Source organism: Podarcis vaucheri, assembly GCF_965113315.1.
Source record: "Podarcis vaucheri genome assembly, chromosome: 3".
NCBI lineage: Eukaryota > Metazoa > Chordata > Lepidosauria > Squamata > Lacertidae > Podarcis > Podarcis vaucheri.
Genome location: NC_138761.1, coordinates 103803565 through 104956997, shown reverse-complemented (window position 1 = coordinate 104956997; position 1153433 = coordinate 103803565). Strand labels below are relative to the sequence as shown.

The following is a 1153433-nucleotide window of genomic DNA, read 5'->3' as shown; positions in this document are numbered from 1 at the left end:
CTGGATTAGTTGTAGTTTCCGAGTCACCTTCAAAGGTAGCCCCACGTAGAGTGCATTGCAGTAGTCCAAGCGGGAGATAACCAGAGCATGTACCACTCTTGCGAGACAGTCCACAGGCAGATAGGGTCTCAGCCTACGTACCAGATGGAGCTGGTAAACAGCTGCCCTAGACACAGATTTAACCTGTGCCTCCATGGACAGCTGTGAGTCCAAAATGACTCCCAGGCTGCGCACCTGGTCCTCCAGGGGCACAGTTACCCCATTCAGGACCAGGGAATCCTCCACACCTGCCCGCCTCCTGTCCCCCAAAAACAGTACTTCTGTCTTGTCAGGATTCAACCTCAATCTGTTAGCCACCATCCATCTTCCAACCGCCTCCAGACACTCACGCAGGACCTTCACCGCCTTCACTGGTTCTGATTTAAAAGAGAGGTAGAGCTGAATATCCTAATATATGAGCATCTAGAGGAAAGACCAGGAAGCATGTTGGACATTAGAGGCAGGAGGAGGACTGCATGAAGGGAGATTACAATTCCTTTCCTTCTTAGAGCCTTCTGGATTTTGACAGAAACCTAGTACTTTCAGGCCCAAAGTATATGATACACCAGGGCTGCAATTCTATATCTGCTTATCTTGGAAATAAAAAAATTCCTTCCAGTAGCACCTTAAAGACCAACTAAGTTAGTTCTTGGTATAAGCTTTTGTGTGCATGCACACTTCTTCAGAACGTGCATGCACACGAAAGCTCATACCAAGAACTAACTTAGTTGGTCTTTAAGGTGCTACTGGAAGGATTTTTTTTATTTTGACTATGGCAGACCAACACGGCTACCTATCTGCTTATCTGGGAGTAAGCCAAAATCATCATCACTGCACTTTGTACCATATGTTATCTACTTGTAATCCTTACAACAACCCTATAAGGTAATAGCTATTGAGAGCCAGTGTGGTGTAGTGGTTAAGAGCGGTAGTCTCGTAATCTGGGGAACCGGGTTCGTGTCTCCGCTCCTCCACATGCAGCTGCTGGGTGACCTTGGGCTAGTCACACTTCTTTGAAGTCTCTCAGCCCCACTCACCTCACAGAGTGTTTGTTGTGGGGGAAGAAGAGAAAAGAGATTGTTAGCCGCTTTGAGACTCCTTAAAGGGAGTGAAAGGCGGGATATCAAATCCAAACTCCTCCTCCTCCTCCTCCTCCTCTTCTTCTTCTTCTTCTTCTTCTTCTTCTTCTTCTTCTATTCTCCCCACAGTGCAAATGGGGTGGAATGGGGCTGAGAGAGAGTGGTTTGCCTTAGACCACCTACAGTAGAGGCGAGATTTAAGCCAGGGACTTCCAGTTCTTCGACTCAGTCTCTTCACCCAATATGCTACCCCAACTCTACTTCTGAGCAGATACTGTGATAAGATGGGGCAGGATCTGAATAATATCTCAAGGGTTCCCTCTCCCCAGTCATGTGACTCTAGTCAAATCAAACTTAGCTTGGCAGATTCTCTATTGTTGGGAATATTTGCAGAATTAAAGAGATAGCCACATACAGGTGATTTGTTACCATAGCAGCTAATGCCTAGAGATCCTTCTGGAAGGGAGCATGTAATTCTTTCCCCTTCACCCACAGTCTGTGTGAAAGAGAACCACTGACTGGCAGAGTCTGAAAGAGACACAGAGCCTGTGACACACTCTGTGTGAATATGGTTCTGTAGCATTGGGAGTGTTCCCCTAGACATCTGGTGGGGAGAAATATCTCTTAAAGTTAGTGCTGTAAACTAGGGTTGTGTGCAGTGTTTGGCCAAGGTGCAAGCCAAATTGGGCCAATCAGAGGGATTTGGGCACTGGTTGAGTTGGGTTGAGACAGCCATAGATTACCACAGGTCAGTTTCAATGGCCTAGAGTGATCTGTTAGGGGACACAGGATCAGTCAGGAAGGAGAGGTAGGCACTGAGCAGGAGAACCCAGTGAAAAGGCCAGACAAAGGTAGGAGAATGGTATCACTTGACTCTCCTCCCTGCCTGGTGCCCTCTCCATGGAATTAACACTCCACAGTATTGATGGCTCCATGAAGCTATTTGGGGAAGGAATCAATCCTGCAGGGTGCCGGTGAGCTCCTCACCAAAGCTCCTTTCCCTGCAGGAAAGCCACTTGTGAAGCAGCACCCCGCAGGATCAATTCCTCCATTCAACTTCAGTTTTGTGGAAGCATCAATCCTGTCTGGTCCTTCCCTGGACATAAGCTGCTTGTGAAGGAGCACCCTGCAAAAACTGACACCCACGCAAACACCCCCTGCTCTCCGTTGGGAGGGAAACACAATGTCTCTTTACCCAGCCCTCTTCCCAGCCCAATGTTTAATTAGGATTTTAAAACAAACTACTTAAGCATCAAGGGACATGGGTGGCTCTGTGGGTTAAACCACAGAGCCTAGGACTTGCCGATCAGAAGGTTGGTGGTTCGAATCCCCGTGACAAGATGAGCTCCCGTTGCTCGGTCCCTGCTCCTGCCAACCTAGCAGTTTGAAAGCACATCAAAGTGCATGTAGATAAATAGGTACCGCTCCGGCGGGAAGGTAAACGGTGTTTCAGTGCACTGCTCTGGTTTGCCAGAAGCAGCTTAGTCATTCTGGCCACATGACCCGGAAGCTGTACGTCGGCTCCCTCGGCCAATAAAGCGAGATAAGCTCTGCAACCCCAGAGTCGGACACGACTGGACCTAATGGTCAGGGGTCCCTTTACCTTTACTTAAGCATCAGTCCTGCCCCCAAACTAATTCAGGGACACATCCAGGACCAGTTGGCTGGTTCCTTGGTTGGCCCAAGTTGACCGGGTTGAGGGTCCCCAGACTGGGGACCTGGGGAGGATGGCGGTGCACATAACAATACTGTAAACCTAATTTTATCTTCTTCTTGCACGTGTTTGTAAATAAAACTTTATAAAAAAAACTTTATAAAACTTTATAAAATCATCAGTTGCACTCGAAGGAAACTGATCCAGGCTATGTAATGGAACTTTTGAGGTCTCCCACCGCTTGGGGAATGTGCCCACAATATGTATAGGTATGTGACTGCCACCACAAACCCAAGTCATGTTGCTGTCTCACTGCATGGTTGTTCTCTGCCTGTATGAACAGACAACCATGTGGTTCAGGCCAAGAAACAAGGGCCGGCATAATTATCATAATCTCAACCTGCACAGTCACTGATTTATATAAGCTAAGCAAGCAAAGGGATTCCAAGATGGTTCTGTATCATGGATACTAGCAATATTGTTAGCATAGCATGTTAATTGACTCTTTGGATGAATGGCTGTAGATTACCTGCAAGAGTTGTCTCAGTAGCCGGGGTCACGTTTAACTGGATCAACAGCAGAAGAGGTGGAATAGAGGATAAAAACAACACACAAGTCATCTTTTATGACAACAATTGCAATTTAACGCCATTCTTGTTGTTTGATTCAAAAGAAAATGGCTTCAATCAAAGTTCAAGGCTGGTAACCTGAAATTTTTCATAGAAAAAAATATGTAACAGTCTTGCTGAGATAAACTGCTTCACCCCACCCCGCTTTTTTAACACAACTCTGCTTTATATGGTTGAATTTTGAAGAAGTTAAGGAAAGCAGTGTTCTTTGGCAGATTGTGCCCAACACTAGCAGCGTATCAGAAGAGAATCGATTCGAGATCTATTTCCAAATTTAAATCAGAACTGTAGAGCTGGAAGGGATCCTGAGGGTCATTAGTCAAACCCCTTTAAGGGGAAGGAGATCAAAGCCAATTTTCTACACACACACATGCCCCGCCCTGCCCCCACTACCTACCTGCATAAAGGCCATGTCATACACTCCAACATTTCTCCAATGAAAATAGGGACTTCCCCTTCCATAATGATAATTTTACTACAGTGGTACCTCGGGTTAAGAACTTAATTCGTTCTGGAGGCCTGTTCTTAACCTGAGGTACCACTTTAGCTAATGGGCCCTCCTGCTGCTGCCGCGCCGCCAGAGCACGATTTCTGTTCTCATCCTGAAGCAAAGTTCTTAACCCGAGGTACTATTTCTGGGTTAGCGGAGTCTGTAACCTGAAGCGTCTGTAACCTGAAGTGTTTGTAACCTGAGGTACCACTGTATTTTACTTTTAAAAGACAACTGTTTAGGGAAGTTTTTAATGTCTGACGCTGTATTGTTTTTAATATTCGGTTGGAAGCCACCTAGAGTGGCTGGGAAAACCCAGCCAGATGTGCGGGGTATAATTAATAAATTATTATTATTATTATTATTATTATTATTATTATTATTTGGTTGGCTTTGCCTTTTGTTTACTAAGCTAGGGAGTGGGCATAGGCAAGAATGCAAGGCTGGAGAAGCAGGTGAAAGCATAGGCTGAATTCTGTGTCATGGCCCACAAACCTGCCCAGTTATGACACAAACCTCTGGTTCCGATGCCATTTGTAGTACCTGCACTGGACTGGTCACCCATGCACTAGTGAGGATAGCAACTAACCCCACCCCAACTAGGATGTGGTATCTATGTGTCATTTCAGTATTTTGATTCTGATGTTGGATGAGACTTGATGACTTTTTCTAGCACCGTAACCAGTTGCTCTCTCTGACTGTGGCATCCGTCTTCAAACCCTGATCCAGAAAGGAGATCATTCTCAAATGATTTCGGTAGAAATGTACAACATGAAATCAAAGGATTTCATTGAAAATGCACCAACTTGGGGGGAGGGGGCAAAGGTGTCGTCAGCCCCCTCAATATTTGGGAATATTGAAGGGGTAGAGAAGGCCAAACTACAGAGTCAAGCCACTGAGTCATGTGTGCAGGTTGCGCATTGCACGCATGATGTCACAGGCGCATGATGCAATGCTGCCGACCCCCAATCTTCGGCCCAAGGCAGTGCCTCTGCCTTTCACCCAGGGCTTGCCATTTGAAAGCATCACTCCCTCCTTTAAAGAATAACCACCATCGATTCTCAGTCATTTGTCATCCGAGTTTGTTCACTCTCGTGTATCCACAAATATTTCATCAGAGCTAAATTATTCAAGAAACAAGGCCAGTTCGCTTTTCAGCAACACAAAATCCGTAACATTCCAAAGAAACGGAACCTTCAGCAATGGGTTGGAGGGTGGAACACTCCTTTTGACCATCTCATTTAGCCAGCCATGTCTTCCTCTTTCTCCATGAACCTCCATTTACCCCATGTGTGTTTTTTATTCATCTCCCCAACAGTCAGCCGGCATTCTATGGGCACTAAACACATTCTATTTTTGCTGGCCTTTGTGGATGTGTGTTATTTTTGTGTTCCACAAGACATGCTTAGCAAAGAACAAATTTTGCACGGAGGACATAAGTGGGGGACCTGTGTCCCTCTCAATGGAGTAGAATAAGTGGGGAGGGGGTCACATCTGGCAACCAATGTACCCCTTTGGTTTCAGATAAGTACATGGATAGACAAATCTAAAAAGCCCGGGACACAAATTTTCATGGCCCTCTAACGATAAGGTGGCTCATTTACTAGAAGCCATATATTTATTAATAATAATAATAATAATAATAATAATAATAATAATAATAATAATTTATTATTTGTACCCCGCCCATCTGGCTGGGTTTCCCCAGCCACTCTGGGCGGCTTCCACAGAAACCAAAAAACACTAAAATATCATACATTAAAAGCTTCCCTGAATAGGGCCGCCTTAAGATGTCTTCTGAATGTCAGGTAGTTGTTTATCGCTTTGACATCTAATGGGAGGGCATTCCACAGGGCGGGTGCCACCACCGAAAAGGCCCTCTGCCTGGTTCCCTGTAGCTTTGCTTCTCGCAGTGAGGGAACCGCCAGAAGGCCCTCGGCGCTGGACCTCAGTGTCCGGGCAGAACGATGGGGGTGGAGACGCTCCTTCAGGTATACTGGGCCGAAGCCGTTTAGGGCTTTAAAGGTCAACACCAGCACTTTGAATTGTGCTCGGAAACGTACTGGGAGCCAATGTAGGTCTTTCAAGACCGGTGTTATATGGTCTCGGCGGCCGCCCCCAGTCACCAGTCTGGCTGCTGCATTCTGGTTTGGAAGTAGTTTCCGAGTCACCTTCAAAGGTAGCCCCACGTAGAGCGCATTGCAGTAGTCCAAGCGGGAGATAATCAGAGCATGCACCACTCTTGCGAGACAGTCCGCGGGCAGATAGGGTCTCAGCCTGCGTACCAGGTGGAGTTGGTAGACAGCTGCCCTGGATACAGAATTGACCTGCGCCTCCATGGACAGCTGTGAATCCAAAATGACTCCCAGGCTACGCACCTGGTCCTTCAGGGGCACAGTTACCCTATTCAGGACCAGGGAGTCCTCCACACCCACCTGCCTCCTGTCCCCCAAAAACAGTACTTCTGTCTTGTCAGGATTCAACTTCAATCCATTAGCCGCCATCCATTAGCCCTGGAAGTGTATACTTGTTTCTAACCAAACTAAGCCTCCTAGGTTGAATATTATCGTGTTTGAAATTTGTTTGTTTCTCGTTCTTGTACTGATGTATTAAAATTACAGGCAGGAATTAAGGAAGCCTCACATCATTAATTAAAGGGGGAAATGAAGGTTTTAGGGTCATATTGGGGGGGGGGTGCCATACAGATGTATATTTTGCTCTAGGAGGCTTAGTTTGGTCAGAAACAAGTACAGTGGACCCTCCGGATATGAATTTAATTTCTTCCAGGGTCTGTACTTAACCCAAAAAGTCTGTAACTGGAGGCGCCACTTCTGCGCTCACGCAAGGTACGATAGAGTGCTTCTAAGCATGAGTGCGTGGTGAAACCCGGAAGTATATACTTCCAGGTTTGCCGTGTTCGTAACCTGAATGTTACGTATCCAGAGCAGTGTGTAACTTGAGGGTCCACTGTATACACTTCCAGAGTTAACGCTAAATACATGTGTTCTGGTAAATGAGCTCCTAGATGGACGTGAAAATTTGTGTCCCGGGCTTTTTAGACCCATCTACCCATGTACTGGGACACGGGTGGAGCTGTGGGTTAAACCACAGAGCTTAGGACTTGCCGATCAGAAGGTCGGCGGTTCGAATCCCCGCGACGGGGTGAGCTCCCGTTGCTCGGTCCCTGCTCCTGCCAACCTAGCAGTTCGAAAGCTCATCAAAGTGCAAGTAGATAAATAGGTACCGCTCCAGCGGGAAGGTAAACGGCGTTTCTGTGCGCTGCTCTGGTTCGCCAGAAGCAGATTAGTCATGCTGGCGACATGACCCGGAAGCTGTACGCCGGCTCCCTCGGCCAAGAAAGCGAGATGAGCGCCGCAACCCCAGAGTCGGTCACGATTGGACCTAATGGTCAGGGGTGCCTTTACCTTTACCCATGTACTATCTGAAACCAAAGGGGCACACTGGTTGCCAGATGTGAAATATGTTGACATTATTTTCAACTCTCCGCCCCTACTAGCTAGATGTTGTTAGACTCCAGACCCACAACAGCTCCAGGCAGCATCAGAATTAGAATTCAACATAATCTGAAGTTCTGCATGTTTCTGCAGCAATTGATGCCATTGTTGCTGTTGTTGTTGTTTTAAAAAATCATTAATACATCAAACCATAGAACAGTTTAATAAAACCATTCAAAAGCAAAAGAAGAGTAAAAGCAGGCTTCCAGTTAAATCCCAAACGGAGCAGGACTGCAAGAGGCCTTTGCACTGCAAGTTTTTATGCTGGCAGTTCTTTTGACCCGATTTCCAAAGGGGTTTGGCAGCTAGTCAGAATGAAAGTTACCTCATTCATATTCTCATGCTGTGTTAAAACGTGTAATGCTCCAGCAGGTTAGCTTTTCTACATGGGCTCCCAACTGCCCTCAGCAGTGGGCAAAGAGAGAGAGAGAGAGGGAGGGAGACAGCAGGATAAAAATATATATAAAAATACTGAGTTTCTTCCAGCACCCCATTTCTGAGTAAAGAGGGTAAAGTAAAGACTGGTGCCAAGTTATGACAAATTATGTGTGGGGAATATTCTGATAAAGTCATCTATCTCCCTGAGAATACTTAGACAGGAAGGAAGCAGTGCATGATGGAACTGAAGCCTAGTGAAAGATTCAGAAACATACTGAGAAAGATGACAGGACCCAAAGCCCTTCTCTCTTGCTTGTCTTCGGATAAAATGAGCCCCACTTTAATAGAATGATGAATGCATTTACTGTTTAAAATCCTCACCTTATTTGTAAAAAGGGTATTTTCAAATTACATCGACATTTACTGTATTTTTCGCCCCATAGGACGCACTTTTTCCCCTCCAAAAATGAAGGGGAAATGTGTGTGCGTCCTATGGGGCGAATGCAGGCTTTCGCTGAAGCCTGGAGAGCGAGAGGCGTCGGTGCGCACCGACCCCTCTCGTTCTCCAGACTTCAGGAAGTTCCCCCCGGGTGCGCAAGGCTTGCGGGCAACAGCCTGTTCTGGGGCTGGGGTCGGCGGAAGCTCGGGCTCCCCCCCCCCAGCCCTGCAAGCTCCGGGAGCGATGGCGAGGTTGCACAACCTCGCCTTCGCTCCCGGACCCCCAGCCCCGAGCTAAAAACGAAGCCAGGACAGCGAGTGGGATCCATCCCGCTCACTGTCGTGGCTTCTTTGCTCTTTGGGGCTGGGGGGGGATATTTTGTTGTTGTTGTTGTTTATTCCCCCCCCCAAAAGAAATAAGTGCATCCTATGGGCCGGTGCGTCCTATAGGGCGAAACATACGGTGCACCTTCCCTGCTCCCCCCCCCCTTTTTAAACAGATTGGAGTAAAGAATAAAAGTTACATGTTGCTTCTGGGTTACTGCCATAGGTTACCTCCATAATTTACATTTAAAGCACTCAGCCTGTAGTTTGTTAAGGGTGCTGAGACTTAGTAGACTCATCCCCCCTCCCTGACAGAGCTACATTCCCAGCGCCCTTAACATCCTACCATTCCCAGGACTTTTGGAGGGACTTTAAATGAATGGTGTGGAGCTTGCAAGGGTACAGGAGCCTGCCTAAGCAAATAAATTAACAATCCCATCGAGCAGCAGCCAGGAGCATTCTGCCACTGTGTGTCCCTTATGGCCAGAGCAGGATGTGGGATGGATCTTATACCTGTCAAAGAACATCCCCAGAGCCTTCAGGTGTCCCTATTTTCAAGGGACAGTCTGAGATTTACAGAAGCCCTCCTGGTTTCTGATTTGATCCTGGAATGTCCTGCTTTTCCTCAGGACGTTGCTATTTTCATCAGAGAAATGTTGGAGGGTACAGAGCTATGCGACACCCAAGCCAAGGAGATAAGTAACTGTACAACCTTTAGAAGACATCTGAAGGCAGCCCTGGATAAAAAACTTTTTTACCGTTTAATGCAGGGGTCCCCAAACTAAGACCCGTGGGCCAGATAAGGCCCGAGGGACTCGTTTATCCGGCCCGTGGCAACCCTGCCGCCCGCTGCCGCCACCTGCTCTTACTGTCACTGTGCTGCACGGTTGCCCACTTCCGGGTCAGAGGAGCACCGGAAATATATTGTGCACATGTGCAAGCGTTGTGCGCATCCGCAAGCGTTATTTCCGGTGCACAAGCTATTTCTGGTGCTCCTCCGACCAATCGGCACTAGAGAAACCGGCTCGAGGCGCGTTAAGTTTGCTGACCCCTGGTTTAATGTTTTCTTATGTTTTTTTATATGTTGAAAGCTGCCCAGTGTGGCTGGGGCAACCCAGTCAAATGGGTGGGGTGGTAATATAACAACAACAACAACAACAACATATCTATTTTAATCGGAAAAATGTTGGAGGGTATGAATCCTTGAAGAATGGGCTTACATGGCTAACAGAACTGTCAAAACTAGCTGATCACTGGAGACAGCTGTAACAGAAAACACTCTTCAATTTCTCTTCTTCTTTCCCAAGAGCTGCTGCAGCCCCGCTGGCAATCATACCAAATATGCCTGCCTCTTGAGTTCTGCTAGAGTTGAACACTGGATCGAATTGAGAGCTGTGGCAACCCTCTGGATGCAGCAATCCTTGTGGTACCGCTCTTGCTGCTTTGATAATGGGGTAATTTCATTGAAAATGTCAGCCTTCAGCCTCATTTACGCCCCGCCCCCTTCATTTTCATAGATAGATAACATCTTCTGCTTCATTTTAAAGTTAATCTTCCATCGTTTCATTATTTGGCAAAGTAAAAAGGTAAAGGGACCCCTGACCATTAGGTCCAGTCATGACCAACTCTGGGGTTGCGGCGCTCATCTCACTTTATTGGCCGAGGGAGCCGACATACAGCTTCTGGGTCATGTGGCCAGCATGACTAAGCCGCTTCTGGTGAACCAGAGCAGCACACGGAAACGCCGTTTACCTTCCCACCTGAGCGGTACCTATTTATCTACTTGCACTTTGACGTGCTTTCGAACTGCTAGGTTGGCAGGAGCAGGGACTGAGCAATGGGAGCTCATGCCGTCGTGGGGATTCGAACCACCAACCTTCTGATCGGCAAGTCCTAGGCTCACGCCACCTGTGTCCCTATTTGGCAAAGTACGGGTGAGTAAAACAACCAGAAGAAGCATGGCACGTTAAGCTGGAAGGGGGTTCCCCAAAATGGCCTCGTGGACCAAGTTTGGAGGCCTAGCAGACAAAGTTTGGACTACAGGAAGGGGCTTCCTCACCCCTGGTGTAAAGTGATTTTTGTCTTATATAATTTAAGACAAACACCACAAACAGAAGGAACAATGCCTCCGGCCTTTAGAAATGTGATTATCCTAAAAGAAAGCACAGAAGCGGAAACATCAAATCAAGTACTGGTGTCAGTTGGCAACTTTGTTATTGTCGAGTTTGTGACAGAAGTGATAGATCGTGTTTTTCTAATTATATACCTTTACAGTGACACATGAGAGATCTGTTTGCTTGTTTATCCTTGGGTGGGTGGGTGTGCTTGTTGTACTGCTTTTAATGCAAACAGCACCACCTCGAACAAATTATTAACACTATAAGAGCTAGAGGAAGTCAGAATGTTGCACAACTAATATGAACTATTCTTTAAAACAAAACAAAACTTTGGCACTTTCTGCTTCCTAGAGTGTAGGATGTTCCTGTGGCCTTTTACTATATCAGCTTAAACAGCCCTGAAAATTTATGGGTGCTTTGTTATATTTATTTAATAAAAGTACATCGGTTTAATTACTAATGCGCAATTTAAGCAGGGGAAACAGTGCTAGTCTTTAGCAGTAGTACTAATACTAGTAGTACTTGTTAATTTATATACTGCTAAGTGCCCAAAGAGGCTTCTGAGCAGTTTACAAAGTATAAAAACCTGTTACACAGATATTAAATTATAAACATCCATAATTAAAACACACAATAAAACAATTCCATTAAAACATAACCATCTATAATAAATAGAAACACACAGAAAAACAGTCACCTTAAAACAACACAGCAGTTAACGCATGGGTAGGCAAACTAAGGCCCGGGGGCCGGATCCGGCCCAATCGCCTTCTCAATCTGGCCCGCAGACGGTCCGGGAATCAGCATGTTTTTACATGATTAGAATGTGTCCTTTTATTTAAAATGCATCTCTGGGTTATTTGTGGGGCATAGGAATTCGTTCATTTATTTTTTTCAAGGTCTGAGGGACAGTGGACCGGCCCCCTGCTGAAAAGGTTTGCTGGCCCCTGAGTTAAAGCAACTCTCCCACACAAAGGCTACTTTTTCCAGTCAGTTGCAATATTCAGATTTGTGCCTTCTTCACTGGCTACATTCCTATTACCAAAACTATTTCTTTTAAACTCCACATGTGAGCAAATGGGGAAAAAACACTAGTTGGCTGGCAGGTGCCCAATAGCTGGTAACAAACACCTGTTAAGGAGCATTAGGAAATCACCTTTCAGTTTAATTCTAGAAGCATCACAGCACACCAGTAAGCATATATATTCCACAAAATAAGGGGAACTTTTTAGAGCATAAGCTTGGGGAAGAATCTATTTTCTTCTCCTTCGGGAGAATGGCCGAGGTCATTTGGGGCTTTAAAGGTCAGCACCAACACTTTGAACTATGCTCAGAAACGTACTGGGAGCCAGTGCAGATCCTTTACAGAAAGTATTCCAACAATAAGCAAAAGGTATCCTCTTGTAGGTTAATTAAAAAAAAAATAGATGCACATGCTTTTCCTACATATAAAGGTAAAGGTAAAGGGACCCCTGACCATTAGGTCCAATCGTGGCCGACTCTGGGGTTGCAGCACTCATCTCGCTTTATTGGCCGAGGGAGCCGGCGTACAACATCCGGGTCATGTGGCCAGCATGACTAAGCCGCTTCTGGTGAACCAGAGCAGCACATGGAAACACCGTTTACCTTCCTGCTGGAGTGGTATGTATTTATCTACTTGCACTTTGATGTGCTTTCGAACTGCTAGGTTGGCAGGAGCTGGGACCGAGCAACGGGAGCTCACCCCGTCGCAGGGATTCGAACCGCCAACCTTCTGATCAGCAAGTCCTAGGCTCTGTGGTTTAACCCACAGCGCCACCTGCTAATTTATTCAAGTCTTTCCATTCTCTAATTTGTGAAATAATTGAGGTTTTCTAGTACCTACCTAGAACTTTCTTATCTGTGACTAATAAATCCAAGATCAATAATCTAGCAATCTAGCAGAAAGGTATCCAACTTAAGTAAGGGCTTATCCACACTTTTTTTTTTTTTTTGCTCTGGTGCTTTCAAGGAGAGCAAGCCGCAGAAAACCGAAATTGCCTTTTGCTCCGAGTCAGATTTAAAGAGCAGGTTTTCATGATAAAGCTCCAGAGCAAAAAAAAAGGGGGGGGAGGTGTTCAGACACAGAGCTTTAAAGAATGGAAAGAACAGGGCAAAAGCTATGTGTGGATAAGCCCAGCCTTGACCATCCTACAATGCAAAGTAAAATCAGGGCTTCTTATCAGCCAGAACGCAATGGAACTCAGTTCCAGCATCTCTCAGGTGGCAGCCATTTCCATTACAGTGGTACCTCTGGTTACGTACTTAATTCGTTCCGAAGGTCCGTTCTTAACCTGAAACTGTTCTTAACCTGAAGCGCCACTTTAGCTAATGGGGCCTCCCGCTGCTGCCGCACCGTTGCCGCGCGATTTCTGTTCTCATCCTGAAGCAAAGTTCTTAACCTGAGGTACTATTTCTGGGTTAGCGGAGTCTGTAACCTGAAGCGCCTGTAACCTGAAGCATATGTAACCCGAGGTACCACTGTATAAAAGAACAAGGGAGGCATTCATGGTGAGTTCTGGCACCTCTTTTTCTAGAAAAATAGCACTGGGTGAAATTAAAATAAAACACAAAAATAAATACTTCCAAATAGCTTTGGATCTTATTTACATATTCACCAAAGATACAGACACACACACACAGAGAGAGAGAGAGAGAGAGAGAGAGAGAGAGAGAGAGAGACATGCTATGTGTTCTGAAAAACACATAGTATTTTAGGCACTCAACAAGTTGTTCATATGTCTCCACTCAGCACAAACATTTTCTCATTGCATCATGCTGCTGAACAGAAATGGCTGCTTTCAACCATTTCCCTTTTAGCAAAACAAGGGCTAAAAAAATTCCTCGAATGTTTACGGGAGGAGGTTCTGTTTTATTCCAAAGAGCCTTATATCTGAACTGAATTATAAAAGCATTTGTTGTCAGAAAGCTTTTGCTAGATGCTTTACACACAAAAAGGGCTGCAGGAACCTTTGTTGGTTTAAAGCATTAGTCAACTTAAGCATTGTTCTGGCTCCCAGCTCCTCCTAGAATGGCAATAATAATACATTTCGATTATAAAACAATTAAGTCAAATGTTCACACCTCAGTGTTTAAAGCTAATTTCCACAATTCACGTATAAGTGAGAGTGCGGCGGGTTCCCTTCCCAAAGGGACTGAGTGTGTGTAGCAACGCCCTGAAACCTACTGAGAGAGTGAGAGAATAAAAATGGAAAGGGAATGGGGGATAGGATAATGGAATGGTAATAAGGAAAAGTTAGATTTACGCCACATAATTGTCACCGAACAGCGTCAAAGTCCCTGCCGTGTGATATTGTATATGCACAATCTATTTGACCTTTCTTAAAATGTGCTAAATATAGAGTAAATGCAGCAACAAAGGGGAGAATGAATTGATAGGAAAATAAGCACAGCGGTGCCTTGAAGAGAGTGTAAAAAAAATAAAAATAAAACTCTCTAAGAGCGCTTGAAAACACATTCCCTGATTCTTCATTCTGAAGCCCAGCTGGCAGCCACTAGCTGGGCCCACCAAGAGGAATAGTGAAGAGGCATACACAGTATGAGTTTTTGTTGCACAACAGCACAGAGGAGGGGGAGGAGAAAAAGCCAGAACAGTGGTGGAATTGCTTTGGGGATGCAGATAAGAGAGGTCTGGGTGCTACTCTGAAAGAAGGGAAGGTCAAAATTTAACCCCACCTTAAAAGTAAAGGTAAAGGGACCCCTGACCATTAGGTCCAGTTGTGGCCGACTCTGGGGTTGCGGCGCTCATCTTGCTTTATTGGCCGAGGGAGCCGGCATACAGCTTCCAGGTCATGTGGCCAGCATGACTAAGCCGCTTCTGGCGAACCAGAGCAGCGCACAGAAACGCTGTTTACCTTCCTGCCAGAGTGGTACCTATTGCTTTCGAACTGCTAGGTTGGCAGGAGCAGGGACCGAGCAACGGGAGCTCACCCCGTCGCGGGGATTCGAACCACTGACCTTCTAATTGGCAAGTCCTAGGATCTGTGGTTTAACCCACAGTGCCACCCGCGTCCCTGCATAAAGAGTGGGTGAGACCAAAATCATATTCACAGCCAATCACATGAAGCTGGTATCGAGGGGTGCATGGCGGCCACGTACCCACACCACCCTCCTTGCAAGGCTCGGATCCGGGGAGGGTGGCGCGAGGAGTATGCAACAGCTATGCCGTTCGGGGCTGGTGTTGCTCCAGCAGCAGCTGGGGCCGGGCTGGCACGGTGGACTCCATTTGTCCTCCACCCCTCGCCCCATCCACAGTGTTGGCACGTGGGCACACCTCCACACACAGGAAGGGCAGCATGGAGACACGCTCCACCGCTGATGCCAAATATATTTTGATGACCATGGTGGTCAGGAATAACCCATAATGATGTTACTTAATGTGATGTGTAAAGAGTCACAATGTATAGAGAGGCTTATTAGCACCGCCAATTACAGCCCATAGCTCTGTTCCTGCCAGCGACAGTGCTGATGACAGACAAATTAAAACGCTCAAATTACTTTGCTTGGCTTAAGCAACTTGACGTACGTACGTATTTATGACAGCTGATGGTGTTTGGCTCTGTATGCGCTCTCGGCTGCAAAAGTCACAGGAAAGAGAAGTATTGGATGTGTTTCCTTTGTGACCCTGCAGGACCTAGCCTGACAAATTGCTATTCTAATCCAACTGAACTTGAAGGAGAAGGAGAAGAAGAGAGAGAAGTTGGAGGAGGGGGGGAGGAGGAGGAGGAGGAGGAGGAGGAGAAGAAGAAGAGGAGGAGGAGGAGGAGGAGGAGGAGGAAGAGGAGGAGGAAGAGGAGGAGGAAGAGGAGGAAGAGGTGGTGGTGGTGAATGGGCAAGCTAGTAATCAAAAAGGTCAAGTAAGGTGACCAGATGCAACTCATAGCTCTAACAATTTCTTGGTCTCACATGTGGTATAGTAAGTAACCACAGTGGCACAGGAGCAGTGCTGGACGTGCAACTTCCAAGCTGAGGGGGAAAGCAAGATAAATACTTTCCTGAAATTTTCTTGCTCCACCAAAACACAAACCAGAACTTGAGTAAGGAACTCTTCTCAATCAGGGGTGCCAACTTGAATAAAATATTGTGGGGGCCCCAGGCAATCCTCGCCCCTGAATTCCAGGCATATATGAGGCCCAGAGGGAATGATTCTTGGGATCCCTTCCAATTCCACAATTCTATGATTCTAAGTGTTTTACAAATGACACACTGCATATAAGTAGGATAAATAATTCAAAAGCAAAGGGTGAGGATGCTAAATAATCAGGAAGCTTCCTTCAACAGTGAAAGCTACTAGAGTGTGGCATATTTTTCCAACAGGAATCAGAAATGCTCCATTATCTTTAACATTAGAACGCTACCCCGGACAAGGCAATATGCTTTAGGAGACAGTTTAGGGGATGGAGGGAGAACAGGGTCAAAAAAGGAAGATCTGGAACACCATGGGAACTGTGAGGAACTATAAAGAGTGAGAGAGAAGCAAATATAAGGCTATATATTTGCAAGTTTAAGCACATGATGGAGCAGGCAATATGGTTAGGAGAGTAGACAAGGATTAGGTATGTGGTGTTTTGACATATGCTTATGAACTCCAGTGGGAGGTTAAAATTGGAAGTCACAGAAATTATGTACTCTTATCAGCAGGCAGAGGAAGGCTACATCTGCACTATGGATTTAAAGTAATATCATACCATTCTAAATAGTCACGGCTTCTCCCAGGAATCCCTGGGTATGTAGTTTGTTAAGAATATTGAATGTTATTAGGAGACCACTACAGTCATACCTTGTGTTGCGTTCCGCTCTTGTTACGGACTTTCAGCTTATGAACGCAGCAAACCCAGAAGTGTTTACTTCCGGGTTCACCTCCCACACATGCGCAGAAGCGATCTGCATGCTTTGCGCACGCACAGAAGCATTCGCTCGCGCTGCACACATGCGCAGAAGTGGTGCTCTAGTTGCAGACCATTTGGGGTGCGAACGGCACCCCGAAACGGATTAAGTCCGCAACTAGAGGTACCACTGTATTCCCCTACATTTCCCAGAGTTTCCTGGGGGTAATTGTTGCTCTGTGAGGGGACTAGTGTTCTCCCAGCAACTCTCTCCACCCTTGTCACTGAGAGCCAGTGTGGTGTAGTGGTTAAGAGCGGTACATTCGTAATCTGGGGAACCGGGTTCGCGTCTCCGCTCCTCCACATGCAGCTGCTGGGTGACCTTGGGCTAGTCACACTTCTCTGAAGTCTCTCAGCCCCACTCACCTCACAGAGTGTTTGTTGTGGGGGAGGAAGGGAAAGGAGAATGTTAGCCGCTTTGAGACACCTTTGGGTAGTGATAAAGCGGGATATCAAATCCAAACTTTTCTCTTCTTCCTCTTAACAAACCACAGTCCTTGGGAAAAGCCATGATTATTTAAAGTGGTCTGATCCTGCTTTAAATCTATAGGGCGGGTGGGGCCGAAGTGAAGGCAACAACACTGGGAGGCGAGGCAACTGCATATTTCTTTTGCTAAGTGTTAGATCTTCTTCTTTTTTGAGCAAAATATACAGTACATGTGAGGTCTGCAAGAAAACACCTGTCCTTACCTCCTGTCCTTCCAAGCCAGCCAGCCAACCAGCCATGGCTTGCCTCCTAGAATGCCCCCAGATTGTTGCACGCCAACCCAATCTCTGAGCGGTGCGAGATGCCAGGGGTTCTAGGTGCTTGCCCTTGGATTCAGTTTCCTCAGAATGAGGGACAGTGGAGACTGTGGTGTCTTTATAATATATGGTCTATTTACACAGATATACAACCTGAGCCTACGATGGAGGGGCTCACAGCATAAACACGCCAAGAGGGTCTTACTTCTCTTATAGCCACAGCCTTGGATTCAAACAGGAATCAGGCATGGCTCTGTCTCCCAGCTACCTAGCCTGCAGCTTCTCGCTCCCAGCTTGCTCACACAACTCAACTCTTTTTCTTTCTTACAGGCAGATGAGTGAGGGGGCGCCCATTTGTTCTCTGGCACCAAGCCACTTCCTTTGTTACCTTAACAACTCATACTTGGGCCATTACCTCACTAGGAATCTAGTCTGGATGTTCCAAGAATTGCATACCCTCCAACATTTCTTTGATAAAAATAGAGACGTCCTATTCCATAACAATAAAAGTACTTTTAGTATTTATATACCACCCATTTGGCTTGGGTTGCCCCAGTCACTCTGGGATGCTTCCAATATATATAAAAACATAATAAAACATTAAACATTTTTTAAAAAGAACTTCCCCATACAGGGCTGCCTTCAGAAGTCTTTTAAGGGTTGTATAGTCACATAACTCCATAGACTCCAACGTTTCTCCAATGAAAATAGGGATGTCCTAAGGAAAAGTGGGACATTCTGGGATCAAATCAGAAACCAGGAGGGCTTCTGTAGATCCAGGACTGTCCCTGGAATTTATTTTTTATTATTATTATTATTATTTTTTGGGGGGGTCTCTGGAATTGAATCCATGCTGGATCCAGGAATCCTCCCAAGGACATTGGAATGTGAAGCCGCAGGGTTCCTTGCACTTCTGTGGATGGTTTTAGGGCCTTTTCTTCTTCTTGGGGTTAAAATAAGGAATTAAAAATCCCCCATCACATCAGTAAGATGGGTGTCAAGGTTTGTTACAACAGCAACAACAACAACAACAACACACACACACACACACACACACACAGACAGACAGACACAAACAAACAAACAAACAAACAACCCTCCCCAAAATGTCTCTGAAATCATTCTATCCCGACCCAATTTTCAGCTGCAATATCTGTTTGCTTCCATCTACAGATGGTGGAAGAAACTACTTCTCAGATGAAAATATCAGTTCAGCACTACAACCAGCCTTAGAAATGGAAGTACAAGACTCTCATCCAACATATGTTCTCTCATGTTGTCGTTTTGTGAACTACAGCTCTACAAACGAGAGCCCTATTTGACTGAGCCATGTCCGCTTGCACCTGTCTTAATATCTCCACAAACTCTCATTCTCTAGGAGGTTTACTTGAGGGCATTAGTTCCAGATGCTGGACTTGCATACGCAGATCTGACATTTCAATTAGCAGCCAACTGCAAATATCATTTATTTTCAGGGCATTTATCTATTCTCTTAGAATAATTCCCTTTAGGAAATATTTAGAATGTACGTTGAAGGTCTTCTCACCATCACCCTAAATAATAAAAATAAATAAAAATAAAGGTAAATTTATCTTCAGTGGCACAGGCATTTCACTAGCTATCTGCTTCTAATTCATATGCTCTGCTTGATAACATGCATTTCAAGTGATTGGCAAACTGCATGTCTGCCTTTTAAGAGGAAACGTTGAAGTCAAAAGACAGAGGGGTTCCACTTCATTATGATATTGTAAATCAGCCACAACCAAGTAGTTAAACTAATAAATACATTTGAAAACCCAAGCAGCTGGGGGTTATTCTTTCTGAATGTAGCCGAAATGTCGCACTCTAAACAGCTCCCCCCCCCCCCGGAATTTCTGTTGTTTTCTAACAATGGACACTTGAAAAAAGAAAGGGTTTCTTGGCCTGTCATGGCTCTTTGCCCCCTAGTGCCCAAATCTGAAGGGGCTGGCAGATAATTCTTCACTGTAACTAACAAGGAGTGGTATTCAAGAAAGTTTTAAAGTAGACCGCTGAATTAATTTCAGTGGGTCTACTCTGATTAAAACCTAGTTGAATACCACCTAAAACTTGACCAAAACCCTTCTTTCTTTTCTACAGAAAAGAAGAAGAGGAGGAGGAGGAGGAATATGGATTTGATATCCCGCTTTATCACTACCCGAAGGAGTCTCAAAGCGGCTAACATTCTCCTTTCCCTTCCTCCCCCACAACAAACACTCTGTGAGGTGAGTGGGGCTGAGAGACTTCAAAGAAGTGTGACTGGCCCAAGGTCACCCAGCAGCTGCAGGTGGAGGAGCGGGGACGCGAACCCGGTTCCCCAGATTACGAGTCCACCGCTCTTAACCACTACACCACACTGGCTTCTAAATATAGGTAATTAGAAACAGTAATGCAGAGGTAGTCAACATGGAGCCCTCTCATGTTGTGAACTACAATGCTGGATAGGGTTGATGGGAATTGTAATCCAAACATCTGAAGGGCACCATATTGACTACCCCTGTAGTAATGGATGACAGGAGTTGAGCAAGGGCCCTAAATCTTCTGGGCCCAGCTCAGTCACTACGATAACATACAACAACCTTCACCAGCACCTCCAGATCTTGTGCAGCTGCAACTCTCTTCATCCCTGACCATTGGCCATGCTGGTCAGGGCTGAGGATAGTTGGGAGTCCAACAACATTTTGAAGGCCGCTTGCAGCTTTTGCGTATTTTCCTAAACGGAAGAGCTTTGTACGTAGGCAATGTTTAATGTCTGATGAGACCCTCATTCGTAATTTAACTCTGGGCAGCTACATATTTGTTCTTGCTAAAGAACAGCAAATGTAGGAACTACTAAATTAAACTGAAGTAAGCCATCCTGTCAGCTTTCGCCTCAGTCTTTTCACCTCCTCAGTCTGGAAACTGAACAAGCATAATTGAGCAAGTCCTTTGCCTCAGTCCTACTTTCTAGTTTTAATATTATCTTCCACCTCTTCTCTCCCCCTGCCCCCATTCAATTGACCATCAGAGAAGCTGACAGAGGGTGCCTTAATGAGCCACAATTTTTGCTCAGATCATTAGCTGCCCCAGAAAGAAAGTTAATGAACCCTGTGTATATATAAAGACAAAATCAGATTTTTCTTTAATAGCCTCCATACCGAGAGCATCATTTTAGATTAGTTTAATCCCTGGATGATTCACTCTTGAGTCCCATCATTTTTTATTTTTTATTTTTGTAGTCAGTGGTGGAGAACATCTGTTCATTAAGTGTACACGGTCAATGTTCGGAGACGGTGTGGAGGGATTGATGGCGAAAGCCTGGAGAAAGAACATAAGCCATCTATTTCAAAAAAGACTTTTGGAGAAAGGGAGTTGTCTTTTGATTTCTTTTTTTACAGGAATGAGAAAGGGATTCCTCCTGCTGAACACTTTGTGCCCCTGAAACAAGTTGAAGAACGAGAACTGAATTATAGCAGTAGCTTGCTGCAAGAACGGTACCTTTGCCTATGTTTCTTCATTCATCAGGAGCTGTGTTTAAATAGAACGGTGGAGGAATGACACAAGCTCTTTCCATCCATCACACAACTCACCAGCAGTATGAGCCACAGCCTCCACATAAGGCATCACCAACACAACACATGTAGTTGCATGTCATTGAATTAAGGGTAGCAAAACCGCAGGTAAGAAGCTCAAACCATATATATGACTGACACCCTTCTTTGGAAATTAAACCAATGCCCAGATTTAAACTTTCAAAAACTTTACTTGCAGAAACTTATAGTTACAGTGGTGCCTTGGTTCTTGAATTTAATCCGTTCGACTCCCGAAATGGTTCAAAAACCAAGGTGCAGATTCTGATGGGCTGCAGGAGCTTCTGAAAAATGTTAGCAAACCGGAACACTCACTTCTGGGTTTGTGGTGTTCGGGAGTCAATTTGTTCGGGAGCCAAGCTGTTCAACTAGCAAGGTATCACTGTACAATCAAATATTCATCCAAGCATGGGCTGGAGGCACGTCTTCCCTCTGTAGAAGCTCAGTCCTGGCAAAGAACTCTTAATTATTGTCTTCCATCTAAATTTAAATCCACCCGGTCTACTGCCCTTAGTGACACAAGACCCCCATAAAAGTGTGTGGTTTAAAATTGTGCATCAAAAACTGCTATCCTGTGGACTCCACCCACATCAGCTTCTCACGACGGGCTTTATTAAAGCAAAAAGGCTAATTGGACAGCGTCTGAAGGACTCTTCTTATAACTTCCAAACAACTGTATTTTCCTCTCTTTCCAGAGCTCAGCACTCAGCTTTCTGTATCTCAGTTAGGCCATGCCTTGCAGCTTTTAGGTGAGGTTTCCACTTTTACCTTCTTCTGCAGCTTTGCTCTCTTTCTTTTAAGCAGAGAAGAAGCACTCCAACACTCTATTCAACTTAGCACTATTCACAGTGGATTCTAAAGCACAGTCCTCTTGCTTCACATAAAATGGAATCTATCCTTCACTAGATACCTCCCATCTGACCAACGTTAGCCAACCACTGGAGAACTACTAGAGATCTCTCTAGAATTCAGTTGCCAACCAACCAAATTTAAACACATAGTAATGCATACAAGCATTTACCATTTCAGTGAATTAAATTACTATACTTAACACATGTGCACCCACAAAGGCCTTCTCTGGTGTCTATGGGGTCTCCTCCCCCTGTGAAAATTATGATGAAAAGAAGCATTCTGTTTAGGCAACATATAAGAAGGCAGACCTGATTAATCTAACCTCCCCGGAAGCAAATCAGGAGGAATGCTCAAAAATAAGTTAAAAACAGAAATGTAGGCAAGAAGGAATCTGTTGTGTAAACTATAGATACTCAACTTAAGAGAAGTCTTTGACCTTAACATTGAATCCAGAGCCATGGAAATATCTATTATATTAGCCAAATTTGCCTTACCTAAACTGTATTAAATCTGATCGGCAGAAGCAATGATGACAGACACCATGTTTGTTACTTTCCTGCTTCACAAGCAGCACAATAAAGACAGGGGAAGTAATTGAATATTTTTCACCTTGTTAGACTACTTAACAAGCTAGTTGATTGCATATTGTACCTTTAAAAGACAGAAAGCAGGGAGCAAGTTCCAAGACAGAAATTTCTCCAAGATGTGAAGATGGCATGATGCAGGCTGTAGAAAGATGAGCTAGGCTGGCAGCTCTTTAAGCTTTCAGCAGCAATTAACTTTTCAGTACCCTTCATAAAACTACATGGAACTTGGATACCATTTGATTCAGAAATAGAAACTGATCCGTGCTGTTTTATGCAACAATTTCAGCCTACAGGTGTATATTATGCAAGACGCTTTCAGTTTCCAGTCACTGGACTGGGAGACGGGGGGGGGGACGACCAGTGAGGTACGCTAGGAAAGATCTCCCCCACTTTGCACATAGTCATGGATTTTTAGTGCTAGGCAACCTTACTCACCACTAGGACTGGGTGATATATTGATAGATCATCCAAAACCAGTTTGAAGTCCATATTGTGATATTGGTTTCTTGATTTTTGACCTGGCAATATATCACGAACCGTGATGTGTGCGTGCTGTGCAAAAATCACAATGTAGGGAAAACCATGAAGCCAGCCAAGGCCTCTGCATAGCTCCATCCTTATTTCAGACACTGCGATATATCAGTATATAGTGATGTTCAGCTGGTGATATATCACAAAGTTGGAAACCAGATATTGCCCAGGCCTACTGTCCATTTTGGTATGTAACAAAAGGTAAATTTAATCTCTTTTATATTATATGCCAAATGGTTGTGCTCCCACCTTTTACTTCTGTTTCATTAGAATAACACTTTCCTTGCAAATAAATTCCTGTCCCCCACTCAGTTGAAATAAACATCATTTGAATTGACTTCTTGCTGTGTGTATGAATTTCTGGGTTTTGAAACCCTTAGGTGCCTTCTCAAAGCATTGAAGGGCCATATGTGAAGCACTAACTTGTACACACATTCCTAGAGACTTGTGCAACAATGGTCAGATGCTACTGAAACATCATTTTTAGGTGGTGGCCAAAAAATAGCCTTAAAATTGCCTTGTTTTCTTTAAGCATTTTTCTACAGGTTTAGAAAGTGTCATACTTGTTGGACCAGCCTTTGTTGGGTTATCCAAGGGTACTCTTAATCTCTTTCATGAAGAATTGGCTACTTCCCCCTGAAATGGAGGCAGTGATATCACCTTGCCAACAAAGGTCCATATAGTTAAAGCTACGGTTTTCCCAGTAGTGATGTATGGAAGTGAGAGCTGGACCATAAAGAAGGCTGATTGCCGAAGAACTGATGCTTTTGATTTATGGTGCTGGAAGAGACTCTTGAGAGTCCCATGGAGTGCAAGAAGAGCAAACCTATCCATTCTGAAGGAAATCAGCCCTGAGTGCTCACTGGAAGGACAGATCCTGAAGCTGAGGCTCCAATACTTTGGCCACCTCATGAGAAGAGAAGACTCCCTGGAAAAGACCCTGATGTTGGGAAAGATTGAGGGCACAATGAGAAAAGGATGACAGAGGATGAGATGGTTGGACAGTGTTCTCGAAGAGTCAGACACGACTAAACAACTAAACAACAACAACCCTCTTTTAAATATAGGAGGCATTGGTAAATGCAATGAAGCACTGGAATTGCAGAGGTTCCAGCTCTGCATTTAATAGTCCAGGAAAGGAAGAGTGGGAAATATATTGACCTGAGACCTTGAAGACCCAGAACCAGTGCTGTTTTTAGAGAAAAAGAAGTGCTGGAACTCATCATGAATGCCTCCCTTGTTCTCTTACAATGGCAATTGCACTCACCTGAGAGATGCCGGAACTGAGATCTGACTGAAAAAAAGCTCTGATCTTATTCAGGTTTAAACCCATCATACCTGCCTGATCAGTATACCTGTATATTTTCTAACATGAGTTTGGAAACCGAAGTTTGTTGCATCCACAGCGTGTAATTTATTTAAGAAATAAAATATTTTTAATTACATTTTAACATTGATTCATATTTTTTTATTTAAAAAAAAACCCAGAGGGTATTACTATAATGGACTTATTTATTACACTGAAATAAATAAATGGAAATAATCACAGTAAGCAAAATAGTACACTGGTGTTGTTACCAGACTTAATTTTACTGATATATTAAACACAACTCCTTTCTTTCAGTTTAGCTTTCCTAGTATTTTTGCATTGAGTTTTGCTATCCGAATGTTGAATAAATTGAATAAATTTATAACAACAGTATTCTTTTTATTATTTACTGCTCCAGCCCAGAGCTTCTTATAATGTGATATGTAATTAGCTACAATTTACATTTTCAAATGTATGCTACAATCGATCAGGACTGTTCAACTCCTCCTGCAACATGAAACATCTTCTTGACAAAATGACTCTACAGAATTTAATGACTCTACAGAATTTGTTTGGACCCAAACTCACACCCAGAAACCAATGTTCTCCAGTTGGAGAACAGCCTTTACCAAAGGTGTCATGGGCTTTGAAGATACTCAAACTCATGACGCAAGGGAGAAAAGTGCTAGGAGGAAGGTATGCTTGGCAAATCCACACCGTGATCAACTCCTGCCCAGAAACCAATGTCCCCACTGTGGAAGGGCGTGTGGAACCAGAATTGGACTCCACAGTCACTTACGGACTCATTGTTAAAACCGTGTTTATGGGAGACAATCTTACTCGGCTATGAGTGATCGTCAAAGAAGAAGGAGAAGGTCGCAAGCATAGCATGGCAGACCACAGCATGTGTTCCCAATAACACCACTGGCCACATCCTGGAAACTGGGAGTTTTCAAAGGCAGTAGCCAAACCAGACATGAATATGGGAGGCATGGTTTGATTTACAGGGGTCCAATGAACACGTGCTATTTCTCCATTCTCTCTAAATTAATTACAAATCAGATGGGAGGCAGTTCATGCTTCCCTAAGTAAAAGTCACCAGAAGCAGCAGAAAAACAGGGTCCGTAAAGATGAGAGAGGAATTGGGAGCTATTCTCCTTCTTTTCAGATGCTGTTATTTATTCTGGAGCACTAAGCAAGACTCTGGGCTACAAATACAACATGAGAAATACCCGATAATGCAGTCTAGAGTGAGCATTTGTATTACATCAATGTCTTTGTCATTCTAATAGCAGAATATCTTATGTGCAGGAGCACAATGCATTGCATTTTGCTAACGTATTACGCTGGTCACTAATCTGTTGAGAAGGTCATGTACACATTTTCTATGAGCTTTCATTATTGCCTTCTGTATAGTATTGATAACCCAGTTTCTGACCCAGTCTCTTACTTCTCCATTCTTTCAGAACAGTAATTGAGGATTGGGTGTTTTTTATTATTATTACAAAATCTCTCATATTAATGCCAATGAATAGGGCTTTATTTTTCCTTATACCTAACCAGGGCAATTTATTATAAAGGATTTCTACCTCCCTATCTCCTGTTGTTGGTTTAGGTATCGGAGCGCTGTTGTATCCTTTCTGAGGGTGTTTAACAGTTGTTTGCAAAGTTGTGTGGGTTTTTTTTTTAAAGGATTAATCACAGCCAATTATAATTATGCAGCTGGCAGCATGAGGTGCTTGATGCTTAAGCCACATGATGAACGTTAATTCAAAAGGGTGTCTGAAATCAAAGGTAACGTTCTCATCCACATTTCAGCAGCTCAGAAGGATGCATCCTTTTCCTTATCTAATCTAATATCTAAGTTTTGCTGGTTATTTCTCAGGAACAATTTTTAAACACTAAAAAATACAGTGCTTCTTTCATCATGACTTTCCTCCAAATAACTCAAGGTGGCACACTTCGGTTTATCTGTGATGCGGTAATAATAATAAATTAATAAATAAATTAATAATTAATTAATACTTATTATTATTATTTCTTTTAAAAAAACCAGCTTCTTTGTTTTCTCCTGCTTTGGAGGGTAGGACAAGAAGATTCCGACTAAACATCAGAAAAAACTTTCTGATGGTAAGATCCGTTCGACAGTGGAACAGTCTCCCTCGGGAGGTTGTGGACTTTCCTTCCCTGGAGGTTTTTAAGCAGAGGTTGGATGGCCATCTGTCATGGATGCTTTAGCTGAGATTTCCTCATTGCAGGAGGCTGGACTAGATGTTCTTTGGGGGTCTCTTCCAACTCTACAATTCTACGATTCTTTGATTCTGCGATTCCTGCGTTCCTATGAATTGACTGAAAAAGGATGGTGCTGACTTTAAAATCACAAACCATTTTATTTTAATGTTCGTCGACCACCCATTTTTTTTCTTACTGTCCTGAAAAAAGGCTTCTTTGTGAATCAGCCCGTATTGAATTAGCCTGTTTAAAGATTAGGAAGATCAAGGGAAAGGCATTCGTGGAATAGGAATTATGTCCTGTTCTTAAAAAGATGGGAATGAGCTGTCACACATGCAACAATTCAATGAAAGGGGAGGAGAGGCTTGCTCCATGTGAGACCCAGCATTCTCTTAATTATATTTTTAACACATGCAAGTCACTCTGGATATTCTGACCTCTCGTCCTCAAAGGACAGCTTCCCTATTCTGCCTGCATTCATTAAAGGCCTTTGCACACATTCAAATAAAATCAAGTCTTCATTTCCACGAGACATCTTCATGCTTAATCATTCTGTACAACAGGAATTGCAATTGGCATGCTAATAATTCATCGAAATAACCTGGGAGTTCAGGATAATCTTTCTACTATATCTTTATCAAGGAGTAGCTTATTATTTGTCCTTATAGCACTGGGCGAGCATTACCCCAGAATCCTTGGGCATCTGCCAAGCTCAGAGTGCCCTGGCAGATGCCACTCCTAATGCCTGCTTGGGGCATCCATAGATATAGATATATTATGCTGGTGTTCTGAGCATCACTGGGTGACTGGGTCTAGTTCACAGTGTCCCTAGTGTAGCATTACTCAAGGGCAAAAGGGTAGCTAATATGGCCCTCCAGGTTTTTCTGCACTACAATTCCCATCATCTCTACTGGTCATGCTGGATGGAGGTGGCCAGAGCTGGTGTTCAACAGTATATGGAAGGCCACAGCTTAGCCCCCCTTGCTCTAAGGAATTGTGGGAAATTCAAAGGGCAAGTAGATCCAGCCCCCTAGTACTGCCTGCTGTTTTGCTCAGTTACTAGTTGATCCATCAACAAATGAGACGATGTCTTCTTCTTCTTTGGCGATCACTCGTAGCCGAGTAAGATTGTCTTCCATAAACACGGTTTTAACAATGAGTCCGTAAGCGACTGTGGAGGCCAATTCTGGATCCACATGTCCTTCCACAGTGGGGGCATTGGTTTCCGGGCGGGAGTTGATCATGGTGTGGATTTGCCAAGTGTGCCTTCCTCCTAGCACTTTTCTCCCTTGCGTCCTGAGTTCAACTGCCTTCAAAGCCAATGACACCTTTGGTAAAGGCTGTTCTCCAACTGGAGTGATCGCAGGCCAGTGTTTCCCAGCTGTCAGTGTTTATACAGTGGTACCTCAGGTTACTTACGCTTCAGGTTACATACGCTTCAGGTTACATACACTTCAGGTTACAGACTCCGCTAACCCAGAAATAGTACCTCGGGTTAAGAACTTTGCTTCAGGATGAGAACAGAAATTGTGCTCCGGTGGCATGGCAGCAGCAGGAGGCCCTATTAGCTAAACAGTTTCAGGTTACGAACGGACCTCTGGAACGAATTAAGTACTTAACCCGAGGTACCACTGTACTACATTTTTTATTAGATTTGCCTTGAGACAGTCTTTAAACCTCTTTTGTTGACCACCAGCATTACACTTTCCATTTTTAAGTTTGGAATAGAGCAGTTGCTTTAGAAGACGATCATCAGACATCCACACAACATGACCAGTCCAACAAAGCTGATGTTGAAGAATCATTGCTTCAACACTGGTGATCTTTGCTTCTTCCAGTACATTGATATTAGTTCGCCTGTCTTCCCAAGTGATGTGTAAAATTTTTCAGAGACACCGTTGATGGAATCTTTTGAAGAGTTGGAGATGGCGTTTATAAGTAGTCCATGTTTCACAAGCATATAGAGAGGGCCCCCTCAGCCCTAGAGCCAACCATGCTTTAGCATATCATGCTAGACACGTTTATTTCAGCAAATGGAATGCAAGCTATAGATAAGGTATGCCCCAGAAATGCAACAGAAAGCCTGGATAATGCATTCTGGGGGAGAAAGCAGATTGCGGGAAGCATTTCATATACATGTTGCGCTCAAAATTCTTGGCGCATTCATTGTTCCACTTGGAGTATGCCTGCCTTGTGGGTTTATCACAGGTGAGTGCTAAGCATAATAAAAATAACACTTAACATTTGTATGGATGCTTTCAAGTGTTCAAAAAGCTTCGTGTGCATTGTTTAGTTGTAAGCCTTGCCACAAAAGTAAATCAGTGTTATTGCCCATTACGTGGCAGATAGGTGGATTGGGGCTGAGAGAGAGAGAGTAGCTTGCCCAAGGGCTACCTATTGCCTTCATGGCAGAGGTGAGCTTTGATCCAGGGACTTCCTGATTCATAGCCCCCTGTGCTACAGCAGCTGCCATGTAGGAATCAGCACAGACAGTTGATGTAGCCATGTTGTTTATACCCTCAATAAGCTCCAGTTCTTATTTCTGCCAGAACACCAGTGACTGACCTCAGAATACATTACAGTAGCTAGTGTCAGGTTTTAGGACCTGAATTTCCTATATAAGGCAGTTTCTCCCATCCTGTCCTCCCACCCAAGACAAGAAGACAGCTGTGGCCAAACACAGAGTGGTTTTGCTCAACCATGCAGATGGTGACAGCAGTCACAAAATTAAAAGACGCCTGCTTCTTGGGAGAAAAGCAATGACAAACCTAGACAGCATCTTAAAAAGCAGAGACATCACCTTGCCAACAAAGATCCATATAGTTAAAGCTATGGTTTTCCCAGTAGTGATGTATGGAAGTGAGAGCTGGACCATAAAGAAGGCTGATCACCGAAGAATTGATGCTTTTGAATTATGGTGTTGGAAGAGACTCTTGAGAGTCCCATGGACTGCAAGAAGGTCAAACCTATCCATTCTTAAGGAAATCAGCCCTGGGTGCTCACTGGAAGGACAGATCATGAAGCTCAGGCTCCAATACTTTGGCCACCTCATGAGAAGACTCGACTCCCTAGAAAAGACACTGATGCTGGGAAAGATGGAGGGCACAAGGAGAAGGGGACGACAGAGGACGAGATGGTTGGACAGTGTTCTCAAAGCTACCAACATGAATCTGACCAAACTGCGGGAGGAAGTTGTCAGGGAACTGACATCAGAGGAAAGGGAGGTGGTAGGGCTCCCAGAGACTGGGAGAGAGTCAGCAGCTAAAGCAGGGACAAGGAGGGGGAGTGAGGGGTCTCTGGAGGAGGATCTCAGTAATGCTGAGAGAGACGCAGCAGCCCAGGCAGGAAACAGCAGGGGGGAGAAAGGGGTGAGAGACACTTCCAGCGAAAATAGCGGGGAGGTGTCAGAAGCAACTGCAGGGAGACCCATGCTTCGCCGGAAGCTGCCACGTCGTGAGTCCAGGAGACGCGTTTCCGTTAAGGAACTTCTTTGCTGGAAACGCTTCCGCAGGCAGCCACTGTCAGACTCTACTAGTGACTAGAGCAGACATGTCTGAGGAGCTCTGTCACACACAGAGGTTTGTGGGGCCGCACAAACTCTGAAGGGGCACAATTTTAAGCACAAGCAGCTAATCATCCCCTGACAGCAGTCTGACAGTCTTTGTACGCTGCCTGTGCAGGAGAAAGCATCATGAGCAACCCAGCCGGAACCGGAGAGGCAGGGGTTGGAGCTGGTCCAAGCTTGGAAGAAAGGTATCAAGCTCTGGAGGTCCAACTTGCGCTGCAGACGGCGAGGCTCGAGGAGAGAAGGGCTCAGGATGCTGACAAAAAGGGGAGAACCACTCAGTTCCCCAGAAAGGTACCAGGATTGGTGCAGAAGTTTGGGGGGGACCCCAAGGATTACCATGCCTTTAGGACTGAGATGCAATATGCCCTGAATGTGCAGTTTGATGAGTTCCCTGATGAGGAATCGCGAGTTGCTTTCGTAATTGGGCATCTTGAGAAGGGGGCGCGGGACTGGGTTCGACCCCTGATGGCAACGCACAACGATATCCTAAAGGACACTATGAAATTCTTTCGTGCAATGGATATCATGTTTTCCAGCGATATTGAGGAAGGGGTGGTGCGCAGACAGCTAATGGCTTGCAAGCAGGGAAGCAGATCTGTCCGTGAGTACTGGACTGAATTTACCATGCTGATTCACAGATTGGGGTGGGATTTATCGGCAGCACCCATTCAGATGCTATTTGAAGAAGGTCTTTCTTCAGCTGTGAAAGACGAGCTGGCCAGGAGCCCCAGGGCGGTGTCTATGGATCAGCTGACCAAATCTGCGCTGACCATTGGAGCGCGCCAGGAGGCAAGAGCCTTGGAGAGGCGGGAAGGGAGAGGGGAACGTTGGAAGGAGTTACGCATTCCAGACATTCCTGAGCCAGCTTTCCCGCCGGCAGAGCCGATGGAAATCGGAACAGCCCGCGCGCGCGCAGTTTCAAAGCCCAGTGAGGGGGCGAAGAAGGAGGGAAAGGGAGCCCGGAAATGCTATCTCTGCCAACAGCCAGGCCACTTTGCCAGAGTCTGCCCCCAGAGGAAGGAATGGCAAGGAATGGTGGGAGCAGTTGAGGGGGAAGAGCAGGGAGAAACGGAGCAGGTAAAAGCCAACGCCTGGTTGCCAACGTCAGGGCACTGCAGCCAGGCCAAAGAGCAGTGAAAGTGCCCGTGCCAGAAGCTCCTCGACCTGCTCTAGTGATTGAAGTGTCGCTAGAGCTGCAAAATGGACACCCCCAAAAAATAAAGGCGCTGTTGGACTCAGGCAGCTCCTGCAATTTTATGAGCAAGGAGTTTGCTGCTGAACATCAGATACAGACTATCCCTTTAAGCAACCCCCTGCAGGTGACCACGATCGATGGAAGGGAACTGTTGGGAGGAGGAGTTAGCTTGCAGACCGTCCCAATGATAATGAGGGTGGCAAGGCACACAGAACTGATAGCGTTTAATGTGGCCACCTTGGGAGGCGCTCCCATTATTTTGGGAATGAGCTGGCTAGCCTTACATGATCCGCTGGTGGGCTGGCATCAAAGAGTGGTTTCCTTCGGTTCAGCACATTGCTTAGAACACTGCAGGGGGGGAAAGGGGTCAGCAGGGGCCCAAGCCACCCTAGCAGGGACTGAAGTAATGGGGAAGGGGAAGGTGCCACCACAGTATGCTGATCTCAGCGACGTGTTCAGCGAGAAGGAAGCTGACCAACTACCCCCGCATAGGCCCTTTGATTGCCAGATCAATTTACTCCCTGGAGCACAGCTTCCTGTAGGCAAGTTGTATGCCATGTCAGACAGGGAAATGCAGGAGTTGCGAGCGTTCATTGACAAGAACCTGAAGAGAGGCTTCATCAGAGAGTCCAAGGCAGCGGGGGGTAGCCCAGTGTTTTTTGTGGATAAAAAAAACACGGACAAGCCGAGGCTGGTATGTGACTTTCGGCGCCTAAATGCAGTGACAGAGCCGGCGGCTTTTCCTATGCCCAGGATTGATGATATTTTGACCAGGGTGCGAAAAGGAAAGATTTTTACAAAGCTGGACCTAAGGGGGGCGTACAACCTGATACGTATAAGGAAAGGGGATGAATGGAAGACCACCATGTTCACCCCTTTGGGGGCATTTGAATACCTCGTTATGCCTTTTGGATTACAAACAGGCTCCGCGTGTTTTCAAGCCTTCATGAACCACGTACTGGGGCCTTTGCTCTACAAGAATTGCGTGGCCTTCTTAGATGACGTGTTGGTGTATTCGGAGAATGAGGAGCAACATGTGAGAGACGTCAGAGAAGTGTTGAGCAGGCTGCAAGCCAACAGACTGTGGGTGAAACTGGAGAAGTGTCAGTTTCATACCAAGGAGGTGGAATTCCTGGGGTACCGCTTGTCAGACAAGGGGTTGGCCATGGACCCCGGCAAGGTTCAAGCGGTGCTGGAATGGAAAACACCCAAGACCAAGAAGGATGTGCAGAGGTTCCTAGGGTTTGGAAACTTTTATCGTAAGTTCATCCGAAACTTCGCCCACCTGACGGCGCCCATCACGGACTGTCTCAGCAGTAAAAAGAAGTTTGTTTGGACGGGGGAGGCGGAGCGAGCGTTTGAGGAACTGAAAAGGGCCTTCGCCTCTGATGAACAACTTCTACATGTGGATTTACAAAAAAAGCTGAGGGTCGAAACAGACGCTTCTGACAGAGCCATAGGGGCGGTGCTTCTTCTGCAGCCGGGGAAGGAGGGGTCAGAGTGGCGACCGTGTGCCTTCTTTTCGCGAAAGCTGAACAAATCTGAGAGGAACTACACGGTGTACGACCGGGAACTTCTTGCGATTCATGAGGCCTTCCGGAGATGGAGGCACCTGCTAATTGGTGCACAACAGAAGGTGCAAGTGTGCACGGACCATAAGAATCTAGAGTATTGGAGAACTGCGCGAGTGCTCAACCAACGGCAGTTGAGATGGGCCCAGGAGTTCTCCAAATTTAACTTTGAGATTTGTTACGTACCAGGCCCGGAGAACGTTAGGGCGGACGCTCTCTCACGCAAACCTGAATATTTGGAGGGAGAGGGTGCACCCGAAGAGACCCATGTCATTCCCGAGGACCGCTGGGTGTGTGGGGCAGCATTGGTGGGGCAAAGGGAACTGGTAGAGGGAACGGTGCGGGATGAATACGCCCAGGACAAACTCAGGGGTCTCAGGAGGGAGGGAGACAAACCCGGGGGTTTTGAGGAGAGAGATGGGGCGTTGTACTACAAGGGAGCGTTATACATACCTGAAGGGGAATTGAGGGAAAAGGTACTCAAGCAACTGCACGATAGCCCCACAGCAGGGCATTTTGGGCAACACAAAACCATGTGGCTGGTTACCAGGGAATTCTGGTGGCCCAAGGTCAGGGAGGATGTGCGGGAATATGTGAGAGGGTGTGACCGATGCCAACGAGCCAAGGGGGAGAGGCGGGCACCGGCAGGTTTATTAGAACCACTACCCACGCCGGAAAGGCCATGGGAGGCAGTGGCAATAGATTTCATGACTGATCTGCCCAGGTCCAAAGGGAAAACAGCCATCATGGTTGTGGTAGACCTGTTAACCAAGATGGCCCACTTTATAGCCTGCTCACATGCGGTCACAGCGGAAGAAACCGCTAAATTGTTTGTGGAAAATGTGTTTAGGCTGCATGGCGCCCCCTTGAGGGTGGTTTCTGACCGAGGGAAACAATTTACTTCCAGGTTCTGGAGGAAGCTCATGAGCTTATTGCATGTAGAGGTGAATTTCTCTACTGCCCGTCATCCAGAAACCAACGGGCAGGCGGAAAGAGCTAATGGTGTCCTCCAGCAATATTTGAGGTGTTATGTGAATGACAGAGAGAATGATTGGGTGGAGAAGCTGGCGTTGGCAGAATTTGCCTACAACAATGCAGAGAACGTGTCCACGGGGATGAGCCCTTTTTTGGCTAATCACGGGTGTCATCCCCGAGCCTTCCCAGGGGGGGAAGGGGAGAACTGGAGCGTTCCAGCCGCAGAACAGTTCGTTGAAGAAATGGAAGCGATCCATCGCCAGCTCCAACTTAATTTAAACAGGGCGAAGGAGGAATATAAGAGGCAGGCAGACAAAACCAGAAGGGAAGGGGAAAGCATTAGGGTGGGGGACCAGGTGTGGCTGTCCACCCAAGGGTTACCATTTAAAGGAGGTTGTAAGAAGTTAAGACCCAAAAGACTGGGCCCATTTGAAGTCACACAACAGGTCAACCCAGTGGCTTTCAGACTCCGGTTACCGAACCACATGAAGTTGCACCCAGTGTTCCACAGGTCGTTGCTGTCACCGTATATAGGGGACAGAGAGGGGAGGGTCAATAGGGGACCAGCTATGGAGGAAAAAGAACACAGCTACCATGTAGCGGAGATTCTCGATTCCAGGTGGAAGGGAGAGCAAGTAGAGTATTTGGTAATGTGGGAAGGGGAGCCGGAGTCGGAAAACACCTGGGTCAGGGCAGAGGATGTAGATGACGAGGTTTTGATTGAAACTTTTCATCAGAGATTCCCTCGTAAACCCCAGCCAGTGGCGAGGTTCCGGAGGGAATACTTCGCCACCACCGACGAAGAAGAAGAGTTGGAGGGGTTCTCTGATTCCGAGGTGGAGGAGGATTCAGCGAGTCGGAACGAAGACCAATGGAGGGAAATGTTCGAGACGTCTGAAGATGAAGAGGATTCTTTTCGGGGTTTCAGCTCCTCACCGCCCAGAGGAGAGAGTAGGGGCGGGGGAGAAGGGGGCCCTGGAGGGGAGGTGGATGTCAGGGAACTGACATCAGAGGAAAGGGAGGTGGTAGGGCTCCCAGAGACTGGGAGAGAGTCAGCAGCTAAAGCAGGGACAAGGAGGGGGAGCGAGGGGTCTCTGGAGGAGGATCTCAGTAATGCTGAGAGAGACGCAGCAGCCCAGGCAGGAAACAGCAGGGGGGAGAAAGGGGTGAGAGACACTTCCAGCGAAAATAGCGGGGAGGTGTCAGAAGCAACTGCAGGGAGACCCATGCTTCGCCGGAAGCTGCCACGTCGTGAGTCCACGAGATGCGTTTCCGTTAAGGAACTTCTTTGCTGGAAACGCTTCCGCAGGCAGCCACTGTCAGACTCTACTAGTGACTAGAGCAGACATGTCTGAGGAGCTCTGTCACACACAGAGGTTTGTGGGGCCGCACAAACTCTGAAGGGGCACAATTTTAAGCACAAGCAGCTAATCATCCCCTGACAGAAGTGGAAGACAGGAGTGCCTGGCATGCTCTGGGCCATGGGGTCATGAAGAGTCGGACATGACTAAATGACTAAACAACAACAACAGGATAGTTTTGGCATTGTGTGTGCTTCTGGTAGAGTTCCTATACTTTCAAGAGTTCTACGAAATACTATGAAGGAGGGTGGATACAGAAGAAGAAGAAGAAGAAGAAGAAGAAGAAGAAGAAGAAGAAGAAGAAGAAGAAGAATTATTTATATCCTGCCCTCCCCAGCCGAAGCCGGGCTCAGAGCGGCAAACAATAGTAAAAATACCGTAACACCCTTCCTTCCTGCCACACAGCCATTAAATAGTGTCAACTCCATCTTAGGGAGATTGTGATTCTCCTCTTATAAAGTTAAGTGCTGATTTATACAGTGGCATTTAGGGAAGTTTTAGCGGCTGTTTAGGGAAGTTTATTTAATGCTGTATTGTTTTTAACACTCAATTGGGAGCCTCCCAGAGTGGCTGGGGAAACCCAGTGATCCCCAACTCTCCTCGGTGTAATGGAACATATAAATCTATTCCAATATGAAGGACAGAGATTTATTCCTTTTGTTATTAGACCTGCCCAAATAAAAGATAACCGTCTCATCCCAGCTCATTGTAAGGAAAAACAATATTCCTGCTAACGTTTTTCCCGGGTCAAAGCAGACTCCTGCCCAGCTACAATGACTTGCTGTTGCTTCCGCCACAAATCATCCAGAAACAATTCAGAGGGACGGGAGCCTTTAGGAACTAGCTTATCGCTGTTGGCAGCAGAAAGATTATCATAATCCCCCATGAAACCATCAGGGGAGAGAGGTTAAGTGGCTAGACAGCTTTCACAACACACTCTCGGCAAACCTTAACACACACACTCCAGGGGGGAAACCCCTAAAAGAGAGGTGTGGGATCCTCCCCCCCCCCATTCACTTTGAAATGAGTGACTTGGAAACACAGGGGTCTTTGTAGAAAAAGCACCTTGAGCTAGCACAGAGCAACAGCTAGTGATTCTAAATGGCTGGGATTTTCCCAGGATAATTTTTTGGGTGGGTTTATACTGTTTTAGAGTTTGTCATTTGTACACTGCCGTGGGATGCTATGGGATGGAAGGCATTCTAAAAGCACAATAAATAGCAACATAAAAACGAAAATAGGGTTACAGCTCTGCTACAGAAGCTAAGCAGGACTGGTGTTAGCACTGCCAGGGAACCGAAGCTGAGCTGCTGTTTTGAGATCTTTAAGTTCGGGGCAGGGTATGGATGTAGCATGTTAAATAGGCTTCCCTTTGCACACTTTTAGCCTGTGTAGAGAGGCTGTAGCCCACTGGTAGAGCTCTGCCTTGCATGTAGGACCAGCACCTGTGAGATCTCCAATAGCAGGTGATTAGAAAAAACACTGTCTGATGCTTTGGACAGCCATTGCCAGTCAAATAAGACAATGTCGTTGTTGTTTAGTCGTTTAGTCGTGTCCGACTCTTCGTGACCCCATGGACAAGAGGCCGCCAGGCACTCCTGTCTTCCACTGCCTCCCGCAGTTTAGTCAAACTCATGCTGGTTGCTTCGAGAACACTGTCCAACCATCTCATCCTCTGTCGTCCCCTCCCTCCTCCTTCTGCCCTCAATCTTTCCAAACATCAGGGTCTTTTCCAGGGAGTCTTCTCTTCTCGTGAGGTGGCCAAAGTATTGGAGTCTCAGCTTCAGGATCTCTCCTTCTTCCTTGCCAAAGGTGCCTCCTTCCCTTACACCAATCCACTTCTTTTACACCTCAAAACAAGCCACTCTCCCCAGAGCTCACCAAAACTCCTCTTCTTCTCCTTAGATTTTCATTGAACGTCTGCTCACTGGCATGTGACATTCAGCTGTCTGTCTTCTGGACAGCTAATCACTCACTTGCTTGGATCCTCTGGCCTGTCATCCACTGGTTGGCCTCAACTGCCCACCTGATTCCATCTAGGAAATTGAATGCCCTCCTTCATAGTATTTCATAGAACTCTTGAAAGCATAGGAACTCTACCAGAAACACACACAATGCCAAAACTATCCTGTTGTTGTTGTTGTTTAGTCGTTTAGTCGTGTCCGACTCTTCGTGACCCCATGGACCAGAGCACGCCAGGTACTCCTGTCTTCCACTGCCTCCCGCAGTTTGGTCAAACTCATGCTGGTAGCTTCGAGAACACTGTCCAACCATCTCGTCCTCTGTTGTCCCCTTCTCCTTGTGCCCTCAATCTTTCCCAACATCAGGATCTTTTCTAGGGAGTCTTCTCTTCTCATGAGATGGCCAAAGTATTGGAGCCTCAGCTTCACGATCTGTCCTTCCAGTGAGCACTCAGGGCTGATTTCCTTCAGAATGGAGAGGTTTGATCTTCTTGCAGTCCATGGGACTCTCAAGAGTCTCCTCCAGCACCATAATTCAAAAACATTAATTCTTCGGTGATCCAGCTCTCACTTCCATACAACACTAAAAATAAGACAATACTAATGGTCTAAATCAGTAGGTGAGTAGCCACAAATCCCTCCATGATCCGAAACCATACAGGAAGGGTTCACAGAGCTGCAACCAATTGTTTGAAAAGGTTCATGGAAATATGTCCCTTTGATGTTAGCAGAACTTGTGGCCACCAAATCTGTTCATGACCAGGGTGCCTGTTGCTAAAGGAGCAATTCATACAGGTGCCGTGCTGGTTGCATCCTCCCATTATATTCAATTGCAGGACCATTGACAAGAGAGAGGTGCTGGTAAAAAGATTTGTGGATTGCCTTTTTATAAATAGCAGCCGAATACAGGGGCAAGGCCAAAGGTCAGAACGCCAGCTTAGTAATGTGATTTATATGGACAGCAAACTATGCAGCCCTTGGGTCACAAAGCTCCCCTGGCTTTGTGGCAGTGACAAGGGAGGTACGCAAGCCTGGCTTTCCATGAAACTGCCCTCCCACTGAAGGAGAATCATTAGATGAAGTGTGGGGGTGGGAAGGTGACCAAGCATGCCCTATCTATAAGCCCCAAATCCAGGATTACCTGGAACTATTGGAAATCGACAGGCATTTATTGACATCCTGGAGAGTGCAGTACTAAAAGTAAAAAAGAAAGTTTTTGGATAGTGTGTGTGGTTTTGATGCAGTGTGTTGCTTCCTGCAGCAAACTGAATGTTTGAAACGCCTGTATTTTCCTCATGGGCTTGGGCAGAATGGCTTCTTACTGCAAGGATGTAAAGATGATTCTTACACAAAGAACGTTTGCTTCCACATACCCTCCAATGTTTCCCCAATGAAAATACGGACGTCTCATTCCATAACGATAATTTTACTATTTATACCCTACACATCTTACTGGGTTGCCCCAGCCACTCTGGGCAGTTTCCAACATATATAAAAACATAATAAAACATTAAACTTTTTTTTAAAAAGCTTCCCTAGACAGGATTGTCTTCAGATGGCTCAGGAGTTGAATAATTCCATGTGACATTAACATATGAGAGTGCTGGAGGTGAAATAGTTAAATAGGTTACCCAATCAGGACCAAGGGGGTGGAGTCAGAGGGACTATAAAACCAACTCTGGGAGGGGCAAAGGGGGGAGTTCGTTGAGGAGTTCGTTGGGAGTTGGGTGGCTGGTTGGAGTGGGAGTGAATTGGGATAGAGTCTGTGGGCAGGTTGAGTTAGTGTAGCGAAATAAGCTGAGTCAGGAATAGTTAGGGGCTAGGAAGACAAGTAAATATCTGAGAGGTGGTTTAGTGAGTGAGAGCAGGTAGCAGAAGTTATAGGTCTGGATAGGTACCCCATGATTGTAATGGACCGATACCGTTTATGAAACCACACGCTTGTTAAACTGCAATAAATAAACGAAAGTTTATGTTCCAATTTAACACTGACTAGACTCAGTATTGTACCAGGTAGGGCCTGGGTGGTGGCAGCAAGAAATAAAGTAGTGGCACAAGGATCAATAGACGGTGAAATGTCCGGGAATCCTGTGTGATCGCCACATTCCATACCCTCCAACATTTCTTCAGTGAAAACAGGGACATCCTGCCATACCCTAAGCCAGGTGAAGGTAGCCCCAAACCCTCAGTGAGTTTAGGGACCTCCCCTGCAGGCAATGACAGGCTCTGGATGATTGAGTGGATGGGACTAATAGTGGCTCCAACAGTCAAGAAGGCAGTTTCTGCACAACCTTTAGGGGGGAGTTAAGGGCAGATGGGATTCATGAACCTGGAAAGGTAGTTCAGCTAGGAGAAGGAAAACTCTGATCCTAAACTTCTGCTGCCTTGTGGGATATCTTCCGGAGAAGTAAAGGAGTAAACCCTACTCAGGTCTGGAGTGAAATCCCTAAAGCGGTTGGATGGTGCCTTGTACGCCTCCCTCTGGCAACTGCTGCGGCCAAGCTGGTGCCAAACGTATTGCTCTGCTTTCCTTTGGACCACATAAAGAGGCCAGGGTGGGGTTGTCATCTGGGCAGCTGAGGACATCCATACACACTGCCCAGGCTTGTGTCCCGGGGAGCTCACTTTGGTTCTGCTAATGCAGCTACACCCCTGGAGGCACACTCCATTGTCTTTTGACTCTACCCAATGGTGGGGTCGGCCCTGGATGGAACTCAAACCTGGACAGAGAAGTTAAGTGGAAAATATTGGAGATCTATAAAAGGCAGGTTTCCAAACACAGGGAAAGTAGGACACCAGCTTCCTCTCTTTTCCTCATCTTTACCTCTTTTAAAGGACAATAAGTGCTATTCTTTTTCTGTGACTCACTGGAGTGTTCAGCACCTAAAAACAAAGTATGCATTTCTGTCTGGTACTCAAATAATATATTTCTGCAGCCTATACATAAGCAGCTGATTAGACACAAGTCAGAACAAGAATGAGTACAAGAAAAAGCCTTGTCAGAGCCATGTTACGTCCTTCCCCCCCTCTCCCCCCTCTCAATTGACAAGCTTTAAAAAGCAAGGGAGGTTGTTATGAGCTGCCTTGCCAAGTTGGCTTTAGCAAGCTATAGGGCAGCACTGAGCCGTACGTTCCTAAAAGGCAGTGATAAGCCCTTCTGTATTGAATGTGAACACTCTGCAGACAGGAGGATAGATGCTCCAGAAGTCAAATCCCCGCAGTGGGGGATTTGAGGGATTTGGCAGAAAATCTGCATTGCAATTCCAGGCTCTCTCTCTTTTTCCCCCCTTGGGGAGCCCACAGAACCCCACCAAAGGAAGAGACTCTCCCCTGCCACTGTCACTTTGCCAGCAATACGAGAGACAAAAACCTGGTGCATGTCACAAATAAGTATCTCCTTTCTGCATGTCTGCCTCATCACTGACAATGTGTGAGTGCAAAGACTTACCTGCCAAGATCCTGCAGCTTGCAGTCTTAATGCTGTATATAAATTCCAAAAGGCACTAGGCCTTTACAGTTTCTATGCAGTCCTTAAGGGGACAAGTTCCTGCAGGAAACCCACAGGGCAAAGCCTGGTAGTTTTTGAATTGCCTCCATTGTTTGCAGAGCTCTGCGGCTCACTTACTGGGAGAAGGCAGACCTTGCATAACTAAGACGTCAGGACTCATTAGTGAAGTACCAGGCTAATAAGCAAGTCAACAGAACCGTACTGTTCCTTACAATGTTAACAGTGCAGAGACCTTCCAAGTGTCTCTGTTTTCCAGGGACAGTCCCAGATTTACAGAAGCCATCCTGGTTTCTGATTCGATCCCGGAATGTCCTTCTTTTTCTTCGGACGTTCCTATTTTCATTGGAGAAACGTTGGAGGGTTACATACCCTTCAACATTTCTCCAATGAAAATAGGGTCGTCTCATTCCATAATGATAATTTTACTGGGGTAAAATTGTGTAGCTGTACTACTTCTCCCACTGCAAAGCAAATAGTGTATCCACACTGAAATAACTGCATCGGATACATTTGATTGGCCTATGAAATACCATCCAACATTTCTCCGATGAAAATAGGGACACCCCATTCCATAATGATAATTTTACTATTTATACCCCACCCATCTGACTGGGTTGTCCCAGCCACTCTGGGCAGCTTCCAACATATATAAAAGCATAATAAAACACTAAACATTAAAAACAAAACTTCCCTAGATAGAATAGCCTTCAGATAGCTCAAGGGTCGGATAACACCATACCCTCCAACATTTCTCCAATGAAAATAATAATATTCTAAGGAAAAGTGAGACATTCAGGGATCAAATCAGAAACCAGGAGAACTTCTCTAAATCAGCAACGTCCTGGAAAATAGGAACACTACTGACGAAAGAAGAATGGAGGATGAAAATGATGGACTATGCAAAATTAGATAAACTAACAGGAAGAATTCAAAACCTGCGGGACCAGAGATTCTCAGAAGACTGGAGTAAATTTACGGACTATTTGAAAAGTAATTGTGATGAACAGATTACGCTAGTAGGTTTGCAAAACGTTTTGTAAGGTGAAATATTTGAAATATTGCAAAAAAGACAATGGGGAGAATTCTTAGTTAAAGATAATTAAAGGTAATATGAAATTAAGAAATGCATAATAAGTGATAAGAACGAAAAATAATCAGAGGTGTTGACGGAAGTCCAAAATTATTGTACAGTGGTACCTCGGGTTAAGTACTTAATTCGTTCCGGAGGTCTGTTCTTAGCCTGAAACTGTTCTTAACCTGAAGCACCACTTCAGCTAATGGGGCCTCCTGCTGCCGCTGCACATTTTCTGTTCTCATCCTGAAGCAAAGTTCTTAACCCGAGGTAATATTTCTGGGTTAACGGATATTGGCAACAGAGAGGTCATAGTTGCCATGTGTGCCAAGAAAAACAAACATGAAGTCCAGCACGCTTCCCTTTGCGCAGCTCTGCTGTCTGTCCGTGCTGATCCAAAGATCCTTCCTGCCTCTCCCTCTTGCCGGTAGCAGAGATAAACACAGCGGTGAAGCAATTGCAGCATGTGGGCAATAAATTCAGACACACAGTCGTTCCTTATCTTGTTAGCCTTTAATCTTGAAGTTTAACAGCATAACTTCAAACCTGGTGAAAGCTCACCCATCTTGCATCCTCTCTTCGCAAAAGCGAAACCAGACTGAAACACTCGGCGTCAAACCACTCCCCGTATGTGTTTCTAACCACGCCTCAGGGAAGAGACGTCACCAGAACTCCTTAACCCTGTGAGTTCTGAAACCAATAACACCCCCTCTCGTCTCGAACCCTGAGGGAAACTGTGAACCCCTATTTACAGACCTCTTTGAGTTCAACTCACCTCCCATTGCCTTTTGCCTCCCACTGGCATTTATCCCAGGCAATTGTTGAATCCCTTCCACACTCCCAGAATCACACTGTGCGAAACCAACCCACGCACTGGTGACCTGAAACCTCTCAGGTGGAACCCCCTTTGTGGTCCGAGTTGACCGCCGGAGCACAACCTCGGGCGCTCCTCCTGACCCACTGGGGTCAGCAAGTGTGTCTCCCAGCACAGAGGACTCCCCCTCTGATTTGCTGCGTCTTCGGGCCTCCTGCACTTGGCTAACAGGAGATGAAGGCCCGCTCTTGGGTTCTCTCTTAACCTGTGGAGAAACCCACCCCTGTGCTTGACCATCATCAGCAACAGGCTCCGCCTCTGCCTCTCCTTCCTCCCTTTCCTCCCCCCCAGAATCGGACAAGCATTCTGAGAGAAAATCAGAACCATACCTAGGCTGTGACCAACCACCCTGCTCAAAGAACTCAGCATGCTTGCTGACCAGCAGCTTGGTCTGATCACCCTCTGGGTATGCAAACTTCCACCCATTTGTTGCAGGATCATACCCGCAGAAGATCATGTCCTGACACCTAGGACCACCCTCCTTCTGTTGCGCTGTTGGTATCGGCACTGAGGCTCTAGACCCAAACGAACGAAAGAAATGCACCTGTGGCTTCTGCTTGTGCAACAGAAAATACAGTGTGTCACCTACATCGTGATTGTAGGACCTGTTAAAAACAAAGCTGGCAAACTTCCAAGCCTCACTCCAAAAGCTCTGAGGCAGCCCAGAGTCACACAGTAAAACCCTGACAGCTTCAGCCAGTGCTTCACTCCTGTGCTCTGCCACACCTCTCTCTTGAGGAGACTTTGCACCCGTCACCTGGTGACGAATTCCCTTTTCCTTGAAGAATTCCTTCAGAGCAGACCCAGTGATATGTGACCCACGGTCGCTCCTGAACTCTTGCACCTTGGTGGAGAACCTTAGTTCCACCTCCGCAACCCAATCCTGGATCAGTTGCGCCGCCTCCCTCTGTGACCTGAGAGAGAAACACCATAAATTCTGAGAAACATCATCTGCCATCGTTAGCAAAAACCTGGCCCCACCCAGACTCTCACACTTCATGGGTCCCGTAAGGTCTGTGTGAACCAACTCAAAAGGTTTTGTGGTTACCCTCTTTACCCCGGGAAACCTGCACCTTTGAACCTTGCTGCATGCCCTGCACATTAGGGATCCCTCACATGGCATGATTTTACAACCTTTGGTGCAGCCGGGCAATCTCTTAACATCTTCCAAACAAGCATGAGACATTCTCTTGTGCCATACATGAACACATGAATCATGACTGGGAACACTAGCACACTGCGCCTGTGCTTCTCCTGCATTCCCCCCACCCTCCAGAGGTGTTTCCAGAACAAAGAGATTGTCCTTGCCCTCCACGTTGACAAGCAGCTTCCCCCCTCTGGAAATAGAACAGGTGTTATTTTCAAAACAAATTTTGTATCCCTGCTTCGCCAAAGCAGGTATCGATAACAGGCAACACTTCATCCCTGGTACAATGAAACACTCCAGCTCCACCTGCAAAACAGAAACATATACATTTGCAGCATTAGAAACTTTCCGTTTTGTCCCGTCAGCTAATGTGACAGCAGTTCCAGTTAAAACAGCCCTGCAATTCCGCAGCTCCCCAGCAGATGGCGTCCCAATGAGGTGATGACTGGCACCACTGTCGATTATAAACTTCACAGCTGTGTCCCTGCTGGAATTGTTTTTCAAAGTTGCCATGGCAGCAACAAACGTCCCGCTGCACCCCCTGTCCTTGGCAGCGTCCGAAACCGCAACATCCTGCGTTGCTCTGAAGACTGGACTTATCTCAGAGTTCCCAGACAACTCTGCAGGCGTTATCTCCCTCTGCAGCAGATGGCTGACCTTGACGCATCTAGCAGTGTCCTGTTTCCCAGGCTTCGACTTTCGACGCAAACAACTCCTGGCAGCCTTTGGAAAAAGAGGCTTCTCTGTGCCTTTCCTGCTCACCGCCCCCCCCCACTGCTCACAGGGCTCCCAGGACGCTTTCCTGCACCCCCAGTGGTAGGTAAAGGGCCCCCAGCAGCTTGCCTCTCTCCAAGCTCCTCACGCAGACACGTTGCATCACCCACGCAGCTTTTAGACTCTGCAAAACTGGCAGCAACAGCAGCAGTGGCAATAGTCCCTTCGCCCCCCTCAGGGGTCCCACAGCCTTTCCCAGCTGTGCACCGGCTTCCACGAAGGTGGTAAGCGCCATCTTGCTCCGCCTGTTCTGATGCAGCCATCTCCCGGCCCTTGCTTCCGCCCCCAGCGTTGCACACTTCCTGTAGAGCTAGCCAAGCGACCGCAGGCTTCCTTGCATCCAGAACTATAGGCCTTAAAACAGCACTTACATTCTCAGCCAGAAAAGTAAGCACACGCTCCTCAGCTTCACGTTGGCTTGCAACAGCCCCAGCTGACGCAGACATCGGTTTCACCAATTCCCAGAGATTGGCTCCAACTAGGGACAACTCTGCTAAATAACTCCACTCCAGCCACATTTGGATTGTTAACTTCGGACATGGCAGCTTAAGCTCAAAGCCATGTTCCTGGGACTGAGCCATCTCCTCCTCCCCCGGGGTAAGCTTACTCACGACAGCATCAGCTTCCTCCGGCCTCTGGCAGATCGGCTTCTCCTCCCAGCGAGCTCCTTCCAGCCTCAAAGACAGCTCCGGCTGGCCCCAGCAACTTTCCTGCTGGCTTCCCCCACATGTGGGATGTTCCTGCAAAGCTTCAAAGCGTTGGCAAGCACCCATAACCTATTGGCAACGGAGAGGTCATAGTTGCCATGTGTGCCAAGAAAAACAAACATGAAGTCCAGCACGCTTCCCTTTGCGCAGCTCTGCTGTCTGTCCGTGCTGATCCAAAGATCCTTCCTGCCTCTCCCTCTTGCTGGTAGCAGAGATAAACACAGCGGTGAAGCAATTGCAGCATGTGGGCAATAAATTCAGACACACAGTCGTTCCTTATCTTGTTAGCCTTTAATCTTGAAGTTTAACAGCATAACTTCAAACCTGGTGAAAGCTCACCCATCTTGCATCCTCTCTTCGCAAAAGCGAAACCAGACTGAAACACTCGGCGTCAAACCACTCCCCGTATGTGTTTCTAACCACGCCTCAGGGAAGAGACGTCACCAGAACTCCTTAACCCTGTGAGTTCTGAAACCAATAACAACGGAGACTGTAACCTGAAGCGTATGTAATCTGAAGCGTAAGTAACCCGAGGTACCACTGTATAAGATGAGAAGTTTTGTTGTATGAATGATAATTAATATCTTAAAAACTAATAAAAATGTATCTCCAGAGCCAAGGAGATAAGTAACGATACAACCTTTAAAAGACATCCAAAGGCAACCCTGTATAGGGAAGTTTCTTGGTGTTTAATGTTTTATTATGTTTTATATATGTTGGAAGCCGCCTAGAGTGGCTGGGGCAACCCAGTCAGATGTGTAGGGTATAAATAATAAAGTTGTTGTTGTTGAATGAGATGTCCCTGTTTTCATCAGAGAAATGTTGGAGGGTGTGAGTGCATACAGCCATTGAGTTTGGTGGGGCTTACTCTCTTTTTTGGGATGGGGATAGAAACTCCATTCAGGTTGTATTCACATGTATGTTTGCACTTTCTGAGCTGATACATAAACCAAAACACAACCATCCTTTGAAAGTTCCACTTCTCCAAATTTTGCAAAGCAGTTTTCCAGCTAAGTATTGTTTACCAAAAATGCATATGCTGGGCTAGAGGTTCTGAAACTGTGGCCCAAGGACCACCAGTGGTCTACAAGCTTCATAACATAATATGTTCCTGCCAAAGCCTTTGTTTGCACTATATTAATAGCTAAACCGGAAGATGGGACTGGGCTGCAAAATTATTTTTGGAAAAGAAATCATTGTCTATGTTAATTGGTGAGAGTTCATACTGTGTTTTATTTTCATTAATTGGTCTTAGTCATCTTTGTAGTACTGTTTATTTAGTTAATAAGTCTGAAATCCTGCACTTTCTTCTTCTTCCGTTCCCTAATAAGTTACAAAGTTTTAACAGAATTGTCTTGTGCGCCTATATTGCTGATCTGAGTCTTTTTTGTTGTATGCCATGCTGACCACTGTAATAAATTTTAATTTTAAAAAAATCCTGTACTTTCTTAGCCGGGAACAAATCCCACTGAACTCCATTGCAGCTGACTTCTAAGTAGAAACGTCTAGGATTCTACAGTGTGAATAGTTCAATCTCTCAAAAGCTGGAGACTCAATGCGCTGACACTTGATTCGGTTTTTAAAAACCGGCACATCCCAAATTCCAGCTAAATTTAGAGACCTATTGGAATGACTGTACTCTGGTCTTGACTCCAGTCACATTTTTATTGCATCTGCCCAATATTAAAAAAAAAGTCTTAATGCTTCAGGAATGAATTGCATCAACTTTTCTGACACCGAGCCTATTGATGTTTCAGCTGAGCTCTTTAAAAGAAAATAGCTTCTGAAGTGCCGGCACTCTATATTGTTTGTGCAAAGTTTGATCTGATATTGGTAGTGCGGGGAGAATGATCTTTCAAACGTCCCTTTTGATGTATATTGTGACTGTGATCCCGTCCGAATGGTATTTCCAATGGACGGATGCCCGATCGTAGTTAATCAAGCTTATTTCCAAAAGGAAAAGCGCTTAGCCCTGGGGTAGCCCTGCTCAGCCATCCTTGGCCTCATATCATGCAGGGGAGAACGGGGATATGTTAGCTGGCTCTGCCCCCGCTGTTGAATCGCCAACAATTAATCCGGCACATTGGAGGGTGAAGTTTTGCAATAGGGGTGGGAGCCTGCTGTGCTCCTGGAGACTCCCTGTGCAATTTAAAAAGGAAAAGGGACCCCTGACCATTAGGTCCAGTCGCGGACGACTGGGGTTGCAGTGCGCATTTTGCTTTATTGGCCGAGGGAGCAATTGAGAACCCTGCAAAATCTCAGGGTTCAAAGTCACCTGGGGTAGTCTCCAGAGGTGCAAATGATGCTCTCCATCTCAGCCCTTCACTTTCCCTAGGGCTATTGAGATCCTTTTTTGCATCCCCATAGTTGATGTGATCATACCTTCCAACATTTATCCAATGAAAACAGGGTATGATGATAGTGATGATGATGACTTTATTATTTAAACTCCACCCATCTGACTGGGTTGCCCCAGCCACTCTGGGTGGCTTCCAACATATATAAAAACATAATAAAACATTAAACATAAAAAAATTGCATATACAGGACTGCCTTCAGATATCTTCTAAAAGTTGTATGGTTACTTATCTCCTTGGATCTCATAGTTCTCTGATGGATCTCATAGTTCTTTGATGAAAACAAGGACGTCCTAAGGAAAAGCGAGACATTCCAGGATCAAATCGGAAACCTGGACAGCTTCTGTAAATCAGGGTCTGTCCCTGGAAAACAGGGACACTTTTAGGGTCTCAATGTGCGTCTTTTCTGCTCTTCTTTCTGTCACAATACTCCTACAGCTGTTTGGGTGTTGTTCATTTAAATTGGCATCACATTTGTGTGTGTGTGTGTTTAAAAAGTCTTACTCTCATTGTTATGCAGAGTCCAGACCCCCCCCCCATTTGATTCAAACTCCAACCACTTGGAGTGAGGCCCACTTGGAGTGAGGCCCAGCCAACCACTAGGTGCCTTTCAAAGTCAGGGTGAAGTTAGATGTGAGGTTAAATGACATATGTCTTTGCATTTAATGTGCAAGCTTTAAAAATAGCATTAGTGGGAAGACAAATAATAACTACTGGGATCACAGCTGGCACAATACCCTCCAAAATTTCTCTAATAAAAATAAGGACATCCTATTTAATAATTATTATTATTATTATTATTATTATTATTATTATTATTATTATTATATTATTATTATTATTATTATAATATTATAATTATAATAATAATTATAATAATTATTATTATTTTATTATTTGTACACCACCCATCTAACTGGGTTGCCCCCAGCCATTCTGGGCGGCTTCCAAAATATATAAAAATGTAATAAAACATTAAACATTTTTTTAAAAAAAATCCCTATACAGAACTGCCTTCAGATGTCTTTGAAAGGTTTTATCTTCTTGGCTCGGGGATTGCATAACTGCATACCCTCCAACATATCCCTGATGAATACAGGGACATCCTAAGGAAAGTGGAACATTTCAGGATCAAATCAGAAACTGGGACAGCTTCTGTAAATCTGGGACTGTCCCTGGAAAATAGGGGCACTTGAGGGGGGTCTGTTACCAGGCCTTTGACACTAGAAAGTTGTATTTTCAAGACTCGCCCTGTTCCTGTAATTTGTTTTAACTGGTTTACTAGTGAATTTTAATGCACTAGCTACCAATTAGTTTCCGGGCCCAATTCAAAGTGCTGCTTTTGACCTAGAAAGCCTTAAATGGCTCAGGACAGCAATACCTCAAGGACAGCTTCTTCCCATATGAACCTACCTGGACCCTGAGATCATCTTCTGAGGTCCTTCTTCGTGTGCCTCCTCCTTGAGAGGTCCATAGGGTAGCATCATGTGAACAGGACTTTCTTTGCCATGGCTGCCCTTCTGTGGAATGCCTGGCGCCTTTATTATGTACCTTTAGGAGACAGGCAAAAACGCTCCTCTTTAACCAGGCCTTTGGTTGACTGACATCCAATGCCCTTTTAAAATGTGTTTTTTTTTGGGGGGGGTGGCATTATTGGGTTGTTTTTATTAAGTATTTTGTGTTTCTATACGTGATCTTATCCTGTGAACTGCCCTGAAACCTGTGGGTATAAGGCAGTATACAAATTTAATTAATAACAACAACAGTAATAATTTTATATGGTTGTAACCTGCCCTGGGACCTGCTGGTGAAGGAGGGTAATAAAATGAATAAACACACAAGGGATTATTTCTGGTTTTCCAATGTTCAGCAATATAGGACGACACTGAAAAGAAGGACAGGGCTTCTTGAATATGAAGGAATAAATTTCATTTTACATACTTGTAAAAAGCTGAACATGGATTAAAAGCCATATAAGCAAACCTAGTAGTGTCAGTTGAGAGTAGTGTCAGTTGAGTGCTGGTGGTTGCTAGGTTGCGGAGGTCCTTGTGACACGCCCTTCATTGTGACACCTCCCTCTGCTGGCTCCTTGGTCCTCTAGAGGCATAGAGATCTCCTTTGGTTTGATCATTCAGCAAGTGAGAGAGAAAGTGGATTGAGATGTAAGTAGACTTTTTCATCAGTGTTGTGTATTGAGTCAAAGGATTTTATATCTGTATTATTATTGTCTGTATTTGCATTAGGGTAAAGTAACTGCCTTTTGGTTTCAAAGGGTACAGCTACTATTGGTTCATTTAAGCTGCTGTATTTGGATCCTCTGTCTTATTGGTTTCCTCCAAAAGGCAGGACTGTGATTGCCTGATATTGTTCCCTCCAAAATGTATCCTTTCTAGCTAGTTCCCTGTCCCTATAAATGTAGCTTTCCCCTCCTCAGTCTTCAGTCTTGTTTGCCTTAATAAAGAAGTGTTACTAGAGAACTGTCTCCAGCATATTATGTCAAGAGAGCTGAAATCACAAACCCCACGTCACAACAACTGGCGACGAAGGTGGGATCCGGAATGCTGAGGAGCGGTTAACCGCAGCCCTGCCTCAGAGTCCGGATTGCAGCTAAGAACAAGACTCACTGGCCAGCTGAGAAGTTGACCCTGCCACAGGACAATGGAGAGTCCAAGGGTATTGGAGCCCTTCCAGCCATCAGAGCCCCACACGTGGGAAGACTACGTCGAACGCTTCGAGTTCTTCGCAGTGGCTCAAGGGATCACCAATGTCAGCAAAAGAAGGGCCACATTCCTGAGCTACTGTGGGCCTGAGACCTTCAAGCTGGCCAAGGCATTGCTTGCTCCAGCGAAGCTAAGTGAGACATCTCTCAAAGATATTCTCGCCTGTCTAACAAGCCACTTGGCGCCTACTGAGACCAAGATGGTCCGGTCGGATGGAGTTTCATAAGAGGCAGCAGCGTACTGGGGAGTCTGTATCTGCATTTCTAGCTGAACTGCGGAAGCTCGCTCAGCACTGCGACTTCCAAAATCTGGAAGAGACTCTCCTGGATCGGTTTATCGGTGGTCTGAGCAGCAAGAAAGCCAGAAGACGCATCGTGGCTAAAGAAGAGGTTACCCTTGCTTCAGCCTTGAAGGAGACCACCGCCACGGAGAATTATGAAAGAGAGGAGCTTGATGCCAGTCGCAAGGCCCCTAAGCCACAGATAGAAGTTGGGTGGGGAGGGGGTAGCCAGGTGGTCCGCATGAAGACAAATTCAGGCCTTATGCGACAAGGCAGCATGAGTTGTCCATGCATAAGGGGTGTCTCCTGTGGGGAGATAGGGTGATCATCCCAGCACCACTGAAAAACAGGGTTCTTGAGACGCTTCACATGGGACACCCGGGAATGGTCAGGATGAAGTCGCTAGCCCGATGTTATGTGTGGTGGCCTGGAATGGACCAGAACATAGAACAATGGGTACGAACATGCAAGGCATGCCAAGAGGTGCGGCCAGAAGTGGCCAGAGCACCAGTCCACTGGTGGGAGCAGTCCAGATCTCCCTGGAGCCGGCTGCACTTGGATTTTGCTGGGCCATTCCAGGGGAAGGTCTTTTTGGTTATCGTCGATGCATATTCCAAATGGTTAGAAGTGGCGATGGTCCCTAGCATGGCATCAGCTGCCGTAATCAAGGTGTTGAGACAGCTGTTTGCAACCCACAGGTTACCTGAGACCATTGTATCAGATAATGGGGCAGCTTTTGTATCCCAAGAATTCAGGGCATTCTTGGCTAATAACTTCATAAGAGGGGTCACATCCGCGCCCTTTCACCCATCCTCCAATGGGCAGGCTGAGCACATGGTAAGAACAGCCAAAGAATCCATTGCGCGCTTAATGGAGGGTAACTGGTCAGCTCGCATCGCGCGAATGTTATTTTTGCAGCATGCGACGCCGTGTACTGCGACGGGCAAGTCGCCAGCTGAGCTGCTCTTGGGTAGAAGACTGGTAACGGTGCTGGATTATGTCCACCCGGATAAAATGCCAAACCGTAATTCAAGAGCAACCCCCCAGGCTGAGACTGACACAACAAGGTATCTCGGCCCTGAAGATCTGGTCTGGGTGAGGAACTATTCACGAGGTTCGCGGTGGGTGGCTGGCGTGGTCACCCGAGCTAGTGGACCTGTGTCCTATTATGTGACCTTGGAAAATGGGCAAGTTTGGAAGAGACATATAGATCAGCTGATGCGCCGGGCGCTCAGCAGGGAGGAATCAGATAATTCATCCCTGGCTAACGACGCAGAGCTGCAAGACCAGAGTGAAAATGGCCCAGAGGTGCAGTCACCAGGGGCTTCAGCAAATGAACCAGGGTCTGCTAGTCCTCATGATGACGAGGTACAGGTAGGGGACCCTGAGATGTTTGGGACTCCATCTGTTCCTGACGAAACCCCTATAGCAGCCCCTCTACCACAGGTAACACCCAATCCAGAACCGGCAACACCTGTTGTCAGGAGATCAAGTAGAAGTTGTAGGACCCCACAGTACCTGAGAGATTATGTCTGCTGTGCTCACTGGGGGGAGGGGTGTTGTGTATTGAGTCAAAGGATTTTATATCTGTATTATTATTGTCTGTATTTGCATTAGGGTAAAGTAACTGCCTTTTGGTTTCAAAGGGTACAGCTACTATTGGTTCATTTAAGCGGCTGTATTTGGATCCTCTGTCTTATTGGTTTCCTCCAAAAGGCAGGACTGTGATTGCCTGATATTGTTCCCTCCAAAATGTATCCTTTCTAGCTAGTTCCCTGTCTCTATAAATGTAGCTTTCCCCTCCTCAGTCTTCAGTCTTGTTTGCCTTAATAAAGAAGTGTTACTAGAGAACTGTCTCCAGCATATTATGTCAAGAGAGCTGAAATCACAAACCCCACGTCACAACAATCAGCATCTGCATTCTGTGCTGATAATGCTCCCTGACAGTCTTAGGGAATGTTTAAAATAGGGAGCTCCTAAGGAAAAGCAGGACATTCCAGGATCACATTAGAAACTGGGGCAGCTTCTGTAAATCTGGGAGTGTCCCTGGGAAATGGGGGCACTTGGGGGGTCTGTTACCTGGCCTTTGACACCAGAGAGTTGTATTTTCAAGACTTGCCCTGTTGACACCCAGTGCCCTTTCGTGTTGGGGGGAGGTTATTGGGTTGTTTTTGTTTTTATTATGTATATTGTATTTTGAAAATGTGATCTTATCTTGTGAACTGCCCTGAAACCTGTGGGTATAGGGTGGTATACAAATTTAATTAATGACAACAACAACAATAATTTTAGATGGTTGCAACTTGCCCTGGGACCTGCTGGTGAAGGAGGGTAATAAACTGAATAAATACGCAAAGGGTGACTTTAGGTTCAGCAATATAGGACCAAAGATAGTAGATTAGATAGCTAATGCTCAGTAGGTGTAGGAACAACGGAAGCTTGAATATAAAGGAATAAATTTCTTTTTACATATTCGTAAAAAGCTGAATGTGGATTAAAACTTAGCAGCTTAGTAGTGTCAGTTGAGAGTAGTGCCAGTTGAGTGCTGGTGGTTGCTAGGTTGCGGAGGTCCTTGTGACACGCCCTTCATTGTGACACCTCCCTCTGCTGGCTCATTGGGCACTAGGGCTCTAGAGGCATAGAGATCTCCTTTGGTATGATCATTCAGCAAGTGAGAGAGAAAGTGGATGGAGATGTAAGTAGACTTTCTCATCAGCATCTGCATTCTGTGCTGATAATGCTCCCTGACAGTCTTAGGAAACATTTAAGAGATTAAGATCAGGAATAATTTAAATGCTTCAGCCAGCCCTTCTGGGCATCTTTATGACTCCACCCACTGTTTTGTAACATCAAATGAAGGGAAGTGACTGTGGGTTCTGCTTACACTTTAGGAAAAGGAAAACTAATAACATGTCACGCCTTGCAAAAGGGCGTTCTTTCTGGGCTAGTGACAAAAGAGTCACTTGATAACTCACCATGGGAGCACTTCCGGGTTGGCGCGACCGGCTAATGGCGGATTCCCTTCGAGCTCCAGAGGGAATCGGCTTAGCAGGGGACTGGGTCTTGCCGTGCCAGCGACACGGGGACCCTTAAAAACCACGGGCACGGAGCCCATGGACATGGTGACTCCCGACTCATGAAGGAGCCTTTTTAAAGGCTACGGAACGGGTGGCGGGGAGCGGCGTGGTGCTGTGAGTCCTCCGCTTCCCCTGCCGAGCGAAGCCGCATGCCATTTGTCGGACAGCGCTGACTTCTTCCTATTAAATTTGGACTTAAAAGCAAGAACAACAACCCGTGAGTAATTTGAAAATTGGATTACAAATATTTCGGTTTTGGATTTGGCACGAGCGGGGGAGGTGGAAAAAAAAAAGGAAGTCCGTCTCCCTCCTATTGTAAACAGTTCAAAGCAAGGACCTGTCAACTAAGGTTGCGGGAAGAATTGTCGTGATTGGATAAGGATATAAATTCCACGGATTTAAAGGACTAAGTTAATGTGCTGGAGGACTAGAGTTTACTTTGTTTGGATTAAGTACCATTTTTCTCAAGCCCGGGAGTAACCCGTGTAAAGAGCCTGCTGAGGATCTACAGGAACTTTTGACAGCTGTCAAACTAGCTGTCAAAGTTGGAAAAACTGAAAGCTGAAACTCTAACCGGTTATATTGCTACAAAATATTGAAAGCAAAGAAAGATTGATACAAATAAATCTGACTTTTGGATCGGAAGGGAAAAGAACACTAAGTAACCAGAATCCCTCTAGAGGGGATTCTTGGACATTACAAGAATGGAACTAAAACAGGGAATACAGGAAATACGTGCTGGCTTGAAAAAGTTGGCCTTTCTTGTGGGAAAGTTGCGAGAGATGAATGAGAAAGGCCATGTTTTGTCTACGAGCCCTTCAAACCCGAAGTTAACTGAAAATATACCTATTGAATTGGAAAGGGACTCGATGTTCAAAACACAGGCAGCTGGACAAGAAAAAGAACCAAAGATCGAGGAGGAAAAGACATCTGCCAAACAGGATGAGCTGAAAGAAGGGATGGCTGAAACATCACAGAAGAGAAAAGAGAGCTGGAGACCTGCCAAGAAGAACCTAAAATTGACCAAGGTGAAAGTTGGACTATTTGGGACATATAGACTTAAGAAACAGAGTTGGAGCACCACCTTTAAACAAGCAGGTCTCGCTGGAAGAACCATGGTCAGCATTGGGAAAATACTTTTTCGATCCTGGGTGTTTAGTATGAGAGACTTTCGAAGAAACCGGCTGAAAGGGACTGAGAGAGATTTGCGAGCCTCGGACGTAAGATCACCAGGCTAAAAAGATGGACTAATTGGATTTTGGTTAGGGATTGAAACCGGGGAGAGAAGGGTGGGATTTAGAAGTCCAAAGGGGGTTTGTTTTTTGTTTTTGCAGTATAAAGACTATAGGTTTTTATCATTACAAGAATGGGGAATCCGTGGAGGGGAAATAGTGGCAACCTTAGGAAAGGTATCTTTTTTAACTTTATTTTTACATCTCTGTTTCTTCTCTTTATATAGGGTATAACAATGAATTAAAGTTTAATTCTACTACAAAAAACTATTTTAATTAAATCAGGGTTAAGTGATTTTAATAAACTATGTTTTAGGACATTAAGGGAAAAACTTGCTTGAACAAACAACTGGAATCGGAATACAATAAGGGGAGACGTGGGGAAGTCTTGAAAAGAAGTTATTGAAAATGAGTGTTAAAAGGTGGAAATTTCCTGTGTTGTTTTTTGTTTTTTTCTTTTGACTTTCTTACTCTTTTCTTCTTTCTTTTCTTTTCTTTTCTGTTCTGTTATTTGTAACCTTTTGAAAATTTAATAAAGATTATTATAAATTAAAAAAAAGATAACTCACCATGGGAGCATTAAGTATGCCCTCTGGAGAGGGTAGCATCTTGCATTGCCTTCCTCCCCTTCCTGCCTCCCAGGGCCCCTCTTTCAAAGGACAGCCAAGGTACAAAACCCTTCAGCAGGCTGATGTTTCTTCTATAGTATTATTAGTATGTGGTATTTGATGTTTCCCTTTTAAACATCCCTTCTCCACATAAGCAAATCCACCTCTTTCAATGAGATGATGAGAATTGTCTTATAATATCCAGAGGGTGCTATTCTGGCTAGAGTATTCAAGCACTCTCTTCACAGGATACCCATTATAATATGCCTAGGAAAGTGAATTCATCTTGAGCTTTGAGTCCTGAAGGCCCAAACCAGTTTAGGGATTTAGATCAGGAGAGTACGGTGAGTCCTCTTTCTCACATTTTAACCCTTTCTTCTTGTTTTGGTCCTGAGGAAAATCTACTCTTCAAATCTGGTATCTGCATTGAGAGGGAACCCCCCCCCCATGGGTGCCAATCCTGCACACTAAGTGTGAATGAATATTGAGGCTCTTGTCTGTTTTCGGCCTGCCAAATATTTGAGAGATAGCTTTATGGCTCCCTCTTGGTCGTATTCAGTTTTCTGAACCATTGCTTGGTTTTCTAAGGCTACGTTACAAACTTGCCCCATAAAAACACTTGACAGCTATGAATTCCTTCCGTGCGCCCTCACATTTCCATCTGACTCATTTATGATATTATTATCTTCCTGAAATAATTTGTAAACTGTGCGTGATTCATGCCTGGGAATTATTTCAACCTACTGATGTGGGTGGAGTAACCTCCCCCACCCCCTGTTAAGAAATTCACCAAACATTCCACTTCGATGAATATGAAGTACAGAGCCTAAACTTTGCAATTGACCTTTTCTTCTTTTTTTGGGGGGGGGCTTTGCATTCCTTTTATTTTTTTTATAATAATTTTTTATTGCATTTTTTTTCCAAATTGCAGATAAAACAGAAAGGAAAAAGAACATAGAAAATAGAAAGGAAGAAAAGACAAAAAATCACAACCATTTCAACAACTTATTTCGAATTTCTATCGGACTTCCCCACGTCTCCCACGTAATGCATTCTTGACAATAAAATTATCAGCAAGTTATAACCTTGTTTCATGTGTTTCTTTGTACTTTCAATTGCAGTTTAAGTTTAAATCTCTTATTTTCCACTTATTCTAAAAATATAACACATTATCATTTTCACCCATTTAAACTTTGATTTTTTCATAAATATTATCCAATTTCATATATACTCCACCTTCATTGCTGGGGCTAACATTCCAAGTCACGCGGCATCTTAAGATTCATATAACTTATAATACTTTTGCAGATAGTCCTTAAATTTTTTCCAATCCTCCTCCATTACTTCTTCTCCCAGATCTCGGATCCTTGCAGTCATTTCGGCTAGTTCCATGTAGTTCATCAATTGCGTCTGCCAGTCCTCCAGTGTGGGTAAATCTTGAGTCTTCCAGTGCTTAGCAATAAGGATTCTTGCTGCTGTAGTAGCGTACATGAAAAAAGTTCTATCCTTCTTTAACACCTTCTGGCCGACAATGCCCAGAAGGAAGGCCTCCGGTTTCTTGGGGAAGGTGTACTTAAACACCTTTTTTAACTCGTTATAGATCATTTCCCAGAAGACCTTCAATCTTGGACAAGTCCACCAAAGGTGAAAGAATGTCCCCTCAGCTTCCTTACATTTCCAACATTTATTATCGGACAAATGGTATATCTTAGCCAGCTTGACCGGGGTCATGTACCACCTGTATACCATTTTCATAATATTTTCTTTCAGAGCATTACATGCAGTAAACTTCATACCGGTGGTCCATAACCTCTCCCAGTCTTCAGACATGATATTATAACCAATGTCCTGAGCCCATTTTATCATAGCTGATTTAACTGTCTCATCCTGAGTGTTCCATTTAAGCAGCAAGTTATACATTCTCGATAGTAACTTGGTCTTTGGTTCTAACAACTCTGTCTCAAGTTTCGATTTTTCCACCTGGAATCCTGTTTTTTTGTCTAACTTAAAGACCTCATTAATTTGGGCATAGTGTAACCAATTTTGCACCTTATCCTTTAGTTTTTCAAAGCTCTGCAACCTCCAATTACCTCCAATGTTTTCTATTATTTCCCAATATTTCGGCCAGCAGGCCTCCATATTGGGTTTTTTCCGAGCCTTGGCCTCTATTGGTGATATCCACCTCGGAGTTTTACTTTCCAATAAGTCTTTGTATTTTTTCCAGACCATATATATTGCTTTTCTGACAATATGGTTTTTAAACATTCCGTGTGTTTTTCCCTTGTCATACCACAAATACGCATGCCAACCTAGCGAATTATTAAAGCCTTCCAGATCTAGGACATCAGTGTTTTCTAACAGAATCCAATCTTTCATCCAGCAGAAGGCCGCAGCTTCATAGTATAACCTTAAGTCTGGCAGGGCAAACCCCCCTCTCTCCTTTGCATCAGTTAGTATTTTAAACTTTATTCGGGGCTTTTTGCCCTGCCAGACAAACTTAGAGATGTCCTTCTGCCACTTTCCAAAGCATTCCACTCTGTCCACAATCTGCAAGGCTTGAAACAAAAACAACATTTTTGGCAAAACATTCATTTTTATAGCTGCAATTCGGCCTAACAAGGATAGTTTCAATCTTGACCAGATTTCTAAGTCTTTTTTAACTTCTGACCAACATTTCTCATAGTTATCTTTAAATAAATTCAAGTTCTTAGAAGACAGATTGACCCCCAGGTACTTCACTTTTTTTGACAATGTTTAGTTCTGTTTCCTTCTGAAACCCCTCTGTTTCAATAGCTGTCAAATTTTTCCCTAACACCTTGGTTTTTTGTTTGTTCAACTTAAAACCCGCCACCCGGCCAAATTTCTGAATCAATTCCAAAACTCTTTTTGTACTCGATTCTGGCTCCTGTAATGTTAAGACCAAGTCATCTGCAAATGCTTTCAGTTTATATTGTTTCGCTCCGACCCATATTCCTTGTACCTGCTGATCCTTCCTTATCATGTTCAGCAAAACCTCCAGGACTGAAATAAACAATAAAGGGGACAGGGGGCACCCCTGACGTGTTCCTTTTTCAATATGAAGTTCTTCTGTCACCACATTGTTCACTATCAACTTAGCTTTTTGTTCTGAATAGATTGCTTCTATTCCATTCTCAAACCCCCTTCCCACTCCCATCCCTTCCAAGTTTTTCTTCATAAATTTCCAAGAAATGTTGTCAAAGGCCTTCTCCGCATCAATGAAAATTAGCACTGCTTTAGTGTTAATATTTGTTTGTAAGAGTTCCAGAATATCGATAATATTCCTAGTGTTATCAAACAAATGTCTACCTGGGAGAAAGCCAGCTTGGTCCTTATGGATTACTTCATTTAATACTTTTTTAAATCTATTAGCCAAAATATCTGCAAATATTTTGTAATCCACGTTTAGGAGTGAGATGGGACGGTAGTTCTTAAGTTGAGTCTTTTCAGTTTCCACTTTAGGTATCAGTGTGATGAATGCTTCTTTCCACGTATCTGGTGCCCTCCCTCCCCCCATTATCTGGTTGCAAACCTCCATTAATGGTTGTATCAAGTAGTCTTTTAACATCCTGTAGTACTTGGAGGTAAGACCATCAGGGCCTGGAGATTTGCCTAGTTGCATATTCTGAATGGCATCCTCAATTTCCTGTTGTGTTATTTTACAGTCCAAGATTGATCTCTTCTCTTGAGATAGTTCTGGTAGGCCATTGTCTTTCAAGAAGTGTTCTATCTCAGTTGCTTCCTCGGACCCTTGTGTATACAGTTTTTTGAAATATTTCTGGAAACACTTTCTAATTTCTCCCGGTTTCTGAATATTTTTCCCTTCAACTTCTAGGTTGGTAACATAGTTTAATTTTTGTCTCTTTTTCAACTGCCAGGCTAGCAGTTTCCCACATTTATTCGCGGATTCAAAAGATCTTTGTTTCATTTGTTTGATTTTCCATTCCACTTCTTGGTTGATCAATTTCATATATTGTGACTGGTGGAATTTGATTTCTCTTAAAGTCTCTTTTGATTTTGGGTTCAATCTCAATTTTTTCTCTCCATCTCTTATCTTCTCTAATATCTTATCCTTTTTCCCATTCCAGAATTTTTTCTTAATCGTATTCTGTTGTATCAGAAACCCTCTCATAACAGCTTTGCTTGCGTCCCAGATTATTCTTTTTTCCACCGAGGTATTCAAGTTGATTTCAAAATAGTCCTTTAAAGCTTTTTGGGCCTTCTTTACAATCTCTTGATCTCTTAACAGGTTGTCATTCATTTTCCATCTGAAGGAATCGGCAGTAGTAAATCTCATTTCCATTTTCAGAGCGTTGTGGTCGGAGCAAGTCTTTGGGCAGATTTCTACTCTTGTAGTCTTAGGTGCCAGCCCTCTAGTTGTCCAAATTTGGTCGATTCTTGTCCATGACAGGTGGGCCTCAGAAAAGAAAGTTCCTTCTTTACCTAGGGGGTTTCTTGTCCTCCATAGATCAATCAAATCCATATTGTCAGTTAGTTCGAAGAAAGTTTTTGGTAGTCTTCCATCCTTGGTCAGGTTCTGGTTCTGTGACTTATCCATATAGGTAGAGACAACCCCATTCATGTCTCCCATCATGATGATATTAGAGTAGTCCAAGTAGTCCAGTAGTGTCTCATGTAGCTTCTTGTAAAATTCTGATTTCCCCTCGTTTGGTGCGTAGATTCCTAATATCAAAACTTTTTCTCCTTGGATTTGTATTTCAATTGCCAGGATTCTTCCTTGTTCATCTTTAAACAAAAATTTTGGTGATAAATTCTCCTTTGCATAGATCACCACGCCTCTCTTTTTAACTCTGTCTGATGAAATAAATTCTTGGCCTAATCTTTTGTTTATTAACACTTTCCTATGGGACCTGGTCACGTGGGTTTCTCTGCAATTCCCTGCAATTGACCTTTTCTTGATGGATATTCCGTTCTGGATTTTCTGTACCCAGCAGGAGGTTGAATTGGGTTCAGTTGGGCTCCCTCGAACAAAGGTGTGGGTGGCCTAACACTTTTTGTACGACAAGCTGAGATTGGCTTTCAAATGAATTACTGCCCTTTGATTTTGAAAGTTATTTAGGGTGAATGGGCATCGCTGGGCAACCTCGGTCTCCCCTTGGCCTGCCTACTTACAACCAGTCTAGCAGATGACACTGCCCGTCAGCTTCATGTTGGTGCTTGCCCCTTGTAGAACTCATCAGGGAGACAAACGGGGACAATACTAGAATTAGATGGCTGTACCTGCCATTAGGCTCTCTACCTTCTGCCTGTCAGGAACTGGCTGGATGAGGAAGTGTGGTGGGAGCCGCCCACCCAAGAGCCTCCCCCCCAGGGAGACACAGAAGACGACAACTTAGATTCCCAGGTGGTGGTGGGAAACTGAAGAACAGTCTGTAGAAGGAATGAGCTGGGAGGTGCAATCTAGGGGGGTTGAGGTATCAAGAGGGGAGCTGAACTAGAGGACTGTGCTGTGTGGTTAATTTCTGTAAATAGATTGTATTTTGTTCCTTCCATGTGTGTGTCCTGGTCTGTGGTTGACCTGGCTCGTTGACAGCACATTGACACTGCCCTGCCAGTCCAAGTGAGCACCAGACACTATTGTATTGGTGGTGAGATTTCTTCCTCCCAACATGCACAACTTACAGAGGACAACCACTGGCAATGAGAGACTGGTGTGCAGCAAAAGAAACAGGGAGATCTGTTTATCTGAACGTACTGGTCTGGAGGTCTACCATGTTCTTCAAGTGCATGGTAAGTTGAGCACATGAGCTGCACTCTGTTACTTTTGGATGCTGCCTTCACTGTATAGAGTGGGCATAGTTCTGATACCTATCATGTTGTATACCATCCACCTTTTAATTGATTCATACTCGGTACTTTCCAGTAGCCTGGAGCGTTCGATGGGAAGATGGGAGACCTTTTGTGTTATACTGTGATAATCAAATGGGAGCAGCAGTTATGGAAACAGCAAAGGGTGGTTCTAAATGTCATTCATATGATGCAAAGGCTGCAATTCAGGATCCAAAAAAACATTGCTTTTAAAATTGTCTAGATGATTGTTGCTGCTTTGGTTGTGTTCTGTGTGAGCAGGAGCCTTCAAGGTTTACAGTTGACCCTTGAACAGCACATTCCCTTTTTGCTGCAAACCTTGGGGGCTAGTAGCATGGGCAACTCCTGTGTTTGTCAGGAAGATAGTGGAGTAGAAGACAATGCAGAATGCAGAAGTCGCCAGACAGAGAACAGCAGAGTGCCCTAATTTGGATGTTGGTAGACAAGTACTTCCCGAAAAGACGTATTGCCATGGATGAACCTTCCTTCTCTTGTAAATTTCTGTGCTGCAATCTGTGGAGACTGCTCTAATGTCCCCCTTCCAATGGCATTAAAGTGGACAACTTTGTGTTGGAATTGGAAATGTCTACAGATGTTTCAGAAACAATCCATGAATAAGATAGTAGATTTCTCTTGGGATGCAGATCAGGAGAGTGCTCTGGGTCCCATTTCTCTTTCTTTTCTAGTCTTTCAAGACTGCAAAAAGTCTTATCCCGCTTTGGGAAAAGAAGTAAGGTCTCACCCCTCCCAGAGACGTACCCCTCCCTTTCTCCCTCCCCTTCCTGCCTCCCAGGGCCCATCTTTCAAAGGACAGCCAAGGTACAAAACCTTTCAACATGCTGATATTCCTTACTTAGTAATATTAGTCACTAAGGTTGCTTAGAAAAGGTCTTTCTGCAACTCTCTGAGGCATATTTTGAAGTTCAGATAAATCAAAATAACTTTTGGGACAATGGATGTTTGGGAAAACTAAGAAGAGTACTAGGGGAGTAGATTCCTCTTGGCTTCTCCTCGCAAATCTTATGCTTTTTGAATACCCCTCCAGCAGTTCTGATTCCATTGAGTAGCAGCCACTGCAATGCCTACACTAGTCGTGGGAGGAGAGCCAAATGGCAAACTGTCCTTATGTCATGTTGAGATTTCTACTGTTTCAACAGACACAAAAGCAATATAAGGTGCCTAAGGTCTTTGGAGGCCAGAGGTGGCTCTGCCACCTTTGATGGCAGAAGAAAAGTTTCCTTAGGGACAGAAGGTGACAATCCCCTTTGTGTGTTGGCAGTGCATTGTAAGATTGGGCAGTGCTTGCTAAGCAGGCAGTTATTTAGGAAGGCTTTTCTCTAACCACTTTCCTAACTCGGCAGTTGAAGATGTCTTCTTGTGCTCCTCCCCTGACTTTGAGTTGACTTGCTTCTGTTGGTCTGCCTCTTTCTAAACTCCAGATTGAAAGGAGTTTAAAGGAGGAATAGACATGAAGGGCAATATAGAAATTTAATAAATACTAAAAATATTAATATTAGCAGACAATAAAGCTCCCAGTGGCTACCAGTCATAATGATACTTTCAGAATCAAATAAAGCCCAATTTTGCCCATTGCTTGGCATAATGGCCAGAAATGGCTGATGCCCTTATCCTGCCTGTGAATTGCTGGTCTGGTCCAGCAAGGCTGCTCTGGTGGTATTATATGTGCTGTACAAATGTTTACATAATGGATAATGATAAGTGGAAAGTTTCTGAGTGGGGTGAAGCCATAAAGCCACTTTCAAAGAAAGTGATGCCTGGGTGCATTCTCTGGTGACACAGCTGTCTGATAGGACTATACCTTGCGATGTTTAAAGTGGATCTGAATATCCCTGTTGAACTGTTTTCAATCAATCAATCAATCAATCAATCTTTATTACGGTCCAGAGACCCAACAAATCGTTACGAAGCAATGCACAATTCAGACAGCCCACCTCCAGGTTAAACAAGCATTTTGTTCAGACTTAAAGATAGGAACCATTGGTTCTTGCAGCCACTGATAAAAACTTTGCCACTGCTAATGTTCTAGCATTTGTCCGGTCTTCCAATAGGAACCTGACATAGTGAGCCTCTGATTTTCCCAGGAAAGGCACCAGCAAGGGTAATATCAGTTCAGCTTGCTCATATTTCGCACAGTGCAGCAAAATATGTTTTATAGAGGCGATGTCTTGAGCACACGAGCCAAGTCTGTCCTGGTAGGGAACTCCTCTCAACCTGCCATCCAACACTGCAGAAGGAAAGACGTTTAGTCTGGCTTTGGAGAATAACCTTCGATAATTTGGTACTGTCAGGTTTTTAATGTAAGGTGTTAACTTAAAGACATGCCCATATTGTACTCCAACTGCCAGTGGACTACTGACTGCGTGTGATCGAGATCGCAAGTCACTGTGTGTATTATCTCATAATCTTTGCTTTAACGTCTTTTGGGCGCCTTCATAATAAAGTTGGGGGGGGTGACAGACCAATAGAGGTGGCTTTTCTAGCCATGGTTTTCTGCCATTTGCTGACAAACTCCTCATTTGTCAGGTGTTGGTACAAACCCTTCCCTAGATCAAACACTGAAATCCTGAGCCAATGTTTTAGGGCAGCCCACCGTTGAACTGTTTTCTCTCTCAGCGTAGAGTGAACCCAGTGGCGTAGCGTGGGGGGTGCAGGGGGGCCGGGCGCACCGGGCGCAACATATGGGGGTTAGGGTTAGGGGGCGCAAATCCACGGGTTAGGGGGCGCAAATTACTTGCCTTGCCCCGGGTGCTGACAACCCACGCTACGCCACTGAGTGAACCACCCTGAGACCTGCGGGAATTGGGCGGTATATAAATTCAATGAATAAATAAATTCCTTGCTCCATATAATAGGACATTTCTGTGTACTGAGCACATGCGTGGGGCACACAGAAATCAGTACAGGTGTCCAGGCATGAGCAGAAAGCATTCCAAAAAGGTTCCCACACCTGCTACAGCTAAAAGCAGCACAGCTTGGCAGGCACAACAATATGCTATGCCCGATGTCCTGTGAATTAGGAAGACATTCTTATCTCCCCCAGAGGATTTACTAGCACCATGGATTCTATCCTAACATCTAATAATGTGCCAATTAACCAAGATACCTTCAGGATAATTCCCAGAGCTGAAAGTGACCACTTTCCACTTGAGTTATCTCTGACATCATTCGTTTCTCCTGCCTTTCCTAAATTACTGGATGAAACGGAATATCTGATACTTGGAAATACAAGCTTAAAATGGAATGCACAGGTCCAAGAAAAAATTATTCAGATCCTGGATTCCCATGAATTTGCTTTATTAAAGGCGGAAATGTTGTTAGAAACAGGAAAGATAATCGGACTTTATGAGAACATAATCAACCGAATGAGCCCACTGATGACCACAACTAGTGTGATAAAAAACAAAGTTAAAGACAGAAGGACATTCTGTGCACCTCTTTCACAAATCAAGGCCCAGATCCCCATTGCTTACTGGCCTGTATCTGCAATCATTTTGCCACCCAAGGTGAAAATGGAATTTGCTGCATGAAGGGGGCTTTGCAGCTTAAAGGCTTCAGCATCATAGCATTTACCAAACCTCTACCATGAAAGATGCAAGCTCTGCTTGGCCTTCAAGGAGTATCGTTTTACCTGGCTAGCAATCATTTTTAGGTCGTTTTGAAATGAACCAACCATCTGCTCTGCATTTTTGACAGATGAATGGTTATTGCTCAAATAATTTTCTCTGACACATAAGATACTTATTTTTAACAGCTCATTCTTGGGGGCTCATTCTGATGTATCATTTCGTGCTTACACAATTAATTCTGAAAGTCATCCTGTGAATAATACACACATGTTGGAAAGTTATGGCGGAACGGGTTAAGAGCTGGCTTAACTTTTTCTTTTCCCCAGCACTGATGCTGTGAGCAGATCCTACAAATAGTCTGTTAACAGGATTCTGTCCAGAAGCAATTGTTTGAGCTCAAAAGGGTAAGGTGGGGCTTATTAGCTCTTCCCACATGTACCTTCCTGCATCTGCCAGCACCTGCTATTCACCCATCGTTCCTGTCCAAAGAGACGCCTGATCTGAAAACATGTGATATAAGTTTAAGGGACGGCCCAAAGGATTTTGCTGCCTGAGATGGACAAGAGATGCTCCCAACATCCCCATTTCATATGCAGTAACAGATCAGACAATCTTACTTCAGCCCTGCTTGGCGGGGCAGCATCCTCCACCGTACCTGAGGGCAATAAAGTTTCTTAAGAGGTACATGGCAGGTCAAGAAGGGACTCACAGCTCTGTCCTCCACCAGCTAGGAAGAGCCAGGGTTCGGGGGGTGGGGCTCATGCCGCCACTGCAATTTCCCCCCTTCCACACGTCCAGCTTCCGCTAGTTGAGGTGGTTTCACCCCACCTTGCCTAACTGAAGGGCCAGCCCTGGAATTTACATAGCCTTGTTTGCACATGCATACCCATCGCTGATTCACTGTTAGATCCAACTCCACCAAGAGACTTTTCATGACCCGGCAGTCCATCCACACACAATTCACCTCAATGGTATGTTTGTTTGCTTTTTCCATCCTGTGCTAATTAGCTGACCAATGCCACCAAATGTTTCTGTTAGCACCAACGCCACCATCTTAATTAGTTGTAACCAGGGCTTTGTAACCAGGAACTCTGTTCAGGTGCCATTGTCATTCTAAGAGAACAAGGGAGGGGTTCATGGTGAGTTCTGACACCTCTTTTTCCAGAAAAACAGCACTGGTTGTAACTATTTGTTCTCACTGTTCTTGTTGCATTTAATACAGGCATAGGCAAACTCGGCCCTCCGGATGTTTTGGGACTACAACTCCCATCACCCCTAGCTAACAGGACCAGTGCTCAGGGATGATGGGAGTTGTAGTCCCAAAACATCTGGAGGGCCGAGTTTGCCTATGCCCGATTTAGTATCTCACAGAACTGTTCGCCCCATGAGGTGGGGTGAGGCAGCCACCTCAAGCAGCACCCTCCAAGGCGTGTGGCCCCCATTCCGCCCTCCCCCTTTTGCTGCTTGGTATCTAGGCACAGAGAGGGATGCTTTGCATAATGCCTCCCCTCCTGCTAAGTCAGGGAGAGGGGAGGTGGTCTATCGCCCAGCTTTGCCTAGGGGCAGCAGGGGAGCTTTCCCTCCCCACCATCCAGCAGTGTGGGCGGCCTCTCCTGAAGGGAGGAGCCAATGCAAAGCTCTGCTTTCAGGGGTGGGAGAGCATCCTGAAAGGATTGTTCCCCCCGCCCAGTACGGGAGTGTCCACAAGGGCTTCCCATGAAGGAGGAAAAGCTCGTACAATGTTTGCCCCCACAGCAGGACATTTTACCTCAGGGGCCAAAACGCCTCAGGCTGTCCCTGCTCACTCAGCTACAGGCGTACCACTGTGCACTTGTATGCTTGACATTCCAGCATCTGATGGGGGCTGCAGTACGTGATAGTCCATATAACCCCCCCCCCTCCATGCTAAATGGGGGAGTTGGGATTGGCCCCTTAGTCTATAACCGTCTTCCAAGAAAATAAGAGTTCTCATGGTCATTGCTTATTGCAGAAGTTACACAGAAGCAGACTGGTAGCATAATTATACTATCTGATGGTCACCTGCATGGTAGAAAAGGGTGGCCCCAGATTTCAGCAATTTACTATTTATTTTTTTGTAAATAAAAAGAAATCATGGAATAAAAGAAATCCCATTAAATCTATTATTTGGTGGGCTGTGATCTACAAAAGCTCTTTCCGTAATAAATTTGTTAGTCTTTAACGTGTGGCGAGTCTCTTTGTCATTCAAGTGCCAAGGAAACCAATTGATAAGAAATCAAATTATGTGCAGGCCCCTCTGTGAGCTTGTCCTTACTTATTTTTCAGCACCTGTTTTTGCCCGGCTGTGAAACTTCATTTACCTTTTCATCAGGATACAGGATTGGTGTGCAAATCACAGAGATGGTTGTTTGAAATACGGAAAATGAAAAAGATGGCATCGAATATTTATTTTATTTGTTTGGTTTAAGGATTTATATGCCCCCCCAACTTCAGTATAACTATTTCCTGTGTGGTTTACAGACAAAAGAATGAAATACAAAGTAAATAAAATACAGGCTGCAACAGCGCTGAGAAGCAGAAGACAACAGATAAATGGTGCCTTAAAAAAACAGCCCTGGTTGTTTAGATCTTTGTTTATTAAACATCTTTGGTGCAAATAGCTCCCCGGGGCAGGTAAACAAAGCATGAACTTAATACAAATCTTCAATAAAAATCAATAAAATGACAAACAGCAGCAAATAATACGGTGCCAATAAATAAATAAAGGAGAGTTTTAAATATAAAAATCACAATAACTTGATGTTTTCTTATATTATACTGTGTTTTGCTACAGATTTTTCTCTACACTGCCAATGGTAGGGAGGACAATGGGCCCTGAAAGGCTATTTTAATACATTTAAAAGAGATGATGAAATAGATTATAATGTCTCAGCGGACCCAAAAGCTAAAATAGCTAAAAGAGAGAAGAAAAGGCTTAGCCAGGTGCTGAAAAGAGAGCAATATGGTGCCAAGTGAACCTCGCTGGATGCCACAAGCACAACAGACTCACTCTTTTTACAACATGCCATATCTCAGCAAATGGGGAAACCCAGATATTAGCATCAGTTGTGATCTCCTGGACTGGTGAGGGAGGAAAGGAGATTTAACAGATTGCAGGGACTGATAGCATGAAGGGTTTTCAAGGTCAGCACCAACACTTTTCTAAGCTGAGCTTAGAAATGGACCGGGAGCCAGGCAGAGTTGAGAGACCCAGGGAAATTAAAAGGTCTTTCTGGCAACTAGGGGCAAGAGAAGCACCCCTATGCTCCACTGGTAGGCTCTTTGTTGGGCGAGAGGAAATCAGAAACCACCATCCGGGAGTAACAAGGACGGCAAGTTAATAATGGATGGGAGGCCCTCCTTCTAGTCAGAGGTTGGTGGAAACCATGGCGAGTTCACTGCATCCAATCTGAGTTGGCAGTTCAGGGGTTGGAAAAGCCCTATTTCTAAAAACCCTAAAACTAAAATACTTTGCTTCCAAGGGGGGGGGGGCTGATTAAGTAGGGCAGGGGTCAGCAACCATTTTCAGCCGTGGGCCAGTCCACCGTCCCTCAGACCATGTGGTGGGCCGGACTATATTTGGGGGGGGGTGAACAAATTCCTATGCCCCACAAATAACCCAGAGATGCATTTTAAATAAAAGGACACATTCTACTCATGTAAAAACACACTGATTCCGTACCATCCGCGGGCCGGATTGAGAAGGCAATTGGGCCAAATCCGGCCCCCAGGCCTTAGGTTGCCTACCCCTGAAGTAGGATGTCCTTACTCAACTCTCCTTTATTTAGACTTATCTTCTCCTGATTATCAAAATATAACCAATTCAGGACACAGAAGTTAGCATGAAGATATAGTGGACCTGATTGTCCCCGCTACAGACACATTTGGCTGCATTATTTTGCCTGTTTGAGTTGCATGAGGAAGTTGGTCTTAGAAAGTACATGATCAGCAAAATGGAAGGAACCATGTGGACAGCCAGTGGTCTTCTTTTATTGTATATAAGTTATGTATTGGTTGAGATCAGAGAGAAGCTGGCTGAGCATGTGGGCCATGTGGATACCTGCTTATTATTTTTATTATTAGCTGTAGTAGTAGTTTACTGCCTGGTTGTGTTTGTGTGTGAGATGGAGAACGTGTATGAGTGTTAATGCATAGCCCTTGGGGATAAAAGAAAAAATCTACAATAATCCCTTTTACCCCAGGGTATGTGTCTCAGGTGGAGAATGAGAGTGCTTGTTGTTTTGTTTTGGTTGGTTGTTTGCAACAGATGAGAGAATGAAGGGGTTGATGGCACCAAATGTTGAATAAAATGAAATTCTTCAGCTTTCTTTGGCTGCTAAGTAATTGTTCCACCAACTGTGCAAATGCAGTGAAGAATCCCTCCCAGGCTCTTCCTCCCCTAAGCAAATAAAATAATTAAAATTAAGCATTTTCTATTTTGTCTCTGTGGAAAAGGGAGAGGTAGAGGTGTTTTCCTTTTACTTTTTCCAACCTTGCCCACGTTTTGAAAGAGCTCTCTGCAAGTCGCCAGCAGCCTCAGCCGATATCTATCTGCTCAGAAGTAAGGCTTGCTTGTTTGTTAAATTTGTATACCACCCTTCATCCGAAGATCTCAGGGTGGCAGTTCACAAGATAAAAATACAGGATGAAATGTTAAATGGGGTTTACTCTTAGGGGCAATTACACTGGAATGCAGTTTCACTCACACTGTTGCCCAGCAAAGTCTTTGCTTAAAAAACACTAAATTATATCTTTTTATTACGATTACTCTGTTCTTTAAGAAGGGCACGGGTGGCGCTGTGGATTAAACCACAGAGCCTAGGACTTGCCGATCAGAAGGTCGTGGTTCGAATCCCTGTGACGGGGTGAGCTCCCGTTGCTCGGTCCCTGCTCCTGCCAACCTAGCAGGAAGGAGCCAACCTGAAGGAGCGTCTCCACCCCCATCGTTCTGCCCGGACGCTGACGTCCAGCGCCGAGGGCCTTCTGGCGGTTCCCTCATTGCGAGAAGCCAAGTTACAGGGAACCAGGCAGAGGGCCTTCTCGGTAGTGGCGCCCGCCCTGTGGAACGCCTTCCCATCAGATGTCAAAGCGATGAATAACTACCTGACATTTAGAAGACATCTTAAGGCAGCCCTGTTCAGGGAAGCTTTTAATCTGTGATATTTTACTGTTTTTTTTGTTTCTATGGAAGCCGCCCAGAGTGGCTGGGGAAACCCAGCCAGATGGGCGGGGTACAAATAATAAATTATTATTATTATTATTAGCAGTTCGAAAGCTCGTCAAAGTACAAGTAGATAAATAGGTACCACTCCGGCGGGAAGGTAAATGGCGTTCCCGTGCACTGCTCTGGTTCGCCAGAAGCAGCTTAGTCATGCTGGCCACATGACCCGGAAGCTGTATGCCGGCTCCCTCAGCCAATAAAGCAAGATGAGCACCGCAACCCCAGAGTCAGTCACAACTGGACCTAATGGTCAGGGGTCCCTTTATCTTTTACCTTTACTGTTCTTTAAACAGTATATATATATATATATATGCAGTTTTTGGTGTCTTCGGGTGTCTTCCCGTGTAAGAGTCGGGGTGTCTGTGCGACGTTTCGACGAGGTCTCACTCGTCATCTTCAGGCTGGTGCTTTCGGCTTCTTGTTACTGGAACAGAGCAGAGTCTGGTGTTTGAGTTCCTATAAATACTGTTGAGGGGTGTGGTGTATAGCCTCCAACGTTCTGGGCAGAGAGGAAGTTCCTAGATTAGTGTGCCTTTTCTTCTTTTGTTCCTTAATTACTTGAGGGATATCTTGGGTGATTTCATGAGTGATATTCTGAATATCACTGGGTGGGTCATTAAGTGTAGATTAGTTGCTAAAGCTCTCGTGTCTTGACCTCTTGAGCTTGTGAAGAGTTTTTCTGAGAAGATGGCTGTGCTGCATTTAGTTGTGCTCTGGCTTGGCTTCGTGTATAGGGGCGAGCTATGGTTTTGTGCCTTGTGCCAGCCAGATCTGTGTAGGGATTGCAGGGGGGTGCAGCATCCGGAGGTGCCACTATAGTTTGGTTGCTGGATGGAGTCTGTAATATGTCTGTGGAGAGGGTCTGGGTTTGGGTCTGGTGTGGTTGATTGGTGACGGCGTTCTGTGTGCCTCTGGTTCTGGTGTCGGTTTTTGTGGGGAGGGCTAATTTCCAGATGTCTGGCAGGCGGGACGTGTCGTCACGCTTGTTCATGTTGTGAGGGTGTTTCTCTATCTCGATGGCTTCCATGATTATTCTCTTGTGGTGATGTTCCATGTTAAAGAGCAATTTGGAATCTGCAAAATTAATTTCGTGTCCTGTTTCTTTCATGTGTTGGAAAAGAGAGGAAGTTTTTTCTTCTTTTTTGACGGCATTCTTGTGTTCTGCGATACGTGCATTTATTCGTCTGTTTGTTTGTCCAATGTACGTGGCACCCCTCAACAGTATTTATAGGAACTCAAACACCAGACTCTGCTCTGTTCCAGTAACAAGAAGCCGAAAGCACCAGCCTGAAGATGACGAGTGAGACCTCGTCGAAACGTCGCACAGACACCCCGACTCTTACACGGGAAGACACCCGAAGACACCAAAAATGCAGGTTTTGGTGTCTTCGGGTGTCTTCCCGTGTAAGAGTCGGGGTGTCTGTGCGACGTTTCGACGAGGTCTCACTCGTCATCTTCAGGCTGGTGCTTTCGGCTTCTTGTTACTGGAACAGAGCAGAGTCTGGTGTTTGAGTTCCTATAAATACTGTTGAGGGGTGTGGTGTATAGCCTCCAACGTTCTGGGTAGAGAGGAAGTTCCTAGATTAGTGTGCCTTTTCTTCTTTTGTTCCTTAATTACTTGAGGGATATCTTGGGTGATTTCATGAGTGATATTCTGAATATCACTGGGTGGGTCATTAATTACTTGAGGGATATCTTGGGTGATTTCAACTAATCTACACTTAATGACCCACCCAGTGATATTCAGAATATCACTCATGAAATCACCCAAGATATCCCTCAAGTAATTAATGACCCACCCAGTGATATTCAGAATATCACTCATGAAATCACCCAAGATATCCCTCAAGTAATTAAGGAACAAAAGAAGAAAAGGCACACTAATCTAGGAACTTCCTCTCTACCCAGAACGTTGGAGGCTATACACCACACCCCTCAACAGTATTTATAGGAACTCAAACACCAGACTCTGCTCTGTTCCAGTAACAAGAAGCCGAAAGCACCAGCCTGAAGATGACGAGTGAGACCTCGTCGAAACGTCGCACAGACACCCCGACTCTTACACGGGAAGACACCCGAAGACACCAAAACCTGCATTCCTATACCCGTGAAAATCTACGAAAGCAAATATATATATATATATATACAAACACCACCAGTTACCTGGGTGGGTATATATCTAGGAAGCAGGGCTTATTTCAGCCAGAACTTGCTGGAACTGAGTTTCAGGACCTCTCAGGTGGCAGCCATTGTCATTATAAGATAACAAGTGATTCATGATGAGTTCTGGCACCTCTTTTTCTAGAAAAATAGCACTGCTAGGAAGCATACTCTTTTATTTTTCAATACAGCTGGGAGTGACAGCTCTCTCCCCGAGTTGCTTGGGAGAGTTAACTTAATGGAGAAGGAGTCTTTTTTAGCAATAGTAGGAGTAATATCTAGTGATGCTCCGCAAATCCTGGCTGTAATGAAAAAGGTTCTGGGGTAAGTCTGCCACCATTTGAGCTGTGCTTCATTTCCCACCAGCAGTTAAGCCCTTATCTCTAATTCTAATTGTTTGAGAACTGCATGTGGGTACTTAGTGATCAAAGAAGAGTACTCTGCAGATGCCCCCTACTCTTTTAATAATGTTTTATTGGTCAGAGAAAGCATAAGCAAAAAGATAGGTATTTATAAGACAGGAAACTACCGACTGGTGAGCTTGACATTGATTCCAGGAAAGGTCCTAGAACAGATAATTCGGTCTGCAAGAACTTAGAAAAGGATGCTGTGATTACCAAGACCCAGCACGGGTTTCTCAAAAACAAAGTCATGCCAGACGAATCTCATTTCTTTTTTTGATGGCGTTACAAGCTTGGTGGATCAGGGGAATACTGTGGATATAGTATATCTTTATTTCAGTAAGGCTTATGACAAAGTGCCCCATGATATTTTTGTGAGGAAGCTGGTAATATGGTTGTACTACATGACTCTTGGGGTCCCTTCCAACTTTACAATTCTTTGATTCTAAGACACACACAAAAAACCTAAATCCACTATAATTCTGTACATTGTTGTCTAATACTTCTATTTTTAAGCTCCTTTTGTTTCGTGTTTCATTTTTTTCACTTTATTTTGTTTAAATGAAATACTGCCATTAAAAAAATTAAAATAGAAAAAAGAAAAAAGACAACACCAAAAGGTGTTCTGGATAATGAAAAGTTAAATTTGAGCTGGGGTGGGGTGAGAAATCCAACATGCAACAGGAAGCAAGCCTCCTTCACATAGCTTAGGGGGTTTTTGCAATTGATGTGTAAGTATGTGTGAAGGGATTGCTGAAACTGACTGTTTATGTGGACTCTGCTTTTATATGGCCTGTTGTGCCTTATATAGGAATGTGCATTTTTCTTGTCTGTTCATTCGTGGAATATGGTCTTAATTTATGATATCTGCCTTGCCCTTCCTGTGGGAAGAAGGAACTCCATTGTGTTTGTGAAAGCTGGCATGTCTTTTGTCTGAGGGGCTCCATGGTTTCCTGTCAATTGCAAGGAACCCGTTGATAAGGTAACCAGCCTGGAGGCATCAGTCTAAGGCAGAACTCCTGAGGCATCAAAGGCTTTTGTACACCTGGGGGAGAAAGGTGCAAGAAATGCATACTGGGAGGATAACAAAGAAATCTAGGATTCTAACATTAAGGATAGAGGATTGTCTGCAACTCCTTGTTTGTCCTTTGCTTCACTGGGGATCTGCTGGTTTTCTGTAACTTTTCCTTGAGAAACTGGTCCTTTTAATTCTTTTGTTTTGGGATCTTGTCATCTTATTTTTAACACCCCCATGCCTAAAAGCCATAGACTAAACAATCTTGAAAGGCTTCAGATAGACCTCAGGAAAGTGTTAAGGCTGATTGGATGAAGGGCAAACTTGTAGAAATAAATTCCCCTTTATCTGGTGGCAATGATAGCTGTCTAAAGGAAAAGGGTGGACTGAGTAGAAGGGAATGCCACTCAGACTATATGTGACTCAGGGTGGTTGGGAAGTGGCCATCATAGGGTGCAATCAATACATGATTTTGGAAACTTATGTCATGTGGTATGGCTTAATTTATAAATAAGAAATATGGACTCATAGAATTGTTGAGTTGGAAGGGATCCAGAGGGTTATTCAGTCCAACCTTCTGCAATGCAGGGATCTCTGATAGATTGTACTGTACATGACAGATGGCCATCAAACCTCTGCTTAAAAACCTCCAAGAAAGGAGAGCTTTGATCCCAGGTAAAGTCAGGAGGACTTGGAGGAACTAACTGGTTGCTGGGAGAAGCCAGCTACTCTGTTAAATGGACAACATCAGGGCAGATTATTGAGCATCAATTAAATTTTGCTTCTCATAGTTGTATGGATATTCCTCATTATTACTCTAAGAAATCACGTACATGCATTTAAAATCAGCCTCATTGCATTATTGTTTTAAGAACATTGTGGTTTAAGGCAAGTAAATCTGCAAGTAAATTAGTAAGTCAAGCGCAGTTAAAACGTTCAGGCAGTGAAATAAAATCTTTGGGCATATTCTCTAGTAAGTGAAGCCTCGGTTAAACCATTCAGGCAGTGAAATAAAGTATTTGGGCACTAACAACTCTGCTTCTGGATTGACAAGTTTAACTCCTTGGCCAAATGCACGCGTGGAGTTGATGGGTGGCCTTGTGGCTTCTCGATTCACTATTCTTGACAGATCTGTGCGTTTTGACTCAATTCTCTTGTCAATGATTCACTCACGGCCCTTAAAACTAATCTTAGCTTTACTATATATCAGTCTAGATTATGGGAGATGGAAAGTGGAGTGTAAGATCATCTATTGGCGGCGGGTTTCAGGGCCTGCCTGCATTTTTAGTTAGAATACCACCCTGATTCCATTTCACTCCAAATTTATGCCAAAGGCCTGCAAAATCTATTTCTGCAAGTGCACATTACCCCAAGGATGAATCCCCAGCTGATTCCCACATATCAGCTGCATCAGGTGAGTGTACCTTTTATAAACTGCTCGCCTAAGGCTAAATCACCTTATTATGCACGCAGCGGAAAGAAGATTGCTGGCCAAATCTCTTTTGACAATTTAATTGATAAGTTCACCTAAATGAAAGCAAGGAAGAAGACGTTCAAGGAGGCTACCAGTTAAAATATCAAATGATTCATTAATTATTATACTAAGGGACTTTCTGTTTTAATTGTGCAAATGTTCTCATAACTTTTGCTCCTTTGTCTGTAAACTGTAAACTTTCATAGAAGCTATTATTGTAATATCTTGATGCTGTGATGCGTTTGCATTCCATTAAAATAGGTTTCCCTGGTGGCTTTGCATTCATGATCAAGAATGAATTGACCATGATGAAATACTACACACTTAAACATATAGTACACTTATTCTGTTGCTGTTCCATGTACAGTGGTACCTCGGGTTAAGTACTTAATTCATTCCGGAGGTCCGTTCTAAACCTGAAACTGTTCTTAACCTGAAGCAGCACTTTAGCTAATGGGGCCTCCTGCTGCCACCGCGCCACCGGAGCACGATTTCTGTTCTCATCCTGAAGCAAAGCTCTTAACTGCTCTGGAACTGGGGGGGGGGGAGAGCAGATGGGATGGGGCTGGTGTGTGTCCTGGGGGTGGGCCACGCTGCCTGAGGGGGTGGGGCACCCAGTGTGGCCAGGCAGGGGGACAGACGCGATTGTGCCACCAGGGGCGGTGCGCTCCCCCCCCACTCCTCTTCCTCTGCCAGTGCCTCCGATGCTCTCAGTGTTCTGTTACTACAGCCAAGCTCTTGAACTGAGCTCTGTTCTTCAGGGGCCATCTCTAGTCCATACAGGGAGAGGAGAGCCTTAAAGTATTGAGGTCCTGAGCCATGTAAGGCTTTATAACTTTGACCCACAAAGACTGTAATTGCTAAGTTTTGTCTAGTAATCCTGTTGAATTGTTGTGTGTCTGCCTGTATTTTTAATGTTTCTCCTAAAGAATACCCCATGTTAAAACAACAGCAGCAGCAGCAACAACAACTGTGCATTTGCTGTTCTGGAAAACACCTCCTATGTCAATGACAGCCAACCTTGTGTCCTTCAAATGCTGTCTACACACTTACCAGGGAACAATCCCCATGGAATTCAGTGTGGTTTACTTCGGAGTAATGTACACTCATTGTGACATGAACCCAGGCTCAAAACTGTGATAGCAGGGCCCTTCTTGAAGCAAGGTAAAACCACTGGGTGCCAAGTATCAATAAAACTGCAATGTATAAGTGCCTACTGTTTCTTTGCTAAGAAGGATAGGGAGAGAACCAGAGAAGTTGAGGGGGCACACAACTTTTATCCCAAAAGAGAAGCAACTGTGATAACAGGGCCCCTTTCTGAAGAAAAGTAAGACACTTTCAAATTTTTCAGCTGCTGTTTGTAAAACTGCAGTGCTGAAGTGTCCGCAGTAACCTTGAGATGGAGGAGGACGGGAAGAAAATCAGAACTTGGCTATATCTCCATTACCTCTGTGACCCCCCAGCACCCCACTAGGTCCAGCGGTCACCAGTCACCACTGCATGTTTCTCCAGATTTGTTCTGGGGCTAATTGCTTCGAGCCCAGGTAAATAAGATAACAGCCAACCCTGATGGCAATATTTTAAATGACAAGTCCAGAAGGGCAAAATTTTCTTAGAACTGGAAATGTTCAAAGTGTGTTTTTTAAAAAAAGTTATATGGCATGTTTTCATATCAGTTAATTGAACTTATATTATTTTAACAGCGACCGCCCTAGAGTATTAAATATTTACAAGCAGGTAACGTATTAACTGTGCCAGCAAGCAACATTAAATAATCATGCATAGGTGACAAATTAACTCAGCCACTGAGCAGCATTAAATAACCATATAGGGATGACAAATGAATTGTTCAAGGTAATAAATTTGAGAACTAGCTGCAGAGCCAAGAATATCCCCAGGAATAACCCCCTTGTCCTATTTTTTTTTTTTTTAAAAAAAACATTTCTAAAAGCACATTGAATACTGGTCTAGTTAGTTTATATCCAAATATTTCTGAAAGTAGCCTTTAAGAAGTAAGAAAGCAAAGAGTCGGATCCACAGAACTGCACAGGGCATTCCAGGCCAATTCAGTCTCCAGCCAAAATATGGCACTATGTTGGTAGCACAAATCAATTGTGCAACATGTCGCAGCTACTACTAATTTGCTCAAAGGAAGGCAGGCCTGAGAGTAACACAGCACATATCTCCCAACTTTTCAAGGTATGTGCTGCTGTATTGCCCTGTTTCGTTTTGTTTATTTAACCTGTTTTACCTTGCCCTGGTATTTATAGAAATGAAGGGCAGGTTAAAAGGGCAGGCTAATTTCTAACGTCACTTTTGGGACATTTGCCGTTTTACTGGGGTATAGGAAGGTGGTAGTTTTATCCCAGTGGCCTCTCCTTCCACATAATGGATGGAAGCAAGCGCTGGGTGTTATGTATATCCACAGAACATAGCTTTGTGGTCCTGGGATATTTGATCAGAAATGGAATCCGTGAGCCAAAGTTTTGCACATACCCCAGTGTCGATGGGAGGTTCTTCTCAGCTTTCCCACTTACTTCAATGAAGGTGGGCAGCTTCTCTCTCTCTCATGCCCTTTCTGTCAAAGTGAATGGAGCAGCCCTCACAAAGGGAATGCTGTTGGTGCCCATCAGAGCTCCTGCACTCATATTAGGAATCACTGAATCACAGCAACAATGTTTTTGCACAATTTTTACAGATGAATACATTTCACAGCATCATAGAATTGTAGAGTTGGAGGTTATCATCTAGTCCAACCGCCTGCAATGCAGGAATCTTTGGGAAGCGGCCACTTCCCCTCCAATCATGTCAGACACCGGGTGATGTCATCGGGTGCAAATACCATACTACAACCGTCAGCTCAGGGGCACAATCCATTCCTCTACTCCTTCCTTCCTTTGGAGCAAATCCCGCAAACGCAACTAAGGATAACACTGACATCAAACAGAATTTGCAGATAATGCTTAACCAAGGATCTGAAACCATGGTTAAAATTAGGGTTCAGATCCTGGATTAAGAAGAACCTGGGTTACTGTAAAGCACAGTTAACATTGGTGCCAATATTTTACTTAATTGTGGTTAAGGCACAGAATCACAGAATTGTAGAGTTGGAAGGGACCATGAGGGTCATCTAATCCCTGCCAAAGTGGGGTTCAAACCCACAACCCTGAGATTAAGTTGGAATTTTGGGTGCATCTCAAACTGAAAAGAGGGACTTGCATTGAGTTAAGACAGAGTGAGGAACGTCCACATTCCTTGGCTATACCCGTATACCTGTATTAGTGTCTATATGCTGACTTCTTTCTTTGTTGTATAGAGTGACACCTCTTAGGTTGCTTAGTGTTTACAGCTTCCTCCTCACACTTATCTCTCAGACCTCAAGATAAGAGGTCATCTCCGTATCCTCAGAAAGAACAGGCCTGGTTGCCTTGTTCTTCTCCAGGCTAGTTAGACTACAACTAGAGCCCTTTTCCATCCAAGTTATGTATTTCCTACCACAAACAACTTGATTATTTTCTTACCTGCAAGCATTTCTGTGTGTGTGATTGCAACAAGTGAAGCCTACCCTCTAACCAAATTTGCAGGCCAGACACTGCACACTTTGCATACTAAAGGGTTTCAATAGGTAATTGACTCAGTTATCCCAATAAGGCAGAAGGAGGAATTCACTCTAGGGAGGCCAGTACAGAGTTCAAGTTCTCAAAAATAGTTCCTGATTTCAGAACAGGTTTAGTCATGTGCCGGCTAGCAATGATGAAGAAATTTGATTCTGTTTGCATTTAAAGGTGAATTTGCCTAATTCACACTTACTGAAAACAATATGCAAATTGAAATGCAGGTCATCCTTCAAAATTTGCACTACTATGAATTTTCCGATGCAGGTTTCCAACCAAGTAATGTGTAAAAAAAAATCTATATTAGTCGAAAGTGTGTATAAAATGTATATATAGGAAAAGAACATGGAAAAATCCATTATATATGGAGAAATAGATTGCAAAAGATGCGTATTTTAGAAGAGATTAACACTAAAATGGTGGCAGATTTTCATGAGGACTATATATATATATATATATATATATGCTTTCGTAGATTTTCACGGGTACAGGAATGCAGGTTTTGGTGTCTTCGGGTGTCTTCCCGTGTAAGAGTCAGGGTGTCTGTGCGACGTTTCGACGAGGTCTCACTCGTCATCTTCAGGCTGGTGCTTTCGGCTTCTTGTTACTGGAGCAGAGCAGAATCTGGTGTTTGAGTTCCTATAAATACTGTTGAGGGGTGTGGTGTATAGCCTCCAACGTTCTGGGCAGAGAGGAAGTTCCTAGATTAGTGTGCCTCTTCTTCTTTTGTTCCTTAATTACTTGAGGGATATTTTGAGTGATTTCATGAGTGATATTCTGAATACCACTGGGTGGGTCATTAAGTGTAGATTAGTTGCTAAAGCTTTTGTGTCTTGACCTCTTGAGCTTGTGAAGAGTTTTTCTGAGAAGATGGCTGTGCTGCATTTAGTTGTGCTCTGGCTTGGCTTCGTGTATAGGGGCGAGCTGTGGTTTTGTGCCTTGTGCCAGCCAGATCTGTGTAGGGATTGCAGGGGGGTGCAGCATCCGGAGGTGCCACTATAGTTTGGCTACTGGATGGAGTCTGTAATATGTCTGTGGAGAGGGTCTGGGTTTGGGTCTGGTGTGGTTGATTGGTGACGGCGTTCTGTGTGCCTCTGGTTCTGGTGTCGGTTTTTGTGGGGAGGGCTAATTTCCAGATGTCTGGCAGGCGGGACGTGTCGTCACGCTTGTTCATGTTGTGAGGGTGTTTCTCTATCTCGATGGCTTCCATGATTATTCTCTTGTGGTGATGTTCCATGTTAAAGAGCAATTTGGAATCTGCAAAATTAATTTCGTGTCCTGTTTCTTTCATGTGTTGGAAAAGAGAGGAAGTTTTTTCTTCTTTTTTGACGGCATTCTTGTGTTCTGCGATACGTGCATTTATTCGTCTGTTTGTTTGTCCAATGTACGTGGCTGGGCAGACTTTGCAGGGTATTTCATAGACCCCTTGGTATTTCATAGGGTATTTCATAGACCCCTTGGACTTTGCAGGGTATTTCATAGACCAATCAACCACACCAGACCCAAACCCAGACCCTCTCCACAGACATATTACAGACTCCATCCAGTAGCCAAACTATAGTGGCACCTCCGGATGCTGCACCCCCCTGCAATCCCTACACAGATCTGGCTGGCACAAGGCACAAAACCACAGCTCGCCCCTATACACGAAGCCAAGCCAGAGCACAACTAAATGCAGCACAGCCATCTTCTCAGAAAAACTCTTCACAAGCTCAAGAGGTCAAGACACAAAAGCTTTAGCAACTAATCTACACTTAATGACCCACCCAGTGGTATTCAGAATATCACTCATGAAATCACTCAAAATATCCCTCAAGTAATTAAGGAACAAAAGAAGAAGAGGCACACTAATCTAGGAACTTCCTCTCTGCCCAGAACGTTGGAGGCTATACACCACACCCCTCAACAGTATTTATAGGAACTCAAACACCAGATTCTGCTCTGCTCCAGTAACAAGAAGCCGAAAGCACCAGCCTGAAGATGACGAGTGAGACCTCGTCGAAACGTCGCACAGACACCCTGACTCTTACACGGGAAGACACCCGAAGACACCAAAACCTGCATATATATATATATATATATATGCAGGTTTTGGTGTCTTCGGGTGTCTTCCCGTGTAAGAGTCGGGGTGTCTGTGCGACGTTTCGACGAGGTCTCACTCGTCATCTTCAGGCTGGTGCTTTCGGCTTCTTGTTACTGGAACAGAGCAGAATCTGGTGTTTGAGTTCCTATAAATACTGTTGAGGGGTGTGGTGTATAGCCTCCAACGTTCTGGGCAGAGAGGAAGTTCCTAGATTAGTGTGCCTTTTCTTCTTTTGTTCCTTAATTACTTGAGGGATATCTTGAGTGATTTCATGAGTGATATTCTGAATACCACTGGGTGGGTCATTAAGTGTAGATTAGTTGCTAAAGCTTTCGTGTCTTGACCTCTTGAGCTTGTGAAGAGTTTTTCTGAGAAGATGGCTGTGCTGCATTTAGTTGTGCTCTGGCTTGGCTTCGTGTATAGGGGCGAGCTGTGATTTTGTGCCTAGTGCCAGCCAGATCTGTGTACCTGCAATCCCTACACAGATCTGGCTGGCACTAGGCACAAAATCACAGCTCGCCCCTATACACGAAGCCAAGCCAGAGCACAACTAAATGCAGCACAGCCATCTTCTCAGAAAAACTCTTCACAAGCTCAAGAGGTCAAGACACGAAAGCTTTAGCAACTAATCTACACTTAATGACCCACCCAGTGGTATTCAGAATATCACTCATGAAATCACTCAAGATATCCCTCAAGTAATTAAGGAACAAAAGAAGAAGAGGCACACTAATCTAGGAACTTCCTCTCTGCCCAGAACGTTGGAGGCTATACACCACACCCCTCAACAGTATTTATAGGAACTCAAACACCAGATTCTGCTCTGTTCCAGTAACAAGAAGCCGAAAGCACCAGCCTGAAGATGACGAGTGAGACCTCGTCGAAACGTCGCACAGACACCCCGACTCTTACACGGGAAGACACCCGAAGACACCAAAACCTGCATTCCTGTACCCGTGAAAATCTACGAAAGCAAATATATATATATATATATATATATATATATATATATATATATATATATCTCTGGAAACAGATGTGCAGATCTGAAGAACTGAAGACTAGAAAAAAGAGAAACCAAAATTGATTGTTTTGCTCATCCCATTCTCATTAGCCTCTAGTGAAATGTCTTTAGCCACTGCATAATTAACAGTAAATGCACTTGCAGAAACCTTGTAAAAACACAGCAGTTACTAATTGATACAGCAACTGAGAGATAAAATGCAGCGTTCCCCCCAAACTCCTTGGATGACCATTTTTTGGCAACAACAGATGAGGTATCTGCATGATTTTTGGCACGGTAATAATTAAGGCCACTGTGTCCTGTAGCAATGCCAATAAATAATCACGGTGGCTGCAGTCCTAAAACCACTTACACTAGAGTACTCCCACCTGTGTGCTCCAGAGTGAGTGGTTTCAGCAACCCAGTTTATGACGGTCATTTATATTGATTTCAAGGAAACAGAGAGAAGTTGGGAGCCAGCAGCCACTTCTGCCAAGGCTGCAGAGGGGAAAACAGCAGAGACTCAAGTCAAAATGGTCACAGCTAATGGGGATTTGGGCAGTTAGTCCTCATCCAGGCACAGGTTCCTTTACAGCTATGCATGTAATGGAAGAAACTTTTACAAACCTATATACATTCACTTCTTCCTTTATGGTTTGCTGTTAAGCTTCATTCTCTGCTAATATGTTTCCCCCCTCTCTCTAAGTTTGTATTTCATAAATATAACATTAAGGCTGCAGTCCTAAACTTATTTACCTGAGAGTCAAACTCTTCAACATTTCACTTGTTTAGGAACATCCTAAATTAATAATAATAATAATAATAATAATAATAATAATAATAATAATACAACCTGGTCTATCTGACTGGGTTGCCCCAGCCACTCTAGATGAGTTCCAACATATATTAAAAACATACAGTGGTGCCCCGCAAGACGAATGCCTCGCAAGACGGAAAACCCGCTAGACGAAAGAGTTTTCCGTTTTGGAGGTGCTTCGCAAAACGAATCTCCTATGGGCTTGCTTCGCAAGACGACAATGTCTTGCGAGTTCCTGCTGGTTTCTTTCCCCTCCCCCCTTTTTTCTAAGCCGCTTATCAGCTGATCCGATAAGCCGCTAAAAGCCGCTAATAGCGCTAATCCGCTAATCCGTCAAAGGGCTTGCTTCGCAAGACGAAAAAACCGCTAGACGAAGAGAATCACAGAACGGATTCTTTTCGTCTTGCGAGGCACCACTGTAACTGAACATTTAAAAAACTTCCCTATACAGCGGTACCTCGGAAATTGAATGCAATCTTTTCTGGAATTCCATTCGACTTCCCAAACATTTGAAAACCAAATTGCAGCTTCTGATTGGCTGCAGGAGGCTCCTGCAGCCAATCGGAAGCCACATCGGACGTACGGGTTCCAAAGAACATTCGCAAACTGGAACACTCACTTCCTGGTTTGCGGCATTCGGGAGCCAAAATGTTCGACTCGCAAGGCGTTCTGGATCCAAGGTACAACTGTACAGGACTGCCTTCAGATGTCTTCTAAAGGTTTTATAGCTACTTATCTCCTTGGCTCGGAGGTCACATACTGTACCCTCCAACATTTCTCCAATGACGTCCTAAGGAAAAGTGGGACATTCCAGGATCAAATCAGAAACTGAGAAGGCTTCTGTAAATCTGGGACTGTCCTGGAAAATAGGAACTCTTGAAAGTTCTGCAATCAAGGATCACTTCCAGTTGATCTGCTTATTGAGCATCTGTTCCGATTTGTTTGCCCAAGGCTTGTGTGGAGGTTATCAAACAATAACGGTGTCAAACAATTGTTAGAGGGAGCAAGAGTAAATCCCGAAGCAGCAGCTCTTCCTTCTCAGGGTCCCAGCCAGGGTGGTGGGGAACAAGGCATCTGGGAAAGTTTGTGCCTTGATGGTTCCAGCACAATCTGTCCCCTGCAGTGTGCAATGCACTTCCCATAGGGATTTGGTTGGTCTCTTAAACGGCAGCCCCCAAAAGGTATGTGGGTTAATTAGCATTAGTAGTGCTTGAGGACTTTTGTATGAACACCCACCTGCCGTCAGACGGCCAGCTTCATTATGCAAATGACAGACATTCCACTTATTAATTTGCGTTTTTTTTAATAAAAAAATAACTCAGTCAGAACCCCATGCCGTTGTGTCGACTTGCAACCGGTTAACTCCTGACTCAAACAGAGCAATTTGCCCCTGAAAGAAATTGCCAGGCAGCCCACATCATAATAGGGAGAGCAGAACTTATAATTGGCCTAAAAAGAGAGAGCGCTGTTTGCTTGTTATATTTTATTTCTCGCATAGTTAAAGATGTTACTTGCTTCAGCAGCTTTCCTGCCTAATTTGTGGAAAGTGGGAGAGATTGCTGCTTCAGCACTATCTAGGGCCAGAGTAAAAGTGGTCTTAAACTGTTCTGGCCTATAGAAAACAATCTGGGCAATGAAACTGAAAATTAGGCCCAGCTTCCGCAAATGCCTGTAAAGTACACGGATCTGTGAGCATCCAGACTGTGCTCTAAAAAAGGGCATTCAGATAAATAGCTAATGCAAGTAATCACATTCCTGACTTCCACTTAAATCCTTGAAAAGAAAGAGACCAGCTCATGGGCTGCTTTTGTGCTGCTTTTGTGCTGTGCTTGACGATAACTGATGTCTGGTATGTAGTAGCTGTTGGGATTTGATGCTCTCCAATGCAAACACTGTAAGTGGGCCTGAGAACATTAAAACTAGCCTATAAAGCATGGGTTAAACCACAGAGCCTAGGATTTGCCAATCAGAAGGTCGGCGGTTCAAATCCCCACGACGGGGTGAGCTCCCGTGGCTCAGTCCCTGCTCCTGCAAACCTAGCCATTCGAAAGCACGTCAAAGTGTAAGTAGATAAATAGGTACCGCTCCGGCGGGAAGGTAAACGGCGTTTCCGTACACTGCTCTGGTTCTCTAGAAGCAGCTTAGTCATGCTGGCCACATGACCCGGAAGCTGTACGCCGGCTCCCTGGGCCAATAAAGTGAGATGAGCAACCCCAGAGTCGGCCACGACTGCACCTAATGGTCAGGGGTCCCTTTACCTTTACCTATAAAGCATGGGTGTAGCCAATGGGGGGCAGCTGTCGCCCTACATCAATAAAAATAATAATAAAATACATAGCTGAGATTCTGCCTCCCCTAACAAAAATCTTGGCTTGCCCATGCTATAAAGTATGGGTGAGGGAATCTGTGCCCTCTAGATTTTGCTGGAATACAGCTCCCACAATCTCTTGCTGGTTGGGGCTAAGGGGATTGATGTCCCATAATATCTGGAGGACCACAGGTTCCCCTCCTTTGCTATATACAACATGATTTCAAAGCCAAATATTTTCCAACTGGGTTTCCCCCCACCCACCCACTCAGCTGGAAGTTTTAATCACCCTTAAGCTTAAAGGTAAAGGTAAAGGTACCCCTGCCCAAACGGGCCAGTCTTGACAGACTCTGGGGTTTGTGCGCCCATCTCACATCTATTGGCCGGGGGCCAGCGCTGTCCGGAGACACTTCCGGGTCACGTGGCCAGCGTGACAACGCTGCTCTGGCGAGCCAGAGCCGCACACGGAACGCCGTTTACCTTCCCGCTGGTAAGCGGTACCTATTTATCTACTTGCCCCCGGGGGTGCTTTCGAACTGCTAGGTGGGCAGGCGCTGGGACCGAGCAGCGGGAGCGCACCCCGCCGCGGGGATTCGAACCGCCGACCTTTCGATCGGCAAGCCCTAGGCGCTGAGGCTTTAGCCCACAGCGCCACCCGCGTCCCTTAAGCTTAGCCAGATTTAAATGTGCAGGGGAGGTGGGTTGTGTTAACATATGCAAATGAGCCATAGGATGGGTCCATCACCCGCCTTTGATAGTCCTCTTTCATCTTCTCAGTAGGACACAAGACAAGTCCCTGCTTCAAAACTACAGCTATACCAACCTTGACATTTTAAACAAGACCAAGCTAGTCAAGCGCAAAATAGCTGAACCAATTTTCTTAACAGCTGAAAAACACTTGGCTAAGTAGAAAATAGCTGAATCAATTTTCTTCAAACTTTCCAGAGCAACACACCTCGGGGCGAACAGCAGACCAGCTAAACTTGAACACCAGATAGAGGTGTATCCTTTAAATGTTAAGTTTGCTTATTTATTTATATAGTTACGAGCCAGTTTCTCCTTCAGAATGCATACACCGCTGTTCTATAATAGCAAGTATAAAGTAGGGTTTCAAAAAATAAAAACCAGAACACCCTTAACTGCCTTGTGTTAAGTGCGAAGATTTGGGAGAAGTTCATAAACTGAGTACAGTGGTAGCTCTGGTTACGAACTTAATACGTTCTGGAGGTCCGTTCTTAACCTGAAACCGTTCTTAACCTGAGGTACCACTTTTGCTAATGGGGTCTTTTGCTGCCGCCGTGCCGCTGGCACACGATTTCTGTTCTCATCCTGAGGTAAAGTTCTTAACTTGAGGTACTACTTCCATGTTAGTGGAGTCTGTAACCCGAAGTGTTTGTAACCTGAGCTGTTTGTAACCTGAGGTGTTTGTAACCTGAGGTACCACTGTACACTTCCAAGCCACCTCACAATCAGGAATGTTTGGCCTTCCTATTCAACATGAGACGGTTGGGGGTGGAGTGACTGTACCATCTCCCTCTCCCCAATCTAAACTCTTTTGCAGGTTTTTTGAACGTATGAATAGATCTGTTGCCAGTGTAATGTCAGTGATGAAGGCAGAGCACTTATCCAGCCCAGGGCAAGTGCTCTCAAATCAGGCAACATCTTGTCTGGTGGCAAAAAAGGCACACCTTCCAACATTTCTCCAATGAAAATAGGGACATACTACCATACCCTCCAACATTTCTCTGATGAAAATTGGGACTTCCTACCATACCCTCCAGGAGGGATGCGGGTGGTGCTGTGGGTTAAACCACAAAGCCTAGGCCTTGCTGATCAGAAGGTCGGTGGTTCGAATCCCCGCGACGGGGTGAGCTCCCATTGCTCGGTCCCAGCTCCTGCCCACCTAGCAGTTTGAAAGCACGTCAAAGTGCAAGTAGATAAATAGGTACCGCTCCAGCGGGAAGGTAAACAGTGTTTCCGTGCACTGCTCTGGTTCACCAGAAGCAGCTTAGTCATGCTGGCCACATGACCCGGAAGATGTATGCCGGCTCCCTCGGCCAATAAAGCAAGATGAGCGCCGCAGCCCCAGAGTCGGTCACGACTGGACCTAATGGTCAGGGGTCCCTTTACCTTTACCATACCCTCCAACATTTCTCCAATGAAAACAGGGACATCCTAGGTATACAGGTGGGAGGTGGACTCTCCTAACAGGAAATTTTGAAGAATCCATGCTGCTCCAAGTCCCTGGCAATCCCACCTTTCGGCACGATTTCTCATTTCCATGCATTTTCTCTTTCAGCCCCCCCAACATGTGAGATCTCCTGCTTTCAATATTCAGCTTGCTTTCTCTGTTCTTCCTGAAGAAATTGTGTTTCCTTCCTAATGTTCTGTTTCCTTTCTTTTATTATTTTTCCATTGTTAATTGTTGTATAGGTTTTATTTTCGTTCTCTTTAGTTCCTTTTTGGTTTCTTTTTGGTTCCCTTTTGGTTTCTTTCCCCCTCCTTTTGTCTCATGTGTTAAAACTGTGAGTTGGTGGACAGAGATCTGATTTTTTAAAATACACACACACACACACACACACACACACACACACACACACATATATATATATATATATATATATATATATATATATATATGCTTTCGTAGATTTTCACGGGTACAGGAATGCAGGTTTTGGTGTCTTCGGGTGTCTTCCCGTGTAAGAGTCGGGGTGTCTGTGCGACGTTTCGACGAGGTCTTGCCTGAAGATGACGAGTGAGACCTCGTCGAAACGTCGCACAGACACCCCGACTCTTACACGGGAAGACACCCGAAGACACCAAAACCTGCATATATATATATATATATATATATATATATATATATATATGCAGGTTTTGGTGTCTTCGGGTGTTTTCCCGTGTAAGAGTCGGGGTGTCTGGGCGACGTTTCGACGAGGTCTCACTCGTCATCTTCAGGCTGGTGCTTTCGGCTTCTTGTTACTGGAACAGAGCAGAATCTGGTGTTTGAGTTCCTATAAATACTGTTGAGGGGTGTGGTGTATAGCCTCCAACGTTCTGGGCAGAGAGGAAGTTCCTAGATTAGTGTGCCTTTTCTTCTTTTGTTCCTTAATTACTTGAGGGATATCTTGAGTGATTTCATGAGTGATATTCTGAATACCACTGGGTGGGTCATTAAGTGTAGATTAGTTGCTAAAGCTTTCGTGTCTTGACCTCTTGAGCTTGTGAAGAGTTTTTCTGAGAAGATGGCTGTGCTGCATTTAGTTGTGCTCTGGCTTGGCTTCGTGTATAGGGGCGAGCTGTGATTTTGTGCCTAGTGCCAGCCAGATCTGTGTAGGGATTGCAGGGGGGTGCAGCATCCGGAGGTGCCACTATAGTTTGGATACTGGATGGAGTCTGTAATATGTCTGTGGAGAGGGTCTGGGTTTGGGTCTGGTGTGGTTGATTGGTGACGGCGTTCTGTGTGCCTCTGGTTCTGGTGTCGGTTTTTGTGGGGAGGGCTAATTTCCAGATGTCTGGCAGGCGGGACGTGTCGTCACGCTTGTTCATGTTGTGAGGGTGTTTCTCTATCTCGATGGCTTCCATGATTATTCTCTTGTGGTGATGTTCCATGTTAAAGAGCAATTTGGAATCTGCAAAATTAATTTCGTGTCCTGTTTCTTTCATGTGTTGGAAAAGAGAGGAAGTTTTTTCTTCTTTTTTGACGGCATTCTTGTGTTCTGCGATACGTGCATTTATTCGTCTGTTTGTTTGTCCAATGTACGTGGCTGGGCAGACTTTGCAGGGTATTTCATAGACCCCTTGGTTTTCCAGCTGGATTTTGTCTTTTGGGTTTCTGAGGATATTGGCTATTTTTTGGTTGGTACAGAAGGCTGTTTTGATATTGTGTTTATGGAGGATTTTGCTAATTTTGTCTGTAGTGCCCTTGATATAAGGAAGGAGGGCCATGCCATTGTTTTCTTCTGTGTCTTGGTTTTTGGGGGGTGTTTCTTTTTGGATTAGCTTCGTAACCCTGTTTTTCTGGTATCCATTGGCGATTAACACATTTGAGAGATTCTGTAACTCAGTTGTCAAGTGGTCTTTGTCAGCCAGGCGTTTGGTTCTGGAGATGAGAGTCTTGGCTACGGAGTTTATTTGTGCAGGGTGGTGGTGTGATTGTGCGTGTAAGTAGCGGTTGGTGTGTGTTTTTTTCCGGTAGATAGTGTGTCCTAGGGAGCCATCAGGTTTTTTGTAGATTAGGACGTCAAGAAAGGGGAGTTGGTTGTTGTCTTCTATTTCCATAGTGAATTGTATTTTGGGGTGTAGGCTGTTGAGATGTGTGAGGAAGCTATCTAGTTTTTCTTTCCCGTGTGGCCAAATTACAAAGGTGTCGTCAACATATCTGAGCCAAAGTTTGGGTTTGTGTTCTGACTTGTCTAAAGCATTGGTTTCAAAGTGTTCCATGTACAAATTTGCGATGACCGGTGAGAGGGGTGATCCCATAGGTGCTCCTTCTATCTGTTTGTATCTTTGTCCATTGTGGATGAAGTATGTGTTGGTTAGGCAGTGGTTGGTCAGGTCCAGGATGTATTTGGGGGGATTGTATTTGTTTTGGATGGCTGTCAAGGCTTCATTAATGGGTACTTGAGTGAAGAGAGATACAACATCGAAGCTCACAAGAAGGTCATCGGGATGTAGGTATTGCTTCTTTATTGTTTCTATGAACTGGAAGGAGTTAGTAACGTGTGAAGCGATGGATTCTGCATAGGGCTGAAGTTGCTTAGCGAGAAATTTAGCGAGATTTTGTAGAGGTGAGCCTATGGAGCTGACTATTGGTCTGAGTGGTGTTCCTTCTTTGTGTATCTTGGGGAGACCGTAGAGTTTGGGGCATCTGGATGATTTTTTTCTGGGGATGATTCTTAGCTGGATTTCTTCACTGATAGGAGAGGCTTTTATTTTGGATTTGGTGGTTTTTTCCAGATAGGTGGTGGGATCTGTTTTTATAGGTTGGTAGGTAGGGTCTTGGAGTAGATTTGATAGTTTTGCTTGGTAGTCCGATGTGTTCATCACAACAGTGGCGTTGCCTTTGTCTGCTGGGAGAATGATTATGTTGTTGTCTTTCCTCAGTTTGGTGAGTGCTTTCTGTTCTTCTTTGTGTAAATTGCTTCTGGGTGGTTTGCTGGAGCAGAGGATGTTGGTGACTTCAAGTCTGATTTTATTGGCTTCATCTGGGTCGATTTTGGTCAGGCTAGCTTCGACTCCGCATATGATGTTTTCCGTGGGGATGCGTCTCCTCCATAAACACAATATCAAAACAGCCTTCTGCACCAACCAAAAAATAGCCAATATCCTCAGAAACCCAAAAGACAAAATCCAGCTGGAAAACCAAGGGGTCTATGAAATACCCTGCAAAGTCTGCCCAGCCACGTACATTGGACAAACAAACAGACGAATAAATGCACGTATCGCAGAACACAAGAATGCCGTCAAAAAAGAAGAAAAAACTTCCTCTCTTTTCCAACACATGAAAGAAACAGGACACGAAATTAATTTTGCAGATTCCAAATTGCTCTTTAACATGGAACATCACCACAAGAGAATAATCATGGAAGCCATCGAGATAGAGAAACACCCTCACAACATGAACAAGCGTGACGACACGTCCCGCCTGCCAGACATCTGGAAATTAGCCCTCCCCACAAAAACCGACACCAGAACCAGAGGCACACAGAACGCCGTCACCAATCAACCACACCAGACCCAAACCCAGACCCTCTCCACAGACATATTACAGACTCCATCCAGTATCCAAACTATAGTGGCACCTCCGGATGCTGCACCGCCCTGCAATCCCTACACAGATCTGGCTGGCACAAGGCACAAAATCACAGCTCGCCCCTATACACGAAGCCAAGCCAGAGCACAACTAAATGCAGCACAGCCATCTTCTCAGAAAAACTCTTCACAAGCTCAAGAGGTCAAGACACGAAAGCTTTAGCAACTAATCTACACTTAATGACCCACCCAGTGGTATTCAGAATATCACTCATGAAATCACTCAAGATATCCCTCAAGTAATTAAGGAACAAAAGAAGAAAAGGCACACTAATCTAGGAACTTCCTCTCTGCCCAGAACGTTGGAGGCTATACACCACACCCCTCAACAGTATTTATAGGAACTCAAACACCAGATTCTGCTCTGTTCCAGTAACAAGAAGCCGAAAGCACCAGCCTGAAGATGACGAGTGAGACCTCGTCGAAACGTCGCCCAGACACCCCGACTCTTACACGGGAAGACACCCGAAGACACCAAAACCTGCATTCCTGTACCCGTGAAAATCTACGAAAGCATATATATATATATATATATATATATATATATATATATATATATATGAATGGCACCTAGGATTTGGGATGGGCAGGGTGATACAATTCCGTTTGCGTTTAAAAGTGAACCTACCTAATGCACATTTTTCCGAACTATAAGCAAACCCAAACACAGTCATCTTTTAAAGCTTGCACTTCTCTGAATTTCGCAATGCACTTCTCCAACCAATAATTGTACCAAAAAATGCATATATTGGGGTGAAGTGGGCATAATGATGCATATATTTGTGAAAATAGCATACCAAAATGCATTACATTAGGAGAAATTGCTTGCAAAGAATATATATGTTAGTTAAGACTGTTCAAAAATGTGTTGTTAAGAGAAGTGAGCATTAAAATACTTAAGAATTTTCATGAGGTTGTTTTTTTAAAAAAATATAATTGCTGTGTTTACTTCTTCAGTAGAGAACTGATTTTAAGACTAGCAAAATAAGAAGTTGAGAAAACCCAATAGTGACATATTTTACCATCCTTACCCAGTATAATTTAAGGGGCTTTTATGTAAATGACATCTCTCACACACAAAAAAGATTAGTCCCTTTCACAGCAAGTACAGGGGCAACTCATGTATCTCTGTTACAAAGGCAGCTTCTAACCAATAGCCTTATCTGAACTCTGATTGATATGAACTTTCTCTTTGCCCCATGAGACTTGGTTGGGTCCCTCTCTTATGGTACTTCACTGTACAATGAGCCTTTTTCGGTAAGCAGGCTTTTGGTTAGATAATTCATTTGATCCAGTATCTCTGTTTTATATAATACACTTGTTTATTTTCATTGTATTGCGTTCCTTTAATGTGTTCATTATATAGTATTTTATAGTTGGTTTTAATTATTGATAGAAGCCCTGAATGTGAGATCTTGAAGGAGCTGCAAAGTTTTGATGGGAAATTTGGGGCACTATAGTTTTTTTATTCTCTACAAATCGCACCCCTAAAAATAATGTTCTTTTCCCCCCAACCACCTTATTTCTGGAACGTACATTCTTAAAGAAGTAAGTAACAAAGTTGTTAGGGACGCAGGTGGTGCTATGGGTTAAACCACAGAGCCTAGGACTTGCCGATCAGAAAGTCGGCGGTTCGAATCCCCGCAACGGGGTGAGCTCCCGTTGCTCAGTCCCAGCTCCTGCCAACCTAGCAGTTCGAAAGCACGTCAAAGTGCAAGTAGATAAATAGGTACCGCTCCGGCGGGAAGATAAACGGTGTTTCCGTGCACTGCTCTGGTTTGCCAGAAGCGGCTTAGTCATGCTGGCCACATGACCCACCAGCTCCCTCGGCCAATAAAGCGAGATGAGCGCCACAACCCCAGAGTCGGCCATGACTGGACCTAATGGTCAGGGGTCCCTTTACCTTTTTAACAAAGTTGTGTCCTACATCTCATTAATATTCACTGCATTTCTTCTTCCCATTCATCTCCTGAATTTGTTTTTTGCATTAATCTGTTCTATCCCAGGATAAAGTTTCAGACTTTTAAAATGAATTTAGTTTTCTCCATACTCAGGAATACGTCTCCTGAAGAAAATGAGATGTCAACGGAAAATACAAAATTCCAAAATTGTAAAAGAATCAGTGTTAAATGAAGGAACAATTGGGTGTTTCTAGTTGCTATTTTTGCTGTGGAATGCAATTACATGCTGAGAAATTCAGGTAGTGCCAATTAAATATGATTCAATATTCCTGTGCAACAAACTTACATCATCCCCAATCTCAACTTTTTGTGATATGTAAATTAATGGAGAAACACACAGGAAAGTACAGGATAATGATTGTTTGACACAATGCCGCATAACCTCCCCACAAAATTTGGGCAAACAAATCAGGATAAGTGTTCAATAAGCAGATCAACTGGAAGTGATCCTTGATTGTACATATACCACAAACCTTTAGCATGGTAGAAGACTGCTAAATTTATGACTCAGTGTTTTATAAAAATAAATACATGGAACAGTCCTCCATGGTACTTCTGGAAGTGTACATAAAAGGTTGCATTTTTGAAAGGACTCAACAAAATCAAAATTAACCCACCTGAGCCAGTGTGGTGTAGTGGTTAAGAGCGGTAGTCACGTAATCTGGAAAACCTGGTTCGTGTCTCCGCTCCTCCACACGCAGCTGCTGGGTGACCTTGGGCCAGTCACACTTCTGTGACATCTCTCAGCCCCACTCACCTCACAGAGTGTTTGTTGTGGGGGAGGAAGGGAAAGGAGAATGTTAGCCGCTTTGAGACTCCTGAAGGGGAGTGAAAGGCGGGATATCAAATCCAAACTCTTCTTCTTCTTCTTCTGAGCATCTCCAAACCTAACACTAAAATTTTCATTTTAGAAGTCTTAAGGTTAGAAGCCTTCTCCTGTCATATCCATACTGGGGATGGTATAAGTGTTCTGAAGATTGTACCATGGACCAGAATTCTTTGTTGAATTGGTTCTTCTCACTACCATATAAAGCATTTGGATCAGGGTGTAAGAAAGAAAGAACATGGGGAAATTAATTGCTTCTGGAAATTCTTTTAACATGAGGACCTGAAACCTTCCACTAGCTCCTATCAATCCAGCCAACATGGCCAATCATCAGGAATGATGGTAGCTGCAGTTGAACAGCTTCTAGAGAGAAATTGGTTCTCGGTCCAGAAGATGTCTAGAACATGATTAAGGTAGATTGTATGGAAAGACCTGCCAAAAAACATCTTCATGTATGCGACAACGCCCACGAGAGTTCTGGTAGCACAAGGATGGAAGACTGAAGGGACTTCCGGGGTGGCGCCATCGGCAATGGCGGACTCCCTCTGAACTGGAGGGACTAGCTCCGCGTGAAACGGGTCTTCTCCGCTACGGCGAAGCGGGGACCCTTTTAAAAATCACAGGCGGATGAAGCCTGTGACCATGGGACTCAGCGGGCACCCTTAGCGCCCCCCCAACTCACAAAGGAACCCACTAACGGGCTCCGAAGTGAAGAGGGGGAAGTGGCGCGATGCTGTGAGTCAACTGCTATTTCCATGGAGCGAAGCCGCATAGCCGTTGCCGGAGAGCGCTGCCTTTTTCCTGGGACAATTTGGACTCTAAAATAAGCACCCGTGAGTACTTAAACTTTGAACAACTGGATCTTAAATAAGGACTTGCGAGCAGAAAGGAATTGGATTTTAAAACTTATCTCAATTTGGTACTGAACGGGAAGGTCTAAACAGGAAGTCAGCCTTCCGTTCTTTTGTAGACAGAATAAAGCAAAGACAATGTAAACTAGAGCTCAGAATATTGCTTTTAAAGGATTGGATTTCATCATTTAAAATTGTGGAACCCCCCTTCGACAGCAGGAGAAGAAGGGGGACCTTTTTCGGACTGTTTAAAGTGAGTTTAAAGTAAAGTAACTTTCCACCGTCCTGATCCTGGAGCGGGGTGTCAGGACTGACGTTTGAAGCTCATTGACCAGAGACAAACGTTTTTGACAGATAGCTAAAAGAAGAGAAACATAGTGATTCCACTGTTTCCCTTCGCATTTTAAAGGAACAAATATTGACAAAATATCTTTAAAAGGAAAACTTTGTTGCAAGAACAAATAGAAGTTTTCCCCCTAGAGGGAGACTGTGAAACTGTAACCAATTCCAGGGAGCCGGCAGCTGTTACAGATTACAATCATGGGAATAGACATTTGACCTTGCAGGACAATGTATTCAGAAGCTCTGTTGTGTGCTTTCTATAAAACAAATGCCCTACTGGAACAGTTACATGAGAAGATGAATTTGATGGCGACTTCGACTAGAAATTTTGAACAGGCAGTGGGAAAATATGTGGAGCCCACCCAGGAATTAAATCAGGAGTGTGACCTGACAGAACAGGCCCAACAGGAATATGAGCTTTCGGATTTGACAAATGAACTTGGAAAAAGCCAGATTTGGAAAGAAAAAGTTTGGTTTGGCCTGGAAATGGGGGGCTGGATTGACCCCCCCCCCCATGCTGGGATGTTTGGACTTTCCAAATCTGGCAATGGGTCGCGAGATGTTTGGGATGGTGGGGGCTCTTAATTTTGGAGGGTTTTTGAAACATGTTTTTAAATACCACATGGAATGTAGTGTTGAATATGGAAAAGGGGCTGATTTGTCGAGAAGGGTCAAAAATATTGCCAAGCTGGAGTTACAACGAGCAGGAGACAAGGGAAAATACAGTTACAAATATGAAGAAGAGCTGCGGAAGGGACATGGAAGAGACTTGAGAGCCTCAGATATAAGGTTGCCAGGTTAATGCGCTAGATCGATGGGATAATAAGGACTGACAAAACCCGGGACCAGGAGGAAGGGACGCTGGATGAAGATTGGATCTGTTTATATTTCTTTTTTTACTATTAGGACTGTTTTATAAAATTGATGAATGTTAAAAAAATGTTGGAATGAAATTACTCGGCTTTAGTAAAGATGTTTAAAGAATTATGAAAGAATACTATGGTTATGAGAAGTTGGTAAGGATAAGATTTAAGCTTTAAGTTTTAAGGTTTTTTTATATAGAAAGATAAGATTAAAACAGTTTAAGGTAATGTAATGACAGAATATTATGAAATATGGAAAGGATTTGCTGGGATAATTAATAACTAGGATACAAAGAAAGGGAGGAGGAGGAGGTCAAAGAAAGAAGGTAATGACAGTTGAGGATTTAAGAATAATGAATTTGTTTTTAAATATTCTTAAATGTGTGTGGTGTATTTCTGTTTTTTTCTGTTTTTTTCTCTTACTTTGGATTTGTATTCGAATTATTGGAAGTGGTTTGTTTTTCTCTTTTTCTACTTTGTTAACCATTTTTATTTTGTATTTTCTTCCTTTTTATTTTGTAATATTTTGAAAATCTCAATAAATATCTTATAAAAAAAAGGATGGAAGACTGAAGAAACCCCAACTAAAGAATCATGGCAAGAAAAATTGATGGACTATGCAGAACTGGCAAAACTGACATATAAGCTACGGGACAAGGATAACTGTGACATTAAGGATGAATGGGAACCTTTCACAAAGTATCTGAAGACGCAACAAAGCGAACTGGACTCCTTGGCAGGTTTTGAATAAACATTCACAAACTTTTTATTGATAATAATCAGCTAAATAGCTTGAGGATCTATACATCTTTGTAACATGCAGAAAACAGCATTCTTAGAGAAACCAAAGACTGGAACTGAGGGAAGTCGAGGGGTGGGGTGGGTGGGTTTTGTGTGGGAGGGAGGAAAAATGGGGAAACAAGGATGATATGTTTTTGGATAATATGTTTTGTTATAATTTTGAATTTTAAAAAATTAATAAAATTGAAGATGATTAAGGAAAAGGGGACCCCTGGCCATTAGGTCCAGTCGTGGCCGACTCTGGGGTTGCGGCCCTCATCTCGCTTTATTGGCTGAGGGAGCTGGCGTACAGCTTCCGGGTCATGTGGCCAGCAGGACTAAGCCGCTTCTGGCGAACCAGAGCAGCACACGGAAACACCGTTTACCTTCCCGCCGGACCGGTACCTATTAATCTACTTGCACTTTGATGTACTTTGACGTGACATGATTAGCCATGACTTTAAGTTTCTTTAGAAAGGGGACCGAATCAGAATCAGGATAACTGATAAAGCGTCATCAACGTAAGTTTGACATGCCAAAAACCACTGAACACTGATTCCAAAATGGAGAAAAGGAGCACATGTCCTGAGTTTATGCAAATGTGATCTGAAAATAGATCTTGCATGACAATAAGCCAGTCAGTGCTAAATTCATTATAGGGCTGAAATGACTTGAAATAGAAATAGTCACTGCTTCTGGGGAAAGCAAAAAAAGAATGGGAAAAGGAAATGAATGATTCAGTGTATTATCTCTTTGGGATCTAATAAAGGGAGCTGCCAGCTTCATCTTTACAAGCACTTTAATTTCAAGAGATAAAGGTCTCATTTCTAATATTAGTATTCTATTCATTGAAAATTACATTTTAACCTAGAGAGCCCCGCATGACAACTGGTGTCAGCAGCAACCAATTTACACCTGGAAAAGAAATATTAGGAGGGTACAATTTGCTTTACCGGGTCAGACCAGAAGGTCCATCTGAAATCAGCATGGTGTCCTGGTGTTGCTTCATAATTAATGACTGATAGGTAGGCTGAACCAATTAGGCATACAATGCAATAACTCCTCATTTCAGTAAAGTCTATTCATTCCTATGCTCCCCTATCCACACATTAATTTGAAACGGAGACCACGACTCAAAATTTGAAGGTTTGTCCCTTCTTGGTTACCAAAAAACATCTGCTATTGTTTTACAGCAGAAGCTTCTTTTCTGATTCCAGTGCCTCATGAGCATCTGAAATCCCAAGTGGGTTATTTTCTTCCTGTCTGCCTTTGACAGAATTCAGTCACCTTTCTTTTCTTTTCCAAAAAATAAATAAATCTCATTTTCTGCCCTCTCATTACTTCACAATAACCCAAGAAGCCGGGCTCGGTGATATGAGTGAACTCCATAAAAGTCTTGCATTAAAACAAGTAATGCAGCATAAAACCCTTGCTGGGTTTCTTATCCTAACTGAATTATAAAACACCATGTTTACATTTGATGCATTTGTGATAACGTGACTGAGCATAGCACAAGCAAAATGAGCTGACTGAGGGCAACAGATTCATATTCAAGATGTCTGAATTATTTATAACAAATAGTTTGGTGATATAAACTAGCGATATGCCTTCAAATCTCTTTGCGCTATGGTTCCTTCGGGCTGGAGCTTGATTTGAAATCTCTCCCTGCTGCAAAATTATATCAGTGTACAGTCATACCTCGGGTTACAGACGCTTCAGGTTGCGTTTTTTGGGGTTATGGACCGCCGAAACCCAGAAGTACCGGAAGGGGTTACTTCCGGGTTACAGCAGCCGCGCATGCGCAGAAGTGCTAAATCACGCTTTGTGCATGCGCAGAAGTGCCAAATTGCAACCCGCGCGTGCACAGACACGCCGCTGCAGGTTGCGAATTCTGTGGGTTGCGAATGTGCATCCCACACGGATCACATTCGCAACCCGAGCATCCACTGTAAATTATGTGGTAGGATTCAAAAGAACCCCGTGTGAACGATGGACACTGAGAGTCTCTTATTCACACAGCTGCCCAGCAAAATGCCACGTCTGAAGTTGTGGAAGATTCCAGAGCAGACATATCAAGGTGCCTTATCCCAAGTCAGGCTTTTTGGTGTATTAACAGAGCAGTGCTCAGTCAAGTGAGGTACATGGCAGTTGTACTTTGTTGTTCTTTAGTCATCTTAGTCATGTTCGATTCTCCGTGATCCCATGAACCAGAGCATGCCTTGGAAACTCACTTTCTTCTCAAAGCTTCTCCTTTTTTATGTCCATGGAGTTTTCTTGGCAAAATACTGGAGTGGTTTGCCCGTTCCTTCTCCAGGTGGATCACATTTAGTCTAAACTCTCGGCTATGACCCGTCCGTCTTGGGTGGCCCTGCACAGCATACCTCAAAGCTTCTTTGAGTTATTCAAGTCCCTTGAAGGAGGGCAGTTGTACTTGCCACATTCCAAACCCTTCCAGAAGTTGGTTTTGTCAAGCTTCAAAACCTAAACAAAATAACACAACACGATGGCCAATAACAATGGCACTGAACACTATATTAGACTAATACAAATGATCAGAAATTGCAACCAACGTCTCTAAATCTTCTTCACCAGTCGCGGTAGAATAATTCAAAAGTTTGATATATACATAATCTGTCACCAAATGTCGCCGGAACAGAGTTTCTGGATAACCAATCTGTTTCGTTCAATGCTTCATCAGCCAATTCTTCATCAGCCAGACTTGTAAGAATTAATATGAGAAGGATGCAGTTCAATTTCTTAACAAGCCAGTCTTACATGTAAGTAAATATAAACGCTGTAGAAAATATGCTCTGGATCAGGGCTCAAAACCTGGCAGATCTCTACATTTCAATTCCTGTAGCTAATCAAGCTCCAGGCTGGGTCAACCCAGGGAGCCTAAGATTGGACCCCTCTCTGGGGAACACCAAGATCCATAAAACACCCTGTCTGGAGGCCCTACACATGGTACAGAAGGTGGGAACATCTTCAGCGGTCGCTTATTACCAGCCACGAATGCCTAAAATCATGTTGTTGTAATAGTATTTATTATTTATTGAAAGTATTTTTAAAAAATAATAATAATACAATCTTCATATTGTGTACATGAGTCAGACATGCACAGTTATAATAAAACAAAGACAATATACAGTTGTGTGTTATCATGGTACTTGTTGTTCCAAGCCCTGACAAATAGACAACAGCTTTCCATGAATCTGTTTTATGTTTTTAGATCTGCTGTAAGCTAATCATCATCATCATCATCATCATCATCATCATCTTTGTTATTTGATCATTGTTACAATGGACCAGGTTTTAACAAACCAATCTGTCACGGAACAGCCATCAGCTCAGAGACGAGAGATGGAAGGGCAGTTGTGTTATAGGGAGCCTCCGAAAATCTTGCGAAGCAGTTCCTCTTCCGGCAAGGAAGAAAGCCCCACCTCCAGTGGAGAAGAAGTGCAGGGGCAAGAGGATGCTAGGGAGAGCCTTAACACTGAGCCTGAGCAAGCCGTAGAGGCAGGAAGCGCGCCCTTGCCAGCACCCGTTCTGCACAGTAGTCTTTGGCGCAGGGAGGGGCGGAAAAGACTGGGAGTGACACGAATTTTGTGCTGGGGGAGATACAAAAACCGACCACTCCCAGATTCTGCTAGTGATTTAGACAGACATGAACTTACAACGCTCTTCACTGTAAATAGTTTGCACCAAGAATAAAGCCTGTAAAAGACAGGTCGGAGTCCTGCCTGGTTACTCTCGAGCAACCACCACAGCCATTGACACAATCTAATCAGGGCTTTTTTCCCCCAGCCAGAACTCACTGGAACTCAGTTCCAGCACCTCTCAGGTGGGTGCCATTGCTATTATAAGAGAACAAGGGAAGAGTTCAAGGTGAGTTCCAACACCTATTTTTCTAGAAAAATAGCACCGAATCCAATAATGATGGCATATTTTTGCCCAGTTTTGGGCACAATTCAACCACTCACAAGATCCAGTTCCATATAAAAGTGTGTATTAAACTCTCATTTGTGCAAACAAAATATGCATGCAAGTGATTTATTGTTTATTTTCTTACATTTATATACCACACTTTCCTCTGAGGAGCTCAAGGCAGTGTACATGGTTCTCCCCTCTCCATTTTATCCTCACAACAGCTTTGTGAGGTAGGCTAGACTGAGAAACAACTGTCCCAAGATCACCCACTGAGCTTCATAGCTGAGTGGGAATTCGAACCCTGATGTCCCAGGTCATAATCCAACACCTTAACCATTACACCCCTCGGGCTCTATAAAATATACACACATCAATGTCCTGAAACCACAACAAGCCAATTACCGTGTTTCTCACTAAGTTACAAGCAAAACCAATTCTAGCATATAACTCTTACCATCCAAATCCTTTTAAAATTACCCCTCTTCCAGGAAATGGTCCATGGGTACATAGGACTGCTTTAGCTGCATGCGCAGGGAAACAGGTTGTTGTACACAAGGCCACTTTCTCCCCCGCCATGCTGCCTGCCAAAAACCTAAAGTAGAGATTCTTGGGCACACAGAATTTACCACAGGGGATACAGGTGATCTGTGGCCTCAAGGCTTGCCCATACAATAGATTTCCCCACTTAATTGCTGTAGCATGAAGAGGCTGCTATGTTTTCCACTCAGTAGCCGCATAACGTAGTGTATAGAATTCACCAGAACCAAATGTAACTTCAAGCTTATACAACAATGCGAGGGCAACAGGGGATTGCATTAGTGAAAAGTATAATGTGTACAGCAGTCTTCATATTATAAGCTCTACAGGGCATATATTATCTGTCTGCTTCTATAGTGCCTAACTGTTAAAAAGGAAGTTTCAAAGGGAAATTGTAGCGCTTCTAAAATAGGCTGAGGTTTTCATTGACCTCAGGGGGAGATTTGATATTTAGCTCTTCAGCTGGAAAGGCACTTCATCTCGATATCTTAGTCTCCATGCCTTTTCTTTTTGCTAAGTGGCTAAATGGCTGTTTCATTCTTTATTTAAAGCAAAAGTAGCTAACCTTTGACAGTCCGGTTTTTGCTGGACTGCAACTCCCATCATTCCTGAGTATGGCCATGCAGGCTGGTGCTGATGGAAATTGAAGTCCAAGAATACACATAGCTTAATACCAAGGAGCATAACAATTTATAACCTATCAAAATAATATTTCAAGGCAAGTTAAAAAAAATAAAAGAGTTTAGAATCTCTGGTTTGCAATCTCCAGTTTTAGAAGTAACCATTTGATCACAAAAGCCATTAATTTATTTCCAGTTGAGCTATTTATATGGTGGGCCCCAATAGCTTAACTTGATCCAGAAATGATATTCCCACAAATGAGGTATGAACAGATATTGTTTTATTATTATGAAGAATGACAAGTTTAAATGAGAAATCCCATCTGCAAATTTTTCCTACCACATTTGTTTAGTTCTTATATTTAAATGCACTTCTTATTTAAAAACTTGTAAGCTATTGAGGGTGCAATAATAAGCAATTACATAGTATATTCAGATTATTTTGGATTGTTTGTAACAACAGTGTATAACACTCTAGCACACCTCAAAGATGGTCAGCACTTAGAAATGATCGTAATTAAGTGGTATATAAATTGTCCCCCCAAAAAACCACCAGTAACATAAGTCAGTATTATTATTCCCAGATTGCAGATGGGGTGTTGAGGCTAAGAAAGGAGAGCCTTGCTTAAGGTCCATAGGTCATAGATTATATGAGTTTAATCAGGCAGAGGGCCTTCTTGGTAACAGCACCCTCCCTGTGGAACACCCACCCTTCAGATGTTAAGGAGATAAAGAACTAAACAACTTTTAGAAGACATCTGAAGACAGCCCTGTATTGGGAAGTTTTTAATGTCTAATGTATTATGCTTTAAATATTCCAGATGAGCGAACAAAGCAAAAGGATTCTGCTTCTGTATATAGTCTATCTCTTCATCAACAGCTGCTTCTGTTACTGTGTGCGACTCACTCTAAAGAATCAACTTTGAATACTGTCACCTTATTTTTGCTGCCCACGGCAGCCATTTTGTGCTGGCACCCACACTACTTTTATCATAGTACGAATACCGGCACCACATTTTTTTACCCAACGAATCGTATTATCTACTTCCCCAGCTTCTTCTTTTTTTAAAAAAAAAGGGGGGGTCAATTTATCAATCTTACTTCAAAACTTCAGACTCTCCAAGTGTCCCACTATTCCTTAGAATATCCCTGTTTTCACTGGATAAATGTTAGAGGCAGTGCTTTTTTTTCCTTAAAAAATGTTTAGGGGTACTCATATTGAAATACTGCCCCTCAATGAGGCCAAACTTAGATTCACAAAAAGTATAGGGGTATGCGTACCCCTGTGTTCCCCCAGAAAAAAAACAAACCACTGGTTGGAGGGTATGGTAGTGTAGCCTTTTTAGCCTCGGGTGAGAAGAGCTTTGCACCCAGGACGGGGAAGTGGGAGTCAACAGACACTCAAGGAATACTTTCAGAGAAAAAGCTTTATTTCTGGTAGAAGGAGCAAGTGTGATAGATTCACAAAACAAGCACGGGTTCACAGCCATTTGCACAGAGCATATACAGTTCCCTCCCCTTTCTCCTCCCCTCAAGAACCCTGCCCCATGTTGAGTGAGTTTTCTGAGAAAGCTCCTGACTTGGGACTCTTTTGGGCTCTTGGCGCCCTTCCCAGGAAAGGGGGTGAGAAGCCAAGGGGGTCCGTGTTCAAGATGTGTTACAACCGAATGAGATAGGAGTCAGTTCCCAGGCCTGAGTATTCTTGGCATTGACAGAGTCTATTCATTAGCCTTTTTGAAGCTCTCTCGTACTAATAAAAGTAACGGTTTGCCTACGCAACAGCATCTTGTGGGAAAAGCAGAGGAAAACTTTAGCTATGGATTTTTAGAAGAGAGAAAAGGAATTTTGGACAGTTTTGAGGCCTAGGTGGGGCACCTGTCCTCACCTCCTTCAGTAGGATGTCCCGAGCCATCTGAAGGCAGCCCTGTATCGGGAAGTTTTTAAAAATATTTAATGTTTTATTATGTTGTTATATATGTTTGAAGTCGCCCAGAGTGTCAACCCAGTCAGATGGGTGGGGTATAAATAGCAATATTATTATGATCATTATTACTATTATTATTGAATAGGACGTCCCTATCTTCATCAGATAAATGTTGGAGAGTATGCTTCAGTGGGAGCTGCCTTGTTCCAACTCCCTTAGGAACGAACATCTTGAGAGGTTTATCTCTCACAGGAACCATGTCAGCACGGAGCCATCTTCCAGCCTCTTTTGCAGCTAGTTCGGCACCAAAGACGACATCTGCACTATTTCTGCTAGGTCTTATTGAGCCTGTTTCATGGCTGTGGTCTTTTAGAGGCCTATGAGACCTTTATTGCTGCTGCTTTTGCTCACAGTTTGCTCTCTCACCTTTGGGTGGTCGTTTGTGGTCCATTGCCCAATGAGGCCCGAGCAAATTGTGTTTCTTTTCTTGCCACTTCAGAAGCGTGGCTTTCTGCCTTTTGCAGGCACCATGCGTTGCACGCCTGTGGCTTTTCTTACACCAGAACTCCCATGCCACTAAATGCCACTTCCATTTGACCCTATTGAAAGGACTTTGGGCTGTATAAACAGCCTTCCCCTTAAATTCTGCTGTGCTACGGGGTAGGATCCCTATATTATCTTGACACTGCTCACTGCTTTATTGCCTATATCGCCAGCGAGCTTGTTTCATCTAGGTGGAAAGTTAGTGTGCAGTTGGACACAAAATGTGCAGTTTGCAAGGGGGGGTGCTGTTGGAAAAATGGAGGGAGAGAAATCAAACATGCTAGATGTTTGTTTTAAAAGAACTTAAATTGCCCAAACCATTTTTTTAATGGCCAGAACCTCCTCTACTTCTCTCTTCTCCTCTACTTCAATCTCGTAAATACCTTTAAAGTTAGCACCTTAAGGCTATATTTCACGCTATGTTCCTTCTTTTGCAGCCAATGGTGGCATATTATAATGGAAGTAAAGGTAGAAGTTTTCTGTTTCCACGGAGAGTCGGGCCTTGCTTTCACTTTGGAGCACAGCACTTGAATTATGAGCCTCTAAATGCCACCACTTCTGGGTTTGGCAGTGAGTATGCAGCCAAGGATCATCGTAGTGTCCTTGTAAATTTGCAGCCCTGCAAAGAATTTGTCCTTGTCTTGCAAAACCATGGAGCGCACTGCTCTTTCAGCACACTCAGTGACCAATATTTCACCAATGGAAACATATTTATTTATGTTTTGCTTTCTTGGAGGAGTGCTACACTACAATTTTTATTTCTTTTCCACACAAACAAACACAAACACAGAGGGCTTCTGCTGGGTATGAGAGGCAGAAGAGATTCAGTTAATAAGCCAGATCAGAGAACTACTATCAGTTTATAATTGCTTCTTTGGCTTTTGCTCACTCAACTCCTCCTTTCCGGCCTGTCAGATGGTCCTGACCAATCATAGGCCTGCACTGAGTCTGTAACAGACTGTATAGGAACCTTCTGAAAAGGCTTTGCTGGTTGGCAACTCGATTCTGCAGACAGTACAAAATACTCTGGCAGAGGGAACTGAGCAGGCCATCCTGCCAGTTGCAGAACACACAGTAAACAGCTACCAATCTGACTCTGGGTGAAGAAGCAAACTAGGCAGTTTATTGCTGCTTTGTTTTGGAACATATCTCTAATGCAAGGCCAAAAATCAGTAGACAATATCTCATCTAAAGGTTTTTTGGGGTTTTTTTTTTTTGGGGGGGGGTCAGACAATCAGTTGATCAACGTAAAAGGAGAAGGGAAGGCAATAAGGAACCTGTAGGCCCTGCAGAAAGATCTGGGGCCTGTCCTGTAATATTTTTCAATCTGTGAGAACTTAACAGTGAATCATCACTTAAGTAACTTAACAAAAAACAGGGCTGGAAGGCAGGGGAGAACTGCCACTGATGGAGACGGGTTTTGTTTTTATTTGGGGGTTTGTTTGGGTTTTTTTTGGCATTTCTTGCTAGCTAGGAACAAGCATAAGCCAAGGTTTCTGTCTGGTGCTATACTGTATTTTTAGTCAGGAACTAGGGAATGGGAGAACAGCTTTATTTATTTAACCCTAAGCCCACAAATACCCAAACAGGAATACAGTGGTACCTTTAGTTGTGAACACGATCCGTTCCGGGGTGCCATTCGCACCCCAAAAAGTCTGCAACTAGAGCGGTGCTTCTGCGCAAGCGCGGAGCGCAGTAGAGCGCTTCTGCACATGCGACGAAACCCAGAAGTATACACTTCTGGGTTTGCCGTGTTTGCAAGCCAAAAAGACGCAACACGAACCTAATGCAACACGAGGTATGACTGTACGTTATGGTGTTAGGGGCTATCCTGTTTGCTCTGTGTACTGAAAATCCACAGCCTTTTCAAGTCTGCTTCCAGTGATGTTTTCCATACCAAGGCCAGGACAAAATTATTTTGCTAGTTTCACCTCAACTTCTGTGGCTGTATGCACAACTTCTGGTGCTGCTGCTTAGCATAATCACTTTTCTATTTACTAGTAACAATCGGTTGAGTTGTTGTTTCTTCAATTTATATACCACCGTTTATCAAAAGATCTCAGGGCAGTGTACAACATTAAAAATGCATTCCAGAACATCAATAATAAAAGCATAGTAAAAAGCATACTGACAGAAAGACAAATAATAAAACAGTCCCTCACACTTTCACGGGCTGTAGATTATTTAATAGCCATAGGCCTAGGTAAAGAGGACTGTTTTTACCTGGCGCTTAAAGACATTTAATGATGGTGCAAGGCAAACCTTTCTGAGGAGAGCATTCCATAGTCAGGGAATATTGTGAGAGGGATCCAAGGACATACCAGAAATTTCTGGTATGCAATAAATGATTAATGGGAAAAACACTGCACAAACAAATCAGAATGAATGCTCATTTCCATATAACCTCCCTGCAAGCAAATCAGAATCAACGTTCAAAAAGCAAGTCATCTGGAGAGATTTTGAGACCCACCAGAGGTTCCCACTAGAGAAATTCATTAATTCCCTCTTCTTTCTACAATCCCCACTGTCATTCCCACTTGAAGATTTTGCAGGCTAGCAACTTTTGTGGGCTTATTTACATAGCTGATTTTTATGAAAAACCATTTAGATTGAGTCAGTTATCCAAAGACTAGAGAAAAAGACTAATCAAGAAATTGTGTTATTTCCTTCTGGAATACAGAGATTATCCAAAAGGAACTTAAGCATCATGTTAATTTGTGTTGCAGGGTGATGCTAATGAGTGAACAAAAACATTTTTATTCTCTTTCTCCTCTTTTCTGCTTTACAAAATTCCATTTTCTGAAAAGCATTTGTGAGCTACTTCCAAAGGATAAAGGATGGAAACCCAGGAATTTTGCCAAACAGTGTCAGATGTGATATGGGTGTGTTTGGGTGTTAGATATTTGAGAGACAACCTGCTGGTTTCTTTCTTTCTGTCCAGTGCTACTTGGCATGGAATTCAAGGGAAGATTGTCTTCATTGTGAATTTGCCCAGAGTCAATGCCTAAGCTCCACCTCTGATATTTTGGTGAGCCACATGTACACAGATTTGCCTTTAAGACAGCTTTCCGCTACACTTTGTTCTTCTAGAGATGCTTTCATTTAAGTTGAGTCTATCCAGTGCTATTTTTCTAGAAAAAGAGGTGCCAGAATTCACAATTAACACCTCCCTTGTTCTATTAAGAATGGCCATGGCTCCCACCTGAGAGGTGCCAGAACTGAGTTCCTGTGAGTTCACCCTGGGGGGGAAAGGCCTGATTCTATCCTTCCTTTTCCCACTGCAGAAATTCGGACAGGCAGTATACCTGAAGGAGCGTCTCCACCCCCATTGTTCTGCCCGGACGCTGAGGTCCAGCGCAGAGGGCCTTCTTGGTAGTGGCGCCCGCCCTGTGGAATGCACTCCCATCAGATAAACAACTACCTGACATTCAGAAGACATCTTAAGGCAGCCCCGTTCAGGGAAGTTTTTAATGTGTGACATTTTAGTTTATTTTTTGTCTGGAAGCCGCCCAGAGTGGGTGGGGAAACCCAGCCAGATGGGCGGGGTACAAATAATAAATTATTATTATTATTATTATTATTATTATTATTATTATTATTATTATTATTATTATCTCTGAATACTTCACGCTCTGCTTGTGGGATTCCCACATTTATTACACAGAAAAAAGAAAAATAGTCTAAGTGGACCCTGTGTCTGATTCAAAAGGTGTGTGTACATTTGTTTCCTTCTGTACCACATTTTTTTTATGATGCTCATTCTGCTATGAATTCCTCCTGCCCTCGATTTCCAAGGTTCTTAGATGAGAAGGGGTGAGCAAGATCACTTCCCCAAATGTCATCTTCTCATCAAGCTCTTTTTACACAGAGCTTCTTGTTAGATGCCAGAATTACCGCACACTGATTATACAGCCTACAGAGCCTTCCCCTCGTTCACTTATGATGAATGTAAGAAATGTTCTTATCCAGCTCCGCCACATTGAAGGATAGATGGTGCAGCAGTCTTCTGTGATGTCACATGTTTTCTTACTGTCAGGGATGATGTGTTGAGAAGGTAGGGGATTTGTCTCCCACTGAATTAGTAATGTGGCAGATTATAAAGGCGTTATGTTTGAGTGTATGCCTGGGCAGTGAGCCTGGCAATCCATTAGGCATTCAGACCTTTGGCAGGAGCTCATCTCACAGGAAAAATGGCCTTCACCCAGACTGTACTTTGGCAGACAGAATGCCAGTGACAAAGCCTGATTGGTTTTATTTACATTTTTAAAATAAAATTCTAATAACTAGTCTGGCTGGTTTTTTAAAATCATAAAGGGTTGTTTTTGCACTCCCATCTTTGGGCAAACCCCCATCCCATGCAGTTCCTAACATATGTAATTGCAGAGAACAATCCAAATTCTGTGCATAAGTAGACTTCTTTTCCTCTAGTAATCTTGTTTAAGAGTTTTCTGTAAATATTTTATCATTACAACCAAAGTCTCATCGTCATTCAGCAAAGAAGCTAAAGAGGGGAAGACAGAAACTGTATTGGAACAAACACGGACTTGCACAGCTGTGCACCCACCAGAACAGACTGTTCACAAAACCCGACAAAAATCCAGCTGTTAAAAGCAAACTGTCAGAAGGACTGTTCCTAAGTGTCACTTGTGCAGCAATGAACACCCAGTGTTCAGTGCCGGCCCTACAATTAGACAGAATGAGGCAGCAGCTGATGATAAGCATCAGGAAGAGCAGAAAATTAATTATTATTTCTATGATTATTGCATTTTTACTGCGGGTGGGGTGGGGGGAGTGCTTGTGGGGTTTCTAGCTAGGGTGCCAAAATAATTGGATTGGCCTTCAGTACTATACACCTTGGTTTTGCAGGAGAGGTACTATTTGTTGCTCTGCCTCAGGAAGCAAAATACCTTTGGCTGGTCCTGCCACTGTTCCGCCACCCGGCAACCCCAGTCCTTCCACATTCATCCAGACTCAACTTGTATGGATACTGGCAGGCAAACAAAACAGGGCCTTATCAAATGTGCCCCATCCCATCAATTATGGTACTTGACTGCAAGTATGATCAGACAAGCCCCATCACTTGTTAATTTTATATATGCCATAAAGACACATCCTTACATAGCAGCCTTTTTAAACAGAACTAATATAGGATCTACAATTTGCTTGCTGTTTTAGAGCTAGTTGGATAATTTTTCCTTTTATTATACGGAAGGCTGATCTGTATATTTTTGAACAAAACTGGCTGTTTAAAACATTTCTTTAGTGTTGGATTTTATGGCCATGTACCGTTGGAAAGGGACGCGGGTGGCGCTGTGGGTTAAACCACAGAGTCTAGGACTTGGCAATCAGAAGGTTGGCGGTTCGAATCCCCGCAACGGGGTGAGCTCCCGTAGCTTGGTCCCTGCTCCTGCCAACCTAGAAGTTCGAAAGCGAGTCGAAGTGCAAGTAGATAAATAGGTACTGCTCCGGCGAGAAGGTAAATGGCGTTTCCGTGCGCTGCTCTGGTTCGCCAGAAGCGGCTTAGTCATGCTGGCCACATGACCCGGAAGCTGTACGCTGGCTCCCTCGGCCAATAAAGCGAGATGAGCGCCGCAACCCCAGAGTCGGCCACCACTGGACCTAATGGTCAGGGGTCCCTTTACCTTTTACTGTTGGAAAACTGCTTTGGGATGCAATTTGGTCTAAAAAGTGCTTGAAAAGTCTATTAAATAAGTAAATTGTAACAAATAAGGTCAACTCTGTGCAGTTGGGGACCATACTTGTTGTACATGAGTAGACCCTTTTCAAAGGTTTGGGTGAAGCTGTGGAGGGCAGAAAAGAGGAGCCAGGTTATGATCTCGTCATTCCACATGCGTTCATTTTTACACAGATGAAAGAGCAGATGGTTCTAGCATATATTCAGCAGATGCAGTTAAAGTGAAATTGCATGCACTAAAATGAGATCCAAACAACATGGGGTTGGATCCTGCTGTTTACTTCCACATTCAGAAGGCATCTTCCACTAATGGAAGGTATGATTTAAAAGGTTTTCCCCTAGTGCTGCGCAAAAAGGGGGAACTAAATGCAAAGATTTTCTTCAGCTTGAGTAAGAAGTTGCATTGCATTGATTTTACAATTTTGATTTTCATCCCCGCCCCCCGCAAAAAAAATTGTTCACCTGTTAATGTTTACACATGGTATTGTGATATAGTGCTTTCTAATGCTGATATCACTTTACCTTCTACACCTAATACACAGTGATTATCTATTTAAGGTTTATTTTTTGTCCGTGTGTTTACAAAGTCTTGTGTCAACAACAACCTTGAGAGCATTCATTTTAAGTGCATTTCATTGCAGCCTACAAAATCAAGATAAAAGGGAAGTTATAAGACTAAAGAATGCACCAGACCCAAACGCACAGAGCCAAGTAATTCTCCATCCCCCCCCCATTAATTTTATTTTATCAGGTTTGAGGGCTGGTTTATTGCAGCATCAAGCAGGGAATCTCCATGTGTGAATGAGCCCCCACATATCTAACACCACTGATAGAACTTGTGCGTTCCAATGCAATGCTTTTCAGTGGAGTCAGTTCACACATTCATCTGCAAGTCATCAAAGTCCCTTTCACACAAACTGCTCACGCATTCAGTGACTGTATGAGCAAGGAACATGAAAGCGATGGCTAGCCACCCAACTGACTTCAATGCACTCTAACCGTATGCTAACATAAGAAGAGTTTGGATTTGATATCCCGCTTTATCACTACCCTAAGGAGTCTCAAAGCGGCTCACAATCTCCTTTCCCTTCCTCCCCCACAACAAACACTCTGTGAGGTGAGTGGGGCTGAGAGACTTCAGAGAAGTGTGACTGGCCCAAGGTCACCCAGCAGCTGCATGTGGAGGAGCAGAGACGCAAACCCAGTTCACCAGATTACGAGTCTACGCTCTTAACCACTACACCACACTGGCTCTCAGAATTAAAAACAAAATAAGCAAGTGAACTTGCTTTCAGAAATTCTGTTAAATGCGACATACAACAAGTGATGGCTGCATTCTTAATGTTTTTAGCCATGTGTTCCTCAAATTCCATTTTTTTTTTTTTTTTAGCATCCCTTACTGTCTGCTTGCACCTTTTTTTGCCAAGGTTTCTGCTTCTTTTTGTTCTCTTCATTTGAACAAGTCTTCCATTTTTTGGAAGGAAGCCTTCTTTCTAATATGACCAAGAAGATTAGGCCACTTGGTGTTTTTCCAATGCATTCTTCATATTAAAGACTTAACAATTTTATTATGGCATAAACTTTCATGGGCTCAAACCCGCTTTGTCAGTTGCTTGAACTGAAAACTCCGGAGCCTATTTTCAGCTGCCCATCTACAACATGCAGAATATATTCAGCCACCTTAATAGCGTTGTTTTAATAATTGTAATTAACAAAAATATAATGACTGTAATAACTGATTCTCCCTTTCTTCCCAATTATTGATCTTTTTGTATTGTTATGTGGTGCTGTTCCTTTTTGTTGATTGTATTTTCACCTTCATCTCTAAATATAATTTCGTTTTGCTTTTGAAAGCTGCCACTCAGATAGAAGCCATCTAGCAAGTTTAGCAGTAAGGATGGGTGAACCTGTCTCTCAGTTTCTCATTATTTCCCCTTAAGTTCAATTCTTCCCATTTCCACATCAGTTTGCAGTTTTTTAAAAAAATCCTCCTGAAAATTCCTCAGTATTTCAGTTTGCATTACTCATAATTCACAAATCAATTTACCCGAATAAACATACTTTCGCAAAACCATTTCCCCTAGTATAATGAATTTTTGTCTTTCACCAATATATGCATCTTATGCACACTTTGCCATAGCAGTTATATTTTAGTAATGCATTACTTGGCTGAAAAACTACTGTAAAATTTCCAATGGATTTTGAAGGTTGGCTGTGTTTTGGTTCTGAAATTGTGGATTAGGTAGGTTTGCCTTTAAATGCAAACTGAATAGAATGTCTCCCCTATCCCTATTTGTCAGTGAGCGTGCATTTGAACACTAGGTCTAGTGCACTAGCAGCTAACTATAGCGGCTCCACTAATGATCTATTGATTTCCTAGTCTAGACAATGACCTCGACACCAGTGTCCTAATAGCCGAATACCACACTCATGAATGTGTTACTTGCATTTGTGTTCTGTACATATAAATAATATATAATTTCATCTGGGCTCCCTCCCCCTTGTGAGTTTTTTTCACTTGGCTGAGATCATACTGTATATATTAGGATGTGCACAGAATTCTTGTCTAAAAAAAAAGTAAAGGACCCTTGGACAGTTAAGTCCAATCAAAGGCGACTATGGGGTTGCGGCGCTCATCTCGCTTTCAGGCCGAGGGAGCCAGTGTTTGTCCACAGACAGCTTTCCAGGTCATGTGGCCAGCATGACTAAGCCGATTCTGGCCCAACGGAACACTGTGACAGAAACCAGAGCGCACGGAAATGCCGTTTACCTTCCTGCCACAGCGGTACCTATTTATCTACTTGCACTGGCATGCTTTCGAATTGCTAGGTTGGCAGGAGCTGGAACAGAGCAACGAACTCACTCCACGGGGATTCAAACCGCCGACCTTCTGATCGGCAAGCCCAAGAGGCTTGGTAGTTTAGACCACAGCGCCACCCACGTCTATAAGAACATAAAATGAGTCAGGCCAATAATCTACCTAGACCAGCACCCTGTTCTCATAGCAGCCAACTATGGAAGGCTTGGTATCGTCTCTTTGAGAGCCATTTAAAAAAAAATGTATATTAGTTATGATAGGAATATAAGTAAGCATGGATAGAACCATCTAGTTTTGTAATATCTAAGGAATAATACAGTCCTCCACCTAATAACCACAAAATATGCACTTAACAAAAAACAAACATGGCTGCTCAAAACTGTAAAGGGAAAGCTAAGATACTTCAGCTGGTAGAGCATGAGACTCTTAATCTCAGGGTTGTGAAGGAGCCCCACGTTGGGCAAAATATTCCTGTGTTGCAGGGGTTTGAACAAGATGACCCTTGTGATCCCTTCCAGCTCTACAAGTCTCTGATTCCATGAGGTGTAATATCCTACATAGAATATCCCCTGATAAGAGGATAGAGTCAAAGGACACTTTGTTTAAGGCCTCTTCCAAACTGCCTCTAAATCATGAATGGGGAACCAATGAAGGAATACGGGGAACCATATTCAGAAAGGCCTTGTCCTTGTGGTATAAAGCAGATTGAAACCACTACATAGGTTTTATTTCACTGCCCATTTTATGCCAAAAAAAATCCACCACAAATATTTTAACTCCATGCTGAAATGTAGTACAGTAACACAGAGAGAGCCACACATTACTGATCTTTCCTAAGTTTTTGTTCTGCAGAATATTTCATAGAGGCATCGCAGAAACTCCTGAGTAGATGGCTAAAGTGTTTCAAGGAGATGCCACAATTCTTTACATCAAGAGGTTCATGATATAGTCAAGGGAGTTTTATTTTAATATGGGCAGATAATTAATTTTTCTTTCTATTTCCTCAGCCGTTCCACCATATCTGTTTACAGCCCTGTGCCACCACTAGTATAGGCCAGTCTTCTAATTAAATTCTCGTTACATTTCTTTTGAGCACTCTAGTTAAATATAATGAAAGCAATCAATCTGGAAGTGTCAAGCTATATTTTATTTCCATTTCTGAATGCAGGTATAACGTTGCTGACCCTCACGGGTGGTAAAACGGTCAGACATTCTACTAATATGCAAATCAAACAAGTCATGAGCTATAGTTAGAGCCATGAAGTGGTGGATCAACTAAATAAAGGCCACCTGCCTGCTTTCTGATTCTGGCAGTTTCCTGTCATCTCACACTCTTTTTCATGCATTGTGTCAAACAGGTTTCGGGTTTTTTTCAAAGCAGATTTCTCAGTTGTACATATTCCTCATAAGACACCCCACACTAAAAGAATAAAAACCAAACAAACCCAATGTATGCTTCTTCTTTGCCTACACCCTGTATCGGGGTGGCGCTGTGGTCTAAACCACCAAGCCTCTTGGGCCTGCCGATGGGAAGATTGGTGGTTCGAATCTCCATGGTGGAGTAAGCTCCTGTTGCTCTGTCCCAGCTCCTGCCAACCTAGCTGTTCAAAAGCACACCAGTGCAAGTAGATAAATAGGTACCACTATAGTGGGAAGGTAAACAGTGTTTCCGTGTGCTCTGGTTTCTGTCTTGGTATTCCATTGTGCCAGAAGTGGTTTAGTCATGCTGGCTACATGGCCCAGAAAACTGTCTATGGACAAACGCCAGCTCCCTTGGCCTGAAAGCGAGATGAGTGCCACAACCCCATAGTCGCCTTTGACTATACTTAACTGTCCAGGGGTCCTTTACCTTTTTACCTTTTCTCCAGAGTGGTCACTCATTCTTATCTACTATAAAGTCATTCCCATCTACTATACTATAAAGATTCATTTATGAATCTGTCTTAGTTCAGTAACAAACAAGTGCAAAAAAGGAGGGGAGTATTTAGAAGTATTTTCAAGACTACAGTATTTACAAGGGTGTGACAGAGTGAAGATAAGAAGAGCTTGCTGGATTAATCGGCCGATGCCTCATCTAGTTCGGCATCCCCTCACCAGTTGCCTACCGCATGCCTGAGGGAAACCTTCAAGTGAGACCCAGGCACAATAGCATTCTCCACTCTTGAGGTTTCCACCAGCTGGTAGTTTTACATGCCCAGAGATGACGGTGAAGAAGTGACAGTCCCAGCCCCAAAGAAGATGATAATTTAATATGGTTTGGGCAGTTTGCTTTAAGAATGGAAACTGGGTGTGTTCTACCTTTATATAAGGTGTGAAAAAGGTAAAGAGACCCCTGACTTGTTAGGTCCAGTCGCAAACGACTCTGGGGTTGCGGTGCGCATTTCACTTTACTGCCCAAGGGAGCCGGTGTACAGCTTCCGGGTCATGTGACTAGCATGACTAAGCCACTTCTGGCGAACCAGAGCAGCACACGGAAACGCTGTTTACCTTCCCACCGGAGCGGTACTTATTTATCTACTTGTACTTTGACGTGCTTTTGAACTGCTGGGTGGGCAGGAGCTGGGACCGAGCAACGGGAGCTCACCCCGTCGCGGGGATTTGAACCGCCAACCTTTTGATCGGCAAGCCATAGGCTCTGTGGTTTAGACCACAGCGCCATCCACGTCCCATAATTTGTGTACATGCTACCAAAAAAAATGAGAATCGTGAGCACTGACTTTGAAAACACATTCCAATTTCTCTTGCACAGAATTGGGTCTTCTAGGATGATTCTTGCTACGTCACATGCATAGAACTGTAGAGTTGGAAGGGACCTCAAGAGTCGTCTAGTCCACATGCAATGCAAGAATCTCAACTAAAGCATGCATCAACTATGAACAAAGGGTGGATAATAATAATAATAATAATAATAATAATAATAATAATAATAATAATAAATTTTATTTATATCCCGCCCTCCCCAGCCGAAGCCGGGCTCAGGGCGGCTAACAACACTAAAATAGTGCAACATTATAAAAACATCATAAGAATTAATTAAAATCAAAATTGATGGCAACCATAAACTAAAGTATTGTAAAGATTGCCAAAGGAGGGAGTCAGGCTGTGCCCTAACCAAAGGCCTGGTGGAACAGCTCTGTCTTGCAGGCCCTGCGGAAAGATGTCAAGTCCTGCAGGGCCCTTGTCTCTTGTGACAGAGCGTTCCACCAGGTTGGAGCCGCAGCCGAAAAAGCCCTGGCTCTAGTTGAGGCCAGCCTAACCTGTCTGTGGCCTGGGACCAATAATAATAAATTTTATTTATGCTTTTTGAGTCGGATATGCTTTTTGAGTCGAAACTGTTGTTTCAATTCCTTTGAACATCTATGCAAGTTTAATGAATTAATCAGCTAAAATTCATATAAGCAATACCCTAAGCTTTTTTTAAGCAGGTCTAGATTTTTTTTTATTAAAAATGTTAGCGTTTTTAACTTTGCAGATTAAAAAAAAGGAGAGACAACAAAAGTCACAGTGCCATTTTTCAGTGAAAAGCATTTTAGCAGTATCCTCACAAGCAAACTAAGCTCTGTTTCGGTGCTGCACATTTATTCAATATATGAAAGTGCCTACTATTGATCTTCAATATGTGAAAGTGCCGAACATTGATCTCAGGAGGTGGGGGTTAATCACTAATTATAATTAACCAGAGTAGAGTGAAAATACTACAGGCCAGAATTAGGTCCTCTGAAAGCAAATGCTATGTAACGCAGCTATCTCAGTTGAACTGAGAAAATGGCCAGATGATGGCTACCCAGTTGCTATGAAAAAGTGCTTGTAAGTTAATTGGGACATGCTAGGCTAGGCTGGGACGTGGGTGGCGCTGTGGTCTAAACCACTGAGCCTAGGGCATGCTGATCGGAAGGTCGGCGGTTCGAATTCCCGCGACAGGGTGAGCTTCCGTTGCTCAGTCCCAGCTCCTGCCAACCTGGCAGTTCAAATGCATATTAAAGTGCAAGTAGATAAATAGGTACCGCTCCGGCAGGAAGGTAAATGGTGTTTCTGTGTGCTGCTCTGGTTCACCAGAAGTGGCTTAGTCATGCTGGCCCGGAAAAAACTGTCTGTGGACAAATGTCGGCTCCCTCGGCCTGTAAAGCGAGATGAGCGCCACAACCCCAGAGTCATTCGCGACTGGACTTAACTGTCAGGGGTACTTTACCTTTAGGTTAGGGCTTAGTGTTCTTTACAAATACGTATTAACATTAAATATGGTCTTTGCATTACAAATATCAGCCAGACCAGTGGGGACTGAAGGACTTGCCTAGACATAACTTGCATTCAAGTTACGTTACTTGGACACAAGTTCTGTTGAACCTAGTGGAACTTACTTCTGAGTAGACATGCATAGGATTGCCCTGTAAATCTTGATACATACGATTGGGTTTTAACTCTGTTCCCTTGAAGCAGTTGCTGTTTTGCTTTCCCTGGAGTTCCCACTTTTTCTTGAAGCAATACTTCCTATGATCTGGAGTTTCCCCAAGCTTTTGACACCTTCCTCCCTTTCTAAATTGCATCTCTTTCATATTCCTGAGAGGATGAAGTGACTCTTGTGTGTAGAATTGCAGGAATGTGGGTTTCAAATCACACTTGAGGTTGCGACTTGGTTTCGAGTAAACATATGGACACTAAGGCTGCATTCCTAAACTCACTTACCTGGGAGTAAGCCCCATTAATTCAATAGGACCTACATCAAAGTAGACATGGTTAGGTTTGTACTGCAAGGCTATACTGCCATAAACTTTAATTAGGCAATAGTTATTCACTGTGCTGAACAGACTATTTTACATGCAAAGGCTCCCCTGGAAGGATGACCCATTGAATTCAATAGGACATATCTGAGTAGATATTGTTAGGATTTGGGAAGATAGAAGCTTCAGCCCAGGCACACAGAGACCCTGGGGGTGAGAAACATATCTGTCTCTAAAGTCCAATATGAAAGGAAAACCTGATGACATTTTTTACTACTGGAAAGACCTGCCATTTGAAAAAGCCATGGATTGAATTTCATTACATGAAATGCAAGAGCACCCAAAATGGGGAGAATATATATATTTTTAAACAAATACACCATCGGGACTAAATTGACACCTTTTTACATCCCTGTTAGTCATACATAGTCAACAGCTCTGAATTCGGTGTCAACAATTGCCACTTGCATTTATATAAAATCAATGCAGTCCTGGCAATGAGCGAATCGGCAAATGGTAGCCATTTCCATATCCGTTTCTATCAGAATTCTCCGTCATTCCTACCACCAGCAAATCTAGTTCTTATCTACCTGCCATCCATCCTTAAGATTTCCCGATCAAATCAAAGTTGGCAAGTAATTTCAGATGTGGAATACCTATTTCTGCTTCTGTGAATCCCTGCCAGTTACCATTAGCTCAAATTCTGAACCAAAGTTATTTATCTTCCTACTATTGCCAAGTGGATGAAGTTTGTAAATCCTATTATGTTATGATCACTAGCACTCATAGGCTCATGTGGATTTATGTGGGGCCATTAGTGATATCGATGTGTTATAGAAGTGATGACAAACCACCCAGACATTCTGCTATTTTTAGCAAAAAGACCCCCATCACTTCATTATGTTTCCCAATGCCTTTAAGAAAGTAGAACATACAATATTTTGGTAAACCACGTGTAGGTATATTGTAAAGTTGCCACAGAAGGCTTCAGGGGAGATAAGAATTCAGTATTGTAAGATGTTGTTTCCATCACGTAAGTTATCAAAATTGTGTTCATTGTACAAAGTAATTCAACGGTTAGATACTCAAGAGAGGAGCACATCTTGTGGGAAATGGCCTTTCCACTCTAATGCCCAGTAAAACAATCAAGAGTTGAGAAAAAGTAGCTCTCATAGACAGCTGAAGTCAAATAATTATTCTGAGTACAGAAGGCTATTTAAAGGTCAGTGAAACAAAGGACTGAAAATTGCACAAACAGATACATTTAGATTTCAGGTTCAGTGAGAAAGAAAAGGCCAGTCACTTAGAAAAATATTTCTGTAATGTTTTGAATGTATGCAGCTAAATTTCAGATATTTTGAAAGGATAAATTGATTTGCAATGATAAAGAATGTTTACATTGGGTAGTCTGATGACAGGATCTTAGTAGAATCAGTTGCTATTTGATTCCTTGCCAGGAATTGCACTTACACTTTACAAATGAATAAGCATAAGATCTCTGAAGACTTAGAGAGAATTTTCTTCTTGACCCTTTCCTTGTACTGGTTGACTTCCCACATAAATGTTCATCACTTGACAGCTGCAGTATCAAGTGGATGTGTGAACATCAAGTGTTTGTGTGAATAGGCCATCAAAGATCTACCACTACAGATACAGCCTTAAACAAGATGGAGTCAAATCACATTTTCAACTGCCATTTGTTAGGTGTACAATATAATCGCGTTTTAGAGAAATGAAGTAATGCACGTGTGTGTGTGACCCAGTGCTAGAAAATGAAAATCAACAGAAAAACAGATTGCACCCTAGATTTTATTTTATATGCCAAGGAGTGGGAGAGATCATTTTTGGATTTTTGGCTTAAGGTACCAGAAAACACCTGGCTGACCTTGAGTCCTATATGTACTTTGATTACTAGGGGTGAGATGCAGTTTGCTTTTCTCCCTCAGGCAGCAAAATATATTGGGCTAGCACTGTTTTGAAGTCTTGCTCTGCATCCTGTTGCCCTCAGAGGTTTGGCTGCTGCTCTCAGTTGTGGTGCTGAGTTTGTGGAGCTCTGTACCTTAAGAGGCTCCCTCACTTCACTAATGCCTTCCTGGAGCTCTGTTAATACTTCTTAAATTCTTGCTTAGGTTTTTTCTCCCCTCCTGTGTATGTTTAACATCCAGCCCTGGCATGTGACTTTTTGTTTCATTTTATTGTTTAAACTGAATGTTGTTTTCATTGAATGCTGTGCTTTCTGAGAGCCGTCTATGCTGGGGAAGTTGTTTGTGAGGGCCCCAAAGGCAGGATATAAATATATCAACATGTCTTTTTAATCTAACGTACCACAAACCTTTTAAAGTGTGCATTACTTTATGAGAAAACTCAGCTTTTGCTTGTAGCTCCTAGAAGCTGTCAACTTGTGCCAGCAGTCACACCCTGGGAAACAGCCTTGCCTGACCGGCTAAACCAGGTGAGGATAGCTGATGGGTCTCAAACCCTCAGGGAGTTAGACACCACTACCCCTGCAAGTGAAGACAGACTCCTGTGGATTGAGTGGATGAGACTAATAGTGGGTCCAATGATCAAGAAGGCAGTTTCTGCACGTGCTGTAGAGAGAAGTGAGGGGCAGGTGGGGCTCATCTACCTGGGAAGGTAGCCCACCTAGGAAAAGGAAAAATTCTGGTCCTAAACCTCTGCTGCCTTGTGGGATATCTTTGGGAGAAGGAAAAGCTAAGGAATAAACCCAACACAAATCTGGAGTGGAGTCAGTGGCGTAGCGTGGGGGGTGCAGGGGGGGCCGGCCGCACCGGGCGCAACATCTGGGGGTTAGGGTTAGGGGCACAAATCCACGGGTTAGGGGGCGCAAATTACTTGCCTTGCCCCGGGTGCTGACAACCCACGCTACGCCACTGAGTGGAGTTTCTAAGATGGTTGGATGGCGCCTTGTACGCCTCCTTCCGGCAACTCCTGCAGCCAAGCTGATGCCAAACATTTTGCTTTGCTTTGGACCACATCCGTGAGGTCAAAAGTGGGGGGGGGGGTTCCTTTGGGCAGCCCAGGGTGTGCATACACATTGCCCAGGCTTATACCCTGGGAAGGTCACTTAGGTGCTGCTAACACGGCGGTTTGACTTCACCCCCAGAGGCGCACTCCATTGTCTTTCGAAACAGATGAGTGCCAACAACCAGTGACATCACAATGGGGAGGGCATGGGGGGCGGTATGCCCCAGGTTCCATGCCTGCGGGAGTGACAAGTCACCCCATGGGGCTCGCAGCTGCGCGAGCAACCATTGTGCCGCCGCAGCTGCCTTCGGAGGATCCTCCGTTCGCAGCTGCAGCCACGAGCAGAGGATCCTGTCGCCGGCAGCAAACCGCAAAGTACAACGCATGTACAGCGTCGCATGTATGCGCTGTACGTAGTGACGCCACACATGCGCTGTATGACGGTTTGCCTCCAGCGCCGTACAGATAGTGCCGGGATCCTCTGCTTGTGGCTATCACCGGAGGGATCCTGGCACTGTCCGTACAGGGCTGGAGTGGCGCCAGTGGCAAATTGCTATACAGTGCATATGTGGCATCACTACGTACAGTGCATGCGTCGTACGTAGCGATGTCGCACATGCGCCCGAAGTCATGATGCCTGCTCCAGGTGTCACGATGCCTTCCTTCGCCCCTGCCAACAACAACAACTCAATAAGGGAACAGACTTAATGGGAACAAAACAGGATCCCCTTACCAGACGCTGAATAGCATCAAATTCAAAAAGGGCCCTAGCTCAGTGGTAGAGCATCTGCTTTGTGGAAAGAAACGTTCCTGGTTCGATTCCCAACAGCTCCATGCATGGTTGGGGAAGATTCCTGCCCACAACCCTGGAGAGCTCTGCTACTAGTTGGGGTAGATAGTGCTGTGCTAGATGGAACTATGGGCCGCTTACTATGTTCCTATGTGCTGTCCAACCAGTTGTATGGAATTCAAATTTTGCCCATGGCAGTACCCTGCCAATATTTTCTTGTTTCATGATGCCAAACTGCCTTGCTTCAAGCGGCATGAATGTAGAAAGCTGGTGTGTTAGAATCAAGCCCCTTTAAGCATGCAGTCATGCCATATGAAATTCCATCTCTGCAAACAAAGGATGTTGCTTGCATGTGGCAAATTCTTAGCTACAAGTTTAAGTCTCACTTCTTTGCTTTTCTTCAACAGAGCCATTATGATGCATAAACATAAAATTGCTCCTTCTGGTTCATCCCCTCCCTTCTCCTTCTCAAGGGTACTTCTTAATGTTCAAGCCACACGTGTGCCTATAGAAATTCCTGGAATTAGCTTTTTACACTTTTTATGGCTGGTGCTTGCTTATGCATTCTAAAAACGTCGGTGTGCTATTCCAAGGAGACTGAATTTAACTTTCCTTCCCCAACAATATAGCCTATCCATATATGTGTGTGTATATCCAATACACTGTTGATGATAGTAAATTGTGCCCTCTCTTTTTGCGACCAAATCTGCTCTGCTATTCATGTCATTAACATTCATTATTCTGACTTGCAAGTATTTTCCCTCACTTTGATTTTCAACAGATCCCCAAGTACTGAAACATTTTTTAAAAAAAAATAAATTAAATTAAATCATCACTGCCAGATGCTTAAAGTGTTATTATTTTGTCTCTTTGTTTCAGATTAATATGAAAGGGGGAAATCAAGAAATTGGAGCACATTGTGCTAAAACAAACATTTATTATTTTGTCAAATCATGCAAGAAACCCTACTTATAATAACAAGTGACATTTAAATAGAGCCTTTCATCCAGTGATCCCAGGGCATTTGACAAACTTTACATACCGATTCTGTTTCTCCCTGAGCTTTTGTGAAGAATTTCTCGTGACGGCAGTGGGAGTTCCGCATCTGGCAAACTGGAATCCAAATTAAAATCTGCATTGCTGACGCCACTAACAGATGTGAAGATATCACATATGCTCAAAACTCCCCCTATTTAGCAGGGACAGGTCTCAATTTTCTGGTGTGATTGGTAAATCACCATGAGCACTTAACACTAACAACGTTCCAGCAAGCCACTCCCCCAAAGGCAAAAATAGGTATAATGGTGATTCTCCAAGTGTCTCTTAGATACAAACTCCAGAAGGGAGAATGGATATCTCTTGATTCCAGTGCACATCCTACTAAAAGCATATGCATGAACAGTAAGACACTACAAAGTCTGCAGCTTACCATTGTAGCGGCTGAATGAACTGTGCATTGTTTCAAGATCATCAGCAAAATCACTGATGGTGGGGAGGGGGGTTTGAAGATGTCAGAGGCTGGACTGAGGAGGAATGGTGGGGACTGCTCCCCCCCTTCCTGCACCTTCTCGGGAAGAGGAGGACAGTATAGATTTAGAACAGTGGTTTGCAGAAGGTCATAGTTCATAGGCTGCAGAGGGGAGAAGCTGGGAAATATTGGAAAGAAGCACCAGGGGAGAGACAGCTAACAGACTCTGTCTCTGGCGAGCATTTCTGACACCCCTCCTCTCCTAGGACCAGGCGTGCCTTAAGAGTAGTAGAACAGAAAGCTCAGAGGCAGAAAGCATAGATCAGCTGGCGCAGGGGTAACATAGAATAGGAGGGATTGAGGGGGCGGGAGACCACATTCCTTTGTGTCTCTATGTGAATATTGAATACTGGTAAGAACTCTTCTTGTTTATCTGCCTCTTGGCATCCCACCATGGGAGAGATAGGATTCCCTGAAGCCTGACAGGGGTGGGGATGACTTAAACATAGAATCACTGAACTGTAGAGTAGGAAAGGACCACAAATGTCATCTAGTCCAACCCCCTGCAATGCAGGAATCTTTTGCGCAACGTGGGGTTTGAACCGACAACGCTGAGATCAAAAGTCTCATGCTCTACCAACTGAGCTATCCCGGGGGTTCTTGTTGTTTTAGAATTCTTAAGCATGTTTACTCAAAAGGAACCCCCAGGGTACCCAAATAATAAATCTCATCTCAAGACTTTCTCCCTGGCACCTAGTTTCCAATGCACTGGGAAATGATTACGGTCGATACTATTATTGCCATTGCCATATTTCACTTTCGCATCTCCAGTCCATGGTATACTCTAGTAAAAGTGGTATGCTATCTTCCTGTAAGTCTCACGGAGCCTGCACAGCATTGCAGCCTAACGAGGCTAGAAAGTAATAAGCCCCTTTGCCTTTGTTAAACTGCTCCTCATTTAAAGGTCATTGTAGCCCTGTGATTGTGAATAGGTTATATGGTGTAGGTTTTTCTGCCCATAAACTATATTCAGTCTCATGGAGGCCACATGTTACAGGCAGGCAGAAGCTGCTGCTGCTCCAGCTAACCATTCCTGCTAACAGCTCACCTGAAATATCTCAATGCTCAGCAAATGCAATCACTTTGCTCTTTCATATGCTCAGCATAGAATTCCTATGACTTTTCAGATAAACACTGCTTCCCTAGGTCTGATTACATACCTCCTTTTCCACACGAAAGGCAAATAATTTACAACTTTGCCCTTAACGAAGAACAGTTTAGCAAAGACAACACCATTTCTCTCTTTTTGCCATTTCCTACTTTTTTATAGTTACACAGATGGCATCATAAATCCTGCTAATTAATTCTTAAGAGGCTCCCCCCACCCCCGCAATCATTTGCTCCTTATTTACCTTGCAAAATATCTGGTGGGCCTGACTTCAGTCTTTCACTAGCCATTTGGAGGTTTGAATGTCCAAGTCTCAGGACTTAGGAGAGGGGCATGGGCAGACACAACAACCTAATAACACTCCCAAAAAAGAACCACATTTTGAAAGGGCATAGGCTGTCAATCAAATCAACCAAAGGCCTGGTTAAATAGAAACATTTTTGACTGGCACCTAAAGGTGTATAATGAAGGTGCTGACAAACTTCCCTGGGGAGAGCATTCCACAGACGGGGAGCCACTGCAAAGAAGGCCCGTTAAAATGTGAGAAATGGGACTCGCAGTACACTCCTGATCTACATCCCTAAACTGGTTTGGGCATTCAGGACTCAAAGCTCAAGATGAATTTACTTTCCTAGGCATATCACAATGGGTATCCTGTGAAGAGAGTGCTTGAATATTGTAGCCAGAATACCACCCTCTGGGTATTATAAGACAATTCTTATCATCTGATTGAAAGAGGTGGGTTTGCTTAGTGTGGAGAAGAGATGTTTAAAAGGGAAATATCAAATACCACATACTAATATTACTATAGAAGAAACATCAGCATGCTGAAGGGTTTTGTACCTTGGCTGTCCTTTGAAAGATGAGCCCTGGGAGGCAGGAAGGGGAGGAAGACAATGCAAGATATCACCCTCTCCAGAGGGCATGCTTAATGCTCCCATGGCAAGTAATCAAGTGACTCTTTTGTCGCTAGCCAAAAAAGAATGCCCTTTTACAAGGTGTGAAATCTTATTAGTTTATTAGTTTGTTAGTTTTTATTTAATTTATTTTTAAAAAAACCTGCAAAGTGGTTTACCAAAACAAAAAAAACCCACAGCAGTAAAATCAATAAAAAATAACAACCCTACCTTAAAATATACAAGAGCTAAAAAATTAAAATTACTTCAACCTCCTAAGCATCTAGGTGTGCTTGCCTAAAGAAGAATGCTTTTAGCAGGTGCCCGAAAAGAGTCTAGCAAAGGCACGTGCTTCGTTGCAATAGGCGGGGAGTTCCAAAGTGCAGGTTCTGTCACAGTAAACAATGCAGTACAGATATTATGTGGAACCTGTAGTAGTGCTTGAAACTACTGAAGGGGAGGTTTTATTTATTGTGATTCCACCATGCTCTGTATTATCTGAAAAGGAAAACATTTATTTAAAAAACAGGAGTGCACTGCAGCAATCTAGTCCCATCATGATCAGTGGGACTTATTCCTGAGCCGACGGTGCATAAGATGGGCTGCAAGCCCATGCATCCAACTTGTACCTAAAACTCTGCACAAGCCTGCGCCAGAGAATTGGAGTTGGACTTGCTCCACTGAATTGAAATTTCAGCCTTAACTACATAGGAAAATGGCCAAGTAAACAGCTATTTTTGTGGAGGAAGGTCAAGATATTAACCGATATTCATAAAATTTCATATATAGCTATATAATCCCTAGTGTAGTAAGATAGGTTTTTTATGAACCGCCATCGTAGGGCAGTACAGTGGTACCTCAGGTTACATATGCTTCAGGTTACATATGCTTCAGGTTACACACTCCGCTAACCTAGAAATGGTGCTTCAGGTTAAGAACTTTGCTTCAGGATAAGAACAGAAATCGTGTTCCAGTGGCGCGGCGGCAGCAGGAGGCCCCATTAGCTAAAGTGGTGCTTCAGGTTAAGAACAGTTTCAGGTTAAGTACGGACCTCCGGAACGAATTAAGTACTTAACCCAAGGTACCACTTGAATTGTTCCTTGATAATTTGTCACCCCCCTCCATGATGGAACCTGAGGCGACCCCCACCCCACCCCACCTTCCTACGCCCCTGGTTATCAAGTGACTCTTGTGTCACTAGCCCAAAAAGAATGCCCTTTTATTAGTTTTCCTTTTCCTAAAGTGTAAGCAGAATCCACAGTCACTTCCCTTCACTGTTACAAAACAGTGGGTGGAGTCATTAAAATGCCCAGAAGGGCTGGCTGAAGCATTTAAATTATTCCTGATCTTAATCTCTTAGATGTTTCCTAAGACTGTCAGGGAGCATTATCTGCACAGAATGCAGATGCTGATGAGAAAGTCTACTTACATCTCCATCCACTTTCTCTCTCACTCGCTGAATGATCAAACCAAAGGAGATTGCTATGCCTCTAGAGCCCTAGTGACCAAGGAGCCAGCAGAGGGAGGTGTCACAATGAAGGGCGTGTCACAAGGACCTCCGCAACCTAGCAACCACCAGCACTCAACTGACACTACTCTCAACTGACACTACCAAGTTTCTTTATATGGCTTTTATTTTTATTTTTTTATAAAATATTTTATTCAGATTTCAAACATAAAATAGAAAATCACATATCAGCATAGAGATAAAAGAAGGAAAGGAAAAGAAAAGAAAAAGAGAAAGAGAAAGAAAAACACAACTATTCATAATATTGTATTGTACACTTAACTGGACTTCCTCACATCTCCTTACCCTGCATTCTCTATAATAAAAGTGCCAGCAAATTATTACCTTATTTCGGCTCTTATTTTATACCTCTCAGATGTTATACTTCTAATCTTAAAATGATTTTTTAACAATTAGTTATAGCTTGAATTGAACATAACATTATTTTAAGTTTCGACCTTTTCTTACATATCACCTAACTTTCTAATTCTTTCAAACGAATTGCTGGAACCATGTTTTCCTGAATCGTGCAATTTTTTAACACTCATACAATTTGTATTGTTTTTGTAAATAGTCTTTAAACTTTTTCCAATCCTCTTCCATTGTTTCTTCTCCCAGATCTCGGATTCTGCCAGTCATTTCGGCCAGTTCCATATAGTCCATCAATTGCGCCTGCCACTCTTCCAGTGTGGGCAAATCTTGTGTCTTCCAGTATTTTGCGAGAAGTATTCTTGCTGCTGTTGTTGCGTACATAAAAAAGGTTCTATCCTTCTTTAACACTTTCTGGCCTACAATGCCCAAGAGGAAGGCCTCTGGTTTCTTGGTGAAGGTATACTTAAATACCTTTTTTAACTCATTGTAAATCATTTCCCAGAAGGCCTTCACTCTTGGACAGGTCCACCAGAGGTGAAAGAATGTCCCTTCAGCCACCTTACATTTCCAACATTTGTTATCAGCTAGGTGATATATTTTTGCAAGTTTGACTGGGGTCATGTACCACCTATATATCATTTTCATAATATTTTCCTTCAAGGCATTGCATGCCGTGAATTTCATACCGGTGGTCCATAACCTTTCCCAGTCTTCGAACATAATGTTGTACCCAATATCCTGTGCCCATTTTATCATGGCTGGTTTAACAGTCTCATCCTGAGTGTTCCATTTAAGCAGCAAATTATACATTCTAGAAAGTACCTTTGTCTTAGGTTCTAACAATTCTGTTTCTAATTTCGATTTTTCCACCTGGAATCCTATTTTTTTGTCCGAATTAAAGACCTCTTTGATTTGAGCGTAATGTAACCAATCTCGCACCTTATTCTTCAATTTCTCCAAACTCTGCAACCTCCAATTGTCTCCAATTTTTTCTATTATTTCCCAATATTTCGGCCAACTGGCCTCCATATTGAGTCCTTTCCGGGCCTTAGCCTCCATTGGTGATAACCATCTTGGGGTCTTATTTTCTAATAAGTCTTTATAGTTTGTCCAGACAGTAAATATTGCTTTCCTGACAATATGGTTTTTGAACACTTTATGAACTTTTACCTTGTCGTACCACAAATATGCATGCCATCCAAAAGCATTATTGAACCCTTCCAGATCTAGGACATCAGTGTTTTCTAAGAGAAACCAATCCTTCATCCAGCAGAAAGTTGCAGCTTCATAATATAACCTTAAATCTGGCAGGGCAAATCCCCCTCTTTCCTTTGCATCAGTTAAAATTTTAAATTTTATTCTGGGCTTTTTGCCCTGCCAGACAAACTTCGAGATATCTTTCTGCCACTTTCCAAAACATTCCACTCTGTCCACAATCTGTAGGGTTTGAAACAAAAATAACATCTTTGGCAATACATTCATTTTTATAGCTGCAATTCGTCCCAACAAGGAAAGTTTCAATCTTGACCAAATTTCCAAGTCCCTCTTAATTTCTAACCAACATTTTTCATAATTATCTTTAAATAAGTTCAGATTTTTCGCAGTCAAGTTGACCCCTAGGTATTTCACTTTTTTAACCACATTTAAGTCTGTCTCTCTCTGAAACCTTTCTGATTCCAAAGGTGTCAATTTTTTCTCCAAAACCTTAGTTTTTTCCTTATTCAATTTGAATCCCGCCACCCGACCAAACTCCTGAATCAATTCCAAAACTCTTTTCGTGCTAGATTCCGGCTCCTGTAATGTTAAAACCAGGTCATCTGCAAAAGCTTTAAGTTTGTATTGTTTCACTCCGACCTGTATTCCTTCCACCAACCGGTCCTCCCTGATCATGTTCAAGAGCACCTCCAGGACTGAAATAAATAACAAAGGGGATATAGGGCAACCTTGTCGTGTTCCTTTTTCAATTTTAAACTCTTCTGACACCACATTGTTAACTATCAATTTGGCTTTTTGTTCTGAATAAATTGCCTCTATCCCATTTTCGAACCCCTGTCCCACTCCCATCCCTTCAAAATTTTTCTTCATGAAGTTCCAAGATATATTGTCAAAGGCCTTCTCCGCATCTATAAAAATTAACACTGCTTTAGTGTTCATGTTTGTTTGCAAAAGCTCCAAAATGTCAATAATGTTCCTAGTATTGTCAGATAAATGTCTACCTGGGAGAAAGCCTGCCTGGTCCTTATGAATTACTTCATTCAAGACTTTTTTAAGTCTACCTGCCAAAATGTCTGCAAAAATTTTGTAATCCACATTTAGGAGTGAGATGGGACGGTAGTTCTTGAGTTGAGTCTTTTCAGTTTCCGATTTGAGGATCAATGTGATGAATGCTTCTTTCCACGATTCCGGTGCCTTCTTCCCCTCCATAATCTGATTGCAAACCTCCATTAATGGTTGTATCAAAAGATCTTTCAATGTCTTATAGTACTTGGAGGTAAGTCCATCCGGCCCTGGAGATTTGCCTAATTGCATGTTTTGAATGGCACCTTCAATTTCTTGTTGTGTTATTTTATAATTCAGGGTTGTTCTCTTTTCCTGGGATAGTTTTGGTAGTCCATTAATTTTTAAGAATCGATCTATCTCAGTCTCTTTTTGCGGCCCTTGCATGTAAAGTTGTTTGAAATGTCTCTGGAAACATTTTCTAATTTCCTCGGGGTTCTGGATGTTTCTTCCATCAATCTCTAAGTTTGTAACTGTATTTAGTTTTTGTCTCTTTTTCAACTGCCATGCTAGCAGTTTCCCACATTTGTTTGCTGATTCGAATGACCTTTGTTTCATTAATTTAATTTTCCACTCGACTTCTTGGTTTATCAGTTTAGCATATTGTGCTTGGTGAAATTTAATTTCTCTCAGGATCTCCTGTGATTTTGGTTTTGCTCTTAGTTTTTTCTCACCATCTCTTATCTTCTCCAAGATCTTATCCTTTTTCTCATTCCAAAGTCTTTTCTTTATCGTATTCTGTTGTATCAGAAACCCCCTCATAACAGCTTTGCTTGCATCCCAGATTACTCTTTTTTCCACTGTGGTATTCAAATTTATTTCAAAATAATCTTTTAAAGTCTTTTGGGCCTTCTTCACAATCTCCTGATCTCTTAACAAGGTGTCATTCATTTTCCATCTGAAGGAACCGATTCGAGTTAGTCTCATTTCCATTTTCATAGCGTTATGGTCGGAGCAGGTTTTGGGGCAGATTTCCACTTTTCTAGTCTTAGGTGCCAGTCCTCTAGTTGTCCATATTTGGTCGATTCTTGTCAGAATGCAGATGCTGATGAGAAAGTCTACTTACATCTCCATCCACTTTCTCTCTCACTCGCTGAATGATCAAACCAAAGGAGATTGCTATGCCTCTAGAGCCCTGGTGACCAAGGAGCCAGCAGAGGGAGGTGTCACAATGAAGGGCGTGTCACAAGGACCTCCGCAACCTAGCAACCACCAGCACTCAACTGACACTACTCTCAACTGACACTACCAAGTTTCTTTATATGGCTTTTAATCCATGTTCAGCTTTTTACAAATATGTAAAGTGAAATCTATCCCTTTATATTCAAGCTTCCGTTGTTCCTGCACCTACTGAGCATTAGCTATCTAATCTACCATCTGCCTCTTTGGTCCTATATTGCTGAACCAGAAATCACCCCTTGGGTATTTATTCATTTTATTTCCCTCCTTCACCAGCAGGTCCCAGGGCACATTACAACCATCTAAAATAGTTGTGGTGGTGGTTATAAATTAAATTTGTATACCGCCGTATACCCACCGATTTCAAGGCAATTCACAGGATAAAATCACAATATAAAAATACATAATTTCCTTAGGACATCCCTATTTTCATCGGAGAAATGGTGGAGGGTATGGAGTTATCGGACTCCTGAGCCATCCAAAGACAGCCCCATATAGGGAAGGTTTTTCTTTTAAAAATAAATAAATTATGGTTTTATATATGTTGGAAGCTGCCCAGAGTTGCTGGGGCAGCCCAGTCAGATGCGTGGGGTATACGTAGTAAAATTATTATTATTAAATAGAATGTCCCTATTTTCATCAGAGAAATGTCGGGTATGCATGAGATTAGCGAAGAAACCAAAAGCCCAGGCAAATCAGCAGATGTGTTCTGAGTTCTGCGTTTGTTTCCTTTGGAATAGAAGACCTATACAGGCGTTCTTCTCACACAATAAGGGTGCGAGAATGGGAACAAGCTGAGGCCTTTCTGCTGTGTCACTTCTGCCAGCCCCACTGACCTCCACCCATTGGAAGGCAAGTGTGTCCCGTGGGGAGCCTGAGATACTCACGGATGCTCACTGCACCATTTTAGAATCCTACCTGAAGGTTCTACGGCATATGAGTTGATGTTTGCCCCCTAACCTTGGGTGGGAGAGTTGAGACAGGCAGCGGAGCTGTGTCAGAGTGGGCAAAGCTGGATGGGTTCCACATCCCTGCCACATACAGTTTTAACCACATGGGGAAACTGACTACATGCAACTTTAGAAGCACTGGAAAGATTATGGTGCCACAATGTAATTCAAAGAAAGTAATAAAAAGAGAACATTAAAATAGGGGGAGGGTAAGGGAGGGATGTGGGTGGCGCTGTGGTCTAAACCAGTGTTTCCCAACCACTGTTCCGCGGCACACTAGTGTGCCGCGAGATGTTGCCTGGTGTGCCGCGGGGAAAATTAAAAAATTCAAAAGATTTTTTTTTTAAAGTCAAATTTTCGATTGGGGCGCCGTCACTAGATGACCCCTGGGGTTCCCTCCCTCCCTCCCTCTCTGCGCCTCCCTCCTCCTCCGGGGAGGCCCTTCCTGGCTCTCGGCCAAGGCTTGGCAGCTGCCACTCACTCACTCGCTCGCCCACCCGTCCCTCCATCCCTGCACCCGGCCTCTCCCCCTCCGTCCCAGGCGCGGGGGCTGCCGGGATCCGTAGTCCCCTCGCCCTTGGGCTCCGCGCCCGCACGGGGTGCGCGAACTACGTTTCCCAGCGTGGCCTGGCGGGCCGGGCATTTTGTTTGAAGCGCTCTTCTCCCGGCCATGGAATGAGCGCGGCGGCCGGGCGGGCAGGGGCTCTTCCGCGCAGACCCCGCGCAGCCTGCCTGCGCCCCCGCGGAGATCGGGCGGCAGGATGGAGCCCGGGGATCCCCGCGGAGGCGGAGCGGCGGAGGCTGCCCCCCAGGTAGGGCTGCGTCGGGGGGGTTATTTTTGCAATGCTGCATCCGCGCCGGAGGGGACGCATCGGACCGCGGGGAGACCCTTTGGCGGGCGTGCAAGGCAATGCATGCGTGCAAGGCAATGCATGCGTGCAGGCGTTGCATGGAGTGCAGTGCAATGCAATGGCAACGCGGCACCCTGCATGCATGCATGCAACTTCCACCGGCGCTCTGGACTTGGCAGGTGAGGGGGGTCCCCAGTGGGCGGCAGAGAGAGCCGGGAGGGCGAAGGGGAGCCGGGGGGAGCAGCGCTGCTCCCCGAGCCGAGCCCGGGGGAAAACTTCGGCGTCGTTGCGCCGGGTGTTGGAAGCAGAGGCTGGCGGGGGGGCCCTCACCTGCAAAACCTGGTCGCCTCTCATATATTTTGTGCATTGCATTCATCGCCCGCTTTCTCCTCCAAGGAGCTCCCGGGGGCGCGCGTGGTTCTCCCCGTGTTATCCTCGCAACAACAGCCCTGCGAGGTGGGTCAGGCAAGTGGCCCAAGGGAGCACCCAGGGATTGTCCTGGCCAGGTGGGGTGATTTGAACCCTGCTCTCTGCCCGGTCTTCGTCCTCATTTAGCCCCCACATGTGCATGACTGTGCATGACTGAGGTTTCCCCCCCTCGTCTTGGCTATGGTGTGAGTCTGTGCTGTTAATTAATGGGGTTCTGCCTTTGGAGAAGATGAGCCAGCCCTCAAGGAGGTGATTATGTAATTTGCTAGCAATTCATGTCCCTCCCGGCGTGACGCTGCGCGCTGACGTCACGGGGCTGTAATGGTGGTGTGCCTCGAGATTTTTTTCATGAAACAAGTGTGCCTTTGCCCAAAAAAGGTTGGGAAACACTGGTCTAAACCACTGAGCCTCTTGGGCTTGCCGATCAGAAGGTCGGCGGTTTGAATCCCCGCGACAGGGTGAGCTCCCGTTGCTCGGTCCCTGCTCCTGCCAACCTAGCAGTTCAAAAACACGTAAAACTGCAAGTAGATAAATAAGTACTGCCGCAGCAGGAAGGTAAACAGCGTCTCTGTGCGCTGCTCTGGTTTCGCCAGAAGCGGCTTAGTTATGCTGGCCACATGACCCGGAAAAACTGTCTGCAGACAAACACTGGCTCCCTCGGCCTGTAAAGTAAGATGAATGCCACAACCCCAGAGTCATCTGCGACTGGACTTAACTGTCAGGGGTCCTTTTCCTTTACCATTTTAAGGAAGTCTAGCAAAGTTCTGATTCTTCCCATGATGACTACAGTGGTACCTCAGGTTACATACGCTTCAGGTTACAGACTCCGTTAACCCAGAAATAGTACCTCGGATTAAGAACTTTGCTTCAGGATGAGAACAGAAATCGTGCTCCAGCAGCAGTGGGAGGCCCCACTAGCTAAAGTGGTGCTTCAGGTTAAGAACAGTTTCAAGTTAAGAGCGGACCTCCGGAACGAATTAAGTACTTAACCCGAGGTACCACTGTACTTTGATGCTATATATATATATATATATATATATATATATATATATATATATATTTGCTTTCGTAGATTTTCACGGGTACAGGAATGCAGGTTTTGGTGTCTTCGGGTGTCTTCCCGTGTAAGAGTCGGGGTGTCTGTGCGATGTTTCGACGAGGTCTCACTCGTCATCTTCAGGCTGGTGCTTTCGGCTTCTTGTTAATCGCCAATGGATACCAGAAAAACAGGATTACGAAGCTAATCCAAAAAGAAACACCCCCCAAAAACCAAGACACAGAAGAAAACAATGGCATGGCCCTCCTTCCTTTTTTTTTTTTCAATATAGATATTTATTAGTTTTCCAAAAAGAAGAAAAGAAAAATAAAAAGAAAAAAAAAGACCACAACAGCAGACATAAGAAAAAAAGAAAAATAGCAACAAAGCACAAAACAAGTGTACAATATACACAATAAAAAAGAATTTTTTACCTATCAAATTAACATTGTCATCTCTGTCATCTCTTTCTGGACTTCCTTCAGCTCGTCCGTAAATCTTCCATAGTCAAAATCAAGATTACACATTGCCTGGTTTGTATTGTCATTACGCATTCCTCTTCCTCTATTTTCCTTAAACAATACCTCTTAGTCTTTCACAGTGCTTCTCTAAATCCCCTTAACGTTATTTGACCTTTACTAATATATTCCAGATAATCTACATATTTCCCCCAATCCTTAATGAACTTTTGGTCTCTTAGGTGTCTGATCTTCCCTGTTAATCTATCTAAATCCGCGTAGTCTAATAACTTCAATCTCCACTCCTCTATTGTTGGCATTTCCTTTTTTTTCCACTTCTGGGCAAGAACTATCCTTGCTGCTGTGAGTGCGTAATAAACAAACTTATGGTCTTTCTTTTTTATTTCATTCCCTAACATCCCTAACAGAAAGATTTCAGGTTTTTTAATAAACGTATACTTTAGCACCTTCTTTAATTCGACATAGACTTCTTCCCAGAATTCTCTCACCCTCCCACACTCCCACCACATGTGGTAAAAGGAGCCCTCCTTCTTTTCACATTTCCAACATTTGCTGTCTACTTTGTACATTTTCGATAGTTTCGCAGGTGTTATGTACCACCTATAGAACATCTTCATGACGTTCTCTTTAACCGTCATACACGCAGTAAAATCCAGACCTTCTTTCCATAAATTCTCCCAGTCCTCAAATTGTATAGCATGGCCTACATCACTAGCCCATCGAATCATTACTGTCTTAACTTCTTCATCTGCCAAATTCCAATCCAGCAACATCTTATACATTTTAGATATTGTTTTCACCTCATTATTTATAATTTCCGTCTGAAATTTTGAGTCTTTATCTGCATACCCTCTGTCTTTGGCCTCTTTTCTGAACATCTCACTAACTTGAAGGTGATGTAGCCAGTCATACACATACTCCTTAACTTGCTCATATGGTTTTACTTTCCATTTCCCATCTTCTTTCATTAATAATTGGCCATATGTTGCCCAGTCTCTTCTCATATTAATTTTCTTAACACTCATCACTTCAAGAGGTGAGAGCCAATGCGGGATTTTAGGTTCTAAGATGTTTTTATACCTTTCCCATATTTCGATAAGTGGGCCTCTAAAGATATGATTTCCAAACTCCTTGTGTGTTTTGCTCTTGCCACACCATAGATAGGCGTGCCAACCGAATCTGTTGTCGAAGCCCTCTAAATCGAGTAGCTCCTTATTCTCTAATTTAGCCCAGTCTTTTATCCAACAGAGGCATGATGCCTCATAGTATAGTCTCAGGTCCGGCAGAGCAAAACCTCCCCTTTCCCTTCTGTCTGTCAACAGTTTAAATTTTATTCGAGGTTTTTTGCCCTGCCAGATAAATCTTGATAGCACTCTTTGCCATTCTTTAAACGTTCGGCTCCCATTAATTATGGGGATAGTCTGGAATAGAAATAGTACCCTCGGTAGCACGTTCATCTTAATAGTATTAATCCTTCCCCAAAGGGACAATCTCAGTCCTCCCCATACTTCCAAATCTTTTCTTATTTCTTTCCACACTGGCTCGTAGTTGTTTTTGAATAGATCTATATTTTTAGGCGTGAGCCAAATCCCCAGATATTTCACTTTCTTGACCGCCTGTATCTGTGACTGGTTTTGGATTATTTCTATTGCACTTTGGTCCATATTCTTTACCATCATCTTTGTTTTCCTTTTATTTAATTTGAAGCCTGCTATTTCCCCAAATTGGTCTATTTCCTTTAGGATTTCTTCTATTGTAATTATTGGATCCTCCGTCATTATTACTAGGTCGTCTGCAAATGCTTTGGTCTTATAAGCATGTTGTCCAATTGTTATTCCTTTAATTTTCCCATTTTGCCTGATTGAATTCAAGAGAACTTCTAATACCATTATGAATAGCAGCGGGGAGAGTGGGCATCCCTGTCTTGTGCCTTTCTGTATCTTTATTTCTTCCGTCACGATGTTGTTTATAATCAATTTAGCTTTTTATTCTCTATATATTGCATTCACACCATTAAAGAAATTTCTACCCACTTCCATGTGTTCCAAGTTCTTCAACATAAAGTCCCACGCCACATTATCAAATGCTTTTTCCGCATCTACGAACATCATTATTGCTTGCTTGTCAATCCTGGTCGATAGGAATTCTAGCATATTAATTATATATCTTATGTTGTCCCTCATATATCTGCCCGGGAGGAACCCGGCCTGGTCTTTGTGGATAATTTCTGCCAATAGGGATTTCAGTCTTCTCGCCAGAATTCCTGCAAAGATTTTGTAGTCCGTATTCAATAGCGAGATTGGCCTATAATTTTTAACCTGGGTTAAATCTGCATCCTGTTTCGGAATAAAGGTAATATACGCCTCTTTCCAGGTCTCCGGGATTTCCCCTTTTCTTAAGATGTTATTCATAATTTCCTTTAAAGGATTCACAAGTACAGATTTCATCTCTTTATAGTAACCCGCTGTGAATCCATCAGGTCCCGGAGCCTTCCCTCTTTTTAAGTCTTTAATTGCCTCCTCTATCTCTTCTATTTCAATTGGCTCATTTAATCGTTGTTTCTTATCCATTGGAATTTTCTGCACCATTTTGTCTTTCAAAAATCTTTCTATCCTCCTTGAGTTGTTTCTTTCTTTGTTTTTATAGAGGCCTCTATAATACTCTAGAAACTCTTTCCTAATTCCTTTTGGGTCAGTAACCTCTTCTCCTTCTATTATAATTCTATTTATTGTACCTTGTTCCTTCCTCTTCTTAATCTGCCACGCAAGCCACTTGCCAGATTTATTTGAGAATTCGAAATTCTTTTGTCTTAGTTTTTTAATATTCCACTCCACTTCTCTATTTAATATTGCAGCGAATTGAGCCTGCAGAATTTTGATGTTTTCTTTCGTTTTCTGACAGTTAGGTTTCCGAATTAATTTTTGTTCATTGTCCATAATCTGCCTTAGAATTTCTTCTTTTCCTTTCTCTCTATTCTTATTTTTAATCGCATTCTGTTGGATAAAATATCCTCTTATTACGGCTTTGCTTGCGTCCCAGACTATGTTGATGTTTGTACCTTTATCACAGTTATCCGTAAAGTATTCTGTTAATTTTTTGTGTGCGTTTTCTACGATTCCCTGGTCATTTAAGAGATATTCTTTCAGTCTCCATCTAAAAGTTCTTCTCTCGTAACTCTCCAGTTCCCATTCTATCGGACTGTGATCAGAGATTACTCTTGGTTTTATTTCGATTTGTTTAACCCTCGGACATAGTTCGCTTGATATCCAGACCTGATCTATCCGTGACATCGAGTGGTGTGGTTCAGAGTGAAATGTATATTGTTTATCCAATGGGTGCCTAAGACGCCAAATGTCTATCAAATTGTAGTTTTTTACCATTGAGAAAAATGATTTTGGCAATTTCCCTTCTTTACTTACTCCTTCTCTTAGTCTATCCGCTTCTAGGGAGACCACACCATTCATGTCCCCCATTAAAATGATTTTCTGATCCATATAATCCGAGATTTTCCCCTCAAGGTATTTAAAGAAATCAGTCTTATTGCTATTTGGTGCATAGATCCCAATCACAACCATACTCTCCCCTTGCCAATTAATCCGAACAGCTACCATCCTCCCCTCTTCATCTTTAAATATTTGTTTAGCTTCAATCTTTTTTTTAATATACAACACAACCCCTTTTTTCTTTTCTCTGTCGGAGGATTCGAATTCAATTCCCAATCTTTTGTTAATTAGCAATTTTTTATGTTTTTTAGCTACATGCGTCTCTTGGAGGCAAATAATATCCAGGTTTTTCTTTTTCAAGAATTGCTCAATTTTATTCCTCTTTTTTTTCTCGTTCATTCCATTAATATTCCAACTCAAAATTTTTAATCCCATAATGCCTGACATTCACCTAACTTTTCTCTTTCTTTTTCTCTCCCCCCCCCTTTTTCCCCTCTCTTTTTCCTCTCTTTTCCCCTTGTTAGTTTTCTGTGTTTTCTTCCTCCTCCTCTTCTTCTTCCTCCTCTTCCGATCCGCCTCCGTTCGCTTCTTGTTCGTCCTCTGTTCTTATGTCTCTAGGTGATCCTCCCTCTCTTGTTCCACCTTCCTCTGCTTTCAGCTCCTTATATTTCCTCAAGAATTTCCCAGTTTCTTCTGGATTTGATAATCTGTGCCTTTTACCTCTGTATTCAAATGATATTCCTTCAGGGAACTCCCATCTGAATTCAATTCTGTTCCTCTTCAGAGTCTGCGCTAGTGGTTTATAAAAGTCTCTTCGTTTAAGTAGTCTAATTGGAACATCTTTGAAGATGATTATATAATTTCCCCCTATATTCAGTCTTTTTTCTCTATTCATTTGTAGTATCCTATTTCTTACTTCCTTATCCCTAAAGGTAATCAGACAGTCTCCTGGAAATTTTTTCATTTTTGTTGTTTTTACACGCATTCTGAATGCACTCTGAACATTTCTGGCCATTTCTTCTATTGGTACATCCATCCAGGCCGCAAGCTCTTTTATCAGTCTTTCCTTAATATTTTCATTTTGTAATTCCGGGATGGCTCTCAGCCTAAGGTTCGTCTCTCTCTGCCGGAGTTCATTCATGGCTATGACATCTTTTATCTCCTCTTGTGCTTTGTTTAAGTCCGACACTTCAGCTTTAATCCTTTCCTTATCCCGTTTAATATCCTTTAATTCTAATCTTGTCTTCTTCATCCCTTCCTCTACATTTTGCGTTCTTCTAAATACCTCTTTTATCTGGCCTTTAAGTTCGTTTACTGTTTCCTCAATCTTTTTATCCATATTTCCGATTTTGTTATCTACTTGTTCTAACTTATGCTCTAAATTATTCTGACTTTGTTTTATTTCCACTAGCATCTTCATAATATCTGCCTTAGAATCTGTTTCTTGTTTCGATCCCCTCCTATCTCCAGGGGTCCCCCCGTTCGTGCCTTTCTTTACCGTATGCGACATCTTATATTCTTATATTCTTATATTTTCCCCGTTCACCCCGTTTCTATATAGCACCTTCACTTATACCTCCCTCCTCCTTACCTCCCTTTTTTGTTATTTAATCTGTATAGGGTCGCTATTCCCCGCTCAAGTATTTAACAATCATATAATACTCCCCAGCGGGACCTTTTTCCATTCAGAACACCCCCAGTCGGATACACAGACAATCCACAATTAATTGGGAGAAAGGTAGGGTGTCATAAGAAAAAAAAAAAGGAGAAACAGAGGAACAGGAGGGGGGAGAGGGTGAGTTGTAGGGTCAATTAATTTTAGTCTCGCCACTAGAGGTCACCAAGTCTCTTCCAATTAGCTCCCCGAGGTGTAGCAGTAGCGAGGTATAGCAATATCCTGTCCCAAAAGCATACAGTCTCTCCGCATGTCAAACCGTCTCAAGGAGCAAAAAAAAAAGAGGGGGGGGAGTATTTGCAGTAAGTCCAATGTATATATATATTTCCCCGCCACAGGAGTGAATGTAGTTGTGTTCCTTTCTTTCTTCCTTCCACCTTAGACTTTTTCTCAGTCTGCCACGCTCCGAAAATTTTAATGGCGATGGAGCCTTCTCTTCCGGTTTCCCTTCCTTCTACATTTCTGAGTTCAAAAAAAAGGGAGAAGTGCTCCTCTCGTCTACTTCAACCGCCGTTTCGTCAAGGACTCTCTGCAGCAACAATTTGTCCCTGGTCTCCACTTTCCTCCCACATGTCTTTTGATATTAAGTCTCTAAGCGAAAGTCACTTTATAGAAGGGAGATAAGTAAGGAGAAACAAAGTATCCGCCAAGGCAACTTACTTTCGCTTTCCCAGTACTGGAGTCGCGCTGTGTCTGGCAGATCCCGTTTTCGGGCTGAACTCCGTTTATATCTTGGTTTGCTTCCCGACTTCCTTGTTGATATTGTCACAGAGATTAAAGTTGTTAAAGCCGGAGTTCTTTGATGTGAGAGCGCAACGCTTTCCAGACAAGCTCGGGGCTTCGCTAAGTGGAGGTCGGCAATGGCTTCCCTCGACCGCTGAACAACACCGCCGTACTCTTCGCTCCGTTTTTGGAGCTACCTGACAGCTGAGCCGCTCGCTTTTGATCGCTACGGGAACCAGCTCCTCTGGACACCCTCCAGAGGTGTTTTCGGGGGGCTTCCGCGCCCTGAAGCACCCCCTAATCCTCCAAAATAGCCCGGGGTTTCCCTCTCGGTAAAACCCCCGCTTGTAGCAAGATCGCGCAGCACCGGAAACCGTCCGGCATGGCCCTCCTTCCTTATATCAAGGGCACTACAGACAAAATCAGCAAAATCCTCCATAAACACAATATCAAAACAGCCTTCTGCACCAACCAAAAAATAGCCAATATCCTCAGAAACCCAAAAGACAAAATCCAGCTGGAAAACCAAGGGGTCTATGAAATACCCTGCAAAATCTGCCCAGCCACGTACATTGGACAAACAAACAGACGAATAAATGCACGTATCGCAGAACACAAGAATGCCGTCAAAAAAGAAGAAAAAACTTCCTCTCTTTTCCAACACATGAAAGAAACAGGACACGAAATTAATTTTGCAGATTCCAAATTGCTCTTTAACATGGAACATCACCACAAGAGAATAATCATGGAAGCCATCGAGATAGAGAAACACCCTCACAACATGAACAAGCGTGACGACACGTCCCGCCTGCCAGACATCTGGAAATTAGCCCTCCCCACAAAAACCGACACCAGAACCAGAGGCACACAGAACGCCGTCACCAATCAACCACACCAGACCCAAACCCAGACCCTCTCCACAGACATATTACAGACTCCATCCAGTAGCCAAACTATAGTGGCACCTCCGGATGCTGCACCCCCCTGCAATCCCTACACAGATCTGGCTGACACAAGGCACAAAACCACAGCTCGCCCCTATACACGAAGCCAAGCCAGAGCACAACTAAATGCAGCACAGCCATCTTCTCAGAAAAACTCTTCACAAGCTCAAGAGGTCAAGAACCGAAAGCTTTAGCAACTAATCTACACTTAATGACCCACCCAGTGATATTCTGAATATCACTCATGAAATCACCCAAGATATCCCTCAAGTAATTAAGGAACAAAAGAAGAAAAGGCACACTAATCTAGGAACTTCCTCTCTGCCCAGAACGTTGGAGGCTATACACCACACCCCTCAACAGTATTTATAGGAACTCAAACACCAGATTCTGCTCTGTTCCAGTAACAAGAAGCCGAAAGCACCAGCCTGAAGATGACGAGTGAGACCTCGTCGAAACGTCGCACAGACACCCCGACTCTTACACGGGAAGACACCCGAAGACACCAAAACCTGCATTCCTGTACCCGTGAAAATCTACGAAAGCATATATATATATATATATATATATATATATATATATATATATAGTGAGATAATTATTTCCCCCAAAGAAGTCTTTTTTGGGGTGTGCTCCTGCTTTGCTGTACTCAGCAGATACTCAGCAAGTACTCAGGCCTCCTAGTAAGGTGCAATTCACACCCCAAAGAAATCAATAGCAAAACTGCTGTTGACTTTAATGGTTCTCAGTAAGATCATTCTTGCTAGAAGCAATCACATCTGGAGGCAACTTGTGGTGGTGATGGAGGAGGAGACATATTCTTGAGTGCCATCTCCACCTCTGCACTCACAGAATGAGTAGTGGGGAAGGTGTCATTCTGACTTTTTGTTTCAAGCATAGATATACCTAAGATCAATTCTGATTGCACCACTTATTGGACCGTGTTCATGGAACAAAATGATGTGTAGAGGAGGTGACCCCCTCCGCTGCTTCAGAAGCCTTGTTGACAAGATACTCAAGCTATATAAATTAGTTCAATTTGGTAAATTCAGAGAATGAGCATTCACACTTTACATTGTGGGTGCCCTTTGCAGGATCGCATGTGGTGCTACAGTTCCCAGGGATCTTACTGGCAAACAGGGCCTGGCTTGCTTCTCAGTGAATTTTTGGAGGTTCACGCCCAACCTCAGTAATCAAGTTTCTTGCTGGGAGGAGGGGCCAGACCCATTTATAAATAGGGGGTGGAGCTGACAACTGCAAGGCAGTCGGCTCTGGAGATTCACCCTCCGTACTCTCCCTTTGTTTCATGTTTCTTGTTTGCAGGCTAACTCCCCCCCCCCCTGTTTAGCGGGCGCTGCTACGGTCTTTGACTGGTTGCTATTGAAGGACATGGAAGAAATTTTCCTGCATTGGCAGGTTCTGTCTTCCCCGTAGCAATTCGTCACAACTTTGGCAGTTATGGCGTTGGGTGGAATCCTTTAGTCAGTGTGGTGTAGTGGTTAAGAGCGGTAGTCTTGCAATCTGGTGAACCGGGTTCGCGTCCCCGCTCCTCCACATGCAGCTGCTGGGTGACCTTGGGCCAGTCACACTTCTTTGAAGTCTCTCAGCCCCACTCACCTCACAGAGTGTTTGTTGTGGGGGAGGAAGGGAAAGGAGAATGTTAGCCGCTTTGAGACTCCTTAGGGTAGTGATAAAGCGGGATATCAAATCCAAACTCTTCTTCTTCTTCTTCTTCTTCCCTATGGGGGGAGGGAGGCATGAAGTGGCGACGCAACCCCCTGCGGCAGCGATTCCAAGGTCCCCCTCTTAAAGGTGTTATATATGTGGGTGTCACTGGCCATACACTGAAAGGTCGTCAGTGAACTACCCTGCGTGCGGGGATATGGGCTGGGCTGCCTGCTACACTTACGTCTCGCAGTGCACCCCCATATCCCATTCACCCTGATGAGCCCCAGTCCCCCCCAGCTGGGGGGCTGGGAGGGATACACGTCCAAGGCCTAAGCCAAGGTCTTCCTACATTCAGAAGTTTAATAAAGTTGTGGCCTAATTTTAATTCCATATAACGTCTTTATTCCTTCCTTATGAACCCTGGGGGCTGGGGCTGTCACCGCCTGGTCACGCAAATGTTCATTTGTACCAGATAGTGTACCCTTAAAAGTGTATCAAAATTCGCATCCACCAAGGGACTCCTGGAACCCACCCAGCAAATAAAAAGAGAGCAGGGACTTCAAATCCCCAAATATTAAATAATAAGGAAACATGGCCCCGTCTAAAAGAAAAAACCACCACAAGCCAGAATACTTGGAGCCATGATGAACATAAAGAGCAATCTTAGCAACAGCAAAATGAGGAGGGAAATGCACTTAGAGTGAATGCACAGCGTGACAAACACAGCAAAGGGACACCTGGCCAAATGGGATGACAAGGCTCAGCTTGTGAGCCAAGAATGGATAAAATAATAGTGCTAAGTAGCTCTATAGTAAATCCCTTCTCAAGCGCCATTAGTCCATCTTTTCTCCCATTTATATATAAGTACCGGGACCCTGAGGGCTCACTAACTTATAATACAAAATGGACTCATTTTGATCAGAAAAGAAAGGATATTGCGGTCTTCCATCCTTCCCTCTCTTCTTAATCCAGGGTCAGTAGGTTGGGTTCAGTGACATATTTCAGTCAAGTATTTCCAGGCCATAAAATTGTACCAGATTGCAGGCTAATGTTGCCTAATAAAGAGAACTAGGATTAAAAGATTTGTTAAGGCCAGATTTACAAGGGACTTGGTAATTTTCTACAAACACACGACACAAATTCTCTTCGTGTTTCTAACAACAAAAATGTGTTGTTTTGAAAACAATATTGGCACCTACGGCATTCCCATCAATTCGTAAAGTAGGAATTAATCTCTGGCTACTTCCAGTCACAACAGCAGCAGGTCAGCACCCTTTCTCATCACTGAGTAAGCTTTTCTTTTCTGAAATAAGTTGTCTTCTGCCTGGTCAGGTGAATGAACTAATAACTATATAATTTGAAGGACCGAAAGTAGCAGATACATAGGAAGCAACTGAAGTTGAGTGGTGCTGTATCCAAGAAGCTAATTAACAGACGTGCAAAATTACAAGAAACAGGACAGATGTAAATGCAACTAATTTTAATTAAACCTTAAGTTCAATATATGGCCATGATTGCTAAACACGTTTCTTTTTAACTAAGGCACCTTGCAGTCTGGATCCACATTTGCCAAGCGCAAAGAAAGGGATTTACCCCTCACTCCCAGAAAAGTTAACCAATTCCCCAATTTCCTGGGAGAAATGCTGACTTGAAAGTATATTTGATTTATGCCCACAGTTCCCCTTTCAACAAATCCAGCAGGTTTCTTTTAGGAGAGGGGCAGTTATGTCTGCATGAGCCGTTTTATGCCCATGGATCTGCAAGACACTCAGTGGCAAATGGTGCTCACTATATCAGAGAGGAGGGCACAAATATGTCATGGGGACGTGGCTAATGATAAGCATTGCTGGAGTGGGGGTGTTTAAAATTATTAAAAAATTATTGAATTACAAAAGAACGTGCAAGTATCTCTCTCTTTAGATCATAGAGTCTCTTAGTTACGTTCAAAATAGTTAGTGCCTAACTAAACTGACAAATTTCTTTGGTTCAGGAGGGGTTCCTGCAGTCACAATTTGTTCCCTGCTGGGAGAAACATTGTGTGGCTTCTGCCTGTTCTGGTTTTCTCTCTATCCTTCCCTTTTTGTGCAGAAACAGTGGAGACTTAAACATTTCAGTTTTATCAATACTCGTGTAAGAATGGGCGCTTGTCTGAGTTTCTTACATGGTTTGTTTTTACAGATAATGGCATCGGTGCAGACGGTGCCTGGCCCCTCCTACCTGTCAGAATTGACTCATGACGCATAAGGATTTGGCCTGCTATTCAGATCAAGTCCCCCCACCCTTGGTATATGTAGTAATAAATATGCACAAACATGTTGGGAGAGGCATCACCAGTGGGCAATGAAAGCCTTGTATTTGCTTGCTGTAGTGAATGGCTGCTGTCACCAGCAGTCATGAAATTAAAAGACGCCTGCTTCTTGGGAGAAAAGCAATGGCAAACCTAGACAGCATCTTAAAAAGCAGAGACATCACCTTGCGAACAAAGGTCTGTATAGTTAAAGCTATGGTTTGTCCAGTAGTGATGTATGGAAGTGAGAGCTGGACCATAAAGAAGGCTGATCGCCAAAGAATTGGTGCTTTTGAATTATGGTGCTGGAGGAGACTCTTGAGAGTCCCATGGACTGCAAGAAGATCAAACGTATCCATTCTTAAGGAAATCAGCCCTGAGTGATCACTGGAAGGACAGATCGTAAAGTTGAGGCTCCTCATGAGAGGAGATGGAAAAGACCCTGATGTTGGAAAAGATTGAGGGCACAAGGAGAAGGGGACGACAGAGGATGAGATGGTTGGACAGTGTTCTCGAAGCTATCAACATGAGTTTGACCAAACTGCGGGAGTCAGTGGAAGACAGGAGTACCTGGTGTGCTCTGGTCCATGAGGTCACAAAGAGTCGGACACGACTAAATGACTAAACAACAAGTGCGTGGCTAGAGGCAGTTGCAGAAGCAAGATGGAGCTTGTTGCTGGGGGAAGCAAGTCCCAGTGAAAGTTGTGTGTGTTTTCCAACCTCCAGCATCCTATCTCCAAGCACCCGGAAGTGACTCTGTAAGCACGAGGCCAAAGTATCACCCGGACAGGCCTTGCATCTTTAAGATCAAGTCACATTTATTTATTAACTTATATTTTTGTACCACTTTCAATACTGAATCCCTAAGGAATTTATATTCAAAATTATAAACTCAAAAGTTTTACAAAATAGGTCACCAAACACATTCATAAAAATGTCCTTTGTTGCAGTGCCTTCCAGCTGTGAGGAAGCGCTTGATATGTTGTCAGGCAAAGCCCTTTCCTTCACAAGATCCAGGCAGCTGCTGGCCTTTTCATCACTATGCCGCATTTTTTCTTGCTATCTTTTTGGAATATTGTGCTTATGTCTTTGGAGATTCTTGGAGTTTTGGATCTTCATGCGAGGAGTATTCTTGGCGTGCATTTTGGTTGTAAGACTAAGATCTGTTTCGTCTGCTCTGTCGATGCACTTTTAAAAAACAGACAACCAGGTGGCTCTAGTGAAAGTAGAAGTAGTTTTGGGGAAAACACAGCAACCCTATTGTCTGGGTTTTCCTGGCTCAAAGTTTGCAGCACATTCAGTAGTGGGCATCACCTCCACTGATGGTTGATGAAGGACATCAACAAGGTCAAAGTTCCAAGGAGACTTGAGAGGAGATGCATTAGAACTGTTTAGCAGGAGGTGAAATACCCAATTTAGAGATATATAACAACCAGATAAATTTCCAACTGGGGTTAGATATATGAGCAACAGCTAAAAATCAGAAGAGGGAAAATGCAGTTCAACAAGGATTAAATAAGACTCCAAAAAGGGGTGGGTGTGGAAGTCAAAGAATGTAAGATAAACAATGACAATTGTATAACTGATGTACTATGATGTGTTCAATCAATAAAAAGAACTGTTTTCCCTTGAACTTGATTTTGTAATACTGAGGTACCTCTGGTTGTGAACGGGTTCCGCTCCGGAGGCCTGTTCGCAACATGAGCAGAACGCAACCCGCATCTGTGCGGGTCGCAATTTGCCCCTTCTGCGCATGCACGTGATGTTATTTTGCGCGCGAGCGGCAAAACCCGGAAGTAACCCTTTCCGGTACTTCCAGGTCGCCACGGGACGCAACCTGAAAACGCTCAACCTGAAGCAAACGTAACATGAGGTATGACTGTACTTCTCAGCAAGACTGGAGTGAGCTGAGAAATAGTAACAGTGCCAGTGAGGCAAGGATTTCCTGATGGAGAGGCAAGATTGTGCAGCTGAATACCAGCTGCAGTTTCTTTTCCATTCACCAATTCATGTTTTAGGATTTCCTATCCCACTTTAGACTGACCTACTACTAGTCCAATATCAGTTTTCGTAAAGAAGCTGGGTGTATGGATCATTCTTTCCTCAGCGACTTGGTGGCTTTGGAGGAAGGCTGGAACTAGGCAACTGTTTTGTCCCTTTGCAAAGTCTCCCAGCGTTTAAAAACAATAGCCTGTGAGAAAATATCTCACTATCTTCTCTTTTGGTGGGCAGTGCATCAGAGAAGAGAATTGATTTCTGGAGAACCCAGCAGCCGAATTGCACAGTCCCATCTTAAGTAATTTAAAAAAAAAATCTTTACATTGTTTCACAAAGTGGGTGGTGTCATTCCCAAATCAGCTGCTGAATGCGCACAGAACTGTCTATTAGATGGTGTAGCTTGATTGATGCAGGGAGTCAAGTAACTCCCTGGGAGGAGAAGCCTGCCCTTAGATAGAAAGCTGGTCTGCAGACCAATAACCCAAGATTTTAAGGGAAGCAGATGACCCTTTTGACAGCATACACTGTCCAAGCTGCTCAAGTCTGGAGCTTTTCTGAGCAGGAAGCTATAAAGAGCATCAGCAGCCCTGAAAGAAAGCACCACTGTGTTAAAAGTGAGCTGAGCAGCCATAAACTGTGCGGCTTGCACCTTGTTAAGGGCAGCGCTTGAAGGGGTTCCCCGGCTCAGCCAGACAGAGGCCGGAATCATGGAAGCTAGTATCTGATCTTTTCTGTTCCGAACAAAAAATGGTAATAAAAGATTCGGAAGTTACCGTATTTTTCGCTCTATAACATGCACCCGACCATAACACGCACGTAGTTTTTAGAGTAAAATCCGTAGGCATGCCACCCGTAGGCATTCCCTCCATAACACGCACAGACATTTCCCCTTATTTTCTAGGAAGAAAAAAGTGAGTGTTATGGTACAAAAAATACGGTAGTCTATTTCTGAATCTTTCCTCATAACATCAATGAGAACTGGATTTGAAGTTTCTGCATCACTCGCTGGAGTAAAAAGGGGTTTTCCATTCCATCTGAACAAATAGGAATTAAGACAATGAGGAGAAACAAGAAATTCCTGGAAGTGTTGAGGAATTACATATCAATAGTGACACAGCGGAGGCAGAAAACTTAAACGCAAAGGTTTGCATCATAAAAGATCAACGCTAACATTTAAATGTAAGGTCAAGAACTGTAGAAACGTAGAAAGCCAAATTTAAAGGACAGTAAGAAATTAGGAACCTGATAAGAAAGGGCTATTTTAATATTTTCTTTGTAATGCAGTTGATTATAATAAAAACAAAGCAATTTTGAAAACAGAAAAACTCAACAAAGCTTCCCCTTTCATCATCCCTTACACATAGCCAAAACTAGCCCTTTCTGGTTGTTGTTGTTGTTGTTGTTGTTTAGTCATTTAGTCGTGTCTGACTCTTCGTGACCCCATGGACCAGAGCACGCCAGGCACTCCTGTCTTCCACTGCCTCCCGCAGTTTGGTGAAACTCATGCTGGTAGCTTCAAGAACACTGTCCAACCATCTCATCCTCTGACGTCCCCTTCTCCTTGTGTCCTCCATCTTTCCCAACATCAGGGTCTTTTCCAGGGAGTCTTCTCTTCTCATGAGCCAAAGTATTGGAGTCTCAGCTTCAGGATCTCTCCTTCTTCCTTGCCAAAGGTGCCTCCTTCCCTTACACCAATCCACTTCTTTTACACCTCAAAACAAGCCACTCTTCCCAGAGCTCACCAAAACTCCTCTTCTTCTCCTTAGATTTTCATTGAACCTCTGCTCACTGGCATGTGACATTCAGCTGTCTGTCTCCTGGACAGCTGATCACTCACTTGCTTGGATCCTCTGGCCTGTCATCCACTGGTTGGCCTCAACTGCCCACCTGATTCCATCTAGGAAATTGAATGCACCAGCGGATGTGGAGGAAATTAAAGCTGCAAATGGAGGACTTTCAAGTGACAGAGCACCAGGAACGGGTGGAATTCTACCAGAACTCTATAAAATAAAATAAAAATCTAATGGAGCAGCTTGCAAATCTTTAAACTTATATGATTAATTTAATTAAAATGTATTTTAAAATGCCAAAAAGCTGGGAGCAAGCCAAAATAGTAGTCCTGCCAAAAGAAAGTAAGGATCTATCTAAAACTCCTCCACATAGATTAGCGGTGTCCAACCTGTTGACCGCGATTGACAGGTAGATCGCCGGGTGATCCTTATCGATCGCGGGAATAGAAGCAAAGTATTTAGAATGTTTCCGCCCACCTCGCTCTGGCCCTACATAGCATCAAAAGGGTGATATTTTGTAGTCTGCTGCCGACGTCTGTTGCCTTTATTGATTTGTGCGCTTGTTGTCATCGTAGCTAATGGTTGGCCGCTCCCCCCTTTAAAAAAGCTGGGAAACTCTCGCGTCGCACCCCCGCTCTCCCCTCCCAAAAAAAGCTCAACAACTCTGGCCTTTCCCCAGAGTTCCCCAGCACGCTCCTCCTCCCTCCAATGGCAATGGGTAGATCACTGCCAGTTTTTTTATATACAGTGGTACCTCGGGTTACATACGCTTCAGGTTACAGATGCTTCAGGTTACAGACTCTGCTAACCCAGAAATAGTACCTCGGGTTAAGAACTTTGCTTCAGGATGAGAACAGAAATCGTTCTCCAGTGCCGTAGCAGCAGCAGGAGGCCCCATTAGCTAAAATGGTGCTTCAGGTTAAGAACAGTTTCAGGTTAAGAACGGACCTCCGGAACGAATTAAGTTCTTAACCCGAGGTACCACTGTACTGGGAGTAGATTGCAATCTCGTGGGACTTGGATGTGCCTGATATAGACCATATAGTTGCTTCACTGTTATCTAAACATATGAGCTAAAGACAAAGCTTACCATCTAAATAGGGTATCAATATATGGAAAAAGAACAATCAAGCTTTCTAAAGTGTGCAAGGAAATTAATGTTATTTATAAGGTTAAAAATTAAAAAGAACCAGAAGCATTCTTTTTATGGATGCTGAGAAACTTACCACACTGAATGGCCATTTTTAAAAGCAGTATTGGAATTTTAGGGATTTGGTCCCATACATAGACAAATGATAAATATAATCTCTAACACTCTTCAGCTATTATCTTAGTCAGTGGATGTTTCTCAGATGAATTTATTCTCTCTAGAGGTATGCTATTATTTATATTATGATGGAGCCTTTAAGCTATACCTTTAAGATCTAAAATTGGAGTTAAGTTGCATACAGAACCATCTAAATTATTATTATACGTGGACAACATCGTTTTGACATTACAAATTTCTCAAGACAGGAAAAAAAATATTCCTGGCCCTAAAATCGGATTGAGATAGACATATAAGAGGCTCAAAAGGTGGAGGGATGAAAAAATAGCTGACTATTTTTAAAGTTTATTGACAAGATATCCCTGAAACTTAAGAAGTGGACTGACTTAAGATTGTCTTGGGTAGGTTGAATATGAACTACAAAGTTGAAGCTGTTTCCCAAAATGTTATTTCTGTTTATGAATCTTCCATTAGCTGTAATGGCAAGATTTATGTTTAAAATTTGTATGGAACAGTAAAAAAAATGAAGAATTGCTCTAAATAATATATGCACTCCTGGAAAAAGAGGAAGCCTGTCAGTGCCTAATATTTACTTATATTATGCATGCCGAATTAACAATCTATCAGAGTACATGACATCAGATGAAATGGAAGAATTTGAAAGAAGATCATATCCAGGGTTGAAGGATTTGATTTCGTATACAGGGGGGAAATCAATTATCCAAGAAGAACAAAAACCAGGTTTACAATCCATTTTGATGTATGGCTGAGGCATAAAAGGAATGCTCCAGGATTGTCCCCTTGTACATCATGAAATTATAACAATCAAATAAGACAAATGGAGAAACTGGGAGATATGAGAGAATGGGGAAGACAAGATATCTATACTCTGTCAGACTTTTTGAATCTTAATAATGAGGTTATATCACTGGAGCAATTAAGAAATAGAATGTTACCTTTTGTCCCTCAAAAAGGTTTAAATATTTCCAGAGGAAGCCTGCCATACATTTTTTCAAAAGCAAGTATGGAGCCTAGAGGAAGCTATTGAAAAAGGAAAATTATAATTATAATAAATGACTCAGAGAAGAGGGAAGGTCAGTAAAATTGACAGACTACTTTTTGAACTTTAAGGGAGAGAAAAAAGGGCATCATGGAAAGCATGAGAGAAAGCTCTTGGAAGCAAAAAGGCCGGAGTTTGAAAATGGAGTACAATGGTACCTCAGGTTAAGAACTTAATTTGTTCTGGAGGTCCATTCTTAACCTGAAACTGTTCTTAACCTGAGATACCACTTTAGCTAATGGGGCTTCCCGCTGCTGCTGCACCGCCGCACGATTTCTATTCTCATCCTGAAGCAAAGTACGCAAAGTACATTACAGTACTCAAATCCACAAAACAGTATTAACAACATTAACAAACTAACAGCCAAAAACAAGCACTGCTTAAATCACACACAAACACTTCCCTTCCCCATGACTCATACAGTTGCAATCAAAATTATTCAACACACCCACCCCTGTTGCAAATAAGGTTATTATCAAAATTTACAGACTTTTCAGCTGTTTGCAATGAACAAATCAAACAAAAACAATTTGAATAGCTCAACACAACGGATGCTTCAAGTGGTTTCCTCAAATTCAGCTGAAAATGCAACTTATATTAGCTTCTCCGGTCTCACTATTATTCAACCTTGTGAATAGAATCCCTCACAACAGCACAAATACAACACGCCTTCTTCAGCGCCACTCATGGCAGATGCGTTGTCTTCGTCGTCACTCAGTCTGTCATCTTCAGATCCATCTCGTGCGTTCGAAATTCCCATCTTCTTGAAGCTTTTGATGACTGCTTCTTGTGGTATGAGGTCCCAACTCAGAATTACCCACATGCATATCAGTGGGTAATATTAAGCACCTATATTTTGATAGCACGCCCGGTCTTATGTTCCACATGGTTTTCATCCAGTCAGCCATGAGTTCTAAGTCCATCCAACCCTTTGCTTGCACTTGCACAATAATTCCGCAGGGGAATTGTACTTACCCAGAGGGATTGCTTTCCTCTTGAAAAAAATGTAAGCCGGTAACTTCCTTCCATCAACTGTAATGGCAAGCATTACTGTACACCAGGCATGTCCAATTTCAAGTAGGCTGTGATCTACTATCCAGAAACAAAGACTGGTAGTGATCTAAAACACTCTCCCATTGTCATTATTCAACTTAAACATACTATATTTGGCCAAGCTTATGATAAAAAAAAAAAACGAGGGACACGGGTGGCGCCTTGGGTAAAACCTCAGTGCCTAGGACTTGCCGATCGCATGGTCGGCGGTTTGAATCCCCACGACGGGGTGCGCTCCCGTCGTTCGGTCCCAGCGCCTGCCAACCTAGCAGTTCGAAAGCACCCCCGGGTGCAAGTAGATAAATAGGGACCGCTTACCAGCGGGAAGGTAAACGGCGTTCCGTGTGCTGCGCTGGCTCACCAGATGCAGCTTGTCACGCTGGCCACGTGACCCGGAAGTGTCTGCGGACAGCACTGGCTCCCGGCCTATAGAGTGAGATGAGCACACAACCCTAGAGTCTGTCAAGACTGGCCCGTACGGGCAGGGGTACCTTTACCTTTATGATAAAAATAATAAATGATCGTCGCTTCCATAAAACCTGAAAGGTTTGTTATAAATCAATATATTTTGAAAAATACATGCTTACCTCTGTCAGTGGTGTGTCACTTGGGTCTGGATTTTGTTCACCATCTGTTGAATATCAAGTGATTACTGGGTGAGGGCCAGATTAAGAGCCCTTAAGGTGTTCATCTTTCATGTTGGAACATTCCTTACTCTTTGTCATTTTTAGATGTGAAAATGCAGATTCACACCAATAATTTGAATCGAAACATGAGTAGAATTTCAATGCATCTTCTCAAATTTAGAAATTTTTGTCTAGGCACAAACTTTCAAAACGATTCTTCTGCATGGGCCTTCAGAAAAATGTCATTTTTCAGAGTTAATATCTCATTTTCAAGAGATGGTTTGCTCAATGAGTAATATTAACGGAAAATGACTGTAATTTCATATGTCCAAATCAGATTTGAACGGAAATGACATGTACTCTACAATTGATTCAGTTTTGGGAAAGTCACCAAATCTCTTTTCAAACTCCCGAATAACAGAACAAATTTCGGCCACATACTTCTCTATTTGAAAAACAAAGTCAGGATTTTTTTCCAGATGGTCCCGCATATTGGGAAAGTTAATTGTAAGGTCAGTCATCACTAGCTTAAATTTTGTTTTGTAGGATGAAACTATGCTCACCGTCTCTCCATTGCATTTACCTTTACCTTGTAGCGTTAGGTTCATATCACTAAGTTTACCTGTGAAATCGGCAAGGAAAGCCTGATCAAACAACCATTCCTCATCTTCTGAGCGTAATCATCTCCCCTCTCCTTCAAAAAGGATATTATTTCTGTCAACAAACTGCAAAATTTTGTGCCTACTGAGCCACCTTACATCTGTGTGCAAAATTACTTCCTCAAGTTGCCCTTTCTCAAGAGTGAGATTGAAAAGCAGCCTTTGAAGTGATTTTCCACAAATTGAGTTTACAATTTTAAAAGCTATGTCCATGACATTCTTTGTGTTCGGTCTCTTGCTTGCCAAAACTTGCTGGTGAATGATACAGTGGTATGCAAGGAAGTCAGGGAAATCGCCATGCTGTCGGCAAAGGGCAATAAATCCATTAGCGTGACCTGTCATGGCTTTTGCTTCATCAGTAGTGATGGCAACAAGGTTGTGTAATGGTACATTAAGCTTAACATTAAGGAATAGAAAGAATTAAATATTTCCGGACCTGTAGTTCTTTCTTTTAAAGAAACCATTCCAAATAGTTCTTCTTTGGTGCTGAAATCTTCAATAACCATATGAATAAAAACTAGTATATGAGCCATGTCACTGATGTCTGTAGATTTGTCCAGTTGAACTGAGAAAGCAGCACAATTGGACACATCTTTCAACAGCTGTTCATTTATATATTTACACATTTTTCCCATTCGCCGCACGACCATGTTTCTTGATAGTTGAAGATCTTGGATAGCAGCTGTGATCTTTTTTATTTTTAAAGCTTTCAAAAAAGATTATCGGCTATTGCAAGAAAACACTCTTTTACAAACTTTCCTTCAGTGAAAGGTTTGCAATTTTTAGCGATCAGGTTGTTCACCTTGAAGGATAAGATGGCTGCATTGTTGGAATGTGAGCTGGATTTTGCCCGTAATTGTTGCTGAGCAGCTAATTTTGATTTAAGTTCTTTGAGCTTAAGTTTACGGATTTCACTTTTGAGTGGAAAATCAACATCAAATTTATTACAATGGAATACAGTACAGAAGGGACCTTCCCAGGAAACTTCCAGCTTCCTCTTCCATCTGGGACACAGCACCAGCACTTGATCTCCTGGCTTGAACTCACGGTTTCTGGGTCTGGCATCATACCATGTTTTCTGCTGTTGTTGGGCTTTCTGTATGTCGCTTACTGCCAACTCCTTCAGTTCTTTAAGGTTATCCTGGAGCTCGTGTAGGTATGCCATCACATCCTGGCTCTGAATTTGTTCTTGGTCTGTCCATGCAGCTTTTAAGGTGTCCAAAGGACCACGTAGTTGTCTTCCAAACAGCAACTCAAATGGGCTGAATTATGAGCTTTCTTGGGTAGCTCCCTGTACCCAAACAGGAAATGTTGCAACCAGGCATCCCAATCATTTGGGTGGTTGTAGGCATAAGTCTAGAGCCTATGATTCTAGGTCCCATTTATCCATCACAGTCCAGTAACTCAACTGCCAGGTTTTCCGCTGTTGCATTTTAATAAAAACACCAGCTCTGGCATAATTCTGAAGTCACAGCTCTATTTCACACCTGGAAAACTTATGCAGTTGCTCTGCTATCCAGAGGAAAGCCTCTACCTTCTCAGTGCTGTGTCCCTGTTCATTTCACCCACCTGTGCTTTTTTCTGGGCTGGCTCACCTTTACTGACACAGACATAGAGCCAGCATGAAGGAAGAGGTTCCCCTACTACCCTTCTTAGTTTTCCCAAGCATCCATTGTCTCCAAATAGATTGTTATTTTTCTGAACTTTGAAATAGGCCTCAGACAGTTGGCTGAAATACCTTTCCTAAGCAACCTTAGTGGCTAATACTACTATAGAAGGAACATCAGCATGCTGAAAGGTTTTGTACCTTGGCTGTCCTTTGAAAGATGGGTGTGGCGTTCGTACAGAGCCGCCGGTCATTTCACAGACTATTGACCTGTATACCACGCCACATCCCTCCCCCCTTAAAGAACTTTGGTTCAGGATGGATAACTGAAAAGAGTCACACTCCTAATCAAACTGCATCTGACATGCACAGCAAAACAACACATTAATACTTACATTATACATGCTTAATGTATCCTTGTCAAACCATTGACCCTTCTGAACTTTTCCCTTAGCTGCTCTGAGGTGATTTCAAATCGTGTATAGATTAAATGTTTAAACATGTCAAAGTTTCTGGACTGGTCTTCTGGCATTTGTGCATATCTTTCTGCTAAGGTTCTAGCCCTTAATATTACAATTAATATTCTAGACCTTAATATTACCATTTTTTCCTCATCCTTTGCTTGGAAATCATTGCGTGCTCTTTCAAACAAGATGAGGAAAGCCTCTGGATTATCTTCCTCTTTGAATTCAGGGAACTACTTGAGATCTACCCTAAACTGGCTTTGGTCACTTGCACTATTATTATTATTTTGGTTTTCCCCAGCTGCTAGTTCCAGTCTCCACATTTCTAACTGGAATTCCATCTCTTTTTCCCTCAGGCGGTACTGCTCCCTTTCTTGTTCAGCTTTGTCTCTCTTTCTAATTTAAATTTGTATTCCTGTTCCAATTTCCATTTTTAAAATTCTAAAGAGTTTAAAGCTCTACTGCCTCAGAGGGAATTTCTAATATTTCTTCTAAAATCTGCCCCTCTTCCTGAGGATTCCCATCCCACCCCCCCACCCCCCTTCAGAGCTTTCATATGGAGTTTCCCTAACAGGATTTCTAGGCTTTTGGGATGGCATTTTGAGTGAGATTTGACAACAAAACAGGGTCAGATAGATTTTTTTTTTAACCCACTGCTATTCCCTCCAGCGCAGGTGGCGCTGTGGGTAAAACCTCAGAGCCTAGGACTTGCCGATCGCATGGTCGGCGGTTCGAATCCCCGCGGCAGGGTGAGCTCCCGTCGTTCGGTCCCAGCTCCTGCCCACCTAGCAGTTCGAAAGCACATCAAGTGCAAGTAGATAAATAGGTACCGCTTTATAGCGGGAAGGTAAACGGCGTTTCTGTGTGCTGCGCTGGTGCTGGCTCGCCAGAGCAGCTTCGTCACGCTGGCCACGTGACCCAGAAGTGTCTCCGGACAGCGCTGGGCCCTGGCCTCTAGAGTGAGATGAGCACACAACCCTAGAGTCTGCCAAGACTGGCCCGTACGGGGAGGGGTACCTTTACCTTATTCCCTCCAGCTAGGTTTCCTTTTAGACTCTGGCCCAGAAGTCCTGCACTGGGTCTTCACACTGACCCTGCAAGCTCACTTCACCCAACCACAAGTCTAAACCTCTGCCAGAATAGCTTCAAGGTCTCTTTTCGATTTATTACTTTGGCCTCACTTCACACACACTGGGTTTTCCACAAATACACCAGTATGTCTTCTCACCCAGGATAAGGTGGTCATTCCTCAATCTACCTTTCCCCTCACAGGTGTAGTTATCCCACCGCTGCTGCCAATTTTGTGGTGTTTGTACAGAGCCCCTGGTCATTCCACAGACTATTGACCTGTATACCACTGCTTTATTCTTCCGCTGCCACCAGCCAGGTTTCTCCTGGTGCAATACTGAGTCTCAGTCAGGTTGTAAAGTCAACAATGAAGATTAAAGTTTATTTAAGAACAAACAAGTTTTAAATATGTTCAGAATGGTTTCTCAAATGTGTGCCCTTAACTAGATGTGGCACTATCTCACACTGTCACACTCTTCTCCTTCAGTTCTATCCCTGTTTCCCACTAACTCTCACAACTGCTAAGTTCGACTTTTACTGGTTTTGTCTCCCCTATCTCCCAATGGTAAAACCCCTGGGCTGAGCCTCAAAACCAGGTAGGCTGCGCCTCTGAGCCTTCTCATTGGTCAATCTACATTAACCATTTCCATCCCCCTGTACAAACATAATCACAAGGAATGGGCAAACGCCACATCGGGCCCTGGGAAGCAGGAAGGGGAGGGAGAATGGGAGGGGAAGGTCTCTGGGTGGAGTGAGACCTTACTTCTTTTACCAAAGCGGGATAAGACTTTTTGCAATCTTGAAAGCCTAGAAAAGAAAGAGACAAATGGGACCCAGAGCACTCTCCTGATCTGTATCCCAAGAGGAATCCACTATCTTATTCATGGATCGTTCCTGAAACATTTGTAGACATTTTCAATTCTAACACAAAGTTGTCCACTTTTATGCCACTGGAGGGGGGACATTAGAGCAGTCTCCAGATTGCAGCACAGAAATTTACAAGAGAAGGACGGTACATCCATGGCAATATTTCTCTTCAGAAGCACTTACTTGTCTACTAATGTTGGAATTACTGCTAGTGTGTCAAGTACTATTCCATCCATATTACTTTTTTTCCTTCTTTATGTGGCCCCCGCCAGAGGTGCCTCACTGGGTCCCTCGGGTGGCTTCTGGAGTCTGATACAGGCACTCTGCTGTAGAGGGGTGCAGGTGTTGTGTGGAGAGCCACACCCGATCACCAACATGGAGTTCCGGCCTGGGTCTTATAGGTGGTGGTTGGCCTGGGTCTTATAGGTGTCCTTGGCCTGGCGTAGTTGCTCCATCAGAAGTTGGGATTGGAGCTCCAGCAGCCAGTCCGTCACTGTGGGAACTGCAGACACCGCCAGCATGCTTGGGAACAAATGCGGGTGGTACCCATAGTTGTCCTGGAACAGGGGCTGTTGGGTGGAAGTGTTCACTGCATTGTTGTAGGCAAACTTGGCCAATGCCAGATAGTCGACCCAATCGTCCTGGTGGAAACTGCAGTAGCACCGGAGGTACTGCTCCAACTCCGCATTTGCCCATTCGGTCTGTTCGTTGGTCTGCGGATGGTAGGCCGATGATAGACAGACCTCTGTCCCAAGAGCCTGATGTAGGCCATGCCAGAAACGGGAGGTGAACTGAGCGCCACAATCAGAAATCGTTCTGAATGCTACCAGCATTCTGGTAGGCCAGGCAGGCAAAAAACGTCAGTGGGTTATTAGACCCAGGGGCTGCCTCAGCCTCCCCTGACCAAACTGGTAGTGGAGCAGCTGTAAGTGATTGCCCAGCTGAAGGCAATGAGGTAATCCCTACATCTGGAGCCAGGGCAAGTTCAGGCCCCTGACTTGGCCCAGCTGGTGTTTGTTGCAGGGGAACCTGTGCAGACTGGGACTCTTCAGGATCAGGCCCCAGACTTGGTTCAGAGGCAAAGGATCTGGTGCAGACTGAGACTCCTCTGGTTCCGATATCTACAAATTTCAATAAAGTATATATATTAAAAGGGACATGTCTAGTAACCAATGAGCTGGCAGAGGGAGGTGTCACAATGAAAGGCATGTCACAATGACCTTCACAACCTAGCAGCTCCTCTGACACTAGTAAGTTTGCTTATATGGCTTTTAATGCATGTTCAGCTTTTTAAAAATATGTAAAATGTGCCTGTTCCTTTATATTCAAGCTGCAGTTATCCCTGCACCTACTGAGCATTAATGTCATTCTGTATTGCTGTATGTGTCATTGGAAACAAAGAAATCGCCCCTTGCATATTATTCATTTTATTACCGTCCTTCACTAGCTGGTCCCAGGGCAGGTTACAACCATCTAAAGTTATGCATTGAAATAGTTAAGACCAATTACAGTCACCAGAACAGTTTGAATCCTAAAAACACATATCTCAGATGCCAAAGGCCAGGTCTTCAGCATATGCTAGAAACTATATAATGAAGGTGTCAGATGCACCTCTGGAAAGGGAATTCCTCAACCAAGGCGCTGCCACGGGGAATGCTCTCTCCTGGGCCACACATACCAAAGCTTCTAAGGTTGAGCAAGGGTGGCTGTGGGGAAGGAGGCTTTCATTCAATGGTGTGCAGTGACATTTTTTGTAAGGGGACAGTTATGGCTAGTTGCCTTGGGAAAACCACACCACTGGATAGTATCCAGCAATTACAAGCTCCACCCAACTGTTGGCATACAGTGGAGCTGCTTTTACACTATTCAGTGTGTCCAATATTTGGCAGGTAAAAGTATTAGAACAGAGTGATCACACCTTCCCAGCACTCAATCACTTAAATATGATAACATGCTAATAAAACAAATGCAGTTGATCTTACCTTCATCCATAAGTTAATGCAATTCTCCTGTCTCCTTTCTGTGCATCATAGAAGCTTCCTTGACTTTGCAGTTCAGTTATAAGAGACTTTTCGATGGATATGAGAGAAAGTTGGGAAAGCCGGTCGAATGTTTCGAATGTAACTTTTTACCCGTTTTAGGCAGCCCTCTACAGTTCCATAGACCCTGATAAAAAAAAGTTAAAGAAGCACAAATATCTGAACATCTATGTATGTATGTATGTATGTATGTATGTATGTATGTATGCATGACTGAAGTAACCGTCTTCCCTTTTACGGAGGTGGGATAAATTGACAATTGATGGCCTTGGGCAGATCGTGGTGAGGAAGAAAAAGCGAAGGCTCCAGAGTCTAGGAGAATTGGCCAGAGAACAGGAAATTGACAGAAAAGCATCCAGGATTCTCTCTACATTGACAGGGATTGTGGAAGTACATGTGTGACAGGAGTGTGGCTCTAAGATTGTTTTTATTTTTATTTTTTATTTTTTTTAAAGCTGGCTATTTCATTTGAGCTTTGGTTGCCCTAATGAACCAGTCTCTATTGGAGACACCTGTCTATTTTTCTAGAAAACTATTGTCTATTCCCTAATCCATATAAGACTGGTTAACATGGGCAGCAATCCTTACCCCACTTACCTGGGAATAAGCACCACTGAATTCAATAGGACTTCCTTCTGAGCAGACATGGCTAGAATTACGCTGTTAATCATAGTAGCTATATCCTGGACTCTGATAGATTTCTACAATCTATCAGTTGCCAGTTTGTACCTGTCAATAAATTGGTTATGTTCTTTTATCATCCTCCTTACTAGCAAAATAAGCCAAATTAACAGCAGGACACACATTAATTAATGCAGGAGGGTGTATGTGCATTTGTCAAAATACCCAACCTGTTTCATAAATATTATTGTCTGTCTTTCTGTGCTGTGTTTCCTATGTACAGCTAGTTCTTTTTCACCCTCCCACTCTTAAAACCAAATCTTTGGTTTGTAATTATAGTTTCAGCATGTTGTTGGGTTATCTTTCTTTTCCTACTTATCCTTCTTATACGTATATTTTACTTTGTATTATACTTAAATCATTTTAGCAGCAGGAAAAGGTCAAGTCAGGAGTTCAGATGCCATGTGTCCCCGCCATTTCAAAAATCCCACAGGCTGGGCCAAACCTGGCACTACTTTCAGTATACAGCTAGTCCATTTGCAGAGAATACCTTTCTGTAGCTTTCTCTGTCTATAAAGCATGCTATTATTAGGTGCTGTTAGAGCTAGAAGTAGAAATCCCTGGCTCTTGTGAGCCCCTGAGCTTCAGATTGGTGATTCTCTCTAGGCATCAAAGAATTCACAGGTACCAGATCGATTCCACTTGCCCAGTTTCATCATTGGCTCTCTTCAATAGGAAAAGCTATAAAGTCTTCAGGCTGCGACAGATTAACCTGGGCAGTCAACAGAAGGAAACGACTGGCTTTGGGGTTGCTCACTGATCTGATCTCTCCATGTTCACCCGTGGATCCCACCCCACAGTACAACTCAACTTTAAGGGTAGAACAGAAATTCGATTTGGTTCAAATTTAAGCACAAATCTACCTAATTCACACTAGAGCACAATACAACCATCCTTTGACATTCTTGCTTCTCTGAATTTTTGCAGTCAGTACAGTTCTCCAGCCAAGTAATGTGTGTGAAAATGCATGTATTAGTCAAAGTACTGTACAAACAAGTGTTCCTTTAGCTGTTGCTTTAGTGGAAACTGCTTTGCAAAAACGTATATATGTTAGGCAGAATTGCAGACATGCATTTATATATTCGGAGAAATCAGCCCTAAAATGCCAATGTATCTTCATAAGGATTTTTTAAAAACAAAAAAACCTGATGTGGAAATGTGGAGAACTGAATTTAAGGTTATAAAAACAAAACACTAAGATAAATTGAAATTGACAGGAGCTAGCTAGGGCTGGGCGGGGGGGGGGTTACACTCTTGCCCCTGCAGCCAGGGGGGGGCCTGGCTTAATAGACTACATTATAGTATGAAAATAACTTTTATATGCACTGGGAAACAAACAAAAAAATGTGTGACTCTGTTGTGATAATCACTTTATTGTGGTGGTCTGGAACCCAACCTCCAATATATCTGAGGTATGTTTGTATATGTAAATGAAATTTGTAAATGTTACAAGTAATTTTGGTAAACCTGTATGTGATAGTATGTATTGTGTTAAATATGTAGGTAAATATGTTAGATTAGAGTTAGGTTGGGAGTGGAAATGTGCAGAAACAATATTGTTAGGGGAGCACTTTGTTTTACAGTAGCATCGCTGATATTCTTGGCTACACACAACCATTGCAGCTGTGCTATTTCCTTCAGAATTCCCTACATCTTTCATCTGCTAATATCTTTTCAGGAAATATTGAAAACCAGTTGTGAGTGGAAAGCTAATTCACTTTGGTGCCTAGTTGAAAATACTGTCCTTCTTCAGCTGACACAATCTCAGCCAGCCTATTTCTTGAATCATTTTAGCCCTGAACAACTCTGGTACATGGAACGCTTTTGTAGCACCAACATTATTACCAGGTTGAAAGTAATACTCTCAAACAATCATATTTTTGCCTGCTTCGCCCAAAACTTGTATGGTATTTTATTTAAGAATTGAGGGGGCTTTTAGTTTCCAACCCTGTAAAAAGCACCCTCTAGACAGATTTTTCTTTTCTCGGGAGAGTGGCAAACAAACACAAAACTGTTCACATATTCAAAGTGAGGGGAATGATTTATGCTGTCACTCTGAACTGGCTTTGCGACATTGTCACATGTCCAAATCTAATTGGCTACATGGTACCAGGGCATACTACTTAATTCCTCATTGGCTGGGCTCACAAAGACAGCATGAAGAAAATGACAGTGTTTTTAAAATTGCACTAAAGCTGATGTCAAGGTGGGGGTGAGCACTGAGACAGAGGATTGGGGAACATTCAAACTCCTTCCAAACTCCTTGACTGCTACAAAAATATTTCCTGGTGAACATTTAAGTCAGCAGTAATAATTTCCCCCTTTTATCCACTTGTGACTATCCCAGGGCCAGTCCAAGATATTTTGATACCTGAGGTGAACCACAAAATGGTACCTCCTTCCCCAGGGAAGAAAGGGTAAGTGAAGATCTACATCAGGAACATGGGGGGAGGGGGATAAAAACCTACATCAGAATCTGTTGCCCCTGTGAATCTTGCCGCCTGAGGCAGTCCGCTCACCTTGCCTCATGGGTGGGCCTATCCTATGCATCAATACTCTTATTACGTATGATGTTCGCTATAAACAAATACTGTCATACTGTGAGCACTGATGGGTATTTCCACACATATATACATATATCCACATGTTGTGTTCATTCACCCGATTCCCCCGTCCAATGACCATTTGTAGATTCTCTTCCATTTCATTCTATCATCCTTATCAATATAGACATTATAAAACTGTCTTCTGTTCACTGGCATCAAAACAGTAGTCAGGTGAATTTTTGACTTAAGAATTATTTAATAAGTAACATATGTAAATCAGTTGGCTCCATCACATACAATATGCAGCCAATACTAATTGAAAAGACAGCTTTCATCTGATTCTTTCCTTCTTTTTGGGCAAGAAATGTGGGTTTCCCCCCTCCCCCTCATTTCCATTTTTTTGGCAGCTCTTCGGCAGCAGTTAATATCAGTGAACATCTGTCCAGCAGGCAAGTGATTATTGACTCCAGCCAAGCATTAGCTTAAAGATTTGTAGGAGATAACTCCCTTGTCTTTTTAACTCTCTAAAGAATGTCCCTAATGCATACAATATTGGCTGAAAGGGGAAATCTGCAAATCTGTTTCTTTTTTCAATTTTTGGAATAGACATTATCATGGCAGCTGTTAAGACAGCATGGATGCTTCCAGTAAGCGGGGCACCCCTCAGCTTAAAGGCGCTTAAGATGTTTGTTTGTTTAGGATTTATATCCCACCTCTACAGGAGAAATATTCAAGGTGGCAGACTTTACAACAGAATTAAAACAATATGTTAAACATGTATTGCTAGTTTTGCAGCAGGTATTCCAGAGCAGTCCCATCACATCAGAGCTGGGTGCCATTTTGGTACCCAGCGCCCTGACATAGTACCAAGAGGAGAGAAGCGCTTCCAACCATTCTGAGCAAAGTGTCTCTGTAAATAGTATACATTACAGGAAAAGCCCTGTTCACACAACAATGGTGTGTAAAGCAAACACATGATGGAGAGGGGAGGGGAAATAGCATCGCATCTGCCAGCTTTGCTCCTAAACTCCATGTGTTCATCCAGAGGTCTAAAACAGAGTCTCCATGCCTGTACATCTATTCACTGCATGCCTGGAAGTTTAAGTGGCGAACTAGTGGTACCCCCATGGGTTCTGTATTTAGGCTGTGCTGTGGTTTGCAAGAAGCTGAATCTTAGCCTTCTTAGCAAGAATATTATTGGCACAAAAATGGAAGCAAGAATAATTACTGACGAAAGAAGAATGGAGGATGAAATTGATGGACTATGCAGAATTAGATAAATTAACAGGAAGGATTCGAAACCTGCGGGACCACAGATTCTTAGAAGACTGGAGTAAATATACGAACTATTTGAAAAGTAATTGTAATGAACAGATTAACGCTAGTAGGACTGCAAGAAGTTTTGTAAGGAGGATTATCTGAAATATTGCAAGAAAGACTATGAAGAGAATTATTAGTTAATGATAATTAAGAGTAATAGAGAAATTAAGAAATGCAGAATAAGTCATAAAGAACGAAAAATCATCAGAGGTGTTGATGGAAGTCTAAAACATTGTATAAGATAAGAAGTTATTATATATGATTGTTGGAAATGATATGTTAAAAAAACCAATTAAAATGTATATCTATCTATATATATAAGAATCTTAGCCTTCTTGTTCAATGTGTTTGCTTCCAGATGTACAGATTTCTGAGTGGTACCAGGACCCACGCCCAACCTTGGCTCTCTGAAAACATTCCAGTGATTAGAAACACAAACAGAAGGTAAGAGAGACCAGGGTGGTTTTCTCTCTACCACCCCTTGAAAATATCTGTGCTATGCTTTGTAAGAGCTCAGTTTTTATTTTTCAATATGGCTGTTTCCAGCTTAGCAGCACACTCCAGTTTATTCCTTTATTTTATTAAGAGATTTTGATATCACACTTCACCAGAAATGGTCACAGGGTGGTTTACAAAAATAAGATAATATAAAAACATAACACATAATAAAGAGAAATATTAAAACAATTTTCATAACTTACATAATTAACATCCTAGAAATGGCTTAACCCAACAGCCTCTATAAACTTGACCAAAAATGAGATTTATTTTTTAAATCTGGCATCTAAAAGAATACAAGGTTGGGGTGAGACTCTTTTCAGTGGCTATCACTGAAATGGTTGTTCCGTGGGCCCAACGCTACACACCATTTAACAGAGGAAGTATCAGGAGAACTTCCTCCGCATATGTTAATACATGGTCAGATTGATACAGGAGGCGGTTTCCTCAAAGATATTTGCTTCAAGGCCATTCAGGGCTTAAAATGTCAACATAAGCATTTTGAATCGAGCCTGAAAGGAAATAAGCAACCAATGTAGCTGTTTGAGAATAGGGATTATATGCTACTGACCCACTGTTCCCATCAACATCCTGGCCACTGTATTCTGCACCAGTTGCAACTTCTGGATCATCTTCAAAGGCAGCCCCACATAAAGCACATTATGGTAGTCCATCCTGAAGGTTAGTAGAGTGTGAACAATTGTAGCCAAGCTATTACTGTCTGTCATGGGCTCAGGCACTGAGCCAGAGGGGAAGGAGGAGATGGAGAGCGAAGGGGAACAATCTGAGGGGAGTTCAGGAGGGTATGCCAGTGATCAGAGAGATTCCATGAGTCTCTCCAGCGAATCAGAGGGTTCCCAGAAAGGGGCCCCCAAAGGCAGGGCAAGGGGGGCCAGTGGGGAGTCTCCAAGCGGCAGCTGGAAATCAGGGGTAGCTTCCCCACCAGAGCGTAGCGGGGGGGAAGAATCCCAAGGGTTAAAACAAGAGCCTCCTGCAGAAGGAGAGAGTGAGGCTGGACTGACTGCGCCTCCGTCAGAGAGTGGAGGGGCGGAGGGAAGAGCAGGTCCGGCCAGTCTCCCTGAAGGAGAAAGCAGTGGGGGGAGCAGTGTAGCCGTTAGGAGGAAAGTAGGCGGCTGGGCGCGCGCGCCAAGTTCAAATGTGGAGGCGCGCGGGCCAGCAGAAAACCCGGATTGGGAGCCAGGTCCTAAAGCCCGCCGGAAGGGTGGGGCGGAGTCAGAAGAATCCGCCTCTGAAGAGAGTAGGAAGGAGGTAACCCCAGAGGGCAGGAGGACCCGGAGGAGAAAGGAGCAAAAGGAGGAGAGGGAAAGGTGGAGCAAAGCTCGGCTCTTGAACTGGTGTATGAGCGGGGAGGAGTTAGACGGAGCTTCGCCGGTCTAAGGACTCAGACGTAGCGCTGAGCGCCATGGATGTCAAACCCACAATGAACCACAATAAAGACTTTTGTTTATAAAGAGCAACTGGCGTTGGTCCTCTGTGAGCTGGGACCTGAGGCAGCGCTGACACTGTCCATAAAAAATAAAGCTATCTCGCTATCCAAAACCAAGCATAGGAATGGCTAGATACTGAGGAGTGGCGATTATGCTTCTAGGACAATGAATTTAAGACTATGAACCAGCTCCTTCAAGAGCGGTGTAATCCAAACCAGAACAGGCTGTTCCACCAAATTCCACATTTAGTAAAAATCCAACCACAGAACTTCAATCTTATTTGTATTTAGTTTCAATTTATCAGTCCACATGCAGCCAACTACCATCTATGGGCAATGATTCAGGACTTTCATTGCCCCTCCTGATACTGATGGAACAGAGAGATGGAGCTGGGTGTCATCGGCATATTAATGACACTTAGCTTCAGATCCCCTGATTGTTGCTCCCAGAAACTTCATATAGATAATGTACAGCACGGGTAAAATGCCTGATGACCGTAGGACCACATAGGATAGTTCCTACAAGGTTGAACAGAAGTCTCCAATGCTGCTTTCTGAAAGCACCCTTGGGGACAAGAATGGAACCACTGCAAAGCAATGTCCCCAACTCCCCGAAGCTCATCCCAAAGATGCTGTGGTCAATGTTAATAAAAGTCCAAAAGAATCAACATGGTTGCACTCCCCCTATCTCTATCCCAACAATGGTGATATGGTGGCAGGCAGCCATTGACCAGGACTTCAGTCCCTAAACCAGGCGTGAAGCCAAATTGAAATGGGTCTAGATAATTGTTTTTTTCTGAGCGTTCCTAAAGCTATTCTGTCAAGCCTTTCTGAGCACCTGACTCGTTTAGCATCACTCATTAATAAATGTGCCATAGATACAAGTTCAGATGGTACTGTACAGTGACTCTGTGTTCTCTTAAGGGTCTATTTCTATAGACAGCCATGAAGTAGTGTTATGATATTGTCAGGAGTTGGAGTCCAACAACTTCTGGAAGACACTACATTTGCTACCTCGATCTAGCCCTAAGCAAGTCTTATCAGCTTCAACCAGCGTGGCTTGTTGGGCAAGGATGATGAGAGTTGCAGTGCTTAACATCTGGAGGGTGGTCTGCTGGCTATCCCTGGGATAGAGTTCTGGAGTTTGTCTAGGATGATCTAAGCCCAAAGCCATTAAGCTTTACATTTGTTGCCGGAATAAAATAAGAAAAAGCCCCCTGTGTGCAGCTGACAGCTCTTTAGAAGGTTAGAAAACAACTGTAATAAGCAAATAAATACTAGTATTTATGGTTGTCTAGTAGGACAGTTGTAAATGCTGTTAATTCAATATGAGCCAAATGCCCACTGGAGCATTTGTTCCAACTGGAGTTCACTTAATGCTATCCTAGAATAAGTTGATTTCTCATTGGCTCTCCAATATGCTTTTCACCAGCAAAATTATTTTGACTCTTACTCTTTACAGGGAATGTGGTAACATGATAATTACTGTAGTTATGTCTGTCAGCTGACTTCTTATGAGGCAAAAGCAACCTGGTACCCAGTGGGTACAATTTCTTACCTATGAAATCTCCTACTTCTGCCCTTTCTTTCAGGTGACAAGAAGCAACTTGTGAACTATAGTTTTTTTTCAGCCTCCCGAAATTGTCAGCAACAGCAGCCATTATTCCATCAGTGCCTGCGAGACTATTTCTGGAAACAGAGCAGCCTCTCTGAAAGCCCGGGCATTTCTAGGAATCTTAGTTTGAATGAATAGGCATTTATGCAGACCCTTCAAGTGTCACTATTTTCCAGGGACGTCCCTGATTTAGAGAAGCCATCCCGGTTTCTGATTTGATCCAGGTATGCCCCGCTTTTCCTTAAGATGTCCCTATTTTCACTGGAGATATGTTGGAGGGTCTGGAGTTATCTGACCCCCGAGCCATCCAAAGGCAGCCCTGTACAGGGAACCTTTAATGTTTAAGGTTTTATTATGTTTTTATATATGTTGGAAGCCACCCAGAGTGGTTGGGACAACCCAGTAAGATGTGTGGCGTATAAATAGTAAAATTATAATTATGGAATGGGAAGTCCCTAGTTTCACTGGGAAAATGTTGGAGGGTATTATGTACGCTATAAGAATGCTATTGAACGTGGGTGGCGCTGTGGTCTAAACCACTGAGCCTCTTGGGCTTGCCAATTGGAAGGTTGGCAGTTTGAATCCCCGCAATGGGGTGCACTCCCTTTGCTCTATCCCAGTTCCTGCTAACCTAGCAGTTCAAAAGCATGCCAGTGCAAGTAGATAAATAGACACCGCTGTGGTGGGAAGGTAAAATGGCGTTCTGGCACTTGTCATGGTTTTCTGTTGCACCAGAAGTGGTTTAGTCATGCTGGCCACATCACCCGGAAAGCTGTCTGTGGACAAATGCCAGCTCCCTTGGCCTGAGAAGCGAGATGAGCGCCACAACCCCATATTTGCCTTTGACTGAACTTAACCATCCAGGGGTCCTTTACCTTTACCTTTGAACATGTGGCAAACAGAACGTTGCCTGAACATTGTCTCCTTTGACTAAGGGGACTGACCTGCAAGTAGAAAAATGCTGTCTTCCTCAGGTTACTGAGCTCAGCTGCACTGTTTTTAGCCAGCATCTGTTCATCAGATTTTAGAGAGTGCTCAAGCTTTTGCCAACTTGCTTCCACCTTTCAAAACTCTTATTTCAGTCAGCTCTACCATTAGGCAAAGTGAGGCAGCCACCTCAGGCAGCAGAGTTTGACTTTCATGAAAGGGCAGCAAATTATATTCCCATTTCATACAGTCTCTATCAGGTTTGAGATTAATAATATATACTGCCCTAGTCAAAATCTGTGCATATCATATATGTGAGAGGGTTATGTGTGGCTTTTTCTTGCTGTTTAAGAAAACCTATTTCACTTTGAACTTTAAATAAGAGTCATTGATTTTGTTCCATTTCATCTCGACAAAGAAAAATCTCTATCCGAAGAGAAAGGTTGTTCACCATTAAGTGCAAGCAAAGGGGCTCCTTGACCTCAGCCAAGTTGTTAATGAGGAGGAAGCTAATGGGGGGAAATTGATCTCTTCATAATTTATCCAGGGAGACAGGGATGTTGCAAATGTGAAATCTCATTATTATCACAGTTTGGGGGAGTAATATTAAAAAAAAAAAACCTGGAGAAGTCAACATTATTACGTTTCTTCCCAGCCAGAAACTTTACACTGCAGTGGTGGCAGTTCTGGCCTGTTTTAAATCATTTCTGCACGCTGAGTTCTCCTTTGCTTCCCTGGTTAAAACTACTGCTATAATAAAGCAATAGTCATTCACTAGCAAAACTTCCAGCTCTCCCAAGAAGCTATAGGGCCAGCCTATGAGAATAAATTGGTGAGCTATACATGGGCATTATTATCCCGTTTGGGCTAAGCTGATCTTCCTTTGCTGGTGCTCTTGCTTAAACAGCAGTTGATGCTCTTACCCCTTTGGCCAATGGATGGGCCAGAGTATCCTTTCCCATTGTTTCTGCTGTCTTAGTTGAGATGGGCGTGTAGGGTGAGGGCAAGCCAATGGTTGGCCAAAGCACATCTCATCATTCAGCATCAGCTGACAATGTGCAGGCACCATCTAATTAGGAGCTAAACTTGATTCCCCTTCATGGCAGCCAGCTACCCACCTCCACCTTTGGCCTTCTTGCTGCCTTATCTGGGCTGATGCGAAAGGACAAAGGAGGTCCTTCTTCCCAGAGCCAGGTATTCAGGAAAATGCCTTCAGTTTTTAGAATCTAAGCTTAAAAAGTGTTTGTAACTGCAGAGCCATGGCAGGCATTCTTCCCAAGCCACGTTGCCCCAAATTCCTCACCCATTTGGCCCTTTCTCGGCCCCCAGGTGGCAGTGGCTCCCCATTCTTTTCGGCCGAACATAAAAGAATGGGGGCAAGGGTCCAGCAAGCAAGGTCATCAAGAGGGGGGAAGCAAGCTCCTTGTTGCTGCTGCTTCTCTGGCCAAGGGACAAGGCCAAGCTGGTCTCCACCTTGCTTTGACATTGCTCCTGGGAGGTAGCAGGCACAGCCTCTCAGTGACTCGGTCCCTTGGCTGTTGGCAAAGGCCCGAGTAATTTGCTGCTTGGTTTGTAATCAGTATTTATACGATGTGTGGATTAATTTTATTCACCGTTTTGTACAACACTCTGGGATCATTTGACGAATGGCAATTAAGAAATGCTTTACATGAATAAATAAATAAGTATAAGGCAACCACACCTCCTCCCCATCGATTGATAATGAAGCCAAGCTAAGAGGGAATGGATTTCCTGCATTCATGAAACCAAAGTTTCCGATACCGCCTCTCTTCTTCAATACAGTAAAATTGCAACTAGCGCGTATTTAACATGTGTGATATCAATTTGATGTGGTCGAAGGCTGGCTGGTTGAAATTACATAAATTAAATGCAGCAAAGGGGGGAGAGCTTAAAAGCTCTTCTTGTGCAGGGTTTTCCAGGCACGGAAAAATATTTTAAGCTCTGCGCCTTCCTTGCTTTCCAGGCTCTGGGGTGCTCTAGTGCAGGCTGTGGGTGGTCTCCTGAGATCTCGCAGGAACTTGGACAGCCCCATGAAATCTCGTGCAAGAGCATCCTTGGAGCCCATCAAGCTTAGGGTGGGTGTGTTTGCAAGGCCTGCTTGGCGCATGGCTCCAGAATGGTAAGGATAGTTGTTTAATCATGTCCAACTCTTCATGACCCCATGGACCAGAGCACGCCAGGCACTCCTGTCTTCCACTGCCTCTTGCAGTTTGGTCAAACTCATGCTGGTAGCTTTGAGAACACTGTCCAACCATCTCGTCCTCTGTCGTCCCCTTCTCCTTGTGCCCTCCATCTTTCCCAACATCAGGGTCTTTTCCAGGGAGTCTTCTCTTCTCATTCAAAAGTATCAATTCTTTGGTGATCAGCCTTCTTTATGGTCCAGCTCTCACTTCCATGCATCACTACTGGCAAGACCATAGCTTTAACTATACGGACCTTTGTCAGCAAAGTGATGTCTCTGCTTTTTAAGATGCCGTCTAAGGTGCAGCAATTACAGCCTGACCTCAAATATGAGCTGGACATACACACAGGACTTTTTTTTTCATCCGGACCTCTCAGGTGGGCACCATTCCCATTATAATAAGAGAACAAGGGAGGCATTCGTGGTGAGCTCTGGCACCTCTTTTTCTAAGAAAAAAATAGTGCGCTCTCTCTCTCTCTCTCTCTCTCTATATATATATATATATATATATATATATAAAATATCTTGGTATTACTGTGCTTGAAAACTACCTCAAGATTGGTTTAAAGAGCTTTTTATTCCTCAAAAGTCATAGGGAGAAGTCATGCTTCCTGCTTCTAATTAAGTTGATGTATCGGACGAAGGATTTCTGCATCCTACCTTTTTCTCAGGTTAGCTGTAAAAACCACTCAGCCAAGTAGTGAGACAATGAGAGCTAATTAAAAGCACCAGTGTGGCAGTAGTAAAGTAGCACAGTATGCAGACAAGATCCAGCTCTTCTGCGCAGATATTTCAGCATGTGTGCCCTGAATTAAAGAGCTTTCCTGTTTTTAATAACTCGAGGAGATTAGATAAACAAATAGAGATACATTCTGATAGATAGATGATAGATAAAGATGGATAAACACAGTGTAGATAGATAGATTCTATTTATAGCCTTCTCTTCATACAGATACCAGGTTTATATGAAGACACACAGAGAGGCAGGGTTGACTGCGTAAGTACATAGGTGAATGGATGTAAGGATTATACACATAATGATTACAGGGCTCCATATAAGGATTCTACGCATGCATATATATATATATATATATATAACACATAAGCATTATAATTCTAAAATATAATGATCAATATAGCATCTTTTCCTTTAATAGGTCCAAGCAAAATTAAACGCCCAGGGATTCATTTAACCTCATGTGACTTGTACATGGAAAAAAGCAAATTTTGTCGAGATAATTAATCAGCCTTGAGCAAAGCATGCATAAGGGTACCTTTATTCATTAGCTCACTGGAAGGAGCCAATAAAACATAAATTGATTACTTCGACTGCATTATCTTTTCTAGTTGCTGCCAACTGTGGCTCCATCTTGCTTTCATTTAGTGCATTAAGTAGAATCATGATTTCTATTATTTAGGATGGAACAAGATAGAGAAATGAGACAAGTTTCAAACTGATGGAGAAAATGCAAAGTAGCCAAAAGGACTGGCTAGCCCTTCTTTTTAAAATTGTGATCATGAAATTCAGTCAACGTACACACACAAGAAGGGGAAGCGTCTGGCACCTTGAAGACTAACAGATTTATTGTGGCATTAGCTTTCATGGAAAAGAGCCCAGTTCATCAGATGTTTAACAATATTGTTGTTATTGTTTTGCTGTTTTTGTTTTCATTATTTGTTTTTATCCTGCATTTTATTTTGCGAACTGCCCTGAGATCTTATGATGAAGGGTGGTGTTTAAATCTAATAAATAAATAAAAATAGTAACTAAATATCATCTTAAGGTACCACAAGACTTTTTACTTTTTTGCCATAACAGACTAGGGCGGCTGCATCCTCAAGACAAAATTCAGCAAAAAATGTTTCAAATGAAGAACATTGAGGACATGCACACATGCAGTGCTATAGCCTGGAATATTGAGTGCAGTTACATTGACTAACAGTGGTTTTCATCTACAAAGCTTGCCCCTTATTATGTATCAGCTGTCCTGTGCATACCCAGCCAAGGAAAGAATTCTTTATTGACAAAAGCAGGCACTTACAGCATAGATGCGCATTTCTAGCATCTACAGTATGTGGCTATTTTCCAACTGCCCAGCAGAGCAGTTGAAGCAACAGTGGGGCCATGCCCCACACCTCCACGGCTTATGTGCCCTCGTCTGATGGGGTGCATGAATGCAACCTGAGACTTCTTGCATGGAAGTCTTCATTGTACTTCCCTCTTCAAGCACCTCCTGGTTCTAGGGGACAGCAGAGCAGGGGACGGCAGGGATTTGACCAGCTCACCCACCTGAGCAGCCTCCTCTGCTTCTGACCCATCTTTAACTTCTGCCTCTGTCTCTGATGGCTCATAGCCTTCCATTTCCCTGGCTCCTACCAATCAGATGGCACCAAACTTCTCCTTGGGCCACCTCCAGCCCTCCTGCCTCCATCACACACCCTGTCCCTGACATGAGCCTACATAATGGATGGATGGATCATAGAATTGTACAGTTGGGAGGGACTCTGATGGATGAGATATTTGACAATAAAACTTGAACCATGGCCCCATCTCCATCAGGCCTTCCTCTGCTCCAATGGCCCTCAGGGCATGGCCACTAATGACCAATTTCTAAGAAAGGATTACTGGTATCCCAAATACGGAGATGTTTCTAAATTATTGACTATCTTGGCACCTTAAGCTTTATCTGGGCTAAGGGTCTAGGATTAAGACAAAAGTGTCTGAAATGGACTTAGGCAAAACTGACAGCACATTTTCATAAATAGCAATAACTGCATCTCTTTCATCAGAAAGAATGAGTATATGGAATGAAACTGTTGTAGGGGGTGTATGCTATAGCCCCAAATTAGATATTTTAGGGAAAGAATCATATGGACATGTGATTACAACCTTTGTTTCCCTCTTCTACCTTTTTTTGGGGGGGAGGGGATTGTATTCAATCTGCATCTTAGTCCAGAAGCGATAATTTAACATGGCTGTGCCATTCTCATAAGCCACAGCTTGTCAGTTTGCTGAATTATCAGTACCAAGTCAAGCAGTGCAGTAGAAACAGATCGCATGTGCCAATTTTCCTTCATTTGCTTACCATTTTCCAGTCACTGGAGGAAACTGCAAATGCCAGTCTTTCTCTTGCATGATAGAAGTGCGTCGAACTCAATAATTTAGCAGATGTTCATGGACAGCAGGTGGTCCAATGAATTACAGCAAAGACACAAGTCATTAATGTTAAGGTTGCTAGTCATCAAACTTGTTAAACTTATACTTTACAAGTGTCTTTTAAACTTAAAAAAACCAAGAAATTATAATCCCCTATGTAAGGGGCTGCAGGAAAGGTTACAACATGGGGCTTTTTAGTTCAGAGGGTGAACTCAAGGGAGATGTCTAACATTATGTGGTGTGGAGAAAGTGATCAGGGAGAAGTTTGTTCTCCTCTCATGATACTAGAACTTAAGGACATTCAATGAAGATGAATATTGGAAGATGGACAGACAAAATACTTCATATAGCACAAAGTTAACTTTTGTCAGGAGATGGAGTGAAGCGTAGGTCAGCAATCAGAGCAAAACAAAGGAGACTTCTCCTCTCCCAAGCAATCTCAGACTGCATCTCCGCACAAGTAATTTCTGCTCTGCTCTTTTCATTTCTCTGTGTGTCCTAGACTGAGGAAGGGGAGCTGGTCGCAGCAGGATGGAGAGACACCCTGGATTCTTCAGTAGCCTGCTCCTCTGTCTCCTGGCCCCCTCCTCTCCAGCCTCTGCTTCTGCCTCGGAGTCTGAACTGCTGTCTGCCACAACCTCTTCCTGCTCACTAAACCCTGTTGCCTCTTCAGCTTCTGACACCTCCTCCTCCCAATGTGCTCCTTCTTCTCCCTCTGACCACTCATCATCATCCCACCACCAATCCCCTGGCTCTGGGCCTTCTTCCCCTGCGGTGTCCATTGAGGGTTCCCCAGCTGGCGCTTCCTTCAAGTTGAAAGAATAGCCAATGTGAGAACAGATGCCAGCCTAGATGGGCCTTTGGCCTGATCCAGTAGAGCTATTACATGAAGAGACACATCACCATGATCTTAAGTGGGAACACAACCTCCTTTATTAGATTCTCCCTCCAACAGACTAGGAAGAATGAAGGACCAGAACATTATAATTCTCCACACCACACATAAGAGCACACTGCTTTGAGAATGGGCTTTTCCCCCTACAATGTAGATTTACTTCAAAATGATGCCTCAAATCAATAGGCAATCTGGCGTGCCGCTGTAACATGACGTCACATTACGTCATGGGTGCCATTGAGCACCCATAATCTGGGGCCCAATTCAGCACCCCTGATCTCTGGGGTGTTCAGCATTTTTCAGAAATGGAAGTTCTGTCGCTTAGGCCATTTTGTGCAGCACGTGTGCCAATTGGAACTAAAAACAGTGCCAAATTGGAAATCTTTACCAATGTACACAGGTGACAGCCTTTTAAAATCCATTTCCCATGCTCTTTTAAGAGGAATAATTGACAGAACAGTGAGGTGCAACACACTGAAGAACGAGGCCCAGTAGCAGTACTTAATTTGGCTGCGAGAATTTGTCTTCTCAAGAGCGTCATCGTTTAGCTGCAACCGTCTTCCCATTTCTAGATGCTAGTTTCTGAAAAATGATGATGGCTTGAATCTGCTGCAGTATTAAAAATGCTCAGGGAGCTTAAGTCACCGGGTTGAAACGGATATTCTTAAGAACAGAGGTTCTCTGCCTTATACCAAATCAGACCATTTGTCTATCAATCTCAGCTTTGTCTACAGTGACTTGCAGTAGCTTTCCTGTGTTTCAGCCAGAAGTTTTTCCTAGCGCTATTTGCAGAGGTGCTAGACACTGGACCTGGGAGTTTCTGCATGCAAAGCAATAGTGCATTGTTTATTCTAGAAACACTGGTGCAAATCTACCTTGTTCAGCATAAATATTGCCGGCACATGCAGCCACCCTGACCATTCTCATCTGATCAAAGGCAATGATCAGGGCAGGAAAATTCTGCAATGCATTTACGGTATTAGTAAACATAATAGGAGGAAGTGTGATGCTGCCAGTTTAACTCTAAAAGGGAAATCAAGTCTGCAGTATGGTGTCCTGTGTGTCGTTAGATTTGGGTCGAATAGACCTGGCTTCATGGCCGTGCAGGAACTGTGTGACTTTGGACCAGCCACATACTTGGAGGGTTGCGTTAGAGGCATAAATGGCATCATCCTGTACCCTGCCAATATTGCTAAAAATGAAAGACTGCACGCTTCAGCTAGTTTCTCAGGGGAAGTATGCCATAAATTTGAAGAGAGCCCTGCACGTCTCCAAAAGGGAAAAGCAACCCAGGACTGATGAAAAATGAACTCGAGCTGAACTCTCCCAGTGGCAACTCAATGAGGAATAACAATGAGATATATGTGAGGATAATGGTGTGAAATATTCTATGAGACACAGAAGGGTGACCTAGTGTTCCCGTGCAAAGGAAAACAAGGATCAGGTCTGACGTGCTAAGCAACCTGTCTCCCTGGCAGCTCATATATAAGGAGGAAATTATGTTCTCCATATGAGCCTCGTCTAATTTAATAACAAATGCTCACACTTTCAAAATGCTGCAGAGGCTTTCACAACTCACTTAATGCTTACAAATTACTTCTAATACTGTACACTAAAAATAAAACATGCCATTTGCTGATTCATTAATAAGTCATATAAGGCAGGTGAAGGTACACATAGCAATTCTCTGAACCTTTGGCATTAGTATTCAAATCTCTTCCCTCCCCCTCCCCCCAAACCCACCCATATTGTATTTTCAGAGATACTTGGTAATAGCACCTCATCAGGAGTACTGGAAATCTTATAGGGATATGTATTGCACAGTCTTGGCTTCCAGTGCAAACTGTGAAACATGGAACACAGCAGCTTCTTTGGGGAATTTCTATATTTATTGAACATTTCTAGCCCAAAGGCTGCATAGCGCCTGGAAATTTCCAATTTCCTGAGACATACTCTGCACACCAACACCCTTGCGATGTCCAGCGAGCTCCACATCTCATGCCCTCAGTTATGGCAAACCTTCAAAATGTAGCAAAGCTCTCCCCCAGAAATAGTATGACCAAAACTGCAAACATATTAAGGTTATGGAACCCCTGCCTGTGATATACAGTAGATGACAATCACAGCGTTTAGGTACAGAATTCTAAGCCACCCTGACAATTCCATTCCTCACGTTCTTAACTCTTTGCCTAACCTTCCATCCTTTCTGCTCAAGCCATCAAAATTTATGTTGCATTTCTTGCTTCAAGTACATGTCACATGAATATTTGTCTTGTGATCTTGGATTTTTAAATTTATTTATTTCGCCTTCCCATGTTGAATGTTGCTTGGCTTGCTCCGCTGAAAGACTTGCAAGCAACCAGCAACTCCCCCTGACTGTCTGTGGCTGTAAACCAGGAATCTTCAAGACCCAGGATCCCCTTTTAACCCAAACATGCATTTGGGGATCCATTTCTTAATCTTTTACCATGATTTACACGGTAATAGTGCTCCTTTTGCGGCCTACCTTGGATCAGGCCACAACCCACCAGCTGAAGACCGGTGTTGTAAACTACTCTACCACAATGGGATACAAATCAAGGAAGACTTTAACAAGTTCCCTTGAGTTCCCTTAGGAAAAATGAAATGAAATGAAATACTACAACAATGGTAGCTCAGAAGTCAGAACGGAATCCGTTCCGGAAGTCCGTTCGACTTCCAAAATGTTCGGAAACCAAAGTGCGGTTTCTGATCGGCTGCAGGAAGCTCCTGCAGCTGATCAGAAGCCATGGAAGCCCTGTTGGACATTGGGTTCCAAAGAACATCCACAAACCGAAACACTCACTTTGCGGCGTTCGGGAGCCAAAACGTCTGAGTACCAAGGTGTTCAGGATCCAAGGTACGACAGTACTTGAAATTCAATAGATCCTGTAGCTGGAATTACATACAATCTAACCTCTGTTTTTAAGGGGTTATTTTTAAGATGGTTTGGGATAATTAGGCCTTTTTCTAGAAAAGATTAAAACAACAGCATGATTTTTATCACTAGGCACTGAGGGTACAGTCTTTGGAATTTTGAGGCTAAATAAAAGTATTTAAATAAAATAAAATAAAAATATTTCAAGGTAAAAGGAGTAACACAGAAAACTTTTGCTTGCCAACCAAGAGAAAGAAACCCAAGTTTGATGAGCCAAGGATTCAAGTATTCAAGTTTGGCATCACAAATGGCAAAAAGGTTTGCATTAAAAAAAATGTTTAAACAAAATATTCATGGAACAATTTCAGGCAACAACCAAATGTGTAAATATGACCATCTGCTTGTGGGCCGATGAATACAAACAACAGCAACACATGCCACCGACATCATATGCCAACCATCACCTTGATCATCTTATGTTCGTTCTTGTCTCCTTCCTCTCCCTGAACTGTTGCATATGCATGCGCATATAAAAATCACTCAGCACAGTTGGAGCCCAATCCTTACGGGAGCATGAGGTGCTTCCCTGGCATACATGATAGCTAATCACAACACTCAAACATCTCCAAAGAAGAAGAGGGGCTACTACAAACCCAGCTCTGATTAGAACACAAGACTTTCCGGCCTTCCAGTGCCCAACATCTCTGCCCACGTGACCGAGCACAACGGCCTGATGTGAGTGACGTTCCTTTTTTTGAGAAATGCACAGCATTGGCTACCACTGCCCATTGCAAAAAAAAACAAAAAGAAACCTACACAGGAAGCTGCAAACCTTCACAGGTTTAATAATAATAATAATAATAATAATAATAATAATAATAATAATAATTTATTATTTATACCCCGCCCATCTGGCTGAGTCTCCCCAGCCACTCTGGGCGGCTCCCAATCACATGTTAAAAACAATACAGCATTAAATATTAAAAACTTCCCTAAGCGGGGCTGCCTTCAGATGTCTTTTAAAGATAGGATAACTGCTTATTTCCTTGATATCTGAAGGGAGGGTGTTCCACAGGGTGGGCGCCACTACTGAGAAGGCCCTCTGTCTGGTTCCCTGTAACCTCACTTCTCGCAATGAGGGAACCGCCAGGAGGCCCTCGGCGCCGGATCTCAGTGTCCGGGCTGAACAGTGGGGGTGGAGACACTCCTTCAGGTATACAGGACCAAGGCCGTTTAGGGCTTTAAAGGTCAGCACCAACACTTTGAATCGTGCTCAGAAACGTACTGGGAGCCAATGCAGATCTCTCAGAACCGGTGTTATGTGGTCCTGGCAGCCACTCCCAGTCACCAGTCTAGCTGCCGCATTCTGGATTAATTGCAGTTTCCGGGTCACCTTCAAAGGTAGCCCCATTAGAGTGCATTGCAGTAGTCCAAGCGGGAGATAACTAGAGCATGCACCACTCTGGCGAGACAGTCTGCAGGCAGGTAGGGTCTTAGCCTGCATACCAGGTGGAGCTGTTAGACAGCTGCCCTGGACACAGAATTAACCTGTGCCTCCATGGACAGCTGTGAGTCCAGAATGACTCCCGGGCTGCGCACCTGGTTCTTCAGGGGCACAGTTACCCCATTCAGGACCAGGGAGTCCCCCACACCTGCCCACCCCCTGTCCCCCAAGAACAGTACTTCTGTCTTGGTTGACTGTGAATGCCCAAAAGAAGATTCTATGAAGTCCTCTTGTCCCCAGGCCTAGGATGGATGGCATAGCAAAGGGCATAACAAGTTTCTGTTTCTGTCATTGAAACATTCAACGCGTGGATTACAAGTGGAAGATGAACAGTAGTCTAATCATTATTTTCTTTATATTGAAAAGCCCTTTAGATGCGCCATTCTGTTTTTATACAGTTGCTAATAATGCGTAAAAGAAGGCCATGTTATCCTTTGTGGTAATGTGTCTCGGTCTGTGGGAAACCTCATTCTGATGACCCCAGAAGCAGAAAGTCGGCTGTGGGTGGTTGCTAGGGAACTAATGGCATGGTTTCTCTGGTGAAATTTTCAATTTCATTGAAATTGAAAATAGAAATGAGAGAAATCCCCTGCTGGAAAAGACCACAATCTGTCAAGTACATCATCCCATTTCCAGAAGCAGCCAGCTAGTTGCCTTCAGAATTCACAGGAAGGGTATGATCACTATCCCCTTTTTTCTTTCTGACCCTCAGAGGTCCACTGGTGCTGGGTGTGCAGTCTCCATTCACCTATGAAAGTCTAACAAAGGTTTTTCAGTGTCATCTAAGATGATGGCTATTGCTACTTATGTTTTCACGCCATCGTGTCCAAGATGTGCAATGAGAAGATGTAAAAAAAAAAAAAACAGCTGGAAAACAAGACAGGCCGCAGTCTCTGCAAACTCCCACTGTCCACCATTCAAGGACGCTGACTTATGATCCCAACATGATACCTGCAAATAGAGGGAACCAATGAACTCATAATGATAGAGGCACACCCACAATACCCCTCTGCATCACAACTAGGGAACGGAGAAATCATGATTCGGTTTGCATTTAAAGGCAAGCTTACCTAATTCTTTGTGGCAACAATGGAAGGTTGCCAGGGGGGAGGCATTTCAGTCCCAATCCCTGAGAGCAGCAATATAGGATCCAGTGGATCCCAGGCTGTCTCAGCCCTGGCCCATCCTCAGAACACTCCATTTCGCAGCTGTCAACTGGGCTGTTCTGGCTGGCCCATCACTGGTGGATCTTCCACTTATCCACCAATTCAACAGACAGTGGGAGGCTTGCTAAACCAGCAGATGTGAGCAGAGCGATGCCTCCACTCATTCCAACCCCCCCATAGCCCCTACATAAGGGGGGGAGTTTGGATCACAGCCTAAGAGTTTTATAATGTCAGTGTGCAAGCAGTGTCTCTGAACTGGTTCAAAACCAGTTTGAAATGTCTAAACAGAAACCAAATCAGGGAGTTTGTTAAAAAAATAAATAATATAAATAACAATTTGGAACCATCCCCATGTTTTTAATGGTTCAACTCCCTGATTTCCAGTTCTGTGTGTGGCTGGCCTTGCAGGCGGGGAGAGGGGAAGCAATTGATCTATCAATTAAAGCAGTATTGGAAAAGAAAGGAAGAAAGCCATTCACTATTGGCATATAAGTGCCTAACAGTGTAACTATGGGAGAATCTACAGTTCAAGTTTACATCATAAAGTGTTGTTGTTGTTGTTATTGTTATTTGTACCCCAGCCATCTGACTGGGTTGCCCCAGCCACTCTGAGCGGCTTCTAGCATATATAAAAGCATAATAAAACATTAAACATAAAAAACTTCCTTAAATGTTTTAAAATATGTTAAGCTATTTCCTCCAACGATTCCTGCATACCAGAGCCTTATATCACTGTTACTTCAAAGCCAAATGTTTTGAAGCATGCTCCTGACTCACTAGGAGAAATCACTCATGGAACTAGCAGGCAAGGTGCCATTTGTACCAAGTACAGAACACCCATACTGTGCATACTGAAGAAGAAAGGCAGAAATCCTCTGAAAGTATAGCATCATATGACAATACAGAGAGACTTGTCCCTTTGCTGTCTATGGGCTGTGTTTCCCTTCTCTTTCTCCTCGGGGCTAAATGAGATGCGGTGTCGGCAGGCTCGTATGTTTGCATACAGGTCGTGCCCTGATCGCACATACTGCCGTTTTTTTATTATTATTATTATTATTATTATTATTATTATTATTATTATTATTCAGGATTTTCTTGTTTTACAGGAGTGTAGTGCCTCGTATTTTTTTTTTTACCCATGTAACATTTTTACAAATCCATTTCATTTGTTGAGGCATTAGGGGGAGAAGAAAAGAAAAAAGAAAAAAGAGAGGGGGTGGAGGGAGGGAGGATGGATAGGGGTGGGGTCGGGTGGCGGTGTTTCTATTATGTTTAATGTATGTAGAGTTTGGTGTCAGCGTTGCTTGTGTTGTTCACTTGTGTTCCTTTGGTGGTGAGAGAGGTTGGGGTTGGCCTAGGGTGTGATTGTTTGCTTGCGATTGGCTGTGGTGATCTTTGTTTTTGTGTGTGGGTGAGGTGGGTGGGTGTTTTGGATCAGTTTAGCCATATTGATTTGTATGCTGTTGGTGGATTATTGTCGCTGTCCTGTTGGGCTGTGTATGTGATAAAGGGGAGCCATACCGGGGTGAAGGCGTCTTCTTCTGTTTGTCCCCGTGTCAGTTGAGAAAACCAGCAAAAGGGATGTTTACATGAAGTGAGCCTGCCTATGGCTCATCCTCCCACTGCTAGCACTTTCTCCCAGCCAAGCACACTCTTCGTATATGAGTTCAGCTCAAGAGAAAGGGCAAACGAAAGCAGTGAGAGACAAGCTGGCATAGGGAGGGTTCTGAACTCCTCACCCATAAGCCACCACCATCCAGCATTTTCCTCCTTCCTGAGAAGTCTCTGCTCTTTCTTCCTCGCTGCTCTGTATGCTTGGAACTGTCTCCCAGATCACCTGCACAATGCCATCTCTCTCAAACGCTCCTTTTTTTGGGGGGGGGGGGAATAATCAGTCTCATATAACCAACATACCTGTCTAATTGATGCTTGAAACAGTTAAGACCATAGAGAAAGCTGTCCTGCCAGGCTTAGCTCACCTTGGGAGGGACTAGGTCATCAAGTCTTTGTCCTTCCCATCCACCACAACCCCCCAGTCTACCAGAGAAACTCATCGTGTAAGGAGGTCTAAGCTGGTTGCTGTAGCTTATACGGCATGGCACTTACAAGCCACTCTTGAGTTCCTATACCAATAATTTAGGAACTTTCGTCACACGCTCAGGGCTGATTAGGCTGTTGTCTCTGCAGGGAGGACCCACTGACAGAGGGGCCCCATTAAGAATGAGGGAGAAAGATGCGCCTCACCGGGGGGGGGCATTCCACAAAGAGGGAACCATCACCAAGAAGACCCTTTCACAGGGCAATGCTAACCAGCCGGCAGCCAGCTGCACAGGATTGGCTCTCTGGTATCACCTGATTCCCAGGACCAAGAGAATTCTGTGCCGTGATGCTAGTAGCTTAACTGGAACTACCTGCAGTCCCCCTTCTCTGATCCATGCCTCTCTCACATCTCCCACTACAAGCCCTGCAACACCTGTCGAGAAGCCCAGCTGTAGCCATAGCTGTGTGTATGGGACTCCTTACCCTTAAATTCTGTAGGCTGTATCTCAAGTCTAGTTAAATCAACACTGTTCTATTGACTTCATCTTTGAAATTACACCAGCTGAGGATTCAGAGACATATGTTTTACACACACACCTGCTAAAGAAAGGATTATTTCTGGAGGAAAGGAGCTTAGCTTTTCTTTGAATTGAAGAGTTTGGGGGCTTCTGAAAGCTGCTGTGGTTGCTGAATCCCAAGAGCATCGTCTCCTTTGTGGCATTGTTTTTCTTTTAAACGGAAGATCTTTCCCTAACCAGAATAAAAATGGCTTGTCATGTTGAAGCGTAACATCTGTGGGTTTCGCTTTTATGAAAGCAGAACTGCACATCTGCACTGTAAATACTCAATAATGCTTACATACATTAATCTGTATTCCCAGCTATGTCTTTTCGCCCCACATTCAAACCTGGAGACAAGAGATCTCAGAAAATGAGAACCTGGCTTTAAACAATGAAACGGGGGGAGGAGGGGTGTTGAGAAAGAATCCAGCCCAAAGAAGGAGCATTAAATTCTTTTGCTAGGAAGGAAAACTGTGCTGAGAGTAAGTGCATTTGGTTTAAAAACTATTCTGAGATATTTTCAGTCAATGCAGGTCAGAAAGATGGTCTGTGGATTCTGGGAAAGGAGATTTGAATACACTATTCAATACAAATCAGATAACTTAAAAATCAATTTTGTTCCAGGGAAAAAGTTCTCTCAAACCAAAAGAGACTCAACTAATTACATCAAGCAAGGAGATGTAATATAGTCTATATGCACTTCAATAGATTTTTGTCTACGTGCAGAACAGGCAGCTAGAAAACCATGGCAGCAGGAGCCGGACATGCTCAGAATGTTTAATCTGGTGTCTTTTGCCTAGAAATGGAGTGCACATTATTAATGCCACAGGGACTGCACTGAAAGTGGTCTCCACATGGTGGCCTATAACAACATAGGGGCTGTGGACATCAGTAAGAACCTGGCACAGGGGCAAGGGGATCAAAGTACTTCCACAAAGGCCAGCTTATGGTGGCATCCCATCACAACCCAATAAAATCTGCTCTGGATCGTAGAAACAGCCATGCAGTTCTTACAGTGCAAAACAGAGCAAGTGGTCATTGAACACATGGTTTGGCACACTGGGCAACATCCTTGGTAGTGGCTCTTCTGAGCATGATTGCCATCACATTAGCCACCCAGAAATCCTGGGAAGTGACAGCGAGGTGGAATGTTTCCATTTTCAGCTCACGCCCAGTAAGGGATATTTTGAAATAGTCCCTTACTTCAATTCCTGGATGCGCCAGTACAGTGGTACCTCGGGTTAAGAACTTAATTCGTTCTGGAGGTCCATTCTTAACCTGAAACTGTTCTTAACCTGAAGCAGCACTTTAGCTAATGGGGCCTTCTGCTGCTGCCGCGCCGCCGGAGCCCAATTTCTGGTCTTATCCTGAAGCAAAGTTCTTAACCTGAAGCATTATTTCTGGGTTAGCAGAGTGTGTAACCTGAAGCGTCTGTAACCCGAGGTACCACTGTATACAGAGTGTGTAGAGAAATTCAAAAGAGGAGGGAAAATAACATCTGTATTTCAGACAAGCGGGCAGGGTTTCAAATGAAGGCTTCAGGAAAACCTTATCCAGCCTTCCTGCAGGTTATTCGCGCTCCCAGTGCTGGAATTCTAATGTTTGATCTTTGAGAGCAATACTAGATGCGACAATGGCAAAATATGGCGAGGGCAGCTGATCGAAAGATCGCAAAGGTCACACAGGGGAGCACTCCCTGCCTGCCCACCACAAAATCCAACGGGTCCTCCTTGCAGCCAAGTTTGCTTCTGTTATCAGAACCCTGCTGAGGGGAAGGTGACATTGGAGAGCAGGGTATGGGGAGGGGTTCTTTCTACACTTCCTTGTAGGGGGGGAAATGAGTAAAAATACATGCGGAGCTCTGTGTTTTTAGCCCTATATAAGCTGAAAAGTCCATTAAGATATGCCAGAGAGGATCAGGTTTCCACCCATTCTGGGAGCAATTCTTCAGAAACTACAGTGCAGAGCCTTTACATTGGTGGCCCTGTCAATGTTCCGCACTACAGCATAAACTGCTGCGCCTGATGGGCATTTAGCGCTGTGTCTTGTCAAGATTTGCTTTTGCATCTTAATATAGCAGGAGGTTTATTGATTTGTCATGTGTTACGATTTGTAATGAGATTTATTAGCTGCACTGCGTTTCTGAAATGAATCAATCAGGATGTATTAGTAAGCAGGCCATAATACAAATGAGTCAGGGTATTCAGATAAATTGAGTGTGACTCCAGCTGTTTAGCATTTCTCTATTCTTTTAAGAGGCTGCTTCTGTGCTGGGAATCCATGCCTGATTTTGTTTTTTCCAACATCTGTACGTGTAACAAAAGAGATGGACACACAGTTGTGAAAAAATAAAAAAAAATCCCTTCGAGTAGCACCTTATGAGACCAAATAAGTTTGTTATTGGTATGAGCTTTCGTGTGCATGCACACTTCTTCAGATACCAGTTGTGACAAGTAATGATCTATGTGTGGTTTTTCATCATAAAAGTACTTTTAAAATGACTTTTGAGCTAATGGCTGAGATAAGAAAACAAGATTCCTTATCTCCAAATAGGATACTGAAGCCAGAACAGGCATTTCAAACCACACCAGAAGTAGTCTAAACAGTGCTACATGGGATCCTGCCTCCTACCAAATCAGACCACTAATTCATCTAACTCAGTATTGTCTCACACCAAGGATGGCGAACTTCCAGATGCTACTGAACTACAACTCCCATCATTCTGACCATTAGCAGTGCAGCCTGGAGTTGATGTGAATTGGAATCCAGCAACCCAGGTCTGCACTCTCTAGGGTACAGGGATCTTTCTCAGCGCTACCTGAAAATGCCAGGGATTGAACCTGCATGCACAATATGAGTTCCACCACTGAGCTATGTGGCCCTTCCCATGTGCCTGTCAAGATCCCACCCAACCGAGACCCCAGGAAGACCTTTTTGAAAGAAAAGGGTTAGGAAGATTGCAGAAAACCCCCTACAGCTGTGGACCTGGAGGAACTCACAATTGCTCCCAAGACCGCCTGAAATGCCCTGTGTGGCGTTTGCCTCCTAGGTGGATCATAAGGAAAGGGTTAAATGAGTGTGAAGTGATTGGCCAGTGGGAACCCAAGGGGAGGAGTTGGAGTTGTTGGGAAGTCAGCTGGGAGTCGGAGAAGGAAGAGGGAGGATAAGTCTGTGGGTTGGTCAAGTTGTGTTGTGAGAGAGTGAGAGAAACTGTTAGGAGTCAGATAGACAGTTGGGATAATCAGTTTGAAGTTATTAGGAAGGTATAGGCCGGTATAGAAACTAAGGATAAGAAACTGACAACAAAAATTAACTGAAACCATAAACTTGTTCGTGCTTATAAAATAAACTTGATTATTTGTTTTAATGTCAGCAACTGTCTGGACCCAGTGTGTACCCGAGAGAAACGGGTTGGTGGCAGCGGGGAAGTGATGATAGTGGTGGCACAGGGATCAATAGACCGTCAAACGTCCGGGGACCCTGTGTGATCGCCACCTTGCATGGTCTAATGCACACCTTGCATGGACCCTACCCATAACCCTCCAACTCAAGCCCTCCTCAATCCCTGATTCTCTCCCTTCACCACCACTACTCCTGGACCACAAAGACAGCAGCATTGGGAAGCCCAGAGTCACCATAGAAGAAACTGTTTGGCTGAAAACAGATATTTCCTTGTAAGAAAGGGCCTATTCAGGAAGAGGGAGAAGATTCAGCCACAAACAATGACTTGGGGAAGGAGGAGTTGGCAGGTATGTGTCCTGGTGTCCTCTAGACCTTTCCTGGGCTAATAGCTCCAGCTTTCACACTAGGTCCTCATCATGGACAGTGTCTGCATCCTTCTCAGCCCTTGTGTTGCCACTGAGATGTGCATCCTTGGATCACTCTTCCCCCTCCTTCCAGCGGATGAGTGCAAGGTTGTTTATTAAGTTGCCTTATTCATTCTCCTTTGGTGGAAAGGATTTGACTAAGAGGCAGCCTGGAGAGAAAGAAAATACTCTGGACCGGTTCCAGACCGACTTAGGGTGGAAAGGTAATTTCAAACACCTCTCCATGCCTGAGCTTGCTAAAATCCAAACAAATGACAGCACATGAAACATCCTCTGTAAGGGCAAAAGTAACCCCTGTGCCCTTCCACCAAGATAAACTTCCTTGGTGTTTACTGAATATAAGTATGTCCTGGCTAAGCAAATGATAGTTTAGCATTTTCCCCAAGCATGTAGGACAGGGATGGGGGAGGATCTGTGGTCAGGGATAGCGGTAGCTGGAGTCTGGCAACATTTGAAGGGCCACAGATTCCCCATCACTGGTGCATGAAGATAAAACTGAAGAGTCACAAAGCTGTATCTGCACCAACCACAAGAAAGAAATCATTTTGCTTGCCACCATTCCTCAACATTTGCATTCTCCACCATGGCCACCCACAGCACATTTTAAGGGCAAGTTTATTTTGACGGAGTTGTTGTTCCATTAGGTGTTGCTGTTCATCATTCATACAGCACTTGTAAAGTGCAGAGCACTCTATTATCAACACCAGGTAAGTGCCTTTTTCTGTACTTCTCTAATACAGAGGCTGGAGGGAGGGTCACGGTGCATTTTGCTCCCATTTGACTGACCTTAAGGGAATGCTAAGCACTCTTTTGAGGAACAGCTAGTGAGCTTGTGATGACTTAGCAGAAGTCAAGAAGGAGTTAGCTGTGCCTTTTAAATGGCCAGGTAGATCGCACGCCATCTCACGTCCCCAAAGCATTTGGTCTCGATACGCTTCTGTTTGCAAGTGTCCCTCTTTCCCTCTGATCCATTTGTACATCTGCAGATCGTCTATCGGTCTCACCTTCCAGTTCTAGAGCTGCTTAAATAGATCATGTTGAGCTGCTAAATAGATGGGCCACAGGACACTTGCAAACACATTGCATCACAATGCCCTGAACTCCCCCCCCCCCATAATGCACAGGTGTACCAGAGCTAATAACAGAAACAGAAACAAATAAATGCACGGATCTGGGCAGTCCAGCGCCCATTCACACCCAGTTTTAGAAGTAGTTGTTGTTTCAATGCAAATTACACTTGAGTGGTGACTCACAATTGGGGTAAACTGCACAGGGGAACAAGTAAAGGGTGACTTTGTGCTTACAACACTTATGCAGAGGCACTGATTGTCAAAACCAGTTGCCTCAATTTGTGGACACACAGCTACTGTGATATGTGCCTGGGAAAGGATTTTTTAAAAAATCATCAATGGATAGTCCAGCAGCATATGTGTCAAAAGACTGCTCTTCATTCAAGAACCTCATTCCATTCTTCTTAAGGAAATGCTATTGAGTTGTGGCTAGACTTAGTTGGCATTTAAAGTAGACCCATTGAAGTCATGGGGGCTTAAGTTATAACTAAAAAATCCCTTCATTTCCACGGATCTAATCTAAGCATGACTTGATCTAGATCTAGCTCCTTCGAAAGACACCTAAAAACACAAAATTCCACAGCTGAATTCCAAATTCCTTACATCAGCCAACCAATAATGTTCCCCATCCTGGGAATTTTTGCCTGACTGGAATTTTTGCCTTGACCTCTGGTAATTCTTCTTTCTTGTCTGGATGGGGCACAGAGAGGGGTGTGCGAGTGTGTGTAGAACAGCGGTCGGCAACCTAAGGCCCATGGGCCACAAGCAGCCCATGGGGGTCATTTAACCGGCCCATGGGCCCCTGCCACCCACTCGGTCGGCCCCGTGTGCCGCGCTAAACAAAGCTGGCCAGCTTCCCATTGGCTGCAGGAAACTCCTGCAGCCAATGGGAAGCTGCGCACACCTCCACGCCGGAAGGAGCGCTGGAAATAGCGTTTGTGTGTGTGTGCGTGCGCGGTATCTGCCAACCCCTGGTGTAGAAAGTAACCTATGTACAAAGGTAAAATTCACATCCATTGCTCAGTCTGCTGTTGCCTTTAACCCTGCCCCTCCATGGGGATGTGGCCCACAGAACGTTGCTTCAAAGGGGCAAAATCCCTTAGGCTGAAAAAAAGAGGCGAAACCTCTTCCTCTCTCAGATACATGTCCTTGCTAAAATAGTCCAGGTAGGAAACATTAGTGCCTTGCTGACCAACCTGGCTGAAATGTAGTGGTGGGGGGCCCAGAGGTGGTTGCCCCAGGCCCAAATTTGCTAGGGGGGCAAAATTTCAACACTCAGTGCTGCCTCTGTACAGCTGTTCACTTCCATTGCTGGGCTCCGTTGCTGGGCTCCGTTGAAAACAGCCCAGGAACCAGGAAGTGACCTCTGCAGACAATGGAACGACGCTTCTTTTCTTATCAGCAGCCATCTCCTGGGTGTCTGTCTCAGATGCTGTTAGGCAGTTGAATGTGCATGTGTACTCAGTCCGTTTCCCTCCCTCCCACCCACCCCCTCCATTCAGCCCTGGGTGCTGGCAACAAACGCTATGCCACTGCTGAAATGCATGGCCTTCTGTCATTTCCTTATTTAACATCTCTTTTACTTAAGAGAACAATCTACCTCCAGGGCCTTAAAAAAATGTCTAGTGTCTATTGTGTATAAAGGACTGAACTATGGGAAGGCAATGAAAGAAGTGTTATCTTAAAAGTTACGGACCAAGTAGCTGTTTAAATCTATTCAGGTATCTGTTTAAAGTTTGTTTTAAATGTGCTTTCTATACAGCAAAAAAAGTTCTTTCCACACAGTTTATTTCCCTGACAAAAGAACTGTGTTTTTTTAAGCCAGAAATGCCACGCTGATCTCTGGAGCAACGTAGCTTTTTCTCTTTCAGTTGTGGTTGCTTCTTAGCACTGTAATTAAGTTTGAATAATGCTGCCAAAGTAAAATCATGCATTTTGCACAATTACTGTATGGCATGTAAGGGGGGAAATATGATGTGAGCTTTGTTAAACTTATAATACACTTGGCAATCACTTAACTTAATCAGCTCTTTTCTCCTTCAGGGAGGAAAGAAAACCCTGCAAGGTTGTTAAAGATTACTCCTTCAATTGCTCCAGAGTCAAATGCTGTTCCTCAAGGCCTAAATGAACATCAGCTGGCCCAATACTGGCCATTCCATTGTTTTTAACCAGTTGTATTTATAGGGATATAGAAAGAAGGACACTAGATTGCTAACCAGGAGCCATAGGATTAGTTACTGGTCATGCTTCTAACATCCTTCCTGTCATGTGGGACACTTCACATGATACAGCCTCAAAAACATTACTTACCCTTTCCCAACAAAGGTGGACCATGATGAGATTTGGGACCTCCTTTCTGAGTATCCACATCTGCAGTGCACATTTTAAAACATATATTTGTTACTGTTTTTGTGTGGCTAATACAGGGGCGCACAATAATTGTAAGTTATGAAGTAGCCTTGGCATGAACGATGTGTCTTGCCTGGTATTTTGATTCTGTAGTCTTTGGACTCCGCAGATCGTGCTGATGAAAAGATGTGTCATTAATATTACTGTGGGCACAAATACCTAGGACTGCCCCAGTATAAACTGAATTCTAGGTCCTTTGGGTTTATGCACTAGACCAGAGGTCGGGTGGCCCTGTAGATGTTGCTGGGTTGCAGCACCCATGTTTTCTGGGCATAGACCATGCCAAATGGGACTGATGGGTTCTGGAGTTCACTGGGAGGGCCAAGGCTGACCATCCCTGCACTAGACTAAAGCCTCCTATTTTTCACTGTCATTAGTGATGCTTAATTTTGATTGATTGATTGATTGTTTGATTGATTGAATTTATATACCACCCTATACCCAGAGGTCTCAGGGTGGTACAGAGCAAAAGCAAAATATAAAACCACCATATATTCAAAATAAAAACAACAACCCAATAACACCCCACCCCCCAAAAGAGAACCACATTTTAAAAGGGTATAGGGTGTCAATGTTTCCTAAGACTGTCGGGAGCATTATCTGCAGACAATGCAGAGGCTGATGAGAAAGTATACTTACATCTCCATCCACTTTCTCTCTCACTTGCTGAATGATCAAACAAACCAAAGGAGATGGCTATGCCTCTAGAGCCCTAGTGACCAAGGAGCCAGCAGAGGGAGGTGTCACAATGAAGGGCGTGTCACAAGGACCTCCACAACCTAGCAACCACCAGCACTCAACTGACACTACTCTCAACTGACACTACCAAGTTTGCTTATATGGCTTTTAATCCATTTTCAGCTTTTTGCAAGTATGTAAAATGAAATTTATTCTTTTATATTCAAGTAGTCCCATCCTTCTTTTCGGTGTCGTCCTATATTGCTAAACACTGGAAAACCAGAAGTCACCCCTTGTGTGTTTATTCATTTAATTACCCTCCTTCACCAGCAGGTCCCAGGGCAGATTACAACCATATAAAATTATTACTGTTGTTGTTATTAATTAAATTTGTATACCGCCCTATACCCACAGACTTCATGGCAGTTCACAGGATAAGATCACAATAGAAAAACACAAAATACATAATAAAAATAAAAACAACCCAATAATGTCCCCCCCCAAAAAAAAACAACCCCACATTTTAAAAGGGCATTGGATATCAATCAACCAAAGGCCTGGTTAAAGAGGAACGTTTTTGTCTGGCTCCTAAAGGTACATAATAAAGGCAGCAGGCATTCCACAGAAGGGCAGCCATGGCAAAGAAAGGCCTGTTCACATGTTGCAACCTTCTGGACCTCTCGAGGAGGAGGCGCACGAAGAAGGACCTCAGAAGATGATCTCAGGGTCCAGGTAGGTTCATATGGGAAGAAGCTGTCCTTGAGGTATTGCTGTCCTGAGCCATTTAAAAGTTTATTGGTCAAAATAGGGCCTGGAAATTAATTGGCAGCCAGTGCAGTCAGACCAGTGCAGTCGGACGCTTCTTATTTCCTCTTAGCCTTACATCCTCACATCAACCAGTAATTGCTGATTATCCTTCCACTTAGTTTATGAACATGATTGTCAACAAGGGGAGGGGAGGGAGGGAACGAATGAAAAATTCATTCAGGGCGATTTATCAGAATACGAACTGTCACTCATACAGTTTTCAGCTCCTTTAGTAAGTGGCACTAGTCTTAGCTCATCTAAACATGCAATTACTATAGCTGTATAGTAACCCATTTATACATCATCCTTACTAGGGATGAATGGATCTGTCAATTTCACTTTCTCTTAGTACCTCATTTTTACTATCTTACATTCAGTTCTCCATATTTGAGCATCAGTTTACAGATTTATTTATTTACAAAGACCCAATGAAAATTCACCAGCATTTCCACACATATTCAGTATACCATTTTTTGTACGCAACTTTGCCTTATATACATTTTTAACAAGCAGTTTCCTATACTATAATGCATGTTTATGTTTGTTTTCACTAATATTTATACACACATCCATAATATGCAAATATGTGTATGCATTATTTGGGTGAAGAAGTGCAGATCTGGAAGAAGAGCTGCATTTCAATATACATGCATTTGTTTTGGTCAGTGCTAAGTAAGTATAGTAGTACCTCGGGTTAAGTACTTAATTCGTTCTGGAGGTCCGTACTTAACCTGAAACTGTTCTTAACCTAAAGCACCACTTTAGCTAATGGGGCCTCCTGCTGCTGCCGTGCCACCAGAGCACGATTTCTGTTCTCATCCTGAAACAAAGTTCTTAACCCGAGGTACTATTTCTGGGTTAGCAGAGTCTGTAACCTGAAGCGTATGTACAGTGGTGCCTCGCAAGACGAAATTAATTCATTCCGCAAGTTTTTTCGTCTAGCGAATTTTTCGTCTTGCGAAGTACGGTGTCGGAAAAGTTTTGGAAAAGCTTCAAAAATCACCAAAAACCTCAAAAAAGGCTACCACACCGCGTTCTATGAGTTGCTCCTCGAAGTCAAGTCGCAATTGTATTAACGGTGTTAAGAAAAAGGAAACAAACTTGCAAAAAACGCAAGACGTTTTTGTCTTGCGAAGCAAGCCCATAGGGAAATTCGTCTTGCGAAGCAGCTCAAAAACCGCAAAACCCTTTCATCTAGCGAGTTTTTCATCTTGCGAGGCATTCGTCTTGTGGGCCACCACTGTAACCTGAAGCGTATGAAACCCGAGGTACCACTGTAGTAGAAAGTGAGCACCTCACAACAAACTGTTTGACAGCTGATGTCATGTGACATCACAGGAAGTCCCTTCCCTGAGAACCATGATGCCATGTAGTTTTACATTACAATGCAAACTGAACCAAATCCCACACACACACTTTCATTCTCCTGACTTCCTCTGTCTGGGTACCACATACCAAAGTCATAGGAGAAGAACTGGAACCCCAGACTGGAACATGTTATTTCCTTAAGGGAATGGCCATATCAGAAGGGAATTCAACAAGAGATGGGAAGAGGAGGAGAACCCGAGTGCATTCATGTTAATGTACATTTTTTCTTGCTAGAAAGTAAATCAATAAATACCTGCCTAAATCAATTTTCTGTCATATATTTGCACCACGCTGAGGAAACGCAACAAAGGAATCATTTGCAACTGCAGCAAGTAAGTATAAAACTGGCATTTAGATTATCACCTGAGCCGCTGTTACTGAGTTTTGAACGGCTGGGATTTTTTATTTATTTTTTAGGGATGGAGGAGTTCATCGATAAATCCAAACATGCAAGTAGCCAAGTTCTATAATATCCCGTACATCACCAGCTCTTTATGTTCTCTATCAATGAAAAAAATGTTGTGTCATTGAGATCTGAAGGTATCCCATAAACTGGGAGCAATCTATTTATGGGAGATGCAATACCTGCAGAAGTTGTTTACTAAGGTCATTGATACAAAATGTATGATGGATGCAAAGGCGGTTTATCATGACGGCAGCACTCAGTGATGCAGGTTGCCAAAAGCGGTCAGTTTTTGTGTGTTAAAGGCTGTTTTTGAAGGGAAGGCAGCAAGACTTTCTGGATCAAGATTCCTACCTTAAACCTGGTCAGATTACTTGTCTCTTTAGCTCATTATTTTATATTCTAATGGACAGCAGCCTTTAGGTCAGATTCCAGCAGAGGAAGGGAGGCCTTGGGGCCTGCCGCAGATGAACTCCCATTTCTTCTCCCATCAACTGTCCTGAGGGGAAAATCCCTGGGACTTTTCAAATGTTCTTATTGTTTATGGTGGTTTGTTCAAAGTTTCATGTAACTTGTAAAACCTCCTTGAAAGGATATGTATCCTGAAAGGTGGGGTATAAATAACGGTGATAAATGAATAAGGGGAAACTGGTATCCATCTTCTAGAGATTCCTAAAATACTGTTTGGCACCTGAGCTTCAGCTATAAATTGTTTCTTTTAACTTTCTTTTAAAAGTATCACTTCTCACTCAGCGTCTGGGACTGGGCAGAGGCGGAATGGTGGAGACTACCTTCCCATCCTGACCCTTCCAGGGAGGAGGAAGAGGAAGACAATTACAACAGAGGTTTGAGGGAGGTTGCAGTTCACAGGCAGATGAGGGGGGAAGTTGGGAAATCATGGGAGAGCCAGAGCAACACCTGGCTGACACATCATTAGAAAGCATTCCAGACCCTCCATCTCCCAGAACCCGGGGAGCCTTAAAAGCAGGAGAGCAAAGAGCTCAAAGACAGAGGGCACATAGCTGCACCCGTAGAGGAGATGATGGCGACGAATGAGGGACAGGGGAGGGTGGAGATTCACTCAGGACAACGCTGTTATCCAAGAGGCTGGGTTCTATAGCCTCTCTCTGTAAAGATTTAAATTTTAAAAAGGCTGTAAGAAACTTTTCCTTGTCTTTATAATTCCTGGGCAACCAGCCGGGAGCCGCGGGCAGCATTCTGACACTCAGTCACTCAGCAGTAAGGATGGGGGAGAAATTTGGTTCGGTTCTTGGGTTTAATATGAATCTACTCGGCAGTCAGGAGTCGGATACAGCAGGGTATAGACACTCTCCAGGTGTCCCTCAGAACTCACACACAGATATTCTCATGTGTGTCAACGTAGAACTGTGTTAGGTTTGGACACTGGCAAGTCTTGCTGGGAAGTACCACAGTCAGGAGCCGCATCTCGGTTCTCTTCCCCCCACATCAGTCATTTTAATAATCAACTAATTAAACCAAGGAGGAGAATATTTGGACAGGTGACCTGTCTTCTGCTATCAACAGCTGGTGCTGTGCTCTTCCCACCTGAGATGGAATATCTCCAAGCAGTCAATAAGCCTACGCTGCTTTGTTAGAACCCAGTTTGCAGGAGTAGATAGTTTGACTCAGTAAGGCAATTCTTACATTCCGAGGGAACAGATTTACCAGCACCTTAAACGTGTCAGGGCTTATGGAGGCGGGCATCTATATGTTCTTCTACCCCCTGCCCCTTTTTAAAACAACTGCCTTTCTATACATGATGTACAATAGGGACTTTTTGCAAAGGGGTGGTATCATGTGGCAGGGACAGACTTTGGCCTTTCTCATTTCAGCGGCGACCCAAATTTCATCACCTTCTCACCTTCCGTTCTGCTCAATTCACTATGTCATAGTTGCAACGCCCTGCAGCAGCCCCTAGACTCAGCACCCGGTGTGGTGGAACCAGTCACACTGCTCTAAATTCACCTCTGGGTGTGGGGTGTGTGTGTGTATTTTGGTATCATCTTTGCCTTTCACCATTCAGACTTGTACAGAAACCATTGAACCCCACCCGTAGTAAGTTTGTCTCTTGGCTTCTTAATACATGGATGCACAAACAAATATTTAGGCTGCTGCGTAAGACAGGTTGCATGATCCCTTGGTGTTGAGCAAATGTTTTGAACCCTGCAGTGTAGCACGTCTAGGTTTTGATTCATTAGTGAGCATTGATAAATAAAATAAAAATAACTTATTTGACTGGTTAGTCTTTTTCTTGCCCAAAGATGTGTATCACTAGGTAATTCCAGGCACATCACAGGAAACAGGATCCACTGAAAGAAATGTTCCCGGTTTGCTCACCTGTGTTATGTTTTATAAGTATCTTGTTTACTGAAAATAGAATTCAAATGGAAACAGCCCAGGAGACATGCCCAAAGCAAAGAATAAATCAATGGTAACATGGCTCTGTAAAACTAAGGCTTCCAATTCACCTCGCCACTAGTGTCTCAATGTTCGCTGTTGATATATGGAATTTATTAGAATTCTGCTTCATCTCCATAGAAGGTAAAGTTATCTATGCCACGTATTTCAAGCAAATAGTCCATTCCAATAAAAATTAGTTCCAGAGAAATAAACGTGCTTAAAATTGGGAAGGTGGGAATCTATATGTCTTAGAAAGTGGAGCAGGGAGACCGAGGAGATAGACCCTGATTGAACTGTTTGACTGCTTCCATCAAATACATTTATTGCGACCATAAAGTTTGGCTTGGCAGAAAAGGCATTAATAATGGAACGGCCCTGCATACTAAGGTCAGTGGCTGTAGGAAAAGGCTCCTGGTCCTGACATGTGTGTTAATTATTTGCGTAGCAGAAAACGGGCTGCTTAGCAATGTCATTGCTGCAGCTCCCATTCATATATAGTCAGGCAGTGCATTGAAGCATGCTAATTTGGAAGTTGTACTAAAATCAATGGGGCTTATTTATGTCTCTTGGTGGCTAATATCAGGGTGTTAAGCCTCATCAAAGCCAATGAATGCCTGTGGCTGAAATAAATAAATAACTAATCTTTATGTTGACTCCCCAACCATTCATTGGCCTATTGTCAACGTAGCCTTTGATGGAAGGGCACTGAGGAGCTTGCTGTGCTGCAGATTCAGGCATACTCCAACGGATAGCTCAGCTGGTAGAACACAAGACTCTTAATCTCAGGGTTGTGGTTTCGAGCCCCAAACTGGGCAAAATATTCTATCATTGCAGAGAGTTGGACTAGATGTGGTCCCTTCCCACGCTGCAATTCTATGTTATCTGGCGCCTAGAACCCTTCCTCAGGGACTCTGCCCCTTCCCTTTCTGTTGAGTCCTGGTAGTGCAACTCCTTGGAGATCATCTTCCTGTCTTCTCTTCTGAGAACTTCCCATTTTCTCCTACTCTTGGCTTCTTCTCATTGCCTAACCAGTTATCAGCTGATCCTCTTAATCCCAGGACTGCTGTTTGTTTTACTTATTAACATTTGTTTATGACCCAATCACTAATGTTCTTGCCTTTTATAGCCTTCTTGACTATGCTCATTAACCACACTAGCATCCTCCTGGATTTGCTGGGTGAGTTTCCTAATCTGTGGAATACGTTCTAGCTGAGTTTTTATTATCATGATTGTAAAAAGCCTCCAAGTGACTTGGAAAGATTTCATCCTCTTGGCTCAGTTTCCTTTTAATTAATCTTGTGTTTGATGTCCTCCCCTTCCCCTTTTTGGAGTTAAATGCTACCATACTGGTCATTCTGGGCAACTTTCCAGGGCCCTGGCATACTGGACACTGCAATCTGTTATTACGTTGCTTGACTTTTATATACCATTATGTTTTTATAAATTACCTCAAAATCACCACTTAATGAATGAACCAACAAATGAAGGCATTTGGAATTCTAAGCCCTGGGGAGATGTCTCCTGCAAGGCTTCCCTGTCATGTTCATTTAAACAATTGATCTCTTTCCTGATCCCACTGGAAGGGATAGGAAAAATAAATAAATTAGTAAGACAACCTGGAAGGTTTTTTGTTTTGCTTTGTTAAATTGTACTTATGGAGCAATGGCCCATACGTGTTGGATGGGAAGTCCGTCACTCAAGGTCAAAGGCGTGTTTACAGCTTTGCTCATTAATTGAAGCTCCTCAGTTAATGGTCAGTGAATTTTGGGTTAAGGAATATGAAAACAGGATAAGGTGATTAAATGTGTGTTGTGATAAATATGTCCCAAAAGTTGATGTATTGGTTTTATGAGACTTATCAAAAGTGTATTTAGAGCTTACGTTGTCTGGAAGAAACATATATATGCTTCCTGCTTATGTTAACATTTTGTGAATGTTTAAGGGTCCTAATTTACAGAGTAGGTGTAAGCCTTTTGTATATTTCAATCACTTGGGAATGTCAAGAAAAAATGAGATGGTTCATTTGTGAGCTTAACAAAGAGATGGTTAAGACTGTGAGCCAGATATGTGGGACAATGAGATTATCTTTACATGATAAGATTCACAGACACTGTATAAATATGCTCTGAAGTCTGAACGTATTAGCTTTCTGTCATCTAAAGGTATCTTGTCTGTACCTAAGTGGCTGGTAGCATCTTAGACAAGAGCGTGGAGTGTACTGTCCTTTTTGAACTATAGCTAATTAGTCTATATGTTTCATATTTTGATATATGAGTTATTAGAAGTGTATGTTTCTTCATAGAAATAGAAAATTATCTCAAAGATTCTCTTGAATCTTTGGTACCAAACTAAAACTGAACCCACTATCAAAAACCATTATAGCTGTATGCTTTTTTGAACTGAACATAGATGGCATAGTGGCAGCCCACGTCTTCTTAAAGACAAAATAAAAAAATTCCTTCCAGTAGCACCTTAAAGACCAACTACGTTAGTTCTTGGTATGAGCTTTCGTGTGCATGCACACTTCTTCAGATACACCAGTGTATCTGAAGAAGTGTGCATGCACCCGAAAGCTCATACCAAGAACTAACTTAGTTGGTCTTTAAGGTGCTACTGGAAGGAATTTTTTTATTTTGACTATGGCAGACCAACACGGCTACCTATCTGTTTCTTAAAGACAGGAACTGTTAAGTTGATAACACTAACAAAGTCTAAATCCATGACACCACCACCTTCCTGGTGCCTCGGCTCAGTAAGGGTGCAGTTTTAAATGAAGGGTTATACCCTGAGTGGTCTCGTCCATTCATTTCTGTTCGAGCAAGATCCCCCCAGAGTGATCTTGGGCCCAGAGTATCCAATGGAAGCCTAGAGCCAGCCTAGAGCCAGTGGTGCAGTTGATTCTTCCTGAGCCCTACTCAAGAGAAAGATGCCTGACATGCACTCTTACTCAAGACCCTAATGACAGTTCAGGAAAGGATGGGACATTGACGCATCTATAAAGCTGCACAGTTGAAGCCCAGTTAGTACTGAAGCAATATTTAATCTTGTTGTGGCCACTGTTGGACAGCTCCTTGCTTGTCCTGAATCTCCTGATTAGGTGGGAATTGAGCTATATGGGACAAAAAGCATATAGAGAAGAGATCTTGATTGACCATTTACAAAAGATCTACAAGAGATCATTCTTTCTACATTCTACAAGAGATCATTCTTTCATGCAGAAGCTATGCTTATGGTGGAATTGCTACCACACTGTTAGAATCTAAATGATAGCAACTTAAAACACTGCTAACAACCACAAAAGCTTTTATTTATTCATTAAGCTGCCACTGTTCCCTAAATAATAGCTCATACTGTTGTATATAAGTAAATCAGATTTTGAAAGAGCTAACACTCTAAACAACAAAATAAGTAAAATAATAGCAGCTGATTGCACCGAGCTGAAATGAAGGCAGAGCAAGCAAAGTGATCAAGGCTGATGCTGGAACACATGAAGTGAAAAGGGGGAGGCATTTAGTTGTAACTGATTTCAATAATGTATTTTTGCATATGCCTGACCTGGAAGCTTGTGATGAAGGGCAGGTGTTGTTGTTTAGTTGTTTAGTCGTGTCCGATTCTTTGTGACCCCATGGACCAGAGCACGCCAGGCACTCCTGTCTTCCACTGCCTCTCGCAGTTTGGTCAGATTCATGTTGGTAGCTTCGAGAACACTGTCCAATCATCTCGTCGTCTGTCGTCCCCTTCTCCTTGTGCCCTCCATCTTTCCCAACATCAGGGTCTTTTCCAGGGAGTCTTCTCTTCTCATGAGGTGGCCAAAGTATTGGAGTCTCAGCTTCAGGATCTGTCCTTCCAGTGAGCACTCAGGGCTGATTTCCTTAAGAATGGATAGGTTTGATCTTCTTGCAGTCCATGGGACTCTCAAGAGTCTCCTCCAGCACCATAATTCAAAAGCATCAATTCTTCGGCGATCAGCCTTCTTTATGGTCCAGCTCTCACTGGACCATAAAGAAGGGCAGGTAAGAAAACCTAATTCACTATCATAATCATCTGGAAAGACTTGCAAGTCAACAGCACTGAAACACAGGAAACTCACTTATCCTGAGTCAGGCAACTGGTCCATCTTGCTCACTATTGTCACAGTGACTGGCATCAGCTCTCCTGAGTTTCAGACAGGGAGTCTCTCTCTGCCTTTCATGGACATGCTGGGGACTGATCCTGGAACCTCCTACAGGCAAAACAGATGCTCTAGCCTTGCTTTTAGAAGTGCATATTAAAAGAGAAGACCGTTCACAGTCTAATAATCACAATGCAAAGGAAGGAAGAAATGGGAAGAGAAAAGGAAAGCAAGCAATGAAGCAGCTTCTGCTCCATCACTGGCCAAGAGATGGGCAAGCTTCCCCTTGCTATGATGTTCTTCCTAGGAAAAAACCAGGAAAGCCAGCTTTTCAGTAGCCCTTGGTGTCCTGGCTGGTGGCAGAAGCTGAAATATTTTTCCAGAAGTAGTTCTGGGGAAAATAAGAGAAATATTAAATAATGTGGGATACCTTGTTCAAAAGCTTTTTCTTTTCATTAAATACTGTATTTTTTTAATGTACAGTAGTACCTCGGGTTACATAGGCTTCAGGTTACAGACTCCGCTAACCCAGAAATAGTACCTCGGGTTAAGAACTTTGCTTCAGGATGAGAACAGAAATTGTGTGGTGGCGGGAGGCCCCATTAGCTGAAGTGGTATCTCAGGTTAAGAACAGTTTCAGGTTAAGAATGGACCTCTGGAACGAATTAAGTTCTTAACCCGAGGTACCACTGTATAAGATGTTCGTTGCTAAAAAAATGGGGATGGTCTTATACACGGATAGTGAATGGGCGATTGGCGGCAAGTAGATGGGCAGATGAGCAAGAGCAACTGGCACAGCCTCCCCCCAAAAAGCTCAACAACTTGGGGTGATCTCCCCCCCCCAAAAAAAAAAGCTCAACAACTTAAGAAATATTTTGAGTTCAAAAATAGGGGTTGTCTTATATATGGGGCATCTTATCGGTACTATCTAAAGCAAAAGCAGACAAGATCTTGGCATTTTTGCCTATGCTAAGTATGAGCTTGGCACACACAAGTTACAAATAACCCTCCCCACACACACCACTCTTCAGCTTTTGTTACCATCTCCATGAAGATGAAAAGGATCTGACTAGAGTTGTTTCCCGATGCTGAAAGGCTGCACTCGCAACATCTGAAAGCTGCAATTAAGCGATGTTATGGCAGTGACACAAACAAAATGAAATCAATGTGAAGACCGATGGCCTTTCTCTGTCGTCCTCTGTTGGGGCTTTCTTCCCCACTGTGGCGTGATGAGATAAAGACAGACCCACATTCCTCCCTTGCGTTATATGACATGAAGCCCATTGAAACAGCTTGCTTTTGGATGCAATTAGCTAAGGACTGAGCATCAGCCTGGTGTCTGAACGTCTTGGCGCCTGGCTGGCTTGAGTCACTAACTAATGAGCGTGGAAGCAGTATTTTAAATATTTAATTCTAATAAAGATGTCTCAGGACCTCAGCAGCTATTGATAATGTGTCATCTCAGAGGCAGATGTGTCCTGATTTGTGCAAACTAGGGATAATAAGTGATGGATGCGTGTGAAGGATTGAGTCCCCTAACCTCTTCCCATATAAGGTCTTCTGGGTACCAAAATGCAAGAGGAGGGGTGGATGGGGGCCCACATTTAAGTCACTTTACAAAATGTTTGCCGCACGAAGCCTCCAGATGGACCTCATCTACTTTCCCGGTTATTGACTTTTAAACACACTATGCTGTAGAAATTATTTTAAAATGGGGAATAGAAACTGAGGGCAATTAATGGCTCATCCCAAATGCTATTAAGCGTTTGGTGATATAGTTTGAACCAATATGTATAGTTCCAGATTCCCAGGACCATTGCTGATGGTGGATATTGCCCTGCTTTCTGAAATATTTTTTTTATGTAATATAGAAGAACAATAAGGATTCCAACAACATGTACTGTATAGCAAAATTGTAAATAATTAAAAAAAAAAATCTTCCAGCTATGAGTTTACGAGTCATGCTGGAATAGAATGTTTCTTCTACCCAACTTGACGGGGAGGAGGGATGAATCTGGCCTGCAAAAGTAAGAAAGAAAGAACAATCTTCCAATAAAAACATCACTCACAGCATTATCTTATACGTGTCTCTTCAGAGGTAAGTCTCGAGTTTAGTGAGGCTTACTTCTCAGCTAAGCATGTATAAGTTGGCAGCCTCAAGTTGTAATTTTAAAGTTAGCTGGCATTTTTCCCTCAGAGTGCAACCTCTTGTCGAAGCTGCTTTATTTTACATGAGAATATATACAGAATTAAAGTTTTCGATTCCTTCTACACGTCCCTCTGCTCTGTGTCTATTCCTCCAAGCATTAATAACTAAGTAGGAAAACTGCAAATATGCATAAAAAAGAAGGAAAAAGTACACACAGCTGTTTATAACAGCATGCTGTAAAACAGCCCTGTATTTCAATAAAACTGAAGGCCATAATTAATTTCCTAAGATTTTGAAAAGGTTGTTTCCTTTGTTAGTCTAACAGAGTGACTAGCTTCCCTCCCACCATAAACACAGGCTTTAAAGGAGACGTATTGTGATTATTAATAGTATTTCAGCAACAAAGAGGCCAAAGATCGGAACCTCATTGTGTCAAGAACTGCATAAACAGAACAGCAAGAGGTGAGGCATCTCCCTGAAGGAAAGGAACACAATGGGCGGGAGGAACAAATACTAAACACCTGCTTGTTATTCTGGAAGGCTACCAATTGTGCCTTTGAAATATTCCATGTAAGGAGTCAGCTCTTGGGTGGGTGGGTGCTGCTTCGTACAAATGGCCTCAGTGGCCATTTGGGGAGGCTGAAGGGTTGTGTGGCAAGTTCCCGCCCCCCCCCCCGGTGAAAATAATGACTCATGACACAATTATTAAAGTTAATGGGCTAAAAAAGGCCACAACTTTATTGGTTACAGGTGATGAGCGGTATTGGCTTAGGCATTGGTCCTAACCAACTATATTCAACTTCAGCCCATCCGCTTGAAGTCCGGGAAAGGTTAACCACCAGTAGAGGGAGTCCTGCTGATGCACATCAACTAGGAGCTCCCCCAGGGGTCACCGATAGAGGGCGTGCCTTAGGCCCTCACTTCCCTAGGCTTCGGACAGGGCCACGCCCCCCCCCCCCGGAATCCTTTCCCGGACTACCCTTCAATATTCGGGGCAGGTGATGGCGCTACTTCCCCTCTTCCATCTACAGAAATATAGCAATGCCTAACCGCCAATACCCAGAAAGTTGTGACGATTTGCTACGAGGTAGGCGAAAACCAAGTGGCTGGTGCCAATTTGCCAAGTGGAAAAATTCCTACCAGGCCCCTCAATGGCGACCAACCAAAGTCCATAGCAAGGTCAAAGAATGAAAACGTTATAGGGTGGGTGGGTGGGAAAACAGAACAGCTGATGAGCAGCAAAGAGCCTTTACAGGGCAGGCCACGCCCCCTGAGCCAGCCAATTGGCCAGCCAGGGGGTGATGCAGCCGGGGATCTCCCTCTTTGCCGCTCATCAGCTTTTGTGTTTTCCTACCTCCTCTGAAGGGCAGAAGTGGCTCTATGGTTGCAAGTCCATTCCGCCCCAATATCACGCTGCAGCAGAATTAGGACTATTTCACATGTGACATATTAAATGAATATTATCTTGCAGAAGGCAGCGGGGAGCCTGCAACCACATCCTCAGCTTGTTTCCAGCAACCTCTCAACCATGTGCTGTGTACTATCAAGAGCTTGGCAAATCCTGTTTCTTCTAAATTGACTCACAATGTTGGTTTCACCACCTTCTCAAACTGGTAATCTCCCCCCCCCCCAACAAAAAAAAACCTGAGGCCTTTTTATTTTAGGAATAACAGGTTCAGAAAACTAAAAAAAAAAAAACCTCAAAAAAGATGATTAACTTATTTATGTATGTAACAACAGCAGCTAAAATGTTGCATGCCCAGAACCGGAAAGCAAAGAAAACACCGACGAATGGACTTTAAAGCTAATGGACTCTGCAGAGCTGGCGAAACTAACAGCAAAAAATAAGAAACCAAGGTGATGGACGATTTATGGGCGAATGGAAGCCCTTTTTGGAACATCTGAAAAAATATCATAACCAGGCAAAATTGCGAGCAGGATGTGAAATATGAGAGAGGTAGGAAATTCACAATATATGAAACAGAAGAATATGTTTTAGGGCAGTGCTTTTTTCTGGGGGACACAGGGGGACGCATACCCCTAAACATTTTGTGAATCTAAGTTTGGCCTCATTGAGGGGCAATATTTCAATATGAGTAGGAAAATGAGAGTACCCCTAAACATCTTTTTTTAGAAAAAGGGCACTGTGTTTTAGGTGAATAATGCAGTATGTAAGTCAGATGGGATTAAGAACAGCATGGAAGGAAAGATGAAAAGTCAAAGTTTAAAGAGAAATGTGTAACAAATTTGGAATCTGGAATTTATATGTAAATATTTTTAAATTTATTTTTCTTTAAAAAAAACAATGTTGGTTTCACCTTGCCACATGGTCTTAAAATGTCCTCCGTTTTTTTATTCCCCCTCTGTAGGTTAATGGTGGGAGTGTCGGGACAGATAAAGGAAAGTACATCTTTTCACAGAAGCCTGGTACACACATAACATTAAATTGAGGTTTGTTAAACAGTGGCTTATTAAACTATGGATTCGTGTTATGTCTGAACCCAGAACCCTGCCACGCAGCTTACCAATAGTTTGTTTACTGCCAACAAGCCATGATCTGAACCTCACAGGAAACGGCAGCAGCTCAGTGATAAAACATCTCCCTTGTATGCAGGTCCCAAATTTAATCCTTAGCATCTGCAGGTAGGGCTGGGAGAGTCTCCCTGTCTGAACCCCTCAAGAGCTGCTGGCAGTCAGTGTAGACAATACTGAACTAGACAGTACTGGTCTGACTCAGTACAAAGACACTTCATAGGTTTCAGAGTTGTTGGCTTAAAAAAATAATAATCCTTGATTTGTTTTAACCATGGATTGGCAGCATGTGGAGGGCATCAGTTTAGGGGAGACTGTAGCAGGCATGGCACCAGTGACTGCTTGGCATTTAGAAGGGTTCCAGAAATCTCAGCATATTATTTGCATTTTTAAAACCTTCAGAATCTTATCTTTCAGGCAGTCAGTGTTTCACACCCAGTGTAATCTGAAGGGGCAGAGGGGGAGAAGCCAGAGTAATTTAACTGAGCGAGTAGATAAAGAGTATCTCTGCCTGTCCAGCATGTAAATTTGAAGAACTGCCTTTATTATGCTTGCCAAATTTAGTGGAGGAAAGTATGAAACTAACTGATAAAACCTGGAGAGCTTCTATGTTTACCCAATGATTGGGGGGGGGGAGAGAGAGAGAGAGAATTAAAAATAATGCAGAGTAGATACAGATCTGCATCGTACCAAAGGAATATGCTGATGGGACAATCAGGTCTAATAAATTCAGGCATGATGTTATCTTACAAAAACTTATGGAATGTGCAGAAATGGCGAAACTTACCTGAAAAAATAAGAAATCAAAATCACAATTTATATATATATATAAAAGAATGGAAGTGGTTTATTGAATATTTACAGATAAATTATAAACAGATGAAAAACATTGGCTGGGTTATTGTAATAACCTGCAGTTTCATAAGAGTATACAGTATTTAGTGAAAGAAGATGAGTAAATGAAGTTAATTTGGATGTGCAGAAGATATTAAAAACAAATTTAAGGAACTGCAGGAAGAGGGGGAAAGAAGCCAAGTTTTGAAATGTCAAAATGATTGTAAAATTACTGAAATGTATAAAATTGGTGAAATGTATGAACTTGAAAAGTATAAATAAATGAATGAATGAATAGGGGAGGGGGGGACATAACATAAGAAGTCGCTGACCAGTGTGTTCTTACAAAGTGTGCGGGGCATATGGGTCCAGAGGGTGGCAACATGAGAATGGGGCCTCTCTTTTTTTAAATATTTATATTTTGTTGGAAATATTTCCATTCAGCAACATGAAGCGAAAAAAATTAAAAAAGGAAACAAAAGGTGTTTTAAAAATACAAATTAAATAAATGGTGGGATGCTATTATTCCGTACCAGACCTCCCCTCTCGCTCTGCTTTTGGTACTGCTGGCTCTGAAAGGAGAGGAGAGGTGTCAGGCCATTTCTGGAAAACCTGCCCCTCACTGGTTTACAGCCGCTGGCCTCGACACTGCACTTCTGGGTGGTGTGGGGAGATTTTTTTAACAAAAAATGCTGGATTGATGTGAATTGTTTTTGAGCTAGGCAGGGGGTACTGATGTTGAGTTGTTATTTTTAAGCACTGGTTAGTGGGTGGGAGTGTTGTTACGTTTACTGTTTGCATGCTGCTAATGTTTTCTAACACCCTTATGTGGGGGCAGGTGTTTGGTTTTTACTTCTTCCCCCAGTAGGTTATATGGAATATCCATGTGTTATGCGATTTAGCTTCCCCCTTTTCTATGGTATAATGTATTTATGCATATATATTTTTCAATGTGGGTCGCTTGGAAACCCGAATAAATTTAATAATGAGTAAGTGAAGGTGTGGAGGAGTTAGTAAAGGTAAAGGTACCCCTGACCGTTAGGTCCAGTAGCGGATGACTCTGGGATTGCGAGCTCATCTGGCTTTATTGGCTGAGGGAGCCGGCGTACAGCTTCCGGGTCATGTGGCCAGCATGACTAAACCACTTCTGGCGAAACAGAGCAGCGCATGGAAATGCCATTTACCTTCCCGCCGGAGTGGTACCTATTTATCCACTTGTGCTTTGATGTGCTAGGTTGGCAGGAGCAGGGACCGAGCAACAGGAGCTCACCCCGTCGCGGGGATTCAAAGTTAATTGGCACTGGAAGTGGAGGGGGTGGGCCCGAACTCCATCAAGCAATCTGAGTTGTACTATAGTAATCTCAGCATTTGTGTTAGGTTTGCAATCCACAGCTTAGAAGGTTGGCTGCACAATATACTTCATAACTTTCTTTCTAGAAAGGCTAGAGACTTAACTTTTTTAAAAAAAAGAAAGAAAGCTCAGAGTTGCACCCCTATTCAGGGGCACCACACTGGTGGCCCCCACTCTAAAGGACCAGCCTGCACCAACTTTAATTGGGGAGTATTATTATTATTATTATTATTATTATTATTATTATTAATTACATTTGTATACTACCCTTCATCCATAGATATCAGGGTATTTTTGCAACATAAAATTACAATTTTAACACAACATACATAATGAAGATAAGAACAAACCAAAAAGAAACTGCACCCCAGCCACAACACATTTAAAAGGGCATTAGATGTCAATCAGCCAAAGGCCTGATTAAAGAGAAACCTTTTCGCCTGGCACCTAAAGGTGTATATTTAAGATGCCCGGGGGTAGGAGAAATGAAACAAACTAAACAAGTAGAATTCAAATGTATCCTTTCAGTTAACAATGCATACTAATAACTTGGGGGGCCCAATTCTGCGCAAATTGCGCATACTATAAATCCACCACATGGACTTCTCTTTTCTGAGAAACCAGGGAATAGTGCCATCGCCACCAATGTTTCATACTGTGCAATTATCCCTGAGAAGTGCAAATATTATAATAAGGTATTAAAATAACTAAAATGTGTTTTCTTAACATGCACAGTTTTTTTTTGCACTTTAAATGTTGACTCTGTTCAAGAGCAGGTCTTTGAGCCTGGATGGAAACCCCGCTCCTTCTCCCAGTCTGACACCCACAGACAGTGCCGGATTACCAAAATAGGCACTGGCCTATGAGCTCCATCCCTGCGACAATGGATCAAAATAATATTGATTTGATCTTGTAAGAAAATGCATTAGGAGATGATTTGCAAGGGGGTGCTATAAGATTTCGGCTGCCTAGCTGCCTCCACAGGGTTTAATCTGGCACTGCCCACAGAAAGAATAAAGGCGCAAACGTATTTGTCTCTACCCCTTCGGAAACCAGAAGGTGCCCCAGATTTCTAGGGGTCCTAGGAAAATACACCATGGCAAACCCCTTCCTCTGACAGTGAGGCCTGGTGGGCTTACTTTGCATGCCCTCCAACATTTCTCTGATGAAAACAGGGGCACCCTATTCCATAATAATAATTCTATTATTTATACCCGGCTTATCAGACTGGGTTGCCCCAGCCACTCTGGGCAGCTTCCAACATATATAAAAACATTTTAAATCTAGACATTTTAAAAACTTCCCTATACAGGGCTGCCTTCAAATGGCTCGGGGGTCAGATAACTCCATACCCTCCAACATTTCTCACAGACCTTCCAAGTGTCACTATTTTCCAGGGATTTAGAGAAGCCGTGCCAGTTTCTGACTGGATCCCGGAATGTCCCACTTTTCCTTAGGTAAAGGTAAACGGACCCCTGACCATTAGGTCCAGTAGCGGATGACTCTGGGTTTGCTGCGCTCATCTCGCTTTATTGGCCGAGGAAGCTGGCGTACAACTTCCGGGTCATGTGGCCAGCATGACTAAGCCGCTTCTGGCGAACCAGAGCAGCGCACGGAAACGCCGTTACCTTCTCACCGGTAGCAGGGACAGAGCAATGGGAGCTCACCCCGTCGCGGGGATTCGAACCGCCGACCTTCTGATCAGCAAGTCCTAGGCTCTGTGGTTTAACCCACAGCACCACCCGCGTCCCTCACTTTTCCTTAGGATGTCCCTATTTCCACTAGAGAAATTTTGGAGGGTATGGAGTTTATGGAGTTAGCTGGCCCCCAAGCCATCTGAAGGCAATCCTGTATAGGGAAGTTTTTTAAAATGTTTAATGTTTTATTATGTTTTTATATATGTTGGAAGCTGCCCAGAGTGGCAACCTAGTAAGATTTGCGGGGTATAAATAGTAAAATTATCATTATGGAATCAGGTGTCCCTTATTTCAAGCGGCGCACGTCTCAGGACATGCGCGGCAAGCTGCAAGTGTCCTGGGGATGTGCGGTGAGCACCGAGCATCCCAGGGGGCAGGGGCGGCCACAATGTCACCCCCTCAGATAGCACCTGGGGCAGCCCGCCCCCACCTTTGTCCACCAGTGATCCTAAGGAAAAGAAGGCCATGCCGGGATCAAATAAAAAACCAGAAAGGCTTTTCTAAATCCAGGACTGTCCCTGGAAAAAAGGGACACTTGGAGGGTATGATCTTGTTGCAGGGCATAGCAGTAGTGTATGTAGCAGTAATGTGTAGCAGCAGTCAGTTTGTTTAGTTTGTTGTTGCTTAGTCGTTTAGTCGTGTCCGACTCTTCGTGACCCCATGGACCAGAGCACGCCAGGCACTCCTGTCTTCCACTGCCTCCCGCAGTTTGGTCAAACTCATGCTGGTAGCTTCGAGAACACTGCCCAACCATCTCGTCCTCTGTCGTCCCCTTCTCCTTGTGCCCTCAATCTTTCCCAACATCAGGGTCTTTTCCAGGGAGTCTTCTCTTCTCACGAGGTGGCCAAAGTATTGGACCCTCAGCTTTACGATCTGTCCTTCCAGTGAGCAGTCAGGGCTGATTTCCTTAAGGATGGATAGGTTTGATCTTCTTGCAGTCCATGGGACTCTCAAGAGTCTCCTCCAGCACCATAATTCAAAAGCATCAATTCTTCGGAGATCAGCCTTCTTTATGGTCCAGCTCTCACTTCCATACATCACTACTGGGAAAACCATTGTTTAGTTTATTAGATCTATAAATCACTTCTAACGACAAAAAGCCCTGAATTGATCTACAAAACAAGATTGTATTAGAAATACATGAACATAATGAAAAACATAATCAGAATAAATACGTTGACTCCTTGGTGCTGTCCAAAGGCCCAGGAAAACAAAAACTGCTTTGCCTGGCTCCAAAACAATGACAACGTTGATGCCAGGTAGGCCTCACTGGGAAGAGCATTCCATAGATAGAAAAGGCCCAGTTTTTATCACCACCACCATCCAAATCTCCCTTGAACATGGCATGCAATGGTTTGAGCATTGCCAGGCAGCTGGGTCTCGCTATTATTGTAATTTTCCATAATGCCCTTGAACAATGTTATGTTGGCTACTTTTGCGGTCAACTGAAATGGCCGCTAGATCCTGTCTGGAAGATTATTAGAGATTAAGGGAAGTCTACATCTGAAACAGCTATGGGCCTTGGCTGGATACTGGGAGGCCTAGCTGCTACTCAAGCACACCAGATGTTCAAGCCAGCCTTGAGAAATGGCATTCATGTTTGAATGACTTTGGTTATCGTCACTCAAAGGACTGGATCTAGAAGTTTAAGCATTTCCGAAGCATCCTTTGGGAACATTTCCTTTCCTTTTTTTCACTTGCCAAACATTGTGTACTGGTATCCGTTTAAATATCCAGCTGACTTAAGGCGGCTTAGTTTCCTATGATTTGCTTAAGGATAAAATGGGTAACTCTGGAAACATTTAATTCCTTTCCAGTGAAGTCCTTTTTCACTTTTACCTGCAGAAGAAACGGGGGGGGGGGGAGAGACTTGCTTCCTGGCCAGTCATGCTGCCCTTTTCAAAACTTGTGCACAAAGTAGGATGAAGAAACAGAAAGCAGAGGGTGCTATGCCAACAAAAACTTCAGTTACAAGGAGAGGAGGGAGTGAAGCCATGTAGCAGACTGGCGTTGTGTACAGACCCTCCTGGCTTGTCAGACCAATAAGTCTTTGAGAGCTCCTGGTATGGCAAGCCAGCAGGGCCAATGGATTGCACTGCATTTCCAACCATTGATGGTCGGAATGAGATGTTAATATTATGAATGTGAGTGTTCATATTAGTGGTGCATTCCATTCTCAAGCACAAACAGTCTCTAAAGACATATTATAAACAGTGTGTGTGGGAAATCATTCCATTTGCAAAGAAATTAAACATTTCCTGTACAAAGAAGGTCATGGTTACAATGTGGATTCCCACACCAAACTAGCCCCAACTCTTGGAGATCAGAAGACAAATGTGAATGTGGAAAAATGGGGTACAGTTAAAAGTTCAATATGTGTTATGGCTTTCCTCTTGAAAGCTGGAGAGCTGACATTTTCTTCAAATGAAATTACTGTCAACGCAGTCTACTCAGGTTCACAAAGGGGCTTGTTTAAAGCTTAGTCAATTAAAGATTCAAGTGAAAAGCACTTCAGACATCACTGACCCAGATTTTCTGAGGCATTTATATTCGAATGAGAACAGAAATGTGGACACGATGGCTTGTGAGGGAAATTCCCAGTACAGATGGTTAACTTGCCACTTTGCCCTTCGATAGTTAAAATGCCAGAAAGGTGACAGAGTTTGATGTAGAGGACTATTCCCTGAAACAATTGTATGCTATTTTAATAACCATGAGGTTGCTGAGGGGGATTATTTAAGAAGTGGCCCAACTGGGTTATTCTGCTTTCACCGAGATTAGTTGCATAAACTTGTTAGGATTGAAAATGGGCGCTTCAGCACCTTTTCCCCTCAAGTATCTTCCTCAATGTGCGTGCTCACTGGAAGGACAGATCCTGAAGCTGAGACTCCAATACTTTGGCCACCTCATGAGAAGAGAAGACTCCCTGGAAAAGACCCTGATGTTGGGAAAGATGGAAGGCACAAGGAGAAGGGGACGACAGAGGACGAGATGGTTGGACAGTGTTCTCGAAGCTATTAACATGAGTTTGACTAAACTGCGGGAGGCAGTGGAAGACAGAAGTGCCTGGCGTGTTCTGGTCCATGGGGTCATGAAAAAGCAAGAGCATTCTTCCCCCCTGTGGATTCCAACAACTGGTATTCAGAAGCGTTGCTAGCTTACATATCAGCAATTGCAAAATGGCTCCCTTGTGGTTACAGCCTGGCGACTGCTTGCCTTTTTCCATACAGCCATGAACCCACCCACACACTTGCATGGAGGAATTTGACATTATGAACTAGCCCCGGGTCATCCCATTATTAAGCCCCTTGGCACTGGAACGCCTTGCTTCAAAGAGATTGTATGTTAAGCATCTGAGATGTCCCTTTCTGCTTCCTAGCATTAGGGATTAGAAATGAGCAGACTCTCGTGCCCACAGTAAAAGCCTCGAGGAGCCCAAGGCGAGGCCAGGGAAAGCTGACAGGGAACTCTCCAGGCACGCTCATTGTTAACTGAGCAATATATTTATATCATAGTGCCCCGGGTGGGTTAGGTAAAGCCAGGAGCCTAAATCTAAAAGAGCATGCTTTGCTGGGACAGCACGTCCAGTCAAAATGACTGCTGTTTGGGGAGCTGGGTCCTTCAAGACTGTGAAATTTTGGGTACCTTAAAAAAAAAAGTAGGGGGCAAGTATGGCATAAGACTACTGAGTGACAAGAGCAAAATAAAACAAATAGATCAGCTCACGGGAGGATCCCACACTTCCATCGCTAGACACACAAACATGCTTCTCAAAAATTCCTTCCTGGTCAGAGCAGCTGCCCACATGCAGATTCCTGAAGGCTAATCCCATCATGGCTGATCCCAAATCGGAGCCACTGCACCAACTCCGTGGGGCAACTTGGTTCGGTTCAGACGTATTGCTCTATGTGTGAAAATGCTGGTGCAAAAATCCACCTTTCCCCCCATCTCGAGACAGTGATAAAGGCATGCAAATGAGTCACAATTATAAGCCATTGTCTCCCTTGGAAAATCGAAAGGTGGCATCAAAAAATCAGGTGTTAGAAGTCGAACAGGTTATAGGTAGACCGCCAACAGGCCCTATTACAGTTCTTTTAATAGCAGCCTGACTCAGAATATAAAACGGATGGAACCGTTCACATCGCTTTATTTCCATGATAGGAAACACTTTCCCTACTTAATTTCTGTATGCCGGGTCAAAAGGGCAGTTGAAACATTAGCAGCCCTGGGTTATGGTTACATCATAATGTGTTAGAACAAATGGAGCTGGAAAAGGACAGAGTTGAAAGGGGGTGCATTTAAGTTCAAAATCCTGGTGTGTTTTCTAAAAGTAATGTCCAGCTTTGCTCATTTAAGAAACGCCATATTTTTCTTTTAATTCTGTTCTTTGCCTAACTACAGCCTTCTCCAATCAGATAAATCCCTACAGATGTTGTTGGACTCCCATCAGCCCCAATCAATGGACAATGGCCAGGGAAGGTGGGACTTTAGCCCATAATATGCAGAGGGCACCATGTTGGGAAAAGATGACTTACAAGATACATATGAGTTCCGATTAGTGCTAAAGACGTTCAGGTCAAACACATTCTTGTCAGAAAAATCCTGACTTTCATTGTTTGGTGGGTCCATATTTGTGCGCTTTCTAATTCTGCCTTGCAATCCTCTTCAGAAAGCCCAGATTTCTTTGTCCACTCTTGGGTTGTGCTTACTCAGATTTTACCGAGTTTTTCTGGGCTCTGGGCTCAGAGCAAGAGTTGCTAAGGAAGACAATGTAGGCTTCCAGGACTTGTTGCTCATCGCTCCCTGTTATTAAGAGGGATTGCTAAGGGCACTCTAAGCTTCGGGAATTCGTGGCAAACTTTGGGCTTTAAAAATTGCATTTGGGTCACTCTGTGTGACCCAAAATTTGGAGTGTGCCCCACTCCACCTCTTGCCTTCCGTTGGTCATCATAGTTGCGTCCCCGCTCTCGGTTTGGCACCCAGTGCGGGCAAACCAGTCATACTCTCCTAAACCCACCTCTGCTGTCATTCTTAGTCCAAACTTCTCTCCCGCTCCATTCTCTAGAGAAGCCAGGTCTTTTTTCTTTTCTCAGAGGACATGCTTTGCAGTGATGCAGATGCCCTCCATCTAAATGAAAAGGGGCACTTAACATTTCATCATTCCAGTGAGGTTTCTTCTAATATGCCAACACAACTTTCCCCAGGCCTTTGGTTGAGTGGCTGTCTTCCCTCCTCCTGTACTGCTGTCCTGCGCTGCCATTTCGTCACTTCATCGCTGGCTCTTGTGAGTTCATTTTACAATCTTAAAGGAAATGGGACCTGATTTCATTGCGACATTTGTGTAACCCGTTATAGAACCATTTGGTGAAGAAGGGTGGGCTTTAAGTCCAAATAGTGAGTGAGTGAGTGAGTGAGTGAGTGAGTGAGTGAACTATCCGCGCTCGTATATCTTGATCCTGGCATCAGGTCCGAATGATGATCTGAGAGAATACTCCGAATAGGCCCTTAGGCAGAGCTAAATGGGTCTGCTCAGTTTGCCAGGGACAAAATGTTTCCCCAGCTTGTTGTTGCACACACTTCTGCTTGTTCTGCACTACCTAATGTGGCAGGATCAAATTGCCATCCACAAGGCTGCAAATGTCGTAATTCATATTAATAGTCCAATCCAGTTTCTTAAGTGTGCTCAGTACAGTAAAGGCAAAGAGCAAAGACACCTGCAGGCCACCAGATCCAAACCTGGGTCTCCAGCTGTTTTTGGACAACAATCCCCATCATCTCTGACCACAGGTCCTGCTATCTAGGAATGATATGAGTTGTAGTCCAACAACAGCTGAAGACTCAAGTTTGGGAAACTCTGAACCAGATGTTGAGCTGCCTTTTGTTGAGTCAGGCCAGGTCAGTGTTGTCTACACTGACTGACCATGGTTCTCCAGGATTTCAAACCAGGATCTGAGCCCTGTGTGGAGAAGCCAGGGACTGAACTTAGAACTTTCTGCATGCAAGTCTGGTGTGTTGCCACAGAGATGTTCACATCAGCCCCAGTAAGCATGCCCATTGTTTAGGAATGATGGGAGTTGTAGTTCAAACAACATATGGAGGGATACAGGTTGCCCACCCCTGAGACGGAGGGAAACTAAAACTCCATATTCAGCCACCTCACAATAAACAGTAGGGATGAAGGAGGAGGCATGAGGTTTGCTACTTATCAGGTCTTTAGAAAACCCAGAATAAAAGCAGCTCTATAAATTAGACGTGTCATCCTCAAAGAAAATCAGCTCTTTTGTTGTTCCAAAGAGGTAGGGCAGGAAGGGGGCCAGAAATAAATACAGATCAGCACAAAAAAAAATTAAGGAGTTGTCAGGGAGCTTTGTGAAAAAGACATCATCAGAGCAACTCTCCTGGACTCTGACCCACCAGAATTTGAGAGGTAGGCATCAGTTCAATAGTACAATTATACAATTTCAGATTCAAGGGAGCTCCAGCACAGCAATTGCCGGTGATAGCGAAATCTTGAAAGAATGAAATTGAGTTAAATGGTATATATCAGCAGTAATTTGCTGAAGGGAGCGTTTGGGAGATATTAACTCCAGAAGTGCCAGTGGTTGTTTTTTTTACTGAACCCCTCATTGCATAAAACCAAGAACTATTGGCCTATCACACATACTGTAGACAGAGAAGGGGTTGGGAGACAATGAGAAAACAATTTGGTTGTATAAAAGCTAATGTTGCTTAGTGATCACTTGTTGCTACAGAGTGGATTCTTTTGTCTTATTCCAAAGAAGACAGGCACAAATAAAAGGTTTAAACCCGTGTCTTTACTTAAGATGATCAACCATTATGTGTTAGAACAGAACAGGCAAGAAAGGGGAAACTGAACGAAGCTCACAACTCATGAAAGCCAGCAGGCCCCCATTTCCAGATACATTAAACCCTTATATGGATTCTTATCCCCCTCCCCAATTAATTAAAGACTGTTATCTCTGAGGAAAGTATGCATTAAAATGCATTTAGTGATGATAAGAACATATAAAATGCATGATATTGGGGACAGTGGGTTGCAAAAATAGGAGGAACGCACACTAAAATGCTGGCAAGTTTTTGAGGTGATTCCTTTAAAAGATAAAATAAAACAGCAAAACTACATGGAAATGTGGCAAACTGAACTGATATCTCAGTTTCTTAGGTGCTGATAATGCCAAGGTTGCAGGTTCAATCCCTGTATGGGACAGTTGCATGTTCCTGCATTGCAGGGGATTGGACTAGATCAGGCATAGGCAAACTCCAGCCCTCCAGATGTTTGGGATTACAATTCCCATCATCCCTCACCACTGGTCCTGTTAGCTAGGGATGATGGGAATTGTAGTCCCAAACATCTGGAGGGCCGGGGTTTGCCTATGCCTGGACTAGATGATCCTCAGGGTCCCTTCCAAGTCTCCAATTCTATGATCTATAAACTGGAATAATATGGAATGAGAGAAACCAAACAGCATGTGCTAACGTGCTCAGAGCTGAGCTCTAAAATACCACACCATTGAGTATTAGAATACATTCCTGCCAAACTGCAAATGGCAATCCATGTGTCCATGCCTCGTCAAGAGAGCAGCACGGGTGACCTTTCGAATCTGCCCCCACCCAAAATCGACAAAAGTGCTCCTTCACTCATTTCCACCGAGATTTTGTGCTCAGCACATCATGCCTTTAAGCTGCAGCCCTCAAAGTAATTGCTTCAGTACTGGTCCCACTGGCTTTTGGTGGGGCAATTCCGCAGTAAGTGGCTCAGTTGCCATCACTACTTCATGGCGACCGAAGAAGGATGCTCTGTGAAGAGTCTCCCTGGGTCTGTCAGGGGAACATGGCAGAAGTAAAGCTCTTAATCTCGCTAGACAGCTGGGCTAAACATTTATATAGGAGACATTTTCAAAAGACTAGGCAGATTATAAAGGCAACAGGAGTCGCTGAAATCTTGTTAAACATTGTTCACTGCATCACTTTAGATTTTAGTTGGAACTTACACTGTCAGATAAATTCTATTTATCTCTTGAATGCTTTTCTTGCTGTGAGTGTCTGTTGATCTGAATTCTCACCTTCAGTAAAGATTTACATGTCTGTCCTTGATCAAGATAATACTCGATTTCAAAATGCTCAAGCTTTTTTTAAAAAAAAACAACTGAAAAGACACCATTTTCTGGTATCTTAAAGCCAGATCTGAAGTTACACAGGTTCCTCGTTTTAATATGATCATTTATATGTCTGGAAAAATGCATTTACTTATTTATTTCTATCCCTACCTTCAAGTATATCTCTAGAAGTTGTTTTTTTAAAAAAAATCTATACATTTAACTATGGATTAGTCCAGATTAGGCTCTGACTAATTTAAATCCCATTGATTTCAGTGAATCTCTCTAAACAAGATTAAATCTGGATCTAGACTCATATTTCTCAGAGATACCAAATGGCTCTGCGGGAAAAGATGAATTTGTGAGCATCCATGCTCTCAGAGACAAAATGCAGGATCAAAGGAGGCATTGAAGCTTGGAGATTGTTTCAGGAAACCTAGAACAACTGGAAATACAAACTGGTCACTTGCCTCAGCTGCTGATATGCAAAAAAAGAAGAAGAAAATAAATCACTGAATGGCACTAGGACTGTAAAGATCCCTTATCACTGTCAGTAATGGAATGCACATGATAAGGCAGTCAAACTGGGCTTGTTTATGAAGCATATTATTGCAGTAATTAAAATTAGTAGTGATTCCCTGTCATGTTGTTAACATTTTTTTCAGATTGACTAATTATACCGGGATTAAGTGACAAACTAAACATATATTTCTGTCAAAGGTTGCTGATAAATAATCCATGATTTGTTCAAACACGTCCCTTGCTGTCCTTTTATTCTCTTTTCTCACTTTTTCTCCTCCATGGTCAAATTTGAGCTTGTAAGCGTGTATGTTTGTTTATGTTACTCTGACGTGTGCAGTAATAGTATTATGTTGAATAAAATGATTGTCATCATTACCATAACAAAAAACTCAACCACATACTTAGAGCTCTTTACCCACAATCTTACTTAATCGGTATGTATGTCTGTATTTACATACGATTAATCTCCCCATAACATTACTCTCTGGTCAGTGCACAATAAAAGTTTTAAACTAAGTTTAAAACACAAAAATGCAAATAATACAATAACAAACACCAACATTAAAGCCAAAGCAGAACAGTTAAAAAAACCAAACTAACAACCAAAGGAGGGCAACCAAAATGGTCAAAGGTCTGGAAACGATGCCTTATGAGGAACGGCTAAGGGAGCTGGGCATGTTTACCCTGGAGAAGAGGAGGTTAAGGGGTGATATGATAGCCATGTTCAAATATATAAAAGGATGTCACATAGAGGAGGGAGAAAGGTTGTTTTCTGCTGCTCCAGAGAAGCGGACACGGAGCAATGGATCCAAACTACAAGAAAGAAGATTCCACCTAAACATTAGGAAGAACTTCCTGACAGTAAGAGCTGTTCGACAGTGGAATTTGCTGCCAAGGAGTGTGGTGGAGTCTCCTACTTTGGAGGTCTTTAAGCAGAGGCTTGACAACCATATGTCAGGAGTGCTCTGATGGTGTTTCCTGCTTGGCAGGGGGTTGGACTCGATGGCCCTTGTGGTCTCTTCCAACTCTATGATTCTATGATTCTATGAACACTCATATTTCCTCACATGGAAAGCTAAAACCACCTTATAAGAGAACCAGAGCCACAATAACAGCAGAGTCAAAATATCAGTGTCAGTTTTACATAATGCTGATTAAGAAAGGAGAGTAGAAGCTTTAAGAAGCTACTACTTTCATGCGTATCATGAAAAAAAGTCATTGTCAAGCAGATTGTGACCCCCTCCACACAGTTTTACAGCACAGTTTTAATCCATTATATACAGTGGTACCTCGGGTTACATACACTTCAGGTTACATACGCTTCAGGTTACAGACACCGCTAACCCAGAAATAGTGCTTCAGGTTAAGAACTTTGCTACAGGTTGAGAACAGAAATCGTGCTCCAGCGGCGCGGCGGCAGCAGGAGGCCCCATTATCTAAAGTGGTGCTTCAGGTTAAGAACAGTTTCAAGTTAAGAACGGACCTCCGGAACAAATTAAGTACTTAACCCAAGGTACCACTGTACTGGGATGAGAGTGTTTGGATTTGGTGGATGTTGGGCTTTAGCAGCTGAGGCAGGGGCTCGGCTGGGGCTGTACCAGTATAAATCCCTCACTCAGGCTGAGCTGGAGATACTCAACCAGGGCTCAGCCAGCAAAATTTATGCTGGCATAATTTATACCAGGGTAAATTTTTTAAAAAGAAGCATTCTGGAGGCATAATTTATACCAGGGTAAATTTTTTAAAAAGAGGCATTCTGGAGGCATGGGGGCAGCGGCAAGGAGAGATTTACATCTATTCCAAACCCTTTTCAGCTTGGTCATGTGACCTAGGGCCCAATCCTCGAAATTCACACCCACACTCTCCTGCCAGTTCTGCCAGTGGTAGCCCTCCTTAAGGCTCCAGAGCTTACACCGATGTAATTAGGACTGTGCTGACTTCCATTATTATTATTATTATTATTATTATTATTATTATTATTATTAATACATCACCCATCTGGCTGGATTTCCTCAGCCACTCTGGGCTGCTTCCAACAGAATATTAAAACACGATGGGACATCAAACATTAAAAACCTCCCTAAACAGGCCTGCCTTCAGATGTCTTCTAAAAGTCAGATGATTGTTTATTTCCTTGACATCTGATGGGAGGGCACGCCACAGGGTGGGTGCCACTCCCAAGAAGGCCCTCTGCCTGGTTCCCTGTAACCTCACTTCTCGCAGTGAGGGAACCGCCAGAAGGCCCTCAGAGCTGGACCTCAGTGTCCGGGCTGAACGATGGAGGTGGAGACGCTCCTTCTGGTTTACTGGGCCGAGGCCGTTTAGGGTTTTAAAGGATAGCTTTGAAAGAGGACTAAACACATTCATGAAGAATAAGATTATCCATGTCTACTAGTCATGATCCCTGTGTGCCACCTCCAGTACTGGGGAAGTACCGCTTCTGAATACAAATTGCTACAGAACATGAGGGGGCAGGAAGAGTACTGTTGAGCTCCTGTCTTGCTTGTGGGCATCTGGTTGTCAGAACAAGGTGTTGGACTGGATGAGCTTTTTTGGTCCATCCGGACTCTTCTTATTTTCTTAGAGCGAACACAGAGCTATTCATGCCTGGTTGAGAGTGTATGGGTAGTGACTGAATGAGACACATGCTACAATGCATTGAAATGGTATGTGTTTTTAATACTCCTCTCTCTGGTTCACTCTATGGTGCACTGCAGTGGTTGAATAAACCATTGCTTGCCTTTCACCGAAGAAGATATTGTCATTCAAGGAGGCCAGGAAATGTGGGTTCCATTATAACTAAAGTGAAGTACTTTGATTTCTTTTTGAAGAGCCAAGTGTTATTAAGGGAGAGACACAAGGGAAGGCAACTACATTGCGATGATTGTGACTAAAGTGACTGACCAAACATGTCTACTCAGAAGTAAGTTCTACTGCATTCATTGCCTATGCCCTAGGGTTCAGGAAATGAAATTTAATTATATTTCTAGAGAATTTGTTTGTACTTTGCTGCTGCTGAGTATTTTTATGTCTGGAGCAATTTCCTCCAAAAAGCAGTTTCTGCCAATTTAGCTGCTTCAGAGATGGTGTTTAGTGTAGTGCTATCTTTTCACTTAACTAATAATGTGTCATTTTCTACAAGCATTTAAAAAAGAAAAAAGACTGTTACTTGTGTGATTTCTCCCCAGAATTGCTTACTTGCAAACACCCATCTGGATTTTTGACCTAGAAGTATGGCTTTCCTGCAGGATGTATACTAAGCAACTTCCAGTGGGGAAGTGAGTGCCACAGATTCCACAGGATCTGATCTTTCATAAGAAGGAGCAAAGAAAACAGCTTGTATCTTATTACAGTGCAATCCTGACCATGTTTGTTGTTGCTTAGTCGTTTAGTCGTGTCCGACTCTTCGTGACCCCATGGACCAGAGCACACCAGGCACTCCTGTCTTCCACTGCCTCCCGCAGTTTGGTCAAACTCATGCTGGTACTTCGAGAACACTGTCCAACCATCTCGTCCTCTGTCATGCCCTTCTCCTTGTGCCCTCCATCTTTCCCAACATCAGGGTCTTTTCCAGGGAGTCTTCTCTTCTCATGAGGTGGCCAAGGTATTGGACCCTCAGCTTCACGATCTGTCCTTCCAGTGAGCACTCAGGGCTGATTTCCTTCAGAATGGATAGGTTTGATCTTCTTTCAGTCCATGGGTCTCCTCTAGCACCATAATGCAAAAGCATCAATTCTTCGGCAATCAGCCTTCTTTATGGTCTAGCTCTCACTTCCATACATCACTACTGGGAAAACTATAGCTTTAACTATACGGACCTTTGTTGGCAAGGTGATGTCTCTGCTTCTGGCCATGTTTACTCAGAAGTAAACCCTTCCGAATTCAGTGGAGCTTACGCCCAGGAAAATGAGGTTAGAATTGCAGTCTAACTTGACTGACCATTAAAACTGAAGGAGCAACAGACAGGCTGGAAGCCTGCCTATATTTCAATTACAATAAAGTGCATTTTCTGTCTCCTCTCAGAGTCACAGTCGGTCTTGAAGTAGCCAGCGTTAGATGGGGGGGGGATTGATAGATAGATGAAATATATCCAAACAGCCAGGAAGATGCCACTATCTTACCTTTCCTAAGACAGTATAATTTATGGTGTCGAGTTGTCCTGCACTTAAGAAAGAACACTCCAGTTATATTAAGCTTTGAGAGCGTAGGGACATAGTATCATATCACATAAAACACCAAATATGAGAACCATTATGAAACTTTGGGAGTTCACCACAGTTTACCTCGCAAAGCTCAAGGCGAGAATTGTCTAATGAGATAAACTGAGCCCAGGCAGGGAGAAAAGGTTTAAAGTACTTAATGGCAGTAGCTGAAAGGCCTATAAGCACCTCAAGTTGCTCCATGATCTTGAGAGGCCAGAACAATTTAAACGACTGGAATAACAGGAGAGAGGCAGCGCTCCGCGACACGTAGAGAATGGCAAAACACTTTGGCTTTCTTTATCCTTGTGATCTATAGGGGATTAGTGAGGGCCTCATATAGCTGAGGGGAAGAAGATGTTAGCCTTTGATTGGGACACCAGAGAAAGCCAGCACGGTTGGAGCAGGAACAGCATTCGCAGGCAGAATACATCCAGTGCACGGCATTTTTGGATAAAAATAGAGCTCTGTAGAAAAACAACGACCGCACAGGGAAGGGTAACTTATACAAGCAGGTCCCTCAAAGCTGGACCTGTCACTGTATTGTAGCTTTGCTGCTGCCAAAAAAAGCCTGCCCAGGACATTTTGTCGCCTGAGGCAGAATGGCAAATTCCACCCGCTACTGGAGGAGACTCTTGAGAGTCCCATGGACTGCAAGAAGGTCAAACCTCTCCATTCTGAAGGAAATCAGCCCTGAGTACTCACTGGAAATACAGATCCTGAAGGTGAGGCTCCAATACTTTGGCCATCTCATGAGAAGAGAAGACTCCCTAGAAAAGACCCTGATGTTCGGAAAGATGGAGGGTACAAGGAGAAGGGGATGACAGAGAACAATATGGTTGGACAGTGTTCTCGAAGCTACCAGCATGAGTTTGACAAAAGTGCGGGAGGCAGTGGAAGACAGGAGTGCCTGGTATGCTCTGGTCCATGGGGTCACGAAGAGTCGGACACAACTAAACGACTAAACAACAACACCCAAGGTCAGTCAGGTGCCCAAGGCTGGCCAAGTCATTTTGGCAGCTGGGGCAGAAAATCCCACCGAGGCCTCTGCTCAGGGATAAAAAGTACAATAATAATTAATTAAATGACCCCACCATTTGCTGCTTGTTCGCTGACACCTCAAATCGGCTCATTGAAGCAGACGCCTCACTCTGGCCAACAGTAGGGCCAGTCCTGGAGCACGTGTGAGACCAGATCAGTGCCCATACATGTTGTGACTTAGGAACTCCCTCCTGTAGGTCACTTTAGGCTTCATAGAAAAGAACTGTCTAATGAATAGAAATGTAATGAATAAACAGCGTTGGAAGTTTTGTAGCACTATGGACTAGGGCTAGGCAGATTATAAAAACAGGAGATTTGGCTGAAGGAGGCTTTCCTAAGGAAACATAACAGTAGCTACAGAAGGTGGCATCACCTCCCTGACTCTCCACCCCTCTGCCCATTTTTTATGAATTTACTATTCTCAGACTGCATATACACCATACATATAAAGCACCCCCCAAAAAAAAAAAAAATTCTGAGAACAGTTGTTTGCTAAGGGTGCTGAGAATCATAGCTCTGTGATAAGTACAGCTCCTGGGATTTGGAGGGTGCATCATGGGTGCAACACGGGGACAGCTGCCCCACCCATCAAGTAAATAAATAAAAATACTTAATTAAAAGTAAAAATTGTAGAAAGATTTTAACAGATTTTTCTGAGCACTTGGGGTCAAAAGAAAGTAAATTAAAACAACTGTTGTTGAGGTAGAGGCATCATTCTTTCATATGTGGTGGACGTGTAAAAGGGTAAAAGAGTATTTGGAAATGATCCATAATGAATTGAAAAAAATGTTTAAAGGCACTTCCTCCCCAACAAAACAAAACCAGAGTTCTTTTTGATGGGGATAATTCAGATGGAAATTCCCAGGTGTCCAAAAAAAAAAGTTATTAATCTATGCCACTACTGTGGCCCGTGTTTTGTTAGCCCAAAAATGGAAAGCTAGCGAGGTCCCAAAATAAGAAGAACGGCAACTTAAACTTGATGGAATATGCGCAGCTAGCGGACCTAACTTATAGAAGATTGAATATATGGGGGGGAATTATGTACACTTGAAAACGTTGGCAGCATTAAGATAAATTCAGCAGTGTAAATAAGTTTTGATGGATGTAATAATGAAATACTGAACGGTTTAGTTTATGTAAAATATGCAGAGGTTTATGATAGGCAAAATGAACCATGGAAAGAGAAGAAGGGAAGTCATTGATATTTTAAGGTTATTTAAATGAAAACTCTTAAGTTGTGAAACAGAATATATATATATATATATATATATATATATATATATATATATATGCAGGTTTTGGTGTCTTCGGGTGTCTTCCCGTGTAAGAGTCGAAGACACCAAAACCTGCATTCCTGTACCCGTGAAAATCTACGAAAGCAAATATATATATATATATATATATATATATATATATCACTCTATAACACGCACCTGACCATAACACGCACATAGTTTTTAGAGGAGAAAAATCCGTAGGCATGCCACCCGTAGGCATTCCCTCCATAACACGCACAGACATTTCCCCTTACTTTCTAGGAGGAAAAAACTGAGTGTTATGGTGCAAAAAATACGGTGTGTATATGTGTGTGTGTGTGTGTGTGTATGAATATATATATATGATATTTCATTCTGAATCTGCTAGACAGAGCCAGACAGAGGATGAGGACAGGTGGGTGTCCTGCTGCCCCAACGTAAATTCTGGCCACACCCATGGGGTGCATCAAATGTGCTTTAAATGTATTGTGTGTGCAGCCTAGGAGGCAGTAGGCTAACACACCTAATCAGTGCAACTTGAAAAACAAACAAGCACGTTTTCCATGGGCCAGTTTCTTCATGAACGTCACTCTCATCTGAGACCAACTGAAGTTCTGCATCACTTCATGACCCGCCCCTCACAGAGATCAACCCTCTTCCTATTCCCCCTCAAGCTTAACCTAAGCCTTGTACTTGCACAAATATAGCATACAAATCGGCTCCGGCGTACCCATTCGTCCTTCACTGTGTTTCCCTTGTGTGCTCTTATCCATCCTAATGTGTTTCAATATCCTAGTGTTGTAATCTATTAGCCGTTGCTCTGAGCCCCTACAACCTCTGGGTGCCACAGCTGGGTCTTTTCTTGACAGGTGATTAACCTGCAATCGCACGCCCAAGTGGAAGAATCTTTGTGGGGTTTTTTAAAACACATCTCATGCAACCAAGATACCCAAGAATCTTAGGTTGGTAAAGAAAAGCGCACTAGAAAGAAACTGATCAGGAAAGTTCAGCAGAGATAACAGGGGCTTTGAATGGCTATGGGGAGAAATTTATATCTTTGCCTTCCACTATTGCAGGAATGGGGCACGGGTGGTGCTGTGGGTTAAACCACAGAGTCTAGGACTTGCCGATCAGAAGGTCAGCGGTTCGAATCCCTGCGACAGGGTGAGCTCCCGTTGCTCGGTCCCTGCTCCTGCCAACCTAGCAGTTTGAAAGCACGTCAAAGTGCAAGTAGATAAATAGGTACCACTCTGTTGGGAAGGTAAACGGCGTTTCTGTGTGCTGCTCTGGTTCGCCAGAAGCAGCTTAGTCCTGCTGGCCACATGACCCGGAAGCTGTACGCCGGCTTCCTTGGCCGATAAAGCGAGATGAGCGCTGCAACCCCAGAGTCGGCCATGACTGGACCTAATGGTCAGGGGTCCCTTTACCTTTACCTTATTGCAGGAATAATAATAATTGTATTCATTCATTCATTCATTCATTCATTTATATGCCGTCCATCAGACTGGGTGGCCCCAGCCATTCTGGGCGGCTGCCAACAAGAAATAGTAAAAACACAACACAGCATCACACACTAAAAACCTTCCTGAACTTCTTCTCCATTGCATTACTCAGCTGTTTTGCAGTTCAGACACAGCGCCTAACTTTAGCCAAGATGGGGCTGCCTTGGGTAGCTGTATTACTTCTCCCACAGCAAAGCAAATAGTGTGTCCACACTGAAAAAACTGCATCTGATACATTTGATTGGCCTGCTAAATATCCTCCAACATTTCTCCAATGAAAATAGGGACGTCCCATTCCATAATGATAAATTTACTATTTATACACCACCCCCACCCCACATCTTACTAGGTTGCTGCAGCCACTCTGGGCAGCTTCTAACATATCTGGAAACATAATAAAACATTTTTTAAAAAACCTTCCCTATACAGGATTGCCTTCAGATGGCTCAGGGGTCGGATAATTCCATACCCTCCAACATTTCCCCAATGAAAATAGGGACATCCTAAGTAAAAGTGGGACATTCTCGGGTCCAATCAGAAACCAGGATGGCTTCTCTAAATCTGGGAGGTCCCTGGAAAACAGGGACACTTGGATGGTCTGTTACTATGTGAAATAAACAACAATGTCAGTTTGTAGAATTTATAGTATTCTTTGTTCTAGATGAAGTCCACCAGCCTGACTCCCCAGTGCTTTTCAGAAAGCTTCAGAAGACATGGCCGTTTATACTGTCTAAGGCTGCAGTCCTATACATACGTTCGTGGGAGTGAGCCCCACTGTAATTCAGTGGGACTTACCTTTGAGTAGATGTGCATAGGATTGCACAATAAGAGACACTGTTAGGGCCTTGTTCTAGTTAATCTGCATTTTGGTTTGTTTTTCTGCATATGCTTCCAGCAGGATGCATTTCCTATCGCCTGTTGCTGTTCAACTGGAGACACGAGGGGTGGCCAGACATGCAAAGTACGAGCTGTTCAACCAGACTATGGTTCACCGCTGTCCTTACTGCAATACAATTGGTTTGAATTTATTTGCATGGTGCTAAGATCTCCAATGCAGTGGTGGAGGAAGCCACTCAGGTGCGTGCCCAGGGGCGAGGCAAGCCACCCGTAGGGGCAGGAAGAGGGCGGGATGCACCGCAGGGCCTCTGGAGTCTGCCTGCCTTCTCCCACTCAGCCGACCTACAGCTGGGGGGGAGGCAGCGGGCAAACTGTTTGGGCAGCGCTGAGCCTGCGTGCGCCCAAGCCAACGCGCCTCTCCCAGGAGAGACATGTGGCTCGGGCGTGCTGCAGGCCCTGCGATGAGTGCCGCCCGGCATTTTGTCATCCCCCTCAGTGACACCGCACCCCCTTCCTGCGCCCCTGCTCTAATGTGGTCACATGGGCGCCACTTTGCCCTCAGACACCCCCTGAAGCCTATCACCCTTGCCCTCTCAATTTTTATTTTTTAAATCCAGTTGTGGTGGCGGCAGGCTTGTGTGGTGTTTGTGGGAAGGGTACTGATCCTTTGTCTGTCTCTCTGTGTGCTTTAGGGTTCATGCAGATGTTTTGCCTGTTTTGGGGAGGGCAAAGGGAATCTAAGCATCCACTTTTCTTCTGTGAAATTAGCATGTTGTGGTGCCCATGATAGTTTTTTAGATTTCCAAATGTGACCCCCCTCCTCGAGCTATAAAATAGGATGGAAGCCATGAGCTACAGTGAACTTGCAAAGAGGGCTATCCTATCCTCAGCCAAATAAACAAGGTTATGAATTAAGTCCTGTTGCAGGAAGCCCTGTAGCAAACTCTAAAGATACTCTGGCATTACCGGACTACCTCTTCGCCCTGCCCACTTGACTTCCCTGCTTGAAAAAGTTTGTGGTCTTTCATGCAGGTTTTTCCAGAGTCAGCAGCAAGGTGTGCAATGGCTCTCAGCCTGGCGGTGCAAGCCTATTTGGGTCTACTCATTTCAATGGAAGTGTAAAGACTAGAGGATTGTACTGTGAGTCACCTTGGCAGAAGTCCACACGTTTGTTTGATATTCAGCAATATAATAGAAAGAGGTGTCTGATCCCAGCTGTGTCCATGTGGTCAATTACCCTTGTTTCCTTCCTGTGAAATGCATATGCTCACCACTTCCATGTTGCTAGCAATTAAGACCAGCTTTAGCCATAGGCAAAACAGGTTTTTGGCCTAGGGCAGCAGATTGCAATAGAGAAATCAAACTCTGCAGTCAAGGACAGAGTTCTTTTTGGATGACACAGTGGTATTTATGAGATGAACATATTTTCATAGCTCTGTATTAGCACACTTTTTTGTTACATTAATTTTTTCTTTGCTACTCAGAATAGCAAATTTCTCCTTTGTCTTCATCCTTATTAAGGAGTGTCTGGGGGTTAAAATTAAAATTTGCCGGCATTACAAAAGATGCTTTCTGAACTTTTCCACATTAGAGGATAATTCTGCCACTTAACAGCATGACTTCCTGCTAGGATGTGCGAACTCCTTTGGGGCTTGCCTTAATTTCCACTCAGTTCTTGCAGCCTTTCCTTGTGAGCACTTAAAACATACCAACCCCAAGATTTTTCCAAGTGATCATAGAAAGAACACAGAAAGTGAGTTAAATCATCATTCTTCCCCTGTTTGTGAACCCTTTGCCCCAACATTCCTTCATTTCTCTCTACCTTTCTCTCATTTCTTCATAGTCCAAATCTGGACTAAGATAGTCCAAGTCCAATAGTCCAAATCTGGTCCTCAGGCACACCAAAGGTTCTCACATGGGGCCAACAGAAGAGCATAAAGGAGTATCTTCTCCGGAAGTAGGACCTGACAGAAGGTCACTAAGGAGCAGGAAGGTGGCATACGCCTTCCAGTGTAACTTCTTCCTCAAAAGTGGCCCTCATCATAAGCTCTTTTGTTTTATTTATTTCACAGAATTATCTATAGTGCTTACTCAAAACTAAAAAGACCTCTAATCCATTTCTGAAAGCCTTTCATGGTGGCTGTCTCTCAAGGGCTATGCAGAAAGAAGGGAGAATCACATCAAGTGCGACCTTTACAACCTGAAAAATACTACAAGGTTCTTTTACAGTTAAGAGGTGTAGTTACTGGCGTATAGAGGGGGGCAGGGGGAGCGCACCGCACCAGGTACCATTTGGGGAAAGGGTGCCATCTGTCGGAGGTTCCGTACAACCGAGCTGAAATAGCTCTCTTCCACAACGTACTTCGGAATCCATCAGGCTCTCCTCCTCCGACGATGATTAACAACCTAAGCCTTTGATGCGACTTCAGGCACGTTCCACCATTCCGCAGAGTATCCAAACAGCAGAAGGAGATGGAAATATGTGCTACATCACTATGTTTATTTCTAACTACGCAGGACAGAAAAGAATATGCATCTGCTCTCTGTGAGAGTCAGTGAACAAAGAAACAGGAAACCAGTAACATCAACGTCCGTCTCCCATGAGTCTTCCAACAGTCTTGAATGTAAACAGAGTCTTGTGACTCCAAAAACTGCACAGTGGCATAAACAGAAACCTAACACCACATGGGCACCACCCCTGCCCCCAGGACGCACACCATGCTCACGCAGGCACCGCGCCACGCCCCAGGACACGTGCCACGCCCCCAGGATGTGCGCCGGCCACACCCCCACCTGTTCTCCGCTCCAGGGGCTGCAGCATGTTGCTCCGCCACTGGGTGTAGTCAGGGGGTTTTTTTCAGCCCAGTTCCAGGTGAGCGCCATTGCCGTTATAAGAGGACAAGTCAGGCGTTCATGGTGAGTTCTGGCACCTCTTTTTCCAGAAAAATAGCACTGGGCGTAGTGGTATTCCTCCACAGCATGGGGAAATTAACCACTTGATTTATTAATTAAACATGATGTGACTGATTTATTTTTACACTGTTTGCACCCCACATTTTCAGCTTCCCAAAGCTCCTAAGGCAGCTAACAACACAAAGGGAAAAAAACCATGAAAGACAAAATGGATAGAATTAAAAGTGCAAGAAGTAAAATGCACAAGTAAAAGAAACATTTGGTGGGAAGGTGGGGGGGGGACAACGGCCATATTTCCCCAACTGCTTTGAAATAAAGAAAATTTTAAAAGGCCCTAAAATGCCCAGGATTATTATTTTTTAAATGCATTTATCTGGCATCTAAAATGCATTAGTGTAAATACCAGGCTGCATTGATATAGATCATCTCTATTTTTTAAAACATATTTGGCAGCCCTGACCCCTATTTGTGGGAGCGAGCCTGAACACAAGTGCAGCGAGACTCCTTGTACCCACCTCCTCCTCACCTTGTTTTTATTTTCTAAGAATATTGGGAAAGCTCCTATAAATGTACTAAAGACAGTATAGGCACCCGCATCCTCTCTCTCTCCCTGATATATTGTGTGCGCTAGATCATAAATATGCATTTACATGACGGCGATGCTGATAACAGATATGAAGCAAATAGAAAATCTCACTATCAACAAGAGAAGACTTCGATTTTTTCTTCCCATCAGCCTATATGTCTTGCTCTCAAATTCATTTATTTCCACTGGATACAATCTAATACAGCACGAGAGCAGTCCAGCCGCCTCTGTGGTACACTACCTGTTGAAATATACATAGCCACCACCTGGGGTGAGGATAAAACCTCAAAATGGAGAATAAATAACTTATTGTAAAGAACCAGATATCCAATTGTTATTCACAGTAATAGAAAAAGAACTCCTGCTTTATAATTTAGGGACTCCGTCAGGTTCATATCTTTGCAATGCACTGAAGTCATACATCAGGTAAAAGGGAGAATAAGCATTTACTTTTCCATTAGGAAAGGAGGGAGGGGGAGAAGGTGGCTTGATATATAAATGCAAGATCTACTAGGGTGGTAGCAGGCAAGTCCTATAGGGCTGAAAAAAGCTACACTTGGTCTTGCACAAACGAATACAGATTTAATTTTAATAGGATCATGGGAAGAATATATGAAAGCCAGGAGAATGAAGAAAATGATAATGTCCTTAAATAAGAAAAAATAAGGAAGCTGGGAAAATAATCTACTAAGCCCAAGGGTCAAAAAGACACAAGACGTCAACATTGAGAACAGATTTGTGTTTCTGGCCGCAAGCCAGCCAGAGAATGAATTCCTAATGGAGGTGATGTCTTCTTCTTATTCCATGCAAGGTATTACACCAGGCTACATTAATCATCAACAATGTCTTAACAGCAAATCCATGGACTTGTAAGGTAGCTAAGGCTGAGCTGAGCACCTTGGCCTCTTGGCAAGAACAAAAATCAAATGCCACAATATCACAGCAAGTAGAAACCAGCGGGGGGCAGGGGGGGAGTGGATAGAATGTCAGCAACAACCACACACACACATACAAAAAAACAGATTTGAAGATACCTGCAGTAAGCTGACATTTGGACATTGTGTTTCATTTTTCAGAACAGATGGCTATTATGTGAAAGGCATGAAATATGACATTTTTCACTAGCTAGCAGTGGGATTCCTGTTATATCTGTTACTTGCTCTCCATGTGAGAGTCAGAGAGAAAGAGTGTATTTATTCACTGAACTTTTGCATTGCCAAAAGCAATCTCACTGCCTGAGACCTAACCTAGTTTTGAGATAGTTTTCTACTGCTGGGGCTTAACTGGAATTTCTAAGGCTGCTGAAGGCTGTCCCTGTAGTACCCAACCGGGCAAGAGGTAGAAAGATGGTTCTCCAGAATAACAGGTCCCTTTAAAAACAGGGACAGCATGGTGTGGGGGAACCCCAACTTTGAACCCCACGCAGATGCCAGCACAGCACCTGCAAGTGGAGCTCATGGATCAGTTCTTAATTAGCATGTAGCCAGCATTCAACAACTCAATGAATTTGCATGATCTGTGCAAGACGTTCATGTTCTCATTCATTTGAATGGTAATTAAATATTAAAATCCAGAGGCAATATACTTCTGAGTATGGAATGCTTGTAACAAGCAGTGTTGTAGGTCGTAACCTTCATGGCCTGTTTTGTGAGTTCCCAGAGAGTTTTGGTGGGCCAACCTTGGAAACAACCCTACTAAATTAAAATTATCAGTGTGTTTTGTTCAATACAACTTAGAACACAACCTAGATGAAGCATCTTCATCTCTCTCTCTCTCTCTCTCTCTCTCTTTCTCTCTCTCTCTCTCTCACACACACACACACTTTTTTCAGACCAGAAGACATGGCTTAGGTTGACCCATCAGAATCAGAAAATTGTCTCCTGGTGCAGTTCATCATCCACTCATCAAAAGGGGTAGCCGAGGTCCTTTTGGTTCCCAGGTAATGTCCCAATGCACAGCAGGCCTGCACCACCTGAGTGCCTTTATAAGATTTCAAAAGGTGTCTGCATCCTGCTGAAACAACAGTTCCCCTTGTCACAGGTGAGAAGCCATCAGCCAGTGCTCTATCCAAGGTCCTGAACTTCTCTGCCTAGTTCCTGACAGATTCTGCTCTAGCTGCTGAGTCCAGATCGTGCCAACCAATAATTGTTTTTGTCCAAGTCTCCCTTTGCTAAAGCCTAACTTTGACAAGACAGGGATGAGGGTGGTGCTGTGGTTTAAACCACAGAGTCTAGGACTTGCCAATCAGAAGGTCAGCGGTTCGAATCCCCATGACGGGGTGAGCTCCTGTTGCTCAGTCCCTGCTCTTGCCAACCTAGCAGTTCAAAAGCACGTCAAAGTGCAAGTAGATAAATAGGTACCACTCCAGCAGGAAGGTAAACGGCATTTCTGTGCACTGCTCTGCTTCGCCAGAAGCGGCTTAGTCATGCTGGCCACATGACCCGGAAGCTGTATGCTGGCTCCCTTGGCCAATAAAGCGAGATGAGCACCGCAACCCCAGAGTTGGCCACGACTGGACCTAATGGTCAGGGGTCCCCTTTACCTTTAACTTTGACAAATGTGACTCTTCCACCAGGGTCAATTTGGCCCACCTGGCTATTTCCCCCAATCACATTCACTTTCAATCAGCTGATATCACTAGGTAATGCCAGCCTAGTCTATCTCACAGCACTGCTGTGAAGACCTATATTTATTACCCTGAATTGGGATGAAGGATATATCTTTAAAGGTCAAAACATGGAATTTGATGGTTCCAAGCTTTGCCCACATTGAACTGCCTCTTGCATCGAGTGCCCACTTATGTGTGAGCCACTTGTGCATTCGTTTTAAAACCCAGCTAATTAAATGGAAAATTATACACAAAAATACATAACAATACCATGCATATACAACAGTCAAGCCTCATGTGTTACTATATTTCTAAAGCAGAATTTTATCACTATTGAAATGTAAGCGTATTGTATAGTTATACGCACTGTTGTATGTATCTGCTAATGTGCTGGTTACTTCAGGAAACCTGGAGCGCATATGTGTATAATAGTTTAGGTATAATAATGCAGGTAATGTGCAAGAATTACTCTATTTTTAGCAGAGCCTATAAAAAAATAACTAGCTGCTCACAAAGAGCAAGGAGCAAGGCAGGGATGTGGGGGGAGGGAGATAAGCTTGACATCAAGATTTTCATTGACTACCATCTCTCCCTGAGTTCTTTGGAGGATGGACCAAATAATAAAAAATACAGTAGATAAATAGTTTCATGCTCTCCTTCCCCTGTGCAGAATTGTGTGGCAGAACTTCAACTTGAAGCATACTATGTGCATATACCATGCGCAGAACCCTGTACATATTTCTGTCATCATAATGGCAGTTAGTCCTAACTTCCATGATCATGGATATGAATACCAGCTGTGTCTGTGTACTGATACCTTCACACTAAGACTATAATAGGGAGGCACAAACCAAGTTGGCGAAGAACCGCATCCGTGCAGCTTTCCACAACATATAGTGTTCGTTTTAGCAGCAGGACTAATTCAGGGAGGAGATAAATATTACAGGCATCAAATGGCATTTGGAAACCACAGCTGCCCAGTCCTTCTAGAGGAGACGTCAGCTAATTCCTGGGTAAGAGATGTTAATTGCCTTAATTAACCATCTCAATTTGGCCATCGGACAACTGGAGCATGACCTGATGTGTGGTCTTGCAGAAGAAAAGGCAGAGTCCTAAAATGCATTTTGAGTTGGGTGAGAACACAAGAAGGATAATATGGCAGGCAAGGACAAGGATGGGTAATGCAATTCTATGCAAATATGTCGAACAAGCTTCAACCTGCAAACATTTGTATACAGACTATTTCAAAATGTTATTCCTGTAGTTGAATGGGGGGAGGGAGGCAGGGAAGCACAGTTTCCAGTTCCTGTCAACCTTTGAAATCAGAATTAACAAAAGCATGTGCTGATTTATATGTACAGGTGCCACTTTAGAAAGGATGAAAACATTTAAAATACGAATGCAGTGCATTTGATCATTATCAGAAAGACATGCTTAGTCTGCTGCCCAGCTGCTAACGGATGATGGACACCTAGAAGGTCTCAGAGTTGTCTTCTTAAGATTATATATCTGTTAACCCAGATTTGGTCTGACTTAACTAGAAGGGCACCTTCAAACAGAGGATTGCCCTCTGTAAAGTAGGACACATGGCCACCATAGAACATACCGTATTTTCCGCTCCATAAGACGCACCAGACCACAAGACGCACCTAGTTTTTGGAGGAGGAAAACAAGAAAAAAAAATATTCTGAATCTCAGAAGCCAGAACAGCAAGAGGGATCGCTACACAGTGAAAGCAGCAATCCCTCTTGCTGTTCTGGCTTCTGTGATAGCTGCGCAGCCTGCATTTGGTCCATAAGACGCACACACATTTCCCCTTACTTTTTAGGAGGGGAAAAGTGAGTCTTATAGAGCAAAAAATACGGTAAGCCTGCTGGATCAGGCCAATGTCTCATCCAGCATTCTATTCTCATAGCAGCCCACCAGATGCTAGGTAGATAGAGCAGAGGAGGAAAAAGATACAGCCCACAGATTGAAGCCAAGCACTATTAAGACCTGCCTTCTCCTGCCTTGTAGTTTATAGTGTGGGAGGCTACGCCTTCAACCTGCCCTGATCAGAGTTTTCTGCAGAATCTTATAGCCCCAGCTCCACACCAAGTTCCAGAGGATTGCACTCATTTCTAGACAGTTTTTGGTTGTAACTGTTTCTACTACTTGAGCCAATGCAGCAGTAAAGGTAAAGGGACCCCTGACCATTAGGACCAGTCGTAGCCGACTCTGGGGTTGCGGCGCTCATCTCGCTTTATTGGCCGAGGGAGCCAGCGTACAGCTTCCGGGTCATGTGGCCAGCATGACTAAGCCGCTTCTGGTGAAACCAGAGCAGCGCACAGAAACACCGTTTACCTTCCCGCTGGAGCAGTATCTATTTATATACTTGCACTTTGATGTGCTTTCGAACTGCTAGGTTGGCAGGAGCAGGGACCGAGGAACAGGAGCTCACCCCATCGCAGGGATTTGAACCGCCGGCCTTCTGATCGGCAAGTCCTAGGCTCTGTGGTTTAACCCACAGCACCACCTGCATCCCAATGCAGCAGTAGAGAGACCAAATTGGGTAAGAATGTGTCTCTGTGTGTAGCTAGTAAGAGGGAAGAAGGAAGGGTGCACCGAAACACAGTTCAATTCCCCCATTCCTTCCTTCTCTCTTCCTAATCAGCAAAATTAGAGGTTTTACATGTGCATGCACCTTATTTGCATATGCCCAATTTTCCTGCAATTAGAGTTCCAGATTCTGCTCCTGTTGCTGCTCTTTAACCACACATTTACTACAATTCTTGTGCAAATGGTCCTGATTTGTCACTCACAGTGACCTCGGTGACGCCGGTCTCTGACTCTGCTATCTTGCTAACTGCATCTAAAGTAATGGGCTATGAAACCTATGGCTATAATGAAGGTTTAAAAGTGATAAATAAAAGGATCACCTTACAAAAATACAAGCATTCAGTTGCTTTAGCGCTGTAGCTTGAATGTTTTTAGGCTAGTCAATGCCAGTAGGTAAAAGCTTTAAAATCTATATTAATGGCAACTGAAGGACATTCCTTGACCCCAGGTGCCCGACTGCATTGTGCTAAGTGGGTTTTTCAAAAGCTGGGTTAACGGATAAAGAACTGGGGAAATCTCTTCCTAAAGGTCACCAATGGGGGGCTGAAAACACCAAGAAACATAACCATGTTGACTTCTCTTTGTCGCTAACGTTTTCACAGTAGTGGATCTGTCATGGATCTGTCTGTAAATTCTAGATCAAATGTTCATACGGTCCCTCTAGATGTCTTAGGCTTACCTGGAGCTTTGAAGAGATGAGTGGAAGAAACTCAGTCCCATCAGCCCATTTGTGTATAGTCAAACTTCAGTTCCCAAACACCTCCATTTTGGAATGGTTCAGCTCCCAAACGCTGAAAACCTGGAAGTGTTCCGGTTTTCAAACATTTTTTGGAAGCTGAACATCCGACGCGACTTCTGTTTGAGTGCAGGAAGCTCCTGCAGCCAATCAGAAGCCGCACCTCGGTTGTCGAACATTTCGGAAGCCAAACAACCGCGGTTTGACTGTATGTATGTATGTATGTGTGTATGTACCCTGCCTTTTTCCATAATATGACTCTAGCCCAATGGTAAGTTCTTCCCAGAAACATCTTTTCCCACACAATACAGTTTCTAATGAAAGCAGAAGCATACATATTATTAAATAGTTCATAAAGTGGGTGTTTTTCTATCCATTCTTTTTTCCCCTCTTTTGACAGATAGCATAGCTCTACTTTCTCTCATTTGTGAACATTTTTTCTCAAATGAACTATGAATAATTAAAATCTAACTCCGTTTGGCCTTTTATTTTCCTTAATTGAAGAAATTAAAGATGTATGTGCTAAGGATGTACGCACTCAGACTTCAAGGACGGCATATGAAAATATATATATTATTTTATTCAAATAGCAGGCTGTAACAGTAAGGTACATTTTTAGAACTGATTCTTAATGAAATTTTCTATCCAGTGGGGCAAATTAACAAAACAAAAAAAGCCATTATATCAGGCTCGCTAAGCCAAAATGCAAGTGTTCCAAAAAGGTCACATCAACCACTGCATCAATCCAATCCTACAAAATACAGTCACCTGGACTGACATATGGACGTCCAATGTACACACAGAGCTGGCCTGTCTACTGCAGCTTCCTCTTTCATCTCAATAGAGGGGGTAGCTATCCACACACAAATAAATTACAGACAACCGAAGCTGTCCATCCATTGAAATAAATAAGCAAGCCTACTCTCATCAAAATGAGGGATGCGGGTGGTGCTGTGGGTTAAACCACAGAGCCTAGGGCTTGCCGATTGGAAGGTTGGCAGTTCGAATCCCGGCGATGGGGTGAGCTCCCATTGCTTGGTCCCTGCTCCTGCCAACCTAGCAGTTTGAAAGCACAAAGTGCAAGTAGATAAATAGGTACCACTCCGGCGGGAAGGTAAACGGTGTTTCCGTGTGCTGCTCTGGTTTGCCAGAAGCGGCTTAGTCTTGCTAGCCACATGACCCGGAAGTTGTACGCTGGCTCCCTCAGCCTGTAAAGCGAGATGAGTGCCGCAACCCCAGAGTCATCCGCGACTGGACCTAATGGTCAGGGGTCCCTTTACCTTTACTCTCATCAAAGTTCAATGTCTGCTTTAGGGGTGGGGCATTGTAATTTAAGTATCATAGTAACAATATACTATTATACACATTTAGAACCATAGTATGAATATGCGAGGTTTGCATCTCCCACCTCTTATTGTCATAACCAGCCCAACTGATTATTGATTGATTGTTTAATTTCTATACCACATAATATATTAAAAATATCTCTAAGCAGTGTACAGAAAACCAAAACAATAGTCAACTTAAACTAAATATTATAAAAATACAGTGGTGCCTCGGTTTTCAAACATCTCCGTTGACGAACATTTCAGTTCCAACACCGTAAACCCAGAAGTAAATGCTTCGGTTTTCGAACGTGCCTCGGAAGTTGAATATGCCATGCAACTTCCATATTGAGTTTTCTGCACTGAGTTTTCTGTATTGAGGCTTCTGTATTGAGTTTTCAGTTTTTGAACATTTCGGAACTCGAATGGTCTTCCAGAACGGATTACGTTCGAAAACCAAGGTACCACTGTACACAGTTGCATATAGAAATGTTACATTAATACAATTGGGGTTCTCACCCAGGGTCTGAACAAAATCTCAGCTCACCCACAAAAGTTTCACAATGAGAAGAGTTCCTGGAAAAAGCGGACATCACTCTCTCTAGGCTTGCTGACCCAAGGTAGATGGTGCTTCCTCATTCACCTGCAGTCTCCACCCCCACTTCCAGGTGCAACAGCTTTGGTGAAGATTAAGAGATATGAAAACTCTCACATTTGCTGGTGTTTAGATTCTGCAAGAAACTAAGATCTAGCTGTATTTCCAGTAAGACGTGTTGCTTCATGCATTACCAAATTTCAATACGGAAAGCACTTCCAAGTGCAAATGAGTGTGAAGCTCAGATCACGCTGACTGTAATATGTCATAAACTACCACGCGATTTTTTTCACTATGTGTTCATGTGCTGGAAACCTATGATTAGCTGTGGCTTTCCAGAATGTTCGCCTCAGGGATGGAGAATGTGTGGCCCCCGCAGATAATTCCAGACTCCAACTCCCATCAGCCCCAAACAGCATAACCAATAGTTAGGGATGATGAAAGCTATACCCTAGCTGTCAGGAGTTCAGCCTACACTCGAGTAGGACCCTGGCAGAGGCACATGCCTGACTGGCATGTTCCCTCCCTCCACATGACCCAGAAGCTGTACACTGGCTCCGCACCCCCAGAGTCGGTCACAACTGGACCTAATGGTCAGGGGTCCCTTTACCTTTACCTATGGCTGACAGACTTGGTGTTGATTCCTATTTCGAAATGAATGTTCTTGTAGGAATTGCTTAAGATATGCTGCATCCCAGGGTGAAGATGTTGGGTGATCTATTTTACCTGTTCCAGTTATGTTCTCATTGATCATACTCATTTCCAAATACACCGAGGTGGACCTATCGCTTGTAGCCACTGCCTTTACTTTGACAGCTTTTCCAATATCCGTTGCAAACCTCTCAGGGAATTTGATTTCCATTGTTAGCCATTGCTGCTGTATATAACTGCACAAATACACTGAAACATCTCCACAACAAGACTACCCAGGACTTGGGGGGGGGGATGTGCACTGAAGTTGCTAAGCGATGGCAGTGTACTTACCTGTTATGCGCCATTTCACAAAGTCAAGTGCTTAAAAGCAAGAAAACCAATGGTGAAAACACAAATCTTTCCGTGCTCACATGATATACTAAGCCACATTATCTTTGCCAAATCCAATGGCTTGTCCGTGCTTCGTACCACAAATCTTACCATCTCCCTTGAATTCTGAAGCCCACCTTGAAATAAACATTATTTGCATCTTTTTTTCTTATGCCATCTGCACATCGAAAAGAATGTTCTCCACCACCCACCCACCCACCCAAGAATATGCATAGGAAGTTAAGACCAAGTATTATTTCCCAGTGTGTTTGCACAAGGACAATCGGCATAGCTCCCTATCTGCATTATCACAGTTTTATTTGTAAACTGCAATGAACAGAATGTTCATTCGGACATGCACCTTGCCGCAAACAGGTCACATATGTGGGTCACTATTCAGCAGAGACAAATGGGACAAATTCTTCTGCCCCCTCACAATCCTCCCTCCCCCCATCAAAGAGCAGAGAAGAATGTTTGCACAATGCTCTTATAAGCTGCACACATATGTTTTACATTTTCTTTCCCTAAAGAGATCTAGTTAAGAAGCCAAAAAAAAAAAAACCCACATATGCAAATTGGAACAGAGAGGATGGCTTTTAATGTATTGTTCAGATAGCAGGGACTGTGACAAGATAAGTCATGTGATGCATAATTGGCTCTGTAATATAATGTATACACTTTTATTAAAGTACATGAATAAAATTATTTTGTCAATCACTGCTAGAGAAAAAAGGCCCTGGAGGAGCATTAATTCATCTACTGTCACTTGATGCCAATGTAGGACTCTTTCCGCAGAGATGCACTTTTAAAAATGTTGCTCTTCACACACACACACACACACACACAGAGAGAGAGAGAGAGAGAGAGAGAGAGAGAGAGAGAGAGAGAAGTTACCATATATGTTTGTTGTGGCACAATCAGTGGCATATAACAGGGAAACTAAGGGAGGGCTGGTAGGTGAGGGGCCCCAAAAAAATTCCAGGGAAAGGGTTAAAAGGTAAAGGGACCCCTGACCATTAGGTCCAGTCGTAACCGACTCTGGGGTTGCGGCGCTCATCTCGCTTTACTGGCCGAGGGAGCCGGCATTTGTCCGCAGACAGCTTCTGGGTCATGTGGCCAGCATGAGTAAGCCAATTCTGGCGAACCAGAGCAGCACACGGAAATGCTGTTTACCTTCCTGCCGGAGCGGTACCTATTTATCTACTTGCACTTGATGTGCTTTCGAACTGCTAGGTTGGCAGGAGCAGGGACCGAGCAACGGGAGCTCACCCTGTCACAGGGATTCGAACCGCTGACCTTCTGATTGGCAAGTCCTAGGCTCTGTAGTTTAACCCATAGCACCACCCGCATCCCAGTGAAAGGGTTGCCCCCCCCAAAAAAAAAGTTGGTTATATTAATCTAAAAAGTAAAAGTGTTTTCCATGGCTGGATCATGCCCTATTTTTATTTTCATTTAGAGAGGTGTGTATAGAGGTGAGGAATCCTTATCTTTCTCTTTCTTTTTCTTTCTCTCTTTCTCTCTTTCTTCCCACATTGCTAATGAAGCAACTCTGACCATGTTCCCAGCCCACATTTCTTTGCATATGTTTTTTTTCCCTGATGTTCTTCCACCTGTTCAGAATTAAGCAGGCATGAAAAGACTGATCAAATTAAATAAAAACGCTTTTCCTTATCTTTGTTCTTGCTTTAGCCTTATCTGGGTTAATTGGGTTCACATACCTATAACAAATAGACAATCTGTAAAAAAGCAGAACAAAAGGGGGAAAAGAAAAGGGGGGGAAAAGCTTTCTTTCCTTAAGGATTTGTTCGAGAAAGAAGAGGAGCCAGGCAAAATGAAGCCTTCAAGGAAGGTGTAGCCCAAGCATTTTTGTTCCAGCTGGTCAACACTTAGAAAAGCAATCCTCTCTCCTCTTCTCTCCATTCCTCCATCTTCTTATAACAGCTACATGCAGGAAATGTATAAAAACAAAAAAAATGGTATGACTTAATCTTTGGGGCCATAGACGCTGTTTTAGATCGCTTGTACACTGAACAGTGGTTGGGAACATTTTTCAGCCTGAGAGACATATTCCTTTTTTTATGTCTTAGGTGAAATGCTTATTTTTTATATTAAATTTTATTGCATTTTCAGCAGTGTAACATATACGTTTCAATACATAATAAATTCATTTTATTTTATTTTATTTCCTTCTCACCCCATTTTCCATGTTTTTTTTAATTTCTCCCCCTCTGCTGCATGCTACCTTTTATCCCTTCTACCATAACAACAAAAATATATCCTCTAATTTCTCCAAGTGAGTTGCCTTAATTCCGAATGACAATCCCAGAATGGATTAAGTTCTAGAAGCAAGGTACAACTGTACTGGTCTTGCTGTCCTCCAAGGAGCCTGGCTAAATACAGTTCAGTGGGGAGGGATAGATGGCGCACAGCTGGCTCCCACAAGTCTCTGCCAGAGGAATCTGACAGCAGCAAAAGGGAAGGGAGAGCAATGATTGTCAAGCTCTTCACCAGCTGCCTGGAAGTACCAGCTGCTGGTACAGGTCTTGTTGCAAAGGCTTGGGTTACCTTCTGGAACACTAGAGGGGGAAATTGGTGAAAACCACCTCTTCCCCCCAGAGGCGTAGCAAAGTCAGTTGGTACCCGGTGCGGAAAATTATTTGTCACCCCTCCACATCAACAGCTTGAGGTAGGCTTAGGAGTTTTGGTATGCCGAATGTCACCCCTGGGCAAGCTGCCTGCCCGTGACTCCCAAGCCCCGCCAGAGCTGTCAAAATGAAGGGGGAAGGGGGGGAATGCCGCCGACAAAGCGGCACAGCTTCCCCCTCCCCCGATGGCTCCGGGTAGGCTTGGGAGTCGCAGGCAGGCGGCACATCAAATGTCACACACACACCCCCAGCGATGACACCCAGGGCAATGCACCCCGCACCCCCGTCAGGAGCTCGGCCTACTCTCCAGTAGGACCCTGGCAGAGACACATGCCCGACTGGCATGTTCCCTCCCTCCTGGTCTATCGTTCGGGAGCTTCAAAAGCTTTCTTCTGCCCGAACATCACAGCGACTGATGCCAACAGACACTGGCACACTTAGGGATCCGCAGAGTTTGCGCAGTTGCGTAACAGACCTCAGCAACTCAGCATTTATTTATTTACATATAAACACACACGGAGCACTGCAACATGGCTCCCTCTCTCTCTAGCAACAGACAGCAAAGAGAATGAAAACAAAGGACAATAGTCCCACTTCACGGAACACAGTAACACAAACATCCTGTCTCCGTCACTTCCCACTCTGTGGAGTCAAAACATATACTGTCATGTGATAGACAAAAACCCCATTACTGCAATCATGGAGCAGGAATTCTAACATCCCCACCCCTTCCTATGTCTCTGCTTCCCCCAATGTGAGGGAGCCTCTTCCAAGAAGAGGAGCATGTTATTTTGCAAAAGGCCAACTCAGGACCCAAGCCAATACGTCTAAGCACTGGGTCAGCATAAGAGGCCAAAACAGAATGGCTATTGCTTGATTACTGTACATTTGGGGAAATTGCAGCTGTGATCAGTTACTACTGTCTTCTCCTGCCTGCACTGAATATGCCACTGGGAGAATATCAAGAGGCACTAGTGCTGATGGAGAGACAGCAGGATACAGAGGCAATTGCCACTGGTCTGTGCCAGCTTCCCATCAGCTCAGATTCTTCTGCCATCAAATATTGCATAGTAGGAAAGCAGGAACCTCCTCTTCCTCCTGTGACAATCCACCCCAAAGTGGTTGTCAACCTGATTGTCACTTTACCAGTGCATAACAGTAATCCAATGCTTGATGCTGTCCTTTGACCATAAATCATCATTCCCCATTTCTGTGCTATATATATTTCTGTGCTATATATATTTGACTTGCCCTACACAGATTTTTACTTAATCCTTTATTCAGATGAATATGCCCCACCTTTAATTCCCAGATTTCAGTCTCAAATGTTGCACAGGATCAACGCAGTGTGAAACTAACCAGATCACATGACCCATAAAGTAGCTGTGCAGCCATGAAAGTTGATTGTACTGATTTCTGGCCTATTCTACAATATACGCCTTGAAGTTTAGTAAAATTACCTGCGTCTGCTATGAAGGTTATAAAACGTCCTGTCACTATGTGAATGCAGTCATCCGCAGAGACGACAATATTATGGCTTGCATGCTTAAGGATTCCGTATACAGTGTTAAATTTTGATCCACAATCCAACAAGCAATGGATAAGTGTGTTTAAATGGCGCTGAAATAAATGGGGACTTGAATTAACACAACAGTGTCACTTTTACTTGAAACTATGTTGTCTTTTCTTTTTTATATATAACTTCAAATTAACCGGGAGTAAGAGGTTCGGAGTTGGTGGAGTTGGTGGATTTTTGATTGTTAAAGTAGCTGAAATTCTTCCAGTTTATTTAAGCTTCATTTAAGTCAAAATCCCATCTGCCTTTTTTCCCTTTTCTTTCTTTTTTTGCATTTCGAAAGCCTAAATAAGAGCAGTTAGTCTTTTTGCCAATGGTTCTTTGATGAGGGGGGGGTACCCTTAAAAGTGCAGCTTTTAACAAAAGAAAAATGCCAGTTCCCACCCATCTGCCCACCCCACTCCTGGCTTTTCAAAATAGCTCCATATATTTGTAACAAACCATTTACCAAGTGCATGTATCTTCTTTATTGTTCTTCATAAACAGGCTGTTGGATCTTGCTAGCTTCCACTGTGAAAAATGAAAGAATTTCCTCCCATTCGTGCCTCTCTTATCTCATAATTGTTTTGTTCAGAGCAGTAGGGACCAATATAAATGTCTCTGCTGCTTTATTTGTCCTTTCCAAGCTCATTCATGCATTTTCTCTGGGGCATTCCCCCCCCCCTTTCAATTCTGCTTTTGTATCTGTTTACTGTTAAACGTGCATGCAGCAAGTAAAATTGTTTGGGTTTTTACTGCTAAGTCTTGTGTAATGAAGATGGGGGGGTGAAGAAGACAGTTCTGATATGCTTAATTCGTTGCAGCTTATAGCGTTGATAACACATCCAAGACCAGCCTTCACCAACCCAGTTCCCTTCAGCTGTTTTGGACTACAACCCTTTCCAGCCCCGTCCTAGAATAAAAAGGTAAAGGTACCCCTGACCGTTAGGTCCAGTCGCGGATGACTCTGGGGTTGCGCGCTCATCTCGCTCTATAGGCCGAGGGAGCTGGCGTTTGTCCACAGACAGCTTCCGGGTCATGTGGCCAGCATGACTAAGCCGCTTCTGGCGAACCAGAACAGCGCACGGAAATGCCGTTTACCTTCCTGCCAGAGTGGTACCTATTTATCTACTTGCATTTGACATGCTTTCGAACTGCTAGGTGGGCAGGAGCTGGGACTGAGCAACGGGAGTTCACCCCGACACGGGGATTTGAACCGCCGACCTTCTGATTGACAATACCCGTGTCCTGATTTATAAAGAAGGGCTGTCTGAAAGGCTTTCAGATGATAGTCCTCTATTTGAAGCTATTTGAAAGCTCTCCAGTCCAAGTCTGCCTTACAGACAAAGCATCATAACTGTCAGCCTCCCTGTGGAGATCTGATGTGGGGCTGAGTATTTGACAGTCCTGTTCATCAAAGATCAAGTAAAAACATAATTATATTCTGAGCGAGAAAGAAGAACACAAGATATCTCATATACTTTAGGGGCTGACACTGCATGACATATTGCTCTTCAGTAGGGATGTGAGAATCAGTGAGTTTCAGTTCTCTCAGTTTCTAATTTTTCCATTCCTAAATTCACATTTTGCAATAATTTTGCAGAGTTGAAAATACTCATGAAAATTAATCAGCATTTTACTGCTAATTTCTTCTAATAAACACATTTTTGTATGCAGTCTTGACCAATGTGTACATTTTTTGCAACAATTTTTTCCTAATATAAAGTGGACTTGCAAGTTATTTTTATGAATATTTTGGCTTTTATACAAACTTTTACCAAATGTATGCATTTTTGTAGCATTGGTTGGTTCGAAAAAATGTATCACAAGATTTGGAGGGGTGCAATTTTTGAAGGATGGCTGTGTTTTGCTTCTCATATTATTTCTGAATGTATGAATTTGATAAATTCAGCTTTAAATGCAAAAGAAATCAAATTTCTCCTCCTGAGGAAGGCAGTGTGGGTGAGGCATGAAAGCTACAAATGCAAATATTCACAGCATGGATAACAGGATTGTGATCTTCCTAACTAGACTGCTTATTTGTTTTAATTTTAAATAAATAAAATGGGGTGAAGCCCAAGGATTTTATGCAGATGGCTGTATCCAGGATAGAAACCCTCTTCCCCTCCAGACCATTGTGCATCTAGCAACACACACACACACACACACACACACACACACACACACACACACACCATCCTTTGGATAATATTACTGTTAAAGATTTACAGAGTGTGGGAGGGGGTTGCTTTTTTTTTAAGCCAGCAAGTAAAGAACAGATTGCTTTGGGGTGACTTTCTCCGCAACCATGCAGGACTGTCATCATCAGAGAGAAACGCTGGAGTGGAAGGTGAAACAGATACCACATAAATCTAACGCAATACTGTCTAGCCTGTTTGGCAGCGAGGCCTTAGGCAAAAGTGTTGTCTGGCACTGCAGTCCAAGATTGCTTATCGAGAGAGAATACCGGAGACAGAATGTTGGACCCTTTAGTTGCAGCTTTAACGGACTCTGGCTACAATATTCAGGGATGCTAAATAATTTGCAAGTGAAAGAGTCCTGAACTGCAATCATTGGAATTATGTCCTGCATTCATTGCAAGGAAATGTTTGCATACATTTGCTCAGAAGTTAAGTTCTGCTGAGATTAATGAGACTTACACCCAGGAAAGTGGATACTGCAGTCTTGCAGTACAATCCTATGCATGATTACTCAAAAGTAAGTACCAATGAGTTCACTGCAGCTTACTCCCAGACAGGGCTTTTTTCAGCCGGAACTCAGTTCTGGCACCTCTCAGGTGGGCACCATTGCCATTATGGTGGTACCTTGCTTCTCAAACGCCTTTGTACTCAAACAAGTTGTAACCCAAACTTCAAACCCACAAGTGTTCCATTTTGTGAACTTTTTTCGGAAGCCGAACATGCTCTGTTTTGAGTATTATGCTTCCAGTTTGAGTGCCACACTTCTGTTTTGAGTGTTATGCTTCCGTTTTGAGTGTTACGCTTCCGATTTGAGTGTTACACTGGGGTCTGTCTGTTTTTGCTATTTATTTTGCGTTTTTCTGGCTTTTGTTTTGCTTTTGTGACTGTGAAGGACCAGGTGCGCAGCCTGGGAGTCATTTTGGACTCACAGCTGTCCATGGAGGCACAGGTCAATTCTGTATCCAGGGCAGCTGTCTACCAACTCCACCTGGTACGCAGGCTGAGACCCTACCTGCCCGCGGACTGTCTCGCCAGAGTGGTGCATGCTCTGGTTATCTCCCGCTTGGACTACTACAATGCGCTCTATGTGGGGCTACCTTTGAAGGTGACTCGGAAACTACAACTAATCCAGAATGCGGCAGCTAGACTGGTGACTGGGGGCGGCCGCCGAGACCACATAACACTGGTCTTGAAAGATCTACATTGGCTCCCAGTACGTTTCCGAGCACAATTCAAAGTGCTCGTGTTGACCTTTAAAGCCCTAAACGGCCTCGGCCCAGTATACCTGAAGGAGCGTCTCCACCCCCATCGTTCTGCCCGGACGCTGAGGTCCAGCGCCGAGGGCCTTCTGGCGGTTCCCTCATTGCAAGAAGCAAAGCTACAGGGAACCAGGCAGAGGGCCTTCTCGATAGTGGCGCCCGCCCTGTGGAACGCCCTCCCATCAGATGTCAAAGCGATAAATAACAACCTGACATTTAGAAAACATCTTAAGGCAGCCCTGTTCAGGGAAGTTTTTAATCTGTGATATTTTACTGTATTTTTGGTTTCTATGGAAGCCGCCCAGAGTGGCTGGGGAAACCCAGCCAGATGGGCGGGGTACAAATAATAAATTATGATGATGATAATGATGATGATGATGATGTGTGGAACCAAGTTCAGCTACTGATTGATTGATTGTGTGACTGCAGTACATTGTTTATTGTTTATTTTATGGATCAATGGTCTCATTAGATAGTAAAATTCATGCTAAATTGCTGTTTTGGGGTTTGTTTTTAAAAGTCTGGAATGGATGAATCCATTTTGCATTACTATCTATGGGAAAGCGTGCCTTGGTTTTGGAACGCTTTGGTTTTGGAAAGGACTTCTGGGACAGATTAAGTTTGAGAACCAGGGAGGCATTCATGGGGAGTTCTGGCACCTCTTTTTCTAGAAAAATAGCACTGCTTCCAGGTAAGCTGGTACAGGGTGGCAGTCTGCAAGACACCCTTTTCTCTGTGAAGAAGGTGCCACACAATATTTCTGCTACAGGTCAGCAAATGAAATATTTTCAAGAAATCTGACAGTTTGCAAATAGTACATTTCCCCCCTGTGCACACACATAATAGCCATAATAATGCTAAACGGCACTTTACATCTCTAAAGTTCTGGAGAAAAAATTAGCTAAATTAACCCCAGCAGTCTCCTACGAGGCCAGTAGGTAAGTACAGTGTACAATTCTCAAATGTGCTTTCTGACTTTCTCCTGTTCCCTTCCTAAGTGTACAGCTGAAATTACAAACAAGGTGAATAATGCATCTGTGTGGTAACCATGGTAATCAGCTGTATTAACAACCTTAAATGACAGCCTATCTACTAGGACTTCACAGAAGCAGACCAACCCTTGAATGCGACTGGAGGGTTTTTGCCTTTCAGCCTGATCACAGACACATTCCTGGGAAGCAAGTTCCATTGAGTTAATGGAAGCTGATGTCGCCTAAGTGTTCTTTGGGTTGCGGTCCTAAGGTACACTTGGGGAGGCTTGAGCACTTGTCATTTGGAATTAAGGCAACTCACTGGGAGAAAAGATCTTTAAAAAAATCCCAGCCTGTAATAGCTTCATTTCTCCCTTCCCATCCCCATTTATCTTGGCCCAGGTTTCCTTGCTTGCCAGCCTTTATGCTTCTGCTCTTTTCATTCTGGGGGTTTGTTTATTTATTTATACTCCAAGGATTTGGGGCAATGGGAAGGTGTCTTCATTACTCGCCTTTAGGCGCCAGGCAAAAACCGTTCCTTTTTAACCAGGCCTTTGGTTGATTTGAATTACCCTTTTAAAATGTGGGTGGGTGGGTGGGGTTATTCAGTTGTTGCTTTTATTTTGATTATATATTTTGTGGTTTTATATTTTGATTTTGTTCTGTGAACCACCCTGAGCCCTCCAGGTATAGGGTGGGATATAAATTCTAATAATAATAATAATAATATGCTACATGGTGGTAAAGCTGTCAGATGAAGCTCTTATTAGACCTGAGCGATGCATCTCACATGATGCAGCTCATATTTGCCTTTTACTCCCTCAGATTAGAGATGGACAAGGCCGGACCAATACATTTTTTGCTCTCTGAGGAAAAAAGTGAGACAACGCTTCACCAGTTCAAAGTCCAGAAACCAATTGTGCCAGTAGGATTTGTTAGGAGATGCCTATTCCCCTCAAGCGTAGGTTACACTCAATCCCGCATCCCGTGGAAGTCTGGGAATTGTAGCTCTAAAGGGAATGGGGGTCCCCTCAGCACCCTTAACAAACAAGAGCTCCCACAATGCATTCTTTCTTTCTTTCTTTCGTTCTTTCGTTCTTTCGTTCTTTCGTTCTTTCGTTCTTTCTTTCTTCATTCAACTTATAAACCACCCTATACCCAGAAGTCTCAGGGCAGTTCACAACAAGACCACAACGTACAAAATCAAACCAAAAGCAGTAAACCAATCCCCCCCCCATGCGCGCTGTGGTCTAAACCACTGAGCCTAGGACTTGCCGATCAGAAGGTCGGCAGCTCAAAACCCCATGACAGGGTGAGCTCCCATTGCTTGGTCCCTGCTCCTGCCAACCTAGCAGTTTGAAAGCATGTCAAAGTACAGTGGTGCCTCGCAAGACGAAATTAATCCATTCCGCGGGTCTCTTCGTCTAGCGGTTTTTTCGTCTTGCGAAGCAACCCTATTAGCGGATTAGCGCTATTAGCGGTTTAGCGGCTATTAAAGGCTTAGCGGCTATTAAAGGCTTAGCGGATTAGCGGCTAAAAGGCTATTAGCGGCTTAGCGGCTTAGAAAAAGGGGGGGAAGCGGGGGAAAATCAGAACACTCGCAAGACATTTTCGTCTTGCAAAGCAAGCCCATAGGGAAAATCGTCTTGCGAAGCAGCTCAAAAACGAAAAACCCTTTCGTCTAGCGGGTTTTCCGTCTTGCGAGGCATTCGTCTTGCGGGGCACCACTGTACAAGTAGATAAATAGGTACCGCTCCAGCAGGAAGGTAAACGGTGTTTCTGTGTGCTGCTCTGGTTTCACCAGAAGCGGCTTAGTCATGCTGGCCACATGACCCGGAAAAACTGTTTGCAGACAAACGCTAGCTCCCTCAGCCAGTAAAGCGAGATGAGTTTCGCAACCCCCGAGTCGTTTGCGACTGGACTTAACTGTCAGGGGTCCTTTACCTTTACCTTTAAAAGGGTATAGGATGTCAATCAGGTCAACCAAAGGCCTGGTTAAATAGGAACGTTTTTGCCTGGCGCCTAAAGGTGTATAATGAAGGCACCAGGCGAACTTCCCTGGGGAAAGCATTCCACAGACAGGGAGCCACAGTACTCACAGTACTCTCCTGATCTACATCCCTAAACTGGTTTGGTCATTCACGACTCAAAGCTCAAGATGAATTCACTTTCCTAGGCATATTATAATGGGTATCCTGTGAAGAGAGTGCTTTAATACTCTAGCCAGAATACCACCCTCTGGATATTATAAGACAATTCTCATCATCTCATTGAAAGAGATGGGTTTGCTTAGTGTGGAGGAGGGATGTTTTAAAGGAAACATCAAATACCAAATACTAATATTACTATAGAAGAAACATTAGCATGCTGAAGGGTTTTGTACCTTGGCTGTCCTTTGAAAGATGGGCCCTGGGAGGCAGGAAGGGGAGGAAGACAGAGGGCATTCTTAATGCTCCCATGGCGAGTTATCAAGTGACTCTTGATGTCTCCTTCTTTGGAGGTCTTTAAGCAGAGGCTTGACAACCATATGTCAGGAGTGCTCTGATGGTGTTTCCTGCTTGGCAGGGGGTTGGACTCGATGGCCCTTGTGGTCTCTTCCAATTCTATGATTCTATGATTCTTTTGTTGCTAGCCTAAAAAGAACGCCCTTTTGCAAGGCGTGATATGTTGTTACTTTTCCTTTTCCTAAAGCGTAAGCAGAATCCACAGTCACTTCCCTTCACTGTAACAAAATAATGGGTGGAGTCATAAAGATGCCCAGAAGGGCTGGCTGAAGCATTTAAATTATTCCTGATCTTAATCTTTTAACTGTTCCCTAAGACTCTCATGGAGCATTACCAGCATAGAATGCAGATGCTGATGAGAAAGTCTACTTACATCTCCATCCACTTTCTCTCTCACTCGCTGAATGATCAAACCAAAGGAGCTCGCTATGCCTCTAGAGCCCTAGTGACCAAGGAGCCAGCAGAGGGAGGTGTCACAATGAAGGGCGTGTCACAAGGACCTCCGCAACCTAGCAACCACCAGCACTCAACTGACACTACTCTCAACTGACACTACTAAGTTTGCTTATACGGCTTTTAAGCCACATTCAGGCGGACTTTCCTGGGGAGAGCATTCCATAGACGGGGAGCCACTGCAGAGCAGGCCAGTTCTTGTGTTGCCACCCTCCAGATCTCTTGAGGAGAAGGCACACAAAAGAGAGCCACAGAAGATGATCTCAGGGACCAGGTAGGTTCATATGAGAAGAGGCGGTTCTTGAGGTATTGCGATCCTGAGCCGTTATTTCGGGGAAGCCATCATTTATAGTGATATCATAGTGCTATAAATGTATGGTGTGAAGGTGGCCTGTCTCATTTGGCAAAAGTCTTTTTCAACCTTCATTGAAAGCTTTCTGTTCTGTCACATTTACAATTCCTATTGAGCATAGCAGTGGGACTGCTGATGAATACAGTGGTACCTCGGGTTACAAACGCTTCAGGTTACAGACTCTGCTAACCCGGAAGTAGTACCTTGGGTTAAGAACTTTACCTCAGGATGAGAACAGAAATTGTGCGGTGGTGGTGCGGCAGCAGTGGGAGGCCCCATTAGTTAAAGTGGTACCTCAGGTTAAGAACAATTTCAGGATAAGAACAGACCTCTGGGACGAATTAAGTTCTTAACCAGAAGTACCACTGTAGTCTAAAATTTCCTCCCTTAAATAGCCACTTTTAAATGTCCCTTAGTTTCACTTTCTGTGCAGGAGTGTCGAATGTTAATGATTTCACACACAGAGAGAGGGGGGTTAATGTATAAAAAATGAAATTTGATTAACTTGGAACACATTTCCCAAGTACCATCCCACTGCCAGGAATAGAAAATTCACAATAATGAAGAATTGAGGAAAGCTAGTCAAGGGGCAATTAACGGGGCAATGCATCATAATCTGGCTGCTGTGAGCAAGTGAAAACAATAAAAGGGCAGCATTTAGAAGCAGAAAATGTTTATTTAAGAACTAGTAGTGGCCAGTATGGTAGGTCACAGCCACCCTCCCAAGACTGGCATTGGAGCTTACCTGGGCTTCAGCTGTTCCATTTTTCTCTCTCCTCCTCTGTTTCCTTGGACCACATGGAAAGTGACACAGATTAGAATTAGAGTGTTTTCTTCATCTCCAGTGTGTAAACAGCCTTTGCTGTTCTTGTACATATTAACTTAAGCAAGAAGGATGTCTACACCTTTGGACTATTGCAATGGCAATTAGCCACTCATATTTGGAAGAAAAGGTTCATTGTCAGCAATGTGGTTTTTTCTTTTCTTTTTGGAAGTCCCTAGTACCAGCATTCTTCTGTCATCATGACCTTAGTCTTTATCACTTAATTGGAGACGTTCTACTACAGCCAACTGTTCCTAGACAACATCTCATTAATTCAGGCAACTAGTTACAACATCTGGTAAAGGCTGTCTCATCTTTGAGTGGAATTATTTTTCTTCCTCCAAATGGCTTTTTTTTCACGCAGAAATGACTAAAACCAAACCTCAGTCCACTGGCAATAGGTACCCAACCTTTTTGATTTCCTAACAGTAACAATATCACCTGCTGATCATGAGAAACAGGATTTTACACGAACAGTGGTGAACTCTAACCTTCAGTTATTGGCATCTATTTGGCATCCCAAAGAGTGGTTGAGTTAACCAGTGATGAGTTAGGAGTACCAACTCAGACAATCATTTCAGTAACATTTAAAAGAGAGCACACAATCACTAATATCTATATGAAACAAAAAACGGATCCATTACCACAGCTTCTGTTAAAAATATGTGCACATAGGTGTTCATTTTTCAGGCAATGGAGAGTCTTTCCGGGGCCACTCGTTTGAATATGGCCAATAGCAGCCATTCCCTCAAAGCATTTGCCACCTAGTATGATGGGACAAAAGACAACAGAATGACAATGAAAAGTATTGATCATATACCACTTTAAATGAGCCACCATGTAGATATTTCTCTTATTTGATCATTTAAGTATGTCCAGAACAGATGTTATTTTTATCTGTGCTTTAAAAATTGTACACTAAATATGTTTGTTTATATACTGTTTCAACTCCAGTTGAATCTATCTATCTGGTTGTCTGTCTCTCCATCTAAATGTATAAAAAGTGCTTAAATTTACAGTGGTACCTCGGGTTACATACGCTTCGGGTTACACACTCTGCTAACCCAGAAATAGTGCTTCAGGTTAAGAACTTTGCTTCAGGATAAGAACAGAAATCGGGCTCCGGCGGCGCGGCGGCAGCAGGAGGCCCCATTAGCTAAAGTGGTGCTTCAGGTTAAGAACAGTTTCAGGTTAAGAACAGACCTCTGGAACGAATTAAGTACTTAACTCAAGGTACCACTGTATACTGTTATTTATATAAAATACGTAAGTATTTAAAACCAGGATAATTAGAAATAGTGCAAATATATATATATATATATATATATATATATATATATATATATAGTATTTTATTACTGTAATTTGCAGTAAAATAATATAAATTCCAACAAAACCTGCAGAATGTTACAATGTTTTAGACAACGTAGTCTGCATTGTTCCACATGGAAAACCTGAAATCTTAGGAAAGATCAAACAAAACCCAAGTGCTTCTTAAAATACAGAAGTACTGTTCATTCAGTGCCATGTAGCTCTATTTTGTGACAGACAACAGGAAAATGTTTCTCCCTCTGGTGGCCAAAATCATAAAGAGAAGACATGACCTTTTCCCCTAACGGTATGGTTAAAAAAAAGGTAAAGGACCCCTGGACAGTTAAGTCCGATCAAAGATGACTATGGGGTTGTGGTGCTCATCTCGCTTTCAGGCCAAGGGAGCCAGCGTTTGTCCACAGACAGCTTTCCATGTCATGTGGCCAGCATGACTAAACCGTTTCTGGCACAATGGGACACCGTGATGGAAACCAGAGCACACAGAATTGCCATTTACCTTCCCTCCACAGTGGTACCTATTTATCTACGTGCACTGGCATGCATTCAAATTGCTAGGTTGGCAGGAGCTGGGACAGAGCAATGGGAGCTCACCTTGTTGCGAGGATTCAAACCGCCAACCTTCCAATCGGAAAGCCCAAGAAGCTCAGTGGTTTAGACCACAGTGCTACCTGCATCCCTACACTTTTTCCCTCATGGTATGTTCCATTTGACAAGATGGCTGGCAAATTCCAAATCACCCTCCTCCATCCCAGCTCACCTCTTGTAATTAAGTGATGCTCATTTCCTCAGCTGATGGGTCTTGGATATGGAGAACCACCTTCTTCTATGCTGTTTTGGTTAGTGATAGGTGTTGATTACTTTGTTTCATTTAATGTTTTTATGAACTGCTTTGAATACCATATTTTTGCTTACTTTTACACTTGCTGCGGGTGCTGCTGCCTGCAAATAAGGCCAGCCACGTATTTTAGAAATTATAAATCAATCAAGTTCCTAATCTACTCCCCCAAACATCCCCAAAAATTCCCCCGTCTCCATGCTTCTATAGAATAACATCAATGGTCTGTTCAAGCTGCTAGATTAAACAATACAATATTCTTTTTTGTATGCATGCAGGTGACTTTGATCAGGTTATTTTATTTTACCTTTTTAGCGCAGTCCATGATTTAGATAGGGCTGTGTATATAGGAGAGCCTAAGTTACCAAAGCCGAGGAAAAGGATTAGCAATTGTGGCATGAAAGGAAATGAAAGTATCAAGGGAAGCTAATAGACGTAGCATTCAAACAAAAACAAGCACCAAAGAGAGGATCTGAGGAGCACTAAGTGAACATGCCTTGATTCCTCTGACTTTTACATTCCAAAATGCAAATACACGTAATTGTTTGCAAAAAGGAAAAAAGAAAACAACAATGGTTGTGCCCAGAATGAAATAAAAAAAAGAGAGACACAAAATGGAGATCACATGAAAGAAACATCAAATGGGAATGTAAACAGTTTCAAACAGAATCTATTCTTTCTCTGTCACAGTGTGTAAATTTGGTTTGATTTCATCTCTTAAGGCATATGAGCTATAGCATCTTCCAGATGTTGTAGGACTACAATTCCCATCATCCTGGGCTATTGGCCATGCTCAGAAGCAGCTCACCAGGTAGGGCAGAGCTGCTACACTAGGCTGCCAGCAGGAGGGTTGCTGTTGCTTGCCGAAAGGGAGAGGTGGCACGGAAGTCAACATGGAGCAAATACACTGGTGAAGCCAATCCAACACTCTTTCTATTGTATTTGCACCATGCTGACCTCCCTGCTGCCTCACACCTTCCCCCAGTGGCATAGCATGGGGGAGGTCACAGGGGCGGTCGCCCCGGGCACAAAAAAATTAGGGGGTGCAAAAGTTTAACAGCCGGTGTTGCCTCAATACAGCTGCACGCTTCTGTCACTGGGGTCTGTTGAAAGCGACTTCTCCATGTGAACCAGGAAGTGACATCTCCAGACGACAGAACAACTCTTTTTTTCTTATCTCTGTGGCGCTGCGATCTCCTGGGTGATGTGGACGCCGTTAGGCAGTTGAATGCGCATGCATACTCCATCCGTTTCCCTCTCTCCCACATGGCCCCGGGCACTGGCAACCCGTGCTACACCACTGCCTTCCCTTCTTCTTCCCAGTAAGTAACAGCAACCCACCTGCTGGGGAACTAGCATTAACAGCTGTGCCCCCCCCCGGCAAGCCACCTCTGGCTCTGATATATGGGGCCGGTGGGAGTCGGCGTCCAAAAACGTCTGGAGGGCACGCTGTTGGCTCCCCCCGCCTTACAGTATAAACTTTTTCCCATGCAGCATTAACACCTGAAGCTGCAGTGCAGATAAGGACATTAGCTTTCACTTTCAAAACTCTGCCCAAACTCCTGCCTGCCTGTGTTTAGAAACCTTGCCTTCTATTAAATTTAATCATTTCCCCCTGTGGCTTTAAATTGAGGGCATCTCCTGTTTAAATTCAATTACTTTCCCATTTAGATTCAATGCCGATAATAGTAATAATAATATTTTAACTTTGCATAAAAGTACCCTGATAAAAGTGAATGGGAAAAGTATGGCAGTGGAACAGAGTGGCTACTAAACAATGATATATGAATTTATTAATAAAAAGAGAAGCATTTATTGCAGCTTTTGTGAAGATTTAAGTCCTTCCTATTAATAAAGGGAGTGAACCGTTGCTCACCGGGGCAAGACGCACTGCAATGCAACATAGGTAAGGGGTCATTCTTTCCCCCCTGGAAATCAATTATATTCGCTTAATGCATGCTGTTCTATAAAATCAGTATATTATTGCTGTGGCTTATTTTATGGATTGCTGTTATAAGATTAATTCAGATTTCAATAGAGGGAGCAAAATACATCAAACATGTTTCCATTTTGAAGAAAAGTCTTAGCAGAGGGTGGGGTTTTCTGGGGGGAATGGGGAGGGATAACAAAAGTGCATGTTCAAAATATTCACTGTCTCTTTGTCTCTTTAAAAATTTCAAGGGGAATCCTTGGCCCCACCAGACTTTTTGGGGGGGTGGGGAGGCTTGTGGATATTTACTGCAACCTGTAATAAACTCAGTTAATTTATGTGCATTAGGGATGGTTTTGTACTGAACCATCCACACATTATATTGCGTTACTAATGGTTCTGCAATGCTTCCTCAACTTCACCACATTATTACTGTCTGATGGGGCGGTCTTTTGCACAGCAAAATTATAGCACACTGCTTGGATATATACATACACACACACACACACACACACACACATATATATATATATATATACACACACACACACACACACAGTGGCACCTCGGGTTACAGACGCTTCAGGTTACAGATGCTTCAGGTTACAGACTCCGCTAACCCAGAGATAGTACCTCAGGTTAAGAACTTTGCTTCTGGATGAGAACAGAAATTGTGTGGCAGCAGCACGGCAGCAGCGGGAGGCCCCATTAGCTAAAGTGGTGCTTCAGGTTAAGAACAGTTTCAGGTTAAGAACAGACTTCCGGAACGAATTAAGTTCTTAACCCGAGGTACCACTGTGTGTATATATATATATATGCAAGTAGTATATAAATGTTCTAAATAAAATACAATTTTTAATAAGTGGGGCAAAAAAAGAAGACTGGAACATTTCCATATGAAAAGTTTCAGGATTTCAGCAAGAAGCTACAGGGAACGTACTGGGCAGAACCTAAACAATATGTCTGTCCCAAAATTGTTGCAGGCACTATCCGCATTGAAAGCCGGATTGCATATAACCACCATCCCAACATCACCATGAGCGAAAGTTGTCACGAAAGCACAATTTTTAAAAAGGCACCTGTAAGGGCCCCTTATTTACAGAGGAACATAGCCTGGAAACAATTCATAACTTGGAAACAACAGTCTGTGGAAAGGTAAGAAATTTGTGGCCCTCCAGATGTTTCTGGACTACAGCTCCCATCAGCCCCAGTTAGCATAGCCAATGGTCAGGGGTGGTAGGTATAGCAAATATATTAAGAATGCAAGGTGAATCCGATTAAATGTTTACAGAATTACAAATCATTTATAGTAGGGTTGCCATATTTCAAAAAATGAAAATCCGGACACAAAAGTTGTTGAGCTCGCCCCCCCCCCACTATTTTTCTTTGGGGGGGGGCACTGGCTACAAGCCGTGACAGGATTAGAGGATTAGAGAGCAGTGCAAATCTGATTACTCAATACCATATTCATTTCCCCTGACATGTTGAAGACATGGATTGGATTAGATGGATCCAAGAGAGTAGTTCATGGGTTCTCTTCCATTCCCATTCTCGTGTTTTATTATAGACAACTATCATATATAAATAGTTGAAATTATTTGAAATTATGCTGGTGACTAGGAAAAAGAGGTTTCCCTTTTTCATTTAAGACATAACAGAATTTCCGTAAGACAAAGGTGCTCACACTTTTTTTTTTAGATCCCTTTTTTTATTAAAAACAACAACACCAGATTTTCTTTTGTTTCACAAATCAAGGCACTTACATGATTCATGTTTTCATAACAATATTCTTAGCTTTCTAATCCAACAGATTTTGTATTTTTTAAAGCAAAGTTCTGTGTTGTGGTGGATGGTGTTGTGAGGCCACACCACTCATCTGACCTTCGCACAGCTGAGTTTACAGGGCATGGGAGGGGGAGGAGCACAGTGAAGGTGAGGTCAGCATGGTGCAAACACAATGGGAAGAGTGCCTCATGGTCTCTGCCAGAACATTTGCACCATATCAGGCTTGCTGCCACCTCACCACTCCTCACTTTTTTATTGAGATTTACTTTACATATAACATACAACACAAAACACACAATACAATACACCATTATACACTACAATATACTAAAATACAGACCTATATAATATTGACACCATAATACAAAACTATACTATACATACTATACAATAAATTCTATTTACCTACCCCACAAGAACACACCCACAGTGATTTGACTTCCAACCCTTTTTATTGTACTGATTTATGTTTAATTGGCCTAATCCTAAAGGCATTTCTTTTTGAAAAATCTCTTCACTCAGTTATTCTCCACTCTAATTTCATTATCTTTTCTCCATTTCCTAGATTCATTCAATATCTGTCAGGAGATCTACTTTCTCCATGCAGTTTTTAAGATCCAGGATATAGGAAAAAACATCTTTATGAGTCAATGGGAACGGCTGTGGAAACGGGATATGAAATTTATGGCATGCTACAATCTAAGAGAAAATGTAATGAAGATGCAGTACAGACTGTATCTGATCCCGGTCAGGATGGCCAAAACGTATAAAAACTGCAGGGATGGATATCGAAGATGTAACAACGGGGCAGGCACCTTCTTACACATGTGGTGGGAGTGCAAAGAGATAGGAAGATTCTGGGATAGCATCTATAATGAACTTTTAAAAATGTTTAAATTTACATTTGGAAAAAAAACCCGGAATCTTTCTGAAGATTCCAAAATAGACCATTATTTATGTATGCAACTATGGTGGCAAGGATCTTAATTGCCCAAAATTGGAAAAGTAACAGCGTCCCCACAAAAACAGACTGGCTATCTAAAATAATTGAATACTTACATATCGCCAAAATAACAGGGAGAGTTAGAGGAAAAATTGTACAAAAGGTTAATAAGGACTGGATTATCTTTAAAGAATATCTTAAAACACCACTCCTCTCTGTTCCAGTATGCTGCAGTGACTCAGCCAGATGGACATCAGGTGAGTAGTTCAGCCCCATCCTGCTGTCCACTGCTATAAGTCACATATAATATTTCTCAGCTTTAGCCTCAGATCAAATGCAGAATTCATCCAGCTTCTAAATTTGGAAGAACAGAGAGCTGTGTGGAAAAGCAGAATGGAGCTTGCAAACCACCTGCGGTCCATTGAACACATTTTGAGAACCTCTTTGGCATAAAAGTAACCATCTGAACATTAGGATATCAGCTTAATTCATTGTTCCTCTAGTGAATCCACAGCAATGCTTACAGGGCCTTTTAAGAACTTGTACTAATTTTTACTTGCATATTGCATTTCATAATAACAACCAGAACCTGACTTTCCAAGATGTGTTTTTAGGGCAATTACTACAATTCTCCGGTGGTCACTTTACATTAGATTTCAAGCCTTATAAAACAACATGAGGTGTGCTATAATCACTCTGAAATATACAGCCTTTCATTTCCTATTGCCTAATTACGGAGGGTATTTCACAGAAGAGATACAATTACTAGACTGGTGTTTTTTATTATCTTTTACTAAACAGCAAAGAGGAAAAACTTCACATTCACAACAATATGAGCCAAGCCATTGCAAATGAATGCCTTTTATGAATCAGGAGGGGAACAAATGCCATATTGTTATAGATTTGAAGGGACACCCCCCCCACCCTAGAAATTAATAAATGGTAGGATTTTGATTATTTGGAGTATTGAAGGGAAGATTGGAGGCCAGTCGGAAAAATACAGGCTAAGTTTCCTTCCAAGCCAGTGTCTCACCTGGGATAGAGGCATAAACATGAAGAATGGTGTTGATGGTCCATCTGAGAGGAATCTTGGGCCTGGGAAGACAGAGGTTGCCATGGTGATGGGGTGTGTGTTTGAGATGGCAGGAAAAGAGAGCCTTTAGGGCAAGGTGTGCTGGGAAGAAGGAGGGGAGAACAAAGGGGCAGATCCATCTTGGGCAGGCTGGCTGAAGGCTATCTAGTAGACATGCCTTTCACTCCAGTGCTGCACTGCTGTGGGGAACAAGTCTCTCTTGATATGACCATGCTGTAAATTCTGGACTCCTTCCACGCAGACTGAAGGTGGAAATATGTGAATAAATCATATTTCTTAAAGCTACAGCGGTCTCCGCCGCATCTTCAGCTCTCCAAAGGAACACAACTCCTGGGTGGTGCAACACAGTGCACTGCTCTCCCTTTCTCCCATTCTGAATTACAATAGTCCTTCAGACTAAGGACAGTGAATATTTGTCCATCACTTGGCTCTTAATCTCGCAATGGGTCTTTTGTTCTGTATTTCAGATTGCACACCAGACGACGTTGCAGATTCAAAGCATCATGTGTTGAAGTAAATAAAAATGTGCAGTGAAATGCCATATTTTTCTGTGTTTAAGACTAGGTTTTTTCCCTTAAAAATAATGCCCAGAATTAAGGGGGTGTCTTATACACATTGTGGCAAGGGTGTATTTTCTTAAATCTGAGTCCCCCCAAATACCAGACGACGTTGCAGATTCAAAGCATCATGTGTTGAAGTAAATAAAAATGTGCAGTGAAATGCCATATTTTTCTGTGTTTAAGACTAGGTTTTTTCCCTTAAAAATAATGCCCAGAATTAAGGGGGTGTCTTATACACATTGTGGCAAGGGTGTATTTTCTTAAATCTGAGTCCCCCCAAATAGGGGGCATTTTATACATGGAGGCATCTTATAGATGGAAAAATACGGTGTGTGTGTGGATGGATGGGTGTGGGTGTACACATACAGAGAGAGAGAGAGATGTCCAAATGTCCAATATTTATTTCAGACCATATAGGTGTTTAAAAATACTGAATCATTCTCAGATATTTCAGTTGTTAAGCTACACATAGGTAAAGGTAAAGGGACCCCTGACCATTAGGTCCAGTCGTGACCGACTCTGGGGTTGCGGCGCTCATCTCGCTTTATTGGCCGAGGGAGCCGGCATACAGCTTCCGGGTCATGTGGCCAGCATGACTAAGCCGCTTCCAAGGCAAGGCTTTGCAGTTCATTTTAGGTGATGGAGCCCTTTCTCTTTTTGTCTATGTGCTTTTTCTAGGAAGAGCACTCATGTACCATTGTCAATGATGCAAGTCTCAAGTCAGCTAGGTAATTTAGATGCAAAAACCACTTTAAAATATGCAGTAAAAAAGAGTGAGAAAATGACTGTGCATTACAGTTTTATTACAGGAGCACAGGACCCCCTGCAGGGGTGTAAGTACCTTGAGAAGTACCCAATGATGCCAAGTTTTGATGTTGGCCCCATATAGAATAACTGTTTGTCTTTCTTATAAATTATCATACTTAAAAGTATTTACGAAACTAAAGCTGCAGTCCTAGCCCCACTGACCTTGGAGTAATCCCACTGAATTCATTAGAACTTACTTCTGAGTAGACATGGTCAGGATTGCAAATCAGAACCAGTGAAGGCGGTGAAGGTCCTGTGTGAGTGTCTGGAGACTGTTGGAGGATGGATGGCGGATAACAGATTGAGGTTGAATCCTGACAAGACAGAAGTACTGCTTTTGGGGGACAGAAGGCGGGCAGGTGTGGAAGACTCCCTAGTCCTGAATGGGGTAACTGTGCCCCTGAAGGACCAGGTGCGCAGCATGGGAGTCATTTTGGACTCACAGCTGTCCATGGAGGCGCAGTTCAATTCTCTGTCCAGGGCAGCTGTTTACCAGCTCCACCTGGTACGCAGGCTGAGACCCTATCTGCCCATGAACTGTCTTGCCAGAGTGGTGCATGCTCTGGTTATCTCCCGCTTGGACAACTGCAATGCGCTCTATGTGTGGCTACCTTTGAAGGTGACCCGAGAATGACAACTAATCCAGAATGCGGCAGCTAGACTGGTGACTGGGAGCAGCCTCCAAGACCACATAACACCGGCCTTGAAAGACCTACATTGGCTCCTAGTACATTTCCAAGCACAAGTCAAAGTGATGGTGTTGACCTTTAAAGTCCTAAATGGCCTCGGTCCAGTATATCTGAAGGAGCGTCTCCATCCCCATTGTTCTACCCGGACACTGAGGTCCAGCGCCGAGGGCCTTCTGGCGGTTCCCTCACTGCGAGAAGCCAAGTTACAGGGAACTAGGCAGAGGGCCTTCTCAGTAGTGGCACCCGCCCTGTGGAACACCCTCCCACCATATGTCAAAGAGAACAACAACTACCAAACTTTTAGACAACATCTGAAGGCAGCCCTGTTTAGGGAAGCTTTTAATGTTTGATGCATTGCTGTATTTTAATTTTGTGTTGGAAGCTGCCCAGAGTGGCTGGAGAAACCCAGCCAGATGGGCAGGGTATAAATAATAAATTATTATAATATTATTATTATATTCCATCTGTTTTCTTTGTTCCTTCTCATGACAGAGTAGTGCCTATGAAATCCTGTTACTCAGCTCCCCACCAGAAGTTGCTTGGTACTCTCCTGCAGGAAAACCATACCTGAGGTCCGAAAATCAAGATGGGTGTTTACAAGTAAGCAATTTGGGGAAGGAATCACATAAGTAACGTGGGGGGGGGGTTTAAATCCTTATAGAAAATGGTGTATTATTAGTTAAGTGAAAAGATAGTGCTATACCAGACACCATCTCTGAAGCAACTAAATTGGCAGAAAACCACTTTTTAGAGGAAATTGCTCAAGACATAAAAATACCACTGTGCCTCCAAAAATACACAACAGCAGCAAAGTACAGAAATATTCTCCAGAAATATAATTGAATCTCATTTTCTGAACACTATGGCACATACTGGGATTCTGCCTCCGTGTAATGTTCTGTATACATTACATATAAACATCTACCACTCAATAGCTCAATTCTACTTGTATTTAAGGCTTTACTCGCTGTGAAGGACCAGCTTCTGCTACACAAAAGCTACTTTGGAGAGGGGGAGGAAAACTTTCCAAAGGAAGTTTCACATAAATGTATTTCCCTCTACTGTGAATTTGCTCTTGATACAGCATCAATCACAGCCACCTCCTGAGTAAAATGCACAGGTACCAGAGAGTCCAGATCATCATGTTGCTGGAGGCATCTAAGCTGACAGTTTAAATGTAAGTAAAGAAGCTGAGCTATACTGTATAGCCAACAAGCTGCAGGGAAAGTCAGTACCAACGCTTCTTACTCTGCTTTCCTTCTTTATTTTACTACTGCTACAATCTGCTGAAAAGAGCACTAACAGATTACAGACTTGTTCCATCAGGGAGAATGAAAGTCTGCCTGGAACAGTGATGGGGAACCTGTGGTCTTCCAGTTGTTGCTGAATTACCCGTCTGCTGGCCTTGGTGGCTGGAGCTTATGGAAGATTGAGTCAAGCCAGCATCTGGGAGAGCCACAGGTTACCCATCTCTGAGAAAAGGAAGGCTCTTTTTATCACATGTGGTGGAAATGTAAGAAAGTGAAAAGCTTCTGGGAAATGATATATAATGAGATGAAAAAGATGTCAAAATATACATTATAAAAAACAAAACCAAAAGCATTTTTACTTGGCATTGTAGGGGAGGATATTAACAGACAGGACAGTAAACTGTTTGTATGCAACAACGGCAGCAAGAATATTATTGGCACAAAAATGGAAACAAGAAGAATTACCTACGAAAGAAGAGTGGCAAATGAAATTAATGCAGAATTAGATAAGATGACAGGAAGGATTCGAAACCTGCGGGACCAGAGATTCTTAGAGGACTGGAGTAAATATCTGAATTATTTGAAAAGCAATTGCAATAAACAGATTACGCTAGTAGGATTGCAAGAAGTTTTGTTAGGAGGACTATGCGGAATATTGCAGAGAAGACTATGGAGAGAGTTATTAGTTAAGGACAATTAAAAGTAATAAATTGAGAAATGTAGACTAAGTGATAAAGACTGAAAAATCTTCAGATGCGGTTGATGGAAGTCTAAAACACTGTATAAGATAAAAAATATATGTTAAATGATTGTCGAAAATGATATGTATATAGATATATAGATATATATATCTATATATATCTAATGATATAGATATATAGATATATATTTCCCCAACTCTGATCTATAATATGCAACAACTCCCAGAAAATGAGCACCATTAAACATCCTCATCTCTGACATATCTAGAACCATCTTCCGTTTACTGACTGCAGTCTATTTCAGATTTTTAAACATTGACCACTGTGCGACTAGTCTCATTTTTACAGCATAGAGATCCAGGAGAAATGTAGGAGTTTCCTTTATACCTATTATATTTTTTTCAGGCCAGTGTCCTAAACACGTACTGGGGCACAAGCCTCTGAGAAGCATGCATAGGATTGTGCTGCCAGTGTCCTTTACTTCATCACACAGACCACATACAAACTGTTGCACCTATCCATGCTTCCTCTCTCTGAGTATCAGATTTAACCAAGTCCAGAGCTTAGCCTGATCTGGAACCTCTTTATAGATGTGAGGTGAGTCGTGGAGCTTATTGTTTGCTATTGAGTCTTCATGCCTTGGGAATCCTAGGACAGCTCTCCCCACCAGCTATCAGCTCTACTGTCCCATTCTACTTCAGCAGAGGAGACTACGGCAGCACCATGGAGAGCTCCTAGAGAGCTACTTGCTCTAATATGTGTTAGAAATGAACCAAGGTCTTTTAAGACTCTGCCTTCAATTCACTTCTTCTAGGCTCCACCCCTTTTGAATCTCTCAAGGGGGCCAACCCTCTGGCCTGAAGATAGGCCTCTCTCCTGTATTCTACGGCCTCTCATGTGTTGCAATTTCTGCACCATTGGGCTGGGGAGAAAGCCTACAGTAAGGCACCCCAGAGGGTCCTAGCTCTGTTAGAATCATAGAATCATAGAGTTGGAAGAGACCACAAGGGCCATCGAGTCCAACCCCCTGCCAAGCAGGAAACTGTTCTAACAGCTCTGGTGGCAGTAGGCTCCTGCCTGCCAACCATGGGCTCAGTGGTCCTTTGTCACCAAGATAAGGACCAATAATTTGGTCTGGTTCTTTAGTCAACAAAACTGTAGCCTCTGACATGGCTTCCTGGTCAATGCTGGATTCATCTGAACTCTGGTGTCACGGGGACACCTAGAACATTGTCTGTTTTTTTGAAAGTCAAGTGCGGGATTAATTTCCTATACAATTTTCTGACATCTTCACGAGTGAGAGGTGTTTGGCTAAAGATGGGGGAGAAATGTGTTCAGAATTGCATTTTCATGTGGATCTGCCTAATCTGCAGTTCCCAAACTAAAGGTGTATTTTAAATATGAATTGATTTTATAGCTGTAAACCACTTAGAAGCCATTTTTGCATATAAGTGGTTAATAGCAGCAGCAGTAGTAGTAGTAGTAGTAGTAGTAGTAATAATACAGCTGTAATAGCACTTCTCTTAATTTCTCCAGCAAAAATAAATGGATACAGAAAGGGGCAGTGCAAACAAAATTGCATATATTACTGAAAATGATGCACCAAATTAGGGGAAATTGATTGTAAAAATGCATATATCAGAAAAGCACAAAAATACATGTAAATTTTCATGCAACCTTTTAATAATAAAATTCATGAACTGGTGCAGAAAAGGAGCAAACTGAGCTTAAGTTTGGAAAAGAAATATAAACTGAAAGAAACTACAGTAAAACAGACAGATTCATCCATTCTGAAGTTTCCCAGGACAGATTTATAGAGCTATATATTGTCTGTGTGTGTGTTTTTCTGGGGGCAGTTAGGTGACTTACGATTCAAATGAATAAAAATGTTTCTTAAAATCTAACTAAAGCATTTGTTTTATGTTCTCAAAAAGTGCATAGTTTCATATCCAGATTAGGATATCAGTATAGAGGCAAGTTTTTTCCTTAATACAACGCATACACAGCCCTTGAAAGTTGCTGACAAACTTCAAGAAAAGGTGCCCTTTCCTGTTTGCTGTCAGACTGAGGTGATTCTGTCACTCTCTCCGTGCCTCAAGTGGTTTTGTCATGTCTGAGGCCGGTTTCCAGCTTCTTGAGCATGACTTGGCTGTTCACGAAATGTAAAACCAACATCAACAATCAGTATCAACTTTAGCAAAGGAGCCTAGGGCTAACACATACGAAAACTGTAATCCCCCCCCTCCCACAATGAGAAAGGGAGGGGGAGGAACCGATACTCAGCCATTACCTAAGGGCTTTCATAGCCCTGGGCACTAACGGAATCCATATTTAGAGACTGCAGCCTAAACATTTTCCCCTTCAACGTTTCATCACTTACTTCACTGTCAGTCTTCCCTGGTGTAACATGACCAGGTAAATAAAGGATCCATCTTTAGACTGAACACAAACAAGTCTTCAGTGCATGGGGGATTTATGTAGCCAAAATCAGACTCAAAGCTATCTTTGGCAACACACACACACACACAATTCTCTGCAGCTGTACAAAAGAATATCGGTCAAGCTTCACAGTGACCTGGATCTATCCAAGTTCCAGTGTCTGGGTTAATAGGCCATCTTTGAATTAGCCATGTGTGTGATGCATTTTGATTAAAGCCAGCACCATAGCTTATTAGGCAAATATAATTGCTCGCTGTACACTTTTTCGATGTACAGTGGTACTTCGGGTTACATACGCTTCAGGTTACAGACTCCGCTAACCCAGAAATATTACCTCGGGTTAAGAACTTTGCTTCAGGATGAGAACAGAAATCGTGCTCTGGCGGTGCGGCGGCAGCAGGAGGCCCCATTATCTAAAGTGGTGCTTCAGGTTAAGAACAGTTTCAGGTTAAGAACGGACCTCCGGAACGAATTAAGTACTTAATCCGAGGTACCACTGTACAGTGTGGGCACCAGATACTCATGTAAGTGCTTTACAATAGGGGTGACTAACCTATGGGCTGGATTCATCAAGCCATTGGAAGCAGTGCTGTAGCATGGGGGAGCTGGGGGGCCGGGGCTGTACATTTTGTTGAGGGGCGCAACCAGGCACCTCCACGACAGGTTCCCTCATCAGAGCCTGGCTGTGGTATGCAAGGGAGCTGGGGAAACAGCTTCCTCGCGCAGTGGCCCAACACCGCCAGTTGCAGATCTTCTCCCAGGTCAAGCCTGACCTGGGATTGGGGCGGAGAGAGGAGAGTCGGCAGCAACATTGCCACCCACTTCTCTGGGCTGTGGCAAGCAAGGAAGCTGCTGAGGAAGCTTTCTCTTGCCTGGCCACAGCTCCACTCCTGGGTCAGATCCGACCTGGGAGCGTAGCAGTCTCCCTCCATGCTCCCATATCCTCAGGGGTTGCCCGTTATGGCGGTTGCCCTCCTAGGTGTGTGACATCATGCTGGTTTCATAAGGAAAGGGTTAACTAATTGTAAAATTACTAACCAATGGGAACCCAAGGGGCGGAGTTAACTGTGTATAAGGTTTTAAGCACAGAGCGGGTTTTTTGGAGGAGTTAGGGTGGTTGAGAAGACAGTCTGGAGTTAGAAGAGAAGAGCGCCACACCCGTGCACCTACACTGGGCAGCAGTAGCATATGTTCCCATCGCTGCTTCCATCGCTGATTGGAAGTGGCCCACCAGCCCCTACAGCTTTATCTCTGCCAGGACTCTGGAGTCAGATTCCTGTTCTTCAGGACATGTTGAAGTCCTACCGGGGTGGACCTTGGTAATATGGCTACCTGTGCGAGGCCAAAATTGGACACACATACCCCAGGCCTCGCTCCACTTTCCTAAAGCCAGGTAAGGGAGGTGCTGGACTTTGGGTAGGAGGCCCAAGGCTCTGGCAGAGTCCTAGAGTCCTCCCACCTCCTTCCTCAAACTAGGCAAATGCTAACTAGGCTTTGGAAAGGAGGCAGGAGGATTCTAGAAAGCTGTCAGAGCCCTCATACCGCCTTCCCAAAGTCCAGGCTTTGGGGAGGAGGGGAGAAGATGCCCCCTTGACCCCTCAGCCCTGTGAAGGGGAATGGGCCACGCTGCCCTATATCTGCCTCCGGGGGCTGGGAGTTCGAGGGGGAACTGCAAGAAGGGTTGCCTCAGAATCAATTCCACAAGGCGAGCTCATGGTGCCAGTGCCTCTCCTGCCTGAGGTGTGGCTTTCTGATTAGGAAGTTGTAATGGTTCTAGGGGTTGCTCGTGCGTAAGCTCATCCCAACCTCTGGCTGGGTTGCCTGAGTGAATCTTTCCTGTCCGGACAGCCACTCGCCCGTGACTGTCTCAATCGCTGGCAGGATCCGTCAGTGGGCGTTTCTTAATCTTCTTCCAGCAAAGAAGCTCTTTGACGCCAAGTCTCCGCCTACTCTCCCTGCGCGGAAGCCTTCTGCGCAAGGAGGGCGTAGGCAGCAGAGGACCCTTCCTCTCCCCGCTGGTCCCCGGCAAGGAGTCATGTGACCGCCTCTCCGATTCCCCCATCTGCCCCCCTTCTCCACTGGAGCTATGCTGATTCTCTTCCCCAGAAGACGGGCTGCCTCTCCCACTCCCGGGACGCTCTCTGGGATCCCTTTGGAGCTTGCTCTCTCCCTCGGACCCTGATGGCAGTTCCCTGACAGAAGTGAAATATACTCGGAGTCGAGAGTGGATTTCATGCTCTTTATTCAGCTCATAGTGGTGAGGAGGAATGGAAGTTCCCCCCAGAATGTCTGCTTTCTATACCTTATTTACACAATGGGCCCCACGTGATTGGCTAATTCTGGTATTCTCCTGTAGGCCAATCAGGTTGCGGATTCACTTCCACCTGGAGCTGGATTGGGTGGCTCCTGTGGACCAATCAGACTACTGCATTTTGGATCCTATTCAACTCAGTACATAACAGGAAGATTCCATTGCAGAGCCCCCAATACAACCAGAGTCTACTGCACTCTTTCAGTGAAGATGGAGCTTGGAGCTGGGGCAGAACTTCTAATTCTATACAGAGCTCAGTCCAAGGCTGACTGTTTCTGAAGGAATGTCAGAGTCCTGCTCTATATCATTGAGCCCTGGCAGTCAGTGCTCATAGCTGGACACTATCCCAGTCTCAGTGCTGTGGTGCTGGGTGCTGAAACTGGTTGAAAAAGAGCTCGGCCTGCTCTTTACAGAGTGCACAGGCATCTTTTTCTCCCGATCTCAGCACTGTGTTGCTCAGTGATGGGATCAGGAGATGAAATCTCTCTGTACTTTAGATGGAGAACCTGTGGGCCTCCAGGTATTGTTGGACTACAGTGCCCGGAGGAGGAGTAACTGCTGGGAGGAGCACAGAGAGAAGAAACACCACGATGCACCTACAGCAGCACAACAGGACGCCTTAATCTGCCCCAGCTGCCACAAAGCAGTTTGACATCACCTCCAAAGGTGCAACTCCTCCATTGTCTCCTGAGACAGAGGGATGCCAACCAACCATCAGTTCCTAATATCCCTGGCCACTGACCATACTGGTTGGGCTTATGGGAGCCCAGCACCATCATCTAGGGGGCCACAGGGTCATCCCCACATGTTCTTAAGACCTGCAGAAACATTCACAGTGCTCTTCCATTTAAGCATCACTACAACTTTGAGGGAGCAAATGAATCTGGGAAATAGAGGCATTTTATCCCAGTGAGTTTTGTGGCTCAGACCAGAACGAGAAATGACAGGAGACAAATTGTTGCTGCTGAAAACAGCAGCCCCAGGTCTTCTCCTCTCTTTGCTCTCTCTCTCTTGGTAACATCTAATAACACAAAATGTGTGATGTGACATGGGGAGGCAAACCAAAGACACAAAGACACACACACACACACACACACACACAAAACCTGGACTTAGCCCTGAGTGAAACTCACAGCACAAAGATGTCATGTCACACATTCATAATACTAGATACTATTGGTGAGGAGAGAGAAAGAGATGCACACTTAATGTTTTCAGCGGGAGCAGTGCTGAAAACATCCCTGCCCTAATGCAGTTCATTGGCTTCTTGGTTCAGCTTAAACAGGTATTTTAATAGATTTTACCAGCTGAGATAAAATACTCTATCTGCTGCACCACACTGGTCTTAAATTGTAGTGACCATGTCAACTCAGACTAAGGCAGGGACAGAGAACCCTAGGGTGGAGGAGGCGGCGGCAGCGGTGGAGGTGGTCTGCCCCGGGTGTCACCACTGAGGAGGGTGACAAAATGCCAGGCAGCACTCACCGTGGGGCCTGCAGCACGCCTGAGCCACACATCTCTCCTGGGAGTGATGCGGTGGCTTGGGTGCCTGCAGGCTCTGTGCTGCCCCAAATGGTCCGCCTGCTGCTTCCTCCTCAGCTGTAGGGCTGCTGAGTGGGAGGAGGCAGGCAGACGCCTTGGAGGCCCTGCGAAGCATCCTGCCCTGGCTCACCCCCCCCTGCAGACGGCTGGCCCTGCCCCCACAGGCAGCTGGCCCCACCCCTAGGCACAGGGCATGCGCCCAATCGGCTTGCTCCGCCGCTGGGAGAACCCCAGGTCCTGGTGCCAGGTGCAGCCCTTAAAGCCTCTGTATGTGGCCCTTGAGACTGTCCCTAGAGCACATCCCTCACAGACTTGCTCAAGGGCTGTTGCCTTGTTGGAATGTGCCTTGGAACTGTGATAATATCTTTTTTTGTAATTTTTATTGAAAGAATTTCAGTTACAAAGAAATAAAATGATACAGAGAAGAAAGTGGGAAAGTGAGGGGAGGAGAACAAATATGTGTATAAGAAAACTATATATACAAAAATGCAACGTATATATACTCCCATACGTTCTTATATAAACTGATCTAGTGTTATTATCCAAATAAATAAGTAGATGTTAATAGCCTGCTACATTCTGTATAAACTCATTCCAAATGTTGTCATATTCATCCAAACAAGGTCTACATCTGTAAGCAGTCAATTCATAAGTTGGGAGTATTGTTGTCATATTGTCGGTCCATTGATTAAAGCAGGGGTCAGCAAACATTTTCAGCAGGGGGCCGATTCACTGTCCCTCAGACCTTGTGGGGGGCCGGACTATATTTTGAAAAAATAAAAGCACCCATTCTACTCATATAAAAACACACAGATTCCCGGGCCGTCCGCGGGCCGGATTTAGAAGGCAATTGGGCCGGATCCAACCCCCGGGCCTTAGTTTGCCTACCCATGGATTAAAGGGTATCATATCTTTATTATTCCAATTCATCAGTATAAAGTCTCTTGGCCACCATGAGGGCACATAGAATCCATTTCCGTTGTCCTGTTTTTTCATTTCCACACAACCAGGTATATGGTTCAAAAGAATACTGTCCGCTGAAAGATTTAACTTTTTCTGCACAGTCGTAGTTGTGCAGTCCAGTACTTTCTCCACAAACTTGGGAAGTATGGAACAATGAACAAACATATGTTTCGGGGTGGGGGGCATTGTGATAACATCTCTTGATTGCCTACTTCTCAATCCCTGGGCTAAGATGTTAGGCTCCTTCATGTGGCGCCAACAATCTGCCGCCTTCACTCATGACAGAGTAATATTGAACTACTGTTTTTATTCAGTTTTATGCAGCTAATTTTAAACTGCTAGCCTCCCACAAAAAATGACTTTTAAATATCACTTCCTGTTTCTTTTTTAATATAAAAAATGGGAAGGATATAAATATAGCACGCAAGGAGGGAGGATGAAAAGAGGACTTTAAATGATACATACCAAACAATGCACTTACTATTCTTCTAGTTGATGCTGCAGTCCTCAGAAGAAAGGTATTTGAAGTTAGCTACATTAGAGTTTGGAAAACAACCAGTGTAAATGACTATAGGCTAACACAGGGCTGGCAGAGTATAAAGTCATATGGACAGTTTGTGGCTTTGTAAATAGAGACTCTCGTGTGTGTGTGTGTGTGTGTGTGTGTGTGTGTTAAAAAAATATTCCTTGCATCGGATCCTTGTATATTATAAAAATGGATCCAGTTTTGTACTTTACTTGAATATTACATCCACCAGCTGTTTCCTGGTGTTTTTCACCTTTTGGGATAGGTGAAAATGGATCAGCTCCTAAATACGGTTTCAAATTAAGCTGGCTGCAAATGCAATCTGCACTTTTGCTGAGTTGCCCCTATGGTGTAAAGGAGGCCTAATGTAAATAAGAAAAAGGCATTTAATTCTGTGCTGTAGGATATATGATATGTGAACTTTAGAAAAGGTCTTTTGGCTATCCCAGGAGCGCACTACTAGAATCCCAAGTGGGGGGGGGGAATGGCCGTTTGTGGGTTGGAACCTTTAAATGTGTACTTATATGATAAGGAATGTATCAATGCATTGAGAACAACAATGGGTTTAGGCCAGAAAACTTTAATCAAGTCAGTGAGTTTCTCCTTCCTCTATGGAACTCAGGTTTCTTGCAGAAAATCAGCATATAAGAATTGTCATGATACCAGTGGTTCTATCATCCTGTCTCTGATAGGGGCCCACCAGAGTGGAAGTGAATGACAACAGCAATTATGAGGGCTGTGCAAACCTGAATCCTGAACCAAATCAAGCCGATTTGGGACAAATCTAAATTGGGTCCAGGCAGCTACAAATCGATTCAAATGGAGGCAGGCTTTCTAGAGCCAATGGGAGGACCAAAGATTCCTATTGGGTCTGATCAAATCTAAATTTATTAGAACAGAATCATGATCTGGTCTAAATTGCTGAACTGGGCCCAAAACTGAATTGGAGGAGAGGGGCTTGCACAGCCCTTATGTTTATCTTCTGCTGTTTGTCTCATCAAGATACAAGACACGTATAATACCAACCATGGTTTGGGTCTACAGAAACAAAGCCTTGTGCTCAAACACGCTCCCTCCTTCCCTTACAGAGTTAATTAGACACTTCCTCTTTTTGTGGAAAGCATGGAAGTGAGAGCTGGACCATAAAGAAGGCTGACCGCCGAAAAATTGATGCTTTTGAATTATGGTGCTGGAGGAGACTCTTGAGAGTCCCATGGACTGCAAGAAGATCAAACATATCCATTCTTAAGGAAATCAGCCCTGAGTGCTCACTGGAAGGACACACCCTGAAGCTGAGGCTCCAATACTTTGGCCACCTCGTGAGAAGAGAAGACTCCCTGGAAAAGACCCTGATGCTGGGAAAGATTGAGGGCACAAGGAGAAGGGGACGACAGAGGACGAGATGGTTGGACAGTGTTCTCGAAGCTACCAGCATGAGTTTGACCAAACTGCAAGAGGCAGTGGAAGACAGGAGTGCCTGGCGTGCCCTGGTCCATGGGGTCACAAAGAGTCGGACTAAACAACTGAACAACAACAACAACATAGTGTGAATTAGCAAACTATGGTTTTCAACCAGTTATGCAAATCAATGGTAAGCTAAGCTTGCATGCCCACCACAAATACCGTCAAAGTAAATATAGGAGACAAAATACCATACAGTTCCCTCACGCCCGGGAAATCTGAAACAGTTGACAGGCTTCAGTGTTTTTTATCCAAAGCAAGACCCTAAATAAATAGTATTTCTTGAGACCTGCTTGTCAAAACCAGTCTTATTCACATGTATGCAATAATGGAATTATAGCCTAATCTTAACGCAAAATTGGGACAATTCCATGGTCATGTCTGCTGCAGAAATCGTGGGGAGACGGCTGCTTTCCCCCTTTCTGCTAGCACATTGTAACCTAAGCCAAGGGGTTTATTACTGCATGGCATATGGGGAACTGTTTTGTGGAAGTCTTGTTAAAATACCACAGCTTATCATTCCACTGAAACCTGTTTCGTGCTGCCAATAGTTCGTTTGGCTGCAATGACATCGGGTGTTTCAAAGGCTGCAACAAAATTTACAGCAGAAGAAGATACATCATTGATTTACCATAAAAATAAAATATCTGCCTGTTGTAATAATCCTTAATATTAACAGTGGCTGAATCAAAAACCCTCATTTTGCATTTGTTTTAATGGGTGAGAATTTCTGCACTCAACATACCTAAGTTTAGATTATTACTGCAGAGGGTATGCTTTGTCATACTATGAGATGTTTACCCTGTTATGCATTTTTTAAAAAAAAAAATATTTAAAGAAGTAGTGGTTAAACATTTGCCTTCCTTATGTTGCTGAACAACCACTCCCATAATTGCTGACCTGCAGGCTGGGGCCAGGAGTTGAAGCCTGGAAGTTTTGAAAGGCTCCACCCCACAAAATGCATAAAACTGTGGAATACTCACTGACATGACACGTCTTCTTGTTGACTTCAACATGTATCTCTTTTACTGTGCGATAAAAGCATCTTCCAGCAGCCGAACACAAGACCGGTTCACCCATGCTTTAACATCTCTTAATTTTATCTCGCATCCTTGTATACCACTTTTCATTTTTAAAAAAGGACCTCAGATATCAATAGGATGATATCAACAGTAATTACCAATAAGAAGCCCATATTATAAAAAGCAATTTAAAAAACCAAGAAAAAAAATCACAACCACTATTATATAATAAAGAAGGTTACAAAATAAAATAAACACAGGCTCCAAAACCTTGGAGAACATGTATGGAAGTCTTCATTATGCAGCAGAAGCCAATCATTGTCATAGTCATTCATGGTCCTTTATGGAGGGAGTTTCACAGATGGGGCACCATCATGGAGAAGGCCCTGTTCTGTTTCCACATGCCCTTTAAAAAAATGTTTTTATTTATTATAAAAGACAACATAACAAAGAGATATAAAGTACCAAAAAAATCAGAAACCACAGGGTGTCCCATCCCCCCTAGTAACACTTTTGGTGCTACTGACATAACTCAGTTACAGCACAGTGCCCAGTTTGAGGACTGGGACATTCTCCGCATGTAATATGTGTGACTGTCTCTGTTAGATGGCCGAAAACTTGAACTACATTACTTCCAACACGGCTTGATGTCATGAGTTTCAAATTTACATGTACCATATTAGTGGACCAAATTGCATTGCAACAAATGGCAAATACGCTTTGTCTTTATTTTGGCTACAGCAGCAAATCATGCTTTAATGTACCAATGTGATATTGGTTACTTTCAAGTATCTCAGTATTTTTTGCAATGGTCGGGACTTCCAGTTTTCAGGGCAGGAGGCCATGAGAAGGTGCCTCAGACCAGGAAGAGAACATGCCTTCTAAACTAGCCTTTGAAGTTCTTGGATCCTTAGGAGGTTGAGCACCAGAGATCCCTCTGACCTGAAGAGGCTTTGACCTGAAGAGCTACTCAGAGGATCCTACAGTCTTATTTAAGACACATTCTGCGTTGGTTGAAGCAGCAGTCAAGCTGGACTTTTCTGACTTCCACTCCAGATGCCACTTGGAGCTGTCCAAGGTTCTACCCAATTTGCAAGTTTGTCTTCTGTTTTACCCAGCTCGACTTATCTGGATTTTAACCTCTGTTTCATCTGACCTTGCCTTGCTGGACCCTGGTCTGTGCTTGGTCAGACTTTGGTGCCTGGATTTGGAACTGAAACTAGTGACATATTGCCTGGTGTCCTATTGATTCTGTGTCTAGCACATGCTCTCACTTGTGCTAGAAACCTGGGACTACTGCCTGGGACAGAACATAATCTCCCTGCTTTAGCAACACTTAATGATTTCCAGCTGAAAATAGCCCACAACTGAAAAAACCCAGTCTTTGAAATGATATGAAAGTTTTGTTTGGCCTGTATTGGTTCACCCACACGTAGCGGTCACTTTTTGATGCTGTAGCCATCAGACGATGAAGATCCAGATGTTGAACCATCGTCCCTGATTGTGCCATTATAAGAAAGGACATAAGTGGTACGCTCATTTTGAAGAGATGGCGAAAAACCTTTACCAGCAGCTGCTACTCTGCTTCTCTCTGTCGGATGATATTCTCCGTGGAACAATGGATGTCCCCCAGTCAATCTGGTGCCCCAGCCATTCCAAACCACAATATATATTAATCTCAACATATTTGCCTTGTCTTACGAAGGCATTTTTTTCACAAACAAAATGCTTTGCTGTTGTTTTTTCAGTGCAGGGTGACCACACCATTTCAAATTTTATTTGAATAATATTTGAATAACAGGCAGTCCTATATTGGGAAGTTTTTAATGTTTGATGTTTTATTATGTTTTTATATATGTTGTAAGCTGCTCAGAGTGGCTGGGGAAATCCAGCCAGATGATGGGGTATCATCATCATCACATAGGGTAACTACCAAGACTTAGCCTTGTTTCCAGCTATTTTACATGCACTAAGATTATGACCTCAAAAATGTCTCTCTGCTTCTTGAGATATTCATTGGTGGATCTCCTCTGGAGGTTTCGCCAAATAAGGTGAGTCAAATGCTTACTAGAGAGAGAAGCTTGCCTAGCGCCTCCACTGTGGTCGCTGGGGCACAGGCTTTTCAGATATGCTTTTCATTCATTTTAGATATTTGGCACTTACAATTTCTCCGTATACTGGCTTTGTACAGGTTTAATGATGGTGTATGATGGGTTTACATTGGCTGTACTGCTGTTGTTTTTAATATATGTCATGACCTTGTGCTATTTGATTGTATTTTTGTACTTTACTGGTTCATAGGTTTTGCAAATTGCCAGATATTTCCCCCATTCTTCCTTCATGTGTGGTGCCATGCATGTGGTCCTCAGTCCTTCTAGGTCCTGACAGGCCCCAGATCTGCAAGGTGGAATTCTCAATGTTCCTTCAGGCCATGTCTAGGGATTGTTAACCTGTTGATGAGTGGTTTTAATATGTTGTAAATAACTCTGCCCAGGGTTGCAGTATCTTTGGAGAAAGGATCACAAGAACTCTGCAGAATGTCCTTTCATGCATTTTCAAGCCCATTATAGCTTCTGTATAACACATGGACAAGACGTCTGTGTCACTTCTTGCAACAGAAAGGTAATGCACACTCTTGCATTAATGGACTAGCCTACTTATCTGCTTATCTGTTGGAAGTGCCCTGATCCCTGCTTCTTATATTGGGATTTTTGAAATAACTGTCATTTGCTCTAATTTATATTATTTTGATTCATTGGTTTCATTGACTAATGTGTTACTGCTACTGCAATGTTCCTGAAGGAGATGCTGTTGTGACAGTAAACCTGTCCATTTAAAACTGGTTTTGGGTTGTTATATATATATATATATATATATATATATATATATATATATATATATATATTTGCTTTCGTAGATTTTCACGGGTACAGGAATGCAGGTTTTGGTGTCTTCGGGTGTCTTCCCGTGTAAGAGTCGGGGTGTCTGTGCGACGTTAATTTCGTGTCCTGTTTCTTTCATGTGTTGGAAAAGAGAGGAAGTTTTTTCTTCTTTTTTGACGGCATTCTTGTGTTCTGCGATACGTGCATTTATTCGTCTGTTTGTTTGTCCAATGTACGTGGCTGGGCAGACTTTGCAGGGTATTTCATAGACCCCTTGGTTTTCCAGCTGGATTTTGTCTTTTGGGTTTCTGAGGATATTGGCTATTTTTTGGTTGGTGCAGAAGGCTGTTTTGATATTGTGTTTATGGAGGATTTTGCTGATTTTGTCTGTAGTGCCCTTGATATAAGGAAGGAGGGCCATGCCATTGTTTTCTTCTGTGTCTTGGTTTTTGGGGGGTGTTTCTTTTTGGATTAGCTTCGTAACCCTGTTTTTCTGGTATCCATTGGCGATTAACACATTTGAGAGATTCTGTAACTCAGTTGTCAAGTGGTCTTTGTCAGCCAGGCGTTTGGTTCTGGAGATGAGAGTCTTGGCTACGGAGTTTATTTGTGCAGGGTGGTGGTGTGATTGTGCATGTAAGTAGCGGTTGGTGTGTGTTTTTTTCCGGTAGATAGTGTGTCCTAGGGAGCCATCAGGTTTTTTGTAGATTAGGACGTCAAGAAAGGGGAGTTGGTTGTTGTCTTCTATTTCCATAGTGAATTGTATTTTGGGGTGTAGGCTGTTGAGATGTGTGAGGAAGCTATCTAGTTTTTCTTTCCCGTGTGGCCAAATTACAAAGGTGTCGTCAACATATCTGAGCCAAAGTTTGGGTTTGTGTTCTGACTTGTCTAAAGCATTGGTTTCAAAGTGTTCCATGTACAAATTTGCGATGACCAGTGAGAGGGGTGATCCCATAGGTGCTCCTTCTATCTGTTTGTATCTTTGTCCATTGTGGATGAAGTACGTGTTGGTTAGGCAATGGTTGGTCAGGTCCAGGATGTATTTGGGGGGGTTGTATTTGTTTTGAATGGCTGTCAAGGCTTCATTAATGGGCACTTGAGTGAAGAGAGATACAACATCGAAGCTCACAAGTAGGTCATCGGGATGTAGGTATTGTTTCTTTATTGTTTCTATGAACTGGAAGGAGTTAGTAACGTGTGAAGCGATGGATTCTGCATAGGGCTGAAGTTGCTTAGCGAGAAATTTAGCGAGATTTTGTAGAGGTGAGCCTATGGAGCTGACTATTGGTCTGAGTGGTGTTCCTTCTTTGTGTATCTTGGGGAGACCGTAGAGTTTGGGGGATCTGGATGATTTTTCTCTGGGGATGATTCTTAGCTGGATTTCTTCACTGATAGGAGAGGCTTTTATTTTGGATTTGGTGGTTTTTTCCAGATAGGTGGTGGGATCTGTTTTTATAGGTTGGTAGGTAGGGTCTTGGAGTAGATTTGATAGTTTTGCTTGGTAGTCCGATGTGTTCATCACAACAGTGGCGTTGCCTTTGTCTGCTGGGAGAATGATTATGTTGTTGTCTTTCCTCAGGTTGGTGAGTGCTTTCTGTTCTTCTTTGTGTAAATTGCTTCTGGGTGGTTTGCTGGAGCAGAGGATGTTGGTGACTTCAAGTCTGATTTTATTGGCTTCATCTGGGTCGATTTTGGTCAGGCTAGCTTCGACTCCGCATATGATGTTTTCCGTGGGGATGCGTCTCGGGGCGACTGCAAAGTTGAAACCTTTGGAGAGTACTTTGGTTTCCTTATATCAAGGGCACTACAGACAAAATCAGCAAAATCCTCCATAAACACAATATCAAAACAGCCTTCTGCACCAACCAAAAAATAGCCAATATCCTCAGAAACCCAAAAGACAAAATCCAGCTGGAAAACCAAGGGGTCTATGAAATACCCTGCAAAGTCTGCCCAGCCACGTACATTGGACAAACAAACAGACGAATAAATGCACGTATCGCAGAACACAAGAATGCCGTCAAAAAAGAAGAAAAAACTTCCTCTCTTTTCCAACACATGAAAGAAACAGGACATGAAATTAATTTTGCAGATTCCAAATTGCTCTTTAACATGGAACATCACCACAAGAGAATAATCATGGAAGCCATCGAGATAGAGAAACACCCTCACAACATGAACAAGCGTGACGACACGTCCCGCCTGCCAGACATCTGGAAATTAGCCCTCCCCACAAAAACCGACACCAGAACCAGAGGCACACAGAACGCCGTCACCAATCAACCACACCAGACCCAAACCCAGACCCTCTCCACAGACATATTACAGACTCCATCCAGTAGCCAAACTATAGTGGCACCTCCGGATGCTGCACCCCCCTGCAATCCCTACACAGATCTGGCTGGCACAAGGCACAAAACCATAGCTCGCCCCTATACACGAAGCCAAGCCAGAGCACAACTAAATGCAGCACAGCCATCTTCTCAGAAAAACTCTTCACAAGCTCAAGAGGTCAAGACACGAAAGCTTTAGCAACTAATCTACACTTAATGACCCACCCAGTGATATTCTGAATATCACTCATGAAATCACCCAAGATATCCCTCAAGTAATTAAGGAACAAAAGAAGAAAAGGCACACTAATCTAGGAACTTCCTCTTTGCCCAGAACGTTGGAGGCTATACACCACACCCCTCAACAGTATTTATAGGAACTCAAACACCAGACTCTGCTCTGTTCCAGTAACAAGAAGCCGAAAGCACCAGCCTGAAGATGACGAGTGAGACCTCGTCGAAACGTCGCACAGACACCCCGACTCTTACACGGGAAGACACCCGAAGACACCAAAACCTGCATTCCTGTACCCGTGAAAATCTACGAAAGCATATATATATATATATATATATATATATATATATGCAAACAGAGTTGTTTGTAATCCTTAGGCTGTGTCATAAAGGTCAGACAACAATAAGCTGGCAAAAAAGCAAGCAGGTTCTCTGAGATCACAAGGTCTTTGCATGACCCTACGTGGTTTCTAAAGAATTTCCACTCCATGTCCTCTAAAGCCTTGAAGTCATTCTGTGAACATTTGAACGCCTCTGAGGGACTGCCATGCTACTTATCAGGTCAACAGTCCCTGGGAGGTTTCTCACTGGATTCTAGGTCAAATAGATGCAATGGGCAAAAAAAAGAGAGAGTCTGCTTCTCTTGCTCTCTCTTTAAAAGGGCCTGTGATAAAAATGGCCTAGGACTTGGGAGAGTGCTATGGGTGGGTGGGTGTGAAATAACTCACATTCAAACACATCTGAACTTATGAACCCACACATCACACTTTGGTACAGAAATCAGGCAAGTTCAGAGTAGAGGCATTCTGTGTACCCACTCCAGGAATTGATCATGTTTTCCTGTTTCAGGCTGTGTGGATATTCAGCTAAAATAATTCCGATAGTACTAGCAGCAATCATGCCAATATGTGTGTGTGCAAGGCAAGTGTGGATGAAAGGGAAATTTCCTTTCCAGTGCCATCTCGTTTCCTTTGTAGCAGGAACCCCCCCACCCCAATCATTCTGTTTCCACAAACTTCACACACACTCACACTCACACACTACATACGCCACATTTCTGTTATAAATTCATAGAAAATCAACCATACATCGGATTTGCACTGTTCCATTTTTTACTCCATGTGACAAGGACTATCAAAGGGGGGTGCTTGGTTTCTGGTCAGCCATAATCCCTTCACCATCCCAGCACATCCACAGGAGCCCTGCCCAGTTGCTATGCCAACCCTGATAATCCCAGACAGAAGACAATCAAAATCACAAAGAACAGTGGATTCACCACAGGCTGAAACAAAGGACAATGATCAGATCTTCCCTCTGGGGGCAGGAAACTGCAAACTCCCCATTGTCACCTGGAAAGTACTCATGGGGAGGGGGAAAGGAGGAACCAGCCGGGTGACAGGACACTCAGGTTACCACCACAACTCCTCCCTCAACCCCTCCTTTCTGTAATGTATGCATGATGTTTCTGGGGGTGGGCTTGACCTAGAGGAGGGGAATTTCAAAAGTTTTTATAAGGTCTTGCAGCCCATTGTTCTGGGTCTTTCCTCTCTCTTGCAAGGGAAGGGAACCCTGTTGCAACAGTTCAATAAAGGCCAAGCCTACAGGCTGCTGTTTTGCTCCAAGTTATCCTGGTTGGTGTCTTTGTTTTGTCCAAGAGAGCCCTCAGATTTTTCCGTTAACACCTTCCACACATTAGAATGCGTTTGTCCTTTATTTAAACCTCACTCTTCACTTTCATTACCCATTTGAACAAGGCGCTGATTTTCGTGCTTTCGTTTTCCTGCTCATCATTGCTGTGATTGCTATTATGACTGTTATTTAGGATGGCTGGCTTACTTTCAGCATGTTAGAGCACATCTGTCCGTGGCAAACATTCAAGCATGTGGATTGCTTTCACCCCTTCTTCTTCAAAGCATGATTTGGATAATGTTTAAATCAAGGGCTGTAATCATTTACTCTGGAGGTGGTCTACCGAAGTCAACAAACTGGCTGTGTTTTGGAAGAGGCAGGTTTGCCCAGGCTGAAAGTAAGCAGAAAGCATCTGTAGAGAGATAAACAGGGGCCACAATCCAAGGGAGACTTAGGCGGTCTTAAACATAAAGGGGTTCCAATGCACTTAACTGCACTGGATCTTGGCTATGCATGTTTCATATCCAGTCCTCCACAGACAATACACAATTTGGTTCTTTAAAATGTTATTATGGATTGCCCCTTCACATCAATAGAGAAACGCCCATCCGGTGACTTCAGTGGGATTCAGACTCAGGCCTACGGGGAACACCTATTTATGAGTCGAAAGTTATCCAGGCTACTATCCTTGAGCTACTTGGGAGCAAGCCCTATTGAACTGAGTGGAGCTTGCTGGGGAGCAAATGGACCCGAGATCGTGCTGTTGCATTCTCGTTGTGCTGAAGCACTTGAGTTAAATTGATTTATAAATAGGCAAGCGCACGATGTGCACTGCTGCACCGGGGGGGGGGGTGTAGGTGTGGGGGGGCCAGTGTGTTAGCCTCCCCTCCCCCTCCTCAGTGCCTCGCATATATGTTTCGAGCGTATAAGACCGTAGTAGCAACAGCAGTCAATGCAGTTTCCTCGACACTCGCGGCGGGGCTTCATTACCCGAGCACGTTTCCTAGCCTGCAAGTCGCCAGGAGGAATGGAAACGCCAGAAGAAACCGCCAGCTCTCTCCCTCCCCGGAAAAGATGCGCGTGAGCGCGGCCGGATTATAAAGTCCAGGGAAATACAGTACAAGCGCATCTATATAAAGCACGTATGAGTCAGAGAGCTAGTGGAAGAGGGAAGCAGCATAAACAGTGGATCAGGTGGCCGCTTCTGTCTCTTTGCAACCTCCACGGTAGCTGCTGTTTCTCTCCCTGTGTGCGTGTGCGTGTGTAACTTTACCAGAAGTGGTGCCATTGATCTCTTTTCTCCTCGCGCTCTGCATCCTCCGTAGGGAAGAGAACAAACCTCCCTGCCTGCGGGCTCCGTTTCCTGCAGGATGGCACCGTCAGCTCGCGGTTGCCGGCTGCTGCTGCCGCTTGGCTGCTGCTGCCTGCGAGGAGGAGGAGGAGGAGAAGCGCCAAGAACAGCGCCGGCTGCTTGGAGAGAGGGAAGGAGAAGCGGCGGCGAATGAAATAAATAAAAGGGCGACCCGGGCAGAGGCAGCCGCGGCGGTGCTGCTTGCTCTTGTGTGCAAATTGCCCGCTCCGAAGCCCTCCCCGTGGGGGAGGCTGGGCTGGGTTGACACACGGGAGGAGCAGAGAGGGGGGGGGAGAAAGAGAGAGAGGGAAAGGAGGAGGGAGGCAAAAGAGCCAGAAAAGGGAGCCCGTCCCCGCCCTCGTCCCTCCCCCCCGCGGCCGCGATTGGCTCCCCCCGCCCCTCGCCCGGGCTGCGAGGCCGCCTCCCTCTCCAGCTAAAGCGGCCAGTGTGCGAGCAGGAGCGAGCCAGAAGGGAGCATGGTCTCGACGCCGCAACCAGCTGCCTCCGTCTGCCCGAGTCGCGCCCGCTCCGCCAGCCTCTCGCGCGCTCCCTCCCCGCGCCGCCTCGCGCCTGCCCTCCGGAGGGGCTGAGGGGGCAGCCCCGGAGGCGGCGGCGGCGGTAGCAGCGGCGGCGGTGCGGGGCTTTGCGGTAGGGGGGGAGGGCGGAGAGGCTGCGATGCCGAAGCCGCCTCCCCCTCCTCCTCCTCCTCCTTCTCCCCCTCCTCCTCCTCCCGCTGTTTCTGTGCATCCTCCTTCTCCGCCTGCCTGAAGAAGGTGGGGGGGAGGACGAAGAAGAAGAAGAGGAGCAAGAACAAGAAGAACCCAGAAGAAGCAGCAGCCGCTTTCGCGCGCCAAGGACGCGCGTAATTACGCACCGGCGCCGGGGCCCCCTCGCCTCTCCCGCGCGCGCACCGCCCAGAGGGGAAAGGTAAGAGCCAATGTGGGGCGGGGGGGGGGAAGGAGGGGGAGCTCGCGACGCAAGGTAGAGGGAGGACCGCGGAGCGAGGCTCCTAGGTGGCGTCTGGTGGCCCCCGCCGTTGTTTGTGGTGGTGGCACCGCCTGGAGTAAGTCGCCTCGGGTGGGTTGAGCGGCGGGCGAAGGCGAATCCCCCCTCGCGCCTGCGCTCGCCGCCTGCCTGGGAAAACTTCCTGCTTGGGTGTTTTGTGTGTGAGGTGCAAGACCAGCCTACTCGGTAGCGCGGGGGTGCTCTGAGGTAACCGGAGGGGGTGAGGTGCGGGGAGAGAGGCAGCCACCCACCCTGCTTCCTCCGCCCGCGCCGGTCACTCTCTCCCAGCACCACCAGCCCCTTTCTCTCTTCGCCATCTCTTCAACTTCCCTCTCGGTGTGGGTTAAAAGGCACCTTTCCTCACCCCACAGAGCACGAGTTCCAAAGGTGGTTGACTTCTCTCTCTTCTGAATGGAGGAGCAGGGAACCACGCAGTGTGTCATATATATTTTTTTCCCTCTGGCACTGCGTGTGTATTTTTATTTTTTAATTTGGTCAATAATAAAACAAGGCTCTGTTTCGTAGATGGCTTTCCCTGTTTAAAAGCACACACCACTGCAAAATCATCCATCATCACCAGAAGGCAGAGGCTATCTTTAATTAAAACTGTCCGGAAAGGAATAAAAAATGACAGTCGCCTACCTCGGAATGAAATCTGCAGGGATCTTGGTGCAGGTCTGGCATCCCTGGCTGACTTTTCTTAGTTTGTTTCAAAATGCGTCGACCCTCACGGGGAAACACAGCTTGAATAGATTGGGTAACTTCTAGGTGTGTTAGTCTCTGCTGCTGCATCCCCTTAACCAGTCTCTGCTACTCATTGTCAAACCTCCAACCGCTACCCCCCAAATATATCCTGTCTGCCTAATGTAGGTTGTCAGGTTTCTGGGCAGCAGCTGAATTGTAGAGTGCCTTGTAGCCTTTTGGCAGAATATAAATAGTTCTATACCGAAGGTGTGTCCAGGAACCATTTATAGTGTACAGTCCTAGGCATGGCTTTCAGGAAGTTCTATTGAACCGGATGAGACTTACCTAAGCCTATGCATGTTTACTTTCAAATAACACATCTCTGTTGACTGGAAGACTTGATTCTGTTGTATCGGCTGTGGTTTTCATGAGCTATAGTTTCTCTTCTTCCTTCTCTCCATCACCCTGTTCCACATTTAATTCTCCTGCCTTGTTTTTATGATGGGTAAAGGATTTGGTGTTTGTGTAATAGTGCAAACAGTTACGTTTTGGGATAATGATTGATTGCATACATTTTTAAGATTTGCTCCATGTGCATTTTGAAAAGTGTGACTGACCTCTAAAATCTACTGTTGTGATCAAGGCTGTTGTTATGTCCACATTTACCTGGGACCAAGTCCCGTTGAATTCAAGACCTGTTATAGGATTATGCTGTTAAAAGGTTAATAAAGCCTAAGTGAATATAGATATAATTGATACTTATTGAAGCCCTTAAGTTATAGACGAATCAATATAAAGTTTAAAAGTTTGTCGGGGGAGGGGAGAGGAAAAAAGCAAATTGTTATTGAGAAATTGTGTTAATATTGTTAGTGTACATTTCACCAGAAATAATTTTGGGTGTCTCCTCCGCCAAATCAATCAGATTGCCGATAGCAGAACTACACTACCATCTTTTAAGTTTCAACAAATTGTTAAATTATGGCCTCCCCCCTTCATATATATGATTGTATGAGAGAAGCATTACTATGTTCCTACTATTCCTTTTAAAAAAGGCATCTGTGGCACTCTGTTACAACTGGATTAAGCTGGTAATGGCATTTACTTCACAAAGTGAAGTACAACCATGTTTTAGCCTTATTCAACAGTTTGAAACTTTAGTTATTCACAGTGGGTTACCTACTCTTATTTGAATGAGTAACGAGGTTTTATTCTTCTCTGTATAACCTGCCCCTCACTGTGGCTGTCTGCGGAAGGGTTTTTCCCAGCTTGCAATGAAGCATGGCTTATATAAGTGAAATAACTATCAGTGCATGTAGTTACAACCATGTTTCATGGGATTATTATTTTAATGTAAACTTGGTGCTTTGGACTGCACCTTCAGAGGATGTGGAGTTAGGTTATTGCAGTCAACATAATGAATCTGGACAAATGGTTCTTTTCTACAACTTTTGTCTAAGCTATTAGATTCATAGTGGTGTTTGATCCTTATTTGAAGAGGATTAAGTTAAAACGAGCACTTTGTATAGACAGCTTCACTGAGAACTCAATTCTCTTCTATGTAGATTTGAGTGAACTGATGTGGCTTGAAAGTTTCCTATGCTCCCAAGTTTTCAGTGTTAACTGGTCTTGTGAAGCGTAAGAAGTATGTTCACAGTGCTTGGAGCAACAGAACCCAAGAACAAACGTTCAGTGTGAATTATTGCTGGAATAGAATATTTTATGGTTGTCATGGCTACAAATAGAGCAATGGTTGCTGGTTTTCACCTAAACGCAGTAGTGGAAAAGGGGTAGAATTCAAGTTCTTTTGTTACTTTTAATTATATCTCTGATGAATGATAGCCAAACTTCAGGTGCCCAATAAATGCAAAACATTGAATCTGGTTTCAAGTCCCCCCCCCCCTTTCAAACCCTTAACGTACCAAAACTGCAGAAGGTAAAGCGTTCTTTTTGTTTGCTAGATTCATCCCGCAAATCCTACAGTAACGGGACTTGAGGGAAACAGAAGAGCATCCAGTCTAGCCCTCCGTACACAATAGCCAAGATAAACTGGATCACTCTCTGCTACAGGTGGTTAAGAAGGGAAAAATAATACACAGCACTCTAAAATTGCATCCCGGATGAGAGTGTTGGGTGAGAGATGGATGTCTACAACAGTGTGACTGATGTAAGGGGATTTGTTTCAATACTTTATAGGTTTCATTCGCTGAGTGGCTTCATAGTGCCCTGATGTACATGTGCAGTGCATTTTTAGTGCGTGGATGGAGTGGTTGGGGATAGTCGCTTGTTCAAGAGGGAGATGTTGGACCGATGGGGTGGATGGTGAATTTGTGTGCGTTGGTGGATGTGCTTGAGGTATGGGGAATAGAGTGGGATGACTTAAATTGGATGAATAGTGGGTACCACATGCTTTATGTTCATGTTTTAGGGAAATTGGTTGGGTGTAGATGGAAGAGAAAATCTAGATGGGATGTGGATTTCTTACTGAGGCAAGTGCTTTGTATTGTGAGCTAGGATGGCAAGAGGGGGGAATCCCTGACTCTTAAGATGTTTTCAACTTCTGTGTTTTACTTTTGGGGATGGGGACTCTGCTGTTATAGTCTGCACTGTGGTTTTTCAGTTGTATTGATTGTTCTCACTCCATGTATTGTGGCTGTTATTTTTTTATGAATGACTTAGAGGCTGTTGTAGTAGTAAGAAGTAAGTATAATACATTAAATACAGTAGGGTGAAAAGCTGCAACTGACCTTAGCAACAAGCAGCTGAAAACGTGTGTGGAACCATGTATTACACTGTTAAGGGCAGTTTTGTTGCTCTGGAAATATGTGGACATACTGATGGTGGTGGTTTCCTCCCCTTTCTTTCAGCATTTAACATGTGTTGAAGAACAGCACACCCAAGCAGTGTCTTTATTGCCTACAGTTTAGTAGCACTGCTGCCATCTGTTCTTGGACATCTGCTTGCACTGAAAAACTTGCCTAATTCTAGATTGTGTTTCTTGACCGTAGTTGCTCTCTAGGATGCTGATTCTCTTGGGTCCATGGCACCAACTCTAGGCAGGTGTTTGGTCACTTGTGGTTCAGCCTTGTCCTATTATTGCTTCCCTCCCCTTCCTTTTAATGACTTTATTCCTAATATCTAAAAATTAAGGAGATGGTTCTTTCTAATCAAAGTAGCCAGGTTCACATGTCTGGCAGAGTGCTGGTTCCGATTGCTCAAAACTTCCATATCAATCCTTCCTGAACTGAATCCTGTGAATTGAAATAAAGTTGTTGGGTATTTTAATTTTACTATTAAGTCTGCTACTTTATTTTACTTTCTATGCACAATATTTCATTAAATCAATTGTCTTAAGAACAGGATGTAGAAAAAACAGAAAACTTAATAAAGTTGAGAATCTGAACTCCTCAGAATGAGGAGGCAAGTCAGCAAATCTTATTCTTCTGTCTCCCACTCTTTCTATTTAGGCACTTATTTGCATATATTGCAAAGGCTATGGAATACATTAAGAAAAGATGTTCTGAATCCCATTAAAATGTTAAGGCTGTAAGGTGTAAAATGATAATATAAATATGCCTGGTGCTAGTCCAAAGAGAAAGATCCGAAAGTTGCTTGCAATTTTTGGGTAGTCACTGAAAGAACCCCTCAGTAACGCTGCCCTTCTGGTCAGAATATGGAACTTGCATGCTACTGTCAAGAAGGTGCTTTCTTGTTTTAGTGGGCATGGGAAACGAAGCGGTATCTTAGAATCATTAGGAGAGGCCAGCCCATTTGGGACTCAAAACAGTGAATTGTGCAGTTAAAGAAATGAGTGTGGAAATGTGTCTGAATGTTCTCTCCATATCCAAAGTTGGCTACTATTTCCTATCTTCCTAAAGGCATCAGCAAGGATGCCTCTGGGAAAAGTTTAGTTGAGCACTGAGTTTGTGTGTGAAAATACAGCAGAAACCACTCTGAGCTTCAAACTAGGGATGACCTGTGTATGGCTTTTGCTCTTTAGTGCTTTTTCTAGTCAATAATTTTAGGGTGTTTGCATATTTCTTGAGCTGCCCTAAATTTTTATTGATTGGAGTTACAACCTTGCATTGTTCTGCTTTATTGTGTGCTTGTAGTGTTTTGGTGTGTTCTTTTGCTTTCTTGTAAACTTCCCTGGGATTATCAGTTGTATATTAAAGGGTGGGAATACAAGCTTCATTTTTTATTTTCAAAAATCAAGATACAAATTTGCCAAGTTTTTTAATACAAAAAAGTTGTGTGTTGACTGCTTTTTACATCAGTTTACCTCTAGCTTCTAAACACTAAGATCAAGTTACCAGGACTTGTTTTCATTGCCTTTTGTTTATAAAACAAAAGGCAAACATAAGGAGGCCTGCAGGCTACAGATGACAACATACTGTTTGGATGAAGCAAATCCAGATAAGAGAAACTTAAATGCCTTTTGCCATAGTTAGGATGGCCTGAAATGGCTGGTAGTGGAGAGTCATTAATGTTGCATGATTGGAAAACAGTAACTTGTGATGAGGAGAGAAATTGCCAGTGTGTGTCTTAGCTCTTTTTGTATACTAGAAGGCACTTGATCTCTCGGCAAGCACAGTCTGAATAAAAAGAATGACTAGCAAACTTGGGTACACTATTCCACGACAAATCACCTCCCTTCTGCGGTGCCGACCCTCCCTTCTGGAAATAATTCAGACTTGTTCGCACTGAGTAATAATAAATATATCAAGCTAACTTCCAGTGAGATGTAGGCGGTTTTGCTGTTGGAAATATTTACTTCAAGTCAGGAAAACATCTGAAGTATTACATTAAGAGCTGTCAGGTAATTGGACACCCTTAGGCTACATTGGCAGAAATCTCACTAGTAGTGACTCACTCTGTTGGTGATGCAAGAAGGAGGAAGGTACACCTGGTACATATAATAATATGTGGCTTCCCTTGTATTGTTTTAGTCTGTTTTTTGTTTGCCTTAATCTTGGTTTCTGAAACATCTTCTTAGTCTTAAACACGTACATATGGTGTTGAACTATATTCCCATATCGTGTGGTTTGTCAGATGGCCACCAGAAGTCACTCCTTTTGGTGGTGAAAATACCTGTTTTACAGGATTGGAAAGACCACCCCCTCTGTATCAATGTACATAATACCTGGGTGCACTTTTTGGTTTGTGAGTGTGCCTCTTACTGCCGGCTTCTTCCTGTTTCATCTATTCAGCATGCATTGCCAATATAGGGACACAATTTTGAATATTTGGTCACAATATACTGCTGAAGAATCAGCAGTTTAAATATAGGCTCTGCTGTATGTGTGCTTCACCAAATGTTGTGATGGCCTCTTAATATGTGATAAGCTTGTTTATTTTTATTTTTAATAATAACCCTGACCAACACCCTTTCCCCTTCCCTTTTAATTTGATTATATGTGTCTTTGTTAGTATAATGAAAGTTGTTGTAAAACTTAAATTATTCAATACAAAAGTATAAATTTTTAATAATTGTCAAGCACAGACAAACATACGGCTTCAAGAGTGCAGACACTGCAGATTTCAAGAGATGTACCTAATCTTGTTGAGTTGGGCTTCAATCATATCTCTATTGATATTTTTGAATCCTACAAGAGACTCATTATCAGTGTTCACTCTAACAAACATGATTAGCATCGCAATGCAGCCTGTAAAAACCACCCTTGACTTAGGTAATTTAAGAGCTTGGCTCTCGGGGTCTTTAGTGATGAGTAATTAACAGAGGAGCATAGTCTGATTTTCAAGGAGATATGCCTTTTCACACCTTGCTACAAGATTTTGTGATGGTTTTTTTTTGGGGGGGGGTGGACGGACGGACTGATGTTCTATACTGGTGGATTTGAAAATAGCAGCATGCCATAAACTGAAATAAAAGCTTCCTTTCACTCCAGTATTTCATCTTGCTGGCTCCTTAATGACAGCATTGAATGCATAAAACTCAAATGTCATCATACTGTATCTCAGCAGGCGTAACTATATGGCACATCCAAAAGAAATAAATTCTACAAAAGAGTAATGAACGTTTTTTAAAGCTATGTTATGCTAACTTGCTGTAATGCTAAAATGAACACAGCTGTTCTGATTCACTGAACATGCATGTTTAATGACTGGTATGTTAAAAAAAAAATGCACCAAAATCTTCACAATTCATTTCTGCAAGTACTTCTGTCTCTCTTGATTGAATAATTCATGTCAAATTGAGATATTTCAGAATCACCTGGGGTTTTTTTTTGGGGGGGGGTAATCTGAACATCAAGTACATTGCATTACTTTAAAAAAGTATTGGAAGCAGAGCATACCTTCTTCATGCCTCTGAGATACCAGTAGAAAAACAAGCATCCAGAATAATAAATAAGGGCTATTCTTGTTTCTCTTCTTCCACATACACCGCCCATTTCTAGGAACTAAATCTGCCTTAAACTTGTTGTTTCCCCATAATTTGAAAGGCATGTGCTTCTGCACAAGAGAGCTTCCTCTATAGGACAATATTGTTAAATTATTTTAAAAAATCCTTTCTGAAATAAGTATAGGATGTGCTGCAGCCTTGTCACCAAAGTTACCACTTAGCTACTTGGATTTCAAGCTCTGTGCGTGTATACTCAGAAGTAAACCCAATTATGTTCAGTAGTGTTTACTCCCAGGTAAGATAACCCTTGTGGTCCTTTCCAACTCTACGATTCTATAATTTTTGTTTCATTTGTGAACATTTATGTTCAACCAGATCGCAATAATTTGTTGTTAAGGATAGTTTTTATTCTGTGTCTGCTAGAGAAGCCTTATGCCTTTTCATTTTGTTTTGATGTATTTTAAATACTGCATGGCTGCTTTTTGCTTTGCGTTTGTAAGCCATCTAAATTTATTGATGGGTGGTCATAGACATCTTCATAAATAATTGTGCATAGAAGGACTGGAAGCTGCAGACTTTGTATTCCTGTTTGATAAAGGAAGGGGAGAGTTGGTCTTGGATTCCTAAGTTTACACAATACCGTTGCAAGTATCATAGGCTATCAAGCTCAGTAATCTATCGCTATTTGACAGTCGTATATATTTGGCTGCTGTATAACTCAAGATTGATAAATAATGTTCAGCTTAAAGGAAGGTAGGAGATTAATTTAGATAAGCTCTAAGGTCTCTGACACATTGGGTAGCTTACCCTAATAAGAAGTGCACTGTTGTACCCAGAAACACAACCCACCTCCCTGTAGAAACAGACATACCACCTTAACAGAGCAAACCTGCGGAACATTGAAGTAAGTAATGTGTGTAAAGGACACCTGACAACTAAGTCCTGACGCGAACGACTCTGGGGTTGCGGCGCTCATCTCGCTTTACTGGCCGAGGGAGCCGACGTTTGTCTGCAGACAGTTTTTCCTGGTCATGTGGCCAGCATGGCTAAGCCACTTCTAGTGAAACCAGAGCAGTGCACGAAAATGCCATTTACCTTCCCACCGGAGTGGTACCTATTTATCTACTTGCACTTTGACGTGCTTTTGAACTGCTAGGTTGGCAGGAGCAGGGACCGAGCAATGTGAGCTCACCCCGTTGCGGGGATTCGAACTGCTGACCTTCTGATTGGTAAGCCCAAGGCTCAGTGGTTTAGACCATAGCGCCACCTGCGTCCCAGTAATGTATATACAACACAGCAAAAAGTTATTTTTGACTTGTCAAATTTTCAGCTCCCCCTGCTCCCCCATTATCTTGTTTAAGTCAGACACAGGTTGCTTGGCTTTTACAGATTGTAATACATTACAAAGAAATTTATCTTGTGATGGAAGTTGGTGTAAGACTTGTTTTCTGCTTTGTTTTCAGGGCGCTGAATAAGTATTCAAACTGTTTCTACTTTATAAGTTGTCTGTCTTCACCAGGGGTCGGTCCACTGTCCCTCAGGCCTTGGGGGGGACGACTATATTTTGGGGAAAAAATATGAACGAATTCCTGTGCCCCACAAATAACCCAGATATGCATTTTAAATAAAAGGGCACATTCTACTCATGTAAAAACATGCTGATTCCCGGACTGTCCACAGACCAGATTTAGAAGGCGATTGGGCTGGATCTGGCCCCCCGGGCCTTAGTTTGCCTACCCATGGTCTTCACCCTTAAGTGAATGTATAAGTTCCTCCTCAGAGAGAGAAGGCAGACATCACTAATTCAGAAGGCTAAATATTTACTTGCTGACTTCTAATACAGCTAGAACGGAATGCCAAAAGTCTCAAAACCCTGTTGCTGCAGCTGTACTTGAAGAAACTCAGCAGGCAATAAAATATGCAGGAAGGTATCATCTGTCAGACATTGCGTTAGTAGGTTAGGATCTGTGCTAAACCTGTTCCAGTCCCCAGACACTGACAGCAGACAAAACTGCCTATGTGTGAAAACGTCCCTTTTGATAGTTTTTTATTTTCTCAACAGAGGTTTCAGCCTGGAGTTTCACTTGGTCTGAACATTTTGATTAGAGCTGAGCATGGTATTTGACATGTGGACCCCACAAATGGCCCTCGTATATAACAGCCAGTGGTTAGGAATAATGGAAGATGTAGTTCAGGAAACCTGGAAGGACCCCCCCACCCCAAATTGTTTTGAAGGAGCTTTACAATGCCCCCAAAGGTTTAGCATCATCTTTACAATGTTTCATGGTGATTTTGTGGTCGTTGTGGGGAAGAAAAACAGCCCCGTGGGAATATGCTTTTGTGGTTTGGCCTACTAGTGAAGCCTCTCAGGAGTAGTAGTAGTAGTAATAATAATAATAATAATAATAATAATAATAATAATAATAATAATAATAATAATAATATATTTATACCCCGCCCATCTGGCTGGGTTTCCCCAGCTACTCTGGGCAGCTTCCAACAGAACACTAAAACACAGTCACCTATTAAACATTAAAAGCTTCCCCTAAACAGGACTGCCTTCAGATGTCTTCTAAAGGTTTGGTAGTTATTTTTCTGTTTGACATCTGGTGGGAGGGCGTTCCACAGGGCAGGTGCCACCATCGAGAAGGCCCTCTGCCTGGTTCCCTGTAACTTGGCTTCTCATAGTGAGGGAACCGCCAGAAGGTCCTCGGCACTGGACCTCAGTGTCTGGGCAGAATGATGGGGGTGGAGACGCTCCTTCAGGTATACTGGGCTGAGGCCGTTTAGGGCTTCAAAGGTCAGCACCAACACTTTGAATTGTGCTCGGAAACGTACTGGGAGCCAGTGTCGGTCTTTCAAGACTGGTGTTATGTGGTCTCAGCGGCCGCTCCCAGTCATCAGTCTAGCTGCCGCATTCTGGATTAGTTGTCGTTTCCGGGTCACCTTCAAAGGCAGCCCCACATACAGTGCATTGCAGTAGTCCAAGCGAGAAATAACCAGAGCATGCTAAAAGTTAAATCCTGGTGTTGATTGCCCTAACAGTTCTTGGAGCTCCTATTGCTATTCATAAAAGGGCAGAATGGTTGCAATTTTGTTTCTACCTCACCAACCTCCCGGTACAATATTCAAGGTTCCTAAGACATGTGAGAATGATTAAAAATACTTACGCATCTTTGCCTTTCAATAATGGCTCAGAACTTTGTGTAAAGGCTGTCATTGTAATTACTGGCCTTGGAATAGATTTTTTTTAAAAAAGAAAAATGTTCCAGTACACATGAGTCTCACATACACATTGCCCAAACACATTATGCAGTTTAAATCTGTTGAAATAAATAGATTCATATCCAACTCTGTCAAGTGTCCTGGATAATCTCAGAAAGCAACAGTTAGTATTTTTTCAAAGTTAAATAGCTTTGTCTACTTCCTTAACTTTTAAAATGCAGTTTTTTATGATTATGTGGACAAATCTGATCTTTTCATGAAAAGTAGTCTTTTCATGAGCAGAACAAGTTTTCACCTGAAGAATGCGCAAGCCATTATTTTTCAGAGGCAAACTGATGGTATGTGGTGCAGAGAAATAGAAGCGGTTTTCCTCAAATGTGTAAAATGAAGGGCTGCATTTTGGAGCTGTAGAAGCTTCTGGAGAAGGATTAAAGCTCAATTGTAGAACATCTCATTTGCGTGCAGATTCAATCCTTAGCATTTTACAGGTAGGGCTAGGAAAGGTTCTCTTCCTGAAGCCCTCAAGAGCCACTGCCAGTCAGTGGTAGATAATTCTGAGCTTGATGAACAAATGGGCTTATTCAGAATAATTCCACTTCCTGTTTTATCTCTGTAGGTCCAAATATTAGCTGTAGAAGGAGGCAGAGCACACTTTCCTGTCTTCTGATCTTACCTGAGATTCATATTTCTTAGATTAAAAAAGAAACGTTCTCTGATGTGTCTATTTGTGTGTGTGTGTGTGTGTGTGTGTGTGTGTTAAAAAAATACAACAGCTGCAAGCCAGTCTGAAAAATCACATTCAGTCTAATATTGAACTAGACACCCATAAACTGCAACATATTAGTATCAGAAAATGTCAGTGCTTGGGGGACAGTCAAAGTTTGGTAATTAGTAACTTACAGGAACGACAGTGTTGTTCCCTTTCTATTTGGAAGGGCATACAGTGAATTTGGAAGCAGGAATATTGATTCAAGTGGGTTCTACAGTATTTCTTATTGAACTCCTATGATTCAATTCCATAAAGGGTTTAAAAATGATTTGCCATTAGCTGATATGGCCTAGGACCCTCGTACCTACGGGACCGCCTCTCCTGGTATGCCCCGCGAAGGACCTTAAGGTCCATAAATAACAACACTTTGGAGGTCCCAAGCCTCAGGGAGGTTAGACTGGTTTCAACTAGAGCAAGGGCCTTTTCAGAACTGGCCCCGACGTGGTGTAATGCTCTATCACAAGAGACTAGGGCCCTGCGGGATTTGACATCTTTCCGCAGGGCCTGCAAGACCTGCCTGGCCTTTGGCTTAGACTCGCTCCTGACCCCTTATATGGGATTTGGTATATAGATTTCCCCTTGGCTTTTTTGCTGGCCCATGTAGGACTAGTCTGGGTAGCTGGTTCAGGTGAGTATCTGATGTTTCCTCCCTTTATGGTCTTGATTTATGGGCTACTACTAAAATGAGGCTGCATTTTAAGCTGTATTTTAATTAACTGTTTGTTGTTGTTGTTTTTTCTATTACGTTTTATTGTAATTCATATTTGGTGTTAGCCGCTCTGAGCACAGCCCTGGCCGGGGAGGGCAGGGTATAAATAAATTATTATTATTATTATTATTATTATTATTATTATTATTATTATTATTATTATTCTTTTATTATTAAAAAACAACTACACCTGATTTCTGGAGGTAGGCCAATTAATGGTTATTAACCACGAAACAGCAAAGAGGAGGCTGTACCAAACAGAGCAAAGGCAAGAGTTGATCCTCAAACAACCGCTGAGGAGTTATACTTCAAATTGCCAAGTCTGAATTTACAAGTGTCTTCATTAAGGATGACTGTAAACACCAGCAAACAAAACATGAATAAAATAAAGCCAGTATAAACAAGATAGGCATTATCCTAAAGCGGCCTTTCTCAACCTTGAATAACTTTATTCAGAAGGCAAACTCACTCTAAAATAGATAATACAAAACAAAACTATAATGCGGACGACAACTGGTCTTAATAGTAACAAAGTCACGTACAATTGAAGAAATTATTAACATATGTTTAACTGAATGGTTATTGTTTTATACATAAATGTAAACTAGATACCTAGTTTAGAAGTGAACAACAACAAAAAGCGTTTTCTTTTGTAGTCATGTTCTCTTCCCTCTCCCCCAGCATAAAAGGGGAGGCAATTTAAAGCTTCTGTTCATGGCTTGTTCTAAGTTTTAGTTTCCAGTTTGTCTGAAGTCTGAAATTTTGGTTTGCATGTTACATCTGAATCAGGCAATGGTGTGCTTACTTGCATGTTCCTCAGTACTATTTAATCTACTACTGGCATTTTATTGATGGACAAGAAAAACACTGGGTTAAATCCCTGCATGCAATTTAAACCTTTTTGATATTTGTTAGTATTAAGGGACCCAACTATCTGAAACACAGAAATGAAATGTAGGCAAAAGGGTAAGCATATAAAAAGAGTAAAGGAATGGCATCCATAATCTTTGTCATATTCAGTAATCATAAATGGAATCCTGTTGTGTTTAACCAAAATACACAAATTGTTTACAGCCTGTATAATACTCCTTAAACCTTTAGGGAGCAAACTGGTCGACCCGGGACTATACTGTTTCTGCTTCTTGAGCAGCAAAGTGTTACTGGATTAACTTTTTTCTGCTGCACAAAAGTTGGGTTTATTCATAACAGCAGTTATGTTCTGCAATGTTGCCCTGCCAAAGGAGTGTCTCTCCCTGTTCTGTATAGTGCACCTTTCTTCATAATGCATCAGGGATCCAATTGTGTTGCCCTCCTGTAGTTTAAATAAGAACTGGACATTGTGGAACGCTTAATTGCAGATTTCATACGGTCCAATGGATGGATAATGCAATTTAATATACACATAATAATGTAATATACACATTTATCAATATGAACAATTGTCATGTGGACTGATTTCTAAGAATGATCATTATGTTAGGCATAAGTGAAGTGTGTGCACTGTACAATTCATAATGATTTATTTTTCTGGTCTTCTTCTACGCAGTCTTTGTTTTACCCTAGCAGGGAGGAACCACATTAGCAAAGATAGCAGGCTGCAGAAGTGGTATACCTTTGAGGACCAGATGCTGAGGACAAACGGAGATAGCCATCAAATGCTTTCATTGGGTCTGTGATTTGGGCTTGTTCAGCGCAGAGGGTTGTAAGCCTACGGGATGCTCACCAGACATCTGTTGGCGATGTGGTTGTCCCATCGTCTGGTTTCGTGTGGTGGTGCCTCACTTCCAGAAAGGAATTTTCACTCAGACTGATGTGATCTTATACACTTCCCATCACATCAAAAGCGTCAGCTCTATGTAGCTGGAACATGTCAAAGGCAGGATGAAGACTGAATACAAGCCAATCAAAGAAAACGTTGCTTTGATTGGGTTGTATTCAGTGTAGTGCTAAGGTTCCTTCAGCACCCCTGAGGGCCCTCTAACTCTGTTCTGGGTTTCCTCTTGACCCTCTAGAGCAGATGTGGAGGTGACACAGGATGTTGCGGGGTGGGGAAGAGGAGAGAATTCCTGTTGTGCGGGTGTGAGTCTTTGTGGCTTCCATCCACTAGTGCAATGATTTAGTTGATTATGTTTCATCATTATTATTTGTTTGCCTGTCTGTCTGTTTCCCCTCTCTTTCCTCCCGCTCAGGGCGGCAAACACCAAAGTGCTAAGACAGCACACCCATGTTTTTTTTAAAGAAAACAAATTAAGTAAAATCTTGTTGCTGGTTCTGTCCCTGTTTGTTGGAAAAGTCCTCTTCTAGTGGATACAAGTGTCTAAGGACACCATGCTCTCTGCTCCTAAGCTCCCACAAATCCTCAGTGAAATATTGATACCATAAAATAATTGGAGTTTCCAGTGAGCCATCATGAGCTATCCTATGGCGAAAGCATTTGTTTTTCCAGTCCTCAACTTTGACTAAAGACTATTGGCTGGTTAGGAGCAGTGCAGTGCCATCAGATCACAGAAAGTTACAGTAAAGAATAGCAGGTAATTTTGGCCAAAATGGAAAAGGAGTCTCCTGAATTTCTGTGGAATTACTAGAACCATATATGGGTTCTTCTGAAATCAAACTGTGCCAGAATCTAAAGGGCTTTCTGCAGTATGAAGAATGTCTTCTACACTCTGGCAGGGTAGACAACGTTTGTGGTTCAAATTTCTGCTAAATGTGGTGCAATTTATATCCAGTGATTTTTTTTAAAAAAGTACTTAAATCTTGCACTCCTGGTCTTAGTGCTGGCATCCTATAAATGACAGGTTAGTTGAAGCTAATATAGCCCTTGCCGCAGTATTCTCCTGATCCTAAAATATAAAGGTGACTTACATGAAAAATGTTTGTGCTTCTTTTCTGGTGCAAAGCACTCTCCAAGCTAGCTATAAACAGATTTAAACAGTATAGAATAAAGATGTGTCAACAGCCCAATCACAAAATTAAAAGCAGCAGCTTAAAAGCTCAGCAGTTTGTTTTAAAAGCTAACGGAGATGGGATTGTGTGTGTACAGTGGGAGAAGTGGGAGACAGCACTATATGGGTAACCAGTGGAAATATCCTTTTTCTAGTGTCTACTAGTCTAGACCTGAACAGTGTACCTACAAGCTCTGAGGCTGATGTTGAGATGTAATGTCTTTTTAAACAATATTGTACTGGCCATAGTACCATTTTGTGTGTGTGTTGAGGGGAGATTTCCCCTTTAAAATTTTCAGTTTCCCTCCTCTACAAGGCTGTGAGGAATCTTCTAGGCAGCTGATTACCTTGATGTCTTGCAGCTGTGAGTACTACAAACTAGTTTCTGTTACCGACAGTATTTCTTTTCTTATTGTGCTGTTATATTTCATTTAAAAGGGTTCTGTTTTTGAGGGATGGTCTTACCTACAAATATATTTTTCATAAACTCTTAAGGAACATGTGGAACTGAAAAGAGCAAACATATATATATGTGTGATAGTGTCAAGTAACAGTGTCTAGCTTCTTAACCATTCTTATAGAATTTCTAGCACATACTTTACATGCCTACTCAGAAATTAGTCTAAGTTCAATGAGAATTATTCCTGGGTTTGTGGGTATAGGCTTGAAAAACTTGATTTCTTCTCCCATATTGGTTGTGCTAAAGATCAGATTTCTCAAAAAAAAAAAAAAAAAATCCCCTTGATTTACGCACTACTGGGTGGCTGGTGCTAAATGTGGAGAGGCGAAGCTTTATTCTTTTGCCTCTAAAATTGTGCAGCTGTATATGCTGGAGTTATTATTCCAACATATTAGAATATGCTATATGCTCCTCTTTAGCGCTCTTGAATAGAGGCACCAATTCAGGAATCTTGCTGTGTAGGAGACTGGAATTTGCAAATGAAAATTCACCCAACTAGGAAAGCCGCTGAATATCAAGTAAATACTCTGCAGTGAGGGGGGCATTGTATATAAAGAAACTTTTCTTTTTTTAACCCTTAAGACACACACACACACACACACACACACACACACACACACACCATGGGTCTCTTCCTTATTTTATCCCACTTGTTGGCTGTGATCCAAATAACTTGTTCTGCATGCCTAAGGAGGTGTCGGGCTCATGTTTCTGTTACTTGAACTCTTCTTCGAGAAACACATGGCCTTTTGCTTTTGGAACTGAGAGCACTTCTGAAAGCAAGTTGAGATAATTGCCTGGTGTGTCTGTCTCTCTCTGTGTGTATGCTCTATTCCGAGACTTCAAGGATGGGAGAAGTCAGATAATCCACTGTCTTTTGGCATTCCTAAAGTAGCTCTTCACATTCTGGCAGTGAAGTTCAATTTTCATAACACTATTATAGAAGGCATTTTGTTCATTTTCTAGTATAGTGGTCAACAGCATAGTACCCATGAGTGCCTGTGTGTCTGCTGTGGTAAGTCCTATGTTACCGGCAAAAGGTCTCTGTTAACATTCCTTCAGAAACACATAGTGGTATTTCTACTCAGTTTCTGCTTGGACTGGCTCTGCGTCTCCTACAGTGAATGTGCTCTCTTAAAAATATCTGCTTTCATTGTATGCCAGGACAGGACATCCAGTGTCTCTTCATTCTGGACACAGAACAGGTGCGAACAGCTTCTCTCTGTGGGCAAACATGGCAGTGGCTGATTTAGGTGGCCCCCCCCCCAATTGATGGGTATGTTCCTGTATGATTTTGTGGCCATTTAGATGGGATGGGGGTGGTGGGAACTGGGTACCCCTTGGTGTTTTTGTTGACTCTCTTCAGATGGTAGTTATTTTATCATTATGTATATGTGTTTTGCAGGGACGCGGGTGGCGCTGTGGGTTAAACCCCAGAGCCTAGGACTTGCCGATCAGAAGGTCGGCGGTTCGAATCCCCGCGACGGGGTGAGCTCCCGTTGCTCGGTCCCTGCTCCTGCCAACCTAGCAGTTCGAAAGCACGTCAAAGTGCAAGTAGATAAATAGGTACCACTCCGACGGGAAGGTAAACGGCGTTTCCATGCTCTTCCATGCCAGAAGCTGCTTAGTCATGCTGGCCACATGACCCGGAAGGTGTACGCCTACTCCCTCTGCCAGTAAAATGAGATGAGCGCCACAACCCCAGAGTCAGCCAGGACTGGACCTAATGGTCAGGGGTCCCTTTACCTTTATATGTGTTTTGCACATTTCTCTTAGAGATGGAGTGCATTTGGTAGAATCTTCTCTAGGGTACCCTGAACTGACCCTTTGTGGTTAAAGAATCTAATGATGCCAGAAGACGTCTGTACAGCTTGAAAATGGGCAGCAAGAGGCGATGCTGTTTCTTCTCCTTTGGACCATTGATAAGGCTATCTCCCATCAACCACCATGATTGCCTCTCTGCCAAATGAATGGTTCCTTGCTTCTCTACCTGTTGGGAGACTCAGCTTTTTACTCCTTCAGCCACTGAACACAACTGCACTGTACAGAACACTTATCCATACACTAATACAGTCACACACAGTAAACCCCAAAGAACAGTATAACTTGTAAACCCAGAAAGCTGTTCATAAACATGTGAAGCTCGTTTGATAAAATTGGTATATGCAGTTTAATATTTCTTCTAAAAAATTAATGTATATGTTTTGGCTGCATTTTTTTTAATCTTTTGAATTGTTTTAGGTTTAGCTTCTTTCTTCTATTGGCATTTTTTATTCTGTCTTTTATATTTTATGCAAAACCTGCTTAGATGTTTCCTCAATTAAACAGTTTTCAAATTATCTTAAATAAATAAAAGAATCAATGAAGGTGTATTGTGGAGAAAACACAGTGCTACCGCAACAGCTAGGTTTGATATAAGGCAGAGGAATGAATTACTGTTGTTGGCGAAAGAAAAGAAAAAAGAAAAAAAGGAACGCCAAATGGCAAACTCAACAGTAATGTTTCTAAGGACAGGAATGGGAACAGCTTGTCAAGTCAAGAGCAGTAGAGCATTTTCGCCCATACTGTCTTGGGATAAGACACAGCTCATGTTTTACAAGTCACTTATGAATTTCTTTAAAACAGACAGCCATATATCCTTTTCGTAGCATCACAAGCCACCTCCTAGATTCCTTTCTTACCCCTGCAGTATAAATGCTGATTAGTGATGCTGGTTTCTATGGCTTTTTGCCCGTTCTTCTCTGTCTAGGTAGCTATAAGACTTTCATAATAGGCCTGCTAACTAGCAATAATGCTACATCCTAGCTTCCTTTATATCTCCTACTTCACTGTGGACAAGTGTTCTGAGAGCATCACTATGGCAGTCTAATACTGAAAATATTTTGTTTAACTAGAGCCCTAGTCATTGTTTTCAGAATACAGGTGCTGCTATGATAGCTTCTGTTAGTACTGAGACCAGATAAAATACCAGTAGTTGTGTGTACACACACCTTGTTTGTTTTCAGGCAGTGCCCTGAAAGTAATTTTTAATTGCTGTGGAGATGCTAGCTCTCTTAAGTACAAGCGACTAAGATCTGTTTCAGACTAGTGTGTTGTTCATGATGTAGGTTGCTCTAACAGAAGCATTTAAAGATGTCATGTGCTGCTCATTTTAATATGGCTTTAAATAATGAATTGAAATTTTTCTTAAAAAACAAAACAAATTTGTCAGAGCCGGGCTGATTTGCTTCTCAAAAATATTTCTAACTAAAATCTTTGTTGTCCTGTTTTTAAGTAGCTTTCTTGCTTTGTTTTTTAAAAGCACCAATTTAAATGAGATGTTGATTGCTTCTGACATTCTGAAATGCAGCTTCAAAGTGAGTGACAATTGTAAATTTTAATCTGCAGAAGGAAGGCATTTCCTCTTGAAGTGTCCACATTAGGCTTTCGCTATGCTCTCCTATTTCTGTGAAGTCTTTATTCCTCCCCCCCCCCCCATGGGGACAGTCGTCATGTTGATGGTGTATAGTTGATTGGCTCCTTAATATATAGGAATCTTGGTAATCTCTGTACTCCTGATGTTGTCTTAACAATTCAAACTATCTCCAAAAGTAATTTGTGGGGTAACTAATAAAGCCAATCTACAGTAAATTTGGTTTAAGCCAATTTATTCCAACTCTTAAGAGTTGTTTGACAGCTCCACAGCACCACAAGAGGTGGTGGACTCTCTAGGAAGTTTTTAAGCAGAGGTTGGATGGCCACCTGTCATGTTTGATCTAGCTGAGATTCCTGCACTGTAGGGATTGGACTAGATGGCCCTCAGAATTCCTTCCAACTCTACAGTTCTGTGATTCCATGTCTTGTGAAGACATAGGTTGCTTAAGGCCAGGCACCCCCAAACTTGGCCCTCCAGCTGTTTTGGGACTACAACTCCCATCATCCCTAGCTAACAGGACCCAGTGGTCAGGGATTATGGGAATTGTAGTCCAAAAACAGCTGGAGGGCCGAGTTTGGGGATGCCTGCTTTAGGTGCTTAACACCTGCGTAGAAATAGTAGCTACTGATTTGAAGGTGGAGGGGAGCTGAGAAGAGTATTTTGTGTTTTTTTTCCTGTCTTTTGGTTTAAAGCAAAATAAAATTCATTTTGCTAGATGGTAGCAAGGGCATATGTCCCCCCCACCCCAGCTTAAAAGGCCGAGCTGCCGCTTAGGGAAGAGGCTCCATTCTCTTGGCGATTTCCTTGTCCTGGTATACATATTGCAACTTGCAATCAATATTCTAAAATAGGAAACAGCCATAATTCAGTGGTAGTGTATTCGCTTTGCATGCATGCAGAAGATCCCAGATTCAATCTTAATTTTCAAGGGTAGTGGAGTTAGACTTTTTTCTGCAGGAGCCATGCTGAATTAACTATCTTTTTTCCCCTAGAGGTTGCATCCAGACTTGAGCCCTTCTATGGAGGAGGGGAGCTTTTCTTCATTTCCCCCTTCCTCCCCAGACCCCAGTTCTACCTTCCACTGCTCTTGATGTATGGAAATAAGCATGGGAGGTGCTGCAGTGGCAATCGTTTCCCCCACTGGATCAAAATACCTCATGAACAGAACAAGAATTTCAGTCTATGGAGGGCAAAGTCTGGATTCGAAGTCATATGTTAAATAATGCCAGTAATTCCCTCTGCAAGTTTGCCTGGGACATAAGTTAAGCTGACAAGGCTGTCAGTTCCTGGCCTATTATAAGAGTTCGCCCCAACCTTGGATTTCACCTTAAATGTTGTTATATTTGGCTTCTTTCCAGTCCCCTGGTAAAGAAGCCTATCACTAAAATTTATTCATTTTAATTAAAGGATCAGCTTTAAAAACTACTCTTGGCGGATGCCATATGGTCACATTGGTTTCTTGTAAATCTCAGCCTGTCCCTTTTCATCTCTGCTAAAAATTAAGCTATTAACTTAAGTAGGTATGTATCCCACGGTTTGTTTGTTTTGGCACCTTGAGGAATGTAGTTTGTGACTTTTTCTTTTTTAAACATATCCCCCTCTCAGCTGAAAATGTTACTATGGCTTCTTGTTTACCGGCATGTATTAGAAATAAGACTCCAGGTGAAGATTGAATTGATACGGTAGAACAACTGAATACATAACAGCCCCTTATTAACTTTGGGAAGCGTTGGCAAATTAAAAACATAAAAGTACTAAGCATCATGTAGAAAGGAGTTAAATGAAGCGTGTTTGTTTATAACGAACCTTGCTGGTATGAAAGCAACACTGAAACTGCAGTGTGAGCATCAGGCAGCACAATGGTGTGCTATGCCTATATATTTTGATGTGAATGTCTGTGTGCACATACCTGACTGTCTGGAGGAAAGCTTTACACACATACAAAGCACTCATTTGCACTTATAAAGCACTCAATAAATGCATAACCATAGCAGTATTTTCATGCTGTGTTTAATTACCATTTGGCAAATGGCTGGCTGTGTTATATTCAGTTATTTCATAGCAGTGTAAACAGAGAATCAGTAGTATGGACTAAATTGATCGATTTGTGCATTTGTCTACAACTTGGGTATGCAACATGGTTTTCTTTCCAATAAATATATGACCATCTGTAAAAATTGGTATATGGCATTGGCTGATATGCCTCTGTATTTATGTGCTGGCTTCAACTTTTTGTAGCAATGAGAGCTGCCACATTTGGGGGGGGGGCTATTGGGAGCATATTTCACTTTGCTGGAATCTGACAGGGAGAAACTGGACGCTGATCTCTCCTGTTTGTAAGGCGAGTATTGCTCATTATTGTTGTTGCAACAAAGTGGGGCCCAGTCCTGCTGTTTACTAACTCCCAAGTTTAGTAGAAAGCGTCTGTAGAGATAATAGCAGTAGGCACCCTAAAAGCATGACGACTTCAATCATTTAAGCCTAGACTGGGAGAGATTTTAATAAATAGGCCTCGTATATGTAACCAGGCCCCCTCTAGTGGCTGGCTTCTGTGACTGGTCTCTTCTAGCCCATTGTTTCCTTGGTAGGTGATGGACATAAAATCATTGTGGGGTGTCCCTTTGAATCCACAAGACACCTCATAATTTTAAAGTGGTGGTCAAAATATATTACAATTAGCTTTATGATAAAACGAGATATGCAGTGAAATAGGCATCGGCTGAATCTTCTGTTCAGCTCATGAAGGCTTGACTTTGTTCCTCTGAAAACTTAGTAGGCTTGGATTTTCAAAGGTGTCCTGCAAGTTGCATTAGAAAGTGTTTGGAGCCCTATTTAGTCTGGTTTCAATGTGAGGAGGGGAAGAAGCCCCCCAAAACCTGCAATATCTTGAATTTTTGGGCCCTATGAAGTATACCATGAAGACTTTGGGGCCTGGGCTAGTGATATACATTGCCATATTCTAAACATAATCTGATGGGAATTTCTAATACACATACAAAGACTTCTTTCCCCCTTTAGTTGGGCTTTGATTTCTGCTTGTCACTTCAGGTCCTGGTTGTTTGTTCTGAGTCAGGGTCATGCTGACAGGCCTGACTGTTCAGAACACATGCTAAGCAACTAGCTGGATTTCAGTAAATGAAACAATTGTATAGCTCTGGAGAAATAAATCACATTAGAAAAATTACCCCCTATTTTGGAAAATTACCTTGTGAAAACATCTGAACATTATCTTAAATTACCTATGATCTGCCCCCCCCCCAAGCAATGATTGTTGTATTATCATTTTGAGAACCAGCTGGATGTTCATACAAAACCTTTCAGGCTGCGGAGATTCGGCTGGCTAAAAGCACAACCACCTATTCACAATCACCTTTCCTTTGTCCTGCATCCGGGAGTGCACAAACTGTGAACCTGATTCTTAAAAGGGGCAGTGCAACCCCATTCAAATGGGACCACATCTTTCTTGCCTGTTTGGAAAGTCTGTTAACTAAGAAATCTTCTGTCTTGTCTGGCTTCAGGTTACCTGACCATCAGCCGCTTGTGACCAAGTGAAGATGCCCGGGTGCCAGGATGACACCTGATGTCTCCACCATCTGGAGGATCCTTGGATCTTGACTGTTTTCACACACTAGCAACACATCCTATAGAATTCCATCCACTGTCTTTCATATGAGCAATGAGAACGAATTCCAAGAACTAAAAAGTCGTATTGAAAAATACGACTTTTGAGCCATCTCGCCTAAAAAATGGCACCTGGGCATTCCATTTTGGTGACTGTGATGCAGGTGGAACTGTGGGTTAAACCACAGAGCCTAGGAATTGCCGATCAGAAGGTCGGCGGTTCGAATCCCCGCGACGGGGTGAGCTCCCGTTGCTCGGTCCCTGCTCCTGCCAACCTAGCAGTTCCAAAGCATGCCAAAGTGCAAGTAGATAAATAGGTACCACTCCAGCGGGAAGGTAAACGGCGTTTCTGTGCGCTGCTCTGGTTCGCCAGAAGTGGCTTGGTCATGCTGGCCACATGACCCAGAAGCTGTACGCCGGCCCCCTCAGCCAATAAAGCGAGATGAGCGGCGCAACCCCAGAGTCGGCCGCGACTGGACCTAATGGTCAGGGGTCCCTTTACCTTTACCTAACCCTGATTTAAGGAGCCATTTGGCACCTAGCTTATATGAGTTTCTAACACTGGATAATGGTTATGGCAAACTTCGCCTTTTTCAAATGGTCCTTCCCATTTAGTTCAACCCAGAGACCATCCAGAAATTCAGAGTCTTTGGGTGGGAGAGGAGGAAAAGGTAAATGCAACTATTCTGTAAGTACCCAAATCCTAAACCGTAACATATAGGCAGAGCAATCCTAACCCCAACTAAGAAGCAGTGGGGCACGATGGAACCACTGCCACATGTGAAAGCCCACCACACATTCTGGAGCTAAAGTTGGGGCAGGCAAAATCCTGTTGGGTGCTTTCCATAGGCTACTACTGCTGGTGAGAATTCCACAGGAAAAATGGGGAGCTCCATACCAGAGGAGCAATGGCAGCATCATTCTGTGTGTGGAAGCCAACAGAGGTATGGTGTGGGAAACTTTCAGCACATTCAAGCCCTTCAGTGTGGAAGATTGGGGGTTTTGGATAGCAGTCTTGGAAATGAAATATTTCTATGTTGTTTGCAAAGCGCTGAATATCTGCTAAATGTTATGCAGAAATGGAACAAACCACAAATCTGTGTCTTATATTTTGTGGGACTGTTTGTGTCATTCTATAATAGTACTTGGGGATAGTGTACACTGTCAAACATAATCAGAGATAATTTAGGATATAGTGTTGTTGTTGTTGCTGTTGTTGTTAAATCCTACTTCTAGCAAGTCCATTCAAATGATCGTACTTTTTTTTAAAAAAAAGTACTATTTGTTCCTATATGTGTGCTGTATTCATTTCTAGTAAATGTCTGATCAAAAGAACTGCACATCCTTCACCAGCACAACAAAAAGGATTTTCCACAGTCCAACGCAGCACATCTGACTACTTCTGTGTTGCTTTGTAACCAGTTATAGGTTCTGTTTCCGTATGTCCTCCAAATTTAGAAGGTCTCCTAAATATATAGAACTCTGGGCGCACTTCAGTATTGATGCAAAATCAGTAGAGGCATTCGTTTCTAACTTAAAATTGCATCACAGTCTTGTTTAAACACACTCTTGTTGATTCACAGCTTGATAACTTGCAGTGGGTCATTATTGACTTCGATTCTGCTTTTTTTTTGTGGGGACCGGGGGGGGGGGTGAGCTCTTTCACCACCACCAGCCCCTTAACAAAAATCCACACAGTTATAAATACTTCTGTGGGCAGCCTCTAAATTTAAAAACATGATTTGTCCTTCACCTGTGTATTGTCGTGATCGCCTTCCTGCAAGCTACCCTGAGAGGATATAATATTTAGCTGTGATTTTTTGTTCAGAAAATGCAACACGCTTTTCTTGTTTTTAAGCTTAGGTTTTTGTTTGCCATAATGTTGGCATAGGGAGATGGTGAGAATAGCCATCCTGCCCCCCTCCCCTTCTGCTCAGTCGGTTTCGAGCACTTGGGGAAGGAGTTCTTAACTTCTCTTCCGGCAGATCGGATCGGTGTATGCTTCTGACTGGATTCTTAGTAAAAGCTGCTTTTCAAAAAATGCTAGATTTCCCCCTGCAGTCTATGGAATTGCAGCAGTGAAAGCTGATTGGAATGAAGTCAGTCTTGTTCTGCTGCTCGAAAAAGCTAATAATGACCTTTGGAAACGGGGAAGGAACTCTTGTGTATGCAAGAGGGAAGCATTGCTTCGGATCACATTCTTGGCTGCCTCTACTGCTATAAACAACTTTCTCCTTTTTAATTGGAATGTTTCGTGGTGTGTTTTGTTGCTCTGCTTTCCTGGCACTCAGGTTTTCTGCTAGTGGGCAGAACCATTCCCCACTACTGCCCACTTCTCCAAAGGAGGCATTAACTTAGGGATGTCCATAATACCATCTGGGATGTTGAGATGCGGCTTCAAATAGGAGGAAAGAGGTGGGAATTCATAGAGCCTCTCTACCTGCTCCACAGATATGAGGAACAAGATTGCTCTCCTAACCCCAGCCAGCATAGCCAATAGTCAGGAATGGTGGGAGCTGTAGTCCAACAATATGAGAAGAATCTCAACGTAGCCCCTACCTCCTGGCTCCTGCTCCTGTTTCAGATGAAATTTAAGTGTAGGGGCTGTCTTATGTTGCTTCTCAAAAGCACTGTTTGAAGTAGCTTTTGAGTGCTTCTCCCGAAAGTGGGCAGAGCCAAGGGGAAGGGTGGGGAAATCTCTTCATCACCAAGGCACATACACAGCCCAACAGGACAGTGACAATAATCCACCCAACAGCATACAAATCAATATGGCTAACCTGATCCAAAACACCCACCCACCCACCTCACCCACACACGAAAACAAAGATCACCACAGCCAATCACAAGCAAACAATCACACCCTAGGCCAACCCCAACCTCTCTCACCACCAAAGGAACACAAGTGAACAACACAAGCAACACTGACACCAAACTCTACATACATTAAACATAATAGAAACACCGCCACCCGACCCCACCCCTATCCATCTTCCCTCTCTCCACCCCCTTTCTTTTTTCTTTTTTCTTTTCTTCTCCCCCTAATGCCTCAACAAATGAAACGGATTTGTAAAAATGTTACATGGAAAAAAAATATATGAGGCACTACACTTCTGTAAAACAAGAAAATCCTGAATAAAATATACCAAGAACCAAGGCACATAATCACCGATGGAATGTGGATGAGTCAAGACCCATAGAGTTGCTTTTTTCATCCCTGATCAAAAGGTACCAATTACCTTTTAAGTCGCCTGCTGCAATCAACAGCCTTTTAAATGCAACATGCTGGGCTGGGCTTTTGTGTTGATTGAAATGTTTTCTACCCTTCTTAGATTTGGCTGTGGTACCCAAGGAAGTATGGTGCTCTAAAACCATCAGTGTTTTGGCTGTGTGGAAAGTGTCTCATCTTCTTAGGACTTCTTTCCTTAAAAAAGGTGTTAACAGCTTTATTTCCCCCCCTTCCACTTTAATAAAAGCCATTTAAACTAACTTCTTGCTGTGCAGCTTTCATTTTCCATTGTCACCTCTGCATTATTCCTTTTATAGATAAAACCTGGCCAGAGTGGTCCCTTTCATTTATTTTTATTGCAGCAAAGCAGAAACAATATGAAGCTACAAAGCCCATGCAGTAGAGCAGCAGTTCTCAACCTGTCGGTCCCCAGATGTTGTTGGACTACAACTCCCATCATCCCTAGCTAGCGAGGCCAGAGCTCAGGGATGATGGGAGTTGTAGTCTAACAACATCTGGGGACCCACAGCTTGAGAACTGCTGCATTAGAGGGTATGGGGGTTATGGGGGAGAGTTGGAAGATGGAAAAAGTGCTAATGAGAGATGATCAGACTTGGGAATGGTTTAGTTTTTCAACCACGCTTTGCTCATGGCTCTGTAGCTTTTGAGCAGAAATGGTATACAAACCATGGTTAAGGATGAGGGCTGGTTTCGCATGTAACACTAAGCTATGATTAACATAAGCCAAGCTTTATAAACCAATAACAACCCCTGGTTTATTAGCTTGGTTCGCTGATGGTTAGCAAACCATGGTTAAGCTTCTGCGTCAGGTTTGGACGATCAAATAAACAATGGCCTGTTAACTCATGGCTCAGCAGTACCTGTGAACCAGGATACTGATGATGGGCATTTAATTAAAAGCTTTGTGAGGTGGGAGTGGCACTGGCGACTACATCATCTTGGGTCATTTCTGTATATAATTCAGATGCTTGGTGCTATAATCCCTAAAGCAGGGGTACACAACCTAAGGCCCATGGGCCACAAGCAGCCCACGGGGGTCATTTAACTGGCCCACTAGCCACCCCCGAACCGAGCCGCCCGCTTGGCGAGTCGTTTCCCCCCCCCTGTACTACACTAACCCGGTGCAGTGCGGTGTGGGGACTCACTTCTGTGGCTCTGGAAATTGCGTCTGTGCATGCGCGGACGCCGGAAATTGCATCCCACGGAGGAATCTCTGCTGGAGTGAAGGGGCTCTGGCAAGATAAACCTTGCTGACCCCTGCCCTAAAGAGCTGAGTGATAATACAGTGGTACCTCGGGTTAAGTACTTAATTCGTTCCAGAGGTCCGTTCTTAACCTGAAACTGTTCTTAACCTGAAGCACCCCTTTAGCTAATGGGGCCTCCCACTGCTGCTGCGCTGCTGGAGCATAATTTCTGTTCTCATTCTGAAGCAGAGTTCTTAACCTGAGGTACTATTTCTGGGTTAGTGGAGTCCGTAACCTGAAGCGTATGTAACTTGAAGCGTATGTAACCCGAGGTACCACTGTAAATTACATGACTTGTCTAATGTCCCAGAAGAAGTAGGCACAATTCTATTTGTCTTGTGGAAGTTTTCACAAGACAAATAGAATTTGTCAGTGGTTTAGTATTTCTGATAGAACAGTGGCTAAATTTTCTAAAAGAATGACTAAATATTATATGTGAGTAAATACTGGTGTATATGTAGTGTTGTGATGTACACTAGTGATGTTCTAAACATATCCCCCCCCTTTTTTTTTGTAAATTTATTTTACATTTTTAAACCCTATGCAGGTTGAACTCCAAGAAATTTTCTGTTTCCCTTATGGCTATGGTACATGAGGACTATAACTAACCTATAGATATGATTTAATTCTTTAAAAGTCAAAAAGCTTTTGGCTGGGGAAAAAAGGCCCGGAAAATGACTCTTATGATTTAGTCGTACTGCTCCAAAGAATCTAGTAGGAAATATAAAGATTTCTGAAGTGTATATGTTTGTTTCTTTACAAAGACCAAGGAGTCAGTGTTACCATTTTCAGGGGAAATTTTTTTGTTTTTGCTTTTTCAGTTGTAAACAACAGTTCGGTAAAGCGTAATTATCTATTTTAGAAAGGTTCAGTAATGAACATTATAACCATACTAAATTGGGTGTAAGTAGTTGTATCTGTCATTAATTGACATAAAAATATCTTTTTTATTATTAAAAAAGGAATTCCAAAAGGAAAGATGACAGGCATGTCTGCTGGCATTATCACAAAGGAGTGCTAGATCCCTGGAGCTGAGGGTCACAGCTTCATGGCAAGGGCCCTGGTGGATTAAGGTGTCTTAGAATATTTTCGCCTCTGGCTTTTTCTGTGTCTGAGGGAATGCTTAAGGCCAAGGAAGGAAACAAACTTTTTTTTTTGAAGCTCTAGAAGGATAGAAAGAATTGAGTGTTGAGCCCTCTTTTGGGGGAGAAAACTGTTTGAAAGAATAAATAACATTCTGCTGAACCGAAGGTAGTTCTTCAGATCAGAATGAAATCCTAAATGATTGGACTACAGTAAAACACTGTGGGTGGCATTCTGCTAATGGATCCCATCAGTGCAAGGATTTGCACTTGTGCAAGAGGAGATTCGCACTACCATGTGCACACTGCACTTTCCCTAAATCTGCTCCAGAGGGTTGGGAGAATCTTTAGGGCGGCACGTATGGGAAGGAGAGTGGGAGAATGTTCTACTATGTAAGCCGAAATCCTTGCACTGATGGAACAATTGTCTTAACACCTTATTAGATCCCTCCCTGTATTTTGAACACCACAGTTCAATAGGCAGGGACACAACTGTTGCATTTATACATGAAGTGGAAGGAAGTCATACTGTAAGCCCACACAATTTACCTTTATTTCATGATTGGGCACTTATTTATTTTTCTGTAGGTTTTGCTATCTGATACAGCTTACACACTCTTAAACAGAGTACTTTGGATATGATAGCAATGGCCTGGTTAGCAAATAATGCAGAACAATTGATTTTTTTAAGCCAACAAAACAGGCGTTGTCCCACAGATGATCAAACAAACCAAAGCTTGTCTCTCTATCATTTGTTTGCTCTTTTTCTCATGCTTAGGTACTTGGGTGACTTTGTACTCAGATGAACCATGGTTAAGGAATGGTGTTAGGTTCGCACACAACATGAAGCCATAATTACAACAAACCACGGTTTCAGGTCCTAGTTTATTGACAAAAAATAAACCATAGTTTGGACCAAGTTTGAACATAATGCTAAGCCATGATTTAATAAATCATTATGTGTGTTATGTGAGAACCAGAGCCACAATGTGAAAAATGGTAAAAAGATTTTTAATAGCAATGGTTTGGTAATAACTTTAAGAAATTGTTTGCTGTGAACTATGACCTGGGAGTCCAGGATTTGAATCCCCACTCTGCCATGAAGCTCACTGAGTAACTTTGGGCCATTCACTGTCTGTTGGCCTAACCTACCACACAGGGTTGTTTGTTTTTCCCTCCCCTTTTTACCCTTACAATGTATACCTGCTTGAACTCTTTCAAGGAAAAGGTGGTACAGTGGTGCCTTGCAAGACGAAATTAATTCGTTCCGCAAGTTTTGTCGTCTAGCGAATTTTTCGTCTTGCGAATCACGAAATCCCATAGGAATGCATTGAAAATCAATTAATGCGTTCCTATGGTCAAAAAAAGTCCAAACAAAGCCAAATTTGGTACAACAAGAGTTTATTAAGTGCTCTTTAAAGTCACACATACTGTAAAGAGCATTTCAAAAATTGAAGGAACAATAAATTAACTTTATAAACATGACAGAAAAACATTTAAAAATCAACAAAGTGTACAGTACATTTTCTAAGACTCTGGGGGACCACTCGAAGAAGGCTCCTCTTCCACTCTTTGCTTCTTGCTGAAGAACCCCCTCCTCAACTGTTCCCCCAGCCACCCACCACACAGAAATTTAAATCCAGATTTTTTTTAAAAAAACAGCAGAGTGGCCCAGTGGTCACAGAAAATCATAAAAATTCCCAAAACAGCCCCACAAGCTCCCAGATTTCTGCAGAAACCTCTCCAACTGTTCCTCCAGCCAGCCAGCACTCAGAAATTCAAACTCAGAATTTTTTTTTTGAAAAAAAACAACCTTGCCCAATGGTCACAGAAAATCATAAAAATTCCAAAAAAAAAAAACCCCACAAGCTCCCAGATTCCTGCAGAAACCTCCCCAACTGTTCCCCCAGCCAGCCAGCACTCAGAAATTCAAACTCAGAAAAATTTTCAAAAAAAACCACAACCTGGCCCAATGGTCACAGAAAATCATAAAAATTCCCAAAAAAGGCCCACAAGCTCCCAGATTATCGCAAACCCCCCCACAACACCAAGTCCTTGAATCCCAAACACCCCAACCCAAAATCCAAAACCCCCCAAAAAAGTTTTAAAAGTTTAACTTACCAAATGGATGCAAGAGAAGTTCTGGAAAAGTTTTGGAAAAGCTTCAAAAGTGAGCAAAGTCTGAGAAAAGGCTACCAAACCACGTGCTAACAGTTGCTCCTCGTAGTCAAGTCGCAACTGCAGCTGTTCAAGCTAAGCACCCTTGGTTTTAACGGTTTTTAGACAAAGGAAACAAAGTCGCGAGACGTTTTCGTCTTGCGAAGCAAGCCCATAGGGAAATTCGTCTAGCAAATCGAAAACGGAAAAACCTTTCGTCTAGCGAGTTTTTTGTCTTGCGAGGCATTCGTCTTGCGAGGTACCACTGTATATAAATGAAATAAGTTCTTGGTGCAGACTGTAAATATGTAAGAACCGTGAAACAACATGGCTGGCAAGGGGCGGAATGTATGATGCAATGTGATACTAGAAGTATTAAGAACAGAATTGTAGAACAATATATAAACCAGGAAAATGTTATAGGTGTTTGTGATTTTAGACTGAAAGCAATGAAATGTGCCCTGGGATATAATAGAGAATTGTTTGTGGACTTCTGAAGCAATACAAGAGGCTTGTATAAAGAAGACAAGAGGCATGTGGAATGAGCAAGATGAACCAAAAGGCAAACAAAACTATGGTATGTTCATCATAGCTAAGTCTTAGTGAGATTATAGTCTCACAGTTGTTCAGTTTTCTCTATCTTATGCTCGAAATAGTGGCAGGCTGCACCATGGAGCGTCCATTAAGGGTAGCAAATTGTCATTTAATTCATTTGTCCAGTCTTGAACTGCACAGGGAACCACCCAGGGCCTTTATTCAGGAAGGGTAACTGTACCCCATCCAAGTGTTTCAGACCATATGTAGTTATTCCTCAGGATCAATATCATCACAGCCAGCTCACTATGAATGTTTGTCAGTAGCAATGGCAGCAAAACATTGCCATCTTCTGGATTCCAAAATACTTAGTTCTAATCCTCCTCCTCCTCCTCCTCTGTTATTCCCTTCCTTCACCCCCTAGCAATCATTTGGCATTTTGTGGCCACTGAGCATCCTCGTCCTCATTGGTCAAGTTTAGGGGAGTTCCCCATTCAATATTTTTTTTCTGAGTATTCGTTTGTACTTACACAAACCAGGCATGCTGATATCTCCCTCTTGTGAATAGGTGGTGCTGTTTTGTCTTCGTAAGCAATAGCGCTTGTAGCATGAGCATCAGAAATGGAAGGAATTATGATGATTAAATGTGCTACCCAGTGCTATTTTGACTTACATCAACAAAACCATTGTTTTCCTTGATGCAGGAAGAAAAGTAACATCTGGTACTAATAATACTATGCCCGGAGTCCTGCATTCACAATCCAAGGAGGACACTCAGGAACTGGAAAGCTTTTCAAACAATGCTAGGAGTAGAATAAAGGCTCTAGGGGAACATCTGGGCTTGGAGATGTTGCAGGGGTACAACTCCCATCATTCCTGGTTATTCCCCATGGTTGCCAAGGCAATTAGAAGCCATACTTCAGCAACATCTGGAAGGCCAAAAGTTTTTAATGCCTGGTCAAGGTGGTGTGTCATTTGAGTAAAGTGTAAAGGAAGTGAGGATTTAAAGAAAACAGCTTTTTATGGGGGAACATACAGAACAATTTTCAAATGTAACAAAAGGTTTTTGAAGAAGCTGTCTTCTGAGGATAAGGCAAGAAATTTCCCCTGTGCATACACTTTCTAATTTTAAAGTTATTTCAGTAAGGGAGATGTGGTTGTGGGGGTGCAGAATAATTTCCGTGGTGGTATTTGTCAGCTATTTATTTTCAAGTTTTCGAGTTGTTGTTTTTCTAGTTTCTAAGCCATTTACCAAGAGTGGCGGTTGTAATCCTAATCTTGCTAATACAATTGCACTCCATGGGACTTAATTTCAGAGTGGACATAAGATTGCACTGTAAAGGTACCCATCATTTCCCCCTACTTGTCTCTCTTCTCTGTTTTGAGGGACTGAAATGTTTATAGTCAATCAGCTAGGTTAATCAGTTAAAAATTTAACTAATGCCCTGATTGGGCAACAAACTAATTAGTGTAAAGTTGCCATATGTCCGGGATTTCCCGGACACACCTGGGACTCGTCCGTTGGAAATAGCGACTGGGTGGAATTTTCAAAAATCACAAAAATGTCTGGGGAAACCCGGACGTAACACAACCCATGTTGGCAGTGCCAGATTTACGTATAAGATAACAAACTATAGATTAGGGCCCCACTCTCTTGGGGGCCCCCAAAAAAATTAAAGGAAAAAAAACACTGGATGTACATTTCCAAAAATAAGATAAAAAACAAATAAAATAAAACCTACATACAGCAACAGTGTTTTGTGTTGAGTAGGCTCCTATGATGTAAGCAATGGGCCCTGCCTGCTAGCCTACTTCCTAAAATATCACTGATTTGCTCATTTCTATATATAGGGTGCCTACATTCTGTATGGAATGTATTTCAGTTCAACAATTACTTTGATAAAATACATATTTTGTTATGTGCAAATGGCTTTGGATACCTATTAGGTCTATAAATTACCATATAGCATATATTCAACACAAAAGCAATGACAATTTGTTGTTGACAAAGGACAGCTGGACATATAAAGGGCCCCATTACTTTCAGTAGCTTAGGGCCTCATCAAACCTAAATCCGGCCCTGCATGTCGGAAGTGTTGAATTTTTGGAGAATTTCCTTAAAAATAGCTCAAAAACTTCATTTGCGAAACTCAACAACTTTGCTCAATAACTTCTGCGTCTGGATTTTCACTTTTGAAATATGGCAGCCCTAAATTTATGCTTTTAAGCAACATCCAACATTGTTCCAACTTTTCTTCACAAAAGGAGGAAGTGTCTCGTCTAAGATGATGCTCACTATCATACACGCAACAGCCATCATCTTAAGTAGCAGTAGCCAATTTGGTTCCCTTCAGATGTTATTGGGCAACTCCCATCATAGCTGACCAGTGACCATGCTTGGCAGGGACTGAAGGGAGATGCGTGGCTATCTGTGCTTTACAATTTTGGTTTAGAACTACTGTTTTAATTTGCATCCTGTAATAGGTATGAGTTACTCGTGCGTAAACTGGTGCCTTTCTCGGTTAATTTGCCTTGTTAAAACTTTCTGACTGCGCAGTCCCTTCTCATGGTGGCTGCCTCAGTCACTGGCAGAATCCGTCAGTGGGCGTTTCTTGAACCTCTTCCAACATAAAAGTTGTTTGACACCCAGTCTCCTCCTCCTCTCACTGCGCGGGAGTCTTCTGCGCAGGGAAGGCGTGGGTAGCGGAGGACCTGGGCTCGCTTCACTGATGTCCAGTGAAGAGTCCTGGAGCCCTCTCTCCAATTCCCCCGTCTGCCCCCCTTTATCCCTGGTGTTGCGCTGATTGGCTTCCCCATCTACTGAGCTGTTTCTCCCCCTGCTGCTGGGTCCTTCGCCAGCATCATCTGGGAGCCTCCCCTTCGCCTCTCGCTCCGATGTCAGTTCCCTGACACATCCATATAAAATCTACAAGAATCCATGTTATTAGTTGATAGGACTATTAAAAAGGTGTGTGTTAGCACTACCCTTTTCCCATATAATTATTGTTCCCCTTCAGAATTGTCTAAGGCAACTTTATGTAAACTTTTGTATAAAAACTGGAGAGAAGGAAAAGAAGACAAACACTATTATTGGTATACTGGCTCTTAGAAAGCCATTGCTGGCAATTTCTCAGATTTGGATATGGATGTGTGATTTAGGCAAACACTGAATCTTGGCAATTGCTTTCAGGGTTCTGTGAAACCTGTTTCTCATCCGTAGAAACCTGTTTCTCATCCGCATATCGTCTGCATAGTTAAATTATAATACTTGCAGCGCTTCTTCATAAACTTTCAAAAATGAGAGCGGAGTTGAGAGAGATCAGTGAGGCAGGGTAGCCAAATGTATATCTGAAATAGCCTTGTAGATCTACAGAAAAAATACAAGCCCACCTAGTTGTACATAGGAAAGTTAATAATTTATTGGAAGAGGTACCCTTAAAGAGAAATGCTTTCAGTTTAGAAAAAGTTTAAACCTGCTTGGGAAAGCCTGTCTTTGCCAGGCCAGGACACACACTGTTTTGGACTGGATTAGAGCTTTTAGTAGTATTTCCATGTAATCTAAACATTTTGTGACTGCAGTTCTTCTGCCAGATGTGGAAAAAGTGCCCAATAGAGTACTGTTGTACTGTTTTATTGTTGTTAGCCGCCCTGAGCCCGGCTTCGGCTGGGGAGGGCGGGATATAAATAAAATGTATTATTATTATTATTATTAAGTGCTCATAAAAATGCATATATTAGCCAAATAATAATAATAACAACAACATGCACAATTGCATTATATTCAGGAAAATTGCTTGCGAAAAGGTATATATTAACAGAAATGTTTGGTAAATGTTTGCTAAAATACTAGAGAGTTCATGAGAGTTTTTTGTTTTCTTAATGACGAGCTGATGTGGAAATACTGACAATGAAATTTAAAATTAGAAACGGAGAGAAACCAGAAATGACAGATTTATCTATCCCTACTTTAAATATTTTATAGCCTAGAAAGAGATATGCTTGAAAAGTTGTCAGCTCAGCTAAGTTAGAGTTGGGTATGGATTTGGGTTGAATATTTCTCACTCCTTACTTCTATACTAACTCTCTCCTGTAGCAAATGATCATGAACTAATGGTCAGAAGCAGTTTTTCCTGCTGAAATTAAGATCCAGGAGTACAGTGGTACCTCGGGTTACAAACACCTCGGGTTACAAACACTTGGGGTTACAGACTCCGTTAACCCAGTAGTAGTACCTTGGGTTAAGACCTTTACCTCAGAATGAGAACAGGAATCGCGTGCCGGCGGCACAGCAACAGCGGGAGGCCCCATTAGCTAAAGTAGTACCTCAGGTTAATAACGGTTTCAGGTTAAGAACGGACCTCTGGAATTACCGTAATTAAGTTCGTAACCAGAGGTACCACTGTATATTGTAGCGTGGCCCTTAAATTATGTCCATTGCTTTAGTATTTGTTGCAAAGCTTAGGTAACTACTCTTCCAAAGCTTGTTACTTCATGGCTCATAATAGCTTCTAAATGTTGTGTAGTAAGAGAGGGGGACTGAATTCAGCCAGTGAGCGGGCTGCTTATTATCCCCACATAAACACATGCAGGTCTGTTTGGACAAGTGGTCAGGGTTTGCCTACATGTCAGTCACCAAACATCAGAATGCAACCTGTTTGTGTGTGTTTTTTGCCCCCCCCCCAGCTTGAAATCAAACTGTGCAGGCAAAAGAGTGTGTTCAGTGCTTCACAAGCACAATAATCAACGTCTGTCCAAGGCCAACCCCCACCTTTGCCTGTCCTACACCTGACATAATTTATGGACTGGGCATGGGTTAGCCAAACCAATTGAGGAAGTGTGGTAGGGGCTGATTGGAGCTGCAGGACAAACGTTCCCCAACCCCATTGTACAACAACAGCTCATAACATTGTATTGCTTTGTTGTTGTTTTAAAAAACATTTATTCAAAAGTTACAATACAGTTACAACACAATATATTTTCAATCAATATATCCTCTCCACAGACACTTCTGTGATGATAGTGGCATTAAAATATCCTGCTGTTCTTCAATAAAAGAGAAAAAGGGAGATCAGATCGTGTCAGGGTTATCCTTTTTGGAGGTGCCTTTGATTAGTCGCTGATGGTATGTGAGGAGTTCTGATAGAGCATCTAGATAACATCTCTAGATGTTATTAACTCAATCATCTACTGGTATTTTAGAAGTTTCTTTCCATTGTTGGGCAATAACTAGTCTAGCTGCTGTGGACAGGAAGAAATTAATTCTTTAGCTATAAGTGTAGAATTTGGGGTCAAAACGAATGAAAATAAGGCAAGTGCCGAATTAGGAGGGATAGATTGTTCAGTGATTTTGGAGGTTGGGTTAAAAACCTCCCCCCCCCAAGGTGTGGCCCATGGTACACTCCCACCAAACATGAATATCGGACCCTCATTCTCCACAGCATTTCCAGCATAATGGTGAGCTTAAAGGTTTTATCTTTGCAAGGTGTGTTGTGTGGGTCCGATGCCACCAAAATATAATTTTAAGGGAAATTTCTTGGAGGCGAGCCAAATTTTTTTTAAAAGATGGATTTTGCCATATTTATTCTCCTGCTTTTTCACTGCATTGCTTTGTGTCTTCCTCCAGTCCCCAAATGTTAACAGCGTCCCCCCCTCCAGCAAACTGTCACAACTAATGGAATGCAGCCGGTTTCATTGTCAATCAAACCGGGATTTTCTGCACGCAGCTGTGGTCCCTTCCTCTTACAAGTTTTCCATAGTCACAAGGAGAGGAGAGAATAAGCAGTTCTCAAGATTAAGGATTAACCCGAAGCAAACACTTTACTGTTTAAGTGTTGATAGGACAGATTTGATGAAGGAGGCCCATGTCACTATAACACACTTTTTTTCTCCCAAAAGAGTACCATGCATATAAAGTCCCACTTCTGTGCGGCTAATCATGTTTGCATTGTAAAACATATCTATAGCACAGCAGGGCAGCATTAGATTAGATTAGCAACACACTGGTTGAAGAGAAACGTTGGAGTGCCGAAGTGTCAAATAACACAGCCTGAAGAGGAAATGAATTCGACTCTCTCCTAAAAGGAGTTTTGTTCACTTGTTTTAGCCAAGGGTGCTGAGGTCTTAACCTGGTGGAGAAGAGGGTCTCTCCTTTTCTTGAACAAACAATTTAAAATAAAATGTCATGCAACTGTTTCGTTTTCATCTTTATACTCCTGCGGCAATTCAGCAGCGAATGGCAGTAGTCAGATGACTTGTGTGTCCTTGCACCACAAAATATGTGTGTGAAAGAGGACAGATGTTCTCAGCTATGTTATGAGATAGCGGGTTCACCTTCATGGAGAGCACGTGTTGCGGTGGGAGCCACCATGACATTCCCTGTTGCTGGGTGGGTTCGTTTGGATGGCCACGGATTTGATTGGGCACCTCCAATGTTGCTGGGAGAAATTGATTGTTGCAATTTTATTTGATTGATGGGGGTGCTATATAGGTCCCTGTGCGCAGCGTTGAGCTTCTTCTTTTCGCTGCGCACATCGGATTACCCGGCCACCCTCCCTTTATTTAGGGTTTGTTTGCGCTGACCTTGCTATGCCTGTCATGGGGTTGTCTGCTTTGGAGCAGGGCCCTGGTAGGAATTTTACCATTTAGCTGATTGGCTGGTGCCATTTGGGTTTTGCCTACTGCGTAGCAAATCGTCACAACTTGTAAGGTTGGCGGTTAGGCACTGGTTAATTTTTTGGTTGGTGGAGGGGATGAGCTTGGCTGTGCCTGCCCCTTCAATCCTGCTGCTGCAAGGGTATTCCGTTAAAGGAATCCAGGGGCTCGCCATGCTTTTGTCTGTATCCCTGACAAAGGGCTAGGGCCATGCAAGAGCCCCAGGGAGCATTTGGGGAGAGGTGTGAGCCTGGCACCCAGCTTTTCCTCTCCCCAAAATTGCTTACCCTTACTGACTTCCGCACGGGTGTGGTTGTCAGTTCTGTTCCTATCTGCAAGTGGGAACAGATAGTCGCTAGCCAATGCCTAAGCAACCACTCACTTACTGTAATTCAATAAAGTTGTGGCCAAAATTATGCCAAAAACCAAAACAAAAATGATGTGTGAACGTGTTTTTATTCAGGGGTTTCTTGGGGGTCCTTGACACGCAACAAAAGCACTTCAAGACCTTCTGAAATGGTAGATACAGTTATTCAGATTAAAATGTCTTTATATTGGTGTGTGAGATTATAGTTTTGCAATCTTTGGCTATGTAGGCATAGCTTCTGCATTGTGTGCTTGCCCCTTCCTTTCAAAAATATACCCAGTCAAAATGTTTTTTTTCAGAATTTGGCTGGTGCCAAACCAGGTATGATATCAGTACTGATTTAGTTTGACTCTGGGGTAGGATAGCTTGTTTTGGAAGAAGAGATCCAGACATTAAATCCTGGATGACTTTGGACCTTGTGAAGGGTCCCTTTTGCACTGGAAACATTCATCTTTCTGTGTCCTTATTTGTTATCAGTTTTAACCATGCTTCTGGGTTGCAAACTAGCTAAAGCCTCAGTAAACTGCAAGAAATCATCCGCACAGCACCAATACGGTGGGAGATTATTAATGAATGGGGAATTATTTATGATTGAGAAATATTGATTTTGTTAGAGGTGGTAACTCTTTATGTTAGGAGGGATAAATAATGCTGTTTACTTAAAAAAACAAAAACCTGGGAACAAAGCATTGTTCTGCAAACCAAGGTGAAGCAGCTCAGACTGGGAACACAAGTTAATTTTCTTTTAAGAAATTTAAAGTAGGGATTCCTCAGCCGCAGAGGATTGTTCTAATTTAATGTCTGGACTGTATTCCTCTTATACTAGGGGAAAAAAATCTCCCTCAAGCTGTTCTCAATGAACCAGTTACTAGAATTTTTGTATTGAAAAGGAGAATATTTAGGTCACTCACATGAAGAATGCTGTTGGAGCCTCAGTTTTTTAAAAAAGTACTGTGAATATCATAGCAACAGCTTTAAAATGTAGAAAACAAAATGGCCTAGCTGAGCTGCTAACAGAGTATATGAAGTATTTATGTGGTAAAGTAACTACAATATAAGGGTGGCGTACTTATTGTTTCAATTTAAACATTTTATTAATCTGAAAAGTGTTTTGGAAGAGGGTAAGAAATGTGGAGCTCTCAAATGATTGAGACTATGCTAATGTGGCAAAAATGAATAGATAGGTTCAGTTTGTGGCAATGTTCTTTATTTCTAAGTTAAATATTATCTATTTCTGTAATTGTAATGTCAGCTTAGCTCATATTATCTAATGCAAGACATTCCAAGACCGGAAATTCTTTTCAGACTTGGAAGCTTCCATAGGCACCTGCCTGTTAACAGATGCCACGTTTTGCAGCTAACAGGTGGTTCCACTTGGTTTCCTGAGTAGTCAGACATCCAGGAGCTCACTTTTCAGGTAAGACAGCTGAATACTTTTTTTAAAAAAAATGATGTCCTGTAATATCTTCTTTATAAACACATAGGTTTTGCAGTAGGTATCCAACAAGCAGCAGCTAAACAGTTAGAGTCAAACCAGATGCAGCAGCCCTGGAATCGCTAAATACTTAGTCCAGCAAGAAAAAAGCAGCTCTAATTAAAAACTCTCTCCTTGGCTCATACTCAAGCTAGTAAAACCGATTTCACAGGCTCTTTCTACCCTGCAGGTAGATGTAAGTAGACCATTTTTAAAAATGGCCTAGGTGACCTGATCTGTTTGCCCATTAATTAGCATTCATCCTTAGTGTTGGAGTCATGCAGTTGGAAACAGGATTCGAATTAAAAGGAGACATGGCTGAAGACATTGCACTGTGCTGTAGTATGATTTATACAGTTCAGCTTCCTTTTGCAAAGTGTTTTACCATTAACACTGAGTTCAGCATCATAGAAGATGGGTAGATGTTAAACAGTATGGGGAACAAAATTGAACCCTGAGGAACCCCACCTTGAAGGCTCCAGAGGCCTAGAAAGCACTCCCCAAGCATTACCCTCTGGGAGCAACCATCCAAGTAGGACTGGAACCACTGCAAAATGGTGCCACCCGCCCCTAACTCTGACAGCTGCTACAGAAGAATACCACGGTAGATGGTATCAAAAGCCACTGAGAGGTCAAGGAGAATGAATAGGACACCTGTGTCTCTGCCGAAAGAGGTGACCAAAGCAGTCTCTCTACCAAAGCTTAGCCTAAACCCAAACTGAAATGGATCTAGAAAAGCAGTTTCCTCCAAGAGGACCTGGATCTGGTGCTTAACCACCTGCTCAAGAACCTTGCCCAAGGAGGAGTAATTGGTCACTGGCCAGCGGTTACTTAGATTCTCCAAATCCAAGGAGAGTCTCTTGTTTTACCACTGCCTCCTTCAAGTAGGCAGGGACCACTCTCTCTTGCAAGTCCGCATTAATCACCTCCCTGGCCCAGTCAATTGTCCCCTTCCCTCCATGCTGCTAGTGGTCACCCAGATGGATCTAAGCACCTTGTCCACAAGACCATATAATATCCATAGCCACTACCTTCCTTGCCCCAACTTTGTACTGGCATATTGGAGAACCAAAATGATGTAGTAATGAGACTGCTGTAACCAAAGACAGCCTAAAGCAACCCAATTCTCAGTCATTGCTTTTGAAGTTCAAGGAAAGGGCTCCCACCTTGTCTATGTTCCACCACCATCCATCTCCTGGAGACTGCTATAAAAGGAGCTTAGGAAAGGGAAGATAACTGAATTTAAACATACTTTTTTTTGTCAACAAGGGGAAGATGAATCCAGAAAATATATGTAGCTATTCTCCTCCCCCAGCCTTGCCTCATATAGAAAACTATCTAATCAAGAAAATGATTGCAGTAGAGGCAAGATCATTTTGAAAAAATAGAGCATTTTTGTCACAGTAAAACAATACATGGCTGAAGCTTACCTTTTCTATTCCATCGTTCTGCATGATGGAATTGTAAATGTCTTGCTCGGAACTAAAATCTATGCAAACCAAATTGTATAAAGCAATGATTTTTAAAATAGTATTTCATCTCTGGCAAGACCAGGAAATACCATAAAAATCTAAATTATCTGAAAGAAGTAGTTTATCTTCAGATCTTCAAAGGGTTCTGTGTCTGAAATGCATAAAAATGCTCATTTTTTTCCTTTGGCGCATAGGAGTGTTATTGAAAGAAGGCTGCATTTCAAATAGTTTGTATAACTTAAAATTGATCTCTGCACTGCCAGACTTACAGTTTTGATCCATTTGGAGCCTATTTATTTAACGCTATGTGCAGTCATTATTGTTCTCCTTCACCATGTTGTTTGAAGGAATACTTATGAACCCCTTTATACCAATCATAGCACATGCTGTGTGTTAGATATTGGAAGACCTGTGTGTATATTGTTAAATTAAGAAATCAACCACATCCACCCAAGTCTCGATAAAACCCCATAATCTCTTTGCAGAGCTTGTTACAGAATTGGTGCTAATCACTAGTAATGTTTGAGCAAGTGGGATCTTGCATGTTTATAATATAGGTATTACGAAAATACCAGTAGCTTTTCTAATTCGTTCTTGTTCATTTCACTTCCTTCTCTCAGCAATGTTCTCATAAGGCACAAAATAAAACATAAAAACAGGCACCGAGGTAAAGTGGCTTGTGTGAAATAATGCTTAACACAGTTGTGATACCTTTCTCTGCACTGCCTAACAATTCTGTTGTTTGTCCCTCATTAATTCCTTATTCATTTTTAGATTTCTTTGCAGTTCCTCCAGTCAGAATCTTACATGCTTACACCTTGAGAACCCATTTTTGTAATTGGGATACCAAATGTCATTGTCTTTTTCTCTTTTGGTATCTTGAAGCTTGTGTGCTGGTTGCCTGTTAAAATGCCTCTGAATTCCATTGTTTTTGTCTATCTTATACAGTGGTACCTCGGGTTAAGAACTTAATTCGTTCCGGAGGTCTGTTCTTAACCTGAAACTGTTCTTAAACTGAAGCACCACTTTAGCTAATGGGGCCTCCTGCTGCTGCCACACCACCGGAGCACGATTTCTGTTCTCATCCTGAAGCAAAGTTATTAACCTGAGGTATGGGTTAGTGGAGTCTGTAACCTGAAGCATATGTAACCTGAAGCGTATGTAACCCGAGGTACCACTGTACATCCTCCCCACCATCATTTAAACTGGAAACTGGGTATAGTCACCCCCTTTTGTGTCTATCCACTTATGCCGTCTCAGAGAGGAAGTTGTTGCATTGCTGCCCCCACCGCAACCTGATGTGTCCTTTTGCCATGCACAGCAGAGGTGGGTTGCATTTTGGCGCATGCAAACGAATGGTGAAGAAATTATAGATAGCATACTGCTGGATCTCTTTAGTCTTGAGAGGGTGGCGGAGTCATACTGTTAATTTATGTTTTCAGTGGAAAAAAGAACCTGTGCAGTGTGGCTTCTGCTACTGGTTTTTGTTGTTGTTGTTGTTCCTTCAGAGCCTCGCTTGAGCTATCATTCTTTTCATGCAAACTACAGCTAGGCATTAATTTTATCTGCTCCCAAGAGCTGATCGGTGCTTACACGATGCTCCGTTGTCTTTCGTAGGCCTGCACCTGGTGAAGGAAATGTTTCCAGGCACATCAGCAAGCGTCCCTTGGGCCTCATCAGATACCAGCCTTTAGTAGCCACTTTGTGTTATGACCTTGTATAACTAGCATTCCTGGTCTCTGTAAACGGCTGTTAGCATTAGGCCTGTGCTTTCTGAAGGTGCTGTTAAAGCATCTGGATTGATCTAAGGCACAGTACTGTGAAAGATCCTAATGGAAGATAAACAGAACAAGAAGCATGTGTGGGGATTTATGATAAGGAAAACAGTTGTATACAAAGGGCTGCTCTCTTCAGCACGAAGGCTCGCATGAGGAAGCGGAACAGAATTTATTACCCATTAATGGTTTAAATAGCATTAAATACAATTAAACCATTGATATACTGACTTAAATTAATGGCTTAGGGTGCGTGTATGTATGCATAGTATAGCTATTAAAAAAATATTCTGTGGGTTGTGTTTTAGAGAGGAATAAAGGTATGTACCAGATTGTGGCATGAAGGCCAACTGACGTGGCTTCAGATAATAGCATATATATATATGGGGTGTGTGTTAGAGAGAAAATTGAGGCATGAAGGCTAACTGAAGTTGCTTCGGATAAGTTTCATTCAAGAGCCACTAGACTTGCAGGACCACTACCAGCTCAAGCATGATACCCATGAAGGATATATTAGGAACTAATGGATTTTTAGTTATTAAGCTCTTCAGTGTCCAAGGAATGTTTCTTAAGTACTGTAGTGGCTGATCAGCTCCTCCTTAGATGCCACTCCCTCTTGAAGAGGATGTATGTGTCTGGCCATTGGACACACGTATGCCGACCATTGTTAGATATTGCCTTTCTTTTGTGTTGTCTCTTCCATGCCCCTGGAAACACAGCTCAGGCATATTGTGATGAAGTGTGATCCTAAATAGGTATGGCAACGCCTAGCATAATATGGGATGGAAACTGAATGTTGGACTGAAGGACAACTAAAACCTACAGTAGCGAGTTTCTGAAGGCTGTTGTAGATGCTTTTAGACAATAAAGGTTGTTGTTGTTGTTTAGTCATTTAGTTGTGTCCAACTCTTTGTGACCCCATGGACCAGAGCATGTCAGGCACTCCTGTCTTCCACTGCTTCCTGCAGTTTGGTCAAACTCATGCTGGTAGCTTCGAGAACACTGTCCAGCCATCTCGTCCACTGTCGTCCCCTTCTCCTTGTGCCCTCCATCTTTCCCAACATCAGGGTCTTTTCCAGGGAGTCTTCTCTTCTCATGAGGTGGCCAAAGTATTGGAGCCTCAGCTTCATGATTTGTCCTTCCAGTCAGCACTCAGGGCTGATTTCCTTAAGAATGGATAGGTTTGATCTTCTTGCAGTCCATGGGACTCTCAAGAGTCTCCTCCAGCACCATAATTCAAAAGCATCAATTCTTCAGCTATCGGCCTTCTTTATGGTCCAGCTCTCACTTTCATACATCACTACTGGGAAAATCATAGCTTTACTATACGGACCCATAAAGGTTACTGTTAATCTACTGAAGTCTCTGGTGCTTGTTAGACATGGTGTTAGAAGTCAGAACCACACCACGGAGCGTCCAGTGAGGGGGAAAAACATTTTTGCAGCTCAGCAAGGGAACAAGGCCTAAAATGACTCAATTCTCCTCACCAGAGGCTGCTGATCTTAGCAGGCCTGATGGGATGGCCAGAATGGAAGCAGCAGTTCCCTCATGACAAAATTACCACAAAACTAAATTCAAAAGTAACAAGATGTATCTATCGTAGTACTTGGGCCCCCACAATACATATTTTTCGATTGACATACAACATTTAGGCTCTTTGGTGTAGGCCTTCATTTCTTAGTTTGTGGACACGGGTGGTGCTGTGGTCTGAACCACAGAGCCTCTTGGGCATGGCGGTTTGAATCCCCGCGACGGGGTGAGCTCCCATTGCTTGGTCCCAGCTCCTGCCAACCTAGCAGTTTGAAAGCATGCAAGTGCAAGTAGATAAATAGGTACCGCTGTGGTCAGAAGATAAAGGGCATTTCCATGCACTCTGGCATTGATCATGGTCCTCCATGCACCAGGAGCTGTTTTGTCATGCTGGCCACATGACCCAGAAAGCTGTCTGCAAACAAACACCGGCTCCCTCGGTCTGAAAGCGAGATGAGCACCGCAACCCTATAGTCATCTTTGACTGGACTTAACCGTCCAGGTGTCCTTTACCTTACCTTTTTTTTAAATAAAAAAACTCCTATTAGTTTGCCAAGTCGAATGTTCTAAAGCTAGAAAGCATTAGAACCCCTTATTGCACACTCCCATGAACCTTGGCAGAAGTATTAACCAGGTGTGCAGTTAAGTATTTGCCTCAGGCTATTTGTGTGGAAAAGGTGCCTTGATAAGCTTTTTTTCTGAAGCACCTACTATATTCTGTCAAGCAGAATGAACTCTGTGAGCTCCCCAAACTCTGTCTCAGCAACGTTCGGCTCAATACATTTTTATTTATTATTTAGAAGACTAACAGAAGTAGTGTAAAATACATTCGGTCTCAGCAGACCTAAGGAAAGGGGCCTCACTGTTTCACTTTATCCAGACCAACTCCACTTGTCTTCTAGCAGATATGTGTGTGGCCTCAGTGGCCATTAGAGAGGTGCTCACTCTAATATAGAAGCTTAGCCAAGGGAGCCATTTTTAATTAATAACAAGGCCTACTATTGGTACACTTTTGGGATGTAATGATCTTCAGGAGGAATTGGTAGTAGAGACTTTCAGACTTTACTGTCTTCCTTACTGCCCTAGGTGGGTGTTGAAATTCCTTTAGCCTGGATTCGTGCAAGGAAAGAAGTAACTGATTCTTGTATATTTTCATAGTTAGGGATTGTTTTAAAAATATGTTTTGGGATCAAAAGCAGCAAGCGCTTCTGTGTTTGAAGCACAAAAGTTTAATTTTTTATTAAAAACACAGTTCACTGCAAACAATTGTCTTTATAACCCCAGACTAAACATAGACTGTGTGTGTGTGTGTGTGTGTGTGTGTGTGTTTGCTTGCAATAAATATTAGCTTTAGACCTTTGTTAATCCACCTTTTCACTCTAGGTCATGTTATAATCTGAATTTATAAATTCTTCAAAGCATACCATTAAAAATACATTATTAATAACACAAAGACTGTTATTGTACTACCTTATTGAATACCATCATTTGCTTTCTTTGCCTGCACATTTTCGTTTTTGGTTTTTGTTTTTTTTTTGCCTCTGGTGTAGTATTGATGTAACTACTTCTACAGCAGGCATTTTTTGATGCTCCATAAAACCTCAGCTTGCTAATTGAATGTCTGGATGCTGCTGCATGTTTTGTTTATTTTTAAAACCTGTAAAGCTATGATGTCTGAGACAAATATGGGCTGAAATTCTGCCCTCTGAACTCCAGCATAGGAAATGTGTGTAGGGGATTAAATATAACTTTTCTGGAAATTTGGAAGTTCTTGAAGTCATGGCCCTGATATGTGTGGGTGAGGGAATTCTCCAACCTGAAACCACAGAGAGCCAGGTGAGAACACTGGTGAGTCAGTGTAGACAGTACTAAGCTACATAGACCAATGGCTTTACTTTGGTATAAGGCAGAGCAGAGTGAAGAACTGTCATGGTGGACCTGCATCAGCCCATCTGCCCCACCTGCAACCAAACATGTCTCTCCCATATCCATCTCTATAGCCACAGCAGATGCTGTAACTCACCAACATTTTTGCTTCTCCCCCGAAGGCGCACTCTTGCGTTGTCTCCCGAGACAGATGGATTCCAACCAAACTTTAGTATGTAGAATTATCCTATATTTTGAAGGAGTGAAACACACCAATATACAGTGCTGGACATGGGAGTTACAAGCAAATGTGGTGTAAGCTAACCAAACATATCTTTTTGCAGATTGATACTTGGGGAGTGGAAAATGGAAAGCACCATTATGGTAGTAAGCAAAGGAAAGCTATGGCTTAAAACAGAAGTGCATGTGTTTCTAGAGAGAACATGGAAATTAATGTGCCTTTTATGCAATTTAGATAATGTTGCTCATTCAGGAACAGGAAAAATTTTATAGGATTTTTCAATGTTAGTCTGGGACACGGAAAGTGCACTTTTCCTTGATTTTCTTACTTTCCATCTATTTGTCTTCCTAGTGTAGGGTTTTCTTAATGTATGGGAACATTTGACCATACAACACCCAGTGTGAATTCTGAAGTGATTCTGTCTTTGAACCTCCTCTGTGCTTCTCTTGAGTGTGCGGATTGGCTCTGAACAACAACTTTAAACCCCTCTGTCTTCAGGCCCCAAGTGAACGTACAACAATAGTCTTCCTATTCTCCAAACCAAGTCTTATGTGAGACTTTAACATTGCAGAGTTCAGTTGACTTTTGGTGATCCAAGAGATTAAATGATGCTGAATGTTTGCCAGCAGAACCAGCTGCTGCAGTTTCTCCATCAAATAAAAGCTTGTGAACAAACAGGGTTTAGGGAAGGAATTCAGTGGGTGGGGCACAAGATTAACTCATACTTAAGCGACTCAACCCATCATCAAGAGAAATTATGGAAGAAGGTGATAAATGTGAACTATCTTTATTGGGCAGAACATTGTGGATTTGTAGTTTGGTAAATATGGAGGTATTTGGTGGTTGACTGGTTGTTAAAATTTAAAGTAGGTCACGCTACCTCCACTCAATACCTCTAATAGCATAACTCTCTCCTCCAGAGTTTTAATTACAGTGGTGGCTTCCATAAGGGGATCTAGTTTATGGCATAGCATTCAGACAGCTCATCCATGCTCCTAGGAGTCATTTATATGGGCTCCAGGTATATCTGTCAAACCACAAATGGCAATGAAAGAATGAAGAATGTTAATTTAACTGAAGCTCCTTTTGCTGTTAATGGTAAGTACCACCAGCTGCACATCATAAACATTGCTGTTTATCTGCCTCGGCTCTGTATATTCACTGAGGCCTACCGTGATTGATAGAGGTGGAATTGGAATGATGGGCTGAGCGTAACAACTTTCTCAGTAGTGCTACTTCAGATTGTGTTTTTTATTGTAGGAGACAGCTCAGAAATTTTAATTACTTTTCAAACTAGCAAGTGCTGATTGTGTCAAATGCTGATAATTGGTTTATGACATAGAGGTGTGCTATCAATTAAGCAGAGGCCAGCACAGATAATTTGCGTGTTACCTAGCTGGGAGGGATGCAGAGTGGGTGGAGTTCTATTGAAATGACAACTGACTGTTAGGGGACCTTCACTTTTCTGTGTCAAAAGTGTCTATTACCTACAAGGTACACAGCTGCCTAAGCAAGATATTCTGTAGGAAGTGGACAGTCTTGGAACAATAATGATGTGCAAAGCCGCTTTATGATTGCACAAGTTACTGAATAATGTAGAACTCTGTGAAGCAGTTCTCTCCAGTATATTAAACATTAATGTTAACTTGGAAAAATAAAACGATAGACTTCTGTTCATCCATCAGAGATTAGATGCATTAAATTTATATCTATTTTTATTGCATAATATCCTCTTCCATTGTCAAGTGATGAGTCATGCAGTTTATTATAGGACACTTGTGATCCGGAGACTCACCAGAGCATTTTTAGGTACACAGAATTAAATAAATAGATAATATATATATGTCTAAGTAAAAGTCTGGTTCAAAATTTGATCTCAGGGATGGACTTTCTCTTGGCACTACTTTCTCCATAGAAAATATGAGGAACAGGCTTGGATTCGCACAGACTTTGTGCTGCAACTCACTGGACCCAATAAAAAGCCACCTAGAATGGTCAGGTGACACATTGATGGTGTAGGATTTTGCCCAGAGAGCTACAGCTGGAGGCAGGTATTGGTGGGGACTATATCACACATACTGGATCAAAGGCATTGCTTCCACATATAATGAATAAACGAGACTCATAAAAACATGTTGCAAATGAAGTGCTTTGAGTCTTTTCTTTCATTGGACCAGATGTTGGGTGGCTAGCTTTGACTTTTGGATCCAGTCCAGTGCAGGCAGCTTAATATTGTCATGCAGCCTGATTTTTGTGCATGTTTCCAGAGAAGTAATTCCCCACTGTGATCAGTCTGTTAGGAAACTGGAAACCATTTCTCCAGCACAAGGACTCCAATATTGCCTCCATTTTCTAACTGTGAGTGTCTGAGGGAGGAATGCTAGCTTAGATTATTTGTTGATTCTCATTTCCCACTCCACCTCTGCAATGCCCCTCATTTAGCAATTCCTGATTTACAAATATCGAAATGGAAGCCTCTTCATTTTTTTTATATCCTCAGAGAACCTGCGTGCTTTTCTGGGCACCAACAAATCTGAGCTGAGAAATCATAGTGCCTTATCAAGCATTTTTTTTTTTGTCAGGGCCTCTTCCATGCTTTTATATGGTAACTTCCGTTTATTGCTCATATTTCTTTTCCTTTCTTCCTGCGTTTTTATAAACTAACCTTTACTGCCAACAAAGCTACTATGGTGCAGTCGTTTGAGCATATCTATCAGATTTCTGCCTCTAAAATAAAAGAGCTATGTTGCAAAAAAGAGACCTAGCTCTTTAAACCCCCTGCTCCTATGTGAGATGCAATTATGAACTTGAGATGGGCTGCATGGATTGAGCAAACAAACAAAACTCTTAACAACTCCATTAACACTGTGTTCATTTTCATCAGGCATGGATTCCACCTAATGTACCACTAACCATTATTTTCTCACCTAGTTTGCTCAGCACTGACAGATAATAGATGAACCCATTACAAATATATTTGACACTGCATCCATGAAGATGTGAAAATTGGAGTCTCTCATCGTGATTTAAAATGTGTGCTCACTCGCTCAAATGAGGTGGAAGAGGCTTCGGTGGAAATAAAGCAAGCCAAATTGCTAGAAAGACTGCCTCAGTGTCATTCAGGTTAATGTACCTGCATTGTGTCTTTATAGAGTCCATCCAAGAGTAGCATGGGATGAATCTCTGCTTCATCAAGAGTTCTCAGGATCATGCTTTTTCCCTTGGTGAGAAACACTTAATCAATGAAGATGATGATTTTAATTCTGTCATTAATTCAAGGTCTGATAGGAATGACCACGAGACACCTTGCCTGTGACCTTGGGAATGGAATCCCAATCCGATCATGACCAAATCTATTAATTTCTCTTTGTGTCACCTGTGTGTATTAGAGCATGTGTGAACCTTACCCTGGGACTTTATATTAATCGAGTTTGTTGTAATTCAGTAGATGTGACCATAAAGAGTTATAATACAGATTGGACTGCAATATTGATAATGAGTGGTTGCACACTCAGCCATAAACCTGTGGGGAGAGTTAGATAGCCTTCATATTCATTCTGTTCTAAATTAAGACTGCTGAAATGTGGGAGGGGACTATGCAGAAGTGGACTTTTGTATGGAAGGATTGTGAACAATACAGTGGTACCTCTGGTTGCGAACGGGATCCGTTCCGGAGGCCCGTTCGCAACATTAGCAGAACGCAACCTGCAGCGTCACTGCACATGCGCGTGACGTCATTTTGCACATCTGCGCATGCACAAGCGGTGAAGAGTGGCGAAACCCAGAAGTAACCCTTTCCGGTACTTCCGGGTCACCACGGGACACAACCTGAAAAAACGTATCATGAAGCAAACGTAACATGAGGTATGACTGTACCTCATGTATCTCAATTCTGGTACCGAAAACAATTTTTGGGCTCACAAATTGTATTGTGTTCTTTAATTCCAACTGTATTTCTTTTGCACCTTACTCTGGCTGGTGGGCGAGTAAAAAACAAAGTAGATCCAACAAGCCTTGCCCTCAGTGAAACAGATTATTTGCTCCACTTTGGGTGGATCACATACATTGTTGCCGTCTTATGAACTGGCTCCTAGAGCTGCCCCCTCGTGGGCTTGGGCTGGGTTATCATTCGAACGTAAATCTTGCTATACGTCAGGCTACAGGTGGAGGTTGATACGACCAAATGCTTCTCCATACAAAAAAATAAAGCTTCCTGTGTGAAAAGAACTTATTTGTATGTAAAAAAAATATAATCAGGTATGTTTCCCTGAATCTGTGACCTGAAGTAGTACAGCCCAGACACAGATTTGCCACCTCAAAGCGATGCAGAAATAACAGGGAAGAATTTGGAAATTATTTTATAATTTCCGTATGCCAAACCTCAGGAATTTATTACTGTTTCTTTGTTTTTCCTAGCCAGTTGGCAACTGTATTCGTTCATTCACACTGTGCAAAGATTTTTTTTTTTGGGGGGGGGAATCCTACTTCGCATATAAAACAAAAAAGTGTAAGACCTGCAAGCTCCTGTTTAATAAACATACATCGTGCTTTTTAAAGGGGGCGTTTCTGGGTTTGCACCTGTGATTCCCCCATTGCTAATGTTTAAACATCTTGCTATTGAAGCTGTTCAGTCTCTCTGTCTCTCTCTCTTAAATCTGACACCCCCCAACCCCCCCCCCCCACATAATAAGATTTTAGGACTCTTGGAAATATATAGCTTGCAGTAATGTCAGAAAGTGTTGGCAGCAATCTTGAAAGCTCTGTGTGCCTGAAAACAACCAAACTTCTGAGTGTCTAATTTTCCATCCAAATATGTCACACAGACTGGTGTTTTTAAGCTTTACATCTATCACAACATCAATTTTCACCCAGTGTTTGTTGGAAAGTTTTGAAGGAAAAATAAAAGCTGCTAATTTACCCCCTGTAATTTCACGGCAGTCATCAAAGGAATGCATCTGACCACGTGCCCTTTGGACACCTGCCTTTTCTGGCTGGTTTAAAGCTAGTTGGAACAGGCCGGCCAAGTTGGTACAGGTGTATGTAAACGAATTATTGCACGATGGGGGGGGGGGGTGCCCATTGCTCTTAAGAAGCAGGGGTGGTGTTTGCTCTTCAAAAAGCCCCACCTAGACCAAGTGCTGTGTAATAGCTACCAGGCAGTTGCCAGCATCACTTCCGACAGTGGGGAAGGCAGCGGATAAGGTGGTTGCTGAACAACTGCAGAGTATTCCCGGTTGACCCTGATTAGCTGGGTCCACTTCATCTGGGTTGAGGGCTGGTTTGGGGACTGAATCAGCCTTGATCACCCTGAGATTTATCAGGAGAGAGATGGGGGAGTGTGACCCTGTTACTCATGCTAGGTGTCTCAGTAGCTTTTGCTACTATTGACCATGATACTTTCCTGGGCTGACTATTCCGCATGGGTATTGAGGACTCTTGACTGTATTACCAAGGTTCCAGTCCTACCTGCGTCATCATGTCCAGGGAGTAGCATGTGGGGGATGCTCATTGGCCACCTGGCTATGGGATTCTACGGGGCACTATTCTGTCTCCAGTGTTATCTAACATCTATATGAAGGTGTTGGGCGTGGTCATTATGAATCTTGGAGCACAGTGTCATCCGTATGCTGGTGACGCATATTTCTATATCGCCGTAACATCTGAATCAGGAATGGCTGTGTATGCCCTGGACTAGCGCCTTAGTGCAATGGTGGACTGGATGAGACCCAGTAGTTTAAATCCTAAGAAGATGGAAGCTCTGTGGGTAGGTGGTTCCCATGTCTGAATGATAGGCCAACTGTCTTTTCTGGACAGGGTTGCACTCTTTCTAAAGGAGCATGTATGTAGCTTGGGGGTGCTCTTGGATGCATCTTGGTTGTTAGAAACACAAGAGTGACCTCTGTGGCTAGGAATGCCTTTTTTGCAGCTTCGCCTGGTGCACCAGATATAGCCATGTTTGGAATGGGACAGGCTGGCCACTGTAGTCCCGTGTATTCGTAACCTCAAGACTGAATTACTGCAATGCACTCAGTTTGAGCTTCCCTTGGGCCTGATTTGGAAGGCCCAGCAAGTGCAGAACTACTCATGGCGGCAGACAGTCGACAGCTGACAGCATTTGACACCTCTGCGAAAATATCTGCTTCCCCTATGTTACTGGTTGAGGTTCAAGGTTCTTGTGTTAATATACAAAGCCCAGAAGACTTGGGTCCAGGATACCTGAGCCCTTACATCCAAGCTTGATCACTGAGGTCCTCTGTAGCAGCACTGTTAGTTGTATTCAGTGTTACAGAAGCCCAGCTGATTTCAAGTCGAGTATTTAATATTGCCAGTCCCACGATGTGGAATATTCTTCCAGCAGAGATTTAGCAGGTATCCTCACTGCTAACTTTCAGGAGTCTTTCGAAGACCTCATTATGCCAACAGACCTACTTAACAAAGTAAAGCCATTTGCTTAAAATTTTCTTAAGGTGAGCCACTCACTCATTTTGTGTAATTATTCTGCTTTTTTATGATACCTTATGTTTTATTGTGGGACGCGGGTGGCGCTGTGGGTAAAACCTCAGCGCCTAGGGCTTGCCGATCGCATGGTCGGCGGTTCGAATCCCCGCGGCGGGGTGAGCTCCCGCCGTTCGGTCCCAGCTCCTGCCCACCTAGCAGTTCGGAAGCACCCCTAAGTGCAAGTAGCGGGAAGGTAAACGGCGTTTCCGTGTGCTGTGCTGTGCTGGCTCGCCAGAAGTGTCTCCGGACAGCGCTGGGCCCCGGCCTCTTAAGTGAGATGGGCGCACAACCCTAGAGTCGGACACGACTGGCCCGTACAGGCAGGGGTACCTTTACCTTTACCTTATGTTTTATTGTACCTATGCATATTGTTGTATGCTGCCTTGATTTTTTTTTGCCACTAATTTTTTTTCTCTTCAGAAAATAGCATAGATAGTGTGTTATACACACACCTCTAAGATAGGCTAAAAGTAAATCATTGCCATCTACAAATGTGCAGTGGTATTTTATGTAGTATAAGTAATACATCAATTGCTAAAATACACCAAAGTAGGAAGAGAAGATTTTCACACTTCTTTGTGCAGCACTGAAATACCCAGAGAAGAGTTCGCTTTATCCTTCAGCAATAATACTCATCTAGCTTGAGCCTGTCTCTACTTGGGCAGAGAAGAGAAAATGAAGGGCAAATGATATTGCAGTGTGATCTTACTTTATTTTAAATTTCAAACGTGTTAATAAATGCCAAGTTGGCATATACAGAGTTTTTATACATAGATTCTATTAGCAAATTTAGCTCTGCAATTTGCAAACTTTTTGCCTAAAATTTAATAAAAAAGACAAGGAACAGAAAACGCCAAGAAGGAAAAAGAAAAAAAAACTATTTAAGCTTCCCCTTCTGCTTATATTATCTTGCTTAATGGAGAGTTATCTCACATAAATATTAGGATTTATAGTAAAACAAAATAGAGGTTAAATAATTAGATAGGCTTGGTTTTCTTAAGTTTATATTATATGAGTATTGGTAAGATGCACATTTAGCAAATAGCACATTTTTTTCATACTTAATAAACCTCCTGTTGTTGTTTTTTTAAATGACCCCGACAACAGTTGCTGTTTTATTACACAATATTATATTTATATAGGATATTTTTCTTTTATTTTTTCCTTACATTTTAGGTGTGGTATATGTGCCACTCCTTCTCATTTCTCTTAAAAGGTAGAATAATCCAACTATAAATGAGTGTTTGATAGCCAACTTTAGTCTCCTAGCCTTTGTGAAATTTGCTATGTGAACTACACAGAAACACCTTATGTGCCCTTGGGGAATATATAATCCATTTTATATAAAAGAATTGGGGTTGGGTCCAAAGAGAACTGTGCATGGAAAGAAAAGAGCTGCTAGCAAAAGAATTTGTGTGCCGCTGTAATTATGAACTGTTGCAGTTACCATGCTTCTCTACTTGTACAAAATTTTGATTTTCTTACCCACATAATCTCTGCCTTGAATATCCCTGTGTTGAGCTTAATACATGGGAAACTAGCTCTTTTGCTTATCCAATTTAGGAGTCCTTTCGGCCTGTTGCGAACCCTAGAAAAGGATTTCTAGAACAAGAACAAGAACAAGAACAAGAACAATTTATTATTTATACCCCGCCCATCTGGATGGGTTTCCCCAGCCACTCTAATTACACAGCAGTGTGAATGAGTTAAACTGATTTCATAGATGCTGGAAGTGGGGGTGGTATATATGATATATATGGTGGTATATATGATCTTGCTGTTGTCCTTCCTTTTCAGTCCCGGTGTTCAGTGTAATGTAGGGAAAGTGCAACCCTGTAGAAGAACAGAAAATCATGCACCTGCCACATTGTTAATAACTTTTGTCTCTCAATGTTAAGCTTCTAAGGCTATAAAAATATATAATATACAGTCATACCTTATTTTGACCGGGATCCGTTCTGGAGTCCCAGCTGCTAGCAGAAATGGACACAGGGCAAAGTGCTGCGTCTGCGCATGCATGCAGAGTGGTTTGCGCTTTGTGTGCGCGCAAGTGGAAAACCCGGAAGTAACCCGTCCTAGTACTTCTGGGTTTGCCGTGGACGTTTGCTGGAATGGACGCTAGACAAGGCAGATGTTCACGGAGGTGTGTGTGTGTGTGTGTGTGTGTGTGTGTGTGTGTACACACACACACACACACACACGCTAATTAAAACATAAATCCTGGTACATCAACAACAACTTAATTCTTACCCAAACAAAGTGTTCCTGTCTGGCCATAAGTGGAATAATAATATATTGTAAGCCAACTTGAGCATGGTTTTGACTTTGGAAAGGCCGTGTATAAATAAAACGATCAATTGATGATCGATTAAGGTTTTCTTTTGTCTGCATATTTTTTGCATAGGAACATTTTCTTTTAGACGGCTTGTTTTCATAAGTGCTGATATTGATTCTACCACCCCTAGTGTTCTCTAGGTATTTATCGGGGGGGGGGGTTATTTGTTTGTTTGCTGTTTGTTTTTATAAAATTTCTACACTGCTTGATTGTAAACAACGATGACAAAAACACCTGCAGTGATTTACAAAAAGATTTTAAAAATCAAGAGAAACTCACAACCGTACTTTAGAAGTTAAAACACTGAAACTGATTAAAATTACCTCAACTTTCTTAGCATTTGGGTAGGTTTGTTTAAATGAGAGTGTTTTTACAAGGTGCCAAAAATAGTATAGTTGGAGGCACCTTCTCGATTTCAATAAGCAGGGAGTTCCAAAGTGAAGATGCTGTCACACTAAACAATCTAGTACTTACAAATGCTGAATGGTTACAATTTTGTTATTGGAGCTAGGCTTTTGGGAATAATTTGATGGAGAAAAAATGTTTACTATTGGATGAATGACAGTTAAACAGCAAAAAAGTCCATTAAGCGCCCAATGTTAGAGGGGGTGCAATATACCGCAGGGACTTTCCTACATCTTTGGTGACACTGTGACAAGCTGTACTGCTTTTAGTCAGCAGTCTTCGAAGAAATAGGAGTAATTTGTAATATTATTATAAATCCAACTGCTTTGTTAGCCTTGCTAGGAATAATAGCTAAATCAATACAATAATAGCTAAATCTCATTGGGAGATGTTGATATTTTTGCTGGTAACTGCCTGCTTAGGTAAAGGTAAAGGTACCCCTGCCCGAACGGGCCAGTCTTGACAGACTGTGGGGTTTGTGCGCCCATCTCACATCTATTGGCCGGGGGCCAGCGCTGTCCGGGGACACTTCCGGGTCACGTGGCCAGCGTGACATCGCTGCTCTGGCGAGCCAGAGCCGCACACGGAACGCCGTTTACCTTCCCGCTGGTAAGCGGTACCTATTTATCTACTTGCCCCCGGGGGTGCTTTCGAACTGCTAGGTGGGCAGGCGCTGGGACCGAGCAGCGGGAGCGCACCCCGCCGCGGGGATTCGAACCGCCGACCTTTCGATCGGCAAGCCCTAGGCGTTGAGGCTTTAGCCCACAGCGCCACCCGCGTCCCAACTGCCTGCTTAGAAAGAACTAAATGTTTGCCCTCAGCACCAGGGCTGTCAATAGATTCCTGGTATGCTCAGGTGTGGTCTACAGCTTTGGCTGATTGACCTGCCAGGTCAGGACAGCCAGAGGCAAGGTGAGTCCTTTATCCTTTACAACAGCCAACATCCACTCCTCTACCATATGAAAAGCAACAGTTGATCAAGACAACCTCCTCACATTCATGGAAACATCTAGAGAGACCTATTGGATTAGTTTTTAATAGGCATTATAAATCAGAGACATCACCTTGCCAACAAAGGTCCGTATAGTTAAAGCCATGGTTTTCCCAGTAGTGATGTATGGAAGTGAGAGCTGGACCATAAAGAAGGCTGATCGCCGAAGAATTGATGCTTTTGAATTATGGTGCTGGAGGAGACTCTTGAGAGTCCCATGGACTGCAAGAAGATCAAACGTATCCATTCTGAAGGAAATCAGCCCTGAGTGCTCACTGGAAGGACAGATCCTGAAGCTGAGGCTCCAATACTTTGGCCACCTCATGAGAAGAGAAGACTCCCTGGAAAAGACCCTGATGTTGGGAAAGATGGAGGGCACAAGGAGAAGGGGATGACAGAGGACAAGATGGTTGGACAGTGTTCTTGAAGCTACAAACATGAGTCTGACCAAACTGCGGGAGGCAGTGGAAGACAGGAGTGCCTGGCATGCTCTGGTCCATAGGGTCACGAAGAGTCGGACACGACTAAACAACAAAGTAGTGATTCTGACTTTAAGCTATTGTACCTTTCCCCCCGAGAAATGACAAACTAGCTGATTGTGTTGGTGTTTATTGTATTTTGAATTGCCTTTGTTACGTGTGACTAATGGAAAACAACACAAACTAGAGAGAACGAGCCATGGTTTGTTCATCTGTGAGACAAGCAATGGTTTGATCAACAATCATGGCTTAGCATTACATGGGAATCAGTCCACTGCTTCATTCCTCCCAGTGCTGGCTTTCTTCACATCATGCATGATTTTAGAAACCGCTCTCATTTCTCCTACTTTCTTACCTTTTCTCTAAACTTAAGAAGCCACAAATGCAGTGCCAAGCCAAACAGATGCTGATTTGCTGCTTAGCTTAACCACCGTTAATGGCCTGGTATTGCACCTGAGCGCTGCACTGTAGGTGTCAAAACATAGTCTCCTAGCATGCGTCACGGTGAAAAGCATGGCTTGTTCACTTGTACATATGGATTTTGCTTTTCTTTTCCTACACAGGTCGGAGAAGCGTAACTGTGAGATGACCCTCAGTTTCAGCTACTAAACTATCTAGTATCTCATTTACCTTTGCAGGACTCCTTTCTCCCGTCTCTTTAAAATCTTTGTTACACGAGGCTGAAATGTGATGTACTGAAAATACAAAATCAATATGTGGTGTTAGATTCACTTTAAAAGAAAAAAAATTATATTGATTCTGAGGTAATGGCAGCAGTTCATTTTGTAGGAATGCATGCCACCTCCTGTCTTTAGGATTATTTCCACATTTATTACATCTGAGCTAGAGCACATGGATATAAAACGGTCTTGATGTTCTTTTATAACTGGGTACCAAAATTGTCCGTACTCAAAAATAAAAATAAAAATGGTCAGTATGCAACTCAGGTTTACTGACAGTATACCCAGTGAAATTAATCAATTTCAGTAGGTTTACTCTGTATAAAAAATTAGGTGAATATCACCCATTGAACTGTGACTTTAGCATGTTTCCTTAAGGGCAAAAGTTTATTATTATAGTTTCCTCCTTTATTATGCATAGATTCCTTCTCATGCTGTTCTTGAACACTATGTCATATGTTCAATACCACCTTGGGTTTCAGGTAGTATTTTAAGGGTGTTTTTACACCTTTTGAAGGAAACAGCTTGCTATCCTGCTCAAAATCTGCCAGTGGAATCAAAACAGTAAAGACTAAACCTCGCTTTTTGTGGACTGTATCATTTCAGGCTGCAGGTGGTAGGGTTGTTTGAATTCTCCCTGCCGCTGTACTAAAATGGCAAGATCCAGCAAAAGATTTACTGCTCCATTCTGGCTAAATGCGTGAATGATTTCACACATCCAGCCCAAAGTTTTGGTAAAAATACTAGCCCAAAGTTTTGGTAAAAATACTATTGTTAGCGATATTATAGCATGGCACATTGTTGTCAGATTTAGTTCTGTGTAAGTAATGGAGGCAGCGAAACAAACTATTTGGCTCTCTCTGTGTACATATTTTTGTTTCTCTTGTGGGGGGAATCATTGTCCTTCAAATTAAGCGTTGTATATGAAACTTCTGCTAACATGAATTTATTTGTTTATATATTTCAGTTGAATTTCATTTTCAGAGATTTACATTTTCTTCTTTTCCCCTTCCTAGGTGGTTTGGTTTCTTAGACCCCTTGCTTTAAGGAGTTGGAATCTTGTGGTTACTTCTGATTGCAAGAGATTGATTTAAATAGAGATTCTGGGAACTGTAAGGTAAGCTCCCCCCCCCCCATTTTTTTTAAAAGCAGAGTGTATTCTGTTTTGTCACAAATGTGCCTTTTAAATGGTGCCAACTTCTGAATTTATGGCTGCTTGTCACATTACTTAGTTCACCATGCCTGCTAAAGACTGATGCACACGAAGCTGTATCTGGGGTGACTTGCGACGATATACAAAGATGCACTCTCTCTTGCTGTAGCTAATCTGCTCGCTAAACTGATGCACCAATTGGTTTGTTGGGAGGCAACAATGCCCACCTTACTACTTTTATATCAGAGCAGTTTTTTCCATTAGTGTAACCATTTTTGGAGTGGCTCTAAAAGCGTTACTCGTTCTGCTGTTAGTGGTGTGGGATTACAATATTGGTATTTAATCTGCTTCTGTAATTGTTTGGGGGGAAATATCACACCTTTTCTGAGATGTTGTTTTGGTAACCTCTCTTCTGCTCATTGCTTTGCAAACCTAAACATACCAAGTTTGGGGGCTCGCAGTATTGATGTCAACCCTTCTTCAACCATGCTTTCAAAGCAGGCTAGTATTCTTGCAAGAGTTCTGCAGCCTGGGGAGACATATCAGCTTGTTTCAGTTGTAAATCCGCAATCCCCCAATCTTGCGAAATTCACTGAAGTGTATTCCAGTACTTGGTACAAGTACTGCTTTACTGACATACGAGGGGAAGCAAATCCCCTCCCGTCCATGCCTTCGTTAATGGTCATAGTTTGTGCCATGTATGAGCCCAGGTTATTTCTTCCTGCCCATTACCTTGCTTTGAAATGGTAGGAAATGCTTGCTTTTGTCCACTTTTGTTCCTCGGGGAAAAAACCCTTATATTCCTTGTAATAATAATAATAAAAGAAACTTATTTGGCAGGATGCAAATAGTGCTTTTAAAAAATCTAAGCAGCTTGCATAAAAAGATGCAATATTCTTTTTTAAAAAACAAAATTCTGAAAACAAAGAGACTTAAAATTAACCAGATACAGATAAAAACCAACTGCCAGTGCTTGTACATTTTCTTCTTTTTCCACAATCTTGGTGTGGGCTTCTGAAACATATTCACGCTGCAAAGCATTTATAAATTGCAGTCCAGAAACAGTATAGTTATCCCAATAATATAAAGTAAAGGATAGTTATCTTCTTTTCTTTCCCCTTCCTGAAGTAGACATTAGTTTCCGATGCACTGCTAGAAATCTGAGTTCTATAGTCAGGGTAGGAACAAACAAGTACTGGAACTTAAAGCTGTGATGCAATTGTGTATTACCTTGGGGAAGTTATGTGAGATAGCTAGTAAGCTATCAGTGAAACAGCAATTGCCCATGTAGTATTAAGAGGCTTGCATACTGAACAATTGAATCGGTGAGGTTATTAAAAGCGTATTTCAGGAAAGTCTCTTTCCTTGTAGCTTAGTAAGCAAAAAACCACTTGGAAGAAAAAGGTGTTACAGGAAGGCTTCTAACTTCTGCAAAGTGTCTGTTTTAACGTTCTCTCTCTTAAGTGGTGCAAAAAGAACATTTATTTGGTTGGGATTCCCATTATCTCTGTCCAGCTTTTCTTTTCTTAAAAAAAATGGTGTATAATATTGTGCAACAAAATGAGATGCTTTTATCAAAATTACCTTTTGGGAATCTAAATTGCTGCTTGAAAATCAAAGGTGAGATACAGTAAGGTTAGGATGTCTTGATTCTGCGCACTCGAGCGTTAGGACTAGAACCAGATATTGGGAACAGATATTAGAAACATGCCATTATTTGCAAATGTAGCATGCTTTTACAAAAGCCAGAAAGAATAATGAGTGGAAAATAAGCTCTCAAGGGTTTTTCCCCCCCACGTTTGGTATGATTTTAGGGTGTGTGTGTGCTTTTTAAAAAAATCCTTAATTTCCCCCCTTCCTTACTTTAAAAGCTTTTATGCTAATAAAAGATCCTTTGTTTTTGAGGAAAATAACTTTAAAAAGCTACCTTTCCCATATGTCTTCCAGTCCATCTGTGCTGCTAACATAACAACCTCATTTCTCACCTTCTTTCACAGGCATTTTGCCAAATTCTTTCCAAGTTTTATCTAGCACATGCACTAACCCTTTAAAAACAAAAAAGAGCAGTCTCCCTAAAAGAGTGAACTCTATTTAACCATCAGTGCAATCCAGAAAATGACTGGTGTACTAAATCCCCGTTGAACACCATGAGATTTAAAGAGCTTAACTGTACATTGAAGCCCCACTGATCTCAAAGAGGCTTGAGCACATCTCTCCTTTTTCCTGAATTGTATTAAAGGGGCTAGAAGGAGCCGTGTGGGGTGTCCAACACTTCGACCTTTAGAAAATCGCCATTCCTAGTACTTCTATATCATCGAAGCAACTTTCAGTCTACTTAGCTTCACTGTGTTCCTGCAACTGTTCCTCTGAGACTATGAACCTGAAACAATTATTGGGGAGTAAGCCAAAAAGCTTTCCTTTTTCAGCAGGAACTCAGTTCTGGCACCTCTTTTTCTTTAAAAAGAAGAAGAAAAAAAGCACTGGTAAGCCCCATAGACTTTTTGTGAATCTGTCTAGAATCACGCTGCACAATAGCTATCAAACTGGTGTACCAACATCCCCACCAGCCAATCAGAGCTGTTGTAGTGTTTCCCTGGAGCAGGCACCCCCAAACTCAGCCCTCCAGATGTTTTGGGACTACAGTTCCTGTCACCCCTGACCACTGTTCCTGTTAGCTAGGGATGATGGGAGTTGTAGTCCCAAAACATCTGGAGGGCCGAGTTTGGGGATGCCTGCCCTGGAGGAAGAGGAGATACAGCTTAGTGCAGAGGTCCCTCAGCAAGAGTTCCTGTCTCCTTCCTCTTTTCAGGAAAGAATGGAGGAAAATGCACACTTAGTACCATTCAGACCATCTCAGTAGAACTATGAATGACCCACATGCAGCCCCATTCCTGCTCCCTTTTGAGATCTGATTCAACCAGTAAGTCTATAACAGTTTTTTGTCCAAAATAAGAAACGATGGCTACTAACCTCTGAACAAGTCAGGATTCTAAACAGCTTGAGAGTTGGTTTTGGATAGTTTCTTGTGCTTCCTGGTTCAGATGAAATAGAAAGGATGGGTAATTAAATAATAATAATAATAATAATAATAATAATAATAATAATAATAATAATAATAGTATAATGTATTATTTATACCCCGCCCATCTGGCTGGGCTTCCCCAGCCACTCTGGGTGGCTTCCAAAAAAATATTAAAATGCTGTAATACATCAAACATTAAAAGCTTCCCTAAACAGGGCTGCCTTCAGATGTATTCTAAAAGTCTGGTAGTTGTTGTTCTCTTTGACATTAGAGATTCCCATATTGCATTCAGGTTCATGTCAAAGGAAGCAGCCAACAGGCTGTGTGCTCAGGCAAACGCTCATTCATCTCTCTGGTTATTAAGCTGACACAGTGCTTGTCTAAACTGCTTAGAATGGTGGATGCAAGCCACACTTCTGCATTCTTTTCACTAGGAAAGGCTAAATACCCTCTGAACGGTTCCCATCCTCCTATAGATGTTTGCAATCTCTGCTGCTTATTGTTTAAACTTGCCTGACTGAGAGGATGATCATGTGCATAGATACGGAAGCCAGGCAATGTGTGAGCCATATAGTAAAGGTAAAGGGACCCCTGACCATTAGGTCCAGTCATGGACAATTCTGGCTGAGGGAGCCGTCTTACAGCTTCTGGGTCATGTGGTCAGCATGACTAAGCTGCTTCTGGCGAACCAGAGCAGCGCACGGAAACGCCGTTTACCTTCCGGCGGGAGCGGTACCTATTTATCTACTTGCACTGGTGTGCTTTTGAACTGCTAGGTTGGCAGGAGCTGGGACTGAGCAACAGGAGCTCACCCCTTTGCGGGGATTCGAACCGCAACCTTCTGATCAGCAAGCCCTAGGCTCTGTGGTTTAACCCACAGCGCCACCCGCGTCCCACTGTAAGCCATATATTCAGTGCGTATACCTGCTTGTTTGACTGATGCAGTATGCCTTCCACCTCTTATGATTCCCCCAAAAAGGAGGTGTCATGTGAACCAAGTCTTAAATGGAGTGCCTGAGTCATCTGTTACGTTTTTATGAGGGAAGCTTCGGCTCAGTCTGCTGTGACTCGGAGACTATCCTTGGCTGGATCAATGTTGTGTGAACTAGCCCATAGATTATTTCATTTCCTTTATTTGAGCTGTCAAGCAACTGTTGTACACATTTGACAGGCTTTTTGAAGCTACTTCAAAAAAAACAGATAATACTTTCATAGAAATACTCTGCAATATCTCATTTAGTGTGCAGCCTGAAACTCCTGGTGGAAAATGATTTCAATTAAAGCTAATATATTTTAAGAAAACATTATTGATCAGTGTGCGCTTTTTACTGGAACACTGCCCCCTCCTTCTCCCCCCAACTGAAACTAAAGAGATTATCTCATGTCACTAGAAAATAAATTGTAATGTCAAAAAGAGCATTGCTTTAAAGGTCACCGTGCCCATGTGCTCTCTTTCCCAACAATGTTGAGATTTTCCCCAAACTATCAAAATAACTGTTATTACAAACAAAACAAATTGAGATTCTAAAAGTTAATAATAAAACATGAATTACTTTGAGGTAGCAGTGAGAACTATGCCTTCAGCTAGAAGGGATCAGAAATGAGATTTACTCTGTTCGTATTACTAAACAGTCTATTATTCCCATGAGCTATTTCAGAAACTTTTGGTCTTGTTTTGGGATTAGAAATAACTTATACATATTCAGCACCACACACCAGACACTTTCCTTACTGAGCTATTAATGGAATTTTTGTGGGAACAGTACTCTGTGACTTTCTGTACTCTTATATGTAAACACTGCATTGTGTGTTATGAAAACCTTCAAAGGAAAGCAAACATTTTTTTCCAAGGAAAGCAATTTTTATGAAAATATGAAACTGCCTTATAGTCAGACTTGGTGAGGCAGTCCTATCTCCCTTCAAGGCTTTGAGTTGAGATTCATTTCAGCCCTTTTACCTGAGCTTAAAAACCTAAAGCAAGGATGTGTGAATTTGAGTGTGGAATTATTTGCATACCAAGCATATATGCTGTACCACTGATTTTATTACCACATTTTCCCGTGTATAAGACTAGGTTTTCCCCCTAAAAAATAATGTCCAAAATTTGGGGGCGTCTTATGGACAGATAGATTTCCCCCCTCCCATTTTCTTAAATTGGAGTCCCCCAAAATAGGGGGCGTCTTATACATGGGGGCATATTATAGACAGAAAAATATGGTATATCCATATCCTGCTCTTGCATGAGGCTTCCCAGGGGTTGCCTATTGAGGAAACTGATCAGGTCTGCACCACCCAACTCTTAATTTCAGTAGTGTGGTAACACCAGATCCTACAAGGCCATTACTTGGCCGTAATGACTGCATGTTCCTTAGAACACGCAGTGAAGATGTGCTTGCTTTTAGATGTAGCTCTTGACAGTGTTTTATATTAGTTCACACTCCCAGACAAGGACAGACCCACATAAAGCACATTGCAGTAGTCAAGCCTTGAGGTTACTAATGCGTAAACCAATGTGGTCAGGCTGTTGCCAGTGGTTGACTGTGGTTGTAGCCAGTGTGCCCTCTGGAAGTGGTAAAAAGCATTCCTGGCTTGGCCCTCTTGTGACATAGATATATCAAATAAACTCTGAGTGAATACATGCACCTTCAGAGGGAGGACCACTGTGACTTTGGAATACCATCTCTTTAAATATACAGGCCATATCCAAGCAAGTCATACTTTGAGCGGACCCATTGAATTAATAGACTTGATTGATGTTCAGTGGGCCTAGTCTGAATACGACTTAGGATTGTATCCAGCTAAGTCTTTCGTTGATTACGCTACTCCCTATCAACTCTCATAATTTGGCCCTTAATTTCTGCCATTTTGTCGTTCAGGCGGACCCTTTGGTCTAGCCTTTTTGAAATGTTGGTTTACCTGGTTGCCTTTTGACAGCTCGTGCCATCCATCCCTTTGAATGCAAAATTCACACACATCCACCCACTTGGTTGTATAAGCATGAATGTATTAAAAATCAGAATATTTTCTTCTGCAAAAACCGTTGAAATTTGCCAGCGGGAGATTTCTGTTGATGGGTCTCTTTGGCCCTAGCTTTTTGATGTTGGGAACAGTTCTGACACATGATGATGCACCTCGAAAGCTTCCCTACAAACACAGCTGTTCCAGTCTTTCCTGTCAACCTCCTTTGACCAGCAGTTCTTTGTAGGAGGGTTTAAAATGCTGCTTGAATCAGCTAAATCAGACTTGCACTGTGAATGAACTTTGTTGCAAAGTTAGACGTGACTGCGGAGACATGAATTATTGAAAGGTAAATTGTTTTTAGTCACTCTTTCTGTGTTCATGTAGCGTTTGAAGAGAGGAAGAGTTGAAGGCTACTGAGAGGACAGATTGTGTTCATAATGAATCCTGAATGGTTTTGCCTACCTTTGCTTTGAATTCAGAAATCTACCTTACCTTTCTTTGAGTGAAATTTCAACTTTTAGATGCAAAAATATATAGTGTGTTCTTAAGCTTTAGCAGCTACTTAAGAGAGCTTGTTTTAAAAAAGGGAGGCATTGGCTGTTAAAGTCTGTGATGAACGCCATTAAGTGCTGTGTGCAGCTTCTTAAATCCTTTATACACAAATATTTTAATCTTTCTTAAGCCCGTTAGCACCTTCCTACACACACACTCTCTTTATAATGGAAGAGGCAGATTTCCCTCCCCCTTTTTGGCAGCATTATTTATGTAGGAGGATCTTAGCGAGATTATAATCTTCCACTTCCCTAGTCATAAGCCTACTCAGAACTTCTTTTTACATTCCTACCAAGAGAAAATCTCCAAGAGCTAAATTTGAATATTGGAATTGCCTCTTAAATATCAAAAAATAAATGGTTGATTGGCTGTATATTTAATTTATCAGTGTAGAAACTGGCAAAGTGCATGTAGTTCGTGATGTTTATGTTTATAGCATTCTAAGATAAGACCTGTCAAGTTCTAATACAGAATCAACATTTGAAGGAGCTAAAATGAAGGGTTTATGCTACTGTAAAACAGTTGCCATCTTCATGGTTTGGGCTCTTGTTTTGAGAATAGTTGTGCAAGATTCTAGGTTTTCAGTAGACTTAGAAGTCCACTATATATTCTTCTTGCTGTCCGTGGCAGAATAATTTAACACTGAATGGAAGAGTTGTCATCAGTTAAATGAGGCAAGAGTTAGTTGCTTTTTATGTAGAACCAAATGTACACCGAATCTGTTGCTGTGAGCAAAGATTCTGTTATATATCTGCCTCTGTTTCCATCAAATTACTTCCTTTTGCTTGCACCATGTGGCAGATCAGCTAGGTGCCTCCTTGATTTATCTGCTTCAGAAATAAATAGGAGTAACTCTGATGTATGTGTTTTCATATGGCTGCCATCCAAATAAGGAGCTTGTAAAAGAATAAATTCATCTGAGAATTTTTGAGCTCTTTAAAAATTGGACTCCGTAGTTCTTTAAAGGAGAAAAACATCTTCTTGCTATATAGTGTTGCATGTGAGTTGCCTTCTTTTTAATTCTTCATCTTCCTCATTTAGCAAGTCATGCTAGTCTGCCCACCATCTTCTTTCTTCTTCCTTTACCCTCAAATCAAGTGCTGAAAATATAGAAGAAAATAATATACTTTACCACACATTGTGCTTCGTTGGCACCTTTTACCCACATTGCTATTACTTGGGCTTGTAAAGGGTGCATTGTGGACTATGATTTTAGTGCAAAGCTGCTTACAAAGTGGGGATTCTGGTCTGCAATTAGGGTAGTACTGCAAGTCCCAGCAACTTGAATAACATATGGGGGGGGGGCAGGTAAGCCCCGTACCACATAATTAATCACAAGATGTGGCACACACACACCATTTGAATGACAATGCCCATCAACTTTGAGGGGAGCGGCCCCCTCAAATATTTTATTCAGCGGAGTAGAAGGGATCTTAGCCCCTAGGAGTTGACTCCTCTAAATCCCAGTCTTACTTGGATGGCTGTCTCCAGAGGGTGGATTCTTGGATCCTCCAATGTGGGGTCAGTTTTATCCTCCATGCTGCTGAATGTCAACATAAAGCTGCTGAGTGGTGTCATCCAGGGATTTGGAGTGTGTTGTTATCAATATGCCTAGGACATGGAACTCAGTTCCTCCTGTACTTCAGGAGGTGTGGCATAGGATCTATCAGACCAGTGTTAGGCTTCCATAATAAGAGCCAATAAACTGAAGCTCAATCCAGATTAGACCAGGGCACTGTTTCTGTTTAGTTCAGTTCAACCTCTTCTGAATGAATGGGGTTGCAATCCCTCTAAAGGAGCAGGTGCACGGTTTCGGGGTATGTCTGGCTGTATGTCTACCTGAGGAGGCACAAGTGAACTTAGTAGTTGCAGAACACCTCCTATCAGCTACAACCCTGCCTGGACAGGGAATGCCTAGTTTCTGTTGTCTACACTCTGGTAAACTCTAGGTTATATGGATATACAATTAGAAAAAAGACTATGGAACTTGGTTCCAATATACGATTATGGTGGTGAGACTTTTATATGCACAAAGATGGAAAGACTCATCATTACCAACTATGGAGGATTGGTTGTTAAAATTAATGGACTTAGCTGAGAGGGTGAAATTGACATGTTTAATCAGAGGAAAGTCATTGCTAACATTTACTGAAGATTGGAAACCTCTCATAGACTTTTTGTGTGAAAAAGAAAATGAACTAATGACATTTGGTTTTGAGGACTGAAGATAATGTTGGTTTATAGAAAGTGGTTTTATTGGGTGTTATATTAAGAGTGGCTGAGTTGGATAATGTTTATATATCGAGGACAGGCAAAGAATCAGAAGTTCTTTATTTTCTTAACTTCTATGTTTTTTCTCTTTTTCTTCCCTTCTCCCCTTTATCTCTTCTCTCTCTGTCCTTCTCCATTTCTCCATTTTTTATTTTTTCTCTGTTTTTATTTAGATTAACATTTTAATTTTGATACAAAGATAATAATATTTGAATCTGTTTTTCCTATAATAAAATTTATTTTTTAACAAAATTAATCCGCATCTGTACATATATTAGTTTGTGTTTGTTTATCTCATTTCCAAACTTCCCTTCATCAAATTGCAATCCTGGAGCAGTTTCCAGTAAAATGATTGAAACAGAATATAGTAGTACATTGAAACCCTAATAAGGTCAAGTTAAACAATGTAAAACAATACCAAACACTTGATAAGAGCAGTTAATTATATGCAAAACTGTGTTCTCATCTGTGTGTTTTTCTCCTTTTTTTGGCCATGTGCAAGCAGCTGCCTTGTTTGCAAGTGCCCTTAAAAACAGCATTTGCTAGTATTTCTTTAGTGATAAAAACCAGGCATGCTCCTTGGGGTCAGGGAACCATCAGGTTCTGTCAGATGATTCCAGAAGCTGATTTCCTACAGAGTGTTATACAGAACAGCATCTGGACATCATAAATTTCAGCCCTAGTTTTAGGTGGAATTCTCAATCTGTTCCTCATCAATGCTCCAAGGCCTCATGTTTGCATTGTGTCTTGAAGCTCTGGTTCAGATCCCAAATCTGTACTTAACAGCTCCTGGGGCAAATCTCTGTCTTGGTTCCAGTTCCCCATCTCTAGCACAGAAATAACTTGTGCCCAGTCTCATAGGAAATATTGCCTGCTTTTGAGCCTTGGGAAGCAGGCTATAAATGTAAATTGATTTACCTACATTTAACACTGTGCTTGGCAACAAGTTGGGTATCCTCTAGAGTAGTCAGAAGGAGAACAGTGGTACATCATGTTTTTCAGTAGCACTGAATAGTGACTCATGTTGTTGAGAGCCATCTAACATAAGGCAAATCTTCCAGTCAGTAGTTGGTATAAATAACTTGTGACAAAAAAAGTCTCAAAAGCTCGCTTCCAAAATTCTCCTTTTTCAACCCAAACATTGTGTGGAAAGCTCTATGCTCCATCTGCTTTAAAAAGTCTTTCCCCCACTGCTTAATCATTCATATAAAAAGTTTGGGATAGCCAATCTCGTAAACTTGTTTTTAATTAAGGAAATAATTTCCTGGATGATTTTTGAAGGCTTAATAGCAGTTGCCAATAACGTTGCTTTTAAGCTTTATTTAGTTGGAAATGAGATGTGTAACATCTTTATATAACATCTCAGGACTCCTATAGCTTGGTAACAAGGGAACTAAGAACGATATACTAAAATGCAGAGGTTGCTGATTAGATCAGTAATCTGGTCTGTTCTCTTTTGAGTGTTGAATTCTCTTATTTTGGCTAAATACTTGTATCTGCCAGATATCATGTAACAATTAGCCATGATAACCAAAGCGTTCTGTACCCTATTGTGCTAGGACCAATCAGACTGCTGCATTCTGAATCCTATTCTGAATCAGACTGCTGCCTTTTGGATCCTATTCAACTCAGTACATAACAGTTTAAAAGCATTAAGATCTGTTGGTCTATTTGTTCGCAATTTGAGTATGGTTACTTTTAAAAAATTGCAACAGCACAAAGTCTTTGGCTTTATAATAAGACATGTAGGCAGTAAATTCAAGGTTTGGGAGCAGTGTTACCACAATTTACCAGATGCTGAAATCCAACCATCAGCCTTCCCCCCCCCCCCCGCCGCCTTCAATTCAAAACTGGTTTCCACAGTTGTCAGAAATTGAGGAAAAGAGATCTCCTCCTTCCATCTTGGTGAACTGTGATACCCAAGTGGGAGGTGTGGGTTTGTTGTCTCCTGGTGAAAGACAAACATTTCCAAGGAAGCTCTGCTTTTTGCACAGCAGGCGGCTGCCTCTTTTAGCTGAAAGGGTATACTGAACGCTAACGTAAGGAAGGGATGGGGTGTTCTCCCCACAGGGGATGAGCACACAAAAGAATTCTGTGGTACTCAGTTGAAAGTTAAATGGTTATTGTACTATAATAGTTTTTTAATGCTGGAGGTGGGAAATGTGCTGTTAGCTTCTGCGTGTACATACACACACAGCAACCATCAGTTAAAACTTTAATTGCCCAGTGACATTTTTCTAATACCTGGGCTAACCAGGCTCCTAGACATTAATCCAGGTAACCAGGATTTGCGTTTAACTACACTCATTTTTTTTGGCATTTTGACATCTGTTTGGGCTTCAGCTTGATGATTTTAGAGTAATGAATTCTTGGTACAGTATGCTTATACAAATCTTAAGTGGGGTGTGTGTGTGTGTGTGTGTCTGTCTGTCTGTCTGTCTGTCTGTCTGTCTGTCTGCCAGACTCTCTTAATCTTTTCTCCTGTGCTCACTACGAGTCAATAACCCTAACAGATCAAACACCATTAACTGTAAAGCTGGAAGTTCATTCCAATCCTTCTAGCAGTGTGAAACCTGCATTAATCACTGTGATTGTGTCAACTGTATGATAATGTCACGCTTTCGTATCAAAACACGACAGCGGCTCTTACTTGAGAGTATCAGAGAGATGCAGAACTGAACTGAAGTAGGCAAAGATGTCCCAACAGTTGCCACACCCTTCTTGCAAAGCTTTTAAAGACATGGCGGGGCAAGCTCACTCACAGAACTTTCTCATGTGCAATCTTGTGTTCTGTCTGGTCTAGAGATGGGAAGGCCTGGAAAGAACCCGGAAAAATTGGGGGGGGGGACAGGTTTCCCCCCTGTTTTTCTCCAAAGCCATTTTTTCCAGAAAAAACCGAGAGAGAGAGAAAACAGTTTGATATAGTTTGAATATTCCACACACACTCCCCCCCCCATTTTCCCAGGGGGGAAAAAAGGCTTTGGGGGGAAATGGAAAAAAACCTGGGTCCCCCCAAATTTTCCAGGCCCCCCCCCAGGCCTTCCCATCTCTAGTCTGGTCTCATGTATGGAGGAAGCACCTGGTTCTCGGTGACAGCGCTGTGTCCTGCCCCTTTAACTCCAGCTCTGCTGCTGCCACCTCCTCCTACTTAGCTGGTCAAAGTACTTCCCCCTCCGCAATGAGGCTCTGCTCCCTGCAGGAGAAGTAGAAGGGAGAGTTGCAGATCTGCTTTCTCCCCTCCAACTTGTAGAGTTGCAAGGGGGAGAACCGGCATCCTTAGGTGGCAGCATTCACTTCTCCCCTCTGCCTTTTCTCCTTACTCCTCCTCTGGCTGGGGCTGCCAAACCGTGCCAGATCCCAATGACAGTTTTAATATTTTATTATACTTTATTTGTCACGTGTATATAGCTGGATAGACTGTTAATCTCAGGGGTGTGGTTTCCAGCCCCACATTGGGCAAAATATTCCTGCATTGCAGGGCGTTGGACTAGATCACCCTTGGGGTCCCTTCTGACTCTACAGAACTATGATTCTATGATCTTCAAGCCACAGTATTTTGTCATGAACTGGCAGGACAACAGGGAGGAGGAAGAGGGGTGTAGCCAGGACCGGGACGGAGAAGTTGGTGTAGGAAGTACTTGTGGGGAGACGGAGGATGATGAGGGGAAGGGGTTCAACGCACAGGAACCAGAGCAGCGGGACCCATTACCAGAGCTATGTTCTGACTCCACGAACATGGTGGGCTCTGAGGCGTAGGGAGCAACAGGCAGGGCAATCTAGGAGGCTGAAGCAGACTACTAATGCTGAACTCACTAGTAGTTGACCAGGTGGGGCTCACTAGCTCTGGGAGAAGGTGTGTGATTCTTCAGCTGGAGTAGGCTTGGAGCAGGTGAGGGTCACATGCCTCATCAAGCCCAGGTGCTGCAATCAGCATGAAAAGTATAAAAGGACAACAGAGCTGTATTGCCCATTTTGATGGGCCTCAGCGTGGCAGTTCCAGTATCTCTGTAGGACTGTACTTCACTTTGGACATGTGGATTGACCCTGGACTGAGGACTTGACATACTGACTTTGCTGCCAGGTAGGCCAGGGGTTCAGGACAGCTTTCCTCCAGGGAGCTCTTCCTCCCCTTTTATCCTCACAGCACCCTTGTGAGGCAGCTTGGACTTAAAGACTATGATTTGCCCAGGGTCACTTCCTAACCTCTGCCACAGACTGGCATGGTCTGCAGCAGGTCTGCTTGTCTCCCTCCTAAAACCATACCTGAAACCAAGGAGACTGGTTTTTAGGGTGTGGGGATGGGGAATCTTTGTTCCTGTAGTTTTAGGTAGGGAACCTTTTTAGTATAGCTATGTGAAAGGATGCTTGGGTTATGGATGATCATAGGCATTCACATATATTGCTTTTTACGTGCAAGTCACCTAAAGGCTTTGGCATGCACAAATTCAGGAAACGACGACATGAACAATTATATCTTTCATTTTATGGTGAAAAACAAAACTCCCTTGTCCTTATCCCCATCCCACCCTCAATTTATTGAGTTTCTAGCCATGCACAGTTGGGTGGTTTGTTTAGGCTCAGTTTAGTATATTAAAAATGCAGTCTTCATGCAGCACTGATAGAGGAAGATTTGTTGACTTTACTGAGACTTGCTCTGGTAAAGCACTTTGACAAATCGGGCTGTGAGAAAGCCAATACAGTTGTCTGCATGCCAGGAGTTGTTTGGGTTTGACAGGCTTAGAGGAGGCAAATCTCATTTGATTCTGCAAAAGCCATGCAAGTGTGCCTGTTCTGGTGTGTATACTGCTGCAGCGACAAAGGAAGTTGCGCAGTCTGGATCAAGGATGGCCAGGAGTTATTCTGTATTCCTAGGGGTTACTCTGGGCTCCAGGCAGCCTTCCGGGGATCAGACTGTATTTTACTGCACAAACCAACCTCATAAGTTCAAGTTCCATAACGAAGGTAACAAACATCTTGCCATTCTACAGCACATGCATTCAGACATTCCCTATAAAGATATACTTGTACATACTAAATGTATGGACATTTTCTTTCTTTCCAAGTTAAACTGAGAATGATTTTCAAGCCTGTAGAATTTGGTATATCCACTGAATATCACATTAAGATTGGTTTGGGGTTGAATCAGGCTGGCTAAGTCACAGATAGTGGCAGCCTTGATGATGTAATCAATGATTCAGTTATTTGACAGCATCCCAGCTCAATTCTACTTTTTATATGCTGTTGATATGAGCATGTAACAATCTGCAGGTTTTGTTGGAATTGATCAGTTTTACTACAAATTAATAAAATATCCTCTTTTTAAAAATCTAGCTAGCATCCCTGAACTTGATTAGTGGAAGGTGTGACTTTACCAAAACAGTGATTTTGTTTACATGGGCACTTTGTGTAGTTATTACACATGATTAGCTGTGCAAATAACTTTGTCATTACGTTGCAGGAGCAATATAATGCTTCTTTGAACTTCCAGATTGGGCCAAATAAGTGTTCTACATTTGGTAGCATTTTGAAAATAAACATTTCTAATTTTGACTTCCTGGGTACCAGGGGGACTTTAAAGGGGGTTTTTTTTGGCAGGGTGAGGCTCCCCCACCATCGAGTAGAACATTTGAAACCATCAAAGCAGCAAGAGGTCATAAGAACTTTTTTCTTAAAATTCTGTAAGACAAACTGAGATGTTCCCCCGCATTATTAGAATTACCTGTACTTAAAAATGAAAACTAAAACTATAATGCTTAAGGGATTTGTGACAAAATCCATATATATATGGTTCATGAGCATTCACCCAAACTACTCCCAGTCATTGTAGATATTATATATCTTGCAGAGGCAGTATAAATACCTCTGCTAGTGCTGGGAGACACTTGATCCTGATCACTGAAGTCTTTACTGGTATGCTGTCAACAGCAATTCAAATCAAGGCAAAGGAGAGTGACAGCTGGGACCCCTACAGAAGAAATGTAGAGAAATGTGCTTGGTAACTACCTAAGGCAGGTTTGTTCAATGTCTTGATTATCTATCTGGAGCTTGACCGTGTTTTGGTAGTTTTCAGAGAGGCTAGGTGTACACTATGCAAGCTTTGACTTATTTTAACTGAGGGGTAAATGTGTTACGGTTTGTCATTATTCAGTGCTGTCAATATACATAGGCAGTTACAAATTATAAAAGGAAAAGGGAAATGGGAAGGGAATAATGACACTATAGGGTTGCATGCATGCTAGTGGTCTTTGTTGTGGTTTCATTTTTGTATTCTTTTACGGTAAGCAGCTTTGAGCATTTTTAACGAAAAGCAGTTCACGAACATATATATTATTAATCTTTCTCTCTATAGAGTGTTCTAATATTAAAACATTTCCCCTCAATTAGTCTAAAAGGTTTATTTATGCATAACTGTTCAAGACTGTCCCTGTTTTTGCGGGAGCATCTTTTTATAGATTAATACTTCTCCGTTAAAAACCCCCGACTTAAATACAAACATAGGATTGGATTCAAATGTTGCACAAGGAGAAGACTACGTGCACGAATATATTTTCTGCCTCCTGAAAAGCAACTCTAGGGTTAAGAGGGCTTTACATTGATGGTGGGGGCTGCATTGGGTGGTACTCTAAATTGACCAGAAGTATCTTGAGAGGGTTTGCAAAGGGGTGAGATCAAGTGGGGAAGATCCTTGCATGAGTGGCCTTTTATTTTCCCAACCTTTGGGGTCCAATTCATTAAGTATGCGAAGTCTTGAGGAGAGGAAAGGAAAGGTACGGAAAGATGCTTCCCTCTGGGGTGAGAACACATGATGTCTTCAGAACAATGTAAAGCCAGTCAGGTATTTTACACATTCAGATAAAGAAAATGGAAGTCTTGCCTGTGATTCTGTGAAGGGAAAATAGGATACGGCCTTCGTAGCTATGTCCCTGCTATTATGAAACGAGAAGGTATCTTGGACTGGGCTTCTTTTGTTCCCTGTGAATTGCATAGCAAGGGAAATGGGGCTCAATCGGGGGAGAATTTTGTCAAGTCGTTTTAATTTTTGAAAACATTTCATGCTTTAAAGAGGCAAAGCGTGTGCTCTTACAAATATGGTGCTGACAAACAAGAACATAAAACAAGCTAGTTGTGTTTTGAAAAGAAGAATAAGTTTGCTAGGAAATTTGCTGTCTTGAGTTCAGCCTTTGGGCTTTTGTGTCTAAAAGCAACAGCAAGCCTGTGTGTTATGTATTCTCTTGCATTTTGTGCTCTCTCCTACGCTGCTTGGACTCCAGCAGCCACAAGATCAGGCTTCATAGCTAGATGCCTGCAGCGGAAAGCTTGCACACCTGTTAGGCTGCCTGTGCAACTCCAGCAGGGAGCCTAGCTATTCTGAATTTAAGCACCTTCAGCTTTGGGAAGGGAGGATGAAATGAGATCTGATCTAGAGGAACTGTAGAGAGGATGATCCTGGTTCTAATTTTACATCTTCGGAAGGGTTGTTTATTTGCTGCTGTCACTAGAATGGAGGTGGAGGAGGGGGTGGGAATTAGATGGCAGTCATACATTTCATATTGGAGTTGTGTTTAAGATCTCGATGATGTTCAAGAGATTCACTAGCAGATACTTCATGTGTTAAGAATAGATTAAACTCATGGGAGCAGTGTGTGTGTGTGTGTGTGTGTGTGTGTGTGTGTGTCTATGTGTGGTGTTACAACCTTGTGAGACTTATTAGCAATTGCATCTACCTGAGACTTGAGGTCTACCAGGCTGCTTCCAGCTGATTAAAATTACTGGTATCTGTGAAGAAAATAGTCTGGACATCTTCCCCACTAAGTTTTCATGAAGCCATTGTTTGATGAGCCTGGTTTGTTTCATATAATCAAAATGGGAACAAACCCAGTACTAAGCCAAAACGAAAAAGTGCAGATGGTATGCATTTGGGGAGGGGGTGTGGTTCATGGAAAAGGGCTCCAAGTTAGCAGATGTCGAATATCGGCAATGATTCTCGCCTTTAGAATGGCACCGATGGAGAACATAAACGCAGCATGCACTTTTTATAAAGACTGAAGAAAAGAACTTACTTGTCAAGCATCCTCCCAACTCCACCCCCGCTGTAACTAAATGGGAAAATCTCTTCCTTTTGAAGTCCTACAACTGAGTATCATGTTGATAATTGATTGATGTAAAAGAAATTGGCTCTTTCATATCCTTCATCTTTTAGCCCAAGCTTTGAGCTCTGTCTTTGTAACATGCATGTTGTACTGATGAAGCTGTTTCTGTCTCCAGCTTTGTTCCATCTGGCAAAAAAAATCAGTTTTTACAATATGTGCTTTGGGGGGGGGGGGGAAAGAAAACCAGAAATCAATACCCCATTTGATAGAGACTGGAGATATAACGTGGGCTAATGCCAAAGGATATGTGGCAGGTGAGGCCTAAATTTGCTTTAATTTAGTCCCCCTTCTTTTGTCTTGGTAACTCAACCAACTGATTAATTTTGTCCAGTTGCTTAGAAGCACATCCTGCTTTTCATAGGAAGGGATGGGTTTTTGGAAGGGATTTTTGAAGACTGATGGGCATCAAAGCCTCAGGCTAGCAAAATGCTGCGAGAAATCACTTTTAATCATTTTAAATTTTTAGAGGGGAAACATAAAAATCTTTCTGCAAACATGGTGACATGGCTGACTCAATTGATCTAGAATCAGAGGTAGTGATTACACTTGTGTGGTAGTTGATTCTGTAGCATGTAAAAGTCTCATACTTGTCCCAGTGTATTTCATGCTTTTAATAACATCATTGTCATAACCTTTGCCTGCAAGAAAATATCCATAAGACTGTGTATTAGAGGTTATGTTTGTAGGGAAAGGGCGTAATGTGCCAGTTTTTATAAAGGGCGCATACATGTGGCTATAAAGTATTTTTCTCACTCAGGCCATGAGATGCGGGTCCTGCCTCTTAAGACAGTTCAGAAATAGCATAATATACTGATCCTGGCCCAACCTCACTGGTTGCCGGTTTCCAGGCCCAATGCAAGGCACTGGTTTTGACCTATACAGTGGTACCTTCGGTTAAGAACTTAATTCGTTCTGGAAGTCCGTTCTTAACCTGAAACTGTTCTTAACCTGAGGTACCACTTTAGCTAATTGGGCTTCCCGCTGCCGCCGCACGATTTCTGTTCTCATCCTGAGGTAGAGTTGTTAACCTGTGGTACTATTTCTGGGTTAGCGGAGTCTGTAACCTGGAGCGTCTGTAAGCCGAGAGCCTTAAACAGATCAGGACTACAGTACTTCATAGAAACCCTCTTCCCATATGAACAGACCCAGACCCTGTGACCGTCACCTGAGGCCCTTCATTGTGTACCCCCTCCTCAAGAGGTCTGTAGGGGAGCAACATGTGGAATGGTCTCTTTGGGGAGTCTTCATTACATATCTTTCGGAGCTACCAGGCGAAAACGTTCCACTATAACCAAGCCTTTGGCTCATTAAACATTTTGTGGCCTTGTGTGGGAAGGGGGTTATTGGATTGCTTTGTTTTGCATTTTGTTATCTTTTTTGTGTGTGTTTTTTTGGGTGAACCATCTTACGATCTTTGGTTGAATGGTGACATACAAATCAAATCAAATAAATAAATAAATAAATAGTTTGCTCTTCATTTGTTACTATGTGTGATGGGATGATTAGCTGCTTGTACGTAAAATCGTGCTCCCTCAGAGTTTGTGCGGCTCCACAAACCTCTGTGTGTGACAGAGCTCCTCAGACATGTCTGCTCTAGTCACTAGTAGAGTCTGACAGTGGCTGCCTGCGGAAGCGCTTCCAGCAAAGAAGCTCCTTAACGGAAACGCGTCTCCTGGACTCACGACGTGGCAGCTTCCGGCGAAGCATGGGTCTCCCTATGGTTGCTTCTGACACCTCCCCACTGTTCTCGCTGGACGTGTCTCTCACCCCTTTCTCTCCCCTGCTGTTTCCTGCCTGGGCTGCTGCGTCTCTCTCAGCATTCCTGAGATCCTCCTCCAGAGTACCCTCTCTCCCCCTGCTGGTCCCTGCTTCAGCTGCTGACTCCCTCCCAGCCTCTGGGAGCCTTACCACCTCCCTTTCCTCTGATGTCAGTTCCCTGACACTATGAGATAAAAATAGGAATTTCTCCAGGTGCGTTCCCTCCATAGCTGTTGCCACATGAATGCATTTATTACAATACTGTATCTGAAGCAGAGTACAAAACATCTGAATGGGGTGACCTTCTGAATGAGGCCATTTCCATAGTGCTCTTGTTCTGTTCCTGTGGCCAACAGAATATACTTGATCGTCAGAAGAAATAGCTTAGGTTATGTACACACCAGCAGCTTAAAATACAGCAAGGTTATTCCCACCTCCTGTGTTTCAAGTCACATTTGGAAGATGCCTTGAGTGAAAACACGTCAAACAGCAGTATTTCTCAAGGCACCACAAGATAGATATGGATTGTAACTAGCATCGTGTGTGCACAGCTTTAAGCACCAGCAATGGGAGTGCACTGGAGCCAGAATAAACGGTAATGTGTACACAGCTTTAAAGAACCGTTTTAAAAAAAAAAGCTCCCCCTGTGATAACTTATTCTTGATGAGCCATCTAAGATATCTGACCTTGGAACTATGAGAAGCATGAGTGCTGGTCCATCTTAGTAGGACTCTTTGTTTAGGTCACTTTCTTGCTGCTGTTCAGCCAATGACTATCATCTATATACAGTGGTACCTCAGGTTAAGTACTTAATTCGTTCCGGAGGTCCGTTCTTAACCTGAAACTGTTCTTAACCTGAAGCACCACTTTAGCTAATGGGGCCTCCCGCTGCTGCCGCCCCACCGGAGCACGATTTCTGTTCTCATCCTGAAGCAAAGTACTTAACCTGAGGTGCGATTTCTGGGTTAGCAGAGTCTGTAACCAGAAGCGTATGTAACCTGAAACGTATGTAACCCGAGGTACCACTGTATATCCAAAACCTTGCTCAGGAAAGGGAAATTACTAAGTGGCCAGTAGTTAGTTAGGTTTTCTGAATCCAGGAAATAATAATAATAATAATAATAATAATAATAATAATAATAATAATAAAAAATAATATTCATTCATTCATTCATTCATTCTCCAGCCACTCTGAGCGGCTTCCAACACAATAGTAAAATAAAGTAATGCATCAAACATTAAAAGTTTCCCTAAACAGTGGGTGGTTTTGCCACTGCCTCCTTCAAACAGGCAGGGACTACCCTCTCTCGTAAAGGCATTGATCACCTCCTTGGTCCAGCCAGCTGTTCCCTCCCTGCTGGTTTTTATCAGCCAAGAGGGGCAAGGGTCTAGAGCGCAAGTGGTTGCCCTGACCAATCTGAGAACCTTGTGCACATCCTCTTAAAGCGGCTTGCACAGGATTAAAAGCAAGACAGGATGACAGTAAAATTGCACAACAATAAAACAATCCTACGGCAAGGCAGATAAAATTCCAGCCTTTAAATTTCAATGAATACTTACAAAACCAAGACCCAGGCAAATGAAGTCTTCATGTGGAACCAGGAAAAAAAAGGATAGCACCAGTCAGGCTTTGCACAGCTGGGCAGGCAAGTGTTCAAAACCACAGACCCAGAGGAGGGCACATAGTAGTGGTTGGGTGCAAGTATACCGAAGAAGGATGTCGGAAATGCCAGAGTGATTAGTTCTAGTCATAGCTGTCAACCGTCCCTTATTTGGTGGGAAAGTCCCTTATCCCAGCGCTGTGTCCCGCTGCTGTCCCTTATTGATGATGTCCCTTAAATTTCCTGGGTTTCAAAGGAAGCAGCTCCTCTCCCTCCCTCCTTGCCGGTCAGGGAGGAGGGAGGCTCCAACTGTGTTGCTTGGATGCGTTGCTCACCCAATAAGGAGTCTAAAAATGACGGGGGTGGAGCTTGCATGCCGTGTGCCGATCAAATCAGCCGTGTTGCCTGGGGACTCGCCTTTGCTCAGCGCTTCCCAGCGGAGAGGTGACGGTGGTTTCCCTTTCTGTGGGAAAGTTTGCCGGGTTGCTGTGCTGTGGGAACCACCGCTTGAGGCTTCGTTTGGCTGCTGGCTGGGCTTTTTGCCTTTGGCTTGGAGGGGCTCAGAAGTTGAACATACCTGTGCTCAGAAAATCCCTTATTTTGGTTGCTGATCCCTTATTTTCGAGGCTGCTGGTCCCTTATTTTCAAATCTGTAAGTTGACAGCTATGGTTCTAGTGCTTTATTAAGAAAGGTATAGACCTCCAGCAAAGCAGCCTGCCAGTTCTCCGTGGGACATGGGATGGACACCAGGGCAAGGAGGTAGCTTGTCCGCACCCAAGCAAATGTGAATTCATTCTTTATACACAAAGCAGCGTACACCACTTTGTCTAGGACTTCCCATTACTTCACCTGCCCAGATGAGGGTACAGGTGGCAAATACCCAAGGTTTACAGGTAGTTCCTCTTTCTGGGCTCGGAGCCCAGCACTCCAAGACCACAGATAAGGATAACATCAAAGCATGCTAATTAGCATATATCAAAGCAAGTGAATATAAACATATATGAGCTCATTGCTACAACGGCTACCAGTTAATTGTGGGGTTATCTTGACTACCAAGATAGCATTAGCAAAGCTTCCAGAACAGTTTAACTTCAGTTCAACACAGTCTTTCCCGTTGCCATCTGCCAGGCTTTTAGTGATGGCGGTGGGATATTTACCTCCTCCCACGTGACCATACCTTCTGTGTAACCAGGCTGCCAGCCATTTAGGGTCCTGAGGTTGGGTGTAGGCTCTGCTGGACACATGCACTCTACTTCCCTCCACTGTGAGAACCTGACAAGTATTACAGTTCTTTTTACTGCACTTTGATGTAAAGAATTCACCTTGGAATACGTGGAAATTTTACCAAGGAGAGGATGAAGAACAAATGTGGTAACGGTCATCCTTGTTTAGTACCCCTATCAATGGTGGTTGAGGTGAAATTAGTGTGAACCAAGGAAGAATTGGCAGTTTCAATATGGCGTAGATGAATTTGTTGCCCATTTGATTGTGTTGTAGCACTTTTAATAACATTACCATTCCAGGCAATCAAATACCTTGAATATGTCTATAGTGACCACAACACCAAGGGGTGGTTTTTCTGTGTAGCATAATGGATGACATTTAATGTGGAACTTTCCCCTTTTAACTGTTGTGAGGGGAGTAAATGAGAGAGCTCACAACTTTGTCTTTGAGGCCAAGTAATCTCCCAGTAGGCTTTTACTTTACTTTACTCTACTATTTTATATTTTTCAACTATTTTTCTTTTCTTTTCTTTTTCTTGAAGTTAAATTCCTGTCCTCAAATTGGCCGTGTGGTTCTTTGATTGGAATGTTGTTAGGCTGCTGTTTAAAAGGCCTGCATCTTCCAGCAGTTTCTAGAACATGAAAGGAAAACAGACTACTGGGTACTGCTGTGCATAAAAGGATGAAGAACGTTGACTTTGTAATGATTGCTGTTGTACAAAGTTTATTTTTAACCCACTTCCTTCTCCATTGAGAGTTTCATATTCAAGGAGAGATGAGACACGGTGACCACAAGATTACTGGCAAACTGCCATAGTAATTATCTGTAGACAATATCTGTCTGACAGTATAATAATCCTAATAATTCAATTAATCAAAACAATAAACAAGGGATAAATATAGGAACGCTGAAGGCAAAATAAGTGACACATTTGCTCTGATGGAAGCTGAATAGTTGCAGTGTAAGCCAATTCTCATTTGCGTTTTCCCATCTGTCTAAGTCTGAATATCAGTGATATGAGCAGAATCCCCCATTGGGCTTTTTGGGGGCTTTAATCTTTCTAAAGAAACAATTGCTTTTCTATTTCTGCATTTGTAGGTACTCCTTCATCTGTCATTCTTACTAACATACAGGTAACAAAGGACAGAACTGGTCAGTAAGAAACTTTTGGATTTTAAAAATATTTCCTTTTTATAATCTGTGTATTTGATTTGACAGTTCAAATATAAGCCCCAGTGTTATACATAAAGGCTCTTTCAGTTTGCTTTATTGCTGTTCTAAAGTCAGTTTTCCATAATCGCTGCTGTGTTTGCTTTAGTAAAGGACATAAAGGTCAGATTGTAAAATGATGGACAAGGCCCATAAAATATATAAAAAGGAAATAATAAAGTTTTGAGCAAGGGTTGATTGTATGACTTTTGTCACAGCAGGCAAATTCACTCTATTTCCCTTACTGCATGGTTTATTCAGGCAGTTCTCACAGCATTCAGTACAGAACAACCTGTCTCCTTTTTAGCACATACTTTGATTTTAGAATAAATCATGTTTACAATAAGCAAATTGGAGCATCTCCTCAAGGAGCAAAATTAAGTTAACTGTGAGTTTTTAGACATGGATGTGAATTATTTTGCTGCTTGTGTCATTCCCCAAACTAATGAGAGAAATACGTGGAATTTGAGCTCAGATGTGTACTTCTTAAGTAAAAAAAGGAACATGGGGTCACGGCTGAACTTTCAGAGTTGAGCAGTTCAGGAGAGGCAGTGATGAATATCCCATCTGAAATACTTTAAAATACTTTACTATTGATTTCTGAAGCACCAATTTCACCTCCCTAATTAACACTTACCTTAATTTCTAGTATCAAGAATTCTGCTGCTGACAAGAATCAGGAGGCAAATAGCAGAATGAAAACCAACATGGAAAATCATTTTCTGCTCCTAACATTTTGACTTGAGTTGTGGAAATACTTGCACCCAGATATAGGGCTTATCCGCACTTCCACAATTGCCATTTATTCCGATCTATTGCTGAAACGTGCGTTTTCCCTTGGAAAGGAGCAGGGCAAGGGGGAAATTACTCAGACCCATGCTTCCTAGGCACGGTACAATCAGAAGTGGGGATGAGCCCATAGAAAGACTGACTTTGCCCATCAGCTGAAAAGGGAACAGCTTCTTCAGTGGGAAATGAATGTTGAAAGTGTCTTTCCCCTTGCCCTAGAGTCCTTCTATTCAAACAAGCAGAAGGTTGGTTCTAATGAGATGTAGAAAGACAAGTGTGCAGAAGCAAGACTTCTATGAATCGTGTGAGCTGCATGACTTGCACAGGAAAACAATGCAGCCTTCCTTTCAGTGAACTGAAATCCTCATTCTGCACTTTGCTAAACATAGATGGTGATCTCATTTGTGTTCAGTACTCCCTCTTTACTCTTCTAGTGCAGGTTTATGTGAGCAAACTGGCTCCAGGTAGTGTCATTGGAACAGCCACTGAAGGCCACATATTGCTTGACAGCTTGGCAAAATTTAGTGTGCATAAACTTGTTTGAGAAATAATTTGAGTAAAGAATTCATTGTAATGGGGGCCTCTAGTATAGATTGCCATTAAAATGTGTAAAACTTCTCATAGATTCATAGAATTGTAGAGTTGGAAGGGGCCCTGAGGATCATCTATTCCAAGGAACCTGTTGAAGCATACATCCAAGCTCTGCTTAAAAACCTCCAATGAAGGAGAGTCTGTGTAAGTAAAACATCGGGGCCTAATTAGATGAATAGAATGTCTGGCGTTTGGTGGGCGGGGTTTTTGTGTTGTTTTCTGGAATTGGCTGCTCCCTTTGGGTGTTCAGTTAGAGAGGCCAACTGTCATTCTTGCCTCCTCATGTTGTTCTTGTTTCTCTCAGATAGTATGTTACTGTATTACAATTTTCTTTATTATTGTTTGACATATACATGAGTTGCTTACTTTGTTGAAAGAAAGTAAACTCTGCTGAAGAATGGTGGAATATTCTAAACTGGGTGAGTGATTTTTTAATCACCCCACTCTCCGCAACAGTCAGTTCCACTGCTTTAAGTTAGATTAGTTCCTTTAACCTATATATTTTATTATATTATATATATATATATATATATATATATATATATATATATATATATATATATATATATGCAGGTTTTGGTGTCTTCGGGTGTCTTCCCGTGTAAGAGTCGGGGTGTCTGTGCGACGTTTCGACGAGGTCTCACTCGTCATCTTCAGGCTGGTGCTTTCGGCTTCGTCGAAACGTCGCACAGACACCCCGACTCTTACACGGGAAGACACCCGAAGACACCAAAACCTGCATTCCTGTACCCGTGAAAATCTACGAAAGCAAATATCTCACCTCTACGGGGAGGAAACCTTCCAGCTGACAAGAACCTACGAGAAACTAGAAATCCGAAGAGCCACCATCTTATGTGATCTCCTGTTCCTACGCAACTGCCGAGACAACAACTTAACTCCCACATGCTTCCAACTTAAATTCCACTCTAAAACCCCAGCTACCGAAAGGATCCTGAAACGAACTGAACTATCCCTAATCAGAAACGAAATACATAAGAAAAGATACCTACTAAACCAAACCAACAAAGATCTGCTCACTCTTCACCTCAAACTATGTAACAAAATCCACCCTGCACTCTGGGACAAATGCAAACAACTAGCCGTCTGGAGAGCTGAAACTGAGACCTCACATAAGACAGACAGACACACCAACAAACTCTACAAACTAGAGAAACGCCAGAAGCCCAGCCACCCTCCACAACAACCCATGAAACAAACAGTACATAACATATCAAACAGGATCCTCACCCCAACTGAAACCAAAGTACTCTCCAAAGGTTTCAACTTTGCAGTCGCCCCGAGATGCATCCCCACGGAAAACATCATATGCGGAGTCGAAGCTAGCCTGACCAAAATCGACCCAGATGAAGCCAATAAAATCAGACTTGAAGTCACCAACATCCTCTGCTCCAGCAAACCACCCAGAAGCAATTTACACAAAGAAGAACAGAAAGCACTCACCAACCTGAGGAAAGACAACAACATAATCATTCTCCCAGCAGACAAAGGCAACGCCACTGTTGTGATGAACACATCGGACTACCAAGCAAAACTATCAAATCTACTCCAAGACCCTACCTACCAACCTATAAAAACAGATCCCACCACCTATCTGGAAAAAACCACCAAATCCAAAATAAAAGCCTCTCCTATCAGTGAAGAAATCCAGCTAAGAATCATCCCCAGAGAAAAATCATCCAGATGCCCCAAACTCTACGGTCTCCCCAAGATACACAAAGAAGGAACACCACTCAGACCAATAGTCAGCTCCATAGGCTCACCTCTACAAAATCTCGCTAAATTTCTCGCTAAGCAACTTCAGCCCTATGCAGAATCCATCGCTTCACACGTTACTAACTCCTTCCAGTTCATAGAAACAATAAAGAAACAATACCTACATCCCGATGACCTACTTGTGAGCTTCGATGTTGTATCTCTCTTCACTCAAGTGCCCATTAATGAAGCCTTGACAGCCATTCAAAACAAATACAACCCCCCCAAATACATCCTGGACCTGACCAACCACTGCCTAACCAACACGTACTTCATCCACAATGGACAAAGATACAAACAGATAGAAGGAGCACCTATGGGATCACCCCTCTCACCGGTCATCGCAAATTTGTACATGGAACACTTTGAAACCAATGCTTTAGACAAGTCAGAACACAAACCCAAACTTTGGCTCAGATATGTTGACGACACCTTTGTAATTTGGCCACACGGGAAAGAAAAACTAGATAGCTTCCTCACACATCTCAACAGCCTACACCCCAAAATACAATTCACTATGGAAATAGAAGACAACAACCAACTCCCCTTTCTTGACGTCCTAATCTACAAAAAACCTGATGGCTCCCTAGGACACACTATCTACCGGAAAAAAACACACACCAACCGCTACTTACATGCACAATCACACCACCACCCTGCACAAATAAACTCCGTAGCCAAGACTCTCATCTCCAGAACCAAACGCCTGGCTGACAAAGACCACTTGACAACTGAGTTACAGAATCTCTCAAATGTGTTAATCGCCAATGGATACCAGAAAAACAGGGTTACGAAGCTAATCCAAAAAGAAACACCCCCCAAAAACCAAGACACAGAAGAAAACAATGGCATGGCCCTCCTTCCTTATATCAAGGGCACTACAGACAAAATCAGCAAAATCCTCCATAAACACAATATCAAAACAGCCTTCTGCACCAACCAAAAAATAGCCAATATCCTCAGAAACCCAAAAGACAAAATCCAGCTGGAAAACCAAGGGGTCTATGAAATACCCTGCAAAGTCTGCCCAGCCACGTACATTGGACAAACAAACAGACGAATAAATGCACGTATCGCAGAACACAAGAATGCCGTCAAAAAAGAAGAAAAAACTTCCTCTCTTTTCCAACACATGAAAGAAACAGGACACGAAATTAATTTTGCAGATTCCAAATTGCTCTTTAACATGGAACATCACCACAAGAGAATAATCATGGAAGCCATCGAGATAGAGAAACACCCTCACAACATGAACAAGCGTGACGACACGTCCCGCCTGCCAGACATCTGGAAATTAGCCCTCCCCACAAAAACCGACACCAGAACCAGAGGCACACAGAACGCCGTCACCAATCAACCACACCAGACCCAAACCCAGACCCTCTCCACAGACATATTACAGACTCCATCCAGTAGCCAAACTATAGTGGCACCTCCGGATGCTGCACCCCCCTGCAATCCCTACACAGATCTGGCTGGCACAAGGCACAAAACCATAGCTCGCCCCTATACACGAAGCCAAGCCAGAGCACAACTAAATGCAGCACAGCCATCTTCTCAGAAAAACTCTTCACAAGCTCAAGAGGTCAAGACACGAAAGCTTTAGCAACTAATCTACACTTAATGACCCACCCAGTGATATTCAGAATATCACTCATGAAATCACCCAAGATATCCCTCAAGTAATTAAGGAACAAAAGAAGAAAAGGCACACTAATCTAGGAACTTCCTCTCTGCCTAGAACGTTGGAGGCTATACACCACACCCCTCAACAGTATTTATAGGAACTCAAACACCAGACTCTGCTCTGTTCCAGTAACAAGAAGCCGAAAGCACCAGCCTGAAGATGACGAGTGAGACCTCGTCGAAACGTCGCACAGACACCCCGACTCTTACACGGGAAGACACCCGAAGACACCAAAACCTGCATTCCTGTACCCGTGAAAATCTACGAAAGCATATATATATATATATATATATATATATATATATATATATATATATATTACTGTCGCACCTTGGAAGTCGAACAGAATCCGTTCCAGAAGTCTGTTCAACTTCCCAAATGTTCGAAAACCAAATTGAGGCTTCTGATTGGCTGCAGGAGGCTCCTGCAGCCAATCAGAAGCCGCGGAAGCCCCGTCAGACGTTCGGGTTCCAAAAGAATGTTAGCAAAGCGGAACAATCACTTCCGGGTTTGTGGTGTTCGGGAGCCAAAACGTCCAAGTTCCAGGGCGTTCGGGATCCAAGGTATGACTGTATATAAATATAAATGTATATGTACACACACAGAGAGAGACACACACAAACACACACATTAATTTATTTTTTAAAACATTATTATTATTAATTATTTATTGACAAGGCTTTATTTTCAGAAAATCTGGCCAGCTTGCTTGCTCCAAAGACTGACATAAGTGAAAATAATACTCCCCTTCGGTTTGCCACTTGTGCTGACAGTGCCATACTTAGCTGCTGGAAACAGGAAGGACTCCATAAATCTTATTGATGGATCCATTAGCTCTCTTTCATAGTAGCATAGCACTTAAACCTCTAGGACACTGCTGCAAATATTGGGGAAATACATGGTCAGAGGGGGGAGATAATCCCTTGTTTTCCCCCTCAAGTTAGGCTGGTTATTACTGATTATGAAGAAAAGTGGGAAGGGAAACAGAGGGCTGCAGCTACCTCAATATCCTCTCCACTCCTGAAGCTTTGTGTTCCCTTCAGACAATGCTGGTGATTTAACACTTAAGCACCTAGGTGTGTTTTTTTAAGCACTGTACATTCATTGAAATTTTGCTTGAAGGCTCACCATTGAATAAGTGTCTAAAACTTTCCCCAAGCAAGGACTGATATTTACTGGGCAGAACACTGCTTTTTCCGTGAAATAAATGTCAATTTTTAAATGTTAAGTTGCTATAATTTGATAACTGGACTTGGGTAGTTGGCATAAGACACAGCGTAGCATTTTCACCTTTCACCTGTTCTTAATTTGTGGCAGATTTCCATCTTTTTGTGGGCCGATCAATGGGTTACCTTCAAAATTCATGGTTAATTCTTTTGGACAAAAAGCAAAAATTAAATAGTATTTTGATAGCCAACTTTGAGAGAATTGTAGCCTTTTTAAAAACCCGCATTTCTTTAAAGCAGCAACCACCCTATTTTCAGAGCCATTGTATCAAGAGTGTGTTTGTGTATAATATATGTATGTGATTGTGTGTGCATGCAAGACCATTTTCAAATAAATAGTGCTCCTAGAAGTAATAATTTTAACATTTGTGTTGTTGATTCTGTTTATTATTTCCTTTCCACCTTCTTCCAGGACATAGTGTGTGTTCTTTAATCACACAATGTCACTGCTGCCTTAACTGTCCCAGCTCAGACATATTCTTTACACATTTTGTCCTTTTCCATGGAAAATGAAAGACTTAAAAACAACAGATTTTTAAGGTCTATCATGTTTGATAGGCTGAACGCCACAGTTTATACTATTGATTCCTTACACTATTGATTGCTCAGTTTACATTATTGATTCATGGATGTGAAGTATGATAGCAAGAGTCTCTGTGGATCTTGAGTCCAGAATGAGCCCAGAATTCAAATTGTAATGCGATAAAATACAATATAAGAAATAAAAGAAGCAATGAAAATACAATTAAAAATTACAATGACTGTTTAATGTAGACGTGCAACAGATCACCCGAATGAAGCTCATGGAAATACTGTTTAGGAACCCCTGCTCTGTATCTTCCTCTGACAAAAAGGGAATCTAATTCCAGGTCATGACATTAAACCCAGCCATTGGTCATGCTGACTAAGACTGTTGAGCGTTGGGAGTTCAACAACATCTGGAGCATAGCAAGTCTCCCATCACCTCACAAGAAGATTATTATTCTGATGTCTTAAAAGCAAAGTCTCCTGCAATAGGCAATTGTGCCACTTCAATCTTTCCCCCTTAAAACTTAAGAAGAATGGCCCTGTTCCTGCCTCATATCATGGCTTGAGCTCTGCTTTAAAAATATATATTAACATTTAAATTGCAAGTTAATGCATATGCAGTACACTCTTTGTGTCTGGTTGACAAAGACACCACAGTTGTGTGTGGTGAATTGTTCTGACAGTCAGCTGTCACAAGACTTATAGCCTAGATCTACTTGTATAACTATTATGCCAAAAAGGAATAATCTTACTGGAGAAGTTCCATTTCCAGGAACTATTTGTACATTCTGACTCTACTCCGTATAATAGGATTACATATTTCTTATCGCAACCACAAACTGGATGCATGCCAACTGTATGTAGGAATGTGACTTGAGGCAATTTCTTTCTGTCTCTCTCCTTGCCTCTTCTTCCATTTCCATCGTATTCCTATTCTTAGTAAAAAAAGGGGGGGGCCTGCACATGTGACTGTGCATTTAGAACTTATCACTTAAAACGTCAATATGGATTGGTATACACAAGGAAAACCACTCAGCCTGCTGGAAACTTGCATTTTAGATAAAGGATCTGTATTGGGTAAGCCTTACAGGGGAGAGCTATGCATATTTAAATTCTACATTTTAGAAGGAGGAGGAAGGACTATGCCATTTCATTTATTTTTATTTGAATCTATTTGTTGCTGTTCCCATAAAATATCTCCAAGTGACTTCATAATAAAAGCAATAAAAACAATTGCATATATAAATATATAAACAAAGTCACATATAGACAGGGATCCCCCCCCCAACTGGAACTAGGAGGAATTCGGTTCAAACACCTCTCAGGTGGGCACCATTGCCATTATAAGAAAACATGGGAGGTGTACATGGTGAGTTCTGGCACCTCTTTTGCTAGAAAAATAGCACTGCATATAGATGCAGACTGGGATAAAGATCTCAAGCTAAAATGCTGGGGTGTGCGCGCTGGAGAGGGGTATTCAACAGGCACCAAAAAGACAATAGAAATGGTGCCTATTGCATTAGTTCATCTTTACATGACAAAAGTAACACCCACATTTTGGGCGGATGTGGTGATCTTGAGGCAAATAAAACACAGTCTGTTTTATTTACATCTAGAGTAAGCAGTGGAGAAGAAGTACAGTGGTACCTCTGGATGCGAATGGGATCCGTTCCGGAGCCCCGTTCGCATCCTGAGTAAAACGTAAGACGCAACTGCACATCCGCACATGTGCGGGTTGTGTTTTGCCGCTTCCGCGCATGTGTGTGACATCATTTTGAGTGACTGTGCATGTGCGAGCGGCGAAACCCGGAAGTAATGCGCTCCGTTACTTCCGGGTCGCCACAGAGCGTAACTTGAAAACACTCAACCTGAAGCACATTTAACCTGAGGTATGACTGTACTGCATTTGTCTTTAGCTCCACAGTAACCATCAAATTTTTGCACTCCTCTTTTTTTAATCGTAATTTCCACATGCTGTTCAGTTCTGGACTGCTGGCTCTCCAAGAGAGTGCATGACAATCTGAAATCAGTAAATGGTACCTAGTGTTCTTACTGTGTTTTGTGTGTTACAAGATTAATGTAGTGACTGAAAGGAGCATTTGTTTGAGCACTAATAACCAACACTTTTCGTGTCATTCACCAGACATAACTATGGTGTAATCTTTGTGTCCTGAGATACTCTAGTCTTACTCCAATTTTTATGCTGGCATTATAGGTGTGGGTCCATGTGACCAGAAATAAAAGAAATGTAGAGACGGGAGGATCAGCCACTTACAGAGAAGGCTAAAAACCACACTAACACATAGCACCTGTGCAATAATGAGATAAGTGGGTTGGATTCAGTTAAGTTGGCTTGCTAGCAGAGGCCATTGCAAAGGTTTTTGCTAGCACCATGGGGCTTCCCTGCATGTCTCCGAAATTTGCTCTGAAGAGCTAGGAGAAACCACAGAGCAATGCGCAGGGCAAGAAACACAATAATCGTTCCACCTGTCAAAAAGAAATGTTTGATGTTGATGTCCTCCCAGTGGCTTTGAATTCAACTATGAATCTGTTTCTTTATAAGTTATGCAATGTTTATTTTTTGCAGATTTATTGTAGGGGGAGTAGCTGAATTTACACTTATACCTCAGCTGCAAACAAATTAAGCAAAAAAATAAGGAATCCGCTGTATAAAAACATACACAAATAGAAAAAAACGGGTTTGGGCCAGCATACAAAGACACACTATATGGCAATCAAAGTACAACAGATACACACTATATGGCAAGCCTAGGACTTATTGATCAGAAGGTCAGCGGTTCGAATCGCCACGACAGGGTGAGCTGTTGCTCGGTCCCTGCTCCTACCAACCTAGCAGTTTGAAAGCATGTCAAAGTGCAAGTAGATAAATAGGTACCGTTCCGGCGGGAAGGTAAACGGCGTTTCCGTGCACTACTCTGGTTTGCCAGAAGCGGTCATGCTGGCCACATGACCCAGAAGCTGTACACTGGCTCCCTCGGCCAATAAAGTGAGATGAGCGCCGCAACCCCAGAGTCGGTCACGACTGGACCTAATGGTCAGGGGACCCTTTACCTTTACCCACTGTTACAAAGCATGTACATCAGTGTCGCTGTGCTTTTTCTGGAGACAGTTTTCCACCAGAGGGGCACTTGTCACAGCATTCCTAACGTGAGATCTGTGTTCTCCAATCCTAGCGCAGTCAAACCTCATTTTTCAAACGTCTTGGCTGCCGAACATTTTGAAAGCCGAAAACCAAGAAGTGAACGCTTCCGTTTTTGAATGCGCCTCGGAAGTTAAAGGGCTTTCGAGGTGCATTTTTCATTTTTTCCCATTGAACTTGCTGGCAGCCCTTTGATCCTTGGTTTTCGAACGTTTCGGAAGTGGAACGGACTTCCGGAATGGATTAGAACATTTGACCACATGCAATAAATTGAAATTTATCTCCAGAAAAAGCACAGTAACACCGACATACAATTTTTCACCATTTGGTGACTGAAGTCTGACCCATACAACAGAATTAACACTGAGAAGGTACTCTTCAGACAAGAAATTAAGTGAATTCATCTTCTCAATACAAGCACCTCATGGGTTGAATACATCTTTTGCTTTGGGCTGTTTCTTGTTATACCTCTTTAATAAACCCTTGGTGCTTTACAGTTTCTACTCATAAATATCCACTATTGGGCTTCCTCTGTGCTCTGCCAGCCAGCATGCAGCAGTTGCCTCAATTTGTACCCAATGTGGGACCTTGTTAACTTCACAGGGTGAGTTAGCCTGCTCATGGTCTGGAAAAGTTTACATTATATTATATTGTTTGCCTTGGGTTGCTACCATTTTCTTTTATATTGTCAGCTGAAGAAGGAGTTTCTCTTCAAAACTGGGATCACCGGGCTCCAGTCCTGTTTGCTACAGCTGCTCTGACACTTCCAATAATTTTCTTGAGTCGGAGAAATATATCATTAATTGTAATATCGTACTTATTTTGATGATCCAGGAGTACCACTTGTATGTACTACATGCCTGGTAACAGCAAGCACATTGTGACAAATACATTCATTGTACTTGCCATATACTGTGTCTTTGTATGCTGGCCAGAACCCTTGTTTTTTATGTTTGTGTATTTTTTTCTAATTAAGGGCAATATTTTATAAATCAGATTTTAAGGCATAGTAGTGTTGGTGTTATTTAGCCCAAGACAATAGTCTCTACCACACAAGTGTACAAAACAATTGGGAATTCATAATTTTCTCTATCACAGCTCATAGCTTTTAAAGGTTATAAAATTCCACCCCAGTGTTTGTTTTGATTTCGCTTTTTAAGCAGAGTAGAAGGAAGGTGTCTGAAGGAATGGTACACATAATCCCTTTTAAAGGCTGAAAAATATCTCAAGAACATGCCAAGACTATTGACCAGAAGCATTATGTCTTTGGTAACTCCCCTTGAAGTATTTATTTAGGAGCACAGAATTTTTACTTTGCTCCTGAGACACAATTACAGAGATTTTTTCCACTGTGTGCTTGGAAAAAAGGATGCCTGCTTAGTTATAAGATCCCGTCTGAAATGCATCAACAAGTTAGCTTACAATGCATCTGACTCACTGTCAGTGTAAGGAGTGACAGTTACTTTATTGAGAAAATATGAAATGGCAACGTTCCAGTATGGCTAACGCCCAAGGTGAAACAGCAGCGTAGGAATGGATATGCAAGTTAATTGTCAATTAAGGAAGACTTGTGGAGTAAAGTCTGGATGCTTGTGCTGAAGAAGTACCAGTGAATTCTACAGTGGTACCTTGGGTTACATATGCTTGAGGTTACATACGCTTCAGGTTACAGACTCCGTTAACCAAGAAATAGTGCTTCAGGTTAAGAACTTTGCTTCAGGATGAGAACAGAAATCGTGCTCCAGCGGCGCGGCAGCAACAGGAGGCCCCATTATCTAAAGTGGTGCTTCAAGTTAAGTACAATTTCAGGTTAAGTACGGACCTCCGGAACGAATTAAGTACTTAACCCAAGGTACCACTGTACTTGATTGAGTTACAGGCAGTATCGTAATTACATCTTTATAGGAATGGTGGCCCATTGAAGAAAACACCCTAGCATATTCAGAATGAAAGAGGAGGTACTCAAGAAGTCGAAAGAGGAATTCATAGTTTATGGTAGGACATTGACATAACCATGATCTCAAGGAACAAGGACAGGGTGGTACATATCCTTTGCATTAGAGTCACCTTTGTGACTCTCTTATTCTTCTGTCCAGTCTTTTGAATCTTCGTAATTTTCCTCCAAAGGAGCTAATTGTTGTTAGTTGTAATGTGGGCCTTTAGTATAGATTTTCCTTAAACATGTGTAAAACCTCTTAAAGAATTTTAGAATAATAGAATTGTAGAGTTGGAAGGGACCTCGAGGGTCATCTAGTCCAACCACTTGCAAAGCAAGAATCTCAACTAGGTCATACGTGACAGGTGGCCATCCAACTTCTGCTTAATAACCTCCAAGGAAAGAGTGCCTTTTATGGGACTCTGTTCCACTGCCAAACAGCTCTTACTGCCAGAGAGTTTTTTTCGTATGTTTATTCAGAATCTCTTTTCTTGTAACTTGAAGCCATTGGTTCGAGTCCTTCCCTCCAGAGCAGGAGAAAACAAGCTTGTTCCCTCTTCCATGTGACAGCCCTTAGGATATTTAAAGATGGCTATCGTATCTCCTCTCAGTCTCCTCATTTCCAGGCTAAATATACTCAACTCCCTCAACTGTTCCTCATAAGCTTGGTTTCCAGACCCTTGATCATCTTGGTTGCCCCCCTCTGCGCACATTCCAGCTTATCAATATCCTTCTTAAATTGTGGTGCTTAGAACTGGAACCAGAGCTGTCACTCTTCCCTCATAGAACTAAGATTTAGGATTTAGATGTTTGTATAGCCATTCCCTTTTGAGTAGCCTTGCCAACTTTAGGATTTTTGCTTAATTTTTGTTTCCCTCAAACTTTGTGAACAAACCGGTCATAATTCTGTAGCAGTTTGACTTTGTGAAATATAATTTTATTGAGTAACCAGACCTAGACTTTTAAGTTGTCCTCTATAGTTCCCAACTAGAGCTGCAATAACAAATTGTTTGATCAGGGTTATCAGTTAAAACATATTTTGATAAACTAAAAGGTTTCTGATTGAGCAGCAGTTTTACACTTAAAAAATAAAAATAGAAATACTATGCAAAATGGAAATGCCGTCTTAAAGAGCCACAGGAATGGAAATGCTTTTCAAATATACATTCTTTTGGATTTCTTCACTTTACATTATTATGGTTGAGTTACACAGTAACTCAAACAAAAACAAAACCCCCAGACAGATCTTAAACATATCAATGTATGTTATGGTGAAGTGATACCTAGGTCAGAACTTTTATCCATAGACCCAACACCATCTCTAGCTGTAAACTGTAACTGTAAATTACCCTTTAATCCAGGGGTGGCCTTCCACCTGATCCAACACCCTTCAGCATGGACAGTGGTCAGGATGGTGGGAGGTGTAGTCTACCAACATCTGGAGAGCCCCAGATATGCCACCTGTGCTTCTGCTGTGTACTTTAGATCAGTGTTCCCCAACCTTGGGCCTCCAGCTGTTTTTGGACTACAACTCCCATCATCCCTCGCTAGCAAGACCAGTGGTCAAGGATGATGGGAACTGTAGTCCAAAAACAGCTGGAGGCCCAAGGTTGGGGAACACTGCTTTAGAGTAACCATGTTTTGACACTTCTGCAGAAGGCATGTTCAAGCCTACTCCTCCAGCTTTAACCCAAGAAGTGAACATTAATACTGTCCCAAAAGAGATGCATTAAAAATGTCAGAAGATGCTCGGAAGAAAGAGCTAGCAATTTCATTTTGTGTCTGTGAAACTTTCAGGCTCCGTTCAATGTCATTATAGATGCCTCGCTACTTAGAAATTCTCACAAATGCTGTACAAAAGGAATGAAGTTTTTCGTTGTCTAAAATGACAAGAGACTGTAATGCACAAAAGCAATAAACACAGGTTCTGCTAGCAATCAGATAGTGCTCGCTGTAATAAAATGGCTTAAATCATTGTTTACATTTGAAACAGGTTAGCACTACTTTCTTAAGGATTTGGTTATTATTTCTCTTTTTTTATTTTTTTTTAGCTGCCAGAGCTAAGTGTTTAACTAGAATAATTTATACAATGTTGGTTGGAAATTGATATCCAGTGCCAATATTCTAAAAAAGGAACATGCAGTGTGTTTTGTTTCTGGATGAAGTGCCCTGATCTCTGTAGCTTTGAGATTTTCCATGATATATGCCTTCAGACCTTCTACAGTCTAGTTATTAAACTGTTAGCATCCCAGCAGCCATGCTATGGTTCTTTCATTCAACAGGTGAGCATTATGAGCAAAGCCTGACTAGCAGAGTGTGGGCATACAAAACAAATGAATATAGTGAGCTGCAGGACCCAGAAGGTCAAACAAATAAGCCAGATTGAGAGTTCATCAAAATGTCTTACCCACACACCAGATGCTTACTCCCTCTGTTTTGTATCATACCATTGCAAACCCCTAATCCTGGAGGACAAGTTACGCTCAGGGTAGAACTAGATGTCCCTCATAAGAGTATATCTGGATATAACAAAAAACAGTAACTCGAGAGTTACACCCTTTAGTGGGCCAGTGGGTACATTAGGAATTTTGAGAAAGGGATGTGGGTGCCAGTCACAAAATGGCTGTCATGGCAGTCATTTTGTGCTAGGTCACACCTCACATTTAAAGAGCAGAAAAAGAGACAGGACCCAAAAAGATACGGATTGTAGCTCCTGCAGTACAGCCACAGCTTTTCCTTCTCTATCACCTGTAATAACTTTATGTCATACTTCAAGTTTCCCCATCTTTACTTGACAGGCAAAAGACCCCCCCCCCCAAAAAAAAAAAACCACACACCTAAAACAATATAGTAATATGATGTTCAAACACTTAAAAAATTGTTGTTACCAATTGTTACTGGGTAGAGAGGAGATATCATTCAGTGTTTTCCGATTTTGTTCATTCTTGAGGAAAGGAAATTTGCCTCTCCAAGGGCTGTTCCTTACAGTTTTTTCCTGCCTCTGAGCATGTGTTACTGTCAAGGAAGTAGATAATTGTGGTATAGGAATTAACAATTTCGGGGACAGAAAACAGTTTGTAAGAGGGGTGAAGTAGAGGGAGAGAACTCCTGTGAGCCCAGTCTTAAACTCAGAGTGTCAGACTATGCTCTAGCGTACTTGCAGAAAACCTGATCTTGCCAGCAATCACCATACTCATAAGTATATTACTGGTATATATTTGTGTAGATCTATACTTAACATTGGAGTTGTTTTTATAGCAATAATAAGAGAACAAAAACAAGCAAATGAAAGGTTTGGTCTGATAATCTGAATGCACTAGAGCGTGTATACACACACACACACACACACACACACACATAACTCACTACAATTTTAACTCAAGTCTTTCTTGGCAGATGAAAGTCTTTGTGTTACAGTATTTGCTGTGAAATTTATCCCTTAATATGTGTGTAGTATGACAGAATTACAGTTACTTGGGGAACTATAACTTTCAATTCCGTGACTTCTTACATTAATTTTTTTTTGTACATTCAATTCCCCTTAGCTTACGAATGAGAATAAAGACAGCAATACACAGGAATAAATACCCATAAATCTTACTAAGTTTCATAGTGGGATTTTGGTAATTTGTACATTTATCCATATCTTGGCTACATCTTTAGAACCATGTGTCAGATGTACACCCTTCTATTGATATTTGTTGTGTAGGGACTTAATTATAATGGGATATAGTATATTATTCAATTAGATTGAATATTCACTCTGTGTTTTTGGGGAAGCAGGCAAACAACTAGCTAAAAGTGATTGTTTACTGAGAACTGCACTCAGATTACCCATGAACCCCTATAGCAAAAGCTCTTATGTTCTCAGCCATTTTGTCTCTGATTGTCCTAAGTTCTCAAGATGTACAAGTACAGTGGACCCTCTAGTTTTGTACTGCTCTGAATATGTAACTTTCGGGTTATGAACACGGCTGCATGCGCAGAAGTGCTCAGTTGTGCTGTGTGCGTGCGCTCGCAGAAGCGACGCCCCTGCCTACGAACTTTTCGGGTTGCGGATGGACCCCTGGAACAAATTTAATTTGTATCCAGAGGTTCCACTGTATTCCTTGTTGATCAGAATCTTAGCCATCGAAAAGATGCTTGTGTGGAAATCAGACAAATGCTATTCATAATTGTTTTATAATAGAGCACATTCTTTTCCCCATCTTGTTGAGATCTGTAATACTGCTCGTTTGTTTTGTAGGTCCTAATCTCATCATGGCTTCCAAATCAGTGAAGTCACAGCACTTCCTACTCCCTGAGTATCAAGTAGAATTGAACATCTTGAAGAAGTGCATTGGTTGGCATGCATGAAATACACATATCTAGCAGTAGATAGGTAGCTGTGTTGGTCTGCCATAGTGAAAATAAAAAAAAATTCCTTCCAGTAGCACCTTAAAGACCAACTAAGTTAGTTCTTGGTATGAGCTTTCGTGTGCATGCACACTTCTTCAGATACACTGAAACAGAAGTTGCCAGATCCTTCTATATAGTGAGAAGGTGGGGAGGGGTATTACTCAAAAGGGTGGTGGGAATGGGAGATAGGCAGATAGCTGAGATGAGCCTGTTGACGACTCTTAACGACTGTAATAGGTCTTACAGGAAAAGGCAAGGGGTGAGAAGGTGAGAAATGGCTTAGTCATGTATAGTGAGATAAGAATCCAATGTCTTTGTTCAGCCCAGGTCTCTCCATGGTTTTAAGTTTGGTAATGAGTTGTAATTCAGCAGCTTCTCTTTCCAGTCTATTTCTGAAATTCCTTTGTAGTAAAACAGCTACTTTGAGATCTTGTATAGAATGTCCTGGGAGATTGAAGTGTTCTCCTACTGGTTTCTCTGTTTTGTGATTCTTGATGTCAGATTTATGTCCGTTTATTCTTTGGCGTAAGGTTTGGCCTGTTTGTCCAATATAGAGAGCTGAAGGACACTGTTGGCATTTGATGGCATACACAATGTTAGACGATGAGCAATTAAATAGTCCCGAGATGGTATGTGTGATGTTGTTGGGGCCAGTAATGGTGTTGTCCGGGTGTATGTGGCAGCAAAGTTGGCATCTGGGTTTATTGCAGGCTCTGGTGCCAGTGTCCGTGATAAGTCTGGTTGTAGTATTATTGTGGGTTAGGAGTTGTTTAAGATTGGGTGGCTGTCTGTAGGCAATATCTAGCAATTAGAGTAAATCAGTGGGATCTGCAATGATATGTTGTAGTGTGGAGTGCTCTTGCTCAGCCCGCTCGTCCACTCTCCACCCTCCAGCCTCCTACAACAGACACTCGGGCATTTGGTTGTCTTGGACGTTCTACCCCTTAAGCATCTTCTTTTATTTTCTGTAATACTCCCCTAGCCTCTTGATGCTCTCCTTTTGTGTACAGCTGGTACTCTTTTGACTACATAGCATCTGCACACACAGAATGAGGATGGTCTTCCTTCGTAGGATGCCTTGTCATACATAAGACATCAGTATTTTGACGAGAAATCACATAAGCACTCTGGGTCAGTGGCTCACTGGGCAGCTGATGTCATGTCTTAAACCCTCTCAAGGGGCAAAGTTCAACAGGCTTTCACTTCTAAGAGCATTACCAGCACATAATACTAATACTTCCCAAATGCTCTCTTGACCTGTCGCCACCATGTTAGCTGATGTAAACAACACCTGGCATAACACCCACAAACCTCTTAGCATAATAATGCTATCAATGTAGGAAGCCCATCTATGGATGTAAATATGATCTGCTACACAAATCGAGGTTCTAGCGGGTTCTGGAGTGCTAATTTCCACTGACCAGTAGTGAATGGGTATGTGTTGGGGTTGGAATGAAAAACTTAGGTTCAAATGCAGCGCAGTGGAAACAGGGTCAGGCCATGGGGCAAGGTGAGGCCTCTGCCTCAGGCGGCAGAATCCACAGGGACGTCAGAGACAAATGTGGAGATTTAAGCCTCTCTCGTTGCTGATGTAGATTTTCACTCAACCCATCTTCCATGGCAGAGGGCACCAAAATGTATTGGGCCAGCCCTGGTGGGAACATTGAAGTCCCTCCGATTCTGTTCATGATCTGCAAAATTGGAATAACTTGACTTTCCTTTCAAGGTTGTTCTGAGGGCAAGCAAGATAGATTGTAACTCCCTAGGTACATTTTAGTCGTGCTATTTGCACATTGATACCGGACAGCCATCAGAATCCTTTAGTACCACTGTTCAAAGGACAGTGTCAAATCTGGAACAATAGTACAATGAGCATTCCTGATGATGGGTCACATATGCCATAGGAAGAGTGTGTTTTATGTGAATAGTTTGTGGGTCAGGCAACAGATTCGGTGCACCTGTGGTCTCTACTTGAAACAAGTGAGGAATGTTGTTACCTGTTACACACTTTTCTCAGGGAAAATATAAGCACTTGGTTGTCTGTAGTACTGCTGGGAGAGGAAGCTCTTTTTACCCTTATAATTTTTGTTTTCCCCTGGAAACATTACCTTTCATCTCGTGTTGGCTCCCTATAGCCTGCTTTCTGAATCACCAGAAAGCATAAGTCTCCCTCGCATTTTTATATATAGGCTTTTCTCCCTGCTGCCACTGTGCACTAATATCAGTTGAATGAAATTGGCTAAGATCCTGTTCTCTGGAGCACTGTCATAGAGTGCTTTAGAGATTAAGATTTAAGAGTATCATCCTCGCTAGCTCCCAGAGCGCAACAGTGTGACAAGAAAACACAATAGTGAGAGCCAAAGGTTCTGGCCTGGCACCTTAGCTTTTAGTCCCTAGAGCTTTTCACAGAACATCTTTTCATTATTGTTTTGTCACTTTTTTATGAGGCCATTTCCTAAGAGATAGGGGTGAATGGGGAGAAGATGTGTTCATATTTTTGCTTTTGGGGGATGCTGGATCCTTTTGTTTTGTTTTTTAATTATTCTTAGGAAATAGTATACTTAAATTATTTTGAGTATTAGTTTAATAAAATGTACCCACCTGCCTGTCTTGACTTTACTGATGTTTGAGAGTGATATTTATTCTGCGGGCTATTTGTTTTTCTGCTGCTTATATTTTAGTAAATATACTCATACACAAAATAGATATGGATGGTTTCTAACGCAAATGCCATTGCTTGTACCTTTGACCTTCCAAATACACATGGCCAGAAGTAGAGAGAGGGTCCTCACATTTTTTACTTTATGGTTTGTCCTTTGAAGGCTTATTTGCTAAAGTGCTTGCTCATGGCCTCAGCATAGATGAAATACAGTGGTACCTCAGGTTAAGTACCTACCGTATTTTCGCTCTATAAGACGCACCAGACCACAAGACGCACCTAGTTTTTGGAGGAGGAAAACAAGAAAAAAAACATTCTGAATCTCAGAAGCCAGAACAGCAAGAGGGATCGCTGCGCAGTGAAAGCAGCAATCCCTCTTGCTGTTCTGGCTTCTGTGGTAGCTGCGCAGCCTGCATTCGCTCCATATGACGCACATACATTTCCCCTGACTTTTTAGGAGGGGAAAAGTGAGTCTTATAGAGCAAAAAATATGGTAATTCGTTCCGGAGGTCCGTACTTAACCTGAAACTGTTCTTAACCTGAAGCACCACTTTAGCTAATGGGGCCTCCTGCTGCTGCCGCGCTGCCGGAGCACGCTTTCTGTTCTCATCCTGAAGCAAAGTTCTTAACCTGAAGCACTATTTCTGGGTTAGCGGAGTCTGTAACCTGAAGTGTATGTAACCTGAAGCGTATGTAACCTGAGGTAGCACTGTGCTGAAAACTGTTAAGATTTGTCGCTGGTGTGGTGTGATAGCTGTGAAACTGTGATGAGTCATGAAGTGTCTCGAGCAAACCTCACCTTTGTTGAGAAATCAATTGGGGGTGTTAGGTCAGTCCTTCTCTCGGCCTCAGTACTACCACCACCCAATGTGCAGTATGGGGATAATAATACAGACCTATATTACACTGGCCTACTTCACACGTAATACTAATGAAAAAAATGAAAAAATGTGGCTGTTTCACTCCTTATCCAGCTCTCCTGCTGCATTACTCAGAGTTAAGCAATGGTTTGGGCTTAATGCTGTGTCCAAACCCAGCATTGTCTAGCCCAAGCTGGTAACCTTGACAGACTTTGACTACCGTTTGCCTACAGCACTTCAAGAATAGTCAAGAATGCATCGAAATTAGTAGTAGTAGTGATGTCAGTATTGATAATGCCCAACCAGAGACAAGGGCGATGATGGTGGCAACAACAACAAAGAAGTCTTGAAAGCACAGGGTGTGAAAGTGGGTGGGGTAAAAAGAGGCATTGTTGTAGATGTACAGAAGTCTAAGGTTATTAAAATATAGCACTAAATTGCTACTCCTACCCTGTATCATGTGAGCCAACTCCTAGGGATATGGGGGCTTCAGCCCCCACCATAAAATATTTGAGGGGGTCGGACCCCCACAAAGTTGGTGAGCATTCCCTTTCAAATAATGTGTGTGCACTGCGCCATGTGATTGATTATGTGGGGCAGGGCTTCCCTGGGCCCCCACAATATTTTATTCAAGTTGGCACCCCTTCCCCATTTCCCTTCCTGCCCAGGGCAAGTACCACAACTTTCTGCACCAAACAGTACAGGAGAATTACTCTATTTCCCTTTCAGACCCAAAACAAAATGCCTCATTAGCTTCATTAGAGAGCCACATTTTGCACTAATGAACCATTTTTTCTCAACTAATGGCAATGTTCAAATATCAAAATGAATGAATGCTATCCTAAAGCTATTGTTCAAAATCGTTGCAGTGTTTTTTAAACAGTGGAAAGATGTGAGTGTTTGAGCAGCCTATCAAAAAAAAAAATTCCAAAGGGAAAAATTGACAGAAAGATGGAGCCCATCAAATATTGGTCCTTATTACCAAGGAACAATGTTTGTTACACAGCTAGGAATATACAGTGGTACCTCGTGTTACGTACCGCCCCCTTATGAATGCTGCTGGTTACACGCTCCGCTAAACCGGAAGTAGATGCCCCTTGTTGCAACCTTTGCCCCGGGATGCAAGCGGAAGTCGTGCTCCGGTGGCACGGCAGCAGCGGGAGACGCCATTAGCGAAAGCTTGCCTCATGTTACAAGCGGTTTCCTGTTACGAATGGACCTTGGGAACGGATTAAGTACATAACACAAGGTACCACTATAGAAGCTTAATAGAAAATGGGCAACAAATCTAATAGAATAGGAGAAGATGGAACAAAAAGTTTGAATGAATATGAGAACAATTTATTCAGTTTTAGACCATCTAGGTCAGTGATTGGTCTCCTAATTTATTTGCTGCATCATAAATATTTTCTCTTTCTCAGTTTATATATTATACAGTATTGTAATTATGTAACATTGGCAAGATGAATCAAAATCACACCTAAATCCAGTTTCATTATTAAACAAGCACTTGGGTTGCAAATCAGTTTTGCAAGATGTATGATGTACGTATTTGAACATTAAAAATATCTAATATAATTTGCCCTTTATTAAAAGGCTGCCTGAAGACATTTGTATGAGTGGCCTCTGTTAATAACCCTTGGTGTGTGGATTTACTCTTTCTGTTGGGAGGCTTTTAGGATTCTCAATAGAATTATATAACTTATTGATCATCCATTGTTTATTTAAACTGCAATTTAGCATTCTTTTTTCCAAAGCAACGTCTTGTCACACTAGCTTAATACAAGAAGACTACAAACCATGACACAGGACTGAAAAGCAGACATATGAAGCTTAACATGTAACGCTGCATTGTGCAAGACTAGTCTTGAATTAATTGCAAATATAAATATCTCTCTCAGATAATTGTCCTAGCTGACATTGCACATGCCTGGCTCGCACATTAGGCTTACAAATCCATAGTTAGATATCCCCCGAGATCAGGGTAGATTCCATTGAGTTTATCGTAACTATTTGAATAAGGTTACCACTAATCAGTTCTAAATCCTAATGATGGTGTTGTTTTGGCAACTGAAGGAACTTTTATCCTGAGCAGCTTCTAGTCACGGAAAGGCAAGGCAAGGGAGTTTTTTGTTCTGTGATCTATTTGTGTCTGCCAAACTGGCAGTCATATTTTATCATGTCTCAGTTTTCTGAATGGCTTCCAGCAGTGGATGAAATATGCCACCATTTTAAAATTGTTGCAAAAGCACACTTCTCGACTTGGTGAAATCAGTTAGGGCAGGGTATCCTCTTGATTAAGGGGGGAAATGGGTTTGCAGGACTGGGCTGGGATCCGATACCGATCTGGAATGCTATATCCGTAAATGAACATAAGATAGGAAACTGCTCTGGCAACTCGTTTTGCCAGACTTCTTTCAGAAGTAGCTGTTTGCAAAATCTCGAGTAATAAGAGGCTTTTGTAAAGCAAGAATGCAATATGGAAGTAAGTCTCTGGAGTATCTGTTGAGTGGCTCTGCCATGACAGTTGTTCTCTGTATTTTATTGCATGCCCTGCTGAGCAAACTTCCTAGAATTTCCCATCATGTCTGGATATCCTGCAGAGCAAACATCAGTGATTTTATAATTCTGTAATTTCCTTCCTAGCTTACCAAGGAAGTGATTTGACTGTCTTGGAAATGACTGAAAATCTTGTTTTTGTAGAGTTGCATTTTAATTAAAAATTAGGCATAGGGAGCCCTTCAGAGTGCTTGATTTTATTGGCCGGATCTCCCCTGTCCTTGGGAAAATAAGCCAATCAGCCAGGAGGACACTGGTGGGGACTGGTTTCCATAGGGAGTTGGGACCTTTGTGCTATGAATAAGTAGTTGTTCAAAGCTGCTTCTCTGCTCTCATTTTCTATGTATGAACTTCACAAGTTCACTCCTGCCTCCATGAACCTGCAGCCTCTAGACAGAGGCAGAGTGATGGTCAATATGTCAAATGGTGTGCTGTGTTCTTGTATTCAGTTAAGTCCCCTTCACTGAAGGAAGGCTCAAAGGCCAGCGGTGTCTTTCATTGATAGAAGAGAGATTGAGGTATGTGATGCCCTCTGCTGATGCTCTCATTCAGACCTAAAGCATTGTTTATTCTAGTAAGCTCTATTGCCCAATTCATCTGAAACAGGTAGATGTCCCTAAGGCAAGTAATATATGCTTCTATGGGGCCCTCTGCCAACTGTTTCAATGGGGTAAGTGAGCTTCCACCCTTTTTACCGGACTTGCTTCTAAAACTTTTCAGCCGTATTGCCTTCTGGTCCTTTCTCCTTCCCTATTATATTTGCAGGATTTCTAACCCATCCTTCTCCTTAAGGTCCCAGTACAGGAATGTGTGTGTCATTAAAATAATACATAATAACGAAACTAATATTACGTAATATAAAATTAAATGGGTAATAATATAAAGAGCATCGAAACTATACCAAACTGCGCAGGATAGCAATTTTGGCAGTAGGTCCTCACCCTGTTCCAAAGACTTGTGCAATGAAGTGCCTCTTCACTTGCTGACAAACAGTAAAAAGATGCACCTCAGAGGAGTACTGTACTTTACTGTGTATAAGACTATGTTTTCTTTAGTCTAAAATAATGTTCAAAATCGGGTCTCGTCTTATACACAGATATCTTTCCCCCCATTTTCTTAAATCAGAGCCCCCCCAAAATAGGGGCGTCTTATAGATGGAAAAATACGGTATATTCCAAAGGTGGGAGGTTGCTGCAGAGGAGGCCATTAAACGTGTTACTGGCAGGGCCTCCGCTGAAGATCTTAACACACAGGCAGGTCTGTATGGGAGAAGACGTTCCTTTGGAAATTGGGGGCCCAAGTTGTTTTGGGTTCTCAGGTGCACCTTGAACTGAGCTGAGGAGTTAACTGGCAACTAGTACAGCTCCTTTAGAATCTGTGTAGCCAGCTGGGAGTGCCTGTTGAGATGCTATATGTACTTTCCTTTGTTTATTTGTTTTGTAACGTAAGAAAATTTTAATAGAAACCTTTAACAGACAAACAGACATCTTGGCCACCACATTTTGCCCCAGTATTATTATTATTTATTGAATTTATATACTGCCCTGTACCCAGAGGTCTCAGTAGCTGCCTCTGAACCTTGGCAGCCCCACACAGACCATGTTATAGTACAGCCTTTCTCAACCTTGGGTCCCCAGATGTTTTTGGCCTACAACTCCCATGATTCCTAATTCACAGGATCAGTGGTCAGGGATGATGGGAGTTGTAGGCCAAAAACATCTGGGGACCCAAGGTTGAGAAAGGCTGTTATAGTACTATAACTCCTCGTCTCTGCCTCCCTCCCAGCAGCTTTTACAGCTGATGAGGTACCTACCCTACCTCTTACTCACCCCATCTTCAGTGGTGGCTCATCCTAAGATTCCAGCTGAATAGCAACAGGTCCCTAAGTTGTGGCTTCTGGTGCCTGCCGTTGGTTTGCTGTGTTGTGCTGCACCCTGAAGATAGGTGGCAGGGTCATCTTCAACAGTTCCCCCTGTCCTCTACAGCAGTGTTTCCCAACCTTTTTTTGGGCAAAGGCACACTTGTTTCATGAAAAAAATCTCGAGGCACACCACCATTACAGCCCCGTGACGTCAGCGCGCAGCGTCACGCCGGGAGGGACATGAATTGCTAGCAAATTACATAATCACCTCCTTGAGGGCTGGCTCATCTTCTCCGAAGGCAGAACCCCATTAATTAACAGCACAGACTCACACCATAGCCAAGACGAGGGGGGAAAACCTCAATCATGCACAGTCATGCACATGTGGGGGCTAAATGAGGACGAAGACCGGGCAGAGAGCAGGGTTCAAATCACCCCACCTGGCCAGGACAATCCCTGGGTGCTCCCTTGGGCCACTCGCCTGACCCACCTCGCAGGGCTGTTGTTGCGAGGATAACACGGGGAGAACCACGCGCGCCCCCGGGAGCTCCTTGGAGGAGAAAGCGGGCGATGAATGCAATGCACGAAATATATGAGAGGCAACCAGGTTTTGCAGGTGAGGGGCCCCCGCCAGCCTCCGCTTCCAACACCCGGCGCAACGACGCCAAAGTTCCCCCCCCGGGCTCGGCTCGGGGAGCAGCGCTGCTCCCCCCCGGCTCCCCTTCGCCCTCCCGGCTCTCTCTGCCGCCCACTGGGGACCCCCCTCACCTGCCAAGTCCGGAGCGCCGGTGGAAGTTGCATGCATGCATGCAGGGTGCCGCGTTGCCATTGCATTGCACTGCACTCCATGCAACGCCTGCACGCATGCATTGCCTTGCACGCCCGCCAAGGGGTCTCCCCGCGGTCCGATGCGTCCCCTCCGGCGCGGATGCAGCATTGCAAAAATAAACCACCACCCCCCGACGCAGCCCTACCTGGGGGGCAGCCGCCGCCGCCGCTCCGCCTCCGCGGGGATCCCCGGGCTCCATCCTGCCGCCCGATCTCCGCGGGGGCGCAGGCAGGCTGCGCGGGGTCTGCGCGGAAGAGTCCCTGCCCGCCCGGCTGCCGCCGCTGCGCTCATTCCATGGCCGGGAGAAGAGCGCTTCAAACAAAACGCCCGGCCCGCCAGGCCACGCTGGGAAGCGTAGTTTGCGCACCCCGCGCGGGCGCGGAGCCCAAGGGCGAGGGGACTACGGATCCCGGCAGCCCCCGCGCCGGGGACGGAGGGGGAGAGGCCGGGTGCAGGGATGGAGGGACGGGTGGGCGAGCGAGTGAGTGAGTGGCAGCCGCCAAGCCTTGGTCGAGAGCCAGGAAGGGCCTCCCCGGAGGAGGAGGAGGAGGGAGGCGCAGAGCGGGAGGGAGGGAGGGAACCCCAGGGGTCATCTAGTGACGGCGCCCCAATCGAAAATTTGACTTTAAAAAAAAAATCTTTCGAATTTTTTAATTTTTCCCGCGGCACACCAGGCAACATCTCGCGGCACACTAGTGTGCCGCGGAACAGTGGTTGGGAAACAGTGCTCTACAGCCCTACATGCTTTTATACTGCTATCCATTGCAGCTGCAGGGTAGAGGGGGTGTTCTCAAAAGATAACCTCTGTCCTCTGCACTGGATCTAAGAAGCTTCTGTTAGTGGAGCAATGATAATTGGGTACAAACTTTTATTAGCCAACTTGAGTGATTGTTTTGGAATCAGAAAGAGTATGTGCTTTAATGATAACTTTTTTTTCTTTTATCCAGCAAATTTGTATTTTCTTCTTCATTTCACAATAACTGTAAATAGAATAGTAAAAAATTAGATTACGTATGTGGGGGGCAAACTCAGAGTCATCTTGCAGCCCACTTATGCCGTGAGGTTACACATTTCTGCAAATGTGTGATATTAGCTTTATGCAGATCAGATGAGGTGCAAAGTGCAATTAGTCTTGCCTTATATAAAAAGTAGATAATTGAGAGCAGAAACTAATGGCTTCCTTGCAAACATGAGCTGCTGTGTTTGGTTCACATGCACAGTATAATGAATGTCCACTGCATGAAAATGTAATGGGTTAGAAGTCTGCCTTGGACTTCTGTGGGAGGCATGACCTTTCTGGAGAACATTTCATTTCAACTCTGCTATTATTTCTTTAAATAAAAAGAGGAGGAAAGTAATGTTTAAGGGGGTTGTTGGGCGGGTTTGGGTGTGTGTTCTCAGTTGTTGTGCTTTGCCTCTTTGCCTATAAAAGAAATACTCAGCTATTTTCAAAAGATGGAAATTAGATGGCTAAATTGCTTTCTGTTCTCCTGGAAGAGGGAGAAAAATCTAGTAGAACAGATGGGTTTAGGCACACCTGTAATGTTCAAGAATAATTACTGTCCCCAGTCCAAGCTACAATTTTGCTGTAATTTTAGTGTGGCTTTACTTGTGTAATTTCTGGAGCACAATGCTTTTTTATATACTACATTTGCTTAAAAAGAAATTTGCACACCACCATTTCAGTGTGTTGTTACAGTAGGACGGGGATGGGCGGGAAGTGTGATGACTGAAGAATTTTTAATGTTCAAGTAATTCTCCACATGAAGTTAGATACCCTGTGGGATTTGCTTGTGTTCTTGTATGTGTGCAAATGAACACCTGTGGAATAACAGCCTAACATCTTCTTACTGACATTAGAAAGGTACCTATAATAACATTTTAGAAATATATTTTTTTTAGTTATTTCACTCATGCATCTACTACTAGTTCAGAATTTTTTTTTGCAATAGCAAAAATCTTGTTTGGACCAAGAAATTAAAACCACAACTCTGTGCCATGGGGCTTGAACTGAGGGGTGTGTGTGTGTGTGTGTGTGTGTCTATATAATATACATACAAATTTTGTTAACATTTTGTTAAATTAATAAATAAACACACTTTTTGCAAAGATTCATTTGTTGCGAGTTCCTAAAATATTCATGTCTCACTTCCTTCTAATCTATTCCTTTGGTTTATTTCCTTCTCTTCTGCAATGCAATAAAGAATAATGCTTTTTATATAATTGACTGCTACATCTCTGCAGCCTGAAGAAGAAACAATGAATATACCTCTCGGTTCCTGATAGATGCAGATAATAGCTTTGAGGGTGCCTTTATGCTTTCTCAGTTTTGTTTTGCTTCTGCTTTAGAAATTTCGCTACCCAGGGCATGGCTAGTACTAGTGTTTTGATTGTTTGTTTTGTTTGTAAAAGTTATATTCCACCATTCAACATAAAATGATCACAGACAGGGTCACAGCAGATAAAACTACATAAAGACAATTCAGAATCCAGTTTTATATATACAACCCATCAATCTTTGCCTCTCACAATGCAAGGCAATACTCAAAATGCCTACACTTGGAATAATGCTAAGCATTTCCTACAACATTTCTTTACAGTGCGTTCAGCATTCTTCACACACACATGAGCTTGGTAACCCTTAGAACAGCCTGGTAAGAAGTAGTGGATGGGTACTGGGTGGCATCCAGCTAACTTTGTGCAGCGCAACCATTTCCACTTGCACAACTGAACTACATCCCACAAGCCTGTGTATGCCCTGCACCCTCTCCAAATCTACTCTGGAGGGTTGGGGGGGGGGACCCAGAAGAAATTTAGAGAGTACTCAGGGAGAGGAGAGGGGGAAGGTTCATTGCACAAGCTAGGCTCTGTCTTGATGTGGTGTTCAAATCAAGGTGCATTTCTCTGCAAACAACCCTCAGGTGGTAACCAAAGTTTGTTCTTGGCTTACTGCTCTTGGCTTGTTTGGTCCTTGTGCCTAGGACTGAGCTGCTGGGAGCCTGCGGGCCTCATCCTGCCTCTTTCCACCTGGCTTAGGGCGGAACCTGGAGGGTTCCATAAAAGGCTGCTGCTGCTGCTGCTCAACAGAGCTGGATCCTTAAAAAAAATTTTTTTTTAATCTATGGCATTTTAAATTGTTATTGATATTAATGTTGTATTTTTTTAGTTTTAGATTTTATGATTTATGTGGAAATTGTTTTCCATTTGGTTGTGTACCTTTTACTGTGCTTTTTTAAATTGTTTATGACTTTTGTTATGTTGGTAATTATGTAAATCTTGTCATGCTGTAAGCGCCTTGTTTTCACTATGGAAAGGCGGCATACAAATTTAAAATGATGAAATGATGATGATGAGCCTGGGTTTGAAGATTGTGATGACTCCAACTCTGGCTTGTTTCTTTTGGCAGCAGTAGGAGCGAAGGGAGGGAACTTTTTTGAAAAGCATGCACCAGCGCATTGGTCATTCACTTTAAACCCTACTTCGTTTTAAAATATGGTTTGCTGTGATGAGCAAACCATGCCAGAAAAGCTGAGGGAATCAAATCTCAGTTCTCTATCAATGGAAGCTATTATAAACATGAAGCCTTAATTGTTGGCAATATCTTCCTGTATATGCATCCTGTTGCCTGTTGTTTTCATTCAATGCTTGGAAGAAAGGAAGCCTTAGATATTTATACTGTACAGTGGTGAATCTGCTGTTTCCAACCCTTGGGTTCTTATTGCTACTTAACAGCTCCGAGTTTCCTAGATGGTTCAGCATTGCATTCATTTTCCTAAATTTGTAATCTTAGAATATAGTTGTGTATAAATGAGTGTACTGCCTAGTTTATACCCAGAACTAGGGCTGGGTGATACTTGGTTTTCAACATCACAATCTATCACTAGCTAAACATCGAGATATAACAATATATCACGATGTCTAAAATAAGGATGGAACTATGTAGAGGCAGGACACGGGTGGTGCTGTGGGTTAAACCACAGAGCCTAGGACTTGCCGATCAGAAGGTTGGCGGTTCGAATCCCCGTGACGGGGTGAGCTCCCGTTGCTCGGTCCCTGCTCCTGCCAACCTAGCAGTTCGAAAGCACATCAAAGTACAAGTAGATAAATAGGTACCACTCCGGCGGGAAGGTAAACGGTGTTTCCGTGCGCTGCTCTGGTTCGCCAGAAGTGGCTTAGTCATGCTGACTACATGACCCGGAAGCTGTATGCTGGCTCCCTCGGCCAATAAAGCGAGATGAGCGGCGCAACCCCAGAATCGGCCACGACTGGACCTAATGGTCAGGGGTCCTTAATGTAGAGGCAAACAACAGGGCTGGGCGATACCTAGTTATCAACATTGTGACACGTCACTAGCTAAACTGATATATATATATATAGAGAGAGAGAGAGAGAGAGAGTGACCTTGCTCTTGTGGTTTGATGCACCCTGCATGAGGCAGAGGAGAGCTAAACTGGCAGAGTTAACGGGCTGCAGGAATCAAGAAAAGCATTGGATTGGCTGGCTTCATGGATTTTCCCACATTGTGATTTTTGCATCACACACCACGATTCATGATCTATTACCAGGTCAAAAATTATGAAACCGATACCATGATATGGACTTCAAACAATATATTGATACCGTATTGGCCTGAATATAAGCCTCACTTTTTTCCAAACTCCGACTGTGAAAAGTTAAAAGTGCAGCTTAAATTTGTGACCTTACAAAAATTGACTTTTACAATATCGCTGCTGAGTGCCTGCGGAATTTTAAGAGAGCGGCTTATACAGTGGTACCTCGGGTTACATATGCTTCAGGTTACATACGCTTCAGGTTACAGACTCCACTAACCCAGAAATATTACACTGGCTCAGGTTAAGAACTTTGCTTCAGGATAAGAACAGAAATCGTGCAGCAGCAACGCAGCGGCAGTGGGAGTCCTCATTAGCTAAAGTGGTGCTTCAGGTTAAGAACAGTTTCAGGTTAAGAACAGACCTCTGGAATGAATTAAGTACTTAACCTGAGGTATCACTGTATTCAGGTATTCTCTCCCCCCCCCCCAATTTTAATGGTGCGGCTTATATTTGGGCCAATACGGTATACCACTCAGCCCTACCTGGGACCTATATATAGGCATAAAAATTGACTGACCAACTTCCTACATAGTATCTACAGTATATGGAATTTGTGTGAACAAAACCAAGATTTGTCATAGTCGCCCTGTTATAGTCATTCTATTTTCCACAGGTCAAGGAGTTAGGGTTCTCTCTCTCTCACCTCCCCACTTCCAGGACTCTTAATCCATTTGCATAAGTCTTCCCACCCATTACCCCATTATGATTTTACCCAATCTATCCCACTGCAGCCAAATAGCATATATATATATATATATATATATATATATATATATATATATATATAATTATGCTGAGCATTAAGACCTGCTTTCTAAAAGTGGTAGCTGTACTTAATAACTAATTACTTTAATGATCGTATGGAAGTGCTTGAGACCTGTTTTAGTAGTGGTGTCAATTGCAGCCATCTGCATGATGAATAAAAGGAACCGGGGCCCAGCTGTAGAGTTGAAACATGTTGGCATTTCCTAGGGGCAGCCATATGGTACTTAGGGAAAGTGAATTGTTCACACCACAAAGTGCATCGCTCCCAATAAATGCTAACATTTTTGTTCTGGAAAATGTTTTTTTTTCTGCAAACGCATGGCGTATGCTTTTTTTTTTTTAAGTGTTGAAAGTGTCTATATGTGACAGGATATAAATGAAAAAGATATGTGGGAAGTGAGGAGAAGGCAGGCTCAAGGTGGCAGCGGTAGGGGGAAATATTGGAGGTTTTCTAGTTGTTTTAACCACAGCAGCTCTGTTTTTAATAACTGCTGCCACTTTGTGGATAAATGCATTTTTGGGACAGGAAGGTGATAATTACAAATGTCACTCCCATTTGCCTTAAGCGTGCCCATGTTTTGAAATAATCTAGAGTTAATAATAGCTTTCTTTTATATACATCTGCATACATCAGTGAGACATCTGCCATCTTGATCATCGCACTCGAGAGCTGAACCTGTGAAGCTAAATGCACATTTATAGCTCAAGCTGCAGGCCGTCCAGAAGCAGCAGTTAGCTGTTTTCCAGCTGAGGTCTTCTGCAACATTCTGGGTGTTTTAAACGACTATCTAATTTCAGTGTTTACCAAATGGCAAGTCCCATTCTTCTGACTGATGAATTGCAGAAACAGCAGCTCAGATGGCTGGGGCACGCAGGATAGAAGCAACATCTGACTCCTCTTCAATTTTTGGCAATTTGTCCTCTGAAGCATGGCAAATGGGAACAAGGACTGCCTATACAATTTGAATCCTCAGTATATCACCAAACTAATTAGTCCTGACCAGCTACCAATGCCTGAGGAAACTGTACAACTGGCACTACAATGAGGACAGTTGGATAGAACTGTATTTTGCTTAGTTGGTACCACTTAAAATTATGATGATAAATATCTGACCATTTCTGGAAGGCTATTAATTCCCTCTCCTCCCTTTAAGCAAGTATAACCTAAGAAATATATCAGAATAATAGCTGTTTCTTTCTTTTGTGATTTACCTTTTTATTGTATCTTTACAAATAATAATCAAGAACCAGAACCCGCAAGCGTACAGAGAAATTTGTTTACTAAACTCTTCCATGCAGAACAATGTGCATCTGATGTTGCGAGTTCCAGAGCTATGTTACAAAATGATTGCAATTAACTTGGTGTCTCTCTGTAACAATGCTTCTGCTAGCAGCAGCCTCATCCTTTCCCCATTCTTGTTAACAAAAGTCAGGAATTGGAACCAACTGCCCGGAAAATTGTCCCATTTAGCTAAGCCCCCTGACCATCTACTGTGAAGTGTAAAGTTTACTGAGACGGCAACACTCCATATAGAATCATAGGATCATAGAGTTGGAAGAGACCACAAGGGCCATCGAGTCCAACCCCCTGCCAAGCAGGAAACACCATCAGAGCACTCCTGACATATGGTTGTCAAGCCTCTGCTTAAAGACCTCCAAAGAAGGAGACTCCCACCACACTCCTTGGCAGCAAATTCCACTATATTCCGGCCTACTCCCCCTTACCATGGTATCTTCTTCCAATAGCAGATCATTTTTGCAAACACGCTAGCCCCCAAAGGCTGTATTCTCATAGTTCCCCGGAATAGGTAGAAATTCTAAAGTAAAGTTCTTCTGAAAAAAGAATAACATGAGGAATGATATCACAGTGGGCTGCTTTATATTGTGGCAACAGCGGTTGGCGGGGGTGGCACTTTTTACCTGACTTCTCATCCTCACTATCATTGTGGCATTCTGGAAGGGGCAAGGGGGGGCAGTGGTGTCTGTACAGTGCAAACGCACTGGCAGGAGCACCAGATTGCCTTCACCACCGCGTTTGCACCTTACCACCACCACCTCCCTCCTCCTCATGGTAAGCCAGGAAGTCAGATAAGCAGTCTCACCCTGGTGACCACTACTGCATAATGGGTTGTATCTAGTTGTGTTCTTTTGGTTATGCACGGCTCTTTGTTCCAGTGGGATAAAGGGGTGGGAGGTGATTCTCATAAATTTATTATTTCTTCTACAGTTCCCTGCACCACTTACCCTGCAGCTCCAAAAGGTTCCACAACTCTTTGGAGCAGATTGGGTGAACAGGGGGTTACAGGGGAAAGGGTGAACTGACAAAAATGTCCTCTCTCTGCTGGATTATGGAGCTTTTCATCCACAGAGGGATGTAGTTTGCTCTGGTAAATCAGGGTGTTAACGCCAGGTATATATGCTAGCACACATTATAATAAGAGGGGTGTCACTGAGCTGGCTAACTGTACTTAAAAAAAATTACTGTACTTTTCTGTCTATTAGACGCCCCTGTGTATAAGGGCACCCCCCCTATTTTGGGGGACTCAATTTTAAGAAAATAAGGGGAGATGGCCCAAAGTTGTGGAGCCTCTCCCCTCATGCAGCTGCGGACAGGAAACACTCCCTAGATCATTTCCCACGCAAAAGTAGGGAGTGTTTCCCTCGCGCAGCGGCATCGAGGGAAGTTGCGTTCCAGCCAGCCAGCTGTTTGGCACCTTCCCCCATGCTGCTGCGTACAGAAAACTATCCAGGGAGTGCTTCCCATGCGCAGCAACAGCAGGGGAAGCTGCGCGCCTCCAGCCAGCGCCCCCAGATTGCTCCCTGCACACAGCGGTATCTCTCCTCCTCCCCCAATGCCACTATCCGTGTATTGGATGTCCCCAGTTTCTTGACATTATTTTTGTGTCAAAAAACCTTGCCCAATACATGGAAAAATACAGTACCTAGTTTTAAGCAGTGCTTTTTATCTAGAAAAATAGGTGCTGGTACTCACCATGAAATTGTTACAGTAAGTGCTACACTTTTTAACCAAAAAAAAGAGGTGCTGGTACTGCGTACCCTTGAGAGTCCCCCTTGGAATAAAAGCATTGTTTTTTGTAGTAATTGTAGTAAACATACTACAATTACTACAAAAAGGATTGTAGTAAACATACCATGAAAGCACTCGGCTCTCAGCATGTGACAGCGGCCACAGCCTGGGAAATGGCCTTGATTAGCTCGCTTCACCAGGTGAGGGTAGCTGATGGATCTTATCCCCTTGGTGAGCTAAGGACTTCTACTGCATGTGAAGACAGGCTCCGGCAGATTGAGTTGACAAGAACAACAGTGGATCCAACAGTCATGAAGGCAGTTTCTAGACGTGCTGTAAAGGAAAATGAGGGGCAGATGGGAAGGTAGCCCGTCTAGGAGTAGGAAAACCCTGATCCTAAACCTTTGCTGCTTTGTGCGATATCTTTGGAAGAAGAAAAGTTTAAGGAACAAACCCTATGCAAATCCAAAGTGGAGTTCCTAAGGTGGTTGGATGGCACCTGTTACACCTCCTTTTGGCAACCCCTCACCAAGCTGGTGCCAAATGTATTGCTCTGCTTTCTTTTGGACTACATTCAATGAGGCTGAGAGGGTGTGATCTTGTCAGCTGGGCAGACTAGGACCTCCCTACACACTGCCCAGACTTGCTCCCAAGGGAGGTCACTAGCTCCCAAGGTGCTGCTCACACAGTGGGTGGTTTCACTTCACCTCCAGAGGCACACTCCATTGTCTCTCAGGACAGACGGATGCCCAATGGTACCACAAAATAATATAAAAGATTTTGCAGATGAGTATTTAAAGTACAAAAATAAAAAGATGAGGGAAAAAAGAAAATGATTCATCTGTCTTCTTCATTTACATATATTCAATATTCTACCACTTTTCATTCTGTGTTAGACAATTTCACTGCTCTATACAAATTTACCTTTTTAATAGTTAATCAGGTCACTCCGGTTCATACCAGCTTACTTCTGGATTCTTCTGCAATAAAAATATTAATTCATTATTTGACCTGACTTATTTTTCTCTTGTCTAACTTTTATCCAAGATGTCAGTTTAATAAATTTCAGTAAGGAACAACTCTTATTTCACATTCAGTTACTCTAGGTTTTTACTCTTTCCTTGATATCAAGCAGTTAAAACCCTTGTTTTTATAGTAGATAATAAATTAACAATTCAGTCCTTTTATGTCAGATCAGAAATAAACCCTCATTGAGTGCAGTAGAATTTACTCCCAGGTAAATGTAACTTTGCAGCCTCATTCAGTATCTGCATTTGTATGTTTTTAGATAGCTTTCTGCCATTCATTCAATTTCTGGTGTGATATTTCCACAGTCAGATTTTATTTTGTGTAGCTACAAATGTATTGTGCATCTGATTTATCTTTTCCACTTCTACATTGGAACGGAAGCTTCTTGGGCTTGAAGTTCTGGCTTTCTTTTTTGGATGTGTGGTTCTTCCTGCCAAATTTACTTTTGGAAGTAGCTCTTTCCCTTCTTGTTCGATATTCTTAAATACTTTTTGTAAGTATTCGCCTTGCCTAACTCCCACTAGGAATGCAATTTCTCAGAGTAATGAAGGTTCCTTTTAGAAGTGCTTTTCATATAAGAAACAACTAAGACAAGTGAATTTGAGACGTGGCAGGTAGTCATTGTATTTCTGAATGCCTTAGAAGCTTAATCCTTATTCTCTTGCACTAATATATGGCATGTTTATAACAGTAGCATAATGCAGTAATAAATGTTCTATTTATTCTGTTTTGTCAGGCATTCTTTGGAGAAGATGGCTATTTATTTTGAAAGTAAGAACAAATTAGTTGCATAGAGTTTTTGCATAACTGAATTTACTGGCATCAGAGCAGCAGAGGGAGATTATTCAACTTTCCTTGCAAGTGGGGAGAAATCCAACATTTCATTTAAGGCATGTGGTTCCTTCCAAAAAGATGTACTGATAAGGAATGTTTGGGCTCGTCCATGCATGCTTCTGCTTGTCTCGTGCCTGAGCAGTTTGCTGCTTATTCCATGCTGTTTCTAGGCATGGGTCTCAATGGTTTTGCCTTTGCCCCACTGCTTTGCCCTACAAAACTTGCTTTTTAGTGCTAAATCAGAACAAACGGCAATGCATGGAAACCCTGACTGCGGTTTGTTCCAATTCAGCGCTAAAGATTGGGTTTCCACACGGGAAAGTGGTGAGGCAACAGAGGTGTGGATAAGCCTTTTGTGATGTTGGAGTTGCTGTTTTATATTGATGCCACGCTACACCACGTCTTATCTCAGTGCATAATTCGTTGTTTTAGATAATGATGCCGGCGCATCCTGTCTTTGAAATTAAAAGCGCCTACAAATCTCCCTTGCTATCTATTTAAATTACAAACTCAGTTTATACGTGTTAGCTTTTCCTCTAAAGAGAAAATCATTGGCTTCAACTACTGCAGAAATACAAGAAGAACAAAGTAAGGATTTTCTGAAGTATGAATGTGTTTAGTTTAATGGAGTGTACCAGAATTTGGAGAAGATTTAGAGTGTCAGAATTTAGAGGGAAATCTAGATAAGTGCACTAATTGTCTAAAATGAGATTTGGCCAGAAGTAAAGGGCTAAAGTCGTCAATGGAAGCCAGGTATCAGCTGCTATATAAGCTGTAATTAGCACAAGAAGTTGTTTCATCTGCTGCAAGGATATTACTAGGAGAGGGAGAAGGTAGATCTGCCAAATGAACACCTGTACCCTTTTCCTGCACAGCTTGCCTGTTATTGTAGGCTAAGGTGAGGCAGCTGCCTTAGACAACACAGAAGGAAGTATTGAGTAGACATGTCAAATAATGATCATGCTTCTGAAATGTAACCTCTTGATCTTCTGTCTGTTCAGCTTAGCATGTATTAATGTATGAACACTCAGGATGGAATTCTCTTTGAAGGAAGGCAGTTGGATATGCTTTTAATGAAAGGGTAGCTAAGCTGTGGTCTCCAGATGTCGTTGGACTGCAGCTCCCATGATCCCTGACCACTGGCCATATCAGTTGGGGCTGGTGGGATTTATAGGGACCAAGCAACATCATGAGGACCATAGCTTGGCCCAGCCATATAATGACTGGGGGGAAAACAGGGCCACTCCTGAGAGACAAATGACACAAATGTATACCTGTATACCCAAAGGGTATACCTAAAGGGTATACCTAAAGGGGACGCGGGTGGCGCTGTGGGTTAAACCACAGAGCCTAGGACTTGCCGATCAGAAGGTCGGTGGTCCGAATCCCCTCGACGGGGTGAGCTCCCGTTGCTTGGTCCCTGCTCCTGCCAACCTAGCAGTTCGAAAGCACGTCAAAGTGCAAGTAGATAAATAGGTACCACTCCGGCAGGAAGGTAAACGGCGTTTCCATGCACTGCTCTGGTTCGCCAGAAGCGGCTTAGTCATGCTGGCCACATGACCCAGAAGCTGTACGCCGGCTCCCTTGGCCAGTAAAGCGAGATGAGTGCCGCAACCCCAGGGTCGGCCACGACTAGACCTAATGGTCAGAGGTCCCTTTACCTTTATACCTAAAGGAGCATCTCTATCTCCATCGTCCCGCTTGGTCATTGAGGTCCAGCCCCGAGGGCCTTTAGACAGTTCCTTCACTGCAAGATGTGGAGCTACAAGGAACCATACAGAGGACCTTCTCAGTAGTGGCACCTGCCCTGTGGAACGGCCTCCCATCAGATGTCAAACGGATAAACAACTATTTGACTTTTAAGTAAACATACATACGAATGCCACCCTGTTCAGTGAAGTTTTTAATGGTTGATGTTTTACTGTGCTTTTAATATTTCGTTGGGAGCCACCCAGAACTCAGTTAGATGGCATATAAATAATATTATTTTTTTTATAAATGAAGGATACTTGTAAAATTGAGGAACATTCAGCGACTCTGCCTAGCATGAGTAAAAACAAACTGGTAGTTAAACATTTATGTGGATCTTTTCTTTCTTGTAAGGCTCCTTTTTTCAAAACTCTCTCAGAAAATCTGTTTGTTCCTCACACTCTCTTTTTTTAACTTTTGTGCTGTGACATAACACTTCTGTGACACAGGAGCTAGATCTATCAGTATGTAACCAAATGCATCACCTACATAATTTGATTTTGATTTTGTTTATTTTTTGCTGACATTTAATACTGATGTTTAATTTTAGTTCTCTTAAAGTTCCCAGCAAGGCAAATAAAGCGATACACTTAATGCCTTTGCCAGATTTGATTCTGCAGCAGTCAAAAAAGCACTTGCTGGATTAGTAATTTAGGATAACACTTTATGTACCTGATGAACTCGACAGAAGTCTATGAAATCTTAAATTATTATACAGTACAGCTGTTACATCTTCAAGGTGTGTTCATTTTTCTGCAGAAGACTTAAAGCAACTACCCATCTGGAAATTGTATCTCAGCAGTTCCTTTCATTTAACCAATATGTCTGCAAAAAAAGACAACTTCCTTCCTTTGCTAAATCTTTATATTAGTTATCATGCAGTATTTTATACTGGTGGGTTATGTACTATACTTATTTATCTTATATAAATGGAAAGTTGAATTGTTCTCCTGAAGGCAACCTATCCCATGACTAAACTGGGAAGGGAAAGTGAATGTAGGCCTGTCCTAACTGTTTTTCTACTTTCAGAGGACCTTGGGTTTTTCATAGGGCCAGTAGATGTGGTGGCTTCAAGTAGTACAAAGGACTTGTGTTTTGAGAAACAAATTTTAATATGCTTAGTTATTTTGTTTAGCAGCAATTTGGATATTTTAAATGCATGCATACTCTTCTTCCAGTGTCCTGAGGCAGAATAAATGAGTCTTTGTACTATCCCTGCTTTCCAGACAACCTTGTGAGGTAGTCACGTTCCCAAGGATGCTCGATTAAATTCACAGGGGCTCAAAAGTACTACCGAGATTTGCTTTCACATCTTAATTGAAACACAAGCTGGCATGTTGTGAAATTTGTAGGTATCTGAAGACATGATTCTTAAACTCAGACTCTCAAAAAAACATAACAAAGTACGCAAATTAAATTGAAATTTTTGTAAACTGCCATAATTTTATTCTGACAATATTCTGTGTTCCAGAATTTTGGTTTGGGGGGGTGGGGTAACAGGAATGCGCGCACACACGGGCACATTTTTCACCCACAGTTGTGTCCTCAGAAATAACCTGCCATCTTCAACCCCAAGGAACAACCAGTCATCTGGGTGTTCCATTCTGATCCAAGTGTTTGACATGCACTTTGGTGCAGATAGGAGCTGCCGTTAGAACAGGCATAGGCAAACTTGGGTTTTTTGGGACTACAACTCCCATGATCCCTAGCTAACAGGACCAGTGGTCAGGGATGATGGGAACTGTAGTCCCCAAACATCTGGAGGGCCAAGTTTGCCTATGCCTGCATTAGAAAGAGACGCCCTGTTACATACAGTCTTGTATCCACAAAGTTCTAGATACAAGATGTTTTCTGCAGACTAGGGGCCCAGTGTGTTGCTCACCACAGAGTTGGAAGTTCAGGCTTGTGATTAACTATTTTTACTTATTTAATTAATTTAACCAAACGCGTATGCCAGTTTACAAGAAATATTAAAATTATCAATAATAGGAGTTAAAAACAAGTAATTGAAAACAATTAAAATTGATACGAAACGAAAACTTTACGTTCCTATATGTGTCCCATTTGTTCTGTCTGTAAAATTGCTTCTACTTCCAAGCTGAACAAGTCATCGTATTCATGCCCTTTAAATCCCGAAGAGACTTGCACATAAGTGAACAAGATTGCAGTCCTCCTGCACAATGTTTTGCTCCTCTTCCCCACCCTCCCCCGCCCGGGTTTCCCCCATGTGTACCACAAATGGAGACATTCGTTGCTGGTGTATTTTACACGCTTTTAAAGTGGTTACTCTAAACCTTACGAAACAGCGGCAAGGATCTGACCTCGGAGTGTACGGAGAGATCATTCAGAGTTCAAAGCTGTTAGTTCATCCATAATTCAGATGGTATGATCAGAGGGTTGGTAACTTAGGTGGTATTTAAAACATGATCCTCTTGAGTCTTGAGGCAGAGTTGTTACTGACTTTAGCATGCTAGGAGGTGGAGTTGAAGATACTGTTGTGGCTTTGATGCTAATTACTTACAGGCTTCATTTTTAATAGCAACATGATAAACTCATATGTATATATGTGTCTAACCATCATCTATCTACAGTGAGGGATTAAAGTATTTGTTTGTTTGTTTTTTAAAGATATTTATTGAGATTTTCAAAATATTACAAAAGAAAAAAAGAAAAAAGAAAAATACAAAATAAAAATAGTTAAAAACAATTCAATCTTTCAATGACTTGTCTTTCATTTGCTTATTTCCCGGACCTCCTCATGCCTCCCTTTTCTGTATTCCAGTTCAGTTTGTTAGTTCAGCAAATCCCTCCCCTCTTTGTTTATCCTAGTCTTCAATCTTAAAATATTGTAACATTGGATTTTTACCTATTAATAGTCCATTTTCTCATATTCCCTTATAACATTACAGCTATAAACCACTTAGTTTCTATCCAACATCATTCTAACATTCATTAATTTTACAATATTTCTGTAAATAGTCTTTAAACTTTTTCCAATCTTCTTCCACCGACTCTTCTCCCTGGTCTCGGATTCTGCCAGTCATTTCTGCCAGTTCCATATAGTCCATCACCTTCATCTGCCATTCTTCCAAGGTGGGTAGATCTTGTGTCTTCCAATACTTTGCGATAAGTATTCTTGCTGCTGTTGTGGCATACATAAAGAAAGTTCTATCCTTCTTTGGCACCAATTGGCCGACCATGCCCAGGAGAAAGGCCTCTGGTTTCTTCATTTCATTATATATCATCTCCCAGAAAGCCTTAATGAGGGGGGGGGGTTAAAGTATTTGATCCCCTGCTAAAGTTACCTGTTTGCCCTCTGGTGAAGAAATAACCAGTCCATAATTTTAATGGTTAGGTTTATTGTAGCTGTGAGAGACAGAATAACAACAGGAAAACCCCCAGAAACCCAGAAGACAAAAGTCACGAGATTGATGTGCATGATAATGAGTGAAATAAGTATTTGATCCCCTATCAATGGGCAAATTTAGCAGGGGATCAAATACTTTCCCCTTCTATCTATCCGATGCGTAAAACACAGGTTTATGAATTGCCATTTTTGCCTATGCATTGTACATTTTCCAGAATTTTTAGAGTGTACCGCGTTCCTGGTATACTTACAGGAAAGAGCTTTCTGGCATAGCAAAAACTGCAAAAGAGCTTGCTCCATTATGCTTTCTGCTTTAGAATGATTGGGTCTAAGACTGTCAGTCCCTCCTGCTGAGTTGCCTCCTCTCCCATTCGCAACCTGTCCTTTCTCTCTTGCATTTTAATCCTACCATAATTTGAGCTGTCGATCCAAACGTCACAGCTCAGTTTCATTGCCAGAAAACTTGCAACGGGTTGCTGCTTTTGTTTCCTTTGGCAAGCATACCTTCTACATTTTGTTCAGCCTTGATTATACAAAATGGAGTTTAATGGATTGGCTTGGAAACCTGAAGAAGTAGAGGTCACATAGCCTTCGAAAAGAAAAGAAAAGAAATAAGTTGGATAGGAAACTCTTCTTGATTTTTATTACTTGGCTCTATGCTTTTCTAATTATTGTCTTATAGCTTAGTAAAATCCTGAAGAGCAATTGAAACTTCTAGGAATAATTATTATATAAAAATGAAACAACTGTTTAAACCAACATGCTTTTCAAATAAAAGACTTTCTCCCCCTCTTGTTGCTACTTTATGCATTGTGATGTCAAATGACTGGAAAAGGTTTACCAGCTAATGAGTCTTAATAGTACCAAACATCGACTTATCAATTCTTCACATCATTACAAGATGCTCATTAAATTAATCTGCATCGTTACGTAGGTAGTTGAGAAACAGCACCATGATCCCCTATTGCTGTTGCAGTAATAATACTCAGTGGATAATGCTGTGGCCCTATTAAATAATACAACAAAGGGTCTGAAACATGTCACATAAGACCCAAAGTAACATGAGCAGCCTTAAGTAGCAAATCTGCAAGTAGTTTCTCCTCCTTCAATTAGAGAGGAGAAGCAAAACCCTGTAAATGAATAAACGTGGCAAAATGCAAACCTGTCCACAAATTTCTTCTTTGGTTTTCTCCTTTTTTATGCACACCTGCAGTACAAAAGCCCTCGAGTCTGACTAGTTTGGGTATAAGAAGCCTTGAAACCTTAGTACTTATCAAATCTTCGTTTTTTCTTAAGGCAGCCTTCTTGTATTTCTCACTTGGGTACAATATAAACCATGTTTTTGTATTGGTGTCCACATAACAAACACATTTTAACGTGCTGGTACCGTATTTTTTGCTCTATAAAACTCACTTTTTCCCTCCTAAAAAGTAAGGGGAAATGTGTGTGCGTCTTATGGAGCGAATGCAGGCTGCGCAGCTTTCGCAGAAGCTAGAACAGCAAGAGGGATTGCTGCTTTCACTGTGCAGCGATCCCTCTTGCTGTTCTGGCTTCTGAGATTCAGAATATTTTTTTTCTTGTTTTCCTCCTCCAAAAACTAGGTGCGTCTTGTGGTCTGGTGCATCTTATAGAGCGAAAAATCGGCATTTCTCCTTTTCTCAACAGCAGGGTGAAAGACTGGATATAAATAAATATATAATAAGAATTCAGAATGTTTTTAACTTTGTCAACATATTCTGACTATATTGTTCTGGAATTAGACATTATCTGAATGTTATCCCTGAATGGATCTCTTTACATGGACTGCATTCACACACCCAAGTCGCTCATAAACAATGGTTTACTGTATACAAATGAATTGCGTTCATCCCGAAAAGAAGCAAACTGCAAATCCTAGCTTAATGTTACGCCTGGTTCATGTCTAGGATCATGGTTTGTATTGCTGCCAACAAATCACAATATGTATCCAGGGTTTGTTTCTGGTTTACTGATCATGGTTTCTTGGGGTAATCTCTGGTTTGGACATAATTCTAAGCCAGGGTTGTGGTTTCTTTGCTCCCACTGTGAGCAGGAGGAATGAAGTGAATGCCATTCAGTTTTTCATGGAAATACATTGTTTATATCTTACTGTGATGTGGGAATGTGGCCATTGTGGTAGAGTAGAGTAGAGGGAAGAAGGGACTCGGGTGGCGCTGTGGTCTAAACCACAGAGCCTAGGGCTTGCCGATCAGAAGGTCGGCGGTTCGAATCCCCATGACAGGGTGAGCTCCCGTTGCTCGGTCCCTGCTCCTGCTAACCTAGCAGTTCGAAAGCACGTCAAAGTGCAAGTAGATAAATAGGTACCGCTCCGGCCGGAAGGTAAACGGCGTTTCTGTGCTCTGCTCTGGTTCGCCAGAAGTGGCTTAGTCATGCTGGCCATATGACCCGGAAGCTGTTTGCAGACAAACACCGGCTCCTTGGCCTACAGAGCGAAATGAGCGCCGCAACCCCAGAGTCGTCTGCAACTGGGCCTAACGGTCAGGGGTACTTTTACCTTTACCTTTAGAGTAGAGGGAAAGTGTTTTGTATTGGGTGGAAGCAGAGACAAAACAAAACAGGGAAGTGCTTAATTGTTTGTAAGGGAGCCAAGTCTAGTAGGTAGCAATGGTGTAAATACGCCAAACAGTCCTTTGCATAAAAGACGCAACACCTGCATTCTCAGAAGCAAATATAAACAGTGGTGAACAGAAATACATGGCTTAGCTAAAACTAAACAAAAAGGAAACAGAAATCTATGCTTTAATTTTCCACACACAAGCTGTTCAAACAGCCAGGCATTTTTGCTAGTATGCAGAGTATGTCAACAGAAATGGCCTTGTTTTTGCATGGCTAAAACTTGGCAATGGATTTAGTGGAATGCGTAAAATAACAACACTAAAATGTTTCTAACCAAATATCCTTAAGCAGCAATGGCAATGTGGAAAGGAAGCCCCCCAAATATGGGCAAGTACGTCTTAACCTGAGAATCGCAGGTAAGTATTCTAAGTTAATGAAACTCAGCTTGGTGGAAGAAAGTTACACAATCAACTGCCATCTTTTGCTTAAGCTCCATTATGGTCATTTTGTGTCAACGACAACTTTTCTGTTGGATCTGTTCAAGCAATACCTTCCCTTCCTATTTCTTCCAAATTCTTCTTAAAATTTATCCTTAACATAACGAAATACATGGTAAATTAAGAGGGCTTCCTCTTTGGAAGGCAGGAAGAATGAATATCTGTGACATAATTCTCCTGAAACCTGTGCTAAAAGATATTGGAACAGAAGACTGGCCATATATATTTCATGTCGCCCAAGATTAAAACTACCCTGATCCACTCCTGTAAATTGAAATGGCTGCCGTTGATGTTTAAGGTTGATTTTAAAATGTGGTTTTGGCGGCACAGACATCTACGAGATAAATTTTGCAACTGGCGGGGCAAATGCTATGCATTTCATGGTGGAAGAAAGTAGCTCCTCTTTCCTTCCTCAAAAAATTTATGTTCTCTGCAGCTTCAAGCCATATAGAGTGCTGTAAACTCTGGTGTAGTCTTTATTCTCATCGGAACCCCAGCCAGAATTATCCACTGAAAAAAAAATGAATTAAAAGATAATAAATTGCAAGAGGGTTTGGGCAACAAACAGATAAAGCAGTCTTTCTTCTCTGAGACTTCAATTTTTGAGAACAGCCTAGGGCAGTGAGTGAAATTGGTTTATTAGTTTCACTTTGGTCACTGGCTAACATCATTCCACATCCCAAAAATGCCACATTTAATTCTGCCTGATTTGGAATAATTGACCGATCAGGAGCAAGACCCATGAAGTGAGCTTTAAATTACATTGTACCCCTAAGGGAGTTGATTGGTTGCGAGAAATGCTCATGTAGGTAAAGTTACATTAACACCATTCTCTGCATTACATTTTGCCTGCCAAAGATAGCATGCCATTTTCACGTAGAACTTTGCACGTCAAAATTAGGCAACATATAATTTGTGTGTTGCCGCCACTTGAGTTAATTTGGAAGTCAATAAGTAATGTATACAGTACATCAAATTCATCTGTGGGCATTCAGCTCATTTGCTGTTACTCTGCACACATTTCTCTTCATTGTGTGTCATTGTTTGTTGCCAAATGCACTTTTTAAAATTACCAATTTAGGTGTAACAATAATGCATTTTCCGGGAAAAAGCAATTCCAAAGAACAGCTGCTGCTGGTATGCTTTGCTTTTCCATCTTTCTTGCTGGTGTTTTTAGTAGTATTCTGTAGTGTGGAGAGGGAAATCCCTGCTTCTTTGATAAATACACAAGGCAGAAAGTGGGTGCAATTTTGCAAAATATAGACAGCTGGTATGCGTGATACGTGATGTGTGATAGAATGATGGGTGAAGTTAGTGAAAGACAGTTGGAGAGTAAGAGAGTTGGATAGAATTGAGATAGTGAGCAAGAATGAGATGAGGGAGAGAATGGAAGCATAGGTTAAAAGGGTTAAAGGTAAAGGGGTAAAGGGACCCCTGACCATTAGGTCCAGTCACGGACGACTCTGGGGTTGTGGCGCTCATCTCGCTTTATTGGCCGAGGGAGCCGGCGTACAGCTTCCGGGTCATGTGGCCAGCATGACCAAGCCGCTTCTGGAGAACCAGAGCAGCACACGGAAACGCCGTTTACCTTCCCGCCGGAGCAGTACCTATTTATCTACTTGCACTTTGATGTGCTTTTGAACTGCTAGGTTGGCAGGAGCAGGGACCAAGCAACAGGAGCTCACTCCGTCACGGGGGTTCGAACCGCCAATCTTCTGATCGGCAAGTCCTAGGCTCTGTGGTTTAACCCACACGCCACCCGTGTCCCTTAATTAAAAGGGTTAGGATAGCTTTAACATCAATCTGGGATGTTAGAAGCTTTTTTTCCTGTTCTGTACTTAATTTTGATATGTTCTCTAAATGAATATATGCTCATTGTTAACTACCTGTGTTCCCATAAGTATATCGCATTCCACATGTCTTGCATAGATATAAACTGAGTTCTCTTAACTCAGTAGGTGATAGCAGCAGTGTATTATGAGTTTGTCTGAATGGAATCTGGATTCCATGGACCTGATGAGTGACCTCCAGCTAGGCCCTTGAAGAGGATCCCTTGAATATCACACATGGGCTCAATGTGGGCATCAAACCAAACCATGAGTTGTAGTAGTCATAGAGACTAGAATCCAACCATGGCTTGAGCTTCCAAATGTGTCTCATGTAAACCATAGATTACTGCTGCTTTTATTTCATTTTGCACCTTCTCTGCATTGTAAGTCCGCTCCTTGGTGCTGCAACATCTGGAGATGGAATGAAGACCATAATTGGTTCGTAAGTCTTTTCGAATCCTAGTTAAACTTCTTTTAAGGAAAACATGGTTTGAAATGATACCGGAAATGATTCATAGTAGTTTGGATGATGCAGAGCTTTTTGGATTCCTACAGACATTAAGACTTCTACCTTAGTACACTGGTACCTCGGGTTACATACGCTTCAGGTTACATACGCTTCAGGTTACAGACTCCGCTAACCCAGAAATAGTACCTCGGGTTAAGAACTTTGCTTCAGAATGAGAACAGAAATCGCTCGGCAGCAATGGGAGGCCCCATTAGCTAAAGTGGTGCTTCAGGTTAAGAACAGTTTCAGGTTAAGAACGGACCTCCGGAACGAATTAATTACTTAACCTGAGGTACCACTGTACAGTGAGTTGGATGACCTCTAAGCCTCTTCTTATCCCACACATCTGTCCTTGATTTATAAGTGTGTGGCTAGATGTCACAAGACAGTGGACAAAATTTAGATTGCTGTTACTAACAGAGACTCCAGTGGCTGTGGGTTAGCATCAATTTGTGTTGAAGATGGTGATGCTTACCTTTTTAAAGGCTTTAATGGTGTAGGACCTGGGTATTTCTCCTGTAATGAACCTCCTGAATGCCTAAGGTCATCAGGTAAGGCACCTGCTCATTCAGAAGTAAAAAAAGATGGTGAAAAGGAGAAGAGCCTTTCCAGTGGCAGCAGAGTATGTTGTGGAACCCCCTCCCTCAAGAGGCTCACCAGGTTGGCGGACTTGTAGCATATTGATGGAAAAAACATTCCTCTTTTAGAGGTTTAGCGTTGTGTACAGGCGGGGCCCCTGTGACCATATCTGCAACAGTAGAAGGACTAGGGGATGTGCTAAAGTCAGTGCAAGGCTGCAAATTCCTGAATGTATTGGGTTTTGTAAAACAAAAAACAAAACACAACTTTAATTTTGATTTCATAATGTTAACAATGACATCCGTATGTTCTTATGGTGTGACATAAATAAACTCCCAAGGCATGACATGTTTTGAGATCTTAGTACAGAAAGAGAGTTAACATGAACTTACCTCTTTTCGTTTCTTTCTTCCAGGTAAGTAGGAAATAAATCATAAAGTACAGAGTACCATATTGGTCATTTTGTGTTGTTTCCAGCAGCTTCATGCTGCTTTTCTCAGTCGGATACAGATTTTAATTGACTTAAACTCATTCAGGATAAATAACAATATTTCCAAACATGAATTTCTGGGTTGTAATATTTCAGGCGCCCAAATTAAGTTTGCGGAATCGTAAGCATTCTGAGTATCTTGAAATCCAGTGCAAGTAGATGAAAGCAGAAGGTTACATGTGTCTGGCAGCTGGTACTTGTGACTTCATAGATAATGTTATGGAGACCTAAGATACCCAGGGTTCTAAAAGATTAGTATCGTGTTACTTTTAAATAGTGCATATGCTAGTAAATATTTCAAATAGAAGACTTAAGTGGGTTGACCTATTTAGCATAAAAGACCTAACGTAGCAGGCATGTCTGATTGCTTTTCAGCAAACGGTGGAGGAATGCTTTGGAGTCAGATGAGAAATGCTTAATATTGCAATTGGGGATGTGATATTAATTCATTAGTGTATTTGGCAATGACCCTGATGTTCTTCAGGCATTGTCTTTCAGGTCAAAACAAAAATAGCTAGGAGGTGAAATCAATACTATTTCCCCCCTTCCATATTTGACTTAAAATAAGAGGGTAGTAAGATCAATAAAAAGGTAATGATCTGTGGTTGAATATGTACAGTTAACAGCCAACTGCACACTGGCACAGACCGGGAATAAAACTGATGACTGTAGATGTTAAAACTACAAGCATCCCTCTGATAACCAAAAAACAATTCTGCTTGTTCATTCAGTTGTATATATGAATTATTGAGATTGCCTTGCTATTATCATTGACTATCCCCTAAAGCCCAAACTTTTATTTTTAATGTTTCATTTATTCCCCTGGCTTCTCCATAGATTAGGCTTTCAAAGAGTAGACTGATACTCTCATTTTCCTGTTAATAACTGCTGGTAGAATATAATGGACTCCAGAAACCCCACACTACATGTGATACTGTTTGGGTTGGGCAGGGAGAGTGGACTGGCAGTTTAATTCCATGGTACTAAAAGGGTGTGTTTTGCAACTTGTTTGTAAACAGAACAGTTGGATATGGCCATTGTCTGTGTTTGTTTTTCCCCAGGTTGAGCTTAATAGGCATGTGGACTTGCTTTCTCATGGTACCAGAACCAAGTGTCATGCCGTAAAATTAATTAGAAGGCACATTTTGGACAAACAAAGATATGTTTTAATATAACATATTATTACAGAGCTTAATTCATTATTATAAAATTATCTGCCACAATATGTGGTGATGCTTTCTAAAGGAGCTTAAATGAATCCGTTGACGTTTCCAGATTAGCTTAAATAAATCAGTGGTACAGATATTTAACAGAAGCCGTTATCCAAGGTGGCTAATTTAACTTCCATGTTCAGAAGCAGGGTATCTCTATAAACCAGTTGTTGTTGGGGCACAAACAACTGGCACGGTATTGCTTTCACGTTCAGCTTGTGGATTTCCTGTAACTTTCTGGCTGACCACCGTGGGGAAAGCTTTGTTTATTTATTTAAATATTTGTAGACCACAATTTGATCTAATATACAGTGGTACCTTGGGTTACAGACACTTCAGGTTACAGACTCCGCTAACCCGGAAGTAGTAACTCAGGTTAAGATAAGAACAGAAATCGTGCAGCGGCGCAGTGGCAGCGGGAGGCCCCATTAGCTAAAGTGGTACCTCATGTTAAGAACAGTTTGAGGTTAAGAACGGACCTCCAGAACGAATTTCGTTCTTAACCAGAGGTACCACTGTATGGCAAGGTGATACACGATGGTGGGCTACATCAACCTTTGGATCTGGTCCAGTAGATCTGTCCTTGTATTTTTACTCCGTGAGGAAAGGCTGTACGTACTTGTTCCTTTTTTTGGTATGTATGAATGAATGCCTAAGAGAAACGGAAGTGACACAGGCTTACTGTTTTGAAGTGAGAAGGAAAGCTGATGAGAGCCAGTTCTCAGGAAAAGCTATGAAATAAAGGAAAGCAACATCCAGAATGTGTGTGGTTTTGACTAGTAGAAGTGTCCACTGTGTAGCTGAGTTATATGACATATGGCCAATGGCAGGAAAGGTTTGATAAATCAAATCAATAGAGCAAAAATGTTTTAATTCAGCATATTTTAGGGTATGAAGAGATTCTGATGGATTTTTTTCCTGGCTACCTATTTGGGATGGATACTGCAACATATGGACTAATTTGTTTTAACAGGACACTGCCCGGGTAGATTTACTGCTCCCATGAGCAGTTCCTTTCATCTTGAGTACAGCGTAGCCTCAATCTGACACATAGAAATCCCCAGCTCCTGAGTGCAACTCATTCTCTTTAAAGGACTCTGTAAACGCCAGCCTAGGCCTTGGCATGTTGCCAAAATAAACCCTCTGGTCTGAGGCAATGCCAGCTGTCAAGAGAGGCAGAGAGAATTGGGAGGGCCCATCCTCATTAGCCCTTCATTATTTTTTTAGACAATTCCACATAATTGCCCTGATTTGAGTCGCACCTTCAAAATCTTGAATCTGCTAGCTGCATGAAACAATCTCAGAAGCTTTTGTCTTACTAATATGGATGGGTCAGTAAAAGGAAAGACCGTTCAAGAAAGAGTGGTTTCAGGATTCTGTTTCCCATGAGGGTCATGTTGACTACACAACCTTCTGCAAGTTCGGAGAATGCACAGTGGGTGCCAGTACTTGAACTGCTGCACTCTGTAGTTTGGTTCCTCCATTTCCTTCTGCTTCATTTTGCATATTTCAAAGGCAACCAAGTGAAAGGTGGTGGGGAATAATAAATATTGCAGGCATGTTTTCAGTGTATACACGGTACCTAAAAAGCAGAGACATCACCTTGCCAACAAAGGTCCGTATAGTTTTTAAAGCTATGGTTTTCCCAGTAGTGATGTATGGAAGTGAGAGCTGGACCATAAAGAAGGCTGATCGCCGAAGAATTGATGCTTTTGAATTATGGTGCTGGAGGAGACTCTCGAGAGTCTCATGGACTGCAAGAAGATCAAACCTATCCATTCTTAAGGAAGTCAGCCCTGAGTGTTCACTGGAAGGACAGATCCTGAAGCTGAGACTCCAATACTTTGGCCGCGTCATGAGAAGAGAAGACTCCCTGGAAAAAGACCCTGATGTTGGCAAAGATGGAGGGCACAAGGAGAAGGGGATGACAGAGGACGAGATGGTTGCCTAGTATTCTCGAAGCTACCAGCATGAGTTTGACTAAACTGCGGGAGGCAGTGGAAGACAGAAGTGCCTGGCGTTCTCTGGTCCATGGGGTCACGAAGAGTCGGACACGACTAAACAACAACAACATGAGATGGTAGGGATGCAGGAGGGATCCAGAGGTTTAAGCAAGTTGATAGTGTTGGTCAGTCTGGTTCTGTTTACCAAGGCTTGTGTGTAAGAAAAGCCTGTGTGAGATGGGTGGGTGAAAGGCACAGTTAAGGTGGGTGTGGGAGCGATGCAGGGTGGCATCAAAGTAAAGGCACATGTTAGGTGATATCTGTTGGACCTAAAAGGTCCTAGAGAAGGCATAGGCAAACTCGGCCCTCCAGATGTTTTGGGACTACAACTCCCATCATCCCTGACCACTGGTCCTGTTAGGTAGGGATGATGGGAGTTGTAGTCCCAAAACATCTGGAGGGCCGAGTTTGCCTATGCCTGTCCTAGAGGAAAGTAACCTAGAGAGCCTCTGCAGTGTCATGCTTGAAGTGTTGGACTAGTAAAGGGGAGGTGCAGGTTCACATCTCAAATCAGCTACGAGTATCTCAGCCCAACCTACCTCATAGGATTGTAGCAGTATGTGAAATTTTGTGAAATAAATAAATATATTATGGTTGCTTATTCTGTCGCTATGCTCTGTGCTGTGTGTAGAAATGATTCCTTTTGTCTGTGCTGTCCTACCAATCAATTTCACTGAATGATCCTGAGCTTTCGTATTACGAGTGGGATAAAAACCACTCTGTATCAAGTTTTTTTCAACACCATGAACAACATGATAAATCTCCATGTCTCTCTTCCTCTCCCCAATTCTTCAGCCCCAGATGTTTTTTTGTTTTTTTCGTAGTGAAGGTGCTCTCTGGATCATGGGGTCTGCATCTTTTCTGCATCTTTTCCAACTCTAAAATAGCCCTTTTTGAGATGCTGAGAACAGAAATATGTAATATTCCAAGTGTGACTGTACTTTATATTAGTATTTATATTAGACCTGAAAATTTTAGACAGATTTTTTTATTTTCCCCAGAATATATATATATATATAGAGAGAGAGAGAGGATAATCATACTACAAAAAGTGTGTTTTCAGCTTTGTAGAATTACTTCCAAAAATAACTTGAACAAATGACACTCTCTAAGACAAAATTTGTTCTCTTTTTCAGCTATAAAAGCTCCAAATACAGTTTAGTCCTGCATATCAAGAGGCTGCTATCTTCTTTATATTCCATTGATGACAATCTTTAAGGTTGTTACAAATCCAAGAACTTTTTCTCAATCTCACCTATGTTCTAGGCAAGGAGCACACAAGGACACAGCTCTACAGCTTTGGGATTTTAGCCATTGTAAATTATACACGACACAAGAACATTCATGCTTGGCTTATGGTGGGAAATGTAATATTAGCCTCTTTTTGTTTAGTAAGCCATTACATTGTTGTTTTTCTGCAATATGGTTTCCTTTGATTCCCCCATTGTTCTTTGTAGTATACCACAGCCACATCAAATCTCTGCATGTTTATTCACGAGCGAGTCCCATTGTGTTTTAATGGGGGCTTACTCCCTAGTAATTTATTTTACAATTTGTAATATAAGAATCCAAACATCTCACTCACATGAACAGCTCAGCTTACTATTACATTTATTCAGTAAAACGTGTTCAGCTATTTCAGAATCCCATCATTGTACTAGTGACATCCATGCCATTTACCCAATCCACCAAGTGCTCCATAGAGACAAGCTCTATTTATCATTAATAGATATTACCATTGTGCAGCAGCCAAGGATTAGTGCTTTTAGTCCATTAAAAATGTTCCAGTAAGAACCTTATGAAAAACAAATGTGATGTAATAAAGTTAGAACTATGTTACAGATCAATCTAGGAAAAATGAGTCTCTGGCTTAGAAAATAAGTTCCTAATACTAATGAGGAGTCTACATAAAAATTATTTTTTCAACGTCTGGAGTACAAAACACATGGAAAGGCCAATGATTGCAACATAACTAACTTTGTTGTGGTTTAGCACAAAGTTCTGATTTTAATAGCACATAAAATAATGCTTGCTAAAGATAATTATTTTGCTTGTTCACGTAAAATCCATACCTCAACACACAGACCAGGCTGGTTAACATGTAACAATAAGCTAAGCAATGGTTTAGTGTGGACATACAATGGTAAAGATGTTCTGTGCTCCTCTCCCAATCATCCTCTGCTGCTGTACTCTGAACTGAGCCATGGTTTGTCTTAGCAGGTCATCCAAACTTGAGTTCATGGTTTGTCTCACACCAGGCAAACCACAATCTGTAACCTAAGCTTTCCCCCCAGGTGTTTACATGTAAGTAACAATAAAATTCACGCTTTGGGGTTATACTTGTCATGAAAATTCATAACACCATTGGAGCGATGTACACAGCAAAAACAAAACACTGAAACACAAGTTCTAAGAACAATAAAATCAGTTCAGGAAGCTCCAAAATAATAAGACCATACATACAAACTCTAAAAGCAAGGGGGGGGAGGGAATTCATCAAATATAAAATTAATTAATGTGCTGCAACCACCCAAGAACAAAAATATTATCATGTGTTTGTAAATATAGCACATTTTGTGTAAATATAGCACATATCTTGGTCTTTAGTGTTGTCTATTTTAGTTTGTGCTGACATTCTCTGATAAAATTACATCTATTTACTTCTTGACATCTCTTTGAAGCGATACTGGCCTTAGTATGAAAATGTTTTTCATATTTATCAGACACAGTACTTGGCGTTAGATCTAATTACAGGCATTCGCCCCCACCTCCCCTTTTGTGGAAATCTCCCTTAGAATATGAAACAAAGTCGGGCAGTTCTGAATGCCGGGCTTGAAAACTTGGAATGCAATGCAAGAGTTTTATCTGCAAATTTACAGTCCATTTTTTTCACGAGTCTCTACTCTCAAACTTCTAACAAAGAAGCTGCTTCCATAAAACTATTTGTGGTCATACGTATTTGTATTGTGTCCACATTTGTAAATAGAAACAGAAATCTAAATGTATTTCATTAGAGAAAAATTTAATTAAAGGGCTGGCATTTGTTTTTGAAGTCACTTAATGAAGCTGAATCCCTATTAGTGTGAGAAATATGATTCTTCAGCTCTGTATTGGCCGAAAGCCTATTTTCTGTGCATTTATACCTCCAAAGATAGAAACTTTGGAAGCCCAGTGAAAAAGTACTTCAAGGGACAGGCAAATGATGGAGAAGTAGTACTTCTACAAAAAAGTAAGTTTGGGAGATTTAGTTTGAGGAAGATGAATGTGATAAAAGTTATTAACAAAATATTCAGGATTAAATATAATTTAATTTGCTAAAAAGATGTGCCATTTTCCTCGAAAGGATTGCTTCTTATGTTGCCATATCTCTGAATATAACTATAGCATCTGCATTTTCTAGAGGGATAGAAGCTTGTTAGAATAAATACAAGGAAACGTTAACTTCCAACTGGAATCGGCCTGGGACAGATCTGCAATTCACACCTATAATAAAGATTTATGAATGTGTTCAGTGTTTCCTGGAAACAGGCGAGAATGTCCCCTTTGTGCATTGGTCATGGATCCTGCAGTCACTGTGCAAATCACTGTACCTTTTGTGGGGCGTGGCAGAAAAGTATTCAAAGATATATGTGCTTTAGTGCTTTTCTTTAAAAAGAAAAAGCACTTGATGGTGGGACAGAGGTTGTTGGAAAAGGTAGCTTTGTATCTGGTTTCTTCTGAAAAGGTCACATATTTGCTACACAAATTATTTGCTCCTGTTTGCCAAAGTGCAGCAAACAACCATGTTTCAAAAATGGCCAGGCATGGACTGAAAGTACAGTGGTACCTCAGGTTACATACGCTTCAGGTTACAGCCTCCACTAACCCAGAAATAGTTCTTCAGGTTAAGAACTTTGCTTCAGGATGAGAACAGAAATTGTGCTCCGGCGGCACAGCGGCAGCAGGAGGCCCCATTAGCTAAAGTAGTGCTTCAGGTTAAGAACAGTTTCAGGTTAAGTACGGACCTCCGGAACGAATTAAGTACTTAACCCAAGGTACCACTGTATGTTCCTTTTTTATCATCAGTTGTGTCATAGGTACAGCCAAACTTGACGTCTCGGCTGCTGGACATTTCGGAAGTGAATGTTTCTGTTTTCGAACACACCTTGGAAGTCGAACAACTTCCAAGGCGCGTTTCTCAATTTCCCCCATTGAACTTGCTGACGTCCCTTTGATCCTCGGTTTTCGAACATTTCAGAAGTTGAATGGACTTCCGAAACAGATTACGTTTGAGAACCAAGGTTCCACTGTACTACGAAGTTAGATGCCTTGATCTTGAAGCAGAGTAAAATGTCCATTCTGAATTCTGGAGGCATTCTTTTGGGGTTCCTCACGCAGCTCCCTTAACAAAATTGTGAAGAATAGATTTCTTATGCCCTGCTCCGAAAAACTGGGTGTGTGCCTGTCCTATTTTTGCTCCGGGAATAAGGGAAGAACACTCCTAGCTCTCTAAAAATGATACTTTTTGTGGAGGTACTTTATGCTTCTCTGGCACAAGGAACCAAGGCTGGGCTGTTCATCACCTATGCCAACCTTTCCCAGCTTGGTGTGCCCTCTTAGATATTGGTGTACTCCAGTTCCCATTAATGCTAGTCAGCATGACCAGTAGTCGGGGATGGTGGCGGCTGCAGCCTATCAAAACTGGAATTTGCTTTCTTTTATTTCATTCGTTTAAAGCTTGTAGAACCGGTGAGGGGGAGAGTTTCCTGTTCTTTCTCCTTCTCTGCAGCCACTTGCACCTCCCAAGGCCTTTCCAGAGAGTTGGGGGGAAGTTCCTGAACTATGTGGAAGGGTGGAGGGGATTGGGGGTGGGTGGGTGGGATTTCTGAAAATCAGGCACATCACCTCACGCTGCTCTGATGTCTAAAACACACTCCTCATATGTCCACACACCCAGCATTCCTTTTTGTTTGATAATTGTCCTGATAATTGTGAGTATTATTGTACTTCTTAAAAAAGAGCATGCTTCAGAAATAATAATAGAAATGGTTTGAGTTTTGTTTGTTTTTTAGCTGAGCTTCGAGGTTCTGTCTAGTGGTTAATAGTGGTGGACTCGTAATCTGGGGAACCGGGTTCGCGTCTCCGCTCCTCCACATGCAGCTGCTGGGTGACCTTGGGCCAGTCACACTTCTTTGAAGTCTCTCAGCCTCACTCACCTCACAGAGTGTTTGTCGTGGGGGAGAAAGGGAAAGGAGAATGTAAGCCGCTTTGAGACTCCTTCGGGTAGTGATAAAGCGGGATATCAAATCCAAATTCCTCTTCTTCTTCTACTTTAACCTATAGGTATAGTGTCAGAATCAAAATGAATTGCTTAAAAAACAACTATTACAGACTCACAGTAGACAGTTATAACAGACAATCTTTTAATATAGTTACGGTCAGAATGAACATGGCTTGCATCATTTTTCGCCCCAGGAATGGAGACTGAGCTTTAGGAACATTGTTGAAAGTAAAAGCATTACACCAAATTGAATCAGCTGAAGTTGATGCAATATGAAAAAAGTGTGTCCTTAGGCATTTAGTTCATGGACATTACTCTTTTAGGTTAGGGGTGGCTAGCCTCTGGACCTCCAGATGTTCAGCTGCCATCATTCCTGACAACTGGCATGGACTGATGCGGGTAGGAGTTCAACAACATCTGGTGTGCCAAAGGTTCTCCATCCCTGTTTTAGGTAAAGAAATTATTTACCATTATGGGAAATAAAATTTGTGGAAAATATAAGTATGCTTAGAACCCATGTATATGCCAGAAGTATTCTTTTAGTGGGTAGTCCATTTTGGGCAGGTAACTTAAAAGTTTAATGTCTGAATGTATGTTGTTTTGATGATTATATAAATAAATTACTAAAACTACGTTTTTAATTTTTATACATAAAAATATACAAAAACCCCTTTATTTTCCCTATATTGGTGACACAGTTCCATGGATAATGAAATATACTTCCTTAATTCTGAAAAGTAATGATAAAAAAATCAATATTCTTTCATTTTACCATTTGCTTGAAACTAAATTATAAGCAGGGCCACAAAAAGATTTCTGTTTACCACTCTTTGGTGGGGAAAGTGTTGTTCTCATATTTAAATATAGAACATTCATGTGCTATTAGTAATCCATTCATTAGATCATAAAGTGAGCTTCATCTTTCCCAAACTACTTTTGTTTTTCTTGTGTTTGGGAGTGAAACAAATGAATTGCTGTTGTGAATCACATTCTGTGCATCACTCCTACACAATACTACTTTCCCCCAACATCATACAAACATGTTTTCTATGTTGCAAGATCCAGACAGAGTATTTTTAGGAAGCTGTTAGAAATATAATCCTGCTGTCAAGAGCTAATCCCTCATTGAGAGTTCAAGTGGCAGATTACTTGAAGCGTGGTGTTTCATTGTCCGTAAACTGTCATCTGATAACTCACTAGGTAGTTTGGGGAACCTCCTTGTAGGGTCAGAGAGACCATTCTCCCCACTACAGATTCATTCTGTTTTTTCCTCCCTTTGTTTTGGATTTTCCTTATTAGGACTTCCTGAAATGTGGTTTGAAGCCAGGCACACAACAGAATTCTTCGGTTCCTTTGTCACGCCCAACATGTTAAGGCAAAGAAATGAGCGTGATGACTTAGCACAACTTGTTTCTTTCTCAAGACTTAACGTATTTTTTGCTCCATAAGACGCACTTTTTCCCTCCTAAAAAGTAAGGGGAAATGTGTGTGCGTCTTATGGAGCGAATGGCACTGCGCAGCTCTCCCTCTCTGTGCAGCACCTCTTCAGCGAAGCGGGAGGAGAAACGGAAGGGGCTCCGTTTCTCCTCCCGCTTCTCGAGAGAGGTGCTGCGTAGAGATGGAGAGCTGCGCAGAGAGGGCCACCTTAACCTCACTGGGTTGTTGTGAGGTTGTTGTGTGATAGCCCTTGTTTAGCCCGCTGAGCAACTTGACAAACAGACAGTAGAACATTATTCTTGTTTTCCCTCTTCAATCAGTCTTGGATTCCTTCACTGCCCAAACCATGTGCCTCTCTCTCTATCTCTCCAAACAGCTGAATGATCCCTTTTTTTCTGGGGCTTTCTGTGAGAGAATGAAATCAAAGCACTAATGCCTGTTAAAATGCTTCTATTCACTTGCAAAATCAAGCTTTTGAAAAGAGGCTCTACAGAAATAAAAGATTCAGAATATTTTTTTTCTTGTTTTCCTCCTCTAAAAACTAGGTGCGTCTTATGGTCGGGTGCGTCTTATGGGGTGAAAAATACGGTAGTTTAATAAAAACCATTTTGTTTCCTGTCTTGGTTCTCGATAGGCAACCTCTGAAAATCCCTTTGAGAAGAGGCGGAAGCCTCCTTTGGCCGAGATGTCACGGCACCATAGCCGGTTTGAAAGAGATTATCGCACAGGATGGGACCGCCGGGAGTGGAGCACCAATGGGAACCACGTGAACAGCAGTAACTGCAACAGCACAGTGAACAGCAATAGCAACAATAGACCAGGGCTTCTGCCTGTGCCAATTGTACCCTCGCGGCTGCATGCCCCAGCCACAGTTGCTTGTACCACGGTGAACAGTGATGTGATAACCACGCTTGTGACCAACTCTTCTGCAGCTGCAACAACCAAAGTAAGAAGGAGATCTTTGTACTCTCTATTGTATTAGCTAAGGAAAACCTCTTGAGAAGATACCACCTTTTCCTTTAAGATCATGTTAGCTTCTGATAAGGTATTTGACAGTGTGCACTGGGATTTTGTTTTTTTTTGCTTGTCAGTGCCATTGATGCCTTCAAGCTTCTTTATATAGTTTCTCGGAGTAGTAAGCCCTACTGTGCATTGGTAAACTTATATTGTCTAAACATTGCAAAGGTTGGTAGTTAAAAAGGGAAACTGTCTTGAGCATAAGCATAAAATGTACATCACTATCCCCCCCTTCCTATATATATGGCTGTCTTATCTTGTTCTCTTCTTTAGTTGCCTGCTCATACCCTTTATGTTGCAGGATAACTTAAGCAATGAGAATGATTATCTTCTTGGCCTGAATAGGATACAGTAAAGTGTCAATACTAGCTGTTTTACTACTTTGTGATTCCTACTTAAAGCCTATTGTAAAAGCCCAGGTACCACTTGTGAGCACAAGTCATCGGCATTTCTCCCCAACAGATACACAAATTCTTATCTTAATATCAATAACCCTTTACAACTTCCTGTTGCTATCAGAGATGCTGTTATCTCCCAGCTTCTTAAGCTGGGGGGGGGTCAACATTTTATTCTGCACCAAGTTTATTTGTGGCTCATGTAAACAGTTTCCACCATTTCCATGTTCAACTATAGGAGGAAAAGGCCACCCTGGCACTCAGTTTGAAATGCCAGTGCCATTAAGCAACAGCTTTCTGCAATTGTTGTCATATTTTATCAATATATACACTTGAGGCAATTGAAATGCGGCTTGCAAAGAAAGGGCAAAGTTCCATGAGGAATATGCAACCTGTCTGTTAGGGAGATTCCATTTTTAGTTCGTTACTTTTAGGCAATTGGGACAGTTTCCCCCATAGTTCATAAATGTGCTTTCCAGGGTGCTCATTGTCACATGTTTCCTGCTTTTGCGGTTGTTGATTGCCATGCAAAAGTAGTCCCAATCTTTTGAACTATCTCTGCAAACTTTAGTATTTTTGGTTGTCTTCAATACTCCATGTGAGTTCTGTGCCTGTGCAGGTAATCTGGATAAACTCACTAGAGGGGTTTGTCCTCTCTGCATATTCTCTAGGAGAGTGGACAAACAGCTTGTCTCTTCTGTCTGCTGTGAACCTTCACTGAGGACCTTCTCTGAGCTTCTTTCTTTCTTTCTCTAATGATAGTTCCAGAGCTTTTCTTTATAGATTTATGTAACATGGTGTCGCCACTTTTGTTGTGTAGTGGGAATAGCTTGGTGTGGGTATACCCTCCTTGAACTCCTGTGATGCATGTGTAATATTTTAAGTGTATTGGCTGGAGAAGAATGAATGGATGCCTGTGGTGGATATGGTCAGTGTCACGCTTTAGCAGGGAAAGAACAACATACAGTATTCCCCTCCATGCCAAAGATTTATAAATCAAGCTAGAAGAAATAGTTTCATCTCCATGTTTTTTATGCGGTAGGGTGAGGAGTACATTGCAGAGACTAGCAGGCACCACCTTCTAAATATATTTTATTTAGCAAAGTTTATATGCCACTTACTTTGACAGATTTCTAAGTGGTTTAAAAAGAACAATCAAAGTAAATATGAAAAATAAGTTAATATTATGTATTCAACAATTATAAGAAACAATAAGACAATAAAATATACATGAGAAAGCCGATTTCTTAATTTTCCTATTTGTTCTGCTACTAAGTTTTCCTGGCTTCCTCGGTTAAAATGTTTTAAAGCCAAGAGTTGTTGATTTTAATTAGTACACAGTGGCTTATTTGTTCCTTTCTAGCTTATAAAAATGGATAAGAAAGTTATTAAAAAAAACATATTGAAGAATAAAACGAAAACCAGGTTTTTAGAAGGTTTTTACCAGTGGAATGGGAATCTATATGTGCCCCTGTTTTTTTCACTTTGTGATCAACAGAATGTTTTCCTAACATTTTAAAAAATAAATCTAAGTGCCAAATGAAACAGATCCAGAAAGGGAGACAATAAAGTTATTTAAAGAAAGCCAGAGTCAAGCTTAAAAGTTTTTATTGCGTTTCCATACCACATTGGTTCTACCACCCACGGTAAAGAAATAAGCTAATACTGTAGAGAAAACATTTTGGCTGAGGTTTATAATACGGACATCTTTTCTTAAAAATGACCAAAGCGTTTTGACATTATTTCCATTTGTTAACAGCCAAACTGAAGTACTCTTTCACTAAGCTGGGACATTATGTAGTTGCTGTTTGGATGTGTTTAGTCTGGAGAAGATTAGAAGTCAAGTTGCAAAGCCAACACAGTGGTTTCATTTGTCTTGACCTCTGCTCCTGGATATTGTACATAGAGTCCATCTGCTGGCTGTTGTTGATCTGTTTGTGCACCAGATGTTTCAGTCCTTTTTGAGGCTGAACTGTGATAATAAACACTGCCCTTGTTTTCAAAAAGAAGCTAGTGATATAAACTGTGATTCTTCAGACAAAAAAAAAAGCCCTTTCCATAATAAGCAATATATGGTAATCTTGGAAGAGCTTTTCACATACAAAAAATTGTCACCACACTATTGTCATTAGCATGCTCACTTGGGAATTAAAATGAAAATATTATGAGAGAAGCAGATTATCACTTGTTCGTGTTTCAACATAAAGCTTGTGTGGCTTCCTGCTGTGTTTACTGACCAAATCTCAGATTGAAAATTGCTTATGTTAAAGGAGGAGGAACTCTGTAAAATATTTGGGCATCTAAGTAGCTTGCCACAGGCCAACTGACAGGTGGGTTGAGACCGCCCACTTGTAAGTGACTTGATGTCATGCTTCAAAATGTACACGCATGCATTGGAAGTCTGGATTCCCCATAGGGAGATTGGGGATAGCCGATTTATTTTTATTTTTTGGTAGCCATTCTTCGTTTCCAAGTTTTTCATCTTTTTACAGATTACAGATTTTTCTCAGCTCTTACACTGCTTAGTCATCCTAACAATTGATAGGATGAATCTGTCTCTCAGGATGAGATTTATTGTTGTTGTTTCTCGTTATAGGGGCATTGCCTAGTTCTGCGTTGAATGTCACCTTACCTATGAAAAACAAATTCACTAAGTATTTTATAAGAACATAAAAATAGCCTTCTGGGTCAGGCAATGGCCCATCTAGTCCAAGATCCTGTTCTCACTGTGGCCAACCAGAGGCCTATGAAAAACCAGGAAGCAGAAAATGAGCACAAGAGCACTCTGCTCTCCTGTGGTTTCCAGCAGCTGGTATTTGGAATATTTTCTCTACAGTGGGTCACTAATGTGTCCTGGAAACTTGGTATTGGAATGCAATGTGATTGTGGTTTTCACCTAGGGCTGCTTCTTTTCACATGTTTACAGCTGTACAGATTGTTCAAACAACATATTTAATTGCTCTATCAAGCAATTGACCTTCCGAATTGAAAACCAGTTACTTTTGGTTGACATGTCTTTAAATCCCTAATAGCCAGTGTGTTGCCCTCTAGGTGTTGTTAGATTACAACTCCTATCATCCTGGACTATTGACTTTGCTGTCTAATGCTGATGGGAATTGGAGTCAAAAACATCTGGAAGGCACCACATTGACTATCTCTGTCTTAAGCAGCCTATGAATTATTTGTGCCTTATGTTACGGGGGTTTGGACTGGATTTCAGCTGTATATTTTATAGCGGATAATGCTTTAATTTTTGCCTGTACTTGGAAAGGCTGGGTTTTTTTTAAGCCAAATGAAAACATCTAGAGGTTTGTGCTTGTGCTTGATAAATTAAACTTCCTCTGCACCTCAGGGTTTCTTTCTTTGTTTGTTTTGATTATTAACTCAAAGAACTGATGTTCCAATTAATTTATATATGCTTGTTTTGTTGACTTGCAATGTGTTTATCATCGTTTGAAAGAACCAAGAGGCCTGTCCACACTCCAGTCCTAGCCCTATTTGAAGATGAAAGCCCTTGGTTTCAAGCACCAATTTACATCAGGAAGCACTTAGAAGATCACAAGTGTGACATGTTTAGGTATACAAAGACACTGTTTCCAGTCTTTGGCACTTGGATCAAAAATGCTTTGACTTCAGAAAGGGGAGAGAGCTGTAGTATCCGGCAAGTCAGTCAAAGTGTGTGTTAGCCAAGAGCTATTTACTTTGAATCTTTTACATCTTTTTCACTTTTTCTCCCTGCATGTATCTTCAGGTTTTCTTTTTAAGTATTCTTTAATCTATCTGTTGATTCAAATGAAATTGTCTGCATATAAAAGACACGGCTGTCATCTACATTTGTCTGCTTTCAGAGAAACCAGGCGTCTTTCCCCGTCACCCTTCTTCCGCAAGGGAAAAGCGAATTCCATTTTTAAAAGCCTCGTCCCTAAGTTCCGTTTTGCAAAGCAAGACGTTAACAAATTCTAACATCGCTTTATAACTGAACTTCCAGAATATCAGTTTAATATATATTTTAACAGCACTCTTTATCAAACCAAGTTTCATGGATTTAGCTTCCCCACAGGGAATCGCAGCTGGGTTGCCCTGTCTAGCTAACCCCACTCAAATAGTTCAAAACCCCAATTGCCCACACTGACAGTTGGTCCTTCTCCCATTGGGAGTCAAATCCCTATCTGCCACAGGTCCCTGTCTAACCCACAGATAATCCCTATCTGAGCCCACTGAGACAGTCAGAGAGCTCATCTGCCTACCTAGTCAGAAAGCCCCTAAATGCCCCTTATACTGTCATCATATAACTTAAATTCCATACTCTCTCTCTCTTAATTGGCTGTTGTTCTCACCAGCTCTCATTGGTTGCTGGGTCATCAGGAGGCAAACTCAGGGCTTGTTTGTCACAGTGACCTTTAGCATTCAGTGTGACTGTATCTTATATTGACAGTTAATATAGTACAGTTCAAAAAAAGCTGTTGACTGAAATAATGTGAGGTATAGAATTGTAGAGTTGGATGGGACCCTAAGGGCCATGTAGTCCAACCCCCTGTAATGTGAGATCCTCTTTTCTGTTGCTTTTGAGTTCTGATAGGTAAATGAAGTTGAAGTCCTATAAACATTTACCTGGAAGCAAATCCCATGAACTCAGTGGAAGTTGCTTCTAAGTAGACAAACATAGGATTATACATAGGATTCCAGAAAGGGTTATTTACGTGTTCAGACCCAGAAACCTCCCCCCTAAATAAATACACACTTGACTCAGATTTTTGGTTTGGTTTTTGGCAGAATTTAGGCCACAACTTTATTGATTACAGAAAGTGGCTGGTCGCATAGGCTCTGGTTTGACTAGCTCCCTGCCATGCAGGTAGAGATGACCCCGGGCACCAGCATAGGTCAGCCAAGGGTGAACACCTGGATAAGCGGAAAGCCAGGCACAGACTATCTCCGCCACCTAAATGCCCCCCTGGACTCAAGCGCGGGCACAACCCCCTCACAGGGGTTGACCAAACCATCGAGTCCCTCGATTCCTTTAACGTAATACCCTTCACATAGGGATGGCGAGAGCATTCTCCCATCCCTATCACCTGAACCAGAGCCTATCTGCAACCTTACAAGTTGTGACAATTTGCTACGCGGCAGGTGAAACCCAAATGGCAACAACCAATCAGCCAAGTGGGGAAAATTCCTGCTGTGCCCCTGTCCCAACGACAGACGACCCACGACGGCATAGCAAGGTCAAGCACAACAAGCCCTAAAAGTAGGGAGAGGTGGGCGGGTGTTCCGAATGTATGTGCTGAAAGAGGAAGCTCTGGGTCATGTGTCCCTCAAACTATTTGGACTGCGTCCCATTGGCCAAATTGCCCCCAGCTCTGAGGGACCTACCAATTGGGTGTTGTGGCTGACCAGATGTACCCACGCACAACACAGGGTATCGGTTGTCCAGGTCTCACTGCATTATGTGCCCTCTTTAAGGGGAGGACCCGATTTACTTTCAGATGGCAGGAATTGAACCTAGGCCCTTTCATAAATAAAGTGTGTAACATCCCACTTATGACTGTACACCAGACTTATTGCAGTCCCAAATCAGGCTCTGTATAGACAATAGTATAATATGTAGTAGGAGAGATTGATTTAAATCAGTGAGTGAGATTCAGTTTCCCTTTGTGGAATTAATATATCTCCTGAACAAGCATGGATACAACCTGGCTGCTATGATTTATTGGTTCGTCTGCAGCTAGGGAGAACCTTTATATAGTCTGGCAAGAAAATCCAAGAGGTCATGTAACCTACATCAGCCTTTGCTAAACTGGTGACCATCAGATGCTGCTGCTGGCTATGGCTGATGGGAGTTGAAGTCTAAAACAAAAGGAAGGAAACCAGGTTGCAGAAGGCTAATCGACATGCACTTTGCTTGTCTGTGCACATGGTGGAATTCCTGCCCACTCCCCCCATTTAAACTCTCTTCTTCCTTGATTCAGGTCAATGCCGATTGCCCATTCCTGGACCAGAGTTTAACTGAAGGATGCCTTTAAATAACAAAGTTTTAAAGTAAAGGCTAAATTAACGATTTTAAACTATTATAATCTGGCAATCACTCTTATGTAGGCCACTTGCTGTGAATCATTTACTGCTATAACACCCTTCAAAAATAGGGTGAGTTTTTTTTAAAAAAAAGCAGAGAGAAAGTGAGAGAGAGAGAGAGAGAGAGAGAGAACACGCAATCCACAGTAAATGGAATTGGGACTGAAATATGAATCATGAATCACTACTTTTTACTTCCCCAACCCACCCCCACTCCCTTCCTATATACCTATCTTTTTACCCATTTGTCTGTCAGTGCTAATCTTGATACTATCTTGAGAGTACGTAGGCATGAATCGAACCACTGAAGTTTTGCATTACAGCATGTTGGCACACACTGAAATTGAACTGAACATGTAAGTCAGGGAGGTAGAGAAGGTAGCTTAGGATCTATTGGTAGACAATCCTCTAGGAGTTTGCAGTAGATCACAGAGAGTTTCTGTCTTTAACAACAGCAAGTTTTCAAAAACAAAACAACAACAACAACACAACACTCTATCACAGCAGTTCTTGTGCAAACTACCAACTTTGGTGTTCCTTGTCTGTAAAACATTGTTGTTGCATTTTAACAGATCCTTGTGCAAATTTTAGCATTCCCTTTTAAACCCTGCCCTCTAGCAACTCAAATGGGGATTTGTTTATCCACATCAAGAGTCCAATAAATAATTGTCACAAGTGGTTCTTGTGGTTTTAGGGTGTTGGGGTTTTTTAATTTAAAATAATCCCACAGTGTAAAGGGTATTCTTATTTCAGTTTATGCTGCTTTATACTGTTAACTGGAGAACAGATTGGTTGAGCATCGTGATTACTGTTGCAACAGAAAGAAGTCATGAGGGCAATTTTCTCCTTAAATGTAACCTAATAAGCCAGGGCATAAACCACTTGGGAATAGCCTTCCTGTTGCAGCATCTCATCAGTGACCTTCATGGAACTTCACATCCTACATAGTTTCATGTTTTGCAACTTAAGAGTTAAAACAGTGTGTGGGTCACTATAGATTTTGGATCCAGGAAATGGAATCGTGGTACTGGAAATGAAGGAGCAAGTTGGCTATCAAATGAATGGTGACACATCCCTAACATGAAAGAGCGTGTTATCTGCTAAGTGTTGAAGCGGAACTGTCTCTCACTACCCACACAATTGATTTTTCACTTAGCGGATTGTCTATTCACTGTCTCTTCTGCTATAGCTTTGAATTAAAAAAAAGAAAGAAAGAGCAAGTCCTTTCCTGCCATTGCTAGGCCCCGTAAATATATATAGATATAGATATTTCTTCAAAAGTACAATTTTCCCTACTCTACCATTTATATGCACTTCTGGTGGAAACTAATCTAACTTGCATTTTTTGGACAGGGTTTGTTGTTGTTGTTGTATTTTTGCACTCAAGTGCCTCAAAGCACCCAGTAAATGTGCATTTGCTAAACTGCCGTAATTTCTGTGAGTAGGTAGATTCAAAGTGCATTGCTGGAGCCCTTTGTAGTGTTGAAAGAAAGCATGTACATGCACAGATGCTGATTTATCCTTAAGAGTTCTGTGCTTGTCTGTTCCACTTTATGAACATGATAAACTATAACTACCAACAAACACTTGCATGTTGTTGCACATGCAGACAACTCTGGAACTATTTTCTTCTCTAAGGACAGCTTTACAAGTTACTCATTTAATATGGGTACTAATGATAGCAGAGATGTTGAGTGAATAATGGTTCTGTCTGGGTTGCTACATTAAGAAACCCTTATGCACATTTGCCTCCTAATTACATACCCAAACAAGATATTCACAGCTAAGCAATTTTTGTCGGTCTTCATTGGGGTCAACTCTCTTGCCCTTGGTGTAGTTTGGTTGACAATCTGGCCAAGAGATTAGAAGTACTTCACCACAAAATGGTATAGATTGCCTGCTTGCATACATCCAGTATCTGAGTCTACCAATGAAGCTGGTAGCTTGCACTTATGGTAGAATGGTGGTAGCTCCACTGACGTTGATGTGGCTGATTTAGAGTCAGGGCTTGGGCTCTGCTATAAACTGGGTGGCTCGTGTGCGTTTGTTTATATACATGTGCCATTCCGCTAAAGTACATTATCCTTTTCTGTGGTGAATCGATCCTGTTCATGCATGCACTATCTCTGGCTGATAGGATTTTCCTTCACCATCCATCCTCTAACTGGAAGCTTTATCAAATCTATGTAATGTATTTTTTTGTAACTGTTTTAATTTCAGGTTGTCATGACCTATGACAACCAGCCAAAAGAACTAAACACTGACTCTGCTTCTACTGTACTGGCCAGTTGCTAACTCCATTCTCACCACCATATGTTATGGAGCGCACACTTTTCCTTGAGTGAATATCAGTCGTCATTCAAGAGGATGCTATTGTGCTCAGGTCCTTGTTGCAGACTTCCCATAGGCGTCTGGTTACCCACTGTGTTGTCTGGATCCTGCAGGGCTTTTCCTATGTTCTTACCCAAGCATTCTCTATTGTTTCTTGTTGTGCCCGACACAGAAAGCTTTGGCAGTTGCTACAGAAGAATCTGCATGATTTCTCCTAATTTACCACCACCATCACCTTCCATAATTAAGCCTCCTGAGTCCCATTAGCACCAGGAGGTTGTTAAAACAGGAGGGCTCCTGCTGCTGCTAGCATTTTTACAGCTGACTTCTTGCTGAGAGAAGTTTGCTTAATCCTAGAAGAAGAAGCTGGAAGGAAGGGGATTTGGGAATACTGGGGCTGGCAGCATAGCAGGCCCCAAAGGGAACACTAAACTTTCAATTCTTAAACTTTTCAAGTCCTGCTGGCATGAAGCTGGTAATGAAGTTACTATGTCAGTAGCTCCCTGAAGAAGCTGCTAGAGCATGGTTTGCCAAACTTGGGTCTCCAGCTGTTTTTAGACTACAACTCACACCATCCCTAGCTAGCAGGACCAGTGGTCAGTGATGATAGGAATTATAGTCCAAAACCAGCTGGAGACCCAAGTTTGGGAAACCCTGTGGTAGAGCCAGGCAGAAGGATTTCCTTAAGTCAAAGTCAGTGGGTTCATTCACCAGCTGTCAACCACAAAGTATAACTGCAACAGGTGCTTCATGATCTGTCTGTAGAGGTTGGCTGTCCTTCATTGTTGAGGCCAGCCAGGTTCTTGCAGAAGAAGAAGAAGAAGAAGAAGAAGAGGAGGAGGAGGAGGAGGAGGAGGAGGAGTTTGGATTTGATATCCCGCCTTTCACTCCCTTTAAGGAGTCTCAAAGCGGCTAACATTCTCCTTTCCATTCCTCCCCCACAACAAACACTCTGTGAGGTGAGTGGGGCTGAGAGACTTCAGAGAAGTGTGACTGGCCCAAGGTCACCCAGCAGCTGCATATGAAGGAGCGGAGACACGAACCTGGTTCCCCAGATTACGAGACTACTGCTCTTAACCACTACACCACACTGGCTCTCACACTTGCAGTTGTCTCTGCCAGGATCCTCTCCTATGCTATGGACAGAGTACTCAGGAGAAGAGAAGATTCAGTTCCTTGCTTTGTGCTAAACTTAGAAAGAAATATCTCAGTTGGGTGAAAAGTGTCATACTGGCCCTGTCCTTTCTCTGCATCACCATGAATACCCAGCCCTGCTGATAAAGGTGCAACACTGGCCTGGATCCTTACAAGAGATGTTTGCTGCAGGGCTGCTGCTAAATGTAGTGCCAGTGTACTCCCAAACTGCCGCCTCCATGGATTAGCAGATCCCTGTGCTGAAGGCTCCTTTGGTCAAGAGTAGGCTTTCATGCCCAAGGGGTACTTGCCGCCTCTTTTTATACGGCAGACTCAAGTGTAATAGTCCCTGAGCCAACTGGAAAAGTACTGGCTGCTCAGCCACCTCTTCTCCCAAAAATGTTTCCGCATGTGAGGTTATGTAGTGGCGCCAATGGCAACCCTAAAATACAAAAATACAGTGGTGCCTCGCAAGACGAAAAGAATCCGTTCTGTGATTCTCGTCGTCTAGCGGTTTTTTCGTCTTGCGAAGCAAGCCCATTGACGGATTAGCGCTATTAGCAGCTTTTAGCGGCTTATCTGCTGATCGGATCAACTGATAAGCGGCTTAGCGGCTTAGAAAAAGGGGGGAGGGGGGAAAACCAGCAGGAACTCGCAAGACATTGTCGTCTTGCGAAGCAAGCCCATAGGAAATTCATTTTGCGAAGCACCACCAAAACGGAAAACTCTTTTGTCTAGCGAGTTTTCCGTCTTGCGAGGCATTCGTCTTGTGGGGCACCACTGTACCAGCAAAAACTAGCATGCCACTTCAGTTTCCCCAGAGCAATCCTGGCTTTCCTGGTCCTGCCTGGTCTTTCGGCCTTTTTCTGGCTCCAGAATATCAGCTTGAATTGTCACCAGGAGATGCTGCTCTTTTTGGTCTCTGTGGGGCATTGAGTCACAAATGTAAAATGAAATACAGCATATTGAGCTGGTGATGGTGATTTAGCATAATACTTGGAAAACATCCTGTGTTATTGTTCTTACCTTGAGATTATTTTCCTGTAAGTCAGCATGTTCGCTCTATGCCAAAAAGCTTCACCAAGGAGCCTTGTAGTAGCTTCTGTTTCTACAACACAAACATTTGGTTCGCTGAGTTTATGTGTAGTATTTGACTTCCTAAAATGCTTAACATGTGATTTTTCACTTGTAGCTGTTTTTCAAATGTGCTTTCTTCTTCTTTGTCTCCATTGTCTTTGTCGCCTTGCCTTAAGTTGCATCATTTTTACTTAAAAGTTTCTGCTTAGTAAGCATTCGGCAAGCATGTTGAGTAGCTCTGATAATTAGGTAATTTGAATTCAGGCATGGATGTTGGATAATGCATCCTGGGATGGTAGCTGGCTTGCTGTAAGGTGATGCATTCAGCCTTTAGTTGAGAGTGTAATGGGCTTTATATCATTGTTGCTTGCCTGCCTCCCAACTGCTTTGAGTGCAAAAGCATGTGTGTGCTCTGTTTGCCCTCTCTCTCCTCAAGAGAAGCAGCAGATGTTGACAGTGAATATAGTGGAGTGGGAATGGGTAAAATAATGAACTGAAGTGGAAGCTTAATGGAATTATTAATGGGATTTGTGTTCATATAATGAGCAAGAACTAGTTCTATTAATATGAGTTTTACGTGTGTAAACCTGTGCCAAAGATTTATAAAATTCTCATCCTTCTTCAGATAGACATTTGTATGGTACAGCGTGTAAGCAGAGTTGTAATTCTTTGAAGATTCCTCTTTCTACCACTCTGAAGTTCCTTTCCAGTGTATAAATCAGAACGGAACCATTTTAAAAGAGCTGCAAAGAAAACTGTGGGTGATATTTAAATGCAAAAAAGTACCTTCAAGTGTCCTCTGAAAGGAACAAAAAGAAAATGCCATTTTTGATTAAGCAGTAAAGAACTGCATAGCTAGGGATGACCCTTGCTGCATAGGAGGGTGAAGCAACCTGTTTCAAGGGGTGCCATGAGGATGCAATACATGAAGGCAGGAATTGGTATGCCAATGATTCAGGAAGGCTTTTTAAAGCACTGGCCGTAGTGGAAGTAGGAAAAGCATCAAGAGTACTTGGTGGCTGGGGAGGGGGAAGAGATATTTTTATTTTATATTCGGAATATAAGGTAAAGGTAAAGGACCCCTGACCATTAGGTCCAGTCGTGGCCGACTCTGGGGTTGCGGCGCTCATCTCGCTTTATTGGCCAAGGGAGCCGGCGTACAGCTTCCGGGTCATGTGGCCATAGACAACTCCTAATTTATGCAGGGCTTGCTTTCTGGGTCATTGTGCGTTTGCGTGAAATCAGATACAATTGAAACACCCAGCTTTGCTCCTCTCCTGTTCTGCCCTTTTAGTCATGTCTTTTATGACGTTTCCGGGTCCCTTCTAGGTTTGCCGTGTGTGCACAATTGCACACATATTGGTCGTGCTTAAAATGTGGGCTGCCTGTACTGTATAGAGTAGGGACGTCCAACTCCCGACAGACTGCAATCTACTCACAGTATAAAAAAAACTGGCAGTGATCTACCCATTGTCCAAAGTTGTTGACCTTCCCCCCCTTTTTTGTGGAGGGGGGGATCACTGACGGGCCAAAGGTCTACCAGGAACACTCCATGATCAACCAGTAGATCACCATCTACCTGTTGGACATGCCTGGTATAGAGAATAAAGCATCCTGTGCAAATATTAAACAGAAGTACTGGAGAGAGAGAGTTCAGAATGAAATTTTCAACAGCTAGTTTTTAAATCTGTGAGTAAAATGGTGGCCAGTTCCTATGCATTTGTTATTTAATCTGCTTGAATTGTGTTTCCCCCCCAGTGAATACATAATATGAAACTGATGCTTATTTTCTGTGTTTGTTCAGCCTGTGTTACTTCTTCCATGACAGCAGACAAATAACAAGATAGAGCATTTGCTTTGTGCCAAGTCTTCATTGTGACTAATTTTTTAAGTTGGCATGCATTAATTCTACTGGGGTCAACAAAACACTCCACTTGCTAAAAGTATGGACTTAATTGCTTTGTTGAATAGGAATCAGCAAGAGTATTTCATGCACCACCATGAGGCTGAGTTGGTAAATACGGATGCTGACTGGCATCGTTGTCTTCTGCACAATCAGACATACATAGGGTCAAGGTCAAATGTACAGCATTGAACATAAAGTCTGATTTTTATGATGGATGTCGGTGCTTTCTATTTCGGAAATGTACTGATTTTGATGTTTTATTGTGGACTCATGCTCAGCCTGGGGTGAATGATATTGAATAAAATATATTGTTCCTATAACTCATATTAATGGGAATTCAATAATAGCAACCTGTCATCTGCTGAGATTAGAAATGAGTGCAAATGTTGTGCTGTAAAAGCATTAAAAAGACATTACAAATTAGGTTCTACCACAATGCCACATTGTGTTCCTTATAAATAATTTATAGCGAAGCTGGGCCTTGAAGTCTCTTGGATTGTCCATTTGTAGAGGCCCAGTAGTTACCTTCTGGAGCTGACTGTGCTCCATTGATCTGATTTATGGAACTCATAAATGCCGTGGCCTTCTAATTTAATAAACTTTATTCAGTCTATGTTTTAAGCATTGTAGTAAAGCACTTCCTTCTAACTAAAATGAAATACTGTGGTGTTTAAGCATTACACTGTAGTATTTTGTTTATAATTTTCTCATGAAAACGTATTGTGTGGCATTATAATGAATGGCCATATTTCATTTTAGTGTTTTGATTTAACAACTATCGGTTGGCTTCTTAAACCTTATTTGACTTCATTTTGTTTCATTTCTTGTTCTGCTTCCTTTTGAAGAGCTAAGGGTGAGTGGCATCAATTTAAGACTACAAACCACCACAATTATTTGGTAAAATCAGGGCTTTTTTCCAGCGGGAACTTGCAAGAACTCAGTTCCGGCACCTCTCAGGTGGGCACCATTGCCATTCAAAGAGAATGAGGGAGGTTTTCATGGTGGGCTCCAGAACCTCTTTTTCTAGAAAAATAGCACTGGTAAAATCAACCAATTCCACTTCCAAATTAAAAATGGATTATAAACATAGATTGTTGTTGTTTAGTCGTTTAGTCATGTCCGACTCTTCGTAACCCCATGGACCAGAGCACGCCAGGCACTTCTGTCTTCCACTGCCTCCTGCATATATTAGGTTGGATCTAAAAGTGACTTTTCTTGTGTTTCTTCTGCTCGTGGAAGGAGTCTTCTGTGCCACACAAGGAATGAAATGAAAACCAAAAAGCTTAGTTTGCTTGAGCACAGCTCTTTAGTGCAGCAGAAACTTTAGCACTGCTACAGTGTGAGCTCTCACACAAGTTATTGTGTTGGGCAAGAAAGGTTGAGGCAATAAATGTGAAATACCCACTCAGACATGGTTCATCTGTTGACATTTGTTGTCATGAGAATGAAGAAGAAGAAGAAGAAGAAGAAGAAGAAGAAGAAGAAGAAGAAGCAGCAGCAGGAGGAGGCGGCTCCTTGGAGGAAAAGTGGGATATAAATGTAACAAAATAAGCAGTTTTATTTTTATAGAAAAAGAGGTGGCGGATCTCACCATGAAAGCCTCCCTCATTCTCTTAGAATGGCAACGGCACCTACCTGTGAGGTGCCAGAACTGAGTTAAGACTGAAGAAAATCCTTGACAATAAGTAAATACATTTCTTTCCTATTCACACTTCTTTGGCACTAAACCCATTGTATCAGTCAGGTGTGAGGTAAACACGATGGGTTTAGCGCCAAACAAGTGTGAGTAGGAAGGAAACCTATTTATTATATGAATATCCCTCAAAATTACACCTTACTAACTTTCTGGGCTACTGGTTCTAAGAGATCATCTGACTGATTAGACAAAATATAATTCCTCATCTCTTGACATTTCTTTTTACTTCAGAATTTGCTGAAAGAAATTCATTTAAATCTTCATCGAGTATTCATTTTCCTTCCATTATTTTGCTCTACCAGCATTGAATTATGATCTACATATATACTTGTTGCTTGTGCCACTTGATGTTCCCTTCATACAGATCTTATCATTTCTCAAGTGTGATCATAAAGTATTGAATAAAAGATATAATTGTTATGATGCCTCTATAATACCTCCAACGGTCTGTTAATGAAAGAGATTTCATATTTAGATTTTTTATTTATTTATTTATTTAATTTAAATTCATCATTAATACACATATACAAGCATACAAACATACATTTCATACAATCCTTAAAAATGTTCAAACATACTTACACTCAATCCCACAAATAGTTCCTTTCCCCATCACCATCCACCAACCCTTCACCCCACCTTTGTGTTTGACTTCCAATCTACTCAATTACAATTTCTTTCCACTTCTATTACTTTCTTTCACACACCTTTACCCTAATTTCATACTTCTTTTTCTATTACACATTGTTTTCCATCTTATTTGATATTTCAGTATTTGAAACGGAACTTGTTTATTCTAATAGGAGTTCTGATTTTTCGGATTTCATATTCAGATTTACACTGGCTGGCAATCTAGACTTCATAGAAGCATTCTGCCCACAAATTAGTAATGACTCTATATCTTGGGTTGTAACACCTCATTCAGTAACTCCCAACAATATGATTAAAAAAAATCAAAATCAAATTTTGGAAATGTTTTTTTAAGCAACCTGTTGCATATATGGAGCATAAACTATACCTAAGACAATCTTTTCCTAATGCAGCATTTAACACAATAAATCAGCCATATGGGTCTAAATACTGATGTTGTACTTGCCATTTATAATCTTTAACATATATTACTACTTGTACGTGTTTCACTGCATGCTGCATATTCTGCTCCAAGAATTCTATTTTTAAGCAAATTTTCATGCCCTTTCTATGTGAATCTCTTGTAAGCAAACGATGACTAGTTCCTTTTCTTAATTCTCCATATAATTGTTCGTTTTAATTACATGATCAATTCCTTGCACGTTGAGAGAGGAAATCTTTATTTTATTGATTTCAACACCATACTAAAAATAATTTTATTTATTTATTTTCCAAAATAAATTAATTGTTTCCATCCTACTTTCCCCTCATTAGGGTTTATATATATTTATAATATGAACTGTTCTGAATACTGTGTTTTAATTGTTGTATCCCACCCTGGGACCTTAAGGCAAAGGGTGCCTAATAAATTGTAACAACAATAATATAGTTCTTCACTTCTTCACTTCAAACAACCACTCACTCTTTGTCCATTTGAACAAATTCCCCATCTATACTGGATGTTTCCTTCTCTTAAACAAATAGTAACAAATCTCAGATTTCTCTTCATTTTCAGAACCTGTGCACTTACATCAGCTAATGTTTCAATCTTTTCCCTTACATTTTTAATGCTTTTCCCATCGTTACTTTCTTTTTTTAAAAAAGCGCCTTTTATCCCAAAACCTTTAAATTTTGCAAAAATAATATTGAGCTTATTTCTTGTATATCTTGAATTGATTCTGTAAGCTTGTTCAATACCTTGCTGTTTTAAATGTGCCACACAGATATTACTATAAAGAGAATATGCACTTTTGATTTAAAGAAAGCCTGCCTTGTATGTAACCCCATAACCTCGAACTGCAGCAAGAATATAGGGGGGAAACAGTGAAGATGTAATACCGTATTCACAATTCATCCCAGTATAATAGGCAAACTGGTACGCTCTCCTCATGCTGAATCTTGAAACATTCTCCAAGAGTAACTCAACATAAGGCGAATAAGAATAATAAAGCCATGATATATAATGTTATATTCCAGATATGTTTTGTCACGAATAACTATATCTTCTCTATGACTAATGTCTGTGGTTAATGGTGCTTCTGCCACAACATGGGATACTGGGCATGTACTGGTGGACTCAAGAGACCCCTGTGCGCTTAAGTATGTGACCAGAAAAGATGGACCACCATCCATAATGTGTGTGCCACCCACTCTTTTGGTCACAGCACCTTGTCACAGCCTTGCCTTGTCTTAAGATTGTTCTCCGATATCTTTTACTGATATCAAACATTCGCTATGAGGGAATATGATGTAGCCACATTGCTGAGGTTTGGTCCTCTTATCCTGCCTCAGGATTCCACGAGAGGAGAAAAGAGCGCTATAAATGGGCTAAATAAATAAATTGTGGACGGGGATCTGAAAGAACTAAAATTCGTTATCAAAGTCTTGGAGTACATTGTCGATAAAAACGGAAGCTTATTCATAAACTATAATTTTCTGTACTGCACTTCATCATTCCAGTTACGAATACAGTGGTGCCTCGCAAGACGAAAATAATCCGTTCCGCGAGTCTCTTCGTCTAGTGGTTTTTTCGTCTTGCGAAGCAACCCCATTAGCGGATTAGCGCTATTAGCGGTTTAGCGGCTATTAAAGGCTTAGCGGCTAAAAGGCTATTAGCGGCTTAGCGGCTTAGAAAAGGGGGGGAGCGAAAAAAATTGCAAGACTCGCAAGACGTTTTCGTCTTGCGAAGCAAGCCCATAGGGAAATTCGTCTTGCGAAGCGCATCGAAAAACGGAAAACCCTTTCATCTAGCGGGTTTTTCATCTTGCGAGGCATTCGTCTTGTGGGGCACCACTGTACCTCCCAACACTTAAATAAAAATGCTCCCAGATTGCAGTTTATGGGCAGTATGGTTCTGCTTCATAGTTTTATCTAGTAGACCATGGAAAGCAGATGCATTTCGATACAGAAGGGCAACAGGAAATAGCCCCTCTGATTAATATTGTGTTCGCCTGGATGTTCGTGGCAAAGATTTGACACAAAATCTGTGCCTTACACTGATGTGATATGGATTTCCCCACCATTCTCTCTCCCATGCATCAATGTACTGTGAGTTATCATTGAAAAAGCAACTGCAAGATCCTTGGTCAAGTGACAGATTTAATTCAGTTGTTATCAAGATGAAGAAATGAATGTGACATTGGTTGTAATAATTATGTTCAGTTGAAAGAAATTTAGAGGAGAGAAACCCTTAGTCTCTTAAACTGAAACTGCAGATAAGGGAAAGCCTGGCAGTTGTATATATCATTCTTCCAGTTTGTGCTTTTATTGCTCCTGACAGTCTTGAAAGGTGTTAAGGCACATCATAGTCCAGGATTTTGCATTGTGTTTGGTCGGAAATCTGAATAAGAGGAATAACCCATCCGCTGTGTCACTGGGGAAGGAATGTAGCGAGAGGAAGGTAGTCATCATAGATTTGAAGGTTGTGGTGAAAAACAGTGACTCGGTTGAGGGAGACAGCGCCGGGTTTGTCACTCACCATCATGTTTTGGCCACTGCGTAAGTGGGCCGCTATGAGATATTTTGTGATTTTGCTGTCTTACATTGTTTTGATGATTGATTTATTGTATTAATGTGCTGTTTACTGTTTGGGGGGCATTGGGACGAAAAGAAAAAGATATGTAAACAATACTAAGGGGATGCCATCCTCCCCCACCTATCCCACACACCAGAACTCTGGGAAGGGTGATGAGATTGAGTTAGAAATCAGGGAGGCAGTCAAGAGAAAATTCACTGCGGTAATGGGTAACATCAGCTACTGGGTAAGTGCGCAGCGTGATTAACGAACAATGTTCAAGGAAGCTGTAGAAGCAAGGAAAGTTTCCACAATAAAGCTTAGAAAGTGAAACTCTTCCCAAAAGGAGAACAAAAAAGGAGCCCAGCTTTTCAGAAAACTAATGTAAGTTAGCGAAAGGCAGTTGAAGAAAGGAGCATATTATTTAAAATATTAAAGAAAGAAAAATGTGTTGTATCCAATGGTAGCACTGTGGTAGTGGAAAGCTTTCCTGATTGCAAATTGGGGTGGGGACTCTTGCCTTTGGTTGATTCTCCTTGTTTTCTGTAACCCTCTGCAGCCTTTCCTATCCCAACTCTTGGAAATAGGTTGTGAGAGGTAGGCAGAGGGAAAATGCGAAAATGAGTGCCCAGTGTTACCTGAGTGGATGTAAGTTCCTCTAGTCCAGGCATGTCCAACAGGTAGATCATCATTTATCGGTAGATCACTGGACATCTGTGGTAGATCACTGGTAGATCACTGGCTCCCCCCAAAGAAGCTCAACAACTTTGGCTCCCCTAAAAAAAGCTCACTTTGACCTGAACCCCTTAAAAATGAGGCTTTCCTCCTCCCTAAAAGAAGCCCAACAACTTTGACCTGAACTCCCAAAAAAGGGGGTAGATCACTGCCAGTTTTAAACTCTCTGAGTAGATTGCAGTCTCTTGGGAGTTGGCCACCCCTGCTCTAGTCCAAAGCCAGTTTAAATACATTGGAAACAGGGAACCATCCAGGGATGCAATTGTACCAGGGGGTTACCAAAAAGTTAAAGAATTGCTAAAGAGGGACAGGGAGATTGCTGAAACACTGAATGAATTTCTTGCATGAGTTTTCACTGTGAAAGAAGTTTGACAGATACCAGCACATGAACCATTGTGGGTTTGGTTATTAATTAATTTATTTTGCTTCCTTCCTTTTGTTTCTTTGTTGAAGAGTGCATCTAAAGAACTAAGTCAAATGACAGTGATGAGATGAAGTTTTTAGGATTAATTGACAAATGGAAAACCGATTTGGAACAGTAGGGTCCAAGTTTGTGAAATATAAATAAATAAATAAATGATTAATAAATGAACTCAAGCCACTGATAAATGAAGGTGGTAATTTTTTGGATGGTGCCATGCTATTCAGGATAGTGGAATTCATTGCAAACTGCAGAGTTCTAAAAGGCTCTCTCTAAATTGAGTGGATGGGGGAGGTCTTGGACTTTAGGGTTTTTTTTGCCTAGCATTCCTAGATTTGACATCCAGGACCTCTCCAACACATTTTCCATGGTAATGGGGTGGTGTTGTGTACTTGAAAGTATGTGTGATATCCACAACCTTCACACATGGCAGCTGTCCAAAACCCATCTCCCAGACATCTCCCAGCTGTCCATCTCCCAGACATCTCCCAGCTGTCCAAAGCCCATCTCCCAGACATGGAACCTTTCTCACTTCAATCCCCAGAGATGTTTTGTTGGCGCAAGAGGATGTAAGCTTCCAACAACCAGGGGTTTTCTCCATTCTTTCCCACTATGACCCTCTGCTTCTTCAAGGTCCTAATTTACTGGTACAGGGAATGAGGACCTTGAGAAATATTGTCAGCATGGGAATGAGCACCAACTGGAATCCAGCTTGAATCATTTTTTTTAAAAAAAAAATCTCCTGATTTCCTAAGCCTGCCATTTTATAATCTTGAGAAACCAATTTGTTTTACTGAGCATTTATGCTTGGCACATATTAACAAATGCAGTAGTTCCTAAACTCCCCCCCCCCCACACACAATGGATCACTTGAGAATTGTGGGGAGTCTTGGAGGACCACTTTGTAATCTCTCTGCCCATCACAGTGATTGTAAAGTGCTGTGCTAGATGTGGTATGATTTTTAATTGTATATTTACAGACATGCCACAGCCCACCTGAATGTAGCTCATGGACCACTGTGTGTGGGGGGGGGGGTCCTGTGGATCACAGTTGGGGAACCCCTGAGCCAATGCATGCTGCAAAGGAACGTTCATTTGGAGACTGAAGAACTGAAATTGAGCCACGGGAATTTGTGTTCCTTCCTCCGGTTTCATGTGCAACATCCTTGCAGCTTGTAGCTTCTGGTAGTAATTTGCTCTGTCTTCCAAATGAGGAAATTGTTTCTACTGCTCATCTTTCAAACCAAAATTGGAAAGCATCGTTTGTACTTTATAATTCCTGTTTGAAAGATGAGCGCTGACCATAATTTTCTGATTTATAGGTCGTGGCTGAGTATTATTAGCACTAAACAAGAAGTTGAAAATAAGCTGCATACGAGAGGCAATGGTTCATTTCCTATCAGGATCATTTGAACTGACTTTATACTGCTTCTTGCCTTTATTTCCATTTCTTTGGCATTATTTCCCTTCTGGATGGATGGTCCCATCACATCCTATATGTAAAATGGTTTTTAATGTATTTTTCCCATCATAGACACTCTTTTCTTTACCCCATCCTTCTCAGACTGTCTTGCCTTTCTATGTTTTGTTGACTTATCCTTAGATTGTGATCCTGTGAACAAACGATTTTACTACGTTTAGTTGGTGCTGTATAAGCAACCATTTATATTATTATTTTAGGTCTAATTAACATGATCCATGCATAGGCAGCCCCTGAGATAATAACTTATATTGAGGTTACTCATAATGGTAACCTTGGGTACTTCTGGATACCTTTGTGTGAGAAATTTATTCCTGCGCTCTTTGGTTACTATCCAATGCATGCTGAGATAATGTTCTGGTGATCAAAGTGTATCTGGGCTTAGGTTTAACTTCAAGTAAACCTCTAGAAAATCCCACTCTTAATGGGTGGGAGAACAGGGCATACAAGATTCATAAGTACTTCCCCCCTTCCCCCCCCAATCCATGATTTTTGTGAAAGCCATTCCTAAGGTTTAATTGAAGTGATGGGAGTTTAGAGATCCAGAATTTGCTAGATGGTGTTAAGAACTGGAGAAACCTCAGGGGACCATTAAAACTCCTAGTGATAATCTAATAGTGATGTCTGCTTAGATGCTCAGAGGGTGTGATGGAAGCTTCATTGCTTTGGATTGTTAGAAATTACGAGACAGTTGTTATCCATTATTTAATATGATGAGACTGAAGTGGGCTGTTAAGAAGTTTTTACGTAATTGTTTTATTAAAATGGATCTAGGAGTGCTGCATACATTAGTCGCAGATTTATGTAGGCCGATAGCTGGTAAGAGCCGCTACAAAAAAATCAAAACAACTCCCAGGTCAAATTATATTCATATATTGTGAAACCTCAGGGTATTGTGTCCAAGCTTCTGTCTGTCCATCTCTGTGTATATTTCTACCCTGATCTTATGACACTCCCACTCTCATGACAATTCCATACTAGTTTCCAGCGCAAATTGAGTCGGTAAGTAACAAAAAGACGAAGCCACAGAAACCCAACTATCAATAAAGTAGAAGTGATCATTACATAAACATGTCAACATATTTCAAGTATATGTATATAGTATACAAAATACAAATTATCCAAGTTGTGGCTGTTACATAAACAAAAATGAAATCCTCCAAATATTATAGATAATGATTTGATTAATTCAAGGGGAAATTGATTAGTTCAGTTTGTATTCCAAGTTGAGTTTCAGCTTATTACAAACAGAAAGTGGCACTGCAGAGCAACATCAGTTATAAGAATGCTATATAATTTTGTTGGAACGAGACACTTTTCATGTTTAACCTAACTTATAATGAAACATTAAAATAATCAACTTGGGTCAGGGAAGTTGGCATTCACATTTCATGTTTTAAAGTAAAAACTACAACTCACAGACATTTTTTGTATAATACTAAAATGCTGGTGTGTAATCATTGTGTAACTGTTGATTAGTTGGTGTTAGTTTAGAGGGGGGCGGACCTCGAAAGGACAAGGCTAAATTTTTCCTTTTGTGCCTTCACTGAGTTTGGTGCTTGGGAAGATCATCTGGAATAGACATTACTTGGCATTTGTCATTTGTCCCTCCACTGGAGTGTGATGCTAACAGTGCTTACAGTTCAGCGCTACTCCTGTGTTTCATAAACATTTTGAAATGTTTCCTGGCAGAACTTTTGCAGTACTGCAAACTCCTTCTATTACCTTCATACAGGAACATTGCATTATAATTGGAACAGGGGTGTGATGTGTGCAAATGGATCTTCTGCATGAGCACACGGCCACTTGATCAGCGCCATCTTTATGAGAGAATCAGAGTCAGGAACCTCTGAATAATTTTTTGGAGTGCATCAGCTGTAGAAATCGGCTGCATTTTTGGTGTGACATTTTCTTCCCTTCAGCTGTTTAACAGATAATCATCAGCTTCTTTTCAGAGGGGTGAAAAACTAACATGAGTCTCTTATGGCACCTTTAAAGACTTACAAATGAGTTGCGGCATGCACTTTTGAGAACCAGTATATGCCACAATAAAAGTGCTGAACATTAAAGGTCCCATCATAATCTTCATTGTGCCGGCTTACTTTCTTTTCTTTAGATTCTGATCATTGTTCTTGCACATCAGCAACAACTCAGGGGACAGCTGTTTTTGCAGGAAGACTGCTGCTTGGGAATTCTGGGCAGGATTTGCCTAATGAGTTCCATCATCAGAGAGCCAGTGTATTGGCTTCGACTTATGCAACAGGGCTACCCATCTGTCTTCTCCCTGTGCGCCCACCAAACCTGACTCTGGTGGGGTCAGGGGAACCCCCAGAACAGCATGTGAAGGGCAGGGATCTGAAATGCTTCCATTGATGGAACAATCACCAGAGCACTATGTTGAGTTTCTCCCTCTATCTGAATATAACTGAGTCAGTGAAGCATATCCTCCAGATCACATAACCCGAATTTTGTCATTTTTCAACTTCACACTTTATGCTCTACAATCTGCACTTTAAGCACATTGAGTATCTGGAGGAGAGGAGGGGAGAATAGCAGTTACATCTTATTTCAGTGTGTTCATGTTTGTGGCCACTAGACAGCCACCCACAGGTTAGAGGTATGAAATTGCAGGGAATAGTTTTATCCTAGGAGAAGAATAGCTTGTTCAGGTTATGTGGCTTTTGTAAAAATGATACTCCAATTTATGTTGAGTAGTAGATCTGTAGGAGATCCAGATTTTAATTGGGTGTATATTTCTACCTGCAACATCTGTTGGCTCATCCTGCCCTTAAGGCATGAGCTACTAGATCCCTTACTGAATCTGAAGAAATTTTATTACTTCTGAGTCATCAGGGTAGAGCACTGGTTTCTGTTCTTTATAAGGAGGCTTGATTTTTCTATGGGCCCGTTAGAAGGTCTCAAACTTAGCTGGGAGAAGGACCTACACGTGAAAATATATTTTTCTAAGTGGAATCAATATGGGCATATAAGCACTATAAAGAAACCTCCTCTTGCGGAAGGGAATGCTTCTGAAAAGTTCTACATAGTTAGTACAAAGAATGTGACTATTTGGAGAATGCAAAGGTAAATGTGGAAATAGAGATTTAAAGAAGTCAAATTGTGGTGGAGGGAAACTGTGGAGGGGGGAGTACTATATGATAAGTATATAATATCTGTTTTCAGTGTTTTGGGTTGTATCTTTTCAACCTCTTTTCTTTCTTTTTTGTTGTTGGTTTTTTTTCTGTATTATTTAAACAAAAATAACTAAACTAAACTAAGCTAAAGAAAAGTTCTACATAGTTGGCACTGTGCTGCTGTCTTGCTTTCTCTCATATGACATCAAATAAGACAGGGGTCAGCAAACTTTTTCAGCAGGAGGCCAGTCCACTGTCCCTCAGACCTTGGGGGGGGGCTGGACTATATATTGGGGGGGGGGATGAACAAATTCCTATGCCCCACAAATAATCCAGAGATGTATTGTAAATAAAAGCACACATTCTATTCATGTAAAAACACGAGGCAAGCCCCACAAATAATCCAGAGATGTATTGTAAATAATAGGACACATTCTACTCATGTAAAAACACACTGATTTCCGGACCATCCGTGGGCCGGATTGAGAAGGCGATTGGGCCAGATCCGGCCCCCGGACCTTAGTTTGCCTACCCATGAAATAAGTCATAGGATTGTTGGCATGGTTGTGGTAGCAGGGGTACATTTTCCCATTTATGGTGGCGATGCCCTCTGCCATCAAAATTTTGGATTCATGTTTTCAAAGTAATATTTTTTTAAATTAAATGTGACATGCAAGCCTCCCCACAACTTGCTCCTTTAATTCTGAGGGGTGATCAAACAGCGAGTTTCCAATCTAAGAACCTTCTTACGTGGGTAATCTCTCTGCAGTTAGATCTTCTTTGGCCCATAGATGGAAGTCACTGCACCATCCCCATCCCCCCCCCCACGGAAGCTGAAGCTTCCATGCACCTTTCAGAGGCCGGTTCAAGAACAGTGTTAACAGTAATCCAGGCTGTGTATGACCGGAAGATATGTGACAAGTGGCTAGATCTGTTTTTATCCAGAATGGGGCATAACTGGCACACTAGGAGAAGCTGTAGAAAAGCACTGCTAGCCTTGGTTGCTTCACGTCACCCAGGAGCAAGGCTGGATCCAGAAGAAATCTCAAGCTGTGGACATGTCTTTGATGGGGACTGCAACCCAAGTCTGAACAGGATGTACCCCCCTCCCAGTTTGGCTTTTTAAATTGACAGTCCGATATAAATTAGAAATTAGGAGTGCGGGATCAAAATAGTAGATATTGCAAATTGCTGAATGTGACATGTGTTGATTTCATGCATGGCGTGTTGATTTGGTGATGCTGCAGATGCAGTTAACCTGCCTAGCAGTTGATCTCGGTAGAAAATGACAAAGGGCATCTCTGGATGCACTTGGCAGATGCCTCTTGAACAATAACATCATTTTGCATTAATCTGCTATGTGGCTGTCCTGAAAATTAGGGTACAAAGCAAAGTTATGCAATACATTTGACATTGTCCATTAGGACACCTGCAGTTTGTTTACTAGATGGGATGGATTTGGCATGCGAAAAGGTTTTTTATGTAACTTTCCTGGAGTCCTTTTCCTCACTATTGTTCATTCATTATTGCATCTCTTCTCCATATGCTGAAGTTACTGGATGGGTTTTCTGCTAGTTTTGTTTTGTCTGTATGGCTGCAAATATTATTCCGGTGATGCTCATTTCATTATTATTTATGGCCTGCCTGAGTAATGTTATTACTGTTGATTACTCACAATAGGTTATTTCATCAAACTGTTTTCAGAACGCTTGAGGGGTGGGGGAGAGAGAGAGGTGCCATTCCGTAATTAATGCAGCCAGCGTGATTTGTAGTGTTGTGTGGTTGATGTCTTTGTTGTTTCCCTCCCTTCAATATACAGAAAGAAATAAACACTTGAATTCCTCTTGTTTAGTTTCTAATGGCTGTGCTGTCAAAAGAGTAACCTTTTCCCAAGCCTTTTCTTTTCAGGCTACAATTAATAAATTGTAAGGAGCAGGCTGATTTCACAGATTTTTAAAGCACATAATTCAAAGTGTGGGTTGTAGCCAACATTAGTCATATTCAAAGTATGTTCAAAGAAGAAGAAGAAGAAGAAGAAGAAGAGAAGGAGGAGGAGGAGTTTGGATTTGATATCCCGCTTTATCACTACCCTAAGTAGTCTCAAAGCGGCTAACATTCTCCTTTACCTACCTCACCCTGTGAGGTGAGTGAGGCTGAGAGTCTTCAGAGAAGTGCTGTTCGACAGTGGAATTTGCTGCCAAGGAGTGTGGTGGAGTCTCCTTGTTTGGAGGTCTTTAAGCAGAGGCTTGACAACCATATGTCAGGAGTTGTCTGATGGTGTTTCCTGCTTGGCAGGGGGTTGGACTCGATGGCCCTTGTGGTCTCTTCCAACTCCATGATCCTATGATTCTAAGTGTGACTAGCCCAAGGTCACCCAGCAGCTGCATGTGGAGGAGCGGGGACGCGAACCCGGTTCACCAGATTACGAGTCTACCGCTCTTCACCACTACACCACACTGACTCTCATTGAAACAAATGGACATGGCCGACTAATTTCAAGTCGGTCTATTTTGAGTCAAATGTAGTTGGCTACAACCTGTTGTGTTTTACCACTGTATGTACTCAGCAGGGAGCTGCTACAAGGCAGACCTCTGTGCTCATGTAATACATTTAGCTGAGATTCCTGCATTGCAGGGGTTTGGACTAGATGACCCTTAGGGTCCCTTCCTACAGTTCTATGATTCTGTGTATGCGCTGTTTCCCCCCCACCCACAGGCATGCTACAGATTTAAGATGTGTAAGCATTTTAAAACATAGTATGTGACAAAAACAACTCTAAAGTCTTGTTCACACATGCATACAGATAACCAGGCAGCTGGTGATTGATAGCTGAATATGTGCGCCAGACCGCTTGTATGAGGTAGATAAGAAATAATATGAGAGTTTTTTCTTTGGTGTTTAATCTGCAGTGGTTGATTCACACACGCACACAAGTCACAGCCTGCTACATTCACCAATTGATATATTTGCATGTGTGTGCAAACCTGCCCTTAGATACAGATCCATCCCATGATACGCAGCCCAGATTCATCACTCCTTCATGTGCTGTGCTTAATGTCTGTTTATTTTTATCCTGGCTTCACCGCCTTCCCCCAAGATGTTTTTGTTTGGTTGGCCTTACTCTGAAATTTCTATTGGGTGACTTAATACCTGCCAAGACCAAGGTTTGGATTCCTTTATTTCTTCAGTCATCACTGATGAATCACTGAAAATCTGACAACAAAGTGGGAAGCTCATACCTTACATGGCCTTCGGCTTTCATGATTTATCCGCAACAGTAAGACGAAGAAACAAGAACTTTGAAGTCAGTATTTGACAAATCAAGGAGGACCTTTTGTTCAAACATTTCTTCTTCTGAGATGTGTTTTGATTTTAAGCCTTTAAACATTTTGTAAATGCTCTTGGAATCCTTATGAGTTAAAGAAAACAATGGATTTCAACCTTTCTGTAATGCTGCATTCTTTATGATACTCGTAAACATCTTAGTCTATGAGCCTTTCCTTATAAATCAAACACATCAAATTGGTTGGGCAATTTCATCAGCGTAATTTTCTAGCCATAACTCTGCAAGCAAGTGAAGTTACAAGTAATTATTTTCATGTTGTCATATTATTAAAACATAAAGGAGGGTACAACATAGTTTAATGAGAAAATGTTTATGCACCCTTTTCACATCATAAAGGCATGCACATTTTAAGGGATTTGAGTGGGTATCTTATTTTGCACTTTGTTGTCAGCTATTATGTAATTTGGTTGGGTTCTAGAGATGACCTCCTTATAAACAACAACAACATTGTGATCCACTCCCTTTCTTTCTAATAACCGTTAGCACAAGCCAGATTTCTTCTGGTACCATTATGCACAAAGTTACATGGTAAGAAGTTCACTCATTTCTTAAATTCCTACAATAATCTAGCTCTATTATGTGAAATTGTCTTGAACATCAGTGTTACTCCCTAAGTAAATAAAAGTGAAGTTCAAAAGTAAATATCCAAAAAAAGTTTCGAACTTGATGTTTAGTGCTATTTTAAGTTTTCATTTCAAGCAGGTATGAGAGAATTGGATGGAAACTTTAGGGTTGACAGTTGAACTTGCATTTAAATCTAGCCGGTGCCACAGAGTTGTCATCCAAAGATGCATGTGAGCTAGGTGGAACCTAGGTAATTAATAATGGGTAATTAATAATGTTAATTACCCAGTTGAAGGAATGCAGGGAGGACCTTGGTTTTAGAGTCTGAGGGATAAAGTAAGTGTGCCTAGCTTATTCTCCAGGGCCATTGTTGAATAGGCTAACTGAGCTGGTGTAGCTTATCAATGTTTTTGAACTTTGTTTACAAGCAAAATGAGTTAATTTCTGTTTCCTTGAGTTTATACATTAACTTCGTGCTTCATAGCGACAATGAGCTTTTATGTGCTTGTTCTGACACAGAGGAAGAAAAATGAAGTCTTTTTTTAGTCATGCAAGAAATATGTGCCACTAAATTTGCATGACTCCCAACTGTTTTCCTAAGATTACCTCTAGAGGTTAGTCCCAGCTCCTGGTTTCACTTCATTAGTTGCTCTTCGGGATGTCAACAGTATTTTTTCAGACTGAGTACCCTGTCAGTGAAATGGGCCCTCTAACCCACTCACAAAAAAGATGCAGATTTGCAAAAGCTTTGTGTGTACTTTGTGTCATAAGCAAAGCTTGCCCTGTTTTTCAGGTGGAACAGAAGGCCCCAAAATAAATCAGTAGCCACACATGTCTGACAGACAGAATGCGAACAGATGAAGCTTTCCCCATAATTGGATTTCCATATCAGGAAATGCTTAACCCAGCTAGCATGGTCAGAAATCAGGGGTGATGGGACTTGTTGTCCAACAACAGCTGGAAGGCCACACACTCTCAATCTCTGAACTGCACTATTAATTAAAAATAACAGAAGAAACCTAAGTGTGCAAAGAGAGGAAGAGGACAGACAACTGAAAACATGAGCACAGGGCTCATTTATATAGTGGTAAAGTTTAGTTTGGCATTGCATTTCAACTGACCCAATGTATGTGACTGTGTCTAAAATATATATTAGAATATATTTTTAACTTAAAATTATTGGAAGCTTCCAAGATCTTATTTTTCTCTTAAGTCTACCAAAGTTGTTGTGATGCCTTTTCTCTCAATTAGGGTGAAAAACACAGATGCAAGTAAATGCACATATTAAATCAAAAGCTAAAAATCTGTTAGGCTTGAGAGTTGATTTGAGAACACTGCTAAGCAATTCCAGGTGTGCTGGAATCAAGATTCAGAGTACTGCATTGCAAGGTGAAGTAAATAAAGTTTGACATAAATTTAGTTAAGTTTATTCATATTCCATATGTGGCCATGCCTATTTTTTGTTATAGCCTGTTTCTCTTTCTGCTTAGAAATAAAATGACAAGTGAGAGACTCCAGGAATATTGAGGAATAAACAGTATGCTTGTTGGAACCACTCCAGACAACTGAATGATCAGGTTACTTTTTAGGAGCCAGCTGGACATCACACAGTTGATATGGTCTAATGCTGATAGGACATGTACTGCATGTTTTTCAGCGCTTCTCATGATATGCTGTAGAGACAATGTGCTGCCCACCTTATATTGTTGGACTCCAACTCCCATTAGCACTAGCCAGAATGGCAAGTGGTCAGGAATTATGAGAACAGTAATTTAGTGACATCTGGAGGGCATAATGTTGTCTATGTCTGCTTCTTTGCCATCAAAAGCATGGGGGTGGGGAGGGAAGAAGAAGAGTTTGGATTTGATATCCTGCTTTATCGCTACCCGAAGGAGTCTCAAAGCAGCTAACATTCTCCTTCCCCTTCCTCCCCCACAACAAACACTCTGTGAGGTGAGTGGGGCTGAGAGACTTCAGAGAAGTGTGACTAGCCCAAGGTCACCCAGCAGCTGCATGTGTAAGAGCGGAGATGTGAACCCGGTTCACCAGATTACGAGTCTACCGCTCTTAACCACTACACCACACTGGAAGGAGGAAACAGTGCTTGTATTATATGGCTGATGGTAGGGCTGGCCTGCTCATGAGGCAAGGCGACTTGCCTCAGGCAGCAGGATCCACGGGCAGCAGAACCCAATGCAGATCTTTTTCCGTTTTTATTTTCTCCTTGTTCCTGATGTAGATCTTCACTCCCCCCTTCTTCTCTCGTAGGCAAGGAGCACCGTTTTGTGGCTTGCCTCAGGTGCCAAAATGTCTTGGGGTGGCACTGGCTGGTGGAGATGAGTGACAGCGAACTGCATCCTTGCCATGGGCACAAATAGCCACACATGTGCCAGTATGAACTAGTCAGGAAAAAACTGCGCTTCATCTCTTCAAGACCAAGTGGTCTTTGAGTCATTTGATATCAGCCTCAGTTTTATAGAATATCACCAAACCTGACAGCTTCTCTTCTGTTCTCCTCCAGTGACTTTGTACTTGTCGTTTAAAGACTGCTTTTATTAAGTAGATTTTCCCCATGTATTTTCTCAGCTATATAAATTAAGCTTCTTGAACTGATATCTATAGCTTCTGCTCCATAATCCCCAAAGCGGCTTTGTTCTTTTCTGAATCTTATTTTCGGGTACAGTTTTCATGTGGAGTCGCCCTCTTCAGGATGGAATCTTAAGCCTAAAATAAGACGAGAAGAGAAATAGTGAGGTATTTAGTATATCGTGGCCTTAAGAGTAATTCATGATATAGCTTCTGTCATTTCGAGACAGGCCACTGTTCTCATACAAATTAAACATTGACAGAATACACAGCCATTGTACCATCCTTGTTTAGTACTGAATACAGTGGTACCTTGGGTTAAGTACTTAATTCGTTCTGGAGGTCCCTTCTTAACCAGAAACTGTTCTTAACCTGAAGCACCACTTTAGCTAATGGGGCCTCCTGCTGCCACTGCGCAGCCGCTGCACGATTTCTGTTCTCATCCTGAAGCAAAGTTCTTAACTCGAGGTAATATTTCTGGGTTAACGGAGTCTGTAACCTGAAGCGTATGTAACCCGAGGTACCACTGTACTGTTTTCAGAATTTCACTGGTGTGGCTGGGTTCACCCGTGTGAAACACCAACTTTAAACCAGCTGCCTGTTCACTTCTGGACCTTGTGTGGCTTATTACCAAAATCCTTGACAGGAGAGTCTGAGATCTTTCTCAGTGGTGGTGCCTCAGTTATGGAATGCCCTTCTCAAAGTGATTGCTCTGGCACCAACACGGCTATAATTTGGGTGCAGCACAGTAAGTTGTATTTACTCATGCATTTTAATGAATTTACATGTGGTTATGGGTTGCTGTTGCTGCTGTTTTTTGATTGGAGGCCTCCTTGTGGGGCAGCAGGACAGCGCTTTCTGTTTTGCCTCAAGCGGTGAAACAGGACCCACCACCCCTGCTTCCAGTAGCATTGTGTCTTATTTTGTAGTAGTGTCAGTTTTACTATGCATCTACTTGCCATTAACAGAGTTCATTTGACCAGTTTCTGAACTTCTTCAATCCCATTATGGGGATCACTTGCCCTACACACCGGATTTCTCTTCCTGCAATGCAGACACTTTCTAAGTGTTTGCAAGCATTAATTTCTAGAGTGGCGCAGAAAGCTTAAAAGGGTAGTGTTGGCTGCGTGAGAATCAAACATTCCTGGTTTTACAGAAATGGCAGATTTTCTACAGAAGAGCAAAACGAGATAAGACTACGGCCACAGTTTTGGAGCATTTTGCTATAATAGGAATGGAATGAGATACATGTGGATGGCAGCCTCCCACCTGCCTTATTCCTTTTCTAGCAACTTACTTAATTCATTGTGGGCAAGTTTGTGTTTTGATTAAGGATTGCATGTTGGAGCAGGCAGTGTAAATACTTTGGGAGGAATAGATGGCCCAAATCTTAAATAGCAGGACCTCAAACACATATTTATGTGTTTCATACATACTCTCTTGAGCTTGTATTCTGCCCATTTTGATTTGTTTCCAACTTGACTCCTTCCTTTCTCCCATCAGTTGTTGCTGTAGTAATGCTAATATGTAATATTACAGATTTATTTCTTTTTAAACAGCACTACTTTATTGCTCTCCAGTGAATATATGCTTCAACCCTGTAGGATCTGTTCTATATCTAATATAACTGAAAACTTGGTAGAAGCCAATGCTCCTGAACTGATACCAAAAATAATTCTTGAAAGCGAAATGGAAAAGGAGTAAGTTAATGAAGAGAGAGTGAAGGCATTATTGATCATGATTGGATTCAGAAGCAGCAGCTATTAGATTCAGTAAAAGAACTGAAATTTAATGATGAATGTGAATGAAAGGTTAGAGTCAGTGTGCATAAAAATAACTTAACAGGGATTTTGTTTTGTCCTCCTTTGGTTCTTCTCCCATTTATATAGTTTTCTTCTTTGAAGTAGTGCATAATTCAAGACAAAGAAGATTAAAGGAAGCAGACTAGTTACACCAGTGTAGTAATGTGCAATCTTTTCATGTTTCCATTAAATTCAACATGGCATTGCTTCTGTGTAATCTCACCTTGGATTGGGCAGTGTTAGAGATATGTCAGTCAGTTGTAATATGTAATATGTGGACTTTCCACCGGATAATAAATATTCTCTGAACTGTGGCACTAGTTCTTAGATACAGTGGAACCTCGTGTTATGTACTGTCCTCCTTGCGAATGCTTCGGGTTACGAGCTCCACTAACCCGGAAGTAGATGCCCCTAGCTGTGACCTTTGCCCCGGGATGCGAGTGGAAGTCACATGCTGGCAGTGCGGCAGCAGTGGGAGGCGCCATTAGCGAAAGCCCGCCTCGTGTTACGAGCGGTTTTGGCTTAAGAATGGACCCCTAGAACGAATTAAGTTCGTAACCGGAGGTACCACTGTACAGTTTGTAGCCAGTGACCAGAAAGAGTTCAAGGAGAGCAATAGCCAAAAATTAGTGGTCTCTCAGCAGAACTAATGCAGGGACATAGTATGAGCGCCTGCTGGATCAGGCCAAAGGTCTATCTAGTCAATTCTCACAGTAGCCAACCAGATAAGAAGGACCTGTGCACAACTCACTTGTGGTTCCCAGCGACCAGTATTGGGAGGTTTCCTGCCTCAGACAGTGGAACGTAGGTGGAACGTAGCCATCATGGCTCATAACTAGCGATAACCACATCCTCCATGAATTTTTCCAGTCTTCTTTGAAAGATATCCAAGTTGGTGGTCATCGCTACAAACTGTGGGAGTTGTTGTGTAGATACATAAAAATATATATGCTCAGACTCGCGCTCTATCTTTTAAAAAAACACACCTTTACTTTAATACAGGTTGCGAATGTGATCTATGCAGGAGGCACGTTTGCAACCCGCAGTACCATGTCTGCGTAAGCGTGGGTTGTGATTCGGTGCTTCTGCGCATGCGCAAAGCGTAATGTAGTGTTTTTGTGCGAGCGCCGAAACCCAGAAGTAACCTGTTCCGGTACTTCTGGGTTCAGCACGGTGTGCAATCCGAAAGCGCGTAACCTGAAGCATCTGTAACCTGAGGTACCACTGTAAACATATAACTGAGAAGACTATATTTACAATCTCGTGCTTATTCCCTTTGTTCCTTTAAGAGAGCTCCTGCACAGATTTCTCCCTATTAACATTTAGGGATCTTCCTCTGTCTATTTCACTTCAAGACAGCTCACACTAGCCACACACTGTCCTCAGCAGTATCCTAAGAAGTCTCTCTCAGCAGCCATTCTCCCTCTTACACACAGAGAGATAACAGAAAACAGTTAAAAGTGACAGTTGCTAGAATAACAGTCACAACAGAATGTAAAGCCTCCCTCATGTGACTCATGGTCAGTCAATCACATGAGAGCTATTGCCAAAGGGGGGGGGGACCATTCTAAGAATACACAGCGATTCAACATAATTAAACATTCCCATTTCAGGAAATCAAACCATTATCCATAACAGGAATGGGTTCCATAGTTTAAATCTGCTGTGTGAAGAAGTACAGTACTTTCTTTTGAATCTTCCAGCATTCAACATTATTGGATGGCCCTGGATTATTGTGTTATGAGATGGTAAAATTTCTCCCTATCCATTCCTCTACATCATGCATGCATTTTATGCAACTCCACATTTTATGTTGCCATCATCCCTCAGTTGCCCTTTTTTCTAAACTAAAAAGTCCCAAATGTTGTAACCTTTCTTCATAGGGGCGTTGTTCAAACCCCTTGATAATTTTGGTTGCCCTTTTTGTGCACTATTTCGTCCCATCTCTTTCTCTGTTATGTAGCCTGATGGAATCATTGCTGCCATACAGCATCCTGTCCCTCTGCTATAGCTTAGTGGAATATTGTTAAATTGTTTGCTAATTTTACATTAAACATAACTATCTCATTTAATACTAATATACAGTATTTCCCGATTTCTCTTTTTAATTCCATCTGAATTTTTATCAGACCTTTAAAATGATGAATGCCAGTAGCCAAAAGTTTTTTCTTTATCTTCTCTAATACCCTCTAATAATATACATCTGGTCCTAGAGATTTGTTACTTTTAAGTCTCACTAGATTGTTTTCTTTCTGCTTCACTGGTCCTTGAAATCCACAGGAATACTGGTTAAAACACTGGCATGCTTTTGAATAAAAGGTATTTGGAATACATTCCAGTTAGGTTTTTAGCTTTCTGGGTTTCCTGATGTTTTTTCTTCTCTTCTTACTGCAAGAATAGTTTTTGTGGTTTGGGTTCCCTTGTAATTCTCCATTAGGAACTGGTAAAATAGCAAACATGAGGAGCCGGATATGGACTTAATACCATTTTCCAGCTAAGAATCACGACAAATTACCATATTTTTCTGTCTATAAGACACCCCCTATTTGGGGGGACTCCGATTTAAGAAAACGGGGGGAGATCTATCTGTGTATAAGATGCCCCCAAATTTTGTACATTATTTTTAGGGGGGGGAACCTTATACATGGAAAAATACGGCAATTAAAACCATGAGCCATATGGTTTTAATTATCTCTGTGTGTGCTACTTGTGCACTTCTCTGTAGATTCAAGCTACTCAACTTTTCTTGTGGTCTGTATTATTAATGAGTGTTGTTTAAACTCCACAAAGATCTATACCAGGTAAGCTGAAGAAATTAAAACAATAATTCATGAGGAGTAGGAGTTCCCAGAAAGATTTCCCAAGGTCTTGCTTTCAAGCTTCCCCATTGTGCCTTTGCCAGTCTATTTTGATTTTTTTTTTAAAACTACTAGATCACATAAGAATATAAGAGAGCCTTCTGGATCAGGCCAAAGGCTCATCTAGTCGAGCATCATGATGTCACAATGGCCAACCAGATTGCCTATGGGGAGCCAGCAACAAGACCTGAGCCCAACAGCATTCTGGGACGGGTGGTGGTGCCACATTAAAGCCTGTCCAGGCTGATCAGATGTGTCAGGTATACATGCGAAGTATTGGTGTGTATGAATGAAAAAAGATTGTAGGTCTTTCGTATTCTGGACACTGTAACATATAGCATATGAGACAGTTGCACACGACCCAGGAACGTTTTATTCCCAATTGTATTGTCTTCCTTTAAATAAAATAAAATAAAATACATAGAGCTCTTTTTAAAGGATTCCCATTCCGTTCCCTCAGAATTGTTCCAAACAATAGTAGTAACATTGCTTTGTAATAGAATCAATGAGTGTATTGTAGTTGACCTTCCAGTAAATGGAAAAGCCATTGATTGTTTATACAGTCTTGCCCTTCTTCCCCTCCCCCCACTCCATTAATCATTGTGACATGGCTGTTTTTCTTAGGTAACTTTTTTTGTGCCATATAGCTAAGATATGTTCAGTATTAGTTCTTCATTCCAAGTTTGAATTTTGTAAGTACTTGTGTTAAGACTTCTGCTAGAGCAGCTTTAAATTCGCCCTCCAATAAGTAATTTAAAAGAGTGGTGTTTTATACACCAGGTGCTCATAGAATACATTTTTGGCATCTATATGCATATTTCTATGTGAAAGAAATTCAGGGTACATGTAATTACTAGGAAAGCCTGTGAGACTCTGAAGCATTAGTCTATTTAAAAAAAAAAAGTTTCTCATTGCCTATGGCAATAGGCTAACAGCACCCTGTGGGAGTATGTTTTTAAGGCAACAGAGTAAAAATGTTCAGAAGCATGGCTTATGATCGTAATGTTCCAAAGATACTCAGCTAAGGAACATTGCTCTTAAAGAAACATATCAGTTGTCATCATTTAGGGTATAATCCTTTAAATGCATACTAATTTCAGATTAGCTTTGAATCCTATACTCTTCTCAAAATGACTGGTATTAGAATCTGTACAAGCTATTGCTAAAAATAAATCTGAATTCGTTAGAAAGTGATTGTTGAACTTACCCTATTAAGTTACTGTGCTTTTATCCATTAGTTAAATGTAGTGAAATATGAGGGGAAGGCAAGATTCCACTATAAAAAACTATTCTGAGGTAAGTAACTAATCTCCCAGTGAGGACCACAACAAAACACCCATTCTCATCCCAATTCAACAAATTCTGAAAATTAGTACAAAATTTGTCCTAACCGGAGGATTGACTTTTTAATCTGACTGGATGTACCTTAAATTAACCAAATCATATAAAAACATAGAGCGTATGGGGTGTTAGGGAAGATTGAGTGGAAGAAACCAATGGTGGGGCCAACAGTCAAGGAGGGGGTTTCTGCACATGCTGTAGGAGGGAAGTGAGTGGCAGATGGGGCTCATCAACCTGGAAAGGTAGCCCATCTAGGAAAGGAAATATCTGATCCTAAACCTCCACTGCCTTGTGGGTATCTTAGGGAGAAGGTAAGGCTAAGGAGTAAACCATATACAAATCCAGAATGGACTCTCTAAGGCAGTTGGATTCCACCATATACACGTCCTTCCAGCAGTTCCTGCAGCCAAGCTGGTGCCAAGCATCTTGGTCTGCTTTCCTTTGGACCACATCAGTGAGGCTGAGAGGGGGATATTGTCATCTGGGCAATCCAGGACCTCCATACACACTGCCCAGACTTGTGCCCCGGGGAGGTAACTTCAGTGCAGCTAACACAGCGGTTCCACTTCACCCCTGGAGGTGTACTCCATTGTCTCTCAAGATGGTTGCCAACAGCAATAAAAACTACATGGATGATTTTAGCCGAACATGTAGTATAATGGAAACCTTTGACCAGACAGCATTGTCAGTTGTCATATGCATAACCTGCACATCATTTCTTTGCGAAACATTTCTCTTGTTAGAGTTTGAGGGTGGCAGCTGCACCCTTTCAGTATCAGTACAAGACTGGGATTCAAGTATTGCACATTTTTCTGCTAAACGAAACAAATTCCACAAGGCTTCCACACATTCTCTCTTAAATTACAACTGCAAGCTGTGTTTCAGTTGGTTTCTCATGTGTATATATCTTCATAAAACAGTGATGAGGAACACCATGTTTGCCTTTCCTCTGCAAGTGAAAGAGATGGTGATGGTTCCTCCCATTATACTTATTTAGAATTCTTCTATTTCTATGCCTGGAGTCAATGAATAATAGTGCAGATTTGTTCTCTAATGCCTCCTGAAGTGCACCTACTGTATCTGAACCTTCCTACGCAGCTTCCATTAAAATATCCAGCCGTGTTTGCATATTAGATAATCGTCGGATGGTCATGGGAAAATTTATCTCCAGTACATGATCTCAAGTCCTCCAGTGCTCAAAATCTGATGATAAAGGAAATAATTGAAAGTAAGCACTGGCAGGACCGTTGAAATGCATTTTGACAAGAAAATGTAGTTTGGTTCATAAAAGGTTGCGGTGACAATAGGTTATAGTGACAGCTTTTCAACAACTGTGTAAGCCTCCACCAGATGGAAGGAAATTTGGCTTAATGAATTATAGGCCGCCCGGGTAACACAAGCCTCTCTATAAAAGCAGATCAGAAGGAAGAATAAAGTTACTCATACTGGCATGTGCTAAAAAGAATCATTGTTACAAATATGAAGTGGGGGAAATGAGCTAGAGAAAATGGTAAAGGATTAGAAACTCTGTGCTAATGTTGAAGACCTTTGGGCCCACAGCAGGACATGCCTCAATCATTGTTCCTTTTATCGTCTGATAATGTATGTTGTTTGCAGCGGACAACTGGGGTCTGAATGCCTTTCTGTGTCAAGATGGCAGTGTTTTGGTCAGCCTATTCCTTGGAGACCCATTTATTGCAAACTGGACTGTGAATCAAGAAAATCACGGATTTCCCTCTCTCTGAGTGTCTCAGAATAATTGCTCATGAACACTGAAATATCTCTTAGACAAATAATTTTAAATACCTTTTTGTAAGAATGAGCACTTATATATACTTATTTAAGGTATATTTTAGATTCTGCTATCTCCAATGCAATGTTTCCCTTTAAAAAACAACAAAATGTTGTCATGACTTCACCATGGAAAATTAGGAACTTGGTACAATTTGGTCCCGATTGAAGAGGAGTAAAATTTGGAGCTTGAATTAAGACAGAACATATGATTCACTAACTGTGTCTAATATATATTATTTTGTTGTTGTTGTTTAGTCATTTAGTCATGTCCGACTCTTCGTGACCCCATGAACCAGAGCACGCCAGGCACTCCTGTCTTCATATATTATTTTAGGATACAGTAAAAGTCACAGTCATTTTCTTGCGTACTCCTCTGTGACCCAAAAGATAAAATCCAGAAACTTTCTGCATTTCAGAGGTAGTCTCCATTTTTGGCTGGTCCCAGATTGGATTCTTCCCCAAACCACAACTAGAAGCAAATGTTAAGAGCCGAGAGGAATTGGTATCAACTAAATTGTCTTGCAATTGATGCAAATGCTCTATAAACAATGGCAATACAATAAACTTTAGTTTTTTATAAAGCAGTGTTGTAAACATCTGACTTCCTCTGGAATCTTTATTTTGGCTTAATTTATTTGTATTTGCATCTCTTTTAAAGGCTTTTAGAACCCCACTGCTGATATCCCAGTGATCTCTCATAGGACTGACAACAAGTCTTAAGACATGGAGGACAACAACAACAAAAAAGTTTAAACATTTCCTAAATTATTTGCTAGGTTGAGGCCCGAGCATTAGTCTTTTCTACAGTTGATTCAGTTGGGAGTTCTGAAAGAAACCTCTGGAGGCTTCTTTTATACACAGCTTGGATGTCTCTTAAAAGCACATTCAGGAATGAGTCCAGCTGACCTTTGCCCAATCTGACATAGAATACTACGATGGCAGTTCACGATTAATTGCCTCTGAAAACACTCCTGATGAGCCAAGTCAACCAAAGGCAATACAGTCTTAATTGTGATTATTCTGGCTGACCGAGAAACTACTGGTCTAGGGGAGTTCTTTAAACTTCAACTACAGTGGTGCCCTGCAAGACGAATGCCTCGCAAGACGGAAAACCCGCTAGACGAAAGGGTTTTTCCGTTTTGGAGGTACTTCGCAAAACAAATTTCCTATGGGCTTGCTTCGCAAGACGAAAATGTCTTGCGAGTTCCTGCGGGGTTTTTTTCCTCCCCCCCCTTTCCCAAGCCGCTAAGCCGCTTATCAGCTGATCCTAAGCCGCTAAGCCGCTTAACAGCCGATCTGCTAAGCCGCTTATCAGCTGATCCACTAAACCGCTTAACAGCTGATCCACTAAGCCGCTTATCAGCTGATCCGCTAAACCGCTAATAGCGCTAATCCGCTAATGGGCTTGCTTCGCAAGACGAAAAAACCGCAAGACGAAGAGACTCGCGGAACGGATTCTTTTCGTCTTGCGAGGCACCACTGTATATGGTGTACATGTTCATCCAACCACTCAGTTACCCTTGCTACTTGGTCTCTTAGTCCCACTTTTGGCTTATCATGTAATGAATGTTACAGATTGTGGCAGATGTGTATGAAGCTGCGGAAAATGATGGTGTTTCCTTTCTGACCTTTAAGAAGTTCAAAGGCCTATATGAATGTGGCCTGTACAAATAAGCAAAATCTTTCCGTTAGAATTGGCACCCAGTAATTTGTAGGGCAGATATGGGTAACTATTGACCTCCCAGATGCTGCCGAACTACAAATCCCATCACCCCTGTCCATTAGCAGTGCTTGCTGGGGCTGATGGGAATTGTGGTTCAAAGGTTCCCCACAGCTGCTGTAAGGAAATTAAACGATTCTAAAAATAAAATGTTCTTATTTTTGGCTGTGTAAACGCTTGTCGTCTTGTCAGCTTCCCCATGACCTGCATCATGCAACTGTGAGCTCATTTTTAGATACCGTATTTATCGCCCTATGGGACGCACTTTTCCCCCTCCAAAAATAAAGGGGAAATGTGTGTGCGTCCTATGGGGCGAATGCAGGCTTTCACTGAAGCCTGGAGAGTGAGAGGGGTCTGTGCACACCGACCCCTCTCGCTCTCCAGGCTTCAGGAAGCTATCCGCAAGCCTTGGGCAGGAACTCCCGCGGGCTCCCAAGGCTTGCGGACAGCAGCCTGCAGCCCGAAACCTGGGGAGCACAGCGGAGCTTGCCCCAGGCTTCGAGCAGCTCTCCGCAACCCTTGGGAGCCCCCCCCCCAAAAAACCTAGGTGCGCCCTATGCCGGTGCGCCCTATGGGGTGAAAAATACGGTATGTTCACTGTATCTCAGCATGGATTAAGTTACTGTTATTAATTATATACTTGAACCACCTACCACAGAGTGAGGTAGGCTAAATGAAAAATGGATGGCTGGATGGATGGCAATCCACATTGGGGAGGTGTGGATATTCCAAGGAGCAGTAAAATTGTGGATCAGTTTGTAGAACATGCCATGTAAGCTAATATACTGTAAAGCAACCACAACCACAATTAATATAGGACTGTGGGTATGCTTTTGAGGACAGGAAGCAAAATCGTGCTGCTTGTCTTCATCACCTTGATTGTGTCAATAAATGGAATTATGTGAAGGATTAATTCTTTCAAGAGGGTGGCACGGGGATTCTAATCCAAGCTAATGATTTCTTAGGATAAAGTCTGGGGTGGTGTTCTAGATTGATTAGTTTGGGATAAAAGAGTGCACCTTGTGTAAGTTTGGTTTGGCTTTTTTTTTTACCCTTCTAAGGTTTAGTTAAATATTGGTTTGTTTCATAGTCTAATTTGTTTTTTTCTCAAGCTGAATCTGAAAGGCAGTCTCTTGCAGCCTTGCAAGTTGGGCAGAGGGTTGACTCTTCCCCCTCCCCCCAAATTAATGGATGTTTGTCACAAATCAGGTGTTGCTGTTTAAATGCATTACTGTTGGACAGCTCACCCACATTCCCAATTCATGTATTCAGACAATTTCATTGCGCTTTATAAATAATGGATTTGAATTTTAAGTGCATGCCGCTGTGCCCAGAAATGTCTTGCAAAAAAAAAAAAAATTTGGGAGCTGCTAGCTCCAAGAGAGACATCTGTTTTGGATCATCCAGGTATTAGTTTAAGCATGAGAATTGAGCATGCAACCTTTTCCCCTCCCCTTTGAGGACTTAAAAATGTTCACTCTAACCATTGGATCTTTTGGAACATCTTTTAAAAAAAGAAGAGGTTGCGTGTTTCATGAATACTGCCGTTTGTAGTATCAAAGAAGCATTTCACAGCAACTGCTTCTCCCTTGCATTTTTGTTTTACAGCTTGACAGGTTTCGCTGAAACTGTTTTTACTAGGGTGGCTTGACCTCTGAACAGAAGCACTCTCGTCTGCTTCCGTTCAAAGCAGAGCACAGAGGTGGTGGCATCCTGCACTATCCTGTACAAAAGAGGACTGGTAGGAAGCGCGGCTGGCTCCGTGGTGTCGTTGTCAGGCTTTTCCTTGCTGCTAGGCATTTATGTCTCTACAAAGGGGTATTGTGCACCACTGAATGACAAGCAGTTCTATATTAAGGAAGGCATGGAAATACGACTCATTTGGAAGCCATGGGGGCTGACATAAATGCACAATAAATGGCAACATTTCAACAAAAGATAGCTTTTTTCGAGTCAATAATCTGATCAGTAAATATTTATTTCATAAGAAAAGCTCTTAAGATATTTGAAACCAGAGTTCAGTTGGCCACATTATGTTGACCACCCAGTGCCCTTGGAAACCTTTCAAATTACTGCAGGAAAGGTACACTGAGCAACATCACTGGAGGGATGTTTCTAGGACTAAGGTGAAACTGAAGCTTCCTTTTTATTTTTGCTATTGGATACTGTGTATTGTTTAAATTTTATTGTTATATTTATAGTATTGAAACATACATTTTTGCATGTTATTATATTTGCGATTGTTTTGCTATGTTCTTATGAAATGATTGTTTTGCTATGTTACGGAATTGTTACTATGTTATTGTTTTGCCATATATTTTTAGGAAATTGTTTTAGCAGTGTTTGTTTGAAATGTGTTTCTGTTTTCTTCATTGTAAGATGCTTTGAGCATGATTTTGTGTGTGTGTGTGTGTGTGTGTTTCTTTGTGGAAAAGAGGCATACAAATAAAAGGAAGGACGGAAGGAAGGAAGGAAGGAAGGAAGGAAGGAAGGAAGGAAGGAAGGAAGGAAGGAATGGTTCACCCCTTTCAGCATTTACAGAAGTTCTCCATCATATCCATTGTGGAAAAGTAAAACAGAATGTCAGCATTAGAGAGCTAGGAATAAGTATTTGAATACATTTGTATGAAGAAATGGCTCCCAATGCAACTGTTGCCTGATCTATTGAGTCTAGCAACGAACATATATATAACACCATCTCAGGCCCAATTCAAAAGTGCTAGTTTTGACCTATAAAGCCTTAAACAGCTCAAGGTCACAATACCTCAAGGATCGCCTCTTCTCATAGGAAGAATCCTGGAACCTGCAATCATTATCTGAGGCCCTTTTCTGTGGTGGCTCCCTGCTTGTGGAATGTTCTCTCTGGGCAGCCTCGCCTGGCACCATTGTTACATATCTTTAGATGCCGGATGAAAACATTCCTCTTCCCCCAAGAAAAACTAGTGTTTTTATTGTTTTTATCTTATGCATTGTTGTGCTTTTATATTGAAGACTACCTTGTGATCCTCGGATGAAGGGGGAAGGATGTAGAAATTCTGTAGATAAATAAAATAAATAAATGTAGCCCTCCATATGTTGTTGGACCAATTCCCATAGGCCCCAGTCAGTGCAAAAATAAATCTTCTCTGAGCTGCTTTTTGAGTACCTGCTTGTTCTTGGAGATCAGCATCATGATGGCCCTTACATTTGGACAGTACAAAAAAATGCATTATTTGGGGGAGGTTGGCTTTCCGTGGAAAGTCATCTGTCTTGAGATTATGGCCATGTGCTGTAGCTTGAAATTTTAATTGGGAATTGCTTATACAGAATAAGAGTGGTTCTTTATAAAGCTTTTAATTAGAAAGCTGACTTCAAATTTGTTAATTTCTGAGCAGCTTAATCTGCCCTAGAGGCAAACAAGCCCTTGATTAGTGAAATCCAGTGTTGTCTTTTGAATGGAGATAAGGAGTGCTGGGGAACCATTATCTGCTTTTCTGTCAATGGGTCTAGCATATTAGGTCTGCCAACCTGCAGGTCAGATCACTACAGCAGCTTCATTATAAACACATATTGTTCAGCAGCTGCATTGACTTCATTAACTGTTCATTTTAATGTGCAAAGAGCTGACAGACGCAGAAGCAGTTTCACCTTTTCCCTTGTCTGCTGGGAATGATTCAAAGAAATAGAAGTTCAGTGTGCCTTACTGTGACTTTATCATTAAATTCCCCTGTAGAACCTTATAAATTATAATTATGATATGATCCCCTTCTGCCTCCCCCCACCACATGCTTCCCCAATTTGTTACAGTATTGTGTGTGATGATTCAGTATACTTTCCTTCCTGAGAAAGAAGGGTTATTATTCAGATACTACAGGGGCCTTGTTGATGTATAAAGACTTAAATTCTAAAGGGGAATAATGCCACATTGCAGCTTATTATCAAGTAATATTTCAGAGACACTGCAATATCTTAAAAAACCATTCATGTTTCCCCGATTTTCATTTTCATTATTATTATTATTTTCCTCCCCTGCCCCAATTACTCTCAACTTATTTTCCCCACTCTCCCTGGGAAAGTGGATTTTTTAAAGTTCTCATTATTTCCAATGACCCTGGGAAGTGACAGACTTTGTCAACACAAAGCATTTTGGTTTTTAATATCACTCTGTGTGTGATATATACACACACACATTTTTGAATGCTAACCATTGAAATAATAAGTAATAATTTCTGATACTGTGGAAAGCACAGCTGATTATTACCACTATAAAAAGGTAAAGGTAAAGGACCCCTGGACAGTTAAGTCCAAAGGCGACTATGGGGTGCGACGCTCATCTCGCTTTTCAGGCCAAGTGAGCCGGCATTTGTCCTCAGACAGCTTTCCAAGTCATGTGGCCAGCATGACTAAACTGCTTCTGGCACAACGAAACACCGTGACGAAAACCAGAGCACACGGAAACGCCGTTTACCTTCCTGCCGCTGCGATAACTATTTATCTACTTGCACTGGTGTGCTTTTGAACTGCTAGGTTGGCAGAAGCTGGGACAGAGCAACAGGAGCTCACCCTGTTGCGGGGATTCGAACCCCCGACCTTCTGATCAACAAGTCCAAGAGGCTCAGTGGTTTAGACCACAGCACCACCTGCATCCCAATTACCATTATGACCATTGTTGACTGTAGACATCTGTCTGTCTCAGGAGACAATGGAGGAATTCATCTTTGGGAAGTGAGGTCAGACTGTTGCAAGTTTGTGGCAGTGAAGACCAATAGAAAAATATATCTATTATTCATAATATAGATGATCAGTATAGATGAAAATAATTTCATAGATAAAAATATTAGGAAACTGTTGATAACAAAGGAAAACTAGAGAGGCATTTTGTTCTAAAAGCTTCTCATTAAGAACTATTATGACTTTTAGAATACATCTGAAGGCAGCCCTGTATTGGGAAGTTTTTAATGTTTGAGGTTTTATGGTGTTCTTATATTTTGCTGGAAGCCCCCTAGAGTGGCTGGGGCAACCCAGTCAGATGGGCGGCATATAAATGATAATAATAGTGGTAGTGGTATCTTTTCACTGGCTTAGTATACTAACAGCAACTGCATTCTGTAAAAAAAGAGCAACTATCACAAAGCCACTATTGAAATTCTATCAAAGAAACCAAAATACTAGAAACTTGCACAGATCATAAGATTTAAATTTAGAACCTCTGCCAACACAACCTTTTTTATTACACAAGCTTCAAAACTGACAGCATTAACAGAGTTATAGTTCTCGTCTTGTTAAACCTGCATATCTTGTGGTCACAGGCCGTGTCCCACAGAAAAAAGAACATCGGAGCAAAACACAGACTTGGAAAAAAAATTATTTAAAATACATTAGGAGAAAACCAGTGAATGCACAGATCCATAGTTTGGGGATCTTCTTGGATTACCTGTGGAAGACAAGATTACACAAGCCTTCATTGCTCAGCTCCCCTGCCCAGTTTAGTACAGTATAGGCTTGATGAAGATACTTTAAAATACTGCCGCTCGCTTTTAGCTTTTTGGTTTTGGTTTTTAATATAATGTAATGTTGCTAGTTATTTTTGCATCCGTGAGAGGGCTTTGTTCAGAAAGGCAGACTACACATGTGTAAAATAAATGAAGAAAAATGGTCAATTAGCAGACTTGTGCCTGCATAGTGCTGAGTTTTTTTAACCCCCATGCTGCCATCTCACACTATTCTCCAGTAAGGGCATCAGGTTCCTGCCGCTTGATATCCCTCTCAGCCGTGGCACCAGTTTCTGAATCTCTAGCTACGCAAGCTGCCACTGAGACTCATTTTCCCTGAACGCAAAATATCTATCCGTTCTCTTCTTCAGGAATGATGGCAATTGCAATTTCCATCTCTGTGTTGAGCTGCATTCTCCTTTTAAACAGGTCAAGTGTTTCAATTACCTCAGACCTTCTCCGTTAATTACCGTATTTTTTGCACCATAACACTCACTTTTTTCCTCCTAAAAAGTAAAGGAAAATGTCTGTGCGTGTTATGGAGGGAATGCCTACGGGTGGCATGCCTACGGATTTTCCTCCTCTAAAAACTACGTGCGTGTTATGGTCGGGTGCGTGTTATAGAGCGAAAAATACGGTATTTGCTTTGCTTCCCAAGTTCATATCACTGACAGAATTAGAACGACAGGATTACTTACAGGAGCAGTAAAAATAATGATGATGGCTCCAAGTACTAATATTGATTTTCAACACCTTGGCTAGCTTGTTACATTCATTCACATTTATAACTATTCTTTGTCTCATGTTTTATAGCTTTTCATTGCTGCTCAAACATTTTTCTCCTGGCCCATGCATCTTTTATCAAAGGTTAAGACGTTTTCAAGATACAAGCATCAAATCTGTCTGTTCTTTCAAAGTCAAGCAGTATAATTTTCCCCTTAAAAAACAACCACCATAGTGTGTGGGCCATTATGGACACCTGCTTTTTCTTCCTTTTACCCAGGTTGGTCTTAAAACATTTACACTTCTCTGTACAGTGGTGCCTCGCAAGACGAAAAGAATCCGTTCTGTGATTCTCTTCGTCTAGCGGTTTTTTCATCTTGCGAAGCAAGCCCATTGACGGATTAGCGCTATTAGCGGCTTTTAGCGGCTTATCTGCTGATCGGATCAGCTGATTAGCGGCTTAGAAAAAGCGGGGGGGGAGGAAAAAAAACAGCAGGAACTCGCAAGACATTGTCATCTTGCGAAGCAAGCCCATAGGAAATTCGTTTTGCGAAGCACCTCCAAAACGGAAAACTCTTTCGTCTAGCGAGTTTTCCGTCTTGCGAGGTATTCGTCTTGCGGGGCACCACTGTATGTGTCTATGGTTACTGATTTCATAGAATCATAGAATTGTAGAGTTGGAAGGGACCCAGAGGGTCATATAGTCCAACCCCCTGCAAGGCAGGCATCTCAGCTAAAGCATCCATGACAGATGGCCATCCAACATCTGCTTAAAAACCTCCACCACTTCCTGAGGGAGTCCATTCCACTGTCGAACAGCTCTTACTGTCAGAAAGTTCAACCTGATAGAAGTTGAAGATACAGAACTGAGTGTGGACCAGTGATTAGGGAATATTGTCTCAATGTGTGCTTACATCGGAGACACTCTTATATGCACATAGAGGGGAAGATTTACCCTTGTTTAATATGAAGGCATGGTTGCTGAAATTGTTGGAGGCAAAGTCGATACGTTTAATTGGAGAAAAGCTATTGCTGACATTTAACAGTATTAGTCATTGGGAACCCCTTTTGGACTTTTTGTGTGAAAGGGAAGATGAACATGCAATATTTGGGTTTGAAGATTGGGAAAATACCGGTTTATAGAAAGTGGATTTGTTGGATGCTGTCGTGGAGTGAATGTTTTGAATAATTCTTTTTATGTAACAGACAGAATCCGATCCCCTTTTCTTTCCTTTTTTATCTTGTATCAAAAAAGCTTTAATAAAAAATATATATGACAAATGAAAGTTCTTCCTGATGTTTCGTCAGAATCTCCTTTCTTGCACCTTGAATCTCTTGGTTTGGGTCCCAGTCTCTGGAGCAGGAAAAAACAAGCTTGCTCCATGTGACAACCCTTAAAGTATTTGAAGATGGCTATCATCTCTCCTCTCAGTCTCCTATTTTCCAGGCTAAATATACCCAACTCCCTCAACTGTTCCTCATAAGGCTTGGTTTCCAGACCCTTGATCATCTTGGTTGCCCTCTGCACATATTCCAGCTTGTCAATATCCTTCTTTAATTGTCCTGAAGCACCCACTAATTAGCTAAATGGGATGACCTCAGGTTGAGTGAGTTGGTGGAAAATCCCCCCCAAAAAAACTATGTGTAATTTTATAAGCCTTGATAATGCAGTCCCCCAGTACTCATCTCCACTGCCCCCCAAAAGAACTCCAGTCATTGTAATAGTTCCTTGTGTGGGATGTGTTCCTGCGTCAGAGCCAGGAAAGGGATACAGCAGGCTTGCAGAAAAAGGGACAGAGCCTTCTCTGCCAGGCCATTTGGAACTGGTGGAACCCATACCTTTGTCTGAAAATGAATCTCCCTGCCCCTCCCAACTTGAGTTATCCACTTGAACTTCCAAACTCTGATGCTCCTCACTGGAAGTGAGAAGAAGAAGAAGAAGAGTTTGGATTTGATATCCCGCCTTTCACTCCCCTTCAGGAGTCTCAAAGCGGCTAACAATCTCCTTTCCCTTCCTCCCCCACAACAAACACTCTGTGAGGTGAGTGGGGCTGAGAGACTTCAAAGAAGTGTGACTGGCCCAAGGTCACCCAGCAGCTGCATGTGGAGGAGCGGAGACGCGAACCCAGTTCCCCAGATTACGAGACTACCGCTCTTAACCACTACACCACACTGGCTGAGTGAGTGAGTGTGGAAGGTTCAGTATTTTACAGAACGTCAAAAGTTTGTAAATTCAAGTGGAATACTCAAGGTGCTGATCAGGTGGTTGGCGGTTTTAATCCACGTGACAGGGTGAGCTCCTGTTGCTCTGTCCCAGCTTCTGCCAACCTAGCAGTTCAAAAACACACCAGTGCAAGTAGATAACTAGGTACCACTGCGACGGGAAGGTAAACTGTATTTCCATGCACTCTGGCTGGCCACATGACCCAGTAAGCTGTCTGTGGACAAACACTGGCTCCATCGGCCCGAAGCAAGATGAGCACCTCAACCCCATAGTCACCATTGACTGGACCTCACCGTCCAAGGGTCCTTTACCTTTTACCTTTACTCAAGGTGGGGGGCATTTGGTTTCAGATTGAGGAATGAGGTACTCGTGGAGGGCCAGGGACGACCAGAATTGTGCATGATATTCTAAGTGTGACTGCTCCATAAGTTACGCATTACAAGTTTCATTCCTGGATTCAGACAAAACTTTCTCTAAAGGAATGCTTGTAGACTGTGCAACTGCCTACGCTTTTTTTCTTTTCTGAACACCCTTGGTGTATTTCATACCCCATTTCATGTGGTTAATGCTCTCATAAACATTCTGTAATTAATGTTGTTTCTGTTGCCTCAGGTAGAAGTTTCTTGCCATTCCTTAGTGAAGCATTTTGTCAAGCTGGGTGTCCAAGGGAAATCTTCTGTTTTAAGCTTAATGTGTACATTTTTTTTATTCGAGTGTTTTAGACTGTCCTTTCCCAAGGTTAGAATGTACAGTGGTAATAGCTGCATAAATTTAAAACTGCTCCTTTAAATTTACATCTATGCTTCTAAATGCTAACAGGGATTTTTTTTTAAGAAGTTGAGTGTGGTGAAACAGTAGTGTGTGGGTGATAGGAAAGATTATTGTCTAAAAATATAAACTTGCAGCCAAGCCACTGAACACACAAGGATAACTTCCTTGTATTTTGGCAGAAAATCAATGTATAGCACCAAGGCAGTATATTGACAACTTGATTATAAAGGACACTGAATATGCTTAACCCTGAAGCACTACTGTGGGATAGAACAAGATATTTATTCAGCCTCAACAAGTCTAGAATCTATTAAATCTCCTCTTACCTGTTTCTAAGTTAGCTGATGAAAGTAGTTTGTTGTGCTCCTTTTCCTAACCCCACCCCATAATTAATATATAGGGCTCTTTAATTCTAGCCTGCATAGACACTAACCCATTCACAGCCAGCTGTTTAAAATAGCTGTTCAATTTACCTCATGTTGCTGAATATTTTTGATGCTTATACTGAAAAATTGTATTAAAAAAAACCTTATTTGGCAGCTTGCTTGGTTGTTGCTAGTCAATGGGGAACAACCCAAGTTCTTTTGTAGGATATATGGTGTTAATCATTATGGAGTATACCAATTATGTGGTAAGGGAAGGATCACACACCAACTAGAATCCATACAAGGAAAAGAATCTCCACACTCTTTTTTATATGGTTTGGCATCCTTTTATTATTTTCATGGTGTTTAGTACATTTTACAGACAACCAACAATACGAGCTTGGCAAATCTGCAAATATTATTAAATGTTTAAGCATTAAGTCTTTAATTTATTCTATTTGGAGCTGATATCCATCATTCTCTCAAGAAATATTCATGTATTTTGTTTTATTTCTTTGTGAAACATACATGCCTATGACAATGTTCTGTTCTTTTTTTGTTGTTGTTTTGCATGTGTATGTGTCTTGTTCCTGTTGCTTTGACATGCTTTGAGTGCCATGTTTTTTCATTAGATGATATGTTCTGAAAAACCAGTAAGAATACAGGGGCAATACCTGCATCCGCTGCATTTCTGAAATTAAGGTAGTAATGCTATATGTGTTTGTCTGGGAATATGTTCCACTGAACCCAGTTTGTGAACTTCAGAAGTTGGCTGAAATTGCCTCTCTTTTTTTACATAGTGAACCTAAGTGTCAGATATTGGCCATCTAAAGGCATAGGGGACTGTAGATAGGATGCAAGCATTTATATTGTTGGTGAACAGATTTGCTCTTGCCAGTGCAAATGCCATTTAAAAAGAAAACAGAAGTCATATAAAATATTAATAGGGCAATTTCTTTTCAGGGTTCTGGTTTTTTTTAACACCTCAGTTGTTTTTATACCAGTTGGTTTGCAAACACTGGTTTCTTGAAGAATAACTTCTTGTGATGCAATGGATACAGTGTCAGGGTTGTATGTGGAAAATACTGTGCAGGTTAAACTACCGGCTTTGCTAGAAAGTTAGCTCTTAACTAGATTACTTTGACTACCTCACTTTTGTCCAGATTGATTCCCAAAGGGACTGGAAACAGTGAAAGGGTGGGTAAGGCTGTGGCTGCTGACTTCTATCAGTTCATTTATGAAAATTTAATGTGGCTTGTTGTGTAGCATTTTTTTAAACTTATGGCTATGGTTTGGAAATCGGTAAAAAAAAGCAAGTAGGGGAAATGTCTGAGAAGAAGGAATGTTCCAAAACGAGACAACCATGCTAGTGGCTCGCTCAGTTAAGGAGAAGCCTTTCCTTGACTCCATTCAGGTTCAACTTTGCCTAATTGCCATGGCAGACACAGCTCCTCTGTCACTCCTTATCCTACCATACTCTGCAGGGAACCAGTGCAGGTTTAGTAGTCTCAGATGCGCCTCTTCAGAGACTTACAAGACAGTTGACATTAAGCAGTTGTTCAAACCCTAGTCTGTTCGTAAATACCAAAGCACTTGCCTCGTTCACTTCACGAGCAACGGAGATTTTTCTTAAATTTTAATTTGGCGTCCTGGTGTATAGCAAGCCACTTGTGTTCCATGAGCGTGTGGTTGTGATGAAAGCCATTCCTTTAAGGTTTCTGCCACTTCCTCCCCTTTTCCCATACTGGGGCAGACAGGAAGTCCAGAGTTTAAGCCAATTATCGACCTCAAAGAGGTAATGACCAACTAGAAACCCACCCACCTTCCTCACTGCAAGCAAGGGCAACTTGCTTTACTCGTATCTCCTCTTAAGCAAAAGTAGGAAGTGCAACTCTGAGTAGCTCCCTGAGTGGCAGGGATGAGACTCTCTTGGGCTTGTGACAAACTCTTTGGAAGAGCTGTTTACCCTCCAAAATCTAATGGAGCATTTTTTATTTCTAGGTGCCTGAGTTTAGGGAAGGGGGTTGGAACAGCTGACCTTCCAGTTATTAAGATTCTGTAGTTATCTGTTGATTTTCAGCCAATTATCAGACACACTTCAGATTCTTCTCTCTCTGCACCTCAGTTCAAACAAAGGTAGTTTTATCAATAGCAGTGCCAGCACTCCCATCTTTTAAATCAATAAATACAGGAGCAAAGTGTTCAGAGCTTGGAAATTGCTTGAGCGTGAGTCTTTGCACTATTTTGACCTTGCAAATAAAATATAGGTTAGCAGCAATCCCTCAAGAGAGTACCCATGAGTACCCATGCTATGGTTTTTCACATTGCTGATGTAAAAACATTGACACCAACAAGAACCAGTTGCACATGCAATTAGTAGGATCACAGTTAGGTTTATTGGGTTTAGATTTATTTAATATATATTCCCACTAAAAAAAAAGTCCCAAAGCAATTAACAGCAGTTTTTTTAAAGAATACAGAACAGTGATCAAATCACACACTTTCGTTATAGATTTAACAATGCAATATTTGCTTTAATATATTTATATACCACTTAATGCTCTAGAAATCTCTGCGTGGGATGCAGTCTAAAAAAAATTTATATAGTTAAAACAAAAACACAACCTAAAAACAGCAATATAAAAGCATATAAAAGTGAATACAAGACAAATTCAAGATACCCAAACATGTAAAACAGGGCTAAATTGATGGGTCAGGGAAACCCTGTACCATTTCCCGCTTGCTTTGCTCAATTTCCATTGCAACTTCTGAAGCAGGGTTCTGTCTACTTATCTCCTCTTTCTGTTGCAGTAGTTTCTTCCTCATGACCACAGTCATTACCTGTGTCTACTTCTTGGTGAGCCTTCTTCCTTGACTATATTAGATCCATTAAATGCCTTAAGTTTTAAGATGTACATACAAATCACATGGAAATAATTTTATTTATGGTCTGAACTGTTTTGCTCTTTAAAAGTATGCAGAACGTTTTTGAACAATAGAGATGTTCTGGTAAGGGTTATTATCTCTACATATTCTGTGTTTCATAATCCCAAGGCAAATTCTCTTGTAAGCTTTTTCCAACAACAGCATAGGAGCTAATGCCTAGAGGCCGAGGTCACTTTGCCACTCCCAATAAAACATTTTTGGGGGCAGCCCCCCAGTTGATGGGCATTGCCATTCAAAATGTGCGTATGCACCTCACTTTGCGAGGGGGGGGGCTTACCTGGGGCCTCCAAATATTTTGTTCAAGTTGGCACCCCTGACAGGAGGTCAGCTGAGAAGATGCTGTCTGTTTACACATGTAGGCAGTAAGCACTTGAGAAGTGAATTCTCGTCACAAATAGCATGGGACAGGGGTGACGTGAGAATGACATTGTGTGTATAGCAACCCAAAATGATGCCACATCCAGCACTTTAATGCACATTTTCATGCCATGTATATGCACCTATTGGACGCGGGTGGCGCTGTGGGTTAAGCCACAAAGCCTAGGACTTGCTGATCAGAAGGTCGGCAGTTCGAATCCCCGCAACAGGGTGAGCTCCCGTTGCTCGGTCCCTGCTCCTGCCAACCTAGCAGTTCGAAAGCACAAAAGTGCAAGTAGATAAATAGGTACTGCTCCGGCGGGAAGGTAAACGGCGTTTCCATGCGCTGCTCTGGTTCGCCAGAAGCAGCTTAGTCATGCTGGCCACATGACCCGGAAGCTGTACGCTGGCTCCCTCGGCCAATAAAACAAGATCAGCGCCGCAACTCCAGAGTCGGTCACGACTGGACCTAATGGTCAGGGGTCCCTTTACCTTTACATTTATATGCGCCTATAATGCGAAATGTGGCATGTTTTAATATCCAAGATAACATAATGGGGAGCTGCAACTTCAAGTGCTTCCTATGTTACCTGATTAGAGCATCAGGCGCCATCTTTGGCAGAGTAAACTTTGGTTTTCTGCCTCCCGTTGGTGATTGGTCATCTGTTCTTTCTATTACGTCATAAAAAAAAAGATCTATAGTGCATTTACGAAAGGGGAAACCAGACCTGATAAGGTCAGGACCTTTTTAGAAAATGAAAAAGAAAAAGAAAACCTTTGAGTTTCCCCAGTAAGCTTCTAAAGCACTGAAAATGCCACAATCCCTTACAGTTTGAGGATTAAATTTCACATAACAGCAATGGTTTCAAAAATGGAATCGTAATAATGCAATGTAGTGCGGAGATCACAAAAAGATGCCTATGGATCTGGCAGTGCAACATTTATAGTCTCTTTATGTTCACTAGTGCATCGTTTGTTGGCATTAAACCACTAGTTCAGGGAGTCTTCAGACACTAAGATGAATGATACTCCTTAAAAAATCAATATTCACTTTAATATAATATAATACTATAATGTAGCATTTTGATGGTATGTTTTAGAACATAATGTCATGTCTGCTTTTGAGAATAATGAAGACATCACTATTATATCGCTAAAACTTTGTGGGACATTTATATATTTACTTGCATAAGTGCACATACCCTGTTGCTTACTCCCTTGGAAGTCTAACCTGATTGATCACCAACATTTACATAACAGTGCAGGACAAAATCTGATTTTAACGATTTCTTTTGTTATCTTTTGTATGGCATTTGAACCTGCTTCCATGTGTGTGCTTTGTTGTCTATGTGACTTCTAGTGAGAAAGGCGTTGTGAGTTTTATATAAATGTAGATGTGCAGTGGCACCTTGTGTTACATACGCTTCAGGTTACAGACACTTCAGGTTACAGATTCCGCTAACCCAGAAATATTACCTCAGGTTAAGAACTTTGCTTCAGGATGAGAACAAATTGCACAGTGGCGGCGCGGCAGCAGCGGGAGGCCCCATTAGCTAAAGTGATGCTTCAGGTTACGAACGGATCTCCGGGACGAATTAAGTACATAACCAGAGGTACCACTGTACACACATTCACACACAATGCCAGATTTGTTTTGAGTTTAAGCTCTACTTGTGTCTATCAATTCAGCAGTCTGGCTATGGGCCTCTCTTCCAGTGTGCTCGCAATTTTCTTTCTTTCTTTCTTTCTTTCTTTCTTTCTTTCTTTCTTTCTTTCTTGGCAGAGAATGACTTGTGCTTTGCCTCAGGCAGCAAAATGTCTTCAGCTGGCATGGGGTTAGATTTTTTTGCTCAGTTGTGAACTTTCTTTTCTATATCTGTAAAATGAGGAACACTGCCAAGCTAATGCTCATAGGAGTACTAAGGGAGTTGCGTGTTAAGATCCCAAGACCTCCACCAATAAATAAAGAGACACTTGACACGGAATTTAGTTTAAGGTTATTGGCATAATTTTGGCCACAACTTTATTGATTACAGTTTGTGAGTGGTTTGCTTAGGCATTGGTTCCCGACTAGCTGCACCTGACCTCAGCAGGGCAGCACTGACACCGGGACTCTGGCAGACGTCAGTAAGGGAAAACATCCTGGGGGAGAATTGGACCAGGTTCAGACTCAAGCTCACCTCAAATGCTCCCAGGGGCTCTCGCATGGTCCTAACCCCTGGTAGGGGATCGGACAAAAGCAAGGCAAGCACCTGAATTCCTTTAACGGAATACCCTAGCATTGGAGGGGCGGGCACAGCCTATCCACACCCCCTCCACCACCATTAAACCAATGCCTAACCGCCAAACCTTGCAAAGTTGTGACGATTTGCTGCATGGCAGGCGAAACCCAAGTAGCACCAGCCAATCAGCCAAATGGGAAAATTCCTACTGGGCCCATGCCCCAAAAGTAGACGACCCACAATGGCATAGCAAGGCCATGATGAACCCTAAATATAGGGAGGGAGGGTGGGTGATCCGATGCACGAGGCGAAAAAGAGGAAGCTCAGCGCAACATGCATATATGGGTCTATATGGGTATATATGGGTCCCTCAGTTAATGCATGAAATGATCCAATTGGCCAGATTTACCCCAGCAACTGAGGAACCACCAATCGGGTTATTGTGGCTATCCAATTGTTCCCACCCACAACAGCAGTGAGGTCAGTCTTGATGATTACTGCAACGCATGCTCTCTGGGAGGAGGATGCAGTTTAATAAAATTGTGAAATATTTTTGCATGGTCAAACCTTCTTTAGAAATTATTACAATGGATAAATACTAGTCCAACTGATAGTGTGAATTAGCCCCACCGTGCATGTATGTGGCCATATTTAATAGTCTGTTGCCCTTTTGTTTCATTTGTGTTGGGATAGTAGTCTCTTCCCAGTATTTTATGAGGTTGAAGCAAAAATGGAGGCATTGTCTCTTTTGAAAAATGTGCCACTTTCAAGTATTAGTGGCATCCTAAGGTCTGTATTCAGTATTCAGAAAACTGAGGAAACTTCTTAATAGTGGGTTACACCTAGCCAGCCATGTTCCTTTTGGCATCTTCTGAGACATTTTTGTGATCTACAATACTAGTGTGGCTTTTCCGCAAAGGTAAGTGATGTTTGATCTACAGTGACAACCATATACTGAGAAATTTGTACTTGCTAATGTTTCAGGGAGTTGTATTTTCAAGGTCTGCTATTTTAAACAACTCATTGCTCTGTTGCCTAGATCTGCCACAGTCAGCATGGAAAGAGAGATATGAGGGCATTTAAAATGTGCTCCTTTACTTATAGAAAGAGCTTGAGAGCAAAATAGAATTGGATGCCAAGTAGGCATAACTGTTAAGGAGGGCATATGAAAACTGCCTTTATATTAGGTCTGTAAACACTCTGTTTAATTGGTTTATTCCAAATTTCATCAGAGAAATGTTGGAGGGTATGTAAGGGCAGGATTATATATATATAGTGGAATTCAATGGTGCACTCTCCCAGTCGTTCTATTTTTGCAAGAACTGCAGCTTACCAGACGGTAGGAGGTAGTTCCAACTTTTTTTATAAGTCACACAACTTAATAAGGAGGCATTTCCTCACCTTGACTTTGTGCATATGTAGAAGCAGCGTAGGGCTTGCCAATCAGAAGGTTTGCGGTTCAAATCCCCGCAACGGGGTGAGCTCCCGTTGTTCGGTCCCACCTCCTGCCCACCTAGCAGTTCAAAAGCACGTCAAAGTGCAAGTAGATAAATAGGTACCGCACCGGCGGGAAGGTAAACGGTGTTTCCATGCGCTGCTCTGGTTCTGCCAGAAGCGGCTTAGTCATGCTGGCCACATGACCCGAAAGCTGTCTGCGGACAAACGCCGGCTCCCTCAACCTATAAAGCGGGATGAGCAGACAACCCCAGAGTCGTCCGTGACTGGACTTAACGGTCAGGGGTACCTTTACCTTTACCTAGAAGCTGTGATTCCTGCTTTGGGTTCCTTCCAACTCCACAATTCCATGAGTCTATGATACCTGCTCTTCCCACCACCACGTGCTCTTCTGTAGGATTTCCACACACCCCCAGCCAATTTCAGGAGGCAAGGGCATGGGGGAGGGCCCCATTATGCAAGCAGAGTTTTTGCACAGGGCTTCCGCTTTTAAAGCTGGTTAGATTAATCCTGCCCTTACATACCCTCCAACATTTCTCTGATGAAAATAGGGATGTCCTATTCAATAATAATAATAATAATAATAATAATAATAATAATAATAATAATACCCAAACCATCTGACTGGGTTGCCCCAGCCATTCTGGGTGGCTTACAACATACATTAAAACATAAGAAGACATTAAACATTAAAAATACCTTGCCTACACAGGGCTGCCTTTTGATGGCTCGGGGGTTGCATAACTCCATACCCTCCAATGTTTATTCAATGAAAATAGGGACGGACATTCCGGAATCAAATCAGAAACTGGGACGGCTTCTGTAAATCCAGGACTGTCCCTGGAAAATAGGGTCACTTGGAGGGTCTGCCCTTAGGGTTAATTCAAGTATTTATTTCTGCCATGCCTATGGTCTAGTAACCCAAGTGGTTGAAATAAAATGAAAAGATTTATAATTTCTGACAGATACACTCTCTATGTATATGCTAGCTTTGAAAGAGATGGATTAATTTGACTCTTGCTTGTGTTTTGAAGCTTTGCGTATCTACATAGAGAAACACTAGATAGCAGCGTGGAAAAGAACTTAGCAGAGGCCGCTATACTTCCATCAGAAGAATAGCCAAGAGCTTTAAAGGAAATTAAAATGAGCCGTAACAATGGGAATTCACACAAGAGCATAAAGGATCTTTCTGAGATAAATAAAACATGCCTTATAAGGCACTGAGCAAAAAAAAGACCATGATAATGGGAACTGTATCTCAAGGAAAACAATTGGAAAAGTCAAAATCAGACTTCAGACATCAGGCCAGAGCTTTGTGTCAGCATGCTTACCAAAAGTACTACTTCAAACACAATCTCCCATTCTTTTGCTCTGTTCTCTTATCTTCATGCCATGAACGGCTTATATCTGCATGAAATGTATACCCAAGGGTAACTATAGCTGTGGGGTTTTTGGCTGTGCAGACATTTAGGAGGCCTGCGAACAGGTTGTCAAGTTCTGTTACTTGGAGCTTCATAATGAGCCATCTGTACAAACTGACTTTTCAAGTTTCTCCAAATATCTACAGCAAAACAAACGCATACAGGTATGCTTGGCCGGGAATCAGTCCCGGGTCATGGAAACATGCTTAAGACACTGATTGTATTGAAGTAGATCACCTGCCAGTGCAGAAGGCCTCATTGATAGGCAGCAGTTGAAATAAGGAATACTGCCTCTTTTCTTGCATTGCCAAGGAGATAGGAGGAGTGGGATTAGCATTCTGCCTCCTATCCCTTTCAAGAGACATATACTGGAGGAAAACTAGAATTGGAGTCGTACCTGACAACCATGCACACTTTTTAAAATGCTGCCTCTTTTGTTTAGAGCAATAATTCTAAAGCTCAACTTTGGGGAGTTAAGAACCCTCCAACTACTCACAAGGATCCCTTGTGTTCTGATTAGTGCTGGAGAAAGGCCCGAGTACCTGCTAGATTTATTCAGTTTCCTTGCAAATGTCACTTTTTTGTTTTAAAATTCTACAGTAGTTGGCTTGCTTTTCACCATCCAAGCGATGATGATGCACAAAGTCTTGTAAATACCGTGCTGAAGTCGCTGCTGCATTTCACTTAGAGCTCAGAGACTTTTTCTATTGGCACTATTGATTTTGTGAACTTCATGTTGTTTAGTACCATATGAAACATCAACATTTCAGAAACAATGCAAGGTTCTTCTTCTTTTAGTTTTTAGGATTTTTTTTTTCCTTTTAAGGCCCACATGCTTGTGGAATACAGTGTTTTGCTAATTCCCCTTTATCCCACTTTGACTATCTCAGTGTACCAGAGAGGAAAGTTCTTTCGTCGTCTTCTGACATTCTACGTCTTTCTGTTTTATACTCCACGATTGTTGGCTCTTCTTGTGGATGCTACTCCTCCAGGCAGTTTCTGAGACTTAAAAAACCCAAAAAAGATCAAAACTTTCCTTTAAAGGAACTTGTACAAACCTCTCTTTGATGCACTGCAGATCTTGGATTAAAATCAATGCAACAGCAACAACAGAAGGAAACAATTATCAATATTGTGTACAGTCTCTAAATTTCTAAAATAAAGCTTTCTTTCAAGTCTTCCGCTTGCTAAAAGCCAATGGGAGGGCTTTGACCCGATTCTCCAGAGAGATTGCTTTAGAAATTTTTTTTTCTTTCATTCTTTCTTGTCAGGTTTTTATGTCATGCCATCTTAGACAGACTCTGACTTTTTAAAAAAAGCAACCCTAAAAATGAAGCTGAGGATACAAGCGGGGAGGAGGTTTATAAAAGAGATACTAGGGCCTAGCTTATGCCAGTAGAAGATTATACAATAAGAGTTCCTGAGCAATAGTATTTGCAATCTTTGTGGGTAGAGAAGGAGGTATCATAATATCCACCCTTGCACAGCTCACCCCCCAAGACCTTACAAATAAATAATTAGTTGGGTACAGGCTTATACCACATCCATTCTCTGACATGCTAGGGAATGGGGGGGGGTTCTTTAGATGAGTAGGCAAATATGCATTCCCCACAAAACCACCACCATCACTGGACGCTGAAATAGTACCATACAAAAACAATGTAACTGGTCCCCTGTTTGTGCAGATCAGGCAAATGAGCCCCAGAGATGCAAACTACAGTTGACTCTCAATCTATTGCCGTGTGTGTGTGTGTGTGTGTGTGTGTGTGCTATGTTCCAGGCATAGCACATAAAACCAAAATTGTGTACAGTGGTACCTCGCAAGACGAATGCCTCACAAGACGAAAAACGCGCAAGACGAAAGAGTTTTCCATTTTTTGAGTCGTTCCGCAAGACGAATTTCCCTATGGGCTTGCTTCGCAAGATGAAACGTCTTGCGAGTTCTTGCGAGTTTGTTTCCTTTTTCTTAAAGCCGCTAAGCCGTTAATAGCTGCTAATAGCCGCTAAGCCGCTAATAGCCGTGCTTCGCAAGACGAAAAAAAACGCAAGATGAAGAGACTCGCGGAACGGATTAATTTCGTCTTGCGAGGCACCACTGTATATTCAAAACACACTCTCCCTATACCACCAAACCCTGCCCCAATGTGAGTGCAATAGCAGGCAGGATTGCCAATCCCCCCTCCCCGACGCCCGCCCCCATTATTATTTTTTAGGCAAGCATGTAAAGCTGAATTTGCACAAGTTAAATGCGCAGAAGTTGTGAGTGGCCTGTATAGCGAAGATGAATACTACATAATAAAAGCATAGGTATATGCCCTGCAAAAGGGAGTTCAGGTTTGGCTGTAACTAAGCCAACCAAGGCTTAGGTCACGGCATCATGGCAGCAGGAGAACCAGAGGAGAAACCAAGTGGTCACAATCTTCTCACCAGGAGCCCACACATTTGCACTAGTTCATGGTTTGGTTTAGCGTTACATGTGAACTGGGCCATGGTCTCTCACATTCTGTCAGCTCTTTTCCTTGCTGTAAGGGGTTTGCCTAATGTAGCTTCATCTTTACCCAATAGGCCAGAAACAATGAACAGATACAGACTTAAATCATGCTTACGTTAGACTCACTGATTCCTATGGTTCAACTGTCATCATGACTAAAGCTGGATCCAAACCAATAATTAAACAGTTGGGTGCACTGGAGTAACTTACCCCCTTACCTATTCCCTTTTCTCCTTCTCCATCCTCTATAACAATTTCAGTTCGGGCTTGGAAGACATGTTTCTTTATAAATTTATACCTCAGCTTTCTGCAAAAGTCCATCTGGCAGCTTACACAAAATGGACGACACAAAATTAAATAGCCTAAAAACAAAACACAGAGCAAAGCAAACTTAGCAAGCAAAATCAACATCAGTTAAACACAAACAAGCTGCAGTTTTAAAAGCAGATCATTCCGCAGAGGGCTGAGAACAAAGAGCAGCCCTTCCCTTCCACTCACTCCAGTTTCTTTTGCCAGCCTTAATCACCTCTTGCTCCGAAGATCATGCTACTCCAGAAATTCTTATTGTCAGATGCCTTGACAAATGGCTACGTAATACCATGTGTCAACAGGTGATGTGCCCAGCTCTCTCCTAACACAATAAACATCTTGGCAGACCTGAAGAGATGGCCTTAATCCCATCTGTTAGTTTGTTTGGAGCTGGAACATATGTAATGGAAAATAACAAAATATAACTCCTTACAGAAAGTACAAAACTTTGTGCTTCCAGTTCTGTGTATTTATGGCAGAATAAATGCATCGGGTAGACTGCACATGCATCCTTTTTCTCTAGACAGAGTCTCCGTCATATATTACGTGACCTTAGAGACATTCCAACAAATTATCCTTTCTGTATGTTACCTGCTACATGTTTTATGGTTTGAGCCTGAGAATTTCCTTTGCCTTGACTGGTTTTGTAGAGTGAAAATTCATTCTTACAAGCGCACAAGCTGATAGGGGACATAGAACTGAATGGGTGGACACTTTGCAAATATTTTTGCCACCGTGCATCTCCTTTTCACAACACTTGGTGCCAGAACAGCAGTTGCAGTAGAATAACTTCAGCCATTGGAATTTCAGTTGGCCAGTTTTCCAAGTCTCCCCACTCCCAAGTTGGCGGGGCTTGTTATATTCAGTGACTGATCAGAGTATTCTTAGTATCTTTTTTGGAAGCTGTTGCATGCAGAAAGTTAACCTTTCATCCATCAACCCCCCAGCTGCCAAAACTTATCTCGGCACTCCCATTTCTCCCTCCCAATTTGCAGCTGAAAAGCCAGGGCTGTTCTGTGCTTAGCTTTTCCACCGCATACTCGTCACCACCGTTCTTTTCTGGATCATAGTTGCAGTGTTATGGAAAAAAATGGCTGGGAACAGAGGAAAGGGAATCAAGCTTTTAGAAGCACCCCCTTTTACCTTTTGCTTCTTCACTGGAAATCCAGGGAGAGCAGTGGTGGCACTGTTTCGCACCAGTGGCAGGAACTCCAGAATACATGTGTAGCGATCACACAGGGTCCTCGGACGTTTAGCGGTCTATTGATCCCTGTGCCACCACTCTGCTCACTTCCCCGCTGCCACCAACCTGTTACTCTCTGGTAAAACACTGAGTCCAGACAGTTGTTTAAATTGAACCAAATAAACAGGGGTGCCCTGCAAACCTTGTTGGACTCCAACTCCCATCAGCCCTAGCCAGCATGGTCAGTGGTCAGGGATGATGGGACTTGTCATCCAGTAGCATCTGGAAACCCACATCTCCCCAAACCCCAGAGCAGGCACCCCCAAACTCGGCCCTCCAGATGTTTTGGGACTACAACTCCCATCATCCCTAGTTAACAGGACCTGTGGTCAGGGATGATAGGAATTGTAGTCCCAAAACATCAGGAGGACTGAGTTTGGGGGTGCCTGCCCTAGAGACATGAACCTGACAAGAGGGTTACTGCACCACATAGTCATATCCTTTTGTTCACTTCCAGGTAGACCAATTCATTTCTCTGCTTTTGGTGTTTGCTGTTGAAAGTCTATTATCCCATTTTTGTGTGTCTGTTCCCTTTATGATTTCTCCCATTGAAGAGATTGGTAGTCAGGTGCCAAGAGCATTGTCCAGATGAGACAGTCTATCCAGGGACCTGGAAATTTCTCACATAAAGACTCAATTGTTAGATTGAATAAATGGGCTGAATTGTTAACGATTTATAGACCCTTTATAAAGGGGAAGGAGATGCGTTGAAGTCAGAGCACCTGAATTGATCAATGCTCTCAGTGTTCTACCAGAAACACATCTAAAGAAAACAGTAATAAAATATGTAGTAGCTCCTTATGAAAAGCTTCTATTTAGAATGGTAGCTTTTGAATGTTCCTAACAAAGAACAGGTTCATATTCCCCTAAGGAAGCTAATGCACTAGTTTATTAAAAAGGTTCATTTCTAATTACCCCAGAAACATATTAAGAATAGGACGAGGCTTTTTTTTTCAATGGCAAGAAGTTAACTAAACCTCCTTGGGCTTGTTTGTTAGGAAGTGGTTTGTGAAAGTTCAAAATTCACTTTTTCAAAATGGTGGAATCTAGTGATTGCCTGTTGGACTCCATTGTCATAGATGATAAAATAGCATCTTGGGACTTGTTGAGTGGAGAAACATAAGTTGATTTTCAAAGGTGGTTGGTGCACCTGAAGCTGAAATGTCTGTTGCAAGAAGTAGACATGTGAAGGGCTTTCTGCCATATCTCCTTGCTCACATACCACTTGGAGGTGAAAGTGAGCAAGGAATTCTCCCCTCCAGGTACCCCTGTCAACCGGAACTAATATTGTTGTTGTTCATGTGAACGTGTTAGTCTGGATAGCTCAATTGGTTAGAGTGTGGTGCTGAAATGCCAGTGTTGCAGGCTAAGTCCCTTTATGGAACAGTTTGCATATTCCTGAAGAGAAGAAGAGTTTGGATTTGATACCCTGCTTTATCACTACCCTAAGGAGTCTCAAAGCGGCTAACATTTTCCTTTCCCTTCCTCACAGAGTGTTTGTTGTTGGGGAGGAAGGGAAAGGAGAATGTTAGCCACTTTGAGACTCCTTAGGGTAGTGATAAAGCGGGATATCAAATCCAAATCCAAACTCCCCCACAACAAACACTCTGTGAGGTGAGCGGGGCTGAGAGACTTCAGAGAAGTGTGACTAGCCCAAGGTCACCCAGCAGCTGCATGTGGAGGAGCGGAGACGCAAACCCGGTTCACCAGCTTACGAGTCCACCGCTGTTAACCATGATCCTCAGTTTCCCTTCCAGCTCTATAATTCTTTGATTCCATATCTTGGGATAGAAGGAGAAATGGGTCAACAATATTAATTTGATTTGATTTGTTTAATTTATATGTCCAAGGGTTTATAGGCCCAAGTAAGCTGAATGTCTTAGCTGAAGTGAACAAAACAAATAAAGGGAATGTTGTCCTAGGGAATGGATAGGCAAACTAAGGCTTGGGGGCCGGATCCAGCCCAGACGCCTTCTAAATCCAGCCCACGGAAGGTCCGGGAATCAGCTTGTTTTTACATGAGTAGAACATGTGCTTTTATTTAAAATGCATCTCTGGGTTATTTGTGGGGCATAGGAATTCATTCATATTTTTTTCTTCAAAATATAGTCTGGCCCCCCACAAGGTCTGAGGGACAGTGGACCGGCCCCCTGCTGAAAAAGCTTGCTGACCCCTGTCCTAGGGTTAAGTAGTTGTGGTAATAAGGCATAAGGCTAGGAACCTAAATACACCTATATGAGAATTTCATTGAAATCAACAGGACCAATTTCCACATAATGTTTTAGGGTAGAACTTTAACTAATTCTTCTAACTAACTGATTTGTTTAAAGACTAAAGAAGTAATAAAAATTAAGTACTGTGCATTCAAATTAAATCTTAGGCTTACCATAGGTGGCTTACACTTGCTGTTTTACACTTGTTAATAAAAAACCCTGTTATAACTATGTTGCAGTATCCCAATAAAATAGGTTCATAAACCAATATTTAACCCACAGCAATGACTTAGTTTATTAGTTCATTGGTAGTAGGACAAGTGCCGGCTTCAATTTTTTGTATCCTCTTTCTAGTAAATGTTTTAAAAGTACTCACAGGATTTCACTGTTTTATTCCCCATTTGTCATTTAAACAATTGTTTGGGATTGTGCTGCTGCTGCTTCTCTTTGGTGGTAGCGGCTATGATTTCAGTTGAATGTGACCTTTTTATAACATAAAAGCATATTATTGTGTATATGATAAGTTAGGTGCCTTCATAATTATATAGAAAGGCAGGATATAAATTCCAGAAATGAAGAAATTTGTCCTTGATGTGGTTCCTGTCTGTAATGTATGCATATCTGAGAAACTGTCTTTGAGTTCATCACAGATCCACTCTCAATCCTTTGGCAAACTTGTGAGCAATAGATTTCAGGGTTGACACCTGTTGCTTATTTCAAAGAATAGCTCTCTATTTTGTAGTCAACTTAGTTCGGCAAACAATGCAATTCTTTACATGCCTACTTGAAAGGATGTCTCCGTGTGTTCATCATGAGAGGATATACTTGCATGTAAGCATACAGGACAGCATCTTGTATTAGGAACTGCTCTGTGTAAAATAAGGAACAGATTGCAAGCCTCCTTTGGTTCATCTAGAACAGTGGTTCCCAACCTTTTTTTTTTTTTTTTGGCCATGCGCCACCTAAACATCTCTAGAATTCTTATCCCACCCCCTGTGACATATAATTCTTATTATTCAAAAAGTGAACTCCTATTCAGGTGGAGGAAGCCTAAAAGGCCATTAATTGTTAATAACTCATTCTCAAATTGCTCCCATTAAAAATCAAATTGCCCCCCTGTGGGGCATGTGCCCCATGTTGGGAACCATGGTTCTAGACCAGGCATAGGCAAACTCTGGCCTTCCAGATGTTTGGGACTACAATTCCCATTATCCCTAGCTAACAGGACCAGTGGTCAGGGATAATGGGAATTGTAGTCCTGTTTAGGGAAGCTTTTAATGTTTGATGTATTACAGTATTTTAATTTTTTTTGGAAGCCGCCCAGAGTGGCTGGGGAAGCCCAGCCAGATGGGCGGGGTATAAATAATAAATTTTATTATTATTATTATTATTATTATTATTATTATTATTATTATTATCCCAAATATCTGGAGGGCCGGAGTTTGCCTATGCCTGATCTAGAGTCATTATAGCCTAAGAACCAAAGGATGATATGGGACAAAAATCATGACTATACTACACTGTGTTACTTATGACCTCCAAGAAAGGGCAGCAGCTGCACAGGGCTGAGCACTTTTGGCACCTCTATGTTTTTGAAGATGGGGCTGGGCCCCTCCAGTATCCAAAAAGGGCAGAGGCGCCTTCTCCTCCTTCTGCCCCAGATAGGAAGAAGGGTTGAATCCGCCTCCCACCTGGGGCAGAGGCAGGAGTAGGTAGAGGAGGAGCCATAGGCCACTGAAGCTGCGCAGCCGCATTAGGCTCCGCCCCAGCTCCTCTTAACATCCTGACGTCATACACGCGACATTGCCCTCGTAAGCAATCTGTGCCTCTTAGGTTTCTGAGGCCGTGCGACACTTAGATACAAGTGCTTCTGTTGAAGTGGCAGCCAAGCACAGAGTGGTACCTTGGTTTACGAACTTAATCCGTTCCGGAAGTCCGTTCTTAAACCAAAGCATTCTTAAACCAAGGCGTGCTTTCCCATAGCAGTGGGGGACTCAATTTACAAATGGAACACACTCAACAGGAAGCGGAACACATTCTTATTCCAAGGCAAAGCTCACAAACCAAAACACCTACTTCTGGGTTTGCAGCGTTCTTAATCCAGGTTGTTCATAAACTAAGCTGCTCTTAAACCAAGGTGCCACTGTATCTGGGAAGGATATACTTGGATGAGGGCTCACTGACTTCCCCGCTGCTTCAGTTTGCAGAATGCCATCTCAAACAGTAGATTGCCCAGCCTTACGAATCCAATCACAGCCTGGGAGCTCCTTGATGATGTCAGCACCAGTGTATTGACTTAGGCTGCTTCTTGGTCCTAGCATCTAACTTATTCAGTTTTTTGACTTGCCAAATGATAGATTCATTCTTTCATTCTCTTTTCTTTTCTTTTTTACTAGTTTTCTCATTTGGGCATATTTGAATTTTCCTGGGGAAGTGACCGAATAAAGTATTATCTCTAATAAAAAGCAATTTTTCATTTTATGAAAAATTTATGATATTTTCTTGTTTGGCTTCAGAGGAAGGAGTGTATTGGGTCAGTTCCTCTCCGGTGTTATTTAAGGCATGACTGTACAAAGTGTAGTGTTGTGTGCTTGGCTTTTCAAAACACTTCGGCACAATTTTAGTTTACGTTTTGTATCCTTCATACGATCAAGGTCAGAGCACTCTAAGCGGGAACAGTCAATTCATTTGTTGTATGCATTATATATTGATGCCAGAAGAGTATTTATAACTCTCTTTGGGCTCTTAGATATACTTTCAAGTGCTCCTTTGAAGACTGCATGGAAAAGGGAATATTCTCTTTCTGCAAATGTTTTATTTTAGAATTCTTAAGAATGAATTCAAATAGATGTGCTGTATCCAGGCATTTGTGAACATGATGCACACTTGGTGTTCCAGAGTAAAATAAAATTACAAATTCTGCAAAGCTCTGTGGGCCAGTGCAGACGTAACACCAGGCATCCCTTAATCAAATGGAAGGATTGCAGAATCCCCTCTCTGACCCATCCCACAAGCCTTGTTCCTTTCATACTCAGATTCACATAAAATAGTGCTGGATGTTTCATCTGTATAGACATTAACTATGGTAACTTCAGTAATATGCATGCATATTAAACCAGGAATCCTGGTTACACCTGCGTTATATCTTCCTATTGCATCCTCCTGAGTTCAACAAGGATCTGTCAGAAACTTAACTGATCAACTACTGGTTCCAGATATAGATGACGTATTTGTGTGTTTTTCTGTAGACTGAAAGTTCATATTGTAGATCCCAGATGAAAACATAGGACGTACAACTGTGGAATATAGAATCATGTGGAAAATAAAAGTATTTTCTTCAGCTGCTACACTAAATCCTTGAGTGCAGTGATTTGGAATGAGGTGCCATCAATAAATGGATGGTGCCTGACTCTGCTTTTCCTTTTTGTTAGACCCAAGTGAGGCAGTAGCAGTGTTGTCAGTGCCTAGATGTGGCAATGGCAGGACCAGCCCACCCAGGAGGCAAGGTGAGCAAACTGCCTCAGGCAGCAGGATTCACAAGGACAGTAGTCTCTCTTTCTCCCCCCCCCCCTTGTTCAGGATGTAGATTTTGCCTCACCTCTTCTTCCCTGGCGTGGAGGGGAGGTACCATGTGAGGGTCTGCTCCAGGTGCCAGAATATTTTGAGCCAGCCCTGAATAGTGAACTGTATGAGGGAGAATAAAAGAATTCCTTCCAGTAGCACCTTAAAGACCAACTAAGTTAGTTCTTGGTATGAGCTTTCGTGTGCATGCACACGAAAGCTCATACCAAGAACTAACTTAGTTGGTCTTTAAGGTGCTACTGGAAGGAATTATTTTATTTTGACTATGGCAGACCAACACAGCTACCTATCTGTAACTGTATGAGGGAGAGTAAACTGAAGCTCAATGCAGATGAAACTGAGGTACTGATAGGGGCTAGTTTGTCTTCCCAAGGTTTATAGTGTGGGCCTGTTAATCTCCTCATCTTCTAATCTGAGAGTTGGTGACACAGATCCCTTTTTATTAAGGTTGTAGCAGGTGTATCAGTTTAGGTTGTTTTGACAGGATTACTTGTTTCCGTAGTAATAAATTAAGTGGTATGGTTGTTTATCTCCTTTACATTTGATTTAAAATAAAAAGTTTACTTGTTGTGACCCCACTATATTTATTTAAAAATGTGTAATAGGCCTTTCTTTTAAAACTCAGATTATATAGCATCTTAATCACAGAGTCTATATTTTCTGCTCTGCCTTGCATATTGATGTAAACATTTGTTTATCCAAACTGTTAGGAGCATTTATACAAAAATGGTCACAAATCAAATGGGGAAAATATGGTGATTTGTTGATTTAATGAACTTCTAATTTCAAGATGGCTGCCATGTTGCATTAGCTCTTTGGGTTTGTTGAGACCATTATCCATCCCTCGTAAATTTAGAGGTTCTTTTTAAAAATCACATATAGCTTACTGCTCAAGTTACGTTGAATGACCTTTTGTCATTTATTTTTCTTCAAAGAGAATTTTAATCTTATTTTTATCTTATTTTTAGCTGATTATATATGAGTGTACAAGTGGAGAACTTTTTTAATGCTTTACTAAAATAAATATTTGTTCATAATATGAAATGGTGCAAAGTATGTATCATGACACAGGGAATTCCTTTCTATTTAACCAAGGAATAGCTTTCTCGTTCCTTTAATAGCATCCTTCAGCTTCCATTTCAGAGATTTTAATTCTTCCAAAACTGCCATATTGGAGTCTTAATTCCTTTCTATTACTGTGCTCTGAGACCTTTTATGATGATGAGGAAAATTAGTCTTTTTAGCAAGTAATTACTTAAATTACCTTAATTATCTAATAATGTAATGTCGGCAACAAAAATTTATATATACTTCAGCAGAATCATTATAATACTGATTAAAGTAATTGTCAGATCCTAAATACTAGAATGTCTTTCCCCAAAGCCAGGTATATATATATATATATATATATATATATATATATATATATATATACAATTTCAGTGTGCCTTGCTCTGTGCAATTTGGCTTGAGGTGTTTATCATCCCAGTCAGTGATGGCCAGAAAGGTATTTGGGATAATTAGTTAAGTGATTCATAATTGCTGAAACATCTGTCTGAATTAATCCCAGCAAAGGTAGCAGTTTTATTGAACTAAAAATATTCTCATAATACATTTGGCCAAATTGCCCTCTCAGAATAATTCGAAAGGCATCTGGGAGACATTTCAGCCCATCATCTCACTTCTGCTTTGTATACTGTGTATTCCATAATCGCTTACATCATGTTTCATGATGGCACCTTTAGGCTACAATTTGGATCCCTGTAGGTAGAACCAATTTTGCTACAGCTGCATTGTTCATCTGTGGAGTCTGGGGAGCTTCTACTAGGGTTGGTACATGATGTAATGTTTTCTCCAGTGCACACTGTGTGTTGTTACTCACCTGTTAGGGCTCAAACAAGGATGGAGCAGGACATTGTATTAACTTTCATTCAAGGTTCTTTCTTCACATCACCTGCAAACTATGCTTGAGTTGCTGAAGCCAGTAATTGAACCTACATTTTAGCAGACCTGGTTTCCTTTTTAAAACAAACTGGTGGCACTGTGAGTTAAACCACAGAGCCTAGGACTTGCCGATCAGAAGGTCGGTGGTTCGAATCCCCGCAACGGGGTGAGCTCCCGCTGCTCGGTCCCTGCTCCTGCCAACCTAGCAGTTCGAAAGGACATAAAAGTGCAAGTACCTTCCTCTGGCGGGAAGGTAAACGGCGTTTCCGTGTGCTGCTCTGGTTCGCCAGAAGCGGCTTAGTCATGCTGACCACATGACCTGCAAGCTGTATGCCGGCTCCCTCAGCCAATAAAGCAAGATGAGCGCCACAACCCCAGAGTCGGCCATGACGGGACCTAATGGTCAGGGGTCCCTTTACCTTTTTATTATTATTAGTTGCCTAAAATGGGGATATTGTTAGTGCTTGAAAACAATTTTGTACAAATGATGAGGAGAAAATATAGTCAGTAGAATTTAATTTGTATGTTTGTTTTTAAAACATAGAAAAGTGTAAATTGATAAATCCACACTCTCCCATGAAGCTCACAGGTTCACCTTGCTCCAGTCGCTGTTTCTCAGTCTAGTCTACCTCACAGGGTTGTTGTGAGGATAAAACGGGGAGGGGAGAACCATGTACACCACCTTGATCTCCTTGGAGGAAAAGGTGGTATATAAATGTAACCAACAAAGCAAAGATTATTGATGAACAACAATTTGATCCAGTAGCAGGACTGAAAAAAAAACTGCCATTGCTGTGCTACTTATACAATCTTGTTTCTTGCATTTTAAAATAAATGGTGCAAGCAGTGACCAAACATTCTTGCACTAGAGTCACTGGACTGGTTGCATTTAACCATAGTTAAACTGTGTTTTAATGTTGAACACGAAAGGTTTTTGCTCCAGTCCTGTTCTGCTACTCAGAAACAAGCCAGAGTCTTGTTTGTGCTTCTTTTCTCTGCAAACAAACCACAAGTGGTATGCAAATTTTGGTGTGTGTGTGTTTTTAGCTTAGCGTGTGTGTGCTGTGATTGAGGGAAACAAAACATGAACCCATCCCAACAAGTCAGACTCTGATTTATGGGCTGGTGGCATGGCAGGAAGAAAAGTGAGAATTTTTCAGTAGTATTCACTAGCATGCTGAACCTTCACATTAAGCATTATTATTTTTAATTTTGGGTTTGATGTTACATGCAAACCAGGCCACTGTTTCCTAAGATCTCCCCTTCCTGTGTCACTCATTGTTTATAATCACTATTTCAGTGATTATACACTTCCTAGGTTATTTGGGAAAATTGGGCTTTACCTTTTAATTGGTTTAATATTTTGGAATGAACACGCAAGATATTTTAGTTTGCCCGCTTAAATTGGAATTGTCGTTTAACGTAACTAACTCTAATCTTAAACGTTAGGGATAATATAGCTCTGGCCATGGCATGAGATGTCCCTGTACTTCTACTGTGGTACTGTCAATTTTCCAAAAGAGATTTGTGATACCAAGGAGAGAACTGCACATACAGCTCACCAAGGCTACTACGTAGAACTAATTAATCCGCCACTTTTTATGGTGGTTAAAATATGTAAACTGGCCCAGGAATGCCTTCCCAAACCTGGAGGCTGTTCCCATCCTACCTCACCATTGGCTCTGCTGGCTGGCACTGGTGGAAGTTGTAGTCTAAAACATCTGGACAGCACTCAGTTTGAGAAGGCTAGGCTAGGAAATAAACATTCCAAACAACCAAACACAATGCGACTTTAAATGCTGTTCTCTGCTTGATGAAATCCTACTTTGAGGCTGTGGTCATTGATGTGACTGGAAATAATATTGACATGGATGACTTTAAATCGGTAGAATCCAGGTTTAATACTTTTGGAATTGTTACATCAAAGGAGCCGGTGATCATTCTTTTTATGTGTGCGTAAGGTAAGAAAGGGAAGTGTCTTCCCCTCCACATATCCTTCCATTAGCTTAAAAATAGTAAGTGATCCTCATAGATATCTTCAAGCATGAAGATAAGAAGGTCAGAGAGATTTCTGGCTGGCCATCGGTTTCTATACTGCTTTTAAGAAATGTTGTAAGGTTATTTGTCAGATGTGGAAGCGCGGAAATTGTTTTTGATAGAAGTAGTGTGGATGGTCTTCAAAGGAATATTACAAGATATCTCTGTATAAGTGTAAGTTGTCCGTCTTTCTACAACATAGGCATCATTGGGGAGGGAAACATCCATGTTCCCGAGTGATCTTCAGAGGAATAAATGTGTGAAAAGATCCTAAAAATATGACCAGCTTTTTAAATTTCAGAGCTGCTCAGATTTTATTTTACTCAAGCGCATATTATTTCAAAGCCACTTTGAAATTTCAGCATTTTGTGATCTATGAAAGGTTCATTGGGAATGAGAAGGAAATGGCAAAAAATGTTCAATTGTGCTATTGTTAACCATCTTTTTAGGGGTAGCATTTTCATTTATGCTTTACTTAAAAGATAACTGCTTTGAGCTTCCTGGTACCGTAGAACCCCAAACAGTTTTGCTGTGCCCAAAATTTAGAATATTTCATTTTCCATAGGCAAACAAATGTGAGAATTATGAACACCTCCTTAAAGCCAGCATGTAAATTTCTTCTAGAACTGTTCGACATTGTGAAGCATTTTCATTCAAGCACCAAAAGATGCAAATCGTTATCTACATTTGCACTAAGTCATCAAATGCTCTTTCCCCCCCTTTGCAAGCACTCCAGGGTTTTTCAGTAGTTGATTAATGATTTGTTTGGAATTCTAATTCTTCCTGTTTTCCATACTGCATTTCTAAAGAGATTAGCAGAATAGTAAATTCAGTACAATCAGCACATATGTGTGTTGGAACTCGCAAGCTTAGGTAAGAGAAATATGCTTAGATGGATCCTAAGCTGTTGTTTGCACAGGAGTGGCCAAAAGGGATTTAAGAGTTCTATATGCTAAAGAGGTGTATTTTTAGTGTGGACATCCAGCCATTCCCTCTAGCAGCATGACCCACAAAGCAAAATGCAGCCCACAAGACATATATTGGTTTATGCCAGCTGTTTTGAGAACAGACACACACTCAAGGACAGATTTTTCCCTGATAATTTATTTGCAGTTTCAACAAAAACAGAAGGTCTCTTGAGACTTGGTGTAAACTAACTTCTAAACTGGAATAGCCTCTCTAGATTCATGTGTTCCATTGCTACTGTAGATAAGAATCTGTAGTCAGTCCATTAACATAAGCCAAAAAAGTAGGAGGAAATCTAGATTTGTACCACTGAATTAAGAGAATACAAAAGTGTAATCTTTTAAAGAGCAGCTATTGAGATCTGAACAGTCTCCGGACATTAATTAAATCATCCTACGTAGAGGCAACTAAAATTGCCAGTGTTGTATGGGGAAAATGATCGTGTTTAAACATCTGTTTGGTTTTAGTAGAGAGATGAGGAAGCAGGAAATGGTGTGTGAGCCTACCTGCACTGACAATTTTTCCCAAAACAGCATTTCATATTGGAAGATATATGTTTGTTTTGCACAATGCTTCTGAATTGCACAGGCATGGAGACAATGGTTGTTGCCAACTCATGAAGACTTCCAGTGGTGGCGCTGGGCCAGTGCTCCATAGTCTGAGCTTATATTTTAAAATTTGAAGAAAAGAAAAGAAAAGAAAAGAAAAGTACAAAACTCTATCCCTCGTAGAAAGTTATGCAACAAAATTTTCAGGTACCTTCTTAGCAATTTTAGCTAATAAGTGATGTAGCAGCCTTGTATATAAAATGGGGTTCATGGGGAATGTGATAAAGGGACGTTTTATACAGCCGATTTGTGTTTCCTTGCTCAGCAGACAAAGTAAAGGAAAGCCGAATAGTTTGCGAATTTGCTGTAAAAGCTACTTTCCCTATATGAGACCCCCCTCCCCACCCCGGAAATGTTTGCAGTTCTTCCTTTAAAGTTGCTTTAAGCTATTGTTTGTAGCCTTTTTACACTAGTCACTCACCCTTGAAAGGTCTACTATAAAATCTTGTCGTAAGAATCTTGGGGAGTCGGCCACGCTTGGTGTGACATTTTGTAACTTCAATGGGTGCACAGCAGGGATTAATTTATCTTCAGCTGCTCCGGGTTTTTTTTAGTTTGGTTTGCTGGCAGGACTGAAATTATTCAGGCCCTATGGCTTCAAAACCGCAAATACTGCAAAAAAATAGAACTAATGAGCGTGGGGTGTTTTGATCGGCTGAAAGCCGCAAATACCCAAGTTAAACGGGACATTAATCATGGAACTAATTTTAAAATCTTTTACTTTCTTTTTTTTAAAAAAAATATTTATTAAAGTTTAAACATTACAAAGGGAAAAAAGGAAAAGAGAAACAAAAAAGAAATACAAGCAATAAACAATTACAAAACCTCAGAAACAAAAATAAATACAGTAATACAAAACATCAACAATACAAAAAAGAAAAAGGCGAAAAAGAAAAAAGAAAAACATTTAATAAACCCAAAAAAGAACAAAGATAAAAAGAACCCCGTATTTTCATGCCCTTATCTTTCATTTGCTTATTTCCTCGACTTCCTCACACCTCCTTTTTTGTATTCTAGTTCAATTAATTATTCCAGCAAGTTCTTTCCCTCTTTCTCAAATTTAGTTCCATAATTTATCTTAACACATTTTAGCCTTAAATTTGCCCCTTTACCCAATATCAATCTACTCATACTTAATTCTTTATAGTATTTCTACTAAAGTCATGTAGCTTCTTTCCAGCATCCTTCTAACATTCGTTAATTTTAGAATATTTCTGTAAATATACTTTAAATTTTTCCCAATCTTCTTCCACCGACTCTTCTCCCTGGTCTCGGATTCTGCCAGTCATTTCCGCCAATTCCATGTAATCCATCAGCTTCATCTGCCATTCTTCCCTAGTAGGTAGGTCTTGTAAAATCTTTTACTTTCTAAGTCCTTAAATTTGCATTGCTTGGCTGCTTCTTATTGGCACGACACTGGTATCAGATGTGGATATTCACAGCCACAACTCTACAGAAGTATGGAATGGTTTAGTAGTGAAAAGTGTTACACCTGGAGGAAACAGCTACCTTTCTGCATATGGCTGATGTCGGGAATAAGGCAGACTAATATCCTTCTATAGCAGTGTTTCCCAACCACTGTTCTGCGGCACACTAGTGTGCCGCGAGATGTTGCCTGGTGTGCCGCGGGAAAAATTAAAAAATTTGAAAGATTTTTTTTTTAAGTCAAATTTTCGATTGGGGCGCCGTCACTAGATGACCCCTGGGGTTCCCTCCCTCCCTCCCGCTCTGCGCCTCCCTCCTCCTCCTCCTCCGGGGAGGCCCTTCCTGGCTCTCGGCCAAGGCTTGGCTGCTGCCACTCACTCACTCGCTCGCCCACCCGTCCCTCCATCCCTGCACCCGGCCTCTCCCCCTCCGTCCCCGGCGCGGGGGCTGCTGGGATCCGTAGTCCCCTTGCCCTTGGGCTCCGCACCCGCGCGGGGTGCGCAAACTACGTTTCCCAGCGTGGCCTGGCGGGCCGGGCGTTTTGTTTGAAGCGCTCTTCTCCCGGCCATGGAATGAGTGCAGCAGCGGCGACCGGGCAGGCAGGGGCTCTTCCGCGCAGACCCCGTGCAGCCTGCCTGCGCCCCCGCGGAGATCGGGCGGCAGGATGGAGCCCGGGGATCCCCGCGGAGGCGGAGCAGCGGAGGCGGAGGCTGCCCCCCAGGTAGGGCTGCGTCAGGGTTTTTTATTTTTGCAATGCTGCATCCGCACCGGAGGGGACGCATCGGACCGCGGGGAGACCCCTTGGTGGGCGTGCAAGGCAATGCATGCGTGCAGGCGTTGCATGGAGTGCAGTGCAATGCAATGGCAACGCGGCGCCATGCATGCATGCATGCAACTTCCACCGGCGCTCCAGACTTGGCAGGTGAGGGGGGTCCCCAGTGGGCAGAAGAGAGAGCCGGGAGGGCGAAGGGGAGCCGGGGGGGAGCAGCGCTGCTCCCCGAGCCGAGCCCGGGGGAAAACTTCGGCGTCGTTGCGCCGGGTGTTGGAAGCGGAGGCTGGCGGGGGCCCCTCACCTGCAAAACCTGGTTGCCTCTCATATATTTTGTGCATTGCATTCATCGCCCGCTTTCTCCTCCAAGGAGCTCCCGGGGGCGCGCGTGGTTCTCCCCGTGTTATCCTCGCAACAACAGCCCTGCGAGGTGGGTCAGGCGAGTGGCCCAAGGGAGCACCCAGGGATTGTCCTGGCCAGGTGGGGTGATTTGAACCCTGCTCTCTGCCCGGTCTTCATCCTCATTTAGCCCCCACATGTGCATGACTGTGCATGACTGAGGTTTTCCCCCCTCGTCTTGGCTATGGTGTGAGTCTGTGCTGTTAATTAATGGGGTTCTGCCTTCGGAGAAGATGAGCCAGCCCTCAAGGAGGTGATTATGTAATTTGCTAGCAATTCATGTCCCTCCCGGCGTGACGCTGCGCGCTGACGTCATGGGGCTGTAATGGTGGTGTGCCTCGAGATTTTTTTCATGAAACAAGTGTGCCTTTGCCCAAAAAAGGTTGGGAAACACTGTTCTATAGTAACAAAACTGGTGCAAAAACCCTGTGGAGGAAAGGCTAGACTAACTTTTGTGAAAGGAAACATATTGCTGGATACTTCTTGCTAAATGATGGTACAGTCGTACCTTGGTTCTCGGAAGTAATCCATTTTGGAAGTCCGTCCGACTTCCGAAACGTTTGAAAACCAAGGTGCAGCTTCCGATTGGCTGCAGGAACTTCCTGCACTCAAGCAAAAGCCGTGTCAGACGTTCGGCTTCCGAAAAACGCTCAGAAACCAGAACACTTCCGGGTTTTTGACGTTCAGGGGCCAAAACATAGGAGTACCAAGGTGTTTGAGAACCAAAGCAGTTTAATAGTAGACTGTCACTTCACATCTATACCCCTAATTCTTATAATTTTTTGAACTTTGGTACCAGAATACTCTCTTTTCTTTTTTTTAATAAGACATTGTATAATTGTAGGGTTCAATAAATTGTGGTGGTGAGTCATCTGTCATTGCCATATGCATGAATACAATCTAACAGATTCCTGAATAGTTTGCAATGAAAGTTGGGACTGGGGGGAGGGTAGTAAAAAAACAGTATAAGAATAGCAGTGACAGGGAAACTAATTAAAAGTTGGGTATTTAGTGACTCTGGTGCTATGCTGTGGAACACCTTTCCCACAGAGATTTGGCAAACGTCCTCACTTTTGACTTTCAGGGATCTGTGGAAGACCCATCTGTGCCAACAGGCCTTTATAGATGTTTAATTAGCCAGTCACTTCAATGATTTTTTTGTATTTAATGGCGTTTTGTGTTTTATTGTTGTCCGCTGCTCTGGTATTTTATGAGATGGTGATACAGAAAAACCTTTGCCAATAAATAATGAATGAATAAATCAGCAAATGCAAAGAGAACTCTGGTGATTTATTTAATTTGCAAATTGAATATGGGATAGACTTAATAATAATTGATTTAAGGTAGCAAATAGCCATTGTTTGGGAATCTACCTGCAAGCTGATCTAGAATAAAAACAAGATTTCCCGGTCTTACAGAGGCCACAATTATCATTTCTTGCAACTTGGCAAAGTCTTCAGAAGTGTCCATTGGAACAATCATTTAGGAACAATCATCTTTAGACAATCTTGAATCCTGTTTGATGGCACAGCTTGAAAAAAGAAAAAAGAAAAGATAGTTCTGAGAGACCCAGACCCAGGCAATGCTACATTTATTTGAACCCAGAATTTATCTGTTCCTGTGAGATAAATCCTGCACCTGTTACCTAGTCTCTGTGGGAATGGGCAGACAGAGTGAGATTGCAGAAGCTTGAGGTATGTTTGCTCTCTCTCCTCAGGTGTAATCTCTGGGGCAAAGTAAGAATGGAACAGGCCTTGCTTTCTGTACATAAATCATCAGCTATTGAAGGCAGGCATGAATGTAAGTCATGTATTCTCCTACAGAAGCCTTCACTTTGGAGAAGGAAATCCTTGCACGGGGGAATAGACACCCCTCATGTTTCTATTGAAGACATTTAACTTGATATTTTCAATGCATCTTGGGGGAAAGTGGCTGAGAGTAATAGGAGCCTTTTATTCCTCTAATGCCCCAATCATTTTGTGCTATCCCCTTTTTTCATTGTGATGTCTTTAATATGCTGATTTATCTTTGTCCATGTCTCCTTGAATTGTGTTCAGCCAACTTACTACCAATTCCAGATAATCTGTATTTATACTTGGGGAATCAAATGGAGACTAATTCAGTGTTTACACTTAAAAGACAAGAGTTGATGCTATTGAAATCTAAAATAAAAACCTGTTTTGATAAATTGTTCCAGAAGCAATAAATTAATAGTAAAGCGACAGAGAAAGGTAAGCACAGAACGTTTGAATCATAGTAAGGCTTCTATCATTCAAGCTGGAAGCTTACCAATTTAACACGTTGCTGCTTAGTATTGTTCTGAGTTGGGCAAGGAAGTAAACGGCATGTGAGACTTTTCTAACCCTTGGCTCCAACAAGTGTGATATATACAGCTCACTTCCTCTGTTAAGGTGATAGCCTGGGTGATGGGCCATTAGGGGGAAAAAAGGAAAGGAGACAAGTGGGAGAGCAGAGAGGTAAAGTAGCAAGCAAGAAGGTTTGAGCACAGTGTTTGATTTCTGTTTGAATCCAAGGCTGCAGCTATGGGAGAAACAAGGCCCCTTCGAGGTGTTAATGCAGGGAAACCCTCCACTATAGGCTCAGGTTGCACATATCTGTAAATAAACCATATATCATAAAATCACTGCTGTCTCCGCTGTGCCTCATTCCCAAAGGAAGCGTGGAACCCCTGGAATCTCACACCACTCAGAGATTAGTGTGGTGTACAACTGTATTATTAAACATCTTGTTGGATTTGTGAGGCACACTGTTTTTAGGCTCGGAAATAGAAGTCCTCCTAGCTGGAGAAGACTTCTGCAGTAGACCAAGTTTCTTGTGCAGCTGCTGGTGTGTGTGTAGCAGTTTCTTAGCAAGCAGTCTTGCTTGACACCCTCGGCAGTACTCGCTTCCTTGTTTTATAGCTGGATATCAATCACGGCGTGAGAAATCAGTGACTGGCAAATGTCACCTGCTACTTCTCAAATAGTGTAAATTTTACCGTCTGTGCTGTGTTTCGTCACATTAATCCCAACCACCCCCTGATCAAAATGTGGATAGAGGATGAGAGCCAAGAGCGAACTGGTTTCTTACGGTGCATGCCTAGTTTAGTAACAAATTAAAGAAGAGATGTTGTTCTAACTGGTATCAGTGCACTGGAAATGCTTTGGCCTCTGCATTTTATTCATGCGGCCTTTATTATCTGAAGACAGTTCAAGCATTTGCTTCCCCCTGCCCATCCTCAGGAGCTGCCGGAGAAAGATATAAAGAGCGTCTGCTGAGGAATTAAAGCAAATGGAAAGTAATTTCCAAATTCCAGGGGTTTTAAGTTTGATAACCTCTGCCTGCTTCCAGCAGTAAGCTTGACTTCTTTTCTGGAGTAGCAGAAAATGCCTATGATAATACAAACATTAAACAGGATGAGAACTCATCCAAGGAACCACAGCTAGCTGCACCTTTCGTGAAAACACCCTTGTATGTTGTTGTTGTTGTTGTTGTTGTTTAGTCGTTTAGTTGTGTCCAACTCTTCATGACCCCTTGGACCAGAGCACGCCAGGCATTCCTGTCTTCCACTGCCTCCTGCAGTTTGGTCAGACTCATGCTGGTAGCTTCGACAACACTGTCCAACCATCTCGTCCTCTGTCGTCCCCTTCTCCTTGTGCCCTCCATCTTTCCCAACATCAGGGTCTTTTTCCAGGGAGTCTTCTCTTCTCATGATGTGGCCAAAGTCTCAGCTTCAGGATCTGTCCTTCCAGTGAACACTCAGGGCTGACTTCCTTAAGAATGGAGAGGTTTGTGCAACCACAGCAGCAAGAATTCTCATCGCAAAATACTGGAAGACACAAGATTTGCCCACACTGGAAGAGTGGCAGACGCAATTGATGGACTATATGGAATTGGCTGAAATGACTGGCAGAATCCGAGATTTGGGAGAAGAAACAATGGAGGAGGATTGGAAAAAATTTAAGGACTATTTACAAAAAATATTTTAAGTTATATGAATGTTAAGAATTTGCATGATTTGGAAAATCTAGCTTCAGCAATATGATTTGGTGATATGGGAAATTAAGTTATAATTATGAAAGGACCAAAGTTTAAAGTAACACTATATTTATTTTAGGGTAAGAGTAAACTGACAACAAGTACTTTAAACCTAAAATATAACTATTTGGAATTGCAAAGGAATGCACGAAACAAGGTAATAATTTGCTGATATCTTTATTGTAAAGAATGCAAGGTGAGGGAGATGTGGGGAAGTCCAGTTGGTTATGAAAAAATGTCTTGGAGATATGGATTTCTTTTCTTTTTTTTTCTTTTTTCTGTTATTCCTTTTATATATCTGTCTTTACATCTGTACCTGGGGAAAAAACAGCAATAAAAATATTTAATAAAAAAAAGAATGGAGAGGTTTGATCTTCTTGCAGTCCATGGGACTCTCAAGAGTCTCCTCCAGCACCATAATTCAAAAGCATCAATTCTTCGGCGATCAGCCTTCTTTATGGTCCAGCTCTCACTTCCATACATCACTACTGGGAAAACCATAGCTTTAACTATACGGACCTTTGTTGGCAAGGTGATGTCTCTGCTTTTTAAGATGCTCTCTAGGTTTGTCATTGCTTTTCTCCCAAGAAGCAGGCGTCTTTTAATTTCGTGGCTGCTGTCATCATCTGCAGTGATCATGGACCCTTGTATAGGTTTAAAAAATAAAGGCTGTTGAGGTGCTCTTGAGACTTAATAAGAAGCCCAATGCAGGGGATTATGTACTATGTAAAGTATTGATTTCAATTTCAATGGGTTGCTAGGACCACTCTCCATTTAGTGGCAGGAGTCAGCTTTTGTTATACTACAGGGTGGTGCAGATCTTTCAGCTGTCCAGGAAAGAGTAGCTTCAGTTCTGAATTTTCTTCTCCCTCCTGCATTGTCTTATGCTCACTCAAAAGCAGATATAGTAGTACCTTGGAAGTTGAACGGAATCCGTTCCGGAAGTCCATTCAACTTCCAAAATGTTCGGAAACTAAAGGGTGGCTTCCGATTGGCTTCAGGAAGCTCCTGCAGCCAATCGGAAGCTGTGGAAACCCCATCAGACGTTTGGCTTGACAAAATAGTTCGCACACCGGAACAGTCACTTCTGGTTTGCGGCGTTTGGGAGCCAAAATTTTCAGGAACTAAGCTGTTCCAAAACCAAGGTACGACTGTACTAGAATGCATTAGACTTGACCTGTGTATCCGTAAACTCCCAAGAAAGGGGCTTCCACAAAGTCCATTGTAGAACAAACAGTATAGTGAAAACCTAGGTAGTGTTTCAATACATCTAGTACATTTAAAACTCTAAAATCTGTTTTAAAGCCTGCTGGATATATATATATATTTAAAAGTCTCCAGTGGGGGTTTGCCCAGCTGGAAGAGAGTTCCACAAAATTGAGCCCACAGTATTAAGCAGATAGCTCCTTGTCAATACGAGTGATGGGGACCACTAACAGTGGCTCTTCCAAAGGCCTCAGAGATCAAGCAGGTATATAAGGGATCAGGCAGTCCCTTGAGGTATCCTGGATCCAAGTCATTAAGTGCCTTGCAAATTAATAAATTTGAACCTAGGTGAACCTGGAGTGGGCTTTCCAGATGCACCATGGCTGCCAAACATAATCTTCTGGTTCAAACAGTTCTGTATACATGTAGCATTAAGGTGCACCTCTCATGACAGAAAAAATGTTTGCCTTAATCAATAATGGCCCCAGAGTAATGGTGCAATAGAAAGCTGTAAGGAGCACTACTACCTTAGATGGCATTTCTTTCAATCACAGTCCAAGCTGCCTGTGTGCAAAAATCAGCTTTTGTGCTTTTAATTAGTACTGGTTGAGCACTTTTAGCTGAATTATGTATTTGATGACTATAATAATGTTGTTGCCTATCATGTAAATTATTCAGGAAGATTATTTTTCCAGGTCTTTGAATAATGGAATTATTCATAGTGTAGGTGTTATACATTCCACTTGTCTTGTCACTTGCCAATGAGTTTAGCACTGGAAGAATCCAATATTTTAACTGATAATATTACAAGTTTCTAGTACTCATTGAAACAAGAGGAAACCAGAAATGTTTGGATAGTATCTGAGGAATGCTGAAAAAACAGAAGTAGGTTAGAAAGAAATCAGTGGTCTGTGTTTTGGACTTCCAGGTCTCCATACATCTCCATGTGTTTTCCATACAAGTAACCCTAGCTCTCATAACTCCTCTTACCAACTTAAGTGACTCTCTTTCAGCAACTTCCCTCTTTTTCTGCTGCTAATCCTTGCAAAACAAAACACTAAATTCTCATAAAGCCATATTTTTGGAAGCGGGATAACTTGCAGAGTTAGCAGATATATGCAGATTTACTTAATTAGCATAAATCTGGGCATAGAATGTTAGTTTCCTGAGTACACAGAGTGCTGTTCAGAGGGTTTTTTTTCCAAATGTGTTGTAGAATAAATAATTTTATTCTCTTCCCAGCCAGATTCGTTCTTATTTTAAAGCATGGGGCAGGTTTTTTCTTCTTCTGAAGGGCACCAAGTTGGATCATTTAGATGACAGAGGAATTTGAGGGAAATGTTACTGTTTTAAAAATGCAAAAATGCAATTCGTCGGCACCACCACCCCGTCGCTCATTTAGTGCTTTATTGTTGTGTCTGAAGTGTCCAGGAACTAGACCAATTGATATTGTGGAGCTTGCCTGTAGGTGTATATCAGGTTAAACGGATCTGTTTCGTAGTTAAAGCGCATGCCTTTCTTTGGGGAGTTAATAACATTGCCAGCAAATTGTGCGAAGAATTGTTTGGGAAGTAATGGAAAGGATATGGAATTAAATTTCTAGTGACATAGAAATATGGTGTAAGACGTTGTGGCGACACGATGGACCTTTATATATTGGTTTGGGGGCAGGTGCCAAAAAGAAAAAGAAAAGGGGGGGGAAAGCCCAATTTTTGGATTGGAACTTAGTCCTTCCTTTTACTTATGGCACAAGTCTTGCTAATATATGCTTCAGAATTCCTTCTTGCACGTTTGGCTCAAATTCATTCAAATCAGCAGCTGAAAGAAAAACAAATTCGTGGATTCTTTTCTTTTAAAAGGGGAAATGAGACTCATGCCATCACAAATTTATTTTCCTATATTAATCTGCCAGTTAGTAGAATGAAAGCGTAATTTAAAGGTTTAGAGGTTTCTTTGCGAAGTATGAAATAAGCCAGAGGCACAGCGGCGGCTTGAAGACTTGAATGATTGCCAGTCCGCCTGGGCTTCAGCCCATTAGGGTCACCAGTCTCGCCAAAATGAAGAGGGTGTTGATGTTAAACATTTGTCCAAGGACATTTTTTTTTACAAAAAAACCCTGGTGTACTGGAATTCCTTCTAATCTGTTCTATTTCTTGCCTTGGGAAGGAGGGGGTGATGTGTGCTTACTGTGGCTGACTTCCTTGCCTGGCTTTTTTTCTCGGAAAAAAACTACTTTGGCAAGCCGACTAACTCAGCGGTATCTTCTCTTTATTAGTCTGGAAGATCTTTCAATGGTAGATTTAATTTAAGGCAAGCTAAATCACATCTAGACAAATATATCTGTTATGGAAATGCATTTAATGAATTCCTCGGGCACTAAATAACTGCTTTGATGTAGCATACTAATATAAAAAGCAGTATTTGTATAACTCTCAGAGTAATAGCAATAATAAAATTAAAAATGAAGCCATGGGAAGAAATTTGCATGTACATTTTGGCAAACATGATTACTCTTATTGCAGATGTGACTGTGAGAGCAGGAACGGTAAACATGCAAGCTCCTGAAAAAAAAGGTGCAATTTTCCAACCTGAGCCGAAAGCATCATGAAAGAATCATTTCCACCCAAAGGCAGCAGAGCAATTTTAATGTCAGACCTTTCTGTCTGCTTTGTTTAATGCTGTACAGTTCTGTTTTGCAGAGGATCTTTGCTGTTAGAATTAACGTTGAAATATTGTGATAATGGTGAATTCAAAAATTAAAAGCAAATAAGAGCAAATAATAAAAGCTTCTGGTGAATGTTAGGTTACAGTCGTTCGCCTGGTGTTAAGCATTTTGCACAAAGACCTACAAATGCATTTAGTTGGAAATTAGTATTGCAGGTACTTATAGAATTGTGTAGGTGTGTTTCTGAAGTCGAGGACGTGTGTTAAGTGCCTCAGATTAAATGTTTGGCCTTGCACTCAGTTATGCATGCTTACAACATTGATCAGCCTTCAGTGTGTTTATTAGTTAATGTTCCAAGAAAGTCAGCAGAATTTGTTATGAATAACTGGCAAGTGGCACTGTGGGTTAAACCACAGAGCCTAGGACTTGCCGATCAGAAGGTCGGCGGTTCGAATCCCCGTGAGGGGATGAGCTCCCATTGCTCTGTCCCTGCTCCTGCCAACCTAGCAGTTCAAAAGCACGTCAAAGTGAAAGTAGATAAATAGGTACCACTCCGGCGGGAAGGTAAGTGGCGTTTCCGTGCGCTGCTCTGGTTCGCCAGAAGCGGCTTAGTCCTGCTGGCCACATGACCCGGAAGCTGTACACCGGCTCCCTCGGCCAATAAAGCGAGATGAGCGCTGCAACCCCAGAGTCGGCCACGACTGGACCTAATGGTCAAGGGTCCCTTAACCTTTACCTTTATAATGAAATACTGAAGTGTTCAGTACAGCTGTTCAGCTACTGCTTCCTCTGATTTTCCACACCCACTCACTATCACTACCCAGTTAGGGCAACCCAGCCAGACGGGCGAGATATAAACAATAAAATAATTATTATTAGTTAACATTCCATACCTTAAGTCCGATTGCTTTATAGTCTCCCCCCTCCACTTGTATCCTGATTTATTTATATTTATTTAGAAGATTTATATCCCACTTTTTGCCACATCTGCATCTCAAACATGCTTTTTTTTAAAAAAAAACAAATACTGTATACAGAATTTAAAGCATAAATTAAAAACCAGTGATGAAAACATCAGGACAGCATTCATAGGAACATAGGATGATCTAGCTCAGTTCATTCTACACCGAACTGCAGTGGCTTTATAGGTTTTCAGGTGGTGAATTTTTTCTACTGTTACTGGAAGCACCAGGAAGTGAACCTGGGACCCAGTGCATGCATAGGAAAACATCTGCTTTATCATACAAAGCAGATGTTCTACTATGCTATGGCTCTTTTCCTAAAAGATCGTTCATGGTGCAATACAGCCATTTTAACCAGGCACCTGAAACTTAGTAGGACGGTGCTTGCCGGATTTGCAGCTCCCCCAAGTCTGCTGAGATCCCTCTTTTACGCATGGGTTGTTGCTATATTGGGAACATAAGCAAAGGTGCTCAACAGAATGAACTATGGAAATCAAGAGAATGATAAGGGCTTTCGTGATTTCTGAGCATAAACTGAAGTTACGATGCATACATAAAGCCCAATGTGAAATGGATCACTGAGGAAACTGCATATCAGTTATTCCACATGAAAACAATTCCCAGCTCGTAAATACCTTAGTATAATAGGGAAAAAGTACTTTATATTTCTATTCTATTCTATTCTATTCTATTCTATTCTATTCTATTCTATTCTATTCTATTCTATTCTATTCTGCCCTTCATCCAAGGATCACAGGGTGGTTTGCAATATAAAAACACAAAATGCATAGCATAGTAACAAACAAAAACAATACCCCCTTTATAACCTGCCTCCTTAAGAGATTCATCTTCTCTGCAATAGGAGCGTTTAAATATGCTTTTCTACGAGATGCACCTAAGGTCCGAGACAGTATATTCCCAGAAAGGTTACACCACGTGATGCTATGGCGTGTGTAATTTGCTTTAGACTCAGTCTCAATTCACATAAAGCATTTGAATGGAAACATATCAAATCCAGCATATTTATTAATCAATAACTGAATGTTTATAGCTGCCCCATACCACAAGTTGTTATATCATTGCCAGAATAGTCTGCTTCTGTTCCTTCAGTGAGCTCAGGGTAGCATACACAAATCAACCCTGTGAGGTGAAAGGAGGCTGAGAGATGGTGACAGGAGGGAGTCCGCATCATGGCTGGCAAAATTTGAACCCAAGTCCCCAGAGTCCTAGTCCAACATTCCAACCACAGCGCCACATGTGTTGAGGGTGGTCAGAGAGGGGGAGGGCTCATTGCAACAGAATGCCTACAAATGATCCTTAATGGTTGGTGGAGAAATTGTCAATCACATTTCTCGTTTTGTCCCCACCTCCTTTAAGCCAGAGGAAGGGAGCAAGCAAGGCATCGGAGGAAAAGCAGTATAAGTACTTGTGGGGAGAGACTACAGTTTTGAGTCATACACATCTGGAGAGACAAAGAAAGACCAGGCTCTGGGAAGTACCTTTTTGGGGGAAGAGGTGTCTGCTTCTCTCTGGAAATCTAACGGGGGGCAGTGCATTTGTCTGCTCAGTATCACTCAATCTGTATATTTACGGTAGTTGATTGTGGCTGACTACTGCTGTATTGTTGCCTTGCATTTTGGGTGTTTTCCATCTCCTAGCAGCCAATTTCTGTTATTAAATTAGTAGCATTACCGGTCAGACACACAGTAAAGCAATTTACGGATCAGAAACATGTCCTAACCAACTTAAGAATGCATAGTAGCAAATATTTTACCTTGTAGCATCAAATTCTTACTACTGCCCAAATTACCTGTCGTTGGAAAATTACAGGTCTGTCACCTGTGTGTTGTTGGAGCCAGCTGATTTCGCTAGTCAAGGCCTTGGGAAAGTAGAAAGTAGTACACAGTTGTTTCCTTTTTGAAGTCTTTAGACAGGTTGTCATCAAAGCATGCATCCTTTTAAACCAATTTAGTTACCGTTGAAGATGGAAGCCGTTCTTGTTTGTTTGCGTAAACCCCGAGGACACACATATCTTAATATATGCACACACGAAACAACCCACCTGTCTCTGTAGGTGTTTTTGCTTCCATTTTGATACTGTTTGCTAAAAATAAAAACATAGAAACAAACTTTTCAGCACTTCTGGGCTGTGCGAGAACGTTGCTTCACAACTCTGAAGTAATTGAGTGCTACTTCATCAGTGACATTTCTTGCTGAATAAAGGTTTGTGGTTTGGGGAGCTAGTTCAGTTCTGCTTAGCTTGCGAGAGCAGTTAAATTGCCTCGTCAGGTGCAGTGCTCCATCTTGCATGTAATAATGTAGTTTAATTCCTACACTCTTGGTTTAACAGGACCAAATATAATAATGTTGTGTACACCCCAGTCTCCAAGCATCAAGAGATTCCTGGGATTTCAGGTGTATATACCAGGTGAATATACTTGGAATGAAGGTCAATGGAGACTGTGGTGTCTTTAGGATATATGTTTATATTTACACATATATACAACCCGAGCACGAGGCGTGGGTGGTGCTGTGGTCTAAACCACTGAGCCTAGGGCTTGCCAGTTGGAAGGTCGGCGATTCAAATCCCTGTGATGGGGTGAGCTCCCATTGTTTGGTCCCAGCTCCTGCCCACCTAGCAGTTCAAAAGCACATCAAAGTGCAAGTAGATAAGTAGGTACCATACCGGTGGGAAGGTACACAGTGTTTCCGTGCTCTGCTCTCGTTCGCCACATGACCCGGAAGCTGTCTGTGGACAAACGCCGGCTCCCTCGGCCTATAGAGCGAGATGAGCCCGCAACCCCATCCGCAACTGGACCTTACGGTCAGGGTTACCTTTACCTTTTTACAACCTGAGCTCAGGAAGGAAGGGGTCAGAGCACTAGCACCCTGACATATCTTGCTTCCCAATTAGGTTTCTATAGAAGCCCCCACCCCAAATCATAGCTTTAGGATTCAGCCCATGGAGAAAAGTCAAAACCCTCTGCCTGAATTCACTCACAAAAGTATCCTCCCCTGGCCTATTTTTCTCTTTCCTAGGATGATGTAGGATCCAGCCAGGTGAATGGCGGACAGCACCTCCACTTGTTGCTATGGCAACATGCCCCACTCTTTCATCATGCAGAAATATGGTGCTTATCTAAGCGCTGTGGCCATTAGCATAACAGAAACTGGTCTGACTGGTTTAGCAGTGGCTTCTACTAAATTCCACACCTCACAGATACTGAATCAGTGGCCTGGAAGAGACTCATGGATATCATGCAGACTGACCCCCACCCCACCCCCTGCTCTGAAAGCCTTGTATCACTATATATTCTTAAAATTATTTCTTTGCATAATACTTCCCCCCCCCCAAAAAAAAGTTATCTGCTTGTGAAATGCTTTGTACAATTGTGTTCCTACCAATAACTGGAGCTCATAAGCACTTATATAATATAGCTATTTTCTTTTGAATCTTACATATAATTAGAGTTTGTATTTTTGACGTTGTATGTCATGTCCTTGACATACTTACTGTTCTTGGAATAATTCATGCGAAATGTATCTCAACTGTATGAATCAGTAAACACATTTTGTCTAATTCTAAGCCCATTCACGCTTTGTAGGTAGGGTGTCGTTAAACTATATCTGATTAACTTCCTAGAAAATGTCATATTAAGGAAAGGAGTTTAAAGGGGTGGGGAGGAATGAAAAATGAAACAGATGAAAGAATGGAGAGAAAGTAATACTGGTGAGAATGGAGGAAAGACTAGAGAGGGAAAATAACAAAATGTTATGATGGTGTTAACAAAGAGAGTGTGCTTATTCATAAGAGGATTCACATGGTTTATAGCTGAAATTGGTGAAGTAAATTGATATGTGGAAGCACGCCATACTTACACATAAGAAAAATGGTTATAAACCAAACTATTCACAAAATAAGCTACCTAAATTGTTTTGCTTGTTTCAATAATCAGACATGTTTATGGAACATTCATCCTTCCTAATTAACATCTCAAATTAACAAGTGAGATGCTGATTTATAACATGCAGGTATCTCTACTATCCTGTTGAATACCTTTATAAGATGCAATATATATGGCACCACATCTGGAAATGGTTATTCAGTAGATGAAATAACAAAATCATGAAACTGAATCACCAAGACTGAAAGCTATTCCTTGGACCTTTGCACTCAGTAATAGTATGACCATATAAGATTATTTGCTCTTCAGCAATTTTGCTGCTTTTAGTCTGTCATGTGAAAGACCTGGGCCAGACATCTTGAAATGGAAGCAGTTCTTAATGTGCTATTTTATTTTTTTAATGGAGATTGTGCTCTTTTATGCACTCATTGTTGCTGAGAGAGGAGTACTTTGCCTTGTAAAATATCACAGATTATTTCTATTGTCAATGAAAATTACATACTGATCTTCAACTGAAAATGAAGGTTTGTCTTCCTTGCAAAACTGGACACAAGTTATTTCATACCTGCCAGTGGGTGGATTTGCTCTGTAGCACCTTTCACTCATTAGTTGTGCAGCTGGGAACAAACACCTGAGCACTACTCCTTTCTCAAACTGATTGCTTAGATATATAGATCTCTTTCTCTAGCAATGAAGGGGCACTCTTGCACTATTGAGCAACAAAAATGGGACAGAACAGCAGCCACCCAGAAAATTTATGGTATAAAAGGTTTGAGAATTTCAGGCAGTAAAAGTTATGGGATGAAACAATTAAGTCTATCCTTTTAAAATATTTCAATTGAACATAATAAAATGAAAAAATATAAAAGGAAACAAAAAGTGCCCTAATAAAAATATGAAAAAAATCTATAATTCTTTATATAGTTGTCTAATACAAAGGTATATAAGTAAAATTATTGTTATTATACATATACATTTACGTATAACTTACTATATATTTTAAATGAATACCTTCAAAATGTCATTATATTTGTCCATATGCAGTCTATGTCTATAAGCTATTGGTTTGTATATTGCAAGAGTTGTCATATCTTCTATCCATTGATTAAAGGGGAGCACATATTTATCTTTCCAGAGGATCAATATAAGTCTTTTAGCTGTAGTGAGGGCGTGGAGAATCCATTTATGTTGACTAGCTGTCAAATTACATATAGTAGTAATACTATCCTCTGGCAATACAGTACTAGCTTTCCCCCCAAAATAATATTTATACAATCTAGTCCTTTCTCCCAAAACTTCATAAGTGTAGAACATTGCATAAACATTTGTTTCAAAGAAGCATTTTCACATCTCCAACAGCATGTTGTTGTAGATGTAACAGTGTCCAATAAATATGAAGTAATAGTTTTTCTAGCATAAGACGTAATTTAAAACCCATTGACACCTTTGTTACAGAAGCTAAAACACTCTTTCGCTGTCTAGGTAATATAGGAACCTCCAATTCTTTATTCCATTTGTTTCTTAGAGTCTGCATATCAAATTGATTTATTGATACCAAATATCTATAAAAAGTAGTCACCAGCTTTTTAGTCTCAAAGGGTTTAAACCAATTGTTCTATTATCTCTGGTGTCTTAGACGCTTTGAAAGCTGTTGGTCAAAACAGGGTTATTAACAAATGTTGCAACTGCAAATATTTCCATTGGGCCACCTCCTAAGTGGCATTTATCTTTATAACACAGCAAATGTATAGAATTGATCTTCCTCATCTATCAATTGATCCAGAGTCATAATTCCTGCATCCATCCAATCCTTCCATACTACAGTTTTCAGTAAAGTCTATCCTGAAACAGTATTGAAATCAGGATTGTATATAAGTGTCCTGATAGCACCATGAGCACAGATAATCATTAATGCACAATTAAAAGGCTGTCTGAAGGAGTTATCAGATAATTATCACTCCTTCCATCATTTTGGGGTTATATATCCAGCACCACTTAGCACACACGCAGTTCACTGTCAAGAGTTGAAAAGGGTGGATTTTTCCTTCACTGTTTCAATATGTTTTATGAGTGAAATAGGAATTCTATTTTATGAGTGAAATAGGAATTCACATTAGTGATTGTACATATGGGAACCAGACAGTGGTAATTACTCCAGATGCTTAACATGGAATACAACACTTTGGGTGGTCATGGGCAAGATAAAGCAACTAACAAATTTAAATAGTAATAATAATAATAATCCAATGAAAACTGTATGAAAGAAATCCTAATTTAACGCACTTAATCAGCAACTTTAGAAACCCTTTTGGAAATTGCTTATACAGTGGTACCTCGGTTTTCGAACGTAATCCGTTCTGGAAGACCATTCGATTTCTGAAACGTTTGAAAACCTAAAACTCAATACGGAAAACTCAGTATGGAAGCCACATGTCATGTTTGACTTCTGAGACGTGTTCGAAAACAGAAGTATTTATTTCTGGGTTTACGGCATTAGAAAACCGAAACATTTGTCAATGGAGATGTTTGAAAACCGAGGTACCACTGTACTTTATTTTTCTCCTGAGAGGATCTCCAGCAAAGTTGGCTAACCTGCGGCCCTTCAGATTTTGTAATACCCCCAACTCCCATCAGCTCTAGTCAGATATGCCCTATGGTTTGAAGTAGTGGAAACTGTAGTCAGACAATGCCTGAAGAGCTACAAGTTCCCTGTTCCTAGTTTAAAGAAAGGTTACATGCTTGATAAGGTTGATCTCTTAGTTGTGGGGCAGGTGGCATAGGCGAAGGGGATCGAGATACGGATATGCTCGTACCCCTTCCAATCTGCGCCCCATCCCGAGAGACGAGGGTAGGGTGAGAAAGGATTACTCACCTCCGTCACTGGTGTTGTGCAATGCCAGGTCTATAGGCAACAAAACCGCCACCCTGCGAGATTTCATCATCTCGCAGGGGGTCGACCTGGCTTGTGTGACGGAGACCTGGGTGCGCGAAGGGGTAACTGTTACCTTACGAGAGATGGCGCCCCCGGGTTTTTCCGTCCTCCACCAGTCACGGACTGTGGGCCGGGGGGGAGGGGTGGCATTATTAATCCGGGAAGATTGTTCTTTCAGGGCTCTACCACCGCCATCGATCCCCGGCATTGAATGTGTTGGCCTAGTGTGGGGCTCCGAGGTGAGCTTGGCTGTCTGGCTGGTGTACCGGCCACCTAGCGCACCAGCAGCCACCCTGTCAGGCCTGCTGGAGGCGGTGGCCGGCTGGGCCTTGGAGTTCCCTAACCTATTGGTATTGGGGGACTTCAACATCCATGCCGATGCCACTCCCTCCTCACAGGCTCTGGACCTGGTGTCTTCCATGGCGACACTAGGGCTCTCCCAGTTTGTTTCGGGCCCCACACATCAAGCTGGCCACACGCTGGATCTGATCTTTGGCGTCGGTATAGATGTGATCATGTTTCCTTCGATGAAGGTGCCATGGTCTGATCACTATGCTATGAAAGCCAGGATTGATGTTCCACCCCCACCCTGCTTAGGTGGTGAGCCGATTTGGGCTCGCCCGCGGAGGCTGATGGACCCTGATAGATTCCGTCAAGCCTTGCGGGACCTTTCTCCCCCTGGCGACTCATTGACTGAGCTCGTTGAGGGCTGGAATACCCAGCTCCTGGCAGCCATCAATGAGATCGCACCTAAGCGCCCTCTGCGACCCCGCAGAAACCGGGCTCCCTGGTTTACTGAGGAGCTCCGGAAAATGAAGCGGGACCTCAGACGGCTAGAGCGAGTATGGCGGGGTGCCCGTGACGGAGCCTCAAGAACATCTTATAGGGTTTTTATGAAAACCTACGAGATGGCAGTGAAGGCCGCTAAGAAGTCCTACTTCTCGGCCTCCATTGCATCCGCTAGCTCTCGCCCGGCACAATTATTTAGTATAATTCGGTCTTTAACGTCCCTCGAAGGACAGCCAAATTTAAATAACAATTCGACACACAGCTGTGAGGCATTTGCGAGCTTTTTTGCGGAGAAGGTCCTGTCGCTCCGCCATGACCTCCCTGCCAATTTGGATACAATAAAGGAACTGGAGGCCCCTCGACTGTCCTCGGGTCCAGTATTGGACCACTTCGACCGGATATCCCCAGCCGATGTGGACAGACTCCTCCGAGCTGGAAAGCCCACCACTTGTCCTCTCGACCCGTGCCCGTCTTGGCTGATTAGAGCATGTCCAGACGAGGTGCGGGCCCCCCTGGGGGATATCATCAATTTGTCCCTTGGCACCGGGACATTCCCAGGGGAACTGAAGGAGGCAGTGGTGCGTCCGCTCTTAAAGAAAACATCATTAGATCCCTTAGATCTATCCAATTACCGCCCAGTTTCGAATCTTCCATTCCTGGGTAAGGTGATTGAGAGAGCGGTTGCTGAACAGCTTGGTAGGTTTCTGGATGAAACATCGGCTCTGGATCCATTCCAGTCCGGCTTCCGCGCTGGTCATGGGACCGAGACGGCTCTGGTCGCCCTAACAGATGATCTTCGTAGACAGCTGGATCGAGGCGGGTCGGGGCTGCTGATTCTTCTAGATCTGTCAGCAGCTTTTGACATGGTCGATCACGAACTTCTGGACCACCGCCTCACCGACGTGGGGATCCAGGGCACAGTCCTTCAATGGCTGCGCTCGTTTCTCTCTGGTCGGGGACAGAGGGTGGCGCTTGGGGGGGAACTGTCATCCCGCCACTCCCTGGTGTGTGGAGTGCCTCAGGGTGCGATTCTCTCCCCGATGCTTTTTAACATCTTTATGCGCCCCCTCGCCCAGCTTGTCCGGAGTTTTGGGCTGGGCTGCCATCAGTATGCTGATGACACCCAACTCTATCTGTTGATGGATGGCCATCCTGACTCGGCCCCAGACACACTGATCAGATGCTTGGAAGCTGTGGCTGGATGGTTACGTGGGAGCCGGTTGAAGTTAAATCCTTCGAAGACAGAGGTCCTCTGGCTGGGACGGGACGATATGGGATTGAGGGGGCAACTCCCATCTCTTGCGGGGGTGCAATTCGTGCCAGCACCGTCCGTTAAGAGTTTGGGTGTAATCTTCGATACCTCCCTCTCCATGGAGGCGCAGATTGCAGCTATAACAAAGGCGGCATTTTTTCATCTCCGCCAAGCTAAGCAGTTGGCCCCTTACCTCTCTCGCCCTGACCTAGCCACTGTGATCCACGCGACGGTCACCTCCAGACTGGATTATTGTAACTCGCTCTACATGGGGCTGCCCTTGAGACTGACCCAGAAACTCCAGCGGGTGCAGAATGCCGCAGCGAGACTCCTTACGGGGTCCTCGCTGCGGGATCACATTCATCCGGTGCTATACCAGCTGCACTGGCTCCCGGTGGAGTACAGGATCAGGTTTAAGGTGCTGGTTTTAACCTTCAAAGCCCTATACGGCCTAGGACCCTCGTATCTACGGGACCGCCTCTCCTGGTATGCCCCACAGAGGAACTTACGGTCCTCAAATAAAAACATCTTGAAGGTCCCAGGCCACAGAGAGGTTAGGCTGGCCTCAACTAGAGCCAGGGCTTTTTCGGCTGCGGCTCCAACCTGGTGGAACGCTCTGTCACAAGAGACAAGGGCCCTGCAGGACTTGACATCTTTCCGCAGGGCCTGCAAGACAGAGCTGTTCCACCAGGCCTTTGGTTAGGGCACAGCCTGACTCCCTCCTTTGGCAATCTTTACAATACTTTAGTTTATGGTTGCCATCAATTTTGATTTTAATTAATTCTTATGTTTTTATAATGTTGCACTATTTTAGTGTTGTTAGCCGCCCTGAGCCCGGCTTCGGCTGGGGAGGGCGGGATATAAATAAAATTTATTATTATTATTATTATTATTGTTTATTTAGGTGCCTGTTACAAGTTTAATATTAATTAAAGCACTGCGTTGTAGGGTGTTACTGGTCACATCTGATACTGTTTTCTCATTGACTAAAAAAGGGCTCCCCCCCCCATGCTAGATGTAATTTCATTACAGAATTATAAAATTCAGAGTTATCTCCAGGGTAACACTATTGAAACATCATGGAGACTTGTCTTCTTGACAATGGTTATTGACACTGTAGACTAAATTTCCAAACAACTGATCTTTAAGTGCATGCAGGTTTTACCTCAGGTAGAGAATGAAGAAATGTCAGTTTTTCACACACGCAGAGCTTACTGTTATATTTTAGGCAAGTATAATTTTCATCAAGTTTCATACGGACAGCTGATTACAGTTGATTTAGGAATGCCTTCCCTTCCAGTTTGAAATGTCTCACATATTCCAATGAGAATGTGAGGCATGTAACAGTTTAAAAATGTAAGTAAATTACAACAATGACCATAGAACTAAATACACAAAATGTAATCTAAAAGCCTCACAGCTGCTGCATGCATCGAGTAGTTCGTGAGCCTTTGATATGCTAGGTACTGTTGCCCAACTACTTTGTCAAATGGTATCTGCTAAACTTAATGTGCCCTCTTCTACAGCTAGTTGTTAATGAGAAGAGAACTTAACCACAAGCCTGTGTTTGGAGAACATGCTGAGCCACACCCTGGTTTAACTCAGTGTGTTGTAGGAACAGAAATGACCATGGAGGAGCTAAGCAGCTGCAAGGTCCTCCCTGGGATATTGGCATACAAAACAGACCATTGTATACTGGCTCATCAGTATCCACATGTTTATTCTTAAATAAGTCTAGGGGGCTAATGAGACAGAACTTTGCAGAAACCATGTTGGTTCTGCTTCAGCAAGACTTGTTCTTCTGTATGCTTGGTAATTCTATCTTCAATAATGCTTTCCACCAGTTTTGCTGAAGCAGATAATAACAAGCCTGCAATTTCCCGGATCATTTTTAGTAAAGTTGTCCAATTCATAGAATCATAGAGTTGGAATAGACCACAAGGGCCATCGAGTCCAACCCCCTGCCAAGCAGGAAACACCATCAGAGAAAGTGGTTGGCCACTTTCCAACCGTCACGTAGAGAACCTAAATCTGGGGGCAGGATGTTGTTGATGACTGTGATCAACATAACTATTTCACCTCTTTGGTGTCCCTCAGCTAGTCTCCACTCTGTTTTGTTTCTTGCTGCGTCTCCCCAGTAGCCATATATATCTGGGGCACCTCATTTTACCACTGTTTCTCTCTTCTCTCTGCTGTGAGATGCTGTTGCTCCCCACCAATTTCAAATATGCAAGGAGCAGGCATGTGTGTTGTAGATGATACCACAGTTCAGCAAGACGTACTCCCAGTTAAGGGCGGTTAGGATTGCAGCCTTAATTGTGAACAGAATGGCTTTCTTTTGTAGTTCCTTTTTCATACTACAAAACGAAACAATGTTATAAGTAGTCCAAAAGACAGCGGAAGTGCAAATTACCAGAGTGGTAGAGCAAGAGATTCTCAATCTCAGGGTTGTGGGTTCATGCCTCACCTTGGGCAAAAGATTCCTACATTGCAGTTGGTTGGACTAGATGACTCTTGTGGTCCCTCTATGCAGCCTGTCCCCTTTTTGACTCTTCTCACATATATACACACATATATGTACACTCACTCACACACTGTCATGGTTCCATAGTGTGGTGAACGTCACCATTCTTATTTTAAGGATCTTAGTTCAGATATTTAGATGCAATATATAAACAAGAGAGGTGTGCATTCGTCTTTAAGAGCCACCAAGAGCTGCTTTGCTTCTGCAGAAGTCTCAGGATTATTATGTATTCAGAGGCAGATGTAATTGGGTTTCATCCTGTTTCTTCCCCCATCTTTCCTCAATAGTGGCTTCAATTCTGGAACAGATATTTTGCTCAGTCCAAAATTAAAAAGAAAAGAAAAGAAAAAGTGTCAGGGAGCATATTGTAGTTCTGAAACACCTGCCAGATGTCTTCTACCTCCAGGCTGCAACTCCACTCATTCCATCTTCCTGTTTCTTGTGCACGTTTTGAGCATCTCTCTAGAGGCAAGCCATTATCTCTTTCTGTGTCTCTCTCTCTCTGTCTCTCAGGTAGCAACATTTTTTCTCTCTCCCTTCCCGAGAAGCTCAGTTTAAGCTGCCACGTCTATCTTTTCAGTAACATCTCTGTGTGTAGTACATCAAGAGTTCTATTTAGAGTGCGTGTTTTTTCAGTAATTTACAAAAGCAATTTAAAATGGTTTCTTAATTTTAGAGCAGCAGGCACAGTTTGGTTAAATCTGAGCAAGAAATTCATGTATGGAAGGTCTGTGGTTAAAAAAAACAAACCCTATCATGATTGAATGTGGGAATAGTGGACAATTAGTTATTCCAAAATTTGCTGTGGTTACTGTTATATGTTATTAGTACACTGATATGTACATATAAGCACGTAACAGTATATAATAGTGCATTTGACGTATTTTTATTTGCTCCTGTTTTTATTCTGGCTGGTTGCATGCTACATTGCAGATACTAAGCTCGGGTAAATTAAAAATGTTCTCTAGGGTCTCGAGAAAAATTAGACTTGTATGCAAAGGCTATTTTTAATTTCACCAAATTGCTTCTTATAATCCCAACATCCAGTATATTCCCTACTGAAAGTATATGCCATATCTTAAGGAGAAAAAATATAAAGTGTGGACAGAAGTTAGCAGATGGGGTCATAAATGGACAGATATAATTTCACGTGATGAAGAAGGGAAAATAGGTTGTTGTTGTTTTACTGCTGGGGGCTTCTTGTGCAGGGGATGATTTCGACTTTGAGATTTATAAATTGACTTAACTCCCTGGGAAAGAGGATATCACAGGAACCATCCTTTTCTTGGCTTCCCTTACCCCCCCCCCCCCGCTGCATCCCAGGGAGTTTTGTTTCATATTAGCAGGGCAGGGGAGGCTTCCAATTCACCATCTGATTGGGCTTTATGGGACCAGTTCCAGCTCTTGTGGCCTGAGGATGTGGACAGTGTGCTTGTAGCTGTCCAGCCAACCCCATGGCACATCACGGCTGAATCAAGGTAATGAAAAAAGGCTGACTGGGTGTGTCATTGCAGGGTTAAGTGATACCTGCCAGCTTTGAGAAGATGGTAGTGTGTCCACGTCTGGGGGAAAACCACTCTGGATCCAGAGTGCTTACTGGGAACAAAACCTGCTTACTGGGTCAACGAGCAGTGGTGGTCACCCAGCAAACAGAAGTTGTGGCCAATTTGATTCCAAGACATTGTTTTGTCATTATTACTCCTCTCCTAGAGTCTAACCCCAACGGACCCTGTCACATGGCATCTGGAACCGCAGATTTCTAATTTCTAATATCTCTTTGGGGTTATGGTAGGTAGCCGTGTTGGTCTGATGCAGTCAAAATATATAAACATATATTTAAAATGTCCAGTAGCACCTTAGAGACCAACTAAGTTTGTTTTTGGTATAAGCTTTCATGTGCATGCACACCTCTTCAGATACCTCTTGGGGGGGCATCTATTTCCTCAAGCTACGGTAACTATAATATGTTGTTTTTATTGCATATTTAGCTGTTGTTTTCTATTGAATTGTTTTATTGCAGGCCATATTAAAATGTGCTAAAATGTGAATTGGTAGATGTGTTAAATTGGTAGATGTGTTAAAAAAAATAAAAATAAAACTAATGTAAGGCAATCAGGATTGCATATTCAGTCATCTGTCATGGATATTTTGGAATAGATTACCATCGGGGCCTCTTCCAACTCTACAATTCTGTGATTCTATCTTGGTATTGTATTGTATTCTTGACAATATAAAAATACTTTGAATAAACAAATATTAACAGGGGCCTAACTTGTCAGCTTGGTTGCTATTCCAACACCAAGAAGTAATTGTTCTCACCTGCTTGACATAGCTACTGCATTTTTTTAAGTGCCCAAACAGAGCTCCATTTTAGGAGTCGGCAAACCTAGTTTGTCTTGCTTGGTATGTGTATTGCTGTGTCTGTAACCTGGGCAACAACCGAAGGGAACTAGTCAGGCTTCCCCAAAGACATGTCGGGTAGAAATTCTATCTTCGTTATGACTAATGATTCCATATGAGTGCCTGATTCTACTCACTCTTTATTAGCTTTAGGAATCAGCCCATCTTAAAATAAGCTTCCATTAGCTTTTTGTAAAGCCGGCCTCTTACAGTCTCAGCTTATCCCGTATTAATTGATTCATGTCACAAGGGAAAGGTAGACGTCCTTTTCTCAATCTTGAATGGCTTTGAAAATACAGTGGTACCTCTGGATACGAATGGGATCCGTTCCGGAGCCCTGTTCGCATCCAGAAGCGAACACAACCCGTGTCTGCGCGGGTCGTGATTCACCGCTTCTGCGCATGTGCGTGACGTCATTTTTGACAGTCTGCGCATGTGCGAGCGGCAAAACCCATAAGTAACGCATTCCGTTATTTCCGGGTCACCATGGAGTGCAACCCGAAGGCACTCAACCTGAAGCAACTTCAACTCGAGATATGACTGTAAGTGGGTCTAGCTGTGTTTCCACCCCACCCCCCTTTGACACTTATCCTTCCTAGGACATAACTTCCAGGTCCCACTTATTATGATGATGATGATTATATTTTAGCATGTTCAACAATGCAGAAATAATATAACAAGATACAAAAACATATGATTGCTAAGGAGAAAGGGAAATAATAATAGACACATGAGAACAAATCACTCCCAAAATACAGTGTCAACATGTCAGTCACAGGTGTTAAGCTACCTATGTTCAGTAAGATAAGACAGCTTTACAGTGATTGGGTTGGGTAGCATTCTGTTGGCCATTTTCCATCAGAGAAAGTAAAGAGGTGCCAATTGCAAAAAGAAGTTGTAGTTTCAAGTTTAGCCGTATTTTCTTACTGCTTTAAGTAGATCAGTTTGCTTTTCTATTACAACAGGGATGACTAACCTCTGGCTTTCCAGATGTTGCTAAACCACCATTCCCTATATCCCAACCATTTATCGCAGCGGCTGGTGCTGATGGGATTTGGAGACCCAACAGCATCTCAAGGCCACCTCTTCAATAGAAGATGCTACCAGACCTCCATACCATGATGTCAGTAGAGGACTATATTTTTGTACCTCTGTATTAAAATTTCCTATTCCTTTCTGAGATGTGTGTTTTTGTTTAATAGCACACACACACACACAAGCTTGAGAGGTTGTATTTTCAAGCAAGTAGACATTTCACCTTTCCATTTCTCCCCCTTTGAAATGCACACCTGAGTGAGTGTTTCTAGCAAGTTACCTCTTTCATGTGTTCCTCGTTTAATTCAAACAAGCATCTGAAACATGAAAGCTAAGTACAGCATAATGCAATTACTTTCTGTGATGTTTGCCGAGTGTTTTATGAAGCCCGTCTCTTTACAGTGGTCAATGAACGTAACATAATTGGATCTAAAAAGGGTGCTACTGTGTTCCAATGTGCACATAATGTTCCCTTTTTATAATGTTCAATAATTAAGACTTCTGAAAATACAAAGCAAGCATTTATATAATCAAGACAAGAGATGAGTAACTATTCCAAAATAGCATTTTGTTTAGTAGCAAAAATAAACCAGGGTGTTGTTTTCTTTAAGCTTTAAAATAGGATAAACTGGAACATTACAAAGGTTGTTCTTTCTCCCAAGTTGTAGCGCCTGGTACTGAACTCCATTATTGGGTATTATGATTTTATTTTAACTTAGTATGTAGCTTCTTTCTGGTTGAATACATACTAGCTTAGGATCCTAATAGGCTAGATATGTGTATTAAAGTTTACTGAGCCATTAAGACCCCGGATATGTGATGCATTCTGTGCAGATGCATGCCTGAAATAAGAGTAAACTTTGGTTCATGCATAGAATGTCCTTATTTCCTATTTGCCACTCCAGCGAATATCATCTCTGCAGAAATGAGCCCCTGACCAGATCAGAAACCACACACTAATATAGATGTGTTAGGCGTATTTTTGAATAGGAATCCAGCACTTAGTTACATGGTTCTGTGCCTCTTGAAGTTGGTTGGTGTTGTAACTTCAGAAAGCAGACACACCAATTTGGAAAATGAATTTACACAAACACGCAAAATCCACATTTAATTATTAGAGTGACTTTTTTCAGATGTGTAAACTGAAGCCAAATTCAGATTGTTGGAGACTTTGAGCTGCATCAGTTTTGTATAAAACCATGAGTTGCTAAATGTGGTGTTCTCATGGTTAAAGGCAGAGGTTGGCAACATAAGGCCCAGGGGCCGCAAGCGGCCCATGGGGGTTGTTTAACTGGCCCATGGACCCCTACTGCCCGCTCGGTCGGATCCTGTGCACCGCGCTAAACTGGGGCGGAGCAGAGTGGGGACCGCCTTCCGCGATGCTGGCCAGCTTCCCATTGGCTGCAGGAAGCTCCTGCAGCCAATGGGAAGCTGCACACGCCTCCTCCGCACTGGAAGAAGTGCCGGAAATAGTGTTTGTTTGTGCCCAAGCCACAAAAACTTTGCCAACTCCTGGTTAAAGGTGTATATTTTGAGAAAGGGAAAGGAAGAGGCAGGATAAGAAAGAATGAGGGTGAACAGATGCAGGGTCTTCTACAGTTCCAGCAGAGAGAAGTTTGCACACTGATTCTGGAGACAGCCAAAGGACACTTATAATGGTCTCATTCGCACATAAGGTTCTGTCAAACCATGGCTTAGCACAAACATGCTGGCTCCCAGGGTCTTTGCTCCTCCCCAGTCTTCCCAGCTCAGTTTGGTGCTTAATGTGTCATCCAAACCCAAGATCGTGGTTGAACTAGGGTTGCCAAATTTCAAGAAGTGAAAATCTGGACACAGACAAATTGTTTGAGGTTTTTTTTTAAATAGAAAAAACCCAAGTTGTTGGGGTTTGGGGGGTTATGTTGCCCCCCCCCGGACATTACTTTCATAGTTTTCCTTAACCATGATATGTAGCCAACAACAAGCAAGCTTATGGTTAAGGAGGAGAGAGCTTCACTGTGATTGTGGGCTTGGATGACACACTAAACTAAACCTTGGCTTAGCTGCTGCAAAGCATTGACCTAAAAGGAGCAAAGCAATTGGGAGCTTCTCTCTGGGAGCCAGTAGGCTCGTGTGGTCCCAGCAAACCATAGTTCAGCTTATTATTATCATTTGTATATTGTTTATTAATTTATATATTGCCTATATGCCAAAATTACCTAGACATACCATATCACATGAACTAGGCCAGTGTCTGCCTTCTGGCTTAGGAGGAGCAAAACCAACGGAACCAAACCATTCATGTTCACATAGTTCACTGGTAGCTTTACAAAAAGGACTTGGTTGGTTGTTTTTTCATTTCTGAAAGCCTCCTATTTTTGCCCCCTGGCAAATATACAGGGAAGAGCGGGAAAGCCCAGCAGTTATCATGTTGAACATTTAGTTTTGTGTGATTGTTTATACAGAGCTGTCTTTCTGATTATGCCGCCACTTCATGATTAGTGAACCTTGCCCTTTTCAACACTTTACAGTTTCTTTTAACAGCTTTAGCTTTAAAATATTTCCATTATAAGCACTTTTGCAGCCAACTCCTATAGTGTGGTTCTGCATTATTGGTTCAGTTTTAGGGATTGTTGAACATTAAATACTAAGACCTCTTTTACAGTAATTTGTCGCAATCCACTTTTCAAGAAAGTCCAAATGCGATGGGCTTGGGGCTTTGTTCATTTTGGTTTTCACATTTTGGAATGGAACCAAGCAGAACTTGTTTGTCTGAACATATATTCAAGCTTCAAAATGTAATTTAATGGGAAGCATGAAATTAAGGGTTGCATCCAACTAACTTCTGCTCAGAATGGACTTACTGAAATTAATGGTGCTAGTTTAGCCATGTTTAATAAATTCAAAGTTTACTCTGAGCATGACTAGTGTTGGACACAACCTAAATGGCAAAACATGATGTATGATGGCAAAACATGAAGTCCCCAGTACAGTGGTGCCTCGCAAGACGAAAATAATCCGTTCCGCGAGTCTCTTCGTCTAGCGGTTTTTCCGTCTTGTGAAGCAACCCTATTAGCGGATTAGCGCTATTAGCGGTTTAGCGGCTATTAAAGGCTTAGCGGCTAAAAGGCGCTTAGTGGCTTAGAAAAAGGGGGGGGAGCGAAAAAAATCGCAAGACTTGCAAGACGCGAAGCAAGCCCATAGGGAAATTCGTCTTGCGAAGCGCATCAAAAAATGGAAAACCCTTTCGTCTAGTGGGTTTTTCGTCTTGCGAGGCATTCGTCTTGCGGGGCACCACTGTAAATCAATAATTAGATATGAAGCATATGGACTTCTGTGTCAGACCAGTATCAGAAACATTACACCAGCATTGTCAAAATTCTGTAGCGAATTATAGGCTGACAAGTTGTGGCAAGTGTGTAGATTTTTTTTACTGTTGCAATTGTGGTTGTGTTGTTTATAAATATTAATCATTCCATAAAGTAAACGTTATAATTGTTTTGCCACTGTATCTAAGTCTGGCTAAATGCAATATGAATTTATATATATATATAAAACTATTACAAAAACATGTGAAAAGTTATACAGATGCCATTTATATTACCCTAAAGGGGGTGTAAATATGTACTATTTTTTTTGGCAAAGGGTGTTTAAGGAGATAACAGAAATTACTGGGTTAAAGCTAACCAAAAGTCCAGAGGTAGCATTATTTTCAATTTATGTTAGGGTGGAAGGTTCACAGGCTATGAAGGACTTGCTCACAAATTTAATGAAAGTGGCACAAATTATTATAGCTAGGAAGTAGAAGGACCAAGCAGACTATAAAATGGAAGAATGGAAATAAAGGGGTGTAGGATATAGCTATTAATGATAAATTAACATGTGCCATTAAGGTAAGACAGGGAATATGCAGGAGAAATGATTTTGCGAAGATATGGAGGGTGTTTGTAGAATTTGTGCTGTTAAAACATAAAGAGGTCAAACCATCGCAAGAGGTGTTGAAATTTTGGGAGGTTGGATAGTTACAATGGAATGGTCTCTGTGGTGGGGTGCACATTTTTATTATTATTTATGATTTTTTTAAAAGTACTGTGATACTGAAAAACAACAACATATATATAATTAGTCTAAATACGCAATCTATTGTCTTGTTCCCTGACAGACGCCTTGCATTTCAAAGACAGAGAATCAGCCACAAGGATTAGCAACCAGCGTCAGGTGGGGACAGACACCCATCAATCAGTCTACCCCCTGGGACACAGACGAACCCCCATCCAAACAGATGAGGGAGACTGAAAATCCAGGTATTCTTTCAGCCTTATTTGTAATTCTGTTGGGTGGAGGGATTGTTCAAAGCAAATTCAATATGCTTTCTCCAATTACCTCTCTAAATAAGACTTTGTCACGAGTCCTTTTTTCATGCTACAGCTGGCTTTTCTTTCTAGTTGTAAAGACCCCCTCAGGTTACTCCTATGTCAGGGTTAATATAAATGTATTAAGATGCCTGCAAGTTCATTAAAGCGTTTTCTTTTCCCTTCTCCACCAGGGTAGAAAACAAACAAACAAACAAACAAACACACACACACAAAACTCGCCACTGCATAATATGTTAAGAACTCCTTTTATGTCCAGAGCCACCTGAAATGATTTCCAGCTTCCAGACACATATCATACAATGTGCAGCTATGCCAGACGCCTAATTACAATCTCTTTGTAGTGGCTGCAACACGGTTATTATACGCGCCAAGTGTTTGTCAGGGAGCCATGAAAACACGTTGGGGAAAGAGGATAATTTTCTTGGAAGCATATACTTAAGCTACACAAAGCTGCAAAGCGCATAACATTGTAAACATTCTGTATTGCTAGCTGATCGCTATTTTCAACATTTGCACTCTCCTGCCATGTCATAGTCCTTCCAGGCACTTGCCAGTTTGGAGTGGTTCCAGATCCCTCCCCCCACTTCCTTTGGGGTTGCAGGAGGGACAGGCTCAACAGGGGAAATTGAATACAGTGGTACCTCGGGTTAAGTACTTAATTCATTCCGGAGGTCTGTTCTTAACCTGAAGCACCACTTTAGCTAATGGGGCCGCCCGCTGCTGCCGCGCCACTGGAGCACGATTTCTGTTCTCACCCTGAAGCAAAGTTCTTAACCCGAGGTACTATTTCTGGGTTAGCCGACTCTGTAGCCTGAAACGTATGCAACCTGAAGTGTATGTAACCCAAGGTACCACTGTATTAGCAGCATTGTACAGAGAGAGTATTGGGCCTTCCTGTTCCCAAAATTGTTCTTATTGCTAGCTTTCCTTTTTCCAGGTACAGCTCCATGGGTTACAACAGTTGCAGCAGGTAGCCAGCCAACTCTTATCACTCATTCTTATGGGATGACTCAACCTCCGACCTTCAGCCCAGCTGTGAACGTCCAAGCCCCTGTCATTGGAGTTACACCCTCACTCCCTCCTCACGTTACCCCCCAGCTTCCATTAATGCCAGCTCATTACCAGCTTCAGCAGCAGCCTTCACAGCCTCTGAGTAACATGGTTGTGAACCTGCAAAGCCAGCCTCTGTACACTAACAGCCAGCCCATTACAATGTCTTCTATGACCGGGGTTGGTCAGGTGACTCACCCGGGCCACAGTGCAGTAGGGAATGGTCATATGACTTGCCCTATCCTGCCTCCACCACCACCTGCTTTGCCTTCAGCCGCCCTACCTAATAGCGTTCCGGCTACCAATGGGCAGGCTGCTCCTCAGCTTCCTCCTAACCAGACGGGCAGTCAGGACAGCACAAATGGCGTGCAGATGCTACGGACGGTTGGTGTGGGAAAGTACGAGTTTACGGATCCTTGGCATCCAAAAGGTAAGTTAGCCCAGAATTCCTCATGCTTTCCATGCTTTGTACTTTGCACTTTGGGATATAACATGAGTTCGACCAAACTGTGGGAGACAGTGGAAGACAGGAGTGCCTGGCGTGCTCTGGTCCATGGGGTCACGAAGAGTTGGACCCGACTAAACGACAACTTTGGGATTATGTGTACTTTGGGGACGTAATGTGTCAACGATGTTCAAGTTCTGCCAAAAACCCTACATAAGAGGCGGCCTTGCCAGTTAAGAGTGTCCACAGTGCTTGTGTTCCTCTGACAGTATTCCAGCACCAGTTTCCTGTCTTGTGTTCTGTGGCAGCTTTTCATAAAGTTGACAAATGGCTTCCTCTGAGAAGTCGGGGAAAACTATGCACTGGTTTCAGCACTGAATGACACTTTCTAGGGTACCTCAAACAAGCAAAGATACACATCTCAAAGTGCATGAGACAGCTGTCGCTCGTTGCCTTAGAGTCCTCCCCCCTTGTGAGGAACACTTACGTACAAACCACCCCACTGTCTTTCTAGGTTAAGTTGTGGCTTTTGAATCAGTTATATGACACTTGATAATTTCCTCCTATTCAGCGTGGTGTGTGTGTGGACTGGGCTAACATTCTAGTTGGCTTTGCACACTGGGTAGGGTTAGCCAACCCAACAAGAGCCTCTAAGGTGCTACTTCAGAGTGTGTTGATTGAAATTGACCTGTGATCTGGTATTAACTCTCCAAGAGACTATCAGGCCAGGAGCGGTAGTTATTTCATCCAAAGAACTGAATGCATCTGATCCATGCTGAGAAATTAGCATGGCAGGAAATCTGCACTAGAAAATCCCAAAGGAGTTCTGCATGCTTCCCCTACGCACACTTCTATTTCCCTCATATTGACTTCACAGCCTACCCCTCAAATCTGCCCCAGGGACAAAAAAAATTGAGAGAATTATGTTGTGTAGTGCTGTGCATATATACCTTGCTGACAGTCCACTATGTGAACCTTAAGTGTGACATTGCATGTTAAGTTTCTTTTAGTTTACTGTATTCCCTTGTTATGTTCTCTGGGCGACTCTCAATCTGATAAGAACACAGTGGCTCTCCCTGACCATGTCATTGAAAATGCATTTGCTTTCTGAGGGCAGGTTAGGCTTGTGGGATGATGCTACATTATTTAAAACAAAAAAAAACAGAGCAGCTCACATCACCTGTTACATGCAGCCGTATCCGCAGGGACAAAGCATGACTGTATCTCACGCTAGGTTGCGATTACCCCCTGGAAGGTAACAAGCAAAGAGGTGCTTTGACTTGCATTGCTTCTGTGAATGCTAGGACAGCTCTTTAAATGTGCTGCAGAAATCAGATGCAACCGTGTTGTGTTTGGAAAGTCATTCTTCCTCCCAGCACTGGAGTGCTGATTTAATTTAATCTTTGTGTGCTCTGTTTTATTTTTCAAATTAACCTGTCTCTCTTTAACAAGTATTTAGTGTTCCCCATATGAAACTGAAATAGAACGGAGCTTAAGAAAAATCTCTTAAGTCAGTATAGAAGACCACAAAGGCTCCATTAAGTCTGCTAAGCTAATCGTACACATGAACAGTGCCCATGTTTAATTTATATATTAAAATCTTTTGTGTAGCTTGATACCAAAGAAACTTCATTACTATTAAATACCTTTCATTTGCATATGAGGAAATTCATTCCAATTGTCCAGCTTTTAAGAACAGTTGCTTCACACCCTGATTTCTAAAGCAAAGTACTCAAGTATTTTCAGGTTTTTACTTCTTAAAAAATATGAGATGAAGTGACTTTGAAGGATCTTTGCTATCCATATATTTCTTATTATTTCCAAGAAAATTAAGTTCATACCTTATTCCCTTCCTCAGTAAAAAATATTAAATATAACACCATATGTTTCAAATGTTAAAGAGATTTCACAATCCAAAATTTAAAGAAAATATTGAATATTTTGGCAGGGTGCCTCATTTTGATTCTAGAGTTTTTAATTTATTTATTACTGGTTGACCAGAAAAAGCAGCTTGGAGCAGCCTCCAAGTGTTGAAATCTTTCCTAGAGATAAATAATTTGCCCATCCATTTTTTAAAAAATTGAGGGTTTGTCATCATGATTCCCATTGTGGTTTTTACCATAAATATCTATAGGCATCTGTAGGCCCAAAGTTATGGTCTGAAGGAACATGAGGCTATCCTCTTTCTGAAGCCAAGCAAATCAGGGTTTGTATAGTGCCCAAATGGTGCACCTCCCCAGAAACCACATGTACTTTGTCTTGAGTTCAAATGTAGAGATGAAAGCAGGTATTAGTTTTAACTGCTGACAGCTGTTAATGAATTAGCTCTACAGTTTTGCATAAATTGTAAGATGGGCAGCTGTTTTCCTGTTAGATTTTACTGTCTTCTTATTTATCAGATTTATTTGTTTAATGATAAAGAGAGACAGTGAAACATCCATATATGATTTATTATGTAGGTTGATGGGTGCGTGTGTGTAAATCAGGGTTTACCAAACTTGGGTCGTCATCTGTTGTTGGACTACAATTCCCATCATCCATGACCACTGATCCTGCTAGCTAGGGATGATGGGAGTTGTAGTCCAACAACAACTGGAGGCTGGAAAACCCTGGTGTAAATAAACATATATACACCCAGAGAGGGAGAGAAATTCTCATTCTTTAAAAGCTTCATTTAGACACTATAATTGCGATTGTCAGGTCTAATGTGGAACAAGCGGATATAAAATCTACTTAAATAGAGGAAAACCTCAGTCCAGCAAGGCAGAAGACTATAAACTCTTGCCATGTTTAGCATGAGATATCCCTCATATAAACCATCTCGAGTTCATAAGAAGAGTGTTTTGATTTCTCTCTCAGGGGCTTTGTGTCTTTAAAGCCTGGCTAATTTTGGAGTTGTGTGTGACAGGCAGCTTTCTCTCAGATAGGGAGATTGGAAGCACAGCGACGCAATGTCAAAATGGTTCAAACATGCAGGGAGAGCTGCTTCACTATCAGTTTTTGAAACGAGCTTTTCTGCCTCATTTTGGGTGAACCTTGGCCAGTGTTGCAAGGAAGTTCTGCTGCAGATGTGCTTTGAGATCCTTTTCATTACATTCCCATCATTATTCCTCCCACCACACAGACACGCGCTAGCCCCATTTTTGTTTCTGCTTGACAATCCGCCTGGTATGGAGTAATTACTTCACAATTCCCTAAATGAAAAGAACACATCTTGCCAGTCAAAATAAGGGATACTGATGTTTTTATACATCATTAGTGAACTGATTTAAAATTTCACATTTTGTTTTCCCTAATTATGTTTCATTTGGCTGAGCTGTATTCCTGCAGGGTCTGCACTAGAAATGCACTTACTCAAATGTTTCTTCTTAATAGCCTGTTTCTGCTTTACAAGTAAACAAATACATGGCAAAAATAATAACATTCTCAACCCAATATATAAAGGTTATGTGGAAAATATTCCATTTGCAATAGGTCAATGGTATTTTTTGACATACAGCTTGAAATTAAGTCAAGTCTATTTAATATTATTTAAATTGTAGTAACAGTTACATTGTATTTTGTTATACTTTAAGGAACCTATCTTTCAGTCTTTATTCCTTTCTTTTCCATGTGCCAAATGAAGATTTAATTGGTCTCTTACAGCTGCTGGTGATGCTGGTACTGAGGAGAGATGTTGAGAAATTTTAAATGATTTTTTTTTTTAATGCTGTGAATATGTTGAAGATTAGCCTGTTTGCAAACATTGGGCAACTGGTACTTTGTCAATTACTGCAAAGAATTGTATTGCAAAAATATGCAATTTTTAATTAAATTAAAAATAATGTTGTTCTATATTAAATGCTTGATAGCTCTTTCCAAGCATATTTTTTTTATGTAAGCCAAGTTCCATCATTATGAGGTGCTATATATACAATAAGGGTGGATTCACATAGCTTATTTGGTGCTTTTACCCCTGAGTGGAAATGATTTGACAGTCTACCTTCTACCATGCAGTTAAGCCCGGTTTTATAGCAGTTCTCTGCCACTACTTGAAATCTAGGGAAGATAAGAGATGATAGCACTGGGATTAATAGCATGATTAGAGAGTGTAGATGACTACATCCCCACACCGTTTCAAACGCTATATTGACAGCTTTTAAGTGATTAGCTTGTGTCGCCATTGTAAGCTTGTGTCTCCATTATAAGTGTCATTGACATCCATACTAGAGTGCATTTCAGATAAAATTGCACGTTTAATTCCCACAGAAAATTAGGGTAGATGGATGGTTTAATTCTTCTTTTTAATCAGCAGGATAACGTCAAATATATATATTTCAGATGGCATGTTTATGAGAATCCTGAGAAAATGGTGCAAGTTACATTAATTTAATAATCAAATGGTACAATGTTGATAGAACGTATGTACATCTTTTAAGAGTTGTTTATAATCAGGCTGGGCAATTACAGAATATGTGGCTTCCTGCCCATCAGTGAAAGCTTTCCATTGTTTTAGAGTCACAGACTGCTGGAAAACTGGAAAGAACATTCAAAACATAATGTGTGGTTCACTCAGTTTTAATAGCAAATCATACTTTCAGTATTTTCACTCATTAAAAGAGACAGGCCTATAAGGCCGAACCACTGGCACATCTAGGCCAATCTGATCATGTGTCCCTGCTCCTGACTCCTGAATATATTCCATTGAGGAAACGGACTCCAGCTATAAAGAGGGATATTACAATATGGCCAGCTGAAGCATCCCAACAACTACAAGACTGTTTTCATGACACCGATTGGGAGGTATTCGCCCAACAGGATGTAGAGACTCATACTGAGCAAGTGTTGGACTATATTAGGTTCTACACTGACAATGTAACACGGAGGCGCCGGATAAAGATCTACCCAAACAGGAAGCCCTGGATGACAAGGGAGGTTCAGGGGTTGCTAAAGGCAAGAAATACTGCTTTCAGAAGTGGAAATAAGTCGTTGTACAGCTTAGCTAGAGCGGATTTAAAGAGAGGTATCCATGTAGCAAAGGTGGCGTATAGACAGCGGCTGGAGAATCATCTACAAAGTAACAACACCAGGCAGGTGTGGCAAGGTGTACAAGAATTAACAGGGTATAAATCCAAGGATTCCCTGGCAGACGAGGGAGGGGCATCCCTCGCAGAGGATTTGAATGCCTTTTTTGCCCGTTTTGAAGTAACATCTGCAGCAACACCTGCTGAGGCTTTACCACCACCACCACCACTCCCTGTGAAGGCCTTGCCACCATCACCACCATCACCATCATCAGTACAAAGGAATGTAGTAGTCTCTGTGGAAAAAGAAGAGATGAGGAAGGTGTTGAAGGGAATCAACCCAAGGAAGGCCACAGGGCCAGATGGGGTACCTGGAAGGGTATTGAGAGACTGTGCAGATCAACTAGCAGGAGTTTTCACTGGGATCTTAAATCGATCCCTAGCCCAGGCTATTGTTCCATCCTGCCTAAAGTCCTCTACTATCGTTCCAATAGCAAAAAAATCTAACCCGGAAGATCTGAATGACTTTCGTCCAGTAGCACTCACACCTATAATCATGAAGTGCTTTGAAAAGCTGGTACGAAATTATGTCATTGCCTGCCTACCAGAGGGACTGGACACATTCCAATTTGCTTATAAAATGAAAAGATCGACAGAGGACGCTGTGGCGATTGCCCTCCATGCCGTTCTTGCACATTTGGAGCAGCGGGGGGGGGGGGTTATGCCAGACTGCTTTTTTTAGATTTCAGCTCGGCATTTAATACCATTCTACCACAACGTCTGATGTCTAAACTGGAAGATCTGGGGCTTCCGTTATCACTTTGTGGGTGGATATTGGACTTTTTGTCAGACCGCTCCCAGAGGGTTCGGTTGGGCCCTTATACCTCTAGTATGCTTAGGACTAACACAGGAACACCACAGGGATGCGTACTCAGTCCGCTCCTTTATATTCTCTACACGTACGATTGTGTCGCTGCTCACCCTAGTAATAGGGTTGTCAAATTTGCTGATGACACAACCGTGATTGGGCTCATCTCTGAAAGGGAGGGTGAAACGGACTATAGAGATGAGGTGGAGCGGCTGACAGAGTGGTGCAGAGCTAACAACTTGCTCATAAATACAAGGAAGACAAAGGAGCTTGTGGTGGACTTCAGGAGACAGAAGAGCAATGTCCAGCCACTTTTGATTGATGGGGTCTGTGTGGAGAGGGTAACAACGTTCAGATTTTTGGGCATTGAATTACAAGAGGATCTGTCCTGGAGTGTCAACACAAGGGGGCTTGTGAAGAAGGCGCAGCAGTGACTGTACTTTTTGAGAATTCTAAGGAAAAACCATCTTCCGCAGAAACTGCTGCTTGCCTTCTATCACTGTGCCATTGAGAGCGTGCTCACTTATGGCTTATGTGTGTGGTATGGAAGCTGTACTACCCGGGACAGGTTGGGGTTGTGCAGAGTTGTTAAGGCAGCAGAGAGCATTGTTGGCTGCCCACTCTCCACCTTAGAGCAGATTTATGCCACAAGGTGCCATAGGAAGGCACTGGACATAGTAAAAGATCCATCGCATCCTGGTCACTGTCTCTTCGAGCTCCTGCCGTCGGGACGGAGATATAGGACGGTGAAGACAAGAACGAGCCGTCTTAAGAACAGCTTCTTCCCCAGAGCGATCTCGGCCCTGAATGGGAAGCCTGGACTTTGAAAGTCATCTAATCTTCCTTGCTGTTTTATACTGTATTGTTTTAATTAGTGTTTTTATAGTTGTTTTGATTTTGTGTGGAGTGCCCTACCTGGGTGGATGGAGCAGCCAAGTAATTTCGTTGTCCCCGAGAGGGGGCAATGACAATAAAGATATTATTATTATTATTATTATTATTATTTATTATGGTTAGATTTGGTCTAGCTCCGCCAACCAGCTACATAAGGTCTTGGTTAATCAGAGCAATTCGTGGAAATCAAGTGACCACTTAATTTTGGCAAAGTAACTCCTAAATCTGTTTTATGTAACCAGCTACACAGAACACACAAAGAACTTCCTTGAAACCCAAAAGCAAAAACTAGCAGGTTTTGGATCTGAAAGAAAAAGTGTGCTGGATGCCAAAAATAACAGAAAACAGCTCCTTATGTTTCATTTTACTGGGTGTTTCTGGTGTTAGCTACCACCTCCTTTTCATCCTTCTCAAGGTCTAATTTGTTTAATTAATAGATTTTTACACCATGCACTGGGCTTCAAGCACTCACTTCTCAAAAGAAAATTAAACTCTGCAGGTGGCCTGAATCAGTCCCTGGTTATAGGAAAGAGGGAAAGAAACAGCAATGGGCTGTTGGAATATGGTAATGTGAAATAATCTGCACCACATTACTCTACATTCCAATGCATATTTATTTACTGGGTATTTCATAAAATTTGTGCACCACTTGATTGTAAAAACAACAACCCTCAAAGCAGTTTACAAAGCATAAAACAGTAAAATCAACCCAAATACGAAAGTTAAAATTCTAAAATACAGATTAACATTTTTACTTGGATTTCCTAAGCATCTGGGTAAAAGGTAAAGGACCCCTGACCATTAGGTCCATTTGTGGCTGACTCTGGGCTTGCGGCGCTCATCTCGCTTTATTGGCCGAGGGAGCCGGCATACAGCTTCTGAGTCATGTGGCCAGCATGACTAAGCCGCTTCTGGAGAACCAGAGCAGCACACGGAAACGTTGTTTACCTTCCCACTGGAGTGGTACCTATTTATCTACTTGCACTTTGATGTGCTTTTGAACTGCTAGGTTAGCAGGAGCAGGGACTGAGCAATGGGAGCTCACCCCGTCGCAGGGATTCGAACCACCGACCTTCTGATCAGCAAGTCCTAGGCTCTGTGGTTTAACCCACAGTGCCACCCAAGTCCCAAACATCTGGGTAGGGTTGTCTAAATGGGAATGTTTTTAGCAGGCGCCAGAAAGAGTACAATGAAGAAGACTTCTTTATCTCAATAGGTAGTGTCAGGGAACTGACATCGGAGGAAAGGGAAGTGGTAGGGCTCCCAGAGACTGGGAGAGAGTCAACAGCCAAAGCAGGGACCAGCAGGGGGAGCGCGGGGTCTCTGGAGGAGGATCTCAGTAATGCTGAGAGAGACGCAGCAGCCCAGGCAGGAAGCAGAAGGGGAGAGAAAGGGGTGAGAGACACTTCGAGCGAAAATAGCGGGGAGGTGTCAGAAGCAACTGCAGGGAGACCTATGCTTCGCCGGAAGCTGTCACGTCGTGAGTCCAGGAGACGCGTTTCCGTTAAGGAACTTCTTTGCTGGAAGCGCTTCCGCAGACAGCCACTGTCGGACTCTACAAGTGACTAGAGCAGACATGTCTGAGGAGCTCTGTCACACACAGAGGTTTGTGGGGTCGCACAAACTCTGAAGGGGCACTATTTTAAGCACAAGCAGCTAATCATCCCCTGACAGCAGTCCGACAGTCTCTGTACGCTGCCTGTGCAGGAGAAGGCATCATGAGCGACCCAGCAGGAGCCGGAGCCGCAGGGGGTGGAGCTGGTCCAAGCTTGGAAGACAGATACCGAGCATTGGAGGTCCAACTTGCGCTGCAGACGGCGAGGCTCGAGGAGAGGAGGGCTCAAGATGCAGACAAGAAGGGGAGAACCATTCAGTTCCCCAGAAAGGTACCAGGATTAGTGCAGAAGTTTGGGGGGGACCCCAAGGATTACCATGCCTTTAGGACTGAAATGCAATATGCCCTGAATGTGCAGTTTGATGAGTTCCCTGATGAGGAATCCCGAGTTGCTTTCGTAATTGGGCATCTTGAGAAGGGGGCGCGAGATTGGGTTCGACCCCTGATGGCAACGCACAACGATATCCTGAAGGACACTATGAAATTCTTTCGTGCAATGGATATCATGTTCTCCAGCGATATTGAGGAGGGGGTAGTGCGCAGACAGCTAATGGCTTGCAAGCAGGGAAGCAGATCTGTCCGTGAGTACTGGACTGAATTTACCATGCTGATTCACAGATTGGGGTGGGATTTATCGGCAGCACCCATTCAGATGCTATTTGAAGAAGGTCTTTCTTCAGCTGTGAAAGACGAGCTGGCCAGGAGCCCCAGGGCGGTGTCTATGGATCAGCTGACAAAATCTGCGCTGACCATTGGAGCGCGCCAGGAGGCAAGAGCCTTGGAGAGGCGGGAAGGGAGAGGGGAACGTTGGAAGGAGTTACGCATTCCAGACATTCCTGAGCCAGCTTTCCCGCCGGCAGAGCCGATGGAAATCGGAACAGCCCGCGCGCGCGCAGTTTCAAAGCCCAGTGAGGGGGCGAAGAAGGAGGGAAAGGGACCCCGGAAATGCTATCTCTGCCAACAGCCAGGCCACTTTGCCAGAGTCTGCCCCCAGAGGAAGGAATGGCAAGGGATGGTGGGAACTGTTGAGGGGGAAGAGCAGGGAGAAACGGAGCAGGTAAAAGCCAACGCCTGGTTGCCAGCAGGGCACTGCAGCCAGGCCAAAGAGCAGTGAAAGTGCCCCTTCCCCAAGTGCCAGTGCCAGAAGCTCCTCGACCTGCTCTAGTGATTGAAGTGTCGCTAGAGTTGCAAAATGGACACCCCCTAAAAATAAAGGCGCTGTTGGACTCAGGCAGCTCCTGCAATTTCATGAGCAAGGAGTTTGCGGCTGAACACCAGATACAGACTATCCCCTTAAGCAACCCCCTGCAGGTGACCACGATCGATGGCAGAGAACTGTTGGGAGGAGGCGTCAGCTTGCAGACCATCCCAATGATAATGAGGGTGGCAAGGCACACAGAACTGATAGCGTTTAATGTGGCCACCTTGGGAGGCGCTCCCATTATTTTGGGAATGAGCTGGCTAGCCCTACATGATCCGCTGGTGGGCTGGCATCAAAGAGTGGTTTCCTTCGGTTCCGCACATTGCTTAGAACACTGCAGGGGGGAAAAGGGGTCAGCAGGGGCCCAAGCCACCCTAGCAGGGACGGAAGTGATGGAGAAGGGGAAGGTGCCATCACAGTATGCTGATCTCAGCGACGTGTTCAGCGAGAAGGAAGCTGACCAACTACCCCCGCATAGGCCCTTTGATTGCCAGATCAATTTACTCCCTGGAGCACAGCTTCCTGTAGGCAGGTTGTATGCCATGTCAGACAGGGAGATGCAGGAGTTGCGAGCGTTCATTGACAAGAACCTGAAGAGAGGCTTCATCAGAGAGTCCAAGGCAGCGGGGGGTAGCCCAGTGTTTTTTGTGGATAAAAAGAACACGGACAAGCCGAGACTGGTATGTGACTTTCGGGCCCTAAATGCAGTGACAGAGCCGGTGGCTTTTCCTATGCCCAGGATTGATGATATTTTGACCAGGGTGCGAAAAGGAAAGATTTTTACAAAGCTGGACCTAAGGGGGGCGTACAACCTGATACGTATAAGGAAAGGGGATGAATGGAAGACCACCATGTTCACCCCTTTGGGGGCATTTGAATATCTCGTTATGCCTTTTGGATTACAAGCAGGCTCCGCGTGTTTTCAAGCCTTTATGAACCATGTACTGGGGCCTTTGCTCTACAAGAATTGCGTGGCCTTCTTAGATGACGTGTTGGTGTATTCGGAGAATGAGGAGCAACATGTGAGAGACGTCAGAGAAGTGTTGAGCAGGCTGCAAGCCAACAGACTGTGGGTGAAACTGGAGAAGTGTCAGTTTCATACCAAGGAGGTGGAATTCCTGGGGTACCGCTTGTCAGACAAGGGGTTGGCCATGGACCCCGGCAAGGTTCAAGCGGTGCTGGAATGGAAAACCCCCAAAACTAAGAAGGATGTGCAGAGGTTCCTAGGGTTTGGAAACTTTTATCGTAAGTTCATCCGAAACTTCGCTCACCTGACGGCGCCCATCACGGACTGTCTCAGCAGCAAAAAGAAGTTTGTTTGGACGGGGGAGGCGGAGCGAGCGTTTGAGGAACTGAAAAAGGCCTTCGCCTCTGACGAACAACTTCTACATGTGGATTTACAAAAAAAGCTGAGGGTCGAAACAGACGCTTCTGACAGAGCCATAGGGGCGGTGCTTCTTCTGCAGCCGGGGAAGGAGGGGTCCGAGTGGCGACCGTGTGCCTTCTTTTCGCGAAAGCTGAACAAATCTGAGAGAAACTACACGGTGTACGACCGGGAACTTCTTGCGATTTATGAGGCCTTCCGGAGATGGAGGCACCTACTAATTGGTGCACAACAGAAGGTGCAAGTGCGCACGGACCATAAGAATCTAGAGTATTGGAGAACTGCGCGAGTGCTCAACCAACGGCAGTTGAGATGGGCCCAGGAGTTCTCCAAATTTAACTTTGAGATTTGTTACGTACCAGGCCAGGAGAACGTTAGGGCGGACGCTCTCTCACGCAAACCTGAATATTTGGAGGGAGAGGGTGCACCCGAAGAGACCCATGTCATTCCCGAGGATCGCTGGGTGTGTGGGGCGGCATTGGTGGGGCTAAGGGAACTGATAGAGGGAACGGTGCAGGATGAATATGCCCAGGACAAACTCAGGGGTCTCAGGAGGGAGGGAGACAAACCCGGGGGTTTTGAGGAGAGAAACGGGGCGTTGTACTACAAGGGAGCGTTATACGTACCTGAAGGAGAATTGAGGGAAAAGGTACTCAAGCAACTGCACGATAGCCCCACAGCAGGGCATTTTGGGCAACACAAAACCATGTGGCTGGTTACCAGGGAATTCTGGTGGCCCAAGGTCAGGGAAGATGTGCGGGAGTATGTGAGAGGGTGTGACCGATGTCAACGAGCCAAGGGGGAGAGGCGGGCACCGGCAGGTTTATTAGAACCACTACCCACGCCGGAAAGACCATGGGAGGCAGTGGCAATAGATTTTATGACTGATCTGCCCAGGTCCAAAGGGAAGACAGCCATTATGGTTGTGGTAGACCTGTTAACCAAGATGGCCCACTTTATAGCCTGCTCACATGCGGTCACAGCAGAAGAAACCGCTAAATTGTTTGTGGAAAATGTGTTTAGATTGCATGGTGCCCCCTTGAGGGTGGTTTCGGACCGAGGGAAACAATTTACTTCCAGGTTCTGGAGGAAGCTCATGAGCTTATTGCATGTAGAGGTGAATTTTTCCACTGCCCGCCATCCAGAAACCAACGGGCAGGCGGAAAGAGCTAATGGTGTCCTCCAGCAATATTTGAGGTGTTATGTGAATGACAGAGAGAATGATTGGGTGGAGAAGCTGGCGTTGGCAGAATTTGCCTATAACAATGCGGAGAACGTGTCCACGGGAATGAGCCCTTTTTTGGCCAATCACGGGTGTCATCCCCGAGCCTTCCCAGGGGGGGAGGGGGAGAACTGGAGCGTTCCAGCCGCAGAACAGTTCGTTGAAGAAATGGAAGCGATCCATCGCCAGCTCCAACTTAATTTAAACAGGGCGAAGGAGGAATATAAGAGGCAGGCAGACAAAACCAGAAGGGAAGGAGAAAGCATTAGGGTGGGGGACCAGGTGTGGTTGTCCACCCAAGGGTTACCATTTAAAGGAGGTTGTAAGAAGTTAAGACCCAAAAGGCTGGGCCCATTTGAAGTCACGCAACAGGTCAACCCAGTGGCTTTCAGACTCCGGTTACCTAACCACATGAAGTTGCACCCAGTGTTCCACAGATCATTGCTGTCACCGTATATAGGGGACAGAGAGGGGAGGGTCAATAGGGGACCAGCTATGGAGGAAAAAGAACACAGCTACCATGTAGCGGAGATTCTCGATTCCAGGTGGAGGGGAGAGCAAGTAGAGTATTTGGTAATGTGGGAAGGGGAGCCGGAGTCGGAAAACACCTGGGTCAGGGCAGAGGATGTAGATGACGAGGTTTTGATTGAAACTTTTCATCAGAGATTCCCTCGGAAACCCCAGCCAGTGGCGAGGTTCCGGAGGGAATACTTCGCCACCACCGACGAAGAAGAAGAGTTGGAGGGGTTCGCTGATTCCGAGGTGGAGGAGGATTCAGCGAGTCGGAACGAAGACCGATGGAGGGAAATGTTCGAGACGTCGGAAGATGAAGAGGATTCTTTTAGGGGTTTCAGCTCCTCACCGCCCAGAGGAGAGAGTAGGGGCGGGGGAGAGGGGGGCCCTGGAGGGGAGGTGGATGTCAGGGAACTGACATCGGAGGAAAGGGAAGTGGTAGGGCTCCCAGAGACTGGGAGAGAGTCAACAGCCAAAGCAGGGACCAGCAGGGGGAGCGCGGGGTCTCTGGAGGAGGATCTCAGTAATGCTGAGAGAGACGCAGCAGCCCAGGCAGGAAGCAGAAGGGGAGAGAAAGGGGTGAGAGACACTTCGAGCGAAAATAGCGGGGAGGTGTCAGAAGCAACTGCAGGGAGACCTATGCTTCGCCGGAAGCTGTCACGTCGTGAGTCCAGGAGACGCGTTTCCGTTAAGGAACTTCTTTGCTGGAAGCGCTTCCGCAGACAGCCACTGTCGGACTCTACAAGTGACTAGAGCAGACATGTCTGAGGAGCTCTGTCACACACAGAGGTTTGTGGGGTCGCACAAACTCTGAAGGGGCACTATTTTAAGCACAAGCAGCTAATCATCCCCTGACAGGTAGGGAGTCCCAAAGTGTAGGTGCTCCCACACTAAACAACTGAGTTCTTAAAAATGTGGCACCTGTAGTAGTGCCAGTTCTGCCAGATGAATTGTAGTTGGGTGGTGCCTTGATTGTGTCACACTGTTTCATTAAAAAGAAAAACCAGTTAGAGTTTGACAGCATCTGGAAGGCCACAGGTTCGCCACCCCTTCTACAAAAAAAAAAAATTGCTAAGCCAAGAAGATGCTAAACTTGGTCACAAGGAGATAAGAGATTATGCCACTCCACTGCTTCCTTCAAAATGCACACAAGCCATTTCCTGTACACTTAAACTCACCCTTTGCACAGCTCACTCCTAGACACTAAGCATGCCTCAGACAAATCACTTAAGAATTGTGTTTTGCTGTCAAAGCTGCTTCTTCATTGAACAAACCTTTACTCTTGTTACCTACAAATTAGCCTTGAGAGGGACTTCATGTCTGACATTCTAAGTTGAAGAACTCAGAAATTATCATTGATTTGTAATACCTCCAAGAATTGCATGTTGGACCATTTCAGCAGTGTCAGTGGTTCAGAATATTTGCTTGTTAAATACGCATGGGGTATATGCATATTCCTGCCAACCTAGCAGTTTGAAAGCACATCAAAGTGCAAGTAGATAAATAGGTACTGCTCCGGCGGGAAGGTAAACGGCATTTCTGTGCGCTGCTCTGGTTCGCCAGAAGCAGCTTAGTCATACTGGCCACATGACCCAGAAGCTGTCTGTGGACAAACACCAGCTCCCTCAGCCTATAGAGCGAGATGAGCGCCGCAACCCCAGAGTCGGACCTAATGGTCAGGGGTTCCTTTTACCTTTACCTTTATATGCATATAGAACTCCTCATGCCAGGCCCTCATGTCTATATCCCAGGCTTCCTCAACCTCGGCCCTCCAGATGTATAATCCCTGATCACTTCTCCTGCTAGCTAGGGATGATGGGAGTTGTAGGCCAAAAACATCTGGAGGGCTGAGGTTGAGGAAGCCTGCTATAGCCCTTTAATTCCTTTTAGAGGTGAGTGGGGAGTGGGCGTATACATTGTGTCGCATGCTGAGACATATGCATGCCCACATGTGTTTCTGTATAAACCAGATTTAATTATTCCACGGTCCACTCTTGAGGTAGCTTGGTTTCCTCTTCCTCTGTACTTGTGTTGTATTATCCATTCTCCCCTTGGTGAAGAGCCATTCACTACATAAACAAGATTACATTTCAAGTTGTGTCTGTGAACTGCTCCATGTGTAGAAAAGGTAAGTTAAGAGTGATTTGATAAAACTTGGTTGATGGATAATTATATGGAATTCATCAGATGCATTACTGGGAAATTAGAAGTTGTTGACTGCAGGCCTTTCCTTTCTGATACATAATTGGTCTTGGGAGGATGCATATTTTTAGTTTTGTAAAAATAGATGATATTGTTCCTCTCCAGTAATTATTTGGATGCATATTTTGCCCTTGGAAAGGAAAAAGAAAAAGATTTCAACTGCTGCTGTTTTTCTAAATAAAGTGAATATGGAAGTACTAGCAGATACATCAGCAGTGATCATAATGCTAGCTTCTTGATTTCTTGCTTCCATATATAAACACTAAACTGAAATTCTATTTTTGTTACTCCTTGCTCTCATCATAGTGGGACATATTTTTACAGTACTAAGCTCTGCAGTTGCACAACCCTTATCAATGTCAATAGAACTTTATTTTTATGTTACAGTTTTATAAACCGCTTCGCAGCCCAAGTTATCAGAGTGGTGTCCAATAAGATAAAATGAGGTAAAATACAAAATATATCATTTTTTTTAAAAAAAAGAGAAACCATTGCTACTATTATACAATTAGTATTCCATAAAGCGACTGAGCCACGCTTCAGGGAAAGACTTCTCAAACAAAAATGTCTTCAGTACCCACTAATAAATAATAATAAAATATCACTGTATTAGCGTGTTGCTAAGGATGATGGCATTTCCACACAAACATAGCAGCATAGGACAGATTTATACATTTTATAAAAGCATAACTGAACTCTGCAACACTCGACAAAAGGCCATTTAGTTTTTGGTACAGAATCATTATTTTACTTTCCTCTATAGGCTGTCTTTTTGACATACCATGGATCTCAAGAAGAAGTGAACTCTTAGCATTATCCATCAAAGGTTTCTTTAATTCACTTTCACAATGATGAAGTGGCACAGAAGATGCCTCTTGACTTTAAGGATTAAGACAGTTCTGTGTTTCATCAAAACCAGGAAATCATTTAACCATTTCCCCCCCTCCAGTCCAAGAACTTGGAATTAAAGAGCAGGAATGGGTGGGGAGCAGAATCCGAGGTCAATTAATATAAAAGGCGGCTTTTCAGTGTATTTTAATTTCTAACAAATCTTGTCAATTTGTGAGGAAACCAACCTCTCTCTTTTGATATTCTTCAAGAAATTTCTAAGAAGGGGTATCATTTCCTGCCTGTTAACAATATGCAGACCTGAGGCATAACCTCATGCAGCAACTGTATCTTTTTGTGTATTAAGAGCTTTGCTTAAACTGTGGAACTCATGCCCACTGGGATAAATGTCACAGTGTTAGAACAAATGGCCTCTCTAACAGGTAATATATAAATAAAGATAATAATTCTACTTCAGGAACAAGCTACCTAGTGTACCTCTAATTGCTTTGTTCTGGGATGTATATACATTATGTGTCGATTCAGTGTAGCGTTAGGGTTATAATTCTGCCAATCTCTCCCTCCCCCTTCTGTCCCCATGTACTATTCTAGGGGTACTCCCCACCTTTCATGGTGAATTCTGGGGAGGTAGGGGATAAGCTATGAAGGAGAAATGGGGTAAACCCCGTTGTTCTAGTCGGAGTCCTTTCTGGCCCATTATCCAGGTGGTGAACTTCCAGTGTCATTTGGATAGCATCTGTGGAAATGGACACTAGGTTTGAGCCCGTATGACAACCCTTCTGTTGTTAGAGCACTGGAAATTATTGAACTAAATATTCATTTCACCATAGTGGGGGGAAGATGGTGGCCGTCTGAATGTTCATTGGCACACTTGGGTAATTTCCTCTCAGTGCAGAGACCAGATTTGTAGAGTAGATTTTCCTCAGGACCAAAACAGGAAGAAAGGGTTAAAATGTGAGAAAGGGGACCCACAGTACTCTCCTATTCTACATCCCTAAACTGGTTTGGGCATTCAGGACTCAAAGCTCAAGATGAATTCACTTTCCTAGGCAATATCACAATGGGTATCTTGTGAAGAGAGTGCTTGAATACTGTAGCCAGAATAGCACCCTCTGGATATTATAAGACAATTCTCATCATCTGATTGAAAGAGGTGGATTTGCTTAGTGTGGAGAAGGGATGTTTAAAAGGGAAACATCAAATACCACATACTAATAATACTATAGAAGAAACATCAGCATGCTGAAGGGTTTTGTACCTTGGCTGTCCTTTGAAAGATGGGCCCTGGGAGACAGGAAGGGGAGGAAGACAATGCAAGATATCACCTTTTCCAGAGGGCATGCTTAATGCTCCCATGGCGAGTTATCAAGTGACTCTTGTGTCACTAGACTAAAAAGAACGCCCTTTTCCAAGGCATTACAACTTATTAGTTTTCCTTTTCGTAAAGTGTAAGCAGAATCCACAGTCACTTCCCTTCACTGTTACAAAACAATGGGTGGAGTCATAAAGATGCCCAAAAGCATTTAAATCATTCCTGATCTTAATCTTATAAATGTTCCCTAAGACTGTCATGGAACATTACCAGCACAGAATGCAGATTCTGATGAAAAAATCTACTTACCTCTCCATCTACTTTATCAGTCGCTGAATGATCAAACCAAAGGAGATCGCTGTGCCTCTCGAGCCCTAGTGACCAAGGAGCCAGCAGAGGGAGGTGTCACAATGAAGGGCGTGTCACAAGGACCTCCGCAACCTAGCAACCACCAGCACTCAACTGACACTGCTCTCAACTGACACTACTCTCAACTGACACTACTAAGTTGCTAAGTTTTAATCCACATTCAGCTTTTTACAAATATGTAAAATGAAATTTATTCCTTTATACTCAAGCTTCCGTTGTTCCTGCACTTACTGAGCATTAGCTATCTAATCTACTATCTGCCTCTTTGGTCCTATATTGCTAAACCAGAAATCACCCCTTGGGTATTTATTCATTTTATTACCCTCCTTCATCAACAGGTCCCAGGGCAGGTTACAACCATCTAAAATTATTATAGCTGTTGTTATTAATTAAATTTGTATACCGCCCTATACCCACAGGTTTCAGGGCAGTTCATAGGATAAGATCACAATATCAAAATACAAAATACATAATAAAAACAAAAACTACCCAATAACCCCCCAACACAAAAGGGCACTGGGTGTCAACAGGGCGAGTCTTGAAAATACAACTCCCTGGTGTCAAAGGCCAGGTAACAGACCCTCCAAGTGCCCCCATTTTCCAGGGACAGTCCCAGATTTAGAGAAGCTGTCCCAGTTTCTAATGTGATCCCGGAATGTCCTGCTTTTCCTTAGGACCTCCCTGTTTTAAATGTTCCCTAAGACTGTCAGGGAGCAATACCAGCACAGAAGGCAGATGCTGATGAGAAAGTCTACTTACATCTCCATCCACTTTCTCTCTTGCTCGCTGAATGATCAAAACAAAGGAGATCGCTATGCCTCTAGAGCCCTAGTGACCAAGGAGCCAGCAGAGGGAGGTGTCACAATGAAGGGCGTGTCACAAGGATCTCCACAACCTAGCAACCACCAGCACTCAACTGACACTACTCTCAACTGGCACTACATACTAAGTTGCTAAGTTTTACTCCACATTCAGCTTTTGACAAATATCTAAAATGAAACGGGCAACTCTACCACCACAAACACACACCTCTTGCTTGTAAGGTCTTCATCTTCCAAGTAGACTCAGACCAGACAGCCCTCCAAGTAGAGGACTATTCTCTGTAAAGTAGAACACTAGGTGCCCTGCAGTGAGAGCCAGGTGTTATTTCTGTCAGGGAAGGAAGAAGGAGCAAGTTTCCTGCAGCTGGTCTTTCTCTGGCCAATGCTATAAATCCTCTGAGAGAATTTATGCCTCACCAACCTCAGGTCTGCCCTCGGGCAACTCACACCTGCCTGCCTTCTTACTGCCAGCTTCCTTCTCAGTCTTTATGTTGCCCTTTATAACTCAACAGGAATGAGGATGGGGACAAAATAGTTGGCTCTGCCTGGCTCTAGTCACAGCTACTGTTGATCTCCCTGCCTTCCACTTTGCCAGTTTCCATGGGCAAAAGCCACCCCTGAGCAGAACCATGGATAAAATTATTTTATGTATTCCAGGACATCACAGGGGCAACCACAGTTGAGGTAGGAACCAGTTAGTTCCAGGCACATGTAATGGCAGCCCAGCTTGGAAATGAGTCAAATTGTGATCTTCTGAGTAGATATGTTTAGGATCAGGTTGTAAGGGGACAAGTGGAAACACTACACAAGGACAGTTGAGAAAAGAAGAATAATAAAGTTTGGCATGGCATAAGTAAGGAGGAAGTTGAAAGAGGTCAGGCTTAAAGGCTGGCTGATGCAAACAAGCGTGGGGGAAGGAGTTGCTGTATTTAATCCTGAGGCACAGTTAAAAGCTCCTTAATGTGCTCAAATTGGCATGGAGTGAGAAAAATGGGGCATAGATCATCTCCGTCCAGGAATAAAATAGGAGCTGATTCCTGAAATTGCAGGTCATACAGCAAGGTTGTTTTAAAATGAATGGATTAACTGCAAGTAGATTTCAAAGACAGGCAGGTATAGTTCGGCCTAAGAAAAGGAAGAAAAACGAACCCGGTAACTGCAAATATATTATTAACTTCGGAAAAAATCATGTAAGAGCTTAGAGGAACAAATATTGAAAGGGAAAAGGGCATGGAAAAAGACTGCAAATGGGAGATAATAGATGATAGCAAATGAAGATTGTTCCAGACTAATCTGATGTGATTAGAAATAATTGTGCAACATAAATTTCCTAACACCTCCCCCCCCCCCGAATTTCCTAAAATCTTGTGAAGATACTTTACATCGCCAGTTGAGTCACATGAAAAGGGTTTGCAGATAATTGTCCATGTGGAAACCAAGATAAAAAAAGATTTCTGCACAGTAGCGTTTTAGACCTGAGTGGTCTTTATCCAACAGGTGCCAATCTGGGTTTAAATGTTACAGCCTTTCCATGAAGCATGACCACACAAACATTTTTCCCCCTGGCTTCCACATTTCAGACTGGGTGGATTAAAACTTTTGGGCCAGTCCTTGGGAGATTTACTGCTTTAGGGCAATGCTTTTCTGACTAATCTCATGACCAGCTCCAGGTTTGAGAAGGCCCATTGGAAAGTTCCCTCTGTCTAGACTGGTCCTACTTTGCAGCAGGGTGAAGCTTCAGGTGGCATTTTAAGTTGGGGTAGATGATAATTGATCTCTGAGCACTGCAAGTGGACTTCTTAAAAGTGTTGGCTCTAGTAGCTGGGATGCCATTTGGACTTTTGTTTCCAGCATCAAAATGCCTTTGTCCATGTGAGGGCTTGTCTTGTCTTGTCAGTGAGATTCTTTTTTCTTACATTTTACATTGGTCCAGTTCATTGTGGGGAGAACCACAGTCATGGCTTTTCTCATTAGAACGTGTTCTTCATAATAGTCTCTGGGATAATTTGGAGGTGTTATTTCCCATTGATTCAGAAATTAGAAGCACTAATGAATGGCCAGCATGGAAGGCACTAATGAATGACTAGCAATGTTTCTATAAACATTTGGAGGTACTTTAAAAGATTTGCTTGGTCCTAATGTTCATTGAAGTCATTTGCTTTAATGACTATAGGAGAAGCAGAGAGCCGCTTGCACAAGGATCAGATTTCAATACAAGGCGTGCACTGTTAGCAGTTCTCCTCAATTAGAAAGATATCCCTGTTTTGAGCATATGGGTCTCATGTTTTTAAAATGCATGGCTCTGCTGAACTCAAGACCATCCTGGAGATTTTGTGTGTGTATGATTATGCAGTTTGAGAAATTCTGAACTTTGAAATGTGTAATTTCTGTTCCATTGCCAAGTTAATTCTTGCCCGTGTGGCAGATTGATTTAGTAAGCTGTTTACATCACTGGAGTGAATGATCTTTTTAAAAGTCAATTTTGTTCTCATTTGGGTTTTACTGGTTTTTGGACCAACTCCCAAGGGTTATGAGAAGCCATTAATGGAAAAGAATTAGTGAAGAGACAGTTCTTCCCACTCACTGAAAGAACAAAATTGAGGAGAGCCAGGGAACCAAACTCACATGAATGTAATTCCCAATTTCAATCTTCTTTGTATTATGGGTCATTACCTGTTAATTGACTAAATAGCAGTTCTCTATGAATGAAAAGTTTTGTTTAGCTTTTATAATGAAGACAGATGATATAATTAGTATCATTTCTGTTTTGGAAATAATGAAAGCATTGCATCTGTGAGATGCTGCTTCCAGCCTCCATAATATGAAAAAATAACTCTTCTCTTAAAAAAACCAAAAACTAGCCACATGCATATTGTATGTGTTTAATTAAAGTAAGAATAGCCTGAAAGTGGTAATGACAGATTCTTAGTAGTTTCTTCATTTCTCTTTCTCTCAAGCAGTCATTTTCAAAATTCTGCCTTCAGGGAACAAGTCATCGTGGAGGCTGAGGAACATCTCTGAACACCTACTGTGGAATCTTGCACGTTGTAGAAGGCTTTGGTATATGTTGTGGGTCTCTGCACCCCATGTGAACAGAGTATACAACCATTCTCCTGTGCACAGGGCCTGCCTGAGGCATTTTGGCACCTGAGGCAACTTTAAAAATTGTGCCCCGAAAACCGTAGATTGTTAAGGGTCCTACACACCCAGACCAACAGAAGGAAGAGTTGTGCCTGCTTCTTAGAGCAAAGCCTTTGGCATAAACTGCATTGCTGCTGTATATAGTGCTTCTCTCACTCGATATACAGTTCAAAACAATATGCAGTGCTAGGGCTGCTCACCTTAGTTTTCTGCATTTTGCACAACAGTGGCAGCATGCACAGAATACAAAGGTGGGGTTTGGGGTTTGTGTGGAGGAACTGGCACAGGAAGCCTTGAATGCTCCTCATCTGGGCGAGAGCAAACACTGCACATGAAAGTAATTCAATTGAAATGCAGGAGGTTTATTTACACATGAGGGGAAATCAGGAGCAGGAGAGAAGGGGGAAGCAGAAGACCAAACCAAGGCAATAAATGAAAGCGAAGTGTGTGCCGTTGGTGCACACACTTACTTGTAAGTGAACCTCTTTGTTTAAACACACACAAGGATGGAAGTGATAAGTGCAAATTGTGTTTGGTGATTGCAAAACCAGGAAGCAGTGCTGGGCAGGGGTGGCTGTCTTTTGGTAGGACTCTAAGCTGAAAGGGAGACACCTGAAAGGTTCTGATTGCTGGTCTCTCTCCGCGATGGGGATGGGGAGGTGGGGGCAGGAAGCAACACTGTGCTTGGTTGTCAGAAATGGACATCAGCTGCAGAAGAAGCAGCAGAAGCAGCAGAAGCCGATCTGCTGCCCCAGTGGATTCTGCTGCTCGAGGAGGTTGCTTCATCTTGGGTCATGGGGAGGTGCGCTCTGCCTGTGCATTGCAGGGAAAGATCAGTAGTGGTGGGTAAGCTGTAAAGTCCCTGCTCTCTGGCCTAAAGCATGACTAGTGCCTAAAAGAATGGAAGCCATCTTGTTGGACTCTTAATTGTTTTTATATGTCACTCCTTATGGCCTCTGATATGGTTTATAATGAAGAAGATCAAAGTACAATAAAACCAAGTTCAGAAATCTATATTTATGGACTTCAGAACCAAGAGGCCTAATAATATAAACTTTTAAAAATGTTGTTAAATGATCTAAGGGTGTGCCTCCCCCCCCATGTCTTTGGAGGGGTTTAATCTAGATGAGACCAGCTGTGAACTGATGAATGTCTACTTCCTACATTGTTCATTATGGGCGCGTTTTAATAATGGTTTTTAAATTGTTATTGGCATCTTACTGTTATCCAGACTGTAAACTACCCTCAGATCAAAGCTGAGGAAGAACCGTTTAGATATTGAAAGAATAAATAAAACGTTTGAAAATAAAATGGAGGGGCACAAACATTTGAAAGCAAACTGGAAGCTGGGTGAAATAAAATGGGTTTGACAGCCTACAGTTTGACAGCCGAGGGAACCAACTGAAGCATTCTAAGGGCAAATTCTACAACCTCCTTCTGGAATACAGTAGGCCCTGTGTTTTCTAACAAACAGAATAGCGATGTAGTAGGTATCGGGAGTAGGCAGTATGTGGGCATGGTATTGCATTATAACTTTTTTACAATGCGCTTAAAGACATTTTGAGAAAAAGAATTGTTTTATTCAGCTGCTGCTATAACACATTTCTCACCAAAATTGGGAGCTGTTGATGTGAGATGTTCTAATTTAAAACAAACAGAATTTCTTTACTTTGGAAAGTAGCTGTTGCAACAGACCCAGACTTTCCTCCTCTAATTGCAGAATAACTTTGGATGCTTATAAAAACGTTAGGAAATATAATACAGTTAATGAGGCTCTTCTTATAACAAAATGAAGATCATCAAGGAAAGAAATTATATATTATAGGTTAATGAGCACCAATAATACATGTTTATCCATATGTATTCTGGAATTCTACATTTTTTTTTTGCAAATATATATTTATCTGCAGGTGGGGAAGAACATGAATATCTCATGTCTAAGTTTGTCAAATCCAAGGGGAAATTATTTTGCTTTTTGCCTTCAGCTCCTAGCAACTTAGGAAAAGATTAATGTTACAGGCGGAAACATTATGGAACACCTAAATTAGATGCTGCCTTCTTAATGGTTGCAGTCTTGTGTAATGAAGCTCCACTTAAACCCAGTAGAGACTTGTGTGCACGTAAGTGCACAAAGGATTATGGTTACTGTTTTGAATTTAGTATTTTTCTGTGACAGCATATGCCTTATCTTATGGGTCAAGACCTACCTGCGTTGGTTGTTCCTTTTTAGTTTTTAGTGCGAGATAATTCTGATTGAGGTGAGCAGTTTATACCATGTTAATGAGTTATTAACGTCTCCCGATGGATGAACTTCAGGTGGCAACCGTCACTCAGAGGAGATAAAAACACGCAGATTATTTCATGGTGGTGTCAGCCGTACGTTGCTATGCCTTTTCCCACCCACCCTCTCCTGAAGTGACTTTTCCTTTTTTTCCTTTTTTAAAATAACTTTTTATTCAAAATTAAAACAAAACATATTATCCAGAAACATATCATCCTTATTCTCCCCCCATTTTTCCTCCCTCCCCCACAGAACCCACCCACCCCCTGACTTCCCTCAGTTCCAGTCTTTGATTTCTCTAAAAATGCTGTTTTCTGCATGTTACACAGTTGTATAGATCCTTAAACTATTTAGCTGATTATTATCAATAAAAAGTTTGTGAATGTTTATTCAAAACCAGCCAAGGAGTCCAGTTCGCTTTGTTGTGTCTTCAAATCCTTTTAAAGGGTCCCCATTCATCTTTAAAGTCACAGTTATCCTTGTCCCGTAGCTTGTATGTCAGTTTTGCCAGTTCTGCATAATCCATCAATTTTTCTTGCCATGATTATTTAGTTGGGGTTTCTTCAGTCTTCCATCCTTGTGCTATTAAAACTCTCATGGCCGTTGTCACATACATGAAGATGTTTTTCAGCTTTTTTGGCAGATCTTTCCCTACAATCCCTAATAAAAATGCTTCAGGTTTTTTAACAAATGTTAAATGGAACATTTTCTTTAATTCGTTGTATATCTGAAGTGACTTTTCTAGCAGAAAATGGGCCATTTATTTGCCCACTCTTGCATGCCTTTTGAATGTAAGATACCTTTTAGCCCTGATAGCCTAGCATAATAGAAAATGTATTGTAAGCACCTCAAACAAAATGGGTGACATTTTTAAAAAAAGTTAAGAAGAATTAAAGCTGTTACGATGCAGTCATCATTGATGATAGTGATCATTCTGAAACAAATCTACCTTAGATTTCTAGCTAGTGACTTTCTGTGATCTTGGCCAGGTACTTAAAAGGGGGGTTAAGTGAATCCCCTTTAACTTAGTGAAGTGAGCACCCTGTGAAAAATGGCAAGACCAGTATGCGCCGTGTACTCTCCCAGTCAGTAGCACCGTATCCAGGCACCACTTCTCAGCCAGCAAAGCACCCTTCACAGAATGAGAGAACATTGCAGAGGCCCCTGGGAGAATAATCTCACTTGGACCTCCAGGAGAAAAGTTGGGCAGGAGGCTTAGGGAAGTAGTAGCAGCAGATGAGGTGGATGTTCTGGCCAGGGAAAGGCAGTGCTGCTCTCAGGCTTCTTCCCCAGTAAGCTGGCATGACTTTAAATGTGAAGCTCACCACTACTCGCCTCTCAGTTAGTGTGACAGGGTGCTTCAGCCTGGGGAACCTCCAGCTACTGTGCATGGGAGAAAGCAGTGGCGTAATGGCCAGGAGAGTTCAGCCCCTGAGCAAGTTAGCCATGTAATATCCAGCTCACAGACTGTAAAGGCTGGGTATTCTTAACTGTTGCTGTGTGTGTGTGTTGTAGTAGTTAAATGGGGGATTCTACCTTCCTTAACTGAGGCTAACGTCACCTGAAGAGTTAGGTTTGTAGTTTGGGAGTGCTCCTGGACCTAGCTTTCAGAATATCAGGTAGCGCCTCTGTCTTGGAGCATCTCCACACACCTTTGAATGATGTGCCAACTGCACCTATTCCTGTACTAGCCAGTTTTAATTTGGATGGTTGGATGGTTTTAATTTGGATGGTGAATTACATGCTGCCTTTGAAGAATTGTGTAAAATGTACTATTTAATATGGCCTCAGTCACCTGTGGTGGTGGTCTGCTGTTCTACAGAAATGTATTCCAGCCCCCTTTTGCCTTCTGAAAAGCCACTACCAGGCCCTCTAAGTCTCCCTGTTTTCCAGGGACAGTCCCGGAATTACAGAAGCTGTCCTGGTTTCTGAGTTGATCCTAGAATGTCCTGCTTTTCCTTAGGATGTCTCTATTTTAATCAGATAAATGTTGGAGGGTATGGAGTTATGTGACCCCCGAGTCAAGAAGCAACCTCTAGAATACATCTGAAGGCAGCCCAGTATAGGGAAGTTTTTAAATGCCTAATGTTTTATTATGTTCTTATATATGTTGGAAGCTGCCCAGAGTGGCTAGGGAACCCAGTCAGATGGGCGGGGTATAAATAATAAAATTATTATTATTATTATGGAATAGGATGTCCCTATTTTCATTGGGACATGGGTGGCACTGTGGGTTAAATCACAGAGCCAAGGATTTGCCGATCAGAAGGTTGGCGGTTCGAATCCCCGCAATGGGGTGAGCTCCCGTTGCTCGGTCCCTGCTCCTGCCAACCTAGCAGTTCGAAAGCACGTCAAAGTGCAAGTAGATAAATAGGTACCACTCTGGCGGGAAGGTAAACGGCGTTTCTGTGTGCTGCTCTGGTTCGCCAGAAGTGGCTTAGTCATGCTGGCCACATGACCCGGAAGCTGTACACTGGCTCCCTTGGCCAATAAAGCGAGATGAGCGACTGGACCTAATGGTCAGGGACCTAATGGTCATTTTCATTGGAGACATGTTGGAGGCTAAGCACTACACAGTGTTGGGAAGCCTTCCAGAGCAGCATGCGTGATCTGCGAGCCCTCTCCAAGAAGCATGTCCTTTTTATCTTGTAACAGAGAAGCAAGAGCAGGTGGCACAGACATTTGTGAATTAAGTGGCCCATCCGTTTTGAGAAGAGCAGTGACCTGCCTTTCTATACAATGGCAGGATTCGGACATGATGATGATAGGAGTGGTTGTGTGTGCATCTTCACATCTGCCATTTCTCCTTCAAAAGAGACATCATTCAAGGGTCTTGACAATAATCTTTTAACTGAAAGCTTGTCAAGGCTAGACGGGGGAGAGTGGTGGAGGTCTGAAACTTTACTTGAGAAAGAGCTTTGGAGATCTTTTTCCACACTCCTCCAATCAACCCCCTACCCCAATCCTATGATCAAGAGGGCATTTAGCTGACACCCATTGTACATTTCGGAGTCCCACTAATTTCAGCTTTCCTCAGTGGGAAATGACACACCATAGCACTGCTACTTCAAAACTGTCACTAATGGATGTATTAAGGGCCCTGAAGTGCATGCTAATGAAGCCATTATCTTGTCCAATAATTCGTGGATTAGAGCTGTCCTCGGCAGATGCGGAACAGCATAGGATTTCAGTGACATCTTTTATCATTTATTCTCACATTACCACTTTAAAGTATCAAAGGAAATCCAAGACACAAACCTAGGTTAGATGGAGCAGTGAAAGACGCACATCAGATCGCAACAGCTGAGAAATGCAGCCCTTGCAGTTTGCTTAAAGTACATGGTTGTGTTTGTAAAACAGCTCTGGATTTAGAAAGGGGTTGGAAGTGTAGAAAGCTTAAGTAAGTAAGTGACACGTTTTTCAAGGCTGAAAATTAGAGCCGCCTGTTGACTGAATTTATAAGAGTACCCAACTGACTATTTTTATTTAAAGGCATGCTTTGATGCATCATGGCTTAGAACAAAATACTTGGGCAGAAGACAGGAATGTCACACAGGAGCAGAATCTCTTCTGGAAAATGTAATTATCTGGCCGAATTTTACTGTAGTAGAATCCTGTTAAAAGCGTCTGTTCTTCGTACAACTTTAGTTAGAGACAGTCTTCTAAGTTATTCTATTCATTCATTTCATCTGTCCATTGCCCAAGAACAGTAGTTCTCTGAGCAATACTGAAAATCAAACTGATTAAGAACCACAATTCCAAGAAAACAAAAACCGATAAAGTAACAGATAAAACTATGAAAACAGTCTAGTTTTTTTTTTTTTTTATTAAGTTTGTATACCACCCTTCTTCTGAAGAGCACAGAGAGGTTCACAATGCAGTGGTACCTCGGGTTAAATACTTAATTCCTTCCGGAGGTCCGTTCTTAACCTGAAGCACCACTTTAGCTAATGGGACCTCCTGCTGCTGCCACACCGCTGGAGCACGATTTCTGTTCTCATCATGAAGCAAAGTTCTTAACCCGAGGTACTATTTCTGGGTTAGCAGAGTTTGTAACCTGAAGCGTATGTAACCCAAGGTACCACTGTATAGCCATTCCAAAGCAAATATCTAGAGAGTAAAACATCACAGCAACAGTTTTGGTTGCAACAGAAAGCCAAAGAGATAAATTCCACAAAACTAAAACAACCATAGTATAAATGCCCAGATTAATTAAATAAAGATAGATAGATAGATAGATAGATAGAAGACCTCTGAAACAATAGGTCTCTGCCTGGTGCTGGAAAGACATTAAGGTAGACACCAGGTGAGGCTGTCCTGACGACGGAATTTTCACAGCCAGGGGGTCATTACTGAAAAGGCTATTTCTCATGTGATCACCCTCCATACCTCGGTTTGAGGTGGTACTCAGAAAAGAACCTTGTGACATTCTCACTTATTCAGGAATTTTTTATTGTTTTGCAGTTCTCGGATCAAAATCTTATCTGCTCAGGAATTATGTAACATTACCCAAGGGTTCTATCCAATGTTAATCATTTGCAGAGTAGATCCAGTGACATTAATGGACCTCAGTCATGTCCATTAATTTCACTGAGTCTCTCCTGAGTACAACTAATTAAATATGGGGGGGGGGGACCCACATTAGGCTCTTGTAAACAAATTCTAAAGAACCACTTTAGGAAATGCCTTGGATTTTGCCTTGAGCACATTTAGAACAAGCAGTTCTAAGGAATTTCAGCAGTAAATGAGATTGAGTTGTCTTGATTTTGTATTTAAAAAATCCTAAATGTGACCTTTCTTTTTAACGCTTAAATGAGTACTTGGGATTTCCCTCCTTAAATCAAGCCTTCTATTCTGCAAGTTTTACCTAGTGTTTGGGACTTGGAAAAGTTAAAGCCAGCAAGATTAACCAATGTTTTGAAAGGGAGTCTTATTTATGTTCTGAGTATAAACGTATTTTTCTGCAGTAATTGTCTGTATAGACCACCTTTTTTCTGATGTATTTCCAGGAAAGTTTGGAGGTGGCTGTTGCATCATATGTTAGAAATGCAGAGAGGTGGATATGGAATGATCCACGTCTCTGGCAAATTAATGTGGAAAGGCGGGATGAAATCATGTCAGTAAAACTTCTGTCTTTGCTGAGTGTTTGCTTACATTATTCTTCTGCTGCACTAAACAATGGCACACTGAAAAGTCACTGGTGGGTGCCTGGGCAGGTGTGCTTCCGCTTCCATTCCCAACCTACAATGACATCTGGCTGCTGTGCTCTGGTTTCACCCCACCAGTTTCCTTTCACGCAGGGCCAAGGCTGTTCATGCTGTCTTTGCCTGTCATGCTAGTTATGATGATGATACCATGCAGTTTTAATTAATTCCAAAGCTGTTCGAGCTTGGAATCAATTAGACAGAAAGGGAGGCAAGAAACAGGACTGGACAGCAGAGGAAAGAGGTTTGCATATCTAGGCTAATCCAAGGTTTTTGCTGCCTCCAGGCAATTTTTTTTTTAATGGATTCTTTGCTGTCCCTGAGTACCATCACTCCACCAGCCCAGCGTCCTGTGTTTTGCATCTAGGCACTGTTATGAGTGTGACTTCCATGTCCCGGGTTTCAAAGGCGAGAGATTGATAGACAGATACCCCACTGTTGGCCTTAATGTCCTGGAATGCAGGTGTGCTTCATAACTGTTCTGGATGTCTGTTCATTTTTATATCCTCATCAGTTCCTGAGTCAGCAAGGCCTAAGCATTTTAATATATTGATAGTGGCACATCACAACCCCCTCTATAGATGCTTGTCTTACAGATGTTTGGCTAATCTTCCCACAGAAGAAATTGGAGCTTTATTCATTCTCCTACAGAAGTCCTTATCAAATATGTAAACAGAGCTAACTCTAAACATTGGCTATTAGTGTGCTTTTTTAACAGTTCCAAGGGAAGCCCTCTTACCAAATTGCTGTTTGTTGACCAGAGGAAATTCAAAATTCATCACACAAAAAATCAAACATGACTTTTGGTAATATTTGTGGACCTTCAAGATGAAAAATTCATGAAGCCAAAGCTGGATTCTATGTGCCTCCGCTTTAAAACCTTCTGCTTCAAAAAAACATGCATAAAAGAAGGAAGGTTCAGTTCATCCTTTCCACCATCCTTCTGAGTTTCTCTAATTTAGGAATAATGTTGGGAAGGTTGTGGCGTTGTTCAAAAGCCAGTGGAAATGTACCTCACAAAGAGTGATTGTGGGATATTTTATAGCATATGGGTCAATCTAAGGCTCTTGTTAGTGATGTTACAGTGGCTTCTGTCAGGGACAATTGCATTTTCCTTATACATTTTGTCACAGTATGAGGTTTTAAGTATCTCTGCTACAAATTTTAGAATGTGGTGTGCATGTTTGTCTCTGCCAAGAGCTGACAGCATATACCAGGGATTCTGATATTTACAAGATGTGAATAAATATTCTGATGGCAATCCCTGAAAGACCATAGAATTAGTGACTTCTTTTTCAACTGACTATATTGTCGTCTAAATTCTATGGTTTGCAAACATTCAGGTGGGAACACTGCTCACACAGAAATTATTATGTTACATTTTTACCCTGCCCTGACTCTTAAGGAGTTCAGGGGTGCATATATGGTCACCATAACATAGCACTTTGTCTACATAATGCCGACCTTGGGATCTCAAAATTCAGCGGCATCCCGTGTGATGCCAAAATTTGGTCTCCCTGCCTCTCATTTCCCATTATACATTGTAGCTGTGGTTCCCCCAAGGCTCTATTGATGTTTCGCAACCTTAACCTGTAGCAGGATCTTAGCCAGACCCTGTTGAATATAGCAGAGCATACACAGACTTCCAGAAGCAATCAGTTGCAGGCAGGTAGAATGGAGCAGGAACAAGACGCTGTTACAACTTGGTTACTTATAGGTGTTTATTATTTACAGCAGACTTACAAGTTACTATATACAGGATACAGACACGGATCTTAACTCTCTCACTGAACAAACTCCAGACGACTCTCAGAACACACACTGACCGACCAACTAACCAACAAGGAAGGTCATGAGTCATCATGCCTGTGTGGAGACCTTGACCAATAGCAGAGTTGTATCCAAGGCTCCATATCTCTAGGCAGAAAAACTCCCTCTGCTCAGTCTTCTTGGCCTTTGGCCAACTCCTTAATTGCTTTGTAGGAAGCTGTATCAAATAGCACGTAGTCAAAAATTCCAACGGGCTCTGTGCCTAGTGCGACCGAACTGGTCGTGCGCCCCTACCTCTGCCTCTGGATGAATGATAGTGACTGTCACAAGTGTGCCAGTGAGCTTCATGGCTGAGCTGAGATTTAAACCTGCTTATCCTATGTTGGGGGACGCGGGTGGCGCTGTGGGTTAAACCACAGAGCCTAGGACTTGCCGATCAGAAGGTCGGCAGTTTGAATCCCCACAACGGGGTGAGCTCCTGTTTCTCGGTCCCTGCTCCTGCCAACCTAGCAGTTCGAAAGCATGTCAAAGTGTAAGTAGATAAATAGGTACCGCTCCTTTGGGAAGGTAAACGGCGTTTCCATACGCTGCTCTGGTTCGCCAGAAGCGGCTTAGTCATGCTGTATGCCGGCTCCCTCGGCCAATAAAGTGAGATGAGCGCCGCAACCCCAGAGTCGGTCACAACTGGACCTAATGGTCAGGAGTCCCTTTACCTTTATCCTATGTTGAGGCCTAATACTCTGTGCACTACATCTAACCACACTCACATGAAAGGCACCATGAATTCTGGGGAATCACGTCAGATAATGGAGAATCTATTGTATGGTCTGACATCTTTATCTGACAATAAATATGTACATTCAAAACAAGTTGTAGCAGAACATTTGAAAAACGGGTATGCCACTGTGATCCCAAGTTAACCTTGCTGTATTGTGATCACTTTATTTCCTATATTTCCTATAATCTAAGCTAGGATTTATAGTTATAGTCCCTGATCCAAAGATCCACTTCATGCGCAGATGGTCAGCACTATCAGTTTTGCCACAGCTGATCACCGGTTCATAGTGGGCTGGAGTCGATCCTCCCTCCCTATGAGTGATCAGCATTTACACAACATTAGGTGCTGTGTACGTGGTCCTCAATCAACAGAGGAAACATTGGATACACGAAGTGGAAATCCATCAATGCATTCAGCTCAATTTCATTTGCAAAGTTCTCTGTCCAAAACGTTACTGACACGAAAGCGGAATATGTTTAGCCAGTAGCTAAATGGCCATTTGTTGTTGTCATTTTTCAGTTCAGTTTATAACAGCACCACCTCCAGGTCTCATTGTTGTTGTTGACCAGTACAGTATGTAGCACTCTCTGGTCCGTTATGATCAATTTAATTAGGGAGAATATATTGAAATTGCTTACGCCCAATTAATAAAAACTTGGAGTGATTATTTAAACGTGCAGCAAGTTGTAGTTTAAACTCTGAACTTCACAACATGGCTTGTGTGTATACATGATAAACTAAATGTTTATTTCGTCTTAACAACATGCTTTCTGAAGAAGGACTCTTGTGCCTCTGAAACTTGCAGTCTAGGATGTTTCTTCATAAATCTCAGAAGTCTTTTAGTTGAATCTTTATTGAAATGCTAAATCTTATTTTGTGTAATATTAAGCTTTCTTATGAATCATTTTCATCTACTGATGACAACAGAATGTACACTCTGCATCAGGATATTGGTAATATCTTCTGAAGGAAATCACTAACACACATTACTGCTTTCCTTCTTGTAGATAACCTGGTGCTAAACTTCAGACAATAATTAGTTAATAGCATCCTTTTATTGCGCCTATGTCACTTAAAAATGAAATGAGTTCCAGTTAAAAATACGTCACTCTGGAGTCTTAACTAACTAGTATAATACTTCGTCTTAAGAATAATCATGTTAAAATAAATAAAGGATTTGTTAAGAAGCATGTAAACTTCTAAAGGAAATGCAGTTGCTTTCTTATCGCATAATCTGAGTCCTCTACCATTATCTCCCTGTATTAATGCCCTGATCTCAATTTCAAAACATTTTTTCCCCTTTAGAACACTTCATATCTTACAGCCAGCCACTCTTACAAATTTTAATAAACTAGTGGTGGATACAGACTCCCTGATACTTGCAGGACAATTAAAGGTCACTAAATAACAAGCAGCCTTATTTCTTATTGATTTCTCCATGAGTACAAGAGAAAAATATAGACAGGAACTTCCACTTAATTGTACAGCCTGTGCAACAAAAACTCATCCCTTGAAGGAATAATTGCAATCCACCTAGCTCTCCCCCTCTAACCTGAACCCCCTGTATAATAAGCTTTTAGTGGAGCTGCCATTGCAAAATACAAAAGACAGTGGGGGGAAATATAGAAAGACTGTATGTGTACAAGAAAGAAAGTAATTTAAGGGAAAGTTAAATTTAAAGCAGTTAATTGTTTAGATGTACGGTATCTTAATATCCAAAAGATGAGGGAGGGAGACTTGAAACAAGCAGTGTCACATATTCGATTCACATAAGTAGGCCAGCCGCTGTGGGCAGAGGAATAAAGAGTGCAAGATATTAATTCCTGTAATGAGTCCCATATTGCACTGGATTAAATGGCTGGAGGTTGAATGAGCCGGCTGCTCTCCTCTGTCAATTTCTTCATAGATTCTGTATTACGAGCAAAGTAACAGCTAGGTAATTAGCATTCAGTGACATGGCTCGTTCACATGACTTCCCTCCCCCTCTTGAGATTTTTAAAAATAGTAAAGTGGTTTTGTGAAAGTACTGGCACACGATGCTACCATGTCAGCTTGAGACTTAATTTCAACAAGCCCTCTTAAGAAAATAACATACAGTTTTTATATCCTTGTCAGATGACCCATTTTGTGTTTTTGTTTATTTTAGTGTGTGCTGCTTGGTTTTATTTGCTATGTTGTTTGAGATTCTGTATGTTGCACACACACACACGCACACACATATATTGTGAGTGCAGTGTAGAAATTAATAAAGAATGTTTAAAATAATGGCAATTGGCTTACTCAGCACAGTAACTTATGATTCTACTGCATAGGGTGCTTCCATGAAAATTTAGGAGAATCACTTCAGAAATAATTATGTGAACCACATTCATATGGAAGTGAAACGCCTAAGGGCATTTTGTAGTGCTGGGCAGAGAAGCAATCAGCCCAGACTTTTTCATTACTTTCAGAGGTGGGGATAAAGTGAGAACGCCCCTGCCTGAATATTGGATTAATATTTAGGGAGAATCTAAGAATTTTCGGGTGAGGGTGGGCTTACATTTACAGATGAAGTTCCTGAAGGTGTCCCCCCCTTTTTTTTTTGAAAAGGAGGAAACTTTGACACCGTTGCAATTTGGGTGCCCTCAGCAGCCTGACAGCCTTCCCTGTATCAATTTGGACCGAATGTTCCCACAAAGTGATGCTATGCCATTTTATAGCATAATTATTATGGAACTTTCTGTCCAAATCTTCAAAGGGACCACCACCACACTGCTGAGTGTTACACAGAAACAAATATACTTCTTGGTCACTTTGCCATTAAAGGTAAGTTCATGCAACCTCAAAATTATTTGAATATGATCCTTAATTTTTCTCCCCTATTAAAGCAATGAGATGAGTAACTATATAACCTTTAGAAGACAGCCCTGTATAGGAATGCTTTTTAGTTTTTTGTTGTGTTTTTATATATGTTGGAAGCTGCCCAGAGTGCCTGGGGCAACCTTGTCAGATGGGCAAGTGCAAATATATTACTATGATTATTATTAAAGGTCACAATCTTGTGCACACCTCCCTACAGCTAAGTAAGGAAGCATAGGATCAAGTTGTACTTTTGAGAGAGTGTGAATGAGATAAACCTTATCTTTATTCCTCATGTTTTTGCCCACATGTCTTAAAAAGTAGCCTAAAACACAGAAATTACCGTAAACTGGTAGAGCTTTTCCTATTATGGAAAGGATGGCTAAATTTCTGTGTTCAGCCGTTGTTAAAGGAACAGAGACAGAGCCCCCCAAATCAATTTCAAGATACAAATAAAGTGCTTAAAATCCCTAGGACAGGCTGGTTGAGATCCAATTTCTTCAGAAAGCGCATTTAGAAACAAACACTAGCTTCTGACTACAGTTCTTAGATAGCTTTCCATCTGACGACTCTTGTTGACTGTAAAATCCAGCTAGCTGTCACTGCAAGTTTCTCAAGGTTTAACAGTAGAACTGAACTGACCTATCCCACTCCTTCGTCATTTCTATATATATGTTATTGCTAGTCCTCGCCCAAAAAAATGCATCTCTTTCAACATCCCCCCCCCCCAAAAAAAAGAACCTTGAAGAGCTAAAACCCAGCAAAGAGGTATGTTGATGGTTGACTGGTTGTGCACGGGAGTGTATCTGTGCATGTGTGTTCTTTCCTCACTGCTAGTCCTGCACAAACCTGTAGCTTCCCATTGGGAAGGTGAATGGGAAGGGAGAATGCAGGTTGTCCTACCTGTCCAGAAGAGTCTCTGGATCCCCATCCAGTTTAATACCAGGTACTGAGATTAAAAACACTGGTCCACAGACTGCAAACTCACACACAGAAGCAGCGAGTTGCATTCATATTAATGCAAGCCCAGGTTCTTCAGTAGCTGGGACAGCTCCTAGGAAAAACATTGGTTGCTCCAACAAGCTCCCAACTCATACTGAGCTCTTACTTCATCTCTTGCTCTGATTACCTATTCCAATCACTGTCCCCACCCCACCCCCACCCCCAAGTAACCTGGAGGATGCATTCTTGCAATCTGTTCCTATTTTGTTAACTTCCTGGCACCTCTTCTCTAAGTCAGTGTGCTGGGTGGTTCTTGAGGCCAATTGTGAGCTATGAACCCTGTGAGTTCACAGCCCACATTTGAACCAGAGGATTGGATTCACTGTCCACTGGCCTCAACCAGTTGGTACAATACACATTTTGTTGTGTGGATGGATGCAGTCTGTGGTCTTGACTCCCTGTGCTGAAGTGACTAAGACATGGGTCAGCAAACTAAGGGCTGCGGGCCGGATCAAGCCCAATTGCCTTCTGGATCCGGTCTGCGGACCGTCCGGAAATCGCCGCGTGGATCGCCAACATGTGTGTTCTTTCCCTCTCCCTCACACGGCGGTGGTGGTGGTGGTGGCGGCGGCGGCTCCTTCCTCCCTCCTCCTGGCTTCTCCCCGCCCTGCCTAGAGGAGGAAGGGGGCTGGGCTTTGTTGGTGCCAGCAGCAGCAGTGCTCAAGTGGCCGCCATTTTAAGCAGCCCCTCTCCAGAGCCCTTTCGCGCACTGCTCATCGTCCCGCCGCCACCGCCAGCCCCTGCCACTCACAAGACACAGGTAAGCAGCCACCGGGGCTCGTGGTGCTCTTGCATCTTTCCCCCCCCCAAAAAAATATATATAGTCTAGCCGCCCACAAGGTCTGAGGGACAGTGAACCGGCCCCCTGCTGAAAAAGTTTGCTGACCCCTGGACTAAGAATGAAGGTAGCTCTGTTGTATTTTAATATTTTGTTGGAAGCTGCTCAGAGTGGCTGGGGAAACCCAACCAGATGGGCGGGGTATAAATAATAAATTATTATTATTATTATTATTATTATTATTATTATTATTATTATTATTAATGCAGGATCTTCCCTTGTGTGTCAGAATGCAGTTGGCATTTCAGACTAAGAGCTGCATATGTTCCGGAGAAGGAAGTAGCTAACTTAATTCTAATGGGCAGAAGAAGTGCATTAGGCATTATCTATTCTGGTTAAAAGTTTGTTTATACACTGAGCAGTATAAAAATGGCATTCTTTCTGCTAAATCTCTGGAGATGTTATGTGCTCTGAATTTTATCATTTTCTGTTGCTTATTGTATGATAAGCATAGCTGGCTCCAGAAAGTGTTCCCCTTTCTGAAATGTGTTTTTGTATAAAGGCACAAAAATGGTGAGAGTGTGGCATAAAGACACAGAAATAGTGAGATGCTGGAGTACAAAACAAAGCATTTTTATTTTTTAAAGACGTTTACACTAATATCACAAGTTATCAAGTGCTGTAAATTTCTGTACGGGCTGTGCTGGTCTGCGACCGTAATAATGTTTGTTGTTGGTGGTGGTGTTGTTGTCGTCTGTACAAAGGCTTTTTAACCATGACACCACTTTTAGAGGCTAATGTGTGGACCTTTATGTTGTGCCTTTGTGTGTGTTTACCTCAAATACTGATGCAAATATCTCCCAGTGAATTCTATACACTTAGCCTCTGAAGTAACTGGGGTGTTTTGCTTTAACACTCTCTCCCCTCCCTTCCCCATGCTAGCTTTGACTGAAAGCTTACTAGTTGTGACTGAAAATATCACAGGTTTTAAAACTCAGATTTTGAAGTCCTACTCACCCACCCACAGTCGTGCTGCAGAAATTTATGCTGTGGTGTGGTGTCACTTGGACTGATAGGCTAGTCTTTTATTGTAATTTCTAGTCAGGCTGATTACAGTGGTACCTCGGGTTAAGAACTTAATTCGTTCTGGAGGTCCGTTCTTAACCTGAAACTGTTCTTAACCTGAGGTACCACTTTAGCTAATGGGGCCTCCCGCTGCCGCCACACGATTTCTGTTCTCATCCTGAAGCAAAGTTCTTAACCCGAGGTACTATTTCTGGGTTAGTGGAGTCTGTAACCTGAAGCATCTGTAACCCGAGGTACCATTGTATATCTTTCATTCCTGGAATGGTTTCTCTGTTATAAAGTGTATTGTCTGTATTTGCTCATGGTCTAGCTTTCTATCATGTCCCCTGGGTGAGAATAGATATAGGCTTGGTAGTTTCTAGGTGTGTGTGTGTGTGTGTGTGTAAATAACCTCTACAAGCACAAATATTTACTCAGAAATTAAAAACAAAAGCATACTGTCTTTCCTTACCGGAGAGCAACTATAATACAAAGTAGCTAGTCATGCCCATTACATACCTGTGTCCCCGCCCCCCCCCAGGGGGTCTCCTTTTCATTATCACAGCTGTCTCTTTTTGTTTAACATCGGAGCTGAATTATGAACTGCTCAGAAAATCTGTATCTGGTACAGCAGTCTGCTTTGTGGAGAATTTTCTCCATTAGTTAGTCAGCTCTATGCCTTCTGCACAGTGGAAAAGAATGTAAAATCTGAAAACTGGCCATTTGGTGCTATAGATGGCACAGAAATTCAGTTAATTATTATTTTTTAATAAACTCTGCCCCCGCCCAATGTTCATGACTTTTGGTTACCGTATCAAAAAAGCCACGCAAACTAGCAGCAATTATTACATTATGACAGTACATTCCATCTGCTAATGACAGCTCAATTTAAATGTTCCCTCAAAACACGGTTTGATGAATTGGAAATAGGTTTCAGTCTCCTTCCTCCCCTCTTGCACACGGCTTCAGTTAGTAGTTTCGTGGTAACCATAGATTTACTGTAATATTTGAAACGGCAGTATCTGATTAGCTCTTGCCTTCCAAACCAGGTGCAGAAGCAATGGTTTTAAGGTGGGTTCCTGATTCTGGTTTTGGAAGCATGGCTTGTTGATGCGGAAAGAAAAATGTCTCGTGAGCCTGTGGCTCATTTCCAGTTCACCTCAAAAGCAGTGGAACTTGAGACTACAGGTTACATGAAAAAGTACTTCTTTTTGTCTCTTTTGAGCATAACTTCCAATCAATTTCACTGGCTGATTCCAAGTTCTTTTATGAAAGAAAGTTCTCTAGCCAGTATCGCCATACCATTCATAACCTTATAAGCTGTTCTTTTTTCTGGAAAAAAGTGGGGGGGGGGACTCACCACAAAGTTTGTTTGTTTAATGCAGGCCCAGTCGCAGTGCTATTCCACCACCCCACCACCCCCCGGGCCGTAGCTAGATGTAAAGGTAAAGGAAAAGGGACCCCTGACCATTAGGTCCAGTCATGGTGGCCTCTGGGGTTGCGGTGCTCATCTCGCTTTATTGGCCAAGGGAGCCGGCGTACAGCTTCCTGGTCATGTGGCCAGCACGACTAAGCTGCTTCTGGCGAACCAGAGCAGCGCATAGAAACACCGTTTACCTTTCTGCTGGAGCGGTACCTATCTATCTACTTGCACTTTGATGTGCTTTCGAACTGCTAGGTTGGCAGGGGCAGGGACCGAGCAACGGGAGCTCACCCTGTCGCGGGGATTTGAACCGCCGACCTTCTGATCGGCAAGTCCTAGGCTTTGTGGTTTAACCCACAGCGCCACCCACGTCCCATGTGGCTAGATATAAGATGTGATTAATAAGCTAAAGCAGACAATGATCTGGATTTGAAATGGCCACAACTTTATTGATATAGGTAGATTAGAAATGGCCACGACTTTACAGATATAGGTGGATATCCCCCACACAAACATAATATTTACTTAATTTTTTTAAGGTAAGGGGAACTCAGTCCCCCTGAATTCCTGCCCCCCGCCCCCGTTTATACACCTGTATAATGTCATCCATGTTGGGTGGGATTCACCCAAGAAGTCCCATCTGTGATAGCCTTGCATAAGGACTACGGCTAACACAATGGGACTTCACTCTCCATCTCCTCCCTCTATGCGCCCCCAAAGTAGATCTCAGGGGTTGGGAGTACCCGCAGAGCAGCAACACGTGGGGGAAGAGAGAGAGAGAGAGTTCTGTCTGTGCACATTGCAGTGCTTGTGCAGATGGAATGAGTCAGGGTGGTGCTGAAATCCTCCTGTTGTCTCCCCCCTCCCAACCTACAAATGCTGCAAATGCTTTAGACTCAATTTATTTAGTGGTTTATGTATTTCGTTATTTACCTCTAAAACGGTAAAATTGTCAGTAAAAGGCAAAGTTTAAAACAGGTGCATTTTTTGAACAACAACAACAGCAACACCAAAATATAAATAAAACCAACAATTAAGCTAAAAACAGATTCAAACATGTGTCAGCTTCTGCATGCCTGGATAGGCTTGCCAAAACAAAATTGTTTTTAACAGGCACCAAAAAGAGTACAGTGAAGGCACCTGCCTGGTGTCAGTAGGCAGGCAGGGAACTCCAAAATGTAGGTGCTACCTTACTCATTGCTTTTGTGCAAGAGCAGAACAGGCATTATATAGCACCTGCAACACTTCCAGTTCAGCAGATCAAAGCAACTGAGTGGGTAGCCACGCCTTTTATTTTAACCTAGCTTGTTGAAAGGATCATAATATTAAAAAGTGGTTATTCCTCCTAAGCTGCTGTAGGAGAAAGAAGCTGAGTGCGAAAGGCTTTCCCTAAGTAGCTGTTTAGATCTACAGAGACCCTCCCCTAGTTGGTGTTTTGTGGCGTGTTATAGAATCATAGAATTGTGGAGTCGGAAGGGACTCCAAGGCTCATCTAGTCCAACCCCCTGCAATGCAGGGATCTCGGCTAAAGCATCCATCTGCTCTTCCTTGGCTGTAGCTTTAAAATCTGCCGGTACATAGAAATCTAAGAAGCTGCCACATACCTTGCTAGATGTTGACCAGTAAAGCCACCGTTACATAAGCCCAGGTGAGGGAGACCTGGCTTTGAAACTTTAAACACAACACAGGGTGCCTTTTTTATTATTATCTGGAGTTTTTCTGTGAACAAAAAAGTCATAATACTGTATTTCAGTTTTGCTTGTTCATGAACACCATCTGCCCCTCCTGCTTTCAGTATTTGTCCTCTTCCTAAGATGATTTTCACATTGGTATCCACACCGGAATCCACTGGCTTGTATTAAGCTAATTTCATACATGGCTCAGTGCATTGTCTGCTGTTTCTGAATATTTACAGCTGGTTTATTAGATAGGCTTTGTCTTAGGTTATTGCTGCTCTGGGGGTTAGCTGCTCATTTTATATTAGCCATGTGTCCTCATGTGGAAATATCCAGGCATACCCCTCAGCACAGATGTCTGTGTTCTAAATGGGAGGAAAAATAATTTATTACCCATGCAAGGTTAATACTTGCACCATATAATCCAATGTAACTTTGTGATATTACCTCTACCTAAGAGTCCTGTATTCCTGATTAAAAAGTGCCAGAGGGGAATGTATGCTATGCAGCCGCTTATCTACCCAGAGGTTTCAATTTCACCTGCTACAATATTCCATTTGAACTCCTGTTTAGAATTTTCCAGCTGAAGTGAAATATTTGCTTCTGCTTAGGGGGTAGCAGGCCAGATGTCCAAGAAATTATATTTGGCCTCCCTTCCCCTTCCCCTTTCTCTGTCTCCGGCCAAAAAATATGTTCCTTCCCCGAAGTGCCATTCGCAAAATACTGGTTGGCTGTAATGAAGACTTGTCTGTAAGAGTATCAGTGTCAAACGTTATTTCAGTCACAGACTGGCATAAGATGAAACATGTGGTACAGATAAACTGAAGAAATAAGACTTAAAACAGGTAAGGGATTAAAAACTAGTAGTTAAAAGGTGAATGTATCATACATAATTTAAAAAGAGAGAAACAACAGCAAACAGTTAAAAGCGGCTATAAGGGAAGGAGTGTGAAGGAGCACAGGACTTGCATTTTGGGCCTGGTTTGTGGCACAAACCATCCTGTGACAAATATCCATCATGTCAGCACAAAATCTAGCAACTTGAGTATAAAACATCTGGGTTTTCATCTTGAAGTAGCAGGGAAGGTATAAAGTTGTTCTGTGCGCTTGTCTTTAATATTACTGGCTTTCTGATGTAGTTTTCACACCTCCAAATGAAGGTGCTTGGCTGTAAGCTACAAGTAATTCCAGCTCTCACTTTCCACAATATTTATTTATTTAAGTGCAATGTTGTTGTTTTTAAAGGGTATGGAATGCAGTTGCATGAAATGGCTCTGTGAAATAGCTTGATAAAGTAAAATTTCACAGATGGTTGGCATGAAGGCTCAAGTATTAGATCCTTAGTGTTGAAACAACAGTAAACTGGGAAGAGTGAAGGAGAGTCTGAAGGTGTGGTGTTTTTTTAAAGCAATCATTTAATAATATGCTTACGCACTGGTGCAAGGGCAGAGTTTGCCACTGTTGATGCCTTTTATAACTTTCCTCTGCACCCCAGCTTTCACATGCCAATGAAATGCCTATAGTGTCATAGCCACAAGCCACATTTTTCATGGGAGAAGGTCAGTCATAGTACAGTGGTTCCGGAAAACCAATCGAGTTCTGAAACATTCGAAAACTGGGGCGCAAAGGGTGGTCTGCAAAATCAATTGAGAAAATTGAAAAACATGCAGCGGAAGCTGTTTAATTTCTGAGGCGCCTTTGAATATGGAAGCCTTTACTTCTGGGTTTTTGGCGTTTGGGTTCCAGAACATTCGTCAACAGAGACAATCAAGAACCAAGGTACCACTGTATATGTTTCAGAGATATGCAAGAGAGCAGACTAGAAAATTGATATGGGAACACTTGATAACAAACAAACATGTATAAATAGTTTAAAAACAAACATGCATATAGGCTTGTGCAAATCTTGCCTCCCCTGAGATGCCTTTTATTACTAGAAGGTGAATGGCGCTCTTATTTCAAATTGTGCTGGGTTTACTCATAATGGGGCAGTTATTTAAGAATGTGGGGTTTTTCCACATTGCCTCTGACATGATGTTCTTATAGCTAGCCTAGCCACATGGCTTTCTTCCGCCGTGGTTGCAGTGCGTGGATCATAACTCCGCAGTAGCAAATAATATGCTCCAAATAAAATGATAACAGGTCTGGCCTGTTATCTGACAGCATAAAAAATTAAACCCTGCACCTCAGGGGCAACGCTTTTGTGAAGCTGCACCAGGTTTCAGTGCATATTTAGGGCATGACACAATTTTTCCCCAGACTAAAGAAATAGGATCTGCTCAGGTCTTTTCAGCTTGAGACAACATCATTCCCCCTCCCCTTGGATACCTAAAACATTGTGTAAGTAACTGATAAGTTTTTGAAATGTTCCTATTCCCTACATGTGTTTAGCAAACAGCAGCTAGTCTCTTTCTCCCTGCCCTGAGTTTGATGAGAGAGAGGAGTAGGATTCCTGACCCCTTGTTCCATTGACCAAACTTTGAGAATATCATAAGAGTCCTGAGATTAGATAGATAGATAGATAGATAGATAGATAGATAGATATTACAAGTTATCTGTAGAGTGTTTAAAACTAGGATGGGAAATTGATACAATAGAACTGCTGCAAGCATGTGTACTTATAATCGTGCGACAATCATTTTTATTTATTTTTTATTCTGTTTTGATAAATCCTTGCCTGGCTCATAGTGACTATTTCCAGTTGCCTTTTGTCTAAATGTATATTTGATTTCCTTTGGTATCTGTGATATTGTATTGCTGTTAACTATTGACTGAATGATTGCTGTTGTATCTCAAATGTGCTGACGCCGGAATTCTGTGATATAAATAAACTTCCACCCGTAGCATCATTATAATAGCACAAGCAGCAGAAATTTATGGAAAGAACAGATTAAATGCTTAGACTTAAATTCTTCAGTGTGCAACGCGGCTTAAATTGCTGCGTCTGAATTTTGGGTTGCTGAATCAGGTGGAAAAAATCAGACTGACACATCGCTTGTCTGTGCATTTTTACCATGATATATTACTAAAAGAAAAAGCTCAAAGCCTGTCATTGATAATTCTGGCTAAAAATTTGAAACATTAATTATTAAGATCTCTAGTTTCTTCTCACAATGGCCTAGGAGTCTGGTGCATATGTCAGAGTGAGGACATGTAACATCAGTATAAACCTAGCATTGTAGCATGGGGCATCTTTATGTATGTAATAAAACACTTACTGTATAACTGTATATATCAAAGCAACAGGGAGAAGGACCGAGAATTTGAGAGTAATATTTCTTGAACTACTTAACATTTAACTTAACGTGACATTTAGATTAAACAACACCCAGGATGACGTAAGATGCTTTTTATTATTCAAAGTCAGAAACCACAACAAATAATTTCAAAAAAGGGGTATATCATTTTGTTTGTTTTGTTGCCTGGCTTATACATTTAAATGGCACACAGTCTGCACAGAGACATATATCCAACTTGGATGCTATTGCTTTGGTGCACTGAGATGTTCAACTTTATCTTTCTAACGCTACACAAGAGAGAGCCAGCATGGTATAGTGGTTAGAGCATGGGTAGGCAAACTAAGGCCCGGGGGCCGGATCCGGCCCAATTGCCTTCTAAATCCGGCCCGCAGACGGTTCATGAATCAGCGTGTTTTTACATACATGATTAGAATGTGTCCCTTTATTTAAAATGCATCTCTGGGTTATTTGTGGGGCATAGGAATTTGTTCATCCCCCCCCCCAAAAAAATAATAATATATAGTCCGCCCCCCCCACTAGGTCTGAGGGACAGTGGACCAACTCCCTGCTGAAAAGGTTTGCTGACCCCTGGGTTAGAGTGTCAGACCAGAATTGGGGAATAATGGCTTCAAATACCCACTAACCTATAAAGATTGCTGCATAACTTGAACCAGTGACTATATTGCATCCTAACCTGCCTAATAGGGGTTGTGCAGATAAAACAGAGAAGAAGTATATGCTCCCTGTAGTATGAGCTCCCTGTAGGAAAGGCATCGTAAGGTAAAGATAAAGGATTCCTGGACAGTTAATCCAGTCAAAGGTGATTATGGGGTGCAGTGCTCATCTCGCTTCTCAGGCTGAGGGAGCCGGCGTTTGTCCACAGACAGCTTTCTGGGTCATGTGACCAGCATGCTTCTGGCACAATGGAACACCATGATGGAAGCCAGAGCACACAGAAACACCGTTTATCTTCCCGTCGCAGCAGTACCTATTAAATCTACAGTGGTCCCTCAGGTTACAAACTTAATTCGTTCCAGAGGTCTGTTCTTAACCTGAGGCGCGCTTTCGCTTATGGGGCCTCCTGCTGCCGCTGCGCCGCCGCGCAATTTCCGTTCTCATCCTGGGGCAAAGTTCTCAACCTGAGGTACAACTTCCAGGTTAGCGGAGTTTGTAACCCAAAGTGTTTGTAACCCAAAGCGTTTGTAACCCAAGGTACCACTGTACTTGCACTGGTGTGCTTTCGAACAGCTAGGTTGGCGGGAGCTGGGACAAAGCGACGGGAGCTGACCACTGTCACATGGATTTGAACCGCCAACCTTCCGATCACCACACCCAGGGGGCTCAGTGATTTAGACCACGGCTCCGCCCCTGTCCCTAGGAAAGGCATGATGCAAATGCAGCAAGTACATGGAAAGCTCAGTTGGTTAGAGCATGGTGCTGATAACACCAAGGTCTCAGGTTCGAGCCTCGTATGGAATAGCTGCATATTCCTGTATTGCGTGGGGTTGGACTAGATGATCCTCAGGATCCCTTCCAACTGTACAAGTCTATGATTCTATGGGCCATGGCCCTAATCCTAATCATAGAATCATAGAGTTGGAAGAGACCACAGGGGCCATCGAGTCCAACCCCCTTCCAAGCAGGAAACACCATCAGAGCACTCCTGACATATGGTTGTCAAGCCTCTGCTTAAAGACCTCCAAAAAAGGAGACTCCACCACACTCCTTGGCAGCAAATTCCACTGTCGAACAGCTCTTACTGTCAGGAAGTTCTTCCTAATGTTTGGGTGGAATCTTCTTTCTTGTAGTTTGGATCCATTGCTCCGTGTCCGTTTCTCTGGAGCAGCAGAAAACAACCTTTCTCCCTCCTCTATGTGACATCCTTTTATATATTTGAACATGGCTATCATATCACCCCTTAACCTCCTCTTCTCCAGGCTAAACATGCCCAGCTCCCTTAGCCGTTCCTCATAAGGCATCGTTTCCAGGCATTTGACCATTTTGGTTGCCCTCCTCTGGACATGTTCCAGTACATCTTTGGATGTACTTATTTATTGTAAAATATTAATAATCTCAAACTCTTAGAGAGAGAGAGAGAGACACAAATATATTCAAACATGATAAAATATATTAAAACATTTACACTAAAGATTGAGTTAACTGCAACAACATTATCATTAAATGTTCAGGAGAATGAATGTTTTTCACCTGGAAAATATCAGTAAAGCTGGTGCTTGCAGAGAGTGTTCCAGAGATGCAGGACTATTACACAGAAGACCTGTTCTCTAGCCGTCACCTTCAGTACTTCTTTTGGACCTGGAACACAGTGACAGGCCTCAGATTACCATTGCACCACCTGGATGGGCAGGCTTATATGGGAAGAGGCAGCCCTTTGAAATATTGAATCCCTCAGCTGCATAGGACTTTGTAGCTCCCCCCCCCCCTTTAAATGTTGAGACAATTGGACAGTAGATCCCTAAGACAGGACTCTGAAATTTGTGACTATCCAGGCTAAACTGATAGATCTACCCTGTCCCATTTTTTTGCTGTGTCGCAGCTAAGACTCTTGAAATTAGAGTGCTCAGCAAATTTGGACCAACAACAGAGCCCCGGGTGCAAAGCCCCAAGCTCTCCTGCCAGAATGCTTCAGCTGATAGAATAACCATATGGAAAGATTGAGCTACTGGACAACTTTAATGGGCTAGTAAAACATTTCATCCCATGTTACTCAGTGTAATCAATGACTTCTTGTGATGTTCAGTGTGATCCCCTGTATAGGTGGTACTACTTGTTGGTGGTACTTAAAATGTAACTAGTTCCCTTCAATGGGTATTCCTGCCTTCATGCTTTTTGGCCAAGGTTCAGAGGTTTCAGAACTATGTCCCTGGTGCTGATCAAGGGCACAAATCCCAGATTGCTTCTCTAGTTTTCTGAAAATGTCTCCCACAAGGGGGATATACACGAAGATGTCTGGCTGTGATATGCTGCAGTAAAACTGGCTGATCTCTTTCTACCCCATCAACCCAAAGCATGTCTGGGATTATCAACCAGGACTCCTGACTCTCGTACTGTGTAGAGATTAACTTCCCATGTGAAGGAATAGATTGTTAGAGTCTCTGTTACACTCGTAACATGAGATCAAGTGAGTGAGAGAGATGACAATGTCTCTGGCTGGGCACTTAAGAAAATTAAGCTCCACCAATTTAAACAATCAGATCAATTTGCCTTTCTCATCAGTAAATGCAATGAGTGGAATTCATAATGTACCATAAAATTTTAGGAGGGAGAGGAAGAGAGAGAGAGAGAGAGAGAGAGAGAGAGAGAGAGAGATTATCTCAGAGAAACTCTAGTTCAGGGGTCTGCAACCCGCGGCTCCGGAACCGCATGTGGCTCTTTTACACCTTTGCTGCGGCTCCGGGGCGGATACTAGCGAGGGGAGGAGGCGCATTGTGCGCCCCGACACTCCCCACTGTGGCGGGCGCTGTACTGGCTGTGACGTCGCAGGGGCGGTGCGTGCGTTAGTCACACACCGTCCCGACGTCACCTTCCCGCCCGCCCTCGCGCTACATTGTAAGGGGCATGTACGCTGGTCACTGCATTGAAAGGGGGCATGTACGCTGGTCACTGTTTTGAAGGGGAGTGAAGAACACACACACACAAAAAGGTAACTTGTTAATTTAACGTTTATTTCTATGAGGAGGAGTAATTCTGAGGGGTCAAACAAAGAAATAATAAAAAAGTGACAAAAAAGTTATTTTTATAATGACGAGTTTTGCGGCTCCCAGTTTTTTTTTCTTCGGAAACTGGTCCAAGTGGCTCTTTTTGTCTTAAAGGTTGCAGACCCCTGCGTCTAGTTGATAGTTTTTGGTTCCTGACCATATACTTTAAATAATTTGCAAGAATATGAACCAGCTTATGCATCTAGAAAGTCTGTAAACGAAGATGCCAGGCATAAATGTGATGCATTATTTATAAAGAGCCAGCTGTGGGTTATGAAAGCCAGGTGAATCTCTGAAGGCCAAAGAACAAATTGGGAGATGAGGGCATGACTTGTGCAAGGCACCATCTATCTGAACAGCATGACTGTGGTCATCACTGAAGATAAAAATATAAATGGTAACACATAAATATAAGTGGTAACTTAAGCTTGTGGTGGCAGTGTGGCAATCTTGTCCTTTGTTATATGCCATGGGTAGGCAAACTAAGGCCAGATCCGGTCCAATCGCCTTCGGGAATCAGCGTGTTTTTAAACAACTAGAATGTGTCCTTTTATTTAAAATGCATCTCTGGGTTATTTGTGGGCCCTGCCTGGTGTTTTTACATGAGTAGAATTTGTGCTTTTATTTAAAATTTATCTTGGGGTTATTTGTGGGGCATAGGAATTCGTTCGTTTTTTATTTATTTATTTCAAAATATAGTACGCCCCCCCCACAAGGTCTGGGGACAGTGGACCCAGCCCCCTGCTGAAAAGGTTTGCTGACCCCTGTTATATGCCATCAGGAACCAATAATTTTACCACTTCCTTTCCTCTTGGCAGGTGACTTACTAACTGTCTCCATCGATAATAGGCAACATGGTGCCCTTGTAATGTTGCTGGACTCCCACGAAACCCCAGGCCGCAGTAGCCAGGATTATGGGAGTTGTAGTCCTAAGAACATCTGGAGGTACCACATTGGCCACCCCTGGAGTCTGCAAGCACACAAGCGTACATTATGTTACGTTACATTACATTTATATGCTATCTGTTGTTTTCACAGAATTCAAGGTAGCATTCATCGGGTTTTCCAGGCCCTCTCCCTTCCAGGTGTTGACCAGGTCCATATCTGTGCAGCTTCAGTGAGGGCCTTTCAACCATGCCCTGGGACTTTTAACATGAGCTATGTTTGAACTCAATTAATGGAGCAGAGTGTACCTCACATTCTCTCTGCGCTCTAGAAGTCAAAAGCAGCCTTAGGGTTCAACAAAGGCTGCATATAAAATGACTCCACTGAAATATTTAATGAAGAAGCAGTTGTCCTGAGTTGAAAACTGGACATTGAACCACACTTTCCTCTTCAGCAAGAGTCTTGTTTGCTGCTGCTCAAAGCACAAGTATGTAGAGAAATAACTTAGCACAAAGTATAAAAACAACAACACATTCAGACCGATGGGATAAAGTTTGCTGGGTTGATTTTTATTTTTTATTTTGTTAGAAATACAATGCAGTAGTCTTCCTCCTACAACAGGTTTAGTGAAGTCCCCTGGTTGGTGGTTTGGGGTCAAACACAAGGGGAGGAAAGTATGAGTAGTTTGGGGTACAGCAGAGAGGAAAGAGTAGAAGTGGAGAACCTGTGGTCCTCCTGGTGTTGTTAGCCAACTAGTCCATCATCCCCAATGGTTGGCCACAATGGATGGAATCTTAATAACATCTAGAATGCCAATGGTTCTCCACTCCTGGGACAGAGCCTTCTTTTCACAGGGTGCTGTAAGGTTCCATGGCTAACTGAAGGTGCTTTATTAGTACTTTCTGCAGTTTACAATTGATGTCACACCATTATGATAGTTTTCCACTAAGAGGAGGAAAAATAGCATTACAGTGGTACCTCAGGTTACAGACGCTTCAGATTACAGACTCCACTAACACAGAAATAGTACCTCGGGTTAAGAACTTTGCTTCAGGATGAGAACAGAAATTGTACTCCGACGGTACGGCAGCAGCAGGAGGCCCCATTAGCTAAAGTGGTGCTTCAGGTTAAGAACAGTTTCAGGTTATGAACGGACCTTCGCAACGATTTAAGTACTTAACCCGAGGTACTACTGTATATGTTTAGTCTATCTTATATAAATCAACATGGGATTTTTATATGGAAAAACAGGACACAAATGTTGTGAATAAATAAATATTATATCTCCTCTTGAAAATGAAATCCATTCATTTCTATGTATGACTTATTTCTATGTAGTTAGGATACCACAATTTCTCTCTCTCTCTCTCTCTCTCTCTCTCTCACACACACACACACACACACACACACACACACACTTGCATACAACCCACACAAGTGCAGGAATGTGAAAATGTTGAGCAGGTGCATCTGCTGGAACAAGAGACAGATCCTGGTCTCTCCACAACAAAAAGCACTTTGATTTAACTCAATAACCTCAAAATCCGCTCCATGTCACCTCTTGAGCGGAATAAATAATTCAAAATGGGGAGACAGGGGAACCTAAATGACAATTTGGAAATAACAAGTGGGAAAATGCGTTGGATTGAAAGTTGATGATGATGAAAGGGTGGCTTTTTACCCTTCTGAAGAGTCTGAAAGCTGGTGATATGAAACTAGTAAACTGATTCCTTTACAGGTGTTAATTATCAGTGCTCTAGCAACTCATCTTTTAACAACCTTCTAAACAGCATTTTGAAGGACCTTTTCGTAGTCTTCGGCTTTTTGCATTGTTACCAGAAAGTGCTAAATCATAAAATGCTGTAGAATATGGAAGTGGTTGTATATGTCTTCATATGATTTGAGATTAGCTGGTCTGAAGGAGAACTGGATAGGCTTGGATCATAGCTCCTAGCCGCCACAAGCAGCACAGCATCTTCTGTCCAGCTCACCTTTGCCTAAAGTGGATTTGCATTGCAGGCAGCATCAGTAGCAAGGACTGAGCAAGCAGCAGCATCAACATAGATTTTTGTATTCCGTTTCGTGCCATCTTTTCCCTTTATTTGTGGTTCTGAGCCCAAGTGCAGAACGAGGAACACAGGAAATTCCCAGGCAGAGACAATCTATAAAATGACTGCGTTTTTTGCCACTAGGAAAATACAGGTTTCACAAAAAGGACATTTAGTTATTTGGCTTGGAAAGGATGGGAAAGAGAGGCACAATTCTCCGTTGTGTTCTGACTACAGAAGAGAAGCCGCCAGATCTGCATTTCAGGCTTCCATCCATCTGCTTCCCTCTGCTGTCTCCCATCCTTCCTCCCACCCAGTTTTCTAATTTTTGTGCCACTTTAATTATGATAAGCAGAGGAGCATGACAGGAGATCTCTTTGTTATGACAGGTGTGTTGGGTCCTTGGATTTGGAATGCATACTTAATGTCTACATTCCTCCTGTTGCTCACAGCTGAGGAACACTGTTGAAAGAGACAGACAGAGAGAGGTTGCAATCTCTGGAGGTCCTCTTTCCTCACCTGGATGACACTCAAAATCAGGAGGACAAGCATGTTTTTCTCCCCACCTTCCAAACGCTGTCACCCGAGGTACTCTGAAGTGAAACTTTCAAACCTCGTCCCCTTGTTAGTAGGAGATGTTGGGATGCTTTCATGTTGTTCAAAGGCTTCTGCAGTTGTGGAGGCATGTTGACAGTTTAGCTGTCTTCAGGATCAGAGTGCCAGGCATCTCCCGAGTCATTTGCATCTACAGGGTCACCTGGCAAAAGGAGCGCCAGACAAGTTTGCCATTTCCCAGCTCTCTGGGTCCTCTTTGCATGAAGCACATGAGTGATCTGTTTCCTAATAGCCAGCAACCTGTTGGGAAATGAAGAAGCTAGCTCCTTGTTTTGAATGACTTTTCTGGCAATGGTGCTTCAGATGACATTTTCCTCTGTATCTAATGATGCGAATTCTCTTTCCTAATGGTTGCAATGATGCACTGTTTTCTAAAGGCCACTTGGTGTGATTATATATACACTTGAGAGAGCAGAGGATTAAAGAGATATTTGGAAATGATTAAAGAAAAGGAAAAAAGAAATCACTACCACCAATACAGAGGCATAATTATGCAGTACGCATCCATAGCATCATTAGCCCAAATCTTTGCAATTGTTCTCCAAAACCTGAAGACAGAGGCAAAACATTTCTGCCAATGTCAACATAGTTTGATGAGATAATGGCTGACTCTCTTACTTCAGCTGTCAACCAGCTTGAGTTAAGGGATAGATAATAGCTATTTCTTGTGCCAGCATACAATGCATTTTAGAGAGAAGGAAGATGATACCTGAGGGTGGGTACTTAAGCAATCAATTTGCCTTCTTCATAGGTTTCTATAGTTAATTAGAGTCATACTGCACCATAAAACAGAAAGCTTTGGAATGGAGGAGGGGCCAGAGCTGTTGAACACTGTGTCCTGGTGATTGAAGGTAGGCAGAGCATAGAGCGACTCAGTATCAAATTGGAATTTATTTTTTAAGTGCAGATACAGATATAATGCAGATCTTGGGGCCTGTGCGGACCCTTGCTATATGTTCCCAGCATTTGGGTTGCCTCTGAGGCTAGTTTGTATTTCAAAGTTCTGAGATAGGCTAGAAACATCTTAGGAAATAGAGGACACTTCTACAGAGCTGGTGCTGATAGGTGATTTTTCAACAGCACAGCCAACTTTTCACGGTGGAAAGACACCCAATAAATACAAACCTTTGTTCTCCGGTTCTGGAAACACAAGTTCATGTACGGGGTTCCACTTGTTCGGTATAAGTCAAATATAGGCAAACTGGGCCCTCCAGATGTTTTGGGACTACAACTCCCATGATCCCTAGCTAACAGGACACAGGGATCATGGGAGTTGTAGTCCCAAAACATCTGGAGGGCCCAGTTTGCCTATGCCTGGTCCAAGTTTAGCTTGCGTTGGTTTAAGTATCAGATTACAAAGTTAGCAAAAGGAACAAATGCCATTAAAATGGCTTCTTACTGAGAAAGCAGAAGTAACCCACTTCTCTTTACTGCCCCACCCACCATGGTATGCACATGTTCTGTGTTCAAGCTTACGTAGGCTGGAAAACTCTTGTGCAGTAATGTGTGAAATGTTATTCTATTAATAAGCTGTCATGAAGAAATTAAGTATCTGCAAGCTTGAGAATAAACTGCCTTGCAGCCGACCCAGATCCGAAATTCCCTAAGGGGTTTGAATAGCACACTGAGTATTCATTTCAGGACACACTTACTTGGTGGATCCTTACCTTTCATATTTGTTGCTTTTCAAGTATTAAGATACCTAAGAGGTTTTTTATTTGTGCATTATATATTGCAATTATTCAGACAAGACAATTTCACTAGTGTACTTGATGATGATGATCACGATGACGATATTATGACTTTATGATACTAGTATACTTTTATGATATTGCAGAATGAACCCTTTTTGTACTTTTATCTTTTTGATGTTATTTTTACTTTTGTAATCAGTATGCTTATACAAATCTTTGAATAGGAGCCTTTTTAAAAGCTTATTCTCTGATCTAGCAGAGCAATAATAAACAGTAATCTAGACAAGCCAGTATGCTGTGACATAGGGCTTTATGTTATCACAGCCAAAAGCTGGGCACAGAGATTCTCACCATTTTGGACAGACTTAGTATCAGGGTTTCCTTGGATTCAGAGAGTAGTTTCTTCGTTCATTTGGGACCTACCACCTTGTCTCTTCTCTTTCCTGCGTCCGTGATTTTGGAGAGTGGTTGTTTTATTCAACTTTAATATTGCCTTTTGACTCGATGTACTTTTTGTTGGTTCAGGTGATGCTGCATAGAGAAATAGCTTCAAAGAACGTGGTGGGTGTTTTTTCAGACTGTGGGATAACCAGTTTCATATAACCAACATGCTTAAGTCTAATTAATGCATGAAGGGGTTAATACCGTAGAATAAGCTGTCCTGCCAGGCTTAGCTAAGTCCACTTCCCCTCACTATGGGAAGAACCAGGTAATCAAGCTTCTGTTGTTCTTCATTCTATTTGAGAATCTCAAAGTGTGGAGAGGTTTTGAGCTGGTTGCTGCATCTCAGACCACATGGCTCTCACAAGCCACTTTTGAGTTCCTATACCAATAATTTTGCAGATAGCAGAAAAAGGCATTGGCTGTATTGAAATAATCTGTTTTGTGACACATGTGGCATTGGGTGGTTTTCCAGTTTGCACAGTGGTATAACTGAAATGTGTACATCACGTTTTCATATTTGCAAAGGTGATTTAAGGCTGGTTCATGTTTGAAAGCAAAAAAATGCTATCTATACGTCTGAAGTGTCTGTCACCTCTAGATGTCACACTACATGTATAATGCAACCCATGAAGCAAGCATCCATATGCACGATTTCCAAGGTTTCTTCAACCCTCCACCTGCTTTTTCAAGGTGGAAAAAATTGAAATAACCAAATATGTGCCCTTTATGTTATATATGAGAAACACATTATATAATACCTGGTGTTTTCCTTCTGGCACCTAGTTAGGAAATTTAACTTCTGTTAAATGGCTACCTTTATTCACACAGCAAAGGCCAATATGCCAAGAATAAATTATTTCACTGTCAATGTTTTAGTCAGGACTCTTAAACACAAAATATATTCAGGCTGGTCATTTCAAGCGCTCCTCTTATCGGTATTGTGCTTTCTGCTTGGCATTCATTATCCTCTTATCTCACTGCCGTTTCTCTCTGTAGAGAGCTAAATGGATTGATTACTTTTACTGCTGTATTGGTCAGGATGTGCAATGAATTCTCTTCAGCTTTACAGCTCATTTATCATCTCACCCCCACCACAACACACACCTTAAACAGTTTGTTCCCCTTGTATACACTGGAAATGATTAGCACAGCTGTGAATCGAAGCAAAGGATCACACTAATAAAATATTATGATTATTTCTTTATGTCTTTACCAAGAAGACACTGGCTTTCTTTTTTTAATCATCATCCTAATATACCTTTAAAATCTGTTTAAATTATGCAGTGCATTATTTTTTCAAAACAATTGTGTTTTTGAAATTGGACTATTTGTAGATGGAAAAGGCCAAAGCTATGAATCAAACTTTCATTGTGCCTTCAACCAAGTGAAAATTAATTAAAGGTGGGAGTTGGACAAATAAATGGTCATTGGTGTCACAAAGATGACATCAAGCCCAAGGAGAGGACATTCAAAAAATGTCCACAGTTGTTACTGACACATTACAAGAAAATGGTTAAAGGGGGGTGGGGAAAAAGAGAAAGGTACTTGCACCATCTTTGTTGCACTTTTGGTGTACGCAAAAGTGCCGTTACACAATAAGCACAAAAAATTCAGAAGCATTTGCTCCCTGGTATCACCTCTATATTAGGTAAAGGTAAAGGTACCCCTGCCCGAACGGGCCAGTCTTGACAGACTCTGGGGTTTGTGCGCCCATCTCACATCTATTGGCCGGGGGCCAGCGCTGTCCGGAGACACTTCCGGGTCACGTGGCCAGCGTGACAACGCTGCTCTGGCGAGCCAGAGCCGCACATGGAACGCCGTTTACCTTCCCGCTGGTAAGCGGTACCTATTTATCTACTTGCCCCCGGGGGTGCTTTCGAACTGCTAGGTGGGCAGGCGCTGGGACCGAACAGCGGGAGCGCACCCCGCCGCGGGGATTCGAACCACCGACCTTTCGATCGGCAAGCCCTAGGCGTTGAGGCTTTAGCCCACAGCGCCACCCGCGTCCCCCACCTCTATATTAGGGGTAGATAAACTGTGGCCATCCAGATTTTGTTTGATTTCAGCTCCCAACAGGGCCAGCAACATCTGAATGGCCACAGTTTAGACACCTCTAGTCTTCAAGTTTTTCACCATAAGAGAGAGATATAGGAGGTTGGTCATCTGTACATGAAGGGCAAAAATGTTGCCTTGTGTTTCCTACCCGCTCTCTCTCTCTCACAGAAACAGGAGTGGCCCAGTGCTGTGTAATATCCAAAGTCGCTGCAAGAGTATCAAATGGTGTAATGTGGTTAAACTTACAGGAATTCAAATTTTAATTCTAGGTTGATTTTTATCAGGAAGAGAGCAGTCAAACAGATGCAGTACAATTGTGAGCTAGAAGATTTGTTGCAGGAGCTCCTGGTAGGAATTTGTTGAGCACAGGAATTATTAACTCAAGTTATGGGAATACAGAGCAGATGGGAGAAGACATTGTTCAGGGACAGAGCACATACCACACATAAAGATTCCTGCTGTCTCCAGTACAAAACATTCCTGGCAATGGAGGCTGCAGGAGACTCCTATACATTAAGTATGGGGGGCATTATTCCATCTTTCTTCACAAGACTTCAGGGCAGCTAATAACAATAAATAAAATCACAAAACACCATATAAGCTACAGAAGAATAAAAGTAGTAGAAACTAAAACGGTAATCAAATCCTAGAGATTGCTGCCATCAATCTTCAATAATATCGGAGGCATTATAGATCTGACTGATTAAAAAAAAAGAGTTTATTAGCTTTATATTGAAACATTAACATCACTTTTCTTTGATCAATTATCATCCTTTTACATTCATCATACGTTTATAAATATTCCCTTGGGGGCAATATGTTTGCTGTACAGAGATACCGTATGGCTTTAGTAATTGATTTTAATATGTAATATTTATGTGATGTACATTTCATATGACATTAATTGTAAATAAAGTCGGCATCACTAATTTTTGAAGTTCAGATAGCAAAGAGATGGGGAGCCAAGGCCCAGGGGCCTTACTTGGCTCTCCAGGCCTCTTATCTGGCACCTGGGACTCTCATCAGGCCATAAATGCTCCTGAGCCACACCCCTCGCTATTTAGTCATGCTTGCAACTCTCTTCAGGTGCTTTTGCCTGGCTGGAATGTCTCTTTGAATTCTAATAATGCTGCTTACTTGCTCAAATATAGATGTGTGTAGAAACCAGCCTACTGTACAATTTTGTAAAATTCATGGTTCTGGCCCTACCCATTGTTAGAATTCCTGCTCCGTGATTGCAGTGATAGGATTGTTGTCTATCACATGACGGTGTATGTTTTGACTCCACAAAGTGGGAAGTGACAGAGACACTGACACCCACCTACCACTGGCACATGACCCCCAGGAGTTTGCCAAGAAAGGAATGTGGTTCTGAGGCTGGAAAAGGTTCGCCACCCTTGAGATAGCATATGGGTGCTGGCTGATCCGTTGACTAAAGTTGCAGCAAATACCTAGAGCCTAGAGCCGCAACACCGCAGCAGGAAGGAGATATTAATTGCAACACATTTATTTTTAAGGGGGGGGGAAAGATGCTGGGTGTTTCTTGCAAAAATTACATATTGTAGAAAGCACCTCTAAACTTTTTTTTATCCTGTGGAGGTTCTATTTTCTAATTAAAATCTTAGTCCAAACAGACCAAAAAATATTGATTTCAGGGATAGGTTGAGGAAAATGTGAGTATATGTGTGTGTGTGTGGAAGATAAATGCCTTAAAGCTACAGACACAGACAGGATGATTTGCTGCAGCATACGGTAGCCTACAAGGACAGAAGTTATCTCAGAAAGCAACCATAAACATTGGCTGGCCTAAGAATGCAAACCATCTGCAAAAACTAAAAAAGGATGCTTCCTGTTTCCAGGAGGCAGACGTTAGTTGTGCCAATTTATTTACCGTGCTACATATGAACAATTGAAGAGGAAAGAGGATATTAGGTTGCAGTGTTTTGTTGGGTTAGTCTGTAATCTTACGCTTAGCTTCATGTGTTTAAATCTAATTGAAATCAATGAAACTCAGTGGTGCATTTTTATATGTTAGGTAGGAATATAGCCACAGATGAGAGGGCGCAGGCTGGTTTCTATGTGCCCATTGCACAGTTTTAAGAATGGAGATATTAAACAAAGCAGGCATAGCTGACGGTACTTCCACTGACTGAAGAGCCAGGGATAAGTATTTCTGCTTCCAGGTGCAAAACAAAGGAAAGCATTTATTTGGCCATGGAAAACAGCTTAAATGGCTTTCGCCACAAGTGTTTCCTGCCTGACCTTGCCAAGGAATCTTCTCTACGTAAGCCACCAAAAAGGAGGCAGGGACACCGGTGTGTGAATTACACACAGAACATGCCATTTGAAGCAAGCTAAATGTCCCAGAGAAGTGTTTGCTATAGATCATCAATAAAGGACCTTGGGTTCAATCCATCTCCAGATATGGGTGGGAATGACCTATGTGTTTTGGCCATTGCCAGTCATTGTGGACACAGGCAGCGTCCTACATTTTAAGCTGTGCAAAGAACCAGTGTTAGATTTATCAGCATGAGGAGAGGGATGTATTCTGCTCCCCTCTTTGAGGAGTAGGTTGTTTCCAGGTCTTCTCCAGTGAACATTATTTTGGCACGACGCTGGTGTGCTGTTGCCATTTTCTAAATCAGCTGTGAAAGCCTCCTGAAGTTCATTAATTGACATGAAAGGAGTGGTGCTAGCTTTGGAGAGGTCAACTTTGGGACTTGTGTAGACTAGCTCGAGTGGTACTGGGAACATCTAAACAACATATCATATTCCCCAGTCACTTGAAATCTCTGAAAGGACCCATCAACAAGCTCTTTCATTTTTTATAAAGGTAAAGGACCCCTGGATGATTAAGTCCAGTCAAAGGCAAATATGGGGTTGTGGTGCTCATCTAGCTTCAGGCCAAGGGAGTTGGCATTTGTCCACAGACAGCTTTCCGGGTCATGTGGCCAGCATGACTAAACCGCTTCTAGTGCAACGGGACACCGTGACAGAAACCAGAGCGCACGGAAACGCCATTTACCTTCCTGCCGCAGCGGTAACTGTTTATCTACTTGCACTAGTGTGCTTTTGAACTGCTGGGTTGGCAGAAGCTGGGACCGAGGAACGGGAGCTCACCCCATCATGCTGATTTGAACCACCGACTTTCCAATCAGCAAGCCCAAGATGCTCAGTTGTTTAGACCACAGCGCCACCCGCTCCCCTTACCTTTACCTTTACCTCATTTTTTATAATCCTCTGTTGTCACTTTCATCTGATTTTTGGCCCGTATTCAAGTTCTGGTGAATTTTCTCAAGTTCTGGCTCCCTGTTCCTCTTCTTTTGCATACAGCGTTACCAAGCTCTTAAGCATCTAGCAACCTTGGTGAAAAGGGCTAAAGCTCAGTGGTGGAGCACCTTGTCCAGTTAATTTTTTTTAGGATAGTAGGTGCTGAGAGAGACTACCCGCAGGTGCTGAGAAAGACCCTTGAGATCAGCTGCCAGTCAGAGGAGACAGTAATGAACTGGAGGGGGCAATAGACTGAACTTGTACCTATGTAAAAGGCAGATTAATAACAGCTGCCTCTACCGGATTGAACCATGGGTCGGTCTAGCCACTTCCATTAGTACTCAGCTGACCGAATGCCCCTAGGAAGGCTGCAAGGGACTGAGATTTCCACCTGGTAATCAGAAAAGTATTTGTTTCTCTATGTGGAGACTGCATTTAGCCATTGCAGCAAATAACCACTGTTGTAGTATCAGCAGTGACAAACACATTTCCCAGTAAGCACTTGTATTTCCTGGTAAGCACTTATATTTTGGCCTTTTTGAATTGCTGGTAATAAGCCTTGTGGCCACGGAAGAACTCAGTTCCTTAGCCTTCATTCATTTGCAGCATTTTTCCAGAATCTCAGTTCCTCCACTTTTGTCCCCTGCTTCTTTCTACTGGGATTAAATACAGAATCAGAAAATAAGGTCTTTGCTCTCTTCAGAAATGTCATTTGTTCTATATGATAGTACTTTATTTCCTGGCAACTTTTGCTCACCTTTTTGTAGTTGAAAACGCAGGGCACTGCTGTGTCCCAGTGACCCCCATCACATTGTCCTGCCAAACCGAAATTCTCTTTGATTCCACAAAGCAGGAGGAGTTGCTAAAAGGTGTAGATGCTGAATTTTACCTGCAAAGAATATTGAATATTTATCAGAATATTCGTGTTTAAAAATTTGACAAGCCCTATAGGATAAGTTGTGGGCATCTGGATTTCGGAAGAGAGAGAGGAGTTATGCGCAGGATTGGGCTGGAGGTTTTAATTTTTTTCACAACTAACTCTCAGGACTAGTTCATTTCTAAGGCTTCTGAAAATGTTGCAATGGCTTTTTAGGATGGAGAAGTGATTTGCCAGCCCTAATAGCCTTCATTGTTATTTATGTGGATGTGATTAATAAATAGCTCTTGGTACCAACTGCTTTCTGGCAATGATCAAGCATCATGAGCGTCAGTGACTGCATTCATCTGAATAGCTGTACTTAAAAATAACAGAACTTTTGTGTATGCTTTTAAACAATTAACTGTAGTATCAGCAGTGACAAACACAGCGTGTAAATACTGCAAACACTCAGTAGATTTCTCTTGAGATGTTCCCTTGTTATAAAAGACAAATAGGATGAAATTGGCATTCTGCTATAAAGCCTACTCCCATTTTCACTATGAAAAAGGTCTCATTCACCTTCAGTTCAGACCGGTGTTTCCTCTGAAACACTAACTTAAGAGAACAATGGCAGCACCATGTTCTGTTTTCTCTACAGCTGTCTGGGAGAAATACTTTATACTGTGTAAGTTTCATCACAACAAAGAAGCATAATAGCTTTAAATCTCCTACTGTATGTCAGGGAGGAAAATGTTTTCCAAATCTGACTGCTTCTTAATGATTCATTTTTCTTTAAATATGCTATCAGTGAGATAGGAAACATTTAATTTGTGGTTTGCGTTTGGGTATTGCTCAAATTTAAATGCCAGAACCATGGCGCCCATCGGTTGCTTACGTGTTGTCAGAGCTTAAAACTAACAAAAGTTAATATAGTGTGGGATGCCTGTCTGTCTGTCTCTCTCTCTGACACAGACACACACACACTTACACAAACACACACACAGATGAAAATTGCTGACCATGAAAAGCTTCATAATGCCTGTCAGGATTATGGTCTAATTGAAAATGCCTTCCTTCGTGTTTGTGGAGGCTGTTGCTAGAGACAGAGGAGATAAAATGAATGTCTAGCAACAAAGAGTTTCATTATAATCTGCTGGATTTGGGCTCCATTTGTTTGCCTGTTTCAGAATCGCAGTTTCAGGTGATTGAAACCAGATGATAAACTAGATAAATTTATGAAGGTTGCTTTATTACGTCAGTCCTGCACCTCAGATGTTACTTTAATTGCACGATTCGTGACCCTATGCTTTGTTTTGTTTTTCGTTAAGAACAAGGCAAGAAGCTTCCTAATTTTCATTAGGACCAATCTTTCCAGAATCGCAGTAATTGTCCCATGTGGTAATCACTCATAGGACAAAAAATGTTCCAAATTGTGCCAATGAGAGGCTCTTCCTCTCCTCTCCTCTCCTCTCCTCTCCTCTCCTCTCCTCTTGTTTTAGAAGGATAACTGCTGCAGCACAAGCAATTTTTTGGGGACAGGGTGGTGACTGGGGAATATAGTCTCAACCCCACCACTCTGTGTGTTGTGGTCCTGATTAAAATAGCTTCTTATGCCTGGCATTTTATTTTTAAAACAATAACCAGGCATGGTTGCTAATTCCCCTATTAAAATAATGTTTAGTTTACTTCTCTTATACTTGCCCTCTTCTGGGATCGTGGATTTTCATATTTCTTTTCAGTTTTAGAGGTTGTGTGGCCACTGAGAGGAGACTGGGTGGACATATATTAGAGTAGGTCTTCGGTTTCTTCAGAATTAGAATTCAACAGAGGTTTTGAAACCGAAAGGCCTAGATACTTATCAAACACAGAATAATTCAGTAAAATACATTTTTTCCTTCTGTATTTAAGATGAGTTTATTTTTTTGCCACTGCCATGTCAAAAGCAAAGTGAATACAAGCCAATTCCTGCATCTTTCCCCCTGATGATAAATTTATTAAAATAACTGATACTGATATCTTCTCTAAAATGCTTTTACTGCCTCATAATAAAAAAACAGCATATAGGTATGTTATCATGTAACCCTTCTGTAATTGGCACCTCAATCTCCGCTCATGCTTGCAGCCATCTAATTTGAAAACCTTTCACTTTTGCTTCATCCTACTTACCAGATGAACTGTTAATAAATCTTTTTTTGTTCTACTGCTGCTTCACAAGAAGTAAAAGTTAAGTTCAAAACATGAGGAAACACTGAATGTTGTATCCAATAAAGTCATGCTCAGAGTTTACCCATTGATTTCATGGACTTAGGCATGGCAACTGACAGGCCCGTCTGCATCTCTCAGAGGTTGGAATTTTGCCAGTGGGTAACCTTCTGCTGACAGAGGATTGGGAATAACATAAGCCTCAGTTCTGCAGCTCTATGGGACAGATAGAACTCATTGCATACAGAAATCAAAAAGTTCGCTGAATGACTTTGGCTAGCCCTGCCCTATTCCCTCAGCCTAACATACTTCATAGGTTTGTAAGGGTGAAATGAAGGGGAAAGAACCATGCATGCTTCCTTGAGTTTCTTGGAGAAATGGCAAGATATACACATAGTAAACAAATGATCAAATGTATACAGCACAGTCGTACCTTGGAAGTCGAACGGAATCCGTTCCAGAAGTCCATTCGACTTCCAAAATGTTCGAAAGCCAAATCACAGCTCCTGCAGCCAATCAGAAGTCACAGAAGCCCTATCAGACGTTCGGGTTCCAAAAGAATGTTGGCAAACCAGAACAATCACTTCCGGGTTTGTGGCGTTCGGGAGCCAAAATGTCTGAGTTCCAGGGCGTTTGGGTGTACATCAGTTCTGGTGATGGGAGATCTATCTATCTGTCTAAGAGAAGAAAACATAAAATGTATATAAATACCCACTGCTCTGAAGAATTATTGAGTTGAGAGGTATCTTGTCCAACCCCCTGACAGTGATGCAGGAAATCTAGCAGCTGCTCTGGTGGATGGTCATATAGCCTTTGCTTACAAATCACTTAACAAGGTGGTGCCCACCACCTTCCACAGCAGCCAGCTCCACTTTTGAATAGCTTGTACCATCAGGAAGAACTTCCTAATGTTTCATCTAAATCTCTTGTGATTTGAACACTGAACAAATTTGCTCCATCACACACCTGACAGCCTTTCAAGTACCTTTCAAGTATTTGAAGATGACTACCCTGTTGCCTCCTGATAGGATTTGTTCTCTAGGGCCCTCACTGTCTTTGTCGCTCTCCAATGGACACATTCCACAGGACATTGAGGATGGGGCAAGAAAGGGAGCGAGAGATTGTGCCGAGCAGGCTTACTGTCCAATGTTTTATAAATATCACCAGCTTACCTCAAGGATGAAATTGTCATCAGCGCTAACTAAAGGTAATATGATAGCTCTCTGAATTAGCACCTCTGAATGTCAGATGTCTTGTTAATGTGTAGAAAGACTGATGTTATTATTACTACTTAGTGGATTGTAGCAGGCAGAAGAAACCAAAGCTGTGGAAGCCTTGTATTCCCTATCAAAAAGAGGGTTTCTCGGAAGCCACCTCTGAAGTTTTCTTTTTTTCCTTCCACTTATAACAATAATATAAAATTCACTTCTGAATGTCTTTGTGTTGAAGAGACATGGGTGGGTGACTTGTTTGCTTTTCAAACGTCACTATAATAGCTGCAACTAGGGATGTCAGAAAATTTTGACAAAAATGAAAACGGGAGTGGAAATAGACAATGTTCACTTATTAATTCCATGTTCAGAATGGAAATCAGTCTAGCAAATACAATTGGTATTTACTGTTGTTGTTGCTGTTGTTTTCAGTCCACACATGATGCATAATGGTATGTCAAACACCTAATTTGCATTTTGTTTCCTTTGCACTGAAATGCAGGGTGTGGAATAATGTGATTAATTACGCAAAATTTTGCCGTAGCAAACTGTGAGACAAATAGCATACAGGCAACTCCCGATTTAGACGTGTCCGAATGACACTCAATTGCAAATACACGAATGGCACTGAACCCAGAAGTAGCCCCAAAATGTCATAAAAAGGGCAGAGTGGGCGCTCTGCCAATACACAAGGGGATCCAGAATGGAACCTCCTTGCAAAATGAGGATTGCCTGTAGTTTTTGTCAGAAGCCCTCAGAAACAGTGCTGCAGGTGACAAAAGTGAGGTGGGCCAGAAATCCATGCCTGCTTACATTCCTGGCTGCAAATCACACGGTTTCAAAAATAAATGCATACAGAGCTGATACGCAGAACAGACCTCTCTCCACAACAGGATTTCATGCACTATCAGGTCTCTCTGTGTTGACCTGCCAAAGTATAAAAACTGATAAGAGGTCTATGCCTATTAACAAATAAAAAGTACAAATGATTTTAAAAAAAATTAGTTAATAGATTTGTTAGAATAATAATAATAATAATAATAATAATAATAATAATAATAATAATAGTGTTTATATGTTCCCCCAGGCCACTCTGGGTGGCTTCCAACAAATTAAAACATCAAACACAGTAAAACATCAGACATTAAAAACGTCAGTATACAGTGCTGCCTTCTGATGTCTTCTGAAAGTCAGATCTTGCCCAAAGCAACCAAAAGTGAATTACAACCAACCAACCAAACGGACAATAAACCCAACGTAGATATATTAAAACCAAGAGGGGAAATAAGTACATAAAAAGCATCCCTCATACTTCTAAAAGGCCACACATACTTAAAGGTCAACGGCCTGGTTATAGAAGAAGGTTTTTGGCTGGGGAGAGTATTCCGCAAACAGGAAGCCGTAGCAGAAAAGGCCGGGTTCTTGTGTTGCCAGCCTCTGGACCTCTAGTAGAGAGGGGACATAAAGAAGGGCCTCAGATTATTATCAGAAGGTCTACATCAGTTCATATGGGGAGAGGTGATCCTTGAGGTATTGCGGTCCTGAGCCTTTTAGAGCTTTATAGATCAAAACTAGCACTTTGAATTGAGCCTGGAAGCTAATTGACAGCCAGTGCAATCAGGCCAGTATTGGTGTTGGGCCAGGATTGATCAATTTGTATTATCCAGCATTATTTGGTAATTATCCATACTAACCACCAATGTCTGAAATCCTTCTTAATGTTGTCCACATAACAAATCCTATATACATCAAACATACACTTACCACCATATCTAGGAAATTCTCTACAAGTGTATTCTTTTCTCCCCTCTTTTCTTTTATTAAAAAAGGCTTTAAATCCACAGTGAATCTTCTTGTAAGTTATCCATAGGTATTAGCATTGCATGAAAAAAAAAAGTTCTTTGCTTTTGTTGTCACCAGAAGTCTGACGCTGTGGTTTTCTAACACACATAGTGCTTCATCTTAGAAAGCCTGGGAGACTCAAGCGCTTGTACAGAGTACATTAAAGCTAGTCAGTCTGTTTGGAATGTGAACCGCCTCTTCAACTAAGAGGGAAAGGAGGGGCTGTGCCTGTCATTGTCTCATGAACCTGGGGCTTTGATTGATCTGTTCAAATATTAACGTATCTAGTGGGGTAGCCCAGAATGTCCGCCAGGCCTTTCAATATATAAATATTCATACACTAACATCTGCCACAGCTGCATATTTACTATTCTGGTTTTTTTTTGTGGGAAGAAGTAGTCTCTTTGAGGAAGTTCCAAAGGAGTTGAGAACTTTCTTTTTTTTATGTCATTCAAGAAGCCCTGTCAGTTTTGGGTTTGAACACCTTTTTTCCTTGGATGACAAAGACATGAACCATTGCAATGCTACCGTTACAATATATTTGGATCTTTTGCTGGTGTGACTGTCCTCCTTACAAATTTGCAAAGCCTTTCTTGCTTTTGCAATGCATCTCCCACATCCCTCAGATAGCATCACCTCAACCTCTTTACCACTCCATAAATTATCTCCTGAGGAACATTGTTCTGGCAAAAATTATCTCATCAAATCCTTGATAGAAACTATTTCTTGGTTGTTGTTTTTTCTTGCTGTTAGATGCATTTTCATCTTTGAAAATTTCCTGAGATTCCTAGTATGTGCTTGTCCTAGTAGTAGGGTCAGTCTTGGGTTCCTTAGGATCCATTCTAGAGAGTGAAACATTCCAGTATTGAATGAGTCATGTCAAGGCTTAGGGTTTTGTTGAAGTTGTATCCTCCCATTCCACAACCCTTTCTCCGATTTCAACTGTGTTGGAGCTGAATGAAGTTACACACTGCACACATAGAAAGGCATTATATTTATTATTGTTTCACTAGCCTCAAAGGCGAGGCATTGAAAACAGATTCAAGATCCAGTGAGTCCTGGCATCACTTAACAAGATGGTACAGATGTCTGCATGAACTTCTTTCTGGTTTCTTGAAGCATTATCTTGCCCATTCTGTTGCTAAAGCTCCCGCTGTGCCTGCCACTTCTGCTATAGTTGTAACGAATGTAAATATTACCCTATATAAGTGATTTGCATTCCTATCCACAAAGCAGTGAGGCCAAGTACTTGGAATTAGCCCACTTCAACAAGGCAGAACTGGCTTAAGTCCAAGTTCTTCTGCTCAGAGTATGTGTCAGGTGGTTAATGTTGTTTCAAGGACAAAGGAAGGAAGAGAGAGTTGTCTTCAAAATCATGGTATCTCTTCATACCCAGTGCTTGAGTTTATCAAGTTGTTATGTCAAATCAGACCACTGGCTAATCTAAACAAGTATAGATTTTTGCTTGCACAACAGGACTTTTCCCTTCTGTTCACCCACATGCAGCTTCTCTCCTCCTGAGCAGATTTTAGGGGTGAGGGGGGAATCTGAAGAGGGTGGAGAAGAAGAAGGAATCATATAAGATGAGCTGAAATCAATTCTACCCACACATGGATACCATTGGATTCAACCCATTGCCTATTCTAACCTGCAGAGGCCTTCCTTAGTCATTTGAACAATCTAAAATTCAGGCCATGTAGTATCCTGCTGTTTTTATAAAGCTACGCACAATTCAGGTACCATTAGAAAGAGTTGGATCAGAGTGAGTGTTCATCTGACTGCTTCATCATCAATGTGATCTGACGGCAACTCATCCTGCATCTCGTCACCTAGCTTCCATGACGAGATTCAGCTTTTATTCAGTGCTTCTGGTGTTAATATGTTCTGGGGTTTTTTGGTATAATCTCTCTCTCAACCTACTCAAGATTCTGTTTCAGCCTTTTAGCAGTTTAATGTCATGAGGAATGTACCAGATGATCCTAATTGTGCTCTGCTGTGGTATATTACTACCTTGGAAAACAGTGAGGAGGAAATAACAAGCACACAAGTGGGAGTTGTGAAATAAAGATCTAACACTTCTAATGTCGGGGGGGGGGGAGAGAAATCCCATATTTAGCTGACTTGAAAGCAGCAGCGCCCAGAACAACAAAGTACCTAAAAGTATCAGCAAAACAATGCTTTCCCCTTAATCTTGTTTTGATAGCATTTCACATCGACTTTGGCATTGCTGAGCCTTGAACATATTGCAGTAGCAAGAAGCCAAGCCTGTTCTCAATTTCACCTAGCGCAGTACCTTTCGCATCATGCAAAATCTAAGCACCAGCATTTGTTCCCTGCTTTTCTCGGTAATCTGTCTGATTAACACGTTGTCTACACTCACAAGCTGGTGTTAGTTCTACTAAACTTGTGGGACAAAGGCTTGGCATAGCTTACTGCAGTGTGTGTGTGTGTGTGTGTGTGTGTGTGTGTGTGTGTGTGTTGTGAGGAACCTTCTCATTTGAATATTTAAATCATTTTCAAACACATGAATTTCAAATTGCCAGTGGACTGGCATTTAAAGGAAAACAAAATTGCCATTGAAGAGGGACATAGTTTCAGTTCAAAGCAGCAATGCTTCCTGCTGTATACGGCTAAATTACACATACACACATGTATAGATTTTAAATGCTACAGTTTTAGTGGGTACATATATAAATCCATCTGCTTATTAAAAATTCCGTTTAGCCCCTTTCCCTGAGAGGAAGTCAGCATACTGCTTCCTGTGAGATAAGGAAAGTGCTTTGGGTGATTTCGTAGCAGGTTTTCAGCCATCTCTTGTAGATGGCAACACATCCAGTGACAGCTCGGGGTTTTGGCTTAAGACAACTCTTGAGTAATAGTGCCATTCAGGGCTTAACACAGACTTTAGGGCCCTCTGGTTGGTAATGAACTTGATTTGTGATTAATCCTCTGAATTCAATGCATTTGAGAAGGTGTTACTGACTTACTTAGAGACAATCTTGTTGCACTCAGCCCAGACCTTCTCTTAAGTTTTACCAGTTGAAGTTTGATGTAAGAACTTTGGCACCTCCTGACACCTGGTATTGTGTCAATAAAATTCTGTGCGTCCCACATAATCATACCGTATATTCAGTATATAGTCAAAAACAACCTTACAGCAACCACTGAAGAGCATGGAAATAAATGCGTAAGCTACAAATACAAAGAGAAGAACACGTGAATTGTATTGTTTGAGGAGGGCATAAAACATATGTCTGAGTTGTCTCGGAAGCAACACTTCAGGAGGCATGCACTGTTTGAATGGCTTGCGGAATTAAAAAGCCATCGTGCAAATAGTACCTTGAACTGGAAATTGCCTCTTTTCTGTTTTCCATGCAGACGTTTTAAAACCCCATTGTAGTCCATGAAAAGAATTGCCATTTTCTTTGGTGTCCACTGAGTTCCACATATTAAGAGAAAGTGCTTGCATCCACGTCTATATACATGAGCTTCAGCTGGGTGCATAATGACAGCCACTTTGAAAGCAGTTATAAAAAGCAAACTCTATATATGATTTAGCCGGCAGGAAGTAGGATGCTTCAGGAATTCCAAAGAGGTTTTTGTAAAGCAGCAAGGCGGGGAGCGGTGGAGAAATATCGGTGGTGTTTCCACCACGGGATGGGAAACACGTCTTGAATTAGTCTTGCTATGCGTCGCATTGTGAAAGGGCGTCCTGTCGCGTTCCTCACAGGTTCTGAAAAGTCAAATGAGGAATACCAAAAATGCTTGAATTGCTAGCAAAGTGGTACAACAATATAGCGTATTACAGAAGTGCAATATATTTGAGTCAGTGTTCTCTCTTCTCTTCTTCCCCCGCCCCCCCTTAAGGACCAACTTGCTTCTATGAGTAACATCAGAAAAAAACTTAATAGAAAAAGCTGTCGCTACTTAGAAGGGGCCCATGACTAAAACAGAGGTTCCTTGGCACAGAAGTAATAGGGCAGTGGATTTCACAGCCTCTTGAAATTTATTGGCTTGGAAATTGCTTGCTAATAGCAAAGCAGGAAGTGAAATAAGAAACACCTCACAAAATTGCTGCTTGTTTTCTGGGGCGATTGAAGCTACCTTGCTGCTTTTGCATGGCAATGGTTGGTCTTCCTTTGCTGATCACTGCTAGGACATTTGTTCTAGCGGCGTCCAACTTGCGTGTACTAAACATGCAGTCTTCAGGCGACCACCAACGAAGCTTAATACTTAGACAAAACCTGACGCCTGAAACTTCCCTTGATGACTCTGTGGTAGATTCCACATCTGCTCACATGCATGCTCATCCTAAACACATCCCTATATTCTGTCTTTTTCTGATAAAGACCTTAATTTGTCTGTTGAAAGATGTTGCAAAGGCACATGGGGCCCACTATTACAGCACTTACTTACATAAATCTGCAATGTAAGACTTGAAACTAACACAGCCAAAGCTGGCCACAGACAGTGCGCAAGTGCAAATGGCATTTCATTACTTTCCGCTAAGCTCCTCCTGTTAGTGATTTACTTTAAAAAATGTTATTAAAAAAAGCTTTGCCGAATCCATACGTTCCAAGATCAAATTTAGTGCTTTGTTTTGATTCACCGGACTGGGTCAGCCTTCAACAAATGCTGACATTTGAGAGGAAGCTCTGTTGATTAGCCATTCAGTTCCACCCCACGGATACTGCTTATTCAAAACTTGCACAACTCAAGAACATTTAGTAGCTGCCTTATGCAACATGAAGAGATCAAAAAGGTCTAAATCTGCTAGCTTTCTGCTGAAAGCAATTAGGATAAATTTGAATTCCTGCCAGATCATCCTGTAATAAATATTTTAACCTTCCCTAAAGCATCTCTTAGATTTTTTCAGACCTGTCTTCTGGCAATTAAAGCAATTGGGATTAGGTTTCTGCTTAAAACTGGACGTCATGGCTGTATTCCTTTCACTCTTTGTCTTAACACCAGACAAAAAAAATAAGATTAAATGAAATACAGTAGCAATCCCCCCCCAAAAAAAATTGTTAGCTGAATTCACTGTCTATGTTCCATGTATGTTCCAAATCAATGTAAAAACCTTAAGAAAAGTTTGTTTTTGTTTTCCTCCAAACCCAACCTGTTATATTGGATATTCTCGGGCTGTTCAGATAAATTAAGTACTATGCTACTTTGGATAAGATGCAAGGAGAATATGCTAGATAAATACATGATTTCAAGGTCATTTTGGACAACTTGCATTTGTCAAACATGCTTTAAGAAGAGTGCATGCAGTATTGACACCAGATGCATCTGACTGTTTTTATTTAAGGGCAGGATCTAGACACATCAAAGAAGTGTTTCAGTTAATCACGTTGTAAATTTAAACAGGGAAAACAGGCAGAGAAAAACAGTACTCCACAGTGCCATCTGGTGACACGATGTTATATTGCATACGCAACGCATATAAATCGCTTTTTGTTTACCAGTCTAGCTGAGTCCCTAATGAGCTCCATCAGCAGAGACCCTGTGCAAGGACTTTGGCTTGCATAATGGGGATTTCCTCCCTCTATTCCCCTTTCTAGAGAACCCCCAGAACAGCACGTAGGGGCAGAAGAAGAATATTCATGATGGCATGACACTGAGCTCAACCCTAAGCCTTCTGGTCTGTGTACTTTAACTGCCAACTATAACATTGACTTTAGACTTAGATCACATTAAAAGGTAAAGAGACCCCTGACCATTAGGTCCAGTCATGGCCGACTCTGGGGTTTCGGCGCTCATCTCACTTTACTGGCCGAGGGAGCCGGCATACAGCTTCCGAGTCATGTGACCAGCATGACTAAGCCGCTTCTGGCGAACCAGAGCAGCGCACGGAAACACCGTTTTCCTTCGCACCAGAGTGGTACCTATTTATCTACTTGCACTTTGATGTGCTTTCGAACTGCTAGGTTGGGAGGAGCAGGGAGGACCGAGCAACGGGAGCTCACCCTGTCGCAGGGATTTGAACCGCCGATCTTCTGATTGGCAAGCCCTAGGCTCTGTGGTTTAGACCACCGCGTCCCTATTACTTTGTGAGCCGCGTCACATTACTTTGGATTAATTCTTGTATGCAAAGGGAAAATGAAGACATGGTTTAACACCTTCCACCGCAGCAGTAGCACGCATGGTTTTATTCATCTTAAGGTCACATACAGAAACAATGGGTAATTCTAGGTAACCAACAATTCTCAGTACTAATTCAAACATTAACCTATGAGAGGAGATTATTTAAGAAATTTTACCAACACTTCAGTAACTTTCGTTCCACTATTCACCCAAGCCTTGAAAGCTTTAGTCTCTTGGAGTATGTCATCTCTTAAAGTACAGCAGATGAAATAGGCATTGGTCATTACAAAGGATATTCAAAGACAGAAATTTTGAGTTCATTAACAAGTTTGATGGCTTACTGAGAGTTTGTAGAACATGGAGCTTAAATAATAGTGTATTCAAAGCAAATTGGATGTATCTATATCTATAATTTTGTTTGACCACTTCCCATAGAACATCCCAGTGGTTTTTTGACAAGAAAAATATATTTTAAAAATTTTAAGTCTAACGTAAAGGTAAAGGGACCCCTGGCCATTAGGTCCAGTCGTGACCGACTCTGGGGTTGCGGCGCTCATCTCGCTTTATTGGCCGAGGGAGCCAGCGTACAACTTCTGGGTCATGTGGCAAGCATGACTAAGCCGCTTCTGGCAAACTAGAGCAGCACACGGAAACTCCATTTACCTTCCCGCCGGAATGGTACCTATTTATCTACTTGCACTTTGATGTGCTTTCGAACTGCTAGGTTGGCAGGAGCTGGGACTGAGCAACGGGAGCTCACCCCATCGCGGGGATTCAAACCACCGACCTTCTGATCAGCAAGTCCTAGGCTCTGTGATTTAACCCACAGCGTCACCTGCGCCCCTAAGTCTAATGTACGATAGGGTAAAAATTCTCCACTTTAAAAGGCTCGTTGAAAAATGATGGTCTTCAACAGGTGCCATAAAGGTAACAGACAGCACCTGTCTGATAATGTTCATACATAGATGGAGTTCCAGTGGGTAGGTGCTACCACACTGAAGGCCTGATTGGTACATTATAGGGAATATACATCATGATGAGATGATATTTGCAGGAGGCCCACTCCTACAGAGTGCAGCAATTGTTAGGGGGTATAAGGGATGGACCAATATTTTAGGTATCCTGGTCGCAACCTATGTACACTGGTATCGGCACCTTGAACTTAGCCTAGTAGCAAATTGGCAGCCAGTACCATTTTTTTCCAGCAGCATTGTAACATGCTGGCAATCTTCTGCCCCAGCAGTCTCTTGAGTCACTGCATTTTGCATGAGCTGCAGCTGCCAGCCCAACCAGCACATTGCAGTAATCGGGGGTTACTAGCCTGTGGAAGACAGTAAAGCTCTGCCAGTCCAAAAACAGCTGTCTTACCAACCCAAGCTGATAACCTGGAACCATAGCCTCTGAGGTCATCTGGGCCCCTAGTGACAAAGATGAATCCAAGATTGCTCCCATCCTACCAGCCTGCTTCTACGACCCTATCCTGCATCGCTATGTGCTCTGGGAAGCACTGGAAATAAATACGTGGCTGGCACTAATAAGAGGATTTTCCCACTGATCTATCTAACAGGACTGCATGATACGTCTGTAGCATTTCTCCAGTCAATGCGGAGTCCCAGCCATTCATTATTCATTCTCGTCTCGTCTCAGGAGTCCGCTGTGACCTCCCTGCCCTTTCTGTGGTGTTTCTTCTTTTCCTCCTGCTGGGTCTGGCGAGCTAAATCGTCCTCTTCACCCTCCAAAAGACAATTCTGTATTATGCCAGGTGGAACGTCCATATCCAGTTCAGATCAGATTTCCGATGCCTTTTGCTTGCTTCTGTGACAAGGGCCACTAACAACAGCACCAGAAATCACAGCAAGTGCATCATCTATCTGCACAAAGATGCCAGTTAATGCAAGTAGCGTTTTTATAAATGTTCAACCTGGCTGTGGATCCTGCTTTCTCCCATGAGGTAGTCGTGTGGGACTGGCAAATGAGTCATTTTCAACCATGGAATATGGTAGCTTTGTATAACATGAATCTCTGTGGCATGTATAAATACTAGGACATTTTGTCACTGCTCTTTAATCTCAGCTTTCTGTGTGTTTGTTTATTGGCTTGAGGGCTTAGGAAAACGTTGACTAAGAACAGGCCTGTGCTTTCAACTCCCTGTTGGAATCATACCGGCTGATGTTTGGCTCCTTACATGACATGTTTCCCTGTTGCAGAAAAACAGATACAATTGCGTGATTTAATAGGAATCAGTTTGGTCCTCTACTATTTACTCAAAACATTTATACCCTGCATTGCCTCATAAAAAATCTCAAGGCAGCTGACAACAAAATGAAACTATCATTCATCAATTTCAATGCCATTAAAATACTAGAAACAGTAGTAACAGCTATTCTACTTTTGGTTTTCTTTTTTCTAAGATATATTATTGAATATTAACATTATGTACAATAATGCACAGGTAGGAATATATTTAAAAGCAAGAAGATGTAAATATACACATTAAAGAGGGAGATTCCTCATTTTTAATATTTCTAGTCTTAATAGACTTGAGTGAATTGCAAATCTAACCTAGCAAGTAACATTGTAAATTGTGGGATATGCTTCCATTCCCTCCCAACATTTCTCCGATGAAAATAAGGACGTCTCATTCCATAATGATAATTTTACTATTTATATCCTTACTGGGTTGCCCCAGCCACTCTGGACAGCTTCCAACATATATAAAAACAAAATAAAACCCTGAACATTAAAAAACAACAACCTTCAGATGGCTCAGGGCTCAGGCAACTCCATACCCTCTAACATTTATCCAGTGAAAATAGGGACATCCTAAAGAAAATTCCGAGGGACATTCCGAGATCAGATCAGAAACTGGGACAGCTTCTCTAAATCAGGGACACCCCTGGAAAATAGGGACAACTGGAAACTGGATGAAACATCTGATCACTGCAACATGTGCACAAGGTAAAGAGAGATTACCGTACATTAAATTTTAAAAGGGGGATTTCTTAAATCACTTACGTTGAGCAAACTAGTAGACAATAAAAATATTTAAGATAATATATGTGCAGATGACATTCAGTATTTTTTTGGAGGGGACAGAAAAGGCCCTTTGAGATGTAACTGTGCATGACACTGATTACTGAGATACATTCTGGCACCAATTAAAATGCATTTTAATGTTGGGTTATAGCAAAATATAGTTCTTCATAAAGTTTTTTAGAAATTGTATTTTATATCTTTAGAGTTTTTATGCCTGAAGTAGAACAAACACCTGACCTCACCTCCATTTAATGATGGCATCCAAAATCTGTCATCTGAAGTAGATAGCTCAGTTTTCCTCATGAAAGCTTTCACACAAGCTTTCAGCTTCAGTTCCAGTGGTTGCTGAGTGACAAGTTTTTCTGGTTGCTTGGGATTTTGTTGTGCTTGGCTTTGATGTTAATATTTGTAATGTGTTCATATGCCTCATATCCGTTACTTTAATACGGGTATTTTTGTTTTATTTATTAAAAAATATTCATATACTGTTATGTCATTTTTACAAGGTTTACAGCAATAAAACAAAATCATACAGTAAAATCATATAAAAATATTAGTGTGTATATAATGCCTTCCATTTCAAGAAGAAATACCAAGACAGTTCATGAACAAATAAAGTCCAACAGCAAAATAACAAAAATAAAACCAATTATAAAAATACAGCTAACCGTAATTAAAGTGCATAGTAAAACAAGCCTAATAAAACAGCTTAACAGTTAACCCATTAACAGCATAACAATGCAGGAGATTCAAGTGAGGAGATGACGGAAATGCTTATATAAACGGGTGTATTTTCAGGAGCTAGCAGAACACCAGTACTGATGAAGGTAAAGGACGCAGGTGGTGCTGTGGTCTAAACCACAGAGCCTCTAGGGCTTGCCAGTTGTAAGGTCAGCTATTCAAATCCCCACAACAGAGTGAGCTCTCGTTATGCTGTCCCAGCTCCTGCCAACCTAGCAGTTCGAAAGCATGCCAGCGCGAGTAGATAAATAGGTACCGCTATGGTGGGAAGGTAAATGGCATTTCTGTATGCTCTGGTTTCCATCATGGTGTCCTGTTGCCCGAGAAGTGTTTTAATCATGTTGGCCACATGACCTGGAAAGCTGTCTGTGAACAAACGCCAGCTCCCTCGGCTTTAAAAGCGAGATGAGCGCCGCAACCCCATAGTCACCTTTGACTGGACTGAACCATCCAGGGGTCCTTTACCTTTACCTTTTACCATTACTGATGAGCCCCTTGTATCACTTCAGTGTTGTAAGTTGTAAGCCTTTGACTTCTTTTCAACTTGGTTGGGACATATCTTTCAAAATAAGTGGGAAGACTATTGTGAGCTACTGAGATCTGGGAGGAGAGAATGGAAAGACCTCTGAGCAAATAACTCATTTGCTTTTGCTTGGTGGGGTACATTAGACAACCTACACTTGAGGATTGTCTGGAGGTTACAGCTGGTAAAAAAATGGCAAGCAGAGCCTTTTGTTGTGGTTTTGGTTGTCTACTTGCAATTTTCAGGGTATGGTTTAAGGCAGGGATATGTAGTGCTGTCTATATGTCATTGGGATTACAACTCTCATCAGCTTCAGCCAACATGGCCAGCAGTCAGGGATGATGGTTCTAGTTGATGGTTCTGGCCCAACAACATATGGAGAGCACCACGTTGGCTATTGATTTCAACTCAATGTTTCTTTTGGAGGACATTCACCTACATTCTAGGGTCTTCTCTGTTGCAGATTCTGTCTTTTAGAATTCCTTCCCTAGAGGAACTCTATCGAAATCTACTTTGCAGCTCATTGGGAGACAGATCAATACCCCCCCCCCCCAATATTATAACAATAATACTTCGGGCCTTTTTCTCTGTCACACTCTCCTCCTTCCTACAGTAGGAGAAATGTACTGGTGTGTATTGAATTCTGGGACAGATTAATTGACTTTAACATGAAGCTGCTAGTTACCTTTTGTAATTTTCAAATAGGTTTTCTGTTTTCCCCAGTAATTCTACATAACAGTTTCCTGTTGTGATACCCAGTAGGATTTTCCATGTGATATATTCCAAAATGTCCATTATGTAGCAAATCCTGTGGTGATTTTGTTAAGCAAACGTTTCCTTTCAGCATTAACATTAATTACCATTACTACAAATGTTGGGTGCAGGGAGGAGAGGGAGACTGTGGGTATGTTGAAAGAAGTGATGTTCTTTATGAAATGTCAGTTATGTTTGAAATGAAACCACACTTTGAATAGTCATAGGCTGATACCACCATATGGAGAAACCCCAGTGGATACATACTGCGAATGATTTGTTTGTTTGTTTGTTGCACTTACATCCCGCCTTTTTCTCCATAGAGCTCAAGGCGATGTTCATGGTGCTCCCCCATCTCATTTAATTCCCACAGCCACCCTGTGAGGTAAGTTAGACTGAGAGGCAGCAACTGGGACGCAGGTGGCGCTGTGGGTTAAACCACAGAGCCTAGGACTTGCTGATCAGAAGGTCGGCGGTTTGAATCCCCGCGACGGGGTGAGCTCCCATTGCTCGGTCCCTTTTCCTGCCAACCTAGCAGTTTGAAAGCACATCAAATTGCAAATAGATAAATAGGTACCGCTCTGGCGGGAAAGTAAACACCGTTTCCGTGCGCTGCTCTGGTTCGCCAGAAGCGGCTTAGTCATGCTGGCCACATGACCCAGAAGCTGTACGCCGGCTCCCTCGGCCAATAAAGTGAGATGAGCGTCGCAACCCCAGAGTCGGTCACGACTGGACCTAATGGTCAGGGGTCCCTTTACCTTTAACTGGGCTAAAGTTACCCAGTGAACTTCATGGCTCAGTGGGGATTTGAACCCTGGTCTCCCAGGTCCTAGACTGACACTCGAACCACAACACCACACTGGTTCTGAAGGATGAAATATATGTTCCAGTGTGTCCATGAATTAAGATACCTCCATTGATTTGAGTAGGTAAAGTAGCTGAAGCATGGGCCAAAGTCCATGCAACCATAAAGTGGCACTTAATGTGGACATAATATCTCAGATATTACATGGCTGCATGCAAAGGATGGTCTCCCTGGAGGGGCACAGTCTTGACATCAGAATACACAGAGTATCCAAGCAGTGAACATAACACATCCAGAAAACATCATAAGAATCCTTAACATCTGGAAAGGAAAGGATCTACATCAGCCTTCACCACCCTGCAGACACTGTGGACCAGCCAGCTCACACAGGTAGCAAACACTTTTCTAGGAACAGTTTGTATGCTATGAAATGCATAGTTCGCCCAAAGTGGTCATAGTATATAGAGCCTGGTTAATTCCCATTCTTTAGCGTGCTATTCAAATGCAGGAATAAGGGGCTGTGTGAATACCTTAAAGAATCATTTGTTTTGTGCTTTTCATTTTGGTGTCTTAATTTCTCCTTGGGGAAGAATGCTAGCTGTTGTATTGTCAAAAGGTTAGCCATTGGGTTTCCTGGCTTTGTTCTTGTATCTGTTAGTTGAATTGCTGTGTGGTGGTTGGCAAATCCTGTAAGTATTAATACGTTTGCATTTTCAAAAGCTTCAGGGTGATTTAAGGCCTGAAGTTTCCTCTGGATTTCAGTTCTCTGTTGGGAGTAGTGTACCTAATTTTGGTCACCGCTCTTAAGGCAGTTATAAATGGAATTGACTTCTGTTGAAGAGATTAGATGTATGTATGACACATGAGGTAAGGAAAGAATAGGGTTTCTTAGCTTAGAGAAAAAGCAGAGCAGACAACAGTCTTAAAGTACTTTATAAGACACCGTCATGAAGGCTGGGAACAACTGTTCAGTAGGGGCACAGACAGAGGGGGAAATAAGTTTAAAGTTTTAGCATGCTGACTCCTAAGGAAGCTAGTGGGCTTCTCTTAATTGCTTATTAAGGGTCAGAATACATGTCACATTTAATGCATGGCATGTAGCTATGTCTTGGTTTGAGGGTAATTAAACTATAGCCACAGCAAAAGTTAATTCTTATTGTAAACCAATTTCATGGTGAGAGGAGGCTGACTTCTTCACTTTCCAGTGCTATCTCCCATCCTTCCCACAAAGGGCTAGAAATGTTTGGAGACAAGTTTCCTCTGACACTAGTGGGAATTTCTTTTCTAAGGCTCTTAGCTGCAGGATGGTGTTTCCAACATAATCAGGCCCAAGCAGTGAAGAGGTAAGCTTCTCCCTCACTGTAGACTGCATCTTCAATAGGAATCGGCCTGCTTCGTGCTTGTAAAAAAAATAAAAAATAAGGGCTATATTAAGTTTTACTCAAGAGTACACCCTTTGAAATTAATAAACCTTCTAGGACTGTTGATTTCAGTGGATCTCCTCTGAGTAAAACCACCCAAAGACATTGCCACGTGTAATGGTCCTAAGCGGAGATTGGATAAACATTTATTGGGTTGGAAATGATAGAGAATTCTAATAATGTCAGATGTGCCTAAAGTTAGGGTTGCCATTTTGTTGGGTTTTTTTTTGCCAAAGTTGTTGGCAAAATCGCAAAAAATATATGCTGTTTTGGGACTATTTTTATGGAAAACCAGCAAAAAAAAATTTTTTTAAGGCGCTGCTGACATGGGCTACCATACATCCGGATTTTCCCGGACATTTTTCCAATTTCCGCCCAGACACTGCTGCCGACTACAGTATTCCGGATGTTTCCGGGAACTTCCGGATGTGTGGCACCCCTACTAAAGTGGATTCATACATTATGGATCATACCCTCCAGTTGTCACTAATGTGTCAAGACAATCATTGTCACACTTCAGTAACGACGAATTCTGTCTTTATCGTGGAAAGTCCCGGATTAAGAGATCTCTATTGTTCCTCACCCCCCCTCCCCGGCACCATAGAAAATTAACTCCATATTAAGTCCTCTTTTACTATTCCTAGCTCTGTGGTGCCCCCTGGCCCCTCCCACCCTGCTGCTTACCCAATCGCCGCTCTTCCTTTCCCGGGCTGCTTCATAGGAAATAGGAAGTGGGCACTGAGTAAGGCAAGGTATGGAAGTGGCTCACACGTCTTGTACTCTGTGCCTGGTTATGACATCTGAAGAAGTGCTACTGCCTCTTCCCAAGCAAGATGAAGTTGCTTGCATATCTCACTGCAAGCATGTATGAGTGTGTGGACACAAGCTCTGTTTCAGGTGTGACAAGTACCAGGAACAGGAAGGAAGAATCATTAACGGTGTGCCCTGTTGTAACACATGTATTAATCTGCACCTGATCTGGTGCACATGAAAGGGATGATAGAAGGATTCACGTATTTTCCAGATTGCAAAAACTGCTTACTTTCTTGGAGGCCTTGCAGGCAACCCATCTAGGGTCTGTTTACAAGTTTGGCCAAATTGGTGGCGGGCAGGAATAAAAATGGCATGTTAAGTGATCTCTGCTCTGGTTTCTGCTTTAAAATAATACACTTTCAGGTTATATGTAGTGAACTGAAATGTACCCAGAGCCTCTCCTTGCAGCAACATGTGTATTTTTAACTATTCCACCTTCACCTGTTGGTTTTGCAAAATCTTATTTTCTCCGTCTGCCAGCTAATTCCACTTCTCAGCAGGACGCGATGTCCACTGCTCAGTGGGACAATTGTATGTGTGATAATGCTTTATAGTGAGGACCAGCTAAATCTTTAAATTGAACTTGTTGAAGGAAAGTTTAATCTTCTAAATTCTGATTTACTCCGGGCTTTCAAAGCTTCCCACCATCTGACCCTGTCTCACCTTCTTTTAAGTTTATGTGTATTTGAGACACGTTACGGCATTTTAACTCAAATGGATACTTTAAAAATAGCTGCTTGTATAGCACCCAAAGGACACCGTGGTTTATTTTCCTCTGATATAGATCTGACACAGGCCTGCTGTTATTTCCGTACCATCTCTAATGATCTGCTTGCTCTCCAGAGAACACTGACCCATTTCAGTGCAGAATAATTAGCCTTTCAGAGACCATTGTGATTCCGTTACATTGACACAAACATGCAAGTTGACACTTAGCTGTTTTGCCTTGGAGAAAAATGTTGTTGTTCAGGTTGGGCTTGGTTTGGGATATCACTTGAATGGTATCAATATATGTTAAGTTACAGGTAGGTAGCCGTGTTGGTCTGCCGTAGTCGAAACAAAATAAAAAAATTCCTTCCAGTAGCACCTTAGAGACCAACTAAGTTTGTTATTGGTATGAGCTTTGGTGTATCTGAAGAAGTGTACATGCACATGAAAGCTCATACCAATAACAAACTTAGATGGTCTCTAAGGTGCTACTGGAAGGAATTTTTTTATTTTGTTTCAATATATGTTAAGTTTGCAAGCTTTTGTTGTTGTTGCTTTTAATTGCTTCTCTTTCCCCTGTAAATGTTTGGCAGAGTATGGTTTTGATAGTCGCATGATTACGAACAAAGCATGAATTTTTTGGCCTGGTTTTCTGGGTCCGTTTACATTTACGTGACAGACGTAAGTCAGGGATGGGGAGCTTGTGGCCAATGGCTTATCTTCTGAGTTTACACCAATAATAAAACTCAGAAACGTGAGGAGTTAGGAGTCCAGTGTTTATTGCAAAGCAATAGGTTACATTCAAATAGTTCTGCAAAACTGCAACCCCACCCAGTGGTCCAGGCAGTGGTATTTATAAAGTTTCAAACAAAGCATCTCAGTTTTCACCAGTCATGTACATCATTACCTCATTTTATGTTTAATACACGTGCACAATAAGCACTAGCAATTTATGCTGATTCAGGTTTGATTCTCACCAATTTCTGTTGACTAAGCTTTGATGTGCTGTTACATTGTGTTAGTGTGCATGTTGGGAACCTGTGTCACATGCAACCATTTGCACCATGTAGCAATTTATGTTCTAGCTTTGCATCTTTGTGATTCACATTTTAGTTGTATTCCTGCCCCAATGGGGGGCAGCAACTTGCAAAATCATCAGTTTCATAAAGCAACAGGTTACCATAACTTGTCTATTAGAAGCGTACTCAAGGATTTCCAGGGGTACACATTATCACATTTGGGCCACCGCCGCACCAAGTCCTGCTGAACTCTCAGCTTCCCTCACCATTGACCATGCTCTTTGGGGCTGATGGGAGTTGGGAATCGGGCATCATCTAGAGCAGTGTTCCCCAACCTTGGGCCTCCAGCTGTTTTTGGACTACAACTCCCATCATCCCTCGCTAGCAAGACCAGTGGTCAAGGATGATGGAAATTGTAGTCCAAAAACAGCTGGAGGCCCAAGGTTGGGGAACACTGATCTAGAGGACCAGAAGTTCCCTACTCCAGGTGTAAGGCCACCTTTTATAACTGGTAGAGCAGTGAAAACTGACTGCAACTAAGGAGAATAAAAACAGTTAAAAGGTTTGAAAGATGGTTGTGAGAATGGAACTATACAGGTGGTTGTTCCTGAGGAAAACAAAGCTCTTGGCCTATTGCAAATGAAGAATGGTAGACAAAATACCAAATCAACAGAATAAGTCATTTGAAACACACTTTTACCAAAACCGTGTACTGTCCACTTTACTAGCCATTCTGGTACGTTAGTTTAGCAAATAATTTGCCATGGTGTTGCATATCATGTTCACGATCACAAACAAGGCACATTGCTGATTTGCTCTCCCAGTATAAAGGAGGTAAGAGCCTGGAGAGGTTATGTACGGTAAGTGAGTTATTGCAAGAAATAGACTCTTAAGAGGTGGTTGTGTATTTGTGTTGAAATGAATTGCTACCATAAATGAATTCTAAAAACTCAAGACTTAAAAAATATATGCAAATGCAGGTATCGAAAAGCAGGCATTAATTTTTTGGGTGTTGTTTTTGATTAAATGTTCAATGTGTGAGGAAGTGTTCCCTCCTGCTTTGAGAACTTTCCAGTTGTCGATGGTAGGTTGATTTTAGAATAAATGTTATTCGGGTTTAATGCAATTGTATTTTGCTAAATGTAAGGCTCAAGGACTTCTTATAGCATGCCCAAGAGAAGGATTTTTGCAAGCTTTGCATTTTTTTTCTTTGAAACATGTCAAGTTCATACTGCATCATAAGTGTCATGTTTTTATTCAGTATTAATTCCAGTACATTTAAAAAACCATTAATGTTTGGAGATAATAAAGCACTTGTTCTTGCATCCTTTTACAATATTTTTTTTTAAAAAACCGTGGTAATGTATTATTTGTGTTTCTAATTTATTGATGCAGGAAAATGGTTTTTTTTCCTCTCTCTTTGAAATGTAGGGTTTTGAGTTATTTCCTACTGTTCCTTGCTTGCATAAAGCATATACATATATCTGCCTATATAATATGTATTATGTTTGTGATTTCTTTGACTGTCAACGTTGAGCCATTCTTGCCAACAAAGAATATCAAGCGTTTCCAATTTCTCTACTTTCCTTGTTTTGTTTTTTATTTATTTATTTCTAAAGAATAATAATAAAATAAAAAAAAACCTCTTAATGGGAATCCTGGCACTGTCTGTCTTCTCTGTTCTGCAGAAATGTTGAAGGAGTTGAACCAGCAACGCAGAGCGAAAGAGTTTACAGACCTGAAAATTATTGTTGAAGGCAAAGAGTTTGAAGTCCACCAAAATGTTCTAGCTTCCTGCAGCTTGTATTTCAAGGACCTGATTAAAAGGTTTGCCTTCCTTCCAGCTGTGATCTGGTCTGTTCTTTTGTAGGGGAGCATTTGTGTCGCTTTTTTTTCCCTTCCCTCTCTTTCAGGTTTATGAAGATTTGACTCTCCTGTCACAGAGCCAGTAGCCATTCTTTCCATTTACTCTGAATGTACTTTTTATTTTTTTATTTTTTTAACAAAACACTCAGATTCCTTTGTTACACATAACCTGACCTGTATGAATTCCCAATCCCACTAGTTGCACATTTTTGGCTGGAGGGAAATGTTCTTATCAACGGAGCATTTTAACCTCAAACCAAGTCATGAATGATGCCAATCCCAAAACGCACAAATGTTAGTTCAGGAGTTTAAAGATATGCTACTATCTCTTCCTTCAGGCTGCAGTAACCCACATGCATATCATAGAAAGATGCTGAATTCTAATACAAACAAGGATGGAGTTACGTAGCACTACTTTTAACCCTATGAAATTCTGGGCACCTAATGCTTTTGGCTCTTGGAAGCCAAAAAAATAAAAATATTGGGAGATGCTTTTATATGCCAGCATTCAACTCATACCTTTTTAAAAGGAAAACAGGACTGAGGAAATTTTAGTTTCTAGAAGCCTTTTTTTTCTCTGCCCCTGGAAATAGAAATTTAGTTGAGAGTAGTGGTTAAGATGTTTTCTTTCTTACTTAGATCATGTTTCCACCTTTGCAATTTTCTCCCTCCGTTTTTAGCTGGTTGATTCTAAAAGCTGCATGTTTTTTTAAAATTTTCCATTACTTTTTTTTTTAAATGTCTACATTATAGATCAACGTAGAAATAAATTGCTATTTTTATGTTGTTTAATAAGTCAGTGTAGCAACATTGGGGGAAACCCACAAGAGTAATTTCCACATTTCTCTCAATCATCAACAAAATAATGTGGCTGCTGATTTTTGCCTTGCAGTATTTTTGCCTTGCAGTATTTTCCCAAACTCTGAACCTGGACTGTGCAAAAAAAGGGGGGAAAGGGGTGGGGAACATTGGGGTGGGTGGGGATTACAGAACAGAACATTGTGCTTGCTTTCAAATTGTGCATTTAAATGTTGCCAACTAACACAATAGCGACTGTATTTTATTCCAGGGTGGCATGTTTGATGGCATCTTCTTTTCAGTGTGTTATGTCCTCTTGCTTGAAAGCTTGTTTTTCTAATTGTGCCGGTATTACAGAACTGCCGTATAATTGTGCTGACTGCTTTATCAAATATTCATAAAAAGCTGGCCTGGTGGCATGTTTTCCCCTGCCCCACCCCACCCTTCCACAAATCTAATGATAGCTGGCTTCAGCCGCTCTGTCTCCTGTCTGCTCATTATCGCTTACTAGTTAAGGCTACATTATATGCGTCTCACAGAGTTAAGATGCGTAATCTACAGGGAAGGCAAGTCTTAGTCTCCGTTTATAGAAACCCAGTAATTGACTGGCCGTGCGGTTTCATTAACTTTAGCTGTGAAGCCTCTTTCTTGCTAGTCAAACCATCAGATGCTGTCTATTTCGGGAGAAAATCAGGGACGGTAATTATATTCATCTTGGATAGTTGTCAGATGGAGATGAACTGCAGACTGATTGCAACTTTAATAAAGCCATAAGCGGTACACTTTAAGTCAGACAAGTGAGAACCCTCCAAACAACCTTCTCATCGCTGTTTTCCTTCGGGACTTGATCGTTTTTCACTTTCGTAAGCCATCCTGGATGTTTTAGCAGGAAGTTTAGATATAATAAATGTTCTTGGAATAAATAAATACGGCAAATAAACAGGAAGCCATTTACAAAAACAGGAATGTTGGATTTCCCTATCTATTGTGTCGAAGTGGAGAACTAAAGAGTTGCAGAAATGGAGAGGGACTTCCTAATTTTTTTAAAATAAAAGATGCCAGGGATTCAATGTGGGTACTGTTTTCATGTGCAGTATATTCTCTGCCACCATGAACTATGTGACCTCTCCCAAATGAATGTATGGTTGAGAGGGATCCAGAGGTTTGTGGGTACCTCCACAATCCCCACTGCTCCAGCTGTGACCCTGTGAACAAGCATATTTTAATTCTAGTAATCTGTGCCCCGACTGTATTTATTCACCCTGTGTGTATCAGAGTAGCAGCTGAAGCCCACAGGTTTCAATAGCCAACTTGCTCACTTGTGACAATAATAACAACCTTGAATATTTTATTGAAAGCATGACTAGTCTGGAATAAAGGGGGGATTTTGTTCACTTTTGTTTTGGGAGGGCTTAGTAGACGCTACAGGTAAACACGTGGGACTGAGCCTCAAGGCCATTCTGAAAGCGAAAGCAACTTTAAGAAGAGAGTTACTTTAGAGCAGAGGAGTAATGGGAAAGGTGGCAAATGTGCTTAATTCTTTCCCTTCTGGGGCTCCCAAGTTGCGCGCCAATACCTTACAGGGTTTCCAAAACAGCATGCAAAGTTATTATACTTTTGGATCCTTATGGGAGGAAAACGACATGCAGCTGACGTTGTGAGCCCAAATGGTGGGTGTGGAAGGGGCTAAACACTAACAACAGCACCACTGCAACAAGTTGCTTTTAAGCCAGAACTGCGCATTAGATCAGCAAACGCAGACTCCCAAATGTATTTTCCTGAGTAATTGGCTTGTGGATGAGGGATGTATTTGTGGGTAGATGGGTGGGAGGGCAGGCTAGGGAATTAGTGAGTTAATATTTCTTCCACAACTTCTCCCCCAACATTGTTTTCTGACCTCTCAGGCTGTGTATTGGATTTCAAGCAGCTTGAGTGAGTGGTGTGTGTGTGTGTGTGTGTGTGTGTGTAAGTGCAATGGTACCTCGGGTTAAGTACTTAATTCGTTCCGGAGGTCCATTCTTAACCTGAAACTGTTCTTAACCTGAAGCACCACTTTAGCTAATGGGGCCTCCTGCTGCTGCCTCGCCACCGGAGCACGATTTCTGTTCTCATCCTGAAGTAAAGTTCTTAACCTGATGCACTATTTCTGGGTTAGTGGAGTCTGTAACCTGAAGCATATGTAACCTGAAGTGTATGTAACCTGAGGTACCACCGTAAATAAATAAAAGGTTAGAGGAAATCGGTATTGGGAGTTGCACTGCCCTCTCCATTTCTCACCTGAAAGTGCCTTCTTCCTCACTTTCTCGCCTCTCCCCCCAACCTCCCCCAACCCCTCAGCCTTTCTCTCTCCTCCCCCACCCACCAGAGGCTCAGGAACTCCCATTTTCTGACATTGGTCATACAATGCTGGAAGGGAGCAGTGTGAGATGTTACCCCACTTCTTTTCAGGCCTAACTATAACCATCCCACTTCTGTTCAAGAAAAACACAATTGAGTCTGTTCTAACCATCCCACTTCCTTTCCCCACCCTCCCACTTTGTGGTACTGCATTTGAGTATAATTCTGGAGAGCCATTAAATTCAACCGTTCTTCATTCCTTTGAAATTTGGCATTTCTGGATTATCAGTGACTTAGAAGATAGGCCCTAAGGAAATCTAGTGTCAGTCTTTACTAACTTTGAGCAAGAAAAACATCTTCAGACTGGGTCAGGAGAACAAGACTTTAGTTGCTTGGAAGTGTAAGAAATCTTTCATTTGCATTTTCGAGCCAATATACACTTATTTTTAGGCTTATTTCAGTACAGGCTGGTAGTTGTACGCCAGCCGAGTTTCAGCTTCTTGGATCATCTGAATCAGGGTGGTCCAGGGCTACATGCGGCCCTTGAGATCTTTTTGGTGGCCCTATGCCTCCTGCAGCCCTTACACTGTCTTCCCAAAGCCAAGTAAGGGAGGCGCTGGACTTTGTAAAGGAGGCACGAGGGCTCTTGACAGGGTCCTAGAGTCCTCCTACCTTCTTCCCAAAGCTTAGTTAGCTCTTTCCCAGCTTTGAGAAAGAGGCTTAAGGACTCTAGGACCCTGCCAGAACCCGGTGCCTCTTTCTCAAAGCGCACTGGGAGGGCTGGGAGGGGGGTCAAATTTTGTGGGTTCTAGGTCAAAATACTCCTGTGGCCCACTTGGTATGAATAATTTGACCGCCCTGAGAATGATCACTGGTATGCCAACAGCCCATCATTAATTCTTTGCAGAACTCAGAGCTGGCTTACCACATACACATTTCAACTGAACTGATAATGGGGGGTTACTGGTTTGTTTTGTTCTTGTTTTTATTATGTATTTTGTGTGTTTATCTTGTATTTCTATGCTGTGAACTGCCCTGAGGTGTACAGGTGAAGGGTGGTAGGCAAATTTAATAATAATTCCTCAGAATGTGTCAAGTAAAACAGCTCTTTGACATGAACTCTGGCCAAGTCTCCCAACCTCTTAAGTACCCTCCAAAATATGAAGACTGATTAAAATACACTACATTTTATCAAAGTATCAGCTGTGTGTTTTGCCTACTGTGTTATTCACAGTAAGGCAAATGGGTTGCCTGTCACACGCACATCCTTGTTATTGTTCATAGAAGCTTAGAGTTGAAATAGTTTGTCTGCAAACTTTTTGTGGAACGTAACCTGAACCTAAAATTAGTCTCTTTATAAGGCTCCCAATTGTGGTGTGGCGTTTTGTTTTGTCCCCCCCCCCTTTTTGGATGCTTTTCAACCTCTCAAGTGCTTTTCTCTTTTGTGCATTTGGCGGGTTTACTCAATATTCACATCCAGCTCAGCTCCTTGAGTGTCTACAATTTCATAGTAATGGAATGTCTTATTTCCAAACCTTTTCTTGCTGCTGCCTGTATTGGTATTGGTATTGTTATTTCAATGTTAACCTAAATGGAAACATTTGCAGACTTTTATAGCTGAAAACAGTGGTGCTTTGGTGTGAAATACCAGCAAAAACTTTTTTTTCCTTGTCATATGTATGTTTTGATTAGAAATTAATGAGTCCAAGGCCAAATTGTTCTTTTTTAGAAGGGCACTCTGCTTCCTTAATTTTTTTATTTGTGAAACTGTGTGGCAGCTGTGCCTTTGACATTTCTTCTTTAAACTTCCGTGCTTGGAAAAGCTAAAAGAGAAACAGCATACTCACAGTAGGCATGACTGAAACTGTCAATTTCATTTTCCGTTCACCCTGCTTCTACATCAGTGTGTATTAAAAAAAAAAAGCTGCACAAAAATTATTAATGATTTTCATTCACATTTCTCTTAATTTATGCATTGAATACAAATTTTTGCAAGCAATTTTCCCTAATATAATTCAGTTTTGTGTGTTGTTTTCATAAATATACACATTTTGATGTTTGTGTCCCCAGATATGTGCATTTTTTAAAAAAACCTCTTGGGCTGGAGAAGTGCATTGCAATATTCAGGCAAGTGTAAGTTTTGGAGAATAACTAGATTTCAAATCACATATTTTATGTGTTTATTTATTTAAAATATTCCTTTCCCACTGTGCATTGCAAATGCAATTCCAGACTTGAGTTATAATTTAAAACAAGCCCAACTTACACAAACATTGTTACAAATTGAAAAAAGGAAGGCTGATAAGCTAAAATATAAACATCAATTGTGACACTAAATAAACTCCAACAAAAGCATGGTTAGATATTCAGGTCTTCAGCTGGCATTGAAAATTTAGGAAGTGTTGGTACCAGCCATATCTCGGGGGGGGGGAGTTCCAGAAGGCTGGGGAGGGCGGGGTATAAATTATTATTATTATTATTATTATTATTATTATTATTATTATTATTATTATTATTATTCTAGTCTCTAAGAAGGCTTTCCCTCTGTGTAACCAGGTAGCAGACCTCAGCTGAAAGAGATGCAGCTGAGAGACCTTCCCCAGTAGATCTTAGCTAGCTTGACAATTGCAAATTAGGTAGGTTCATATTAAAATGTGAACCCAACAAACTTCTCAATCATCCCTAATTCTCAAAGTCACGCTCTTACTTCTCTTCTGTTTTTACATATCTGGTGAGGGTCTGCTGACATTGTTGTCGATATTGCTGGCTTCATCCAGTTGCTGAGAACATTCCCTGCAGGAGAGTGGAAGCTCAGAAAACCATGCATTTGTCTGGAAAGAGGACTTCTTTTGGTCGGTGTTTACATTGCATAAAGTCAAGGAGGGAGCAAATAAGCAAGTGATAATAAACAGCTCTCTCTAATTATTATTTCTAAGGGGTCTAACTTGTCCTAGATACGGAATCTGCTAGGCATTTAAAGTCCTGCCGCTTACCAGGAGGACTCAGCTCCGTAAGGGAGAAGGCAGACTGAATATTCATAAAGTGCTTCCTTCAGACACAAGGAGATAAACAGGCGTTGTGAAGTGATTCTTTCTTCCACTCCCCGTTCAAAATGAGAAGAGAAATTAGATTCCATGACTTCTCCGTTAGCATCCAACCTGTGCTCCGCAGCCAGAGGAATATTGTCAACAGTTTCTGCTAAACCCGTTATAAAATCCAGGGGATGGGCTTGATGGAAAGAACAAAGTGTACTATTTGTTTTACAGCTGAGGGGAGGTGCAAAGAATGCTTAAGATGCCTTTTCTTTTACTTAAGTCAATGAAATACTAGCATGGAAAAAAGTCCTGTGCTCTTATTGGTGGTTTCCTTTTTGAGGGTACTTATGCTTTGTTTTGTTAAGCATGGCACATATCCCACCTTAACATTTTAACTGGCTGTTAGGTCTGGTGTCGCACAACTCCCAGACTTCTGGAAAACATATTTTCGTGGGATTCTGGATAAAATGCACTGATAGTTCCAAAAGCGTTTAACTCTTTCCACGTAGAGCAAAAGTATAGAATGGAAGTTGGCCTGTCTTTTACTGACTGCCTTGGACTACAGGGCTGAAAGAATATTTGAATTGAAGGTTTTAATTATAACTTTGATCAGAGATGTGTGCCAGTAAAAGTATTCAGTGCTGGTAGTAACTGCAAACCACAAGCCTAGTCCTAATTGCCATAGAATCACAGAATTGTCAAGTTGGAAGGGAACCCAAGAGTCATGTAGTCCAATGTCTTCCAATGCAGGAATCTCAGCTAAAGCGTGGTCATGGGTGCTATAATGAGCACATTGTGTTGGTGGAATCTTATTTTTTATTAAAATGAACAGGGAGAAAGAAGCTCTATGGGCATGCTACAGTTCCTATGTATGTAAGTAGCCACTGAATCACCTCTGTATATTTCTTCATTCAGACAGAGGGGTTGTTTTTTTCCACCAGCAGCAACACATTCATTTTGTAACTTCAGACAGCGAAAATGCTTAAGTTGAGATTTGTTTTTTATTTGTTCAAACTAGCTATAAGCCACCTTTTAGGACACCTATCTTCCCAAAGAAGCCTTTTATTTGATAGTAAAATACAAAGCAAGAACCAGCTGGTTACAAAAATATCACCTCTCGCCTGCAAAATCATTAAAACCAGCCACTATAAAGAATCGACTCAGACCTAATAAAACCAGTTTAGAATCAGCTAAAGCTTTACAGAACTCCCAACCAATTAAACCTCTATATGACCACAGCATCTTTACTCAAAGGCCATCTGAAACAAATGGTGAGACTTGCATTCCAAATAAGGAGTGAATTCCATAATTGTGAGGCCACCACCAAAAAAGCTTTCTCCCCCCTCTCTCTTCTCCCCAGCCTGACTGATCATACAGGCAGGCATACAAGGAGGAGCTTGGATGCTGTCAGTGCAAACCATGTAATATCAGTGTCACAATAGCACAGTATACTGAGATAGTGTCATATTTATTTTAATTAGCTACATTATAAATCCAGCCAGTTAAAAACAAAGCAGTTAATTGAGTATAATAACTTTTTAATTGGTTGACAGCCCTGGCAGCAATTACCGAATTTGTCAGATTTATGCTGGATATTTACTTTGAAGTGCCACAGGAAAGAACGTTAACCTGTTCAGCAGGCAAAATCTGGCAAATCAAAGTAGACAGGGTCTTTCTCAAACCTCACGACCCTTCTCAAATTGAAATCCATTTTGTGAATGCCACAAGCTATGGATACAGCATTCGTACATCCTCCTTAGGAGCTTTTATTGTTTTATTGTGTGTGGTTTTGTTTTTTACTGTTAGGTCTTTCACTCGCTTTAGATGGAACTGCAAATCTTATCCAAGAATTGACAGACTAATCCTTGCTTCTTGCTCTGACTAGACTGCAGCGAGCCACACGGCTGTCACACAGTGGTTTGCCAAGGTGATTTGCACGACCTAGCTATATTTACTCACATCTCATAGCCCTTTTTGATCCTGGCTGCTTTGGGGACTTGATAAGCAAGGGCAAAAGGGAATAGTTATCTAAATGAGGGACACTTATATCTAAATGGGTAGAGGGCAAAAGCAGCATGATGCAGAAACTCAAACAAAATGTTCAGATGGATTCCCTTAAAATGTCTTCAGAAGTATGTCTTTCTTGAACATGAAGATAATTCAGATGTTGCTCTCCATGGCTTTAGCTGTTGTAGGACTCAGATATGTCTTGGGGAGAAAGAGAGAGAGAGCGCACTTCATTATGTACAATATAATTGCAAAGCCTTTATAGGCACTCTTCAGTTGCCTACATCAAGGCAGTCCTTCTTTCTAGGCTTTCCGTTTCTTACCTTACACTTATTTTACAGTTTGCTCACTTGCCTTCGGTACCTCCCTTTGACCCATTATATCATCCACTGTCTATCTCTTCCTCCGTGCTTTCCCTTCAAACTGTTGGTTTTTATCAGTAAGTTTTTATGTTGCTTACTCTTTTGTATATTTCTGTGACCTTCCTCAACTCTTGTGTTCTAGTGGCATTTTATTTCTCTCTGTACAGCTTGCTCCATCAACCTATTCATGGCCTTGCGCTCACGGAGTTCTCTTTTTGTGGAACCTTCTCTTGCCTAGTATTGCAGGGATTCACTATCCCCCAGGGGTTCCACTAAGCCAGGGGTGGGAAATCTCAGGCCCAGGTGTGAACATAGCCTTTACTGTTAGGACTCTCCCAAATCCACACACACTACCCAGGCCAGACCCCTCATCTACCCTACTTTGCACCCTCCTTTTTTTGCTTTAGTCTGACTAGAAAGTATCCTTGAACTCTTTAATAATACAGTGGTACCTCTGCTTACAAACTTAATTCATTTCAGAGGTCCCTTCTTAACCTGAGGTACCACTTTAGCTAATGGAGCCTCCCGCCACACCACTACAGCAAAATTTCTGTTCTCATCCTGAGGTAAAGTTCTTAACCCAAGGTACTACTTCCAGGTTAGCAGAGTCTGTAACCAGAAGTGTTTGTAACCCGAGGTGTTTGTAATCTGAGGTACCACTGTACCTCTTGCTTGCCTGGATAGAGGATAGAAAAGGATGTGTGAGGGTATATAGAAAACAAGCCCAGAAAGTTGCCAAAAAGGGCGAGTTAAGTGATTTTAGACTTAAAACATAGTCGTCTTAAGTGAATAACATCCAAAGAGATTGGGTGCCTGTATTCCTTATGTCAAAATGTGGCCCACATTTGCCTCCTGCATTTGGGAGGCTTTCCTACTCATTCTTCTGAGTCAGGGCTCATTCTCTTCCCAAAGTCCTGTCCTAATGGCTCCAATGTTCAAAATGCCATCTCACTTCCTGCCTAACTTTGCTTCTTCCCCTTCTCTCATACCTACTTCCCTTCCCTTTTATTTGTGTTTTACATTGTAAGCCTTCGGATGAAGCAGATGTGTATGCTTCCTTTGGTTACAGGCACTATATAAATATAATCAATTATTCCTCATTAAAAAAAAGACTGGGCTAGAGCTGAAGGACTTCTGGCTGCCATCAATGGAAGCAGGAGATCAGCGCCACACATGACCTTAGTAGATGAATCAGCAGGATGGGTCCCAAAAGAAGACAGAAGTTTCTAGTGGTGATGCCCTTTCATTAGAAAAAATTGGGAATCCCTAGACTCAGTTTAGAAAAGTTTTTTTTTTATGTCGTGTATGAATTGTTTCCCATAAAATATGCTGAAGCGATAGATTATAGTAGTATAGTATAGTACTATATAGTATAGTAGTAGATTATAGTAAGCGAATTACATTATAGTTAAGAACTGCTCTAGCACTTTCTATTGTACAAAGTGGTCAACAATTATTCACTCGCCTATCCTCACAGGAGTCTTGGAGCAGATATCGCAGGCAAACAATAGGCTGTCCAAGTCCCCTTAGTGGGCTTTGTGCTTCAGCAGGGCTATGAAATGAAACTCCTCACATTTCATTCATTATATCATCACATACTCAGATTGATTAGCTGTATAGGTTATGACAATCCCTCCATGCGCCTTTCCCACTGAAAACATTGAGCAAAGCAGAACTGTCATTAAAATCCAATCATTAAAATCCTAGGCCCATTTCCTTTGAGTGTTGCATAATTGTGTTTTAATTGCATTTGACTCTATTATACTTTATGTTGCTCTTACACACACACACACACCAGCACTCTGTGAGTGCATATATTTGGCTGATATAAAGAGACATGAACCCACAAGCTCTGGAAACAACCGAATGATCAAGAAGCTGAAAGTAAGCAAGTGAAGACCTGATTGGTCCCTTGAATATAAATCCATTGGGAGCCCCATGTTAGGCAAGATATGCATGTAATAAATTCTTAAGGGAAAGATTTAAGGTATTTAGAAATAGTTCATACCTAAACTTGGCAAATAATGAAAATATATCACTTAGATAATATATGAGAATGGCAGAGTCTACAAAATTCAGTTTTCTGGAGAATAGTTAACTCTTTCTGGACATTTCCATGAATCTACTTACATACATTTTGCCACATTTGAGTGAAATGCATCAGACAATGACAGCTGTGTTCTAGGCTCTTACTATTATTGTGCAGCAAATATGATTAAACGAGATCAGGCCTGAATGAAGTAGGTAACGTGTTTCGTTTCTAGGGAGGTAACTACGTTCTCTATCCTATTTATTCCACCCTCTGCTGTTCCTTGAGCCCTTGGGAACGTTTCAGCTGCTTAATGTTTACATAATTCTGTAGCCAAGTGGGCCATTGTGTAGTGTAGTAGACGTACCGGCTTCTGGAAATGCTTTCATGCGGATTTGTGCCAACACTTTTCTTTGGCCCAGGCTCTTTGTTCTTACAGAAAATTATCTTGAGGGAGCTCATTCTGTCTTAAGTTTTCAAAGGAAGAACAGCAGGTCAAGGAACGTTGTAGTTCCAAGGACAATTGACTCATTCTTCTGCCCCTGGTTTAAGCCATACATATAAAACCTTTCCTCTCCCATTGCCTCCCACCCAAAGGCTCAGAGCGGGGAAACAGATTTGTAATTCAGTATGTGAGTTCAGCTACTAACACGCTTGTCTAACATGCTAAGCTCATCCCAATTCAGATTATGCCGTATCCTTTGAATGGCATCTGGACGTATATCGTTTCTGTTAGTTAATGTTAGCATCCTCTCTGTTAGTTAGTTAGCATCCTCTCTTGTGCATGTAGCATTTGCCATTTGTCTTGGTTTTCATTTATCACTGATGTGACAATAATAGTGGTGGGCAGCAGATTGACAGGGAATATTGAATAAATAGATTTGCATCACTGAAAGTTTAATCTTATTGAAGATGAGCAGTTGTAAACATAGGCCAAAAGACTCTCCCTTCCCGGTATGTTATACTAGAATTCCCAAATCTTCAACTCCTGGGGCAAATAAATAAATCCACAGCATAGAAAAGAACAGATACGACAAAAACAATTTGCTGTTCCAGGTATGTCACATTTTTGACAAATACATGAAGCTTTTAATTAAATATAGTACTAAATGGTGCTAAATATAGAAACAGAAAAAACTTTTTTCCCTACCAAATCATGTAATGAGATAAATATAATACCTTGCACTTATTTATTGGGGAAAGCCCATAATATAATTTTCAAGCTGTAATAAAGTCTGTTATAGATATTACATATGCTTTATGGCATTCATTTTACAATGTTGCTTTGGAAGGGTTCTAAATTACTTGACTAATTATCCTGCAGCTCTAACTATATTATGTGTAGGTCATATCATATTGCATGTTGTGGAAATTCATTGCTTTGGATGTGATGTACCTTGTGATGTGCTGTATACCATGAGCTCATAAGGAATTTTAAATAAGACTCATACGCAAGTTATATTTTCCTTGAAGTAAACACAGTGTCTCTTCATAGCTGGGAGTGAATTGTAGATGGACCTTGTTTATCTGTTGTTGATCCCTTGTTTCTCTGTTGTTGATCCCATAATAAACATGCAGGGGGGCCAGTTCAAAACTAATGAGGATGGAAAAATCAAAGAATTGGAATTTAAAATTCACTTTGTTCTTTTACGCCTGAAATTTTCAATTCCTTGAGGACCATTCTTTCCTTGCAAAAAGTCATTCAGCTTACATTGCGCAAGACTTCAACAGAATTCTTACAATATGACTGCATTAAGTATCAGACCCATGAGCCTCATGAGGTCCATAGTGTCCTTTGCTTGCCAACCAAAACAATTTTACGAAGGTTAAGAACAAAAAATAAAGAAGTAGAACTTCATCTCCACTTGTGATCTCATTCTGCTTTTTCAAATCTTGGATTTCCTGTTTCTGTTAGAACCAGACAAGACATCCAGAAAAGGCAACCAATTTATTGTTGTTTGTTTATTCCATTGATCTAGGTAGCAGATCCTTGTTTTTCCTTTTAAGTGGATACAGAGAACAACTATTTATTCTAAAGTTAATTACGTCCCTCACCAAAAGGAAGCTGAGCCAAGGAAAACTACATTTGGTAGTCTGATTGTGAGGGTGGGGCAGACGCTTAGAATTTAAATTAGCAATATGGGCATGAACAGCAACGGTCGGCCAGCATGCCTGAGAAGCCATTCATTGCCTACTGTCTGCTAATGGAACTCACAGCAGTAACAACGGGATAAGGGGGATTACAGAGAGGCCCTTGACTTAGAGGTGAAAGAGAATGTTGCAACAAAAGATTGGGCACTGACTTTTGAGCCAGAACCAAGATGCCTCAACAGTTTGGCAGAGGCATTCTCTGTTAATAAAAGAATCTGGCAGGACATCTAATATGTACGTTTGCTATGGTCCTGAAACCCAGAGCATGAAAGCCTGTAGTTCAGGTGTTTTTGGGTGTTGTGTTTGCTTGCCTGGCTGGCTGGTTGCAACAAGTCAAAATTTCTTCCAGGCAAAGACGGTTTTATCAATAGGAAAAGTCTTTTCTTCTTTGGCAGCCTGAATGCAGAATATGACAGATGATAGGCAAGCTAGTAAAAATGTTGATGGACTTATTTGTAAGGTGGACATAGTTAGTGTTTTTGTAACAGTGAAATTTCGTGGTGGTGCCTTAATCCTACCATACTGGCAAGTGAACCATGATCCTCTGAAACACATGATGGCAAGAAAGACTCAATCGTTCCTCAGATTGTTTGTTCCTGTAGTCCAGTGTTCTTCACAAAATTATCTGGTGTGGATTTATAGATTATAGTCTAGCCTGCTCCATCTTTTCAATGAGTCTACCTACTGCAATTCCAAACAAGTTTTTACTAATTAAAATTAGTTTAATCTCATTTGAACTACTTGTGCTTTGTACCTGTTGTTTGGTGTTGCCTGGTTTTAGCCAGTTGAAATAAAATACCGTTAAAATTGCAGCTTTGAACAGGACAGTGACTTAAAGTTCTCAAATACAATGTTCAGCCTGACTAGTGTGTTAGCCGGTATTCCCCCCTAGCACTATTACTTTTATTTTTAATTAGAGGTGTGGTTTGGAGGTTACATATGTGTGATTATTGTTGTGTTCTACATGCACAGAATACCTCTCACAGTTTGGTGGTGTGTCACTATGAAATGACGCCAGACCAACTGTTCTAAGTTGCAGGGCTTATATAACACATTTCACATTATTCACACTTATTATTCTGGCAGATGGCTTCATTTTTAACATCCTCAGTTTGTTTTTAACTTGTTAATGTTAACCCAAGCATGTAACTAGAGAGCAGACAGCTGTCTATAATATGTATAGGTAGCTTTCCATATGTAATAAGAATTGGAGAGAGAATGTGGCCAATCTTCAAAAGACAATCAGATGGTTAATCAGCCAAAATAAATATGGTTAGTGGATTTAATGAGGCCTAAGTAGCTTTGCCATAGCAAAAAGAAACTTCAGGGATTTTAGAGGCAGCAGTGGAAGGCCCATCCATAGACTGATGGATACAGCTATCTCCCCAAATGTCACCTTGATCGTGGAGGAGACTTTTATTATCTAGAGCTATATTGCTGCTTGAAGGGGGGAGAATCATTGATGGAATATGTTGATGTGTGTGTGCTTGTGTACAAGCACATACAGAAAGGCAAAATTTGACTTTGTGGTGGTTTCTAAGGGAAGATGGAGAAGACAGTCTACCACCATCAATCATCAAAAGGGGACCATATGCCTGTGTTAAATCTCAGAAGCAATGTCAGGCATAAATTAAAGGCAAGAACCTTAAGATGGTTGCAAACACACTTTGTTAGATCTGTATCTAAATCTTCTCTCTCTCTCCCCCACCCCCCACCCCTTTGAAGCATTTTGTTCTTTTATCTTCAAATAAGCTGATAAAAGGAGAATGGGAAAAGTGTAGCCGCTTGGCTCTTATGGATTAGGTATAACAAATGACCCTTTCTTTGCACAAGAAGTTTTATTTGCATATTTTGTTTCTATTCTAAGTCCCCCCCCCCCATTGTTTTAGTTTAACTAATAGCAAAATCTAAACTATGTCAACTCAGACATAAGGCCTATTTAATTTAATGGGGATTACTCCCAGGTTGTGGGATGCGGGTGGCGCTGTGGGTAAAACCTCAGTGCCTAGGACTTGCCGATCATATGGTCGGCGGTTCGAATCCTCGCGACGGGGTGAGCTCCCGTCGCTCAGTCCCTGCTCCTGCCCACCTAGCAGTTCGAAATCACTCTTAAGTGCAAGTAGATAAATAGGTACTGCTTTATAGCGGGAACGTAAACAGCGAACAGCGTTTCCATGTGCTGCGCTGGTGCTGGCTCGCCAGAGCAGCTTCGCCACGCTGGCCATGTGACCCGGAAGTGTCTCCAGACAGCGCTGGCTCCCGGCCTCTTAAGTGAGATGAGCGCACAGCCCTAGAGTTGGACACGACTGGCCCGTACGGGCAGGGGTACCTTTACCTTTTACTCCCAGGTAAGGGACACGGGTGGCGCTGTGGGTTAAACCACAGAGCCTAGGACTTGCTGATCAGAAGGTCGGTGGTTCGAATCCCCCTGACGGGGTGAGCACCCGTTGTTCGGTCCCTGCTCCTGCCCACCTAGCAGTTCGAAAGCACGTCAAAGTGCAAATAGATAAATAGGTACCGCTCCGGCGGGAAGGTAAACGGCGTTTCCATGCACTGCTCTGGTTCACTGCTCTGGCCACATGACACGGAAGCTGTATGCCTGCTCCCTCGGCCAATAAAGCGAGATGAGCGCTGCAACCCCAGAGTCGGCCACGACTGGACCTAATGGTCAGGGGTCCCTTTACCTTTTTTACTCCCAGGTAAGTGGGGTTAAGGATTGCAGCCTAAGTGGGCAGGTCATGTTACAAATGCATTTATTTTTAGTTAGATTATGCCCCCACATAACTTTCTCCAGATAGTTAAAACTCTGATCTACAGCAGGGCTATAATGTAATATATCTTATCTGTTTCTTTCTGGTACAACCGTGAGAGTATCCATCACCCACTGTAGGCCCCACGATTTCCAATTCTGAAAGAATTCCCTGACAGCCTACATAAAATTAAGCTCTCCTCCTAACTTGTCTCAGCACCGACCTAAACAAATTGTGTTGCTGTTTAGCTCCTGATAAATCTTGAGTCTTGTTCTAAATCACTTCCTAATTTTAATGAGCTTATCTATCAGGCTTTGCCAGCTTTTCACTCTCCAAGATTGCCAGGCTGATAAAGACTAAAATTGTTTATTATTACACATTATTCTCGAGAAGCAAAACTTTCTTTTCCCATGGGTTGTTGGGAGAAACGATTGATTTCCTGCCGCAGTGTGAAAAGTTTGACCTTTATAATGTGGGCAGTGATTACAAGCCCAATAAATGACATCATTCTATTTAAACCTTTAGGGCAAAGAGCAAAACTGATCAACTGTTCCCATTTATGCATCTGCTGATTTCTGGAACATGCAAGCTAGCAGAGACATATAAAATTGTATGGAAACAAATTTCATTTTTTGACATTTCTTCTTCTTCCTGAGTGTATTATGTCTACTTACATTATTCAATGTTTTGCTACAGTAAAACTTGGCATTCATTATATCTTCCATGAAGTATTAAGAAGGAATAACTGGCATTTAGTGATTCAGGAGAATGCGGACTTATATTTAGAGACCAAAGGCTTTCAGCACTTTTCCCGTTTCAGCATTATAGTACCACATTTACAACACTTGTAAGAATTTTTATAACTGATTTTTTGGGGCCCTAAATAGACCCTCAGGGCAGCCAAACCAGCCTTCCCCCCCCCATTCTTATTTTCTAATGTGATTGTTCTCAACAGCTGCAGCCAGATAACTTCAATTGTCCAATAACCTCTGCCGATCAGGGAAGGAGGAAGTGATGGACGGAGGCTGCAGCTGCAGCTTGGAGGAAGGATGGGGAAAATCCCATAATTGAATGTAAAGAAGCTTCAGCTAGCACGGGCAACAGCTTTTTAAAGGGACACCAACCCTCTCAATCAGTGAGAGCCCCACATTGCAGGTGGGGAGGTAGGGGATGAGTCTTCCAGAGACACACATCTTCCTGCTTGGAGGCCTAAGTGGACATGTGTTGTCCGAAAGGATGGAGATGGGGATGGATTGAAAGCACTAGCTATCTTGCTGATAAAATTGCCCCAGAACCAGTGAGCGACATTTTCCGTGTTAGGGAAAAGTATGCTAACTAGCGGAATATATTTGTATGCTCCTTTGAGTTGCTTTTCATAGAGCAAAAGGGGTGGGGAAGGTGACTAATAGTTTCTACAAATAGCAAGTTCCATACTAGATAGGCAAGGTGACTGGGGAAGGAGTTCTGATTCCAAATGAATACAGCAATTGAAAAACTCATAGGGTACCATTCCTGTGTAGTGAAATAAACATTTAGTGCAGCCAGAATTAACAGAAAGTAGCTGAAACTTCCTGTGCAGCCTAGGAATGTCCAACTGCTGTTTTATTGAGATGTTGTTCAAGAATCTCTTATAGTTCTGTATTTCAAGCAGAGCTCTGTGTTCCAGTGGCACCAGGGCAGTGACTTAGCAATTACTCTTTCTCTCCAGGCTTGTCCATATGGGAATTTAATGTAGATTTAGTGCTACTCATGCATGCAAGTTTTTTGTAGCATCCTCATCAAAACACCAGCCTGTACTCTCTCTCCCCCACCCCCAATTTAATATGGATTTTTCCATTAGACAGATAATCCGATAAGCAAAAATAACTTGTTTATCATCCAGAGTCATTGTTAAATGTGGATTCCAGTACGTTTCCAAGCACAATTCAAAGTGTTGGTGCTGACCTTTAAACCCCTAAACGGCCTCGGTCCAGTATACCTGAAGGAGCGTCTCCACCTCCATTGTTCTACCCGGACACTGAGGTCCAGCACCGAGGGCCTTCTGGCGGTTCCCTCACTTCGAGAAGCCAAGTTACAGGGAACCAGGCAGAGGGCCTTCTTGGTAGTGGCACCCTCCCTGTGGAACGCCCTCTCACCAGATGTCAAAGAGAACAACAACTACCAGACTTTTAGAAGACATCTGAAGGCAGCCCTGTTTAGGGAAGCTTTTAATGTTTGATGTATCACAGTATTTTAATATTCTTTTGGAAGCCGCCCAGAGTGGCTGGGGAAACCCAGCCAGATGGGCGGGGTATAAATAAATTATTATTATTATTATTATTATTATTATTATTATTATTATTATTATTATTAATTATTATTCCCCTTAGCACTTTTTGGAGGTGGGGTGGGCCGTTTGTCATGTGCTTGGCAGCATTTCATTGGTTCTCTGTCACTACAGCCCTGCTTCCATTTGCTGCTTACCTGAGGACAACAAAGCCATTTTGTTTTCACTTTCTCACTTGAGAGAAATCTGCTTAGCACACTGACCCGTACACAAATTAAGAAATTTAAACCCAACTGTTTGAGAGAGAACAGTTAACCAGCCCCTAGTTAATTCTGTTTACAGATGTACATTTTAACTGAGTTTGCAAATTAAGAGTTTATCTAGTCCTGGTTGTTTGCACACAAAACCTTTCTGCTCCTTTTGAAAATTCACTCATTTATTTTATTTATTTCATTCAATCAATCCCACCCTTCCTCTCGAAGGAGCCTAGGGTAGCAAACACACAAGCAACGAAACAATTAAAACATGATAAAAACAATTCCAGTATAGATGCAGATGGGGAAATGTGTCTCTACCTTTTCCCCATCTCATAGGCACAATTTCAGCCAGTAACTCATCTGGCATCTAATCAAAATTTGTGCAAGTCAGTTCACCATCATGAAACCTGAACTTGTTCTCTGGCGGTAGCCAAGACAGACCCTTTCTCGGTATTTGAATCCAAATCATGGATTTAAGCAGTGCCTACCATGATCTGTATGCTGCACGAACATCCCGGTTGCAGCATCTTGCCAATATCAAAACTGTCACCAGAAGAAGAAAAGGATACAATTTTCTTTTCCATTTCTGGCAGGTTGTGTAACATCAATAATCTCCGCTGGGTATTATGCTCTCCATAAGAGGCTTTTGTGATTGATTAAACACCTTAGCTTTGTTTTGGTGTTTAATCAATTGCAACAGCCGTTTAAAGCTTGGTGTATTACAAAGGAGAAGAGATTATCACTGAATTATTCCAGGGTGGAGTTGTCTCTAATATTTGTGTTTTCTTTATTCTAATCATAGCTAAGGCTGCTAACAGCTTCCTCGCTGCTGTTAGCTTCTGTTATCTCCAGAGAAAGCTTAGCAAGGACAACTACTTATTAGTACTCTGAACTTGCATAAACATTAAGGATGGTCTCGTGGTTAGAGCATCAGTAGAGACGCCCTTCACCTAAATCCTTGTTCTGTTTTAGACTTCCTGAGTGTTGCGCAAAGATTAGTCTCTCCCTTCCATGTTTTCACTGCTGAGTGAGGGGAAGGACTGCTGCAGATTTATCAACTTGCGACCCAACAACCAAATACTAAGCAAACTGTTGAAATTAATATTGCACCATCGATATGCATTCAGTGCGTGTATGCTCACCAATAAATGAGAGTTCACGGTGAGGGGACGTTAGGTATAGAGATCCCCATTAGAGGTAACCAGGGATAGCTAGTGAACATTGGGACTTGCAGGGAAGCAGTGGTGAAAAGCCAGTGACGAGGAGAGCCGTCCCTGATTGGTTTGTAAACGAGAAAGCAGACAAGTGGAGACATGTTGGGGTTGAGGAGCCACAGCCCATTTCTGCTAATGCAGCAGCCTCCAATGAAGGTGCCTTTCCATCCCTGAATTTAGCAAATTTGCAAAGCTTTGGGAATTTTCAGAGGCGCGTGTTCTTACTTAGTTTTATCAAGCAGTTGAAATGGTCTAAACTGTTAATTCACACGTTTAGAGCTGTGTGTGAGTTTCTGCAGCATCCATGGCTTAACAGAGACTCCTTTGTGTCAGAACCACCAAACTTCCATTTAGAAAGGGCTATCCATATGTCTGAGGTATTTCGTGTCATTGCTTTGAGTCCGGAGCTGGGTAGAGGAAAAACAAGTGGAAAGGGGAGGAAGAAGATGGAGGATCCATGTTTCTTCATCTTGCCCCAACTCTTTGGAGATAAGCTGCTACAAGTTATTTAGCAAGAGACATACCTTGAAAAACAAGGCTCTTGCGAAGTCGCTGCATTCCATGCTTCTCTTAAAAGCTAACTGGTCTTTTGTGACCCTTTTACGAAAAGTTTAACAAGACTTACAGTTTTTTGGTGTGAATTCTGAAATGGGTGTCAGTGGCGGAGTAACTGGATTTTGTACCTCCACTGAGATCAGTGTAACGCTTCCAAAAGAAGGTCCTGGCGGCTCTAACCATTTTAAAGGCATTTGCTTTCCTGCGCTAACAGTCTTTCCTCCCCTTTTCTTGACGTTACCAAATGCATTTTTATTTTTGTTTTGTTTTGTCTTTCAGGTATAACCCGACTTTAGTGTTTTGCAGCTATACCCTGAGCCAGCGGTTAGGAACTGAACCCTTCCCACCCACCACCCACTCCATGTATCTATTTTATTTTTATTTATATATTTTGTCTGATAGTTCCACAAGCACTAATGCACAATTCAAATGCAGGCGATATTTTGATCACCAAATTGTTTAGCACTTTATGCAGGAAAAACCGGTAGGCCACGGTCATGAAACTTCGAGAGGATGGCTGCTGGCTTCCTGTGGCAGAGCTGGTTGTTGTTGTTCCAAAAAAAACCCCTTCCCTCTTTCGCTCTAACCATTTTGTCTGTCTATCTTGTCTTGTATTCAGTTTTCAAAGCAATTCCATGAGGGGTCTCCTTCCTTCCTCTTTTGTTTTTCTTTTCTTTTAGTGCCTAAAAGGGAACAATATATTTTTTTGAAGTCAAACAAATATGCACACAAAATTTATAGGGTTTGAAATAAAACAAAAAGTTAGCAACTTTTTGAATGTCAAACTCAGAACCATTATAACAACTATTCCTCTCCTACTTTGGTTTATAGAAAAGGTCCATAAATGTATCCCTAAATACCCTGTAAGGTATTGTCCCATGTTCTGTATGAAGGAGATAGTATTGGGGGTGAAAAACAAGTGACCTTTTCTCTTGGAAACAGGAAACTTTGTTTTCACTATCCAACGATGAAGAGAGACACAGAATGTAAACATGAAAATGTATTGCTTCCCTTTGAAAGTTAATCCTATTCCACATTTTCATTAATGTTGGCTCATCTTCTTCTTAATTTTTGTTTGGTTGGTTGGTTTGCAAATTATTATTTTTTTGCATGAATATGCAGAGTAGCAATAATGTTCGGGTTGGTATTTTTTGGTGTGCAAGACTCTTCTCTTTCAGATCCAGTAATAAAGTGTTTTTAAGTTCATTGATTTTTTTTAAAGATACAGTATTTTTCAATTCTTAAACAACAACAAAACTCTGTGTCAGTGAATTGTTGTATGATTTTCAAGCCATCAGTAAGTGGCAACCACTGGGGGAAAGTTAATATCCTGTAAGAATTTCATTGTCTGCTGTTGCTAGGTCACCCCGGGACAGTAGCAGAAGCAGTGAGAAGCTGGAGTTGGAATTATCAAATCTCACGGCGGATGTCCTGGAATTACTGCTGGAGTTTGTTTATACAGGTTCCTTAGTAATAGATTCCGTCAATGCCAAAACTCTTCTGGAAGCTGCCAGCAAGTTCCAATTTCATACATTCTGCAAAGTCTGTGTGTCATTTCTAGGTAAGAATTTGTGCTGTTTCTCTCTTTCTCTTGATTCCGAACCTCAGAATTTCCTACCATGTGCAACTCTTCTATAAAATTTGTGGTTAAATGTCATTTACAATAGGACAGACCACTATTTGTTTGTGGCTGTACTTCAGGTGCAGTGTGGTCTTGTTAAAATCACGGCACATGAAGTACAGCTGCTATCCAGTCATGGTGTGCTGCATTGCAAATAGTATTGCTGACTTGAGTGAATTGTGGACTTTTACCAAGGCTGGGTGCACGCCTTGAGGCTGCAGAAGTACATAAGAAGCACTGGATGTGCTATTGGGCATCCTCCACAAGAATCTCAACTCACATATAAAAGAAAATACAAGCGTCTGGTCCTTGCTAATATGCTAGGAAGTTTATGGGCAATGTCCAATATAATCTCTGTATGCAGAATAACTTCCTGAATAAGATGTCCAGTGATTAGGTATGGGGTTTCAGAGTCCTGCATATATGTCCTTAGCCCTTAATTGCCAGAAACATAAAGAAATTGAAGAGTAAATTATGTTTACTTCACGTAATATATACAGGTCACCGGGGTCTTCTTGGTGCATTGAGTATTATTATTATTATTATTATTATTGAGTTGTTCTTTTGTCCCTGGGATGTGATCTCCATAAAAAAAAATACCCTTCCCACTTAGCTCGCTGTACCCTTAAAGGCTGGAGATATGCAGGGAGGAGAGCTAATTAACTAGCTCAAGGTTGGTTTCCATAACCATTAGGGTAGGTTGCCCCGCAAACCAGAGCAGCTTCTAAGATGCTAGAACTGTCCTTCGGAATGGCTTTAGCTAGGGCAGAACTGGGACAAGGAATAACAGGTTTGGATGAGTGAACTCCCCCACCTCAGTTCAGAATTGGTAAAAGGTAAAGGGACCCCTGACAGTTAAGTCCAGTTGCGGATGACTCTGGGGTTGTGGCGCTCATCTCACTCTATAGGCCGAGGGAGCCGGCGTTTGTGCGCAGACAGCTTCCAGGTCATGTGGCCAGCATGACTAAGCCGCTTCTGGTGAACCAGAGCAGCGCACGGAAACACTGTTTACCTTCCTGCCGGAGTGGTACCTGTTTATCTACTTGCACTTTGACGTGCTTTCGAACTGCTAGGTTGGCAGGAGCAGGGTCTGAGCAACGGGAGCTCACCCCGTCGTGGGGATTTGAACCGCCGACTTTCTGATCGGCAAGCCCTAGGCTCTTTGGTTTAGACCACAGCGCCACCCACATCCCGTTTAGAATTGGACTTGGTGCTAATTCTGAAATGTGGGCTCACTCACGCTGCAGATGACATCATTTGAAACAAAATGAGGTCTAAAGGCCTCCCTCAACTACATAAGCACACAGACATAACTTCCCCCACACGTTGCTACTACCCCCTTCTTACTTGGCATCAGTGGTACCAGCCATGCAGACGATTTGAAGGCCTCTGTTCAAGGTCCTGAGAAATGTAATTTCTTCAGAGTTCTGGAATTGGGTTAACCTACAAGTGGGTATTCCCTGGGAACTGCACACCCCAGGGCTCCTTTCTGCATCCCAGTTTCAAGGCCCCCGATTTTCCTTAGTACCACAGCCAAACATTATGAGTGGGACAAGTTTGTGTTATGATCCAAGCAATCATGAACTTTGTTGGCATCACTAATTTCAAGGCACTCCCAACTTCCTTTTCCTGATATAGCTCTGTAACATTAAATGTGAACCCCTCATATCTCCTGTGGTGGGAGATGCTCAAACTGTCCTTCCGTCATGTGCTAGCACATTATACCTTGAAGGATAATCCAAACGTTCAATTTCTGATGTGAGCATAGAAGATTGAGGGCCTTGCGCTTCCTGTTTCCCTCACATCTGTTTTGTCCAAATTGCGCGCATCTATTCCGAAACTGGATATTAGATGGCATTTGCTGTGCTGGTGCAGATTTCCTTTAATAGCTGCCCTCCAGTGTGTTTTAAATTAATAGATTTTATGGCTTTCATAATGATCCACAGACATATCCATGCACATTATCTCTAAAGATTCAGCTACTATAACAAAATACATTTATTTCCACTAAATCAATGTGAGATTTTCCTTTTCCAATACTTAATATGTGAATTCAGTGAACCGTGTTATGGTTATGCAATTGGGAGAGTTGGCTGTAAGTTTCATTATATATGGGGAACTAGAGGTTTATATTCTCATTTAGAGAATTCATAAAATATAATTGCTTATTTTTATTTATAGCTCTTACTGGATTAAGCTTCAGAGATAGTGGAGTTTTCAGTTGGCCTCATTTTTCATTTTTGCATCGGGCTAGCCAAGAATCTTACAATGCAAAAAGACAAGCAAACCACTATTTCTAATGTTCTTCTAAGAGCCACCTGTGGAAAATCTCATTTGTTGTTCTTAGTATGTCATAGAGGCAAATTGGCCTAGAGATTGATTGGTTTGGTGTTTTGTTTTTGTTTTGCATTTTGCACATTTTTTGGGGGGAATAAGAACCATGATTTCCCAGATAATGAACTTTCCCATGAAAACTTTTGACTATAAATCAAGTGAAAACCCTGAAGTGGAGGGCTGGGGGGGGGGAGAAATAACATAATCTGAAGGGTGGGGATTTCACATTGGTTTTAATTGAGCATATGAGTTTTTGTTTACCTTTCATTTTGTTTTGTTTTTGTAAAGACACTGTGAGTAGCCTGCGGTGAGAAAAAAGTTGAATAACTTAAATAATAATACTAACTAGTGCAGACAGCTTCAAGAAACAATAAGTATGCCACCTTTATTCTTGACTATGGTGACCAGTGGGGGGCAAGGAACTTCAGAAATTGGTACAGTGGTACCTCGATTTTCGAACGTAATCCGTTCCAGAAGACTTCGACTTCCGAAACGTTTGAAAGCCGAGGAGCAAAGGGTGGTCTGCAGAAAACTTGGGGGGGGGGGAATAACCCGTACACGTAGTGGAAGCCATTCAACTTCCAAGGTGTGTTTGAAAACAGAAGCATTTGCTTCTGGGTTTTCGGCATTCAAAAACCGAAACATTTGGCTTCCGGGACTTTCAAAAACTGAGGTACCACTGTATTGCTGACTGTGGGCCCCTAGAGATAAAATGCTTATTGTCTTTTAACCATTTTAACATCATTGCTTCCTCCACAAATTCTTCCTGTCTTCTTCTACCATGTTTTAAGTGTTACATTGGCAATGCTGTTAGCACTAACAAGAACCCTTCTTATTACCTTCCTAGTTAAGATGATGTTTCCAAACTTTTCCCCTTAATTACTTTTGATTAACCACAGTTGACATTTACGTAAAGTTTAACCAGGGGTTAAATGAGGGAGGGAAAAAGCAGTAGGAGGAGAGGGATTATGCTGCTCTACGTGCAATCTGTTAAGAGACTGGTAATATTATAACTCTACTGGCTCTTTAAATCGTAGAAAGAGGTCAGGAGAATTAAATTAATTTATTTAAGAGTCATTTAAGATTCATTTCCGTAATGCTACCAAAAAAAAACCCAACACCTTAGCAACCCCGAGGACTAGTAAGTTACATATTTTATCATTATTTCTGAAATTTCACTTGGAGACCTATTAAGCATTCTAACATAAAACACTGCCTTGCAAACAGAATATATTGTGCTGCTGTGAGAGTGGAGAACAAGCTGTTTATGAGCAAGTGGATAATCATTTCCGCACGCTATTTATTGTTAGTGTGACGGACGTATCTTCCTTTTCATTTTGAGATGTCCTGCCTTGAATCTTAATCAAATGTTCTGTTATTAATACTGGCAAGCAGAGGCCAAGTAAGAACATCCAAGTCACCAACCACATTTTCCCCAACTCTTTACTTCAAACAGGATGATGTGTTGGCTGGCAAAACATTCACCCAAGTTCCCTGTTACAATACAAATGCTACAAGTCTTTTTAAAGTGCGACTCCAGATCTTATCAGGCCAAACCAGCATGGCCTGTGATTTGGGATGATGGAAGTTGTAGTACTACAGTGGTACCTCGGGTTAAGTACTTAATTCGTTCCAGAGGTCCGTTCTTAACCTGAAACTGTTCTTAACCTGAAGCACCACTTTAGCTAATGGGGCCTCCCGCTGCTGCCGAGCCGCTAGAACATTTCTGTTCTCATCCTGAAACAAAGTTCTTAACCCGAGGTACTATTTCTGAGTAAGCGGAGTCTGTAACCTGAAGCGTATGTAACCTGAAGTGTATATAACCCGAAGTACCACTGTACACTTACTATTATCAGATTTGTATACCGCCCTATATACCCACAGGTCTCAGGATGGTTCACTTAGAGCAGCCTTTCTCAACCTTGGGTCCCCAGATGTTTTTGGCCTACAACTCCCATCATCCCTAGCTAGTAATGCCAGAGCTCAGGGATGATGGGAGTTGTAGTCCAACAACATATGGGGACCCAAAGTTGAGAAACACTGACTTAGATGATCCCGGACTCCCCACTTCCTCACCCTTAACTTATGCCCCTTGTTGGTTATTTTCTTTAAAACTATGCATATGGATAATATTTTATACAGGTTATGTCTCTGTGGCAAACTGGGCCTACATTGGCTATGATGTCTTTGGACGTCCTTCTATGAACAGCTGCCATTTTAAAAGGGGCCAAACTCTGTTTGAGGAGACAGGCAGTCTTGGAGAAATGTGGATTGCTGCATCTTTCACCTAAGAAAGGACTGGGAGAACTGGCCAGACTTTCGCAAAGAAAGTATCTACCATGAAATGTTGATCCCATGTTACCAGTCAGAAATGGATGGCCCACGGCCTCAGGGACCTAAAAATTGAGAAATATGCCTCTTAGGAAAAATGGAGTTTCCCTCACTAGCAGTTCACAACAGCTCTCACTGTTCCAGTTTTATAAGAGCTCCATTAGTTTGTGTCCCAGGTGTGTTGGGTAGACATCCATTTTCTTGATTCAGAAGGCTTCTCCCCCATCCCCATTACAACTGAGTCTGTAATATTGTGAGGGGAGGTGTCTGAGCTTCCTTTTGTAGTCTTTGGATATGGAGTTCTCTGGAATAATAGGCTTGAGCCTCGTAGAGATTGTCAGGGTATACTATGCCTTGACATCCTTTGTGATGGTTTTATACTCCTTTTAACCTCCCCTTGCTAATATTTAGAAAGTACAAAATGTGTTCAAAACACCGTCCCTTCTTTTGCTTTTTGAATTTCAGGCAACCCAGTTTCCTCACCTGTTTTATTTTATCACATTAATATGGGTTTTAGATTTGAACCTCTGCACTACACACACATGCTGCTGGCAAATGGAAATTTGGTTTTATGTAAGGAATATTGAGGCATGCACACCCACATGTCTAGATGGCTGGAAGAGAAAAAACGAGGCTCTTAATTTGGCTTCAGTTTAATTAATTAGTTTAATTTGATAAGCTCAGAGCTTTGGGGGGAAATTGTTGTTAGCCCCGGGTCTGCTACAATTACACACATTTACAGTCCCAAAGCAGTTATATAGTTTCCTTATAGTTTGTTCCCTAATCACTGGATATCTTATTCAGTAGCACTGAAATTGCGACTAACTTGTCCCGTTGATTTCTATGGGAACAAAATTTGAAAGAAAAAGTTGCATTGAGCTCTCGGTGTCAAAAGAGGATTGTGTTTATTTCTGTATTTATGCTGTTACTGTTTCCCTATTATGCATATTTCAGTTCAGAGGTCATCTAATTCTCTCCTTTGTACTCCTACCCTACCTATCAAATTCAGGTGGCAGTTTACAGCTTGCAAAACCAGGAAATAGGTGTCCTGGATTTTTGACTTATTCTCCCCATCCCTTTCTGTTTCCTATGTTCATTGTAGAAAAACAGTTGACTGCTAGCAATTGCTTAGGAATATTAGCCATGGCTGAAGCGATGCAGTGCAGTGAGCTATACAACATGGCAAAGGCCTATGCGCTGCAGATTTTTCCGGAGGTGGCAAATCAAGAGGAGATTCTTAATATCTCGAAAGACGACTTCATTTCCTATATGTCCAATGACAGCCTGAACACAAAAACGGAAGAACTGGTTTATGAAACGGTGATAAAGTGGATTAAAAAAGATGCTGCGGTCAGAGCCCAGGTAAGCAGGAGGGAGAGGGTGGGTGAGACCTTCCTCTTAGAAATTTGTTTTCTCTTTCTCACTTCCATTAATAGCTCATTATAGCAGAATGCTATTCTGTGCCATTTTAAGCCCAACTTTTCCCTTAACCAGAAAAGCAAAACCGGGGTGGGGTGGGGGGAGCTGGTTAGCCAAGAGAAAATCCAGGCTATGCAGAAACTTCCTTTAATTCTGTCACCCAATCCCCATGTCTGATTAGAATTGAAAAGTTTGCATTTGCTGCATGCATCTCACTAAAAATAGCTTGGTCCAAGATGGCTCTTGAAGGATTAGTATTGTGTGATAATGTGCCTTAAAAATAAATAAATGCAGCTTTAAAAAGAAATGATGTGCATTCGGGAATGGCAAGAAGCAAGAATCATCAGAAGAGCTCTAGACATGGAATACTAATAATGTGGCTGCCTTGTAAAGTCAGTATACTGAGAGGAGTATTCACTATTCCTGTGCTGGCTGTGCAGATGCCAGTAAATATTTATTGGGGCTACCTGCTCTAGACTGTTACTCTGCTAGGCAGTTGACCTTAACGGAGATAAGGATTCAGATAACGGTTATAAATACTGCCTGGTTTTGTGGACAGCTATAGTAAAATGTTGTCCTTGGGCTGAAAGAATTGCAACTGCAGCACGTAAATTTGCCAGTTGCTTTAGCTGATTAAGATTTGTAGCAAACGAACTTCACACATTATCGACCCAAGGCAGGAGAATTGACTCAGTGATCAAGCAGTCTCCACATCTGAGCTGCTATCAGTTCAGCTCCACATTTGCTCTTGCTCTCAGTTCAACTCCTGGATAAACTGGTGAAGTGATATTCTTAAGAGTGTTTGGCATTTTATAGGAAGGAAGGAATATACCCGTGTACAGTGTTCCATTTACTCTCAGTGCATTTTGCTGTGTTTTAGCATCTCACTCCCTCCAAAAATGCTTTTCAAAATTTAATTAATTCTGAATATGAATTAAATGCTAATAGGTTCAAGAGCTATTGCCCTAAATATAAGTTACTGTTGAGCTTTTCTTTGTAGTTACAATTCTCTGTGATTCTTCTTTCATTTACATAGAAGGCAATTTATGTGTCATCCAGTTAGATGCAGTTTATGAGTTTCAGAATTAGCTGCAAATGTAATATCCTCCTGAAATCTTTTCATAGTGTGATACCACTATTACTAGACTGATTGAATAATAGTGCTGGAAAGCATGCATACCATATCCACAATCTTATTGAGGATTGTGGAAAGCCCTGTGGCAGGAAAGAAGCTGGTTGATTAATTGTACAATAGTTGGGAAAGAAATGAAGAACTTTTAGTAGGAATTTGAAGTAGTCAGAACATATATTCCTGGCTCTCATTGTTCTGGGATTCCTTGGTAGTCAAGGATGTAGCTGGTAGCAATGACCTTCATAATTTTTACAGGATAAAAATGTGGGGATTCTTTTGATAACCACCTAGAATTAGGGAATCATATTGTTTCATATCTTTCTGTATTCTTGTTGACTGGGGAGTCAAAATAGTTGAATGGTTGTCAATGTATAAAAGAGCTGAGAGTTCATCGTTCTAAGATAAGTGCTAATGATCTTTTAATTTTAAATCATTTATTTGTAAGTGGCCTCCTCTCTGTGCTTTTGTCAAATTGTTAGATGGTTCTAGGACATCAAACCTATTCAATCACATCTTGCAATTTAGTCATCACTCACAATGAGTTGTAATCTCAGGTTATATATTCTACTAGCTGAGAATATACAGGAGGGGAAAATATTGTGAGAAACACTCTGAAGCAAGGAGGAGGAAACAGACATAGCATGAAATATAGAATATAATTATCCAGGCAGGGTGCACTTTGAGACTCAGTCCCCAGATGGACTAAAGACTAAACAGCCAGCTTAGTAGAGCAACCACTACATCTACAGCCAAGTTGCCCCTGGCTGAGGTAAGTGGAAGGTGTAGAGGGCAGGAAGATCAGACCTGATGTCACCATGCAACAGTGGAGGGATCTAGTGGATTGCTGGCTGGCTTGGGCCTCCCCGCCCTTGTAGCACATCCCATTTTTGGATTTTCTGCTGCCAGGGATGCAAGCAGCAGGCCTTCCTCCCAGTGGCGTAGCGTGGGGGGTGCAGGGGGGGCCGGCCGCACCGGGCGCAACATCTGGGGGTTAGGGTTAGGGGGCGCAAATCCATGGGTTAGGGGGCGCAAATTACTTGCCTTGCCCCGGGTGCTGACAACCCACGCTACGCCACTGCTTCCTCCTGCCCACACAGAAGGAGTTCAACGATGCAGAATATTGCTTTCATCTCTCCAGTGGTGGCCAGTGAGAGGCTGGCTCAATCCAACCCTCAAGGGCCTATCATAAAGAGGCTTTGGGTCACCTTGGTGCATGTTCGTCCACAATGCACAGAGACGAAAATTCTCAGCTGAATATGGAGGGCTGAGTGCCAACTTGATGCCAGCTAAGTTCAATAAAACAGTGTGTGTGTGTGATAATTATTCAATATAGTTTTATGTGCATTGCTTAGAGATTTTTAAAAAGTAATTTATGAAGAGAGGGGGGCAAGGAGGTAAAGAAGAATTTTCCATGTGGTTTTTGAACAACCATACAGACATCCCCTGTTGCTTCCTGACAGAAGCGTCCTCTCCTGATATTACCCATCTCACCCTCCAGTTTCCATCTGCCTTCCCTTTCCATGTTAAAGCTTATTGAGTGTAGCCAGCATGGAGTTTACAAAGGCCACTTACCAGCAGGCTGACTATGTCACAGTCCAGGTGAACCATTCAAAATGTTATGGCCCCCGGAATATTTGTTTTGGTGGGCCAGGTGATGTCTTATAAAACCTCCTAAACCTTTCATTTAACATTTCAGACCTGGCTGGAGGCGGCCAGGAGGAAAATAGGTTTTTCACAACTAACAATAAGAAATAAATGCAAGGCCTTAACTGCAATATGTCAACAATTAGATGTTTATTAGAGCACCTGTTGAGCAGCCTCAAGATGACTCTGCCAGTTGTTTGGCTGACTTTTGAATCCCTCTTCTATTCTGCCTGCAGATTCACAAGCAGGAGTTTTTGTATCTGTGCTGGTTCTGTTGCTAAAACAGAGTTGACCAAGACACACAAATCCCAAAAGACCCCTTACCAACCCTTGGGTGTCTACACAGATGTTTTTCTTCTAGATTTCTGCTGCTGTACAGTATTTTTACATGTATAATCCAGCACTACCTTAGCAGTGCATAAACCAATCCTTAAACATATATGGAGTCCAAATCAGAGCTTGCAGGGCAGCAGCTGAAAGAGGAGCAAAAGGGTTTTCTTGTGTGTGCATTTCTTTGTGGCTGATTAGCTGCTCTCCCTGTGCAAAGGTCAGAGGGGGCAGGGTTTCTGTTGAGTCAGGTGATTAGCTGTGAGAGGAGCTTATCAGAGCTTGCAGGGCGGCGTGTGCAGTTTGATTCATCTTTTAGATTTAGGGGAGCTAGTCTCAAACGTTTGTTGGGGGAGACCTAGGGTTTTTTTGGGGGGGTTATTTGTCCTGTCTTCACGCTTTTTAAGATGGAGGACCACTGTAGCCACCCCCACCGACACGTTTTCAAGATGGAGGGTGAGGGAACAGCTGCAGTCGCCTGCGGTTCCTGCGCAATGTTTGGCATCTTGCCAAAGGTTGCAGGCAGCTTTACCTGCAGCAGTTGTATGTTGATTGCCCTCTTAGAAGACAAGGTCCAGCAACTGGAGGAACGTGTAGCTACGCTCCAAAGAATTAGAGAGCTGGAGCTCTTCTTGGAAGCAACAGAGAACACCGTCTCCACCAAGGAGGAGACAGGGGACACCCCTGAGAAGGAGGCTAGTTCACCAACACAGGTGCCAGATATATGGAGAAACGTGACTCAAAGAAGTAGGAGGCCCAGGGTTCGCTCTGATTGTTTAGAAATACACAATCGCTTTGAAGTCCTCTCCCCTAGCATGGAAGACGAAGAACAGACTCCATTTGAGGATCTCTCCCTCATTACAGCCGATCAGGTATATGAAGACGAGCAGCAAAGTCAGTCCTCAGGGAATGTGCAGGCGACCTTGGAACGGACAGCTCACGGAAGAACCCCGACCAAACCTAAGAGGAGGCGTGTAGTGGTGATAGGGGATTCCCTGCTGAGGGGAACAGAAGCAGTGATCTGTGGGCCTGACAAGATGTCTCGGGAGGTGTGCTGTCTCCCCGGGGCTAAGATCCAAGATGTAACTGAACGACTGCAAGGAATCATAAAACCCACTGACAAATACCCCTTCCTCTTGGTTCATGTGGGAACCAATGACACTGCAAGCAATAGCCTCCAGAAGATCAAAAGAGATTACGAGGCTCTGGGCAGGAAATTGAAGCAATTAAATGCACAAATTGTCATCTCATCTGTCCTCCCAGTTGAACGACGTGGCCCAGGGAGAGAGGGAAAAATAGTCGAAGTGAACAGCTGGCTTCGCAAATGGTATAAACAGGAACAGTTTGGATTCTTAGATCACGGACTGCAGTTTCTTGAAGATAGACTTCTGGCAAGTGATGGGCTGCACCTCACAACGGTTGGGAGGAATGTTTTTGCCAAAAATCTCAGAAACCTCATCAGGAGGGCTTTAAACTGACTAATGTGGGGGAGGGAGACAGTGCTCCTGAAGGTAGGAGTCTATCAATTGATGAAGATGATCATCCAAATGTCATAGACCAAATGGAGCAAACAGCACACAGACCTAGTGGTGGGAGGAAAAAATCCTTAAATAAGAGACACGGGGGAATGATTAATGGACTTCAATGTCTGTACACTAATGCGCAAAGCATGGGAAATAAACAAGATGAGCTTGAGCTCTTGGTACAGCAAACTAAATATGACATAATAGGCATCACTGAAACCTGGTGGGATAAGTCTCACGATTGGAATGTAATAATGGAGGGATACAATCTATTTCAGAGAAACAGACCAGACAAGAAAGGAGGAGGAGTGGTGTTATATGTCAGGGATGTATATACCTGTGAAGAGATCTAAGACTTAGAACCTCAAAGCCAAAGTGAGAGCATTTGGGTCAAAATTAAGGGAGAGAAGAATAACAGAGACCTCATTGTGGGAATTTACTATAGATCCCCAAGCCAAACGGAGGACAAAGATGATGCCTTCCTGGAACAGATGGCCAAGCATGCAAAAGGAAGGGAGATAGTAGTAATGGGGGACTTCAATTACCCGGATATTTGTTGGATGTCAAACTCAGCCAAGAGCTTAAGGTCAAACAGATTGCTCACTGGCCTTGCAGACAACTTCATTGTCCAGAAAGTGGGAGAAGCAACAAGAGGAACAGCCATTTTAGATCTGGTCCTAACCAATGTTGATGACCTGGTTAGTGGGGTAGAAGTGGAAGGCTCATTAGGCGCGAGTGATCATGCTCTTCTGAAGTTTACTATACAGCGGAAAGGAGCAGCCAAGCATACTAGGACTCAATTTCTTGACTTTAAGAAAGCTGACTTCATAAAACTTAGGGAAGTGCTGGGTGAGATCCCATGGACAGTAATACTAAAAGGAAAGGGAGTTCATGATGGCTGGGAGTTTGTTAAGAGGGAGATCGTAAAAGCACAACGTCAGGCAATACCAATGAGACGGAAACATGGAAGGTGCCTAAAGAAGCCAGGGTGGCTATCTAAAAACTTTTAACTGAGTTAAGATTAAAAAAGGATGTGTACAAAAAATGGAAAAGGGGGGAAACCACCAAAGAGAAATTCAAACAAATAGCAAGCACATGTAGACACAAAGTCAGAAAAGCTAAAGCACAGAATGAACTCAGGCTTGCTAGAGAGGTTAAAAGCAACAAAAAAGGCTTTTATGGGTATGTCCGTAGCAAAAGGAAGAACAAAGAAACAGTGGGGTCACTCAGAGGAGAAGATGGTGAAATGCAAACAAGGGACACAGAAAGGGCTGAACTCCTCAATGCCTTCTTTGCCTCAGTCTTCTCCGGTAAAGAAAACAATGCCCGACCTGAAGAATTTGGAGCAAATGATTCAGCAGAGGAAACACAGCCCAGAATAACTAAGGAGATAGTACAAGAATACTTAGCTAGTTTAGATGTATTCAAGTCTCCAGGGCCAGATGAACTGCATCCAAGAGTATTAAAAGAACTGGCAGATGTGATCTCAGAACCACTGGCAGTCATCTTTGAGAATTCCTGGAGAACAGGAGAAGTCCCGGCAGACTGGAGGAGGGCAAATGTTGTCCCTATTTTCAAAAAGGGGGAAAGAGAGGACCCAAATAATTATCGCCCAGTCAGTCGGACATCAATACCAGGGAAGATTCTGGAGCAGATCATTAAGCAAACAGTCTGTGAGCATCTAGAAAGGAATGCTGTGATCACCAATAGTCAGCATGGATTTCTGAAAAATAAGTCATGTCAGACTAACCTGATCTTGTTTTTTGACAGAATTACAAGCCTGGTAGATGAAGGGAACGCAGTGGATGTAGCCTACCTTGATTTCAGAAAGGCATTCAACAAGGTGCCCCATGATATTCTTGTAAAGAAGCTGGTAAAATGCGGTCTTGACTATGCTACCACTCAGTGGATTTGTAACTGGCTGACTGACCGAACCCAAAGGGTGCTCATCAATGGTTCCTCTTCATCCTGGAGAAGAGTGATTAGTGGGGTGCCACAGGGTTCTGTCTTGGGCCCGGTCTTATTCAACATCTTTATCAACGACTTGGATGATGGACTCAAGGGCATCCTGATCAAATTTGCAGATGACACCAAACTGGGAGGGGTGGCTAACACCCCAGAGGACAGGATCACACTTCAAAACGACCTTGACAGGTTAGAGAACTGGGCAAAAACAAACAAGATGATCTTTAACAGGGAGAAATGTAAAGTATTGCACTTGGGCAAAAAAAATGAGAGGCACAAATACAAGATGGGTGACACCTGGCTTGAGAGCAGTACATGTGAAAAGGATCTAGGAGTCTTGGTTGACCACAAACTTGACATGAGCCAACAGTGTGACGCGGCAGCTAAAAAAGCCAATGCAATTCTGGGCTGCATCAATAGGAGTATAGCATCTAGATCAAGGGAAGTAATAGTGCCACTGTATTCTGCTCTGGTCAGACCTCACCTGGAGTACTGTGTCCAGTTCTGGGCACCACAGTTCAAGAAGGACACTGACAAACTAGAACGTGTCCAGAGGAGGGCAACCAAAATGGTCAAAGGCCTGGAAACGATGCCTTATGAGGAACGCTTAAGGGAGCTGGGCATGTTTAGCCTGGAGAAGAGGAGGTTAAGGGTTGATATGATAGCCATGTTCAAATATATAAAAGGATGCCATATAGAGGAGAGAGAAAGTTTGTTTTCTGCTGCTCCAGAGAAGTGGACACGGAGCAATGGATCCAAACTACAAGAAAGAAGATTCCACCTAAACATTAGGAAGAACTTCCTGACAGTAAGAGCTGTTTGACAGTGGAATTTGCTGCCAAGGAGTGTGGTGGAGTCTCCTACTTTGGAGGTCTTTAAGCAGAGGCTTGACAGCCATATGTCAGGAGTGCTCTGATGGTGTTTCCTGCTTGGCAGGGGGTTGGAATCGATGGCCCTTGTGGTCTATTCCAACTCTATGATTCTATGATTCTATGATATGAATAGACATATAAATATAATTGTCATTTGTAATCCATGCACTCAGTCCTTAAAAAGGCAGTGAGATCTTCAAACCACTGGCTGATACATGGTGGCTGTTTGACCTCCCAACCTTGCCGTATAGGTCTCGTAGGCACCATAACAGTTCACAGAAAACCCACTTTTGTTGTTGATCTGTTAGTCTTGACACCACAGGAATAGGATTTCAGAGTGTTTGAACATCTGCAAATATCAATGATTTCTCCAAGATAAAAAAGAAACTGCAGAACATGCCTGCATCATATGCCTTGAAGAGGCAGTTCAAATCAAAACTTTATTAGCAAAGCCAACAGGCCATAGCTATACAAGAATTAGAAATAAAATAAAATAAACATAAAGAGGGGATAAAAACAAACAAAAGGAGGTCCGTCAGGTGAACACGTCTGTCACTCAGATGGTGGCCCTTAATTTCACAGCTCTCTCGATGTATCTTGCGACCTTCTCTGTTGTCTGACTGTCCGTATCAGATAAGAGAAAGAACAATATAATGTCTTGTGGACGACCGGGGTTGGGGAGAATGAGTGGAGTAATAATCTCATTCCTTAGGTCTTTATAAAGGGGGCAGGATAGAAGGACGTGGGACACTGTTTCCGTGTTACCGTCTCTGCATGGGCAGAGTCGTTTTTCAAATGGAGTCTTTTGGTAACGACCTTCGAGTACGGCAGAGGGAAGAACATCCCATCTAGCCAATGTAAAGGCGCGTCTGTATTTTGGGATGGTTAATTTAGACAAATATGAAGCTGGGAAGTCAAAGTGGGCAGGGGAAAAGTAAGTATACCATGGACACATTTTCTTTAGAATAGTCAGGTTGTTTTGCCGTTCAATGTCTTTCAGGCGCTGGCCTATTAGGCTCTTTGCTTTACTAAGGCCCATTGATAGTAGGGATTGCGAATGCAGACCGCATGTAAGGAGTTTTTGATGCACAGTTTTGAACCACAAGCTTTTATGAGGGTCTTGCATTACTAGAGGCAGTAGACCGGGTGGATTTAGATTAAGGTGAAGCCAATAGTTGAGTGTTCTTTGCCAGGTTTGAGTTTCTACAGATGGGAGGCAGGCCTCGAGTCGTAAAGCTGCGTTTGGGACACAGGAGGGGACACCGAATATCTGCCTTAGGAATTTAGACTGAACAATTTCAAGACTTGAGCAGTGGTTCCCCGTCCATATTTGTGCCCCATACAGTAACTGCGCCAGAGGTTTTGCCTGAAAGACTTCAAAGGCTGCTGGAATATATCTGCCCCCCTTCGTGTAAAAGAAGCGCGACAGCATCTTAATGCTTTGAGCTGCTTTTTCTTTGGCATATTTTTGATGGACATCCCAGGACATCCCTTGAAGAGGCACTTTCAGTGCTATACTTCCAACATCTATCTGAACTTACCCATCTCTTCCTCTAGGAACGCTGTGGTGTCTGCTCCATTCATCTCTGAGATCCTGAACATCCACTACGCAATTATGAACAGCTATTACAGTTTTAGGTTTCTCTGCATTTAGTTTGGTATTTTGAGAATGTGTCGTGGGCACCGATCAGAATATGTGACATGTGAGTGGCGGCAGTTCTACAAGTTTCCAGATCTTTATCCATCCAGCTTAAAGATGCCGTGGGATGAACGCTGAGACCTTTTTCATGCAAAATGAATGTTGTTGTTAAATAATGTTGTATGACACCCTTCATCCAAAGGTCTCAGGACGGTTCACAGCATAAAAATACAAAATAAAAAGGCACAATACTTAATAAAAACAAGAATAAAACAAGGCAGATCAATACCCACCCACCCTGTACCACTGAGCCATATATTTCCCATTTCACAACACCATTGCATATTTATTTTAATGAGTGATTAATTGCCGTTATTTATATTCTATCTTTCAGAATATAAATCCTTCTGGGGGGAACTTAAAAGTAACACATTAAATTACATTTTTTTAAAAAACACACACAATAGTAACATATTTAAAAGCCATCATGATGATTCCCACAGTAGAACAACCCTACACTGTGCGGGTCAATATGGTGCTGGCTCTGAGGTGGTCTGCGCCTGCCTGCCCCTCTCCCTTTCTCCTGGAATAACAATGAAACCTGTCTATGACTCTTGTTGCACCTTGTTCTTTTTTTGAGACTCGCATTCCACGGATGTGATATTGGAAGAGGTCCTTACTGAATTTAATCAAATTCAGTCAGAAAGATGTGGCCATTGATGGTTTTCTCATGATCGATAACAGCAAGAATTCCTATAGGGGGGGAATTATTTTTTGCATAGGTAAAGGTAAAGGAACCCCTGACCGTTAAGTCCAGCATGGACGACTCTGGGGTTGCGGCGCTCATCTCGCTTTATTGGCTGAGGGAGCCGGTGTACAGCTTCCGGGTCATGTGGCTAGCATGACTACGCCGCTTCTGGCGAACCAGAGCAGCGCATGGAAATGCCGTTTACCTTCCTGCCGGAGTGGTACCTATTTATCTACTTGCACTTTGACGTGCTTTCGAACTGCAAGGTTGGCAGGAGCTGGGACCGAGCAACAGGAGCTCACCCCGTCGCTGGGATTCAAACCGCCAACCTTCTGATCGGCAAGTCCTAGGCTTGCATAGGGTTGAGTAAACTGAGGCTGAGAGTCATTGTGCATAGGGTTGAGTATACTGAGGCTGAGAGTCATTGTGCAAACGGTGTTGTTTTTTTCAAGGCTGCCGATACCCTCCTGCTTCCTGCTGTGGTGATTTCATACATTTAAGTGTTAAGAGGTGGCTTTCATTCCCCCCCCCCACTGTCGCTTCCCCATTCTTCCTTTCATGCTGCCCTGACAGTTTTTCGGCATTGCTTTTCATTCTCCACCTCTTCTTCCTGAAGTGCTTTTTCAGTTTATGATGGCATCTTTATTTGTTTTGCCCTTGCGTCTGGTTTCATGAATTGCCTTTTTTACTTTTTTAGTGTGGAGCACAAGATTTTGTGAATGTGTGTGTGTATCTATTTCTCCAGAAAAAAGTGTTTTTGCAGTTAAATTACTGTTTAAATACGGGTAGCTGGTTGCTTTCATGTGCCACAGATAGATCAGCTTTCAAGGGTGACTGCTCTAACTCCCTCCTCCCGCAACCTCCCGGTATCCTGCTGGTTTGTAATAGGCTTCCTAGTCACACAGATGCTTATTTTCTAAACATAGAAGCTGTTCCTTTTCAGAATGCTTCCATGAAAAGTCTTCCTTTAACATTTCATAATGGCATCTTTTGGTTCAGGAACTCAGGAAGAGATTTTTTCTCTCTGTGTGTTTGTATAAAGTCAAGCTCAACATCCTTGAACATGTGTGCTAAAAAGAATTATGTGGGTGTATGAATTACATTTCCTTGTGAGCAGAAAATACAGTTCAAAGGCTAGTACTGATACTTGTGGAGCAACTCTGTGCTCCTTTAGAATTCTGAATTCAGTACAGTTGTACCTTGGTTTTCGAACAGCTTAGTTCTCGATCGTTTTAGCTTTCGAATGCTGCAAACCTGGAAGGGACTGTTCCAGCTTGCGAACTATTTTTGGAAGCCAAACATACCATGGGGGTTCTGTGACTTCCGATTGGCTGCAGGAGCTTCCTGCAGCCAATCAGAAGCCACGCTTTGGTTTCTGAATGTTTTGGAAGTCGAATCAACTTCCAGAACGGATTCCATTCGACTTCCAAGGTACAACTGTACTTTTCAGAGGCAGTGCAGTACCTTGCAGAATAGCACTCACCTTTTCTATCCATGCCATAAGAAATGCTTGAGCATTTGTTCTACTGAATTTATAAGTGTATTCATTGTAAAACCCTATCAGAGTAGACCAATTGAAATTCATTGACATGGCTAAGTTGGGGCCATTAAGTCTTCTGTGTCTACTCTGAGTAAAACTTAGTTGTATACAACCCATAAGTTTTATTCAGTGCATAGCCAGGGTTATTTATTGTGGTTTCTTTGACACACCTTTTAAACTTATGTAAGTACAGGTTATTACAGTTTTGTTTTTTTGCATGGAATTTCCGCCAAAAAGACATAAAGCCATTTCTTCTTCTGTATAATGAATCCAATTTCAGCAAGAAACAACCCACATGATCAGGCCTCACAACAGCTTGCAAGTCAGTTTACAAAGCCCTTGTAACCTTGCATGATGTGGAAGGTAGAGTTTTAGGGCAAGTTCCTATTTGAGAATAAAGCTGTAGGAAATGCTGGAGTGTGGTTAGTGTTTCTACCTGCCTCAGGCACAAACACAGCCACCCCTGCTGTCTTATATGTTGATTCATGCAAACTATTATTGTGATCTTGAGTAGGAAGCCACAATTTCTGTTTGGGCCACTTGCCAATCTGCTGTGAAGTAGCATTGGTGCACTTGTTAGTGCAGCCATGTTTTAAACCTGCTTTAAATTTGCTGCCAAGGAGTGTGGTGGAGTCTCCTTCTTTGGAGGTCTTTAAGCAGAGGCTTGACAGCCATATGTCAGGAGTGCTCTGATGGTGTTTCCTGCTTGGCAGGGGGTTGGACTCGATGGCCCTTGTGGTCTCTTCCAACTCTATGATTCTAAATCATGCCATGCAGCAGCTTGCTCTTTGCATACAGCAAATTACTATACTGATTGGTAATCTTCTTTGGCCTTTTGCAGTAGTGTGTGTGTGTTGAGGAAAGGCGGGAATCGCCCGATGGTTGTACACTAGTGGCTTTCAGACTGTGTTGCAGTGGACCCAAGGGATTCCTCAGATGAGTAATGAAGTTACGGCCAGCAAGCTTTCCTGAGGGGTGGCTTGTCAGCCATTGCCAATCTTCCCCTGTAGCCTGTGTGAATCCACAGAAAGGTTTTGGGTGTGTTCTGTTACACTCTCAGCATACATGGGGTACATGTCTGGCCAATGCTCTGCATGCCCCAGAACCCTCTGCAAAATATTGGGGTTGGATGTGGCAGGGGTATAGAGGATTCTCAACCGAGGCCTTGGCATCCAAGCGGTTTGCTGCAAGTAGAAATATCCATGAATGGCACAGCCAGGATCTGCATAGCAGCTACAAGTCAGATCCATATTGGCTTGTTCTGACCCATGTGGGTTCCATGTGTGATGCCAGTACCTTGAGGCAAGGGACGTCTCCAAGCCACTGCCATCATCCCTGAGCACTGGCCATGCTGGTGGAAACTGGAGTCCAGCTACATCTGGCTTCCTGCTGCCTTAAGGTGTCCAGAGGATCCTATTTACATGAGTTGTGTTGGACTGTTTTAAGAGAGACCTAATCTATTACATAGCACAGCAGCTGGGTGTTGCTTGGAAGGGAGATTGCTGCTTCGTTTCAAAGGTCATCAATCTGCTTGTAGAAGAATAAATAAGAACTCAATATTTATTAAGCTAATGCTTTGTAAATAACTATATCCCAGTGCTTTGGAACTGAATACCAACTGCACGTAGTAACATTTCTGGAGTTACCTAAGCACCCCTGATTGTTCAATTTTATTTTCGCAGGCAACAAAAAATCAGAGGAAGCAACTACCTCTTAAATGCTTTGTTGCCAGGATAGCTAGGCAGCGCCATGTGGTAGGAACAGCAGACTGTTGCCTGAATGTCATTCCTTTTATTATTTGGCAAGCAATGGAAAGCCTGTAGCTAACTGGAACTTCTAGAAGGACTGTGTTTGGTGTTTTTCTACTGTTCACCATTTTAAATGGCAAGTGTTTGTAACTGAGAGATAGCTCCCCCCGGTAAGCTCATGGATGTGGTGAGAAGACTGGGTGGCAATATTTATGGCGTCGTGTCAAGGGATATTGCAATTTGCAAAGCACTGTGGGTTAATTGTGTAGAACGGGGTGGGGAATCAGTGGTCCTCTGGGTGTTGGGTGTACAAATCTCATCAGCCCCAGTCAGCATGGCTAGTGATCAGGGATGATGGTAGTTGTAATCCACACCATCTCAAGGGTATCAATCACCCCAATGTAGAATGTAATGCGTGGTACAACTTTGCATCAGATTATACTAGGAGTATTATACTAGGAGTTGAGACGCGGGTGGCGCTGTGGGTTAAACCGCAGAGCCTAGGACTTGCCGATCAGAAGGCCGGCGGTTCAAATCCCTGCGACAGGGTGAGCGCCCGTTGCTCAGTCCCTGCTCCTGCCAACCTAACAGTTCGAAAGAACGTCAAAGTGCAAGTAGATAAATAGGTACCACTCCGGTGGGAAGGTAAACGGCGTTTCCATGCGCTGCTATGGTTCGCCAGAAGCGGCTTAGTCATGCTGGCCACATGACCCGGAAGCTGTACGCCAATAAAGTGAGATGAGCGCCACAACCCCAGAGTCAGTCACGACTGGACCTAATGGTCAGGGGTCCCTTTACCTTTACTATACTAGGAGTAGCCAATGTGGTGTTCTTCAAATGTTGCTGAACTCCAGTTCCCATAATCCCTGACTATGCTTACCAGGTGCAGTGGGAAACTGCAAAAGAACGGGTCTTTTCAGTGGCAGCACCCCAGCTATAGAATACCTTCCCCGAGAGAGACTTGCCTGTCTTATTGTCATTTTGATGCCAAGTGAAGAGCATTTTAAAATTTCCTCTATTTTTATTTCATCAGTTTCTATTCCCTATTCCTATCTGGGCTTTGTTTTCCTTCTGTCATTTTATTTATGTACTTATTTTTGTCAGATTCTCTACTTGTTGTAAGCCACCTAGAGAACAGGGTTATAAATAAATGCAATATGGTCATTTTGAAATTTCCCACTTGGGTTTGAACTATGTGCACACTCACGTTTGGCTTTTGAAAAGCCCCACGGGAAGGCAAAATGCTCAGTTATAAAATGGAATTGTTTGGCAATAAAACATATTAATGAACTTCCTATGATATCCTATACCTTCAAGAGGGCTCTGTATAAACAGTAGCATAATGGCATAGGAAAAACAAAAGTTTGCAAAGTAACTGGAGGTAATTTGCAGAACAGCAAAGTGATTGATTAAAGGATACGAGGAGCTGATTTGAAAAGAAGGATTACAAGAACTGAACATGCCTGGCCTGGCAGCATGACAGATAAAAGTCCAAGAAAATCAAATTGCTTATGTCAGGGAGAGTGGGAGTACCACATGTTTGAAATTGAGGCAAAACTGATGTTGGAATGATACATAACAATCAGTTAAGAGCCCTCAAGTAGTCAGTTCATTGGACCACTTTAGCTTGGTTGCTCACTTTGTTATGCTACAAGGCACTCCTTCATATCTGTTCCCCAACTCCCACTACTGCTGCTAGGCAGCTATCTTCCAGAAAACTTCCCTCTTTCCCCATTTTGTGCACAAAACATTGAACCACTTTCATGTGGGATAAGTTTATCAATGGCTGCAAGCCATAATTAGGGCTGGGCAATATAATAATAATAATAATAATAATAATAATAATAATAATAATAATAATATATTTCTACCCCACCCATTTGGATGGGTTTCCCCAGCCACTCTGGGCGGCTTTCAACAGAACATTAAAAACAGAATAAAACTTCCCTAAACAGGGCTGCCTTCATATGTCTTCTAAAAGTTGGATAGTTGTTTATCTCCTTGACATCTGATGGGAGGGCGCTCCACAGGGCGGGCGCCACTACCGAGAAGACCCTCTGCCTGGTTCCCTGTAACCTCACTTCTCGCAGCGAGGGAACCACCAGAAGGCCCTTGGTACTGGACCTCAGTGTCCAGGCTGAACGATGGGGGTGGAGTCGCTCCTTCAGGTATACTGGGCCGAGGCTTTTCAACATTGCGATATAGTTATACATTGCTGTGTTGAAAGGAAGGAGCATTGGCCCCAGCCCCGTGAGGCACGAGGGTGAAACTGTCATTGCTCGCTCTGCCACCAGCACCCAACACATGGGGAGACCAACAAGGCAAATCCAATTTGCCAACATCCATGATGTAAAAGAGAGAAGTTACAGGTAGGTAGCCGTGTTGGTCTGCTGTAGTCGAAACAAAATAAAAAAATTCCTTCCAGTAGCACCTTAAGTTTGTTTGTTATTGGTATGAGCTTTTGTGTGCATGCACACTTCTTCAGGTAAAAGAGAGAAGTTAACAGAGACACCAACAAACTCAAATCCAGCTTGATTTCTATGTTTTGTTTTGTTTTGTTTTTTGCAGCCAGCGCATAGAGGGACACTTGGTGTGTTATGAAGCTATTATTTTCACTCAAAAGAAACTCAACCATTTTTACTGGGGTGTCCCTGCTTGCTTGTGTGACCAAAGGTTTCAGAAAACAATCTCTTGGGTCTCTATATAAAGGAGCTAACAGTTAATGAATGATGTCTTCCACCTGAGGTTGACCACAAATACAAAGTCTGTCTGCGTATGGGGCTTGTCGTAGTGACCATCCAATGCTGTAATAGGCATCTCTTGGAAACACAGATCAATAAAGGCATTTTTTAAGGAAACTACTAAGAGTTTGGTCAGATAGCTAGCTCTAAAATGCTCTGTTCCCAAGAGCAGATACCAAGGAGAAAAATGATGTTTCTAATTAGTTGCAGGTTTCTTTCTATCTAGAAGAGCCAGTCCCATAGTTACAACTTATTCAAGCTCAAAGCAGACCTTAGTTCTAGAAAATAATAATAATAACCTAAAACATCTTGACAAGCTGCTTTCCAGTAAGTTCTTGAAAGAACATTTAAGTTTCTTCTATCTCTACTTCGTTGTCTCACTTTGATGACATCCAGGCAGTACAACAAATGTTTGTATATGTGGGGAGTGGGGGTAGGGTCTGGAATAACATCCCACACCCTCATCACACCTGTGCGGTCTGTGCCTTCCATTTTCAAGACTGCAGTTATAAAGCTGGAGTGTATTCTTGTAACCTACTGTGCTGATATGACGTGCAGTGCGTGGAGACTGGGTTTGGGAGGATGTTATCAGTAGACATGATCACATTTGCACGTCTAGAGAAACAAATGTGTACAAAGACCATCTGAACAGGGATGAACTATCTAAAGTTTAAGGAATAGAGCTTTGTACTTGGTTTCACCTACCCACCTCCTTAGTGTTCAGGTTAATGAAAGCATGGATAAGTGTCTGTCCTCACAGGGCTGAAGGATGTTGCTATTTTTTGTATATCTGACATGTCCTTAACCTGGCTTTCTATTGTAAGCAGCTGTAATTCTTGTCTAAATGTTCCCCAATCCTTAGCAGCAGCACTTAATAAATTAAGTAAGCAGGGAGCTTTTAAACTCTCTTCCTTTGTTTATGTTTCTTGTACTGCTTTCCTTTCTTCCTCTTCCGTTATCATTCCTTCAGTATCCTTCCACTCTGGGAGACATGTTTTTATTACGTCAGTTCACATGAGAAGAATTTGATGGTCTTTTGAAAGGACCAGATTGTCAGGCACTGCTTTTCTGTAAGTTGCTCCTCTGCAGCTGTGATGATGCTTAAGTGCTCGGACCATGTGGGTTGGGGTCACTCATATGACTCTTCTTTGGCACCCCAACCTAGTGGAGTATCACACCCATTGTTGGGATCCAAATTAATCAGCCTGTATGGTTGACCCATTTTTATGCCAGCCACACTCATGGAAAAGCTACTTCCACGGATTATGGGAACATAAACTGTCCCCACGTTTGTCATATTTATGTAGCTCCTATAAGAATTGCTGTAATCATGATTTCATAAGTTGCTCTCAAGTTGTCAGGAACGAGCCAGCAGTAAATTGCACCATGCAAGTTGGAGTTAAAAAGAAAAGATGGGACTTCAGTCTAGGAGTCATTTCCTAGTGCATACAATTCTCCTTCCCGTTGCCCCCACCCAGTCATCACCACCAACCACATACAGTACTACATACAGACAACATCTTTTCTCCAGTAATTTAGATGCACAACAGAAACGTTTGTGCTTTTCTTCTCCGATCATTACAGATCTGAGATGGGGGGGGGGATGGATAATTTCAGACCTACTGAATATTCAGAAGACTTGTCTCCAGAAGCAGATGCGTAGAAATTGATAGGGATACTTTGTTGCTAGAAAATAATGTATTTTTTCACATCTGCAATGGTAAATTTATTTCACAACCTGCATATTTTGCAAAAGTGTGTGTGTGTGGCACAGCTTTACAAAAAGTATAAAATAGACATGTCATGCTAAAAAAATCATATTTGATTTTTTTATAGAGGAATACAGTGGTAACTTACAAAAATTAGTTCCATATTTCCACCACCGCAACTACATATGGATATAATGGGTTGTATCCAACCAACTTGAAGAAGTCCCACTGAAATCAATAGACTTAAGCTAGCCAAATCCTGTGATGACTTAGTTAAATACAATTCAGTGTTTTTAAAGTTTCTCATGATGAATACAGAATTCATTTGCATATTTGTGACTTATAACTGGAAGACAATTAATTCCACAGATAATTTGGGCAGGATTGCTGCCTTAATTGCTGAGTGTGGAACATCATCCAACAGAGAGAGGCTATTTAATCCCCTAAAATAAATCATCTTAAGTGTACCTGTTTTCTGGATTCTGGCCTATGTCTTTTGAGGGTTCTCTCCACTCTGAAAATAATTGTGAGAGTTAATTAACCCTAATTTTGAAAAGTGAGTACATGGCCACAGAGTAGATGCTGTGCTTGAAAATTAGACAATTTCATTTTGTTTTTAGTCATTTATTTTATTTTCCCAACTGCCCCCCAAACACGGGCTTCTATTTTATATTAATGAGAGAAATAGAAGCAAGGGTATCCTGTATGTTGCCATATCAACATATCCAAAACCTTGTTCCAAAATCATTTTCTGTTGTTTGCGGGGGGGCGGGGTGAGGTGGGATATTTTCTTTTATTTACAACCTGGATTATCCCAGGGTAGGTTTATTGTCATTTTACACCTATACCCTCAAAGAGGCAGCAGTCTAAATATTTGGTTTGGGTGCCTTCAGGAAAGAAAGGAGGGCAAGGTTTCTCTTAGCTAACTCCCCCCCCCCGGTGCTGTTATTCCCCTTCTCCCAGAACAACTCGCTCTCTCCATCACAAACATTCTACTTCTGCTCACCTGTTTCTTCAATTCTGAGATCGCAAATACACAACAAAAGAGAAAAAATGGTGGGGTGGAAAGTTGTTTTAACCCTAACCACTTGCCCTTTGCTTTTTTGAGTCCTGCCAAGTAGTCTACTGTGGAGTTGTTTATATTTATTGTATATCTATTATATTTATTTTATATTTTATGTCACCTGCTTATAGAACTTTGAGTAAACGGCAGGTAAGAATTCTAATCAGCACCATAATGCTTTAAAAAATGATAACGAAGAAGACAATTCTTGAACTACCTCCCTCCCCCCACTTTTTAGTAAGGTCTGTTTGTTTCGTAAATAGCCTGCCGTGGAAGAAAGGAAGGTTCGGTCCAGTTGATGGAGTAGCCACAGGAAGTGGAGAAGGCAATAATGGCCTTCTCTTCAACCACTTTATGATTTCCCTTTCACCTACTCTAGACTCATTCCTTACCCAGTTCCATTCGCAACACATAATGAATTTGGCCTATCTATTTTTTCACCCATTGTACCCTCACCCCAGCTAATCCAGACAAGTTCTTTTTTAAAAAAAAATATAAGATGATTGCAACATTGCCCTCATGCATTCCCCTGGGTGCTTGCAAAATTACCGTTGCCATTGTGTGGTGCCCTTCAGAAGACATTTAACCAACAGCAGGCCTGCCTAGCTTCTGATTCACTAAATTCGGCACTGCGGCAGCTACGCAGTGTGACCTGCCAGGTGCGTGACAAACGGCCGTCTTTACCTTTTCCGAGGTAGGCAGCAAAATCAAGATTTTTTTTATCAGCTCAGTAGGTCAAAGCAGTGCAGGCCTGATACCTTATCTATGCAGATAGCTTTGGCCTAGCTCTCTGCTTCATCTTTTGAGAAGCAATAATGTTGTGCTTAATTTCAGGGTATGGAAATTAATTTGTGTATTGCGTGCTTAGAAGGAAAATAAGTTTCGGTCTTCCTTCTTTTTTTAAACCAACAATGCAGACCTTCCAAGCATCCCTATTTTCCAGGGACTTCTCCCGGATTTACAGAAGCTGCCCTGGTTTCTGATTTGACCCCAGAATGTCCCACTTTTGCCTAGGACATCTCTATTTTCATTGGGAAAACATTGGAGAGTATAGAGTTATGTGACCTCCGAGCCAATGAGATAAAGCCTTTAGAAGACAGTCCTGTGTAGGGAAGTTTTTAATGTTTAAAAAGCTGCCCAGAGTGGCAGGGGCAGCCCAGTCAGATGGGTGCATTATTATTATGTCATAGGCTTTGAAGACACTCGAACTCAGGACGCAAGGGAGAAATGTGCTAGGAGGAAAGCATGCTTGGCAAACCCACACTGAAATCAGCTCCCGCCCGGAAATCAATGTCCCCACTGTGGCATAGCTGTCCCTTTTTTAAAGGGAAATTCCCTTATTCCGAATAGGATTCCTCACAAGAAAAGGGAAAAGTTGACAGCTATACACTGTGGAAGAACGTGTGGATCCAGAATTGGCCTCCACAGTCACTTACGGACTCATTGTTAAAACTGTGTTTATGGAAGACAATCTTACTCGGCTACAAGTAATTGCCAAATAAGTATTATTATTATTATTATTATTATTATTATTATTATTATTATTATTATTATTTATATAGGACATCCCTATTTTCATCAGAGAAAAGTTGGGAGGGGATGATGATGATGATATCCTCCACAGCGTAGTGAATGAACGCTTCTTTTTTGTATTAATGATAATAATGCAAAAATAAAATCCTTTCCCCATCAAGTTAGTACCAGAAATATAAATGAATGTGCTGCCATAGGCAGAGCCTGGAGAACAGAATAGCAGGAAAGCAGCTCCTTCCATATAAATGCTGTATTTAGTCATCTGTTGTGCTACTAATAAGCCATCTTATAGCTTCATTTGAACAGGATGTGGCACTTATGCCTAAGATTTATATGCACAACTCTTTTCAGTGATGTCTCCTTAAGCCCAGGTGAGGCAAACATGACTTGATGCCAGCTATTCATCTCATTGTGTTATATCGCTTCAAACTGTGATACCACCGAAGTTGGTGTGAGATAATCTCTCGATTTTGAGAAACCATTCTGGAGGCCAATAAATAGTAAATAAAGTTGAGGATGAGTGTATAAATAGAGAAGAGATGTTTTACTTGGTCCTTCCCTAATACACAATCATATGGAAAGGTTTATTTGAAACAGGTGGCATCTATGGGCAGGGCTTATTGAGTTGGTGCTGAAATCAACAGCTGGCACCAGAGCCAGGTATACCTAGGTGGCTTCATTTCTTCATGTCCTATTAATTTATCCATTTCAAACCAGGGAAGAAAGTCTTAGGGAAAGTTATCTAGATAATATACAGCTTCTGTTGAAAAGCTCTCTCTGTTCAGCAGTACAAACGGGGATTAGGGCCCGCATCTACATACAGTGCTACCTCAGTTTTCGAACGTCTCCGTTGACTAACATTTCGGAACTCAAACGACCTAAACCCGGAAGTAAATGCTTCCGTTTTTTAACATGCCTCAGAAGTCAAATTTCCGAGGTGGCTTCTAGTTTGAGTTTTCCGTATTCAGTTTTCTGTATTGAGGCTTCCATATTGAGTTTTCAGTTTTCAAATGTTTTGGACGGACTTGAATTCCATAGGAATGGTCAGAGTAATCTTTTAAGTGTATAGTATTTTTGTTTTCTTTATCTCTATGATTATCCGTATCCCTAGCATAGTTTAATTTTTGTTAACTGCCTCCTTGTATAATGCCTAAACAACTGAACCAGTAGTCACGTAAAACATAAAAATGTAAATTTTTATGCAATTTAGCTTCTGCTTTTTTGACTGCTACTTAATGTTTGCTTAGTCCCACAGCAGCAAAGGTCATTTTTGCATGGAATAATAGCAGCTGTAGAAAAGAAAAGAGAGAGGGAGATGATATTTAAGACAATAGGGAAACATTAGTTTGACCTTTCAGGGTATTAACTGCCAAAAGTGTCAAAAAGTTTAATAGCTTTCCAGTGTAATATTAAGCCATAGGAAATTTGAAGATGCAAAAAGTAAAGTAACCCCTGTATAAGGTGCAAGTTACCTTTATTACAATTGGAATTCCATAGAATTCAGATTACAATACAATAAAGTACAATATAAGAAATAAAAGAAGCAATAAAAATACAATGCAAATCAATATGAATCTCTTCAGTCACAAATCCATGACACACAGTGGACCACAGTTTGGGAATCTCTACATTAGGGAGTTGGATGGCTAGAAGAGTTGCACAAAAAAGGGACAAAAGTTACACAGTCCAGCTGATGGTTAGATTGCATGCTATTTGGAAGACTATTTGTGCTCATATCTCCCAGTCAGTCATAGCACCTTGAGGTGGTCATGAGAAAATGCCCATGTCTCCACTGCAAAAATGAGTATAGTATCCCATTGTAAACATAGCTCATTAGGCTTGTTGCCAAGAACAAAATCTACATTGAAGATACAATTTGGCACATGATTGTTGTTTTTGAAGTCATGCTGATTTAAGAATGCTTAACTGCTTACTGATCTGTAGCCTAAAGGAGCTATGAAATGCAAAGAAAAATAATCTTAGAATGATTAAAAAAAGGTATTTGATGTCATTAATTAGATTGCTTCCGCATTGGTCTACATGGAGCTCATTGAAACTTTACCTGCTAGTACTCATGAAATAGCATTTCTTCTTTGTTTCAAAGAACCCCAGCCAGATGGGCGGGGCATTATTATTATTATTATTATTATTAGTTTGATTCCTCGAAACAAGGCCCTATCTGACCTTTAGTATGAACTTTGAAGAAGCTGAAGCCTAATTTTTGTGTAGCCCACGACCTAATTGTTTGAGGGGCCCTAAACACCCAGTCTCAACCTGCATATAGATAACCAATGAAATATAGAATTAGACATGTTGATTTCCTAAGTACATAAAAATGCATCCATAAGATGCTCTTTGGAATATTACAAAATCCTCTTTTGAAAATTGTATCACGGTTTCAGTTTGGTTGTTTTGATTTTCCCGTTCTTTTCTTTCCCTTTCTTTTCTCACTGAAAACTTTCAATAAAATATATTTTTTTAAAAAGAAGAAGAAGAAGAAGAGGGAAGTAAAGAAAAGCATGTTAAACTAAGCTCTCGTAGGAAAGAACAAAAGAGAGCGATGGTAAAGTTGTGGCAGATGGCAAGGAGGCTGAAATGCTAAACAGTGCTTACTCCAGGTTTCAGTAAGAAGAATTATGCTAACAAGATATTTAATACATAGCTAACAAAACGTAGGTAGTAATAGTACTACTAGTAGTAGTAGTAGTAGTATTTACCCACCCTTCATCCTAAGGTCCTGTGGCGGGTTACAATTAAAACACAATGTTAGAAACAATTTAATACAACAATCACAGAAATAAGATGGGTCCTTAAAGTACACATCTCAGCTGTTTTAAAACAGGTTATATGAGGACTAAAGGGAAACCCTAGCCAGTAATCTGTTTTAAAGGGCCAGCCCCACATAGAACACATCATAATTATTCAATCTGGAAGTTAGCAGATTATGAAGTCATTTTGGTCCAATAGGGTTCATAGCTGCCTAACCATCAAGAGCTGGTTCCTAGCCACTGAAGCCAGCCGAGCCCTAAAAAAGCAATCATAGGTCAGGAATGGAGAGAAATAAGCTATGGAATGCCTTCTTCGTATGAATGTATTTAAATCAGTAAAGCCAAATGAAATTTGTCCTCAACCTTATTGGTTAAAAGAGCTAGCCAAAAGGAGAAAACACACAATGCCACACATAATATATATATATATATGAGAGAAGTCTTTGTCCACTTTCAGGGGCAGTGAGATTATATATTCTAAAACACCTTTGTGTTTGTTTGTTTGTTTGTTTGTTTGTTTTTAAGAGATTGATCAATCACTGCTAGAAACTGCGCAGGAGCAAGGGAGATCAGAGTCTTATGACATTAGCTTCAAACAAGTAACACTGAAACAGAACAACATGTTCTAATTATTATTATTATTATTATTATTATTATTATTATTATCATCATCATTATTTTCGCAATGAGGCACAAGCTCACACAAAGGGAGAGAAACAGGATGAATTTTCCTCCCTAATCTAATTAAACAAAGTTGGGTGAGCTCTTTTCTTGATTGCTTCAGCAGTTGTTGCCAGAGTTTATCCCAGGCAGTATGTGGCTATATTGTTTTAACACTGGAAGAAGAGACAGGGAACATCCTTTGTGGGCTTTCGGCAACAGTCATTGAAAGATGGCTTTGTTCCATTAGCCTGGAAGAGGTTGTAGTGAGACGATTTAAAGATGCTGTCTCTGGAGCCCTACAAATCAGGGAACTATGGGCCCATACCTTGTCCCTCTTTCGTAACAGCAGTTGACTTGCTCCTTCTGGATGATGCAGAGAGCAGGTACTGATTCACTCCTAAATGTTGGCTCAAACAGCAGCTGTATCATTATAAATGATAAGTGCAGAAAGGCTTACGGTCATTCAGTGAGCTTCAGGGCTGAGTGGGAATCTGAATCATAGTTTTCCGGATCCTAGTGTGACACCATGACTAACTGACTTTGGGTATTTTAAAATGCAAAGCTCCAGTATGAAATGGTGCAGGCGCAATTGTGTGCCCCCACTTGTGTAAGAATGTTTCATATTACTTAAGCAATGACTACTGTGTACATAGGGACGCAGGTGGCGCTGTGGGTAAAACCTCAGCGCCTAGGACTTGCCGATCGTCAGGTCGGCAGTTCGAATCTCCGTGGCGGGGTGCGCTCCCGCTGCTCGGTCCCAGCGCCTGCCAACCTAGCAGTTCGAAAGCACCCCCGGGTGCAAGTAGATAAATAGGGACCGCTTACTAGCGGGAAGGTAAACGGCGTTTCCATGTGCTGTGCTGGCTTACCAGATGCAGCTTGTCACACTGGCCACGCGACCCAGAAGTGTCTGCGGACAGCGCTAGCCCCCGGCCTCTTAAGTGAGATGGGCGCACAACCCTAGAGTTGGACACGACTGGCCCGTACGGGCAGGGGTACCTTTACCTTTACCTTTACTGTGTACATTTAGGAAGTAACTCCATGCAGAATCGGGTCCTTATTTTGCTCCTTGTGCTGCAACATTTCCTGCTTCTGAAAAGGCAAGGGATTTTAAAATCTGAATCCCAGCAGGTCTTTCCAGCTACAGTGGCAAGATGGCAGGTGAAACACTATTCTGTCCTATGGATCATTTTTGTGTTATTAGTTAGATAGGCAAATAATTAAATAAGTGGGTTTTCAGAGGTTTCAGTACTTGTGTGTTAGCTTGGTGCAAAACCTGAGAAGCAGCATTTTAAATCCCTTCTTATTTCCATCTCAGCCAGTTTGTTAAACAAACAGGATTTATTTGGGTGTTGTTGTTTTTTAAAAAAGGTATCCAACTATCTTCTTTCTGTCTCACTGAGCCAATTATTACTTGTAGTAATATAGTTTGTAATCAGACCATTGGAGCTCTGGAAATGAAGAGGTTAATGTCCTATTGCGGGGCGGGAATTCAAATTATTTTTGGAATTACTTGATCAATGGTGGTGGCAGCTACTAACCACATATTTGCAGAACACTTCTTATGAATCCAATTTTTAAATCACTGTCTAGAAAACTGGAATTATGCATGTTTGGGGCATTAGGTGTGGTACTAATTTGCACTCCTCACAAATCTTTCAGCTTCTTCAACTCTCAGTCATTATCATCCTTTCTCCATTAAAGTCAACCTCTCTCTAAGGGTGAACAATTATCTAAGGAAGGAGTTATGAATTATACTGAATGTTCCCAGTTGCCTAAAGATCACAGGTGCTCGTTTGGCAGCTCTGGGGTCCTTAAAGAAATGTCTGTTTCCAGTGCATCAGGACATTGTCCTAGCGACATCCTTGACTGTTCTTAATCATCTTTCCTCTTTTGTACCAATCTGCTTTTTCTTCCTGTGCTCTGTCTGCCAGCACATTCACCAAATGCTGTGCGCATTTTGCTCTGAGGCAGTATGTGATATTTAGGAGAATGAACAGTTAGAAAAAATAAATCATTCCATGAATTCTTCATTTTATAACGTGCAATTTTCTCTCTGTTGTGCTTTTGCTTTCTGTTAAGCCTTGGCTGGTGATGGATGTTTTCAGCCATTTAAATGTCCTTTGCACTATAAAGTTTATTTTATTTATGCAGAAAGATGGAGATATGCCATCTGCATTTGATTATTAGCTCCTGGAGTTTGACTTCTAGCGAAACCTGGAAGAACATATTTGTTTTGCCAGTGAACAAAAACCCACGCTTTATCAAAACCAATGTCATCATTCAACCATTCACCTTAGACTTTCTATAAACATAAACTTTTTGACATTTAAAATGCCACTAGAATAGCTATTTGTTTGAAACCAAGCAGCCGGTCTTAAATTTCAAGGTTAACGGAGGAAACTGGAAAGATTACAGCAGGTCTCCTCTGTGCAAGGGGTATAAATTCAGCATAAATTCACCATCCGTTTTTAGTTTGAAATATAAGTGTGCAGGAGTGTAGAACAAGAGCTGCTATCTTTTGAAGATTATTTTTCCACTGTGAGACCTAAAAAGGCTTTGATGGTAGTGAAGCAGAGAGGTAGAAAGATTTGTTGGGGGGGGGGTGTTGTCTTCAACTGACTCCGAATTGCCTTTTGAGACGGGGGAGCCACGGAAAATGCATTTTACAAAAGTTGAAGGTGGGGTCAGTTTGAATGTCACCTTGTCCCAAACAGGAGGGGGAAGGCAGCGGAAGAGTCCTTGACAACCCAGTTGTGTAAAGTAGTTGTTACATTTGCTTTTGCAGTATGCTCCTGAGTTGCTGGCAGTGGTCCGCCTACCCTTCATCCATCCCAGTTATCTGCTAAACGTTGTTGACAATGAGGAGTTGATAAAGTCTTCAGAGGCCTGCCGGGATCTAGTGAATGAAGCGAAGCGTTATCACATGCTGCCTCACGCCCGACAAGAGATGCAGACTCCAAGAACCCGACCCAGGTTATCAGCAGGTACAGCTCAGCTCGCTTCAGAGCTGAAACTCTGGGGACTATCTTTCTCTCTCCCCCCCCCCCTGCAGTTATTGATGGGACAGGGACAGGTCAGGCGGACTATTTACAGTCTGCATATGGTTGCAAGATTAAATTACTTCCTTTTCGCGCTCTCTCCGTGGCACTTCCAAGATACAGCCTGAGTTGCAGATTGTGAAATCAGGAACCCTGCAGTTCTGCTTCAGGCTCTGACACTGATTCTCCCTGTGGCAGAGAGAGGGGTCATTCATCACCACAAATCAGGTGCTAAGTCACCAGCAGTTGGCTTTCTTTCACAAATCGGCCATATTTTCAAAACAGCTCAGCGCCATTCGTTGGGGGGAGAGCTATGTTTGCTGCTTTTTCAGACACCAATTGTTGGTATTGATCCCCTTTCAAAGCCCTTGTATCATGGAAGATACTAAGTTTGTCTTAAACAAGACCATATATTCTTTACATACAGGTCCGGTGCCAGAGGTCATCCATGTCAGGCACTGGCTGAGGGATTCTCTTCAGCCTGACCTGCTGCCCATTTGCAAACTGCTGGGCCCAGGTAGTTGTGAGCAGACACTGCTGTCTAACCACCTGCCTCCCCCTTCCTGCCTCATTTGGGACCCTCTGAGGAAAAGCCAGTAGTATATTTCTTCTCAGAACCTGGCATTCCAGGTGTTGTGGCCAAGAGAATACCTGCACCACCACCTCTGGTTGCTGTTGCAGTTAGGAAAGCTATCTAATAATTATAATAGTAATAGTAATTTTATTATTTATATGCAGCCCATCTGACTGGGTTGCCTCAGCCACTTTGGGCGGCTTCCAACAAAATATTAAAAACACAATAGAACATCTAGAAGTCTTCTAAAAGTCAAATAGTTGCTTATCTGACTTCTGATGGGAGGCCCTCTGCCTGATTCCCTGTAGTTTCACATATTGTAGTGAGTGAACCGCCAGAGGGCCCTCAGGGCTGGACCTCAGTGTCTGGGCTGGATGATGGAGGTGGAGAAAGGGCCGAGGCCATTCCTGGCTTTAAAGGTCAACACGAAAGAATAGCTGCTTAAGAAGCTGTTGTGGCAAACTGTGGTTGTGATGCAAACGTTCTCCTGGCCACCTTGTCCAGCATACCTCATTTTGAAAAAGAGCACTTATTTGGCCCTTTCTCAGAGCCAAGGTGCTGGAGAAGTCACAAACAAACTGAAGGAGGTTTAACAAAATGAAGGACATCGTCCTCTTTCCTATGCTCCTCCTGATGGAAACATGCAGATGGGGACAGATATGCCCCCTGCTTTAAGTCGTTTGCATACTATCTTCTCGTGTATATTATTTTCTACAAAGCTTGAAGACTAAGCTCTTTAGCGGCGAAACGTCGGATTACCGAAACAACGTCCAAGCACTGAACCACTGATATATCACAACTGAACTCTTTATTTACTGCGTTTGCGCTTGTTTAAGATAAAACCTATTTGGGAAAGAAACTACTTTTGCCATTTTTATGGGCGTTTAATGTTTATTTACAGATAGCTGCCTTGGTGATATTATCTTGTGCCATTATCACACAGCAAAGGAGAAGAAAAAGAAAAAGAAAGAAAGATGATAGATAGATAGATAGATAGATAGATAGATAGATAGATAGATAGATGATAAACAGACAGATACCGTATTTTTTGCACCGTAACACTCACTTTTTTCCTCCTAGAAAGTAAGGGGAAATGTCTGTGCGTGTTATGGAGGGAATGCCTACGGGTGGCATGCCTACGGATTTTCCCCCTCTTAAAAACTACGTGCGTGTTATGGTCGGTTGCATGTTATAGAGCGAAAAATACGGTAGATAGATGGATGGATGAGCAGGAAGGAGTAGCATGAATAGGGGAGTGAGCAGGGGGAGAGGAGGGCAACAGTGGAGCCAGAGGAGGTCATGGAATATATATCATGGAATCACAGGCTGTAGAGTTGGAAGGGACCCTGAGGATCGTCATGTCCAAAGTTCATTTTGGGGGCCCAATCCAGCCCGCCTGTCGGTTTAATCAGGCCCCTGTGGCAGTTTATTTCCTGGGGTAAAATCCTTAAAAACCCTCAACAGCTTCAATCTTAAAAAAAAGCTCAACAACTTTGATTGGCCCTTCACTTCAAATCTGGCCCTCTTTGAAAAAGGTTTGGACACCACTGATCTAGTCCAACTCCCTGCAGTGCAGGAATATGCTGTTGTCCCATATGGGGATCAAACCTGCAACCTTGACATTATTGGCACGATGCGCTAACCAGCTGAGCCAATTAATAGAAATGCTTATAATATCTAGACCTATAAAGTGCATGTTAGTGGAGTGGTTAATGTACAAAACAACCAGCTGTTATGCTTAATATACACAACAGACTGAACCTAGGCATGTTTATTTACACAGATGGAAGCCACATTGACTTCAATGGGACTTACTCCTAGATAAATGTATATAGGATTGCAGCCTCGTTTTTCTTTTTTTCTTTTTTTTAATAAATTTTTTTTATTAATTTTCCAACATACATTTATAATATCCAATCTAGATTTGTTGCATATTTTCTCTTTTGGACTTCCTTCAGCCTCTCTAACAATCATCCATTATTCAATCATTTTTCAATAGGTTTTATTTTTGTGTGAATATGCGTATACAGTGGTGCCCCGCAAGACGGAACACTCGCTAGACGAAAGAGTTTTCCGTTTTGGAGGTGCTTCGCAAAACGAATTTCCTCTGGGCTTGCTTCGCTTGCGAGTTCCTGCTGGTTTTTTCCCTCCCCCCCTTTTCTAAGCCGCTAAGCCGCTTATCAGCTGATCCGATCAGCAGATAAGCCGCTAATAGCGCTAATCCGCTAATCCATCAATGGGCTTGCTTCGCAAGACAAAAAAACCGCTAGACGAATAGAATCACAGAACGGATTCTTTTCGTCTTGCGAGGCACCACTGTAATAGAATCATAGAACTGTAGAGTTGGAGAGGCTCTGAGGGTCGTCCATTCCAATCCCCTGCAATGCAGGAATCTTTAGCCCAACATGGAGCTCGATCCTACAAGCCTGATGTTAAGAGACTCATCAATGAGAGACTCAGCTATGCAGGCAGAGCATAGCCATTGTGACTAGTAGCTGCCAATAACCCTCTCCTCCATCATTTTTTTCAGTCGTCTGTTGAATGATTTACAATGTGAGTAGACATTCATCTGAGAGTAGACCTTCAGAGAAATGCACTGTTAGGAAGATTAGGGCTCAACACTCTTCAGTAGTTCCCCCTCTCAGCAAGCAACTGAAATTTGTATTTTTCAGCCAGCATTTTCAGATACTGTTTTTTAAACCGGTTTCTGACTGCTGGTGTTTCTATAGCAATTGTTGTTTCCACACCCCCTTAACTCTGTTTTTACTGTTATTGAAAATTTATCATTTTTAATATATTATTTTAATTTTCCCCCCTCTTACCTGTTTGCTGCCTTGAATATATTTTCATATAAAGGCAGGATAGAAATACTGAAAATAAATCAGTAAAAAGAGAATAGCTTCAGTTGCCGTGCCTTATTCTCTCGGGAATATGAAGACACAACTCAGTTTTTACCACAGCAATGCTAAACTTTTCTGTGCGTCTATTAAATTGGAAGATAGCACGGTAGATTTGTATGTACAAGGAATACAGAACGCCTATTCGAAGTTGCTTCCTCCTGCCTAGCAGAATCAGAACGGCAGTAAATTATATGTCAAGTTGCATCCTTTTTAGTTTGTAGAGACACTGTTTAATCAGGGAATATATGGGAAATATGAAACACATAGGATTTTCAATAACTGCCCACTCTCAAACCCTTTAGCAGGGGTTGGCTAATAGGTTTATTGGTCGAAAGTATTTTTGAAAAGCGCCTATTTAATGTTTGCAGATAAAATTATAGGTGTAATGCATGCTATTTTCAGAAGCTTGTTGATTAAAGAAAAGTAATTTTCCAGGGATAAGGGGAAAGGAGTGATTATTTTTGTAGGTCGAAGTCCAATTATGTGGAACTGTTAATGTACTTGCAAAAGGTATTTAAATCCTTTGTGAGTATTGCAGTATTTGCAATGCCCTCTTGAGGTCATTCATTACAATCACATTAGATTTGGCATAGGTGATGCGTTTTTCCTGCCATTTTCTCATATATATATATAACTTTACAAAGTGATTAAATGCATAGAGGATAATAGTACATAGACATCTTCCTACCAGAGGATGTATGGGTATCTTTTGAAAATGTTCCTGATCTCCTTATGTTCTCATAAGACATATGCAAATATAATGCAAGAGAAATCTGCTTTTCCAGTTTCTGACATATATGGGACAAAGACTGTAAACAGTGGTTTGGGTGCATGCTCTTAGGGTTGGGTTAACCATTAGACCCACATAATTTTTAGCACCCCACCCCCAATTGCCCAATTCAGTCACAAAGCTGGATGACCTTGGGCCAGCCTTCTCCTCCTCTCAGGGTTGTTGTCATGAGGATGCATTGAAAGGAAATCCATGTACGCTTCCATCTTGAAACCCTTGGAGGAATGACACAGAAGTCTTGACTTTCATGCAACCAAAGCCAGTACAGTGGTACCTCAGGTTACATACGCTTCAGGTTACATACTCCGCTAACCCAGAAATAGTGCTTCAGGTTAAGAAGTTTGCTTCAGGTTGAGAACAGAAATCGTGCTCTGGCGGCACAGCAGCAGCAGGAGGCCCCATTAGCTAAAGTGGTGCTTCAGGTTAAGAACAGTTGCAGGTTAAGAACGGACCTCCGGAACGAATTAAGTACGTAACCAGAGGTACCACTGTAAAGTGTTTGAAGAAATCAGTGCAATGAATGATTTATGTCTGAAGATGTTTTGTCCTTGATTAGAATACATTTGGTATTTTTGGACAGTTGGCTTGACTTTTTTTTATTTCAGTTTTTGCAATAAGTACAGTTCTACCTCGGGTTGAATATGCTTCGGGATGAGCGCGTTCAAGTTGCGCTCCGTGGCAACCCGGAAGTAACAGAGCACGTTACTTCTGGGTTTTGCCGCATGCGCAGACGCTCAAAATGACGTCATGCGCATGTGTAGAAGCGCCAAAACGTGGCCCGCGCAGACGCGCGGACACGGGTTACGTTTCCTTCTAGATGCGAACAGGGCTCCGGAACGGATCCCGTTCGCATCTAGAGGTACCACTGTAGTACATTCTGCTTTGGTCTTCCTCTTACCCCTTAACCTAGCTGTGCATGAGAATGGCCTGCTCAGTAAGCATGCAGTAAGAATGGCCCAGAATGGCCCAGTAAGCAGCAGTGCTGCTGCTTACTGGGAGGCGGGCAGACAAGATGGGGGGGGCAAAGTTAGGGCCGTGCAGTGCACCAGCACAGCCAATCCAGCATTTCTAATGGTGTAGTGGTGTAACACACAGTCCCAGTGTTGCTGCTGCCTTGCCCCTCACCCTCTCAGTAACAGACTGTTGCTGAGACTGCGCCCCACTGGGCAAATTGTACCTGGCTCTGCATCGGGGTGCCAACTTGACTAAAATATGGGGGGGGAGGCAGGTGAGCTCAGGAATGTTTGATTCTTACCAGGGGTGCCAGATTGCCCTCAGGATTGTGGGTGCACACTACCGCAAGGCGGACGTGCGATATCACACACACACATGCCTGCACGTAGTGTGTGTGACATCACACGCACTATGTGCAAGTGCGTGTGACGTCACACGTCTGCGTTGAGGAGGTTGGCGGCTGTGGCTCCTCTTCCTCCCCCTCCCCACAGCCAGTGAGACACCCTTTTCCGCAGGGAGGGGCTCAGACTCAGAGGCAGAGAGACCCTGTCTCTTGAGTCTGAGCCCATTCCCGTGGAAAAGGGTGCTTCACTGGCTGGCTGCAGAGGGTGGAGCTAAACTCCTTCTCTCTCGGAGGCAGTACCACTGCTACCTACTGGCTTTTCTCATTGACTTTGTGAGTGCCCAGTCCCCACGATTATATTATTGTGGGTGCCCAAGCATCCACGGCCCCCTAGAATTGCCTTCTATGATTCTTACTGTGTCTTAATTTGTGTTTTAATTTGTTGGAAGCTCCCCAAAGTGTCTGGGGCAGCCCAGTCAGATGGGTGGCATATAAATACTGTATTTTTCGCTCTATAAGACGCACCAGACCACAAGATACACCTAGTTTTTGGAGGAGGAAAACAAGAAAAAAAATATTTCTGAATCTCAGAAGCCAGAACAGCAAGAGGGATCGCAGCAATCCCTCTTGCTGTTCTGGCTTCTGGGATAGCTGCGCAGCCTGCATTCGCTCCATAAGACGCACACACATTTCCCCTTACTTTTTAGGAGGGAAAAAGTGAGTCTTATAGAGCAAAAAATACGGTAAATTGTTGTTGTTGTTGTTGTTGACGACCCCTGCCCTGCATAATCAATCACATGATATGGCACCCACCCACCCATTTGAATCAGAATTCCCCTCAACTTGGGGGGGACCCCCTCAAATATTTTATTGGGGGCCCAAAAGGACCTTGACCTTAGGAGTTGGCTCCTATGCTATCTAAGGTCACATTGGTGTCTAAAGAAGTTCACTAGATCGTTTTGCATGGTTTAGATACCCATCAGAACACTTTCCATTTATTTAGATTCAAACCTACGTATCCTGACCCAGAAGCTCACTCCCTAACAAGCTGGTTCACAGTTGCACCTTAAGACACTTAAACACACTTGCTAAGCAGTGAACCCATTCAACACAGAATTATTATGCATAGGATTGCATTATTAGTAAATAGGAAGTAATTATTCAAATCTGCATTTGGGATGGTGAAAAATGGAACGATCGCATAGTACTTTAGAACATTTAGAAAAAATATAAAAAGAGCAAACAGAAGAAAACAGAAAGGAAAAGACAATGCAATATTTTTCTTATTTAGCTTAGTTTGGCTTTTATTGTATTTTACGCTGAAAACCTTTCATAAAAATTGATTATTAAATGAATAAAAAAGAACTTTTAGCCTTGAGGGTGATCTCTTATGCTGATTTACAGCACAATCCTATATGTGTGTACTCAGAGGTAAATCCATTGAGTTCAATGGGGCTTACTCCCAGGAAACTGGGTATAGGATTACAGCCTTAATATCACTGTTGTTGTTTTTTCTTTTAATGTTAGCAATAACCTATTTTTAAAAGGGGGGTGTTTGAAATATTGTATCTATCCTGCCCTTCATTGTTATGAACTGCAAGGCAAGTTACAGACATATAATACCGTAAATGCATATATTTCATTTTACATCCTAGGTGTGGCTGAAGTAATAGTTCTCGTCGGAGGACGTCAAATGATCGGGATGAATCAACGCGCCTTAACAGCAGTAACGTGCTTCAACCCTCAGAGCAACAAATGGTACCCCCTGGCCAGTCTGCCCTTCTATGACAGGGAGTTTTTCAGCGTCGTGAGCGCTGGAGACAACGTCTATCTCTCAGGTGAGCACTGGTGAGAAGGGCATTGTCTATTTGGAAGGCTGTGTGACAGGCCAAACGAGGATGAATTATGTGCCAGCTTGCTGGGAAAAGAGAGACTTCCTTTTATCACATTCCATTTCACATCAGCTCAGATTTCCTCCCCAGTGCATTCGGCACTTGTAACCTGCAAAGGATAGGCTCAACACCCCGTCAAGCATGCGAAAAGTTTCCCCTTGCTATTGCAACCGCATTGTAAAACATTGGCGAGCGCTGGATCTAAATGACAGGTTTCCGCATCTCGAATCTGTTTGACTGAGCTGTTGCATACCTGACCTACACTTACCATATTTGCTTACAAGGAGGCTTGCTCTCGTTCGTCTTTGAAATCTCTTGTTGAAAATGAACTGCAACCCTCTTCTTGGTTCCGGTGATAATGAACAAACTCTTGTCACTGGCAGAGTTCATTAACACAGTGCTTGACACTTTTCCCTTTTTCCAAGCACCTAGACGACTGATTTGTACAATATGTTCTAGAAGTAGCATAATTTTACTTGCATACACTATAGCATTGGATGTGACTCTTCAAGGAAGTTCTCGCTTATCGAACTTTGTGTCAGTATCAGGGGTGTTGAGAAGGGCCCCTCTGTACATCCTTTTTTCTAAGTGGTGTGACACTTTGCTGTTTCCAACGAGAGAGCGCCTAGCTAGCTGCTTAGTCAATTCATACCAGTTGGATGTGTAATTGAATAGACTGCAGGTTATTTATGAATGCCGCCTGGGCATTTTCCCATATGCAAATGTCCTGCCTAGTCTGATATCATGACAGCCTTTAAAAATAAAAATAAAACCCTTTGGGATACATGAATAAATGACACCAATCTGCATCATCTGAACAGATGCTTGCAATTGAGGGTGATTTATTTTAATTAGTCAAGTGTCATTTGGAAGAAGATATTGCATTGCAACTGGCTTGTACTGTAATAGGCTCCAAGAGCTGTTTTCCCGCCAAGTCACTGGTTCTTTTCCCCTTCTACATACCGAGGGCAGGTGGCATGGAGTCTGGAGTCACACTCTCTGACGTCTGGTGTTACATGTCACTACTCGATAACTGGAATCTCGTTTCCCGAATGACAGTCCCGAGGTGTCGGCACAACAGCCTGGTGTATGACGGGAAAATATATACCATTGGAGGCCTTGGTGTAGCAGGCAACGTTGATCACGTGGAGAGGTAAAGATGCTCCATTAATGTACCGTCCCCCGCGGCTGATTCGTAATGTTGTTGAGAAAAGTGGCATCATTTCACATTCTTTATGCAGAATTCAGTATAAATAAATGCTCACTGAACCATAACTTGGCGAAAGACCTGAAAATAAAGAGTCCCAGTTGCTAATATAAATGTAAATTTCAAAAATCCACTCTTAAGCCAAGCATTTCATCAGGCAGAGTGAGTTTAGTCATTTTGAAGAGTTTGTCATTGTCGTTATTGTTGTTGTTGTTAGTACAGCAGAGGGTTCAGACCGCTTTGCAAACATTATCCTCTTCCAAAACTTACAACATCCCTATGAGGTTTGCCTAGGAGCCAACTCCAAGGTCCTTTCACCCTCCCATAAAATATTTGAGGGGGGCCGCCCCACCAAGTTGATGGGCAATGCCATTCAAATGGTGTCCGTGTGCCGTGTCATGCGATTGATTATATTCAAGTTGGCACCCCTGGGGTAGGTCAGTAGTGCTAGCTTCCCTGTTCTGCTCTTGGAGAAGTGGTAAGAGGTCCAAGGCCAGGTCAGGCTGGGAGAGTTGCAGAGAGCCCTATGGATTGAGCTTTGGAAAACAATGTTTCAGTAAACGACCAGAGTGATCTGAAGACAGGCAGGATCCCTTCCAGCGGCTCTGTCCCCCACCTGCCGGAGAGCTGTCTGAAAATTTTAAAGGGCCTGTCCCTTACTCCGCATTTTGAGATTAGAACTGGGAAATTTTATACAGAGCCAGTGTGATGCTGCAGTTAGAATGTCGGTCTTAATACTGAGGAGACCCAGAATGAATTTCTCACTCTGCCATGAAACTCCCTGAGTAACCTTGGGCCAGTCACTTGCACATTCAGCCTCACCTATCTCACAGGGTGGATGTAAAGATGAAAGGGGCGGGGTGTATGCTGCTTGGAGATCCTTGGAGGAATGATATGCCCACCATGCTGTGCCAGCTCTCTCTTTGATGAAGATCCCTCAGTCCTGATTATATATACATATATTTCAGCATTGAAGTATGTCTCTGGCTCTATTAATATAAAATTCTAAGCTCAGTGCAAACACGTTCTGCATGCTTATCCATCAGGAAAACAGGCTTTCTCCTTCAGCAGGGATGGGCAGGTTGTTTTGATGGGGATTTCTTCAACTCTCTTGCTTTCTATGGTGTGATTTGTGAAAAATAAGATCAGATAAAGATCTGCACCCTGGACTGGGCTGCGGATTCCTTTGAGCTGTGATTGCTTCAGTTTATTATGCAGAACTGGACTGAAGCCCTTAAAGGGATTTATAGGGTTTCTGTGTTTTCATTACTCTCCCAAGAAATATTTTGCTACCTTGATGTCTCAGAAAGAATTCTATAAACAGCTCTTGACCAGTAACACTTCAGGCAGAAGATTCTTTGAAAGGAGAGGAGAAAGGCGTACAGAAAATTGAATCGGTCAGGACAAAGGTTTAAAATGTCACTAGTCATGTGGGAAGGGAAAGACCACCTTGATACACAATACAGCTTTATTTTTCCATGACTGCTTTTCTGTTAGCTGTACTCTGAATAATGGTGAAGGTATAATATATAAACTCTAGATAATGATCGTGCAAAGGCTTTGAAACAGAAGTAAATTAAAGCATTCGCCCATAAAGCTGTTAACCTAGACAGAGAGAAATTAAGAGGAGAAGGCTAGGAAAAATTGATGTGTGTTGAGATACAATTTGGAGAGAGAAAGAGAGGTTGATAATGCACAGACCCTTTCCCACTCAGCGGGAGCTGCAGAGTAAAATTTTAAAAAGCCTTTAAACAGTAAGACAGTGTAAAGAGAGAAACACAAAATGACAGAAATGAGGAGAAAGAGACTGAGGCTATTAAAGTAGTAGTAGTAGTAGTAACAGAAATCTTTCTATTTCTTATGTTCAGGTGTGAGTGCTGTTGTTTGATACCCATGCACAAGAGAAAGGTATCAATAGGCTTGGGGAAATCCCAAGGCTTTTTTAAAATAATGATTTTTATTAAATTTTCAATTTTTCAATTCCAAATAAACATTTTTGCAAACTTTAAAATATCCAGTGACTTCCCTTCTTCTCTTTCCATGGTTCATTTTACACATCCCTGCATATTTTACTGTAACCATTCAAATCATTTCCCACTTTTACATCCATCACAAATTATTTACTCTGTTGAATTTATCTTAATGCTGCCAGCGTTTTCAGCTGTATGCAGTTATTTTCCATATATTCAGTAAATGTTCTTCTTGCTCTCTTATTCTATATGCTAAATCTGCAAGTTCTGCATATTCTGCCAAATTAAGTTGCCAATCCTCTTTAGCTGGGACCTCTCTCCCTTTCCATTTTTGGGCTAACAAAACACAGGCCACAGTTGTTGCATAGATAAATAACCTTTTCTGACACCTAGGAATTTCAGTCTGGGTTATCCCCCACAAAAAGGACTCTGGTTTCTTTGGGAAAGTAGTTTTTTTTAAAAATTTTAGTTCGTTATTAATCATTTCCCAATACACTTTTACCTTTTTATACATGTCCACCACATGTGGAAAAAACATTCCCTCCACGTCTTCACACTTCCAATACATATCTGATTCTGTTTTATAAATCTTAGCCAACCTACTTGGAGTTAAATACCATCTATGAATCATTTTCAAATAATTCTCTTTCAATCAATAACATGCTGTAAATTTCAGGTCGCTGTCCCAGAGTTTCTCCCAGGGGAATCCCAAGGTTTGCAGAAATCGAAATAATTTTATAATGATGGAGGAGCAGGTACTGAAAAGGGAACTTCTACCCCTATGATAACATCTGCAGTCTCCATCTTGGAATAGAATTTACAAGATGACCTTATGGATAGCAACATCCAACCTAATTTTTGCACTTTTCAGCTTTTTGCTTTTCCTCCATGCCTTCCCACTCCCCAGCCACACACACATCTTGCTTTCTGAAACATCTTGCCTGATGAATAGTATTGCACACATCTATTGGGAACACTCTTGTGGATTTGCTGCCCACATGTTCCTTTAAGAACACCTCCTAAAGAGGAGTGAGATCTTTTGCTGAAAATAAACCTGACGTTGCCCTTGAATGTGCCTAAGTATATAACCCAAGAATGTTAGGTCCAAACCAGGCTTAAGCAAAGTTGGGCTTTGGTGATATGTGATGAGTGATAGGATGCTTGGAAAATTTAGATACCACTGGGATACATGGGGGGGGGGAGACACAGGCTGCTTCACATCTGACTAGTAGTGTCATCTGCAGTGAAAAGAGATTTTCATTCTCAAAACTGTAATATCAAGAAAGTTTTAATTCAGGGATCAGGGGCACTTTAGATTTCTTATTGTATGAATTCAGGCAAGTAGGCCATGTGTACATTACATTTGTACCCCACCTTTCCTACAAGAAACTTAATATAGTATAAGGTAAAGGTGTAAAGGGACCCCTGACCATTAGGTCCAGTTGTGGGTGACTCTGGGGTTGCAGTGCTCATCTCACTTTATTGGCCGAGGGAGCCGGCGTACAGCTTCCGGGTCATGTGGCCAGCATGATTAAGCCGCTTCTGGCAAACCAGAGCAGCACACGGAAACGCCGTTTACCTTCCCGCCGGAGAGGTACCTATTTATCTACTTGCACTTTGACGTGCTTTTGAACTGCTAGGTTGGCAGGAGCAGGGACCGATAGCAGGGATTCGAACCGTCGACCTTCTGATTGGCAAGTCCTAGGCTCTGTGGTTTAACCCACAGCACCACCCGTGATTGTACCTAAACCTCCCAGAGTCAAAAAGGAAAGGGTGGGAGTGGAGTCCAGAGGCAGGAAATAACTTATAGATATTTTAAATGTAGTAAGTACATTTGCAACATCTTAATTTCACGACTGGACATAATGGTCAGGGGTCCCTTTACCTTTACCTAAAATCAATAAAGTATTTATTAACAATAAAGAAATCCATTACAAAAATAATCCTGAGTCAGGAAACATGAATCCAAACAATTTTAATGTTTGTTAGCTGCTATTTCTCAGTAACATTGGGGGGGGGTGTGCAATTGTGTGTGAGAGAGAAGCGGTTTGGGGAGAGAGAGTCGTAATTTATTTTTGTAATCTACTGCTCTAGCTATTATGTTCATGAATCTGCTATTTAACTAGATGTGCTGCCATTCCATGGAAATATTGATGCCTAACAACCATATCATTTTTTACTGTCTCCCAAGCTCATTTTGCAGGAGTTATTTGGATCACTGCCATGTTAGCTTAAAAAATAGGTGTCTGCACTGGTGACATTGTCTAAAATGAATCTTCATCCATGGTTTATTAACTGTACATCTTTATGGTCAATGGCTTAATTAAATCTGATACCAATGACCTTAGAACTAATTTAGCCCTCTAACGCATATTCTTATCTTCGGTGCTACATGGGGAAATGGATGCAGCGGCGAAATCTTATTCCTGCTGCACATTTTCCATCAACATCTGCAGCAACCTGCAGTGAAGTGTGGTAGCTTTGTCCACACAGTGAAAATTAAACAGAGGCAACGTGTGCATCCCCAGCATGCACATTAAATAGCTAGTTTACCAGGGCAGAGAGAGCTATCATGTTGCATTATGTCTGAAAATCAGATGATCTTCAACCTAAACAGTTGTAAGTGCATTTAACACTTGCCTGACTCCAGTTGCCGTTGAATATCGCTGAACTGATTTGCAAGAATAATCTCACTCTGTTCTAATTAGCAGAAATTAATTGGTAGAAGTCACCTTAATAGAAGGTATCCTGGATTTATTTATTTATTTTTTAAAAATCCTGGGATATAATGAGATAAGAGTCATACATAGTTAATAGGCTTGGATTATTTTCCCACTCTCCTTGCTTCCTTTGACACTGTCTGCACCGAGAATATAGAACTTCTGTCCATCGCCGTAGGTTTAGAGCAAAGACGTATTTGCAAAGCTGTTTTCCTGACTAGCCGTTGGCAAGTGCCAATCACCGTAGCATCTAGGCTGATTCATATGTCTTTCTGTTCTAGGTACGATACTATCACCAATCAATGGGAGACAGTCGCTCCGTTGCCAAAGGCTGTGCATTCTGCCGCTGCCACCGTTTGCGGTGGGAAGATCTATGTGTTTGGCGGAGTAAATGAGGCAGGCCGTGCCGCTGGAGTCCTTCAGTCATACGTCCCTCAGACTAATACATGGAGTTTTATAGAGTCACCCATGATAGGTAAATGGAACAGATTTCAATTTATAACTGGGGGTTGGGGGGGAGAGAGCAATGAGTACCGTGATACTGAATTGCTAGCAACAAAAGAAGAACTCTGCTGGGTAAGACCAAAGACCCATCTTGTCCATCATCCTGTTTTTGCAGCAGCCCATCAGATGCCTGTCCTCTAGCAGGACCTGAGCACAGCTCTCCCCAACCATGATTTCCTGCAACTCACATTCAGAGACACGCTGCCTCCAGTACAGTGGTGCCTCGCAAGACGAAAAGAATCCGTTCTGTGATTCTCTTCGTCTAGCGGTTTTTTCGTCTTGCGAAGCAAGCCCATTGACGGATTAGCACTATTAGCGGCTTTTAGCGGCTTATCGGATCAGCTGATAAGCGGCTTAGCGGCTTAGAAAAAGGGGGGAGGGGAAAAACCCGCAGGAACTCGCAAGACATTTTCGTCTTGCGAAGCAAGCCCATAGGAAATTCGTTTTGCGAAGCACCTCCAAAACGGAAGACCCTTTCGTCTAGCGGGTTTTCCGTCTTGCGAGGCATTCGTCTTGCGGGGCACCACTGTATTGGAGGGTATCTGCCATGCAAGTTGGTGGCCACCATTATGGAATGAATTCCATAGTTTAGCTAAGCACAATTAAAAATCCTTTGATTTGTCTAGAATCTCCCAACATCCAGAATTGTTCATGGGATGATTCTGGGTTCTTGTATTATGAGAGTGAGAGAAAAACTCCCTCCCCATCTCTTTTCTTCATAACATGCATAATTGTAATTTCTCCTCTTTTTCCTACCCTTTTCCCTAAACTACAATGCACCAAATGTTGTGACCTTTCTTCAAAGAGGAGTTGCTCTCGGCCCATGATCACTTTGGTTGCCCTTTTCTGCACATTTCCCAACTCCACAATATCCCTATTGAGATGTGCTGACCAGAACCATTCCCAGTGTTCCAAGAGTGTTTGCACCAGGGGACTTTTATAATGGCATTATGACATTGGCGGCATTATTTTCAATCCCTGTCAACGGATTTTTTTCACAGCAGCTGCACACGGGGTCAACATTTCACAAAGGATGTCTTCGAATGTTAATGTGATTACAGAAATCAATGATGGAAACAATTTTATTTTTTGTAAGGTTATCAATCAGGATTATCAATCAGGCTAACAAATTTGTGTATATGCAAGCAATGGAGGTCCATGATATTAGCAGTACATATTAAGCCGAACTGCAATTCAGTTAGTGCAATTGGTAGCTCTACTAGTTACTCCCTGAAGTTTATTGGTTCCTAGTAGGAGAGGTGAAGAAAGCAAACTCAAGTACAGTGGTACTTCGGGTTACATACGCTTCAGGTTACAGACTCCGCTAACCCAGAAATATTACCTCAGGTTAAGAACTTTGCTTCAGGATGAGAACAGAAATCGTGCTCCAGTGGCGCAGCAGCAGCAGGCGGCCCCATTAGCTAAAGTGGTTCTTCAGGTTAAGAACAGTTTCAGGTTAAGAACGGACCTCCGGAACGAATTAAGTACTTAACCCAAGGTACCACTGTACGAATATAATATGATTATAACACAAGGTGTTTCCTGAGCTTGTGTAGATGTTACTTCTCTTTCCATCCACTCAGACCTTTAGGCACAGTAATACTGGAAAATCACATGCTTCCCTTGTTTGAACACAAGAGCTTCTAGATTCTGTTGTATATAGAACCCATTAAAATGCAAGGGTTCAATATACAACAGAATCTAGAGGCTCTTGCGTTCAAACAAGGGTAGCATGTGATATTATGCTTCCGTACATAATAATGTTGCTTTCCCCCCCATGAAGGTGGGCTTCCACATTACAATTATGGGAAATACCGCATAACTGTTGCTTTCTGCCCCCACCCTCCAATGGCTTGTATGAATCAGTCCTCAGAAAAGTTCCAAAGCGTTAAATGGAAGTCCTGAAACTTGTGAACTGAAATAAGCCGTGTCCTTATGTTAACTCTTGTCATCCTTTCTTCGGATGCTGTGGAAGAAGCAATTTGGCGCTTGTTTGTAGCATCGATTTGCGGGTGTAACATTGCCCTTTCTTGTTCCCCGGCTGCTCTTGTTGTTCAGCCTAACGTGACATGACTGGCATATGATGCAGTATGAAACACCCAGCAGGAGGACGTTATCCACTGGCAGTCATGTTTATGTATTACAGCAGTGCAAACAAACCCATTTCCCGGCTCTTTCTGTCACATGCATACAGTGCCACTGTTCATATAATCCACTGAGTGACATTATGAGGTTTTCGTGTACTCTGAGCAGACTGGGAAACTGAATGCATTATGCAAAAAAAAAAAAGGGGGGGATGTTCTTATTCCTTACCAAAATAATAGAAGAGCTGCAGAAATCGGCAGCTCATTCCCTAGACTCGTTATAGTGTCTAGCAGTTGTCAGCCCATACAGGCTAGGGGGGAAAAAATACTCTCCAACTGTCCCAAAGTACACTGCAAATTTGCAAATAAATAGCTTTATGCCCTAACAAAAATATGTCAGAACTACAGATAATGAAAGGATATTTATGCTTCCTAGGAATAAAAGTAGCTAATTAGCTAATGTCGGTACAATACTTGGAAGGAGAAAACATTTCAGTGCTGTTGTTGTTTTGCCCAAAGATAAATAAATGTAAGTTGATTTGCATTTAAAAACGACAACAGGTGGAATACATAGTTTCAATGAGTTTCTTCAGAAATTGTAAGGGCAAGGATGACAAACCTCCCACTAGAAATGTGATTGTTGCAATAAAAAAGGGATCCTAAAGCTATTAGATTATTGGGGAAGGGGTGCTGAAGTAAAATACAGTGCAATGATACTTTCATTTTGTTCACAAAGCTTCTGCACCAGTTTTGAATGTTTCTTGGAGTGGGCCAAGAGGTAGAAATCCCATTCCCACTGCTGTGGTTATTTTGACCGAAAGACACCTGGTATTTTTGGCAGACATTTTGCTTTCCATAGGTTTATATCTTAGAGGCATTATGGCATTCTATAGGAGTTCTATGAGCTCTGCTTCCTCTTTTTTCCTTAAATGTGCGTGTACCCAATTCCTGGGCTAGAATATTAAATTCACCTGAGCTAATGCTCTTTTTTTTTTGTATGTAGTGAAGTCTGTTGACTTACTGTTTTCACGTAGTATGGAGTCTGCCCGAGATGTTTTCCCCAAAGGGTGACCTAGTAATCTCATTCTTTCAGCATGTCTCCAACTCACAGTTGCTTAGCTTCCTCTTAGAATTTTTCTGAGAATACGGTGAGTTACAGTTTGGAGACAGGCTGAAACACAGCAAGACTGAACTTCATCATGAGAGCCAGTGGGTGGGATTCAGCTAAGCTGCCGAATGTGCAGAATGAGTTCTGCCTGTGCAACAGGACTTTCCTTCTTTTCTCCCCGCTGCGCACACTCCTTATTCTGCCCTTGAGGGTTCAGGGACCCCAAAGAACAGATGTGAAGGAGGATGGAAGTCACATTGCACAAGCAGACCTCGTTCCTAACACATACCCTACTTAACACTATGTTGAATTCCACTCAATATGCACATTGATAATGCTTTAGACATAAACCAAATGCATGTTTTTTCAGCCTGGGCTTTGCGGTCATAAATGGTTGCCTGGGAAGTTCAGTGAATTGTTGTTATTGTGCATTATGTATTTTTTGTGTGGTTTTAGGCATGAAATTTAAAATGTGTTTAATTATTGTAAGGAACGCGGGTGGCACTGTGGGTTAAACCACAGAGCCTAGGACTTGCCTATCAGAAGGTCGGTGGTTCGAATCCCGGTGACGGGGTGAGCTCCTGTTGCTCAGTCCCTGCTCCTGCCCACCTAGCAGTTCGAAAACACGTCAAAGTGCAAGTAGATAAATAGGTACCACTCTGGTGGGAAAGTAAACGGCGTTTCCGTGCGCTACTCTGGTTCGTCAGAAGCGGCTTAGTCATGCTGGCCACATGACCCGGAAGCTGTACGCCAACTCCCTTGGCCAATAAAGTGAGATGAGCGCCGCAACCCCAGAGTCGTCTGCGACTGGACCTAATGGTCAGCTGTCCCTTTGCCTTAACCTTTAATTATTGTAAGGTTTGTATTTATTATATTGTACAACAGTCTGGGCTCCCACTGGAAAGAACAGGGGGATAAACAAAAATAAGAACAATAGTCATAGTAATCATAATAATCATAGTATTTTAGACCACTGAGTTTTTACGGGGAGACCAGTGTCAAAGTTTCCCCTTAATCTCAAAGGCCACTGGATGACCTTGGGCTAGGAACTTTTTCCACTTAACCAAACCTACACAGCGTAGTTTTGAGAATCAAAAGGATAAAAACCACAACTGAGAAAAATATTGATTGATCCTGCATTGCACTTGGAGAAACTAAAATGTTTAAAGATGCTTCATATGGCAACGTTTGAGAACTCTTGACCTAAAAGGTCGCTCTGTTGGATGAATCAGCAGTGGTTGTATGAAAACACTGACTGAGATCTTGGCCTAACCAGCAATCCAGAGCATGGAAAAGGTACCTATATTGACACTTTGAGATATAGACACAATTCTCTTTAACTCAGAACTATAAAGAGTTGGCATGCCGGCAAGTGAGATTCTCTTCAGAACCAGCAATAAGTTTGTAATTTATTCTCTTTCTAATCAGTAATCCTAAAACATGTTCCAGCAGTGTGGCAAATAATTTGAAACACCTATAGAGCTCATGGGACGCGGGTGGCGCTGTGGGTAAAAGCCTCAGCGCCTAGGGCTTGCCGATCGAAAGGTCGGCGGTTCGAATCCCCGTGGCGGGGTGCGCTCCCGCTGCTCGGTCCCAGCGCCTGCCAACCTAGCAGTTCGAAAGCACCCCCGGGGGCAAGTAGATAAATAGGTACCGCTTACCAGCGGGAAGGTAAACGGCGTTCCGTGTGCTGCGCTGGCTCGCCAGATGCAGCTTTGTCACGCTGGCCACGTGACCCGGAAGTGTCTCCGGACAGCGCTGGCCCCCGGCCTCTAGATGTGAGATGGGCGCACGAACCCCAGAGTCTGTCAAGACTGGCCTGTTCGGGCAGGGGTACCTTTACCTTTACCTATAGAGCTCATATTCCACAAAAGTAGTTATCAGTTTAGAATAAAAAGGTAAAGGTAAAGGGACCCCTGACCATTAGGCCCAGTCATGGCCGACTCTGGGGTTGCGACGCTCATCTCGCTTTATTGGCCGAGGGAGCCGGCGTACAGCTTCCGGGTCATGTGGCCAGCATGCCTAAGCTGCTTCTAGCAAACCAGAACAGCGCACGGAAACGCCGTTTACCTTCCCGCCAGAGCGGTATCTATTTATCTACTTGCACTTCGAACTGCTAGGTTGGCAGGAGCTGGGACCGAGCAATGGGAGCTCACCCTGTCACTGGGATTCGAACCGCCGACCTTCTGATCAGCAAGTCCTAGGCTCTATGGTTTAACCCACAGCGCCACCCACATTCCAGTTTAAAACAGGCTATGATAAACATAGACATGGAAATGCACTGTCTTTTAGAGAATTAATGGTGTCAGCAGCTACTGATGATGCTATCAGTTTCACTGGGCATTTACTTTAAGCTTTTATAGCAGAAACATAATTTAATTCCCTAGCTTTATATTTATTTACTTTTCTGAATGGTCCTTTTTTTCCTTCTGTTTTTTTAAAAAGTCTTATCTTAAGTAGAAAAGGAATGCTGGAACAAAATCTATGACATATATTTAACATGCTTTGCATGTATACAGTAAAATTCAAATAAAACCCACATAATAAAAATTATAAAACACGGAACCAAAAACTAATAAATCAAGACTTTTAAAAGAGCACAGCAAAAATCCACACAGATGTTGGCCATTGTCAGGGGTCCTTAAAAAGGGAGGGCCACAGTTGGGGTGGCATATATCATTGATACTAATAGAGCTCTCAGTTCTCTGTTATTTTTATAGCTGAAACAGCACCATCCTCACATGAGCAGAGGTTTTTTTAAGCAGAGGATGGATGGGCATCTGTCATGGATGCTATAGCCAAGATTCCTGCATTGCAGAGGGTTGGACTAGATGACCCTTAGGGTCCCTTCCAATTCTATGAAGCCCAAGGATTGCAGAAGTACAAAAAAAATCTTGAAGAAATAACTTTGCCAATCGGTTGTGTGTAGTCTCTCCTGTAGATCTCAATGAGGGGAGACAGAATTCTTCAGTTTTTACGGTCCCAAACTATACAGTGGTACCTCAGGTTAAGTACTTAATTCGTTCCGGAAGTCCGTACCTAACCTGAAACTGTTCTTAACCTGAAGCACCACTTTAGCTAATGGGGCCTCCTGCTGCCGCTGCGCCGCCAGAGCACGATTTCTGTTCTCATCCTGAAGCAAAGTTCTTAACCTGAAGCTCTATTTCTGGGTTAGCGGAGTCTGTAACCTGAAGCATATGTAACCTGAAGCATATGTAACCGAGGTACCACTGTATAAGGTTTTCTAAGTACAGTGGTACCTCAGGTTACAGGCGCTTCAGGCCCCATTAGCTAAAGTGGTACCTCAGGTTAAGAACAGTTTCAGGTTAAGAACGGACCTCCAGACTATTTTACCAGCACAGGCAACCAAAGCAGTCAATAAACCACACTGCTTATGAATCCTATGTACCCCAAGCTACATCATTTTGTACTGTGTGCAGCCCCACATTGAAATAAGTGGTGGTTTGGGTTTGCTCCTGGTCTTCAGGAATGAGAGCAGTTGGCAAAAGACATGCTTAAGCAGAAGACTGGTGTAATGTAAAAGGTGAGCTCACACTGAGAGGAGCGTACAGTGGTACCTCGCAAGACGAATACCTCACAAGACGAAAAACGCACAAGACGAAAGAGTTTTCTGTTTTTTGAGTCTTTCCGCAAGACGAATTTCCCTATGGGCTTGCTTCGCAAGACGAAACGTCTTGCGAGTTCTTGCGAGTTTGTTTCCTTTTTCTTAAAGCCGCTAAGCCGTTAATAGCCGCTAAGCCGCTAATAGCCGTACTTCGCAAGACGAAAAAACCGCAAGACGAAGAGACTCGCGGAACGGATTAATTTCGTCTTGCGAGGCACCACTGTATTATTGAAAATAAAAGACTAGTCCTCATTTCCTGACACCTAAAGCTCCACTCCAGGAAACGTGGCCCTTGTCAGAGTTCCCACTAGTATAACACTTAAATAACATGAAATTGTGCAGTAGCATTTCTTGATCCCAGTCTGTTGTGTGGCACTTCAGTAATTACAGCTAAGGAATGCATTAACGGGTGGCTGGCATTCTAGTCTGTAATTCCAGCTTGCCTCTCAGGGGGGTCTTTAGGTATTAAGGGTTGCTGGATCTGACTCTCAACTTTAAAAAAAGGGCAGAGAAGCTGCTAGCCTAAGACATTTGCATTTAGGTCTGATGGTACACTTGGCATTATTTATTTCTTTGATCCCATGGTGGATATTGATGTGTGTTAGAATATGCTGAGAGCTGTGTAAATAGCAGCTTAGATTCCACTGAGAGCTCCAATACCAGGTTTCCTGCGTTTTCCATTACCACTTCATATGAGAGAATTATCTGGCTATTTCTGTGCATGCTCACTATAGATATTCTGTGATGGCAATATAAGCACACTGAACACTCATTGCAACATCTGTCCTGTCCTCTAACTCCTACCCCTAAGCCTTCTTATCAACAGTGCAATAGCCCTTGCACAATATTGTGTGCTCATTTGCAATAAACGTTGGAGCCATCATTTCAGCAAGTGCATATGGGAAACTTGCATCAGCATGCATTATAATTCTGCTATAGACAGTCTTCAAATCAGGATCTTAAAAAGGAATATTGGTTCTTAGTGAGGGGATTGTATCTTCGAAAATGATACCCTGATGCAACTTTTCCATGTAGTTTAATGAAACATTCCCATGAAAACGGGATGTGCTGCTAGAATTAGATAAGTGGGCCTTGCAACAAAATGTTACAGCGCCGAATTGCTTCATGTTGAAGGTTCCAGCCGCTCTGTTCTGTTTCCCTTCCTCCAGTTTCCTGTTCCTCCCACCAACAGTCAGCCAACATTCAGTGCTCAGTGAGCATTTTCAGTCCTCTTTGGAGTGCTTTTGAGGGGGCTTTCCTTCCAGGATGTTTCCCCCAAAGATTTTGCTGTTGTTCTGTAAGTCTTAAGGTTTCCCATCCCTCTGATATGTCCCTCATGTTCATGGATGCTGCAGTTTGGGCTTCATAAGCATATACCTGGGATGGGAACCTATGGCCCTCTCAATGTTACTAGGATACAACTCCCATCATTCCTGACCTTTGGCCATGGTGGCTGCTGCTACTGGGAGTCTGGCATTATCCAATAGGATAGGGGTTCCACATCCCTGGTATGCATGATGATAGACACAACAAAATTGCTATGATCTCCCCAACTCCCATTACCCTTCACTTTCTGTATCACAGGTGGGGAACAACTTTCATCAGGTGGGTCTGATTAAAAAGCGGCCTATTCTCTGTGGGCTGCCGTCATACGATCAGAATCCCTGATCCCTATCGAAAGCAGTGGGGCTTGCATTTGACGCTGGATTTAGACACTCATGCTCTCCTGATTTCTCATAGGCAGCTGGGGCTTTACCTGTGCTGTCCATGATGTGGACATGGCGGCACAAAAACATCAGACCACATTAAGACAGCATCCTGGGCCTAATTTGACCCATGGACCAGTCCTTTGCCACTGCTGTTCTATATTATTGGCCCAAGCAGGGTGGAGGCAGGTACACTCTGTTCACTATACAACAATACCAGGGAGTGTAGAAATACAGTTTCACACACAAAAGTGAGGGGTCCAGATGGTTAGGGTGTGTAATAATAATTGTTCTGTACCTTCTCTTAGCTTTCAGTTCAGCAAATCATGCACTATCCCTGCCTTGAGAGTTTTCCCCATACTTCAGAAACAAGAATTCGTTCAACCCTAAATTTATCTGCTCTTCTAGCTACTCTTCTACTTTCCACTGTGAGGGATGAATTTCACTTGAGTGACACCTGAGTGATAATTACCATCTTTGTAACCATCTTTGCCTTTCCAGTTCAACTGCAGTGATTCATTATTATGTTATGCACAGAGTATTTTTTGAAAAAGAAGGAAGGTGCAGTTTGTGTTTCGGTAGCTCCTACATTACTCTTACCAAATGCACTATAATCCAGATAGGAGAAATGGGTAGTGCCAAAATTCCGTGCAGAAAAGGAATCCAGAAACTGAGAGGTTTATTTTGTACCTCTTTAAAAGGTAGTAATTTCTTGGGATCACCGCCACTCCTGGCCTGGACAATGGTTTGTTGCTGAGTGATATGTTAAAAGTGAGTGTGTAACTTAATCAAAGGAAGCTGATGCCATCAGAAAATTGCTAGCATTGTCCTGCTTTCGTGTTCCACATTTTTTTTAAAAAAAGTCTGGTTCCTTGAATTTTACCTTTTAGCATCTATGCTTTCAAAAAAATCCCACTTCCTTGTGGTGTTCTCTTCTAAGGCTTCTCTTCCTTATTTTGTTGTGTTTCTCTGGAAGCCCCTTGACTGCCTTGTGTACAATTCTTTGGGGGGGGGGGGCAGTCGATATGGTTCAGTAAACAAAGTATTCCAGATGGGATTTACAATAATAGACTTCCACATTAAAATACACACAAATAACATTATGAATGCTGGTAATATGGAGGGCTTACGTTGTTGATGCTTTTTTGTTTTAAGCCTCTGGGTCATTTTCTATTCCCTTAAATTGCAGAAACCCAGATAGCGTACTCGCTCTTCAGATGGGAGAGGAAGGTGGAAGTGAATAAACAGCTCCCCTTCTTATGTGTGCAGATAGTATTGGCTCCTTGTACTCCACTGGTCTGATTGTTTGCTTCTCCTGCTTCCATTCCAGGGGGGTGGTTTGCTATGCACTGGAATGCCCCACCCGTTTGTCTGATCCTGGGTGCTCCCTTTGCAAGAGGCTTCAAGCTGGTCTCTCTGAGTCTTGGCTTGAGTGAGCAGCCAGAGCTCTTGCCAGCTGCCTGAAATCCTAGAAGCACTTACTAATTATCCTATTTGCAGTTCATTCCTCTCTTAGCTATGCTAGGAATTGGGCTGCTGTCCCACAGCTAGTAGCCAGGGTCATCTTACCCCCATTACTGTCGGTTGTTTGGCTAGGGTTGTCTTACGATTCTGTCCGGCCTCCAGGCAGATATAGAGTCACTTTTCTGTGTTTCCTCTTTATGATAAGTTTCTTTCATATAAATATAATACTTGGATGTCGTGGAACTCCCTAACGGTTGACATCAGGCAGGTGCCTACACAACACTTCTCAGCACCTGCTAAAAACATTTTTGTTTTGACAAGCCTGTCTTGATATGTAGAACGCTAGCATGTGCTTTAATCTTTTCTCCTCTTTTTTGAGCTCACGGTTGATTTTTATTTTTTTTAATGTTTCGAACAGTTGGTTTTTAACTGCTTTTGCTGATAATCTCATTGTTAATGTTCTTTTTTCTAAACCGCTTTGAGGTTTTGCTTTGTTTTTGCAAACAGATTTTCATAATTAATTAATTAATTAATTAATAATAACGGTCCATCACCGAATGGTTATATTGTTACATGTCACCCCAGTTTCCACCAAGTGGCTTCCTAAGATTCCTGGGGCTCCAGGCACTCATCCAGGTCTTATTTACACATGGGACGCGGGTGGCGCTGTGGGTTAAACCACTGAGCCTAGGACTTGCCGATCAGAAGGTCGGCGGTTCGAATCCCATGACGGGGTGAGTTCCCATTGTTCAGTCCCAGCTCCTGCCAACCTAGCAGTTCGAAAGCACCTCAAAGTGCAAGTAGATAAATAGGTACTGCTCCAGCGGGAAGGTAAACGGCGTTTCCATGCGCTGCTCTGGTTCACCAGAAGCGGCTTAGTCATGCTGGCCACATGACCCAGAAGCTGTACGCTGGCTCCCTCGGCCAGTAAAGCAAGATGAGCGTCGCAACCCCAGAGTCGGTCATGACTGGACCTAATGGTCAGGGAGTTCAGAGAATTACATCTCAAGAGGGGCTTGTTCCCCCAGCAGTGCAGCACTGCATTCCGAAGACATCCTGAGCGCCATCTCCATGCCTCTGTCCCAGGCTGCCAAGAGGATCCTGTCCCTGTATGACCTCTGCCTGGAGTTCCTCTTCCAGCCTTCTCCTTTCCAAAGACCTTTGCGGGGGGGGGGGGGACAACGGGATCCAAGTCTCAAGTAAAATGACAGGGACTCTTTCCTGTTTTCCCATGTCATAGGAACTGAAGTCCTAAACCTTTCTCCTCCCACAGTAACCATGGGAATTCTCCCCTCTCTGTGCTGGGAAGTTCTTGCTTTGATGATGGTTTTCACTGATGGGTTAATGACTTGATCGCAGCACCTTTTGTCATTCTTAAGACGAAGCCCTAACCTGGAAAATAGGCTTATCCTATATTTTTTTCACTGGTCTGGCATCTTCCCTTCAATACTCCCACTATTATCTAAATTCTACCATTTGTTAATTTCTAACATGCACTAACTCTAGCAGTTATGGGTGCCCTTGCACCCCCAAAGTCTTGTTACCCCAGATCTGTATCTGTGTCAGGAGACAGAGAGAGAAAGAGTCAAATCCAGACTTAGCCAATGGGATTCATTGTCATGCTGACACAATCATTCTGTCTGTGCTTCTGTCGCTGCAAGCATTCCTGCTTGCCAAAACGAAGGATCTCCCCTCTCTTCCCACTGCAGGCTATTCTGGAGTTTCTCTCAACTCTCCAGAGCAGATATTTGGGGTTGTGCAGAGTGCTTACTTTTGGATGCATTGGAGGGATAATCAGCATAATCCTCTTTAAACAATTTCCATTGTAAATGTCGGTGCAGTTCAGATTATTTACTTTAAATAGAGAGAGCCGCAGCAATCATTTAGTAAAAGCAATCTATGAAAGTAGAAAACTGATTGGGGGAGAAGCTTGTTGAAATTCCTTCACTTGGCTCCCAAAGCTCCAAACCAACTTGACACCAGTGGGAAATGCTTTGTAGGGCTTCAGCTCCCTAAACCTTACACTTTGACACTATGGTTATTGCCTATTGACAACTAGGAACCTGACACATTCTTCCCAACTGAATGCCTAAAATAACGGAAGGGCTAAGTAAAGGGTTAAGTCTGGATTGAGGGGCACTGAATTGTGCTCCAATTCACTCCCTCGCCCTCTTGTTCAGTGGCAGTAATAGAGATGTGTAATTTGTTGGGAGGGCAACTTAAGATAGATACTGCAAAGCCTTTTAATATTAATGTGCCTTACATTGCTTATGTGTGTGGTACGGAAGCTGTACTACCCAGGACAGGATGGGGTTGTGCAGGGTTGTTAAGGCAGCAGAGAGCATTGTTGGCTGCCCACTCTCCACCTTAGAGCAGATTTATGCCACAAGGTGCCGTAGGAAGGCACTGGACATAGTAAAAGATCCATCGCATCCTGGTCACTGTCTCTTCGAGCTCTTGCCGTCGGGACGGAGATACAGGACGATGAAGACAAGAACGAGCCGTCTTAAGAACAGCTTCTTCTCCAGAGCGATCTCGGCCCTGAATGGGAAGCCCAGACTTTGAAAGTCATCTAATCTCCCTTGCTGTATTATACTGTATTGTTTAATTAGTGTTTTTATGGAGCAGTCAAGTAATTTTGTTGTCCCGAAAGGGGCAATGACAATAAAGATGATATTATTATTATTATTATTATTATTATTATTATTATTGTAATCCTATACTCAGAAGTAGGGTTCCATGGGGCTTTCTCCCAGGAAAGTGGGCATAATTTCGTGAAGAAATTAAAAATAAGATTTGGAGCATCTGGGGGGGTTCACTGTATACCACAATAGCAAAAAAAGAAGGGAAAATGTGCTGTCTTTCTGGCTGGCCCTGCTCACTTTTTTTTTTTTTTTTGCAATCTAAAAGTCCTGACCAGAGGTCATTTTATAAACTATTCTTCCTTCCTACAAGCAAGAAGTGAGATCTCATTCCCTCTCACTGTTTCCTAAGAAATTTCTTCAAGAGAGCTGAAATTGGGGGAAGCACATGGGCTGAACATTAGAAACAGTTATAGGATATCCAAACCAGCATAATGCTAGCTCTCTACAAAGGAATCAGAGAACCCATGCTAACTGCTTATAAGAAATGAAAGCAAAATTCTGCTATTAAAACACCAAAGGGAGATGTTCTTTCTTTTATACAACAAAGGCATATGAAGGCAGGGAATTGGCCTCCTGAGGAGCTATTGTTTCTGCCTTGAGGTAGCCCAGAAGAATATCCCTGTGGACTTTTGAGGTTAAGTTTCAAGATTTCTTTTGTTAGATTAGTGTGTCTTCCAAAAAGTCGTGTTAGCTTAAAAGAGTCTGTGAAAATGTGATCAGCATACGAGGAGGGTTCACACATGAGAGAGCTCTTTGTGTCAATAACAAAAACAGACATAGGCAGTTTTGATTTCTGCAAGCAGCAAAGAAAGAATGGGATACTCAGAAGACTGTCAGATTTTAGTCATGGTGTAGTTGAGGGGGGGAAACACCAACTGCTTGCTTTTTATCTTTTTGGTGATTCAATCCCTGTTTATCTTTTTAAGGAATCACACAGCGTTCTCCTCATTGATGTTTTTATGCTTTTGATTTATGTGTTCTATGTGTAGTTTATCTAGCAGTGGGCTCTTGTCTTTTGTAATTTCTCTCTCTCCACACAGTCCTGTGAGGAGGGAGATTGGTGTTGAGTGATACACAAGATATTATCTTTCTCGCACATGCCCAGAGATGTAACGTCACCTGGAGACTGAAATTTGAAATACCCAAGTCCATCTTTGCCAAAGCATGACTTACTCCTAAATCCAATATATGAATGATGCGCATCATGTTCTCACATATACCTTGACTTAAGTGAGAAGCAAACGGAAGTCTAGTTTAGAAAAACAGCTTCATGTATGTGTACATTAGAGATGGGTCATCTGTGGCTGGAGCTGATAGGAATTTTAGTCCAGCAATGTCCATAGGGCCACAGCTTCCACACCCAGACATACCGTATTTATTCGAATCTAATGCTCACCATTTTTTGGCCAAATTACGTTGCAAAAATTAAGGTGTGCATTGGAGTCAATGGAAGGTTTACATTTGCCAGCTAATACTTTTTTTGGTTTCAAGGTTCTGAAAAATTGAGGTGCGCATTAGATTCGATGGCACATTAGACGCACGTAAATACGGTACATGATGTGCTTACCACGTGCTCAAATGTATTTCTTAATGGTTTGTGCTTTGTAAGAAGATTTACGGTGGACAGCAGCCATTCTCTTCTTAAAGTAATTGGATCTGTTTGCATTAAGAAACACAAGGGAAAACATATCGTTGGAACGAGGCAATTGCCAGGAGGTAGCGTGTGACACCGAGAGGCTGGAGGACAGACCTGTGTGTGCATTTGGCCTCTTCCTGTTTCGGGGGCGGCTCAGGGGCTGGTTAAACTTTGGTTACCAGATTTTTTTCAATGAATCTGGGGACACTTTTCAACTTCAATGGATTTTGTATGGGGACTGATGTCCGGGGACTGGTCTGGTAACCAGTGGTGGAGGACGCTGTCCTGCCTCGAGTGTTGAAGTCAAGATTCAGTTCTCAAGTCTGGCTGGCCTCTGTACCTGGAATACGAGAAGGCCACCACCTTGACTTTGCCTCAGGCAGCAAAACATCTTGGACTAGCCTTGCATATATAGAGGATTGTTTATATTACGTACATCCTCTTACGCACCATGCTGAAACAAGCCCGAGGTGAAATTTGGTTTCCTTGCAATCAGAGTTCTGGATCTTCAAGTTGCAGACTTAAAAGGAGTAAACGGGATCTGCTGCCTGGAGAAGGCTGGAGTCATGGATTTCTGCGCCCTGCAGTGCTTTCTGTCTCGCTCCGAGGCATATGCTCCTCATTCTCTGATTGTCCTGGTCCCACCCAGAACAGCTCACACTACCTCTTCTTTCCAACCCTCTACCATTGCCAAAATACTCTAAATAAACCTAAATATTGGCAACCATAGCAGACTGTGCATATCATTTTTATGATGCAGAGTTGCATCATTGGCACTGAGCATGAGACTTTAACCTTTCCTGGCAGAAAAACATGGATTTATTGGGTGGCGGTTAGTGCAATCTACTCTAATGTGGTGACCTGCTCCAGCAGTTGGTAGTGATAGTAGTAAGAATAAGAATAAGAATTTATTATTTATACCTCACCCATCTGGCTGGGTTTCCCCAGCCACTCTGGGCGGCTTCCAACAAAGATTAAAAATACATTAAAACATCAGTCATTAAAAACTTCCCTAAATAATCATACTTTACCTAAATAATACTTCCAGGGGGTTGGGAAAGAGACTTACCATTGTTGCTCTCCCATACATTGGCCTTTTGCTGCTGTCAGATGGGGGAGCCAGCTGAATGCCCTCTAGCCCTCCCCTCCAGACTGTATTTTAAATTTTTTTTTAAATCATATTTATTAAAATTTCCAATAATAACAGAGTAAGAAAAATAGAAAAGATAAAGAAAAGAAAGAAAAAGAAAAGCAAATTTAAACCCTTATTTTCGTAATCTTCTTTCTAGGACTCCCTCCTTCCCCTCCCGACTGTATTCCCCTTTCCCTAAGTTGGTTCCACAAGCTCTCATTCCCAATTTAAACCTAATATGTTATACCCATTAGCCAATTTAAGTTTATACAATCTTAGCATCACTCCTCATTTTTAACAAAATGGAAAAAGATTTCCCCCCCAAGATCTGCCCCCATTTCCTTCCACGAATTCCCCCCTTTTTAAAAAAAACATGTTAGATCAAAATACCAAAGTTATATAAAGAAATAAAAGATAAAAGATATAAGAAAATTCAAAGAGTTGGTTACATAGCCTTTGGATTCTAAGATTCCCCCTCCCTTCCCCGGTTTAGATTCCCCATGTCCATCAGTCTATATGTTGTCAGCCTGGAGGTCTCAAGTCCACAGCCAAATTTTTCTCAATCCATCTTGCCGGTTTTCTTTAAATTTGTTTGTTTTGATGATGTTTAACTTCAAAAATCCAGTCTAATAGAGGCCTTTAATTTTCCTTGGTCATTGTTGCTCCTCCCATTGTTCTTTCCGTGTCGTAGTTGGTCCTTTGTTCTTTTATTTCTTACTTTCTCAGGTTTCTTGTCTTGTTCAGCTGCTAAAACATTCTTGTTCCGAGGTCTAGTATCTCTTCAGAGGTTTGTTATTCAGGAACAAAAACTTACGTCCAGTTCCTTCCTTGCTTCAATAGAAAATTCTATTGTAATGTAAACACCTCTGTAGACAAAATAGTATTTCAGTTTTGCAGCTTTCCCAGAAGATAAGACCTGTACACATCCCAGAGTAGTTTTCCACATACGCCACTTGTAATGTCCCGAAACCCCTCTAGGGGGATTGCAGTAACTTTGTATCCTCTAATCCAAAAGTCAGATTGTTGTTTCTTTTTCCCCTCGACAGTTTATATCCATATTATATCAAATTGTAACAGAATTAACCAGCAAAATACTTGTAACAAAGTCCTCTTTATATTCTCAAGATTTGACAGCTACTTTGACAGCTGTCAAATTCTCCGTCTCTCTTCGCCAGGCTCTCCGAATCGCCCCGGTTCCCAGGGGGGGGGGTTGCCTTTTCCCTCTCACCCTCCACCTTTCTCCTCCAGCACAATTCTTGTAGTTTCCCATCGTGGAATTAGTATTTTTTATCAGTAATAAACTTCTGAATCGATCTTGGTTTCCCAGTCCTTGTTTTAGCATGTTTACAATCAGGGGGGGGACTGACTTCCTTTTTAGATCACCCCCGCTCGTGCCGAATCCGAAAAAAATTTCTTTTTTTCTCCTTTTATACCCGGTTAACCAATTACTCACGGGTTGTTGTTAAATGTCCGAATTTTCAATGGAAGAAGCCAGCGCTCTCCGTCGAATGGCATGCGGCTGCGCTCGGCAGGGGAAGCGGAGGACTCACAGCACCACGCCGCTCCCCGGCACCCGATCCGTAGCCTTTAAAAAGGCTCCTTCACGAGTCGGGAGGGCGCTAGCGGTGCCAGCCGAGTCACCATGTCCACGGGCTCCGTGCCCGTGGTTTTTAAGGGTCCCCGCGTCGCCGGCGCGGTAGGACCCAGCCCCTGCCGAGCAGACTCCCTCCGGAGCTCGGAGGGAGTCCGCCATTCGGCGATGGCGCCAACCCGGCCAGACTGTATTTTAAGAGTGCAGCAAGATGAAAACATTTTTGTCGGCTTTTCATTTTGCTTTGAATTTATGTACTTTAGCTTAGATGGTTTCTTTTTCGAGATGTTGAATTTATTGTTTGCTAAATTGTTTATTTTTTGTTATTTTGAATTTAGTAAGATTTTCAGTATTTTGTGTATTTATATTTCCAGTGTTCTCTATTTTGATGTTTTGAGGGTTTGCTGTAAGCCGCTTTGAGCACAACTCATTATGGGAAAGTGGCATATACATATAATCAATCAATCACATGTTGTTGGGCTATATTCCTCGACCGCTGACCATGCTGCCTTAGATGCATGAGAGTTGTACTTCAAAACATCTGGAAGTTACCAGGTTGCGGAAGACTGCTTTATTGTATACTGAGCCCTACCATAATTTATATAGAAAGGATACTGGACATAAAGCTATCTTTGGAGCATTGAAAAACAATGTGAATCCATGGAAATGCATTCTGTGCTCTCACCTTACTGCACTGCAAGCAGCGGGGAGCCAGTTTCCAGTGTGTACATGTGTCTTCACATTGAGTAAGTCACTAGAGAAAGAGCTTGGAAAGCTCTCTGTGTTCGTTTACTGTTCTGGTGCATATGCTGTAAGGGCAGATTGTTTGGATTAAGAAATAATTTAGTGTTCCTGACTTAGATACCTCTTAGAAATTCTGGTGGTGATTTATTGGCATTAAACTGCAGCACCCCTAGAAAGAAACCTTAGCAGAAACAGATTCATTACAGACTTCTCAGACCCTTCCAGATGGAAGATTCAAGTGTGGTCAGACGTTGAGCTTTAAAGAATGATGAATCGATGGAGGTCAACAAAGGGAGGCCGGGGAGCGACATCAGCCGCCTCCTCCACATGCTCACTTTTAGAAGGATGCACACATGAAAATCCCTATTTCAGGTGAATCTGTAAGCAGAACTTGTGCTCCCCCATCCATGCATTCACTTTGACACAGATGAATACATGAGCAGTCCTAGCACCAGTTGATCAACCAAAGATGTCTTAGCCCAGCTTTCACCAAACTGATGTCCTCCAGATGTTTCAAACTGCATCTCCCATTAGCTGTTGCCAGCACAGCTGCTCTGGCTAGCTGTTCTTGTCTGCTGAGCTCTCAGTGTGCGGGGAAAAATAGAGGTTAAAAATTGTGCCTTGGGTGGGATGAGAAAGCAGATTATAGACTCGCCTATAGGCAAAGGATGGAATATCCAAAATAAACACTATTTTCAACCAGAGAAGACTTCTGTATGAATCTGCTGCTTGGGAATTAATGATGTTGTATTGAAATGTGCTGCAGTTTTGAAACAATTTGGCATGCTCGTTTAAGCTGCAAAGAAGTGCTTTCAAAGGACCATACTTAGGTGAGGAATATGTTGAAGACAAGAATGTATAATTTTAGATGGGAAGGGGGAAATGAACCTGGATTGCAGGCTGGTGTGTGCTAGGATTGGGGAGGACCAATCAACTTTTAAAAGTGCCTTTGAGAAGTTTAGGAGTGAAGAACAAAAACAGCAACGAAGGCAACAAAAATACTTCCTCATTTTTCTTTCTCTGGCCTTGGAGGTTTCAAGAAACGTGATTTATCTATAAATAAGGGGAATTTATATTTTTTTAAAAAAGGGATTCTAGCGCCAAGCTTGTAAACTGATCTCCGTGTTGCTTTCCGTTGACAGATAACAAATATGCTCCTGCAGTCACTCTCAATGGTTTCATCTTTATTCTTGGAGGAGCTTATGCACGAGCGACCACCATCTATGACCCAGAAAAAGGCAATATCAAAGCAGGCCCCAACATGAACCACTCCAGGCAGTTCTGCAGGTAAGACCAAATACACACACACAAACAATTGAATTACCAGCACCTCAATATGTTTTTTTTCTTCTGGAGGAAATTATTACGTTAAAGTGGGAATGGAAGTGCATGTGTGTTTAAGACTTTTAGTGTTCTCTGGGCTACACTAATAGAAATATTACCTGGCTATGCATCGCTCTAAATCCTTTCCCTTGGTATCTAAACATCAAGATCTCTCTGGTGTGAGACTGACAGGCCCTGTTATGTACAGTGGTACCTTGGTTTATGAACTTGATCCGTTCCGGAAGTCCGTTCTTAAACCAAAGCGTTCTTAAACCAAGGCATGCTTTCCCATAGCAGCGGGGGACTCAATTTACAAATGGAACACACTCAACAGGAAGCGAAACATGTTCTTATTCCAAGGCAAAGTTCACAAACCAAAACACCTACTTCTTTAGTTTGCAGCGTTCTTAATCCAAGTTGTTCATAAACTAAGCTGTTCTTAAACCAAGGTACCACTGTACTGTATACTTAAGAACTGGAATGGTCTGGAGGCCAGACTTGGGTGTGCATGTGTTTTGTCCAAATCTGAAACACGGCTAGTGATACCCACGTTATAGGGGTTAGCATAAGATGGACATACGTTAACCAAGTGTTGCTTCTTATAAAAATCACTCTATAGTGGTTAACCAAAATGACTGCAGGTGAACCACTATCTGGAAGCAGAGGAGGACTGTGAAGGCTGAAGGAAGCTTTGTGAATTACATATAAGTTGCTAGCTTATCTTGCTTACCCATGTTATGCACCAAAATGCCCTGGAGGACATCTAGAATGTTTAGAAAATCAGGGGGGAACTGCTGCTTAAAGATGAATATGAGAAGCATCAATTAAATTCAGATAAACAAAGTTCCAGTGATGTGCGTTCTGCAATATTTGTGACAGCAGGTTTGTGTTTGGGACCAAGGACAAAACACACTTTTTTCATGGAACCTGTAGAATCTCACATTAAATGCGAGCAAGGCAGAAGAAAGTGTTAAGATTTCGTCCCCATGCTTAACACTTGTATCAAAGCTGTGAATGCGGCTTTAATGCAAGCACATCACTGATCTCATGGATTGCTGTTTATGTCACAGCATGTTAGAGAAAGATGAAATCTGGCATCCCTGTTGTACAATGGCAGGGGAAGAGCCAGTTTGTTCTCTGGACAGCTCAGAGCTGATTCCCATTTAGGATTAATTTCCCATCTGGCAGTCATAGGCAATCTCTGCTTTGTTACAAATTGCAATTATTATTATTTGCCTTTTGTTCCAACTGTATTAAACTTTTTTCCCTTTTAACCTATGTGTATGTAAGCCAATTAATTTAGTAGACATTTCATTAATCTGGTAAAATGAGCTTTAATCCACAAAATCCACAATACATGTGCGTTAAGTCTTTGGAATGGGGTTATAACATTTTTATACATCATAAACTGCATATGCATAAAATTAGACATGCTTATAACACTATTTGATTAATAATTTTTATAAATACTCAATATTAAAACCAGAAAACTTGATTATTTACACCAATAGAGCTTTCCCACAAAATGATCACTTTGTACAAGAGTAAATGGTCCAGTGCCGACACTTGTTATTCCCAATTCCATTTTTCATTATAATGTTCTCCATTTTTTAGTGTCCCTGATTTGATAGTTCTCACACTTTTAAAAATTAAATATTTTAAGTTGGCTTATAAGCATTTTTCCATGCTCTTAGAATAGAGAACCCTTGCAATGGTCAATATATACAAAATATGCCTTTTTTTTTTTTACAGTGCATCACCTTTGACAAAATTATTTGGCACTTTTTGCCATACGGATATGCTATAAGTATAGGAAATGGTGTGAAGACTGTATATAGTGATTTCTATGTAGCTAGCTTTCTGCTGAGTAAAGTGTTTCAACCGGTATAGGGGAAACAACGGAAAATCTGAAGCAACCATCAGATGGAATGCTAAACCATGGTTTGTTTGTTTTGGCATCATGGTCCCATCCCATAGAAAGCCTCAGCCTCTCACACGCCACAAAACCTTCACATATGAGGGAACAAAATGTAAAGTTTTCTGTGACAGCTGGAAGTTTCCTGGTTTGGCTAAATCCGGGAGTAACACTGGTTTGATACCTAGGCTAGTTAATTAACTATGACTCATACAAACCCCAGTTTCCCCTATTCAGCTGAAATGGGTGGTTGTTTTTTGTTCTGAATTCTGACTGGAAACTTCAGATTTCCTCCCCTCAAGTACGGGAGAGAGAAGAAGGGGAGCTGGGAGTGCACAAGCCTAATGTGTAGTGCATTCACATAACACTAAGATGGCATTGGGCCTGAATGAGACCTGAGAGCAAGCACGGCATACAAAAGTTTTCTGAGTTGAGATCTAAGGAAAAAGTCTGGAACGGAGGCTAAAGTTTAATGCATCTTAACTTTTCGGAAGGCGCTCGTCTTACTTTTGCTGGTTTCAGCAGTCCTAATAGCAGCTGCAGCTCCTGTCAGATTATAACAGATCCTCCAAGTACCCCTATTTCCCAGGAACAGTCCCGGATTTACAGAAGCCGTCCCGGTTTCTGATTTGATCCCAGAATGTCCCACTTTTCCTTAGGACGTCCCTATTTTCATCAGAGAAATGATGGAGGGTATGGAGTTATGTGACCCCCGAACCAAGGAGATTAGTAACTTTAGAAGATATGCGAAGGCAGCCCTGTATAAGGAAGTTTTTCAGTGTTTATTTTTATGTTTTTATGTATGTTGGAAGCCACACAGAGTGGCTGGGGCAACCCAGTGAGATGGGTGGGGTATAAATAATAAAAAAATTACTATTATTATTGAATAGGATGTCCCTACTTTCATCAGAGAAATGTTGGAGGGTATGTAATAACCTTCCTTAATAGTTTTCAGAATCCCGAGGCAAGGGTACCAGTGGCAACCTGACTTTCTTTCACCTGTTCCAGTAACTTACTTAGATCTTTATCCCAATATTCATCATACCTGCAATACTTAGTCAATGAGTTAAGCAAAAGTCCTCTATTAGTAGTAGTAGTAGCAGCAGCAGCAGCAGCAGCAATGGAGGTAGAATGGGCAATAAAGCTAGTATTTAACCATACATCACAAACAGAATTTATATATTTGAATCTCCTTTTTTATTTAAAGAGTGCCCTCTCTTGGTTGCCAAGAGAATCTTGTCCTGGAGCTAACATTACATTACATATTTTTTTTAAAAAAATTACAGGCCAAATCCCAGCCAAAGCTACTATGTTCCTGCTGCTTCTGTGCTAATTACAGATTTTCATTGTTCCTCTGTGTTAACAAGAGTGAAATTGAATGTAGGAGAACCCCACTGTGTCCAGGCAGTAGTTAATTATATTTTTTCTCTCAAGATTGTAAACCAGAGGCAAACAGTGCAGTACAACTGACATAACTTCCCTTGGTAATTCATTGCATTAATTATGTGGGATCTTTTTTATTTTTAAAACAATTTTTCTTTAACCACATTAAAATTACTTTCATGTAAAAGGCTTTTAATACTACAGTTCTTTGGCCAAGATCACTTGATAGACTGGGATCTGGCCACTAATGGCAGACTTTATCCAACGTTTGAGAGACATATTTCCCCCCACACACACACACTGACAAAACTGCAGCAGTTTGAAACAATCCCATTTCTATGTTCGGAATGGAAGGAATAAACAAATTCTACCCTTCCAGTAAAAACATGTGCACAACAATACTTAAATGTCCATTGAAATGTTTGCAGCAGTTAGCATTGTTTACATGTTTGTTTCCCTTTCTCACATAGCAGTAACCTCTGCTCAACTACGATAATGATGTAATGGACTTTCAACAGATATTAATAACAGGGATTTTTTAAAATGACAATGTTAAGCCAAAATTATGTAGAATTAGGAGTGGACTTCAAAATAGAAGCAGCATAACTGGACCCAAGGACTGGAGGCAGTACACAGTTTCCTCTTAAAACATGTGTTATAAATTATTATTTATGTATTTTATTTTATTTATTATTGTTATTATTACCCCAGCCACTCTGGGTGGTTCCCAACAGAATATTATTATTAATAATAATAAAGTGATAAAACATCAAACATTAAAAACTTCCCTAAGCGGGACTGCCTTCAGATGTCTTCTAAAAGTCAGATAGTTGTTTATTTCCTTGACATCTGATGGGAGGGCATTCCACAGAGCGGGCGCCCCTACCAAGAAGGCCCAGTAGCGTAGCGTGGGTTGTCAGCACCCGGGGCAAAGCAAGTAATTTGCGCCCCCTAACCAGTGGATTTTAGTAGGGGCAGAGAGCTGTGAGTGCGAGCGCCCCCCCTAATGTTGCACCCAGTGCGGCCAGCCCCCCACGCTATGCCACTGAGAAGGCCCTCTGCCTGGTTCCCTGTTGCCTCACTTTTCACAGTGAGGGAACCGCCAGAAGGCCCTCAGCACTGGACCTCAGTGTCCAGGCAGAACAGTGGAGGTGGAGACGCTCCTTCGGGTATACTGGACCGAGGCCGTTTAGGGCTTTCAGGGTCAGCACCAACACTTTGAATTGTGCTCGGAAACGTACTGGGAGCCAATGTAGGTCTTTCAGGACCAGTGTAATACGGTTTCAGCGGCCACTCCCAGTCATGTTAGTTACTGAACTACAGCTCCCCTCTGCCCCAGCAAGCGTTGCCAAAGGCTCGGGATGGTGGCAGCCGTAGTTCAACGTCTGGATGGCCAAAGCACTATCTTAAAAGCCCAAGGATGTTATTTTCCCAGGATGCATAGAAATGGGGAGCATCGATGCTCTGGCTTCAACTACATGGAGGCTGCAAAGGGTCGCCTCTTCCTACAATAGGGGGCCAAGCGGCAATGTTATATGAACCTGAATTAAAACAGGGAGCTGAAACCCATTGATGTAGATCCCACTACCTAAATGCCAAGATTAAAAACCTTTGGCCAATCACACTGCCTCTCAGCCTAACGTGCTTCACAGGGTTGTTGCGGAGATAAAATGAGGAGGGCAAGAACCATTCAGCTCCACGAAGAAAAAGTTCAGGTGTAAATGCAATAAAGGAGTGGGGAAGAGAAGAAGAATTTGTAGGCTCTTGGTAGGGTTGCTGTATTTTGAAGAGCAAAAAAGAGGACACATTTGCCGATTTCCAACTATGGATCGCTAGGACTCTCATTTTACATACCCATGAAAGAGAGCCAGTGTGGTGTAGTGGTTAAGAGTGGTAGACTTGTAATCTGGTGAACCGGGTTCGCGTCTCTGTTCCTCCACATGCAGCTGCTGGGTGACCTTGGGCTAGTCACACTTCTCTGAAGTCTCTCAGCCTCACTCACCACACAGAGTGTTTGTTGGGGAGGAAAGGAAAGGAGATTGTGAGCCGCTTTGAGACTCCTTAGGGTAGTGATAAAGCAGGATATCAAATCCAAACTCCTCCTCCTCCTCTTCTTCTTCATATGGCAACGCTACTCTTGAGCAACACCCGGTATCTGTTAAGAACTGGTGTTTCCTAGCACAATCCATATGGAGATTACACACTCATTCTCAACAAGCCATCTACTTTTACCTTTTGCAATGCCTCCAGCTTATCCTGATTTTGTAATAACAAGGAAATGAGTTAGCTGGAGATCAGCAGCCCACGGTGGGGGCTAGCAGCGCCTACTATTAGTGAAGCAGAGCACTCGCCGTGGTTTGCTGTTCAGAATCAAACCTTTTTTTAAAAAAAGGAAATAAAAATCTCACATACACACACTGTTGTTATTGTGCGGTATAGCCTGAACCTCAGTTTTTTATTAAGGAGTTCCATTTGGAAGGACTGGGTGACAAATCTGCCAGGCTAGCTGTCAGAGGGGGGGAAAGGTACCTTCAACTGGGAATTGCCGGTTCTAAATTATCTTCCCTGGGAGCACTGCTGACGCTAGCGCATGGCTGCTGATGACGCCCTGTGAGCAATCTCTTGCTACCCAGGTCTATTTGCATGCTGCCTGAATCCTAAACAAACCAGGCTATGACTACGCACAGGAAACACATTCTATGTTCTTTTTACGCAAAGGTGAACTAGAAAATGGGATGATGCTTAATTTAATGCATTTATAGCTCACCTTTTCCTCCAAGGAGTTCATACATGGTTCTTCCCCCTTTTCATTTAATCCCCATAACCACTCTGTGCGGTTGGTTAGGCTGGGAGGTACTGGCTTGGCCCAAGGTCACCCAGCAAGCTTAATGGCAGAGTGAGGATTCAAACCCTGGTCTCCCAAGTCCTAGTCTGACACTCTAACCACTACACCACACTGGCTCTCAGTGGAAAAAGAGGTCACCTTTGCATCTATCATCCTGGTCCCTTGTGGGGAGAGAGAATGAGCAGGCAGGAAAGTGCAGGGAGCATTTGCAGGTATGTTTTGGGGGTGGATGAAAGGTGTGCAAGTGTGATGAACGTTACTCATCAACATTATTCCTTTTAAGTTCTGCCTGACTCCTTTGATTCATCTACATTAATTATCATGTACTTTAACGTTTCTGCTGCTCTTAATGTCTTCCATCTAGCGCAAAGATTTCCCCTCTGCTCTTGTTTCATGGTTTTGTAATTTGTTAATAAATGTATTTTAGTCACTTTTATAAATGATACTAACGAAAATGTCTGTAGGCTGCGGCCAGATCCCCAGAGAGTTCGAGTCAGCACTCCTAGTTAATACAAAGGCAAGGGCACCTAAGACATACACCATTTCACTTAATTGATACTATTTTAAATACCTCTTTCCCCCAAATCTCAAAGTGGTATACAATTAAAACCACTCAAAAATGAGGTGTGAAAATGGGATTTTTAAAAAGGAAGCTATGCCATCCACCTAGTATTCTAAAATGCAGCTGTCAGCCTACCCAAATTGGTGTAGTTTTTGTTTTGAATAGCCAATTTAGGATGCTATTCCCAAGAGCTGCTCTGCCAGGCAGTGAGTATAGGGCGTTGAGGTCCAATGACTGTTGCAACATCACCACCATTGGGATTGCACTAGAACAAGGGTGGGGAGCCTATTGTGCTCTAGATGCTATTGGACTCCAACTCCCATCGTTCTGACCCTTAGCTATTGCTGGACTCCAACTCCCTTCAGTAGCATGTCCAAGAGGGCCACAGGTTGCCGACTCCTGCAGTATATAATGGTGATGGTGAAGTATGGGTAGACGCTGTCAATTGCCACCATCCTCAGATGTACTGCGGTGACCTCAAACACAAATGAACTATGTGCCAAAGAGCCATGCAGTCAGCTGGTATGAGAACCAGGCACACTTCCTAGTTGACGCACCTCCAAGGCTGCTCTGTCACCACAGCAAACACTGTTTAGCATTGATATGTGTATCACACAGATGCAATCTCTTCCCAGATGGCTTGCATTATGTGGGCAAGACCAGGGCATAGGGTAAGACTGAGACAAGACAGAAACTGAAAAGTGGGGCTGGGGGGAGGTGGCGATTTGGGTGGGGATGGGACAATAGAAAATGCGGCTTAGGAAAGGCTTTGCTGGAGTTGTGGCTGTTGTAGAGCAACTGAGGGTTAAATGATTGCCGTATCTGTATTAGTGGATACTCCAGCATACACAAGGGGAAAACACTGGCACAACAGCGCAGCAAAATGCATAAATGGTTACCCTCTACGCCTGCTATCAAGCTAATGTGAACATTGCTTTGGAGGTAGATCATGGGTGCCTACCCTCCAGGCTAGGCAGAAGCAATAGCTACAGGGTTTCCTTGCCTTTCAGCACAGAAAGACAGTGGTGTTGCAGAATTTTTACAACACAGAAGTGGGTGGTGGCATAGAATTAAAATTAAAAGATAAGAGAATTCAGAAATTTTGAAGCTTGAATTTCCTCTTCCTGGGTGGTCAGAGTTCACAGGAATATTTGTGGGTGGCTTTTTCTTGTAAATACACTAAAAGGAAAGTTTTAAAAGGAAATCTCTGGCTTGTTTTTTTACAGCTCTTTGGAGGAGCTCCAGATAAATAAGTGTGTGTGTGGCGTCGTGCCCGTTTTCAGTTACTAAAACTAGTTGCGAGAATTAGGAAGAATGTGGTGCATACGAGCATCCTAATTTAGTCATTTAAACATTCTTTTATAGCCTCAAGGACAGCTAGAGAAGATATTTCCTCATTTAAATGTTGTATCTAGACAAGGATTAATGTTTACGGCCAAGTCAAACTGAGATCGCAAAAGTTCCCTCAGCAGTAAGCTTCTAAAGGAGGTTTGGCTGTAAAGAATGTTTGGTGCCAGTGCAAGGAATTCCACTGAGACATAACAAGCCGCAGATGATCCAGGTGAACCTGATACTGATGATTCAGCATCAAGGAAAAACACCTCACCAGATGCTGATGAGCATTCGGCATTGGAAGTGCTAGTTTTATCGCATCTGGTCTAAAAACAGTAGCTTTCAGTGGTCACTAATGCAAGACCTTGCAGTAATCCTCTGAAAAGCCAGTACCCAAGCAGAACTGTCACTCAGTAATTTATAGCCTGCCCAGTTAAGCTCCCATATTTTTGCTTCCTCTGCCGCTGCCATGTGTGTAGTCCATTGTTCAATGCATATCATGCAATGTTCCTCATTGAAACGACAATGTTGATGTCTGTTGGGAACTCACCTGGATTTGAAACGGCAGAAACATGAAGCAAGATCATGGAAGGCTGATAATTAACGGATGTGTAGCTTTCAAACTGAACTGCAGATGCAAAACATCTCTCAGGACTTTTGCACTTCCCGCTTCTTCCTTTGACCTCCCTATTATATGATCTCAAGTTATTCTACATTATTGTAGAGTGGGGTGGGTAGTCAACCTGGTGCCCCCCAAATGTTGCCCAGATGTGGGCTATGCCCACCACCACCCCTGGCCATTAGCAATGCTGCCTGGGGACTGATGGGATTTGGAGTCAGTGACATCAGGTGGCCACCAGCCTGGGAGAGGGTGCTGTAGACAATTTTGAGAAATGTTGTCAATGTTGACAAAAGCAGCTGATCAAAAATCGCAAAAAGAACAACTACCACAACCTTATTTAGTACAGTGGTACCTTGGGTTACAGACGCTTCGGGTTACACGTTTTCAGGTTACGGACACGCCAAAACTTGGAAGTACTGGAACGGGTAACTTCCGGGTTTTGGTGCATGCACAGAAGCGCTAAATTGCGCTTTGCACATGTGCAGAAGCGCTGAATTGTGTCCCACGCGTGTGCAGGCGCGGCGGTGCGGGTTGCGAACGTGCCTCCCGCACAGATCATGTTCGCAACCCGAGGTTCCACTGTATTATGAACAGTGTGCATTTGGGTTTTTTTGAAGAAAGAGTAGTGATAGTCTCCTCAGACATGGCCTTTATAGCGTCAAAACTGTAGACAGCATTCCCAAGTTCTTATATTTCACTGATGGCATTTCAGAACAAGGGAGTTTTAAGTTTTGCTTCAGCCTCTGTCTGTGGATGCCAGATTCTTTGCACTGTTCAGATTTCCAAAATACCCCAATCACTATGCCCCCCAAATAAAACAGAAAGGTAGAGGACATTACAGCTTCGCACTTGCTTTAATTTAAACATAATTTCCACCAAGAGACAGGCATTAAACTTGTAGATCTGTCTTTCTCTAAAAGTATACATTTTGTAAACCACTGCTTTCTCCTCTTTGAACAGTGTTCCTAGATTTGAACAGCTCCTGCTTAATCAAATCAATAGATTTAGAGCATTTTTGTGTCCAGACAATAACTCCTTTGCAGGAATTAGCACTGGGTTCTAAAGCAGAAAGGTCAGTTCACTGACTAATAATAATAAAATTTATATCCCAACCATCTTGTTGGGTTTCCCCATCCACTTTGGGCGACTTACAACATATATAAAAAAAGCATCAGGCATTAGAAACAGAATATCCTATACGAGCAGCAAACAAACCAATAAATCAGTAGAAACCAAGAATAACAATAATTATATAACAATAATAAACCGTTTATTTTGTAACCACCAACCCCAGCTAAACATTTTAACAAACACCAACCCTGCAAAAACAAAACACAGGAACCAAATTTAGAACCAGTTGCCCCACCCCAAAAGTGCATGCATGAGAAAGTAATGTGGGGAATTTATAGACCTGAATAACGAATGACCTGACTTCTAGCTGTGATGATATTGTGTCCTGATGGCTCGTGCTCTTGATACATACTTGGTGCATATATCTTTCCCCCACTATAATATGTGCCTCTGATGTCATTTCCTTTTTCTTTGAGAACATTACAAGTAGCGACAGAACACATCAATGCTGGTTAATGCTGTCTAGGGTGGCACCAGCTGCAGCGAGGCAAATTTTGATTTCAGCTAATGATACATCCAGCCATGTAACTATAAGAGCCAACGGTGCCCTCCTTGCCAGGCAACTCTCACCCCAGGCAGCAGTCTTACCACCCCATTCACACCGAGTAGGCATAGGCTGGTGCCCATAATTCTGACGGCAGACTCTGCAAGTGAGCTGGTGGAGACGAACACCTACTCACTCCAGGTAATGCTTGCTCACTTCCAATCCCTTGGGGGACAGTGGCTGACTCATCTTGGAGCAGCAGCTGGCAAGCGCTTTCTGATCATTATTTCTGTAATTCTTAAAACAGCACTGTGAGGCGGGGCAGTTTTATTGTCCACATAATATAGGTGGAAACCTGATGGTAGCTAGTTGCCTGCTACGTTCATGGCTGCTGGGATCTCCATTGGGGGCTCACATTTCTAAGCACTGTATCATACCCATTCATCCTTATGGGCCATGATAAAAACGCCATCAAGTTGCTTGTTGCTAATAAAGCTTTTTTATAGTTAAGTCAAGAGGCACACAGTTGAGGCTCCTGTTACGGGATATCTTTGATTTGTGAGGCCCATTTGTTCTTTCCTGCTATGTTGCTGGGCACTTAGAGCTTGCAGAAGATATTTGAAACCCAAGGAGGCAGAGAAAGATCAAGTAGATGGTGATCTTTTCCAGACTGTCCATTTGGCATGTATTCATATTTTGTGTGCTATTTTTATTGAAGCAATCTTTGCTAGGCTAGGGGGAAGAGTGGAAATGAAAAAGAAATAAAACAGCTTTGCCTCTGGAAAAGAGGAGAGAGATTGAGACACCTTCAGAACTTGTCATCCACTCCCTTTCCTGAAGAATTGTCAAAAATTGTATTATTATTTTTTTACACTGTTGGGTAGGGAGTGCATTCCATCTCTTTCTAAAAAGACAATATGTTCCCAAAAATCACTTCAGTCCTGTTACAATTTCCCTGACTGCCTTGGTATCCCCCACTGCTTGGGACCTTGTCTTCTGGATACAAAGCAAAAAAACAATATGCCGTATTTTTCGCTCTATAAGACGCACCAGACCATAAGACGCACCTAGTTTTTGGAGGACAACAAGAAAAAAAATATTCTGAATCTCAGAAGCCAGAATAACAAGAGGGTTCGCTGCGCAGCGAAAGCAGCAATCCCTCTTGCTGTTCTGGATTCTGGGATAGCTGCGCAGCCTGCATTCGCTCCATAAGACGCACACACATTTCCCCTTACTTTTTAGGAGGGAAAAAGTGAGTCTTATAGAGCAAAAAATACGGTATATATATTTTAACCTTTCCCCTCTATGGGACAACAGGTACTAATAGAACTAAGAAACAAACTTGGATCCTGATTTTTCTAGTTACTGTCTTCACATGGCAGCCACCAATATTGCCTTTGCAAGGGTCCAAAGTGTTGTTGCTTTAATGGAAGAATGTTGAAGTTGCATCTTTCTAGAGGGAAATAACTGGTACTTTCCTCCTCCTCCTCCTCCATTTCATTATATATCAGCATGTAGAGCAGGGCTTGGCAACCTGCTTACACGTATGTTGAACTTCAGTTCCCATTAATCCCTTCCAGCATGGCCAATAGTCATGGGAGTTGCATAGTCTGACAACTGCTGGTGAAGAAGCATCAGTTATTTCGTCTAGGCCTTGTTTTCTAACTGGTTACCAGCTTTCTGCAGATTTTCAGCAGTTCCAGTTCCAGAAATACATGCTAAATTAATTGCGCCATTGTCCAAAATCAACCACTTAATAGCAACCGGAAAACATTTTCAATGTGTGTTGCCACTCCTTCCTCACTTAAATCCTAGAAACAAACTATTGGACTAAACAGTGACACTGAAAGGACAGTTTACATGAAGCTGCTGAAGAAAGGACTTACCAGGGCATGTCTTAGCAGGCCTTAGCCCTGCCCATCATAGTCCAATTCTTTCTCTGGCCAATGCTTAGGGATGATGGGAGTTGTAGTCAAGCAACAGGTTTGCCACTCCCTGCCATATAGATATTTCTGTTTTCCAAGAGGTGATGGTGCTTAAAATGAGGTTGTGCTCAAGTCTCCTGAATTTTATTAGCCCAGCCAGCCCAATCTGTGAGGACTTAAAATTATTTTGTCTGCTCATCCTCACTATTAGGAGGAGATAATCACCAAGCAGCCTACGGGACATTCATCTGTGTGCTTTCCGCCTGAAGAGGGACAGCCTCTTCAGAAAGCAGACTGACCCCCTTACGCTTAATGAATAGTTTCCAAATGTGAAGGAGGGATGCTAATTTCAAAACACAAATGTGTAGTGGAAGCATGGTGAGAGAGGCAAAAAGAGAGTCTTTGAAGAAGCAAGTGTTGTCTCCAATCACCTCTGTAGTCTTTGGGAGAAGTTGTCAGTAACTAGCTTGTTTATTCTGACGACTTCTCTCAAAAAACAACTTCCCACTTCCTTCATGAAGTACACAAATTTACTGTCACTCAATGGATTCCACTGAAATCTTGGGGCAATGGAATGTCCCACTTGCCTGTTCATACTAATCTAGTGTTTCGGTCAAACTTTCACCAAATAGTTTAACAACCTATTGTGTCATTTACTTTGCCATTTCTATTTTTTCCTCCCTTCTCTGTGTCTATAAGTTTCTTAGCCTTCAGTCTCAGATTGCTTATGCAGTTGAACTCTAGTTTTGGAACACCATTGTGTTTAAATGATTCAGCACTCCTCTAAGTTTATTCTTCGTGACTCCTAACTTTTTCTCATCTTCATCATTAATTCACACGCTCACAAGTATCTCCGCATTTTGTAAAGCAGAGCTTTCCAAACTGCGTGTCACGACACATTAATGTGTCGGCTGCAGTGTGTAGGTGTGTCGCAGAAACGCTCCCCCCAAGGCTGGAAAGGGGTTAGTTTAACCTCCGGTTTGCTAGGAAAACTGAATTACTGTGTCGCGAAATGACGTGTGTCTAAAAAGTGTGTCACCAACATGAAAAGTTTGGAAAGCTCTGTTGTAAAGTATTATACATAGTAGGAAGCTAGGTTGTTTTGTTTGCCTTTCCCCAACTCAGGGCCAATTACACTCACACACTTTGAAGTAACATTTAAATAGGGGGTTTCTGCACAAATCCAATCTGCTAAATTCTTGGACACACACACAAATATTATGCTGATTTAGAGCCCTCCGCTGCTTGTATTCAGCGTATGGTTGCAAGGTGATGCTGCAAGTGTGTGGGGGTGTGTGTGGCTCAACTCATGCTCCCTGTGTATATTTTTCATGCACCGTAATCCTGTGCTCGTGTACCTCACACAAGACTTCCACTCTTGTGCGGCACATTTGAAAGCCACGTATTTTATTATTTAGAAGTAAGTCTTCAACAACTTCCCCAGCAGAAGCAAGGAGCAAATTTGGTCCTCCACTAGCCATCCCCATTGGAACATTGGTTGCCAGCAGCACACAGAGAAGGCAATCCTTGCTTTTCAGTTTGGTGACATTAAGTGTGATGCAGTCCTTAGTCACATAAACATTGAATGCCCTATTTATTCCCCACTGGGCATCCTCAAGACCAATTGCTGTCCCCATATTTAAACTTAAGAGAGCTTTTTTGCACAGAAGGGTTTGGGTAAATAATTAAGCTGTGTAAACATTTCTTCCAAACAGCAGGCTGGACTAATGGGTTCAAGGAGTGCTTCAGTGAAATATGACTTACTTCATGTCTCTCTTTTTCTCTCTGCCCAGTGCGGTGGTTCTGGATGGGAAAATTTACGCCACGGGTGGAATTGTCAGCAGCGAAGGCCCTGCTCTGGGAAATATGGAAGCCTACGACCCCAAAACAAACACGTGGACGCTTCTGCCCAATATGCCATGCCCTGTCTTCCGACATGGCTGCGTAGTAATTAAAAAGTACATTCAGAGTGGTTGATGGCCATGAAGACGTGGATATCAAACAGGCTGTCGCCTGCGGAAAGTAGGCAAGAAAAAGAAACTGTCCTACAGAGAAAAATCGAGGAAATGAATAACTGGCAAACAACCTGTCTAAAATTGGGAATAATCTCTACATTGAATGTAGAAATTCATCCTCACCTTTTGGTGAAGGAGCGGACAGCTCCATGCTATGTACGATAGTGTGACTTAACACAAGTGTGCCACTAGATGTCGTAGTGGCACTTGTTACAGACAGTTTTGGTTTACCCAGGTGCAATAATAGCATTTCCCATACATTGTTTAACTAGGGGGAAAGGAAGAGTTGGCGTTAACACTCCTAGAGAGCAAGCTCGGTTCTTAAAACAACTGATTAGGTTTTGCTATTACACGTTAAGCATCGGGCTATGTGAAAGGAAGGTCAAAGTGTCCTTACCACTTTGATTGCTACATTTTTCTTTTTAAACCAACATATGCTTTTCAATACCAATGACCGAGATAGAACTTATGGGACAGACTGCGTAGATTGAGGTCAGTCTTCCACCAGAGCAGATGTCTATTACGGCTCCTTAGAGCACAGCTAATAAAAGGATAGAAGTGTGTCTGTCTGTCTACTAGCATTCCATGTCCTTTTAATGAAAAGGTTTTCTGAAATTGTATGCCAATGTGAATGTGTGGTCGTGAGGAGGGCTTGTTTCTCCCTTTCTACTGTTTTTCTACTGTATGAACAAAATGACAGCTAAATTTCTGTAAAGCAAGAGGCATCTAGGAGCTTTTATTAAACTTTTATTTATCTATTCAAAGTTTAGAATGAATATTCTGTGTTGGGTTTCCCTATTTTGAGCCAGTTATTTAAGGCAATGCCTTTTATTGGGGGTTTAAGATAGCCACTGAACGACAGTCCACTATCCAGGATATATGCCACTGTCTATATTTTTGTCAGATGAATCAAGATCCTATCTATTTTTTCAAACTCTCTCGCTCTGCCCCCTCCCCTTTCCCAAGTATATGTGGGAGTCTTAAAAGAAACCTTCTCTCTCCCCGAGAGGCTTTCAGTGGCTGCTTGTCTTGGAATAAACGCTTCTGCAGCTTTCTCACTGCACAGGTTTAACAACTATAATTGGAAACACATCAGGTTATTTCCTACTTTAGAGAGGGGGTGTGTGGGGGAAAAGGTTCTGTAGAGTTGTAAGTATATACACAGCAGGGCTATATTTTTATATGTATATTAAAATATTGTATATTCAGAGAAGCATTGTGACGTGGACATTTCTTTATAAAACTGTAAAGCGGAGCAGGTGAGATGGGAGAAAGCTGGGACAACAGGGTTGCGATACTAACAGTAAACATACCTTATGAAGACCCCGGAGCCATGGAGCCAGCGCCAATTTTCTTTGCAGCAGCCAGGAAGAAACAGAATGGGCGCAACTGTCTATGCTCTTTCACCAAACTTCATCACGGCCATTAGAAAGAAAACTTACATCAGAAGTGCGGCATGCCACATACTGTAATCACAGAGCGAAATCCTATCATCATTCAAATATTTGCCATTGAAATCAGTGACGTCGAGATTTTACTCCCAAGGGGACGTGACCTAGTAAGTTGCTGGAAACTTAATGGATAGCTATCCAAAAAAACCCAGCATCCTCTTGATAACACTTGGGATGCTTCCCATGCAACAGTGTGTCGTTTTGTACATTTCCCTGCTCTGGGCTATATTACCAGCGCTAGAAGGGGCAGGGAAATGCACAATGCAGCAATTGCCTGAACCCTAAAAGGACAAGGGGAGGGAGGATGCTGTTTGTGGCAGCATCCCAAAGTCAGATGCAAGAGCTGCTCTCACTCTTGCACCTTAACTTGGAAACAAGTCTCGTTGGTTACAGTGGACCTTTTCCAGTAAAGTGTGGTTAGAATCACAGCCTTACTCTGACTTCTAAGTAGCCAGGGAACTGTAGCCAATGGCTAGCTGATTTTGATACCAAAAAAGTTTTTTGTTTTTTTTTAATTGGGAAGTTTTGGATAACCATACAATAAGCTGGCTGGCCAATTGCATTATTTTGTTAAGAATAAATTTATACAATGCAGATGCTAGTATGAAATTCGTAACTTGCCATATTTCAAAATAAATGCTCATCTAGGCAGCAAATCTATAAAATGACTAAGCTCTCTGAAATGGACAGCAAGTGTTCAAATTTATGCAGTTTTTGTCTTATTCTCTGAAGGGGGGAAAGTCATGTGAAGTATTTTTGTCAACCATAGTGCAAAGTGTGAAACTAAAAGATTGGCACACAAGTTCCTCACTGCCTGGGGCAGGTTGATTTTTAGCATTGGTGTGTGTCTGCCTCCAAAGGAGGTGCTAGCTTGTAAGCCCTGCTAAGCATTTCAACTTCTCCAAATTTATCTTCTTTCTTCTTTTCTCACAATGCAACAAATCTGGCTATTTCTGTGAATACTAAAAACACAGGGTTTTCTGTAATTATACTGTATATATGTTTACTGTTAAGTTCTTGTTAAAATAAATCTATTTCTAGATCTAGATTCAGCATTAATTGGACTATTTTTTGTTTAAAAAACCCAGCAGCAACACTTGGATCAACTCTATGTTGTTCTTAATCAGGCTTCTTTCTAGGCACGGGTGACAAAACCCTTTACAGCTCTTGGAAATTAACCTGGATTTTAGCTGCTGAAACAACTGCTGTTTTGGCATTCTTTTCCTTTAACTTCTAGAACACATATTCTGCCACAATCTTATCAAGCTTTGTCAACATTTCTATACCCACAGATTTGTACTACCTTGTTTTATAATACACTAAAATTGGAAGCCACTTCTACCATTTGGTGAAACATTTTCAGTATCTCAGAGGAGTAATTGCAACCCACAGCTCTGCGAACTTTAAAACAGGTTTTTGGTTTCTTGCCTGTTCAGTTCAACATTGTAGGTTAGCTATAAATTGCTAGGTGGGAACAAATAGCCAGCCAAGTACAATAAACTGGTCCCAAGAAGCTCTCTAGCTGTGCAGGCTGTTTTCAGCAGTGGAACATTTTGTAAGATGATTAGGTCTGGTTTCTTCATTAAAGGAAAATGTGAGTCTCCAGACAGTGTGAAACTCTGAGATCTTAACCTGCAGTCATTTAAATCATTTTTGTTTTGTGTCACGGCTCAACTGGAACACCAGGAAAGTGACTCGTGTTTTCAATTCAGTTGCTAAACCATCCAGGGTGAGTTGAAGGAGCTGCCAACCTTATCAACACTGGAGAAGATGTCTTATTCAGCACAAGTCAATACTACTTGGTAAGATGAGCAAGGCAGAGGGCATTTTAGTTTTGCTTGTATGTGCAAATTATTCTGGGTTTCCTCTGGGAAATTGGAGGAAAGCCTCTTGATAAATGAATCATATGCACATATCTGCTACAAGATGCAAAAGCAATCTCCTTAAAAGCTTTTAGAAATTCTAAACATAGATTGGCTCATCTTTTCACCTTTTATTGACACCAGCCGTTCCTTTACTACAGGAGTAGCGCACAACCCTTTAAAAGGTTGTTTGTACTCTTCACAGTTTGGCACAACTCATCTGTCATCAAGCAGGAAGTCTCAAATGAAAATGTTTTTACACAGGTGGTGGTCTTGTTACTTACAAGTGCAGAAGGAACCTCCAACAGAGCAATAAAGTGGGCATGGATTACGGGTACAGTAAACTGGTTGCAAGTGGTTAAGGGGTTTAGAGATGAATAGTAACATCTTGAACTTGGCCTACTAGCCAATGAGCAACCAGTGCTAATCTGAACAGAAGTGCTCGTTCTTGCACTAGTGTGTTGCGATAATCAAACCTTGAATTAATCAATGCCTTGGTGTGATCAAGGTTACAAGTCCAAGTTGCAGCAGTTGCACCAATTGCAACTGGTAAAAGGTGTTTATAGATGCTAAAGTTACCTGGGCCTCCAGTTGGATCCAGAAGCACTCCCGGGGGGCTGAGTCGTACCTGTTCCTTCAGGGGGTTTCTGGAATTGTACAGAAGCTATCAGGTCCTGCAACAAATCTAAAGTTTCATAAGCACTCAAAGCTACCAAGCCATAGATAGAAACCGGGCAAAGCTGCAACTGTACATACTGCCGTTAGGCTGAAGACGGGAGCTTAAACTGATCTTTTGGAAAAGAAAAAGGCAACAAGTCCCCTCTTTGCTGATCCTGGGAAAAAGTCCTCCAGCCACACAACTCTTCCACAACACCATTTTAATACGTTATACTTGCATGAGAAACTCACTTTACAGTGTGAGTCAAACCACCTCCAAACATCTCTGCCACAACTGATGATGGAGAGTAAACTCCCTAAATATGTTTGGAAGCCAGGCAATGCAGTCACTTAAAGCTCCAAAGAAGTCCATGCCAGCTCATACACTTTCCAGAAGGTAGGTTTTCTGACATGCTTCCAGATCAGGAAACTCAAAGTCCTTGCTCAGTAAAGTTCAGGTGTTACTCGAATAATTTCAATAACTACATAGCTAGAAATCTGTCTAGTGCAACTAATGGCCATTACAATGTCACATTCACACAGCTCAACCATAAAGTAAGGAGGGGAAAGTCAGTGTATGAATGGTAAACCGCCATTATCTGAACACTGCGCATCCTTTATGAGGCCACATGCCAATGTAAGTCATACACAAAGAAGCATTTCTCATACAATTGTTTGGAGCAACTACGTTTATATCCTGCCCTTCCTCCAACTAGCTCCAGGTAGCATACATTATTCTCCCACACACACCCAGTTGTACCCTGTTGCTACGATATTCACTTTGTATGTGTACCACAATCTCCTAAGAGCAGAAACAAGTTCAGAGCAAGGCACTTTGGCTGTACAGGTGGCACAAGATTTCTTTGGCCGAGATGAATGCCAGGGCAACATTTTCACCTGGAGTTTCTGCAATCATCCAGCAGTCTTTTGTTCATGGAGTTATCTCCAGCTGTTAATACATAACGACATAGATCTAAAGAACTGCAAGACTAATTCCACAAGCCCAAGCAACACATGGACACATGGAAAACCTCTGCAACAAAGGGCATTTTCTAAACTTAAGAGGTTGAGAGGATAGATGGAAATTCAAAAGAAGTATAACATTCCCATTAAGTGCATCCAAGCCCTTCAATATGCCTAAAGTCACACACTGTATGTCGGCCAACTGGATTTTTCCACATTCTTTTGTTAAGTAAGAGTGGCCATTATCTTTCCAATAACAAATTATGCTGCCAAAACTGTTTAATCACAAGATTAGCATTTCATTAAATGCAAGGAGTATCAAGAGAAACTCAGAATTTTTACTTGTCATCTTTATTCAAGTATTTCACAGCAGTTATATTACAAATTACAGTAAAATGTCCAAAATATCCAAAAGTTCAAAAAAAATTAAATAATTTACTTAACTAATGCAGAATGAAGTCAAGATGCAAAAAAAAAAAGATCAAGTTAAACACAATCCTGAACACAACTTATAAGAGAATCCAAAATTTATCATAGCTGATGAAGTAATCTTACTTAATCAAAAAGCCGACGCACATGAATGAAAGCAAACAACAATACACCCCCCACTGCCTAAGTAAACCAATGTACAATACAGAAAAGAAGCAGGTAGAAGGAGCCCAGATTCAAGCTTAAGGTGAATTTACACACAAAAAAGGGAGGGAGAATTGATGACCAGCTGCAAGACCTGCCATTCGGAATATCAAACGAAGCCAGAAATGACCCTCCAACTTAAAAAGTATGGTAAGACAAGGTATTAGAAAACCAAAACCAAAATAAAACCCTATAATAAATACATTGGCATATGAGAAAACTCAAGCAACAATACCAAGGACACAAAACATAAATTAATCACAGGTGAAATTCAAGCTTGCAAATACAATTAACTCCACAGCCATGTTCATCTTAGAGCAGTTCCATCATTACCCCCACAGAAATTTAACCTCCATCTGGCCCTAGGAAAAGGCCTTTGCACAGGAGTTCATTGGTAATATTCATAACAAGGAACAGGAATTGATTTGTACAGATTATTGCCAATTTTATGTGGCAAAATAATAGTAACAAAAATACAGAGAGTAAACAACTTGACAACATGGATAGATTAACAGGTTTAACTCTACAACCACTAAGCTATTAGTAAAGAAAAGCAATACATGTTTTAGTGTGGTTTTGGAGTCAAAAAGGGTGACTATATAATTTTAATGTTGCCCACTAACACATTTATATAAGCTAATTCTTCCGAAAAACCTAACATTTAGGAAGCAGTCCTCATTTTCTTATCAACATTCAAAACTACTAAAGTTTTTTCTCTCTTCCCCTTAACTGACCAGTTGGAAGCATTTTCAATGTTGGATCTGAATTTAAGATACTCTTTTCAAATTATCTGACAACTATATTTAAAGGATTTAAACTTGTACAAATTTAGTAACCTGTTAAAAATGTATGTAGTCTCTCTTTTCACAAGTGCTGCTGCTACTTGAACAAAAGAACCTTTAAACTACAATATTTTTAAAAAATGCTGCAAGAACCTGAGACTTGCAAAAAAATAGCTTTACCAGAAACTTACTACAAAAAATCTGCTACATTTCATTTCATCAAATCTCAAAGTTTTGTAACAATTTCCATCAAAATACAAAATGCTAATGGTTTTGACGGCGGCAAAAATATCCTAGACGGGTGTCATGGCAATAAATACTAACTTAAAAGATGAAAAGTTCCCCACAATCAAATTTCTAAAATGAAAGAACTAGTTCAAGATGCTTTTCATTTTTAATCGCACTTTCCCACCAAAAATACAGCACTTCTACAGGAGTCGCGTTTAAAATAGTGTGACTAAAATGCACATTAGGAATGAAGACAAGTGGCGTTTGAGGGGGCCTAGAGAAGGCTTGGCTAAAATTAGGGTGCTTGCATGTACATTCTGACTGGGAAGGAGGGGGGAAACTTTGGATTACTGCAGTAGCCCAGGGCTAGAGTATGGTTCAGAGCACAAGCATGTTACTATGAAGTGGTCTAGTGACAAAGTACCTTCGCTTCGGCACATAAATGGTGGATTACAGCCTTCCGTAAACACTGGTGGTAAGTAAAATACAAAAAGCTGAGGTAGCTGAGTATCTCTGCAGTAGTCCAAGGCTGTCTTTCTTTACTTAAAGCAAAACCTACTGGGGTTTCGTATTTTGGAGAAGACACTCTTTCAGATTATATAGATGTATATATAAATGGATAACTACCTCTTATCAGCTCATAAATCCACCTGATCTTCTCCACGTTGCTCTAAAAGATCTGAGAGGGGCTTGTGGAGCACAGGGCCTTTTGCAACAGACTTTGAGATGCCTAAGAGTGTCTCCTCTTAATTGCCAAAGAAGAAAATGTTTCAAACTGTTGTCATGTCATTCAGCTCTAGAGTTCTGCAGTCTTTACAGGGCATCCAGGGGTCCAAATCAAACAAAATGAAAGGCCGGTCAGTTGCTTTCTACTTAATACTGCTCCATATGGATTCTACTGAATGAGCCTGGCGTAATTCATTTAAAAAAAGGCTAAAGGACTGAAGCGCAAAACTGCCACTTCTCTGCCTATGGCCACCCAGCAAGTTACATTCCCGGATAATGGAAGCCAGTCTTATACCTTCCAAAATAATGGACGTTTAGAAAGAAAGAAACCTGTTTTTAAGAACTCTGGAGAAATAAAATGGAACATTAAAAAAATAAACTACAGCCACTTTGAATAATTACTGTGAAAGCCTCACAGTGTAATTTGTTTGATAAACAAATGTACATGTGGAATAAATGCATCTTACCATTTTTAGATAACATGGTTATTTCCATAATTTAGGTTTCCAGAGAGCAACACAGACATGTTAAAATGTAATACTGGCTGCCATTTTGACAGTGTGGGAACCTGAAACTGTTCTTTGGGAACACAGGCTTTTGAAAAGAACTTTCTAACTCTGTCATTGGCTACAATCCCAACCATTTTAATAGCCTTGTCCTCCTCCTCAACTGACTAAAAAGGCACATTGAAGGCAGCTCCAGAGAGCCTCATCTTCACATTATTGTATACCAAAGTTAATTCATTTTTCTAACCACAATTTTTTCTTTCACTGCCAGCTTTAAAAACAGGCTTCTGTCCATTACCTCAGAGAAAAAGGGAAAAGTAAAATTCTTTTAAAAGTTGCCCACTTAAAAACAATTACATCTGCTTTATCCAGTTTGTTGGCCTGTTCCATTTTGCCTGAAGCTTCTCACAAGACAATGCATGTAGACAGCAGAAATGAGAGCAGTTTCTGTAGCACCAAAAATCTCCCAAGTTGTGGCATTATATTCTTTATTTATAATCAAGATACAAATATTATGAAGTTCCGTTTGGTTCTTGTAGGCTGGCTGGTTTCAGGTACCTGAGACAATAGCACCAAATTCATAACAGAAAGCGAGACAAGGAGCGAGCGTGTTAAGACCAAGGCTCTGCACATACTTGGTGCAACTGGAAATCGAATGGCTCAGTAGGCTGCTCTCCTGTAAGCAGCTTATGAAAAGAAAAACCTGCACATCTTGAAGAGTTCACAGGAATGTTTCGAACATATGAACCGTTCTTTCCATCTCCTGAGAGGAAATCAGAGCATTGGTTATTCAGTGAAAATGACGAATGGGAAATAGTTTAACAACAACAACAACAACAGGCTGTGGATTAATATGGCACTAAGGGTTTGTTGGTAACCTTAAGAGAAATATGTCACAAAGAGCTGAAAAAATATTAAATTGGGACATCAGAAGAAGAGGCATATTGGACTTCTGGAGTGACAAAAGTAGAAGGCCTGGGGGGACAATCTGGAAAAATACCACCTTGCAGAATATTATTTACAGTCAGAATTATTCTGGAGTGCACATGTCAAATATTTTGAATAATTGTTTTATATATAATTGACCAATAGAGAAGCAGAAGAATCTTTTTATCTTTCTCTATTTTCTCCTTTCTTTTTATGGTTAGTTTTTTATCTGCCTTCTATTATCTTTATATTTATTCTCTATAAGTATTGCCTATATGCAGGTTTTAATATTTAATATTGCAACAAATGAGAGGGAATTACCGTATTTTTCGCCCTATAGGACGCACTTTTTCCCTTCCAAAAATGAAGGGGAAATGTGTGTGCGTCCTATGGGGCGAATGCAGGCTTTCGCTGAACCCAGGGCTTGACAAAAAGCTTCTGCACAGGGAAATTTGGTCAAAAAGCCAAATGCCTGTGACCTCCCCAAAGTGGTTCAAATCACTAACAAATGAAACTAAAGAGGACTTTTGGTAGATATTTTGGTGCCTCTGAAGCAACACTGACTAAAGAAGCGTGTTACAAAAAATAATAATCATTAAAATGTTGTGCAAACGTACCTCTACAAGCTGTGACTTGTCATAATCTTTACGATGCCGATAGATGCACTGATTAAGGAGGGAGTATAGTCTCTCAAGCTGGTCAACAGTCAGGTTATCGCTTTTTTTAACCAACACATCAAGTAAATTCTATAAAAAGATATTGGCAATAATCCAGGGTAAAGTTTATAATGTAAGTATGAATCAGAATTCCTTCAAACACTTAAGGAAGTGTTAGGATAAAAAATTAAGAAATGCTATTAAAGATTTAAGATTACCTATCCAGCCACCCTTACCATTAATCTGTCATGGTCAACAATGACAGGAGGTACGGGATCCAATTGCTCCTCCTCTGGAACCTGTGCCAAAGCAATTTTGCGAGGTTTCTTGTTTTTCAATGTACCTGAAGTATTATAAAAAGCAAATATCAAAAATCAGGACACATAAGGTAACAATTAACAGCAGTGTTAAATTTCATGTGGTCCATTAATAATTTTTTTATTTTCAAAGTCTTAAGTGGCTCCAAGAACACTTGATGTGTTGGGAAACATCTTTATCCAACCAATAGCGAGCTGATGTTGCTTTAAATCACTACAGACAAGCTTTCTGCCAAAATAGGAAGCATCTGTTTCAATGAAAGTAGTATAGATTTACTTGACTACAGGATTAGAGCAGGGATAAATGATGAATACACTGCATACCTTCTTTATCTGATGATTCAGCTTCTTTAGTTTCAGTATCTAGGCCTTGCAATTTCTTCTCATTATTGCTGCATTGTGGTACCTCGGTGCCAGACTGTTTTAATTGTTCCTCGTCGGGACTGTCGCTCGAAGCTTCGGGTTTTTCCTTTTGGGGATCGACGGTTGCATTTTGTTTGGGAATGGACACGTCAGGGATGGCGGGAGGCAAAATAGCATTCGGTGACTCACATTCGCCATACTGACACCCTGGGACAGCAGCTCCTTCAGAGGCCTGGCCGTTTAAATGGTCCCCCTTGAACAAGGGCTCCTCCTTGGATTCCTTTTCTACAGTCAGAGTAATCTTCTTACTTACTAACAGGGACTCATTTGAGCTCTCTTCTGTGGATGGAATACTGTTTTCTTTCCCGACTGGCCCATTGTTCAGTGTCTGTTCTCCATGTATATCCATGATATCGCAAGACGACTCATCATTTGTCAGAGAGAGATCGCCCGTTTCCTCTCCATTCTCTTCAATGCAGTCTGTACTTCCCTCCAGCTCCCCGTTTTCCAGCATCTTGCTGTCCTCCCCTTGGTTTTCATCATCTGCAAACTTGGCATCATCTTCGTCTTTCTTCAAATTATTCACTTTTCTCTTCTTAATAATGCCTTTGCCCCACTGTGAACGTCGTCTTGATTTCCTCCTTAATCGAACTGAATCATGAAGAGATAAAAGTTTCCATTAGAGATGCAAAGATTTGCTTAGTAAGCAACGGGCAAGGTATCAATAAAATCAAGTCTATTTATTTTAATATTTTACCCTGCCTGGCCCAAAGGTCATCCAAGGCAGCAAATTATGATATAAAACAACATAAAAATACAACAGTAACATTTTCTTAAAACACATGCACACAAACTCCTAATACAGACAGGAGCCCTCTAAGGCTTATAACTCCTGTTTATGCTTGTAACATTTGTATATTTGAGTTTACAAAAAGTAACAAATTTAAATTTTAAAAAGTTTCTGACTTTATTTATCCATGTCATAAAACAACAAAGAGTCTTATGGGCCCATAAAAAGACCAACAAATTTATTGTGACATAAATGGGAAATGCTGACAAAGATTTCTAGTGCCCTTCCAAATCTATCTGGATTATCTAAATACTATGCAATTAAACAGTTGCCAAGTCTGAGAGAGACTGTTTATAGGGGGCATTTATTCCAAGGAATGTTCTGCAGACCCTTGTTGTTCTCTCACACTGGCTATTCACTCCTCCCAAGAGAGAGTTAAGCCTCCCTAAGGAGAAAATTGGGAGCATGTCTTGTTTCTTGCAACACAATTCTGCGGGCCTTAACATAAATAGTACAATTTTTTGGTCACTGCGCTTCAACAATTTAATAGAACAATGCATGTTCAAGTAGTAGTTCAACAACTATCTTTCCCAGAGACAGCTACTGAATACAGCTATCAAGTAACCCATTTAAAGATGCAAAACAATGTGCTTTTGACACCATCTACTGGCAACAGCAAGGAACAATCCCATGTTTTTAAAAGTTCATTTTCAACATGTTCTATTCTCAAAACATGTGCGGGCAATGCTGCCTTTCCTGTGTAAAAACACCTCCATGTGGGTCAAATGCGACCACAGTCTTTGATTCATTTTATAATGGTTTGCAAGGCAAACTGGCAACAGACACAAACATCCATGCACCCTCATCCCTCTTTTTACAGGGCTATATTCTAACGCAACATGGTTATATGTCCAACAGGTCATCTTTGGTCTGGGCTTAAGTATAGCTTTTATAGCAAGTGAAACCACTGAAGAAATTTAATTATGAGAGAGCGCTTTGGTTCTCTCCAGAAGCTCCCATTTTCGGCTCTAGACCTGTTTTGCTTTTATTTTAAGGAATTTACACACTACCATTTTCACCCTTAAAGGTAAAGGGACCCCTGACCATTAGGTCCAGTCGTGACCGACTCTGGGGTTGCAGCGCTCATCTTGCTTTATTGGCCGAGGGAGCCGGCGTCATGTGGCCAGCATGACTAAGCCGATTCTGGCAAACCAGAGCAGCGCATGGAAAACGCCGTTTACTGTAAATTTCACTCCATAACACACAGTTTTTCTCTCCTAGAAAGTAAGGGGAAATGTCTGTACGTGTTATGGAGCGAATGCCTACAGATGGCGGGGGAATCTGCTGCAGTCGTGAGCAGTCCGTGGCTCGCTTTAAAACAGCAAAGCGGGTGTAAGCGCCTCCTGTCAGCTAGCGGAGCCGGGGAGGAGGGAGAGAAGCAGAGTGGGAGTTGGCTGCTTTAAAACAACACCTGCTCTCTGTCCCTGCCTGCAGTTTTTTGCTGTCCGATTTTGGATTAGCCACTGTAGGGGCTGTGTGTGTGTGTGTGTGCTTGAGCTATAGTTCTCCTCCTCCTGCTTCCCCTTCACTCTCCCTGCGCCCCTGCGACTTTAGAATTGACACTCTGTGTGTGTGTGTGTGTGAGGGCTCCTTCTGCTTCTCTTGCTTCCCCTTCACTCTCCCTGCGCCCCTGCGACTTCCAGCGCCCTGCGACTTTAGGGCCAGTTCTCTCTCTCTCTCTCTGTGTGTGTGTGTGTTTTGACCTCACTGCGCTTGTTGGGGGAGAGTGTTGGTCGCAATTTTTCTTGATTTGTCTCAGAGTGGTTACTATCGTGGTTTCCTTGCCAGGGAGGAGGGAGAGAAGCAGAGGCTGCTTGTTTTAAAGGAGCAAAGCCGGAGAGGAGCCTCTCCTGCATTATTAGCAGCATCCTTCTCCACACCCCCCACGTGTGCTCCTTGTCTCTTGAGTGCTTTTCCTTCCCTCCCCACTTAAAACGTGGTTACAAAGCACGGATCCACATGGATCCTCAGGATTTTTGCACTGGGTCACCCCAAATTCACCATCAGATCACATAGCATGTCCATGGCTACAGCCTGCACCAAAAAACACACCCACCGTTTCATGGGGCGCAATGGCGCAAAAACGTGGTTACAAAGCATGGATCCTCAGGATTTTTGCATTGGGCTACCCCAAACTCACTGTCAGATCACATGTCTGTGGCCACAGCATGAACCACAAAAATCATACACCCACTGTTTTGTTTAGAATATTTTTTTCTTGTTTTCCTCCTCTAAAAACTATGTGCGTGTTATGGTCAGGTGCGTGTTATAGAGCGAAAAATATGGTACCTTCCCGCTGGAGCGGTACCTATTTATCTACTTGCACTTTGGCGTGCTTTTGAACTGCTAGGTGGGCAGGAGCAGGGACCGAGCAACGGGAGCTCACCCCATCGCGGGGATTCGAACCACCCACCTTCTGATCGGCAACTCCTAGGCTCTGCAGTTTAACCCACAGCACCACCTGCATCCCTATTTTCACCCTTATGTCCCATTAAATCACACAATATACAAAATTTAAAAGACAGATTAAAACATCAGAGATCAGAACATGAGAATAGCATTCATGGTGCAAAAGGTCTCCTAAAATACATCCGTTTTAACCTGATCTCTGAAACTTAGAAGGGACTTTGCCTGCCTGATTTCTAATGGGAGCTCCGTTAGAAATGCATGCTCAATTGGTAGAGCGTAAGACTCTTAATCATTGGGTCATGGGTTCAAGGCCCACGTTGGGCAAAAGATTCCTGCATTGCAGGGGGTTGGGCTAGATGACCCTCATGGTCCCTTCCAATGACACAGTTCTATGGTTCTGTGAACTGGATCCACTACACTGAATGGAGAACTCCTGCTGAATCAAAGCCCCGTTCAGGATCTGGAGAGATGATGATGATATCAGAGAACGGGTGTCATGGGAGGCTGTTGGGGAAATGGTCAAAAGTTGCCTCCCATCCTCTTCCATTAGAGCAGTGATGGCCAAACTTGGCCATCCATCAGTTTTGGGACTACAATTCCCATCATCCCTTACCCACCGGTCCTGTTAGCTAGGGATGATGGGAGTTGTAGTCCAAAAGTAGCTGGAGGGCCAGGTTTGGCCATCCTCTTCCATTAGACGATGTCTCTGTTAGCTCAAAAGCCTTCTCATAAGTGCAAGGATACCAACTAGATTCCACCCACACTAACTACCAGACCAGGACAGCATGCTTCTTTAAAAAATATTTTTCATACTAATTCTAATATCTGAAATTGTTCAGTGAAAAACTATTTCAGTTGAACCTTCTTCCAATCCACTTTCATAAGGAATTTCAGTAAACTGACACCTAACTCAACGGATAAGTACTATTCTGGCTATCTTATAAAAACTAGCTGAAGTAGTAATAGCAATTAGGTGAATGCTTCATTAAAAAAAAAAAATGTAATAGGAAATGTGTGCCAGATATATACTCATCTTGTTTAGAGCTATGCTTATTGCCTGGATAAAATAGTCTGAAATACTCACATGCACATTTATTTGCAGAGTTGTGCCAAACTGACATTGAATTTTTTTGCCTGTTCTGGAATGCCTCCTCAATTCTCGTTTCTGTTTTCTGTACAGTGGAACCATGAGGATTTATTTGGTCTGCCGTTACTGATAAGCCTGTGTACAGAAGATAAGCATACCTATTTTAATAATCCCAGCAGTATTAACTGCTTGAGTTATTAAAAGCAGCCTGGAATAAAGTATAACATTAAAAACTTCTGGTGATTAAATTAGTTACAGCAGATACTCCCAAACATCTACATCAATAATATTTGCTTTTTCCCCAACAACGGAATGTATGAGACCTTAGTTTGAAACCTGACAGTTCAAACTTCTCTGTTTCAAAGAAAATTCTACTTAGCATTTATATAGGGCTTCCCAACTGGTGCCTTGCAGACCCCAGGGGGTCAGTGGCACCATTCACATAATAAAAACTACCACAGATATATCAACATTTTCAAAAGTAGAGGGTCCACGGCTTGGCTTTTGAAAAACCTGAGGGTACCCAGTACTTAGCTAATTGAGAATCACTGCTTGAAGAGTGTTCACAGCACATCATAAAAATTAACCACCTTCACATCTCATGCCAAACCTTAGTTTAGTGTGACGTGTATGAGAGCAGGAATAAATAGCAACATGCCTTTGGGCTTGAACAAGGTTTCTTATTTGCCTCTTTCCCCTCACGATTGTGATGAGTTATTTTGCTTCTGCCTTTTCTTAACTGTGGTTTCACATGTCATGCAAACAATGGTTGCAAACAACCCGACCTTAAAATTTCTGAACTCCTGGTAGCACAGCAGGTGGGTTCATGTGAATCTGAGGCTTGCTGCTGCTCATTCCTATGGATCAGCCTGAAGTCCAAACACAACTATTTTATGTTGCAAGCCTTACAATCACCCTGTAGGATAGGTCAGTATTATTGACCATGTCATGCAGATAGGGGGCTGTGGCAGGGGGTGGGGGAATAGATTACCTCTAGGTCCATCAAGTGATTCTATGGAAAAGGTTAGATTCAAACACTTTGCTCTAAATAAATGTGGAGAAGTTTGCATTGCTAAATACTTAACTCAACAAGGTTCCTAACATACCTTATTTTTCCATCTATACGATGCCCCCATGTATAAGATGCCCCCTATTTGGGAGGACTTTAATTTTAAAAAATAGGGAGATGTATTTGTGTATAAGACGCCCCCCCCCCCAATTTTTGACATTATTTTTTAGGGGAAAAACCTAGTCTTATACATGGTACTCAATTTTGATTTAAAAAATTGTTCCAAAATGGTTTTACTTTCCGTATTTACTTATTCCTTTGAATTCTAATTTCTATAGCATTTACAGTACACAAGACATTTTACAACACTTTTATCATTATTTTTCTTGACAACTATCTGAGGAAGATTAATACTAAAAATGTGGTTATGAGCAACTAAATGTGGGTTAATAAAAGGTTTCTTGAACTGGCCCTAAAACTTACAAACTGGACTTAAAGAATCTAAATCTAAATAACGGGAACCTTGAAATGCAACATTTCATCAGATTTTTTCTGGTGATAATTGGTTTCTTAGAGATTGTCTATTTATTGATCAAGAATTCAATTGCCATTTGTGTATTGTGTATCATATATAGTCAATGTATTTTAAAAGAATTATAAAAATACCTCTCTTTTTTCTTGCTTCCTTTACTTCTTCACACATTTTATTGAACTCTGGATCAAGCTCAGCAGCAATGATAGCATGTGCAGTGTCCTTAAGAGTACAGGCTCGGTGCCTAATGATTTTATCTGGAAAATCAACGTAATTTTCATTTTTAACAATCAAAACATCTAATTTATTTCTTTATTTATTGTCTTTGTGTAACAGGACCGCTCAAGACAATGACAGAAATAAAAGAGAAAACAATTTTTAAAACAGCTCAGAGTTAAATTAAGAGCCATAAAATAAATAATATCCATATAAATAATCAAATGTGGAACAAATATGTTTTAATCAGCCTTCTAAGACTTAACATTAGTGCTGCTTAGTAGGCATACTGATATGTATCATGCTTGCACAACTTGCACTCTAAGCTGAATGTCTTCATTATGCTACTCGACTGCCAGTGAAGAGCTGTTTTCTATAAAACTGGAAGATCAAAATACATGGTACCTTCAGACCAGTGGGTCATAAGCTGTGCAGGTCTGATTTATAAAGACTTCATGTGTCTATGTATGTATGTATGTATGTATTTATGTATGTATGTATCAGTTCTATCAGCTTTGTCTTGAAAGCTTTTTGTTTTAAAAAATCCATACTTCCAGCTTCCAGTTTGGCTAATAAACACTTTACTTTAGAATACCTGGGTTTAAATATTATGTCTGCATTCCTACACATTTAGGTTCCCAACAAAATCAATCAGATGTAGCTTTTAAATAAATACATTTTGGGATCCAAATGCTTCTTTAGGCATGCCAAAGAAGTTAGGTGAGCTCATTGATTTTTTTTTTACTTTTTTCTTTAAACAGTAAGACTCTGTAACAGAAATTGCTTGAGAAAGCACCAACAGTTTTAAAAGCAAAAACAGATGAGTGCCTTAAGACCTCCCTACACCTACCTCCTTAGAAATGGCATTACAACAGCAGCTGTGTTTTAAAACCTTTAGTACAAACGAAATTTGATATTGGCTTAACTCTGGTCTGATAATTGACTTTTATCCTACACCTAATTGCCGTACCAGCAGTATAGTGCAATGGTAGGGCAATAACAAAATCACACAGGATAGAAAGCTGTTTTAGTGAAGGTGACAGCAGTGAGGACGCAGGAGGTCATTTGGATAGTTTTCTCTATTTTCTCACAGTGCAGGATGTAGCCTATGCTGCTACATTCATTCATTCATTCAGTAACTAATATTGAGTAATGTTAGCTTTTAACCAATTTGTATTTATAAGACACAGTTTATACAAATAGTTGAACTGCAACGGAATACACAATTAAATGTGATGTCAAGTTTTAAGATTTTATTTTTTTTAAAAAATCCTTACCCCCAGGATCTTTGTCAGGATTATATTCCAATGCATTGCTGCATATGAGATCTATGTCTATTAGGAAATCCTTTGCAGTTAAATAATTGTGCTTATCGATTTTACTTATTACTGTAGACAGGTCCATCGGCTCTCTGATAACTTCAAGGTAATCTGAAACCTATAATCAAACAGTGACACAGAGTGACACAAAAGTGACACAGAGATTTATGCTAACTTTAACACACTCAGCACTATCATTTTGTTTTCGAACACAGTAATGCTAAACAGTTGAAACCATGATAAGAACTAATGCTGGAACAACAGTTGTTCACCCCAAAGAGTCATCACTCTGATTTTTAACTGGCAAGGAAAACTCCTGTCAAAGCTCTTTTGTTCTGTATATGTAAGTAATTTTCATTTTTTAATATTCTGGAGAGAGAGAAAAGTGCAGGACCTTTCAAACACAATGAAGAAGACCTTACTCACACATCTGCTTCCAAGACATACACAACTACTAGAAAGTTCCTGCAGTCAGAATCATAAGACCATTGCTGGATGCCAGTGGCCTGTCTTGCCCAACTTCCTATTCTCAAAGCAGCCAACCAGAAGCCCAGGCACAAGAGCACCTTTCCGCTCTTGCCATTTTCAGCAACTGGTATTCAGAAACATTACTGCATCCATCTGTCCTGAGTCTTGCACAGCTCAGCTTAAATGGATGTTCATGAGTTCTAGTGTTACGAGGGACAAAAACTTTTATCCATCCACTTTCTTCATGCTGGGAATAAATTATGTATGCTTCTATCATGACTTACTTGCCTTTACTCTAAGCCAGGCTTCCTCAACTTCAGCCCCCCAGATGTTTTGAGGCTACAATTCCCATCATCCCTGACCACTGGTACTGTTGGCTAGGGATGATGGGAGTTGTAGTCCCAAAACAGTTGGAGGGCTGAGTTTGGGGGTGCCTGAATTAGGGTAAAATTCAGAGAAGGCCCACATGGGAAAGAAAGAGCAGGATTTCCGCCTGCTAAAAATAGCGCCGCTACTACCAGGCACAGCGTTTTGGCCAGTTTGGTACCAGTGCGAGTCCCACCGCCACCAAGGCTAATTGCAACGTGGGGAAGCAAGTTTTGTTGAAATCAAAGCTGGGGAGGTAAGGGTTAAGCCTCTCCATCCTGTGTGCTGTGGTCCCAATGAAAATCACCCCATGCTTAGTATTAAACAGGAAAAATTAGAAGAAGTTGCTACAGACAAATGCCTGGTTTGGCCCTTTGGCAAACACACCATGTTTGCTTTTCCCTACTTGTTTGAAAACTAAGCACTCTTAATAAAAAGAGCCTTGAAGATAGCTTTGGCCCAGACACAGCTACCCAGCATCTGAAGCCCTTCTACAGGTGCCCCTATCAAATAGGGCACAGTATGTCATCCTCACTTGAGAGGAGGCCTTTACAGCAGGTGAAACGCAATCATGGAATAAAAGAATTTTTTAAAAATGCTGTAGTACTTTGGCATACCTCTGGAGCTCCATGCAGTCAAAGGGATGAGCTCCCACCACTGGGGAGAAGGGCTGAGGTTTGTCCCCACAGTTGCACCGAGGTCTGGACAAAGTTCTGAAGCATCAATACTGTTCCATTACTTCTGAATGCCCATATAAAAGCCTGTGCAATGTGGGAAACAAGACCCTGCCTGTCTCTCACTTTAGGCTGGGGCAGATGCTAAAAACATACACCCTGGAATAAAAACTAAATCATACTAAAAAGTGCATTTGTGAATCTCTGGATCACTTTTAAAATGTCCCTGAGGAATTCTACTGGTCCCTTCCTCCCTGTCTGAAAGTCCTCCTCCGAGCACAGCTTTTTGTCTTTTCTTCGACCAGCTTCATGCCCATGAATCAAATCTTTTCTATTTTTTACATTTTCACATAAATCAGTAAACTCGTCAGTTTACAATTTTAGACAGGAGTGACTTGCTATAGTGCTCGTGTAATGTTAAAAATGTATTGTAGAAAACACCTCTTAAGCACAAGAAATAAATTGGTTACATATACAGAATTTTAAAAATCTAATGGCTAAAGTGATAAGCCAGGTCTTGATTTGAGCTAGGGCTCAACACAGGAATCTGTTTTGAACCTTGAAACATTTCAGGTAGTATTCGAAAACAGCAAATGCACAGAAAGGGCAATATTCAACTGTGGTGTGTGTCCCCCCCCCCTTGCACAAACAGTACTTGACCCTTTTTTCCCTCTCCCCTGTAGTCTCCTGCATGCATTCAGAATCTGTTGTGGAGAGTTGGGGAACCCTCCAGAACAAAAGATGGGGCCAAGGAGCTTTGATTTTGAAAAGAGGGAGCATAAGTTCTATCATCATGCCTGCTGGCACAACATTAGATCTCACCCAATAAATGTATGTCAATATTCTCTGCTCTTCGTCTAGATTGGGGGCTGTGTTTTCATATTAAATAGTATAGCTGCCACTGTAGACTGAGCTCTGATACCACTCAGAAACCTAACCAGTGGTCCAGTTACAAATTTGCAAAATGGAGCCAGTAATTTACTATTCCACAGCACTTTTTCGACTAGGGATGGGCTACCATTCTTTTTTAACGGCCACATTCCCTTGGTAATCTGTCATGGTCTCATGACAACTGCGGATGGGGCCACTCCATGTAATTCTGTCCCCTCCTTTTCTCTTTCCATGCTCTCTTCTTTTTACCCAGTGAGCTACTGGAGGAGGAAATTGCAGAATACACAAAAAGCAGGCATTTCCTTGCAAACAGACTGCCATCACCAGAGGTCTGAATTGATCACATGCAGACCATCTGATAGAGTGCACCTTTGATAGAGCTATTCCTTGAACTATCAAGCCCCCAATTGCTAGCACAATGCAAATTACATTTTTATAAGCACAACACCACAAATGGCTATTTCTTAAGTTATCTGTGCAAAATTGAGCTTTGAAGTTGACCGAAAATCGGACAGATTGTCACAAATTTGCTTGTAAACATGAACTAAAAGTGATTTTCTAGTAAACAAGAGATAGTTAATGCAGCTTTGCCATTCACTGCTTAATTTTATGCAGAACATTAAACTATTTTTTTACTCTAAAGGCAAAGCCCAGAAAATTTAACAGTGACTCAAACTTAAGTCGCCAAATTCAGTCTTATTTTTCATAAAACTATATTTGTAGCTGACTACAAGTTGTCAGATCAAATGGTGTCATTACAGATTTATAAATTTTCAATTTTCACTTTGGCCAGAAACAGGCAAGGGGAAAGAGATGATAGTTTAATTTGTGAAATATTCTGGCAGAGGCATTACAATTCAATAAATTTCTTTCAACATCCCCATTGGCTACGTAGTGTTACTCCAGATAAAACAGTTTGCATCTGCTTCCTGTGAACAAATAATTTTTTGCTACAGAATGGAAGCAGCTCGAACAATACAGTATTCTATAGGTTAGCATTCTTGCCGAAATAAGTTAGCAATGGCTTCAAATGTTAAAATTAAGCCACAATTGCTGTAAATATGCAAAACAGGTTAGATCAGGGATATCTGCAATAACAACTAATATATGTATTCTTAATCAATCACTAATAAGGTCAACTTCATTGTTTGCACGTTACTGAAACAAGACCTCTTCAATATCCACCGGTTTGCTGAAGATGTTAAAGCGCTTGTCTGTGGCCAATCTTTTGGTAACATCCCGGAGAAACAATCGCAGTTCTCTCAGTGTGTTTTCTTCCTGGTCCTCCATTCGCTGCTTTTCTGCCTCTGACAGCTGGCGAGTAGAAAATGGTAGTGCAAGAGGAAGCACCTCCATATCAGAAAGAGCTTTAAAAATAAGAATAATCAAAAAGTCAGGCAAAACAGGCTTTGCAGATTACATCCTTGGAAAATTTCACACGACCCAGTGAATTTCCTACTTTTTACCCTTATCAGACTTGATAATGCCAAGAACTCTGCACTCCTTATCTCAGCTCCGCACACCAAACCGAAGTAACCATATTGTGGAGACTTTACAATTACTGCAAACAACGACAGCCTGCTCAGCACCAGACACCTTTCCTTCAATAAGAGGGGTTGACAAGAGACAGGGTGGCAGGAATCTCAAGATCCTGCATGGCCTTCTATCACAGCTATCAGAAAGTTAGAGCCAGAGATATTTTTGGCTCCTTCAGTCTATAGAAAAGCACAACTAATGCCTGCCAAGTTGTAAGTCATCTCCCACCGAAATATGGGTTTCCTTTCAGTGCCAAAGAAAATGTTCCAAATCCCAAACCCCAATTAATCTGAAGCCACTACAAAAACTGTCTGTCTTTCCCCCTTAAGATTTACATACAGCCAAGCTTCTAGGAGGTTCTATAAGCAGGCTATGGGGGTAGGAGTAAAAAAAGTTTCTGGTGCAGGAAAATCCAAGACCATACTGGCAGAATCTAGTGATTGGGTGCTGTTTCGGGCAGCTCTCTAAATTTCTGCTCAGTTCATGCTGCCTTCTTTCTCTCAAAGCTGTTATCCATTTCAAAGTCTATTCCACAACTCTTGACAATTTTACCACCTGTTTAGATATGAAGACTGTTATAAAAATATATAAATGGGTGCTCGTTGGCACATTGAGATGCTATTCTGGCAGCCTATTCAGCCCGTTTATTGCCTTTAATTCTAACACGTTCAGGAAACCAACCAGCCTTCAGGATGTATGTTGAGGTAATAGCTGAGAGAAAAAATGGAGCTGAGGGAGTGTGGTGGAATTGGCCTGCTCAACCAATTTTGTCTTTTTTCCCCAAACTAAAAAAAGCCACCCTTCTTTACCCCCCCCCTTTCTTGTAGAAGAGTTGCTCCAGCCTCCTGTTAATTGTGGCTACTCTTCCTGCGCCTTTTCCAGCTCTGCAATACCATTTTGGAGCTGGGATGATCAGAGCTGCATAACGTTACAAATATCGGAAAAAGCTAAGGTATGCGACCATTTAACCATGAGGTTTGCTTTTGGTTTAGTGTCACAAATATGGCTGCACACTATACTAATTACAACACCAGAATTTTTATTGTCTATGTCTTCTGTAATAATTCCTACTGTGGCGTTCCTTTTTCACAGCTGCCACACGCTGAAGACCTGCTTTCCATAGCTATCCAACACAACTCCCAAGAGTTCCTGGTGTCACTGCGGGGTTCAGACCCTATCAGTGTACATGGGAAGTTAAGATTTTGTTTTGTTCTCAAATGTGCATCACCTGATGTTTATTTACATTGGACTTCATCTGCCAGTTTGTTGCCCATTTCATTCAATTTGTTACTTTGTTTTTAGAGCTCTTCACAATCTTGGATTTTCACCAACCTGAATACTTTGGTGTCATATGCAAACTTAGTCACTTTGCTGCCCATCCTTAATTCCACATCATTCAATGAACATGTAACACCATGGTGTGGATGCAGATATTAATCCTGTGCACCGTCACCACCAACGACTGCTATTTCTAATCTTATTTCAAAATGAACACAAGTAGTGCTGCTTTCAGGTGGAAAATTACATACATTCTGGACTTTACAGAGAATTAACTTACCAATTTGTTTCCTTCTTGGAGGAGGCAGAGATGCTTGATTGAGGACAAGCTCTTGGAAAAATTTGCGCCTGTCTTCTTCACTAGGTCTCTGAATATAAAAAACCTCTTCATACTGGATTTTAAAGATACATTTCACCTACATAAAATCAATGAGAATTAGGCAGCTGAAAATCTCATCAAGCTACTTAATCGAACAAAACAAGCAAATTTTACTACACCACCCCCTCCCACTACGTAAAAGAGACAAAATGACCCTCAGAATTTTACTGCCTGAAAATGGGGTAGCTAAATTGCACGTGCCAATTTGGTTAGGTCCTAGCAGAAGCTAGTAATTGGTTACATCCTCAGCAGGGAAGTAAAGCACACACTAGGATCAAAAACAGCATTGTTTCAATAGCATTTAACAAAAACAACTAGTCTGACAATCACAGAGGTGGGGCTTGAGTCTAGCGGACCAAATAAGGCAGTGTCAGGGCAAGAAAAGAACATTGGACAGAAGTTCCAAATTAGAACGGGAAACATTTGCTTTCTTGTTTTAGGGTATTTTTCTAAAGTGTCGTCGTCAGCGGTACCACCACCTAGCCGAAATTAATTTTGCAATGCCAGCTTCCAAAGTTTGATTTACGTTAGGAAGCAACATTATCCCAATCTAACGATACATACAACCAAGTTTCTTACTAACACGCAGTCCCCCATTCTTGCCACAGTACAAGTGGTTTGTTAAACACCCTCAGGAATAAAGAGATACTTCAGCATTGGGGTAGGTTTCCCTCCAAGTGGACATCCCTACATGCACATTTCAAGTCCCTCTCTGATTCAGGTTCACTCTTCCCTACAATGATTCCACTTCTCAATAAATCACGCCATGCTCACCTCTTCAGGCAATTCACTATACATGGTTTCAGAGGTAGAGAGTAGAAATATAGGTGAGAATGATGGTATGTCTTGCAGCAAAGTTAGAAAAGTAGCTCTCACAGTTTCACTGACAGCTTCCCACCAATCACCAATATGAGGCATGTAAACAATACTCGGTAGTGTTCTTCTTGCTTCACGAAAGATCTAATTTAAGAGGATACCAATGTTAAAATGATATTAATAATTTTTAAACAATTATTTGTATTTTATGCACACAAACATTTAAGAATGTAGTATTTTCAACTGTATCTTTCTTAAAGGTTAGATTTAAATAGCTATTTTCCATATGCATTCACGTTAAGGCTCCAAATTATCTCGGTCTTGTCTTAGTAAAACTACAATGACCGCTCCCCGCTTAAAAACGGGGGGCACCCTTTGCGTGGACGCGTGCAGCCCCTGGATCTGGAGCGGCTCCATCAGCATAGGCTTGGCTTTGCCTTCCCCCAGGTGGGATACCTGGAGGTCTCCGCCTACCTCTGTCAGTTGTCCAATCCTGCTTGGGGGAAGCGTTGCCAAGGAGACCAGGCCAGGTAGGGGAGGGATTACCTGCCCACACAATAGAGGGAGGATCTTACCTGGGAATCCTCACTTGGCTCCAGAGTAAGGATTAGTAAAACTACAAAGCATTGTTCTAATCATCTATCATCACAAAAATCACTAACTTGCATAAGAACATTAAACGGCACTTTTTTATTGCTTCTTCTGATTATTATTATTTTTTAATGGTATAATATTCTCAAACATTGCTTTCTCTCAATTTTGAAATGCCGCCGCTTAACTAAACTGAAATTAATGGTCACTCTGCATCTTGCCAATAACTTCAAACATAGCATGGCGGCATGTTTCAAAATCGTCTCCATAACATATCATTCTGTGTTTTTCCTATACTTCAAATGGATATGAGATAGCAGGGTTGTGATTATAGATGACAGTTAACAATGAAGTCTTTGGACTAAACAATTGCCAATTCCCTCCCCAATAATATTAAATATTCAGTGTACAGCCATGGCTTTGGCTCAGAGAATGCTATGACAGAGCTTACATGTGCAGCCTAAAAATAAAGAACATTTGGAGAAGCTGAAGGTTTTCTGAAGTGTTTTTATAGAAGATATGTTGGTTTCTGCAAAGCGGAGATTTAATCCAACCTCAACAGGTAAGTTAAAAGAGAACCCAGCGGTCTGGGAATAGGGAACTGACAGCCCTCCCCACTCAACCCACAGAATTCTCCCTCCCAGGTTTTAGGACTGAAAATACCTCTTGTTGGTGCCAAAGCTAAAATGCTTTTTACAAGTCTGTAAAAAGAAGGGTGGATGGTTGAACCAAGAAGAAAGGTAGCCCTGAAACTTAAAAAGTTTCTCACCCTTTCTCACCCTGCAAGTGACGTAGTGATCTCACCATTCAAGATAAATTGACAGCAATCTTAAACATTTTTAACAAATTCCACCAAGCTCAGTCTCTTTCCGGAAGCTGGTGACTGGAAATACTTTGTCTCAAACCAGAGAAGAAGCATGCATAGCTTGGCAGTGACGCTTCTCGCTTCAGCAGAAATGTATTGTGGCACCTTAAGATTTCATTGCCGTTTAATTCTGTGGACTTGGGTAGAAAGGGAGATGGGTACAGGATTCCCTTTTAGTTGTCTGACACAGCTTTAACTGAGGCTTCTGCTTCACACAGAAACCCCTATCTGTGTCTCTAGGAACACTTAAAATTTCCTATCCACATGGTATGTCTGCAAAGAGGGATTCCTTATTGACATTTATTTCACTGAAAGCTGATGGGAAACTTTCTGCGTGCGACATGTTGCGTCAAAGGTCAAAAGGGATATAAAGGCAGACTAACCTGCGCGCATGATTCTTCAGGTGTTTTGGCACTGACTGAATAAAGTGCTGGCAGATCTAATCTGTGCACAGCAATTTTTTCGAGCGAGTGCAAAAGTGCTGGAGCAAGGTGCGAAGTCTGACCTGAATCCCTCTCTCCAGAAAGCAGTAATCTTGGCCGGTAAGAGGTGGGCTGATGGTAAGCTGACCTGAAACAAAAACATTATTTGTTTTAGACCTGATCTGTTTTACCATGTATTTTTAAATTTACTATACATTGAGTACTGTTAAGCGCTTCCTAGTGGGCAAGTTGAATGAATTATAGCAACACACCTGCAATTAGCATGCCCGACACTCTAGCAGGGAGTTAAGTCAGCTTAGCAGAGGGGGTTTATCAGGTGTAGGGAAATGGGTGGTGGCGGGTGGGGCAGGCTTGCAAGAGAAGCAAACATAAACAAAGAATCTTTATTGCTTGATTCTATAAATCTCTCTAGAAGAAAGCTTTAGGGTAAGAATACACCAGAGCAAACCAAAGACTATACCAGAGTAGTACCACAAATCACAAACTTATGCAGGCACTACAAGCAGCTATTCCTGTGCAAGTCTTGATGATAAAGTTATCAAAACATCTACTCACATTGTAAAATGAAGGTAAGGTTTGTGTACAGCAGCTGATAAATGTTTCTTTGGTGATCCCGACTGGCAACTTGTCTCAAATATTGATGAAGCATGCTCATCTTCACTATCGTCCAAAATTAGACTAGTTGCATCTGTTCAATGAAAATTAAAGGCCGATTAATACGTTAGCTGACACCTCCCTCAAACGTTATGAAACAGGTGCTTAAAATATATTTTGGCCAAGATAAAAGGAAGCTGTAATTAAAAGGGAGGAAATGAAACCTTTTGCAAGAATATACTTAATATAATGCCCCATAGTCTTCATCAAAACATTACTTTAAAACTGTTCTTGTTTTGTTTTGTTTTCTAATCTGATACAAGACTGATTGGAGTGAAAAGATGGAAATACCTTCTCTTTTGTCAGCCTGGCTGAACTCTGCATGAGGAAACACTTTATGTAAAATTGCCAGAAGGTCATTGAAGGTTCTTTCCAAAAGTGGCCTTATGATGGGAGATAGTGCATGCCCTGAAGACATTACGGCACGTTGAGAGGCAGGCACAATATTCTGCATTGCATGGTAAAAATCTTGTGCGCTGAGAACTATTGAAGAGACGTCTAGCTGCAGTTTCTGGCTACTGAAGTAGATCTGAGGATAGCGCCGTCGCAGGGCAATCAAGGCAGCCTCAGTGCAAAGTGCTTTTATGTCGGCTCCACAATACCCTAGGGCACAGGAAAGAAGAAAGAAAACATACAAAGGTTCCATAAAGCAGCACCAATGTTTTGCATATGTCAAGCACCCGCCTGAAGCCGAAAGCAGCCAGCAGCATTCTGTCAGATTCATTCACAGTGCATTTAGTAATATGTGCAGCTTTAATATAAATCAAACCACCTGCTGGCAACTGAAAAAGCAAATGTTAAAACTCTCTCTTAAGAATAACCAAGGCTCTGAAAAAAATTCATTGCAAAAGAACCTATGAGACAAAGGCAAGTGTAAATACATTACTGTTCGACATTACCCGAGTGGTGTATGGACCTCAGGCGTGCAGGAACACTATGTAAGCACAGAATCCAATCTCAGGAGGATTGGAACTAAGAAATAAAGCCTTCGCTGAGGTAAAAAAAAGTCAAGTCCTCGTGAAAAGGGGCAATGTCTGTGCGTGTTATGGAGGGAATGCCTACGGGTGGCGTGCCTATGGATTTTCCTACTCTAAAAACTACGTGCGTGTTATGGTCAGGTGCGTGTTATAGAGCGAAAAATACGGTACTTGCTGCATCTGCTGAAGACTCACTAGAAACAATGTTGGGTCTGGCTTTCAGGGAAGAAACCTTCCATGTATTGCGGAATTCCTGCTCTCTCCTTCCATGGAAGGGAAACAATCTCTGTGCTGGTATCCAGGTTTTTCACATCATTCTTTGAGCAGCCAAAACTACTGTGATCCTGCCTTATAGACAGCTGTGCTATTCAGGACATTTCTACAAGATTCAGTACAGAATGCTCTATATTATGAATGGTCACTATGCGTATTTGCTGAACTTAGCTCCTAATGAAATCAGTGTAACTTTACTTAGTCAATATTAATGTCAGTGGCATGTAAGTGCCACTAACAAACTCTGGATCTGACTGTAAGTTTTGTTCTTGCAAAATGTTGGCTGTGTGTGAAAACGTTTAGCTGGTGTCTAAAGTTATACAGTAAATTGTTAGGGAAATTTGGTGCAGCTGAAGAAGGGACATGGGTGATTCAGTTGGTGCGACCCTCGCTCTCTCCCTTCCCCAAGAAAATTAGCCACCCTGCTCTACAGCAGTCAGAAAGTGAAAATTATTTTGCTCATAAAAATATAACAGACACATAAGCATAATTTCTAAAGTACCAAGAAAAATTATTTTGTCTGAAATATACAGTTAATGAGGGGGGGCTCACTTCCAATGGCAAGCAATCCCTGTCCTGATAAGCATTTACAACTGCTTACTAGGAGGTTCCTGCCCTCATATTTACAGTCTCCATGCCTCCACCATGATACTGACGTTGCCTTTGTTAAGCACTTTTTTAATGCATTGCTGTGTTAGGGATAGCTAACCATCAGTAAGAGTTTTTAGCAGCATCTCTGTTGTGTAGCTCAACAGCAATGCAGTATGACCCCCCAGCTCCTAAACACCCCAATGTTTTTGCATTCCCAGGAACTCACCAAAACAATTTATTGAGTACCTAGTGGAATACACTTAATGCTCATCTCATATTTACCATAACAAGGACAGGCACAAGACTGGAAGCTTCTGCTTTTGATTAGCTGCTGCTACTTAGAAGCTTCTTGGTAAAAGAAAGACACTGTGGCTGCTGTTGTCCATTGTTACACAGAGTAGTTATAGCCTCTTCCATCAGCATTAGTCTGTGACTGAACGTGCTATCTAGGCTAGCCAGAGCCAGTGAGAAGATGCGTTGCCTATTGTCTCTGAGCAAGGCATTATCTGGTTTGCCTCTTGAAAACATGAACTGTTCCTTACCTAAAACACAATCCATGCCCATTCTGCTTTCTTACACAGGTTATTCCGGAGGGGGGGGTGAGGGGAGAGCTACTTACTACTTAAAAGGAACATCACTGGACTAAATCAACTTAGGGCCCGTGCACAAACTTAAGTTTGGAGCTTTAATTTGTTTATTTTCTATATTAAAACATTGACAGTTCTCCTAGTTCCCTAAGGAAAATATACTGGCTTATCTTGGAAAAGATTGCAGCTAATTATTCCACCATTATTGTTTGTAGCTGCATCACCCTAGATGTATTATGATCTAGAGCGTACAGAAATGGATTCCCTATGCAATTTGCTTCAAACATATTTAAAAAAAATATATTCAGCTCAGCTTACTGGAGTACAAGGTCACCACTGCTAGTAGGAGACTTCAGCTAATTAAAAATATTCTTAAAAGGTGTTCATAAAATGACAGGGAACAGTTTCAATTTAACAAACAAATAAAAAAACACCCCTGTGTGCTAGTTTGAGGTCTTAATTTGAATTATGTCTAGCAATTCTTAGATAGGCATGTTTTGGACACCTTAAGCTATTATGGGATATTGGGCTTGGTGTACCCATTACAAACATGGTCCAATCAACTGCTTTCTAAATAATCATATAGGCTACAATAGAGAAAGTTGGATCTCATTACTCTTATGAGTTATTGAGAATAATCTCACATTGGAAGACAAACAAATTTTACATATTTTAAACCAGAAGAGTAGTCATATATGGCTATGTGGGAGACATCTGATAAGATAATGAAGTAAAATAGTGAGAGAAGTTGGGCAAAACAGGTTAAGAATAGGGACATTGTTTTAGATCTCTAGTGACCAATTATTTCAATGGGGAAGTGCAAGGTTCAAAGGCTGGTTGTGAGTATTCATTGGGATATGAATATGTGAGAGTATTCATTGGGATATATATATATATATCTCACATCAATCAGAAATCTAGGTAATCTAGAACACTGGTCTTCAGGACCCACTTGTGGGCTGCAGCCTGATGCAAAGTATGTCACAACAGTACTACCACCTTGCAAATATAAGGTGAGATTAAGAAATGGGTCCCCAAAGGCATGTTTGTGCTAAAAGCGGATTCTGTGCCTGAAAAAGTTGAAGATAGCTGCCCTAAAAGAATCATTACATGGAGCCTGAACATGGAGCCTAAATGGTACCCCGATCATGTGTAGAAATTTATTGACAAAAAGCATATCATGCAATGTGGAAATTTTCAAAGATGACTTTGGGTGGGGGGACAGACAGAAGGCAAATAGAAATATAGAAGACATCTGCACAGAAAATGGTATGTAATGTACTGTAGAAAGAAAATATTTTAAAACATTAAAAGTGGAATCAGTTTTGCACAGAGCATAAAGACAACAGCGCAAAAGGGCCACTGGAACACCCAAACCTTGTGCCAATTAAATCTATTTCAAATGATTTGGCTATGACCAAATTGCTAAGTGGCCCAGTTCAGATGTCTTATTTCAAACCTCTAAACCATAGTTTGGTAAACTGAACAGCGAACACGCTCTGGACATTACATTCTACATTCCCTACCCTCACCATGACAATTTCCTCATTCACAAGCAAACCTCTAAACCATGGTTTGAAACAATAGTTTGGTGGGTTATGAAAACATGGTTTTCAGGCAATCGTGGTTAGCACATATAACATAATTAGCCTAATTCAGGCATCACAGAAAGAGTATGGTGGGGTGGGGGAGATTATCATACAAAAGCACCAGATGAAAAAGCTAATAATAGGAGCACTTGCAAGATCATGGCATGTTTCGAGTCATCCAACTCATCCAGCTTTGGAGGATGAACTGAATATTACTTCACTTTGGTGCTTATTAAGAATAGCACCAAATGCTTTCACTCTGAAAAAGTTGCCTAAAGTGGAACAAAATAGAAGCTGAGACATCTTCACTCAATAAAGAATCTTAAAAACCTTAAAGGAGGAACAGAGAATGACAGCCAAGCTATATGAGAAGAATAAAGGCAGTCCAGGCAGTTATACTTATGGAGTGGTTAGTATATCTTTGGTGGCAAGTACACAAAAAGAATCTTCTCTTCTTCTTATTTGGCAATCACTCGTAGCCAAGTAAGATTGTCTTCCATAAACACAGTTTTAACAATGAGTCCGTAAGTGAATGTGGAGGCCAATTCTGGATCTACATGTCCTTCCACAGTGGGGACATTGGATTCTGGGTGGGAGTTGATCGCAGGGTGGATTTGTCAAGCGTGCCGTCCTCTTAGCACGTTTCTCCCTTGCGTCCTGAGTTTGAGTGTCTTCAAAGCCCATGACACCTTTGGTAAAGGCTGTTCTCCAACTGGAGTGCTCACAGGCCAGTGTTTCCCAGTTGTCAGTGTTTATACTACATTTTTTAAGATTTGTCTTGAGACAGTCTTTAAACCTCTTTTGTTGACCACCAGCATTACGCTTTCCATTTTAAAGTTTGGAATAGAGTAGTTGCTTTGGAAGATGATCATCAGGCATCCGCACAACATGACCAGTCCAAGTTGATGTTGAAGAATCATTGCTTCAACACTGGTGATCTTTGCTTCTTCCAGTACACTGATATTAGTTGGCCCACCTTCCCAAGTGATGTGTAAAAAAAAATTCAGAGACACCATTGATGGAATCTTTCGAGGAGTTGGAGATGGCATTTATAAGTGGTCCATGTTTCAGTACATGTTGGCAGTACAATAGCTTTTTAAACAAGCATTTTGGTTTCCCTGCGAATGTCCTGGTCCTCAAACACTCTGCACTTCAATCAGGAGAAAGCCACACTTGCAGAGCTCAGGCGATGCTGGATTTCAGCATCAATGCTGGCCATTGTGGAAAGATAACTGCCTAGGTAGGAGAAATGATCAACATTTTCCAACATTACACCATTGAGTTGGAATGCCAGGGTGAGAAAGCACCTTTTCAAAAGTAATTCACATCTTCAAGTGGGATATAAGAGCAGTATGTAAAGTTACAAACACTCCAAACAAATAAAATCCAAATATTAGAATTCCATAATGATCAGCTTTGTACGCTACTTAATTCCATTTTCATTCACAACCTACTGGAGGGAAGGAGGGCTGCATTGATGAAGTTGAGAGCTAACATAAGATTCAAGGGTTAGATCATAGCAGCTTCTAGGACCTATTGTGTGCCACACCTCACTGAAATATAGAGAAGCATAATGGCATTATACAGGATGAAGCAGATGTTCTCAGAAACTAGAATAACTGAAGTAAACTGAAGCTATGCGTTAAAAAGAATTGACAACATTGTTATCAAGTGGAAGGCAGAGGGGAAATGAGATCTTAATTCAACACATGAACATGCACTAAAAAACAAGCCTATCGAGGCAAAAATATTTACATCTAGCTTTGGTACCAAATTAAGAAAGATCAATTCCAACATAAGCTATTGCACACTGGAGCAACCAGACTGATTATCTATATTCTAATCTATTTTAAGTGCAGAAGTGTTTATTGATTGCTTAGTTCGAAAAAAGGCACAGATGATATTCACTTGCAGTGAATACGCCTGAATGATAGCACAAACAGATTAGAGGAACATTTGAGTTGAAGATATCTGTACTATGAAAACTAATGTCTATAAATTAATCATTAAATAAAATTTAGAGGTAACTTGAGTGATTTCTATTTGAAGTGTAAAATTCTGGAATAATTTCTTGAGAACCGTTGGGCAAGTAATAAATCCTGCTTTCAAAAGAGCTGGGTACAGAAATTGAAACATAATTTATAAATTTATTCTAAAGGCTTGTTTGTGACCAAATCCATGCAGGAACATTTTTTCCTCGTGCCAAACTGATTAAAAACCCACAGTGTTACTGCAGCTTTCATTAAAATGTATGGCTTGATTGACTTGCATGAGCCATTTTAGAGCTATGCCCTCTGAAGAACCTGTTTTGACAGCGGCTTAGCAGGGCTAGGATTATGCTGGGTTAATTTGCTGAAAGACACTGATAGGTCCAGGGCTTGATAATGTATTTTGCTCCCTTCCAGTCTGATCCCTATCTCAAATACTTTGATTGGTCTTCAGACAGATTGCCACTTGATTACTTCTGCTTTATTTTGACAGAATTGGCTTTTTAAATGATTTCACACAAATTTGCATTTATTTTTCTTGAAACTGGATTATTTTTCTTAAATGTCCCACATAAAAGTTCTGAAGTGCAAGCTTAAAAAACAAAAACAAAACCCAAATCAAACTCCGCTTATAACCAAAGTATGTTAGCCTCAAGAAACCAACCCTGATGACTACAGAACCTGGAATTCAAAATCTCAAAACAAATCTAAGCATTAAGATGTCTAAGCCTAATGCTAGTGAATGCTCCCAATCCATGACTGCTGAGCAAAATTGTTTTCAGATAATTCAGTCATCATTTTCTTCTTTATGCTATCAAAGTTGGGAGAGTTCTGTCTTTAAGATACCCCACAAGGGGTGAACTGCAAAGTGTTTAGCAACTGCATCAAATTAAGGGCTAAGCAAACATGTGTTTAAATGGTCCCAATGAATTTTCAAAATGCTGAATAAATAGGCTACACATTCCAAGCCATTTTGAGAAAAATTTGAGACAACCTCTTTGCAAATGATAGGAACTAGATTTCTTGTCTAACTTGATCTGCCACCACAGCTTTCAAGTTTCACATCTAACAATTGAACTGCAACTGCAGGATTTAAAATATAAATCTAATTTCAGAGGAAAAAGCAGAGCATAAGCTCTGGGATATTTTTCCCGTTTAATTAAACAGATTTCCCCTTCAAATCCAATTGGTTACACCACAGTAAAGGGCACGTTTTCTTATAAGATATCCAAGCCATGTCGTTGCAATCTTAATATTTTTTCAAATAGAAATATGGTCACAACATGAAGGGACCAAAATTCTATTTTGTTATCATCTACCTTCTACTAAATGGTTTTTGCAGAATCTCTAGAAGAATCTACGTGAAATGGGGTTTGGCACATGCTTTCTTACACCAGGCAAAGCTTAATTTGTCATTTGCTGGATATTTTGTTTTCTTCTCACCAGAAGATGTTGGGGTCTTTGCAGATCAAAAGTGGAGGAATGCTGCTTCGAAGGTAGGTGTTCCTGTGGATGAAGAGGATAATTCGGATGTACAGTAGCTGACTGAATGGATGGTGTTCAATTTAAAATTTTACTGTTTTGATGTAGTAGACCCAATGACCTGATGTTGTGGTTTTCCTAAAAATTGTTGACTAGCAGCGTAAGATGGACAGAAGATGAAAAATTGTTTGGAAGAGGCTATGGTTATTTGTTTAGGGTTGATTTATTATGTTAACACATCTCACTTTTTCTAACCTACTGATTTTATAGTATAGTTGCTAGTATGGCAAGGCTTATTTTTATTTTGAACAGCCAATCTACTACTCAGTATTTCATGTCTGGTGCTCCATAGTATGTTTCAGATATCCAGTGTCCAACTTTAGAGAAAGAAATACCTATTCTGTAACTAGTATACTTTTAAAAGTCTTGAGGATTCTTAGCTCAGTTGCCTTCCAAAAACCATTTCAATAATAAAAAAGACAGAACTCTTTAGCATCCACACATGTAGGGAAACAATTTGGGTTTTTTCTATTTTATTTGTAAAATAAAAAGAGCTGCCATTGTCCTCTGGAAGACCAGTATCTCATAAGCTGGGTAGCTTTGCATGTTCAGTCCTATAAAGGGATAATCAATCATGCCAAAGTTTCCGACATATAAATTGTCTTATAAAGGATCTGTGGTGGTAACAGGAAACATCAGTTAAGATAATATATGAGCAATAAATTAGTATATATTTCAATTTTCTACTATGTTTTAACAGGACATATGTACACAATTTAAAAAGCACACATTAAGGGTTCTTACAAAGTAAAGAAAAAAACCTTTCAAGAGCAAAGACATCTAAAGTGACTCACCGACACATTTTTCTGCTAATTCTCCTAAAAAATGATCTGACAATTTTGGGTTCCAGTCCCTGGTATGTATTTGGAATATGTGCTTTCTTGCCTTGGAAAGAAAGAATAAATTCAGTATTAAGAACTGCATCACAATATATCAAACCTATCACTTGCATGAACAAGTTAATCAACTAACTTAAATATACACCCCCCTCTTATTATTCTTTATTAACACACTACTTTTATAACACCTTTTGACTCTTACAGGCCAGAACCACCATTAGGTTTAGGGGGGGGATACAGTACACAATTAGCAGATTTAAATCAAAACATTAAAACCAAGAATAGCTGAGTATAAATCTTCACTGCAAAATTAAAAGCTGCTTAAAGTCAGTTGAAATGTACAATGCTTTTATTCCTGGCCCAAAAGTCTTCAGGGACCAGTCTAACCTCTCTAGAAAAAGAATTCCATAACAGAGATGCTGCCACAGAAAAGACATTATCTCGTGTCCTAACCAGATCCTTTATTGTGCTGGGAAAAGGAAGTGGTGCTCTTCTCAGAGTTGATCAATATAAGTTAATGGAGATGACTAACTTCGGCTCATGATCTCAACCTATGAACAGGTTCACACGAGAGGCAATGGTCTTTCAAATATTGTGTCTTAAGTCGCTTAGGGCCTTATAGGTCACAGCACAAACAAATAAGAAGCCAGTACAGTTTATATAAGGCTGGTGTAATATAGTCTGAAAATATTCTAATCTAATATATATAGTTCAGTGATCTGGTGGCTGCAGATTGAATCAGCCACAGTTACTGAACACTGGACAGCCCAACACAGCGCTCGTTGAGGTAATCTACCCAGAAGGTGACCAATGCATGTATTACTGTGGCCAGATCCAACTTCTCCAGGAAGAGATGCAGCCAGGGAATTAGACAAGGCACTCTTGGTCATAGAAGTTACCTGAACATCAGGAGCCCCCCTCCCAAACTGACCCTGAACCTTTATAGGAATTTAAAAGTATCCAGGACAAGCTGCATTCTTAGTCCTGAATTAGCCCATCTACTGGCCAAAACCATCTCTACCTTGACTAGACAAAGACTGAACTTGTTAGCCCGCATTCTATCTTCACTGCTTCCAGGCAACACTGCACAGCCTCCACAGTCTCCTTGGCATTAATTGACAGGGAGAGACAGATATGAGTATTATTGGCCTATTGATAACTAGGGGTCAGCAAACTTTTTCAGCAGGGGGCTGGCTGGTCCACTGTCCCTCAGACCTTTTGGCGGGCTGGACTATATTTGGAGGGGGGATGATGCAAGAGCACCACGAGCCCCGGTGGCTGCTTACCTGTGTCTTGCAAGAGGCAGGGGCTGGCAGTGGTGGAGGGACGGTGAACGGCGCACAAAAGGGCTCTGGAGAGGGGCTGCTTAAAATGGCAGCCGCTCAAGCGCTGCTGCTGCTGGCACTAACAAAGCCCAGCCCCTTCCTCCTCTAGGAAGGCAGGGAGAAGCTAGGAGGAGGGAGGGAGGAGGCGCAGGCGCAGTGTGACGGAGAGGAAAAGAACGTTCGGGCTGGAAATCCACACGGCGATTCCCGGATCGTCCGCGGGCCGGATCCAGAAGGCAATTGGGCCTGATCCAGCCCACGGCCCTTAGTTTGCCAACGCATGGATAAGACTCAATCCCTAGATCAGTGGTGGTGAACCTACGGCATGCGTACCAGAGAAAGCACTCAGAGCCCTCTCTGCGGGCACGTGCGCCGTTGCCCCAGCACAGAGCCGTCAGAAGGCAAGGGCGGTGCGTTGAGTCCTCAGCTCAACTTGGGCAGCAGGAGTGCCATGTGTGCGGGAGGTCGGCGCAGGAAGCTGTGCGGCAGGAGTGGGATGCGATGCCCATCAGGGCGCCGACTCTCTCCAAAATGGGGGTTGCAGCTATTCTTTGGCCCAATTGTTCAGTGCGCCCAATTGCGCGGAGGCTTCCGGAGCATGTTGCGGCAATTAGTATTTTGTGTGAGCGGGTTGCGAAATAGCACCGGCAATGATTATGGTGGGCCCTCAGTTTTGGGTGCTGCAGAAGCAGGACAGTAAAGAGCCAAAACCCCCAAAATGGCCCGTCTGCTGCAGCGCCTTTAGGGCTCCTTTTGCTCAGCCGCTCCGCACAGGATGCCCAGACTGAGAAGGCGCCCTCGTGGCCAGAGAGGTGCAAAGGGAAGGGCAGGGTGGGGCATTGGTCTCATTCAGATACACGACGCCATCCCCAAGCAGGCGCTCATGTTGTTCTCAGAGGCTGGGCGTGGCTCATGGGACTTGTGACTGAATAGAAGCACCTCAGATGGGGCGTTGGGGGGTGCAAAACAGAGCCACAACCCCCAGGGCGCGCGTTTTCCCTTGGGGAACCTCCGCTGTGGGTGGGGAGGGCGCAGCATTCTGCACGCGCTCAGAGATGTGCTACTGCATTGGTGGACCACCAAGAGTTCTGAACAGCCGCCTTCCTCCTCCTCCTGCTATTAGGTTGAGGCTGCATAGGGGCTGGTCGGGGCTCGGCGAGGGAGCAGGGCTAGTACACAGGGCAGCCCCCAGGGTCCTTTCAGGAAATGGCAGCACGATGAGGGGGACGGTGTGATGGGGGGCACCACTCTGCGTGTGCTCAGAGGGCCACACCAAGAACACTTGCTTGCTTGCTTGGGCTGGAGCTTAAAAGCAGGGAATTCTTAAAGTGTGGAATTCTCTGCGAAATAATTTTAAGTCAGTGAAAGCACATGGGATTGCTTTCCTTACTTTGTTTGGATCATCTTAATGCAAACTTTTACCTTTCAATAAAAAGTTGTTTGTATCATTGAAAGCTCTGTTATTGTGTTTTTCTTTTAAGACAAAAGATGTATGAGTTGCTTTTTCTAAACCAAAACCTCAGTATTCAGGTCAAACTGCCTTGTTGGAACTTTGCGATAAATACAGTAAGCGGGTTTTGGGTTGCAGTCTGGGCACTCGGTCTCTAAAAGTTTCGCCATCACTGCCCTAGATTGTCTCTCCAAGCTCACTTTTGTTCCCAAAGTAACTGAAATCTTGGGATGATTATATAAAGACTTTTACAAGCAAATCAGTTAATTTATGCCCTCTCATTTAATCCAAACTAATTATGTGCTTCCCCATTTAATTTTTAACAAGCAGTTTATTACTGCAGAAAAATACCACGAACACGATTATTCAGACAGTATAATAGAAAACTAATACTTCAAAGGAAGACTTCAATAAAGATAAGTTAATGCAAAAGAATATAGGAGAATATAATTCTGGAAAAATAAAAAATATATATGTTGCTGGCTATTTCTATTAAGATGTACACCCATTCATATCAGGAAGAAGTGAATTATATTTATTTTCAGACAAAAGCTGAGTATAAGAATGCTGGCATGAAGGAAGCCATAAACTTTTATTGATATGGTTTACCTACAAAGGTTTTTTTCAAATGTAATACAAGACGACTATCTGGCACTACTAGGTTCTCTTAGTTTAAAAAATTTGTTTACATGAGAGCCTGTCCTACCATTAGGCAGATGAGGCAGCTCCCTCAAGACTTTGGAAGGGCAGCAAACTGTTGCCGTTGCTGTTTACTGACCTGCAACAGGCCTCAAAATGTCTCTGGTCAGTCCTGGTTTACCTATTTGAATTTGTATTATTTAACGCTGACTTATTTTGCTGTACTTTGTATTGTGCTTTCAGTTAGCTTCTAATGTTGCCCTGGGCTCTTGAAAGGAAGGGTGGGATATAAGAAATAAAATAAGAACTTCACATTCTTACCTTTTGATCAGGCAGGCTAAAAAGAAATTCCCTGTCAAAACGACCAGGTCTCCTGAGTGCTGGATCTATAGAATCAAGTCTGTTTGTAGCACCAATGACAACGATTTCTCCTCTGTTGTCTAGTCCATCCATGAGAGCAAGTAGAGTTGACACTATAGAGCTAAAACAATATTTCAACCGCATTTTTAGGGGGAAATATGTTCAAAATATGTAAATACAGTCATAAAAAATGTTTTTAACCATCCTAAATAAAAGACATGGATAACCATGACATGTATGGCAAAACCAAATTAAGCCATTCACAAATGGAAGGGTTCCTTCTTTCCTTGGAAGATTTGGCAGAGATATCCTGCTGGCAGAAAGGGGAAAGCAATTCAGAATCATTCTCTTGTAAACCCCCCCCTTTTTTTTTGCTGGGTCCCCTAACCCTCTGCAGAAGATTTTCAGAGGGTATGAAATTGTTTCATTGTGAAGGGAAGTCAGAAAAATCATCGTCCGCTCCTTCTACCAGCAGGAGAGTCCAGAGTCAAACACTGCTTGTGGGAGACTGGATCCCAGCCAAGGTTAGCAACACTATAGTTATGAACACTATAGTGAAGCACTTGAAATGAATTACAGACAAGGCCTAAGTATGCAAGTGACAAGCATTCGATCCCAAAAGGCATAATAATTCTGAATATGTCTTCTCCCAAAGTTATGTCGTATCCCATTACTGAACAAAGAAGAGTTTCTTTTATGCCCTGACAATGCTCCACAGAGAAGCAACGTAAAGAGCAATCCTTAACCAGTTTCTGTTTGATCCTTGCCCACCTACACCAAGGGCAAGAGAAAACCTTTTGTTGTTGTTGTTCAATCTCTCCCAAATAAAAAAGAAGGAAAAGCTTTCTCTTTACTGTCATAGCCAAAGAGATATACCAGCCACCTTTTGCCTATCACTGCTGCTGCAGGGCGAATTTTCAATCTATTGACAGCTGCATTTGAGCCCCAGAGCCCTTTCCACCATATAAGGTACCACTGATAAGCATCCAGGGAGCACAGCCACATCACTTTGTGCACAATTCCTGTATCAGTTATACATCAGTGATCAAGTAAGTTGCTAGAATTAAAATGAAGCTTACCTTGCAAAAGCTAACAAAAAGTATTTTGTTCACAGGAGATAAAGGTTGGGGTGCGGGGAATCCAGTTAAACAATTTAGAACGTTCTCCTGACAATTTCCTTACTAGTAGTTTTCATGTTACGTTTTATTTATCATATTCACTGACCTAAATATTTATGGGTGGTATTCAACAAAGTGCTTCCACTAGCACAAGAACCTTTGGCTGCATAACAGAATTGCCCCTCCCTCTCCTCTCCCCGCAAACCCCTTAAATCTGTTCTGGCGTGTCCCCCAACCCTCCACAGAAGATCTGTGGAAGGCACAGGGAGCGTGCAGGAAAACTCAACTGTGCAAGTGGAAATCCTTGTGCTTGACAAAGCCCTCCCCTGAATCCCACCCTATGCACTTCATATGAAAAGGTGTTGGATCTACCATTGTCTGAACAACGAAACTGTGGAGCCAACACAAGATATTCAGAAGTCATACACTAGGATTACCTGTGAATCTGGTCCTGCCTGCTAGAACGGACTGGGGCCAATCCATCAATTTCATCAAAAAAGATTATGGATGGCCTCATCAGGTATGCCTGGTGAGCAACAAACAGTATTAGTTAAAAAAAGCACAAGAAAAGCATTTGTTTATAATGCCAAGGATTAAGCCTACCTGTCCCTTTAATTAATGTCTAACTTGAACTGCTGTCCTTCTGGGTAAACCCACTCTGGTCACAAATCTAAAGTTCACCCACTAAAGGTGTTCACTGATCAAACGCATTTTACTAAATGGCAACAGCAATAATAGTACACATTCAGGATGTTGTTAAAAGAGGGGGAAATAAACAGGTTGTTTCTCAAATTCTGCAAGATTACATTCGTAAGTCTACCTCCTGTCTCATGCCAGTCATACAAGTGCCATTAAATATTTTCTTTTTGTTAGAGCCAAGATTCACTTTCAACAGTTCATCTGCTTGGAGGGAATTGTAATTGTTGGTCTATGTTCCATATGAGATGGTCCAGAGTATCACTGCATTGCAACTCTTCCAGTGTTCAGCTGAGAGGTATGAACTGTCAGGGTAACGTCCCTCATCTTCTAATTCAAGGTGAAAAGAAGCTGCAGCAAGTTTTTTGCTCAAACAACCTGCTCCTATTTGTTTCCAAGCAGGTACACCCAACCAATCCAACAAATAGAAAAGTCTGATGAACACACTATGAAAAGAGAACAAGCCTCAAATTCTCATTTACACAGAGCATGATTTGTCCTCTTGTACGTTTCTATTCTAGGAATTCACCTAAGTGATCTTGTTATTTAGTATTCTAAGAAAAACCCGATAGCTTACTTAAACTATTTCTAACAAAATCTGACAATTATAGAGTTTGATCTTAGTTTTCACTCTGCTCATGGAAGAACTGCTTCTGTTCTTGGGAAGACCCCTTCCGTAAACAGAAGATCCTGCATTTTATGTAGCAAGAAATTAGGCTCCATTCCATACTGCTGAGTTCCATCAGTACATTGAATATGCTAGTGAACAAAAGCTTTAGACAATCTAGATAATATAATGTTTCCTTTGTATCTTTTTATATCATCTGCCAACACAGTGCAATTAAGCACTGCTATAAGAAACTAGGGATATGAGAAATTATGCCTGTTTTGAGTTTCACAGAGTGAAAGCAATTGTAGGGGGAGGATGTGTCCCAAACTTAAGGCTGAAATCCTATCATTACTTTATTAGGAGTAAGCCCCATTAATCTCAATGGGACTTAGCTTTGAGTAGACCTACATAGGAGAATTGGCTTTAATGTCTCTTTTGTGCTTATTAAGCCATTCTTGCCTACACTTTGCTGCTACTTAAATAAAAAACCTTTTCCTCTCTTCCTGCAGTGATTTCAGCAAAAGTTCCAGTAGAAAATATGATGACGCTATGACATTATGCAGCTAAGCCGATTTGGCAACGTGACCTCACCAACTGCAAAAGAAGATCGTTCAGAGCAAGAGCAATGCTCCCTGTATTTTATTTCCCTCCCTGTGTCAATAGGTGAATTTTTACCGCCTTTTAACATCCCTGCCTCCAGAATCACAGCCTCCAACGAAAACGTTTCTGACAAGCGCTCCCATCCTGTTTTGGCTGAAACTATCAAAGAGATAATGTTATGTACTAACTTGATCGAAGAGGAGTCGAAGTTGCCGTTCAGATTCACCAACCCATTTGCTGAGACAGTCTGCTCCTTTCCTCATGAAAAAAGCAACTTTTCTCTCCCCTTGTGTGCATTCATTGGCCAGAGCTCTAGCTACCAAGGTTTTACCTGTTCCAGGAGGACCATAAAACAAACAGCCCCTGAAGACAAATGGATAAATATAGTAATCACTATTTCTTTGTTTCTTGTTCGATGCAGAAAGTATTTGTTACCCACATGACACAAGTGCCAATAATGATGCGCCCAACATTTCCCACCATGTATGTTCATTTTTTGTTTGAGAATGTGATAATTATTCTCTCTGTTCCAAATCATTTAAAGAGAAAGGTAAGTCTATCACTTCTTGTTGATGTGTCAGCTGCCAGGTCAGTGGGTTATAGTGCAATTATCACAGATTAAAATAAGTATTAGATATATTTCTAAAGACTGATTGCCAAGAGGAAAAGTTTTTACAATTCAAACATCTCTCTCTCAAGTTCTCTTACCCTTATGCAAATCTACCCAATATTTATTTCTTTCATAAAATTTATACACCGCCTTACTGTAAAAACCTCAAAGCAGTTTACAAAATGAGGGAAAGGGCAGAGGAAATCAATTAAGGCACAAGAGGAAAAGTAGAGTGTTGATTCTATGGTTTAACATATTGGTTCTGTTATAAAAGCTGTGTCTCTCCTGCTACACAAGCTGCCATGTCATGAAACCCTTTTATGCCAACTTCTTGTAGTTATTTTAAAGACTCTGAATAACATATCTCATCTCTACTGACATCACTGCATGAATCTTCAAAAATGCAGTAACTTCTTTCACTGGTCAGATTAAATCCAAAATGCTACTATGCTTTTTAGACCACACACAAAAAGCCTCCTCTGCTTTATTCTTCAGAAAGGGCCTGACACAGACATTCTCAAAAGAAAAACAAATGTTTGGTTCAGCAGTCCTTCCACATTAACTCTCCTTTTTTAACCACAGCAACAAGCTATAGAGGTCCTGACCATTATCCAGTAAAATCCCTTAGGCATATTTAAGACTCTAAGCAAACTAAACTAAAAAAAAAAGTTGTACACTCTTCAAATTACTTTTGCAATCACCACCCCATCACAGCTCCTAGTCAATTGGATCAAACCAAATACATAGCTCTTCTAATTGTATGTACTGGAATTAACTTAATCTGAACTTTACAACTAGTTGTGCTGAATGGTTTCTTCAAGAAATAAGTGAAGGGTGCACTTAGCCTGCCAAATATTCCCTTCAACATCACTCTTCTTTCACCTCTGTGTTGACAATCTTGGGGAAAGTGGCATAGTACATCCCAGAGTCTGCTAAATTCCTTCTCAAGCACAATATATGAAAACAATATACTGTACATCAAATATGAAGGGGAAAAACTACCTACCTTGGTGGCTGAATTTTGAATTTTTCAAATATTTCAGGATAAAGAAGAGGAAATATAACCATTTCCTTAAGTGCATGAATATGATTGCTCAGTCCACCTATGCTATCAAAGCGCACCTAAAAGGGAGATAAATAGTATTTTTTAGCTATTGGCTTCATGTATAATCAGCATAAGCTTAGAACAGGGGTGAGGAACAGGAGCCAGGCAGTGGGTCGGATCCTCACCTCCCGGATCATTCCCCACCATGGCCATTTTGGCAGGTGGGCAGGGCCTCCTCCCAAGTGTCAGTCATCTGACATCAAGGGACCCCAAAGAAAAAAAATATTCTGCAGGTACAGCACCTGCCATACCTATAGAAGAAGATCCTTTGGCATTGCTGGTTTCAATTCAATTCAATTCAATTCAATGCAAAGGGCAACTTGTGCTTACTGTCAGCCCCAATGGGGTACTCCGCAGCTCAGCTGACTGCTGCAGACTTGCTATCACCACTGATCAGCTGATTGACACTGACAGCAAGCCCCCCCCCAACTAAGGTACAAACAGGAGCATTTTAAGGCTCCCAACTGTTCTCTGGTACCCATGCTCCCACTTGCCCTATATCTAACGTATTATGTCAGGTACGGAACAGGTAGGCATTCACAACCAGGTTTATTAAACTATGAATTTATTTTAAACTTTAGAAGTGTAATTTATGGTTTCCTGGTTTGCTTGTTTTTGAGTCAGCAATATACAACACAACAAGTGCTGATTTAATTAGGCAACTCATTATGCATTTATTTCAGCTTCAGATTAGCAATTCCGACTAGTTTGTTGTAAAATAGATGTATAGTTATGAAGACAAATAGATGGAACGAACCGATTTGTCAAGAATCATAGGATCTACATCAGCCAAACTTGCACCAACTTTCACTCGTTCACGCAGGATTCCACAGGCCAAGTCTTCTGCTCTGAAGTTCATAGGCAGACATCTGTTTCAATACAGATACAAAAACAGCACCCAATTAGGTCACATTCAATTTCATTGTGAGTAGGGTTGCCATCCAATGAAGCTTACATGTATGTCAAGGGGGAAACCATATGATGTTTCAATATGTTCCAACATAATACTAATAGCTTCAGCCACCATGAGGAAAAGTGTCGCTAAGTGTCAGGGACAAAGAACCAAAAGTCTAATTTACAATAAGGAGTACGAGTACGACACATACAAAATCTGTACGATAAAAAGTATAAACCACATAGTTTACAAGCGAAGTCTCAGACTACATATCATGCATCTGAAATTTAAAAAACACTTAAGGAGCAGACTTGCTGCAGGTCAGAGCAGAGAATAGTAGACTGGATGAGCCAATTATCTGAGTCGGAATAAGGGAGCTTTGCATGTCTGACAAGCTTCACCAAGCCAAGTATAGTGAAGCTATTATTCCCCAAGTTGAAAAGAAGAACAAAAAAATTACCTGTTCCTTGCTCTTGCCATGCTCTTAGATTTTCTTCTTTCAAAGCGTTCTTCATCTGAAGAGGTTGTATCACTGCTATGAATAGCATGCTTCTTTCTCCTATGGAAGCAACAAAAGTATTTCACTGAAGAACAGCATGTATTCAGCGTTCCAATGCTAACAGTTAAGAACACCAACAAAATGTAATAAGCAGAGAAAACCACCTTATCTTCATACACTGAACTGGCTCAGATGTCACGATAAACCAGTTTCTTGTGAAAGGACTAAGTTACAAGAAGCCTCACACTAACCCCTCCTTCATCAGCATGCAAGACTGGAAGCTTTTACTTCCATTTTTATTAACTGCAGGTTGTCATTTTATCGAATTCTAACTAACTATGGTTAATCTTAAGCAAGATTTGTTCGAAACAGGAGAAGTTAAAGCTCTAGTTTATAATTATAGCTGAAATGTTTCACTATGGCCTGGTTCTGTTGTGACTTGATCTAATAAACCATGACAAATTTGACCAAGTTTATTACCGCCAATGTACTTCCTGCTCCCCTGTGTGTGTGTCACAGAAACATTGTCTCTTTACAACTTTTGGGGGAAGTGACTTGGGGAAGAGAAAGTGGTGCCCATGGCACTCTCTCAAAATTCCAAATGTACCTATATGCCCTCAAACATTGGTGACCCCTGATTTACCTGATATGGCTTCTTCTTGCAGGAGATCTATGTATGTCAAACAACGCATTTTCCCTTTTCTTCTGGTGTGCGGGCACTGGAGAAGACAAACCAATTTGGGGGGAAATGCAATACAAATTTGCGTACTATTATTTTTATTTTCTTACAGATTTACACAAACAACTACATGCTCACTGTTAGGTATCTTGCTAAAGCTCACAACCTTTATGCAAAGCTGAGACCTTTATACAAGCAAGCAAGCAAGCAGGTGATAAATAAATAAATAAATAAATAACTTTTTAAAAAAACCTCCAGCATCCTCCTCTTCTCTCCAAACCAGTTTTCTCAAATCTAGGGTTGCCATATTTCAAAAAATAGCTATATTTGCAAAATTGTCAAGAAATTTGATGTTTTTGAGCTATTTCTGAGGAAATTCAGCAAAAGTGACAGTGCTGGCATGGGCTGCCATATGTCCAAATTTTCCCAAGACATTTTGTCAATTTCTGCCTGAACACTGCTTGCAGCTGCAGTATCCTGGGTATGTCTGGGAAATTCTGGGCATATGGCAAATCACTACTCACATCACACTCATTTCTTTAAGACGTATGTACCACAACTTCCACTGGATTGCTCCCAAAATATACAAGTATAAATACAAGTTAAAAGGTGCAACCATGCAGATTTCCTATTCAAATTTATTGTGGGCTCTACCAGTTCTTTCTACCAGGGGTGGGAGACTTGTTGTCCTCCAGCTGTTGCTGGACTATGAGCTCCAATCATCCCTGAGCACTGGCTATGCTAGCTGGGGCTGATGGGATCTGGAGTCCAACAATTGGAGGAACACAGATTTCCCACCATTGCTGCACATCAAGAGGGCAGAGAGAAAGGGAGTCACACAGGAGAGCAAAGTCTCATCATACCTAATCTCATCATACCTAAATGGCAGAGGTTGTACAAGAATTGTAAGTGAAACAGACACACAGTTAGAACCATACATAATTCATTCTGAATTGCTGGAAGGTTAGATGCTTTTTTCTTTTTCTTAACTGTGGTTTGACATTTTATCCAAACCAACAAGTTAACATTAACTTGAAGCTATGGTTTCAAACAAACCAGTCTATGTTAACCATGGTTTGTTAGTCTAGGATGTTAAAACAAGCCATAATTGCAGAAAAGAAAAAGCACCTGACCTCCTTCCAGCTATTCATTCAGAAGGAAGAGCACATGAGGTCGAGGCTTGCCTAAGCTCATTGATTATTATCTTATACTATGCTGTAGTGCAACATGCAAATGCGGCAATAATGTCTCAAAGAACATCCAGTGCATAAAGAAAAATATTACGAAAGGAACTTGAGCTTCCAGCAGTTAAAAAAATAGTCTGGTAAAAAGGTACAATTTCTCTTGCTATACATTGAAGACAGCCTGGCCAACACAGCTACTAAGGTTAAGGAAGAGTGGTGTGCATGTTTATGCTTCTCTCTTACCTATAGGAGGCGCTTGGTATCTCTCCACTGTTTTTCTTTGTCTCAGGTTATATGGACGATCATTTTCTTCTCCCTCTGCCTCCTCTACTTCAATATCTCCATCTTCTTCTTGAGATTCTAGAAATAAAAGGCAAATAAAGAATTTATACAACTTCATTGCAGACTCTTGTAAAAGGATTCCTGTTAATTTGTAAAATGATTCTAATAGATAGACAGACAGATAAAATTTGGTCACAAACAGTATTTTTATAATATATCAGGATAAATTTTATCACAGGTGACAAAGAATTTAAAATCAATCTGTTCAGTGTAATGACAGATTCAGTAAATTGACTGAGTATGTTCAGAGCAGAGATTATTTTGGTCTGTGGGATATAACCAAACAAATTTAAAGATATCAGCAATTCCATGACTATATAATCTTGTTACCCCTATATTGGCTATTTTACACAAACATTTTCAATAGCACCTACAAAGGTAGCTAGCTAACCTCTGTCATTACCTTCTTCTTCCCCTTCTGTGGAAACTTCATGGTGGTTCTGGATTCCATAGCTATTTCTCCTCAGTGATTTCCTCCTCCTCTTGACACGTGAATACATATCCATGTTTTCCTGGAATAAAGATAATATCAGCATGATCTGCATTGTAAAACAAGAAATGCACATCATCAGGGAAGTGTTGAAGGTGGGAAATAAGTGCTGCTTGGGACTATAGGCAATTATAAATCAGCTACTGACACTGAAGACACAGTGAGCATGTTACCATTTCCTTACTACAGCAACATCAAGACCAACAAAACAAATTTGTTACAGCATCTATCTTCACAAATTTATGCCATACAAAAATATTTGCAATTGTAATAGTGGAGCAGCTGCTATTGAAAAAGTGTTCACATTTTGGGGAAAGGAGCACATTCAGCATTCTGGAACTTACAGGTGGTGCACAGTGCAAGTGCCCCCAATTATTCTGTTCAAATTCTTTGGTCTTCTTGCCACCATACAGCAATGGAACACCCACAAAGATGCTGCCCAAAGGCTGGGAGCCACAGAAATGAGCCAGAGACTCTGGGATTCCACCATACAGAGCTACAGCTTCCCAGTAGCCAATAGGGTTGCTTGGGAGGGTGGGGCTGTTGCAACTTAGCCAGCTCATAAAAGAGGAAGCCTTGTTGCCTCATCAATTGGCTTTCACTTACCAAGCCATTTGCCATTGCATTTCAACAGTTGTGCAAGTCTGCTGAGTTGTGGCAGATGGGAACTAAGACAACTCCCTGAGCTATGACTAGTTTTCAAATGTGCTGTTGTACTGTTCGAGGGAGGCCTCAAGAAATCACAGGAACAATACAGGCCCTGACCACTCAACAGTAGAAGAAAACAACAGCTGAACTGGTCTATATTAACTTTGCAAACCCAAAGATGGATCAGCCAAATATGTGCTACGCACAGAATTTGTATTCAGTTTTGCCAGAAGTTACCGTATTTTTCGCCCTATAGGACGCACTTTTTCCCCTTCAAAAATGAAGGGGAAATGTGTGTGCGTCCTATGGGGTGAATGCAGGCTTTCGCTGAAGCCTGGAGAGCGAGAGGGGTCGGTGCGCACCGACCCCTCTAGCTCTCCAGGCTTCAGGAAGCTATCCACAAGCCTTGGGAGCTCCGCGGGAGTTCCCGTCAGGCTCCCAAGGCTTGCAGATAGCAGCCTCCAAACCTGACCTGGCTTGGAGGCTGGCGGTGGGGAAAGCAGTGCTTCTCCCCACCGCCAGCCCCACAAGCTCGGGGGACAGCGGGGAGGCGGAGCGCGCCTTTCCGCTGTTCCCCGACCCGGTTTGGAGGCTGGCGGTGAGAGCTGCCTGCATCCCAAAGCCTGGGGTGTGCTGAGTCACGCACCCCGGGCTTCGGGAAGATATCCGCAAGCCTGGGGAGACCAGCGCGACTTCCCACCGGGCTCCCTAGGCTTGCGGATAGCAGCCTGTTCTGGGGGCTGGGGTCGGGGGAAGCTCAGGCTTCCCCCGCCCCAGCCCTGCGCCGGGGGGGGGGGAAGAACATTTTTTTCTTTATTTCCCCCCCAAAAAAACTAGGTGCACCCTATAGGGCGAAAAATACAGTATACAACTGCTGTTAGATTTCCACCCCCTGCCACACACACACACACACACACACACACACACACACAATATAAATTGATAGCTATTTTAATATAAGCCTATATCACGGGTGGCGCTGTGGGTTAAAGCCTCAGCGCCTAGGGCTTGCCGATCGAAAGGTCGGCGGTTCGAATCCCCGCGGCGGGGTGCGCTCCCGCTGCTCGGTCCCAGCGCCTGCCAACCTAGCAGTTCGAAAGCACCCCCGGGGGCAAGTAGATAAATAGGGACCGCTTACCAGCGGGAAGGTAAACGGCGTTCCGTGTGCTGCGCTGGCTCGCCAGATGCAGCTTTGTCACGCTGGCCACGTGACCCGGAAGTGTCTCCGGACAGCGCTGGCCCCCGGCCAATAAATGTGAGATGGGCGCACAAACCCCAGAGTCTGTCAAGACTGGCCCGTTCGGGCAGGGGTACCTTTACCTTTACCTATATCACATACCTCTCCCTCTCTGCTCCATCGCTGTCATGATTATTTGCAAATGAATCAAACATATTAATTTATAATTAAAAGAAGAGTCAATATTTTATTCATCTGTTTAAAGCGCTGCATAGAAACAACATATTCAAAATGTTTAAAATTGAAAGGGTGTATTTTTATAACTTGAGGTCTGGAAACTTGAACTTACAAATTCTGTATCTGTCCACATGCGCAACCGTTCCACTTCACCTGATCGCCTATTCCGTCTGATGTTAATATTGTCCATTTCCTGAAGAACAGCTTCAGCAGTGCTGTAATACATGAACATTGTTTTTAAATTATGCGTGACACTGTTTACTATGCAAACAGTAGTGCTCAGCACTGAGATTAAGAGCTCTGCATCCTCGTTAGAAATTGCTCCATCAAGAGAAAGCAAAAAGGTGCTTTATCTCTTCATCTCCCTCTAAGATCAGGTGATAAAGCCTTCGACCTGCTCTCTAGAGATGAAAAATAAAAAGCAGCATGTTAGTACAGGTATGCGGGGACAGGGTGTCTTGGGAACACTCCATGGGTCCTACTGTGAACAGGAAAAGGTTCACTTTCCCCACCACCACCTTACTGCTAGGGTGGGGAGAACTTTATAATAACTCTCATCCTGCAGAGAAAGTGTGTGTGTGTGTGTGTGTGTGTGCTCTGTGTTAGCATCTGTGTTGACGCAGTAAATTGTGAGATGACGATTTTGTGATTTGGGTATTCTGTGAATGCAAGGTACTCATGGAATGCTGTATGACCTAATTAGTTATAAATTGCATGAGCATGAATAATGGATGCTAGCTCAGCCGAAATTTCTGAGAGAAGAAAATATGATGAGAAATGCTAGTGCCTTTTCTACCATATAAGAATCTAGCTAAGTTACTAGTGTGTGAGAGACAGTCTATGACTGCATGCGCACGGCATGAGTGTGCATGTGCAAATGTACTTTGTGGTCTCTTTTGCATATGTATGCTGCATATGCAGTCTGCAAATATATTGGCCATGCACACCACTGGCATTGGTACTTGGGAGGGGTGGCTGTCAATTGCCCATAGCATTTTTTTATTTAAAAAAATAGCCACCCCTGCTTTATAGGTCACAAAGAGAATAAAAGCCGCCTGCCTTCAGTAGTTACACTGAAATAAAACTGTGATAAAAACTGGAGCATAATAATGTCCAAGCACGAAATTTACTATACAGTAGATTCAATCATCATTGTTGACATCTGTAATTTCAATAACTTTGCAAAAACCATAGGATGTTAGAAGCTGAAGAAAAAGATCAAAATCTCTGTTAAACGGAGTTAAGACTAAAATAATCCAGAAAGGAAACCAATTTGTATGCATGGTTGTGTTTGATTAAACAAAAATTTCAATATTTTGACCAACAGTTCTGCACTAGGATATATTTGTTAATGATATATCAAACACTTAAATCAGAAACTAATTAGCGGCAATTTAGGAATGGCTAAAGGATGTATTCTCACAATCTGAAAACAAAATGTAATATGTCAACAAAGCCAGTAATCTAGAAAACATTATTGGAAAATTTCCACATACCTGTTTACCAGTTGGTCAAACAGTAAACTTTGATTCAAACTTTCAAATCTGTTTTTTCTGGATCGGCAACTTTTTCTGATTTCTCTACCTCCATTTATACAGGCATGGTCCCCATCAACCTTTTTCTCCCCACGAAGAGAACTGCTTTTGAGAGCTGAAATGATTTTAAATGTTTTAATAAGAATTCCATGCTAATAATGATAAATTTAAAATATGAAAGGTACAAGTACAGTACAGTAAGAAAGCTGGGAAGATACTTTGTCCCCTCTCACTTTCCTTGCGGGATCACTTTTATTATATTCCAACTTGACAGATCAACCACATGCCTAAATTCAGGTAAGTCACTTTGTCTCTCTGCTTATTTTATGTATGTATTTATTTATTTATTGCATTCATATCCCCGCTTTTTATTCAAGGAGCTCCAGGTAGAGATCATGGTTCTCCCCCTCCTCATTTAATCCCAACAACAACCTTTTGAGGTTGGCTAGGGCTGGGACAATTACTGGCCCAAGGTCACCCAGTGAGCTTCATGGCTGAGTGCAGATTTGAACCATGGACACCCAAGATCCTAATCACTATACTGTACTCTCTTCTTCTTCTTCTTATTCTCCTCCTGCAATATTTTCTAGCTATTTTTTAGCCTTAATAAATCCTTAGTCATTTTCTATTTTATTTAAGTAAAAATCACCTTATCAATTCTGCTTCGACCTCATAATATAAACAAGCCATTTCCTTGTAAAAATCACTTCTTTTCATTTCATAGCCTCCCACTTCACTACTGATTTATATTTATCCTCATTTCTTTAGAGTAGCAACTATTTTTAGATGACAATTATAATAATGTGTGAATGTGATAAGAAGAAAATCATGGCAAAGAATGCTGCATGGAATCTTATTGGTAATTCATTTGTTTGCGTGGGCGAAAAAAACAACAAATTCCTGACACTGAAAGACAGAAGACACAAGGAAACAAAACAAAAAAAAACCCACTATTAATTGGAAAGGTCATAGGCAAAAAATGAAGTACTTACATAAACTACGTCCATTTGGTAATGTAGCACCAGATTGAGAAGTTAACCTACGAAATAATTAAATTTGCAAAATATATTCATTTGTTCTATTAAGAGTTACAAGCCACACATAACTTGCATTACACCTAAATGTTACAGACTGAATATGACCACTGCTAGTATCATAGTAAACTACTTCTCGGATTAGTAGTTTTGTATCTCACTCTCTTTCACAATAGATAACTATTCTTCAACACCTGTAGATGGGGAAATGAGACAGAGCTAGAGATTTGCCCAAGTTCACCCAGGGAATCAGCAATGAAATGAGACTGTCTCCTTATCTGCAGAACATTAGCTCTCAAAAGCTAATTGACTCAAAAGCCAATATGTAGGCAATGTGAAACATAGACCTGGCTCGCATGACAAAACATGGTTAGCATACATACAGGCTTCAATAGAAGGGCTCATAGTCACTGTGCTCCTCCCTAGACTTTTTTTAAAACAAAAAACAAAAAACTTGTATTGATTTTTAAGAGTCTTGCTAAGCTGCAGTGTACATATTAGCTCATAGTTTAGGTTAAAACGATTTAATAAGTAATGGTGGGAATCAGCTGAACAATGATTTTACAAAACACACCACATCTCTTCTTACCAGCTGTAAGTTTATGCTTTATTCATTAATGGATTAAATAAACAAAATTTACAGCCATTCTACTGATCAGCTCAAGAACTCATGACATAAATATTCTGTACACTGATTCTCTAGAACTGTAATTTTCCATTTTAAAAAGTAAGAATATATTTCAAATTTGAAGTACTTTCCAAAATAATGTAGCCCAAAGGAAATGGGTCATAGGCAAACAAATAACCACGGTATTTCACCTGTATGATAAGGCTATCAGTAGACAAATGGAAAAGATTCTTGCCAGAAAAATTACTGAAGCATTTACTCTATTCTGGAACAGGAAATGACTGGCAGGACCATTAGGCATTCAGTTTTAAAATATTTCTCCAAAGAGTAAAAGTAAAGATGCTAGGAGATGCTCTGTGAAACATGGATAAGCCACTTCCTGTCAGGTTTAGGCCAAAGGTAGCAAGTTCTGCCCCACTTTGCACTGCTGGGGGTATGGGTCAGTTAAGATGGTCCATTTGCAAAGAATTATGGAACCAGGATTCCTGAATGCTCTGGGGGATTTACAAGTTGACACTACTGGTGTTCCTGTTGAGCCACTGGTGTCACTACAAAATGGTGAGAGGGAACGGGCACCAATACCATTACTGCTAAGTGTCCAAAAATGGTTTTCCAGGGCCACCCCCATCATTCAGCCCAGAAACTGAGGTTCAGCTCTTAGGGCCTTCTGGCAGTTCCCTCACGGCAAGAAGTGAGGTTACAGGGAACCAGGCAGAGGGCCTTCTCGATAGTGGCACCCACCATGTGGGACACCCTCCCATCAGATGTCAAGGAAATAAAAAACTATCTGACTGCTGGAAGACATCTGAAGGCAGCCCTGTTTAGGGAAGTTTTCAAAGTTTGATGTTTCATCGTGTTTTTAATATTCTGTTGGGAGCTGCCCAGAGTGGCTGGGGTATAAATATATTAATTATTATTACTATTATTATTAATTCATCTTTGTAGGACGCCCTTCCATCAGATGTCAAGGAAATAAAAAACTATCCGACTTTTAGAAGACATCTGAAGGCAACCCTGCATTGGGAAATTTTTTACGTCTAATATTTTACAATTTTTTATGTGCTGTAAGCTTGCCCTGGATCGAGATAACCTTGCCACTGTGATGCGTGCTCATGTAACCTTATGTTTAGACTATTGTAACGAGCTTTATATTGAACTTCCCTTGAAGATAGTCTAAAGATTGCAACTAGAGCATTAGAGGATCTTCTCTACTGTGGTGGTGTGCAACAGTATTTCAATTTATTCCCTTGGCGAAGTAGGGGGAAAGCATAAAGATATTTATATGTCAACTGCAACCAGCATAAACAGTGCATAGTTATTTATCAGCTTAAATAACAATGTATATCAGATGTGCAATTTTCGGACATCCCAGACCGTGAGTTCAATTTAAACTTTAACTTCAGAAACCCAAAGGAATTATCATCTATCTCTGCAATTCTGGGAACCAAATAGGAAAACAGAGCAGCTTTGTACTTAAGTACTAGCTACTGGTAGCCGTAGGCAACATGGAACTGCATGCAGGCGAGTGAGCAGACTAGCAAGAGAGGGACAGAGTACTCTATCCCTCCATGCCCAACATATAAACCAAGCCATAGGACGAAAACGGCATTCTCTATGTCCCGCACAGAAATGAGGGACACAGCTCTTCATACATCTTCTGTCATCTCCCAGCTGGCTAGTAAACATTTTTGTAGGCTAGTAACATTTATGGGAAATAGAGTGATTGAAATGCTTTATATATCATCTCTGTACAGTGTTTTTTTCCCCTACGCTGATACAACCAAGAAAACTTTCTCCTGTTTGACTTCATTGCATAGGACAAACATTAGTTACAAGCTGTGATTTTTCTGGGAGAGCTGAAATACGAGCCCAGGTTTGGACAACACGGTAGGACAAATAATGGCTCAGCTCAGCATAGAATGACTGAAGGAGGAGTCCTTGACAGGCAGTCATGTAGCAAACAGGGAGAGATCGAAACATTCTTTCTACTTCAAGGCACAGAGCTTTAAACTAGTTCATCTTACGGAATGTATTACAGCACTTACAGCACAAGGAATTGCAGATGCTTAAATGTAAGCAACAGATGTTTTTCCACAAACAAAGCTTGTCATTTGAAATAAAGTGGTCGAGTGGAGGGAGAAGGAACAAGCTGTGTCTCATGGACATATGCATGAAGTCAGAAGCCTCAGCTTTATTTTTATTCTTTATTATAAAGTTCTAAACAAAGATGCTTCCGTTAGCACGTGACTGATTGAGAAATTGTAGATATTATAAGAAATCCACGTTTACCGGCAAAAGCACACACACACACACTCCAAATCTAGTTATCTCCAGATATAATCCCCATTTTCATTGCATTGTCTATGCACCGCATAATTAGCTGCCAGGAAATGCATTAATACCATAACATCAGGACACAGGGCTCATTTTATTATGCTATGGAAGGGGGAAACTTTTAAAGGGGATGCTGTTTGAGCAGTAGATGCACTTTTCTGTAACATGTTTCACTGCAAAAGGATGGAGATTTGACATTTTATCAAGAGATTTACAGGGTTCAAGCAAATGGGCAGAACTCTATTAGACAAATATTTGAATACTGTTAACATTCTTACCGGGACTGTCCAGTTGAGATGCTCCATTCCTCTCGCTGCCCAGTACTGCGAGATTTTGATTTGTCTTTGCATACAGAATCTGCATGTTTCAAGGTACGTTTGGCTGGAGGAGATATGTGGCTATCACTCAAGCTACCATCACTACCATCATCTCTCTAAGAGGGAAAAAAAAAAAAAGACAAGCTGATAGTCTCATTTTAAACCACCTGATTTTAAACTACCTCTCATTGGTAAAGAAACATTCAGGGACCATATCTGAAAGAGATGGGCAATCCATTTCTGTTCAGACAACTGTAGTACTACTTTTAGTGAACCCACAGGAATTTCACAAAATACATGTAAATACCCAAGCCAAAACTGAAATCTAATCATAGGAAGAAGACATGAGGAAAATGAAAGAGTTGCTTTATATCTTTCTCCAGAGGCTGCATCAGATTTTTCACCAAGCTCCAATATTTATATTAGAGAGGAGAGGAGAGCCAACGTTTCCTTTGATCAAACTACAATACATCCCCAAACAGCACATGATACATTTAGAGGTCATAAATGCTCTAAAACCTTTAATTAATAATATAATTTGCAAGCTAACAAGGAAAATCACTTTTGCAGAATATTTTTACACCCTCTTCTCTTTATCATTGAAATGGCTTTTCTTTGCTTCTGAAGAATAGTTACTGGCAACTGGGAATTTAAAACCTTTTTGAAGGTTTCAATGAATTACAACAATAAACAAATTAAGGACTTGTACTTTGAAGTTCTCAAATCCCATTGAAATTCAGAGTCCTCATTTCCCTGCAAAGCCAACAAAATTCAAGTTTCCTAACCTCAGGGTCTTCTTTCCTTGTGGATCCCTCTCCTGTGAAAACCATGCCAGACATACTTTTCAGTTTTTTCAGGGCACCAGAAAAACCTTTAACCAAAAAGAACCAAGGAAGTGCCTTGGAATACACTCAAGACTTTCTGAAAGGCTGACATGCTATCTTTTTTTAAAATAGAAAAGCGCTGTTAGTGATCTTCTTGACAACCTCCAAATTCCACAGAATATAGTTTGAACACCATTACAATAAATGCTTTGACTGCTCCTTAGCTATCAAGTCTGCACGGAGCTGTAAACTAAATATACTGAACACAGACAACAGAATTAATTAATTTAGAAAAAAAATTAACTCACTATATAATTTAAAATATTAAACAGTAAGCTACCAGACCACAGCCATGTTTGTACATGCTGTGTGAACAGCCCAAAGGTGTGCCTGCACTATTAATGAAGTATACTAGTGAAAGGCCAATCCTTTATTAAATATACTGAGTAATTCTGTCCTGAGTTGAAAATGAAGCTACACAACTGGTTTGAAACCTGTTTTTTGAGTGGTATGGGAGATCTGAACTAGCTAAAGCAGACAAGGCAGAAAAACTGTTGCATCATTGCCTGAAGACACTTAGCAACCAGCTTATTGCTCAGTGTAATTAAAAACAAGTATTTCTAAACACAAAGCTTTAAAAAAAAAATATCACAAGCTACAATGATTTCCAGATATATTTCTAGTTTAGCTCTGATGACTGTTTCAAGACAGCTTAACAGTCCTTTGTCAACAGTCATTTTTTTTATTCTTAGGAGACGACTACAAAATATTTTGGCAAAAGCTGGTTGTGAAACTATTGGGCTCAATTTAAATTACAGCTGACTAGCTTGGACTTGCTTTGGTAAGGATGTTGCACAATCTATGTGACGTGTCTTAAGCACTGTCATTAAATGTTATATTCTTCAAGGTAATACTGGGCAGAACCCAGCATTGTGTGCATTGAATAACTTCATCTCTCTCTCCTCCCAAAAATTGTTAGTGGCCCCTGATCAGTAATATTGACACAGCCCAGAAGAAAGCTACATGAATGATAAAAGCTTTAAAATCATTGCATGTGCTGAATGACTCGAAGTCGCAAGCTTCATCAGGCTACAGAGTACTGGGGCAAGGGGCGTAACAACAATTTAAAAATCAAATGTATTTCAGAATGAAAAGCTAAAACCATTGTTTTTCCTAACAATTAAGGACAGAACTTACAATGTATTAGAATTACACAGTAAAACCCAATGACTTTTAGAAATTAACTGCAACAATCTGACTAGTAAGTGATGCAATTTCATTCTTGGGGATTTTTTAAGAAGAGGGGCCATAAGAATCTTCTGACAGGCTGTTCTGAATAACTTTGTTCTGATGATTCAAACAGATGGTCCATGAGGGTCACTGAAGCACACAATATCCACTCAGCACCTGGACTAGATGGGCCACCGGGAATTCAACATCAATTTTAAATATGAAATAAAGCCTATTACACTAGATAGATTTCTCAGCCTTTAAGTGAGATTTGTTTCCAAAAATACTTCAATTTTGATAAATCATGGAAGACTGGTATAGACTTCAGCTGGACCATTTCTATGCCTCAACTGCAATTAAATACATGAGGGTGCTATACTTCTAAATCAAGACACGCTGAAAGTGCTGCTTCCAGCAACAAACACATGTAACAACTCAGGCAGCATTTCTCAGTAATGTGTTCTTGCTCAATTAAGTTGGGTAAATCTTACATAAATCTTCCCCTCCCCCCACCAAAAAAATATAAATCACAAGAATGGAAACTTTCCCCCCGTTGTGCTAAGTAAGGACCTTCTTCAACCAGCAACTGTAATTTACAAATAACTATTAAGGTCACTCGTTGTGACAGCATTTGTTCTCATGGAATCATAGAATTGTAGAATTTAAAGGAACTCAGAGAGTCATCTAGTCCAACCCCCTGCAAGGCAGATATCTCTGATATCTTACTTCATCCCAAAGGATCATAAAACTAGCTTTGTAAATAACAAGGCAAAAATAATAACCACATGAAAGAAGATTAATTTTAAAACCTTTGGTTTACAGTTTCAAATATTATCAACAGTAATGCTTCGGGGGGGTTTTTAAAACACACACACCTGAATCATACAATTTTTATGATCTGAAAAATCAATCTGAACAATACTCCACTTTATTTCCTGTACTACCAAATATACAATAACAATATCACTTGGGGAAAAACCTCATTCTGTTATCTGTAACCCAGGCTACTGCAACTAAACATTACTTTTTCCAACACTAAAATCACCTCCCGGGTATCTAACAAAAATGGCTAAGGATCTCTTTTCTAGATAAACAAAAATGTTTCAACAACATATAGCAAGAAGTTGCACAAGCTTATATGTCAATTATAATCATATTTACAGAGGTAAATCCTATTAATTTCACTAGAGTTGACTTTGAAGCATGTATGCTTAGGATTATGACCTCATGGCAGAATAAAAATAGCAAGGTGCTATTTGTAAAACAATCACTATTATATGTACTGTATTGGTTTTTTTCCTGGAATCTGGCTTCAAAATGTCTGCATGCAATCAACTATTATACAAGTTCTAAGGAAAATTTTAATAGGTCAGCTTTGTTCTGTATGGTATCTCACGGGGGGGGGGGGACGACAACTATTATCTAAGTGGTTTTACTAAATGATCACACTTCGCATTTTATGCATTTTTTCCCCTTTCATACAGGCACATAAGACTTAACAGCAATGAACATAAGTAGTGCATGTAATTTGCATGATATTCCATCAGAAATAATCAAAACAATGCTGAACAGAATCATCATATTTCTAAGCAAAGAACTTTTTTTAAAAATATTGAAATAAGTCTACAAAAAAGGCAATATTGTGAAGCATTCCACTTGTCAAACAAGGAACAGATAAGGAAGAATGGCAAGAAACAACTACAATCCAAGATGCACTTCCAAAGAACCCTCCTCTTCAATGTAAAGAAGACAGCATGGGGATTCCCCCAACAGCTCAGGCTAGAACAAGAAAATCCCTGCATGTACGCAAAGCTCCATAAGCACATTAAAACAGCTGGCTAATATTCAGGATCTAGTTCCCAATACAAATATTTCAAAAATAGCATCTGTATTTTTTGAAATAATACTTAAGAGACTCACTTGCCTGGCCTGAAAGACATTTTTCGAACACTTATACATATATCTGCTGTACTAGGCCCTTTTCACAATCATATGCATCTCTTTCTATGAGACCAAAATTAGAAAATACTAGGTGCACTATGAAAGTACATAACTGTCCTAAAAATCTGAACAGGCACACAATCAATTTTAAAGGCATATATCTGAAATTAGTTTTCCATGTTATCACAGATGGATGCAAACATCTTTAACATTTTCACTGTCAGCAAATTTATATATACTCACCAATCTTAAATACTTATGATTAAATTTAGGCTTCAGTTCTATAGCAATTACCTGGGAGTAAGTACCAATGAACTCAGTGGGATTTACCTGAGTAGCCATGCATAGCATCATGCTGCTGTTTTATTAAATGGGACTTTAAGCATTCTTTATAACCACCAGTGCTTTTTTTCTAAGAAAAAAATTTAGCCATACTCTCATTTTCCTACTCATATTGAAACACTGCCCCTCAATGAGGCCAAACTTAGATTCACAAAATGTTTAGGGGTATACGTACCTCTGCATCCCCCCAGAAAAAAGCACTGTAAACTGCTAACACTCAATAGGTTTTTTTAAACTCTTTTAGGAAAGATATTCCATATTCACACATTGTAAACTAGTTCATAGGTTCAGATCTAAACCCCATAAGTTTATGTAAGTAGAACAAAAAGATGTGCTTCAGTGTCCAAGGCTATCAGACAGAATCACTCGACTGCTCTTTCTAAGTTAAAAATAATTGGAACATTTTATATATAACATACCGTACTTATACAATACTTTTGGTGACCCATTGATCAGGCTACTTTGTGACTTTACAAAGAAGCAACAGAAACAACACACTTTAATACATCTATGTCTGTCCCTACAGGAACAACGGATTGGCTGAATGTGTCATGCCAGGAATTTATAATTTCTCATATTTGAAAGGTTGACAGACAAAGCTCACATACAGTATTTAGAATAAGGTACCCTGAACAGGGTATAAGAAGATTCAGTTGTGATTCTTTTTAAAAGTTCATGATTGCTTGTCTTTTTTTATTGTTTTCATTAATAGATTTTAATGGATAACAAAGATAAATATAGTGTTGCTGTTTTCATTCACATAGTACTATCTACAGGTCAGTTACATTCAGTGTGAAACACTGCTATCATAAGCATAAGGTTGGGGTGGCAGAGAAAGGTGTGGGACTAGAGATGTGGGACAAAGAAGGGGGGGAATGATTTTTTCCTTCATTTATGTAGTGCATGGCCAATGAAAACTAATAAATGAGTAGATGAAGAACCTATCCACATTACTGATTGTCATATTTTTTAAAAAAAAAACTATCTGGCAATGTAGGCAAATAACTAATTATAGGTAAAGGTAAAGGTACCCCTGCCCGAACGGGCCAGTCTTGACAGACTCTGGGGTTTGTGCGCCCATCTCACATCTATTGGCCGGGGGCCAGCGCTGTCCGGAGACACTTCCGGGTCACGTGGCCAGCGTGACAAAGCTGCATCTGGCGAGCCAGCACAGCACACGGAACGCCGTTTACCTTCCCGCTGGTAAGCGGTACCTATTTATCTACTTGCACCCGAGGGTGCTTTCGAACTGCTAGGTTGGCAGGCGCTGGGACCGAACGACGGGAGCGCACCCCGCCGCGGGGATTCGAACTGCCGACCTTTCGATCGGCAAGCCCTAGGCGCTGAGGCTTTAACCCACAGCGCCACCCGCGTCATAGAATTGTAGAGTTAGAAGGGACCACAAGGGTCACCCAGTCCGACCTTCTGCAATGTAGGAAACTTTTGCCCAAAATGGGGTTCAAACCCGCAACCCTAGGATTAAGGGTCTCATGCTCTGCCGGACTGAGCTATCAATACGTTCCTCAGAGGAATAATTGCATCTCTATCCAAAATTGTCAGAGAATTACCCAGTTTCCCCTACCCTGCCAAACAGGAAACAGTTTTTAATAAAGAAAACTGCACTCCATTTAGGTTTTCTAAGAAATTTACAAAATTGGCAGTTCTAAGCCTAAACTTTTTTCTTCTTCCCCATGTTGTCCTTTAAAATGCAGTCCCAGCATGGGCCAGCGGGGGAGCCTCGCCGTGCCCCAGACACCTGGCTGGCACAGCAGACCCTGCCAGTCTATCTGCGCCTCCTACATACAGGAGACGGACGAAGGAAAGAGAGCAAGAGCGCACATTGGGGTTTTTGTTTCCTCTCTCTTATCAACTGCCCCTTCTTCGCCCGAAACCGCCTCTACAGCTACTTCTTGAGCCGCCCAACCAGCCACACTTTGCCCCCGCTTAGCTCTTGGCCGCAGCCAGCAGCGTCCTCCTTCAGCTGTGCAAGCTCACACAACACGTCCTACCTCAAATGACCTCGGTTCGCTCACTCGCTCGCATAGAGAGCTGCTGCAAAAAAAAAAAAAAACCCCAAGCTCCCTCCCGGCTCGCTGCTCACGTCCACCTCTTGCAACAGAGCCAGACAGGCCCCGATGGTTTCCACCCACCCACCCACCCTCACTCTGGCACAACACCAAAGCAAGGCGGCCAGCTCGGATACAAGTAAAGGACCCCCCCCCCACTTTCCAGACTCTCGTGCCTTTCTTTAGTCCCACAAACCAGACAAGCCTCAGCACACATACAGAGCAGCAGAAGCCCCGCAAAAAAAAAACACAATATTGTGCTTGCATGCAAAACACGCAAGCAGTCAGTCACCCTGGAGAAGTTCAGCCGGAGCCCCTTCCCCTCCTCTTGTTGTTGTTCCTGTTCCTTACATCTGTAGACTGCCCTTTCACCCGAAGATCCCAGGGCGCTTCGCAACAGAAAAACCATGCGAAATTAAAGCGGAACACAACAAATGGATAACACCCCCCCACACACACACACAAGCACATCGAGAGTTTAAAAGGACACAGATGGTTTAATTGGGAGAAAAGATTGCTTTCGCCCAGGCCCGAATTTATGCAATGAAGGTACCAGGCGAGCCTCTCTCACGAATGGGGAGCCACCACAGAAAAGCCTCCCCAACCTCTTTCCCCTGCTGCCACCCTCCGGGAGAAAGTCCCCGTCATTGCACGGTCAGGATCGGTTCTATGGGGGGGGGGGTTCCCTTCTGAGGTACTGCGGCCCCGCTGCACTTCAGCCCCTCGGAGCGGGACAATGAGCCAGCGCACCCCCCCCGCAAGCTCGCCCCTCTCCCCGCCTCCCCCCCCACCCCAATGGCTGACCCACACCGACAACGGCCCCTTCTTCTCCCCCGCCACCGCCGTCGCTACGGGACTTGCCCCGAGTCTACCTCCCTCGGCACCCGCCTCGTCTTCCTCTCCCCCCACTGACCCGGGCCGACTCTTCATCCTGACCGGCGGCCGCTGCTGCTGCTGCCGCCGCCGCCGCCGCCGCCGCTGCCCGAGCGCTGGTCCTAGACAAACGGGTCCTGGACGAGATGAAATGGCTGCCGGGCCCGGAGCCTGCCGCCGCCGCCGCTTTGCGGGAGAGACGCAGGGAGCTCTTTCGGGTGTTCACCATGGCGCCCCCCTCCCGCCGCCGCCGCCTCCTCAGCCGCCCCAGAGAGGGAGGCTCAGTCTCTGGCGCCGCCGCCGCCGCCGCCGCCTCTGCTTTGGGGAGCGGCGCCTCAGCCGCCGCCGCCGCCGGGCGAGGAACAAGGGCTCGAAGGGACGCGGGGAGCTGTTCCTCCTCCTCCTCTAGCTCAGTCACACACTAACTGGCCGCCATTACTTGGTTCCCTCTCCCCCTTTCTCCTCCTCGGCCCGCTGCCGCTGAGGGGCGCCGGTCTGCCGCCGCCGCTCATAGGGCCGCCTCTTCTTCCACCGCCTCCTCCCTACCCCTGGCAACATAGAAGTGAGGGGGGGGCGGCGGGAGAGATCGATGGAGAGCGTGATGACGCGCGGCGCCCGGAACTTCCGGCCGACGTTGGAAGGGCCCTTTCGCATCTCTATGGTTGAGGCCCGCCTGGCGTGCTGGAGTTGTTGGCAGTGGGGGGAGGGGGGGAGCCGCAATCGCAAAGGAGGTTTGGCCCGCCGGGTCCGTTTTTCGCGGAGGGGAGCCGCCGCCTCCTCCGACTGAACGCGCCGCCCGGTCGGGCTCCGTTGGGGTCGCTAGGCCCGTTCCCCCCCACCACCCAGGAAGAGGAAGTGCTGCATAGTGGTTAGAGCGGTCACACCTAGGTAGTCGCCGCCAGAGAAGAATGGCAGATTAAACTGATGGGTTATACTGAAATAGCAAAAAAGAAAAGAAAAAAGGGGAAGAATTAGAAACCAAGGAGACTAACATTTTAAATAAGGAACGGGGAAAATATATCATTTACCTCAAAAAGCACAGCATTGTGAACCATTAAAATTACGAGTAGTGTTGGAATGATACTTGTTGGGCTATGGTTGTACTGGAGATTCATAGAGATGGTGCAGGAGGAAAAAAGTTAATATAACTTGCAAAAGGGGAGGAGGGAAGTCCGTGGGAATTTACGGAATTCTCTTCTTGTTTTGATTGTTTGACGTTTGTAAATTTCAAAATCTGAAAATTAAATAACTTTTTTGTAAATGTAAATGGACCCCTGACCATAATAATAATAATAATAATAATTCATTATTTGTACCCCGCCCATCTGGCTGGGTTTCCCCAGCCACTCTGGGCGGCTTCCATAGAAACCAAAAAACACTAAAATATCACACATTAAAAACTTCCCTGAACAGGGCTGCCTTATGATGTCTTCTGAATGTCAGGTAGTTGTTTATCGCTTTGACATCTGATGGGAGGGCGTTCCACAGGGCGGGCGCCACTACCGAGAAGGCCCTCTGCCTGGTTCCCTGTAGCTTTGCTTCTCGCAATGAGGGAACCGCCAGAAGGCCTTCGGCACTGGACATCAACGTCCGGGCAGAACGATGGGGGTGGAGATGCTCCTTCAGGTATACTGGGCCAAGGCCGTTTAGGGCTTTAAAGGTCAACACCATCACTTTGAATTGTGCTCGGAAACGTACTGGGAGCCAATATAGGTCTTACAAGACCGGTGTTATGTGGTCTTGGCGGCCGCCCCCAGTCACCAGTCTAGCTGCCGCATTCTGGATTAGTTGTAGTTTCTGAGTCACCTTCAAAGGTAGCCCCACGTAGAGCGCATTGCAGTAGTCCAAGCGGGAGATAACTAGAGCATGCACCACTCTGGCGAGACAGTCCGCAGGCAGATAGGGTCTCAGCCTGCATACCAGATGGAGCTGGTACATAGCTGCCCTGGATACAGAATTAACTTGCGCCTCCATGGACAGCTGTGAGTCCAAAATGACTCCCAGGCTGCGCACCTGGTCCTTCAGGGGCACAGTTACCCTATTCAGGACCAGGGGGTCCTCCACACTAGCCTGCCCCCTGTCCCCCAAGAACAGTACTTCTGTCTTGTCAGGATTCAACTTCAATCCATTAGCCGCCATCCATCCTCCAACCGCCTCCAGGCACTCACACAGGACCTTCACCGCCTTCACTGGTTCTGATTTGAAAGAGAGGTAGAGCTGGGTATCATCTGCATATTGATGGACACCCAGTCCAAACCCCCTGATGATCTCTCTCAGCGGCTTCATATAGATGTTAAAAAGCATGGGGGAGAGGACGGAACCCTGAGGCACCCCACAAGTGAGGGCCCAGGGGTCTGAACACTCATCCCCCACCACCACTTTCTGAACATGGCCCAGGAGGAAGAAACGAAACCACTGTATAACAGTGCCCCCAGCTCTCAGCCCCTCTAGACGGTCCAGAAGGATGTTATGGTCAATTGTATCAAAGGCCGCTGAGAGATCCAGCAGAACTAGGAAACAACTCTCACCTTTGTCCCTAGCCCGCCGGAGATCATCAACCAGTGCGACTAAGGCAGTTTCAGTCCTATGATGAGGCCTGATTAGGTCCAGTCGTGACCGACTCTGGGGTTGTGGCGCTCATTCGATTTATTGGCCAAGGGAGCCGGCATACAGCTTCCGGGTCATGTAGCCAGCATGACTAAGCCACTTCTGACGAACCAGAGCAGCGCATGGAAATGCCATTTACCTTCCCACCAGAGAGGTACCTATTTATCTACTTGCACTTTGATGTGCTTTCAAACTGCTAGGTTGGCAAGAGCAGGGACCGAGCAACGGGAGCTCACCCCGTTGCGGGGATTCGAACCGCCGACCTTCTGATCAGCAAGTCCTAGGCTCTGTGGTTTAACCCACAGCACCACCTGCATCCCTTTAACTTTTTATACTTTTTAATAAAATACAATTTCAGACCTAGGACCTGGGAGACCAGGGTTTTTGCAATCCCCACTCAGTCATGGACCACACTGGTTCACTTTGGGACGATCGCCGCCTCTTAACCAGCCTCACAGTGTTGTTGCTTCTGGGAATAAAATATGGTATATAAACGTAATAAACAAAAGCACACGCACAAATTCCTTGTCTCTTGATGGGATGGCCAGGTGCGAAAGAGGGCAGAGCTCCTGCACCTCTCAGTAGTTATGCAGAAAAGGGGAGCTTGGCAGAGGCAATTTCATTGCTGCCTAAAACCCCTCTTCTGCATAGTGATTATTGTTGTTGTTATTATTTTCTTCCAACCCCAGATATAGGGCAGTTGCCCCACACAGGGCACCAAGCTGAGGGGGCACATCACCATCACACCTATATTTTTGTATAGGTAACTATTGAGAAGATCCATTTACAAAGCAACTGTACAAAAACCAATTCTTGTGAAAATAAGAAATATATAATGGGGGGGGCTCAAATTTTGTGTTCTTTCAGAGCACCATATCACCAGTCTGTTCCAGCCTTTCATCCGAGGTTCACAGGGCAGTTTATACTATAAAAACACAAAGGCATGTACCATAGTAACAAGCAAACTGCCCCCCCCCCGCTAACAGTTTAAAAGGCCATCGATTGTTTAATTGGCCAAAGGCCTGGGTGAAGAGGAAATATTTTGCCTGGCACCTGAAATATAGGTAACAAAGGCGCCATGCGAGCCTCCCTGGGAAGAGCATTCCACAAGCAGAGAGCCACAGCTCTAAAGGTACAGGAGCCCTGTCCTCTTAAAAATCAGTGTTTTGTGGTGAAGGTGGCAGGGCTGCAAAATAATGGATGAGGGAGGTTCTTCACCTTTCCGATAAAGAAATATTGCTGGCCTGTTGTAGTTCTTTGATCAAGGAAATAAAGCCCCCCAAATCTAATTATTTCCTTTCATTCCTCCTAGGGAAAGAATTCACACCCACCCAGGAGAAAATCCATACAGATTATGGCCACCTGTAGGATAACCCACTCTCCACTCCTGCTCCTTGTTAGTTAATCTGGGATAATTTGCTCAACTCACCAGTAATGCTCTCACAACTAATACAGATAAGAATCCCCGATTCACCTGAAAGAATCCCTGCTTCACCTGTAAGTCTTCATTGCCTTCATTGAAATAGGCATGAAAGGAAATTGCCCCCCCCCCTTCATTTACTCTGGTCCAGCATACAATTTTTCTTTTTAAAAATGCATTATAAATAAAATTGAACCAATGAACAACTCACTAATCATCCTGATCATATACATGTTTATTTATATCATAAGAATGTAAGACAAGGCCTGCTAGATCACACTAAAGGCATTCTATGCCCGCAGGGGCCAACTTATTTTATTTGTTCCAATTTATACCCTGGCCATCTTCAGTTCCATTGATGCCAGGACAGGGCATTAAGCTCTAGAAACACACAATAACTAGGGTCTGTTCCCCTGCTGTGTCTGCTGGACAGCCCCTTGCCATTGTGAAGAGAAGAAGAGTATGGATTTGATATCCCGCCTTTCACTCCCCTTCAGGAGTCTAAAAGCAGCTAACAATCTCCTTTCCCTTCCTCCCCCACAACAAACACTCTGTGAGGTGAGTGGGGCTGAGAGACTTCAAAGAAGTGTGACTGGCCCAAGGTCACCCAGCAGCTGCATGTGGAGGAGCGGAGACACGAACCCGGTTCCCCAGATTACGAGACTACCGCTCTTAACCACTACACCACACTGGCTCTCAGTGTGCCCACATTAACCCCCTAAAGCAGCAGTTTCCAAACTCTGCCCTGCAAAGAGATCGGAAATAAAAATGCACAAACGTTTCTTTGGCATAAGGGCAGTGATAATGCTCTGTGATTAATTTCTCTCCTGAAAAGTGCCCCGCAACTCAAAAGTTTGGGAATTGCTTCCCTAGACCGTCTCTTTCCCACCCTACACAACCTCTAAGCTCCCCTTTCAACTTTCCAACCACATTTCTGAACCTATTTTTCTATTTTGCAGCCCCACTTGGCACCCTGCTTTCATCTTTACTCCTATGTCCATGCTGCTACTGTCTTCCCTTCCTTATGTGCAACCCCCACGAACACGCAAACTACCACCCCTTAGTAACCTCAATTTTCCTCCTTCCACACATTGCTGTTACTAAGCACCCATTCCACTTTCCACCTAATTATGAAGTCACTATTCCTCTCTGTTTTGCAAACCCTTTTATGCCCCTCCTTTACGGTCAGCCGGGCCCACTACCACTTCCAGTCAGTCTGTTTTGTTTTGTCTTTTTGCAACCCCATACTCACCTTAAATCCCCGTTTCCCTCACCCTCCTTACTTTACATTTACATCTGGAATGTAGTTTCTTGTCATGCAGTTTAGAGTCACATCTGGTGCTCTCCATTATTTTGCCATTGGTCCCCTGCAGTACTAATATGTGATGCCGGAGGAGGTTGTCTGTGATGTAATTTGGGCCAATTCAGCACCGCTGCTCGACAAACTAAGGCGAGGGTAAAGGTAAAGGGACCCCTGACCATTAGGTCCAGTCATGGCCGACTCTGGGGTTGCGACGCTCATCTCGCTTTATTGGCCGAGGGAGCCGGCGTACAACTTCCAGGTTATGTGGCCAGAATGACTAAGCTGCTTCTGGCAAACCAGAGCAGCGCACAGAAACGCCGTTTATCTTCCCGCCGGAGCGGTACCTATTTATCTACTTGCACTTTGACATGCTTTCGAACTGCTAGGTTGGCAGGAGCTGGGACCGAGCAACGGGAGCTTACGCCTTCGTGGGGATTCGAACCGCCGACCTTCTGATCAGCAAGGCCTAGGCTCTGTGGTTTAACCCACAGCGCCACCCGCGTCCCTTAGGTGAGGGTAAGCCCCATTAAACTCTATGTGATACTTATTTCCAATTAAAAATATAAGTAGCATAGGGCTACCCAGGACTGATGCCTGAGATGGCTTGACCAAGAAAACAATTACAACTGCTAATAGGTGGAAGCTGAAGACTGTGAATTACAGTACTGGGGAAGCAACCAAAAACACCCCCCTACTTTGGCTTCCTGTCTCACATATGTACAGTTCAGTTGTTCCCAGGAGGTTCACACAGGCTTGGCCTGGGTTTAGTACAGTTAATTCCCAAGTGTTCCAGAATGAACCTGAGAGGCAATCCCCCTCACTTTACCATCCTGCGTTCGATCTATGAATTATCTGTGAATTAAATCTACTGAATGTGTTCCTCCCCCCACCCTGGAAACAACAGCACTACATGGGGTTGTCAGAGTAACGCATTGAAAGGTAATATCTGCAAGGTGACAAAGTCTTTTTATAACCTACACTATAGAAAAATCAACAACAGTAAGAGGAATGACGCTGTAATTCTGTGCTGTGGTGTTCACTGTGTGTGAGAGAGAGTTATTTGTTTAATAGTGTGTGTGTATATCAGTTCTGCTTTGCTTTTGGGAGTGCTTGGCATGGATGTGTTGTGTAGCTGTATAGGGATGCGGGTGGCGTTGTGGTCTAAACCACTGTTGAGCTTGCTGATTAGAAGGTCGGTGGCTTGAATACCCGCGATGGGGTGAGCTCCCGTTGCTTTGTCCCAGCTCCTGCCAACCTAGCAGTTTGAAAGCACGCCGTGCAAGGTACCGCTGCGGTGGCAAGAGAAGTGGTGTTTCCCTGCGCTCTGGCACTCGTCGTCGTAATCATGCTGGCCACATGATGCAGAAAATTGTCTGTGGACAAACACCGGTTACCTTGGCCTGAAAACAAGATGAGTGCCACACTCCATAGTCTCCTTTGACTGGACCTAACCATCCAAGGGTCCTTTACCTTTTGTGTAGCTATAACATTATTGTCAGGAGTTTGAATCCCTGCGAAGGAGTGCGCTCCTGTTGTTCGGTCCCAGCTCCTGCCCACCTAGCAGTTCAAAAGCATGTCGAGTGCAAGTAAATAAATAGGTACTGCTCCGGTGGGAAGGTAAATGGTGTTTCTGTGCGCTGTTCTGGTTTGCCAGAAGCTGCTTAGTCATACTGCCACATGACCCGGAAGCTGTCTGCGGACAAATGCCGGCTCCCTCGGCCTATAGAATGAGATGTGCTCCGCAACCCCAGAGTCGCCCACAACTGGACCTAATGGTCAGGGGTACCTTTACCTTTGACATTATTGTTGGCTCTGTCAGGTGAAGCCATGACATTCTGCTCATTTCTCAGCTGTGCAAATCCTTGCATAGGGCATGCTAGAACAGTTACACGGGTACAGCAGTGCTACATAAGTCCCTTGCACTACTGTGAGCTCCACACCCCTTAGTAGCAGCAGTGTAAGGTAGTGGCAAGCAACCTTAATGCGGTGATGGTTCACTTGGAGTCTTACTAGATCAACTGCCAACCTAGCAGTTGAAAGCACACCAGTGCAAGCAGATAAATAGGTATTGCTGTGACGGGAAGGTAAACGGTGTTTCTGTGCGCTCTGGTTTCCGTCATGGTGTTCCATCGTGCCAGAAGGGGTTTAGTCATGCCAGCCACAGGACCTGGAAAGCTGTGTGTGGACAAAAGCCGGCTCCCTCGGCCTGAAAGCTAGATGAGCGCCGCACCCCATAGTCACCTTTGACTGGATTTAACCGTCCAGAGATCCTTTACCTTTTTTACCTTACTAGATCCTAGCACTGATTTATATTTCTTTCTTTTTTAAAAAAGCACATTAATCTCTTTAACATGGATTCCAAATTCTCAAGCAAGCAGTATGCATTGGAACAGTGCCCAGAGGCCCTTTCAGGATTAGGAATCTGTGTATTAAAGCAGTAGAAACATATGGTGAGGGGGGGAATCATTTTCTGAGCAGTCTGGAAACAAACTGATGGGCCCAGAGTTTAGTGATCTCATAGGCTGTTATAATTGTTTTTTGCCAGTACTGTATTGTGTTGTTTGACTACAGCCTGCTTTTTGTTTTAAAACAAAGGAGTCCTTAAAATGTGTGCTAGATCATTTTTTCCACATTACTGGATAAGAATCTAGGTTTCCCCCCCCCCTTCCCGACGCAGTAAACAAAAAACTTAGCTATGACAATCCCTGCAACTTTGTGCAATTTTTCAGGTACTTGTGGTCAAACAGATTGTTAGAAAATCCTAATGTTCCCTCTTTACTGAAACACACTCTTGTTAGGCTCTAGCGGGCATTTTAACCTGCATGGATATTGACATTGTTGTTAAGACGGATTTAGACAGGACAGGATTAATGGAAACAGAGGTACTGCTGGAGATTCCCTTTATCAGTCTTGGCATAATTGCCAGGGACCTCATTTTAGAAAAGGAGGTTGGCTGATTCTTCTTAATAGCTGGCTTTTCCTCCCGTGTTCTGAATGACTGTGAGACATGTAAAAAGGGATAGGACTTATTTTCTGCACCCTGGCTGATGAGTTCATGCAGGTCTGTGTGGGTTTGGGGTAGATGCCAGTGGTGGGTGGAGCCAGAGACAAAAGTGGGTGGAGCAACATGTACCTTTGTACCATAGGCCACATTCCAGCTATGTAAAAGCCAGAGCTCTCTACATGCACACACATCTCTTCACACAGGCAAACAAGAGACATGAGCACAGTTCAAGAACACATTCTTGGCATGCAAGAACATTCAAGGAAGGTGCAATAAAAGCCAGTGGAGGGTGTGGCCTAGAGATGGGCATGACCTGGTGAAATATACTCGGAGTCGAGAGTGGATTTCATGCTCTTTATTCAGCTCATAGTGGTGAGGAGGAAAAATGGAAGTTCCCCCAGAATGTCTGTTTTATATACATTATTTACACAATGGGCCCCACGTGATTGGCTAATTCCAGGATTCTCCTGTAGGCCAATCAGGTTGCGGATTCACTTCCACCTGGAGCTGGATTGGGTGGCTCCTGTGGCCCAATTAGACTGATGCATTCTGGATCCTTTTATTCTAGGACCAATGAGACTGCTGCATTCTGAATCCTATTGTTCTAGGACCAATCAGACTGCTGCATCTCGATCCTATTGTTCTAGGACCAATCAGACTGCTGCATTCTGGATCCTATTGTTCTAGGACCAATCAGACTGCTGCATTCTGGATCCTATTCAACTCAGTACATAACACCTGGGGACAGTCTCTACTTATTACCTGAGTCTCAGGTTCCCAGCTGCTGCTGTAAGCAAACTAGCTACCTAAGAGCATAAGAAGAGCCCTTCTGGATCAGACCAGTGACCCACCTATTCATAGAACTGTAGAGTTGGAAGGGACTCCAAGGGTCATTTAGTCCAACCTCCTGCGATGCAGGAATCTCAGCTAAAGCATCCATGACAGATGGTCATCCAGCCTCTGCTTAAAAACCTCCAAGGAAGGAGAGTCCGCCAGCTCTCGTGGGGATCTGTTCCGCTGTCGAACAGCTCTTGTTGTCCAAAAGATCTTCCTGATGTTTACTCAGAATCACCTTTCTTGTAACCTGAAGGCATTGGTTTGAGTCCTGCGCCCCAGAGCAGGGAAAAAACAAACTTGCTCCATCTTCCATGTGACAGCCCTTAAGCTATTTGAAGATGCCTATCATACCTTCTCTCAGTCTCTTCTTTTCCAGGCTAAACATCCCGAGCTCCTTCAACTGACTTGGTTTCCATACCCTTAATCATCTTGGTTGCCCTCCTCTGTACATGTTCCAGCTTGTCAATATCCTTCTTAAATTGTGGTACCCAGAACTCGACACAGTACGCCAGGTGTGGCCTGAGCTGTACTATTACTTCCCTTGATCAGAACACTAGACTTCTGTTGAAGCAGCATTAGCCTTTTTTTGCTGCCGCATCACACTGTTGACACTGTAGAGCCCCATGTTGGGCAAAAGATTCCTGAATTGTGGGGGGGTTGGACTAGATGACTCTAGTGGCCCCTTCCAATTCTATGAAAAATCTCAGTAGAGTTTGTAATAACTTTCATAAGCAGCCAAGTGACTGCCAGCACCACACATCTATAAAAATATGACTACACAGTGTAGAACTTTTCCCACAAACTAGAGAGTTCTTGTGCAGAAACACTAGGCGGACATTGGTTCATAATGCTAACTCAACCTATATTCCATTACACTACTAATTTGTTGTCCCTCTTAATCTGAGCTGCATTTAGTCTATTTTACAGTAGTGTAGTTTTTACAAAACATGGTAGAGTCAAAAGTCAAGGCTGCTCACTGTGTCACATAAATGTGCAACTGGGATTTTCCTCCCACCCCAATCTCCAGGACGAGCTTTCACCAAAAACCTTGAGCCTTGCACCTTGTTGGTAAATGACTCCTGTGGAAATCCGTGGGGTTCATAAACAAAGAAGAAAGGAGAGGCTCTTTATGGGGGACAGCTCCACCGTTCCTCCGCTGATTTGCCCACGAGAGCCCTTCCTATGGAAGAAATCGCGATCCTGTGCGTGTTTGCTCACAAATCTCTGGCTGCAAACAACGTGCACGCGCCGCCGATTGCAGCCAAGGGGCGACCCAGGGCGCGTCGCCCCCGCGCCATTGACACCTGAGCAATGACGGGCGCCGCGCCCCCGAGCCGCTGGCGCCGCCTCTCCCGCTCCGCCCCCGCCAGGGCCCTCCTCTTTGGTGGGCGGAAAAAAAGGAGCCGCCGGTGCCGCCCCTGCCCGGCTCGCCGTCCGCCGGCGCTATAGCGCAATCGGAGGGAAACCTTGCAGCGTGGCGGCCGCTTCGGCGGGGATCGGGCTGCTCTCCTCCCGCAGAGGGGGCGGCAGGTAAGGGCCAGAGCGAAGGGATCGCGGGCCTCTCGCAGGCGGAGGAGGAAACAACCGGGTTTGGGGGGTTTCCACCCTCTAGGGAATTCTTCCCGGCGGTGCCCTCGGGGGTCAGGGACTTGGCGCATCCCGGGGCGACAGCATGACTTGGCACTTCGGGGGTTCGGCTAAGTTGCGCGCAAGCGAGGAAGGCGCGTCTCTTTTCTCCTGGCGGGAAGGGTCGATGTTCCACCGGAGAGGCGGGGTAGGGGCTTCTGGCTTCCGTGGTGGTGGGGAGAAGAGACTTGGGCGATTTGGGTGGGCACCCACCGGGCCGACGGCGATCTGTCCTTTTTGTGCGCCGGGGACCATGGAGCGGCTGCTGGGGCTGCGCCCAGATCGCCCCGTCGGGTTTGTCGGTTCTGGTGTCTGAAGTTCCAGAAAGTTTATAGTGTCTGCTGCGTTATGCAAGGAGCTGTCTGTCTCTCCCCCAGTGTCCCCCCTACCCCCAAAAAACAAACCCTTACAGGCAGGTCCGGGAGCATGTTTGCTCACGAGTAAGCCCCCTCGCCCCCGTTCAGTGGATCGGTAAATGTGTTTTGGTTGTAGCGTCCGATCCTCCTCGCCTTACGTCTACTTAAAGGTCGTTCCCATTGAGTTACTCCCAAGCGCGCATAATAAATAGGATTGCAGGCACCAGACTTCGGATCTGGGTATAAATGCACCTGGCTTTGATCATTGGGGTTTTCGGAGGTTTTATAGCACTATACACATTCACTTATATTATTGATTGAATTTTTATACCGCCTTGTACCCGGAGGTCTCAGGGCGGTTCACAGAACAAAATCAAAATATAAAACCTCAAAATAAAAACAACGCAATAATCCTGTCTTGCTTGCGCTTCCTTGTTAGGTGCAAAGTTCAAGCATCTGTGGCCTTTTTGCTGTCAGTTTTTTTTATTTTTCAGCTAGATGTTATGAGCAACGTGGGGCCCTCCAGATGGTGGTTTCCATCTGCCATTGGCTCCAGCCAGCATTACTAGTGGTCAGGGGTGACGGGAGTTGTAGTCTCGAATAAAAACCAGCACTGTTAATGGCGCTTGGAAGTGGAGCGGCGGCAGTCACAACAGCTGCTTCAAAACTTCTCGGTTGCCTCTTCCATGCAGATGGCAATATAGCCTACCGATAAGAGTTATTGCAATTATGTGTGCGGTTTGTTCAGTCGCAGTACTAAAATATACATGCTAAGTATTACTATGAAAATTTTCGACGTGGCAACCAGCAGCACTGTCCTTTATTATAACAATGTGCTGCCGTTCTGAGGATAATCAGTTTAGTTGTAGTATCTACTATACAGTGGTACCTTGGGTTACATATGCTTCAGGTTACACACTCCGCTAACCCAGAAATAGTGCTTCAGGTTAAGAACTTTGCTTCAGGATAAGAACAGAAATCGTGTTCCGGTGGCGCGGCAGCAGCAGGAGGCTCCATTAGCTAAAGTGGTGCTTCAGGTTAAGAACAGTTTCAGGTTAAGAACGGACCTCCAGAACGAATTAAGTACTTAACCCGAGGTACTACTGTATTTTAAAAATTGTCACAGCCTGCTAGTGCTGCAGCTCAGAAGGTTGGTGGTTCGAGCCCACCCAGGGATGGCTTTGGGCAGGATTCCTGCATTGCAAGGGGGTTGGACTAGATGACCTGCGGGGTCCCCTACAACTCAACAGTTCTATGATTCAGTCGTTACAGAGCAGGCACCCCCAAACTTGGCCCTCCAGATGTTTCGGGACTACAATTCTCATCCTCCCTGACCACTGGTCCTGTTAGGTAGGGATGATGGGAGTTGTAGTCCCAAAACATCTGGAGGGCCGAGTTTGGAGGTGCCTTTTGTAGAGCATGGGCTTTGCGTGTAGAAGGTTCCTGAATCAAGCCCTGATATCTCCAGGAAAGGCTGGAAAAGACCCCCTATCTGAAACCCCGAGGAGCTGTTACTAGTTAGTGTGTAGACATTAACAGGTTAGATTGGTAAATGGAAGTTGGTATCGTATCCCCATGTCCCTTCTGCCTTTTACCAGAAGGCTCATATAACCACATCTTTAAAGGGGGGTGGCTGGATAACAACCTTAGCGGCAAAGCTATTTCTCTTGTGTAGCTTGGAAACATGACAGTGGGATTTTCCGAGAACCTTTGCACAGATGTAGAAGTAATGCAAATGTGTGGCGAAAGACATACCGTATTTTTCGCTCTATAACACGCAGATTTTTTCTCCTAAAAAGGAAGGGGAAATGTCTGTGCGTGTTATGCAGCGAATGTGTGGTCGCTGGAGCCGAAAAATAAGGCAAAAATCAAACCGCGCTTCAGGGAGAAGGGAGCTCCGTGAGACAGGAAGCTGTTGCTTTCCTGCATTCTGCCTCAGGGTCTTACTGCCCTCCCTGCTCTGTTTCGTTGCTGTGTTTGCTCAAACGGAACAAAGAGCAGGGGAAGCCCCTCCCCTCCAGGCAAGAAGAGAGGAAAAGCAGAGCGTCCGTCCTTCTATCCTCTCCCTGCTCCGGAGGAACAATGTTTGTGAAGGGAAGAGAGATTACAGGTTCGGCTTAAAATTCTGATTTGACTTCCTGCTTTTTGTTTTTGGAGACACACAGCATTCAAATATGCTTTCTTCCATTTAAAAGGATGAAATCCTTAAACAGTGGCTGGCTTGTGTGGGTGGGTGGGGGGAAACTTTTGCCTTCCTTTCCTCACGTTATAGCCCTCTCCTGCATTCTTAGCCTTCTGTGTTTTTCCTTCCCTCCCCACTTAAAATGTGGTTACAAAGCATGGATCCACATGGATCCTCAGGATCTTTGCATTGGGTCACCCCAAATTCACCATCAGAGCACACAGCATGTCCATGGCTACAGCCTGCCCCCCCAAAATCACACACCCATTGTTGCCTGGGGCTGCAATGGTGCAAAAACGTGGTTACAAAGCATGGATCCACATGGATCCTCAGGATCTTTGCATTGGGTCAGCCAAAATTCACCATCAGAGCACATAGCATGTCCATGGCTACAGCCTGCCCCCCCCCCAAATCACGCACCCACTGTTGCCTGGGGCTGCAATGGTGCAAAAACGTGGTTACAAAGCATAGATCCACAGGGATTCTCAGGATTTTTGCATTGGGTCACCCCAAATTCACCATCAGATCACATGTCTGTGGCCACAGCATGAAGCACAAAAATGATACGTCCACTGTTTCATTCAGAATATTTTTTCCCTTGTTTTCCTCCTCTAAAAACGATGTGCGTGTTATGGTCAGGTGCGTGTTATAGAGCGAAAAATACGGTATAAGGGAAACATGACAACCTGCTGCTTTTCCCTTCTCTGTTGTTGTTTTGCACCATGATTCATCGTTGTCTGACTGTCCAAATTGGTTGCCGCAGGTGCTGGAAATGGCTAGAGAATGTTCTATAGAAAGGTTGATCATGCACACATTTGATTTGCATACATTTGCATATATTTGCGCTCTATCGCTTGACTTTTTTGCCTTGCTTTGTTACAAAAACAAACAAATGCATGGCATTGGGGGGAAGAGACTTCTTTGTACTACTTAACTCATTTCATCTGTCTATAAATGTTGGCTATGGCTTATGGAAGCATGTTCTGCCATAATTCGTTTTTGTTGACACCTGGAAGATCTGTCAGTACCTGCTGATGATAAAGCTAATTGGAAGTAATGTAGTGCTGTAGCTCAGAAACTTGAGCTATGAATCGGGAAGATCCCAGTTCAGATCTGGAGTCTGCTATGATTTTGGGAAGTAGGCTAGGTACGCCAGTCTCTGCCTCAAGCCCCACCTGCAGCGGGGGGGGGGGAGAGAGATGATGAATTGCTGAAATAAATGCCGAATAAAATGACATTTTCTAATTTAAATATTTCACAGTAAAAGTACAGAAAGAACCAAAAGGATATAAACCTAAACCATCAAGTATGATCTAGAAAAGCCAGTTAAGACTGCAATCCTTACCTCGCAATATGTCTGATTGAATTTAACGAGGCTTCTAAGTAGACAAATATAGGTAGTCAAGTATAGGCTATCACTCATAGGTCTTCAGTCTTACTAGCGGGTCAGCCCTACTTAAGGCAGTGTGTCTATGTGCCTTCAGAAATGTGCTGTTAAGTAAGTATCAAAATTCTTAGAGAGCAAGCGTCAAATCCTGACATGTTTCAGATTGAGCATATTAGGGGTAATGTCAGAAATAAAGTTTGCCATCTCAGTACTTGGGCTTCCACTATTGGTAGCTAACCTGGTGAAGGTGTTATGCTTGAACGTGATTATTTTGAAAGGTGAAATGTTTTGTTCAGTTATCTAGCAGGGTTGTTCAATACCCAGGTTTATTGACAGGTGTGCCTTTAAGAGGGGAACTGGCTGGTGTTGCAGTGCTGACGGCATATATCTGAACTGCTGCTAAGCATCCTAGCGGCAAAACAACAAATATAAATTTGGATGGATGAATCTAATTGTAGTGAGAAGAAAATGGGAGGGGGGGGAGAGAAAAGGGAAGAGAAGTCCCAAAGTTGTAAGTCTATTTTTAAGAAATGGCTTCTGTTAATTCAGAATATTATTTTGCTACTTAAAAAAAAGTCTTGTGTTCAAGGCTCTTTTTATTAAGAGTGCTTAGTTTTCAAACAAGTAGGGAAAAGCAAACATGGTGTGTTTGCCAAAGGGCCAAACCAGGCATTTGTCTTTAGCAATTTCTTCTGTTTTTTTCTGTTTAATACTAAGCAAGGGGGTGATTTTCACTGGGACCACAGCACACAGGATGGAGAGGCTTAACCCTTACCTCCCCAGCTTTGACTTCAACAAAAATCTGCTTCCCCACATTGCAATTAGCCTTGGTGGCGGTGGGACTCGCACTGGTACCAAACTTGCCAAAACACTGTGGCTGGTGGTAGTGGCACTATTTTTAGCAGGTGGAAATCCTGCTCTTTCTTTCCCTCGAGCTGTTTTGGGACTACAACTCCCATCATCCCTAGCTAACAGCACCAGTGGTTAGGGATGGAGGGAATTGTAGTCCCAAAACAGCTCGAGGGCCAGGTTTGGGGGTGCCTGCCCTAATTCTTCTGTGCATCTTCTTTGCTGAACTGATTAGATTTAGAATAAAGATGTACTGTATTTTTTGCTCTATAAGACTCACTCCCCCCCCCCAAAGTTAGGGGAAATGTGTGTGCATCTTATGGAGCAAATGCAGGCTGCGCAGCTATCCCAGAAGCCAGAACAGCAAGAGGGATTGGATTGCTGCTTTCACTGCGTAGCAATCCCTCTTACTGTTCTGGCTTCTGAGATTCAGAATATTTTTTTCTTGTTTTCCTCCTCCAAAAACTAGGTGCGTCTTGTGGTCTGGTACGTCTTATGGAGCGAAAAATACGGCATTTCACACTTCACAACGACGGAGCCATCCCAAGGAGTAGAATTCCTTCTTGCTATCTAGGAAGCTGTTGGTCGTCTTGTGGGTGTTAAATCTGCCAGAGGCTTATCTAGAAGAGTGCTCCAGACCATTCCGGGCTAGGAGAACCAAGTCCAGCTGCATTACATTGCCTGTTGGCTCCATGAAAACACATCTGGATTGAGCTAGGGAGATAGATGGGAATTCTGTTTCCCAGCCCCTCAAGACGACTGTACATGCAAACAGTTCCCGGTTTCCTTTGACCTGATTTGGGTTAATTTCTACACAGCACCCTTCCAGCCTACATGATTCCAGAACACAAAACAGTATTCTGATTAGCTATTGTGCGTGTGTTTAGCTTGCTGCTGCTAATTTGTGAAATTTGAAGTTCAGCCGCTTCCTAAGCTCTCCTGGCTTGCCATGCCTTGGGCAAAATGTTCTGGAAAGCACCGCAAGCTCCCGTTCGTTTATGGGCCCAACGGCAGATATCTCTTATAATTATGGATAGCCAAGAATTTTCTTCCTGGCCGTATGAATACTGATCAGATGAAGATTAAGCTATTTCTGGCATCGTCCCTGCATGTTTTGGAGAGGTGCCATACTTTCTTGTTTGGATTACACTGTTATTTCTGTGTTTGCAATTATATGTACAAGGGATATCCTGCGGTCTCTGTGTTGTATTGTAGCTTTTTTCTGCCTGGAGAGACAGAAAAGACCATTGATGAAATATACGGCCCAAGCCTACTGCCACGCAAACACCACAGTGTGTGCTCCGGACAATGGTGTAAGAAGGCACATGGGTGGTAAATCCTAGCGTTGTACCTAGGAGCTACATGCAAGTGTTGCTTCTGTGTTCTAGTACATTGCTAGAAGAGACAGTAGCCCCCTTGCCCATGGGCACAATCACTGGGGCAAACACACACCTATGCCAGCCATTCCATGTTGGCAGGGAAACAGTTGGTAGATTAGACTTCAGCTGTGGTGGCACAGGACATGGTTTCCACTGTTGTAAGTAATGCCATTGTGGACTCTCATGCTACCAAGGTATTAAATTTTCAGTGGGCCAAAGTACCATGTGGAATATTTGTTGTTGGATGCCCCAATGTTTTCTTTTTTAATGAAATGGAGCCACAGGGAGCTGACAATATTGGGGTTCTTTCTCCATGTATATTTATATTTTAATGGCTGTTTCATTCTTTTTATTGTGCTTTTTGGTGCTTGCTACCATTTCCCACCTATAAGTTATAAAATACCTTTATCAATATTATGATGGTGGTGATTTATTCCAAACCTGAGCTTCTGTTTGCTATGAGTGGAGATGTATTGTTTTACCTACAGAATCTTTGAGGGGTGATGGCAGTTTTGATTGAGAAAACTGCCCTGGGGAGTGAAACATCCCCTTCCTCTTGGTCAAATCAGCAACCATCCATGGCTACATTTCATTTAAAAGAGAGTTCTGGCCACACACCTCCTATATACCGTGTAGCTTGGCACACTGATTTTAAATAATATCTGTCACATATAAGGACACAGTGCCAATTCCAATCTGCTGGTTCTGCTGTTGCAGCTGGCTACACAGACAGACTCTAATTGATGGCCTATCCTTTTGCAACAGCAACTTAACACATATTAATGTTCAAAGAACAAGAAAGTCAGGAGCAGTTATCCTATTCATCATAGTTTCACCCTCAGACAAGACACACTTGCACAGAGGATGACACTGATAGTACAGTAATATCATGGCTGTGTGTGGTTGGCAACTCGCTACTTTTACTTCTTGGTCTCTTTGTGGATCCATGCTTCTCATATCCATAGGGCATCAGTTAGAGCAGGGATCCCCAAAGTAAGGCCCATGGGCTGGATAAGGCCCAAGGGACTTGTTTATCCAGCCTGCAGCGCTGCCCACTCTTACCAGCGCTGCGCTGTGCAGCTGCCCACTTCTGGGTCGGAGGAGACCAGAAATAGCTTGTATGCATGCGCAAGCGTTATTTCCTGTGCACACCCGGGTCGGAGGAGGCCTGTGCACATGCGCACAAGCTATTTCCAGTGCTCCTCCGACCCGGAAGTGCGCCAAAAATAGTGTATGGTATGGGCACGCGCTCTCCGGCCCGCCACACAGTCGGCGCTGGAGACACTGTTGACCCCTGAATTAGAGGATGTTTATGAGTAGTGGATGGATACTTGCAGGGAGGGGGTGGGATGCACATTAATACAGTGGTACCTCTGGTTACGTACTTAATTCGTTCCGGAGGTCTGTTCTTAACCTGAAACTGTTCTTAACCTGAAGCACCACTTTAGCTAATGGGGCCTCCCGCTGCTGCTGCGCAATTTCTGTTCTCATCCTGAAGCAAAGTTCTTAACCCGAGGTACTATTTCTGGGTTAGCAGAGTCTGTAACCTGAAGCGTATGTAACCCGAGGTACCACTGTAATGGCACTCAGTGGTTTGCACTTGAAAAAGGAATGGTTGTGTTAAGGGGTGTGTGAGAGAGTTGGCTTTCTGCACACTTCACTCCTTACACTCTTGGTCATATAACCATACAATCATAGAATTGAAGCATTGGAAGGGAACCCAAGGGCCATCAAGTCCAACCCTCTGCAATGCAAGAATCACAGCAACCGTCTTCTTATTTCTCCTTTTATATGCCCAGTCACTCGACTGAGATTCATTTGTCAGGGATGATGATGATGATAAATAATAATGATAATTTTATCATTTATACCCCGCTCATCTTGCTGGGTTTCCCCAGCCACTCTGGGCAGCTCCCAGCAGAATAGTAAAAGCACGATAAAACACCAAACATTAAAAACTTCCCTAAACAGGGCTGCCTTCAGATATCTTCTAAAAGTCAGATACAGTGGTACAAGTACCTTAGTCTCGAACAGCTTGACTCCCAAACAAATCGGCTCCCGAATGCCGCAAACACGGAAGCAAGTGTTCCGGTTTGCGAACGTTTTTCGGAAGCCGAACATCCGACACGGCTTCCGCTTGACTGCAGGAAGTTCCTGCAGCCAATTGGAAGCCATGCCTTGGTTTTCAAACAGTTTTGGGAGTCAAACGGACTCCTGGAACAGATTAAATTCGAGAACCAAGGTAGTTGTTTATTTTCTTGACATTTGAAGGGAGGGTGTCCCACAGGGTGGGAGCCACTACCAAGGAAAGCAATTATATTGGATGGAGCAATATATATGTTTTCCATTGGAACATATTTTAGGGGATTTTTGTCTCTAGTCGCGGTTGTCTATCAGTGTCAATGAACCAAACGTGTGGTAATCATATCGCTTCTTGCCTGAGTGCACAGTGGGAGTTTACTGGGATTTGCCAGTCAGACAAGCCTCCCTTTTATGGTATGTGCATTGTGTGGGATCTAATGCTATTATTGGTTTAAATGGGAGCGAGTTGCCTGGCACCGTCCTCTGCCCCCTGCCCAATTTCCACATGTTCTAAAAGAACACCATATGTACCCATTTGTGTTCCAGTCCCTCACATGCCCAGCTATGCTTGGGAATGTTTTTGGGAGGGACGGTTGACATTAATAATGAACTTGGTGGTTTGTTAACTATCAGAGTAGTTCCAGCGCCTGGACCCATAAGTGTCTTCCTGTTCTTTTTAAAGTCAACACCTGTCAAATTACATAAGAATCGGAGACCTTTGTGGGAAAAGCAATCTGTATTTCAAACAAATTACTTCAATGGTTCCAAAGTCTTACTCAGTCTAGAAAATCTCTGTTGCTTGGCTTTTATCGATTTTTCTCTCTCTCTCACCCCAATGCTAGGTGCAGCACAATGCAAGAAGTCAACAAGTCTGAAACTTTGAAACAAGAATGGTGGGTATTTTTTGGTTACGTTGCATTTTTGCTGTTTGTGATCTCATGCCTTTTAAATACGGTCTTACAACGAAACTGATTTTTTATTAATAGATAAGCCTTTGGTAATGGAGTCGAGATGTGACCTGTGGGGCAATTAGGGGTCCATTATTGCTTAGGTTGGAACGGATTCTTGAGGCACGTACTTTGAGGGACAAATCCGCTGGGGGCTTCAAATTGCTATCAAGCCAGCTGTTCTTGGGAATAATTGTCTGGCGGCTGTGGCCCTGACCCAGGCATTGTTATTGATTTGGTCCGTGTCGTGCTTCCAGAGGAGTGTTGCTTTTTGCCCTGGTGGCAAAAGTCCAGACAGATTCCGACATAGATACATCAGGCATATAGGGAAGTCTCCCTCTCTCTCTCTCTGTCTTTATTCCAGGATGGACGATCTACAGTAGGGCTGTTGAAGGAAGGAGGGATGAATATAAATTAACTTTACCCAACCTTCCACGAGTGGGAGCAGTCAGTCAGTTTTATTGTACATAGTTTTACTGCTGCAGTGTACATAGAATCATTCAACAATTAAAAGAAAATATACTGGATTGATACAAAAAACTTAAAACATTTATATTATCAAGACATGACCTACTCTAAACAGAGCTATAAAAGTACCTTAATATACAAGTTAAGACATTAAACAATAAAATTTATAAGCTAAAATTATCACATGGCCACTAATATATTAATAATAATGTTAATTAATACAATGCGCAATTGTATTCGGAGTTTGGTGATAAAGATAGAATATAGCTTGATGTAGATAGGGTCAAATAAATTCATCTCCTTTACAGTTGGTGGCTACCTTGGCTATATAATTTGCTCTAGTTTTCCTAGCGGCAGTTGCAAAGAGTGCTACACGCCAGGTCACATGCTTATCTGTGTCTGCGAGGAGATATAAAATCATGTCAGAGGGATTCTGGCCAGGGGACCTTGTCATTATAGGTGCTAAAAATCTTTCTCTTGCTTCATTATATAAGGGGCGGCGCAAGATATAATGCATAAGGTCCTCTGCTTCAGGACATCCCCTAACCAGTGGCAGCAACTCATAAGAACTGGGAACTGAAGATCCAGCCCATGCAGGGATGAACCATAGCATAGAGAACTTGGAACTGATGGCACAATAATTAAGGCTAGGCGAGAGGGGTTTTCCGTTAAGGAAGGAGCTTGTGTACAGAATAAGAGGGAGGAGAGGGGAATTGTTACAGGGAAGAGATTGGGTGCCTGAATGAAAGCTGAAGGATGGTATCCAGTGCTTTTTTTTCTTTAAAAAATGTTTAGGGGTACTGTCATTTTGACTCAAGAAAATCACCATTTTATAGTTCAAATCGGGGGAAATAAATACAGTAAATGGACAAAAGTACAAAGATTCCTAAAATGTTTAGGGGTATGCGTCCCCCTGCGTCCCCCCAGAAAAAAGCTCTGGTGGTATCCTCCTAAGCCCCCATGAGAGCAGCAGACCCATTGAAATTAAGTTAGGTCCATTAATTTCAGTAGGCTTACTCTGAGTAACACCTGAATTTGGGGGTGTGCTTGGGGACTAGCGGACAGATCCAGGCCTAGAGGTTCTGTCCATCTGATCGGCCCACTGATATAAATATATCTAGATTCTAGACCAAGGGAAACACTGGCATTTGAATGATTTGGCTACTCTGCCCATATGATGACATCTAAATTTGTGAGACAGGCTGCTAGTCATGTTAGTCTCAACCTGCCCTGGCTGGAACAAGGCCTTAATCATTACTGTTGGATGCATTGCGTGTCCTAAAAATCCTTTGTCCTGCAGAGCCTTAAAAGCTTTGTCAGGCTAGTTTGCTTCCTGTTCACGGTTTCCTCTCCTCTTGAAGGACACAGCTGCAGCAGCTGCAGGCTGAAGTGAGCGCTATGGCTTCTGTCATGCCACGTTATTAAGCCTTCTCCTTTATAATAAAGTGCCGAGGTAAGCTTGCTGTTAAAGAACAAAGGTGCTCTCTTCTGATCTTTTGCTTTGCAAAAGCAACATTTCCCTTCCAAAACAGCTTTTGTTTGTGGAGCAGATGAATGGGTTTTCCCACCCACGCACCCAGCACTTGTACCTATACAGTATATTTTAGGAGCGTTAAATGCTCTCTTAAATGTTTTGTGTAATTGCGCGTATATGTTTGCAAGTAAATGTGAAAGATATGTTTGCAAGTAAATGTGAAAGTATCCAGTCGCATAGTTGGACTTGGAGCTGAACAATGTATGTTCTCTGCCCTCTCCCCTCTCTCTGCACAACCCCTAAATCTGCTTCAAAGAGTGGGAGGAAATCCCAGAAAATATTTAGGGGTGGTGCACGGAAGACGTTGAACTAGTGGAACTATTTAGCTGGATACACCACTGCATAGGGCTTCTTTCCCTTTCCTTTGCCTAATAATAATAATAAAAATAATAAATAAATAAATTAAATTATTTATACCCCCCCCCCCATCTGGCTGGGTTTCCCCAGCCGCTCTGGGCGGCTTCCAACAAAGTATTAAAATACAGTGGTGTGTTAAACGTTAAAAGCTTCCCTAAGCAGGGCTGCCTTCAGATGTCCTCTAAAAGTCTGGTAGTTGTTCTTCTCTTTGGCATCTGGTGGGAGGGCGTTCCACAGGGCAGGTGCCACTACCGAGAAGGCCCTCTGCCTGGTTCCCTGTAACTTGCCTGTAATAAAAATAAATAAATAAATTATTGGAAACTTGGGGTAAGTGCAGCTTTGGCCCCTTTTAACTAAACAACCGTCACAGCCTGCCTCCTCCATCACAACATGCAGAACATACAGTGTCACAGCATTCCCAGTGGGAATCTACCCGTGGCCCTACTAGCTGCTGTTCTGTGAACGCAATATAGAAAGAGGGGGTAGGAGAGCCTACACCAGTGTTTCTCAGCCTTGGGTCCCCAGATGTTGTTGGACTACAACTCCCATCATCCCTGAGCTCTAGCCTTGCTAGCTAGGGATGATGGGAGTTGTAGGCCAAAAACATCTGGGGACCCAAGGTTGAGAAAGGCTGGCCTACACAATGTGGCACACACATAGCTCCCAAGGCAGGGGGTCTGCAGAGAGAGCGCAAAGACCTCCTGGGGCAAGGGTTCAAGATCCACCCCAGGCAGGACATGTAACAAGGGCAGCTGCAGAGACTCATTGGCAGTGGCTGCTTTTTTCTGGTGACTCCTTGCAAAAAAACCATGCAGGTTTGGGAAGCCTCAGAGTCAAGCTGAGATTATTATTATTTTTTAAAACCAATTTAACCAAATGTCCTTCTATAAAAAGTTTATTTTGGAAGAGGGAGAAAGAGAAGGGGCTTCACTCTATTTTCTGCCTAAGGAGAAGAAAAAACCATTTGAAACTGAGAAAATGTATTGGGCACAAAATCCAAAACACGGTTTCCTCGGGAGCACTTCTGAATCCCAGATACTCTATAGGTCTGCATCAGAATATAGGGGTTTGTTACTGCCCCATTGAACATAGTGGAACAAACTTCTGAATAAACACACATAACATTGCACTGTAAAATAAATTACAGTGGTGCCTCGCAAGATGAAATTAATTCGTTCCGCAAGTTTTTTCTTCTTACGAGTTTTTCGTCTTGCGATGCACGGTTTCCCATAGGAATGCATTGAAAATCAATTAATGCGTTCCTATGGAAACCGCCTTCAGACCAGGTCCGGGGACAGTCTGTCCCCCGACCTCTTCTGAAGGCTGGGGGGGGGACAAGGGCTTTTCTTCCCACCCCCAGCATTTTAAAAAACCCCGGGACAGCGGAGGACTTCTCCGCTGTCCGGGGTGATCTTAAAATGCTGGCGGGCGGCATTTTAAAATCGCCCGGGACAGCGGAGGACTTCTCCGCTGTCCGGGGCGATGTAAAAGCCCCTGGGAAGGCAGGCAGGGGGGACAAAGACTTTTGCCCCCCGCCCACCTTCAGAAGAGGTCCTGGACCTCTCCTGAAGGCGGGCGGGGGGCGAAAGTCTTTGCTCCCCCCCCCCCGCCTGCCTTCAAAAGCCGTCCGGGACAGCGGAGAAAGGCGCTGCCTTTCTCCGCTCTCCCGGGAAGGCAGGCAGGGGGGAGCAAAGACTTTCGCCCCCCGCCCGCCTTCAGAAGAGGTCCTGGACCTCTTCTGAAGGCGGGCGGGGGGCGAAAGTCTTTGCTCCCCCCCTGCCTGCCTTCAAAAGCCGTCCGCGATAGCGGGAAGCGCTTCCCTGCTATCCCGGACTGCTTTTAAAATGCTGGCGGTGGGGAGCAAAGCCTTTCGGCCCCCGCCGGCCTTCCTGGACCTCTTCTGAAGGCCGGAGGGGGGGAAAGGCTTTGCTCCCCACCACCAGCATTTAAAAGAGGTCCCCGGAGATTTCCCTATGGGCTTTCGTCTTGCGAAGCAAGCCCATAGGGAAATTCGTCTTGCGAAGCGCCTCCAAAACAGAAAACCCTTTCGTCTTGCGGGTTTTCCGTCTTGCGAGGCATTCGTCTTGCGGGGTACCACTGTATCCATAGAGCTGTTAATCAGTATAATGTCTAACTCGCTTTTGCATTGTGGATCGTTGTTTATGCATAAAGTATAAATGGACCACTTCAGACATGCATATTGTATTACCATCTTAAATTCTTTAATTACAGTGGTGCCCCGCAAGACGAATGCCTCGCAAGACGAAAAACTCGCTAGACGAAAGGGTTTTTCGGTTTTTGCGTTGCTTTGCTAGACGAATTTCCCTATGGGCTTGCTTCGCAAGATGAAAACGTCTTGCGCTTTTTTCTTAAAGCCGCTTGAAGAGGCGCAGTTGCGACGGACCGTTCTTCGCAAGACGAAAAGACTCGCGGAACGAATTAATTTTGTCTTGCGGGCCCCACTGTATTTAGAATTATTAAGATCAATAATTAAATGTGCTCCAGGGTTGTTGTTGTTTTAAAAAATGTGCACATATATATTACATATAAACACCATGACTACCCTTCAGTAATGCTTAGTTTAGGTCTGTTCTTAAGCTAAAGGTGTGCTCTGGTCCATGGGGTCACGAAGAGTCGGGAAACGACTAAACAATAACAACAACATAATACAGTGTTACTAGATAGTTGACTGTGGAGGATCTCTCTACTTGCTAATGTTGTCACCCAAAGAGTATTTTTTGACTAAAGACCAGGGACCATATTTTATAAATAAGAGAGAAGGAGCTGGAGATAAATCTGCAGACTGAAACACGAGAAGAAGTTGAGAAAGGTTGGAGAATTGTCTAGTATAATCTGCAGCAAGGCAGGATCTTACGGACCACATGTTAACAGTCCTGCCCTCCTCATATATAACATATGTACTCTGCTTGATTTTCCAAGAAACTCAAGGTGGCTTGCATTCGAAAACATAAAGAGATAATAAACTAGGGCCCATTAAAATGACACATATTTAGTCTGCCACAGTGAAGTGAGAGTCGATGCACCAGGATAGCTACACTTGCAGTTCACAAAGGAACGTGAAGCACATCTAGATTGTTCATATCAAAATGAGCCAATTGCCAGGCCACATTAAATCTGGTTCTAACTTGGAAGCAGCTTGTGGACAGGTACGTACTCCTTTTGCATATGAATTCCCCCACTGCACACCCCACCCTACCAAATTTAGCCTTGGTAGCTGGGCTGAAATATAACCAGAAACACCACTAAGTTTACTTTGAGAACAAAAATTATAAATCTGAACTGGGACATTATAGAATTCAAGGAGACTTGTATTACAGAGCGGGGCATTATAGAGTGCAAGTGCCAAAAGTTAGCTACCTCGTCTGATTTGGATGATGGAGGTGGTTTTTCTGATTCCAGGTACGTTACTGAGGCTGCCTTGTTAAGCGGAAGATACTTTCAAAGAAATATAACTAGCTGTTGCTGGTGTTTAGGGATTTGTGAACCTCCTGTTCTATGGCTGGCCTGATCTATGATACTCCTATCTTCTTGTTGTTGTTGTTTAGTCGTTTAGTCGTGTCCGACTCTTCGTGACCCCATGGACCAGAGCACGCCAGGCACTCCTGTCTTCCACTGCCTCCCGCAGTTTGATCAAACTCATGCTGGTAGCTTCGAAAACACCATCCTATCTTACTGCGCAGTATTTAGGATAAGGTGCACACTCATAATTTTCTGGAATGCTTACAAGAATGTTTGGTTCAGATTTAACATAACTGACAGGCCAATAGACATGTGGTTTAAGTCAAGCAATGTGTTTCATATGCACCTCCCCCCCTTTTCCTTTTTTTTTTTGCAGGGCTTGCAAACCTAGAACTGATGACCAAATTCATGATGGCGCCGACCAGAAAGGCTGTGATCTTTTTATTGATGACCTTTTTGAAGAAGCACAGAAATTTGGAGCTGTATGCACGCAACAGTCTCAAGTTAAAAACAGAGTATGTGAGTTTAAATCGTTGTGTAAAATTTTGTTTAAAGTTTTTCTTTTAACGTATGCAGTACTACAAGCTGTCTTTTTCTTCTTAATTTCATTTCTATGCCACATTATAATTTTAGGGGGGGAGGATCAAAGTGGTTTACAACCTACATTAAAATATCAAACAAAACCATCCAGAATAAACATTATTCTGTACTGAACAAATTCAAGTATACATTTAAAGCAACATAATTAATGGGAAGTCAGATATAAAATGCACATTTAAAACAGCATAATTAGCAAGAGGGAAAAGTTTTATCATAAGAATAGAACATATCTGCTGCTATTGCTGCGAAATCCTGGTTCAGCGCAGCAGTGGCTGTGGAAGGTCAGTCTCAATGACTTGAGTCTGCACTAAAGGTAAAGGGACCCGCAGACGACTCTGGGGTTGTGGCGCTCATCTCGCTTTACTGGCCGAGGGAGCCGGCGTACAGCTTCCGGGTCATGTGGCCAGCATGACTAAGCCGCTTCTGGCGAACCAGAGCAGCACACGGAAACACCGTTTACCTTTCTACCAGAGCGGTACCTATTTATGTACTTGCACTGTGTGCTTTCAAACTGCTAAGTTGGCAGGAGCTGGGACAGAGCAACGGGAGCTCACCCCGTCACGGGGATTCGAACCGCCGACCTTCTGATCAGCAAGCCCTAGGCTCTGTGGTTTAACCCACAGCGCCACCCGCGTCCCTTGAGTCTGCACTAAGAGACAGCTAAACTGTTCTCTCCAGAGGACCCACCCACCCCTTGAAATCTACCACCCACCCAGAATGCAAGTAACAAAGATAAGGAAAGGGGGTGGTGGAATATATATGTGTGTGTGTCCCCATATCCACGCCCTTTATTTTCCAAATCTGCAGATCCAGATGTTCTGGTATTTTCTAGTCCCAGTGCATACTAAAAACCAACTCATTCCTTGTTGGTGACAGCACTCGCATAGATTGGTCTAGGTTCAGTTGTTGCAAAGCCAATAGCTGAGCAAATGTTCTGCATACAAATGTTCCACAGTGCAATTCCTGGTATCTCTGGGAAGGGGTGGGTGGGAAAGGGCCCTGTCTGAATCCCTGGGGAGTCACTGCCTAGTCACTGTAAATCAGGGGTCAGCAAACTTTGGTAGGCAAACTAAGGTCCGGGGGCCAGATCCTGCCCAATCGCCTTCTAAATCCAGCCCGCCGACGGTCCAGGAATCAGCGTGTTTTTACATGAGTAGAATGTGTCCTTTTATTTAAAATGCATCTCTGGGTTATCTGTGGGGCATAGGAATTTGTTCTTTTTTCCCCTTCAAAATATAGTCCGGCCCACCACATGGTCTGAGGGACGGTGGACCGGCCCACGGCTGAAAAAGGTTGCTGACCCCTGTTGTAAATAAACCCTGAGCTGGTGGGCCAGTGAATGACTTGGCATAAGGCTGCTTCTTGTGCCACTCTCCTCTGTTTTAAATGGATATGTTTTATGAACCTGCTGCTTGCTTGTTGCGATACAATGTTCATTTGAGTTTATTTTGCTTTGCAGGTTGATACAACAATTAAATTATGGAAAAATGGGTTCACGGTGAATGATGGCGAGCTCCGAAGCTACACAGATGTTGCAAACAAGCGTTTCTTGGACTCGATTAAAAAAGGGCAAGTCAGCTTTGTATGTTGAGCCAAATTGCACAAGCACAGCTTTGTTTCTGCTCTGACTTAGCACAGAGATGAGGAGGCCTGGGAGGCAAATGCAGCTTTCCAGATTTGGCCCTTGGGAGTTTTCCTAGACCATACCACCTCCCCAGCCATGTGCACCCTCTCCCTAGGTCATGCCATTCACTGTCCTGCCTTCACATGTTTTTGCCTTGTTGAAATATGTTATTGAACTCTGAGAATGCCTGCTGTGTGCCTGGACAGCCCCCCACTCCAGGATTAGTGTAATGTATGAACTGGGCTTGCTCCAGACAGACTGTGAACTGTGAACCCAAGAATAAGCCATGGTTATAGCTCATAGTTTGTCTGAAGGGGGCAAACCACGAGCCCTTGTTTGCCATAAACCATGGCCTATGTTGTTGCTCTTACGTAATTGTGGTGATAAAGAAAAATAGGGGTGGTTGGCTTTTGCTGCCCAACTCCCCAAGGGTCCCCTAAGTCCATGATCAGTCAGTCAGAGAAGAATTGTTGGAGGCAGGATGCAGTGAAAGCAAGGCAGATCTTTATTTTTCTGTTGCAACAGAGTTCCCTCCCTCCTAGCAAGGAGGCAAGAGAGACCCAGAACCAAGAAGAAACATCTCTTCTAAGGGTTTGCATTTTGGCACGGAGAAGAAGGGCATCCCCTCTACAAACAGTCAGAAATTACATCACACATAAGGTGGGGTTACTGTGGCTCAGGCAGGCCAAGGTATGGTATTCCTGAGGATTTAGCAAGTTTCACATAGTTCCAGACACAATTTACACAAAACATCAGCATTTGATTAGACAATCAGGATTCTGGTCAGACATCCCTCAGTGCAGAGCAAACAATGACAATTAATACAAAAGAGGTTCAAAGATATAAGAGAGGAATCCTTTCAGGAACTTCCCCTGATTGCTATCTGTTCTCAGGCAAGGGAAGTTAAGGAGGCAGAGGAAACAGGAGAGCAAAGATGGCTTTTGGATTGCTCTCCTGTACTATTTTAGACATGGTTTATGTACTTATGTATGTGTGTTTACCTTGTGCAGTTATCAACATCTATATTTGAGACCTTAGAATTCCTATAACACTGGCTATCGTGAGTTTTTCCTTTCAACTAAAATTTTCTTTAAAATATCACTTTCCACACGCATAGGAACTTTTTCTATGTTTATTTTAAAGGGAGCTGCCTCTTGAGTTGCAGAAGATTTGTGATAAAGAAGAGGTGGACATTAAGGTAGACGATAAGAAGAACGAGGTGTATGCTTTGAGGAAGCCACCGTTCCATCCTTTCTCTGGACAAGGCTACAGATTAGGAAGGTGAAGAGCCTGATATTTCTATAAAACTCAAAAATGGTTTGGGGAAATAATTATAATGCTCTTGCTTCCTTCTTTGAGACTGCAATCCAATACAGTGGTACCTCGGGTTTCATATGCTTCAGGTTACATACGCTTCAGGTTACAGACTCCGCTAACCCAGAAATAGTGCTTCAGGTTAAGAACTTTGCTTCAGGATGAGAACAGAAATCATGCTCTGGCAGCGCGCCAGCAGCAGGAGGCCCTGTTAGCTAAAGTGGTGCTTCAGGTTAAGAACAGTTTCAGATTAAGTACAGATCTCCGGAATGAATTAAGTACTTAACCTTGAGGTACCACTGTACTCACTTTTCTGGGAGTACTCAGCGGGGCTTACTTCAGAGTAGACATAGGATTACAATATCAACAGGGTTTTTTCATAGGTTTCGCCTGCCTCTCAGGATTTTGATTATAACTTGTAAAGGAGAGACAGGCAACTTTCTTTAAGACCTAGCCTTCTTATGGTGGCTACTGCTGCAGTCGGCTTAGACTAGCACAGGGTAGTAGTAGTAGTAGTAACAACAACAACAACAACAACAACTTATACATCACCTATCTGGCTGGGTTTCCCCCAACAGAATATTAAAAACACAATAAAACAACAATAAAAGGGCAGCTCCCAACAGAATATTAAAAACACAATAAAACAACCAACGTTAAAAACTTCCCTAAACACGGCTGCATTCAGATATCTTCTAAAAGTCAGATACAGTGGTACCTTGAGTTACAAACGCCCCAGGTTACAAATGCTTCAGGTTACAAACTCTGCTAACCTGGAAGAGTTACCTCAAGTTGAGAACTTTGCCCCAGGTTGAGAACGGAAATCGTGTGCTGGCGGCGCGGCGGCAGCAAGAGGCCCCATTAGCGAAAGCACGCCTCTAGTTAAGAACAGTTTCAGGTTAAGAACAGACCTCCGGAACGAATTAAGCTCGTAACTAGAGGTACCACTGTAGTTGTTTATTCCCTTGACATCTGATGGGAGGGCGTTCCACAGGGCGGGGCGCCACTACCGAGAAGGCCCTCTGCCTAGTTTTACCTTACCAGCAACTAACAAATCATTAGTAATGATGTTAACTGTCTAATTCTAAACATCTATTCAGAAGCAGACTCCTGCTGAGTCCAATGAGGCATATTCCCAGTAAAGTGAGTACAGGATTGACGCCAAAAAGAACAGTAAATGTAGAACTTCTATAGCAACAACCGTAGCAACGGAACAGCTCCTTTATCAATCACCACTGTGCAAATTCCCTTTCAAAGTGCAGGGCAAGAGTTCATTAGGATGCCTAATCGGTCCTGCTGTTCTGACAATATTTAATTAGCCGAGTTAACCCGACCTGTTTATTTGACTAGCCATTGTTGTTGGGAAGATATTGAACCCTATCCAGACGAGGGGGGGGGGGATCCCTTATGCTGATCCATTGGGACTGTGTCCCATTGTAAATATGTCACAGGTATGACCTATAGTGGGGGAGGAGATCTACTTCTGATTAGGAAATAGTCCTCTGCCATTACATGTACAAGGCAACAGGTCGGCTCCACCATACATGTGCAAACCTGCCCCATGCTTTCTATTAAAAATGAAGTTTGCATGGTGTATATTTCTGGTGTATATTATGATGGATTGATTCAAAATAGTGATGTCTCTGTCTTTCCAGTAAAAATACAAATAAAATCCATGGTAAGGTAGAAAGAGAATCGTATTTCAAACAATAAAGCCACAAAGAGGCAAATTATAAATCACTGCTCCCTTGAAGAGGGAACTGGAATATTAGATTGCCTACTAGCTTAAAAGCAGAACTGGGATTTTAATGAGATAGCAGTTTTTACATGCTTATTCTTGAGTTATTCTGCCAGCCTCAAATGCACTTTTTTTACATTACCAAATAGATTGAAAAATTCTGTCTGCTTTTAATTTAAACATCCTTTAAGAATGTAGTGAAAATGCTGTTGTTTAATCTATTTGTTGTTGACGGGATTAAAGCTATCTAGCCTTTAGAAGCATTTTGAAGTCATCAGAAAATAAGACTAGCCAGTGTGTGGCCTGACCCTTCTTGGAGAGGTGATATTACCTTGTTTGAGTTCATGTTGTTTTCTTTTACTTTGCAGTGCCACACCAAGAATAATTTCTAAAGTAAAAAGAGATGTAGAAGAAATTGAAAAGAGAAAACCAACAGTGGTATTAAATCATTCAGAACCCATTACTAGTATCCAGATCTGGCTAGCAGATGGAACAAGGATAGTACAAAACTTTAATATTTCTCATAGGTAAGAACTGATCGTATTAACGCACACCCTTACAAGTGCAATGCAATCCTGTACAAGTCTATTTAGAATTATACTCTGTTGAGTTCAACAGGACTCCCAGGTAAATGTTCATATAGGCTTACAGAGGAAGAGAAAGAATCTCAGACCTATCTGGGTTTTCAGAATGAAGTCATCAAGACCAGACATTTAGATTTGACTTAATACCATGATCATTTTCAAAATGAAAATTTGTAGTATTGTTTTTGTTTTGTTTTGTTATGTTTTGCACTGGCCAGTTAGCACAAAGTCTTTGGATTTGTGACAGCTTAGACTCATATATTTTTCAATGTTCTGGTTATATCCAGTGTTGCAAACCCTGCTTTCTTGGTTTCATAACACCAAGAACTTGTTTTTACATAGTTTCACATAAGGACTAACAGTGCTTTGCCTTGCCATCATCATTTCATCATTTTGTTCAGATCACACCCTCTATTGTCATCTTACCAGTATAGCAGGGTAATGAAGGGGGTACTATATGAACAGATATCCCTGATTGCAAGCATGCTTTGTACCAGAAGACATATGTTTATTAACAATGAAAATTCTGGTTGGCAGAATTATCTTCTCTACTTGCAGACAGAACAAAACATTCCCCTTGTCTCCTGTTCCTATTATTTCTCAGGTTTAGTTTAGTTACTTTGGTATGAAGTCCTGTGCATGCATACGTAGAGAGTCCTGTTGAACCTACTGGGAATGATTTCTGAATAAACATGCGTAGGATCAGCCTATTTGAAAGTTTGAAGAGGCTCTGAAGAAAAGCACTTTGTCTACTTTAGGTTAAACACGTTATTACATTTCCTATTGGATTATTGTGCATAAAGCAGTGGCAAAATTTTGTTTATATGGGAAGGGTAATCTATAGATTTGAGTGTGATAAAGGATTATCCTTCTTGCTATTAATGGTTGGGCATATTCTCAAAGAGCGACACTAACAGTTCTACAGTAAAATCCATCAGTATGCAGCTTAGTTCATTTGGATTATTTATTTATTTATTTTACAAAATTTATAAAGTGAAGAAGAAGAAGAAGAAGAAGAAGAAGAAGAAGAAGAAGAAAGAAGAAATCTCTAAGCTGTTTACATACCAGTTTGGATAGTTTATGAGAATTGCCAAAGATCAGAGCTTCTCTCTTCAGTTGAACCAACTGGCAAATGTTTAATGAATTTATTCTCATAAATGTTTTGCGCACTTAACCTAGCAGTGAAGGAGGCTGAGTTGACACAAACCAGATTCTGAGTTTGCTCACTGGGCAATGTAAATTTTCTGTCAAAAACTTGTTTCCCTGAACCACCCTTTCCTTACTGTATTTGTACCCTAAATGATTCAAAATAACGGTGGTATACAGCTTGGTTTTTACCATTGTAGACCTGTTGAAATTTACAGACCTAACTTATTCACGGTCATTAATTTTAATATGTCGACTCGATGAGTAGAACTTCGTTGAATACCACCCACAGACTTAAAAATATATATATTTGCTTTTCTTCCTAGAATATGGCACGTCAGAGACTTCATAGCAAATTACCAAGGACATCAAGGAAGAAGTCCTTTCACGCTGACCACATCGCTTCCTTTTCACGAGCTGCTGAACGAATCTCTCACCTTAGAGGAGGCTAATTTAAAAAATGCTGTTGTTGTTCAGAGACTTAAAAAAAATGGCGAGCCTTTTCAGAGTTTGTCCTAGCATCCTTTCTGAAGATTGCCTAAGATACATTAGCGGTGGAGTCTTGGAGAAGAAGCAGATGGTACCCACCAAACAATTGCTCGGCTGGGTTGGTTTTACCAAAGCTCAGGAGGTGTATGTAACCCCCAAAAGAAATCAATAGCAATATTTGTGGTGTGGTGTATAACATCTGCAGCGCTTGTTGGAAAAGTCATATAGCATGTGCTGTACTGACTCCAGTGCATTCTCTCTTTTTCTATTTATCAACCTAACTAGAATAGAACGGGCAATAATTCACCAGGCCAGCCATCTTAAGCTGTGTGTTTTGTCAGCTAGATAGCTGTGATAGTCTTGCAAAGGGGCATTCTAGAGAAACGCCTAGGCTTTTGTTCGCACTTTTAGTTACAAACTGGAAAAAAAATGCACCTTGCTTTTCAAAGATACTGCCGGTTGATACTATTCTTGCTTTCTGCTATAGCCCAATATGCTTTATTGTTTCCTCAGTGCCACAGTGCAAAATTTATGGGAGGCTAATATTAACATTTAAAGCTAAAACTAATTTTAACATCTGAGGCAGTAGTTTCTAAATTTTGAAGTAGTTGCTACCTTCCTTGAAAACATATCTGCCGATTCATGTCTTACAATGCGATCCTATACATCTCTACTCAGAAGTAAAACTTCTGCAGGGCTTACACTTACGTGAGTGTAGGACTGCAGCCTTAATCTCGTATTGTGCCATTAGATCCATACATTATGCTCAGTCTTGAAAAATTTATTTGAAACTGAACTCCACTGATATCAATAGAACTTCTGCACTCATGTGCTTGGGATAGTAGTTTTAGTTAGTGAGATGGAAGTATGTATATGAGATGAACAACCAATTGTCTTGAGAAGTATTAATGCAAAAGTTTAGCTGTAAGTTTGCCACAGGTCAGGAAGTTTTGTGGGCACTTTCCCACAACTAATCACACATGCATTATGAAATGGTACGTTCTCATTGTGAGATTGTACCGTGTCACAACTGAATAGTCTCACTGAATAAAAGGAACATGTTTTCACCTTGAAGCTTGTCTTAAAACCATCAGATGTATTTGGCATGGGCTTATCTGAGCATGTTGCTTTTTAAGAGTTAGAATGCAGGTGTTGCTGGATTACACCCCTCCTCTGGAGGGAACATTATTATTATTATTATTATTATTATTATTATTATTATTATTATTATTATATTTAATTAATTACCTTGAATGATAGTCAGGGGTGCTGCAGGCAACAATGGCCTCTGTCTCTCTTTTCTTCCCTCCCTGCTTTTATGCCCTCTCGCATCTCTGCCACCCAAAGTCTTGCACAGCTGTTTGTTGCAGCAGCCCTGGCTACAAACTCCCCAGGCAAATGTTGCCTCTGGGGCAGGTCCAGGGGGTGCTGGTTGCCAGGAGCTGAAGTGGCCTCGGAGTAAGCAAGCAAGGGAGACAAACAAGTCCCATGGGTCAGTGTGAAGAGGCACCTCTCTTTGGGGCGGGGGGGCAGCTCAGAGACCAGGGGCGACAGCAGCCGCTGCCCAGAGGACTCCCAAGGGGAGAGGGGAGAGGAGAGGAGGCTGAGGGAACCCTCCACAAGGGAAGGTGTTCGAAAAAGGGCGAGAGGCTGGCAGCTCTGCAGGCAAGGGGTGACCTAACTGGGCTCCTGAGCCCCACGGGGTGCCGCAGAAAGAATGTAGTTGGTCAAGGGAGCCGCGGACTCAGAAAGGTTGAAAACCTCTGCCCTATGGTAAGGAGATAGAGAGAAATTCAGGTATTAATTCTTCACAGCTGCTTCATGACCCGGTGGAATGGTCATTGAAGAAGTCAGGTCTGGGAAACAAAGAGCCATGTTAGTCTTAGTCAAGCCATGGCGTCTCACCAGAGCCAATGTGGTGTAGTGGTTAAGAGCGATAGACTCGTAATCTGGGGAACCGGGTTTGCGTCTCCGCTCCTCCACATGCAGCTGCTGGGTGACTTTGGGCCAGTCACACTTCTTTGAAGTCTCTCAGCCCCACTCACCTCACAGAGTGTTTGTTGTGGGGGAGGAAGGGGAAGGGAGAATGTTAGCCGCTTTGAGACTCCTTCGGGTAGTGATAAAGCGGGATATCAAATCCAAACTCCTCCTCCTCCTCCTCCTCTTCTTCTTCTTCTTCTTCTTCTTCCTCCTCCTCACCTGCCTGCCCACAGTGCAGATACAACCAGACGTATGCAGGAAGCAGAGGAGAGTTTTAAGGTGTTTTCGGGGTTTTTAGGCTTATGTATCTTTATAAGATGAATTTGCCTGATTTCCAAAAATAGCAGCTTTTATCCCCATCCCACTCTGTGGCAGGAAGGGCACTGAACAACGAGGACGTTAGTTCTCATCTTCTAGTTATAGGAATGTTTGTCAGAAACAGGTGGCAATCGCATTTTGGGGGCGCTGCTTATCTGCATCTTGGTTCTTAAGACTGTCGCAAACAGATACTACTGGAGGATGGGAAACAGCCTTATCTGTGAGTTGCCATTCTTGGTGGGGCAGTCCACCTGTCAAAGGGTTCTTCAGACATACTGAAGGGTACAGTTATTTTATTTTTTTGTTCTCCATGCAACTCTGTTTTAGATCCATGAAGGCCTATATACTGTATTGTATTTTTCACCTGTTATTGCTGATGTTACTGTTTTACTGTTGGGTTGATGATTTGTTCTCAGCTGCAGTGGAAGTTTTCTTACAGCTGCGGTGTCATCCTGAATACTGGGCTTGGTCAAAAATGGCTTCTGCATGATGACCCAAGAGTAGGAGCTAGTGCAGTAGTCAACTGCCTCACGCTGGTACCACTGAGCAGAGGAATTGACAGGGAAGTCCTCTGTTTGCTGGAGAAAAAGAGTGCAGATTTGTTAAGCCATAGCTCAGAACAGATTCATGCATTTCGAAAGTGATGTAGCCAGACTCCACATCACAATGGCAACGTATGCAAGGGCCAATTGCAGGTGTCTTTCCCAGTGGCTTATAAAAACTCTAAATAAGAGTGAGGAGAATGACCTGTGTAATTGTCCCATGCAGAAGTTATTCATGTTCTGCTGAATCCAGCTGTGTGAAAGAGGTTTCGCAGCAGATGTTGGTGGCGGATAGAGGGGTAGTAAAGGCAGGAGAAGTTCTGTTGTGCATGCAAGAAGAGATGTTTTAATTTTCACCTGATACTGCAGTTTAGTACTCCAAACTTCAGGATGCATTCACAAGGTCACTCTGTAATTTAACCATGCCTTAGCCTCAAAGGATCTCCCTTCCCCGACTCCAAATATCTGGAGCATTTAAATGGTGGTATTATTATTATTATTATGGTATTATAATATTATTTGAGATATTTGTATACCATTTTTACTAAAACCAGAACATTATCAGGAATGCACATTTTCTGACTTCACTAGGTGAGTCATTCCAGATTATTCAGCTAACTAAACACTGCTCTTAGTCATTTTTTCTGTAATAAGGAAATAGAACAGGGTTTGATCTGATTACCATAGCCAACATGGAGTTTGTACAGGGAGATGAGTACTTAAATTTTTAGCTCATTTCAGGAAAGCTAAACTGGAATGCTCTAAATGCCATGAATGTAGATTTATATTGCCTTCAGGTTTGAAAGCCTCTTGGAATATTAAACTGGTTTTTATTTATTTATTTATTTAAACACATACCCCAATAATGTTTTTTCTATATATATATTTTATAAAGATTAAACATAACAGAGCCGTAACTAATGGACATTAAGTGTTATTGTCAACACCATCTCTTAAGAGAAATCTCTCTTTGAAAGTCCTTATTTTCTTTTAAACGGTATTGACTGTATTTGGCTGCACTTTTGAAAAAAAATCAAAGAACGAATAGGAGAAATCGCATTTCTGACAGTTTCTCAGTTACCTTCTTTGTATAAAAATGGAAATGTGTTTTACTGGAGTGCGTTAATGGGGACTTCCAATCTGTACACTCTCTCAGTAAAATAGACATGTCTGTTCATTATATCTGATGGAACCTTGCACAAGACTTTCACACTTTCCTTTTTCCATGTGGAATATTTCATCTTGTGTTAAGCAGCCCTTATACACGCAGAGACATTCGTTTTTCGTTACAAAAGCTCACCCAAATTTGCACGAAACCACTAAAAAAAAATAATGCTGACATGTGTGTGTACACATTTATATTTGCCGGTGAGGTGGGTAGACAAGTACCCATGGAGCCCTTCAGTTCTTCTCCCCTTACCCTCTCCCATTGAAATTAGGCTTGAAAGAAGTATTCTATTGTAGCCAATAGTATAAGTTGCAGAGTGTGTGATGCCCAGGATGTTTGCAAGTGTGTTTATGGGCCCTCCTGATATATAGTATGTATGTTTGTGTGTGTGTGTATATATACACATAAAAACACACATTCACAAAGTTATATATTCAATCTTCTTGTATGTTTACTATGATGCACTTGTACTGTTCATAGAAACAGCATATTTTGTTAGTGAAGCATGGAACAATATATAGAATTATCCAATCTACTAATTGCTTTAGTGATTAGAAAATCTGGATAGTGTTCTCTGATCTTTGCTACATGGAATGCTGTATATATTTCTCAAAGCAACTGATTGTTGTGTCTTGTTTACCGTAGATCCTAAGAAAGCAAGTGCCTGCTAATATTGTTTATTCTTCATGCGAGAAGGATTTGTTTTTTTGAAGTATTAAAAGAACTAAATGGTATTTCCCCCTGAAAAAAGTTATGTATTGATACCAAATTGTCGACATTAATTAATATGCATACCTTTACGTAGCTATGCGTTGAACTGTAGGACACAGTATGTTGAAAATTACACGTACAGTATCTGTTTCATAGTGTTCCAGTATAATAATACTTGTTTGAACTTAGTGCCTTAATATCATAATATGCAGCAAAGTCAAAATGGCCTGGTAATAAGGGATGAGCAGTGTTGTTTCAAGAAGCTGGGCGTTCAATTTTAGATGATAAAGCAAATTAATTAGTGCATTTCTTAAAATTGCTGGAAAATGACTTAGCATAGGCAATAACCTTCCTGTTACAGTTCTTAAAAAGTGGTAGGAGACATAAGGATTGCTTTAACTTGCTGAGCTGAAAAGCAGGCAAACACAATCCTGCAGGCATTACTCTCCTACCACCTTCCAATTTTGGAGGCAACTGTGGTTAGCTGTGTCAACCAGGGTTAGCCCAAACCCGTTTACAGACCCATTTGTTCAGCTCACCATAGAAATAGCAATGTGCAGTGCTCTCTCATACATGTTGTTTCCAAAGTAAGTTCAATGAGTTCAACGGGACTTGCTCCCAGTGTGTTAGAGGCTTGCAGCCAGAGAACTGTGGCATCCAGAGAGTTGAAGTCTGGAAAATGGGATTCTACAGACGCAGGATACACAGCGCAATCACTATGCATGCCATCACCAAAGCAAGCTTCTTCTCAAAAGGAGCTGGTATGTGCTTAGGTCGCAGCTGCAATTTTTGGACTGGATGCAGTTTAAACTCTTCATTTGTTATGATTTTAAGCACAATACGAAGATTTTACTTTGAAACATATTTCCAGCACAGTACCGAACTGGAAAGATGAGGCACAATATTAATAGGGGGCTATTTGTAGAACTATTTGTATTTATAAAAGTTGTTGGGTGGTTGTTTTTTGAATGGGGGTTGGAATGAATATTATTAAAAGCACTGTTTCAAGCCTGAATTGTCTTTGGCTATATTTTGTCCTTGTAATTCACACATGGCTTAAAATTTGATACGTCTTTAAACAAAATAAAAAATTACCAGACATCTTTATTGAAAGTTAAAAGTACATAATTATATGTGCACTAAACATGGTGAGATGTAAATAAAAGAGAGAGAAAGAGCACCCGTGTAGAAGGGAAAGTAAAGGGGGGGACACCCCAAACTCTATACTTTACAATTGTTACTGTACTTAACAAGATCTTAATACAGTATTTGTAAGAATGGATTCCAAATGTTGTTGAATTTGTCCATGGCAAGTCTGCATTTATATGCAAGTCGTTCATATGTTGGGAGTTTGTGTAAATCTTCAGTTCATTCGTACAAGGGAACCCCATTTTTATTCTTCCAGTCCATCAGTATCAGTCTTTTTTGCCGTGGTAAAATCTGATAGGTGCTGCTGGGGAGGTTCAGGGGTTTCTGACGGTAACTTAACAGCACAGCGCTATAAATAATGGGCTGAATCTTTTCCAATGCAAAAACTTGGCATCCCTGGTATATAGCGTTTATGAGATTGCTGGAGCGAGACAGCACAGGCCCATGTCCAAAACCCTCTGACCTCAGCCATGAAGCTTATTGGATGATCTGAAGACTTTGTCCTTTCGGACTAGGCTACTTTGCAGGCTTGTTGTGAGGACAAAATGAGAGGAGAGATGTAACCCTGGAAGATGCCTTGCCTTGGAGGATAGGAGATGCCTTGGAGGATAGGAGGTGTAAATACCCAGTTTAGCCCAGAAAGATTGGCCTCTGTGCATCTTTTGCCAGCAATCCTGTTTGAACGCCATGCTCAGGCTCCTTAAGTTTCTGTTGTAAACAAAGCTCAGAGGTTTTATACACATCACTATAAATGTGGGCCCTTGTAGTTCAGAATTGTTTGAGAGAGAAAAGGTTTAAAGGAAGCCAACGGGTGGAAAGCGAGCGAGGTCCCAACTGAAGAATGGCAATTTAAGTTGACAGAATAGACACAACTTGCAGACTTAACATACAGAATAAGAGAACACAAAGAAAACGCTTTTAAAGAAGACTGGAAAACGTTTATTGAATATGTGGGAAATAAATTGTGTTGGCAGCTGAAAACGCTGGCAGCATTAAGATAAATTCAACAGTGTAAACAAGTTTTGATGGATGCAATAATGGCATAGTTTTTGTAAAACACGCTGGGATTTATGATATGTTAAAATGAACCATGGAAAGAGAAGAAGGGAAACCACTGATATTTCAAGGATGTCAAATGAGTATTTTAAACTGTAAAACGGAAAACTTAATAAAATTATATACAAGAAAATAAAGGAATCCAACGGATGGGACCCAAGTCCACACCAGAGGAACCGAGTTGAGGCCGTTCATCCGTGTAGAAAACACGCAGAGGCGTCTAAACTCCATTCGGACGTTGGGCGTGGAAGCGAGCCCCACAGGATTCAATGGGTTCAGTGGCGTAGCGTGGGGGGTGCCAGGGGTGCCGCCCGCACCGGGCGCAACATTGGGGGGGGGCGCGCGTTTGGCCGGCCCTTCGCAAGACAAAAGTCCATAGGGAAATCTCCGGGACAGCGGGGAAGCGCAGCGCGTCTTCCCCACTGTCCTCGGACCTCCTCCGAAGCCTGGCGGTGGGGCAGAGAGACCTCCTCCCACCGCCAGGCTTCGGAAGGATGCTCCAAAGCCTGACGGCGGGAGGAGGGCTCTCCGCCCCCTCCGAAGCCTGGCGGTGGGGTGGAGAGACCTTCTCCCCGCGCCAGCCTTCGGATGGTTGTCCTGAAGACTTGTGGTGGGAGCAGTGGCGTATCGTGGGGGGTGCAGGGGGGCCTGCTGCACCTGGCGCAACATCTGGGGGGGCGGAAGAGACTTGAGTGCTAAAATCCACGGGTTAGGGGGCGCAAATTACTTGCCTTGCCCCGGGTGCCAAGAACCCACGCTACGCCACTGCCCACAGCATTCAATGGGTTTCATATTTATTTATTGAACTTATATACCACCCTATACCCCGGAAGTCTCAGGGCGGTTCACGGAGGCAGGGAGCCCTTAGGGGTTGCGGACTGAGTTACACAGAGGCTTTTTTTTTTTTTGAGGGGGCGGGAAAGGGACGCGCGCCTCGTGGGCCGCGGAGAAGCCAACTTGGCCAGGGCCGCCGCCGCTGGGTCGATGCTGAGCGGCGAGGGGCCACCCGGTGGGCCCCTTCTCTCCCTGCCCGCCCGGGCGAAGGGAGGCTAGAGCGCCGGGCGGGCGGGCGGGCGGCCCCGCCCCTGGCCGAACCAGCGGCCGCGGGGCTCCGCTGTCGAAGGGCTGCCGTTGCCATGGCCGGCGCGAGAACTAGCGGCGCGCTGCTGCCCGAGCCGAGGTTGGAGGGAGCTTGCGACGAACAGGTGAGTCCAGAAAGTTCCCTTCTTCCACCCGGAGCGGCGTCCCGGCTCCCTCGCCTGGCCGGGACGCCCCGAGGGGAGAGCTGCCTGCGCTTTCGTCCGTCCCTCGGGGGAAAAAACACCACGTCGAGGCAGGGAACACCGCGAAGTCTCGCCATCAAGGGCTTTTACTTAATTATTTTTTTTTTTTATAATAATATTTTATTAGAGTTTTTCAAAAAGTTAACATCAACAAAAATAAACAGAAATCAGAAAAAACAAACAACAAACATCCAAACAAATAAACAACAACAACAAAAAATAGCATAAAAATAGCATAAAAAGAACACTTTTTTATATTAATAACTTTCAAAACCTTATTCTCTTTACTTCCACCCGCCTTCCCTTCTTGTATTCTACTTTAAAAGTTTGTTCAGCAAGATCGTTCATTATTCATTTTAAACCTTTGTCCCTCCCTTTTCAGTCTTATTTGTCTTAGCCGCTAGAACCCCTTCATTTCATTTTCAGAGCCTTCAACATTCATAAATTTTACAATATTTTTGTAGATAAACTTTAAACTTCTTCCAGTCCTCTTCCATCGTGCTTTTACTTAATTTAACCCGGGGGCAAGACTTGTTTTTGTTTAACCCGTAAGCCGCCTGGAGTCCCGTCAGGGATAAAGGCGGGCCTAATAATAATAATAATAATAATACAGTAATAGTAATTCCCCGCATCTCTTTCTTCAGAAAAATGTAGCTTCATGTGTCATTCTGAAGATCGCGACCTCAAGCTTAAATTAAGCCAGAAGAAGTAATTGACTTTCTTGCTGGGTATTCAAAATGCTCTGAACCGCTCTGACATCTATGGATGAAGGTTAATAATAATAATAATAATAATAATAATAATAATAATAATAATAATAAATTTCCCACATCTCTTTCTTCACAAAAACATAGCTTCACATGTCATTCTGAAGATCACAACTTCAAGGTTAAATTAAGCCAGAAGAAGTAATTGACTTTCTTGCTGGGTATTCAAAATGCTCTGAACCGCTCTGACATCTACGGATGAAGGTTAATAATAATAATAATAATAATAATAATAATAATAATAATAATAAATTTCCCACATCTCTTTCTTCACAAAAACATAGCTTCACATGTCATTCTGAAGATCACAACTTCAAGGTTAAATTAAGCCAGCGGAAGCTATTGACTTTCTTGATCGGTATTCAAAATGCTCTGAACTACTCTGACATTTATGGATAAAGGGTAATAATAATAATATAGTTTTTCTTCTCACTCAAAATGTGTAAGGAAAGAGCAGGAGTGGGGAAGCCTTTTTTTACCATCAATGTGAACCAACTGATTTATGAAGTGGTACCTAACCTATTGTGAAGGCTGCGTAAGGTTTTTCTGAGTATAGAGAGAAGTTTTAAGAATAAGAATGAAGAAAACAAAAAGATCACACGGCGTGAAACTCCAGTTGAATTTAAAACACTGCATTCTGTAAATTAAATTTATCGCAAAATATTATAGATAGGTGCCTGTTTTAAAAATGTAAACCTTATTTGATTTTTTGGTTTAACATTGCAATACAAACAATATGCATCTACAGAATTGCCCATTCTTCTGTGATAAACCATCACACACCCATAATCCAAACCCCTGCAAACTTAGAGAAAAGTAAAGGTGAGGAAGAAGAAAAAGAAGAAGAAGAATGTGGGGCAAGGAGAGTGAGTGGCTTTTAAATGTCTTGCTTTCATTCAATGAGTAGGTGAGAGAATGTGAAGAAAAAGTCTTGCAGTACAAAACCTGCACTTTCCTTACAATGCGATCCTGTACATTTTACTCAGAATAAGCCTCACTGAGTTTATTGGGACAGATAAATGTGCATCAGACTGCAGCCTAAAATATGCTCTGGTTACTTCCAAATGAAGCGAATATTGAGCAAACAACTTAATATAAAAAGCATCACTCCTTGCAAAATGTACAATTTTTTCAAAAGATATTGTATTCAATTGTTTTCTTGCAAAAAAAAATATTTATTTGTTTATTTATTAACTTTACCCCACCTTTTAATTCAAAATAATCCTTAAAGTAAATTACAGTTGTACCTTGGTTCTTGAACAGAATGCGTTCTGGGAGTCCATTTGACTTCCAGAACTGTTCGAAAACCAAGGCACGGCTTCCAATTGGCTGCAGAAACATTCAGCAGCCAATTGGAAGCCACGGAAGCCGTGCCGGACTTTCAGCTTCCGAAAATCCTTCGAAAACCAGAATACTCACTTCTGGGTTTCGATCGTGCGGGAGCCGATTTGTTCGGGAGCCAAGGCATTTGAAATCCAAGGTACAACAGTAAAACTAACTCAGATACAATTATTTCTCCTCCCCCGACAACATTCCTCTTGGCTAGTATGTTTTCTCCACACCACCAATGGTCCTTCCCACTGTGTCCTGTTGCCTATTACTCCCTCCTGTTTTCACTGTTCAGAGACGGAAGGAGCTGGGTACATCAGGTGTGCTTCAATATTTATTTAGCAGCACTGAATGCTAGGTCTAGTACAGTGGTGCCTCGCAAGACGAAATTAATCCGTTCCGCGAGTCTCTTCGTCTTGTGGTTTTTTCGTCTTGCGAAGCACGGCTATTAGCGGCTTAGCGGCTATTAGCGGCTATTAGCGGCTTTAAGAAAAAGGAAACAAACTCGCAAGAACTCGCAAGACCATAGGGAAATTCGTCTTGCGGAACGACTCAAAAAACGGAAAACTCTTTCATCTTGCGTGTTTTTCATCTTACGAGGCATTCGTCTTGCGAGGTACCACTGTACCTGGAAAAGCATTGTCCCTGAAATAGTACAATTCTAGGAGTGTTGTGTGCAATGCAGTATTACTGAATACATCAAGAGCATCATGTGATACTGAGGACATTCCTAGTTGTTTCCCAATTTATTTCTTATCAATAAAAAAACTGCAAGCAAATTTTTATTCTGAAAGGGTGGCCCAGAGAAAAAAGTTTGAGAACCACTTAGTTAATCCATCAATAAGCCAGTTTGTTCCTTAGAACAATGAAATAGATAAATAAAGACGAGGAAGGAATGGAACACTGGAAATTCTGTGGATTCCAACAAGTACAGTACATACAAAGAGAATGGAAAATGGTTGGATTTTAGAAGGCTGGAAAGCATGAAACCGACTAATGCTCACAAGATAATTTCAGAGAGTTTGTCAAAATTTCCAGTGCTCATTTCTCATTGATTAGGCCAGCCTGTAGCTTTATCTCTGAGTCCCATGTTTTGTAGTTCCTTTTCATTCTTTTCAAACTTCTGCTGGTTCAATCCTGGTCCTTTCTGATAATGAAACAGCAACAACATGGGACTGGCAGATTTTGAAATCAGTAGCTCAAAATAACCCCGTCTATGTATAGTTCCTTGTTAACAATGTTTCAAAAATACACAAACTAAATATATGCATTAGGGTTTGCAATTGCCACTATTTCCATTATTATTTTTTAAAAAAACCCTGTTTGAAAACAGTGCTGCTTCTGTTCAGCAAGGGGTGGCACAGAAACGGGTGTGGCGAGATTAGTGACAGTAGGAGAGTCTGGTCTGGCAAATTTATTTTAAACATTTTCTTTACAAACAAAAAAGGGCAGACGAATTCCTTCTTATGGCTAGGAGCTGCAGTGCACAGTTGATCGCCATGGCAACCATATTTGTGGGCTCCTGATTAAAAGTGATTCAGACCTATTGTTTCTCTGTCAATTATTTTTCAGGTGAGCAGATACATTCTGTTGAGAGAGAGAGAGCAAGCAAGCGGTTGGAATCTATTCATAACTTTTTGAAATTTGATCGCCACTCTTTCTGTACTTGATCTTGGCCTGTCTTTTCACCTTTTCAGCTCAGCAATGAAGACAAGCTTTCGGTGTGCAGCAAATTGTGCTATGGCATTGGAGGTGCTCCAAACCAGGCTGCTAGCAGTGCCACCTCTTTCTTTCTGCAAATCTTTCTCTTAGATATAGCAATGGTAAGTAGTTTTGTAAGCTCCAGGCACAAGTTAGAGAATGTCATCCTTGCCGGTGTCATGTGTGTCAACTTGGTATTCACGAGAGGTCTGGAGGATGGCAACACAAGCAGAGGCCTTTTCTGCAGTGACTCCCCATTTGCAGAATGTTCTCCCTAGGGAGGTTAGGCTGGTGCCTTCACTGTACATTTTTTGCACCCGGTAAAAATGTTCCTCTTTAACCAGACTTTTGGCTGATTGACATCCGATACCCTTTTAAAATGTGTTGCTGGGGATTATTGGATTGTTGTGGTGGTGGTTTTAATTTTTATTATGTACTTGGTGTTTTTATATAGTGATTTTATCTTGTGAACCACCCTGATAACTGCGAGTATAGGGTGGTATTAAAAAAATAAAAAAATAATATTGAGATAATTGAGCTTGTAAACATCTCTCTTTGCTCTTACACGTCTCCAGTTAGGAAGATTTGTGGAAGCACTTGCTGAACTCGTTAGGAGTAAAAAGTCTTACTAATGAGTGGGAGCCACCAAAGAATTGTTGAACGGGAGGAAAAGAGCATGAAAAATATTTGCCTCGCATCCCACAATATACTGATTGTTAGAGGGGGAGCCAAATCCCCACTTCCTCCCCCAAAATCATTTAGGTAGCAAAGTGATGGTGAACCAGCCTGTCTCTTTCTCTTCCACCCCCTGAACAGTCGCAGGATACCATTTCTCTTCAGCCCAAACCAAACCTCCGGTAATCTGTTTAGGACTTTGGGTTGGTTCAGCATGCTCAGCTAGCATGGATCCCCCAAGCCATGTCTCCTGAGTGCAGTTGCACAAATATGTCTCACAGCTTGTATATGGAATTGGATAATTCACGTACCTGTGTGCAGTTTTGTGGATTTTTGTTTAACCCTTTCTATGGACCACTGCTCACCTAACAGCCACGTGGTGAAGGTTCATTTTAAGATGTAACGTTTAAAATGTAAAGTTCAAATCATTTGAAGTTGCGGCTGTCTCCACAGGAGAGCTTGATTCTACCCCCCCAATGCCATTTCAAACCTTTGGACAAATTTGTGATTAAACGGTCAAATGAGTGATTGACATGTAAACTGCAGTCTATTCCTGGGTTTTTTCCCCAGTTGCATGAGCCACATGATTACTGCATATACAGTCATACCTCGGGTTACGAACATGATCCATGCGGGAGGCACGTTCACAACCTGCAGCGTTCGCAACCCGCAGCACCGCATCTGCGCATGCGCATGATGCAATTTGGCGTTTCTGTGCATGTGCGAGCACCAAAACCCAGAAATAACCCGTTCTGGCACTTCCAGGTTCGGTGTGGTCCACAAACCAAAAACGTGCAACCCGCAGCGTTCGTAACCTGAGGTATGATGCAGATGCAGCCAGAATTCAGCCTTATAGGAACACCCCTTGCACTGCTGTGAAAATGTTTGCATCAGCCCTCAAATGCTGTGTAGTAGTAATTCTTAACAGTGCTATTATAATAGATTAGACTATCCTTTGAAGACCACCGTAATTGCATACATTATGTAGAAAACTTCCTGAAAGTCTTCTGGGTTGTGACACAATTTCTTTGAAGTGAAGCTGTACATTGGGGGTGGAGAAGAACTTTGAGTTGTAACTTCTTGCCTGACAGAATTTCAGTGACAGAACATTCATGACTCTATCACTGCCCAGTCACTAGCTAGTAATGCTTAAAAGTATTTGTCATTGTTTGTTCTGGAAAGGCCTAAATTTGCCTCTTTATTTTGGGTGCCATTTCACAGACCACCTGAAAGCTGTCCATGGAGCACAGTTGATGGATCACTGTGCTATTTTGTTCATTATCAGCATAGTGCTAGCTTGCTATTCCTCACTGATGATGGAGAGTCATCTATTTGATGCCTTCAGTAGCAACCAGCATGTGGTGTTGTGTCCATGTTTATTTAATCTTCTATCTCACTTTTCTTAAAATATAATCAAGCTTCCATACAACTAGAATGATGCCAAAATATACAGTAAAACCAACTAGCAGTAGCACAAATGAAACCTCTAGCAACAAAATATAGTGATAGAATTCTTCCCTCATTTTATATAATGCATTGAAGTACATTTTTGGAGAGTTATTTTGTGCTCTCTGATTCTTGTAATGGTTACGCCTTTCTTAAGGTAGGTGTCCTTTTTTGTTTTTCAGATTACTCCATTTCATACTTCTTTGGTGCTTTTTATTGGCAAAACATGGGGGGCAGCCGCAGACCCTGTTGCCGGCTATCTTATTAGTAAAAGCAAACGGACCAAAATTGGCCTACTTATGCCTTGGTAAGCTGATTTTTGCTGATTGCTTATAATAACATATTTTCCTTTGTATTCTACATGCATGCCCGATCCCTAAGACGGTTGATTTTTATGAACATGTTATTGTAAAACCTATCCATTTTCCACATTTGCAAAAGGAAAAGTACACTGCATAGCAGCAATTGGTGGCCAGGTACTTGCTATCCTTGCTGAAGTTTGGCATTTGTCTACCTTTTACGTTGGCTATGCTCATTCTTATGAGCCTCTTGCAGAACAAACTAACTCTTGCACATCTCTTTTTGCCCCTGGGGAAACTGTATTAGTTCCAGGTGCTATTTTAAACAAGCTTGTGCAGACAGAAAGAGGTGCTAGCTTAAAACAAAACTATCCAGTTGTGGCCAATGGAAAGGGAAGGAAAAAATAAAAAATGTTTTCTTTCTACATTTCAGACTGAGAATAAGTTAGAAAATGGACTTGTAGATTAAACCCAAAAACCTCCACATTTGTCTTGCATAGAGCAAAGCATATATGGCCAAGAGACCCTTTGTGGGTAAGGGTGATGGCTTGCCAAAATAGATGTGTCCAGTAGTTTATCTCTGCTTAGACAAATTCACCAGAGCCAAGTGCATGTTAAATATATGAGGCCCTGACAGGAAACAGATGCTGCAACATTGATACTCTTCTAGCTTACTCAAGGTTTGGAATGGGATAAGGGGGGAATTTCTTCCTTTCCTGGTAAACTACCTTCACATTTGTAGGAAGCTTTTCTAGTGCTGGATAAAATCAAATTGTATTAAATATTATATTAAATTGTATTAAAACCATGGCTTTAACTATACGGACCTTTGTTGGCAAGGTGATGTCTCCGCTTTTTAAGATGCTGTCTAGGTTTGTCATTGCTTTTCTCCCAAGAAGCAGGCGTCTTTTAATTTTGTGACTGCTCTCACCATCTGCAGTGATCATGGAGCCCAAGAAAGTAAAATCTCTCACTGCCTCCATTTCTTCCCCTTCTATTTGACAGGAGGTGATGGGACCAGTGGCCATGATCTTCGTTTTTTTGATGTTGAGCTTCAGACCATATTTTGTGCTCTCCTCTTTCACCCTCATTAAAAGGTTCTATAATTCCTCCTCACTTTCTGCCATCAAGGTTGTGTCACCTGCATATCTGAGGTTGTTGATATTTCTTCTGGAAATCTTAATTCCGGCTTGGGATTCATCCAGCCCAGCCTTTCGCATGATGAATTCTGCATATAAGTTAAATAAGCAGGGAGACAATATACAGCCTTGCCGTACTCCTTTCCCAATTTGGAACCAATCAGTTGTTCCATATCCAGTTCTAACTGTAGCTTCTTGTCCCACATAGAGATTTCGCAGGAGACAGATGAGGTGATCAGGCACTCCCATTTCTTTAAGAACTTGCCATAGTTTGCTGTGGTCGACACAGTCAAAGGCTTTTGCATAGTCAATGAAGCAGAAGTAGATGTCTTTCTGGAAGCGGTCTAGACTGGTTGAATCTGGTCCAAACCGGTTGGAACCGGTTGAAGCTGGTTTGAACCGCTCCAAGCTGGTTGGAACTGGTCCAGACTGGTTTGAACCAGTCCAGACCGGTCCAAGCCGGTTTCAGCCGGTCTAGACCGGTTGGAACCGGCCCAAGTTGGTTGGAACGGGTCTAGACCCGTTGAATCTGGTCTAGACCGGTTGGAACTGGTCCAAGCAGGTTGGAACCTCTCTAGACCGGTTGGAACTGGTTCAGACCAGTTTGAACCAGTCCAAGCTGGTTGAAACCTGTCCACCCCGGTTTGAACCGGTTTCAACCAGTTGAAGCCAGTTTCAGCTGGACTAGACCGGTTTAAACTGGTTGAAGCTGGTTTCAGCCGGACTAAATCGGATGGAACCGGTCCAAGCAGGTTAGAACTGGTCTAGACTGGTTGGAACTGGTTCAGACCGGTTCAGACTGGTTGGAACCTGTCCAAGCTGGTTTGAACTGGTCCAAGCTATTTGGAGCCGGTCTAGACTGGTTGGAACCGGTTCAGACTGGCTGGGACCGGTTGAATCTGGTCCAAACCAGTCTGGACCGGTTGAAGCAGGTATAGTCCGGTTGGAACCGGTCCAAGCTGGTTGGACCAGGTCTAGACTGGTTGGAATCGGTCTTAACCGGTTTGAACATGTTAAAGCCTGTTTGAACTGGGCCAAGCTTAGTGGAACCAGTCTAGACCAGGTGGAACTTGCCCAGACCTGTTTCAGCCAGTCTAGACCGGTTGGAACTGGTCCAAGCTGGTTGGAACCGGTCTAGACCAGGTGGAACTTGCCCAGACCGGTTGGAACCGGTTGAAGCCTGTTTCAGCCAGTCCAGACCGGTTTAAACTGGTTGAAGCCAGTTTCAGCCGGACTAGACCTCTCTAGATCAGTTGGAACCAGTTCAGACCGGTCTAGACCGGTTGGAACCGGTCCAGACTGGTTGGAACTGGTTGAAGCCGGTTTCAGCCAGTCTAGGCTGGTTGGAACCGGTCCAAGCTGGTTGGAACCAGTCTAGACCGGTTAAATCTGGCGCAAACCAGTTGGAACCGGTTTGAACCGGTTGAAGCCGGTTTGAACCGGTTGAAGCCGGTTTGAACCGGTTGAAGCCGGTTGGAACTGGTCTAGACTGGTTGGAACCGGTTTCAGCCAGTCTAGACCGGTTAGAACCGGTCCAAGCCTGTTGGAACCGGTCTAGACTGGTTAAATCTGGTGCAAACCAGTCGGAACGGGTTGAGGCCGGTTTGAACGTGTCCAAGCAGGTTGGAACCGGTTGAAGCTGGTTTGAACCGGTCCAAGCTGGTTCAAACAGGTCTAGACCAGTTGGAACCGATTGAAGCCGGTTTGATCTGGTTGAAGCCAGTTTGAACCAGTCGAAGCTGGTTGGAACTGGTTCAGACTGGTAGGAACAAGTCCAAGCCAGTTTCAGCCGGACTAGACCGGTTGGAACCGGTCCAAGCTGGTTGGATCTGGTTCAGACTGGTAGGAACCGGTCCAAGCCAGTTTTAGCCGGTGGAGACCGGTTGGAACCGGTCCAAGCTGGTTGGAACCAGTCTGCACCAGTTGGAACCGGTTCAGACCTGAAGCCGGTTTGAACCGGTTGAAGCTGGTTTGAACCGGTCTAGACCGGTTGGAATGGGTCCAAACCGATTAGAACCAGTTGAACCTGGTTTCAGCCAGTCTAGACCAGTTCAGACCGGGTTGAGCCGGATGAGCCGGTTGAAGCCAGTTTGAACTGGTCCAAACTGGTTGGAACAGGTCTAGACTGGTTGGAACCAGTCTTAACTGGTTTGAACCTGTTAAAGCCTGTTTGAACCAGTCTAGACTGGTTGGAACCAGTTGAAGCTGGTTTAAACCGGTCCAGACAGGTTTAAACTGGTTGAAGCCATTTTCAGCCAGACTAGACCCCTTGGAACCGGTCCAGACCCGTTGGAACCAGTTGAAGCCGGTTTCAGCCAGTCCAGACTGGTTTGAACCGGTTGAAGCCGGTTTGAACCGGTCTAAACCGGTTGGAACCAGTCCAGACCGGTTTGAACCGGTTGAAGCCGATTTGAACCAGTCTAGACCTGTTAGAACCAGTTCAGACCGGTTTGAACCGGTTGAAACCGGTTTGAACCATTCTAGACCGGTTGGAACCGGTCCAGGCCGGTTTGAACCAGTTGAAGCCGGTTTCAGCCAGTCTAGACCGGTTGGAACTGGTCCAAGCTGGCTGGAACCGGTCTAGACCGGTTGGAACCGATTGGAACCGGTTGAAGCTGGTTTCATCCAGTCTCGATCCGTTGGAACCGGTCCATGCTGGTTGTAATCTTTCTATGCTGGTTGTAACCAAGTGGAACTTGCCCAAACCGGCTGGAACCGGTTGAAGCCCGTTTCAGCCAGTCCAGACCAGTTTAAACTGGTTGAAGCCAGTTTCAGCCGGACTAGACCCGTTGGAACTGGTCCAAGCTGGTTGGAACCGGTTCAGACCAGTTGGAACCGGTTCAGACAGGTTTGAACCGGTTGAAGCCAGTTTGAACCGGTCTAAACCGGTTTGAACCGGTCCAGTTCCAACAGGTCTAGACCGGTTTGAACCGGTTGAAGCTGGTTTGAACCAGTCTAGACCAGTTGGAACCGGTCCAGACCGGTTTGAACCGGTTGAACCCGGTTTCAGCCAATATTTACCAGTTGGAACTGGTCCAAGCTGGTTGGAACCTGTCTAGACTGGTTAAATCTGGTGCAAACCAGTCGCAGCCGGTTGAAGCTGGTTTGAACCTGTCCAAGCAGGTTGGAACCGGTTGGAACCGGTTGAAGCCAGTTTGAACTGGTCCAAGCTGGTTGGAACCGGTCTAGACCGGTTGGAACCGGTTGAAGCCAGATGAAGCTGGTTTCAGCCAGTCTAGATCCTTTCTAAACCAGGTGGAACTTGCCCAGACCGGTTTGAACCAGCTGAAGCCTGTTTGAACCGGTCCAAGCTGGGTGGAACCGGTCTAGACCGGTTGGAAATGGTTGAAGCCGGTTTGAACCGGTCTAGACCAGTTGGAACCAGTCCAGACCGGTTTAAACTGGTTGAAGCCAGTTTCAGCCGGACTAGAACGGTTGGAACTGGTTTAAACCGGTTTGAACAAGTTGAAGCCGGTTTGAACCGGTCTAGACCAGTTGGAACCGGTTCAGACCGGTTTGAATCAGTTGAAGCCAGTTTCAGCCAGTCTATAATTTAGCTGAGCTAAACAGAGCCATCATTAAATTTAGCTCTTTGTAGCCTATATTACAGTATGCTTTCGTATAGTGTGTGTGTCGTTGTATACACCTTTGTGCAATAAAATCATCTGAAAGTGGCAGCTACCATCCATGTTGACTGTACACAGGTGGGCATCTTTCCAAACTAGCATATGACAATGGTGTTCTCTATCCCCCTTCCTTCAATTATAGTTTCCATAGATTTTTAAAAAATATGTGTATTTTTCACAGTCTTTTGAAAGCCTGGAAGCCGGTATGATGATATGCCGGGGATATGTATACAGTGGTACCTCCGGTTACGAACTTAATTTGTTCCGGAGGTCCATTCTTGAGCTGAAACCGTTCTTAACATGAGATGCGCTTTCGCTAATGGTTCCTCCTGCTGCCAGCGCACCACTGGTGCGCGACTTCCGCTTACATCCCGGGGCAAAGTTTGCAACCGGGAGCATCTACCAAAGTGTTCGCAAGGAGGACAGTACGTAACACGAGGTTCCATTGTATCGATATACAGAAGCGACTAAGTTACTATACCGCTTCCAATTTTGCCTGTTTCATTCATGGAGAAGTTGAACACGGGAGTAATGCAAGGCTGCACATGTATGCACCAAGCACTTGAGAAGTGCATTCTCAACACAGAGCGGATTATAGCTCTTCTAGCAGACTGCACTCTAGATTGACAAATAGTGTGGGACAGGGACGAAATGGGGATGGCATTGTGTGCGTAGCATCCGCAAATGTCACTACCATCTAGCGCTGAATGCACATTACCCTGCAGCATGTATGCGCCCTGAGTTTAACTTCTCACACATGCAACTGGTGGGAAATCAGGGAGAAGGGTTCTGTTTTAGCATTCCCAGATGTGCTAGGTTTCTGTGTGCAAATTTTCTTTACATACGAAGTTGCAACAACAATCTGGGGGATACAGCCCAGAAAGATCTGTACCATGTGCTAAGTTCTGCACTTGCATTTCAGGTATGTGAAATAACAAACTGAGAGAGAGGCAAGAAAAACATGTTCTTATTCTTCCCTTCCCACTATTAGCTCTGTTGTAACTGCAACCTAAATTCAAGGTGCTGTTTTGAACTTTTAGAGCCCTAGATGGCTTGGAACCTGGTATTTAAGGAACACCATCTTAGATATCTTCCTCCCTGTACTCTCCACTTAGTCTCTGAGGCCTTGTTCCAGATGCTACTGCCAAATAAGGTTCAGTGGGTAGCTGGTGGCACCCACTCTGACAGCAGTGCCAACTAGTACTGCTGTTTGCATGATCAGTGTTGATTTGGTATTGGTAGGTTGTTGTTGTTGTTTCATAATCTTATATTGGATTATTTGTTTTATGTGTTGTCAGCGGCGTAGCGTGGGTTATCAGCACCCGGGGCAAGGCAAGTAATTTGCGCCCCCTAACCCGGGGCAAGGCAAGTAATTTGCACCCCCTAACACCTAACCATGGTCATTAATACGCCAAGACGTGCGTCTTTGGGCGTCGCGGCGCAGCCTTCTCGGTCTCCCTCCCCGGCCCGGCTAGTGTCCCGACGCGGCTTCTTTCTGGCGCGGGGAGGGGGCGGCTCTGGGGCCAGTGCGTCGGCCGGCCTCCGGCGCGGGTGGGGGGGCCCCGTTGGGGCAGGTGGGCGGTCTTGGCGCGCAGGCACTAGAGCGCCGCCGATGGCGCGTTTGGCGGGCTGCGCGCGTCCAGACAGCGACCCGAGCCTGGGCGGCGTGGCGCTTGGTGCCGGAGCCTCCGCCCGCAGCGCCCCGTCGGGAGACCCGGCTGGAAGGAGCCTCGAGCCGGCTGTCGGACGCGGTTGAAGCAGCCAGGGCGGCATGGCAGGCGGCGGCGGCTCCTCGGCGACTCCACATGGCCAGCCCAGCGCGCTGGCCGAGCCCCGCAGGCGAACGCTGCCCGTCGGTGAGGAGGGGCTGCCTGGCACGCCCTCCATGGCCCTGACGCGCGGGGACCGCGGCGAGCGCTGAGAGCCGCTGCCAGCTACAGCCTGCACCCGAGGCTCTTCGGCGACTCCGGAGGCAGCGAGCGCGCCCCCCCAGAAGTTGCGCCCGGTGCGGCTGGCACCCCTGGCACCCCCCACGCTACGCCACTGTGTGTTGTTTGTTTTAAATCACCAGATAAATGTTGCATCTTATTCCTAAATATAACTTGCATCCAAATAGCTAGTGGTATTTTTCTATGCGCCCACCTGAGAGGTGCTGGAACTGAGTTCCAGCGAGTTCCAGCTGGGGAAAAAAGCTCTGCAAAAATAGCACGAGAAATGTGATCAAAGCAAGGAAGTTCAGTCAATGCCTTGTAAAATGAGTGTGGCATGAGTGTGAGCCCTCAGCAGATGCCACTCATGCTGATCCTTGATGCTGGCCCTTGCCTTAAGGTATTTAACCTGGGCAGACTGGCTCTTCTACTGGAAATGAGAATTGAGCATCCCACAAAGTTCTGGCCTTTTTACACCTGACCTGGGAGGGCAGGGCCTGAGGCAGCTGAGGTGTTGTTGGGGAGGGAGTTTTTGCTCCTTTTTTTTTTTTTTTTTGGTATCTTTTGCTGTGATTTATGTGGAAATTGTTCAGTTTGGTTTTGTATTTTTTATTTTTGTATTTACTATTGATGGCTACTTTTGTCACGTTGTAGTTATGTATTTTTTCATGATGTAAGCTGCCGTGAGCATGGCTTGAACTGTGGAAATTATGTATTTCTGTAAAATACATGGCCTTCCCTCTGAATTGCTGGGCTAGCAAATCTAGAATGGGATACAGTAATGCTGTGTTGTCACACTTAGTTGTGGTGGATTAATGATCCACCCTGACCTAACCTCAGTGCCCTGCTCCACATCATGGCTGCTTTCCTTGCCAGCCTCTAACAATGCCTTTGTATCCCTTACAACAGAATGGAAGAGCTATTATACTGAATTAGTGCATTCCACCTCTTTCCTCCCCCTCACCAATCCCCTGCTGCAAATCATCAGCTGACATACCCAGTCCCATTCATGTAATGTATAAGAAAATACTGTGCAGATAGCACTCTTCTGAAAGGATTAATCTGTGTTGTCTGTTCGTTTCAGGGTTTTGTTAATAGTGTCGGTGGTCATCTAATTACATTGTGTAGCGGCTGCTTTACAAGTACACTGGAGAATTCTGCTGTAGTTAGAGGTCACACTCTGCGGAATTAATTGCATCTGCCCATCACTTGCACATAACAAAGCTAGAATATACTAGATTCTGTCTCCCAGCTTTACACAAGCCTTGAATGACATGCAGCTTATCAGCCCTGAGTGTCACTTTACCGGTTGCCTTTAGAACCATGTTTACTATTGAAGGGCTGGTCTGTGTTTCCTCGGAGTCATTGCCATTTAAATAAATGACAGCTGAATCGCTTCCAGCATCGTAAAACACAGGGATGACTAAAGAGGGACTGTATTTAGGTGACAGTGATAGAGAGGCTTTCGTCTCTTATACGGCTGTCCGTCTACATTAATAGATAATAGAGCAATAGTGAGCCCTTCCTGTGTCTTAAGCAGAGTGAGGTAGTAGTAAAAATAATCATATTGTTTATTAAGCCACTAAATTTGTTAGATGCTGTATAAAATATATGTAAAGAAATAATAATAACCGTGCCCATAGAGAATATTAAAAAAATTAGACAAGTGAGATGGTGCAGACAATACAGTATTGAATTTGAACAGATTTTATTCCCTTTTTAGTTTTGCTTTTTAACAATCAAAATGGTTCATAGATATGTTTGTTATTCACCGTATTGTTTTTATTCCAGGTTACTGGGTACTACACCTTTCCTTATTGTGTCCTACTTCTTCCTGTGGTACTGCCCAAGCGTTATAGAAGCAAAAGATGTATGGTATATGGCTTTCTTCTGCCTTTTCCAGGCATTGAGTACAGTAAGTTGATCAATACTGACACCCTTTTCCTCTGCAATTAGATGCTTCTGGACATCGCATCCGTCGGATCACAATTATTTCTAATATAGAACGAGACAACTATTTGGTCATATAGGCTAGGAAGTGAGGAACTGCACCTCTGCAGTGTAACTTGATTAATTTAGAAAGTACAGAGGGATTTCAGCAGGCCAGTTAATGAAAGCTGCTGTACATCATATTTTAATGTAGATCTGCTACCACATCGCAAAGGCTTTTTTGCATATCTTGGAAAGATACAAACAGTACTCTAGATCCTATTGCATCAGTGAGACAACATTCATGAAATAATATGTCACAAAGACAAAGAAATATTTGCTGGGAGCCACCAGTGATTGTTTGGCTTTCTTAGTTAACATATAAGCATATATGCCTGAGGTTCAGTACAGCTGTTAAATTCTGTTAAAGTCTCATGCCTTTATACTGTAACAATGGGCTTTTAGAAGTAAGAGATGAGTTTGTGTTTCTTTATTCATCTGAGATATTTACTCAGTTGCCTTGCTATAAATCTGTTTGGAAATAGGTCAACAAACAACAATGCCCTCCATTAGAGTGACTTTTTGTTGTTCTTTTAGGATGATGGTGCACTCCACCCTCGCGAAATGCTATTCATCGCACAGTACAAATATGCCTCACAGCTTATTATACTTTCTGTACCCATATTTGTGCTCAGTTGTACTCATTTCCTTAATGCCTCCATAGAACCTATTCAGGTTTTGGAAACGTACTTTCACAAGGGGGTGCCACAGCCTGACTGCTATCTAAGAGGACTCTGGGATATTGCTCTGGGCCTTTTAATCTCAGTAGTTAACACTTCTGCCAATCCTGAAGCTTCCTTCTTTGATCCCTTCATGGGGGGTGGGGGAATCTGCTGGAACAGAAAAGTCATCAGGGGTAAAATATTCATCTTTACAAAAAAGAATTAAGAAGAAGAAACTTCCTCATACCCTTTTGCCAGGCAATGCGTGGGCATTTTCGGATATATACCAACAGCACCCCTGTATTTATCTCATAATTTTTGTGCATGCTTGATTGGGATAGAAAGGGGAAGGCCAATTTTTAATCTGAATGGGTACTTAGTTCTAGCTAGTGCAGGTTTTCTATTAGCATTATAGGCATAAGAAATGCAGAACATTCTTCTAGTTCATATTTGAAAATGCCCTTAATTTTTCTGAACAGTAATGTTGTCGTTTTTTTACCATAAATGCTTGCTTCAAATATTAAAAGTTTTAAATCAAGGATGAGCAGTGGAGCTTTCCTGTGTTTAGGAGACCTCTGTCAACACACCTGGGATCTGTGCCTCCTGCAGAGCAGCATTTCAGGAAATTCTAGAACAGGGGTAGCTAACCCATTTTTGGTCTAAGGGCTGCATTCACCTTTTGTCAACTCTTTTTTGCAAGGGGGGGGGATATATGCTTTTGAAGCGTGTGGCCAACCCATACTCTGCCACACAAAGCATCAACTGAGCCATGCAGAACATCTGGGGTATATCTTTCTGTCCCCACTTACAAAATGATTCCCTTGATGACCAGGGTGGGGGTGATCTACCTCCCCATCAGTGCACTTGACTGTGCACAGTGCACTGTGCCTATTTATTTACCTTACCACTGTTGGTTGGGAAAGGAAAAGATAGGTATAAAAAGGAGAATTCCTGGATGTCCAGACCCAGGTTTGGGGCAAGTACTCTTTGGTGAGAGTACTCTTTGGTGTGATTTAAAATCACAAAACATGCAGCAAGGTAAAGCACGGAAATACAGGCCATTATACCTTTAAAATATGCCCTTCTCAGTTCCTTCCAAATTTTCCCACTTCCCTTAGAATAGAAAAATACCATCCGTTGGTAAGTTAACATGGTTTACTTACAAACTCTTCAAAGGTCAGAATCATGTGCTTTTCCATACAGCATTCAGAAAACACAGGCAGTAAAGACTTAGGTTAGTTCCAAAGTGGTGGAAGTTCCTAAATAATTTGTATAGATACACAAAGATGGCTTTGTAGGAACCAAGCTCAGACCTCTTTACACACCAGAGTTCGCATGGTAGACTGAGGGAACAATAGACTAGACTTCCTTTCTGCCAAAGTAGGGTGTATGTGACCTAGCTAAGCCCGGCAGGACAGCTTATTCTGGCACTAACCCTTTCGTGCATTAATTACACTTAAGAATTTTGGTTATATGAGGCTGATTATCCTATAGCCACAACCGTCAAAACGAGTGAGGTCTTTGGGGTCCAGAAAAAAATTGTCGGGGAGTTGAGTGAAGAAACTCCTGCCTCCAAGGATGGCTAAGGCTCTTTTTACTTCCTTTTTGAGCTATTGCACATTTGAAGGTTGGAGGAGAAAGGTACAGCATGCCTCATAAGGAGCAGGATTACTGGGCCTAACTACATAGCAAGCCTTCTGGTTACGATGAAAAGCAGCATGCTAAAGTGATACATTTTTCCAGTGCTTTTTTTCCCCTCTTAAAAAAATGTTTAGGGGTACTCTCATTTTCCTACTCATATTGAAATACTACCCCTCAATGAAGCCAAACTTAGAGTCACAAAATGTTTAAGGGTATGCATGCCCCTGCGCCCCCCAAGAAAAGAGCACTGCATTTTCCTAACTGGTGTGTGTGTACTTTCGTTACAGCTATTCCATGTACCATATACAGCTCTAGTCATGTTTTTGAGCGCAGACCAGAAGGAACGAGATTCAGCAACGGCATACCGTGAGTCTTACTGAGCATGCTGCATGTAGCATGCTGCTCTGGAGACTCCCTTCCCCCCAAACATATTGGGGGAGCTGTGGCAAAGGGGTGGAGACTAGTGTTGAAAAACAGAAAAGCTCAGTTCTCTTGTGTTGCCAAACTATGGGTTGGTGTTTTGTAAGCAAGCCTCAGAATTGCATGATTCCCCATCCCCTTCCTTCCTGTCCTTTCACACCCTGATTCTCTCCCTGCCTCAATGTTTCAGGCAAACCACAGTTGCTACTATTATATCCAAATTAGCAAATTCCTTTAACACTTGCCCTCCAAATTAGAACTGGGAGTCATGGTTTGAAGCTGGTTTCAGTTTTGTTCCCCCCCCTGTTTCAGATGCAGGGAAGGAATTGAAGCATGAAGATGGAGGGAGAGGAGGAATCATGGCTCAATGTAGCCACTAGTAACATAGTTTGAACTACAGTGGTGCCTCGCAAGACGAAAAGAATCCGTTCCGCGAGTCTCTTCGTCTTGCGTTTTTTTTGTCTTGCAAAGCAAGCCCATTAGCGGCTTAGCGGATAAGCGTTATTAGCGGCTTAGCGGGCTTAGCGGATCAGCTGATAAGCGGCTTAGCGGCTTGGGGAAAGGGGGGGAGGGAAAAAACCCCACAGGAACTCGCAAGACATTTTTGTCTTGCGAAGCAAGCCCATAGGAAATTCATTTTGCGAAGCACCTCCAAAATGGAAAACCCTTTCGTCTAGCGGGTTTTCCGTCTTGCGAGGCATTCGTCTTGCGGGGCACCACTGTATATTGCAAGACAGATGACTCCAGAAAGTCTGTTCTTGTCTATAGGAGCTCATAATCTTTAAGGGAGGGGTGGGTAGCTGCTTCTTTTTTGAGCTAAGAGTCACATTGACACATTGTCAACCCTCCTAGCCCCTAGTGGGTGTCACCAAGCAAGAATAGCTGGGGGCAGTTTTATTTCTTTATGTAAAAGGCAATATTTGTGGCGGGGGGTCACAAAAATCTTTTGACATCACAACAGGGGAGTTCTCAGTTATTTCTGAGCCTTGTTGGCAGCTGTTCCACCATTTCAGGTTTAAAAAGAAGTGGGCTTTCCCCCCTACTTTAGGAATGGGATTTGAAGGTCTTGGAACATTGGTTGGAGCTACACTCCAGGTCAGTATGGTTTCCGATGCTCACAGCTCTGACCACTGTAACGATAGTGTGGATAACATGGACTCTCCCACCAATCTGTACGGAAACAGTTCCAGTGTTCCAGACATGACTGAGGCAGTAAGTTGAAAAGCTTTCAAAAGATTTGGGGTGGGTGGGAAGGGAGCATCCTGTATTTCACCATCCTACTGCCTAGATATGTTATTGATTTTCTTAATAGCAATGGCAATAGAATTGGGACAGGAACTTTCCTAAAATTAGGGTTGCCATACGTCTGGAATTCGCTGGACGTACCCAGAATACTGTAGTAGGAAGCAGTGTCTGGGCAGAAATTGGAAAAATGTCTGGGAAAATCCAGACGTATGGCAACCTATGTCAGCAGTGTTGTTTTTGCTGATTTTCCTTAATAATAGCTCGAGGTTGTCATGGGGGGGGCAGTTTTGCCAAAAAAGCTCAACCACTTTGACAAAAAAGGAGAAGCTCAAAATCTTTGCCAACCAGTTTTTGAAATATGGTAACCCTACTAAAATGAACTTTGAGATAAACATGATAGTGGGATTCATTACTTCTGAGGGATGTTTAGTATTTCATTTATTGTCTGCTAATCTTATTTTTTCAATTATCTGTTCAACACCACTGAGCTTTGGTTTACACACACACACAGTATGTTTGTACGTGTGTGCGCGTGTGTGCGCGCACACACACAAATCTTGAATAAATAAAATAAAATATGTTTGGGATTTGATGTGTGCTGGGAGTTGTGGTCCCAGTCGCAGTGCCACCCTCCCCTAGGCAGTGACTAAAGTGAGGTGTGATAGAACAAACTGAAACAGACAACAATTTGGATTTAAAATGGCCACAACTTTATAGATTACATATGTTGGTGGAATTTTGGCTCAGAGTAAAGTAAAGTTTCAGTGTAAAGTTTTTTATTTAACTGGAAGGTGAAGATGAAAATTAAACTATAAAATAGAATGAGTAGTTGTACATGAGTTAAAATAATAAAGTCTGGGTAAAGACTATCAACTTTATCAGATCAAGTATAATTCCAGATTTGCTGGCTTGTGACAAGGATTGTATTTAAAATGATGGTTCCATTGTACTATATATGTCATAAAGGAATGCCAAATCATATAAAATGTTTCTTGAGGTTCTAGTCTTTGTCAAAACCTCAGATTCTGCATGATTTTCTCCATTATAGCTATATTCCAGAGTGATCAGTACAAAGTGTCCAGTGTTAAGATTTGGGGTTGTTTTCCATTAAGTTACAATTACTATTCATGCTCCCAAGATGATATATAAGACCAATTCTTTTGACAATATATTTACATTGTTATCATAAAAAATACTCAGTAATATTAATTTCGGATAGCAAACAACAATTTCTTTAGTAATGTTTATCATTTCTATCAAATTTATGTTCCAAAAATCTTGTACCAATTCCCACTATAAATGATAACATGTGCCAAGTTTATCGCAACCTCTCCAACCGTTAAGTGATACAGAAGAAAACATTTTTGACATTTGGAAAGGAGTGTGATGCCATCTGTGTAACAATTTTAAGGTGTTTACTCTGAGAAAACTGGAAACAGATTTTAAGGGTTGTGAATCCCAAATTTTATTCTAATCTTTGGGGGAAATTTATGTGCCAGTATCTAGTTCCCATATCTTTTTAAGAGGTTCCATAGATCCGTAAGTTACATTAAGCAATAGAGTACAATTTAGAAACTAATCCTTTTGCCCCTCTACCCATTGTGCTTCATAGATTTTCATATATATATATATATATATATATATATATATATATATTCATTTTGTTTGTATCAAGCATTTTCTCACCTATATAGTCTTATTGAAATTTGATTCCCTTTTTCCACCCCACATCACCACTACCACCTATTTTTATTTTTTAGAACAAAAAACTCTACATGATTGCAGGAGGAACAATATCAGTATTATACATCATTGGCATTATTGCCCTTTGCACTGGAGTGAGAGAAAAAGTAGGTGAGTTTATTTAATCGCAACAAACATTCCTAATACATTTCTTTCCTACTTTAAAAACAAGGTATCAGCTATGCATTTATATATTTATATATGTATTTATTTATTTATTCCACTCGTTATAGATCCTTATGCCTTAAAATCAGACCAACAAATTCCCTTCCTTAAGGGACACAAACTTGCACTGATGTGTGGACCATATGTGAAACTTGCAGCATCATTTCTCCTGATTTCAACAGCTGTTCAGGTAATTCTAGTTCATAAGAGGATTTGCAGCAGCATAGATTGTACCTGAACTATGAAAGAACCCACATCAACTGTGAAACAGAAACATGGTCATATATATATATATATATATATATATTTGCTTTCGTAGATTTTCACGGGTACAGGAATGCAGGTTTTGGTGTCTTCGGGTGTCTTCCCGTGTAAGAGTCGGGGTGTCTGTGCGACGTTTCGACGAGGTCTCACTCGTCATCTTCAGGCTGGTGCTTTCGGCTTCTTGTTACTGGAACAGAGCAGAATCTGGTGTTTGAGTTTCTATAAATACTGTTGAGGGGTGTGGTGTATAGCCTCCAACGTTCTGGGCAGAGAGGAAGTTCCTAGATTAGTGTGCCTTTTCTTCTTTTGTTCCTTAATTACTTGAGGGATATCTTGAGTGATTTCATGAGTGATATTCTGAATACCACTGGGTGGGTCATTAAGTGTAGATTAGTTGCTAAAGCTTTCGTGTCTTGACCTCTTGAGCTTGTGAAGAGTTTTTCTGAGAAGATGGCTGTGCTGCATTTAGTTGTGCTCTGGCTTGGCTTCGTGTATAGGGGCGAGCTGTGGTTTTGTGCCTTGTGCCAGCCAGATCTGTGTAGGGATTGCAGGGGGGTGCAGCATCCGGAGGTGCCACTATAGTTTGGCTACTGGATGGAGTCTGTAATATGTCTGTGGAGAGGGTCTGGGTTTGGGTCTGGTGTGGTTGATTGGTGACGGCGTTCTGTGTGCCTCTGGTTCTGGTGTCGGTTTTTGTGGGGAGGGCTAATTTCCAGATGTCTGGCAGGCGGGACGTGTCGTCACGCTTGTTCATGTTGTGAGGGTGTTTCTCTATCTCGATGGCTTCCATGATTATTCTCTTGTGGTGATGTTCCATGTTAAAGAGCAATTTGGAATCTGCAAAATTAATTTCGTGTCCTGTTTCTTTCATGTGTTGGAAAAGAGAGGAAGTTTTTTCTTCTTTTTTGACGGCATTCTTGTGTTCTGCGATACGTGCATTTATTCGTCTGTTTGTTTGTCCAATGTACGTGGCTGGGCAGACTTTGCAGGGTATTTCATAGACCCCTTGGTTTTCCAGCTGGATTTTGTCTTTTGGGTTTCTGAGGATATTGGCTATTTTTTGGTTGGTGCAGAAGGCTGTTTTGATATTGTGTTTATGGAGGATTTTGCTGATTTTGTCTGTAGTGCCCTTGATATAAGGAAGGAGGGCCATGCCATTGTTTTCTTCTGTGTCTTGGTTTTTGGGGGGTGTTTCTTTTTGGATTAGCTTCGTAACCCTGTTTTTCTGGTATCCATTGGCGATTAACACATTTGAGAGATTCTGTAACTCAGTTGTCAAGTGGTCTTTGTCAGCCAGGCGTTTGGTTCTGGAGATGAGAGTCTTGGCTACGGAGTTTATTTGTGCAGGGTGGTGGTGTGATTGTGCATGTAAGTAGCGGTTGGTGTGTGTTTTTTTCCGGTAGACACCAAAACCTGCATATATATATATATGCTTTCGTAGATTTTCACGGGTACAGGAATGCAGGTTTTGGTGTCTTCGGGTGTCTTCCCGTGTAAGAGTCGGGGTGTCTGTGCGACGTTTCGACGAGGTCTCACTCGTCATCTTCAGGCTGGTGCTTTCGGCTTCTTGTTACTGGAACAAGAAGCCGAAAGCACCAGCCTGAAGATGACGAGTGAGACCTCGTCGAAACGTCGCACAGACACCCCGACTCTTACACGGGAAGACACCCGAAGACACCAAAACCTGCATTCCTGTACCCGTGAAAATCTACGAAAGCATATATATATATATATATATATATATATATATATATATATATGCATGCAGGTTTTGGTGTCTTCGGGTGTCTTCCCGTGTAAGAGTCGGGGTGTCTGGGCGACGTTTCGACGAGGTCTCACTCGTCATCTTCAGGCTGGAGCTTTCGGCTTCTTGTTACTGGAGTAACAAGAAGCCGAAAGCTCCAGCCTGAAGATGACGAGTGAGACCTCGTCGAAACGTCGCCCAGACACCCCGACTCTTACACGGGAAGACACCCGAAGACACCAAAACCTGCATTCCTGTACCCGTGAAAATCTACGAAAGCAAATATATATATATATATATATACTTAGTTAGTTAGTTACAAACCACCAGCGTTAAGTTGGAAGCTGTAGTGGATTTTCCCCCACTTCAAGATGGTTGGACCATCTCAAGAGCTCCTTCTACCAAACTCATTCTTTGGATCTTTAACAAATACAAATACCATTTTAAAATATAACAATAATTGAACAACAGCTTATCCAAAAGCAGTCCAATTAGCTCAGCGATGGATGATGATGCAGAAGGTCCAAGGTTCAATACCTGGCATTTCCCTGTGGGGCTGGAAATGTCCACTGCCTGAAACCCTTGTGAAGTATAATTGTTCAATTCACACTGAAATGGAGAATGCCTATGTATATTATAATAATAATATACAAAAAAATAAAATAAAAAGGAAAAGGAAAATTTTAAAACGTTTTAAAAAGAACTCTGCGCCCCTCTGGATCCCCCTAGACCGCAGCAGCAGTGACAGCACCCGTCCCTGTGAGGCTACAGGTCCCGCCCTGGGCCAGGTGGTAAGTGGCAGGAAGGAGCAGGGCCCTCAGACACTCACACAGGAGAGTCCTCCTGGGCATCAGAGCGCAGCAGTCCCTGTGAGGCTTCAGGCCCCGCCCTGGACCAGGTAGGTGGTAAGCGGCAAGAGCAGGGCCCTCAGACACTCACACAGGAGAATCCTCCTGGGCAACAGAGCGCAGCAGTCCTTGTGAGGCTTCAGGCCCCGCCCTGGGCCAGGTGGCAGGAAGGAGCAGGGCCCTCAGACACTCACACAGGAGAGTCCTCCTGGGCAGCAGAGCGCAGCAGTCCTTGTGAGGCTTCAGGCCCCGCCCTGGGCCAGATGGTGAGTGGCAGGAAGGAGCAGGGCCCTCAGACACTCACACAGGAGAGTGTGAGTTTTACTGAACGCTTTAACTTGGGGATTTTCCATGGGGCTATATTAAGCTCTCTAAGCTCCTAGATGGGTTGATAATTTACTGTTACTCTTCTCTTGCTAGCTAACACCTGGTGTTAGATCACATGAGAGTATTGAATTGCAAATCACCATTTTGAAAGGGAGTGGCCTTTGGTCTTTGTTCCCATACTCCTTGGGGTAGGGATACGTAAATGAGCTCAACAGCCTTGGGGCTGGAATACAGGCTAATGGAGTCTTTGAGAGAGAGCTATGTTTGTCAGCTCTGATTATGTTATTTTATTTCTAAGAAGCTGAGCCTGTGCTGGCCATTGCACATGACCTTATGGATATTTTGGATGTATCATTTACTGTGTTTTGTTCTGTTTTGAATAAAGTTCTGCATGTAAAGCTTTGAATCAAACATGGGTCTGGACAACGGCTTATTCCAAAATGAACCAGTCGTTATGCATCCAGTTGCTTCAAGCTGTGCAATCTGCATTAACCCTGGCGAGACACTGCCAGTCATTGTGGACTGACTTTAGGGGTCTGTCATACTTTTATAGTGGATCTTGTCCAGTTCATTGGTGGCACTGGAAACGATCTCCCACATAAATATGTCCTCGTTGGAGTAAAAGATGTTGATTATCAGTGACATAAACTGGGCAGCCTCTGCCTGGAAGACACAGGTCTCACCTTTTCACTATGCTGTATTTGTTTGGGCATTTTGATGAAAGTTGGGAGATAAGCCAGTGATAACCCTCTGTTTGCTGCACACATGAAGGGTTATTTATCTGATGTTAGTGAACTAATCCACTACCACCTATAGAGGAAACTCTCTATAAGACCATTACAGTGGTACCTCGGGTTAAGTACTTAATTCGTTCTGGAGGTCCATACTTAATATGAAACTGTTCTTAACCTGAAGCACCACTTTAGCTAATGGGGCCTCCTGCTGCTGCCGCGCCACCAGAGCATGATTTCTGTTCTCATCCTGAAGCAAAGTTCTTAACCTGAAGCACTATTTTTGGGTTAGCGGAGTCTGTAACCTGAAGCGTATGTAACTGTACGTAGATAGTCTAAAATTGCCTAACTGCATAACTGCTAGTTTATGTTAGATGTACCTGTACTGGAACAAATTTTGTTGTTTTTAATATATTCAAAAAGTGCATGTATATATATTTGCATTGTTTAAATGGCATGCATAATGAGAGATTTTGATTATGCTCCCTGCTAGTAGCAGCTTTGTCTTTGCCAGCCAGCATGTGTTTAATTATTATAGCAATCAGTTCACATGCGCTCTTGTTCAGCATTTGTAAATGGGAAATCTGGTTTTAAACCATTTAAATGGCCTTGATTAATCAACCCTGCTCCATGTTTGCTTTGTGACTAATTTATCGTTTTGTTCCTCCTCTTGTCTTCAACTCTCCAGGTTGTACAAAACAACTTTGTCCTCTTTTGTTCTGCTGCAACTAATCTTCACAACCACATTGATTATTTAGTGCTGATTGTCTTGGTAAGCATGTGGACAAAGCAGAGCCTCCTTGCAAAGTATGTTGCTCTTAAGCTCTTATTTTCATAATATGGTATGCATATCACTATTTAGTCCCTGGATCATGCCACACCCAGGGTTAATTTCATGTCATCAGGCAAGTAAATGATCTGGATTGCAGCTAGGAAGTTGGACAGGGTGTGAAATTAATTGAGTTTGATTTGCGTTTTAAAAACATTATTTGCTAACTCTCTGATCAGCTTTTTGACCCATGTTTATCGAGTTCACATGATAGAGATGGTGCAGTGGGTTAGTGTGTCTGGCTTTTAACCAGAAGGTTGGTGGTTCGAGCCCACCCAGGGATGGTTTTGGGCAGGATTCTTGCATTGCAAGGGGGTTGGACTAGATAACAGTTCTGTGATTCTATGAGACCTGCTTTGTGGTGAACCCATATGGCCTAGTTTGTGCCCCTCCCTTTTTGTGATGTGTGCAATTATTCATATGGTGCTTCCTCGATCCCCTTGATATGAAGCATGCTTTCTCCTGTAATGGTTTTTCCTCATCATTCATAGATATCTGCAGCACTGAGCGTTCCATGCTGGCAATGGTTTCTGAACAAGTTCGGCAAAAAGACTACAGCGGGTGGGATATCAGTAAGTAAGCAACTGAGGCACTAAATGCAAGCTGGCATTTTTGTACTTTAGAAATAGCCTTTTCTGGGATTGCACCAAACATTTTTAACAATGCTTTTGAAACTTGAGACACCTCCCCCCTTTTGGCCTTTGTGCTTCTTTTCCTAGCCAGGCCAACATAGGCTCCCAATTTCTGGTTATCGTTCAGATTTGTCTTCATTTTTCCTGCATTCCCTCCTACTTTGGATTGGATCATTCTCTCCTTCACACTATGGGCTTTACTCTGCCTTGATAGGTAGGATGTAGATTATATAATGCAAGGTTAATTAAAGGCTACTTCTGGTAACATTGCATTCTTTCCTGCAGTCTTCAAGAGACTACCCAGTGTTTCCCTTGAAGCCATTGTTTAATCCAATATAAGGGAAATCTTGATTAATTTTAACCACAGGGAATTTTGACGATGGCAAACTGCTTGATTTTGGCTGGTATAGTATAAAGCACGCTTAGAACATTCTTAAATTGGTCAACCTGGTACTTTTATCTTTCTGAAATTTATAACATGAAGTCTTAGAGCATTTTATTTTCCTAAGGGCTTATTCTCTCATGCCTTTAATCAAGGTTCTCTGTCACCACTCTGGTTTAGAATATCATATAATTGCTTACCCAAATGAGCTAATTATAAAATCTGTGCATATCGGGAGTTCCTGAACTGTGTCAGGGAGGAAGATACTTTGTAAGTGCAGATTTTCTGTTACAATTAACGAGAAGGCTAAGAGTAAGCATACCTACAATCATTTGTCTGCAAAGAGCATAGATACATCAGCCGTGAATTTATTTCCTGCTTCTCTGCTTATGCTAGCAAAGCTTTTAAGAATATTAGTGTGAGCCTCTGGAATGTTGGGTCATACTCCTTCTTTACAAGAAAATCCAATTTTATGACACTATTGGTTTATAAATATCTGGGTGCTTTGGCTTCCAAGTGGGTAAACACTGCTCCTGTGCTTAATCTGTGCACATGGCAATCTTGTATTGTTGGAGTGCTCTCTTGTGGTGAAACAAGGTCTATTGCTGAGCACTACAGACTAATTCAAGTGTGTGTATTTCTCATTCAGAGTTCTGTTGATTGTTGACTCTTTCGTTTTAGAAACACTGGTTATTATAGGCAGAGCTGTCTAGCTTGAGTGTCTGCTTATGAATGATTAGGCAGCGCTTCTAAGCAGAGCTTGCTCAGCTATGTACAGTCATACCTTGGAAGTTAAACAGAATCTGTTCTGGAAGTCGGCTTGACTTCCAAAATGTTTGGAAACCAAAGTGCAGCTTCTGATTGGCTGCAGGAAGCTCCTGCAGCCAATCGGAAGCTGCGCCGGATGTTTGGCTTCTAAAAATCTTTCAGAAACTGGAACACTAACTACTGGGTTTTGATCGTTCGGGAGCCGATTTGTTCGGGACCCAAGGCATTTGAGATCCAAGGTACGACTGTATATATTTGATGCTTGCATAGCATGGGGAGCATGAGCCAGAAATGTCTGGCCCATGCACACCTGTAAGAAATTATAAAATTAGAAAGATATGGTGTCAACATGGATTGGCAGATATTTTCCTCACAGAGCAAACTGGGTGTGTTCTACACTGTGGTGGATACGAGATGCACTGTGTGAGGCAGAGGCAGGAAGTCCATGATTTCCCCTGCAGCAAACACAGCCTGCATCTTTAACCTCTTGAGTGGATGACCACAGGTTGCATATAGGAAGCACAAGTGTGTCTGTTGTGTTCAGATTTATAGCTTCTGCGGGTGGGGCGGAGGGCTCCAAAATAAATCAGGGCCCAAATACATGTAATAAGAGGTTTGACTTCAGAGTGTCAACAGGTGAAGCTCTCCCCGTAATTGTCTTTCCAAATGACAAAAGGCTTTAAGCAGGTCATATTTCTACCTGCATACAGACGCGAAAACCAGGGTCTTCCCCAAATGCCCACCCTGTTCCATGAAAAAAACACAAGCTTCATGAACTGCAAACCAAATGCATTATTTTCATCAACTGATCTTAGGCTGACAATACTGCATTTGGTGTAAGACTGGGCTTAGTAATTCTGGATGTTGTTTGCGGGGAAGGTAGTCAGCCTTTCGATTTAGAGTAGTTAAGGTCCAGGTGCCCATGCTTGGATAAATTTAAGACTAAATGGTTAAAAAGCAAGCAGTTGTCACGATCCAAGGGACGTCCTCAGGAACTGGGGTCCACTAACAGACGATATAAGCCTCCACCAAAGCACCCACGCCATCACCGAGGGCAGGGTTGCAGGTGCAAGGGAAAGCGGTTTGGATTCAGAGCGCTGGAAGAAGCCTTTTGGACCCAGAATGCATCCTCCAGCCTTCTCAGGCTCTCTCCTAGGGAGTTCCCAACAGGGAACTTCTTAGCACACCCGATTTCAGCGGAGTTCCCTGTCGGCATTGCTCAGCTGATGGGAACTGGCAGGGAGCCCTTTCAAAGGAACAAATCAGAAGCTTCCTTTAAGCTGTCAGCTGTTCCTTTATAACAAAGTCCGTACCTGATCCACATCAGACATAGCAGGTATGAGGCAGGTGAGCACCATTTGTAGGATACAGCGTTGCAGGCCAAATGGGAGCCACGTCCCCCACTCCTGCTTCTCAACTCCACAGTAAGTAACACTGATCTAACCATACACATTTCTCCCGATTTCCGTTTCTTCCAGTTGATGATTCCTGCTTCGACCTTGCTGGTGTTCTTTCCAGAACCGGCTGTTGCCTACCTTTCGGCTGGTGTTTCAGGGATTAGCATTGCAGCCTCTTTGCTGTTGCCATGGTAGGACAGTCTTATAGGTGTGTGTGTACATATGCGTACCAGGTACAAAATCAACAGTTATCAGCATTTAAAAGGAAATATCTGTTACACAGTAGGATGTGTGGGACATCAGACTTTGTAGTTTCTGTAAGGTATGCGCTTATGCCCTACCTGTGCCCTGTATCAGGGCACTAAGAAAAAGAGCAGTGTATCACAGCAGACATTTACTCGCCCAAACTCACAGGCCAGTTCTTTTTTCGCCTGCACGCAGTGAAAGCAGCTTTTCATGCTATTTTCCCCCTAGCATAGATAAGAGATTGGGTGTGGAAATATGCAAAAGGGGATGTGAGAAGAGTTGCACAAATGTCTTGTTTCTCTCTTTAATCCTCACCTTAGGAGAAGTAGCCCCTGCCATATTAATACTTCCTTGAAATGTTAGTCATCACTAAGAAGGACTTAAACTTACATTTATTCATCTCCTATAGAGAGCACAGCCAGCCACCTTAAGATGGCTACTGCATTTGTAAAAAGGTTTATGGGAACATAATAATAAACGTACAACATAATTTGTATTGGTTGAGAGCAGATCAAAGAACTGTTCAAACAGAGGAATGAATTTTCTTGAGAGTCGCACTGGTGTTTTCAGCCAGTATAATACCTGCAGATGCTTTGAAAATCTGCTATCTTGTTAGGAGCATAGATATTTGGGATCTCTCTCTCTCTCTCTCTCTCATTATGGCTTAAGAGGTTTTACAAATGTCTCTTACTGTAACTCATTACAAAAGTCCTCCTGGGGAATATGCTACACTCATTCAGTTTTATTCTCTGTTGTTCTAGACATCACTAACCTATCAGCAGAAGTAATTAAATTTGATGTTAATCAAGAGTGCAGTCCCAGCCTCCCTCCCTCATGCTTATTCCAGAATAGCAAACCTCTGCCAGTGTTAAGTTTCTATCCATTAACTTGCGAGATCATTAATTGCTTCAGGATTCCTACCTGACCTGACCTAATTAGTTTGTAAACCCTCCATGTTTTACATAAGTGGTATAATATTTATTAATTGTGCCACAAAAGATGAAAATGTCTTTCTTTTAAAGTACTGTATGCTGCTCATTAAAATGTCACATCTTTTTTCCAGAAATATCTAATGGATGTGTAATTATTTTCATTGGTTGGTTAAAGGTCCATGTTGCCTGATGTAGTCGACTACTTTCGGGTGCAAAATCCTAATTCAGTAGGACATGAAACCATCTTTTATGCTTCATATACCTTTTTTCATAAGATGTCAGCAGGAATTGGACTAGGAATTTCTGCAGCTAGTCTGAAGTGAGTAAAACGTGTGCATGCGCACACACACATGGTTGCTCCAGACATAGATATAGGACCACATTATAAATATCCATGTGTCAGTATCTGGGTTCTTTTAGGTACATAGGAACCCAGGGCATGGTAAACTAATATGGGGTTTGTTCAGTTAAACTCTCAGTATCACTTATAGTTCAAGGCTCTTATTACCACTAGAACCAGCATCCACGCCCAGGAGCATCAGTAAGCAGGAAGTGGTGAATCTCTGAGTATCAAACCTAGTGAGAGCCAGTCAAGTGAGGTGGCTAAAGAGTCAAACTAGGTCTGAGGAGCATCCAAGTTAAAATCCTCACCATGAGGTTTGCTGGGCAAAAAGAAAAACAAACAAATACAAAAAAGGGAGGTTCACTAGATGTCCTTAGGCGAGTCTCAGTTTCTCAGATTGCAGACCTGCCATGTTGTAAAAATAGGCAGCAGGAGACCCTCGAATGACATTCCGAGCGGAATCTAAATGTGAAAATTAATATTTGTTTACCTGATACAAAAAGCCTTTTGGAATCCAAAGCCAGCCCTGCTTAGTTTTCAACCTACTTGGAATATACAAGCTATGGATTTTGGCTCTTTCCTAATGAGGGTTGAAAACAACAACACTCATTTAACAGCTTGGAAGCAGTGTGTAGAGACAAGTTCCTACATGTCAAATTATATTTATTTCATAAAATCTATATGCTGCTCGATTGTAGAAGACCTCAAAGCAGTTCACATGTACAAATTGTTGTTGGGGGTGCTGTGCGAACCTGCACAGATGTACAATTCCACTTTCCATGGCTAGTATGATGAGTCTCACCTTTCCCTACTGACCTTGAAAGTGGGGAAAGGGGTTGGGTATCATCCCCACAGTTATACTGGGCTTATGAAGCACAAACTACAAGCCTCAGTCCTCTTTATCAAATGGATCCGCTCCCAAGTGTGTAGGAATTGTTCCAACACTGATGTTGTGCCCCAGAGCTGGTCAGAGGCCTCCAGAAGCTCTGTGTAACTGCAAAGGTGATTCCTTACACCTTCCCTATACCCAAGCTTAGAGAGGGAGGAGGGAAATAGGACTGTCCTTAATCCTGCACTGTGTTTTTCCGAGATGCAGTTTGAAGTTGGGTAAAGTCTCTGCTCCTTTTGGTTGCTACCACAGCCACCTGAAGTTTGTGGACCCCTGTGCATTTATATTGCAAATTTCATCAGAGCTCCATTGAACTGCCTGAATGTGCATTTTGATGTGAAATAGGAAGTGCATCAGTTAAAAAGTCACAAAATCCAGCTAGTGTTTGAGTGAGTAGCAAAGACTCCACATGCAATTTTTAGTGCAAGACAATTTAAAATTAAGTCTTGCCTCAATGCAGTGAACATGCTCTACTCCTGTTTAGTGTCTGCAGACAGGGAACTTATAGTTCACAGAATTTCTAGCAGATAATGAATTCTACTGCATTCTGCTTGCTTAAAAATGTCAAAAAAGTTTCATAGGATACAAAGTTTAATAAATACATGTCCTTGTACAGGGTGAAATAAATTAATTCCACAATGTGAAACTGGTTTGCCGAAGATTTCGGCTACAGAATGTAGATAATAATTGGCTCATTGCTTCAGTCTTGACCACAGCGAAAGGTAAAAACATGACTCTGTTTCATCTGTAAGCCCCTGCCTTCTTCATTACTCAGATCTGGCATCAGCAAGAAAAACAATCTCCAAGGAAGCTGAGATGATATCAAGGAGCCAGTGAAACCCCAGGGAAAAAAATTATGGGGAAGGCTCTACATTGTGGGTGGGAGAGGTTACACACACACACACACACACACACACACACACACACACACACTAAATATAGTATGAAGATACGACTGTAACATCTGTATTTATTTTTTTAATAGTCTTGCAGGCTTCAAATCAGGGGTGTGCAAACAGTCTCACAGTGTTGTTATCATGCTGAAAGTCTTGGTTGGAGCAGTCCCATCTATTCTCGTGCCATTAGGCTTGTTTATACTCATTTTCTATCCAATCAATGAAGAAACTCGACAGGAAACAAAACATGCCCTTGAAAGACGAAGGTAAGTATGTACCTACAACAGATTCTCTTAGTGCTCACTATGGAAGAGCGAGGCTATTTCAAAAGCAAACACCTTGTATTACGCTGCATACAGAGAACCCCTTTACTGACCTAGAAAACAAAGCCTTTTACTTTGAAAATCTTACTGCATTGCTTGACTACCAGCATTTTCTGGCTTCATTTCAGCAGAGGCTCTATAGGCTTTCCATATGGTATGATGTAATGCCCTGCTATTGCATTTTTGCATTGTTACTAATGTCAGTGCAAAGCTGCAAAGGGAAGTGCAAAGGAAAGTGGTTTTTGTTGACTGCCCCTTCGCCCTGCACTTCTCAGGGCCACCTCCTACAGTGTTCTGGAGGGTCCATCAACACTCTAAAGCAGCAGTAGGGGAGAGGCCCCACCGGTCCAAAAGCATTCCCCACCTCTGAGCTACAAGCTGCCACTTCAAATACTACAAAGGGGCAGGACCATGTAACCGCCCTGAAAGTTACAAAAGCATGGAAGAATAGTTGCCAGGTTCCCAATGCCTCAGGAACAATTTCAGATGATGCATAACTGAAACGAAACACTTCAAAAAGGCTGGGTTCCGGGGATGCAGGTGGCGCTGTGGTCTAAACCACTGAGCCTCTTGAACTTGCCGTTTGGTAGGTCGGCAATTCGAATCCATGTGACGGAGTGAGCTCCTGTTGCTCTGTCCCAGCTTCTGCCAACCTAACAGTTTGAAAGCACACCAGTACAAGTAGGTAAATAGGTACCGCTGTGGCGGGAAGGTAAACGGCGTTTCCGTGCGCTCTGGCACTTGTCACAGTGTTCCATTGTATCAGAAGTGGTTTAGTCATGCTGGCCACATGACCCGGAAAGCTGTCTGTGGGCAAATGCCAGCTCCCTTAGCCTGAAAAACGAGATGAACATCGCATCCCATAGTCACCTTTGATTGGACTTAACCATCCAGGAATCCTTTACCTTTTACCTTTATTAGATGTCATTGTCTTAGCACCTATGTTACTATGTCAACCACAGAAAGCACATTTCTTCATGTGTGGTTCTTTTGCATTTTTTAAAACAGGCATCGTGCAAGCATTTTCCGTGAGAATGAAGAAATCACTCCTCTTTGAAAGCCGGAATAGCTTGTGGTAACGAAAACCTAACCAGGCAGCAGTGCTTTGTGGGATAAAAGGCTGTTCCATATTCCACCGAAGCTTTATTTCACGGATGATACACACATCTATTTATCAAGGCTAAATGAATTCAAAACACATTGTAACTTGGAGCATAGTTTGGAGAGGAATGCTTAGAACCTATATGTATAGAACACTGGGGAAACTGCTTGCTGCTCTTTCCACTGATCTACAGCTATACTGAGGATTGGAAAACAAGCTGTCTTCTAAGCACTGCCCGACGGTCTGTCTCCAAGGATGAGTAGTCCTCAAAATTTCAACTAAGAGGTCACGTTATCCATGCCTACGCAGACTCTCTGTTCATCAAACAATCCCCTTTCACAATTTGTTATAAATAACCGATTAGAGCAAAAATAAAAATGGGGGGATCTTCTTTTCTTCATCAACCCTTCAAAGTGTCGGCATGTTTTCATGATTTTAAAATGTAATGTTTTTCACCTTCTACTTATCTAAATCAAGACTTTTATAGACACTTGGTTATGTCCCATTAAAAGTGGCTCTATGGAAAAACATATTGCCAAATAGAAAGGCTTGCTTTTCATGTGCTTTTTAAATTCAAGCCCATATTTAAACTATCAAATTAAGGCTGTGACAAAGCAAGAGCATCTGTAATCCAGCATGATGCTCCAAAAGAAAAGAAAAGAGAAAAACCTTTAATTGTGTCTTTGCTTCTGTAAAATGTTGGAGATTTGCTATTCTAAGTGAACAGCTAGGTCCATGATTATTTACCTGGAGATAACATTGAGTGTGGCTCTTCAAAATCAAGGGTTCAGACAATTGCCACTCCGTTGCATTATTACTTTTGGCATTTCTTGGTATGATAGTATGTGCAAGAGGGTTGGAGGTAGTTTATTTAAATAATAACTAATCAGGTGAAAACCATATTTTTTCCAGGTACTATATTATTGGGAGAACCCTTTTGATTGCTACAAGGTTATTGCACAAAATAGTTGACACTCTTTGGGAGTACCACATGGTCCACCACTGATTTTGTAGTCAGATGTTCATGTGGAGGTTCTGTTGTGGATCGAGGGCCCGACCCCGCTATGTGAAATAAATACACAAGGACACGTGATATAAGGTTAATGGGCAAGAAAAGGCCACAACTTTATTGATTACAGCAGTGAAAAGGTATTGGCTTAGGCATTGGATGACTATAGGTGGTGGGTTTATTCAACAGTAGGTGGAGCCTGTTGATGCTCATCCAACTATAGGTTCACCCCCTGATGTCACCGAGGGTCGTGCCATGGCCTCCCGCCAAGCAGGCATCGGACGGAATACACGACCGCCAGATTCCTTTAACGGAATAACCCACGGTAGATAGCATAGGCGATGGCCACACCTAGCCCTTGACACAGCACAACACATGAATCCAATGCCTAACCGCCACCCGAGCCGCAAAGGGGCTCGCCGCCAATACCCTCACAGCTGCAACCAATCCCTAATGCTGCTAATGACACTGTCCAACCAAATATCATTCCCAATGTCTGTTAGATGAACTCTGTCATTCCGGTACATGGCTTGGTCGCCGATCCGGATACGGTCATGATAAATGACTCGGCCATAAATAAAGCGCACACAACGGGCTACCGCCCGGTTCAGGAATTTCCTGTTTTTTTCAAAGGCCATACAGTTCTGCGCACCGCGCCAGGCAATTCTTTTCAAGCAGGAGGACCAGAACACCATTGTTCCAGGGCACAAGGCCGCAATCGACTCCAAGTCTCTTTTTATGCGCCACAACAAATGACTCGGCCATTCATAAAGCGCACCCAACGGGCTACCGCCCGGTTCAGGAGTTTCCTGGTTTTTTCAATGGCCATACAGTTCTGCGCACCGCGCCAGACAATTCTTTTCAAGAAGGAGGACCAGAACACCATTGTTCCAGGGCACAAGGCCGCAATCGACTCCAAGTCTCTTTTTATGCACCCCAACAAATCCCCGCTTCACCTATTGGCCAGGTCATTCTTTCCCAAGTGAATGATAAAGATGTCAGGAGGGCCAAAGATGGCAACGCTGTCAATCAGCAATGGCATAAGCTCTTCCCACCGCATGCCGCGTCACAACAACCAGGCAACTTGTATCCCAGGAGGCAAACCAAGATGATGGGTAAGGCCGCTGCTGACAGCCCGAACGTGGGCCCAAAGAACAATACTGTGGCCGCAAATCCACACGGTGCCCCCGGAAACAGCTGAGAATGAAAGAAAGGAGAAAGCGGGTAAGTAGATTCAGTGTAGCAGAGCGCAAACTAACGTATATAACCCTTATAAGCATTGGATTTCCATCGGCCCATTTCTTTAATCTTGTCCGCAGGCAAGCCCAGGCATGCGGCAGTTGAGGCAGCACCGATCCTAAAGGACTGGGCGGCATAAGCCCGGGAAGCTAAACCGCAAGCATCAATAGCTTTGCAGAGTGCCCTGGTGAATTGGTGTCTCAGTAAAGGGGACCCGTCTTCGTGTAGCAGAAGTGGACCCTGACCAGGTGGTCTGAGGCAAAGATACTGCCTGGTGTCCTTTACCGGACAAGAACCCTGCCCCCGGACGCTGTGAGTTTTAGAAGGACACCCCTACCGGCCCGATCAGTTTTGGATTGTCGTATCCGTACCAACATGCTCGCCTCAGACAGCTGTACATCTTCCATAAGGAGGCCCCGCATCACACCATTCGCACTACCTTTGACTACGACCCGCCCACTCTTAGGGCGGCAAAAGGCGATGGCATATGCCTCAGAAAAGAGGCGGGCCTCAAACCGGGACCAACAAATTGACCGGAGTTTTTTGCGTATTTGAGAGAGCAACCCGTACGAAATTGGCTTACGGCCCTGAACCCTAGGGGGTTGTAACCTGCCCCAGCCTTCGATAGCTCTATGGATCAGGAAGTCACTGCATGGATCGGAGAACGTGACCTTAGCAAAGAAGCTAATGGCGGCTACATGTATTTTTAATGTTTTAGGTGTGCGCCCTAGGTCATCAAGGTGTGAAAGGTATTGCAAAAACGTCATCGGTGGTGGGAGGGGCGCTAGCAGAAAGCCCCGAAGATCCAAACCTGAAGCCCAAGAAATCGCACCAGGCCTTCTTGTAAGACCTGAGGGTGGAGGGTGCGACAGACGCTAATACCCCCTTAATCACTTTGCGTCTCCAATGTTCCACAGGTGCTCCGGAAAGGGTTTGGGCAACAGCTGTGCACCAGGTACCTGAACCCCATGAAATCACACCAGACCTTCTTATATGATCTAAGCGTAGAGGGTGCGACAGACGCTAATACTGTTGCAAAACGTTTTCTGTGGAGGGTGTAACATTGGTGGAAAGGGAGGATACCTTGGACCTGAACCCCATGAAATCACACCAGACTTTCTTATATGATCTAAGGGTAGAGGGTGCGACAGATGCTAATACTCCCTTAATCACTTCACGTCTCCAAGGATCCACAGGTGCTCTGGAACGGGTTCTGGCAGTGGCTGAGCCCTGGGAGCTAATGCTCAGAAGCGAGGCACTGGAGGACGAATGATTGTAGTAGGCGCGACACCCTCTCGGAACGCGATGACTGTTTAGCCAGTATGTTGACCACTGCCTGGTTTTCAGATCTGAAGCACACCCGGCGATTCTGGAACTCCTCAGTCCAAATGTGAACAGCCACAACTAAGGGGGGAAAAACTCCAGAAAAGTGAGATCCCACGTGGTAGCTTTGCCTTGCTACTCTGCTGGCCATTGTTGAGCACACCAGCGTCCCCTAAAGAATAAACTGAAGCCCAAGGACCCAGCGGCATCAGTGAACCTGGCAATTTGAGGACAGGTTGAGGATTTCCTGCCATAAGGAGACTACATTGAAGCGTTGCAGAAACGTGATCCAGATCTCAAGGTCTGTCTTAACTGATTTTGGGAGTCTTACCCTGTGGTGCGGTTTGTTTGTTTGTTTTTGTTATTTTATTTTATTTTTAAGGTTAGATATGCACATAGGCCCCAAGCCTCATTTTGTATCATGACTTTTAAACTTCTGATTTGTTTCTGAGTCACTTGGTGCTCTCTGTGCTGAATCTGAAGGGGGCTGGCACACAGACTAGTTGAATGTGGATGTCCATTATGCACTGTATCATAGTATAGTACAGTGATTATAGAATATCTGCTTGAGTATATGTTTTCATCATGTGTAAAACTCATAATGAATAAACAAATAGTTCTATATTGTGATCAAGTAACTCCTAGAACAAAATTGTAAGTTTTAGCTTCAGAAAACCAGTTGCTTCTAGCCAACATCCTGTTGCCAATGTAGCTAAGATTTTAGCACTTTTGATTGTTAGCTGATAACACGGTTGTTAGTATGACAAGAGATTGGTGGGATGCTCTCCTACAGATTTCCCAAAACTGTTGTATTACAGACACAGCCAGGACATTCCAGAACACTTCTATCTGGTACTGTAAATGTCAGGTTTGAGTTTCACTCAAGCTAGAAAAAACTGCTACATATGCAACATGTTCTAGAAGATTGCCAAAGGTGAGCTCTTGGCCAAAGCGTTATCCACTTCAGTGAAGTGTTATTTCTCACCAAACTAGCAATTTGTTTACTAACTATACATGTTCCCTAATATAGTTAAAGCATTGAAATTATGCGATTTCGCCTGTTGGGCTTAAAGGCTTACTAGATTATAGGACTAAGGACTAAATCATTATTGTACTTCTTTGCAATTTTGCCCACAGCTGCCCTGCTAATTGGGAGAACAGGAAATGGATCTGGAACACTTCAAAGCAGTATCATTGCTCCCATGTGTCTTCCTGTTTGGGCTGTCATTTTGTTAAAGCTGTGGTCTTGCTCTTGTAGTTGATCTGGGAGAAAAAGGCAGGTTACCCAGGAAAATTAAATAAATAAATAAATAAATAAATAAATCATTCCTGTATGAGGTGTTATGGAATGATACATTTTGTAGCTACCCGTTGGGTGAGGCGAGCGTCCTTCCCCTTACTGACTTCTGATTAGGAGAGTCCTTCGCGGTTAAGGAGCCACTACTGGGATTCTGCAACCCTCTGAGAAACCCTTCCAAAGATAGGATGCTGCACTTCCGTCCAGATGGATAGACAAGAGGTTGAGGAGAGGAGAAAGCTGAATTGAAGAAAATGCTAGACCCAGAAGGACTTTATCGATGGTTCCCTGCTGTGGGGGCTCGTCTTGAACTAGAGTGGTGGAAGCCCTGACCTCCCCAAAAGGGCCGCTTCCCTTTGTAACACGCTGTGGCTGGGTGAGCCCCCGCACATCTCTCACACTCGTGCGGGTACTTACAAGACTGCCTTTGGCATTGCCCTTTATTGAATTACCAGCACACCTTACGTTTTAAATCCTTTCTAAGGCCCAGCTTTCCAGTGCGATACACCTCTGATGGCTTCTTCTCGACATACGGGCTAACTGCCAGATGCTAATAGCGGCGGCCTCCCCAGAAAGGGCGTAAGCCATTCTGACTCCTCATCACTGGCTGATGAGGTGCCTGATTCTGGAAGCTGGACCCTGGGCTGCTTATTCTGCAAAGAACTAGAAGAACTGGAAGCAACCGGGTTATTGATACGGGCCGGCAGTCTCCATGCAGGCGCCCTGGTGCAGTTCTCAAAGTCGGCGAGCAAGCCTGAGACCTAGTTTGCACAGCCGCCGTTCCTGTCTGAGGGCTTGGGCCTGCACCTGGGTAGTTTAAAGGCTGGCCACTGGTTTGCAAAACAAGGAAGTAAGAAACGCAAGGCAAATTGAACTAAAGAATAGCTAAGAGAAAGCGCTGTTCATAGTCAACAATGAATGATCTGAAGGCATTAAGGAACTGCGAAATGGGTTTGGGTTTATTATTATGACGGTTGACAACTGCAGTGTGTGCTGGTACTGCACCCGTGCCTGCTCTGTGCACTAGAAAAATGCGCCTACTATTTATTTTGTCACTTATTATTATTATTATTTTATTTAATTTTTATTCATTTATTTATATTTTAATATTAATTATTATTATTATTTTATTTAATTTATTATTTATAATTATAATTATTTATTGTTATTATTAATTATTAATTATTTATATTTCAAATTTATTTTATTTTATTACTTTATTTTATTATTGTTGTTATTTTTTAATTAGTATTAATATCATCACTCGATTAATAACTTAACTGTAATTAAATGCTAGTATACAATTATTATACAATTTCACTCATTTCACATGCTAGCAAGGTTATGCTTAAAATTCTACAAGGAAGGCTCAAGCAGTATGTGGACCGAGAACTCCCAGAAGTGCAAGCTGGATTTAGAAGAAGCAGAGGAACCAGAGACCAAATTGCAAACATGCGCTGGATAATGGAGAAAGCCAGAGAGTTCCAGAAAGACATCTACTTCTGCTTCATTGACTATGCAAAAGCCTTTGACTGTGTTGACCACAGCAAACTATGGCAAGTTCTTAAAGAAATGGGAGTGCCTGATCACCTCATCTGTCTCCTGCGAAATCTCTATGTGGGACAAGAAGCTACAGTTAGAACTGGATATGGAACAACTGATTGGTTCCAAATTGGGAAAGGAGTACGGCAAGGCTGTATATTGTCTCCCTGCTTATTTAACTTATATGCAGAATTCATCATGCGAAAGGCTGGGCTGGATGAATCCCAAGCCGGAATTAAGATTGCCGGAAGAAATATCAACAACCTCAGATATGCAGATGACACAACCTTGATGGCAGAAAGTGAAGAGGAATTAAAGAACCTTTTAATGAGGGTGAAAGAGGAGAGCGCAAAATATGGTCTGAAGCTCAACATCAAAAAAACGAAGATCATGGCCACTGGGCCCATCACCTCCTGGCAAATAGATGGGGAAGAAATGGAGGCAGTGAGAGATTTTACTTTCTTGGGCTCCATGATCAGTGCAGATGGTGACAGCAGTCACGAAATTAAAAGACGCCTGCTCCTTGGGAGAAAGGCGATGGCAAACCTAGACAACATCTTAAAAAGCAGAGACATCACCTTGCCAACAAAGGTCCGTATAGTAAAAGCCATGGTTTTCCCAGTAGTGATGTATGGAAGTGAGAGCTGGACCATAAAGAAGGCTGATCGCCGAAGAATTGATGCTTTTGAATTATGGTGCTGGAGGAGACTCTTGAGAGTCCCATGGACTGCAAGAAGATCAAACCTCTCCATTCTGAAGGAAATCAGCCCTGAGTGCTCACTGGAAGGACAGATCGTGAAGCTGAGGCTCCAATACTTTGGCCACCTCATGAGAAGAGAGGACTCCCTGGAAAAGACCCTGATGTTGGGAAAGATGGAGGGCACAAGGAGAAGGGGACGACAGAGAATGAGATGGTTGGATGGTGTTCTTGAAGCTACTAGCATGAGTTTGATCAAACTGCGGGAGGCAGTGGAGGACAGAAGTGCCTGGCGTGCTCTGGTCCATGGGGTCACGAAGAGTCGGACACGACTAAACGACTAAACAAACAAACAAACAAACATACAATTATTGTGCATCAATAAAGTTCAGAGCACTGTTGAGGGATTAATTATTAATCGATAGTATCTCAATTAATAGCCAATGGATTTATAGCTATGAGTAGGAATTACTAATATCAGTTGCTCTGCGTAACTGCTGACAAAATGAACAAGCTATACGTCACTTAACTGCACTGCAGCAGCGCTCAACTACATATTAGCACCTGGCTCCAAGGAACAATACCATACACAGAGCAACCCCAACTCCAGTCAGCCAGAATTAGAAGATAGTTGCCTATAATAAGAGTTGCCCCTTTTAAATGATAGGCAAATCTAGGCACAAAGCATTGCCAAGTAATCAAACAGAATTGAAAATAACTGCTTACAAGGAGATGCTCAGAAGCTGCAGCCAAATTAAGAGAAAAGGAAATCAATAAGATTCCAGGCCCACACCAGCGGCCCTCAGAAAAGGAGGGGTGGGGTTGCTCTTAATATCCCACTGCTGGGGAAACTTCTTTGAAACAAAGGAAACTTTGCCAAACAAAGAAAAATAAATCTTTGCCCACAAGGTCTGCTCAATACCAGTTGATTGAAATAAGGGTACTTAAACAGACAAAAGACTGCAATTGGTCAAACTGCTGGATAGTTAAACTGACAATGCAACTAGAGCTGCTGAAAGAGCAGAGAGTTGAAAAACCTGTCTGGCAACTGTGATGACTCTGGCAAGAAGCAAAGGGAACTCCCAAGACCCCGATGTATCTCCTGAAAGGGTGGGGGGGAGGGAGGGAGGATGGGTGGAGGGAGGAGGAAAGCGTGGGGGGGAGTTGGGAGGGGTGAGGGGTGGGGGGAGTAAAATGAACATGCTGGGCAAGGAAGTTTTGAAGAAAAGGAAAATAGCTGTCCTTTACAGTGAGCCAAAAAGAAATGGAAATATAAACCGAGGGTTAACCTGGACTTTTCAGTAAGGTACTATAAGCCGAAAACTTTTGTTGTTGTTGTTGTTGTGTAAAAGTGGTTTTCTTTAGGGAGCCTGTACTGGCAAGTGAAGCCAATGACAAGAACCAGGCAAAGGCACACCCTCAAAGGTTTTAAACATATAGACATGGAGTGCTGAGGAATGGTTCCCTGATCAGAAACCCTGAGTTGTCTACCCCAAGCCCTGCCCTATTTCTTCCCCCAAACATCAAGCGAGGGGGGGTGGCTTAGAGAAACCAAGAGGGGTGAGGTTTAAGCGCACAGTCTATTCCAAGCCCCGGCAGCCTTTAAAATTTTACAGGGGGCTCCCGCTTCAAGTGCTACCAATGGAAGGGATGGCAGGGTAAATTAAACCCACAGTAGAAGAGTAATAAATAAATAAACGGCAGGCACAATAAACAGCAAGCACAAACACACGCTGCAAGCACACACACACACACACACAACTTAAAATTAGAGAGGAAGAAGAAAGGGAACCCTGAGGATCATCTAGTCCAACCCAAGCAATGCAGAAATATTCAGCTGTCCCAAACAGGGATCGAACTTGCAACCTAGGCATTGTCAGTGCCATGCTCTAACCAACTGAGCTATCCAGGCTCTCAAGGACAATGGAGGGGGAAAATGCACCAGCACCCTGGCCAACAAATTAAAATGTAAGGCAAACCCACTCAGTCACCCAGACCAGCCATGCAATTGGCCAGGTAAGGGCAATAGAGGGGAAAACGTACAAGCACCCTGGCCAAAAATTAAATAAAAACGCACTGCCACCAAGGCAGAGGCAGGGTAAGGAAAGCGAGGATACGAGGAAGAAAGAAAGACGGAGCCACACTCACACTCAGACCTCGCTGGGGGCACGTGCTGGGCAGGGGAACAAGCTGCAGCTTAAGAAAGGTTAATTTGCACTCAGGCTGCACAAACAAATCAAGCACCGGGAGTGGGGGGGAAGTAGAAGGTTAAATGTAGGTTTTTTACCCGGAAAAGAAGACACAGCAAGGCAAACCTGGCTGCCTGGGTTTTTAAAGTTAAAAGGCAAGCCAGGAACCAGGCAGCCTCCACACACACAGACCCCTCCCCCGACTCCAAACCTCGTGGCTCTTCCCTGTGATAACTGAGATGACTCCTAGCTGCTGACTCGCTGAGGGACGACGACGAATGAGGAGGCGGCGGAGCTGGCACCACAGCATTAAGCTGCTACACATGCCCCCCCGGAGGCACCTGGTTGGCCACCTCCGGTGGGCGTGGGCGCCAGCCAGGTAGGAGGGGAGGGGGCTAATGCCCCCTACCAGGGGCGGGGCTCGGTCTCCCGCCCACAACCACTCCCCTCTCTTCCAGGGAGGAGAGTCTTTGTTGTTGTTTTGAATTGGCACCTTCATATTGGAGTCACAATTTGGGTAATTTCTATGGCGCTTTTCTGAGCTCCTAGGACTCTAATTGCAGCAGAAGTGCATACAGCCTTCAGATGGAGGCACCAGTTCCTATTAATAGCATCTCCAAATGAACACCACCTGCTCATGAGCTCCGCGGCAGATTCCACAGAAGTTTCCAGATAATGTAAATAATTATCCGTTCAGGTGCCAAATGCTCGGGACAGGAGTGATTAGTCAGTGTTGTGTCTTCCTGTGCACACAGAATATTGGAATTCTCTTTCACAATGTGCTAAGTTATTGTCTCCCAATGTCACTCTGTAACTGTCATCCAGTGCTATTTCACTCGTTTCTCCCAGGTCATGTTTTGATCCTGTGTTGAGAGTACAGATTAATGAAACTTTCAACTTGAAGCCAGTCCACACATAGAAAGAGGTACAAAAGCAGAGCACACGGCTACATGTGTTGCCTTCCTCTGCTTGCAAGTAAATTGACTCTCCAGGTACGTTCTTAGTGAGCTAAAAATATCCAATGCAGCATGTAGCATTGCTAGGAAATCTAAGCGGGGGGCAGATTATATGGTACATGGCAGGCTTTGTGACCAGTGTTGGCTGGATAAGATGAAGTATAAAACTCCCATTATCACACTTAGCTGTCGGCAGAGAAATTGCACTATTTTTACAGTGAAGAGCAGGTTCTCGCAGTCTGACCTGGTACATGTTTGACTTTTAATGGCTAGAGTGTATAGATGAATGTATTTGGAAATGGAGAATGTATTTTTGTTAATGAACTGTAGTGTTTGTAAGTTTAAGTTTAAAAGCTTTCACAGGGTTGGGAAAAATTCTGAACACTTAGAACGGGCACATTTAAGTTATTTTGTAGCACAACCCATTGAAAGCAGATCATCAGCTGGGCCCAATGAATGAGTAGATTTGAGGATTTAAATGTTAAAAAGTATGCTATTTGGCACTGCTTGCCGTGATACCTCACAACAAAGCAAAAAAGTTGCTTTTGTATCTAATCCTCAAGCCTAATGTACCTGGGAGTTGTCAAGCTATATATGAGCTGAATGGGGTGGTGGAAACTAAACGCTTCTTCCATTAGATAGTGGAAATTAAGCCTACAAAATACGAGACTAGCCACTGTATTGTTTAAGGGTCTCAAAGATGACACAGTAGCCCAAGGAATTTCAATATTTTTGCTGCTAAGAAAGCTTGTCCTCCTTTACGGTCTCTGTGCAGCCACAAGGGATGTCAGAGAATTCTGGCAGAATCTGAAGGGGAAATCAGTATCATGTTTGCTTATTTGTCCCATGTCCCGAATGGTATGTCACTGTTGATGCTTTTAGTCTTCAACCAACGTGTATTTGATTATATTTCCCCCTGTTTGCATTATGCTTGCTTTGCATTAAAATGAATGGGATGAAATAACAATGACAAAGTAATTTATGCCAGAAATCACATAGGCTCTGTATTTTTGCTGCAGCGGACAGCAAAATGAGTAAAGCTTTTGGTGCAAGGCAAGCTGCAGTGGATGCCACAAATACAAGACACAACAGAAAACGATGCCTTAATACATCCCTAGCAGCCACATACCAGTTTTAAACCTGTGAAAACCCTTCTGGAACTGAAAGCACGCCCCAGTATGCATTCAACACTCCCCTGTAGGTGAACACTACAAGGGAAGATAGTATTTTTCACTCTATAAGACGCACTTTTCCCCTTCTAAAAAGTAAGGGGAAATGTGTGTGCGTCTTATGGAGCGAATGCAGGCAGGAGGCTCTGTCAGCGCTCCCTTTAAAGAGACTCGTGGAGTGTGCGCGGCTCTTGGGGGCTTTTCCCAAGGAGGGAGAAGGGCTGCCCTTCTCCCTCCTCGGGGAAAAGCCCCCAGGAGTCGCACACACGCTCCGCACGCTCTTTAAAGGGAGTGCAGCTCTTGGGGGAGTCTTAGTCGCGTGCAGGCTCTCCCAGGCAGGGGATGAGGCTGCGCGTGGCTAAAGAGGAAGCCAGGACAGCGAGCGGGATCCCGCTGGCTGTTCTAGCTTCTAGCTTAGCCAGGCGAAGCCTCCGCAGGGCACAGGGAGCCTTCATCCCGCTGCCCTGCGGAGGCTTCGTGCGGCTATCCCTGGCTTTTGCGGCTCTGTCCCTTCCCCCACCTCCCAGAAAAGTCCCCAAGAGCCGCACTCCCTTTAAAGAGTGCACGGCTCTTGCGGGAGGAAAGCCAATAGGCTTGCTTTCGCTGAAGCCAGGAGGGCAAGAGGGATCGGTGTGCCCGATCCTGCTTGCTCTCCTGGCTTCAGGGGTAGCACCGCAAAGCCTCTTAGCTCAGGATGCTTTGCGTTCCTTTCTTATTTCTTGTTTTCCTCCCCTAAAAACTAGGTGCGTCCAATCATCCGGTGCATCTAATAGAGAGAAAAATACGGTAAATTACTGAACTGCCTTCCAGGCACTTTAAAAAAAACCTTTAAAACTTCACATGCCTGCCGTTTCCAGGAAGTCTTCTAATTGTGAGACTTTTGTTGTTGAGCTGAGAGTTTGTTTGGACCCTGGGTGAGAACCCAAAGGCTGAAGGGTGCGTCAGAAGGAAAATGAATTGATACTGATTTATAGATATATTCACAACTTTGTATTTATGTAACATTTTTATATGTAACTGTGTATTTTTGTAATATTTTAAGTTGTTGCTTCAGATTTTTGTACACCGCTTAAAGAAAATTCTAATCTATTAAGCAGTATAGAAATTAAATAATTAATCGAATCATCTCAAACTGCTGATAGACCTGCAAATGCCACAGAGGATGGTTTTGACAATTACTATTATAACAGAACATGCCGTATTCCAGAACGAAAACATGCTGTTCAGCTGACTAGCATAGGAGAGACAGCAGCTGCTGCTTTTTGGAGAAGTTGAATCAGTTTATTAAAAAATATTTTGGTATATGTAAGATAATAGCTAGCAGTGCAATGAAAATGTATAATGGCAATATTAGCTGTCAGGTGATTTTAACAGTTTCTCCATTATTATTTTAACATCTTATTTTAACCAGGATTTTATAAAAATGGATTAGGGTTTTTAATATGTTTTATATGCCCCTTTCCCATTCTTCTTTCTTGAAACATCCACCAACCCACTCACCTGTAAGGTCTAAACAGCAATGCAAGGCAGCAAAACATCATGTTTGAGATCTCCGGTTCCCAAATATTAACTCTGCCCCTCACCTCCTAGGGTATGTGATATCACTTTAGAATACCCAGCAATCAGTCTTCATAGCTGTTATGAATTAAACATATCTACTTTTTATTATAGCTTAGAATTATTTATCTTCGATACATGCATACTCTTAAACATTTTGAAGGAAGACTTCCGTTGAGATACATTAAGGTTAGATACAGTTACTCTTATCATGATTCTAATTAGTGACTAGTTCAAGTGCATAGGAATTTCCAGGCACTGGTAAAATACAAATACATTAGTATAACAATACAGAAACTGTAGTAGGAGGAGTGTGTTATATGGCACAGCAATAAATATGAGCCAGTTTGGATTTCCGCTTCTAGAATCATAAATACCACCAGTAACATAGTTTTCAGTGTGTTCATGCCACTGAGATGTCTCCTGAGTAAATTCTAATGACAAAACCCCCTGAAGACCAATGCTCTGGATAAAATTTGACTTTTGTGTTTAGTAGAGAAACATAATTGGTGAGGAAATCTGAAAATATAAATTTGTTAATAAACAGGGTTGTTGCTGTACACTGCCCTGGCAATATATACTTTTTATAAACAAATAAATAAAATAAGAGACTGAGTAAACTTGTGGATGTGGTCTCCAGAACTATACCAGGATCCATTACTAAAATAACCTGAAGTTTGCAGAGCTGTAAATTATATTTTAAAAAAGACCGACAAGGTAAGATGTACAAAATGGTGAAACACCATAGGAGTGTAAAATCAGGGAACCCTCCCCCCGACCCCCATGAAAATGCAACTTTTAATTATGGGCAGTAAAAACTTTCAGTCTTAAGTGACAACTAACAAACTGTCCTGACGGAACGACTTTAATTTGGTTATGAAGCCGTACTGGTTTGGCCTGAAGAATTGCTCTGTACCAGACACTGAGAAGAATGTTCTCCCATTACTTCCATAGAACTGTTATCACGATCCAAGCTTTGGGAGGAAATCTTCCTGTATCCACCACCTGTGGAACTGATAGTTTTCAGTGTTTTGGAAGAATCAGTGCTGCTATCGTTACAGCTGGCAATATCACTAGAGTGGGCATCCCTTATGACTATCTCCTGCAGGGCATCAAATGTTAATGGAATAAAACCTTCGTTGTCTGAAGTGAGCACAATCCAGGACAAACCTGTTGAAGACATTAGATACATACAATTTTTCACGAGCATAACAGAAAAACAGTGATCTTTGTTACACTGTTTGCGATATAAAACAACAGGAGCTGACTGGCTGGCCTAAATTCAGAATTTAGCTTAACGGTATCAGACACAACAGTTATGTAATTATGCAATACACTTCCAGCCATAGGTGCCAACTCCCCAGGGCCCTGGGTGCCCGAGCACCCACAAAATTCCCCATGAAGGGTGCCCACAGCCCCGGGCATCCATGGTCATGGGACCAAGCTGGAACTCCTGCTTCTAGCTAGCAATGTTAGATTAATTTTTGCATACACAGAAAGCAGCAAGTCATCTTGACATGACTTCCAAGTCACAGACAACTTTTAAAATGCGACTGTATCAAAATGACACTTGGGCAATTCTTGGCTGGAAGCATTTAATTCAAACAATTCTTGCATTGCAGCTTCTACCTGGTGGTGTTTCAATACAGTGATTATACTCTCTGAATGGCTGGTACAAGCTTAGTAAGACATGAACACTCCCAAGGGAAGGGATAGTACTAGCAAACGGGGGTGACCACTCCACTCTGACAGCCATCCATGTCTTGGTTCAGCTTGTAGCCCAGTGAGCAGAGAAGCATGCAGCACTTCAGTACTGGAGAATTAAACAGCAACAAAGGTTGGATTCTATGCTGTAGCCAGGGTCCCTCCTGTTGCCAAGCAAGGCCACACACCCCACTGTTCTGTAGCTTGGCTGCCAATGACTTCAGATGTTTCTTGCTGAGCAGCAGAAGCAAACTCCCATTTTTTTCTTGTAGTCCTGATGGCACTACAATTTAGCTGAGTCTGAAAATGCAATGCTGCAGATGCTCAAGAGTATTTTTCTCTTAAAAAAATCAGGATAACCAAACTGCTTTTGGTTTGGGGTCCCGTCCCCCCGCCTTCTTCCAACACAGCAGGAATGTTGGAAGTAAAGAATGAAATGGTGGAGAGAGAGAGAGAGAGAGAGAGAGAGAGTGTGTGTGTGTGTGTGTGTGTAATGACTGTTAAGCCCAAGGCCTATATCTACCTAGCTGCACCGTTCAGGGCCCTCCTCCCTTTCATCTCAGTTTCAGCCCATTGATACAGCAATGTTAGTGAGCTGCCTAAAGATTGTGGAGGGTGTTCTTCCTGGGATGTGCATGGAAACACTGGGGAGATGATCTTAGCCTTGATAGAAGTAAGAACATTTGGCATGCCTCTGCTTTCCTAAAGCAGGTAAAAGCAGCCATTTCCCCCAACGCCATTCCAAAGTATTTATACCCCAGACGGCAGGGTATAAATAAAGATAAAGGGACCCCTGACCATTAGGTCCAGTCGTGGCTAATTCTGGGGTTGCGGCACTCATCTCGCTTTATTGGCCGAGGGAGCCAGCGTACAGCTTCCGGGTCATGTAGCCAGCATGACTAAGCCGCTTCTGGCGAACCAGAGCAGCACATGGAAACGCCGTTTACCTTCCCGCCAGACTGGTACCTATTTATCTACTTGCACTTTGACGTGCTTTCAAACTGCTAGGTTGGCAGGTGCAGGGACCGAGCAACGGGAGCTCACCCCATTGCGGGGATTCGAACCGCCGGCCTTCTGATCAGCAAGTCCTAGGCTCTGTGGTTTAACCCACAGCGCCACCCGCGTCCCTTAGGGTATAAATAATAATAATATATCATCATCATCATCATTATTAAAGGCGTTTGGAGGCTTCCTTTTTTCAGGTCACAGGCTTAAAAAGCAGGAGGTAAAATAGGGGAGTAAAACCAGACAGTACATGCCAGCTTGAATTGGGGTAGGGCATGGATAGAATAATACCAGCATTAGCAAAGCAGTTCAGGAGAAACAGGGAGGCAGACCCACAGACATGCAAGGGGGGCATTATTGTAAAATGTGTCAGGAAGGGCAGCAAACAGCTTTCCCAAACCACCTCCTCCTGAAAGGACTGCAGCACAATCAGGGCAAAAACTGGCAGGTCCAAATGTCTAGTTCTGTCAGCACCTCGTGAAGCAGCCTTTCCAAAGGAACTTGGTTCCAAACTATAAAACTGTTCCTGGATAGCTGGTGTAGTCAGCTTTTAGCAGTCATGCTAAAAAACACGGTGACGTCATTCACTACCCGTAATTTTAGGAACTGCTAGAAATGCAATTCTTACTGGCAGCTCCATTTGTCGGTTATGTAACACTATGCGGCAAGTGACATCATGAGAAGATTGAGGCTTTACAGTCATGTGAACTTTTAATCTTTCTGCTTAATGCTTTATTTGAACTCAACTTAAGGCCAATACCGCACAAGACTTTCAAAATATCTCTGCGGGCACAGGTAAACAAGCCAGTATATATAACACATTGCAGACGTGTTAATAACACACCCTGAAATTGTGCAAGTAAAATTAGGGCAAGTCGCAATTTATAAGATTTATTTCATAATTGAGTAAGGGGAATCAATCTGAAAATCACTATTGATAGCGATGTAACTGCCTATTTGAACAGAACGGTGGCAATTTTCTTAAATTATTCCAAATGCCATTTGGGAGTTCTTGCAGCAGCTTGCAACAAATGAAGCATGCTGAAGCCACTGGGTACAGAGCGGGGTGTTGCTAAATTGGGCACACTCTGTTTTTTACTGGGCCTTGATAGTGCTGTTAACTTGTAAAATGTCTGCAATTAGGCAACTGTACTTGGGATGCTGAAGAGACGCGGGTGGTGCTGTGGGTTAAACCACAGAGCCTAGGACTTGCCAATCAGAAGGTCAACGGTTCGAATCCCCACAGCGGGGTGAGCTCCCGTTGCTCGGTCCCTGCTCCTGTCAACCTAGCAGTTCGAAAGCACGTCAAAGTACAAGTAGATAAATAGGTACCACTCTGGTGGGAAGGTAAACGGCGTTTCTGTGTGCTGCTCTGGTTCGCCAGAAGCGGCTTAGTCATGCTGGCCACATACGCCGGCTCCCTCGGCCAATAAAGTGAGATGAGCGCCGCAACCCCAGAGTCGGCCACGACTGGACCTAACGGTCAGGGGTCCCTTTACCTTACTTGGGATGCTGAGTATAATTCTGGTCATAGCACCTCAAAAAGGATCTGTAGAGCTGGAAAAGGGTAATCAAAATGAAATTCCCTATGAGGAAAAGCAGAGCTAATGCTCAGAAATATTTCTTTACACTTGCTACTGAAATAAACATTCCTCTAAAGCATAGGTGATATTGTAAGAAATGACACAAAAGATACAAGTTATGCAGAAGAAATCAGTATTCCTTCTCTGATTTCCCAAATGGTATCTGAGTGCCCAAATGTTCTTCTAATAAGCACAAACCCTAGCTGAAAACAAAGGGCTCGGGCACCCTCACCTCTTATAAACAAAAATGTAAAGCAACTTCCGTTTCTGAATTCTAAATTAAACCAAATGTAACACCCACAATAAAAGGCACAACTGTTTCCCCACTGGCACACTGCCTTCCTTCCAGATCAATCAAATATTTTCACTAAATACCATATTTCTGACAAACAGAACTTACCATGCTGCATTTCGACAAGAGTCAGGTTGAAAATCTGCTGAATTACACTTAGACGAAGTTTGCCATCGCAGAGGATAACAGCTCGCTTCTCAGGTGTAACAGTTCCGGAACAATCCTTCTGTAAATGAAGAACAAACTACTAGCGTGATCAAGACTTATTTCACCCCGTTCCCAGGCACCTTGCAACAAATCTGATCTGCATGCATCTAAATTTACTGAATGTTCTAACTCAGCCTGTGCTGATCACCTGCTTGGCCCAGGAGCGGGGGAACTATATCCAGGCCACCTCTTTGCTGATTTGCCCTTTACAGGTAATTAGCAGAAGCACTCAAATTGGACAGCACTTGCCAAAATCAAACAGATGCCCAGAGTCTGGGACTGCATTCAAGGATCTGCAGGCCAGTGCAACAGATCTATGCATTGTTTGTACACACGAGAATTCCAAGCATGTCTGAATGCCCAGTGAATTTCCAGAGGTCTCCTTCCCAACTGTTGCTCTATGGATGTGGCTCTCCAGATTTGTTGCACTCCCAAACCTCATCAGCCCCAGGTAGCATAGCCAATAGCCAGGGATGATGGGAGTTGTAGTCCAGCAATGTCTGGAAGGCCACAGGCTCCCATCCGTAGATGCTCTTAGTGTCACACAGCTAATTTTGGACAGTAAAATAGTTTGCCTCCCTTCAGTGAGTTTGTGTTAGCCCATGCTGCTATACAAAAGTTGCTTCTCTCCAGCGATAGGAAGCAAGATTGCTAGTATTTTTAAGCCTAGCTGGTAACAATAAAGCACATGAATACATGTACTTTTTGTTCAAAAGGTACCTGATAAGTGATGTTAACAAAAGAGGGAGCACGCGAAGATGGATATCCCAGCAGAGGTTTTTTCCCCGATTTCAAAAGCTCAGTTAGTTCAAAAAGCTGATGCTGCAATTCTGCAAACCTGCAGCACAGCCTTTCCAGATGCTTAGAGGTGTAAGAGGGTTCTTTTTCAATCTGCAGCAAGTTTGTTTTTGAGGAATTTGACATGTCCGTAGAACTATGCACATGCTTGTTTGGTGAAATGGATACGTTTGACAATCCTGAAGAGGTTTCGATTCCTTGAAGAACAAGGGAACGATTTGTTGGTTCAGCATCCAAACTTCCCAGGACTTGAGGGAAGTCCCTGGAAATCTTTTTCTCCTGGAAGTCAACTGCATTGGTCAGCACGCTTTGCTCATTAGCAGGGCTCTTAATTTCTTCTATGAGTTTTCTTCTGTTTCTAGGAGACTGGATCGCTGTGCAACTTGGCATCAGCAATCCATCACACAGTACATGAGGCTCTGAAGAATGAATTTCTATGCCCTCTTTTTTTACCGGTACGTTTGCAAAGCAAACCTGGGTAGTCCCTGAAAAGGCAAAAGAGTCTTCTTTGCACACAATTTCTTTGACCATCAAACGGAGAATGTACTTGTCTGAGCGTGACGATGGAAGAAAAGCTGGGTCTGTTAATTTCTGTTTTCCAACCAGTATCAGCAATAGCTTTTCTGTCAGGAAACACAATCCCTTTGGCCTTTCGCTTTTCTCCAGTTGAATTTGTTGAATGTTAGGCAAGTGAGATGAAGATAAAGAGTAAGCCAAAATTATATTACAAGTGTTGGACGCCACTGCCACAGTTTGAGTTTTAGAATCAAAAGTCATTATGTCTGGGACCAGAATCCCTGAGATGCTGACTTTTTTGGTAGCTGTCACTTTTCTTTCAAAAGTCACCAAGATCAGGTGTGAGGCATCTTGGCCACTTCCTGTTAAGTAATCCTTAGTTCTTAGATGAAGGAGAGAATTGTTATCAGACTGCTGCTTGCTTGCAGTGAGGTGGGTTAGATCCACCGCTGAAGATGTAGAAGTTACAATGGACCCAGGTTTTTCTTGGTCTGCTAACTTTTTCCCACTGTCTACTGAGAGCTCTTCTTTGCAGGCTGACGAGGAAGTTTGTGAGGGAACAGAGTTTCCGACAGCCTCAGATGGCATTTCAAACGAAATGCCCGCATTTAAGCTACATATCTTATCTAGTGGAAGTTCGGTAGCAACCGCCACTTGAGAACCTAATGTTGCTTCGATTGCACAGATGGAGCCTCCCACGTCAAATATTGGGCAAAAAGAGCATGCATTCAAAGTTTTCTGTTCATCATCCCAAATATAGGAATGGAGGGCACTGCCTATCCCAACCACCAAGCGATTGCCTTCCTCAGTCCAGCAAGCACAGTGGATGAGCGCACTGCTTTTAATATCTGCTTTTATTCTAGAGTTGTTGATCCGAACCGAGTGTAGCACAGAGGTGTCCCGCGTAGTAAGCACAGCCAAGATTTCCTTTTTCGGATGCCACACACAGCCCTGAGGAAGTATGGGAAACAGCTCACCAATTTCACTGATTTGATAAACCATCAGTTTGTTTCTTTCAGAAACACTGTAACATAGCTGCCACATGGTGATGTGTTTTTTATGCTGGATAGCAAGGAGGGCAGGGAGATCTGGGGCACAAGATGGAGCCCAGTAAAGTCCGTGAACGTGTTCAAACTGGCCAACAACATTCGAGTTGCCAAATTTAGGTTCTCCATTATGCTGATATAACGAAGTCAGGATCACTTGCTTTCCATCAGTCCAAGCAATCCCATGCACAGGATGTATGGCCTGGTATAAGGCATTGAGGCCAGTTCTCAGCAATTTTCCTTTCCCCAACTCCATGTTTATGTTCTGAAGGAATACATCTATAAAGCAAGCAAACAGAAAACATTATTTGAAGCATTTTCGCTGTTGCTAATTTGTCTTTATGCCATATAATGACGCAAATACAAAAAGTAAATTCCCAGGAACATTTTGGGGCTCACTCTTGAAAAGAGCATGCTGGATGAATCTCTGCCTTGATCCATCAAGGTTTCTTGTTTTCTTCTACCATTCATTTAAAAAAAAAAATTAGTGATTTGAGACAATAAGCAAAAAGGGGAGCAAAGTATACAACTGAGGTTCATGTATCTTTTTTCCATAGAGTTTTTAAAATTTCATTTTACAATGTCTATAATAAAAGAATGAATAAAAATAAAAATATGAAAAACAAAACTATAAAATAGGCACATGGAATGAGTATAGTTGCACATGGGTTAAAATAACAAAGTCCAAAAATATAGGGGCCCATGTATCAGTAGGTATTATTTGCATTTTTAAAAAAGTATTTATATTATTTTGTTACAATACTGTAATAGACAATAACAACTTTAACAAATGCTAGAATATTGATGTTCTTCTCACATTACCCATTTTTCTCTCTAAGGTTGCATACACACTATAGCTTTAAAGCCCATTTGAAACACATTCCTTCACTCAAAAGAATTCTGGGTACTGCAGTTTATCCCTCAGAGGTACAAATCCCAGCAACTCTTGACAAAACTACGGTACCCATAATTCTTTGGGAGGGGGTGGGATGTGCTTTCTGACATCTATGTCAGACAGGTACTCTCACCACAGTCAGGATTGGTAGCAGCTCCCTGCGAAGTGTATACTTCATGTCAAACCCAAATCTGCCTTGCATAAGGCAAATATAAGAAGCTGGGGAGAGGAGGGGGCACTTTGTACTAAGTTTACCATCTGAGTGAAAAATAATCAGCCCTACTGCTTGGGGTACAGCTGCTTTCCCATTTCTTTTTTTAAAAAGTGTTTGTAGTGGCTGGGAGAAGTGTGCAACAGAAAAATATTTGGTAAAAGCTTAAAACCTTGACTATATAATGCAGATTGTGCCTTTCCTGCCATAGGCTTGGTTTAGTTTCAATGCTCTGCATGTGTTCTGTATTCCCTGTGCTATAGATATTCGCTAAAGGTGAATAAGTGAGTATCTACGGTAGAGAATTCAGAACACTCAAAATGATCCAAGCCAGTGATACGTCCCAAGTCTGCCTTAGTGATCCCATCTGTGAAATGGGTATGTTTTCTAGTATGTCTTCTAAATGCATCCGTCTGTCCTGGGAGACAACTGAGGAGTGATTACTTGACAATACACTCCACATATAACAAAGAGTCTTGGGGTACCGAAGTAATAAATTGTGGCATAAACACTTGTGGCCCAGAACCCATTTTGACAGCTATCAGGCGGCAAACTAAACTAGTGCTGCATGTGTGAGACTTGATGTATAGACCACAGCAGGGATGTCTGCACATAGTTCTTGCTTTATGCTTGTGACACAATTCCAGCTTGATTTGTTATGCTACGCTGCACTGGTTTTTAATGCGCTTGGAGCAACCGCAGTCGCGCTTAACTCTGCTGCATGAGAGCAGAAATCTCTCTTCCAGCGCGATAGCAGCCTAGTCAGGTAGAGCACGAGACCCTTCATCTCAGGGTTGTGGGTTCGAGCCCCGAGTCGAAAGATTCCTGCACTGAAGGGGGTTGGACTAGATGACCCTTGGAGGTCCCTTCCGATTCCAAAATTCTACTATTTTATACAAACCATATTGTGAAGGGCCCCAAAGGCCTAGACTGAGGACTGTTCTGTGACTCACAGCTCCAGTTGGTTAGGAGCGGGCTGCCGATAACCATAGCTGTCAACCTTCCCTTTTTTTACGGGAAATTTCCTTATTCCAGTGCCGTTTCCCGCTGCTATCCCGGATTGTTAGATATCCCGTAGACTGTCCTCGGGACGGGTGAGGCTGCTGATCCCTTATATAAGTAATAGTGCCACTGTATTCTGCTCTGGTCAGACCTCACCTGGAGTACTGTGTCCAGTTCTGGGCACCACAGTTCAAGAAGGACACTGACAAACTGGAACGTGTCCAGAGGAGGGCAACCAAAATGGTCAAAGGCCTGGAAACGATGCCTTATGAGGAACGGCTAAGAGAGCTGGGCATGTTTAGCCTGGAGAAGAGGAGGTTAAGGGGTGATATGATAGCCATGTTCAAATATATAAAAGGATGTCACATAGAGGAGGGAGAAAGGTTGTTTTCTGCTGCTCCGGAGAAGCGGACACGGAGCAATGGATCCAAACTACAAGAAAGAAGATTCCACCTAAACATTAGGAAGAACTTCCTGACAGTGAGAGCTGTTCGACAGTGGAATTTTCTGCCAAGGAGTGTGGTGGAGTCTCCTTCTTTGGAGGTCTTTAAGCAGAGGCTTGACAACCATATGTCAGGAGTGCTCTGATGGTGTTTCCTGCTTGGCAGGGGGTTGGACTCGATGGCCCTTGTGGTCTCTTCCAACTCTATGATTCTATGATTCTATTTTCAAATCTGAAAGTTGACAGCTATGCCGATAACCCCAAGGTCGCAGGTTCGAGCCCTGTATGGGACCGGCGCTGCCTTATTCCTGCACTGCAGGGGGTTGGACTAGATGACCCTCAGGATCCCTTCCGATCCCCTGAAAGGAGAACTGTCCGCGTGGGTTTGCTTTTCTTTAAACTGAAGTTCAACGGGACTCACGCCAAGCAGGCATATTGGACTGCGGCCTAAATCGTGCTACACACCCACCCACAATAAAAACGCAGCGCCTCGGGGTTTTCCCCTCGGACCGTTGGCCCCGCCCCCTCCTCCTCCTTCTCCATCGCCCCCGCCTACCTGCCCGCCCCCGCCGCGGGAGGCTCTTACCTTATAAGGGAACGCGGTTCGGTCGCCAATCGGGATAACGACATCGGCCTCTTCTCGCACCCGCTCGGCGCTCTGTTCATTCCTGTTAGTTCGCGAGCGGAGGAGGAGGAGGAGCTGCTCGGCTCCCGAGCCGCCACCAGGGGCGCTGGCTGGCCTGTGGGAGGCCTTCGGTGGTGGCAGTAGGCGGGAAAAGGGGCGGGGCCTTAAGCCGGGCGCCTCGCGTCAGCTCCCCTTGTCTACGCTCCTCAGTCGACGGCGCTCTACTTACCACCAATGGGTCTTCTCTATGATCTAACAAACGCCCTCTCGCGACAAGGGAGCGGCTTTCCCCTCCCCCCTTTTTTTCTTTGAAGCCTCTCTCACGTGGCTTAAGCTTCTCCTATGCGGTTGGGTGGCAGGCGGCGCGTGCGGTTCGTGAGGAGAAATTCTGACAGGGAGGCGGGGCCAGGAGACGCGCTGGCCCCGCCTCGCCCTCGGGGCTTCAGTTGGGCGTTATGAGGCAACCTTCCCCGGTTTGTTCATTAGGAGCTCGTAAGCTTCTCAATACACTTTATGTGCCTGACAATAAAAACAAGTGCTCTGTGTGTATACTCACATACATATAAAGGTAAAGGGACCCCTGACCATTAGGTCTATATACATATATATATATTATATAGTGGCGTTTTCCCTCACAGGCGACCACGGCTTGAAAGCCTGCCTAAATCGCCCATTCGGCCACGAAGCGCGTCAGGCTGAGGTTGCCCACACGCACCAAACACCACCACCAAGAATGTCAGAAGCTATAATTCACCCCCTTCCAGAGCTACAGTTCCCAACATTTTAACACACCACAGTTCCCACGTTTCTGGGTCGGGGGGCAAGTCCTGGACTTTATATGCACGTGGGCGCAGGCCGCTAGTCTCCGTCCTAGCGCGTAAGGTTGCTGTGAGTATAACCCGACCTCTTCGTAGAAATAGCAGGTTACATGTGTAGGTAGCTAGCTCTGCCTCTGAAACTCTCGTCCTGGTAAAAATCAACCGCTGAATTTAATAAACAAGTGTATAGCAAATAAGACACATATGTGCAGTCTTTGGGTTTTTGGGAGGTCTTTAAATGAAGGAGCTCTGGGTGTTTTTCCTGTTTGTCTTGGCCCCTTTTTTGGTAAGCTATGAAGGTCTCTCACCTTTTTGCTATTAATAAGATCGGGTTCAGATGAATTGACTTTCCCTGTGCGTTTATGAATCCCCGTGGTTTATTGCTGTCTGTGCTTTTTCAGTACTTTGTGTTACCTGTAACAAGGGGATAACAATCTGATGGTGAACATTTTATGTCATAAGATATTTGCTAGTCTTTAAGGGGCTGCAGGACTCTTGCTCTTGTGGCAAGAGACTAAACGCATCTCTCCCTGTTTAAAAATGATTAGAAATAATATCAGATCAATGTCAGAATGAAACCCCCTGTCATTTTTGTTTTGTGAAAAGGTGCAGCCTTATTCCAAGAACTCTTGGAGGCTTGTGGTGGAGCAAAGGGACGGTAGCGGAAGGAAGAACAATATTCCGAGCAAATATTGAATAAGCCACGATGAGGGAGAAGAGGTAAGACTTAGAATTACAGTTAGAAGAGTAAGGGCTAGTTTCTTCCCTCCTTCCAAATAACGAGCATAATAACTCCATGGCATGAATTAGACACATTTAATAATCTGCATATTTGTCTGTCGATACATCTCTCGTGTTTATAAAAATATATATATTTGCTGGCACAGATGCAGCATTACTTCTTGAAAATTCTGTTTTAACTATGTAAATATAATACAAGTAGAGGAAATATATATATGCTAGTGAATGTCACATTGCACAATATATGTAAAGTCTCTCATAAATTATGGCAGTTCATAATCAGGCTGGTAGTGCCACCTTTGCATCTTCAGTAATCGAAAGCAAGCTGCCTTCATATCAAAAGTCCAAAAATAGAAGCTTTGGAAAAAATAATAATCTAAAGTTACTTCTTTTTAATTTCAAGATCCACAGAATTCTTGATTTACAGTATAATGCTACAGGTAGAAAGAAATTGGTTGATTGCTTTTAGCTGGCTTTACTTTGGCCACAGAACTCTAGAAATGTTCTTCCAAGGGTTCAGGCATTCTGTGGCAGCCTTCACAGCAACACAGAACTACAATTTCCAATGTTCTGGGGAGGGAAGCTTGTCACTGAAAGCAATTTAAGCTTGTAATGTAAGCATACCTTTGTACTGAACTCTGAAGAAAATATTTCCTGCCCCCCATCTGTTGGGGGGGGATATTAGTTTAGACTAAGAGCCAAACTAGATGCAATGTAAGAGAGATGATAATAGGATATTCCATCTTTTTTCCTAATTAAAAGCAGTAAATCCCACCCTCGCCCCAGTTTGGACTGTGGTTGTGGTGCTAGGAGAAGGGTTTTACTTTTTAATCCTTCTCCACACATCATTTTCCTAATTTAAATCACTCAAAGCGTTGATTTGTCTCATGTGGAAAAGCATACAAGTATCAAAGGAGATCTTCCATGTCACATGCAGTTTGGCTCATAGAGTGGAAATATAGGCCAGTTAGTCTTACATATGGGAGAAACTTGAAATGCTAGAATAAGAATCGGAAGAAGATTCTCAGCAACAATTTATATTCTGCCATATGTGTTTCATCGTATGTGTAGACTGTATGAATGCGGTTCTCAGGAATAAAGAAAAGGTTTACAGAAACCATTATGCATTGTGTAAAAAATAATTAATTAATTAACACTGTACAGTCTAATAATTGCTTCATAATTCGGTTTCATGTAGGAAAAAGGTAGAACACATACATTTTGTTATGTCATATATAATAAATGCACATGTGTCAATCTCACTGCATTTGTGGCAAAATAAACACATATGGACTGGATCTAGAGTTGCCTAGAGCAGAACTAACAGGCCAAAGGGGGAGGTTTTTTGCCTGTTCTCCTTTTCCTCTGCAGCCCAAATCTGTATGTCAGAAGGTCCCACAATTTTTTAATGTTACCATTATATCCCACCTTTCCTCAAAGGTGCTCATGTTTCTTCTAGGTCAGAAACAGTGACTGGTTCAAGGGCAAGCAGGTAGGTTCATGGCTAAGTGGATATTTGATCCCTGGTTTTCCTAGGTCCTAGTCCAGCGCTCTAGCCACTACACCACAGAGGGCACAGGAGGCTGCTGTGGGAAGGGGATATTGGTGAAATCTGCTTCCATTTCTTTCTGCCAATGGGCATTTCCTGTGAATGAGTTGTACTCACTGGAAGTTAGTAAACACACCATTGTATTTTCTTCTTCTTTGCTTTGTTGTTTCTTGGTGTTCTTGAGTATAATCTAGGGAGAAGCTTTGCCACATGAAAAATTAAAACAGACCAAACCATTCTGCACCAGTATCTTGGCATTGTATAGACTCCAAACTAATGCATGTTTTTCACCCCCCCAGAATCCTTAGGGCCAGTTAGTCAGCCAACCAAACTTAGCCTTTCTTTAGCAAACATGAACTTCATTAATGCTAACTTTTCATGCACAGAATATATACCAAATCTGAATATGGCAATATTTACCCATTGTCGTGACATTACTTTTAGTTCAGTATTCTCCTTTTCAGTGCCAGGAATCTCAGTCTGTATCCTCAGTGGATACAGACATGACATACTAGATCTGATCCAGTAGATTACTGTGAGGAGGACTAGCTACCATGGAACACAAGCCACATGAGTTATAGTTTAAAATGCAGTCAAAAACCCTGCCGATCATTTTCTATTCATGCAGTTATTTATTTTGAAGAACATCTTTTTTTGGTTTGCCTCATTATGTCACGCTGCTCGGTGGTTGCGAAGAAATGTTTCTTTTGAAGGAGTGACTTCCACAGGCTTCCAAACTATCACTCCCCTCCCTTATGATGATCTCTTGCTTTGCCTTAAATGTTAATGGTATAAAACCTTCACCATCTGCAGTAAGAACAATCCAAGAAGAACCTAAAGGGAAAGGAAAGGAAAGCATCAGGGTGTATAAATGTATAACCATTATTATGTTGGGAATGCAATTGCCTATGTAAATGTTAGCATTCACCCTAAATTCATGCTTTGTTCATGTCTTTTTCATAGGTTCTTCTTCCTACAGTGTTGCAAAGCTCAATGGGTTACCATGCTGATGTAGGTTTTGAACCAAGATGGACAAGCCATTTATCAGTATTCCCCCCCCCCTTTTTGGTATTTTCATTTGGCTCCACTTGTTCTGGCATGGTAATGGGGAAGGGGGTAGGAGAAGGAACAACTAAACCTCATAATCGGAAAATGTGTACACCAAGGGCCTGGGGAAAACTGACAATGAAGCACCAGTTTATTATGTTTTTTGTTTACCATGATTTCAACTCACATATCAAGACTTTTCTAGGATTAACTAAAAAATTTAACATTCAAGGATGATTTCCTAGTAAAAATATTGAACATGTATAGTTTTACCATCTTTGTTCCACTAGCTTTGCATGGAGAATTGGTGTGTGTGTGCGGGGTAGATTGGACTCATACGTCTGTTCAAAGGCTCCTTGTACACTTTCTCAAGTTAAACTCTCAGAAACCTCTTTGGCATGTGGAATTTTTTCTCATGCAGGGACATGCAAGTGAAGTCAAGTTGTGTTTAGAGAAACTTCTGCATGTGAAATCATAATTATGTGCAGGTAATTCAAGAACAAACTTTGGCTGCCACCTGTGGTTTGTTTGGAGATAAACAATGAGTGCTGCTTTGCATGTAATGCTAGGGCACTGCTGTTATTTTTGTACTCCTGGCTTTGCAAAGGGAGCACCTGAGTGGACAAAAATTGAATTGTTTGCACCAGCACATTGTCACGGTAATAAGGGCTTGTTTGCTTGTCCCGCTCCTAAAAAGCAAGGGCCAGAGAAGTTTTTTTGCTTGTCCTGTGCTTTCTGTGCACGGCTTTCCATTTGCTTCACTGCTTTCCCTGAGAAAACCTGCTCTTTACCACTGAATCGGAGCAAGTGTCAATCAATAGAAAACCCTATTGACGTTTGCTCTGATTCAGCTGTAGAGAGTGGGTTTCCCAGAGGAAAGTGGCAGGACAAGCAGAAGTGTGGGCGAGCCCTAAGACATTGTTTGTTTCAGACCATGGCTTACCATAACGTGCAAACCAAGCCAATTGATCTGCTTTATTCATGGGTCAAATCTATCCATTTCACAGTTCAAGTTAATTTCTGAATTTAAAACAAAGGAGCTAAGACATTTGTGTTTTAGAACTTCAGTAGCTTTAATTTCTACCAAGAGCAAGTGTGTGTGTGTTTTAATGTGCATGCCTAGAATCAGAACAGCTAACTTTTATAGATGATGGTATCTTGTACCCAATAAGGTTTGGTGGGAAATAATAAACTGTGCACTCCAATTTGACCAATTAAAGCAAAACAAATGTGTTGTTTCCTTATAATACTGTATCTGAAAGTACAGAAAGTTCTTTTCATTAAATCTATTAATTAAACACCTACACATGTTGCTTTGCTGTTTCGTGTTGTCTGTCGCGTCATAAGAAGATTACTGTTACCAAGCATGAACTTTTAATCTTTTGCAGTTAATGCTTTCTTTCTAATTCTGGACAGACTTTTGATTCTATAAACTACCCTGTGCTTGGGTGTTTGTGTGTGTCATGTAAACCTACGCAATTACATCGCTAACCTTATATGTAAAACATGGGGGGGGGGTTTCTTCCAAAATAGTTTATTTATCACTCTGCATTGGGTACAGATAAATGTTATTATGCCTGCAATGCAATCAACTCACTTGAGAGTAAACCGTGTTTTTCTAAACTTACTAGAGAATAACAAAGGCTGCAAACCTATATACCTTTTCCTGGGAGTAAGTCCTATTGAACTGAGTACAGCTGGCTTCTGAGTTGGCATGTACAGAATTCGTTTAGCAGGGAGAAAGCATTTAACAAATCTAGATTGTAAATTGAAGTATATCTGGATAGAATATATGACTGAAGGGTTAAAAGCTTTAGTAATTTCTAAACATGGTTGGCCTAATAAGAATATAATATCAATAATTATTTTTTATTTCAGAGTATAACTAAAGAGCTAGATTTATTAGTTGTCTGAGTTGGACAACTGTGGCTTTTACCAGTTTTTGCCCAGTTTGGGGCAATTCCGCTCCTCCAGCAACCCTGCCGCTCTCAACATTGTTAAGAACAGCCCTTCTCCTTCAGAGAGGCTTGTTATGGGGTAAAGAAAGTTGAATGAAAGTTAATCTTAATATCTAAGCCAGGCATGGCCAAACTTGGCCCTCCAGATGTTTTTGGGACTACAACTCCCATCATCCCTGACCACTGGTCCTGTTAGCTAGGGATGGTGGGAGTTGTAGTCCTAAAAACATCTAGAGGGCTGAGTTTGCCTATGCCTGATCCAAGCCATAGTATATGAAAGTATGGGTGATTAAATGCTCACATAACTCTTTAAAAAGGAGGAAAGAACAGTTTTCCTTAATGAATTACATTTTTTTAGTCAAAAAACTAAATTCAAAATGATGTGTTCAACTTCATATTGTGTTTTGTATGGGGCTGGGGCAGTGTTTCCTAAAGATATACATTTTTTCTTAATTAAAGTTGGACTCTCACTTGCATTCAGAAAGCAAAGCTATGAAAACACTCAAAAGTTACCTAATCTTAAAAGTGTCTGCCCCTATGTTTCCCTTCAAGTTACTATTATTATTATTATTATTATTTAGATTTCTATACTGCCCAATGAGGATCGCAGGGTGGTTTGTGATATAAAAACATGAAAATACATAACATAGTAACAAACAAAACAAAAAAACCACGCACAGTTTAAAAGGCCACATAGATTGTATAATTAGCCAAACGCCTGAGAGAATGTTTTTGTCCAATGCTTATTACTATTGTAAGCATGATGCTTCGTGACTTCATTGGAGGTAAGCCGAGAGCAACTACTCATTCCAAGACAGAAAGGGCAGGCTCCTCTGAGAGTGGGTAATTTTACTGTATCTCTTGAGTATACTAAATAAATAGATGATGCACAGTAGCAAAAACTAGTGATGTTAACCCCTTCCTATATGCCCTACCGTTTAGTTACACTTTCTCCTCTTTCTGTCTTTTCTCTCTTGGGGGTTATTCATTGGCATAGCCAGGATTTATTGGGGTGGGGGGGCAGGACTGAGTTATTTGTGACACAGTTGGTCAGTTAAGTATTCTTATTTATTTACTTGATCGGGGAGCAGCCGCCCCCTCCCCGCTGTGCTCATGGGTTTTCCACACCTCCATCTGCCCCACCTCTTTCCTGATCTTTAGTGCCGATTTGGAACAAACAGCTATAAATTTATCTGTGGATTGCCATTTGTTCCAATTTAACACTAAACAGTGGGTTTTCTGGGGGAAAGTGGTGGTGCAAAAGCAAAACCACTTGGACCCATGCTAGAAAGCATTGGGCAAGTAGAAAACCGCTCAGACCCATTCTAGGTGTGGAACAAGCAAAAGCGTGGGCAATCCCTGTGTCCTCAATGTATTGTGTATATATTTACAGTATATGATAAAGCTACTTGCAGAAAACATTATAGGCTGAAAATGGTTGAGCTGCTGCTGAAGTTGTTAAATCATTGAATACATAGAGGCACGAACAAAGAAGCCATGAATAAAGATCTTTCTGACTGCTCCCTACCTTCACAAGTAAATCAAAGGTGGGAGTTTGGAAGATTATGTTGGTGAGCTCCTTCTGTTCTCAGCGTAGATTAAACTAATCCAGAGCATTTGATACACCTGTTTTAAGTATCACTGAGTATATGGTGTCTGTATCTGATAGAGAAAGGCATTCAATTGTCAGCAAACCTGTTAGGAAATCTTTCCTAGGAGTTTTGTTTTTTGACTTAATCCAGTAAGCAAAGGCAGCAACCAGCCTGCTTTGGTTGTGGGATTGCTGAACAATCATGCTAAATATTAAACTTCCCCATTTATGATACATGACATTAGACCCAGGTGAGAATTAGTAGCTTGATTGGGTGCTCTGCTGCAAGAAGGGAAGCCTACTAATATGTAGCATATTTCTGGACATAGTCAACTAATATATGACTAAGGACAGACATTGAGACAAAACAAGAAGGTCTCTATCAATGGTAGAAACAACATTCTGCTGAAAAAACATGAGGATTAAACTGACCATCTATTGTAGGTATAGGTCATGATACCTGTGAACCAACTGAGTAGGGCTTGATCAGTGTCAGGCAAGTGTTGAGATGTACTCAGGAGGAGAATAAGCTTGCCAGGAGAGGGAATAGAACTCAGTTAAACTTCCATCACATTGGAGGATGTACATGTAAACAATCCCTTAATAGCAGAACTTATGTTCCCCAAAAGTACTACCTATTATAATAAACACTTGCATTTTTTAAAAGAGAGAGAGAGAGTGGCTGGGGCAACCCAGTCAAATGGGTGGGGTATAAATAATAAAATTATTATTATTATAGTAATAGAGAACTTACCATGTTTCATTTCAACAATAGGCAGATCAAAAAGTCGTTGGACTAAATTCAGATGAACCTTGCCATCACACAGGAGAACAGTTCTTGTTTCTTCAGCTATAGCTCCGTTTGAAAAATGCTTCTTCAGGCACATAAACATATAGGGATAAGCATCTTGTTAGAATACTGGTCACATTTACATTAATTATTGCTAATTAGCCCTATGAATCAGCAATTTTCATGAATTCTGCTTTCTATATTCTGCTTTCCATATTTTCACATGCCCCACATGGGTGGGGACAGCACAAAACCAACTTGTTTATAAGAGTCTTTTTTAAAAAAAATGAAAGATTCAGGATTTCCCAAAGTATGGGGCTACAACCCTGCTAGGATCACTCAGATGTTGTTGTGAGTCTCTGAATGCTGTTGGCTCAGTCATCTCAGGCTAGAGATGGTGACTTCAAGAGCATGTGTGTAAATGTAGTGATGTTCTGGACCAGTAACGTGGAGGGTTTGAGACCCATTGGCTACCCCCACCTGGTTTAGCCAGACAAAGTCATTTCTGCGGTGTTGCCACTGTTGCATACTGCCAGCTTCCAGGAGCCACAGGTGAGAGCTGAGTGCAGGGTGGGTAAACTACTCCAGAAGTAGCATGACCTATTCCCCACCATAAGTACTTCCCCTTCCCTAACACCCCACACATTCCTTCCTGGAAATAAAGAGAATGGTTTCGTTATTAAATCTTCCTCCCCTGTCTTTACTCATTTTGGCTCCAGCATTAAATACACAAGGTAGTCCCCAGTCAACATGCTATGATTCTCAATAAACGTGCTGAGGATCACACTGTTTGAAGTTCACCCCATTACTTCCTAACCAATCCAGGGCTCATCCTATTCCCTCACCTCTAAGTAATTGGTATTTGTTTGCAACACTTCTCAATTTAGCACCAACCGTAAATCACATCAACATCCTATTTAGTCCTCCAGATACTAAACAAGAAATAAAATGCAGTGTCACAGGCATTTTAACGGGAAAATAATCAGGACCATCAAAGTAATATAGATCTCATTCTGCTGTGGTTCTGCTGTGTTTCCATCCTGATACTGAAAACTTATACCAACATTCCCTTTCAGCAGACTCACAGCTGCATCTTCTGTTTCTGTTTTTAGTAATCTTAATTAACCTTCAGTACAAATAAATGTCTCCTAATCTTCTTTAGTGCACACGTGCTGGTTTCTACTCAGGTTCACTTGCTCTGTCAGCGTCTTAGATAGTTTTGCTGCATCAATGGGCACCTACGCACCATGCAAAATCCTATAAGCACCCTCCTCTTATGTGCATTTTCTTTCACTTAAAGGCCATTTTTATATTTGTGTTTTCTCACAAACAGCAGGAAAATGTGGTAAATCTGTGTCTGGTTTATACTACTTCATAAGCAGGTAGGGTCTCACATGGTTGAATGCTCCTTTGTACAATAAATATTGTGTACATAGGGAAGGAACTTGAGATCAAAAGCCTATCCTTCACTGCATGCTAGTTTTTCATGTGGGAATACGCCATTATGTTGATACCCTTACCAACAGCTTCACCACCTCAGTAGAAGCTGGCTTTATGCTTCTGCAAACAGAATCCAAATCTTTTCTAGTAGTTCAGACTGAAACCTTAACCACATACTATACATTCTGAATAGAAATATTGTAAAGGAAAGGGGAGGTAGGCACCTTGAATGGTTTAAGATTTTACTTTCTGTGAGAGGGTGGGACAGGTAATAACCACTACCTTGGCACAGATTCTTATTTTTTCTTATGTGACGGACTGTGCATTTATAGAGGAGGAAAAACCCATTAAGCTTGGGCTTTCTTAACATGCAAAATGTTGTATAAATTATCAAAAGCAACTGATTAAAAGAGGTTGGTTGTATTTGCAAATAGGGTGCCTGAATTTTGATTTTCCTCTTCTGTTCCCTGTCCCTTTCCCCTAGAGTTGCCATTTTTCAAAAACCAGGACACCCTGAAAGTTGTTGAGTGATTGTTTTATTTTTAGGAAGACCCCAATTTTTTTTAATTTTTTAGGAAAACCTACATGATTTTTCAATTGATTGGCCTAAGATCCAAGACAAAGCTCCACCTTTCGGAAATTCCCCTGGACGTCAATGCCGCCTTTGAAATCCCGCTAATGTCTGGGGAAATCCGGACGTATGGCAACTCTACTTTCCACTTGTGTGTTAGCTTTCCCCCCTCCCCCAAGCCTGCAGGTAGGAACTGTCTTGTTTTTGTTGTATGTAAGCTGCTCTGGGAGACTTTGGACAAAGAGCACAAATGCTCTAAAGAAGTAAATAATCTTTGCTGGTGCAAATGCTATTGCCAGCGGGATCATGTATGACTGCCCCAATAGCATCAGAAGCACAAGCCATCAAGAATGAGCCATCAAAGGATATCTTGCTATACTATCAGTACAATCACCCAGAGTCACTATTAGATTTCAGTAATACTGTATTTTCTTACTTATGATAGTACACTTTTTTCTTATTTATTTATTTCATAAAATTTATACACTGCTTGAGTGTAAAAAACCTCAAAGCAGTTTACAAAAAGAATAAAACAATAAAATTATCAGTAAACACAGTTAGAAGCAACTATTTAAAACAGTCAAAGAAATTCAGATAAGCGACAACTGAAAACAGATAAAAATACAAATCAACATATCTGAGTAGGCTCGTTTAAACAAAAATGTTCTTAGCAGTGATCAAAAAGCGTACAGTGATGGCATCTCCTGATGTCAACATGGATGGAAATTCCAAAGTGTCAGGGCTGCAACACTAAAAGGTTGATCTTACAAATGTGGAATGGGCATTATGTGTGGCACCTTAAATTTCTCCTCCTCATTTCATTTTTATATCAACATAACCTCTTGAATAACAAGAGTAAAAGTAACCATTTGCCAAAAAAGTATGTCATTTCTATCATATCCTATGCAATTTTATCATTATTTTTATTAAAATGTTTTTATACCACTTTTCTTTCAAAAGAAAATATCACGGTGGTGTACGATATCAATATGAAACAATTCAACCAAACCACATTAAACAAATTGCAATGTACAGATACAGCAGACAAGACTATAACTGATCAGAAAATGCTTGGCAAATAAATATAATTGGAGTCGTAGCATGGGGGGCGGGCAGCAGGGGCTGTTGGCCCAGGCACAACTGGGCTGCAGAAGTCCTGAAGGTGTCATGAGGCTGGGAGGGAGGTGGTTCCCTTTTCTGGTCTGGTATTGCACAGTGTGTGCAGCATGCACGGCCCCTGGGTGGCTATGGGTTGCGCATGGAGAGCAGGCAGCTGGTCAGGCCTTCCTCTGATGGGGTGGAGCACCCTCTTGCTTCCCACCCCTTTCAGTGCCTTGGCATGGCTCGCCACACTTTTCTTGCACTATGACTGGTGCCACCACCATGTGTGTCAGGTCTCAGCTGTGCTGGGCGGCCCCCTCGGCACCCTCCTGCCCCCCTGTCAAATCTACCCACTGTAACATTCTTTAAAGATCTCTCCTGCTTCTCTCTACTTGTTTAGCTTCAAAGACAAGACTCTCTCTCATTTGCAAAAGTTAGCAAGCTACTAACACCATACACATAAATCACAGTAATGAGGCTCTTTACCAAACAGAACACTATTATCCCCTGAAGAGAGTCTAGTTGAATGATTAATCAGGTTACCAGCTAGAGAGGAAGGAACTTTTATAGAACATCATAGAATTAGTAACCAGGGCCTTCACAGAAGTGAGAAGTCTGTGCTTCTAATTTCAAAATACACAGTACTGTTTTTCATTCAGAATTTCTATTTGTGGGTGCTCAGTCTCATCAGAACGTTATTAGAATGTGCCCTTTCTTCACCCCGCCCTCTTGGGCTTTAATGCCTCCAAGCATTAATCCCCTGTTTTGACTACTGCATTTCCACTTCTTAAGAGGCTTTTTAAATCTTGCTTTCAAAACTGTCTGACTAGTCTATCACACTATAAAGCTGAGCCATATCGCCCTCATCTTTCATCAGTTTTCACGACTCCTTTTATGTTTTCAATCTAGTTCAAAATTGCCTTCCCGATTATAAGAATGGTTTGTGGATTTATTAAAGATGACCTCTGTGATGATTCACCTGCTCCTTGGCTCAGTTTATTGACTTCTCCAGTCTCTCCTTCCTCTCTGTCCTCTACTTTCTCACTGTTTATCACAAGTTTGCCTCTTATCTTTCTCAACTTTATTGTGTACATTTAACACGCTTCCCTAAATTTACCTTCCTATTCTGTTTCATTTACTGTTGGTGGAGCAAATTATCACTTTGCCAGCAAAAAGAGGGTTTGATGCTGTACATTAAATGTCTTCAGCTCCTCGGTGTCTCTTAAATAGGACATTGTAATAGCTGTTTATACCAAATATCTTCTTCCTTACCAACTTAGAGACATGCATTATTACAATAACTTCCCTCAGTTGCTCATGGCACACACACTTATTCCCAACTCTGTCATCTTTGTCCAAACCACAACTGTTTCTTCTTCTCCTAAATTAATTCATCACACACACTGATTTTTGTTTATTTCCCTAACGAAAGCCTTGCACGCTACAAGACACAGCAAAGCATGAAATGAGGGTGCACCAGCAAGGGTGGCTAAGCACCCCTCTGCTATAGATCACCCCATCCTGTGGCTGGGTCCATTATAAGGAAGAAGCAGTAATCAGGCTAATGTGTAGTCTGAATTGTGTGCTTGCACTTGTTGCTTGGACCTCTGTGCTTATTGTTGGGTTTAGCATGTGTTGTTTGCACCAGTGCTTCTCAAGCTATTTGATGTTGCGGACCAGCAATTCCCCTCACCCCACCCCAATGTACCAGGGATCAGTACCATATTTGGTCCCTGAAACATCCCACTCAGGCTGTGGTGTGTTCACCAGGGACCAGCAGCCAATAGCCTGCGGACTGGTGCTGGTCCACGGACCACTCCTTTGAGTAGCACTGGTTTGCACTACATTTTGTGTCCACTTCTGATTCCCCACATCCTTTGGGAATGGCCACAGCTTAGCAACAGAGCACATGCTTTGCATGCAAAAGGTCTCAGATCCAGTACTGGAACAGGTTGCTTCACTTCTGATTCCCTCCCCTGGTTCTTTAGTATCATCTTATATTATACATGTCTGTAATTTACTTTTCCTTAAGTAAGTAAAGGATTTTATTTGAATTTTCAAAATAGTGCCAAACCACTATGCACATCTGATGATTCAAGGATCGCATAATAAGCTGTGTTATGAACTTCTTTTACTTTTACAGTGGTACCTCTGGTTAAGTACTTAATTCGTTCCAGAGGCCCGTTCTTAACCTTAAACTGTTCTTAATCTGAAGCACCACTTTAGCTAATGGGGCCTCCCGCTGCTGCTGCACGATTTCTGTTCTCATCCTGAAGCAAAGTTCTTAACCCGAGGTACTATTTCTGGGTTAGCGGAGTCTGTAACCTGAAGCATATGTAACCTGAAGTGTATGTAACCCGAGGTACCACTGTATATATTAATATATTCTAGCTGAAAAATACTGAGCTACATAGCCCAATGCTGACTCTATCTAAGGTTGCTTCCTGTGTTTCAGGCTTAGATACAAGGTGTGGGAGAGGACTATACTTCCATGTTAACTGAACTGCACAATGAGAATAAAGATTTATATAGTGATTACACACATAGCTTCAAGACAACCCTTAACATTGCAGGAACAAGGCAGGCCAGCCTATTTATCCTAGGATTGCAGATTGGGGAGGAGGCTGCTAAGGTCCGTAGAGGATAGTAGGAAACAAATTTTCACAAAATAATTAGCTATTTTCATTCAGATGCTTTGGTTAAAAGAATATGTTTGTAGAAATACTGCTTTATTTCTAAAGTAGACTGCAAAATGTTGTGAGTGGGAATTGCCCTCTTAGGGTATATAGGAGAGGAGATCCAGCCACCATCACAATTGCCTAGTTTGTTTGCAGTCTCTGTCCTTGTTTCCTGCAGCCTACAAGAGCATAAGCTACCTAGATGGCAGCTCTTTTCAGCACTTTGTTCTAAAAATATCTGTTTCAAGATGAAACTTCAGGGTAGCAGCAGGTCACCTTAGAGGTGAATGTCAAGCAGTGGAAACATGGTGAGGAGTTGTAATGAACCATGCATAATGGGGATGGATACTATTTGGAGGATGGGAGAAATGCTGGATTTGTTAAAGTGTGCTTTCTTCAAGCTTCAGCTGGTATGCCAGCTACGTATGTTCCTAGACAGGGATAGTTTGGCTAAAGTGGTGCAGCCATTGGTAACCTTTAGAATGCAGTATAGCAATACATGCCCTTGTAAAGGTAAAGGGACCCCTGACCATTAGGTCCAGTCGTGACCGACTCTGGGGTTGCGGCACTCATCTCGCTTTATGCCCTTGAGTCTGGTTCAAAAACTGCAGCTAGTACAGAATGATGTGCCCTGGCTTTTGGCCAGTGCAGCTTCGTATCAGGTAGTCTTGGTGGCTAGAAGCACCTTTTATCAGCTGCAGCCATTCCTGGACCAGGATAGCTTGACCACTGTAGACCAGACACTGGGAACTTCAAGACTGGGTTACTGCAATACAATCTATGTGGGACTTCCCTTGTTGGTCCAGAAACCTGAGTTAATGTAGAATGCTGAAGCACAATTTCTGGTAAGGGTAAGATCCTGTCCTGCAGGGCAAATGGCATCCCCCCCTCTTTCTGTATTTTAACTGGGAAAACAGAAAATGTGTGTGTGTGTTTGTGTGCGCACCTTAAAGAGTCCCAATCTGATTCAGGGACCATTGTGACTGCTATTACACCTTAAATTAAGTGAAAGAAAATTGGACAGCAAGTGGGCAAGTTATGTTTTTTAATGCTCCCCTGCAGTAAACAAGCACAATTGTCATCATTCTGCACAATATGTAAAATGACTCTTGAATGTTACATTGGGAGGTGATGTATTGGTACAGAAGATATGCCATATATGTTTCACATTCGCACCACTGCTTGTGTATGCAGGTCTACCCTAAGGGGTCAGCATGGTCAGAAGCAGTGCTATTTTTCTAGAAAAAGAGGTGCCTTGTTCTCTTATAATGGCAATGTCGCCCACCAGAGAGGTGCCAGAACTGAGTTCTGGTGCGTTCCGGCTTGGGGAAAAAAAATCTGGTCAGAAGAACCGATTCCTTAATGGTGTGACCCTGGCAACTCATGCTTCTGACACTAGTCACTCACCTGGGCCTTTGGGTTGGCCATTGCAGTGTGGTTAAGATGGGGCAGGATTGGAGCCAAGCACTACCACCCCACCCACCTACCTGCAAAGCATGCCCAAGGGTCCATCAAGGAGTGAGATGAGCGGGTTAACAGGGTCAAGGTAGTCAGCAGTGGGTAACAGGGTTTTGCTGCATCGATGGGCACCTACGCAGCCCTTCCACAGCAACCCATCTTAGAAGCTGCACGTGGTAGTGGGCTCACTGAAGTCTAATGTCTTGTGGGAACATGCTAGTCCATTTGGACTAACAGCATGCTCCCACTATATATATATTGCTTTTAAGAGCCAAACTTGAAGGGATGTTAACTTCATGAAGGCAATTAACATATGCAACCACTGCATAGCAGGCTTGGGACCATTAGTGGAAGAGAGCAGGAATTTTGCTTTCTCTCCCACAATATTGCTTCCCACAAAATTGCTGAACTGTGTCAGGCAGAATCAAGATTCTTGGCTGCTATTAACATACAAAAAAGTACATGTCTGTTGCATTCATGGCTCACCATGAATGAGCATTCTCATACTTTGCAAGTCTCCATCAAAAAGCATTATTATCTGTACTGTAGGCTTCTGTATTTTAGATTGGAGAAAAAACTTATTGCAGTTCCCTTCATTTCATTTCAGCCGTTGCTTCAGCCCTCCTCCTTGACTATCAGGCACACTCCACAATTTATTTTGTTCACAGCCAACCCATTCAGGAATCCCCACTAACTTGTACAGCTGTGTCTTGTACAACCATGACTCCTAGAGATCCCCAAGGCCTCTCCTTTTTTACCATCAGCAAAACATTAATTTGTATTAGACTACATCTATGTATTCATTTATTTATTTTTAAGTTACTTGAGCCAAAAGACAACCCACAACTCAGTGTCGGGAAAGCACGTTAGAGATTACTGACATGACAATCTGCATCAAAGAGCCATCGGTGCAGACCAGCCCGACGTATCTAGGTTCCTACTTATACCTATCCCAGGTGCAAGGTCCATAGCTGTCAATTTTTTCCTTTTTTAAAGGGAAATTCCCTTATTCCGAATAGGATTCCTCACAAGCAAGAAAAGGGAAAAGTTGACAGCTATGGCAAGGTCAGGGGTGACAACTTAAATAAAATATTGTGGGGGCCCAGGTAAGCCCCACTCTACATAATCAATCACATGACGCAGTGCGCATGCGCACACGCGCGCGCGCGCACACACACACACACACACACACACACCATTTGAATGGGAATGCCCATCAACTTTGTGAGGGTTTGGCCCCCTCAAAAAAGTTTTGTGGGTTTTTGGCTCCTATGTGCAAGGCTGAGCTTGGTCACTGGGAAACGGAAGCATAGGTGTGTGTGTGGGGGGGGGAGCCGGGGGGCATGGCCCCAGCTGCATATTTTTGTGGGGGTGCAATAAGGCACCCCCATGACAGGTACATAGCCCTACTCTTTGAGTAGCTTCTGCTTTAAAAGCAGCTGTGCTTAAAGGCTTGCAAAGTGACTTTATCCAGGCCTGAAAAATGCACCCCTGGAGTGGTTGTGTGGGTGGAACGGGATGGAATGGAAGAGGAAGGCAACAACAGTAGTTGAAAAGTCAACCATGAGTTGGAAGGATTAATGGCAGCGAAAGCAGCAGCAGCAGCTCCCAGAGCAAATATCTCATATACACTCTGGATGGACTGGTTTAGATAAAATTAACTCACAGCAAAACAAAAAGCGTAAAATCATCCCACTGCTATACCTCTAATCTAAAAGCAGCCCCCAAATCCTCAACACACCACAATTTTCTGCCTGGGTCATCGGAATAAGAGAGTGCAGAGTCAAGCTTCATATCATAGAGATTTTTTTAAAAAAACTATTGCTTCATAATAATAATAAAATTTGTTAGGAAAAAATCAATAGCAATTCTACAGAAGTTTCTTAGAAAAGAGTGGAAGGAGGAAGATAGATAGGTGCCTTGCTACTACACTATATTTTATATATTAATGGAAGGTACTCTGAATTATTAAAGAAATACAAATAATGGTTTTTATGCTCCAGCTTGCTTAATGCAGCACATCTAAATTATTGACTAATTTTTGTTGCCATTAGTGTTGTACCACAAAACACTACAACATTGACTAGCAATCAAATTAATAAAATAGTGACAATTATTTCATGAAAAAGCAAGGGAGGAGAAAAGAATTGCTGTTGAGGAAACAGGAACCTTAATCCATGGATTTTGATTTTCTTAAATTGCTTTATTATGTAATCAAATATTAATATCCCATATTTCCTGAATGCTTTTATGCTGTGAGACCCATGATCCTTTGAAGCTTATATATTCTTATCTACAGAAGTTGGTCTGATATCTTCTTTCTCTAAAAAGATTCAAAGCATTTCAAAAGCCACATATAGAGCTGCCAGTTATCTCTTGTAGTAAAAAAAATATGCCTTAAGATTTGGAAACAGATGACTTAGAACAAATGGACATATATAATACATCAATGACAATTAAGCTGAACAGTAAAGGAAGCACAGGTCTGGATTTTCCTGTGCAGAATATCAGACATAAGCATTGCTCCTAATAACTATCATTTCACCATTTAAATCAAGCACAGCATGAAGCTCATGTGAAACTTACTAATTAAGCAAAATCCTGTAATGAAGTTTCTAAGAACTGTAATGAAGTTTCTAAGAACAAACTACTTTGGAGAATGGTATATCAATTACCTGGTAGGTGATGTGAACAAAAGGTGGTTCTTGAGAAGATGGGTAAGCTACAGATAGTCTCTTTCCATTTTTTGTGAAATCTACTAGTTCCAGAAGTCTCAACTGTAAGTCATTGAAGCTGCCACACAATTTTTCCAAATTCCTGGATATTTGACTGGCTCCTTTTTCATTAGCCAAGCTGCTGTTTTTAGGAGAATTCAAAGTTTCTTGCATCACTTTAGAAGAAACTGATCTATTGGAAAACCTGGTAGGCGTTCCAAGACCAAACAGGGCTACTGACCGATTAATTGGTTCTGCATCCAAAGTTTCCAGTGCAATGGATGGGTCACCTAAGACTCTCTTCTCATCAAAATCGCTCACACTAGATGATGAACTTTGCTCATAACTAGGACTCTTCACTTCTTCCAGCATTCGTCTCCTGCCACTAGGTGACTGAATAATCGTTCTGCCTGGGATTAAGAGCTCCCGCCCTACAATGTGATCCTCTGCAGCAAGATTCTCAAAATACTTTCTTTTCCCAGGAATGTTCACAGAGGACTCAAAACTGAATGGCAGACTGTGGGCGGTATCAGATTTTGCTGATGGCTCTTCCTCAAATATTAATTCTTTGATCATCAGTCGGATGATATATCTATCAGAATTAGATGATGGGATAAGTGAGGGGTCAGTGAACTTCTGCTTCCCTATCAGAACTAGTAAGAGTTTCTCTGTCAAAAAGGACAGACCCTTGGGTCGTTCGCTTTTCTCTAGTTGGATTTGCTGAATGTTGGGCATGCAGGATGAGGTGACTGAGTAGACCAAAACAATGTTACAAGTGTTAGAAGCTATTGCCACAATCTGAGCTCTAAGGTCAAAAGCAATTATATCAGGGACCAAAATTCCTGGAATGCTGACTTTCCTGGTTGTGGTTACCTTTCCTTCAAAAGTCACTAAGATCAAGTGTGACGAATCTTGGCCAGTTCCTGAAGGGTAATCCTTCCTTCTCAAAGGAATGAGAGGACTGGGATCAGATCTCCGGTGATTTGAAAGGATGTGGGTTAAATCAACTGGGCCCGAGGAAGATGAAGCTACTGAATCAACGGCTACTGATTTGTCTGAATCTATAGACTTTCTTCGCAGATCCATAGAGTATTCCTCATCCCCAAGCACCAGTGTAGACTGCGAAGTTAAAGAACCCGTTTCCGTTCCTACAGGCAATTCAAATGTGATGCCTGCATTTAAGCCACAAATCTTATCAAGGGGGAGTTCGGTAGCCACAGCAATTTGAAAATCCAGCGTGGCTTCAATAGCACAAATGTAGCTTCCAACGTCAAATATTGGGCAAAAGGAGCAAGCGTTTAATGTTTTCTGGGCATCGTCCCATATATAGGAGTGAAGAGCGCTGCCTATAGCAACGACTAAGCGATGGCCATCCTTAGTCCAGCAAGCACAGTGGATGAGACCACTGCTTTTGATCTCTGCTTTAATTCTGGAGTTGTCTGAACGAACGGCATATAAAACAGAAGCATCCCTTTTGGTAAGTACAGACAAAACGTCCCTCTTTGGGTGCCACACACATCCCTGGGGAAGCAACTGGAAAGGCTCGCCAATTTCACAGGTCTGAGAAACCAGGAGCTTATTCTTTTCCGAGGCAACGTGGCTCAGTTGCCAAACGCTGACATGCTTCTTATGCTGAACAGCTAGCAGAGCTGGCATGTCAGCCGAGTAACATGGGCTCCAGTAAAGTCCATGGACGTGTTCAAACTGGCCAATAACAGTTGAGTCGCCAAACCGCAGTTCTTTGTTGTGAAAGTGCAGGCCGGTCAGTGCCACCTGCTTGCCATCTGTCCACGCAATCCCATGCACAGGGTGTATGGCCTGGTGCAAAGCATTAAGGCCTGTTCTCAGCAGCTTCGCTTTCCCCAGTTCCATTATTCAGCCCTCCTCGCTAATGTGGTTGGATCCAAAGTTGATTTTCCACAGGATTCATCAGAACAGCTTGACAAAGCAAATGCTCCTTGAGCGAAGACCGATTTCCCTATGGCAATGCCCTTTCTTTCAAGCGTCTTCTGCGATGTAGCTCTGCTGATGTATAGATCTACATCAAAGCTGCTCTAACCATACTCTTTTCTGGGGAGGCGCTCTCTCTCTCTGTGTGTCTCTCACAGACACATGTGACATCTAATAAGGTTTAGCTAATTACTGTTCTCTGAGATGACATGTTCTTGGAAGCCTATTTTTAACTCTTTAAGGGCTGGGCCTGTGTTTTAAAATAGCAGTTTAATACCTTCAGTGAATAACGGTCTCTTCACTGAATGGAGAAAAGCTCTTACGCACTAGCAAGCAATGCAGCTGCAGCAAGAAATAATCACCTGACACTTTTTCTTTCACAGCCCCTGAAGGGAACACTAAGAATATTTAATCACATTCTTGAAGGGTAGTATTCAGTTTTGCCAGTGCAGTGGTACCTCGGGTTAAGTACTTAATTCGTTCCAGAGGTCCGTTCTTAACCTGAAACTGTTCTTAACCTGAAGCACCACTTTAGCTAATGGGGCCTCCTGCTGCCGCCGTGCCGCCAGAGCACGATTTCTGTTCTCATCCTGAAGCAAAGTCTTAACCTGAAGCACTATTTCTGGGTTAGCGGAGTCTGTAACCTAAAGCGTATGTAACCTGAGGTACCACTGTAGTTCCAAACAAGTAACTGGAGTGACAGGAAACAAAAGCAAGAGCAACAGAAACAAGGTGCTGGTTTCTGTGAGTGGCAGACCAATTGATTCCAGACTTTTCTTCTTCTGCATTTACTCTTTTCTCACTTTATTCTGTAATCCAAACTGAAGGGTCATAAAAAGAGAAAATCTGGGCCTTAAGCCTGAGTCATACTATCTTGAAGCACTGATGGTAATTAAAGATGCTTATGGGCTACCTGTGATTACTTTCTGGTGAAGGAAATGTGCTCTGCACATGCTCAGAAGCACTGTTATCTTTATTAGTTTTATTTCACGCATTTGAGTGCTGAATCCCAGCATTTAGAAGGAATACGAGAAATAAATGTTCACAAGACTGTATGATTAAAAGATGCAAGGCTTTGCAATGAATTTCTTTCTTGCTGTGAATAAGATATTGCAGAAGCCAACTCAAAGCAGTGCAGTTCATCTCTTGTCCATGTTTTACATTACTCCCTTGTCTCAACTGCCTCCCATCTTGCTGACCTTATTTAGAATAATAGATTCATAGAATCATAGAGCTGAAAGTACCCACTAACTGACACAAAAGGCACCCAGTGCAGCAGTTAGGCTGTTCTTTCCCACAACAGAGCAGAAGGAATTCCAAATGAAATGCACTTCATCCAAGATCCCATTATGGCTTGTACATCAATTCTGTATCTTTGGCTGGAGTAGTACATCAATTCACAAAAGTAAAAACAGCCACCAGATGGCGCCTCTGACAGTTTCACAGGCACAATTAAAGCAGCCTTTTAACAGACATGTCTGCAAAAGTTCCCTGTTCACAAAATACTTGAATGGTTTTAGTTATTTGTGGCATACACTGATGACCGGAAAGGGGGGAGACCAGGTTTCCTCCAATTCACAATTGTTCCCCTGGCTAAGCTGGGCTCAGATCTCATAAACCTTGTTGCAAGTTCAAATTTAATACTACCAATACAGCAGCTGAATACTACCAATATTTCACAGAAATGTAGAGAAGTACTTCAACCCTCCTCCTCCTTTTACCTGAAATCTTTATTTCTTGTTTTTTTTAATGTATTCACAAAAAATATTGTGAACATAATTTCAGTTCAAAGATACAGTATCACATGAGTAAAATAATGCATAGGTGAAATATAGCAACAATGCATAATAATAATAATAATAATAATAATAATAATAATAATAATATAAGCCCAATACACAAAACCTCAACACATTGGGCTGCTTGTCAGTAAATCATGTATCAGACTGCAGCCTTCACTTGTAAATTAAGCTAGACACTTTCCTTTTTATTAAGGGCTGTTACAATGATTTCCACAGCTTGGCCTTGATCTCTTTGTGAAGTTACAAAAAGAACTTGAAAGCAAACACATTTTGTTCAGGCCCCCACTTCTGCACAATACTTTGTGTGTGTGTCTGTGCATTGTGCAGAATGTGGGCTATCAAAACTATGTCACTCTGTAGAAGGTTACATATTGCAATACAATACTTGCGAGAGCATTCTCACATCCAAATTATTTTCTCAGCATTTCTACCCTTGGAGGGTGTGTTTGTGTTTTGTGTGTGTGTGTGTGTGTGTGTCTGTCTGTCTGTCTGTCTGTCTGTCACAGACTGGACATGCTGAAAGAAATCCAAATGCACCAATAAATGACTCAGTGCTTGTAAGTTGATTCAGACATTAAGCAAGGCAGATGGTGCTGTTGTCTTCCACATAAATTGTTGGCATAGTGCGCCTTGGGGGCGAAGTCAAACTTGAAAGGTTACAGGGCCTTCTGTGGCTGTAGACATGTAGACATACGGGGGGAGACATGTTTTGTTGCAGCTGGGGTGGATGAAGCTCCTCCCAGTGGTCATTCCTCCTCTGACTGTCTCCAGGCATCATGGAGTTGATGTTGCCAGCCTTCATGCCACATTTGCAGACATCTTTGTAATACAGAGTTTTACCCCAGTGGGTGTGGTGCCTGAAGCCAGTTCTCCATAAAGAACTACATCATCTAAATAAGGGAGAGGGTGATTGCTTGCAGGGACGCGGACTTATAAAAAATATTGGGGGGGCCCGGGAAAGATCATGAATAATAAATAAGCTCATGAATATGCAAATAAAGTGGCGCCGCCTCCTCGTGAGCGAATAGGGGAGAGCGTGCTGCGCCTATTAATCAGCTCCAAAGGAAATTGGGTGGAGCTTTTGCTCGGGAGGGAGGGCAGGAGGCATGCACCCCGACCCTCCCTGTGCATTTTGGGCTGGGGGAGGGGCGGCGATGGCGCTCTGCTGGAGGGGCGCCAGAGATTATGGGGGGGCAGAGCCCCCCCAAACGAATTTTTGAGGGGGCTCGGGCCCCCTCAAGCCCCATGGAGTCGGCGCCTATGATTGCTTGTCAAAACGTGCTCCCATGCCAGTTTATTCTGCATGTGTGGAGCCAACAGCTCCTGGAGGAATGGAGGGCTTCCATCCTATCTAATCTCTTTCCTTTCACTGTCTCTTAAAGCAGAGCCAGCCCTACCATTGGGTAGAGTGAAGCATCTGCCTCAAGTGGCAGGTGGTGATGGGCAGGCGGCAACAGTGAGGTGAAGAACATAGCTATTTGTGCTATGTGACCTGCTCTCCAGCCCCTAAGCTACCCTGCTGCCCTAATGTCGTGATTGATACTGTCCCATCACCAGGGCTGAAGGAATATCTAAATGCAAGTCTAGCGGGCTTCAATACATGGAAGGGAAAGGGAGGGAGCTGTCGTCTTGTCCTTCACCCCAGGCAGCAAAATGTATTGGGCTGGATCTGTCTCAAAGCTTTCTACCACTTAAGAGTGCCAGGGGCAGACCCCAAGAGGACCTCAAAACCTTACAGTATTGAATTACTGAACTGGGGGGTGGGGAGGAATTGGATGGAAGAATAAAAGTATTTGTTTCCAAACCATTTTTGCAAGTAAACAGTATATATTAAAGTAAATCTTCCTGGACAGTGATTTAAAAGAAATAAGAATAAAACAAAGTGATTTTATGGGCTGTTTCTTTAATTGATTTAGTGGAAATTAAATTAAACTAGAAAGAGAAGGGTTGGGGAAATTTCCAGCATTAATTCTTTGTAAATAGTGAAGGCAGAAATCTCAGTCACTTATTACATATATATGTCACTTGTATTATACAGTTGTTATAGTCCTATTGTGCTTAGGAATTGTATGAAGCTTGATATTGCCATAGGATTCTGTGCATTTTGCTTTCTTATATATAAAGCAATTCTAACCTTGAAAAACCTTTGGTTAGAGAACATAAGCGCATACAAAAAGACCAAAGATCAGACCAAAGATCTGTGTAATTCAGTATCCTGTTTTCCTTAATAGCCAGTCAGATGCTCTGTCTAGCTGTTGTCCCCCAGCAAATGGAATCTAGAGGTGCAGTACATCTGATCATGGAGGCAGTATATAGCCTTTAGGATTATCAGCCATTGATAGCCTTATCCTCCTCCTTAAAAGAAAAGAAATTATAGTCTGCACCAATACTTCAAACAGGGATTGTGAAATGCACCCAAGCTACATACCTTACCCAAATTCCATGACACTTGTGGTTAGCTGCTGTGGGATGCAGGACTAGACGAAACCTTGATTTGCTCAAGCAGAGCTCCTTTCTCAGTTTCTTAGGGCTCATCCGCACTTCCGCTTGCCCTGTGACTAGAAAGCATGGATCTGAGCAGCTTTCCACTTGTCCTGTGCTTTCTAGGTATGGGTCTGAGTTGTTTTGCCTTTCCTCCACTGCTTTCCCCCAGAAAACCTGCTCTTTAGCGCTAAATCGGAACAAACAGCAATCTCTTGCCATTTGCTCCAATTTGGCGCTATACTGACTGGCAGTGGCTCATGAGGGCTTCAGAAAGGAAGTCTCTCCCAGCCTTACCTGGAGATGCTCTTGGAGAGTGAACCTGGGGCCTTCTGCATGCAAAACAAATGCTCCATCGCTGAGCTAAGGCTTTTCCTCACCAAGCATCTGCTCTTTGGGCCTTAGGCAGAGGATTAGAGGCAGATGTAGGGGAATGCAACTGATTCAATTGCACTGAGCATGAAGCCTTGGGGACTCTGCCAGAGGCGCAAACTATGCTTTAGAATTGAGTGTGAGGGGTGTGCGCCCAATTTTGGCATCGCACAGGGCGCTGCTGAAATTTGAGACCCCAAGTTCTGCAACTGGAAGGATCTTTCCCAGGGACCTTCTGCAGTCAAAGCTGCTGCCTTTACCGCTGAGCAATGGTGCCTCCCTATTAAAAAAACAACACCCCTGTTTTCTACAGGTTCATTTCTATTCTTGTCCAGTATAATGATAGCTGCAGGGTCCTTGTTGCTTTATTTCCTGAGGCTGCAGGCAGAGAGGGTTTCTCTGGAAACGAGTCTCATGGTTGCAGCTTTTTCAGTTCTGTTTGGTAGGCCTGGATCCTTACTCTGTGGTGTTTTTATTTATTCTTAAAATTTGTATAGCGCCCTTCATCCAAAGATAACAGGGCAGTCCACAACATAAAAATAGAGAATGGAAACACAAAATACATAATAAAACAAAAGCAAACTGAAATATACTCGGAGTCAAGAGGGGATTTCATGCTCTTTATTCAGCTCATAGTGGTGAGGAGGAATGGAAGTTCCCCCAGAATGTCTGCTTTATATACATTATTTACACAATGGGCCCCATGTGATTGGCTAATTCCGGGATTCTCCTGTAGGCCAATCAGGTTGCGGATTCACTTCCACCTGGAGCTGGATTGGGTGGCTCCTGTGGACCAATCTGACTGCTGCATTCTGAATCCTATTGTTCTAAGACCAATCAGACTGCTGCATTTTGGATCCTATTCAACTCAGTACATAACACAAACCAAACCAATAACCCTCCCTCCCCCATTCACACATTTTAAAGCCCACAGAATGTTAATCAGCCAAATGCCTGGTTGAAGAGAAATGTTTTCACCTGGTGCCTAAATATATTTAATGTAGGCGCCAGGTGAGCCTCATTGGAGAGAGAATTTCACAGGGGAGGGGGGACACTGCAGAAAATGGCCATTCTTGTTTTACCATTCCAGAACTCTTGTGGAGGAAGCACACGAGGAAGATCTCAGGGTCTGGGTTGGGGAGATGGGGCCCTTGAGTAGAACCAGCCTCTTACAGGAGCAACTTCGCACCTTAGCGCTCCGCCTCTGAAACGGGGCTTGATACTCAGCATGGAACGGAGCAAAGTAAAGTAAAAAAAAAAGGGGGGCACAAAAGCCCTAGATTGGAATCATAGGCTCACAGAGTTGGAAGGGATCCCCAGGATCATCTAGCCCAACCCCCTGCAATGCAGAGATCTCACATGACATATGGCCACCCAGCCTCCACTTAAAATGCAGAGTTGTTTCCACGCCCGCGTTTGGCAAGCCGGGCTCTGCGCTGCCAAAGGAGCAGCGCCTGCTTCTTCCCCCAAGGAAACAGGACTGCATTCATTCCGCAAGCTGCGCACCCTGCCTGCCTGTGCGGTCCCCCGCCCTCTTACTCCGCCGCCCAGCTCCGCCCCACGGGAGGCTTTTCGCCCTGCCTTCCCCTCCGCCGCCTCGCGGGGGGATTGGGCGACGGCGGCGCCTGCAGCCCCCCTCCCCACTTTTCCATTGGCCGGGTGGGCTGATGGGCAGCTCCGGAGGCGCCTGTCCGTCAGCTGCGGAGAGGGGCGGGGAGCTCTGCGCCGGCTGGAGGGTCTCGCTAAGCCGGGACCGGCCGAGGAGGACGGCGGCGCGTGGGGCGCGGAGCAGGTTGCCAAGCGGGAGCGCGCCGCGTCGGGAGCACGGCGGCCATGGGGGTGGAAGTGGAGACCATCACGCCGGGAGACGGTGCGGTGCCCCCCTCGCCGCGGGTTCGGGCTGCGAGGCGCGGGGAAAAGAGGGGCGGCAGGGCAAAGCAGCTGCAGGGGGAGCTGGGTGCCTATGGGGGAAAGGAGGGTGGTGGTGGTGAAGCCTCTGGATCCTCAGAAGAGGAGAGGAGGAGATTTGGTTGGGAGAAGGCGATGAATGAACTGGAAGGGGAGTTTTTTTGGCCAGGGAGTGGTACCAAGTAGGGGTGCTCCTGGTAACGGTGGAGCAACATCAGTTCTGGAATTGTCCAGTTGGAAGGGACCCCAACGATCATCTAGTCCAGCCCAATCTTTTGCCCACCGTGGGACTCGAACCCACGACGCTGAGATTTAAGAGCCTCAGGCTCCACCGACGGAGCTGGTGATGCAATGCAGGCGGTGTTCAGGGTTTCTGGGTACCTTATTTGCGGTGCAGCGCGTCCTCCTGTTCTCCACACCCTGGTCAGTACCCCGTGGTTCTTTGGCTCTCTCCTGCCTTGGCCATCACTCTTGTCCACCTTGCCAAGCTTGTAAAGTATATTTCAGCCCAACGGCGGCTGGCGAAGGGATCGGATTTCCTATCGCTTCAGAGGGATATTTGAGGTCAGAGAGCTGAATGGGTAGGTGACTGTCTCTTTCTCTTGCTGTCTCAGGAGATTGAATCAGGGAGGATCGGAGAAAGTGGAACCTACAGGATGTTTGGAACAGGAATTTTAAAATGCAAAATGCGTGGAAAAAATGCTAAATGCAAACATACCTACATATATATATGGTGGGGGATGGGAGCGGTGTTTTCCTGCTGTCAGGTGGGGGGAAACTTGAGACCCCCTGGCTTAGAATATGGTGGAGGGTGCCTGTCCTGAGCAACATAATGAGGGAAAATGCCCAGAGGGCTCTGTGGATCGGTGGGCTGCAGTCTTCTGTATCTTTGGCAGCAGCATCGGCAGCCACAAGCGATTAGGGATATTTAAATGGCATTTGCTGACAGCTGCATAAATCCAAGCGCAGTGAAGTAATTTAGTAACAAGAGCAAATTATAGTACGCTGTACTTCCCTGTTTAAAATGTGAGCCTCTCCATTCAGGAGAGAGACAAGGCTTCAGGCTTGCTCCTCTGTGAAAACCTGGAGAAGGCTCTTATTGAAGAGACCGCTGCTGCAACTGCAGAGCTAGCAAAGCAAAGAACTCCTGTTTTTACGGGGTGGGGGTGACCAGTGAATGGGATTTAGCAGAGTTTTGTGGCTGACAGTAACATGTGGAGATAGCATTTTGCCATGAAGTGGAGATACCTTTTTGTCATGAAGGAAATGTGTGCCACTTAGTCATTAGCCAGACATTGACTTTGAATAAGTCTTCATTGTGGGTGCAGCTTGGTTTGAGAACATACAATAGAACGATGGCAGTTTAGCCCAGCTCACAGCACAGAGGAAGAATCCTGTAAAGCCTCAAATGCTCTGCTCATTCTAAAATGGTTACAGCGTGTTCAGCCAGGCATAACTCTTCAGTTTCACCAGATTTACAGCCCCTGACTGGTGAATATAATTACTGTGGACAATAGTCTACAGATTTTGGCAGGTGAGTAAGTGCCTGAGACATCTGATTGGCCACCATGGGAAAAGGATCCTTGACTAGATAGCTCAGAAAGTAGAGCATGAGACTCTTAATCTCAGGATTGTGGGTTCAAGTAGGGTTGCCATACCTCTGGAATTTCCTGGACATAGCCGGAATACTGCATTTGGAAACAGTGTCTGTTGCAGAAATCGCTAAAAATGTCCGGGGAAATCCAGACGCATGGCAAGTCATGTCGGCAGTGTCATTTCTGATGATTTACCTGAAAAAATAAGGTAAAGGTACCCCTGCCCGTACGGGCCAGTCGTGTCCGACTCTAGGGTTGTGCGCCCATCTCACTTAAGAGGCCGGGGGCCAGCGCTGTCTGGAGACACTTCTGGGTCACGTGGCCAGCATGACGAAGCTGCACTAGTGAGCCAGCACCAGTGCCACACACGGAAACGCCGTTTACCTTCCCGCTAGAAAGCAGTACCTATTTATCTACTTGCACTTTTAAGGGTGCTTTCGAACTGCTAGGTGGGCAGGAGCTGGTCCGCAGACGGGAACTCACCCCATCACGGGGATTCGAACATGTGATCGGCAAGCCCTAGGTGCTGAGGATTTACCCACAGCGCCACCCGCGTCCCATAGCTGAAAAAATAGCTCCAGTTTATTTATTTTTGCTCAACAACTTTGGAACTTTTTGAAATATCTTCCAGTCCTACGTTGGGCAAAATATTCCTACATTGCAGAGGACTAGATGACCCTCAGGTCCCCTTCCAAGTCTAAAATTCTATTATTCTAGGTCTTTGGTCTGAATGAGCAGGGCTGCTCTTTTGTTCACAAGGTAGCCGATACAAAGTAAGTGTATCCCCTGTGGACCAGATGCTCAACAAAAGGATTTTACAGGGACAAAGTGGAAGGCACCATGATCCCAGTATGAGGCACATTCTTCTGCTGTTTGCCTCCCCATGTCACTGATAACTTTGTTGAAAATGGTCCTGTGGTGAAGCAAACTAGAAGCTGGCCGAAATCAAGCTTTTGGTCACTGCTCTTTGAAATCATATTTGTGGGCCCTCTTTAGGCATGGTTGTCATTTAATTTAAAAAACACAGTAGTAAAAGAATGATTCCAATTGTATCGTTTAAATTGATGGTCACTGAAAATTGAAATCTGTTCCCCCTTCTTTCCAAATGGCACATATAAGCCACTCTCTGGAGGGTGAGACTAGCATAAGCTACAGGTATGTGATTACAATGTCATTCACACTACATGACACCATCTCTGCCTCTACACCTTTGTTTTCTTACACTGGTCGGTGTTTTTAACACAGAAAACCCAAATTATTCAATTTCCATTTTATCTTGTATTTAATGTAGGTTTCAATATGAATGAGTTTATTCTGCTTTGACTCTTTTTAAACATCCACTTTTCTAAAAGGATGTTCAACAGCATTTTTAAAGTGTGCGTTTGTTCATGTTTTTAAACAGGAAGGACATTTCCAAAGAAAGGCCAGACATGTGTGGTCCATTATACAGGTACGTTCCATTATGAATAGACCATTTTGTGTTTTCAGATTGTTATTTTCCGTTTGCAGTCCAACCATATTCATTTCTCCATACTGATTCATGATGTCCTACATCTTTGTATAATGGCATTCAGGTTATCCAAAATGCTATTGATTTACATGAATTCAGATAATTGTTGCTCAGGTTATTATACTAAAAGAAGTACCCTGGACCCTTCTAGCTTTTCTCTCCCTCTCCCCACCCATTTCATAAAAAGGACCAGAGGTTGTAGTCTAGCTATTCATGTTGTCATCACTACAGAATCAAAGCAGAAGCTTTCTTTCTTCAGTACAGCACAAATGACTCCACTCCTGGCTTGCTGTTTTTTACCCTTTCCTCTACTGCTCAGTACATACTGAACACTTATGATGTTATTTGTGGAGAGCAGCTAGAAAGTCTGTCAGTGTTCAGGTGCAGTGGTCTTCAGCTTACTAAGAGCTGGGACTCACCTGTAATCCCAACCTGAAATATGGGACTCGCTTTCAAATGGCCATAGGCTACAGGGCAGAGCCCAGCATTAAAAAGGGTGGAACCCAAGAATCTGGGATGTGGTTGAGGCAGTCTGAAGAAGCAATGTTAAAAGAAAATCAGCATGAAGAAGTTGAGTGTCATGTTAGTGGGTAGGGCAATTTTAATGTGTGTGCCTGGGGACGGTGTGTGTGCAGGTAGTAGCCCACAGAGATTGCAGAGCCACCTTTGTCTGTCCCCACCTCTGTTACTGCTGCTGATAGTGTTGCAGCACTGAGTAAGAGCTGGCCATCATGCACATACAACTGTCTGCACGCAGGCTCTGCATGTGTTGTTGTGAACTGTGATTGCTGCAATGGCAGAAAACAGGAAGCTGCATTGTGCTGAATGTACACCGGTGGTTTTTCTGGAAAAAGGTGCAAAATTCAAAACTGCAGGTAGATCCAGATGATTGGGGGGTTCTGCCATTATAATGTGACACACAGAGAAAAGCACCCCACCCCCAGACAGTTGCTTCGCAGAAAGATCTTGTGGAACATTACTTGGCAGAAGACAATACAACGGTGGTGAAGTTTGCTCAGTTCTGAAGCCCAATTCTGCAAGTGTGTCCTTGTGAGACAACTGAAAATTACCATGTCACTAAGAGAAGAACAGGAATTCTGTCATGTAAAGCCACTGCAAACCATATCTCACGTTTGACAAATGTTGACATAAAGAGAAGTATTTTTAAGCATTGCTTCTTCTTTTTAACAACCTCAAGTTGTTAGGTTCTTAATGAAATTGGTTTTTTTAAAGTAGGTGAGCCCCCCCCATTTTTTATATTGTGTGCCTTTAACTGCTTGTTCTTATTACCAAAATCACTGACTCAGCACAGAATGAAATCGGGATTTAGAAATGATCCATAGATTATTGTTGTATTTACTGGGTTCATTCAGAGTCAGTAAAGAGTAAGAACTGCTCTCCAAAAAGGTATCTGAGTGCTGTCTCCATGCAGCAGAAGTTCTGATGATCTGGGAGGAGGTGCCTCGCTTCTGACATAGCTGGAGAATAGTATGTGTGTGATGCTGAGATGTCATTACTGATGGAGTTATACAAAGACCCAACTCTTGTACTATGATCCTATAATCCCTTTTTAGCCGGCTTTTTTCTTGATTCTGGGAACCACTGTAAAGTGAGCTAAACTTGGCTGCTGTGGCCATTAATATAATTGCAATAACTGGCAGAAACTTGCAAGAAGTGGCAAAAAATAACTCTCCCTTGAGATGACTATGATGATATATTTATCACCATTCTGGTAACGGAAAGAAGGAGCAGACTAGAAGACTTCAGGCTACATGGCTACCATATTAGAATTTCCTTAAAGTGGGGCAGGGAAACCAACCCAAAATGCAGAGATACCAATTTATTATTAACCACATATTTAAACCAGATTACTCTGAATGTTTTTACAGAAATGTGGCGGCATGGGTGAATTTGTTCAGTTCCACGGTGCTCCTTTACCCCTTCTTTTGTGACTCACACTTTGACAGGTGAACAATTACTTGGATAAGTAAAACTCAACTTGATTTTTTGTAAATCTGCTGCCATGTTAATCCAGTGACCTTTGTATTCAGCAGCTTGCTGTGTTAATTCAGCATACTTGAGTTCACAGAAATCATCTGGATAAATAAACTTTTTCTTATTTCATGTTTAGGTACCTTGTGTTATTTGCCACCATTTTAATCGTAAAGTCCAATACCGGAAACTGTGTTGGTGGTGATGGCGTGTGTGCTTTTCAAAAACCCTTTGGCTGTAAACACACATAACTTCATAGTAAGACACATAGGCGCAGCAGAACTTCTGAGTACGGATGAAGTAGAAATTCATTCCATTTGAGCCCACCTAAATTGTAGTCCCTGAATCCATGTAAGAATGGAGTTGCTGCTGTGAAATTGCCAAGCCTGGCACTGACCTGGTACCAGACACTGAGTCCTGAAAGGATGGCTCGAACTCCACACAGGTCAAGGGTGTTGAGGAGCAGGCAGGGTCTCTTGGAAACAGTGCTAAGGGTCTCCTTGAGGGGCCTCCTGGTGGTGGGAAGACCTGCCGAAGAGCAGAGGAAGAGGTGGAGTCACCCTCCACAGTTCTCGAGAATGCCCAAACCAAAAGATCTGAGACAAAGAGCAGCAACATAGTATACATCTATGGACCTTGGGTTGCGAGTGAGGGTGTCTCCCTGTGAGTAAATAATCCCCAAAACTGCTTCATTGTCAGCTGTTGAGGTTAGGATGTAGTTTAGGAGACTGCAGTATTAAAGGTCTCCCTCTTGAGCCATCCAGTTGTTGGAGGAAAGGCTTTTCGTTCCTAAACCTAGTCTTCTATGATTGCTAAGCTACGTGGTGCTGGGATACCCTGTGTTAACTGATCTTGGGAGGGTTGTCTCTGGATCATGTTTTGAACCTTGTGTTTGTCCCCAGTTTCTTTGCACTGCACTACACTGCACCCCCCAATGGTATCCTTAGTGAATGCTTTGGTGAGAGACTTATACCTCCTGGCACCCATGGGAATGTGACAGGAATTCACATTTCTCCTGAATTTTGCAATGCAGTTAACCAGCCAAACATTAAAAATGCCAAATCTTTATTTGAGGGGAAAGGGTGCACACACACAAAAGCGTATATTACTCGATACAGTGCAAAACTAAGTGTTGTTAGAAATTCTGTGCAAAAATGTATTTACGAGGCAAAATTGCATACAAAAATGTGTGGGAGAAATGTACCATACATAAAAATACATACAGGCAGCTACCATTTTGTGCTGGGGTTCCGTTCCCAGACCCTGTGCGTGTTGGTGGAGCACACATAAGTATGCCCTACCCTGTTACACCCCAGTCTGTATATATTTTTTTTCCAGAGTTTAAAAAGGATTACTGCAAGCTGATGTGGAAATGGGACGTTGCACTTAAGATTAGAAAAAAGGAGCCACCAAACATAGACATTGACTTTAATGGGAAAAAATTGCCCATCAATTGCAACCAATTAGGAATTGTAAGGAAGGCAACTTTATTAGAAAACGTTACTGTTTATTGATTGTGCCACCAGAAAAGAAAGTAATTGCAGACCACTGTCTGTGAATGGTTCATTATGGAAAGGCACCTTGGGCTAAATTGATTTTGTTCAAAATAGACAACTCTGGCAATATTTTGTAAGTGAGAGTGCTCATTGATTGTTCACTGGCTCCTGTTGTTGTGGGTTTCTTTTCCTTGTTGTTTCTTTTCCCCCAGTTCCTGTTCTGTATTCCTGAAATAATGTACCGTAAGTTATTTCTGCACTGCATTAAGTACAGAGTAGCATGTCTTTCACTCCATAAATGCCTTCTGATTCTAACCAAGTATTTTCTGAATATTCCAAGCAGCAACTGTGCCTCAGGCTTCCTTTCCCTCATCATAGTGTAGCAAAACTTCCCCTGTCTCAGCGTCGTCATGTTGGGCATTTTCCCTCCCACCAATAATAGGGTATGAAGGTGGGGAAATATACAGCATGATAAACCATGTGGAGCAGTATCCCTGATGAGATATGACAGGCATCCACTCACTGTATTTCCCGGAAATAGTTGAAGGCATTTTTGTTTTGACAAGCTTTTCCAGCTGGATGAAAAGGGCTCTGCCTTGGGTGTTCATTTTGAACTGTTTTTCCAACCTCTCTTCAGTTGTCTTTTGTACTGTTTCTAAACTGGTTATATGGCATGCTTGTAAATTGCCTTGAGACACATGCAGAGCTGACCCCACCCATGAGGGAAGGTGAGGTGATCACCTTGGGTGGCAGGATTCACAGCGGCAGCAGATCCAGCCTCCAAGGAATGCCTCGCCACTGCTACAGTGTCAGTGACAGCTGTGATACACTTCCTGGAGGCCAGATCTGCCTCTTCCTTGGCATCCCCCCATCAATGCTGCCTCTAGAGTGGCCTCTTGGTGGACAGGAGGCACTCTTGGTCTTCTCCCACCCTTTCCCCCCAAAATAGGCCTTCCCCCACTTCTCGTACCTAAAGTAGATCCTTATTCCCGCATCTTTCTCAGTGTAGATCTTTATTACCACCTTGTTCCTGATGTAGATCATCACTCACTCCTTCTTCCCTGGTGGAAGGAAGCATTTTGTGGTCTTGAGCCGACCCTGGATGTATATATGTGTGAGTGAGCCATGCTATTGAGCTTCTGCAACTATAAGCATGCTTGTGCCTGAATCAGCTACCAAGAAACTAATTTTTTTTTGGTGAAGATTAGATCTAGTTGTCTTCTACGGAAGGTGAAGGCTGAAGTTTTTCTCATAGGGCCAAACCCTACCATGAGGTAGAGTGGAGTGGCCACTCAGGCAGCTCATTTTAGGTGTCCTGAAGGTACAGATTCAGTCAAGGTTAGAGAGATGTGGAGGCGACTGGGCAGTGACCCATAAAAGTTTTATCATTCTCACCAGGAGGTCAGTCCATCTGGGAACTGGATGGGAGGGTTTATACTTGGTGCTGGGAGGCAAGTCATGTTGGTATACTGTCTTCCCTACTGCCCAACTACCTCCCTGACTAAGCTGTCTGAAGTAATCTGGTGAGGAGTTGGAGAATCTCCCGACTTTAGTTCTGCATGTATGCCTGGAAGAAGTGTATTATCAAGATCCTTTCTGGTTTGGATGCTGAATCAGCCTTAGTCACCCTTATAAATGACCTTCAAATGGAGTAAAACAGGGTAGTGTGAACCTGTTAGTTTTCCTTGACATCTCAGTGGTTTTTGACACCATTGAACACAGTGTTCTTCTGGAGCAACCCAAGGAGGTGGAAACTGGAGGTAACGTATTACTGTAATTCTGCTGCTACCCATAGGATTGCTACCAGAAAGTAGTAATCAGAGATTGTTGCTCGGCTCAGTGGCTTTGGGACTCAAGTGTCTCTTCTGTCTCCTGAGCTATTTAAAATCTACATGAAACAGTTGGGAGCTGTCACCTGGGGATTTGGAACACAGTGCCACCCATGTGCTGATGACACACAGCTTTAGCTCCATTCCATCACAATCAGGAGGGACTGTGAAGCTGTTCCACAGGTGCCTGGAAGCAGTGAAGGGCTGGATCAGGGCCAATTAATTACTGCTGAATCCCAATAAGACAGAAGCACTGCGGGTAGGTGATTCCCATGCCCAGAAATTAAGGTGTACAACCTGTTCTGGAAGGTTTGCAGCTCCCCACTGAAGAAACAAGTACTTCTGGATTCCAACTTGTCATTAGGGTCTCAAGCGACTTCTGTAACTAGGAGTGCTTATGCCTAACTTAAGCTGATTCTCCAGCTACTGTGATAGCTCAGTTCCTCATGCTCTGGTGAGCTCCCATCTTGGCTACTGGCTATATGTAGGGCTGCCCTTGAAGAGGGCCCAGAGGCTGCGGCTGTTGCAGATGATAAGTGGGGCAGCCCAGTGGAACCTGTGTCACCAGTCCTGAAAGCTGCATTGGCTGCCAGTGAGGACCAATTCAGAGCGTTAGTACTAGTATACAAAGCCCTAAATATCTTGGAACCTACATAAAAAAAGTGCCCTCCCCAGCATCAACCATCTTGGACGTTGCACTACCGGCAGCTGCCTGGCAGGCATTGACCTGTAACACAGCCTATTCAGTGGCAGTTCTCCATTTGTGGAATGTCTTCTCTGGTGACATGTGTCTCATTATTGACTTTCAGGAGAAATTTAAAAAGATTCTTGTTTACCCAGGCATTTGATGGCTACAGTACACCCTTCCTGGGCACTCTGGGATAACTGTTATCATCATCATCATCATCATCATCATCATCATCATATTTGTGACTCTGGGCTCTTTCAGGAGGATGGGTAGGATAGAAATTGAATGAATGAATGAATGAATGAATTAAAGAGTTGTGTTTTTACTCCTGAAATGTGGGATTTTCTACCACTGGTGCCAAATGACTTGGCAAGCCTTTGGTGCTGTGCCCCTCAAGCTGGCGGGGGGGGGGGGAGAAGTAGCACATGCCATTACATCCCGGGCAGCAAAATGTCTGGGGCCAGCCCTGTACCAACTGTGTTTGGTTTGATTAACCACATCACATCCAAGTTCTATTTTAGACCTGGATACTGTATCAGACATTGTAAGTGCGAAAGACAGTGTTAAGCAATCAGTCCTGATGCTGCTGTAACATTTGAGATACTGGGGGTGAGCTGTGGATAAGGTTGCAACGTTGTCAGGGTGGCTTGAGCAGCAGCATGCGAGGCACAGTTCAGTGGCTGCTGATTCCCCTTTCGCTACGTCTCCTTGCCGGGTAAAACTGTACCTGCTGGACTTCGGCCTGTCTGTGCAGCTGTTTCAGTGTACAGGAACCCTGCCAGAAGACAGACGGCCTCTCTAGCTGTGGAGCTGGCAGCTGTCCCTTATGCTCTTTCCATCGGGGCAGCCTATGTGTGAAAAATATATCACAGCGTGAAATGTATCTATGTGTGATTGGAAATAAGTCACAGAGGTGATAACATGTGAATAATTACTGGTGCGATTAAGTATCTCCTGGTGCATCAATCTGTCTCTCATCCTGAAGAGCTAGCATGGACAGCTGCTAATATGGCTCGCAGAACTACTGAGTCAGTAGAACAAGGGAAGTTAATACTGGCCAACAGGAATGAGACGGAATCGTTCTGATCCTGCTGTCATTTTCACTTTCTTAGCTGTGTTTGGGGGTGAGGATTTTTTTTTTAATGAATGGGACATTTTTTTTGTTTCTGAGCATGGACAATCAACATGGCAGATAGTGGAAATTACTCATTGCCGTTTTTTCTGTGAAGTTTAGATTAACCAGAGTTTCCCAAACATAGGTTTCGAGCTGTTGTTGGACTACAACTCCCATCATCCCTGGCTAGCAGGACCAGTGGTTGGGGATGATGGGAATTGTAGTCAAAAAGCAGCTGGAGACCCAGGTTTGGGAAACCCTGGATTAAACAAACAATAAAAAGGAATAGGCTTTATTATCCTTCTGTCTATGGTGTGGTGTAGTGGTTAGAATGATGGATTGTGGGAGCTGGGAGTCCTGGGGTGATCCCCCCTCCCCCTTTTGATCCACTAAGCTCACTGAATGATCCTGGGCCAGTAACTTTTTTAAAAATAAAATCCAAATATTTTTTATTGATTTTCAGGTAAATACAAGAACAACATATAGCTGCAGTAACTTGTCCAGTGGTACATTCTTATTAAGTTTGATATGCAGTACACAGTACACAAGAATACGTTTATTTATGCATTGTCAATTCAAGTATCCTCTCCACAGAGATTTTTGTAGTAACTTTCAACCTAACCTACCGGACTGGGTTTTGTTGTGAGGATAAAATGGGTGGGTGGGGATTGTGTTCCTAAATAACCACTTTTGAAAAACAATATTGTACTTTTAGTGGGAATCATATTTTGCATGGACCTCCAAAGCGGTTCCTTGTATTTGATGCTGTGCTTTGCTGAAGACAATGTATTACATAATATGTCTTCAGGGTTTTTGCAGTTTTAAAGGTAGCTAGTGCTTTTATGTTATTTGTGGTCACCATGCATTTCTCATGGTGCAGAAACTGAGCAAAATTCTGTGTCGGCTAAGCTTATCTTGCAATACTTGTATTTGTATATTAGGAATGTATGTATATATATTAGGGTCCTGTGAAACACATATTTCTATAATTTGGTTAATTAAAATGAAATATTGCTCCAGAATCACTGGCAGATTTTATAAATTCTTATGGTTCTACTTGCTCTATATTGCTTTTAGCATCATAATAACCAGCATTCTGCATTCTTGCGGTATAGTTATCCTTGAGTTGCTTTAATCCAGTGCTTTTTCTGGGGACACTCAAGGGTATGCACTACCCGCACCGTTTTTTTCCTGCAACATACCGCCTCTTGTTGAATCCCCATCTTTAATATTTTGTTTTTAATCCCCTGTTTTTACAGCAGCATTACATGACTAACTTGTTAAAAGTGTGATCTTAGCTCCCATCTCCACCAATTTAAACCTGTTGTCGTCATTTAAAACTAGCACCTGCTGACTTGACAGATTTCTCTGTTTTAAAAGTTGCAGTCCTAATTTTGTGCATGTGTTGTTGTTGTTTTAAAAAGTTTTAATAAGTGGCATTTATTGCTGTTTGTGTGGGATGCAGGTGGTGCTGTGGTCTAAACCACAGAGCCTAGGGCTTGCCGATCAGAAGGTCAGCGGTTCGAATCCTCGTGACTGGGTGAGCTCCTGTTGCTCGGTCCCTGCTCCTGCCAACCTAGCAGTTTGAAAGCACGTCAGAGTGCAAGTAGATAAATAGGTACCGCTCTGGCGGGAAGGTAAATGGCGTTTCCGTGCGTTACTCTGGTTCACCAAAAGCGGCTTAGTCATGCTGGCCACATGACCCAGAAGCTGTACGCTGGCTCATTCAGCCAGTAAAGAGATGAGTGCCACAATGGTCAGGGGTCCCTTTACCTTTTATTGCTGTTTGTACATCTGTTCACTTGTGGGGAAACTTAAGGCAAGAATTTGACTGTGTGGCTTTAACCCTTATAGTCAGCACTGCATAACTCTGGGCATGACCCATTCTCCTCTACGTGTAGAAGAGGGGATCTCCCCTAACTTCAGTCTTTCCTCTTCATTTTTCTCATAGCCCTCATGCAGCTACATTCACATTGCAGTGCTTGGCTGCTATGGCCTTAAAAATATACTGTAGATCCATGTAGCCTGCTTTTTCCCATAGAGGTACAAGAAGGCTACTCTTCAGTGGAGCATGACTAGTCCTTGCAGATGTCCTTAGTCATAGAGGAATCTGCTTATGTGAAGCATTGGAAACTGCCAAATATAGAGTGACACTGACTGACAATGGTTTTCCAGTTACTAACCCACAAGGTCTACCAGAGATTATTCATTCATTGATTTTATGTGTCTGCAGCTTTTCCGCCCCCACCCCCCCAAATAAAACATGCACACAGCAGCTTACAGCAAAGCAAAGAGGGAAATAGTTCAAGCAAGCACTACAAATCAATTTCATAATAATATATGAAATACAATGCAATACAGTGGTACCTCGGGTTAAGTACTTAATTCGTTCCAGAAGTCCGTTCTTAACCTGAAACTGTTCTTAACCTGAAGCACCACTTTAGCTAATGGGGCCTCTTGCTGCTGCCACACTGCCGGAGCATGATTTCTGTTCTCATCCTGAAGCAAAGTTCTTAACCTGAGGTACCACTGTATACTGTAATATACTGCAAAACAACACAGTAACAATTTCATAATTATGTAGCAAAACAATTGTTTTGTTGTTGGCATCCATCTGTCTCAAGAGAGAATGGAGTGTGTCTCTGGGGGTGAAGTCAAACTGCTGTGATAGTAGCATCAAAGTGACGTCCCCGGGGTACAAGGCTAGGCAGTGCGCATGGAGGTCCTGGGCTGCCCAGATGACAAGACTCCTATCTCGGCCTTGCTGATGTGGTTCAAAGGAAAGCAGAGCAATACGTTCAGCACCAGCTTGGCTGCAGGAGTTGCCCGAAGGAGGCATACAGGGCACCGTCCAGCCAGGGCAGATGGGGCTCTTCAGCCTAGGAAGGTAGTCCATCTAGGAGAAGGAAAACTCTGACCCTAAACCTTGGCTGCCTTGCGGGAGATCTTCAGGAGAAGAGAGCCCTACACAAATCTGGAGTGGAATCCCTATAGCAATCATAACACACAAACCCCCACATTTCAATGCTATAAATGTAACAAGATCACAACATGCAGCATCCAATAGCAAAAATAACAGGAGCTTCACTTTCAACTGGGGACCTTTTACATGCAAGGCATGCATGTGCTCTGTCGCTGAATCAAGGCCCTTTTCCTGCATAGGCCTCCCATTGTAGGTATTGACTGGCATATTGTGATACGTGTTTGACCCCCCCAAAAAAATTAAAAATCAACAAAGATTAAGAGAGAATAGCATGCCATATGGACAGGGTTCAAAATTAGCAGGGTGCCAGGCGCATTTTGTGCCTAAAGAGTCTTCATTTGCAAGAACCTCAAAAAGTCTTGGTGCCCTTTTTTGCACCTGGCCGATACTCAAATATTACCGAAATATATGTGCTTTGAAGCCTCGAAGTGTATGTTAAGGATAAACAATACGTTACGGAGTTTAACAATAAAGAGTAGAATGATTTGAAAACTAAAGTACGGTACCAATATTTTTATTGTAAACACCAAATTCAACATGTATTAACAATTTCTGCTAAAAGGTGATATTAACAATGTGTCACTTATGTGAATTGGGTATTAATTCATGCTTATCAAAATAATAAATAAAAAGTGTTGCTGACACACACACACCAGTGGTGACTAGACATTATGCTTTGGCACCCACAACTCAGGTCCCAGAAGCCATTTGGCCCCTAGCTTTTCTGTCCCAGTTTCTAACACAACATATAGACATTTCTAGTGTTGCTTACTGTACAGCTGCCTCCTGGCCTGCTTGTTCCAAAAGCAAAACATTATTGAGCTTTTTGGATTTCCTTTCCATGCAAAGCCATCTTTGAAAAAGCACTGGATTGCACATCAAAAGGTTGGGGTGGGAGATTCCAACGGAGGATGTTCGTGCCATTAAAAAAATTGGTTTGCTTTAGTTTTTACAGCTCTGACTTCAACCTTCCTGTGGAAGTGCTTGCGTTTCTACAGTATGTACAGTATGAACATGTTGCTATTAATATATCCCTTGTGGCAAGGGGTGGCCTGGGCAGAACAGCATGTGTGAAAAGAGATCTTGTGCTAGGAGGTGACATGAACTTTGGATTGAGTCATTCTTCCCCATCTGTCAGGGCTCCCTGTGCAGACGCTCCCCGCGGGTTGAGGTAAGCCAACATGGGTTACAACTAGGCTCTCTAATGGTGCTCTTGTGTTTATATTAAGCGCCAGCACGACTTCCCACCTTCTGGTCTCATCCCACTTTAGTTCTGTAAATATTTTTGCTGCTCATATCTATTGTTGGCACAGAGACACCAGCTGAAAGTTCTCTTAAGCCTTTCATTGCATATATGGCTCTGTGCCAGTGAAAGCTAGACCTAAGCATCTTGGCCTCTTTCACTGCCTGGGGCAGATTCTCCCCTACCCTGTCCCCAGTAATAACTGATGTTTTTCTTTAAGCTAGGCAGGAATTTCCACAAGGCAGGCTTTTGCCACTGCTGTAAACCAGAGGGTACTTTGTTTTCTGCCATTTTAGCACACGCCATCCTGTCTTGCTTGTCAGAGTCCCCCCGCCCTGCTCCAGCATGCCTCTTCAGCTAATCCATACAGGATGCACATTTCTGTCGTGGTGCTGTTGATTGTCTTCAACAGCCATGCCAAGTTTCCCAGCATGAAGTGGCTGCTGTTAAAATATTTATCTGCCATTTAGTTGGCAGGTGGCATTTCAGAGTTCTGTGGTTACACCTCCCCCGCCCCTTCCGAATCAAGCAAAGCTTGAAATGATGATTTGCACATGAGCTGAAATTGTGTATAATTTAGACGCACCAGGAAGGGTGGCAGCTGCGATAGAGATTGCTAATTGAGAATTATAAGAGTAGCTTTGATCCATAGATTTAACATCTTCGTGTCAAGTCTAGGGTATTTTTGTGAATGAGACAAATGCAACACAACACCTTCTGCTTGTGAATTTCTGGATTCAGTGGCGTAGCGTGGGGGGTGCAGGGGGGCCGGCCGCACTGGGCGCAACATCTGGGGGGGGGGGTGCGCTCGCACTCGCAGCTCTCTGCCCTACCTGGCTCACTCACTCTCTCTCACTGCAGTGCTGGCTGTGTGAATCCGATCCGAGCCGCCGGGTCGCCACCCACTGTGGAGGGGGTGGGTGCCAGGCGTGCGGTGCGGAGAGAGAGCGAGGGACTATCTGGGGGAGGGACAGTGCAGCGGCCGCCCAGCGCAGCGCTGAGTGCGGGAGAGAACCACACCAGACCAGACCAGGCAGCAGCAAGAAGAAGCTGGCAGCGGCGGCAGGTTAGGGGTTAGGGGGCGCAAATTACTTGCCTTGCCCCGGGTGCTGACAACCCATGCTACGCCGCTGTGTCACCCCCACATGTGAGTCAGTTATTATAAGAAAATTAGTATTTCACTACCCACAGTGTGTACTGTTGTTGTCTTCTCCCACAAATGTGTATGCAGCCATTTTGGGAAACCTAGTCATTTGAAAATGTCTTTGTATTCCTGTTGTCTTCAGGAAGCTGCCAATCTTCTGATGTAGCATTGGTGTTCTTATGAATCAGAAGTTGTATTGGTGATCTACCAGCTGATGACATTCAAGCAGCCTCTGAATAGACTCGCCCAGTAAGAGCCGGTATTGACCCATGACCTCCTAACAGTAATCCTATGGTTCATTCCTTCTCTTAACCAGGCCAGCGGCATAACCCGAAGATATTTGACTGAAGCTAAGCAGGTTTGGGTCTGTTCAGTGCCTGGATGAAATTGCCCAGTCAATCTTTGAGTGACACCTTTAGCTCCCCATTCAGACCATTGCAGGCAGTATTCCCTATTAGCAAGCCCAAAAGACAATGGTAACTCCTTACACAAAAACCCTTGTCTCATTCTTTGGTAAACCGTTGTCTGTGAGAAGGATGCAGTTCACAGTGTTGAGCAGTGGTGTAGCGTGGAGGGTGCAGGGGGGGGGGGCCCGGTCGCACCGGGCACAACATCTGGGGGGTTAGGGTTAGAGGGCGCAAATCCACGGGTTAGGGGGCGCAAATTACTTGCCTTGCCCCGGGTGCTGACAACCCACGCTACGCCACTGGTGTTGAGAGATCCAGTCACAGATCTCCCACACAACATGCTTTTTTCTTCCTGTGTGAATTGAATCAAAGCAATTGTTTCATTAACAAATCAGGGGGGTTATTTTCTTTCCCAATTCTTGCTTGTGAAAGGATAGCTCTGGAAATGGCTATATATCTTTGGATAACTTTACTACTTCACAAGTTCGTATGGAGGTCTGATCTTCCTTGGGGTGAGAAGTAAGATACAAAAGTGATAGTTTGGCTCCGCTTTGCCTCCCTCCTGTCTTCCTAATATCTCTGGCTGAGATACATTCCAGCAATTCTGGTTATGTAGTCTGCCTTGCCCTTTCCTTCATTTTTCAGGTGGGCTGTTGCCCTCTTTTTTGTTATTATTAAAATGACACACCTGTTCATCTTAAGCAACAACAAAAATCATTTGTCATCTTATTTGTAAAAAGAAAGAAAGAAAATAATGAAAGCACATTTTTTAAATGCTACAAAATTGCTCTGGTGAAAGGGCCATCTAGAGTAGCAGAAGCTGTTTCCCAAAGTTCATCCCTGGAGAGGATTATGTCTGTCTGTCAAGGACATAAAAAATCCTTCCAAAATACAAACTCTCCTCTTTTGACTTACCTTTTAGGCATACTCACCCCCTCCCCTTGTGAGCTTGTTAACCTCAGGATAGCATGCTTGCCTGTGTTATCTTGCCAAATAGTTAGAGAGATTGGAAGCCTCATCAGGTGCATGCGTATGTGTGGTGAAATTGCTATATACCCACCCAGAGATTGCATTAAAGCTGGGAAACAATAGACCACCTAGGACTCTGATATGTGGCTTTGACTGACATTATTATCTAGAGAAATGGAAAAGACTGAACTTTCTAATTTTGGCAGGTTCAAATAAAAGTGTAGCTCCTTCTTTGCATATTTGCAAAACATGGTCTATAACATCATGTTTTCTGGCAGTGCAGATTAGGATTTCCTGAAACACTAAAGTGTGTGTCTTGCATGGCTCTGTAACTGTCTCCTACACGGTTAGGAATCCATTAGGCTAATAAATAAATAACCGAGCAGCAGCTGCTCATAACCACAAAAATGAAAATACAGATTGCAGCAGGGCAAAATGTCGCAAGGGTTAAATCACATTTCTGAATCATGCCACAAGCAGTATTCAGTAACAATAACTCATACCTCACATTAATATAGTCCTGAGTTTTCAAAACATTCTCCATACATTATCTCATTATTTCTCACAACAACATTTTCAGGTAGGATCATATTATCCCCTTCTTGCAGAAGACAGTAGGGGCTATGGCTTAGATATCATGGTTTACCTGAGACCCCTGGATGAGTTGATTGTGACTAAACTCTTTCCCAGATTGTGCTTTTTAGGCAGTTACGTTGCATCAGTGCTCAAGGTGGAATAACCTCATAATTTGCTTAACCACCGAACTACCACTCTGTGCTCACACTGCAATAGAAGGTGTCATCCATTTAACTGGTCTCATCAGCTGTGCATACCACATATGCATTTTAAACTGCCCAGTTGTTTGTTCGCTGTGTACAACAAATCAAGACTGTCAGTCAACAACTTTTGTTAATACGTTAAATAGATATCAGACTAGAGGACTATCAGCCCAGCTGGTTATTGGTATTGTTTACTGCATGTGGTCTAGAGAGAACTGGAGACTGTCATAGTCTGGGAGGATCAATAAAATACTGTTACTACTATTGTGGGTTTGATTGCAAACATGGTACTGAGGCCTGATTTGCCCAGACAAACCTGCTGTAAAACAGCATCTCAGATCTGTTGATCAGACTGTAGGCATTATCAGTGCCAAGAGAAAAGATGGCAGCTCCCTCCATTGTCACCATACTCGCATCCTCTTCCCTGCCCCAACCCAATGGCCTCACAGATGAGTGAGCAAAGGGCAAGTTGGCAGGTGAAATAACAAATACTTTCCCTTTAAAATCTGGTATTGCCAGTTTTCAGCTCATTGCTATGTAGCTTATTCATGGTGCTTGATTAAACACAGTGGTCAAAGGAACTTTACTTCTCTGCCACAACTTGTCATTTCATGGCAGCTATGCATGAACAAAGCAGTGCTACATATAGTTAAATAGACCTGTCCCTGATTCGGTAGTGGGAGGGGAGTGTGATTGAGTTAAACTCCCCCTGCCCTAACAAGGGAACAGCACCATCACTAAAATTTAAATGGCAGCCGTGTGCAAGGTGGGTAGGACTTCTTAGTCCTTGCACGATCAGTTCTGGCCAGGGATATGGAGGTGTCAACACGACCATCTTTATATAGCAGGCAGAAGTTCTGATGCACCCATTCACATTTTAAAAGCACATGAGAAAGAAGGGCTCTGGAGCTGTGTGTTAACTTTGCCCCTTGTTGATGCGTTCTCTGGCCGTGTTCCCCACTAGGCATTCAGCCAACGTGAGAAGAGACCCAAAGTAAGCAGCTACCACTGTGTGTGCAATGTGTTCTCTTCCACGTGAGAGAACCCAGAATTCCCTTACCTTGAGGACTCCATGCATAAATGTAGGCCTGTCTATAGGGCTCCTCTGCAGCCTAGCTGAATGCAAATGGAGCAGAATGGGCAGTGAGGGGCATGATTCTGCAGACTTCTCACATGTGTTGTTGGCATGCTAGGGGTTTCTTTGAACTCATCCTTCTCTATATGATCAGTTTCTGGTTTTACTTGTCGCCTGATTTTTCATAATCCAGCTTGATCTCCCCCCCCCTCAAAATGGGGGAAAATAATGTATAAAAACAATTTAAGTCAAGGTTTATGTGATCTGTCAAACGTGTCCTGTCTTGGGCTAAATGCAAGAATATTTCAAAGAAAGCATACCTGAGTCTTCCTGAGATGCTTGGCAACATGTTGTCATCTGAACGAGACCTGCAACCTCTCTCTTATTTCTTCTCCCCCTGCCTCACTTATTTTCTTGGGGTAGTGGGACGTCCACAGTTTATATTTACATTTACTGCTTATATTAAATCTTCTTACCAACGATACTAGCACACAATAACTCATTCTAAGTATGACTGTGAATGTGTGACAATGCACACACATATCCTTCTCTTTTGCTATGTTGTTAATTTCTAATATTCTTATATTGACTGGTAAATTGCAATTTATAATCATATTTGTTTGACTGTAACTTTGTGGCTGATAAGTGATCATTATAAAGATTGGGTTGGATTGTTTATGCGTATATGAACACAATATAATCAACTGAGGAGAGTAAAATCTTTTTTTCAGCAAATAAAGGGCAGGTGATATCAAATGGACTGGAAACGCAGCAATGTTAAGCATATTTTGACCATCCTGGTGAATTATTTGAAACCCTGTTCTGTAAAGCGAGCTCTGCTGCCACCCAATTTCATCATTTTCCCTTTTCAGCGCCTAAATATCCCAAGGCCTCTCATAATGTTAATTACAGACACATTATCCAGTGCTGCAGGATTCCTGGTTGATGTCTCTGAAGCAAAGTTGTCAAAGCAGCCAAAGGCACAGGCTCAATGTAAAGTCCCTACGTGCTGCATGGATCAAAAGAGGACATGAGCAGGAGCATTTAACTTGCAAGCCTTGCAAAAACTTGCACTCGGTGACTGACTGTGCTGGAGATGACAAGCAACTCAGAAGCCAAAGCCATATTGGGTTGTTAAAATGCTGATTGGCTCTCAGCAAGGACTATTAATAGCAAGTGGCAGAATAGTCATTCCCAAAATCACAACCGACAATGTATTCTTATTGCAATTGAGATTTGCAAAAATGAGATTCTTACCTGGAAACAGCATGAGTGAATAACTTCCCCTGACCAGGTAAAGCACGTACTCACGGTATTCAGAATAGAAGCAAAAAGGTCTGTGTTCCTACATTCCTTTAGACTGTGGTTCAAAACAGCTGCAGCTATATTTGGATTTTTGGCAGATGTTCATACTGTCTCTTTGCAGATAATTTTTTTTCAAGTATCCTTGAGCTTCTGAGTTTCTGGGATGAGTCAGCATGTCACCAGTGCAGCTGTATCTGGTACAGTTAAGCATCTCCGCCTTAATTGAGGTGTGACTGCCCTTCAGCCATATTATCAGAAGACAGTATTAGCTAAGGAATTAGTCATATGCTGAGCAAGATGTGATGGGGAGGGGGCGCTGCTGTGTTTGATATTAAGCATGCTCCATTCACTTACAAGGAAGGGATGTGTGGATGAGTGGAGTGGAAATTTTCCTGCCTTACTACATCACATTCTGTCACCCCAGATGCTTTTTCCCAAGGCCAGCTCAAGTCTAGCACTGGAACCATGTTTGAGAAAATGTTTATTGAATGACATTAGCCAGGAAGGTAAGATGAGGTAGTGTTTGGCTCCCTCGGCCATAGATATCTTTCAGAGTAGAATGGACCAGTGAGGTGTCACGGTTAAAGTGTTGGACTAGGGCCTGGGAGACCAGGATTCAAATTCCTGCTAGGCCATAAAGCTCACTGGGTGACGCAGTTGGTAGTCTGGTAATCACAGTCTCTCCCTAAACTAACTCTCAGTGTAGTTCTGAGGCTAAAATGGGGAGAAGGAGAACTATGTATGTCCTTTGAGCTCCTTGGTGGAAAGGTGGGCTATGAATGAACTGAGAGGCATTACCCCTCTCTTTAGGCACCATGTCACATCTATTTTGACTCTTAAGTTCCACTTAATTTTGGAAGCTCTTGGTGAGGTATATTTACCTATGCTTCTTCTAGTCTCTTGCTTCTTCTAGTCTCTTGCCATGACATTTGTTTGAAGGGAGGCGGAAAGGGCAGGGAATAGGCTCCAGCAGAGCCTCTGGGCTTCTACTTCATTCAGACAATTCCAAGTATGGATCTCAAATGTCCAAATGTTTGTTCTGTTTATGCCACCTGCTAAGGATAGCTTTTTCAGGTGGGAGAGTGCAGAGAACATTAGGTTGCCCCTTCGTTAAGGCCCACAGCATTGGAATATAATTGAGTAAAGTATGAGCAGCTGAGAAATTTAAGGATTTCCCATCCAGAACAGGGCATCACCTGATATCTCCCACAGCAAAGTTTTCCAGTATGCAGCTGGGGAAACCTCTATTTCCATGCCTTTATGTTGGGCATGGGGAACCTGGAATCTGAACGTGGCCCTTCAGGCCTCTCTGCCTGGCCCTCAGGACTCCCCTTAGGCCACACAATTACCCTTGCTCTGATCATGCCTCTTGCTTTCCTGGATGGATGATAGATTATGCGTAGAAACTACCCTAATATAGAAAGGTAAAGTTTACATTCATTGCTCAACCCAATTTTGCCTCTGGCCCCACCCACCACTGATATGTGGCCCCTAGAAAGTTGCCCACAAGGGAATGCGGCCCCTTTGGACTGAACATGCTTCCCCACTTAAATGATGATCTCCCTTAAGTTATGGCAGGTTATCTTGGATTAGGTATGATTCATTTTATGCTTAGATACAAAGACTTTTATTGGCTCCACCAGGCACAGAGGCTCACCTGGCACTCATTTTGGCTGGCAGGAACACCCCATATATTTTGGGAATGCTAATGAAAGCCTTAATCCTTTTCCTATTTTTTTCTGTCATATTTTGTGTGTGTTTGTTATGCTGTGTATATATGTGTGTGCCATTTTAACTAACGTTTTATCCTGTTTCCACTGGTTTCTCTTGCACATTTCTTTTGTTTCTAGTGATGCTGAGTGTGGTCACATTGGCCTTTAGTAGAAAAAGTTTATACATTACGCAGCTGTCCACTGAAGTTTCTAGGCTTTGTTTCAACCTGCATAATGCAAGGTCAGACTTTACAGAGTGTATTCTGGCTTGCCAATTTCTATTTGTTCTTGATTTCAGGAACATGCGCTATTTGAAAGGGAAACATGCCGGTATTGCTATGTAATCAATTTGATTAAAATGTACGCACAAGTTAGTTTAGAACAAAGGCAAGCAAGGGAGGGACATGACAGCAGTCTATAAAATTATTATTTATCATTGTTTTCTCTCTTGGCTGACGCCTAGAATTTTAACTCTTTTCACATTAGAAAGTCCATCATGGCTCCCAAGCGTTTTGGCATAAATATACAAAATTCATATTCCAGTGTTTTAAAAAATTAAAAGCCTCTGTTGTTTTATTGGTAGTAGTAATATTGAGAACTTTTGTTTTTTGTTTACTTATTTGCTTGTGTCATCTTTTCTCTTGAATATATAAAGTGCAGCTTGTTTGTCTGTAACCGGATAGTCTTGTGTCGGCTGCCCTAGTTGCCAATTTGTCTGGATGACTCTGGGGGGGTCTTTCAGGCAACAGCATTGCTGGGAGGGTTACGCAATTGTAAGAAATTGGTCACTCATTCATAGTCTGGAATTTGAAGGATAAATGCAGTCCTGTTATAGTGCAGCTGGAAGTGTCTTGCAACAGACCAGCACCGGGAGCAAAATATTGCTTTTTAGTGTCCAGCGTTAGGTGACCCAAGGCTTGGTAGTGACCTCTAGGCCTGAATTACCACCACACAGATAACTGCAGTAACAAACCACTGTCATGGGGATATTGCAGATAATTCTTAGAGGCCTCCGTATGTGGGTTTCCTAGCCTAGCCTTTAAAGACCAGCAGAGCATACCTGTTTTGTTCAGGCTTCGGCAGCCATTTTTCAAATGTGCCACCATCTCAGAAGCTCAGCAGGCTTGACTGGAACAGGAGCTGTTTTTGTGTTCTGGCAGGAATGCTACAGAACGGAAAGAAGTTTGATTCCTCCCGAGATCGAAACAAGCCTTTCAGGTTCAAGATCGGCAGGCAAGAGGTCATTAAAGGATTTGAGGAAGGTACTGCACAGGTATGAGGGGTTAACATCATAGGGAGGGAGGGAAGAGTGTCATATTTATAGTCTCAGAGCGGAGCGTAATGTGCATGGACTTGTATGCTGCTTTGAATATAAACAGCATTCAGCAGGATATGGCTGCAATCCTATGTACACACTTACCTGATAGGAAGTCCAGTTTAACTCAGTGGGATTTGATTCTGAGTAGACATACCTAGGATTGCCCTTTAAAGTTTTGGAACCCAGGGGACTCCAGCACTTCCTGCTTCAGCCTGTTGGAGCATCAATTGGCTATGTTCCCGCTATCACCATAAATTCAGCAGAGATCAACTTTTGCTGCACATCTGAAACCTACATTTGCAGTAATTTAAGGAATGAATTTAATTTAAGGAATTTAAGGAATGAATTAATTCAAATAGCACCTTTTAAAATTAATCGACCAGTGATTTAGGTTCGCAGTGGTGCATCGTAAATTCAGTCTAAGCAACATGCTTGGCAACTGCCTACTTGCAGGCTCAGTCAGCTGGGAGTCCATACAGCCAATGTGAATAGGCCTTAAACATCCTGGGCAAAGTCTGAATTTAGTGCAGTGAATTTGTTCATGATTGTATCTTCCTCAGGTGTAAGATCAACTGAGTGCCTCTGCAGCTGCTTCTGCTCTTCCTGGAGCAGAGCTTTACTTTTTAGATTCCTGAAGCTGCTATATTACCAAATATAGTGTGGCAGAGAAAATTATTCAGTGTTTGTGAGGAATACCTTACTTTTAAGACGGCACTTTTCCACCCTCATGTGTGTTTTACTCAGAGGTTCATTCCATTATGTTCAGTCATGCTTACGCCAATGAAATTGTTTCTAGGAGTGCAGTTTCTGCCATCCTAAGACATGCAACCTCTCATTGATATCCTTCAATTAATTGCTTGCCTTGGTCAAGTGTCTGTTGGCTCCACCTAGTGGATTGTTGCATTGGGAATTACTGTGATGCCATTAATATATTATTTCCACCTGTTGGCAGATTGGCCAAAGTACCATTCTGCATAGCACTACTGCAAATTCCTGCGTTCTTCTGGTGGTGTTTGGTTGCTAGATGGCAAGCATGGGGAACCTTTGGCTCTCCAGAGTTTGTTGGATTCCATTTCCTAGCAGCCCAGTAGTCAGGGATGATGGGACTTGTAGCCCAACAGCACCTAGAGAGCCACAGGTTAGTCGCCCCTCCTGCATGGTATCTTGACCCCTATTACTTAAAAGATGGTGATTATGACCTGTGACTTCCTCACTGGAACCACTCTTTAACATACAGCACATCTTGAAATGCTTGCGTTGCTGACATGTTCTGATCTTTTCTTTTGCTTCTCGTTTTCTCTCTCCCATTTGCTCTCATTTTAAAAAAATGCCAGATGAGCCTAGGACAAAGAGCAAAGTTGACCTGTACACCTGACATGGCGTATGGACCCATGGGGCATCCCGGAGTCATCCCTCCCAACGCTACTCTGATTTTTGACGTGGAGCTACTTAGGATAGAGTAAAGAGGGGCAACTGACTGAAAGCACCTGTTGATAACCACCCTTCACTAGAATTTCCATCGTTTTCACTCAAGCTCTCATGCCTCCCATGCCTCGTCTGAGGGTTGTTTTCCCCACTTCTTCCTCCCTTTTTTACTGTTATTAGTGTTGGGATTTGTCCCCGATTAGATGCTTCTTTGCTGTAGAGACAGGAAAAAAAGATGGCTGTTACATCTGAGTTGTACATTTTATTTTAATTTGCATGTGAAGCTCCAAAATTGTGATTGAAACTATATATAATATATAAATATAAATATATATAAACTTATAAATATATAAAGTTTACTTACTGAAAAACCACTGCCTTATACACTTAAAGAAAAACACACACAAGGGTGCTCAGAAATCCAGTGTGCATTTTGTACACGAGTGGGCATTAGCCAAACCAAGTTACCTGCGCTGCCACTTTCCCCTCAGTTTGTATGTTCTGCTTGCTGCTGTTTTAAAGAAAACATCTCACGTGATAACTTTCCAAGAAGAAAAATAAAATCTTGATACTTTATGGATTTCTGTGCTTTCTCGTTTTTTTTAGCAGCTAAAAAAACTTAAGCGCAAGAATTCTTTCTCACTCCACTGGTAATATTGCTGCAGTTTTTGAATGATCGGATCTATTAACCAAAATCTTACTATAGGCACATAGGCAGCTTCCTTCTACTGATTCAGACCATTGGTCTATTTGAATATTGTCTACACTGACTGGCAGTGCCTTGCCAGGTTCTCAGGCAGGACTCTTTCCTAGCCCTACCCGGAGATGCCAGGGACTGAGTCTGTGACCTTCTGTATGCAAGGCACGTGTCCTGCCACTGAGCTTCGGTGCTGTAGTTGAAGTCCAGAAACAAGTGCTTTTCATGTATTACAGGCAAAGACAGACTGATGTTTGTCCAATCGCGCATGCGCACCCAGTGCCGAACCTGGAAGTGACACAAAAACGTCACTAAAAGGGTCAAACCCTTTACGCGGGCCCTGCCAATGCGAGCAAAACAAGGATTGCCTGTATTTGAATAATTAAAACTCTGTACAAAATGTATTTAAGGATACCGTGTTCTACACTCAAAATATACTCTGTAAATAATGGGCCACGTCCAGTGTCGTCAGATTTCTTTCTGCACAGCGAGACTTTATTTTCTCCTAGCTGTGGGCCCTTGTATGTCCCCAGAAGATTTGGGGGAGGTGTGCATGTAGCGGGTACTGAAAGGGAAAGGACAGCATAGCTCAACTTGCCTAGCTCAGTGTTTCCCAACCTTTTTTGGGCAAAGGCACACTTGTTTCATGAAAAAAATCTCGAGGCACACCACCATTACAGCCCCGTGACGTCAGCGCACAGCGTCACGCCGGGAGGGACATGAATTGCTAGCAAATTACATAATCACCTCCTTGAGGGCTGGCTCATCTTCTCCGAAGGCAGAACCCCATTAATTAACAGCACAGACTCACACCATAGCCAAGACGAGGGGGGAAAACCTCAGTCATGCACAGTCATGCACATGTGGGGGCTAAATGAGGATGAAGACCGGGCAGAGAGCAGGGTTCAAATCACCCCACCTGGCCAGGACAATCCCTGGGTGCTCCCTTGGGCCACTCGCCTGACCCACCTCGCAGGGCTGTTGTTGCGAGGATAACACGGGGAGAACCACGCGCGCCCCCGGGAGCTCCTTGGAGGAGAAAGCGGGCGATGAATGCAATGCACGAAATATATGAGAGGCGACCAGGTTTTGCAGGTGAGGGGCCCCCGCCAGCCTCCGCTTCCAACACCCGGCGCAACGACACCGAAGTTTCCCCCCGGGCTCGGCTCGGGGAGCAGCGCTGCTCCCCCCCGGCTCCCCTTCACCCTCCCGGCTCTCTCTGCCGCCCACTGGGGACCCCCCTCACCTGCCAAGTCCGGAGCGCCGGTGGAAGTTGCATGCATGCATGCAGGGCGCCGTGTTGCCATTGCATTGCACTCCATGCAACGCCTGCACGCATGCATTGCCTTGCACGCCCGCCAAGGGGTCTCCCCGCGGTCCGATGCGTCCCCTCCGGCGCAGATGCAGCATTGCAAAAATAAAAAAACCCCGACGCAGCCCTAGCTGGGGGGCAGCCTCCGACTCCGCCGCTCCGCGGGGATCCCCGGGCTCCATCCTGCCGCCCGATCTCCGCGGGGGCGCAGGCAGGCTGCGCGGGGTCTGCGCGGAAGAGCCCCTGCCCGCCCGGCCGCCGCCGCTGCGCTCATTCCATGGCCGGGAGAAGAGCGCTTCAAACAAAACGCCCGGCCCGCCAGGCCACGCTGGGAAACGTAGTTTGCGCACCCCGCGCGGGCGCGGAGCCCAAGGGCAAGGGGACTACGGATCCCGGCAGCCCCCGCGCCGGGGACGGAGGGGGAGAGGCCGGGTGCAGGGATGGAGGGACGGGTGGGCGAGCGAGTGAGTGAGTGGCAGCCGCCAAGCCTTGGCCGAGAGCCAGGAAGGGCCTCCCCGGAGGAGGAGGAGGGAGGTGCAGAGCGGGAGGGAGGGAGGGAACCCCAGGGGTCATCTAACTTGAGGTTAGTAGAAACACAGAAGCTAGAGTGGAATCACTGTGCAGGATTTGGGGCAGGTTTTTCCTCCTGGAAAATTAAATTACAAGCACCTTAACATGGGGGCGGTAAATCTTAAAAACCACCTGATCTTTTATATCCTGGCCTGATCACAAAGATCTTCGGGGGGGGGGGGAGTCTGTGTTGTTGATCACCCCCTGGCTCAGATTAAGTGTCTGTAACTATTACCTATGCAGCCAGCATAGTGGGGTCAAGGCTGTGAAATGCTCTCCTGAGATGAGACAGGTACCCCCCACCTTGCTAAACTTTAGGTTTTAACAGCATTTTAACGTAGTGTTGTGTGATCATTTTTGTATTTGTCCCATTTTCTGTGGATTGCTTTGATGCACACCACTTAGAAATGTGAATAATTAAGAAGTATATAGATGCCTCAAATAAGCAGGAGGCAATAAAATGACAGGAGCCAGGCGTGGAGGAAGAGGGCTTAAGACTAGCATATAAGCTTTTGCTTGCTTTCTCAATAAAAATTAGCTTTGTTCAGGAACTTTCTGGTTTGAGCATTCTGCCCGTACAATCATGAGGGTCAGGAGCTAATCTTTAAGTTCTTGATCTGAGACTTACCTAAATGCTAATCTTAGGCAACTAGATTAGTTATATCAGTGCACCCCATTCCATGTACTGTCACAAGTTGCAGATATATATAAGGATTATGATATTCATCAAGACAACCAAAGCATTAATTTGTGCTCTTTTCCGCTCAGCTTTGTTGTAGAATTATGCCAGTGTAATTTTCAAATAGGGGAATTCTGTTTCCTTCCATTGTTAACATAAAAGCATTTTAGAAGGATAAGCTACTTTCTGGGCACAGTTTCTGGTTTGGCTAAAAAAAACCAACACCTTAAATTCAACTGCATCAACAGAAGTGTAAAAGGACATTAATACCTTGGCAAGCCACCCTTTCCCCCATTCCTTTTAAATTGGTCTCATTCCTTGTATTCTGTTGCATCACAAGGAAAATATTGAAGAGATTTCATCCAAATAACCCTCTAGGCACTTGCTTTCCATATCCTTGTGCGGAAAGCAAAAACTGTTTACTTTGTGTGCACACAGAGAAACAGGGCCCCTAAAATAAGCTCTAGAAGAGCAATCTGTGAATCTCCTCTGTCAATGAAACCCCAAAGACACTGCTTTGCTGAGTAAACAGCACTAAGAACAGTTGGTTTTATATTCTCAGAGCCAAAGAAACATTAAAATCTGAATAAACACATAGTAACAAAAATTAAAAGGAAAATGGCATACTATTTTTATTTGTCAAATGAACAAAGTTAAAACTTAATTTTAAAGTTATTTCTGTCACTTAGAAGAGCAAGCAATATCAACAGCAAATCAAAAAGCCAGAACAGAAAAACATTGTCCCCAAAAAATTGACACTGTCTCTGGATGGACACAATAAGCCTAGAACTTCTTTCATCTTTTGAAGAGCTTCATTGTAGAGATGAGTTTGTCGTTTTAGTTGTCCTTGCAGATGAACTATGGATTCAAAACCCAAGATAGTAGGACAGACGGCCAGGTAAATAGACCACTGCAGCAAATGCCAAATGAACTCTGCTATTCTCTGTAACAAAGCTCTTTAAAATACATCTTGGAGCCAGTTCACTACCCTAATTGCATCAGACATTATTAAGCTGAATTTTTCCCTAAGGTTAGATGAACACAAGGCATAGTATCTCACTTGCAAACCTCATTCCCTACTTGCAGCTCTTTTCTAAAGCATATCTTCATGCCACTGAAAAAAAACAAATTGTGAAAATACATTTATGAAACCAAAACACAAAATAAGTGTACTTTTCTAACAGATTAAATACAGAATTTTATCCTGGAATGTTTTACATGTTCTCACAACTGTAATGATTATATTGATTAAATATTCAAAAAGCCTTTTTATAAGGCTCTGAGCTGTAGGAGATTTCTACAAAAGTGTACCAAATTCTATGGCTAACCTTAATTTCAAAGGCAGGGCAGTCCCGAATCTTTCCAAAACTGGGATTATAAAGCTATATTTGCACTAAATCTAGCATCCCAAAATGTCCCTGCTCCAAACTAATCATGCACATTTTGTGGGGCACTTAGTTTAGAAACACCAATAGGATTTTTTAAAAGAAAAAAAAAAAGGCCAAAAGAGCCAGTTCCTCATAGAGGTTATAATTTTTATTTTGGTGGGTCTGTATTTATTCCGTATTTCTCCTTCAGAAGTTTGAGCTGTTCTTCCTTCTTCTTTGTATCCATTTTTTGGAATGCCTGTAAAAAAAACAAAATTATTATTAACAAAAGAACACTCTTTAGTCAAAACAGCTTCATCCCATCTATTTAATTCAAAGCAATCTCACTTTTTTATTTAAATGATTATCTTATCAATTTAAATGATAAACTGGCAACTTGACTTGCTACCAAGAAAAGCAGACACTTTATAATAACTATGTTCCAAAACACATTTATTTAATTCCTCAGGAAAGGTATTTGGGAAAGAACAGCTTGACCCTAAATAATACTGCATAAGCAGCCTCATGTTGTGCCCATGCTTCTCTAAGATTTTCACAAATCAGGAGGTGGAACAGAGGAGAAATTGCTGGGTGCCCCCAGGCACACCTGTTAACAGGCTTTTTATAAGGCATCTCCTCTCATCATCTGTGGAAAGATTCACCTCCAAGTAACCAAGCAAAGAAGCTTTGTGAACTGGATGAAAGAAATGTGATCCCTTTCTTTGTTTTAAGACATCAATGTGGTACAAGCAACTAAACTAACCCCCATTCCGCCGCCCCCCTTTTTGCTGGCATTTTAACTTCTGCGGAAAAAACCCACATTTGTCCCATAGACAAGGCAGATGCAGGGCTTCTAAGAGACATATCAAGATCTGCACAGATTCAGTCAATCAATCAATGCACAGATTAAAATCCTGACATCTTTGTACCTGTTCTGAGCCTCAAGAGAGACTTGAACATAAATGCCAGTTATGTTAGTAGCCAAAGCAGCTCAAAATCAAGATGCTAGACTGAGGAGTCAAACCATTCAAATCATTTGTTCATTTTCTTTCTGTGGTGCACAGAAATCCAGACCTTTCCCACAAAGTTATTTCAGAGTCTGCAACAGTGAGTTAAAGCATTGAAACAACAAGCCTCCATCCTGCCTGCTGGTTCCTCGTCCATACAGTGGGCTGGACAAACCTAACACGTATGGAAATCCTGTGAGATTGTGCATTTTCCCGTCCACTCTGAATACTCTGGCTGGGGCATTCAGTCAATACCTTGCTCTGAATATGCAGCCTGTATTGAACTTGTTCTGTTCCGAGTTTGATAAACACTTTTCAAGAATGATTCAGGTTTTTTGATTTACACAAAATACAGATTCACTTCAATTTTCAGCTGAAGTAGTTTAGAGGATATTTGCTTTAGAGAACCTTAAGGGACACACAATCTGATTAGAAATAAACAGGACTGGAAGAGTCCTGTTTCCTTCATACAAGCCCCTGCTATTGAGGGTAAATAAAGAGGAAACACCCCAATTCACTTATACTGAATTATTCCAGCACTGTTTTCACAATGATCTTATTAATCTCATGTTCAAATGTTTTAAGAAAAGCTCTTGTACTTGCCCTGTTTGCATTATAGTACAAGACAACAAGGTATCTGTTGCACACGTTGAATCCTGACAGATGGTCACAAGCATTCTTGGCATCAAAGATATCTTCATAGACAACGTAGGCTGTACCTCTAGTCTCAGGAGTATTTCCTCTGTAACAAAAAACAAAACAAAAAATTAATGTTAGCAAAAGTTAAGAAAAAAATCATGTTAATATTTACACCTCTTTGTTGTAGTCACTGTTACATTCTGACCATAGGAAAGGCAGTGACATCAATCCTACGCTGTCTCACTTGGAGGTGAACCCAATGAAACTGTGCATTAGATTGGGCTGCGTACAGTAACAATTTTCTCACAACAAATTGCTCCCTTTTGGGTCTATTAATTATCCTCCCTGTAAAAAAACAAAACAAAAAAACCCAACCCAAACACACACACAACCAAAACTCTCTACATAATTCTAATATTTTCACTCATGGAATATCCCCCATATTATCTATGTCTCTATGTACATTGCCTATATTGGTTTGTTCCCCAAACAGAATTCAAATCAAGTGAGCTGATATATTTAGACCCCCAACTGCTTTATTTTACATTGAAAGCTGCAATAATGATCTGTCAGTCAACTAGAAAGCTACTTGACATAAGTAAGAAAATTCTGATTTCTATGCTTTGTTTGGCAACGTACAACAGACTTACACTCTGATTTGTCGAATCGGTCCATATTTTCCAAAAATGTCATACATTTCTTCTGCTGTGATCTTATACGGTAAGTTTCTGATATATAAAATTCGATTCACTTCAGGGGGCAGACGGATCTAGAGTCGGTAAAAATTACAAACCAGAAACAAATTAGGAACATGATTTCTTTGTATGGTATGTAGATGTGTAATCAGAGAATAATTTTAACTTTGGCACTGCAGAGCGTTGGACTAGATGACCCTCAGGGGTCCCTCCAACTCTATGCAATTCTATGACTCTGCCTTGTTGTGAGTGCTATCCAGGTCATCCCCAGCCAGCTCTGCTAACAGAAAAAGCACGACTCCTGGTCTCTACATTAGAGAAAGGTTGGAGGGTGTGTAGTTATGCGACTCCTGAGCCAAGGAAAAGAGCAACTATACAACCTTTAGAAGACATTCCAAGGCAGCCCTGTATGGGGAAGTTTTTAGATGTTTTATTTCAATCAATCAATTAACATTTACTGGCATAGAGGACAGGACCATAGGAGTCGACAAATGAAAATTGGCATCTGTTCACAAGAGGAGATGCTTCGGGAGAAAAACCGTAAAGGCCTAGTGGAGGGTTTAATCTTTTATTGTGTTTTTATATATGTTGGAAGCCACCCAGAGTGGCTGGGGCAAACTTGTTAGGTGGGTGAGGAATAACAATAATGGCAGCCCCACAATATATGGGGGTGCCCTTCAGAGCCCGACGGCTAATACTAAAGGTAGCCCCACAACATATGGGGGTGCCTCCCCAGAGTCCAAAGTAGGCTAATAATAATAATGCTCACAACATATAGGGGTGCCCCCCGAGCCCGAAGACTAAATAATAATAATAATAATAATAATAATAATAATAATAATAATGGCAGCCCCACAACATATAGGGGTGCCCCCCGAGCCCGAAGGCTAATAAATAATAATAATGGCAGCTCCACAACATATGGGGTGCCCCCAAAGCCCGAAGGCGGCTAATAATAATAATAATAATAATGGCAGCCGCACAACCTATGGGAGTGCACCCCCCAGCCCGAAGGAGGCTACCCCAGCGGACCCGCTTCACGCCCTTTCCCACGTGACGCGCCCTCCTGAATGTCCCGACGGTGGAGGAGGAAGAGGCGCAGAACCAGACTCGGAAGGCGGCGAGAGAGGCAGAAAGGAGAAGCGGAGTCGGAAGCGAGGAAAGGGCAGCCGACGTGCAAAATGGCCGCGCCACGCACAGGAGAAAGGGAAAGGCGGGTCCCAGCTTACATTGGCGCGTTTCGCCGCTTGCATCGCCATGGCGGCGGCCTTCTGTGGGAAGCTGCTGCCGCTGCTGAGGGAAACAGGAGCGCCGTCGGGGCCGCGACTGACCAGGCGAGAGGGCCGCGAAGCCTCAGTACAGCCACAACCCCGTCCTGCGCCTGCGCCGAAAGAAGGCGCGCGGGGAACATCCGCTTCGCTTCGCCTCTCTCTCCCGGATATGACGTCTGACTTCCGACGCTCCGCCATAAGAGTGGCTGGGGATGGGGGTGGATAATCTGGAGCGGATCCAGTTGCTGCTGATTCTCCCCCCCCCCCTCTTCTTCTTCTTTTGAAAAAGCTGCTTAAGTCCAAAGCTCAGCAGCCGAAGGAGGCAATTTACTGCAGGAGAAAAAGTTAACCTATAAAGGGGAGGGAGGAAGTCCATGGGAACTTATGTAATTCTTGTTTTGTTTTGCTTTTGATGTAAAAATTGAGGTTTCGTCAACATCTGATGATTGTCTCTGATTATATTCCCTGGGCAGCCTGGCCATTCTTTTGTGTTTCAGTGTAAAAAAAATAAAGGGATACACAAAAAGAAGGAGGAAAGGGGAGAGGGAGATAAACAACAACACAGATACATATAAAAACGAAAAAATACAAAAAAAGGTAGCAATACAGTGGTACCTCAGGTTGAGTAGTTAATTCGTTCCGGAGGTCCGTACTTAACCTGAAACTGTTCTTAGCCTGAAACACCACTTTAGCTAATGGGGCCTCCCGCTGCCGCCGCACTGCCAGAGCACGGTTTCTGTTCTCATCCTGAAGCAAAGTTCTTAACCTGAGGTACTATTTCTGGGTTAGCGGAGTCTGTAACCTGAAGCCTATGTAACCCAAGGTACCACTGTATATGATATTCCTATACATTCTTATATAAATTGGTATAGTGTTATTGTCCTAGTGCAGGCATAGGCAAACTTGGCCCGCCAGATGTTTTGAGACTACAATTCCCATCATCCCTGACCACTGGTCCTGTTAGCTAGGGGTGATGGGAGTTGTTGTCCCAAAACATCTGGAGGGCCGAGTTTGCCTATGCCTGCCCTAGTGCTTATGTAAATGCTAATAGCCTACTAAATTTTGCATAAACTCATTCCAAATGTTACTGTATTTATCCATACAGAGTCTGCGCCTGTAAGCAGTCTGTTCATAAATTGCAATTGATGTCATATCGTCAGTCCATTGATTGAAGGGTATAGCATATCTTTATTTTTCTAATTCCTCAGTATCAATCTTTTGGTCACCGTTAAGGCATATCCATTGTCCTGTTGATAATTTCCATACTGTAGGTATATAGTTCAATAAAATATTCAACGCTGAAAGATTTAACTTTTTCTGCACAGTCATATAGTTACACACTCCAGCACTTTCTCCCAAAGCTTGTTAAGTAAAGAGCACTGTGCAAACATGTGTTTCCAAGAGACATATTTCAGAAAGCCTGAAATGATATGATTTAGCCACAAGAGGGTAGCCACACAGTGTATTGTCGATTAAATGCTTTGGGAGTATTATTCCGCCAGGTGGCGCTGGTCCAAGCCTGTGCGGGAAATTTTGGATTTCCGCCTAAAGTCAGCAGCAAGACTTACAATAGCAATAATGATAGACTGATAACTCCATTGCTTGAAGTTGAGATAGTCTGGTTCCTTAGATGCGCAAGAAGCAGAAGATGCCACAGATGTTTTATCCCTGCCTGCCTCTCAGCCTTACATGTCTGAAACACAAAAGCAGCAGAAATAACCTACAACGAGCCTCTGTTGCCCAGTATGAACCAGGGGTCTACATACCCTCAACACTGACTTATATTTCTTCACATGTAGCTTGAGGACCATGGGACAATATGTCCACAGATCTCCTTCCCATAGGTGATTGAATGTGAAAATTATTGTTACTGTGTTCATTAGTCAGAATCTTTATTTGTTTGCAGCAATGGGATTACTATTACAATCAAATCAGCCTTTTACCCAATTTCATTTTATGAATCTGAAATAAATAGGGACACATGTCTAGAAATAATAATAATAATTATTACTAAACATTTAGAAAAATCTAAAATTTTCAAAGCACTGCACACATATTGATAGTAAAAATGGCCCTTGCCCCCAAGCTTGCAATGATACACATGATACAAAAGGGAAAAGGAATGGGGAGGGAAGAGGAAAGCAAACATTTGAAGCCAATGGATGGGGCCAGGCCCAGTGGTGGAGGAATCCTCTCCAGCACCCGGGGCGGTGCAGCCCGTGCAGACTGCGCATGTGCAGCATCTCATGCGTGTGCACTCCTTATGGAATGCCGCACATGCAGAGTCCATATGGGCTGCCGCTCGAGCGGTATCCCATATGGACTGTACATGCCCTCGGCCGTTCTACAGCTGGGGGGAGGCAGGGGCCATCTTGTCACCTCTCCCAGAGTGGCACCCGGGACAGACCGCCCCCTCCACCCCCCTTCCTACACCCCTGGCCAGGCCAGGCCCTGGCCACCCCTGGTCTTCTTCTCCAATATGTGAGCTGCATTTTTGTGTAAGTCCATCTATGTTGGTACCTTTTTCTTAGAAGTGCTTCTTGCTTTTCAATCTAGGACTTCAAGGCAAGGGTAAGCAACATCTCCACAACTAAGAAATTCTTGGAGCCAGGCAGCCAGAGGAAATTTGAATTAGACGACAAGGCTCTCCAAGAGATCAGGAAGATTTTCAACATCTGAGAACATCTGCTATGATGATCACTACAAATACTGGCATGATTTTAACAAATCTGTGTGACTTCTCTTTTACTAGTTGGAGGATTAACAGTGTAGTCCTATTCATGTCTATTCAGCATTAGTTCCATTTGAATTCAGTGTAGCTTACTTCTGGGTAAATGTAGGTATAGGATTGGAGCCTAAATCCGTAAAATAGTATTTCCTCTTGGTTCCATAATCTCAAATGCTTTTGATTGCAAACTCTTGAAAAATGTAGAAGATGAGAACTCTTTGTGAAGATTCTGAGGCCTCCTTTAGATATTAGTCTAATGCAACCTTCCCAAACCTTCCAGGGGTTTTGGACTACAGCTCCCATCAGCCACAGCCAGCACGACCAGCAGTTAAAGAATGAAATTGCTAGAGCCAGCAAACATTTGATATTGTGCAAGGATTTTTTTCAGCCAGAACTCACTGGAACTGAGTTCCACCACCTCTCTGGTGCATTCCAGAGTTCAAATGCTACTGAGTAGAGGATCACCATAATTGCACTGTGTAAATCCACAAAAGGAGATGATGATAATATTGTGTGATGGTACAATAAAGTGAAATAAAGCATTCTGCAGCTTTTGTACTTCAGTGCCTTGTTTTACTTGAGTAGTCAATAACATGTCTGTTCTGTCATGACTAGTTCCTGTTGTGCTTTGCGTAGATGTGACGGGATCTGTGTGGTCCTGCTGGATTAGAGGCAAGGAAAATAAATCCCATTAACGTACTCCCTGCCAGAAAATGACCTGTTTTCATAGCCTTCTACAGCAATTAGTCTGACCAGCCATAGCAGCAATTCTTTACCAGCCCACCATGCTTTCCTCAAGGAATGTTCTTCTCAGTTTTATGATTTGTCACAAATTTGTCAAAGCCAGACAACAAATATGTGGTTTTCACTTGATCATCCGGATCAGGTATCTTACATAACAAATCAAGAATAATTTCTGGATTGCCTGTAGAAATCCAGTTTTGCATACCATTAATTGTAGCGATCTAGTCGCCCCAACCCCCGCCAAAAGGTGGATAGGACCAACAGGGAAGCCCTGTGTATTTGACCTTTTCCTGTATTTTGTGACTAGCAGCTGCAACCAGAGACTGCAGTGGCCTCCTGCCCAGTTATACAAAGGTTTCAGTTGAATATACAGTACTAAGACCAGGAATGTTTGCCCTCAGTGCAGCTGTACAGATATACCGGTACAATAAACCGAGTTGCATCATGTTACGCAAGCGTGAGACAACCTTTCCCATTGTGAATTAACTTTGCGTGACTGATTTGTTGTAGGTGAAAAGTCTCACGAAAGGCAGAGTAAGTGTTTTCCTATTTGCAATAGGGAGTTTCTGCTACAGATAAGCTGTTCTCTCAGAAGGTGGAGCTTCTGAGCTTTTATAACCCTGAGCCACACAAGTTCGGGGCTCACTCTGCTTGAGAAGAACTTCCACTTGTTCAGGACTTGCAGCAGGTTAGTATTCTAAGGTAGATGATTGCTTTGGAGAGTCATTGCTCAAGAACAACACCCTGGACACAGGAGTAGTGCAGGGACAATTTCCAAAGACCTCACCTCTGCCCAAAGGTTTTCTTCTTCTTACCCGCAGAGTACTAAAGGTTTGTGGGTTGGGGAGGGGGGATACTGTAATCCTCAGAACAGAGACATTTCCCTTTGGACAGACCAAAGGCAGGAGCTGGGCAGTGGGCAGAGTTCTAAAAATAATATGGGGTTGGTCTTTGTTGCACCTCAGAGGAAAAAGAAATGTTGGGTAAGAATGGGAGAGAAATTAGATTCATTTTTGTTATGTACTGAGTTAAATAGGATCCAAACTGCAGCAGTCTGATTGGTCCTAGAACAATAGGATCCAAAATGCAGCAGTCTGATTGGTTCTAGAAAGTAGATTCATTTAAAAAATAGTAACTCACCAAATTTCATTTCCCAAAAACATAGCTATCCCTTGAAATTTGACTGCAGTTCTCCAGCCAAACAATGTGTAAAAACACATATGGTAAGGTAAAATGTGCATATATTATTGAAAGGAATGTAGAAAATGGGTGTGGTTATCCAGGGTTGAGGAGGGTGTAGATGCCATCCAATTGTCTTAGGGACTCCACTCTGGATTTGCTTAGGGTTTAATCCTTAGCCTTTTCTTTCTCCTAGGATATCCCACAAGGCAATGGAGGTTTAGGGTCAGAGGCTACCTCCTCCTAGATGGGTTACCTTCCCAGATTGATGAGCCCCATCTGCCCCTCACTTCCCTCTACAGCATGTGCAGTAACCGCCTTCTTGACCCTTGGACCCACTATTGGTCTCATCCCTCAACCTGCCAGAGCCTGTCCTTGCGTAGAGGGGAGGTGCCTAACTCACATGGGTTTGAGACCCACCAGCTATCTTTACCTGGTTTAGCCAGCCAGTCAAAGAGGTGGTGCTTCAGATGTGATTCATCACTACAAACTCCCATCATCCCTGGCGGCTGGCCATGCTGGAAAGCCATGTGCCCCAACTTGCCTGAGGAGATGAGAGGCAGCTGATGGCAATGGCAATGGTGCAAGTACGAGGGAGAAGTTACAATTTTGTGGCTCTGGGAACATGGACCATGGCTGTCCAAGAGGGGGTGATAGTCATAGATTATGGGTAGGCAAACTAAGGCCCAGGGCCCGGATCCGGCCCAATTGCCTTCTAAATCCGGCCCACGGATGGTCCGGGAATCAACGAGTAGAATGTGTCCTTTTATTTAAAATGCATCTCTGGGTTATTTGTGGGGCATAGGAATTCATTCATATATTTTTTTCAAAATATAGTCCGGCTCCCCACAAGGTCTGAGGGACAGTGGACCAGCCCCCTGCCGAAAAAGTTTGCTGACCCCTGTAATAGATTGTTGTGGTTTTTTAAACTCTTGCTTCCTATTCTATCTGTGCAATAATATGCTACATCTGCTTGTGCTCCATGATTATGAAAAAGAGTTTGTTAAAAAAAATAAACCAGAAGACTTTATTGAGTATGAAATCTTTTCTTGCTGTAAGCAATCGCGAGAGCACCATTTTGAACAGTTGTCCTGCTCTGCAGTGGTTTCCCTATCAAACATGACCTCGCAATCTCTCTCTCTCTCTGTCTCTCATCATAACAGGAAAGCAAACACTTAGGAACATGGCTGGGAAACCTAAGCTTTACTACTTCAATGGAAGGGGCCGAATGGAAAGCATAAGGTGGCTGTTGGCTGCAGCAGGAGTTGAGGTTGGTTTCTCTGAGAAAGCACCTTTCCCCCACCCCCAAGAAAGAATCAAGGGAACGGTTGTTTTTCCAGCATTCTTATATTTCAGGCAGTTTCCAAATTTGGGTCCAGTATTATCATTTGTGAGTGAGGTGCCTGCTTCAGGAGGGGGATTTTATCTATACTGGAAGGGGCAGCTAATTGATGAGTTATCTTCATTCATTATTATTGCTGCTAAGAGGGGGGGGGGGAGATATGATTGTGTGGACAGGCGGAGTCCCTCAAACCCTGGGCGGCCCCCGTGTGGAATAACGACTCAAGACAACGTGCTATGGGATTAAAATTGGCCACAACTTTATTATGTTTCAGATGTGGGTAGACCTTGGCTCAGGCAGTGGGCATTTATCCCTCCCAGTCCCCCGCTGGGGATCTGGGGAACATCAGGGTTATCCATGGGGGGGGGGTGATGGGCTGGCTCTGGAGAACATATGTTCAAGCAGAGAGAGCCCGCCCCATTACACCGCCGTCGCAGGGGAGAGCAATGACAACCTCCAGGCGTACGGCCAAAGCCTCCCCTCAAACAACCCCTTTAACGGGGAACCCTGGTATCGCCGCTGCAAAGAGTGGGGGGGGCGTCACCGCTGAACGCCCCCCCCATTTAGGGAAGATAGACTAAAGGATTCCGCCCAAGGCCTGATACTGCCAAAGTTGTGACGTTTTGATACAGGAAAGCAGAACATGCCAATGCAGGAGAATTCCTTTCCGACCCTTCAACAGCGACCTTGACATAGTAGCACCTGCATACCTGTGGAGAAAAGGTTAACCTGCAAAAGAAGTCTTAACTGAGGGTGGGGAGGGTGGGAGAAGCTCTGGAGCCAACTGACGATTCCCAGGTAAGATCCTCCCCCTATTGTGTGGGCAGGTGGTCCCTCCCCCTAAGTGGCCTGATCACCTTGGCAACGCCTCCCCAGGCGGGATTGGGCAACTGGCTGAGGTAGGCAGAGACCTCCAGGTATCCCACCTGGGGAAGGCCAAGCCAAGCCTGTGCTAATGGTGCCACATAGGGTCCAGGGGGCTTCACATGACCACGCAAAGAGCACCCCCCATTTAATGTGGGGAGCGGTCATTGTGGGATTTACTGCTTCAAGTGCTAAAATGATATGACTAGCCTGTAGAACTTGATTTGTGCATGGGAAACATTTGTTGTTCTGTCCCAGACAGAGAAGATTATTGGGTGGGCTGGCCCGGAATTCGGCTGGGAAAGGGGAGTTTTCATCAAATTTTGAAAACTTGAAAGGCCCTGTGTCATTTTTGGAGCCTGAAATTATTTCATGAGACCCTTGAAATATTCTGCCTCTTTTATTTTTTAGTTTGAAGAACAATTCATTGAGACAAAAGAATATCTAGAAAAATTAAAGCATGGTGAGTATGTTATCTGAGTATCAGTGGGACTGTCTTCTAGTACAGTAAAGCCTTATAGTCTTAATACCAGGGGTTTTCAAAGTGGACTTGTTTCTCCAGTTCTGCATTGTGCACACTTTCAGACAGGAATATGTGTCAATACACAGTTGTGATCTAGTTATATTGCATTTTTCTCTCTTCTTTGAAAGAAAAGAGAGTTTTCCAGATACCCACAAAACATACCACTCAACTCTGCATTGTGCAGAATGGTTTGCTTGTTTTTTAGCTGGAGAACAGAAGTAGCTTAAATAACGTACAAAACTAGTTTCCAATGTGTGATTGCTGTACTAATTTAACACATGTTCTGCAAAAGGGTTTTGAGGGAAAAGCAGAGGCAAACATGATTATCGCAAAGGCGCAATGTAAAAGTAAAGTCTCAAAATCAAAGCATGGCTTGTGAGATGCTCCTGAAAATTTACTTTCCCTAGTAATTAGCTGGGAGGATGGACTGATTTTTCATCTTCCTTTCACAAGGTGGAGACCTGCTCTTTCAGCAAGTGCCCATGGTGGAAATGGATGGGATGAAGATGGTGCAGACCCGAGCTATTCTCAACTACATTGCCGCCAAATATAATCTCTCTGGGAAGGACGTGAAGCAGAGAGCATGGTACTTTAACATTCCTTTAAGTTTGGTTACTAAATGCATACTTTGGTTTGCTGTACATGATATAACATCATCTCTGGTCTGTCATATGATCTACTGATGAGTTATGAGTCAGCATGTTTCATCTCTACTGTCAGATTGGGCAAGAAAGGGTCCAATATGAGGTAATTTGATCTCTCAGTCCCAGCAAAGTTCATGTGGACTGGTTCATTTGAAATCAATGAATTTTCATGTAATCCCAATAGGAGATTGGGAGGTCATTGTCCCTTCCCAATGGTTTTTTTTTTTGGGGGGGGGGGTTCTTGCAAATGTATAAAATTGATTTTTTATATAAGGCTTTCTTTATAAAAGGTCTAACTGGTGAAGATCACTATACTGGCAAGCACATTATAGGGGCTTTTGTTGCATAGAGCGAGGCTCTTTCTAGGGAAAATGCCCTTTCTCCAACATACAGGATCCTTGTACTTGTTTTTCTGCTGGGTCATCACACATTTTTGCCTGTGACACTACTGCCCAATTCCCCCACAAGGTTTTGGCTCTGCATTATCATAATTAGTACTATTGCTGCTGCTGCTACCACTACTGTTTTTCTTATTATTACCTGAGTATGAGAGAAGGAAACACTTTCTCTTTCAAATAGGATTGATATGTATTGCGAAGGTGCTATGGATCTGAATGAATTGATAATGATGCTTCCCTTCAAGCCAGCTGACAGCAAGGAGAAAGAGTTTGCAAACATTATTGAAAAAGCCACCACCAGATACTTTCCAGTCTTTGAAAAGGTATGGGGCGAAGGAAACTTACAAACCTTTTAACACAACAAAGTCACCTATGCTCAGCTGGAGTTGGCAGCTGGTAATGTTGATAGGACTGCTTGGCTCATCAGAAATCATTTCCTTATTCCTTGTATTTTCCAAGCTTCTGAGCTAAAAGTAAAACATGAATCACACGCAGTGTTCATTTACCATGTGAACTCTGATCTCAGAATCTGCCCTGCCTTATTGAAACATGATAAGCAGTGGTTTGGGAAGAGGGAATGTAATGATCAAGCTTCTCTTTCTTAGCCGGCAGTTTGTTAGAAGACATGAATCAGAACTGATACAAATACTCTCAATCTCCTGATACAATATAATCTGGGCGCGTGATATTCAAAAGTGGTTGAGATATAGATTCTCCATTTTGTTTATGTACCTGAAGTACTCTTCGAACACTTCCTGCTCTATAGGTCCTCAAAGATCATGGACAAAATTACCTGGTAGGAAATCAGCTCAGCAGAGCAGATATTCAATTGCTTGAAACCATTTTAATGGCAGAAGAGCTGAAGGCTGATATTCTCTCCAAATTCCCTCTTTTAAAGGTAAGCATGCTTACTGAAGCATAAGCAAAGTTCTAGTATGGCACTTTTATTCTTTGCATATCTAAAACACCATTGTCTCTGGATTTCTATTGCACAAAGTCTAAATCACACAGGAGGCCCACATTCATGGATAAGCCTTCTGTGAATTAAATTTAGACACAAACAGGTAACCTACCTACGATTATAGACCTGCAATGGAGCTTGAATATTGACCTCCCTCTCCAAAGGTGCATGCCTGAAATAACTGGGTTTAGTGTACGTATAAAGTTTGAGTACATATAAAGTTTATCACTTGTAGTTTCATTATTGACTATGAAATCATAGTAACCGTAAGTGGCAAATGATTATTTGGGGATACCACCATTTCTCCGTTTCTCTACTAAAATATTTTGCTCTCTCTTTCTCTCTCTTAGGCCTTTAAAGAGAGAATAAGCAACATCCCGACAGTGAAGAAATTTCTGCAGCCTGGTAGTCCAAGAAAACCACCAACAGATGAAAAGGCTATTGAAAAGGCAAGGAAAGTTTTTGCCTGAATCATGGCTGAGGATCACAGATGATGCACTATTGTATTCACAGGCAATGGGCAAAAACTGAAATGGGACCACAATGGCACAGTGTAAATCCACAAAGCTACAGTAGGAACCCAAATAACTAACAGAACAATAGGAAGTAGTGATAATACTGTGCTGCACTACACCAAAATGAAATAAAGCATTCTACAACTTTTGTATTCTGGTTGTTTTAGTTCCAGTATGACGTCATTTACATTAATCTTAAACAGCAGGGGAGCTCATAAGCAGCCTTGTCATACTTTTTGTTGTTGTTGTTGTTGTTGGAATTGGAGCTGACCACCAACAGTTTACACTTACTCTCACTCTCACACACATTTCAAAGTATAATATCCTAATAAGTGTAAATAAATGACACTCTATGTTTTAGTTCCAAAGTTGTAACCACAACTTTTTATGATTTATCCTACCAAACACTGCTGCAAGATCTACAAAGGTTGTATATAGGTCTTAGGCCCTTTACTATATTTCTTAATCAGATGGTTTAACACGTAACATTGGTTTATATATTTAGCTAAGTGTGCATTTATGCTTATTTATTCTATGATTGAGACCTTAAAACTCTTATAACAACCCCCCATTTGGGGCAATAATTTAACTAAAATTGTTGCCCCACTAAACAACCTGATGTCCACTCTTCCCAAATGTTGGTACGGGATGTGTTTATGTAACCCTGAGGAGACTTGCATGTCAGGTCTCTTAAGGCTATTCACAAGTGTAGCAGTTGGACGTAGGATTCTTTATCATATAAAATAACACCATCTTGTTTTGTTCTATTCTTAAAATACTGGTGGCATTCTAACACTTTGAGAGAAGCCTTCTCTCCCTTTTCGCTTTTAAAATGAGGGTCTATGCTTTACATTCAGCAGGAAGGTCCATTTAAAATGAAATATGATCAAGGTAATCATAGACCACACCAAATAATTGTGGGGTGGGGGAATGAAAGCAGAATTTCTTCCATGAAGAAAACACTGTATATTTCCCAGACAATGGGTTAGTATAAAGTATAGTATAATCAGTATAAAGTTTACCTGGCGCCTTCATTATACACCTTTAGGCGCCAGGCAAAAACGTTCTTTTTTAACCGTTAAGGCATGGAAAATCCACTTCCGTTGTCCCGCTGACAATTTCCATACTGCAGGTATATAGTTCAATAAAATATTCTCTGCTGAAAGATTTAACTTTTTCTGCACAGTCATATAGTTACACAGTCCAGCACTTTCTCCCAAAGCTTGTTAAGTAAAGAGCACTGTGCAAACATGTGTTTCCGAGAGACATATTTCAGAAAGCCTGAAATGATATGATTTAGCCACAAGAGGGTAGCCGCACAGTGTATTGTCGATTAAATGCTTTGGAAGTAATATTCCGCCAGGTGTCGCTGGCCCAAGCCTGCGCGGGAAATTTTGGATTTCCGCCTAAAGTAAGCAACACAGACTTACAATAGCAATAATGATAGACTGATAACTCCATTGGTTGAAGATGGGATAGTCTGGTTCCTTAGATGCCAGGATCTTAGCTTGCATAGCTCAGTCGGTAGAGCATAAGACTCTCGGGTTCGTGGGTTTGAGCCCCACGTCGGGTGAAAAGGAGGTTCGCCTAGATGACCCTCGTGGTCCCTTCTATGTCTCACACACCCTGACAAAGTTAGCTGCTGCCTGCCCATAGGGAACAATGTGTAAAGTTCCAAATTTTACAAAGTGAAACAGTATAAAGTTCTCCTGGCGCCTTCATTATACACCTTTAGGCGCCAGGCAAAAGCGTTCTTTTTAAACCAGGTCTTTGTTTGATTTGATTGACATTCTATGCCCCTTTAAAATCTGGTTCCTTTTTGGGGGGGAGGTGTTATTGGGTTGTTGTTTTTATTTTGATTATATATATAGTGGTTTTATATTTTGATTTTGTTCTGTGAACCGCCCTGAGACCTCCGGGTATAGGGTGGTTTACAAATTTAATCAATCAATCAATCAATCCCCAGCCTTGTCACTGAAAGATCTCCAAGTTCTCCAAGTGACATACAGAATACTGTATATAAAAATTTACAACACTGCTGGTGCTCTGCCAAATGACTTGCTTCAATTATCCAAAAGAAGTGACTTCAAAATATAAAAGTAAAGTATTATCAGAAATTTAGAAAATATAACAAAAACAGGGCTCCCCCCCCCGGGGGGAACTCAACCGGCATCTTTAGTGTAACAACTTCATGGGCGTGTACCAGCACCGTTTTTCTTTCCTAGAAGGAAAAAAAAAAACACCGACCAAAAAACTACTATGTATAAAACTTGTCTTTGCGCGTGGACGCCAAGCGAAGAAGTCTAGCGAGGACATTCCCATGCGGCGACCCGCCAGCTGGCCCGCTTGTGCACCTCTTTTTGTTTTTGTATGTCTAGGGTTATAGCGAGGGGAGGGTCCGCAGCGAGCAGAAGGCAACATGCCGGCTGGGAGGCAGCGGCTCTTGGAAGCCTCCGCGGGGAACGGAGGCAGCGGCGGCCAATGGGTGATCGTTGCGCCAGGTAAAGAACTCCTTGCAAAGAGGCGCGGGGAGAGGTCTGCAGCAGCTGGGAAAGGATGGGCTCTTTTCTGGGGGGGTGGGGGTGGAATCTCTTTTCATTTGAATGGATGGATCTTCCCTCCCTTGTCCTGAAGCTAAGTTGCCCTCTTGGGGCAACGCGTGTCTGTGTGTGCACGTGTATGTATGTATGTATGTATGTATCCCCCTAAAAGGCATTTCTGGAGGATCTGATCAGTGCCAAAGGAACAGAAAACATCTCGGCGAGAATTTGCAGAAACGAAACTGGAAGTCACTTCCTGGAGCACTTGGTGCTTTTTTTTTTTTTTAAAAAAAAAGGGGAGGTGGTGGAGCCTGCTAGCAAGATAATGAAAATATGATCGCTTTTTAAAATGAGTTGTGGCCGATAAAGGCCTCGATCCAAAGAGCTGCTCTTACACGTGTCCAAGGGGGTCTGGACTTGTTTTCCTCAGTTTACTGCTGTGCTACGCTGGGACAGCTATGATATGGCCCCAGAGGATTTGCTGTTTAGAGCTGGTGTGTGTTTGTCTTTGTGTGTGTGGAAAGAGCATAAATATATATACTAAGGGCATCCCTTGGGAGAAAAGCAATGACAAACCTAGACAGCATCTTAAAAAGTAGAGACATCACCTTGCCAACAAAGGTCCATATAGTTAAAGCTATGGTATTCCCAGTAGTGATGTATGGAAGTGAAAGCTGGACCATAAAGAAGGCTGATTGCCGAAGAATTGATGCTTTTGAATTATGGTGCTGGGGGAGACTCTTGAGAGTCCCATAGACTGCAAGAAGATCAAACCTCTCCATTCTTAAGGAAATCAGCCCTGAGTGCTCAACTGGAAGGACAGATCCTGAAGCTGAGGCTCCAATACTTTGGCCACCTCATGGGAAGAGAAGACTCCCTGGACAAGACCCTGATGTTGGGAAAGATGGAGGGCACAAGGAGAAGGGGACGGCAGAGGACGAGATGGTTGGACAGTGTACTCGAAGCTACCAGCATGAGTTTGACCAAACTGCGGGAGGCGGTGGAAGACAGAAGTGTCTGGCGTACTTTGGTCCATGGGGCCACGAAGAGTCGGACACGACTAAACGACTAAACAACAACAAGGGCATCCCTAAGGTCTTGCTCTAGCATCTCATTGGATCACAGCCATAATCATACCGGTTTGTCTTTCTGTGGCGGTCGCAGTCATGAGTGGGAATTCATGATAAAGCCAGTTCTTTGAATGCAACGGTGGAGACCACTATTAAAATGCTGCAGCATTTGAACTGACTTCTGTGACATGCAGACATTGCAGATTTAAAAAACAACGGGGTTTGCCAATATTTGCAATGGGTGGAGAAGATAGATCAGAGAGGACCTTCTCACAGTTGTGCCCTTCTCTCTGGCACACACATGCACGTGCATGCATGTCAACTTGTGTGAGTGTGAGTGTGCACACACACACAACCATCTCACACAAAGTGTGGGAGGATGAGACACAGGAAGCAAGGGTTTCCTCTTTCTGCCTTTCCCCTGTCATGCAAGTTTCCGTGTCCTCCTGATCTTCTCAATCTGACCTCTTTCTCCTCCATTTCATCTGCCTCTGAGATGGGATTCTGACCATGTACACATGGCCTGGTGTAGCCAGGATTTATTTTTGGTGGGGGGCAGGCTTTATGTTGGGGGGGGGGCAGAACCAAGTTATCTGCAATGCAATTGGTCAGTTAGTTATTGTTGTTAGCCGCCCTGAGCCCGGCTTTGGCTGGGGAGGGCGGGATTTAAATAAAATTTATTTATTATTATTATTATTAATTTACTTGATGGGGGGAAGCTGCCCCCCTGCCCTCCTGGCTACGCCCATGAGTCTTTAACATATCAAACTGCAGGAGTGGGAGCCTGCCATTTAAGACTGTTATCCCATGTGGCAAAACAAACACTCAAATCCCCACAAGGAAAGATCTAGCACATCAGGGAAAGATGTTGTGGTCCAACATGTTTCCCATTGGTGTGAAGTTTCTTTTATATCAGCTGGCATTCTAGCCCACGCAATATTTTACCATATCACAACTCTTATTGCTATGTTTCGTTGCATGTGTGAACTAGGCCTACAACTGTGGGGAATGAGGGCTGCTCCCCTGTCCTGCTTTTTGCCTCTTCTCTCTTCATCTTGGCTGTTGCTGTGCTTTGCACTGCTCTCTCTTTTCTCCTCCTTTCTTCTGCTTTGCCTTCCAGCTTCAGAAAGCATGGAGAGAGCAATGGCTCTGCCTAGCTGTGTTTTCAGGTAAAATTAGGATGAGTAGCATGAAATGTTGTGACAGCTCAGACATACTCTCTCCCTTCCTACGAGTGATGATGATGTCGACTTGATGAATCTGAGTGCACAGCTTCTAGATTGCAACCCTGTTTAATGGAAGTCTGTACAATGGTACCTCGGGTTACATACTCTTCAGGTTACAGTGGTGCCTCGCAAGACGAAAAGAATCCGTTCCGCGATTCTCGTCGTCTAGCGGTTTTTTCGTCTTGCGAAGCAAGCCCATTGATTAGCGCTACAGCGGTCTAGCGGCTTTCCGTGATCAGCTGTTAAGCGGGTTTTTCAGCGGAACAGCTGATAGGCGGCTTAGGAAAAAGGGGGGAGCGAAAAAAACCCGCGGGGACGCGCAAGATTTTTTCGTCTTGCGAAGCAACCCCATAGGGAAATTCATTTTGCGAAGCGCCTCCAAAACGGAAAACCCTTTCGTCTAGCGGGTTTTCCGTCTTGCGAGGCGTTCGTCTTGCGGGGCACCACTGTACATACGCTTCAGGTTACAGACTCTGCTAACCTAGAAATATTACCTCAGGTTAAGAACTTTGCTTCAGGATGAGAACAGAAATCGTGCTCCGGCGGCGCGGCAGCAGCAGGAGGCCCCATTAGCTAAAGTGGGGCTTCAGGTTAAGAACAGTTTCAGGTTAAGTACGGACCTCCGGAACGAATTAAGTACTTAACCTGAGGTACCACTGTATTTAGAAGATAGGGGCTCACCTGATCTTCTGGGGGCAATTCTTACTCTCCACAGGTAACAAGGGAAGCCTCAACCATATTTACAGTAACAATAGTTAGATGTGAATATTTTTAAATATATGAAGGTTATATCTCACTTTCGAATTTAACTTTTTTTCAGAATCTGCTACTAATCTGCCAAAGAAGCCAGGCTCTGAGCCTTTATTTACAAAATTGTGTAATCCAAGTACAGGCAAGTCTGATATTGTAATTCTTCCCTTACCTTCAAATTTGAATTACAGTCGTACCTTGGTTCTGAAACACCTGTGACCTGAATGTTTTGGGTCCCGAACACCGCAAACCTGGAAGTGAGTATTCCGGTTTGCGAACGCTTTTTGGAAGCTGAACGTCCAACGCGGCTTCTGCAGCTTCCGATTGAGTGCAGGAAGCTCCTGTAGCCAATCGGAAGCTGCACCTTGGTTTTTGAATGTTTCAGACTTCTGGAACGGATTCTGTTCGAGAACAAAGGTACCACTGTATTTCCTTTGTAGACTGAAGCTTTAAAATGATGTGTTTAAAAAGAGTAGGGCTTTTTGTCTATTCAGTAAATGTTTTCTGTAAGATTATGTCTGTATGTTTCTGTATGTTGTGAATTGTGTTTTGCTGTAAAATACATGGGTTTGGGGGGGCTGAGTTAAGCTGCCAGCTGTTCCTCTGTCCCAGAGCTAATAAAACAATGGCTACATCCAAGGCATATTGTTGTTGACATCCGTCTGTCTCGAGAGACAATGGAGTATGCCTCTGGGGGTGAATTCAAACCACTGTGTTAGCAGCACCACAAGCCTGGGCAATGTGTATAGAAGTCCTGGGCTGCCCAGATCCATGTCAGATTTCTTTGAAATTAATTCCCAAGGGTCAACAGAACTGGGATATGTTGATCTCACATGATGTCTGTAATAGACTTGGTTCAGACATCATGCCAAACTATAGTTAATACTGGGACACGGGTGGCGCTGTGGGTTAAACCACAAAGCCTAGGGCTTGCCGATCAGAAGGTCGGCAGTTCGAATCCCCGCGATGGGGTGAGCTCCTGTTGCTCGGTCCCTGCTCCTGCCAACCTAGCAGTTTGAAAGCGTGAAGTGCAAGTAGACAAATAGGTCTACTCCGGTGTAAACGGCGTTTCCGTGCGCTGCTCTGGTTTGCCAGAAGTGGCTTAGTCATGCTGGCCACATGACCTGGAAGCTGTATGCCGGCTCCCTCGGCCAATAAAGCGAGATGAGCGCCGCAACCCCAGAGTCATCCGCGATGGACCTAATGTTCAGGGGTCCCTTTACCTTTTATAGTTAATACTATGGTTTTGTAAATCTACTTCAGGTCATGATTTTCAGTTTTGCTTTGCTGGCTGACTGCAAACCATGGCTTGCCAGTTTATACACGATGCTTACATTCAGATGGAACACGTTAAGCAAATTTAGCTTGTGTCCTGCCAACCTAGCAGTTCGAAAGCACATCAAAGTGCAAGCAGATAAATAGGTACCGGTCTGGCGGGAAGGTAAACGGCGTTTCCATGCATTGTTCTGGTTCGCCCAGAAGCGGCTTAGTCATGCTGGCCACATGACCCGGAAGCTGTCTGCGGACAAACGCCAGCTCCCTCAGCCTATAGAGCGAGATGAGCACCGCAACCCCAGAGTCATCCGCGACTGGACTTAACGGTCAGGGACACATTTACTTTTATGAGCTTCCTGCTTGTGCACACAGCTTGAGTCTTCCTTCCCTCTTCCTTTCCTGGAGCAAGGAAACAAACCACAGAGTTGGCTGGCTTGACATTCTGTCCAAACCAGTGTTTGTGTTCCAACGCCCCGTCAAAGCTTATTGCTTCTCTCTACATTTAGCATTACATCCAGATGTGATCCCTGCCAAACGATAGTTAAGCTTCCTAAACCATGGGTTGGCACAGGAGTTGTCAACCATTCTGGACCCATGGGCACATTTGCAAAGCAGGGAAACAATGGTGACCCCCCCCCACTTCACCCGTTCGTGCACAGCAGCCAATTGTTAGCTACAACATACTGCTTCTTTGCAGACTAAGGGGACTCAGCAGTACCTGGGAAGGTCTCTGTGGGTGCATGAGTTGGCAATCCCTAGTTTCAGTGTGATGCTTAAACTTTTCTATTTGTCTGAGTTTCTTTTGCACTTAAGGTTTGCATATAGTCTGGCATTCTCCTGAGAGTTTACTTTCTTCTTTTGATTGGGGGTGGCTATTGGCAGCTTTAGAAATCTGAAACCAATATCTGTGTCGTCGTCGTTTTAACAGGACAAGCAGCCCTTTACTTGTTCGGAAGTGATGGCCGTCAGGTGTTTGAAGTGAAAGCTTTTCATGAAGAATACCGGTCGTGGTTTATAGGTGAAGCTGTTCAACATGGTGAGCAGTGTCCTCTTTCTCCATTTGCAGCCTGATCTTCAAGCAGCGATTCCTCGTGATTTTAGGCATACACAGATTCCTGAGCTACTGCGGCTTAGTTTATCCTCATTTACATGTAACGACCTGGGCGAAGCTTTATGCTTCCATTGCCCTCAATTCAGATCTGTATAAGAATATACACAGGAACATAGGAAGCTGTCTTACACCAAGTCAGGCCTCGTGGCTCAAAATTGTCTACATGGATTTGCTCTTGGATAAAGAAATAGGTTTGTGCACCCAAAATCAAATATAGCAATATTTTATTTGGGGTATAGAACCTATTTCTTTATTCAGGGGAAGATTGTCTTTATCAAGGTAAATTACTATTAGAATTATTTATCTATTGTCACAATGATGCTTTTTTATATACTTTTAGATGGACGGCTATTATTTGCTACACCGGTGGATCCCTTATTTCTTTTGTTGTTTTACCTTACCAAGGCAGAGAAAGAGGTAGGTAACTAGAAATTTTTAAGGCTGACATTATATTGCTTTTCTCTAAAAACAACTGTAAATTAATGCTCTAAAGTAGGTGGGTGCTCAAGTGTAGTCAGTAGACTCCACTACATATTATAATGTGCTGGTTAGGTTGGCATGGCTTGAAATTATTAAATCATGTAGAAAACAACTCCTGTAGGGCTTCAAGCCAAACTGGAACATGTATTGCAAGGAAGAAAGATTGGCTATTCCAGAGTTCTGTCCGTAAATCTTGCTAGTGAAAGAGTTCAAAATCTTGTTGCCTTTTGGTCTGCCTGTTGGTGCATTTTCACTTGCAGAACGTGCATTTATCCTTCACAACAAAGAGTCACTAGGAGTTTAAAATACTGCCTTTTTTAAAAAAAGCTTTATTTAAACACCCTTCATTAAAGAATTCTGTTGCCTTTTTCATCAGTTTGAAATAACTGTTAATGCTTTGCTGTTCTTTAATTTTTTAGCAGCTTTTGGTAGTACCTGTCATCCATCCATCTCTAGCTGAAATTACCTGGCCATAAAAAAAAAAATACATTTCTGGCAAAACATTTTAGAATCACTTTAATCCATTCACCATTTTGATTTATCTTCCCTTTTTCCAGCAGGGAAAGTTTCAGCCTCTGGATCAGTTCCTGGTAGACGAAGAGTTCTCTTCCTGTGCAATGTTGCTAAATTGCAAGAACGTTTCGCAGTCTGTTCAGCACCTAGTAGATGAAAAAGGTACAAGATCTGACAAATAAAATGAACAAGCAACATTTGATACAGGTTATACAGTCCTTTGTCAGTTCATGCTGTTAGCCGGTGAAGGTTTGTCACAGTCAGCCTTCCCAGGGCTTCACAAGCCATACATGCAGAAATAACTCCCAGTGAACCACGTCAAACTATAGAGGGTCTGTATGAGAGAGGCCACTGAACGCAGAGTATTCATACTTTCACGACAGTTTCTGCAATTGTGAGTGCCAGGAATGTAAGCTGAAACTCTTTGAGTGTGTTCAACATGCCCAAGTCGTAGAGGGAGGGACTGTAGCTTAATTAGTAGTAGAGTACATTTTTTGCATGCACATGGTCCCTGGTTCAGTCCCTGACATCTGTAGGTAAGACTGGAAGAGAGCCCTCTCTGAAATAGAGGAGAGCCCTGCCAGTTAATGAGCAAAATAGACCAGTGCTTATAAGGTTGTGTGTGTGTGTTTCACTGGTAACCTTGTGTGTGTGTGTGTGTATGTACAGTGCTTTTTTTCTGGGGGTACACAGGGGTGCGCATACCTTTAAACATTTTGTGAATCTAACGGGAGAAGAAACAATTTTTTTTTTTAAAAAAAGCTTCTTCTCTAGCACGGTGAATCATCAGTTCCATTGCTACCTCTGATGACGGCCTCATTTCCTGGCATGGTGTTTCCTGAATCTCAGATGGAAGTGAGCGTTTAATGTGTGAAGTAGGAGTTGGAATCTAGCACGGTGATTGGTTGGTTTCGTTGTATTTACTGTATTTATTTCCCCCGATTTGGATTATAAAATGGTGATTTTCTTGAGTCAAAATGAGAGTACCCCTAAACATTTTTTAACGAAAAAACAGCAGTGTGTGTGTGTTTATAAATGTGTTCACTAGTAACCTTGTACAGATGCTGAAATAGCATATCTACTGCAATGTCTTATTTCATGTCAGAGGGGTGTATAAATTCAACAAATAAATATATAAATGTCATGAAAGTACAAACCTAAATACGAGGCGACTCTTTTTGTCTCAGAAATAGGTGGCAGAAAATTTTATAAATACAGCGAGGAGAAAGCACTGAAGTGGCTGAAGAAGAAGGTATCTTTATGTTAAAAGAGTTTCTTTTCTATTGTGATGAATTCTGAATATTACATGTTGCCTTGTACAAAAGCAAGGGACTATAGTTAAAACTGAAAAAGTGTAACAGCGCTATAAGGATGCAGCCATTTTGTGACTGGCGGACTTCCGTAATTTTCAGCCAATTCATGTGGAACCATGGGGGTGCAAACTTTTGAGATCTGCCGATTTAGTTAAGTACCGAAGGCATTGAGATTGTCGTAAAATATAACAATGAAATACAGTGGTACCTCGGGTTACAAACACTTCGGGTTACAGACTCCGCTAACCCGGAAATAGTACCTCAGGTTAAGAACTTTACCTCAGGATGAGAACAGAAATCGTGCAGCGGCGGCGGGAGACCCCATTAACTAAAGTGGTACCTCAGGTTAAGAATGGTTTCAGGTTAACAACGGACCTCCGGAACAAATTAAGTTCGTAACCAGAGGTACCACTGTACTGAAATTGCTGCTTGACTGCTGTTTCTGCCTCTGGTGGGTGTGTATTCCTCCTTCCAATTTATAAAGTACGTACATGTGTTCTCATGCTGCACTCGATTCAGCACGTAGAAAATATGACGCCCCTGAACTAAGTTTCACATTTGCTTTGCATAGTTACTTGTCTGAAAATAAAAGTGGGGCATTCAGATGTAATGCAGGGCTTTCCCTCTCCTCTCCCCTCTCTTTCCACATTTTCTGTGAGCAGCAGAAGCTGCATTCCACTTACTCATAGTCTCATAGTTGGAAGGGACCCTAAGGGTCATTTAGTCCAACCCCCTGCGATGCAGGAATCTTAGCTAAAACATCCCTGACAGACAGCCATCCAATCTCTGCTTAAAATCCCCACTTTTTCTGCTGTAGTTATGCTAGTTTAGTTGTGATCGCTCTACAAATGGAATACCTCAGTAGCCTTTGCTGGCTGCAGTAGGGGAAAAGTTTGGTTAGGAAAACTTTTAAAAAGTGTATCAGTAATTTGCTAAGTTTGTAGCTATTTTAACAGTAAATTGTATGTCGTAAATGCAGTCCTCTGTGATTTTCTCCTGAGCAGTTACATTTTACACGAACGGAAATCTCTCTGGAGTGCCACTTTTTTCTTGCACAATTCTCATTCATCCCACCAAAAGGGGGTTTATTTGGGCAACCGTAGAAGACTGTGACCCATGTCAGTGTGGTAGCAGCTACAAACGTGTGCTAGATTTCAGTTCGTAGGTTCAGGGTTTGGCTTTGGTGGTACATTGCATGTACGCACAACGGCAGCAATGATAAGCCCTTCTGTTTTGTGGCTTTTGTCAGGTCGACCAGACTGTCAAAGTGTTAAAAGACAATGACATACCTGTGGGTGGAAAGGTGCAGTCTGCTACATTTATCAGCGGCAAACGGAACACGGATGCCACTGAAGGTGAGGGGATTTAGATCCCAAGTGAAATATAAATTTATGCTGGTAAGATTTGTACAGTACTTAATTTGTTTGCACATATGATTTTCTCTTGCAGTACAGTGGTACCTCGGGTTACATACGCTTCAGGTTACAAACGTTTCAGGTTACAGACTCCGCTAACCCAGAAACAGTACCTCGGGTTAAGAACTTTGCTTCAGTATGAGAACAGAAACCGTGCTCCAGCGGTGCGGCAGGAGCAGGAGGCCCCATTAGCTAAAGTGGTGCTTCAGGTTAAGAACAGTTTCAGGTTAAGAACGGACCTCCGGAATAAATTCAGTACTTAACCCGAGGTACCACTGTATTTACATTTTCCTTACTGTAATAACTCCCATATGATGTCAGCTTGTGTATTGCACCTTCCCCTCCTTCACTTAATTGCTTTTCCAGGCATTATTTTCAGTTTCTCTTAATATTTGTGTGTGTGTGGTGTTTTTATAGTTACCAGGCCACTGCTACTAAACACTATCAGGCCACAATGCACCCATCTCCCTCCCCAAAACTAGTTGATGTTCCCAGCACTGCTATCCTTTTGAGGCAAAACAGATAATAGTTGCTACATAACTTTATAGCCAGTTTTATGCCTTCAGGAGTATTCAGTTGGGAAGAGAAGAGAAGGTCAGATAGGGAGAAATAACCCATCTGGTTGCCTGGGCTTATGAAATAGGGAACATTTGCATGGCCATCTGTGTGGTTTTCCATCCCTTTCCAATTTTATTTTTCCCCAAGACACAACCAATACGAAGCTGACAACCGCTGCTGCATTTTAATTGTGAGTGACATTCGGGACATAAGTACTGCTGGCATGCTGCAAGCTGTCTATAGCATTCAGTGTCTGCTCTTTGCAAGTATTGATTCTGTTTAGGGTAGGTGTGAGAAGCCTTTGGCCCTCCCAACTGTTGCTGGACTGCAACTCCCGCCAGCCCTAACCATTGGCCATGCTTGCTGAGGGTCAGCGGTTCCCCACATCTGGTTTAGGCCAAAGGGTGTGTGAGATGCACTGATGGGAACACCACGAAACTAAAGTTGCTGATCACTCATCACAGATAGAAGTGGTAAACTTGGGGCAGTGTTAATTTGGAGACTGAACATTCTAAAGGAGAGATGTTTTAATAATATATAGCATTTATTTTGTTTTTCTTTCAGAGGACTATATTCGCTATGCTCATGGTTTAATAACAGAATATATTTCTGAAGAGCTGAGTACTGCACTAGCTCAGTATTTGAGGTGAGTGTTCATGCTTTATGTTGTAAGGGATAACTTTGATGACAATGACTGATTCCCCCCCCCCCATGCTTTAGCTCTTTATATACAGTGGTACCTCGGGCTACATACACTTCAGGTTACAGACTCCGCTAACCCAGAAATAGTGCTTCAGGTTAAGAACTTTGCTTCAGGATGAGAACAGAAATCGTGCTCCGGCGGCGCGGCGGCAGCGAGAGGCCCCATTAGCTAAAGTGGTGCTTCAGGTTAAGAACAGTTTCAGGTTAAGAACGGACCTCTGGAGCGAATTAAGTACTTAACCCGAGGTACCACTGTATTAGGTGGAAAGGATCCATCTGTGTCTGTAATTTTCAGCCAGTTAATTTGGAACCCGGGGGCGCAAACTTTGAGAATCGCTGATTTAGTTAAGTACAGAAGGCATTGAGACTGTCATAAAATATTATAATGAAATACTGAAATTGCTGCTTTACTTACTGCTGTTTCTGCCTTTGCTGGGTGTGTTTTTCTCTTTACAATTTGCAAAGTACGTACACGTGCAGTTGATTCAGCACTTAGAAAATATGACGCCCATGACTAAGTTTCACATTTGCTTTGCATACAGTGGTACCTCTGGATACAAACGGAATCCATTCCGGAACCCCATTCGCATCTAGAAGCAAACGTAACCAGTGATGGCACGTTTGCACACGTGCACGTCACTTTTCGCCGCTTCTGCGCATACGCGTGATGTCATTTTGAGCGTCTGCGCATGCGCAAGTGGCGAAACCCGGACGTAACATGCTCTGTTACTTCCAGGTTGCCGCGGAGCGCAACTTGAACGTTTTTTGTACATATTACATTTTCTCCTAATGCTACTTTTATGTTTTTTAGTCTTCCTGCCCACTGCTTCCATCATTTGATTATTAGGTTGCATCTGAATTAATATTTGTTGTCATTTGGCTTGGGCATTTTTGTTTCAGAACTGACACACAGGGAATACAACTTTGAAATAAAAGTAGAATTCTTTTTTTTTTTTTGTGGTGCATGGCTGTTCTAGCCCAGAAGTTTTTATTAAAGTTTTCACAATGCAATCAAATTATATCTAGAACAAATGAAGTCAAAGAGAGAGAGAGAGAGAGCGCGCAAAAGCCAAGAGAGGAAGGCAAAAGAAGAAAGAAAGGAGAGGATTGAAGATTAGGGTAAAACTCGAATGCAGGGCTATATATATATTCCAGTTTTACCCTAATCTTCAATCCACATACAAAAACTGAGTATCCCCAGCTCCCACCTGGAAAGTTTCCCCCTTTCCCCAGGCTCCCACCCTGATAAAAACTCACTCTTGCTTGTCTCCCACACAAATACTTCAAAATAAATAGATGAGCCACTTACTGATAAAATATTCTAGCTTGATAGTTCTAAAATATGATTACCTTAACCTCTTTTCTTTTTTGTTTTGCTTTCCAGGCTCCCACAGATTGCAAGTCCTCCGGCGGAGCCAGCATCCAAGGTAATGAAAATTTAGGTACTGCTGGATACGTATCGTTTTCATGCAGTTATGCCCTGCGTTCCTTCCATCACGGAACTTGAGGGCAGTTTGCATGGGGTTTTCAGGCAGATCCCTGTTCAGGCATTGGCCAGACTCAGGTGAGCTTAGCCTCAGCGAGGTGGGGGCATTGTGAGCCTTCAGACCATGGTCTGGAACCCTGGAGATGGTGAAAAAGAAATGCTGTACCAGAGAAAACCTTAGAGAAGAGGAAGTCAAGTCCTGAAATACTTCTTTTCCCATTGATAACAAACTCCCCACCCCCACTGATAACTGGGCTTTTTTAAAGCATCGAGCTAAACGCATGAAACAGTGTCACAGTGTTCGGCAAGATGTAAGAAGAATGTGCAATTATTTTTAATCACCAATCAAATGAGGAAGACCTTTCAAACTGTCTAGTACATAGAGTATATGTTGGCAATGAAGTGCTACAATTATGCCTATGGTTTTCAAAGCAGGAGTTATACGGATGCATGCATGATAAGAAAATACACTTGTGTCTTTTGTATTAATGTCCTTGGCCTCTCACTTCCCCAGGTCCATACTACTTCCACTTTTCAGATCTCGGCTTCCTCTGCTCATAGTCTTCTTCCTTTATCCAACCATTCTCACTCAGCATTTTTCCCACCTCTGCTTGCATGTTCTGCAATCGGCTTTCCCACTTAATCTAGAGGACAGGCGATACTGCTTTGGATAATTTTATCACCATTGCTCACATTAAGCCTGAACGTTTTTTGTTTACGCTGAAGATCGGTGTATGCAATACACTGTGATTTTTATGGAGCAAATCCTCACTCTAACATTGCAGAAAAGGAAATTATCAGATGCCCCCGTGGAAGCAGAAGAAGATTACACCAAGTTTAATACTAGTGATCTGAAAAGCAAAAAGGTGAGTTGTATATTGCTTTTCCGACTAGCTTTTTGACTAGCAGCCTCATTTTCTTGTAGGATGCTACTTTACTCAGGAGAAAGTAGAATACATATTCTAAGCATGTACAGTACATTCTATCCAGTGCTATTTTTCCAGAAAAAGGGGTGCCAGAACTCACCATGAACACCTCCCTCATTCTCTTAGAATGGCAATAGCATCTACCTGAGAGGTGCCAGAATTGAGTTCCAGGAAGTTCTGGCTGGAAAAACCTCCTAATTCTATATGTGAGGAAAAAACCCCATTAAGTTTTAGAATAGTATATTCTAATTAGTTCAAGAAATGGTGAAAATATTGGTGGCAGGAATTTAAAAGGCTTTCATGCCTATCTAGGACTAAAGAACTAGTAAAGCTTTTATTAAATCTGCTACAACTGTATCCTGGAATGTTGAATCCATTCCACCCACAGTGGGCCACTTTAAGCAAGGGGTGTGAGAGAGAGGCTCCGCCCACCTGCCAGTCACCTGACATCACTATGACATCAGGTGACCCATTTTTCCTTCATAGCACAGCTTGAGGCCAAGCCTTGCTATAAAGGAAAAACAAAGTCCTGCTTTCAGCAGGGGTCAGTTGCCCCAATGGAGTTCCCATTAGGGGAGGCCATAGCACTGCTGATTCCATTGATGGTGGCAGCAAGCCTCCCTAGTTAAGGAACAATTTTCTAACATATTCACCCCGAGCAGTTAGGATGTTTGTGACATCAAGGCTTAGGGCTGGAGTGTAGCTTACAGGTGACACTCTTAGCTTAGTAAAAAGGAACTCGAGAATCACACACAGTACAAAATTCTGGAGCAGGCATTGTACAGTATTTAAGATGTGGAAAGAGTTGAGTAGCCTGCATAATTCAGTTCAGTTTACTCATAAAAGATGTTGGATAACCTGAGAAACACAGAGTTTCAAAGTGAGGAATTTCAAGCAGCAACAGTAGTCTAATTTTACTTCTTCATTTAACCTTTTAAAGAAAATATACAATCCTTTATCACAATGAAGTGCTCAGGGCGGTTCACTGCATGTGTGGATGTGTATTAAAGATGTGTATATTAATACTTGTTTTTACGGTAGCATTTCCGGGATAAAAAACTGTGCATTTAACTTCATTGTATTCCCAGCATGATCAGGATTCTGGTGCCTGATGTTTTCATTAATGTTTGTGCTGTCTAACTGATGAAACATCCCACCTATCTAAATGTGAAGAAATGTTGTCCGGATCAGGCCAAATGTCCACTTTTTATATTAGCCAGATCTGCAAACCATGTGATTACATTTATCAAATTATCCCCCAGATAAAATATTTAGGCACATAGTGTGAAGGGATATACAATAGCTAAAGGATATGTGTGGTTTCTGCTTGATAGGCATGTGACGTTGCGTGGAAACTTTACTTTAGTCTAACTTTTTCCTCTGTTCTTATTTCCAGGCAAACAGTAAGATGTCAGCTGCTCAAAAGGCCCTGGCAAAAGTTGACAAGAGTGGCATGAAAACAATGTCTTCTTTCTTTAGTTCAAAAACTAAAACAACAAAATGAGACTTTTGATACAGTAATTATTTTTGTATAGGCCAGCTTCTTTTTCACTTCTTCCCTTCCTCCCCCCCCCCAAGTTTTCAGATATCCCTCTACTTAAAGTTAGGGCTCAAAAATAGAAACAGTACTGTGAAAGTTAATATTGTGTAAAACAAAGTCAGGATAGCCTGTTGTAGTTCCCACTGGGAAAACTAATTTTGGTAATTTATCATATCAGCCAATACACTTGTTTATTTAGCACTGTTAAGCTGTAAGGTGTACATTGCAATGTAATGAGGTAAAATAAATTCATTTCTGAAACAGATATTTCTTGTTTCTTGTCTTTTTAATGGATGGGGATTAGGGAAATGCCAAATGTTTCTTCCTTTTTCAAAAAAACCTGAACTGGGTTTTTCCCCCCAAATGGTTTTTGTTAAATTTCAAAATATTAACAAATACAAAGTGCGGGGAAAATAAGTTTCTAACGCATACAAAAACTAAAGAAAATAAGAGTCATCAGGATATAAGAGCACATTTTTTAAAATCACTTTTCAGTTTTAAGAATTAATGATATACTAATACTAGACAAATTCTAATACACTTTGCTATTAACATGGCAGCATTTTGCTTATTACATTAGTGAGCTGGATTTTTTGTTAGCTGTTATGCTTCATTGTATGGTTAATCTCAGTTTCTCAAGAAAAGTGATGTGATACATGATTAAACATGTTTTCTCCATGTTGTGAGTGATCCTTCCTTCAAGAATATCAGTGATTCTTTCTGTGCAATAAGGATAATTTTAAGGGACATCGTTTTAGAGAGTCTGCTGATTTAAACAAAAGTTTATTAAAGAGAGTTGGACACTTATTGGAAGAAAGTCTCATATACAGTTACACAAGCTGAGGTTGGAGACATCTCCTAATTAGCTAGAATGGAAAAGTAGCTCTCAGCACGACTACAAGTTGGCCAAATAATTTTCCATATAGTGACAGTGGATCACATCCAATGTTGCTGTTCTGGTAAAATAGCTTGTGCAACCGAACTTTCCTCTCCCCTGTAGCTCCTCCCTCCATCAGTGCATCTTCAAAATCTGTCCCAGCGGGTTAGAGGACCCTCCAGAACAGTTTTTTTCTGCCAATCTAAAATGGCACACATTTTGTGTGGGAGTAAATTTATCAGGAAAGATGGGTGTGGGTGTGTACACACTCACACACTGTATTTTTCTGTGTATAAGACTAGGTTCCCCCCTTAAAAATAATGTCAAAAATTAGGGGGCGCCTTATACATGCCGCCATCTTGCCCGATTTTCTTAAATCTGAGTCCCCCCAAATAGGCGGTGTCTTATACATGGGGGCGTCCTATAGATGGAAAGGTACAGTGTGTGTGTGTATTAAAACAGAAGCCAGTAACAATGTTGTTAAACTGACTCTGTTCATTTAAACAGAGGAACACCGATACAGTCGTCATGAATCCATTTTCAGCAGAGCCGCTCGTTTACTAAAAAGGGGCATTTGTGTGTGTGTGTGTGTTTTAGGTTATTTTTAAAAATTGCGCCAAATGTACCAAAATACTTGGTATTTTGCTGAGAGTAGTTTGCTGTTTGAAACTGACTTTGAAATACAATGTTACAAAAAAATGTAAAATGGTGCCTAAAAGCAATAAAATTCAATAGCAATAAAAGAAAATAAAACAGTAAAAAATAGTTTTTAAAATGTTGTTAAACTGACTGAACTGTCAAAATCAAAGTGTTACAAATACATTTGTTGACAAATCATCTGGGTAATAATATTTATAGATGTGCTTTTTTCTTTCACTAGATGTCTGCTCGTCACCAGAGGAAGAGATGAAGGGAATGAAAGGAAATGTGGATGCCTTGTTTTAATATGGAACATTCCTAAAACCATTTTAAAGAAATGCAAATTGTATTGTTAGAGACTGTTATCCAGGTGAGATTCGCTGGTAGAGCTGGAATTCGATGAGGTCAATTTCCCTTCTGGTATGTGGTTGGGATCTCTTTCTTGAAGTTCTAGATTTTGATCTAGTACAATTATTCCTTGTCCTTTGAGCATTTCTGGCTTGGTGTACCTTGTCTGCTTACTGCTGTCTGCTTTCAGCAAATGTATTGAGGGGCTTGTCCACATGTGAGCATTATTTATCTCTTAATCCACTTTTTCCCATCCAAATTAACTTGGAGTATTCCACACTTGTTCATACTTGAATTTGTTTCTGAGGAGAAACCACAGTCTTTCGCATTCATACTGCTAGGAGTTGCCTTTTCTGTTTGAACCTGTCTTCTCATTTGTTATGATGCCAATTAATTAACAACAGGGAACGTGCACAGATAGCTGTGCACCTTGGGCTTTTTATTTATTTGAAAAATCTGCATAAGAAGTGTGCAGTAGGCATAGCCAGGCAATTGTAAATTTGCTTGTGCAGTTTTCAGCAAACCTGATGGTTCAGAATTATACACACACAAAGGGGGAGAGGCTAATGCTAGTGCCATTTCCTTGTACATTTTTCTGGTTTTGTGCAAATCTGAGGGATCAAAAGGGAAAAAAATATCCTCCCTTCATGAATGTACCAGAAATAGTTACAAGAAAAGAAATGAAAAGACTAAGGAAGCAGTGGGGTGGAAGGGGGTAAGCCAAAAGTGACAATTGATCCACCCACCCCAAACTACCAAAACAAATTAGCGTATTTTTCGCTCCATAACACGCACTCGACCATAACACGCACATAGTTTTTAGAGGAGGAAAATCCGTAGGCATGCCACCCGTAGGCATTCCCTCCATAACACGCACAGACATTTCCCCTTACTTTCTAGGAGGAAAAAAGTGAGTGTTATGGTGCAAAAAATACGGTATCTGTGACCCTGAATGGAACGGTTTGGAGTCCAATTTCCAGCAATTTACCAATCAAGATTTGTATTATTTGAGGTTAACGTTCTGGTACTACACAAATTAGATGTGAACGCAAACCTACAGCAAACTCTGGTGTGGGCAAGCTCTAGATAATACTGTTTAATCTTATTAAGGGCTTATATAGGTAATTTATTTTCCTTTCTGAAAAAGCACAACATCTAACCCTTGTGCCTATGGGAGGAAAGGTAACTGAAGGACCACTTGCTCCCAAATAAACTTGCCTGTGTGTTTCTGCCTTCAAAATGGAGGCAGATGACAACAAGAGACAGTGCCTTTTCTGTGGTGGTTCCCTGGTTGGGGGAAACTCAGAGATACTTGGCTTGTGCCTGCTTCACTAACTTCCTGAACTTTGAAAGGTTGATATATTATTACTGTTTCTTGCACTACTTGTACTACTGTTCTGATGGCTGGGTGTGTGCTTTTCTTCTTCTTTATTTTTAGCAATTTAATGTTAATGTTTTTTGTGTTTTTTTTTTACTTTTTTATTGGGTTTCTGCCATGTAAACTTCTGTTGAAAGTTGATATGTCAATTTTAAAAAGTCGTTTAATGAACCGGGGACTATGCAAAGAACCCTTTACCCTGGATTATTCCCTTCACAATAACGATGCACTTTTCCCCACACGTGATTCCTATCTTCCCTTAAGGCAGGTGTTTTGTTGTGGCGATATTGCACTTTCCCTTCAAATCGCATTATTATTTATTTGAAGAAAATGGAATTTTTAGAAGCTGTATGCTGTTCCTCTACCCGAGCAAACTCTGGTGTACCTTATTTAGAAGAAAGTACAAACTGTAAAACTTCCCATTGTCCTCCACCAGGTCATCTTGTTTAAATGTGTGTCTGGTTAATTTTTCTTCAGTTTTTTGGAAGCTATGTCCTGGCTCTGTTTGATAGGACACCTCTATCATCCTAGGCACATTTATACAGAACTATGTCTTGTGTTAGGAGGGTTTACTCCTTAGAATGGATTTCAGGCCTAGTATTCTTGGTATATCAGGCACCAAAAAGTGTCTTGTGCAAATTAAAGTCAAAATGTAAGTGAGATGTGCTTTGACAGACCATGGAGCACAGCACATCTTTCCAGTTACAGAGTGGTGTTTGTGTCAGGCAATTCTACTCATTATTGATCCAGAACAGATTCCAGTGTTTAATTAGCAGAGTAAAAATTTAAACACATTGCAGGACCCCCCCCCAAAAAAAAAATAGACCAGAGACAATTATATTTCATCCAGCAGAGCTTTACGGCTACTGAAGGCAAATGAGCATAATGGTCACAAATCCAGCACAGGATTGGCACTGTCCATAAGAAATCCAGTTGCAGCAGACCTAACTTAAACTTACAATAACTTATAATGAATCTAAACCTTACCACTAAGCATACTAGGTACAGAACACCACACCAGAAGGAAAAGAGATAGAAATCGAAGGAGTACAGCTCCTCCTGAAATTTACCTCAGGAAATGGGAAACACCACAGCTTCTTACCAGCTTACCCACTAGCCTAACACCCCAGGAACACCTGGCACAGTCATGGCATTAAATAAACAGTGTCAATTGCTGGCAGTTTGCTCTAAGAACTCAATAAGCTATGGGTCTCATCGTTCGTCGAGCACCAGCCGAAGTGGTAAATCTTATTTCAGAAAGTGCCAGGAGCTGGTAATTGGGTCCATGCTGATTCTAAACAAGGGCTTTTGGGAAGGAAAGGTTTTGGGCATACTGAATCACAAGAAAGGTGGGAGAGAGATTTTTAGTCTCTAGTGCCACCTGAAAGGCGAGCTAGTGCACTGCCTGTTGCCCTTTGCTGATTATTAATGGCAGCTTCCCTAAGGAAGCCTGAAGAGAAAGTTGTCCATGTGGCATGAAGCCCTTTGTAGTCCCCAAATCGCTGATCAGGAAATGACTTGCCAACTGCAATTAACGGGGACTTGCTAATGTTTCGACTCTTGAGATGTATGTTTTTAGGACCTGCCTTTTTTTTGTAAAATTTTAACTCATTTTTAAACTGCTTTTAATATTGCACAATAATAATTTTAACATTAATGTTGTGCTTTAATTGCTGTAACCTGCCATGAGACCTTAGGGTGAAGGGCGGATAACAAATTGTAATAATTGTAATAATAATTGCAGTAAACAACAACAACAATTTAAGGAAAGACTCAGACAGAGGTTTAGTTGTGAATAAGGAAGTAGGGGTGTGGGGTTTTTTTGCTTTATAATTTAATTCCATTGTGTCAGATGTGATTATTCATATAAATAAATTTGAGATAATTCAATTGTGAGAATGGTGATTAAAGCTAAGCCCTGTTTCTGACGGACAGTTTATTGTCTATTGTTCTTTGTTGGTCACTAGTTACCCAAAGGTCTCCAAGCGACTTAGAACGCCTTTTAAAACAATCATAAATATACCATTAAATAATATATAAGACCCGTATCATTCATCAATTATGTATTTATGCACATACAGACAAACAGCCCCCTCCTCCCTATCAGATAGCTTTGCATAGAAAGGAGAACTGCGCTTCCTGTGGCTTCTCTCATCCTATCCAATATGGCCAAAGATTAGAAGAAGGAAAGAAGTTTCAAATGAAATGAAGCCTTTCATGCTTGGCCTGTAAGGAGTGCAAACTCTTTAAGAGAAGGATGAAGTAGACCATTAGTTCTCAGCAAAACATTGCCTGCTCTCCCTTTGCCGCTTCTTGAATTCATCACACAGGGTTACGTTCCAAGCTGTAGTGTAGGTAACATGCAGAAGTCCCCCCCCCCATTGAGTTTTCATTCCTCATATGACCATTTTTCTAAAACAGGACGCAAAGTGCTGAGGGAGCCGCACTCTCTGACAGATTAGGAAGTGAGACTTCTTTTTTCTGCTGTGAATCCTCTCCATGGGGAGCATCACTTTCAGCCTCTAACAGGTAAACAGGGAGAAGGAAGCAAAAGGTGCGAGAAAAACAATCAGGAATATTCTAATTTGGAGCCAGTTTGTTAGCCATCCTAGAGGTAGCGCCATTATTGTCTGCTGCCACACAGGAGTACAATAATTCACATGGGTAATGACAGTTTACACAATATCCCCGCCTCCCCCAATTCAGTTCAACTCTCATTTTTGAAAGGGAATGTGCATGTTTCTGCATCTAGGTAATCAAAGCGACAACAGTTCCAAGAGGCAGGGGAAATCGGCAAAAATCCCATTCTCTCTCTCTCTCTTAAATGTGCATTTTCCACTGTTTTTTTACATTCATCATACATACATTGCCCATCACATATCACTTCCCAGTTCATTTCTCCATGGCATTCTATGCAACCCTTATTCTGCTGCATATTCTATTATACCATCCAATTTTATCTCATGTATTTCCTTTATTTAATACTTGATTTTTTTAAAAACCCATTCTCTTCCATTGAGGTTCAAAAGCCCTTGCACTTATAGAATTGCACCAACTGAATCAAGCCTTCTGGATTCACTATAGCAGCAGATTTATTGGAGGCCGCTAGAAGTTTTGAGGGATGGTGAGTTTATTCACTTCCCCCCTCCCTCTCCAAAATTGGGGAGGTAAACATGAGTATGGTAACCAATACTAATCCCACAGCTTCTGTGCACTGCGTGAACATTGTAACAAACCTGCCGCATCTTCTCTATGCTCTGCGTCCCTGGCTGTAAGAGAATCTTCAGCATACTTCATTATTACAACATTCTTGCCATGATGATGGCTTTCCAAAGTGTCTGCTTCAACAAAAAAAAGAGAAAAGGGCTAGTATTGTGTAAATTCTATACAAATTAACACACCTCCTCATAATACACACTCTCTGGTACAGTCGTACCTTGGTTCTCAAACTTTTATTTGTTCCTGAAGTCCGTTCTACTCCCGAAACTGTTTGAAAACCAAGGCGCAGCTTCCGATTGGCTGTGGGAGCTTCCTGCACTCAATCGGAAGCCGCGTTGGGCATTCGGCTTTGTGAAAAATGTTTGCAAACCGGAACAATTACAGTGTTTGGGAGCCAATTTGTTTGACAACTAGGCCATTTGGGAACCAAGGTACCACTGTAGTAGTATTTATTAAAAGTCTATCCTGCCTTTCTTCCCAAAGGAGCCCAGAGCAGCAAACAACAAAGCACCAAAACAAACAGCTAAAAATGAAATAAAAACTTAATTAAAGCATTTAAGAACCATCAAAAGTGCATCAGCTTGGAAATTCCAGCACCAACATATGTATTGAGGCAGAATTATTATTACTGCATTTTTACTTGGGTTTCTCTGAATTTGAGCTGAGGATTCCATTTTTGTATCTCACCAGTCAAAGCACATGAGCAAGATTAACCCGTTACCGAAAAGACAAGTAAGAATCTTGTGCGTTCAAAAGGCAAATTGTAATTTGACATGAGCTTTTGACTGGAGGCTTATTTCAAATCCATGGCGGGTTCGAAGCTTGGTAGATCCATTTACAAATAGAAGCAGTTTTGCAAAGCGAGGCTCAAAAATAAAGTGTAGGAAAAACAACGCTTGATTTCATAAGAACTAGTCCTGGCCATGGAACCTAAATCCAAGAATATAGAGATAAATACACCAACCTCTTAGTGCAGATACATCACACAATGTAGATAGTGGCGGAGCGATTTCATTTCATGATGCTATAAATATAAGAATTTCATGATGCTATAAATATAAGAATTTCTCTGTCCCTCGACAGACTCACACCATTGCCGTCGCCATTCCCAGATGTCTCTTCCAGTCGTCCCATTATTTCATTCTCGGTGGCATGGAGGTTTTTCCTCAGAAAATGCGTTGTCATTTTCCCTTTTCCTTTGACCTGTATCTCTCCCCTTTCCACCATCTCAAACACTTGGTGTGATAATGCTCTGTTGAGTGCGAGAAGCACAGCAAATGTGGGGCTCACAATTCACCCATTTCCCAAAATCCTCAGGTGTCCAACACCTCTGTCGCTCATGATACTGCCCGCTCCTCCACCCGATTCCACGCTGCCAAATTCTACCCTCCTTGAAGCTTATGCATCTAAGGATGTGAGCACCCCATACCTTTTAAGCATGTTCAGAATGTGTTTTTCCCCACTCAAGGAATTCTGGGCCTTGTATTTTACCCTTTGTAGAGCTTCAGTTCCCAGCAACTCTGAACAAACTGCAGCGCTGAGAATTCTTTGAGGGAAAGAATGTGCTTTAAAGATATAGGGTGTACACAGCCCTAACAGAAATTACAAGTGGGACTCGCAACAAGTGTTGCCGTGTGGAGCCATGTCCTCTCCCAAAGTCCACCATTCTATCTTATCTCCACGTCCATCAGCATTTTTTCTCCCCCTGAGCATTCTCAGTCCTCTCTGGCTGTTTATGTGGTGCATGCCTGCCCCCCACTTTACTGTCGTCCCCCCAAACTATTGGTTGTGCTTCTGCAAACTCTGCCATTCCCCCAAGCCTGCTGATATTTCAATTTTCTGTGTGGATAGTGCTCTTTTAAAGGGATGGGGGTGGGTTAAACCACAGAGCCTAGGACTTGCCGATCAGAAGGTTGGCGGTTCGAATCCCTGCGACAGGGTGAGCTCCCATTGCTCTGTCCCTACTCCTGCCAACCTAGCAGTTCAAAAGCACATCAAAGTGCAAGTAGATAAATAGGTAGCGCTCCAGAGGGAAGGTAAATGGTGTTTCCGTGCGCTGCCCTGGTTCACCAGAAGTGACTTAGTCATGCTGGCCACATGACCCGGAAGCTGTACATCGGCTCCCTCGGCCAATAAAGCGAGATGAGCATCGCAACCCCAGAGTCGGCCACGACTGGACCTAATGGTCAGGGGTCCCTTTACCTAGTGCTCTTTTGGCTAGATAAGGATCTACTGCCAGAAAATGTTGCTGTTGATCTGCAGTAGGCTTTGGGAACGTTTGGCCCTCCAGATGTTGCTGAACTACAACTCCCATCAGCCCCAGCAAGCGCGGCCAATGGTGGGAGTTTTAGTTGAGCAACACCTGGAGGTTCCTCACACCTGATATATAGAGTGGACAATTGGAATATGAGAAAGGCAGTAATACCCATCAGTAGGTCATCCGCTTTGCCCTACAAAAGTTCTCACTGCCTACTCCTGAAGATAATTCGATAATTGATGTGGAGCATGTTAGTGGTCCTAGGGACAGCACAGATCCCACAAAACGTCTGGGATTTGATAGGCTTGGTACTGCCAATGTAGAAAAGACAAGAGGAGAATTTTCCTTGTGTTGCGATTGACTTGCAGGTTCTTACCTGAACGTTGTTGGGCTCAGATGGATTTTGTCTGGAAGTCCATGGCTTTCCATCCTAGAAGCTGTGTTGACTGTATCGCCAAACAAGCAGTACCTGGGCATTTTCTCCCCAACCACTCCAGCCAAAACTGGTCCAGTGTGCACCCCAATTCTAATCTGCTGGCATAAACACAACAAAGGAAAATGTGTTCTCTGTTACAGCTCTAAAAGAAATAGTTGGTTGTTTTTCATTCAACCTCCTGGATTTGTTGCAGTATAACATGACATTTAGCAAGGCCGTCATTCAAAAACACTTTCTGCACCACAGCAAACTAGTCGGATTTCTACTGACTGCAGCATGGTGAGAGATAGTTCAACAATGGAAGAACCAGGCTGGAACGTTTGGGAAAATAATATATGGGATTCTTCTTCTTCTTTGGTGATCACTTGTAGCCGAGTAAGATTGTCTTCCATGAACAATGTCCTAGTGTCTCACCAGACACAGGAGGGCAATTAAAGGCATAACTAATAGTGACACCTTCCAACAGTGCTATTTTTCTAGAAAAAAGAGGTGCCGGAACTCACTATGAATGCCTCCCGTGTTCTCTTACAATGTCAATGGCAGCCACCTGAGAGGTGCTGGAACTGAGATCCAGAGTTGGAAGAGAACTGGGAGGTCATCCCATCCAACTGCCTTGCCAACTGCAGGAATTCAGCGGGAATTACTTCTGAGTTAGGCATCCATAGAATCATGCAATTGAAGTCGAGATCAAATGTACCTGTATAGGCTTATCTGTGAGTGGGTTCATCACTTCTCTTGCAGCTATTCTCATGCCCAGGGCAAAATTAGCCACCCTTTCAGCATGACTGCTGACAGGCACTGGGATGCCTCCTACAACCATGTAGGCGTCTCCTATTGTTTCCACCTGTAAGGCAATAGAGAGACATACTGTAGGGATGGGAAGACAAAAAATTCCTTGGCCAACACGTGCCATGACTGCTCCCCACTTTCCTGTCCCACACAGAGAGATGTCCTTCCTATATTTCACCTATAGCTCAGGGGCTGCTCTCATAATGGCCCACAGCCAGTTGCCCCATTTAGCAAGGCTTATTAATAAGCACACAGCATTTCCTCGGCTTCAGCTGAGATTTCTACATTGCAGGGGGTTGAGCCAGATGACTCTTGGGTCTCTTCCAACTCTATGTTTCTATGTGGGCAATGTTGGATGGAGACATTAATCTGTCCCGGATAGTTAACATAATACATTATCACCACCACCACAATTAAAAGGTTGCACTAGTGCAGTTTATCCTCTAGGTCAGGCATAGGCAAACTCAGCCCTCCAGATGTTTTGGGACTACAACTCCCACCATCCCTGACCACTGGTCCTGTTGGCTAGGGATGATGGAAGTTGTAGTCCCAAAACATCTGGAGGGCCGAGTTTGCCTATGCCTGCTCTAGGCAGCAGGGGAAATATTTACAGGAATAAAAGGAGGAAAGAATACTGGCATGCTGCAGAGGGAAATGATATGAAGGAAAAACTGGTCTGGAAAGGCTTGACAGTTTAATGTTTTTGACAAGTTAATAGTCAGTTTTCATTCTCATCCTTGTGTCCATCATTCTAAAACAATTTTTCATAGCGATAGGGCTTGATACAACCAGCTATAAACATCAAGATGAGCAGGAAAGGCAGAATAAGTGATGAAAATGTGTGTAAATTGCAAGAACGCTTACTTTATAAACACTGTGGACACTAGTTAGCCGATCAAATCTTGAGTACATGGAATTAAGCATGTTCACTATCTGAATAGGTTCACAGGCAGAGCAGATGTTTGTGAAGGTCACGACATCACTGAAAAGTATTGTGCAGCAACTAAAATCTCCTAGGGAATAATTAAAAGAATAATGCCTATTTTGGAAAGTCAGTTTTGTTTATTTTAAGCCACAAAACCAAGACACCATTCTGTTTGTAAGGCCAACGCAGTTGACAGTGCCATTTGCTTCGGTCCTTCTGTTGGTAGAGAAGAAAAACCAATCCCCACATTCAGGGCCAGCCCAAGATATTTTGCCGCTCAAGGCAAAGCAGAAAATGGTGCCCTGTCGCTGCTGCCTCCACTGCCACATGCACACACCACTGCTGCTGCCTGAGGTGACTGGAAACTCCTGTGGCAGGAGAGAGAAAAGTAGAGCAGAGAGGAGAAGGCAGTAATGGCCCCACTCTTCCCAGGCGGTGGCTATGGGTGACAAGTTCAGGAGGCAATGAGTAGTGTGCTCCTTAGGGGCCCAGATCGGCTGTTCCTCTTGGCTGTCCCCAGATTACTGCCTGAAGCAGCTGTCTCACTGAAGCTAGCAGCTGCCTGCATGACATGGGGCTGGCAACCTGGTGCCCATGGTCACTGTGGTGCCCATGAAGGCTTCCGGTGGTACCCTTGGCTGGTGCCCCAAACTCTAAGTGTTCATTATCTTTCAAGGAAGTCTCCAGCCCTCCTAGAAAGGATGTTCAGGGGCAAAACATGCAAACACTTTCTAAGTGAAATGATAGTGGTATGGTCACCCTGACTATTCCCTCTGGTACTGAGGAATATTCCTTCTTATCATTAGAGAGCAACACCATTGGTACATGTGCAATCGCCTTCATTAGGACCATGCTGACTTCCCATGGTAAGAATAAGGCAGTCAGGGGTGGTTGTCTCCTTAATCTTGTGCTATGCTACATGCCCAATTGCAGCCATTTTGTTTTGTGCTATGCCACACCCCCTCCACGGCTGCCATTTTGTGACTTGTGTCCCCAGCACCCTCTCAAAATTCAAAATGCTCCCTCTATTCCAAAAAAAGCTTGTTAACCTCAGACTGTGAAAAGTCTTTCTGTTTCAAGATGGACTCAAGTGGCTTAGACTAGTGTTACATTTTATTGAACCACTGGGTTTGTCAGTGAAGGCAGCAAACCTTTGCACATGGTCCTGGACACTTTTAATCAGGATGCATTCAGACAGAACTTTCCAGTTCTCAAAATCTGCTTTTAATGTAAAAATATGCAAAGAAAGAATAACATATCCTCTGAATCCTTTTGCGTTGAGGTGAATCTCTTAGGTGGCAGTACTTCTGACACACTTTAAACAGCAAACTATAACCCCACATTCCAGCTGAAATCACTCGAGCTCATCATACTGTAATATATTTATTTATGAGACATACACCCCACTCTAATTTTGAGTTCCCAGCAGAACTCGGGGAACCAACCATGGCCAAACCTGCCAAATCAGCAATGTTAGAGTATCCGCCAGTTTTCCCCAGACTATCTGCCGAACCCCCTCTGTCTTGCTTTATTATAATTTCCCAGTTGAAATTGGTTAGCTGTCCAGTCTTTCAAAACATTACAGTGATATCCTCGCTGCCACAAAAGCATGAAAGGACAATAAAAAGCATTTACCTGCTTCCACCTTTTTGCCCTCCTTAAGCTGATTGGCCACATGTTTTGGCAACATGGCATAGAGCAGAGCCTCCGATTTCTTCTTTTCCGCTTCCAGGTTTTTGGAGAGAATCCTTAGCTCTTCCTTCTTCCTCTCTAGCTGGTTAGATAGCTCTATCTCTGCCAGCCGTTGCTGGTTGAAGAGGATGAGATCCCTTGTTGTGTCGTGCTGTGCAATGTCAGAGAGGTGCATCCGTTGCTCTTCCAGTTCCTCCAAACTGCGCAACTTGGGTGAGCACAAGTACATCATGCACTTCATGGAATCCATCCAGATCATTTGTCCTTTTCATTAAAAAAAATGAAATAAGTTACAGAATGATATTCCCTTGTGTTTAAAGCTACTGATTAAGCCGAATCTTACTTGTAACACCACCACAAACCTATTGTACACCTTGAACCCCCCAAATCTTGCAAATGCTTCGTCACCAGATCGTAACAGAGGTTTAGAACTTGGGTCCAGAATTTTGAATTCTTTTGTGAGGCACTGGAAAAGTTAAGGAAGGAGGAATGGCTCCTAAGGGAGAGGTGGGCAACATTTTTTAAATTGGCATTTGCCATATTAATAAAATATGTAAATGCAATACACAAATTTATAGCAGAGATGTATATTGTACACCCCAAATGTAGATGTGTTTCCTTGTTTTATTTTGCCTTGCATACAAGCAGTTATGGTGGTATTCCATTTGCTAAGGAAAGTCTCTGTATGATTTGTGAGTAAGTTTCATAGGATCAGGAGACACCAGGCTATATTGTCTTTCTTTTTTTTGGTGCCTATTGAAGACCTTTGTATCTCAGCCAGCCTTTTAAGTGGAGTTATTTTTATACCTGTCTATTTCTGCATTGACTTTTAAATTGTTTTTAAATATGGAATTATTTTTAATTGTCTATATATATTTTTTTCTGTGAAATCACTTCAAGACACTTACGGGAAGCAATCCATCAACGGAATCACATAGATTAACTAACATCTAGAAATGTGGGAGTCTTCCAAAGCCTTCCAACCATTTTTATATAAAACTGCAGGTGACCATCTCTCAAGTTTCCTTGCCACCACAGTGCTAGTATGAGGGTCCTTAGCATTCAGATGTCTGCAAAAAGCAAGTTTGTTTGATACCTCTGAGCTTTAGCATGGGCCGTCTCGTCCACAAGTTAGGCAGCGCATCCCTTCGTATCTTGAGAACAAACTGGCTGTTGATGAACTTCCGTATGCTAAAGATTGTGAATGTAACTTGTGGGTGAACAATAGAGAAATACTCATCTAATCTGGTTCCATAGATCTGCAAGCCTGGTACAAATTTCTGAATGTTCACACCAGCCTGCTTGATCGTCAGCTGAGGAGCAGATAGAAAGGTTGCATAATTTCATGACTAAAAGGAAAGTTTTCAAACTCTCTTGAGCACCAACAAAAAAAACCTTCATGTGTGATCCTACTTACATCATTTTTTCAACAAAAAACAACAGCACCTTTTGCCAACATACATTCGTAATTTTAAAACTTTGCATACACTTCAACCACAGATACTCTGAGACCAACTCAACAAGCATCTCTATTCCAGCTACGAGGATTCAGGCCAATGGATAACTTACTGTTTCATCGAACACAATGTGGAAAGGAAACGCACAACAGAAAGTTCTCTCCTCAACCCAAAGTCTCTCAGGAAAAAATGGCTCCAAGGTACGAATAAGGTCCTCTATGAAACACAGAGTGATAGACAACACACAGAGTGAATTTACAAAGAGAGAATATTTTCTTGAATTTCCACATTTCGCCTGTATATAGTAATTTGATCATTCTCCATTGATACATCCTTTCCTTTGCTCTAGCCAACACTTGGAAAACGTCTTGTTATACCATTCAGATATCAATTCCTGCCTTAGTTATCCCCCTTTGTAGCGGGATAATGCTTCACTGTTTTAGGGGGATAATGCCTGATAGGGCCAGTCCAGCATCTATTTATGGTTTGGAAGACACAAGTAGCTGTTCAGAACATGCAGCCCCCCTACACCTTGATATTCATTATTCTGGAGGTTGTGAAGCTCTACTTGCTGGATAATAAAGAATTTGGCTGAAACAGTTCCACACAGTTTCTAACATATTCACAATCTGATTTTTATGGGGGGGGGGGAGAACATGGCATCAAAATTTGGAGCAGGACACAAGATTTGGTGTGTGTAGTCAGAAGGGGTGGGTATCTTTGTCTATGTAATAAAATTCCAGGCTTTCACTTACCTGAACTTAAGCATAGATCAGTGTAATTGAGAAGCAGCAAAGCATCACATTCCAATTATATCAATCTATTATATCATCTGGCAGTTTTCTGTAAGGATACTTACATCCAAAGACAGCCTCTAATTTATGCTGATGAGGCCCATCTTTCATTTCAATAATCATGCTGAGGTTAAGAAGGATTTAATATACCTCTCCTAAATTTCACAATGTGCCTCACAATGTCCCAGTGAGATTTCTTTTCTAGTTGGTGCAACACAGATTCTTCCCTCCCTTTCTGGAAAGCAGCACCCAGTCTCTAAATAGAACATTGGTAGAAAAATGGTACATCGTGGTAATTAAGATTAACTGAATCATGCTCATATTCTAAAGCCATATACACAGAGCAACCTCATGGTTGCCATAGAAGGTATAAAGCACAATAATTAAATCTGTATACATCAGTTTTGCTGTACACATGGAGAGTGATTCATCTATTACAATATCTTAAGAGACTTGCAAGGCTGCTCCCCCTCTCTAAGCCACGAATGTTTCTGCTAACTCAAAACTAACCCCCCCTCCTACTTTTGACAGGACCAATTTTGTCACCTTTTCATCCTCTTGACAGTCTTCACCTGCAGAGGCTATTTTTTCTTCGATCCCATTCTTCGCTTCTTTCTCATTCTGCGAAAGAAAAAACACCACGTGTTCTTTCTTCCCAGTGCGCTCCTCTTCTACATCTTGATGAAGAATCTTCAGCGTCACTTCGCTGTCAAAGAAATCTCTTGACACAGCTTCAAGGATTCCTATGTAAGAAAGAATAATCGTTTGTGTTTCCGGTCACGTCATGAGTCAATGGCGCTTGCTCCTCAGGTTCAGGCAGGGGAAAGCCAGGATTTATGAGGCAAAATTCCTGGCAATGTTCCCCAGTGGGGTCTGGGGAGCTCACTGCATCCCACTGTGCCACGCTAACCCGTGTCTGCCAACTTGAAAGGCAGAGCGGGTGCGGCCTGGGAGTGTGTTGCTGCCATGGACCAGCCTCCACCTCAGGCATGATTTGTGGTTGGCTCCTCCATAATTCGGACAATTGGCATTAATCAAGAGGCGCTCCTGGATGAAAACAATGCTCCATACTTCCTTCTTCACACATGCCCCGACTTCCCTCTCCTCTAGCAATTAGGGTTGAAGCATTCTGGCTTTTTAAGTGGAATTCTCTTCATGGAGACTGCAGTCAGGGAGGGGAACCCTGTTGAACAATGTGGGATGGGCTACTGGAGAGGAAGGAGGAATTGTCCCAAAATAGGAAACAGGTAGTTCACTAGTGCAAACATATTTTCTACCCTCTATGGAAAGGTTTCCAGAGCAAAACCTGACAAGGAACAAGATATTGTAGTATACCTGGGACAATATGATACAGGCCTTTTCTGTCGGAGTAATAGTGGAGCAACAACATCCCATCGGTTCTTTCTACTCGGAATGATGGCGCATTCATTTCCTAAGTAGAAAAACCATTGCTTTATTTTCTTGGGGGGAATCCTACACACAATAGTTATGCTCAACATTCTTAAAAGATGCATTCCTAACATCCTTGGGACAAGCGCCTCTGAGACAATTCTGTTAAGGGGGGGGGAGCGGGCTTTCTCCAAACAAGGACCACATTCCCTTCCAAGGTAACTTTTCAGAGTCAAAAGCCTGTGTGGAGTTCAGTCGTAATGCTTAACCACAGTTTCATGTTACATCACATACTTCTCCCTCTACTCTCTTTCTCTTGTGCGGCCAAGAGGAGGAATGAAAAAGGATTCAGTTTTGCTTTTACTACTACTACTACTACTATTGCTACTGCTACTGCTACTACTACTACTACTTTATTTATACCCTGCCCATCTGGCTGGGCTTCACCAGCCACTGTGGGCGGCTCCAAACAGAATATGCAAAACACAATAAAACATCAAACATTAAAAACTTCCCTAAACAGGGCTGCCTTCTAAAAGTTAGTTGTTTATCTCCTTGATATCTGATGGGAGGGAGTTCCACAGGTTGGGCACCACTACCGAGAAGGTAATTTGCCTGGTTCCTGGTAACCTCACTTCTCACAGTGAGGGAACCACCAGAAGGCCCTTGGCACTGGATCTCAGTGTCCGGCCTGAACAATTATTGTATTGTAATTCTTGTATTGTCATTGTAGATTTCCCAGTCGTAGTACTAAGCTAAGAGGTGGACTTTAAACTTATCAAACTGCCCCAGTAGAGAACAGTGCTGTATCACATCACCCCAGGTAGAATGAGCAGATTAAACTTTCCCCCTCACCTCAGCATTGTGATAGGGAAAAGAAGCCCTCAATTTTGCCAGGGACCGGTAGGCCAGGTCCAGGTCACACATTCACCCTCCCCCTTTCTAAAATTGTTTATTTTGTATTTTCTTAAAAGGGCTTTTCAGAATTGTGTCTACACAGCAAAGGAGGTACCTGGTAGGACAAGGCAAGATAGCTATGAAGGGCATCAAGGTTCTCGATAAACTCCATCAAATTTCCTCCTAGGGTCCGTAGCATTCTGTCGTATCCAGACATCTTACAGAAACTGAAAAAGTATTCCCCGAAAAGTTTGAGCACTGCCTCTTCTGACAGCTCTGAGTGGAAATAAATGAGATGAACAAATAATAACAGGGTTGGAATAATCGCTCTTAAGCACTGAGCATGAGCAAAATCCAGCCATTACACCTTCTCAAAAGATCACAAGCCTGGCCAACGTCCTAGTCTGAATGCAGAGACCTCTCAGCTGCTCAGAAAGATCTCTTCTCCTCTTGCCAGGAAACATATGGTCGAGCCTACCCGGGTGGCGCTGTAGGTTAAACCACAGAGCCTAGGGCTTGCTGATCAGAAGGTTGATGGTTCGAATCCCCGTGACAGAGTGAGCTCCCGTTGCTCGGTCCCTGCTCCTGCCAACCTAGCAGTTCGAAAGCACGTCAAAGTGCAAGTAGATAAATAGGTACCGCTCCGGCGGGAAGGTAAATGGCGTTTCCGTGTGCTGCTCTGGTTCGCCAGAAGCGGCTTAGTCATGCTTGCCACATGACCCGGAAGCTGTACGCTGGCTCCCTTGGCCAATAAAGCGAGATGAGTGCCGCAACTCCAGAGTTGGTCACGACTGGACCTAATGGTCAGGGGTCCCTTAACTTTACCTTACCCTCTCCAATAATGCTACCCCTTGTTTGGTGATGTGAGGAGAGTGTGCGGCATGGCATAACACTAATATTGCATTTGGCAGAGGTCAGGAAGGAGACATACCTGTGCACAACAGAAAGTATACCTTTTCCCATGAAGAAGACTTGCCTGTCCGTCCCCCCTCAACACAACACCCTAGCATTTGTTAATGTCCCCAGTGTCATATGACTTTCTTTACAAAATTTCTCCGTTCAGAGAAATGTATACAGTTCTCACAGGGCAATGGGCTGGACAGCAGAGACATCAATAGCAAGGCTAGTTCTTGCATTTCAGTAGGAGCTCCATTTAGCTGTTTTGGCGGGCAAAAAGTACAGCTGATGAGGGAACTGGATGATTAGCTAAGGCAGGGGTGGGAAACCTGCAGCCCCCCCAGGTGTAATGGGACAGCAACTTCAGCCAGCTCCAGCCAACTAGCCCAACGATCAGGGATGAAAGCAGCTTCTGGAGGGCCACAGATTCCACACCCCTGAATGGGAAGGATACCCCATGGCCTTCATCTGGAGTCAAGGCAGAGGCACCATGCTCCACTGATGAAGCTGACAGGCCCACTTTAAATAAGTCCAATGGGACTTACTTCCAGGACACTCATATATATATCATGTTGCATGTTTTACCTTGGATCATGTTGCATGTTTTACTTGTCCATCAGTATTTTATTTATTCATTGATTGTATTTCTATCCCTCCCTTCCTCCCCAAAGAACCCAGGGCGGCAGAAAACACATTCAGAATTGGGTTGCACAATTCTTTGTCCCTAAACTAAGTTTATTCCATAAGATAAAACAATATAAACCAAATAATACAGTTAAACATAACATCAAAGTAAATTAAAAGCCAGAAAGAGAATTTTTAAAAGGCAAAATTAAAAGAATGCAAATATAATAAATGAAACCAAAACATGTTTCACGACTTAGTGTTTTGCAGGTTTCCTGGACCAGCTTCATTGTGACAGCATCATCATAAACTGTGTATGTCATAAAGGTGTCTTCAATCCCAGTTTTTGTCCTGTAAAAGTATCAAAATTAACATCAGCATCTGAATATAAAACGAAACGGAGAGCATGATTTATTGTGCAATGTGTACAATCTACTTAAAAATATATCAATGCAAAACTTTTAAGGAAGACTGCAATGTTACTTGCATAATTTTCTTAAAACCATTTAAAATGAATACAAAATGAATTAGAGAGAGATTTTTTGGGTTTTTTTAACCCAGTAAAATCGTTCTTCAAGTGCTTACAAACCCACAGTTGGCAGGCACCTTCTTAAAAACAGGAATTTCCCCTTCTCTCTCAAACAGGAGAGAATGCCTCTTTTAAGATGGAGCCTACTGTGAAACATGCATGAACATGCATGCATTGTATAAAACAAAAATAGGGCGCATGTACCACTGCAATTGCCAGAGATGTTGCTGAACCCATTCTGAATTTTTTTTTTTATCCTTCCCAAATGTTAACTGTGGCACTCTAAATATTTGTGGACCTAACAAATTTCACACTAGAGCTCACTTCATGTCAGATGCATCTTTCTGAATGAATCTGATGAAGTGGACAATTGTCCACACTAGCTTATGCCACAATAAATCTGTTAGTCTTTAAGGTGCAACAAGGATCTTCTTTTTCTTGTGTTTCTCTCTAGTGTGTCCATAACTGAAAGAATTATCCCCTGCTTGACTTTTAAGTTTTCAAATCTCACTCGTACAATGTCGGAAAGGTACACATACTCACTTGAGATTTTCCCAGGTTTCTTCACCAAATTTCTCTATTAGAAGAGACTTCAGGCAAGTGTTGATGAATCCGTACTGGAGAGAAAGAGACAGACAGGCAAATCATCTGACTTTTGTAGTCATTTACATAGAATGACAGAGTATTTTGTGCCCTTATACCTTTCTTTTTTTAGCCTGCTACTACATAACATTGCAAAATGAGCCTTGCCAGATAACATCAAAAGTCCTTTCCGTCTCAGTGTCCTGTTTCCAAAATGGCAAAGCCAGATGCCTCTGGGAAGCCCACAATCATGAGTGCAAAGGCAACAGCCCTCTCCTTCCAGGGGCTGGTATTCAACAACATGCTCCTCTGAATTTAGAGGTTCCCCATACCTGTCATGACTTGTAGCCATTGATAAGACATTCCCCAGTGATGATGTCTCTGAATCCTATAAACTAGTGGCCATGTCTCCACATCTTGTGGCAGTGAGTTCCATAAATGAGCTGTGTGTTGTCTTGGGTCTACCATCAGTCAGTTCCATTGGCTGGCTGTCAGTTCCAGTATTAGGAGAAGGGGACAAAAAAAGGCTTCTCTCTATCCACTTTCTCTACACCATGAATACGTTTTGTACATTTCTGCCATCTGCCTCCCTTCCTTTCATTAGCTGTGGTTGTCAAAGCAAGAGAATAGGAAAGGATGCTTACCATAGTGTTGGTTATCTTCAACCAGGCAGGAAAATTGCTCTCTGGAGCTGATGTTATTCTGATCTACACACAGCTTACTCGCACAGCTAACCTTTAAATGCCTAGAGCCCAGCAAGCAGAGACCAGGAAGGTCCAGAGGGGATGCTACAGTCTTGGGATAATGGAAATAAATAGCTTCCCTGGAGTATATAGCTATGCTTTAAAGTGAAATCCTGATCTATTATAATGGTTCATCAACAGTCTCTAGGAAAGCAGAGATAATTATATTAAAATAAAATAAAAATGTGTCAGAGGCCTGAAGCCAAATATCTCAGGCAGAATAGATTATTACTTTCATTCATTCCAAGAGCCTGTGAAGTCAAGCCTTATTGTTTATTGGAAACACCTTTAGATTCTACTGAAGAGCAAAAGTTAAAGGTAAAGGACCCCTGGATGGTTAAGTCCAGTCAAAGGTGGCTAAGGGGTGTGGCGCTCATCTTGCTTCAGGCCGAGAGAGCTGGCGTTTGTCCAGAGACAGCTTTCCGGGTCATGTGGCCAGCATAACTAAACCGCTTCTGACACAACGGGACACCATGACGGAAACCAGAGCGCACGGAAACGCCATTTACTTCCCTGCCATAGTGGTACCTATTTATCTACTTGCACTGGTGTGCTTTTGAACTGCCAGGTTAGCAGAAGCTGGGACAGGGCAATGGGAGCTCACCCCATTGTGTGGATTCGATCCGCCAACCTTCCGGTCAGCAAGCCCAAAAGGCCTCCCACTCCTGGGCGGGTGATAATGTCTCTTCTCAGCTTTTCTGCATGGGTCAAAAGAGGAGAGAGGGGTGTGTGCCCTGGATGTGTGTCCTCTCCCTATGTCCCCTCCCAAATCTGCTCTGGGAGGTTCCTCCAGCACCCCGGAGCAGATTTTGAGGTTGCATGGTGGCTGCAGAGGAGAGGAGTTGTTCCTGCTTTGTGAGTGGAATGGCAGGGTTCGATACAATCGATTGGGAGGAGTTCAGTGTTGCGCTATTACGATCATTCTGCCAACACAAACATTGCTTCTTGCCAGACAGAATGACCTCCCTTCTCCTCCCTCTGTGTGTCATTCTGATGTTCTCCTGACCTACCCCCAGAGCTGTTTGGGAAGGCATGGGGGACGTGGGGGGGGGGAATCCTTGTTGTGCTAGCATGAGTTGCTGTGCCAGCTCCCACTATTTAGTAGAATCTAACCCATTGTCTGGGAAATATACAGTGTTTTCCTCATGGAAGAAATTCTGCTTTCATTCCCCTACCCCCACCCCACAATTATTTGGTGTGGTCTATGATCACCTTGATCATACCTTGAGCAGTGCACGGAAATGCCGTTTACCTTACCGCTGGAGCGGTACCAATTTATCTACTTGCACTTTGACGTGCTTTCAAACTGCTAGGTTGGCAGGAGCAGGGACCGAACAACGGGAGCTCACCCCGTCGTGAGGATTCAAACCGCCGACCTTCTGATCGGCAAGTCCTAGGATCTGTGATTTAACCAAAAGTGCCACCTGCATCCCGGAATGCAAAGCATAGACCCTCATTTTAAAAGCGAAAAGGGAGAGAAGTCTTCTCTCAAAGTGTTAGAAGGCCACCAGTATTTTAAGAATAGAACAAAACCAGATGGTGTTATTTTATATGATACAGAATCCTATGTCCAGCTATGTGCACTGCTACACTTGTGAATAGCCTTAAGAGACCCGACATGCATGACGCTGATGTTTTAGACTTGGAGCGATTTGATAACGTGTTTGGATGGCATGCCTATCTATGGTATGACAAGGTAAAGGCCCATAATGGTTTTAAAAATCATGTAATTAGAAAATCCTTATATAATGTTTGGATAAAAATACAAAGAACTCTTAGAGAGGAAAACACCCAGATGGCTTTCGCCAATGGAGGCAAAGGCCCAGAAAAAGTTAAATATGGAAACCAAGTGGTTGACATACGCTGATCTGTTATTGGAAGATAAAGAAGGATATAAATTAAAACCATTTGATCAAATTAAAGATAAAATAAATTGGCTACATTACATTACCATCAGATTAATGAATTGTATAAATTAGATAAGAAAAATGGTTTTGTTTTAGAAAAAACTAAGTTGTAAACGGAGTTGTTGGACTCTAAAGTTAAAAATTTGTCTAAAATGTGTAATTTATTGATGGAATGGCATACAAAGGATGAACAAGTTAAATCTGTGATGATAGACTGGGCAAGAGATGTGGGACATAACAATGTTTGAAGATTGGGAGAGGTTATGGAGGAAAGGGGTCAAGTTCACTGCATGTACGGTGTTAAAGGAAAATATTATGAAAATGATGTATAGATTGTACTTAACACCTGTAAAATTGGCAAAGATATATCATAATAGTGATAATTTATGTTGGAAATGTAAAGAAAAAAAAGGTACCTTTTATCATATGTGGTGGACCTGCCCCGAGGTGAAATACTTCTGGGAGAAGATTTATAATGAATTGAAAGAAATGTCGAAATATACATTTATTAAGACACCAGAGGTCTTTCTTCTTGGAATAACAGGTTTGGAATTGGCCAAAAAAGATGTTAGACTGTTTTTGTATGCCACAACTGCAGCTAGAATTTTGTTACCTAAGAATTGGAAAACACAAGAAGTCCCAACAGTGGAGGAATGGCAGATGAAAATGATGGACTTTTCAGAGCTAGCTGACCTGACTAGAAGAGTCCGCGACCAGAAGGAGGACTACCAGGAGGAATGGATGAAATTCAAAGACTATTTAGTTAAATATGTTAAGATAACTTAATTGGAAAAACTTGCAAATACCAGATAGGCTTAGGATTTAAATATGAAATGTTAGGGAATAGCATGTTTAAAGTTAAAAGGGAAAGAAAGAAAGATGTTAAGTGATGAAGTTAATTTTATAAGAAAACCGGTTTTGGAAAACTGTTACAATGATATACACTGAAATTCAGCCAGGGGGATTTGAGAAAGTCACTTAACAATGTTACTAAGATTGGATTTAGTACAATTAAGAGGTATGTTTGTTTGTTAGTTTGTTTAAAAATTGAAAAACATGAGAGACCTGACATGCAAATCTCCTCAGGGTTACATAAACACACCCTGTTTCAACATCTGGGAAGGGTGGACATCAGGTTGTTTAGTGGGGCAACAATTTTAGTTAAATTATTGCCCCAAATGGGGGATTGTTACAAGAATTTTAAGGTCTCAATCATAGAATAAATATTCATAAATGCACACTTAGCTAAATATATAAACCAATGTTACGTCTTAAACCATCAGATTAAGAAGTATGGTAAAGGACCTAAGATCTACCTACAACCTTTGTAGATCTTACAGCAGTGTTTGGTAGGATAAATCATGAAAAGTTGTGGTTACAACTTTGGAACTAAAACACAGAGTGTCAGTTATTTACACTTATTAGGATATTATACTTTGAAATGTGTGTGAGAGTGAGAGTAAGTGTAAACTGTCGGTTGTCAGCTCCAATTCCAACAACAACAACAAAAAGTATGGCAAGGCTGCTTATGAGCTCCCCTGCTGTTTAAGATTAATGTAAATGACGTCATACTAGAACTAAAACAACCAGAATACAAAAGTTGTAGAATGCTTTATTTCATTTTGGTGTAGTGCAGCACAGTATTATCACTACTTCCTATTGTTCTGTTAGTTATTTTGGTTCCTACTGTAGCTTTGTGGATTTACACTGCCATTGTGGTCCCATTTCAGTTTTTGCCTATTGCCTGTAAATACAATAGTGCATCATCTGTGATCCTCAGCCATGATTCAGGCAAAAATTTTCATTGCCTTTTCAATAGCCTTTTCATCTGTTGGTGGTTTTCTTGGACTACCAGGCTGCAGATATTTCTTCACTGTCGGGATGTTGCTTATTCTCTCTTTAAAGGCCTAAGAGAGAGAGAGTGTGAGCAAAATATTTTAGTAGAGAAAAGGAGAAATGGTGGTATCCCCAAATAATCATTTGCCGCTTACGGTTACTATGATTTCATAGTCAATAATGAAACTACAAGTGATAAACTTTATATGTACTCAAACTTTATACGTACACTAAACCCAGTTATTTCAGGCATGCACCTTTGGAAAGGGAGGTCAACATTCGAGCTCCATTGCAGGTCTATAATCATAGGTAGGTTACCTGTTTGTGTCTAAATTTAATTCACAAAAGGCTTATCCATGAATGTGGGCCTCCTGTGTGATTTAGACTTTTTGCAATAGAAATCCAGAGACAATGGTGTTTTAGATATGCAAAGAATAAAAGTGCCATACTAGAACTTTGCTTATGCTTCAGTAAGCATGCTTACCTTTAAAAGAGGGAATTTGGAGAGAATATCAGCCTTCAGCTCTTCTGCCATTAAAATGGTTTCAAGCAATTGAATATCTGCTCTGCTGAGCTGATTTCCTACCAGGTAATTTTGTCCATGATCTTTGAGGACCTGTAGAGCAGGAAATGTTCGAAGAGTACTTCAGGTACATACACAAAATGGAGAATCTATATCTGAACCACTTTTGAATATCATGCTCCCAGATTACATTGTATCAGGAGATCGAGAGTATTTGTATCAGTTCTGATTCATGTCTTCTAACAAACTGCTGGCTAAGAAAGAGAAGCTTGATCATTACATTCCCTCTTCCCAAACCACTGCTTATCATGTTTCAATGCGGCTGGGCAGATTCTGAGATCAGAGTTCACATGGTAAACGAACACTGTGTGTGATTCATGTTTTACTTTTTTTACTTTTAGCTCAGAAGCTTGGAAAATACAAGGAATAAGGAAATGATTTCTGATGAGCCAAGCAGTCCTATCAACATTACCAGCTGCCAACTCCAGCTGAGCACAGGTGACTTTGTTGTGTTAAAAGGTTTGTAAGTTTCCTTCGCCCCATACCTTTTCAAAGACTGGAAAGTATCTGGTGGTGGCTTTTTCAATAACATTTGCAAACTCCTTCTCCTTGCTGTCAGCTGGCTTGAAGTGAAGCATCTTTTTCAATTCATTCAGATCCATAGCACCTTCACAATACATATCAATCCTATTTGAAAGAGAAAGTTTTTCCTCCTCCCATATTCAGATAATAATAAGAAAAACAGTAGTGGTTGTATAAGATTATGGATTAAGAATAATATGGAAAGAAAGGAAATTAGTAATTTGAACAGGTTAATTTTATTAGAAAGTGGATATTGGAAAATTGCTAAAATGAGATTTAATGAAAATCAGTTAGGAAGGATTTGAGGAAGTCTCTCAATAATGGAATGTAATTTGGATCTTTATCTGTAAGAAGTTTTGAATGTATGTTTGTTTTTGTTTTTTGTATGTTTTGTTTTTTGTTATTTTGTATTGCGTAAAATTTGGAAAATTTAATAAAAAAAAATGAAACAAGAAAAACAGCAGTGGTAGCAGCAGCAGCAATAGTACTAATTATGATAATGCAGAGCCAAAACCTTGTGGGGGAATTGGGCAGTAGTGTCACAGGCAAAAATGTATGATGACCCAGCAGAAAAACAAGTACAATGATCCTGTATGTTAGAGAAAGGGCATTTTCCCTGGAAAGAGCCTCGCTCTATGCAACAAAAGCCCCTATAATTTGCTTGACATTATAGTGATCTTCACCAGCTACACCTTTTATAAGGAAAGCCTTATATCAAAAATCAATTTTATACATTCTCAAGAAAAAAACCCCCCAAAACCAAACATTGGGAAGGGACAATGACCTCCCAATCTCCTATTGGGATTACATGAAAATTCATTGATTTCCAAGGAACCAGTCCACATGAACTTTGCTGGGACTGGGAGGTCAAATTACCTCATACTGGACCCTTTCTTGCCCAAGATGAAACATGCTGACTCATAACTCGTCAGTAGATCATATGACAGACCAGAGATGATCTTATATCATGTACAGCCAACCAAAGTATGCATTTAGTAACCAAATTTAAAGGAATGTTACAGTGCTCTCTGCTTTACGTCCTTCCCATAGAGATTATATTTGGCTGCAATGTAGTTGAGAATAGCTCGGGTCTGCACCATCTTCATCCCATCCATTTCCACCATGGGCACTTGCTGAAAGAGCAGGTCTCCACCTTGTGAAAGGAAGATGAAAAATCAGTCCATCCTCCCAGGTAATTACTATGGAAATTAAATTTTCAGGAGCATCTCCCAAGCCATGCTTTGATTTTGAGACTTTACTTTTACATTGTGCCTTTGCGATAATCATGTTTGCCTCTGCTTTTCCCTCAAAACCCTTTTGCAGAACATGTGCTAAAATAGTACAGCAATCAACCATTGGAAACTAGTTTTGTATGTTATTTAAGCTACTTCTGTTCTCCAGCTAAAAAACAAGCAAACCATTCTGCACAATTCAGAGTTGAGTGGTATGTGTTGTGGGTATCTGGATAACTCTCTTTTCTTTCAAAGAAGAGGGGGAAAGGCAATATAACCAGATCACAACTGTGTATCACACGCATTCCTGCCTGAAAGTGTGCACAGTGCAGAACTGGAGAAACAAGTCCACTTTGAAAACCCCTGCTATTAAGACTATAAGGCTTTACTGTACTAGAAGACAGTCCCACTGATATTCAGATAACATACTCACCATGCTTTAATTTTTCTAGATCTTCTTTGGTCTCAATTAATTGTTCTTCAAACTAAAAAATAAAAGAGGCAGAATATTTCAAGGGTCTCATGAAATAATTTCAGGCTCCGAAAATGACACAGGGCCTTTCAAGTTTTCAAACTACTGGAGAAAATTTGATGAAAACTCCCTTTTCCCAGCCGAATTCCGGGCCAGCCCGCCCAATAATTTTCTCTGTCTGGGACAGAACAACAAATATTTCCCATGCACAAATCAAGTACTACAGGCTAGTCATATCATTTTAGCACTTGAAGCAGTAAATCCCACAATGACCGCTCCCCACATTAAATGGGGGTGCTCTTTGCGTGGTCATGTGAAGCCCCCTGGACCCTATGTGGCACCATTAGCACAGGCTTGGCTTGGCCTTCCCCAGGTGGGACACCTGGAGGTCTCCGCCTACCTCAGCCAGTTGCCGAGGGACCACCTGCCCACACAATAGGGGGAGGATCTTACCTGGGAATCCTCACTTGGCTCCAGAGCTTCTCCCACCCTCCCCACCCTCAGTTAAGACTTCTTTTGCAGGTTAACCTTTTCTCCACAGGTATGTGGGCGCTGCTGCGTCAAGGTCGCTATTGAAGGGCCGGAAAGGAATTCTCCTGCATTGGCAGGTTTGCCTTTCCCATAGCAAAACATCACAACTTTGGTGGTATCAGGCCTTGGGCGGAATCCTTTAGTCTATCTTCCCTAAATGGGGGGGGGAGGCGTGCAGCAGTGACTCATGCCCCCCTTCTGTTTGTGGCGGCGATACCAGGGTTCCCCGTTAAAGGGGTTGTTTGAGGGGAGGCTTTGGCCGTACGCCTGGAGGTTGTCATTGCTCTCCCCTGCGACGGCGGTGTAATGGGGCGGGCTCTCTCTGCTTGAACATATGTTCTCCAGAGCCAGCCCATCACCCCCCCCATGGATAACCCTGATGTTCCCCAGATCCCTGGCGGGGGACTGAGAGGGATAAACGTCCAGTGCCTGAGCCAAGGTCTACCCACATCTGAAACATAATAAAGTTGTGGCCAATTTTAATCCCATAGCACGTTGCCTTGAGTCGTTATTCCACACGGGGGCCGCCCAGGGTTTGGGTGACTCCGCCTGTCCACACAATCATATCTCCTCCCCCCCTCCTTAGCAGCAATAATAATGAATGAAGATAACTCATCAATTAGCTGCCCCTTCCAGGATAGATAAAATCCCCTGCCTGAAGCAGGCACCTCACTCACAAATGATAATGCTGGACCCAAATTTGGAAACTGCCTGAAATATAAGAATGCTGGAAAAACAACAGTTCCCTTTATTCTTTTTTGGGAGTGGGGGAAAGGTGCTTTCTCAGAGAAATTCTGAAGACAAACAAACCTCGACTCCTGCTGCAGCCAACAGCCACCTTATGCTTTCCATTCGGCCCCTTCCATTGAAGTAGTAAAGCTTAGGTTTCCCAGCCATGTTCCTAAGTGTTTGCTTTCCTGTTATGATGAGAGACAGAGAGAGAGAGATTGTGAGGTCATGTTTGATAGGGAAACCACTGCAGAGCAGGACAACTGTTCAAAATGCTCTGTTGATTGTTTACAGCAAGGAAGTATTTCATATTAAAGCCTTCTGGTTTATTTTTTAACAAACACTTTTTCATAATCATGGAGCACAAGCAGATAAAATAGGAAGCAAGAGTTAAAAAACACCCAACTATCTATGACAGGGGTCAGCAAACTTTTTCGGCAGGGGGCCGGTCCATTCATATATGAATGGATCCCTATGCCCCACAAATAACCCAGAGATGCATTTTAAATAAAAGGACACATTCTACTCATGTAAAAACATGCTGATTCCCAGACCATCCGTGGGCCGGATTTAGAAGGCAATTAGGCCGGATCCGGGCCCCGGGCCTTAGTTTGCCTACCCATGATCTATGAATATCACCCCCTCTTGGACAGCCACGGTCCATGATGTTCCCAGAGCCACAAAATTGTAACTTCCCCCTCGTACTTGCACCATTGCCATTGCCATCAGCTGCCTCTCATCTCCTCAGGCAAGTCTAGGCACATAGCTTTCCAGCATGGCCAACCGCCAGGGATGATGGGAGTTTGTAGTGATGAATCACATCTGAAGCACTACCTCTTTGACTGGCTGGCTAAACCAGGTAAGGATAGCTGGTGGGTCTCAAACCCGTGTGAGTTAGGCACCTCCCCTCTACGCAAGGACAGGCTCTGGCAGGTTGAGGGATGAGACCAAAGGTGGGTCCAAGGGTCAAGAAGGCGGTTTCTGCACATGCTGTAGAGGGAAGTGAGGGGCAGATGGGGCTCATCAATCTGGGAAGGTAACCCATCTAGGAGGAGGTAGCCTCTGACCCTAAACCTCCATTGCCTTGTGGGATATCCTAGGAAGAAGAAAAGGCTAAGGATTAAACCCTAAGCAAATCCAGACTGGAGTCCCTAAGACAATTGGATGGCATCTACACCCTCCTCAACCCTGGATAACCACACCCATTTTCTACATTCCTTTCAATAATATATGCATTTATATGCACATTTTACCTCACCATATGTGTTTTTACACATTGTTTGGCTGGAGAACTGCAGTCAAATTTCAAGGGACAGCTATGTTTTTGGGAAATGAAATTTAGTGAATTGCTATTTTAAAAATTGAAATATACTCAGAGTCGCAAAGTGATTTCATGCTCTTTATTCAGCTCATAGTGGTGAGGAGGAATGGAAGTCCCCTCAAAGTATCTGCTTTATATACATTATTTACACAATGGGCTGCACGTGATTGGCTAATTCCGGACTTTTCCTGTAGGCCAATCAGGTTGTGGATTCACTTCTATCTGGAGCTGGATTGGGTGGCTCCTGCTGACCAATCATACTGCTGCATTGTTCTAGGACCAATCAGACTGCTGCAGTTTGGATCCTATTCAACTGAGTACATAACACCCCTCCCCTCTAAGCTCCAGTCCTGCCCGGGAGGTCGCATTCATAGTCCTCAAGGTACGCCGGCGGCCTACATGTGCGTTGCGGCCTGGGGTGTTCCCTGGTCCGGGGTTCAGATTCTGGCTCGTGTTCCAAGGATGCTGGCTGTGATGGGGCCGTTTGGTCTGGTGCAACCAGCTCGCTCAGTCGTGGTTCTTGTTCCGGTGCCCTTTCGGCCTCACGTGTCCTCTCTGTATTTACTGATTCTGCCTCTCCTGCTGGCCCCTCCTGTTCTATGGGCCTCATTGCCCCACTGTCCCCTTGGGACTCCTCTGACCTATCCTCCTCCTGGTTTTCTCCTGGGAATCGTTGCCGTATCTGGTCGCAGTGGCAGCGCCAGCATTGCCTCCCATCTGTTAGCACCTTGTATGACACGGGGCCAGTGACCCTGGTGACTGTGGTGGGTACCCATGCTGGGCCTGCCCTAAAATTCTTTGCGTACACTGGGTCCTGGGCCATGAAGGTCCGGGGGTTCCTGCCTTCCCCCACCACTACCTCATCCTGAGCTCTATCGGGGTGAAGGCGGTCCAATCTGATTGCAAGGCGCTGACCCATTAGTAGTTCAGCGGGGCTCCGGCCAGTCGTTGAGCTGGGGGTGCTGTGCTGTGCTAGAAGGAATGTGGCAAGACGGTACTCCCAGTCCCCTTGCATCATGCGGCGAAGGGTGTCCTTGGTGGTCCGCACCATGCGTTCTGCTTGGCCATTGGTGGCAAGGTGGAATGGCACCGAACGGATGTGACGGATGGCGTTCTGCGCTGTGAAGGTTTGGAATTCTTCTGGTGTAAATGCAGTCCCGTTGTCTGAGACGAGAGTGTCAGGGAGCCCGTGGGTTGCAAACAGCCTGCGTAGTACTGGCTGCGGACGTGGAAGTGGACGGTACCAGTGCGACTTCCAGCCACTATGAAGAATGTTTTCCCCTGAAAGGGGCCAGTGAAGTCCACATGCAGGCGTGACCATGGTGCAGACCTTGGGGGATCTGGGCGGGATTCTTGGCAGACCTGGCTTCTATCTCTCCATCGATCCCCGGCCACCACACATAACTCCTGGCAAGGGCCTTCATTCTCACTACCCCTGGGTGTGTCTCGTGTAGGGCTGTGAGGACCCTTTTGCGGAGGGGCTGGGGAACAACGACCCTGCTTCCCCATAACAGGCACCTTTTGTGGGCCGACAGTTCATGTTTGTGGGTTGTGTAGCCGGCGAATTCTGGCCCGGGGCTGCTGCTGGGCCATCCCCTCCACACCCAGTCCAGGACCCGGGAGATGACCCTATCTTTCTTGGAATTGTGTGCAACCTCTTGTGCCTGAATGGGGCGGTCGGGAAGCAGCTCCAGGCTCATAACCTCTTGTGCAGGTGCTGGGTCGGGGCCTGTTTCCGGTAGTGGTAGCCTGCTGAGGGCGTCCGCATGGCCCATCGCCTTCCCAGGTCGGTGAATCAGTGCATACTGGTAGCTGGCAAGGAAAATTGACCACCTGAGGACGTGAGGAGACAGTACTTGGGGGGTCTGCTTTTCGGGGGTAAACAAGCCAAGCAGCGGCTTGTGGTCAGTCACCATGGTAAAGGGCCGCCCGTACAAGAAATCATGGAATTGTTTTACTCCCTTCACGATTGCCAGACCCTCCTTGTCGATTTACGAGTAGTTCCGCTCAGTTGCGTTGAGTGTCTGGGAAAAGTATGCCACCAGTACCTCTCTTCCATCCAGGAGTTGGTGTCCCAGGACAGCGCCGATGCCATAGGGCGAGGCATCGCATGCTAGCACCACCGGCAGCCTCTCGTCAAAGTGTGCCAAGACCGAGTTTGAGACAAGCAAGTCCTTGACTGCCTGGAATGCGGCCTCCTGGCGCTGGCCCCACACCCAAGGGGCCCGCTTGTCCAGGAGTCTGTGTAGGGGCTTCACTACCGCCGCCTTGTGGGGAAGGAAGGGATGGTAAAAGTTCAATAGTCCCAAGAAGGCCTGAAGTTCAGTCTTGCTCTTGGGTGCTGGGGCATCACAAATGGCCCTTACCTTGTCCCCAGTCAGGTGGACCCCTTCTGCGTCCACCATAAATCCCAGAAAGTCCACCTGAGGCACTCCTAGTAGACATTTTTCCCGCTTCACCTTGAGACCAGCCGTCTGGAAACGGTGCAGAACGGTGCGGAGGCGGTCCTCAAACTCCTCTGGTGTGGGCCCAGCAATCAACACATCATCGAAGAGGGGGGTGACGCCAGGAATCCCTTTAAGGAGAGAGTCCATTAGATTCTGGAATATGCCTGGTGTCACGCTGACACCGAATTGCAGCCGCTTTACCCTGAACGCTCCTCTGTGCGTCACAATCGTCTGTGCCTCTGCTGTGGCCTCATCTACTGGCAGCTGTTGATATGCTTGGGCCAAGTCCAGCTTGCCAATTTTTTTTGACCCAGCCAAGGTGGCAAGGACATGGCTGACCACTGGCACTGGGTATGCGTGGGTCGTGAGGGCCTTGTTTATGGTACATTTGTAGTCTGCGCAGATGCGGACCGAACCATTAGGCTTGACGGGTGTGACGATTGGGGTTTCCCAGGGGGCATTAGGCACCGGCTCCAGCACTCCTTGCTCCACGAGCCGGTCCAATTCCTCGTCTATATGGGGTTTCGGGCGAATGGGACCCGACGGGCCTTGAGCCTGACAGGTCGTACTGCGGGGTCAAGCTGTAGAGCAATGGGGGGCCGTATACTGTCCCAATTTCCCATCAAAAACCCCCAGAAATTCCTTGCATATGGCGTCAACGTCCACTTGTAAGCTAGTGTGGTTCACCCCGGTGACGGCTAGCCCCAGTGGTCCAAACCATGCCAATCCCAGTAAGCTAATGTAGGGGCCCTTGACCACAAGCAAGTCCAGTTGCCGCGTCCGTCCTCGATATTGCACCCTGAACGTTTCTGGAAGTCCCGGAGGGTGAATGGGGCCGGCCTGAGTTTGGGACCCCCACTAGGACACCGTTTCCTTAAGGTCCTTGCCGAGATTATGGATAGAGTTGAACCCGTGTCAAGCTCCATGCGGCACGGGGCCCCCTCTATCTGTACCTCTACATAAATTTTCTCTACGTTGGGGTGGGGCAACTGGTATACCTGGAAGTCTGTGAGCTCCATCGAGTTGCCTTGGTGCGTTGGGCCCCGGGACCTGGGGCTCTTGGATTGGTCATCTGATGCCTGGCATCGGGTGGGCCGAGCTCGACACACCCGGGCGATATGTCCCGATTTTCTGCACTGCCTGCACTCTGCGTTGCGGAAACGGCAGGTCCTCCTCTTGTGACTTTCCCCGCAGCTTGCGTAGTTCCCTCCTTCTCGTCGAGGCAGCTGTGGTCCGTGTGCTGCTTGAGTGCGCTGCTGTACTCGGTGCACCTCCTCCCTGTCAGATCCTGAGTCGTCGATGAGGTCTTCGTGGTGGACCCTCGGTTGGGACGGCAGGCTTGGTCGTGCCTCTCGTGTCGACCTCTCGGCAGCTTCTGTTGCCAGGGCCTCCTCCAGAGCGACCTGGAACATTAGGTCCTTCTTAGTGTAGAGGCGTCGTTGCAGCTTCTCATCCTTCAGGCCACCGACGAGGCAGTCACGAAGCATGTTCTCCAACTCTGAGAAGTTGCAGAACCGGGCGGCTTGGCGGAGAAAGGTCACAAACCCAGTTATGGTTTCCCCAGGGGCTTGTCGCTTTGCGTAGAAGGCATTTCGACGAGCCACCACTGAGGGCTGCTGCGAAAAGTGCCCCTTCAGCTGTTCCATTATTGTTTTGTATGGAACAGTAGCAACGTCTTCAGGTGCAAGGAGAGCCCAGGCGATTTCACTTCTATCTGGAGCTGGATTGGGTGGCTCCTGCTGACCAATCATACTGCTGCATTGTTCTAGGACCAATCAGAGTGCTGCATTCTGAATCCTATTGTTCTAGGACCAATCAGACTGCTGCATTTTGGATCCTATTGTTCTAGGACCAATCAGACTGCTGCAGTTTGGATCCTATTCAACTCAGTACATAACAAAAATGAATCTACTTTCTCTCCCATTCTTACCCAAGATTTCTTTTTCCTCTGAGGTGCAACAAAGACCAACCCCATATTATTTTTAGAACTCTGCTCACTGCCCAGCTCCTGCCTTTTGTCTGTCCAAAGGGAAATGTCTCTGTTCTGAGGATTACAGGTCTGAGGATTACAGTATCCCCCCTCCCCAACCCACAAACCTTTAGTACTCTGCGGGTAAGAAAAAGAAAACCTTTGGGCAGAGGTGAGGTCTTTGGAAATTGTCCCTGCACCACTCCTCTGTCCAGGGTGTTGCTCTTGAGCAATGACTCTCCAAAGCAATCATCTACCTTAGAATACTAACCTGCTGCAAGTCCTGAACAAGTGGAAGTTCTTCTCAAGTGAGCCCCGTACTTGTGTGGCTCAGGGTTATAAAAGCTCAGAAGCTCCACCTTCCGAGAGGAAAGAACAGCTTATCTGTAGCAGGAACTCCCTATTGCAAATAGAAAAACACTTACTCTGCCTTTCGTGAGACTTTTCACCTACAACAAATCAGTCACTCAAAGTTAATTCACAATGGGAAAGGTTGTCTCATGCTTGCGTAACATGATGCAACTCGGTTTATTGTATATCTGTACAGCTGCGCCGAGGGCAAACATTCCTGGTCTTAGTACTGTATATTCAACTGAAACCTTTGTATAACTGGGCAGGAGGCCACTGCAGTCTCTGGTTGCAGCTGCTAACCACAAAATACAGGAAAAGGTCAACTACACAGGGCTTCCCTGTTGGTCCTACCCACCTTTTGACGGGGGTTGGGGCGACTAGATCGCTACAATTAATGGTATGCAAAACTGGATTTCTACAGGCAATCCAGAAATTATTCTTGATTTGTTAGGAAAGATACCTGATCCGGATGATCAATTGAAAACCACATATTTGTAGTCTGGCTTTGACAAATTTGTGACAAATCATAAAACTGAGAAGAACATTCCTTGAGGATAGCATGGTGGACTGGTAAAGAATTGCTGCTATGGCTGGTCAGACTAATTGCTGTAGAAGGCTATGAAAACAGGTCATTTTCTGGCAGGGAGTATGTTAATGGGATTTATTTTCCTTGCCTCTAATCCAGCAGGACCACACAGATCCCATCACATCTACGCAAAGCACAACAGGAACTAGTCATGACAGAACAGATATGTTATTGACTGCTCAAGTAAAACATGGCACTGAAGTACAAACGCTGTAGAATGCTTTATTTCATTTTATTGTACCATCACACAGTATTATCATCTCCTTTTGTGGATTTATTTGTAGCATTTGAACTCTGGAATGCACCAGAGAGGTGGTGGAACTCAGTTCCAGTGAGTTCCAGCTGAAAAAAAATCCTTGCACAATATCAAATGTTTGTTGGCTCTGGCAATTTCATTCTTTGACTGTTGGCCGTGCTGGCTGTGGCTGATGGGAGCTGTAGTCCAAAACCCCTGGAATGTTTCACACCAGGTTTGGGAAGGTTGCATTAGACTAATATCTAAAGGAGGCCTCAGAATCTTCACAAAGAGTTCTCATCTACTACATTTTTCAAGAGTTTGCAGTCAAAAGCATTTGAGACTATGGAACCAAGAGGAAATACTATTTTACAGATTTAGGCTCCAATCCTATACCTACATTTACCCAGAAGTAAGCTACGCTGAATTCAAATGGAACTAATGCCGAATAGACATGAATAGGACTACACTGTTAATCCTCCAACTAGTAAAAGAGAAGTCACACAGATTTGTTAAAATCATGCCAGTATTTGTAGTGATCATCATAGCAGATGTTCTCAGATGTTGAAAATCTTCCTGATCTCTTGAAGAGCCTTGTTGTCTAATTCAAATTTCCTCTGGCTGCCTGGCTCCAAGAATTTCTTAATTGTGGAGATGTTGCTTACCCTTGCCTTGAAGTCCTAGATTGAAAAACAAGAAGCACGTCTAAGAAAAAGGTACTAACATAGATGGACTTACACAAAAATGCAGTTCACATATTGGAGAAGAAGACCAGCCTGGCCAGGGGTGTAGGAAGGGGGAGGGAGGGGGAGGGAGGGGGCGTTCTGCCCCAGGTGCCACTCTGGCAGGGGTGACAAAATGGTCCCTGCCTCCCCCCAGCTGTAGAGCGGCAGAGGGCGTGTGCCGTCCATATGGGCTGCCGCTCTTGTGCGCTGTCCGTACGGGATACCGCTTGTGTGGCAGCCCGTACGGTTGCCGTGGGCAAGTAGCACCCCGTATGGACTGCGCATGTGTGGCATTTCATAAGGAGTGCACACGCGCAAGATGCCACACATGCACAGTCTGTACAGGCTGTGCCACCCCAGGTGCCAGAGAGGGTTCCTCCACCACTGGGCCTGGCCCCATCTATTGGCTTCAAATGTTTGCTTTCCTCTTCCCTCCCCATTCCTTTTTCCTTTTGTATCATGTGTATCATTGCAAGCTTGGGGGCAAGGGCCATTTTTACTTTCAGTATGTGTGCAGTGCTTTGTGTGCATGTGTTGAAGATTATGTCATTTCAAGCAGTTATTTTATCATAGGATAAAAGTTTAAAATCACAAAGTTTTTAAATGGTCATTTGATGGAGGAATGTTGAAAAGCATTAATAAGCATTACCTTGTTTTTCAAGCATTCAAAAACCATACAGAAAAAATTAAGCCCATGAGTCTAAATTAATGAAGTAGTGCAGTATGTGTTAATAAAAAGTTTTTAAAAAATAAAACCCATAAATACTACATGGGGTTATTAGTAATGTGGGGGGGGTCTCAATTTGTTCCCTTTCCTATTTATTTCAGATTCATAAAATAAAATTGGGTAAAAGGCTGGTTTGATTATAATAGAAATCCCATTCCTTCAAACTGTGGGATGTGAAACACAAGAGCAGTAAAGTACAACATTCCTAGAGTGAACATGTTTACACATGGGGAGGAACGTTTGTCCAGCCAGCAGGTAAACTTCCTGTTTCCTTCTGGGCTGGGACAGACTTCCCCTGCATGTGACTTGAAGTGGGTGTGGCCTCACCTGTGCAGGTAACAACAAAAGCACAGGGCAGGGCAGCCATCTCTCTCTCTTTTTGACTACATGCATCAAAGAAGCAACATCTGCTTAGCCAAAGATGCTCTCTTGGCTCCAGCCAAGAGAGGACAAAGGTACTGTCTTCTTATGAGATAGTTTCCAGGTATATGTTACTTTTCTACGGTAAGCTAAGTCTGCCTTCTGGGATCCTATTGTGAACAGAATGATGTGTGAGTAAACCTTTTTATACTTTTATAGGAGACTGTGTCGTGTCTTATCTTTTATGAGGGAATGAGGGGGAAATACCAGAACAGTTTTTATAGAGGCTTTAGCGAGCCTGAGTAAACGCATCTGCTGCAAGTTTAAAAAGGGGAATGTTACTCTGCTAAATTGTGAACTTGTTAACACAAGTTGGAAAGGCTATTATCAGACAATATAGCCTCTCCTACATCCCTGAACATTCCCACACAAACAAATAAAGATTCTGACTGATTAATGAACACAGTAACAATAATTTTCACATTCAATCACCTATGGGAAGGAGAAGATCTGTGGTCCTATTGTCCCATGGTCCTCAAGCCGCATGTGAAATCTGAACTTTCTCTATAGTCTTTCTACAAGGCCCCCTCCAACTCTATGATCTCGTGAGCCTTTTTCAGTCAGGTTGTCTTAGCATCAGCATCAAACTGAGGCAATTCTAGCCAGGAGATGAAGCACTTTTATCATCAAGCAAAGTAGATGCAGAAGTCTAGATGCCTGCTCCACAGAAACTTCCAGATGCCTGACATAAGACATATCCCCCAGATGGCCACTTGGACTTGCTCTCATACACCACCATAATCACCATCATAGAGATGATGACATGCTAAGTGTGGCACACTCCTATGACTGAAGTTTATCCAGTTGCTGTATTTGCACTCTGTGAATACACACAGTCTTACAGTTTCCGTTCCATCTCATTTCTCAGAACATGTCCTAGTTCACTCACTTGCAGCAGAGGAAAGGCAGAAAGAACATCAGGCTTCATCTCTTCGACCATCAGAATAGCTTCAAGCAGATGGACATCTGCCCAGCTGAACTTCCCACCAACAAGGAAATCTTGTCCATGATCTTTTAAAACCTGTGGCATACAAAGAAATAGAAGTCATTGTTGAGGGTTTGTAGACCCCTGGCTCAGACTGGGCCACAGAGGCTCGTTGTGGGTTATTTCTGCTTCTTTTGTGTTTCAGACATGTAAGGCTGAGAGGCAGGCAGGGACTGTCCCATGAGAGCAGCCAATTGGCTTTTTCGTTCAAATATACATTTTACAGACCTGCATGTATTCCCTGCATAACACTGAAAGTCCCTCATTGCTGTGATCCTCTGCTCAGTAGCATTGGAACTTGACATCTGGGGTGGGAAAACAAATATTTGCTGGACTCCAACTCCCATCAGCCCTAGCCAGCATGGCCAATGGTCAGGAATTAGGAGAGTTGTTAAAGGCAAAGGTAAAGAAACCCTGACAGTTAACTCCAGTCGCAGACGACTCTGGGGTTGGGGCAAGAGTTGTACTACCCCCAAAAAATGTTGGTGGACTTGTAGGTTTACTATTCCACATTTAAGTGCTTCCTCAGAATTTTGCTGCTGCTATGGATGGTTCCCCCCATACACCTTCAGCAGTCGATATCTAGCTGCATATTCTATGTTGCTACCTGACAATCCCTTACCTTTTCATAAACTGGGAAGTATCTGGTTGTGGCCCTCTCAAAAATTAGGCTAGTCTGCTTTTCTTTGTTTTCAGGGGGCTGGAAAGGGAGCATCATTATCATCCCCATCAGATCAGTTGTTCCTTCCACGTACATGTCAGTCCTGAAAGAAGCCATTAGCACAGTTACTTTCAGGGTTTGTTTTGTTAGTTTCTCTTATTTCTTTTCCTTTTTGCTTTATTATTATTACTATTATTTTATTTTTCATTTTTCCAAAGTTTCAATACATATATGCATATTCTACATATTTTCTCCATCTATTCCTATTAGACTTCCTATCCCCACCCCCACCCCGATGTTGGGAAAGATTGAGGGCACAAGGAGAAGGGGATGACAGAAGACGAGATGGTTGGACAGTGTTCTCGAAGGTACCAGCATGAGTTTGACCAAACTGCGGGAGGCAGTGGAAGACAGGAGTGCCTGGCGTGCTCTGGTCCATGGGGTCACGAAGAGTCGGACATGACTAAATGACTAAACAACAACAACAATAACCCCCCCGTGGCTTCCCATTTTCCCATTTTAACGCTGCATATCTTCAGACAAGAAATTACCACCCAATTATTAACGTGAAAGTACAGGTCAATCTAAATATAATTAGAGCATATCATAATTACACAGAAATAAGAGAATAATTAATACTGTATTATAAATAACATATGCAATGTATTTCCATTTTCTGATATTCAATCTGGCATCTTCCATACGTGGTTGGAAAGTTGACAGTTATGTTAAGCTTGCCATTACCATGTTATGGCACGGTTTTCCTCCCCAAGTAGCTATAGCCTAAATTTCCTTGTAAGAGTCACATTGTGACATAGCTAGCTCTAGCTCTAGGAATACAGAGATGCAAAAGCAGGAAGATAGCTGGATGTTTGCAGTTCAGTGCATACATTCCATATTTTCAGCTTCTGTCAAGAGCTGGCTTTCTATTAAAAAAATAGACCTAGAGTGAATTCTACATGTTCATAAGTACAGTGCTCTCTCCTTCAGGTCCTTCCCGTAGAGGTTGTGCTTTGCTGCGATGTAGCTGAGAATAGCTCGTGTCTGCACCATCTTCATTCCATCCATTTCCACCATGGGCACTTGCTGAAACAGGAGCTGTCCATCTTTAAAAAAGAGGGCGGGTGTGGGATAAGTGATTCAGTCCTTACCAACTTAAGCAGCTTAAACCAATACTTCAGATCGATTCAGACTGCCTTCTTTGAAAGTTAAAAATGGTGTATTAAGTCTCTGATACAGATCTTTCTTCAGGAAAATCTGCCTCCCTTTTGGTCTGCACAGCTCAAATAGGAACATGGAAAGGCATCGTTTTATTTCCACCCTGTATTTGTTCCATGCGCTATTTCTATTCTATTCATCATTGGCGAAATTACGTGACTTACACAACTCATTGTGTAAATCATATTGTCGTTATATTACGCCATCTCATTCCTTCTAATGCAAAGGAAGCACAACACAAATGTGTGTCTCTGTGTGTATACATCTCATGTGTGTATAAACGGTAAAGGGACCCCTGACCATTAGGTCCAGTCATAACCGACTCTGGGGTTGCGGCACTCATCTCGCTTTATTGGCTGAGGGAGCCGGCGTACACCTTCCAGGTCATGTGGCCAGCATAACTAAGCCTCTTTTGGCGAACCAGAGCAGCGCACGGAAATGCCATTTACCTTCCTGGCGGAGCGGTACCTATTTATCTACCTGCACTTTGACGTGCTTTCGGACTGCTAGGTTGGCAGGAGCAGGGACTGATCAATGGGAGCTCACCCCGTCACGGGGATTCGAACCACCGACCTTCTGATTGGCAAGTCCTAGGCTCTGTGGTTTAACCCACAGTGCCACCCGCGTCCCTTCATCTGTGTATACATTGTTTCAAATTGTTTTTAATGTTGTGTTTCAATGTTGTAACCCACCCTGGGACCTTATGATGAAGGGTAGGAAATGAATGAATGAATGAATGAATGAATGAATGAATGAATGAATGGCACAATCATTTATTTATTGTCTGTGGACAGAAAGCAACAACAGTGCATACCAATCATAGAATTGTAGAGTTGGAAGGGACCCTGAAGATCATCTTGTCCCAAACCCTTGCAATGCAGGAATGTGTAGCTGTCCCACACGGGGAACCTGCAATCTTGGGTTTAACAATAACCTTGCTCTAACCAACTAAGCTATCCAGGCTTAATCCCATTAACTGGATTGATTTCTCTTCTGGACATGAGACAAATAAGCAAACACTGGCAATTTCCCCTCCCATTTCCACTTTGTTTGAAATTCTTCAACATCCCTAAATCTAAATTCCCTATTGTTTTTCTAGTTCAAGGGAAGACTGAACCAATCTCACCCCTGAAAATAACTATGTGTAGACACTGACATGGACCCCAGGACAAAGTGGTTTTTATTTTTAACAGATTCAGTCGCTGCAGAGCCAGTCTTTAAAGCAGTTGCATGCGGGCAACACTTTCACCTATAGACTTACCATTCCGTAATTTTTCCAAGTCTTCCTTTTTCTCTATAAATTCTTCTTCAAACTGAAACAAAGCAGCCAATATATATATATATATATATATATATATATATATCCTAACTTTACAAGTCTTTGCTGACCTTGCAGAGAATAATTAACAGATACTTATCTTTTATTTTAGTTTAAGAGCAGCTGATGCTTCTTGGAATTTTTGAAAAACTGCAAGATGCGGTACAGCTTTTAAATTTCATTTTTCTCAATCCGTACCCTTCATTTGAAATGATTTCTATTAGAGAAGCAGTGGTTGAGTGAAAATGGGCTCTTTGTCTTTGCAGAAATCATATGCTCAGACTCTACACAATGCATATTTTCTTTACTATTTTTGTTTTCATTCTGCAGATTAGCCACGCTATTCATATAAGCATATTCCTAAAAATGGCTTCAAAAGACAAGCCATTCAACCCTTTGAAATAAGACCCAGACGGAGGACTCTGAACCATTGCCAGACATCCAATTCCCCTTGGCCCTCTTTCTGTAGCTGTGGAATACAGTCGTACCTTGGAAGTCGAACACTTTGCAAGCTGAACAATTTGGCCAATTTGCAAACGTTCTTTGGAACCCAAACGTCCGATGTGGGTTCTGTGCCTTCCTGCAGCCAATCGGAAGCCGCGCCTTGGTTTCTGAATGTTTTGGAAGTCGAACAGACTTCCAGAACCGATTCCGTTCGACTTCTGAGGTATAACTGCATTATGATTCCCCTCTCTTACTGGTGACATTTCTGTTATATATTCTAAAATATAGCCGCAGGTTCCCTAGCAGATGATTGATGCTGCAGTCCTATATCTGCTGAGTGCGACTCACATCTAAGTGAACATGCATTGGCTTCCGCTGTATGAGTCGATATGAAAAAATGGCATTTTAATTGTCAGCCAAAGTGTTTGCTTTCTGGGGACGGATATTTCCCATACAGCGTATGAGCGCCCAGAATTGAGAAAACCACACCCTTAAAAGTGGGTGGAAATTGGCTTCACTGCTTGAGTGACATAAGCAGGAGCACATTTTTGAAAGACTACACTCTATTTCATCATATGCTTCAGTAGTTTTCCTGAGCTGAAGCACACATATATAAATGCATATAAGAATATATACAGGAACATGCGCACACACAGTTATGTTGATAAGGCATCTGTGGCATCTTCTGCTTCCTGTGCAGAAGAGGCCATTTATTTTGGCCATTGTTGGTTCATCTACCCAGCATTGCCCCACCTCTTCCTTTTATGGGCACACAAACCTCTACTCCAGCTGCTGCAAGCAGCCAACGGATGGATTCCATCTTCCCTCTCCCTTTAGCATAGTGCAACTTGGGTTTCCCAGCCATCGTTTGGGGTAGTCTTCTACTCTGTCAAGCACAACACAATTGCCGAAACAGCTTCACAGTAGAACTGTATTGTGGACTGTCCTAAAAATGGAAGCGGGAGAAAGATGCATTAGAATAGGGGGAAATGGCCATGAGTCGAACAGCTTGTACTAAAGGCTGGTAGGTTTGCATACAATATTGTGGTTAAGATTTGATAGAAGAGAGCAGAAGGAAAGAAACAACAACTCCATGGGAAAAGACATTGGAAGTTGACAAAAATATGAAATTGTGTTTTGATTGTATATGCTAAAAATGTTGAAATGTAATAAAATATAATCCAAAAAAGGAGGAAAGCTTCAAGCTTTCTAGACTGTTCTTTAACCTGACCTGTCCTCGGGTTCTCAACTGATCCTCTCATGGTTGCTGACCTTATTTTCCTACTTCTTCATCCTTACCTTGGGAGATGAGACATCTTTATATGTTTCTCCTACTGAGAACAAAGAACAAGTGAGGCTCCTTGCAACCTGTGTTAGACAGAAGTACGATCTTTCCTATCAAGCATGTTGTTGTTGTTTAGTCGTTTAGTCATGTCCGACTCTTCGTGACCCCATGGACCAGAGCACGCCAGGCACTCCTGTCTTCCACTGCCTCCCGCAGTGAGGGAGTCTTCTCTTCTCATGAGGTGGCCAAAGTATTTGGAGCCTCAGCTTCACGATCTGTCCTTCCAGTGAGCATTATTTCCATTAATCAACTTGGCTTTCTTATTTTCCTAAACTCATTGAGTCTCAGTGCAATTGCATCGAAGGTAAAACATGCTCCCCCAAAACAGAGATGTATTTTTAAGCTCAACTTCTACAGTTAAACTCCAACTCTCATGCTTCAACAGGTAGACTTTCCCCCACTACTTTAGCTTCATGCTGAGGGTGAAATTTATCCATTGGGTTTTTGCCTCTTCTGAAGCTGTTCAATGCACAAAGCACCAGCAGCAGCAGCCTTAAAACTGAGGTGTTGAACAATTGCGCACATGCCTGGTTCTCTGCTGTTTTTTCAAAAATTGTTTTTGGATCTTTACACAGAGTGAACTATGCCCCCCATCCAACTTTTTGTAGCCTGATGCCACAGATGCTGCCCTTTCCTTGTCCCTCTTCCAGATTTGGATTGGATGGGGAGAGGCTCAGAAAGAATCTCTCTGGGGGGCACCTGTAATTTTAGAGGCTTCCGACTGAGGATTCATTCCTTCTGGATTTTAGCACATTGTAGCATGACATTAAGAGACATGGGTGGTGCTGTGGGTTAAACCACAGAGCCTAGGACTTGCCGATCAGAAGGTAGGCGGTTCGAATCCCCATGACGGGGTGAGCTCCCGTTGCTCAGTCCCAGCTCCTGCCAAGCTAGCAGTTCAAAAAGAGCACGTCAAAGTGCAAGTAGATAAATAGGTACCGCTCCAGCGGGAAGGTAAATGGCATTTCCATGCGCTTCTCTGGTTCGCCAGAAGCGGCTTAGTCATGCTGGCCACATGACCCGGAAGCTGTATGCCGGCTCCCTCGGCCAATAAAGCGAGATGAGCGTCGCAACTGGAGTCACGACTGGACCTAATGGTCAGGGGTCCCTTTACCTAGTGCTCTTTTGGCTAGATAAGGATCCACTGCCAGAAAATGTTGCTGTTGATCTGCAGTAGGCTTTGGGAACGTTTGGCCCTCCAGATGTTGCTGAACTACAACTCCATTTTATTTTTAGAACTCTGCTCACTGCCCAGCTCCTGCCTTTGGTCTGTCCAAAGGGAAATGTCTCTGTTCTGAGGATTACAGTATCCCCCCTCCCCAACCCACAAACCTTTAGTACTCTGCAGGTAAGAAGAAGAAAACCTTTGGGCAGAGGTGAGGTCTTTGGAAATTGTCCCTGCACTACTCCTTTGTCCAGGGTGTTGCTCTTGAGCAATAACTCTCCAAAGCAATCATTTACCTTAGAATACTAACCTGCTGCAAGTCCTGAACAAGTGGAAGTTCTTCTCAAGCGAGCCCCGTACTTGTGTGGCTCAGGGATATAAAAGCTCAGAAGCTCCACCTTCCGAGAGGAGAGAACAGCTTATCTGTAGCAGAAACTCCCTATTGCAAATAAAAAAAACACTTACTCTGCCTTTCATGAGACTTTTCACCTACAACAAATCAGTCACTCAAAATTAATTCACAATGCGAAAGGTTATCTCACGCTTGCGTAACATGATGCAACTCAGTTTATTGTAAATCTGTACAGCTGCACTGAGGGCAAACATTCCTGGTCTTAGTACTGGTCCTGGTCTTAGTACTTAGTCTGGCCACATGCTGGCCACATGACCCGGAAGCTGTATGCCGGCTCCCTCGGCCAATAAAGCGAGATGAGCACCGCAACTGGGGTCACGACTGGACCTAATGGTCAGGGGTCCCTTTACCTTTACCTTTAGCATGACATTGCAATAAGTTAACCATTGACCAGAAGTATGCATGTATGAACTGGTCCATTTCATAGGGATAGCTATTGCAACTAGACTGCCAACTTCTGAACAACCTCTGCCAAGCAAGCACCTTTATTTAGGTAATCATGTCACTGACTGTCCCCAAGTTTTAAAGAAGATTGTTAACTTTGCATGTCTGCTATTGTAATTGATCCTATATGTTTGGCAGTTATAGATATATTCTTTCCAAAGTATGTAACGAGAATCAGAGGGTCCTCTTAAACAATGTGGTCCCTCCACAATGCTCCAGCAAGAGTGGCTGATGTGGGAATGAAGAGGACTAGAAACTTTCCTTCTAATGGGCGTAGCCAGGATTCTTGTTAGAAGGCAGAGCAGCCAAAGTTATTGAGTTTTCTTTAGGAAATCACGAGTTTAAATACCCTGTAAATAGGACATTATGGGACGCAGGTGGCGCTGTGGGTTAAACCATAGAGCCTAGGACTTGCCGATCAGAAGGTTGGTGGTTCGAATCCCCGTGACGGGGTGAGCTCCCGTTGCTCGGTCCATGCTCCTGCCAACCTAGCAGTTCAAAAGCACATCAAAGTGCAAATAGTGCTCTGGCGGGAAGGTAAATGGCGTTTCCGTGCGCTGCTCTGGTTCCCCAGAAGCGGCTTAGTCATGCTGGCCACATGACCCAGAAGCTGTACGCCGGCTCCCTCGGCCAATAAAACGAGATGAGAGCCGCAACCCCAGGGTCGGTCACGACTGGACCCAGTGGTCAGGGGTCCCTTTACCTTTAAATAGGATATTGCGGCAGAGGGCAGGCTTCTGCTGTGTGTGTGTGTGTGTACAGAACCTCAGATAACTGAGTCCATTCAATGCTTTTCAATATTATTTGTGAACCTAGAGGGTCCCCTTCAGTATGCCCTCCCCCTCCCCTTGACTATGCCCATGTTTCCTTCCATCAACTTCCTTAAGTTATCCTAGAACTGAAGTCTGATTTTGGTTAATCCTTCCATCCCTTACACCACCTACAAGGGATAGGGAATTTCTCTTGAGTTAACCTGCCTTAGGATCCAAGTCAATATAAACATCAAAGCTCCCCTCTTCTCTTGGCACTGCAAATGCAAGGCGGGCAAAGCATAACCAGCTCTCTTAAAACTGATAATAATTTTCAGGCCTAGCCTAGGTGTTAAGTGTGTTCACTAAGAAAGTACCACTAGAACAAGCTAATCTCAAGTGTGCGCACAAAGCTTCACAGCATTAGAACACATTATTTTTAGACTTCTTAATCTGCAGAGGTGATTGCTGCCAACTAGGAGCTTCTATTCTTGGCAGCCAGAACACCAGAAAACCGACAGCTTTTCTGTCACTCTGCCCCACTGACAAAGCAATGGGCTTTCTGGTTGAATTTCTGGCTGCCATGCAGTTACAGTACAATAGTCCTTCCAGGGAAAGCTCACCCCTGTCTCCTGATATACTATTAATGTAAGCTCGTTCCTGCAATGCTTCATTTTCTGGACTCCTCCTGCTTATCCCCCAGACCTCAAAATGGTGGGTGTTGTTCTCTTTATCCAGCCACTTCCCGCTCCTCTTCCCACCTACCATTTTTCACATCTCAGGAGAGCAACCTCTGCTTCTTTCAACTTCTCCGTTTGCAGTTACCCCACAGTATTTCCTTTCCTCTATCCAACTTGCTGACCCAACTAATTGCCCCTGTTGTCTTTCAGGATTCCACTTCTAGGTCTCAAACCCCTTTCCCTTCTGCCCCTTCCTCTCTTTTCAACACCCGACCCTTCTGCTTTCTAAACGCCCCCTGCTTCTCCGTCGCTCACCTCCACTAAAATCAAAGTGCAACCGAATTGCATTTAAGGTGTGCCAAACTGGATAGAAATGCCAGTTTGACACCTTTGGTTCCTCATCCCTCTTTTCAATTATTACCAGATGACTGAGTGTGTAAGTAATCCTCCCCCCGCCCCCCCCCAGTACTAACCTCCAACCAAACCTGAATCCACTTCCAGGGTCTAGGCAAAAGAAACTGAGCTCTCCCTTTTCTTTGCTCGTTTTTGTTCCACCTTCTCTGAAGATTTGCATCTACAATTAAATAAAGCTGCTGCTGCTGCTGCTGCTGCTGAACAAGTCCAAGCAGTTTTGCCTGGCTGCTAAATCAGGGGGGTTTCCCTTGCCCACCTTTTTGCTGAGGGGGAGGAGGAAGTCCCCCCAAGGCCAGGCCTTTTCACATTCCTGAAGCGTAGCTATGCTACTCTGTTCCACAGCACAGCGCAGCACAAAAGACCCTTGTGGGAAGTTTTAAAAATACCAAACATATGTATCCACACAGAGAAACAAATCCATCTGTGCTACAGTCACATGGACACTGGGGAAAAAAAAATCTAGTCAATTAGTCGTCAATGCACAAGACACTTTTTGTCCTATTATTTACTTTATTTATCTGCAAAATTCTGTAAGGTTAGCCCATCTCAAATGGATTATTTTCTGCTCACAGAATCTGACTCCCCATGCATGCAAAGCAACATACAGCATCTGTGGGCTATGATACTGTTATAGAGCCTGTTCGGGAATATTAGAATTTAATAAACTGTAGTAATTAGGTAATATCAGGGATAGGAAGGGAAAATATAATCTGCAGACATTGTGCCAGACAAAGAAGCACAATCTTGGATAAATGCCTTCAACACCTGGAAACTCTTGTGATCTCCTGACTTGGATGAAAGTTAGTATAAGACTTTTAGATAAGGCTTATCAGGTGCTCAAGTTTTGAGTTTCTATTGCAAGGAATTTCCGGTTTGTACCAGCAAGGAATAGACATTTGGAGCTCGAGCTGCAGGAGAGCCACCTGATTTGTGGTTTTGCAGCCTATATAACACCGGTCCTGAAAGACCTACATTGGTTCCCAGTATGTTTCCGAGCACAATTCAAAGTGTTGGTGCTGACCTTCAAAGCTGACCTCTGGCCCAGTATACCTGAAGGAGTGTCTCCACCCCCATTGTTCAGCTCAGACTCTGAGGGCCTTCTGGTGCTTCCCTCACGGTGAGAAGTGAGGTTACAGGGAACCAGGCATAGGGCCTTCTTGGTAGTGGTGCCCACCCTCTGGAACACGCTCCCATCAGATATCAATGAGATGAACAACTATCTGACTTTTAGAAGACATCTGAAGGCAACCCTGTTCAAGAAAGTTTATAATGTTTGATGTTTTATCATGTTTTTCATATTCGATTGGGAACTGCCCAGTGTGGCTGGGGAAACCCAGCCAGATGGGCAGGGTATAAATAAATTATTATTATTATTATTATTATTATTATTATTATTATTAACTGAGTAGTCTCGCCCAGTCCCATAGTTGGGGTGGGGTGAGCAAGGGGGGGCCATTGAGTGTCCCAGCCTTTGTGTGTATGTACACAGGAGCGACGGGTAAAATGGCATCAAAGCAAACATGCACAGCTATTTATTTATATACTGCTTAATGATGGGGTATTGTTTGGCCTGTCCTGAACTTGTCCTGAATTGAGAATACATACCATATTTTTCTCTCCATAAGATGCACCCAACCATAAGACGCACCTAGTTTTCAGAGCAGGAAAACAAGAAAAAAAATATTCTGAACGAAACAGTGGATGTATGATTTTTGTGGTTCATGCTGTGTCCACAGACATGTGATCTGATGGTGAGTTTGGGGTAGCCCAATGCAAAAATCCTGAGGATCCATGTGGATCCGTGCTTTGTAACCACGTTTCTGCACCATTGCAGCTCCAGGCAACAGTGGGTGCGTGATTTTTTTGGTGCAGGCTGTAGCCATGGACATGCTATGTGATCTGATGGTGAATTTGGGGTGACCCAATGTAAAAATCCTGAGGATCCATGGGCTTTTACCTCCCCCCTCCCAGGCAGCCTCCACTAGCATCTCTCATCTCTCTTCCAATCCCACTGATCAGCTGTTTCCTTTCAACTCTCCCTTCCCTCTTGTTTGCCTTAGTGTCTTTTCCTTAGCTGGAGCAGTTTTTTGCTCCTCCTTTTCTTCTAATTTCTCTCCTTATTGCTTTAGTCTTCCTGTTTCCCCCCTTTGCAAGTTCGCTGTCTTTACCTCCCCCCTCCCAGGCAGCCTCTTTTATCTCTAGCATCCCTTATATCTCTCCCCGATCCGCAAACAATCAGTGGCTTTGTTTCAACACCCACTTCCCTCTTTCCAAAAAAATAAATAAATAAAAGCTTGATCTGCTTTTTGCCCCTGGGCAATTTGGCTCCAGGGACCACACATTCGCTCCATAAGACACACAGACATTTCCCCTTACTTTTTAGGAAGAAAAAGGTGCGTCTTATGGAGTGAAAAATCCGGTACATCTCACATAATATGACAAGCTTGGAAAGAAAATAGGAGCCTGAGTCAGATGCCAATTACCCTAAGGAATTAGCAGTAAGGGTTGTCTGCAATGTTCAGCAGCCATCAAGAGAGCTTCAACTAATGGAAGTTTCAGGTTGGTCAAAGTCCAACTTAAAGCAATCAGAACCCAATATGAACTGAGATCTCAATCAGAGTATATCTGTAAGCAGGGCTCCCCACCCCCCAGCCAGAACTCAGGTCCAGCACCTCTCAGGTGGGCACCATTGCCATTACAAAAGAACAAGGTAGGTGTTCGTGGTGAGCTCTGGCCCCTCTTTTTCTAGAAAAATAGCACTGGTGGTACTTGTTGATGAAATGGGAGGATTGGGCTGATCTTAGTTTGATAGGATGAATCATGAAAAGTTGTGGTTAAAACTTTGGAACTAAAACATAGGCTGTCATTTATTTACACTTATTAGGATATTATACTTTGAAATGTGTGTGAGAGTGAGAGTAGATGTAATTATTTGCCACTTACAGTTACTATGATTCAATAATGAAACTACAAGTGATAAACTTTATGTGTACTCAAACTTGATACGTATACTAAACCCAATTATTTCAGGCATGCACCTTTGGAAAGGGAGGTCAACATTCAAGCTCCATTGCAGGTCTATAATCATAGGTAGGTTACCTGTTTGTGTCTAAATTTAATTCACAGAAGGCTTATCCATGAATGTGGGCCTCCTATGTGATTTAGACTTTGTGCAATAGAAATCCAGAGACAATGGTGTTTTAGATATGCAAAGAATAAAAGTGCCATACTAGAGCTTTGCTTATGCTTCAGTAAGCATACTGAGTGGCCCACCACATCCATATAATTGGGGGCTGAAGATGCAAGTATAGTTCTTGGCTGAATTAATGGTACAACAGTGAAGTGCTCCAGAACTTCTCAACCTATAAAACAACCAAGTCCAGGTTTGGGAGAAGTGCCTGTTGCCATGCAATGCTGTGTGCCCCAACACCAAAGCAGGCACACACACACACACGCACGCGGCACGCGCGCGCGCGCGCACACACACACGGGCATTTTAAACCTTGGGGAGCTTCTGTTTTATATCAGGAATAGTCCCCAAAAACTGAGAAGAACATTCCTTGAGGATAACATGGTGGACTGGTAAACAATTGATTTGGCATGAAAAACAACAACACCCTATTTGTATTAGTTGTATAGATAGATAGAGATTGTGTTTTAATATTGTATATTGTACGGGTTGTATATTCTTTTATCTTTTTCTGGTGATTGATATGACCTTGATGGTTGAAGCAACAGCAACAAACAATAAAGAGAAACAGAGTTCTTATTGCCTGCATCATGTGTGCTTAAGTGAGGATAGTGTTTGCAAAAAATTATTTGAGTTGTTATTGCAGAAACTCCTGTTATAAAGGAATCAAAGGGCTTTACTGAGGTTGTGCTCCAAGTAAATGAACAACATGAAATGAGACAATTCCCATTAAACTATTATTTCATCTGTCAACAGTTAAGGACTCTTTTATAACTCAGGACAGCTTGCTGAGGCTAAACAGTGTTATCCCATTTCAGTTTTAGCGCTTTGCCTGTGGCTACAATAGTGCATCAACTATGATGCTAGTCGTCAATTAAGTGGAAAACTTCTGTTGCCTTTTTAATACCCTTTTCATCTATTGGTGGTTTTCTTGGGCTACCGGGCTGCAGAAATTTCTTGACTGTAGGTATGTTGCTTATTCTCTCTTTAAAAGCCTAAGAGAGAGAGAGAGCAAAATATTTTAGAAGAGAAAAGGAGAAATGGTGGCATTCCCAAATAATCATTTGTCATCTACGGTTACAACAGTTTCATGGTCAATAATGAAACTACAAGCGAGAAACTCCATATCTACAGAAAACCCAATTATGTCCCTTTGAAAAGGGAGGTCAACATTTGAGCTCTACTGCAGGCTTATAATCGTATGTGGGTTAACCTGTATGTGTCTACATTTAATTCACAAATGGCTTGTAGAAACCCAATGATCAGAGTGAATGGGGGCTGCATTGCACAATATCTGGAGGATTTCACATTCTTGATCGGGCAGCTAATGAGATCTTGCAAGAGCCAGGGAACCTGTTCACTGCCTATCTTTTCACTTTTATAATAAGTTGTGAAATGGTGTTAAAAGGGAAAGGTACCCCTGCCCGTATGGGCCAGTCGTGTCCGACTCTAGGGTTGTGAACCCATCTCACTTAAGAGGCCGGGGGCCAGCGCTGTCCGGAGACACTTCCAGGTCACGTGGCCAGCGTGACAAGCTGCATCTGGCGAGCCAGCGCAGCACAAGGAAACACCGTTTACCTTCCCGCTAGTAAGTGGTCCCTATTTATCTACTTGCACCCGGGGGTGCTTTCGAACTGCTAGGTTGGCAAGCGCTGGGACTGAGCAACGGGAGCGCACCCCGCCGCGGGGATTCGAACCACCGATCTGACGATCGGCAAGTCCTGACGATCCACCCGCGTCCTACTTACCTTTAAAAGAGGGAATTTGGCGAGAATATCAGCCTTCAGCTCTTCCACTGTTAAAATGGCTTCAAGCAGTTGAATATCCGCTCTGCTGAGCTGATTTCCAACAAGAAAATTTTGCCCATGATCTTTGAAGACCTACAGAGCATGAAATAAGGTAAAAAGAAAAAAGAAAAGGTAAAGGACCCCTGGATGGTTAGGTCCAGTCAAAGGCAACTATGGGGTTGTGGCACTCATCTTGCTTTCTGACCGAGGGAGCTGGCGTTTCTCCACAGATAGCTTTCTGGGTTATGTGGCCAGCATGAAATATATTGAGAGCACTTTAGGTAAATACACAAAAATACGCAAAAAGAAGAATGTGAATTCCGACGACTTTTGAATTATCTAACACCCAGATAATATTGCATCATGAGATGAAGAGGATTTGTATAAGTTCTGATGTATGAGTTCCAACAAACCACTGCCCAACAAAGAGAAGATGCAGCATGACCTTCCTTCTCCCCAAATCACTGCTTATCTTGTTTCCATGGGGCGGTGCAGATGCTGAGATAAGAAGTTCATGTCATAAATGAATACGGTGTGTGATTCCTGGTCTTCTCTCACACAGCTTTTTAAAACTAAAGAGTTGCTATTAGAAGTTTGGAAATGCAAGGAATAAGGAAATGGTAGCTCAGTCAGTAAGAACGTGAGGCTCCTAATCTCAGGGCCATGGGTTCGAATCCTATGTTGGGGAAAGAGTCCTGCTTTGCAGGAGTTGCAGTAGATGTGCCTTGTGGTCCCTTCCAACCCTACAATTCTATGCTTCTATGTTTTTATGTTGGACCAAGCAGTCCTATCAACATTACAGTTGAGCCTAGGTGACTTCTCTTAAAAGGGTTGTAAGTTTCATTCTTTCTTTGCCTCGTACCTTTTCGAAGACTGGGAAGTATCTGGTGGTGGCTTTTTCAATAATGTCTGCAAATGCCTTCTCCCTCTTGTCAGCTGGTTTGAAAGGAAGCATTGTTATTGATTTATTCATATCCATAGTAGCTTCACAGTACGTATCAATCCTGAAGGAAAAAGAATGCTGCCATCACTCGGTAGCAGGTGAATTGCTCTGTTAAGTTGGAAATGTGTTGGTTATAATAAAACTTATTTGTCAATAGTAGAAAGGTGTTTCCTCACCTCAGGTCTTCAGATAATTACAAGAAAAACAACAACAGTAGCAGTAGCAGTAATGATAATGATAATGTAAAACAAACAGAGCCAAAAACCTTTCAGGGAGGGGAGGGGCATGGGATATTTTAGTAGCATCACAGACACAAAATGTGTGATATCCCAGCAGATAAACAGGTGCAATTATCTGGTATGTTGGAGAAACGGCATTTTTCCTTGGAAAGAGCCTCTCTCTGTGTTTTAATACATGTGCTTCTTGGCGTACTTTGATCTTCAACGGCTACACTTTTTTCTAAGGAAGCGCCATATGTCAAAACTCAAATTTATACATCTGCAAAAGAAAAATCCAACGCCCTCCACTGATCCAGGCTATTGGGATTACATGAAAGACTAGAGTATGAACTTTGGAGAAACCACATTGATTTCAAAGGAACCAGTCCACATGAACTTTGCTGGGACTGAGAGGTCGAATTGGCTTATGCCGGTTCCTCTGGAACCTTTCTTGCTCAATCTGACAGTAGAGATGAAACATACTGACTCATAAGTCATCAGTAGATCATATGACAGAGCACAGATTCCCTCTTATATACAGCAAACCAAAATGTGCATTTATGAACCAAACTTAAAGGAATGTTACAGTACCATACTCTCTGCTTCATGTCCTTCCCGTAGAGATTATGTTTGGTTGCAATGTAGTTGAGAATAGCTCGGGTCTGCACCATCTTCATCCCATCCATTTCCACCATGGGCACTTGCTGAAAGAGCAGGTCTCCACCTTGTGAAAGGAAAATGAAAAATCAGTCCATCCTCCAGGTAATTACTATGGAAAGTAAATTTTCAGGAGCATCTCACAAGCCATGCTTTGATTTTGAGCCTTTACTTTTACATTGTCCCTTTGCGATAATCATGTTTGCCTCTGCTTTCCCCTCAAAACCTTTTTGCAGAACATGTGTTAAATCTGTACAGCAAGCACACAGTGGAAACTAGTTTTGCATGTTATTTAAGCTACTTCTGCTCTCTAGCTAAAAAAAACCAAGCAAACCATTCTTCAGAATGCAGAGTTGAGTGGTAAAATAACCAGATGACAACATTGTATATAAAAGTAATATAACCAGATCACAATAGTGTATTCACACATATTTTTGCCTTAAAGTGTGCACACATAACTGAGACTGCACAATGCAGAACTGGAGAAACAAGTATATTTAGAAAACACCTGCTACTAAGGCTGAGATCCTATACACCCTTCCCTGGAAGAAAGTCCCGCTGAACTCAGTGTTGTCCACATGTGAGTAGGCACACGTAAAATTGCACAGTGACTTTTCTGAGTCGGCTATCTGTTCTTCATATTGTACAGAGAATCTACCCTGCTCCATTAACTTCAATGGGAGGTTTGCCATAAACGTGTGCAGGAGGAGGGTAGGGCTTCACTGCAATCCTGAGGTTTGTGTGCTTATAATTGTAAATGTCTTGAGAGGTGAATAAAAAGAAATAATTCCCATTTCTATGGGTTGTATCTTATAAAGTCGTTCTTAGAACAGACCTACTGAAATCAACAGACTTGCATTAGTCATGTGTATTGATTTCAGGAGTTCTGTTGTGATCTGAGTAGGGATAGGAAAATACCCTGTCCACAACTGGGTTATAACATATAACATATAAACACACACACACACACACACACACACACACACACACACACACACCACTCAGATGACATACTTACCCTGCTGTAACTTTTCTAGATCTTCTTTCACCTCAATAAGTTGTTCTTCAAACTAGAAAATAAAAGAAGCAAAATATTTCAGGGGCATCATGAAATAATTTCAGGCTCTAAACTACTTCTAAACCACTGAAGGAAATTCGATGAAAACCTTTTAAGTATTCTCCCCTTTCACAGTCAACTTTTTGGGAACAAAAAGCAGTTGCCTCGGTGTGAAAGTTGGGCCAGCCTTTTCCCCTCTGTCTAGGACAAAACAGCAAATGTTTCCCATGCAGAAATCAAGGTAGATACTAGTACTACAGGCTGGTCACATTACCTTAGCACATGAAGCATAAAAAATCCTACAATCATCTCTCCCCCTCCTTAGCAGTAAAAGTACAATAATAATGAATGGGAATAACACAACATTCTGCTGCCCTTTCCAGGATAGCTAAAATCAACCGCCTGAGGCAGGTGCTTCCCCCTGGCAAATGGCAGGGCCAGACCCAAAATTAGAAACTGCCAGAAATGGATTCTTAGTCTACATGCACACACACACCAACATTCTTCCGATGAAAATAGGGACATCCCATTCTATAATGATGTTGGGATTTTTGACTACGTGCTATTCTGTTCAGCTTCACACAGAGTCAATTAAGAATTGGCAGACAGCCAAGGATGACTGAGCAGAAAGGAGTAATTCTGCCTGGAGATATGGAAGCCTGGGAACAGCTTTACCATTGGTTGAAGTCTCACACAGGCATAATGATTTATGACCTACTGATTGGAATGTGTTGTTTGGTCAGTGCGGTGTTCTGAGAGTCGTTTGGAGTTAGTTAAGATCCATTTTTGTTCTTGTATATAGTAACTTGTAGTAAGGTAAATGTAAAGGGACCCCTGACCATTAGGACCAGTCGTGGCTGACTCTGGGGTTGCGGTGCTCATCTCGCTTTATTGACCGAGGGAGCTGGCGTACAGCTTCCAGGTCATGTGGCCAGCATGACTAAGCCACCTCTGACAAACCAGAGCAGCACACGGAAATGCTGTTTACCTTCCCACCGGAGCAGTACCTATTTATCTACTTGCACTTTGATGTGCTTTTGAACTGCTAGGTTGGCAGGAGCTGGGGCCGAGCAACGGGAGCTCACTCTGTTGCAGGGATTCGAACTGCCGACCTTCTGATCGGCAAGTCCTAGGCTCTGTGGTTTAACCCACAGCGCCACCAGCGTCCCCAGTAATTTGTAGGTAAAGGTAAAGGTACCCCTGCCCGTATGGGCCAGTCGTGTCCGACTCTAGGGTTGCGCGCTCATCTCGCTCAAGAGGCCGGGAGCCAGCGCCGTCCGGAGACATTTCCAGGTCACGTGGCCAGCATCTGGCGAGCCAGCACCAGCGCCACACACGGAAACGCCGTTTACCTTCCCGCTATAAAGCGGTACCTATTTATCTACTTGCACTAAGGGGTGCTTTCGAACTCCTAGGTGGGCAGGAGCTGGGACCGAACGACGGGAGCTCACCCCGCCACGGGGATTCGAACCGCCGACCTTGCGATCAGCAAGTCCTAGGCACTGAGGTTTTACCCACAGCGCCACCCGCGTCCCATAGTAATTTGTAGAGTCTGCTGTAAATAATAAACACATCAAAGTAACCAAGTTACTATTAGCAGCATTTGTTCCTGCTTCGTCCATCCTGCCTGCAGCTGATTGCTTTCTGGAACTCTGCGTATGCTCTGCTAATGTCTGGCTAAGGTCCTGCAACAGGTCAAAGTCGCAAAACACCAATAAATGATAATTTTATTGTTTATACCACGTCTTACTGGGTTGCCACAGCCACTCTGAGTGGCTTCAAACACATATAAAAACATAAGAAAATATTAAATATTTTTTAAAAAACTTCCTCATTCAGGATTGCCTTCAGACAGTTTGGGAGTCAGATAGCTCCATATCCTCCAACATTTCTCCGATGAAAATAGGGACGTCCTAAGAAAAAGCAGGACATTCTGGGATCAAATCAGAAACCAGGATGGCTTCTCTAAATCAGGGACCTCCCTGGAAAACAGGGACACTTGGAGATTCTGTGCACACCATACATTTAGAGCACTTGGAAAGCACATGACGTCCCACAAGGAATCCTGGGAGCTGCAGTTTACCCCAATTCTTGTTACATAACAACGCTGAACAAACAACAGTTCGCTTGATTCTTTTTTGGGGGTGGGAGAAAGGTGCCTTCTCAGAGAAATTCTGAAGACAAACAAACCTCGACTCCTGCTGCAGCCAACAGCCACCTTATGGTTTCCATTCGGCCCCTTCCATTGAAGTAGTAAAGCTTAGGTTTCCCAGCCATGTTCCTAAGTGTTTGCTTTCCTGTTATGATGAAAGACAGAGAGAGAGATTGAGAGGTCATGTTTGATAGGGAAACCACTGCAGAGCAGGACAACTGTTCAAAATGGTGCTCTGGTGATTGCTTGCAGCAAGAAAGTATTTCATACTAAAGCCTTCTGCTTTTTTTAAAAAAACCTCAATTTCATAATCATGAAGCGCAAGCAGATGTAGCATAGTATTGCACAGATAAAATAGGAAACAAGAGTTAAACCCGTCCTCCCAAACATCCATGACTATTTAACCTCCATCAGATGGCCATTGTCTTTGCTCCTAGAGAAACAAAATGGCAACTCCCCCCTTGTACTCGCACCACTGCCATGGCCATCAACTGCCTTGCATCTCCTTCCCCCCTTTAAAAAAAAAAATGTGCACTAAACATGGTGAGACATGAAGAAAAGAGAGAAAAAGAGAAAGAGAAACAGCACCCATGTAGAAGGGAAAGTAAAGGGGGGAGGGGAAGAAAACCCAAAACAGTATACTTTACAAATTTGTTGTTGTACTTCACCAGATCCTAACCTATTACAGTATTTGTAAGAATGGATTCCAAATATTGTTGAATTTGTCCATGGGAAGTCTGCGTTCATATGCCAGTTGTTCATATGTTGCAAGTTTGTATGTCTTCAATCCAATCGTAGAAGGGAGCCGCGTTTTTATTTTCCCAATTCATCAGTATCTGTCCTTTTGCCATGGTAAGGGCACAGAGAGTCATCTCATATTGTCACAAAATGTGCTGGGTATATAATTCAAGAGGATATTTTGCTCTGTAAATGTAAAGTTGTTCCGTACAGTTCTGTTGATAGTTTCAGTTACCTTCTGCCAAAAATATTTCAATATAGGACAATGAAAAAAATATGTTTTAGAGAAGCATTACTCCTCTTGCATCTCCAACAGTTAGATACCTTAGATAGCCCCTTTTTAAACAAACATAATGGGGTCCAGTATATTCTAAATATTATTTTTTGTTGTATGAGCCTCAATTTAAGGTCCAGACACACCCTTGTTATAGCACTTTAAAACGTTCACCACTGTGTGGTCAAAATTGAGACTTCCAATTCTTTATTCCATTCCTCCCTCAATACCTGTATATCAAATTGGTTTGGTTTACTAGTAACAAAGATTTATTTATGTTGATGGATGGCTTTTTTTTTTTGCATAAGAATTAATCAGCTGCTTCAATATCTCTGGGGTCTCTGAGGCTGTAAATGTCCATAGATGGTGATTAGCAGGTGTTTTGTCTGGAGATATTGCCAGTGAGCCTTTGTAGGTAATCTGTATTTGTTTCTTAAAATAGAATATGTATAAAATTCATCCTCTTCATTTATAAGCTGGTCTAACATTAATATACCCAAATTCATCCACCTCTCCCATACGACCATTTCTTTTTTCTAGTTAATTCTTTCCCGATTTTTAAAGACGGGTTGTGGGAGAAAAGGTCAAAATTATATTTTTTTTGACATGTAGTACCATATTATTTGAAATGATGTTATTGTTTAGATAGCATCTTTAGTATTAATGTATTTAGATCCAAGTGCCACCCAGCTTTCTAAAGGTGCTACATAGGAATATTCCAAAGTCCAGTCTCCTGTGCCTACCCAAAACTCCTTTTTCCTCTGAAGTGCAATCAAGTCTATCCTCCTATTTAATTTTTAGAACTCTGTCTGCTACCCAGCTCCTGCCTTTAGTCTGTCCAAAAGGAAAGGCTTCTGTTCTGAGGATTACAGTGCCCCTCACCCCTGCAAACCTTTAGTACTCTGCTGGTAAGAAGAAGAAAACCTTTGGGCAGAGGTGAGGTCTCTGGGGATTGTCCCTGTACCACTGCTCTGTCCAGGGTGCTGCTCTTGAGCTATGACTCTCCAAAGTAATTGTCTCCCTTAGAATACTAACCTGCTGGAAGTCCTGCTGGACATGTGAAAGTTCTTCTCAAGCAGAGTGAGGCCTGAATTTGTGTGGCTCAAGGTTATAAAAGCTCAGAAGCTCCACCTTCTGAGACAAGAAAACAGCCTATCTGTATCTCCCTAGTTTAAATAGAAATAAACACTTGCTTTGCCTTTCGTAACAGTTTTCACCTACAATCAGTCAGTTAATTAAAATGGGAGTAGTTTTCTCATGCTTGTAGTGTATAATATGATGCAACTCAGTTTTGGGCAAATGTATGCAGGTGCACTGAAGACAAACATTTGTGCTCTTGGTATATTCAGCCCAAATCCTTCTATCATTGAGCATGAGGTCACTGCAGCTGCTAGCTAGAAAATACAGGGAAAGGTCAAGTAGACAGGACTTCCCTGCTGAGGACAGACCCTCCAAGTGTCCCTGTTTTCCAGGGACAGTCCCAGATTTATTTTGGCTGGGGCAACCCAGTCAGGTGGGTGGAATGTAAATAAATTGTTGTTGTTGTTGAATAGAACTTCCCTATTTTCATCTGAGAAATATTGGAGGATCTGTGATCAGTCTGGAGGCCTGTGTCAGCTGCTTTTCTGAAGAGTAGATGAGGAAAAAAGGCAGGACCAGCTCCAGGTTAAGACGATTTGGGGCCAGTGTGCTCTTTGCTTGGCCCCTTTGACAAAGGGCTGAGACCTGTGGGTATAGGGCAGTATATAAATTTGAATAATAATAATAATAATAATAATAATAATAATAATAATAATAATACAGTGGTACCTCTGGATACAAACGTGATCCGTTTCGGATCCCCGTTTGCATCCTGAAACGAATGCAACCCGCATCTGCGCAGGTCGCAACTCGCCGATTCCACGCATGCGCGTGACGTCATTTTGACCGTATGCGCATGCGCGAGCAGCGGAACCCAGAAGTAACGCATTCCATTACTTCCAGTTAGCCACGAAGCGCAACCTGAAAGCGCTCAACCTGAAGCATATTTAACCTGAGGTATGACAATAATAATAATAATAATAATAATAATAATAATAATAATAGCTCAGTTACAGAGCATCTGCATGTTGGGATATGAGTACTTGCCAGCTGCATGATAGCAGCACATTGTTTACATCATGTGATGTTTCTGATTTTACTGAGCGTGAGACAGGATGTCCTACGCTGTTCTCAGGGTTGTGTTCTCAGTGTAACTTGAGACCTTCCTGTTGTTGCTGCAAAGGAGAAAGGAGTGAGTTGTACGGAGGCTGCTGAGAGAGCAGACATGTTTGGACTAGCTCCGTGTATAGTCTGTGAATAAAGCAGAGCGCTAGGCTACTTTCAGACTGTTTCTTCCTTCTGCTGAGATGCAAGGGGAAAGTGAGTGTGCATCTCTCAAGAGGGAGGTGTCGCTTATCACCGGTCTCCCTGGACTGAGCGAAGACCAGCCGGGGCAGACCACCAGAGCCTGGGAAGAGGAGTCAGCCTTTCCCGAGGGGGGCCGCTCCCCAACAATACATGGATACTTGGATACAGAAGTTCCCATCTTCCATCCTCAGCATCTCCTGGGCATTGGGAGACAACGACCTGGAGGAGGGGCTTTGGGGAAGATTAAAATGGCAGCTAGACAAAGTCATCCAATGTTTACTCAGAGGACTGGGCTGAGGAAATAACAAGGGGATCCCTGGCTAGGAATCAGCTGTGGACCCTGCTATGGAGTTGGGGCCCTGGCAGCTTCCTGATGGAGGATTCCTGGTCCTCGCATGCAACAGCCCCTAATCTCTTGCTTTCATTGCTGCAAAAGCGGCTTAGATCACAAACTGTAACAGCTCAAAATAAGGCCAGTGCTGAGTTACAGCCTTTTCACATCCCTGAAGCGTAGCTATGCTACTCTGTTACACAGCACAGCACAAAAGACCCTTGTGGAAAGTTTTTAAAATACCAAATATATGTATCCACACAGAGAAACAAATCCATCTGTGCTACAGTCACACGGACACTGGGGAAAAAACCTCTAGTCAATTAGTCCTCAATGCACAAGACACTTTTTGTACTATTATTTACCTTATCTGCAAAATTCTGTAAGATTAGCCCATCTCAAATGCATTATTTTCTGCTCACAGAATCTGACTCCCCATGCATGCAAAGCAACACACAGCATCTGTGGGCTATGATACCGTTATAGAGCCTGTTCAGGAATATTAGAATTTAATAAACAGTAGTAATTAGGTAATATTGGGGATAGGAAGGGAAAATATAATCTGCAGAAACTGTGCCAGACAAAGAAGCACAGCAGCTGCACTGGCTTCTGGTTCCTTCCCAGGCACAATTCAAAATGCTGGTTACGACCTTGATGTGCTAAATAGCTCATGACTAGGTCACTAGAAGGAGCATCTGAGACTGCTTAAGGGCCCTGCTTGGGTCACACTAAAGGCCTTTCTAGCCCAGCATCCTGTCTCAGTGGCCAACCAAGGGCCAATGGGAAACCTGAAAGCAGGGCATGGAGACAACTGCCATCTCCCCACACTGGAGAGACAACTGGCTGGGCCAAAAGAAAGGGCTTTCTGAGTGGCTGCATCCAAATTCTGGAATACATGAGGTTCCTTTCACATTCTCCCTTGCCGCTTTCCATTGGTTGCTGAACACGTTTCTGTTCTCGCCCACTTCTACTGTGCTGGAAAAATGAAGTTTTCTATGGTGAACCCTGTTTAGAGTCCTATTTTAATAGGTTGATGTTCTTATGGCTGTTGGAATACAGTGGTACCTCCGGTACTTAATTCGTTCTGGAGGTCCGTTCTTAACCTGAAACTGTTCTTAACCTGAAGCACTACTTTAGCTAATGGGGCCTCCTGCTGCTGCCGTGCCGCTGGAGCCCAATTTCTGTTCTTATTCTGAAGCGAAGTTCTTAACCTGAAGCACTATTTCTGGGTTAGTGAAATCTGTAACCTGAAGCGTATGTAACCTGAAGCATATGTAACCCGAGGTACCACTGTATATAGTTGTTTTATTGTGGATGGCAAGGTTTTTTTTAAAAAAAATACAATAAAAAATACTATTGTGAGCCTTTCTGAGTAAAAGGAATGCATTAGATGGGAAGCTATAAATATTTGCATGAATAAATAAATAAATAAATAAATAGCCATGTCATTTTGCAGTACAAAAGAAAACACACTCTTGTTGAATATTTTAATGCAGGCACTTTACATACTTTAAATCAATTTACCCCCATGCACAGAAACAACATCTGCTCAACATTCTGTGTCGTCACGTCTTGCTTTTTCATGAGAGGTAACAATCATTTAATTTACAGACCCACTGACTTTCAGCAGTCATAGTGACTTAAAAATCTGATGCAATGCTTCTTATTCACTCGCGAAAACTTCACGCACAGTTGCGACATATGCATCGTCAGGGGGCGGTTTCCTTTGGCTTCCAGGCTGCAGGAATTTCTTTATAGCGGGAAGATTGCTTACCCTTGCTTTGAAAGCCTAGAGCAAAAGATGAACAAATAAAGCAAATAAGTTTCCCTCCCCTAAGCTACAGAATAGCTTCTTGAGTATGGAGCAAGATCCTTTGAAAAGAATTTTTGAAAATACAACCTGAAGATCTGTTTAGAAAGGAATTGTGTCAATATAAAGCAACCACCAGAAAGAGAGACTTGCCCTGCATATAAAAAAGCTAATATCCACAAGGTCTGGTTGCTGCTCCCCGATGAATAGATGAATAGATCCCACTCTTTGGTGCCAACATCTAAATCTGCCAAAAAGGCCCACTTCTTTGATATGGAAACCAGATGCGGCAATCAGTTGCATAAGTGGAAGCCTCTGGGCACATTGCTGGAGCTATGTGGGAACTTCCTGAGTACATGTTCCTGCTGCCACCCCCCCCCCCCCGAAAAACTTCACTTCTTCCCATTTGTCCTAAGGATAGTGGAGAAATTTGCATTTTAAGGATAAATAGCATAATTCATGTTCCACGAAACAAGAAACTGTCCTTCAGCATTTGCACTTCTTTGCATTTTGCTATGCGCTTCTCCAAATGAACTTTTCCCCTCCACAAAAATGGAATTTTTAGAGAAAAGTGCACAAAAATCGCATATACTGTAAGTGACGATGAGTTCCCCAAATGATTTCTATTAGGGGAAATCACTTGCAAAGGTGGGTGTATTAGCCTGCTACACTGGATACAATAATCTCCATGTTAATAAATATGCGCACTAAAAAAACCTGGTGAAAAAAACCTGGAAAGGTAGCAAACTCCACTTGAGATTGGAAAACTGAGAAGCAGAGACAACTTGAATCTAACAGATTCATCTATCCCTACTCCAGTCTTGATTCACAGCACTAATGAAGATAATCTGGTTCAATTCATGTACAAACCAGCGCGAAACCCTTTCAGGCAGAAGGTCTGAAGTAATCCAAATGACTCCGTACACTTGGATTCAGAACAGACAGCAGCTTGCCGGCCTCGTGAGTTCTGAACCAGAAACATACCCTCTCACCCAGCTTCCTTCTTGATCTCTGATGCCACCAACCTGGTGTTCTCTGCTGCCTTGCCAGCTGGCATCGATCCTTTAACCATGACCTCTTTCAACCCCTGCTGCCCCTTTGCCAGTACTTGTAAACAAGTAAATGGGATCCTCATAACAGAGGGTCCTGGTTGCACTCAGGACCCAAGAGCTCACCTGACAGGGTTAAAATGGTGGAAGGAGCAGGAAGTCCTGGCCATTCCCCTGGGATCATGCCAGGCTGCTTTAGCCAATAGCCAGTAGGTGGCATGATCCCAGGGGCTTTAAAAGCAGCAGTGTTATGCAAGTGGAGCAGTTGCATTTGCACAGCTGAACACCCGCCCACCCTCCCTAGTTTAGGTAGAGTCACTTGGCCTTGCTTTGGTTTGGGTCACCTGTTTTGGAACAGGGGCTGGGTAGGAATTTTTTTCCATTTGGCAGATTGGCTTTTAGCCATTTGGTTTTCGCCTACCCCTTAGCAAATCGTCACAACTTGTAAGGTGGTGGTTAGGCATTGGCTCAGTTGGAGTGTGGGGAGGGGAGGTGCGGCCATCACCTGCCCCTCCAGGAACAGGGTATTCCGTTAAAGGAATCTGGGGGTCCTGGATCTAGTCTGAAGTCTGCTTGAGGGGCTAGGGCCATGCCAGGACCACAGGAACCCAGGGGTGAGCTTTGGTTGGTCCTCATTGACCTTGCTCCCTCATTTGGTTTACCCCATTGGACGATCACCTTGAGAGGTGGAGTCAGTTATAGTGGGGAGTCAATGCCTAAGCCAATACCACTCACGTGATTGTATTTCAATAAAGTTGTGGCCAAAATTTGCCCAAAAAACTTAAACTAATATAAGTGTCTGTGTGTGTTTATTTTGGGGGTGGGTCTTGGGGCCTCGAGATGCAAACAAGATGGGGATTGTGCCCAGGGAAGCAGCTCTGTGGAGTGTGCCTTTGGGGGAGGCAGGGGGACTGTGGCCCGGGGTGCACATGTTTGAGGGGGCACAACCAGGCACCCTCAAGACAGGCACAGAGCCCTACCAGCTGAGGCATGGCAGTGGGTGGGTTGGTTCAGAGGGCAGGTGGATGGAAGCAGCCAGCAAAGAGCCTGTTGGAGGTGGGCTCCGTTCATCCTCCTTGCGGGCTCTGTGCAAACACACACACCCCAGCACGTGCCCCCACACCAGCTGCCCAGTCCACCAGCGGGGGGGGGGGGATAATACTTGCCCCGCCTCAGGTGCCAGCAACCCACGCTACCCCACTGGCACTTAGGCCCTGCCAGTCTGCCAAGAACAGTGTCAGAGAGCCACTGCGTCAAGGTAGCAGCAGGACTTGAGAAGTGTGGGGAGCGAAGGTGGGCACAGTGGTCTGGTTTCTCCCTTGGCTCGCTTCATCACATCAACACCACTGAGCTGACAGCTTTGAGGGTTGTTGTTGTTGTTTTAACAATCAAGCACTGTAAAAATCAGTGAATCATGGTCACAGCTCATTGCCTAAAGATTGCGGGGGTGAGGAAGAGGAGCAAAGAGAGATCACTGTACCCTGCCCAGAGTCCTTCATCCAACATGCTGAGAGGGAGCAGGGAAGGAGCAGGAAGGGCCATAAATCCATGGTACAACCTCTGCTTTGTATGCAGAAGGTTCCAGGTTCAATCCCCAAGTGGGGCTCAGAGGTTCGCCTGTCTGAAATTATGGAGAATTGGCCAGTTGGCGTAGACAAAGCTGAGTTGGATGGACTGGCAGTCTAGAAGGCAGCTTCCTGGAATCAGTTGCCCAGATAGTGAATCATTATAGTAATGACCCTTGTGTAAGGGTCAAGCTTTTGGTAAAGGCTGTTCTCCAACTGGAGCGCTCGCAGGCCAGCGCTGCAGTTGGAAAACAGCCTTTACCAAAGGTGCCATGGGCTTTGAAGACACTCAAACTCAGGATGCAAGAGAGAAATGTGCTAAGAGGAAGGCACACTTGGCAAATCCACACCGTGATCAACTCCCACCCAGAAACCAATGTCCCCACTGTAGAAGGACATGTGGATCCAGAATTGGCCTCCACAGTCACTTACGGACTCATTGTTAAAACTGTGTTTATGGAAGACAATCTTACTCGGCTATGAGTGATCGCCAAAGAGAGAAAGAAGGGTCAAGTTTAGCCTTAGTTGAATTCTACACACATCAATCCAGAGGTCAGAACCGATGCATTCTGAGACATGACAGGAGCAGAATTATGCGCAAAGCACTTGACCAACCGTTTACCTGCAGTTGAGGGAAGGGTGCAAGAACATCAGCTTTTAGCTCCTCTACCATTAAGATTGCTTCAAGCAGCTGTACGTCTGCCCAGCTGAGGCGATTGCCAACGAGAAACTCTTGTCCAGGCTGTTTCAGGGCCTAGAAAACAAAAATAAAGAATGTACTTTTAATTTTTCTGGGGAATTTGGGATAGTGCGGCCGACTTCTATTCAAACATCATATGTGCTACGCAGATCTTGATAGCTCCCTCCCCACCCCTCTCCCTTACAGGCATATTTGGACCAGGCGAGACAGGCTCAAATAAGAGATAATGCAGGTGAAACACTCCCCCCTGCTGTGAGGGAATCATCAGAATTTGCAGGGTAGAAGATTCTAGCTACCCATCCTCATTTTAGGCTCCCCCCCCAAAAAAAATACCCAGTCACTCAGCACACCATGCTTTGCCCCTTCTCGGTGTTTCAAGGTGTTTTGTTTTTTTTTTTTTTTTTAAACTGCCTTAGTGCCCCCCCCCAACCTAAAGAGCTTTCATTTTTGCGAAAACCTCAGGGGTTCCCCAAAGCATGCTGATACCTCCCTCATATGTCTGTGTGATGCCATCTTGGCTGCGTAAAAACCAGCACTCAAAGAATTGAGATCACTATTAGTTTACAGAGAGACTTACTAGACAGAAGTGATGCCTGGTGGAACGGCCATCACTTGGCAGCCAAGGCTGAGAAGACCTGCCTGCTGGGACTTGAATGCCTGGAGGGAGAAATCTAGCCCTCTCCCTGCAAACTATATTCCCAGCTATGCAAATCTTTATCAAGTGATGAAGTTGAAAACAAAAAAGGGACAACCCTAGGCATCGATTTAGTCCAACCTTTGATTTGGTAACATAAAGTTGGACAAGGCACTGCAAATAAACTCTTGAAGACCCGGAAGGAGAGGGTAAGGACTGGTCCTTGAAATACCCTGCCAGTTGGGAATTGTTGTCCAAAAGATCTAGAAGGCACAGGCTGGTCCTGGGTAATGTGTCACTCAGCTTTGGGTTCCCCATCCCTGATGTAGCTACGAATGGGAATCATTGTTGTCATACCTTTTCGTAGACTGGGAAGTACCTGGTAGTGGCCTTCTCAAGAACAGAAGCAAGCTGCTTCTCCTTTTGCTCAGGTGGAGAGAAAGAATACACCAGAATCATGCCCATCAGGTCCATGGTTCCTTCCACATACATGTCAATGCTGTGAGGACAAGGCAGGCATGGATAAGGAAAATCAATCTGCTAGATTGAACTTCTTGGGAAAATAGGAACATAAAAGTGGGAGGTGGGTCTAGCTTATGTGGTCTGTTGACCTATCCTCATGCATTATTTCAATGCTTAGCGGTTATCTCAACCCCCTTAGAGAGAGAGAGAACTGGAAGTTTCTAAGTGGAATTAGCTGAACCTAGGAGCTATTTCAAGGAAGCTGAAGAAACAGCTGCCTAGGGAGCTGCTACTTTCTGGTGGAAAGGCTGCTTACTTCCCTAGATATGTAAATAACGCCATTATATACAAAGGCACCATAAGCCTTCAGGGTTCCCTCTCCATCATCCTAAAAGAAGCCGAGCCTCTAAATACTGCTCCTTGACACTCTAAAGTGAGAGCACATAACAGTAGGATGTTAGGGTAAAAGCCAAGGTTAGTCATACATAGAAGAACAAGGAGACCATTGAAATCAGTGGCCTTTTGCTCATGGATTTCAGTGGGTCTATTCTGAGTGTGATCAACACTGGACATCACCCATAAAATGTAACACACCGGATGAACACACATATGGGATGGGTGTTAGAACAAGTTAGACACCAAACCAGAAGCCAAACTCTTCCAGAATATCTTTTCCTTGGCCTCTCACAGCTTTTTTTCTCTTTCCTGGGCAATGCAAATTTGTGAGCATGTGCAAATACTGTTAACGCCACTGGAGTCTTTTAATGCAGCTATCTAGTACAGTATGGTGAACCATGATACAGTACTGTGCTCTTTCTTTCAGGTTCTTCCCATGGAGGTTATATTTCCCCGCGATGTAGTTGAGGATGGCCTTGGTCTGGACCAGCTTCAGCCCATCCATCTCGACCAGAGGGACTTGATCAAACAGCAAGTATCCATCTTTAGGAAAGCAAAAGCAAAGTCATCCATCTTTCCAAAATAGTTATTCTGTGAGATTAAGGAAATGTGGCAAGATCCCTCCACAGTGAAGCACTTTCAAAGCTAGCGTGTGGCCTCCCTTTCTGCCAGAAGGCAAACAGCCAAGAGAAATTTCAATCGACAGTACTATCATTTAGTAACGTATCTCATGCCTGGAATGTGTGTACAACCTTCCAAATAGACTGGAGGCTCTTCCGGTGTCAGAGAAGAAAAGCGGACTTCTCCCTGCTATTGTGACTAATGAGTCCAACATTCGACTCACTGAATAAGCTCTCCTACCTTTCCCAGATACCACCTGTGTGAGTCTCTAACGCAAGATTGCATCAAGCTCACAACCTAAGATAGAAAAAACAACCAATACTTTACACAGTTTGCAGAGTTGGGGGAAATCAGCTCAGCATAGCAAGAAGTGCTTTGCTAGGGCTCCTATATTAGTTCTGCAGAGAGACCAGCCCCTTTTGGCTTTTTAGAAGAAACTAGTGGGTTAAACCACAGAACCTAGGGCTTGCTGATCAGAAGGTCAGCGGTTCGAATCCCTGTGATGGCGTGAACTCCTGTTGCTCGGTCCCTGCTCCTGACAACCTAGCAGTTCCAAAGCACGTAGATAAATAGGTACTGCTCCAGCAAGGTAAACAGAGTTTCCATGTGCTGCTCTGGTTTGCCAGAAGCGGCTTAGTCATGCCGGCCACATGACCCGGAAGCTGTACACTGGCTCCCTCGGCCAGTAAAGCGAGATGAGCGCTACAACTCCAGAGTCAGTCACGACTGGACCTAATGGTCAGGAGACCCTTTACCTTTACCTAGTAGCACTAAGAACTGGTATCAGCTTTTTGCTTATTTTCTTCTCTGCCCAACACCTTTTTCCTTTTGTGTCACATCTTTTAGACTGTTAGCCTGAGAGCAGGAATTGTCTTGTTTATTTTCAAGATCTGTAAGCCACTCTGGGAACCTTTTTGGCTAAACAACGCTTAAAATAATTGAAAGGATTCGAAAACATTGCTAAGCAGTAAATTTTCTAACCCAGGCCCTGTTTTGCATATGATTCAAACCTCCAGCTTCCCATGGGTTCTGCAGCATTCCAAGAATCAACCACACCTTTAAATCTGGACAGATTTCTGCATGCTCAGGCCATTTGAATGTCAGATCCTGGGGCCATTTTATAATCTACCACCCCCAAAGAATACACCAAGCAAAATAAAGCTAATTGTTCCAAGGAGGCATGTTACAATATTCTATCCCACAGCCCAGGTACTCAAGCCCATTTAAAACTGCCTTCAAGGAACAGCTTGTGGATTGCAGCCTGGATTATGTAACATGCAATAAAATTCAAAAGATCTTTTGCACTGAGGAATATTACACATTTTGGGGAGAATATTAATTATGTTCCCCCCGTCCAGATCTCCAACATTTTTTTTTTCATTTTCTGTTGCATGAGATTTTTCAATTGTTCTTATATGTTCTTTCAATGCTGATAATCTGAAATTGATTTTCGTGTACATGCTATTATCCTTCAGTTTCCGACTTTTGCCGATATGCCATATTTACACTGGGGATAAGTGGACACTGACACGTTGATCTACCCTAGCCACATGGTAATTATTGTTTTGCAAGCTTAATTTTTTTATATATATAGTTTTGTAACCTAAATATTTGTATTTTTCAGATCGGACCATGGCTTCTTCAAGTACACAAAAATGTGTAAACAAGCCTGATGCCTACCAATATATTCCTACCAATATAGATTTTACTTTTTATATTTTATATTTGGGACATTCAGGAGCAGAAGAGGCAACAGCATGACTTGTGCTGGACAAAAGAAAGATTCTGCTTCTTTTGCTGCTTCTTGCATGTGGGCATTCCACTTTTGCCTTTGGTAAACATTTTGTGGTTTCAGAAAAACATGCAAAACCTGTTTGACCAGGGGTAACAATAGTGGGACAAAAGAAGTGTGTGTGTGCAGATCCATGGATGCTGAGGTCTCTCTCAAACTAACTTCAGTTCTCAAAAAAACTCAACAACAGTCTAGCTAGCGCAAGAGTTCAGCCACATACCTACTTCTAGCTGAAATAAAAATAGTGACATAAGAGTCAAACAGTTGTGAGAAATAGCAGCAATCTCTGTGCATTCCTCGCTGCATGTTATCTATAGATGAATGTTCTCATGAAACATTGTCTGCACCTACAGCACCAACATTCAATATAAAAACTCAGATGCATGCATGAGTTGCCCACAGTAAGGAAAATAAGCAATGCAAGGTGCCAGGAAACAACCATTCATGGTAGCTTTTGCTGCTCATGTACCCTTTGTCAGTATGTCATCTGGAAAGTCAGTTGAACTCCACTAATCTCTCCAAGGACAATCTTGTAGTTTGGCCATCTAGCTAAATCTGAGCAAACAATCCACTTAAGAACCTAGATTTAAGCCATTTATAACCTGGGAGATTTAAGCCTATTCTTAGTGGTTTAACTGATAATAGCTGCACCATATATGCTGATAAAGACTGAGCATTTACAGTATAGTGCAGTTACAATCAATTTAACCCCCTTGTCAGCAGCCTTAAATCCAGGTTATAAGTAAAGGTTCAGGCATTTGCTCAGATTTAGTTGGACGTGCAAGCCACCTGCAAAGTTATCCTTAAACAAATGAATGGAGTTTGACTGTCATTTCAGATGACATATTTGTTAAACATGTCAAATGGTATTTTCAGATTTTGGAGAAAAAGATACATGGGTAGCAAAAAGCTGTTCACTTATCTGGGCATAAACCCCGCTGAATTTAATGGGGTTCCCCTCTGAATAGGCATATGTAGATTTGCACCGTGAGTTTTACCTTTGATTAACTTCAGATACTGTTCTCTTGTTTTCAAAAACGTTTCTTCAAACTGGAAAAAGACAGGAAAACAGATCAAGTTATTTTCATTCCTATGTCATGCCAGTTCTTTTCATTGCATAAAGGCACTGCATTGGCTCTTCTGTAGATATCTGAAGGAGCGTCTCCATCCCATTGTTCTACCCGGACACTGAGGTCCAGCGCCAAGGGCCTTCTGGCAGTTCCCTCACTGTGAGAAGCCAAGTTACAGGGAACCAGGCAGAGGGCCTTCTCAGTAGTGGCGCCTTCCCTGTGGAACACCCTCCCACCAGATGTCAAAGAGAACAACAACTACCAGGCTTTTAGAAGACATCTGAAGGCAGCCCTGTCTCAGGAAGCTTTGAATGTTTGATGTATTATAGTATTTTAATGTTCTTTTGGAAGCCGCCCAGAGTGGCTGGGAAGCCCAGCCAGATGGGCGGGGTATAAATAATAAATTATTATTATTATTATTATTATTATTATTATTATTATTAATACAGAAATAGCTAAGAGTGTGAGCTGTGAATTGTGAAATCTCCTGTTCAAAGCTCCAAGCATACAATAGTGTAAGGGGAGTTTTCCAAACATAAGCAACCAACCTCCACTCCAGCTGCTGCTAAGAGCCATCTGATGGACTCCATTCTTCCTCTGCCTTCAAAATACGTCAGTTTTGGTTTCCCGGACATATTTCCAAGCTGCTGGTTTCCTGATGAGTGCCATTTAATGGGGAGAAGAAAAAGGTTAATTAAATAAATTGTGTACACAACCATGCAGGTACGATTTTGCTGAAAAGCTTGATTAGGTGGAGCAAAATGAAGAGAATATGTATTATGCACAGATGGAAAGGCTGAGTATTCTTGTGGTTACAACAGGAAAAGGACATGGAAGGATTGTCTGATTTCCAAAGACTATAGTCCAAAGGATATTTAAGGGGAGAACACTGTAAACAATGTTTTTACAATCAAATGGTGTATACATTTTATGAAATAAATAATATCTTATATTGGTGCCCACGCACAAAATCTCAAAAGTCATTAGCCATAATAACCTACAAACTCATCGGCATTGAAATGGGCTCTATAGGTAGATATTGTTGGGTCTGAAATTGTGGCATGGCTTTCTGTCACATTTATTATAATTCAATCCCTTGTTTATATTCTTTATGCTAACGATGCTCACAAATTTATGGAAACAACTTGAATTGTATGGATTAGATCTGTCCTTCCCACATGTTTCGGACAATGGCTCCTATCAGATCCAGTCAGCCTGACCAAGGGCCAGGGACGATGGGATTGGAGTCAAACAATATCTGGAGGGTGTCGGATTGGTGAAGGCTGGTTCAGATTAGAACAGGGGTCAGCAAACTTTTTCAGCAGGGGGCCGGTCCACTGTCCATCAGACCTTGTGGGGGGCCGGACTTTATTTTGGGGGGGAAAGAAGAAGAATGAATTCCTATGCCCCACAAATAACCCAGAGATGCATTTTAAATAAAAGGACACATTCTACTCATGTAAAAACACGCTGATTCCTGGACCGTCTGTGGGCCAGATTTAGAAGGCGACTGGGCCGGATCCGGCCCCAGGCCTTAGTTTGCCTACCCATGGATTAGAGGCTTTAAATTATAATAAGTAGGTCAGGACGGAACTTGATCTCCATTCAGACAGCAATTTATTATGTTTTCCCAACATTTCCTTACCTGTTAACTTCCACATTTTACATTGTCGTTCACAGGGTGTAAAGGCCACTTCTGGAAAACTAGCAGAAGTTCAGTGCTCACTTCTGTATTATTTTCTTCCAGAAACAAACCATTTACAAACCTGTTAACTCAAAAAAATTCCTGGAGCTTTGTGTTGTAATTTCATGGGATGAAATTTGAGGCAGTATTCTGGGATACAGCCCCCCCCCCATTTAAAATTTAATGATGGTATCTTAATCAGAAAGCCAGTTGCACAACACAATAGGTAAGGTAAAGGGACCCCTGACCATTAGGTCCAGTCGTGACCGACTCTGGGGTTGTGGCGCATATCTTGCTTTATTGGCCGAGGGAGCCGGCGTACAGCTTCCGGGTCATGTGGCCAGCATGACTAAGCCACTTCTGGCGAACAAGAGCAGTGCAAAGAAATGTCGTTTACCTTCCTGCTGGAGCGGTACCTATTTATCTACTTGCACTTTGACGTGCTTTTGTACTGCTAGGTTGGCATGAGCAGGGACCGAGCAACAGGATCTCACCCTGTTGAGGGGATTTGAACCGCCAACCTTCTGATCGGCAAGCCCTAGGCTCTGTGGTTTAACCCACAGCGCCACCTGCATCCAACACAATAGGTAATGCAGTATAAATGGAACCTTAGAATTTGGGAGAGCAGTGCTAGCCTTATAATCAGGAAAACAAATGCAGAATTCCCCACATCTGACTGCACCCTCAGTTGAGTCCCCATCCCCCTAAACCAAGTTCAAACGACAAAGAAACAACAAACCATTGTTTACTGGCTCGAGAATGAGCAGTGTGCATGTGCAATGTGTATTTCCTCCTCCCTCTCTTCACATGTTTGCCTTCAGTGCTTATATACTGACACGTTAAACAACGTTCCCATGGTGTCTGAGCTGGGAAACTCTGCTTTAAACACTGCTTACAAACACAATATGACTAGGGTGGTTTCTCAGCTCAATATCATTATGTCTGAGCCACATCATCTTGCTTTTTATACCTGACACAAAGGAGAACACTGGAGGGAGAAAAGAACAGCGGCTTGGGAGTTACTATGAAGCAAGTCAACCGAGGCTGAGTCACAGGTATTAATGCTCAAAGGCTGATGAAAACTTAATCTAAAGCAAACACCAAGATTTCCATTGCCCTCAAAAATGAATGAACGAGATCACTGTTCTGCAAACATGTCATAGCTCAAAAGCTCTTTACCAGCTCTACATGCCCAGGCAGCGCATCGTTTAAGACTGGAGTGAAATCCACAGCACAACAGAAAGGTTAAATGTAATTGTAAGTGAAAAAGCAATGCAAACAGTCCCCCTGCAGGCAGTTTAGGACTTGTTAAGGTCCAAATCCAGTACGGCAGCTGCAAAATTGTGAGCCTTGTCATTCTTTTAACATGTAAAGTTGGTTTCATTGAGATCATCTAGTTATTTCACCTTAAAGAAATACTCCCTCGCCTTTAGCTGTTTTCACATGCTGATGCTATCTTGGCAGATCATGAGATTCAGAGGTTTGCAGCTGGACCCAGATGGGTGGTTGGGTGGACAATGAAAATTTGCAGCTGGGGCCAACTGAAAGGAGCAAAGGGTACTGCCTTGAGGGGCGACCCAAGTTGTTCTCGGGGGGTCATGAGCTGTTTTGGCTTGCACTAAAAATTCAAAAACTGCACATGTTCCATTCTTGTATTATCTGCATTTAACAGTATGCAGAAAATCAACATATTCTTTCTTATTTATTGATTGCAAGCTGTACAGACATCAAATCAACAGGTGTTGTTGTGTGCATAAAGCAATCCTAAATTTAAGGACATTTTGCAATAGATTTAAAATAATGGTGCATAATAATATTAAAATGGTGACATGGAAACTCAACTCCCCCCCCCCCTTTACAACACAATCCTATGCATGTTTCCCTGGAAGCAAGTCCCATGAAACTCAGTGTCATGTCACTCACTTCCAGGAAAGTGTGCTTAGGGATTCCTGTCTTATGCAGCCAAGTCCTATACAGAAACAAGGGCCACAGAATTCAATGGTGCTTATTCCCAGAAAAGTATGTTGTGGGATTTTTACAGCCTTTATTTCGCCCCATAAAATGATGGCAAAGGTAAAGGGACCCCTGACCATTAGGTCCAGTCATGACCGACTCTGGGGTTGCGACGCTCATTTCGCTTTACTGGCTGAGGGAGCCGGTGTACAGCTTCTGGGTCATGTGGCCAGCATGACTAAGCCGCTTCTGGCGAACCAGAGCAGCGCATGGAAACGCCGTTTACTTTCCTACTGGAGCGGTACCTATGTATCTACTTGCACTTTGACGTGCTTTCAAACTGCTAGGTTGGCAGGAGCAGGGACCGAGCAACAGGAGCTCACCCCGTCGCGGGGATTCGAACTGCCGACCTTCTGATCGGCAAGTCCTAGGCTCTGTGGTTTAACCCACACTGCCACCCACGGCCCTAAAATGATGGTAGTCTGTTCCAAATTGGCTTTTTTCAGCAATGCCTTTCTTCTACAAGAGCTCCAACAATGTTTCCGCTCCCTCCAGCAACAGAAAAACATATGAAATCCCCCTTCTCACACCACGAGGGAACATTCCTCTCTGACCTGTGGCTTTGCTTCAGAGCAAAACATGCCATTCTGAACCACATTTCATGCCCAAGCCCCTTCTCTTTGCTGAATTTCAGCCGCTCTTTATCTTCCCTTCCTCTCCTCATCCTGTGCTTTCACTCTTTGCCCTGGCTAATCCACCCCATGCTTTATTTTCACTTGTCCTGCTTTCATTGATTAAAATGCAATTAATTCTCCCCTCTTTCCTTGTGTCAAAGTTCTGCAAACGTACTGTAAAGTCAGCAAACTGCAAAAAAATTATTGCATTGCTCCAGTAGCTTTTTGAAGTTAATATTTAACTCATAACCCACACAGCAGATAATTTAAAGTATCTTAAACTGCAATCCTATTTCCACACTGGGTTCCACTGGCTGCAATGGAGCTTACTTTGTGGTAGACCTGTATAGAATTGCACATGCTAAGGCTGAAAAAAGTCACTTACTTCAAACATCCAGTACTAACCTTTTGCAAAGACTTGCTTTATCCGATCTCTTTCTCCACACAGAAAGAAACTGTGCCTTAAAACGTCCTACAGCCCAGGAAATTCCAGCTACTCTGGTGAAGTCTCTTTCCACTGTCTTACCATTCAGTTTTAAAATGTCAAAGCTACACCTTCTATACTATTATCAGACTGAAAGGACCTGTGGCTTCCTGCCAGGTGTATATATGGTGCCAGACGCTTCCTGCTGCGTCATACGTGAAACACCCTTCATGTTCTCTTCACCCAAATCCCTGATGACAGGCATGGGTTGTTGTTTTTTTAAAAAAATAATGCTCAGATCATTTATTTTCACATGAAAAGCACATGATTTGTTCCGTTGCTGCACTGACCGCAACATTTTATCACAGGATTACGCCCTGTTACTATTTTCGTATGGGGTAGAAAACGACACCAATGAAATTACGGGAAAAGTGCTTACATTGACATTTGAAAGTACTCTCTTAGGAATGGCAAAAAGAGGTAGGCCTAGGAACAGCTGTTGTTCAGTGGTGGTAGTGCATTATCTGGTCCACATGCAATTGCTTATTTAATCCCCAGGCAAATGGAAAGTCAGATCCCATCATCCAAAAGCAATCCCCTTCAAGCTAGCAATTCCCTCGCTTTAACCTGGCCCAGAAGTCTGTCATCAGGCCAGCTGCTGCAAATCGGCAGTGTCTGGTGTTATGTACTGAAGTTCTCACCCTGGGCCAGCGGGGGGATACTGTAGATAGTTTTCACTCAGGTCCACATATGCAAATAAGGAATTGAAAGTGACGTTCAGTGATTGGATAGTTACAGAAAGTTGTTACTGTTGCCTTGTAGTTGAGCTCTATATAAGCTGGTTGGCTGAACCCTTCAGTTCAGTTCTGTTGTGGCCTGTGAATAAACAAGAGCTGTCTGAAGGATCGCTGTGTCCTCTGATATGTTCACCCACAACTTAACATCTGGGTCCAGGGTCCTTCATGGATGCTCCAACATCTCCCCTCTCCCTTCAGAAGGGAGCAAAGCAGAGAAAGCGTGTTCTCCCTAACAGAGAGCACGTGTTGCGGTTGGGGAACAGGCCGCCCAGCCATGACTAGGCAAATTAATCTGCAACCCTGGCCTTTAGGGTTAATCGGGTTGCTGGGGAAATATGATTGTTACCAATTTGGAGGAGGAGTCAGAAGTTATAAATAGAAGGGCCAGACGTAGGGACGTCCTCTTGGCCGTTTTGCATCGGATCAGATGGAGCACTTGGACAATCTTCTCATTGTCTGGTTACATTTCTTTATTTTTTATTTCCCCTTTCTTTTAATCCTCTCTAGTCCCTTAAATAATTTAATTCCCCCCTTTATTTCCCCCTTTCTTTTTAATCCTCTCTAGTCCCTTAAATAATTTAATTCCCCCCTTTTCCTGTTCAATTTCCCACCCCACCCCTTACCCTGCCCTGTGGGAAGATTCTCCCTGTATCTGTGGCTTGCCTTTCCCAATAGGGAGAGAGCCCCCCGTTAGGGGCTTTCTTTCGCAAAAAGGTTTCCCCCATTTCTCTTGTTGAAATTGTGGGGCTAGTCAGGGCTGTTCCCAGCTTAGCTGGTATCACTTTCGTTTATAGTATCCCCGAAGGTTGGCTTTATGGCTCTCTGTGCCTCCAAGGACTATGAGCACTCTGTATATGCTCTTGAACTATGCTGTTTCTGAACAAGTTTATTTTCCTTAAGCGGCCCATTTGTGATAAAAGAACTTTGGGTTTCTTGAAGGGGTGCTTCCCTCAAAAAGGGCAAGCAGGGGTACCTGGACAAGCTGGGGGCTACATCAACTCTGCTATTTCACTGGAAACATTTATGCCTGGCCTAGCAGGTGATCCTAGGGCTTTGCCCTAGAATTCGATGGCCTGGAAGTGTTTCCGGCCTGAATAGTGTCCCCATGTGGTCCATGAAGCATTGGTTTCACTGGGTCAGCGGATAGTGCCGGTAATGCCTAGGTTGCAGGATTGGTCCCTGTATGGGACAGCTGCATGCTCCCCCATTGCTCTACCTGGACACTTAGGTCCTTTTGGTGGTTACCTCACTGCAAGGGATGTAACGGGCGCCACGTTTGCAATATGCAACTGGGAGAAAGCACCTTGCGTGCCCGCATTGCAGTTTGCGTTGCAGAGCATGGGCTGCAATTGCATTGCATTGCTAGGAGATTTGCAGTGGCATTGCACCGAGCGTGTGCATTGCATGGAGGGTGTGTGTGCATTGCACGGAGTGTGTAGTTGCATTGCAGGGAGTGTGTTGTTGCATTGCACAGAGTGTGTGTTTTTTTTTGCATTGCACGGAGTGTGTGTGCATTGCACGGAGTATGTAGTTGCATTGAATGGAGGGTGTGTGCAGTGCACGGAGTGTGTAGTTACATTGCATGGAGTGTAGTTGCATTGCATGAAGGGTGTGTGCATTGCAGGGAGTGTGTTTTGCATTGCACGGAGTGTGTAGTTGCATTGAACGGAGTGTGTAGTTGCATTGCACGGAGGGTTTGTGTGTGCATTGCACGGAGTGTGTAGTTGCACTGCACAGAGCGTGTTTTTTGCATTGCACGGAGTGTGTAGTTGCATTGCATGGAGAGTGTGTGCACTGCACAGAGTGTGTTTTTTGCATTGCACAGAGTGTGTGTCTGAAAAGGAAGCTGGCTCGGCGGCAGCTTGGTTGGGACTTCTTTAGGGGTTCTGGCCAGCGTCGGCCCTGTAAATTTACATATCATGATGGCAGCACAAGATGCCCCCTGCCTAAGCGGGGGCTGGAAGCTGGCAAGCAATAGCTCAATACCTTTTGCCCATATTCCCATTTTATTTAGGGATCCAGTTGGATATCGTTGCTAAAACATACCACTTGCCTATGGAGAAGCTGTCTGCCTTGAAGGAAGTTATTTTGTAATACTTCCTCTGTAGCAAGTGATGCTTCACCAGATCCGATCTTGCTGGGTCACTTAACTAATCTTCCCACTAGGCCAGGCTGCCTAGATTTCACCCCTCCCATATCCAAGAATCTCCTGAGGAGTCTGCTGATTTTCCAGAGAGGAGGAGGCGTGTTCTGGTCTCTACTTATTCTGCTCCAGCACCAAATCAGTCAGTCAGTCAGTGTCAGAGAGAGAGAGAGACTGAGTGTTAGAGATCATGTGTAGAGATAAGGTTGCTGCTAAGGGCAGCTGCAGACACTCAGTGCAGTGCAGCATTTATTTATGCTTAGACCTATTAAGCTCTGTATATAGTTTGTATAGTTGTAGATAGAATAAAGAAGATATTCTACAGAGCTGCTCTCTGAGTTGTTTATATACTCTGCTAGACTCTGCTGTACTCTGCTGTGTGACGACTGTCTTTTTGTGGGAGTGAATCCGGTGCTCACAACTCTAAGCTGTGAGTCCACAGCACTTTGACCTGTTCCTGTGCAGAAGGTGGTCTCTGGAAGTGCTACCCAGCTCGCCTAGCCCAGTTGGGGCTGAAGTGGATGAGTCCAGTTGGTGGCACTGGCTCACGGGCGATGCTGACAGAGGTCCCCTTACCTTTGTGTATGCCTACCAAGTGTGGTGAAGGCAGATATCAGGCGATGGTAGCAATTCCTGAATGTATGCAATAGTAGTTCGCCATGGCAGGATACCTTGAACCCGCACAGGGATTTTCAGGTTCATGCTGGTGCTGCTGGATCTTTGCCCTTTGGTTTTTATTTCAAGGGCTGCTGGTGTGCAAAGCTATGGCCTCAAGCCAGGTGTGGTGAGGCAATCATGTGACATAACTTTTCTTGAGTTTTCCCCATTGTAGTAGCAGTTCACATGTGGCCCGAGGAGTTCAGTGACCATCGGATCTGCTTTTGGTCTGATAACCAGGTAGTGGTGAGGTCTTGGCTAAACAGTCCTCACACTCTAGCACAGTCTCCGCCCCTCCGCTCATGCTTTCAAGCTGCGCCACTTAAGGTTTAATATTGTGCTTTCTACGCTCCAAATTACACTGAAACACTATCCGATTTTCAGATGAAGCGCTTCAGATCCTGGGCTCCAGACTCAGCTATTGCCAGACTTTTCCAGACCACCTGTGGCATTTTGACAACAATTAGTAATTACAGAGAGCGGCAGTTTCCATTTCCCCTTTTGCTTTTACCTCTTATGGGAAGGCCTGGATGGATTTCTTAGCCTTAAGCTGGCAGTTCTCGGCCATTCAGAAGAATTTGCCCCCATCCTCTGAGCAGATCCTGCAGTATTTGGTCCACCTGCTGCAGATTGGGCATGCGGTTATAACTATCCGAATTCAGTCCGCTGCAATGTCTGTTACATTGAAGCTTTATTTTTCAGAGACCCTTGTATAAAGTTTGCAGTGCACAGGGCCTTGGAAGGTTGGAACCTCCAACCTCATAGGACAGTGGGCGGGAAGTCAGTCAATTTTTACCTATGCAGTATCTGCAACAAGTTAAAACTTGTCTGCTGGTTAAACATCAAGGTGAGACTCCTTTCAGCAGTCCATTGCATTTTCGCACTGAGGGTTGGGAAAATGGTTGTTGGAGCCAGCACGGGGCTGAGAGTCTGGAGGCTTATTGCTTCTGGACTTTTCCTTATCCTTTGGAGCTTGTCATTAGAGTTGGTAACTCTAAAACAGACTTAGTGGACAGGAGTGCCACAATCAGGCTTCCCGCCACAGGTGAGGAGGGCCCTTGCCCGGATAACAGAATATTTGGCTTTTTATTCCCTGGGGGCTTGCCCGCTCCTAGTGCATTAAAATGGGTTCCCGTTAGCCAGGCACCAATGTGCTTACGTCGTGCACCAGTTATTACAGCCTGCGGCTTGCTTACCGCTGAACACTCCTCATTCCTTACGATTAGGTGCTGCTGCAACGGCTGCACACTGGGTGCCTGTCAGTAGACAGGATTGTGAATATGGGTCATTGGAAGTCTGACGCTGACAAGGGTTATATCAGGAAGTGTCACAATGATGTCTGTGCCGATGCTTGTCTGTTATTTCCTTTTTTCATAGGAGCAGCTGTGCACATTTGGGCCACAGCATTGTACACTAGGCTGGCAAGCATGTTGACGAGTTTGGACTGGGGCGTCATCTCAGTCTTCCTGCCCATGTGAACATATACAGGATGTCTAGATGGGGAATGCTTTGGGAGGAGATCCTTCCTTTGGTGCGGTCGAGTGTGACCTGTGCAGGTCCTCCCGCAGTGCTGGTGGTACAGCTGGGCGAGAATGTTTGCTGTCTTCCTCCAGCATAAGTTTGCATTCCTGCATGCAAGAGGGCTTGGATTGAGTTGATGGCAGCTCTCCCTGGACTCAAAATAATTTAAGGCATTGGTTCAAGGTGGTCTGGAGGGGGGGTTGGAGCACCTGTCCCCTCCAATGCGCAAAGATGTTCCATTAAGGGAATCCAAGGATTCGCCATGCTTTTGTCGACCCCTTTTGAGGGGTAGGGCCATGCAAGAGTCCCTGGGAGCATTTGGGGTGAGCTTGAGTCTGATCCTGGTTCATTGCTCCCCCATGCTGTTTACTGGAACTGACAATATGGTGGGGCCCAGTCGTCAGTGCTGCCCTGCTGAGGTCAGGTGCAGTTAGTTGGGACCCAATGCCTAGACAAACTACCACTGAGCAGGCCAGAAAGCATGTTAATAAGGCGGTGGATAATAGAATAAAATAAAGAAAATAAATAAAGTTAATAAAATAACAAATAAAATAAAATAGGTCCTTGCTTTAGGTGGTTCTGTAATATTGCACCCTCCTAATTTTCTTCAAGGCTGTTGCCCTCTTTAGGGCAGATGGGGTGCATCTGTCCCCTATGGGGAACGACACCTGGCGGGATGCGATTGCCTTGGGATTCATTGCTCCCCCACAATGTTTGCTGGTACTGACGATATGGTGGGGCCCAGTCGTCAGTGCTGCCCTGCTGAGGTCAGGTGCAGCTAGTCGGGAACCAATGCCTAGACAAACTACCACCAAGAAGGCCGGAAAGCATGTTAATAAGGCGGTGGAAATAAAATACAGGTCGTTGGAAATCGAATGCATTCAAAGGTTATGTTCGTTAATATTATTGGTGTCTTACAATTTTTGCTTGTTTTATCTTAGGTTTAGCAGCTGTCCGCATCTGGATGGTGGGGCACAGCATCATGCATTGGGCTGGCATCAGTGCACGGCAGTCCGGATTGGGACCGGGTCTCGGCCTTCCTCCATGTGCAGTTGCCTTGGCTGTCTAGACGGGGAATGCGCTGGCCAGAATTCCTGCTGCTGATTCGGAGGCAGGTGCTGCTGGAAGGGCCGCCCACTGCTGTTGGGGTGCAGCTGGGTGAGAATGACCTGTGTGGCCATGGACTGTTTTTCGCTACGTGCTGCGATTTTGGGTGACCTGGAGACGCTGCGGGCAATGGTGCCAACAGCAAAAAATTTTCTGGTCAAAGCTTTTGCAACGACGCATTTGGAGGGGCAGTCGTTGCCCAGCTGCCACTGAAAGGGCCAGAAAACTCATCAATTCTGCTGTTTCAAAAAAGATTTTTGAGCTGGGTGGAGATGTGATTTCCCACCCCGAGATTCTTTTTGAGAGGCCATCCTTTTTCCGAGCTGATGGCGTGCACCTTTCTGCTTCAGGGAATGAGGCTTGGATTGGTGCGGTGGTGGCCAAGCTGAGGTCTTGGTTTAATACAGCTGGGAGAGAACGACCTGGTGGCTATGGGCCGTTCTTCACTGCGTGCTGCAATTTGGACGGACTTGGGGACATTGCGGGCAATGGTGCCTACAGCAATGATATTTTGGTCTCAGCTTTTGCAACGATGCGTCTGGAGGGGCAGTCATTGCCCAGTCGCCACAGAAAGGGCCAGAAAGCGCATCAATTCAGCTGTGACACACCGGAATTGCTGAGCTGGGTGGAGATGTGATTTCTCACCCTGCGATTCTTTTTAAGATGCCATCCTTTTTCCGAGATGATGGCGTGCACCTTTCTGCTTCAGGGAATGAGGCTTGGTTAGGTGCGGTGGCTGCCAAGCTGAGGTCTTGGTTGGGGCTGTGAGTGGTTTGGCGGTGAGCTGGAGGCTCCATGGCGGTTAGGCATTGGTTAATTGGTGCTTGGAGGGGTAAGTGCCTACCCCTCCAAATGATGCGGAAAGGGAATTCCGTTAAAGGAATCCAGGGGCTTGCCATTCTTTCGTCCTGTCCGTGGAGCCGGACTTGGGCCGTGCAAGCCCCACCGGAACATGAGGGTGAGAAGTGTTGGATTGATTCCCAGCCTCATTTCTCACCCAATACTTGTTTCCCACTCTGGCTTCCGGTGGAGTCCGGAAGTGCCAGCTCTGTCCTGTGGGGGCAAGGACAGATAGTCACCAATGCCTAAGCAACCACTCACATTTTTTGTATTTGAATAAAGTTGTGGCCAAAATTATGCCAAAAACCTTAAACAAAATTGATGTGTGAAGTGTGTAATTATTTGGGGGGTGGCACTGTGGAACTCAACACGCAAAGCGTGTTCTCCCTAACAGAGAGCACGTGTTGCGGTTGGGGAACAGGCCGCCCAGCCATGACTAGGCAAATTAATCTGCAACCCTGGCCTTTAGGGTTAATCGGGTTGCTGGGGAAATATGATTGTTACCAATTTGGAGGAGGAGTCAGAAGTTATAAATAGAAGGGCCAGACGTAGGGACGTCCTCTTGGCCGTTTTGCATCGGATCACCCGCCCTCCCTCCCTTTAATAGGGGGGTTTTTTTATTTAAGCTGATCGCTTGACCTTGCTATGCCTGTCATGGTGTCGTTCGCCTTGGTGCGGGGGCACGGTAGGAATTTTGCCATCTGGCTGATTGGCTGGTGCCATTTGGTTTTTGCCTACTGCGTAGCAAATCGTCACAACTTGTAAGGTTGGCGGTTAGGCATTGGTTAATTGGTGCTTGGAGGGGTAAGTGCCTACCCCTCCAAATGATGCGGAAAGGGAATTCCGTTAAAGGAATCCAGGGGCTTGCCATTCTTTCGTCCTGTCCGTGGAGCCGGGCTTGGGCCGTGCAAGCCCCACCGGAACATGAGGGTGAGAAGTGTTGGATTGATTCCCAGCCTCATTTCTCACCCAATACTTGTTTCCCACTCTGGCTTCCGGTGGAGTCCGGAAGTGCCAGCTCTGTCCTGTGGGGGCAAGGACAGATAGTCACCAATGCCTAAGCAACCACTCACATTTTTTGTATTTGAATAAAGTTGTGGCCAAAATTATGCCAAAAACCTTAAACAAAATTGATGTGTGAAGTGTGTAATTATTTGGGGGGTGGCACTGTGGAACTCAACACGCAAATGGCAGCAAAATATTTATCTGCTTTACAGTTGTCCCGGCTTCTGCTCCTTTCTTCCTGCTGGTGGGATCAATACTGTCTGTTTCAAGTGAGGAATGAAAGGAGTCTTTTTTTAAAAATCAAGATTGATTTACTGGATTCAGCGGGGCTATACGTAGTAGGATCGTAGTATCATAACCTTTTGGTTGAAAAAGAAAGAAAGAGAGGTGCCAGGACTCATATATTGACAAAATTGCTCTAGGTGCTAGCACAAAATGGCTGCCGTGGGCAGCAAAAGATGGCCACTACTGCATACCAGTAAGCACCTTCAACACAAGAAAAGCCTTGTTTATAAGTATAAGGTCTTTCTTCTCCCCTTCCCTTTTTCTCTGAGCAATATTTTTATTTTCCAATCCAATCAAATGACTACATTGCAAAACAAGTCTTGTCAGTCAGGTTTTCTCACCCACATAACTGTTTATTACAAATTCAGTAGCAATAGGGGAATGGGTGCTGGAAGAGGGAAGCGGTGAGGCATTTTACAATTTATCAGCATACGAGCAGGGCTTTTTCCCCCAGCCAGAACTTGCTAGAACTCAGTTCCAGCATCTCTCAGGTGGGTGCCAACCTCCTTCTAAGAGAACATGGGGGGAAGTTTATGGTGAGCTCTGGCACCTGTTTTTCTACAAAAATAGCACTGTGTATGAGCATTTCAATTTTTATCTTTTTTACACACCCACCCACCCACCCACACACACACACGGATAACATAGAAAGTGTCTGATGAAGTGAACTCTGTCCACAATAAACTAGGAGGAGGGCAAATGTTGTCCCTATTTTCAAAAAGGGGAAAAGAGAGGACCCAAATAATTACCGCCCAGTCAGTCTGACATCAATACCAGGGAAGATTCTGGAACAGATCATTAAGCAAACAGTCTGTGAGCACCTAGAAAGGAATGCTGTGATCACCAATAGTCAGCATGGATTTCTGAAAAATAAGTCATGTCAGACTAACCTGATCTCGTTTTTTGACAGAATTACAAGCCTGGTAGATGAAGGGAACGCAGTGGATGTAGCCTACCTTGATTTCAGCAAGGCATTTGACAAGGTGCCCCATGATATTCTTGTAAAGAAGCTGGTAAAATGCGGTCTTGACTATGCTACCACTCAGTGGATTTGTAACTGGCTGACTGCCCGAACCCAAAGGGTGCTCATCAATGGTTCCTCTTCATCCTGGAGAAGAGTGACTAGTGGGGTGCCACAGGGTTCTGTCTTGGGCCCGGTCTTATTCAACATCTTTATCAACGACTTGGATGATGGACTCAAGGGCATCCTGATCAAATTTGCAGATGACACCAAACTGGGAGGGGTGGCTAACACCCCAGAGGACAGGATCACACTTCAAAACGACCTTGACAGATTAGAGAACTGGGCCAAAACAAACAAGATGAATTTTAACAGGGAGAAATGTAAAGTATTGCACTTGGGCAAAAAAAATGAGAGGCACAAATACAAGATGGGTGACACCTGGCTTGAGAGCAGTACATGTGAAAAGGATCTAGGAGTCTTGGTTGACCACAAACTTGACATGAGCCAACAGTGTGACGCGGCAGCTAAAAAAGCCAATTCAATTCTGGGCTGCATCAATAGGAGTATAGCATCTAGATCAAGGGAAGTAATAGTGCCACTGTATTCTGCTCTGGTCAGACCACACCTGGAGTACTGTGTCCAGTTCTGGGCACCACAATTCAAGAAGGACACTGACAAACTGGAACGTGTCCAGAGGAGGGCAACCAAAATGGTCAAAGGCCTGGAAACGATGCCTTATGAGGAACGGCTAAGGGAGCTGGGCATGTTTAGCCTGGAGAAGAGGAGGTTAAGGGGTGATATGATAGCCATGTTCAAATATATAAAAGGATGTCACATAGAGGAGGGAGAAAGGTTGTTTTCTGCTGCTCCAGAGAAGCGGACACGGAGCAATGGATCCAAACTACAAGAAAGAAGATTCCACCTAAACATTCGGAAGAACTTCCTGACAGTAAGAGCTGTTCGACAGTGGAATTTGCTGCCAAGGAGTGTGGTGGAGTCTCCTACTTTGGAGGTCTTTAAGCAGAGGCTTGACAACCATATGTCAGGAGTGCTCTGATGGTGTTTCCTGCTTGGCAGGGGGTTGGACTCGATGGCCCTTGTGGTCTCTTCCAACTCTATGATTCTATGATTCTATGAGTATCCAGAATATTCTCTGTCGAGAGCGGAGCCACGCCTCAGGAATTTTATAGGACTACTGTACAGCTGAGTCCTGACGCTGCAGAGATTTCCTCCTCCCCGTCTGCAAGGGTGGGCGAGAGAGACTCAAGTGTCAGAAAGTTGTGGGCAACTCAGGCAAAGCTGATTGGATCTGTGCAGCAGGCGTTGTGCTTTTGTCACAGGATAACCCCCCCCCCCGTGCAAATATTCGGAGAAGGTGGAATAAAAACCAAAACCAAACCAAACAAAGCCTTTTGAAGTTTCTTTGCCTAGACCCTGGAAGGGGATTCAGGTTTGGAGGTTAGTACTGGAAAATGTGAAGTGCTTTGCTTTCTGCACTCAGCTATGTGGGAAGTAATTTAAACCAGGGAGAAGTGCAGCAAAGGTGACAGATTTGCATTTTTAAAAAATCCACTTTAGCAGACATTAGCTGCAGTAGAGATGGGCAAAGGAGAACAAGGGCTTTTTTTTCTTTTCGAAAGCAGGACGGTGGGATTTTAAAGCGTGGAGGGAAAGAAAAGGAAAGCAGAATGCAGAAACTACAGTACAGTGGGTGGAAGGGAAGTCAAAACAAGAAGCTTGGAAGTAACTATTCAGGATCAGACGCTACTTTCCTGCCATATAAATGAGGGCTGGTAGGGAGGGGAAATGGGGCGAGGAGTTCAGCTGTTTAAAATAAACTTGACATCTGCCAAAGTCTAGCTTGCTGTGCTGGAGAAGGGAAAGGGGAAGAGGGATTTTAGAGAGTCGAGAAGTAGAATCTAAAAAAGTGAAGGCAAATGTTAGCAAGAATTAAATCTAGCTGGGTAAGCAAATTGGATAGGCAGCTTTGATAGGGAATATATCATGGCTGGGAAGTAACTGCAAACTTAGACGTTGGATCACCGGAGTTTCTTTTCCTGAGCTGTGAAGGGTGTTGGGAGGGACAGAGAGGGAAAAAAGAGGAACGGGGAAGAAGCTGGATAAAGCAAACAAGGTCCACTATTCTGGGGTTTTGTGGTATGTTGCAGGGAAGAGAGTGAGGCGGGCTTCGCAGAGAATTAATTGGAACAATTTACCAACTGCTACAAGAATAAGCTGACAATAGTAATATGCCAAGAGAGAGGGGAAGTGGTTAGGGATGACTTTTCCAGGAAGCTTTTGGGGGAAGTGTCAGATGGCTGCTAGGAGGAGGAGGGGAAACTTTCCTTCCATGACCTTTAAGGAAACCAATTGTTTCAGAAGTTCTATTTGCTGTTTAAAATTTTAATTTCTTCTCAAATTAGGAAGCGCACAGTTTCCAATTCACACATACATATTACCAAATGGATAGTTCTGTCCAAGCTATAAATCTGTGGGGGAAGAATGTGTTCCCTCCCTTTATTTTTTATTTTATTTTTTAAATCCTCTCTTACAAACAACTTTCAGTGTGGTGTAGCGATTAAAGTGTTGGACCTGGGAGACAAGAGACCCCTCCAGACTGCTGGCGGTTTTTTGTGGCTGTATTGTGCAGTATGTTCTGAAACAATAATAGTGCATTTGTGTTGGGTTTATTCAGCCTGAGTTTGTTTTGCAGGGTTTTCCCAGTGCACATTTCTAAATGGATTACAAGCCCTGCTGCATATTATTGCTGTCCAGAGGGGCTATAGGCACCACAAAAGTGGGGCAACTGCCTCCCACTGGCTAGCTGTAATAACCTGAGGTGTCTAGACCACTTCCAACAAGAATAGCAAGTGCTCTTTTGAACCCAAAGCAGAAAACACGATCAAGAAGCTCTGTGAATGTTTGAGGAATATTGTGTTGAAGAAAAATAAGAGGGTGAAGGTATATAAAATGCAATATAAAAATTAGGAAATGTGTAATTAAAAAACTGAATAATGGATGATTGTTAGAGAGGCTGAAGGAAGTCCAAAAGAGAAAATATGTGATAAATTTAGATTGGATATTATAAATGTATGTTGGAAAATTAATAAAAATTATTTATTAAAAAGAAAAAGAAAACACAAAGGACCAAACACATTGAACACACTCAGACAGCAGGTTGCGGGGAAACGAAAGGGGAATGTATCAAGACAGTATTCTGAATATTCACATTGCAACCCATGCAGTATATATGCACATCTGATATGAGTCAGAGAAGTCAGGTTACAGAACCCAGCTGATTTCGTAAGTGGACACCTCCTTGTTACATAAGTTGGCTCAAACATTTCTAAATGGATTACAAGCCCTGCTGCACAGCAAACTGCAAGAACAACAAAATGCTGAAACTGTAGTGAACCGGGAGGGGTTCAAGATTGAATGAAAGCTGAATGAACAGGCATGCTATATCAAATGACAATCCCTAGTTTATAGGGCCTTGGGCACATTTTGCTTCATCTTCCATGTGGCAGCCCTTCAGGTATTGAAGGGCTCTCAGTCTTCTCTTTTCCAGGCTAAACATACCTAGCTCTCTCAACTGTTCCTCATAAGCAGGCATAGGCAAACTTGGCCCTCCAGATGTTTTGGGACTACAACGCCCATCATCCCTGACCACTGGTCCTGTTGGCAAGGGATGATGGGAGTTGTAGTCCCAAAACATCTGGAGGGCTGAGTTTGCCTATGCCTGCTCATAAGGCTTCCTTTCTAGATCCTGTATCAACTTGTCCACCCTCCTCTGCACACGTTTCAGCTTGTCAATAACCTTCTTAAACTGTGGTGTCCATAACTGGATACAGTACTCCAGGATACAAGGCAGAGGAGAGTAGTACTATTATAGGACACCACGTGACCATTAAAGGCACAGCTACAGGAGCAAATGGAGGTGTATAAAATTATGATAGACATATATAAAATTATGCATGGTGTAGAGAAAGTGGATAGAGGAGTCACACACACACACACACACACACAATGCTGGAACCTGAGGACATTCAATGAAGCTGAAGACTGGGAGAGTTCCAGGCCAGGTCTCCCAGCTGGAAAGGGTCCATAATTAGGCCACAAAGCAATCCAGGTACTGGACACCCAGCTAGTAATTCAGGCAAGGTCAAGGTCAAGAGACAGTCCAAGGTCAGGTCACACAGAGGCAATAGTTCAGGCAATGTAATAAGCAAAGGTGAGCTCAAGAGGAAGTCCACGGTCTGATCACACAGAGGTAATTCTACCTCCACTGTCATAGGCAGCCTGTTTCTGAATACCAGTTACTGGAAACAATACGAGGGGAGAGTACTGGTTTTTTCCAGGTTCTGCTTGCAAGCTTCTCATAGAAATCTGGCTAGCCACTGTAGAACAAGATGCTGGCCATTGGCCTGATCCAGCGGAACTCTTTTTGTGTTCAGTTCAAAAGTTGGCCGCTCTGGTTGCAACAGCTATCACTATCAAATGGTTCAGGGTACATAAACCCGTACTTAAGGTAAATGGTTAACTTAATTGCAAGGTCATGCTGCAGCATACTAAAATCCAGATTGTATTTAACAGATCATCATCACCATTATTATTTCTTTATTGCATTTATTTACCGCCCTATACCTGGAGGTCTCGGGGCAGTTCATCATCAACTGCAAGCCTCTGAGATCAATTCTGGCCCTCTCCATAGCCAATTCAAAGCTGGAAGAAGGACAGAGAGGGAGCAGCTACAAGAACTTGGGTTGGTGGCATAGTTCACTCTGTGTATCTGACCTGAGAGAAAGATCCAAAATCAACAAAGAAACTGCAGAGAAGCAGAGAGGGTCTGGGATAGCTCAGTGGGTAGAGCATGAAGCTCTAAATCTCAGGGTTGTGGGTTCGAGACTCATGTTGGGCAAAAGATTCATGCATTTTAGGGGGCTGGACTAGATGATCCTAGTGGTTCCTTCCAATTCTAAGATTCTATGATTCTATGTGTGCTTGTTCAACAGCTCAGTTTTAAGCTGCTCAGATCTGCTTAGTCATACATCCCCATTCTATTTCCAAGGCCTGAAAGGTAGATAACTGTATGCTTTGTGCCTTTAACAACTGTATGAGAGGTGGAAATTCGACAGATAAAACTGTCGCCCAGCACAAAGTCAGAGCAGTCTACCTGCTGAATGATGGGAGACGGAGTTTAAGTGCATGGTCATTAAAAGATGAACTTAACAATGAGGAGCATGCCTTACCCTTGATGCAATCACACCGAGGCTCTGAGTTTAGGAAAGACAAGTTTATTAACGGAAATACCGTATTTTTTGCCCTATAAGACTCACTTTTTCTCTCCTAAAAAGTAAGGGGAAATGTGTATGTGTCTTATGGAGCGAATGCAAGCTGCGCAGCTATACCAGAAGCCAGAACAGCAAGAGGGATCGCTGCTTTCGCTGCGCAGCGATCCCTCTTGCTGTTCTGGCTTCTGGGATTCAGAATATTTTTTTTCTTGTTTTGCTCCTCCCAAAACTAGGTGCGTCTTGTGGTCTGATGCATCTTATAGAGCGAAAAATACAGTACATGCTTGATAGAAAAGATCCTAGTTCTAGCTAACTAAAGTGGAGGGAGAAAAAGAGTGCCATGCCTGCTCTTTGTTCTCAGCAAGAGAAACATAACAATGTCTCCTCTCTCAAGATAAGAGTGGGAGCCGTAGGAAATGAGGTCAGCTAGAGTGAGTGCATCAGTCTAGCACCTGAGGAAAGGTCAGCACATATTAAAGGAAGGACAATCTAGGAAGCCACGAGGTTTCCTCTCTATCTTCTTTCTCTCCGTGCAGACCCACCAGCCTCCAATACAAGCGGAGTTGTATCCCAACACTTCCAATGTTCTGTCTGTTTAATCCCCAGTTTTCTGTATCTTCCATTTTAGGACAGTCCATAACATTGTTCTACTGCGAAACTCAGTTGTGCAGTACTTGACAAAGTAGAAGGCTGAAAAGATGGCTGGGAAACCCAAGTTGCACTATGTCCGAGGGAGAGGGAAGATGGAATCTATACGCTGGCTCCTTGCAGCAGCTGGAGTGGAGGTTTGTGTGACCATAAAAGCGGGGAGGCAGTGCTGGATGAATGAACTAGCAATAGTTAAGATGAATGGCCTCTTTTGCACACACAGCTGAATATATGTGCAGTATGTTGTGCTATTAACACAATTCTCTCTGTATGTTTGTGTGTCTGTATACACAAACACATACACTCCTGCTGCAACTCAGGAGAATGTTTTAAGCATCTGATGAAGTGGACTGTAGTCCATGAAAAATTATGCCATACTAAAATTATTATTATTATTATTAGTTGTTGTTGTTGTTGTTTATATGCTGATCATCTGACTGGGTTGCCCCAGCCACTCTGTGCAGCTTTAAGATGCCACAAGACTCTGATGTTAATCTAGGGTTGCCATATCTTGAAGAGCAAAAAGGAGGACAGCCCGAGCCACTGCCAGTCTGAGCTGGGGCTGCCGCCACAGCCATGCGCCTCTTAGTCCTCAGCTCAGGCTGGCAGCAGCATGTCGGCCCTCTAAAAGATGACATGTCCAGCTTTCCCCAGACGTATGGCAACCCTAGCTGCATGGAAAATCTCTGTCCCAAGTAATAAAACTATTTGGCTGCCAATTCAAGGGACAGTTGTTTGTTTTCAATCATACAGCACAATCCTATACATGTTGACTTAAATGGGAATCCCAATGGGTTTGGTGGGCTGTACTCCCAGGCAAGTGAATATAGGTCATCTAATCAGCCATATAGTTCAGAGAAATGCATGCAAACCTGTTATGTACTGAGTTGAATAGGATCCAAAATGCAGCAGTCTGATTGGTCCTAGAACAATAGGATTCAGAATGCAGCAGTCTGATTGGTCCACAGGAGCCACCCAATCCAGCTCCAGGTGGAAGTGAATCCGCAACCTGACAGGCCTACAGCAGAATCCCGGAATTAGCCAATCACGTGGGGCCCATTGTGTAAATAATGTATATAAAGCAGACATTCTGGGGGAACTTCCATTCCTCCTCACCACTATGAGCTGAATAAAGAGCATGAAATCTGCTCTCGACTCCAAGTATATTTTAAAAAGAGAGAACCTGTGGGGTATATTTTAGAATATATAAAAATTTATTTTTGGCATAATAGAAAATGCTGTATGTAAGAGAGAGGGATCACACTCCCCAGCTACAGAGGGAAGGCCAAGACAAATGTGTCTCTGGGAATGCTTCAGAATCTTCAATATGATCTCATTTCAGTGGGTTGGATGGTTTGTCTTTTGAAGTCATTTCAAGTGATAGAATCGTATGAAGGGTGTGGCATGCTGAAAATAAACATAGGAAAGAAACTCTGCCTTGTATACTGACCAAGCGCATGATTTCTGCCAAGACAAAGGGGCCCTTTTCATCCCAACCATCCATTTTGTAATATGAATCAATACGAGGGTACAGCAGTGAGGCAGGGAAAAAGGAATTTAATGGCTGCATTGAATTATGCAGGTTATCAAAACAGTCCCCCAAGCTCCAGGTTCTTTTAAAGTCAAGGAAAATGACAAGCATCTATTTCTCTCAAGATAATTAGGACATGAAAAACAAACATGATTCTGTTTGTTCTATTCTGTTTCAGTTTGAAGAACAATTCATTGAAACAAATGAAGACTTGGAAAAATTACGGAAAAGTAAGTCTATGGGTGAAGGTATTCTCTACATGGGACTGATATATTTAAAGAATTAAGGGGGAGCCCCCATTGATTCTTTAAATGAAAACCTTAGAGACCACTTAGTGTTGGGATCCACATCAGAGTCTACAAATACTGTTATTTTCATGGGTAAAAAAAAAAAAATTGGTTTGGTTTTCGCTTGCACAGGAAAAACACAAAGGAATTTGGATTTGGGGATGTCATAGAATTTCAACAGAAATGGAAGTGGGAGCAGAAATTGCCAGCTTGGTGTATTTACCCATGTCCAGAATGGAAATCAATCCACTTAATATGACTGGGATTCACTGTTGTTTCTTTCTGTCCGCAAATGACACATAATTGGTATTTATTTATTTATTTCCTGCCCGTTCTTCACCCTTTGGCCCCAAAGAGGGGGCTGCAATATTAAAACACAACATTGAAAACAGTTTGAAAGTACTTACAAACACCCCATTTGTGTTGAGTTTAGGTTGCACCAAAATGAATGGGATGACGTAACGTAACACCAATGTAAGCTATGTAACTAATTCTGTAAGTTACATAATTTTATCACAGTGGGAAAGTAATGGATTGCTGATGAATGATCCTGCGTGAGAGGCAGGGAAAGGAGGGTCCCCAGGTGAGAGATGGGATGGTCCATCCACTTTTGTGTGAGATAAAGGTTAAGATCCACCTAAAGAGGGCTTTGTATTCTTTCTTTCTCTTTCTTTCTTTCTTTCTTTCTTTCTTTCTTTCTTTCTTTCTCTCTTTCTCTCTTTCTCTCTTTCTCGCTTTCTCTCTTTCTCTCTTTCTTTCTCTCTCTCTCTTTCTTTCTTTCTTTCTTTCTTTCTCTTTCTTTGTCTTTGTCATTTTGTTTTCCTTTTGCTTCCTCTTTTTTATTACTTTGTCTTTTATTGTATTGTATCTCGAAAATTTTCAATAAAAAATCTTTTTAAAACCCATTACAATGGAGAGAGAAATGAATGATGAATAGGAACAGTGTATGGAATGAATACAGGCTGGAATGGAAAATGATGTCTTTTTGCATCTCTATTTGAATCATACAAACCAATGGGGAGCCACATTTTCCTAAAGAAAGCTGCTCTGCCGAGATGTGATCCTTATTAGAGACTGCAATACTTCAGTTTTAACTTTCAAAGAAGGCAGGCTGAATCAATCTGAAATACTAAGTTTGTGAGAACTGAATCATTCACCCCCATCGTTTCCTGCTTGGCAGGGGGTTGGACTCGATGGCCCTTGTGGTCTCTTCCAACTCTATGATTCTATGATTCTATGATTCTATGATCTTTTTCTCCTTTAAAGGTGGACAGCTCCTGTTTCAGCAAGTGCCCATGGTGGAAATAGATGGGATGAAGATGGTGCAGACGCGAGCTATTCTCAGCTACATTGCAGCAAAGCACAACCTCTACGGGAAGGACCTGAAGGAGAGAGCACTGTACTTATGAACATGTAGAATTCACTCTAGGTTTATTTTTGAATAGAAAGCCAGCTCTTGACAGAAGCTGAAAACACAGAATGTCTGCCCTGAACTGCAAACATTCAATCATCTTTCTCTTTATGCATCTCTATATTCCCAGAGCTATATGTCACAATGTGATTCTTAGAAGAACATTTAGACTAAAGCTCCTTGGGGAGGGAAACTGCCTAATAACATGATAATGCCAAACACATCATGCATCATGCCTGCTAACCTTCCATATGCTAACCTTCCATACATGTGTGGAAGATCCCATCATTCATGCTGGGTTGCAACTGACTGGTTGCACAAATATATGTCCTTCCACAGGGCTGCAGAAATGTATTAGAACTGGTCATGATTTTTCACCTGCATATACTTTTAGGAATGGTGAAAGTCACATAAGTAATTATATATATATTTCTGTTTGGATAAACAGCATCATTGAATCTGTTTCTATTTTTTATTTACTGTATACGTTATATTGTTAATGTATTTCTAATTTTGGGGCGTATAATATGCTGTAATTATATTTTGATTTTCTTGTATTTTGATTGACAGCAACAACAACAAGAAGAACAAAAAAGAAAGTAACTGTTCTAATGGCTTCTTTCAGGATTGACATGTACGTGGAAGGAACAACTGATCTGATGGGGATGATAATGTCGCTCCCTTTCCAGCCCCCTGAGAACAAAGAAAAGCAGACCAGCCTAATTTTTGAGAGGTCTACAACCAGATACTTCCCAGTTTATGAAAAGGTAAGGGATTGTCAGGTAGCAACGTAGAATATGCAGCTAGATCTTAACTGCTGAAGGTGTATGGGGAGAACCATCTATAGCAGTAGCAAAATTCTGCAGCAGCACTTAAATGTGGAATAATAAGCCTACAAGTCTACCAACATTTCTTTGTGGACTACAACTCTCCTAATTCCTGACCATTGGCCATGCTGGCTTGGGCTGATGGGAGCTGGAGTCCAGCAAATATGTGGTTTCCCACCCCAGATGTCAAGTTCCAATGCTACTGAGCAGAGGATCACAGCAATGAGGGCCTTTCGGTGTTATTCAATGGGATACATGCAGGTGTGTAAAATGTATATTTGAACGAAAAAGCCAAGTGGCTACTCTCATGGGACAGTCCCTGCCTGCCTCTCAGCCTTACATGTCTGAAACACAAAAGAAGCAGAAATAACCCACAACGAGCCTCTGTGGCCCAGTCTGAGCCAGGGGTCTACAAACCCTCAACACTGACTTCTATTTCTTTGTATGACACAGGTTTTAAAAGCTCATGGACAAGATTTCCTTGTTGGTGGGAAGTTCAGCTGGGCAGATGTCCATCTGCTTGAAGCTATTCTGATGGTCGAAGAGATGAAGCCTGATGTTCTTTCTGCCTTTCCTCTGCTGCAAGTGAGTGAACAAGGACATGTTCTGAGAAATGAGATGGAACGGAAACTGTAAGACTGTGTGTATTCACAGAGTGCAAATACAGCAACTGGATAAACTTCAGTCATAGGAGTGTGCCGCACTTAGCATGTCATCATCTCTATGATGGTGATTATGGTGGTGTATGAGAGCAAGTCCAAGTGGCCATCTGGGGGATATGTCTTAGGTCCTTATGTCAGGCATCTAGACTTCTGCATCAACTTTGCTTGATGATAAAAGTGCTTCATCTCCTGGCTAGAATTGCCTTAGTTTGGTGCATTACAAGACAACCTGACCAAAAAAAGGCTCACCGGATTATAAAGGTGGAGGCGGGGCTTGTAGAAAGACTATAGAGAAAGTTCAGATTTCACATGTGGATTCAACACCATGGGACCACAGATCTTTTTCCATAGATGCATTCTTCCACTGATTTAGACTCATGTTTATAATTATCTCTGAATACTTTTACAATGCTTGTAAAAATATGCCCCTGCTTATTATTAAGCAGATTGGTTGCTTTTCAAAACTCCCATGTCATAATAGTGCTTAAAACTTTATTTCAACCACTCAGAATTTGACAATCAAAGAATTCCATTTTCAGTACAGTCATACCTTGGGATAAATACGCTTCAGGATAAGTATTTTCAGGTTGCGCTCCACAGCCACCCGGAATGAACGGAGCGTGTTACTTCCGGGTTTTGCAGCTCGCACATGCTCAGACAGTCAAAATGATGTCACGCGCATGCGCGGAAGCAGCAAAACGCGACACGCGCATGCGCAGACGTGCTGTTGCGTCTTACTTTCTGTTCAGGATGTGAACGGGGCTCTGGAACAGATCCCGTTCGCATCCTGAGGTACCACTGTACATGTCTAGAAACAACAACAATAATAATGCATGTGAAAACATATAACATTTTCAAAACCCCTGCCCAAAGTTCACAATGATTCAAAAGGAAAATGGAATGGGGAGGGAAGAGGAAAGCAAACATTTGAAGCTGATGGATGGGGTCTTTTTCTCAAATGTAAGCCCATCTATCTTGGGAAGTTTTTCTTATTCTTAGAGGAGATTCTTGTTTTTTCATCTAGGCCTTCAAGACAAGAGTAAGCAACATCCCTACAATTAAGAAATTCTTGCAGCCTGGCAGCCAGAGGAAGCCCCCATTTGATGAAAAGTATATTGTACAGATCAGGAAGATTTTCAACTTCTGAGCACTTCAGCTACGACAATCACTGCAAACAGTGGCCTTATTTTTCTTGATTTATACTGCTTCTCCACATACACCTTCGCTAATTTTTTGTCAGCCACCTTGATATTTTATTACAAATTCTGTGAAAAGTTACTCCCACATCTAACTCAACTTTTAAATCCATTCTGGTAAGGGGGCATGCTTTCAGAAACCTGGCATAACCATGGGTAATAATAATGTACAAACCAGTTTGGGATAAGAAAATGATGGGGCTATATAGACCCTTCATGCTGCTCAATCCAGACTAAAAGTACGTTCTTTCAGTATTAGCTCAGAAACAGAACTTGCTGGTGGCAAAAGTAGTTCAATTACATTAATCGGGATTTATGCTAAACATGTGGGGAGCCTATGATTTTGATGCTTGAGAACCCAGGTAGATCCAAACAAGGCCTTAAAATTGAATTACAACATTTTGCATGAATTTCAGGGCTATGTACTAATTTTTAGAAATCTGTTGTTGTGTACTATAATATCAACCCCAACATCCAGTTAGATTTATGCAGATTACTCAGAGGCCTTTCGATTTTTATGCATTCATATACCAAAAAAAATTGAATAAAATGTTTAAATTAAATTTTTGTCCATCGTTGGAAAACATTGCCAGGGTCAACAAACAATTGGTTATGTGCCACTTAGAATGTCTTCAGATGAGCAGCAGCAGCAGGAGAAATGTAGGAATCATGTCAAAGGCAGTCATATGTACTGTTAGTGATTATTACTATGTTACTAAATTATCCTTTGTCTTCCTTGACCTACGACACAAATCTATTCAGGCGCTGAATTTGTTACTATGTAGTAGCTCAATCATTACCAAGGATAACTGCCTTAACAATTAAAATGCATTTCTTTCTTTTCTGTTGAGCTGTATTTATTACTACTGTTTGCTAGCATGCATCTCTCTGTGAAACATGGATTTTAGGAGGAAATCCTACTCATTTCACGTAAGCATGCTTAGATCTCAACCCAGATGGTTTTCCTCCCTACTTTTCATGATCTTACACGCTTCAGTATGTGCTGATCACAGATTTTGATCCCGACTCCAATTTGGCATTTTAGAAAATGGCCTATCTCAAGTGCAAAGTGCTTTGGAAGCTGCCCAATTCAGCTGGGGAGTCAAAGTCCACACTGGAATAGAGAAGCTGTGTTCATCTCCCTTCCACCCACAGTTCAAAGGAAACCTGCAAGTCACAGCCAGAGTCAATTTGTCCAGCTTTCCCCAGACGTATGGCAACCCTAGCTGCATGGAAAATCTCTGTCCCAAGTAATAAAACTACAGTATTTGGCTGCCAATTCAAGGGACAGTTGTTTGTTTTCAATCATACAGCACAATCCTATACATGTTGACTTAAATGGGAATCCCAATGAGTTTGGTGGGCTGTACTCCCAGGCAAGTGAATATAGGTCATCTAATCAGCCATATAGTTCAGAGAAATGCATGCAAACCTATTATGTACTGAGTTGAATAGGATCCAAAATGCAGCAGTCTGATTGGTCCTAGAACAATAGGATTCAGAATGCAGTAGTCTGATTGGTCCACAGGAGCCACCCAATCCAGCTCCAGGTGGAAGTGAATCCGCAACCTGACTGGCCTACAGCAGAATCCTGGAATTAGCCAATCAATCTGGCCACATGACCCAGAAGCTGTACGCTGGCTCCCTCGGCCAAAAAAGCGAGATGAACACCGCAACCCTAGAGTCGGTCACGACTGGACCTAATGGTCAGGGGTCCCTTTACCTTTACCTATCTCCTTATGGGAGAAAGCCCCCTATTTCTTCTCTTGGCCTCGAGCCAAGGGTGCATATTAGTAGTGCTGTTGTTAAGATGGCATCAATAAAGACAAGAGAGACAAGATGGCCGCCAGCCTGTGGTTCTGGTTCTTTCTACTTCAGGAGAGGCCACGCCCATCTCAAGTTGCACATAGGAAGTTTCGTCTCAGTCCTGGAAAGCAGGAAGTTCTGGCTGGAGGACTGAGGGAACCTTCATGTCTACTCTACCCAGGCTGTGTTTGACTGCACCTGATTCTTACATCCCACAGCCCCATCAATGAGTGCTGCCAAATGAGAAACATTGCCCATGTGCCAGCTTCTGATGGGCACCTCCAAGATCCCTGATCTCCTTTCTTAGGGTTCTTTATATCTGAAGGGCTTGAACTGGTCAGTCCCTTGAATAGAACGGGGAAGCCTAGCCCATGTGGCTGATGGTCAGAGATGTTGAGAGCTGATGTACACAATGGCGTAGTGTGGGGGGTGTAGGGGGGGCCGGCCGCACCGGCCGCAACATCTGGGGGTTAGGGTTAGGGGGCGCAAATCCACGGGTTAGGGGGTGCAAATTACTTGCCTTGCCCTGGGTGCTGACAACCCATGCTACGCCACTGGATGTACAGAGAGGCACAGGTTCCCCAGCCCCCCAAAACAGAGGACTATTCTCAGCAATGGGTACATGACCACCACTCACCTCTCTGCAAAAAGGGCCTGAGGACGAGTGTTACACTTGTGATGCAAAACTTTCACGTCTCCCATGCCTTTAAAAGTTTTAATCGGTAGATTTGCCTTCGAAGTAGAACATTGTAAAGAAAAGTGCTTTCTTTCTCTCCCACATTTATTTGTTTTCCAAAGTTGCCATGGGCACTTAAAAAGGAACTAATCTGTTTAAAACAACAGTATTATACCAGGGTAAGCAGTCACAGAGCCACTCCTTGGGCTTGTTTTTCACCCTCCAGCCAAATAGATGATACAGTATGAGAACTGGAATATTCACAAAGCGAATGATTACTGCTCTGATCATTTCAGAGAAGTACTATATTAATCCCTGTAATGGAATATACTTTCTTTAGACTACTAAACTAGAGAATCCCACTTCTCAGCCTTGTTAATCTGTCAGCCTTGTGTCATCAAACAAGACTGGGCCTGCATTTAACCTGTGTTTATCCTTTCCCCCACTTACCCGGAGCATTAGGAGGTTCCAATTTATGCTGCTTCTTTATCTTGGTAGCTCCCCAGGGTTTACTGTTTAAAGGGGTGAAAGAATTCTGTGAATTCTAACCAGCATTTAGAAGGATGCCGAAATTCAATCTCAGTTTGAAAACTCTATGCTGGAATTACCTCAGCCAGAGTTGGCAACCTTACACATGACCTACAATAATACTGTCGGCTTGGAATGTCTGAGTATGTTGCACACTTTATAAATACAAGAAATAAAAGTATTGATGCGTGATTTCTGTGCCTATGGCCCTCCAGAAGTTGTCAGACTCCAACGCCCTTCATCTCTGTTCATTGGCCATGCTGGATGGGGGTTGACAGTATTTGGAGTCTGACAACATGTGGAAGGCCACAGGCTTCCCACCCCGATTTAGAGCCATAAATCTTCCTATTGGGAGTTTGGAACATGGCTTAATAGGACCACGTGAGCTAACTCCACCTGCAGCACTGACATGTTCCGTGGACACGCTCCCCGCCTTGTGTGCATTCAGTATAATGCATGGAATACGCCAGCTTACATTATTAAATATGTGGCCTTCAACAGCTGAAAATTCGCTATGATGTAATGGAAAACTGTAGCTGCTGAAGTTCTGTCTGTTATGCAAAGTGGGAAAATGACTGGGTGCTCTGCCAGACTTCAGTGGCTGACCCTATCTATAGTTCTAGTTACAGGTAGGTAGCCGTGTTGGTCTGCTGTAGTCGAAACAAAATAAAAAAATTCCTTCCAGTAGCACCTTAGAGACCAACTATGTTTGTTATTGGTATGAGTATTTGTGTGCATGCACACTGTGTATCTGAAAAAGTGTGCATGCACACAAAAGCTCATACTAATAACAAACTTAGTTGGTCTCTAAGGTGCTACTGGAAGGATTTTTTAAAATTTTGTTTTGACCCTATCCAGTTAGTTCGTTGTCTTTTTCAAAAAAAATGTTGCAAAACTCACTGCATGAATTAATTATCAACTTTTCTGGCCTTGGAGATACAATGAGTACAACTCAGCAGTTTAATAGCTGGTTTAAAATTAAGCTGTTGAACAAATGCAGAATGGACTGTCTTACTGCTGTTTATCGATTCTGGAGATAAATCTGAGAGCACTTACACACACACACACGAGAGAGAGAGAGAGAGAGAGAGAGAGAGAGAGAGAGAGAGAAACAGGCAAAGCTTATGTCTGGTGAGCACTATATATAGCTCTGTGTGTCATTGTGCCACTGTAAATTGTCACGCCGACATAGTGAACATGGGGGGTGAATAGCATTTCCATGACTGAGCCTCCTCAGGCAGCCTTCCTATACTTATCAGGAGCAAGTCCCATTGAACCCAATGGGCTTCTGACCGAGCAGAGTGAATAAATGTTCCGCCATTTTGTGTTTGGATGCTACAAAACGGTTGCATTTGGTTTCAGAGGCCTGCTCTGCACAGTCTGGGCAAAGGTTCACGGAATGTTAAAGGGACACAGGGGGACATTTTGCAGTGGGGCACCAAATGATCAGCCTAGCAACCTGGCACTTATGTAACCAAGTGTCTGACTGGGTGAAAGGTTGGGATGGGGGGGGGGAGAGAATGAAAATAGTGTGTCTAAGTCAAGCAAGAAAACAGGGTGGTTAATTCAAGTTAAAGAAACACAAGAGGGAAAGGAATTGTACAATTCATTTCAGATCATAATCTGAGTGCAGTGGTACCTCGGGTTAAGTACTTAATTCATTCCAGAGCTCCGTTCTTAACCTGAAACTGTTCTTAACCTGAAGCACCACTTTAGCTAATGGGGCCTCCTGCTGCCACAGCGCCGCCAGAGCACGATTTCTGTTCTCAGCCTGAAGCAAAGTTCTTAACCCGAGGTACTATGCCCCCCATATGCCGTTCATGCAGGAAGCATCTTTCGGCAGGTGGCAGTGGGTTTCCATCAAGACTCAGCAGAGAGAATTCTCTTCCAGTGTGCCATGGACCTGATCCCTCCACATGGTATTATTTTTTAAAAAAATTAAACAAAATATGTGAAAAGCATACATGGTACTTAGGGCAAACTCTATGCCAGACTTGGGAATCGCAAGTGAGTAGAGTGCTTGTGTTCAGTTCCTGTTTTGGGGGTTTGAATAGGCATCTGGCTGATTACTGTGACAACGGGATGATGAACTGGTGAGGACTATGGCCTGATTCTGAACTCTTCCAATGTTCACCTAAAAACTCCCAAGTGGTGACAATACAACATTTGAAGGACACAGAACATAAGTCACACCAAGTAGTAACGTGGGTGGCGCTGTGGTCTAAACCACTGAGCCTCTTGGGCTTGCCGATTGGAAGGTCAGTGGTTCGAATCCATACGACGGGGTGAGCTGTTGCTCTGTCCCAGCTCCTGCCAACCTAGCAGTTCAAAAGCACACCAGTGCAAGTAGATAAATAGGTACTGCTGTGGCACGAAGGTAAACAGTTTTTCTGTGCGCTCTGGTTTCCGCCAGTGCCCCATTGCACCAGAAGTGGTTTAGTCATGCTGGTCACATGACCCAGAAGGCTGTCTGTGGACAAATGTCAGCTTCCTCGTCCTGAAAGTGAGATGAGCGTCGCAACCCCATCATTGCCTTTGACTGGACTTAACCTTTTTACCTTTACCTAGTAGTAAAATCACAAAAGCTCTCTTCTGGTTACTTATACTTCATCATCCTAAGAATTCAAGAAGTTTTTCAATGTCAGCAATTAAGACAAGGGAACGTGCCTTCAATATATTAAACTTCTTTATTTCAGTTTTGGCAGTTTCCATATTCTGGATTTCTGGACGGAAACAAAGCTTCCCTGTGTTTCGGCAGTAAAAAATGTTTTTAGTTCTATATGCATCAGATATGTCTATTAATCAGGGAGCTTCAGTACAACATAAGAAGATCCGTATAATGAAAATTGTTATGTATGCATGTTTGCAGTGCTCTATTTCGTGTTTTGTAAATCTCCATGTCTGCAAAATTGTCATTCAGGGCTGCAGATGAATTTCAAAGCATATGCCACAGAGCAGGAGTCTGAGTTTCAATGGTCTTGTGATTCCCATTATTTCTGATGGTGTACTTCTTACTGTTAAGAGTAAGGCATCACTGAAATCTCACTGCTCCACAAGAAATAAAAAAAATAACTAGGATCGTCATTAAAGGACAAGTTAATCACTTGTCTAAACAAGAACATAGATGTCAACAAAAATTACGAACAATCGTATACATTTCTAATCAGAAATAAATGCCATTGAGGTCAATAGCTCCCAGGGGTATAGGACCACAGCCCTAGAAAATGCTACTTAGAGAAAACACTAATGCAACTTAAAGAATGTAGCCCCAAATCCATAAAAAAGTAACGCCGCCTTTTGTGCAGTATTCATTAACCCCAAAAGTGCTTGATCTTCCTACATATACATTGAAAAATACAAAGGAATTGTTGCTTGTTCATGTAAAATTATACAAATGCTGTTTCTTGCTGCTTTGGTCTCTCATACCAGGTGAAGAACAAGCTTCAAGATCATCAGAAGGCTATGTTTAAAAGAGAGAGAGAGTGAAATTAGCAAGCATGCTGCCAGTTGAGACGTGAAAGATACATTTCCATATCTAGGACTATGTATACTCTAATCTTTTTTAAAAAAACAAAACCCTACACCAAGGTAACCCAAAGTCCCTGCTCAGAAAAGCTGAATTCTGTGAACTGCACAAAGTATGCAAATGTTATTCATTTGGTTATTTAGTTAGTGCATTTAGTTATTCTTCAAATCATAGAGATAAGCAAAAAAAGGGGGGGCTGGCCAATACTGCCCCCTACCCCTCTCCCCAGTTTTACAAGGCACTGATGATGTTCTGTCTCTTTCTCTCTGTCTCTTAAATTTTCTGTTTTACAATTTAGAATGCTCATTTAAGCAACCTTAAAATATCAAAGACTTCCGTTCTTCTCTTTCCATGGTTCATTTTGCCTATCATAAATCCCTGCATATTTTACATAAACTAAACCATTCAGTATTCCATTAAAGTATTACATCCTTCAAAACCTATTTACACTGTTGAATTTATCTTAATGCTGCCCACGTTTTCGAGCGCACACAATTTCCCCCAAATATTCAATAAACATTTCCCAATCTTCTTGAAACATTTGTTCTTCTTGTTCTCTTATTCTATATGTTAGGTCCGCAAGCTGCGGACCTAAGTTTAAGTTGCCATTCCTCTTTATTTGGGAACTCACTCGTTTTCACGGGTAGCAGCAGTGGCATACATAAATAACCTTTTTTGACACCTGGGAATTTCTGTCTGGATTATCCCCAACAAAAAGGATTCTGGTGTGGGTTTTTTTGGAAAAGTACTTTTAACCTTCCCCCCCCCCAATTCATTATGAATTATTTCCCAATACCAGTGGCGTAGCGTGGGGGGTGCGGGGGGTGCAGGCCGCACCGGGCGCAACATCGCAGCTCTCTGCCCCTGCTGAAATCCACGGGTTAGGGGGCGCAAATTACTTGCCTTGCCCCGGGTGCTGACAACCCACGCTACGCCACTGCCCAATACTCTTTGACCACATATGAAATAACATTCTTTCAATCTACTGATGATGTACTCTCAATCCTAGCTTCCTCCTCTTAAAAAACAAGAAACTTGCTTGTTTGTTTTAAGGTCAGGAAACTATATCTCCAATATAAAATCTATACTGGAAACGATATCTCCAATATAAGATCATGTACCTCAGTGTAGCTGCAAAATCACAGAACACACAGAATTTCGTGAAATGCTGTGGTTTGCAACCAGCAACAGGCAAACTTTCCCCAATATCCTGCTGCTCCCTGAAGCCAGCTCCGAAGGGAACAGTGTGGAAGGAAAAGTGCTTGTGGAGGAAAAGTTGGGATCAACCCAAATCCCCTCCTGTTCTTCTGGCAAGAGTTTCTGCCATGACCTCACAGATGGACCCTTTCTGCTTGTGTAAGGGACAGTCTGGATGCAACTGCCACGACTTTTGTCACCTAAAAACTAGTTCTATAATCAAGAGACAGATTCGCAACCAGCAGCTCTCTGACCATAGTTTAAAGTTGTGTGCAATACAATCCTATGCTTACTTACTCTGGAGTAAGTCCCCCAGTGTTCAATGATGCTTGCTCTCTCAGGTATGTGCTGACTGGACTGCAGCTGAGTAAAAAAGGGGACTCTCTCTCCCTTTATTTACCTACCTGAGGCCTGCTATGATTCCAGCTGGCATTAGCTTCTTGGTCCTCTTAAACCTCACTCCCATTACAACAGTCAGGAGGAAAGCTGTGACTGCAAACATACATACAAGCATTAGGTTATTATTAATTCTATGGGTTTTTAAATGCTGCCTTTCAGCCATGTTTCCAGGGTAGTTCACAACAACAAAACGTAACAACAACAGGGCGTGCTCAGTGACCAAGGATGATGGAAGTTGTGGTCCCAAAGATCTTGAGGGTACCAGACTGCTCTATCCTTATGATGCACAGCTCTGCAAGGCTCAGGTGAGTGCTATGCAGGGTGGATAAAAATCAAAGTTTTTCTTAATTAAAAAAATCAGATTTTTTTATTTAAATTGGATTTTTAAAAATTTTAATTGGAAATTTAAAATTTAAATTGGATTTTTAAAATAAAATGCTTTCGGAGGAAAAATCTTTCTAAAGATAGTTTTCTATTTAAGTTACATTATAGTCCAAAGGCTATCCATCAGGAAATAAGGATTTGTGTGCTAAAACTCAGTCTGAGGTTTGTTTGTTTTTTCAAAAAATGTTTAACCACATCAGTTAACAAACAAGGATAAATATGCTATAATATGAGTGTTTCAGTTAAATAAATTGTTTAAATTGTTATTAAGGAAATGATTGTATTTCTCCTTCCAATAAAGTACAGCAGAAAAGTTGTCCAAATACAAACAGTTAACTTATCAAACCTCACAATAACTTCATAATTATCTGTCTATGTATAACCAAATCAGTAATTTTTGATATAGCTGTAAAAACTACTCTGAAAATTAATTATTCAAAAAATGAAACCTTCATCTGGTTGTAAATATTAAGATTATACCGGCAAGAATAAGCCTTTCTGTAAAAAAATAAAATGATTTAAATCTTACTGACTAGTGATTTAAATCGTGATTTAAACTGATTTGATTTAAATCAAATCCACCCTGGTGCTATGTAAATAGATTATAGCTCTGCACATGGAAGAGCTGCGCCATCGATTAGTGTGCCAAATGTGAAACATTTCCTAACATTAAAGAGAACAGGGGAGCTGCTTTCACCTCAGCCTGTTGCATTTCCTCACTGGAAGTCCAAATGCCCCCTGGAGCCAAATGAAGCAGTTAAAACTGGAGGTGACTGCCTATTTTGAGTCAATACCTGCAGCTGTTACAAAGGTACTTCCCATTTTACGGCTATCTGTTTTCAGTTTATGATCATTTGTTTTAGGATGATTACATTCAAAGCAAAATTTCAATTTCCTGTTAAACTTGCCGTGCAATGCCTTTTCCAGAAAGCAGGATACTTACACAACGATATCTTTATATCTCTGGGGTCGTGAGTTACCCAATATGCGCCATAAGCAGCCATCAAGCCGAAGAAGAGGCCAGCCACCAAGGAGATTTTACTGCCTGTAACAATGATATCACAATAGATCAAGCTTAGAGGGGGAAAAGGAAATATGCAGAAAACTGAAAAAGAAACGGAAATGCTTCTACAATGTCTTGTTGAAATATGACGGTCACTTTTTGGTAAACTTAAAATACATTTACAGTTGTACCTCTGGATATGAACAGGATCCGTTCTGGAGCCCCGTTTGCATCCTGAAGCGAATGCAACCCGCGTCTGCGCGGATCACGATTCGCTGCTTCCACGCATGTGCGAGATGTCATTTTGAGCGTCTGCGCATGTGTGAGCGGCGAAACCTGGAAGTAACAGGTTTCGTTACTTCTGGGTCGCCGCAGAGCGCAACCCGAAAACGCTCAACACGAAGCTATTTCAACCCGAGGTATGACTGTATTTAAAATGTATATTGCATGTTAAGATTTCCCTCCACTCCTTTCTACAACTGTTCCAAGATTTAAGATCAACCAATCAATCAAATAATCTGACCAGACCAGATTTAAGATTTTATACTGATCTGGTTGAAATCTGAAAGGCTTTATGGATTTCAGTCTTGAAACCAGTTTTGTGCAAAAGTGCTATGTATGTATGTGTGAGAGAAAATAAATATACAAGATAAATTCAAAGACATCTTAAAAAAATACTTTAAAAGAAGGAGCACTTTTGGTAGGAGAGAATGCTCACGTATTAATTTAGTTTCTTTTTATAGTGAAGTGAAAAGCAAGCTGTCTGGCTGAGGTTCAGCAGAACCTCAAAATCTGGTGGGGTGCCCACCAAGTTGGATTCCATAAGTATCTTAACTAACTAGATTTTTGGCCTTACCTGAAGACTAAATCAGAATTATTAAATGACTAGGCTCGTCTCACATCAAACACTCTGGTAAAGTATAGACAGAAAATGAGCTTTTGTATCATGATGGCACTGAGGGGAGTAACCCCCTCTCCTCCAGCCCTACATATTTATTTATTTATTTAGTCATTTAATAAATAACAACAACAACAATTCATTATTTATACCCCGCCCATCTGATTGGGTTTCTCCAGCCACTCTGGGCAGCTCCCAACAGAATATTAAAAAGATGATAAAACATCAAACATTAAAACCTTCCCTAAACGGGAAACTGAAGTGTTTCACATGATTCTTTCTACACCACTGGAATGTGATCCAAGGAGAAGTGGGAAAGAAGACTCCATTTGTGTGTGTGTGTATTCTACAATTCCAGTGCTTACCTTTGCGAATATATCCTGCAGCACCTCCGAGAGCCACAACCGCAGCATAACCAAAGCCAATCCAGTCCACACTCATGATGAAAAATCTATAGGGCAGAAAACCAAGTTACCAGTGAGAATATAGAATAACTCAGGGAAAGAGGGGGAAAGAGAGTTATGATCCAGTGTTCTTGTGAACACCCAACAATTAAAGAAAAACACATTCCTGGACATGGCGGTCAGCTCTGTCCACCCAGCAAACCAATATGCACCCATGGTTAGGTCTGCAAACTGGAGGATTAGAAGAAATCCTGTCTTTCATTCAAGCTGTCTTAAGAAACCAGTCTCCATATTACAAATACCAGAGACAAAGTGAGTTTTTGAGCTCTACAGCTAGACTGGTTGGCTGGGAGTGGCCGAGACCATATAACACTGGTCCTGAAAGACCTACATTGGCTCCCAATACATTTCTGAGCACAATTCAAAGTGTTGGTGCTGACCTTTAAAGCCCTAAATGGCCTCAGCTCAGTATACCTGAAGGAGCGTCTCCACCCCCATTGTTCAGCTGAGGTCCAGCTCAGAGGACCTTCTGGCAGTTCCCTCCCTGTGAGAAGTGAGATTGCAGAGAACCAGGTAGAGGGCCTTCTCGGTAGTGGCACCCGCCCTGTGGAACCCCCTCCCATCAGATGTCAAGGAAATAAACAATTATCTGAAGGCATCTGAAGGCAGCCCTGTTTAGGGAAGTTTTTAATGTTTGATGTTTTATCATGTTTTTAATATTCTGTTGAGAGCTACCTGGAAACCCAGCCAGATGGGCGGGGTATGTATGTATGTATGTATGTATGAATAAATAAAAACAGTATGGTGCAGTCTGCCCTGTCCTGCCACTGTACTCAAAACTGCTCACCACATGGTAACAGCAGCCTCCACATGGCAGGTGTTAAGGGGCAAACTAGCTCTTAGTGGAGACGGATTGGGGGGGGGCAGGACTGGTTTGCCAGCACTGGGGGGTGCTGAGGTGAGAGGGCGCCACTGGGAACACTGCAACAATGGCAAACAACAGAAGGTGAGGGCCAAGAGAGGGCAACGAATTTTGGCATCGCACAGGACGCCGCTGAAATATGAAAGCCCAAATTCCACCACTGCTCTTAGCTAATTCTAAAGCAGCTTGGCCCTTTATCCCAAACTGCTCTCCAAAGCATAATAAACCTAAACCACTTGCCCCACAAATCATGGAGAATTTGCAGTTTTTCCAGGCTGCACACTGGCCACCCAACATTCTTCAAAAGTCTAACCTGGAGGTCCTGGAGGTCAAGCTCCTACCTAGCAATTTAACTGCTGAAACTTTTTTACTTTGCTTCCCAGGGCCAAATTGTTTCTGTTATTTACTTTTTCAGTTTGCCCTTGGATGCAAGCTTCCCTCCCAAAATGACCAGAACGGGGAGCCCTGTTGCAGAATCCGATTGTAAGACTACAGTTCCCATCAGCCCTAGAGCTAGCGGGACCAGTGGCCAGGGACCATGAGAATTATAGTCATAGAATAATGGAATTGTAGGGCTGGAGGGGACCCCGAGAGTCATTTGATCCTAGCCTCTGCAGTGAAGGAACGTCAACTGTTGTGTACTGAGTTGAATAGGATCCAGAATGCAGCAGTCTGATTGGTCCTAGAACAATAGGATTCAGAATGCAGCAGTCTGATTGGCCCTAGAACGATAGGATCCAGAATGCAGCAGTCTGAATGGTCCGCAGGAGCCACCCAATCCAACTCTGGGTGGAAGTGAATCCGCGACCTGATTGGCCTACAGGAGAATCCCAGAATTAGCCAATCAGGTGGGGCCCATTGTGTAAATAATGTATATAAAGCAGGCATTTCGGGGGAACTTCCGAGCTGAGCTGAATAAAGAGCATGAAATCCACACTCGGCTCTGAGTATATTTCATCAACTAAAGCATCCATGACTGATGGCCATCCAGCATGGGCGTAGCCAGGATCTATCACGTTGGGGTGTGTGTGGCAGAACCGAGCTATCTGCGATGCGATTTGTCAGTTAGTTAATATAGTCAGTTAGTTAATTAATATAGTCAGTTAGTTAATAGGGATGCGGGTGGCGCTGTGGGTTAAACCACAGAGCCTAGGGCTTTCCAATCAAAAGGTTGGCGGTTCGAATCCCCGCAATGGGGTGAGCTCCCGTTGCTCAGTCCTTGCTCCTGCCCACCTAGCAGTTTGAAAGCACGTCAAAGTGCAAGTAGATACATAGGTACCGCTCCAGCGTGCAGGTAAACGGCGTTTCTGTTTCCGTGTGCTGCTCTGGTTCTCCAGAAGCGGCTTAGTCATGCTAGCCACATGAACCGGAAGCTGTATGCCGGCTCCCTCAGCCAATAAAGCGAGATGAGCGCCACAACCCCAGAGTCGGCCACAACTGGACCTAATGGTCAGGGACCTCTTTACCTTTACTAATATTTTTTATTTATTTAGGGGGTGGAGCAGCTTCTCTCCCCCCCCCCCATGCCGTCCAACCTCTGCTCAAAAATCTCCTCTGGATGGAGAACCCACCACGTTTGGAGGGAGCCTGTTCCATCTGCGGACCCAAGGCTGAGAAAGGCTGCTCTGGACTCAGGATGGCTTTGCGTAGCAGCAGCAGCAGGAAGATAAGCCGCACATGTGACATCTCTTGCAAAACGCGACCTCCGCCGATCTTCTGAGCGCGTGCAAAAGTTTCAGTTTGGAAAACACAGGCGGCGCGCCTGCCATGTTTGACCACCAGGTGCTCCAGAGGCGTTATCTGTGCACGCCGGGTCTCTCTCTCTCTCCCAACCCCCCAGCCCAGGTTTTCACCCCCAAATCCTGCAAGTTTCCGTTTGCCCTTTCCGCCTATCCCCGGTGGCGGGGGCGAGGCATCTCCCTTTTGCGCTGCAAGAATGACACCCGGAGCAGCAACAGGGAGGCACCCGGGGAGCCCTCGCCGGAGCAGGAGGAAGTGACGGCTCTGCAAGGCCGTCGGCCTTGGCCGGGCTTGTCAATCGCGGCCCGGAGGGCTGCCCTAGGCCAGGCGAGGCTATTGTACCGGAGAAGGGGAAGGAGGGAGCTCCAGCCCGGGCTGGCGCGCTCTGCTGTCAGTCCGGTGCACGGTGCGGGGCATGCAAAGGCGGCGGCTGCTGCTGCTGCTGCTGCTGCCGCCACCTGGCCCTCTCCCTCCCAGGCCCCCATCTCCCTGGGGGGCGCATAGCAAGCCTCTGCCCCGCGCGGCCTCCTTTCACCCGCTGCCCACCTCCTTTCTCCCGCTGCCCACCTACCTGGCTTCGCAGTGCGGGCAGCGCCTCCCTCGCCTTCGGGATCCGCCTCCGCCTCCATCCGCATCTTTGCGCTCTCTTGCGCGCCTCCTACTGGCTCAGAGGGCGAGGGAGGCTTCGTGGGTGGGTGTGCCTTCGCGGGCCTCTTTGCAAGGCAGCGACGGCCCTCGGAGGGGCGGGTTTGCGATGGGGTGTGGGGTAGGGTGGGCGTAATTCCGAGACCTTTCCTAGTACGTCCTCTTTATTTTCTTGCCCGGCTTTTTTGCTCCTTTGACCGAGGCCGGAGCGTTTCAAGACGAGGCAACAGTGCCACCGCGCGGGTGAAAGTAGAAAGCGAAAGTGCGAAGTCTAAAAGGAGGTGGTTCTAAAGAAGGCAGTTTAAAGAAGTCAGTGTAAATGGGAGTCACAGGTTGAGATCTGGTGAGACTCTTAATGCATATCCTCCAACATTTCTCCCATGAAAATAGGGACGTCCTAAGGAAAAGTGGAGGGGCGCGGGTGGCGCTGTGGGTTAAACCACAGAGCCTAGGACTTGCCAATCAAAAGGTTGGCGGTTTGAATCCCCGCCACGGGGTGAGCTCCCGTTGCTCAGTCCCTGCTCCTGCCCACCTAGCAGTTCGAAAGCACATCAAAAGTGCAAGTAGATAATTAGGTACCACTCTGGCGGGAAGGTAAACGGCGTTTCCGTGCGCTGCTCTGGTTCGCCAGAAGCGGCTTAGTCATCCTGGCCACATGACCGGAAGCTGTATGCCGGCTCCCATGGCCAATAAAACGAGATGAGCGCCGCAACCCCAGAGTCGGCCACGACTGGACCTAATGGCATCCCTTTACCTTTACCTAAGGAAAAGTGGGACATCTGGGTTCAAATCAGAAATCGGGGTGGCTTCTGTAAATCCGGGACGGTCCCTGCCAAATAGGGGCAAATACCGCCTGTGCCTTGCTGAACAAGTTCAGTACAGTGGTACCTCAGGTTACAGACGCTTCAGGTTACAGACTCTGCTAACCCAGAAATAGTACCTCGGGTTAAGAACTTGGCTTCAGGATGAGAACAGAAATCATGCTGTGGCGGCGCAGCGGCAGCAGGAGGCCCCATTAGCTAAAGTGGTGCTTCAGGTTAAAAGCAGTTTCAGGTTAAGAATAGACCTCCGGAACGAATTAAGTTCTTAACCCAAAGTACCACTGTATATCAATCCCACGGCACGTCTCCATATCTGGTCAGTGGTGAGGAGGACTGTTGCCAAGCCTAGGCTAAGCCAGTGTGGTATAATGGTTAGAGTGCTGGGCTAGGACCTGGAAGACCAGGGTTCAAATCCCCACTCGGCCACGAAGCACACTGGGGGACCTTGGGCCAAACACTGTCTCCCAGCTTTACCTATCTCACAGGGTTGTTGTGAGGACAGCATGGGGAGAGAGAGAGCCAGGTATGCTGCCTTGATTGGAGAAAAAGTGGTGGGATATAAAAAATAGATAATGTTCCACCTATGAAAAAGGACCTGTAGATTCTATGCAGTCTAACACTCTGTTAAAATCTGTGTGTGTGTGTGTGTGTGTGTGTGTGTGTGTGTGTGTGTGTTATGGATATGCTCATGAAACGGCCAAAATAGATTCCCAAATATAATTTCCATCTCAGCCTTCTCTGATAAATCAGCTGATTAATGCTGATGAATAAACACATGCATCATCAAGCTGCATACCAATTAAAGCTTGCACCCCTATTATTATTATTTTCCCTTGGAGTCTGGACCATAAAGCATATGGTATATTTGCAGGCCTTGGATGCAAATGCTTTAAAATAACTAGAACAGTCAATTAATCTTTCTTCCAAAGAAAAACATTGTGGTTTTTTTCTTCTCTTTGTTTATGCTCGGCAGTCCATTTTTAAATTATATTCCCCATTTCTTTGTATTCCCACCACCACAAATAACTCTAAAAGGATTAGAGAATAATTGTATAATAATTGTATAATAAAATTATACAAGTTGATGGAGGGAGAAAGTGGATGCAGCGAAGTTTTCTTCCCTCTCTCACAATAAGGAAGCTGGTATCATCAAATAAAGCTGACTGATGGGATATTCGGGACTGGCAAAAGGAGATGATTCTTCGCACAATACATCATTAAGCCGAGGAATACACTATCACAATGGCCCCAAGCTTAGATGTGGCTAGACACATTCGTGGAGACTACTAGTTATGAGGGCTATACGCTGCTTCTCGGCCATCTTCTTTGGCGATCACTCATAGCCGAGTAAGATTGGCTTCCATGGATATGGTCTTAACAGTCTGTCCGCAAGAGACCGTAGAGTAGGGCTACCAGACGTCCCCGGTTTCCAGGAACAGTCTCCGGATTTGCAAATCTGTCCCCAGGAAATGTGGCCGCGGCAGCCTCAGCATTCTGGAGCCAGCCTGGTAGCTGGCTTCAGGAGTGGCTCACTGCCGTGGCACCCGCCATTTTCCCTGCGGCACAGCAGCTGGCAGCGAGCAGCTCCTGTAGCCAGCCAGAGCCAACTGCACTACCAGGCTGGCCCTGGGAGACGGCACACCGCCTGCCCATGACTCCCAAGCCCCCCCTGATCTGTCAAAACGAAGGGGGAAGGAGATCAGGGAAGGCTTGGGAGTCATGGGCGGGCGGTGTGCCGTCTCCCAGTTTTTTAAAAAAACTGTGCATTTATGTTTCACATGGCGCAAAAGGGCTTTGCACCTTTATACAATATGCATGTATGCTTGGGCTCAGGGTCTTTTGCCTCACCATCCCCACTCCTGACTCCCTGTTGCTACTCAGCTTCCAAAAAAAAAAAAAAGGGTCCCCAGATTCACTGGAAAAAAACCTGGTAACCATACCGTAGAGGCCAATTCCTGATCTGCGCATCCTTCCGCAGTGGGGAAGTCTGGACAACTGTGTATGTGGCAAAGGGGTGGGAGGTTCGATGAGGAAAAGAAGGTTTTGAGAACATTCAGGCTGTTCTGTAACCGCAAGGATATTTCTTATGTTGAAAATGCATTGTACTATTAGATAAGGAAGTGTGTTCTTTCTTTTCCTATAAGCCTTTGCTTTTGCTTGTTTGAGAGAACAATAGGGTAAAGGTAAAGGACCCCTGGACAGTTAAGTCCAGTCAAATTCCAGGCTGAGGGAGCCGGCGTTTGTCCACAGACAGCTTGGGGGAAGCCACAGTGCACAGACACGCTGTTTACCTTCCCGCCACAGCCATACCTATTTATCTACTTGCACTTTGACGTGCTTTCAAGCTGCTAGGTTGGCAGGAGCTGGGACAGAGCAACGGGAGCTCATTCCGTTATGGGGATTCGAACCGCCGACCTTCTGATCAGCAAGCCCAAGAGGCTCAGTGGTTTAGTCCACAGCACCACCCGCATCCCATTTTGGAACAGTAGATTTCTCTGTATGCTTGTAATGAAGGAACTTCAGGTAGTTCTGAGGCAAACACAATGCTATGGGCTATTTCCCCACAACAATCCACAACTATTGCTCATGTAATGCTACCCATTTTGGTGGCATGCAAGAGCATTCGAACTGTGTTGTTGGAGCAAACCAGAGGTTCCTTTTGTCCTGTATCCTGAATTCAGTGGTTAGCCAGAAGCCCCTAAGAAACACAGAACTCCCTCTGGGTGGGCCAAGCATCACATCAGTTATTAGGAGCTATCTTGCCAACAACAGTAATTCTGGTAGCAAATGTTGACATAGTGGTAAATATTTCACTAGTGAACCTCCTGCAATTGGGGGCCAGAAGCAGAAGCCAGGCAAAAGTACAAAGAGTAGAGCCAACCCTTAAAAACCTCTTATTTATTTTTTTAATGAGCCATCTGAAGCCATTTGTACTCAGCTGAGAAAATATTTGTCAAGATCGGTCCCTGTTATTTGTTTTGTGTGCATATGACAAGTCCTTTGTTCTGAAATGTTTCAGCAGAGGCTGAGAATTTTAAGCGTTATTTAAATCCTACCTGGTATTTTTCTGTAATTATGCCTGAAAAAAAAAATATATATATATATATATATATATATATATATATATATATATATATATATGCAGGTTTTGGTGTCTTCGGGTGTCTTCCCGTGTAAGAGTCGGGGTGTCTGTGCGACGTTTCGACGAGGTCTCACTCGTCATCTTCAGGCTGGTGCTTTCGGCTTCTTGTATAACAAGAAGCCGAAAGCACCAGCCTGAAGATGACGAGTGAGACCTCGTCGAAACGTCGCACAGACACCCCGACTCTTACACGGGAAGACACCCGAAGACACCAAAACCTGCATTCCTGTACCCGTGAAAATCTACGAAAGCATATATATATATATATATATATATATATATTTACTGATGGAACAAAGTTAGCATTTCTTCTAAAAGTGTGTGTAAATACAATGTACTCCTAAAATGCCCCCCAAGTCTTGGGGATCATTTCTAAAAGTATTCAAATTGTTGTCTTTAACAAACAAACAAAGAAAGGAAGGAAAAAGTACCCAGATGTGTTTTAGTTATAAAAACTGCAAAAATATATAGAATTGCATACAGTGTTTGCCATACTCAAAGCAGACTTATTCAAATTAACAGACCTGTCTAACTTAGGTCCATTATTTTAACGTCCTACTATGAGATGAAATTAGTTGGGCACAATTCATAAGATGCCCAAGCAGTTCATAATTTATTGTTACAGGGAAATGCAAAATTAGAATCGAAAAAGAGAACAAACTAGGCACAACCAAAGGAGCCAACACAGTAATATAACAGCGATCATGAGAATACTGATAGTAATTTAAAGGATAAGAAATAAGGAAATGATTAACTAACTCATCCATTCAGTACTTCTGCAAGGCCATTTTACCTTCTAGGTCAATACTGTAGAGTGCTCCTGTTGTCTGGTTGAACATTTTCATGATTAAATGTCTTACTGAACCCATTTCACCTTATCTAGTATTAGAAGAATACTGTACTAGTATGGATGAATTCAGACTCCTTATTTCAAGATTTTAAAAAATGAGTGTGTGTAGATGCATTCAGCAAAGTCTACAATTGGCAGTAAACCCAACTGGGGCCAGTATAAAACCAGTGCCATGCATGGAAGTCTTGCTGGGAAAGAAAGCAAAACAATCTTTATCTGGGAGCTACATGTGTATGCTAAGGACAGAACTATCCCATGATGAAACATAATATGTTCTAGCCATAATTTCAGCCACAAAAGTTATAGTTAAGAATAGAGGTATAATTAGCATGTTGTGTTTGCCATGCCAAAGTTAATACTTTGTCAGTGTTTCCATTATAAGCACTAATTTGAGGCTCTGCAGATTTCTAACTTTGGTCCATTAATTTCAGTGAGTCTACTTTGAGTATAACATAGATGGAAATCCTCTTTCTCGTAATGTGGATCCATTGTTTTAGGTCTCACCCTCTGGAGAAGCAGCAAATGAATTTGGTCACCATTATTATTATTATTATTATTATTATTATTATTATTATTATTATTATTTCTTCTATACTGCCCTATACATGCAGGTCTCAGGGCAGAAAAATATCAGAATATAAAACCACAGAATACATAATCAAAATAAAAACAACCCAATAACCCCCCAACACATTTTAAAAGGGCATTACCTATATGACTGCCCTTTATAAATAATAAAAATATTATTAAAGTGAACATCATATTTGCCTCCTGTATTTCTGTGAGTTTCCAGTGCAGCGCAATATGGGTTACTAATAAAATACCTTGCATCTCCCTCTCTTCCCCACCCCCCAAAAAAGATTTCTTGAATATTTCTGAATTATCCTTGTAATCCAGGTCTTAGACTTTAGTTAAATGTTCTGGGCTAAGATCAGAAGATCAGAAAGAGACAAAGAATTTTTTAATAATAAGATAAAGGTAAATCTTTTTAATAATAAGATTTGTACTTAGGAGCGGCTTTTTGAAATGTGATGCCAGTCTTTTATCCATGAGACTAAACAAATCTTATTAACAGGGACACGAAGATGTGAAGGTGTTACTTTGGTCAAAGAAAGGAGGCACTGTTATTCCTTGGATTACATAAGACTGAACTTTAAGCAGAAAACAAATAATTTTACATCCCAGTGTTGTTGCAAACATCCTTTCAGAACAAAGAGATGCAGTCCAATCCACACATCAATCTTAGTGCGTCACGCATGTGTGAAGTCACGTGCGCAACACGCAATGCAGGTCCAGTGGCCGACTCCTCCAGAGCCCTCAGCCTTCTGTGTCACACACGCATTGTCACGCATGTGTGTGACGTGTGAGAGGTTACACACACACAAAATGTGCACCTCCTTGCCTACAACGGTGCTAGTCAGGTGTTTGTGTGGGAACGTTGAGGATAGTAGAAGAGGAAATATTGATTAAATAGTATCCTTCCTCACACATGCAAGTGAGCTAATAGCAGAGCCCATTCCCAGAAGCAAGTTGATGGGTTCACTGGAATCATATAAATTGAGCAATCCAGTCTGGCTTCAGATTGGATTGTTCCTGGTAAATTTCCCCTTTAGTAAGGTAAAGGGACCCCTGACCATTAGGTCCAGTTGTGGCCGACTCTGGGGTTGCGGCGCTCATCTCGCTTTATTGGCTGAGGGAGCTGGCATACAGCTTCCGGGTCATGTGGTCAGCATGACTAAGCCACTTCTGGCGAACCAGAGCAGTGCACAGAAACGCCGTTTACCTTCCTGCCGGAGCGGTACCTATTTATCTACTTGCACTTTGACGTGCTTTCGAACTGCTAGGTTGGCAGGAGCAGGGACCAAGCAATGGGAGCACACCCTGTCGCGGGGATTTGAACCGCCGACCTTCTGATCGGCAAGTCCTAGGCTCTGTGGTTTAACCCACAGCGCCACCCACGTCCCAAATTTCCCCTTTAGCGGTGGGGAGAAGCGATCTCCCCGCAGCCCCTTGCTTCAAAAGAGGTCCGGGGGCAGCGGGAAGCGCTTCCCGCTGTCCCCGGACCTGGGGCTGCGGGGAGAAGATCGCTTCTCCCCGCCGCCCCTTGCTTCAAAAGAGAAGACCCGCTGTCCCCGGGGCAAGCTTCGTTTTGCGAAGCAAGCCCATAGGGAAATTCGTCTTGCGAGGCAACTCGAAAACGAAAAAACCTTTCGTTTTGCGAGTTTTTCGTCTCGCGAGGCGTTCGTCTTGCGGGGTACCACTGTAATGATAAGGTTTACTTACATTCAGTTCACAGTATGATCCTGAAGACAGGCTTTAGATTTTAGTTACGGCTGCAGAGAAAGGTGTGAGTTCATCCTCTTGTGAGGAATGAGCCCATGTGCTGCTGGCTGAGGGCCAGGAACAGCAAAAAAAATCAAGATAGTCAAGAGAGTGAGAGAGTCAAGAGGAAGAGGAAGGTGGCTGTGTGAGTAGCCCCTTTATAGGGTCTGCCAGGGTTATGCCCATCTATCTAGTCACATGCAGGGGGAGGATGCTCCAGACCAGGTGTGACAGGAAGTCCTCCTGGCTGGAGCAACATTCCCTTGCGTGTCCACTCTGGGCAAACAGGAAATGTTGTATTTGACTGCTTGTGTCATGTCACATCGCATAGTTTAAGAGCAGCAAATGGAATTAGTCCCTGGCTAAGGGTGGAGCCCCCCCCCTTCATGGAACACTGCCCTGTCGTGGCGAAGGGGCTTGAATACCGTATTTTTCGCCCCATAAGACGCACCGGCCCATAAGACGCACCTAGATTTTTTGGGGGGAAATAAAGGGAAAAAAATTTATTTCCCCCCCAGGTGCACTGCGCTACACCAGGAGCTTGGGGCGTGCGGAGCTCAGTGCGCCCCAAGCTTCTGCGTGCCGGCAAGGTCTCCGCTAGCGTGGGAGAGCCGGGTGCCTCTCCCAGGGCTAGCGGACCCCTGCGCTAATCCAGAAGCTTGGGGCGAGCTGAGGTCAGCGTGCCCCAAGCTTCTGCGTGCCGGCAAGCAGTCCGCTAGCCTTGGGAGAGCCGCGGGGCTCTCCGAGGGCTAGCGGATCGCTGTGCTACACCAGGAGCTTGGGGCGTGCTGAGCTCAGCGCGCCCCAAGCTTCTAGGTGCGCGCAAGCAGTCCGCTGCCGCCCCAAGCCTCGCGCACCCGGTGGGACCTCCTGCCGGTGCGCGAGGCTTGCAGGCATTCGCCCCATAAGACGCACCCCGATTTCCCCTTCATTTTTGGAGGGGAAAAAGTGCGTCTTATGGGGCGAAAAATACGGTAACTTAGAGAAGCTATGAGCTATGCCATGCAGGGCCACCCAAGATGGACAGGTCATAGCTGAGAGTTTAGACTACAGTTGTACCTTGGGTTAAGTACTTAATTCATTCCGGAGGTCTGTTCTGAACCTGAAACTGTTCTTAACCTGAAGCACCACTTTAGCTAATGGGGCCTCCCGCTGCCGCCGCACCGCCGGACCACGATTTCTGTTCTCATCCTGAAGCAAAGTTCTTAACCTGAGGTACTATTTCTGGGTTAGCGGAGTCTGTAACCTGAAGCTTATGTAACCTGAAGCGTATGTAACCCAAGGTACCACTGTAAATGTGATCCACCTGGAAAAGGAACTGGCAAACCACTCCAGTAGTTTGCCAGGAAAGCGCCAAGGACATAAAAAAGGAGAAGTTTTGAGAAGAAAGTGAGAGTTTCCAAGGTATGCTCTGGTTCATGGGGTCACGGAGAGTCGAACACGATTAAGATGACTGAACAACAAAAGCAAAGGGTGGCCTTCTGTGAGGGATGCTGTCGTTTCACCCTGCATTGCAAATCCCACACTGAGCACAGGGATTCATAGAATTATAGAGTTGGAAGAGACCCTGAGATCAAGAGTCTCACACTCTACCAACTGTTGAACTAGGCGACCTCCAGTGTCCGTTCCAACTCTTATGAACCTGTGATCATGCTTGCCATGGTGGCAGCCTAGGGCTTCACCAATAGAACTGATCATAATGATTCCTAGGACACCTTACAGAATCCAGTTAATGTGTTCTATGCATTGTTAGGATTGGCTGTGCATTTCATGGCAGAAAGAGAGTCACTGCAGGATGGCTGGTGGAAGCGTTGCCCTTCTGAAAGAACTATAAGCACTGCTGACAGAATTGCTATAAGTCATGTCTTAGCCAAACAAACATGGCTGACAAATCCGTTCTCATAATCTGGTTTATCGCAAAGTGAAATTAGGCTCTCTTGTAACAGGAAGCAAATCCCTGACCAATAATTTGAGCATCTCCTACTGAAAGGATATGATTGCATTTAATCCAGTTGCTCAAAGTTTGTTTTTCAGTCGGAAGGCTCAAAAGTTCATGCATTATAAAAAGAAGGATGGACATTCCTCGCGCGGGGTGCAGTGGTTGTTATCCTGTGTTGCCATGATGTATTTACTGAGAAAATCTTTGCAAATAAGCCACAGCCCTCAACCCCTGAACCCTTCTAAACCAGCCAATTCCCATGGGGAGTTCAGGAGTTTTTATAGACAGATACTGTTTTCTCATGAGAATTTTGCTGGAGTTCATAGACTCAGAATTGAAATCAGAGGAGATTTATGAGGTTGTGCTGCAACTATCATGTCTTTCTTTCCAATACGTGAAGAATGCATAGAATGAAGCGTGTCTCAGCTGTGGAATCAAGATGGAAAATAGTAAGAGCTTGATTCGCAGAGGCTGCAGCCTCAAACACACTTCTAAGTTCCAGGGTGCTCAGTCTTTCCCCTCATTAGTCTGCAGAGAGACCTGGAAAAGAAAACAAATGTTAAGTAGGTAAGAAAAGCCGTTTAATGCATCAAATCTTCCCTTGTTTTCAGCAGCAGGAGGGGTGTGGGAGGGAAGTAGTTCCCCTATCCCAACTACTGTTAATTCCCTTGGCTATTTCTCCGACATTCCCGTTTTACAGTTCAAGTTTAAATCTGGAACAGTGTTTGCTTTTTGAGAGACAGTTGGTGCTTTTCATGTCATGTATTTCAGCTGGAATTTGGCCCAAGCCAAATATCGTGGCTTGAACGAATGAGCGGCAGCGGAAGTGGTCTAAGGAGGAAGGGCCGCTTCTGGATTCCTTCCAGCTTTCCAGTACAGTTATACACTTAAGATTAGGGCAATGGTCTAAACAAAAGAGAAAGGAAAAGAGTTCTCATCATCCGCTGATCTGATTTATTAATATAATCCTTGGCACAAAAATGGGAACTTGAAAAATAATCCCTCTTAACATTCTAAAACCAAATCCTAAAGCTTTTAACTGTCCTAAAATGGATGCCCCTTCCTTGAAAATAGTTTTTTTTTTTGGGGGGGGGAGAATCTATTGGAAACTGATGCTTATCACCAAAAAACCTGCATCCAGTTATTAGCTTTTTTCAACTTCTTGCCTGAACACGGGGACATTTAGAGTGGCTGCCTTTCTCCTCCAGGATTTCAGAACAGACATTAATTCTAGTATTATGCTGTAGAGCAGGTGTGGTTAAGCCTCAGACTGGGGGTTCAAACTGTCCAGGCAAAGCAATTTTTTTTCCTTCCCCCCACCTCAGATTTTGGTGTCAGTGGCATTCTATCTATCTGTCATCTATCTATCTATCTATATCTATCTATCTATCTATCTATCTATCTATCTATCTATCTATCTATCTATCTATCATCTATCTATCTATCGTATTTTTCGCCCTAGAGGGCACACCGGCCCATAGGGTGCACCTAGTTTGGGGGGGAATAAAGAAATCCCCCCCAGGCGCAGGGCTGGGGCGGGGGAAGCCCGAGCTTCCCCCGACCCCAGCCCCCAGAACAGGCTGCTATCCGCAAGCAGCTGGGTTCCGAACTCCCGCCGGGCTCCCAAGGCTTGCGGAGAGCTGCCCGAAGCCCGGGGTGTGCTCCGCTGCGCTCCCCGGGTTTTGGGCTGCAGGCTGCTGTCCGCAAGCCTTTGGAGCCCGGCAGGAAGTCGCGTCGGGCTCCAAGGGCTTGCGGAGAGCTGCCCGGGGTGTGCTCCGCTGCGCTGCCCGGGTTCGGGCTGCAGGCTGCTGTCCGCAAGGCTTGCGGATAGCTTCCTGAAGCCTGGAGAGTGAGAGGGGTTGGTGCGCACCGACCCCCCTCGCTCTCCAGGCTTCAGCGAAAGCCTGCATTCGCCCCATAGGACACACACACATTTCCCCTTCATTTTTGGAGGGGAAAAAGTGCGTCCTATGGGGCGAAAAATACGGTATCTACTTACCTATCTCAACAGCGCTGAGTCAGGAGAAGCCCAGCACTCTGATGGGGGTGCAAACCATTCTCTTCCCAGTAAACAGATCAATCATATGATGAGTGGTGAGGGGGTCAATAAGTATTACAGTTACTAATATTGCACATTTGCACCCTGGGTTTGGGTCATCCACTGCAGGCATCCCAAGGAGCAGTTTCCCCATCATAACAGATTTTTTTTAATGCAGTGGTGGCATCAGAACAGGACTTTAGGACAGAACTCAGCAGAATGAACAGGAAGCCCCGCCCCCTCAAGGGAGCAGACCTGACCGATCACATCAGTTGGCCATCTCCAAGTGAAAGAATCTCTCTCCATGTGTGGGAGAGAATGAAACTGGCGAGAAATTCTACATGCCACCCCAGCGGTCTTGGCACTTAACCAGGCCTTGTGTTTCCCCTTTGGGCAGGGGAAATAGGCACAGAGGAGACTGCAGTGTCTTTCAGATTTATGGCTCTATTTACACATATGTAGACCTTGATGGAGGGAGTGCAGAACTATACTCCATGAGTGTCTCTTGTCGTGTCTCTCCCATAGCTTCAGTCCAAAGTAGAAGCCAGCCACGGTCCCTGGTCTTTGTGTTTAGTCTATCCCAGCCAGCCCACATGGACTTCTGCCCCCCCCATCCTTCTTGCTCCTTCCAAAAACCTCATGCAAAAGGACACTATTTTCTTGTGGTAACATCATGCCCCCTGTAACCCCAGCAACCTTCCCCTCCCAACTCTTTTGTCTCTGCCCACTAATCATGGCTGGAAGGAAAAGGACAATATTTGCATTGTCAATGTCTCTCAATGACCACCTCTCTTCGTTTCTTAATGGCACCTCTATCAGCTGATCTCCTGAACAGGAAAACTGGTATTTTTACACTGCTAATTTCAACGTCAGTTAGCTCACCTTAATTGTCTAAACACTGATTAAACCCCAACACCCAGGAATCTAGGGGGGCAGGGCACCCAGAAAGCCAGAGGAGTCGGGGCACCCACAAATCTGTAACAATACTATGCAGGGGCCGGGCGGATCCTGATATACTAAGAGCTTCATGGCACCTTAAAGACTAATGCATTTAAGTATTATGAGATTTAGAAATGCATTTAAATTTATTCATTTAGCAACTTTTAAAGTTGAAGAAAATAAATGTTTCTTAATGAAATTTAAAACGTTAATTTAACATTTAAAAATCTTCAAGCAGTATACGTACAACAGATGAAAAAAGTTACCAAGGAAGTGTCAATAGACGCCGTGGATCATGCAGATGGAATTTGTAACCAATTTGAGTTCATGACAGAGGCAATATATGTATGTCTCTGTATTGTCTGGTCTAAATCCCCTATGGGATGAATTTCCAAAGAAATTACTAAGCCCTTTTCAGGACACTGTTGAGAGATTTTCCCGCTAACGGTCTTTGCGGAAACTCAAGCAGGTCTCAGTGAGATGAGATTATAATTCAAGATTTCCATATCCCCACCACTGAGAGACATTCATAAAACAAGATCTCTTGTCTCAGTGCAACAGGGTATCTGTAAAATATACTGTATTTAAAAATAAACAACTAGCTCCTGCTGACAGTTTGATGGTTTTTAAAAAACAGCCCTTTGATTTATTTACACAGAGATATATTCCGCAGCAGGCTGTCTGGGAACTTTTGTCTCCATTCTGGGCCTTGCGTCCATATTTGATACGTGTGGGTGAGATTTGGTTTTGAAGATCTCATTAGTAAATGGTACCTGTGGGAGGCATTTGCATGGGTCTTGCGGAAACGATTCCACTAGTGCTAATGACTATGTAGAGGTCAGATTGGTGTCTGTGGCATCAGTTCCCTATCTACTGTTACTGACCTTGTCAACTTTCCCGCTACAGTACAGATCTTGCAGATCTGGGCTGGAACTGGGGGAGACGGGGGACGGGGACATCGGCCTATACAGTGGTACCTTGAGTTACATACGCTTCAGGTTACATACGCTTCAGGTTACATACGCTTCAGGTTACAGACTCCACTAACCCAGAAATATTACCTTGGGTTAAGAACTTTGCTTCAGGATGAGAACAGAAATTGTGCTCCGGCGGCGCAGTGGCAGCGGGAGGCCCCATTAGCTAAAGTGGTGCTTCAGGTTAAGAACAGTTTCAGGTTAAGTACGAGCCTCCGGAACAAATTAAGTACTTAACCCGAGGTACCACTGTACCTCTCTGCTCTCAAACATTTTGTTAATTAATTTCGTCTGTTTCAAAATGCATTCTGTCCTAAAGTTTGGCTCAAACTTTCTTCTTCCCTAAGTGCTATGTAGTTGCCTCTGGGTATGGATTAATAACAGGATTAAAACAAATGTTCCGGCTATAATGGAATGGCAAAGCAAGTTACAGGAATGTGCAGAAATGGCGCAACTGACAAACAGCTTGAGCGACAGTACAAGGCAAGTGTTTACAGAAAAATGGGAAAAATGTAAGAGATATATACAAAATCATAATAGTGGTATGTTGTCTATGGCAGCATTTGATCGACCCTTGTCTAATGAAACACAAACGAAAGAAATCAAAAGGTGCAAACTGTTGTAAGAATGTATTAGAAAACATAACAAAGGATAAGCTAATAATGTAAGGTACATTCAACATCAGAAAGAAAATACACATTGGGAAATGATAGGAAGTCCAACTACATTTTTTAAATTTATGTTAATATATAGATAAGAAAATAAGAGATAGTAAAAATATAAAATAAGTTTAGTGTCTGTAAACAAATGGAATATTACTTGTATATGCTTTTTGTTTATACGGTTTATATTCTTGTCTAGTTAAGAAGATATACATTATATTTGTTGTATAAGATTGTCAATAAAGTTTGAGCTAACAGCAACAACTGCAACACCATTTTTTTTTTTTTTTTTTGCATAGCTCTGCGAATACACTATGACAGAGCTTTCTAAACTTCTCAAGTCGGTGACACACTTTTGGGGCATGCATCATTTCGCATCACAGTAATTCAGTTTTGCATCATATTGCAACACAGTAATTTGGTTTTACTAGCAAACCAGAGGTTAAACTAACCCCTCTCCAGCCCCCCTGGAAGGGCGCAGGGAGCGTTCGTGCAACACACCTACACCATGCTGCTGACACACTAACATGTTGCGACGCACAGTTTGGAAAGCTCTGCACTATGGTAACATTTGCATCAGGGTTCATCTGATCAGGAAGCCAAAACTTCAGCTGAATCATCTGCAAGGTCTCTAATGACACATCATGAGTATCATGACTCTCACAGTAATACAGAGGTGGAACCAGACACCGAGGATGTCATCCCAGTGCAACTCCTGACAGCTTACGTGCAGCAGTTTCACTTCCCAATCAAAGGTCTTTCATTTGGTGGTGCAGTTTAAAGGACAGAGCAGAAATCCAGGGCCCCAATCAGCAGAAGGTTCCCCCAAATGCATCGTGCTAGTTTACATATTTTTTAAAAATAATTTTTCTTATGTTACAAAAGTACAGTGGTACCTCGGGTTAAGTACTTAATTTGTTCTGGAGGTCCGTACTTAACCTGAAACTGTTCTTAACCTGAAGCACCACTTTAGCTAATGGGGCTTCCTGCTGCCGCTGTGCCGCTGGAGCCCGATTTCTGTTCTTATCCTGAAGAAAAGTTCTTACCTGAAGCACTATTTCTGGGTTAGCGGAGTCTGTAACCTGAAGCATATTTAACCAGAGGTACCACTGTATGCGAATTATCTCTTTCTTTCAGACTGTAGAGTCTTTTCTACCTCTATCACAAAAACTACAGCTGCTGAATTGCTTCCTCCTACCCAGGACGCAGGTGGCTGTGGGTCAAACCACAGAGCCTAGGACTTGCTGATCAGAAGGTCGGTGGTTTGAATCCCCGCAACGGGCTGAGCTCCCGTTGCTCGATCCCAGCTCCTGCCAACCTACCAGTTCGAAAGCACGTCAAAGTGCAAGTAGATAAATAGGTACCGCTCCAGCGGGAAGGTAAACAGCGTTTCCGTGCGCTGCTCTGGTTCACCAGAAGTGGCTTAGGCATGCTGACCCACATGACCCAGAAGCTGTACACCGGCTCCCTCGGCCAATAAAGCGAGATGAGCTCCACAACCCCAGAGCCGGCCACGACTGGACCTAATGGTCAGGGGTCCCTTTATCTTTACCTTTACCCAGCCTTTAAGACCTACCGCCTTGGTCGAGAGGGTGTAAAAATTCCTAGTCCTTGTTTGCACAAAACCCGATTAGGGTGGACTAATGGACTCTGCTTCAAGCAAAAGTGCTCACGCTCCAAATTGACTTTTAACAAAGAGAAATTAGTCCCATGTGTGCCTGTTTGAGCGAGCTCTGAAATCTGCAGCAGTTCCTCATCTGCATTATGCAGAGAGAGAGTAACAGCCCCCCATCTGCTTACAGCACAAACAAGTTGGTTTAGCCGGCTGTGCCTAATTACGCTGCTAATTGTGGTCACATAATGCATAAATACTTCCTGGATCTGCTGTGCGGCAGTCTACCGGGACAGAACTATATGGGTTTTCCTTGTGCTGGCTCTTCTGTTTCCCACAGCACATGTATTGTATAGTTTTCTGGTGCTTTGGATGCCACAGGTGCGATATTCTTCACCATTGTTTGTGTGCCATGCCAGGGTCAAAGTTTCCGCAGTTCAACAACACGGTGTTTGATCAGCTGCCTGGGCTGGAGGGAATTTGAATAGCTTCTTTGCTGTACCAAAGAGGTAGAACAAGGATAACACTGCTCATATTTTTTTATTCCTAAATAGATCGAGTGCACAATGGTGCACATTAAAATCTGGGCCATCTCTTACCTGAGCAACGCATTTGAACACCAGTTGCTTGAAATGGCAGGAGGGATAAGTATTTTGTGTTCAGGTTCTGCTTGCGCACTTCTCATGGGCCTTTGATTGGCTGCTGTGAGAATAGGAGGCTGGATAGCCTTTTTCAGGCAGAAAAAAAAGCTGGAAACTCTGGTCCGAATTCTGCAGCTATAGAAACATTTGACCATGTCCCTCACAAAAAAATCTTGGGATTAGACTGTTCTGGACATGCTACCCCCTGATCTAAGCAGCAGAGTAAGTGGTGATGTGAATACTGAATGTTATTCGTGAAACGAATAACACCCAAAGCAGCAACTTGGCATTTTAATTTTATTTATTTCATAAATTTTATATACTACTGCTTGATTGTATTAACCCCACCCCCCACTCAAAATGGTTTACAAATCTTCTTGGGCACTGCAAACAAAGAGAGAACTGCAATCCTTTTTTCAGTTCAGTCAATTTCTGCAGCAGTTTTGAGTCTTTAAAAAAAAAAAACTACACAGAAATGTGTATGAAGTTTTGTGAACATTTCTCATAATGCACACCTAATATAGATTTTTGCAAGCTGCTTCCTGAAATATACACTGCTTTCACCAATAAGCACCCTCAGATATGCCCCTGTCCCAAGTCTTGCCTCAGAAGAGCACATTTTGAAGTCCCTGAATCCATACAGGAAAAAGAAAGAGCAGTACCAAAAGCCCAGCAAAACTAGGCTGGAACCCGTCTAAAATAATTGCCATGCTTGCTGAGCATCTGCCTACTTCTTTTCTTTTTTTCAAAAATAGAAACCCACCCCCACCCCCTGCTCTCCTAAACAGAAAGACCCTTCCCTCAGGCTGCGAACAGTATCAGTACTGAACTGTCAGGAGGTGGATTGTGGAGCCAAATGAATAAATATGTAATCAAATGAGGTGTCAAACAGACAAGATAAGGAAATGAAGATAAGCAGTGTTTGTGTATGTCAGAGGGCACAGTAAGTGCACTTAATTCTTCTGCAAGCCATCTATTTTTAGGGATCTCATGTTACTTGAGCTCTTCTTTTCCAGCATAGTCCAACACTGAACCTAATACAGGCCGAAAGTCTTTCCATAAACAAACTATCCTAGATTTATCATCCAGGGACATTCTTCGAAGAATGGTTCCCGCTTTTCATACGCTTCCTGCTTTTGACCACAGTTCGCCCTGTTCCAAATAAGCTCTTAGCTGCTGGAGGTGTCAACAGCCTTTGCCCTCCAGATGTTTCTGGTCTACAGCATCCTACCAGCCCAGTTGATAGTTGAAGTCCAAAAGTTCTGGAGGGCACGAGGTTGGCAAAGGCTGCTCTGTGTGGAGAGTGAAACGTCCACTATCGACACCAGAGGCAACTGTGTCCTGCTGAACATAAACTTTGTGCAGACACTGCAATTTGCTTGAGCAGCTTTAAACAAAGGACTCTACCCAGCCCTGCTGATCACTTAATATCCCATTGGGCATGTAGTGGTGGACTTGTGAGGGAGTAAGAAAATTTTGGAATCAGATATATGACGAACTAAAAAAAATATTTAGACTCACATTCCCCAAAAAACCAGAGGCCTTCTTACTAGGGATGGTGGGAAAAGAAATACCGGAAAAGGATAAAACCTTATTCCAATACGCAACAGCGGCGGCTAGAATGTTAATTGCCCAGAATTGGAAAAACCCAACCTTACCAACGGTGAAAGATTGGCAACTGAAACTTTATGGCTTTATAGAAATGGCGAAAATGACACAAAGAATTAGAAATCAAAAAAATACAAAGCTAAAAGAAGACTGGAACAAATTTATGGTTTATTTCAATAGTAATTTTAGCAGCTTATCAACTACAGTAGGTTTGACCTAATCTTCCAATGTTACAATCAAAGATCCTATACCAGCTGTTAGACTGAAATCATTAAAGGTAGGAACCCGAAATCAGAAGGGAAGGAAGTTGTTATTAGTAAATTGTCTGTATGTATCTTTTCTTTTCTTTTTTTTCTAATCTTTTATTCTTACTCAATGTTTTTCTTTAATGTGTATTGTTTTTCTTTAGAGGGTTTTTTTCCTTTTTTCTTCTTTGGCTGTGTATGATGAAGAAAACTTAATAAAAAATATATTAAAAAAAAAAAAAAAATATCCCATTGGGCATGTCTGTCTCTGCCTCTTTAACAACGAGGGACCTAAACACGGCTAATATTGGCTGGAACCTAACCTAAATGTCTCCAAAGGCAAGCAAGAATTAAATTTAGAATGGTACAATTTCTCTCTACAGAATGCACGATAACTGGCAATCTATAATCTGAGATCTGGAGGGTGTCCCAAAATATATGAATGACTAGGCACTAGCAGCAAAACACCACCAGTTGTTTTTTTTTGTCAGCTATCTTCATATTCACCACTTGTGCTCAGTAACTTAAAGGTTAATCAGCTCACCTTATCATCTGTAGAGTTCAGCCAAGTGGCTAACTCTTACTGCAACATCCAGATTTTGGACCACTCAAAATGACCTTAGTCAAACTGCTTTTATTCTATCGTATAAATCTATTCTTTGCTTGCCTTTTCAGTTACATATTGAGGCGTCATTCTGCATAGGCAAGATCACAAATCATTGTATTTTAATAATTTTATCCATATCTTGATTGTATGCTTGCACTTTTTGTGGGATTCAAGCTATATTTTATTCCTGAACCCTTATGCACTTTGTGAAAGCAAGCAATTTGTCAGAAAAAAGTATAGGGGGGAAATGGGGAGGGATGGCTCCATGATACGAGAGAGCATGCAGATAGTGTTAGTCCTTGTTCTCAAAGAGATTAAGCACAGCAGCTTTTTAAAAAGGCAGTGGGAAAGAGAACTCTGAAGTACTGAGGCCCGGCCCAAGACATTTGGCTGCCTGAGGTGAATGGCAATCCCACGTACAGAAGCCACTGAACTTTACATCAACATCGGCTGTGGGATTGCATCCCCTAACACAGGCATGTCCAACTCCCAAGAGACTGCCATCTACTCCCAGTATAAAAAAAACTGGCAGTGATCTACCCAATGTCATTGGAGGGAGCAGCAGCATGTGTGTGGGGGTGTGGATTGCCCAGTTATTGAGCTTTTTTGGGGGAAGATTGCACAGAGTTTTTTAGCTTCCCCCCGTAACTTTTGTACACTATAAGGACCCTGCGATCTACCAGGATCAGCCAGGGATCTACCGGTAGATTGCGATCTACTGGTTGGACACCCCTGCCCTAATACAGCTGAGGGAGGCAGACTAGCTGAGGAAGGAGAAGGCAGGTCGCATGGCACACAGCCCTGACCATCAACACCACACTCTACCCAATGGTAGAGCCAGCCCTGTGGGGAACATTCAGTGGAATTCCCTAGTTCAAGGTGGGCATTTGTATACAGTATCTATACAGTGGTACCTCGGGTTAAGTACTCAATTCGTTCTGGAGGTCTGTTCTTAACCTGAAGCACCACTTTAGCTAATGGGGCCTCCCGCTGCCACCGCTGTGCGATTTCTGTTCTCACCCTGAAGCAAAGTTCTTAACCCGAGGTACTATTTCTGGGTTAGCGGAGTGTGTAACCTGAAGCGTATGTAACCTGAAGCGTATGTAACCCGAGGTAGCATTGTATATCTATGTGATCCAGGGTGACTGCATGCATTTCCTTCTCATTCAGATAAACTGGTGATTCTTCATTCATTAAAACCCTATCTACCAGAATTAAATGTAATGTGTGTCAAGGCTATGGATGAGCTGTACTTCTATGGCAACACTTATTCACCCTAATTTAATTTGTGGCGTCATCTTCCTATGAGCTAAGTGATGAACCCTTCAATATTCAATGTTCGTCTTCCCAGCTTCTACCAGCATTCCTAGGCACCACTACCTCCCAATGTTGGACCAATTCAATATGTGTTCCCAATGTCATAATTTCCTACTACGTACTTTCTCATGCAAAAAGAAAAAGAAGAGAAGAAGAAGAAGAAGAAGAAGAAGAAGAAGAAGAAGAAGAAGAAGAAGAAGAAGACCATAGTTTATAGTTATGTTTCTGCTGTGTCGGCTGTGGAATTCAGAATTTATTTATTTTTTTGTATGTGTAGCTTACCACCAGATGGTGCTAAGAATAACAGCTCTGTGATTTCTACACCTGAGGTCTCTTTTTCACTTCCACTCCGTTAAAATGCTTTAAAAAATACTTTCAAAGCTAGACTTCCTGAAACGTGGTACTTTATTTCTCACCTCCTGCATCTCTCTTCAAAGAGTACTCTCCTTAGGAGTTGTTCCCTGAGAAGTGTTTTTAATCGGCACAAATCTTTGTAGCTGTTTCTTCCACTGCTGCAGCACTCCCAACAAAAATGCAACACTTGCCCCAATACTTATTTTTTAGCAGCTGTTTGGCACACCAGATGTCTGTTCCGACAGAGAATCCTGAAACAGTTTTCCATGACTGCATGAAATAATGGGGGCTGTCACAGATTCTCCATCGGACTAGGGTCCAATGGATTCAATCCCTAAATAGATAAGAGCATTTTGAAGTACACCGTGCCACTTCTACGGGACAAGGTAGCTTCAGCTGTTTGCTCCTAGCACGGTAAAGGGACCCCTGACCATTAGGTCCAGTTGTGGCTGACTCTGGGGTTGCGGTGCTCATTTTGTTTTATTGGCCGAGGGAGCCAGCATACAGCTTCCGGGTCATGTGGCCAGCATGACTAAGCCGCTTCGGGCGAACCAGAGTAGTGCACGGAAACGCCGTTTACCTTCCCGCCAGAGCGGCACCTATTTATCTACTTGCACTTTGACGTGCTTTCGAACTGCTAGGTTGGCAGGAGCAGGGACTGAGCAACGGGCACTCACCCCGTCGCGGGGATTCGAACCGCAACCTTCGAATTGGCAAGTCCTAGGCTCTGTGGTTTAACCCACAGTGCCACCCACGTCCCCCTAGCAAGGTAGTGTTGCCTTAAATATGCAACTGTTGAGGATTTCATAAACCTACAACTTACCACTCTGAATTAACAGATATTCCATTTTACGGTATTCAAGGGGAAATCACCATCAGGGGGATAGTCAGACTGCACAGCCTTGGAATCATAGAATTGTAGAGTTGGAAGGGGCCAAACCTTTGCAATGCAGGAATCAAGAGGCCATCCTACTTGGTGAGGCTCCACTCACATGCTGGAATGATTCATGAATAGGACCTCTGATAGGCACACGGTTCAGGGATGCTGCTTTTAGCTCTTTTCAGATGTTGCTGGTCTACATTAGCCTCATCTCTCACCACTGGCAGTGCCGGATTTACGTATAAGCTAAACAGGCTATAGCTTAGGGCCCCACTCTCTTGCCCTCCCCCACAAAAAAAATTATGAGTCTTTCTAAATTGTGTTTCTAAAGGAACTTTTGATTTGCCAAATGCCAATGTGTTTGCATTATTAAGTTTCTTATGAATAAAAAAATCATTTTAAGTTAGAGCTTAATAATTATTTCACTATTAATGTACTTCTTCTTAATTGTATTTCACTATTAATGTACTTCTTCTTAATTGTATTTCAGTTCAATAATTTCTTTGATAAAATACATATTTTGTTATGTGCAAATGGCTTTAGATACCTATTAAGTCCATAAATTACCATATAGCATACAGTGGTACCTCGGGTTACATACGCTTCAGGTTACAGATTCCGCTAACCCAGAAATAGTACCTCGGGTTAAGAACTTTGCTTCAGATGAGAACAGAAATTGTGCTCTGGCGGCGTGGCAGCAGCAGGAGGCCCCATTAGCTAAAGTGGTGCTTCAGGTTAAGAATAGTTTCAGGTTGAGAATGGACCTCTGGAATGAATTAAGTACTTAACCTGAGGTACCACTGTATATTCAACACAAAAAAACAGCGACAATTTGTTCTTGACAAAGGACCCTTCAGCTTGTTGACAAAGGGCCCTGTTACCTTCAGTAGCTTAGGGCCTCATCAAACCTAAATCCAGCCCTGGCCATTGGCCATGTCTGCTGCAGCTGACGGGAGGCTGGGGGAAGCTGGGTTAAAGTATGAACAGCAAATAGGAAGAAAACCCTGAAGAGAACTCTTAAGAGACATTAAAGCTCTTCCAACATTGAAAATGCAGTTTTGGTTAGCTGATGTTTATGAGATGTTTCAGTTCAGTTTCAGCAAAAGTTTTTGACTCCACAGTGAAGGATGTGCATTTTGCCAGTTAAACCAATGCTTCCCACATTACATCTGCTTGTTTGGAGCAGCTCCAAAAAGAAGTGGAGTGTGACAACTGAGAGAGACAAGAAACTGGAGGATGATCTCTCTTTCCAGCAGCAATCCCTGACGGGTTGCCTGCTGAGACATCAGGTTACTCACTGACATTGAAAACAGCTCAATTGATCTCCCTAGTTGAGCAGTGTTAAGAGCCAGGGTTTAAACATAACTTCTTGGCATGCCTTCTCTGAAGGGCAAAAAGGCACCGAGGGGAATAAGGTTTTCATTCAGTCAAGTTTTCTTGGTCAGATAATGCACCAAAGAACTCAACTTTCCCCTTTAGGCTTTGCATTTTGTGGGCAACTCCTCCTTCTCCCCATCGAGGGCTGCATTTATTTTGGGGTTATCTGCAATAAGTCACATTTCGGCAGTAGGTAGGCCAGATCTGATGGTGGGTGGATCTAGGGACAAAAGTAGCATGGATTAATTCAGAAGAAATAACACCCTGTTTTGGTTTTTTCCATAGCTATCTCGGATTAGATTTCCTAATCCTATGCACATCTGTTAAGAAGTAAACCATGGGGTTACTCTCAAAATTTATACAGTGGTACCTCGGCTTAAGAACTTAATTCGTTCCGGAGATCCGTTCTTAACCTGAAACTGTTCTTAACCTGAGGTGCCACTTTAGCTAATGGGGCCTCCTGCTGCCGCCACACAATTTATGTTCTCGTCCTGAGGTAAAATTCTTAGCCCGAGGTACTACTTCTGGGTTAGCGGAGTCTGTAACCCGAGGTACCACTGTATATATATCAGTACAATTGACAAATACATATACCGTTTGGGAAGGGAAAGGAATTCCTTTCCAGTTTTAATGTGCCACACAGGCATATAAAAGAAGCCTGCCAGCTTGTTCTCAGACTGCAGGACGGATGGACTCCCCCTCCCCCCAGTCACACAGCTGAGAAAAAGCAATTTATCATAAAAAAATACTGCCCCTTCCAATTGTTCTGATACTACATAGAACAAGGATGAAAGAACGTTAGAAAGTCAAGAAAAGTTGTTCCAGTGGGCAGATTAAATAATTATTTGGAGGATGCCTAAAGTGAGGCAATCTGTTGCCCACCTAAACTCAGAAACAAACTCCACACCAAATGTTCTAGGAGCCACTGAAGTTTTTTTTTACGATGCAAGTTTTATGTTGCATAGACAGTAAGCTGAGGGCACATATCTAGTTACAAAAAAAACCTTGGAAGACATGCTGAAAAATTATTGTCTGTGCAATTCTACGCACGCCTACTCAGAAGTAAACCCCACTGAGCTAAATGGGGCTTACTCCCAGGTTTGCCGCTTTTAGTCTTACCGTAGCCAAATTAATTTTGTTTCAGAACACGTTGTAATAAAGTTGCTAGATCTGCCACAGTCCTAACATGGGGCTGTTTTTAGACATGACAATAAAAAGGGAAAAAAGAAGAAGGTAATAATCTGCCATTAAGTAACATTTGAGATGCAATGGAAGTGAACGACAATAGATTAAATGTATCAATTTGTTCCCATCACTACTTTTAAGATTCAGGATTCGCAAGGGAAGAGGTATTGGGAATTAACAAAAAAACGTGCTGATGGAAGCTTAATTTACATCTTTATAACAGGGATTTTCTAGTCTTCCCTGATAAATTATGTCCATTTGCAAGCCATAAAAGTGGTGCCAGATCTGTCCAATGATGTTGCTCCCAGAGCTGATTTAACGATGTGTGCACACATGGGAGTGGGAGATAACCAACATCTTTTCTGGATTTATTTAAAGCTGCACTAAACAAGCCTGAATTCTCATGCATTTGTGTACAAGAGTACAAAAGGTCTTGTACTCACACGGAGCCCGCCATCCACACCCCAAATTCACATAGATGTTGGGAGGCAGTCTGTGAGGCAGAAGACAATGTGGGAAGGAGACTGGTCCCTGTAACCAAAAACTAAAGAAAAAAAGAACTCTCCTGCAGATGTGTGCCAAGTATGAAATAGATTTAAAGACTGAAGAAGAGCAGTATACTAATATGACTCTATTTCTATAGGATCCTCCCCACCCACCCAGTTATATGTAGGAAATATTAAGAGTATGGGTAGGCAAACTAAGGCCCAGAGGCGGGTTCTGGCCCAATCGCCTTCTAAATTAAGCCTGCGGATGGTCCAGGAATCAGCATATTTTTACATGAGTAGAATGTGTGCTTTTATTTAAAATGCACCTCTGGGTTATTTGTGGGGCCTGCCTGGTGTTTTTACATGAGTAGAATGTGTGCTTGTATTTAAAATGCATCTCCTGGTTATTTGTGGGGCCTAGGAATTCGTCCGTCCCCCCAATATAGTCCGGCCCCCCACAAGGTCTGAGGGACAGTAGACTGGCCCCCTGCTGAAAAAGTTTGCTGACCCTCGATTAAGAGCAACCCAGGCTGTGGTTGTAAGACGCTGGTAGACCACTGTAGACTTAAGACATTGATGTTCTGCTGCACTGGGCAAAAAACAAAAACCAGGAAACATATTGGATTCACTATATTCATTTTACTGGATACGTAAGCCAAGGAGGATGAAGGAGAGCCATATCAATATTTTTCAATCAACTAATCTAATATTTAGGAATAACTTATATAAATAGGTGATGAAAATCTAGTGCTCACCGAGGAGGAGGTGGGAAGGAACAGTGTGAAATAACCTCCATGGCCTTAGAATTTAAGAATGAATACCAGCCTCTCCTTCCTGAAATAATTTGCTATTCTGGAAATGTTACTTAAATGCTTGTACGAATGCTATCTGGTGAACTATATTTAAGAAGATCAAACCTATCCATTCTGAAGGAAATCAGCCCTGAGTGCTCACTGGAAGGACAGATCGTGAAGCTGAGGCTCCAATACTTTGGCCACCTCATGAGAAGAGAAGACTCCTTGGAAAAGACCCTGATGTTGGGAAACATTGAGGGCACAAGGAGAAGGGGACGGCAGAGGACGAGATGGTTGGACAGTGTTCTCGAAGCTACCAGCATGAGTTTGACCAAACTGCGGGAGGCAGTGGAAGACAGGAGTGCCTGGCATGCTCTGGTCCATGGGGTCACGAAAAGTCGGACACGACTAAATGACAACAACATATTTTATGAGAAGTGCCTTAACAGTTCCACATTTGCAAGTCAACTCGCATCCAGTTTGTAAAGCATTTGAAGCATATATTGTTTTATTCAGGTTGCCTGTTCCTTTTAGAAGAAGAAAAAAATAACAATCTTGCCAAAACTTAAGCCTTGGCAATCCAATGTCCTCTTAATAGGTTCCAATTAAATGGCAGCCCAGTGTCAAACTGGGTCAACATCCAAAGACAAGGCTTACTCTCCAATAACATTTCCCCACTTTTGCAGTTAAAGGAGCTTAATTTCAGAATGCTGACATAACAACTGCAAGATTTTTTGCAGGCGCTGCCACAATGCAAGTAGCAGCACTCCCATGGTATGGGTGCATTGTGAAGGAATTGGAGTTCTTAAATAATAATAATAAAAATAATAATAATGTGTCTATTATGTGAGGTGCATTAAAGCAAAGTGCCAAATTCAGACTGCTGCTTTGGAGAGCTTCGAATCTCTTTGTAGCTGAATAGCACAGTACTTTCCCCTCCTTTTTTTGTAAAAGCCAACAATACAAAGCAGTGTTCTGGCGAAGTACTCTTCTAGAAATTTAATCCTGCCTTGCTTAATTTCCCCTGCAGTTTCACTTGGCTGTGTTGGCGGATATTGCTGTGTGTGGTTGACTTTTTGTACAAATAGCTTTCAAAGCTACTCAGGGGCTCTCTACAAAATGTTTCCTATGCTCTGGGGAGACAGGAACGCTACGTCCATTTCTGATGGAAGTAACTGTTTGAAGGGTGATGTTGTAGAAATGCAGCGGGTTGCCCAAAACAATTTTTTTTTAGACTTACTTTGAAGATGGGAAACACTTGCCTCAGAATATTGATGATTTTTATACAATGAAATTTCCACAGCATTTTATTCGCTCTCTCCCAGCTGCCCCAGGAACATTACATTGATGTATTCAAAGGAGCTTTCCATTCTGAACACAAAACCTTTCTGGGAGATTCATCTTTCTTACTTTGGTTCCTGCTCTAATAAGCAATGTTTCCTTTGCAAGTCAACTCATGCCTCTAGAGTGGTTCCCAATTAGCTAATTACTGAGGACCCCTGATTTTTCCAAAAACCAAGCCACAGACTCTCTACTTTTGGAAATTTTGATAACTCTATGGTAGTTACCTGTGCAAAGCAATTGTTTGAAGAAGATGTGGGGTGGCCCCTAAAAAGCAAAGGGTTTGGGGTATACTGAAAAACAGACCATGAAAGTTGTGGAATTACCACAAATTGCCTATCGCTAGGCAGTAGGAAAAATTTGTCTCCATTGCTTCACAACAACTGAATAATAAGAAAAGCAATTGTGTCCCCAACTTGTAAGTATTCTGTATGTAGAAGGCTTTTTATATGAGAGTATTCAAACATGCTATTCCTTACTTGTAATCTGAGATGGTATACTTTTGGAAAACATTGCAGGATATGGTTCTGCTAACTGAGGGATCCTTCAGGGACAAAGATGAAGGCATGGTCAGGGCTTGATAAAGTATTCGTGAAGACCGAGTGGAAAACAGGAGAAATTTTGTAATGTTGGTAATAATAGCAGTAGTAGTAAGGTAAAGGTAAAGGGACCCCTGACCATTAGGTCCAGTCGTAGCCAACTCTGGGGTTGCGGCGCTCATCTCGCTTTACTGGCCGAGGGAGCCGGGGTACAGCTTCCGGGTCATGTGGTCAGCATGACTAAGCTGCTTTTGGCGAACCAGAGCAGCGCACGGAAACGCCCTTTACCTTCCCACTGGAGTGGTACCTATTTATCTACTTGCACTTTGACTTTCTTTCAAACTGCTAGGTTGGCAGGAGCAGGGACCGAACAACAGGAGCTCACCCTGTTGCGGGGATTCGAACCGCCAACCTTCTGATCGACAAGCCCTAGGCTCTGTGGTTTAACCCAGAGTGCCACCTGCGTCCCTTTTAATAGTAGTAATTTGTTATTAGTAATTAGTCCTCCTGTGTGCAAATTTCATCCTAGGCTTAAAGCAATTAATTAGTTAAAAACAGTACTTGTTTGGAGTGAGGTTGTGGCTTTCACTGTGCAATTAACAAAAAAAGTGAGTCCCTAGCAGGGGATGGTGCCGTGGACCCCCCGAGTGTGTTCTGCAGACTCTCAGGGGTCCCCAGATCCCTAAATGGGAACCACTGCTCTAGAGCACCCAAACTCTGTTAAAGCTCCACTTTCTGAACCAGAATAAAACAATGTATATCTTCACATTGTGGATGTGTGCAATTGTGATAATGATGAACACTATGCAGGCCAACACAGTTGATAAACACCTCCAAAAAGAAAACAGCCAAACTAAACCAAGTTGAGCCAATGTAGTGGCCATGAAAGAAATTCTGAATACCTTGGAACATCACAGCCGTGCCATGCAATATACATGTTTGTTAAAGGCTTAAAGCGCACTTTAAAACCAAGCAACGCCTTGTAACTATTGAGACTGACTTTTCACATGACAGAATGGGCCAGACACAGCAATCATTTGCAAAAGTTTGTTCCAGTTTCAATATTTACTTACGATCACACACATTCAAAATCAATAAAATAACCCTTCAAAGAAGTTTCTACTGGAATGTATGTTTAATTTAATCCTGGCATCAACTCTTTAAGTTTCCAGAATGTGAACAAACAGTATCTCTTCCATAAGCACAGATCATAACCCTTTCAATGAGAGAGGGAGAGATTTCACATTTAAACTGACAAGAGAAGCTGTCAGTTCATTTCCCAAAGAAATATTTATGTGAGCGGCAAGAAACATTTCTGTGAACTACATAATTACCCCAATTCAAAATAGAGACTTTCTATGAATGCAAAAACACCAAACCGTTCTTTGGTACTTGTTTCTTACCTCACTGCTTTTGCAATGCAGTTTGCAGTTTGAACTTATTACCAGCCAGCACATATAAAAGTGCAATATTCGAAACCATTTACAGAGTGAAACTCTTTCCGAACAACTGAGACCAAACCAGAAACACCAATTAGCAAAATGAATATGGTGAACACAACTATTATCGAGTAATGCTGGCACGGGAAAAAAATCATTTTCAAAGGAGCCTATTTTCATTGCACATTTACAACCCCCTTTCTAATTATGCCTTTGTGATACTCAAAGGAATTTAAGCAAATTAGAACCAGGGGTCTCAGGTAAAGTGACTTTTGAAGCTTTCACAGCCATTTTTTTTTAAAAAATGATGTGAAATACAAAAATACTAAGATTTATCCAGAGCAGAACAGGCAACTAAGTCAATTGCACTCCAAGTTGCCAATAGCATCCATGCCTTTAAAACTCATCTGGCTCTGCAACAGTGTGGGACTCGCTTCCTCATGGTGTAACTTCACGCTAGTGAGAAGCATGAGGGTCAATCCACCATAGGGGTGGGGCTAATTATGTGCATCTTTCGTACCCAATCACTTTGCTCCTGCCTCAGTTAGTGTTGCCAATCTGATGGCCCCTTGGTTCACACAAACCTCTGCAGCATGAGATCACACCATGAGGAAGCGACTCCCATATGTCTATGGCTACATGTGGAATGTGGCCTTGCCACAAATAAATGCTCCATCAAAATTAGGCGATTCAGTTCTAGTATTCCTGTCAGGCAAGGCAAAGGGACCATCACATTGTTTGCCTTTAGTTTTGTTCTCTTACAAAGGCCCTCTTCAGATGTCAAAAGAGCCATTCAGTGTGAAAGTCTGAAGGGTGTGCATGTTCTCTGTTTTTGCAGAATTACAACCCAACTGATGAAAACTTGTATCTCAACTGCTGTAGCAGCAGGACATCCAATAAAGATATATTCATTGACCCAATTTACATTAAAGGTTAGTGGTGACCTGTCTATATAGAGTAAGGTATTAAAACTCTGAAAGTTCAGAAACAATAGTAACAGGCAGTAGGTTGCCACACTGCTTTAAAAAAATTATAAGTCAATATCTACTTATGTTCTGAAATAGCAGCCAATGCCTCAAATTAATAGCAATTTTTAAATAAACAAATCATGGGGGAAGCTACATCAACTTGCCAAAGATATTAAGTTTAAAATAAAGCTTCGCGAAGGAGATGATTTGGGTCCCAGATAATCTGGAATCTGTGAACAGTTAAAATGTTTCTGTTCAACTTCCAAAGAATTGTTCTGCCTCATTAAATTTAAGCAGCTTGTTTTAGTTGTAGAGTTGAACGATACCCATAGGTTTGATAGGCAAACCATTAACAAAAAAAGCTTTACAGTAAAACTGGAAGGCAATTCCGCAGGTCTAGGACACAGAGATTGACAGCATATCCTTTCTCAGAGGTTACAAACCCAACACATTGTTCTTCCGTAGATTATTCCATTAACCAGCAAGTCTGCTCTAGTAACCAGAAGGCAGAATAATGAAGTAGATGAACATCTGAAATGAAGTATACACTTCCAGGAGAACACACAAGAACAAGGTGTTTCTTACTCATCATAGCTGAAGCTAAACACATTTAATATTTCAAAAATCTAAGACAAGCATTTTAGTTCATGTTGGGTCTTAAACAATTCCAAGGCCAACAGAAACTTCTTGTGAAAAAAACTCAGAAAGATAAAAATAGCCTCTAATCTTTTTCCATTTTGATAGTGGAATCTTGATTTTTTGTTTTTACAAAATAATAGATACGAAATAGAATCCCTTCCCTTAGTTGATACAGAATAATTAGCCCCATGACAACAGGAAATATTTTCCCAATATATCACCAAATAGCAACAAGAACCACTGGTTCTTACAAAACACATTGGTGAGTGGATTAAATACTAATAGAATATGCATCTCTCACTATTATTCTACAGTGCAAAACTGCATACTTCAAGTTCAAGTGCACGCCAACTGTGAAAAGCTTTGGAAATACCCCAAAATTACAGTGTTAAATGATCAGGCTGTGAAATATTAGGTTAAATTTAAGATCAGTAGATTAAAAAGGCACATAGTCTACATTTTGGCAAGAACACATTGATGTTCCTTGTTACCATAAAATATACTCCAAGCTGCACAGCAGCATCAATCATGGCAAGGCACATTCATTTGGTTCCATGTAGCTCAGGACCACTTCACACAAGTCAATGTTTTACCAACACTTGTTTCCCAGCTGGTGTATTCACAGCAGAACATTCACAAGTAACACTATATGGTTGCTCCTGATAAAAGCAATCATCTTCTTTGTGGACAAAACACCCCCTGCGAAGTGGTCCTGGGGTAACAGGAAACTGGAATGTGCACTGCTGTTTATGGCACACATATTATGACTTAAACTAACTGTGTAGCTGAAATGAACCAATATGCTCTTTGCGAATCTAGGTAGGTTAAAACCAAGACAGCCTCAATTATCAACTTACTAATTGAACATATTGTATATATAAAATCATTTATGCACCAACACAGGATGTTTTAAATCAAGAACACAAGCCTTTTCGAGAATAAAATTAAACATGTTGCAAACAAAAACTAAGCCATCTAGTTATATAATTAAATCATGCATATGTTAAAGTAATTTCCACATGAAGAGTTTTTACCTATATTTTTTCTTTAAAAATAGCTTTTCATGTTCTACCAATTGCTTTGTAAATTTGAGAAACTCAATTTAAAAAGGAAAAAAAATAGAAAACAAATGTGTTGGGAGATATTAGCTTTGGTTTTTAGTTTGTGACGCAGCTGTGATAATTTCCATAGTGAACTAAAGAACGTGGGTCAGGAATAAATATATAAACCTAAAGTAATATCAGTAAATACATTCAGAGGTCCACCAGCTGTTTATCTATAATCACATGTTCTATTAAATCATGTGCAGATAGATAGATATCCATCCATAGAGGGAAAATGCATTATAATTCTGGCTCTCTGCTGCTTTTTCTGAGGGGAAAAATCAGGAGCATAATTACATATACATGTTCTCCACACTGACCATGGCAGATTTAGGTCACAAGTCTCAATTCATCCAATGTTCCATTAATAAGGCTTTATTTACATTTTATAAATTCAGGAAAGAGTTTGATGTGATGTGCAAGACAGGAGAATAACGTCACTGGTTGTAGGTGCAGAACCTTACGCTTTAACGCTGACCCACAGACAGCCAATCAAAGTTCCATAGAGCCATGTTTTCATGTAGAGTTTCCGTCCAGATTCTGTCAGCAGCATACTAACAGTCAGCCCAGTTAAAAACAGCAAAGATGGCAAAGTTTTCTTGAGACTGAGTTTGGAACGGACACATTTCCCAGGGAACTTGTTCCTTCTTTTAGAATCTTTTGCATCATAAAATTCTATTAGCAACCTAGGAGCAAAGAAAGGATAAAAAAAGGTAACAGGCTTATCATAGTTTGGTGATGAACACAAATGTCACACACGTTATCATGTGCAAATAGTATTGGGCAGAGGCAGCTGTTGGACTGGCTAACTTCATTATGTGAATTGGACACTTTTTTCCTCCCAAGTGGGCAAAATAGACTCAAGTGAGGAGAACAGCCTGGCTTTGCCCAGGTAGGCTATGTAGCAAATGGTCATGTAAATCCAGCCTGGAATAGCAAGCAAAGATAATTCACTATTCATCAGTTTAGGTAAAGGTAAAGGGACCCCTGACCATTAGGTCCAGTCATGACCGACTCTGGGGTTGCGGTGATCATCTCGCTTTACTGGCCGAGGGAGCCGGCGTACAGCTTCCGGGTCATGTGGCTAGCATGACTAAGCCGCTTCTGGTGAACCAGAGCAGCGCACGGAAACGCCGTTTACCTTCCTGCCGGAGCGGTACCTATTTATCTACTTGCACTTTGACATGTTTTCGAACTGCTAGGTTGGCAGGAGCAGGAACCGAGCAACGGGAGCTCACCCTGTCGCGGGGATTCAAACCGCCGACCTTCTGATCGGCAAGCCCTAGGCTCTGTGGTTTAACCCACAGTGTCACCTGCGTCCCAATTCAACAGTTTATCTCTATCCTAAAATGTATGCTCTAAAAACATTGTGCTTTGTAGTTTTTGGTGCTTGAGAATTTTATACTCTGAAACACCCATGGAAGTAAATTCAACCTGAGAGAAGGTGAGCAGACTCATAGCCACTAAGAAGCTTACTATAGGAACCAAGATTTGAAGCTCTGCTTCCCATATCCAAATCCTTGTCCACATTGGCTATATTAACTCGTGGGCATCCACACATTTATAAAATATAAGCAAAAGGTCTGTGGGAAACATTTTAGATTGGATCCAAACTTTGTTCCCACCAGCAGAAGTACCCCCTGAACGAAAGCAAAGTCTACTTTCCCTACTCCTCCCGTAGCATAGAGCACCACCTCTTTCTTGTTCCGGAAGGTTCTCCAACCTTTCAGAAGAGCGTAATAGTGGGTGCTAGATGAACAGGCAAAAGAGGTCTCTACCTTCTCCACCAGCAGCACCCCTTTGCTGGATCAGAAGCTTTTCCAGAAGGTGCCTTTTCAACTATGGAAGGCAAAATCTGGATCCAACCCTTCACTGATGGTATGCAATAACCAGTTAAGATTTTGTTGAGTTCTGTGGAACTTTCAAGCCGTATTAATGCTGCTCCAGAAGCAGTGTCACATCACTGTATTTACTTACTTATCCTTGATTTCAAAACGTTCGTGAAGCCATCTTCTCATATACATCTGTTCTTCAGGAATATCTTTGAGTGCAATGCGATCAACATAAATATGGATTCTTGGACACTCCTTACAAAGGAAGTCTACAAAACCCAAAAGAGCATCATGAATACACTTGTCCCATCAGCAGCAACTCCACTGCCGTTCAGTAAAATTAAAGCCAAGTCCAGTAATTGTGCAGTGTTATTCGGCATTCTTTAAAAGAAACAGGCTTTTGAAAATTACTCCAAGGTCGGAACTTTGAGTAACAAGATCACAATTCGTTTTATTTTATTTTTTATTTAAAAAAGAAAATTAGGTTGCTTTTCAAGGTAAGTACTCTCACAAGGCAGAGTATAACACCACTGTTTCCATCCATGTTCGGAGACATTAATGTCTACTTAAACCTTAAATAATGTATGAAATGTACCGTATTTTTCGCTCTATTAAGACGCACCAGATCACAAGACGCACCTAGTTTTTTGGAGGAGAAAAACAAGAAGAAAAAAATCTGAATCTCAGAAGCCAGAACAGCAAGAGGGATCACTATGTAGTGAAAGCAGCAATCCTTCTTGCTGTTCTGGCTTCTGTGATAGCTGCACAGCCTGTATTCGCTCCATAAGACGCACACACATTTCCCCTTACTTTTTAGGAGGGAAAAAGTGAGAGCAAAAAATACGGCATTTTTTCCCCTTTTAAAATACTTTTCCAATCTAAAAAATAGAGGGTAGGAGTGTTGCTTTCATAAGTGCCACTGAAGTGGAAACATACATTCTCTCTCTTTCTTTGGCTATTGAAGTCAAAATCACCACCTTCTTCTAAAACTTGCACAAATATATGAAACTGTTAGGAACATAAGAAGAGCACTTCTGGATCATGCCAAAGGCCCATCAAGTCCAATATTTTGTTCCCACAGCAGCCAACCAAATGCCTAATGGTTTACAGTTCAGTACAGGAGTTGTGAAAATCAACACACACAAACTAAAAACCCAACTTCAGGTGCACATATGAAAGCTACTAAATCCATTTGATCTTGAGAATCACAGTATAAAGTAGTATTTCGGGCGGCAGGGAAGGGAGGAGAGAATCACGAATAATTCCACAGGGTTAAAGTTCAGAGCCAGCAGGAACAAGATATGACTTGTAAGTCGCAATGAAATTCAGGAATGCAGAAAACGGAACACGAGAACTGTAGTATGTATCGTTAAGTGAATTCTGATACCAAGAGCACTAGGCACAGCTGAAAGGATTTTAAAGCATGACCTTAGTTTTACTTTTATCGATGGTTTGTGTGTTTTGGATGTCCATTAATCACAAAATACCATTCTGCAGGAACAATATAAATAATAATTTGCATCCTTCTGATTTTATTTAGAATGTAACATGGAAGAAAAGTGGACACTGGGGACTTCTGCACTCCTTCCCTTTTAACTCGCACGAGTATTTGAGGTATGTGCCTCTCCATACGTCTGCCACACACTGGTAGGTCAGGAGCATCTATCATTACAAGAGTTGCATGTTGCCTTTGCCCTAGCTGAGGTTATTTTAGGGTCCTGGCCAGGTGCAAGCAATGCAAAGCAATCTCATTTAGCTCTTCGCCATCCAAGTGCCAATTTGCCCTGCAAATCCTTAAAACGCATTATATCTTGGGTCGCCGTTTCAACCGTGTCAGTGCTGTACTCATGGGATAAAGCAAAAGGGAAGGCGCAACATAAAATCAAAACTGCCTCATGGCAGTCCTCCAGCTTTTCGTCCGAAGTGTGGAAACCACTGTGGGAGAAACTGCCACTCTCACTTCTGCGTACTATGTTACCCTTAGCCTTAATACCATTCTAATTTAAAAAAAACGAATAGTCAATGCGGTTGCGAGAACGAAACTCTTGATTATATCCAGTTGACCAAGGAACTATTTTAATTGTACGCAGTTCATCTTAGCGAGACTAATTCATTTTTTTCCAAAAGACACAATGTCACTGTAACTACTTTGGCTTACCAGTGGATAAGAACAATTTATGGCATTCCTGTTTTTGCGGAGGAACAGCTGGATTCTATCATAAGAGCCACTAAAGGTTGCGTAGTCCCATGACCCTTAATTTCACATCGGCTCAACTCCCCAAAGGCTTATGTAATTAAGCTAAAAAAACCAAACCCCATTGCAACAATTCATTAAGTACAAATTACATCCAACTTCAGGAATATTGGCTTGAAATGCCAGCATTTGATGGGTTGCTTAATTCTTCCAAAGTTGCCAAAAGGCTATTCTTGGAAGGACGAATAAAACAAAATGCTCCCTCCGCAAGAAGCAACATAATTAAGAATCATACATTACCCCTCAAGCTTTTGATTAGGGACAACTTTCTTGCTGTGAATCAGAAACTGATTAGAATGTGTTAGGCAAATTCTCATGGGAACAAAAGCGCAACCAACTTGAAAGGAACTATTTCTAGGATAGCTTTCAGTCATAGGAAATAAAAGGAGTAGAAACTAAACATCAATGAGCATCTGTGTTTGCTTGCAGAAGTACCATAATCATGAGAAACGGGAGGAAAAACTAAGATAATTTCAGATAGATTAAATGGCAAGAACACCAAAACCATTAGCACTACAATGTTTCTACTACTGGTACTGAGGAATGGGGATGAATCGTAATGTGACACAGTGTTCTTCACCCATTATCTCCAAAGAAGGATAAAAAGAAAGCAAAGTACAAAACTATCCAAAAGGTTACAGGCTCAGAGACAAGTAGTAGTTTGAGTCTTGTCAAATGGGTTTATGTTTTGTGTAATACATTAAAAGACTAATACTAAAATATAAACTAGCTTAAATGCATTACGTTTTTTGAAACAGGAAAAATCCCGCCTAGGAGTATACACAAAATCACTTAAGTCACCCGTTTGTTTTGACAAAAGAGGTGATATTCTTAAATAAAGTGGTAGGCCCTGCACCCGATTTCATCACAGGCCAGGAGTTGACATGTAGGTTTTAATCCAAAACAGTGATTGAAGGGCTGTTTTCCAAAATTAATGAACACTAGTCAGATCTTGCAAGTATGCCAAAGGCAGAGTGCAATAGGAGAGAGGGATGATTTCAAAGTTTTTAGTATTTTGAGACAGAGAAGTGACCCAGGAGATAGGGACAGATATCCACAATCCTTTAAAGAGGGTTTAATCTCCCAAGGTTAGGGTAGATGCTGCAGTCACCCTGGCTATCACTGCGACATTGAAAGATGCTGCGAATCACCCCACGATCACCCACAATGAAAAAGGGGGTAAGGTTCAGATAAATCAGATGTGGGGAAACGATGGCCCTTCAAAGGTTCTTGAACAACCACCGGCCATGTTTGCTGATGGGAGCTGCAATTCAACAAGACCTGGAGGGCCAAAGTCCCCCAGGTCTGAGGTAAATGGACCTGACATTACGTTCTAGTCAGGAATAATGGGATGGATATTAAGTACCAAAATTAACATCAGAACAGGGAGAGCGTGTGACTTCCCACCAGTCCTGAACAAGAAGTATATTAAAAAATATTTTGGACCGTCCTTCATCCCCATGGATGAGAATAATCACAACAAAAGATTAAGTCAAAATCTTCATAAAACCCATTTTGAGGCAGCTAAAAATTACGAGCAGAAAAGCCTACATGAACTTAAAATACCTGGTCAGAGAACCTCAGAGGCCACGCACTTGCTGATTGCAGGAAATCTGTTGCTACCCAGTCTCTGCTAAAAAAACCTCTCATGAAGATGATTCAGACACCTGGTAATCAGTTTTCCCCCAAGCACTGAATGAAGATGAACAGTCACAACCATCTCAAGTTTGCTTGCCCAAGAAGGGGATATTAGCAACTGGGCAGTAGTTGTCACAAACCTCAGGACTGTCCTCTTGAGGGCTTACACCACCGCCTCCTTTAAGGCAGCTGGCACAGAAGCATTTAACTTCTAGACCAACCCAATCAACCTCTTCTGGCTGGTTTTTAAAAACTATGATGGGCAAGATACATCATTGGCCCAAACCTTCCACAAGTGCTTTGTTCACATCCCTGTATACTAGGCCCCGCCCACCTGTCAAATATGGCTTGTGGAGGGTTGGCCACAATTCGGTCCAACTCGCTGTCCAAAACAGACTCCCCATTCTTGCTTAAATTAATTCAACATCACCAACTCACCTGTCATGGATGGAGCCACTTTCCTTTGTCCTTTCTGGTCCACAGTACCTTCATATGCTACCGTAATGTCATAAACTGCATCTAAGTAGGTTCTCATCGAATCAATTGCAACATGAGTAGCCTTCGCCCGTGGTGTCAGTACATGTTTTAATACAGCAAGTCCTAAGCAAGAGAAAAAGTATACTTAAAATGTATTAAAAGTGGCTTTTTCTCCTAGAGAACTGAAGCCTCCAGAGTATGATGATAGTGTGACATATTGACTCCTGTTTGTCTCTAGTCTGCAGGTCACATTAAATTAGGGGTCCAGTCCGCACGTAACATTAAGCCAAATCATGTGGGCACCCAAAGCCAATTTTGCAGCAGCTTTGCTCTTCTTCCAGTCATTGTGCTCTAGGACAGGGATGGCCTAAGAGACAGCGATCTACTCACAAAATAAAAAACTGGCAGTGATCTACCCCTTTTGGGGAGGGGTTCAGGTCAAAGTGTTGTTGAGCTTTTTTTAGGGAATAAAGTTCTGTTTTTTTAGGGATTCAGGGAAAGGTTGCTGAGCTTTCTTAGGAGGAAAGTTGCTCACCAAAAGATCACTAAGGAAACAATCAGCATCATTGCAAAAGCTCTGTCTTCCGTTCTGGAGATCGTGCAACAATGGAGGATGGGGTGGGGCCCAATTCTATTTTACCACCACTGAGGAAAGGGAACCAGCGATCGACCACGATGTACCAAAACCTCCCGGGGATCTACCAGTAGATCGCGATCGAACTGTTGGCCATCCCTGCTCTAGGACATGACACGGTTTGGCTTACTGCATCGTCTGAAGCTGGGCTCATGGTTTAGCCCTCCCAAGACAAACCACAAGCTGTAACCAAGATTTGCCCTACAGTTTAGAACTCATATTTGGTTTCAGAGAGCTCAACCACAAGTTCAGATCCAGACAATATTTTAAGACAAAAGGAGCAGCAAACAGGGACAGGCCAAAAGGGGGGCAAAGTAACCACAATCTCTTTCTTGGAAGTTGCTCGTTCACACTAAATCATGGCTTGGATTCAAGTTATGCGTGAACAAGGCCGGTGTATTGAAAACTTTCTACTTCAAGGAACTGTTTGCCCGGGAACCCTAATACAATTTGCCACAGAATTGCTGGGCACTGCAGAGGATTCTGGGACATGTTCTAGGTTAGACACAGAGTTCATGGGTCTCAGCAACAGCATCCTAAGACGCACAGCGTCTTACTTATTCCACACACAAATGTATCCAACACTGTTCTGCATACCAAAGGTGGAAACATTGGTTGTGGCAAACAAGTCATTGTTACATTGAAGCCCGTCTGCCACCACTGATCTCATCAAGGATCGCTAGCATCAAAAGAACCCGCATAGAAAAACAAAATGAAAGCCACTGCTTAGATCAAATTTCAAGAGCAAGCATCTTAAGCAAACTGAATTCTAGGTGAAAGAATATCAAAGACTGTCAATCACACATATCCGTGGTACACCGTACTGCATAGATAAAAACGATGACCTTAATATTTCCCCCCACTAGAAAGCCATGGGAAAATAACAGTATTCCTAGCTTGCACAATATGTTCATGTATTGCTCAAGTCTTAAAGAGGCCAGTATTTGAAGTCTGCCTTTTATAAACTTTCAGCCTATGGGGAACACTAGAGAAATTGTAGCCTGCAAGTTAGGGCTTCCTAATGTCAAGGTTTGCCCTAATCCTTACCCATAACTACTTTCACGTCCAAAGAGAGCTGCTGTGGACATTGGCTATTCAACTGCTTCCATCAGTTTTCCGTAACCAGGTTCAATTGAGTAGCTCAAGGAGAAACCCAGATGAGTCCTGATAGTTGGGTGGGCTTTACTGATATATCAATTGCTCATTTCATCCTAAATTAAGTTACATGACCTCAAATATTTTGCCCTATTTGGTTAAGTTTTGCTTCCAAGCAAAACTATGGTTCATATGTTACTCTCAGATTATTTAAACCATGTTAATATGCAGCAGAAATACGTAAAGCTCTAAATTCCTATTATGCATTTATAATAAAGAGATTTACTTTTGGTAAGTTTCAACTTTTTGTACAAAAGGATCTTACAATGAATCTCACAATCACGTTCCTTTAAAAAATTATGAGGTGCCATCTTCATCAGAAAATGGAGTTCATGGGAGAATACATAACATGTTTAGAACTATAGCACAATATTGAAACATAAAACAACATAATGCAACTGAGAGGAATAAAACCTGTTCAACAAGAGGAAAACGAAATAATTTAAAATGTGAACTAAAGCAAGACAAAAGTTCTTTAGTTAAAGAAGAGACAGCCTGATTTTATTTTTGGAAACATTAACTGGAATTCCAGTATCCTGCTGTTAACAAAATGCCACCATCCAAAATCAATATTAAAATAATAGGGAGGTCTCAGTCTTGCCCTTATTTTGTGTAAAAAATAATAATCTGACAACATGACTGTGAGCATGATATATTAGGTTACAGCTCAGTGCTCCAATGATTCTACTACATACAAAGCAACTGGAATAAAAGAGGGTTGCTTCAAATCCTCCATTTACAGAGTAGTTAAAAGACAGTTCATTTTCTACACCAACAGGAATGTGCTGCATCTCTTAACCAACTTTCCTGCAAACAATATTTCTCTTTTTACTGCTTCCACCAAACTGTATTCCTTCAACACTTGTTACAACCAAGGACAACACTGATGTCAGGTCCATCGCAGCCATTCCAGAAATGTTTGCTTATTCAATACAAGACTATGCAAATATTTTGAAACCTAACACAGCTTTTTAGCATGTGAATTTTCTATCAAAAGTGCCACGGTGTTTGTGTTGCTGAGATGTTGTTCCAGCCCATGTGTGCCGGACGCAGTGTTATGACAGCAATTGTTTTTATTACCAAGCATTCAGTTCGGCTAGTATTGCCCCAAGCTTTCGATAAAACATCCACAAAATAACACAAAAAAACCACACGTGAAAATGGCTAGGAAGGTGAATGGTCAGCATAACCAAGGAAAAACATGTACCTCACTTGCAAAGAATAGGTTTGCAACTTTAGCACATACATATCTGAATCCCTTGTGGCCTTCCAGATGTATGATGCAAGAATGGGACTGCTGTTCTGGATATGCGTCACAAAGTGCTAGTCAAATTACAAGCCTGATTTGGCAGTAAGCACTGACTACCATGAACATCTGCTTATTATTTTAGGAACCCATGTCCAAATGTTTGACAGGAATTCCCTTTCCTCTCCTGCCCCTGCAACCCCCCATGTCTGCTCTGAAGGGTGCTTGGTGGGTGGAAACAAGTAGATATCACACACACCCCCAAGCCTAAATACTGAGTCTTGCCATGTTGCTAAATAATACTTGTAAGGGACGCGAGTGGTGCTGTGGCCTAAACCACCAAGCTTCTTGGGCTTGCCGATCGGAAGGTCGGCGGTTCAAATCCCCGCGACGGGGTGAGCTCCCGTTGCTCTGTCCCAGCTCCTACCAACCTAGCAGTTTGAAAGCACACCAGTGCAAGTAGATAAATAGGTACTGCTGTTGCAGGAAGGTAAACGGCATTTCCGTGCGCTCTGGTTTCTGTCACCGTGTCCCATTGCGCCAGAAGCGGTTTAGTCATGCTGACCACATGACCCAGAAAGCTGTCTGTGAATTTTAACAGAGCTCTGTGCCTTTGTAATAACTGGCAAGATTACCAAACATGTTGTTGAGAACTAAGCATTTAATTTTTGGTGTTCTAAATGGAGGCTCTCAAAACATTCTGTTGTTTATTTGCTTCTGTTTGAATAAGTTTTACCTTGATATTCATATTTATTCCTAATGTTATTTTGTCTGTGATGTAGCCTTGTGAACCACCAGATTTGCCTATGTATTAAAAATGGTTCTTTCCCACAAGGTGGATTCAAGGTGGCTCACATAAGAACACGTAATAGTAAAACGTAAGAAGAGAACAAATTTAAACAAGTGCCAGTCATTAAGGTAGCACATATCATTAAAATAAGGCTAGTGGAACCTGCAGCAAGAACTCAGATCCTAAACAGTGTGTTCAAGACGAAACAAAGCAGAAAAATGAGACACCCAAGGTATCCAGGTCGCAATGGAGTTGGCTTTAAAAAGTCAAATGAGCACCTTGATTTGAGCCCAGAAGCCAATTAGCATTCAATGCAGGACAAAAAAATGGTTTAGTATGTTCTCAAAGCCTAAACCCAGCCAAAACGCTAGCAGCAGTAATTCTGTAGCAATTAAAAGTTTCTGAATGCTTTATTGTGTTTAGACTAGGAAAGGAAGTCCGATAACCAGCCACTGTTGCTCCAATTTCTTTCCCCTTGAAAATATATTCTAAGTGAAGAGCAATGAAGCTCTGTAGTACAAAGCTTGTACTGTTAGGCTGAATGTTACAACTGCAGAAAAATTAAAAAGATAAGAGAGCCTGGCCTCTTGCCTTGCCAACTAGATGGTGATTCTTGAAACCGATACATGGTTATCAGAACTTGCAGCTAAACCTTTATGTACTCAGAGTACAAAGACGTCAAGTAGCAGGTTTGTTGCCTGGAAAGTTGAATCTTGTTTTCTGAACTACCAAAGTGCATGAATTTGTTACAGGAAAGCCTGGTCCAGTTTATATTCATCTGAGTTTACTTTTCATTAAATAAGTGACTAATTAAGCGCAGCAAATAATAATATTAATATATCACAGAATCGCAGAACTGGAAGGGATTATAACCATTTGCAATACAGGAATCTCAACGAAAGCATTGAAAACTGTTAACAATATTCAGAAGCGTGGAAACATTCACTGCATTAAAGCTTCTAAAAAGGAGCATAGTCACCCCAAAATGCCTGGCAAATTGCATTTTTAAATGTTTAAAAGTTATTTGGGTGTAATTCAATGTTGCGCTATGATAAATGTTTCGTCTGTGTAAGAATTTCAGCTTGCGAGGTGGAACAAGTCTCCTCATGAGCAAATTTCAGGGGGTGCAGCGGGGGAAGACCTCTTCCACAAGGGGAAGTCCTTGCACAGGGCTTCTGCTAGAAGGTCCTGTTAGGCGAATCTTGTCCTTTGGATTAGTTGCCATTTTTAAAATACTGACTCAAATATATATGTGTGCACACGGACATGTGAGATATTCTTGGCAGAGCGCCAATCAGTGTTATACTGTAACAGAGCAGCTATATGTATATGCCTGCGTTCTGAGAGAGTCTCTCTGTCTGTGGTGGTTATAGTGTGAGGGATTGGTTAATGGCAGTTTGCTGAGAGAGTGTACATGCTGTTAATACTCTGTATCTGTACAGTGGTACGTCAGGTTACATACGCTTCAGGTTACATACTCCGCTAACCCAGAAATAGTACCTCAGGTTAAGAACTTTGCTTCAGGATGAGAACAGAAATCGTGCTCTGGCGCAGCGGCAGCAGGAGACCCCATTAGCTAAAGTGGTGCTTCAGGTTAAGAACAGTTTCAGGTTAAGAACGGACCTCTAGAACGAATTAAGTATGTAACCAGAGGTACCACTGTATATAGTAATCTATGTGTTTATTACTGTTGACTACAATAAACTCCAGTTGTAGCTTTCAAGGTGTTCTTTCCTTCATTGTCCAAAAGGACAGACAGCGTTCAGACTTCAATCGGCTTCCAATGACATTGCGTACTCTGCAAAGCTCATGCCAGAGGAATCGCGTGGGCACAATATTTATTGCAAGCAAGCACAGTTTGCTTGCAATGAATCTCTCAAAGGACATACTCGTGAAAAGTTTCCTTGTTTGACTATACTTTAAACATTAGCGCTACCTGCAATACCAATGAAAAGGAACAAACACTAAGACCACACACTTTTATGTGTATATTCAGCACCCACCTATGGTCAAGCCTCACTCTTTTTCAACTAATGTCCCTTTCTCCTTGGTGATCCTTAAACAGAGGGCTGTGTCTACGCAACAGTGAATGTTATCTGTTCGAAGTTCCCCGCTTCCCAAAATTCCTTGAAGTTCACCTTACCTGCCTTATCAGCATACGATTGACTATCTGCAATGGTTTTTGGTAGTTCTGGGTTGTACCGTGTTCCCTCTGGAAAAATCACAAGATACATCTGTGGAATTAAAAAAAAATTATATGCACAATTATTTTTTTTAAAGGAAGCATCACAACATGATCTCTAAGCTACAGTATGACAGCAAAGTATGTGTGCGCGCAATGGGGAGGGGAGAAAAGGATTGGATAAAACACAGAGGACATGTTTATAAAGATATGCAATAACAGTCGTTTTCAGTTAAGATGAGCAATCTTGATATTCAAGGAATCCGAATTTTCAACGAAAAATTAAGCAGCAGAAGCATCAAAAATTGTGTGTAAGAACATACTAAATGGTTCAAGTCAGAGAAAGTAAACCAACACAGTTTAGTGAGCAAATCTCTCTCTCTTTATATCCTGTCCAGAGATCCCTAACCAGTTGCAACTGAATGTACTGCAACTTTAAATAATACAAAGGCCAAGAAATACAAGCTGCCTTCTCAACTAGAACAAATTAACCTAACAGCCCTGGCTCGCAAACCTTGTTTGGTGTGTGACAGCTATAGGTATTGGCAAGCAAAGAGAACATGCTATCCTTTGTATGACAGTCAGCTGACAAGGAAGGAAGGAAGGAATGCTGCTGATTTTTTCCTGATCCCAACATGCAAAAACTGATGCTTTGGTGGGTATGATGAACACTCGGTTACAAGGTTCCAGATAAGCTGTAAGACTGAGAATCCACATGACACTCTATTGGGAGTTATGACAGCAATCACCTCCTTTTTTAGCCTCTATGAAACTTCATATTAGCTGAGCAATAGAAGCGTCATTATTTAATTTGCAAAAACAGCAACAACCACCAGTCCTAATTCAGAGAAAGTTGATACTGCAGAAATAGGTTTTATATTCTGACACCAAGAGTTTTCTGGGAGGGTACAGTGCTATCTACTAACCATGTGGAAGACATCCGTTCACAGAAAACGAAAGTGTGTAAGGCAAACATAAGACTCCTCCATGCTGGAAGCCATTTTGGCATGCACATGGTGTATAAACCAACCAACCAACAGACAAACAAATGAACAACCCAATCCAGCCACTCATCTCTTCAGCAGGGGGAAGAAAGGTGAGCCATGCATCTGGGGCAACATATGAGACAAGCATTCTTGTCACTTTCATTCTCATGGCAGTTAGAAAACACACCCACACACCCACACACCCACACACGGGAAATATATAATCTTACTGGAGTTCCAGCCTTTATCTGGGCTTGCAACTTGTTCCTCATTTTCCTTTCATTAAATTTGGCACTTCGTTTCACATAGACTCCTCCATGCTAGCAAAGAAAGAAAGAAAATATACTGATGACAATAGTTTATGAAACAAAGTACACAGATTTTCAATACTCTAAAAAACATGAAATTAGAAATGCCAATTTCTTAAAATAGATAGAAATAGGGTCCCTCTAAAAAGACCCCTGTTATTACACTTAATGCAAAACTCACATTTGTGCCCATATGAACACAACAGCTTAAACTGGAACCAACAGGTGAAACTGTAGCAAGGATATTAAAGAGCTAAAATTCATTGGTGATATTCAGTCTCTCCTGAAGAAGACAGGGTGTTCCAGAGAGAGAAAGCAGAGAAATCGGGAAAGTAATAGAAGAGCTGGGACACTGACAGGAAGCTGAGGGATAAGCAGACAGGCTGTGTCGCCATTTGCTAAGGTGAAGGACTATGGATAATTTACATACAGAAAACCCCAGGTTCAATCCCTGGCAGGTTCCGTTAAAAGGATCCATTACCAGGGTGAAATCATGGAGGGCTTTTACCAGTCAAAATAGTTGATATTGGGCCAGATGGACAAATAAGTCTAGCATAAGTCAACTTGCTAAACTCCTCAGCTTTGCTTTGTCTAATGCTGCACTTGCACTTTAACAGTCATGGCTTGCCTCAAGGAATCTTGGGATGTGTAGTTTGTTAAGGGTGCTGAGAGTGGCTAGGAGACCCCGAGTCCCCTCACAGAACTGCAATTCTCAGAGGGGCTTAACAGCCAATCCCTCCTCCCAGGGAACTATGGGAAATGTGGTTCTGTGAGGGGGAATGGGGGTTTCCTAGGAACTCTCAGCACCCTCAACAAGCTGTGACTCTCGGGATAATGTACAGTGGTACTTCTACTTACGGATGCGATCCGTTCTGGGGTGCCGTTCGCACCCCAAAAAGTCTGTAAGTGGAGCGCCGCTTCTGCATGTGACGCGAAAGATCGCTCCTGTGCATGCACAAAGTGCACAGATCGCTCTTGTGCATAGTGGCGAACCTGGAAGTAAACACTTCTGGGTTTGCCGCGTTTGTAATAAGAAAAAAATGCAACGTGAACCTAATGCAACTAGAGGTATGACTGTAATACTACTTTAAATGCAGAGTGCAGATGGAACGTAAATGGGAGCACACTTTCAAGTTATGCTTCATGAACTACACCTAGGTTATATTCTTCTAAAAGCACAGCTAATCAAACATCCCAAGAAAAAGTTATTTAAGTATGATATTTTCCCCTCCCCCAATGGAATACAAAGCAAATAATTTCAGCTAGATCAGGGGTCAGCAAAGTTTTTGTGGCTTGGGCCAGTTCACGGTCCCGCAGACATCGCGGTGGGCCGGAGTGTGCGCACACATGTGCAAAAACTATTTCCAGCACTCCTTTGGCACAGAGGAGGCGTACGCAGCTTCCCATTGGCTGCAGGAGCTTCCTGCAGCCAATGGGAAGCCGGCCAGCGTTGTGGAAGGCGGTCCCTGCTCTGCTCCGCACCAGTTTAGCATGGCACACGGGAGCCAACCAAGCAGGTGGCGGGGGTCCATGGGCCGGTTAAATGACCCCCATGGGCCGCTTGTGGCCCATGGGCCTTAGGCTGCCGACTCCTGAGCTAGATGTACGCATAGTCACACTACAAAATGCTGTTAAACCAAGCAACCCACCTTTGAACACACCCACATTTATGTTTATAGACATACTCACAATGAAATAAAACCAAAAAAGGTGGCACTATATAAGCTAAAAGTATTTTAAACCAGTGGGCAGTAAGCAACTAAATAAATGCAAGAGTGTGCAATAACTTATGAGTGTGCAATGGGACTCCATCTGTACTCCACCTTCCACCCCCAGCCTGGGCTATCCTCTCTCAAATCTGCTCTGGAAGGTTGGGGGGGGGGAATCCAGAACAGTTTTAGAGGTGAGGCATGGGGGGGGGGAGGGATAAGAAGAAGCTGTTCTATTTGTGCAAAGCACTATTTAGTGCTACGTTGAATGCAACCCATTTTCAGAACTGCAGATATATTGGCTAATTCTTGAACTGGTTCCCCAAGCGCAAAATGGAGAGGAGAGAGAAGGAAAGGGAAAGGCCGATGGCTTCAGTTAATACCAGATGCCTTGACTTAAAAGAAGCAGTTGTAATGAATTCATGAACACATCCATAACTGCATAACAGTTAATTAATAAAATGTCCTATTGTGCCAAGTTAACAAAAAAAGAGTTACATTTCAAGTATGGCATTAAAGGATTCTATTCCCCAGCCTGCTGGTACAGTACTCTGGTGCAACAGAGAACAAAACTGTTCTATCTTCTGCATGATAGCCCTTCAGGTATTTGAAGACAGCCATCACGACTCGCTGTAGTCTTCTCTAGGTTGAATATACTCAATTCTTTCAATTGTTCCTCAAATAAATTGCAATTCTTATCCCTCAACATCTTTGTCACCACCCTCTAGAGATGCTGCAATCTGTCAATGTCTTCCTTAAAATTACAGCACCCAGAACTGGACATAGATGTGGCCTTTTTAGTACGTAATAGCTTTTCCCAACTTTGGGTTGCCAAATATTGTTGGACTGCAACTCCAATCGTCACTGGTTCTGCTAGCTAGGAATGATGGGAGTTGCAGTCCAACAACATTTGGGGACCCAAGCTTGAGAAAGGCTGATGTAGAGAATACAAGAGGGATTGCCTCAGAATCAGGATTATAGCAGACCTCAGGTGTCACATACAAGTGATAAAATGATTATTACAATCAATTAAGACAAAAAGCTGCTAATGTTTAATCACTTTATTGCTTTGTTCCCTAATTTCAACCTTGGCCAACTGCTTCAAAGCATTCAGCAGCACTTGTCTGCAAAACAAAGACAGCTGGCAGAGCGTGCAATGCCTACTCAAGAGAAAAGCAACAGGCACACATACAATACTGGATTGTATCTGATTAAGTCAAACTCAGAGCAGACCCACTGAAATCAAAGGACTTAAGTTTATCATGTCCATTGATTTACTCTATGACTTTGCCAAACACAACCCTAACTTTTAATATAGGAAACTTATTATAAAGGGGCTTGACCAGCTATAGGGGTAAAGCATGTAATAACAAGAAGTAGAGGGTTGAAACAAAATAATTACAGGGAGCTATAACGTATCTCACAAAGGACAAATGTTAAAACCATCACCTCTCATGAAGTTACTACATGTTTTCAAGTTCTAAATTCCACTGAAATCCTCAGGCCATCCTTCAAAGTAAAAATGTTTTCAACTGAGAGATCAATTTTCTCTAGAGTCAGGTGGATCAGGTGATATTTTTCTGCCACATTTTAAGCTATTACTTTTTATCTACATACATGTTCACTTCACGGCACTGTGTTGTGTATGTAGGACTTTTCTGGGAATCAACATTAAACTGAGAATCAATAGAGTGTTAGAATACATTTCCAAGAAGCTGATGAATACCATATTAGCTTTTTCATATTTATTCTCTAATGCTTGAAGAGTGTGTTTTGTGCTTGGGGAGGAAGCATACAGATGTGTTTACTAGCATGTTTTCCTTAAAAGTTGTGTTCTGCTTTCTACATACTCAGATCCTACACACATATATTCCACAACAGGATGTTTATCTGAGGTAGGAAATATGCATTCCATCACAATTCTGTAATTAATTGTCACTGGAAAGTTTTAGTGGAGCGCGAGTGACATCACCAACACAGTATCAACAGGAAGAGGAGGAAGTGGTTTTTTGTTTTGTTTTTGTACCATTTGGCATGTCAGGGAGAATTTTTTTTTAAAAAAAGAATACCTGCCAACTGACTCCACATGCTTTGCATATCCTTATCAATAGAATTTCCCCTTAAATACCTTTAAGTGCCATAATTTGCAGACTGTGATTTGCGACACTGAATGTTGGCCAAGGTGTCCACTGAATTCTCATATTTACAGCATGAAAAGCATCCACAACCCATGATATAAAACAGCCTTTCTCAGCCAGATGTTGAACTACAACTCCCATCACCCCTAGCTAGCAAGGCCAGAGCTCAGGGATGATGGGAGTTGTAGTCCAACAAAATCTGGGGACCCACAGGTTGAGAACAGCTGATCTAAAGGAAAACCCAGCTTTTTATCACCTCATCATCCATGGGAATAAGACTGCTCGGCAGACTAGTATTTTTTGGAAGTTAACTGGGAAAACGGCGGATGAATGATCTTGAACAACTATGGGGAGTAAACAAAATACCTATCCTAAAATGACAGCAAGTAGAATTATTTACTGTGGTTGCACAAGACAGGAGAAGAACCACCTGGGCCTTAGTCACTTGTCAGGAGGAAGGGGGTTGCTTCCAAGAGGAGAGGGAGCTCCAGGAATGGGCATTTTCAGTCTGGTGATAGCCACTGGCAAGAAAACCAACAGCTGCTGGTTGTTTCCTGTGGGAAACTGAATTCTGGACTAAACAGGCCTTTGGCCTGATCCAGGAGGACTCTTCTTGCGTTGCTAATTTGCTGCCTCTTCCCTTCCAGAAAACAACAAGAGCATTATTCTGATGAAATAATCTTTTATCACACGGCTACAGAGCAAGGAGGAGGAGGACAATTTGGTCTCAGCCCAAGGATGAAAAATACATAGCCGCGGGGTGTCCTGAAAACCACTTCCTGAGGTCACAACCACACCATACATTTAAAGCACATGAATTCCTCTAAAGCCGTGGTTCCCAATGTGGGGCACAGGCCCCATAGGGGGGCAGTTTGATTTTCAAGGGGGGCAATTTGAGAATGAGTTAGAGCAAGTTAATGGCCTTTTAGTTTCCTCCACGTAAACAGGAGTTCACTTTTTGAATAATAAGAATTATATGTCACCGGGGGGGTGGGGGGGAATCAGGATTTCAGAGATGCTTAGGTGAGGGGCATGGACAAGAAAAGGTGGGGAACCATATCCTTGGAGCAGTAGTTTGTTAAGGCTGCTGGGAATTTTAGGTCTGTGAGGACCTAAAACTACGGTTCTTGGGATTCTTTGGGGAAAACCTATGAACTATTAAAGCAGTTCGAGGATTTGTGGGACTATTTAATTTTTGGATTTTATTGTAAGATTTTTAAAAAATCTGCAAATAGCTCAATATCTCTGGAGTGAAACAGATAAATTGGACAGGATTGCAGCACCTGTATTGAGAAACAAGGGAAAAGAGGCAATGTAAAAACAATGCTGTCCTTCCTTGTCCCTATGCCAAAGGAAAACAACTTCACTGGTTCAACTCAAGGCCTGATTTGTACACCAGCAAGTAAATTACTGCAGTTCATGCCATATTGTTTACCATGAGGTACCAAAGGTCCATTTTTCTCTCAGTGCACCTACTAGATCAAATGCTGGCGCATACCAACTAACAACCATGTGGGAATGATTTGCAAAATCATTCTCTGCAGCGCTTGTCCTACAGAGGAGTCAATTTTCTTATGCCCGTAAGAAGTTTTTTGTTTTGTTTTTAAACTTATTGCTATGGAGAAAAATAGCCAATCTTATTTCTCAAGCTTTTCAATCCACACGGTGACACACTCATATTGTTTATGAGCAAGCAGGGTGAGATTTTACCACAGAAGCAACAGCCATGAAGAACAATTGAAAACTTCCTCCAGGGGGAACCTATTTTCCATGCACCAAACTTGTAGGTCTGAGTCAAACATTGTGGTTCTTAAGAGAAGGCAACTAAAAAAAAGGTTTCCATGGGGGAACTGTAACATGTGTGCAGTTACTTACCACCACGGTGACCATATGAATAATCCCAGTTTACTGACCACATAGATCAGGCTGGATCTCTCCAGGGATCTACTCCCAAGTTTTTGAGTGGCCTTCACACAGAAGCAGTAACATTTGAAGTGATTCTTATGGTGGCCATTTCATACATTGGATTTGGCAAAACACAACTCACCCTGATAATTAATATTTTCTATGGCAGCACACCCATGGAAGATCAGTCACTATCCGGTCTGAACTAGAGTTGCCATATTTCAAAGGGTTTTTTCCGACTGACTTGCCTAAGATCCAGGACAAAGCGCCACCTTTCGGAAATCCCCCCCCCCCTCCAGACATCAATTCCGCATTTGAAATCCCAGTAATGTCCAGATGTATGGCAGCCCTAGTCTGAACGAATGACAAAGGGGAACCTACAAGAAACTAATGTATGAAAATTCTACCCCTCATCCCCACCTGGCAGCAGAAAGCAACTCCAGATTTACTCCAAATATAGAAGAGGTTCATTCATTTAAAGTGATTGTATAGAGTGGCGTTCAAAAAATGGAGGTATGTGCTATGCAGCTTGTGTTTTTGCATCTGTGAACCAACATCTTGTGACTTTCGGGACACAAGATGTGAATTATGGGACCATATGCAGAGAAGTGGAAAACTGTCATTATAGCTCTTATCTCTCTCTGCTTAAAATATATGGCACGAGTTTAGATATGGAACCACACTCACCTAGTGAGAAACACTACCCCTTGTCTCCCAAAGATCTTCTGAATTTCAACTATTGTGTCTAATGGAACACAGCTCACTAGATCACCCTGATAGCCTACTAGGATAAAATCCATATGAAGCTCAACTAGAGGAGCAAAAAAGCAAAAAGGAAAGAGAATAAGAAAATATAAGAACATATCTAAATCAAGTCATTGACATAAAAGGGCTACTTGGTTTTTTTTTTAAATCAGAAACTTCACGGTGACAAAGACATAAAAGCCACAATTCAGTGAATTTTAGCATATGCAGACATCTATCAAATTATTCTTGCTTTCTTTGGAAACACAACCCAATTTTGCTAACATGTTATGAATATGTGCAACAGCAAGGATATTATCCCATAAATAAACACAATCCATGCATTGAGTCAAACCCAAACCCAAATTTAAATGTGATTAAAGCCAGATTGAAATATGTAAGTAATTTAACTAAAGGATAAATGTTTCAAGTGCAATCCTATACATGGTTACTAAGAAGTCAACACCACTGAATTCAATGGGACTCAATTCAGTATACACGAAATTGTCTTAGGGTTCATCCTGGACCCACTTACCAGAGAACTCCATGTCACTTACTTCTAATAAATAAATAAATGCCAGAATTGCACTGTTAATTGTGTAGGACACAGACACGTGGTTTTTGCATCTTAGCGGGCATTGTCCCAAGTTCAGTGAGTTACTTTTAGTTTGCTTAACACCTGACTGGAGAGCCAAAGATACCCTCCTAACCCTACCAGATAAAATCTGCTAACTAGAAAGAGTTGAAGTTTCACTATTCTGTTTCAAATATGAAACAAAAACACATTATCAAGACAGAATCATTGCATGGACATGACTTCAAGCATGCCTTACAGTACTTGGGACTAAGTTTTACTGAAATAAATGGGATTTACTTCCAAGTAAATATGCTCAGGATTGAGGCATATCAAAATTTAGCAGAAGGTACTAGTTATTTCATGTGACGTGGAGAAAGGATTAGGATTTACCTGAGAAAAATACCACCCGTATAAAGGAAGCCACTTTAACCCGTCTTTCAAAACATATCGAACATGTCCCAGAGCATTTTGCCTGACGGCCAACATATCTGCTATAATCCAGTCAACTGCAAAACAAACAAACAAAACTCAAACATTTATGTCCCTAGGCTAATGTCAAAATCCTTCCCAACTTTATTTAATGCTCGTCTAGTGCTTATGAACATGAAAGATGAACTGTGGTCAGTGGCAATGCAAGGTAAGTTCTTTCCACAATCATATTCCCCCATTACCCTTTCGTATTTTAGCACACATTTCTTCATTTTTTAAACAAAGCTTGTACTGTTTGCACAATACCACTACATAACTTTTAATCTCCTGCCAACACAGAATAGATGCATATCTCGAAGGATCTGGTGAGAAACACTGACTCAACAGACAACGAACCAGAAATACACCTTCATGTTAAGTAACGTGCCCTTAAAACCAGAATCAGAAGAACTAGAATTAATGGGACTTCTTGAAATCACCCCCCAGGGTTCCAGTATTTACCACATTTTTCTGTGTATAACGCGCCCCCATGTATAAGACAACCCCTATTTTGGGGGACTCCAAATTTACAAAAGAGTTGTGAGTTGCTGAGCTTTTCTGGGGGGGGGGGGAATTGCTGAGAAACGCTCAAACATTAATTTATAATTTTAAAAATTGTCTTATACACGGAAAAGTGGCGTAATATAATTTGCCAATCAGCCAAGTTCAAAACAGATATTAGACACTTGGCAAAATATGAGCAGCACACAACTAAAACTGAACACTGTACGCAGATTCCCAGTGGAAATCACTTTTGCTCATGAAAGGCAGAACCCCCCCATTTTTCACCAATCCTACTGCATCCCTCTTGAGCGGGATGGAATACCTTCTTCCATTGGTTCCTCCCAAGCTTAGGGGTGGCATTTCAGTGGGCTGCCATGAGCAGGACTGGAAAAAACCAATGGGTGTCTTGCTTTGTGCAAGAGCCGCCACTGGATACAACTGTTTGTGTTGGTTCAAAAGCACTTCCAAATTCGAGGCACCTTGTTAGGAAGCATGTGGGGGCTGTTTTGCAAAGAAACAGCTTAAAAAGACCCATTATCCTGCTCATCTATCAGGATCATACCGTGTATTTTTGTTTATTTAATCTTAACATGCAATCCCAAGTATCTAAATCGAGAGAATTTCCTTCTCAGTGGTTATATTAACACTTTCTGTTTTTGCTTTTAATAATAATTATTTAATTAAAAAACTCTCACAGGTAAGGAAATTGCATACAAACCTGTACACTGATGATTTGATATATATACCACATTCTCCTTATTTTTTGGCAGATCGCCATACAGAATTATCTAGGAAAGAAAAAAGGTACTTGATTTAACAGCCTGAAGAACACCAACAAAATCTAGGATCAAGCTTTATTTTATTTAAACTCTTGAGAGAGAAGATTTAACAATTCCCACATTATGACAGGACTACCTTTTCCCTTTCTTTCACCTTGATGCCCCAACTTAATCGACCCATGACTTTATGTGGCACTTTACTGAAGTCAGAATGACCATGTATAACTTAAGCATTCACCTGAGCCTATGAAACTGAAGGGATGTACAACTAAATTGGCTTATAAAAGTGTACTCTTACATGCAATCATTCTTTTACAAGGAGAGGAGAGAGAAAAAGTTTATCTTGCAAAATCATGACATGTTCATGTTAGTGCGGTTCAGGTAAAGTCTTAATACTGATTTGATTCATAGTATTTCTAGGCTGCTATTTATTCCAATGAATTTCAAAGCAGTTTACAAACAAAAAAAAATACAATTACAGCAAAAGTCATACGCAATACCCATTGAAGCAACAGTAAAAAGATGGCAGCAGACATTGTCTTAAGTGTTTCTATGTAACAATCAGTACCTGATTAGTTCAAGAACCAACATGTGAAAATAATGGAATTATTTCACGTGAGGGAATGTATTATGCTTTAAACAGAGACCTAGCTTCCATCTTTGAAATCCCTTTTAAAAGATGAAAACCCCTTTAGCACACTCTCCCGATCTTCCTGTGGAATTAGTAGCAAACATGTATGCATATTTATAAAGCAAACACGATCCAAATATGTAAAATATATTTTTCTTAACACAACCTGATTGAGGTAAGGTACACAAGTGAGAGAGGGTTGGGCTTTTATTTTACTATCAGCATAAAGATAGAAGTGGCAGGGGAGGAAACAGGAAAACATTAGTTCATGAATGAAGAGAAAATGATGAAAGTACTTTAAACACAAAACTGAAAAGGTTAACAGGATGCAGAAGTCTTTGACCTCTGGATGACGAGTTTAGTCAAGCATACTCAATGAAAGGACCATCTAACATCAGTTTGGTACCCTTAGTTTGAAACATCTGCTTGCTGGCAACAGTGCTGAAATGAACAGTTGATCTTGAAAACGTTTGCCTAAATACAATTGGCCAACTACAAGCTTCCTTGGAACTGGCTTCCAAACTGGCATGTCCAAAGATCAGGATACTACCATCCCATTTAGTATTCATCTCAAAAGATCTTTGTTTGCTTGTTTGTTTAAACGTCTTGTATTATTATTTTATTTTTATGTATTTATTAAATTTATATACTGCCCTTCATCCGAAGATCATTGGGCGATTTACAAAAACACAAAAATATATTTTAAAAAAACCAGAAACAATATCCCTGGGCCCCAGCCCAATTTAAGAGGCCTTCGATTTAATTAGATGTTTAATTAGCCAAAGGCCTGGGGGAAGAGGAATGTTTTTCCCTGGCGTCTAAAGATATATAATGAAAGTGCCAGGCGAGCTTCCACAAGCAGGGAGACACTGCAGAAAAGGCCCATTCTCATGTTGTTACGCTTTGGGCCTCTTGTGGAGTCACACAAATAAAGGGCCTCAGGTGATGATTGCAGGGTCCTTGTCGGTTTATATGGGGAGAGGCGATCCTTGAGGTTCGGCCCTCAGATGTTTTGGCAGCCAAAAAAAGTTATCACTTCCAGATCTCCAACGAAACTGCATGCACTTGCCCTAAAGATACCCTGTCAAATCTCTCATTTTTAAAAGCAGCTATTAGTTTGGGGAGCCATTCTAGTTTATGATTGGGAAACTACACTGTAATACATAGCAACTGGTAGTTCTCATCAGTGAAAATGATTTGCTGCTTCCGTTAGCACGCGTAGTTTGGTGAAGACATTTTAAGACATCAAGCAGGCACTTGGTGTAGCGACAGGCATAATGTAAAGCCAATGGACTTTTGCAGGTATGGAATTGTATGATCAAATATATCACCACTGAGAAAACAACTCCCAATCCCGGCCCCAAACCACCATGTGAAAGAGAAAAGCTTGACTGAAATTAATCTCTTTGTCATTGTTAGTATGTTTTGGTTTCAAGTGGGGAACAGACCATTGAATCATGCAATTCCCCACTTACAATCCGAAGTGGTACGGCCTAGGAACAGCTTTACCACATGATGAACTGAGGGTTTACAATGAAACTAGAAGTCATCCTCTAGCTATCAGGCTTAGGTGGCACAACCCAGGGCAGAACACATGCAACACAAGTTGTTGAAAAAATATGCAAATTGAACTCTTATTAGCACCTTTAAGAGTTTCAACAGTTTAAATACTAAATGAAATTGGAGGAAGAGACAGAAAAGTTTCAGTTGGGTGCACTAAAGCCATGTAGAAGTAACTCCTCCTTCTGATGTTGAATGTGTGGGCTTGGATGGAATGTTAACTGGAAGTTCACGGCAAGTTAAACCTGTGCCTTGTTTCACAATAGAAAGCAGCAGGCAACAACATGGAGTGCTACAACAAGGGACAAGTCAAACCACAATGCCTAATTAGAGAAGTGGGACTGCTGATTTATGGAATTAAATATTTAAGTCTACTGTTCACAGGGAAGTGGGTGGCGCTGTGGTCTAAACCACAGAGCCTAGGGCTTGCCGATCAGAAGGTCGGCGGTTCGAATCCCCATGATGGGGTGAGCTCCCGTTGTTTGGTCCCAGCTCCTGCCCACCTAGCAGTTTGAAAGCATGCCAAAGTGCAAGCAGATAAATAGGAACTGCTCTGGCAGGAAGGTAAACGGCATTTCCGTGTGCTGCTCTGGTTCGCCAGAAGCAGCTTAGTCATGCTGGCCACATGACCCGGAAGCTGTCTGTGGACAAATGCTGGCTCCCTTGGCCTATAGAGTGAGATGAGTGCCGCAACCCCAGAGTCGTTGGCGACTGGACCTTTACCTTTTACTGTTCACAGAGAGCTCATGCGTCTATGCCTTTCCTTAAATGGGTGGCAAAGACAGCTAGGAAGGACCGCACTTGAATAATCTGTGCAAATACCAAGCCATTCAAAGGATTACAGGGATCCTGCAGTCTTCCAGACACTGTGGAACTCCAGTCCTCTCCGATCAGCATGGTCAGTGGTCAAGGATGATGGAAGCATGTAGTTCAGCAACATCTGAAAAGCTACAGGTTCCCCAATCAGGGTCTACCTTTCAGTCCAGAAGGCTATCCCTTTCTAGTTCCGTATTCACGTCACAGCCACTATTGAAGATCTGAATTGCCATTCAACATATATGCATTAACCACTGTTTTAAGCACGTTGTCTGAACCAGTGTAGCTGCAGTTGAGTGTGGCCAACCAGAGATGTACAAAACACCACCTTTTAAAAAGGCGTGGTACCTTGATGAGCAACATGCAATATCATACCTTTTCCTTTTATATTCCTCTATGTCAAATTCCAGAAGGGCAACCATATTATTCTGTTAAGACTTAACACCAGGCATGGTACCTTAAAGGCTAGCAGGTTTACAATGGCCAACTTTCATTGGCCAAGTTCACAAAGCCTTATGACACAATAAACCCTTTAAGTCTTTAAGGTGCACAGAATCCTCCTTGTGTACCGTATTTTTCACCCCATAGGGCGCACCTAGTTTCTTGGGGGGGAAATCAAGGGGAAAATAATCCCCCCCGCAGCCATCCCCAAGCTAGAAGAGGGAGACAAGCGCTCCGTCTCCCTCTTCTGCCTTCAGGGACAGCCTCCCTAGCCTCCGTGGGGCAGCGGCTTGCCCCACTGTCCCCCGAGCTTGTGGGGCTGGCGGTGGGGAGAAGCTTGCCAGCCTCCAAACCTCCGCCAGCCTCCAAACCAGGTCGGGGAATAGCGGGATGGCGGCGCTCCGCCTCCCTGCTGTCCCCCGAGCTTGTGGGGCTGGCGGTGGGGAGAAGCTTGCCAGCCTCCAAACCTCCGCCAGCCTCCAAACCAGGTCAGGGAATAGCGGGATGGCGGCGCTCCGCCTCCCTGCTGTCCCCCGAGCTTGTGGGGCTGTCTGATATCTGCCCGAAGCCTGGGGTGCGCTCCGGAGCGTGCCCCGTGCTTCGGGCTGTAGCCCGCAAGCCTTGCGAGCCTGGCGGGAACTCCTGCTGGGCTTGCAAGCTTGCAGATAGCTTCCTGAAGCCTGCATTCGCCCCATAGGACGCACACATATTTCCCTTTCATTTTTGGAGGGGGAAAAGTGTGTCCTATAGGGCGAAAAATACGGTAATTCCCCTTTCATTCTCTAGTTGGGAGGAGGCCTGCACTTGTTTCCCGAGTGCCAGTTAGACAGTACGGTGGATGGTAAGGCAACTTACAAGGTCCCAGACAAGTCAAGACAGTCCCCTGCATATGATAAACAATTGCCAAGGTTGGCAGGAGTAATCTTGGAAGGCTCGGACTCTGCTGGGGTGGAAGAGTCTGCTCCTCCCCTTTAACCCTAGAGAGGTGGAGGTCTTGCTGGAAAAAGGCAAAGGTTGCCAATTCAGATACTGTTTGTTCACCTGCTCACCTACCAACGTGGGTAAACAGTGGACTTTGCAAAAGAGCACCAGCAATCCTCATTCAACTGCCCTCTCTCTGTGCTGAGAATGGAGCCCAGCCCAGGCATGGAGGTGGAAAGGAAGAGCTGACTGTTGCTCCTCGCTACCTCTGCTCATTTCCCACCTGCTTGCTTGCCAGCCTCTCTAGGTTGTGCAACCTGGGACTGGGTTCAACAGGCAGAGATTCCTCCCTGCTCTACCACCCACAGAGAGTGGAGAGCAAGTCGAGGCAGGCCTGTTCCTGACAGCTACCTCTCTTCCTCGATCACTCACCCCCCCCCCCCGAGTGATGTACTAGCTAGAAAGGAATGGCAGAAGTGCACCGTCACAATGGACAGCAGCAAAGGCTGGGTGCATCGGACTGAACGTGCCACTCAAAGGGGTATGGCAGATAAGCTATGATGAGGAGGCAGACACTGGTAGGAGCAGCCACCGCCTCTGGTAGATCACCTCTTTCTGGGAGCCACAGTTACAAGGAAGACTAGACCAACTGTGCCACCTTTGTTATTTATATGCTGCCCATCTGACTGGGTTAGCCCAGCCACTCCAGGCAGCTCCCAACAAAAACACACCAAACATCATGGACGTGCCCAAAGATTAAGGTCTTCTGGGAAATGATATATAATGAAATGAAAAAGGTACTTAAATGTACTTTCCCTAAGAAACCAGAAGCCTTTTTCTTGGGCATTGTCGGCCAATTGGTGTCAAAGAAAGATAGAACATTTTTTATGTATGCTACAACAGCAGCAAAAATACTCATCGCAAAGTATTGGAAGACACAAGACCTACCCACTCTGGAAGAATGGCAGATGCAACTGATTGACTACAAGGAATTGGCAGAAATGACTGGCAGAATCCGGGATCAGGGAAAAGAGACGGCGGAAGAAGATTGGATGAAATTTAAAATTTATCTTAAGAAATATTGTAAAATTAACGAGTGCTAAAATGTTGTGGTTATAAAAAATAAGTGATTATGGCTGTAAAAGATTAAGTAAAAGAAAACAATAAGGAAAAATTAGATAAAATTAAGGGAGAGGATTTGCTGAAACAAATTTGGGAATTGGGATGCAGAAAGGGGAGGTACAGGGAAGTCGGTGAAATAAGGTTTAAGAAAAAAAAAGGATTCGAAATTATACATGTTTGTTTATGTTTGTAATGTGTATTGCGTGTGTTTTTATAATTTGTGAAAATCTAATAAACATTTATAAAAAACAAACAAACAAAAACACACCAAACATTAAAAGCTTCCCTTCAGATGCCCTCTGAAAGTCAGATACAGTGGTATCTCGGGTTAAGTACTTAATTCGTTCTGGATGTCCGTTCTTAACCTGAAACTGTTCTTAACCTGAAGCACCACTTTAGCTAATGGGGCCTCCTGCTGCTGCCGTGTCGCCGAAGCACGATTTCTGTTCTCATCCTGAAGCAAAGTTCTTAACCCGAGGTACTATTTCTGGCTTAGCGGAGTCTGTAATCTGAAGCGTATGTAACCCGAGGTACCACTGTAGTTGTTTATTTCCTTGACATCTGGTGGGAAGGTGTTCCAGAGGACGGATGCGACTACCAAGAAGGGTCCCTTTCCCTCCACCCTCCCAGAATGAAACTCTGCTGGCTCCCCAGTGCAAATTATGCTTGCTGTGCGCAACCTTCACTGTGCTGTACTCAACCTAGGTGTTACCAGCATCGAGGAAATAGGCAGAGCCCCAGCGCTGCCTGGGAAGGATCGCTCCCACCTGCGAGGCCACCCAGAGCCTGGGAAGGTGAGCAAACCGAGGGGGAAACCCCCGTCTCTGCTGGGAAGGGAGAGAAAGAGAGCGAGCGCTGCGAGGAAGGCGCAGCCCCTGCCTCCGCTTGCTCACCTGCGCGCAGCCTCGCCCACCTGTAGCCAAGTTGCCCGAGTCCCTCTCCGCCTTGGCATCCAGAGATGCGAGGTGGTGGAGAGGTAGGGGGCGAAAGGTGACGAGGGGGTGGGTTCCTATCTCCCCCAGCCCCCCCTAAGGAGGCGTGGCGCCTCCGCCAGCCCCCCCCCGCCCCCAGCAGCAGCCGCCCTCACCTGCACGCCGGTGTAGTTCTCGAAGAAGAAGAGCACCATGCTCTGGTAGAGGGTGTACAGCCGGTCATCCACCTCGTGGTAGACGCGCGCGGGGAGTAGCGTGGAGAGCAGGCGCCAGGCGCCCCAGGCCAGCACGTAGGTGGGCGCGGTGCCCATCATCAGGGCGGTGGGCAGCACGTAGCGCATGGAGTAGGTGTGCAGCACCAGCGACAGCAGCATCTTTCCGGCCTGAGTTGGGCTGACTTTAAAAAAGGGAGGGAGAAAGAAAGAAGAAGGAATGAAGACCCGGCTCCTGGGCTTCGCGACGCCGCTAGCACATGAAGGAGGAGGAGGAGGAGGCGCCTCTTCTCACGCCTCGCAGCCTGCAGGCGCCGCCGAGGAGGAAGAGGAGGGCTCCGCAGCTCGGCCGCATGGCCGGCGGGTGGCCCAGGCAGGAAGCAGCGTGGGAGGGCGCAGCGGAGAAGCAAGGAGCAGCCGGCAGCGGGAGCTCCTCCTCCGGCTCGGGAAGCGCACGCGACGCCCTCACCTGCCCGCCACCCCCGTGCCTCTTGGCCGCGCACCGAGGAGGAGAAGGGCGCCGGCGACCAGGCAGCTCCGCCTCCCCTTCGCCGGAGACTTCCGGGGGTTGGCCGAGGCTTGCTCCGCCCGCCTGCCCGGAGGAGGCGAGCCTTTCCCCGCCTCGCTCTCGCTTCTCGTGCAGGACAGGGAAAAGGCGCGCGTAAAGGCTCATTATCTTTTTTAATTGCTCCTCCTGTCAATGTTTTGCAGATTCCAAACGCCGCATTAATTCGTTAGTCTTTTTTTTGCTGTTAAGCGCGCCGGATTTACTTATAAGCTAAACAAGCTATAGCTTAGGGCCCCACTCTCTTGGGGGCCCCAAACTTTTTAAAAGAAAACAAAACTGGATGTACATTTCCAAAATATAAGATAGAAAACAAATAAAGTAAAACCTGCATACAGCAACAGTGCTTTGTGTTGTGTAGGCTCCTGGGATGTAAGCAATGGGCTCCACCTGCTCCCTAAAATATCACTGGTTTGCTCATTTCTATATATAGGGTGCCTACATTCTGCATGTGCAAATGGCTTTAGATACCTATTAGGTTCATAAGTTACCATATAGCATATATTCAACACAAAAGCAGTGACAATTTGTTGTTGACAGAGGACAGCTGGACATATAAAGGGCCCCGTTACCTTCAGTAGCTTAGGGCCTCATCAAACCTACCGTAAATCCAGCCCTGGGTTTAGATGATGGTGATGATGATGATGATTATTATTATTTTGTTAGTTGCTGCTTCGTTAACAGTGCTTCTATATACCACCATTCAATAAAAGAATGGAAATGGTTTATGGAATATTGACAGATGAATTGTAAACGGAAAAGAACATTGGCAGGATTATTGTAATAACCTGCATTTTTATAAGAGTATTTATTTAAAGTAGATGAATAAATGAGCAAATTAAGTTAATTTGGATATGCGGAAGATATTAAAAAAATATATTTAAGGAACCGCAGAAAGAGAGGGAAGGAAGACAAGTTTTATTAAGATAAAATCAACAGTGTCGTTAATCTTGAGTGATGTAAAAGTGGAGAACTGAATAAAATGGTTATAGTAAAATATTGCAGGAACAAAAGACAAACAGAATGAACCATGGAAGGAGAAGGAGGGAGGTTGTTGGATATTTAAAAAGGTAAAGGTACCCCTGCCCGTACGGGCCAGTCGTGTCCGACTCTAGGGTTGCGTGCTCATCTCGCTCAAGAGGCCGTGAGCCGGCACCGTCCGAAGACTCTTCCGGGTCACGTGGCGAGCGTGACGAAGCTGCAGCTGGCGAGCCAGCACCAGCTCAGCACACGGAAACGCCGTTTACCTTCCTGCTATAAAGCGGTACCTATTTATCTACTTGCACTTAAGGGTGCTTCTGAACTGCTAGGTGGGCAGGAGCTGGGACCGAATGACGGGAGCTCATCCCGCTGCAGGGATTTGAACCGCCGACCATGCGATCAGCAAGTCCTAGGCACTGTGGTTTTACCCACAGTGCCACCCGCGTCCCTGTTGGATATTTAACAGTATGTAAAATGTTTGTTTTGAGATGTATAATTGAAAATTTAATAAATATTATATATATAGAGAGAGAGAGAGAGGGGAACAGCTATAAGCTGCACTGAGTCCACAGAATAGATCAGGATATAAATTCAAGAAATGATAAGGGACTTTATTATGTGCTTACTATCCATGGACTGTTGGTATTGCAAACACTAATGGTGCTGTAAAGCTCACATAGATGTCTCATTTGGCCGGGCACTTGCAAAAACCATTTGCTGTGGACAGAATGTTGGTTTTTCTACAGAGGAGACCTGTGTTTTTAAGTTCGCACTTGGCCATAAAACTTAATAGGTAATGTTGGGGAGGGATAATAGTAAAGCACATACTTTGGAAACAAAAGGTCCCATGTTCAGACCCTGTCACTTCAAGTTAAAAGGACCGGATAGCAAAGTGGTGTGAAGGATCTACACATCCACAAGGCTATGAGGCTAAATTGGGGAACCACTCAAATGCACTGTCCTGCAGTCCTTTGTGGAAGCGCTGCATAAGGTAAATGAATCGGTCATGCAAGAGAAAAAATCAGGAAATGTCCTGACAAGGACACTGCTGACAGACAGTTGTTTGGATTGTAGTAGCTGTGATAGTCTCAGTTGTGTAGGCCAGGGATGGGGTTGGCATTCAAAATCTCACTGGCCAATGCTGAGGATGATGGGAGATGTAGCCCATCAGTATTTGGGACACTATGGGTCACTCATCCCTCGTGTACACTGAAGCTTCTAGAAGCAATTGTACCACGGTGCCACTTTTTGCCTTGCTATAATAGACCAGTGCGGCATTTCTCTCTCATAATTTCCTTACCTTTTATTTTCCCTCATAAGAGCTCAAGATAAATTAGAATACCAACTGTAAGTATCCCCCCCCCCCAAGTCATGCAAGGTAGGAGAGAGATTTGCACATGGTGATCCAAGGTATCTATACTGGAGATCCATAACTTGGCAGGAGTTTGAACTTAGGTTTCATTTTCTGGCAGGTTTAAAAAGGTAAAGGTAAAGGGACCCCTGATCATTAGGTCCAGTCGTGACCGACTCTGGGGTTGTGGCGCTCATCTCGCTTTATTGGCCGAGGGAGCCAGCATGCAGCCAGCATGACTAAGCTGCTTCTGGCGAACCAGAGCAGCGCACAGAAACGCCGTTTACCTTCCCGCCCGAGCGGTACCTATTTATCTACTTGCACTTCGTGCTTTCAAACTGCTAGGTTGGCAGGAGCAGGGACCGAGCAACAGGAGTTCACCCCGTCGCGGGGATTCGAACTGCCGACCGTCTGATCAGCAAGTCCTAGGCTCTGTGGTTTAACCCACAGCGTTTATGGTGCAATTAACAAGCTGAGAGACAGGCAGAAACTCAACAGATAAAGCATTCTGCTTTGCCTCCTTTCCACTCCAGCAACTGTATTCTGGCATATAGACCTTTTTAAAAATAATAATAATAATTATTATCCAACATTCATTGCTGGACCAAGCATGGGAAGTTGCTTTGGGAATGCACTCTGTTTATGGTGTCATGTTTAGAAGCACATACTGTACTTTAGGCTACTGTATAGAGATGGTAACAAAAAGGAACAATTCTACTATGCCCCAGCACTTTTTGTCCTTCTTTGTCTCAAAAGAGCAAGCCTGTATTCAAAATGCTATGCTCCTATAAAAGGGACTGACTCAAGGTTCAGCACATGTGGCTGTTTTCTTATCTCTTGCCAGGGACACAGGTGCATCGGGAAGTTTTTAAACATTTGACGTTTTATTATGTTTTTGTATTCTTCTGGAAGCCACCCAGAGTGGCTGGGGAAACCCAGCCAGATGAGCGGGGTATAAATAATAAAATTATTGTTGTTGTTACTGTTATTATATTGTTCCAAGTTGTGGGGAAATCTAAAATACCAGATTACCATGAAGACCAGAAAATGTGATTTCAGGTGTGGAATTAGGAGGAAAATTGGAAGCATCTGTTCATGTTTGAAATGGGTACCAGGAGCTCCATCATTTCCTGCAAGAACCTGTGGGCATGAGCGCAAGAAGCACTCTCCCCTCCCATGGTTTCCAGCAACTGGTACAGTGGTACCTCAGGTTACAGACGCTTCAGGTTACACACTCCGCTAACCCAGAAATAGTACCTCAGGTTATGAACTTTGTTTCAGGATGAGAACAGAAATCGTGCTCCAGCGGCGCGGCAGCAGCGGGAGCAGTGGCGTAGCGTGGGGGGTGCAGGGGGGCCAGCCGCACCGGGCGCAACATCTGGGGGTTAGGGTTAGGGGGCGCAAATCCACGGGTTAGGGGGCGCAAATTACTTGCCTTGCCCTGGGTGCTGACAACCCACGCTACGCCACTGAGCGGGAGGCCCCATTAGCTAAAGTGGTGCTTCAGGTTAAGAACAGTTTCAGGTTAAGTACGGACCTCTGGAACGAATTAAGTACTTAACCTGATGTAATAATAATAATAATAATAAATTTTATTTACATCCCGCCCTACCCAGCCGAAGCCAGGCTCAGGGCGGCTAACAACAATAAAACAGTACAACATTCTAAAATCATTTCATTATAAAAGTAATTCCTGAGGTACCACTGTATTCGGAAGCATTTCTGTCTCCATCTGTGCAGGCAGAGCAGAGACACCAGGGCTAGCAGCCATTGATACCCCTCTCCATGAAATCATCTAGTCCTCTTTTAAAGCCATCCAAATTGTTGGCCATCCCTGCCTTGTGGGGGAGTGAGTTTCATAGTTCGACTATATGTTGCATGAAGTAGTACCTGATGCTACTTCTCGATACCGTCTTTTTTGGCTACGGCAAAAAGGGATGGAATACCGTTCCCAATAAGCCTGTCTTCCTTTTGGCCCAGACCCAGGCATGGGAACATATGGAGAGAGACCACTGGTCCACCTAGCTCAATGTTGTCCATTGACTGACAATGGCTGTCCAGGGTTTCAGACAAGGTCCCTCCCAGTCCTTTCTGTTGATGCCAGATGCTCTGCCACTGAGTTACATCTTTTTGTAAAACAGCAGCCTTGTTTTTAGCCTGCTGTTTTATTCTACTTCATGTGGGATGTGATACTTGATAGCAGTCAAGTACAGCATTCCTTGATTTCCTGGAGTGAACTTGCAGGGAATGTTTGGTCCAGTCAGTAGAAAACTTTCCTCCTGACTGGGACATGCTTCCTTTTGCATGTGACTAGAGGTGGGTGTGACTTTACCTGCCCAGGTAACACAAAAGGACAGGCACGCTGCACACACCGTCTATTTCATTTTGTCCATTGTAGGAGCAACAGCTTTTTAGCCAACAGAGGACAAAGGGACTATTCCCATATGGGAAAGATTCCACATGTATATACTCCATAACGAAGTGCCTTCAGAGATCCATCTGTGAACTGAATGTGTGAGTAAACTTCTTTTATATACAGTGGTACCTCAGGTTACATATGCTTCAGGTTACATACGCTTCAGGTTACAGACTCCGCTAACCAAGAAATAGTGCTTCAGGTTAAGAACTTTGCTTCAGGATGAGAACAGAAATCGTGCTCCGGCGGCACAGCAGCAGCAGGAGGCCCCATTAGCTAAAGAGGTGCTTCAGGTTAAGAACAGTTTCAGGTTAAGAGTAACAGGTGAAGAACGGACCTCCGGAATGAATTAAGTACTTAACCCGAGGTACCGCTGTATACTTTACACAAGATTGTGTTGTGTCTATTCTTTTCAGAGGGATAAAAGGGGAAATGAACAGGAATCCAATATTGATAAGCTTAAACAAGCTTGCAACAAGCTAACCGCTGTGCGTTTAAAAGGGGAATGTAAAACTAAGTTATATAACTTGCTAACGCAAGTTAGGGAGGATATTATTAAACAATATATCCTCTCCTGCCTCCCTGAACATTCCCACACTTCTGCTGACATTTATTTGTAGTTTTGTTTTATGGATTGTTGTACCCACCTAAGAGCACTTTTTTTTTTACTGAAGTTAGGACTGCCACAGATGTTATTTCATGCCACCTCTTAACATTTTTGGTCTCATTACTTCACTCACGTGGCTACCAGTCATCAGCATGTAGTCTAAAGCATGGAAATTAAAATAAAATCAGTAACAAACCAGCCTATTGAATTCCACCCAAAGAGGGGAGCTCAGACAAAATAAATGTTGGAGAAGTGCCATCTGAGGAGCTCTGTGAAAGAGGATCACCTCTGAAGAACAAATATTTGCATACCAAAAAAGAAAAAGAAAAACTGTTTTGTGGATCATGGAAAACTTTTTTGGGGTGACTCCACTTTATCTGTTGAATAGCAGTAATGAGAAGTTTACACTTCTCTGGCTTGCCCAAAGAAAATACAGCAACATTGTAGAAAAGATACAGCAACAAATATGCTTTTTTACCTGTATATTCTGAGGAATTTTCTATGGATAGTGATTTAGGGAATGCTGTTTGCTGGGATAGAACCCCATATGTTTGCTGGATGATTCCCATCAATATATAAACAATCTTCAGGAAAAGTTGCAGGGAGGATGAGAGCATAAAATTGTAATTTATTCTGGTGTCATAAAGGAAATCGGTGAAGTTCAATTTATGGTTCAAAGGCCTTGTCTAAAGTGTTTTAAGAATCTCTTTCAACCTCTACCCATTCGCGTTCAGATGAAAACAAAGCAGAAAACAGAAAAATACTTTAAAATATCACTGTAGTATAATCTAATAAGAAATAGATTCATCATATGCTGATGACTAGTCAACCAACAAATGTAATTTCTTTTAAGCAAACAGTAACAGTATTAATTTAGGCTATTATATATTTGCACATCTGTCACCTTTATTTACATTTACTTTCCAGCCGGAGAGTCACAGTTTCTGAAAGAAAACCTTTATATGAACTAGCTGAACATTTAATATTTATTGAATCTTTGCCACTATAAATTTCTTTTCTCCCACTCCTATAATATTTTGGAACTGAACTCGCTAATTCTTTCACAAAGTGTAAAATACAGTTTGTACTGATTGCTTACTTGTTACCCCAGGGACATTGTGCATCAAGCATTCTGCTAGCTTCATAATTTTACTACTTCTGCAAAACTTGCAGTGTATTTTCTGACACCCGTTCAGAAAACATTTCCCCTGCAACCACACTTCGCTCAAGACCATCATCCCAATTTTCAGAGACATTTGTTTCATCTCCGATATCTTTTTTTTAAAATTATAACTTTTTTATTCAAAATTAAAACAAAACATATTATCCAGAAACATATCATCCTTATTCCCCCCATTTTTCATCCCTCCCCCCACAGAACCCACCCACCCCCCGACTTCCCTCAGTTCCAGTCTTTGATTTCTCTAAAAATGCTGTTTTCTGCATGTTACAAAGTTGTACAGATCCTCAAACTATTTAGCTGATTGTTATCAATAAAAAGTTTGTGAATGTTTATTCAAAACCAGCCAAGGAGTCCAGTTCGCTTTGTTGTCTTCAAATCCTTTGTAAAGGGTCCCCACTCATCTTTAAAGTCACAGTTATCCTTGTCCTGTAGCTTGTATGTCAGTTTTGCCAATTCTGCATAATCCATCAATTTTTCTTGCCATGATTCTTTAGTTGGGGTTTCTTCAGCCTTCCATCCTTGTGCTATTAAAACTCTTGCGGCTGTTGTTGCATACATGAAGATGTTTTTCAGCTTTTTTGGCAGATCATCTCCGATATCTTAATGGTTTCCCCACTCAGTTAAGAGTCTACTGTCCGATAGCTCATAACCAAGTGTCTGCTCTGCCCGTTAATAAAAACATAGAAACAGTGGTTGGATAAATACAACAGTGGTTTTATAAATACACCAAAACAGGGGGAGTTATCAGATTTTAAGAGGAAAAGGAACCCTCAAACATTTTAGACAGACTTTAGGCATAGTTTTACACCATTTGTAAGCAGTTTACTGATTTTTGTTTTATGTTGTAAGTTGGTTTTTTTCCTTTTAAAATACAGCAGGATATAAGTACCATATTTTTCACTCCATAGGGCGCACCAGACCATAGGGCGCACCTAGTTTTTAGGGGGGGGGAATAAAGAAATATTTATTTATTTATTTAGCTGGCCGAAGCCTGGGGTGTGCAGCGCTGTGCTCCCCGGGCTTCAGGCTGCTATCCGCAAGCCTTCGGAGCCTGGCGGGAACTCCCGCCGCACTCCGAAGGCTTGCGGATAGCTTCCTGAAGCCTGGAGAGTGAGAGGGGTTGGTGCGCACAAACCCCTCTCACTCTCCAGGCTTCAGCGAAAGCCTAGAGGGTGCCCCATTAAGCCTAGAAGATGGCCAATTAGCATAGAAACATATTAGCAGGAACAAATAGTCTCCTTTACTAGGCCCTGGGAGACATGAGTTTGAATCCCCTCTTGGCCATGAAGCTCACTGATTGAATTAGGCCCAGTCACCGCCTCTCAGGTTAACTTACCTCACAGGATCGTTCTGGGGATTAAATAAAAGAGGGGAAACCATGGACACAACCTTGATATCTTTGGAGACAAGGTGGGATAGGAACTGAACTGAACCTTGCCTTCTTCACCTCCCAGATTATTTCACAGATGCAAGGCACACCAACCCCTCTCACTCTCCAGGCTTCAGCGAAAGCCTGCCTTCGCTCCATAGGACACACACACATTTCCCCTTCATTTTTGGAGGGGAAGAAGTGCGTCCTATAGAGCGAAAAATACGGTACATTAAAAAGCAACAACGAAGTCTACATGGATTATTCAGACGTGAGCATCTCACGCCTGCACTGCACAGATTCACAAATTGTGCCAGACCTACTGATGCTTTGTTTTGACCTCCCATGAGGTCATGATGTCAGATTCAGCCTGAGCTGGATCTACCTGTCATTCTCCTCTAATAAAGAGCATGCTCACAGCAGTGGGAGGCATGGGGCAGAGCCCCTAGGGTGCCAGGCCAGCTACTATTAGTGCCAAAAACAGCTGCTTTGGAATGGCTAGCTTTTAAAGCATGCTATACTGCTCAGCTATTTGTGATCCTTAGACAGGGTAGCTGTGCTCTTTTCAGTTTATCACGGTTTAAAAATTACCGAGTTAGGGTAACCTGCCTTAAGTCATCATGAAAGTACAGCCTTGCCCATCAACGCCAACTTGGTTTTATTTTATTTTTAGGACGCATATTTGCTATTTGGATGTTTTCTCAGGGCTGAATTAAGGTTATTTAGGCAAGCAATGTGAGCCAAGATGTGGGTGGGAAGTTGAAAAACTATGATTTCTGACGTTACTGCATGTAATACTTTACATTGTTGTAAGGGCTGAAAAAAGATACTGGTAAATGTCACATTAGAATAAGTATGCTGCCCAACATTGAAATAAACAGAGGCAAATTAGAGCAACTTCTATATGTTCCTTTTTAAAAATAATAATGATTGAATAAAATTTAATACAGTCTCCGCAAAAAACCCAAGATTATGTAAAATGATGCGAAAAACTCAATTCTATGTTTATTATTTTTGTGTGTGGAGACTATTTGTTCCCGCTAATATGTTTCTATACTAATTGGACATCTTCTAGGCTTATTTGGGCACCCTCTAGGCAAAAAAGACCTCTAACAAATTTCAAAAATAATATAATACAGTGGTACCTCAGGTTACATATGCTTCAGGTAACAGACTCCGCTAACCCAGAAATAGTGCTTCAGGTTAAGAACTTTGCTTCAGGATGAGAACAGAAATCGTGCTATGGCAGCGCAGCAGCAGCAGGAGGCCCCATTAGCTGAAGTGGTGCTTCAGTTTAAGAACAGTTTCAGGTTAAGAATAGACCTCCGGAACGAATTAAGTACTTAACCCAAGGTACCACTGTATTTAAATGTGTGCAAGAATAGGACTGCATGATATTGAGATACGACACCATTTCATAATTTCCTCTAACATAAAAAGCATCTAGACTTAGTGTTTACAGCGTTTAGAGAATTTTAAAATATTAATCAGTATGGAAATGTTTTTAAATAAATAAATCCTTAAAACAGACCCATTGAAATCAACTGAACTTATGTTACTTGCAACTAAGTGTGATTAAGTCTGGATCCAGCTTGTTATTAATATGTAAGTTGCAACTTCTTTTGCTTTTACAATAAGCCACATTTTAAGTTTTACTGAGACTTCTCTTTCTCCATCTTTCAGGTCCATTCCCACATCTGGCTGTTTGCCAGCTTCTTTTTGCTATTTGTAGTTTCCCATTTTGATCCAAATAATTATATATGTCTGAATAATCCTTTTGCTATTATAGGGCAACTGCCAAATCATGCCATTTCTTCAGCAAAGCCAGCATTAAGGGTTTAATACGTTGCTTTTAATAGCATGTTTGCTCATCCTTGAATTTGAAAGCTTCAGCAAACAGTTAGATTGATCTTAAGCTTGATTGGCAATTCAGCTCTCATGCAGCCGCAAGCCACCTTTTACCAGAATATTGGTACCGGTACTTCATTCCAATGTACCAATGGACAATAAATCATTTGTCCAAGATTAGATAAATGGTTTAATATATATTTGCTTCATACTTGGGTCAAAATGCAGTGCTAAAAATGAACAAAGTGGTAATAAGTTATATGTAAATTAGCATCAGTTCTCAGGAGGCTTTAAAATTATTATAATTTAGCCTCCTTGGTTTCCCCTTCTAAAAAGGGTCCATTTTAGAACCAGTTACCCATCAAATCCCTGGCCAGCTTCACTTTGATTTGCTTTTACTAAGCTGCGTTTTCAAGCTATGCCTTCTGCTGTCCTAGATGGATGATATAACGGGGTTACTGTATGAAGACTATGACAGGGAACAATATCATTACTAATCTTTCTTGGCCATATGAATCTTGGAGAAGTCTAGTTAGGAGGGTTGCTGATAATTTTGTATCAGATCCTTAGCCCTCCAACATCCCAACTTTGACAAAGAAAAATGCTGTATTCCTAAATTTGGACTTTGTGTACATTACAGAACCAGAATTGGGCAGAGTATGGTTCAGGTTGTATTTACATGACAGCCAATGTGGTGTAGTGTTTAGAGTATTTTACTAGGCCCTGGGCACAAGGGATGTGGGTGGCGCTGTGAGTTAAACCACAGAGCCTAGGACTTGCAGTTCAGAAGGTCGGCGGTTCGAATCCCCGCGATGGGGTGAGTTCCCGTTGCTTGGTCCCTGCTCCTGCCAACCTAGCAGCTCGAAAGCACGTCAAAGTGCAAGTAGATAAATAGGTACCACTCCGGCGGGAAGGTAAACGGTGTTTCCGTGTGCTGCTCTGGTTCACCAGAAGCGGCTTAGTCATGCTGGCCACATGACCCAGAAGCGGTACACTGGCTCCCTCAGCCAGTAAAGTGAGATGAGCGCCGCAACCCCAGAGTCATTCGCGACTGGACCTAATGGTCAGGGGTCCCTTTACTAGGCCCTGGGAGACATGAGTTTGAATCCCCTCTTGGCCATGAAGCTCACTGATTGAATTAGGCCCAGTCACCGCCTCTCAGGTTAACTTACCTCACAGGATCGTTCTGGGGATTAAATAAAAGAGGGGAAACCATGGACACAACCTTGATATCTTTGGAGAAAAGGTGGGATATGAACTGAACTGAACCTTGCCTTCTTCACCTCCCAGATTATTTCACAGATGCAAGGCACAGAACATCTCCAGCAGCTATATTATGTGTGACGACAAAGCATGGCATTTGCAGATGCTTCTTCATTAAGCCATTCAGAGTAATTTTCCAAGCCACTGACATAGAACAAGTTGCATTGACAGTGATGGTGTCCTGGCTGAGTCGGCCTAAACAAAGACTAAACCAAAAGTAATTTTATTTACAAGGCATGGGGTGGGGTGGGGAAGCAAACAAGCGCAAACAGGTGAACAATGAATGAAAACCAGGAGATACAAGTCTTTTTACATTTCTCTTGATGCATAGGGCTGCAACAAAAGGGGAGCATGAGAACCATGACATACCCACAGTTGAAAAAGCTGGACTGCTTTTGACATGGGCCTTAAGGCAAAGAGGCTTCTGAGGAATGTTCAGTTGGTATCACTGCTTTTTCTTTTCAATGAAAAGGTCGTTGTAAACAAAATCTACCCTTCTTCTCTTATGGGGGATCCAAGAGTCCGTATAGAGTCCTTAAGTGGGTTCCCTATTGGTAGGAGAAAATAACAGAGGCCAACCACAGAATATTGAGAAGCAAAGCAGCTAGTAAGCCTGATCTTTATTAAAGCTGTTGCAACAGGGTGCTTTCTTCACACGCAGGAGGAGGACCCAGAACAAAGGTATGCCTGCCCTTATATAGACATTTTAAATACCCTGCCCTGGAGCTCAAAACCACCCCTCCATACATCATACATCTATCACAGAAGGGGTGACCACCTCCCACAAACATCATACCTACATCACAGAAAAGGTGGTCTACAACATAAATTTGAATGTTGTTGTTTTCCCTGTCTGCCAGGTTATCTGATAATGCCTTATCTGAATTCCTTTCCTGGTAGTCTGCCCATTCCTTTGAGATGGTGATTACCCAATTCCCGAGACAATGGGAAGGTTCCCTCACCCCCTCCCTCGCAGAGAAAACATTTGGTCAGTTGGGGAGTCAAAATGGTTTCAGGATGGTCTTCCTGTGCTGCTCCAGACATGTGGTCCACATATCTATGTACATGCTTGGTTGGTACATTTATGAACATATATAAGACCTTAAATTTTTTATTACAAGGTCCATCAGTATTGGGGTGTGTGTGGAAATCTGGAGTTCTTGTCACGCTCTGGTCTATTCTCAGTTTCCCATCATTCAATCCCACACTACCCCTTTTATGAGATGGAAATGGGAATCAGTGGGCTATTTCAGTCTTGTGTGTCTATTTCCTGTTTGTCTCCATTGCTCACTTTCTGCCACCTCTAGCACCTCTGTAGCCGCTGTTGCTCATGCAGCGACATTCATTTAAGCACTGTCAGGGATGGCTTATCAGAGGAAGTTGGACTTACGCCACGTCCGATTATTTGTTTAGCCTTGTACTGTCTACTTTGACTGGCAGCAGATGTCCAGGGTCAAAGTCACATCCACACCATATATGCAAAGCACTCTTGGCCAGCCACAGAGAATCCTGCGAACTGTAGTTTGTTAAGGGTGCTGAGAGTTGCTGAGACCCCTAAGCACCCTTATCAAAGTACAGTTTCTAGGATGCTCTGGGGGAATTGGTTTAAGAGTGCTTTAAATGTATGGGACCTCAGCATGGGACCTCAGCCAAAGGTCTTTCACAACAGCCACTGGAGGTGAAGCTGGGAACGTCTGAATGCAAAACATGGGCCATGTTTATAACACATGACAATACGATGACTCAACATGCATTTCTGAATGCTAACGAAACCTGAAAAACCTGCCCAAAGTTCCTTAACCTAGTTTTACATCTGTTGCAGCTTTTTTCTTAATGTCTCAGCCAGCAGGGTGTGCTAGAACTTAGGCAGCTGCTAGTTTTTTTATCGATCAGGCATTTTGACTGCACCTATGGAGTCTGTTTTCAGGGCCAACTACTGTACAGAAAACGTAAATAATATTGTACAGCCCATCTTTCCTACCCGAGTTATTTATTGCTGAAATCAGGCTGATGCCACCAGGAAGGGCATTCTAAAGAGAAGATCTTTAGTGGTCTAGATGGTTTGTTTTAATTCTTAAAGAACATCAACTGCATTCCATATTCCTATGGCTGAAATCCCTAAATGAAAGGTTAGAAAGTAACATTATTCTTCAACCAAGCTGAAGACAAATAATTGGGTTAGACAGTTTAGTATGAATGATGACTTGAACAGCGCTAACTCAGTGTACTTGACCTCCTTCAATGGATTTTGTAGTGGCTGTTATCAAGTTCGTTAACCATGTTTTTGTAACTCTCCAAATATATATATATATATTTGAGCAGTGGTGCTCTAGTATAATTCCCCAGGGTTCTTGAAGAAAGGAAGTGGAGAATGTTCTTTTCAAAAGCATGAAGTGGGAAAATGTTAAGAACTATTTATAGCACTTAGGCTGTGGAGATCCCAGACATTATCTGCCTATTTATAGCGGTTATTTTGGTTAAAAAGATGTAGCCAAAATCATTTATGTGCTTTTATCAGTCACTTACAAGTGATAACCTTCCAGAAGATATTAAGATAGCCATGTAGAAACTACAAGAACAAAAAAGCCCTTATAAAATACTCACTTAGCTTGACTAAAAGCTGTAATACAGCACACACAAAGAACCAGCTCCAAGATTCTGCAGTCTGTGTACGGTATAAGATCCAACTTGAGATACAGCCGATTCCTCGGATTCCAGCAACTTGAAAAAGGGATGGCAGGATAACGGGGAATGGATGCGCTCCTATCAGTTCAATATGTTAAAGGAGGAGTGTGGAAGTTGCTTTTCTGGGTATTTCACCCACAGCGCCTTTTAAATGAATCCTTCTTGTGCATAGAACCATCTTTTTAGGACCTTGGTCAATGACCAGGTTGGAAAGATCTGCATGATTGGACCTACCCATGTGAGGCCAGATATAGTGTACAGTGGTACCTCAGGTTACAGACACTTCAGGTTACAGACTCCGCTAACCCAGAAATAGTACCTCAGGTTAAGAACTTTGCTTCAGGATGAGAACAGAAATTGCACGGCTGGCGGTGCAGCAGCAGCCGGAGGCCCCATTAGTTAAAGTGGTACCTCAGGTTAAGAACAGTTTCAGGTTAAGAACGGACCTCCAGAATGAATTAAGTTCTTAACCAGAGGTACCACTGTATCTCAATACCACATAAAAGGAGATCCCACTGCTGCTGTAACGTCTGAAGTGCTTGAAGTCCAAGACTAGGACTCAGGGGAACCAGGATCAAATTCCTATTCATTCTTGAAGTTTGCACCCAAGGTTATTCTTGGGTTGGGTCCTTTCTCTCAATCTGACCTATGTGACCAGGTTGCCATGAGGGTACAACAGCAGTAAGAGAACACTGCTTTGAGCTCCTTAGAGGAAAGGCAGGGTGCAAAATACAATTGATTAGGACACTTCATAAACATGGTGTAGCCACCATTCATAGATGACTGGCAGATTTCCAGCACCATTGTTTTCCCATTTCTCTCATTTGTAATTCTATAGAGGAGTGTAGCATTTGTACTACTTCTAACAAACAGTATATGGAAAGTACTTTTTGTATTTACGCAAAGCGCATGGAAACAGCACGGTCTACACATTCAACCTCCAATGGGTTTTTACCTCTGCTGTCATTAATTTTCTGTAAGGGACCATAAACACAGCTAATGCCTCTTGCATTTTTTTGCGAAGTACCACTGGTAGTGCAAAACTGAGGCATGTTTACAAATTTATCTTCAGCACCAGGTGGGGGCTTTCATGTGTGAATACACTATCACAGATCTAACACCACCGCCACCATTTTCATATCACCTGAAGTGTTTTCAGGACTCAGTTCACACACTCAGTTACTGTTCATCGAGTGACGCACCCACATTAGTGTTCAAAACTCCCATTGTTCTGGGCGCATTTTGCGACAGGACATTTCAGTAGCGCGAGCAGTTTTTGAGCTCCGGGCGCAATACTGCGCCTAAGATTTCAGATTAAAATGGCAGAGTGGAAGGAAAGGAGGACTTTTTTCTGCCTTCCCACTTCCAGCTACTCTCTGAAGACTGGAGAAGAGACCCTCTTAAGAATATTAGTGGGGTGAGCAGAGGAAGGACTAGACCATGTAAAAAATGAACATAATATTTTAGCTGCAGTTCATTTTCAGCTTTGTATTATTGTTATAAAAAAAATGCACATTCCGTTGTTGCGCCCATAACCTAGGTTGAAGGTGCCATTTAGCTCCTAGTTTTCATATATCAGTGAATGGGAAAGTGCCCTTGGCTTACTTTTCTGGACTATGTATGACCAATGTAGAAAAATATCATGAGTGCTATTTCCCTGAGTATGGGTGGCATTTGTTTCTGTGGAAGGGACCTGTGTAAACAAATGTTATATCAGGGGGAACTCTAAAGAGCTTTTTTCCTTCGGAAAGTCCAATTGTCTTGCTTTCTGTCATCAAGCATTGTGACACTTTTTACACTGGATATCAAAATATCTGAAACATCATTAAAAAAAAAAGACTGCATATAAGATATGGAATTTACTGGGAACAAAACAACATCGTTGCTTCCCAGACTCTGATTTTCCTTGTAATTGGGTGTGTGTTGCCTGGGCAATGTCAGAGAAAATATAAATCCTCTGCCATAAAAGCAGCAGCATTTTGCCCTCCAGCTCCGCAACTGACAATCTTTGTGTACAATTAAAATGAGCTGTTGTAAGACAAGGAGGGGGAAGCCTGTCTATAAGGGTGGACTTGCACAGCCAGTATGGAGGTATCTCACCAAAGCACTTCTTTCTGTTCCGGTGCATAAGCTCTGTGCAGTGATGAGTGAGTTTATTCCAAGACCTACTAGTTGCTGGCATCATTGGCATAGCTGTCAACTTACAGATTTGAAAATAAGGGACCAGCAGCCTTGAAAATAAGGGACCAGCAGCCAAAACAAGGGACCTGCAGCCTCACCTGTTCCAGGCACTCCAGTCTTCCTGTCTTCCTGCAGTCTGGTCAAACTCATGCTGGTAGCTTCGAGAACACTGTCCAACCAACTTTGTAACAAGAGGTTCAACTGAATAGAATCTGAATCACATGCACCACAAGGCCTATGCAGCCACAACTTAAGATGCCTCCCCGGCCTGGCTTTGCACTGCAAAGTTTGCAGCAGCACGTGCAACAAAATGGCGCCCAGCATTCAAAAAACCCCTCAGCTTGCATTAACTAGCCACACAAACGGCATGCAAGCTCCACCCCCCAGTCTTTCTTAGACTTCTTATTGGGTGAGCAACACAGCCAAGCAACACAGTTGGAGCCTCCCTCCTCCCTGGCTGGCAGGGAGGAAGGGGGAGGAGCTGCTTCCTTTGAAATTTAAGGGACATCATTTAAGGGACATCCATCAATAAGGGACAGCAGCGGGACATGGCGCTGGAATAAGGGGCTGTCCCTTCAAATAAGGGACACTTGACAGCTATGATCATTGGACACCTGACAAGGTTTCCCCCTTTAAACTAGTAAAAGCTTTGCAACTAAGAATGTGAACAAGGAAACTCATGGTTTGATTCCTATTTGTCATGAGTCTACTGTGGGGGTTTTTGAAAGTCCAAATTTCCTCATATTTAGTCTTCCCTCTGTAATGTGCAGGATACTGAAATCATTTACAAGGCTGCTGTAAGGATTACTGAGATAGTACCTGCTCTTTTAAATGCTTGAAATGTGCTGGATAAGCACATTATGAATTGCAACGATTGGGAATTTTAAATAGCTATGCAATAAGGGAATTCTTAATTATTTCATTATATTGAATGGGCCTTTCACTTTTCAACATTGTTATGTGGAAACTGATTTAGGTTCATACGGCTATAGATGTCTCAGAGGTAGCCAGGAAAATCTGAGCAACGTTCTAATGTAAACGGCTTATCCCAGCAAGGCTCATTCACAGCAACAAAATTATGCAGAAAACAGAAAGTAATGAGCTCATTTTGTGATGAGTCAATTGAGGAATTTTTGATGTTTACATACTTTCAAAATATGATATCATTCATGCCACTGCGTGATACAGGACACAGGATATTTACATCTAAATATCAAATGCACCCCAGCTGAAATGGATTACAAACAGGGAGGAAATGGCCTGGACAAAGGTGGGAGAACTTCCTTGATATGAATATCAAGTTTAAGCTCCTACTGACACAGGACTGCCTGGTCACAGGATGGAAAGTGATGCACGTGTACACGCAATGTGTTTTCTTTAATGAATGAAGGCTATAAAAGTCATATCCTGGACCACTGTTTTTCCCATATTGCCTGAAAGCTTTTCATGCTATTTTCTAATCTGGAGCTGGGGAGTTTTTTTGGTTTTTTTTTAAGTTCCCCCTGTCATAATGATTTCAGCAACTACTTATACAGCTCGGATACTGCTCTGCCCCTCTTGATTTGCCTAGGGTGCCACATTAACTGTTCCAGCGCATTGCAGAGGCTTGCAGCGTGGCGGCTAAAGCAGAGAGCGATCAGGCAGCACATCTGTTTATGCTTTCCAGACTTTATCTTCATAAGCATTTCCGGATTCATTTTAAATTTAAGCTACATGGGCATAGGAAATCACTATAAAGACAAATCAATTCCATAAGGAGCAGTCCCTGTATACATACATGTGAGTGTGGATGGAAGACATCTCATTCCAATAATTTATCCCAAGGCACCTGCAGACAGGTATATAGGAGAATACTGTTCCCTACGGAACAAGGGGGGACCATGCCAGAATCATTGCAGAATGCACCTGGAAACTCACCTCCAGTTCAGATGTTTTGCTTGTAAAAATGCTTAGCCATACACTGGGTGCCGGTATTATTCCTGACCCCAAATATAATAGTAATATTATTCTGGAATCCCCAAATAACACAGCAAAAGGCCAAGAGCAGCAGTCTCAAGTAATATTTTTACTGTAGAAAGCATCGCTTCAAAGGTTTGGCCAGAACGCGACAAGAAAAAGGGAGCGTACATACCTAAACAAATCTGTGCCCCAGGGAAGAGGCTGTAGATTCCTCCTACTTTAGTAAAAGAGTCATTTACTAGCTTGTTATCCATGATATGTGCTGCCTGGGGGCCTCTAGAACGGAAAAACCCTGCGCCACAAATGAGATGACAGCTCCACCCCCTTATTAGTTTTCAGCCTTGCCATCAAACATCCCCAGGCAAGCTCATTATCATTATTGCTGGCTGCTGTGGATGGAAGGAAGTTATTCTTTATGATGAAAAGGACCTCAGTACAATGTATGGATTGAGGCATTCAGAACACTGTCTTCCCAGAACAGTTGTTTCAGTTCAGGAAGCCCGATTAGGTGGAAGGTTAAGTATTAATACCTTCTGCTTCTTGTGATATTTTATGGAAAACAGTTATGGGGAATTAAAAGGTCAGGAAACAGTGCCATTTATTTAAGAAACAATAAAACAATCCCTTCTGCAGAGACGTAGCATTTCCTCTTATGTCTGACATCCTACATATGCTTGTTAGGAGATACCTATATAGAAGTTTATTTCAGGAGAGTCCCAATTTATACTTTATATTTGACTTTCTTCTGTACTGTTTTATTCTGGATGGCTTTATTTGGTATTTTAATGTAGCTTTCTTTGAGCTTTGTTTCCTTAAAATATAAAGCAGTATAGAAATGAGATATAATGAAGTATAATCAGCCGTACCAACAGGCTAAAAAATAGCTTCTATCCGTGGGCTGTTAGGCTGTTGAACGAAAAATAACATAGTGAAATTGACTTGCCAGGTGGTGTGTTGTTTGATAAGAGGTTGAGTGTTGGGGGCGGTGGGAGGGAGGCTTGTTTAATTTCATTGTACACAGGTTGTACAATGACAATAAATGTATTCTTATTCTTATGAAATAAATAATAATAGCTGCTTTGAACAGAAAAAACGAGTTTTATTTTTGGTATCAAGATTATGTTGCAAAGCCATATTTTAGTGCACTTCTTATATATCCTATTGAACTTCATGAACCCAAATAGTAGTATAATGTCGAGAAAATGGAAATAGGTACTTGGAAATAATGGTCTTCTTAAGGAAAGGTGAGTGATGGAAGTTCCCTTCTCCTGGCCATGTAGGCAGACTCCAAATGTGAACTGTAAAAAGAGAAGCTTTCCCTTCCCCAGAAACTGAAAGCTGTAAATGCTATCATACTATTGGGACCCGCAAAACCTTGACTCCAAACCAGCTACATGCCGTCCACATGCTAATATATATTGAAATTATTTGAATTTCTGCAAACATTGACCTGTGTTTGAATGATGTTCATCCAGGGAATGATATTTAAGTGCTGGGTTGTAATAACCTTAATGTCTCTTGATGATAGCACTGAAATCCTACTGCCATGGCAAGAATATATATGTGACATGTAAAGCAAACCCAATGCATTTTTTTCCAAAAAAATGTTTAGGGACACTCTCATTTTCCTACTCATTTTCCTGCTCCTCAATGAGACCAAACTTAGATTCACAAAATGTTTAGGGGTATGCATACCCCCGTTTAACACCCCTCCCCGAAAAAAGCACTGAGCAAACCTATTTGGAAAACATTCAGAAAGGTATCTATAACCTGGTAGAACTTACCACTGGATTCCGATATCCCACTTTTGTCGTTCGAGCAAACAGCAGTGATACAAACATAATCTAATGCAACATCCTACTAAAAGGCAGCCTACGCACAGGTAGACAGCTCTGCTCTACTGAAATCCCTTGCCGTACTTCTTGATGAAGTGTTCTATTGACGCAAAGCTCTGTCAGCTTTTGGGAAATGGGGACGCTCTGACAGCTTTGGGGAATTGGCTCAGATTGCTGGCCAATAGCTATGCTTCTCTCACTCCACAGACCCCAATACTGATTCAGGATTCCTCTAATAATAATAAATTTTATTTATACCCCGCCCTCCTCAGCCAAGACCGGGCTCAGGGCCAGATATAAAACAATTGATTGAAATACAACTTAAAACCAGATTTAAATACAACATTAAAATGCAGCCTCTTTTCAGTAGAAACTCAAATCAAAATTTTTTTGGGGGGATGAAAACATTAAATCTTCACCAAGGCCAACTATCCAGACTGGTCCTACGTGGGCCATAAAAAAAGCCAAGGAAGTCCCCAAATAGTAGTTCCATCACAGAAGGAGAGAGGAAAAAAGTTAGAGGGGAAGGGGATCAAGCTGATTCAAAGCCAAAGGCCAGGCGGAACAACTCTGTCTTACAGGCCCTGCGGAAAGAAATCAGATCCTGCAGGGCCCTGGTCTCATAAGACAGAGCGTTCCACCAGGCTGGAGCCAGTGTTGAGAAGGCCCTGGCTCTGGTTGAGGCTAATCTAACTTCCTTAGGGCACGGGACCTCTAGGGTGTTGCTATTTATGGACCTTAAGGTCCTCCGTGGGGCATAACAGTCCCGTAGGTACAAGGGTCCTAGGCTGTAAAGGGCTTTAAAGGTCAAAACCAGCACCTTAAACCTGACCCTGTACTCCACCGGGAGCCAGTGCAGCTGGAAAAGCACTGGGTGAATATGCTCCCATGGCAGAACCCCTGTGAGGAGCCTCGCTGCAGCATTCTGCACCCTCTGGAGTTTCTGGGACAGCTTCAAGGGCAGCCCCACGTAGAGCGAATTACAGTAGTCAAGCCTGGAGGTGATCGTCACATGGATTACTGAGGCCAGGTCGGGGCGGGAAAGGTAAGGGACCAACTGCTTGATCCTACGCTAGGTCCTACGCTGTACTGCAGGGATGGGAAACCTTTGGTTCTTGAGAGGTTATTGGATGCCAACTCCCACCATCCCAGCAAGCATTAAACTGATAAGAACAGATACTACACTTAGCCAAAACACCCATCCCAGCAAGCATGACCCATAATGATGGATGAGAGTTGTAGCCAAAGAACATTCCTTAATATTGCTTTCCACTGTTGTGCCCCCCTCCCAGTGAAGCGCAGAAGAGGGTGGAAAGAAATTTCCACAAATTTCTCCATCTACAGGAGAGAACCAAGAACCTTTTCATATACTGCATTTTTAAGGGCGCGAAAGTGTGAATGCAACAAACCAGTATTTTAAAAAATGCACGAGATGCAGCCAATACAGAGTTAAGATTGGCTAAAGCGCCTTGTATGCTTGGCAGCAAACCTGGTTTCTTGCTGTGCGATGTGTGAAATGGGCCAAGTATTCCCTGCAGGAGGAGATTTTTATTTGTAAGGATCTCTGAGTATCTTTGCAAATATATACAGTGGTACCTTGGGTTACAGATGTTTCAGGTTGCGGACGCTTCAGGTTACAGACTCCACTAACCCAGAAACAGTACCTCAGGTTAAGAACTTTGCTTTAGGATGAGAACAGAAATCACACGGCGGCGGCACAGCAGGCCCCATTAGCTAAAGTGGTACCTCGGGTTAAGAACAGTTTCAGGTTAAGAACGGACCTCCAGAACAAATTAAGTTCTTAACCCGAGGTACCACTGCATATATATTAGAAAAGCTCTTCACTCATGTGCCAACAGTGTAAACTCTGGTGACTCCCAATTTGTCAAATGTTCCTGCATTTGGCTAAAATCAGAGCTGTTTAACAAAGAAGCTGCACGCATAAAACCTGACAGAGCTATCGAGTGAGTAGAAAATGTCTTTTTAAAGCAAAGACGACCAATCTCCGTCATTTAAATACGTTTGTTGTAAATATCTTTATTCTCCCACTGTAAAGTCTGTTACATATGCACCTAATAAAAATGAACATTTGTCCCAGGAGGTTGCACTGTACATGACTTGAAATTTCATTTCAAGACAACTTATGAGAAAATCAATTTGGTATGTTGGGTTACATAAATTAGTGATGACAGGTTTTTGTGCATAAAACATTTATGAGAGGGCTAGGAGATCATGATACACAAACTTTTAAGAATAATTTTTGATATCATATTCTGCTCTTTACTGGGAACCATGTGTTCACATGCCACTTTTTATTTATTTCTATTTCAGTCCATGATATATTGCTGTCTTGGCAGCAAGTTTCCTAATAAAGGGGTTCATATGCTTGTCTGTAAAAGGTGGTTCCTCGTTTGCAGAGAGTCTTCTATTGCCATTTGTATGAAAGGAGCAAATAAAATTGTATATGCATAAAGAGCAAAAATATTGGCAAAGTTAGAAATTCATCTACCCCATCTTCATGTTTTATAGGCTTTGATTTCATAAACAAAAGTATCTATTTGCAGCCCACTGTAGCGTTTGTGACGCTAACATGGTTGTGAAACCACATTGCTGTTTGGCTTTACATCTGTGTGATGCTCATTCACATATCTTTGGACAGACTGAGTGTAGGGCTTAGATGTCCTTTGCCACTTCAACGTTGAAGGTTCTTGCATTTTTTTTTTTAAAGTAAGCATGTTTCATTACATTTATGAAGTGTGAAGTATTTATTGCTCGGTTTGCTAGATGAAGTCCAAAGATTCTGGTGTTGTTTACTTACTCTGAAATTTGTAGTTTTCAGGCGGACAGATCTTGTTCTGTGTGACTGAATCTGTGGGGATGGGAAATGAAGGATATTATTTAGAGCGGACCAACAGATTTGCATGGGACGCGGGTGGCGCTGTGGGCTAAAGCCTCAACGCCTAGGGCTTGCCGATCGAAAGGTCAGCGGTTCGAATCCCCGCGGCGGGGTGCGCTCCCGCTGCTCGGTCCCAGCGCCTGCCCACCTAGCAGTTCGAAAGCACCCCCGGGGGCAAGTAGATAAATAGGTACCGCTTACCAGCGGGAAGGTAAACGGCGTTCCGTGTGCGGCTCTGGCTCGCCAGAGCAGCGTTGTCACGCTGGCCACGTGACCCGGAAGTGTCCCCGGACAGCGCTGGCCCCCGGCCAATAGATGTGAGATGGGCGCACAAACCCCAGAGTCTGTCAAGACTGGCCCGTTCGGGCAGGGGTACCTTTACCTTTACCTTTAACAGATTTGCATAGAAGCAGACACTAAACTGGGAGATCTATTTGCACACCGAATGGGAGAATCACCTTTCAGCCTGGATGTTGAACCCACCTGGCCTAGTAGGTTCAAGACTGAGCTAAAAGGAGATCCTGCATTCAGATAACTGTAGGATTCCTCAGTCTGAATATTCTTTTATACACACTGAGAAGTGGAACAGTGTAAGGCCCACTCAGAATTTCCATGCACATAAATGCGTAGGGATAGGCAGACTCAGTAATGCAGCTAGACTGGTAAGTTAAAGGTAAAGGTACCCCTGAAAGTTAGGTACAGTCGCAGACGACTCTGGGGTTGCGCGCTCATCTCACTCTATAGGCCAAGGGAGCTGGCGTTTGTCCGAAGCCAGCTTCTGGGTCATGTGGCCAGCATGACTAAGCCGCTTCTGGCGAACCAGAGCAGCACACGGAAACGGCGTTTACCTTCCCGTCAGAGTGGTACCTATTTATCACTTGCACCTTGACGTGCTTTTGAACTGCTGGGTAGGAGCTGGGAACAAACAACGGGAGCTCACTCCGTAGTGGGGATTCGAACCACTGACCTTCTGATCAGCAAGCCCTAGGCTCTGTGGTTTAGACCACAGCGCCACCCGCATCCCAACTAGACTGGTAGGCAGTTCAAATAGCAGCAGTTGGGTCACACAGTCAGTTTTTCCTAAGTGCCAGCAGGCATGGCTTCTTCTTTGCCACACACACATGTGTGATCAGATGGGGAAATGTCGTTGTGGGCTGAAGTGTTATGTGGATATAGTCAGAGGAATTTTTATGCACAAAGAAAATGGAAGGTGTTTGACTATGGATATTGAAATAAGAAAAGCAATATCTATGCACTGTCAAGTTCACACATTCACATTTCCCTTAAATTATGGACGACTTGTGTGCGATTGATGAGCAGGGATCATCATTTCTTGTGCATAGGAAGAACTAGTTTTGTGAGACAGCTCTATGTGTGTATTGTATACTGGCATGTTAACCTGGGAGTGGATGATGTGCAGATTTGCTTACGTTTAAGTGCACGCACAGCTATGGTTTTATGTTAAAAAGTAATAATCAGATCACTTACCTAGAATCCATTTTTCGGATAAACACTGTATGTCCATATTATTTCTAACCCTGTATTCTCCAATGCAGATTTTAGCCTGACGGGGAGTTTTGCACACTTTCCCCCCACAAAGCTGTACCAGCTCACATAGTTTCTTATAGGGTGGTTGACTAGCAGGAGATATGAACATTGCAGGATGATTTGAAAAGAGTTTCTGGTGAACTTCTCTATTTGGAAGGTAGCGCTGAAATCTGCAGATCTGTTTGAAGAGAAAAAAGGAACTATTCTGATGCACTCTTTAGAAATTGAATTTTGCGCATAACAGCTCACGTGCACATGAAGTCTACCAATGCAGAGTCTTAGAGTTAAAGCTAACCGAGATATAAGTGTGATAGTTATATACCAAAGTCCCATACCTAAGACTAGAAGAGATCCATAGGACATTGATAGAGGGCTCTATAATTTTTAGAAAACAAAGTCAGGACAACATTGATATTAATCAACCCATTTTTTAAAAAAATATTTTACACACAGCAATATTTAAATGAACCAGAATGCCCTCTTTTTAAAATAAATAAATAAATAAGTACAATAGGTGTTTGCTCAGGAGTATATTCCCCTGCACTTGATGAATTTTACCCCCAGGTAAGATAGGATTGTGGCCGTACAGAACATTCCTAAGTGAAGCGGAGGCTGGAGAGTTAAGCAGCGAATGATCTACCACTTTCCCCAAAACCTGCTTTAGGCTGGTTAGTTAAGGGATCCAGTCTAGGAAAGTGCTGGGGGAGGAGGGTGGGCTTTGGATAAACTGAATCCCAGGCCAACAGATTTAGTGTGGCATGAAAGGTGAATTCTGTTAGCTATTTGTGATAAAATAGATACCTTACACAAGACTTGAAGATAAATCTTTACTTGTCAGGTTGGCAACAGTTGAGCAACAAGTATTCTTCATTCATATATATATATACGCACACACATTTACATATATATATATATATATAT

The 1153433-nt window shown here is 42.8% G+C and overlaps 18 protein-coding genes and 10 long non-coding RNA genes across 51 annotated transcripts in view; 11 read left to right on the top strand and 17 right to left on the bottom strand.

The window, feature by feature from the left end:
• Nucleotides 1-160857: 160857 nt before the first annotated feature.
• On the top strand, nt 160858-170128 carry LOC309528349. The gene is made up of 3 exons (XR_014217694.1): nt 160858-161908; nt 163724-163801; nt 166895-170128. It is a non-coding gene; the product is annotated as an uncharacterized lncRNA (long non-coding RNA).
• Nucleotides 170129-178695: 8567 nt separating this feature from the next.
• LOC309528364 lies at nt 178696-190232 on the bottom strand. The gene is made up of 3 exons (XR_014217711.1): nt 190211-190232; nt 189473-189532; nt 178696-179450 (listed from the first exon to the last, which is right to left on the bottom strand). It is a non-coding gene; the product is annotated as an uncharacterized lncRNA (long non-coding RNA).
• Nucleotides 190233-249102: 58870 nt separating this feature from the next.
• LOC309528369 lies at nt 249103-262247 on the top strand. The gene is made up of 3 exons (XR_014217716.1): nt 249103-249642; nt 261010-261117; nt 262139-262247. It is a non-coding gene; the product is annotated as an uncharacterized lncRNA (long non-coding RNA).
• Nucleotides 262248-281628: 19381 nt separating this feature from the next.
• KLHL29 (kelch like family member 29) lies at nt 281629-712297 on the top strand. The gene is made up of 14 exons (XM_082215506.1): nt 281629-282088; nt 340403-340503; nt 420573-420884; nt 524778-524919; nt 525929-526471; nt 608373-608511; nt 629673-629872; nt 635700-635959; nt 662420-662618; nt 669889-670071; nt 671098-671278; nt 676304-676497; nt 695404-695548; nt 709577-712297. The coding sequence occupies exons 3-14, from the start codon at nt 420624-420626 to the stop codon at nt 709758-709760; spliced, it is 2631 nt and encodes an 876-aa protein (XP_082071632.1). The 5' UTR covers nt 281629-282088; nt 340403-340503; nt 420573-420623; the 3' UTR covers nt 709761-712297.
• Nucleotides 336162-342270, bottom strand: LOC309528359. Its single transcript, XR_014217706.1, has 3 exons — nt 342124-342270; nt 339337-339401; nt 336162-336329 (listed from the first exon to the last, which is right to left on the bottom strand). It is a non-coding gene; the product is annotated as an uncharacterized lncRNA (long non-coding RNA).
• On the bottom strand, nt 345984-360158 carry LOC309528340. 3 transcript variants are annotated; one of them, XR_014217683.1, is made up of 4 exons: nt 359940-360158; nt 357406-357653; nt 355206-355310; nt 345984-348174 (listed from the first exon to the last, which is right to left on the bottom strand). It is a non-coding gene; the product is annotated as an uncharacterized lncRNA (long non-coding RNA). The 3 variants fall into 3 exon arrangements; XR_014217685.1 differs by lacking the exon at nt 359940-360158 and adding an exon at nt 358661-358715; XR_014217684.1 differs by lacking the exon at nt 355206-355310.
• On the top strand, nt 456000-478824 carry LOC309528346. Its single transcript, XR_014217691.1, has 2 exons — nt 456000-456392; nt 478556-478824. It is a non-coding gene; the product is annotated as an uncharacterized lncRNA (long non-coding RNA).
• On the bottom strand, nt 498262-510636 carry LOC309528311. The gene is made up of 3 exons (XR_014217645.1): nt 508801-510636; nt 507574-507903; nt 498262-498459 (listed from the first exon to the last, which is right to left on the bottom strand). It is a non-coding gene; the product is annotated as an uncharacterized lncRNA (long non-coding RNA).
• Nucleotides 712298-718077: 5780 nt separating the features above from the next.
• On the bottom strand, nt 718078-772981 carry ATAD2B (ATPase family AAA domain containing 2B). 4 transcript variants are annotated; one of them, XM_082215398.1, is made up of 28 exons: nt 772467-772981; nt 765112-765266; nt 761830-761876; nt 760799-760952; nt 759415-759517; nt 757154-757262; nt 756652-756768; nt 755189-755264; nt 754507-754605; nt 753909-754020; nt 753053-753168; nt 751625-751799; nt 749968-750056; nt 748374-748533; nt 744594-744684; nt 736544-736855; nt 736154-736286; nt 735539-735725; nt 733658-733843; nt 732785-732920; nt 730861-731057; nt 727250-727409; nt 725891-726013; nt 724213-724350; nt 719831-720520; nt 719426-719532; nt 719151-719279; nt 718078-718369 (listed from the first exon to the last, which is right to left on the bottom strand). In XM_082215398.1, exons 1-28 carry the CDS (start codon nt 772653-772655, stop codon nt 718328-718330), a joined length of 4332 nt encoding a protein of 1443 aa, XP_082071524.1. In that variant the 5' UTR covers nt 772656-772981; the 3' UTR covers nt 718078-718327. The 4 variants fall into 4 exon arrangements, with proteins under 4 accessions (XP_082071524.1, XP_082071525.1, XP_082071526.1 ...); XM_082215399.1 differs by having other exon boundaries at nt 730876-731057; nt 772467-772980; XM_082215400.1 differs by lacking the exon at nt 772467-772981 and adding an exon at nt 765936-766085.
• Nucleotides 772982-773112: 131 nt separating this feature from the next.
• On the top strand, nt 773113-776668 carry LOC309528319. Of its 2 annotated transcripts, none has more exons than XR_014217656.1 (2): nt 773113-773314; nt 776346-776668. It is a non-coding gene; the product is annotated as an uncharacterized lncRNA (long non-coding RNA). The 2 variants fall into 2 exon arrangements; XR_014217657.1 differs by lacking the exon at nt 773113-773314 and adding an exon at nt 775357-776097.
• A 6376-nt stretch (nt 776669-783044) lies between these two features.
• On the top strand, nt 783045-806813 carry UBXN2A (UBX domain protein 2A). 2 transcript variants are annotated; one of them, XM_082215653.1, is made up of 7 exons: nt 783045-783127; nt 792301-792351; nt 798621-798759; nt 800304-800413; nt 801612-801749; nt 803889-804047; nt 805577-806813. In XM_082215653.1, the coding sequence occupies exons 2-7, from the start codon at nt 792311-792313 to the stop codon at nt 805767-805769; spliced, it is 780 nt and encodes a 259-aa protein (XP_082071779.1). In that variant the 5' UTR covers nt 783045-783127; nt 792301-792310; the 3' UTR covers nt 805770-806813. The 2 variants fall into 2 exon arrangements, with proteins under 2 accessions (XP_082071779.1, XP_082071780.1); XM_082215654.1 differs by lacking the exons at nt 783045-783127; nt 792301-792351 and having other exon boundaries at nt 798662-798763.
• On the bottom strand, nt 792416-806589 carry LOC309528304. The gene is made up of 2 exons (XR_014217635.1): nt 806448-806589; nt 792416-792790 (listed from the first exon to the last, which is right to left on the bottom strand). It is a non-coding gene; the product is annotated as an uncharacterized lncRNA (long non-coding RNA).
• A 6913-nt stretch (nt 806814-813726) lies between the features above and the next one.
• MFSD2B (MFSD2 lysolipid transporter B, sphingolipid) lies at nt 813727-847778 on the top strand. Of its 4 annotated transcripts, none has more exons than XM_082215574.1 (14): nt 813727-813868; nt 817740-817865; nt 820047-820171; nt 828648-828771; nt 831436-831514; nt 832617-832780; nt 834574-834667; nt 834790-834911; nt 839324-839407; nt 839956-840036; nt 842725-842834; nt 843997-844140; nt 846039-846215; nt 847281-847778. In XM_082215574.1, exons 1-14 carry the CDS (start codon nt 813800-813802, stop codon nt 847327-847329), a joined length of 1548 nt encoding a protein of 515 aa, XP_082071700.1. In that variant the 5' UTR covers nt 813727-813799; the 3' UTR covers nt 847330-847778. The 4 variants fall into 4 exon arrangements, with proteins under 4 accessions (XP_082071700.1, XP_082071703.1, XP_082071701.1 ...); XM_082215577.1 differs by lacking the exon at nt 813727-813868 and adding an exon at nt 814466-814654; XM_082215575.1 differs by lacking the exon at nt 813727-813868 and adding an exon at nt 814785-814917.
• Nucleotides 847779-861201: 13423 nt separating this feature from the next.
• LOC309528193 (WD repeat and coiled-coil-containing protein-like) lies at nt 861202-870991 on the bottom strand. 2 transcript variants are annotated; one of them, XM_082215521.1, is made up of 4 exons: nt 870640-870991; nt 865864-867782; nt 865045-865162; nt 861202-861522 (listed from the first exon to the last, which is right to left on the bottom strand). In XM_082215521.1, the coding sequence occupies exons 2-4, from the start codon at nt 867757-867759 to the stop codon at nt 861227-861229; spliced, it is 2310 nt and encodes a 769-aa protein (XP_082071647.1). In that variant the 5' UTR covers nt 867760-867782; nt 870640-870991; the 3' UTR covers nt 861202-861226. The 2 variants fall into 2 exon arrangements, with proteins under 2 accessions (XP_082071647.1, XP_082071648.1); XM_082215522.1 differs by lacking the exon at nt 870640-870991 and adding an exon at nt 869511-869604.
• A 1111-nt stretch (nt 870992-872102) lies between these two features.
• FKBP1B (FKBP prolyl isomerase 1B) lies at nt 872103-940514 on the top strand. 6 transcript variants are annotated; one of them, XM_082215655.1, is made up of 8 exons: nt 897462-897609; nt 900645-900692; nt 936283-936389; nt 937737-937788; nt 938302-938434; nt 939072-939213; nt 939657-939788; nt 940202-940514. In XM_082215655.1, exons 1-8 carry the CDS (start codon nt 897573-897575, stop codon nt 940319-940321), a joined length of 771 nt encoding a protein of 256 aa, XP_082071781.1. In that variant the 5' UTR covers nt 897462-897572; the 3' UTR covers nt 940322-940514. The 6 variants fall into 6 exon arrangements, with proteins under 6 accessions (XP_082071784.1, XP_082071785.1, XP_082071786.1 ...); XM_082215656.1 differs by lacking the exons at nt 897462-897609; nt 900645-900692 and adding an exon at nt 934478-934628; XM_082215658.1 differs by lacking the exons at nt 897462-897609; nt 936283-936389; nt 937737-937788; ... (2 more) ...; nt 939657-939788; nt 940202-940514 and adding exons at nt 872103-872216; nt 919627-919729; nt 920649-920761; nt 922141-922807.
• Nucleotides 872896-891136, bottom strand: LOC309528195 (WD repeat and coiled-coil-containing protein-like). Of its 2 annotated transcripts, none has more exons than XM_082215527.1 (3): nt 889096-891136; nt 879137-879257; nt 872896-874620 (listed from the first exon to the last, which is right to left on the bottom strand). In XM_082215527.1, exons 1-3 carry the CDS (start codon nt 891004-891006, stop codon nt 874454-874456), a joined length of 2199 nt encoding a protein of 732 aa, XP_082071653.1. In that variant the 5' UTR covers nt 891007-891136; the 3' UTR covers nt 872896-874453. The 2 variants fall into 2 exon arrangements, with proteins under 2 accessions (XP_082071653.1, XP_082071654.1); XM_082215528.1 differs by having other exon boundaries at nt 879137-879254.
• On the bottom strand, nt 927004-930606 carry SF3B6 (splicing factor 3b subunit 6). Its single transcript, XM_082215690.1, has 4 exons — nt 930427-930606; nt 929153-929271; nt 928467-928605; nt 927004-927115 (listed from the first exon to the last, which is right to left on the bottom strand). The coding sequence occupies exons 1-4, from the start codon at nt 930454-930456 to the stop codon at nt 927026-927028; spliced, it is 378 nt and encodes a 125-aa protein (XP_082071816.1). The 5' UTR covers nt 930457-930606; the 3' UTR covers nt 927004-927025.
• Nucleotides 940515-942732: 2218 nt separating the features above from the next.
• On the top strand, nt 942733-959897 carry RNASEH2B (ribonuclease H2 subunit B). Of its 3 annotated transcripts, none has more exons than XM_082215642.1 (11): nt 942733-942867; nt 946023-946094; nt 948156-948263; nt 948679-948755; nt 949376-949493; nt 950519-950583; nt 951894-951999; nt 953182-953263; nt 954704-954746; nt 955591-955671; nt 957128-957536. In XM_082215642.1, exons 1-11 carry the CDS (start codon nt 942786-942788, stop codon nt 957233-957235), a joined length of 942 nt encoding a protein of 313 aa, XP_082071768.1. In that variant the 5' UTR covers nt 942733-942785; the 3' UTR covers nt 957236-957536. The 3 variants fall into 3 exon arrangements, with proteins under 3 accessions (XP_082071768.1, XP_082071769.1, XP_082071770.1); XM_082215643.1 differs by having other exon boundaries at nt 942745-942867; nt 949379-949493; XM_082215644.1 differs by lacking the exons at nt 955591-955671; nt 957128-957536 and adding an exon at nt 959029-959897 and having other exon boundaries at nt 942745-942867.
• A 3021-nt stretch (nt 959898-962918) lies between these two features.
• Nucleotides 962919-977095, bottom strand: LOC309528196 (guanylate cyclase soluble subunit beta-2-like). Its single transcript, XM_082215529.1, has 15 exons — nt 976962-977095; nt 976146-976240; nt 974484-974644; nt 973418-973514; nt 972629-972825; nt 972233-972338; nt 971401-971504; nt 970928-971144; nt 969775-970095; nt 968079-968227; nt 967123-967269; nt 966366-966520; nt 964822-964984; nt 963750-963851; nt 962919-963035 (listed from the first exon to the last, which is right to left on the bottom strand). The coding sequence occupies exons 2-14, from the start codon at nt 976210-976212 to the stop codon at nt 963813-963815; spliced, it is 1923 nt and encodes a 640-aa protein (XP_082071655.1). The 5' UTR covers nt 976213-976240; nt 976962-977095; the 3' UTR covers nt 962919-963035; nt 963750-963812.
• A 4151-nt stretch (nt 977096-981246) lies between these two features.
• Nucleotides 981247-992095, bottom strand: LOC309528262 (glutathione S-transferase-like). Its single transcript, XM_082215678.1, has 7 exons — nt 991564-992095; nt 985637-985743; nt 984257-984308; nt 983612-983744; nt 982555-982696; nt 981971-982102; nt 981247-981557 (listed from the first exon to the last, which is right to left on the bottom strand). The coding sequence occupies exons 2-7, from the start codon at nt 985721-985723 to the stop codon at nt 981438-981440; spliced, it is 666 nt and encodes a 221-aa protein (XP_082071804.1). The 5' UTR covers nt 985724-985743; nt 991564-992095; the 3' UTR covers nt 981247-981437.
• Nucleotides 992096-992426: 331 nt separating this feature from the next.
• LOC309528261 (glutathione S-transferase-like) lies at nt 992427-1004386 on the bottom strand. 2 transcript variants are annotated; one of them, XM_082215676.1, is made up of 7 exons: nt 1004231-1004386; nt 999741-999908; nt 998462-998513; nt 996956-997088; nt 995944-996085; nt 995226-995357; nt 992427-993144 (listed from the first exon to the last, which is right to left on the bottom strand). In XM_082215676.1, the coding sequence occupies exons 2-7, from the start codon at nt 999825-999827 to the stop codon at nt 993022-993024; spliced, it is 669 nt and encodes a 222-aa protein (XP_082071802.1). In that variant the 5' UTR covers nt 999828-999908; nt 1004231-1004386; the 3' UTR covers nt 992427-993021. The 2 variants fall into 2 exon arrangements, with proteins under 2 accessions (XP_082071802.1, XP_082071803.1); XM_082215677.1 differs by lacking the exon at nt 1004231-1004386 and adding an exon at nt 1001783-1001894.
• Nucleotides 1004387-1007919: 3533 nt separating this feature from the next.
• LOC309528257 (glutathione S-transferase-like) lies at nt 1007920-1016369 on the bottom strand. Of its 2 annotated transcripts, none has more exons than XM_082215670.1 (7): nt 1016223-1016369; nt 1014214-1014320; nt 1011985-1012036; nt 1010901-1011033; nt 1010011-1010152; nt 1009110-1009241; nt 1007920-1008356 (listed from the first exon to the last, which is right to left on the bottom strand). In XM_082215670.1, exons 2-7 carry the CDS (start codon nt 1014298-1014300, stop codon nt 1008225-1008227), a joined length of 678 nt encoding a protein of 225 aa, XP_082071796.1. In that variant the 5' UTR covers nt 1014301-1014320; nt 1016223-1016369; the 3' UTR covers nt 1007920-1008224. The 2 variants fall into 2 exon arrangements, with proteins under 2 accessions (XP_082071796.1, XP_082071797.1); XM_082215671.1 differs by lacking the exon at nt 1016223-1016369 and adding an exon at nt 1014855-1015074.
• Nucleotides 1016370-1019379: 3010 nt separating this feature from the next.
• LOC309528259 (glutathione S-transferase-like) lies at nt 1019380-1032976 on the bottom strand. Its single transcript, XM_082215674.1, has 7 exons — nt 1032722-1032976; nt 1028554-1028660; nt 1027934-1027985; nt 1024933-1025065; nt 1024022-1024163; nt 1022953-1023084; nt 1019380-1019695 (listed from the first exon to the last, which is right to left on the bottom strand). Exons 2-7 carry the CDS (start codon nt 1028638-1028640, stop codon nt 1019570-1019572), a joined length of 672 nt encoding a protein of 223 aa, XP_082071800.1. The 5' UTR covers nt 1028641-1028660; nt 1032722-1032976; the 3' UTR covers nt 1019380-1019569.
• Nucleotides 1032977-1043352: 10376 nt separating this feature from the next.
• LOC309528260 (glutathione S-transferase-like) lies at nt 1043353-1054756 on the top strand. Its single transcript, XM_082215675.1, has 7 exons — nt 1043353-1043517; nt 1047979-1048135; nt 1049708-1049759; nt 1051083-1051215; nt 1051853-1051994; nt 1052508-1052639; nt 1053741-1054756. The coding sequence occupies exons 2-7, from the start codon at nt 1048049-1048051 to the stop codon at nt 1053861-1053863; spliced, it is 669 nt and encodes a 222-aa protein (XP_082071801.1). The 5' UTR covers nt 1043353-1043517; nt 1047979-1048048; the 3' UTR covers nt 1053864-1054756.
• A 1263-nt stretch (nt 1054757-1056019) lies between these two features.
• Nucleotides 1056020-1057114, top strand: LOC309528380. The gene is made up of 2 exons (XR_014217727.1): nt 1056020-1056110; nt 1056289-1057114. It is a non-coding gene; the product is annotated as an uncharacterized lncRNA (long non-coding RNA).
• Nucleotides 1057115-1059590: 2476 nt separating this feature from the next.
• TMEM14A (transmembrane protein 14A) lies at nt 1059591-1068139 on the bottom strand. 2 transcript variants are annotated; one of them, XM_082215711.1, is made up of 5 exons: nt 1067967-1068139; nt 1064695-1064780; nt 1063372-1063473; nt 1062050-1062137; nt 1059591-1060382 (listed from the first exon to the last, which is right to left on the bottom strand). In XM_082215711.1, the coding sequence occupies exons 2-5, from the start codon at nt 1064768-1064770 to the stop codon at nt 1060343-1060345; spliced, it is 306 nt and encodes a 101-aa protein (XP_082071837.1). In that variant the 5' UTR covers nt 1064771-1064780; nt 1067967-1068139; the 3' UTR covers nt 1059591-1060342. The 2 variants fall into 2 exon arrangements, with proteins under 2 accessions (XP_082071837.1, XP_082071838.1); XM_082215712.1 differs by lacking the exon at nt 1067967-1068139 and adding an exon at nt 1067227-1067439.
• A 27692-nt stretch (nt 1068140-1095831) lies between these two features.
• AGPAT5 (1-acylglycerol-3-phosphate O-acyltransferase 5) lies at nt 1095832-1128394 on the bottom strand. 2 transcript variants are annotated; one of them, XM_082215613.1, is made up of 9 exons: nt 1128295-1128394; nt 1127769-1128010; nt 1121130-1121199; nt 1119830-1119945; nt 1112289-1112378; nt 1111034-1111124; nt 1105027-1105188; nt 1100842-1100965; nt 1095832-1099550 (listed from the first exon to the last, which is right to left on the bottom strand). In XM_082215613.1, the coding sequence occupies exons 2-9, from the start codon at nt 1127985-1127987 to the stop codon at nt 1099325-1099327; spliced, it is 1098 nt and encodes a 365-aa protein (XP_082071739.1). In that variant the 5' UTR covers nt 1127988-1128010; nt 1128295-1128394; the 3' UTR covers nt 1095832-1099324. The 2 variants fall into 2 exon arrangements, with proteins under 2 accessions (XP_082071739.1, XP_082071740.1); XM_082215614.1 differs by having other exon boundaries at nt 1127769-1128006; nt 1128295-1128313.
• Nucleotides 1128395-1150085: 21691 nt separating this feature from the next.
• MCPH1 (microcephalin 1) overlaps nt 1150086-1153433 on the bottom strand; it is a 108112-nt gene continuing 104764 nt past the window's right edge. Inside the window, exons 11-12 of the mRNA XM_082216293.1 lie at nt 1152453-1152690; nt 1150086-1150937 (exon numbers count right to left, since the gene is read on the bottom strand). Coding sequence (XP_082072419.1) covers nt 1150879-1150937; nt 1152453-1152690 — 297 coding nt within the window. The 3' untranslated portion in view covers nt 1150086-1150878. The remainder of the gene's footprint in view (nt 1150938-1152452; nt 1152691-1153433) is intronic.

Excerpts from the sequence above, each read along its gene's own strand:
- KLHL29 (XM_082215506.1), top strand. The coding sequence starts at position 420,624 with ATGTCACGGCACCATAGCCGGTTTGAAAGAGATTATCGCACAGGATGG. Across the intron at positions 629,873-635,699 it reads AGTCTGTGTGTCATTTCTAG|AAAAACAGTTGACTGCTAGC; the intron begins GTAAGAATTTGT and ends TGTTCATTGTAG. Across the intron at positions 635,960-662,419 it reads ATGCTGCGGTCAGAGCCCAG|TATGCTCCTGAGTTGCTGGC; the intron begins GTAAGCAGGAGG and ends TTGCTTTTGCAG.
- ATAD2B (XM_082215398.1), bottom strand. The coding sequence starts at position 772,655 with ATGGTGAACACCCGAAAGAGCTCCCTGCGTCTCTCCCGCAAAGCGGCG. Across the intron at positions 765,267-772,466 it reads AGGATGAAGAGTCGGCCCGG|AGAGATGATGGTAGTGATGG; the intron begins GTCAGTGGGGGG and ends TTTCCCTCTTAG. Across the intron at positions 732,921-733,657 it reads ATAGTGAATTGCCTGAAGAG|GTGAAATGTATCTTTAAAAT; the intron begins GTGAGCATGGCG and ends GATTTTATGTAG.
- UBXN2A (XM_082215653.1), top strand. The coding sequence starts at position 792,311 with ATGCAAGAAGTCAACAAGTCTGAAACTTTGAAACAAGAATG. Across the intron at positions 792,352-798,620 it reads GAAACTTTGAAACAAGAATG|GGCTTGCAAACCTAGAACTG; the intron begins GTGGGTATTTTT and ends TTTTTTTTGCAG. Across the intron at positions 804,048-805,576 it reads AACTTTAATATTTCTCATAG|AATATGGCACGTCAGAGACT; the intron begins GTAAGAACTGAT and ends TTTTCTTCCTAG.
- MFSD2B (XM_082215574.1), top strand. The coding sequence starts at position 813,800 with ATGGCCGGCGCGAGAACTAGCGGCGCGCTGCTGCCCGAGCCGAGGTTG. Across the intron at positions 834,912-839,323 it reads TGATTTCAACAGCTGTTCAG|GTTGTACAAAACAACTTTGT; the intron begins GTAATTCTAGTT and ends TCAACTCTCCAG. Across the intron at positions 844,141-846,038 it reads ATTTCTGCAGCTAGTCTGAA|TCTTGCAGGCTTCAAATCAG; the intron begins GTGAGTAAAACG and ends TTTTTTTAATAG.
- LOC309528193 (XM_082215521.1), bottom strand. The coding sequence starts at position 867,759 with ATGGAGTTGGGGAAAGGAAAATTGCTGAGAACTGGCCTCAATGCCTTA. Across the intron at positions 865,163-865,863 it reads TTGTTAACATCACTTATCAG|AAGGATTGTTCCGGAACTGT; the intron begins GTACCTTTTGAA and ends CTTCATTTACAG. Across the intron at positions 861,523-865,044 it reads TCTTGTCGAAATGCAGCATG|GTTTGTCCTGGATTGTGCTC; the intron begins GTAAGTTCTGTT and ends TGTCTTCAACAG.
- LOC309528195 (XM_082215527.1), bottom strand. The coding sequence starts at position 891,006 with ATGGAACTGGGGAAAGCGAAGCTGCTGAGAACAGGCCTTAATGCTTTG. Across the intron at positions 879,258-889,095 it reads TTGTTCACATCACCTACCAG|AAGCATTTTTCAAACGGAGC; the intron begins GTAATTGATATA and ends ATGTGCCTGAAG. Across the intron at positions 874,621-879,136 it reads TATTGTTGAAATGAAACATG|GTTCTTCTTGGATTGTTCTT; the intron begins GTAAGTTCTCTA and ends CTTTCCCTTTAG.
- FKBP1B (XM_082215655.1), top strand. The coding sequence starts at position 897,573 with ATGGGGGTGGAAGTGGAGACCATCACGCCGGGAGACG. Across the intron at positions 938,435-939,071 it reads GACGTGAAGCAGAGAGCATG|GATTGATATGTATTGCGAAG; the intron begins GTACTTTAACAT and ends TCTTTCAAATAG. Across the intron at positions 939,214-939,656 it reads ACTTTCCAGTCTTTGAAAAG|GTCCTCAAAGATCATGGACA; the intron begins GTATGGGGCGAA and ends CCTGCTCTATAG.
- SF3B6 (XM_082215690.1), bottom strand. The coding sequence starts at position 930,456 with ATGGCGATGCAAGCGGCGAAACGCGCCAAT. Across the intron at positions 929,272-930,426 it reads AAGCGGCGAAACGCGCCAAT|ATCCGTCTGCCCCCTGAAGT; the intron begins GTAAGCTGGGAC and ends TACCGACTCTAG. Across the intron at positions 927,116-928,466 it reads TGTACTATAATGCAAACAGG|GCATTCCAAAAAATGGATAC; the intron begins GCAAGTACAAGA and ends TTTTTTTTACAG.
- RNASEH2B (XM_082215642.1), top strand. The coding sequence starts at position 942,786 with ATGCCGGCTGGGAGGCAGCGGCTCTTGGAAGCCTCCGCGGGGAACGGA. Across the intron at positions 948,264-948,678 it reads AGGTGAAGCTGTTCAACATG|ATGGACGGCTATTATTTGCT; the intron begins GTGAGCAGTGTC and ends ATATACTTTTAG. Across the intron at positions 950,584-951,893 it reads TGAAGTGGCTGAAGAAGAAG|GTCGACCAGACTGTCAAAGT; the intron begins GTATCTTTATGT and ends GGCTTTTGTCAG.
- LOC309528196 (XM_082215529.1), bottom strand. The coding sequence starts at position 976,212 with ATGACATACACAGTTTATGATGATGCTGTCACAATGAAGCTGGTCCAG. Across the intron at positions 972,339-972,628 it reads ACTGTCAAGAGGATGAAAAG|AGACTGGGTGCTGCTTTCCA; the intron begins GTGACAAAATTG and ends TGTTCTATTTAG. Across the intron at positions 967,270-968,078 it reads GTGTCCACAGTGTTTATAAA|GTGGAAACAATAGGAGACGC; the intron begins GTAAGCGTTCTT and ends ATTGCCTTACAG.
- LOC309528262 (XM_082215678.1), bottom strand. The coding sequence starts at position 985,723 with ATGGCTGGGAAACCTAAGCTTTACTACTTCAATGGAAGGGGCCGAATG. Across the intron at positions 983,745-984,256 it reads TCTAGAAAAATTAAAGCATG|GTGGAGACCTGCTCTTTCAG; the intron begins GTGAGTATGTTA and ends TCCTTTCACAAG. Across the intron at positions 982,697-983,611 it reads GACGTAAAGCAGAGAGCACT|GATTGATATGTATTGTGAAG; the intron begins GTAACATTCCTT and ends TCTTTCAAATAG.
- LOC309528261 (XM_082215676.1), bottom strand. The coding sequence starts at position 999,827 with ATGGCTGGGAAACCCAAGTTGCACTATGCTAAAGGGAGAGGGAAGATG. Across the intron at positions 997,089-998,461 it reads CTTGGAAAAATTACGGAATG|ATGGACAGCTCCTGTTTCAG; the intron begins GTAAGTCTATAG and ends TCTTTTTTAAAG. Across the intron at positions 993,145-995,225 it reads CTGCCTTTCCTCTGCTGCAA|GACTTCAAGGCAAGGGTAAG; the intron begins GTGAGTGAACTA and ends TTTTCAATCTAG.
- LOC309528257 (XM_082215670.1), bottom strand. The coding sequence starts at position 1,014,300 with ATGGCTGGGAAACCTAAGCTTTACTACTTCAATGGAAGGGGCCGAATG. Across the intron at positions 1,012,037-1,014,213 it reads TGGCTGCAGCAGGAGTCGAG|TTTGAAGAACAACTTATTGA; the intron begins GTTTGTTTGTCT and ends TTTATTTTCTAG. Across the intron at positions 1,011,034-1,011,984 it reads TCTAGAAAAGTTACAGCAGG|GTGGAGACCTGCTCTTTCAG; the intron begins GTAAGTATGTCA and ends TCCTTTCACAAG.
- LOC309528259 (XM_082215674.1), bottom strand. The coding sequence starts at position 1,028,640 with ATGTCCGGGAAACCAAAACTGACGTATTTTGAAGGCAGAGGAAGAATG. Across the intron at positions 1,023,085-1,024,021 it reads ACTTCCCAGTCTACGAAAAG|GCCCTGAAACAGCCTGGACA; the intron begins GTATGACAACAA and ends TTTGTTTTCTAG. Across the intron at positions 1,019,696-1,022,952 it reads CACCCTTCCCTCAACTGCAG|GCTTTCAAAGCAAGGGTAAG; the intron begins GTAAACGGTTGG and ends CTTTTGCTCTAG.
- LOC309528260 (XM_082215675.1), top strand. The coding sequence starts at position 1,048,049 with ATGGCTGGGAAACCCAAGTTGCACTATGTCCGAGGGAGAGGGAAGATG. Across the intron at positions 1,051,995-1,052,507 it reads ACTTCCCAGTTTATGAAAAG|GTTTTAAAAGCTCATGGACA; the intron begins GTAAGGGATTGT and ends TGTATGACACAG. Across the intron at positions 1,052,640-1,053,740 it reads CTGCCTTTCCTCTGCTGCAA|GCCTTCAAGACAAGAGTAAG; the intron begins GTGAGTGAACAA and ends TTTTTCATCTAG.
- TMEM14A (XM_082215711.1), bottom strand. The coding sequence starts at position 1,064,770 with ATGAGTGTGGACTGGATTGGCTTTGGTTATGCTGCGGTTGTGGCTCTC. Across the intron at positions 1,063,474-1,064,694 it reads TGCAGGATATATTCGCAAAG|GCAGTAAAATCTCCTTGGTG; the intron begins GTAAGCACTGGA and ends TCATTGTTACAG. Across the intron at positions 1,062,138-1,063,371 it reads AGATATAAAGATATCGTTGT|TCACAGCTTTCCTCCTGACT; the intron begins GTAAGTATCCTG and ends GTATGTTTGCAG.
- AGPAT5 (XM_082215613.1), bottom strand. The coding sequence starts at position 1,127,987 with ATGCTGCTGTCGCTGGTGCTGCACACCTACTCCATGCGCTACGTGCTG. Across the intron at positions 1,105,189-1,111,033 it reads ATCGTATGCTGATAAGGCAG|GACTTGCTGTATTAAAACAT; the intron begins GTAAGGTGAACT and ends TCTCTTGCTTAG. Across the intron at positions 1,100,966-1,105,026 it reads AGTGGCTCCATCCATGACAG|ACTTCCTTTGTAAGGAGTGT; the intron begins GTGAGTTGGTGA and ends TGGGTTTTGTAG.